The sequence below is a fragment of the Tympanuchus pallidicinctus genome, unplaced genomic scaffold, assembly GCF_026119805.1.
Source record: "Tympanuchus pallidicinctus isolate F22 unplaced genomic scaffold, pur_lepc_1.0 scaffold2, whole genome shotgun sequence".
In the NCBI taxonomy this organism is placed as follows: Eukaryota; Metazoa; Chordata; class Aves; order Galliformes; family Phasianidae; genus Tympanuchus; species Tympanuchus pallidicinctus.
The window spans coordinates 12,237,454-13,390,886 of record NW_026294721.1 but is presented as its reverse complement, the minus strand read 5'-3'; the positions used below and the strand labels follow the sequence as shown (position 1 = coordinate 13,390,886).

General features: G+C 37.9%; 8 protein-coding genes, 2 long non-coding RNA genes and 1 pseudogene across 23 annotated transcripts; 7 read left to right on the top strand and 4 right to left on the bottom strand.

Annotated features, from left to right (window-relative positions):
- Positions 1–59,018: 59,018 nt before the first annotated feature.
- On the top strand, positions 59,019–65,867 carry LOC128080753 (uncharacterized). The gene is made up of 2 exons (XR_008206875.1): positions 59,019–59,474; positions 65,635–65,867. It is a non-coding gene; the product is annotated as an uncharacterized LOC128080753 (long non-coding RNA).
- Positions 65,868–201,843: 135,976 nt separating this feature from the next.
- On the top strand, positions 201,844–1,025,775 carry BOD1L1 (biorientation of chromosomes in cell division 1 like 1). Of its 8 annotated transcripts, none has more exons than XM_052681642.1 (26): positions 201,844–202,065; positions 202,416–202,540; positions 203,799–203,989; positions 205,123–205,713; positions 206,099–206,248; positions 207,479–207,648; positions 208,855–208,978; positions 209,729–209,873; positions 210,964–211,039; positions 211,858–217,975; positions 220,295–220,362; positions 221,546–221,615; positions 224,135–224,178; positions 225,143–225,230; positions 226,315–226,394; positions 227,054–227,138; positions 228,052–228,125; positions 229,426–229,507; positions 229,588–229,622; positions 231,305–231,350; positions 233,487–233,521; positions 233,627–233,711; positions 234,160–234,301; positions 235,642–235,785; positions 236,972–237,129; positions 1,025,766–1,025,775. In XM_052681642.1, exons 1-25 carry the CDS (start codon positions 201,859–201,861, stop codon positions 237,078–237,080), a joined length of 9,084 nt encoding a protein of 3,027 aa, XP_052537602.1. In that variant the 5' UTR covers positions 201,844–201,858; the 3' UTR covers positions 237,081–237,129; positions 1,025,766–1,025,775. The 8 variants fall into 8 exon arrangements, 6 of the variants coding, with proteins under 6 accessions (XP_052537602.1, XP_052537603.1, XP_052537604.1 ...); XM_052681643.1 differs by lacking the exon at positions 1,025,766–1,025,775 and adding an exon at positions 558,789–558,798; XM_052681644.1 differs by lacking the exon at positions 1,025,766–1,025,775 and adding an exon at positions 501,931–501,940.
- Positions 246,069–246,763, bottom strand: LOC128079962 (uncharacterized). Its single transcript, XR_008206393.1, has 2 exons — positions 246,545–246,763; positions 246,069–246,447 (listed from the first exon to the last, which is right to left on the bottom strand). It is a non-coding gene; the product is annotated as an uncharacterized LOC128079962 (long non-coding RNA).
- On the bottom strand, positions 246,964–249,065 carry LOC128080241 (uncharacterized). The gene is made up of 4 exons (XM_052682262.1): positions 248,759–249,065; positions 248,378–248,432; positions 247,720–247,920; positions 246,964–247,618 (listed from the first exon to the last, which is right to left on the bottom strand). The coding sequence occupies exons 1-4, from the start codon at positions 249,063–249,065 to the stop codon at positions 247,315–247,317; spliced, it is 867 nt and encodes a 288-aa protein (XP_052538222.1). The 3' UTR covers positions 246,964–247,314.
- On the top strand, positions 249,458–251,002 carry NKX3-2 (NK3 homeobox 2). Its single transcript, XM_052681678.1, is given in 4 exon segments — positions 249,458–249,710; positions 249,713–249,753; positions 249,755–249,812; positions 249,952–251,002. Coding segments are annotated over 4 exon segments (819 nt in total). The 3' UTR covers positions 250,419–251,002.
- Positions 270,316–331,377, top strand: RAB28 (RAB28, member RAS oncogene family). Of its 4 annotated transcripts, none has more exons than XM_052681679.1 (9): positions 270,316–270,584; positions 277,338–277,434; positions 282,411–282,499; positions 290,479–290,608; positions 319,948–320,051; positions 322,742–322,819; positions 327,665–327,712; positions 329,301–329,401; positions 330,379–331,377. In XM_052681679.1, the coding sequence occupies exons 1-8, from the start codon at positions 270,507–270,509 to the stop codon at positions 329,394–329,396; spliced, it is 720 nt and encodes a 239-aa protein (XP_052537639.1). In that variant the 5' UTR covers positions 270,316–270,506; the 3' UTR covers positions 329,397–329,401; positions 330,379–331,377. The 4 variants fall into 4 exon arrangements, 3 of the variants coding, with proteins under 3 accessions (XP_052537639.1, XP_052537640.1, XP_052537642.1); XR_008206389.1 differs by having other exon boundaries at positions 270,375–270,584; positions 327,665–327,723; XM_052681680.1 differs by lacking the exon at positions 327,665–327,712 and having other exon boundaries at positions 270,379–270,584.
- HS3ST1 (heparan sulfate-glucosamine 3-sulfotransferase 1) lies at positions 852,208–863,302 on the top strand. The gene is made up of 2 exons (XM_052681676.1): positions 852,208–852,358; positions 860,599–863,302. Exon 2 carries the CDS (start codon positions 860,728–860,730, stop codon positions 861,688–861,690), a length of 963 nt encoding a protein of 320 aa, XP_052537636.1. The 5' UTR covers positions 852,208–852,358; positions 860,599–860,727; the 3' UTR covers positions 861,691–863,302.
- On the bottom strand, positions 983,497–983,648 carry LOC128080778 (uncharacterized; annotated as a pseudogene).
- On the top strand, positions 1,014,705–1,064,969 carry CLNK (cytokine dependent hematopoietic cell linker). Its single transcript, XM_052681667.1, has 18 exons — positions 1,014,705–1,014,738; positions 1,031,015–1,031,086; positions 1,032,040–1,032,089; positions 1,036,304–1,036,344; positions 1,038,235–1,038,397; positions 1,040,540–1,040,613; positions 1,040,912–1,040,957; positions 1,043,891–1,043,919; positions 1,044,251–1,044,270; positions 1,045,692–1,045,820; positions 1,048,561–1,048,588; positions 1,050,638–1,050,656; positions 1,051,820–1,051,889; positions 1,052,897–1,052,937; positions 1,057,289–1,057,422; positions 1,057,783–1,057,860; positions 1,060,029–1,060,184; positions 1,064,428–1,064,969. Exons 1-18 carry the CDS (start codon positions 1,014,728–1,014,730, stop codon positions 1,064,572–1,064,574), a joined length of 1,308 nt encoding a protein of 435 aa, XP_052537627.1. The 5' UTR covers positions 1,014,705–1,014,727; the 3' UTR covers positions 1,064,575–1,064,969.
- Positions 1,064,970–1,066,133: 1,164 nt separating this feature from the next.
- Positions 1,066,134–1,077,649, bottom strand: ZNF518B (zinc finger protein 518B). Of its 4 annotated transcripts, none has more exons than XM_052681648.1 (2): positions 1,077,516–1,077,649; positions 1,066,134–1,071,102 (listed from the first exon to the last, which is right to left on the bottom strand). In XM_052681648.1, exon 2 carries the CDS (start codon positions 1,070,900–1,070,902, stop codon positions 1,067,651–1,067,653), a length of 3,252 nt encoding a protein of 1,083 aa, XP_052537608.1. In that variant the 5' UTR covers positions 1,070,903–1,071,102; positions 1,077,516–1,077,649; the 3' UTR covers positions 1,066,134–1,067,650. The 4 variants fall into 4 exon arrangements, with proteins under 4 accessions (XP_052537608.1, XP_052537612.1, XP_052537609.1 ...); XM_052681652.1 differs by lacking the exon at positions 1,077,516–1,077,649 and adding an exon at positions 1,077,370–1,077,478; XM_052681649.1 differs by lacking the exon at positions 1,077,516–1,077,649 and adding an exon at positions 1,076,885–1,077,187.
- A 45,783-nt stretch (positions 1,077,650–1,123,432) lies between these two features.
- Positions 1,123,433–1,143,420, top strand: WDR1 (WD repeat domain 1). Its single transcript, XM_052681688.1, has 15 exons — positions 1,123,433–1,123,651; positions 1,123,879–1,124,000; positions 1,127,779–1,127,869; positions 1,131,134–1,131,281; positions 1,132,617–1,132,797; positions 1,134,621–1,134,698; positions 1,135,441–1,135,521; positions 1,135,637–1,135,870; positions 1,136,659–1,136,746; positions 1,137,924–1,138,080; positions 1,138,788–1,138,875; positions 1,139,758–1,139,868; positions 1,140,309–1,140,482; positions 1,141,569–1,141,713; positions 1,142,028–1,143,420. The coding sequence occupies exons 1-15, from the start codon at positions 1,123,636–1,123,638 to the stop codon at positions 1,142,135–1,142,137; spliced, it is 1,824 nt and encodes a 607-aa protein (XP_052537648.1). The 5' UTR covers positions 1,123,433–1,123,635; the 3' UTR covers positions 1,142,138–1,143,420.
- Positions 1,143,421–1,153,433: the final 10,013 nt, after the last annotated feature.

The window sequence follows — 1,153,433 nt, the reverse complement described above, 5'->3', positions numbered from 1 at the left end:
AAAACATCTATGAACTTAATTTTCCACTGATTAAATAATCATTTTATAAACCATGTATAATTCATGCAATGTTAACTTGACAGTCCTGTGAAATATGACTGCAGCTAAACAGTTAACACATGCCCAGTGGAACAGGACTTGCAGCATATTGTCAGCATCAGCTGGACAGAGCAACAACCCCTGATCATTCTGAACAACTGCCTGATTCATTCACTTTTCCACTGTAACTTCACATAGCACTACAAATACCATTTGAGGTACTCTTGCAGCACCAGATCCCCATTACAAGAGTTTCCAGGTGAGAATCCTTAAAGGTGGTGCCTGCATCCAAGGTTCAGTATATTCATACAAAACCTGCACTAGAGAGATGCTGAACAGCAACTGATCTTAGCTGTATCCTCAAGAAGTAAGGAGTAATCATAATTCATTTCAGATAAAAAAAATATCCTCTAAAAAACTGAAAAAAGTGAAAACTGGAGTAATCCAGATTATCCTTTGTAGAGTTCTAGATGGTTGTGGAGTTAAAATATATGATGGTCTGGAAAAAATAGTTCAATTTTGCTGCAAAATAATTTCCACTGAAATCCAGATGCAGAATTGGCCATATTTCTAAGCTATCTATGGATGATACCTTTGTTAAAATGTATAGCAGCAAAGTGTTGATTAAAAATAATTTTATGGATAATCAGGAAAGACAGACTGTCAATAGAAGGGTTAGAGAAGGCTTTGACTTCCATCTGTCTTGATGAAAAAACTCTGTGGCTCTTAGCTGGAAAAATGAGAAAACACAAAGACTGGAATTTAGGAGACCATTGCTAATTATTAGAAAAATCAGACTCTGGAAAGGTATCCTAATCACCACAGTAGCAACTAAACTGGAGTTCAGTACATCTACAAAATGAGCAAAATGATGTAGAATGTGGATGTGGTAGAGTCAGACTCACAGAGCTAAGAGGCAGATCTCATACAGAGTGAAAGGAAGATAACTTACTTTGTATTTAAATCAACAGAAAAGAGCAAAGAGGAAAATGAAGGGACTGGACATTCTGTTTTAGGTCAACAAAGATAATACTTTTTAATTAAACTTATTTTTTAATCAAACCAGAATTCACTATTTCAACTGATATTTTAAGATCTCTCCAGAAAGAACAAAACCTTAAGAATATCAGTACAAAAAAAAAAGAATACTTAAATTCTTGCATGATTTCAAATGTTTCTAAATGTGGTTTTTACAGTTTCTTGCCATTCAAACACTGTTTTCTTTATACTAAACCAATGTGAAGCAATCTTGCCTATTTTCGAAGGAATGGAAGAAATGAATATCCCAATTATAACTTTTCCAAGTGTTCTCAGTGTAAAACCAAGTAAAATCCAACAAAGCTGGGCTGGCTCACAGCTTTGAAATGTGCTTGAGATTTGCTGTAAATATTGAAATCACATTTGCCTTGCAGTTTTGCCCGGGTTTCATTATGAGGTGTTAGTTTCACTGATGCCTCAAGGACTGTGAACTCAGATTCAAACTAGTGAGAACTTTGACATGCACATTTGCAAAATATTTGCAGTGAAGCATTGCATGGCTTTGGCTCTGCCTCATACCTTTGAGCAGCTGCTCTGGGTTCCTGAATTTGGAGGCATTACAGAAGCCAGAAGCATATTAAAAAAAAAAAAAAGGAAAAAAAAAAAAAAGTATGTGCAGTACAGTCAAACTTCTCCAGACATCTTTCGTGTTTTCTTCACTTCCACTCAATGCCAAAACATCTTATTTTTTTCATTCTGTAGCAGATTCTGTGGGTAGTTTCTATGCTTGTTAACTTGCTCTGAAGATTATTGAAAGCTTGAAGGAAAATCATAGAATGGTTGAGGCTTGTAGGGACCTCTGGGCACATCTGGCCCAGCTCCGCTCCAGCAGGACACCCAGAGCAGGGTGCCCATGCCCAAGTCCAGGTGGTTTTTGAGGATCTCCAAGCAGGAGTCCCCACAGCCTCTGATCAACCTGTGGGATGCGATGTTTAGAATGAAAAGCTTATTGTCTAGAAGGGCCAGAAGCAAAACTTCCGTGCTGTGCAGGTGACAGAGCACCAGTATGGTCTGCCCAGAAGCTGTGGGATCTCCTTGTTGGGGATCTCCAAAAGCTGCCCGGACATGGGCACACTGCTCCAGATATCCCTGCTTGGGCAGGAGTTGGAGCTGGCAACACTCCAGAAGTCTCCTCCAACCTCAGCCATCCTGAGATACTGTGATCTGGATCCTGCCCACTGTTTGGAGGTGACACACTGTCTGAAGGCAAAAGGATATGTTTAGATGGCAGATGTTCCTCTGCCCAGCTGGGCCCCTGCTTTTTAAATCACCTTTTCTGCTTATGGAGGCAGCAACACGGTCTCAGCTAAATGCTACAATGCTTGTTCTGTCACTGGGTGACAAAATGTTGCCATGGCAATGCTTGGCAGAACTTCATAGAGGATTTCTGCATTTCAGATAATGGAATTTAAAAGGGCTTTGTTCTGAACTTTTCAGGGTCATTTTGAAACAGAAGATCCTGTCCTTTTATCTGTTATAATGAAAGTGCAGGGGGGAACACAAATCTGAAGGAGTGCAGTTGCAAGCAAGCCAGGGATAGCTCACTTAAAACGGAGAGGAGTTGACCTTCAAGGCACACTAGGCATCCCCTCCACCCATTTATTTCTTTAGTTAAGCTTGAAGCTGTTCTGATGTTTGACTTTTCACTTACAGGCATATGCACTAAAGCACACACATCTCTTTGCAAATTAATAGCTATCATCTGTCATGTAAAATGGTGTTTCAAACTTACCTCACTGGCATTTACCAAGAGGTTTCCTCATCACTAGTTGTCGTTCTCAGGAGGATCAGGAAGTACTCTGAAAAATCAACGGCTTCTTTTGAATAATGGCAACATCTGCTTTTGAAAGTGATGTAATTTCATCAGATCAGGTTTTTAGTACACACTGTTTATACTCTGTTAGATGACTAAAAATATTTAAAGAGATGTTAAAATGTCTGAAACTCATGAATTAAAATAATTATCATCTGAAAAGGGAGATTTAGATTACAAGTCAGGGGAAGTTCTTTACTGAGAAAACAGTGAGGTGCTGGAACAGGCTGCCTCTAGAGAGGCTGTGAATGCCCCGTCCCTGGAGCTGTTTAAGGACAGGTTGGATGGGGACCTGGGCAATCTGGTCTAGTATTTGATCGAGTGGCTGGCAGCCCTGCCTGTGGGAGGGGGTTTGGAATATGGTTGTCCTTGAGGTCCCTTCCAACCCAAAGCATTCTATGACTATGATTCTGTTATTAAGAAAAATCAGGTTAAAGTTTATCAAATTTATCATGAAGTTATGCTGTCGTGGGAAGTTTGATTTTCTCTGTTAGCCAATAGAAATTCTGTGTGATTTCAATACTCTGACACTTCTTCCTGAATCAGTGATCAAGTATGAACATTCTGGTTTCAAGAAAGAAGAATAAAAATACTCAGTGAGCTTTTATGTCTACCAGAAAATACCTGTTTCTTATACTAAGTAGTACTAAATAATTTTTCTGGGCATTATTTCCTAAGCACTCAAGTTTTAGCTTCAAGAGATCCTTCAGGCAGAGAGCATGCAGGAGAATTACAGATCTATGAATCTGGTCGTGATGCAAAAGAATATATATAGTAAGTAATAATAAAGTTAATCTCCAGATTTCTTACCTTCAGGTACCTGAAGTTTGGCTGCTTCTCACTTCTGATAACTCTTAGGAATACAAGGAAGTCTCCAACATGATTTCCAAAGTTTGCATGGGTTTGGGCAAGTATTTATCAGAACAATTTGCATGAATTGGCACTAAGTATTTTTTATCTGCCACAAGTAAGCAGCAAGCAATCATTTTAATGAACAGACATGCCCAGTGATACACAGATATTAATGTCAGTTCTTCGATATTTATTAAATAAGTGTACATTTCCCCATATATAGCTGCACCAAAGTGTGTGATTCGTCCCAGAATCAGAGCACGTCCTGAACATTATTTCAAGATTGCAAGTAACCATGGGAAAACTGCAAGGCATTCGCACATTAACTTATAGCAGTTATAGTTTAAATAACCCCATTAATGTGTGATACTACAAAGTTTATTACAGAGAGCCATGATGAGTATAACGAGTGAGCAAATGGGAGTACTGCAGAATAAATAACACTCCTTTGCTTACAAACATCCCCATAAGTTACAATAATAAAGTGTATAAAGTGACAACCCATGAAGAAGCATGGTTCAGTTGGCTACACTAAACTTTCCTTCCTAGGCAATAAAAGAAGCTGAAATAAATTTTTTATGTGTAAAGTTAATTTTTCATTATACTGACTAACACAAATGCAATCAAAATGTCACCAAAGGTTTTGGTTTGATTTAGCCCATTACTTTAAAAGATGTTACTCATCTCAAAGGTGCTTTGTGACACTCTTAATGTGTTTTTGAAAAATGTTTTATTGTCTCCAGCTCAGACATCCTGAAAGTTTCCACCTTTGTAAATCAAGAGGGGAGAAGGCGGGGGAAAGTACAGTTTTATGGGTTTGCTTTATCACAGAAAGATTTACAGTCACATGTCATTGAAACCTGTTTTGATTGCTTGCAAAAACTCATTTTTACTGGTGAGAAGAAGAGGACAACAGTTTGCACTCAGGGCAATGCTTTCTTCTTTGTCCCATAGCTTTTACAAATGACAAGTTCTATTTAAAGCAGTGAAATTCACCAGACTAAGTGACCAGGATTTGGCCTGTAGCAAAAATAAGCTTCCACATTACAATTAAATTAGTGTTTAAGCTTAGGATAAGCTTTATTACTCAAGTTCCATTTGTAATGGGCAGAAAACTCGGGCATGGCCCAGTCATTGCAGAGCAGCTGGTGAGTTCTGGGAAGCTGATCTGCAAGCTTGTGCCTGTATGTCCTGAATCTGTGTAGGACTAAGCATGTAAATAAAATGGTGAACAGTTAATCCTGTGCAATTTTTCTTTCACATAATCACTCTAATATTTTCTGTTCTGCAGGATTTCAGCAGGAAATCTCTGCGTTCAGCTGCTGGAAGTTGGAATTTTTATTTCATTAAAAAAAAAGGGGGGGGGGGGAATTAAAAAAAAAATTAATTTTAAATTATTTAATCTAACATGAAATGAAAATTCAAGTGAAATTTGTCATTTTTCTGATGAAATAATGATTTCTAAGGAAAAATAAATGGAGGTAACAAGTATGAAAATGAACTAATTGCTTTTTTCTTATTTATGCTTTGTTTTAGTAAGGTCTTTTTAGCCTTGGTGCACTTATAGAAGCCACAGAACTCTGCTGCAGTTCTTGCACCATTTCAGCACTATGTCATGTTTATATCACAGAGAGAGTTGCAAGGGAGGGACTAGGAAAGCATTAATTGCCATCTCTTCAACCTCAGCTGTTGTGCAGACCTGTAATTCTCTGCAGCTTTCTAACAGGAACTAACAATGGAGCAATTAAAAGTACTAGCATAATAGGTAGAATTGTGGTTTATGTAGAACACTGGTGTGGGAATAAGGCAAATACAAATACCTGTGACTGTAAGCTATATCAGATTCCTTGCCTCGTTACTTGGAGGAAACCCTTACTTCTTGATTTGCTGAGGAAGATTAAGCATAAAGTAAAGTGGACTAATAAAACTAGCAGTGATTTTTTCAACTATACATTGGTTAGATACTGGTTAGTATAAAAGACACTGATAAATTACTCATTTTTCTAATAGTGACATTCCTATCCTTCCATAGATTAGAGAATAATGAGTCTCACCATACAATTAGAATGGGATTCAACTGATCATCAACTGATGATTTCAACCATCTAAATGTTAGACATGAATCTATGTTGTTGCTTAGGAGCCCTCCATTGTCAACAGACAGAAACAAGCACCTTTAGAGAGACATTCATCCCATCTACCACAGAAATTCCCAAACTACCTTGGAATAAATGTTCAATTTTGAGATTAAAGTCACATAAGATTAATTCCACCCTAAGTCACTTCTGGAAACCAGGGGAGCTTTGGGTTTCTGAAGCTGTCTCTAGCTACTTAATACATGTGGTGTTGCAAGTAACAGAACAGCATGAAAATATATTATCAATTCCCACCCTCCCACACCCCCATCCCCAGATTTGATTGAAAATGATGGTATCCTGCATAAGCATAGCATATTCTCATCATGATGCATGGGAATTTGTGGTGTCAGTACATAACTCAGTGAGAGCTCTGAGAATGTGCTTTATAAAGTCCAAGACCTCTAATCTCTCGACTGGTACATGGTGCCTGGTGAGTAACAGCCTTACAGCTGGAATGGTCTTTCTACAGCTTAGCAAAAGGTGAGGTTTGATTGATAATAGATGGGGTGCTCACTTCCCTTTGAAACTGTTATAAATCAGCCAGATAGTTGCAAAATAAAAAAAATAAAAGTCAAGATTAGCAGAGGATTTTTCAAAGACATTTGGAGTTTGGAGGTATTGTATTGCTGAAAGTCAGAAGATGAACAGGGCACTGGTCTGTTTGTTTGCCAGCCTCCAAGAATTAAAAACTGATCAGTCCTAGGTCCATAAGAAGAAAAGTACACAGGTAAAATAAGATAGCCCAAGCCTTCTGCACTATTTAGATCCTGCTGGAAAGTCTCAGGACTGTTCACCTGCTCAGGGCCTGAACAGGAAAGAACGAACTTGGGAATTTCACCTTTATGATTACAAGGATCAAGTCTGTCTGTGGATCTCCATAGGTTCCATAGGTAAGAATATAACTCTGCAAGTTATGGAAGGAAATGATCTCTTTTAATGAAAAAAACGCTGTTAGTGAGATTTCAACTTAACTACCCTGATCTAATACAAGAAAATCACTGAGGATTAAGAGGAATCTCTTTTTTAAAATTAAGCATAGGAAAGACCAGAAATAAATCCTTGTCAGTAAGGAGCAACTAGAAAAGAGCTGGTAGCAGTGTCTATTATTAATGTTTTCCAGCCCATGCCCTGAAGAAATCCCGCTTTCTGCTGCTTACTCTCTGCCAAGCTTCAGCTGTTCAAGCTGAAATTTGACATGGCAGGCATCACCCAAAGGGGGTCACAAAGCTCATCTAGGGAAGAAAAGAGACAGAGACATGCTTTTACGTTTCTAATCACTGTTAGCTGTTGTGTAACCTTGGTGGTGACAGAACTAGTGGCTTTCTGTTTATTATCTGTGCCCCAAAATCTTTCATTTCTTCCACAGAAGAACCCCAACTTCATAAGCAGGACTGATCCCATCGGTGCCATCCAAGAACCAGAAAGCTAAACCATTTGCTTGTAGGTCTTCAGAAAGATTTAATCTCTTAGGAAATAAGTTGTTGTCTGTGTTTTTTAAAGAAAAATTGGATTAATCTGCTTAAATTGTGGGCGTGGAAGATATGTGGGATGATGACAGTTCATTGAAAAGCTTCTTAAGGAAACCTGTGGGTGCTTAAATACAAAGCATGCTAGTGGACATCAACAGTTGTCCTATGCTGTAGCATGACAACAGCTGATTAGGAGTGTAAATACCTTAAACAGGCTCAGGGAGTGAGTTTTATCTCATTAAAATGTAAATATCTACAATATAGACGCCAGTAACAGAACAAGTCACCTAGTCATCAATTTATGTTGTGTGGCACTTTCAAATAGTGATTCATCTGACCTATTTTACCTGCTGAAGCACTGTTATGTAAAAGTTCCTGTTTCTCTCCAGTAAGATGGCTGTAAAGGGACTTAGATGTGGACCACTGCATAGCAGACATTGACACTGAGTTGGATGAATTTCACAGTTTGCTTTTGTACTGTGTGTAGACCTCTGATGAGTGTAATGCCAATGGGAATGTAGCAAGAAGAAAGCTGGCACTCCAGAATTCATGAGTTTGCAAAGACAGTGCTGAAGAAATAAATTCACTCATACCCTACACTGGGTAGCGTGGAGCAAGCAGCAAAGTGAGCAAACTTCAGAGTTTCCATCATGAGATGAATAAATATATTAAAGCTAGAGGTAGAAAACTTCTCTAGTGTCTGAATTTGAAGAGGAAAATGAGCAGTGTGAAAAAGGTCTTTCTTACCTCACCAATGGAACAAACCTTTCTAGTTTTAATGTCTTATTCAAAATAAGGAATTAGTTTGCATCTGGGGAGATGCGAGGCTGCTCTGATACTAATGCTTCCTCTTTTATTATATGGCCCATGATGTCAGAGATGAATGCTGATGGTGTGGCAGCAGAGGGTGAATCCTCCTGCCAACATTCCATTATATTTTGTTGCTGTGTGACAGATAGCAGCAGAGGGGCAGTCTGGCAAAATGGCTTCCGATGTGGAAGTGCAGATGAAGGAAAGATGTGTCACTGAATTTCTCCATGCAGAAAAAATGATACCCACTGACATTCATCAACACTTGCTGAATGTTTATGGAGACCAAATGGTGGATGTCAGCACAGGCAAGTGGTGGTTGGTGTGTTCCAGCAGTGGTGACAGAAAGTCAAGCCACGTTCCAGACACATGCACATCTGTCACACCACAAAATGAAGAATGTCTTAGAATCATAAAATCATAGAATTGTTCACGTTGGAAAAGACCTTCAAGATCATCAAGTTCAACCACAGCCTAACCATACTACTCTAACTAACAAGCCTCAAACTACCTCCCTGGGAAGCCTATTCCAGTGCTTAACAACCTTTTCTGTAAAGTTTTTCCCAATATCCAAACTAACCTTATCCTGGTGCAACTTGAGGCCATTTCCCCCTGTCTTGTCACCTGTCACTAGTGAGAAGAGGACAACCGCCCTCTCATTGCAATCACCTTTCAGGTATTTGAAGAGAGCAATAACATCTCCCCTTAGCCTCCTTTACTCCAGACTGAACAGCCTCAGTTTCTTCAGTCTCTCCTCACAGGGCACATTCTCCAAGCCCTTCACAAGCCTTGTTGCACTTCTTTGCACCTGCTCCAGCACCTCAATGTCCTTTCTTTACTGAAGTGCCCAAAACTGAACACAGTACTTGAGGTGAGGCGTCACCAGTGCTGACTACAGGGGCAGCACTACTTCCCTAGTCTTGCTCACCACACCATTCCTTATACAAGCCAGGATACCATTGCCCTTCTTGGACACTTGTGCACACTGCTGGCTCACATTCAGCTGACTGTCCATCAGTACACCAAGGTTCCTTTCTGTCAGGCAGCTTTCCAGCCACTCTTCCCCAAGCCTGTAGGGTTTCCTGGGGTGACCAAAAAGCAGGATCCAACACTTGACCCTATAGAAACTCATACAGTTTGCCTTGACCCATCAGTCCAGTCTATCCAGGTTCCTTTATAGTGTCTTTCTACCCTCTGTCTTCATGTACCACGGTCTTACCTCATCCACACAAACTGGCTAATTGTGCTATGTTGAAAAATAGTGTTTTGTGGCTGAGAAGTTGCTCTATCAAATAGTATTATTGGGTCATTTGAGTCTGTTGTAGCATCCATGGAAATAAATAGAAGGCATTACTTTTGGAGCGAACCATGTATATTTACATTAGCACTTACTGCCTTTGGAGTACTTGACTTACAATGTGAAAAAATCATTATTTTTCTATCATATGTGATATTTAAAAGTATACTAATACCAAATACTTGTATTCTGGCAGCCACGTGAGATTTAATTAGTAATCTTTTGTGTCAAAAGCTTGAGCTGGTACAGGCCATCTCTGCCTATACCGTCTTCTGCCAGAGGAGCTTTGGAATGTATGGGCCTTAGTACTATTTTGGCAGTTTCAGCCATATCAGATAATGGTAAAATATTGACCTATTCAGATTTTGATTTTAGTGTTGCCCCATTGTGCTTAGATTAGAGGGGAAGAAATTAATTGTGGAGTTAATTTTCTTTTACTGCCTTGTACAAAATGTGAATGTTGTCATATATCTGTACTTTATATGGTTTAAAAAATAGTTGAGTCTGTTTCAAGATATTTTTTTTTTACTAGATTATATTCTTGAAGTTTATCAGAGCCAAATGTTAGGGTTCAGAAAAACAAAATGTAAGTGGAAGGAATTTTACATGTGAAGAGTTATATAAAATAAAAACATGTATGATAATTGAAATGGTTCTGGACAAGAGTTCCCAAATGCCAAGGACAGTTGTCACCTGAAGAGTCACATACATCCTGCAGTCACACAATATTTGATATATTAAAGAATTTTGGTACAGTTTTCAGTGTACCAACTGAAACAGACAGAACATTACCCTTTATTAAGATGGTGGTTAGAAAGTTCGTACTATCCTTTTCTATCTTTGTCTCATTAATTTTATCTTTAAGACTTCTCTTTTATTCTCCCTGTAGACACAGTATTATGTTTTATATCTTAAACTTTTAGGAAATTGAAACTGAAATCAGTTCAAGAGAATTAAATTTAGATTGCTCAGTTTTGAATGACTGTATGATTCATTAGTGAGGAAATTTTTGGAAATGCTTGATAGTATTAAGCAGTAACTTAAGGACAGCCATGTAGTGAAGTAGAGAACTAGGCATCAGGAGATTTGAATTCACTGCTCTGCTGCAGGTTTTCTTCGGAAGCTGGTGTAAAACTCTCTGTTCCTCTGTATAACAGGAATAGTTATTCTTCCTCTGTCTGCATTGTCTAGATGTCCTGCAAGCTGCACTTCAGAGGTACATTTGTTCCTCATCTGTAAACACTCCATAAGAGTAGAACATTTCAATATACTCTTTTTCCAGGCAGGAATGATTTTATTATGCATTTGAAAGAATATTGTGTAACACTGGGATATGAATCCGCCTGTAGCTCCTTCTGCTCAGAAATACAAGTGCTAATAATAATTAATGATATTAACAACTTTTAATTGTGCTGCACTTGTAAGACTCTTCCTACTACTTTGCTCTGGATTGAGGAACTCCCTATTGTCTACTTTAGCAGTGGTAAATACCACAGTTGCACAATATCGTTATTGTTCTAGTTGTCAGCAATTTATTCAAAGAACATCTTATGAGTGCAAATAAAGCACAGAGGTGTCTGCACTGAGGAATTTATAAACTACGTTAGAGATAGCACAGAAAGATATGAACAACAGAGAGGGAACATTGGAATTTGGTGCTTTTAAGAGATACAAAACACCAGGCTTTTTTGTTCCTTGTTTATTTCTTCCTGTTTACTTTCTTTTTGCTGTCATGGAGTCTAAATCTTGGTGGGTACGTGTGCAACCCTTTTGTGTTCTCCAAACACTGAGCAAAATACACTCAGCTGAAGTTTAGACCAAGATACATCAAAAATCTTTGAGGAGATGAATCGTGCAAGAAACAGAGTTGTCTTGGCAAAACCTTTAATAAAATGCCCTGTCCTGAGGCAGAATCATCCATTATGAAGAATACGGATCAATCATCACTTGAAAAAAAAGAGGGGCAGATAAGTTAGGTCCTCATATAAAGACCATTAGTAATACCAGATTCCTACTGAGCTTTGGACCACATCCCTTTACTAGCCTATGAAGCCAAGAAAACCATTTTCCCTTTTCTCTTTATAGGTTATTATCATCTCTTGTTGGATCTTGCCTTAGCTGAAACTGTGCTTTCCATGTGCAAATTTACAGGAAGAAGTAAAGGCATGTGAAGAGATTTCAACCTCCCCTGCTCTAAGACCAGCTCATGCAACATGTCCTGCTGCATCACAAAATTGAGCTCCAGTTGTTCTGAGAGACCCATCCATTGAAGTAAACATCTGCTGGGAGCAATGAGGCTCATTCCTGACCGAGACTTTGATGCGCTCCTGTCTATCCATCTACTTGCACATAATAAATAAAACAAAGAAATGTTAAGAACATACTGGAATATGAGAGAGCATGTAAGGCCAAAGGGTAGAGTCCAAGCCCACCATATTTTATAGAGATGTTGCAGATCCTGCACAGGAGTTGAAGACAGGAGGGAGAAGTTGCTGCAAGATATTTTCATTACAAGATTGCACACTAAAAAAGAAAATGCCACCCTAGAGCTCGGTGTTAACTTAGTTATCTTACAGACAACTCAATTTGAAGAAGAATTACAGTTTAGAAAGCAAAGAGAAGAATCTGTCACCTAGACTAATAGCAGTCAGAGTTTCTTCAAGGGAGAAAATGTTAGAGGCTAAATTATTGCCAAAATCCATGGCAAAGCCGAATACAGTGGGGAGGTTCTTCTGTGGTTCATCAATAAACTCTGGGTCAGGTATTCCGTTTCCCCTTTGTGTGCTAGTGGAACGAAAAATGAGTCACCCCTGCAGAAAGCAGCTTGGCCTCCATGCCAGGTGGTCTGATGACAGCACATTGCTGTGTAGGGCATGTTATACCTCTGTGCTTTTGTTATCAAAATGTCAATACATTCTCATTGCCTTTGAGTGTTCCTAGGAAAGTATATACAGGCTGCAGGAAATCAAAGTCATGAGATTGGATGGGCTGAGATAGGTGCTCCCAAGAAAAGGCCTCAGGTGGAGACAGGAACTTTATCCAAAAGGACAAATGAGCTGTTAGTTACATACTTTTCTAAGGCTGCAGTTCCAATTTTGAAAGGCAGAAGTAGTAGTTCAGTGCTTGGTTCCCAGAAAGTTTTATGAAATCTGTTGAAATCAGAACAAACTAACAAGCCCACTGTCAACATGAAAAATGCAGCAGGTTTCCCTTTTTCTCCCCTGTACTTTGGCTTCCTGGCTGGGCTTCATTTTGTGAGGTCTGTTGTCACTGCTTAGGGAAAAACTGCAAATTACCTACACACATTTACTTTTTTGTGGGTCAATAGCCCTGCAGTGTAATGCTACTCATTCTCAGTCTGTGACAACTTTGCCCCCATCCTCCCAGTTCAGCTTAGCTTTGTTCCCATTTTGCATAGGACTCATTGGGCTTTTGAATTCCTAACATCAAAGCAGTAGAAGGAAGCACTAAAGCTCAGTGTTTGGGCTTTTCCACTCTCTAACTTGCTCTGTCACCACTGTGGCTCTAAGCTGCCCCAGGCATGGTCTCCATGGCCCTACTGCTTCAGTGAGTATAAGGCAGTGCTGGCTGTACAGCACCGTGCCCCCAACTCCTGTTGCATATTGCTATAACATTAGTAATTATAAAAACAAAATAAAAAATCCAATGCTTCATTTTAAAATTTCATTGCTTGATTTAATGTCATTGGGAGCTGACCTCCCACCACGGGTCTGTAGATGAAGCTTCCCAAGGTGCTCCCACAGGACCTGTGCCCTGTGCAGAAAGGGAACACAACCTCAGGCTCTGCTGCCTTCTCCAAGGAAACTGTGAGCTGCTTTTCTGAGAGAAAAGAGGAGACCACATTGTACTACATTGCCTGCAAATGCAGCCTGAATTTCAGGCAAGGGTGCATTGCACCAGATAAGTTGATTGTTTGTAAGTTGATAAAACACACTTTTTAAAGTAACTACAAAAAAAAAATAAAAAAAAAAGTAAGGTGTGCAACAGCAACAGACAGTGCTAGCAGCAGTACTAAGCTGGTTACTAATGGGCTGGGATTTAGGCATTGTTTCAAGGTAAATTTGTATTCACAGAGATGCACCAGGAAAGATTTTATATGAGAAAGTCAATGAAAAGAAAAACCCAAACTGATCACAGATGCTTACACGCTATTCTGCCATATCTGAATTTTATGTGTATGTTTGGTGGCTGATCATTTGGATAGAGACAAATTTGTTTTATTTCTTCCCTGCAGCTTGTTCATTAAAATTCTGTTTTACTCCAGCAGCCAGCATTGTGCTGCATCCTGACATCGGCGCAGAGGGAAGCTGCCACAACAGACACATGCCAGCCGTCCCTACCAATCCAGCAAACTATTGCTTCCCTGCATGGAAATACAGTATTTATCCTCTTCCTGGGGAAATAACACATTCTGAAGCAAGACAATGGAACGCAGCTTGTTCATACACAGTGAAAGTACACATGTGGTAAACACAACAGCCTGATTTCCCTCTGCATCGCCTCGGTTTTGCACAGATGCGTACCAAAATGATTTCTACTGATCTGCTTTCCTGGCAGCTGTAACACTGAGCTCCCATTCTGCCAAACTCCCACATAGTTCCCGAGTCCCACAAAGGTGGCTGGCCCCATGCTTGTTCCCATAGGGCCTGAGCAACGCGTGTCTTCCCAGAGAGCCACGTGCTGGCAAAGGACATGTCCCTGTGAATTCCAGGGTGCATATCGCTGCCTTATCTCTTGGATTAGTGCAGAAATTCCTCCACAGCATTGAAATTCTGGCTTTATGCCAAAATTCCTAGATGCCTAAAATTAAGCTTTGAAGCCCAAGCTAAGCAAGGGTTTCGGTACCTAAAGTGGACTTTAGATGGAATTCTGGCACCTGAGTGCCAAATGATCACAGAACTATTGGAAAATGTAGTTGTTCAACTTTTTTCCATCCACCTGGGGATGCATTACTTTCTAACTAGAAATTCTCCAGCTGCTTGAAGCTGTTTGCACACCCTATCCAGAACTGGCCTAGAGCTGGCTTAAGTGGATATGCCAGAACTTAACTCAGGTCTCAGCAACCCTAACCTTGCAACTAAACACTTGTAATACAGTGAATTTCCAGCAGTGTCTGTGTATTGCAGCACAGATTTGCTGGTGTTCAGCACCTCTGCAGTGAAAGCCATAAACTGATATCTCATTCTGATTCTTTTCTCCTTATCTAAATTTAGTTTCATTTGCATTGTTGATGTATCAGTACAACAGCTTAAACAGCGAAAGTATCTCTTTTTAGAAAATGCTCAGCATCTACTGAATTCCAGCATCCTTCATGCCATAATGTTAGGCTGCATTTGAGATGCAAAGGGCAATATTCACAGAAACCCTCTCTGCAGCAAGTTATGCCTGGTTGGCTTTCACATTGACTCAGTGTTTGCTCATTCAGCATTAGAGAGCCCATTATTTGGGCCCGGACTCTAATAGGTAAGGAATCAGAACAGGAGGAGATTTTGCGTCAGTGTGTGGGCTGTGAACGCAACGAGGTGATTAAATAGACACTGGCAGCAGAAGATAAAGTTAGCAATTATGAGGCCATTTCCAGGAACAGCCTGCTCAGAATAAAATTATTTTGCTCAAAATCAGCAGGTAAAAGTAAAAAAAGGCTTTCAAAGAGGTCTGCTGCTGCCACAAGATTGGGTTTTCTTTCCCTTTCCTTTAGAGTTGCCAGCTAAAAGGTTGCACAGATTCCCTTTGCACATATCTCAGTGATTATATTTAATATTGTTGCCCCTCATTTCAGTGCTAGTAGAGCTCATGCAGAAGTTGGGCTGGAGAGTGATACTGCCTGCTCACAATACCAAGGCAGCAGGAATAGGGAACTATAAAGGTTCTTACACCTCTTCCTGATGCTGTGAGCATAGCACAAATGGGCAACCGCCTACAAGTGGGTTAATACTGACCTCCACCATACTTAGGTCAAGGTAACTGAAACCCAACCAGATAATCTGCTTGGGGCCAGCTATAACGGGAAATGTTGAGGAAATGGATAAAGATCACAGCTTTCTTCTGTATGGGATGCCAGATCCTTAAAAGACGACAGCTATTTTCAGTCATTCTTGACATGATTGGCTTAACAATACTTTTCTCGTAAGTGAAGATCAAATTCTGTAAACCCTGCACATAAGCCTTCCACTCCTCTGCATTTTGCTTTGTTTAGGAAATATGCATACATCACTTTCATATTGCACAAGCTGGCTAATATTGATCAACGTGAGCTATTGAATATGCATTTATACCTGCTGAGAGCACTTCAGGTGCAGGGAAAATTATGTTATGAGCCATAAATGCGTGAATTTCCATTGTAAGAAGACTGATGTGACAGCTCACTCTCCTGTAAAGATTGTTACCTGTACAAGAACCTTGACCTTCTTACACATTTCCACTGAGATTGAAACAACAGATATTTTGGAAGCTTTCTGAATCACCTGACTTTATAAGATTTTCTTACCAAAACAAAATACTTGAAGGATATCTCTGTTTTGTTAAGAATTTCACATTTTTTCTGCAGTCTCATAAAAGTAAATACATGAGAAAATAATCCTTAAATCCTTCTCTCTGCTATCAAGTCCATCCCTCAGAATAGATTCTTTCAGCAGGGAGACTACCAAATAACACGCATATTCACTGAAGTGGTCTCAACTAAATATAACAGTATAGTGTGAGTGGGAAAAAATATACATATGTTCTCTTGTGCCTTCTGTGTAATCAGGACAACAGGATTTTGCCAGTGCCTCCTCCATTCCTCCTACCCAGCTGTACTTCAGGGTCCATCCTCAGTACTGTTCTGTCACTGTACATAATATGAGTAACACAATTTCTATAGAAGTCTCCACATAGAAAGATGCACCTAAACTCAGAGTCCCATTGCTGCAGTTAAAGTTTGAGACATAAAACCCGGACAGTAAACCTTCAGAGTGAAGGCACTGACAAACAAGGCTGCAGTTATGTGTAATATAAGATGACTAAGGCATTTAGGTTTTACTCATTGTTAAAAAGACACTACAAATAAAATATATCCTGCGCACAAGTATTTTGCTTCTGTGTTTGTTTGGATGGTCTTTTTTTAGGAAAAAAAAAAATGTTTTAAAATCCATGCTGTGGGAGACTGTAGAGTCAATGACACCAATTCATGAATAAAAATTGAGGACACCTGTAATATCTGTGTATGCTTCTATTTCATTAGTAGACTTGCCACAGTGTGCAGGCATCCGTGTCATGACATAATTGCAGCATAATAACTCAGAGATTCACAAGAACAGTCCAGTGTGCAGATAGAAGACCCATGTTCTCCAAGAGTGCTTTTAACATAGAAGTAAGATATTTTCCATTTATGCTAAATAAACGATGCAGTAGGTTAGAGTGCTGAATTTTGTCCTGTATGAACAAGTACAGAGATATTTCATACAAGCTTATTCTGACAAAATATACAAAAGAACAAATGGTTCAATCTTTTCTATTAAGTACAGCTTGAGGCATATAATTATCAATCTAGAGAGGATGATTGCAAGTGAACTGGCATGAAAAGTTACACTGTTATCACAGATGAAGTTGTAATATTTCATTATCATTTCATGATGCGTGAATTAATTGGTATTTATTCACAGAGATGCACCAGAAATGGTGGTGCCTCTTTTGATAATTATACATATTTTTCAATCTGGAGGACAAAAAAAAATCTGCCTTAAATACTATGAGTTATGAGACATACTTTCAAAGAGCAGCATTTGTATCTACCAAAAAAACTGCAGCTATGTGCATCTTTTTAATATTTACATGATTCCAGTAGCTATGCATAAGTACACATGCATAGTGTTTATGTCACATCATAATGTATCTAGGAATGTGAAAATATATCTCAGAAAGAAAAAAAAGTGTTTGCCCTACCCCCTGTTGAAATACAATCTCCCCTCAAGTGAAATTGCAAGAGTTATTTGCCAACAGTGAAGGTTTTATAGACTCTAAAAAGGATGAAAAAAATCGTTCCAGTTTGTGTGGGTTTCCCCCTAAAGTTAATGTTGCTGGATCCTATGGGTATAGTACCAGTCTTGGGGTTTATATCTGTATTTTCTTAATTGCTAGAAGCAAATAGTGTGTTGAGCAAAGCTGTGAGCCTGAATTCTTCTCAGCTGCTTTGTTAACCCTACGCAGACAGATAAGCCTTGCGAACAGGAACATTTAGAAAGAGTTTTAGGAAATATCTGAATATTTTACCCTGTATACAGTTAATATGTTTTGCCATGATGAAAAAAGATGGAATTTGTGTTGTGCATTGTTCGTGTCCTGAAACTAGAAGGTATCTCCTTCCTACGTTGTGAACTTTGATCTCTCAGAAGGGAGATGAAGGAATGAAGTGTGATTCGAAGGACAGGCACTAAAATTAGGAGGCATTAGAGACTATTCTAGTTTGGTCACCAGAAATGAGAGGGAACAAAGAATCTGAAGAGAGGAATATAAAGTAGAGAATGAGGATTTCATTACTATTGGAGGTAAAAAGAATGGATGGCAGTGAATATCCTGGATGCAAATGAAAACTTTAAGATCGTTCTCCCATAGAAGATAGCCAAAAGGAACTGGATAGTCTTATAAATATCAAAGTAATGCTGAGTTTCAAGTGGAAAATGGAGGGGCTTTCTTTGAAGATTCAGATGGTCAAATGGAACAGAGAACTTTGTGACAGAAACACAAGTCTAGCTTTCAAGGCCACCTGAAAGATACTGAAGCGTTTTCCAAGACTTCTTCATAGATTCAAAACTACTACGCTGAAAGCAATGGAAAGAAAAGCTTGTAAAAGGGACTAGACAATAACAAACTATGCTGCTTTCTTTGAGCCAAGTCTCATGACATCATTCTGGGAAGGCTTTCTGGGGCTGGAAGGAAAAGTTCCAATGCTGATACTGCACATTGGTGCAAATGACACTTCTGTATGTGATAACATATGGACAATTTGGAGGGTACTGGCAGTGAAGCAATTCACAATGATGTCCTATCCTTGAAGACTCTCAGATTAAACAACTGCATAGGCATATGATGTCAGATATAAAACAATGATGCTGCAGCACAAGGAGCAAGAACTGCAGTGTCCATTACAGCATGGAAAAAAATTTCCACTGGGGAAGAGGCTGGACAAAGGCATTAAACCATTAAAAAGTTAAGATATCAGGACAAAAGCAGATGAGCAATATTTATTTAATGCCAAATTAAAACAACAAAACAAAAATTTACCAAGACATCAGGTAATAACTGACTAATAACCAGGAAAAATTTGAATAGCTTGTTTAGAAGCATATACCACATTTAGTTACAGGTATTAAAATCCTGAAAGATGCAAATGATTGAATGTTAAAATTGCAAGTTCTGTTTTGTGTGGGAAGTTGTGGGAGAAGGGAAGGCATATTATCATGACCTCTCCCAAAGTTACTGATAAGGGTAAATTATCTTGAATATCTGTAGAACAAATTTCAAAAAACATTAAATGGGGTAATAGTTTGTGTCTGACATAGATCACTAAATCACACTATGGAACAGCAGAAGGGGATTCATCCCATAACGTACATGTGACAAAAAGGCATGCTGTGATGGGGAAATTCTGTTTCACTCAGATGTGATAAATTGTCAACTTTGACATTGCTGATGTATCCTTGTAAAATTTTTGAGGAAGAACATTGCTGAAATCCAAAAAGCAATGCAAAAATACAGTGATTATAAATTTAAATGCTGGCCATACTGAGAGCCAAATGTCTGCGACTTTGTTGCATTTGTCCTCTGCAAAGAGAACAAACTCCTGTTCCAGTATGTACTCCTTAAGTACATACTGTTATGTATGTACTTAATATCTTAAAAGACCAATTTGCTATGTGACAAATATGAGCTGGATCAGTTTTATTTCATCATAGCCTTCAAGAACCTACCTGAGGTAGAAAATTTTGAAAATAAAGGGCCAATCCATCCATCAGACAAAGCGTCGTGAAGCCCCTTAGCTGACAGCTGGAACAATTCAGACTAGAAAAAATGCCCTAGTCTTTAATTTCTTGTCTCCTCCTTGGTTTCTGCTGTCATTAGGTTTAAGTGCAGCTTTGTGTACCATAACAGAGGTATTAATTTGTTTGTCTGTAGGCAGATGATACTTTGAATGGATATTAACTACAGAGCCTTGTCTGTAGGTCACTATGAAAGAAAAGCCTCCTATTTATTTTCATGGAAATTACTTGTACTTAAATCTATGCATGTAGAGCTGATTGATGATGGTGATTTAAGCTCCTCCTTAAAGCAAAGAATACTTATTACTGAAATCTTTTCTCGGAGGCTTCATATCAGTCTACTGCTTAAAAAGGTTGTAGCAGAAATGCTAAGTCACAGCCTGAACCAGTGATTGAGCACCTGGTGGGAAAGCAGGGCCAACGTAGGGAGGTGCATGCAATGCATCTGAGTGACTAGAAGGGATGGATGCACTCCTTCCCAGACCTCATTTAAGGGTTGGCAGTGGTGGCAAGGGTAACTTGCTGGAGACCCCAGCCTATCTGAGGCCTTTTGAAGCTAAGCAGCTTTTTTCCTTTGCTTATGCATGGCTGCTGCACTTGAGTTTATCCTCACTTGCTGCAGCCTGGGACTCTGCTACCCCCATTGCTTTGTTTTTTATTCATCACGTTATAGTATTACAATGGTATATGTGTATTTTTCTCTTAGCTCAACCAGGATAGCTGCAAGACCCTACTTTCTGCTTCAGTGTTCAGTGCACAGCTCCCTGTCCTACTGGCAGTCCTTACTTAGGGCAGTAGTTCTATCAATATAAAAAACTAGGAAAATGTCTGAGATCAATTGAGAAGAAAGAATATTTAAAGGCTGTGAGGTCTTGTGAAGATTATTCCATGGAGAAACAAAACAAAATTTCATGCCTTAACTTCCACTGCTGTATTTCTCAAGCATACAAAGGAGGAAAAAAAAGTGTTTAACATAATTGTCTTGCCTTTCTGGGTTACAACCTGAAAAGAGAAAAAGCATACATACTACCTGCTTTACTTTTCATCTGCTGATCAGGAATGATATTTAGATGATCACAATACCACAATTCTACACTACTTCATGGAAGCATAACACAGATAAAGACTGTCCAAGTCTTGAGAAACTTAAAGCTCTAAGTTAGCTGTGATGATTTCTCAGAAAATGCATTTCAACTTATCCCTGAGGGCACTCTCAGAGCAAGTATGTCCCTAGTAGAAAGAAAAGAGGCTGGCTGATGGCTTTTCAAAAGCCTATTTACCCTGTGGTTGTAATCCTTCCTTTGAATGCATTGAACAGAGATTTGATTCCAAGAACTGCCTAGTTCAGTGTTGACTAAGTGGTTACTCTGGTTACAATGCTGAATCTGAGGTTATTACCCAAGAATCAGTTGGAAATCCAAGCGTAGTTCTTACTTCTTGAAACTAGATTACTTATCTGTTACTTGTATATTAAGTTGTTGTTGAGCAAGAGGTACTGTTACTCATGCTGTAGCTCCCTGCTGACATAAATTGTAGCATTTGTTATCAAGCCAATCCATTTATTGTATAAGATATCACAGAGACCATAAACACAGGTGCCTGTTTCTTGGGTGGATTGTCATCTTTCATATCCATTTTGCACTCAAGATGGAATAATGTTTGAGTTGAAGCTTTACAGCTGCAGATCTTTATCATATCCTATCTAAGCAGATAAATACAGCCAAGTCTTGTCAGCTAGTATCATTATTTTATTCTGCATTCCCTGATACCTAGCATACTTCAACCAACATATATAAATCATCAAGAAAACAGAGATGAGAAGTACATGAGATAGTATAGTCATCAAAACACCTCTACCCATTTAAAGAAGTACCAAGACTATTCAAATCATGCTGATAGATATTTGTCTAACATGTTTTATAAACTTGCTTTTAAAAAGCATTTGTGATGTTATCCAAACTATTGCAGTTAATGTGCTTGCCTCTTCTCCTTCCCTCTTTCTTGGACTGGAAGCCCAAAGCTGGACACTGTACTCCAATTGCTGCTTTATCAATGACATGTACTAGGATGAATCTTTCAATTTTATTAATTTTTCTTGTGCACATTAAACAACCCAAGGATATTGCTTTTTTTGGGGTGCTAGGACATTTTGGTCTTGTTGCTCACTGTTCTCACCACATCCTCCTCTCCTGAACTACTTTCTAGCCAATTGATCCTCATTATGTGTTTGTGCAGTTCATAATTTTTTATAAGCTATAAAACTCTGTGCTTGTCCTTATTGAATGAATCTCTTTTTTTCAAGACATTTCTTCAATTTATCAAGATAATTTTTCACTTCAATCCTGTTCTTCAATCTAATTACAGCCTGGCCAGTCTGGATCATCTGAACACTCTATTCCTCCCTATTCCTTCATCCAGATCATAAGAGGAAATATTAGTTAGGTCCAGGACAAACTGGCTGAAATCTATTTACACATCTTTCTATTCTGACATTAAATTTAAAACAGTTTTGAATCCACCCTGTAGCAGTTTCATTTAGTTTTCTGGATTTGCTTATAAAAGTTTCATGTGTAGCTGTATCAAAAGGTTTCCTAAGATTCATGGCATTTATCATTTCTTTCTTATCTCTTCAACCTGTTAAAAGAGTTTGACTTTTTTTCTTGTAGATGCAAATAGACTAGGGTTCATAAGCCTGGAATAAGAGATGGCTGAAGTCTATAAAATCTTGAAAGGTGGGACAACAGTATGAAGTGAACAATTGTTCCTTGCCACTTAAGGCAGATAAATGTCTTATGAGATTTTGAGGTCTTAGCTGGTTTCCACGTCTCTCAGCTGGATACTCACATTTCCACATTTGGGGCTACTTCTACTCTTATTTCCCTCATCTGCACTGACATCACTGAGGTATTAATATTTCTTTACAAAGACCTCTTGATGATAAATAAAATTTCATAACTCAAAAGATTAACAAAATAATACAGAATTTCTCCACTTCATCCTAATTACAGTAAATATAGCAATATATATATAGCGATAAATATAGCAATTGAGCAAGAGAATTACTTATTTACACCAAAGTTTTCTGAGCCAGCGACGTTTACCAGACAAAATTGGTTTTTTTACCAAGGACTAAAGAACTGTTTTCTGCTCAGTACTATGTCTGATTGAAGAGGTTTGCTTGGATTCCCATGAGGGCTACACAACCAAGATGAAGACTAGCAAGCAGCAGGTGTGAGCAGGCTACAGGTACTGTTTGGTTTATATCAGGAAGTGAATATTTGAGAGTAAATATATATCTCAAAAGTGGAGAAGTATGGCTATCTATATCAGCATTGGTTGAGCAAGGTGAAAAAGGATTTATGGACAGGTTTTAAATGATACTTACATTATATGCTGTGGGAAGATTTATTGGAAATATCAAGCTTAAGTTCATGTGTTGGTGACAAAAACAATACTGCTCAAGGGTTATTTATTCATGTATTTCTAACAGATTCAAAAGAATCAAAGGAGGGAAAAAAAGTCTTTTCATGGGGAGAGTGGTCTTTCACTGAATACAAACCAATAGGAACAAGGTTGTCACCAGCAAAGTTTAAAATGGTGCTTCATTTTATCTTTCATGTCTCAAGTGTTTCCTGCTGCACTGAGGCTTGGAATCTTTAAATAGAACCTTTCAAGGAGACTATCACATGGTTTGTTTTGTTTGACCACATAATGCAATGACAACCAGGCTTGTATAGCTTCTAGGTGTTGCAGACAGGGAGCACAGAAATGGTATTGCTACCGCCAAAAATTATTTTTCTACCATTTAGATTCCATTCTGTTTTGACTTATAATCCACTACTATAATCATGCCCTAAGGTCAGTTTTGGATATACAAAGGTTTGTAAGAAAGCAATATATCTTATTTTCTCTTCTGTTTGTTATTAACAATCTGAAGTCGTGGAGGAAGACAGAAACATATCCAAGGTATTCTGAGGAAAAAATAGGATTGTTGGATTTTTTTCAGATATTATTTATCCAGTAAAATTGATTATATTAATCAAAAATTTAATAGAGATAACTTTCTTGAAGTCTACCAGAGTAACTATTTAGACTATTTCTTTACATTTTGTTCATAAGAATTTTGAGATCTTATTATTGTGAAATACATGAGACCAAGAATTATAGCCCTTTATTTGTTTTTTTTCTGTCAGTCTCATTCCCATTAAGGTCTTGTTACCTATGCCATGACAACAGTATTCTAATTTATCTATTTCTCTCTTCTCTGGTAATGAATTAACAATGATGGGAACCATAGTAACTGAAGCAAAAACTTCATTAAGCAAGAACAATTTTTCAGTTAACATTGTACAATGTGAAATTGCTTAGAGTAACCAAGTCTTCCACAGAATGGTCATAACTAGAACAAAGAAGGCAGTTAAGCTGAACCCCAGTGTCTGTATTCCAAAGGAGTCTGTATTCCAAAATGTAAGATGATAACAGGTTTTCTCCTTAAGTATAATCATCAAAGATTGTCACTGAGTGGCAAAAAGCACTTACTAAATTTAAGATTTCAAGAAAACACTTGGCAGCAGTCATAGTGACTCATCCTGAAACATCATAAGCCAACAAAAACAGCTAACACCATCAAAACTTTATATTAAAGTGAATTTCCAGCTGAAATGAATGCAATTTGAATGAACTATTTAAAGTTTAGCCAGAAAAGCATCTGTTCCATCACTCTGTTTTTAAGGTTGCCAATAAACTTTGGTGCCACAAAAAGATACAGGAGTGGACGGACATAAATATTGAGTATCACGTTTTAAGTTTTGAAGATAATTTTCCTCTTCTAAATGAAATCTCATTCAACATGTGAAACTGGAGGCTTACTTATTCTTGCAAAAAGGCTGGGGTTAATAAGGTATGACAAAATGTTAATGACGTCTCCAGCAATGCATTCTTCAAGAGCTATTTCAAAAGATAAAAGAACCCAAAAGTTAATTAATACTGAGGGTAAACATCCTACCCCAAAAGATCTCCTGGTACAGGCTTTCTGTAAGCTACACAAGAGCTTATTTATTGAAGCACACAAACTGAAACAAGAGGAATGTAATTAACCTGTCATCTGTTGAGAAAGAAATACAGGAGGGCAAAAAGTGTCCAGCAAGTTCTTCAAGTACACTGTGAACACTTTTTAATATATATTTGAAAGATAAGGAAGGCATTCTCTTCTCACTAATAAGGCCAAGCTAATTAAGAGTGAGATGAAGGAAAGCAACTTAGTGGAAGTGACCATAAATCTGGAGTGCTTGTGATGCATAAGAAAGTGAGAAGAGAGTGGCAAAGCGGAAATATTTTGAATTGGAGGAAGAGTGAATTAAATAAGCTCACAGGAGAGATATTAGGCTACAAGGACCAAGTCTAAGTATGCATACACAAAATGAGATATGAAGAGAAAGATGTATGGAAAGCCTAAGAAAGCCTACAGAACAGAGCATAACTAGCGGTAAACACCCAAGTGAAAGTGTAAGTAGAGGGCATGTGTGCAGCCTGCCAGGGTCCAGTGACAGGAGGTCAGGTGCAGGATCATGAAACAGGTATATTGTCCTCATATCTCATAAAACAGCTCTTCAATAATTCATCCAGTATGTTTACAAATGTTTTTACAGTATTAGCATCCTAAGTATTATCTTGTGAAAGTTTAACCAGTCATCTTAGAAAACAGTGTCTGCTTCTGTTTGCCTTGAATTTGTATTGCTTTTTGTATTGTGAGCTGAAAGTATTTAAGTCAGTTTTACATGTGTATGGGAACTGCTGAGTCACAGCCTGAACCTCTGATTGATCACCTGAGGCGAGCCATGAGTCAGCCAGAGGAGCACAGGTGAATTGCTCCTACACCTATTTAAGAGCTGGCTACCAGTGGGGAAGGATCTCTTCTGGAGATTACCTCTTCTGGTGTTTTGTAGGTGAGCCCAGCATAAGGGTAAGCTTTCTATTTATTCTCTTTTGTTATGATTGTCCACTTTGCCTAACTCTCTTGATTATATTGTGATTGTAACATCTTGATATCCATTGATTATACAACATGTGTTATCCCAGTTATGGGATCTATTTTAAAGTTTGTTAAGAGAAGTCCTATATGTATTAATTCAGTGTCAACACAGCAGCATAAACTGAATTTCTACAGATGTCAACAGGAAAATTTAGGAAGTTTGGCTAGGTGGTTTTGGGGAAGTGTAGTACTGGTAAACGCTGTTCTTGTATTAATGTTTATAGTGCTGTAATTGTATTTAATTCAAGAACACTTTCTTAAGTTGCAAGCACAATAAATGCCTGAAGACCAAAATGTTTAAGATAGCGAAGCAAACTGTCAAGTAGTTAGTGGCTTCCATTGTCCAAGTACACTGCAAAGGAACTTTAAATAATCATTATTTACAATGTCTTTTGTAAGATGGCTGAAAGGTCTAAGCAAGAATATGGTCAATATAAAATATATATAATCTACGATTAAAATGTGATCAATATAAATTATATACATACATAATTTCAAAGTGTCTTCTCAGAGGTATTTTTTGTCTCTGACATGGCCCTTAAAAATGCTATTATTTATTTTTCAAGGAATATACTAGGTAATATTCAAGGTTTATGTCATCTTTGAAACAATCTGTAAGAACTTCACTAAGTCTCTGTCTCTGAAGTAACAAATAAGCTTTGAATTTTAAAAGTCAAGAATATCTGTAGAGAATTCTAGTAGAAATGAAAACCTTAGAATTCAAATAGAATTCTACTAAGAAGCTTCATAAATATGAAGATTCAAACAGAAAAGCCATGACAGTTTGTAAGATGAATAGCTGACACTGTCTGCCCACTAGTTATCTGAGAAACGTTGCATGGATTCAGAGGCCTTTGACTTAATCAGATACATCCTTTGCTAAGATTAAACATCTTGCCTTTGAAGGAATACACAGGCATTAACATAGATCTAATCTCCTGGTCAAACACCAATCTGATTTCATATTAAATTGCTTTGATTTCTAAGTTAGAGTACAGGTAGAATGTGCAAAGATATTTGGAAGACATTAATTGGGTTGTGGGGACCAGAAGGGAAACAGGTCAAAAGCGTGTTGTTGTAACTGGTTTTTAATTCTTGAGACTTTTGTATTACAGAGCATTCTGAAAGAATGACTACTGCTGTGGGAATATGAAAATTCCATCTTTGTTTTAAACCTCTAGACATAAAAACACTATTTTTTCTCTGCCAATCCATCATCTTTTCCAATGATGTCACATGTCTATTGCACTGTAGTCACTTTAGCGGGAGAAAAATTATCAACCTCCTTATGTCAAAATTTGTTACAGTAAGTTAAAGCTTTAACTGTAAGTGTGATTAATAACTTTTTGAGATACTGAGTATTATGTACTGCTCTGTCTTTATCCTAGAAAGAAAATCTCTTCAACATTTTAGGGAGTTATTTGATAGATTATTTGCATTGCTGAGACACACATTCATAATATTTCTTTCCCCTGTGAGATGGAAGAGTTAATGCATCCCCCACAGAGGAAAATAAGCATGCTTCTTCCTAAGAATATTTTATTGTTGTAGGATAGAATATGCTGATTCTACTTTTTCATTCTCTTTTTTGTCCAATACAAATTGTACTTCTACTTCTGTGATGAATTCGTAGTGTTTTGTTGTGGTTAAAAAATAAAAATATAAAAATACATGAATAAATTTCTCTACTATATATTTATGTAATCTCTCTTTAGTAAAGAGAAATACAGAGAGACTATATTCTAAAGAGAGATACACAATATGCAGGATATATGCATTTGAGGGGAAAAAATGATCTGTATTGGTGAACAGAGCACTGAATACAGTCATTACAAAGCAAACAGAATTTTTAAGCAGGGCAAGAAATTTCTGTTAAAAAACACAAGAAAATGCACTGTTTGGAGTCATAGCCATGTTTGATTGTTTAAGATGATCTGAACCTGATTATACAGAAGCTCTATAAAACAGGAACAGAGGAAAGCTATGGAGCTTAACACATTTATGCCATTGCAGTAGGTGGCATCCAAAAATCACAGGCAAGTGCATTTTTTCCAGATGTTGAGCATATGTAAGAAACTAACATGAATAAACTTAGTTCCAGGTAAGATTTCATGAAAATTTAAGGGCTAAGAATATCTTAGAAACTTTGCCAAAAATCTTTACAGTAAAACCATTTTGGATATGAGGCTTCACCATACCAATGGCGATGGTGCAGAGGTAATCATTAAGAAGTGGATACAAAACTCGAATGCTAACTCCGGAGCTGGGGAAGTGGACTACCAAGCATGAGGATTTGTTGACTAATTAAATCCCATGAAGTTCAGGAGAATGACAAAAATTATGGATTTTGAGAGGTGCAATGGCTGCTGTCCACATTTTTAACACCTCAGAAAGCCAAAAGTATCTTGGGACTATGCCTGAAGTACAACTGGATGCTGTTAACTATATGATGCAGGGAAGCTATGTTTTCTGGGGAGGTGTTAAGCTAATCAAAATAACATAGTTGACCTCCAAAAAGAGCTGGCTCATTGCAACCAACAGGATGTAAAAATGTTGAGAGAACCTGCATCCTCTACAAAAAGCAATGAATGAAGTGGTTGTGACAGTGAGAGTTAGAAAACAAGCTGAGGTTTTCTTTGGACATAGAAGATTTTCATGCTGGCTTCACACTTGAATTTTTTTACCCCCCCCTCAACCAGCAAACTTCTCTCACCAGATAACTACTTCAGCCAGAAAAAGTGAGATTCTACCCAGGCTGTTTTGTGGCTGCTATTTACTTGCCATAAATATTTAGTGTGAGTTTGCTGTTAGAATATCAATATGTCCCTTACTTTCACATTGCCTTCATTTGCAAAGTTAGACTCTGTAATTTATCCACTAGCTTTATTCTGCTATGGGTGCATTTATCAGCATTTAAAAGGAGAAGGAGAAGCTGATTTATTCAAAATGTAAAATCTGCGACATGACTGGGAAGCTGTGGGACAGTCTGACCTTGCTGGTGTCCCAAAGCTCTTCCTGGTAGAAGTAATGCTAACAAACTCAAAGCCAGCAAGAAAAATTATAGTCATGATTTTACATGTCTGAAATTGTGTGAAGATAAAATCAAGCTATGCCATCCTGGACATTTGGTAATCTATTCTAAAAACTGAATTACTCCTGAGCCCCTACAACTTCTGCAGTTACTAAAAGCTGAGAGTCTGTGAAGCCTCAGGTTTCACTCCTAAGGACAGCCAGCTACTGGCCAAGAGCAGATCTTCAATGAAGGCAGGAAAAGTCAAAATTTCCATCTTGGTTTAAAAAAAAAAATAAAATAAAAATAAAAAAAACCACAATACTTATTAACTATTTTTATAATAAATTAATATTATACTTAATTTCTGTGTAATAAGGTATTCATTTATGATGATGCTGTTTTCTGCCATATTTCTTCAGAATTTCTTAATGATAGAATTCAGATGGGACTAAACCTGTTTGATGCTTGCCTCATCAATACCTTACTTGAACATGCTATTTCTAGATGTCTTCCAATACTATCTGCTAATTGTTATATATATTATATATATATATATGGGGGATATGCTCAAGAAAGTTTTTGGAAGGACTATTTTCTCAGAACTGCTTTCTTGCTATTTATATGCAGTCAATTCTGTGCAATCTGCTAGAGCTGTTACAGAGTAGTCTCTGAACTTTCATGCAGCTTTTGTGACATCTGTGAACCAACTCAAACTGTTTATTGAGAGGACTTGACAAGCTACATTCTGCTAGATCAGAACATTAGTGTCAGCAGGGTGAGCAAACTAAGGAAGACTGAATGGCCTGCATAAAAATTGAATGCATTATTGTGTCTGGAGAGGCTAGTGAAAATATCTACTTTGAAAACTTGAAAGCTTAGACCCTCTGCAGGAGTGCTGTAGAGAAGTAATCATCCCACAATCAGCTAGCATCAGGAATAGAAGACAGTGCTTACAGAGACTTAAAGGACTTTTCCAACATGTATCCATTTTCAGGCATTTTTGAAGGTCAAGGAACTATAGGAAACTTTCCTCTACAGAGAAAATAAAGTTTAAAAAAGAAGAACTTGATGTTCTTTTTGCCTGTGAGTATGGCATCCAACATTTCAACCACTAGTAGCTTTGGCTTAAATAACAATTTTCAAATGATTTTTTTCTTGGTTTATGGAGGGCTTATAAGAAGGCAACTGTTTCCACTAAGTGTGTGAAATGTGATTAATTGTAGGTGACTTTGATGGATGCTGCTTCTGAAAGCAATGGAATTGAGAAGGAGCTTAATCAATGGGGTATGATTGGAACACACATATTCAGGAAACAACAAAAAAATCTGCAGAAGGTAAGCGCAGAACACATCAGACTTCTAAAAATCCTTAGAAACAAGGCAGAGATCACAACCCTGATCAGTGAATGTAGCTGTCAATCTTGAGTTCTCTACAGAAGCTCTGAAGGAGATATCAACAAGCCAGATAGCTCCTCTGTGTCAAAACTGAGAATTCTAGGGCTTAAGAACTGAGCTGCTCCCTTCAGGCCAACTAGGAGTTGAGGCTTTGAAAAAATCAACAATGGAATATCAAAAGAGAGAACTTCTTTGTTGGAGGATCCGGGGTCCATGAAAACATGGCTTAGCTGAGAGATGACAATCTGCTTCTTTCACAGTTCTGTATCTAGGCCCTAAAAAAGCCACAGCATTCAGCTCCTGGCTATTTCAGTAGTGGCCACTTACAAAAGAGAGCTTGGTGACTTCAGAGGGAGCTTTTGGGATCTTATTTTTGATAAAGAATTGCACAAGCAACCACATGCACACAAAGCCAAACTCATTGGTGAAACAAAAAGGTTTTCATTCTAAAGAATTATTTTGAAACTGCCAGCACGGTTTATCAGGAATGTTAATTTTTAGCTGTCTTTCACTCAGACAGTGGCCAAGTGCATGGAATGGAGCACGTGCAGCCAGTCTAAGACCCTGCCTCCAACTGAGGCAATTTAGGCCACTTCTGTTCAAGAGGAAAATACCAAAGCCGCAGGCATTTACCTTCTGGATGCTGAAACAGAACAGTCTGCAAAGAACAAATTTCACTGAATGCATGAAAGCCAAACTTTTCACCTCTGTGGTTTGTAAATATTGGAAGTGTATTAGGCAGGATGATCTGCACAAAAGAAAAATGAGCATGTCTCTGCAGAGCAGGAAAGCCACAAGAGCTGTCAAACTCTTCGAACTGCCCAATAATTGCAGTTTTGTCGTCCAGGAAGTATTGGGAAGTGTGAATAAATACTACAAGACAAGGAAACACTGAAGTACTACTAAATAAGCTGGGCTGATCTCAAATATATTTCTTCTCAGAATGATAAATGAGGTTTTGTGTACAAGGGCTCAGTTGTTAATTATTTTAGAATACTCAGTTTGGTTTGTTTTATTACCCAAGCTCTTGTCAGAGCTAAAGTTTGGGGAAGCTTTGCACAAATGGCATTCCTAAGTTAGATACATGTGGACCAAAGGTTATAAAAATGCACTATTGGAAGGATGATGATATGCTGGCATAGGATGCCAAAAGAAGCTGTGGATGCCCCATCCCTGGAGATGCTTGAGGCCTGGTTGGATGGAGCTGTTACCTAGTGGTTGGCCACCCTGCCTCTAGCGGGGAGGTTGAAAATGGATGATCTTCATGGTCATTTCCAACCCAAGTCATTCTGTGATTCTATGAAAAATCTAATGTGGGCATGGGCCATGACTGGAAATCAATTAAAGTGTTTCCTGTCTTCTCTTTTAAAAAGCTGAAAACCACAAAAAGTCTTCAAACTTGGTGTATGGGGTGTTAGTGTTCTCTAATATCTGTAATTCTGATATTTAACAATAACATTTTACTGTAAATAAGGTGAATTTTTATTATTGCATTATATGGTCTCTTTGAAGTATGTATATTTTGCTATAAAGACAGACTATGTAGTGAAAGAAAGGCACTTTCTTTCTTTATAGTAAAGAAAGACAATGTAGTGAAAGAAAGAAAGGTCTTTGAGCTCAGGCATTTTTGTGAGAAATATGATAAAAAGAATATTGAAAGAATGCAGGTTTTGACTTCCTGTAATGTGTTTAAGCAAGTCTGGGCACGTCCTATTTTAGTTTTATAAACTGCATCGTGAGGCAGTTGTGCTGCTCTAAACTAACATAATATAGTCCTTAACTCTGTTCAGAAAATAAGCCCTTGCCATGGCAATGAAGGAAAGCACACAGTGATATACAGAAGCAACTGAGCAGGGGTCTTGCAGAAGTGGAGTGTGCAGTGTAGAACCAGAGGCGTTTTTGTTTAAAATTCATAGCTTTTCTAGGAAAGGAAGCACAGGTTGTGAGTGTTCATACAAATCAAAGTATTTCCAGCAGTTGTTTCTGCCAGGTGCACAGCAAGCCATGCTGCGTTTGTGCTTTCATGAGCTTTGCAAGGCCATAGACAGATGTTTTCCAGGTCTCTCTCTGCTGACGGGAGATGGCTCCGTGCCTACCTCTCCACATGGCAGTCACTGCCCTGTGGCTCTTCTGGTTCAGGCTCCTTGGATGCTCTGTACTCAACCTCAGGTAAAGCCAGCTGCCTCACTTACATTGGTAGGTTAATGCTGCAGGCTGACTGTCGGGTAAGATATGCTTAACAACACTTCAGCTAGCCAAGCCATGGAAACAGAAGCAGCGCAGCAATGTCAGACCACTATTATTAGACCACTAAAATTGATATGATTATATAAAGTTGGAGGAGTTTTTAACACAGTTTTTACAAATATCTTTATGTGGAAACCTGGTAAAAATCATCAAGTGCCCCCTAAACAAAATCTTCCAGTAATTTCTGTAATGGAACACTGGATTGCATCATCCTTTTCATACTTAATAAGTTCCATCAGGAGATAATTGGGTTCTCCTGCTCGTCCAGAACAGCACTACACTAGTGGTTATCAACTCTTTTTCAAAACCAGCATAGATTTCCTCATGATCAGATGGAAACTTTCTAGCTCTTTCAAAGATATTTTTGGCTAAGGTCAAACTACAAAGTATGTGCTGTAAAATCGTCTTTTCTCCTCTTCCAGTTTAAAATAATCTTTCCTGCATTAACCAACTGCTGTTAACCAATTGCAGCAGCACCACAGCAACCACAGCAGCACCCATCTCTCTTTTCATGTATGTGACATTCAGTAAAATTGTTAATTGTTTTTTTTCTCAACAAAACCTTTTGGTTCTCTATTGGCACTGGACTCTCAATCTTCCTTCTTTGTGCCCATCAGCATGTCCATTTTAAATCCCTCTTTCTTACCATCCATGTTCATTGATTCATGGTCTTTGTTGAAGAGGCCAGCATAAAGCTGTGCAGCAAAAGTGTCATCATTTTAATTGAGCATCGATTATTTAAAGAGCACAGTTGTTACTTTGGTTGATGAAGCCACCTCTCAGACTGACATCCACTCTGAGAACAGAAACTTGTGGTAATTTACCAGACCCTTTTTATATCCCTTATCAGGATTCATTTCACCTTTTACTGTCCTGCAATACTTATGTCTGACAGTGGGTGCTGTACTCAGTGCTTCACTGACTGATAAAGGCAATGCCTTGGTGATTAGATATCTTTGAATACTAATCTGCAGTGAAAAACATATGCATATATTTATATGAGCGGCATGGCTTTTATGCTGAAATAAAATCAAATTAATACTTGGCTGTTCTGGATATACCAATATTTAATTTAATATTCTTTTATTTCATTTTTTTTTTTACTGGAGAAAACTTCCTCTCTATCATGCCTCATTTCTAGAAATACACAAGGTTAAAAAACTGCAGGGATTTTTAAGCTGCTTTTCTTAGCATGTTGGAAAATACTTCAGCATCTAATTAATGAATATTTTGTTTCTAATTGTGCATGTGCATGAGACCCCATTATGTTTATTTTAGTAGATATTACTGTGGCTTAAAAGCATATTTTCACAGGAGGGCATGTTAAAGGATATGTGTCACACCTTGGATGAAGCTGAGATATTTAAGGAGTGAAACATCTCTGTTTTAGCAGCCAAAAAGTACAGAAGAGTTTGAACAGAAAACAAATAACTTTCAGAGTGAGATTCTCTGCTTCTCCCAAACCAGACTGAAAATAAAAATTCCAGGGCTCTCTTTTCAGAGTAAGAATGTTTACAAGAAAACTAAATTTGCAAAAGTATCCTTACACAGTTGGAATAAGAAGGACGTCTTTCATGGTTGACTGTTCTGTGTAATGTGCTTTGGCCTGAGACATAAAAAGCAACACAACTGAGAAATATCTGTGGCCTTGAAAGTTAACTACAGAGTATTCACATATTCTGTCAGTTGTTTTGCTGAATGTCTGAAGTTGCCCTAAGTCAGCAACACACAGAAGGGAAATGACTATTTTAACCAGTTAACGACAAAAAGGAAATGTCACAAAGTGAAAATGATGCTGCTGTAGCCTGGAGGCATTCATCTTAACAGAAGACTGGATACCCGTAGAGGAAGAATGGAAAGTCCACAACAATCCCATTATAATCAGTACTGCTGAGCAATCTAAATGCAGGGATTAGTACCAAATTCAGTGTTATAAATGAATTAGGAATGTTTCCTGTCTGGGAAGTCTGGATGGGGGTTTATACACGTGTATAACATATAACTAAATTGAAAAGGCCTAACCTTTAAGATAACTTGTCAATAATCTTTTAGAGCTGCACAACGGACAGTGATAGGTGAATTTTTTTATTAATAACTGCAGCTGTAAATTTATGGATGCAAAACTGTTAGCAGCTACTCAGACTTGTATTGAGAGGGATGTAAAAATAGCCCATTTTCAGCTGTTGTGTACCGCTTCCGATGGGGAAAATGCTGAATCTGCTCTGTGGGTTCTTTTTTATTTGTGATCCAGAATTATACAGTGCAGTCAACTGACATTTAATAATGGTCTTATTATTGTCCTGAAATACTTGCTCACCAGCTGCGAAGCAACAACATTTTATTTGCCCTCATATGCTGTATGGCTTCCCATAAATGGAATGATATTTGTTCTTGACAAATGTCTCAGGTAAGATGATGCGTTTAGCAAGAGTTAAAGCCTATCAAAATGAAGGTTGATCTATTCTAAGGGGTGAACTGTCATTCAGTCATTGCTAGGAAGGCTGCAGGAGTCTCAGCAATGAAGGGTAACAGTCCTATTTTGTTTCATTGGTCTAGTTTTTGTTTGCTTGTTTGTGTTGTTGTTTTCCTGAGGAAAAAATGTGTTTAACCAAGTTATGCTGCAGACACATTTTTCCTGGTGGTATAAAGCAAACTGCTGTGCAGCACACTACGGGCTTGTTTTTAGGAAAACACATCAACAAACAAACCAATTTGAGGCAAAGTTTGGTTAGATCAGAGCCTGGACCTTGGAAAACTTGCTAAAAAGTCACAAATCTTGGAGAGAACAAAAAAAAGGATGATGTTACAAGGGCAGATAGAAGCCAACAGATCTGCTAGCTGAAGCCCAGCAATTTGTGCCTGCCAAGCTCTGAATGAGAAGAGGTGGCTTCTTTGTCTATTGCTACTTTTTGTTGTTTGTTCTGGTGCTTATTGTAGGAAAGAAAGCAAGGGTGGTGAGAAAATGTTGACTGTGGTGTCAGTGAAGTAAATGGGCCAAGTTCACTGCCAGTCTAACTCAACATAGCTGCAAACGATGAAGCTAACACTGGGCAAGTCCGCCACCCTTTACTTTCCAGTTGTTTTGGTGCATACTCATTGGAGAGGGGCTTGCGTTAGCCCTCATTTCATGATTTTTTAAATTTTCCTTGAATGCACATACTTTTTTTGTTGTCTTTTTTCATTTATCTCTTTTTTTCTTTTTTCTTTTTCTTTTTTCTTTTTTTCTTTTTTTTTTCTTTCTGTAAACATTCCTTCTTTTTGCCTCAGGCCACATTCATCCAAGTCTCTGAAGTACGTACAGACCCCTTCCACGCTGCAGTAGGTGGGAACCCATCCTGCACATGTTCTGAGATCACTGAATGTTATACCTGCTCTTCTGCAGGACTCATTTTTTCACTCAGTGCATTGTGCATTGCCCTAGCATGTTTACATGGGCACAGGCTTGTATTGTTGTTACTGATTATTAGCAGGTCTGTGTATCTGGAAGGCACAGTCATGAGCAGTGGCAAGATGCAGTTTGCATCTTGAGTTGTTAATGAAACTACCAGCTTAATCACATACATTCATGGAGGGAAGCAGAGATGGAGTGTTTATGGCTTTGCTCTTCATTTTTACCATTTCTATTCCTTGGTTTGTGCGTGTTCTCTTTAGGTTTCCATTTCTTAGCAACCTCCTTCCCCTTCCTTGTTAGTCCATCCAGTAACAGTTCTGTGAACATTTACAGCATGAGATTGCAGGGAGGATATATATATTCTTCCCTTCTAGGATACAAATTTATCTCATTCATTTGAATTACTTATTCCTATCCTGCATTAAAAGGCGGTTCTGCCGTGCACCAGTAATTGTGTTGAATTTTCTTTGTGAGGTTGTGCTCCAAAAATTTTTTTTTTGTCCCATTCAAATCTTATGTAATATTCCTCTTATTGCCATGCCTTCACCTTGTGTTCTTACGCTTTTTGTTTAGGTTTCTTGTTGTTTTTTTTTTGTGTTGAGGATAACAGATTATGGCCAGAGAAATAGAGTCTGAGATTTTCTCATATCGTTTTCAAAGTTTTTTGCTAACATGGTTATGCTGGGTTCTTCTTTTTTTTTGCAGGTGAACCTTAAAGAAGTAGCAGAACTGGAGGTTACAGAGAAAGTTCTCAGTGGTTTTCAGGTATCATCTTCACACATACTGATCATTAGTAATGAGAACACAGGGACTGAGATCTTCCTACATGATTATCCATCTGACAATGAAAAAGGTCACTTTCCATACAAAACTGTTGAAGCCCACCAAATTTTGTAATGTCACAACTACTGATAAAATTATACATTTTATACATTCTTTCACAGTTCTCATACAGCCCTCAAACATCCAATAAGCTATAAAAATAATTGGGAAGCCGTGTAAAATATTTAAACCAGGTGTAGTGAAATGTCAGAACAGTCTGATGCTTTACAGAGCATTCTGACAATTCATTCTTTATAATTCACTTATGTTGTAAAAAAAAAATATATATATATATATTCCAGTTAGTTTAGAGTGATGAGATTAGGAAAGGCTCACAGCCTAGAAAGAAAATGCAAGAAATTCAAATATCTATCATGTAGTGTACAAGCTTGACTCATCAACTAGCACAATTATTTTCCATTGTTTACTTGCAGTACTTTTATTAATGAGAGATATCAGCTTGCTTTGCCAAAAGTAAAAGTTAGTACTCAGTGAACAGAGACAAAATATATTTACAAGAATGTTTGTAAATTCTTATCTGCAGATAAAATAACTATTTTTATATTGGTTTTGTTCAATTTTTCTAGCAAACCAACTCAGAAAATATACTTTTACACCAATGTATATGGAATATAATGCTAAATGTGCTTGTTTTCTAATTACGAAACAAACAAATTAATGAGAAAAAAGTATTCTGAGGAATAAACTTCAGAAGCAAAATAGATGTCAGACAAACAAGGAAGAGAAAATCTGTATACACTAACCTAACTCCAAATGTGGATATTCCAGTCCTGGGATCAGGACAGCCAGGTCAGCACAGAGCTGTGCCAACTGAATGGAGCTAACTCATTTATGCAGCCTCTGGGACCCAAGTGAGTATGCAGAGTGGCAGCGTGCCATGTAGACGCACTGTCCTTCCTGGGCTATCTTGGCTGTGTCTCCCAAGGCACAGCATTGTGTAACACAAACATGTCCTTAGTTGACCAACCAGCCCAGGCAGCGAGCAAATTCCAAATAGCAAATGCTCAGACAAAGGACTGTAATCGTTTATGAATGCTCTGCAAGCACAGTTATTTGCTCAGATGAACCACTAAATAACAAACGAAGGGGAAAAATCTGGGACCTTATTATAGACAATACATTAGCAGAGAAAGGAACTAATTTCAGCCTCCTCTCCCCAATTTGTTTGCTGCTGCCGTATCATCGAGCTGCCAAAATTATAGCTGCATTTTCTGAACCTCATTTTAATATTCAGAGGAGTTTTATCTCCCATGATTTTTCTTGTAACTCTTACAAGCAGGGTACCACATACACTTTTCCCTCGCTGTTAAGAAGTGTGAAATTTGCAGCAGTACTTTTTGATATATTTCAAACATACTGTTGTGTTCACCTGTACAAAAAGCACTCCACTGAATGTGCTCTGCTGCTCTATTCATCTTATTTCTGAGGTCTGTTTGGAAGTTCACACTCTTCAGTCATTGCTTATTTGCTGCAGCACACAGTGAATTGCTTAGTAGTGCTTGAAGAACCTTCCATCTCAGCAAAAAAAGGTTTTATTTTTATATCACAAATATTAATAATAGTTCAAATTGAGAAAAGACTTAGAAAGTACGGTTGAAAGTATGAACACATATGGACATATTTTAGAGAAAGAGAGACCTGAGCACATGCTTGATTGCCATCCCAAAACCCAAATCTAGCTCTCAGAGTGATAGACCCACTTATGGGAACTTTGCTACAATATCCTGCCAAGAATAGGGTCAGGCATGGCATTGCACCAGGTTCCTGGGGATTCATCCAACATATTATACCTTCTCATTTTTGTAAGACCAACATCTAGCCTGAGAAGGATTTACAGTCATGGGGATAACTTCAAATAGATCAAGTATTTGGTATCTGGACTCTTTCATGCTTGTTACATCAAACTACTTCATCTACTTCTATGATCTTTGGAAAGAAAAAATATTATTCAAAATATCATGTATTTTTTGGAAACTTATACTTTAGTCGTATAAATCTTTCACGCATATTCTTTTGCAAAACACAAGTAGAAGTAGATCATTTTCAAATACCAATTTTTATATTAAGAAGTTATTTCTCTCTACATTTTCATCAACTGCACCATGTGATATTGATTTTGCCTTATCTTGAAATGAACCTACTCTTGTTATATGGGCAATGGAATCTGAAGAGATGCATGATTTAGTTACTTTTTCTTCTGTTATTTCCTCTCTTTGGCAGAGGGTGGTGGTACTATTTTACTTATATATTCCTAACAGCTAATTAGGCCAAATTTCACTCCTGCAAATATGTCTCCTTTTAAATTCAGTAAAATGTTGTAAGATGGAAGAAAGCCATGTTTTGTGCTGTGAATTTTTTGTTATTTTTAATTTTTATGATACTGTAACAAGAAGATGAGCAAGAGCATTTATATAGTTAGCAACTGATGCAACAATCAATTTTCATGTTGTATATCAAATATTTTATGTCTAAGTAACCTTAGATATAAAAATTGATGCTCAGGATGCTTAACTTGAAACATCTTTCTGTATGTCAACCTGCATTTCAGTTCTCTCATGTATTTTACAATGAAAGCAACTCTTCCAGAGGCTCAGACCTTTTTCGTATATGGGGTATTTACATGCCATGGCCTGGGGACAGAGAGGGGGATGGAACTCAGCAGTACAGCTCAGGATTCAGAAGACAAAGTGCACTTGGCCAGAGTCAAGAAGTGTCTGCAGTCTCCTGAGCATCTCTGGACACACGCAGTACCCAGTTCTCAAATGTAAAGAGAAGTCATCTTTCTACTCCTGGGAACAGAGGAGCTGCCAAAGCTAGTGGGAAGGAGATAAAGCCTCTGTCAGCCCCTCAGGAAACCCGTATCTGAAATGACCAGCTTGGTGTTTGTAGGATGGAGGCCAATACTGCACAGAATTTAGAACAAATCACTGTATTATTGCAGCAGCTATATCCTTTTAGTCCTAGAAGAAAAATCAAGCTTCAATGATCCAGGTTTACAATTATAAGGCAACACAATATTAGGGGAAATTTTTTTCCAGTCTGGATCAATTTACCTAAATTGAAGAATATTAAGAACTTTTCTATCTGTTATATGTAGAAGCTGTAGAAGTTGCAATTAAAATTATTTGGGTTTTCTGAACACTTCCAGCCATTCCTTTGCTTCAACTGCTATTCCCAGAGTGGATAAATATTAGCAACAAGTAGAGCAGTTAGAGCTGTTGGAGGAAGGAGGGGGATGCACAAAAACTAAAACAAGAAAAAAGCTGGCAAGCAAGTTCTCTGTTTCTTTGAAAACTCTCCAACATCATGAATCCTGTGAGAGATTAATTAAAATGAAAAAAAAAATTTTCAAAGGAAGAAAACAAAATAGCTTTTTTAATGGTCTATTTTTGTTTTTGACTCAGGAAATCTCTTTCTCTTTTTCAGCTGGTTCCCTCAAAACATAAATATTGGCAGCTTTAAGGTTTGTTTTTCATCTCAGGCAATGAGTTCAAAAGCTTTTCCAGTCAAGTTTTGAGGGTTTGCTCACCAGAATTTGGATTTCTGACACATCTAGTGAGTCTAGAACAGTAAGCATTACCATTAAATTAAAGTTGCCATTTCAAGTGAATGGTGATTAAATAGCGATGTATTCACATTGCTGACAATTAGGGGAACCTGTTTTTTTCTTGTCATAGCAATGCACAGAGGTCAAGGTCAAGCAAATTCTACATACACAACAACTTAGGTTCACATGGTTAAGGATTATTTCTGCAGCCAATCTCAGAAAGCAAACTGTTAATCCACTTTCCTTTCATCAGCTAATTGAGTAGCTAGGCGCTGATTTCAGCCTAACCTGTCCCAATATCATAAGCCATCTGCTGTTGGGTTACTGTTAGTTCACGCTGAAAAGATTTGGAGAGAAAAATGCTGAAACTGTAAGACTTTTTTTTTTTTTTTTTTTTTTTTTTTGGATATCTACCATTCTTGGCCAAAAATTAAAAAAATAAAAAAATGAATATGCCCCTTCAGCCCAAAGTAGGAACAATAACAGTCCAATGGGTAACTGTCAAACCTTGTTGAAACAGTGTGAGTCACAGAAGGTTTAAATAAATCAATTTGCTTCAGCCATGTCTGTGGTAGAATGACACCAAAACACAGAAAGCTACTAAAAGCAGAACAAAATAGAATAGTAGATTATGCCATTTTCAGAAGGATAGCTTGTAAACATGGAAAGGCTATCTAGGAAACCTACAGTTAGTCATGGAAATCTTTGGATAGTACTGAAACAGGTTGGGCCGGGTGACAGACCTTAGTGCTGGGATGAGGAAAGTTCAGCACATGTACGAGCAGAGCTGAGAAGGTGTTATGCTGCAGAGAACAAAATTTGTGGGCTATAAAAGAAAGATTCCAGAGTAGACTCTGATACCATTTTGAAAAAATTCTCTTAAGAGCTGAGGAAACAGAATAGTAAAATATATGTAAATAAAATTTTTTGTTAACATCAGGAATGTATATCTTTGTTTGCATGAAGAAAATGTTTGTGAACCCTGTGCAATACCTCTCAGTGCAACTCCTATCAAATATCTCTGGCAAAGTAAACCTTTAAAACTCTCATGGGACTTTATAGCCTGTTTAAAGAGCTCTTAAAGGGTTGTGAGAATGTGCAGCATCCATAAAGTAGATGACTAGATCAGTTGGTATCCACCATCAATAAGCTGATGTATTTGTAGCTTAGTCTGAGACTGCTTCCCAGAAACCTGGGTGAACTCTGACTGATCATTCATCCTGTCTGAAGACATGTAAGGTTCAGCTTGCCCTCATAGCAATCTGGGGAATGGCACGTCACGGGGTACTTGATCAGATCCATGTCAGTTCTAGTCCGTTAAGCACTGCCTTGTGCCTTGAGAGGTATCAACCATTCACTGTGATCCAGCATTTCTTTCAAAATTTTGAATCACAGTGCTGTATTATCCAACAATTCCTACAGACTTTATTCTCACAGAGAAAGCCCATCTTCTGGTTCATTATCCTCACCATTTGCCATGATTTAGCTTTTATCAGACCCTTACACTGGTCCTGTGTGAGCAGTACCATGATTAATACAGGCTAGCTCTCACATATATTTAGCATGTGAATTGATAAGAAGAATGAGAAGACAGTGCAAAGATCATGCTGATTCCTTCTTTGCAGATTCTGATGTCAAGCAGTTTAAAAGAAAGTAGGATCAAGCATTCTGAATTTGTTTTGGAATCAGCAATAGCTCCTGATTAGACATAATAAAACTTGTCTGGAAGAAGGCTGGAAACATCCATCAGAGGCAGACAGGCATACTCTAGCAATTCCAAGGGATTTTGCCAGTCTCTATGTAAAGCACTTTTCTGGAATCTCTGCTTCTTATTCTCTGATCAGGGGAATACACAATATCGCCTCAAATATAAACCAAACCAGACACCAATCCACACAAGGAAATGAGTCATCAGATTGTCACTTACTGTTGCTATTTTATCATTGTATGAACAACTTGCACTTCCATTACTCCTTTACACTTACGATCTATTAAAATAAAATGCCTTCTAGAAGAAAGATTCATGCCCATGAGTGGACCAACCTAACCTGCCTGCCCAAAATCCCCTTCCACAAGAATATACAGTTTTATTTCCAAGAACTTGATGAAGATACCATTGTGCAAAGATAACATTTAATATAACACTGAGAGAAGGAAGGGGTAGCATGAATAGATCTTACATACTAACTATTGATGAAAACACTGTTGCAAAATGCTTTCTAAATTCACACATACATTCACAAACTATTGCCATTGCTTTTGCAGACTCCAAAGGACCTGAATGTAAATAGCATTTGCCTGCTTAGTCATGAAAGTCTGTGAGCACAGGTTCTTGTGACTGTGCAGTAGGACTGGACTTGTGGCATGGGTGATAGAGCATCCAGTGTCATTGCAGTTTTGGTGTAGACCTTGGTCTTCCTATCTACATAATGCAATGTCAGGGCTTGCATGAATGTATTGTGGCTGCTGGTTTATTTTACAAATTACAGACAATTGTGTCCCATTGCAGGGAGAGTGTCTGGTGATTGACATTGTGCTTGAGAAGATCAGCTAGTACGACCAGATACATGTATGATCTGATATCAAACATGGTAATTAGTAACAGAAACTCTTTCAAATTGGAGACTCAGGATCTGGCCCCTTGGACTTTATCTTTCCAGACAGCACTGCTGTGTTCATTCAGAAGTTGCCTGAAAGGGCTTTTAAGTCAGTGCACTTTCTTTCACAGTGTTTGCTAATCCTTTATGTGGTGAACATCCTTCCACAAGCAGAAGAAAGTGCTGTGCATGTGTTTTTTATTCCAGAAGTTATTTATTGGACAAAATCAGCCTTCTAGATGGCTAGCTGAGGATTTTTTTTCAAAAAAGGTTAGGGCTAGACTTATTTTAAATATTGATAGCAGGATTTACTCAAGGTTGGATGAGGTTGCTGGTGCCTTATGCAACTAGTCAGCACTCAGCAATGTACTGATCATTTTCTCTGTTTCACAGGGAATCTTTTTTGTTACTGAACCAAAAACTGGTCCATTTTCCCCCATTCATTTGTAATTTAGCCTAGGTACTTAATGAATTACAGAAATGGACAGAAATTAGCTCATCATCCTATAAAGGAATTATACTTCTAATTAAAAACTATGAATGTGGGTCACACTTTGCGGAAGGAAAGGTAAGTCAAGCATCATTCTTCTTGATTTGTTCCAGGTCACTGTTTTTCTCTGCCTGGCTTCAAAATACTAATGGATCGTCATGATAAAAATTCACATTTGCATCCATCTGTTCTATTGTACTTGTAATGTTTTTTTTACTTGATGTATCTTGATTCTACCTCACTTTCAGCTGCAAATGCACCACACTTTATTAGAATAAAATTTTATCTCTTTTGGTCTCATAAATGCAAGTGGAAGCTGCAGACAGTTTTCTTTGCAGCACTGGCAGTTTTAAGTTTTAGCATATGTTAGGGTAATAAATTCATTCATGACAATTTTCAAGTGCACACTCCTTTCAGAGTCAGTTTTCTAGACACGACAGTGGGTCCCTCTCATCTAAGCTGTTTATATTGGCATTAACAGAGAGCTTCTATAGTGAAAGATGAAAAACAATCAAAGTCAGTAGGGAAATTCAAGGAATATCAAGGATTGGTACATGAAAAGGGAGGTAAAAATGTTTTCCTGGTTTTCCAAGGCCTAAGCAGATGTTTTTAATACCTTTTGACAACCAATGAAGGAGAGGAGGTTTGGACTATTCTGGCATTCTGTTTTTGAAAGTAAGCTTTTTAAGATGTTGGAGTGAAAAGAAAAAAGAGCAATAATCCCAGGCTGGTTGTGGCTCTGGGCAGCCTGGTCTGGTGGTTGGGGACCCTGCACATAGCAGGGGGGTTGAAACTAAATGATCATTGTGCTCCTTTTCAACCCAGGCCATTCTATGATTCTATCATTCTATGATTCTGTGATTCAATAAGGAAGGTTGAAACTAAATATCAATAGAATAAGTTTCCAGAAGGGACAGTCTAATGCAGCAATTATCAACCTTTTTTCTGATTCTGACTATCTTGCAGTCATTTTCACATAGCCCAGAAACAACATCAATGGTAGATGAACATGTATTTCTGCTAGGTTAGATATGTTGGTAGATGCTTTGATCCCTAGTTTAGGAACAATTGGAACAACTAATGGGATTAGTGTCAGCTATGTGCGTTGTGGCAGCACATCAAGGCCTGAAGTAGATTACTGCTGTGTTATACCTTGTGTTACCTAAAATAAGGAGAGAAATACTTGCTCAGAGAGGTTCAAGATCAGATATTAGATTGAAATAATGAACAAAGTAACAGCAAGTTAATTCAGGTACATCTAAGAAACTCATCAGTTATAACAGTCAGCCAAATGTTTTGTAGATGTTGTGATTAATATTTGTATGCCTTTTTATCTCACTGTCTGCTCTGAGCAAGCTATAGGATCTTTACATTGGAATGCCTTGTGGATCTTTCACGTATCACAGTGCCTGACATCTTAGCAGCTAACAGTAATACATCTGAGATGCTCTTGAAAAACCCTGGGGGAGAAGGGGATGCAGTAAGTCCTTGAACAGATACTCCTCATGATGAGTGGGTTTGTGGCAGGGCTGCTCATGTGATTTCAGTGAGTCACAGTGTTTCTGTGCTCTTTATCTCAACTTGATGGATTTGGATTGCCATTGTACCCTGCAAGCTCATACAAAGCCCCTGCACCTGCCAGCTGTGTCACGTCTCCTGACATGTCTCTCCTCTTTCACACAGCATTCTGGAGGCTTAATTGGAATACCTCTCATCTAGAGACTCTCCTGTTGAAATTCTAGCATGCTAAACTGTATTTTAATCCTGAGAGTGATACCAGAGGCTCAACTCAACTCCCACAGAAATAATTTCTGACTAGGAAATTCAGTGGAATTGAGGCTCCTCAGTCAACTAATTGCTTTTGAAGTATCACCCTGACAAGCAGAATACTAAACTAAACTAGTTTAAAATCCCTAAACATCTTTTTTAACCTTTCCTTTTGGCCTGGAAATAAATAAATAAACAAACACATAAAGTATTAATTTCGACGGGTAGAGTGGGGAAATGAGGAGACCAGCACCCAGGCTAACAGTGAAAGTATTCACCCAGGTTAAAGAAAACAAGCCTACTATGTGCTATTTCAAAGGACAGTTTTCTTAGTTTATATTACAGACATCTAGGAACAGATAATGAAATCCAAATCCCTTCTGTCAAGGCGAATGCCCCAGTAAGATAGCTAGAGACATATTCAAGCTTTTTTTTAAATCTGACTGAATGGATATTTAATTACACCATGCTATTTGGAATATTTTCAAGGCAAAGAATCAAGAATGCTCCCATCCACAGACTTCTTGTGTAAATGGGAGATGTGTTTCCTTCATCTTCTGTGAATAATTTCTTGCTGGGAAAATTCTACTTGTAGTGGGTAAGGGGGACCATGGGACTAATTTTGTTATCTTCCAAAGATTTGGCTGATTCAGTTGTGGTCTCTGAAAGAAGGCATTAGGTACCTAACTGCAGGAGCAGACTCAGGTTGTGAATCCTAAGCAGTGGGAAGTAGCTCCCCTCAACTCTAAGTGAACTACATCTAGGGCACATATTTCTCTTCCTCGATAATATGTGACCTTTTGACAACCTGACTCTGAGCAGCTTAACTTTTTGATGCATGCTTAACCAATGCATCACTTCTGGAACCTGTGGCTGTCATTTGAGAGCTGTGAATTTTATTAAGCATCCACACACCTAAAGGTTAGGAATCATGAGGCTATGACTCATCAGGTCCCTTCTGGAACTACCTTATGAAGGGAAGCAGTGGTTAGAAGGGAATGCTCCTTCAAACATTCGGCAAACAAAGCCTAAATAAAACAGATTTCAGACAGAAAGATGCTGAGGAAAACACTGAGACACATGGTCCAAGAGGCAGATTTAGCATATTCACCACATTTACCTTCTTGGAAATACTTATACTCCCAGGGGACTGCCTTAGCTGAGCAAAACACAGTGCCAGTGATAATACTATCAGTCTGTTACCACCAAGCAGGATGTCTTGTCCATCAAGAAGTGCAAGACAAAAACGTTTGTGTTAAATATAAAAGTGCTGCTCCAAAAGCAATGTCTCATATTCTGTTATGCTGGCCCACGATGTCAGAGATGGATGTTGGTGGTATGGCAGCAGAGGATGAATTTTTCTGCCAGTATTCCATCACATTTTGCTCCTGTGTGGTAGATGACAGTAGAGAGGCAGTCTGACAAAATGGCGTCTGACAAAGAAATGCAAATGAAGCGAAGGTGAGTCATTGAGCCCCTCTGTGCAGAAAAAATTGCACCCACTGATGTCCATTGACACTTGCTGAATGTTTATGAAGACTGAACAGTGGATGTGAGCACAGTGAGGCAGCAGTGGTTTGTTTCAGCAGTGGTGACAACAGTGTGAAAGAAGCCATTTTAGGACAGCCACGCAGATTTTTATGGTTGTGACATGCAGGCTCTTGTTCATTGCTGGTGAAAATGCACAGCTAATGATGATGACTGTGTTGAAAAATAGTGTTTTGTGGCTGAGAATTTGTCTGTCAAATTGTGCTATTGTGCAGTTTGTGTCTATTGTAGTTTCCATGGAAATTAATAAGGGGCATTGCTTTAAGAGTAACATACGTAGGTTCTTTTGTGTTAATGAGTAAACAGTCCCTCTACATTTTCACCCTTTTTTACAAAGTCTATTACATCAATTTGATTTGTTTCATGTGATGTGTTTGTCTGAAAGGGTATAAATGTGCTTACTGGCTATTACTGCTTTTCAAAGGTCTTCAAGCACTTAAATGTATACTGCATTGCTAGCAAACACATCCATACAAAGAGAAGCAAATGAAACTAACATATGCAGTGATATTTTTAAGAACAACAGAAAATGTTAACTTTGCTGCACAGCTTTAACATAAAATATCTCATCTTTTCCTCCAAATGACGAGGAGCTATTAAATATTTATCTTTCAGCTATCCAGATAATCATTAAAGAAATCTAACTTCCTTATTCTGCCTTCTGGATTTATATCTAAATGTTTTAATTTCTGAAAAACAGTATTTCAATCAACTTTTGTTTTAGAGACTACCAGATGAATCAGTTCTGAATGTTTTTAGAGTGGTTCATGGAAAGGACCCAACAAAATTCCACAGCTTTTTTGTTTGTTTGTTTGTTTTTTCACAACACAGTTTGGGTAATTTTCCCAGTTTTCCCTGAAATCAAAGGTGTATAACATGATGAAAGACAGACTAGGACCCCGCTGGCTCTGCTTCCTGAAATAAATAAGAGGCATTACTTTCAGAGAGACCTAAAGAAGAAGCCTGATTATCTCATCTCTCTGATGAAGGTATATTCCCAGAAGGATTGGGAAGTATCTTGTTTATGCATTTCATAACCAAAAGCCTTTGAATAAAATAAAATACATGAACAACTTTTGGTGCAAATCCTGAACTTAAACTCCTATTTTCCTTCCTCCCAAAGAAATGAATGGCTTTCTTGAATAGATAGATAAATAGAACAAAAAATAAATAGATAAAAACTTTCTAGTCTGATGTATAAGATGGTACAAGAAATGTGCATATTTTATCTGCAGATCTTACAGCTGTTCAATTTTGAATTAGAACATTCCTAATGTGAGATAGAGCAATCATTCAGTCCTGTCAGAATTGTTGCTACATATTGCTTCTGAAAGCCAACAGTTGTGTTACATTAAAACCAATAAAGCAATTGTCATGTTTTATCTAAAGAGCACCTTCCCCAGAGTGCCAGATTCTAGTCTCAAGAGCATAATGCATAGATTACAGTAGAGCTTGAAAATGTGATCACCTTGCTTATATACAGCAGCATAGCAATGGAGATTTCAGGTTATGCAACTGTTTGTATGCACTGCTTATCTGAGAGCTGAATCTGGCCTTGAACTGGAAAAGGATGAAAGAAGTCAGCCTCATTTCTTCATAAAACCTCAGGCTCCTTCTGACGTGAGTAGATTGTCTGAGTCATGGCTCCATATTTATAAACCATTGCTAGTGTTTTCACACATTTCTGAATAAAATAAATGAATTGTAAAGTTATTTGTTCAAGGAAATATACCATCTGCAAAGCACATATTTTTGCTCTTCTGGTTATCGATTGAAACGGTAGATTGCAACAGAAGAAACTGGCAGGATTTCTGCTTTGTTCTTTTTTCTGCGTTGTTGTAGGGTTTGTTATTTACCATTTGATTTTGTGTTTGTTTTTTTTTTTTTTTTTTTTTACATAAGGTTATTCTGTTGCATAAGGTACCAAGAAGCTTGGGTTTTTTAAAACTGAAAGACTAGAATACATTTTTTTAAAATTCCTTTTCAAAAATATGCTGAGAAATATAGATTTTCAACACAACAAAATTAAATAATTTTCTGAGATGTTACAAAATATTTCAATAATATAAAATTTTAAAAATCAGTTTTGCTGTCATTTAATAAAGTAAATACAAGAATATAAATCTGTGCTGTGAGATGCTGCAGTTCTTTTGAATAAATGACTGCAAAATCAATTTGTATTAAATCTAAAATGTGAGAAAGAAACTATAACTTATGAATATGAAGGTAAGATTCAACTAGCCTATTAGTATCACAAGGAGTCCAAGGTTTTATGAGGAAAATGAATTAATATTTGTTCAGTACTTCGAAAATATAAAGAACAGTGTAAGTGATTATTAATTGTTAGCTTTACTATTAAAAATGGAAACTAATGCCTGTGTGAAATACATGTAATTTGGAGTAATTGCATGAGAGAGTCCACAGGTAAGCTAGAAGCCTAATAATGGAAGCCTTGAATCTTATAACCCAAATAGACAATTTGGTGGAACTTGAGCACTGCAACATCTATAGTCCCCTCCTACAACAGTTACCTGTGTTGCTGTGTTAGATCAGGAACTCCTGACTGAATGTCTTGGACATACAGCTGAACCTGATGTGTATCTGTTTCGGAGGGAGACAGAGATAAAAATCAAACATTTAATATTTATGTGCTTTCTTACTTTACATTTAAGAATTTGGTCCCAAGAAGGAATTGACAATTCCTTAAAGACCACAAAGTCTTTGATGACATATCAAGTTAATGCCTATACCCTACGGAAAATAATCAAGACCCTTCTTGCTCATTCTCTGTCTCCCAAGCAATCTTTAATTCCTTTCAGATGAGCATATCCAATCCACGTAAGACTAAATCTTGGTGATAATGCACTGCTTTGAGTCTCCAAAAAAGCCTTTACTCTTCCTGCCCATCAGCTTCTTAGAAAGGTTGAGAACAGAAGAACAATGTTTGATTTGGTAACCTTCTGAAAGGTTACTGTGGCAGAAAAGAAAAATAATAAAGAAAAAAAGGATACCAGTCTTGTTTGTGTTGCATTTAAACAGGATAATCACAATTCCTGGTCCTGTCAAGCCATTCCACTGTCTTGACTCACTCACAAGCATTTAAGCAAGGGAACACACTTTAAAGACCAAGGCTGTCTAGGGGAATGAACAAAGTGCTGAAGCGCTAATTAACTTGTGGACAAGGCCCACTAGTGAAGCAGTTCTTAGTGCATTATTCAACACTAGATACCTTGAAAACTTTAAAATAACAAGCTGCTGAGGGACTTTTGATACCACCTGGGTTAAACAGAAGCCGAGAAAAGATTTTCAGGATTACATTTTTCTGTTTAGATGCCTAAATTCTGCTAGGCATCAAAGTCCTTTTGGATTTGGCTCTAAGTACTTTCCTGTACTAAGACATAATATACGGTCCTTAAAATACAGCAGCTCATCTGTTTGAATTTTACTAGCTAACCCTCATTGGAATGATTATCTGATCCCATTGTATTGATAGAAAACATATGCTTCAGGCAAATCCATAAAATTCACAAACAGTGAATTTTACAGACACCAGACAAAACACATAGATAAATCTCAAGTATTAAGTGTATGTGTTAAGTAGCTGACTTCATTTCTCAGCTGACACAGATTTAATCATTATAGGGATATTATTGAAAATAATTTTGAATGATTTATGAGACTCATATAGATTCAGTGTAATGTTGAAGAAATAACATTAATTTACTGGGAAGAGTGGATCCATTCTCAACTCTTGCAGGCAGAATTACTTATTTTGTTTTAACGTACAAAAAAACATATCATCCTAGAATTCTTCTATGTGCTTTTAGCTACTCAATAGAGAATGAATGATGGAATCTGAATGGCTCCCATTTACACTTTGCTTAACTCAACTGCTTAGAGTCATTCTCGCACCATCAATTACGCATTTTTTTGTTTGGTCTGTTGGTTGGGGCTTTTTTGTACAAAGCCTTAAAGATTCTTCTAAGCTACCAAAAAAGTTCAGTTACCAGTTAGTAAGCACACAATTTTTCTTAAACAGCCAGTACTTCCAAAAACAATCCCCAGCCAAGCACATGCAATAGATTCTCAAATAATGTTTGTTCCACAAATGTTTTCTGTGGAAAATCAGTTCAACCAGAAGGATGAGAAAGAGAGGTTTGTCTGGCTGCTCATCCATGCTATCTCAGAGGCCAGGTTCAAAACAGCACATGGAGTGATGTGCTCAGGTGGAAATGTGCTTCCAGCTTTTGAGAATCCTGCTCATCTCCTTTCTGCATCTTAACAAATTTGAAAGTTGTTCCTATGTGAATACAGGTAAAATCTGACTGTGTTCACATATTTTCTGCATCAGAGCATAAGGCTATTAACAAAAGTGCCAGGAACAGCAGGATTTACTTTCTGAACTGATCATGCATAAAAAAGGGCAAGGAGTTCATGTCCACTGACAGTGTCATAGTATCAAAAGCCAAATTTTATTGAATAGTTAGGGGCTTCAAGAAGTGATAAGAATGCACATGGGGACCTGACATGAAGCTTGTATCACTTTCTACTGATATTACAAGGAATGTTGATTTCCAAAACACCTAATTGTCTAATTAAGCCAGAGGAATACCTCTGCCAGCCTGTTCTGTTTATCATACACTGATAACAGTCCTTATTTATTCTATTTAAATATAGGGTATTATATAGAAAATATCCAATATTAGCCTTAACCTTATCTTCCAGCATTTTGTTTTAGTTCTACTATTGCTTCTCAAATTGAAGAACTAATTATCTTCCCTTCATAGCTATTGGAGATTCTGCTCAGCTAGCTTTGTTTTTATAAACTAAACTAAATTAGTTCTGAAATCTTTTTCTCCCAGATGTTTTAAAAACATTTGTCACTGGAGCTCTGGAACTCTTCTAACTTCCCATTGACTTCCTAGAACTAACCAAGAATCCCAACAGAGACCCAATTGCACAGCGTCCTAACCTAATCACTCTCCTCATTTTCCATCTTCTTCCTTTCACTGACAATCACAGTATCTGATGCTTGGACAAAGTGTTCAACAGAGACTCTCCCTCAATCTTGTTTCCATTCAGTGGTTATCAGTTCAGAGTTCCACATGCTGTCTGGGAGTTTATGACCCTCATTCCTAGGACAAAGTTCAAAGAACTCTGGATCACCCACTTGCAGGCAGTTTCTCATAACTTATCCAAACTATACTAACAGAAAACATGTTGTATTTTACTTTCACTTGTAAAGATGAATGATGGATCTGTTTTAACTTTTTATTTGCATTCCAATATCAATAATGTTTAATTTGCCAAGAAAATTGTCTTACATTCCTATCCCTCTAACGTAGAAGTTAATGATGTCATCAAAAGCAGTTCAGGCCAAATGAAATAATACTGTACAGCCAACCATTTATCTGCCATTTGTTTTAAGAATAAAATGGCTTTTGTTGCCTAACCATACTACTTAGGTTATTGCAAAATGCATAACTCCATAAAGAAATTTGATCAGATACAACTACACTACTTTCCCTATGTTATATCAGCTTTATACTATAATCAGCTTTATACTACTGCTTCTGTAGGTTCAAAATGATTTGTGGTAAAGTGATTTATCCATGAAGATTGTGATTGAGGGAACTGAAGCTATCAGTAGAGAAATCAGCACTTTTTTGTTCTTGATGTTTGTATCATTAAAATTCATCTAAGAGATGCAAACTTAGAAAAAGAGTGCTGGGAACAAAGAGTTGCAGCAATGAATAGAATACTTCATATATAGCTGTAACTAGCTATATATCCCTCTACCAATTATATTTACCAATTTAGTCATATTAATAGCTCTTTCTAATGGTTTTAAAGCTTAAAATACAGCAGCTAAACCAGTTCTTGGTGAGTGTTTCACCACAATGAAAGACAGAAATTTCTTGGCCAAGTTCTTAGTTGTAATGAACTTAATCACAACCCCACTAGAGTCTCTCCTCACCTTTACCTTAGATAAGTGTCATCATTCACTACCATCATAGGTAGGGTTGACTTCTCTGTGTGTGCCAAGGTGTCTCTTATAACATACTCTTCATGCATTGGTCAATATCTCACTATTTCCTGATGTATTCCTTGTCTTATCCTTAGTTTCCACTGCCCCAACAGCAGAGCGAAGGAACATCATTCAAAACTAGCAGACTTTTATTTTGGGCAAAAAAAGACACTAATTCATATTTAATCATTGTTTATTGTCTGTCTGCCTAGGGTTTTTATTGCTGCTGTCATTGCAGTATCTAAACATTTTGTACATAAAAAGATTTGGCATTAACCTAATTCCCAGAGGACAACATGGTGTCTCTGGCTTTGCTCCCTGCTATTATATTCAATAACTTGGATTTCCAAGTACTTTACTATCACTGAAATCGAATGTAGTTTTTGTAGAATAGTTTTCTATTCTTTAGGCTGTCTTGAAAATCCCTTCCCAAAGAGAGAAACTCTGAGAAACAGCTAGCGTGCAGTAAAGTGGACTGAGGATTTTCCTATGTACTCCCATAAGGTTTTTCCCTCGGTTTTCACTTATCTTAGCATTTCTTTCTGAACTCTGTGGAGCATGTGTAGTATGAGGAGTAAAAATCGTTCCTTCTCCACAAATGGCAAACATTCATTCCTTAAGGCTTTACCCAGGAGAGGTGCTGCTCACGTATAAGAAAGTGACAACCTCCACCTTGCCCATCTTTTGAATGGCTTTAGATCTATTTAAGCTCATATATTCAGAAAAGGAAGGGATAACAAGTACCTAATAAGCAAGTTTAAGCTATGTGTTGCTAGTGGCAGCTTTTGGGCATACTTAAGCAAACCACTTAATAGCACATAACGGCACTACACAATATATTGGGAGAGGAGGAGAGGAACAAACCATATTCCATTGAAGCTGCAGGGGGATATGTAGATAAGAAGGATGTAATTACCAGAGTGGTAATTTAGTCAGGATGCTAATACTCTTAATCTTGACACCAAAAAAAAAAAAAAAAAATCCCTTACACCCCCTAAAGATATTAATGAAAAGAAGCATTTTAAACCTCAAGTTTTATGTTTCATTTGAAAGATCAACACGGTTGTTATGGACTAGACAGTGTAAAACTTTCCATAAAATAAAATGACAAACAAATCATTATTTGATTTTATATCCACCAGGAGCAATAAACAGAGAGGCCTCACAGCTTCTGCAGCGCCTGAGTAATTCTAAAAATTTCAGGACTGTAGCATGTAAGTGGTAAAACATCTGTTCAATGTGAAGGTTGTATATATTCTTTGGAGTTGTTTTTGTCATCTCTGGCTGATAAATAGTTTTGGGGCTCTCACTGTATAGGGATTGTGAAATGGAGAGTTTACTTGTACAGTGTCTTGTTTGACTCTGAAAAGTGCAACTACCATGTCTTCAGGCTTGTTTCCACTCCGCGGTCTCAATATTTTTAAATTGTTTGAAAACCTTTTTAAGTTAAAATATCACAGTCTGTGTTATAGATAATAGATAACACATGCCATGACTCTACTTACTTTTAAAACTCTTGATATGATATTTCTAAACAGTATTATTATCTGCATATTTTTATCTGGGGTTCTTGGCTGAGTGTATTACGCAAATAGTGGCATAATTTTTAATAATTAAGATTTATTAATCTAAACAATGAATGCAATCAGGACTGACCAAGGTTTTTCCACCTGTTTGGTTTCCCTGAAAAGAGGTGTTTTAGGTAAGCCATTGATTTCATAGAAGTCAATTGTTTATTCTATCATGACTACAGAAACAGAGTTTACGTCTATTTAAAGTAGAAACACAAATGGTTAGGTCATCAATTGACACCACTGAAAAATGTCTCCACTAGATCAATATAATCTCCCTCTAATCCAGATTTTATGTTCTATGGTTGAAATGATTACATCATCAAATACCAAACTATAGTACGCAGAATAGTCAAGATTGTACTGAAAATTTCTTGAATTTCCAGAGCTGAGGCTAGACATTTTAGTGAATCAACAGCAGATTTACTTTACTTTTCTCACTCAGATCTCATTTTATATTCACAGCAGATAGAAAATGGAAGGAAAGAGAAAGAAAACATTGTACTTTTGCTGATAAAAGGGCTTTTATTCTAGAAAAGGTGCAGGAAAAAAAAATCTTTTCAAGAGAGTTTGAATTTTCCCAACACCTTCTCCCCAAAAAAGCGAAATTTAGCACCCTGCTGGAGGGAGATACATGGAGAAAGGACTGCCATAGTTGCCACATACATTTCCTTTTTCAAAATGCACTGGTATTAATGACAATGCTGGTATGGCTATAAAGCATAATGCTACACGATGTAGCAGACTTCCATGCTTCTGCAACAGGCCCCAGTGACATATGTTATGTCACTTGAGACAGATGAATTAAACTTATGTTGCTATTTGGAAGTTGTTCACATCTATCCCAATTGTTTACAGAGGGGAAAAAACAACTTCTTGCAATAAATTTGTAAAGCAATATATGGCTACATAGGACAGAGGGGATCTGTCTTAGTTCCCACTCCAGAAACTGAAAATACATTGTTCAGCTGTTTATAGAATCTCAGACTCTTTTCTCTCAAGACATGCATTGTCTCACACATATTACTGTTTGTTATTTATTAATTGCATTTTCTCACCAAGGGCATTACCTAACTGTGTGGGAGCAAGTTTTCAATATGAGATTGACCTGTGACTTGCCAGGGTGAAAAGCTAATGAAGTCGGCAAGAGTAACCAAAATGAGAGGGTGCTTTTAAACTCTCCTGCTTTTAAAATTCTCTCCAAGTAAAATTAATTCACTGACTCCTTTCACCTTTGCAAGCTACACTGATGACAAAGAGTTGGTGGGTGAGAAAAGGAATTCATTCCTAAGGCTCTGAATTATTTTGTATACAGGTCATGCATGTTTATGCAATTTTGTATAAGCAGAGCAGACTGCAAGCATCATATTCTGGTGTGTCTAACACAGAACCTCAGGAAATCTGTGCCAGAGGCTCCCTTGATACTCTGGAACTCTGAATTTTTCTTGGAAAGAAAAAAAATCTATCTGATTTCAAAAGAAGCAAGACTAGAGTGCTGAATGATGAGAAGGGTTCTTTAGATTTGGTTTCAGTGAGAAGAAACTTTAGAATAAGAATGCTGTGAAGAAACTGCATACTGCTATCTTTGATGTTCAGGCTACAGGCAGAGTTGAAGCTGCAGAGGCTTCATTTGAGAGAAGCAAATGGCTCTTACGGCTCTTGGAGAGAAGTAAGTAATACAGCAGCCAGGAGTACAGCATGGAGAGCCACCACCATGGGACAAGGCTTATTAACCTGAGTACACAACCATCACCCCACTCTCTCCTAATGAAATTTCTGTACAGCTTTGAGCAAAATAGCAAGCTGTTTTTCTTGGAAGCTAATTTCTCATCTTCTTCTGCTCTCCCAACACCTTACTAACGCTATTTCAATACCTCAAAGTTCAGATAGTTACAGTTACTGTGAAAATTGATCCCTTGGGAGTTGGAGGAACCAACAAAGTCAGGAACTTCCAGTAACCAGTCTTATTCTTTTTGAGATTTAAAGAAGTTTTGCACAGAATAGTTTTATTGTAATGTTTTTTTAAAAATTCACTCAGCACCCAAATATGAAGAATTTCAGTTATCTTGTAAAATATAGTCAAAAGTACTAATCCTATTTTCTGCACTTTGAGTAATCACCACGAACTAAATGGCCATTAGAACACCTTTCTAACAGATGCTAATATAGGAAATAGCCACACAAACCCATTTCTTCCCAGACACTATGAATACTGAAAGGAAAGGGGAAAAAAGCAACTTAAATCCTATTAGGATGATCCCTATACATTCCAGCCCAAGATTAATTCTTTCCCACAAGGGCATAATGTACATGATGTTAACCACATTTTCCAAAGACAGAAGAAAGACATCCTGAAGAAAAAGAGAAAAGTCCTGATTCCTCAAAGCCGTTAAACATATGCTTAACTCTAAGTACATGTGCAATATTGAGCAAAGCAGAAACATAAAGTGTAGATTTAATTTTTAATCATCTGTTATTAAGCTCTATGCTGATTGGAAGAGCAGTATACAGATGTGTAGAAAAGTCTGTTAAAAGGTTTGCTGTTTAAAGGGCCAAATTAAACAAGATGTAATTATGGCTTCGCTTAGTCTTTTCATTCTACTTCAAAGCTTCCATGTGTGGGAAGGGCTTTGGCAGGTGGAAGTTAGCTTTGGTGTCTCATTTAGTTTGTCTTTTTTCAATGACCAAGCCTTTTCTAATTTGCCTATTTCCTTGAGATACCACAGGACAAATTCTGCTTACTGACTTCAAAGAAGTCCCAGTGGTACGATTTGATCAAACCTCTCCAGAAGGATGAGCCATTATTTTTCTAATTTGGATTTTATTGCTGGTATAAAATCTTTAAACCTGAAGAAAGAAAGAGGGCTTTAAGGCATTGTAAGAAAAGAGAAAGACCCAAGACCACATACTCTCTGAATCCTTTATCTTAATATCTAATAGTAAACCCACAGGTAATAACATGGCTTGTGAAACCTGCTAGCTAGGTGCTTAATTAAAAAGCAAGGTCAAAGGTCATACCTTCAATTTAAAATACAAATCTCCCCCTTTGAAACTGTAAGGGAGAGGGCAGTGTTCAATAGCCTGAAATACAATGCCTTGGTTCACTAGTCCCATGCTAACCCTACTGCAAGGTCATCATAGCTGGAATGCACCAGGCATATCAGCCCCCTCTCCAATGCCTTTTTAAGGACGCATCTTGCATCTGTGCTTTCTGAGCCTGCTCTCACAGTATGCATACAGAAACCAGCTGGAGAGAGGGCTGCAAGATTAAGGCAAGTATGATCAGCATTGGTTTTAACCAGGAGAAAATTAAACTTCAGCACCAGCAGCACAGGGTAGGAAAGGGTGTTTTATAAACAACACTTACCTGCATAGATTACAATTGTAAATAACTCTGACATACTGCTTCTTATCCTACTCCAAATTCAGCACGAAAGGGAAAGCAGTCTATGACACTGTTAAGGGTCAGATCTAGCACAGATAGCATGTTAAGTACAACTCTGGGACAGATTTTATCTGTCACAGGTGAAAGACAAGACCATATTTGTCATGATACTGAAAAAAGTCTCAGTGCTGCCCAAATCTGTTTGTCATACAACTTAGTGATTTCAGTGAGAATACTGCAAACATGCTTGTTATCTTGAATTCGGCATGAGTTAATACTCTCATTTACCTCAGCCAAACTACAATATGCCACAAACACACAAATTTAGTATATACAAAATCAGAAAAGAAAACAAACCATCCGTCTTTATTTTTCCTGCCTGCATGGTCTCTTCTGAGCCTTCTGCTTCAATAGCAACTGCCTGCTGACATTGTTTTCCCAGGAAAAAAAAAAAAAGTACCAGCCATGACACAGATCTTAGTGGTTGAATAAGTACACATGCAAAATACTAAAGCAAGCTGATCAGCTATAGCTTTAATTAGCTTTGCCACAATGTACAACAGAGTTTAAATACATGTAGAGAAGTTCTGTTGGTCTACTGTAAGCTGATAATACATATCTGCTATGCAAGTAGTTATTTTGATCCCTGGGATTAATATCCTACCATTACTGACAACACTCATACTGGAAATGAAATACACTCAAAGCAGGTTTGCTTCCAGGAATTTTAGGACTTTGGTGTGGCTGAGGGTTTCGAGTTTTCCATGGCTCTACATCTCGGTCACTTTGTCCTATGCCTCATTAATTGCAAAATAACACCTCTTTCAGCCACATTCAGTCTGAGGAAGAAGCTAGAAAGGGGCTTGTTTTTTCTTTATTTGCAGTTCTCCTTCCCTCATTTAATGAGATTAATATCCAGCTTTCATTACATAAGCTGTTTAAGCTCAAGCATCAGTGAAGATTTAAGACATAATTGTTATTTCTAGCAATTCACAGCAACATAGAACGAACCTCTCTGAAAGGGAAAAGCAGGTCTTTGGGGAAAAGCAAGCATGGCTCATTGGTAGGGCTTTGAACTAGGTTTGAAGGGGGAGGAGGTAATAGCAAATCCGTCCATGATAAGGTGTGGGACAGCATAGCTAGGTTAAAGAGTGCTAGTGGGGGCCCTGAAACCCCTGTTCAGTGAACAAGGAACTAGTTACAAGTTTATATCTAGAGAGTGGTGGTCAATGGCTCAATGTTCATGTGGAGGTCAGTGACAAGTAGTGAACCACGGGGTTCGTACAGAGACCAATACTCTTTGATATCTTCATCAATAACAGCAACAGTAGGATAGAGTGCCTCTGCGGGTCCAGAGGGAACCTCATGAGGTTCAACAAAGCCAAGAATAAGGTCTTTCACCTGGGTAGTGGCAACCCCAATAACAGTACAAGCTGGGGGATGTGAGGATAGAGCAGATCCCTGCTGAAAGGGACTTGGGGATACTAGTGAACGGCTAGCTGGACATGAGCCAGCAGTCTGCACTTGCAGCCCAGAAAGAGAAATATATCCCAGACCACAACAGAAGAAGCAAGACCAGCAGGTCAAGGGAAGTAATCCTGCCTCTCTACTCTGCGCTGGTGAGACATCACCTAGAGTACTGCATGCAGATGTGGGATCCTCAGTGTAAGAGAGACATAGATCTTTTGGAACATGTCCAGAGGAAGGCCACAAAAATGCTCTCAGGGCTGGAACACCTCTCCTATGAGGACAGGCTGAGAGAGCTGGGGCTGTTCAGCCTGGAAAAGAGAAGGCTCCAGGGAGACATGAGGGCAGCCTTTTAGTATCTGAAGGGGAGCTGTAAGAAAGAAGGGGGCAGACTCCATAGCAGATCCTGTTGCAGTAGGACAAGGGGAAATGCTTTCAAACTAAAAAAGAGAAGATTTATGTTGGTGTAACAGAACTGTTATGTCATAGCCTGATCTGATGACTGAGCACCTGGTGAAGGAGGTGCAAGCAATTCAGCTGTGCTTCCCACATGATCTTCCTGGGCTCATTTAAGGCTAGCTTCTGAAAGGAGAACATCTCCTATATGAAGGCTGCTTACTGATAAGGAGTGTTCTATAGCTGGAAGTCCTATCACTAGCTGGGTGAGTCAACTGTTTCTTATGTATGGTTATTGATACTTCTAGTGAAACTTTGCCCACTATCACCAAGAATTTATCAGATGCTTTTTCCTTGTTTTCAAAGGTCAACAGTGGGATATAAGGAAAAAGTTTTTACAGTAAGGGTGGTGAGACACTGGAACAGACATACCAGAGAGATGGTAGCTCTCCATCCCTGGAGATGTTCAAGATCAGGTTGGATGGGACTCTGAGTACCTGATGTAGCTATACGCTGTAGAATCACAAGGTTGGAAAGGACCTGCAAGATCATCTAGTCTAACTGTCCTCCCATTACTGTTGCTACCACAAGCACTAATCCATATCTCATAGCTTCTCATCCAGACACTTCTTAAACACTGCCAGGGATGGCAAGTCCACCACCACCCTGGGCAGGCCATTCCAGTGCCTGACCACTCTCTGAGAGAAAAAGCTTTTCCTTGTGTCTAACCTAAACCTCCTCTGGCACGACTTTCTGTACAACTGTACATTCAATCCCCTCATCTAGGTCAATAAAGATACTAAACAAGATGGGCCCCAGTACATGTCCCTGTTCCTTGCAGGGGAGTTGAACTAGATGACCTTTAAGGGTCCTTTCCAACTCAAATGATTCTATAATCCTATGAAATATTTTTCCTTCTTAATACTAATATCATTTAATAGTAAAACTTTTAAATTACCATTTTGTGTCACGCTCTTCATCTTAATATGTAGAGTATCTCTTCTGTTGCATAAGGATGGCTGTTAGAAGCAGCTATTACAATGTTTTGTGGTTGGTTTTTTTTTTTTTTGGCATTTCAAATAATTATTTTTCTTTTGTGCTTGTTTTGATCCACTGTCTTACCACTAAAATCAATATGTGGTTGCTCATATGCTCTGTTATCATATAAGTTGTCTGAATAGTTAGCTGATTATGTCTTTATTTGCTTTCGGCATCACTTTCTGTAGTTTTTGCACAGTTTGGAGCATGGATGTTTTATTTTACAGAATAATTGAATTCACTGGGTAAAATTTGTGGTTAATATAGTTGTGAATTATTCCAGGAGCACTAGACATTGGTGAGTAATGGAAATATATATTTTCTGAATAATTTATTCAAAAGATACGAGAGTTGTACAGTAAATTATTCAACTAACAAAATTTAACTGCTCTTTAGTCATTTTCAGGGTAGCTTTTGCTCCCTCTACTGGATGATTATTTGCTTCCCAAGGAACTAGAAGTGTGGAGGCATGAATTAAAAAAAAAATTTTTTTTAATATCTAAAAATACTTGGTCACAAGACAATTGATCTTTAAACACTGACACTTAAACTTTGAAGAGCACTTCTCATTGAGCAACTGTAATAAAAAAAAAAAGTGAAGTTGTGTATCTTATTACTTTGCCATGTAGATTGAATTCAGAAAAATCAATAAACATTACTCCCTCAGGACTGTCTGAAACTCAGTGATGAACTATGTCTTGACCAGGGTAGGATAAGGCGTAATGCATTTGTTACAAGTGATGACTGCTGGCACTCATAGACCGTGAGAATGTCTGGACGCATGTAGCACCTAGAGCTTTGCAACCTTAATTCTGGTCTAAGTCTTCAGTAATCTTTCATTGTCTAAACAAAAGCTATTAATCAATAACCTAATAAAATGTTAATAATACCAAGTGGTGAATAGACATTGATGACATGAGGGTTAGAATGGGCTCTGACCCATTGTAGTCTTCTCATTCACCTGGTCCCTGGCACACAAAAGAAAGCAGCCTGTTCCTACCCCAGTCCTGACCACAGCAGTAACAAAGGTGTGTGTCACAATCTATGAAATTGTTTTCATTAATTGTCCTGATTATTCTGCGATGTTCAAGCATGGATCTTGATGGGTACCCTGGAGCAGCCATCATTTGCATCTTATTATCCCCTTTCTGGTTTCTCAGTCCTTTCTTTGGACCTTCTTTTTGCCAATGCAGTCTTCTTGTCAGTCAGAAAATGAACAATTGCTTTGTTGTGTTTTTTTTCACCACTGACTCTACTTTTGTTATATCAAGACAAAAAAAAAAAAAAAAAAAAAGTCTTTTTTATGGTTTCCTAGCTCATATCAGTCATGTATGGGATTTCTGATAGGTACCATTGATCTTGCAACATCCTCAAGTTGACAGTCTAGTCATTTTCTTGCAGCCCTAAGAATTAATATTAAATAATAATTATACACTATAAATTATATATTCATTCTTCTTCCTTAGCACATAATGTTTATTGTTTCTTGGCTGATCTTCAGATCTCTTTGAGAGCAAAGTCTTGTAAGGTCTCACCAGATCATGATCTCTCTCAAAGGCTATCTCAACAATTCTGTGGAGAAGTATTGCAAAGTTTGAAGTGAATCTGAACATATACTAAAGGATAGTATTTCCTTTTACTTTTCTTTAAATTTGAGCCATGCCACTCAAGAGTAATTAACTCTGGCAAACATAAATTGAATCTAACCTTTAACTAAGGCTGAAAACAGTATAATTTCAGGGAAGTTGGTGAAGTTCAATCAGAACACAGCTAGGATAAATGAAAGAAAAATCAAGCCTGCTTTGCAAAGCAGCAAATAAAAAAGTCCGTAATTACTCGCATTATAATTGATCCTTCTTAGTAATGGACATCAAACAACTAGATATATTCAAAATCTATTCACTTCCATGATACTTTCTTAACCCTGTATGTCAATAAAATAACACTGTTCTACCAATCACACTGCAATCAGCAGCTTCAGATTACAGCTTTTATGGTGAGAGAATGGATGGCATCCCTTTGGAGAAATAAAGAAAACAGGAAATATATTCATGGCATCATAAGCAGAAATTCAGAGCGGAAATGTTGAATTCATCTATTTAGTTCAGATGTAAGATTGTATAAATGTTTGTCATTATTTCTAGTGTAAAAATGAAGAAAGATTCATATAAAGAGAATTGTCAGAATACTCATTGCATTCCCATTATCTGCAAAAAATGTGAGTTGGGATCCATTAAACATAAAAGAGTGAAAAGGTAACACACTTCCTGGTGATTATATCAAGATTAGTTAGAGCAATGTAGCAATACAGTACATACAAAAATGGTGTAGATTTATTTATAACCAATCTAAAATCAGTGCTGAAGAGAGATTTTAACCAAAATGCAAACAATGTGATCTAGGCTTAAGGAGAGTAAGTTTTAATGGAGAAATGATGTTTTGTTTTACATAAATGCACAAATATGCATATCAATATTAAGGTTCTTGAATTCAAAATTCACTGAAACAGTCCTCTTTTAAAAATTAAAAAACAAAAAAAAACAACAAAAAACAAAACAACAACAACAAAAAAAAAAAACACAGAAAAAAAACAGGACCAGAAACCTTCATAAATTATTGGGACATACATGTAATTGTATTTCCACTCATCTGCAGTGGACCTGAGATCTGTTGAAAAGACTAGAGTATATGTATCTCTAGCATTTGAACTGTACAGCAGTTGTGGTGCACAAACGGGTCACCCGCCAGGTGCATGTCCATTGACTCCATCACATCTTAGATGGTGTGAAACTGGCAGGTTGAGTTGCCTCACCAGCAGATGAGGAGATAAGAATAAAGCCTTCTGAGCCAGTTAGAAACTTGCCAGGTGGCAGCCTTTACACTACAGTAGCCATCTGACAGATGGGAAAATGTATCAAGATGGAACAAATCCACCACATGGAGCAGTTTCCAAGCAGGCAAGGGAATTGAATTCATGTGCTCTGAATCCCACTTGAATACCTTAACTACAAGACCATTCTTTTCCTTGAAAAAGGAGATCATATTGGGAAAACATGGTATGGAAAGAGCAAAAATATAAGGCTTCGCATTAATACATATATTAATAATCTAATATAAGCATTACTCCGTCTTGTTCATATTTGCACAAAAATTTTAGAGAGATTTTCCTCCATGAAATGCTTGAGTTTCAGGAAGCGAATTCTGAAATATTTCAAGGAATCAAATTTCCAAATCTAGTCTAAAACTGAAAGTTCATATAAAAAGACATCCTGCTACAGATCTGAGAAGCAGTATTTTTCCTAGCTGTAAGGAACAGAGAAACATTCTCAGCACCAGACATTCTTTTCAGGACTGAAATAGAAACCAACATGACCCTTAGGTTATCATGAACTCAATGGCTTTTTTGGAGGAGTGCTCTTTAGCAGCAGCTGATGCTTTCAGAAAAACACCACCATAAGATTTTTATGGTTTTGTATCAATTGTCAGATCCTAAAACTGAAATGTTATATGCCCGTAACTGCCTCCAACTGATTTTTTTTTTAATTTATTTTTTTCTTTTTTAATATTTCACCTAGAAGAGTTCATTGCATTTCCCAGAATTAGGCTACGTTTCATGTGTGTTAGAAATGCTGGTGACCTCTTCTTTCATAAACTCTTGTCCTTAGAGAAGGCACTTGAAATTTGGCAGGAAAGTGAGAAATGTAACATTCACAGCTGCAGTGGACATTATCAGGAGCAGGGCTCTGAACATGTAAAATACTGCATCATATTATGTACTTGAAAAATACACCATTATTCTGTCTTTTACCTTGTTCTCTCTGCATTTTTACTTGCCAATTGCAGAATGCATGTGACAAAACTCATCTTTCAAAAGCATGATGAAAATCAAGTTTGTGGGAAGCTGGAAGCGCATACAAATAAGCTTCAATTTAAAAATAAAAATTAATTATTCTGTTTGCAGAAGAAAGTAAAAATGGTAGAAATCACTACAGAGAACAAAGATGAAAATGTATTGAGTAACTATTGTCTAAATGAGCCTCATTCTCTGTACTGGGGAGAGATTGCATGGGATATGGAAATAAAGGTGTGTAATGAAGACATGATAAAGATGTATTGTGATAGTACTTAAAATGTGAGACAGACAAAGGTAGGTAATGTTGCATTCATGAACACTGAGAACAAAATAACCAGCTCTTCTGATGGCAGGTGGAGTTCTTAGGCATAAAAATGCCAACTAGTGTTACACATGGATATTAATTTCAGCTTCTTATCCAAAATCCCACCTTTGATGTAAGTGGTAATCCAGACATGAAAATTACAGTTTTTTCATCATGTCTTCTCTATAATTGATCCATTTGGTTCAGCTCCTCACTCCGTGCAACATTAAAACTGCAAACATTTGTACCTTGTTCCAACTGTGGCAGATCAGATCTTCCGGTCTCTCCCAAAAATATCTTTGGAAGTAGGAAAATTAGGATCTCAATCCTTCCCTTCAAAATCCCTTTTTTTTTTTTTTTCTTTTTAGACTTTCTATAAAGATTGTGCAGCACTATGAAATGCCTTAAAAGCATGTAAAGTGTGCCACATGCCAGTGTAAATGTGTCAGCTTGGACCTTAGCAATGAAGTGTGTGTTTGCATTTTTGTGTAGTTTGTGGTGTGGAGTAATGATATACATTAAGAATTAAGGATTTGATCTGTGATGGTTATTTTAGTATCATATGTTTCAGTTATCATACTAGTTTCTCAATAGCTGCCTTATAATCATCTGAGCACTAACATCTCTGCCAGAATTCCCTGATGCCTGTTTGCTGGCCATAAATAGCTGTATCACCAATGGCACTGCAAAGCTACACTATAATCCCAGCCAGGAACTCCTCCACTATTTTACTCTACATCAGTCTCACAGGATTAGGAGCAACAGAAGCCAGTGATGGAGACTGCTTGCTGGATGTGATGGAATGTCCCTCTTCATCTAGTGATGAGCTCTCAGAGAAAGTTAGGCCTGGCAGATCAATAGAGCAATGTGCAATGGAGATCCATTTTTTCCATCAATCCTTCTACTGAAGATCTCAGGTCTTCTGGAAATCTCAGGCAGCTAAAAGAATGTCAACACCTCAGCAAAGTATGGCACAAAAAGCTAAAGGATACCCAACAGCATTTATCCAAGACATAACTATTCAGCTTTTGGGTTCAGCCTGACTTGTGAAGCAGGCATTACAGATACCATGGTCAGCTGCAGTGAGCCATCTCAAGCATATCTGATCTAATTGTTTTATACATAATGTCTCTCTCTCCTGTTATTGTGTCAGACATAAGGATGGCTTGTAAACATTAGGGAGTACTGTGGTTCCTCGGGAAATGTAATGGCCTTTTTCTTTACATTTCAGATGGCCAAGCATGCCTGTCTGAACCGCTGGACAAACCAGAGGAGTCCCTGACAGAGCTTTGTCTTTAAATAGCAAATTGAATTATGTGTAAATATAAGAAAAAGATGTAATGCCCATATCATGAGAACAATTTATCATAGAATGTTTTTTTCATTATACCTTTTCTGACATTCTTCTGACATCGTACAGTGGGAACTGTTAAGGCATTCATGCCATTGCTCATTAAAAAATAACATCTACAGAATATTTTTGATCTCAGATGAACTATACCAACTTCCCTTTCTTCTACTGTGAGGTTGTTTACATTAAGAAGCCCTACTACTCAGTTAATCTTCACAACAGAACCATTACACCAGCAATAAAATAGGAAATGAGCACAGTGTAAACAACACTTCTATTCAGGGAGCCTAGAGTTGCAAAACAATTTTAGAGACCCATAGCCATTAGCAAAAACTAGCAGATTACCTGTGACAGCTAACCAGATGCATGAACAATATCTTTGACAGAGCTTTCACAAAGAACAGCAAGCTACATCTAAAAGAAGAAAATACAACGTGTTAAAGGAAGGACAAGTAGGACGAACATTCCAGGAGGGTGAATATCAAAACTGACCTCCTAGGTGGCATGAAAATCATGGAAACTGCTCACAATGTCTCTGATAGGTGTCTTCTTAAAAGTGCTGGAAAGCAGCTCTCGCTTGTCCCCTCTTACATCAGTCCCAGGACTGGGAGTAAAGGTTCTAATCCTTCCTGTGCCCAGCTGAAGATAGTGATAGCTGCTTTTTAGAAGAGAAACACCTAATTTTCGTTGTGGCTGAAGAGATGTTTGTGCCATAGTGTGTTGCTTACCAGGGATGCTAAGCTGCACACAGCCCAAGGAACAGATTATTGCTATTATTACAGTGAATACTACAGTTTTCATTATATTATAATGTAATATTATATATTATAATATTATATAATTTATGTATTACATATATTATAGATATATTATATGTATTATAATAATATAATATAATATTATTACAGTGAATACAGTGAATACTCATGGCTCTTTAGAGGCAAGTCTGGAAGCTGGATGGAGTGTAATATGTCGTGATTTATACCCTTCGTAGGTTGTACCCCTCCATGAGTAGTAGCGATAGCCTGGAGTTGCAGTTCAAACCTTTCTACATAAGAACTGTACAAAGAAGTTAGCAGTCCTTAGACTAGAGCTAGAGAGAGGGTTGAAGAGTGCTTGCAACAGAGCACATAAAATCTGTTTGAAAAAAAACACTAAAATGGTAAATAGGACGTCATAGATCACTCGGGTAGTCATAATAATTCTAAAATAATTTTACCTGCAGCATGGCATAAAGCTATATGTCTAATCCTCTGCAGAAAGTATTACTTATGCTGGTTTATATGGTGTAACTGTGATGCGTAACTCTAGTTGAACTTGTTGGGTTTTTTTGTTGTTGTTCCTTGTTTCTCTTTTCCTGGTGACACTTGCATTCATGAATATTTTAGCACTTCTGTCAGAGATCCTTGTAGTCCTTGGATTTGTTTATTATACTACGATTGCATGGGTGAATGCTGCAAACTGCAGGTCCTGGTCAAGCAGATTTTTGAGTGTCTGAGATGATTCAAGCCCTGAAATGTCTTAAATAGGTATCAACATAATTGACAAACTTAAGGCTTTGTCATCTTTGCTCTAAGCAGAAGCATGTTTGTACTTGAGCTTTGCTCACAGTAATTTATGTAAAGCCTGCCGTAATTATCAATGGCAACATGGTTACTGGTCATTTAAATTAAAGCACAGGGTCACGGAAAATCTCAGGATGGAAAGAACCTCAAGAGGTCTCTAGTCCAACTCCCTGCTTGGACCAGGGGCAGCTTGTGTTCAGCCCAAGTTGTTCAGGTCTGCATCAGAGGGGTTTTGAAAACATGCGAGGATGGGAGGGACCTCATAGCATCTGTGAGCAGTCTGTTCTACAGGTGAAAATTCACAGGGGAAAAAAGTTTCCGCTTTTCTCCATTCTGAATTTCTCTCGTTTCAGTCTCTGTTGTTCCTCATTCTCATGCATTGCTGTAAAGAGCCTGGCTCCATTTCCTTGATGTCACCCTTGTAGTCACTGGGGGCTGCTGTTGTATCCCCCAAAGCCACCCATTCTCTAAGTTGAACCTGTCCAGCTTCCCCAGCCTCTCCTCACAAGGCTCCAGTCCCCTCAATTGTTGCTGTCCTCTGTCATACCACTTTGCCAATGTATTTCTTAGGAGGGGAAAAATGTAATTGCCAGAGGTAGCTGTCTAACTCAGTTCCAGGAAGTCAATGGGGCCTCATTTTTGACATTCCCAGATGATAGATAAATGTAGACTGAAAGTCACAATCAATTGTTTGCACCTAAAGCTTGCTTTGAAGAGTAAAACTATCCAAAAAGAAACAGAAATGGTGTCATATAACTTACGCGTGCAATAACAGAGCAGTTTTCAAAGATAAAAACATATGAAACCCAGTGAATTTCTGATCTGCATATTTTATGGACAGTATTGATAGCAAGTTGCATATCTTAAGATGTCAAGGGTGGAGACATCTTAATCTTAATTCCTTCAGGCTATTTCAGGATTTATTCTAGACAAATTCTTTTTTTTTGTTTTTTTTTGTTCTTTTTTTTTTTTTTACAATTTTTTTTTAATCTTGAATTTCCTCCTCTAGGTTGCTCCATGTCCCTTGGTTACTCCATTCTTCTTGGGTTTGATTTTTGGAGAGAAAATTTATTTTATTCTTTTCGCGAGTTTCCTTCATTTTCATAGCATGCATTATAGCTCCACCTTATTTTATGGACATATTTTCTTGATTTGTGAGTTTGGTGGTGGTTTCTTTTTTTTCATTTTTTAAATTCATTTCTGTTTACTTGGGATCTATTTTTCCTCTGGACTATTTTCCCCCTTCCCAATTATATCTCTTTCTTTCATGCTGTTTTTCTTTGCTCTTGCTTTTCACTTCATTCCCCTGCTAGTATGTTTGTTTTTCAGATTGTGCAACTTCTTTAGGCTATGACTTCTATCAGCTGCCCATACTGAGAGGAATGATATACAATGGACTGGTCCTCAGGGACCACTATTTCAGTGTTCTGAGAATGCACCAAGGATTCTGGCAGACCTAATCATATCGCACAGTTTGATTGCAAAGAAGGGTTGTTTTCTTTCTCCCACCACAGAGAGGTAGGTAGCCTGCACTGAATAAAAGAAAATTTGAATGACATCAGACAATTGAAATACTTCATAAATAATGGAACCACATCCTGGCTATACAAACTAACAATGTCTTCCTATTGTTGCTGAACTCCTCAGGAGCTACACTGAGCCCTCAGAAAGGCCCTTTCACAAGGGAGAATATGTGCACAGGAAAGCAGTTAAAGAAAATTAACTTTTTTCCCTCAGAGTTCTAGAGAGTTGATGTAAAATGGCAGCATGGGAACATATACCATAGGAACTGCTGTAACTGAGAAATGTGTTTATATAAATACACTCAACAGAACAGATGCTTGTAGATGCATGGGTTATGCCTTATCATTATTTTAACATGGACCTTACTGAGATTCCTGCTGCTATTTAGGAAAACAGAAGTTCAGAGAAAAAGAAGACTATAAGGAAACTATTATTTCAACTACAAGGATTTTTTTCAGGGCTAGTTTTCAGTGGAATGCCAACTGCACATGAACATTGAGTCATTGGTCACCATGCTAAACAGAGAAATACTACCCCATGGAAGAAGTAGTAAGATACAGATCACCCCAGTCAGCTACCAGTACAACCAGTGCTGAGGGCTGCCCTCTCCCATGGGAAGAGGGAAGAAAAGAACGTAGCAGCCAGGCAGAGAGGTGCTAGTATTGTGAGGGCAGTGTTGATCAAGTCATATTGTTTCATGGAATAAGATGGTTGTCTAGTAGATAAACCAGTAGCACGGAAGTTTAATTCTCCACTCTGCGGCCCACCACTTCAGTGGTGCTGGGGAAACCACAAGACCCTATGCTTTGACTGTCTTTAGGTTGTTGACTACTTTTCTTTTTAAAGGGTACGGGATTTGTGAATATTTTTCATCATCTGGATCTTGATATCATCACACTGAACCTTCCCATCTCTGGGACACAGAATCTCCTATCTCAATGCCCTGGAACCAGGGACATATGTCACTCCCAGGGGACCTGGGCTGGCTGCTGCAGGTTGGGACAGAAGAGCCATCCTTGTCTTTTACATTGTTCTTTTCTCACCATACCACAGAGATGATGGAGTCTTTGGATTATATAATTTATATATTTTACTATGTTTTTTTAAAGAGGAAGAGAGGGACATCATTATGGCATTTATAGAACAGGGAAGTTGAAAAGAAAAAGCACTGCTCTGCATTTGGTGCGGTAGCTCTGGCATAATTGGAAAACAGGGTGAGAAAGATAAAAGTCAGATGACAGATAAATGGATATTTCTGTGAGAGTGTTCACAAGAAATTTCTTTGTAAACAAGATAATCTTCAGATGACCATACTGGGAATCTCCAGCTTAAAATGAGTAGTAATAGAATTTAGAATTTATTTGTGAACATCCAAGCATTTTATATGCTTTCATAAACATTGCCAGCTCAAAAAATGAGAGTTCATTCATTTCCCAAGTATTTGCATTATTGCCTGTCTACAACACCTGGGTTATTTCCTCATTCACTATAAGACCTTTCATCATCTCCTTATTTAATCTCAGAACAGCATGGGCTCCTACTTCCACTCATCTATCTTATGTGTTTAGTGGAAGCTGATAGTGAAATAGGAAGAGGAGTTAAAGACACAATTTTAATGAACAGCAATGATCAAAATATTTGGCACACTGTTTGGAGTACAAATTGGGGGCTATAATCTATAATGCTTTGCAGACTGCATGCTGTTGACTAGATAATGTCTATGTAATGTATATTCTTGGCCATCAAGGTAGCAATTTTTCACATGGGTGCTATTGTTCAGTTTTTTGAGCAAGATGCTGGAATCACAAACTACAAGACAAACGTGAATGGCATTTGTTACAAGCTTTTCCTCCAATACATGAAACTACACTAACACATTTCTTTTTAAATGGATTTGGGTTGCCTCTGGTAGTGCAGAGAGATTGATTCCTATGAAGTAAGAAAGCTCTGGTGTATCGCTTTATAAGACTAATATGACAACATGACAGACATTGCTTCATGTGAACATATTATTTATTAGATTATGAGCAAAACTGAACATTGCTATGTGTTGAAAGAAGAATAACCTGGCTGTGCAGGTGAGTGATTGGAAAAGTCCCTGGGGACATGTCACAGGAATGGCACAGAGGGGCTCTGTGTGTATTTTCTTGCCCCACTCATTGTGGTATTTGTCTGTGCTTCAGTGTACAGCTTTTTAATTTTTTTTAGTCATAGATTTCATAAAACTGCTTAGATTAGTGAAGGTAGCTTTTGTCTTACATAGTAAAAAAGAGCTACTGCAATAAAGTGCTAGGATGGTCATGAATCTATTCCTGCTCTTCAGAGGGAAACTGGAACTCTATGGAAGATGCATATATTCCCTCTTAAAGATTAAGAAAGAATTAGATTCATAAAACTAGTGATTCAGATGACCAGCTGAGCAGAAAACGATTTAGTACTAGGTAAAAAGAAATGTTGCACAAAGTCTGTTATAAATACTACCTTTTTCTGGAACCAAAACCAGTAGTCCTTGCTACTGGCTTCACTTCCATGGCACATCAGGGCAGGGCTCTGCACTTTTACTTTCTGCCTGGGGACAGATTTACTCACTTTCTTGGTAGAATGCAGCTCTGATATTCCCCCAGAATGGAACAAAGACACTAAAAAATGCCACATTTCTACATTTGATACAGGAGGATAATCAGTGTAAATTCTTAAACTTTCTAGATGAGCCACCAGATAAAGTCTCCATGGACTGGTTTGTGCAGGGGAAACAGAAGAAAAATAACTTAGACAGTGTTTGCAGTCAAAAAGATAGAGCAAAAGGAAAGAAGGAAAGAAGGAATACTCATTACTTCCTAAGGAGGCTGAAATACAGTTGATGTATATGTAACATTTAGGGATGTGGCTTTGCTGTGGACTTGTTGTTAACTAGCATTAGAGGATAGTTGGACTTGATGATCTTAAGAGCTTTTCTCAACCTAAATGATTCTATGATTCTATAATTTAATAATCTGGCATCAGACTACTGATGGCATTTACATTTGCTAGACAATGGCAAAAGGCAGTCCTCAGTCCAGGATTGCCTATAACTTGTGATAGACAGAGATATTTTATCTCATGTGAAAGGCAGCAGCTACACCTATTTAGTTTCCAACCATGAAGGCTACTGGATGCAATGCAGGCAATGTTATTTACAGAAAATAGCTGGGCTTTCAATTCATGAGAGCCCCAGCCTTGCTCAGATGTTCTGAGGCTATGGGGCATCCTCAGTGTTTCTCTGGACACATGCTGGAGCTCTGCCCTTGGCTCCCCTACATTGTGGTATAATGCCTACAGCAGCAGTTAGGAGCATTTCTAAACAACATAAGCATGTCAGTAACATCTTATTCTGTTAATTAACTGAAGCACTGCATCACTCTGTATCTATGTTGCTTTTGGGTCCAGAGTTCAAAGGTTTGCCATTATTTAAGATCCTAGCATCTCACTCACTTTAGAATTGGATAGACTCTGTCTCCCGTTAGTCCCAGCCAAGAATTTCATTTCTGCACTTTACCTAAGTAAGTTTTTTCTATTATTTATTTACCTCACCTCGGTGTACATCCTCGTGATCATACATCCTCATTATTGTTCTGTCCTTTTATAAAACCTCCACCAAATTTTCTCTGCTTCTTGTTGATTGCATAAAGGACTCCTGAGTGTTGAGTAACCTATCAGCTGCTTTCTGAGTTTATTCTGAAGTGAGAGTGAGTAACTAACAGCAAAGCCACTATGGTATATAACTAATAAGAGTGAGAGCCTGCCTCTGGGTCTCATCTGCACTCCTATATAGTTTACCTTTATTGCCATCACTTCTTTTGAGATGAGATTTTATTCCAGTGATTCCATTCCTGTCAAACTCCCACCGCTGCTGCTGCCACCTCTGAATAACTAGCTTTGAGAAGTGCAGATGGGACCATTGACTAAATTGTCCCTTATTTTCCCTGAGCATTTGTTATTCATTGGTATTTTCTGAATAATCCGGATGAGTAACATTCGAGCTATAGACTGCTCACAAACCATTCACTCCTGCTATCAATGTTCATTACTCCTGTTGTGTGACTTGGCTGCCTAAGTTTCTGCTATTTGATTTTTAAACAGCAGAATAACAAGAAGGAAATATGACCATGAATTTTCACATAAAGCATCACTTTTTCTAAAATTCATTATTTTGAGACCTGTGCTATTCAGATACCTGAGAGGATTTCTGTTTTCCTTGGAAACGACTTACACCTTCTTCAGTCCTTCTGGGAAGCTTCTACTGACAGTGCCACCAGGATGAGCTTTTGCTTCCTTCATATCTGAAGACATTTCTTGATGTGTGGCAGCTAAGGAGCTATTATGGATATGTGTTAAAAACATGAGCGTAGCTCTCTTTGCAAGGTGTAGAAACACCTGTGTGCTCTAAAACTCCTTTGTATTTTTCTTCTCACTCCATTAATGTAATAAAAGATATTGCATCTCCTTATAAACTCTATTCACTTTCTGAGGGAGCACGAGGAAACTGGGGCATTTCCATACTGACTAGAATACAAATTGTTGCATGAAGTTCCCCAAAGAGCAGATGAAAATAGAAGCATTTATTTGCAGCTGCCACTGGAATGAAGAGATATGAAACTTTGTTAGTACTTTGCCAGAAACTGGAAATCAGCAGGGGGCAAGAGCCTTGTGAGCTCCTTCTGACATGGGGAGCTGATAAATGAAGGAATTGGTGCATTAGAAAAACGTCACATTTGGAAATACCAAGAAACTAGCAGGCATTACAGGCCATTGTTCAGGACTACCAAAAGTCCTGAAGGAAGGGAAACAGAACTTCATTTGGAAAGGAGCAGTGCTGTAAGAAAATGGTGGTTCTGATCTTTTATCCAGTTCATGTTGCATCTGCTGAAGTAAAATCAGAGCAATGATGAGGAACCATGCAAAACTGTGAGCAGAAAACAGTTTTCACCAGATTTGGGGGTTGAAAGGCTTAAAAGGAAAAGTCTCTTGTTCCAGCCATCAAGAGCAAAAAGCTTATTTAGAGCATGTGGGAAAGTGGCTCAACAGTGCATCTCTGGCAGTGGAGAGTGATTTTGGAAGTGTATTTTCCCTGCAGTGAAACAGTATGATAGGGAGCAAGGAGCACTGAAGTTAGAGAACACTACTTGTTTCAGGAGATGTGAACGTGCTTGTGACAAACTAGGGGCCATCTTTTGTTGTGCAAAGCAGCACCTGCGTTGACAAAAGGAGAAGATGTGAAGAGATGTGCTATGAGGCGCTACCAGTCTGTGTTTCAACACACTGGCAGAGCTGCTATAGACCTTTCCCCACTGTGGGCAGTTTCCTTGAGGCAGAGGAAAAATGAATCCATTAATTTTGAGATAGATGACCAATTGTTCATACGTTTTCTGTGGTAACTTGCAATACAAGAGGCTTTAAAGAATTTTCCCACCTTCTTTTCATGGTATGTGAATCTATTTCTTGCAGAAAGCCTTGTATTTCTTCCTGAGACAGTAACATAAAAGTTTGTAATCTGATTTCTACTTGAGACAAAAAAAAAAAAAAAAAAGACTTCATTTCTTTCAAGTCTCAGAAGAAACATATGGTGTATTTCAGTTTGCATGTACCTAAATTTGGCGGTACCTTTAGAGATGCAATACTATGTTTTAATATAGCTTCATGTCATCATTTGAAATATCTTAAAAGAAAACTGTGTATACATATACCAGCCAAACCTGTGTGCAAAAGATGTGCAGAAAAATTTTCAGTGATGTTGTCATGACAACAATGAAAGTCAGTAGATCACTGGTTAAAATTGCTCTGATTTGAAGCTTCTTTTGAAAAAATGGAAGCTGACTGCTCTGACATGTGATGTGTCTGTAAAAGCAAAGTGTCTTGCCTTTCAGGAAAAGACCATAACATATTTTTCAAAGTATATGTTGATTTATTTGAAGCTTACAAGTGCCAAGTTATACCTAGTATTCCAATTAAAGAACACAAATCTCTAGCAATTAGACTGAAATAAATTAGTTCCTGAATTTTCTGGGAACACAATCTCCCCTGGAAGTTTTTTGGAGAACTCCTTGTTTCCATCTTGCCACTGAGAGATTCATAAATAAATTAAAGATTTGTCCTACCATTGAGTGATTCAGAATTCTTCAAGAACAGTTTATAGAAAAGTGCAAAGTTTTTAAATGGCCAAAAATATCCTATTTATTTAGCACTCTGACATCAGATAAACATGGGAAGCAGAAAGCAATTTAACCAGAACTCATTGACTTGCAATGAGAACTGTGCAGGAGACAGATGTTCCATTTCACAAAGAATTTTGTAGTTTCCAATCTTGATTTTGTTCTGAATCTGAATTAAATATAATAAAATATGGAAAAGACAGTACTGAAAAGTTTTCACAAAAACATTTCAGTTTGCTTTTACCCATTTTTATTTTCCCTTTGTAGCATTAGGTATCTCTTTCCCTCTTCCCTGTTTTCATGTCAGTGATCAGTCCTAACCCCAGCTATTCATTCTCCTTTCCAAATACCTTCTTTAATTCCTCATTCTCTAGTCCAGTCCTTAATCTTCTTACTCCACTGAGACCATTTTTGTCAAAGCTTTTCTATAACTTTTGCTGTCTTACTTTTTCCCCAGCTCTCCATCCTTGTTCTCTGAAGCCTGGCAGCTACTTCCAACACTGCCAGCTATACCCAGCATGAAAGCTTGTGTTTTCTTCACTTTTCCTGCCTTCCGAGTAGGAAAAATCCTCCATGGATCCACCATGTTCTCCTTTCCTTCTGTTGCCATCTCTCAGTCGCAAGCACAAATATAATCACCACATCTACATTGACTCATTAACCTATTTCTCAAAAAGAGCTCACTCTTACCATCTACATCAACAGGCATGCCTCTGAGTTACCTTTGAGCCAATCAATGTCTATGTTCCTCATTCTGTGGCTCAGTTTTCATTCCAGGGAAATGGAGGAGTTCTACCACCATTCAGCATAAGTTTTGCTTTCTGCTTCCATAGTTTTCCAAAGACATAATTTTAATGCTGGAAATGTATAGTTTTTAAGTTATAGAGGAACAGAAAATAACACACAGATAAGACAGATAACACACAGAGTGGTTAGGCACTGGAATGGGCTGCCCATGGACATGGCTGAGTCCCTGTCCCTGGAGGTGTTCGAGAAATATTTAGATCTACTAAGGGACATGGTTTAGTACTGGTGGTAAGTGGGAGGTTGTACTGGATGATCTTGGAGGTCTTTTCCAACTTTTGTGATTTATGATAAGATATGATAAGAATTTCACCATTATTCTTCTGATCATATTGAGGGCTGTGCTGCAGTCAGGAATCCCAGCACATCATAACTAGAACCTGTGTACACAAAATATAGAGAGAAGGATTAAAATAGACTTGCCTAAGATCACACAGCAACTCAGTACCAGACTGATTTAAGTTATATACTTAAACATAAGCATACAAGGCATACAAAACCCATATGCAATGATTAACATACCACCCTACCAACTCTTTACAGAGTTAAGAAAAATAAAAAGAATAATTTTAAGCTTCTAAAATTCAGTGCTGAGATCATTCTTGGAAGTAAAAATCTTGTTCTAGAATTTATTTTATGCTTCTACTCCTTTGGGAGCAGATTTGTAAAAGTGGCCAGGCATCTAAAAATGATGGCAGGTGCCCAAATATATTTCTAAAAATGGTCTTATAAATTCTGTCACTCCATTCTCTGTAGCGTTTAGGACCTATGTTCATTTTTTTTCCTCCGATCTTCTCTTCTTTTCTTCAGTATTATTTTCTTTTATCTTTTCTATTTGTTTTTGCAATATTTCATGAGAGAAAAGTAGTCTTCCTACAATAAGCACTACCAAATGTCAGGACGGTCTGAGGCTTGAAATATGAAGTTCCTTGCTATGGCAGGGCTCTGGAATGATGAATTTCCTAAATTAGAACTGAAAGTGATCAGAAATGATGAATGGATCCTCTGCAGAAGGTTCATACACAGGTTTCCACAGCAGGGTGTTAAGTGCCTTCTTAAGCAAAGGCATTTTGGCTTCATGATGTCAAAACTTGGTACTGCACCTGAGCTAACAAGTAGTCTAGATTTTCAGTCCTTACTTCCTAGAACTGCTTGGCTCAAAGGAAGCAACTTCTACTTTCCGTAGTAGTGAGAGATCACAGACTCCATAGGGACAGATTCTTTAGTAGGTTCTGTTGTGACAGGACAAGGGGAAATGGTTTGGACCTAATAGAGGGGAGATTTAGATTGGATATAATTTTTACAATAAGGGCTATGAGGTGCTGACACAGGTTGCCTAGAGAGGTGGTGCTTGCCCTCTCTCTGGAGACATTCAAGGCCAGGCTGGATGGGGCTCTGAGCACCTGCTCCAGCTGTAGGTGTTCCTGTTCATTGCAAGGGGGTTGGACAAGGAGACCTTTAAGAAGCCCTTCCAAGTCATATGATTCTATGAGATGAACCTGATTTATTTGGCTCTGATAGTAGCTCACTCGCTGATTCAGAAAGCCATACCGCTACTGGAATAGCATATATTCTTCCAAACCCTCAGATAAAAGCTTCTCTGAGGAATGCAGGGAATAATGATGAATGTTCCTGACCCCATTAGAGTTCTGGTTTTCTTCAGAAGCAGCACTGTTGGTTTGGTGATGTGTTGTCCATCCAAGCGCAGTGATTGTGACTTCTGGCTGCAGAAAGCAGCAAACAGCTTGTAATGAAGCTGTGTCAAGATCCGATGGGCAGCCTCACTGATTATCTCTTCCTGTGCAGGGAAGAAAAGGAAAAGTAATTAACTTCAAGCCCAAACCAACACCATTACCTTAGCACTGGCAGAGTTGGCAATGTATTGGTGCTGTTCATTTATAATAAGTAGCAGCAGTCTCCTTCTGTGTCCTAGCTGGGCACTTTAGCTGTGAAGATTGGATTAAATAGTGTCATACAGGCATTGCTACCCACAGCATCTGACGGCTTTGATGTAAATGAAACAGGAAGCCAACACTCTCCATAGTGAGCTGATGTGCAGAGAAAGTGAGATCTGTAGAGATAGGATTAAATTGTGGGAACTTTGTGGGTGTTAAATGAACCTGCTTTGGAGGGCTGCCAAGGGAGGAGATGCAGGGAAATCTGATGAGAGATACCAGGCATGAGAGTTAATTGTGTTTTGGAGGTTGGAGAAAAAGCTAAAATTAAACCATTATCAAAGAAAAGCCTTGGACAGTTTGTTTTAAAACAGAGTTAATGGCTGGAGCCTGTAGAAAACCTAATTAAAAGGGAAAAGAAAACAAATGAGGTTTAGGACTGTGGCAATGCATTCAAAAACAGCTGTATATATGGATTTTCAGCTGTTCCCTGCTGCATTTCTGTGACTAAAAAGGCCAAAAAAAAAGAAGCAAAGCACATTAAAAATGTTTTGTAATGAGGTAAGAGCAAGGTGCAGCACGAAGCTCCATTGCTTATTTTCATCATCAGAAATGACAATTTGAAAACAGAATTTCCTCTCTCAGGGCTCCCACTGCCCTGAGATGGAATGTGTGCACCATAATTTTCCTAAATCCTCTGCCTATGGATGGCAGTTATACCATCCAGATTTACATGTCTGTCCTCCAGATGTTTACATCTAAATATATCCCCCTGACCTACCTTACATTTGAGTGAAAGAGATGGGCATTTTTGAGGTGCAATTCATCTGGTCTCAATAGATACTTGACAGCACGAACAGCACCTTTAAAGTGCCTACCCTGCACTTATTTATTAAAGGAATCCAGACAAACACCTTTGGTGTAATATATTCACATTTGGTCAGATTTAATACAGCTATGTGAATATGGAAAGGATACTTAGCAGGAATTTGAACTAGTTTCTGGCTTCCTCAGAAATACAAACCTGAGGGAGAAGCAAGGATGATAGCTTTTCCCTACTGCTGTGCTCTCCATTTTCTGTGCTCAGTGGGGGCCGAAACAGTTTCCAACAAAAGTTAAGCCAAAACTTGAAACTTCTCAATAGTTTTGAGTTGCCTGGAAATACCTCTCTTCTTCAAAAGTGTGTCTGCCTTCGTGGCCTGGCACTGCACAAAGCACTCCCTACAATCTAAGTCCCCAAATTCAGTCTTATACAATTCCCTGAACCAGCTCAAAGCCTCTTGCTTTGTTTGAGGTTCACTGAAATGGAAGCTGATTTGACCTACCCCAAACCCACCTAATGATTGATTCTTCTTTATACAAAGCTATGATGAGAGAGGTTATAACCAGTCATCATAAATGTTTCGAGTCACTTGCTATTACGCACCAGCATAATTTTATTATCTTTGGAGTTGTTCTCCGTGTTCTAAGGAACATATTACAGCACCAATGTCATGCATAGACAGATGCTCCATTAGCTGCTCTAAATTACCATCTATTACAAGTCTGCTGTAGAGATGAAGATAAATGATGAATGTTTCTGGCTGCATCAAACCACACTGAAATAAGCAGGGATTAGATATGATGAAAGGCCAGCAGCCTATCAAATATACTGACCTGTCTCTGATAACTGCTAATATGGGCTTCTTCAAAATCAGGTAAAAATAATATTTTAATAGTTAACTGTAGAGTTAGAAAGGCTAATCTCCCACAGTTACTGGTTATTGTAGATCTTAGGCCAGGAGATATCTGTGTTCCTCCCTAATTTAAGGTTCATATCCTTCGTTATTTCTGTCTAAATTTGGATTCAGATGCCACCTCCTTTGGTTCAGATGCCTCCCATAAATTCTTCCTGTACTGAATCATTTTTATTGCCTATTTCTAAGTCTCCTTTCTTCTTCTGCAGAAGCAACATCACACAGTGGTCTGAGACCTGAAGCTCTTTTTCTGGGTAATAGGACAAAAATTTTGCTAAGTACATCACATGTTTTAAGCTGATGAGCTCAACATTCTTTTTTTTTTTTTTTTGTCATAGGTATTCAAAGAACAATTACAAACAAATATTTTCCTCAAACTATTGTTACAGCATTTAATCTTCATCATCTCAGGCAATGTCAACTTGAGATGTCAACTTTATTTTGAAACATCACAGCACTGTCACATTTAATTTTTTTAACTATTATTAATCCAAATACAAATTGTCTACATTAAAAACAACATCGATAAAGTGAACGACAATGTAATAAAAATGTTGCAGAAAAAAATGGTTGTTTGTAAATTATCTGTGGTGAATTATGGACTGAACTATCACCATTTTTTCTCTAACCTTTCTAGATGATCAAATAAATAAAAAAATAGAGAAAATCTGAGAAAGAAAGAGATCAATCATTGGTATTGTTAGATCCAAGCATGCAGATATACCTAAGGACTCATTCATTGATACTTTCAGAAGTATCCAAATACATAGAATAGGATCACCCTTCTCTATCTTTTAGACATGACGTACTCAGGTATAAGACTGATGAACACCTCTAGGGGCAGCTGTGTTCTCTTCAAGAACAGCTGAGGCTCAATATGGTTTATCTCAGCTGTAGCTGTAATTTGGGCTGATTCTGCTACTGATCACCTGGGAGAATGCTTACTCTCTTCTGCTGGCACGGTCAAAGAAGCACTGGTCACAGCATGACACAAGGGAGGAACTGCTTACTTACTGAGGTGGGACTGTGACGGAGTCACCTCTAGGCTGCAGGACGGAGCCACTGGAAGAGCTTCAGCGTGTCAGAGAGTCAATAAAAGGTCTGCCGTTGGTTTCAAAACAAGAATTTTTTCAGTTTCTTGTTGGAGACTGCAAAATAGATCACACCAGAGCATGAAAGTTTGCAAGTCCAGAAAGCCACAGAAGAGTTAAAAGAGCTGAGGACTTACTGTAAGGGTTACAAAAACAATCAATGTTTTTCTACCTTTCTATTATTTGTCATGCAGAATTAAGCCACCTGGAATAATTAATTCACAAAGGCTGCTTGTGTAAGTGCAGCCAGACACAGCTTTTTGAGCTAAGAAAACTTCCATAACAAATCTTATCTGTTAGAAGGGAAGGTTTTTAGTAGGTTTGAATAAAGACAAACAAACAAACAAACAAACAAAAAAACAGCAATCAAGAAAATGTATGCTACTATCAGAAATATTGGCACTGATTATACAAAATCTACAGAGAATGATTTATAAGCTTTTCTTATGAACAGTTGTTTTTCTTAGTAGATTGTTCTCTTTTCAGAGAAACAAATGCTAAATCTAATTTTTCTTTCTTCCTTCTCTTCTTCCTTCTTTCTTTCTTTTCTTTTTTCTTCACTTTCTTTCTCTCTCTTTGTTGTTGATTTTTTTTTTTTTGTTCTGATCCTTACTTCCTTTCTTCCTTTCTTCTCCCTTAATTCTTTGTTTTTCCTTCCAGTGTTCTAATACCTCTTATAATTGTTGTTCTCATCTTCTGTACATTACATATGTTCTCACATGGAAACCACTGTTTGATCAGTGTACATATACACCAGGCACGGAGAGGCTTTCCAGAAAACAAAAACAAAAAAAACAACAACAAATTTTTCACATTAGGAATGCAGCTGCAAGAGGAATAGAAAATGGGGAAAGAGGTGACTTCTGCTGTGTTTTCTATGTTGAGGTCAATAAAGTTATTCCTGTGATCAAGAAAGCAATTCCACAAGTTGACAACCAAGATACATGGGAAGGGAAGGGAAGGGAAGGGAAGGGAAGGGAAGGGAAGGGAAGGGAAGGGAAGGGAAGGGAAGGGAAGGGAAGGGAAGGGAAGGGAAGGGAAGGGAAGGCTGGTATGCATGGGCAAGAGGTCTGTCTTCACATCTGGATGACTGGAATGTCCACTCACACATTAGAAGCAGAATTTCTCTCACAGAGATTTCCTTTCCAATCCTCTTTTTACTTTCTATAATCTACATTCTCTCACATGTAGCATGTAGGCATTTCTACGTTATTAATGTACTGTGCCAGCAGCCAGATTTTTGTTTCTCACAGGTATTTATGAGAACATATCTCCAATAATCTATGTTCAGTCACTGTGAAAGTACAGTTTCAAATTTGCCCTTGAAATGTGAAACAATCAATTTTGGCAGCATTTGTTCTTCAAGTATATTTCTCTTTCTAAACTCCATAAACAATTTAAGAATAATGTCTTAAGACAGTGATGCTGCGATCCAATAGGGTCTCCTTTGTTTTCTAATTTGTCTTACTTTGATTCAAAACAAGAGATAAGGAATCTAGCAGCTACCAGTGGCAGCATCTGGTTTGATTACCTTATCACAGATTGGTCCTGTGATTAGTGCAGACAAGCAATGGAGAAGGTAGTTCTAGGTAGTATTTCTAGTTGAAGGCAGCTTCTAGCCCATCTGTTACTTGATATGGCCACTTACATATGCAGCTTCTCATCTTTCTGAGGGATCCTCCTCAGAGGCAGAGTAGTATTTTTCTGGGTTTTATCAAGGAGATGATGTAGCCTTCTTTTGTATTAACTCAAACTGTAATGTTTGCTTCCTGCAGTAGACACCAAGCTAGTTTGTCAGAAGGTTAGCCTCCACTTGCAATGTTATCAGCCCAAGTCTGACAAATAACTATTTAAAGTATTTTAGTGCTCGTGTAAAGCCCAAGACTAAGTACAGAAACTTTAGTTTTACCATTGAACAAATACAAGATAATCTGAATTTTCCTCAAACATCAGTGGACAGGCAAAGTAAATACTGACCAAAAAAAATCACATAGTGGTAATTACATAGAAGAAAAACAATTAAAACCATGTTTCTCTAAATATTGTTGGAGACAAACAGCTGGAAAAGTTATTTTACTGCAATTCTCACTCAGATAATGCTCAGCCTCAGAGACTACAACCAATATTGTATCCAGAGCACCACATTTCTGACCCTGTTTTTATTTCCCGCTTTTCTGCCTCCTTCCACCCATACCCAAAGTAATATTCAATGAAACTACCCACCTTCACGGTCATGATCTGCTTTGACATTTGTTTTATGGATGAATTTGTCTCATTCCTAATTGTCTGATAGATTGAGCTCAATCAGTTCAGTTTTAAGAATAAATTCAATTAATTGATAAACTAAATCACAGAGATTAACAGTATGATCTCAAGCGAGATATTGTGAGAATGCTACAAGCTGCTTGCCATATTTCCATCAAAATAACATCAGCTCACCTATGGAAAACCCTGGTTTGGTTGTCATTTTCCAAATTGTCAGCATACATACTTAATTAGCCAGACCATTCCTGTTAGCACAGTGTATACATTAGTAATATAAATATCAATCAATCTGATGTTCCTGTTTCTGAGGATTATGTCTGCAGGACTTTGTCCTCCACCATGATATTCAAATGGTTTGTTTTTATCACAGTTTGAAGTGGTTGCAGAAAAGTGGACTATCCTGTTCTGCTAAGTGCTGACAAAAAGCAGCAGGATCTAATAGCTGTAGTAAGGTTGACGCAAGTGAGTAAGGCATGCAAGTTGCTGCTCTACAGAAACCTGCCATGCTTTAAAGGGAGAATGGTAAAATTATTAACAGCCCTGCAAGAGCTCATCGCATAGGGCTAGGTTTGGTGAGAAAGATGTCTCAGTTCTTTGTATTTCGTGTAGAGGTATAAATAAAACCAAGCAAAAGCTTAATTCAGTTTGCACTTCAGATCTGACATTCATTTTAAAAGACTATTTTGGAAGACATGAGTGCAACCTAACTACCTATCATTTGTCTTCTCCAGGGACTCAAGAGTTCAGTTTGGCCTGGAAATGGACCCCACCTTTCAGCAATGGCATACTAAACAGGAGACCGGAACTTCTGAGAGGATGCTGAGGAACCAAAGTGAACAGCACGGAGACAATCCCAAGCAGCTAGACTGTCTGCTTCTAGTCCTAATGCATTTAACTGGAGCGGAGAATACTCTGCTGGCCCTGTATGAATATGCATTAAGTGCCATTTTCAGTACATAACAGCTTTTTAGACAGCTGCTCACCCTTATTGTCTTGCCTGTTGCGGTTTCCTTTCCACTGTCTATCCTGAAAAGTTAAATATAGCCATCCGAGATGCAGCAGTTCTGAAAAGGTACCACTTGTTGGATGTGATGTGTTCTTTTATTCTCATCAATTCCTCATTCTTTTTGAACCTGACGTATAATCCCCTGTAAATGGCTCTCTTTATCCTGCAATTTGGAACTGTTCCACTTGATAATTTATGCTATCGTCACTAGTTAGCATGATCCCTAATCTCAGTAGCTTTTATCAAGCTTTTTTATCAGAGGTACTGCTTTGAGTTGTTTGTATTAATAATAGCTAAAAGCACTAGCTAAGAGCGGTGCTGTCTGCTGCCTCTGCCCAGCCTCTCCAGGCACTGACCTTCTCTCCTGTACAGAGCAATGGCTAATGAAAAAGCACCTCCGCCTTTTCTTGTTTTCAGGTTCACACATCCTTGAACATATACTAGTTTAAAGTTTGTTTGACATCTTAGATCAGCTGAAGGTTGTAAGTAATTTAAAGTCATTCATCTAAGTCAGCACCTAAAATGAAAGAAGTAATGGTTTATTCCGTAGGGAGTTACTTGTGAGCAGCTAAAAGTGTGTAACAGACCATTGCACAGTGCAAAGCCAACCTCAGAAGAAAGTAGATGAAAACCTATACAGAGTTTAAAGGGCATCTACAAGTATTCATTTTAACCCAGACAGTCAGTACAGGGGCCACTTGTCTTTTTATCAACGGTATCTGATAACATGAAGAAATTAATAATTTACAGAGGGCAGGCAGTACTTTTCCATTACAAGCTGTGCGCAAAGGAAGAAAGAACTGCTGGCACACGGCACAGTGCTCCCTGCAAGGTCGTTCTGCCTCACTGCTGCAAATGTGTTTCTTTTTAACCCCTTCATAATAGTAAGAAAATATAGCTCCACATTACATGTGTATTTAACATTTATTAAGTCCAGAAAACAACCCACAACCATTCAGGACTACAGTTTTGGAAGCCAACATCTAGTAGTTCTTTGGATGGGAGATCTCATGGAACCCTGAATGCTTTGAGACAAGCCAATGGCTCCATTCAGCCCAATGGAGCTAGCAATCCAAAACTGAACAGGTTATTCAGTGGGTAAAAAAAGTGATGAAACTTGGCTTCATTCAAGATCTGCACCCTTCACCCACCAGTCTTACCGTCCAGTTTCATCCTTTCACATCTCCTGCAGTATACCCTTGGGCAAGGGACATCGGTACAGCGACTGCCAGCTCGATGATGCACACAATGTTCATTTGACTGCTGCCAAAATGGATGTATCACAGCAATCTCCAACCGTCCTTTTTCTCTATCCCTCAGCTCAGATGCTGCCCTTTGTGTAACATCTGGGGTTACAGCTAGCTCTCAGCCTTCAATGGCTCTTTCCTGTTTGGATAGGAGTACTTGAGGAAGGAGAGCATGGCCAAGCACAGCCACTATGCAAAGACAGAGGTTTGCTGCAGCCTCCTAGGAAACCAGGCTAGAACGATAAAAAAGCTCATTCGGGACATACATTAATTAAATATAATGGTGACATACTTGAAAGAGCAGGAAATGATAACATTATGATTCTCACAGAAACAGCAATGTCTGCTACATGTCCAACATACTCCTTGATTAAATCTGTTAAATCTGCAGTCTACTACACTTCTATTCATGTTGTTAAACACCATAATATACAAAAGGTGCATAATTGTGGAAAAGCATTTGAACTTCTATTGTTTACAGTTAGGAAAAATTAAATAGATGCTTAAAATATGCAGAGCCTGTCAGAAACATGGAGACATACTAAAATGGCATGATAATCAGCTTTATGAATACACATGACTTCTTTGAGTTCTTGGTCTTTTGAAAGACTGTCCTGAAAATGAGGTGAGGAGGGGAAGGAATCCAAAGGATTGCCATGCACAGCATTTTTTCTTCATTTTGTTCAATTAAGTCATGTACATCTCCAGAAGAGTTTTTAATGCAAACTTTTTTAACAGCATCATCAGGCAGCATGGGAAATCTGTGGAGATACCACCATGAGTGGGGCAGGACTCCATCAAGTTCAGTTAGAAATCTCCATTGATGCTGTCTGCACGTTCTCAGAAGTGCAGTCACTTATAATTTTATAATTGGCCAATCAAGGTGTTTTTTTTCTTTTCTTTCTTCAGTCTTCTATATTGAAATGTACTTCTCTGATTCATGGAACATTCTTTATCTGTCAAGTTTTTCCCTGATGATATATCAGGTTTCCTTGCAGGCTTTCTGTATATCCATCTTATTTTTCTCACTGTGGGTAGAGGGAAGAAGGAGAATTATGAATGCACTGGGCATTGCTCCAAAGTTGAGGCTGAACTGAAGTTTGTACTCCAAGGAGTTCAGTCACTCTGCTGTGCACAGAAATACTGTATCACTGCTAAATTTACAGTACTTACTGAGAATTTACATGTAAACCCATTAATTAAAGTTAATTGAAAATAGGTCCTTTTGCACCTTCTGTCAGACTTTCATTTATCTCTAATGAATTCTGTTATAAAATACAGACCCTTAGTTATTCATATATCATGAAAATTCTTTGAAGTCTTTCTGCGGGACATTTTTGAAGCAATTATTTTAGGAGTTATGTCCCCTTCTGCTAATACTGCTCAGAGCTGTAAGTTTCTCATTTATCAGTGAGATAAGGGAATGGAGCAGCAGGAGAGGTCCTCAGGAGGGCTCTTCATGGCTGCCTCCCATCTGGGGTACAAGGACCCTACAGGGCAAAAATGAACCATCTCTGAGTCACACACATTGCAAGACCTTGGTTTCCCAGGTGATCTGTATTGCTACAGCTCTGATACAGCTCTGGGTTACTCCTCAAGCACATTCTCAATCCGGTATGCCTACTGATGCTAGGTTCTGCTGCTGTATGCTAACACAAAAGGAAAAAAGGCTTTGGAACAAATGTGGTCTTCAGACCACATCAGACCACAGGTACTCCTGCCACCCTGTCATCCAGTCTCCTGTAAATTGTAAATTTCAGCCATTTCTCCCCATCCAGGCTTTTCTTCCAAAGGAAATTTAAAGACATCCTCATTTTCATTCTGAGTTTCTTTTTGTTTTAAAATTTTAGGTCCTCCCACGGAACACAGACTTGTGAATTTCAAAGCAACTGTATTTAAAGTTGGTCAAGATTATAATGCAAACAACTTTTTTTCAGTGAGAAAAGAAGAAATGATAGAAAATTAAAATACAGCCAGTGATTGTTGAAATATTAGATCATCACATACATTTGCATTAATTACACAAAAGCTGAAAGTACTTCATTAAATACTCTCATAGCACAGTAACTTCTTTCTGGGATAAGCAGGTAAATAATTACATGCTCTCTGCTCCATGTAGATTTATTGACTAAGAAAGGGAGAACAGAATGTTATAAATCAAGAGCGCACTGATTTTTTTATTAAAAAGAACAAGCATTTTAAAGGTGTTCATCAGAAAACTGCACATATATGAATTGTGTGTTCACGTATTTGAAAATTTGAGTTCCTAAACTCAGTTCAGTATGGAAAAATCAAGTGTATAAATGATATATTGTTAGGAATCAGTACTGAAGATAAGAATATGGGAATAAATCTGATTAATTTCAATCTAAATGAGCAACGTGATACTGCATGCAATTTTGAGGATGTAATTGGTCTTTGCAGGTCCCTGTTGCCAGTCATACAGACAGCTTTGTATTCTGCAAGGAGTTCTATTTTAATGAATGAGTTTATACATGGTGCAGCTTCAAATTAATCTTTATTCTTAGGAACCTTTATTTCCACAGTATGTAGGCATTTCACACTAACTAATACTCCTATCCCCATAACTATAGGCTGGCAGATAATTTTCGATTTTATAAAAAAGTTACAGTTTACAGAACATTTTCTTTTCTGAGTGGGAAGAAAAGTCTCAAACTTGTGAAAGATCAGACAGAGAGAGCCACTTTGGAATAAAACATAGGGTAAGTTCAATGGGTACCATTAAGAAGCAGTCTGGTGGAAAGGATTCATTCCAAACATGACGAAAAAATGAGCAGGTTGTGGGAATAATTTCCTAATTCTCTGTTTCTCAATAAAAACTGTTATTTAGCTAAACACCACCACAAGGAGTTGGGAGTGTGCCACTATCTCCAGTTTTAGACAGGACACGGAGGTGAGCAGAGAATATATGTTGGGAGCACAGATTACAGTTTTCATATGAGACTATGAAGAGTCTACAGCAAAACAAACAAAAAATGAACTGGGTCTCCCAAGTTCTGGCCATGGTTCTGGCAGACTTTCTCAGGAAAGCAAGGAAAAACATTACAGTTTCCCAGTCACTCAGTAGTAACTCAACAGTCACTCAGTAGTAACTTTTCTGGAGCAATGCAGGAAGACTTTCATATTTCCAAATTTCACTGAAAAACCTCTTTGGCTTTCAACTAAACAGGTTCTTCTGTCCTTCATTTCTGTATTTTAAGTCAGCTTTCTGAAGTAAGGAGGTGTTACTAGAAAAGATGCTTTTGAACATCTTTGTTAAGACTTAAATGGTGTTGATTGGAGGACTTAACTTTTAGAATGGCCATTTCAAGCACAGTCTTAATGCTTTCAGTCCAGAAGGATGAGGGGTGGGAGAGAGGAAATCTGGAAATAGAATGAATGCTTTGGAAAAGGAAGGTATCAGGGTATATTTACTCTGTAAAAGCCCCTTACATATCTCAACTACAGTAGTAAACACTCAAAAATTCTACAGTATACTTTCCATTTTCAGCATGACTTTTAAGTCACAAAGATGAATGTCATTTCATCTGTGAATCTATGATGAAATAATAATGTACTCTAGTTAGATAGAATTGCCATGCCTTGCTTAGTGACAGCACAACAGTAACCAAGAGGTGCACCTCAAGCACAGTTTCCTAATTAATGTGGATTTGGGAAATGTCAATGTGCATCATTCACTTGTGTTACTCTTGGAGAGTACATGTTTGCCTCTTTTCTACCTGTAAAAGATTTTTCTTTTCTTTTGGTAGTGTTGGCCCTCTCACAAACTTCCTGGCTCACCTTTCTTGCTAAGTCTAATAATGATAATGACCCTGTTCTGTTAGATTTGTTATCTCTCTCTTCTAAAATACAGCAAGTAAACATTCACCTGAAAAAAAATGAAATCATAAAACTGCAGATTTAGTCATCAGAGTGCTAATTAGTAATTTGGCTGCTGCCTTTTCACTCCATATCTCCACTTCAATTGTAAAACATGGTGGGAGGAAATATCCTAGGCTCATATTTCACCCAGCCTTCCCAGGAGAGTGAGCATAAAGCATTCCTTCTGTGTCTGCATAGAATCCGTGCTGCCTCTGTGAGAGCAGCACAGAACTCTCCTCCAGCAGGGAAATTCCTGCCCAGGGTTCCCAGCCCATGGAGGTGTGTGAGCAGTGGACATGGTGGAGAGGAAGTGCAAATGTCTTTCTCATTGCCAGCAATGTGTCTGTTTGTTTTAATGTTATTTAGCCATTCTTATGGCAATGGAGAGAGAAACAGGTAGAGCTAGGAATTTAAGCAAGTTGCTCTACATTGTTTATAAAACGTAAAGAATGAATCTTCCTCTTAAGTGAAAATCAATGTACTCTTAATGGCACCTCCATAGTTAAGCTTTTCTGAGTCTGATGTGCATTTAGACTATTATATATCATTCTGATAATATAGGGGAGTCTTAAAGATGTTGCAAAGGGGCCAGAGAATAATGACAATAAGATCCAGTACATGTAAATTATGTAGCTCTAAAAAGATGTCCTCATTTTCAGAGCTGCAACGGAAATTTCTGCTGAAGCAAAGCTAAAGAGAAACAGAAAAGTGGGAGACAGATTCTAATGAAAGCACTTGTCAGATCAGCTCTATTAATTAAGTACAAAAAAGAAGATTAACAATACTTTAGATAGTCTTAAATCCTTCTTAAACAAAACTAGTGGTCACAGAAACATTTCTCAGCAGTATTGGATGGAAGTTTCTTCCAGTCTAGTACATAGATCATTCCAGAAATAATGCCTCCTACGTATTTCCATGGAAATTACTATAGGTACAAAGAGCACAATAACACTATTTGATGGAGCAAATTCTCAGCTATAAAACACTATTTTTTAACATATTCACCACCACTAGCTGTGCATTTTCACCAGCAATGAACAATTGTCATGCTCATAAAAATCTGCATCTGGAATGTGACTTGTCCTTCACATCACCATCACTGCTACTGTACCACCCACCACCTCACTGTGCTCATACCCACTGTTCAGTCTCCTTAGACATTCAGCAAGCATCAGTGAATGTCAGTGGGTGCCATTTTTTCCACATGGAGGAATTCAACCTCACACCTTTGCTTCATCCATACTTCCATGCCAAGAGCCATTTCATCAGACTGCCCCTCTGCTACCATCTGTCACATAGCAACAACATGTAACAGAACTTTGGTGGGAAGGTTCAGCCTCTACTGCCATACCACCAACATCCAACTCTGTGGGCCAATGTAAGGCATTGCTTTCAAAGCAATCCCCATAAATATTTCATATTCTCTAAACAGTACAGACTGTGGACTTCTGTCTATGTGTGCTTGTGAGTGAATTTTCTAACCAAACTTTTCTGAGTGTGCAACACTCGATATACACATACAGCAAGCACTCACACAATACATGCCCAATCAATATTTCATGTTTACAAAATGATTCTTTTTCACCAGTCCAACACTAAATTTGCTCTAGTCCTTCATCCTTACCGTCAAATCTCTAAAACAGAAAAGTCATCTTTAAATTAAGAAGTCATGTCTCTCTCTTCTTAGATACAGTAATAGTTTTCTAGTTGCTATGTGTTACAAGTGGCATGACTCAGTATGTAACCAGACCAACTATCAGCAAACAAGTGCCTCTCGCTCTGCTGTTGTGCTGTAACATTGCTATGCCAGCTTTGCCAAGCACCCTGTGGCTTTCCTGATCTTGGGCAGTGAACTTTTGATCAACCCTGAGGGGAAAATGCAGGAAATAATAACGGGATCTGAGATCTTATCTTAGAACAAAACCTCCTCTGGGCAGCAAGGGAAATAAACTAAAAGTTTGTAGTAGCAGCAAAAGAAGTAGTTTCTTATCAATTTCTTTACAAAGTCATATATGAAATCCTTAAGTGGAATGGTAGACAATCTTACCATTATAGAAATAACTGAGACCATGGTGGAAATGAACATTACAAATTCAGGACAGCTGAGCCACACACTCTTTGGATCAAAGGATTGCTTAGTATGCTATGTCATATCTTATGGCCAAATGGTTGAGTGGGTGGATGTATTTTCAGATATCAAACAGGTCTCCCACGTGCTCCTGAGGGCAATCTAGGAACTACAAGTCCTGTGGCAGTACTCGGCGCCTCAAAGGGATGGATAGAAAAGTGAGCCAAATATTTCTTCTCCTTTCAGCACTCTGGACAAAGTGGAGGAACACACACATGCTCAACTGTTTGGTTTTGAAACATACGAGTGAAAAAGTTTCTCTTGGCAGAAATGATCAACAAAGCACATAAGGGCTTGATATTTTTTGTATGAGGATATATAATTTGTTATTTTTTTCCTTGAGTTTAACTAATAAGTGCCTGTGCTTTGAGGATCTGAAAAAATACTGACAGTCTCCCAAGTGTGCGATTATCCCTTGGGCTCTTAGTATTTAGCTGTGGGTACACTGTAGAACATTGTCTTGCGAATGGACTTTTTCAGCAGTGGCTTAACAGGTTAGGATGTCCATAATGCTCCAGTAAACATTGAGTCTGACTACTTATCTGCAGTTTTTTCCACCAATTCTCAGTTATGATTTTCAAGAATACAATACCTGATACAAAGTCAGATTGCAATAATGCTCTTAATTTGCTTAAGGCCTCTGTTACAGTTTAGAGCATCTTGCTACAGAGAGCAGCTTAAAGACAAAATCTTTATTTTGTGAATTGTAATGCTTAGGTTTCATCCACATTACAATCAAAACTCACATTCTCTAAGCAACCTCCTAAAATCACTATTTCCCTTTCTTTTTTTTTTTCTCCTCAAACATGTCCAGAGGAAAGATCTTTAATCATAATTTTCAGTATCCACCTCATGCAGAGCCAACTATTGGTAATTACCCATTTAACTTCCGAGTGTCATGAAAAATATGCTGGCTTTAAATATGGCAGAGATAAATGAAAAATTGACAGAACTGCAGAAATCTGAGTTTGCCAAGAGGTTACATTTAATGCACCACATGAACAGGCCATCATGAGATGGTTTTGTTAAGAATTCATTAATTTTTGATAACCTAAATCCATGGTCCTCTAATGTCAGTAAATTCATATAGCAAACAGGGTAAACTTACTTCATGCTTTGGTGCTCAGTGTTAATCTTATACATCCAGAAATAACTAATGGCATTGAAAAGGAATTCAGAATACTTTAGAGGGTTCAAAATATGTGATGTTTTTCTTGTAAAGTTACAAATACTCTTCCATTCTCATACCAGAAAAAAAAATTACCCATAAATAAAAAGTAATTTAGGTTTTTAATGATATTTTCATCCACTCCAATATACTTTTTTGTTGTAAAAATGACTTCTTTAATCTCATTTGAAGTAGGTCCATCAAACTTAATACACTTAAAATTATGCTATCAGAATAAATAGGCTCTAAAGAGCTAGACCCTCTAATGAAAAGTCATAATAAACTAAGTCATTAATTCACTGTATCATCACTCCTCAGTAGCAAAACACTTTCTGTGCAGTATAAATTTCTGTTGCTTATTTTATCTGTCTTAGCTAATCTAACCGGCTCGAAAAAGCATAAGGGTGGGATAGGGTTTTTGGAAGCTCTTCACTATTTCACTATAAGAAATTCCTCAGAAATTGGCAACTGATCAGTTTAACAGTTTAAAAGTAATTAAAATCTACTCTTGGGTCAAATGCCAAACTTCCTTTGGTATATTTCTATTTGCTCTTCATGACTGTGAAACACTCACATTTACTGTCAGAGAATGGTGAAAATTCCTGCATAAAACAAAGCAAAACTGAAAAGGAGTCAGTAGAACTGATTTAGACAGTATAGCCTGCCTTCCTGCAATTTTTTGCCAGTTGATTCTCATTTGTATGAGATGCTGGAGCTGAAGAAACTTCGTCAGACAGATCGATATTTAAATTTATGTAATATTGTAACTACTGAAGCATACTAATATTATCCTTAGAATAATTTGTTTGCATTAATGATGGTTATTGATTCATTATTGGCTGTGTCAGTGTTTTCTTCTAATGTGCATATATATGTTTGTGTGTGCACACACTAAGCATGTGCATGTATGTGTAAAAGTAGTGATGCAAATATGATGGAGCCTCATCCTTCATCTTTATATATCAAGAAAGCAATGGTACTGAAATGGCAGACAGATTAAGATGGAAGTTGATGTTCCTAGGTGATACACCTCAGTATTTGGTTGTTCTCCAGATACAATGACAATTCAATGTATTTGGGTTGGAAAGATGGTAAGTTAGATTGAGACCTAGTCTACATGTCACTGGAATGGCAACATCTCACTCTGGAGTGGGCAGTAGATAGCATCACACATTCATTGTTTGAGCTGTTGGATGACATGCTTGCTTCCTGAAGCAAGGCACTTGGGAAAGAAGGAAGCAGGAACAAATTGTTAAAGTTTCCTGATTTGTTCCTTCTCAATGATAACCACAAATGTCGGTGTTTGGGAGCACAAATCTCCTTTCAGTTGTGAAGTTGAAATAAATTTTGTAATAAATCCTGATTTGGGGAGGACTCTTTATCTTGCGTTATGTGTTTCAGTGGAATTTGAACTGTCATTGTTCAGTTATCGGCTCTGCTACATACAGCCTTGAAATCTACGGCTACTTCTTTAAAGGCCACACCTGTTGTGATGCTAGCTGCTGTGGTGCCAATTTTTAGACCAACAATTGAGGAGATAAGTCTTTTCTTTTAAAACAGACAATTAAATATTTACAGGACTTTGAGATATTGACACTAATGCTTATTTTTCTCAAGTAGGAAGGATAACTATAACATAGACCAGTTATGTAGAATGGAGCAAAGAAGGCAAGAGATGTCTTTCAATTTCCTCCAATTCATACCCATCCACATTATATGGAATTGTATTAAGTAAGAGAAAGAGAAGACAAGATGTGACTATGACTGTACAGGGCCCTCCCTATCACACAGAGAACCTAGATACAAGTTTCTTCTCTTCTGTAATTTTCCTTCTATGTAATTCTGCAATTAACATTCAGTGCCATTGAAAAACTGACCTCTGTCTGATACCACAGCTATCATACCTTGTAGGTATATAGGTAGATATATATATACCTACAGGTATATAATGCATTTACAGAAGTATTAGAAATACAGTTCTGGCAGTTCCTCAGATAGTGCTGTACTGGGAAACAAGCATAAAAAAGACTAAGTAACACCAACCAGGGGTAATTTACTGCTTTTTGTTTGACTCACATGAGCAGAGGTGAAAGGCCTGTAGAAGTCACTGTGTGAGCACTTGTCACAGTTTTCTTACAGGCAAGTTTTTCTGGACTGTAAAGAATGGGTGACATCAGTTTTTGTTTTCTTAGGAGTTTTTTGATTTCTGAAGAGTCTGAGCATCCGTACTTCAAACAGCCATGAAAAAGAAGGGTGAATGGGAAGCTGTGAGTTGGTGGCAGACAAGCATCAGTGTGTGTTCAGTGCAAGCCCAAGTGATGAGCAAACAGGATCCTTTCTGAACATAGCTGGCCCAGTTTCTATTCTCCTGCTGACAAGACAAGTGTCAGAAACCTTCATGAAGCCTGACTTCACTGGGGAAACATCAGCAGGAAATTCAGCAAATAATTAGCAAATAATTAGTTTTCTGTGAAGAATCAAGTTGAGTGGACATTTTTACATCTCAAGGTAAAGGCTTGATAATAAGGACTTCCAGGGTGACACAAATCTCTGCTATCTCATCACCTCTCTGTCAGTCTGAAGGTTACAACTTAAAAATATAATAATAACAATTAAAAACCTTCTTTCATCTTCGTGGTCTTGATTTTTTTTTCCACTTTGATGAGGACTCTCAGCATGGCTACCCTAATTATTTTCTTCCCACTGTCTGTTCTTGGCAGCCAAAATAATACGTTTGTCTGTATAATGGTCCACAAAAGCCACTTACTCTCTCCATCTGACAAGTTGGTTCTTTCCAGAGGGCAGTTCCAAAAGGAGGTCAGTTGAGAAGTCAAGCACCCACAGCTACCATTATGTTGTTAGCAAGATAAAGGTGTACATTGTCTCTCAAAACAAGACTCTGTATGCAGCTCAAAGCTTGATACCTGAAATTCTGCCAAGTGCATCACTCTCTTAGCTAAACCTCATTAAGCGCTTAATTGCTTTCAGCATTCACCCAGATCTTACCAGAAGAAGGAAGTCACAGCTAAGTACACTTTAAGCAACATCAAAATTTTGATGTTGTTTGTAATGAAAAGACTATCCATAAACCTTGCTTTTCCAGAGAAACTAGCAGGGTGGGAAACTGCCACCATTATGGCTGACAGTGATCTTTTAGGAATCATAGAATCATAATCACAGAATGGCTTAGATTGGAAGGTCATTAAGGTAAGATCATTAAGTTCTACCCCCTTTCTATGGGCTGATTGCCATCCCCCAGGTCAGGCTTCGCAGTGCCCAACCTACCTGATCTTGAATGCCTCTAGGGATGGGGCACCCACAACTTCTCTGGGCAGCCTGTGCCAGTGCCTCGCCACCCTCTGTGTAAAGAATTTCTTCCTGAAATCTAACCTGAATCTCCCCTCTTTTAGTTTGAAGCCCCTCTACCTTGTGCTATCACTATCAGACCATATGAAAAGTTGGTCCCTCTCCTGCTTGTAAGCTCCCTTCAAGTACTGGAAACTGACAGTGAGGTCTCCCCTGAGCCTCCCCTTCTCCAAGCTAAAGAAGACCAATTCCCTCAGGAATGATGAGAGAAACTTACTTCTAGTCAAATCTCAATCATTTATGACAGGACAAGATTTCTGCTGATAGCAGGCCCCAAAATTATGGTAAGAAAAGATAATAATGATTGCATATATCTATTCTAGACCCTTGCCTTGGAGTTAATGGGCTAGTTATAGAGTGAATACCTGTGAGCAAGGTTTGTTTCCCATAAAGTTGAGAGCAGTTTGGGTTAGGTTTTGCCTAAGAGAAGGCTAAGTTTACTGGGATGGTGGGGTCACATGGAACATACTGCTCCTGTCAATATGTGCGGTGCAGAGCTATATAAAGTACAGCTTTCTGTCATTCACCTGAGGATCTCAAGTGCTACACAAACCTATCAGTTCTGGAAGGCTTGTTCCTTGCTTGTCTCATCCAAATTGCCAGCCTGCAACCTCCACTTTCAATTTTCAAACCAATATATATTTATCTGTGTCATTTAAATATTAGTTAACTTACATCCATGTACATAACTTCAGACTGCAAGGTGCTGTGACATCATAGATATTATAGAAATAAGTAATCAAACAATGTAAATGATCCCTCTAGATGTGAGGAAATGAAAAGCCTGGCTCTTAGTTAACTTACTGAGTACTTAATCACACAGCCTTGTAGGCTACTTGAGCATACACAATATAGCTGAAGCTGCAATCTGAGTCATAAATTATGGAATGTATAATGATCATTTTTAATATTCACAAGGCCAGTCTATTCATGTTCAGAAAACCACTCTCTTTACATGAAATAGAAGTTAATGATCCTTTGGATACACGACAATTTTTATCATTAACCGAATACATTTCTCAGGCTGAAGCATTGAGGACCAACCAGAGGTTCCATCCAGCAAAATGAATGAAAGGACTCCCACTGAATTGCAGAGGATTTGAATTATGCCTGAAGCCAGGTAGGAAAACCAGGCATTGCTTGACCAACAAAATATTGATGTTGCTTTCCAGCATCTGTCAATATTCATCATTTTTTAAAACTTTTTAAATGGTGCTGACGCTTCTATAGCACCATAACACTGTGAAATCTCCGTTCACACTTTCCATTCTAGAACTGTTCTTATTGAGTAATGCCTGTTGCTTGAAAAGGTAATACGGAAAGAAATCACACCATTTGCATTAACAGAGTCAATGTGAGCTGGTAACCATAGCAGTTGTGAATCCTGCATGCAATTTTTTTTTTTTTTCAGCCTATTAAATATTGATTTTTTATGTTCCCTGCATGTATTTTTAATAATTTTCTTCAGTGCTCTTACTCTTTCTCTTGTTTGGTATCCTGCTTCTGCATGTCCTCAGGCACTTTCCTTCCTTCACTCATTATCCTTCCATTACAGAGGACACACTCTTGTTCCCTGATTCATGGTTCACAGCAGACGCTCGAAATCTTTAATGAAGAATGCACGTTTTCCCAGACAGTTTAATAGATCTGAGTAGATAAAGAGAGCAGAGATGCAGAGTCTAACTTAGGTCATCATGAATTTGAAAGGTATTTCTTAATCATTATTAAGGATTGTTACTTGCATCTCACAGCGTTAAATGAGAATATGTGATGAGCAGTATAAATCCCAAGTGGTTGGCATGGGAAAAATGAAGACTTATTTGGAAAGTGGGAATAGTTGTCCCAAGAAATTACAAAAGCCATCCATGAGACCCACCATGAAAACAGAGAGAGTGTAGATCAAAAGGCTTTAGCATATTAAATCTGCAGTGAACTTTGTTTCCTCTCTACTTGAGGTGAGGCCTCACTTATTTCAAAAATCAAAAATCCAGAGCTTTTAGAAAGCTTCTGGATTAAAATTCCATTTTTTCTGTTTTATCACATCTCAAATTTATTACAGTCAGTGTTTTGTGGGTTACGGCACAAAGACGACAGAGAAGGAAACCTAGGAACTCTTCTGAAACATGCTCAGGGACAAAATGTTACTTTTATCCGAGGCTTCAGTCAATGTGTGTTTTGGCCCAGGAAGATGAGCTCACGTCTACTAGGACGAGCGCAAACAAAAGCAAAACAAAGCATTAAGTATAAGGTGGTGGAGGTGATTTGCTCATCCTGGTAATTTTTTTGTGACTGCAGAAATGCTCCATTCTCTTCTGAGTTGAAGTTATGAAATTTCTGCTTTATTTTCTTGACTGGCAGAAAGCAAATAAGGAGCCTCAAACCTGATATCCAAAGTAGGATAGGAGGCAATGTAGAGAGATATCTCGTAAATGGGAAACCTGACTTTTATTATTTTAAGCCTTTAAACTTGCTGGAACTGCAATGAAAATCTCCATTGGTCATAGCTTTACTTTCACTTATCTTGCACATATTTGTCACATTGTTCATTAGCTTGTTTAGAACCTGGAGTCAATGCCTGAAGCAAATGGGAATTTCAGTAGTGACTTCAGTGAGGGCAGCGTTAGATCATTAAACCTCAATGCTTTTTAAAATATATTTTAAAAGCCATCCAGAAGGGAGCCATGGAAGAAAAAAAAATAATAACTGATATGATTTTACATTACTTCAAAGCTCAGGAAAGAAAAGAACGCCTATTCTTTTTCTTCTTTAAATACAGCATCTTGTACAGCCTGGAGAAAATATTTTAGGAAGTCAGAAGATTGAAATCCTGCTCTGTGACGGTATTGGGTATGATACTGGATATGTATTGGCCAGCTCTAATCAAAGGCAATAGGTTCATTAACTGTTTAACTAATTTGGTGATGTCTAGTGCTCTTCAAAACTGACTTGTTTTCTTCTGGTCCAGAATTTCTGAAAACCTTTCAGTACCTGTTTTTATGCAAATCTACTTGCTGGTGATATTGTTCCCATTTTCTTCTAGCCTGGTGCTTGTTTGTATGGACACCTTAACCCTTTTATATCTCTGTGTGTATAGGGCCCAATCGCTCTTGCTGCTGTCACTTCTGCCTGGTGGAACGTGTTGATGCCCTCATGCAGCCAGAGACAACAACGTGTTGTTCTGTCATCTGAACCACTCACTTTTGTAAGGAATGTGAAAAATTGTGTTACCTGCAAGTGTTTTATGTGCCAGACGCTGAGTGGCAACTTCGCAGGAGAAAAACACAGAGGCCAGAGCTCATCTGGCTGTGGCAGAACTAGAGGAGGAGCAAAGCTTTGGTCTAACCATGTCGTATTTGGGATCACCTGGGAAAAAGGAATGCTCTTTCTGCCAGTGTTCACCTGTTTCCTTTTTTGATTATTGAATGGACTCATCGGTTTGCTGCTGCGTGTCCAAAGGGAAGAGATGAAGGCAAAAACATACAATTGCTTTCGCCTGCTCTCACTTAGCTGCGACACTGCTTTGGGCCTGGGGACTGCAGGCAGCCAGCCAGATCTCCAGCCTGATTTCCCTTTTGCTCTGTGCTGCAGATTTATTCATGCAAGTGCTTTCTGAAGCAGCAGCCCATCACCTTTAAGTGCTTCCTTGATCACCCGCTGATTTCTCCAGCCTGTCTTCTCTCAACAGTTAGGGCAGCTTTAGACCTGTGAGTGATTTATAAAGAAAGGAAATGCTAATGGAAGACAAATAAAGATGGAAGTATTTGGCCTATTTTCTCCCTTCTGAAACCAAAGGTCAGGCATACATTATCAGTCTGAATAACCTTCGGATAAAGAAAACTAATAGCTGTGAAAGCAAAAAAATAATGCCTTTAAAATACAGAATTGACACTGCCTAGAAAAAAATGGTGGCTGGTAAGACTGAATGCATGTACTGCCTATGAGGAAGATTTCCACAAATTATAGTGGCTGGCCTAATGAAACCTCAGCTCTTCTTATATATTTTGCCTAGCATTCTGTGTATACACAGTTGTGGTTACAGAAAGAACGTACAGAGGTGTGCATAGAGGTTTTGCCAGCATAGCAAGTCTGCAAAATGATATTATCTTCACAAAGCCAGGCACAGATTTTCTGTTGAGAGCCACTGGTAAAAAACCTGTTTGTGTATGTGCATTGCTGTAGTCAGATATGGCTTAATATTACGGCGACCAGTGTCACCCTGATATTGGGATCTCGTCTGGATTCAAATCAGGGGAGGCTCTGTATTTCTTACTGCACTACAGGTATCAGAAGCAACTACCTGTGAATGCAAGACTTGAGCCTGGCAGACCTGGGTCTGGGACACTGCCTCCCACTGAGATAATGGTAATAAATATTGGTTGGTTTGCTTTTGCTGTTGAATATTCATTAGTCCCATTCATCTTGCTCTTCCTCTGCTGACAGGCACCAGGAGTAGCCCCCATGAGAGACATTTCTCAGTTGCTTCAGAATCTAGATCAAAACAAGTTATAAGCATTTGTGGAACTTAACCAAGAACCTGCTTTGGATTTCTGAAATTGTAAGGATTGTCATCTTCCAAGAACTGAGCAAATACAGAGCTTTTGTCAATGACATAAGGAAAACTCTGCACCAATGTAACAAAACAGCAATGATATTTCTAGATGATTGATAATAAAAGCATTTCCCAGATGTAATTTTGGCAGGTTCCCATTAATTCTGTTCTCCAGCTGCCGCTGTTAACTCACCTGCCATCAAAAAGGGACCTCAAGTGGCCACCTACTCTCTCCTCGGTAGCACGATTAAGTTTACACTTTGGTCAGAGTAAACAAAGTGTGCACATCCGACTTTCCATACCCCCACCAAAGGGGGTTCTCTTAGCAGCCTCTTCAGTTTTATTTCTCATGCTCAGTTTAAATCTTATTTGCTGCTAAATTACTCAACAGGCATAGCAAGCAGTTTGTTCTCTCTTTATAACAGCTTTTTGCACATTTGAAGACTGTTAACATGTCCCACATTTATCCTGCTTTCTCCAGTCTGTATAAACCAAATTCTCTGTGCTTATTCACAGGCAGTGATGATTGGTTCTCTGATAATTGTGTTGTTCTTTTCTCAGCTTTCCATCAACTGCCTTTTTAAAATGGACACGTTATTCCAAGCAATAATTTCTCAGGACAAATGTAAGAAAATAAATGTCTCCTCTGTCTCAAACTTACAGTAAAAGTCCCATCATTTACAATGTCCAACATGTTAATGCTGATTTTCCACACTGCTCTCCCAGTCCCTGTCTTAAGAAATTACTTTCTGTTTAATCACAGAGTAAAACTAAATTTTAACTTGTACCCAGCAGGCCTGTCTTAAGTCTACTGGGAAATCTCAATTAGTTCTTTGTTATGCTAACAGCCTTTGTGAAAATTACAGCAATTCTCAAAATGTCATGTGAGAAATTCTGTGTTGTGAGATTACAGGAAAATCTGTTTCTATTACCATTCTTCATCCCATCCACTAAAAGACAAGGACACTGACCTCTTCATCGAGAACTGTAGATCTCCTCCCTAGTGGCTTCTAAAGCCTCAACTGGTAACTATTGGGTCTATGACCACTGCCACTATGAAGGTGAATATCCTTGTACTCTGAGCAACCTGATTGAGCGGCAGGTGTCCCTGATCACAGAATCACAGAATGGCCAGGGGTGGAAGGGACCTCAAGGATCATGAATCTCCAGCCCCCCTGCCACATGCAGGGCCACCAACCTCCCCATTTAATACTAGACCAGGCTGCCCAGGGCCCCATCCATCCTGGCCTTGAACACCTCCTGGGACGGAGCATCATTGCAAAGGAGTTGTACTTGATGACCTTGAAGGATCCCTTCAAGTTCAAAAGATTCTATGATTCTATGGTACTTAAGTAGCAGATGGGAAGGAAGACACAATGAGTGTGATATTCCTGTAAGTGGGGGTACTTCACACTTCCCTTTCTATGCCCATCCCATAGTTTAGTCACCAACTTCTTCAGTAGCAACAAAGCTCACTTGGTGATGTGAAAGCTGGCAGAAGTTGCCAAACCCCCTCTAACATTCTGAGAGAAAGTTTTGCATGCAAAGTGTGGCATATCCGCCTCTATTCTGTACTGGAAGTGAAAATTGATGTGGAGTATTTTTCTTAAGTTAACTTAGTTTATTTATATTCCAGCTTTCAGTTCACCAAGAAAGACCATCAAATGATGGTCACACAGCTTCAGTCAGAATACCAAGGGAGCAGTTCTGCTCAAGTTATTGAGTTGAATTAAAGAGATTAAGACAGAGAAGTTCTGAGGCTTGTGTTTCATTGCTTATCAAAAAATCTAACAACCTAATATTTCCTCAAAGATGAAGAGTGTCTGTGAAAAAGAAAACAAAACCTTTGGAAGGTGGATGGAATGGCACCACCTCTTGCCTATTTCCATCACAACAAAGACACCAGGAACCTCCCTGGATCAGCTCCATTGAGTGTGTCCTAAAGGAGATACAGATTTCCGTTGTATTTATACGGTTTGATGCAATGTCATGTGCTTTTAGCTAAAGTACTTTAATTGCTTCCTAAGTGTGACCCCAGGATCCAGTTAGATGCCATTTCACCTGCTACAGACAGACCTTTTGAAGTGCTTGATTTTCTTTATCCGGTCAGACAGTGAAAGTTACTGTTATGTTGAAACTGTAATGAGGATGGAATTGTCTTTAGAGAGGCTTTTGTTCAGAAGAAACTATAGATTCCAACTTTCCTTTTATTCTGCAGCAGACTCATTACTGTGGCATTGGACACAAAGCAATGTGTTATCCCTTTCATCCTATCCTTTGTCTTGCTAAGACAAAGCCCCATCTCTTCGCTATTATTCTTTCTTTTTGGTCTATGTAATTAATACCTAGGCCCTTACAAAGTCCTGTTTCTCAGAGTGCCTTGGAAATAAACAGACGGAGACACAGTCTTGGGCAGAAATCCAGGTCACATCATCAACCACCAGGCCCAAAAGAAACTTTGTTTGCTAGTTTCACCCGTGGCTATGCTCATGCTTGCTTCCTGCTGTGCAGTCAGGATTAATTCTGTTGTTCATTTTGTTTTTTCTGACTTTCTTTCTCCAGTGCTGCCCAGCTTCCTGCACCACGTATTTTTGCAGCTTTGACAAGCCCTTCTAGCCCATAAGATTCAGATTTCCTCTTGACTAAATGTTTCCAGTTCTATCTTTGTGGAAGGTCACTTTTAGCCACTTTGCTGGTAAGAAATATGCTTAGGTTTCATGAGCTCCACCATTACCTACAGGACTTATTCTGTGGCAATTTCTCCATGTCTGAACTAGCTGAAATGGCATTTGGTGCCAGAGCTATCTGCCTGGCAGGAACATGTGAGAAAGACGAGTAGTCATAAAGAGGTATCCTAGAAACATAGAATGGCCTGGGTTGAAAAGGACCACAATGATAATCTAGTTTCAACTCCCCTGCAGGATCGCCAACCAGTAGACCAGGCTGCCCAGAGAAGTAGAACAACATGAATATGAACTTTGAAAATGATCTGAGATACTTGCAGTCCTTCCAGAAAAAAGATAGGGTTGCTTTAAATTTATTATTTACTATGATCAGTATATATATTGACACATAAAAATGAAAATTGTGATATCCAACACATTTTAAAATACGTGCAATTTCTCCACTCAAAGCAGGAAAGTTATGATCTGAACAAGGTAAATTTCATGTGAAAAGAAGGTCAGGTTAGGCCAGAATTTTATGATTTCAAACAACCTCAGCATTTCACAGGAGTAAAATAAAAAAAAGCTCTATTTCCAATTTTCCCCTAGGCCATACCATAGCATTAATCAAATATATTTAAATAAATAGCAAAGAAATTGAACATTTCTTTCTCAAGACTGGTTGTAAAAGTTGTATGTATACCGTGGTCTTTTCCCCTTTTTTGTAAGTTGTTAAAAATAAGGAAAGTCGGATTTTAAACTTACCTTGATAATTAGATGCAAGTAGATAAACATTTTGCATAAAGCAAAACGCAAAAGGAGATACTGCTCAGAATGGCACTATAGGAGAAATTACACAAAACATGGCATAATGAATAAAATTTGTCTTGAATTATTTATTTTTAGTGCTTTGTTTTATCTCTTCTATCTTGCAAGGCCTGAAAATTGTTCTTGATGAGAGCTTTTTGAGTGTCTGAGTCTCAAATTTGAGACACATTAATGTCTTCTATACAGTACAGAGGTAGGAAGATTAGAGTGGAGTGCATAGAAATGCACTAGATTTGCCAGTTTCCACTAATGGGACCACTAGTGTGTACTGCTTTAATTTACTGCCTTAAAATATATCCATGAGATACAGTATTCTTGGATGTATGATTGCTGAATAAAATTTAATAGCTATACAAGTGGCAGAGCAGAACTAATCCTTTCCGAGGTACCAGCTCTGTCATAAACTGTATTTATTTTGGAATCTGATTAAAAACATGTCTTGCAGCATTAGCAAGACCTCAGAGAAAGGGAAATCGAACATAGTGTGGGCATAAGATTCCAAATGACCGGATCACCCATAATTGGAGTAATTTTTTTCTTCTTATTGAGGAAGGATTTTTATTTTTTTTTTTCATTTGGTATCAGAGCCTGTTATCCCTTTAATACATCTTCAGAGACAAGCCTTCCTGCTGAAATATCTGTGCTGGGCATTACCTAGCAGAGAAGCTGATGATGAGCACTCTTCAGTCTAAAACACTGCCACACACCTTAATAGATGACACTATCAGTACCACTAGTATGTTTGCCCTTAGCCACACCAGGGGCTACATCAATCTTCTCTTTTAGTGGAAGAGGGTTTAAAAAACACGTGCCATGAACCCACCTGTGAAGTGTTACTGGAACTGATGAGGTGTAAATGTGACTTGACAAAAATGAGATAAATTTATAATTCATTTGAGCACTTAAGTCTAATTACAGTGTACCAGTCTATGGCCAAACTAATGGATTTAGTGGGAACTCAACCAAATCTCCATCTTCGAAACTGACTCTGCTCCCCAGATTCCTGACCAATTATGTCACAGTAAATTCTCCAAGTGCTCATTTATAATCTTTTGGTGGTAGATGAACAAACTCCATGAATGCTATGACCACCTCTAGCAGAGACTACAAGTGGGTATCTAAGCATAGAAAACATCCTCAAAAGCATGACTTGTGATTTACATGATCACTGCAGAGCTATAAATGGATAGAGTTGTAGCTCAAGATACGAAGGTAAGTGGATTTCTAGTAAGGAAAATCAGACAAATCTGGGAGAATTTAGACTCACATTTTCCAGCAAAACCAAATTGGACAGAGCCTGTTTTAGAGTATATTATTTTATAGTATACTTCAGAAAAGACCCATCTTGTGTTTCAGAAGAAAACAATTCCTTCTGACATTCTATGTCATAAAATAGTTTGTCTGGCTCCAAAGCAAGAAAAAATATACAATTTTAATGGTATTTAAACCTTTAATTCCCCCTGATTTAATTCCCATTGAAATAGATAGTCCCTTGCCAACATTTTGCAAGATATCTGAGGATACAGATACAGTTAGCAAGATAATATCCACTTGCAGCTCTGCAGAGTGGTATCCTTTTCCTATCTCAGTATTTTTTTGGATCACATTAGAGAACTATTTTATAAAGAGGAAGAGGATAGGGAGAAATGTATTCATTTTTGAATGCAAAATATTTGCCAATTGTTCAGAAATGCTGCCATGGCTTGAGGCAGTGATTGATCACTTGGTGGGAAGGCGGGGCCAACCCAGGGGAACTCAGATGCATGCAATGAACCTGAGTGACTGGAAGAGATGGATCCAGGACCCACCCCTTCTCAAACCTCATTTAAGGGTTGGTAGGGGGAGATAAGAGGATCTTGCTGGAGATCCCTATCTGCCTGCCTGCCTGCCTTCTGAAGGTAAGCAGCTCTTTTTTGGCTACTGCATTTGGGCTTATCCTTATTTGCTATAGCCAAAGGCTTTACCACCTTGCTTTTATCTATCACTTCTTTTCCTACTGTTCCTTACAGAAAAACTGAGAAGAAAGGCTGAGAGTACCTTTCTGCTAACAGACACAGGAAGGTCACTGTAGGGGCCAGCTGAAAGCTTGTTCCTGCACAAGAGGCCCAAACAAACTTGCTTCTGTAATTTCAGTTGCTGTTTTCTTCAATGTGTCCTTTGTTACTACTGTAAGTCCAAACACACAGAGTAAGTTGTTGATGTTCTGTAGCAGCAAGCTACAGAATGTTGAGGTTTTTTTGTTTTTTAATCTCTTAATCAATAAAAGCAAGTCTTTTGTATGTGAACACATCTATTATTTCAAGAACTTGATGTATTATCTGCAGAAAATATTTCACTTGATTTTTTTCACCAGAAAATGTATTTGGGAAGTAGATTACACCCAGGGTATAAATGGGACCAGAACCAAGTCTGAAGCTGTGTGCTGACTGCAGATACTGAGATGTACAGGCAGAGGATTTAAGCAAGAAGATCTGTAAGTAGCTAAGCCACATGCCTTATGGAGCTCCAACATAACTTTATGATTTCTTAAAATAAATTCCTACGGAAGTTGACATTCCTGGCAAGTGCTCTGCACTCTCCTGCAGTCTTGCCAATTTTTTGTCCCCTTTGGGGTGGAGAGAGTGAGACATGGGAAGGTTTGCTCTTCAACAATGTCTGGTATGGAAGCAGAGGCCTGGTGTATGTTTCTCTTGAGTATTTAACCTTTATTTCTTCTGATTAAGCTTACTTATAATGAATGTGGAAGAAACTGTACCTTCCATGTATATTAACCTTCAACCCGTTCCTCCAAGAGCCCTCATGAAGCATAAGAGAGCGGAGCAGGAATGCAGGATCCTTAGACTAGTCTCTCTCTCATATCTCATTTTCTTATTTTTTAAGACTTATGAATCAAGGAGCAACCAAACTCTTCAGGAACCTTCTCCTTAGAGCTGTTGAAATGTGTTATCTTCCCCTGGTCTTAACTACTTACATCACTTAAGCATGTGGCAGCTGTAGAAGGCTATATGGGGAGGAACAGCCCACTTTCACATCTACAGTACCAGAGGAGGAAGTTTTCATGCTCTCTCTGTGTGACAGAGAACTCATCTGTCCCCTGACATACCGCCCTGTCAGACACTGCTTCTTTTGTGTTTAACATACCTCATACATTGAGTTCTAATTTCTACTTCAGTAGTAGAGGAGGAGTTCCTGCCCATAAAAACCACATATGATAGCTTGCCGACCTCTTAGAGGGAAACCAGTCAGACTGCAAGATGCAATAATAAGTTTCCTTCAAAATATATCTGATTACGTAACAGATTGCTGTATTAAAAATTAAATAAGGCTTGAAATATGCAGCAATTTGCAGGCACTGGGGAGTGTGCTTAATAAAGAGAGTGCATTAGCTGCTTCTGCTTTTTGAAATGCAGTCTATAAATACTGTAACATCTTACTATTTCTTTCAGTGTAGGAGGACCGACTACGTGAACCAGCTTGTTAAAATCAGCACTGAGTTCATTTTGAATGACATTGTTTTTAACTCTGCCTTGGTATTAATATTGATCTAATCAGCACCTGATGACTTTTTTTTTTTTTCCCCACTTCTCTGGGTACACTGTACCTTGTCCATGCTCTAAATGTAGTGTGAATATGGAACCTCATCCTTCCAGGAGAAGTAATGGGACTTGACCAGGATTCCACTCCTCCCAGGGACTGCTCAGCATTTTACAGGACTCCATAGCATGACATGAGTTTGGCACTGGTTATGCCAGTGTCTGTGTTAACCCTCTGATCATAGTTAATGCAAATCAGATGTTTCTCAGGATTAAACAGAATTAGCTGGAGCTGCTTTGCAATGGGAGTTGGGAACACAGAAGCACTTTAGAAAAATCCCACTAGGTATCAGCATTTACATCTCACAGTTCTCAAACACAGAAATCATCCCATTAGGGGCACAGATCTGAATGAAAGCTATACATTCTCACTAGGTGAGATACAAATTCCCAAGGACCTGATTCACAGAAGCCCTAAATACTTTTTTTTTTTTTCATGGAATGTTATTCACTGGAAAGGAGAAATCAGGGGAACAGTGAGTAAACAAATAACCAGGGGACTCACTTTCAGAGCAAAGCCTATCCTTATCCCATAGGTATACCTATTCAAGTATTCTGAACAAGGTAAATAGCTCTACCAAGGAAGATTGAGAGGATGTTGGCTACTGAAGATGGCACTCAGCTCCCTCCTAGAGCAGGTTTTGACCCACAAGAAGGCTCTGACCACGGGGTCAGTGGTTCAAAGAAGGCATTGCTGCAGGCAGTGTCCTGCAAGGGCCTCTGTTCATGGTGGCAGTGGCAGGAGCCCTACAGTGACCATCAACTAGCTCAGTTGATTGTACTGGACAGCGTAGAGGATGGTCCAAGAAATAGAGGGATGGAGGATCTCGCACCCAGTTACTGCAGGGCTTGGCCAAAAATTTTTATGGTACAGTCGTGTCTTTCTGGGTATATGCTTGCGCAGTATTGCTCCCCTCCAGTCATGCAAAAAGAAGTTGTCAATCCATCACCTTTCAGGAGTACTTTGCCCTTTTGTTTTTCTAAAGCTGCATGGGAAGTGCTAGGTAAAATGAATGTGTCTCAGAGAAGTTAAATGGAACAACTGTGCATTGGACTGATGCAGTTTCCTTCCTGTCACATTCAAACGCATCAGCAGCCCCATCCAAGCACACACTGGGCTAGGTTAGCGAGCTCATCAGGCATGCTATCCTTGCCTTCTGACTTCCTCCTGCAAATAAAAACAGTAGCCCTAATGAGAATTAATTAGGGCTGGGGGTGGAGGCAGGGCGGGGGGGTACATCATGTTTTTGTTTGTATTGTTTGTTTTCTGTAAACCTGTGATGGGAAGAAAAAAATCATATTAGTTCTCCATGCAATATAGTAAATGTAATAAAAAAATGAACACATGGTAATTAGCTTCTCCATTAAGTATACCATGCATAGACAATAGCAATCGCGCAGTGCTGATTACAGGCATTATCCTTGCCTGGATTTTTTTTTTCAAACCATTCAATCAACAGTGCTAAATAGAAACTTCAGTGTTCAATATTATAAGACACTAGCTGGCAGTTATACAAAGATGCCTTACACAATGTCATCTGGCTGCTTGCCTGATTCTCATATTACCTTCCTGTCTTGCCTTATACGCTAATACGCATGGCTGATTAGAAGAAAAATGCAGAAGCTGCTTCCTTCTCTTGCTTTTTTTTTCTCCAGCTTCATGCCTTGAGGGAAAAAAGGAATCACATTTGCTAATTTCACCAGCAGCGCTTAACCTGGGAACAGAGCAATTCCTTTCAATTCTGCAGTAGTTATAATTCATACATAAACACTGCCTTGCACCAGAGCAGTTGGCGACTGTTAGATTTTGCTCTGAGAGAAATGTTTATTACTGTTGTTGTATAGAAATCCTCCAGTAGCCTCAGTAAGGAGTCTCTTGGTTCAAAATAAACATTCAGGGGCTGTACAGTATCCAGGGGTTAGATGTCTGGAAAAAGGATTTCAGACTGAAAATCCCAGCTCAAACGACTCTGGAAAACATCTAGAAACTCCTTAAATGATCACTTTTGGGTGGATTTTATGATAACAGCAGGCCCCACTGGGGAGTCCTACTACAGTTTATGCCAATTTCTACAGTTTATGTCAATTTCTAGGATAAGCTATTCTTGTAGGAGGAATATTTTTCTCATGTTTTTAAAAAAAAAAAAAAAAAAAGTTTTCTGTATCCTTGATTTCTTATGGTGAAGCTACAGCAAAGCAGGTGTTGCATATCCCAGCTTCTCTGACAAACCATCATTTTTTTCCCCTGGATAGTTTATTCAGGTTGAATTTGAAGTCTGGTCAGGTGCCCAGGATTTCAAGATGTAGAGCAGACAAGTCAGAGCTATCTCCATATATCTGAAAATCCCAAGTATACATATGAGCACGCTTTGTACCAGAATAATCAGTGCCAAGGATGCCTCAGACAGTTGTCCAGGTGCAAGTCCTCTTCACAGCAGACATCACAGGTCCAATAATTCCTGGTGAAAGCACACTGTCAGTACATCTTTTAGGAAAGTCGTATGGGAAAAAAAAATGGAACCCGAGAATATGAATTTCTTGACCTTCTCAATGGATACAGCTAAGCCTAGGTACAAATGCAAGTCTACAGGCTGAAATCTTACCTTACAACCTAGCAATCAGTTTGGGAAACAGACTAACACAAGAAAATGTGGATCCCTAAATATGCGACCCACATTCCTGTGTAGCAGTGGCCCTGTGTTACACAAGACCTCTTCTCTGAGAACACTGCAGTCAGCAAATATAGGCTTAAAAAATGACTTTATCTATTTGTTCCATTGCCATCACAAATATGCTTAGAATTTAAGGATGGACTTACAAATTGACACACTTATATAAATGCATAAAGAAAAATCTATATTGATATATAAACATTTTAAAATGTGCATGTTGCACGAATACAGAACGCTTAGATCACCCACACCCCAAATCCTTCTCCTTTTCTATAGCTTTGTGACTGCTATACATGAGCTTATGCAAATGGTACTGCATAAGGGCAAAGAAAAGGACTGGAAATGAAGTGTTAAATGAATTCCAATTCTCCTTGAATTGTCTGTTTCTATAAAATCTGTGTCAATGGAGGTTAAGTTTCCTGTTTCCCAACAGGAGGTCTAGGATTGCCAAGCACCAGAGCAATTTCAGCTCTGTGTTGACTTGCATTTGTTGGCATGGGAAATTAGGCTGGGCGTACATCCGCTCACCTACAATGACCTGAGCAGGAGCTGCTTTATATATAAAATTTACACCATTTTTTTCTACTTTATTTACACTTCATAGAGTGACACAAAATCCTGCATAGCCAGGGGTGTCTCGGTTTGTTTTTGTTACCATAAGCCAAGCAATAAGAAGGGCTTCACAAGGCCCACCTGAAGCCAAACAGCTTGGTGCTCAGATAAAGAGAGTTTTAAGGGGTGCCAATCTGCTTGTGTCAGTCACCAAACTCAAGTTGTTTTCTTAAGAAAAGACTGAAGAGAAATGAGGAAAGGCAAACTCATTAGAAAAAATGAAAAAAAGTTCACAATATATGGGTATGAAATGTGTCTTTTTATTAATCTCAGCAGCTCCTCGTCTTCAGTGACCGCATCAGTAGTCATGAACTCTGCATGGTCCTTCATAAAAGTAAGGGTTTCAGAATTTGGGGTGTATATCATATACCAGGCCACATAACTACTACTCACCTTTTAACCCAGTGAGTGAAAGTCTACAGGTATCATATAGAAATGCTGCAGACCTCAAACCCAGCCACATTTTTCCATATGGGAAAATGATCAAATACTCAGCTGTGATTATGATATATGAATGTATGAGTATATTCTCACAGAGGAAATACCTGATGCTAAAATATACTTCAGTGCAGAAAAAAAAAAAAAAATCAGTGCCTGCGGTTGAAACTAGGATGAGAAAACTCAAATTTTTACTTTGTTTAAAGCAAAAATGAAACAAACTATTGGGGAAATCCATCTTTATCCCTCTATGTGTCTGAACTAGATACTTTTATGAAACATATCTATTAGCAAAACACAATTTGCTAGTCACAGAAGAGTAATTGAGTAATACTTTGTGATCTGTGTGCTATAGGAGCCACCATAGAATCATTCTTCCTGTCCAGACAGATTGGGTTCTGTCAGACTCAGAAGCCCCAGAATAAAAATAGGGCATAAACATGTGTAGAGCATGAATAAATAAAACCATATTTTGAGAGAGACAGTCAAAGAAGAGTAACACCTTTTCTGTCCACAGGGCCCTCAGTGCAGTTCAGAGTGATTTCCATGAGGCATCTTGTATTGCACTTGCCCTGAATTCTTCCACACTATCACTGTTCACTACTTGCCCATAGGCACCTTCAAGGCTAGAGAGTAACATTTCCCCCAGACATCACTAACTTGTCAAAAAATACCCTAAGAAGACCTGCTTTGAAGGTCAGCTCTCAAATTCCATAAACTACTTAGTTCACCCTTTCCAGTTCAACTGAGTTCACCCAATAGTTCAACTGAGTTCATCCTTTCAAAGATCAGCAGTTTAATGCTGAATAAGCAGAGCTACTGTGCCAAACACCTATGACTTACCATGACTTAGATGTACTGTAGATAATTGGTTTATAGTCCTAAGTTTTACTTCTTTCAATCTAGAAGAAAAAAAAAAAAAAAAAGAAAGAAAATAAAAAAGGCAGGAAATGAGAATTTTTCCTAACTAGACCATTCATCAACCTCCAAAAATTTTTATTTGTGCTTTCCTGTGCAAAAGGTTAAATTTTTGCATTAGCTAATTTTTAAAGTGAATTTCTTCAAAAGGCACTTTATGTGCATCGGTATTTACTTTAGAAATGCATTTTGAAGTTTCTTGCAGTCTTTTCATGGTGAAGTATTCTGCTTTTGAACATCTTATAGTAATCTTATTAAACGACTTGCACCTCTGATTTAGCCAATGCATGGAATGATATGTCCTCAAATGACTTCTGACCTTTTCTATTTCCTCAAAACCACACTGTGAATTTTGTATGTGCATTTTACAGTAAATATTTTTTGCTATTAAATGTGGTCACAAGAAGCCAAAGGTTACCAGCATTGCCCATGAAACCTGCATAGCAGCTGGTAAAAATATGAATAGCCAGACTGTTGCAGTCATTTTTCATCTCCTTATTTTCAAGCTAAAATAATGTTATAGCTTATAAACTACAGCCAAATAAAGTAATGAACTCAGATAACGCTCAGAGGGGAAAGAAGGCTACCTTGGCACAAATTAAGTGTGGTCATTTAGGATTTGTAATAAAGTGTGGCATTCTGCACATTTGCCAGTCATTAAGTTAAGGGTCATTTAAGCCACAATCAAAACTCTTTTGTTTGCTTTAAAGAAATAAAGAGCTACTTTGAATCCTTTAAATCATTAAATCATTGGAAGACACTTGTCTGTGTTTAAGAAAAGACTCCTTCATAATCTGGTGTGGGTACTTTACCCTGACAGACTGCTTTCACACTGTAAAGCAGACTCTTCTGGGCAAAGTTTAGCACAAGGCTGTAATGTACCATAGCAGAGACAAAAATGCAGTGAAGTAATGTCATTGGATAACACTGAAATGTTGGTGAGAAGGAAGCCGGCTGCCAACTATGATGCTCAGAGGCACAGCATACCTCTCATCTGTCTGTTATTCCTCAGAGAGGATCCTGCCCAGCTCCTGGAGACCTCAAGTCCAGAATGCCTCTCGAGGTGTGAGCCCAAGGAGGGATTGGAGCGCATCAATCTTCCTTGGCACATGCATGGTTGAGGAACAGCCTGAGTGCTTTAGGCCACGTTTTTTTGAACATCTGAAGGGTTCACCAGGGCCAACTCTTTCTTTTCCCACAGTCTTCCCTGTTTTAATCAATTTTCTTCTTTGTCCCAACTCACTCTGAAAAATTTTGGGGATCTGGCAATTTGTGGGGGAAAAAAAAGGATATGTGGATGGTAATTCAAGCAGGAACTTCATCACTGTCAGGAAAATGGTGTAAACACAGCTTTTATAACATGGAGATGTGGTTCTACAGCTGGTAACAATCAAAGAGGCTTCACTGCATGAAAAGATCAAGTTTTACATCTGTATCATCTAAATCGGGTTGGTTTAAATGCCAGTGCCTTCAGTTCTGCAATACATTTTCACCTAAGTTTAATACTGACTTCATTGGATTACCTTCAGCTTATTTCACAGAATCATTTTCTTTGGTCTTTTGGTGGGAGAAAATTAAGAATGAGGTTCTTGTGTGGGAGGAATCATGTTATGAATAAGCTCGTTCAGAATGTAGTATTTAATTTTGCCCAATATACATGAATTTCTCAGTGTTATGGTATATGTAGCCAGATCTCTGTGTGTATTTTAATTATATCTCAAAATACATAGTGCCAGCTCCCATCATTAACATCTGGACCACAAGTTTGATAGAAATTTCCTTCATTATTGTTTTATTCTAATTAACTTGTGTCTTACCCAGTTCCTTGTTTTTTCGTGAGAGGTGCTGCTTCACCAGCAGGGCTGATAAATCCAGCCTGAAAAGCTGGGAAAAAAAACAAGCCAACTATTACATATGTGCTCAATTATTCATTTGAGAATAAGTTGGATTTAATTTAATCTACTCTTATCTCATATAACTTACTTCGAAGACTTGGACTGAACAAATTAAAAAAAAAAACAAAAACAGGAGTGAATTCCTTTTAATTTGTTACTCCAATTCTTATTCCTGTTCCACCTGAGCTACTTTGAATCTATCCATGTTTATTTTTATATTTTATTTTTCATATTTATGGCTCTGGGTTCAGACACTGCCTTTACCCCAAGTCTCCTCAGCTCCTATCATGTCAGGGTACTGACCTAGCAAGTATGTCATGTCATTTAAATGCATTACCAGTCATGGTATAAAGTATTCAGATGAAAAGTTTTTCTTTACCCTGGTCATCATTCCACTGAGACATTAACAGAGACAATTCTCTTTGGTAAGAAACCAGCTGTTCATCATTAAACTAGAAGAAACGTAGTACAGAGAACAGAAGCTGCTGCATGGCTAGCATCTATAGCCACACCTTTAAGAGTGAATTTTTGGTTGGTCTAGATAATCCATGCAGGTTGCTGTAGCCCCAGGCTCAGTGTTTCATCTAAATCACACTGCTTTCTCGGTATTTACAGCACAGCACATGTTGTGGGTTCTCAGCAGAATTTTGCCAAGGAGCTGACTGAACTGAGAGGTGTCAGATCAGGTCATGGCTGAAACTAATGAAAGTTTGTCATTTTAGCAAGAGAGTAACAAATGGCAGGATATGTCATGCGAACACACAAACATTCGGAAATGTAGAATCAAAGAATCATATACGTTGGAAAAGATCCTTAAGATTCTCAAGTCCAACCCTAAAGTCCAACCATCAAGCTCAACCATTCCTTAGAAGCTGGCAGATGAACTGAGCATGTAAGTGGATTGCTAACTTTAGTGATGGCTTAGCATGGTCTAAAGGCCATCCAACATTATTATCCTGAGTCGCCTTTACATTTAGTCACCACTATCCACTGTAGGGAAAAATGACCTTGTGAGTGAGGTATTGGCCAGGAATGGGGAGCTTGGCTTCAGTTCCCAGATGCCGCAGGGACTGCATGTGACAGGATTAGATGGCAATATCCTTGTACACAATGGCAGGTCATTCTTCTGAAAGAAACAGGAAATAAACAGGTACTGAATAGCAATTCAGTGTAAGCAGGACTGATAGGGTGTGAAATGAGGTGCTGGGATAGTTGTTCAGTATATGCAAAATCAGGGTTGGCCCCAAATGAACCCACATGAATATCATATATATAACAATATTAAAAACAAGCCCTTTGGCTCTCTGCATTATTTGGGTCTTCATTTGCAAAATAAGAATAATATCCTGCTTTGTACAATAATTATTTTGTAGAATCATAGAATCATTAAGGTTGGAAAAGATCACTAAAATCACCCAGTCCAACCATCAGCCCATCCCCACTATGACCACTAACCATTTCCATCAGTGCCCTATCTTCATATTGCTTAACTTCTCCAGGGATGGTGACTCCACCACCACCCTAGGCATCCTGTTCCAATGCATCACCACTTTTTGAGAATAATTATTTCTTAATATCCAACCTGAATCTCCCCTGGCACAACTTGAGGACATTCCCTCTTGTTCTATTCCTATTACCTGGGAGAAGATGCTGACCTTTACCTCACTACAGACTACCACCTACACCTCGCTGGAGAGAGCGAGGTGTAGCCCTGAGCCCTGAGACTCCTATTTCCAGGCTAAACAATCCCAGTACCCCCAGCAATTCCTCATAAGACCTGTGTAGCAGACCCCTCACCAGCTTCATTGTCCTCTGGGCACACTCCAGGCCCTTCTTTCTCATAGCAAGGGGCCCAAAACTGAACAAAGCACTCCAGGTGTGACCTTCACCACTGCTGAATTCAGGGGAATGGTTACCTCCCTGCTCCTGCTGACTGCATACTTCTGATACAAGCCAGGATTTCATTGTCCTTCTTGGCTACCTGGGCACACTGCTGGCTCATGTTCAGCTGGCTGCAAACTGATTCCCTCAGATCCTTTTTCTCCATGCAGCTTTCCATTTCTTCTGTCTTGATAATTTGGGCTTCTGTCTTGACAGTTTGTGAGCAATGCTTATAGCCCAGAAGTCCTGACTTCACCCGGTAGCACTGCTGCCATACAGGTAGGTAAGTATTTTGTCAGTCTTTGAGAGTTTATATGAATTTTGGTTTTAGAAGAGCCAACATTAGCATTTTGCTGGGAATTATGGAGTCTTTAGTCAAGCATGGTAAATGCAAGTGAGTCTGAGAAGCAATTTTCAGATAATACAGTGCTAGAATAATCTTCAGTAGTAATGAAATAAATGAAATGCAACAAAATAAGCAGGTTTTTCAGAGCATTGTTTATTTTTTACAAGTCATTATTTTTAATTCCTTAAATCGGAACAAGATTCATCAAATTTTATTCTAACATTCTAACACAGTAAGTACTTCCTTCTTCTAATCTCTGATTTTTCTCTGTGAACCTTTGTCCACTACTGAAATATAACAAGATTTTTTATAGAAATCACAATCTGGAAGGCAAGGGTTTTACTTGCACTCACCAACTGGGACCATCACAAGAACTGCACAAATAAAATTATCAGTGACATAGTTGCAACCCAGAAAAACCTGAAATCTGTGGAGAAAGATCTTTCTTCCAAAATATTCAGCCTGGCTTCCTAGAACTGGGAGCTTCAGATGGTTTGGTTAATATTGCAGGAAGCTACTGCTTTGGGGGCATAACTGATCGGATCCCTAAGCTCAAGGACAAGAATGTAAACATCTCCTAGTGAATACCCTGTGTTTCTTCTGCTCACAGAGAAGTCAAAACCTTTTAAGATTTTTATTTAACTTGAATTTAAAAGCCAGATTTTGATCTTATTTATTTATTTATTTATTTATTAGATTATCAAACAGAAATAATGTCTTCTTTCCTCATAGGAAATATTCTAAGGCTTCAGGGACTTTTTCATGATTATTCCTATAATTTTATCTGAAAATTTTCAAGATCATAAGCAAATGCAGAAAACTTGTGGCTTCACACATAATGATAGATAAATGTTTTTTTCTCTGCAGACTAATGAAACTTGCTCTCTAGGCTTTATCCATTAAAGTTTAAACAAACACTCTTTGGCATGTTACAAACACTTTTACCTGCAGAATAATAACATTTCCTTTGATTAAAGCCTGGCCATTTTACAGATCATTGATTAATAGCAAAAAAGTGTGACAAGACTTTCAAGGAGGGAGTGGATATTGAATGGATCTCATATTTTGCAAAGGACTGACATTATTCTTTCTTCATAAGGAACAGTTTCCTATTGAAAGATGGAAGTGAAATCAATTTTTTTTCAAATAAATGTTCTTTCAGTCACTCTGATGTATGTCTTTACATAAATACGAGTTTGTTTGACTCTCAGTAATTCTCGTGCTAAATCCAATATCCTTGTAAACTGGCCACAAGGTTTTCATGTCAATCAGTCATTTCATAACTCCAAAGACATTTGCCTTTTCACCTAATCATCTTTTTTCATCATTTGCACCACTGCATCTCCATGTGCATTTGGCATTGGCTGTCTCAGTGACGTCCCATGGTCTTCTGAGAGGTAGCCTATCTGTGTGCTTAGAAGTCATAGAATCATGAACGTTAGAAAAGATCTCTGAGATCATTGAGCCCAATTGTCCACCTACCACCAGTATTTCCCCACTAAATCAGGTCCCTTAGTACAACAACCAAACATTTCTTGCACACCTGAACAGACTGTTTAAGACTGTTCTTGAACAGTCTTTTCAGCTGACTGACAGGTGAACACCCACTTGTGCTATGGGTATAACACTGACCTAGTGGCAGCAACAGAGGATGCTGATTTTACATCTTTTTGAATGGTTGGTTTTTATAAAAGTGTGGAAAGGGAGGCTGAAGCTCCTTGCTGCTTGCATCCTCTTGAGAGTTCAGGGCATTTCATTTCCTGTTTGAGTTGTATACAGCCCCTCTGTACTCTTTTGTGGCTGACTACAATATACATATTTGAGTACTATAGGCACAGGAATTCACTTAAAGTAATCTGGATCATCATTAAATTCAAGGCCGTTAGATTGTCTGGCTTTTTTTTATTATGGCCAATTATAGATCACTTCTACCTGTAGCCTGAAGATTTGCTTCTGACAAAAGAACATTGTTTTACAAAGACATCAAATCCTGATGAACATCCTAAGGAATAGAAAAAAAAAATCCCACAAATAATCTGCTTAAGAGGAAAACATTATTAAAAATGTGTACGTTATTTTTTCAGTTTAATTTATTTGCTTTCTGCTTCCAGGCATCGATTCTAGAGGAGCACTTTAGAGAATTTTTTTCTGTTTTTCATCAAAGTATTTGTACACTGTCTCCAAGTCAGTTTTCAATCTTCTGACTGATAAACAGAACAGACTGAGGTTTGTGAGCTTTTGTTTGTGAAGCATTTGCTCCATGTCCTCTCATCATTTTTGTATCTGTGATAGTGCCTCAAATTTCTCAACAACTTTTTAAAAATGAATGTGCCAGAATAAAGAGAGTTATTCTAGCATTAATCTCATTTTAACGTGGAAATTAAATCTCTTTCTCATTTTTCATCAGTGTTCTCCAGTGCACATATCCCTAGGCTGCACTTTTTGGTGTGTTCTGGAATCCAGACATTCAAACCCGTAAGCCCGTGGAAGAATCCCAGTCAGCAAAACTTATTATTTGTTACTGCACATTTATTCATTGAGACCTATTATTTAGCCAGTGCTTAATCTCCTTTCACATATTCAATAATGGTATTTTAAGAAACAATTTTATACGTAAGGGTTAAATGCAGAGTGAAGCCAAACGTTTTAAAGAAATATTTCCATCTATCTTGATCAATCAAAACAAATTTTTTTTAAATACTGGGTTTGTTTCACAAGCCCTGTTTGCCAAAGGGCCAAATTGTTTTGTTTTTACACATTTTATTGTGTATCTTTTATTCCTTTTCACAGATTATCTTTCATCAAATTCTCTGCTGTTTTACCTTATACTGATGGTATATTAACTATTTTCTGTGTACTCTATGTTATCCTTCTTGATTTGTAAGCATCGTCTTTTTTTTTTTTTTTTCCAGCCATCTGTCTTCTCCCTGGGTTTCCATGGTCTTTTGGAGATTTTGGGAAAGTTTTGCCATTAAAAAAAAAAAAAAACACTTTAGTAGATATCACCATCTTCCTTAGTCAGTAGTGGTCTAGACAATAATTCCTAGTATTAACACAGTAAAATACTTCATTCTTCTTCTTTCCAAATTCTCCATAGCGCAGTTTGCCTTTGGCATGTCTGAGAAAGTGTCAAATACTTTATAGAGTACTGAACATTTTGTCAACATACTCCTCCCTTACTCTTTTTTGCTGTTGGTTTTATTGAACAAACAGAATTTGGTGTCTGCCATGATTCCTGCTCAGTTTGCTGCCAGTATGGGTGGCAAGGGTCTCATGTTAATTTTTATGAACTAGGTTTATTAACTAAAAGCATATTTTATAATATATTGACATTAAGGAATTTGGAAAAGAAAAATCACATATCATGTGACCTTAACTCTGCAAACTGAGACTTCCATGTCCTACGACATTCTGAAGCTTCCATTTCTCATTCAGATGCCACTGGAGAGGTTCAAAGATGTTGAGAAACCCTACACCAGTGCATGAACTGTGGGTGTTGCACCATAAGATTTGCTGCAGATGAAACTATCCAGAGTGCCAGTGGCCAAGGATCTGAGAGCAGCAAGACAAAACCCAAGACTTTGGATGTCTTCACACTGGTAAAAAAAAAAAAGTCTGAAGTGAAATTTAATACATTTACATTTAATGAATAGATCCTTGGAGATGGGTCAGTGTGGGAAGAAGAAAAGTTAGTTAATGTAACAATGTTGACAAGAACAAAAGGTACACAGTGGCCAGAAAGAAATGCAGGATGACATCCCCGATGTGATATTGTGCTGCAGCATCCTGTCCACAGTCCACAGTAGTTTCTCTTGGTGCTGTTTCCTATGTTTTCATTTGTATGTAAAATCATGTAGCTTTTTTTAGTTACCTCTGTGTGTAATAGTCTGTGTCTTCAGGTGGTTCAGATGGCAAGTTCATTGGGGAACTTCCTCTGCAAGGTCCTGAGTAAAAGACAAGGTGAATCACCAGCATTTCTGCTTCTATTCAACCTCTACAATTAATTGACCCTCATGTCCACTGAGCCCCTCTCCAGCAAGAGGAGAACAGTGGTCTCAGAGAAATAACTTCCCTTTGAAAGCAAGGACCGATTTTCACCACTTTATTTATCAAACTAAATAAGCATTTGGACAGAAAATCCTCCCTGTGAAAAATATTAAAGAAAGCACACAGTGACCTGCCTCGTTGCTTATGCAATGCAGGTAAGTTTTCTTTGGGAAGGGAATCAAGATTGCTTCTCATATTATTTACTTTTGTTTGTTTGTTTGTTTTCTTGTGAGACCAAAAATATTTTTCCTCTCATTTGAATAATCGTGATTACTGCAGTACCACCTGTGACAGCTGTAATGATCATTTGATAAAATAGACAGAAGGCAGAAATAATATGAAACTGCTGTTGAAAGTAGAAAGAAACTGAAAGGAAGGTTTCCGAACTGGAAAAATGGGTAAAAGCAGTTACTGTTTAGACTTGTAATACTCTTCATGTATATTAGAAGTGACCTTTCTTGTTCTATGGCATTCATAAAGTCTCTTTTATTGAACCAATTAAATTGTAGACATTCAGAAAGCGATATTAAAAATAATAGATAAAGTAAAATAAAATGGGTTTATAAGCAAACACGAGAAAGCACTCCGGTCCAAAATACATTTCTCTGTTGCTTGGCTAAGCAAGGTTAAAAACTCCACATATCAAAAGGAAAAGAACACATAACTTCTTTCTGCGAGTGATAAAACTGAAGCAGATTATCACAAAGCTGTTTATCATTATAATGAAAAGGGAGAGGAAAGGAGAAAAGACACTGGAAAATTTTTACAAGACAGTTTGAACTTTCTGTAATATGTGTAACATTCTTAATTATCCATTTACTAAGTTCTTATTGTAATTTTTGGCCTGTACCTCTCATGGCAGCTGGTGGCTGCATAAGAGATTTAAAGAGTTCTGATATAAAATAACTCCCTTGTTGTGAATAAGGGAAGCTGAACACTTAAAATTAAAGCCAATCTTAAAAATGAAGTGCAACTGAAGTCCTGTTCTGACCACTGCCAATGTAAAAAAGACAGTGTGACGCCTTCTTCTCGCTGACCTTCTGTTTGATGGCTACAGAAATGCAGCAGCTTTGTAGAATCACTTGACGGCTGAACTTAATTGTCAAAGCAAAGAGCTCAATAAGAAATGAAATATAGAACCACTTTTTATCTCAAAGTAATAGTTGCACAGTACATTACAAGATGTTAAAATTGTGTCACAGCTCTGAGTATATCTGAGATGTTTTTGGTGTTGCCTTTCTTCTACCCACAACAAGAGCATCCTGGCTGTTAACTGCTACTTATCATAAAGCACTGTATTTCCAAGGTGTGTATCCCCATATGTCTAATATTATAGCTGTTATGCCTCCCAAATGCAGTCAGATCATCACGGCTTTTTAATTTAATGCAGTGGCTTAATTAGATCAGCTCATCTGCTAGAAAATTACTATACCACAAAGTAAACATGTTAGTGCAGTGGGAAGACTCCTTCTTGCAGACTCCTTGTTCTGCTTTATTCTTGGGTTCAGTCTTCGATCTGGCTGCATGTGCCCCTGCTTCCTGCTGACCAGGCTGTGGAGAACTGCAAAAGCAAAGGAAACTTTCTCTCACCTTCCAAGGCTCCAGAGAGCTCAGAGCTTCATAGATGATGTGTTGATAGGTAAGTGTATAAATGAAGGTTGAAGATCTCATCTGGTGATAATGCAGTAGCAGACTGCTTAAAATTAGCTATACATACTGACATTTGTTTTGGTCATCATCTTTTTCAGACAGATAAGTGGTTCAGCTGTTCATGGATGTTAAAGCTAGGAGGGATTTCCACGCTTACCTAGTTGCCGTCTGCTATGTAGAAGAGGTCAGAAGCTGCCATGCACCAATGACAATCAAGTCTGTAATTCCAGGTGACTTTTGGCTAATAAACAGTTTGGAAAGACATCTAGCTTTCTTTAAGAAATTCAAATAGTTGAAATTCATCTTCCACAGGCCAGGTAATTTGTTCAAATATGTAAAAAAAAAAAGAGTCTGGCCTCGCCATTCTGCCCCCCACACCTTAGATATTTATAGACCTGGATCAGGTCCCCTCTCAGCCTTCTTTTCTCAAGGCTGAACAGACCCAGTTCACTCAGCCTTTCTTCATAGGAGAGATGCTCCAGGCCCTTCACCATCTTCGTGGCCCTCCGCTGGACTCTTTCCAAGAGATCCCTGTCTTTTTTGTACTGGGGAGCCCAGATCTGGACACAGTACTCCAGATGAGGCCTTACCAGGGCAGAGTAGAGGGGGAGGATCACCTCCCTAATGATTAGTTTTCTCTCCCCAGTATGCAGGATTATCTTTGTGTATGTGAAATTTGCTCACTTGTTCAAACATAAATGGGCAGAATACTGAACACTGTAACACAAGACGTGAGAGTTGCTAATATATTTTGTTTTCACCCATTCCTCTGTCTTCCTAAATCTTACATTTAGCATTTCACAGGTAGCAAATCTTAATTACTGAAACACATCAATCACTGGCTTAAGGTCCACTGTGAAAAGCAAATTCTACTTCCTTGTGAATTACAAAGATCTTTCCTTTGTTTTGCAATAAAAATGGCAGAGCACAGCCATGAAAAGCACAGATACAGAAAAGACAGAAGAAAGGAACTGAGAACTGGACTGTGAATACAAACTGCATATTTATACTGATTGACACAACACCTTTTGAATCAGAGCATTGTTGACTTGCCACATAAAGGCGTATTTTTTAGTGTGAAGGTGAATAGGTGCTAAATGCAGTTTAGGAACTGCATTCATGTACACAAGTTAGAAGGGCCAAGAATCCCCTTGTGTTAAGGTGCCATTGTGCATCAAATATAAGAATAGCCCAACTGGTGAGAACCAAGTTTGGCAGGAGGCAGGCTTGGAGATTACAGCTGTCATAAGGGGTAACCTGAGAAGGACTGAGAATAAGGCAAGAACAGACTATCTCCTTCTGTGATACTCTCCCAGCCACCACCTCTTCCCAGCTCAGGGGTTAAGCCTGCTTTCTGTGTAGTTGGTATCCCCTGATGCATTTTTTTTCCATTCATATGTTCAGTTTCCCTTGGTCCCCCCTAAATCTTCAGTGTTCAATAAATACTAAGGCAGGCAGGCAGTATTGCTGATGAATTACCTGCTGCATTAGGAATAACTCACTTCTGTTTGTTTTGAAGCTTGTTCCCTCTATCTTACTCTGATGATCCCCAGTACTTATAGTGGTAGAGACAGTGAACAATCAACCGCTATCCATCCTCTCCAGCTCACTCCTGATTTTATAGCCCTCTAGCATGTCCCCTGTAATTTGTCTCTTTTCCAGAAAGAAGAATCTTATCTTACTTAGCTATTCCTTGCACAGAACACATCCTATATATTGATAGCCCTTGACAATCAAGGACAATTGAACCTTTTTCCAGTTCCACTATATTCTTTCTGAGATGAAAAGAGCAGAACAGTACAAAGACACAGACATGCCATGCATTTATATAAAGGCATAATGATTAACTCTGTTTTGTTCTCTATTGCTTTACCAATAGTTCCTAACATTTGTGATTCTTTTTGTTTGGTACTGAGCACTAAGATGCCACTTTCATGCTATTATCAACAATATCCTCAAATTCTCTCTCCAAAGAGGTAAAGGTTAGGTCAGAACTCACAATTTACAAATGAAATTGGGAAAATGTCTTCATGTATGCATTTAATTTCGTCATCCATCTAGTCTGCTCAAAGCTACATTTTCACTCGTATCTGCCTTTGCAGTTATATTCAGGTCATAGCAATGTATCAGTATCTACTAGGAGCACAATACACCAAAGGCTGCATACAGAAACTTGTATTGCTGTTGCTTCAAGTTGAAGTGTCCTCTAGTGTGAGGTCCAACATCAGTGTGAGCAAAGCCAAGAGCTTTGGGGGGGAGAGGAAGAAAAAAATTTGGAACAGGGAAGTACATGAACAAAGTTTAAAGAACTTTCCATCAGTAAAACATTAACAAATCATCTCCTTTTGGAAATTGACACTGGAACTTTTTGGTCATTTTATAAAGGAGAAGGTGAAATTCAGCATCTGCGTGTGTGTGCATGGAAATCTCATCTAAGAGCTGGAAATAAAAAAAAATAGGAAAGAACTTTTAAAGGCTTAGGAAATCTTGTCCTTATAATGAGCCTCCTCTGGGCATATCTAGCCTGTGCCACTGCTTTCCTTGTAAACTTTGATAGTTTTTTTTTATTGATATTAGGGGAAGTTGTTATTGCGCCATTATAAACTTTAAATTTCTTCTCAGCCATGATAAACAAAGCCCAGAAAATCACTAGAGAAGTCCTTCTGGGGAGACACAGAACAGAGATCTTGAACTTGTTTGCACTGATTTCAGTGAAGAGACATTATCACATACAGCATCATACATTTATATGAACTCATGGTATTTTGCCAATGTGCAGTAATGCAGTTTTGCCCTATGATCCAAATTATGACTTGAAGAGTGATTTCTGGTTCTAATTTTAGGTGTTTTCTGCAAGGATATTACCACTTATATACCTTTTTAATGCTGTTTTGGCACACACCCATTAATTGCTCACTGAAAAATCTGGAAAGGGTATGTTGAGGATTGTTTTCCACCATTTTACTTATCCTTATTTTCCCTATCTTTTGGCCCCAAAGTACTTTATTTCACGATAGCATTCCATCAAACAGCTCTATAGTAGTTTAAAGGCTGACAGCTCATTCAAAGTGAATAACTTTGTAACAGCAGTTGCAAAACATTTTTTGTTATGTGGCATAGCTATTTTAGTCAAATTCCACAGAGCTTTTCTAAACGCCTTCCTCCCTCTCCTGCCCCACGCATGCTTCAGAGGACCGCAGAAAATTTCATTTGCCCTGGGTTACCGTAGTGCTGCTGCCCATCGTTACAATTACTGTTTCATTTTTCTCTGCAGCTCTGCTGAACTCTTTTATATGTTAATCCAAGTAACAACATTTGCAAAGTGCTCAGGAATCCATCTGGCAGCACTGTGCTTGTGTGTAGGATCATTACCATTACCGATAGTTAAGAATCTTGTATATGCTCCCAGAAATGCCTATTTATTTTGTATTTTATTTAGAGCTAGTCTTCAGGAAATAAGGTGGTACAATTCATCATGGCCCAGGTTTGCAATTTGTGTTCTTAAGGTCATTAATTAAAAAAAGGTGATTCAGACTGGGAATTCTGAGCAGTGGGAATTCTGGGCAGCAGGGCAGGATTTCCCAGCTGTAGTCCATCGCATCAGTCAGGGTAGATAGGGAACACCCTAGAAAGTTCTTCTATCCCAGCCATCTAATCCACCAGTTTCATCCAACCTACCTGATACATCCAACCAATTCAATCCATCCAAACCATTTAATCCACACAATCCAATCCACAAATGTTGGCAAACCAGACCGTGAGAGCTGGCAGTTGGGCAAGCTCCAGCTAGGTCCATCCTTTTCTCACCCCATCCTCCTCACCCCTACCTATTTTTAAACTCTCTGTAACCTGTACCAACAGGTCACAACACATTAATAAGCCTCCTGGGGCACTGGTGGTCCAGGCTGTAACTGATGCATGACTGAGCACTTCAACCCTGGTTGCATGTTCTGATATTAATTGTGTTTGTCATGCTACGTAAGGGCCATGATCAGCAGCTGGCCTCAGGCAAAGGGAAAGTAATCAGTCTTTTGGAGAACTTTTCCAGTGACTGCCAAGAATTTTCTGCATGAGGAAGCCTATTAACAAGCATCATGTGAGTGAGTGTTTACAGAAAGTCAGAAAATGCTGACCCAGGATAAGGAAAATGACCCCTCTACGTAGTTTCACAGCTGAATAACTCTCTGATATTTCATTGAAGGGATTTATAGATAAGAGTTACAAAATAACTATACAAAAGTGTTTTTAAAACTTGTTTACAACCACAACAGCCTGGTCTCACTCGCTAATTTTGAGAGGAGATCACATCTTAAAGGAGGAAGAAATGTTAACTGTGATGTAATATCTGTGCAAAGTAAAACCTCAGGGGTCGGGGGAGCACCTGACCCTCCAGTTGTCACTCCCTGCTGCACCTTCTGATTGAGCTGCAACGATGATGGTCCTGAGAAATCCCCCAAAAGTTAACTTCATGTGTTCCTAAATGAAGTCCATAAAATCTCAAGATGTGCAATGAAAATAAACTGCACAACTGCCAATGGCAGGTATTCTATTATTTATAACCCAGAAGGTAAAGGGCATTTGTAAGTCCCTTTCCAGAAGCTCTGACAGAGGATTGAATATTCACATTATCTATGCCTTTTAATATTGTTATAATTTTGTTTTCTTGGGCTATAAATACATATTTAGTGTTGAAATGTGGAATTTTAGCTTTCAGGCTGACAAAATCATTTTCCTCACTAAATAACATATATTAGAAAATTCTCTCAGACAAAATATTCACTAATTGTACCAACCATTTTCTTGTGTTTGTCTCTAAAATTTCTAATGACTGTAGAATCATAGAATCATTAAGGCTTGAAAAGACCACTAAGATCATGCAGTCTAACCATTAACCCACATCCAGCACACCACTAAACCATGTCCCTCCGTGCCACATCCACACACTTCTTGAACACCTCCAGAGACAGTGACTCCACTACTTCCCTGGGCAGCCTGTGTCACTGCCCAACCTCTCTTCCTGAGAAGAAAGTTTTTCCTAATATCTAACCTGAAAACTACCAAAGTATAGCAAGTTCCCAGGTGTTTGTGAGTTGCTTGCCCAAGCCTGTCACCAGGGATTTACAGAGACCTTGGTGGAGCAGTACCAATGCTCTGTCATGTCGTGTCATATCTATCACCTCTGTGATCATCCCCTTGTCACTGAGCTATGGCAGGCAGCACAGGCTTTGTGCCCCATCTTTTCCACCTGTGCACAGGTGCTGAGACTTTATTAGCTGCATTTAAACCCTAAATGGAAAAAAAAAGCAACCAAACCAGTTGCAACAGAGGAGATTAGTCCAACTCATTGCCACATGACATGCCTGAGTTAATACTCAGTACTGCTGCTTTGAAATAGTTGACATTTCCATTAGAAAAGCCACTAATCGAATCACCCTGGACCTAACTGTTTGCCTTTGTACTGAGATTCTATCTACAACGGCATTTAGCATAAACCGTAAACACAGAAAAATGAATTTTCCTTTTATGTACCACCCTGTGCTCTTAGCAGATAAATTTCAAAAGAGTGCATGTTTTATCTCGCTTCCAAACTTCTCCACCTTGTGTCCTCCTGTGCTTATACGAGTGACGCACACACCCTTAGCTGCATGCTTTGTGTGCCAACGCACACAGTGGTGGTACTACACACAAAGTTTTAGGGCAATTCATTAAACAACCTTTCCCCTTGTAGGTGAGCTCTGCCAACCAGTTGTGCTCACATGATCTCACAATCTTCCATCTACCGATGGAAACCAGTGTAAATTGCCTGTGCTCCACACTGGCCATGAAGATATTGAGGAGTATTTCAGCAGTGAGGCAGCCACACTACCCCAGCTCTTTCCAGAGCCATGCACACAGAAATGCCTGAGCCGAGGGGCCACATGGCCTCTTAGCCTGTGAAGATCAAGCCCTCAGTGAAGATGCAGCCTCCATCACCTGACGAAGGAATATGTTAACTGAAGGGCAGGCCACATCCTGGCTCCATCAGGGCAGCACAGAACTGGGGTGCTCAGCTTAGACAGCCTGAGGTGAACCTGGGCTCCTTTTGATGGTGATATCTGTGGATTGAGTGGGTGAAGAACCTTAAACCAACAGGCAGTATGACTTCCCAATGGGGCTGTGCAGGAACATTGGGCTGCCTGCCCGAGAGCTGCTCGTGCTAAACATTAATAATTAATGTGGCTGATGATAGGGAGGAGGCCAGTGGAGTAATCCTAAATGACCTGGAGAGGTCAGAAATATTGGCACGAAATATCAGCCCCTGGTTGAAGTGGGAGAAAAAAGAAATGGTGGATAGGCATGCTTTAAAACAAGCCTGAATGCAGAACTGCAGTGGGATGGAGAAAGCTCAAAGAGCAGCTTCAGAATCGCATCTGTGAACAGCAAACTAGCAACAGTGAAATGGCAGCAGGAAAGGCAAAAAAAACATCCAAGATGATACTACAGTCTGGTGGCGCTTTTTGCCTGTCTACTTCTCAAGATTTTCATGTATACAGCCCAGAAATAAACTTTTCCCTCTGCCTGCAAATACAGTTTATGCTTATGCTGTGATTTGAGCATATCAATTAATACTAAAATACTAATAAAATTTAAAGCATATTTAGAGAAAATTATTGTGAAAAGCAATTCTTTTCACAAAAACAATTTGAAATCACAACTTAAATCTTAATTTTCAAAAAATATTTACCTCTTTAAAAAATATGAAAATGTATTCCTCAGTACCTGATCTGCTGCCAGCACACCATGTAATCCAAATGGATTGGTTCACCAAACTGAGCAAATGATACAATCTACACAACTGTATAAACAGTACATCTCACAGCCTCAGCCACTGGTATTGCCCAGCTACTATCTTCTATCTTAAATGGATATTACAATTCTGTTGCTCTCTACAGCTTTTCTCATCTGCATCAAAGTATTTTTTCTCCTTTTTACCCATCTCTCATAGAATCGTGTGAGTTGGAGAAGATACTTAATGGTTAGAAGGTCCAACTGTCCTGCAGTGAACAGGGACACCTACAGTTGAATCAGTTTCTCAGAGCCCTATTCAGCCTGACCTTGAGTGTCTCTAAAGACAGGGCACTCACACCTCTCTGGGCAATCTGTGCAGTGCCAGTCCTCACACGTTTCTGTCCTGTACATCAATACACACAGGACAACTCAGGCTGGAAAGGACCTCAGGAGTTCTAAAGTCCAACCTCTCACTCAAAACAGGATCAGTCCTACAATCAGACCAAACTGCTAAGGATGTGGTCCATGTGGATCTCAACACAGCAATGGAGGCTGCACAACCTCTCTGGCAATTTTTCTGTCCTATTGTTACCTGCCCACATAGGGAAAAAATGGATAAAATACAAGGGTTTGTAGCATCAGCTGTTCCTGAGAGGCACTCAAGCGTGTATAGTCAGTAGCTGAGTTCTTCTTTTTGTAGTACCCTCAAAAGCCATGTACAAAGCAGCTGTTTTGCACTCTCTAGACAGAGATAATGGCAGTGTGTGCGGAAACTTTTGGGAGCTGCCTGTGGACAGCTGCAGTGCTGTGACAGAACTCTGAACAGCCTATGCAGTGCTCCTGCTGCTTAACACCTAAACTGGTCCTTTTGGAAAGCAAAACTCGGAGTCTTCTGTTGCTATAGCTATTTGTCTTTGTTGCTATAGAGATAGCAAATGAGCACAGGAATAATGGTCATCACAGGATTTTGGTGCTGAAGCAGTTAAGTGAGAAGCACCAGGATCCTTCTCAACTGGACATACACAGACAAGCAGAGGCAGAGGTTTTAAGGGACAGCAACTATGACAGCAGTAGAAAATTGCAGGCTATGAGGCACAATGCAGTAGGATTTTCTCAGCATAGGAAAAAAAAGCTTAGCACTGTTCAGAAAGGCTTCCCACAACTATTTGTCACAATCTTTGCAAGACATAGCTGAGGAGGTGCACAGGAGTCTGACTGACCTTTTGCAGTTAAGACCACACAAGCCCATGCAATGCAATTACCTTGTGTTATTGTGATGAAAGAAAATTCATTTCAACTCTGCACACGGATGACAAATGTTCCAATGTCTTTTTTTTTTTTTTTTCCGGGATGTCTGAGGGAAACTCTGAGTCATCTCGAGAAGGAAGAGATGAATAATGTGCACCCTGAATTCTAGACACAGATGAGAACTTTCCAACCTGATGTTGAGGGAAAAAGTCTGTTCTCTTCATAGAAAAGAAAAATGAGACTTTATGAGGAAAAGTGAAGAGGGACGAGAGAAAAGCTGTCCCCAACCCAACTAACTTCTATTACTGAATAGTTATATCTTCCGGCATCTTTCAGAGCAACTGGAGTTGCAGTGTCAGAACACTGCACTAGTAAATCCTCAGCTTGATCTAACGTAGCATCCCTCTTGCATTAGAAGCATGCTGCAGGGCAGGCAGATTCATATGGATGTTGGTAATGGTTAGCAACATTTTGCTCTGTACATACTTTGCTGCAGGGTCTTGAACAAGAGCCACAAAGTAGAACCCTGTCTGATCTGTTTGCAAATATGAGGGCAATTCTGCAGGCAACTTTGCTTCATACTCTCTCTCCTACAGATTAAAAGCACTGCTATCAGAAACACGTTGTTCAGCATGTAAATTCATGTTGGTTTTAGCCAAGAGTTTGCATAGGGATTTTTATTATTTAGCTTCATTCAGATTCTTAGAAGCAAGGAAAATCTCCTTAGGAAAGGTGGATTTCTTTAGTTGCTACAGTTCAGAGTAAAGCAGGTTTGCTTGAGGTCAGGTCCTTCTGTCTGTCAGGCTTAGCAGTGAATGCCTGACAGCTGCAAGTGAAACAGCAGAATTTGTTGTTATTTTTAAATGGTTGAAGACAGGATTTTCAGCACAGAGAGATTTGCCTGTGGGAAGGAACCTTGCATCATCCTACATCAGTTGGAGCTCCTGTTTGTGTACTAAAGATCTGAAAACATGCAGAAAGCATTTTCTGTAGGGCTTGGGCTCCTAAAACCAGAAATAGCAAATCTGAGGAAAACAGGTTCAGCAAACTCTAAAGCCTGAGGTGTTGAAGCTGGAGGAAAGGGTAAGAAATATAATGAAGACTTTCCCAAATAAAATTACAATAAATTTTGCACAGCCAAATGCAAAACTAGAAATACCAATCTATTTTCCCTCCATTTTAGGTTCCTAAAACCAAACTCAGGCTGGGGAGCAGCTACTGGGGAAATTCTCACAGAGAGAAGGGACAGCCATCCAGACAGCTGTGGGACTCTTTCAGTAGCACCACATCAAAAGCAAGTGGAAGAGTGCAAGCAAAAAGAGAGGTAACCAAAAAAGCTTCCACTTAGAATCTTTCCCTCCTTTCATCAGCTTAATTTCTGCAAGATCCTCAAGAAGAATATGTAAAAAGGCTGCATTTGAGGTTGTCTCTGTAATTCCTCCCATTTGAAAGCCCTGAAAAGATATGATCTGGTTTATTTGGATGAGTGTATAGTTGTTGCCCAGTGGCACATCATCTGTTACTCCAATACACGCTGCAATCTCAAGCTTTACTTGAGATATTTAGGGTGCAATGCATTCCTTATGTGACACATTGATTATACTAAAGAACCATCCTACCAATCCCTGGGTTAAACTGATCCAATCCAAATTACATTTAAACATACTCAAATGCATGTCTGTTGGCTGCTGTTCAAATAAATAAAATTGAAATAGTGCCCAACATAAAGGTAATTGCTTGCTCATCAGCTACTTTAAAAAGGTTCTGGCTGATGCACCAGTACAGGTTGGGGGATGACCTGCTGGAGGGGAGCTCTGCGGAAAGGGACCTGGGTGTCCTGGTGGATGACAGGTTGGCCATGAGCCAGCAGTGTGCCCTTGTGGCCAAAAAGGCCAATGGCATCCTGGGGTGCATTAAAAAGAGCATGTCCAGCAGGTCGAGGGAGGTAATCCTCCCCCTCTACTCTGCCCTGGTAAGGCCTCATCTGGAGTACTGCGTCCAGTTCTGGGCTTCCCAGTACAAAAAAGACAGGGATCTCTTGGAAAGAGTCCAGCGGAGGGCCACGAAGATGGTGAAGGGCATGGAGCATCTCTCCTATGAAGAAAGGCTGAGTGAACTGGGTATGTTCAGCTTTGAGGAAAGAAGGCTGAGAGGGAACCTGATCCAGGTCTATAAACATCTAAGGTGTGGGGGGCAGAATGTCGAGGCCAGACTGTTTTCAGTGGTGAGTGGAGACAGGACAAGGGGAAACGACTGGAAACTGCAGCATAGGAAGTTCCGCACAAACATGCACAAGAACTTCTTTACAGTGAGGGTGACGAAGCACTGGAACAGGCTGCCCAGGGAGGTGGTGGAGTCTCCTTCTCTGGAGATGTTCAAGACCTGCCTGGATGCCTACCTGTGCGACCTGCTATAGGGAACCTGCTTTGGCAGGGGGGTTGGACTTGATGATCTCTGGAGGTCCCTTCCAACCCCTACAATTCTGTGATACTGTGATTCTGTGATGCTGATTTCACCTCAAATGTCAGACAAAAAAAATAGTTGCTTCTGTTGGGCATTTCATACAGTAGCCCTGAATTTTGACAGCAATGAAGTACAGGACGTGTCACCACCAGAATCCAAGAACCAGCAATGTCCTGAACTTTTTAAGCACTGCACCATCTTGAAGAAATAGTAATATTGATTAAGCAAGCAAGAAGGGCAGGGAAGTCTTAGATCAGTCAGTTAGAAACATCACAGAGAGGAACAGTGTCTAATTCCAGGATGGAAGCAAGCTGGAAAGGCAGTTCAAGTAGATGATGGTAGAATTAAACAGAGGAAAACTGATTCCCCCCTTCCCTCTCACCCCTTGTTAGACAACAGAGAGCAAAGTATGGCATTTCCTATACCAACAGTAATTGCTCTGCCTATGGACATCCAGGCAGGCAAACGAGTCCCAGTTAGAAACTGATGATAACTCTGTTTCGTCTTTGTGAAACCGTTTGTCCTTTCCTTACTACAAAAGACAGTCGAATACAATTGACCTCTTGGTAGACATGGATCAAAGACAAATCATTCTCATGGAAAGGTTGCAAAATTGTTGTTCAATGGTCTTTGAAGAATGAAGATAGAAAACTTAAGAAGCTGGAAAAGGCTTACATACTTGTGAAATCAGAGCAGAATTAAAGTGAATGAAGAAATTTCCTGGAAGAGCCACAGTTCTCTCCTTGAATTGCTGGATATTTTGGTTCACTTAAGCTGTGTGTTTACATTACTACTATTTCCTAAGTTCACCTTGGTAAAAACTAATCATCTCTGTCCTGGTACAATGGGAAACAATTGAGCAGGATAAAGCAAAAGAGAATGAACAATGACCTTTCCTTCTTCAGAGATCACTGTTGAGAGAGGCAGGAAGAGATCTATCTGGCCATGTTTATCTGACTAAGGCAATTTACTGTATGATAACTTTCCCCAGAAGATCTAAGGACAGAAATGGCATAATATCAACTCACAGGGGACCCACTAATATGAGCCCTAAAATGAAGCCCTTTGTGCTGAACCAACTGTATATTTCATGTGTGAGCCACGCCATTGAGATGTTTAATGTTCCTCTGGAGAGCAATAGACCAGTGACAAGAAAAATAAACAAGAGCTAAAGATGAAGATGTCCTTGAACTGAAAGTGCTTCACTTTAGGAAACCCAATAAAGTGAGCAGGAAACTGTGAAGCATGATTGCATTAAAATAGGCTTTATTTTTTTCTGTCTTCTGTGAGAAAACTCAGGTATTTTACATGCTAAGTATCTAACTATAAGTATAGTGTTTTCAGCTTGATGTGTACTACTGGGAGGTAGAACTCCATCTCCCGATTCATGTCAGACAGCATGTGCTCTACCTACCCAAATATCCTCACCACTGGGCTGCAGTGCCCTACTTTCACCCTCACATACACTTCCTCTGAAATTTCAGTATGTCAATAAAAGTATTACTGATTCTGCCTTTGTCCTTTAGAACATTAGATTTTTAACCAACAATTGTTTCATCTGAAAAATCCTTGCAAATACCACATGAAGTGTACTAACAATCAGGTTAATTTAATAAATACCTTTCCTGTCATGCAATTCATGCCTACAATAACCCAATAACCAATCCAGACAATAACTCCAAAGGTTTGTTGACCTTGTTTTCAAATTGCTGCCTAAATGCATCAAGCGTTTAGGTCTGGAGTAAGTATAATTAGCTGACCAGAGGTGTAAGGGTAAGGCTGGTTTAATAAGACGCGCGCAGATAAATCCATACAGTGGCAACAAACCTTTAAGCAGAATGCAATGGGAAGTACAAAATATCCTGATGCATAAGATAGAGTTTTGTGTAATGTCAACATTTTAGTGCAAGTGGTTTCTTTGAGGTCACTTTCAGAGAGAAAATGGAGGTTTCCGAAAAATAAAGATTTTCCAGGAAAAGTTCTTTCTTTAATCTAGATTTTCATTTCCCCTTAGTATTCCAATAATTCCGATCCCAAATCATTAGAGATATCCAGGATGTAAGGCAAAAGATATATTTCTGCTTGTCCTCTTTACTTAAAAATAAAGTAGAAATCAAAGTGTTTGAGTTGTCTGAGTGGTAGAAAATTCAAATTTTATTCTGTTCTAATTTTGAATTTGGATCTTGTGTCTGTTCATAAAATTAAGGTATTGATCATTATTTCCAACCGTCATTCTACAGTCCTTATTTTCAAGCCAAGGTCTTTTTTAAAGCGTGTCGAAAAGTAATCTGCACTATTACTTTCAATTACAGCTTAATAATTTATGAAATTACTTAGTATCATACCTGCAATATGTCAGTCAGGCTTCATTACATTGCAATGAAGTCTGATTTAACACACTTATTATTGCTGCTGTTGAGGGTTTGTAGGGGAAAGATTCCTGCAACTGTATTAATTTTAGACATTTTGGACTAAAACAAGCAGCTACAGATAAATGATGGTATACAGTGAGGTACTTAAGTGTACCTAAGATTATGATGTCTCCTGATTGCAAATACTTGCTTCTTGGAATAGCTCCATATTTTGCTCTCAGTTTGTGAAATGTTGTTCTACATTGTATGAGAACTACTGAGTCACGGCCTAAACCTCTGATTGATCACCTGAGGCGAGCCATGAGTCAGCCAGAGGAGCACAGCTGAAGGCAATTCACCTGTGCTGCTGGAAGGGGTGGAGCCAGGCTCCAGCCCTCCTAGACCTATTTAAGAGCTGGCTACCAGTGGGGAAGGATCTCATCTGGAGATCCCTCCTTCTGATGTTTTGTGGTGAGCTCAGCATAAAGGTAAGCTTTCCATTTATTCTCTTTTGTTATCATAATCTACTTTGCCTAACTCTCTTGTTTATTTTGTGATTGTAACATCTTAATATCCATTGATTATACACGCTTTCACACAACAAATTGTTTTACAAGAAAGAATGAGCTATGAAAACTCATAAGGGAGGCAAGAACTTACAGAGCATTCCCTGGCAGCAAATATGCGGACAGCTGAACTGGCATGAAAGTTCTGAGAAGAATTTTTAATGGCATTATTGTCATACAAAGCACAGCCATCCACAGCCCCAGGCTGACCCCCGTGTTGTGGTTGTGATGTCTGAGGCCTTCATACATCACTCCTGATGTGTGATACTGCTGCTGGCACAAGGCAAAATAATTTGCCAAACAATGAGGAAAACTTCAGTTTGAATGAACTTTGAATAACGCAACTTTTGGGAAAGCGGCATGTGAGGCTTTTTTCTTGGCATTAGTTCTGAAATTTACCTTTGTATGGCCAGAACCAATGGTCTGCCAACTTTTGTTGGACTGAGATCACAGGTTATTGCAAAGTTGGAGATTAACTTATGGAGCACCAATATTTCTCTTCTGAGATTCTTGAGACATGTCCTGGTTTATATCGAAGCTCAAGATCCTACAAATATAACTCAATATCAGCCTCATGAAAGGTTTAGAAAGTTGCACTAATACTGCATTAGAAATGCAAAAAGCCAATTTCTCAAGCCTTGGCCTTTCCACAAATGGCAAGCTATTTTTCTGATCCTGTGTGTTATGATACAGAAGGTGCCAGGAGGCAGGGTCATAGGTAGGCTTAAAAAAGGAGAACAAAATGAAGCTAAAATTGCTCTTCATTTATCTGGAGTTTCAACAGGAACAGAATTAAACTAAAGTTTAACCCTCTCAAACATCTGAATGCAGCCATCGCTGCTAGGTTAATCTGACTGGAAGCCCCCAAGGCAGTATTGTCTTCAGTTTGTGTTTAATACAGCTCCAAGCACAGCACAGTGAAGAAATAATCAGTATAATGCTTAGCTGCTGCTTTCAGCCCATTAGGAGGTATTTTTTTTTTTCTGACTCCAGAACCAGTGGCTGAAGCTGACTAGAGGCATAAATCGGAGGATGCTCTGCTGCTGGGGTGAGGGCAGCCCGAAGATGGGGAGCGTTGGCTGAGGTCTGCAGGAGAGCAGCAGGTGTGTGTTTGGAGTTAGAGAGGAAGCTAATGTAAGGAGGAAAATGAATCACAGTATTGATGTCTGGAAAGAACAATATTATGACTATATGGATTTAATGACTGCTGATATCTAGCTTGGTGACAGGTAGTCTCATCCGTAGGGACGAAAGTACACAGTGTGCTGCAAGCAGACCTGGAGGCAATCCTTCAACTCAAATCCCATGATAGGATAATGTGCTATGGTTCTTTTTATGCTGGAGGTGGCATCCTTTCTAGATCCCTCTGAGTATGTCAGTTGATGATAACAGCATAATTTGCCTTAGAAATTTTAATTCCCCACATACACACCCTTTTCCTTACAAAGAGAGAAGTGTGAACATTTCCTTTGAGCTGTCCTGAATAAATACTTTAAGAATATTAAAGATGAGAAGTGGATTAAAGCTTTCTGACCAGATTCCAAACCGTGCAGGGTGCTTTGTTAATGTTAAAAGGAGGAATGCTATAACCTTCTGTGCTCACATCCTCAGCATTGAAGCCACACAGGGTCTATCTCTGCCTTCAGCCAGATAGATAACCTCTCCTGGAACAGCATCTTTCTTTCTTTTTCCCTTCATGTAGGAAATTTAGGAAGAGCAGGTAAAGCAATTCGGTGACATCACGGTTGTTCTACAGGAACTCCTGGATGTCATTAGCTGTTGCACTTTGTTTCCCCTCATTTTATATGCAGCATGCATTAGCAGCTGCTTGTTTTGAAGTTCTCTAGGGTATTCTACAACGAAGTTGCCTGGTAGCAGAACAATCTGTGTTCCTCAGATATGCAAGTGACTAATTTTCCATCAATCAGAGATGAGACTTAAATAAATAAAGGTACTTCATGGGGCTGCTGTGCCTAATGATAAGCAATTATATAAAGTCAAATTAAGGCAGTTCTTTGTGAAGGTCCTGTGAAATTGGTTAAGCAAAAAGAATAACTGCACCATTTCATTGATTCATCCTATTGCTCATTTCAGTGGGAGCATTATCTCAGTTAACTGATGCAATTAATATGAAAATGAGGAAATCATTGTTTAAGGAGATGAGGAGAGAGAGGGGGTCCTAATGCAGCAGTGGTGAAGAAAAAGAGTCTCAGAGATGGAAATTTGCATAGGTCAATGGTAATGTAATGCATTTAGCACATATTCAAAGCTTAACTTGCATAGTAATACAGATCCATTAAATTCTCATTATGATGACCTGTGTCCAACACAATTCAATTTTTCTGAATCTTAATGATAAAAAGTTAATTACAGTAAGGTGAAAACCTTTTGTACTTGGTCTTAAAATAAAGCATTGAAAGGGCATTGAGACTATCTTTTAGATATGGCAGGTAGTTTCACTTCTGCTTAATTCAATATTTTATTAAGCATGACAAGATCTGAAGTTTGGCTTCTGTGTGCACTGCAGATTTTTAATGTAGTCAGTGGCAATAAATAAGCCTTTGTCTGTACAATTACAATTTAATGCTAGTCATTTTCCACTCATAGGCTTCAGTTACAGATCACATTCTCAGTTTATCCTGCTTTTCTTATTTTTAGTAACCAGAAAGCCTATCCAAATTTGGGGAAGAGGAGAAAAAGACATCTTTTCCCTTTCATCAGCGTAAACATATTCCAGCTTTTGTTCTTTAGACATGTTTTTGAGCCAATGGCTCTTACCATGGCATAGTGCAGGGTCTCCAGCAGCTGCTCCTTGTCATTACCTGATTTCACTTCTCACCACAGCTACAGGTGGAAGATAAGCGTCTGAGTGCTGCTCAGCCTCACACCATTTCCTCCCACATTCTCAGATAATGGTCATTCTTTGACTTACTCATCTGAGACAGGCAGTGAATGTGTCAGGTTCCCAGTGCTCTGCATCATGCTTGCGATTAAGCTGGAGGTGTAGAGATACACTTACAAGCAGGTTCAACACAGTAGGTGGCTGAGTGAGGCAGGTTGTTGTTCTCAAAAACAAGTGCCAGGCAGGCACACTCATTGCTCCGTCACGTTAAAGCCGCCGCACATCACTCAGGCTATGTCAGATTGTATCAAACTGTGATGAATTTGCATTTGATAGATTTGTAAAGCATCTTTAACACCCATGCAATGTAAATTGGGCTGAGTGTGACCTAAAGACAAATCCTATGCACATTTTTCTCCTTGTTGGTTTCTTTTATCTTGAAATATGCGCTGTGCTCACCACAGCACATAGCAAGTGTTTATGGAGGTGATACAAGGGATGACTTTAGCCACCTAGCACGGAGTCAGACCTCGAGATTTGCTTGACGAAACACAGATACGTGTAGAGCGAGTGCCTGTACCTGAGCTGGGCTCCCTGGGCAGGCACAGGGGACACCCAGACCCAGCACATAGCGGAGTCAACATTGTGTGTTGTCAGGAGGGCAGCCCTGCCTTGAACACTGAGTTACAAGAAGAAATATGATACTAACTCTCGAGATCCAAGCCTGAAATCCAATCCTTGCCTCACTTTTAAGGCTGCAATTCTCAGCACTTCAAATTGCAAAGCAGTCCCCTGAACGCTCCTAAATTTTGCTTTTTGCTACTGCTAGTGTTGCCTGCATCCCTGAGGAGCTCTTTGGCCTCCCAGAGACCCAGTGCAGCAATCAGCCAGCAGAAGGCTGATCAGCCCCTGTCTGCTTGCTTGTACACACACACACAAAGTGATTTTCCCACATAGAGCAGACACCAGAGATCAGAGAAGGTGCTGTGCTAGAGTAAGGCAGGGCACAGGCTCACCTCTGTTCTCTGGTCTCTTTTCTTCTATGGATCAAACTCTGAGCACCACACTCTGAGCTGCACTTTTAAAACTATTTCAGGGCCTTTAAATACAATCAGTGTCAATATCTAAAAGTCATTGAGAGCTAGGTGGCTAAATTAGCATGCCAGAATCTTAGTATGCAATAATCCGTATCAGTAGAAGTTAAATATCTTCAGTGGTCCATACTTAGGATATATATACCTCTACCAATTTAAACACTTGTGCTTCAAAATTCTACGGCTTCATGGACATTTGTCGTTTGGCAAATTTATGTGATAGATTTGTGATAAAAAAGGTGGAGGATGGAGGCAGCATGTCAGCTGCATGGTTACAGAAGCACTTTTTCTGGCTTCTTTGACTGTTTTCAACAGCTCCTTTCTGTAACTGGCTGACCTCCATGAGGTGGCTCCAGGTCCGTGAACAGAAATCTAGTTGGAAAAAAAAAAATGGAAAAACAGAGACAGTATGTCACTTGTGAATAATATATAGTTATTTTTCACTTCTCAGTATGAGAAATGCTGGATGAAACTGGATGGTCGTGTAGGAGTGTGTAGAGAACTACAGGAAATTTTTATAAAAAAGTAATGATGTTTAGACTTGTAGATGAAATGACTTGTAGACAACACTAATCTTATTTAAAGGCAGTTTATTCACCATGCTACTTCATAAATACCATTCTAATTAATAAACCTCAGCTAGAGAAGATTCATTAAATACTGCTATTCATAGACAACAGGTATTATGTGAGGGAAAAGAATGAATTTTAAAATAGTTTTTTTTCTCCCTCTAAATACAAATTTAGATTTTTTTGAAAGTAGCGACAATCCAGAGGAATCATCCAATTTAAGTTTCAGAAGTTTCATTGCTTATGAAGATCTGACAAAACCATTTTATCTCAACCACTGTTATTTTCTAAAAGGGGAATTCTGTTTCCAAAAATAGAGAAAACCCAACTTTGACCGGAAACACCAAATGTATATTGCTGAAAGTGCTTCTGATCTGCTGTATAAAGAAATCAAGAAGGAAAAATGATACTAGGAAACCCTGATAGCTACGAATACATATAAAAAAAAAAAAAACACTGCACGTGTCCTGTGATATAAAATCTTTTAAATCACCTTGATTTCCTTTGTCAACTGCACAGCAAGGGAAAAGTCTGGCACAGATTACATTTTGTTTGTTGTACATGTGCTTTGCTGCCCACAACAGCAGTTTGCCAACAAAAGAAGAAACCTTAAATGTTCTCTGATTCCCTGCAGCATCTGCAAAAAGTAGCCTGAAGAAGACATTAATAAAAACCATAAAAATTATCTTCTTTGTAAGAAGAGCAGCTACATGTGACAATGCCATCATGTATTGCTGTCCAATTTCACTTGCAAGCACCCTGGAAGCCAAACCTTTGCTGATACAGATGATCCTCTGAGGTCTAAAGAGCTATATAAAGGGTATGAGAAGACTTTTACAGGTGCAACTATTTCAGTAGGCTGTTTCTAGCCGTGATCAGGATAGAGTAGAGGAAACAAGAAAGTGAAGATTACAGCTTCAAGGTTTTAGGGTTCTCTTGAGCTGGACATTGCTACTAGGATTCCAGTACAACCCAAGTTCTGTTGTACTGGTGCCTGAATCTCCATGAGCTGGTCTGATCTCTTTGTGAGATGCTTTACACCTTTGGCCCTTGCAACAGCTGGCAGGGAGGAGTTCCTCAGTATCTGTATTTTAGGTTACCTAAAATTGTCTGCCTTTCCACCTCTGTTTTGGTGTTATTTCCATTTTCTTTTGCGTGAGAAGTCATCCAGTTATTTTTTTTCTGAAAACCACTTAGATATCCAAGTCATTCAAAGACAATAAGCAATTTCAAAATGCCAAAGCATTCTGGACAACTTTCTTGACGTGTCCAAAGCAAGATGGTTGTTCAGTTTCCAGTTCCAGTTACTAGTTTTTACTTCAATCTGAAATCATTCTTACCTAGACTGGCATCCAGTTCCATCTCCATTTTCTACAGCTATTTTATCATCAATGACCCTGAATGGAATTTCTGAATGGAACTGTCTCCCCTTCAAAGGTCTGAAATTAAGCCTTTTGTCTACAGTCCTCTGTGCTCTGTCTTATGTCAGATAGATCCCTCTAGAGGGACAAACAGATCACTTATCTCAGACCCCAGTTTTAGAATTAGATTAATTGCTGCTTGTGAGTACTTTCCCCTCTCCATTGATGAAGTGAATGGCTTAGGCTTGATATGCAAGGTTTTGATAGCTAAACTTAAAAGAAATGGCTCTCACTTTGGGCCAAAAAAAAAAAAAGTGAAAATACCCTACCTTGCATTTACACACCATTGCAAGTTTTAGAATATATAAAATAGTTGGCATGGACCCACATTCATATATTTCCATAGCTCCTGATTCTGTAGTACTGAAATCAACATTGGCTTCGTGCTGCATTTTTTTAAAGCAAAAAAATGCAATATCATTGCTTATATTTCAGAACTATTAGGACAGACAGACCCCCAAGAGAAGAAGCAGACCCATCCTTCTCTTCAGCAACTACCTTCTGTGACCTTAACCTTGAAGAGCATATCCAGATGCCATGAGTTAACTTCAGTCATAGAATTACATTCAGATTTCAAACCTCCTCAGACCTGAAAGGTCCAAAGATTTAGACTCTTCTCTGTTTTAAATGCCATCAGTACGCTATAGCTGAAGTGTGTTGCTTCCCATTGCCGGACAGCAAGGTGTGCCAGCTACCCTTGTGTGCCTCGGTAACCCCTGCACTGCTACCTGTTAATATACTCCCTGAGTTACAATCAGCAGCTCAGGACAGTGTCTCACATGTTATAAATGGGATATCCGAATGTCTCAGAAAAAAAAATTGCCTCTCTACTTAAGACCTAGAAAATCAAGGAAGACAAAAAATGGCATCTTGCCAGGCTGTCAGTTCCCTTCTCTGTTTACTCCCAAGCCTTTGCTTTTGGCAAGAACACATCCCTCTGCTGCAGTGATCCCTGCATAAAATTTCAGTAATCACCCTCATAGTTTACTAGACTAAATTTTGCTGAAAATGCACAGAAGAATGAGAAAAGTTATTTTAGTGCAATAAAGCTTTTTCTGTTCTCACTCACCAACACAGAGGAGGGTATAGCAAAGCAAGAAAGATACTGCTGAGGGAGAGGCAAGGGGTCTTATTATTACATTTACACACGTACAATGCAGCTGCTCCTTTGATAGCTTTAATGCAGCTACTTCTAATTTACATTGGTGTAAGTGAAATCAAATAAAACCCATTACATCCCTGAACCCCAGTAGGCGATCAATGTAATGCAGACTTTTACAACCCCAATTTCTTTCTGTAATAGCAAAGGAACAATACGGGTTTACAGAAGGGCCAGGCTAAAGATAAACCTCCCTTCCCTTCTCTTTCTTAGGCTGCAATCAGAAGAATCTAAATGGCCATTTGAGTCTGAAGATGAAGGTCAAGAAGGACAACAAAAGATCAAATGAGTGTCTGGGAGCTGAACCTGGAGATGATCTCAAAACTGAAAAAGACTAGGTACGCAGAAGACCAGTTACCAATTATGCAATGATTCAGAAAATCAGAACATTAATTAAGATTTTATTACTTTATTAGTAATGAAGTCAAATTGAGTTACAATGAGTTAGAAAGTGAACATGGTTTCTTTGTATCGCTAAATGTACTTGTTTCAATTTTACTGCTTTAAAATTGCAGTATGAAATGTATTTCAAAAGAATAATATACATTTGTATTAATTGTAGGATAAGGGCACACTCAAAGCACTCTTTAAATAATGCACTCCTCAGACTTGTTTCAGAGTCTCTTCTCTTTTCCTATTCTTCTCTAGCTCTCCTTTTCTAGCGCTGTCGCTTTGAGTCATCAGAAAAATTAGAAGAAAACCCACAACATTTCTAGTGCTAAAACTTTGGCTCTGCCATTCTGCAAGTTAAAACAATCTGCCTGTTACTCCCTATTTCAGTACTTTTCTGATCTCCTCAGGAAAAAAAAAATAGCAGGCTGGATTCTTGGCCAGGGAATCTGCAGCAGGAGTCAGGGTATCTCCATGGGCTGCAGTGCAACCGAGAGCCAGTATACCCCAAAAGAAACCTTAATTCTCTTTTCTTCCTCATTTCCACATTCTTTGGTCATGTTTAACTTTGCTACTCCTTCTAATGCAAAATTGTTAGGGACATTCTTTGTAGGAAATACATGATGTGACAGAAATGATGTGTTAACCAGTGGAGGGAGAGATAGTGCCCTTCCTTCCATACAATCTCCTGAGTCAGTAAAACTGGCAATATTGTACACGGTATTCAGAAGTCTGCTCAGTAATGCAATAGCCATTGGCCTGTGTTTGCAGCCAGAGATCCAGCTTTCTGGGAATGACTTGTCTCACACAGCATGCACCAACTTCCACAAACACCTTGGAATGTCCTTTTTGACCATGCAGCACAGTAGCATCCCAGATGGAGTGCTTTGCCCAGCACAACAGCCTGTAGACCAGTAAGGGGAGAAGGCAGATGTTTACATCTACATCTAGCTGTAGATGTCCCTGTTCATTGCAGGGGGGTTGGGCTAGACGGCTTTTGAAGGTTACTTGCAACTCCAACAGTTCTATGATTCTGTGATTCTAAGGTATCTCACATGAGGAAAGTGGCTCCCTCAGCCTGCAGTTTCACTGCAGAAACAAAGAAAATCCCAGCTCCCAAAGATGAGCCCCAATCTGAGGGAAGAAATTGCCTGATTCCCAGTCTTGAATTTCTCCTGAAATGGAATACTCTCTTCTCTCAATGTCTCCTGCTTCAGCCTTTGCATTTCATTGCAGATATTGAAATCACTATTCTGTTTTGACACTCAAAGATGCTCTAATCAATATCACTGGAAATGTCATTTAACTTTTCACTCGGACGAAAGGTGATGCTGACATTCTACTTTTCCTGCATTTCCCAGGAGAACATTTAATCTCTCTGACCTTGCAGATATTTAAGGAACCATTCACAAGATAACATTACATTGTGACAGCCAGCAGGGTGTTTCTCACAGACAGCATTTTGCCTACAGGGACCACAGAAAACATCTGGATTTGGATAGAAAATACTAATAAAAAGGAACACATTATTATTGTTCATCAGCATTGCTCAGCGATATATTATTATTCCTGCCTGCTGGAAACAATGCTGTCAGATTTTTAAAGCAAAATGACTGCAATCTATGAATGTGACAGTGAGAAACTATGGACATAAAAGGATATGAATAAGATTTACAAGTTGCTGAACACAAAGCGTTCCTTGCCATCAGTGCCAGGTTTTTCTCGAAGCTTTTCATCCCTTTGAAAAGAATATGAATGCATCAATGGATGTGTTATCAGCTTCAGGGGCAACAGGAAGGGCATTCCCTGACTGCTGTATCTACATAGTTCTGGCAAAGAACTGCAGTCTCCTTTGGAAAGCCATAGGAAGAGATACAGGGGTTAAACAGCAGAGGTCTGTGGGACCCTCTTGAAGCTGCTTTGGTTGGTCAGGTGTGGGCACAGCAGAAAGCAAAATAAATTAAACTCCTCCAGCTGGAAAATAAATACGAAACAGCAAGTGAATTTGTGCACTTCATGAGTGAGTGAGCAAAGCTTAATTCTCTAATTATTACCTCTATTCTACCCACTGAGATAAAGAGCAAGTTAGGAGAGATAATCAGGTTCTAAAATACTGTGCCCTCTTGAATTCAGCCCAAACATAACAGTCAGTACTCATTTCAAAACTGACATCGTCTCTTGAAAGATATGTGATAACATTTTATAATTTTGTATGTCAGAAGCAAGGGAAGAAAATCTTCATTTTTATTTATTTTTAACCCATTTTTCATTGCTAATTCAAACAGCTGAATCACAGAATCACACTTCTGTTGCACAGAAGTCTGGTAAAGGATTCTACATCATATTATTCTAAATATGCATGTTCTTTTAATTTAATATAAATTTTGCTAATACCACCCAGATGTCATCTTGTATTCACAGCCTTCAGTTACATCAGTGGCATATCACATTAGGATTGATCTGGAATTTCCCTGGTTTTACAAGGCACTTCCATCCGTGCAACAGAAAACAGGAGGAAGGGATCTTCATCGTTTTTGCAATGTGAAAAAAATATATATATCAACAGAATAATTCAAAATTGTATTTACAGTCGGACTACGCGTTAATTGTCCCCTGATCCTTTTGAATGCCTGACAGCTAAATAACATTCTAATCTTTTTTTCAGTACTTACAGATGAAATTTTATTCATTCAATACCTGCATTTGATAAAAGCAGAGATTTGATTTGGATTCATACAATTAGGAAGCGTATCAAGGAAACCAATCAGTTCCTCCATCTTATCTTGTCCCTTTCTTCATGGAAAAGAAAAGAGCAGTTAAGAAATAAAGGTCTGATTGAGTAGCATATAAACTGAACACAAAGAGGGAGTCTGGGAAGTAGTCAGCCAGCAGTCCGTTACTGCAGGCAGTTACTATAAAATTTAGCTGGTGGAGCTGAAGTTTGAAGATGCTCCACAATTCTGAACATGATCAAACTCCTTACCATAATAGATCCCACTGCCAAAATGGCCAATGTGTGTTGTGCACTGGGAAAGGAAATGAGGGAGGGAACACACAGTCCCAACTGTGGTGGCCATAGCAGCTTCCTCAGCAAAGCAATGCCAAGTAATGGTATGGATAAATATAATTACTTATTGGTGAGCTGGCTGTACGAAGAAAGAGGCCTGAAATGGCTTTATGAGCAAAACTGAACTGCATCCCCAGTGCTCGGTGCTGCACAATGCCTATCTTATGATTGACTTCACTCCCCTCTGGGTTCAGTGCTAGCATGAGATCACTTTAAGCATGCCGCTGGAGAGTACCTTCCAACTGAGCTTCCATTTCAAAGGGACTTCTTTTTATGCCTCAAGACTGTTCTGTGATACTAATTAACGTATATGAAGTAGGAACAACAGGGAAATGCAATATGAAAGAACAGATTCACAGGATAGGTGCATAAAAATTATTTTAAATGAGAATGAACCCAAATAGTCAAATAAATGGTCATGAGTTGCTATGTTTAATAGAAGATACTCCCTGTGTATTGTCCCTGGCAAAATAAGGAAGCATTCTTAATTCCATCTTCTTGTTGATTCATGCTTAATTTCAGACTCTGATTAAGCATCAGATTCTGTTCTTCACTCAGTACTTTCTTTCACAAAATATTGCAGTTTTGTCTGAACAAAGACAGAAGCAAGTTTCCTCAAGTATTCTTCACTTGCAATGCAGTGTGCTGCCAAAGGGACTCCAGCTCTGCTGTATGGGCATATTGGCATTTTCAGAGCAACATACCAACCTACCCAACAAGGAGTCAGAAGTAAAATATAAAAGAGCATAACATTTAATTCACCCAGTTAGTGAGAGGTTCTCCTATTACCTGTAATTATGATCTGTAAACTCAGAGCTAGATGTTTCTATTTTGAGTGCAAGAAGAAAATCGAGAGAGGTTCTACCTTTTAGGATCTGATAATCTAATTAGAACATCCCTGCGATGTCAAAGGGCCAGGCTCAAGTCACTCTTCCAGATGATTTGATTTTTTTCTCTTCTGTGCTGGAAATCCCTCCTGTGGGAGCTGCTCATCATGCATAAAACATTAAATATTTAGCAGGGATTGGGATTTCAGCTTCCTCGATCTCAGCAGAGTGCACTGGCCAGAGGGGTATAGACTCAGTCAGACCAGTTATTACTTAACTCAGAATTGAACTGAATCAAATCTAGCAGAACAGCTCTAATAGGAGGAGCACCAGAGAGAATGGCTCATCAGTTTGTATAACAAGTCATTTTACTGGCATGTGAGATAACAGCCCGCTTCAAAAACTGAAATGTGAATCAGGACTTCCCCTAAGTCGTTTTGGGAGCCAAGGACTGTGACCTATAGGCCACAAGTAATTTTTGCATCACTAACAGCTCAGATCATGTTAAAAAGTGCATGACACAAACATTTTATATCATGGTGAAGAACTTCAGTGCCTCAGCAGAAATCCATGGGCCAGCTGTTGCCCATCTCTAGAACTGGAGGATTTCACACATAAGTGAGGGAGGATTTTCTGAATTGCAGAGTTCCTGAGTCACTTACAGAGGAGCTGAGAGAGTGAAGCTGAGAATGGTATAGAGGATCCTCCATCATTCAAAATTCCTGGAGTCTCCCATATGGAGAGAAAATCCTTATCCTTCCCCTTTCTTTTTACAGCATACTCACAGGATGAAAACAATGTGGAGTCAAAACTTAACCTATATTTCTCCCATCTGGACAACAGAGATGTAGAAAGGCACACAGATTTTTCTACGTTTTAGGGTGCTGAATACACTGAGCCCAGGGAGACCATGTTGTTGGTAGACATGATTTAGATAAAAGCAATTACCACTGCAACACATCCCAGAGAGAAGCAGTTCTGCCACTAACAGAAGGAGGGAAAAAAAAAATGAGGGAAAACTTTCTTCTAAGTTATTGCAGGTCAAATGCTAGAGCAAAGTTATGTACACTAAAGCTCCAATTACTGGACACAAAACATCTACAGACCTTGGAATGTAATGGGGGGAACAATTAGAGAGGAAGTTGCAGAAAAGCATAGGTCTTCTTTGAGGTTCTCAGAGAGAACAGTGATGCATATTGTGTAAAAATCAAACCTCCTTGGATTAGATTATCTAGAGCTAAGTCAGTGTATTGAAAGTGTAATCTGTGGAGCTGCAGAATGTGCTGTAGTGAAGACACTGAAAGGGCTGCATTAATTCTTGAATGTTGAAAACAAACAACTAAGGAGAAAATGTGCAATGACTGTGGTAAAATATTCTCAAGGTACTTGTCTCATGGTAAAATCAGCCTATGAAGGTCCTTGAAAATCATGTGTATACCAGAATGCTGAAATAAGCACCAAAGTATTGGTACAAACATGCTTACTGAGGCTCTGTGCTAGACCCTCACGCCTAATATTTACCCAGAATGATGCTTGGCAAAAACTTCATTGGTTTTGTGTCTCTTTATATCGTTCCCAATTTCAAAGTGACACTAAACTAAAATATTTTTGTGTTATAACATTGAGTGCAAAAACTGCAGCGTTTTAAATGTTCATTTTCCACTGTCATGCTCTGTATGTAAAAGTGATATTGCATGGGAAGCCCATTTGTATTGAGTTGGTGTTCGGTAGGCATTTGTCGTACGGGTATTTGGAGTTCTGAACTCTCTCAACTATGGGTGCAGGTGAGTGGAAGCATGGGTGGGTGATGGAGCACCTGCACCCAAGCGCACTCTCTTTTTCCATACTGTGGGAGAACCCAGCCTTCCTCTGCAGTCCACTGATCATCTGTGTGACAAATAAGTGCAGCAAATGAATTGGACAAAAATCAAATGTTTGCCTTGGTAATGATTCAATTCCCAACGTTTTCTATGCTGTCATTCATCTCGAGATTACAGGTTTTATGGACAAAGCAGGTGGCTGAATATGACACTGGTGTAAAAATGCTGGTATCCACTCCCTGCTGTATTGTTGCAGTGACAGAAACACATTTCTGCCATAAGAGGCACAGAAACAGACAGGTCGTGCTGACAGGGCAATACATATATTTTGCAGAAGTGAACAGTTCCAAATAATATGGTATTGCTATTTCTTTAAATCTGAGTGATTACACAGATAATCTCATGTCTGTTTGAATCACAGTTTACAAGTCTTCAGTGAATCGTTTAATCTCAGTGAGCACTGTGTTGTTCTAGCATCTTGATGGGTATTTTCACCTTGACATACACTGAAATTCAAATTCAGTCTGTGCCCTGTGCAAAAAAAAAAAAAAAAAAAAAAAATCTAGACTATGAACTAGATCTGTTTACTTGTCATTATCAGCTGACATTCAAGGCATGCTAAGAATTTTCATTGTAGGAGATATAACCAATGCACTCACATGTCAACTCTACTGTGGAGACAAAAATACACTTTCCAAAGATTTGCCCTGAAAGCCTAAACTTTCAGTTAAATTTACATTTTCTTACCTTAACATTTTTGTGCCTTTCCATTTTGCTTCTAGCTTTAGAGAGACTGTGATGAAATCACAAAAAGCTGCTGCTTCAAAAATCAGGAAATCTCAGCAGCTTAAAGAGAGAGTTTCACTGGGGGAGGCATTCAGCTTCATTTTCAGAATGAGGAATTCGAAACAGCATGGGACTTTTCTGCACCTCAGAGTGCTACTCATTACAACTTACTAGAAACTTTGCTCCATTTTGAATCTCTTCTCTAACAGTATCGAAGATAGTATAAAGCAGCTGTAAAATCTGCCCTATGAAATGCTGAGTAATACAAAAACTTGCATTAATGTTAACAATAAGGTTACAAACAATATTACCTCAAACTCAGGTTTATGGCAAAATTAGGCATTAATTCTTTTCACACTATTATGTGGATTTTTCTGCCTGTTATTTTATTCCATCTTTATTTCCACTGATTGCTATAAAATAAGAGCATTACAGCAAATTATCTGTAATCATAAAACTACCTATTTTTCCCTCAAATAAAATAATATAATCTCATAAGTAGAGCTGAGCATGCACTGGATTTCTCCTGTGCAGAAAACTCTTTAATTAAAGAAAACTAATTCAAGATAGAACGAAAACCAAAATGATAGGTGAAACTAAATTTGGAAAGAAACTTGAGTAGCATGGAATTTTCTTGGAATTAAAATTAAACCATTTTATCTGGAGCTTGACTTACTGCAGGATATTGTGAATGCTAGAAGTTCGTATAGATGCAAAATGCACATGCAATTGCACATGTTAAACAAGGAAGAATTTCTGAGGAAGAGGAAGGAAGGAACGAACAAAAGGAAATAAACATGGAAAGAAAAAGATGGAAAAAGGACTTATCTAAAGACTAAGGGCTCAGAATATCAGAATGTGATAAGCATCTTAAATGTAAGAACAATTTGGACAGCTTTTATTCTTATTGCTTTTAGTCTTGTAGACTCTGTGGAAGATGTCAGTGTTTAGAGGTCTGTAGCATTATACTTTAGTCATTACTGATGAGTGTTTACAGTTCTCCAGGTGGAAATAAATTGTTAGACCTCTGTCACACAACTAGAAAAGATATTTTCCATTCCCAGAATTTAAGAACTTGCAAAATATGTAGGGTTTTCCCATGGAAGAATAATACCATTACAGCTAATGGAGAATCAGAATGATTTGTTAGAGCCATTGGGAAAATGATTTCAGCTGTAAATGTTGAAGGAAAGAACAGGAACTAATAAATGTAAAACTGTCCATGCAACTAGAGAGTCATGCCTCATAGTGCTGGCTTGGCACCAGCAAATGCCATCTCCAAGACAGAAATTTCTAGTTAGGTGCTGTATGGGAACTGTTGATCATGGCCTGAACCTCTGACTGACCACCTCAGGCAAGCAATGAGTCAGCCCTGGGAGCACAGGTGAAGGCAATTCACCTGTGCTGCCGGAAGGGGTGGAGCCTGGCTGCACCTCTCCTAGATCCCATTTAAGGGCTGACTGCCACTGAGGAAGGATCTCTCTCTGGAGGTTGCTCCTTGTGGAGTTTTGCTGTGAGCCTGTAATACTGGTGAGCATTTTCATTTATTTTGATTATCTTTCTGCCATGATGATGTTACTTAACTTCTGTATGCCTATTGATGGTATATCTACTGATTGTACAATTGTATGCCCATTGATTGTACAGGTGCCCAAATAATTTCCTTCAGCAGATGATGATGAAAGAATAGAAAGGAGTCAAATTGTTATCAAAACTTTACTCACATGTGTAACCTGAAGAATTCTTATTGCAAAATAAAAGAACAAAGCAAAATATAGGATTTTCTATCTTAGCCCTAGCTTCCAGAATGATTCTCTGCTTGTTCTAGTGACTGCTTCATAATAAACATTTTTAAAATCTTGTGAAAGAGGAACAGGTACGTAAGATTACTTTTTCCTCTGTAAGCGTCTCTGATGGGGCTGGTACTGATCTTTTAGTTCTGATTTAAATAGTTATTGTATGTGGTTTCAAAGAATGAGGATGGAGAAAGATTTCTTTATCTCCACCATTGACACAATCTTCTCCATCTCTTCCTGCTCCCTGAACTGCAGTAGGCACTGGGAGGCTGCTCTCTTTGCCCTGGCACAAGACAAGGGACGCTGTCTTCTCACCAAGATAACGCTGAGCACTACCCTGGCAAATATACAGAAACTAATGAAATAGGTGTGTCAGCTTTAAGGAAAGACTGTTCAGTTACCACAATTGAAAAGGTGGTGGTACATAAATGTGAAATCGTGGAAGACAGATAAGTTCAGAGGACGAATCAGAAATTCATTATGATCCCGAGATTATGAGATCTGGAGGTAATTGAGAAGTCTAGATCAGGAGAACATGGAATAGAAGCTGAGAAAAAAACATATTTTCAGACTTAAAAATAAAAAAAAAAAAAGTGATGCTCTAAGGAGGAAAAATATAGTTATTTTATTCTGCCAAGCCTTATGCATCACGTAAGAAAATAAATTAGCAATTGGCATTTTACACTTCTGTGGGTGAATCCGCATGTATGAAGCACTCAGAAATTAAAGCTTCACATCCATTTTTAACTTCATTATTTTAGGTGCTGAAACTTGCTGAAGCAAAATAAAGCAATGAGCTAAAGTAGAAGAAAGCAGGCAGAAGTTATTAACTGGCTAATAGTACATCCATTGCCTAGGGCCAGAAATAGCTGATGGATGATATGACAATAGTCAACAGACAAATCCTCATTACAATTGTAAATTTTGTGTCCCAAACAATTTAATCTCCTCAGTATGATTCCTAACCTCACTCCTTGCAGCAGCTGCACCACCACCTTCCAGCACTTGCATAGTTTGTTCATTATCCCTGGCACAGAGCAGGCACTCAGATTTCATCCTCAAAGTGAAATGATAGCTCTAGAGGAACATCAGGGTGAGAAGGAAAGTCCAGGCATGCACTGGGCAGCTTACAGCATACTGATAGGTAACACTGCCCAGTAGTGAATTTTCTGGGGAAATAAGTGGGAGAAGGAAGCGCCCACTCTGTGAGCACTCATCACAAAGCAAAGAGATGCAGACACGGAGCACCTGGCTGAACTCATGCTTTGTATCCTCGGCTCACAAGTGAAGTCAGCAAATACAGTTGTATTTAAGCAGAAAAGTGAGGCTCTCAGAGCCACAATTGAGTTTGAGCAGTAAATCTTCCTCTTGCTTGATGCTATGCTTATGAACTGTGTGGTCACGTGCTCTTCTCTTTGTAACATTTTTTTAAATATATTTCATATAAATAAAGCGTACACAAGCTGATTGAAGTACAGATGTAGTTGTTGCACAAGGGCCCCAGCTCTTATGAAGAGCAGCTGCCAAGCACAGTCTGGCCAAGCTCACTCCATTCCCCTTGACCTCTGAGCAAGGGAAAGCTATGGGGATAGTGTAGTCTGGAATTGCCTAGTCTGGAGGAGGCTCAGGGACCTTATTGCTCTCTACAACTATCTGAAAGGAGGTTGTGATGAGGTGGGGTGTCAGCCTCTTCTCCCAGGTAACTGTGGTAGCACAAGAAGGAATGTCCTCAAGTTGCACCAGTGGAGGTTCAGATTGGATATTAGGAAAAAAGTCTTCTAAGAAGGAGCAGTTGGGCACTGGAACAGGCTGTCCAGGGAGGAGGCACTGTCTCTGGAAGCGTTGAAGAAATGTGTAGATGTGTCATTGAGGGATATGGTTAGTGGGTAGATGGTTTGACTAAATGATCATACAGGTATTTTTCCAGCCTTAATGACTCTATGATTCTAAATATGGCTGGGCAACCTTTACTCCTCCTCCCCAAAACATCTGGTGGTTTTATTTGCCACCTATGGAATGTTTTTTTTTATGTGTAGGATTTGCCTTGCTCACATTACAGATAGGTGAAGCAGACTATAACATGCAGAGCTAACTTCCCATCTGCTGTAAACTCACTGGAGTCACTAAACTCATACATATTGCAAACGTGGCCTGCATATTAAAAAAGATGTTGTTTTTTTTTTCTCCTTGATTCATGCATTATCTGTTTGGGGACTGAGCCAGGCCAACTCCACAGAAGAAACTTAGCTCACCCTCCTTTATAAGTGGTGAGAGCAGCTATCTAGCTACTTGATTAATGAAAATTGGCTGCGGTGCGAAGCCCATGACTAACATGTTCAATAGGACTCTCTTTACTGATAAATTACCATACATCTCCAACCACGCTATAATTAGGTTATAGGGCAGTATTGTAAATCTAATTCAATTTCTATTGATGTATCTCAGCTCTGTCTCATCCTGTGGGATTCCTGGAAAACCAAAGTGTTTTTCTTACACTTTTCTAACTTCAGAGAAACGCACCTTCTGCACTCGTGCAAATCTTCTGGATGCAACCTATTGCTGAGTACGTTAATTGAGGGCTCATTACTTTTGTGATGTTTTTTGTTAGTTCTGTTTCTGTTGTTCCTGCATTCCAAGCTCACATGAAACAGACAAAATGGCAAGGTGCTTTCTCATTGCTTGGCTGCTGCTGCAATTTTCTTTGAGCTTGGATTCTGCTCACCTCTAACTTCACTGGTACATTGAATTCATCTGAAGTGCAGAGAGCTGTCTGTGAAAGCATGGGCCATAGCAGTTCATCAAGGTCCTGAACAAAAAGATACTGAACTCTTTGTTCCAGCTGAAAGGACTGATTCTCCTATTTTGTTTTGGGTTATTAGCCCTTCCTTTATATGAAGTGCTGGAGTTGGCTCCTGTGTTCAGGTGACCTGAAAAGAATTAAAATTCATTTCTGGGGTCTAATTAGCTCATCTTGGATGTCATTTTGCACAGTGCAGCAGGATAATAAATAAATAAATATTAGCAAAATATGCACATTGGAATAGAAAAGTTACTGATCCAGATACCCCTCAATTTATTTCACATGGAAGAAGTAACGACCTGAATCATTTTAAAGGTGAGATTGAAAGATGAGACAAACATCTAACTACTAGCTTTACTCGTTGCCCCAGTCCATGAACCAAAGTGTGACTGCCATCCAGGTTTCCCCTCCTGAGGTATAGTTCCAGCTAACAAACTAACATTTTCTTCTTTACCCTCCACAATTTTCTTTCTTTCTTTGCTTCCCTCTGCCCTCACTCAGCTTAATGATGTCCCCAGGTTGCTCTGCAGCTAATTAGGGCCAGACACAGGTAGCATCAAGTGATTCATTCCACAGGCTGCTGCAAAGCCAAGCCAAAGCCCAATGCCAACCAACTGAGAACCCTGGCTGCTCTGTGCTTCTATTTTACTCACCCACTGGGCTCCTGCTGCATACAAGGATTCTCATGTAATAAGTTCCAAGGGAAATATCAAAAAGGTACTTTGACTGAATTAGGTTCTCAAATGTTACGATACATTGAGATTTCCTTACAAAGGCAGATTCCAATTTTTAATTTCTGAAAGTTCCCTTTGAGAATTGGATGGAAATAATTTTCATCTCTTGTAAGGCTGCAGCAGTGTGATTTTAGCAAAGTTTATAATGCTAAATATTTTAACTGTTCCATCATACAACAGTGAGCAAGCTAAAGGCTCCTCGATAAAGCTCTGGTTTCCTTTAACAATATGTGGTTAGTCTGCTCCTATTTCACTTCTGGTTGGTATTGATTTGTTTGTTTTTCTGAGTTATCTGTTGCCTTTCCATTATGCCTTGCCACTTTGAGAGTCCTGCCTGTTTTTTCTATCAGTTTACTGTAAAGGCCAATTGAAGAGATAAATCAGACTCTCAAAAAGCTGTGGCTGTTGGCCATTCGGCCTCAAAAGCATGTTTCCCTCCGTTACTATGTCTACCTGTTTGTGTGCTGAAATACGTGCTCCCTAAGTTAAGAGATTAGCAGGTTATAGGTATTAATAAGAAGCTGCTGACAAGATGGTAATTGGCAGGAAAAAAACCATATATATATATGTATAACAGCATTTCATACAGGACACAAGAAGACAGGGTTTTACTTGCTGGATAGGAAGACATGTAGATGGGAAACAATTATTTTTTCATTTTCTGATTTGGATTCTTTTACTTCAAGACTTATACACAGATAAACAATAGCAATAAGAAAAGGCTGGGCATTTTGAATACTGCTTGCAGGGCTTATGTTATGGCTTTCCCAGTTTACTAGAATGCACCTTCGACTCTCATCACGAGATGAACCTCAGACTGCCTAATTTCTGGAAAGGTAGAGCAAGCTTTTCAGAGGAGAATACAATAAATCCACAGAACATATTTTTCATATTTTTCATCTGGTTGGCATCTGCTAGGCTCCATGTCACTACAGAATGTGTAAGATTTTTTTTTTTCCTCTGCTGTTAAACTATCCTAAATTTTAGAAAAACTTAAAATATTAAGCTCATCTTAGAGAGATGAGAGAGAGGAAGAGACAATCTTTGTGCAAGTGTCCTGACACTCTTTGGTTAAGGACAGCTTTCTAAACCAATGGGACAAACAAGTGGGAACGCAAAGCAAATTTCCATAGCCAAGTTCAGGACCAGCAGACCCCAGACCAGGATATCTGCTCACAGTGAGGCACGTGCTGGCAGCCAGTTCACAAGCTACTGATCTCACAACTCTTGCAATGACCACAAGGCTGCTTCATAATTTACTTGATTTTTCATTGCATAAAAGACAATCACAAACTGAAAACAATGCCAGTTTTGTCACTTAGCAATCATTTGAGTTTTGTACTTATTAAATATCTGGCCTAATTTTCATCACTATAAGGATTGTGAAATTTCCTCTTCGAAGAACTGGTGAAAGAAATTCCTGTGAAACTTATGTCTGTAAAGGTAGCATGGATTGATTTTCTTTTTAATTTATTCTTTTCCTTAGGGAGTTCCCTACATGACAAAGCATTAAATCCTCTGTATGTATGAAGTGTATATTCATCCAAAATGTCTTATTATCCTGCTTATTAGGTCTCTTTCACCTGTTTTATACAACTGTTATTCCACTTTCCCTTAGGAATCACTGCTGATTCTAAGCAGCATTGGATAAAGATAAGGCCATACCACACTTCAGATTTACTTCAACATTTTTTTGTGAAAGGTTGATTTAACATTAGATCAAGCATCTTTTGAGATCTTTTCATAAATTTGAAGTTCTACCCAATTATCATGTTTTGTGATAATTACATGCCTTGGAAGTCATGGATTATGTGTATCATGTAAGATATTAGTCTTGTCAAGATGTTGTTTTTAATATGTCTTTTAGTTAAGACCATATCTTGCCATGAATTATTCCTACCATAGTCACACACTGGTTCAGCAAGCAATCATCCACTGCATCCATCATTTCTGTTGCTGTCTCTGAGGGAATGGAGGGGGGAAGTTTCCAGTTAATCATTTTTTTTGTATTTGGTATGCAAATCACTTAAAACTGAATGATGTGGTGATTTCAAACAGAATTGTCCTAAGACTGAAGTTTGAGAACTGAGTTGCTTGATAGTTTCCCTGTTTTTTTTGTTGAATCTTGGTTTTGTGGTTTTGTTTTTGGGTGTTTGTTTTGTTATGTTTTTTTGCATCTTAACAAAATTTAACAGCTAGAAAAAAAAATCTCATGATAACGTCTAGCCCATTTTCTCCTCAGAGATATGTTTGCAAAAACAATTGGTTTTATATTATCTTAGCAACAGACTTCGGCTTTTCATATTTCGAACCTTCATCCTGCTCCTTTAAGTAAACTTGTTAGCAAGGCGTAATCACCCCTCCAGGGTCTTGTGACTCCTGCAGGCAATGGGTGACACGGAGCAGCCAGGCTCAGGACAGGGCTGGAACAATGGAGCTTTTGCTTTAAGAACAATCTGTTTTCATCAGCCATGAATTAATGCACAGAACAGTGGCACTGCGTAGGTTGGTCTTGGCTCTCTGAAGATGCATATAATGAGTGAAACAATGGCTTGTTAAGTTTAAGATTCATTTTGTAACCTCATGAAAAGCTCTGTATACTGCTTTTCAATACTGGGAGTTGTCCAGCTGTAAATGCACATCGGTAATGTACAAAAGGCTCAAATTCAGGAAACAGGGTAAAGCCTGAATAAAATCTTTACACTCAACCAGAAACACAGTGAGAGCTGAATTTCTCAGCTGTATAAGCCAGGATGTCTGTGCAGAACAGGTAAAAACAGAGATGGGGTGAAAGAACAATCATCACCCTTTTGAATTTTTTCTGAAATCTGTACTGGGTATGGGCAACTGAATAATCTCTCAGGCTGCCTATGCTTTCTTCTCTGTAGACTGTAGCAGGGACACATAGAAGCTCCCACTTCCATTAGCAACTGGTTTTGATTTCATAATTTCTCTAAAAATTAAGCAGCTCTTTATTTTGTAGGATCATTGAGTCAACTTGCAGCATAGCTCATGAGGCAAGTACAGCAGCTTCCTGAGTGTGTTTCCTTCTTTGCATTCAGACAGAAACGCTTTATACTTCTTACAAGGGATCCTCCTGGGCAGTGCTTATAGACAATACAGCTGTAGATTGGAGGTGATAGAGTCACTGTCTCTGGAGCTGTTCAAGAAGAGGGTAGATGTCACAAATAAGTGACATGGTCTAGAGCAGTCAGAGGCATGGGTTGATGGCTGGACTAGATGGTCTCAGTGGTCTTTCCAACTTTAGTGATTCCATGATTCTTTTCTATAAAAGGGGAAAACAGAGAATGTAGGGTTAGATACACTTTTTTCAAATTTTGTTCAGTACTTTTTGCATACAAAAGCTCATAGAAACATGTAGAACAAGGGAAAACATGCAGATTTCTTCTGCCACTGTACAAATTGCTAGGTGATGCAATTGTATTTCCTGTTAGTCCTTGTTTGATCCATTGAATGCTGAAGGTTTCTCTTCATGATGGAACAGCTTCAGTCGAAGACAACTGCTCTATGCCCCTCAACCCCATACTGCCTCCTGCAGCCATCACTGTCATGGCTGGGCCCCTCATCTGGGGAAAGGCAAAAGATCTGGGCTGGAATCCCCTCCAGCAGACAGGAAGTTAAGAATGAGTCCCTAAGACACTTTGCAGGAGATTCAGCTTTCACTGTAAAACAGCACAGCATACATCATGCAGTTATTTTGTCCAAAACTCCATAACTTCAAAACTACTAGTTTTAGCATATGCACTTTAATTTTGCCTATTTGGGGTTCTTGATGGGTTTTGTTGTTGTTTTTTATTCGTTTTTAATGATATCCCCAAACTCTATCCTAGAAAGCAGTCCTATTAGTTCTGTTACAAATGCTACATTCCCTGCTATTGACAGAGAAGTGGCTGTTTCTCATGCTGGCTGGATATTACAGGTGTCCAAATTCCTCTGCTGAGAGTATTTCTGCTATTCAGAAACAGGAGGTCTTGTGGTTTAGTGCCTGTGAGGGCAATTCTATCCAGCATAAAGTTGTTCTTTGGAGCTAAGCTGTGCCACTGAGACTAGAAATGTTTCATTCAGATATTTCCCTTGTATAGCAATACTTTGAAGCTGGACATGAATGCTCCTGGGTTGTAACATGGAGATCCAAACTCCTACATCTTCATTAAAACATTCACTTCTGTTTTGCAAAAGGAACATTTCAGTCATCAAATCGATTGGCTTTATTTGGAAGGGACCTCAAAGATCATCTATTTCTACCCACCTGCCACGGGCAGTGTTGCCAATCACTAAATCATCACTAGATGAGGTTGCTCAGGGCCTCATCCAGCCTGACCTTGAACACGTGCAGGGATGGAGCATTCACAAACTCTCTGGGCAGTCTGTGCAAGTGCCTCACCGTAAACTGACAGCTGACCATTCAATTTGGCTATTGAACAGGCAGCTGATTCACTCCATAGATACATATGTTGGTCCTCCCCATGTGTTGAGCCACTCCATTTTGCAGCTCAGAAATCACTGACCAAACCTTCATGCTGATATTTCTGTCTCAAAATCTTACCTTTTAAGTGTGGAGCAGACTGAGTCAGAGGGGTTCTATCACAGGGCTTCTCTATGCTATACCTGGGAGGAGGAGCACTGTGTGCATCCCATACAAGCTGCAAAATGATTGTTTAGTCCTCTGAGATACATTTCTATATATTTTTTTTTTTTGTTAGAATAAGAAGCGAGAATGTGACTCAAAACTTGCTCCATCTCTTGCAAAAGATACAACAAAACTGATGGAGATGGGAAAGGTCTTGGGCCAGGAACCTCACCTGAGAAGGGCAAGTCGCATACTCCTATGAAGAAAGGAAACTTCTTTAGTTGAAAAAATAATGACCACTACCTATATATCATGTATAAAATCATATCTTTTATTTTTTCTGGGTAACTCACAGACATTTTACAATGGCAATAAAGTTTTAATTTAAAGCATCAATGATACAATCTTTCAAGAGGTAATGCTTGGTTTAGTCTCTGGCAGCTCTTTGGTCCAAATCTCTTGTCTTCACTTTTCATGGGCCATTAACGAAGAGATGAACTGCAGAAGAGAAACTTGATCCATTAAATCCGTGCCATTGGTTCTTTGTCCTCTTTATCAATAGTATCCAGATCTAGTTGGTGTCTGGAATTTTCCATGAACATCCATTGCTTGTTCTGTTTCTTTCTTATTTGGACAGTTGTAATTTTAGACTGAGCTTATCTTTTGCCTACAAGATCTCTTACATGGAGAGAAAACTTGCTATGAATACTGATATTTTATTGACTCATTTTATTTCTCAAAAAATACTATGACTTTGCATAACTCTTTGTCTGGAATGTCTTGTTTTCCTGCCTAAAGAAACATTAATCGTAAATTCAAGAAAGACAAGGGAACAGAAATAACAAAGATGAAACTGGAACAAGAAATGCATAAAACATTGGAAAGATGTAAACAAATTTGCGAAATATGTCTTTTATATCATAAGAATACAAATGATTTTATAGAAATAATTGCTTACATGCTAAAGAAAAATGCCTCTGATCATGACTGTTGTATTCTGTTTTGATAGCCCAGAATATTCCAGTGTCTGAAGCATTTGAAGCATTGAAGTAATTTTCCTTTCAAAGTAAAAAGGAATATTAAATACAGAAATAGAACTAACAATAACCAGCTTTTTTGACAAAAAAAAGTTAGAACAATTTTGAGTAACTTACAGAAAGATAATGAGACCAGATTTCCTTTCATTTATGAAAAAAAAAATTCTATGAATATTTTCAGAAAAATAGGTAATCATTTAAAGATTGCTTTACTTGACAAGCTATTTTCTTTGAAAAGTGAACCAGAAGATTCTCCACTATTTCAGTGTGTGAGTTTCCAATGCTTATCATCTTAGTGTTTGAAAGATATTTAACACTGTTAAGAACAGGCAAAAATCGTCTTCCAGCTACACTAAGTGAGGCAGACAGGCATGGTAACGCCAAAGCTTCAAAAAATGGCTACTCCATTTTGGATGCTTAGTTTAAATTCTTCCAAGCTAAGCACACAAAAGTGTTTGAAATTAATGAGCCTGTGCTAATAACCAAATAAAGGGCATTCTGAAAAGAAGACAGCAAAAACATAAATGGGTTTGCATGATGCAGCATCATTTCCCACCTGAGGATACCTCCCCTCTGTCAGCACAGCGAGCTGGGAGGATCAGCCACAGGTGGCACTCATCCTTCACCACGGCAACAGAGAGTGATATCCCCTTATCAAAGACAACTGTTATAAGGGACTGAAAAAAATGCTTCCGTCCTTATAATACCAGGCCAGTTGGAGATTTTCTGTCTAAACACATGGAGGTATCACACCAATGTGATACTGGTCCTTCTGGAGCAGAAGGTGCTGGATGTAGGGCTGGGAGAAGCAGGGCGGCACAGCTTAAAGCATCCCACTATGTAAAAACCACCATGGATATGTGCAGGGAAGGGATGGGAGAGCAGTGCCTGTTTGCTCTTCTGGCTGCTATTCTGTACTTAAACATGGGCAGGAACTTCAGCACCCTATCACCATGCTGGCCTGAGTGGGGTAGTTTGCCAAGGGATGTCTTGCATTGTTACCCAGAATTAAAGAGTTTAGAAAATGCATACCAGAGAAAGTATATTTCCAGGGTTAAGAAAGAGAAAAGGATTACAATGGCATTGGAAATACCATATAAAATTTATATCTGTTCTCTACCTGTCTAGCTTGTAGAGGATTTGGGTGGATTTGAACTACAGGGAGTCAGCTATTCTGACTGTAAGGACTGCACAAATAAGCATGGTCTCCATTCAGATTATACAATCAACCTCTATTTCCTTACATGGCTCAGCAGTACCATAGGTGTATGCTGTCTCGGTGTGCTGCACAGCCTACCTGCTTCCATGATTCATCCAACACTCTTCCACAGAAATTGAGCCCGCAGCTTTCTTTGGTATGTTTTTTCTTCTTCTTAAGGACTGCTAACATCTCATCAGTCAAGGCAGGATGCCAGCTAAAGAGCTATATTTTCTGAAGATAGGGAAAAAAATTAGACCAGCATCAATCAAACTTAAATTATGGATCTTACTCAGTTTATTAACTACTAAGCTTCATTGTAAAGATAATTTTAGGGTGTGTCTCTGTTTCTCTGTCTTTTCTTTCCTCTCTACAAAGATAGGAGTAATTCACATCCTATCTTCTATAGTACTGACTTATAAAAATAAACACAAAGAATACATTTAACAGAAGGGAGAGAATAAACATACCATTATTTTGCTTGTCTCTTAGAAAGAAACACAAACACACACAAAAAACACTGGGTTTTCAATGCTGTTTTACTAAAACAAATTTTCAGACCCCCAGCAACAGATAGTCACTCATTAGTAAGAATCCCAGTGGATACTGTGGAGTCTGACTACTCATGCTTTTGAGATGTAAATATGAAAATTGCTTTTTGAAGAACTAAAATGTAAAAGCAGTTAAAGTTCAGGATTCCATTTTTTCCCTGCTTTTTGAATGATAAATGCATTTACATTTTAATTTTCAGTGTTTTCAATTTTCATCAGTGAAAGGCTGTATTTCTGGATGAAAAGCACAATAATAAAATGTTCTCCAGTCCATAATTTTCTTGTAATTCACAGAAATGATCTGAGGGCATATAGCTCACTCACTACAATATATATTATAGTGTTCAGTGTGGAGAACTCAATTGTTAGGGCAGCAATTTCAAACATATGTATATTAATGAACCGGTTTGGGCTTCATTAGAAATTCCTATGGAGTTTTTTGCTGACATAGAATCATCTCCACTATAATCTTACAAATCTGCAAAGATTGTCAGAACTGTGCATGTTATTTCATTTATTCAATCAATATATGTGTGTCAATGCCAATTACCCTGCAGAAATCCATGTAATAGTCTTATTTTTTTAAGGCCATATGGTGTGATAGATTATAAAAAGAACAGAACAATGCAACATGCTATGTCTTACATTATTTGGTGAAGCATCGTGGCATTATTTATAAGTGGAACTTACCATACATCTTTTTCTGCTTTTATTGCAATCAGCTCCCTTCCTGCAGGTGAAAGGATAAAGCAGAGTAAAAAATGAGGGGGGGAAAAAAAAAAGAAGAAAAAAAAAAAAAGAAAAGGCAAGAAAAAGAAAAATGTCTGGACAAACACTGGACACGTTATAGGTTTGTACCCGCACCCATTCACTTTAATCACTCTGGATGCTAGAAATAAACTGATGAAAAAAATATTGTAACTTGACAAAGCACAAAAACAGAAAACAAAAAACCAGCATCAACAGCTAACAACTGCTCAGTGCAGGACCCATTATAAAATGCAAGACTGGTGTGCAGGGCTACAAAATTATACAGATTCTATTCTCAAAACAAACAAAAAAAAACTTACTACATCAATAAATAAGTTGAGAAACGAGCATAAGGCAAACATGTCAACAAAATTCTGGTAATTAACGCTCAGAAGTGAAGCTGAAAAACAGCATAGAGAGAAAAATGCATTCAGCACATTGCCAAAGAGTAGACAGGCTGCAATCAATAGCTAGCCTCCTTGGGGGAACCTGCAATTCTCGCTCAGCACAAGAGCTCCTGCAGTTGGGAGGTGTCCCTCTGCCTGTGTTAGGGAAGAGCAGAGAGCTTCTTCGGAGGCTGCTCTGTAAGGTAATGGCTCTCTATTGCAGTTAATAGCCTTTTTCTAACTGCAGCTTGCACCTTGCTGTACTCCATACACTCCTCTCTCCTTCTCTAAAGCTTCACTTTCATAGAATCATAGAAGCAAGGCTGCAAAGACCAATAAGATCATCTAGTTCAGCCATCAACCCGTTTTCTCCCTGTCTAGGTGTGCAGGCCTCCCACCAGGACTCCTTGCACCTGATTCATTTATATCTTCTGATTGGATCTTATTCTTCAGGTTTCGCCATCCATCTGTCCAGGAGGCTATCAAGTTCCTTCATCTTTCTCATTGCAAGAGATAGGGCTGTGAAGGCTATCACTCCAACCCTCCATCTCCTTCAGCTCTGGTGCTCTGAAGGACTTCTCTGCATCTACATCTCCCCATCTAGGGAAGAGAGAGCTTCTTCCACAACAGTAGACCAAAATCCCAGCCTTTGCAATGCAGTGACTTGACAGGTTTGGTGGAATGCCCTACAATGGTTTGGGTTGGAAGGGACCTTTGAGATCATCTAGTTCCAACCTCCTGCTATAGGCAAGGACACCTCCCTCTAGACCAGTTGCTCACAGCCCTATCCAGTCTGGCCTTGACTGCTTCCAGGGAGAGGACATTCACAGCCTTGCTGAGCAACACATTTCTGTGTCTCACCACCCTCACAGTAAAGAATTTCTTCCTAATATCTAGTCTAAATCTACCCTCTTCCAGTTTAAAACCATTTTCCCTCATTCTGTCACTAAAGGTATGTTGCTAATATGTCTGAGGAGAAGCACAAGGAAGAAGATCTTTTTAAACTATTAGAGTATGCTTTGGCATTATTACTGTAAACGATGCATGAACCACATCATACTGGAAACAAACAACCAAAGTTGTTCTGGGAGTCTAACTTGTTTTGAGAGAAAAGTCAAGAACAAGATTCTGCAACATAATATTTGCTCAGATAAGGAGAGCCAACACAGGAGTGCAACCAACACAATTTTAGATGTGAATGTTGTAAGAATAGTACTCTGAAAATCGAAAGAAAGCATATTCACTTCTACAATGATGGCTCCTCATACATTTTCATTGCTGTACATATTATTCTAAATTTTACATGTGTATTTATTGACAAAGCGATGCTGTCAATATCTTCATTCTGAGACATCATCTACTGAAGCAGTCTTGAAATCCAAATACTGTAATAAAACACATTGCACTTTCTCCCTCAGAGGATCATGTCCTTCACATTTCTGGAAACTTAGTCAAGATTGTTGTGTTTCCTCATCCTAAATTTATTTGACCTTAATCCATGCTTGATGATGCACTGAGAAAGCCAGCAGGGACACAGCAGACAAAATAAGAGATGTGCCTCATGGCAGGGAGCAGTTTATTCTAATGATTATTTATAAACCCCTTCAGTTCCCCAAGATGTGCTTTAGTGCTTGATTATAGTTGGGGTTTTTTTTGTTGTTGCTGTTTTTTTTCCAGTGTTTTAAAAGCTGTTCCTAATAGTATGGCAGAATTCTCTGGCTGTTAGAATTGTTTAAGCTTCCAATTAATTTTGTGCAAGTTATGATGCTAGGAGCCACTTGCTCCTAGTCAGAGCCTATAACCACGAACACTACTACTGAGTACCTACCTCTCATAAAAGGCTCCTTGAGATTCTTGAACTCCCCAGATGTTTTTGTTTTTTTTTTCCCAAGTTAAGACTACAGGACTTGGTGGTGAGTTTGCAAGTGCCAAGGAGCTGAACTGGGTTTTACTGCTCCATTACTCATGTGTCTCTGTTTTTCCCCAAACTCTTTATATAGCTGCCACAACTCCTCTGCACCTTGCAAGAGATGGATGAGCCAAGAAACACCTCTTTAGCAATAACTGTAGTACTTGCCAAGTGCCAAGTCATCTATTTTATGTAGGAATCAAGCAGTAGATCTGTATGCCAGACTGCAGGCCAACCGTCCTGTAAATAAATTCTTGTCTTTTCAAGCTGACCCTCTGCACACATTTAAACACTTCATTCTGCAGGCCTGGGCTGCACTGTGATGCACGGCATCTGGAGCTGGGCCCAGCAGGATGGCAGGACCTGCAAGGAGCTTCTCCTAGAGAATGGCACCACAGAGAGGCAGAAACCTCCCTTGCCCAAGAGCAAAGATGGAGTTTTCTGCAAGACCTTAAAAACATCCCAGTAATGAGGGGAAATAACTTTTCAAGGAGATGAATGCTGGGGATTTTTGCACTAAAGTATAGAGTAAATATACATAAATTTATAGAATAATAGAATCATTAAGATCATCTAGTCTAACATTAATCCATCACCACCATGCCCACTAAACCATGTCCTTCAGCGTCACATCTCCACATTTCTTGAAGACCTCCAGGGATCGTGTGACTTCATCACCACCCTGGGCAGCCTGTGCCAATGCTTCATCATTCTTTCAGAGAATAAATTTTTCCTAGTATCTAACCTGAAACTCCCCTGGCACAACTTAAAGACATCATCTCTTGTCCCATCACTGCAACCTGTGAGAAGAGGGCCAACTCCCACCTCGCCAAAATCTCTTTTCAGGCTGTTGTAGACATCAATATGGTTTTTCCTGAGCATCCCTCTCTTTAGACTAAAGAATCCCACCTCCATCAGCCATTCTTCATAAGACATGTGCCTCATACCCTTCATCAGCATTTTTGCCCTTTTCTAGGGCTTCATGTCTTTCTCATGGTGTTCCCATAGTGGTCTTGCAGCGACCTTTCTCCAGGATAGGTTTTCCCTCATTTGGGTACTGCTATACCCCAGCAAGCTGCAGGAATGGACTTACAGCACAAAGGACAGCCCTACTCCTACTGCAGATAACTGCAAAGCTGCCTGGCTTGAGCAGGACAGGCGTGCGTGGGATGAATTCATCTCACTGCAGCAGCAAATATCCCCACTTCCCATTTAAATGCAGGCACAGAAGTTTCTCACTCAACCCCTAGTCTGTGCAGTGCATCTCTGCTGGGCACGCCTGCCCTCCCTCCCTTACAGCATAGTGCTGCAACTTATCCCAGGTACAAAGTGGAGAAAAAATATTCAGAGTGGTCTTTGGTTTCCTTAGGCTGTAGCTCCTGGATTGGGTGGGTTTTTCTGCTTGCAGCTGAGCTGACTTTCACAGCAAATAGCATAGATTAAGCTCTGTGCTCTGAGCAGGGATTTCTCATTTCATACATCATTTATAACTTTCTGCAGTGATTCCATAAAGTCAGTATCTCTCTGTAACACAAAGATGAGAAGGATGGAAAATATAGCTGAAAAAGTGACAAACCTGCAAATTGCATTTATGTAGAATTCTGGTGCCACAAAGCAATTTTATGAAAACTTAGCAAATTCAGTATAAATAAATTTGCAATTCAGGAAAGTTATGCATTTATGGATTTCAGCACAGTGCCATATTACAGCTTAGCAAAGATGCTAAATGTCTCTCACACTAAATGGAAATTAAATCTGCTCTTCTATTTTGTCAGATCAGGTCGTTGCCTATGATGTGCTGGGCACAGATTCCACCACTCTTCCCTCACAGAAGTTGCAGTAGCGGTGAAAAATCACACAAACAAAACTCACTTTTGCAAAGGTTGCAAACACTGAGTACATCAGATTGCTCTATAACTGGCAAGCAATGTCTTTTTTCATTTTCTGTTTTTCCGCAATTCTCCATCAATCACAGGAAAGCACACTGAGCTTTCTCTGGAAGAGCACCAGCAAATTTTGGTGACATCCTGATTCCAGGGAAGCAAACTCCCACAGGTTTTTTTAGAGACACAAACTACCACTTTGTACCAAACACTTGTTTTCAAAGACAGGGCCGGCTGCCAAAATGCTGGTCCTGATCCTGCTTTGAATCAGGATTTACTATGATCTAAATTAATGAAGTCAGATCGCCGTAAATGAGAGGAGAACTGGAGCAATCTGCTGTGAATTTGCAGACACCAAACAGGAGCTGAAGAAGTGAAAGATTTTCTTACCAGACTTCAATTTCTAATGGACAAATGTTCACAAAGAAGCATCCTATCGTGTCTGTCGCCCATAATAATAGCCATAAATATGAGTGCATTTAGTTGTATTTTAAGTCAATAAGAAATAACATCAGTAGTACACACACTGGCAAATACACATATATGAAAAAATAAAATTGAATTCCGGCTGATATGCTTTTCATTACGATATAGTATACTGCCATCAGATAAAGAAAAATATATATACTATTCTCTGTCTAGATCTTCCAAAGGAAATAATACCGAAGGTTTAAGAACATGCATTGGCTTCCTTCCTGATAGGATTTAAAATGTTCTTTTCCAACGTAAGTGCAAAACCAAACATTAAGGTTGCAAATCCGGCACACCAGTCACGCACATTCAAACCTGATGTGAAAAACCTGGACCTGCTCAAGCCAGTGGCACAACTCCCATTGACTTCAGTGGGGCCAAGATTCCACCCAGTGTTCCCAAGAGAACATTGAGCTGTGCCTCACTTAATGGACTACAGAAACATATATGATTTATTAAGACCTGCGTTCAACAAAGAAATCAGTCAAACTGTGGATAGTATTTAAATGAATCTGTAACTATAAGACCACGAAGGTACCATTCAAAATCTAATTTTTGATGCTGCCTGATTTCTCGCTTTCCAAAGAAGTGCTCCAGTAAGGAAATTCGAACTCCATTTCCCACTGTTCCTATACTATAACAGTACAGGTATTACATAATATAGGAGTTTTATCAAAAGCTTCCATAAAAGAAAGAATGAATAAATTTAAAAGCCTTCAAATCAGAAGATATTTATGTACAAACTGTGCAGAGACATGAGTAGATGATTTTGTTACTATATTTTGCAAACCAAATCCCTATTTATTTTTACCTGATTACAAGTTCACTGTAGAATTCTGATCCAGATTTTTCTGCTAACTAAGTGAAAATTATTTGGATAGTAAAGTAAGAATTTCATCTCAATCAAGTGCATTCTGAGCTTTTTGATAACAAAACAATTGCTTTCATTAAAACTCCAATTCTTTAACATTCAAAACAAACACTGTGATAAAATATCTGTTTCTCTAGGTTAAACTCTACTATAAGAATGAAATCATTTAGCTTAATATTAAGATTAATATTTTCTCTAAGTAGAACAGATCAAATAGTCTCCAGTTTTGCTGTATCTTAGATGATTTCATAGGAGGACAGAGTTCTATATTCTGTTACACAGTCACTACACCTCTAATAATGTTATGATTTTCTTGTCACTTCAAAGTGTTTGGCCAAAGCAGACAAACATATCATTTAATTTGTTTTCCTACACGGCAAAGCTGTACCATTTTACTTTTTTCTTTGCTGAGTATGTTTGCCATCAAGAACTTCAGAGAGGGGGACACTCACTGGCCCCATTCTCCTACAACCCTGCAAGAGCACTGCATGACTAGTGAAGGGTGGACAGATGACATTAACACACTGTGTTATCAGTGGTGGGAGAAAGCAGCTGAACCACAACACGGATTTGCATATTACCCCTGGGGTGCCCACCTGAGGCCCCATCCCATGACCTGCATGCATCCCTAGGGCTGCAGATGACCACCAGTGCCCGGGAGGAACTAGGATCAGGAGCCACCTGCCCAGGCCCCCCTGCGCTTCTGAGGATCTCTCTCCCCAAAAAGGGAGCAGAGAAGCTCTCCTGGCTTCTCCGGGATAAAGCTGCTTCGAAGTAGCCCCAGGCATCATTGCTGTTCCATGTTGAGGATGGGATAGTTCTTCTAGATGAGCTCACACAGGAGTGGACCAGCCATAAGCACCAATGTCGAGTGCACAAGGAGAAAAACATGGACCACATCCCTCTGGTGAGGCAGGAACTCCTTTCTGCCCCCCAACAGGAGCATCAGGTAGAGCCTGAGTATGCAGAAACAATGCACAAAGCAACCACTGGGAGAGATTTTAACTTCTGAGAGCAAATACTTGCCAACTCCACCCAGCCCCAACCAGAATGTTTCCAGGCAAAAAGCTACTGAATGTGAATAAACTCTGACCACTGCAGGCAACTGTCAAAAACTCTAAGTAATGAGATTTGGTTATAGGCATTTCTTAATGTAGAACAGCAGCAGCAGTGAATATGCTGGGACAATGAAGAGTTTTTTTATTCTCTTTCTATGGAGGAAAATAAATGGGGATCTTCATATATTCACTGACTCCAAAGCCAAGAAAACATAATCATAACCACCCAGCATAACCCCTTGCACAAGCTAGTTGTATAACTTCTTCTGAGTGCTTGATTAAATATTCTCCTAAAAGATGTACTTTATTTTTGCCATAAACACATCAAGAGATGCTGCATTTACCACATTCCTTGATAAATTATTCCTTTTCTCCCTGCTAAGAAACTGCATCTTCTTTCAGGATTCATTTTATCTAACTTCAATTTGCAGCCATCTTGTTATGACTTTCTCAGCAAGATTGAAAAATCCCCAGCAAGGCTCTTGCAAAAGAGCTGAGTGGCATTTTGTTATGCATTAAGCACCCCTACTCCAAGCCATCGCTCAGCCTTCCCTTTGATAAGGAGCTCAATCTGCTCACAGCTCCTCACATCGTGATGCTCCACGTCTGTGCCACAGCATCTTGTTTGCATCCCCTCTTTGCTTTGCAGCCTTCCCAGTCCTGCCCATTAAATATTATTTCTGTTTTGTCTAGCATGCACTCTCCCTTTGTGCTGCAGTCCTCCCCAGTGCACCATCAGGATAATTTCTCAAGCAGAACTCTCAGGGAAACTCAGCTGTTAGCTGCTGAAATACGACCTTCTGCTGCGTCTTCTCTGCCCTCGGAAATGGCATTACAGCAATAAACTTTTATAGCAGTTTCAGTACCGAGGCCTATTTTAAACATCATCAACTTGTTTTAAATCTCACTGATGAATATGCTGCTTGCTGGATCTCCCCTTGAGGTATCATGGGAAATGCAGACCATCACCATAATTACTGAGATCCCCTTTTCTCTCTGTTACCTCTCCCCAGCATGACAACTCACCAGCAAAGGGAAGGTTTCCCCATGGGGTGAACAGGTACTGTCACCCCTCTTTGCCCTATCTATCTGCCTCGCCTGGCCCCAAATACTTAATGTGATGGCTCACCCTGAAATTCTTGTTCGTCTGTGATTATTTTTTTCTTTTTTTTTTTTTTCTTTCTTTTTTTCTTTCTTTTTTTGTGGTGGAAAGAGAATATGGTTTATTAGCTGTGGGTTTTTCCTCAATGTTACGAGTAGAAGCCAATATTTTACTGATAAAAGGAAATTTATAAACAGCCAATTTCTAAATGAAACAGATGGCTTATTAAAAATGAGCAGTCATTTCTTTGGCACACCACAAGAGTTTTAACTTTTTGTATTATAATATTGCTGGCTTTGTGTATGTTGCGTGTAAGAAGAGTGACAGTTATCATAGACCTACCATGTTAAGCAACAAAGAAAAAAATAGTGTTGTGTTTTGTTACAAATTACAAAGATTCTATTACCTTCACATACAGCATGTAGCATAACTAAGCAAAAATTCAAGCCTGCATTGAATTGACAAACAAAATGCAAAACATTTCCAAAACTGACCCAGTCATTGCAGGCAAGAAAATGGTGGTCCTGGACATCTGCAGTGCCTGCTACAGCCCTTCTTGCTAACTGGGAGTGAGATCCCTCCTCCAGGACATGAGTAAGACAGAGACTTTTTTTCTTCTGGCTTAGAAAGTGAATTAAATCCCCAGTAATTCAGACAGCTCAAATGTGCAGCCTAAACAAGCAATCATGTTTTAATTTCATAATTGCAAAAACCCTAGAATCATGGAATCATTAAGGTTGGAAAAGGCCACTAAAATCAGCCAGTCCCAACCACGCCTACTGACCATGCCCTCAGTCCCACATCTCTACGGTTCTGAACACCTCCAGGGTCAGTGACTCCACCTCCTTGGGCAGCCTGTGCCAATGCATCACCACTCTTTTGAAGAAGAAATTTTTCCTAATATCTAACCCAAAATGAATAAAGACACATTTTCTTTCAGCATTGGACAAAAATCTGGAGGACTTCCTTTTGCTTTTCATACCAAAATGCTTCAGGAAAAGCCTTTCCTTCTCTCCTTACTAATATATATACTTACAAATAAAAACATATTAGAATGCTGTAGATATATTAGAATACAGCTTTAATTTCTAAAAGGTTGGGGGATTTGGTTTCTCTCCATTTATCACATCATCACAATACTGGAAATAGCACTCTAATCTTAGTCAAAAGTTTGCTTGACTGATATTTTCTGTGAGATTAAAACAAATCAGAAGACAAGCTTGCCCATTACTCATCCAAATATTGCAGCTGTTATTCTGAACCAAACTTCCAAGCTAAATCCAGAAATTTGTGAGATTTCCTTGTCTTTCATCAATGCACAGTGTGAAACAAGCATCTTTGAATATATTTGTTTGAAACTGACATCTAGAGAATATTAATACATCTATATCTAGATAAAAGGTCTGATAATTCATCATCTGTAATCACTGTTTGGATCTTCACAGCTACAGAGCAAGGAAACATTAACCTCTAGAATTACTCCGGCAAAAAGATGGTCATTGCAAAAAACTATGTGCACACCTGTGAGCTAGTAGTGTTTTATTTGTATGTTTGTTGATTATCTAGCATGTGCAACTTCCAGATTCTTTAATCAGCAACTCGCCATAAAAGAGGAAAAGATATCACCTGAGTCACAAACACATTTCTGAAATGGATAACATACTAATCTTCCCAAGTTGTCCTACATCATACTTTTCTAGAACTATGTTGCTGACACCATCATGAGATACTGGCATATTAAGTGAAGCCTGAGAACTTCAAAAGACTTCCAAAGAAAGAAACCCCAGGACTTTCTACAAATGGGTCTCTGCCTGGACGCTATGTGTAATGAATTTGCAGTAATTTCATTTAGAGAGCAGCAGAGAAAAAGGCCACTTCAAACATGGGAAATTAGGTGATGTGATTCTATGAGAAATTGTGTTGAAAGGATTCATTTCTTCAAAAAGTAAAAATAAAAGACCAGCTAAAAATATTAATCTTGTTCCTCCGATGTTTGATAAAACAGAGCACATGAAAGGAGCAGCCAGCCTGCAGCAGATACCCTGCCACATCCAGCCTGTGATTCAACCAGACAAAGAGAGTACATACGCACAGGCTGCTTTTTTCTCCAGCTATTGCCTCCCTTCTGGAAGACATTTCAAACTGGTAAATCCTGCAGCTCCCCAGTGCCACACTGAAGGCAACACCGTGGGCTCCCACTGCTGGAAATTGTATCAAAATAGATGAAGATGCTGTGACATTGCCTTGCCATGTTTTCCTGCAGAACAGAGTGAGGAAACATCATACCAAGAGCTCCCAACACGCTGCACATGCAGAGACTTGATTTTTGGAAATGTCTTTCGCCAGCAGGACAACAGCTGAGGGTGTTTCTAAAATCCAGATTTTACTAGATCATCCCCTTTAATCAGAAGCAGTTTTAGTGGCTGACTTCAGGCTGCACATCCTCAGTAGCTGGCCTCTCCTGTGATAAAACATCATATTTTCTATCTCTTAGCTACACTTCACCCTAAAAGGTTGTCATTTGTGCACTGGACATACTGGACATTTATCCACAGTATTAGCTATTGAATTTTTTGCCTTAAAATATCAGCAAAGTAGCAAGCATATGATTGTTGTACTTGTTCTAAAAGCAGAAATAATATCCCATCTGAGCTGAATTAGACCCCAGGCAGTGACAAAACCAAGAGGGTCTGTGTGCATGACAGTGTACTTGATTTATTGCCTCAGATTGTACGCAGTAAAAGGCGGTGTCAGAACTTATTTTCAGGTGACAAAACACATAAAAAGACTATTACAAGGACTCCAACAAGCTTCTACATGCCTGATGGGGAAGAAGATAGCACTGTGAGGTGTTGCAGAGGAAAGAAGCAGAAACACAGGAGATGGAGAATCAATGCCCACCAAGGAGCTTCCTGGCATGCAACTGAGGGCCACAACACCCAAAACTGTACATAGCCAAAACACAGATTCTCAAAGCTTTTATCTTGTCCTGAGGCATTTAAGCAGCTAAGAACTAAGTCCCCAAGGCATTCAGTGTTTTGCTTCTAGGCAAAAAAAAAAAAAATAATACTGTGCTCTAGAATGAAGAGCTCAGCACCAAGCTGCCAGCAAATTCCCATTTCTGTCCCTGCCATGAGCCTGATAAGATCATGCATCCTGACAGCACGTGCCCTGAGCACGGCATCATGCACACCAATCAGAACATTCACATATCCTGCCATAGGGAACAAGCTTAGGGAAGGACCCCCACCATCCCATTCTTGGATTTTCAGAGGAAAGCCACTGGCAATAAAAGTCAATGGCAAAATCTCAGGAGGGTCACAAGCTTCACATTAGCATCTTTTACTCTCTTAGTGAGCCACTAAAAAAACACAGTTTGTCAGTCAGGGCGGATTTCACCTTGCCTAATTTCAGCTGCTTGAAGGTTAAGTGCCTGCTCAAGGGGATGCTGTCAACACAAGGAGAGAGATGTTCACAGGGGACTATTTATCCCATGCAGGCACGATCAGACAACTCACTGTCTCCGTCTCTAAGTGATGTCTGTACTGCAGGACATTTTCTTCTCCTGCTGATTTGGGGTATGTCTGTACTGCAGAATAACCCCAAAGAAAGGCTGGTGCTCCTGGGGCTGCATCCCACCCCAGATCTTCCTGTAGGAGAAGCCAAAGCACACAGAGGGACAGTAAAAATCCAATTTCACCATGTGGGGAGATTCCGGTTGGATATTAGGAAAAATTCCTTCTCCAAAAGAGTGGTGGTGCACTGGCACAGGCTGCCCTCCACAGGGAGGTGGTGGAGTCCCTTTCCCTGGAGATGAGTTTGTGGTTGGACCAGGTGATCTTAGCGGTCTTTTCCAGCCTTAATGATCCTACGACTCCATGTTTTAATACAAATGTCGCCTGGATTAATAGCTTAGGTGGTGGTCCTTTAAGCCAGATCATTAGGGAAGAACTCAGAATGTAATGATACAGAATTTAGTGGTACTCTTAATGGCAGTTATGAAACAATACCTCCAAATATCAGCAGAATAAACTTTGAGCACACTCTTTCCCTAACTTTCAGTCTGAACCCATGCTAATAGAGAGTATATATTAATGGACAATTACATGTGTCATTCTTTTTTATTTAGTGTATTTCACTAGCTTCTTCACAAACACAGAGCTTGAAATAACTTTGCTTCAAATAAATTAAAAATAATAATAATTAAAAAAAAAAAGAAATATACAGGAAAGCATGGAAGTGCCACCACACCACTACAGTGTATCAGAAATGCAAAGTTACGGCCTGAACCAGTGATTGAACATCTGGTGGGAAGGCAGGGCCAACCCAGGGGAGCTCAGGTGCATGCAATGCATCTGAGTGACTGGAACAGGTGGAGCCAGGATGCACCCCTTCCCAGGCTTCATTTAAGGGTTGGCAGTGGAATTAAGGGTATTTGGCTGGAGTTCTCTGTGTACTGGAGGCTTTCTGAAGGTAAGCAACTTCTTTGTTCTGTTTCCATGTCCCTGGCTGTTGCATTTGAGCAAGTCTTCATTTACTGTAGCCTAGGATTTTGTTACTCTGCTGTCTTTGCTGTGTTTTCCATCATATTGCAGTGTTACATACAGTAAACATTTTCTGGGTTCCAAGATGCTTCTCAGATTTCAGGGTATTTCTTATTACAACTTATTTTAATTTGAAGTTCTAATTTATATTCATTATGTAAGGAACTTCACATAGAGAATGAGAAAGCTGATTGTATATGTATTGTTTCCCAACTATGTTTGGCAAAATCAGAGAAGACAGGGAGTTCCTTTCTCATTTTGTTTCACTCTCTTCTAAAACTTCAATCTTAGCTGGTATTGCTTTTCAGAAATGCTGCATGGAACTATGTCAGAACCAGAAGCAAGCACTTGCTGCTTTCAGATACATACATACATGAAAATGATAGCATTTAATATTACAGCATTGGGGTACTTTGATTAGATGTTTACTAAGATTAAGGCTTGAACACTATTCTGCCCTAACAGTTTTTAGGGATCCAACATAAAATAAGTGGTGTTTTATGTATTTTTACTGTGTATCACAAGGAAGTTTTACTGATTGTGCAGTCATCTTGAGTTATTTACATGGTTAGGCATGGAGCTATCTTCATGATATAGAATAGGTGGGAGAAATGCCCAATCAAAAAGCATATGTTTGCTTGAAAATGCTTGCTAAAGAGGATTCTTCAAAAGCAATAGCTACTCTGTTGTAAAATGGAGATTTAACTAATGTGTTTTTTTATAAACATAAAAAATAAAAATAATTGGATGTCTGACATACAACAAACAATGATATATGGGCTGAAAATCAACTATTCTAAGCAAATACAAAGCATTTGTCTGAAGCTGTATTCTGTAATGCCAGTTTAGCTAATTAATTCATCTTAGTAAAGAGAGTTGGGGCCTTTGTGACCTGTTAGAGAACAGAAGTGTTTGCTCAGCTCCCTCATCCAGTTTCTTTAATAGGTACAGGGCTGTCACCAAGCTCCTGGTGTCCAAAAACCTCCATGTCTGTATCACTAAAATGTAGTAATAGCCTTTTGCCTAATCTTTGCCTGATATAAAACTCGCGCAGGAATCGATCAAGAGAATGAGTGAGCTTTTTCTGTTCTTCTATTATAACCAAAGCTTGCCTTTTGAGGAAGGCTGGGAAGTAGTAGGAGACTTTCCCTTATTCCTACCCTTTCCTTCATTGTTTGGAGACTGGATAAAACCTTGATGAGCCTTTTCTCCAGACAGAGAACAAACAAAAAAACAGTTCAAGAAAGTGCTCTGCCAATTTAGTTATCATGGCAGTTGTGGCTTTTCCAGAGTAAGTGCGAATTTCTTGTATATGGATTGACTCTGCAGTGCCTACACAGAGAGCTCTACATTTGGGTTTGTTCTTTATATCCTCCATCTTCTCTACTTTGAACATTATGCACGAGTGCTACACAGACCTGGGTTACAGTATTACCACCCTCAGCATATCAACAGATGTAAAACCCCTCTCACTGATAAAATCTCCATGTGTGTTACTTGGCATGTATTCATATATCCTTGCCTAGGAAAAAAGTAGAAGCCTTACTTAGAGTCATAGAATCATTAAGGTTGGGAAGACCACTTGGTCATCTAGTCCAAACAGCCCCTCACCACACTACCATTAAGCCATACCACTCATTATGATATCTACCCTTTCCTTGGACACCTCCAGGGATGGTGACTCCTCCACCTCCCTAGGCAGCCTGTTCCAATACTTCACCACTCTCTGAGAAAAAACTTTTCCTAAACTCAAACCCAAAGCTCTCTGGTGCAACTTGAGGCCACAACCACTGGTTCTATGGAGCTGAGTCCTTAAGAAAATATTGGCTATGAAATGGTTCAGATAGGAAGGTAATTTGTTCTAGCGCTTAGGACAATAATCAAAATAGCTGCATGTGCTGCCTTTTCAACTTAAAGAGGATGTCTTCCCATCCCCTCTGGGGATGTAAATAGCATAGAGTCCTGCAGGCCTGCCCCTGGACTGGACCTGCTGTCAGTTAATCTCTTTGAACCTTTGTCTGGCAGATGCTGTATGAAAAAAAATCAGGTTCTACCATCTACTTACTGCATGTTCCATTGTAGGTTCACTGGAGCGGGGCTGATTTACTGTGTCTGGTCAGTGAAGGGAGCACAGAGCAAGGCGAGCCCTTGCAGGCATGCAGGAAGCGGGACAGGCAGGAACCCAGTGAGACACATCATTGTCAACAATAGACTCTAATGCAGAATGAAGTGGCAGAAACAGTACATTATGGATATTATCATCATTATCTCTTGCTACCTCTAATAGGTTTTTATATCATTTTGCTCATTTTTATAGCTTGCTGGCTCAGAACAGACATTCTTCGTAATTCACTGGAAGAAATGCTTGGTTTCAGCTACTCTTGTTCTAACCATCCATTGAATGGATGAAATAGAGATGGGACCGCTGGAGTAGAACAACCCTTTCTTGCATGGTTCAAACTAAGCCATTTCTAAGGCGTGATATTTTTTTATATATACACAAAGGGACAAAGGATGCTTCCTTTTATGTTTCTTTTGGGATATATTTTTTTTTTTTCCATTTCTTTATGTTGATGAAAAAACTACAGAAAGACAAACTGCCTAAAGCCTGATCCTCACGGAGCTGCAAGGACAGATTCAGCAGCAAAAAAATCTCAAAAGACTATGTAAAATAGTTACATGAGCCCCTGAATCAATATCTGTAGGATTTTCTCAGAAGAGAGCTGATAGTCTGCCTCTTGCAAACTGCCTCGGGAGCTGGAACAGAATGATATCTCATTATGGAAATATTATAAATTGTTCTAGCATTTTTTATCATCGGAAAATGAAACCTTGTCTATGCAAAGGCTCACAACAGGTTAGCAATCTGCATTATGATATAAAACCTACTGCAAATAGAAAATAATTCAGTTGGTATAAGCAATGCCCTGGGTTCCTGTGTGCTCTGCAGGGATGCATAACTGAGAAGAGTGCGTAGGGTGGAGGGAAGGCAGCAGAGCTTCAGTTGAGGATGCAGAGGAAGTGGGGAGGTGGAGGGCAGGCGGGTGGGCAGGGATAGTGTCCTGGGCTGTATCAGAAGAGTTCTGGCCAGAAGGGGAAAGGAGGTGGTTGCAGCCACCAGTGCACATTAATGGTCACCTGTAGTACAGGACACTAATGGACACTGCTTGCTAAATAAAATGAAATTTAGCTATTGAGTGTCACAACAGAAAGAGGCAATTCCAAGTGTCGCATCAGCTGCTGTTTCACACTGTTAAGTCCTTATTATTACCAACACATTTGCCTTGCCTACCCCACTCATACTACTATTTCTCAGTTTTCTGCTGTCCCTGTTCTTATTGTGTTCAATAAGCATTTTTCAAAATGGAGAGTGTTTTATCTGCTGTGGGAAGGGAACAAGAATCACTGGGGAATGCAGTAGAGTTTTACACATCACTTGCTCTGTATTCTTTTCTAGACCATCCATTATTCTCCTGATGTCTTTTCTTAGATTTTAAATTAAGTAAAGTCAATTCCTAGCAATCTCTCTTCTTCAGAGATTTGTCAATGCTGTCTATTGCTCACATTCCCTTTGCTCACCCCCTCCAGCCATGCTTTCTGCTGGGCTGAGCCATGTTTACTCCAGCTGTTCCAGATAAGGTCCAAGCAGAAGTGCCCAGGGCAACATGATGGATGGCAGCGGTTGCTCTCTTGCTTCATCCCTTGAAGTGCTGTACACGCAGATGTGTGCATGTGTGCAGCGTAGGAGTATATACATCATCTCTAAATGTTATTATGCCACTTAGACAAGTCCAAAGACTTGTACTCGAAGAGAAGATAGTTGGCTTGGGATTATCCTCATTTCCTGTGGGTGTTCAGTCTAATCTTAGACAGGCTGTCAAGAAATCTCTGTTTCCAATACAGTCAAATGCAACCTTTATCTATAGGAAGTTCTGTTATGCCAGAGACACAGAATCCTTGAGCTCAGCTTTTATCACGAAGCCTTAGCTACACCATATAAGCAAGCTGAATCCCAACTCTTGGAGGTCTGCTAGCCAAAACCCTGATCTTCATTTGAAGCTCAATAGGTCAGTTTGGAAAAATAAAAAGCTATAGGCCAAGTGGGTTTTTGTTGCTGTGGCAATATGCTTGGTTTTGGTACTTGCTGGAACACCCAGAGTGCCAAGCTTTCGCACAAAGGTTTACAGGAAGGCTACTACCAGTGTGAAAATGGATTCTCAGGGAATGGGTTGGTTATTTTTAGGCTGAGCTAGCATCCTCAGGATTAAAGGGAGGTGGTAGAAAGCATTACATACAACTTTGCTGCTCTGCAGCAGCTTGCTTGAAGAATCTATTGTCTGCTGTTGGATGTGTCTATTGTCCAGTCAGCCTCAATGGCTGCAAATGTAATTTAAATAAGGCAGGAAAGAGAACTGATCCTTCAGGGACTCCAGAAGAGTGCAGTGGGAAAAAACTGTCAGGTCCCATATACTCCTCAGGGCTTATGCTGTTGAATACTGTTCACAATACAGGTTTACACTGTTGCTGTTTTAAGGAGGACCAAAAAGCATGCAGACTGCTATTCCTCTTTGTTGGTGTCATTGCAGTGTACCCTGCTCGCTTCTCAGAGATAACATCCTGCTACACAGTGCTGTTCTCATTCTGGATTGACTATCAGCACCAAGGAAGTAGCAGATAGAACAGTCAAATACTGTTTTCTTCCCCAAGTTCTACAAAAACTTGTATTGGTGAATATATACTGAGATAATCATTACTTTGAGGTCTTTTATTTAATCTGAGAACTATGAGCAGTGGGAGTTTCTCTGTCAAATTTGTTTGATTCTACTATTGCTTTTCCTGCATGCATTCATGTTTTGCAAAATGATATAGTGAAGAACCTCAGCTTTTCCCTTCAAGTTTTCCCTACCAAAGTGGGTGTGGAAAGTGTGATTTCACTTGTTGAGACTGTTTGTAACAACACATAGAGGCCGCAAACCACTGGTAGGGTAGTTTGCTCATGAATACCCCAGTAACAGTAGAAGCATATCATTAGACTGGTAGTTTCTCACACCACTGGTTCTCTCTTCTAAAACTCAGACTAAAAATCTCTTGAAAGGGATGTACATCTATAACTGTAGACAGTAGCTCACACATGCACAAAGCCATGGACCTGTGCTCAAAGACTTTTTCCAAATGCCAGTAAATGCCCCAGTCTATGTGCATCTATCTTAGAGTTACTTCTGTAATATTTTTCAAAAGTGAAAATCCCTGTGAATGCTGGTTTTAAATCAATCAGCTATAATTTTCAGCCTCAATAGTGGTACAGTGTGATAGATACAAGACATTGCCAATCCAAATTGAATTTCTTGATCACAGTTGACTGTCTCAGACAATGCTGTGAATAGTAAGAAAACAAAGCATTTCTATTTCACAGTAATGCCATGGTATTTTAATGACAGTAAGTGTTGTTGCTGAGAATCCTGCATTTAAAGCTGACTTCATACAGTTCCATCCAAGGATGCATTTTTCACATCGTAATTATCTAATCATGCATTCATTCAACATGAACTTTGCCTTCACATTAAAAGATAAAATATTATATGATTTAAAATAAAGGGTGGAACTGCAACCATGTATTTTAGTCTTGCTCACAATAGTAGCGTGCAGTCATGCTAGCTCTCAAGAGGAGGCACAAATTAAAAAATGTGTGTTATGAAATGCATTTTATGTGAATAGATGTTGGAATGGCACAGTTTCACCTCTTGACTAAACCAAACTCATTTAAATGAAACTGCATATATTACAATGGAGAAAATATTAGCAGAGTATCAAATTCAGATTATTACCTGCTGTCCTACAGAGACTGTCTAAAAATGAAGGCTTCCATTTTCTTGTTTTTTCTATTTCAACCAACCATTCATTCTGTTCACTTTTAGGAATCATGTAGCTTGAGAAAGCTGCAATGGGGTGGTGGGTAAAGCTCACAGATGCCTATGGGTGAGCTAGCAATGCGGAGTTCTTAAATCAAGAGAGCAGATCTTAAGAGCAACACTGCGCATTACAACCTCTGCATTACACAGACTGTGCTGTGACTGCAGGGAAACTGCAGGGTGAGAGCATACCAGAGGTACAGCCCTGTTTACAAGCCCTTTGCAGTACTTTACCAATGCAAAATATAGTTAGATTATAAGGAAAAAGAAAATATATATTACCTGGTACCTTATTAACAAAATTTCCAACAGCAGTGTGTTTTCCAAGGGTTAGCAGACTCTGAGATCTGCAGTGCTTTTAAAGGCAAGGGGAATCAGCTGAGGCATCTGAGGTTGTACAACAAATAGCTATTTTGGGGATCTGTTTCCCCCTTCTCCCTACCCATATCTGGGAAAGCCAAACATCAGTTCTCACAGTAGAAGTCCCACTTTGTAAGCTTTTTTCTGCCAAAAGGAAGCACATCATGCTATCTATCCCTGTATGACCCTGAGTCCTGTTGTATATGCTAGGTAAGAGCACAAAGGGTTAAACAACAGCACTTTCTGAAGCCTCAGGTGCTCAACTTGCCCAAGGGCAATATGGGAGAAACTATCTCTGCCAACGGCCTTTTATGCCTTCCTCCTCATCTACTTACTGAAATGTTTTTCCCTGCTGCTAGAGGCAGTTAGGCATGATTTTCCATGCACCTGCTTTGGGGACTTGCACAGCTCTGTAGCCGGTCCAGCTGCACAGGGGAAAGCTGGAAGAAACTTGGGTTGCATTGTTTACATTTTTAAAGCGTTCATCAGAGTAGGTGAGATCAGATCCTAAGAGAAAGTGAGACCATATAATAGCTGATAAAAGACAGGAGTGTTTAGGAAGGAACGGACTTCCTTACAAGGAGGAAACGATGCAGACAGACACTGCTTTCTGCAGGGGAAAAAATGTGCCACATATGCAAAATTAGAAGATGCCTAGGGGAAAAGACGAAGTTGATATCAGTGTGAGTGGCATCTTGGGGAAAACCCCAGCTGACAGAAGGAGGCTGCATAGAGGGACAAGTGCTGGGAACTACTAGACAACTGACTGGCACATATGTGGTTTCTGGTGATTAAAATAAGCCATTTAAAAACAGACCTGCTTGAAAAGCAAAAAAAGTAAATGACATTATAGCGGATGGAACAGCTACCAGATGGTCCTGTTAGCAGCAGCTACTAGATTTTGTTTTTGTTTTTTTAAATACACACATGTACTCACACGAGCAAACGCTCATGGGCCAAACCGGACTGTAAAAGCCATCTGGCACCTCCTGCACACATTTACTACCCTGCAAAACCTCATTCTCTCTGACATTATCTGTGGTTAGAGGACTAATTCTTGTTTCAGCCAGGCAACTAGGCTGCAATCTGGAGTAGGAGAATCAGAGGGCAGGGAAACAAAGCAGAGAGCCATGCTTCCAAGAGGAAAATGAACTTTACGTTCTCTGTTTCTAACATGAGCAATAGCATGGTAAAAAGAAAATTCTGCTCATTCTTTGCTATAAATCAGAATGTATAAAAGTCCCCACAACCATATTTTATACAAGGCAGAGCTTCAAAATCCTTTTCCACCTAGGATATTTTTTTCAGTTACCCATTACTTTCTTGTCTTCTCCAACACCTGTCCATCAGGACTTCCTAACAGTTAATGACTTTCTATTTTCCTGTCCTCACCTACTCCCAATTCAATTCCACTTGCACTTTAGGAGGGCTGAGAGCACCTCTTGATGTACCCTAAAAAGGAAACAATATCTGTCACCCTGCAAAAATGGCATTTGATATGTCATCACAAAGCATTAATAAAACAGACTCCCATTACATCTAATGCACGTCCTTTTCTTAAACATCCCCCTTAATGATATGCACTTTTAAGGGAGGTCATTCTGGACATTATTTTCATAAAACAGTCAAAGCAGTAAAAAAGAAAAAAAAAAAAAAAAAAAAGAAATGCTGAAAACCTATGTGATGTTGTACTAGAGAAAATATCTTTGCCCTGGGGTCTAATCTTGCAAGTGACTCCAAGTGACTTGATATTGTCAGAATTCAGCTTTATTAGGTAGGCTCCTTAGCTGCAATGCAGAGTTGGGTGTTTTTGGTTTGGGGTTGGTTTTTTATTTATTTATTTACTTATTTTGGAGTAAAGAATTTAAAAAAGAAGCACAAGCAGACTACAAACTTCAGGTCTATAAGCAAGCATCAACAATCAGTAAAGAACTAGTTTCAATCAAGCTCTTTGTCTGCATGAAATGTCACATGCCTATGCACTCACAGATGAGATTTCAAGATGAAAAAAGCAGTGCTCTAACACTATCACTCTACTAAAGCCCTGGCCCCAAATGGAGACATAACACACAGTACAGAGCACAAAGCAATGTTTACCCCACTTTTACCTTGCAATCCTTGAAATTCACTGGCAAAGCTTTGAAGTTGTGGCACTGAGGGACACAGTTTAGTTGGCATGGTGGTGATGGATGAACAGTTGGGCTAGATGATCTTAAAGGTTTTTCCAGTCCTGATAATTCTTTGTCTCTGTTTTAACTATGTGAGCATGAACTAGGTCTTCTCTGTAGGGCACCTTGACAAAGCCTGGGGCACTGCAATCAATGTCCAAGGTATAGCATTACCATACAGACCACCTCTGAGGGCAGGGAGCCTCAAATTTACAGAATTTATCTACACAGACTTGTCCTTGCTGTTCTCCATCAAGAAAACTCAAGTCTCTTAAATTGTGGCTGAGGGCATCTACACAGGAGTGGCACATGTTTCTGTTTGTTTTCAGTGTTGTGAAATGGCAAAGTTGAAGTCTGAATTAGGAGGTTATAAAATCCATGAGTCTTCAAGGTAAGAAGAAATAAACTCTTGAAGGAGATGGTGGAATCTGCAAGTTCTCCTTTAAAAATCTGCTAACAATCTGTAGCAAACTCAACCCAAAGTGTTCCTGGGAGAGTACTACATCAGGTGAAATGTTATAAGGGGCAAATTATTGCCATATATACTACTGTAAAATTCATTCAGGTTACAAATAAAAACCCAAAATGCTCTGATCCCAAAAGATGACACCTCTATAGGTTTCTAGTCATTGTCCACACAAAAGCACTCTGGAAAAGCAAACCAAATAAGCTAATGTGAAATCTAGGGTGGCTCACTGGGATTTTCATAATCCCTTCCCCTCTCCCTCCCGTGTTAGATGCACTGTTTTGTGCTTGAAAACATCTGGTGAGGAGGCTGATCCACAGAGCCTCAGCCCACATCCCTCCAGAGGTCAGGGACGATGGTTCAGCCCCACCTCTGGCAATGTGTTCGAACGTAGAAATAGCTGTATTTTGTATGATTGCCACTTGAATGATTATAATCAGGCTGACAGAGTTTTGGTTTATAGTAATAGAAACACTAAGCTTCTAGCATTGTAATTCTGAGGGTTTTACAGAAACACATCCATCCTCAAAGGCCTGGGCATCGAGCTAACAAATTTTAGAGCAGAGTTGTGAATTCTATAGGACAATCTGAAACTCACAACCCCTTCACATTTACTTACAATGTCTTTGATGGAATTTCGCTCATGGAAGATAGCTCTTCAAAACTTCTCATTATAAGACTAGAAGATGACAAATGTATTTCTTGTTCTAATTCCCAAGCAGCTGCACACAAACATGTTCATGAGTCCGACTGTAATTTTCCAGCACTTTTCCAAACCCACTGTAATAAAAAAACATGCTGGATATCTCACTTCTTGATTTGATATCTCACTTCTTGAATTTGCAGTAACCATTCTGCTTAAAAACAGTGCCACTAAAAGCATGCTATCAAATTTGATGTGTTTTAATTATTTCTGTTCACTGGGGCCCAAACAAAAAAAAAAAAAAAAACTTTGACAGTACTGTCACAGGTAACTAGTCATATGAATTAACATTCTTCTGGGTTTGTAAGTTTTGAACAAAACTAACCATTGGGCTGTACTGCTAGTCATAAACCATTAGCAAGCCCAATGAAAAAGGTGAGATCTATGAGACTTTTCCTAAGGACGATACTATCAGACACACCATATCTCTGCATGTGCTGTTCTTGCACTCCTGAATTCCAGGCTACCCTATATGTCACCTCCCACTGGCCTCCAGGTACTCTCCCTAAAATAAGACATACACATCCACAGCTGTCCCAACGCTTATGCAGGTACCTGTCTTGCCTTTTCTGCTTGCAGTGACAAGGTGCTTTTAAAGAGGGAGGAAGGGGTTAAAAGGAAAACAAACAGAATCTCCATTTGTCACCTTCCCCATAATAGCTGGAGAGTTTGAGCAGAATATGCCATTTGCCTCCGTGACAGGTTAATCCGTTTATTATTCACCCGTTTAATGAAAATGCTGTATCTCCATGCTAAGAACAAAACAAAATCCCCAACAACAGTGGTGCTCTTTAAATTATATTCATAATCTTGGGCAATTTGTCTTCAAATTCAGGTTTATATTTGAACTCCAAGTTAGAAGCAGGAAACCTATTTCTTTCGATTTCACATTGTTGCCTCTAGCCACATCTGTGGAATGTTTTCTGGTTTTTGCAAAATTATTAGCATTTCATTACCTGCTTCTGCAATAGCCATGTATTTACAGTGAAAAGGTCACTCAAAAGTTAATGTACCTGATGCTTAGCCAAACTGCTCCTCTCTGTGATACAAGAATATTCACAAACCTCTGCAAGGCTCATCTTGCAGCATTTCCTGAACATGCTCCAAAAAGAGAGTGGGTAGTAGCCACTGAGCAAATCTGCTCTCTTTTCCCAGGTAACTGACTCTACTAAGCCGTCTGCAAAAACACTGATCTCCTGTTCCCAACGGCAGCATTTCTGAAAGAAACCTACCACAGTGTTTTGAACCAGACACAGAAGTTTTGTGACCGTGTAGTACAGTACAGAAAAATTATAGTCCCTTCTTGTCTTCAATTCTTCTAAAGAATTCCCTGTCTCCAGTGGAAGCACCTCTTTTGGTGCGCAACATACTATTTTACTTACAGATTCATCATTTTAAGATCAGATTCACTATCCATTTAGGTAGTATGCCTGGATCTTTCTCTTCTTCAACATTTTTCAACAATAAAAACCTTAGGTACAGAAGAATTACACAATATTGCAGTTTGATCTGTGGGATTTCATGCCATTCCTCTTAGTCCAGTCCTTATTTCCACATTATATCCTAGACTTTTTCTCTATGAATGGAGCCACCACTCAGCTCTGGTCAGACAGCATGTTCCCCTATGTTTTGTTGAAGGTAATTCGTGGAGGTGTGGAAAAGCACTGTGAGTAGTATTTCATTCTCTCTCCTGATACTTCCTTTACCACCACTGATGACTGCTGCCATGTTCTGGATCCTTCAGGTATTCCCTACTCTAGAACTTTCACTTTGGTGCCGAGCTGAATGTTTGCTCTTATCAAGGAGGGACATCAGAGAAGTCCAGAAAAATCTATTCTTAGTGAGCCTGTTTTATTATTCTTCACTTTGCCATTCTTAGGTCTGAGTATCAGAGAAAAATCTGCGGCCATTTATTGCACATTTAGTTGGAGCTCACAATTTCCTGAAATGCCTTTGTGGAACCTGACACTGACTTGAATATAAAACACTACAGTTAGATTTTAAATCTGATCTACTACCTAGACAGAATAACTGCACAAATTGCTGGAAAAGGATGGTTAGAGAATTATTGTTATTTTTATTCTTTTTTTTTCTTCTTAATTTTAAGGGAATGCTCTTGCACCAAGGAGTACATTTAAAAGAAAAGCAAAAACCATGTGAAAGACAACGGCAGCTGTTTGGGGGTTGTTTTCCTTTGTATTATAGGAAAATTGCTCCAACTAAAAAAGGGATGATTTGTCTTTTTACTCTTATAGAAAGTGATTACAGCATTTGATGGCTGTAGGCGAACTAGAAACAGAGCAAGATACATGAGTTTAAGGGATGTTAATTCAACTGAATGCAAAATCTGCTAGACTCTGTGGTGTCTGGATTTCATTTACTGATAACCAGTCACTAGTTCAAGTGAACTGTGATTTCCACCTACATAAAGTACTCAGTTCAAAGAATTTGTTCCTAAAAGAAAGAGACCATGTTGTCCGATACTCTTAGTTCATGATTATGTGCATCTTTCTAAGTCAGTTATAGGTTTTTCCTGGGGTTGTGGAGGGGGTCTTTCTGTTTCCTTTGAAATGCTCTGATATCACTGTAGTCCAGAACAGGAAAGGAATTTGAGATGGAAGAAAAGTCCCTTCTCCATCTGCCTTACCAAATTCTAATTCCCGTCTGTATGGAGCCCTGCCTAAGCCTTCAGCCAGGGTCATCTTTTCCATGGTTTTCCCAGTGGCAATATGAGATAGGCCATAGGATTGCTGAAGGTTATTGCTGTTTGAAATATACAGCTAGGTTTGACCAGGTTTGAGCCTTGAGGCATTGCCTGATCTATTTGCAGGATCACAGCTCCTTAGGCTCTGGTGAGGGACCTGTGAGATCAGACTAGGCCACTCAGAGCCTTATCCACTTGGGTTTCGAAACCCTCCAAGGATAGGGACTGCACAACATCTCTGTTGTCCAGGTGCTGCCACAGAAGAGCAGGTTTTCTAGGCCTGGCCATCACTCTAAGTCAGCAAGCATTCCTACTTTAATCTGTCTGCTTAGAAATCATCACATGGCACCCAAGGAACCTGGAACAAGCACCTAAGTGACCAGATGGAAATTACAAGGCAGCAATTGCAAAGCCTTAAGGACAATGCAGTGCCAAGTGCATCTGCAGGTATCTAGAGTGTCCCTGGCTGACAGCATGCTGTCATTGGGCTCACAGTGAGCCCAGGAGATGTCCGTCAGGTATGAAGCTTCCATAATGCACATTCTGAGCAGCACCTGTCTCTGCATCACAATAACCACAGCAACTTCACAAAGCCACTGCTGGACTTCCCTACCTGAGCAAAAGCAGCGTTCCATATTCTGCTCTCAAACAACAGGCATAATGAATCTGTGAAGGTTCATTTCTTCTGGGGGACTGCATGCATGCCCTTAGCATAATTGTTTAACTTAGCTGGAACTTAACTTAGTTTCCCAATAATCCTCATCAAATTTTCTTGAATTGTCAGAATACAGACTGTATTTAAACAGCAGATTCAGGGTATTAGTGATCCAGAACAAATGATGGTTAAATAATGGAAAACCTTTTTTTTACTAGCCACTGCCAATGCACAAGCAAATACAAGGTATTTTGATTTCTTTGTGTTCCACAGACTGCATGGCTGAAATCAAAATAACTTTTGGGAAAAGATTTACTTATGTCTCTCATGATTTCAAAAAGAAATTCAGATTTCCCACAGAGCTTAGGCACACATATCAGTATTCATTCATTTTCATATGAAACCATACGCTGCTGTACATTTTGGCATACAAAAGAGGTCTCAGAATGGGGCAGGAGAAGGGGATGTTGATACTGAGATAACCTTATGCAGAGCTGCTGTGCAAGACTGGCACTTACACAACAGACAGCTCAAGGACTTGCTGACCTTGGGTATGATATCGGCCAATCACTCCACCAGGAATGGACATTGCATGTTGGATTGCTTGGGCCTAAATAAGTGAGGCAAAGACTTAACAACAGGCATTCAAATTTGTTTACTTTTTCTTGTTTGCATAATCAGATTCATTTGAAATATTTTAACAAGTCACATTAAGTCTGGGTGCTAGAGCACACAAGTTTATGAGGTCTGAGCACTGGCATATTTAGTAATGTCTGTGGATCACATTAAAAAACTGTAATATACATAAATCGTGTTTTGATTTGGAGTTGTGGGAGTTCCTGCTCGAAATTGAGGGCTGAGGTTTGGAAAGGAGCAATGTCTTGTACAGAGATAGGCTTCCTGAGCTCCGCTTTTAAAAATACTTTGATGACTAAGGAAGCACTTAAATGTTAAAAGAGATTTGGAAGGAGATGTTATCTAGCTCCCAGTCAGCATACCCGCTGCAACAGCTATCTGAACAGTTTGTGTTTGCTCGCAGAACTTTTCCAAAGTTCAGACGAAAAGGAGATATTGCCACCTGCTGACAAAATGTAGAGTAGCAACACAGGCTAGGAAATGCAGTGAAATCCAAGCTCTGTTGAAATCAAGGGGAATTTTGCCATTCGCTGCAGCAGGATCTTAATTAGCCTGGACAACCAAACTAATTAGTGAGGAGAAAAAATAGCTGACATAAAAAGCAACATATTCAGCCAACAGGCCTCAAACTCTGTCAGTTTCAGCTAGTATTGATCAAGTGATGGGAAATATCTGCTAAATCACTCTGCAGTTTGAGGGTCCTATTTGAGGTTACCAAGCACTGCCCACTTACTGTGCTGGGGGCACTCTGCTCAGAGAGGCTGCAAATGCACCCAACGTGGCCATGGCTGCTGGTGAGTTCAAGGCCTGAATTATTTCCCAAGGCACAGAGGGTAAAAATGGGGAGAGGGGGTCCCCATTCAGCTTTCAAGCAGTATGTTCCTCCTCACTAACTACTGCTGGAGTACCACGTTGAAGGAGGACCTTGAAAATGCCCCAGTCACTGAAGCAGTTTCAAAACAGAGCTCACATCTTCCTAAATATAGAAGCTCATCACTTCTGTGTCAATCCATAGTAAACCAGATAAGCTTTCCAAGAAGACAACTTCCTAACCACAGATGTCAGATAATCACTAGTATATGATCTTAATGGTCTTTCCAGCCTTAATGATTCTATGATTCCATGATTCTGACTTTTTCACAGCCCCGTAAACTCCTGCATAGACTCATCCTAAGCCATTAGCACCTAACCCCTGCATCCATCCATGCCACAGGAACTACAGCCAACTTCTACCTGTGCTAAGGCATTCCTTCTGTTCTCCTGCCTCTCTGCCAAATGTTTTTTTCTCTTGCCTGAAGCACAACACAGTTTTTTTCCTCCTCCACAGTGGTAAACTGAATCAATGAACTGATCCAGGCCACAGAGAAGACTTCTTTAACCTGGTTCACTTCAGTGATTTGGCTTTTACCAGTGACCATCAAAAGATGTGATTTCAGATAAAGTAGTGGTGCAAATGGAGAAACAAGCAACTTGAAATAGAAAGAACTCATGAAACTCCTGAGGTCAGCTTCAGTGCCAAAGCCAGCATATCATGAAACTATGGGATCAAGTGTTTGTGGCTGCTGTCTAATAGTCTGAAGCAACACAGTAAGATTTACCCTGTATTTCCTTTGGGTAAACAGAGAGGCAGAGGCTATTAATAAAGCATTTCAGCAAAAATGCTTTAAGATAACACAAAGGGTAAATTGGATCGAGTTTATATAACTTATATTACAGTATAAATCTCAAATCCAAAGGGAAGTGAATGAGGCATTGCAATGCCATGAGCTTCACACTTGTTAAGCAAAACCAGGAGTACCCAAATTATCAGAAAACAATTTATTCTTGTGCAAAAAAAAAAAAAAAAAAAACATTTTTGGAATAATACTACAAATGAAAAGAAGTTCTCTGTGCTCTCTAGGCACAAGAATATGTACTAACCTGTAGGCTTCCTGCCACTACCAGCTTATTCCTGACTTTTAAGCAAGTCATTTTTTTTTGAGAAGTATGTATTAGTCATTCATTCATCCGCTCTCTTGCTTCCTCCTGTCCTCTCAGCCAGGGGACTTATCACCCACTGAACAAGCTGTTGATGCCTGTCTCTGAATTGCCATTTTGCTGCAAGTGGCACACAAATCTCAAATTGGCCATTGCACGTGTTTTTTATGAGAGCCTAAAAACTCTGCCCACTTCAGAGAATCTAGCCAAAATGTGCAAGTCACACATAGCTGCACAAACAGAACATTTTGGCATGTCAGTGAATTTGGGGCTGAGGAAGGTTGGATGAGCTCTGTGGATTACCGCCTACTCTCTGTTGCAGGGAATATGGGAACACTTTCTTCAATAACAAATCTAAGTTTTCAGGCTACAGCCATGAATATATTCCTTTATTTAGATACAGGAGAGCTTCTTCTGAAGAACTGAAAATAAGGTTAAAATACACTTAGCTATTGAGTTATACAAGTATCGCCAAGGGAAGACTTCAAAACAGCCCCTTGGAGAAATCATAAGGAAAACAAGGAAAGGAGAACTGTCATCCTGGAAAAAACATATGATGACAATTGCTTGCAGACCTAAAGGAATGGAATTAAATGGTCCTTGTTTGAAAATCTAAGATATAAGACTGAAAAAATCATACACCAGATCTGAGCATATATGATGTCATAATAAATAGACATGTAAATGCTATCAGTATAGACAGCAGCATAAACAAACAGTTTAAAGTTTGTTCCTTTATGTCAAACTGAAGGACCTGTGGAAAGACAGTGAGATGAGAAAGCACAAGAAAGCAAACAATTGAAAAGTTTTAATGAGTTTTGCAGTTCTTTAAAAAAACATGAAAGACCACTGGAGATTTAAAAATGAACAAAGGCGAGATAGAAAAGGAAATCAGGTGCGTGCTAGAGGAGATAAGAGCAGCATGCAGCCCAATAGCTCATACTTAACGAAAAATTTCATTTCATTATATTTAAACCTTGAAGACAAATTTTGCTCTTTTGCACTATCACCATATGAAGCCTAAAAGTAAAATTGTGCTTTGAGACTTTAAATAGATTGTGTCTCCCTAGCAATTTTAATTAGCGTGTTTCTGTTTATATAGATGTGTCTGTGGGGAGCTGGTTTGAAGAATGGAAGAATAAGCCTAAACAAATATATGGAATAATTTTCGCATCCATAATTTTTGTTTCTTTTGTCTGCCTATGAGAAAAATGATCCAAAAAAAGTATAAAATTTGAAATTATCCAAAATCCCTGATCATTTTATGAAGTATTTACATGCTCATAGTTTGCTCACACGCTAGTGCAAACAGCCATCTCAAATAGCATGGCAGTTACACAGAGCAGTATTTCAATAAAATGTGAGAAGCATGTTCCAAGCACAGTTAAACTGAAGTCAAAGAGAGAAAGGGGAAAAAAGAGAAAAAGAAAGGTGAACAGGAAGGAAGCAGGGCAGGAAGGAAGCAGAGCAGGAAGGCAGGAAGAAAGAAGGGTAGGATGGAAGGAAGCTTAGGGAAAAAGGAGGAAGGAAGGAAATTTCTTTGAATACTTTAAGACTCTCTTTCTGCTATTTTGTGGCAGGAAAAGGATTTGAGAACCGCTCTGTAGAGGAAACAGCTGTGGGAGCCCATTCCCTCCCCCCATTTACTCTGTTTTAATATCAGAGGAGTAATCTATAATACACATCCCAGGAGAATCTAGAAATACTTTTACCTACCCCTGAGGTTTGGATTGCTTGTGTAATAAGTTATTTTAATCTATCCCTCAGGCAAAGTGAGAAATTTGGCATATGGCAATTCTGTCCTTCTCTCTTCTGCTATACGTAAAGTCCCACTCTGATTTACATGCTGTACTGTACCAGCACAATTAATGGAACTGCAACAGGAAAAGTCAAAGCACAATCCAGTGCTATATATGTTTTTCAGATTTCACAAAGTTTCAATATTATCAGCTTTGATAGAGTTCTGAAAGATTCTGCATCTTTCTCCTCACTCCCTTCCTCTCCTGAGATGTTTATTGCAGGCTTTCTTTTGAAGAGATTTATGTTATGTTGTAGAGAGTTTTAGTTTATGGGGAGTGTGTACATCTTATTTGCGATCATCTTGACTCCTTAGAGTCTTTTCAACAAGCACAGAAGCGTGAAATGGTGCCTCAAGACTATTCAGAATTTTCACTGAAACAATCAAAGGCAGAAATATATTTTTATTAAACTACATATACTTACATACGTAATGTGCATACATGCATATACAGAGCTTTCCAGGGTAATCTTTGTGAGGGTTCTTAAATAAAATTAATTTTAACAGTAACTCTGTATTCAAAGCTGAAAATAACCCAAGCTCGTATCATGAGTGGAACACACCTGTTTGGAAGCAAAAGCCTTCTGGTACCAGTTCTGAGAAGATTCATGATGACCTTTCTCTTTATTTTAGAAAGCAAGAAGGAGACTAGAGTATTCTCATCCAAAATGGGCAATTATTCATTCTGTCTCAGCAGAGCGGGAAGCTAGTGCTTTTTACATTAATGGACAGAAGTAGATACAATAAAAACTCTGGAAAATTTCGAACTACTTTTTCTCACATGAGAAAACAAACAGTCCTGGGAAATGACTTAAGACTTATAGAGAATCAAAGAAAAAAAAATTCCATCCATACTTCATGTTGTGACTGAGAAAACCATAACCATTTTGAATCATTTTCTTTGATGTTAACATCAAAGATGGAAGAAGATTGAGAGCGGATTCTTGTTCAAGTGTCCTTATAATATGGGAGCAAGGAGAGCTCAAGCTGCTGAGGAGAGCAGACAATTACCAGCAAATGGTTTCTATTTAAATTCTCTAAACATTTAATTGTTTTTTCTAACTGCTTTTCTTGCAGTTTAAATTCTGAGATATTTTGGTGGTGATTGAGCAAGCAGATACTTCTGCTCTGTGACAAGTTTCCACTGTCACATAACACCATACAGGAGAGATGGGCATTGCCCAAAATTTTCTCAATACTCTCCTGATAAAAACTTGAAGAATATGTCTTTTAAGTTAATATACAGAAGGAATTAAAACTGTCTTTAAGTAAGACGTACAGCACAAAAGATCCTGTTAAAAGTTAAAAGAAGTTAAAAGATCCTGCAGTGAATGATGCTTCTAACTAGAAAAACAAATCTGTTGCAGTGCAGCACTGCTCTTAAGAATTGCTCTTACAAAAGAAGCTGTATGCTTGGTGTTAACACAGTCAGTGAGGTTATGGTCAACTAACGTGCAGCAACAAAGACTATGGGGTAAAATAAAACAAACAAAAAAAAGACCAGGTTGGTGCTACCTGAGGCAATTCCTGCAGAGGAGGTTGCAGATGAAGCTGTCTTTTCGTGTGCTTGGCAGGGGCTGGTGGACAAGCCAGCTGGGTGCAGCAGCCTGAGGCTAGTGGAGGGCTGTGCTTCAGCAGCCTGTCCTTCTTCCAGCCAGCATACTTAAAACAGGAGAAAAAGACTTCTTCAAAATTGTTTTCCTCATTTATAGCCTCAGTAGCTCCTTTTTACTGAGCACAAAAATGTTTTGTTTTATAAAAATCTCACTTCTGGGGCAATATTGCATTTCTCCACTCCAAAAAGGTTTCAAACATTCTTAGGAGCAAGTGAATGCAAAAAATACCTTAGGTGTGTTATTCTCGTACACATTCACAAGAATAAACTTTAAAAAATACTCACTTCCTACTCTAGGATGGAACATGGAACACTTGAATGTTTGGGACTGGTCTTCACAATGCTGACAGTAATCTTCCCTGAGTTTCAGTTTTCTTCCAGATAAATGAATGAAATAGAAAACCTTGCCTTCTCCTATGCCTCCTGTGCACTGGGGAGTGGTGTGCTAGCTGGGATTCTTTCCCTTGTCTGCCTTCTACATCAGTTCCTATTCAGAAAGCAACTGGTCTCTGAATACATTCAGAGCCAGTTATCTCCGTATACGATATATGCTAGCAGACTCAAGCTTTTCTTCATTTATTTTCTTCCTTTTTTTTTTTTTTTCCCTGGATAACAACTCTTTGACGATTTATCTTTCTCCAGCCCCTGCCCCATAACTTTCGAAACTGCTGGTCAATTTTAATGAAGTCTGGCAGAAAAGTGTAATTTCTTAAAGACATTAAATTCCTATCATCTTTGTGAAAATCAATAGGTGAGAAGGAAAGATTTGGAACAAGTGCCTCTGCTGAAGAAAGGGTACCAGCCTCGGCAAAAGCAATCACCCAGTCAGGGTGCATGCCAACACACATCTCCTTGCTCAAAGAAAAATCAAGCTCTGTTGGAGCTGATGGAGATAAAGGAGTGCTTTAGAGCAGTAAAGCTGGGAGCACAGGAGAGACAAGAGGATGGAGCATTTAGGACTTAAATGTGTTTAGAACTTGATGTGAAATTAGCATTATCATTTCCGCTGTTTTGTTGAAGATTTTTTTGTTCATATCCCACCTTCTTCAGAATGAGTTCTGAGGGCTGCACTTGGCCTTGCAGTGTAATGCTTATGGATCCCAGTCCTCTGTTCAGGCCCACCACAGCAACCAGCCTCATGGATAATGCTCCGCTCCCCTATCCCTGCTCAGTGGAGAACAAGGCCAGGATCTCAGGCTCAGGTACCCAGCAGTTCCACACCCACACTAACAAGTGGGCTGGGAATAGGGACACACCACCGACCACATCTTACCCACAGCCCCGACCCAGAGCCAGCAGGACATTGTGTCCTACCAGGTCCCATTTCCTACCAGCTCTTTCTTTGCAGGCTCCCAAGAATCACAGCAAGAGATCTCAATTGCCCAGCTGTACAGTGAACCAACTAGGTCAGCAGTGACAAAATAACTCGTCTTCTTCCCTCTATCCAGCCCCACCTTTCCTAAAAGAATGCTCTTGGAAGATGACTCACAGGCCCTTTCTTTTCTGATCTTACGTCACCTCAACACAAAAGAGCAAGCCAAAAGACCAAACTTCCATTTTCAATTTTTTTTTTCTTTCTTTAAAATTCTGTTTTTTAAACATTTTCAATTTTCCACAGAAAACAATTTTTTCATACTAAATATGATAACTCAAATTTTCCCTTGAGGATTACAACCAAGGTTGTAAAAAGATGGCATGAGCAATTTTGAGCACCCTATTATTTAGCAGCAAAGTCCTGCTTTGATCCATCTCCCTGCTGACTTCAATGGAACTGCACTAGGTATAAATTAAAGCAAAATTCAGTCCATCAGCTCTACTTTAGGCTTCATGCATTGCATTTAAGCAGTGCTTCCACCTTGATTTCACCTTGCTGCAGTCAGCAAAGAATGCTGATATAAAAGGTATCATGCTTTTGTGTATCCACTCACTACGCTTTCATGTTTAAGCTATACTGTTTTACCTTACTGTTGAAATTACACTTAGGCAAAAGTGAAAGAGTGTATAATCTCTTGTGCTCTCTCTGGAGAAAAAGCCTCTATTAATTTTTTCTTTGTCTCCCTATACACAAATAGAAGCACGTATTTTCTAGTCAACAACAAACAGCAAAGTATAACATCTATTACAGGGAGTGCAGTCACTCCACTCAATCTAATATTTTTCATGTGAATGGTGAAATAAAGTGGTATTTCTTCAGTGGGCAAGAACCTAGATTTAGACACAAAAAAAAAAAAAAAGATATACTGAGATCATCAATCAAGTTAGCAGGAGTTAGATGTCCAGTCCCTTAGATGCCAATAACAATCCCAGCCATATTGCATCAATTAGTTGTTGATTACTTGTGAAGAAGTAAGAAAGCTTTAGTGCTTGTCTCCCTTTCCTTGTTACTGTGGAAGAGTGCATCACAAAGTAACATGTCATAAGTCACCACTGCAACCACGTAGATGTGTGCTCCCCTCATGGTCGGGTCAAGACTCTATCTGCCAATGAAGATTTCTTTCATGTAACAGAAAAAAATCAAATAATTGTGTGAGCTAAAGCTTTTTATGACAGTAATCGTTTTTGCTCTCATATGTCATCCGTTAAACATGCTCTACTCATTTTTGTCACAAAATCTTGGGTTGATGAAATTTTTTTTTTTGGCCTTAGCAAAGACATAAAATGAGAACAAATGGAAAAGAGGTTTAGCTGTACCTGCAAAATAATGTACTTTAAAAGCATGATGTGCAAACTGGATGTCATGTTGAAGGTCTGAAATTGAAAAAAAACCGCTAAACTTTTAGATGCAGTTACAGTCAGAAGCTTAAAGTATTTTTACATCTTAAAAGCTATATAAAAATGAGTTCATTTCTCTTCACATCAAAGAAAAACTATTTTAAAATGTAGTTCGTTGGAATGTGACAGAATTTTTTTAAACTTTAATCAGTCAACTTTCAACCAGCAAATACAACCAAAAAATGTTAGTTACTGAACACGAACGCCTTAGTATTAGTGTTGCACATTTCAGTTTATCTATTTGACTACTCACTTTGAGGAGCTACAATGTGCCCTGTCCCTTGAACTATACTGTCACTGACTTCAATCACTCTGTTCAGTTGGTGCATGAGGATTAGGATCTCATGCAGTTTCAGGATTTTTTCTAGGAATCTTTCAGAAATGACTGAAAAGTAAGAGAGGTGTCAGCGCCAAGGTCATGATGGGCTGGTTTAAATAAAAGCTTTTGTTCAACATTTCAGAAATTGTTGTCTGGCCACTGTTTTAATTTTTCAGCCTGCCAACAGCTTGCCTTTGGACAGACAGCCTCCTACTGTATAAAAATACATTTGCCATTTCATTCAGTAATACACTTAAGCCAGCAAACTTCAGTATCTTTTATTCATGCCTTACTAGTCAGCACCAGATGAAAAAAAAGTGTTTATATGTGATAGAACAAATAAAAACACTAGTAACACTTGTGAAAAACACGGTTGTGAAGGCAGAAAAAGCATTTCAAGCATGCTTTAGTAAACAGCAGTTTATCAAAACGTTTTTATGCAGAAAGTATGACAAAATCATATCCTCCAGATTTGGAAGTCCAAGAACACTTCACACACCAAGACTACTGCTGCACTTGGGTATCTATCACATAGCATCACAGCTAAAGATGCAGCATATGTCCTGTCTACATTTCAGTCTTACAACCTGAGCACTTTATGCTGCAGCTCAGCTGAAGCCAGATTTGCCTTATGGATGTAGCACAGAACCACAGCAATACTGAGGCACCATTTTTATGGTGTTTCAAAACAGGTTTTGGATTAGACTCTGATTACTAGTGCTGCTGACAGATGTAATGATTTTGACTTTTTGTATTAAGTCCCCCATCAGCAAACATAAGAAAATTGGACACTTTTTTAGCCAGATAATCATGAAATATAAAGTTTATGCATCAGGGATGCACATTTTTACATCAAACAAATTTATCACTGAAGGCTCAGTGGTTTATTGTTCCACAATAAACAATACATAAGCTACACAACAAAAGAAAACAGCCTCACAAAATGGAGCAACAATGATAACACAGATGGTACAAAGCACAGACGTTACCACATATGTAGAAGATGAATTGAGCAATTCAGTTGGGGTGAATTCCTGGCTGGTGTTAGGCAGCTTTAGAGATTTTACTATCCAAGAATCTACTCAGGTATTTCAGTCATTCCTGATGAAACTTGAATTCTTCTGAACAGATCCTCTTCTGTGTATACTTATTTGTAAAAAGACTACAGTGATTATAAAGATTGTTTAATTTAAATGATTGTTTTATTATCAAGAGGCTTTTAGTTTCTGTTACAGCATCTTTCCAAAGGACAATGTACAGCTGGACCCAGACAACAACAAAAAAAGCCATTGTCAGCTAGCATTTAAGATTAAAGTTCTGAAGTGTTGGATTACTTAATTTGGTAAATAAAATATCTGGAAAGCCTGCAACAGCGAGTAAGTTGTGTGTAACCGGGGATGGTAGGAAACTCATAGCAGATAACAATCACATTAAAGTGTTGAGTCAATTAGGGCATGGACTGCTTGTTACAATAGTGTCAGACCAGTGGGCATAACTGAACCTTGTTAACTCTAAAATTCCTAAATCTCATTCATGAATTCCTGCTCTCTACTATTTTATGGCACACTGATTAACACAGCTTGAGACGAATACCACAGGTATTCCAGGCTGTGATGTCTTATGTGTGAGTGGTATGCTGTTCAGTGAAGCAAGTATATCACTTGTGCTGTTAAAAGGGTGGGGTTTTTTTCTTTCCATTTTCTGCATTATTCTTATTCTTTTGTGAAAAGAGAAATATATGGATGGATGTATATAAATATAAGTTGTACTGCTTTTTCCTAACAAAAAAAAAAAAAAAAAACCCAAAACCTAAGATGTTGCTAACTTGCCAACAAAGTCTGAATTTTTCATCCTCTATCATAGTCACACACAATTTCTAAAGTTAGCAATGCATTTACAAAAATGACGCCCTTGACTTCTGCACTTTTTTGCTTACTGCTACATGACCTTTAGTCAGCAGTGACAATACTTTTCTTTATTGAGAAAAGATGTAACAGATACAATAGACCTCATGCTGGCATATACCAGTAGGCACTGCACCAGGCTTCAAGCTGCAGACTTCACAATGCTTTTAAACTTTGGTGCTTTTGTCTTCCAGGAGATTCCAACTTTTATAAATTACTCCAGTAATTATTACTCCAGATAATACTATCACGATACTCTTAAAACACTTGTCAGATTCAGTTCATTCTATGGAAATCTAAATCATCTAGATAGAATCATAGAATCATTAACGTTGGAAAAGAACTTTAAGACCATCAAGTCCAAGCCTCAACAGATTACCACCATGCCCACTAACCTTACCCCTCACTGCCACATCTCCACATTTCTTGAACACTTCCAGGGACGGTGCCTCCTCCACCTCCCTGGGCAACCTGTTCCAGCACTTCACTACTGTTCCAAGAAGGATGTTTTCCTAATAGATATAACTTACAGTAGGACACCTAGAGACAAGCTTTATACTTCTAGCTTGCTTTCAAGTCTGCAGTAAGAATCCTGAGACTCCGGCCTTTACTGTCAGACAGATTTTTAATGATGATTAACATTTGTAGTTGAACGAGATCTCCACTCATCACATCATAAAATTTGTGTTAACAAGAACATTAAGAGTGTCAGACACTGCCTCATGAGACTGAATGAGTACAAGTCTATGAGGTTGGATGGCATGCATGCCAGGATTCTGAAGTTGCTGAGCCACTCTCCATCATATTTGAAAAGTCCTGGCGGTCAGATGAGGTCCCGGATGACTGGAGGAAGGGTCATGTCACTCCCATTTACAAGAAAGGGAGCAAGGAGGACTCCGGGAACTACAAGCTGGTGAGTCTCTCCACTGTGCCTGGGAAAATCATGGAACAGATCATCCTGGATGCATGCTTGATCACATGAGAAATGAGCGTGTGATCTGAGAGAGCCAGCACGGCTTCACCAGGGAAGGTCATGCGTGACCAATCTGGTGGCCTTCTGTGATGGACTGACGGCATTGGTGGACAAGGGAAAGGCGACCAATGTCATTTACCTGGACTTGAGCAAGGCCTTTGACCCCACCACATCCTTATCTCCAAACTGGAGGAATGTGGATTTGATGGGTGGACCACTCGATGGATGAGAAACTGGTTGTAAGGCCGCAGACATAGTGGTTATTAATGGCTCTATGTCCAGGTGGAGGCCACTAATGAGCAGCGTCCCCCAGGGGTCTGTCTTGGGACCGGTGCTCTTTAACATCCTTAACAATGACATCCACGATGGAATCAAGTGCACCCTCAGCAAGTTTGCTGATGACATCACGCTGAGTGGTGCGGTTGACACAGAAGAAGGAAGGGATGCCATTCAGAGGGACCTCAACAGGCTGGAAAGGTGGGCCCAGGTGAATCTGATGAGGTTCAACACGGCAAAGCACAGAGTTTTGCACTTGGGCCAGAGGAATCCCAGGCATCCATACAGACTGGAAAGAGCGGTCCTTGAGAGCAGCCCTGTGGAGAAGGACCTGGGAGTCTTGACAGATGAAAAACTTAACATGAGCCAGCAGTGTGCCCTTGCAGCTCGGAGGGCAAATGGTATCCTGGGATCCATCAGAAGAGGGGTGGCCAGCAGGGAGAGGGGAGATTGTCCCCCTCTACTCGGCTCTTGTGAGGCCCCATCTGGAGTACTGTATTGAAGCCCCCAGTACAGGAAAGACAGGGAGACAAGGGGAAATGGTTTTAAGTCGAGGGAGGGAAGATTTAGGTTGAATGTCAGGAGGAAATTCTTCACAGAGTGGTGAGGTGCTGGAACAGGCTGCCCAGAGAGGTTGTGGATACCCCATGCCTGGAGGTGTTCAAGGCCAGATTGGATGGGGCCCTGCACAGCCTGGTCTAGTATTAAATGTGGAGACTGGTGATCCTGCATGTGGCAGGGGGGTTGGAGATTCATGATCCTTGAGGTCCCTTTCAACCCTGGCCATTCTACAATTCTGCAACTTTCACATTTTTTATTTACTGGCTTTGATGTCCTGATCTAGTCACAGTAAGTCAGCCTACAGATCACTAGCCTGCAGTTTATGCTAAGTTCAAAGCAACAGAAGATATTCACTGACGTGAGCAGTCAAGAGATTTAATTTTCAACAGTTGTGACTGTAATACAGAGAAAAATGAAGGTAAGTAAGTAAACTGCAAACAAGAGACAGCATGAAAAATTTCCATTAAAAGAAAAAGCATGGGAATACTGTAAAACCTAAAGCAAATATGCTTGAACTACTTGTAATACTGTCACCCAGCAGCATCTAGAAATCTTAAAGAGCCAGAGTAAATGTTTACACTTGCTAGGGTAACCGCAGAGGCAAAAGGACACGCAACCCTCCCCACATACCGCAGCCGCCGTTCGGCCACGTTCCGCCCACTGCCCCTCAGGCGGCCCCGGAAGCAGCGGTACCGGAAGCAGCACCCCCAAGCCCCGCCCCCAGGCCACGCCGTGGCTCCGCCCCGCGCCTGAGGGAGGAAGCGCGCGGCGCTGCCCCCACCATGATGGCGGCAAGCGCAGGAAGGGGCGGCGCGCGGGGCGGAGCGGCGACGGCGCCGGCGGGGAGCGCGCAGCAGCGCGGCGGCGGACGGCAGGGATGGCGAGATCCACGCGGCCCCCCGCGCTGCCCGTAGCGCCCGGCTGCGGCTCGGGCGCGGCCGGGCGCTGCGGGCTGCGCGGGGGACGCCGCTTCGACCCCTCTCCGGCCCGCTCCCTGCCGCCGTAGTCGGATCGGGGCCTCGCAGCGGCGGCCCGCCGGCAGCCCCGCCCCCTCCGTCCCCTTAAAGGGCCCGCGGGTGCCGCGCGCGGCTTTGCCAGTGCTCGCCTCGCGCCGATGGCGCCGCTCTCGGCTGCGGCGCTGCTTCCCTTCTGGTCGCCTCTCGCTTCCTCCCTCCGTTCCCTTTCGCTTCCGGGGTCACAGCCGCCGCGGCCGCCGCTCGGGAACCAGCCCCGTCCCGGGGCCCGGCCGGGAGAGCCGGCCGCCGCGCTCCCTGCAGGCCGCGCCGTCCCGCCGTCCCCATGGCCAGCAACCCTCAGCCGCAGCCCCCGCCGCCGCCTCCCCCGCCGCCGCCCCCGCAGCAACAGCCGCCGCTGCCGGGGACTGGAGCCTGCGCGGGGAGCGGCGCGGCGGAGCCGGAGCTGGTCTCCATGATCGTCAGTCACCTCAAGAGCCAGGGACTCTTCGACCAGTTTCGCCGCGACTGCCTGGCCGACGTGGACACCAAGGTGCGGGCGGGCGGCGGTGCCCGGCGGGCTGCCGGCTCCGTTCCCCGGGCGCGGGGCCGGGCGGGAGGGAGGCGTGGGGCGGCCGCGCGGGCCGTTGGAACCCGCGCCTCCTCGGCTGTTATGCGGGGCGAAGCTGAGGCCGCGTTCTCGGAGGGCGGCGGTGCGAGCGCGGCTGTTGGTGCCGAGCCTTTCCGGCAGCGCGCGTTAAATGCGTTACAAGCTCGTAGCAAGCCGGGAACGGCCGCTGCCTGCTGCGGGCCGCCGTGAGGCCTCCGGCTACTCCGGAGAGCTACGAGTCGTCCAACCTCTCTGTCCTCTTGTGCTTTGTTGTTTTGTTTTTTTTTCTTCAGCCTGCCTATCAGAATTTGAGACAGCGTGTTGATAACTTTGTTTGCAACCATTTGGCCACTCATACCTGGAGTCCTCATCTCAACAAGAACCAGCTGAGAAATAACATTAGGCAGCAGGTTCTCAAGTAAGTGGTACTTCTGGGGTTTCTGTTGGAATACGCTTGTGTTCTGTGACAGCTAGCTGAAGCTGTAGGTCAGTTGTAAGCTGCCTGTTTTCTTTTAAGGGACTTCTAGATAAGCTTATTTTTTTTTATTTTTTTTTTTAATTTAAACAAACGGTGGTATTATTTCAGTTAGCACTTTGTCATCAGCGTTACTCAGAGTTAGGCTTCAAATGTTATTTTGACTGATTGGAATTTATCCGGTGATGGAAGGCTTGTGTCTGACTTGGGGTGTGACATCCCAGCTCAGGATAACCTTTGCTATTTCTTAAAAATAAACGCAGTTGCTATTATCTGATGTTGAACTAAGGATAATAAATAGAATTTGACAGATAAAGCCCTGCAAAATGCAAATCACAAAACACAAAACTGGATGTAAATCTGTCTAGAGGGAGAAAAGCTGTTGTGGGACTGCTCTTACATCAAAATGATGTCATGCACGTATGTAATGCTTGATTGTTTCATGTTCCATTAGTTTTACTTCTTAAAAAGTAGTGATAGGAAGCATTGGGAAGTTTCTTTAAGTAGAGTGAGTTTTGTCACTGAATTGGGTCTCATACAAAGGATTTGTGAACAAATGTGTTCAGTTATAATTTAGTGACTTTTTGTAACTGGTATAGAGAGAGAGATCTGGGGATTTCTTAATCCAAGCAATGGTGTCAAAAGACAGTGTAATCTTTTATAAAGAGGGGTCTGGAGAAAACCTTAAGGTAAGAAGTTCTCCATTGTCACTAATTTTGTTACTTAAGATTAAAGGTGTTCTATAAAGCTGTACAAACTCCTCGTTGTCGCAGTGTATTGTGTGAAAAGTGAATTAGAACAATGGAGGCTGATTAATCTGTTCTCACGCTGTCCAAAATTTATTTATTTTATGCCATGGGAGTTGATAAGATCAGATTCCTTCTTAATGTTTCTTCCAAAATATGCTTTTACAGTTAGTTAACATTTGTAGACATAACCTGTACTGACATAGCCACAGGTCGTACTGTTGTGTCATTTCCATGCAATTAAATCACTTCGTTTCTTAGACTTTTTCTTAATTTATAAGGTGTTAGAGCTGTGGAAATACAGCTGACTAAATACATACCTGAGTGATGTTCAGAAAACATTAGTGCTTCACTTAAAGTGTTTAGAAGTGTTTGCATGATATCTAACTGAACATGTCATTAAGACATTCTCCAAGACATTTTCTTATTAACTGTGAATGTAACTTTTGTTCTAGATCTGGAATGCTGGAATCTGGAATTGACAGAATTATTTCTCAGGTTGTGGACCCAAAGATCAACCACACATTCAGACCTCAGGTGGAAAAAGCTGTCCATGAATTTTTAGCAACACTGAATCACAAAGAGGAGGCAGGCCCCAGTACAGCTGCAAATGAGGAGAAAACGGACACGTCTGTTGCCGTGCAAGGTATTCTACCTCTTCTGTTAGCAGTCTACTATCAAAAGTTTGTTTTCTTTAGGAAAGGGAACACTGACTAGGTTTGTTGCTAGCACAGAATCATCGGTATCCATTGGCAAGCTGAGCTCCAGGCAGCCTGCCATTATACTTGTCTCTTGCTACAATTATAAAGTTAGAAGGCAAGAGAGATGTCACCATGTATCACTTTGTCACTTCCACTCAGCTTTACAGGGGATCAATTTACTGTGGGGAGGAATGTTGGTCTTAAGTTCTGGCCCTGTAAGAATTGTGTGGTCAAATGAAACATAGCTGTACGAAAAGAATGACTTAATTTTTTTATCCTTTGGTAGATCCAAAAGGGTTATCTGGAAGACATTTGTGTTAATTCTGTTGCTGTGTGCTAAGATTCTCTCAGGAACTTAAGTTCTGCTGCAAATCAGCTAATCCTTAGTTTGTCTATAAACACATCAGTTTATTTGTTTTTTATTTATGTTGCCCTGTATCAGCTTCTAAGGGCTTTGGCAGGTATTTGTCCATTCTTTCTCTTCCTAAGAGACTCCACTGCAGTTCATTTAGTTGTAACCAGACCCTTTATTTAAATCCTAGCTCTTTTCCTGTGGGGCCAGCTTCCTTTAAAGTAAGTGGGTTAACAAGCCAGCTGCACCTCCCCGTGCTAGTCCAGTTAACCCTTTCTCACCAATCTTTAAAATTCATTTTAAGTGAATAGGAAACTGATATGTTCTTTTGATAGCTCTATTATTTTATAATCAGTACACTGAGTTCATTTCTGCTGTCATTTATGAAGATATAAGGGGAAGAGATGTAGAATTCTCATGGCAGTACGCTTTTCCCTAGCCTACTGATGATAAAGTTGAGCTTCCTTCTCATAGACCATTCTTGCTGTTTCTTGAAGATTGTAACATCTTGTTCTTTATTTTTTTTAATAACTGAAATCTCTAGATGCAAAGTTATTGAAATATTTTGGTTAATCTTATTTATCTTAAGTGGAGTAGTAGTTAATTTTTCTTTTGACTTTCTTAATGTCATTGTCATTCTAGCTAAATGGCTACTTCCCTTCAAACATTACCATCATGGAAAATGGTAGAAACTAACTTAAACTGTTTTCTTTCTTCCTGTTCAAGGTGTTTCTACTACTGCTCCTAGTGGCAATGTAGCTAGTGATGCAATGTCAATTTTGGAAACAATAACTTCTCTAAACCAAGAAGCAAGTGCTGCCAGGGCTTCTACAGAAAACTCAAGTTCCAAAAACAATGACAAAACTGCAAGAAGACTGTTATCTCAGCAGAGTGTTGATGGTGGCACTGAGAGAAACATGGAAGACATGCCAGATAAAGAAAAAGCAATTTCTGATCTTTCTGGAGAAGGGGCTGAAACATTTGTGAAGTGTGAAGATTCAAATGAGCTTCCTTGCCAAAGTGAAGAAACAAAAAATTCAACAAAGGATGCCAGTAGTTCATCTGTTACATTTAAAGATGCAAGTAAAGAAATACAACAGGATAGTGAAGATCAGAAGAGTAAACTAATAGATAAATGTGAAAAGAAACCAGAAGGTGATAGGAGAAAAGAAAAGAAAGAAAAACTTGACAAGAAGAAAAATGATGATGCTGCTAAGTCAAAAGAGGAAAAACAAGTGAAAGAGTCAGAACCAGTGAAACAGTTAGTTCCAGAAAAAAATAGCAATAAACATAAAGCATCTGAAAGTGCTAAAGAAGGTATGGTATGGGCAATGCTTGCTCTTAAAATATGGATATGCTAAAGTGTATTCAGGAGCTGAATTAGAAATGTGTGTGGGAAAATATGTTTTCTGCTAGTTCTGACATACTAGCCACAGTTAGCTCATGGCTCATCTCCTTTCACTGAGGTACATGAATCAGGAAATGTGGATCTTTGATTCTTCAGGCATTTTCCTCCTTAGTCATGTGTTATTCCAACAAGATCTCAGCAGTTTAAGGTGTTAATTTTTTTTTCCTTTGCTATTTCTTATTCTTAAGACTTTGTTTTCAATGTTTTTGTTTTTGTTTTTTTTTTTTTTTGTAAGAAAAGCTTTTCAAATACAATGTGCTGTATTACAACTTCTCTCTTTTTCTCCTTTGCAAGAACATACATCACTAGATTCAGATACAGATGTACTCAGTGACATCACTGTCAGCTCTGTCCATACGAGTGACCTTTCTTCCTTTGAAGAGGAAAGCGAAGAAGAACCTGTTATTTCTGACAGTACTGAAGAGGGGGAGATCACATCAGATGGTAAATCAGTTAGATTGTTAATGGCAGTGCTAAAATTGCAAGAAATAGTATGCAACTCTTTTGTAATTTGAATACGTTCTCTAACAATTTTGATGTTTTGCAGTATTTTGTGTTTACCTGGGAGATTTTAAATTTGGACTGGTAGTATTTGTGCAAACATGAAGGATGAATAGAAGACATATTTTGAGTCTCTTTTTTTTGTAATAGTATTATATATGCTAAATGTTGTCACTCTTACTACAGTGTATAATAGAGAACAGAACCACTTAAGTGATGGATATGAGGCTTTGCAGTGAGATTTTTACCTTCCTTTTTGCCAGAAATGTAGCAAACACTGGAGTGATTTGTTAGTTTTCCTGCAGTACTGGATGTACTTGACTTTGCTGACTTTGTTTTCAGAGCTTTAGATTTGCTTGTATTTTCAAATTCTATTTGGTCGCAGCAGAAGAAATGTGAATTGGTCTAGCTTTAAGAGTTGGGAAACACTAAACCTGTTGTCTGGCTGGGTTACATTTTGTAGTTTTCTTTGTCTTGAGCAGACCACAGGTTCTTAGTGATTTCTGCAAATATTACTCTAAGCGTAACTTTTCTGCTCTAAAAATACTCTGTAGAAGCACTCAATTTCTTTTATGTTCTCTAGCTTTGGTTTTTTCTTTTGATGATAGATTGCATGATGTGAAAACAAGCCTGAAGTATGTTTCAAGGGTGTAAATGCTTCTTATGGTATGAAGCATAAGCGCTTTTGCAATATCTCTGATAGTGCTGATAAATAAAATCTAGTTCTGTCTTACTCAAATAATGCTACATTAGTGCAAACAAGTATATTCTGTTTAAGTATTTTCAGCAAACCTATCTAGTTGATTTTAAATGGTGTACAAATTTTTGGTGTAGGAATGAAGCTTAGTTTAATACTCAGCAGAAGTAATATTCTGACACAGTCCTGGAAGTATCTAAATACTATAGGTATAATGCAACAAGGTTTCAGGTACAAGGATTAAGCTCTTCAGTATAATTTATTTTCCTTTTAACATCTTGAAATTTTTTTTTAACTGAGCAGCGTACATAAATTAATATACATTCCAGGTTTCAGTAATTTGATGGTATTTTGAACTTTAACTATGTTTTTGAGGAAAGTAAGTTAAGTTTGGGGAGGCTTGTTTCTTCAAAAGTGATGGTGAAAGTACTGCCTTAATTTATTAATCTTTCCGTGCACTTAAAAAAACTTTTCAGATGAAGAGGAGAAAAACAATAAAAATAAGGCAAAGCCTCATGCGAATGAACTGAGCGATGGGAGAGCCAAGCCGGTTCGTCATGCTTATGTTCGTAAGCCTTTTTTGTACTCCAAATACTTCAGTGATTCTGATGATGAACGAACAGTAGAGCAACGTCGCCAGTCCATTGTAAGTTTGAGTTTTGTTACTGCTCAGTGTCTTCATTCCTTCAACTTTCCTCCAGCACCAAAATTTCATTTCTTACTTGGCCCTGATTTGTAAGGAGAATTTTAGTTTTGTTTTTGGTGTTACCCCTGTTCCTTTTTCAGACTTTAACCAATATTGCATGATATAGAGCAATGCACTCCATGGAAACACTCTGCTGGGTGTAGTTAAAAAGGCTTCTGGTGGAGGTAAAAAACAAGAAAATGAAACCACAAAAAAAAATCCACGTGTAATGGTTTTGACATCTTTTCCCTGACTTTCAAATGAACAGTGCTCTGGTGTTAATAGAGAGTTTACTAAGTACGTACCAGCTCTTCACAGATGCATTCATTCTTGCTTGAGTCATTAAGTGTGAAGATTAGGAACTGCTACAGACACACACACACACAAAAAAAAAAAGTCCGCAGTGGCTTTAATACATGTGACGAGAACTTAAGTGGAAGAAGTAGCCTTCATCTACCTATGGTCTTCCTTCAGTGTGGTTTTGTGCAGTGTGGGCCAAGGATTTCTTTACAAATGCATTTCTCACTGTCCCTGAAGTAGTTGTAAGATTTCTGCAGGCAGTGAGAAGAGAGGTTTAAGTATGTTTCTTCTGGAAGAAAGCACACAAAGCAGGATCCAGTTGTTCTTTTAGACTTTCCGTTAAGTCTGAATGCATGTTGCTTGTAACATAGCATTCTTCAATCCAAGCTAATGCTGGGGACTTGTGGGTGTTGAGTAAGACAGAGTCTGTAGTTTGTTTATGCATTTTGAGGTTCATAGAGCTGGAAAAAAAAAAAATAGTAAATCAGTTAAAACTACCCCCCTTTAATTATTTTATATCTAGGGGGGAAAAAAAAGCTGCAAGGAAACACCTATAAACTATAGGTTTTTTTCTGCTTTTTTTTTCTTTTATGTAAATATTTATATAAATTAGATATGCTTGTTGATTAAGAAGTGTTGGTCTCTATCTGCTGTGTTGAGCAGCAGTGTAACTCTGGGGGTCAGCTAGTTTCACCTTACAGGAGTATTAGAGGATTCCATTTGCTTTGACATAAAGCTTTCGAAGTACTATTAATTTTTTTCTTTGCTTCAAGCCAAAGCATTCTGTTTTCTGTATAATTTCTGTATATCTGTAGAATATTCTTTGACCTAATGATAAATTGTCTTTTCTTCCTTGTGTATCTCCAGGCCAAAGAAAAAGAGGAGAGACTTTTAAGAAGACGAATGAATAGGGAGAGACTTGAAGAGAAACGTAAACAGAAAACTGCAGAAAAAACAAAGTCCCTGAAAAGTGGAAGTCAAAATGCTAAAGGTATGAATATTTTAACTTTTTTTTTTTTTTTTAGGTCCTGTTGTGGTTTAACCCAGCAGGTGGCTAAGGAACCACATGGTCATTTGCTTACTTCCTCTCTTCCTATTAAGATGGAGGAAGAATTGAGTGGGTAGAACTCATGGATTGAGATAAAACTATATACTGAGAGAGAGAAGTGATGCAGAAGCAATTGCTCACCATCCCCTGATCAATGCCAAGTTAGCCTCCAAGCAGCAGTGGATCAGAGAGAGAGATGAACTCCCACCCTCCTTAAAAACTCCTTCTGCTTGATGTCATAATGTGTGTGATATCCCTTTGGCCAGTTTAAGACAGCTCTCCTGATTCTGTTCATTCTGAGCTTGTTAGGCCCTTTGCTGTGAATAGCCTTGGCTCTGTACAACATTGTTTAGCAGCAACTGTAAACATCAGTGTGTTATCAGTGTTGTTCTTCTCATAGAACCAAAATGTAGCATCATACCAGACACTTTGAAGAAAGCAATTACATCCCAGCTGAAACTAAGACAAGATCTTATTTTAAGGGAAAATAAGGGTAAAATGACGACAATGGGCCTTTCTTCATTTCTCTTGAAAGTCCAATGTTTGTATAATCTGATTTCTCGTTTCAGTATATACATATTTAAATTGCTGGATTATCCGTGATTATATTGCTTGTATGCTCGTATGTGTTAGTTTTATACATTTAGTGTTCTACAGACATAATTATTTCACCATTTGGGTATTATATTTCAGGAAAAAGTGGCTTGAATTTGGAAGAACCGTCAGCAAGAAGTCTCGAGTCAAAAGCTACTGGTACCAGCATTAAGGATGTGCTTAAAGAACAGAAATTCTTAGAAAAAAAAGTAGCTTTGAGCAGAAAAAGAAAAAGAGATTCAAGGTATTTGTGTATTTAGTCAAATGAAGTAAAATATTCAGAAATTTATTTTTGTAGATTGAATTGTTTCTCTTCAACTTTGCTGCTCACCTTACTTATTTAAACAATTTCTTTCTATGATACTTGGTTAACTTTGTTACTAATAAGTATAAAGTTATGGCTGCTTAATATACAGCAACTCAGCAGCCTTTGTGTGACTTCTTACGCACAGAATAATAAAAGGACATGAGAATGGTCAGCTGTTAGATGTTTGTGCATCTAGTAGAAAAGAAATGTGTGATGTATCTCCATTAACTTTTGTTTTTGGAAGTGGCAGAGTTCCTAGTACATACTTAACGTTTTCTCTTCTGTCATGTTTGTTTTGTTGTTTGTTTTTTTTTTGTTTTTTTTTTTCAAGCTTTTCATTACTACATTTTCATTCACTTACCTTATTTCTTGACCTCATTAAAGAAGTAAGATTTAAAAAAAAAAAAAAAAAAAACACCACACTTCAGATCAATAGTAGTGAAGCTTAATTGACTGCTTGTGTAGGCTTTTTATAATTTGCATATACATTAAAAAAGAAATGCGTTACACGCTGTCATGCTGGAATGTGCTCTGCAGTTATTCCAGAAGAATAACTTTACTTGCTTGATGTTCAACTCACTCTGATCTTTAATTTCATATTTTCTATTTGTACAAACATGCATAGCTGTCTATGTACATGTGTAGATATAGTAAATGAGCCATATTTCTAAAAGATAATATTTTTGCAATTTTTCTTGCTTTTAAATGGACAGCATTAGGTTTGTTCTTTTTTTTTTTTTTTTTTTTTTTTTAGAAAAATGTATTAACTATTTTACAGGGACAACTGTGCTACTAATATTGTCATCCTGATGTTCTCTGATTTAAAGCAGTGTTGTCCAGAGGACATGTATGAAGTCAGTACGCATAATTTGGACAAACTGTATAGTCATAAGTTTTGTAACCATGTTCTCCTTCAGTATTTCAGTGTACTTTTATCTCGCCTTCAGCTTTAAAGCAGAAATTTTACTAAGTCATGTTTTGAGTTGCTGTCTTTTTTTCTGATTGCTTGTCCAAATACTTGTTTCAGGCGTGTTGAAGACAGTTGGAAAAAGAAATATGAGCCATCTGAAGATGATTCTAAGGAAGTGCAAAAGACAAATGAGGTATGTGTCTCTAAGGCTAATAAAATTAATTACAAAAAGAAATACTGTTATGAGCTTTTTAATTGCAGTAATGCTTATTCATACATCCATACCAAACTGCATACTATTGCAGCATTTGTTCTTATGAATTGTTTTTTTCATGCTTCTTGTGCTCTAACATTAAATCAATTTTGTTTTCTGAATTCTAGTAAACGCTAGGTTGCATTGTTTATGTATTTGGTGCTGATTTGTTTTGTACTGGAAGGAGGGGATTTGAGCAGTATTCTGTAAATTATGTTGTACTTCACAAGCAGCAGTCTGTCTTACATGCAAAGATTCGATAAATTTGATTTTCTTGAACTTTTCCTTGGGAAGTTGTAACAATGTAGTCTGACTAGTAGAAGACAATTCTTAAGTTGAGTTGTTAGCAACAAAGTTATTACCAAGAAAGTGACAGGCAGAAGTTTAACTGGAAGTCTAGAACTACCTGGTATGAGTTTCTGAATTTTGTTTAAACATTGTATCAGATTTTTGAAGCGACTCATGGAATATTTGAAATGGTTGTTGTCCATTCAAAGATATATTTAAATTGTTTTTAAAAGGAAAGTTCACTTTATAAAGAAGTTCAAGGTCAAGCAGACTGTTGAATTCTGTTTCTTTTGGCATTCCTACAATAGCAATCAGTTGAAATAAGATTAATTTTTTCTCATCAATTTTTACAATTCTTATTATGATAAGGGTTCCCTACTGCATTGTTTTTAATTTGCCTTCAACAATTGTCAGTCATGTAGTGAAGGAACTCTGACATCTGCCTACATATATTTAACTTTCTTTTGCAGACTTGTGAAAAAAATTCTTCAAAAGAATTAAAGCATAACCATGGCAAAACTGAAACCTCTAAACCACTTCGAAGACTTTCGGAATCGATACATTCAGCTGAGGAAAACAAAACTGATTCTAAAGTGGAAAAAGAACATAAAAGAAAAATTTCCACATCTCTTCATACTGAAGGAAACCAACAGGACATTGAAACAAAGGACCCAAAAAGACAACTGGAAAGATCAGAAGCCAATACTGATGAACTACAGAAGCAGAAAACCATATTTAAAAATGAAAAACACCCCAAAAAAGATAGTGACACAGAAATTCAACATATGAGAAATGCTGCCAAAAAAGAAGCCAAGTCTTACAGAGATAAAAATGAAAAGGAAGTAACAGCATTAGAAGATAAACTTTCCTTAAAGCATAAATGTAAAGGAGATAATATTCATAAATCAGTTGAAGATGTTGAACTCTATTCTTCTGAGAAAAGTTTGAAAGGAGAGGATGGTACTCAGAAACATAATCAACAAGTGAAGAATTCCTCAGATGACAAATCTGAAAGAAAAAGTAAACACCGAAGTGAACGGAAAATATCAGTAACTGGAAAAGATGGAAAAGGTATTTCTGATTCCACTTTAAAAGCTGAAGAGTTACTTCGTAAGGAAAATAAAAAAGACAGGCATCTCTCAACAGAAAAATCAAGAGCAGAATACAAATCCAAAAGATCTCTGAGTGATTCTAGGCCGCAGAAGGATTCTATAAGTGCCTCAAAGCAACTTGCTTCTGCATCGCACAAAAGAAGTGAAAGTTACTCAGAAGAAAAACATGAAATAAAATCCACTAACTCTGACTACAATTTGAAGCAAGAAGACGGTGTTCATAAAGACAGACGAAGATCTAAGAGCCTTGCAGAAGACAAAATTTTATTGAAGTCTAAGTCAAAGAGTCATAGTAAACAATTGAAAGCATCCGAAACAGAATTACAAGAAAATTTAGCAAAACAAGATACTAGTCAGAAACTGGATAAAGATAAGCACATGGAAGAGAATGATTCGGATAAACAACACAATTCCAAAAATGAAGATAAAATATCTGAAGAGAGCGGTGCTGATTTTGAGTTTGAAAGTGGAATGCAGTCAACTCAGGGATCACAAAAAGACTCCAGTCACAGAGTTAAGTTACACTCTGGAGAAAGAGGATCTGTAAAAGAGAAATGTAGAGGTGATAAAGATTTAAGTAACTCCAAACTAGAAAGAAAGTTATCTGTTGAAAGTCACAAAAGCAGAAGCATAAAGCATGGCAACAAGGAAATAAAGAAAAAAGAAGAATGTGCCAAAGTGGAGGATAAAGATATGAAAGAAATGGATGGTGGACATGAGAAAGTAATGGGCATCACAGTGACAGTGGATAAAAAACAAAGTAAAAAGGTATCCTGTGAAAACAGAAAAGGCAATATATCAAACCACAATTTGCTTGGAGAGGAAAAGCAATCAGTTGGTGTAACTGTAAGCAGCTCTCTTCCTGTTCCTCAAAAGTCGAATATGAATAGTAATGACATGTGTTCTGGTCATGAGGGAGAAGTGATGGAACTTGATTTGGATGAAAAAAAAGTACAAGAATCTAAAATGGAAGGAAAAGACATTTTAAATTCAGTCCAAGCCACAGATGCCAAATACACAGCAAAAGAAAAAATCTCTTCTGCAAGTAAGGAGTTGAAACACACCTTGGCAGATCTTGAAGCTTCTGAATTGAAGTTTCTGGCTGCAGTTGAAAAAACTAATAAACAAGAAGATATCCCTAATAAGCAAGCTGGTGCCTTAGATGCTTTATCCAAACAAACGTCAATGGATCAAGGACTCCATAAAGAAGGAGCCTATAAAATGGGTATTGTATCTGGAAAAAGTCATGGAATCTTACTGAATGCTCCCAGTAAGGACCGAACTTCAGAAGACAGCAGAAAACCAAAGAATTTTAAAACTGTGCTAAATTCTAATTCAGATAATGTTCCTTTAGCAATTAATTCTCCCAGAAAAGATGCTGCTGATCCAAAGTCCATGGATATGGAGATCACTGATTTTACACACTGGGATAGTATGTCTAGTACATCTAAAGAAGAATGCCATAATTCAGATGGGACTACTTTGTTTGAAGATGACGCAGCTTCAAAGAATGATGCAACACAGGTTGTATACATGGAACAAGAAGATAGTTTAGTGTTGAGTTCTATTATGAAAGGTGGTGATGACAACACTAAGACAAACAATATAGAAAAAGATAATGGAACACTCCATTCTGATGAGCAAGCAATGGAAAACAGTGCAGCTGGCTCACCTAGTCAAGATTATGACAAAGCATCAAAATTAGAAAGCACTCCAAGAAGCAAATTGAAAATAAAAGAGGAAAGCTTGAGGACTGTTGTGACTGAAGACTGTGGAGATATACCAACAAAAGCACTTCTAAAAAAACTGAAAAAGAAAGAAAAAGAGTGCTTAAATACAGATTATTCCACAAAGGGAGAAAGAAGCACAATGATGGATAATGTGCAACAGAATGAGACGTGTGATACTTGTAATGTGATGCAATCTTCCTCTGTGCTAGCATCTAAAAAAGATCCTGAAGAAACAGTCAAAGACTCTGTTCCAGCTACTGGGCAAGAAAAGAATAGTAGCATAAAAGATAAAAATGAAAGCAGTGCTGTAGGTACCAGTGCAGGAAGCAGTAAACTTAGTCTCTTGTACAGCAGTATACAAACAATTCCAGCCACTGTGATAGGAACTAGCACAGAAAAGATTGAAAGCACTATAATGGCCTCTAGTACAGGAGAAGAAAGAGCTGAAGGTGCATCACGTTCTGAAAAGGGAAGTGATGCTACAACCACTTGCTCAGAAGAAGAAAGCGAGATGGCATTAATCTGCACAAGCATAGAAGCTGACGAAGGTTTCACAACAGGCTTATGGGTAAAAACTGGTGAGGGGAGTAGTTTCATTACAGGAACAGATATTGGTGAGTGTACAGTTACAGCAGCAGAAGAAGGTGGTGGCAGTGTCGTCACTGAAGGATTAGCAGAAAGTGAAAGCTTTCTAACAAGTACAAAAGAAGAAGAAAATGATGATTGCACTATGGTTGATGCAGAAGAAAGCAGTAAGGATTCAGTCAATGGAAGTGGAGTAGAAAATGAAGATAGTGTGAATAGTGCTGGAGCAGAAGAAAAAGATGATGCTGTAACTAGTGCGGGCTCTGAAGAGAAGCGAAAGACCTTGACTTGTGTAGGTGCAGGCAAATTAGAAAGTTCTGTGTCCTACTTAGGTGAAGTAGAGAGTGATGGTGCCGTAACTAGTGCGGGTACGGAATCAGGTGAAGGATCAACAAGTGGTGGCAGTTCAGGTAAATTTAGGGGCAATATAAGAGCTGACCAAGTAAAAGAACATGAAAGTACTGTGACTTGCACAGGTGCAGAAGAAAGAAGTTGTAACTTCATTATGTGTTCAGTAACTGGTACAGATGCCCAGGGAGAAGGTTCTGTAAGTGGGGCATGTATTGCAGTGGTTGCAAATAACAGTGCCACAACTGGAACTACTGGTGACAAATGTGAGGATACTATAAATGGTGAAAGTACAGTGACCAGCACAGGCATAACTCCAGAAGATGATGCTGAAATTTCAGTTCTTTGTACAGGACTAGAAGACAGCAATGAAGGTTTTGCAGTTTGTTTAGATACTGAAAAATGTGAAAGTGCAATGGACAGCACAGGGACAAAGGAGGAAGCTAGTATCACTATAGTCAGCATTGGACCCTGTGATGATGAAGATTTTGTGACTAGTACAGGCTCAAAAGAAGAGGATGAAGAAGGTGAGGGTATTGTGACCAGTACTGGAAGGGGAAATGAAGAAATTGAGCATGCTTCTACTTGTACAGGAACGGAAGGTGAAAATACACTGATTTGTATAGGTGCAGAAGAAGGTGAAAGTTCCATTATCTGCATAGTTGCTGAACAAATGGAAGCTGAGTCAGGGCTGGCTGGCACAAATGTAAATAAGCTTACCGTTGACAGCATGACAGATGTAGAGAAAGAAGCTAATTGTGGCACAGACTGTAGAAGTGCTAAAGGGATAGTTGAAAGCAGTGTAACCAGTGCAAGTGCTGATGATGAGGATGCTGTGGCAGCATGCATAGAAAAACATGAAGGTACTTTGATTCCCTTAGATGCTGAGGAGTGTGAAGGCCCCATGACTAGTGCTATGACTCTGCAAGATAGAGGTCAGCCTGGTGCTGAAGGGCATGAGAATCCCATGACCTTTGGCAGTGGAGCACTTGATGGCTCTGTAAGTAGTGCCATTCCAAAGGAAGATGAAAATTCTCTTATTCCTGCTGACAGAGAGGAAAAAATTAAAGGTGATATCATCTCTACCAGTACAGTAGAAGGAAGTGATGCTCCGTTACATTCAGCCGCAGATACTGAGGATGGTCCACTTACCGTTGCAAGAGCAAATGAAAGTGGGGAAAGCTCTATGATCTCAGTCGATGCTGAAGGTACAGAGGTGCCCATGCCCAGCACAGCTACAGAATTTAAAGAAAGTGTGCTTGCTTTTAGCAGTAAACAGGACAAAGATGAGTGCACAATGATTTCCACTAGTATTGCAGAAGAATTTGAGGCTCCTATGTCTAGTGCCACTATTGAATACAATGGTCAGCTCCCCTCTGTGAAAACAAAAGAAATAAATGAAAGTACTGTGGTTTCTGTAGGTACAGAAATATATGACGTTCCCATGCCCAGTGCATCCAGTGCAGAAGAAGATGATGAAAGGCATCCAACTGCTAGCAATAAAGAAGAAAAAGATGAGTGTGCTATGATTTCCACAAGTGTTGTGGAAGAACAAGTAATCCTGATGTCAGATGAAGTTGCAGAGGAGACAATTCAACATATCTCAGAAACAGAATCTAAAAATGAAACAGTAATGATCTCTACAAGTACAGCAGAATGTTTTGAAGCTCCTATGTCTAGTGTAGCTGTACAAGATGAAAATAAACTCACTGCTTCAGAAACAGAAGGGAGATATGAAGCTGCTGTGATCACCACAAGTATGACAGAGGAATGTGAAATAGTACTCATCAGTGCAGCACCACAAGCTGAAGATCAACTCCTTGTAGCAGAAAGAGATGAAGAGGTTGTCTCTCCAAATGCATCCGAGGAATGTAAGATTGTGGAGACCACTGCTACTGTAGATGAACAGTTTGAACTAGCTGCTTTCAATACAGATGCAAGAGGCAAAGGTTCTGTGATTTTTGTGGGAGAATGTGGAGGTCCTATGCTGAGGGTTGCCACCAACAGTGAAGATCAGGATGCTGCTTCAAGTATAGGAGATAAAGAGGAAGGAGCAGTGATCGCTCTGAGCACAATGGAAGAATGTGATAGTCTCTTCACATTTACTGTCATAGAAGAAAGTCAACTTGATGCTGAGAGTTCAGAAGTAAAAGACAAAAGTGAGGAAGTTTTTAATACTGCTAACCAAATTGAATGCATCCTATCAACTGCGGGCCCAGAAAAAAGCAGTAATTCTTTGGTTGTAATTGGTCAGGAGAATGAGACCCATGAAAGTGTTGTGAGGGGAGCATCAATAGCATCTCAGGTGACTGTAGACAGTGAAATCACAGAGGCAGATGAAAATTCAGTCAATCTCATGAGTGTAGATGAAGCCCTTTGCGTGGAGATTAGTACAGAGACTGCTGTGAGCCCAAGTCCTTCCTCAGAGGTAAATGAGGATGATGAGCAAGCTGAAGATGTGTTGCATGAGGATGTTGCATCAGAACTCTCTTGCATCATTTCAGAAGCATCAGTAAAAGGTGAAACATTAAGAGATATAAACTGTAACTCAGACGTGCTTTTAGAAAGTGACTTTTCTGAAATAAGGACTCCGTTGCCTGGGGAACGGTCTCCTTCCTTAGTTTCTGCAAATGAATTAACTGTAAATAACCACAGTGAAGAGACTATAGAAGCAGAATTGGGGGAGAAAAGTGACTGTCCTGTGTTGCATGTAGAAGAGCTATATGGCAGCGATGATAAAATGAACTTGGTTAAAGTAGATGATTCAGGAGTTGAAGTTACTTTTCAGAAAACTAATACAACCTGTAATTCAGGTAAGGATTTCTGTGGGGTTTTGTTCTCTCTTGAGTTTATAGATATCCTCAATAAATGCTTTCTACCATGACTAGAATTAGCAATAACTTATGCTGTTCAGATATATCAGACTTCTTTGTAGTTTGCCAAATACTTGCTAATTATGAATTAATGAAAAATGGTTAAGCATGTAATTGTGTCTGTATTGGTGTGACTAAAGAAATCAGTATCCGATGCGTGTTGAAAGAAATGTTATTGGATTGCAGAATGGTTACCAAAATGTATCAACTTAAAATTATGAGCTAATATGTTGTTTGCAAGAGATTTCATTACCAACGTTCAGAAATTCAAAAATACTTTTATAGGAAAGAGGATATATTTTATTTAGACATATGTTCAGCAGTTTAAAAATGGCAACTTTGTAGTGATCTTTGAAAATCAAGAATGACCATCCTTAATCATAACTGCAGATTTTCTCAGGACTTCTTATATTTATTAAAAAAAAAATAATTTGCTTCAGTCACTTTATAGAGCCATAGAATGGCATAGGCTGGGAGGGTTCATCTTAGGTTGAAGTTCATCTAGTTCCAATCCATCCTGCTGTGGACTGGGTTGCCACCCACCACATCAGACTGCCCAGTGCCCCATCTGACCTGGCCTTGAAAACACTGCCAGAGATGGAGCATCCACAGCCTCTCTGGGCATCCTGTTCCAGTGCCTTACCACCCTCTGAGTTTAAAAAAAAAAACAAAGGGAAAAAAAAAGAACAAACTCCTAATGTCTTCTTCCTAATGTCTAACCTAAATCTCCTCTCTTCTATTTTAAATTCCCCCTTGTTCTGTCATTATCAGACTACATAAAAAGTTGGTCTTCCTCCTGCTTGTATGCTCTCACTTCAGGTACTGGAAGGCCACAATGAGATCTGTCTGGAACCTTCTCCAAGATAAACAAGTCCAACGCCTTCAATCTGTCTTTATAGGAAGGGTGCTGTTGCCCTTTCATCGTCTTCCTGGTCCTACTCTGGACCTGCTCCAGCAACTCCACATCCTTCCTGTTCTGGGGGCTGTGGACTTGGGCTCGCTTACACTGAACTTTTACACTGAATTTTTGAATTCTTTTCTTGCTGATACACTAATACACTTGAAATAGTCATCCTTTATGTTACTAGAGGAATTGGGCAATGATCCTAAATACACAAATATTTTAAGTCGGCAATGATTTTAGATATCTATTTTAGATAGAATGCTTGTGATAGCATATGGCACTAAGAATATGTTGGCACTAAGAACATCATGTTTTATTTCTAGTTCCATTTTTCTTAGGAGGTTATTACTTCAAGTGAATTTGCATGGTTGCAAGTTCCTTAAAATACCACCTAATGAGCATTCTTCTGTTTTCAGCCTTTCTTATTCTCCAGATTAGCTACAACACCAGGTTTAGGAAACAGTAAATTCTTTAAAGATCAAGTTCATTGTAAATTTTGGAGAAACTAAATGGTAGAAGAATCAGTAGAGAAATGTTCTTATCTTTATGTACACCAATGGGAACGGACTGCTGTTCATATATTTATTTTAATAGGTTTTTCCTTTTCCTGTTCGACTTTGCTGTTGTTTCAAAAATGCACTAAAATTTTATGGTGTGAGTTTGGGTCTAGTTTCTCAAGGGTTGGTTGTATTTCTAGTTGCCTTCGCTTATAAAAAAAGGTGCCCAAAATAGTTGTATAAATCATACAAAGTTTGTCTGCATGGCTTGTTTTTCAGATGTTGAAAGCATGTAGTTCCCATACAGAATTAAATGGGTGGGGTTTTAAGGTTTTGTGAAACAACCATCACTGACAGGAGGTACTGAGTCTATGGAAATTGGATAATTTCAGTGGTTGTGGTTTTAGAGCTTATGGGTTTAGACCTAATTGTCACTTAAAGGAAAAAATATTATTAGTATTAATTTGTACCTATGTATTCCTTAATACACTAGTAATTTGCTATTTAGAATTGGGTCAGAAAATCTATTGATGTTTTTAAAGGAAAAGTGTGGAAATAAGGCGAAGTCAGAAGTCATTAGTAAGCTCGTAAATCCTGACAGCCTATATTCACCACTTATTGTATTTAAGGAAAACAGAGAAATACGTGTGTTCTTGTAGATGCTGAGTTATTCTTTTGAACTGGTTTGCTGCAGACAAACTTGCTGTAGTTTCCATTGCCTACAAGATGAGGCTGTCTTTGCATGTTGTGCTCATGAGATGATGCTAAAGGATGGTGTTCTACTGTAGCTGAATACAGTACTGAGCTAAATACAGTGTAATGTAATTGAATAATTTCAGCATGTTTGTATTTCATTAGGCAATAATGGAGCTTTACCAAAGTTGGCAGAAGAACTAGAATTTGAAACTAACTTGAGAACTGAAGAGGTATTTATGATATTTTAAATTTCTTCACTATTTCTTGCATGGTTTTAATTTCTAAGATTTCTTTCTAAGCCTTTTATTTCTGTTCAATAAGAACTACATTTCAAAACTTTCAAAGAGTCATTTTTTTTTTTCAGAACTTTCAGCTGTATTCTTTTAAACAATTGACATTAAAGTTGTGTGATGTCCATGTTATTCTGTGGTAGAACCAATTCCCTTCCTTAGCTGTGTTTTCTTCTATGACAGCGACATCCAAGATTGCTTTTCATTAGAACTAGTCATACTGTATGCTTGCTTGTGATCTTACTTGTAAAAATAGTTATATATGCCTTAATACTTATGTTTGGCAGTCGCTGGTTTAGTGTTTTGAAGTGGTATACAACAAAATGAATAGAAGTGCACCTTTCGCTTGATTTGGAGTATGGTTCAGAAAACTCACGAGCATCTCTAATAGGGCCACCTGGGACTTGCATAGGGATGCTGCCTTCAGCTCCAGGACAGACCACTTCAGTTTTTCTGAATCAAGCCTGAAATGCATTTCAGGAAAACCTGAGTCATGTTTGGTCTAGTGGGGTTTATTGAGTTGAGTACCCCTAGCAAGTGGCTGTACTGTTTGCTGGGATAAGATGGTCCTACAGTCATTACGCTCGTATTCACGTGGCGTTGTGTCTGAGTTTACAATGTCTGGATTTGACTTAATGCTACGTGGAGTTAAGTATACTTATCTATGCATTTTTAACATATAGCTGATCTACAGCTTGAATTAAAAAGTAAAGGGAAAAAAAGACCCAAGTTGGGAAGGCTTCACTACACTTTGTTATGCTTTGCAGTTGCATATTTTTCTGTGTATGTGAACATTTCTATAATACTTACAGTGATTGGAACTCCTCTCACAGTAGGAATTTGCACCTTGAATTCCTGAGGTTTCTCGTGAGATCTGGTTAAATTAATTTGTTCTTACTGACCAGCTTTAACTATGAAGTCAAGCTCATGGTATTACACTGTTCAACAGTATTATGACTAATCTTCGTCAGTCTGTTATTAATATTTGTATTACTATCTTAAGAATGCTTTTGAAGACTTACACACCATAAAACAATAGTCATCATTATGTGAGGGAGGGGAATGAAATGTGTTTGTACTAGATGTCTGTCATATTTTTTGTTTCCTTTCATCTTGTGTTTAGCCACCACAGCCTGAAAGTCCAAAAAGTGAAGAAGTATATGAGGATCTTCGTATTAAGGAGCTACAGAAAGGTGATTCCATAAATCTATTTCTAGATTTGAAAAATACTCTCTCTAGAGAGATTGAAGTAAAGCCTACAGAAACCTTTTGTGAAAGGCTTTTAGGAGTTCACGTTGCTTTGGAACTCATTTGCATTTGGTCTGCAAGAAAGAGGGAGGTGAATTTATCTTCTATTAGAAAGTACTAAAAGAAGGTGGAAAGCGTTGAGTATTGAAAAAAAAAATAAAGTAGACTGCTAATGTTTTATTTGACATTAATAAATATTTGAGGGAGGAAAAAAAGTTTGCTCAGCTGAGGTACAGAGACTTCCCAAAGAATGACTTGCTTCTTTCTTACCTTAGAATGTCCTTGTTTCTGGTGTTGTGAGAGGTGCTTTGGGGCTGTGACAAAAGTGCTGTATGATCAAGTCAGAATTAACAGGAAGATTTTTATTTATGTATTTACTTGTTGCTGTTGTTCTGTCCTGCTCTCCAGAAGATTAAAGTGTTTCTGGTCATCCACTGAAGTAAGTAGGTAGTCACCTCGCTAGAAATCTCAGTCAACTCTACATCTCTGCTCAGTAATTCCTTTTCAATGCACAATGTTATTCTTAAATGGAGGAAGAAAAGAAAAAGCCCTCCTTCCCAGAAGCACATTATTTTAAAATGTGTTGCAGTTGTTTGGCTTTCTTATTGAAGCAGAAACAAACCCCTGCTTTGTTTCCATCTTGATGGATTCTGTGCTCCAGATGCTTTACAAAGATGTTTACAACACTACCAGATGAGAGTTAATCTTCGGTTGGTGGAGTAAAAAGCAAAACTAAAATGAATTCCAGGAGGTACCAACAGTACTGCTGTATAGAATCCGAAGAGTTGAAAGATGCATTTCCTATTACAGAGTGTTGCTGAAAGCATAAATTGAAAGGACGAACTGTAAATCTCAATTGTAAATTTTTACATGTATACCAAAATAACTGTTTACCAAATAGGGAACAAATTGAGTAAGGTGATACACGTGTTGGTGTCAAGTTTTAGATTCCATTTTATTCTTGAGGTAGGTCAGATAGCTAGTTTAATTGGTCTGAGCATATTCTTTTAGGTGGTAAGACGTGCTCTGTTCACAAGAAAGAAAATGTAAATCCTGAGAATCGATTAGAAGAATGTTGTCTTGGAGAGACCAGATCCAAAACTACAACCAGTTTTCCTCTACTCTGAGATTTGTTCCAAGGGCCTGAAAAACTGCCACTTTATATCATGCAGTCGTGCATCAGACAATACTTACATTTTAAAATGCGCAGATTGAACTGGCTGTGATAATCTTGTTCCATGTAAAATGTTTAACAAAAATCCATTTGTTGTGTAAATCATCTTGGTTATGACACACACAGAAGAATAATGCTTCGTAGCTCTTCATGGAGTTTTTTCTTTCTCTTCCACCATACAATAATCTTTTATTTTTATATATATACGTATATGTATATATACATACGGCCCAACGTACGTAAAAGGAAGTTGTTTAAAAGACAAATGTGTGTCCTGTCATGAGTATGAACAGCAGACACAGTAGTTTAGTAGTCCAAGATTCCTTGGAATGTAAACAAATCATTGCTGTTTGAGTGGGTAGGATCTAGCTCTTCATTTGATGCTGCTTTAAAAATTGAAAAGATATTGTGCAACTATGCTCTATAGCTGTGCATAAATTGTTTCTAAAATATGAAGATATAAGAAATGAGTACATGTTATATAAAGTTGTACATAAATGTTTCCATTGTATTGTAAGTTTGTGTTCTTACTTAACTGAAAGAAAAAATGTTTGGACTGTTTCAGCAGCTTTTTAAAGTAAAAATATTAATTCAGTTTCCTATGTGAATCAGATCTAAAGGATTTGTAGAGTCTTCTCGTAGAACAACCTTTTTATGATTATTTTCTTTTGTACTTACATGAAATAGCTTTAAAAGATGCAAAGGGCTCATTAGTTACTTCTAATTATTTTCCAGATTCATGTGGTATGTAAGGGTACGGCTTTGTTTTATTAGACCCAATTATAGGACAGTAGAGCTTAGCAATCTAGCAACTTCTGTGTGCACTGTATCACTGGAGTCACTGCTACAGTTATGCAAGCATCAGTTCTCTGCCAAGCCCATTGTTACAGCTTAGTTTTCAGTGTATTTTACTTTATCCTATGATGTAGCATCAAGATTTGTGATGGGCAAAACTATGACTTACACAAATGCTAAACTAAATCTGAACTAAATCTGAGATTTTGAAGTTTCAAGGTATTTCAAAGGTCCCAGTGTCTCGACTGATTTATTTTAGCCTTAACGTGATTCTCAGCCATCCTATGCATTGGAAAATCGTATTCTTTGTTTTTTGTCAAGTATGGTTAAAGAGGTGATTAATGTGCTTGGATGAATCATTTCCAGTAGTGAAAATAAGTTGCGTAGTTAGTACTTTAGGACCCTTCTAGGGAGGTGAAGTAGAAAATACTATCATACTTTGCTATTGCTGAACATTTCTGATTTTTTTTTCTTTTTTTCCCCTATTTTTAATAGATTCACTGCGGAAGAACAGTGCTGTGGAAAGAGAAGCTATTCACGTAAGATTTATTTAATTTACTCTGTTTATGCTGCTTTCTTCTTGCTTGCATTTACTTCTATTTACATTAAATATTCTTTAAAAGAAAATACTGTTTCTTATATAAGCAGAGCCTATGTATATTGAGACTGTGCAGCTGTGTACATTGATGCCCAATTACTCTTTTGAATTTAGTAAATAAATCTTGTCTTATTTAACAGTCTATGGCTATTCCACAATTGTTAGCTGATAGAAAAGCTTAATTGTCCTCCTTGAGAACAGAGAACAAAAAATAGGGATTATACTGGAGACTTGAGTCAGAACTAGAAAGCTGTTGTTTTGATGCAGTCCACTGCAGTCTTAAAAGAACACAGAGCCTGTAATTATAATGAGGATAATTAGGAAAGTTGCAATACCAAGTTTTTCTTAGGGAGCAGAAACAAGATATTGAATACAGATGACAAGTAAAAAAAAAAAAAAAAAAACCCTCTGATTTCTTTAACTTGAATTTTAATTTATTAATTTAATTTATTAATTATATATATATATTAATTTTGCCAATTAATATGCCTGTGCTGGTTAGTTCTGTGTTGGTTCTAGCAAGGTATCAGTTTTGATCCTGCATGTAGGACAGTGTCGTTACTTTAAATCTGAAAATATTTAGTGTAAGTTGCTATGATTAATTGCTTTTACAGCACATGGTTGGATGCCTAATTAAAATTAAGCCTCTTTTCATTAAAAGGATCAATCAAAAAAAATCTGAAAATGCAACAAGTCAGAAGTTCTTTCATGCTGATGGTAACACTGTTTGAGTTCTGTGAACAAACTGCTTTTAGAATATCACTGCCTTCCATTTTGGTACTTGTTTTATTTAGAAGTAGCTAGTAGCAATAACTTTTTTTCCCTTCTGTGTTTACAAACTTAATTGTGGAGGGGGGTGGAAGAGGAAAGGTGAGGAGTTATATTTCTTTGTATTTTATTCATAGGTGGAAAACCTGGACACCCAGATAACTAAAGAGCATCAACCTAGGGTAATAGAATGTAAAACTTCAGGAATAATGGATAAAGAAAAATGTAAGTGATCCAGATCTACACAAATATGTATAAAGCCTTGCTGCTGCAAAAGAAAGTCCTGCTGTGAGCAGTCCGTACAGTTCTCTTTTGGAAGACAGAGGGCAGTGGGGAACTCCAAAATCCATAGCAATTCTTTTTTTTTTTTTTTTTTTTTTTGAAAACAGCTCAATATATTTGATGCAACTTAATGTTTCCATCAATGTATGGTGATAAATTCAGTAGTACACAGAGGAGTTTTATAGTAGCTTTTTTAATCATAGAGGGAACAATTTACTTTTAGTCTATAAAATATTTACTAATTTTATCATTAAACGAAAAAAAAACAGAGGTGGAGTATAAAGCTGAAGAAAGCTGATCATCAGGGAAATATCTGGCCATTCACTGAACTTTGTGAGGCTGGTTTTTCCTACTGTTAGACTGGGAGGACTGACATCTTTGTCTAGAATCAGGTGAAAAGGAAGGTAGTCCATTGAATAGCCTAAATATTTCAGTTAATCTATTCATTTAGACTTTCTGTTAAGATAATTGTTACGGGTCTATGTAATATCTATTCAACCTCTGCTCTTAACTGCAGGAAAGACTTACTGCAAAAAACCTTACTATAAGTTTTTGTGCTTTTTTTATGCTTTTTTTTTCTGCATCAGAACAACAACAAAAAAAAAGCATGAGGCTAATTGATATTATAATTTCCGTGATAACTCCTTTTGTTCTGCTCTTAAGAATATTGATTTCTTTAAGTGTGTGATTGGAAACCATGTGGTATTCATTATAGTGTACCTCATAGCACTACCTGCTTTTTTTTTGTTGGTTGGAAGATAAGATTCATGTTTGAATTTGACAGATACCATATCAAGAAATTTTAAAAAATTTAAAAAAAAAAAAAAAAGCAAGAAACATGGAATTCTTTTATGTAATTTTTTATATTCCTTTACCAAGAGAGGCTAGCCTAACTTTCTGCTCATAGCTTTGTAATTAAGATGTTGCTTTTTGATTTAAAAAAAAAAAAAATCTTTGCAATAGTGTGCTGATATAAAAGCCATATAAAATCTGACAGGTGAACTGTTTGAATTGTTTGTTTTTACAGCCAGCCAGCTGATTGCTCAGGATGTAGGAACAGATGATGATCCAAGTCCATGTTCCAGAACAAAACCTAGTAATATGAAGGTATTTTTCGAGAATGTTTTTCTTTTTTAATTTTGTGTAATTTTAATGTGGATAAGAATTCAGTGTTTATTTCTATAGCAGTTTATTTTGGGAGGTGTTTTCATTATTAACTGTTAATTACTCTTACATCGTGTTGGATAGAAAATGACTGTGGAGTGATAACTCAGTTTTCAGGAAGTACTCAGGAAAAAAAAAAGGTAGATTTGGTGTTCTATGAAATGTCTATATAATACATCTTTGATGCATTGTGGGCCAATTTGCACTGTAGTTAAGAGCTTGGAATCATGTGAAGTACCACAGGGTTCCAACTGCCCAGTAAGTTCACCATCTTGATGGTTGTACTGATTTAAGATCTGCAAAATGTTATCATTTTATTATCATACTTATCATTGTATTATCATACTTGACCTGAATTCAATATTTGCACTTCCCCTTTGAGTGAGAATAGGTACTTAATGAAAAATATCTCCCTTTTAAGAGAAGGTGCTGAATGTTTTACTTTATCTCACCTATTGATTTTGATTAAGGTTCTCAGCATCCAAGTTTTCAAGAGACACTATAAAATCTTGATGAATAAAATAACTGCTTTTTTTCTGAATGCAAGTAATTGACTGTAATCTTTAATTTGTAGTAAGATGCTCTCTTTCAAAATAATGCAGGAAATTACTTCATGTGATGCAGCTGAAGTCTCCGAAGAAGTTGTTGTAACACATACACCTCCTGCAAATGCTGTGGAAGAAAAAGGTAATGAAAGTAAAGAATCTGCAATTTACTGACCCTGTACTTGAATGCTAGTATTATTTGAATGTTTCTGAGAGCAATGAGAAATCCAATCCCAGCCAAATAGTTGCATAAGTTCTGTAGTTGCGTTCTGTTCTTGCTATCAAATAATGCATTGTTCTTAATTCCTTTAATAGTGAGAGCAAATGTGATCTTCCTGCTGTGGAGGTAGCTTGACACAGATAAAGAGTTATGGGGGATATCATGCATCTGCTGCATTGTGCAGTCTGGGAAGCCACTTGCAAGTAGACAATTGGAAAAGGATACAGCAAGTTCAGGACATGGGCAAGAACTTCTAACTCAAACCAATAATAAGAGGAGAGTTGTTCTAAGAAAAAATCATGACAAATGCACCATCAAAAACAGTTATGTTTGTTTATGTAGAAAACCAACCAGGAAGGAGTGTACGAGTTAAGCTGTTGTAGTTTACTTTGTGAAAACACTTTATAAAAAAAAAAAAAAAAAAAAAAAAAAAGTGTTGTGGCCACAGTGCTAATATTGACTTGCATGTAACTTCATTCTGTCTTTCTGTTTTGTATTAACAGTTGTGTGCTCTCTGTTGAAAAATCTTTAACTGTTTAGCAGCGAGCTTGTATCCTCAGGTTACTGTTTCAGAGAATGTGTGAGGAAATTAAATAGTTGTTTGTTGAACTTTGTTTTAAATTAAAAATCACTTCTGAATCATCTAGTGTTAAGGAGGCATTCTGGCAGTCCAACATACTGTTGCTATGAGATGGATGTTTATAGGGAAGTTGAATTTGAGGCCGTAATGTGATACAATACTTTTAGTGCAGGATTGTGGCCTGTACCTTTTAATCTGTCTAATAAAATAAAGATGCACAGTTTTTTGTTTTTTTTTTTCTATGTGCATGTGAAGATGAACTTACCACTGAGCAGGAAATATTTGAAAAGACGAAGCAGAGTCTAGAATCAAATGAAAATTCTGTAGAGGTGAGTGGTCTTATTCATGTTAACTAATTGAGATAATGTTGGTTCAGACAGAAAACAAGTACTTTGTATTTTGCTGACAGCAGTACTACAATTTTGATTCAACCAGTGTATAAATAGCTGTACAAATTTTGGTGAGTTTTTTTTTTGCTACTCTAAAGTGCCAAAGGCTCTTGTAATTATCTGTCACAAAGCATAAACATGCACCGTAAGGCATCAGTGGTTGTTATTAACGTAGCAGTAACTTCCTTCCTGCATTTAATGGTGCTTACAAATTGTATATAAAATAGCTGTATACAATTCTATACAAATCATGTTTCCTGGAAGCGTCATAATTGACATGTGGACAGTTGTATCACTTCATCAAATCCAAGCTGACTCTACAAAAATATTACCATTCAAAAACTTTTAAGCTCTTTTTTATTATCTTTTAACCATATACTTGTGATATTCTGCAGTGGTTGTTGTAAACGTCTGTCTGAACATACTTTGAGAATAAAATTGTTATCTGAGTCTGGAAGTGGACACAGTTATAGAAACTTTTTTTTTTGGCCTCTGCATTGAAAGTAGAAAAGGTTTTAGAAGTTTAAATTGCCACCTATGTAGGCTCAATGTTTGAGTCACCAGTAGGGGGATCAGGACACCTCTAGATTTCTGTAAATGCTGAATGAAGCACTTAATTCTCTTTCATGTAAAGGGGAGCAATGGTTTTGTTATTGGAAACAGTCAGACCATCTTCATTACCTGTAGGTGTCCTTAATACCTTAAGCTTCAGCAGCTTCAAAGTAGGGAGCTTTTGGTTTTTTTTCTCCTCCTTCAAACTAAAGGCCTGATGTATGTAGCAAGCTTCACAAATCTGTGCATTGAGATAATTAGGATACTGACTGTTAAATAGCACTACCTCAGCTGTTACAAGATGTAGCCTATACTATCTAGAAGAAGAAATCAGATTGGGAGTTCTCTTAAGACTGAAAAAACACGGTGAGATGTACAGGAGAAGGTTAGAAGCATTTGTTAAATGAGGTGATACAGTTGATAGGGATGTAAAAGGCATGTCTGAGGACAGCCACTGAGAATTTTGCTTAATCAGAAGTTGACTTGTTTCTTTTTAGCTTTGTCAATGAATTTTATGAAAAGCAATGTCTATTTGTACAAAACCTCTTTCACCTATGTTATGTCTCTAAACAGACAAGCACTATTTCTGCTCATATCACATTATGTTGACAACAGTCTTTATACTATATTGCCCCAATACTGGACATTAGTTGTAGTAACTGAAATACTTTACTTTTACTTTTTATAGGATAATCAACCCGTGATAGTAAAACGGAAGAGAGGAAGGCCTCGTAAACATCCTGTTGAAGATGTACAGCCTGGTGATGGTGGTAAGTAATTCATAACACTTGTGTGGAGAAAGAGTAAAAATAGTAACATTCAAGTTCTGAATTCATATTTCTTCCCTCAGGTGGGGAGTCAAAAGCTGATATGAGCACTGGCAATGTAAGTGCCTTTATTTTGTTTGAGTGCATTTAAGCATGAGATCCGTTATTCTGTTTTAACAGGTAACAATGTTTCAGAAACATTCTGTAGCAAGCTTGATAACTGAATTCACACTATAATAAAACTATAAAAACTAAATCCTGTTCTAATAGAGTTTACAAGCAAAATATACTATTAAGTCTGAACATGGCAAATAACAGGATTAGTCTTAGTACAGCACAGTTACACTGTCTAGCAGTATACTTGCAAGCAGGATGAAATTCTGATCACAAGCACATGCCTTTTAGTTTGTGCTGTGAATAAATTTGACCTAACGATCAAGGATGACTTAATGTAGAAAATTTAAGGCTCTTGTCTTTACTGAGCCTATTGTTGAAACAGCATATAGTAGCTCTTAACATCTTTAAAATAAACTTGTGCAATCTCCATTACACTGTGTATGGTTAACTCATAAGGCAGAGATATGCTGGTAGTAAGTTAAGCACTCCTGAAACAACTCAGTCCTCTAAAGCTCAGCAGTATCTTGATTTCTTAAGCTATGAGCCATAAGTCACTGCTAAATAAGTAAGTATTCTGTTGAAAGTGCTTCTGTAGTCCAGTTGGGTTACAGCACTGTGATCAAGTGTGGATTGAGCAAAAAATTCTTGCATAAAAAGAGATAATGATTAAAAAATAAAAAAGTTATATAGAAACTTGTGTGTTCTGCATGCTTGCCTGGTAAGGCACCTGCTGGTTGTCAAAAGTCTTGGGAATTTACCTAGTCTATAAATAGCAGGTATTCTTCTGCCCATGTTTATTCTGTCCATGCAGTATTTCAGGCAGCCTGTTCAGGGTCCTGTCCCTTTTGCAGGTCTGGTACAGTTTTGTGTCTGAATCAATTTTCCTAATCAGTATCTTTCAGTATTTCTTCAGTGAAATGTGTTTCAGTCTTGTTTGTTTAGTTGTCCCAAATAAAAATTGGAGTTAACTTAAAATCACCTCTAGAATACATATGCCTTTACACAGTGCTGAAACTGAGTTGTCTTGTTCTAGTTAGCCATTTTAAAGGTCTTATACTTCCCACTGATTATGGGTATTTGTACCAGTCAGCTACAGGCTGGCTTCAGGAGAAACAGTATTTACCCTTCATCTGAGAAAATGGTTCTGCAAGGCTACGTGCTGTCTTTGCAAGACAGTCTTCTCAGGCTGCTTTGAGAATTGTTACTACTTCAGAGATGGCATAGACATCTTAGTGTAGTCATTCAGTGATTAAAGCAATTGGATTTTATAACAGTCATCATAGGGGATCATGTAGTTGTAACTGACTTTTTCTGTGTTCTGAATAAATACAAAACTCTCATGGCTGTAATTTGTAAATCTGTGCTTACATAAAATGACTGCGCTAAGCTTTTTGTATCACCGAGAGTTAAGTTTTCAGAAATGTATTTAACTGAAACTACTTTTAAGTTAGTGCCTATTATTGTAATGACTTCCTTTGTCAATTACTCTGTCAGGTTATTGAAACTACTGTCATTTCATTTGTTTGGAGGGTAACTAGGTGCAAACTTTCTGCCTGTTGATTAGAATGTTCATTTTTTTTCTGAGACTGCAGATATATGCACATATATATGAATGAAGTTTCCGTGTTTATGTAATACAAATCTGGGCTTTTCTGATTTGTCGTCTTTCTTTTTTGTTTCTAGCTGCAATTTCCTACCTCTGCAAGTAGAGGGAAAAGTCCTCAAAAAGGTAAGCAAACCATGAGAGAAATCCAAGGGGGTGATCTAGAATATCAGATGAGTCCTTCTTAAATATTGTGTTTTAAAATACATATCAGAAAGAAATCTAATTATGTTCAGTTAATTACATTATCTGTGGATATGAATTCGAAGAGTTAAGTAGTAGCTTGAGGGGATATCTCTTTCTCCTATCGTAACTACTATAAAATCATTAATAAGATGATTGCTTAGCTTCCATTAGAAATGCTTTTATTATAAACTGAAGTCAAATCAAAAGAGGCTTTCCTATTTCTTTTTCATTCAGACACCTGTCATTTGTAAGAGATAGAACTGTGATGAATTTTAAGCAGTGTAGTTAATTACGATAAGTGATCTGTACTGCACTGGTTGCTTAGGTTCTTTTTAGTAAAAGCCATTCATAAATATATTTTAAAATTCACTCAGGAAGCTGAAAGGAAGTTGAAAAACGGCTTATAAACAAATACAAACACTCATGTCCTTTTAACTGGAAGTTGTTCTGCACATGGCTGTACAGTAGGTGCGTTCACATGCATAATGGGAATTGAAGTTTTCAGTCAGTGGAACTCATACAGTTGGAAACAACTGATTTCTAGAGGCAACATCCTAGCTTAACAGTTCTCTTATGTAATTAGTAGTGGAAAAGGACTTCTGTGGAGAACTCTTCCTGTGTAAGTAGAAACAACTGACAGTAGGCTTGAAACCAAAATTATTCTTGCACTAATTGCTGCTGGAAAGTTGATATGGCTTTTGTTATTATTGCTAGTTGTTTTCATACTCAAGGTAAAAGTACAGCCTTTTCACATACGAGCAGAAGATTGGGTCTGTTAAGAAGGACGTGACTTGTATAGCAAAACACCCTGTGACAATTTAACTACATTTGCTAACATTTGCCAGGATTTTAAATACCTGCCTTCAGTACATGAAAGAATTAATAAATCTTTTTAATATGTTAATTAGACTTATTTTGTGTAAAACACTTAATACAGTGTACTGTTCATTTTACTGTGCTTCTTCATCAAATAGTTGCATGCTTGTACTTTATTTCATTTGTTCCTGTGTAAAAGATTTTCCCTGTAATTTGGACAACCTAACTTCAGAGGACCTGTGTGTGAGTTAAGAATGTGTCTCTGCTTTGAGACCTCTGTTTTGATGCACCAAATTGACATTCTTCTGTATTTGCTCTGTTGGTCTTAGCAGAAATGAATTTAGAGTTTTTGGCCTTATTTTCAGCTTTCAGAAACAAAGAGACATCAATTTTGTGGCATAAAAAAGTGTTTAAAAAGATGGTGTAAAAACCTCCATGTTATTTAGGATGCTTCTCTCCTTCAGTGACTGGGGATTTTTATCACTGCGGTATTGCAGGTAACTCTATCTGACGAACTTGAAACTTTATAAAATCATCTTTCTTACCATGGAGGCCAGCTTGGGACAACGTGCTTCATAGAGTACATAAAATTATTTCAGTGTGCACAAGCCAGTCTGTAAGAAGCACTGGATTGAAAAACCAGGCTTCTTCAACAGAGAAAGTTAACTAATTTGTATGCCAGGTATTAGTCAGGATTTAAATGCTCCCTTGTTGAGCTACAGCCATCTTGGTGCTTCGTGGCAGACACAGTAAAGAATTAGCCCAGAGGAGCTTTATAATTTCTGGTTTTAGAGACTTTTCAGAACTGCATTGGTCTTGAGCAGTAGGATCACATTTTGAGTTTAGCTGTACATTGAGCAAGGACTGGTCTAGATGATCTCCAGAGACACCTTCCAAGCTAAATCCTTCTTGATTCTGCTGTTGGTTGACAGTAAATAAGATAGATATCTAACTTCCGCTTTTCCACTTAAAAAAAGAAAAATAATAATATTAAAAAAAAATGTATGTGCAACAAAGCAGTAAATATTGCATCAAGCATATAAAGGCTTCACTGCTTTAAAAAAAAAAAATAAAAAATCATTGTTGTCGGTCTGTGTATAACAAAATGCAAGAAAGGCAAGTTCTAGTTTAGGAACCATAGATGTTTTCTGACTTTCTGTGATGCTTATGCAAACTTGACAACGTTTGAAAGAATTCCTTTTAAAACTGCTTAATAAAAGATTTGAAGTTCAGGATTCAGTTTTGTTCTTTCTTTTCTAGGTACAGACATATCTAATAAGAAAGAAACAGCTAATGTAAGTGCAAGAGATTTTATTTGTAAGTGTACGCAGTATGTAATGAAAAATGTCTGTCTTATTAAAACTGTTCTTGTCTTGCTTGCTTCCATTTTATTTCTTCAGGAAGATGAAGCTGGGAAAGCAGAGACGACTGTGCGTAAAAGGGGAAGAAAACCCAGGCGTTCTCTGGTTCAGGCAGAGGAAACTGGTAAAAAGAAGAAACTCTGCTATTCCTAACAGAATGAAAAGATATTACTGTGCCTTTCTGTATACTGATAGCAATAAGATAAGCTTTATTCAATTTTTCCTTTCTTGAGGAAAAATCATTGAGTTACAGCTAGTGTAAATATTATGTAAATATGTGTAAATTGCTGTAATCTCATGTCAAAATTGCTACATCCCAGATGCTTCCATAAAGCCTCATGAATTTTCTATGAATTCTGGCTATGAGCTGCATAAGTAAACTGTTGCAAATGTGTTAACAAGATTAAGTCAAACAAGTGTGAATTAAAAACACTGAAAGCATAAAGGAAATGGAAAATTACTTGCTTAAAATGGGATTTGTGAATAGAATACCTTTTCTAAACTAAGTGTCCATATCCTTTTGGAGGGCTTTTGGAAAATTATAGCACATGTGTAAAATTTTACATGGACAGAAATGCTGGAGCCAGAAAGAAAACGTCGGAAATTAACATCTTCTGAAGAGGAGATAAGAGAGCAGGAGGAAGGTGAGGAAGAAGACAATGAGGAAGAAGATGAGTCCACAGCTAGACCAGCCACAAGATTAGAGGCTCAAAGGTAACTCATTGTAGAGGCCCAGATATTTTTTTGCTACGTTATTTTCAGTTGTGGATTGAGCTTTTCTTTGCAATTTGTTTTGATTGAAACTTCCCATATAAGGTTGGATTTAATTCTAGCATTAGGAGATTTTCTTTTTCCTTTCAGTAACGAGGAATGGAAAGTCTTGTTAGAACTGGAGTTTTAGTCTTTGTATGACAGAGGATAGCTGTTATTCTAATTACGAATAACAAGGCAGAAGAGGCAGTGTTTTGCCTCAATTCAGCATTGCTAGGAGATGAGAAACAGGGTAACAAAAGACAGGCTTAAGATGTCAGAAGAACTGATCCTGTTAGCAATCTTGCATCTCGGTGATGTCTCAGAAAATGGGTCTGAGCACACTTAACTAACGGGTTAAAAGGGACTTGACTGCAATTCACCATTTGGCATTTGGAGTTGGAGCAAGGCAAAAATATAATTTTTACTGTCAGTTTCTTTTTCCAAATATTAGCCCAATACAAATGAATATGCAATACTCTAGGATTTCATTTATATTTTAGTGAACTGCAGGCTCAGGAAAAAAAAAATCAAACTGTGAAAGATTAGTGTGATACCAAGAAGCCATTCTTTACCTGTAGTTTGTGTGCAAAAAGGCAGGCTAAAGAAGTGTAGCAGAGGTCATCCTCTTGACTAAAACTATGGAAGTTTACCACTTTGTGAACAGCAGTTCTGTTGCGGTCTAACTGTTAACTCTAAAAAGGTAAGACATTAGTATTTTCATTCCTATTGCTTGTGAAAACATCTACTTTGTATTTACAGATGTTCTTGTTGCTCTTGTTACTCAGATTTCCAGTGCTAACTTTCTGGCTGCAACAGAACAAAGCATCTCTATCTGAAAGTGCCACAAATATTCTGTGTTTTATAAGTAGCATTTGGGAATAGTTTAATGGAAGGAGATGTCTCTTTATTTTCAGCTTTACTTAGGTCAGAAAACCTGATAATTCAACGGTCTGGCTTGTGAACTATGAAGTTGATTGCCAATAATCACTTTTTCATGTTTTTGAACTGATGAATGCTGAAGCCATGGGTGTTTACGTAGCAGAATTGTTGCAGATTTTGAACTCATTTTTTTGTTGTTCCGTAAATACTATCAATAACATGGCCAGTTTTGAATTTACATTTGCTATGGAGGCACACAGCTCTGCTTGTCATTTTGTGTTTAAAAGCATGCAAATGGTATTTTTCCACCATTTCTTTTGGCAACTTTGATTTATATGTTGCAAATACTGTTCAGTCTTAGTTTTCTGCACTTGGAAAAGTATTTTGTTATATACACATTCATCGTTCTTTTTTTATTACAGAATGCAGTCCAGTAAGCCAACCACTCGTGCAACTTCTAAAGGCAACAGTCCGAGTTCAGTTTCTCCCAGAAAACAACAGAAATTATCAGCAAAAAAGAGATCTCCAAGTGATACAAAAATTAACAAATCTCCTCCATCAACACAGTAAGTATGAAAGCTAAAACCACTTTTATTATTTGTTTTGGAAGCAACTGCATTTAGATGTAAAATGCTAGTTCAAAATCTGAACATCAGTCATGCTTTGTTCTGTTCTTTTGTATTATATAAAAGCTTTCAAAGGATTTTCTTCTGTTTACGTTTTTTCTTCCTTTCTTTAACATTTGCAAGACTAGACTGTGTGTGTGTGTCCTTGGAAAGATCTTAGTTTCTTTTCTGAAAATGCTGTTAAGCAGTGTTTTAAATGAAGCTGTGGTTCTTCCCTCAAAGTAGGAGGTGGGAAGAGCATCGAGTTAGTTCAAGTTAAAGCAACATATGTCATTATTCTAATGCTTGAAGATATTTCTAGGATCAGGTGATAGGAAAGGAGGAACTTCTGAATCCTTACAGCAGTGTACTTCCATTTTCCTCCTTCCTTGGTACACTTATTAATTTTTGAAGTTGAGATCACTATTAAAATCCCAAGGGATCTACAAATGCAATACTCAGTTGCTGTTTGTCTTGTAGTTTGTAGTCAATCAAACACGTTGTTGTGATCCATAATGGAGACAACAGTGTTTTCAAACAATGTCTGGAACTGTGGCAGATGTGCATCATGCATTGATCAGCTGCCACAGTTCACCTGACATTAATTATTTAGCATTACTATGAATGGGCAAGAGTTTAAGCTGTGCGCCTGAAAGAGAGTGAGCTTATATAGATGCTTAATTGGAGGTAAGGGCACATGACGTCTGCCCTTTATTCCCTTTATTCCCTCTTGTGCATGCAAGTCTTAAGCTGCTTTTGCTCTTTTTTTGTCTTTGTGTGAGGGAGTAGCAGGTGGAATATAGTTAACTACCCTGTTCTGATTCACAAATCATTCCAGAAGAGAGGAGGTAGGAGTGCTCTGGCCCCACATTCTACATTTGAAGCACTCTCCAACATGCAGAGCTAGTATGCAGTACCCTGCTAAGACGTGATGGGAGTGTGCAAGGTCTCCGTAGGGTCTGTGCAGCTCTATGAAGATGTAACAGTAAGCTTTCAAATAACACATCCTCATAGATCATCAGACATGAGCATTTAAGTCCATCATCGAAACAGGATCGTGCCTGGCCACCCTTCTTGTTTTCCAGCTGTACCATTGTTAAAATAATTTCTGACTGTGTGTGTGTACGTATGTGTGTATTTATTTTAGGCAAAAGGTGCAGTCTACAAAGCGTAAAAGAGAAGGCAGCCCAACAGCAGTACGAAGAAAAGGCCAGCAAAAAACAGAAGAGACACCAGTGAAGAAAGCAAAGCGATAATCTCTACCAGCTGGTACTGTTTGTGGAGGAGTCAAAAGGAGGAAAAAAATATCTGTGCTTCTATTTTTTTTTTAAAGCAAAGGGATTTGCACGTGCTTCTTTCAGAGCTCTTAAGTTAATCGACGCAGTACTTTTAAGTTACATTTTAAACAGCTTTATAAACTATTGTTTATACAGAATATTATGTACATTTATTTCAGATGGAAAAATAAGTTTACTTTGTATCTGAATGAAAAACAAAGCAGTTATATATTTTATCACTGACTTGGAAAGTTGGGGATACCCAATGTGACATGCTAATGCAGATGCTTCCAACTCCTGAGACACCCCTGGCCTACTAATACACTTTGTACATAAACTTGTAAAAATAGGTTGTATTTTACTCTGTGTATGAATCTAATCAACAACGGACATCTTATTTATTATATGGAAAGCATTGGTCTGTAAACTTTAGTATATACTGTAGGCTTTTTTAATTATATATTTTACATTCTATGCAGATGTCAGTAGGAAACTTCACTCCCCCAGAGCTGTCTAAAATCTGAAGTTCTCTAAAATAAACTCAGACAGTTGGTAAAACACTTTTTTCGCATGCATCGCAGTAGGTTAGCGTAGTGAAAGCAACTGGGCTCCTTTCTCTTCATGCGTGAGAAACAAGAAATTTAAAGTATGATCTTAATAGATTATATTTTTCATTTGTGATTTTACTACCAACCTGTAGCATTAGGTGAGGTTTATTTGAATCAGCCAACTCTAGCCTGAAATGGAGCAATTTTATTTTGCAACTAAACACCCGTTCTTTCAGAATTTGTCTTTTTCAACAAAGAGGGACCCACTGAAATGAAACATCACTTCTCCTAACTATAGAGCTTCAGCATTTTATGTTACGTTTTATACACAGGTATTAAAAATTGAACCTGGTATTATTGCCAGAATCTTTTTTTAATGTATATTTACTCTGGTAAGAGCAAATGTTCAAGTGAAGTTGTATATAAAGTTCAACTTTTCTTATGATCAAATGTGTCTCTTGTAATGATGTGATGAGTTGCCAAACAATCTGAGATTATTTTAAGTGTTCTGTTCATATTCTGGTTTATAATTACAAAGGGTTTGGGAGGGTTGGAATTCTCCTTTTTTTTTGTGGTTGTTTTCCCCTCTCTTTTGTGGGATGGTTTAGGTTTTTTTTTGTTTGGTTTTGAACTTGTTGTAAGGCAGATGTTTCCATCAGATATTCTGCTTGGTTTCGTACTGAAACTTTTATATAAAAATTATAAAATGTTTGCCAAAAATCTGAGTTGCCATATTTTATTACTCTTTAACCATATTGCTGTGAAACTTGTTTTTACAGATATTCTTGGTTGGAGCCATTTCTGTAATGAATGCTGATTCTGATTAGTGTCTTTAATTATTCTACATACGTTTATGTGTCAGGTCTATTAACAGCAGGGAAAACACCTAACAGTCCACCAAGCCTAGTGTGCTATGGAAGCACATGAACACAGAATTGCAAGCTGAGTTTTTTGTGGTATTTGTCTCTTCTGTCCTCCCCTACTGGAGCTTTCCCAGCTTTTATTTGGAGTCCTCTACATCTCTTCCAGTTTCCTTACGTCTGGATTCAGTAGTGAGATTGCTCTGGCAATTCCTAACAAACTGCCCACCACACTGTATGTGACAGTCATTTCTGCTTCTCTCTTCCTGCTGGTAATGCTTCTCCTGCCACAGTGCAGACTGTATGTGCTTTTTTCACAGGCAGATCTTTTCTCATTGTTTTTGGTGATCAGTTAAGCCCCTGCTTAAGTGTCAGAGCCTCTTGACTGTCTTTTGCCTAATGAGTAGAGAAACACAACCTTGAAGATCAGTGACATCTGTGTGGTTCAGAAGTTGGGCTTGTAGTCTGACGTGAGCCTTGGTGTACGTAAAAAAGCAACTTTCACAGCACAGAAGGTTTGTAAAATCACTGTAAAATCGCAGCAGTTCCAATGGAGAATTTTTCTTTTTTTGTTACTTGGACATGGAGAAGGTAATATCCACTGTGCTGAAGAGCTGAGCTGCATTTGGAAAGAAGCATGGCTAAGGTGTTAGCTGCTAATGTGATTGCATTCAGTTGTGGAAGACCAATCAGGTGCTGAGTGGAAAGTAGAGATGGCAAATGCATTCTTACCCTGTGTTACTTCTTGAGAATTTGAGAGTAGAGGGAGAAACTGCTTTGTGCTGTGAGAGAGCAGTGGCCCTAAAGCGCTTCACAGTGCGACTCCAACCTCTTTTGCCTACATTGGTGTGAGAACACAGCTGCCCTGAGACCCCAATAAATGTATACAGTGCTTGGTTTCTCTCAGTGTTATAGGGCCTGTTTTTTCTTCAGCTCATTCTCCTGAAACTCTTTCATTTTGCTGGATGCTGTAACACCGAATGAACCAGAGAGATCTTGGTGGAAGATGGAGTTCAGCCTCCTGCTGAGTTTTACGGAAGGAGAACTTGTGTCCTGCTCACCAGCTCTCGGCTGTCTGTTAGCCAGAGCACTTGGCAAGTTGTCAGGATCTCTTCATATTTTCTGGCATGTGCTTCACTGTCTTCAACCTAAAGCTCTATGGGTTTACCCACTGTATAGGTTTTAAATCACCTAAGTGGGTTGAGGGGGAATTGTTTTTTTAACTAACTGAAGGATCATCAGTAAAATTTTGTTTGCAGTTGTCACTTTTTGATGAGGTCTGGCAGGCTTGTGGCTCTTGCAATTGATGAAATTTCCATCTAGAACCTGATCCAAAGTCAGTAGGTGCACTCAGCAGCTGAGGCAAGGCTTTTGCTGATGCTGGCAGCTCTATGAATGCCTCAGTTTTCTATTCCAACAGTGTCTCTAATAGCACATCTCCTTCTTAGGTGTTTTTTAAAGCTGTGACATAGATCCCAAATACACACATCCACTGTTTCTTGCCTAAGTCTGCTTGATGCAAGTCCAATGCAGGCTTGAATGACAGTATTAAAAACAGTCAAATTCTGATTCTTCTATCGAGTGCTGTAATGGGAAAAGAATTTTCTATCCCAGATTTCTGCCACTCCTTGCTTTTGGAAGAGGTGGTGGGACCTGTGTGGTTCAGTCACTGCCCCAAAGCTGGGATGTGCTGAGTGACCTCTCTATTTCCTTCCAAAGCAGCGTTTGATTTCCTTGGAGCTGTACCTGTTTATATTGTAAAGAGTAAATTTAGCTGGTCCATTTTAGCTCTCTTCCCATTAAAGCCATTCCATATGAAATGTTTTTAGTTTTAAGGTGTAATGTAGACATCCTAATGAAGTAAGCTGAGTGCACGTTCCATAGTCTGTATACCTACGCCAAGCTCTTGATCTTGGAGATGCTTGATATTGCATCCATGATTATCAGTATTGGCACTCAGCCATTTCTCATACTGGTTCAGAAGATCTTCGTGACTTCCACAGCCCTCCTCTTGCCTGCAGCTGCATTTCAGAGGAAACTGCCCATGTCAGCCTTCTGCAAGTTTTGGCAACCTGTTAAAGATGCTGTGCTTGCTTCTTCCAATAGACTCCTTGTCCCAGCTATGGAGGTCACACTCCATTACTTCCATCAGCTTCTCAAAAAAATCCAGGCCTGCCTCAAGCAGGTTGTTTTTCTACTAAAGCATGAAAGTTCAAACGCTAAGGAAATTCCATTTGTATTCTAATCTTTATTTCTGGATTCTGATATTTCACCAAATCTCCTCTAAAGGCTGTTTCTGACTTAAAACCCTTTCTTCAAATCTCAGCTTTTTAGCTCTTCCACTTCCTGGCTTCATAGGGGAGAAAAAAAAAAAGTCTCCAAAAGTAAAGCAAAATAAAAGTAAACACAGTTGAGGGAGTTACTAGATAACTTTATTTAAAGCCAGGAACAAAACATTTGCCAAATAACTTGAGAAGAAAAATGTGGTTTGAAATGGTCACAGTGTAGAAGGGCAGGAAAAGGTCTCTGGAACCAAGTATGCAATTAATTAGCTGAGGGTGTGGCTTAATGGTCAGAGCAGCCAGTGCAAGGCACCTTTCTCCTTGTCTTCTGCCCCGTGACCAGTGCCAGTGCTGGGTTGTACGCTCACAGCCTGCTTGCTCGGGAAGCCTGAAAAGTTCTAAAGTTGTCACATCACTACACCAGCTGTTGGCAAGGCTGTGTCATATGGCCGAGAAGTAGAAATCAGCCTTCTGTTGCAGCACAGGTTGGGGTACGTTTTGGTTGGTCATCCAGGTGCATCATAGGCTCTCACATGCATAGCTCTGTGTCAAATAACTCTAGGTTCAGACAATCACAGAATAGCTTAGGTTGGAGGGAACCTTAAAGATCTCCTAGTTCTAATCCCCCGCTGTGGGCTGATTGTCACCCGCCAGCTCAGGATGCCCACAACCTGTCCAACCTGGCCTTGAATATCTCCATGGCTGGGGCATCCACAGCTTCTCTGGGCTTCCTAATCCCATGCTCCACCACACTCTGAGTAAAAAATTCTCCTAATTGGTGTGTAAATGCACAACGAACTATGTTGTGGGTTGTATCCTTTCCTAGTGACAGTGCATTTGGGCTTCCTGTAAGAAGCACAGATTATCCAACCTAGTTAGGGATCCTTGTTATATACCACTTGTCAGGAAGAAGGCATACGATAGTTAAAAGCTGAAGACAATTTTGGAATGGCTGTAATTTGCTGTGCTGATCTCAGCAATGCAGGTCCTCCAGCAGGAATGACTTGCTGGGAAGAATTCTCCCTTAGTGGAATGCTTTAAATCAGATGCAGGAAAAGACTTTTTAGGGCTCTTTAGGAACTGATGCCCTGTTTCTAGCTGTAGAAGATAGGCTTGTGCTCAAGACTGAAATCAGATCTAGTGTCAAAACATCTGAATTTAAGCCAAATGGTTCCCTAAGTAAGGAATGCAAGCAAAGCATCACAGCTTTCTGTATTAGGAAGCACAGGTGCCACAGGTGCAGTTCCCAGTGTTGAGCAAGCTGTGCTGGAAGCTGCAGCATTGACTTGTAGGAGACATCTGGGATTAGCTCCTCAGGGACAGGCGTGTAGTGCTGGGAGGTGATCATAGAATCAAAAAATCATAATCATTGAAAATGATCACTCAGATAATGAAGTCCAAACATCAACCCACCACCACCATACCACCACCACCATACCATGTCCCTCACTGCCACATCTCCATGTTTCTTGACATGTTTCTTTCAGGGAAGGGGACTCTACCATCACCCAGCACAGCCATGATACTCTACAGCTGCTTTGGTTTCACCAAGGATGGACCTTTGTTGGTCTTTCTTCCATGAATGCAAAGTAGGAAAAGTTCTTTTATGCTGCAGCGAGAGTTAGTTATTAAAAATAAATAGGTAGGTAGGTAAGTAGGTAGGTAGGTAGATAGATCGGTGGATTGATATTCCTTCCTGACCATATTTTTTTGTGACATGTACACACGATGCAACATTTTCTGTTAACATTTCTTAAGATGGGTAGGTGTAAGGAATACGTGACAATATAGAGAAATACAGGAGAAACATGCTCACTGATCCATGGTATCCCAGCATCAATTCCAGTATATAAACTTAAAGATGTTAAAATCAAATAGTTATTCCTGCTTCAGTGCCCAAAGCAAGCAGAGATCTGGCGTGTGCTTTCCCCTTCAGACACCGATAGCTTCACTCTGCTTTCTGTATAAACAAGGGCTAAGAACTGTGCAGTAATACACTGCTTACTTAACTCCATTCAGCCTAACTCTATTCAGGCTAAGTAAACAGGCAATATGAACTGCTTTAAAATAATAATAATAATAATAATAAGCTGATGGGAAAGCATCTTTCAACTAATCGTGAACTCAGTTTGCCACTTGGCCCTTACCTCAGCCTTCCTGCAGGCCTGGGGCTGTTCCCCATTCCCTTCTCCTCAATTGGAGTTGATCAGACTCGCAACATTCCTCCTCATCTGCAATTCGCCCTCATCAAAAGTCATTCTCTGCAGTCAATGTCTGGCGTGACTTCTTGCTGCAGAAAAGAAAAAGAAAAAGAAAAAGAAAAAGAAAAAGAAAAAGAAAAAGAAAAAGAAAAAGAAAAAGAAAAAGAAAAAGAAAAGGAGAAACAGCAGGAAAGCTCACTTTTAGAAAGAAACATCATGTTTTATTCTGTTTTGAATGAAACATAAAAGACAATGCAAGTGTTCTGGACATTGGTGACAGGTGAACGGCTGGATGATCTTGGAGGTCTTTTCCAACCTTTATGATCCTATGATTCTAAGAAAGGAAGAAGGCGGCCGTGCCGCATCGCACGGCTGTGCTGTTACCCATCTCCGGCTTTGCTTTTCTCCCACGAAGCGCTGCCCAGAACGCGGCGCAGCACTCGGGAATTTCCGCGCCTCCGGAGCCTCCCTATCCGCCCCGCACACACCGCCAGGTGGCGCTGCGCTGCGGCGCCGTGCGGAAGCGGGTACCGCTGTCACCGCTGTCACCGCCCGGCGGGCCCCGAGGTGCCAAGGCACGGCGGCAGGCAAAGCTCCCGCGGAGCTGCAGGGATGGCTGTTTTCAACTCGACGTTCATGAACACGCTCCACAGCACCAGGTGTAGGTTCAAATCCTGCCGGTATATGGATGCAATGTCTGCGCAGTAAATTCCCATACCTATAGGTGCATGTACATACATATGTGTGTATTCCATGCGTAACACGGCTTTATGTTTACAGACACAACGAACTTTCCGAGCAACAGCACATTCAATGCCTTCACTCCAGCTGATAGGACAAGAGGGAGTGGCTTCAGGGCCACAAAGGGAGGTTCAGGTTGGGTTTTAGGAACAATTCCTCCAGATGGAGTGGTGATGCATTGGCACAGGCTGCCCAGGTTGGTGCAGTCACTGTGCCTGGAGTTGTGGAGATGTGGCACTGAGGGACATGGACAGTGGGCATGGTGGGGATGGGCTGGTGGCTGGACCGGCTGATTTTAGTGGGCTTTTCCAGTCTTCACGATTATGTGGAGTTGGATTTGGAGGTGTAACATCAGTAACATCAGCTATCAACTTAAGTCACAGTTTCCTTCTCATATCTTCCCATTTCTCTCATTCTGTTCTCACTGTTCATCTGAGCTCTTCTTCTTTGCTCGGTGTACATCTTTTTTCCATGTCCTATTTGTTAGCTAAATCCCAAAATGTACCTGGCTAATAAGCCATATAAGCTGGCTAACTAATAAACCATACAAGCATTACTCCTATGGCAGCAATACCCCCATAATCCACTCGGACTACATTCCACTCAACATCACAAAAATGCTCAGCAGGAGAGAACGAGTTATCAGGAACCTCTCCACTTAGGTGAAACAGCACTAAGTAGCAAATGCAATGGGGAAATCTGAGAGCAGAGAGTGCATGTGGCAAGGATGAGGCTGCAGATATCTCTCATTGCCATGTTCAGAGCCTCTGCTTCCATGATGAGCACAGACACTGTGGGCAATGGCTGTGCTGCCCACAGACGGCTCTTTTGCTAGTTTTCCATCAGCCAACTCCATTTGCATGGGAACTGATCACAACAGGATCACTGATTTAATTGTGAGGTTTGTGAAAGTATTTGTATTGTCACTGGGCAAGCCAAGAGATTCTATGGTTTAATGCAAAAGCTGTGTTTGAATGAAATGTGCAGTCTCTGTGCATACAACATCAGTGCCAGTGGAAACAGCACACACAGCAGAGCTGCTGTCGCTGGGACTGCGTGACCCAGGCACTGCCTCCATGCACTCCATGGTTCAGGATTCTATTGGGCAAAAAGGCTGTGGAACGAGGGAATCCCTGATCTTAAGTTAAAAGGTTTTGAGTGATTGGCATTTTGTAAAAACTTGTAATATTTGAGTCCCAAACACTCAAATCTTAATGCTGGTGGGCGATGTATAACAAAGAGAGAGGAAAAATGAATATGAAATGAATGCTGGCATCCTGAGCTGGAAGAGACTACCAGGGTTCATCGAGTCCCACCCTTTGCTCCACACAAGTACACCCATGGATTTGCTGCCCATAAAGATGGACAAAGGTCTGTAATCACATATAAATATGAGCAGTTCTGCACCATGTGAGTCAAGGGGCTGGCTCTGTGCAGGTAAGGACCAGAAGCAACAGAGTATATTTAAATGCCATCCCACTGATTAACTGGTGTGTCGGTCCAAATTCTGTGTACAGTGAGTGTTAGAAAGGAAGAAGGAAGGAAGGAAGGAAGGAAGGAAGGAAGGAAGGAAGGAAGGAAGGAAGGAAGGAAGGAAGGAAGGAAGGAAGGAAGGAAGGAAGGAAGGAAGGAAGGAAGGAAGGAAGGAAGGAAGGAAGGAAGGAAGGAAGGAAGGAAGGAAGGAAGGAAGGAAGGAAGGAAAGAGAGAGAGAGAGAAAGAGAGAGAGAAAGAGAGAGAGAAAGAAAGAAAGAGAGAGAGAAAGAGAGAGAGAAAGAAAGAAAGAGAGAGAGAACGAGAGAGAGAACGAGAGAGAGAGAACGAGAGAACGGGAAGGGAAGGGAAGGGAAGGGAAGGGAAGGGAAGGGAAGGGAAGGGAAGGGAAGGGAAGGGAAGGGAAGGGAAGGGAAGGGAAGGGAAGGGAAGGGAAGGGAAGGGAAGGGAAGGGAAGGGAAGGGAAGGGAAGGGAAGGGAAGGGAAGGGAAGGGAAGGGAAGGGAAGGGAAGGGAAGGGAAGGGAAGGGAAGGGAAGGGAAGGGAAGGGAAGGGAAGGAAGGGAAGGGAAGGGAAGGGAAGGGAAGGGAAGGGAAGGGAAGGGAAGGGAAGGGAAGGGAAGGGAAGGGAAGGGAAGGGAAGGGAAGGGAAGGGAAGGGAAGGGAAGGGAAGGAAGGGAAGGGAAGGGAAGGGAAGGGAAGGGAAGGGAAGGGAAGGGAAGGGAAGGGAAGGGAAGGGAAGGGAAGGGAAGGAAAGGAAAGGAAAGGAAAGGAAAGGAAAGGAAAGGAAAGGAAAGGAAAGGAAAGGAAAGGAAAGGAAAGGAAAGGAAAGGAAAGGAAAGGAAAGGAAAGGAAAGGAAAGGAAAGGAAAGGAAAGGAAAGGAAAGGAAAGGAAAGGAAAGGAAAGGAAAGGAAAGGAAAGGAACATACAAGTAGGAAATATTATGTTGTTGGACATTGGTAGAGGAAACCTTAGGTGCTGTACCTGATAATGAATCCGTACTATGGGTGTTTTTAAGATCCTAAAACTTTTCACACAGTGAAACCTTCAGTGTAGTACAGTAAATATTCGTTACGGTGCTCCAACAGATAGTGCGCACACATTCGGGATAAATGGAGCAGAGCTGTTCAGGTGACACAGTGCAACTTTGGTGCACTGTTCGATCCATTTCTGCTTCCGTTCTTCTATCAGAGACTGCAAATGAATCCCACTTCTGAAAATTCCTGGAAATAGATGAAAAGCCGAACGCAGGAGTTACACACTGCGGTATTTATTGCACTGGAAAATTCAAAAGCTTCAGTTACTGACTGAGAGACGCACCTGGCCGTTTGGATGTGTCGCTTTGCCTCTTATTAGCAAATCAATTGAATCCTGCCTGGGCCGTGTTTCTGTCCTGCAGGTAAATAAATAGGTCGGAAGATGACAACATATAACGGCGCAGCAGTGGGAAAGCCGACATAAAAGCAGGGACGGAGCGGAGGAGCGGACTGACGCGAGGCGCTGCTCTGCCCGGGGACGGTCCCACTCCTCCCGGGCCGTATGGTGCGAGAGCAGCGGGTGCTCACAGGGATCCTTCGGGGAGATCTACGGGGGGGGTAATGGGGTGGGGGGGGCCAGAAGGGGGGGGACGGAGCAGAGGGAGGTGCAGTGGATCGCTTCGCCCCGCGGCCCCGAGCGACGCCACGGCCGCACCGCGCCGCGCACGGCGGGCAGCGCTCCGGCGGCTGTGCGCTTCGGCTGTAAACGTCCATAGGAATGTTGGTGCTCGGAGCTCCCGGCCCCAGGGACACGGCTTTTCCCCATATAAGGACTGTGAGCGGAGAGGGCACTGCCGCCCGCTACGAAAGCCCTCCGAGCTCATTTGCTGAGGGTTTGTCACGTCTGTACGATGAAAATCCCGGCTGCCGGCAGGACATCTGCGCGCTCCCCGCGTTTGATAATACGTTCAAATCCAAAAATAAGGAATATTTTTTCATATTAGGGAGAGATACGGGCGGTGCATCCCTCTGCCGCTGGAGCCCACAAGTTCGGAGCGACGCAGGGACGGGGCTGCGGTGACCCGACGGGGCTGTCACCGCCGTGCGGCCGCGTTACCTCGGAAATAGCTGGGCGGCATTTAGGAAATAGAGATAAAAGCAGACGAGATTTTCCCGCAGAAGCAGCGAGCTGCACGGGGCACGCTGGCATTCGTTGGTGGCACAGACCAGGTGCAGCCAGGAGGCGGCTCCCCCCAGCCTGCAGCCGCTCCTCCCGGGAGCTCCGTTCGTGCAGTTACCGTCTCCCAGACGTCTCCGGCAGAGCCGGAGGAGGCTGCGGGGTTTGTGACTCCGTGTTTGTCGGGAGAAGAAGCGGGGACATTGTAACGTGATGCTCAACCCAAGCAGGATTCTGCTCCTAGAGGGGAGATCGAAGATCGAATTTAAGGGAAATGTGTGTTACGATAAGGCTGGTCAGGCTGGAACAGGTTGCCCAGAGAGGCGGTGGCTGCCCCGTACCTGGAGGCACTCAAGTTCAGGCTGGACGAGGCTGCGAGCACCTGATGGAGCTGTAGGTGTTCCTGTTTGTTGTAGGGGAGTTGGGCTAAATGGCCCTTCAGGGCCTCTTCCAACTCAAACGACTCTATAATTCTACGACACGTCCTTCTCAGTTCCGGTGCCTCAGCGCACAAGTTGCTGGTTACCTCAGAAATGTTCGGGCTTATAGAAAGATAATATAGAAAATAAAATAAAATTTAAAAAATAAAAATAAAGTAAAATAAAATAAAATAAAATAAAATAAAATATTTTTAAGAGAGGGAAAAAAAAAAGAAAAGAAAAAGAAAGAAAAAAATGAAAAAGGGGAAAAAACAAAAACAAAAACGAAAACAAAAACGAAGCAAACGAGCGCAGCCCCCGTTCCCCCCCGGCGTCCCGCAGCGGGCAGTGCGGCCGGACCACCTCTAGGGGGGGCAGCCGCCCGCCGGCAGCTCCGGGCCGGCCCCAGCCCCGGCTGCATGGGAGCGGCGCGGCGGGGGCTGCCCGTGGAGGGTCTGCGCCGAGGAACCGACACGGGGATCTCCCGTAAAGCGACCCGGGAGGTGGGTTCGACTCTGCGCTTCCATCCGCCTTCCCCCTCCCGGCGCCGACGGCCCCGCCGCCAATCCCTGGCGCTTACCCCGCTCGTTTTCCCTCCGAGCTGTTGATGTCGGGCCGATGGAGAAGAGATCGCCCTGGGTGGGAGAATAAAGATCAAAATGGAAAAAAAAAAAAAAAAGAAAAAAGAAAAAAGGAAAAGAAAAAGAAAAAGAAAAAGAAAGGAGTGCGGCTCCTCGGCCTCTTGCCGGGACAGCCCGGTGCCTCCCGGCCTCAGAGCCCCGCTCCCCCTCCGACAGCGCCCGCTCAGCCCCGCACAGCCCTGCACAGCCCCGCACGGCGCTCTCCGCCTCGCACTCCCCTGCAGTTCTCACAAGCGGCTCCGTCGGGGCGGGGCGGCGGGCTCAGGGGCACAGCGGGAGCTCCGTCAGACGGCCGACGCCGCCGGCTCCGCACCGCTTACCGGAGAGGCATTCTGTATTTTCTCCCTTTATTTTCGGACGGGAGCGCTGTTCGTCGGTTCCCGCAGCCCTCCGCGCACCGACGCCGTCCCCAGAACCACGCGGGGCGGTGCGCGGTACCCCCTCGCGCTGCAGTCGCGTTCCGTGCGCGTCGCTTTCCGACTCGCCCTCGGTCCGGGACCGCCGTGCTCCGGGAAGGCCCCGCCGCGCCGCTCGCACCCTCCTCGGCCGCCCCGTCCCGCTCGGCCCCGCCGGGCCAGAAGGGGTTAATGCTCCGCGCGCCCCGCCGCGCGCCCCGCGGAGCGGCATCGCCCCGCGGCGGGGAGCCAATCGGAGCGCGCCCCGCGCGCCCGCCGCCCAATGGGGAGGCGCGGGGCCGGCGCTGTCACGCGGCGGTGAGGGATGACAGCGCCGCCGGGAGAAAAAGCGGAGGGCGGGCGCGGGGCGGGACAGAGCGGGGCGGAGGCAGCGCCCGCGCCGCCAGGGACCCGCGGCGGCGCCCGGTGGAGCGCGGCCCGGCCCCGGCCCTATGGGCGGGCGGGCCGGCGGCGCACACAGCCTGCCCCCGCTGGCGCCCGCCCTCCCGGCGGCACACAAGGGCCCGGCAACGGCGGCGGCGCGGCCGCGGCCGGAGGCGGCGATGCGGACGCCCAGCTGAAGTTGCGGCGCCGTCGCTGCTCTCCGCCCGGGGCCGCCGGGCCATGGCCGTCCGCGGCGGCGGCGGCACCGCCCTGACGCCTTTCTCCATCCAGGCCATCCTCAACAAGAAGGAGGAGCGCGCCCGCGGCTGGCGGCTGTGTGCTGCCCGCGCCGAGGCCCCGCCGCCGCCCGCCCCGCGCCCGCCGCCCGCCTGGGACTCGGACTCGGCGCTGAGCGAGGAGCCCGAGAGCGAGCGGCGCTCCGAGGAAGAGAGCGCCGGGGGCAGCGCCCGCCCCAACGAGGCGGCGGGCAGGGGGCGGCCGGCGGCGGAGGCGCGAACTTCGGAGGCGGCGGCGGAGCGGGACCGGGACCGGGACGGAGCGCGCAGCGACAGCGAAGCGTCGGCCACCGCTTCAGGTATAGCGGCGGGATGGGACGGGACGGGACGGGGTGGGGGGGCGGCGGGCGGTGAGTCGGGAGGGCGGGGGGGGCGGTGATGGACGCGGGGTGTCCCGGCGTCCGCGGGCCGTGACGCCGCGCTCTGCCCTGCCCGCAGGTCGCGGCCCGGCCGAGGAGGAGGAAGCGGCGGGCGGGAGGCTGCTGGCGGCCGAGGAGGAGGCGGCGGCGCCGAAGCCGCGCAAGAAGCGCTCCCGCGCCGCATTTTCCCACGCGCAGGTGTTCGAGCTGGAGCGGCGCTTCAACCACCAGCGCTATTTGTCGGGGCCCGAACGCGCCGACCTGGCCGCCTCCCTCAAGCTGACCGAGACGCAAGTGAAGATCTGGTTCCAGAACCGCCGCTACAAAACCAAACGGCGGCAGATGGCGGCCGACCTGCTGGCCGCCGCCCCCGCCGCCAAGAAGGTGGCCGTCAAGGTGCTGGTGCGCGACGACCAGAGACAGTACCAGCCCGGCGAGGTGCTGCGGCCGCCCTCGCTGCTCGCCCTGCAGCCCTCTTACTACTACCCCTACTACTGCCTGCCCGGCTGGGCCCTGTCCTGCGCCGCGGCCGCCGGCACACAGTGAGCGCCCCGACGGCACCGCCCCGACGGCAGCGCCGCGGCGCCCCGGACAGTATTTATTGCTATTTTATTGTTATTTTTATTATTAATATTATTCGGACGGTCGCTCAGCCTCTCCCCATCCGCCCCGGCCGCCGAGGACTCGTGGCCTGGCACCGCCGTTCCGTGGGATCCACGCTGTGGTGCGATGGCTGCGGACTGTTTGTTGGTTTGTTTGCTCCGTCCTGTGTCGGATTGGCGGAGACTGACCAGAGAGAGACAAAGAGAGAGGGGGGAAAAAAAAACAACACCCGAAGCGCCGCGGAACTGAACGCAGCTCCGAGGAGAATGGATCCAGGGGGGCTCTGAGAGTGCCATGAGCGGGGCTGAATGTACGGAGCCTCTCCCACCCCCGCCCGTATCGGCGCACTGCGAAGGATAGCCGTGTCCCAAGGGTGAGACCCGCCCCAACGCTCCAGGCTTCTTCTTCTTCTTCTTCTTCTTCTTCTTCTTCTTTTTTTTTTTTTTCCTGAGATCTTTCCGTGTTCGGGGAGGGAGGATTCTGGATTTTTCGCACTTTCCAGTTGTATTAAAGTTGTTGTTATTATTTTTATATTCAATGTGAATATTTCTAGGCAGGCTTTAAAAAAAAAAAAAAAAATCGATGTAACGAGAAATGTTAATGCCATTGTGCCTTTTGTGCAGTCGTTCTGCAGCCCTCCTCAGAAGTGTAATTACGGTCTCTTTCCCTCGAGGTAACCTATCGCTTTGTTTCTTTCTTTCTTTTTCTCCCTTTAATGGCACTGTGCACTCAACGACGTTATCGACTCCAAATGAATTGTGAATGTGTGTAAGCAGCCCGCTGTACTTTTTTTTTTTTTTTTTTTTTTTTTTTTTTAATTTATAAATGTTACATTACCACCTCGCTGTGCCGCGTGTGTCGTTCCTCGGCCTCTTGCGGGGGGACGCGGAGCCCCGGGGCCGCTCCCGGGAACAGCGGTTGGGAGCCGCGGGCACGAGGAGGATGCGGCGGGGGGAGCGCGGGGAGCACGGAATCCGTCGTTCTGGCAGAGCCGGGGCGGGACGAGCAGCTCGATAGCTCCCGGAGACAGCTCGGAGCCCGGCCGCGTAACCCGCCGGGGCCCCGTAGCCGCTTCGAGCAGCCTCGGTCGCCGCCCTCAACCGGCCCGGACCGGGAGCGCGATGCCGGCGCTGGGGCCGCGTTCCCCCATCCGTCATTTCGGGCCCCGCTGTAGTTTCGCTCTTCCCAGGCTCCCTGCGGGTGGGACCCAGCGGGGATCCCGCAGCGAGGGGCCGAGACCGAGCCGCCCGCCTCAGCATTGGGTCCGGGTTTGATTTTTATTTCAGTTCTTTCATCGTTTTTACCCCTGTTTAGCCTTTATCCAGGCGGACGGGGCTCAGGCGCAGCCGCGGACGCAGTAGGTTCCGGAGCCGGGAGCCGGTGGGGCTTTGCGTGCAGCGATTCGGGGAACGCTGACAGCGATGAGGCCCTATGCTGAAACCATTTTCCTTTCTTTCTCTTTCTTCTCCTTCTTCTTTCTTTCTTCTCCTTCTTCTTCTTTTTCTTTTTAACCATTTCCTCCCGCCTTTCTCTCTTCTTTCCTTCCCGGGAAAATGAACAAGGGTTTCCCATAGCTAGCAGAGCCTTACGTGCTCCCCGCCCCAACGCCCCGTTCCCTCCCGCACGCTCCGGTCGCCCCCCACGGGCACAGAGCCGCCGGATCCTATGGGACCACTGAGGGCCACACAGGGCCTCGCCCCGGCGGGGCGGTGCCGGGTCGCTGTCACACCGCTGTCCCTCTATGTCACTGCGGGCTCCGGGGCGGGCAGAGCTCACCCCGAGGCGCTCCTTCCCCGCAGCGCTCCGCGTTTCGTTCTTTCCCTTCGTGGCCGCGGGAGGGATAGCCCGATGCTGCACAACGCGCGGGGGACGGCGACACAGCCTCGAGCTGCGCTGTAGGAGCCCGAACAGCTGAGATGCGCTTCGTGCGAGACGGAAATAGCTAAAACGGAGGATCCGGATGCTGTTATTAGAGTTGTGGGGGCAATGTTCGACAGCGAGTGTCCGAGCTCCTCCGACGCCGTCATTTGGCGTTGGCAAAATTGGAGAAACGTCGATATTTGCATCGGGGAAATCGAACGGATCGTTTGACGGAATTTCGCGGCAGTTCAGAGGCGTTCCTGTCCCCCGTAAGAGTACGATGTGAAGCACAAAGCAGCGCTCTGTGCCTTTCTGTCTCTTCCCGATGACAAACCGCAGCGCACCGCCCGGAGCGGAGCCGGGGCCGAAGGGATCCGCCCGGTTTAGGGACACAGCTCTCAACCCCGGACGCGTTCGGCCCCGCAGCGCAGCACCGGTCCCAATGCAGAAACCCCCTCCCGTCGCCGTGTCCCTGCCCTAGGCTTTGCCTCAAAGTTCAGATCGGCTTCGAGGCCCTGGGAATGTTTTACAGCCGGCCGTGTGCAGACTGCGCAGTTACCTAAGGGAAAAGCAGGACAGGGAAAGAGAGGGAACAGCCGCAGCTCCGAGCAATCCGACTGTTGCCATAGAACATGAATGGCGTACATCTCTGCGTGTGTCTCCCCAGGCGCTTGTGTAGGGGGGGTTGAAGCGCGCTCACAGATCGATCCCGAGACCCGAGGCCGACTGAAGGCAGGTGCCCCCCTCCCACAGGGCCATAAACCAGGAAACCGTGGGCATTTCCCTGCACACACAGTACACCGCTCAGGTAGAGATCAGCCTCTCATCTCCAGGAGAGACAGGATGCTGGAAAACCTCGGGCGCAATTCGGATGCCCGCAGCCCGCACGCTCTCTGGCCCTGCGGGTACCGTAGCCCGGAATTGCCCCGTGCTCGTCTGCTTTGCGGGATCCCGGCAGCTGTGTGAGGGGTTTTGCCCGGCACCCTTCGGCCCCGCGTCCCGAGGGCCGCAGGAGGGCTGTTTTGTGCCTATGATTCTGTCTGGGAGAGCTCGGCTGTCCGAGCCCCGTGGGCTCTGAGCAGCGGCCGTGCCCTGCAGTAGAGGGGTGTCCATCGCGGTGCTGCTCTCCAAGGGTTTCTTGGAAACGGGGCTGAGGGGGCCTTTCAGGTACTTTTAGCCCCCACATCTCGCTCAGTAGCAAAGAGATCGAAAGGATAGAAGCGCCCTGCGGCGGGCAGAGCCCTTCTTGTCTGGGACAAAGACCGAGAGCATCCCGCAGGGACGAACTATTGGATGTCCTTCTTGATGGGAAACGGCGGGGGGACGGGAGGCGGGGGGGGAAGTGAAGACCTGGTGCTCGGCTGCTGCTGGTACTCGGGGAACTTCAACCTATTATTGCTGTTATTGTTACCATTATTACTATTATTCTTATTTCTATTTCTGTTACATTTCTGTTTCTATTATTTCTATCATTTCATTTCTAAATCAAACACCCAAAGCACGGGAACCCAAAAGGCTCTACAAGCTTCTTCTCACTCGGTCGGCTGCAGCCGCAAGCCGTATCCCGGCACGGAACGGCTCCAGCCCCGCACAGGGTCTCTCCCCCGCGCTGCAGAGCGGAGCTGTGCGCAGCCCTCGGGCTGTCGGCGTTCTGCACGCAGCTCTGCGCTGCGCCGCGCCGCACACGGCCGGAGAAAGAAAGCCTTCGTGTCGCGAAGGACTCGAGTGATAATTGGGGATGAAATGCGCGTGGAGAGGACTAATATTATCTTTGGCTCGCGAGGGAATAATACAGATTGGCGAAGCGGGTGAATAAAAGAGAGGAGAGAGAGCCGGCTCGGAGGTCGAGTAGCAGAGGGCTGGGGAGCGGCCCGGGCAGTGCCGGGGGTGCGGGAGGAGCCGATCCTGGGCGGTAGCATCGCCGCATAGGGGGGATGGCTTTGTGCCGCCGTTGTGCCGAGCGGTGCTTCAAGGGAGCAAAGCAAACAACTATTTCACTTTCTCTAATTAAAAGAATTATTCTTGTTTTTAAAAAGGACTATTCGCAGCTCCTTTTATCTAATTAGGAGCAAACAATCGTCGCGAACGGGAAATTTCTGCTGCTTTTTTCCCGGAGAATGCAGCAAGAGAAAGATCTGTGAGGTCGTTGGGTGATTGTGTTGCTGCCCTGCGGGGTGCGGGCTGTCACTCTGTCAGGTGTCTCCGAGGCTGCTTTAATTTGTTTCCATTTTGACCAATTTATCGGATTACAAAATAATAACGATGCCTGGGAGAGATGGGCGCTTTGCTCGCTCTCAGCGAAACCCTTTACTCGGTGCTTTGCGATCTGCAGCCACGGCATCGCGGCCCCGGGAGTGGTGGGCGAATGGCAGCGTCCGAATGGCAGAGTGTGACCAAAAGTACTCCCGGAGATGCTCAGATATCCGCTTCGCTGTTTCTGTCTTTCTTTCTTTCTTTCTTTCTTTCTTTTTTTTTTTTTTTTTCCTTTCTTTTTTCTATTTTTATTTTGTTTTTAATTCCGAACAAACGACTTCACGAAAGAAGAATTAGAAGAGAAGGGAGAGGCTGCGAAAAAAAAAAAATGTAGCAAGCACTCCTTAAAGGGGAAAGTAATAATAATAATAATAATAATAATAATAATAATAATAATAATAATAATAATAATAAAACGACATTTTATCTTATGAAAAATATAGGGAAGTGGAAATTGCTTAGAAATTGCTCGCGCTTCGGGAAGAATCTCTTTCCCAAAGCCCTTTACCAGAGGCCCCGGAAGCTGCGCGGTGCCTTTGCCGAGGGCCAGGACACTCGGGTTCGTCCCTCGCGGTGCCACCGCGCAATGCTGCGCAGCGCAGCTCAGCTGCTGTCCCCAGACGGCACCGCCAGAGGCTCCGGCCTCCCCCCCCCTCCCCCAAGTCCCTCGATCGCCGCTGTGAAGAAGCGGGGAGGGTCCCTCTGTGCCCGCCGTGTGTATTTGTAGTTCGATTTCACACGTCAAGGGTAATTTCTTCATACGACTTAATGGACGTGGCTTGACATCCATAATGATCGCTAATCATTCAAATTATTTTTGCTAGCGCCCAGACATGTTCCAGTTGTTGTGATAGATCGCGTTTCACCCATAATGACGGACAATTACCATTTCTAATTCGCCGACTTTTGACACCTAAATCCACGCACCATATGTGTCTCTGCGGCCGCCGGCCCCGACGGCTTTCGCCCCTCTCTGTCGGGGATGCCCGGCACCTGGGATGCCCCCCCCCCCCCCCCCCCCTCCTCCCCCGGCTCCAGCCCTTCCCCAGGAGCCGGCTCCGGCCATCGAGAGCCCCGGCAGCAGCTCCGTGCCGCGGATGACGCTCCAAAAGCCGGAGGCGGCCCTGCGGGCGATGCCCCCGCGTTTGTGTCTGCACAACGATGGGATTCCCGGCACTCCTCAACGTGAGGGTATACAGTCCTACGGAGAGAGAGAAGAAAAGGGCGGTGGGGAGGATGAGCGGTAAAACGAACGGCAGCGGAGCTGCTTTCCGTTGAAAACCTTCCCCCGGTGCCTGCAGGCATCGGGACTCCCCTGGCGCACCGACTGTGCCCTCCCGCCCCTCCACCCCGGACGCGCACTCGGAATATCATTTTTCCTCATTTTTAATTTAATTTAATTTGATTTTGAACGAATCTCAACGAAGGGTGGGGATGGAGGGGCCGAGATCGGCTCCCGGCGCTGCGTTGCGGTCCCGCACAGCGCGGCTCGTTTTCGCCGTTGCGGGGAAACATTGTGAGCCCCGCAGTGACCGAGGGGAGCGGCCCTAAAAGGAGAGTCCGTTCGGACGCCTGCCGCCTGGGGACTGCGGATCTTCATTTTAACGAAGCAAGCCGTCTATTTTTTCAATTTCTACGCGCCTTCAAATAAGGACTCTGAGGGGGTTGCCCGGCTGAGGGTTCCCAGGAATGTTTTTATGAGGAGGAGGAGCATCGTTTCGGCGTGGCCGACACAGGTTGCAGCCCGGCTGTTTGCCCCGACGGCTGCTTCTGGAGGGCCCGGTGCTGTTCTGCTCCCTGTGCTCCTCTGGCACCTCCGCACCCCTTCTCCTGCTCCTGGAGGCTCTGCCCAGGTTTGGGTCAATGGGAGAACTTCATGAAGTGCTCTTATATGTTTCTAAATACGTTCTCAACAAGAAAAGTGTTCATTACTGTATATATTTTGCAAGATCGTGTTGGCTATTTCTTGTCAGAGATTTCCTTACTCTTCCATTTTTCTTTCCTTGTAGGGACAAGCTTAGCGCCATTTAATTAGCATAAAGAAAAGCCAGTGCAATAATGAAGTGGTCCTTGTTTGAGCAGTGAAACTCAGTGAAAATTTTGCTCAGCTGGAAGCGAGAAGCTGAGGGTCTGAAACTGTATCACTCAAAGTAACAGATCCATGGCCCTCAGTGGGAGGAGGAGTAGGGCAGCATTGGGAAAATACCCGAGCAGGAAGCCCCCAAACTCAGCGGAACAGTTGTTAGCTACCATCACTGGGTTGGACACACTGGTGTGGTGCCCACCGAGACCTTGCCAGGTGTCTGGGTTCCAGAAGGGTCAGTTTCTAACGAGGTTTGATCTGGGACTTTGGTCACAGGTTTTGGATCACGCTCACTCTTTCTCACCTTCGCCTGCTCACCCACGTTAATTGCAGTGAGCTTCCAAAGGCAAGCGATGTGACAAAAACATGGCATTTAAGAACTAATTAATACTGTATGCCTTTGACAAAGATTGGGCGCTTACTACATGCGTGCCTCTCGCTTGCTGCGGAGGGAGCTGATGAATATCTGGGGGAAAAATATCCGTCTTTTTAACAACCTAAAACTCTGTTCTCTGCTAAAAGAAACCTAGGGGGAAAAAAAAAAAAAAAAAAGACGAGTAAATTCCCACCTGCAGAAGGTCGGCTTTTCTTGGTAACTTCGGAAGATACGTATTTTATGTTTCTATGCACCATCTCAAACCTGGAGACTACGGAGATCTGCAAGGAAGCAAAATTTGTTCAGCGGCAAATACTGTTTATTTATTCCTTCCGTGGGATGGTTTATGGATATTCTGGGAACACAGAGGACCCACAGGAAGCACCAAACCATCAGTGGTGCCCACTTCTGCCCCATCCCCCGGGGCATAGCCGAACGCCCGCAGTCCCTTTGGCACACCGCGTGTGACACTGCCACCTCGTGTTCTGCAGTGCACGCTATCAGCTACAAAACAGGTCACTGTCACCAAGTTTCAACGAAAAGGTATACTTGTAAATAAAAACGGTAGTAGATTCTGCAGACGATTTAACAACTGCGAAGTGCCAAGTGCCGGTTTTCTCCAAGGCACTACACTGCAGCACGAGCTTCTTAACTAAAGATCAAATCTAAGCACACTTGGAACTCATCGGACCTTCTCAAAGGAGAAGCAGGTTTTCCTACACCTATCATAGTTGACCTCAGGCTTTGCTGATCCTTCGGGTCTTTCCAGTGTCCCGCTGTACATATGCGAAGGGGTATTTGCCATGTCTTGGCAGTGACAACTGGACAGGGAAGATAGATCAGGTGAACTGAAGGCAGTATACTCCTTTATACCCACCAGGAAACACTGAAACATTTGGGGAGTTGGAAAGGGCAGGGTGAAATGAGGACAACAGAGGCATATCTGGAAATGAAGAAAGTCTTACAAATTATAAATTATCTTGGTTGTTTTTTTTGGGGTTTTTTTTTTTTTTTTTTTCATTACAGAGAAGGTCTATTGACATGTTAACAGGAATGACCCAACAGCTGTTTAATTTTCCCTTCCCTTCCCTTCCCTTCCCTTCCCTTCCCTTCCCTTCCCTTCCCTTCCCTTCCCTTCCCTTCCCTTCCCTTCCCTTCCCTTCCCTTCCCTTCCCTTCCCTTCCCTTCCCTTCCCTTCCCTTCCCTTCCCTTCCCTTCCCTTCCCTTCCCTTCCCTTCCCTTCCCTTCCTTCCCTTCCCTTCCCTTCCCTTCCCTTCCCTTCCCTTCCCTTCCCTTCCCTTCCCTTCCCTTCCCTTCCCTTCCCTTCCCTTCCCTTCCCTTCCCTTCCCTTCCCTTCCCTCTTTTTTCCCTCCTCTCCTCTCTCTTTTTTTTTTTGGTATGCTATGACCTGAATTACTTAAACAGAGTTTTCTTTTTAAAGTAAAATGAGTGTAAATTGCAAATCACTATATCCTTTTGAAAGTATTAAAGTCACATAAGAATGGTATAATTAGAGTGAGTGATGAAAACTTTCTGGTAAGAACTTCAAAACATGTCAAATTAATAATGAACAACTTGAGGAAGGTGTTGCAAATAATGTTAATTAAAAATGTCCATGTGCAGTCCCTTGGAGGGCATATGCATAAATATCTAACAGTTTCTATCAGGGTCTCAGTTTATACTGAAAACGAGGAAGTCCTTATAATTCATAACTACTAGGAGTCTTTATGAATGGTCTTTCTCATATTTCCCACTGGAAACTATTAGATAATCTGTTTTTATTGTACAGAGCCAAACATTTGGCTTAATATTTTTGTTTTAGATCAGACCACAGAATCATGGGGATATTAGCCATCTCATAATTTTTAGGGGTGCCTAAAACCGTGTACATTTATTTTCATCTTGAGAGTTTCTTAAAGTTATGATCTTTGATCCTTGCTCTCCTAAAACCATTACCCAAGATACATATAAAACAGGCTTTAAAGGAGTTTCCTACCCTATGTTTCTTCATTAGCCATCTACCTTACCACCCACCAATATTCTGGATTTAAGAGTCTACATAATTGAGTCTGTAAATTAATAAAAGCTCCAGACAGCTGCAGCAACCAAGCAGTAGATGGTACATTGGCCTTAATGTTCTCATATTAGCACATTAAACAAGAAGAAAGGGAGCTTTTAATCATGCCTTTTTATTTTTAATGACAAGACATATTTCTTCATGCAAAGTTAGAATTTGGGGGGGGGGGGAAGGGGGGGAAGGGAGGGGGGTGGGAAGAGTGGGGGAACACAAATCCAAATTAACAGAGATATAACAAAAGACATCTCCTGGACTGAAAGATTATTTTCTGAGTATCTGAGAAACTTTGTAAATAGGAAGCAATGTACCTCAGGCACAATCTGAACTGGTGCTCAGCATTCCAAACTCTGAGTTATTCAGTATTTCAAAATGACAGCTTGTAAATGTATATTTTATTAAATGCAGAGCAATAAATTTTTTAAAGTTTCTGTCATTTTGAATTTAGTGGCTCACATTGAGGCCTCCAGCCTTTTAAATCACAACTTGTATGAACACAGCTCAACACCAGCCACCATCCTTAAATGCATGCTTTTAAAAGCTTCATTATTGCATTTGCTCACAAAATATCGTTGTCAGAATCCAGGTATGCATGTCTCATTCAATGATAGGCTGACAGGCTCGTGCCTTCTGTTATGTTTATATTGTATATTGTATAAAGCTTTCTTCTCTTCGTTCTCACCATGCAGAAAATAAACCAGGGTTAGGAGTTGTATCATTCTTCAGACCAGCCAGATTTTCTCCTTTGATCTCAAAAAATTCTTTACATGCTCATGGCAAGAGTCTGGCACAAAGATCCTTGGATTACACTGGAGAGTCATCGAATGTTTCAGGACAAATGAAAACATACCAACACACACCAATTAATGCTAAAATCTAGCAGGGAATATTTTGGAAAAGCTCTTGGATGACAAAGTGAGATCAGTGGAGATCTCTGGTAACACTTTAATGCATTAACAGAGCTTCAGGACAAGGCGGTTTTGCGTAGGCAAAAGATCTCAGAAACTTGGCCAAAGAGCTCAGATATTTATAAGGGCAATTTTTTTTTCTTTTCATAAGATTACAGCTGCCACTGAAGCACCACAGCAAAGTGTCAGAGTTGTCCAGCATCCAGCAGGTTTATGATTGCCAGTGAGAGTCTAGAATTGAGCCACTTCACTTGATGTGCTCCAGTTGTCACATACATACGAGTCTGTGTGTACAGCAGCTGTATGTGCACATGTGTTTGTGCACTGAAGGGAACACTATCAAGACCAATATCACATTTTCTTACAAAAATATTTACTCTAGTTCCAAATGACCAAAGTAAATCACACCAAACAGTTCAAATGGTATCTCGTGGTGAGAAAAACATATCTAATTGTATGCTTGCATCTTGTTTCTCTTAGCACACTCTAGGTGTGCATTTTTCACAGTACTTAATTTTCATAGTATTTCTTAGTATTTCACAGCCAATGCAATGTGCAAGTGCTGAAATTATTTAATGCATTGCCAAGTGAAAACAAATCTCTTCGTTTTGTTATTAACCAGCAGTCATTCTCCCTGAAGAATAATTTAGTAAAATCAATAGGACTGGAAGCACTTTTAGATGTTACAAGGGTATGTGGTGGAAGCCTTAGGACACTGAAAAGAACACCCAATCTCTTGCTAGTAACATTTGCATAGTCTCAAGACTTTAATTACATGGTCTACTTCAGTACAAAATTAGTTATGCAAATTCTGTCATGGACATTGTTTAACTTTTTTGGGGTGCTTCCCATTAATCTCTTCCTTCCTGACCACTTTCGGTATTCCTCTGTCTGCTAATAGTTTAGCTAAACCCAGATCTGAGATAATCATACCATAAAGCTAATCCAGGTCTGTCTGGAACACCCGTAGTTTTGGAACTGGTAAATTAAGCGGCTTCAAAGATAAAGCATTTCCTAGGAGGAAATTAAGTTGGGAGCACACTGACTAGTGCTGAATGAAAGCGTTTTGAGTGAGTCATGGGTTCTGATAACACACCAGCAGAAAATCAATACTAACTAGAGTTTTGAAAATCAGTTATCTCAGACATTATTTTGATGGTCAGACTCACAGACTGTCAGCAATCTTCTCTCATTTTACTTTCACTTGTGTACAGTAAGAAAGATGGACAGGAAAGGTCTCTGAAACTACAGCTTTTTGTCATTTCAGCTGAGCTACATTATCACAGAGCTGCGCTGTATTAAGTAATACCAACAATATCCAAAAGAATATGTTTATTAAAGCTCCCCCAGGCCAGATGCTGAATCTGACTGAGATCCTCCACTGCCCATCTGGGACATCAGCTGGTTTGCTGCATAACCAAAATGGCATAAGGAATACTTGCCCAGGCTTGCTGCTCAGGGCATGGCTGAGTCCGTAGTGAAGATGAGTTCCTACGAAGAAGGGCAGGAGCTGTGGGGTGGGGAGGTGTGGGTGCACATTTATTCCTTCCAAACTTCTTGCTGTGGTGGTAACTGCCGGCAGAGGTGTGGAATAAAATAGAGGAGGGAGTGAGGATGATAACATCTTGAACTGCAGCTGTTTACCCTCCATGAGTCAGAGCCCTCTGTCACTCTGGTTAGTGACAAGAATGCCTGTTGGGCACAATAGATGTTTCAAAATTAATTTAAGTTTAGTTATTCAGATGGGGATCATTTTTCTGTCAAAGCACAGCATATTTAATGGTGCAGTCATCCTTGTCTTACATTGCCGATGTGTTGCACTGACATGGCACACAGTTTGTGGAAGTAGCATCAGGCCTGATCATCTCCTGCTCTGCATCTTATGTAGACATTAGAAGCACAACAGAGCATGAGTAGGAGGCTGCTAAATAGTACTTTACAGATATGTCAAGCTCATTTTTTCACTGGAATAATTATCTATTCAAGAAAATCAAGCTCAGGTGTCTGCGAACCTAACCCTCCATGATGATTTCAAAAGAAAGTGTGCATCCATCTGAGTAATTCCATACCAAGGTATGCAACTGACTTATGACACTGCTCATACAATTAAGGCAGCTAAAAACCCTAGTCATGGATTAGAATCTCAGTTCATTTAAGCAATTTATACAACTATAGCCATTGGATCATATTTTCTCCCTGAAAATTGCAACTTTGCAACTCAGGCACAAAGGAAGAATGAGGAATTTGCCACAGTCATAAAGGAGAACAAGGAAATAATGAGGTGGCTTTATTCACTATGACAGGCAACTGTACTGGGTCACCAGTACCTTCCAGTTACGACACTTATAGAAAAGCAGGTGGAACCATGAAGGAGTGGAGGAACAGGCTCTCACCTCTTCACATCTTCATCTTTGTGTAACTGGACTGGTAACAGACTTTTCCATGTATTATGGGGGCTCCTTAAAGACCTACGCAGGTAACCATGAGTATAACCAAAAGGGGTCTCTTTCTGGGAGAAAAGCTGCTGGAACTGAAGTTCAAGTTCCACCAAGCAGATTGCAACTCAGAATATTTTTCCATGCTATAGAGAGGCTAGTAAAAGAGAGGCTAGGAGTCTAGGGAACTAATTAAGTGAGATCACATGGAAAGCATGGTTGGCATGTGCTGCAGTGAACACAGCATTGTGTGTTTAGGTATAGCAGTCACCACTATAATACTTGCAGTTTAGTGGTGGAGATAAATGTATTTCTGGAGAGGTCAAGGTAAGGAGCCCTGTGTTCTAATCTTGCCTTTGAGGCTGACATTATACATGACCTTGAGCAGGTCTGTCAGACTTGGCACAAAAGGGATGGTAGTGAATTTCCCTTGCCAAGATTCATTCAGCTCATGTATGTCCAGTTCTGTGGATGAGATCAATGAAGACTGACGATTGAAAGACTGACCACAAAAGTGATTGAAAGGATACATTCATTTTCACTGTATTTAAAAAATCAGTTGCAGTCATTTATTTATTCAGTAACCAGAGTTTATCTTATTGTGAATTGTTCACAAGGAGATGATATTTTCATAGATTGATAGATTATATAAAAGCATTTACTGATGTACTTCCAACTGATTTCTCTTGGCATAACATTCAGGGTGAGAAAAGAATAATTGACAAAGCCCTTGGGTAAGTGGAAAATACGATATGTTGCAACACAAGTTTACTTCAGGTACATTGTGTCAGATTGATGTGACAGTTTTCTTTGCTGAAAGGTTTTTCAGACAAGGGAGATACCATCTAGGTAGGTATGGTCTATGTAGACTGACAAAGACAGGGTATCTACTCATCAAGTGAGAAAGGTGAAAATCAGTAGATAAACTAAAATGGGTGAACTAGCTGAAGGGAAAATTATTACGGCATTACTGAAAGATGTATCATGTAAACAGGGATGGGCTACCTCAAGGATAAGGTTCACCTGCAACCTTGAGGAATGCATTTCTTACTAAGCTCACCACAAAAAGCAGGATCAGTCTAGTTAATTGATAAAAGGTTGTTTGAAAGCTACAGCAGCAGCTATAGCTACACTGGGCCAAAAGAACTCAGTAACTGTGGACTGGAATACTTGATGTGGGATAAGATTCAGATATATAAATTGACTGCTTTTGGAAACTAGCAACCAAATCTTCAGGTGTGTACTGAGTCTGTCTGCAATGGAGTTAATTTTCTTCATGGTAGCCAGTACCATGCTATGTCTTGAACTGGTAACTAAAACAGCATTGATAACACACTGATGTTTCACTGTCGTTAAGCAATTCCTTTTGATACTATCGTCCTAGATTCTATAAAGGGCTCCTAGAATTGTTTCGCACATTCATTATAAAAGGAAGAAAAATGTTATGACCTTTCTTTTCACCGTATTGGTAACAGGTCAACACTGTGAGAAAGACACAGTTCTCTATTATTCTAGTGACATGGGAAATTTCAAACTTGCACTGACTTTTTCAGTATAACTTAGACTCACTTTGTGTGAATTTAAGTTGCCTCTCCTATTGATGAGATCTTTTTCTCTAGATCTTTTTTTACCTTTTTTGTTTCTCTTGCTGTTGTTATTTAGGCTGGCTGCAGCTGGATTTTCTACAGAGTTAGCTAACACACTTTCCTTCAACAGTGAGAAAAAAATGTTTACCACACTGCAAATGTGGTGTGGCTTTACTAGCAAATTCGGCTAATGGAAAGACCAGAGAACTTGTTTGTGAATTCACACAACCAGAGAGCAAATTTCCAATGTGGGTTTTTCATGTTAGCTGTGGCCAGAATTTCTGTTAGTGTCTTAAATACTGTCCGGGTGATATTTAGCTATTTTCCTTTTCACAATGTAGGGAAAATTTAGCACCTTACACAAATAAAAGAAAAAAAAAAGCAAAAAAAAGCTACGATTTACTTCACTCCTTTCCTTGGCACAGACAGGGCAGAAGAAGATGTGTTATTTAGTACCAAACGCCTTTGCCACTTTTGTGGGAGGGTGGATGAGGTTAGCCATCTCTTAAACATTTAGCTTGGCCTCCATAGTCCCATGCTTGGTGAACCTCACTGGTCCCATTTTAGTGGGTAGTTTGTGGAGAACAGCTGGCTAGCGGTTATTCCCCTTTTTATTATGCAATGTAGTTCATAAAAGTGGCGGCCTTCAGTTTAACCATATTCCTCTGTGGAAAGTCTTGTTCACTGCAGAGTCTGGGCCAGAGACATTTACATCACTGTAATCACCAAGCACTTAAGACAGTTATTCCTTAAATGAGCTTGGGTTAGCAAGAAGCAAAATGGAAGAATGCTCTTCCAAAAGCAAGTATTTCTAACTTGAGTAGGAACTGTTTTTCACGTGTATTAAAAACAAATGATTATTTACCATTTCCACTCAGTTGCCAGTCTAGTCATCTGCAATAATCATTCAGTCTGACTCAAGGCACAGTAATCAAACAGCACATAAGAAAGATGACCTGGCAAAGACGTTAGAGATGATACCAATGAAGAAGAAACTTAATAAAAAATATTTTTAAATCTCTACTACAATGAAAAGTAATAGCTATTTTCTATTCTGCTCCACAGCATAGTAGCAAGATCAACATAATAGATTTGCTATTGTTATTTTTTACTGATGCACCTTCCACCTTTTGCTGCAACACTTTTTCTTTTCAAGGACACCCTCCTCATTCAATTAGCAATTATAACAATTTCCATCTTGAAGATTAGGAGAGTCCATGGATCTCAACTGCAAAGATTTGAAAGAGAAAACCTGACATGAATGAAATACAGTAAGAAATCTGTGTGTATGTGCGTAAGCACAAGAAGAAATAGCAGAACAAAAAAGAATATCTTGTATTGGTAACAGAGGACATGGCCCCCAGACAATCAAACAGAGAAATGTGTTGTTCCCTCAAGTGCTGAAGACACAGTGCAGATGAGAATAGCAGAAAGATTGCAGGATCTCACACATGCTGTTCCTTTTTCCATCAGTCCATATTTCCACCTCATTCAGATTGACCCACCCCTAGTGCCAGTATTTAGGAGGAGTAAACCCAGCTCTGACACAGGGAAGGATTACACAATTTATTAATTTTTGCTATAAGTATTTACCAAGGATGTAGTGATTTTAGCTTATTTTGCAGTGAAAATAAATAACCAGATTAAATGAAGATTTTTTTTTTTTTTAATTCACTCTGTGCTGATAAAGGTGGGAGATGAAGTAGCAATCTCCAGCAGCTGCAGTAGCAATAATCAGACTTCACTTACAGACACCTGAAAGTCTCAGCTGAAAGTGAAATCCCACTTTGATTACACATAAGCCTTCTGACATCTGGCTTGTTTTTCTCAGTAACCTCTCAGGGAATCCTGAAAGGTGTTTCACATACCCAAGAGTCCACTGACTGAGATCTATCAGGTAAGGGAATTGAAATTCTCTCCTTTTATTTGAAGTATAAACGTAGGAAACTCTCCATACAGTTTGGTTTCATATACAGAAGTGAATTTAATTCAATAGAAAATGCTCAGCCTGACTAATACACCAAAACGTGACTGAGAATGGGATTACAATCAGCTTCATATTTAGAAATTAAATTTAATTTGGAGATTTTCAAATTATTTCCACTTTATCACTGAAAGTATAATCAAGACTATTAGTGATGTTTCTTCATAAAGGAATAAGATATAATATGCAGAGAGTATAATTAATATCAAAAGAGAAAGTATCTAAATAGTGATTATTTACTGAATACCATACATTTAATTTCCACATTGTTGGATGACTATGGTACTCTTACAAGAAAGAGTATTCCAAAGCAATGCTCAAACATTCTTAGCATCCAAACAAATGCTGAAGAATAAATTCAAATTATGAACATACTTCTATCATTAATAAAAGGGTCTGCAGTGTGTTCAGTGTGTTAATCCCAAGACTTCTCAACCATTGCTCATACGTTTCCTTAGGTTTAGAGCATCAGGTAGCCCAAGACCAGCTTTTTTTCAGCTATAAAGATCTGTTGAGGCTTAGAAAATAATTAGTTAATAATGCAATTTCAGAAATATGTAATTTAGTCTCATACACAGATTTTTAACATAGTGAAAAAGGAGTTTAGTTGACCACTTAACACTTGCAATACAAGTAACTCATACACTTAACAAATGCAAAGAGGCTTCTGGGCTGAGGTGTCTGTGTGCTTTTACCTGTCATTTTTTCATTTTTATTTACAAAATTATTCTTTAATTTATAAGCACTCATTTAAATAGACAAGCAATGCAGCCTAAGGACAAATAAGGTCATGAATGCTACAACAGAGATGGAATAGCTCCTCCTATATTGTTCACTCATTTAGTTGACAAAGCTTAAAAAAAAAAAAAAAAAAAAAAGAGTTTTTCTAGAGGAAAAATGAACGTGTACTGGGATGAACTTAACTCTGGGGACACGTATTACAACACAGACATTTCTTTGTCATATTGCAAAGGAGAATACACTGGGCATGGAACACATTTCTCTGACTGTCCCACTTTTGCACACTCAGCCCCGAACCCCTCTAAAACTCTTTCACACACAAAAGCACTGGGCAAATCTTATTTCTCTTGTATTTAAGGGTGACACCAGCTCCCTCCTGCCTTGCCCTCAGTCACAGCTTTCCATCGTGAGGTGAACTGCACCTGCCCAAAATGGCTGTAACACCCTCGTGCCTCCTGACATGTGCCTTAAAGGTGCTGTGTGCTCTGTCAGTGCAGGGCGACCATTTCGGTACACAGCCCAGCTCTTCCCTCTGGGCTGGAGCCTTGGCTTACCCAGCAAAAGTTCTGTAAGGGCTGAGGCAGCAGCAAGGCTGTGGCACCTGTGTGCAAAGGTGTTCCACGACTGAACTGCGCTCCTCAATGTGGGAAAACACAAAGCTGAGCTCCTGGTGGAAAAATCATAATAAAAATGAGGAGCCTGGCTTGTGTTTTACTTGCTAACCTATGCTACGAGAGCATATCTCTTCTGGAGAAAGGAGACAAAAAATTCCTTTTTCTTCATGAGTTGTAGATAGCTTCATTGAAAATCCTTAAATTCATATTTTTTTATTTACTTTCAAGGAGACTGCAGCAGAATCAGCTGGAGTGGGGATCGTTCCACCAGTATTCCCGTTGGCTTACAAGTGGTCTGCCCTGGTAAGAGTATAGAGCTTTTAAAAGCCTTGTGGTAAGAGCACAACAGCCCTGTATGTGATGAGTCTTCAAGGAAAATTCCACATTCATCCCCAGTGCCCTTCCTCCTGATAAATGCCACTTGGCTGTACCCTGATGCTGATCCTATGACATTCCTACTTAGGACAACTTGCAGTAAAATTACGCTCAAAATGATTCAAAGTGGAAAATACTTGATGAGTAACATGCTTAATTTGTTTTTTTAAGCATGAGAAAGTGACATAGACGTGTGTCTGTCTGGTTTTCCATTAGAAATTTGGGCCTTTTCTCCACTTTTTTAAACAATGTCACTGGGAAAGCTTTTGGCCTCAATTCTGCATACAGATGAACACATGAGTAATTTTCTTTGCATAAGGAATCATGATCCCACTGAGGAGTCAGTAAGACTGTGTACTTGTAAGATTGGAAACTGCTCACAAACATTCCAAGCAGAAAACCCGAGACAGACTGAAAGAGGAATGATTTTCATCCAGGTGTTATACACTGTTGTTTTAAATACTCTTAGTTTGGAATTGCATCAGATAAATATAATTTACATGGTTTATGTTATCACTTCTGTTCAAGTTGTTTAAAGCATACACAAAGAATTGTTATTGGCATATTGGAAGCATATGAGTGTCACATATGGGTGTGCAGTGATCTGGCATTATTGCATGCATAAAGAGTCTGGAATAAAGAACATGATTCTTAAGGTAGCAGACATAACCAAGCTGGGAGGGATAGCATGCATTTCGGAGGACAAGTTTATGAGTAAAGTTATAATGACAAATTGCTTGAGCAGCCTGAAAAATATAGGATGACATTCCATGGGGACATGTATAAAGCACTATATTTAAATACTTCAATAGTTCAAACCTTAAAGTGAATGATATTTTTATAACAGAAGGGGATTCAGAACTTTTTTTTTTTTTTTTTTTTTTTTTAGTAGATCAGAAACAGTATGAGTCAGTAATGTCATACTGTGAAGAAAGCAAACCTCATACTGGGATATGTAAACAGGAGTCTGGTATACAAGACACATGAAGTAACACTTCCACTCAGCACTCATAGGGACTCAACCAAAGTACTGTATCCAGGTTTTGGCACAACGCTTCAAGTAAATGGAGAGGGGCCAAAGGAAAGCAACTTGAATAATCAGAAGTCCAGTAAAGACAACCCAGGGAACGATGGGAAGAGGGGGAGTTGTTTAGTCTACAAAAAACAAGGCTGAAGACAATTTTCAAATACTGCTGCTGTCAGGTAGAGGTTATAAACTGCTGGTCATCATGCATAACAACATAGTGGTTTAAAATTTATTAGGGCTAAAGTTTTATTACTGTTTACCTATATGGATAGCAAAGTTTTGAGTAGATAGAGACATCATGGTTTTTGTTGACTATCTGGAGGCTCTTGGAAGTTAGACAAACAGCTGTCAAAGATGGCTGAACTGCAGCTTGGAGAAAATAGGCCAGACAAGGTGTGATGCTTGCTGTTGTACTTGTTTTTTATGCCAGGACAATATTTCTTTATAAATATTACATATCTTATTAATCTGTGAAAACCCAACCAACCAACTTAATGGGCCTTAGCCACGCAAGTAGATTCAGCTAGTTCTATTAAGACTTGCTAAATTTCCTAGACCTGTTAAAATGGGTCACAGATCACAGCTTTAATGTATGCAAAGGCAATCTCCCAAGGACTTGCTTATTTCATAGAATCATAGAATTATAGAATCACAAGGTTGGAAACGACCTATAAGGTCATCTAATCCAACTGTCTCCTCATCATCACTGCCACAACTAGCACTAAACCATATCGTGCAGATTTGTAATCATCCTTTCCTAGTTCTGAAGGTGGCTGGTTCAGAGCTGCCCTTTGCTGGAGGTTAACGGTCAATGGAGGGCTGCAGGATGAAGGGTGGGCACCCCCTCAGCACAAAGAGCCTGGGCTAACATGGTCGGTGATGGCATACTGGTGGAGCTTCTGTCTGCAGTGTTTCGAGCTGCAAAGGGAGAGCAAAGCTTTGAGTTAGCTTTAGTGCAGTGCTTTTCACATAACTTTCTTGGAAGTCTGTTGCTCCTTACAAATAAAAAAGGAAGCTAGCAATAATTTTTCAAGGCTGTGCCTGAAACTGGGCAGAATTAAGGCTGTGAGAAAGGAGCACAGTGCTATTAACTCAGAGCTCTGTGACACCTGATGCACCGCCGGACCGAGATCTCTCGGCCCGGGCACCGGCAGCTCTGACCGCCAGCAGACCCGCGGCACAACACGCCACGTCCCTCAGCACGGGGACAGCTCAGCGCCGGGGGAGCAGCCGGGAGCCGGAGCCAACCCCAGCCCCACGCAGCCCCACGCAGCCTCCCCTCGCCGGTTCCGTCCCGCCGCCCCCGACCCCGCACCAATCCCGCAGCCGGGGCCGCGAGGGCCCCCATCCCCGCCCTCCGAGGCAGCCTTGGCTCCGCCCCGCGCCCTCTGACCCGTGCTCCTTAGTTACCGCGCGGGGCGTCACTCTGGGCCCAACCACTGCCGTACTGAGCGCGGCGCCGGGCTGTGCCACTGGTCCTCCTGCTGGGGGGTGTGTGTGTGTGTGAAAGTGAAGGCATCGTGGCTGCCCCCTGCGTGTGCACGCAGCGGCTGCCGGTCTCTTATCCACTCCCCCTTCCCTCCGGTCTCTCGTTGGTTTCGTCCGGTGCGGCCCATAGCGACGGCGGCCGCGCTGGGGGAAGATGGCGGCTCCGGTCTGGGCGCCGCGGCCGGCTCCGTGATCGTCCCGCGCTCCTTCTTCTTCCCGTGGCGAGCATGTCTGACTCGGAGGAGGAGGAGAGTCCGGACCGCCAGCTCAAGCTCGTGGTGCTGGGGGACGGCACCGCAGGGAAGGTCAGTGCCACGCCCGCCTCCCCGCCTTCCTCTCCCCCGGCTACCCTCCGGTCGCCCCCTGCTCAGGCCGCTCTCCGGGCGCAGCTCAGCGTCCGCTCCGCGCTCGGCGGCGGCGAAACGCGCCGTGAGGTTTCGGTACCGTCGGCTCTCCTGGCGAGGCTCGCCAACGAGCGGGCGTGCGCGGCTGTAATCTTCTTCTCTTGAGCTTTAATAAACACAGCGGCTCAGAGCTGCTTTCCCATTTGCCGGGGAACTGCGCGTTGAGAGCGCTCGGTTCGGCCCGGAGCTCTGTGCCGAGCTCCATTCTAAGCTCCGTGCCTACGGGGCACCCGCAGCGCTTTGCATCACTCTGAGACGCAGCTCCAGGGCTCTTTCCGAGCCGCCTGCAGATTTCGTTTTTGTTTTTTTTTTTTTTTTTTTTTTTTCCCCTTTCTGTAGCCGTCATAAGCTTTGTTTAGGAGCAGTCTGTGAATGAAAGCTGCATGCCAGTGTTTATGCGACAACGTGATCAGTTGTGATTGCAACTATTGTAATAGGGAGACTGAGGCCTCTTGTGAGATGCGCCCATAAATACTTGTTTTATTGTGTATTTGAAGAACACAGGTTTACCTCTGCTGTTGATTTTTGATAAGGAAGGGAGGTGGGGAGTTTGCCTTGTGCAGTTTAGATGGAAAGCAGGATTACTCGAGGTGGTTTAAATGAGCAGCACATCCTTAACAGAAATAAGCTCTTCACGAGAGCATGATTGTCTCACTTAAGCAGAGCTTTATGAAGCAATAACAGCTTTTTTTTTTTTTGTTGTTGTTTTTCCTTTAGTCATTTGAAATGCAGTTTGAAGTAGTGTTGTGTTTGTATGATGCAGTAGGTGGAATGTGTGATGAGAGAATAATAAATGCATGGGAGTGATGGCTGGAGTGCTGTTTCATGAGTGGCTTTCCCCAGGAGTTTTCCATTCAAATGGAAGAATCCTTTCACTGCTCCCACTCAGCATACTGTGTGTGACATGACCTCTTGCCAAACAGGGATTTTCCGGCATTCTTGAGTTTTGATGCTGATTTGCGCTGGTTCCTACCCTTCAGTTTGGAGCTGCCACTCACAGAATCTCTGCTGGCTCCAGGAATCCTGCACATCAAGTGCAACTTATTTTCCATGAGCAGCAGCTGTGTTGTGGTGGGCTGCTTTTCCTCCCATTCCCCCTAGATGATGCTGTAATAGAGGCTTCTTCTAGTCATCTTTATGGCCTAGCAGCAAACATGCAATAATGGATTCATTGTAAGATCTTGTAAAATAAAGAAGTGATTGGGTTTTGAAGTGGAAGGATAAAACATGCCTAGTAGTATTTCAGGCACCTTGGAAGACTAAATTGTTGAGGTTCCTTTCCTTTGTTGGCTACTCATTTGGCTGAAATATTGAAACATGCATATTTCTATATGTTTTCGACTAGCCTGCTTCTCACATCTGTTTTACAGCTGGTCTTTGCACATATACATACCTAGCCTCTCATTTGCTATGCAAGACATTGCTTTTTCTCTTCTATCATTGGGATCATTGGAGAAGAGAGGTGTAGGAAATAATGGAATACATCTTTGAGATATCACATATTGTGTGTTTAGTGTGAGATTTTTCAGATTTGACTTCTTTCCGTTGCTTGCTTCCCCTCTGCCTCTTTTAAAAAATATTTTATTTCTTCCCTTTTGGCCATCTGGGGCTGTCTGAGCTTCAGTTCTCCAGGGAAAAAAATAGAAAGACGTCTTTGTGCATCAGCAAGCTGAAGGTGAAAAACTTTTCTTCTTCACATCAATTAGAAGCAGTATGGTTAAAGTTCTGCAGAACTGTTGGTGGCAGTTTTAAAACAAATCAGAATCAGTCCTGAGCTAAGGGTAATATTTATGTTTGCTCTAGCTAGGAATTTCTCCCTCCACAAGGTGAGGGAGGGATGTTGTTATTTGTTAATTTCGTGGTGGCTTGATGAATTATAGAATGCTTAAAGTTTTAAAACAAGGAGTAAGCACTGCTGGAGCAAGTTTGAAGGAGGCAAGGTTGTAAAGAGAGGAAGAAATGAAAGAAGTGTGAGACGGTAAAACTTGAAAAAGCATTAGAATAAAATGAAGATAACAAGAAAATGTTGAGTTGTCAAAAGGAAAAACAGAGGAAGGTAATGATTGGTTAGTGAGATATTAATAAGAGAACACTTTTTGGTGTGTGTATGAAACAGACAAACTAGGAAAGCAAAAGAAATCTGTAATCAGAAGCAGTGATAGTGCCAAAGAATCCAAGAATTATCAATAGCAATTAGTTCCTTGCTTCTGATGGTGGGAAGGATCATAGATTCCTAACGCTGTGTATAGAAGTCCTTAGTTCACTCTCTCCAAGCCAAAATGATTTTTCCATTAAAATAAACCAGTTCAAGTATGGATTGGAGGAGAAAAAGAAGACATTATCACACACGTGTTCCTACTTTCGCTATGCACAGGTTGGCTTTTATTGGAATAGGTAACAGTTCTGGTTACTACTGCTGAAAAAAGTTTTGGGCCTCTGGAATGAAATCTGGGAGCTATTCATGGACAGAGAGGTCCTGAAACCAGGGCTGTGGGAGGAGGGGAGAGGCTGAGGTTCCATCTGTTTACCATCCTTTGGAAATGGAGGCTGAAACACCTTATGTCTTCCATTAGTGGATGGTGAAAATGAAGGAGATAACACTCAACCTGTTGTAGGTATTCACATGTAGTGAAACGTAGGCTGGGATATGGAATGATGTCCCTAATCGCTTTTGGATTTGTTAGGATACCTTCTTGAAGTGTTGTGCTAATTCTGGATCTTGTCATCTTTTCATGCTCAAAATATTGGTAAATGTTGACTAAAAATTTTCACTGTACCATTTTGAAAATGGAAGACTTCATCAAGTGTCCTTTGTGGATGGAGCTGTCTTCATAGATAAATGCCTGACCTTAGAAGTCCTGGTAGTCTCTATGTCAGTGAACAAAGGTTCATCAGTGGTTAGCAGTGACTTTACCTTCAGATGACAGGACTGCTTCCTTTGCTTGTAAAAGGCTTCTTGTGCCCCAACCCACAAAGCTAGGTCGATCTCAGTCAGAAATTCTGTGTGGGACAATTACTTGCTTTTGTATTAGTTTAAACATTTTTCTATTTAGACTAAGATTTTCATTTTGCCTATCTTAAGATTCTTGCCAGCTGGGATGGTACATGAATATTGCTGTGCTTGGAGATCAACAGCTTGGTCTTTGAGAAGGGAGGATGGAAAGGGATGGATAAATGTTGCTTTTTGGTTCTCAACTGGTTGGTGAAGTTGTTATGTGAATGGAGATTTGTGGCTCCAGCACTACGTGCTTGCATCCCATTCAATTTTGGCTTTGGTTTTAATTACTTACGACAATGATACAATCCTTTGGTTTCACTTTCTGAAAGCATTCCTCTATGGGATTTCATTCAAAGGATTGCCTTTGTCGGGCTGATAGTAAGTGTCAGAACTGCCTATCACTACTTGTTGTCTTCTACTGCTCTGCTGCTATTTTGTTACTACTTCTCTTTTCTATTCCTATTTCTGTGTCGGTGGGTGTTTAGGAATGGCATGTCAGCACAGTTCCTAGAGTCTGTTGATGACATTGAAAAATATAAACAAGAAATTCTCATCTCACCTGTACCTTCCTTGTATATTCATTTCCCAAACTCCTCAAATATCCTGTTGTATTTAACCCTCAGAATGGTGTAATTTTTCGTGTGTATATATTTACTGTTGTCTTGGTTACTGCATGTCAGAACTCAAAGAAGTTTAGTTGTCGATGGGGGGATGGTGGTTATAAGACCAGGATTCAATGCTGCATTGCTATTCAGAACAGCATATGAAGGTTTTTTTGTTTTTTTTTTTTTGTTTTTTTTTTTTTTTAATATTTCAGACAAATGTGTGAACATACCAAACTGGGCTAAAGTCACGTTGGCTTGGAGAGGTGATGTCTTGCTTGGCTTAGTAGTGATGTGGCGGACCAAGGCCTTCTTGGTATCATGTTATCTTCTGATCTCTGGATTAATGGCTGAGAGTTCCTGTATTGAACCTAATCTTATTTAAAAAGTTTTCTCACAATTTCATTTGTTTTTAAAGCTACAGTTCTGCTGAACCATTCTTTGTTTTACATAGATAATAACAATCACATCTTTTCAGGCAAAACTGTTATGTAGTCTTTCATGAGAAGCATGCTAAAGAACAGTTTTAGGATGATGGGATTATTTGCATTGCATTACATATTAATTGTACCTGAATGTGCAGTGAGATGATTTGCTGTTTACTGTTGTGAAGGAGTTGGAGCTGTTGCCTGCAGTGTTTTGTGGATAAATAGTTGTTCTGTGAATAGAGAGCTCCAGTCTGGTAAGCCAGCACTAACATTTATTAGAAAAAAAATTAAAAATGAGTTACTCAATGAATTTCTGCTGAATTTCTGTTACTCAATAAACTCCTTTGCATTCAAGGGCACAGTGGAAGAAAACCGTTTGAGAGAGCTTTGCTGTGCTGCTGATAACTTGCTGCTCTTATTGGTTGACTGTTAATTGAATGTATGTTGTTTATTTTTACTAAGACCCTTAGAAGTTCACAGGGGATATTGAGTGTCACAGAGTGATAAAGCTAATATTTACTGAGCCCTTAAAACAAGAAGGGAGTGGCTGCTTATTAAATGGGGATCCAAATTAGCATCTTGGAGAAAATGGAACACTGATACAGCCAGATGATATTTTAACCTGCATTCTGGATACTGATATTCTTTTATGGGAAGGAAGAATGTGCACTGGATATAGTGTATTTTTTGTGGTGGATCTTATTTTTCTGTGGTGTTCTTATTCTTATATTTAAGATCCTGACAGATAAGAATAATGTATTTAGCATTGCTAATTGTTGACATTAAAAAAAATCTAAAAAATAAACTACTGATTTTATTGAATATTACAGAATAAATTTGTCTTGAATTTTTTTTTTTTTTCTTTTTTGTCTGTAATGTCACATAGCTGTAGGCAGAACAATCTTCTCATGATTCATCCTCTGTGGTCATCTTCCTTTCCAGAGTGATATAAATATACAACCATAGCCATACAAGTTCATGTTTACTTCTCCCCACTCCCATTTACTTATTTTTAATTCTCTTTAGGCTTGAGTTCAATGAAGTAAATAAAATGCTGACATAATCTTTAATTTATTTTTTTTTTTTTAATTACTTCCACTTATTGTATGTGGACAGTGCTAGGAATGTCAATGTGATTGAAAACAGCGAATCTTCTGTTACTTACTTCTCAGGTAATTGTGTAGCTGAATACATATTTGCCTGTTAATACTTGAGCTTTAATGCCCTAGCTCTTCTGGTCATGTTTTCATGCCAAAAAGAGTCAGCTATCTTTTCTCCCTGTGTGTGTTTGACACATTAATAGCATAATTCTGATCTTTGTTACAAGAGGTCCATTAACAGAACTCGCCTATTCTCGCTTTTTTAGAACTGTTGGTGCTATTTTACTATTGCATTCTTAGCTAAATGTACTCTAACGGCAATCTCTAACAGCAGCTGATGTGACTCCCATCTTCAGGTCTTGATGGACTGAAATCTGGCAGGAGTTCCTTTTTGACCATCTGGAGTTTTTTGTTTGTTTGTTTGTTTGTTTTGTTTTGTTTTTTTCAGGTAGCATAAGGATTTTGTGAAGCTCTCAAGCTTCTCTGTATGTGCAAATACATAAAATATCTTCTATTTTTCTGCAGTTGCTTTGTTTCTTATATTTTGAATGTCATGTCAACAAGAAATTTCAAAGTATGTGTCTTTAACTGGATGTTGGTTATGTTACCTACCTGATGTTCATATTTAATGTATTTTTCCATGTATGAACTTTTCATTTTCTCTGTAATTGCGTTTTCTATTTTCTTAACTCTGGATTGTGTTGCTTTTATTTTTTTACACGGAGATCTTAAATTGCCAGTGGAAGAATGGAAATGCTGTGCTTTGTTAATTCATGAAATTGTGTATCCTTTTAGCAGTATGTAGTAAAAACAGATTCTTTACTGTGCCTTCAGGGCACTGGTCTACTTTTGTAAATCCACATAATATAAATTGAAGGCATAAGTTTCCAAAGTTCTGTCTAGAGGAATGATTCTGCAAATGTGCATTTTAAACATGGGTTTAGTCTTCTCTTTGTTGAAGTGTTTGCAGTTTCTTCTGTCTTAGCCATCAGTAGTAGCTGATCCTGAGTCCTCAGTGTGCAGTGGCAGGTATCCTGCCCTGCTTTGGAGCCCCTGTGGGGCTCTCCATTGTGCAGATATCTCCTTTTTCCACAGCCTCCCCTCCAGAAAATAACTGGTCAGGGTTTGGGGTGTTCTGCATCAGAATGGACCCTTGTTTGGGAAATGGCCATTTATCAAAAGCCAGCTGTTCAAGTATAGGTAGTGAAGTAGTGTCACTTAGATTTGTGTCAAGTTGAGTGTACTGATGGCACCTCATTCGAATCTGTGTAATATTTTATGATATGGAAATTGCAGTGTATTTAAATGCCAAGGAAATATGTGTCTGCTGATTTCTGTATAATTTAGTGGCTACTGCTGCCTCCTCTTGTTGTGTTGAATCTATCTATGTAACAATACAAATCCTTGAACACTGTCAGCATGCATTGATTTAGCAAGTGCTTAAATGTATTTCATACTTCTTGGTTTAACTTCAAACTTTATACTGTTTGAAATTTATCGAATAATTTGATATTGTTCTGTTTTAGACATCCTTAGCCATGCGTTTTGCCCAAGAAACATTTGGAAAACAATACAAACAAACCATAGGACTGGATTTCTACTTGAAAAGGATTACACTGCCAGGTAAGAGAATGAAGATTCTGTCACTGAAAGATTGGGACACAGTAAAACCTGTAGAAACAGTCTTCTAAGTAATGTATACTGAATAAGCTCAGTGCAGTGCTTTTTGTTGTAAAATAATAATAAAGAAAGGTTACTAAGTAAATTTTCTCAAAATATATTCTTGCCAGATGGCAAAGCGTTCAGTATTTGCAACATATCTTACAGATTTAAAGTTAAACGCTGCTTGCAAGTAGGAGGAATGCTATACTACCTGTACTCATGATTTTTCCTATCTCTACTAGAGCATACTCTCAAGCATAGAACAATGAAGTAGAAATTTAAGTATAGTCATTGGAAAAAGTATCTGTGTTTTGAAAGAAATAGTTTTAGTTTTTTTAAATGAAATGCACAGCGTATTTGGGTTGTGTGTGAGAAGCATAATGCAGCTATGGAATCGCGGTGCTCTAATATGTGAATGCTGTTTTATGCAAGGCAGCATGAAATTGCTGGCATTTAATAGACCACTAAAATTTAGGGTCCCTCGGCACTCATAAAAATACAGTTTGAGCATTCAAGATGTTTCACTTCACGACGGCAAAGAAACTATTTAGATGCCAATTGCAGCACGCAGCATGGAAAATGCAAAGAAATAATTCAAAAAGAATAGTTACTGCTAGAAGCTTGTTTCTGAACAATTGGGGTTTAAAATAAGCCTTTTCATTGACTGGTGGTTGCTCAGTTTCCAAGCCTGAAAGTTTTTCACTAAAAGCAATTTCTTCTGATTTCAGAAATCAAAGTTAGAAAAACATTAAATGATGAAAGTTGTAGTAGGAGTTGATAAATTTGATGCAAGTTCTGTGTTTTTTCCTTGAGAGGTGGAGGGAGAAGCCAACTCAGGAAGTTAATATTCTACCTGTAACTTAAAGTTGTAAGAAAATACAAGATTCCTGAACTTAGTTTCTTAAAAGTTACATCTTCAATAATGTATCTTGATTATGTTTATATATTTCTCTAAAGTGAAACAGAATGATCTTTTCAGACATTCTTATGATCACTGATTTGCTTTGGTGATTTCGCTGCTTATAGTGATACATGCAAATGGAATATGTCCACAAATCATGCTGTTTGCATGCTGAGAACTTGTATTTTGCAAGTTTTTTTTTTTTCTTCTTCCAGTTGTTAAGCATGCAGAAGCTATTAGTACACTATTGGGATTCTAAATGTTCTTTTTTAAGCAGAAAAACGTAGAAAATTATCATCTATTGACCCATTCATATTTTATTTCTAGTTTATTTTTTAATAAAATAAGAAAGTAGGTAAAAATAGCACCAAAACAACAGCAGAGTCTTTGCATCTATTTCACTTGTTTATTGTTAACAAAATACTACAGACATAGAATGTATTCATGCTTGGAAAAGGCATTTTTTCAATAGGTTGTCTTTCAGTTTTTGCCTATGCCTATATATGTATTTAGGGAGATGTAAATCTGTATGTTTTTTAAGAGCTAAGGTGGGCTGGTGGGGGGAGTGAAAGAGAGTGGGGGGTAAAATTCTAAATACCAGTGTGGAAAGCATTACTTAAGTAAATGGATTTTTCTGATTTCTTGATTAGTTCTGGGTTTGCAGAGCCGTTCTATTTACATGAAACATTAATTCATGTTGCTGCACAAGAATTATAATGTGTGTATCAGTAGGAAAAAGAGCCGTGATTTCTCGGTGGGAGAGCTGGCAGTTGACTATTTTTACAGCATTTGAAATTTGCTCTTCTCCTTTAAGCAACGTTTCAGAAGTTGAAATTGATGATTACTGCAATTTCACAGAAGTTTATATCGTGGTGTATTCAAAATTCATTTTAACTTCTTTAATAAAATATTGATATTATTATTTTTAATGAGAACTATTTTTTTTACTATTTCTTTTAGTAACTAATGCAATCTTAAAATATAGGCAAATATTTAACTTGCTAAAACAGCATGGCTTGATGCAAATACTAATCTCTTGACTATTTATTTGTTTGCCGTTTATTTCATTGGTGACTTAAATTAATCTTTGATTAGTTGTGAACAATGTCTTCTATTATTCATCTGCTGAAAAAGTTGTGCAGTTTGAATTTTTTTTATTTTTTTCAAATGCAAATCAATTTCAGCGTATTTTGTGATGCAGTGTGTTGTACCGTCTGCATTCAGCTGCTGTGTAGGTTTTACTGCTTAAGTAGCTTTTATGTCAGTCAGGGGTTTTGCTGATAGAAATTTTGAAGTGCCACAGTCAAATACCTTTTAGGAAGGTTGTGGGTGCAGTCTGGTAAACAAGATTCTTCTGTGAAAAGGATTTTTTAAGTCTTCAGTGCAAGAAGTGGGCAGACTCGTGTTTTTAGTTCCATCCTGACTGCGCAGCACTTTAAGTAAGGTTAACCAGTGCACCAAGTGTACCTCTGCAGGGTCAGTGTGCAATCAGCCCAGTGGCTTCAGTTCATACCAGAAATGGCCTGGATACTTGCACTGTGCTGCTTTAGCTATTTTAGTTTTGTACTTGCTTGCTTTTTCTACAAACTTAAGAAGTGCTAGCATTTTCCTGTTCTGGGATTCTTCAGTTACTTTTATTGTATGTTAACTTTGTTTCTAAGAACTGTCTTGTTTTATACACAGGTTTTTCTTGTTTTGTTTCCATTCTTCAATGTGTTCCTATTTAGTATATTAAAAGACAAAACAACAAACAGATTTCAAACTTCTCTGCAGAAAACTCTTCTGTTGCTCTCATAGTCACTTATGGGTTATTTGCTAGACAAATGGTCTGGCATTCTTTCTTCTATTAGAATAAGCTTAACACTTTTTTTTTCTTTTTTTCTTCCCCTAGAATCAGTCTGAACATAAAACAAATATTACAGGACCTATATATATATATTAACATATATATATGGTAATATATGTAATATATAGATTATACATAATAATATGTTATATAATAATATATATACATATATAATATTATTATTATATAACATATATGTATATAAAATACATAATATATATATATTATCTTTTTTTAAGAGGAAAATAAAACATTGCATTGGGATTGATCAACATGAATTTCAGTGAGGCCTTAATTGAGAACCATTCCAACTTGAACATTCCAACTTTTTTTTCTTTTTAACTCTTCAGTTTCTTTCTTCTGCTGTTGGTAAAGAGAATTTAACAATTCACAATGAGTTTTTTTAAGGTGAGGAGTAGAATGCATACAACCAATACAATACTTCAGCATGGTGGACTTTGGAGAATGTTTGTTGGTTTACCTACTGAGACTGAACAGTCATTTCAGACTGCATGTTCACCAGTTCATCCCATCCAGGTGATGGAAGACTTACCTGTATTGCTTGGAGTAAGTTCTGTTATATTATTTAAAAAGAATCAATTAATAAATGGTGGATGCACAGTCAAAACAGATGAGCTTCTTGTTTTATGAAAGGTTGCCTTTACTCAACTGAAGTTTTTTAATGTAATTACCAAGCTCCATTTGGAGTTTCTGTGTCTTACTGTAGATAGAACTGTATGTACCTTAGAAGTAGTCTGAATAGATAGTTTCATGTGCATCTTTGTATATTTGACCATAGTAGAAGTTTAGAAATTTGTGCTTTTAACCAGATTAAAGCAAAATGCATTATAAAAGTGTAATGTGAAGTACTTATTAGCACAAGTAGCATATATTCAGCTATGTAGTTCTAATTTATTGTTTGTAGTCGTGGAATACTGGGATATATTTTCATGGAGCATACTTGCACAACCAATGTGTAAGGCAGTTTGGTTTAAATTGAAGGCTGAACAGCTCACGTGTGAAATAAGGTTGTTATTAACTTGAAGTAGCTGAACTCCAAGTATGTGTTAGCAGCCCAAAATACTGTATTTTTCACTCAACTCGAATGTTGTGATGGAGAATTTGTCACAATGTGTGTACTTCTTGGAATAAAGCTCATAGGTGGTTATGATTGTGAGCATGTAGCATTATTATTAATGTGTAATTATGTGGAGATGGAAAACTTTTTAGTTATAAGGGCTTACTTATTACTTTAGTGCTGCTTAGAACTGCTTAGTACAGTTCTTACTGCAAAACAAGCCAAATTTTATGATAATAACTGTAAGCACGTTGTAACACAGGCTGCTGTGTGCACATGCATAGACTGTGGATTTGAGTTTTTGGCCTTCAGAATATGTATGACTTGCAGGGAATTAAATATTCTGCTTTTTTTTTTTTATTTTTTTATTTTTTGTAACCATGTTTTGAAAGCCTGTTAACACTTTCAACAGTCTTCAGAACTGATATTAAAACTGTTTAGAGTAGAAAGGCAGATCTGTTCTTGGTACAGATTCTTGGAAGATGAAATTATGTAAATCATATTTAACTTGGTTGTCTGCTTTGGGGTGGTGGATAGAGGAAATTTAGTTGGCGTTGGCAGTGTAGACTGGTATCTGCATCTCTGAGTTAATGTCAACCACATAATTCTTTACAGTAATACGAAGAGCATCACTACCAAAATACATTTACTCTGCATGTTTTCCTTTGTGAATTTTCCTTACAAATGTGGAGGTGGAAGGCAAAGGGGGCACAGAACATGAAACAATATGGTTAGGTTGACATTGTTACCTTCCACTTCCAAGTGCTGCACTGTAGAACTTTCCCTGTGAAGTTTTATGCATTCCTTGAGTAAAGTATGTTGTATAACTTCTAGTCAGGAATGATATACTTTGTGTACAATGTTGTGAAATAACTATGTTGGAACGTGAATATTTAACTATGGTTTTATGACATTGTAGTGAGTTACCTGGACACAAGTGACTTTTTTTTTTCCCCACAAATGATGGCTGTCTTTGTCTTTAAATTTGTGTTATGCTTGTAAAAAGCTATTGCTGTTGATATGCTAAAAGATATTACCTGCCATAATAGTATAAATTAATTGTATCTAAGCTTTCTAGGTTACGTAGTAATCCGTATAATTTTCGTTTCCAGGAAATTTGAATGTTACTCTTCAAGTGTGGGATGTAGGAGGACAAACGATAGGAGGCAAGATGCTGGATAAATATATTTATGGAGCTCAGGTACAGTATTGATTGTGATAATTGATTCTATAGTAATTATATAAAATTAATTGAAACTGTGTTTGCAATTATAAATATTTTGCAGTGTGTTACTTTGTAGATCTTGAATCTCTGCTGAATCTAAAAATAACTGATATTAAAATGCTATTGTAGGTGATTTTTTTTTTTTTTAAAGCTGATTTAAAAAGCAAAGGAAGAGTGTGCATTTGTAGATCTGAATAGCTCAAGAACAGATGTATGTTTCTAAGCTTTTTGTCTTACGAAAAGCAATCATAGTAAATTGTAAAGGCGATTTGGATATCCACATGGTTGATACAGGGACTGCTTTTAGAGCAGATGCCTCCTGGGGAGAAGAAGTAGAAGGAGGAAATTAAGAGCAATCCTACACCATTAAACTCATACATACAACTGAGGTTATAAGAGGGCAAACAAAAGGAGACAACCAGGTAGCTAAGTGTTTTCACAGAACTCCAATCCATGAATATTTGTTTTATTTTTATTTTATTTTTAAATCAAGTAAGCAATATAAAGTGAGTGGTGGGTTTAGGTAAAAGCTATATATTATAATGATATCTTGAGTTATGAGCTGATTTAAGAGGAAGTGCTGTATGCCAGAATTTCTAACATGATTAATCCAAAAACATACTCTCTTCTTAAACTTGGAATTGGTAATGAAAACAATAGGCATCACATGTTTTAATATTACATTTATCAGAAAACAAATTTATCTTTTTTTTTAAATCTACAATAATTTGAAGCAGAAAGAATATGGAATTCTGAAACTTGGATAGAAGTTTTGTACTGATAATGATAACGCAGGAATGATTAAGGAGAGTAGATATTGTTAAATTCATAAGTTTGCCTTTATCTAATCATTTTGTCACTTTCAAAAAAGATCTAAATGTTTTCAGCTGTTGCATCTGTTTTATAGATGTTTTTTTTTTCTTATTTCTTCAATAAAAAAAATTTGCTGCTTGTGAAAGATACACCAAGCAGCAGACTTCCATGACAGGCAGAATTTGATTAATCACAAATTGATGCCATATGCCCCAAGTAAACTCAGTAAAAGAAATAAAAGGCAATTAACCTTTTTCCTGTATTGAATTTGGTGATAAACCTTAGGAGTTCCTTATGAATGATGGTACATCATAAAGTTAATAATGTCAGTGCCCCAAAGTAGGTGAAAAGTTATCAGTAAGTTTAAAGGCACAGTAATTTGTTTTTATAATGATTCATTAACAACGACAAAGAAATCTACATTCAATCTCTTCTTCTTTTGTTCCTTCCCAACTCTTCATTGTAAACCTATTTTTTTTTTCCAGTATCAACTTCTTTATTAGATTTCTTATCACTGGAGCTGATTTTCAACACGCTTTTCTATTAAGTTTGTAACATCATTTTTTGAAGGTAGATAAAGCTATCTTTATTTTCATATGTGTGCAGAACACCAAGAATAATTCTGAAAAGCACCAAGCTTGCTTTCAGGCAAAAGCCTATTTAATGTTGAGCATCTGTATCTTTGTAAAAGGAGAAAGGGAAAAGATGAAGCAGAGTAAGTAGGAGTAATTTGAAGGAAAAATATTATGTAAATAGACAGCAAAGCAGCAAGAAATTAACTGGGAGGAGCTAGCATGGAATTAGCAAGATTAAATTAGGCCCAACGAGCTTAATTGCCTTTTGTGGCACTCTGCAAAAAGGGTAGCAGTAGATGTTGTTTAGTTTGATTTCAGCAAGATTTAAAGTAATTTCTCCTAGTATTAATACACAGAAAAAAGCCCACCAACAACAGAGATGTAGGTTGAATGGACAGACCAAAAGGTGACTTGTGAAACATACAGACAGCTGGAAGTGTTCCGTAGCTTGATACCTTTCTGTTATCTGCTTATAAATTGATTTCCTTAGAGGTTGATACTATTTCATGTATTTTACTAATCAATGGAATGAAACGTTGTAAGTTTCTCAAACTGGGGAGCAGTTTTGCTGACCCCCCTCAAACTGGGGGTCGATTTGCTGAATGTGAGAGCTGATCTTGAGAGAGACCATGACAGATAGCAGGAGTGGGCCTGCAAAAATGTGGTTCAGAGAAGGCAGAGTCCTCCACCCAGGACAGAATAATGTTGTGCAGCAGTAAAGGTTGGGAATCAACAGGAGAGTGACCAGCGAAGAGCCACTGGGCTGTTTAAGGGATTGGAGCATCTCACATATGAGGGAAGGTTGAGAGAGCTGAGGCTATTCAGTCTGGACAAGAAAAGGCTTGCCAATGTATATAAATATCTGAAGTGAGTGGGCTAAGAAGGCATAGCCAGACTCCTTTTATTGGTGCCCAGTGATAGGCAATAGTCACAAACTGAAGCACAGTACTGTCTGAACATCAAGGAACACTATTTTTACTGGGATTAACCACGATTTGGCACAGGCTGCTCAAAAGAGACTGGAGTCTCCCTCTGTGGAGATGCTCAGAAGTCATCTGGACACAGTTCTGCACAGGTGATGTTGTATTGGACTAGATGAGATCCAGATGTCCCCTCCATCCTCAGTCATTCTGTGAAAAATCTTTGGAAGTGGAGTTCTTGGAGGGGGGGTGGGTGTTGAGGGGAGGGAAGAGGTCAGAGGAAGCAAGTCAAACAAAGTGATTATCCTGTTCTTTGACATTTTTGTGGCTGCGTTGGAGCACTCTGTTCAGTTTTTGATTCCCCAGTACAAGAAAACTTTTTAAATATTGGAGAAATTCTGGCAGACTTCTATAAAAGAAGCATGTGTACCTTTGATGTGTTATACCTGGATGGCTTTTGTGGTGCGACTGGGATTTTCAACATCTTGTTTTTGAAATGCAAAGAGAGTACATAAACATAAAGGAGACAGATTGGATGTACTCTAGAAAATGTGTAGAAATTGTCTAGAAATTGCATGTATTTTGCAAGTGTGAATCATTCCAACTTGAAGTATGTGTGTAGAATAGCATGTGACATGCCTCCAGTGTGCATCATGCTTTAGTACAGTAGTTGCAGATGGCTGTAGCATGATTAATGTTGTTGCTCATCTGGATGATGAGACTCAGAAATCACAAATGGCTGAATTTTTTGGCTTTTTTGCTCAGAAATTCAACTTTGTGGTAGACCTGCCTAAAAAATAATAGACTAGCTGTAGGTGGAATTTTTGAGAATATACCCCAGCTGAAATCATTCACTTCACTTCAGTTGAAACATGATCAGGACACCAGGGGGAGTATGCAGAAGTTACTGGAAGTTTTCTGATTAGAACCAAATCAATTTTACAGGATAGCTTGTATAGTTAAGCCATGGTTCCATTTTTGATGGATGTCCCTCATCTTCTTGTCATCTTTTAAAGTAAGAATGCCAGATTTGATGATGAGCATCTGCTTAATCTTCTTGCGTGGACGAAGCTGGCAAAATTGCAGTTTACTTGCTGTCTTACCACACTTGCTTTTTCCATTTTTTTTTCTTTTTTTTTTTTTTTTTTTCTCCCTATGGATCTAAAACAATGCAGTTTCTGCATCCTTTTGTGGTAGCTGAATTTCGCTGTTGAATCAGAAGACTTCTACAAGCTGGAGAGAAGACTTTGATCTTTATAAATGAAAGTTCCTAAGAAACAATTTTTTTGTCAGCAACAATTAAAGCATGTTTATCTCAAAATTGAGAGAGGCCAAGAGAAGTCAGATTGTTAGTTACCACAGCTGAGCTGGTAAACAGTGGTATTTCATTATATTGTTGCAACTCAGTCATACATATGTAAGTAACCATATTCTCAATATCATTGAAGACAACAGTGGTTAGTTATGAGTACATTGTGAACCTTTTTTGTCCTGTAAAAATAGTATTTCTGCAGATTTGCAAGGTATTGCTACTCTGCTAAAATTAAGCTTTACTTTAAGGGAGCATACTAAAAATTTGCTTTAATGTTTCATAAGTATTTAATAAAAAGAAAAAAAGAAAAAAATCTTACTGAAATCTATTGTAGAAGGAGGGTGGCTGAAGAGAATCCTGAAGAACAAAGCAATTTTTGTAGTTATTGTTTTCTGTTGCTTTCTTTTATTTTGACAAATTCTAAAATGAACTTGATGTCTTTTAAGTGTTGATTGTCTGGTATGAGTTTATTGACTGGTTGAATATTGTTACAATACTTCCATAATTGCAGTTCTGTTCTATAACAGTACTGTTGTTGTATGCATGGTAAATATTTCAGAAATGATCCCATCTCTAAGCTATAATTGCTGTCCCTGTCCACATATCCAGTTTAAAGTATCCTTAAGAGCTGGCGTGCACTACCTCATAAATTGGTTTGTTAACAGAAGAAAGAGTACTTCAGACTCTATCTTATCTAGAGATCAGGAAATCATTTCTGCAATATTCTCAGTTTCCAGTGGCTTATTTTTTAAATATATCCTATAATTCTGAAACAGAAAGTACTCATATGTATTGTACATATGAGCTGTTGTCCAAGTGTGGACAATGTATTTTTCATATGTTCATATGTATTATTTTTCAGTAATCTTATGTATTGTCCATTGAGCACACTGTGCAAGTGTGGAGTGCCAGTCCGAAAAAGACAGGGAGCTGTTGGAGAGGGTCCAGAGAGGGCCACAAAGATGATCAGGGGACTGGAGCACCTCACCTATGAAGACAGGCTGAAGGAGCTGGGCTTGTTCAGCCTGGAGAAGAGAAGGCTGCGGGGTGACCTCATTGCAGCCTTTCAGTACCTAAAGGGAGCCTATAAACAGGAGGGGAATCAACTCTTTGAAAGGGTTGATAACAGCAGGAGAAATGGTTTTAAGTTGAGGGAGGGGAGATTTAGGCTGGATGCCAGGGGGAAATTCTTTACAGAGAGAGTGGTGAGGTGCTGGAACAGGCTGCCCTGAGAGGCTGTGGATGCCCCGTCCCTGGAGGTGTTCAAGGCCAGATTGGATGGGGCCCTGGGCAGCCTGGTTTAGTATTGAATGGGGAGGTTGGTGGCCCTGCCTGTGGCAGGGGGGTTGGAGCTTCATGATCCTTGAGGTCCCTTCCAACCCTGGCCATTCTGTGATTTTGTACTCAAATAAGCAAAATGGCTCTATTATTAAACTGCAATTGTGCAAGCAGGGTCTACTTGTGCCATCCCTTCAGATGAGAGAATTTAACATACTGTTCATGTGGAGAACAATATGCCCTGTTTTGAACCTTTTTCATGGCAGGGAATGTGCTACTTATTTGAGTTATAAAAAAAAAAAAAAAAGCCAGTGTTAATTTTCCACTTCAATTCCTCATGCATAATAGGGAAATAACAGGTTTTACAGTATATAGAGTACAGAATGAGCAGATAGCTTGTGGAAAATGTATTTCTTTTGTGAAAGCAATGATGGAGTTTCTATCTTCAGCTAAAAGGAAAAATGAGAGATTTTTAGCTGTGGTGTTATGCCTGGTCCTTATTCACAACATATTAAGCTGCTTTGAGAGTGCTTTTGTGGCATAAATCTAGGCAGGAAGTATTCTTTATGACTTGGATGGTGTGCTGCGTTTTTCCCTGTGTCTGAGATGTTGTATTTGCCAAGTATAACAAGTATTGACAAGGTTCAAAAAGAGAATGGTTGAGAAACAAAAATGCTTTCATGGCAGTGCTTTATTTCAGAGAAGGGGGCAAAATAAAGGGAAATCAGGTGAGCTCTAGTTCCAAACTTCATTCAATTATGTCTTTCATGGTAAGTCCACCATGAATGCTCTTTTTTCTGAACATATAGGGCAAGAGCACCTGTAGCAGTGTAGCATTTTGTGAAGAATTGGTAGAAACAGAGGTGGTCAACATTAAATGCTTAATTCTTCAGTGCTGAAGATGCTGCAGTCTTGACTGCTGTTGCAAGAAGTGTGCTGTGTTCACTTGCTCGTTTGCACAGAAAGGAAACGGGGACTGAAGGAATCTCAGTGGGATCTGTTGCCCTCCTCTGAAGCCATACCTGCATGAAGGAAGCTTTTCCTTTAACTAGTCAGAAGCTCTCATTCAAACTTAGAGCCATTGTTTCACATTCCTGCCATGTGCTACTATGAAGAACCTATCTATTACCTCAGTAGCCTCCTCATGGATGTGGGAAGGCTGCACAGACTTTTCTTCTTCATGCTGAACAAGTCTGGTTCCTTCAGCTTTTCATTTACAGGACAAGTGCTCCAGCCTCTGATTGTCCTGGTGGACCACTGCTGTGATATATTAATTAATGTCTTATGGGGCCTAAAACTGGATGTGATCTGAGTAATACTGGTTATGGTCTGATCTCTTGTTCGTGTGGCTATGCTCCTGTTAATGCAGCTTGGAATCCTGCTCGCCATCCTTTCTGCCAGGGATCATTGCCGACTTTGATTTGGCTTGCTGTTTACCAAGACCTGAAGGTCATTTTCAGTTCGGCTCCCCAGTCAGTTCCCAGCTTGTATTATCTGTTACTCCCCAGCTGTGGGACTTCGCTCCTTGCTGAATGTTGAAAGATTCTTGTTTGCCCATTCCTTGAACTTGCCTACATGTGGAACGCTAGCCAGGCCCTTAAGCATATCAGCTTAATCCTCCCAGTTTAAGTGTCATCTGCAAACTGTGTATGAAAGCACATAAAAAGAACTCGTTATCTTCTCTTGAAACTTTTACCCTCGTTGTCCTGCTTTTTATCCATCTATGTAAAGTTTGTTAAAGCATTCTACGTTCTTAAAAATTTTCTGATGTAAGGATTTCTAAACTTTGGGTGCTGTTAAATTTATCTTCTAGCCTACCCTTTTTTTGATGTTGTGCCCAAGCTGGATGTGGTACTTCACCTGGAATGTTTCATGCCAATATGATAATTGCTTTTGTGGCTACAAAATCAGATTCAACCACGATCTACTGTAACTCCTTGATCATTTTCTATAGAACCTGTTAGAAAGCCAGGTGTTTCCTATCCTTGTGCTGTTGATTATTGTTTCCTTTGAACTTGTCATGGTACTTATTGAACTGCATCCTATTATTTTTGGGTTGTTTCTCATCTTGTAATCTAAACTTTACTCAAATACTACTGCAGTCTTTGCTAGTTTGTTATAGTCTTTGAAATTAATGCTTGCACTGTATTTTGTCATCTTGTGTAGTACTAATGAAACAGTTAAGCAAAGCCTGAGCCCAGACAAACCTCAGGAAAGCTGTGCTTGGAAAATCTTTTCTGTTGACAGTGAGCCGTTGAACCAACTAGTTTTGTGTGGATTTTTTTTCTTTTTAAGAATATTAATGAACATTGAATGTGAGGGACAGTGTGCAGTTGCAGGGATTTTTTCCAGATGTAAACTCTACAAGCACAATAAATCCAATTCTAACATTATTCTTTATGAACAAGACACTCAACAATGCTTATTTTGAGTATTTATTACTTGCAGCCTAGTCCGCAGCCTCTGAAATACTTGAGACACTCTCCCCTTCTTGACTTTTGACTACATTTTTAGTATTTCTTTGAAAGGCAAAAAGATTGACAGTACAGCAGTTAAGGGAGGCAGCTGGCCTTTCTTCCCAAAAGAGGGCAGAGATGCAGTAAGTTGGGCAGTATGTAGGAATATGTAATTGAGCATGTTTGTTGGTTTTTTTCAAGGAGGGAAGAGTTAAGCTACAGTTAAGATTTGCAGAAATAAGTCACTGTCCAGTGTGATTTTTTTTTTACCTTGTTATATGATTCTATGATCTGTAAGAAAAACCTTTTTTTCATGATATATATGCATTTTGGCATATGGTTTAACTCATTGTGCACCTTCCTGAATTGCCATTTTATTCAGCTTTTGTAGATCAGCAAGTATCTGAATTTAGAGCATTTGTAATGCAGGAGAAATGCTGCGGTAACACGTGTTTATTATATCAGCTTGTACTGACTCTTGTTTAATTCCTTACAAGATAAAATGTGATTAATTTTCTATTTTACTATAATAATAAATTAGATTTTGGCACATTAAAATATTTTTACAACTTGTAACGTTTTAAATGTATTTTTTCTTCAGGGTATTCTTTTGGTGTATGATATTACCAACTGCCAGAGCTTTGAAAATTTAGAGGACTGGTATAATGTGGTTAAAAAAGTGACTGAAGAATCAGAAATGCAGCCACTTGTGGCCTTGGTTGGAAATAAAAGTAAGTCATTTATATTTAAATATTAATTGGAACACTCTGGATTTGCTCTCCAGTGAAGAAAAGTCACAAGGCATATGTCGTTAGTAAATTGAAACAAGTACTGGCTTGTGCAGTATTGCATACATATGACATATTTGGGTATACCTCAAGGTTCTGGGCAGTTAGGTTGAGGGACGTGTTGCAATCTCTTTGCCTGTGTTTTCTTTTCTTGGAGAGCAGCATGCAGGAGTGGAGAGATCTCTCATCCATGTTTGAATTTGATAAGGGCTTCAGAATATAATCAAGGCATACTTCTAGAATGGAGAACTGGGAAACATTCCTAGATCTGATAACAGGTATATTTCATGATTCTGTATATCAAGAAACTGGTAAATGAAGCACTGGTATCTGTTAAAGTAAGCATGCTGGGCATGATGTTTATAAGTCATTTATTAGACTTTTACATGCTATTTCTGATTTTGCACAAGGTTGCTTATTACCTTTTGTTCTTTAGGATTATTATTATTTTTAACTTTTTTTTGATCATGTAAGATATAATGCTCTTCTGCCTACCAAAGTATATGACTTTATGCAACCATCACCTACTTAATTCCCCAGTTAGATTCCAAATTCCTTAATTTCCAAGAAGAAATCTATAAACATCCTTATTGGCATGTATGAGGTATTGATTCACTCTCACTGTTGTTCTAATAAAGAAAAGAGCAACATAAAATAGTTGCAGAAACAAAGTGAAGCAGACTGGGGAAGGAGTTTTCAATTTAAGAAAACAGCTTAAGAAAACTGCTAAGGTAGCAGTGTACTTGCTACCTATTTCCCTTTCCATCAGAAGTTGTATATAAAGAAAGAAAGCAAACTGTTGCTTTCATGTGATCCTGAGGATGCTTCTTGTTGTTACATGCATTGAGCTCCTTGATGTCACTTGAAAGAAGGCATGTGGGAGATGCTTTTTGCAGAAGTCATTCCTTTGCTTTAATTTTATTTCAGTATGATAAAAAATTAAATTTTAGAAGTGCATTGCTTTTATGACACTGATAATAGGAGAAGAATGTCCAGGAAGGTTTTCACTTCAATACTTTAATTGACTGTGAGAGGTGGTTATTATCAGGCACTGGATGGGTACAGAAAGAGGATAAATATTACACAGAAGCATAATATTACAAAAGGATGAAGCTACCAGGGAAGTTTCACCAACCTCTGCCGTGAGCAGGAACACCATTTGCTAGCTCAGGTTGCCAAAAGTGAATCCAGTCTAGCTTTGAACGCTTCCAGGGATGGTATGTACAAATCTTGCCTCACCACTCTGAGTAAGGAGTTTATTCCAAATATCTAAATCCATGCTCTTTTAGATTAAAACCTTTGTCCTATCAGTATGCTCCCTGACATAGAATCCCTCTCCTGCTTTCCTATAGGCCCCTTGTAGGTACTGGAAAACCATAGTAAGGTCTCTTGGAGTCTTCTCATCTCCAGGCTAAATAACTGCAGCACTTTCAGCTTGATGGGAGAGGTGCCCCAGCCTTCTGATTATCTTTACAGCTTTCCTCTGGACTTGTTCTGTCAGGTCCATGCCCTTCTTATGTTACGGATTACAGACTTAGATGCAATCCAGGATATAGTTGGCCTTCTGGGATGCAAGATCTCACTGCTGACTCATGTTGAACTTGTCATCCACCACCACTTTCAGTCCATTCTCTGTCTAACCTGTGTTTGTGCTTGGAAGTGCCTTGATCTGGATGCAGAATCAGGCACTTGGCCTTGTTGAAATTCATGAGGTTCACCAAGGCCCACCTCTTGAGACATTAATGTCCCTATGGATGGCATCCCATCCCTCCAGTGTATTGAGCACACCACACGACTTCATGTCATCTGCACACCTGCTGAGAGTAAGCTCAATCCCACAATCCATTTTGCCAACAGAGATGCTAAACAGTGCCCCGAAGAAGCACTACTTATCACCAGTCTCCATCTGGATATCAAACTGTTGACTGCAACTCTTTGAGTGTGCCCATCTACCCAATTTCGTATCTGCTGAATGGTCCATTCCTCAAATGCATTTACCTCTAATTTCAGGACTCAGGTGTCCTGCAGAATGTGTCAAATGCTTTGAACAAGTCCAGAAAGCTGATGTCAGTTACTCTTCTGTTATCTGTCCCGTTGTAACCCAATTGTAGAAGGCCACCAAATTTGTCAGACGTTATTTGACCTTTTATTAGTTTCAGCTGGGTCAGAATTGTTTTCTTTAGAATGGTATGATGCTATGTTTTGGTTCTAGGAGAACAACAGTGTTGGTAACAAATTGATGTTTATAGTAGCTGCCATGAGCAGTGTTGTACAGAGCCAAGGCCATTGTCAGTAAAGTGCCCAAGGAGCAGACACCAGTCACATCCTTGTTTTCCACGTGCCTTAGCACAGTTTCCAGGAGGATCTGCTCTGTGACCTTCCTGGGCATGGAGTTAATCTGTCTTGCTTGCAGTTCCCTGGGTCTTCCTTTTTTTCTTTTTTTCCCCCTCTTTTTATGAATGGGGGTTATTACTGACACTTAAGTTTCTTTCTGATAAAAGGCTTTACTAAATTGAATGATTGAAAATAACTGCATGGTATTTGAAAGGTTGGGCCAGCATTTAGATACCTAGATAAAAAATCTGGAAGCCTGATTGAAACCATCCTTTTTGAAAGTGACCTAAATTAGTACTGCTCTTCTGAGCATATGTAGCTTGGGCTTAAGCTCTCATTTGCAACTTACCTATTTATCTCAGACAGTGTTTTTCCATTTTGAGGTGAACACACCTGGGATTTCTGGTGCAGTGCTTCAAGGGGAAAAAAAGAAAAAGAAATATAATTAGAGTTAAAAACAAACAAACAAAAACAGCTTGGAGAAAAAAAAAAAGAATTTTTTTTCCTTCATAGCGATGTACAGAAAATTGTTCACTAATTCTATCAGATGAAATAGTTTCCTTGGATAATCTTGTTACTGAAAGGAGGTTACTGAAGTATGGCAGTATATGCTGTATAATTGTGTACTAGCTATTAAACTGGCTATAAACCTTAATGATTTGTTTATTTTGTTACAGTAATTTGTAGTCGCTCTGTTAAGTTTGCTTGGAATTTCTTCAGTATTATGCCACAGAAAATGTTCAATTGTGATTTAAATGAATCAGTGCTAGATTTGACTTTTCCATTTTTATTATCCACTGCATTAGATTAAAAGAATGAGTACATTAAGCTGCTGTATGTCCATTGGAAGCATGATAATTAACCTCACTGACTGGAAAATCCTGCTGTGAGAGTAAGCAATTAAGATTTACTTATGGAACACCAGGAAGATAATTTCTACATGCAAAGCTCTATTTGGTCTTCAGTCTCTCATCCATCAGAACCTGATTTGAAAATCATAGAATAATGTGAATTGAGATCTGAATTCCAGATCTCCAAACCTCCTTATCTAGCCCTTGGTTTTGTTTTGTTTTTTTTTTTTTTCTTCCATGCTAGCTAAAATGAAGGACTGTCATTGCCCAATTCTGAAAATGAGCTTCAGAGATACAGTGAAAGCAGTTCTTTATTAAGGTGACTATCTTCCTCCTGGGTGCTTTTTTTGAATATGTATTTCACTTCTTCCCATTTTTTACATCAACAGTTTCTATCAGAGGGAGTAGAAAGCTAATTTCAGTCAGATCTTAGGAAAATTAAATCTTGCCAGTTCTGCTTCATGCAGCTGTGTCTGGTTGGCAGTTAATCCTCTGTCCTCTACTCCTCTATTTTGTGTATTTGGTAAATGACAAATAGATTTATAAAATTTAATGTCAAATTTCTTTTTTGTATTAATCGTAAATCATGAGATCATAATCCTGAAATTTACAATTGCTGTAGAATCTTAAATGTTACTTTCTTTGTAACTTTACTGTATTTTATTTTTATTTGATATAAAGTATATTAATCTGTTCGTATTTCTGTGTTGCTCTATTCCATTTAATTTGCACCAGAAATGAATGTCTGAGCCTCACTGTAAAGATTAATGAATGCTTTTGAGCTTCAATGCAGTAACTTTTAAGATATGCTTCTGTAAAATACTTTGATTTTATATTGTTTACTACATACTAATCTATGGTTATTAAGTGAATAAAGTGTATTTTTTGCACTCAAAAACTTTGTTTACAATTAGTATTAATTTGAAGTTCAGTAATTCACAATGGATCTTCTGATCATTAGTGTGAAGTAGAGAGGTTTCATGGTGTTATGTATGACTGATGCGTTTTTTTCCTGTCTACCTTGACTACTACTTTATGTATTTTCCTTTGCACTAATCTGTAAGCAGACTCCTCAAGTGTCCTACCAACGTTTTCAGTGGATATATTGTAAACAGAAATTAACCCAGGTTGCATGGGAGCTACACTCACTTTGATTTATAGTTACCTAGATGGTCTTAGGTTATCTGTAGCTTATGTAGGGGCTAGGAATTATCAGGTACCAGTGTATAGTGGATGGATGAATGATTTCTATCCCTAGAGATATTAACCAGATCCACTCCTCAATAAAGACTAATAACTCAGATTTTTAAACAGTCTTCATGACAGATGAGGGCACAGAGGAGAATGCATCAACACTAATTAAGAATGTTGTCCGTTTGTTCGTCTTAGCCATGATTAATTGATCTTGGAGTGATATCTCTGAACAGGAAGTGATATGTTATTACATTGTGAAGTTTAAAGGTTATGTTTTAGTGTACTCTTGAACTTGCATTTACATACAATGTAAAATCTTTTTACCTATCTTATCTGAATTCAGAAAGAAACACTCTTCAGCCCTGATACCTCTGAGTGTGTAGTACTCTGTGCTAATGAGAATGTGACTTGTAACAGGACATACCCAGTCTGGGTTTGGACTTGCTTACTGCCTCAGCCACTTGGTCTCCCCGTTTGTACTCAGGACACTTCTTCATTAATATTCTTTATGAAACTCTGGCATATTAAAGTTTAGAATTACACACTCACTCTTGTTCCTCCCAAGCTCCCTCAGCTGTTTTCTGTTCTTGTTTCCTGTGGGCTTGCACTTGTTAGGTTCTTCACCTTTAATTAAGACAAGTGTTGAACAGCAAATGCAGAGACCCCTGTTCTTCAGAGTCTTGTACCTGATTAAACTGAAGTTCCTCTATGCCTGACAGCAGGTCCCTCACATACTTATGGGATTGGAAGGTAAACTACTTACATGTAGAAACTCCCTTAAAATGAAAACCTTGTCCTGTGCTACGGTCAATTTACCAACTCATTTGAATAAATGTAGAATGCTACCCTGTTTAAAAATATGTATAGAATGTTTGTCTTGACAAACTTGTAAGACTAATAGAAAATTACAGTCATATATTTGGCTTTTTTTCAGTGGTCAGTTAATTTTTATGAAGTTGTCAGTTAACGTTTATAAAATTATTTTTATCTAGAAACTTTAATGAATGAAGAAATTACAGATGAGAATGATCTTTTTTTTCACCATAATAATATATTTCCAACCTAGTGTCTGAATGTGTTAGATATTACTTTAAGAATGGGAGCAATCCAGAAGCATATAAGATTCAGAGCGATAAAATTCTGTCGCTGAGGAAGAATCTATCTTGGGAGATTATAATCATAAACATGCTTGACATAATAGTAGTGGAGCTGGCTACCATCAGTCTATTGCTGTTCTACTACCATGTGGACAAGTATAGTATATTATGATACATGTGCCATAGGTTTTGGTTCTGTTACCAAGCTCACAGAAAATCATAGTAAAAAAAAAAAAAGGAAAAGGAGTGTGGGTGTGGAAGGTTTATTGCTGTTCCATAGTACTTAAATGTATTCCATTGCCTGAGAAGGGAAAGCAGCTGATGGGATATGTCTCAAGAAACTGGATGTATGTACTGCATTCTGGCTTAGATTTGTTGTGATAAGTATGTCTGTTGCATCTGGTCACAAATCAGCCCATCTTTAAATTGTACCCTTCTTTCAGAATCCTTCACAAAGTCAGCACTTAAGTGGGAAGTCACAGTGAACACAGCAGCTGCTAACCCAACTGTTGAAAACAAAAGACTTGCAGCTGGCGCATCTGTACATGATTTTGGTGGTGGCTCTTTAGGGATGGAGGCACATAGACAAAAAAAGGAGAATAAAAAGGAGAAATCTGTTCTGTTGTGCTGCTCAAAAGGTAGTTGATGATCATGGTCATCATCTTCATCTCTGCTTGTCTTGAGATGACTTTCAGACATTCAGCAGATAGGGTTGGCCAATAGGGAACTTGCTCAGTTTTCTGCTACAGTGTGTGACGAGGCTAAATAACATGTATTTGTTTTACTCATAAAGATATTCTGCAGTTACACCAGTTGTCCAAATCTGAGATTTGTATGGTTAGACGGAGTCCTGGTGGAAACAGGTGTACAAAGCTCAGCAAATTCGTACTCACGTAAACCAGGGCAGATTAGATACTGTGTAAACTGCTTGCTGGAAATAACAATTTTAACATTCTAATTGTGTGGTATCATAACAAGAAAGTGGGAGTAGTTATGAACTAGTCCAGTTAGTACACTATTCTTATGCTATGCTTTCTTACTTCAGTGAGTGTGGATGACTTGGTTTCCTCTCTGTCCCATACTTAATCTTGAATCTGCTCTTCCCTTTTTTTTTTTTTTTTTTAAAATATATATAAACATACATATATATTTGCTCACATGATTTTTGTGTGCTAAGACCTATGAAGAACTGAGACCAGTTTCAAAGACCTGGTAGATTGTTCTTAGTGTGGTTGGAGCTCAAATACTGGTGTGATAGAAGTACCAGTAAATAGTATGTTCTCATTTGCTAACAGTTATGTTTAAATTCAGAAAAATCTTTAAAGATGTCATTGAAAATGGAAATAGAAATAAACTGTTTAAATACAGAGGTTAGAACAGTATATGTATCCTATTTTTATAATAATACACAAACGAAATGCTGAGAGATCTCTTGCTGTTTCCATGGATCTTGTCTACAGTTTATTTAGTGATGTAGACACACATCTAATAAAAAAGATGCTGCATAAACCATAGTCCAGGCTGAATGTGCTTCTGTTTTTGGTTTAGGTAGAAATGTTTTTTCTGGCTGCGTCCTTCATACTTAGGTCTTCTTACAACAAATGGAAAGCCCTTAATTGTACCTAGGGGGATAGTTAATCTACAGTGGACATATGGTGGACAAAAGCTGAGTCTAGTAAATGAAAAAAGTTATAAACAGAAAATGTGTGAATGTCCGCACAGTCTGAGAGTCATGGGAGATATTGTGCTGTTAGATTATAGCTTATTTTAAGTTAATTTGCCATTCTTTTTTATTATTATGTAAATGGAAATCAGTGCAGCATAAAATACATGGTTTTGAACAATTCAATATCTGTTTTACTGAATTGAAAAAAAAAAAACAAAAAAACAAAAAAACAAAAAACCAACGCAAAAACCATACAAAACCCCCCAACAAACCTGTTTTTAAGCCAAAGCAGAATTTCTTTTCTTTGCAAGTGTTCTGTCTCTACCTTTGCCATATAATATAAATGCAATTTGATTTCATTTACAGAGTGAAGTTCTCTGAGATTTTTAAAAGTTATAACTTCTGATTGGGGGCAGTTAATCAGTGTTAACCCTGAACAGCTCTTGGGCTTTATGGATTCCAGCATTATATGTGGTTGCACTGCTCCAGCAAAAGGTTAAGTATTAATGGAAAATGTTCACAGCTCTTTTACTCAAAGAAAACATGTTACTTGTAAGTTTTCTTTTGATTTTACTTTTACAGTTACATTGAATGTCTTCATTCATTTAGCCATCCATAAAGCAAATATTGTTGCACATGCAGTGGATAATAAGTCTTTTTAGGACTACTTGTGTGGTATGTCACAGATCATTAACTGCAAGTAACCACCTGACTTAAGGGAAGTCTGGAAGCATCATTACAGTGAAATAAGCTTTTATTTCTGTATCACTGCAGCACATTGATTTGTAGGAATGTCTCCATTAGCTACCGTGGAAACATATTCTCATATATTATTATTAAAGGAAGTTGATGATAGAAGATAACCAATGTTCAAGTCTAAATAGGGCATTAGTGCTAGGATTTTGGACAAAGCAGAGGAAAGAGACAAGTGCTATCGTGGCATTATTTTCTGTTTAAAACAGATAAAACTTACCTTTTTTCAACTGCTTCACAGTTTTAGAGTCAAATGTAGTAACAGTTGTACTGTGTTTATGTGTGTGCTGCAGCTTGAACTGAAATGTATGCAGTAACTGAATATGTTTACTACTCTGTAAAGCAGAAAATGTGGAAGAGAAGTTTCTTCCAAACCAGCAGGGAAAACATATGCTTTTTCTGTTTGGTCCAGTGAATTATAATAAATAATAATTAAAAAAAAAATAATCATTGGAAATAACCAATGATTGATTCAGATCAGATCAGAGGATGAAGGATAGGCTATGCTAATATGGAAGATGCTAATAACAGATATTAATAAGATTAATACCAGTTTGTCATATGAAAAAATGCAGTTCTGAACCAATGTCCTGAAAATATTTTAGGTATTGATGTTCTCGCAGACGTTGAAGTTAAGATAATAGCGCAGGAGCTTCTTGCTATGTTGCTCTTTTGTAAATTAATTTGCTGTCAGATCCCATCTTATTCATATTAGTGTTTCTAATGCTTAAGTTTTTAACTGTGTAAAATGAGCCACATTCCATTTTCTGCCTCCTCCTGCACTTCTCAGTGTAGGGAATCTCAAATCCGAAGGTAAAAAATTGCGGTTGGTTATACAGATGTAAACTTTAGAGCAGTTCTAGTGACTTCCTGTAAGCTGCTCCAAGTTTACTCTGATGTTTTTATGAGTAGCCCATAGACAGTTACACTGGTTTGGATTACTCTTCCTTTTTTTTTTTTTTTCTTTATTTTTCTTATAGATACCATGTGGCCTCTCTTTTGCATTAGATATTGTCCAATAGGTTTACTTATGCAATATTACTGTACTAGAAAAAAATGTGCTTATAGAATTCATATTTTGAAATACATTTTTCACACATATATATGTAGGTTGCTCTGAAAGTAACACCTCTTATTTATTTCCATGGAAACTACAGCAGATACAAAGAGCACTGCACCACTATTTGGTAGAGCAAATTCTCAGCTAAAAAACACTCAACATGGTTACCACCATTAGCTCTGCATTTTGTTCAGTGATGAACAGGAGCCTGCATGCTACCCTGGTAATGATCTGTACCAGCAGAAGTGACCACTGTTGGCCAGTGCTGAAAAGCACCACCCACCACCTCGCTGTGCTCACATCCACTGCTTGGTGTCCATAAGCATTCAGCAAGTGTTGATGAATGTCGATGGGTGCCATTTTATTACAAATGAAGGAATTCTGTTCTACCATTTGCTTCATCCACACTTCCATGTCAGATGCCATTTTGTCAGACTGCCCTTCTGCTGCCTTCCGTCACACAGCAACAACATGCAATGGAATATTGTTGAGAGGTTCAGCCTCTACTGCCATACTACCACCACCATCCAAAGAGAGCAGGGCACAGGAGTTGCTGGTCAGACTGCTAAGTAGATCATTTCTAAAATTTTATGTTCTACTGTCCACATAGAAAATTAACAATATAAAGGCTGGTTTTGTTTTCTGTTGGTTTGGTTTTCTTTTTCCTTTTATATCTTCTATGAATGATGTATCACCAAAAAAAAAAAAAAAAAAAAATCTAGTGGGTCTGTCTGATTCTGCATTTGTCCAATTACAGAGTGTTGCAGAAGTTTTCACTTTTGATCTGTCAGTCAATTCTAAGAATGCTGTTGTGGTACTTTACTTTAATAAGGCTACTCTGGTGTTTGCAGGTAATGGAAGGGAAAAAAAAAAAAAAGCCTAGTCTGGTTATATTGCAAGTCTGTGAGTTTAAAAATGATTCTCAGTATTGACAGTTCTTTAGGAGCAGTATTCAATGCTGAAGATATAGATGTTTTCTAGAAAACACTGGAGTGTTTTATCAGGAGTTATAAAGAATGCAGTGGGATTTCAGGATGTAGGAAAGTTCTCTGTTTTCCTAGAACTTATTTATTGAGTTCTTCACTCTCTTCTTTTTGTGCTATAGTAACTATAGCACTACTGATACCTAGCGGGAGCCATTACTGACAATGTCTGGATTTTGTGATGTTTGAACTTAAGGGTTTTTTTGTTTGTTTGTTTACATGAAAGCATTTAAGAAGTCGTCTTAAGCTACACAGAACAATTAAACAATGTAATGAAATAATAAAGAGTGATCATTGTAGAAATCTTTGCATTGCCAGCTAATATGCTGCCAAATTGCTTATTATTAATTTTCTTGGGCTGGCTTTATAAGGAATATATATCAAGAGGTCTTCAGCTTTCACAATAACTTCTGCAGTTTTATTTTGGGAATGGTGTATCAAAAAGGTTTTTAGAGCATAGTTACTGGTGTTGTTGCATCTTTAAGTGGCTGATCACTATAGCAATAATGCTGGTTTCTGAGCACAGCCAGTACTTTTTCCAGCTGCTTTATAGTGATATCTTGAAGCTTAAAATGTAATCTATATGGGTAAGCCACAAAAGCCACTATATATTAAAGCAGACTCTGACAGTAAATCAAAATTGAACAGCTGGCAACACTACTAAAGTCATAAACTTATTTATTAAAAAAACTAAACAGAAGAATTATATTAAAAAGAGAGGAATATGTTCTACAGACCAGTGGATATAGCTTAAAACCTGGAAAGTGCTGTAGATTAAGGGCCCAATTTATGAACATCTGTTCTGGCAGTTTCTGTGAGATTCTAATGTTCTTTACAATAAAAGTGTGAAACATGTTTCCCCCCCATACTAATCACGCTTTTCTGCAGTTCATAAAACTTGCATTGGGCCTTATGTAACTGGGTCTGTCTGCTTTACACACTTGCTAGAATAATTACTATGCATGAAAGAGTAAGTACTATACCGATGTCACAGTGCCATGGTACACAGTTCTCCTGGCTTGTTCCAACCAGTCTTATTGGCTTCAGAAGCAAGGAATGAACACCGAAGTTTCCTTCATGTATTTAGACTTAAAGCATGGCAGTGAATAATGGAAGCGAGTCACTAGAGAGTAAGATGGACAGCAAAACACCTTTTATGTGGTCACAAAGTTCTCTATAATGGAAATGTACTTAGAAATTGGTTGTTTTACTGTAATATATTTCATATCTTTGCACACGAGCAGTCACCAGAAATAACTTTAATGTTCATTATCTCTTAATTTTGAAACAACTGATAATATAAGAATATTTTAATAATATTTTGATTGTGATATTTCCATGGAATACATTTTTGTCCTACTACTCAGCTGTCTGGCAACAAGCTTTAAGATATTTCGGATTCTATTTTGAGCAGGAAATACAAAACAGTACATCCAAAACTGACTGCCTGGTTCCACTGTCAGTTGTGCTCTTTTGCCTCTGATATGAGTGTGACTAAGATTAATTTTAGAGATTTTAGCTATAAGCCCTTTTGTATATTCAGGTTTGACCTATGCAGCACAGGTGATGATAATATTTTGCTCTCTCATTCTTGCTTCATGTCTGGTAGTTAGACTGAACTCAAAAAGATCATCGTGAAATGCTGACAGTTTTATTCTCACCCGGTGCATAATCTGCTAGCATGCCAAGCACTGCTGCCATCAGCAGAGGCAGAGAGGTTGCATATATGCTATTACAGTTGTTTAATCTGAGGAGAGCACTTCCTGTTTACAGAAGGAAAAAGAGTAGTTCTGTTATTCTTTGGACGAAGAAATACCGTATGGGAATGAGGCATTTTCTGTTTGTGCCATCTGCTTTTGAACACTTACAGAGTAGGTACATCTTGTGATCCTGAGTGTTGGGCATATCCATTTCTCAGAAATTTTGGCCAAATTGTTTTAATGTATTAAGGAGCAGTATTTCTGCCAGATCTTTATTGGTCATTGATAGTTCCTTTTGCCTCTTTATTTAAGTGATAGTTTAATACGTGATTTATGAATATTTGTAGGGCTGAGGGCAGCACTACTAGTCAAGTAAACAAAAAGTTGCTTATGTAACCACTCCATACTTACAGAACTTGAGTTTTCTTTTTGCTCTGTCTAATATGAAACATGTTTTGTTAATTGGTTCACTATGAATCATTTTATCTGTCATAGTGTACAGTATATTAATCACCGTTCTTGGAGCATAGCTTCATTCACAGAAGGTTCAGCAACATAAATGATCTATTTGCTTTATATTTATGTTTCCCTGCGGTGAACTTTTGTTTGTGAGGTTTGCTATGTTTAAGTGCACAAATGTAATTTATATGCACCTGCATAAAATATTTCACAAGTGACCTGGGTTTCATTTTCAAATTGTCTTGGTTTCTGCGAGGAACTAACCCAATAGAAATTAGGGATTTGCATCATCAAAGACAGTGTCAAGTTATGTCCCAGGGGAACATTAAGAAGGGATCCAATGTGTGGTTTCTTGTGACCTGATTAGAACCTTCTAGATTCCTGGTTCGGATTAGCTCAGATTTTCATATTTGTTGTAAATTTGTTTTATTTCTTGTCCTTGAGTTTCTTGTATGTGGGTGGACAAGGGAGGGGAAAAGACATCACTGCATCACTAACGTTTTCTGCTTGCCTCTCTCTACTTGCTGCTGCTGTCCCGCCTGGATTATATCTCACTCTTCTGCACTTCTTCATTCTCTCCATTCTCTCTACACCTTGTGTAAGGGTGCAAGGGAATGCTCTTCAGTGTTGGTTTTTCATTCACAGATCATCTGCACATGCTTCTTGCACAGCCAGATGTGGACACTAGGTTTTTGTTCTTTGTGATGATATCCCAGTTTTGAGGATATGGGTTACAACGCATACTTTAGTATAGTAGACATCTTATAAAAATTCTAGCAGCTTCTCTGGCTGAGTAAACTTGATGGATGAACTATTAAGGTCTTCTGGTTTATACAGTATATGTACTACTGCACTGGAAAAGATTTCATCTGGAGTTGCTACAGTCAGGAGGGTATATAAATCCATGAGAATTAATGTGGCATTTCCTTCATAATCCTATGAATTTTCTGCCTTAAACTTGTGTTTATACTTTTCATAAGTGTTTGAGTAGGAAAGACCCTTTAAATACTGTGATGATATCTAGAATTATTATATTGTCATTGTGTGCTTTTTTATTTAACATGGACATGTAAAATAAAACTTGACATTTTTATTCTCCTTTAAAAATGTATGTGGTGCCATTTATTAAGTAATTAGGCTATAGGGGCAGAATTTTCATGACTGTGCCAATGCTCAAAAATGTAGATAGCTGTCTGATGGGATTTTCAAATGTGGTTTAGCCATTGCCTAGTTGTCCAGTGCTTAAAATTGTACCCTTAGGCATGCTTGCATCTTTCCGTATGAGTACATTTGCAAATCTGATTTAAAGAGTTTAATTATTCTATGAAGGGACCTAAATGCAGGGGAAGGCAAAATCACTGGCAAACCAACCCAGAAAATGTATGGCAATGCTAGTGAGCTTAGTTCTGCTAGTGTGTTACATAAGATGAATTTGGGAATAAAATTGCAAGCTGTGAACTCGCTCATTCTGGAATTAATTTCAGAATTGTTCCGAGGCAAGAACAGAGCAGGTGGCCAAATTCTATTATATTTGAGAAATGTAACTTAATTTTTGACAACGTTTCTGAAGAAACATAGGGTTAACTTGCCATTAGCTAATAAAATCTCTTAAGTGCAGCGTGCACTTAGTTTTGTGAAAGTTGCTTTGTATGTTTACTCTACCTCACTTCTTGTTCTGGAATTCTTTTCCCTAGCATCAAGCACAGCTGCATCATCCATTTCATGGTCCTTTTAACCTCCGCTTTAATTAAAAAAAAATTAAATCAGATGCTGTTTAAAGCTTCCCGTTTAGTTTTGTGAAAATAAAAGTTCACATCTAGCTTAGGAGTGTGTGAACAGCTGTTAAAAGCCACAAGCAAAACGATACTTATAAAAGTGGTGGGGGGAATTTTAAGAGCAAGCTGCCAGTCTGACTGTAGCTTTCAATAGTTCTTCACTTTCGGCCAAATGGTTTTAACAATAATTTTCTTTGGGGAAAAAAAAAAAAAAACCTGAAAAGCAGCAGCCCAAGCAGTTGGGTTGGTGGTAATAGGAGGCAACTTGCCATTTCTCTTTAACTTTTTATGAAACTTTTCTTTGAATCTGGGGAAATTGCTCATTAGAGAGATTGGAAGGCCTGATGTCCACCAGTGCCCACCCACCATGCAGGTACATCTGTCTCCATCTGATTCTAATGAGGAATCTTGCTCACTGAAATTCACAGAGTTCCAAGTCTAAGCATAGGAGGATAGTCGTTCACTGGTGCTATGTTTCACAGGTATTAGAGTCCTGTGCATGACCGCAGCATTCTAAAGTAATAGAATTTCTTCTATAGAGTTATCAAATTTGATTCTCCTGTTGGACATAAATGTGCAGGGAACTTATCAGATGTTGAATATTTGAAAGAAAGAGAGAAGGCTTAGAATGCTCCTTGCTCAGTCCTTATAGTGTACTGCAAATAGCTTTTGGAGGGGAAAAGAGAGTTTCTTCAGAAACATTTTGTCTTCACTGTTGGTGAGAGGCTATAGAGTAAAATGCTCTGTGGCCTGATAGTGGTGTATGTGTATTTCTGGAACTAGATTGGGCAGTTTTCTTAGGGCCTGTTTGGGCTTTAGTTGGTATGCTTCTGAGTGAGGTCATAGGATCACCAAGGTTGGAAAAGACCTCCAAGATCATTCAGTCCAACCATCAGGGCCATCAATACAGCATCTTCCAAGACTTAGGACAGCAGTCTGTCTGAGCAGGCATGCCCAGTGCTGACAGAATACAGTGCAGGGAGAAAATAAGTTCCTGTAGCTCAAGCTTCTTGTGTCCTTGTGTACTTTGTATTCATACAGAGCATGTGCCTGGGTGTGAGAGTGTTTTCATCCAAATTGGAAAAATCCAACAGATTTTTTGACTGTTAAACTGGCCTAGACTGTGCGTGTAGAAACTGAGAGTCCAACAGAGCAGACTTTGTGCTGAGCCACTGAGGTGAGAGGTCTGAACCAGTTTCTAATCAAATCTCTTGACTTTTACTTGGGGCAGCATTAGTCTCTGCAAAGCTATGAGTTTTTTTGTCTTTTTTTTGTGTGTCTGTGTTTTTGGTTTTTTTTTAATCAAGGTGTCTGTTTTCTTTTGACCTCAGCAGATTGTAACCTGTGCTAAGCGGTGCTGTCACTATACTGGCTAGGTATGTTGCTTTGTTATGTTGTTAACTCTTACATTGGGATTTCCAGACTTATATTGTGCCTTCAGTATTCAGGTTGAAAGTTCAGTGTGGCTGTGACTTGACATGGCTGCTTAACCACTAGCTAAAGCCAAAGCTGCAGGAATTGTGTGTGCCAAACCCCCATGCTCTCTTAACATACTTTTAAAAGTGAAGAAGTGTGTTAAGTCACAAAGAAACTAAGAAATCATCGGGGCTATGCTAAAATTTTAATAGATAATATCTTGGGATTACCTAACTCCAAGATGTTAACTTCTTGACTCATATTCTCCTCTTCCTTTTCACACCTAGCAAGGGAAGTAGTTTGTCCTTGAGAGCTCCTAAGTACAATAAGTAGATTGGGTGTAAGCAAAGAATGATTTGATGTTGTGATTAACCAAATAATACGGAAAAACACTTTCCACATCTAAATTCCACTGTAAGTCAGATGTAGCTGATCGCTTTTTCCTAACTTCAGTAAAAATTGAATGAAGTAGAAACTCTTAAAATCCTCTTTGGCTTTAGGAGGAAAAAAAACAAAACAAAACAAACTTGCAAAAGAAGTCTCAGTTGAACCTTAACTTGCTTGCTTAATATTTTTAAATTCAAGTAATTATTGGTTTAAAAAAAAAAAAAAAAAAAAAAAAAGTTGAGTGTATACATGTGTCCAAATCCAAGCGCTCTCAGTGTCTCCCTGCACTCGCACTCTGAGAAGGTGGTTTCACAATTGATCTAACCCAGTTTTGCTTTTGCCAAAAGTAGTACTTCACCGAGGGTTCAGTTCATTGATCCAGCCTCAACTGAATGAAGCAAAGGGAACAATCCTTATTTGACAAACTCATGGATTTATTTTATACTGTGGTGGTGCTGTCACAAGAAAAGGTTTGCATGTGCTCAGCCAGCAGCTGAGAGAAAACCAGGACCATCCATTTTAACTTGCAATTAAAGTGCTGAAGAAATGATTACTTCTTCTGATCCTAATTTCAGGCCATCCTCTTCCACTGAACATTTCTTTAAGTGAGTTTTTTGCCGAGGAGTAGAAGAGTCTGAAGGAATTGGATTGCTTTGTACAGCCAAGTGGCCAGAGCAGCTCTAAGGGTGTAGACACTAATTTGTTAGATCTTTAACAATAGGAGTATTCTTCTTATATCTTTGAATTGTTCATGTATCACATAGGTTTGTTTTTTTTTTTTAAGAGTTGAACAGTTTCCTTCAGTCATTTGGAGATACCTTTATGAGCTGTTTCCACTTGCTCAGCTGAAACTGGTTAATACTGTGGAATGACAATATTAGCGTATTCTGTTTCAATCTATCAACTAATTGATATCTTTAATTTTATGGAGAAAAAGCAGATACAAATATAGAACAGCTTTAATATCTTTCGTTAATATCTCAGTCAGTTCTAGTTTTTGGTTATGTTAATGAACTTTTGGACCAAAGAGTTCACGCCATGACGTTTCTTTTTGACAAAGTTATGTGCTTGTTCCACTTGAGATGAGAACAGATTTCATGTACCCTCATTAATCTCTTATTGAGAGATATATTGAAAGAAATTCTTTGTTTTAACCTCATTGACTGACTAGTGATATTAAAATATGTGAGGTGGCAAGTGGGAAAGATTTATACAGTCTTCTACCGTTTGGTTTGAAACTGCTGTATTGTTGAATATAATCTGAATTCAGTTCTTGGTCAGTTTAAAAAATAGCTAATAAAGTCTTTACTGATAGTAAACTTATTTCCTCCTTTTGTTGTAATCAAAGTATGTTATATTTTCTAAGCAGTCTTTTTTCTTATAAAATCTAATTTACTACAAAGTTGAGTTGTACTATTAATTTTTTAACTGCCAGTTGAAAACTGTTTGGCTTGGTAATAATTACTTACAAAAGCTTCCAAATGGAAGAAAAGCTGGGCTGCTGTCAAAGAGGATTTGATACACATGGAACAGTTAAGCAGTAATAAATTGCCTAGTAACTGAGTAATTTCACTCAAATATGTGCCAATCTTGCATCTACACTGGAAAAAGTTTGGAAGAAGAACTGAAGTGATGTCTGAAATTGCTTAATGCTGGAGTTTTATTATAATAACAATAATACTGACTTGGCCTGATCTTTGAACATTTAAGGCTTGTTTTTATATCCCGGTGAATGACTTCATGTTCACTTATAATTTTTGTTGTGGGAGAGCTCCCAAAGGGGTCTGTCTGTAGCAGAAACCCAAAGTGTCTCCAATCCATTATTTCATCTTCTAGAATCAGAAGTGAAGTCAGGCATGGAAGGGCCCTGGAAGTGACCTGGGCTGGCTGTGTTAGGAGTAGGTAATTGAGAGCATCAGATGAAAGCGTCACACCTAAGAGGGGAGCCAGCTTTATTACATGGCTGTTTGATAAGAAATCAACAGAAGTATTCCAGTAGAAATGGAGTGTATAGATTGATTGAGAATATTGGAGTGGATCCTGTGAGGAGGTATTATTTATTAGGTAAATGCTTTTTATAGGAACAAGAAGATTTTTATGGCTCATTTCCATGGCTTTGTGAGTTATATTATTTTGAGATATGTTCCTATGCATTCTTTAAAGATAACTGTTCCAGGAACTGCTATATAAAGGATAAAGCTCTTTGCTTGATGTTGTAGTATGTCAGGATGTCCTGTTTTTGGAAGAAATGACTTGTCCAACTATACCTAGTTTACAAGATGCTGTAGCATGATTAAGCACAGACACGAGTACAAATGTATCAGACACTTCAGTGTAATGCAAGAAAACCCAACCATATAATTATAAACTGCATCTAATCTCCTTATAAGAAGAACATGCATTTTCAATAACTTTGTTATAATAAAATTGTTATAATTTTATTTTTATATGATTTACTTTTCCATATTCAGAAGTGAGACTGACTCTAATTTGTCTGCCCTTCTGAATGCTGACAGGGATTCAGCCCCCCAGTGCTCCCAGAGGCTGTAGTTTCATGATGGTAGGTTTTGAGATGAAGCCAGTTTACAGCTTGAAGTTACCACTCTTACCCTGTGGAAAATCAGAGTGGTGGCTTGAGCTGGGTTAAAAAGAATGTAGCAAAAAGGAAGCAGCTATTTTTATCGTGGATCAGCTTACTGAGCTTTGTAATCTCATATGAGCTGCATGGCCTCCTAAGCAGGTGAGGAGCAAATAGTGCCTTGTGGCATGAAGGTGGGAATGAACAACCAGGAATGAGATAGCAATACTTTTAGAGCTTTGGTGCTGGCACTGGTATGCCTTGAAGCTATGGCAAGAAGCTCTTGTTGCTGCCTGTAAAAGATAGATGAAAATGACTGCAGCTGTGAGTCTTCTTAAAATCCTCTATTTATGAAATGACAAATTTATTTTATATTTGTCAATCCACTAAATCTTTTGAATTTTAGACTGATGAAGTGATTTGGTCTTAGCATTTAAGTAAAGGTGACCATACCTTTTCCTGACATGGGTAAATTCTTTGATGAGGTGGTAGGTGCATCGGAATTGGTTAAAATTTTTGAGAGATGAAGACAGGCTGATCCATCTGTGGCTTGCAGATATATTGGACTAGCACCATCTTCTGAATGTTTGCTACATTACAACTTCATGTCTTAGTTAAGGTATTGAAGAACATGTAAAAAGAGATCACTCAGATTTGAATTTCAGTAATCATAGTGCAGTGATAGATTTTCTATGTTCTGTTGTTAATGAAAATGTTAAATTAAACCAGGACGTAGAACATCTCTATCTAATCTAATGAAAAAATCAGATTTTTAAAATGCTTTTATATTTATATTACAAAAAAAGGACAGTAGTTTATGGAAAAAAATTGAAATCCATTAATTTCTCATAAATAAATTCATTTATTTCTGTTGTATCAGTAATTCTGAATCAAAAATTTTCTTGGAATTGGAAGAAAAGTCTGTTATTATTTTTCTACCAGTAACTTTTGTTTCATAATGCTTGCATCAGTTATTAAAGTTCAGTATAGGAAGGTTTGGAAACTATTACCAAAATGTTATCTGAAGAGGAACATGCTTTTCTTCACACAGCACAATGAAATTAATTTGCTCAGAGTTCATATGAACACTTTAAAAATGCATATTGCAGTTGTCATCATGTTAACATTTTCTTACAAAACTATGATCAAATAGCATACTTACTGTATGTTGTTCTGTAAAGGGCAGTGTTATGTTTGTGAGAGAAAATATAGATTCTAAATGGCATAACCTTTTCTTCATAATATTGCTGAAACACTAGCAATTAGAAAAATGAAGTACCATTGGCAGCTTGATTTTTGAGTGTTTACCCTTAGTTACTGTTGTTATGAAGGATGCTGGTACAAAACAAATGAAATGTATTCATTACTTGTAGCAACTTCCTAAGAAGGAAGTGAGAAGTGAGAAGAAATACTGCAGCTGGAGTTTCACAAATATGAAATGATTATTACACTTTTTTTATTTGTGTTTTAGTTGAGTTTCAGTGCTTAATTAACAGCATTGCCACGTCTCTGAGATGGTCTCCATAATGCTTTACTGTGTCACTACTAATTGTATTTGATATTTCATTGTCTAGTGCCAGTGTATCAGGGTGGGCTGGAGGCAACTTGCATACCCAGTATTGTTGCTGGGCATCCTCAGTTGTGGTATGTTTGGCTATAAGTTGATTTGTTTTGCTTTCTCAGCTTTATTTAGTAAATAGGTCATTCCCAGCTGCATTTGAGTACAGTGCTGGTCATTGTGACTGCCCAGTGGTTATATCACCGGGTTGATACAGTAAGGAAAATCAGTTGGAGGTGTTCTCCTGGTATGGCTCCTCTCTCATCGTAAGGATATAGCAATTTGTAAAGACACTTGAGTCCAAATTAACAGCATTAACTTAAAAAGGAAGAAAACCTAATTGCTGTTACAGTCTTCATTGGCACAAGGGTTAGGAAGCCTGAACGCATGTGTTAAAGAAGATGAAAGTCAGTTCAGTGTGTAAAGCAGTAAAATTGCTTCTGTGAAGTAAAATGCTTCAGTGAAACTTCATGTGATCTTAGGCAAGGCTTTATGTTTATTTTTTCATTCATGTTTCATTTTTCATTTGTAAAAATAAGAATAGTGTTTGCCTAATTTACTCGGAAAAGAATTAGGCAGCAAACTATCTGTAATTGCAAAGTACTTATAAATGATAAGGGCTGGGCCAGAATCTGACTGGCTAGATAAAAAGCAGTAGTGAGCAAACAGTCTTACTTCAGGAGTAATTTATAATCTCAGCACACGTTTCTTTGCAGAAGGTAAAATCTTCATTAACCCAAAGTGTGAACTTAAACAGCATTAAAGCCCTGTGAGATGATGCTTTTGAGAAAGAAAGGCATTCATCTGCACACACCAGGCTGATCAAACTCCGTAACACTGTGCAGAAAAAGCATTTCATCTTTTTTCATTCACGTTCCCACTTGAAGTGTGAAGCTTACCCTAAAGGCATGTTTATATAGATATGTATACTGCAGACAGTAAACAGAGATACATGGTAAATTAATCTGCACAGAGGTCTGTGCTGCAACATCTATGCTTCTTGTGCCCGGATTAATGCATTTAAAGTTAATTGGCTCCTCTTTTTGTGATAGTTCTGTCTGCAGTACAGATGTATCTTCAGGGTGCATAGTCACTTGAGTTGCAGGGTAAGCAGATGGCTTCAAAACGCACTTCTCCTCCTCCTCTCTTGCTTTTTATGCTGTAGTGATAGCCTTTCATAAAGAAAGGAAAATAAAGCAAAAAAAGAGTTGTTATAAGTATGTTTTATTTGCAAGATAAATTAAGTTACCTTATAGTATTGTTTGTTTTTTTCATAGTATACTTTTTGCTATTTTCCTTGTTTCCAAAAGCATATACATTAGGGCTAAGGATGAGGATGATAAGTGCTTAACATAGGGGATCACGTAGTGGCTATCAGTGCAATCTTACTCTGTTCAGTCAAATGATAAATGGTGGCAAAAATTTCTGCCAAGAATTTATTGAAAAATGAAAATGGGAAATGTCTAGCTGAGAAAAAAATATTTTTTAATTCTATTTAACTGTCTCTTCAAGCTGTGTAAATCATTCATCTGTCATCTTAGCTTTGAGAAGAAACTTGGGTGTTTAATTTTTTTTTCTTCCCCCTCTCCTTCAAAAAATTTTTTACTTTGGTATGAAAAGATGCCTGCTGTTTGCATTTGCAAAGATTAACATATCTTCTTTAAAAATGATCTGTCATCTACCAAACGCTATACATGCTTATTGTTAGGTGAGGATCCTGTCCCATTGTCTCAGTGTGCTGCAATCTGTTTTAAATCTTGGAGCTGTTAATCCAATTAACCTTTTTGAGCCTTAGGAAAAAATGCTGTTGTCCTTTATTGTTTACCAGTGTTCTAAAGTCTCAATTAATATAGCATATTTTTATGTAGGAATCTTAATATAAAGACAAGATCTTCCACTTTAAATATAAATCAAAGAGAACTTATAATGCTATATAATGCATTCTTTCCTATTACTTAGTAATTAGAAAAGATGTTAGAATTGTTGACCTGATTTTGCTGTGTGATTTGCCCTTATGCTAAGAAGCTCATTACACATCTTTAGCCTTTGTTGTTCTTTGAGAGGAAAGAGAATTTAGGTTCTGTAGAAATAAATGGAGGCCCATAGGAGGCATATGTGAAAACAGGCAAACCTCACTTCAAGGGCAAGATGCTGTTGTGCTTTTAACTGAGGAGACTTGGAAGTTGTCCACGTTATTTTCCCCATGTTGAGCATATATTCTTTATCTTGTCTCTGTAGAAATTTCTGTTTTGGTTTTGCAAGAGCTCTGGACATGTCTTTGGCGCTTATAAGGTTATATTTTTCTTCAGTAATTTACAAACATATTTGTTGATAATTTTAGTTTTTTATAGGAGGAAGCGTTAAGATGCTTTGTGTAAATCACAAGTTTTTAAGCTTTTTTTTTTTTTTTTTCCTGCTTTCTGGAACCAGCGATTTCCTGTTATAGCTGGAAATGTTAAGTATAGTGTTTTAAGTATTAAAGTGCAGCACCAGCTATTATTATTCTCCCTTAGCAAGTCTTCTAATATAACATGTGATTTGTTACTACATCCTCATAGGGAAGAATCAGCAGCAGAGTGTACATGACAGTGAGAAAGTAAACACATGCTTGCAATCAAATTAATGTATTTCATCTGTCTTCAACTAATAACAATCTGTCATGCTATCTATCTGAGAAGGGGCATAAACAGTTTATTTTGTGTTTGGAATAACTTCCTGGAGGTAGTTAATGTGACATGTAGTTTGTCTGACATGAGTATAACCAGAACAACACTCTAGATGTTTTCTTGATAACCTAAAAAAATTACTGAGAAAATCTGTACTTGGAACTATATTTATATTTTGTTGAGCTTCCTTAAATCAGAGTCGTGGTATAGTTTTCAGACTTCCATGAAAGAGTTTTCTTTTTTTGGCAGCTATACAATTTTAGTGTGAGAAAAAGCTTGGAAGTACTAAAAAAATTTAGCTACAAAAAGTTGCAGTTTGCACTCTGGCATTTATGCTTGAATTTCTTGAAAACTGTGTGCAAAATTAATTGGAAAGTAGCAAGTCAAAACTGATTTTTAATAAAACTAGATCTTAAACTGTTTACGTTTGATAGTACTGCAGACTCATTGCAATTTGTCAGATGAATTGAATTTATTATAATTTCTGCATAATTCTAGTTCTTATAGTATTGTATCAGTTATGAAATTAGTCATTATTAGTAATAAGATCAGAAATATTATATCAGATAATTTTATTATTTATACAGAAAGAGCTTTTGTGTCTAATTAGAAAATGAAAGTGCTCTTGCTTGAAGTTCTAAGTAATCTATTTAAATATTCATGGAAAATGAAGGCTCAATTAACTAGCTCCATCCTTCAATGGGAGAGCAGTAGGTTACTGTAGGTAAGCTGTGCAATAAAAAGCTGGGGAGGGTTTTTGTTGCTTTTTTCCCTATTTTCTTTGGAATGATGGCAGTACTAGAAGAGAAGCTGGGTAATATTGCTTATGGCAGAGGAGGCCTGAGAGGGGCTCTTCATGGCCAGAGCTGCTCGCAGTGCGAATCAGGATTTCTGTTTTATTCTTTGGAATAAAATCTTACAGAAATCTCCTTTCTATTCCCCTCTTCAGACAGTTCTGCTTTTGCACAGGTGAAGCTGGCTTCACACTGCAGTTAAACTGACAGCTTGTTGAGCAGAGGTGCTGCATGAAGACAATAAATGTTGTCTTCATGGCTGTGTTAGGTTTTCAGGTGCTCAAACTAGGTTTGTTCTTAAGAAGTGAGGCTTTAATTATAACAAAAATAGGATGAAAAATTCACCATATACAGTCCCCTTTTTTATGACCCTGGAGTATTTTCAGAAGGGAAAGTATGTACATAATTCTAAGCACATGTAAATCAAATTAATAAATTATTAAAGCATTTTACTTGTCATGTCTGTGTGGGCTAATCGTGATAGCTCATTATTTAAACATTATGTAATTGTATACCTTGTGTGAACAGCTGCAAATACTTTGCAGAAAGATTTGTATTTCGTTTTTCATAGCATACTGTAAAAGAATATATTTTTGTGCACTACCATAGATTAGTATAGATGTTTACTCATAACTTTCAAACTACCCTTAATTATCTTAAAATATGAAAGTTACAATATGTGTGATAATTATGAAGCAAGGCAGTTTTGAATTCATTTATGTTAATACAGAGTTTAGTATAAATGCAGTAAATATCAACCAGTAATTTCAGCCTCAGCGAAGAACTGGCCCTTTAGAACAGGTTGCCCTGTTACACTTGGAAGTTTTGAAAGACTCAATTTTGGGTGGAGAGGCATCCTTTTACTGAATCACTCAGCTATATCTTCAAAGTTTCTTTTCATACTGATGCTTTAGCAAATGGCTAGATTAGTTATCATTGGAATAGTAAAATAACCTTATAGTGCATTACAGTTTTTAAATGTAATCTCACAATCCGGCAGAAAAGCCAGCAAACTGCTACATTCAAACTTGCTTAGCATGCATTATGCATGCCACTTAGCTGTTTGTAACATTCTGAACAAGTACTGCCACTATTTTTTCAGCTGCTTGTTAGTATCTGTTCTAGTTATGTATTTGTTTTTCTTCCAGAACTACCTGAAAGATTATTGCAAAAATCAATGCTTTCTGACTTTAAAAACACTGTATTTAAATGAAACTATTCTCTAATGATGTTGTGAAGGAAGACAGTGGCAGTCCTGTGGGAAAGGCACACACATAGCACAAGTGGCAGCCTTTACATTCTGCATAAATGATGTTCTGGTGTCTTTTAGAGTATGTGCGATTATTTGTTTAGGTAACATTCAAATCAAAGTGAGTGACTGTTAGATTTCTGCCATTTTGAAAGGTGATGAAACCAGAACATTCATCATTTCACTGATTAATGATACTTTAAAGTACTTAGTAGCTTCTTGTCTGTCCCAGTTGAGTTATAACTATTGTTACACATATTTATTCTTACCATAATTTAAAGGCAAAACAGCTCTGGGATTTGGTATCATATTTTATTACATGAAGTGATTCTAGTGAATTAATTGTATTTGTGGTAGTTCACTTAATGGAAAGGGTGAAATAAACAAGTGCTTACATTGCCTGGCTACTGGTTTTTCACCTGTATGTTGTATTGAAATGGAAATCATGGAAACATAGTATGCCAAACTATTATGGATCCACTCACTGGCAGAGACTTTTTGCAAGCCTCTGTTATTTTAGAGGAATAATACATATGGTTAAACAGCATAAGATAAGTAAATTTGGTGTTTATTTAGCATTAATAGTTTGAGAATCCCAAGACAAAAATAGCAGAACATTTCGACTGAGACTAAACTGCTGTTGAATGGCTATGTGTAGTGGAGACTGTAAATCACCCACTTCCTAGTGTCCTTGCATTCCCTCACTGCTAACCAAAAGCTAAAATGTCTGTGGCTTACTCCTAATTTCTCATGTAAAGTTATACAGGAATGTGACTTACAGTTGATTACTTATACTGTCTCAATAGCTTGCTCAGAATTTTTACCAGTCAGATAGCCTAGCCTTTCAGATCATTGTTTAAAATACTCATCTACTGTTTTCTTTCCTCTTTAATGCAGCACTGTCTATCAGCTTTTCACTGCAATTAAGCAATGTATATCAGTAGTTCGAAGAATGATGAAAAAATACTTTTGCAGCCACATGAAGATGTGAGCCAATCCAATCTCTCTAGTCTCAGTTTAAGCCCACGATTTTGTCCTTGTCATCTTTGAATTGTCACTTGCTAAACAGAGGTGACTGTGATATTCTTTGACTTTCTTCCTGATATAGATTCTGCAGTTTTCTTCTTACCTCCTTCTTTTCATGCCTTCAGCAATGCTTTGGACGGAGCATTTGGACTTCTAAGAGAGGGAGATCCAGACTCTCCTTTTTTCACCTTTCTCGATCTATGCTTAGTCTCCTACGGATCAAGATGGAACTCTCCAGACTTTGTGAAAAGCAAGTCTTATAGCAAGCCTCATCACTTGCTGCAGCAGACACTGATCTGTTCTAGTTTCTTCTTGAGGGGAGAGTTTCATTTGCATCTCCCAGGCTAGGTGGAAGTAATCCATGAATTTCCAGTCTATTTTTGTTGTGCAGATATATTTATATAATAAATATATTATATACGTATTTGTACATACTACACATGTAGATCTGTTACTTGAGAAGCCACAATTATTTTGCTAGCCTCAGTTGAAGTGACTCTTCCCACCAAACAAGCTTGAAGATCAAATAAATATTCTTGCTACATACTGTAAAACTTATCCATTTGGGTCTTGCTTTAGCTTTTAAAGAGCAGAAAAGCATTATTTATTAATAAAGATAGCACAATTTGTAGGCAAGCACTTGAACCTAAGTAACAATTTGTAATGTTTGTGTATTTTAGGATCTCACTATTTATGATTAGTTCAAGTTGTTTTTCCTTTGCAAACAAAATCCTTGCGTCTCCTTTTGACGTCTCTTTGTGGTTTCTAGTCATCAACTTAAATTATCCTTGGTAAAAACAGAGCTATTAATTTCCTCCTGCTATTGTCATCTTCCTAATTTGCTTCAGATGAGCAGGGTGACTGAACAGTCTGGTGTGGAAATGTCCGTCTCTTCTGGTCTTTCTCTAAATGTTTGTGTTTGATACAAGTCCAAATCTTTTTTCGTGACCTTCATTAGGTATGGCCTATCTTAATCATTACCATGGTTAAAATGTTCATCTTTTGCATCGTAATTGCTGAAATTCCTTTTTATTGGCAAGCACAATGTTATCTAGTCATTTAGACTATTCAGCAAAATCATTTTCCTGGTTTGTAAAATCATACTGTATTTATGTATCATTCTCTTCTTTCTAGCCAAAAGTTATTTGTCTTTGCCTTTAAGCTTTTCATGGCTTAAGTACATCCTTGTATCATCCTTCATCCCAAAGACACCTATTCCTGCTGCTGAGTGATTCATCGTACCAGCCCACGTTGGCCAGCTATGAGTTTTTTTTTTCTTCCTTACAGTTCTTATAAACACCTATTTAGAAAATAAGTTTTCTCCTCAAGATCCTTCCTAAAGTCTTTTCTCTAACATGTCTAAGTAAAAGCTAGACAAGAGTTATATCCTGTTAGCTATGAGTTCTGCATATTCTACTGACCAATATCAGATGTTCAAAGAAATAAAAATAAAGTAATTGAAAAAGAACTAGAGGGTTATTTGCTGCATTTTAGCTGATTTTCAGTAAGTGCCTATGATTGTGCCTTGCAACTTTTTGTGATTAAATATCTATTAACACTTGAAATCTTTTTCTTGCACTAAAACTGTGCCCTCTTTCATTGAGGGCTAATGCTTGTAACATGAATTGCCTTGTGTTTACTGTGAGCTGAGTGCACGCATAAGGACATTTACCTGGCAGTTATCTTCTGGAACAGTATCTGCACAGTTTGCTGCAGACTGCCCAGAATTCAGAAGCCATGGGATGAAACACTCCTAAATGGGAAGAGGAACTAAGAGTTGTACAAATTTCGGAAACACAGTTTTACCCTGATTTTTACTTCTGGTCTGTTAAATTCTGGGATCTTGCATGCTTTTCATTTCTCCACTGACCATATTTTATTCTTAATATTTCCTCAAATAGAAAATAAGAAGCATTTTGGGATATGATTTCTTACAAGGCAGAACGTTTTCTTCTTGAAAATTCATTTAACTTTTGTATGCTTGTGTGTTCCTATGACCTCTGTTCTTTTCTTCTTGGGAATGAGAGATTTGGAGAAATTGTTACTTGTGAGCTTGTGTTTAGGGGCTTACGTAACTATGTGTGTTAACAGAGATGTGGTGTAAATATGATCAGTGGTTGACTTTTTAATTGTAATCGTGTGTAGGCTTGAAGTTTCAATACAGAGGTATAGTTAAGGTTCCTTTAAAATATTGTTAAATAAAAATAAAGGAAATATTTAGATTTCTTTTTTCCCCCAAAGAGTAATCTCAGTAATGTTGAGTTTTCCAGGCTGCACTTACAGCTAATATATGAAGAGTAAAATTAATAGCTAATAGTCATATCGGTTGGAGAGTATGCTGTGTTTTTTTATTCTTAAAAGCATTTCAACAGAGGCTCTCTCCTGGTAGTTATTTTTAAGAGAAAGAAGTTAAACAACTGTTATATAGACTGTATGAGGCTTTTTATCTACTTTGGGATTTATCCTAATAAATGCATTTGTTCTTCCTATTTTTTGTAAAACTGTATATTCTACATTTAATATGATGTACTGTACTACAAACGTTAGCGTTAATAGCTTAGTATTTTAGTCCTTCACAAATTAATGCCTGTGGTAACTGGATGATTTTAGGCCTGTTCTTATAAACAAGGCCTTACTGATGTGTGAGGAACAGTAATATGTGGCAAAAACTCCACATTAACCAAAGTAAGCAGTATAAATGGGGTGTAGGAATCCCCTGTTAGACTAAAAATCTCCAAGAGAAAATCTCCAGAGCCTAAAAATTAAAGACCTCCAATATCATTTTAAAATAAAGCCTTTTATGTAGTATGAGAGCTTTTTTTTCAGCTGATAATCAAATGACACTATTATGCAGGCTTACTAGATTTGCAAATTTACAAGTTTTTACAAGTCAGTTGGGTCCCTTCCTCAGGAAATCAGTTTAAGTTTTTTTTTCCTGTATTGACTCAAAGAGCCTGGTTGTCCTTAAATCCTTCTGAATATATTTGCCTTATAATTTGACGGCAGAGAGTCAACACCCTTATAGGAACTGTAATGCAATAAAAAGAGAAACTTTTCAATATAGTTTCCAGTTACCTTAGGATCAGATTTGGATAAGCTGGAATGTGCACAATAAAACCTGTGCAAGACTTGAGCTCCATGTTGTGTTGTAGGCAATGAGTGCTTTCTAACATAAAATACCATTTGAAAGCTTTGCTTTGCTTCCAGTGGTTATAAAATGCTAAAAATGAAAATGCGCTAGCACGAGGAATTGAAGACTTCATATAAAATAACTAACCATTAATGTTTTTATTCAGTTCATTTTTTTTATTATAGTGAATGTTTTTGCTCTACTGTGTTCTGCAGTAAAGTTATTTCCAACTCATTTCAGATGTACTTTGTGAACTCTGTCTCTCTAGTTTATGCTGGACTATCATTATACATCATACTTGTTAAAAACAAAACAAATTAACTAACAAAAAAAAAACTCCACAAAATTTAATCCTCAGATTGTTTTTCTGCATGTAGTTAGTGGGAAAGTTGTTACCAATTGCCTGTGTGAGTCCAGAAATATGCACAATGTATTTTTCACATGCGATTATAAAAAAGAAACTGGCATTTGCATACCTCTGCAAAGAATAAGATGACATCTGATGTATTTCCAGTGAATGAGTTTTCTAAGACAGATAACTACATAAGGGTACTCTATACTCTCTTTGTTACTCTGTAGTAATCTTTTTTTCCCACTTGTTTCTAGTTGACTTGGAGCATATGCGCACAGTGAAAGTTGATAAACATCAGCGATTTTGTCAGGAAAACAATTTCAGTAGCCATTTTGTGTCAGCCAAGACAGGAGATTCTGTAAGTAAGAAAAATAAACTCTGTATTGATCTTTCTGTGAATGTATATGTTCTTTATTAATTACAGTGTCTTCTTATTTGCTTTGGGTTGAGGTATAGATCTTAGTGTAGAGGTACTCCCGTTTATACATCATGAGAAATGAGGCCTGTTGGATCTCTGCTGTCACCCTTTTTTCCAGGTGCAGTCTCATCTACAGAGCATCAACACAAACTTTTAACAGTTGATAAATTCACAAGATCCTGTTACAATCAAAATTTTTAATGTGGGTTCTGAGCCAGAAGATGTTCTCTCTGCGGGTCCATTTAAACTTGAACTTTCTGGTATTCCTAATGCTTTACCGAGCATATTTTAGAATGATCATTTATTTCAGACCTAATTTAGATACTTGTTTTAGTTGGAAGTGTGTGGAAAAAAAGGTTCTCTTTTAGTTGACTGATTCAGATGAAATCACATTGTATTGTTTTTCTTGACTTCTATCACATACTTAATGACTGTGTTATTCCTGTTAAAAACATAAGTCTGTCTTTGTCTTACACGGGCAACATAGCTTACTTTATTTGAGTATTACTGAACAGTAAGGCCGTGTCCAATTATATGGAAGCATAATTCTGTAACACAAATGGCATCACTGGTTGTTTAAAGATATTTGGTGAAAGCTCAATTACTTTTACAGTGGACTGCCAGATTTTATAATTTGTGTAATTATTGTGTTATACTGCTGATACAAATGCAGTGAATCCTGATTCTCCTTAGAGTTTGTATTAAATCTTTGGCAGGAATTTTTTGTTTAAAGTCTGAAAATGTTTTTCTTATGTTAGAAAGAGAAGACAAATTTTATAATACTTCATGCAGTGAAGTTTGCATGTGATGAAATGTGTTCCTTTCTCAAGGAGACAAACATTTTGTGGTAAAGTAGTAGTTTTTATAAGATGGATGTAGTTAACATTACAAATTAAGAAGGAATCTTTATGATGTCTTTTTAATTGGTGATGTAATTCATGAATTACAGCAGCATCCCACTGTATATGCTAATTGTACTTTTTTTAACTTACTGTTTAAAAACAAAAGTAAATCAGAACGAACCTAAAAGCATTAACCAGAACTTTCTGTTTAAATACCTACTGACAAAAGAAGGTATGAAGAATAGTTTACAGTAGTTCATTTTTAGTTTCGGTATAGGTTTGAATTAACTCTTTCCACTGTTACTGCAGTTCATGTATTTGGGTAGTTGTGCAGGGAAGACAGGGTGTTTATTCTGGACAGTGATTTAGGGAGAGGCCTTCCGTGGCTGCTGTGGGTATAGATTAGAGGAGTCTTACATGCTCAATTAAGGTGGATGAAGTGATTTGTTTTGTTTACCTCAGATCTTTCATTTGCAAAAGATAATTTTATATACATAGAAAAATCTGAATGTCTCCTTAGAGGAGCATTAAACTTCATGAAAGATTTACAGTAGCGTAACTGTCGTACTCTCCGTTGAGCTGCATAACCAGAGCACTGAGCTCCCACCTGGTGCTTTGTGCACAGAACTTCAACACCGCAGGTGATCGGTTCATTACAGCGCAGAGCTTGGTTGGGCAGGTCTCTGAAAAAGGTCTGCCCATTTCCTTGCTCTATGGGTGTTAGTACAGTAGGCTGATAGTAGACCAAGTAGATCAGAGAAAGTAAGGTGATTTTGGAAGTGACAGTGGCTTGTTTGTTTTGCCACTCACTTGTTTTCAGCTTCCAGCTGAGCTGGAAGAAAAAAATGTTTTTATTTATTTGTTTGTTTATCTATTTTAATTTTTCCTTGAAAATGATTGATGCTTCCACAGGCCTTACCTTCTGGAGTGGCAGCTGTATGGTGAAAAGCACTGTAGGCTGGCAGGCTAGCCTTTGTGCTCAGTTGCACAGCCACTCAGAGCATAAGATGCAGCTTGTCAGTATGCTGCATTCAGCAGCAGTAGAGTCTTAAACTGTTCCTGTTTAGTATCATTTGTGTCCTTTAGTTAGATTTAAAATGCAGCTCCCTAAACACTAAGATTGGTGGACTGTATTCAGATGAAGTAAAGGATTATTTTAGATAGCCTTCCCACTCAGTGTTATCTGTCAAACCTCATCTGAAGTTCAATGGCTAGGCTGCTTCATGCCATACCACATTTTGCTTAGACATTCCTGTTCAATAACAGAACAGAATCATTCGTAAGACTCCTGAACAAATACATAATTGCTTCGATTTGATGTTCGTAATGTTTTTGAAGCATATGCAGCAGAGATTTTGGTGCTGATGGTGCACAATTCAGTTGTTCTGAATTTCAGTAATTTATATCTTTATTTCACAATACACTGGTAAAATATTTTTCTGCTAAACATTAGTGAATAAGGGTATTATTCATATTCTACAGCACTGAGAGCAGTATTTGAGAGGTGGGTTGTGTAAAAGCTTATTTAAACTTAAGCCTCTGGAGGCAGAGTCGAAGTGTTGCCTAAAAATCTAGCATACTGTTCATTCCTCATAGCATTGTTATTTTCCCCGATTTTTAAACAAAATTGAATATACCAGATGAGATTGTTCTCAGATCTGTTTCGCACAGGTCACAGTTCTCTATATCTCATTGTTTACAGTTCAAGAATGGCTTGATATATTTGAAAGGACTTTTAGGATGTCTGTTTTTAATCATTCAAATATGATGTAATTTTTTTTTTCATAGGTCTTCCTGTGTTTTCAAAGAATTGCTGCTGACATTCTTGGCATCAAATTAAACAAAGCAGAAATGGAACAATCACAGGTGATTTTTCACAAATACTTGTTTTGCTTAAAATTTTATTTAGTATCTAGAAAAAAAGAAACAAAAATAATGTTGCAAATTAATATCTATCCTTTTAAGTGAACTGCACCCATTCTACTAGAGAGTTAATTACTATCACAAGAGCTTCTTAAAAATATAATAATCTTTATCCATTGTGATAAACTTTATAAAAATTTTCTTAGAAATTAATATCTCTTCATATTTTTGCATTCACAGGTAGCATGAAAGAGGCTGTTATCTATAGATAAATTACTGTGCACTGATATTCTCAGTGTTTATGATAACTGCTTTAAAATTCTTTACATACTAAAGTAAAATCATTTTATAACACTAGAAGCTTAAGAGATAGAAGGCGTAAGTTTCTGCAAGTGTAACTGTTTTCTAAATTAATGTTCAGTATAGACATGTACTGAACGGAATAGGAAAAAAGTACTGTTTCATAGAATCACAGAATGGCCTGCATTGAAAAGGATCACAGTGATCACCTAGTTTCAACCCCCATGCTGTGTGCAGGGTTGCCAGCCATTAGACCAGGCTGCCCTGTTTGTCAGTTACAGAGTCAAAAATTAACTACGTGATGTCCTTTGGTTGGTTAATCTCAGAGTTTAGTTTTCATTGTGTGCCTTCATAATGCAGGATGATGATGATGCTTTCCTCAGTAAGGTCTGTTTGCCTCAGTGTAAGAGCACTATTTCCTACTTGTACATTATCTTGTACAAATGAGAAACAGATCTTTTTCTGATTGAGCATACCCATTCTTGACAGACCTGTGGTATCAGGTGTTTGGGTAGCTAATATGGCTTCCTGCCATCTGAAATTATTTTTCTTACTGTGCCTTTCCCAAATAATCTCCTCTTAAAGGAACTCCTTAGTCTTTTGCTTTTGGACTTTGTGTTTTTTCTCTTTGTGTTGAGTTGGAGGATTTTCTGTCATCTCCTCTGCAGCAAGAAAGGACTGAGAGGACAGTGTTTCCCAGCAATAGGTGGGAAGTCATCAAGAAGCATGTCACCTATCCTCTTATATTGGCTAATAGTGAGTTAGTGGAGTGAACACAGCAAATGCACGTCAAAACCTTGTTGCATATCTTCCTTTGAACTGTAACAGAGCTTCTTACTGTTTCTGAGAAGAATATTTCATGTGATCATTGCATGCAAAATAGTTCTAACGAGAGTAGTTTTATGGCATTTTTTAATTAATGGGAAAATTTTTTTTTGTTTTTTCTTTAATTTGAACTGTAATTTTTTTAACTGTAGTTACTAGAGTTGGATGTTATCTATTTAAATCAGTGGATGTTAGGGGATCTAAAATGTGTTAATTGTTCAAATAAGCAAACAAGCAAGAGCTTTTCCAGTATAGCCCCTTTACTGCCTTCTCCTGCCAGGTTCCTGCTTCTAAATATAATTTTCCTGCCAGGAAGACTGTGAGCACATAGGTTTAAACCAAAGGATTTAACACAAAACCGTTTCAGAAACCTCAAAAGCAAAGATGATACTATTGAGGCAACCTTTACCATGTAATGATATTTAGGATTACAATTATTAAACCCAAAAGTGGCTAAGATGGTGACACGGTGTCCTAGAATTGCTAGATGCTGTTAACATTAAATGAATACCTCCAAAATAAGTGAAAACGTTTAATAAAAGAAGCCAAACCAATGACACAAAATGCATCTTGTGTACAGGTTGGTCTCCTGCTTTTTGAAATATATAATAAATATGTAATTTCTGAAAGTGTTTCACCACTTCAGTGTTTACAATCTGTTGAAGTGGTCGACTACACAACTGTATTGCAAATAGTAAAACGGCAAAATATACTTAAGAATGAATTCCTAACAAGCAAAGGAGAAGAGTTTCAAAAAGGTAAATAAATATTGAGAGTTTTTGCAAAATTTGTTTACTACTGGGGAACCATTCACCTATTGTTCTGAACTGTATAATGATTTGTTTGTGAATAATGAATCCCACAAAGAGCTCCTTAATTTTTCTTGAACTGTTTAGCTTGCACTGAAGCAGCAGTCTTACATCTGTGTTGTTGTGTCCTGTGAACTCAGATATAAACTTGTAGGCAGATATGCAAATACCTTATTACATTAAATACCTTATTAAAATAAGAATATGAGAAAGGAGATTACGTATTGTAGCATTATAAAGGAAGTGTCTGTTTTTAAAGTAAGAACCTCTGTGTAGACTTGTCTGAAGAATGCACTGCTATCTAGTTTGAACTGGTGCTGGCTTTAAGTGGGCTTTTTCCCTACCTTATTCTAAATAATCACTATTTTTAATGATGTTGACTGTATCAATGGAATGTACAATATGTGGATAGGACAGAGTTGATATTATGCAAATTAGGGTAGCAATAACTAAGTTAATATGCACAGTCTAAATACTCACTGTGGCCCACGTGTTACTGTTAATCTAAGCTGTAGTGATTTAAAGAAAATAATCCAAATTAAAAAAAAAAAAAGAAAAAAAGGAAGTAAATCCAGACACAAGCAACAACAAAAGAAAAAGCAAAACCTGTCAGTGGAGGTGGTTAGAAAAGAAATTTCGTTGCCTCCTCACTCAGGTCCAGCAGAAGTCTCTCCATGGTGTGTGTAGCAAAACAGAGAAACAGCCTGACTTTGCAAGATTCTTCTAATGAAGCACAATTTTAATGTGTTCTGAATAAGCAATAATACTTTGCTAACAGTATAAGGCTTGCTTTGAACAAACTTCGAGCACTCTGAGAGTGCTATTTTGAGCAGGCAGTAAGAATCGTTCAAAATTAAGTCAGTGAGAAACCAAAGGGAATTGTATTTCAGTGTTTGTCTTGTTAGCTGTAGCTTTCGGTTCATTATATTTGGTTCCACACTTTGGGTAGTTCTTAAGATTGGAAAGTGTGCATAAAATTGGAGAAAGAAAAATTTTAACCTTCATAGCCTCAGAGAGACAAACAGAAGGACATTTCTTGAGAGAAATTCATTAGTCTGCAGTGGAGAAGCTCTACTGAAGTAATGTGTAGATGCTGTTGCTCAAAAGCATGGAAGTGGGTCTTTTGGCTGAATGGAGGTGGTTTTAGATGATTCCTGGTATACTACAAATAGTTTGTGTGATAGAGAGTCCCATGTGTGTATATGGGGAAAGGGAAGATGTTTGTTTTTCAAACTTCTCTGTAATCAGCGTTAGATTTCCTTAAATTATAGAATGGCTCTGTGAACATGCTCCTTAACATTTCCAGGTGTTTAATACTCTACCAACTGGACTATAAAAACAGATAAATAGGTGCTATAAAAGGAACAAAACAAAACACAAGAATAAGTGCAACTTAGTTAATTTGCAAGCATTGTATTTGATTTCTTCTTTGAGCAAAGAGTAAAGCACACATTAGTTTTACAAATGTGCGTTGTTTTCTTCCAGGATCTTGTCTTTGAATTTTTAGTATTTTGTGTAACGCAAGGTTTCTTTGTTTTGAAAAATGAGAAGATTTATACTTGAGTATATTTTAGTGTAATGGCATGAAGCTGCATCGGGGTGGGTCAAGTTGGGTATTAGGAAAAAGTTTTTCACCAGAGAGTGGTGGGCATAGAACAAGTTCCCCAGGGCAGTGGTCACCTGCAGTTGCCAGAATTCAAGGAGCATTTGGACAATGCTCTCAGAGATATATGGTCTGATTTTTAGGTGGTTCTTTGTGGAGTCAGGAGATGATCCTTATGATCCTTTCCAGCTAGAGGTATTCTATGATTTTATGTTTGTCAGAGAACATCTGAGTGTGAAGTGTTTTCGTTTGGTTTAGGTGGTAATGAACAATAACATGAAATACTGAATTTGTGTAAGGCACCAACAGTGAAATGATTTATCAGTTATGATTTATTGTATATTTTTTCATAGTTACTGATTGTCTAATGCTGAGAATACTCTTCATAAATTATTTCTAGCAATTGTGATTTTATGGCTGAAGATCATATTTTTTTTCTTTAAAAAACGATTCCAATTGTCACAGTCATTAGGAGAATCGTAGTCACTGTCACTCACCTGTGGTTAGTAATAAGAATCCTAAGCACACTACTTCAACTTGTATGAATTTGTGGGGCTTGACTTGTGGCTTCTGTGCTTTGATGACTGGCAGAACTACAGAAATTCTTTTGAAAAGTAGGTGGTGTCTTGGTTCCCCTTCAAATTGACTGCTAAACTGTTAATTAAGTGCAAGAACAAGCCTTAGAAATTATTTGCCATGCATTGTGTTAGAAAACAGCTGCAGCAGTTTAAGACGTTAATGCAACCCAAGGTATTTGTTACTGCCCTTTTGCTGGAATTTATTGCTCCCCCAGCACAATCAGAAAATAGAAGGTGATCGTGTGCCTTGGCTGCATCAGGGTGAAGTTCAACAGCTTAGCTTAAACTGCTGATGAAAGTTGTTTTTAAGTGAAGTTGCCGGACTTTGTGCTGAAGCGGATGAGGTGCAAGTACATGTTACATTCCACCAGCTCTCCTTTGGCAGCAGTGATCTCCAGCAGAGGAATAGAACAGGCATTTGGGGGTGGTAAGTTTTTAAACTATCTCAGCAAGAGCTCCTAAATCTTGTCTGTTAACATGCTGAGATGACTGTTAATCAAACCTTTATTTAGTCAAAACTGTGGTGAAACAAAGGAATAGATTACTGTTTGTGTGTGACTGGAACGTGTTTTTGAAATGGAACCATTCCAAAGTCAGAAAATTGCAGATTCTGACTTATTTTCAATCCTCGAATTCCTCTCCTTTAAATCACAAGGGTCTGATGAAATTTGAGGAAATAGCTCCTCTACTAATCAAATGTTTTTCTTTCTGTATTTTTTACTTTCAACCATAGTATAAAAACCGCATGGGGTGCAGCTTTGTTCCTTGGCATTGGCAAGAGGTAGCGTTTTTGTAAGTGATTTGTAGTTTTGTCTTTAGCTGTATGCCAGCTCAAGAAATGACGGTGTGCATATGCCAGTTTTGTATAGTAAAATGTTTGGCAGATAAATCATATTAGGAATTCAGAGCACCTGCACCAAGTAAGTTTTTTGTCATTACTAACAGTGGTTTGAACCTTGGCAATTATAGATGTGTCTTGTATAGATACAGATACAAAGAAGCTCAAAGCTTCTTTGTAGTTAATAAGATAAATACTGCAATTTATTTTTTAAAAACATGTGAAATTCCTTTAGAAAATCCTTGTCATTTATGTTAGTCAACTTTTTGCTACAGTGTGCCTAAACACAGATCACTAACCTAGCCTTGTTTACATGATGGGATTTGGACCAATGTTTTGACGACCAATTAATTACCTATTGATTGCAAGATTTTTTTTCCTTGGCTTTAGTCAGAAGATTGGTATGACGAAATTAGGTCCTGTGAGGTCAGATAGCACTGTTTAGTGCTAAAACCCCTACTACCCCTTCACATGGATTTAGCAACCTTCCCTTTGATAACATTAGGCCAGGAGTCTAGTAAATCACAGATGTTGTCTACTAGATAAGATAATACAAATGTGATCAATTAAACTCAAGAGGAGTACATCAGCAACTAATAAATTCAGATCCTTTACCAGGCAATTCAATTACTAGTATTTGTTTAACATAAAGGTTTTATTTACAGAGGTAATCTTTAACATGTGCTGCTCATACATTCACGTAATCCAGTTTACGTACTGTTTCCTTCAAAATAGTGACATACATTCATTTAGCCATTCATTTTAACTTTAAAAATGCATTGCGTAAAAGTTGGAGTTTTAAAGAAAAAGATTATTTTATCTTTCATAGCAGACCTCTGCAATTTTTGTGCTTAAGTTATATGATTTTTTTTTCCCCTTTACATAAGCAATTTGTTAATAGAAAGCTTTTAACAGATTTGTTTTCACTTTAGGGAAAAAAAGGAGTGTTTTTTTTCTTTCTTTTCTGTGAAGTAAAATCAAAGCTGGCAGTGCTTTGACGTGAGGTTTTAATCTGTCACTAGTTTTTGGTTAATATCCAGGTGTAATGTAAGAGCTATGTAATGGAAAAGATATTCACACATTGCTAATGCACTTGTTACAGTTGCTGATAGGAAAGCTGACTACTGTAAGATTTATTTACCTCAGGTTTAAAGGAAGAGGCTGTTGTCACCTTCCACTGAATTATCTTCCCTTTTCTTTCCCTTCTATTTCTGTCCCTTCTCCTCCTCTAGTAAGTTTTTGTTGATTGCATGCATGAATATTTCACTTTGATGCTTTGAAAGTGCATGTCCTTGAAGAAGCCTGAGAATGAAAACAGATGCTGATCGTGATGCTTTCTGCTAGATAAGTTCCTGTACTGCATAGGGCCTGAAAAGAAACGCGCTTTGTTCTAGCTTCTGTGCTGACATTTTGTATCATTCATTCTTCCTTTTCAACTACTGATCAATCTTTCCATTTTTTCTTCCCTTTCCTTTTTTCTTTCTTTCTTCTCCTTCATCTCTGTCCATTGTGTTGATACATGATTGAACAGCATGTTGTCAGGGCAGAAATAGTGAACTATCCTGAAGAAGATAACCAACATCACAACACTTCCAGCTGCCAGAGCAAAGTCTGCTCAATGCAGTAGTTCAGGTATTGATGTAGAAGTTTTTGTTTGTTTGTTTTTTGTTTTTTGTTTTTTTTTTCAATCTGCATTGGTTTTACATGAAATAACATCTATAGTAGATTCTCTTAGAAATGAGGTACTGATATAAATCAGTAAGCAGAAATAATATATATAGTATATTAATTTGAAGTCTTGTGTTCAATTACGAGGCATTTCTAATAACCCCTTAGTTCACAGAAACTTGGTAATACTTCATGTTATAGTATTAAGAGGAACTTTCTGGGCTGTGAAGTTCAAAATATTACATTGCTGCCTCAAATGAAAATGGGCAGAAAACTGGTATCTCTTATTTCTCTCCCCATGTAGGAGAAACCAATAGTTCCATCAAATGCTTGATAAATAGAATGTGTAATATCTGTTAGATTTTTATATTTTTGTATTTGTAGTACACAGAAGTTCTTTTTATGTTAATTCAGACTTTGTCTGGATGCCTAGTTAAGCTTTTTTTTTTTATTTTTTAAAGGATGTTTGTATTTGAAATTTGCTTTGAATTCTGTCTGTATTTTCCTCTGAATAGCTTAAAGAGGCAAAGGTGAGCTACCTGCAATTTCTGGTTAAGATAGGCAGTTATTCTGAAAGAATGCATACCACAGTGTTTGTAAAATTCTGTTTTATAATTTACATGCAGAACAATTCTTGAGGAGAAAAAAAATGCATTTACTGATTTTTTTGCATTGCTGCTTTTTATTAGCTCTGTAAAATTGTCAACAAAACTTACCAAGGCACTTCCCTCTGCTTAGTATGAGTCAACTTATTTAGACTGATAAAATAACACCTGATCAGACTTACTGTAAGATGCTGAAGAAGACTGAACTGTGTCTGTTTTGCACAATCTCTTTATTTTTCCCTCTGTGTTTCATAGTAAATTATCTATTGAGTTGTTTGCCAGTATCAGTATTGTATTTTGATTCTGATTATTGCTGTGTTTTTTCTTTTATGACAGAGAGTGGTGAAAGCAGATATTGTCAACTACAGTCAGGAGCCTGTGACAAGAAGCGTTAATCCTCCTAGAAGCTCAATGTGTGCAGTTCAATGACTGTATTATTCTTCTCTGTTTTGATACTTTTGGCTGTCCTACTTTGACACAGACTCTAGGATTGCCAGGAACTTTTAACAGTCACCATCGCTACAGTGCAATTACAAGTTTCAAAAACGTGTTGCACCGTTGAGAAGCAGCAAGCAGTTATTTTTGACTGGCTGAAAATGAAATGTTAAGACCACACACTTTGAAAAATAAAAATCTACATTCTTCTAAATTATATTTCAGTAAATCAGTAGAACTTTGTTTGTTTTTTCCTATCTATTTGACTGATGCTGGAATGAAAATGAATGAAGAAGTATGATTATGGAAGTTTTGCCAAAGCATTTCTTTTTCCTTTTTTTTTTTTTTTTTTTTTTTTTTTTTTCCCCTCCTGTGATCTAAACTAGCATTCAGCAACTTGTAACTTGGGGAAACTATTGCTGGAATACTTTTAGACAACTAATATATTTTACTTAGGGATAACTTGAAAAGTATTCCATAAATGTATATACTTAATGCAAAGTGTATAAATTGTATCCAGGAAGAATCAGTGGTTGAAATAAAGCTGTAATATAAAAGTAATTACTTTTCTGAAGTCTCAAGTTGAAGTTGCCTTCATGGATGCTCTGAAAAAAAAGCTCACGTTTTGTGTATTTTTATTCCCACATCAGTATCACTTTTTGTAGTAGTAGATATGCTCATAACTCTACATGAATATGGATGAACCTCACTTGGCTGTTTGGGCTGTAAATGTTGAGTGATATATTCAACGTGCGTTAGAAACTGTTGATAGATCAATTAGGATCAGTCATTTTTATTAACTGAGTGACTTATTTTTGGACTGATACTATCTTATTTCTATTTAAGAGTTTAAAAAAAAAACAACCAAAAACAAATAAAAAGCAGTGTTCTCTGTGATCATCATATTTCTCCTCTGTTCCTTTTCTAGCAGTCTCTTTCAGATATACAGTTCTCTCCTGCCACATCTAAGGTAAGGTGAGGAAAAAAATTAAGCCAACCTAATTCCAAGTTAGAAGGCTTTTCCTTTTTTAACTCTACAGTGCATTTTCTTATGAAGTATGACAAAACGTTTGGAGATTTAGAAAATTGATGAGGTTGAGCAAAGGAAGCTTGTAATTTCAAATGGAAAAAGTGACAAGGTCTTTCAATTAAGGTATTCCTATAGAGCTGCTGAAGAAAGAGTTTAAAATTTAAAACAAATATGTTTAAGAAATTCCAAGTGGTGAGAATCATAAAATGGTTTGCGTTGGAAGGGACCTTTAAGATCATCTAGTTCCATGGTATAGGCAGGGACACCTCACTCTAGACCAGGTTGCTCAAGCCCTATCCAGCCTGGCCTTCAATACCTTCAAGGAGGGAGCATCCACAACCTCTTTAGGTTAGATTTTAGGAGGAAGTTTTTCACACAGAGGGTGGTGATGCACTGGAACAGGTTGCCCAAGGAGGTTGTGGATGCCCCATCCCTGGAGGCATTCAAGGCCAGGCTGGATGCGGCTCTGGGCAGCCTGCTCTGGTGGTTGGTGACCCTGTACATAGCAGGAGGGTTGAAACTCAATGATCATTGTGGTCCTTTTCAACCCAGCCCATTCTATGATTCTGTTCCATTGTTTCACTGCCCTCACTGTAAATAATTTCTTTCTAATATCTAGTCTAAATCTACGCTCTTCTATTGCAGAGCTATTTCCCTTTGTCTTGTTGCTGTATGCCTTTATAAAAAATCCCTCCCCAGCTTTCCTGTAGGTCCTTTCAGGTAATGAAAAGGCACTATAAAGTCTGCCCCCCATCCGAGTCTTCTCATAGAATGTGCTATTTGATATTATTTTACTATATTCAAAGTTAATTGGAAAGTTAAGTTTATTTTTTAACTGTTCTGTGCAATTTGATGTGTAATTTTATAACTTAATGATAATGACTTAGCGTTGTGATATTTTAGCATTGAAATGTGGGAAATTTTCTGAAACAAGCTGAATTGCTGAGAAAGATTCAACAGTAGGTGTAGATGTGAATTTCCAGTGAATTATTTATTCTAGGGTTACCATCTGTGTTCTTCCTTCTATCCTATGGAGCTCATGTTCCACTGCACGGTGCTTAACTGCAAGGTAAAAGGCAAACTGAAAGGTGAACTTGTCTTTTACTTATCAATGGATGAGTACATCTGCCTCACAGTCATTCTGAAGTAGCTGATGAATCATACTCATACTCTCCAAAGCATCTGGTAAGGTGTTTTTTTTTTTGTTTTTTTTTTTTTTAATTCTTGGATATTTTTCTTCTTGGTGTGCCTATGTCCGTACCCTTGCCCATATACTCAATTATCAAACATGTAAATTCACCCTCTCTCTGAGATCTCGCTGGAATGTCAAGATCTCAACATTTCTCCAGGACTTACATGTCAACCTCATAGTCCTGCTTCCCAACAAACATGTTGTATGGTCATAAAATGTGAATATTTTTGGCATTTCAAAAAAATTTCCCCACACTTTATAATAAGTTTAAGTCAAATTTTGTGAAAAATGACAGAAATAAGGTGCCCATCAGTTTGTATTGAAGGCCTATCTTCCTAAAGATGTTTGGTACTTAGCTGGTAATGATCCTTCATTCTTTTCACTTTGTTGGTGTTGATGTTGAGGAATCTTTGTCTGCAAGAGCAAAAGAAGCAAATGTGAAAGTTGTTTGCTCCCAGGATGCTTTTGGCATGCAGGTTTAGATGGTGGGAAGATTCACATCTCTAAACTTATGCCTTCTGATGAAAGCTGCCTGTTGTGTAAGTGGTAGCATTTACCTGAGATAACTAATTACATTGAAAGTAATGTGGCAGGCCTGTAACAAGAAATAATGGAAGAATATAGGTCTACTGAAAATTTTTTGCAATGTAAATTGAGCCATTCAAACTTTTGAGGTGCAGAAAATGAACGTGACACCCCTAGCAATATTGATTTTAAAAAAAAGTGTGCTTCTCTTAAAAACTTTTCATAGTTCAGCTTTTCAGAAGAGAATGCTTTCTTATGACTTGTTAGCGAAAGCTCATTATTACCTGAATAATCAAAAACTTCTGATTTTATTTACATTTGTTGTAACCTGCTTTGTGAAAGGTATGATGCGTCCTTGTCCAAGCTATTTTACCAGTGGATTTTTCTGTCTATTTGTGAGCTTTTATTCTCAGTGTATTTTTCTAGGTGTCTTTGACTTGCATATCCGTCTGTGTTTTCTTCCCATTGATCTCTTCACCATTCTTTATATTTCAGTCCTACCTCCTCTGAATGTGCTTGTTTACATTTACGAGACTTTCTCATTCTTCCTCCCTAACATCTATGTATATTATGTAGGCTAACCACGACTCTTGTGTCTACTCTGCCCCCAGCCCCTCCTTTTGCTGCCCCTCTTAACCTCTTCTAAATTTCTGTTTTGTATACTGACTTCCACTCTCCCTGCCTTTTCCCTACCTTAGCCATCCCATTTAGATCCATTACCTGTCCACATTTTAATCCTTACAAATGAGCTTTGCTCTTTTTGTTCAGCCCTTGGGACCCCACCCAAGCCGTTGGATTCCAGCTGCAGTGTAAATCCCGGGGCTGTGGTAGCTGCCTTTGAAGTCTTGCAGCAGCTGTTGGTGGAGATTCGGGGTGCTTTTGCCATCTGTATGGTCTGTGTTCCACTGAGCTGACCAGAAAGGTCAGAGATAATTCCAGAGGATTAAGTGATGTGGAGAGAGGGAGTCGCCTGTTTGGCAGAGAAGGCAAGGGCTATCTGTAGTCTGATAGGGAGGAACAGACTGAATGGGAAAGGTGTGCAGCAGAGAAGCAGGCAGCCAGCACCCTATATCCAGTCTCTTGCAAGTAACATTGCACTGCTGGCCCCCAAAGTGCTCACACACCTGGCTTAACTGTGTACCATATTAATGAGCTTAAAAATTGCTTGGAAGGGGAGAATTGGTTGAGAGTAATTCAACAAACAGCAATGAGGTTAAATAATGTAGCACTCTCCCCAAGTGAGGTGACATGTGCTTAATGTCCACTGACATAAGGGGGTAGGGGGGCAAGCATGCTCTCTCCTGGAGCTGAGGCCAGATGAAGGGAAGAAACTTCTTCAGGCCCTGATCTTACACAGATGCACACTGATGAAGTGATCTGCCTGCTCAGAGCTGTTGTAAGGAATCAGTGCAGTAACAGCTGTATAGCTAAAAGCTGTGTTTGAGTTGAACTCACTGCTATGGTCAGCATAATCTTTTGTGTGATTGTGCGCTCGATTATCAGCACTTTCAAACTTGCATTTGAAATGTTATTTGTATGCAACTTTCTTTTGTGGTTCTAAGATTTGGTGGGCCCTACTTTCTTTTTCATAAAGAGCAGCACAATGACCTGTTCATAGAAGTTGTAGTACAGAGTACTCGTCAGAAGGTGCCCCTATTGCATGTGTTGATCTGAGACCCAAAACAGGGTTGCTGAACAAGGGGAACAAGTGGCATTGACTGAGTCACCATGTACTTTGTCTTGGGCAGGTCACTAACCTGAGCTGGTGCAGCAGCTGCAGCTGACTGGAAACAGGAAAATCTCCCATAATTTGGTGTCTTTAACTCTTTGGAAGTGCATCTTGGTATATCTGACTGGAACTGTGCTGTTCTATTTATCTTTTGTCATTGACTGAGGGCTAAATTGCTGTTCCTTAACATAATTTACAGTTATGTAGTAACGGGAAATTTTCTGTGAGGGGAATTTAATTTCTTAGAGCACTTGTATTTATTTCTGATGGTAGATAAAGAATTGGTATGATGGTCAGGATGGAGAAGTACTTAAAGCAGCAGTGACTTTCATAGAAATGATGTTTACAATGCTGACATCTGGAATTTTAGCATTATTTCCCAAGCAAAGATGGTATTCTACAGTGCTATACTTGCATTCTTTCTCTTAGTTCAAGTACTGCTGCTTAACATATCCATCTGATTTCTTTAGGCTGTCTTTATTTAAAAACAACTCATAACCACTTAAAATGTCAAAGCAGCTGAATGCTGCTGAAAAGAAGCAGCCAAAACTTATCTGTGTTTGTGTAGGGGTAATGGCATACATCTGAGATTGAAACACCAGGCCAGATAATTATCTGTAGGAAACAAATTTATTCTCTGATTTCAGTTACTATGAATAGAATGTGATTAGAATTTAATGTGCTGCAGTTTTATTTGCAAAATACACAGGTCCTGTATAAAACCTCTTTTTATAATGTACTCTCCAGAAGCCTTGGGGATCCCTGTTTAACTTGCAAATGCAGAAGTTTGATCTTCCCCAAATAGAAGATAGTGAAGCTCCTGAGTTCCACGAACTGATTTCTATTTTCAGCTCCCCATAGAGAGCTGACTGTTCAGCCAATTTAAACTTTTTTCTACTCCACTTCATCTTCGTTCATTTTGGCACTGACTGAGCTTTTGAACTGGAAAATTTCCAGTTAGCTAATTGGCCTTTTGCCTTGTTTTATGTGGGGGTGATGTCAAGTGCTGAAATAACCAATTGACTGAAAGCAATCTTGTTTCAAAAGTTGGTTAGAACCAAACCTAAGAAGGTACCAATTTCAGGTTTGTTTTGTATCTAACCACTACACTGAGTTCCTTATTCTGGTGGACAGGCCTCTGAGAAGAATATAGATTTGAGGTCAAGAGCTGGTGTTTGCTCAGAGACCACATTTAGAGCCCTGAATTCTAGGGGAAATAGCTTAGGAAGCCAGATCTTTTTTTAATTTCACTTTTAAGACTTTTCTCTATATCTATGCTCTACTATCATGTTGACAGCCAACGTTTCTATAAAGATAGAACTTAAGTCCCTGCTTAAAATACAGATTGTGTTAACTGTACATTTTTCAAGATTCTTTTTTCTTTTGAAGATGATTTGACTGAACAGCTTATGTTGTGTGACACCTTCACCTGGCATAGGTGAAGGTGTCTGGTGCTTACTAATGGTCAACTGTGTTAATTACAATCTGCTGATTATCCTATACTCAGCTTTCTACTTTCTGCTTTATTTTTTAAAAAAGAATGATTATAAATAGCAGATAAGATCTCAGATGGATTTTAACTAGTTTCTCCCTCGGAAAAATGGATCATGCAAACTGCTTTAGGCAAACATTTTTTCTTTGCCAGCTAAACTCCATTTCTGTCTGTTCCGAGGCTGATCCATGCCAGGTAGCTTGCAAGATCATGACCTACTAATCCTTTTTGATTTCTGGTGAGCTTTTAAAAACAAAGTAGACCAAGAAACATCAAAGGAGGATTTGAAAGACACACACTGTGCCCTGAGAAGTAAATGTTGCTTTGGAAAGCATTCTCTCCTTCACAGAGAGCTGAAGGCTGTGGTTCAGTACTATTCACCAAAAGCACTTAAGCATATGCTCAAAATTAAGCACATATTTAAGTTCCCTTGAAGTCTACAACATTTAAGTACGCACTTGAAGTTAAATACATTCTGGCATGCTTTGCTGACACAGAAATTCTGACTCCATTAAGTGCCATTCATTGAAGTGAATGCCTTTGAAACTAAGGATCATTCACGAATTTCAGTGTTGTTTCTGAAATTTGCTATCCATTGTGAAGAGTGTAAACGGAAGCCACACCCAAGTTCAAAAGAAAACAAAAATAAAAAAGGTATTTTTAGATACTCATTTGCCTTTCTTATGCTTCCTCCTATCATGAATGGTACAGCATGTTGAGAGGGGGAAAGAGGAAAAAATATGAATTGAGGTGTAGTTCAGCTGTATGACCAAAGTGTTTACTTGTTACTGGGTGAGTTGCCATTTTTGGAACAACCATTCTTCAGATCCGTGACGAATCAAAGAGAGAAGAGAATCTGAAGATGCTGGGTTAGGCGTGTCCCACTAAAATCGGAGTACTGGACCCGTAGTGCAGCAAAACTTATCAAGCTCCCCTTTGTAGCATCTGACGTGGAAATAAAGAAGAACCAGTACTTCTTGCTCAGATTTCGGGAGGTATTTGATCATGGAAAAAATGAAGTGTGATTTCTGGATATATTCCAGAATTTGTCGGCGAATGGTGAGGCAATGTTTAACTGCATAATGGAAACTAGAAAGAAATTTTGACATCCCACTCATCAATCCAATTGCTTTTTTATCTCCCCACTGTCTTGGAAAGACAGCAAAGTGTAAACCAACATTTGGCACAAATGGGCTGCCTGTGCCATTTAGCAGCAATTTGCATGTAATTGGTAACAATTATAACAGACAACTCATTTATAACAGCAAGTGAGCTCACAACCTAGCATAAACTGCAAGAAAATGAATCGTATCCCACCAGTAATCACACACTGATGTAAGAAAGGAAATGGAAGTCCTTCGGTTTAATCTCTTTTCTGGTTTTATCATACAAAAATGGATAAGAAAGCCATAGCAGTTCTGATTTGATAACTGCTGACTTTGGCTGGTTCTGGAGATGTGGAAATTCCAGGTGAGTGTTGTCATTTGCAGTGCAAATCCAGTTCCTTAAAGCAGTTATATATACTTATATGATACCTGTGATGTTATATAATTTGTAACAGTTTGCTTTTTGCTGCTATCTGTGCATGTACTACAAAAGAATGCATTTGAGTTCATACAATTTGGCCCCATTAGGAGAGTTTAGTTAAAATAGAAGTAGGGGAAAAAGTCAAAGTGATGGACTCAAGGAAAATGCAGCAGTTTCAAAATGAAGGTGTTTTTGTGCACTTTTGCTCATTTCTGTACTGTGTGTACAAATCACACACATGAAAGAAGGTTGAGTTCAGGGTCTGTGCAGAGCCTTTTGCATCATGCACATCCTACATAGGTAAGAGGAGACGGAATGAGGAAAGGCAGAAAGATGTGACAGGATCTGCACAAGAACTGGCTGTTGGCTCTGCATTTCTTAATGGGATAAAGTCCTATAACTGGTTTTGTACACATTTTCTGATGCATCAAAGTGATAAATTATTATGCACATGAGCCTCCATTTTTCAGTAAATATTGTTAGGGCAAATTTTATGGCTTTTCTGAATGAAACTTTGGGTTTATACATCAGATGTAGAAAAACTGTCTCCTGCGTATTTGGCAATTTCAGTCATCCTAAACACACCATGCTTCTGCATTGCTCTATTGAAGGCATGTAATTGCAGAAGAGTTGTTAGCAATAACTTACATTTACAGAGTCATCTTTGCTTGTTTGTTTTTATTTTCTTAAAGCAAGTGTTTAGTCTGAAATCTTTGGCTTTATTTTGAACTACTGGTCATCTCAGCTACTATTTGTTTTTTTTTTTTTTTGTTTTGTTTTTTTTTTTTGAATGAACGCAAGTGAGATTCATTTTCTTTTGAGTTTGATTTTTCTACTCAGTTCTATTAAGCAGGTAACGTATAACTGAATATTTTTGCATCCTGATCTTCCACTTAACCATGAGAGCTCCAATACGCACCCCTTAGTGGAAAGATAGGTTTCAGGTCTGACACATCCCTGTCTTGACTTACACTTGCAAGTTCATGAATACCTCCTCCCAAAGTTCCTTCTGAACATGATTGACTTTTCTTGCTGTGGCTTCCAGTGAGACATTATGTTGCTTACACACATCCATGTGGCTGTGTGTATAAGTATACATATAAACATGCATCCACTTGTACTCATACCTATGCCTTGGTGTTAGCAGATTTTTAGAGGGATGTGTTTTAACCCCAGTATTTCAGTACTGCTAAAAGCATGTATTAGATTAGATTATGTATTAGGCTAAAACTTGGAAATACCTACAATTATTATTATATTAAAAAAGTGTTTCATTAAATATGGCTGACTCTATGCTATGTTGACTCTATCAATACAATAACTTATGCACCACCGAGGAATGCTTCTGAGCAATGGTGCAGTGCTACTTTCACTGTTGTGATGTAGAAATGGCATGCTTGCTTACAGCTCATCTAATTACATGGTGCAAGAAGAGCTGTTCTCTGCAGTTCCTCTCCTGGATCAAAAACTTTTGTTTTAGCAATGCATATTCTGATGACCTCACCTCAATTGGCTGCCATAGTAGGCAGGAGTCAAGGGCCTAATGTGGACATGGGAAGATGGTAATGTGGGGTATGGTGCAACTTTAGGGTGGAAATGAGAAGGGACATTGATTTTGCTAATTAAAATTACTCATTGGACTCTTGTAAATATTGGGTAGTGTTTCTGTTTAACATGTCTTCCACCTTCTCCAGATGGAAACCAAATGAGGCTTCCTACATTCTCACAAGAAACTACAGAGAGGCTGTAGTTTCTTCAAGTTTCTTCAAGTTCCTGCTGTTCTGGATGCTGTGTCCATACATAAGTGATGATGTGACAGAGTCACAGAATTGTAGGGGATAGAAGGGACTTCTAGAGATCTTGTAGTCCAACCCCCCTGCCAGTGTGGCTCCCTAGACCATGTTGCATAGGTAGGCATCCAGGCAGGTCTTGAATGTCTCCAGAGAAGGAGACTCCATAACCTCACTGGGTAGGCCTGTTTCAATGCTCCTTCATCCTTACTATGAAGAAGTTCTTATGCACATCTGTGTGTAACTTCCTGTGCTTCACTTTGTGGCCGTTTCCCCTTTTGCCTATTGTCACGCACTGCTGAGAAGAGTCTGGCCTCATCCTTTTGCCTCCTGCACCTTAGATATTTATAGACATTGATCAGATCCCCTCTGAGTCTTCTTTTCTCAAGGCTGAACAGACCCAAGTTGCTCAACCTTTCCTCATGGGAGAGGTGCTTCAGGCTCTTTATCACCTTCGTGGCCCACCGCTGGACTCTTTCCAGGAAATCCCTTTTTTCTACTGGGAGACCCAGAACTGGGCACAGTACTCCAGGTGAGGCCTCAACATCAGATATTCACCAACATCAGATGTCCATTGTGAAGGTAATCATGACTGCCCAACACCGAAAAGCTAACTGGTGGTGTTACAAACATCTTCCATGTAGGGGCCCAGTGCTGAGTCGCATGGCTTTCTGTTTTATTGGCACTGCCTGGACCATCCCTGCTGAATGCAGAGAACATGTTAGCTACACAGGTCTATCTGTGCCCCTGACGAAAATGTCCCTTCCTATGATTAACAGTGGCATCTAGTCAGGAACTGTATCTGTTTTATGTTGAGATTATGAGGTTTCTTTTCCTTCAAACCCAGATTAATACTTCACAATCCAAGGAGACAACTGGAAATAGTATGAAGTGGGTTTGCATTATTCACTAGGAGAATGCCCATTTTAGAAAGTGCTAAGACTATGAGCAGTACGATGAATTATGGCAGAAGGGAGAGGCTCCTTGACTCAAGGGTGTTTCCGCTCTAAGGCTTCAGAAGATTTGCTAAATTTTAATAAAAAATAGATTCATAAAGGACTGAAGGTTTATCCACACAGCTATGCAGTACTCAGTCTGCTACCCAAATAGAGTCAGGAGATGGGTTTCATATAGTTGGACTTTTGCCTTTATTGACTAATTGGTTGCCATTTACACTCATAGGGTCATTGACCTTTCAATTTGTAATTTATGAGAGAGTCTTAAATCTGATGATACTTCAAAATATTTTAGATCTTATTCTTTATCCAGAACAGCTGAATAAATGTTGTAAAAAGTCACTGGGATTTGATAAAGCTGAAATAAACCCCAGCATATTATTTTTGTCATTGTGCTGCCGATTTTAATTTTTATTTAACTTCAGACATTTCACTTGGTCTTAAAGTTGCAAGTAGGAAAAACGTATCCAGATTGAAAAGGTATCTGCACTGCACTATGCATATATGTTTGGTTGATGAGAATCTGCAGAGGGAGATGCAGAGATGCCCAAATCTTGAAAGGAGCATCTATCTTGAAAGGAGCTTGTGACCAACCACTCCATCAAAACCAGTTGTTCCTCAGCGTACAGGCTTGTGCTGATCTGACTACCAAATGTCAGTGTATGGAAAGTTCCAATAACTTTTTTTTCGGTTGCTGCCCTGAATGCATTGCCCCTTCCTCTTGCTGTTGCCCTTATGCAGAGGGGTTGGACAAAGTGGCTTTTATTGGCGTTTTCCAACTCAAATTATTCCATGATTCTATGAAATTTAATTTTAAGTTTGTTTAAATCTAAGTTCAGTCTGTAAGTGTAATTTCTTGTAACTGTTATTTTTACAAAAGCTCACATTTATGAAGACAGCAAGAGTTAACTCAGAGTGGGTAATGTGTTTTGCTTTTGTTTCTTGCATCTTTCTTTCTTCAGCAAATATTGCTGGGAAATGGACCTTTAGTGGTGCAGAGTGAGGGCCGCTTACACTGTAGGTGGACTTTGCAAGTGAATTTTTCTTGCTCCTCCAGGAGACAATTTTACCACCATGTAAGAGTGTGTATATATATGTAAATATATGTAGAATATAAGAATATATATATATATGTATTTAATGAGTTCCTTTTCCCTACAAATTGTTAATTTTTTTTTTGTAAAAAAAAAGTCAGCAGAGCTGCTGCAATTTCTTCAGTGATCTGTCGTGTTATATTACCCCTTCCAGTTCCCTACTTTCAGTTCAAAAAAGCTTTGCAGGAACATGAGAGGAATTTTGTCAGCAGGGGTTCAAGGCAGTTGGGAGAAAAATTTGAAGTTCTTGTCTGGCCAGAGTTACATCTTGGATGGAAACCTTGCTGTCTAGGTGTGGCTCCAACCAAGAGTAGATGAGGAATTGGGTAGCTGAGGGTGTGAGAAATGGGAAGGCGGCCGCCAGCCAAAGGGATGGGGACCAAGAAGAGGATAGAGATGGGGTGCAGTGAGGGTGTGTGTGGTGAGCACTTGGTTACCAGAGCAATGTACAACACCAAACAGCCCGCCAGGAAATGAGTTCTGCCCTCACAGTAAGGTTTTCATTTGGGTGTAGTAAATAGAGGAATGTGCCGCGCCTTTCTCAGAGCAATATCTCAGAGCATCATATGTGTGTGCAAGCAGACAGCACTATGGGGAACAAGAGACCCTGGCATTTTGCTGACTCCTTGGTGTTTTCCTTTGGAGCCTTAATGTTCTTCCATATGGCTTTTTTGAATATAATATATATGGAATATAATATGCATGTACAAATAATTATACTGGGGTGGAGCCAAGGCTGCAAGGCAACATTTAGTAGAGTTTAAAGCCAATTGTCTTGCATCTTAATTAAGTTTTCAGATAGATCAGACTAGCAACGTTGTGAAAAGGGACAGTTTCAGTTTCTTAAGTATATCACAGAATCACATCCCTCAAAATTATTCCAAGTTACTGCAAATGGATTTTATTGAGGATTTGTTCGTGTTCTTAATGTTCAATCAGTAATCTGTGAAAATTCATTTTAGTCTGTGGGATTTTTCTTATACTGGTTGCTACAAATTATCCATGTTATATGATCATTCCTTGGTTTTGCACATTATTCTTTTTGTTTCCTTATGGAAAGCTTAAGATTGAAAAATGTGCTATCTTGTTCTCTGCTTCCAAGTTGCTTAAGGAATTGTAACAGTTATTATTATATAGTGAAATAAGGCTTTATTTTTCCTGTAAATGCAAAACTTGTATCCATGCTGTGCAAGGGATGGCTCTCAATTCTTCTGTAGTCCCACTGTCTGGCTCCTTGAGAGCAAGTCTGAGCTCAAGTGTGATCCAAGGCCTAAGGAGCAAGCAGGGCACAAATACCAGTGCAGTGAATCACCAGAAGACATAATCCACGTGGGAACAGTATTTGCAAGTAAAGTTTGGTGTGTGAGACTAGGACTATGAGACATAGTTTCATAGGACTATGAAATAAAAGATGTGGAAATGTTCTGTGATTATCTGACGAGTGAGTAAAATTGCCAATAGTCACTACCAGTTAAGCTTGGAATTAGTTAGTCATAGCAGACTGAGGGGTAAAAAAAAACAACACTCAAGTACCAATACGAAATGCCAAAAATAACTGCAGATAAAACAGAATGTTTCTTTTCTTTTTTTTTTTTTTTTTTTAGTCTCTCTGGCCTCCTTGCCCCTTCCCATCTGGTACTAATTTTGATTTTATTTTATTTTAAATAATCTTTAAGACATCAAGAGCATTAGGACTTTGCAGTTTTTGGAGCTCTGCTTTTCACATTTAAGTGAAAAGAGCCAAAAGAGCATACCTCTGGAGTATGTTCATAGTTCAGTAAGGAAGGGTTTTAGAAAAGTGTGAACCTTAGAATGTTTTCAATATTGACTTGATAAATGAAGTTGGAAAATGTTTGGGGGCAGTTTTGTTCCCTCTTGAATTTTTTATCAGCCTTGAGGGTGATACTGCTGCCTCTGAGATGGATGGAGAGATGTATTTAGCAAACAAAGAATTATTATATCGATGGAGAGATGCAAGTTTTATGCTTTCCTATTGCTGAAGTGACATCAACTTGTCTATGGAAAGATGTCATTAGTGAGCAGCAGCATCTCTCTGTACCAGGAAGAAGCTCTGGTTACCCCTACATATCATGCAAGAGCTCATCTGGGGCAGGAGCTCCTTCTGTGTGAGACCAATGGTTTGCCAGGTGCCTGCTGCCTGGAGGAGGATGGCAGGGGCTCCTCAGTATGTAGTGCTGCTGGGAACAAGAAGGTGGTCACATTCAGACCTGCTGTAGACTGCAGCACTGCATCTGCTGCCTGTTCTGATGATCAGAGGAAGGAAACAACTTTACCTGTTCTTCCTGAGAGGTCCAGGCTACTCCAGAATGAAGGGTGTTCAGACTGTGTATCCAAAATACTTCTTGGAGAGCTGACTGTAGATGTGCTGAGTACTGGTACCATGCTTACTGTGGTCATAAGTCTACTGGAATCTTCCCCAAAACAATGCCATCTCCCCAGGTAAGATTTTGCTTCCATATCACAGTATTTGCACTTCTTAGTTTTAAGGGAAGGTGTGAAATCACAGGAGTGTCTCTGCTTTGAAAGCATGCTGTGACATCAGATGATGATAGTGGCCATCTGCTTTTCTGGAAATTTCACTACGTGAATTAAGTTGCAGTGGTGCAGGCTATGGACTTCTTTATATTAATAAAAGAAAATGTTTGAACAAAAGTAGTGTATGTATACATGTGTGTTTAACCTATTCTTTCTTTGCCATGGTTAAGAATGCTGCATCATTAATATTCTGTGTAGTAGATAGTTTTATGAGGAAGGGAGCTATTAGAAGTGTAAGATTTACAATTCCTTTGTCTAACTTTGTGAAACAATATTAATTTCTCAAGCTACTGCCTAAAAGAAAACATGTCAGTGTTGATTTATACTCTTTGGTCAAATACTCACATAGAGTTTGATCCATCTGTTGGATTGTACAAATTTTTAGAAAGATTAATTGAAGCATGTAAATTATGTCTTGTTGAGGTTTTTCCTTGTCTAACTTTGTGTCTGTCAAATAGATAATTACACTGATTAAGTTTGTCAAAGAAAAGGAATTCTAACCAGATGTATGGATAAATGTTTTGTGCTGTTACAGCAATTAAAATGTAACAACTTCAGGAAGCATTGAATTTATTAGACTTTATAAAAAGGGGATATTTCAATGAAACCACCCATGAGATTTTAAGGAACCGAAAATATTTAAGCTATTTGTTATGTTTCATTATGATAGTTTCATGTTTTTTCTAGTTTTGTGTTTCTGTGAATTCATAAAGAAATACAGCGTTTTGAACAAAAATTGTTCACCTGTTTTTAGTAATTGTGTTCATTTGGGTAATGTCATACCTACTACAGGTCTGCGTGGAGTACTGCACTCAATATGTTATACAATTACGGTTTGAATTCTGTTTACTGAGATAGCAATAGAGTCATAGAATCATAGAATGACTTGGGTTGGAAGGGACCTTGAAGATGATCTAGTTCTACCCTCTGTCATAGGCAGGGCTGCCACCTACTAGCTCAGGTTGCCCAAAGGACATCTATCTTGGGCATGAATATCTCCAGGGATAAGGTGCTCACAGCTTCTCTGGGCAGCTGTATCAGTGCCTCACCAAACCCCCCCCTTGGGTAAAGAATTCACAGAATCACACAGAATGGCCAGGGTTGGAAGGGACCTCAACGATCATGAAGCTCCAACCCCCCTGCCACATGCAGGGCCACCAACCTCCACATTTAATACTAGACTAGGTTGCCCATCCAATCTGGTCCTGAACACCTCCAGGGACGGGGCATCCACAGTCTCTCTGGGCAGCCTGTTCCAGCACCCCACCACTCTCATAGTAAAGAACTTCCCCCTTAAAACCAACCTAAATCTTCCTTCCTTCAACTTAAAACCATTTCCCCCTGTTCTGTTATTATCTACCTTTCGAAGAGTTGACTCCCCTCTTGTTTATAGGCTCCCTTTAGGTACTGAAAGGCTGCAATGAGGTCACCCCACAGCCTTCTTTTCTCCAGGCTGAACAAGCCCAGCTCCCTCAGCCTGTCTTTGTAGGGGAGGTGCTCCAGTCTCCTGATCATCTTTGTGGCCCTCCTCTGGACCCTTTCCAACAGCTCCCTGTCTTTCTTGTACTGGGTGCTCCACACCTGGACACAGTACTCCAGATGAGGCCTCACAAGAGCAGAATAGAGGGGGACAATCACCTCCCTGTCCCTGCTGGCCACCCCTCTTCTGATGGAGCCCAGGATACCATTTGCTTTCCGAGCTGCAAGAACACACTGCTGGCTCATGTTATGTTTTTCATCCATCAGGACCCCCAGTTCCTTCTCCACAGTGCTGCTCTCAAGGGCTGTTCTTTCTAGTCTGTATGGATGCCTGGGATTCCTCTGGCCTAAGTGCAAAACCTTGCACTTTGCTGTGTTGAACCTCATTAGATTTACTGGGGCCCACCTTTCCAGTCTGTTGAGGTCATTTTGGATGGCATCCCGTCCTTCCACAGTTTGCTCCCAACATCTAACCTACATCTTTCCTCTAGTCCTTAACTAATAGCAGAATAGGAAACAATGAGACTCTCACAGGCTATGGAAAGCAGGTGGGCCTGAGAGATACTTTGCACAAAGCCCAATCTGTAAAGCCCAATCTCAACAAACATTTGCTGCAGAATGAAATCTGTTGCTATGAGGTAATTCTCTTATCAGACAAATATGAAAGAGTTTTGGTTCCAAGCGGGGTTGGAGTTACAAAAACTGGAAACTTTTGTGCATAGTTTTGCCATCTACAGAGCTGTGCTGTGCACTTACAGCACAGATGCATTGAAGTATAGGACTGTAGTAGACATGTGGAGACTGAGAACAAGGAATTTAATGTATAGGCTCTTGGAGATAAAGCCATTGTGAGAAATCCATTACTGCTGTGTGAGTTTTGCTTTTGGCTTCAGTGAGAGAAAATATCCTAAGCCCATTATCACATCTTGCTTCAATCAGTGATCATTAATTGAGCAGCGTAGGGTAGGAGTTGGGATTGCTCGTTTAAGTGTTATTTTTTTGTGATAACTGGGAGCAGACCTTTCCCTTTTGCTTACTAACGGCAAGAATATATCTACGAAAGGATATTTAGTTCAAATATAAACGTAATAAAAAAGAAAAAAAGGTCACTGATGAATAGCAAAAAGGTGGGAGAATAAAATATATAATGGTGATCCACCGCCGTCACATGCTCATAAATTCTTCATACTTTAATGTGAATAGTAACTCCACCTGTAACAATCTAATGATTAGTTGTAATCTATTTCCATCTTTTGTGTGCAGTTCATGTTTATTGAAACTTCATGTCAGGCATATATCTCATCCAAAATTTATCTTATGTTTGTGTATGTGGGATAATCATAATTCCTAACTATTATTTTATTATTACATATAATTTAGGACTCTGCACTCCACTTGATTGTAATTTGTGGTGTGCTGAAATTTAGTCTTGCTAAATAACCTCTCCATGATGAATTGCACAGTGCTGTTTCTGGATAGAAGAACAGAAGAATTGGAGTCAATTGGATTTTTACAGTAAACTTGAGAAAAGCTGAGCTTCTAATAGAAGAGTAACTATGACTGGATTATTTCAATGTGGCAAACAGTACATTTAAGACAAATTAGTTATTTTTAGTCCTGTCTATCACAAGGAATTCAACATGACAGCTGGCTGATGAGGCATAAATTGGCATTCTTTGGTGTAACTGAGACGGCCCTTCCCTTCTTCCAGTCTTTGCAGTCCCTCTGCTAATCTGACAGCTCAACAAAGGTGACTGGTGTCTTTGGTTTTGAAAAAGAGTTCAGGTGATCTAAGCCCAACAGCTGTGTGTTTTCTCCCACGAACATCTGGCACTCATCATGGTATGTATTGTTGGATGTTTTGTTTTACATGTGCCAGTATTGCCTTAAAGCTACTAGAAGGCCAAAGTTTATTTTGGCTGAGTAGTCAACTATTTAGTATACACAACAATTTTAAATCGCTCATTTCCCTCCAAGCTCCTACAGCTGTTTTGATAAGTTGTAAAACAAAGGAAAAAAAACCTAGACAAGACTGCAACTGTAAGATGGATTCTCTGGTGCATCTGCACTGGGCTTGCAGCTTGGGTGGCTGCAGGTCAGCTATAGAAAAGAAAAGGGATCATTTCGTGCTGGTATTCATCATTACTAGTAACTTAGGACAAATATTAATATTAGTGAAATCAAAGATCCTTGAGTCCTAAATGGGCTATAGTTACTTGTAATAAACTACTTAAAACATGATGAATAGCTTTAAGACTGTAGCCTCTTCAGCAATTATATGTCCATTAAATACATTTTTGGATCTTTTTGATCACCAGCATGGATTTTTTAAAGTTCAGTATATCAAGATATATCCACTACAAGAGAACCTGTCAACTTTACCACTGGTTAAAACGTGGATGTTTTTCCTGAGAGTGCATATATAAAAAAAAAAAAGGATGACTTGGAGGTAATCTTTTATTATAATGGTTTCTAGTCTGTGTTCGACTACAGTAACTTCTCTAGTAGGGCTACCAAAAGAAAAATCATGAAAATTGTGAAAACAAATAAGAATCTTCACAGAGATTTAATTCAGTCTAAATATGATTCCCAGGAGAAAAAAGATCAAATCACAGAAATTCTACTGGTGGGTCATCTAGGAGAAAGATTCCAGTCTGTTCCACAGAAGTTCACATTTAATGTCTTGGTAAGAATGTATTCAGTAGCTTGTAGTGGAAAATTCAGGTGGTATGTTCTCTTGTTTGCTTTCTCACATTTATCACAAATCACAGAGCTGCTCGATTCTGTGTGAGACACAAAATGGAAACAGTCCCTTGCTCATTAAGCTTAGTGCTCAAAGATGGAAAGAGAATATGCTTCGGGAAACTCACTGGAAGGATTAGTTTTCAAGTTGTATTTTTTGACAGAAGAAGATGGAATTAATTCAGAAATGAGTATGGCATCATATTTATCATAAACTTCAGTTGTGTTTCTCTGCTACCAGTGTGCCAAGCTGTCCATTGGACCAAACATTTCAAAGGCCCTACAGGACGTGCTGTCTTCATGTACAGTAAAGGACATAAAAGGTGATTCAGTGTAGTACAGAAGCCTGCTAGCAGTTAGATGTAGCAGGGAGAAATTAAAGTCGTTTTTTATGGGAATCCTGCCCTTTCTGAGTGGATGTTCCATTAACTTTATGGCAATGTGGAAAAAGACACAGTCAGAAATAAACAAGCGGTGGGACAGCCTGGAGATACTGCTGTCTGGGAGAAGGCACAAGACAACTGCTAAGTGGTGCCTCGAAGGTAAAGACAAGCTTTGATTTGCTTGGAAATGCTTCCTATAAGGGTGTTAGGAGAAAACAGTAGTGGGTGTTTGTGTAATAAGGGTTGGAAAGGAGAGGCATGGGAAAGTTGGGTGTGTTTTAAGTGTTTCTACATCGTACTTATACTTTCAAAGCTGTTATCCTGCCTCTTGGGTAAATAATATTTAGAAAATATTTATAACATATACAGTACACTTGATGTTTAGGTCTTACAGAGCCTAGAAAAAAAAAGGAAGTAGCAGTAGTGTTAACATAGTTCAATCCTTGTGTACTTAAATTGTAAACTCATGGAGGAAGAATTGTACAGGGATATGTTTGCGTAGTGCCTGATACAGTGGGTGCCTGGCTTCTGTGTCCTATTATACTTACATAGCAGACGAGAAACATAACTACATTACAACCACTGCATTTTAAAATTATAGTTCAGACACTAGTGATCAAACTGGTGGTAAAATGGGCTTTCAGTCTGTATTTTCACATGTATAATTTGAAATTAAATCCTCAAATAGGCCAGGAGAAGCATAACTGTAGGGAGAGCAGATGTTTGGAGATGAGAGGCCAGAAAATTAGTGGGAGGAAGAATGGGCTCTGGGGTTTCCTTTGTTTCACCCATATATTTCTGTAACCCATACAGCTGCAAAATTACCTCAGTTTGGCCAGCCACTGCCTCCCTCTTCTCCCCTCCACATGTGGCCTCTTCCTATCATAGAATTATGGGATGGCTTAGGTTGGAAGAGACCTTAAAGATCATTCCAGTTTGTACCCTCTGCAGCTGCAGTGTTGTAGCATGCCTTAGTCATTTTAAGTGCTTTTAGATGCTGTTCTTAACACATACCTCAAATGTTCTCTTGGAAGACGCAGGACAGTGTCTTTCCTTACCCAGTAAAATATACATATATTTTTCTAATATGCGTGTGAGCTGATAAAATATTGGTGTGACAGCACAATCAAACCATTTATATGAAATTTGTTCACAAGCTTTTCCTGTTCTCCCACATATATGGCTGGGTCAGGAGTACTTGCATTTTTGATGCAGTGACAGCTTCCATGCTGGTCTTCTTGGGCAGCTCTGTTAAAATCCAGCCTCTTCCCCTCTGGATTGGCAGAGAATATCCTCATTTTGTTGTGCTGCCCACTCTGCATGAATATGAACCCTACTGGCTCTGCCCACAGGAGGAGGAGAGCAAGCAGGTGAAGCCCAGTTGCATGTGCAAGGGGAATGTTGCTTAAGGCAGCCGAAGCATTGTGGGAGGCTTAAGATAAAAGTTGTTTTTGTGTTAGGAGTGCAGCTGTGGAATATCTGACCTAAGGCTCAATGGCTACCAGAGACTTTTGCCTCCATCATTTGATGGTATAAAGTTTCAAGAGTGCTGATTTTGCCCTCCTAATGTGTTAGGTGCAGTGGATGCTGCCTTGAGCTCTTCAGCCACCTTTGCTGGAGGGCATGAACTCAAGAATTTCTCTCTTCGTTTCATTGGATAAGAGAGATTGACACATTAGCTTTATCAGTGCGATGAGACTGCATTACTGCATTAGTTTTGTTTTGTTTTTGTTATTATTATTATTATTATTATTATTATTTTCAGAAGAGCAGAGGAAGATTTCCCTGTCTCAGAGGGCCTAATTCTGCCTGATCAAGTCAAACTGCAGAAATGATTTTGTCTGCGGTCTCATTTTGTCATTTTGTAACCATACTGAAGAGGTTATATTAGCTGGTAAGCCTATATATTAAAAAATGCCTATACTCACTAAAGGTCCAATGCCATTTTAATTCAGTTGGCTACATAAGTCCTCTCAACTCTGTTCCAGTTTGTGCATATAGTATCTATTCTTCCCTATATTTCTTTTTCCCTATCCCTTTCTCACTGCATAATGGCAATTCCGATGCTAGTTGTTAAATTTCTATGATAAAAAATATTTTGCAGGTATGTTTGCTTACTTGTAACAAGTTGCTTATATTCCTTACTTGCTAACAGTATGTCAGGACTTGTTGCTTGCATTGTCTACAGTTTAGCCAAAGGGCTGACTGGGAATAACTGAAAGCGGGAGAATTTGTTTTGCTTTCAACTTCTTTTTTTTTTTTTTTAATCTCAGTATTGTTTTACCTTACCTTTTGAGACACCTGCTTTCTTTGGTTGCAGTCAGGAAAATGTTGAGCAAGGAAACTCTTGTAAAGATGATTAGAAAATCAAGGGGACAATATTTAAATTTATGAATATGTGGACCACGGACTCGGTTCTCTCAAAATAGTTCCCATTTCTGGATGTTTGTAATTTCTCTGTTTTGTAAACAAAGTTAATTGGCAAGATTTTAATTTTGTGTCTGTGTCACTGATCCTGCGCTTGTGTCAACCTGTCAGGAGAGCTGACAATATCCAGTATCAAAATTTAACAAGGTTCATTAATGTTTTCATCTCATAACCCTAGACTTTACTTCATACTGTATTTGGACTGACTTGTACTATACCAGCACCCCTCTCTGTATGGACCCTGATACTATAATCCACTAACTGTATTTAGGGGCAATGGTGTTCTGATTAGCTTCTGATGGTGATTAATCCTTTTCTTTTTTCCCCAGATGGCAGTTGTTTATATCATTGGTAGCACTCTTAGTCCTGACCAGCCTTTTCTTATCAGCCAAGTCCTTTTTCAACACCTGGACATGGCAGTGGATTTCGTGCATCAATGCCTAAGAGCTATTTTAAAGCCATTAGCCACACCAATGATTACAAATGTAAATGCTGCACTCTTGAAGCACCATCCTGCTTCCCAGTCTCCATACTCTTCTTCCTTCCCCTCCCTCTCCTTGTTCCCTAAATAATTTTAGAGAAATGCCAAGAGTCAGGCTTGCCTGGGACTTTTGACAGCCTACCCTGACTTTCTATGATCCTTACATTGCCTTCCAGTAGGAGGATTAAAAACAAACAAAAAGTGAAAGAGGAAAGGATCTTGATTTTTTTTGTTTTGACTCAATTTGAACATCTTCCTGTTGTCATCATCTCAACATGAAAATCTAACAATGCTGTGCTCTGAGTTGGCCAGTAGGTGTCAAAATAACCTGTCATATGAACAACGGCAGTGTTACTGATGGGAAGCTGATAGTCTTTTGTCTTCTTGATGTTTTATGAGGAGCTGAGGTCAGTGAGTATCCTTGCGTCCTTACCCAAGAACAGAGGTGATGTTGAGGCAACTTATGGAGAGTTTGGAGCTGTTGTAATGAGTAGTTTTGGAGACTCTTTCAAATTTGGCTCTGTAGGTATTGAACATTTGCCCAGGCTAGGAATGCTGTGGAAAGCCATATGCTTCTCTGCTTTACTTTCTCATCCACTTAGCAAGGTTGATATACGTTTTCTAATCCATGTGTTGTGCTCCTGTAAATTTAGATGAGCATTTGTCTTTGCTGGTGATGTTGATTTTGCTTTCATCCCTTCTATTCAGTCATGTTGACCTTAACCTGATTTTCCTAGCTTTTTGTGCCTGAGAGGAGACAACAGGAGATGGACTTTCCCGTCAGGGGGCAAGGTGACTCTGAAAAATGAAATAGTTTAGTTGGATTCTGTCCCTCATTGAAAAGATTTACGGAGCCCATTTACATTCTTGATGCATTTGGATTAGGAACTACCCTCATTTGAACCCATAGGTTTAGAAAAAAGGAAAATAATGGATGGTTTTCATACTGTCTTCAAAATCAGCAGCTGACCTAACCTTCAGACATTTGTTTATTCATTTCATTCTGAAGTGTTCCTGATTAGTAATGCATAGGGATATATTTTGCAGTCTCAGTTTGAGAGTAAGAAGGTAGGCACAGGCCTGCTGTCCTTAAACTTCACATGCTTGTGCATGCTTGTTCAATTCTGCCTTAGTCTTATGAAGGGAAGTGCTTATCTGCATTTATAACTGTAGATCTCCTAAACCAGTTTTTGTGTTACTGTTTGCTGAACAGAGTGAAATACACAAGCAGTGAGACTTAATCTGTTTCTTTTGGGGATAGATTTCTATTGGATTTCCTAGATTTCTCAGTAAATTTTGAGTCTGTATAAGGTTGACCTGACCTTTGCAAGGATGCTGTTACTATTATTTCCACTTTATTTCAAGTTTTGTCACCTACATGTGACAAAAGAGGCATTGAAGTCTTTTGGCTTCAGTGAAGATTCCAGGCAGAGGTCTGGCTGGAAGACTGCTCTCCTGGAAATCAGCCTCTCTTGTCTGTGGTGATGGACAAAATTAGCTACAGTGGGAGAAGAGCAGTAATGACTTAGCATATGTTTCTTCACTGCTTTCACTTTTATTTGGAGTTTTCACTGAAAGAGAGAACAAAACAGAGAACAGCAGTGACATAAAAAACAGATGGATATAAACTTTTTGTTTTGATAAATGCAGCTGGGCTGGAAATGAGAATATTCCTACTCTCCAGAGCTGTAAGTTTCTGAAACAGTCTTCTAACATAATGAATGAAAGAAAAAAAAACAAACATGAAAAACAAACAAACCAGATAATATATGTGATGAATTACATGAAAGCAATTACCTGAACTTGTGAAAGCCAGAGCTGATGACCTGAGGAGTCGTTCCAGGCTGCTTCTATTGAAAATAACGTGCAAATTCTTTGTGCTTCCTTTTTTGTCACAGGAAAAGTCAGTAGAAAATATTAAAGTACAAAGGAAAAAAGTAAACCTACAAGAGCCCGAGAAGTGACTCTAATCATTTCTTGGAGGAGGTGTGCAAAAGTGCAAAGGCCAAAGTGAGTCCCTTCAATGAACACAGTGATCAGTCAGGATTTGGTCTGAACCAGAAAACTCCAACTGATGAGATCTTGGTCACATGTCTGGGAGGTCTGTTGGTACCTTGGCTTGGGGAGCAAGATGTAATTACTTCAGTGAGATTTAAAATTGAAATACAATGCTTTGCTATGGTGTAGAGTCCTGCCCCTTCAGCTTTTACTTTTTCTCAGATGAGTTTCTGATCCTTAATGCCACACTACAGCAACAATAAAAAAAATATATATTTTTAATACCTTAAAGTAGCTGCCAGTAATAACACTGGTTTATAATGAAGCCAACAAATACTGAAATTTGAACAATTTGTGAAGTCAGTAGAAAATGTGTAACCACATACTCAGGCAAATAGGCTTTTCTTATATAATAATCATCCCACTCTTATAAGAAGCAGATGCAATTTCAAAGCAGTAGAAAATATGGGGGATGCATATTGGAACACACTTATTTAAGAAATCATCTCTTCAGAAGCTCACGGCTTCATGTTTACTGTCTCTGTCTCCTCCTTTTTCTCAGCAAAGTTGTGCTGCATTCCCCCAGCCACCCATCGAAGGTGTGCACCACCCACCTTGCTCATGCTCCATTAAGCTCTTGTGCTAAACAAAAAAAGATCTACTGAGCTTTCATTTATCAACCTTCCCCCTGAAGTGCTTTATGCATTTCATCAGGGATTTGCAAAGCTATTCTCGGCTTCGGAAGCACAGAGCTGGAGGAGCATGATCGATGGGGGAGGAATTTGGTAACTACCCGATGCTGCCGAGTGGCCCCAGAGAGTGGTTTGGGACAGGAAGTGAAGGAGCAGGAGATAATGCATGGAGGGGGTTGATAGGGCTGTTGTTTAATATTGGGTGGGATTTTTGAGTGCTCAGTCATTAGAGACTCGCTTTTAAATCTCGTTCAAATGGTGTTTGTGTTTGAGAAAGCCATAATTTAACACACGGCTGGGTGTTGGTCTGGACCTGTCCTGAGGAGATATTTTAGAGAGATGAAGTGCAAAAATATTTCATCTCTTCAAAATATTTCCTGCACTTATAATACAGTGATCTTACAGATACGATGTTCAAGTGACGGCTGGTGATAAATACACATGTAAAACCCTGCAGACCATGCATAGCACTGCTTCAAGGTAGAATGGTGCCCTGTAAGCACAAACTTTTAACATTTTTATTACCTTGACGTACCTCAGTGCTCCTACCAACTGCTGTCACAGCTTAATGCTGCTTATCCTATTAATTAAAATAGATATGCCTTCCTAGGCACATTTTCTCCTCTCCTTCTTGGCCATGACTGGTGTAATGTGGTGTGATCTTTCCGTGCTGCAGTGAGAGGGTTTGCTCTTGCAAAGAGCTTCAGAGAGTGTCTGTCTGAGCCCCTCTATTCCGCCTGGAAAAGTGCCGTGTCTCCTCAGCTGGGTATTCTCATTGCTTAGCACATTCCCCACAGCCCCTGACAAGAACGTTACTGTGGGAACAGGGGAATGTCCAAAGCACACTATGTTCTGGCAAATCCCAGCTGGCAGGCAGCCCTCTGGGGTCAGTGCTAGCCAGATGTGACGTGGGCTGCTCTAAATCAGACCACTGGCAAGCTTGAAGGACCAAGAAATTTTTTGCTGCAGCCACTTACCCCCAGCAGATACTGGGGCAGCTGAGGTTAGAGGCTAACACAGTGCTTCTTAGCAATTTTGAGGTGGAACATCGATCACTGGTTTCCATGAGGAATTAAATGGTACATTGAGTTTATTGACATGAGAGGCTATATAAAAACATTTTCTCTCGTATGTGAGAGAGAGAATTATGATGCTTAAATCATTCATTCAATCCAGAGTTCCTATCATAAAAACAAGGGACTGACAGCAATGTTGTTTACAATTTTAGTTAATGCGGAATTAAATGGGACTGTTCTTGTGGCTGGCCATAAATAATGCTGATGGCCCTAAAATTAGAAGCTAAATTATTTCTGGAAGCACCTGAATGCCATAGCCAGGACTGGGGTCCTGCTGTGCTCAGCTATTTATAAGCATGGAATAGAAAATTCTTTCTGAGAAGTTACTGGCAAAAACGTGCATGGCACGGCAAGGACAAGTAAATAAACAAACAAAAAGTGAAATAATTAAATAAAAGTGAACATATGAATGAATTATGTGATTATCACAGCCCTATGTTAATGCTACTTTTGATTATAGGTGAAATTATACTTACTACAAAAAATACATTTTTTTTTTTAATCCACTTGATTTAAAAAATTGCTACTGTAATGAAGACAGCAGCATTTTATTAAAGTTGTGTCATTATTATTTTTTTAATTCTTATGCAAATAATATTTGTCTTATAAATTGTTATTGCCATCCATAATTTCATTAAAATAGCTATGTTTTTTAATAAGTATTTTAACTTTCTCTGACATGTTTAGTTTAGTTGTGTTGTAATCGCAACACTACTGAAGTGGTGAAGAATAAATAATAGATAACAATGATGAATGAAGTCAAGTATCTCAGAAAATAATTGTCTGATTTACCTTCTACTGAAATTAATGAATAGATTCCTATTGACTTTGGTGAAAATAAATGGAAAATAGATATGTCAATACAAGTTGCAGACTTTATGAAAAGTTAATTTGGATAGTTAAACCATGTAGACCTTCACCCCTAGGGCAGTGGTAATACTGTACTTTTTAGGCATGAAAGGGGTTATTAATAGAAATCCAGTTTATTTTTCTGACAGTAAGTGGGTTGTCCTTTTGCACTGCTGATTATGGGTAACTTTAGAAGATCTGGGTGATCTTATGAAGGTCAGAATAAATTATGGTAGACGTAGTATAGATGAATGAGAAGTTGAGGTAGCGTACCAGGTAACAGGTGCTATATGACAGTGAAATATGTATTGCTATTTAAAATCACCTAAAAATAATGCAACATTTCTCAGTCAAGAACTTTATATGATCAGTGAACAGGAGCAAAAAAAAACACCCCAAGAACCCACAAACAATGGTTCTGTGTCTTTCAGTACATTCAAGAGTGCTACAAGAGTGCTACAAGAATGTGGAACTGTAGTAGTAACTGAAGAATAAAAACTCCTCTGACTTGGGGCATTTGCCTCTTTCATGCATAAATGCTAGCATCATTCTGCTCAAGAACTTCTTCTGGGTTGCCAATTGAACTGCAGTTGTGTTCTGTTTCCTGAAGGAGCTATAATGTAATGGTGAATTGTTCTTTTTCTGTCAAGCCTTTCTAAAACTTCTTCATTTCTATTTGAGAGACAGAGCATTTACATGCTTCCACCTATTGGGTCAACTTAATGCTTGAAAGTCAGTTTGTCGAAAAGCAGAATTTCCATATAAATGACTTATTCAAATTTTCGTGCTGAAGCCTGCGACTCCAGGAGAGGAATGGTTTGAGGTAAGAGTTGAACAAAAGCTCTTTAAGAAATGGCAGAAAATTAGGGGAAACTACAACAACATGAAGTAATGAACACTTGATGAAAGATCTTGTTGATTAATAATTTAAAAAAATCCACACAGACATTTTGATAATGTTTTGATGTATTTTGACTTTTTGATGTATTTTGATGAAGAAAGAAAGAGGAAGACTTTAGATGTAAACAAGATGTACAACTTGGCCACAGTGAATGCTACTCTTAAAAATAATTGGAGAATGAGATATCTTGATTGGGATGATAGATTATGGAATGCTTACAGTTCTTTACACAGTGGAAGACCATCCAATACTTGTTTTGTTTTTTTTTTTTTCCTGTGAGCAGCTCTGTAATTGAGTTGTAGACTGGAGAGGCAGGGGAGATAGAAATGACAGCCAGTTTACATAGATGTGGAAGCATACAGAGAAAAGGCAGAGGTAGAGCATGAAATATTTGGATCCTTTGTTGGAACTGGGAAAGAAAAGGAAAGAGATTATTGTCTAACATGTATAGCTAAAATACAAGAAGAAAAGAAAGATTAGATATGAAGAGGAGAAGCAAAGCGAAGAGTTTGTAAAAGCAGGTGAAAATAGAAAGACCATGAAAGTAGAGCAGGACAACTTGGACAGGAACACCAGTTAGGAGATGTGCTTCACTGTACCTGGAAGGATATAACTTCAAGGGAGAAGCTATACTGAACTGAATGAAGAATGAGGTCAGTGCGGAAGAATTCAATACAGGTTTTTGTGATAACTGTACAAAAGGCAGGAGAAAAGAATGGAAGCCAGGGTTTTTTTGTCTTTTTCATACAGCGCTGGAGAGTAAGACATGATTCTGTCAAAAGCATGAAGAAAGTAATGAGAGTGAGAACTTAAGGAAAGGCAGTGGGAAAAACAGAACAGCAGGGAGGATGGACTGGGTCACTGTCTGATGGTGGGAATTGGAATGATCCTGACAAGTCACACAGTTGCTGTGACAGAATGAAGGAGGAATAAAGTTAATATTAATAGCCTTCCCTTCAGGCGTGCTTGTTTCCCTAATGGCTTTACTTTATGACACTGCTGATAGCCTTCTGACTCCCCACAATGTCACAGCCAAAAATATGTGCAGCCCACGGGCTGTTCTCCTGTTATGTGTACAAGGCAGACTGTGTTCCAGTGTGGTGTCCAAGACTAATGTTAAAGGAAGGCTCTGCTTTTTATTTTCAAGGACTCAGGCTTTCAAAGCTTTAGACTGAGTGCCAAAAACAATTCATCAGGACCGCTTTACAACTCAGCAATACAAAACCTGTTAGGACACAGATCACCCGCAAGACAGAGTTTGGGGAGGAAATATGTAAAGCACTGGTTGACCTCAGCATGATTAATGGTTTTTAACACATTGAGTTCTGTTGCTTATGATGTGAATTTTTACACTGGCTCACCCATGGTTGTTTATTTTTATTTTCTGAAGGAGGGAGAACCTCCATTAATTTGTGAAACTTCCATTCGTATTGAAGTTAATGACAGTCCATGTATAATAGCAAAATATTTATACTGAGACACAAATGTTCCAGCAGATTTTACTGTTCCTCAGCAGTTTGTTCTCCTAACAAGCAGACTCTAACAATTGTAAGTCTTACAAAGTTTGTGTCATGTCTCTCCTGAAACGATCATGTACTGGATGAGGGCAGTGAACGAGATCTCTTCTATAACTGTGAAGCAACTCAGTCCTTTCTCCTTGGGTTAAACCACTTAAAGAAAGGATGAGGTCATTTTGATCTGTCCTAGCTCAGACCAAGAAATGGTCATTAGGCCTTTATGACTTTTTAAACCCAAAGACCTAACAAAGTGAAAGAGTGCTTCTGAACACGAAATAAGAATTACATTTTGTGCCCTAATGTACCTGTAAAGCACCTGTTTCTAGGTGCTTGTAGACATGGGCATAATGGATTTGTTCATTTTGACTGAATTCACGCTCCCTGCTGAACCTCTTTACACTCAGCTGCCCAATCCTGTCACCTCTTCTGTTCACAAGGCCTGCAGGAGGTCCCCAAATATAAAGAGACTTCACATCTTGCTTAATTATACTCTTCTATGTGCTCCTCGTCACTGGGTGATATCTATGCATGGGTCATCATTTCTGATCCTATCTCAGATATTTGTGTTGTGCACATAAAGCCTGGGTACACTGGATGGTGGTGGAGTGGCACTAACTATGCCTTCTAAGCTGACCCATCACCTTTTTGACAGGACCACTGAACATTCAAAGAACTATCTCTACCTTATCTTGTCCTCAAAGCATGGAGGCCAAAGAGATTACTGTTTGTTCTGAGTTTAGCTGCAGAAGGGGAATGTTCTTGTTGGCAATGCTGGGAAGGCAGAATAAGAGAAGGGGACGTGTTATCCATGAGTCATACATGCAGTCATCTGGAGACCTGGGTCTCTTCTATGAATTTCTGCACCAGGGTAAGAAATTAGAGCTTGATCCTTTTTGAAGTCACTTGAAAACCAGCAGCAGACAAAAAACTTCTGCGTGAGAAATGCTTTTGTGCTAGCTGACAAGGGGGAAGGCAGCACCTGTTTCATGTGTTTGTACCTTTAACCTAGAGTTACAGCTTTCCTCTGGTTGACTCCTTACATAAGCAAAAAATCCAGACCTGTTTCCATAAGCTCATACTATACATTTATCTCTCAACAAGGCAGTCTCCAAATTTCAGTCTCCTTCCTTTGACTGATGATACTGGTTAATCCTGCACTAAGATTAGGAGAGTGAACATATTACACAAGGTTAATACCAGTTAGTTCAAGTCTTCTAGTAGATGGTACCTTTGTCTCTTCAAATAATGAATGTGACTCCCTTCCATTTTTTCTTTTTTCACGTGTTAGTCCCTATCTCTTTACTACTTCATATATATAACACGTATATATAACACTATTGCTTAATTGCAAATTCAAAAGTTACAAGTTTAAGCTCCTTAGACACAAAGATGTTTGTTAGAAACATTACCTAAGATTTTGGTGGGTTATTCCTTGCTCTTTTTGTTAGGGAAATCATGCAGTATCAAATCATGGGGATTTTAGAGAAAAGCAGTTGTGCACAGGAGTATCCATTTGCTTTTTTGAAGTGGTAATTCAGAGCTATGCCATTATGATATGCTGTTGAAAAATGTTAATGTAGAAAAAGTTACTTATACTTTTTCAAATAGTTAATGATACTGTCATCATTGTAATCTTTCATACTTATTTCCTACACAGCTCATTATAACCGTGTGATCTGTATCTTAAATATCAGGCATAATCTTGGATGAAATGATACTGTGTGTAATTATTTATATGATCTTAGTTGGCTAAAGCTAAAGAATGATATTGTCACATCAGACCTACAGCAAATTGTTTTCCCTAGCAGCAAGATGGAGCACATTAGAGCCCCTAACGTCCTGAGTTTAAGTATGTCTTCTTCCTTTCATTCTGAAGGATTCTGTGAACTGTATGGTAGAGTGTAATCATCAGGTTAATGTCTAAAGAAAACATGGAACCTACCCATGGACTCAAGGGAAACTGGTGGCGAAGTGAGAACATAATGAAGATCCTGAAATGAAATCACATTTTGGATGAGATAATCACCTTGAATTATCAAAGTGCAATGGGATAGCTTAGGGGAGGGTAGGCAAGAGGAAGGGATCGTAGGGCAGGGGTGATGTCAGGCTTGTGCCAGGACAGATAGCAGTTTGTTAAGCCAAGTCACTGCTCTGTTGAGCTCTGACATCAATCAGCTACCTATCATCTACCAGTTCTGGAACTGACATTTGCAGCTGGCTAAATATAGTCTGATTATGCATTTATTGTTAAAGAACAATGAAATAGAATGGAAAGAAGATGAGTTTATCTAAATAATAAGGCTATCTTGAGTATTGTATTTCTTTTAATGCTTTTTCCCTCTGTTTAACCATTTTCCAAGTGTTTTATGTGTTTTGCCTTTCTTAATTATTATTTTTAGTGGACTGAACATATGGCACATGAGAAGATTTTATCAAGAGGTATATTTCTGGGACAGATATTGCCTGGATGGGTGCAAGATCAATGACATGGGAGGGTAAGGTCCTAGTTTCCAATGCAAAGCAAGATTGTTTTGTAACTTTAGTGGAGCTGTGAGAGAAAAAGTTGACATATATAGCAGATCAAAAAGCAAGCGTTTCAGCATGAACTATTCAGTTTGCCAGAACACTAACGTTTATTAACATTTTTGATGCCTTGACTTTTCACCCTATTTTGGGCTAGCTAGCTACATTGTTGTCAATGTGGAGTGCTTTTAGAAGATCAAAGGCTATTCAGAGGTGTTCTGTTCCGTTTGTACTTAAAACTAGCTTTGTACATATTTGCTTCAGAAAGTTAAAACTTCTTCCTTTGGTTTACCTGCTGTGAAGTGGGATAGATGTACAACAGATATTACTGGCAAACGGTCACCTTGAATTCTAAAATAACTTTAATTTTTTGTACCAGGCATCAGAATAACTAAGATTACAGTTTGCTTTCTGATGTCCATTTGTAAATTGATGGTGGATACAGAAGCATAACATAGACTTGATTCAATGTAACGATGTGGTGACACGCCTGATAAAAGTCCTGTCTAGTTCTGATTCAAACATGGCACTGACACAAGAGCAGTAGCTTTCATCCTGCCACAGTTTTCGTAGTCTGAATTCACTGACGTTCAGGGTCTGAGTGCTGCTGGGCCCTTGACAAAGATGTAGGTTGCTGGCTGATGCAAGACTCATGTGTGTTTTTGTAAAACTTGTTTCGGACAGGAATCTGATCGTACCCATGAAAACCTGTGTGGGTTTCAGTTCTGCTGTAGCTATAATTTCTTCAAAGTACTGGGCTTTCTTTCCTTGTAAGTCTCCCATTTTAATATTTATCACTTCAACTATTAATTCAAAATGAATCTCTGGCCCACTCTGACTGCTTTTAGGAAAGGGAAGGAAAAATGAAAATAAATAAAACCTCAAATAGAAGATTCACTTCCATTATTGAATTTTATAAGGTGATATATGGCATATAAAAGCTCTGTACTGGTAGCTTGGGATCACATGCTTGCCTTTCTGTTCTTTCTCATCTGGAGTGAGCTTGGACTATCTGTGTCATGGTTTGGACTGGAGATGGTTTTTCCCCTTCTGTTAACTGATGACTACAGGATGTGGTGATGCTGATTATACTGAAAATTGCTGTAATTCTTATCAGGCAATAAACATTCAATATATTTTTCTTAGATTTAGAGCTTAGTGGAAGTTTTCCAATATTTGAGAATTATAACTGGAAGAAAAATGGTAAGGGTACAAATTGAATTTGGACTTTAAATACTGAGAAAATTGGCCTGTTTTATTCTGCTACGAAACAGGATTACCATAACAGGATTACCATTTCTTCACAAGGAGAGTAGTTAGGCCCTGGAACGGGCTGCCCAGGGAGGTTGTGGATGCCCCGTCCTTGGACGTGTTCAAGGCCAGGTTGGACGGGGTCCTGGGCAACCTGATCTGAATGTGTACATTTGGTGGCCCTGCTAGGCAGGGGGGTTGGAACTACATGATCCTTGAGATCCCTTCCAACCCAGGTGATTCTGTGATTCTGTGATTCTGTGATAATACTCACGGCAAAGCAAGATGTGTTCTCAGCTAAGAATGAATGTGAATGTTTTTTTTCATATAAAAGCACATTGTAAGCAGTGCAGGAATGCATACTTGTCATAAGCATAACTGCTGTACAGAAAACAGAACAGGAATGTGAATTAAATGTTCTTACAAAGGGCATAATTTTCCTCCTTGGTTCTCTCATAGGCCATATATGGGCAACTTCTATCTAAAAACTCTGCAATAAAAACTCTCAATTCTATGTTCACCTTTAAAGCAACCAAAAGATAATGCTTGTATAATTTAAGTGAGAGCTCTTATTTATTACTCTGAAATTATAGTACTTTTTAAAGTACCCCATATGTGTAGGTGGGAGTGAAGATTCTTAAGTTGTTAACATTTGATCTCCTGTTATAATTAATCAGATTCAGAATGTGACTTAAATAATGTGTTTATGTAGTGTTGTCTAAGAGTTTTACTTTACAGTCTTGCTTTGAAACTGTCTATATTGAATGGGACTAAATATAGGAGCACTCTTTTTCGTTTTGATAAAACACATTTCCACCGGATATTCCTCTTACTTTATTTTAAGAATTGATGATTTTAGAAAAGGTAAAGCTAATTCAGAAATCCTGTAAGTATTTTATCGGCCTAGTGAGGCTCATAACTCACTTACTTGAAACATTGCAGGATGGGAAATTAGGTTCTTGGATTAAAAAGCTCCCTTTTAAAATAAACAGGAGGAAACATAGGCGAGAGACAGAAGAGCGTAACTTGTTTAACATTTAACAAGCCTCTTGATCCATTTTCTGGACCAGTTGCTATGCTTTTGAAGATAAAAGCAATTATGTTAGATACATGGCTGTTTTTTGTGCACTGAGGATACCCTCAGTTGAGAGAATTTGAGTTCTTTACAGAAGTAGGATTGTGAATACCTGGCTTTGCCTCTAGGGTGAAATCAGCAAGACTTTGCTCACTGCCTTAAGCAGGGCCAGCAGTTTGTCCATGGATGTTTTTGTTTTAAGTCACTGGCCAGCTCTGGCAGAGTTACATTTTTCTATTTTACTACCACAAGTTGCTTAATTCTGGCTCCAGTCTGAAAGATGACTAAGAATATATCTTTCTGGAAAATGCATTGCTGATGTTCTTAGCATGGACTATTAGCTACAGTGCCCCAATCCGTGAAAGAGTAGAAGCTCAGTAATAAAATCTAAATGTTTGCTAGTACTAGGTCCATGTGCTGCCTTGTAAATGCTGGAGGAATGGTGGGAAACTTCTGCATGGGATCTTATTGTTAAACAGAAAGCCTTTGTCCATGGTGAGATCTCTGTCCAAGATGTAACGCAACTAGCAGTGATAACAGAGTGTGCAGGATAGCAGATCTGAAATCTGTGGGTAGAAGAGGGATGCTTTTATTTTTACTACCTCTGCAGAGAGAGACACACACAGAACTAATGCAAACTTATTTACCTTTGCCTTCTGATCTGTGCCTGTCTCTAAATTAATTTAAAGGAAACAATTTGCAGAAGTCAACTCAGAGACTTAGGAACTTCAGGCATGTTTTTTGAAGGTTCATGTGTTTAGGACTAACTTTACTGCAGACCAATGCATCTTGAAATCCTTGATGAATAACTTATGTCTGAAAAAATGGACCTGGTCTCCAAAGTCATTTATTGACTAAGCAGAGATGGAGAGGTGTTTCAGTGCTTCTGTGCATTGCCTATGACTGACTCAAGGCCTCTGCATTTGGGACAGAAATTTTCATACTCAAAGCAGATGCCAGAAGTCACCCCAGACACTGAGTAAGGAGTATCATGTACCAATGATTAGATTTGCAGAAGATAAAAGAGTCTGCTTCCCTACCAGGCTGCTGACACATGGTTTTGGATATCTGTTTTGTTGTACACAGGAGAATGGTGCTGCAGAAACTCTGTGAAGCCAAGGTGACCTGAGCAGATGGGTTAGGCTGTGTCCTACCCATGCAGTACTCGTGACAAAGTGCTGTCTTTGTTCACGTTGGTTTCCCTCTGTTCACTTTTGGGTTGCCATATTTTAGAACTGACCTGGACTTTGTGGATCATTTTCTGGATTCAGTTTCTGTTGCAGAGAGAAAACTAGAAAGGCAAAAGCCCAGTTAGATCTTAATCTGACTGCCATTATAAAAATAACAAAAATATTTTAACAAATACATGAACAACAAAAGGAGAACCAGGGAGAATCTCTATCCTTTATTAAGTGCAGTAGGGAACATCACTGCCAAGGATGAGGAAATGGCTGAGGAACTCAATGCCTTCTTCTCTTCTGTCTTGAATGGTCAGATCACTTTCCCTCAGGGTATCCTCAAGCTGCACCAGAGGAGGTTCTTCTTGGAAAGAGTGGTGATGTATTGGAGCAGGCTGCTCAGGGAGGTGGTGGCCAAGAAACTTGGAGGTGTAGCACTGAGAGACATGATTAGTAGACATGATGGGGGTGGACTGACAGTTGGACTTGATGATCTTAGAGGTCTTTTCCAACATTAATAATTCCATGATTCTAGGATTCTATGAAAAATCAGAGATGAATTAAAACTGAGTTCCATAAAGCCTTCCCCTAAGTATCTTCGGTGACAGAGTAAGCTGTCTTCCAACATAACTCAAAAACCATTGGTCATCTCAATGGTTATATTCCAATTTCAAATTACCCTCCTAATAGTTCGTTGCAAAGTTGTTTGATGGTTGGACATTAATCTTTCCTGTTTTCCAGTAGTCACTGTATGTTCTGTGATTTTGCAGAGTTAAAATTGTGATTGTGCCCTCATTTTGTTAGTTTGCGTAGTTGCTTGAGAACATAAGAAAATGGATGGTGATATCAGTCTTTCTGGTAATATGGAAGAGTAATTTAAGTTGCAGTGAGTACCAAAGGAGGTGCCTAAGCCCTACTGGCTTTCACTCAATATTGGTAGTGTATTTGGGGTTAAAAACTTAGAAAAAATGTTAGGTGCCTGCCAAAACTATTCCAGTCCTTTCTATAAGTTGTCAGTTTGCCATTTTGCCATTCAAGTTTTGAGTCTGATGCAGTAATTAGAAATGTTATTTTTACTTTCCTTATTCTCTGTGTAGCTTAATAGCCTGCTTTGTGCTAGCCACACAAAAAAGTCTGTGGCAGGTCAAAAGGAAAGTTAGCAGTTTCACACCAGAATTCCTCGCTTCCAAGTATTTAGGCTATACTCATCTCTTTCCTAGATGGCACTGGAGTCCCTGGCTCCCTGTGACTCCAGAGCATTTCCCTCCTCTGTTGAGCCTTGGGACTTCTTGTTTCCTTTAAGAAACAGCTAATGGAAGGGCAGGACTATGAGGGAAGGCAAAGAACTGCTGGAGAGTGGGTAGTGTATTTCAGATAAAGAAGTGGAGGGTGTGAAGTGGCTCAACATATTACTCCAGGAGGGGGTTGCAGGAGCCAGGAAAATCCAGCTTGTCCAGATTGGCTCTCTTTCCCTTCACCCCCTCCTGTGAGTAATGCAAGTTGTTTGTTTCTTCATCCCTGCCTGCACAGAGAACAACAAGGCATTCATCTGTTTTCCACCCCCCTTCTCTCCTTGGACCCAATTCATTCCTTGAAGAAGCGGAAAGGGACAGGGGAAGAGAAAATACTGTAAGGAAGCACAGTTTTGCTTCTTTTGCTTGCTGGATCACAATATGTATGTGTTTGAGCATGGGCAAGAGCAAGGAATTGGTAGAATTTAGAGCCAGTGTTTCCCTCACTGGGGCTTACATCCCACCCCAGGCCTATCCTCCCACATACAGCACAGTGAAAGCCCCCTAACTGCTATATGGATTTTCTGTGCTGGTGCCTGCATGTTCATTTTCACACAACACCCTACAGGACGTTTCAGTTAGGACAGGCACCAAGATGAATCTGAACCTCAACTTCCTTTTCCTCTTACAGTTCTCTCTAGCATTTTCATCCCTCTGTTTTTAAAGTTGTCTGTAATTACTGAAATAGATGCTTAAGTGATAATTTACAATTTAATGAGGAGTTTGATAATAAATTAATCTCATTAAGTGGGAAGACAGTATGTAATGTCCTCAGGCATTCCAAGTTTCCTCTTAATAATTTAAAGTCTTTTTACTATTTACTTTGTATCTCTTTTCTCAAAAGTGTTTATTTTGGGTGGTCAAAACAAAATTCTCTCTATGTCTCTCATCAGCTGTAAGATGGATGCTTACAGTTGGAGCAAGTTCCGTTGAAACTCTCATACAGAGTAAACAAAGTCCTGACCGAAGACTTGACTCATGATAGATCTTTAATGACTATTGTCATGAAAAAGTAGTTAACATGTTCTCCACCAGAAAAAAAATAAAGGGTGTAGCTTCGCTGTGGAGTCAGCAACACACCAAATGGGGGAAACCAAGAGGGAGAGATTCAAAGGGCAAGGCTGATATGGCGCTGATGGGCATTACAAAGAGCATTAGCAGCTGTGTGCTCATTAATGAAGGCAGTGTAAGTGTGCTGGAGAGGCCAAGTGTGTCATGGGAAATTCCAATGTTATAGGGTCAAGCTCTTCAGATGGGAGCAGGCTGCAGAGATGGGTATTACAGTGGACTGCTGTAACTGTGTAGTCACTCAGGCTTTTGTAGACTGCATCATACTGCCTTGTGGTAAAACAATTTTGCCTCAAATATTCCCTTACTCTGTGAGCAATCTGACATGGGGATTATTTTGGGAAGGGAGGTTTGCTGTTTCTGCAGATGGAGCTAGAGAGCGGGGAGATGCCTATGAAATCACTGCACATCCTTAAACAAAGCAGATCTGTTTCCACTGCCTTTCCTACTGGTGTGACAGCCAGCGCAACGCCTGGCGATCAACAAACTCTGCGTGTTGCTCTTGTCATCATGCAGCGGGGTAGGAAAACTGCTGACATGGAAAAGTGCAGACAAAATCAAGCAAAATGATTCATGGCTTGCAAGGCGCTGTGTCCTGGGGAAACATTAATCAGAACTGGCCCAGAAAGCTCAAGGATAGTAATATACATGTGTGTTATAGTTACTGGGTGATAAAAAAAATATCCCTGGATGGGCTGGGCCAGGTCCACAGATGCTATTTTAAGAGGTATGTTATTGTTGCTTTTTTTGCTGTTAGGAAAGGCCGCACTTGTAAAACTCTAATCTCTCTGTGAGTAGGGGTCTAGGAAACCTGCCCTGTGTAACTTGCAGATCAACAGTGCTTATAATCAGTCCTAAGGCAGGACTGGGTGGAAAGTCCTAGAAAATTACACTTTCAGACCATTGCTTATTGAAGAAAAGATGCCACGAGAGCTGTGGGACAAGCTTATCAACAGGAAATAAAACACTTTGGTCCTTGAAGAGTTCAGTGATCTGAGAGTAGTTCAGATTGTGATCTCACTCTCCATGGCAGCGAGAGATTAAAATTCTCAGTTTAATTTTAGTGCTATATGATAATATGTGCATTTTGGTAGGGATAGGTTTATCTTTCTGCAGCCCTAACTACGCCTGCAATGAAGGACTGAGGGAGACAATGACTGGAATAGTCTCAAAGATTTTCTGCTAGAAAGAGAGAAAAAAATCCTTGTAACTGATGGAAAGATGTACACAGATGATCTGAGAGCAGGAAATTTTTTAGACCGAATTTCTAAGGGAATGAATCTAGTAAAATCATACTTTGAGTTTTATTAGGGAAAGAAAAAAAAAGTTCCAAAATTAAAAAAAAAAAAAACAAAAAACAAAATATTTTATTTTCTGGCCAATTTTGACAAAATGTCCCATCCCACTTTTTTTTTTTTTATTTATTTTTTTTTTTAAGAATAATTCTATTCCTGCATACTGTGAAATAAATTAAGGGTAGGAAGGACTTGAGTGTATCGATAGAAGGAAAAAAAATCAATATAGAATATAGACCAGAAACCAGTAAGCTTGCACATCCTGGCCAACTCAGCAACACACAGAGCATTCAGAAACAAGCAGGGTGTGTGTTGCCTCCTGCTTGACCTGCAGCTGATAGATGGAGGAGAGTTGGGGGCAGTGGGTTGCAGGGAGGGGAATTTATCAAAGGAATATGGAAAAGGGGCTTGTGTTGTTTCGGGTAGAGGGGAGAATCATGCAAGCCACAAATCTGTAGGAAACCAGGCTTTATTAGTTCCACTGCTTTTGGTACAACTTGTTTAAACTTCCCTTGCAGGTAATTAACTTTCTAATGGCACCATGAGATAGGCCACCTGCAGAACCCTTGGGCAGGGGGATTCACAAGCATGTATGGTTCAAAATAGGGCCTCACGGAAAACTAGGCAGAAGTGTGTTAGAATAATATTTACATTCAGTAGCATTAAGTACATCTGTTTGTTATTAGTGGGAGGCTGAACTGGCTAAAAATCTTCCACAAGAGAGTGACCCAGCAGCAGAAGGCCAGGTACCTCTGACGGCTTTTCCACAGCTACCAATAGAGCTGTTTGCAAATACATGACAAGACTTCCCTTTCAGTGTCAATTTGAATATAAAGAGTGATCAATTTTTGTTACTGGACTATGTAGATATTTCAGCTTTACCCCTAACATATGTGTGTGTGTATATATATATATATATATGTTCTATACACACATTTTAAATAAGTTCAAACTTCTCTAGAATATTATTCAATAGAAAATATTATTATATATTGGAGCGAGACACAATTTGTGTAATTTTAGTTTAGTACTCTTAAGCGTAAATTTGATGTCTGAAGATTGTACACAACATTGCTAACAAGAATCACTTTGAAATACTTTGGCATACCTGAGAATAGTCTCTATCTTCTAGTCATGTCTCTTAGATGGGTGTCATGTATGTGTGTACACAGTATTAGAGAGATGGGCTGCTCTTGTATAGGAATGCCACTGATGTGGATTTCAGGTTTTTGGGTTAAATTTCCTGTTTCATCATGGCTTTGTTCAATGCAAAATTTGGTACCCTATCTTATAACTGTTATACTGTGCATGTGCTTTTCTCTTTGGATTTTAGCTTTCACTTGAAGGACAAGTAAGAAAAAACATTCTTTGTATGTGTTGATGTGTTTAGGTAACACACAGAACATAAGACCATGGAAATTCTGCATTTTTGCTAAGCAACTTCTTCAAATCTTAAATATCCACCAGTTACAGGAAGGTTCTGACTGAAAGCTGTTGTTGCTGACTCATTTTAGCCACAGTTTCTGCTGTCTTTCCTCGGAAGTATCAAAAATCTCTCAGTCTAGTCACTGTATATATTTTCTTTCCCTTTAGGTTCACTCTCACTGTCAAGAAACAGCCTTGCTCTTTGGTCCGATGTCTGTTGTCTCAAACTGCTCCATCCTCGGTGGTCTTGCAGGTGTAGGTTTGCCCAGATGATATGTTACTCCTTTGTCTTGCATCTATTGAGTCTTGTCCTAATTTACTCTTTGGGATGAAGGATCCTCAGGCTATTTTGTTTGCACTGTCTTATGTGAATAATACAGATCAATCCTCATGCTATTTGAATTAACTAAGGTGTCTGAAACAGCTGTGTGGGACTGATAGGTATCATGCAGGAGCTTAGAAAGACTTGTGTGCCCTTGAAAAGAGGTGTCCTTCCTGCTGGTGGACACCTTGGATACCCAATGGCATCACTGGTGGTGTGTGGGACCCTTATTCATTTACCTCAAATCATACAAATAGGCATTTATTGTTTACGTGGCATTCTGCAGTGAAAAGTTGCCTCACAGAAATCATTCCTGAAGAGAGGAAAGAGAAAAACTTCCTTTTGATTTGACCAAATATGGAAGATATCTGTCCCAGTAATGCCCAAAGTGAAATGAGCATTGAGATGAGAAGAAAAAAGAATTAACACAATAGCAACAGGTGTAAAGCACTCTGTGTCTGGAGCTTAGCAGCAGAACTAACCACCTTACTGAGAGACTCAAAGTGTTGTTTTGTGGTTTAGCAAAAGCAAGTAGGTATGACCAAAATGACTGTCCTTTGGGAAGGTGGAGTCAAAGGGCACATGCTTGAGAGCCACAAGTATGAGCTACTCAGAAAACAAACAAAGACCTCAAAACTAAAATGTGCAGGTGACTGAAAAGGTCACCCAGTGAAAAGCACAAGGAATGAAGCAAAGCAAGGTGATGAGGTGTGTTTGAAACAGCAGCCTCATCTCCTGTGTGAGAGCACCAGATGAGGAGCAATGTGGGTCAGTAGATCCCACACTGCAGTGGGGATCCTCCCAACCCCTCTGCTCTGCAGGAGGCCTGCACACAGCTGCTGGTTAATGACTGGTAGTCTGGGTGGGTAATGTGTTCAAAATGTGTTGGCTTCTAGAGCTGTGCTATTTAAACAGTGCAGAATGGCAACACTTGGAAACAAACCCTAACCTTTTATAAGCTGTGTAGCTGCCTGAGAAAAGGAAGCAAATATTCATTCACAAAGGAGAGACCACCTACTTAAAATGTAACCCTGCAAGTAAGACAAGCATTTCTTAAATAAACTCAATATGCAAGCAGTGAGTCACCCTTTTGCTTCTATAAATTTTTGAGTGCTGTGTTTCTATTGAAAACCATTTGGTTTCAGAAAGGTGTGGGCCTTATTTCGTACTTTCTATTACTAACTGGTATTTGTATAAAGTGTGTAGGTTTCTCATTCAAGGACTTATCCCCCTCTGTCCCTGCCATCCGAAAGCTCTGGTGTGCAGACACCAGCTCTGTGCAATGCTCCCATGTGTGTCCTATTAACTCTTTTCATGCTCAGTAAAAGCTGAAGGTTCTGTCCTTCATACACCCTTTTTCAAATTGCATTTTATACAAGATAAATTCAGCTACACTCAGGTCCACCAGGCCTGTATGGGGATGCCTGCTGCTCAGCATGCTCTTTTTTTTTTTTTTTTTTTTTTTTTTACTCCAACTTTTTGTTTGTTTGTTTGTTTTGGTTTGGTGTGTTTTGCTTCGCTTTGGGTCTCAGTTACAACTATTCCGATGAGTCTCATTTTGTCTTGTGTGGTCACTTATCTCTTGTGACCCACTTAGTGGCTTCCACATGTTGCTAAAATGTGCCTGGAAGAGGGGATTAAGTTACTGTTTCTAACTGCGAGTTTGTTTGCTCACTTGGACACGTTTTGGGGATATGAGCTCCTAGGGCCCTTGTAGGACCTTGCAGTGTGATGGTGCACAAATTCGTCCTTTCTAGCTTATTTCACATAAACTTCCAATACATGATTCCTAACTCAGCAGTTTCCAAAGAACTCTAGTAATAGAATTATGAAATTAAAAAGCCAAGAGGCATTACTGCTTTCTTTACAAATACTGTATATGATGCAGCAATGAATGGATGCTGATGCAATGGAAGCTAGTGAATTCAGTCTCTACTTGAGTGGTAAAGTATCTGACTACTTATAGTAGTATTTTATCTGAAGAGCTGGGTATTATTTGATGGAATATGCGGCGGCTTCCTGAAACCACTGGGCACCCAAATAACTGAACAAGTATGTTGTGAATTTGAATGTAACTTTCACATTTAGGGCTGTATATGTACAGGCAATTTTTTGTGTAAATGCACAGAGGAAAACAGAATGTAATGTCTGCTAGGCAGCCAATAAACTTGAATTATATCTTTCTGTTTCCCTCAGCCAGGAAGTCACTCAGCTATTTTTAAATCTGTATCCATGAATGTAGTCAGACATAAGGCTAATTCTTGAGGTGGGGAAAAAAAGAAAAAAGAAAAAAGAAAAAAAAAAAAAAAAGGACAGGAAAAGATTTAAAATATCCTGAAATTCCCTACCCCTGTTTATCTCTTGCTACCTCTCTCCTTTCCTCAGAGGGATTATGGGTTGCATTTTTTCTTTTTTTTTTTTCCCAGCTTAAAAACAAGAGTCCAAGTTCTTCCCAGAAACCCTGCATTTTAAAGGTGGCTCTAAGAACATGTAGGCAGTCAGTGAATCTTTCACTCTGGTGTGTTTTCCTCTAGAATGTGATCCATCTCTTGGAAAGCTCCTGGGAGATTTGATAGTGGTTAGATGCAGGAGGAGAGCAATGACAGCAGGTGACATAGCTTGTTGCTAGAGTGTTCGTTGGAGTTCAAATGTGGGTGTATGAACTGACGTCTCTCTGCTGCCTTTTGCAAAGGGAAAAATGAAGATGTAAAGAGTTGAACTTTTATAAGGTTTCATGTGGAATCCACATCTGATTCCCAGAGTAGAAGGCAACCTATCCTGCGCTTTGTGTGGTCAGGATGTCACTGCTTTGTTCTGTGCACTGATTTACATTCCCATCACTGCAAATTCATTTCTGAGAAGGATCATAATATTACCCTTGTTGAGTTCATGATACATTCATATTTACATTAAACATTTACATTAAGTGTTTACTAATAGTTGGGGAAGGATAAATCACAGTTTTTTTAAGGATCATTGTCTAGGCATGTTCTAGCTTAAAAATTTGTACTAACAGAGCAATCGTAGTTTAACAGCAAATCATTTTATACTAGAGGCAAAACTCCTTAAAATCTTTCAAAGAACTTGGGCAAGTAATGGGAAATGTGCTGTCACAGGACTCTGTCTGTCATAGAGTTTCTGTTTCAGTCAGGACTTGGAACCTATCATATTTTATCATATTTTAGACATACGGAAAAACTTTTCCTCTCAGTGGTCAGGCACTGGAATGGCTGCCCAGGGAGGTGAGGAGTCACCGTCCCTGGCAGTGTTCAAAAGGTGTCTGGATGAGGAGCTACAAGATAAGGTTTAGTGCTTGTGGTAGCAATAGTAATGGGAAGATGGTTGGACTAGATGATCTTGTAGTCCCTTTCCAACCTTGTGATTCTATGATTCTTTGATTCTGTGATATAGGACTAGTTTAGTAACTCAGGAAATGCAGATTAGAAATATTCTTGGTATTATGCATCCCTGCCCAGATGTAACTGAAAAATATCTATTTATTGGGGAAACTAATTAATTAGCTATTATTTGGACATGGTTTAGTAGGAGCTATTGGGAATAGGTGAACGGTTGGACTGGGTGATCTTTTAGGTCTTTTCCAACCTTGGTGATTCTATGATTCTATGATTCTATTGTGAAAAGCATATTGCTTAAGTAGTTACTTATTGCATGTATTATTATTATTGATAGAGAGGATCATTCATGTATTTCTTTTTTTGTGTGTGTGTTTTATATTAAATAGAAATTACTTCTTTTCCTTCCCACGTGATGAAGGCCAGGCTAGTATTGGAAAACTGGTTGATATTTCTGTTTAAGAAGCTAAGTAAATAAAGTAAAATCCTTGAGGTGGATGCCTTTGCCGTGTGCTCTGAAAGGCTCTGATGGGACAGAGCTGCCCTCTGTCCATGCACAGGTCCTGCAATGAAACCCACATGGGGCATTAATTCCTGTAGACTTTATAGCCACCTCTGCACAATAACAGTGTATAATGAAATAAATGCTGAGCACTTTGGCTGGTTGGTTCTAAAGCGCTCTACAGACCACTCACACAGTAGTGCATTGATTTTTTTTTTTACCCTTGAAATACAGCAATCTTGTGTCAGAACATGACTGCCATTTAACAGCACATAGCAAAATTACAAAACATTTAGGACAGAATTAAAACTCACTGTAAAAACCGTAGGGTATTTTTAAATTTTCAAAATATAAGAATTATCAAATAAGGAATATGTCTGTCTTTTCTGATCTACGTCTATCCTTGCTAATTGACTTCAGAGCCAGAAAAGAGATATGTAGAAAATGGCTATATTATCAATGCTGACTCAGTTTGCCAAGTGTGTGTGAGTTGATGTTCTGCGAGTATCTTCCTTTTTTTTTTTTTTTTTTTTTTTTTCTATTACCAAACCTCTTACAATGTGCTTATCTGCACAGTGATTCCAATAGCTAAACCTGACCAAAGCAGGAGATGTGATCCTTGTGTTGTTGGCCATGTTGGTCAGTTTTACCAATCCAGTTGGGTACCAAGAGCAGAAGAACAGAAGTACCTAAGTCAGACTGGCCAATATACCTCTGTACTGTGACAGTGCTCTCCGCTCTTGTGGGAATTTTCAAATTGTCACATGGTACTGAACTCCCTTACAGATGTTAAGCTGTCAGCCCTTCTCTAGTTATCTTGGAGCTACCATTTAATGAACTGTTCAGTATGTTGTCTTTGATTATAATGCATTTGTTTGCATTTGCTAAGATCAGATGCAGATGTTTTTGGTTTTACTTTGAAGTCCTGGTATCTTTTGGTTGTTCCACGTTTATCTTAGTATTTCTTTTAACTGAGATCAAGCATATCTATTCCAGTTATCTAGCTTAAAGTAGAATGTTCCAGGTTGTTTTTCTAAACTTTCTTGCTAATATTAAAGATCTGTTCTTCCCAGGTTCTCTTAAATTCTGTATTAAAAATTTGAATTTCAGTACTTCAGGGCTTTTAATACTGAGCTATCTCACACCACTCTTTGTCTTTTGTTTACTTAGGAGAAGTGAATGGAGAACATTTAACGAACTTTACCATGCTTTTATTTTTTAAGAAATAATGAGAAAATGGTGTCAAAATCTGAGCAGCTCTTTTCTCTTTTCTCCCCACTCATATTTTCCCTGAGCCCCAGCATATCCTTGACAACAAATTCTCTATAACTGAAATTTAACAACAATTTTTTAAACTCTTATCTCAGATAATCATTGCAAGACATTTATTTATTTCCATTCACAGCAGTTTAAAGATGCATTTTTATTTTTTATTTTTTTAATAGTGAGCACTGTTAGAGGAACCACTGTGTGTTCAGTAGTGAGGAAAGTATGGAAGTTTGGAAAAGTTCAGATACCTCAAAATGCTTGGATTCCTCTCAGTTTTTTTTTTCTTAGCTGTATAAATCTACCACCCAGCTGTCATCCTCTGAGGAATTAGCAGAAAAGCATATTTATAAGACAAATCTTTTGGCTGATGGAAAGAAATATTTTAGCAATATTTTTTGATTCCCATTTGAAAGTAGACTGTTTCTTCCATTGCAGGCAGAAGTCAGTGCTGTGAGGAGGTTCTTTTCAGCTGACTTACAAAAGCCTTTTTCTTTCTGCAGGCATTCAGCCACACCACCACGGGCTGTGATCTTGTCAGTTCTCATAAGCTGCTAACACCAATGGTAACAAAATACTTTCCCTAGTTAGAGGATGTACATTTCCATGAACTAGTTTGGTTCATCTCATGTATGAAGTGTCAAATCTTTTTTTTTTTTTTAAATCATGATTTTTAATTTTTTTTATTATTATTATTATTTTTATTTTTTAAAGCATGAGGGCTCTGAAGGACTTCTGAGTGGTTTCCTCACTATTAAAGCAAATCACACAAGGAGAAGCAGTTCCTTATAACTGTCTCAATGACAGTGCAAACGTATAGGACTTGGGAGGTGGGTATCTCCTTTCTCTATGGCCATGCTGGTAAGGCGAGCTGATTGAGCTGGGCAGGAGCAGGTCCAAAGCAGGAAAATGAGCTGGCAGTTCATTGGATGAGATCATGCATCTTCTGTAAACAAAAACAAAACAAAAAAACAACAACAAGAAAATCCAGTTTAGGGCAATAACCCTGGGAGGGCAGATGAAGCACAGGCTCACCCTCTTTGGCTATAGAATCAATTATCATACAGGTGGATTCAAAAGGGCTTTACAGCCAAGCTCATTTATACAGTCTGTTAATTTGTTCTTCTGCTACCACTGAGAGCTGGCCACTTAACAACCAAATCATGGCATCAGTTCAACACACATAGCAGTGAAGGGTGGCGTGGAAGGCAACAAGTGCAGGCACACGTAGAGCTCAACACCTGAGTTCTGACATCAGCTCTATACTCATTCTGTAAATGTCTCCATTTGTCAGAGGTCTTTGAATAGGGAGATTCTTAGAGAGATGTGTTAGCTGTTCACAGCAATAGGCCTTTCTAACCTGTGAAAGCAACACATTGTAAATGCAAAAGACTTCTCTTGCTAACACCGTTGAGAGGATGGAAGTTCTGGTGGGAATTCTTCCAAGTGAAACTTTGGCTTCACTCGGCTGGAGTGGCACAGTCTCCATACCAACAGCACGTTTTTTTCTTTCTCTCTCTCTCTCTCTTTTTTTTTTTTTTTTAAACCACAAACTTCCCCGTGTCACAGCTCTGTGCAAATATTTCCCATATGTCAGCTGGCTGATCCAGTAATCACTTAGAGCTGGAGTGCAAATTATACAAGGAGCAGCACGGTCACAAATATCTGACTTGTAGGGCTCTGTAATTCGGATAGATCTTACTATGGTGGATTGAACTGATCTTAAAGTGTTTCTTTTTGTAGCTGTACTATGAATCAGTGCTAGAAAGGCTATTATCCTGCCTTCCACTTTGCAACTAGCCAATGCACAATGTCACACTTATATTTTAATGGTGGCTCTCTCACTGTTTGCTTTCTCCATTTGCTTTCATTATTATCCAGTGTGCTGTCATTACACTGTGAACTGCATTCTTTGGGTGGGAACTGTCTTTTTTTGAACACCTAGAATGTGCATGGCATTTTCTAAACAAATTAATAGCGTATGCTATTGCTTATTTTATTTCTGTAATACTGCTCATGAGAAGTTGACTGTAATGTTTCAGACATGGTAATAGCCAGAGAGTATTTTGATTGTAGGGAATTCTGGGAGGCTTTAAATTAATCTTTTCCTTCAAGGTGGTAGGAATGCATTTCTCAGCCCAACACTGCCTGAGTATATGCTGGCATTCATGGGAGGCAGAAGAAATATAATGGTGTGGGAGGCTTGAGTTTCAGAGAATTTTTAAAATGAAAAGACTGTTTAGAAAAGAATGCTTTGAAGAGCCAGAGCTGCGGGCTTTGCTCTCCATGTGCACGCAGTGCCATGAGTGCAGCACTCCTCTTAACTCCAGCACAGGCTGCTTAACAGAGAGATGGGGCAGGCAGTGAGTGGGACTGCTGCAGGGCTGAGGGAGTCACTCTGGCTGTTTTTCATTTGGGGTGCAGGAACCCTCTCACCCAGTTTCACAGCTGTTTGCAGCAGCAAAACTTGTTGATCTTGTCTTCTCCCACATCTCCACTACTTTTAGTGTTGTCACCCTCTCTGCACCTGCGGAGATTTACAGACTAGTCTTTAGCTCTAGTTGGAGCTGTTCTCATGCAGGTAGAAGTACTCCCCCTTTCCCACTTAACTCCCTTTTCTCAGATTCCAATTTTTCTTTACTTTCTGCAGTTTTTCTTTGAAGTTTCTCTTTCTCCTGCCTTCTTTTATTCCCCAGCCTCTTTTCTTACCAGTAGTGTTGCAGGCATGGATGTTGAATGCTGTGGGAAAATACAATAAAAATGGTTATGCATTGGAGAATTATTAGACTTATTTGACCTTTCTCCCCAGCTCATGTTACTTCTTTCTTTCACAGTTGTTTTTATCATAAAAGCATATATTTTGCACAGAGCAGTTCAGTGAATGAATGTGGCCCTCAGGATGTTGTGAGCAGGCTGAAACTCTTCTTAGTACAGCTGATAATAAAAAGGTTATAAATGTGAAATTTGAAATACATTGATTAGGTATCCTTTTTCACTTCCATCCTTCCATTTGTTTTTCCTTCCTTCAGTCTGTCCTTTCACCACCTTCTTTCCTGTGCTCCATTCTTCTTTCCTTTTTCTCTATTCCTTTCTCTTTTCCTCCCTTCCCTTCATGTCTTCCTCTTTTCTTCTTTCCCTTATTTCTGAAAGTGGAACAGATGCAAGCTCTCTTGCAAGGTTTTCGACAACATTTTTTGCTGACTGTATAAAAGAATCAGTCACTTATAGACAGGCTCTAGCATCATCAAGCAGAAACTTTTCAAGAAACATTTCAAGAGGAAACTAGGAATTAGGAGGAAAAACGCTCAAGGCCAAGGAGTTATTTGGTAGATACAATCGGTTGCATTTGATATGAAGTAATGGAGCACAACTTCAAAAAGAATGCCCACCAACATGGACAGTTTCATTCAGTGCATTTTTAAGTAAGTACCTAGGTGACTGCAACCTCTGGAGGCTGCCACAACCCAAAGACATGGTTGAATCAACTTTGCTACAACTGACCCAAAACAAGCTGGTACCAGCTGATGAGGCTCATTCAGCGTAGCTCTGTGAGCAATTCTGAGTTTCTTTGGGGATGACTCTGAGTTTAGGGGAGCTCTGAGGAGAGGTAGAAGAGCTTTGTGCTATTTCTTGGGGAGAGGAGCCCACACAGAGACCTTTGGTCATGCAAACCATGTCTCCCTGCACCTGCAGGAGTGCAAACTGACTGGAGATGCATTTTTGTAAAAGCATTTTAAAAGTCTTTGTGGCAACTTTGCAGAAATCATGTAGGAAAACGAAACTCTTGTTGCCTTCTCTTGCGAAGGGAAGAAGAGGAATGTTTTCTGAGGTTTTGTAATTGAGGATTATTTGCTATAGCAATTGTTTCTGAGAGATCAAATTATTATATATTTTTCTGGTAAAACAAGCAGAGATAAAAATTGCTCTTACTGCACTGGCACAGTGGCAACCACTGCAAAGCAAAGCGTTCCCCCGAGATGTGAAACTCAGCAGTTTCCCACTGAGTGCTGGACCAGCTGTGGAAGGAGGGGGAATAAAAGGTGATATGATTTAGATTTATTCTGATGTATGAGGTGAGCGTAGACTTTTTGCTTAGAAGTTGCTAGAAGGTCATGGTATTTTACCAACTGAGATTTATACATTTGAAAATGAACCTCCAAATGGGAATGTATCCAAAGTCTAATAAAGCAGAGCTATGCTCATACACTGACCTTGGCAAGCCTGCAGGTAAGTTCCACAACTCCTACCACCTTATAAACACTAAGATGGGTTATATAGAAAAAACTATAGAGGCTCTATTTAGAGACTTATGGTAGCAAGTAGGCAGAAAAACTTCAAAACCACCAATTTAATTTATTGAAAGTCTCAACAGGAACATATAGGAAAAAATTCTGTCTTCCACTGCGAATATTCCCCCAGCAATCCAATCTACCGACCAAGAGTATCCAGAATTGAAGGGGGGAAAGATTACTTATTCAGTAATATCACTAAACAAAACTCGAAAGATGAACATGAGTTTGGTTTTATGTCTTATCTGCTTAGCTCAAAAGGGAAGTAATTCTGAGAAGAGCTGAGAAGTTCTCCAAGCTGTATTTTACCACTGTTGCAATTGTATGCCGCACTTGCTGTACACAACACAAGAGAACATGCACTATGATTTAGGCATAACTTTTTAGAAATTCTTCAGCCTGTCTCTGGATTTCAAGAATATTCTTAAAAGTTGATTGTAGAATCAAGTCAGGAAAACACAGGTGAGAGCAAGAACTAAGTTTTTTCTAGTGGCTCAAAAACTCTTCTAGAGAGGCAGAGCATGCCAGAAAAAAGTGCAGGCTAGAAGAAGAGCCTGGACTAGAAGTAGCAGCTAGACTAGAGAGTAAGCTAGAAGAAGCAGCCGCTCCCTGCAGCATCTTCCCAGCCTGTCGGTGTGGCAGGGCTCCATGACTCTGCCTGTGCTGGCTCCCAGCCACTCTGAATTCTAGGAATTTCTGGAAACCAATTCATGCTGCCTCCGCTATACTGGAGCTGCACAGAGAGGCCATAGTGAGTGATAGGAGTATTTGCATGTATAATTTCTGAAAGTGACAAGAATCACAATATTCACACTCATTTGTAATAATTTTGTATTAAATCATTATTAGATTCTTCACTAAATTGTTTTCAGGAATTTATTTTTTTCTGACATTGCCTAGTCAGGATCAGAGGAATTGTACAGTAATCAGGCAGAAAAGTTATTTTGAATTTCTCTATCTCTTTTGATATGTTGAGCTTTTAGATTTTTTTAATCTTGAGAAGAACCTCTGGTATGTCTCAAGCACCAAAAGGGGTGCTTCTAAACAGTAGAGAGCTGGTAGTGGGTCTGTTGTGTTTGTATGCAGCTTTTGCTGTAAGAAAGCTGGAAACTCATGGCCTTTGAAGTTATATTTGCTCCATAGATGTGTAATACTTCAGTGTGAGTAAAAGGTAGAGTGACAAATATGGTATGGATAATTAACATGCTTGATTTTTGTGGCTGATGGCATGTTCCACCTTGGTGGTGGACCTTTCAGAAAGGATGAGATTATGATATTTCCAGCTGCTGGAATATTTTCTACATTAATTACTATGATTTTTACCTATTCTTTCCTTACAGTATTTCTAAAAGTTATGTTTCATTATATCTTTATCTTAATATTATGTACAAGAGATTGCTGTTCCATTTAGAAGTTTATCTTGGGTAGGTCAGAGAAACTGGCTGGGTTTAGTTTGTAGGAGTACCTTTCACTATGCAAAACTGATTTGAGTTGTGGAATCTTGCCAGCACTACTCATAAAGTGGACTCTCACCTAACATAAAGTTTTTAAGGCTTATCCTACATCTGCAGTTTGCGATTTGTGGAATACACAGGCCATGAACTGGGGGATGTATGGAACTCCCAGCTGGTTTCATTAATACAGGCTTCCAGTTGTGCATTTGGGACCTACCTTTGCCCATGCTGAACAATGTTTTTTGCAACAATTTTTGCTCTTCTAGCAGCAAGCCATTGAAATGGTGTGATTCATCTTTTATTATATAAGCAGAAAAAAAAAAAAGTGCATATTTTTTCCCAAGATTCATATTATTGTTCTTATAAAGGAAGCATCATTCACCCTATATTGATCTCTCCCCTCTGGTTAGAAAGACTGAAGTTCCATTAAATTGTTTTGGGCATAACGTCTGGGAACTTTTTTCACTGAAATGCAATTGCTCTGTAATGAAAGTAGAGAGTAGTACTACAGAGCTGTGTCTGAATTCCATATCTATTTAACAGAAAAGACTGAACCTTGCTGCCACGTTTTTCCTTTTTTGTTTTCTTTTTTATTAAGTCATTTTTACTCTGTCCAGCCTTGAGTAGATCCTTCCTTGCTACAATGCTAGCTCCTCCTAATTACATCTACATTGGCCTTCTGTCCAATACATATGAATGTAAGCCCATAAATTGCTGTGACCTTAACTAAGCAATAGTGCATGCTAGGTAAGTTATTTTGGGACTACAGCATGTTTTAGCATAAATATAAGTTTGTCCCTCTCTGATGAGAGAATTTGCTAGGTGCATTGCAATCACAGTTCCCCTGCATTGCTGTCATAGAGTTTGTGCCAGGCAGAAAAAGTGAATGCAGTATCCTCTTCGAAGAATAACAGGGAGGTAGATGGGATGTTTTAGCAATGTCTGACCTTTAGTACTGAGAAGTGGAGTTGGACTAGACCATCTTTAAACGTCCCTTCCAACTCAAACAATGCTATGATTCTATGTGTTGAGCTGAACAACAGCTTGGCAATTCGGGATTTTAAAACCAGATAAGATTGAAATTAGACTTCAGTAAACTACTACAGACATGCCTTTCTAAACTGCAACACAAGCAAAACCTATTTAAACAGCAGGACTGTTCCATGAAATGCACTCTAGAGGGACCTGAAGGCTATAATTCTATGTTGGTCTCACTTGTTCTGAGTTATTTAATTTATACTTCCTCTTTGCTATTCCTTTTTCTTTTTTTTTTTAATTTAATTTTTTTTTCCAACTGAATTAGATAATATAAATGGTCAGTTTTCATCATTCCTTATATTGTAATAATGAAATAGTGTGCCTTATTTCAAATTCATATTATCACCTCATTTTTACTATGAAAACTTATTTGCACATTATTATTTCATCTCAATTGCACAAAATCCATTATGGTTCAATTTTCTGTAACTGTTCTTATATTGTCATCTTAATGTATTTAAAGCAGTGAGACCTATTGTAATGTCAACAATGGCTTTTGTATTTGAATCTATTTTTATAATATCTTTGCAAAGGCAGCAGAAGTTTTGGGCTGTCGCTCACTAGATGGTGTTCAATGTAACTGCATATATCAGCATTTCTGGAGATACTTCTTTTGTGGACATCTATTGTGCTTTACAATTCATTGACTGTACAGAATCCATGTCATTAAGCTGGACATTTTGAAGGAGCAGAAAGCAACCCCACAGATGTCACACTTCATGTCAGTTTCCACGCTTGTTATTGTGATAACATATGGAAGACTTTAGACATATTTGAATATACCGTATACAAAAAATCAGTTTTGCCTTGGGAGATAGATGTTCTAAAACAAATTGCTCATATGTTTAGTGATCAGGGAAATAGCTCTATCTGCTCCTGAAGGGTGTATTTACATTAGTAATTTAGTGTCCTTGAGGACAGTATTTTTGGTCTATAGAACCACTTTCCTAGAGGTAACGAGTGGAGAGATTTGTGCTGCGGACTCAAACCCTTCAAGTCTGTGGTGAGTACCATTTATATTCCTTGTATTGTATCTACAGCATAGTTGTATCTGGAGCAAACTTTTAAATGCAGTTTATAAGGTTTAGTGAGAACCAACTAATTCAGAGCTAATAAGCAATTACAATAACTGAGAGAGAGGTCTTTTGTCAACACCTGCAAACAAAGTTTAGGATATCTTGGCAGAGTCATCTGACAATCTTCAATGGTCCTTTCTTGGGAGAAAAAAAGGATTCTCATATATTGGAATTATCACATCTAACTGCCTTAATCTTTTTGACAAAATCATTGGATTGAGAGATTAGTAAGAAGATGTATGAGGTTGGTATGAAGCGCTTTATAGAGGAAAAGTCATGTGGTAGGTTGAAGCTGTGGATCTGTCAGAAAGTTATGACCCCTGACTGAGGAGCTGCTACTCAAACTTTATAAAGAAGAACTTTTTCCTTGTCCTGACCCCTGTCCCCAAGTCTGACATGTGGCTCTATAGCATGTCGGTCAGTTCTTTGGTCAATATATCCTTGAACCTTTATAGGTCTGCTTTAAAGGTGGAATTCTCATCCTGAAGATGATAATCCTTCACCATGTAAAATGACCATGGTGTAATGAGATCTTCTTGCAGGGTGCAAATGTGTTATTAGGTGTCAGTCTGCAGGCTCAGGTCATCCACCAGCTGTTATACTGCACAGGTTGTATTTTTTTGCAACATTTGGTGGAACATTTCAGGACTGTGGGATTATCTGAACCAGATGTGAAAAGCCATCTCCCTGACACAAGTGTGCAATTAGTCATAAGTGATTATCCATGACCCCTTGTGTGCAAAGGGAGGGAAACCTAGGGTTAACTGCTGTCTGCACCTTAACTGAAGAGGGCTATAAAGTTACTTTTTTTTCTCTTCTCAGTCTTCAGTCAGTTTTCTGCTTGTTCTTGCTTTTGAGATTTTCAGGGCCATGTAAACTAGAAGAAACCTAGAAATCTGAGCCCTGCTTGGAAAACTGTAGCAAAATATTATTGGGAAATAAAATCCCAGTTGTTCTGCGTGTTTCTTTGTCCTTCGCAGTTGCAAAGTCAGAGTCTTCTCATCAGTGCAAGGCTGTATCTGCTTACTGGCCCAAAGGTGAGAAACAGAAGGACCTTGCTCTTTCTAGATAAGGCTTCTCTCCTGGATGAAGCACCAATAGCTCTGCTAACATAACAAAAGGAGGGAGATGAGACTTTCATGAGGCTTTACCTTTTAGTGTCAACACCTTGTCTCTGTCAACTGATAAGCACTCAGGGGGTTTTTAGAGGACTGCTGAAATACCATTTCTCACAGCCAATATACTGCTTAAAAGTAGCCAAACTCAGTTTCTGGATAGCTCTAAGCAGTTGCTCTATCTCTATGTATGTATAGAGCTCCTGATGCAGTGGGCTTCCTGTATCTGCTGAGCTTTATGCCTGTTGACATTGCAGCAACCCAATTACATGGTTGTATTGGCAGTGGGAACTGTATAAAGCCTTTCACTATTTGGAGCCAAATGGCCCCTGAATACCTTTGGCAACCTGTGTGTTAACTTTTGCTCTTTAGCCAATTAATGATTTTTCTTTGTACCACTAGGGTTCATCTTTACCTCTGCAGTGTGATTAGTTTCTGTTAATTAATGGCTGTGGTCTATCAGCTGTTTGGGTGTCTACATTTGTCTACAGCTCAGCCACAGCAAAAGGAAAAAAGGGTATCTGGTGCTACATAGAGTTTGAACAACAGGTGGAGATATAAGCTGCCAAGGGTGTAAACTTGTCATAGGAGATAGATGTAGTTAGTCACAGATCACCAATTCAAGTTGTTTGCTGGATATTTTTCTCTTCAGCCAAAGCTGCATCAGATTTATCAGCACTGACCTTTTCTTCTTAGTTCCTGTCTGTGTCTAATGCAGACAGACCGTCAACAGCTTTCTCAGGTCAGAGGGTGTGGATGATCTGAGCTGGATGAACTACCTGAGAGGAAAGTAGAGCTCTCTCTGACTTTACCAGGGGACGTACTTTTAGGGAAAAAAGCACATCTCATGTGGAACTTCAACATTAAGCATAACATCTTCCTGTGTCTGGTTTTGGGAAAGATCTTTGTGATTTTGCTGTGGTTGGTAACCCAGCTAGTAGCAGTACAGTTCTTCACCATTGCCATGAGGACATGTGCCAGCAGACCTGGTCACAGTTCCTGCCCTGTTCAGATATAGAGGGTCAATAACACATGGAGAATTAGGTTCTGTGAGAGATGGCTCTTCACAGCTTCTTTTGTGGACAGTGGACATTTGGATTGTCAGCGTAAAATGATGGTTTCTTTATCACAGTGCCTTTATGGGAAACTCAAAGCCTTGAGATATTTAAAGGACTGACCAGCCTAATTCTTCTACTCTGTCATCCATCAGAGTGGGCTACAAACCACAGCTTGGCCAGAGAAACCTTCCAAGCAGTTTTGGGTTCCCAGGACTTACCAGCCTCATACAAAGAAGCTTTGGCATTTGTCCTCTGGAGAAATTTTCTTCCCTTAACACTGGTCAGTTATTTATAAAATTTTAAGATTTTAAATAAGAAGAATCGTGTTCAGATCATCCTTCCTGAAGGCTTTTTTCCACCTCAAGAGCTTACCTCCAATGCTAAGCTGTACGAAACACTTTTACTTCTGAGTTTTTAAGCACTGCCTGCACTATAAAATTTAATGGACATCAAGGGAAGAATATTTGTTGGTCAAACAACAATTTTTCAAGATTTATAGTTTTGATCACTCCTGGTTATGACCTTACCCTCTATTCCAGCCACCTCTCTCAGCATGCAGCTAAATTTTTCCAGTTTCATGGTACACTTGAAGTTCTTCAGAATTCAGTATTCATACAGAGTCCTGACAAAGCACTGAGTGTTCCCCCAAATGTTCAGATGAATATCAAACCCTCGTGTTGCCCTCCGTATGGAGACAAGAATCAAAACAAAGCAGAACAACCTTTGGAGGTAAGCCTGACTGCATCCAGAGCTTCCTTGTCAGCAGAGACAGTTCTGACCTGACAGTGAGGAGCCCCTCATCCAAATGGCTCCAGCAACCTGAGCAGAGCATGGGGAAGGGATGGCGACATCTGCATTAGGCCCTCTCACCAGGCAGAAAGCAAGGTGTTATTCCAGAAATAAGGGATTAACATGAGTGAAAGAGAGCTCTGGCTGTAATTTCCCTTTGGCAGCTTGGATGCACGTTTAGCTTTGAACGTGTGAGCAGATCTATGGCAGCAAAGCAGCCCGTTCACCTTCATGGAGCGTGATACATGCTGGAGCTTTGTGGGATCTGCGCTCTTGTTTGGATTTCTGAACTCCTGCCAGATCAGGGCATTTAGTTTGGACCATAAGAGAAATAGAAGCTGTTCACAAGGCTGGGGTCCAGATTTCCACACCATTTGCTGTGTTTGGAGCAGTGTGGAAGTTTGATACTCATAAAAGTAGAAGGGAAAGAAAGGAGAGTTTAATAAAGAAATGAAATCTGAGCAGGAAGCATTGGGAATGAACGCAAAGGGTGTCTGCCCATGTTCTTGGGAATTCCGGTTCTTTAGTAACAGTCACAGAGAAAAAGATAGATAGGGGACAATGGAAGAATGAAAACAAAGGTAAAGTCAAATTTCAGTGGTACAGAGGAGGTGACCAAGCCTTGATTGATTATTCTTCTGAAGTTAAAAATTAACACTGACTTCTTTTTTGGCAAATTTCTGAAAGTAGTTGATAGAGACTGAAATAGGGAGGGTGAATGTGGCAGTGCTGAGAGGTGGTCCTGCACTGACACAAGGGGAGCAGCCAAAGTCTCATCTGTAGGAGCGCTCTGATGTTCCGAGTTTGTCTGATTCGGGAAAATAAGAATATGGCTGATGTGAAGAACATTATACTTAGGTGATGGGGCTGGTTTAGATAAACATGAGACATTGATAACAAACATTTTCACAATAAATTAAAATTGGAAATTGGAGTATTAGCAAGAAATACAATAGAATATTGTTTAATTGGATGAAGTATTATCTCTGTTAGGCCTTTGAATATAGTTGCAGCAAATTGCCATCAGGTAGAATTAAATTACCATGTCCATTCATTTAATTGGAAAATAAGAAGAAAGATTTGAAGGTTTCTAAGAAAGAAGTTGCAAATTTTACAGTAGTTCTTCACAGCCAAAAAAAAAAACCAGTACCAAAACAATTAATGGAAACATCAATATTTCATTGCATAAAAGCAGAATCAGGAGCTCAGTCACAGATTGCCTTCTGAACAGCATTTCCTTTCTTGGAGTGATTTTCACTGTCATCCTAAAAATCTAGGAATGTACTTCAAAAGTTTAAGTTACTGTTGTAGCAGCAAGAAGTTTAAGTATCGTTAAAGCCCTGTTAATTCAAAAGAACAAGTAAAATTATGTGCTGTCAAACCACAGAAAGTAAATGATGGCTGAATCACCTGGCACTGTATCTTTAAAACAAGACCTTCTACATCTAAATGTGTGTGGTAGTTTTATTTTCGTGTTTTGGTGGTGCTGCTCCCTGTTGCCCTCTTCTCCATGTGAGTTTATTTTCCATTCTGATTTTGTTGTTGTTTAGGTAGGTGCAGTAATGGCATTCCCAGGATAAAGCTGGGAAGCACTGGCTTCCTTTCTGGAGTTGGAAAGCAAGAACTATTCCAAAGCTGAAGGCTGATTTTGCAGAGCACCTTGCATTTGGGAAAAAAAATTTAATGAAACTAAATGTAATACAATACCACGTGCATTTCTTCCAGTGGCCAAGAAGGCATATAAATTAAACAACGTGATCATTAATCATTGGCATTAGATTATTTATTTGTTTTAGGCAGTGAGGGTTGATCTTTTTGATCTTTGATCTTTTTCTCACTGACACTTGTCTTCCAGTCTCCTCTGCAGATGCACTGGGAAAAGATTATGTTCCTTCATCTCCTAAATCAGGTTTTTGTTTGTTTGTCATGGCTTTTGTACAGCTTTCAAGCCTGAATTTCTGTGTGGGATTAGATAAACTTCTGTTTCCCTGGAAGTTAAACAGTACAGTAACTTGCTTAAAGGAATCAAGCTATGACAACACCACCTTTTCTTGTGCACCGGTTAATCCAGAGATACTTGGGAGTGTGGGAGCTGAGTGGATATACTTATAGGAGATTGTAAAAATAATATAATAAGAGGTTAAATTAATATAAATTAATGTGAAATACTGAAACGACTTTAAAAGATTTCTTTGAAACCTCGCAATACAGGGGAAATATGTCTGGCTCTCTCAAAGTTGTAGGTCTTGAAAAATAATGTTTCCCTTCTCTGCTGAAAGATTTTTGTTTTCTCTTACCATTTCATCTTTAACTCATTTAATCCTTGCTATGTTTCCCAGAGGAAGGACAATATCACTACTATTTTATATCTATGGAGGGAAGGCTGAGAAATATTATGTGCTGGGCTCAAAAGGGAATGTCAAGGCGTAAATCCTCTAATTATGCTGATTTTGGTGGGGCTAGGATGCCTGCATACCTGGGGACCTTTGTGATATGAACTGAAAATTTTTGGCCAAGAAATCACTGGCAGCCTTGGTCAGGCAGGAAATTGAATCTGGGATTGCACAGAGAAGCTGGGTTAGTACTTCAGCCATTGGGTAGCATTTACTTCTGCCTCTCTCTTCTTTTGCTGCCCCCCTACCAGTCCTTGTGGACGTTTGCTCATACAATGCCTACACAATCACGTTGTGTAATGTCATTTGGCTCCAGCTTAGCTCTAGTGCAGTGTCTAGACTTTGTAAACAAGCACTGTTAGCAGGCACCTGACATGCAAATTGTGCCAAAAGCTAAGGTAAGAGACTAAGAGCAATACACAGCATAAGTGGTGTTACAAGTTCCAATGCTGGCTGTTGCTAAGCTACAGATACTTGCCAAGTAGCTCTGTGTGTACTCAGTCTTCTTGCTGTCCACAATATATAAGCCATGTAGTACAGCTAAATGTCAGAAAACAATTTTTTTTTAAACTACCTTTTCAAGTTTTCCTTCATCTTCACATGCTGTAGGTGAAAGCTGCCAGTTGCATTAGAAGATTTTATTCTTTCTCTTTGACACGTTGTCATCTTTAAAATTACATATGTTCTACAATTCCTTGACTCTTTGCAAGGGAAGCATAGGAAACGTGATAATTTGCATTAGAAATCCCAACTGAAGGATCACCATTTCATTGTTTACTTAGATTAAGTTAAAAACATTTGTCATTAGGAACGCAAGAGGTAATTTCCTGCCAGAACACCCAAACCTTTGACATTTTTCCTTCAAAAATTCTTAAATGCGCACTAGAGTATCAAAGCTTTTTCCCTACCATCATCAGCAAAGGTCAACAGTTTCTGACAGATGCATATTAGGCCTGACTTAATTATGACTGAGTGCCACACTGTTTTATACCATCTGTTATCCAGTGACTAAAAAAGTGTCTATAATTCTATTTTTTTAAGAGACTAGCAGATGAAAATGACAATTTCAATTGGGAAATCTGAACTGACAGAAGGAAAAAAAAGAAAGTCTTTTTTTTTTCCTTTTTTTTTTTTTTTTTCTCCTGGAATATTTCTAGTAATTGCTATAATTTTGAAGCAACTCAAACTTTAAAAATTTCCACACGTGGCCTTGACAAGGTCAGCAAGGCCTCAGTAACTTTTATGTTTCCTGCATGATCCCTGAAGGTTAAAGAGGGTCTCACTGAAAAAAGGGCAACCTGCAAAAAAAAGCTTCCCTTTAGTTCTGATTAGCAGCTGCCACGATCATGCTCCAACAATCCCATTTTCACAACTCAAGCAAAAATCTACCTGCTAGATCATTAATATGTCAGATAGCTCAGGTCATGTCAACAGTTTCATGAATAAATAACTTTGCTTAAGCTACAGCATTCAGGAGCAGAGCTTGGGTATATCTGTCTTGCTTGGGTGGTTTGTTGTGGTGCGTCAGTTATAGGTTACTGTTCACAATAGCAGTACTTGAGCATCTTTCCTATAAAATAGAGGAACTACCAAGGCCATAACAATCTTCACAGAGTCCTTGCCACTGTTTGTGTCAAATTTGTGGTGTATTCATTTGTTCAGTTATATTTGGTAGATTTTACTCATGACTCTTAGGAGAGCTTCAGTTTCAAATGAAGACATTGCAAATATGGGCCACATTAGAGCCAAAGTCCCATCCATTCAGCAGGTTTTTCATGGTCAGAATAAATCAGACAGTTTATATTTCAAACACAATGTTATAAAAGCACTCTAAAGTCTGAGAACTTCTGCTCAGTATTCAAGTCAGGCTGCAGGATGGTATCTGCAAGCTGGGACTTCCCAGAACTTGGTTAGAACTTGGTTAGAACTTGGTCTAAGGAACCAATTTTATTCACTGGTCTTCTAGGGAAATTTGTCTCAGCTTCCTCTCTCTGCATGTCTGAATTACTGCAAAAATTTGTGACTGTTAAGTAACATTCACAGAATCCAATCTAGAAGAAATAATGGGATCTGAGGCTTTGCACATGTTTCAAGATTTGGGAGATGGAAACTTTTCCGTTGAATATAAATGAATATTTATTGCTCAGCAAATCACAAGTAATCTTTCTATGTGGCAAGTTCAGGAGCTAACAACTAATGGAGTGACATGTGAGGGAAATTGCAAACTATTTTAAAACTGCTGGACAATTCATCAGCTCTTGCTTCATTTGTCATATACATATAAATGCTGCCATACATTATTATGCCTATTCTGTATTGCACTAACAGCCTATATGGGGATAGCTTTGATTATTTCCTTTTCCTGATAGGTCAGTTCTGAGCTGCTACTCAGCTTGAACAGATTTCTTATTCATACAGATCACTCAGTGGCCCTAGCTGGTTTTTGATAGCTTAATAGTAAGTAAACAGGAATGGGCTTTACTGAAGTAGCTAAATGGAATGAAAACATTAAGATTCACTATTATCTAGAGGGTTATTTTCAGTTTTCTGATGATCTTTAAGCATCCAAGAAACAATAGCTCATTGTTTATTAATGCATGATTTGATTATTAGCAGTATATTCTAAGCATTAACTTCTATTGCTGTTGATAGTTGCAATTTACAAAAACAAAATTAGTATTTGGTTTTTGAAGCTTCGTTTTAGCTGTTTGATAACATTACGAGGAGCAACCAGTATGTCAGGTACTAATTGGTTTTGCCCATACCTGAGCAGAGCAACTGTCAAAGGATTGCAGATTGTGGGTCATCTTTCTGTATCTGCTAATATGATTGTTTATTGGAACAACACCAGCTGAGATTGGTTCTAACTGGAAAGATTGGACCAATAACCTCTGCTGTTAGGTCTGGGATGTATAACATTTTTTGGCGGGGGAGAAGGGAGTTACAGGTATTTTGGATGATGATAGAAATCACTTTTTTTTTTGTTTTGTTTTGTTTTGTTTTGTTTTGTTTTAATCATTATGCAATTTGTCTCTTTGGTATTTTTTTGTGTATATATGGTATATGGTATGTAGCATATATATATATATATATAAAACATTTATCCACTGTATGTATTGAAGTAAAAAGCTATTATGTTTATGAATGAATGGAATGGCTTTTCATTTGTTTGCTTTTTCTCTTGTTTCAGAAGGGCTGAAGGTTATACACATGGCAGAAGCCTCCAACCCTGCCTGCAGGAGCTACTGGTAAAAGCATTCAGGCAGGGTGAAGTGCAGAGCTGAGCTGCCACTGGATGTTGGTGAGTAAGGGCCAGCTTGAAGCCCGTGACAAAATATTTCCCCACTTAAATGGAGTCAGAGATTTAGAAGTGGGCTGCTGTTAATGACTTCTTTCATCCATTCTTTTCTCTTGCTTTCACTTCTGTACATTTTTATTTCTACCGGCAGTGTTGAATAGCCAATTTTCAGCCTGACCCTTTTTGTCCAAGCAACTCATATCTACGAGTGGGACAAGAGTGAAAGAATACATTATGTTACAGGTGACAAGGGTTGTGTACGTCAGGCCTCTATTCTTAGGACCAGAGTTATAAGTGAGGTTGTAGATTAATTGTGTAACAAGGTGTCAGAAAATATTCTACAAATAAACAGAGCATGGTTAACTCAACACTTTGAATTTACAGAAAGTCTAAATTAGATCCTTAAAATAACATGATTATTGCTAAGTTCTAGCCTGAAGCTAAACTGGGGTTCTCCTTTCAGTGAGGGACTCTCAACCGGCAGGAACTTAAAAGGTAACTTAATATGCTGCACTACCAGAAATATAACAGACTGCTTATTGGGACATGTTTAAAAAAGAGAATGTATAATAGCTTTCTGATCTCACTGATACGTATTTCTACAAATAACACCAGAGACAACCAAAATCTGTTTTATGGTTCGCAAGAAATCAACTGGACGAAACCTGAGTTTCAGTTTGAGCAGTTCTACATATACAGAGGACTCCCAGCAGAATCTGTAAAAATAAGCATATGTTCCCCCAATGACATCATATTTTTGTCATCTGCATTGTACCATAGTCTTTTTTTTTTTTCTTTTTCAAATAAGAGACAAAGAAAGCTACAGAAAATTTAGAGACCATAACATTTCAGTTTGGTTCTGTTTATTCCTACTACTACATTTTAAATATTTTGATTAAGTAATGATGTAATTAAAAAGCAGGGGTGGAAAGTACTCCCGTGTCTGAAAAACATGTAAAGCAGTGCAGAAATTGGACTTAGTCCTTATCTTCCCTGAGGATTATAAAAAAGACATCTATGCGCTAGCTAACTCGAGTATTTCAGGGAAGGTAACAAATAGAGATTAATCTGTTAGTTTAGTTTTTTAAATTCAGTTAAATCTTTAGTTTTATCTTCATTTCTCTTTGTTGGAATGCTGAGGTTGTTTCTGTTAATCTTGCATGCTACATGGGATAAGGATAATATACAACTATACAAGAATAGTATACAAGAATAAAGAAACTAGTAACTTTAGTGGCGAATATGTAATTCTAAGTTTTAAAGCTCATATCTGATTTTAGAGTCTGTGTATCTGTGCATAATTTATCATCACTGAGGATTTATTTCTATAATGTCTGCAGATGTATTAGGAATATCCATGCTAAGCATTGTGAAATGGAAAGGTTTCTCTAGAATGAGCAGATTCTGACCTGACGGGAAGAAAAAGCTCCTCTCATTTAAAATGCATGCTGTTTCTAATAAAAATCTGTGTGAAAGTCTGTGAATGAAATTTGGTATCAGTCTCTAAACCATAGCTTCTCATCTGTTTTACCTTCACTTTCCCAATTGCCGAAAGGATGCACTGGATTATTAAACTGCAAAATTTAATTAGAAAATGAAAACTGTTAGACACATGAATACAAAAGTGCTGGGAGTTATTTCTTCTGGCAGGGAGCATGGACTGCCTTTTATAGCTGTTTTTAAAAGGACAAGGGATGGATATAATGGTGCTAAATACACTTAAGAAGAGAGGCACCATGAAACCTTGCTGTGAGGTTCTCTGAGAGTATGCTGGTATATAGACTTCTATAGAAGTGCTGCCTGGAGCACTACAGACTTGTGTGCGACACCTCTGACTATGACATTCACAAGTGTAAACTTAATAGCTGGTGAAGTGGTACTGCAGAAAACATCTGTACTCAGTCCTGGATCCTTTTGTTTGCATGACTACTCAGCAGCTTCACCTTAGATAACATCAGCAAATCAGTACAGTGTCACCATTTCTATTGCAGTTGTACTGACCCTTGTCACCTAAGAACCTAGAAGATGAATAGTATAGAAATTTACAAGTAATGATTACACTGGGCTAATTTCATCCTCTGTGTATGTTAACTATAACCTAATGCACAAGAGTGCACTAGTAATTTTAAATAAATTATTAATTCTAGCGTATAAAAATGATAATTTTTTTGCCTTGTCCAAGGCAGAACTTATGCAAATTTCAGCATCCTTTCTAGTAAATCAGCTTGAAGAGAATGTTTTGAAAACACAGTAGTCATTTCCAAAAGCAGATCTGCATCTGTGGGTTCAAAGGATTTAGAAGGTACTTACAAGCACTGCATGGATGAGCAGTGCATAAGGTTTGAGAACATTGCTCTTGACTTCAGTACTTCTTTGCTTTTTTATCAACTTATGCAAAAGGAAAATCTGAGCAAATTCAACAAGAACTCCAAGTGTGATTTAATATCAGAGTTTTCTTGCTGAGAGCTCAGCTCATGGTGTTACAGAGGTAACAAGGAAAAACAGAGACATAGAGAGACAGAGCAAACCTTAAACCAATGGTCACGGCTGTCTTCATGATTCAGTCCAGGCCATAGAACGGCATAATTCTGTGTTTCCATCCTCTGCTTTCACTGGAAGTTATGCTTGGCATGACTCTTAAGAGCATTTGGACAAATAAATAACATTTATCGATGTTATTTATTTGCCTTCAAAATTTTAATCGGTATTTGTATAATCAGTAATAATTTACTACATTCCTATTCAGATAAATTGGCACAGCATTTATATATAATCACCCTATGTAGCTGTTTTTTTTAAGCACTGGGTTCTAAATACACATAAATTCAGCAATTATCACTGGCACAAATTTTAGACCTTGAAGTGAATTATACCAGGAAGAGTTTTCTGTAGTTGAAATTGGAAAAGCAAACAAAACAAAGTTTCACCTGCTCAGCTGAGGAGTCTGGTGGTGATCTTTATGCCATGCACTAGGTATTTTAGTTTTGGGTACAGAGTATAAAGCTTTGAGAAACAAAATGCAGGGCTTCCTTCAGCCACATGCCAGTGCACAGTTTGGCTTGTGAGGTTGCAAAATCTGCTTTTCCCTTTGACTGGTTTTGCTTCCATGTAAAACAGCTAAGTCAAATACTGAATAAAGTACCAATAGTACTTTAGCCTTGTTTTCTTCTTCGGGCTTAGCAGATGTGGGCACCTGTGCCCATGGGGTCTGAGGCTGTTAAATGGACCTAAGCCTTTTCGCCAGGGTAGGGCTATCAACCTGAGCTGGAGCGGATGTGAATGAGTTCCTCACCACTCCACACTGGAGCAGCTTAGGGATACGTCTTCAAACTGTGGTTGGTTAGAGCTGGGAATGAAGTGCCAAAGTCAGCAGCTGAAATAAGTAGAGTAAATCAAGTTAAGAGGAACAGAACAACATTTTGGAAAAGGAGGGAATATGGGTTAAAACCATTACCTAGAAGTACAGGGTTAAGATGATGAGATATAAATTGATTGGTATTTCCTGGGTTTATAAGGATAGGCCCTTATGGATAACATCATCAGCCCCTGGCTTTTCGTATTACTGAGTGCCTACTTGGGCTGCCAGGATGCTGTAGATCCTGCTCTCATTTTGAAAGCCACAGAAATTTTATCTGTTCGATCTATGTAGGGTTAGACCCATTAACACACTTTTAAAAATCTTCTGGTGCCCCTAAGTCATCCATGCTGGCAGTCATGAGTTATACTCATGTGGACACCTACTGTATGAATGTAACTCTTCTGATTTTGCAGGTACAAGGACTTACAACAATTTAACTACCTCCATTTGATGCAGATTCTTAAGTTGGCATTTACATTTCTGATTGAGTGACATATTAGTGGTTAGCCAAAGCTGAACACTGTGTTCCCAGCTTGCTCAAGGTTGCCTAGAAATGAGACCATTTATTCTAAATTATCCTATTTAAAATGTTGCCTTCATTTGAAGTCATGCCGTCTGTAAAACGTTGAAGTGATGAATATTTCACAAATCTGGAAAGTATTCTTCCCAATGAGAATTTTAAGGCTGCAGGAAATAAAGACAGAACATTCAAAAAGAGATTGATGTGGTTGTAGCATAACTGTGATGGCTGTAGAATTGCACCACATTATGTAAAACAAGGTACTAAAGTCCAATCTTGAGGACAATTCCTTCTTTTAATGCACCAACCTGATTTCTGAGATGTGTGTTCGTTGGGGTTTTGTTCAGTAGTGCTGAGATATTACGGAAACAAGAGATAAAAGGGCAGCTTACAAAAGAGCTCAATGATCCAGATGAGCCAGAGCCCAGTGAGAGGATGTAGAAGGTTGCTGATAGTAAAGAAAAAGAATTTTACAGCTTTCAGGAGTTTCCAAGTCTAGTAGATTGAAAATTCAAGATTGGAAGAGATGAGTTATGTGAAGTGAAATGTCTTTCTGCATTATTGCACTGAAGTTTATCAAGAACTCTGGAAACTCAGGCCGGGAATGAACTAGTGGTTGGATGGTGTGATTCAGTGCTTTTGAAGGACTCAGCTGTTCAGCCATTTTCAGAGGGCCTAAAAACTTTGACTAGTTTGGTTTTATTCTCTTCAAGAAAGGCTGATGTAAAGTTAGAGGAACTATATCCAGTTATAGGGTTGCATTTTCTGAATGCCTTCACAGACAATAACAGCGATATTCCAAAATATGCTTGTGCTAGCTTTGGGGAAATAAACCATTGCATCCCATCAGATGACAGCTATGACATAGTCAGAGACTGGAAAGTCTAAATATGCATCTGAATTGCTGTACAATTAATAGTGCCATTGAAATTATCAAAACCTCTTCATATGATGTGTTTCATGTCACTGGAATGATGGTAATGGCTCCTAAGTGCTGCAATAGGATTTTCAATATTGTATATTATTAAAATAGGGGATTGTGCTAAGAAATGGGTACGTATTTTCAAAATTATTAGACACAGTTGGAAACATAGCTGAAAGCAAGACTACCTTCAAATAACATGCTGCCAGAGCTAACTGCTTTGATTTCTTAAGATTAGATGATGATTGTTTGATCATTTTATTAAAAAAAAAAAAAAAAAAAGATCTAGGTGTCAAAGAGTTTCCTTATGTCTAAACAAGTGTTATTAACTTCAATTATGGCTGCCAGGTGGAGAACTGTGCAGTTCTTTTACCATGTTTCAAAATATTTCATTTAGACATTTTGGAAAAACATACATCCCTATTCATAACCCCTGTTACTGTTCTGATTTATAAGTTCTGCTCTGCTGTAAATCATTCAAAATGAAAAAATTAAATTTTATGGCATCAAACTTACGTGGCATCGTGCCTGAGCAAAGGGCAGAAGGAATGTGATTCTTATACTGCCAATTACCATTGAACTTTTTTTTTTTTTTTTTTTTAAACAGACGGCTGTGATACGCATATAGAGAAAGATGAAATATACTTATTCTTTATTTGGACTTTAAATTAAAAATAAAACACTCGCTTTGATCATTTTTTCTAGTTGTTTATAAAACTTTAACTCCTAAGTATTTTTTTTTAATTATACAAATATTTGCATCTAAACCAAAAAATTTTGGTTTCAGGCCATGCACTTTAATTGCTGTGGATGGTTAAATGTATCATTTGTTTACTTGGACAGGCTTCTGGGGAAAAATGTGTCCCTGTAAGAGAAGTAACACTGAGAGAAGTATGGAATCTTATCACTTTAAAGTGGAGACAGAATCCTGAAATATATTAAAAATGTGTCCTCTATTTTCTAGTCAGAAAGAGATTCTGGATAAGGGGATATGAAATTATGTTTTTAAAAAATTCTATACTCTTTCTCTTTTTTATTCCCTAGTACACTTTATAATTGGCAGCAAACATCAGTGACCTGGCATGATTCCTGGCTATGAAGTGGCTCTTTTTTGGCAGAAGAAATTTCTGCCCCAGTTCTTGAGTGTTTCCTGGAAGGCAAGATAGCATTTATAGGCTTTGATATGAGTCTAACTCATGTGACAACGCAGGAACTGATTTTAACTGTCTGGTAGAGGAAACTCTTGAAGTCAGTCTAGAAGCATCTGTCTCAAGACCTGCCAAAGACACATGCAGATGTAAGAAGATATGATTTAAAAACTTCACGTGATAGAAAGTAGTCTTAGAAATGTGGATACGTGTACCTGGCCCTATCTCAGCTCTCTTTCCTGCCACAACATTTCTTGTTTAGTGATGTTCCCATTGCTTTACCTAGGAAATTCTTCATCAACTCATCTTGTACTTTTCAGCCCTGCCAACAATTACACTCTGCCTTTCCATATGGGCATTCTGTCAGTGCTGATGACAATTTATTTTGGCTTTAATAGAAAACAAGACAAGAAAATAGCAAAATACTTTAGGTGCTATTTTCTGGTCTTGTGTAAGTCCCTGTATTACTTATGCTGTGTTAGTAGAGAATTTTGGAATCATTTTTTAAAATAGCATTTACAATTTTTTCTCAGTTTTATTATCTGATGGCTTCTTTGAAATCTCTGTTAAGATCTGATCTATAAAATAAAATGAATATTGAAATATCTGATCTCTATGATGTAGATAATAAAAACAATGTAAAGGTTAAAAACATTCCCTTTAAATACAGAATCAAGCATAGTAAGTACCTCAAAATTAAGATTGTAGCTTTATTAGATTTATTGTAAGAATCAAAATATCCTCTCTTGTTAAATAGGTCACATAAATGTGATAAAAATGTCTACAGTCTGCAGAAATTTTATTCTTATTTTAAGCAATTGCCACATATAGTTTATCCTTCAAAACTTTCAATAGCATTTTTATATCCTCCAATTGATATAATAAAAGGCAAAGAATGAAATGAAGCAAATTAATCCTCCCCTGGGAAACAGGGAGACTAGCACTGCCAGGTTTTGAATTGTTGCATTGCTTTGCAAAGCTTAAACATTTTCCTCTCTCTTTCCAAAATGTAAATGGGAAAATGAGTTTCTGTTCTGAAGGACCTTGGAATTAAATGCCAAAATTGCCTTCTAAGCAACAACCTTGTATAGAGGACATGATAGTTCCTTCTGCACTGCATTGTTTTTTGGCTTGAACAGGTGACTCTGGAAGATGAAGCAGGAGTGTAAAAGGGTAATTTCTTTTCAGAGATATTGACTACTTTAACAATGTAGAAGGGAGGAAAGGCAAATCTGGATCAGGCTCAGCGACCATGTAGCCTCTTTTCTGATTCTGATAGCAACTACTCACAGCCGTGATTCAAAAGCTCTATTTTTATGAAAACTTGGCTATATTACATTACTTTATTGATTCCTGGTCCAGTTTCATTTGGAGTCACTGCCAAGCTTCCTACTGGATGTAAATAAAAGAAGAGTCAAACCCAGTGTTGTCTGGGCAGCAATTCACAAGGTCTAAATCCAGAACACTCACAAATTGAGATAGAATTTGTTGGTGGTCTGCAGAAAGCAGAATGGTCAATCTGTGTGGGATTTATTTCTGGTTTCTAGCCTCTGTTGCATGTTTTCAGTCTATTTGCTGTGAAATGAGAAAGTTTGGCAGAGTTATAAAGTTATCTGGAAACAAGGGGCCAATGGCACGTAAGATAAGGACTATGAAGACAATAACCAGACCTACAGTAAGAACTAGAAGTGCTGTGGAAAAGCAATTTTGTTCAGAGAAGTGAATAAAACAAAGGAATAAAACTATAATTTCAGGAGATTCAGCTGAAACAGTGTGGAGGCTGAATGGGTGAAAAAAGGGGATGAAGATGGCTGTGATCTCTGAGAGTGAGTGAACACATGTGCCTGCATGGGTGTGCAAGAGAACATGAGACATGGAGAAAATAAGAGATGAGGAAATGATTGTATGCCTTTTTTTTTTTTTTTATTTCCCCAAAGTTTAAAGAGTCCTACCCTTATTGCATTTGAAATCTCTGTATGTTATTTTCAGTTCTTTATCAGAAAACATTGATTTTGGTGAACAATATATGTTGGTGGGGAAATAAAGCTGTCGATGGCATTGTATTTTGAAAAATTGCAAATGAAGTGCTGGATCAGGAAGATATTTCATTTCTATTTAAAATGGTGCTTCTGGCTTTGTACTTAATACAGTAGTTAAGCTTGAAACAAAGTTTTTTGCCTGGGCAAATTGACAGTATTTGATTGACAGAGGTTTTTAAAATCTGACTTCTTATTATAGTTGAAATTTTTCAAAAATACTGGAATTTTGTAACAGAAAACAAGGATTTTAAAAATCTGTATTACTGATAATTTTATCACTTCAGTGACTGCTATGTCATCTGCAGAATAACTGCTGATATGAAGGGCGAGAGACCTCCTGCCTACCCCTAGTGTCTCTGCAGTAGGAAATGCTATAGCAAAGCCATCTGTCTCCTCAGATGTCTGGATGAATGGAGCTAAATGTAAGACTGATCTTCCTTCATGACTACGTTCATTCATGTATACTGAAAGGAAGCTGCACTTAAATTCTAATTTATCTCTCAGTGTAATAACTCTTTGTAAAAAGACTTAGAAACTGGGAATGCACAGCATTAACAAATTGAAAAAATAACTTATCACTGAGCCACAGTACATCTGAATGTACTGTGTATCCAAATGATAAAACTTATCATTGAAATAACTGTCATTTCACTAGTGCTGTTCAGGCTACATTATATCATAGCATAAATTCAGCTTTTAATATGTAGCTTATTGGCTTCATAAAATGCTTCGCATACTATTGTGCTTCTGCAGGATAGAATCTGGAGAAAACCTTTCTTGTGCTTGACTAGCCTGTATTGTCTGACATAGGATAAATTATCCATGCCTTGAAAAGATAAAGCGAGCAGAGGTTTATTACAAACCTTTTTTCTTGGGAGCATTGTCTAAACCATTTGCTCTCACAAGAGGCTTAATGAGCCTGGCCTTCTCCACACTCTTATGTGTGTTTTTAAAACGTTACGGAAAGTGTAAGACAGTAAAATAGTTTTCTCCTCAGTTTGTAGGATTAAAGTATGATATGAGAAGTAATCCCTCATTAATCACTGTTGTCTTAAATGTCTGGACTGATAGAAGTTAAGCACAACCCAAAGCCAGGGTTGACAGCCTTATCAAAAGGACTCTGGACAGCTAGTCCAGAAAAGGCCCTTTGGGCTGTGTCTGGTGGAAACAGTTACTGAAGGTTTGTACAGTAATTAACATAGAAATACTTTGTTAAGGGGTATGTGCTCTGCGTGAATCTTGAACCAGAATCTACCTATGCTCATTTGGATTCTCTGTGAGTGGATGTGAGGAGGAAAGAGGTGTCAATGAAAAGTAGCAGAGCACTTAGAGCAATTCCTTCCAGCATCATTTGCTCTACCATTGGCTTTGGGATGCTGTTATCTCCATCAAAACCCTCTCCACATCTGTTGTTGAGCAGACATTGGAGAAATCAGGCAATAGTAGCATGTTTGCAATGGTTGGGAGAGTGTGTTTGGGAGCAAGATGTTGACAAGTTAGATTACATTTTGATGTGCTGTTATATTTTTTTAATTTTCTTTGAGACAAAAGCATGTAATATGGATCATAAGAAACATTGCAATAGCAGGAGATCAGATTTGGAATTAGAAACAAGAATATTTTTTATTAGGAAAACAATTATTACAGGGATAAATAAACATTTAGGAAAGATCTTGGATAGCAGATGGATCCATTTTGGAGTGGTCCCTTTAATAAAGATGGAAGAATTACCTGCACAAAATAGTAACCACACTCCCAGTCTGTAGCCAGGAGAATGATTCGTTATTATTGAGTTTGGAAGAATAAGAATCTTTGGCACCATAGTAGTGAAAAAATACACTTTAAAATACAACAGAATACATGGAAAGCATTTTTTTTTTTTTTATCAAGGGAACTAGAAATAATACACCTGCAAGTATAATGAATGGCATAATACTGGCACTGCATGAGGCACTGAACAATTTGTACCACATTTATAGATTCTTTCATGCTATTAATTTGAAATAAAATAAACATTTTTTCCAAATCTTTGTTATATATCTGGCTCTCATTTATTGTTCGCTAGCTCCTTCCCTTTGTGTTTTTTCTTTGCCAGCTCTTTCAGTTTCTCTTGTGTTTCTTGTCCATTCTCTTAGCTGTTTCCCTGGCTTTGCTCCATCTCCTTAAGTTACCTCCAAAAAAAAAAAAAAAAAGAAAAAAAAAAAGAGTGGGCTTCATGTCCTGAGCTACAAAAGCACTCAAGCATGTGCCTTAGTTTGGGATAGATACTTCACAGATGGGTTTTCTTTAAAAGCACACTAAGTTGTAAATATGGGCTTGTAAGAGACTTGGGTGATATGAGGAGCACAAGGGAATTCAGTAATGTATTTTATATAATAAATGGTTACGTTAAAAAAAAATCTGATTTAAGAGCCAATGTAAAGGGAGAAATTACATCCACTATTTGAAATTTGTATGTTAGACTCATTTTCTTGCTCTGAGCCCTTATCCACTGTTAAGAATATTGCTTTAATTACTTGTCTCTTCTGTTTTAACACAGGTTGCACTTTTAACTTCTAATTCCCATCGCAGCAAAGAAGCTCATTGCCTCAGTCCTGAATTCCTGTTACTGATGGAGATCCATTTGGGTACTTCTCCATGCTTCCTGTATTTCCATGGTCCCACATCCTGCTAGCAAGTCTGTGGAAGCATTGTTACAATACACAATGAGTATGATAAGAGGTAATGGTTTAGTTGTACCGAGGGAGGTTCAGATTAGATATTAGGAAAAATTTATTCTCAGAAAGAGTGGTGAGGAGTTGGAACAGGCTGCTGAGGGAGGTGGTAGAGGTATTCATGAAAAAGGTGCATATCACAATGAGTGACATGGTTTAGTGGTACAGTGCTGATGGGTTGCTGGTTGAACTAGTTGGTTGGACTCATCTTGGTGGTATTTCCAATCTTAGTGATTGTACAGATTCTGCTGTAAATGCATCTCCTCTCACTGTACTACTGTGCATCAGGTAATGTGAAAAAATTGCCAATGTCCATCTAACCTGAGTCTTGCTAGCCCTGGAATTGAGCTAGCAAAGAGAAAGCCAGGCCAGGTACACCATAGGATGAGTTTCTAACACATTGCTGACACACAGCTTGTAAGTACCCATCAAAATCAAAAAGCATTACCTTGTCTCCATTAGGCAGATGCAAATGTGGGATAACACACTCTTCAGCTCTTTTAAAAGACGAGGCTTGAATCTGCATTGCTTCTTTTCCAGATGACCATATTAACCACAGGTTACAAGAAGGGAGATCAAAGCGCATGTGTTTTATTTTAAAATGTATTTATTTATTTTTTTTTTAATGACACAAATGTAGACAAACTACTTTGCTTTACAGAATATTGCAAAAAACATCTTTTGGGCAGAATTTTTAATAATAATTTTTTTTTTTTTTGGCTGGTATTTTTCAATTTGGTCACCCAGGCCAAGAAAAAGCCCCCTGTAGGGACTTAGTCCTCAACCTTGAGAACTACATACAATACAGCTGACAGCAACATCTGTGTAGGCTGGAGCTGGTCAGACCACAGACGTCTTCCATTTTCTGAAACCTGAGGCCGTGTGCCGTCAGCAAGTACAGTCATCATAGAAGTGGCTCCTAATCAATTGCTTTCTGCATATACACCCCATGAGGACAGCCTTAAGTGCTTTCTATCTAGAGCATATCATATTACTGAGGCAAAACATCCCCACGTTTCTAGTTTTGTGGTTGCATAGCATAGTTATTTCAGTCAATAAATAGGAAAATATGATTTTCAGAATGAGAGTCCTACTGTATTAGTCTGGTAAATCCCAGTGTTATGATACAAAAGAAAAACAATGTTCTTGTTATTTCTGGAGGTTTAAAGAGATTACCCTACCCTGGGATACAATGGTACTTTTCAGCTATTAATGCTTCTAAAACTCATTGAAAGTAGTATTCAAATCCAAGAAAGATTACATTGTATTCTGTGTGTATTAAACTATGTTGTGGGAGTAAATTCAAGGATACATGTTCTTTCATTCTTAATTAAAAACAACAAAAGTAAAAAAATATTAGTTTAGGAACTGTATAATATTTACTTGAGTAAATCAAGTGAAGAAGGATGAAATGCTGAACAGAAAATAAAAACACTCATCTGTTTTTTGACTTAAAACACAAAGTTCAGGCAGCTGCAAATTAGCAGTAAGCACTAGATTAGCAATAGGTAGGTACATCTAAAGAATTTTATTTCTGCCACCATCAAAGATAAAATTAAAAACTCGGAACAGATTCCTCGAGGGAAAAAGAGAGAAACCAGATCTGGCATGAAATCAGAATCCTAGGGCCATCGGCATGGGCTGCAGTCTCTGTTGCGCTGGCATGTGGGGTTCCAGCATGTCATGTGGAGGATATGGGGAGGAAAATTAGCAAGTCATTAAGGAAATGACTGGTGAGCAGTTTCATGATATACTGCCAACATTAGCTTATTTGCATTGCTGAAGGTTGAAACAGGATGCTACCTGCAGTCTGCAGAGAGGGAAAGGGTCTGTGCTAATTATTAATGCATTCATACCTGTAGACAGTTGAGTCACTCTGCCCACTGTTAATAGAGAGTAGCGATAAATAAAGGGGATAAAACATATACATGACAGAAAATGACAATCAACAGAAACTGGACTTTTGATCCAATAAAATATGGGAAAGGTTAAAAGTTACTGTAGTAGTAGCTTCTCACAAGAAGCTTTAGCAGAAGTTGGAAAAGTAAACACTGAGATGACACTAACTGTCTTGTTTGAGTATATCTGTTTTGTAATGGTTTCTTTGCTTTCTTTTTGACTCAAGCAGAAAAGCATACATGGAGCACTGCACAGCAGAACATGGGAAGAACTTGATGGGCACTGTGTTGAAGACAGGAACTGGAACAGCAAAGAGTAAAAGGAGCTTTGATTATTTTTTAAAATTGGAATGCCTTCTTCTGCAATAACAAAGTAAAGGGCTTCACCTTGCTATTGCAAGTGCTACTGCAAGGTATGTGGGGTGACTGCACGATGTGAATAAGGAATTAGCTGCAGTTACTCCACACGTGACAATATGTTTTTGCTTAGCAAATACACTTGAAAGCACCTGTGCTGATTAGTAGTTTGTTAAGCACTTTCAAATATTTGGATGTGAAGGACATTGTATGAATAAATGTAGCATATCCTTCTTCATATTTCTCATAGTATTTGCTGTAGGGTTTGAACTGTGAAAGATGTGATGCCCCATCCCTGGAGACATCATCCAGGTTGGATGGAGCCCTGGGCAGCCTGATCTGGTGGGGGGCAGCCAGCCCATGGGAGGGGTTTTGAACTAGTGATCTTTGAGATCTCTTCCAACCCAAGCCATTCTGTGACTCTATGCATTCTCTCACACAGCTGGAGTCTTCAGGCTGTAGTATAAGTGTCTAAACATAGGTAAGGACCTACTGGGAGTATTACATACTTAGTAGAAAAATCTATTTAATAGAACTTCTGTTTTTTCCAGGAATGGATGACTTTCTTCCACTTGCTTTTATACAAGATGCTTGTAATGATCTTTATTTAATTTTTGGCACATGACATTTTTACTTTTTAAGCAAAGAGAGCATTTACTCTCTAGGATCTCAAGCATGCCACTATCCACCAATATTACCTTACTTAAAAGATAACCAATAATTAGTGACCTTTCAATCCCTTAATGCAGCTTGCTGAACCTGTCCTCTGAAGAATCATTTTGTGACCTGTCACCAGTTCCTGAGGGGCTGTAAGTTCCTTATGATTGTTTCACAGTGTCAGCTGCTTTTTCTGTAGCAGCCCAATCAGCTGCAGCACTTATTTTCCTGGAGTTAGCACACTTCCGCACCCATATAGCTGTTTCCCCTGTGTCCAATTCAGTCTTTTCTATTAACTACACCTTAGAATTTTAATGTTCAAGCCTGTTTCCTGATTTAGGTAGGTCTCAGTTAACCAATTATATCATATTTCTCCTTACACACATGTGGTGCAATTGCTGGTCTCTGTTTCATATTGCTTTTAAATCTACCTAGATTTCTCCTGTGAGATAGGAGAGTTACTCCCCAGTTTCTGAAAACCTTTCCTATTCAGACCTGTTTGCAGTGTCTTCATTATTTGAACCCTTCTGGAGCATCAAGAGAGCACAGGGCTCCACAGTGAATATCCCTATAAGATGCTGTGTTCCCTGGCCAAAGGGATCATAAAAAGCATTTGAACATTTGAATCCAGCCAGATGTCTCTGAGTGAACTCCAAGCACAGTCAAAGGGTTACTGGCAGGAGCACAGACATATTTAACAGGGAAAACAAAACAAAACAAAAACCAAAAAACCCAACCCAACAACTTTTAAAAGGCCCCGTGGGAAATCACTGCAAATTACTTTCAGTGAGGGTCAAGGCCACCAAGGAGATAGGAGTGTGTCAGTGCAGTTCAGCTCTGGGCTTCATGGGTGCAGGTATTATTCCTGTTCAACTGGTATCACGGGAGATGCCTACATGTGGTCATTTGCCACATGGCTCTGGAATCCCTGGGATGGAGAGCAGAATGGCTGTATGACACTAGACTTGGTCATGTAGGGAGTGGAATTTTAAACTCACCTTCATCACACAGTTTTGGTGTGATCTGTGGCTTCCTGAGAATATCTCTGGCAAAAGGAAAATGGATCAGAGCATTTTGTTTTGGTTTGGTTTGTTTTTTTTCTCTCCTTGAGAAATGGTGCCAAGGTGCTAAGGAGAGCTGTGGCAGCTGTGCTTTCTTCCCACGTCCATCCTCCCTGCTGAGCTGCCCTGATGCAGGAGGTGGGCAAAACTCTGGGCTGTTTCCCACCAGGAAGTGCTGCTGTTCAGAAGAGTGGGATCTTCTCTCATCTGTTATGAAAAGTATCAAGGGAATATCCACAACTGCACCAAGAACATCTTCAAATTCTTCTACTCTCTCTTCCTCTGTGTTTCTCATAAATCAGAGAAACAGCCGCTTTGGTCAAAGCTTTCCATCCTGACTGAGCATCCTTGGTGTTCAATTTGGGATTCTGGAGCATAATTTTTGAAAAAGCCTCATAAGAATCCTGTAGAATAACTCATGTATTTTAATTTTCAGGTATCAGTGGATAAAACAAAGTGTGGAAAGACAAAATTTCAATATTTTATGCTTATCAATCTAATTGGATATTGGCAGGTATGTACTTCACCACCACAGTTAAACTTTTATATAAATATATATATATATACACATACATATAAAATGTACAGTCTAATTGTGGAAACTGCAAATGCCTCTCATTATGCTCTATTAGAAAGGCAAGTATTTCACAGCTAAGCAGTTTTGCACTTGCCTTGAAAAGAAAGGTGTAGGTGCTTAGATTTTTCAGAGAAAATCCAGTACAAAACAATATGCATCTCTCTTTTAATTGCTGTTATTCTATGTAACTATCCAACTGCCTCTCAGTGGCAGAGAGTGGCAAATGAAAGTAATACTATTTAAGGTTATAACTTGCGTCACGATGAATTCCACTTGTCATTACCTAAGGACTCATTTATGTCAAAGGATGGATCAGACCTGCAGGTTTTGTATACTAAGTGCAGACTTATTGCAGACGGGATGTTTTATTGGCCAAGTGACATGAGGACTGGCACTTAAGGAGTTAATAATACACAGTCTTGAAATGAGCACGATGATCAGAAAGGGTTAAAATATCTTTTCCCATTTTCTGACCTAATGTTTTACTTCAGCCTATAGTATCCATAGGTAACACTCAAAATAAATCACATTAACAGGTTCCCCAAAAGTGGTCGAATTACACTATTACTTAAGAAAACCCCTGGGTACATGTGTACGCATTATGTGCTGTATCAATGCAGAAAGACAGCAAGCAAGATTGAGAAAGCTATACTTTTTATTTTGCCAGTGAATCTGTTGCACTTTGCAATGTTTAAGTGGGCTTATACAACATAAACATTTGGGATATTTAACATATCAAGCTCAAATAAAAATGACACGCAGATCGTTCACTTCTGAAGCTGCCTTGTGTTCAGTTATTGGAACACTCCATCCCTGTGGTTTCCGAAATATTATAAGTATATATTCCAGATTAAACTTTCTATTTTCCTCAAGGTAGGGTTGCTTTTCAGCCCTCAATGGCTTGGTTTTTGCCTAAAGAATCGGGTCCTATCAGCAAAATCAAAGGCGATTACACAGCTCAGTAGTCATTTAGGATTTCTGTGGCTCAATTAAGCATGTATAGCATGCCACAGCCACTGAGACTCTGTTTATTCAGTGAAAGTGCTCTGTAATTTATTTAAAATAATCCATCTTTAACAAATAAAGAGGCCATTGACTGGCCATCGCTGCAGGCATCCATTTAAATGCTGCCTTCTTGATGGTCTGTTTTGCTGGTTTAAGTTAAATACCTGACAAAAGTGATTCAGTTTTTTAGAAATAAGATTTGTATGCATGAAGTTTATTTTCTTTTACACCACTAATCAGTTAGAACTTCTTTTTAACAAATTGACCATTAAAAATGATTAATGCTATCCACTGTGATAATAACAGATTGTGACTGCCAGCTCTGCGTGTGTGTGTGCGTGTGTGTGTTTAAAACTGCTTGGGCATTGTGTCTTTATGACACTGCTAATTATGTTAGACCTGGTACTGTATACGTACACTGAAAATTAGATTAAATGTCAAACACCAGCAACAAAAGATCTTTTCTTTTCCAACATGAAAGTTTCTTTATTTTTTTTTCTTTTCCCACTCAACTACTTCAGAAATGAATTGTTCGTCTAAGCAACAGCAGCAAGCTGCCCTAACGACATGTCAGTACCAGTGGATCTTCTCTGAGCATCAAACAGCTGCAGTTTAAGTCCCTGGTAAGCGCTGTTAGTTGTTGAACTGGAACAGGACCAACTCAGAAGAAGTTTTTTTCTGTAACGAGAAGCAGCCATTAAAAACTGTCCTGGGAATACAGCAAAGTATGGTGCTAAATTTCCAGTGGAAAGGCAATAGAGAAGGCTGTTGGTTAAAGGACTGCTTCTTAGGGTTAAGGATAAATAAAACTCTGGTAGCCACAATGGCACCTCCTGTCCAGCAGCCACACAGTATAACTGTGTCTTGTCCTCTTTTCAGACTTTAAAAAAAAAACACAACCTCACCAAGAAAACGCCAACCTTAGAGGAGGTGAAACTAAGCTGTTTGTATTACTGAATAATGGCTTTTTAATGGTATTGAACAGAATCATGGACAGCACTCGATATTTCTTTATTTAAGCCTCTGAAGTGAATATGTCACATGTTTACAGAGTTTCAAAGTCAGAGCAGCTCATGAGCTTTGTTGTTATTCTCATACTATTTATTCTTTTTTCCTAGTTGTCTGAAGCTTTACCAATTGTTCATTTGTACTTGGTTAGATGGTAATCATTCATAAATGAATGTTGTTTGAAGAATGCTTAGTTCTAAGAGTATTTTAAACATGATGATTTATTTCATCCCTCAAGATAAGTGCACTTTCAATCCTATGGGTTGTCATGTTTTTACACGGATTTTTGTAGTTCTCACAGATGAATGTACCTATAGCTTCATTACTCGTCTGAGCTACACAGGACAACATTGCTAGTACCTACTCATGTGGAAATAAGACAGAGAAACAGTGATTCTGTTCAGCAAAAGGCACTAAGAACCATACTTTGTTTTTATATTTAATCACCATTATAAGATTGTAGTCATAGAGGAGCTGTGAAAACTTTCTAATATCTATCTAGATGGCCTATCTGAAACTTGAAACTGCCTTTATAAGGAGTTGAGAGTTTTGTCATATCTTCCAAGATGGTTCCTGGACTTCGGCTAGTTCCAGCAGTCAGGTACTATCTTGTGTTCAACATGCAGTAGGAAATGATCATATTTTTAGACATTAGCTGAACCAGCATGGCAGCCCCACCAGACAAAGGACTTGCTCTTTAGTTAGGACTCATGACTGTACTGATGACCATTGTTCAGTTGTTGCTGTACAGATACTCATAGCTTCAGCTATGAGAAAACATCAGGCCCTTATTTCACTGGTTTACATGACAGAGGAAACAATCACATATTCTAAGTCAAAGTGTTATGTGGTTATGTTTTTTCTTACACATTTGGGGAGTTTCACTTTTCTGTTGTACTTGCTGGACATTGATACTTAGTAAGACTCTGGAAAATATGACTCATCACTCATGCAGGGCCCTCTGACCCTACAGTAGTGTACAGGATCTGGCTGGACTCCCTGTTAGCATTTAACTGTCTGTTCAACTCTGAGCAGCATGAAGCAGCTGAGAATAACATCTCCATTCCATGGAGAGAAAAAGCAATGAAACACAGAAGGAAAAAATAAACTAAATCTTATAACATGAAGATGACTTACTATCTAACTTAGGGCTGAAAACAGGTATCAAGTCCTCTTCTTAGTGCTGGAGTTTCTTTTAAAAAAATCAGCAGAAGTAGCCTTCTTTCTTCTGAAGTACAAATGTGGAAAAGATTGCTAATTTTTTCCCAATATTCTCTAGTTTAAAAGATGCCCACTCAAGTTTTCAGCTCAAGAGAGAGTGTCCTGGTCACGAGGTGTATGTGGATGATATCTGAATTCTGATCAAGTGAACACAACTGTGTAGCTCTTCAGTTTGGAGAATGTGTGAAAAGGGCCCCTTTAGAACCTACCAGGTCATGGAGTGGTGCAACTGGGATATTTAGTTGCTTCCAGTTTTAGAAGAAAGGCGAAATTCTTCAGCTGCAATTTAGGATTCAGGTACTGCATTCCTGCTTTGGGTAAACTACTCTTTGAGTTCAATGACCATTAGCATGGAAATATTTTCTTCAGTTTAGCAAAGTGAGAAACTGAGGTACCAGATACTGCATTAATGGCTAAGGTCACATGAGGCAATGCGGGAAACACACAAAAAGTGACCTAACTCCAAGCCTCATGTCCAATGTGTGAGATGATGTTGCTGTCCTGAACGGGATCTTTGTTTGCATGATGAAACATAGCACCCTGAGAAAAGGTAAGAAGGATTTAAGAACACAGATTTCCTTTGCACTTATAATTCAGAATGTTGCTTTTCATTCACGGTGGTGCAAATATATTACCTTGGTGAGAAACCAGGGAGAACAAGGACCATAGAAGTGGGAGCTAGTCTGTGGGTACACATGGGGAAGAGAAACAGAAATTATGCTGTATGAGGCATTGGAGGCCTTCCAAATATTTTTATTCATTATTACTATTTTTATATGAAAGGGAACAGCCTTCCAGGACTGGCTGGTTTGCCTCAGGCAGGGATTTTGTCCAGTTCTAGTCCAAATCCATGTTTGAGGGTGTGAATGTGTGTGTATGCATGCTGGGTGCTTGCAGAAGGTCCAGAATGTGCAGCCTTTATCTGCTACTGCTGACATTTGCTCCCTGGTCAGTGCAACAAGCCTTTTATTTAACCATATGACCTTCAACTTCCAAACTTAGTAGTGTTTTCAGAAGGGAATTCATTAGATAGAACTTTTTATTGAAACACGTGTAAAAATATCAAGCTAAGTGATTAAAGAACATTTTAAAACAGAAAGAATTTTTTTAAAATGAAAATATGAAAAGTCATTTTATTAGATCAGCTAGGGTGAAAGTGCTGATTTTTTATTTTTTATTTTTTATTTTTAATTGTTAACATTTCATTTGGGGTTAAGATACCTAGAAGAAAAGTAAGAATAAATGTTTCTATGACACACTCAAAAATTTTAATTTACCAGAAAATTTTACTGAGATCTTTCCAAAAACCCACCCAGCCCGTGGCTTGATAGCTATTGTGCATCAGCGTATTAGTTATTGGGATCTTGTAGGAAAAAAATATTTGTACATGAATTGACTGAATGTTTTCCTTGGGTGAAGGATGCTACTAGCTTATTGTTTTGTGATGCCTTACTATTTCTGTTATAGAACTTTAGAGATTTGAAGTTTCCTGATGCTGTTCTGTTAGAATCTCAAAGTAATACATCAGCTATGGAGTTCTGCAGAACAACATTAAGTGCTTTTGCAAGAAAAGCAGGTAGATTTTATGTTTTACATATTTTCTCATAAACTGAGGGAGGGAAGAGAATTTACCTTTGTTAGTCATGTTTATGAAGCAAGAAACCAAAAAAGGGGTTTTATCCAACCATACAGGCTTGACCCTGACTTTGAGTTGTTGTTTATTGTTGTTTTAACTTTAATCAACAAATATTCAAGGCCCTGCATTTAAAATACAATTTTATAGTCATCCTTAAACAGACTTCCAGCCCAAGAGGTGTAGTGTTTATATCCCCAGTCTGACTCTGAAAGAAAAGTATTGCACCTCTAGGTGAAGCAAGCTCCCAGAAACTCTGATTAGTATAAATTTCAGGGTTTTTTTTTTTTTTGTAAGGAGAAGGGTATAAAGGTTGGCTAATTCAGCAAAATTTGAGGTGAATGCAGCAAAGAAAGAAGTCCAGAGTCCATCTTCCTGAAAGTTTGGGCTGCTTTGGATGACTTGCTTCTTGGATCTACTCAGGTGGGAGGGATAGATGCAGCAAAGCTGCCTACTCTTGACACTCAGAACTGCTTTGCAGGTTAAAAGTGCATTACCATGGCTTGCAGTTTTTGCAGTTAACTTTGTCTCAGCTTACGCAAGGCCAGGTGCAATTCTAATACTTTCTGGTGAACAGAGGTGAGGCAAACAGAGAACCTACAAGGCCTTGGAAAGTCTAGTTGGCCATGTGCAGGGCAGTTTTGCAAAATCAGTGCCATAAAAGGTAGTTATGGCTATGAATATACCTGTAGATATGATCTGAAAGTTACACAGCACGTGGGATGTCTTAGAAAGTACAGTTTGCAGTCCACTGTAGAGAACTTGCTTTAGCAGAGGATTGGACCAGATGATCTCCAGAGGTCCTTTTCATCCCCTATGATTCTGTGATTGTATTTGCTCCAATCAGATTTCCCACATGGAGAGCAATGGCTCTGGTGTGTCTTGGGAAAGGAACTTGCAGGTGTGAACAGAGCCCAGTGCCGAGCACCTCTGGGCTGGGAAAGAAGAATGCTACTACCTCCCAGGTAGTTTGGAGCAATGCTTTCTGTGATGCTGTGCGGCAGAACTGTTGAGAAGCAGTAGAAATGCACTTCAGGAGCTTATTTTCAACAGTTTGAAACACTACAACTGAATTGCTACAATGATTTGGGAGCTGTTATGTGTGCTCTCCGTACAAAATATAAGGAGAGCAGAACTTCTCTCCCTATAACGGTCTCTAAAGCACTTTTCCCTGCATCAACTCACAAATAAAGACCAGATTTAATAACAGAAAATACATCTGTGCAGAAACCCAGTGGAGATCTCTTGGATTTAACCTTATGAAATAGTTTTCTGGGGCTTTTACAGAGTTTCTAACCGAGGTACCTAGAGTGCAATACACAGATGGAGTCCTTCATATACACAGGGCAAAGGAAAATCCATTGTGATGAGTAGTAAACGATTTTTACTGTCTTTACCTTTTCCTGGTGTTTGCAAACTAGACATGCCTTAAACGTATTTAGGGAAGGGCTGATTTGTGAAGCAAATACCTCAAGGTCTAGTGGTTTGATCAGCCACGTGTTTCTTCTGAAAACAAAGCATATCACATGTAAAGGGAGCCTGGAATAAATTATCCTAACCATCCTGAAATAAATTATCCTAACTCCATCAGTAACTTCAGTGGATGTTCTTCCCACTGAATGTTTCCACATCTCCTGGGGAGTCCTTTAAGTTATACGGGTATGGAAGCTTAAGACAGCGTTGAAAAATTGCACATCTAATTACCCAGCAGTGATATTACTTTTAACGGAAAGTAAATTATGAGAAATTGTTGGGCTTTCCAATTGTAAACATCATTTTTGTGAGAAAGGGAGGGCACACAGTTTTCGTACTTGCTCATCAACACTAAATAAGCAAGATTTAAAGGTGCACAAAAAGAGTGGGGAGAACAGAGGCAGCTAACTTAAATCTGATTTTAACCCAAACGGTGACTGCTGGCCTGCTTAGGGTTTCTGGGAGAGGGGTGTTCTGGACATAAGTGCAATTTCTTTCTTTCTTTCTCTCTCAATACCCTCCTGCCAGCCATCTGTTGATAATTATTGTCCAGTCTCTGCTGAGAACTTGTGATATTTAATATTTCCTCACCACTTGAACAAATAAGCGATAATAACTGCAAAGTACTTGACCACAGGAGTAGAAACGCATTTAGCATGAAAGAATCAATGTACACCTTGGTTTTTGAAAACAATATTGTTTTCAATTTGAGATTAAAATAAATCTGAGTTCTTGACTTGGAAAATACACTTAGTGAGTTGCACAGAGTCTCTGAAAAAAAAGACAACAAAGTTTAAAAATTGTTCATTTCTGTTTGTGGTATTTTATTACATTTAAGTTATCATTTTTCATACAAAATGTCGTGCAATCTATTTATTTGTGTGTGGAATGTTTAGAGCAGGTAAACAGAATATATATTTCTTCTTTACAGTGTTCGTTCTTTTGAATTGTCAACACTTTCATAGTTACCTTGAGCCTCACATAGTAGAAGTGATGGAGAATAGAGATCTTTACATCTGCTTTAAAAACTCTGAAACTGTGCAAGAAATGGCTTGTTGTTGCTATTCTTTCATTTTTTTCCTTCGATTATGTTAATAATAGATGCTACTTATGCCATCTCAGCAGACCTGCTATATTACAATGCATATATTACTTTTTTACCAATTTACGTTTTTATTTTTCTGCAGAGCATTCTGTAGGTAGAAGGCTGAGTTATCTCAGCTCAGAGCTACTGAGGTTTGTAGGAAGTCTTGGCTGCAGCCACCTCCCTCTGTAAGATGGTCTCCCAACATCTGTCTGCAGCCTTTTCCCTTCTTACCCTTACCTCCACTGCCAGTTTGCAGACTGATCTCCATGCTCCACGACCCTCTGTATAAACGACAGAGTGAAAAAAAAGTCACAGGAATGCTGATTTTTAATCCTTAGTTTAGTATGCATTTATATAGTTTGCCAGGTGCTAGTGCTAAACCCCTTTCCCCCAATTAAACCTTTAAGTTTCATGGGTGTTTCATTATCAAATTGAAATTAAAACCACTAAACAGGAAATAATAATTCTTAAGGGTTTGTGCAAAATCCACTATATTACTGCCTGATAATGAAAAAGGAATCATAGGTCCATAATAGAGTGAATTTCTTAACAGATACAAAAGGTATAGTGCTGCTTTTAAATAAACACATTTGCTAACATAATTTTTGTAAGCTTTTTATGTCACTGAACATTCAATTCTCTTTTGCAATACTTATTTCTTTAGAATGATGAATGAACATCAAAGAAGCAAACAAACCCAATAGCCATAGACTGGACAATTTTTTCTCTGTCCTGTTCTGAAGGAGGAAAAGGTGAGAGGTGTCTGAGATATTAAGAAAAACATTGCAATAAAATAAGAAGGAATAAAGCAGGGAGATGGTCAGATCACAGGAGGCCAGTTATAGTCCATGCTACCTTTTCTTTCTTTCTTTTTTTTTTTTTCTGTTGGAATGTAACAAATATTAACTGCTACTGCTCTGCTGTACTTCATTACATAAATATTTGTGCAAATTCACACTGTGAATATATGAAGTGCTTTGATGGGCAAAGAGGAGAGTTTCCCCATGTGCTGGTTTCTCCTTTATATGAAGCAGCAGCACTGTATGTTCTGATTGAACTTTCACACACATGCTGTTCCACATCAGCTTGAGTTCTCAGTTCTCTTTTTTTCCCCTTCATAGCCAGTTTACTTACCAAAAATAGTCTGTTGCAAAACAGCAGTCCCCAAGTAAGACCTCCAAGCCAGTCAGCAGTATGGAATTTCCACTATCCTTTTTGAAAGGAGCTGCTGATCTGAAAGTCCTTCTATACTCCACGTTTTTCATAAGATTAATTAATACACTACGCAAAATGCCAAGGAATCTGTACATTTTCCCACCTGTGGCATCTCTAAGCCCTCAAAGAAAAGAGCACTCGAATCTGGGTGAATTATAAATATTCCACTGTGTTCTGTCTCTATCAATGTGTGTTGTATTTCTTTGTATTTTTTTTTCCTGCCATCAGTTTTGCAAACTTGCTGTTGGCAATATTCACACAGAAATCACCAGGGAATTTTGTGTTGAAGAAAGTATTTGATGGTTTTACATTTACTGAATTTGTCCCTATACTTCTGTTTCAACAGTTATCTGGGTGCATCATAAGTATCAACGCAATAAGCAGTCTTTCCTTTGCAGTATAAATGTTGTAGCTATGGTGGTTAAGAATGTTAGAGAAATATGGCACACAGAGGAAATACTGACATAGTAAAAGGCGTTAACTTCCCCTGCAAGCCTTGCTGCTTATATAATTTTAATTAGATCACTTTTCTGTGCTGTAGATTTCAGTTCCCCTTGCAAATAAAAAATGAGCTCTGAACCCAGCATATAGGTTTCGCTCATTTAAAACAAAAATAGATCTGTAGTACCTCTATAGTGTTACCTTTCAATTGGCATTAACCCAGATGAGCTAGTCAGTATGATGAAGTACTTGAAAGATTTGACTTTGTTTTCTGCTAATATATATAGGTTGTTCCAAAAGTAATGTCCCCCACTTATTTCCATGGAAGCTAGAATGGATACAAAGAGCACAATAACACTTCTTGATAGGGAAAATCCTCAGCTACAAAACACTGCTTTTCAACGTAGCCGCTGCCATTAGCTGCACATGTTAACCAGCACTGAACAAGAGCTGGCATGCCACTGTTGTAAAAATCTGCACCCAGTGGAGGTGACACACTGCCCACCACCTCGCTGTGCTTGCATTTACTGTTTGGTCTCCATAAACACTCAGCAAGTGTTGATGAATGTCAATGGATGCCATTTTTTCCACAGGGAAGAAATCATTGCACACATGTGCACTTCCATGTCAGACGCCATTTTGTCAGACTATCTCACTGCTGCTGTCACACAGCGACCAAATGTAACAGAATGTTGGTGGGAAGTTTCAGCCTCCACTGTCATCTCACCAATATGTGCTTCTGAGACTGTGGGCCAACATCATAAAATAGGAGAGATAGCTTTTGGAGCAGCCGTCATATCTTCTTTCAGTAATTCATAGCTTTTGTCTGTTCAATCATTTGAGTAGCTTTAGGAGTCCTATTAGGCATCTTTCAGCTGTATATCTTAATCTTTGTACATAGGAAGAGTTTCTGAAGACATTGGTATAGTAATGTGTATTGAGATGATAGGAATAGGGAACCTGTTTTCTGACTGTTTTGTCCCAGCACTGAAATTCAAGCACAGGTCAGCAATAACCAAAATGCTGGTGTGTTATAAACAACATTTATAGTTGTAATAACCCAAAACATAGCACCACATGGATTTCTGTGAAGAAAATTAATTCCACTGCAGCTAGACCGAGTACATTTCACTGGTAATTCAGACGCAGTTGAGGCAGGCATGTTGGGTTGCTCAGTTCTCATTTATTTCTGTGCAATCAGAGCATACTGAGGACGTGGTGAAAATGAATTTAGGTTTGGAAAATTTAGTGTAGCAGAAGGAAAAATCTCCTTGGATATTTCCTTGAAGAAGCCAGTACTGTTTACCTTGAACTAGGACTGAAAAATGAATAGCAAATCAAAGAAATATTAAATAAATTTTTGTATAGTTGCTCATCTAACCTGTATCATCCAGATGCGTACTTAATGAGTAAGAAATATTCAGTTAAAGAGTTAATATTAATTCTATTTTATAACTTCAGTGTTCAATATTTCATATCAACATTTGTTTGTGCAATAGTTATCCTCATAATGATATTGGGTAACTAGATATAAATTATGTTTAGGAATCATTTTGATAGGTTAAATTCATTGTTTTAGAATGAAAATCATGTTTCCATAGCAGGAGGTATATATGCAAACATATACTTATGACAAGAGAAATCTTTTTAAATGGTAGAATTTTAGTGTTTTAGAAGAAATATTAGTACTATTTAACATCTTGCTGGTGTTCTTTACAGTAGGAAAAAATAAAAAGGAATAATTCCAAATGTTTACTTATTTTCTGAATTTTTTTTCCTTTTTCTTAATTATTTGTATGATGGAATATGTCAACTCTTAATACAATCAATAGTCTTTTTGAGACTAATTCTGGGCAATTATCTGCCTGTAACATAGAATGTGCAAATGCCTCTAAGATACCATAAAAATCTCTAAAATTTGATGATTAAAAGGCTTATTTTAATATGTATTCTCAGATTCACATTCTTGTTAGAGAGGAAAATTTTAAAATCCACAAAACGGATGACTCAAGAATCAATTTAGTTTGGAGTGTAATTGAAAAATAGGGCTGTCTCGGAGGCATCTATCAACAGAAACACCCAACTATCACCGCCACATTCTCTTCAGGAGCCAACCCACTAGTCTAGGTGTTACCGCTGGAAAATATACAATGCAACTTCACATTAGGATTTGAGAACTGCCAAGCATATCTCCAGAGTAACTTTAACAGTGATTACACTTGATGAGGGAGGCAGAGGAAGTATGGGCATGTGCCAGCAGCGCTAGGTGGATAAGACCAACATTGAAGGTAAAGTATATTTATCTGAATTTTTATTCTGGCATTAAACAGCAGTTTTTCACAGGATGAGCTTTTGTCTACAAAAGTCTCAGGTGTTTCTGCTTAGTGCCAGTCTCTTTTTGTAAATATCTAGACTTCTAATTATGTCCAGTAGTCTACATAGCAAGGAAATGTTTGAAGGCACCCAAGACAGTAAAACCCATCATCATGAATTGCCTCTATGATACCTTTCAGTTCTCTGAAATTCCCAAATGAGAAGGGCTATTTCAACATGCATACATAAGCGGTTTCACATTTAGCTGGAAGGGAAGTCGAACTTGTGAAAAAGTAAGAACTTTGCTTTGGGCTGGGGAGTGTTGTAGGTTGCAGTCCTAGGGATTGTGGGATAGTAAGTGTCAGCACAGACTGAAGGAGTAAACTTTATTACTAAATTTTACTTTTGTTATCTAGTGTTTCAAGTTAACATCCAGTCTACAACAATCACAGTCAGCAAGCAGATGTGTAGCCATGAAGAATCTGCAAAGCAGTTCCATATAGTCCACTCATCAGAAGTCACTCTAAAAGGACAAGCTGGAGCTTGTTAAAGAACTTCAGTTTTTGCTCTTCATCTCAAGATAGGAAAGTCTTATCTGCATAGGAAACTAAAAATAAATCTGTTCTCTTATTCAGGCCTACTTTGGTCTTGTGCAGCTTTTGTGTTTGTCATTGGTGGGGAATCGCCTCTGTATTTATGAACTGCATGCTAAGCATGGTTGTTTTTTGATTTTTTTTTTTCTTTTCCTGAAGTGCCCCTTTTAAACTGTTTTAAACTGACAGCATAGAAAGACTCCTTAGAAGGAATGTAGCCCTGAAGTGAGAGGAAAACTTTGTCCTGGAAGAGAAGCAAGAGGAAAGCCTTCTGAGAAATGGTACTGTGCTGCTTTTAATGCTTACTACATAAACAAAACCATCTAAATCTAAAAAAGCCATCTAAATCTAAAAAAGTGACCATGCCTTGCAAGCAGGGTTTCTCAGTGGGAAACCATTTGCCCTCCATTAGGAATGATGGCTCAATGATCACAGCAAAATACTCCAGCCAAAGAATTAGGGTTTCGTTATGTCTGAATTTAAGTGAGAATGGATGTGCAATTTCCATGTTTTCTTTTATTTAATAAAGAAAATAAGAGATCATTTTATGATCAGTTTATGCAAGAGGTGATCTTCAGTGCTGGAAGAAAACCTAGCCAAACAGGGTAGTGAATCTTGACAAAGCCTACTGTAATGCCAATGGTTTCAATAATTTTTAAGAAGGAAGATTGTAAACTAAATCTGTGAAATCCCTATTTCTGAGAAAGCATTTCAGTTTGTATACGAGAAGGTAAAAAATAATTTATAATAAATAATCTTTCAAAAAAAAAAAGGGGGGGGGGGTAAACAATTTCATGTACCCTCAATTTCTGGAGCTTCAGGTACAGAGATACCTTTGAATAAACGTGGGATTTTTTCATCAATTTTAGTCTATTTACTCACTTGAAGATCAATACAGCAAAGAGTTGTTTGGTCTTACATCAACTTGCTCTCCTGTGCAGTCTGAATAATTCTATGGTCAAAAAAAGAAAATTTCAGAAACTAAAATAAAAAGAGGGAATAAAGAGGTTTTCAAGCCTTGAAAAGCTTTGAAACTGCTGGGTAAAAAAACAGTTCAGGCCATAGTGATATTGATTGATCAGTCTTCATTCATTTTATCAAAAAGAACAAAAAAACAACCCCCAAAACACAGGAGGACTGTTCACATCCGAAAAAGTGTTATTATAAAGGGAATGTTTATTTCTTTCAAGTTATGAGTCTTTTCTCATTATTTTTTCTTGATCTTGATTTCTGACTTTCAGTCTTAGTTCACCCAGGCTATGCGTTTAATGGCATTAAGCTCACAAGATGGGCTGCAGTCTCATTCCTTGAAGGATTTGCTGCATATAAAGAGACACATGTGCAGTCAATTTTTAATGAGGCCAATAAATGAATACCCTCGGATCTCAGCTAAGGCAAATATTTTCCACACTACTGAAACATCTGCTTATTGCAAAAGAGTATGATGTCATAACCACTGTCCTCCCAAAGTAGTTTTTACAGGTTGCATACTGCTACCATCTTTTTCCCAGTGCTTTCATTCCACTCATGGAAATTTAGACATTAATAAGGTAATAGAGAACACAAGAAATCTTGAAATCAGCAGTCTACTTTGCATACCTTTCTAGCTCTTAATGAAGTTGGAATGATAGATCATGATATGGCATGTAAGAATAGCAGTCATCATCTCATCATTTTAATTCTTGTATATTGCACCTGAAATTAACTGAATACTGCTCCTAAATTTGCTTTTTCAGGGTATAGACAGTCTGACTATGACCCATAGTTCATGGGTGAATTGGTTATAGCTGATCAAATAGGCTATTTGAGCAACCAGTATAGAATTTAGACTTTTGTTTATACTGAGAAAACTTGTTTTTATGTGCTAGATCCATCAGCAAAGGAAATATTTTCTCTTAACTGCAGTTGTCCGCTTCAGTGCTTTGACAGTAAATAAGGAAGTAAAAAGCAAATTTTCACAGGTTCAAACACAGATGGCATGTCATTGATAGAGAACAGAAGTGTATCTTCAAGTAGACATGACAGAGATCATGGCCATAGTTAGCATTCTTAGAAACAGACATGATGTAATCTCAGACAAGGTCACTGGTGTAAATATGCTCTCTCTATTCATAAGATCTTATATAGCTGCTAAAGAATAAGTAAAGAATAGCTGCTAAGTAAAGAATAGTATGTAGAATAAAGCTGCTTCTCAAAAAGCTACTCATCCTAGTAAGGTTTCCTCTATTAGTTTAAAGCTTGCCATTTTTCTCTATTCCTTTTTTAAGTCTCTGTTCAGGGTAAAATTTTATATTCACAGAAAATGTTACTATAGGACTCCAGAAGGATTTTACTTTCTTAGACTTTATCTCTAACAATTAGACTTTCAGAGCATAGAAAGTCTGTCACCTAATATACCTCTCCTAGCGTATTTAGTCCTTCATACTTTGATGAAAAAGTAGCTTATTACTTATCTAACTTAATTAGATTAATTTTCATTTATCTAGTAATAGAATCATAGAATGGCTTAGGTTGGAAAGGACCCTAAGGATCAATGAGATCCAACCCCCTTCCATGTGTAGTGTTGCCATCCACCAGGTCAGGCTGCCCAAGGCCCCATCTAACCTGGCCTTAAATGCCTCACCCCCAGAAACAGGGCACCCATAACCTCTCTCATCAGCCCATTCCAGTTCCTCATCACCCTCTGAATAAAGAATTTCTTCCTAAATCTACCCTCTTTTCCTTTAAAGCCATTCCCTCTGTGCTGTCACTATCAGACTGTTTAGAAAGTCAGTCCCCCTCCTGCTATAAGCTCCCTTCAAGAGCTCAAAGGCCACAACGAGGTCTCCTTGGAGCCTTCTTTTCTCCAAGCTAAATAAGCCCAGCTCCCATAACCTGTCTTCATAGGAGAGGTGCTCCAGCCCTTTGATCATCTTTGTAGCCCTTCTCTGGACTCTCTCCAATAGCTCTGCATCCTTCCTGTACTGAAGGCCCCAGGCTTGGACTCAGTACTCCAGATGGGACTTCACAAGGGCAGGATAGCCCCCTGAAGTACTTCTGCACACATTTCCAGTATTTATTCCAGTATTTTCAGAGAATTTTCTTTGCCAGTCACTGTCAGTAAAAGTGATTGTTAGAAGTGATTGACATCACTGGCTGATACAACTGACTGAGATTCTTAACATAATGCCAATTTTATTTATCATTTTGTTCTGTAGATGTTTGCACTCGCTTAGTTTCCTGCTAAGGTTGTTGGCATATATATCTTTTTATATCATTAAATATTAGTTTGCAGAGCTATTTTCAGGAAAAGCAATAAAGGGTTTTCTCAAAGTTATCTTGCAGCCTGAATGTGTTTAATCTCCTATGTCCTCAGTGAGTGATGTTAGAGGAAGACAGCTAAGAAAATATCTCCTTTCTTCCATTCTATCTTGAAAAAAAAAAAAAAAAGTCTATTACAGACTCCCAGTGGAGGTGAGCATTTGGGAGAAAGAGATGAGAACTGGTGAAGTCCTGTTGACAGAACGTCCTGTTGTGCTCAGAGTCTGAAGTAGAAAATAGAGGGTTTGTATGAAGTTTGAAGTTCAAATTAAGCCTAGGTGATCACTTATTTCCTTAGACTAAAGTGAAGCCAACCTGAGGTAACTCCATAAATGACGCAATATCTGACCGTTGGACCTTAAGATGAAGGACATCAGTGTACTGCTCTCTGTTGGAAATGGAGATACGAACAGATTTAACTGCAGACCTACAGCTCAAGAAAAGTGCTGTATAAAAACCCTGAATATGAGGTTGAAAAAAATGTGAAGTGATGGTCCATTAAGACTATCATGTGGCAGTTCAGGTTAGAAAGGAGAAAACTCAAAATGACTGGCAGCCAGAAAGGAGAAAGAGGTTAAGAGGTGAGAGGAAAGCAGAGCCTTCAGGGAGCAATTGATTTCCTTGTATTCAATTTGTTTGTGTTTTTCCATCAGTGGGGAATGGCCATAAGTCCACCTACAGTTTTGATCAACTCTGCATGACATCTTCAGTCTGCATACCAGAGAGGTGAGCATTTCTGTCTTTCAGCAACATGACAGAGGGGAATTTCATGTGGATTCTGACTGTGCACATGATATCTGAAAGTGTTCATGTTAGAAAATGGGACAAAGACTTTTGGATCCAGTTCACTTTTATATATATGTATGTATGTATGTATGCATATATATCGACAGAGTATTTACTTTCTCCATTGTGGAGGTAGCTGAAAGGCCAAACTCCAAAGCTTTCTTAAAAATGAATATTCTTTTAGAGATTGCTTTATGACACATGCAGATCTCTCATTTATTTTGGGAGTTTTGCATTAAATACTAAATCTAAAACATGAATTCAACTAAACCAAGAAATAATGATATTTAAATTATGTTTAGCACAGTCTGTTGGCATAGGACAAGAGGAAATGGTTTCAGACTAAAAGAGGGGAGTTTTAGATTAGGTATGAAGAAAAAAAGTTTTTTATAATAAGTGTGCTGAGGCAGTTGTACAGGTTGCCCAGAGAGGTGGTGGATGTCACAGTTCTTGAGACATTCAAGGTCTAGCTGGTTGCGGCTCTAAGCAACCTGATCTAGCTGTGGATTAAACTAAATACCTGTTCATTGCAGGGGAGTCATACCAGATGGCCTTTAAAGGTCCCTTCCAACTCAAATGATTCTATTATTCTATGAATGTCAGTACCTGTGCATGGTTTTTATCTCATTGATATCATAATTTTGGAAGGTTTTATGTATGACATTAATACAAAGCGTAGAGTAAATTTTCATGTGGCATAAAAAAGACTTAAAGTACCGTAGGCATTTAGGTTAATTTCATGAAAGATAAAGAACTGTCTTAAGTTCTAGATTGTTTATATTCCTGAGGCATTTTTTTGGTTAATGTGAAGAGACTAACTGATCATGGTAATGCGCTTGCCAAGTGAAGTAGTTTGGTGTAACAGGGTGTCAGACCAACATTATTCTTTGCACAGCTCCATACTAGCTCAGTACTCTAAGAATTAGGTACATAAAAATTAGATACATATAAAAGAACCATCACCATATAAAAGGAGTATCTTCCTGATCAGTCAGAATGATCACAAGGTAGAAGGTTTCTGGGGAATCTCTTGAAGACAGAGTATGTGCTTATGTAAGGAAACTGTTCTCAATGTGGGAACTGATACAAAAGAATGTGCTATTTCAGAAGGCTGTTTGGAAGTGATCAAATCAAATATTCCAGAGAAATGCTCTAGCAAATCACAAAGGCAGCTGGTAGGCAAATGTAGATGAGAACAATATAAGACTCTGAAGTTGTACAAAATATCTGTAAAACAGTCCTGAATTAGTTAAACGCCTGTTCACTTTCAAACCTTGAAAATGACATTGCTTGAATGACAAATGTCAACAATATGCAACACAATGGAAGACTAATCTGTATAAAATTAATGATTACTTTTGAAAGTACAGTGGAATGGTTTCATCAAATACAAATGCACTATATCTACACTATTCCCTCCTCATGATTTCAGTATCTTGATTGAATCATAGCACAGACAAATATTTATATTGTCAAGACTTCTGAGACTGTTCTGCTCATTAGTATGTAGATGTTGCTGATTAGGTCTACAGTAGGTTTTATTGTGGTGGTTAACTGCCCTTTCCATGGTGGTCTATGCTTTTCAATGACAAATGACTGTGTGTAATTTGGGTGCTATATCATTAAGACAAGGAAGGGTATTTATGTTTTCCTGTACGCAGTGTAACTGTGAGTGCACACTCACTTTGGGGGAATTATGTGCTTATTATGACAAACAGTGCATTTTCAAGTATTTAAGATCTTTTTTTGGAAAGAATTTCTCCTCTATGTATATACTGAAGGTTTTGCTGTGACACAGCATGAAAACTTACGGTATAGTTATCTGAAAAAACTTGTCCACTCCCTATAACATGTTTAGATTTCTTTTTTAGACTATAAAATTTTAGCTAGCACTAAACATAGAACTTCATTCATCATCACGCAAGCAAAGGCTGCCAAAGGAAGCCTACTCTTCCTGAGCTAAAAGTGGCAACACTCCAGTATTGGCAGAAATCAAATGAATCATTTCCTGCTTTTAGTTTTAGATAAATAATCAAAAAAGATTGTCTAGATTCTGATCCAAAAGTAATTTTTCATAGCAAGGAATAAGACTACAGCTACAAAGACTTTAAATGGGGAATGTTTTCCTGTTAATTACTTGACTGGAAAGGCCCTGAGGAGCATATAGTCAGATCAAACTATCAAAATCCAATTTAAAATAAAATGTTAAATAATCATATTGGTTTCTAGGTAGAGAACATGAAGTGCACTGAAACACAGAAGTCTGGAGATTTCCTCTGCTCTTATTGCACTGTATGAATGTGTCCTTACAGAACTTGTTGGTTCTTCCCTCCCGAAGGCAGGGCAGATGCAGGGCCTGCCACTGCTGAGAGCAGATAGTAGTGAATGTGGAGAGGTACGTAATTAGGAATTGTCATCTGAAACTCTTCCTTATTATTTTATTTTTTTCCTCTCTAGTATCCAGTATGAAGAGAGTGTCTGGACAGTTGACAAGGGGATGTGTGGCTGCATCTGCTTATGTGCGGTAAGGGGAGAGGTAGAGTGCTGGATGAAGTAACCCTGAAACCACAAGGGAAGAGTATGAAATGAACAGAGGGAAATGTGCAGACTAGGAAATGAGAGTACAGCTCAAAAGGAGAGAGTAGTGGTATGGCATTGGCCAGAAGTACTGAGGTTTGAACTGAAGGAATTACTAGAACTGCGCTGAGGTCAAAGGGATGTAGAATGGTGAGGAAGGGCAAGGTCAGTGATGTAAGAGATGAGACTTAAGACAAGAAGAGGACAGTTTTCACTGCTTGCATGATCACCTGTGAGCCTCATCCCTCTTTTAGTTTCATTTTAATCGCCATGAAACTCACAGATAAAGCATGCTTCTTACCCAGCTGTCATACCTGCCTCACCTAATGGATGATGACCTTTTAGTATGAGTTTATCATGAGTGTGCATTAGGTCTAGCCATCAGCAACAATTGCTTCTTTGGTCTATACCGGCATTTCTCACAACTATAACTGTTAGGTACCGGGCAGTCCTCTGGGAAATGTTACAGATATCAGATAATTTTGTATGAGAATTTCCTACTTTCACAACAAAACAACTCAGTATTTTTTTAGTAGTAATGTATAATGGAGTCTAGTTTGGCAATCCAACAGAACGTGACCTGTAGTGGAGCTTGGCTACAGACAAAACAGTAAGATGAGGTTGAATCATGGCACTTATGATAATGAAGTTTTGCAGTACATGTTACTCCTATCAACAGGGATGGAATAATCACTGTGCAGCTGGGATTCTCTAGCACTTACCCAGCTTTGAAAATAAGTTTGCTCATAGCTGGGCAGTCTCCCACTCTCTTACGGGAATGCTCTGGGACTGGAAATGTGAGACATCTCAGACGTAGCAACAAAGCAAATCCAGTTATCCTCATTCTCAAGATACAATCTAAATCATGAAAAATTTCTCTGTAATGATTGCTTCAGCGGAAGAGTAATAATTTATGTATGTAATATAAAAATTATATATTACAGTCTTGTGGCTGAGTCTAGATTTTCAGTTTAGAATTTTGATTGTAGGACAGAAATCTATAAAATTGTCTTTTCTGAGTTTATGACCCCAAACCCCAGCATTCTTGCTAAAATCACAAAATTACAAGTCTGAAGGGAAGTTTTTCTCAGATTTTGTTTGGATCTGAGTGAGGCATTTTTACTCATTCTAGGATCCAAATCACAAGGGTATACTTGGCATAAGTCTTGCAGTTGAAACCACTTAGAAATATGACAGAAAATTGACTCGATATGTGGTTTTGGATCATTTCAAAGAGTAAAAGGTGTGATTGGCTGTTATTTCTATTGCTATTAACTCCTTGCATATCAACAAGAAACAGAAGAACAGCACAACTGCATCTTTACAATACATACAATATCAGCATGCATTCAGAAATCACTGTCAATACATGGATGTCAGGATGTTCATTCTCTAACCACGACACTAGTAACTGCTAATATTGCCAAATTTGCTAATTTTATGGCTAGGCATTTGAGATCTAATATCCTTCTTAATATTTGAGCATTACAGCCCATTACATAAAACAATAATTAAAAAAAAAACCCAAAACAACAATGCCTCAATTATTGGTTGAATGTCTCCTCTTGTGGTTGCAGAAAGAAGCTTAAAAATGTGACCATACTACAGACAGAGAATAATATAAGTAAAGTCACTTTCTTTATAAATCTAAAGTGCAAGCCAGTCTTAAAACTTTTGGGATCTGACTCATGATTTTTAAGTGCTTGGGATTGGCAGTAATGTACTAATATGTTTTATATCAAAATTCAGCTTAAGAAAAATATAACTTTTACTGTCTACAATTTATAGAGTGTGTCTTGCTACAGGAATACAAGACATAGAAGGAGGGGCAAAATATGAAGGATCCCTCCTAAAACCAAATCCTTTCAAAATTTTTGCTCATGGAAGTACAGACTGAAGGAGCATCCAGGTTTCTAATCTTGTACCATGGGGTAAAGCTTGCCTACCATGGTGAGTATGACTTTGCAGAGTGGTTGCTCCATTCCCTTCATGCTGTGGCATTACAGCTAGCTCCATGGGGAAGCACTGAACACCCTGAAACTACCTTACCTCTGCACCCAGCCCAGGCTGTGAGTGAATACCACACTTCTGCCCACAGTAATGAAGCCCAGTGTTTTCCAACATAAATATTGTTTCTTGGTTACTAATATAAATAAATGTATTGCACATTACATTTTTGGAGAAAAATGTGCAAGACCAACATTTCTGCAGTCAAAAGAAAAGGTCCTCCCTCTGTTTCTATCCAGTCTTCATGCATGCAAACTTCCCCTTGAGTCACCAGGAAGTTACATGACTACAAAAACCCTACAGAATCAAGCAAAAGCATTTTCTGAAAATAATTACTAGATTTTGATAAAGCTTTTCTTTCAGAGGTAGAAACATCCTGGTATTTCCTCTATTTTTTTAAATGATATTTTAATGAAATCATTGTAAGTTCTTCAGTTTACAGTTCTCTGAAGAGAAAAATGAATCACTTGTTCACTAAATGGAAAATAAGACAAATAAGAAGATAAATAGCATAGTGAAGAGTGTGATTTATTATTGTTCACATCCTATGGTGTGTCCTCAAAGTCTTTCAATGCTTTGAATAGGAAACAAAACCTGGATTCATTCTTATTGAACATGAAAATACCTTTATTTGATGAATTTCTATTGTTTCGTTTAATTCCATTTAAATAACCTTAATTGTAGTCTTCATAATTGCAATAGATAACAGTGATGGGAAGAAAGAGACAAGTAGAGAAGAAAGAAAATCTTTATTATCAACCTTCAAAAGCCAACTAACTCTTTTTATATTAGGATTGGGACTGAATTGTCTTCTCATATCCAAAGCTAAATCTGTGGTTTGTAAAGAATTAGTGGTAGGTCAATGTTAACACTTTGTTGTTTGGATTTTATTAAATGAATCACTTGTAGGCACAGAAGTGTGGTCATGTTATGTGTTAAAGAATTCACTACTCTTGTATGAGTATGATGTAATAAATGTTTTAATAATAGTGTTTTCTCATTTTAGTTATGTAAGGTGAGATTGCAGATCTCTTTCTTTACTTGGTGGAAACCAGCGTGGTTGCATTATTGTTGATTTTTATTTTATTTTAATTTAGTTATTTCTTTTCTGGTTTTGAGCAAGGTGTTGGTTTGGGATGTGGTATTTTGAAGCCAAAAAGCCAAATTCTCTACTGATGTCGCAGTCCTTGTTTCAAGGCTTGCGTGCAGGGAAGAAGCTTAAAAAATGCCTTAGACTACACTTTTTTTCCCTCCTTTGCAAAGAAGATTGCCTCACTGGGATAAACCTCTTGTTGATGCTATTCCCATTTGTTTTTTGTAGATGCCTTTATGGGAACTCACACATGATCAATACTGCTAAGGCTTAAAGGAATAGGGTTTTAATCAATGTTTCACTTTTATTATTCACAAATAGGTAAATATTTCAGATGTTAGAAGGAAACTTACTGCCTGCTTTTCACATATTTCTTTTAATAACAGTGTAGCTCAAGAGGAGAGAGGAAGATGGGGATTTGAACTCACGTGTTAGAAATGCCTGTTTACCAATCACAACAAAAGGGAGTTTGTGACTTTAAGGAGTCCTAATAATTCTCCTGGGAAAAGAAGTCCAGTGTACAGATATTCGAGTGCCTAAATTTGGTATCCAAAATGAAAAACATTAATTCTGATGTTGCCCTGAATTTATTAAGGACAGTGTTTGTCTGCGGTTTCTGTTGTATTTGTTTCAGTGTTTCTGCGCATAGCTAAGATATGCTCCTTGAGGCATTCCAAGATGCTATGTGTACTTCTATGCAACTACTTCCATAAAAATGTATCAGAATGTTAAAAAAAGATAATGGTTATTGACAGCATGGCTAGTTTGAAGTGTGAATTTGGCATTGCTCAGTATGTCAGGTCATGTTTGAATCTGACATCCCATCCGAGGATTATCTGAAACAACATCAAATTAAATTATGGATGATTCTCGGCTTTGTAGACGATTTCCATTAGTGCATTAGTTTTACAGTCTGTATTTAGTAAGTAATTTTCTGGAGCTGGAGGCTAAACTAAATGAAAACAAACTGTGTGAGTTAGGAGCTATGCCATACAGTGAGAAACAAGCAAGAAAAAATGGACTCCTCTACATGAACAAAACAAAAATTTTCTAGCTCTGCTCACGTGCAAACTAATTCTTTGTAATATAAAAGTGAATATAGGCTTAACATTTCATAGTTCTGCTAAGATGCAAATCACTGGGTATGGAACCAAAGACAGTTGTAATCGAATTATTACTATTATTTTTTGAAATCTATCTTTCTGTAACTTGTGGGCTTCATAGACCAATACTTACCAGAGACAGAATTGATGACACAAAGTATTCTACCAGGAGAACATAGATTCCTTCTACTCAAGGTGTGCTTGGTGTCAAAGCATGACACAGGTGGAATAACCATTACTACCTATTAATTGATATGAGGTGCAGCAACCATAAAACTTGGGAACCGTTTTAAAGTTTAGCTGGAAATAAGTACAAAAACAACAAAAACCACCCCCCAAAAATCCAAGAAATGTGTGGAAAAGAGATCAAAGATGAAGTAGCTGGTGGATGTAGTGCTCAGATAGGAATCTGAGGAACACTTAATATAATATTGTGCACCTGAAAGCATTCACAAATCATCAATTCTGGATGATTTTGGACATTCTGGAATGTCATGAGATGAAGGAATTTTGGGATATAATAAATATAAGACTGATTTTTTACTTTAAAATCTCAAGATCAGGGTGTATTGATTTACATGTTTTTATACTAAGTTACAAGCCATAACGTTATATTTGAAAAGAATGAAAGAAGTCATATTTTGCTCAGGAAAAGAAAAAGAATTTTGAAAAAACACTTGTTGGGTGACTTGAAATAAAAGTTGTAAAATTTGGCAAGATAGAGATAGAGTGATCTGGAAAGTACTGTAGCTGAGGAAAATTGCTGTTGGTCAGTATGTGAGAATTTGAAAATAGAGTTGTTTCATATTTATGAAAACAGCAGTAAACATGTATAGGGCTGAAAAAACTCTACTAAATCTAGAGTTCTGATATTTGACTTCTCCACAAAGGATTCCTGTTTTATGAGAAATGTATTTATTTCTCATATATATTAGTTTGACTACTTAGTCCTATAATTTTCAAGAAACCGATTGCTTTTTCCACTTGGCTGTGCTCTTATCCTGTACAATTTGTCTCATACTCCATTTTCCTGTTTGGTGTAGGAACAGAGGCAATAGAAAGGAGTACTCTTTTGGTATAAAAGTTCTAGATAGGAAAAAAAAAAAAAAAAGTAAATACTCTTTTATAATGAATCCTATAGTATCCAAAAGACTCATGAAAAATTGCTTAAATTATATAAGTGATATGGACAGACAATAAATATATTACACCATTTTGAGATCTGGATCTGAAATTATTTCACCTATTTTGTGGTGGAGCTAAAAACCTCTTAAAACTCTAATTAGCAATGGTTGATTATGAAAGATTCTATTTTTGAATAGAATTTAAGAATTTTTAATTCTTTTTTTTTTTTCCTTGCATTATAAGATGAAGAATTCAGGCTGCTGAGACTTTTTCATCACCCTATCGCTGAATGCTAAACAATTATTTTATATGTTTTTTATTTTTTTCTAATAAAAAAATGCCCTCCTCCTTTCAGCTAGGCAATTAAATGTCAAGTTTCCTCCTGAAGGGCACATTTTATGGAGAAGTTATGAAATTAAATTTCTCTGAAATTAAGTCTGTAATGGAAAATGTGACAAACTTGACTACGGTAATGCAAAAATACATTCCTAACACTTAATGCATGAAAGACTGAATATATAAAATATATTTCCGACATACTGGATGTTTGTTGCATATTAAACACTTAAAAATGGAAAAAGCAGCACATATTCCAACTGTTTTTTAAATATTTATGTAATATAGCCAGAATACATTGAAAACTGTGAGACTGAAGAGTACATGGTAAGTATTTAAACATCATCAAATGCAATAAAATGTTTCATTTGAAATGTTAAGCAGGTGATGAAAATGTCATGGAGAATTACTATTTGGTTTGCTATAAAATAATATAATTAGGAGAAAATGCATAAGGAATATTTAATTACTAAAGTAGAATTTGCATAAGTAAGTTGTGTTTGCATTTGTTCAGATATTCAGTTTTGCAGCAGGTCAGAACTTTTACAGATGAGCTGAGGTGTTGTGGCACATTCTGGTGAGACTGGACACTTCCATCTTCACAAGCATTGAGATGTGTGAACAGCACAGCAGCTCGAGGCATGCATTCTTGCCTCCTTCCAGGCAGACTGAGGAATAGAGGTAATATGGGAAATGTTTCCTTCACAACCTCTTTCAAATATGAACATGCCAGAGGAGGTCAAAGAAGAAAACTGAAAGCAAGTGAATCTCCTTCAAGGTAAGGTGGCAAAGAAGATTAAAAGAGAAATATGCCTGGCACTTTTAGGCAGTGATGAGACTTCATTGTTAAAAATTGAAAAGAAAAAAAGTCAACTGGAGGGAGGTTTAACTCATGGGTGAGTAATGTGGTCTGTCCATTCATTAGACAAATGGAAAATGCATGTGCTCTATATATTGTCTTGTAGCTCATTTTTATGTTCAGGAAGATACAAAGAGGCTTGAGGGGCATTTTGATCCTAGGTCCTTAATATAATTTAATGTTTTTGATATAAATGATATTTGTAGGACAAGCATAATTTTTGAAGCAAAAATAAAGCAATTAGAGTTATCAATTCATATACTCCTATTTCTAAAGCTTCAGCAGTTTCCTCTCCACTGACATATACTATTTTTCTCCTCTAGTTATCTATGACCCTTTCCATCTTGCCTCCTGTCCTACTAGCAGCCTCCTGAATAATCGCTTATGTTTTCTCTCAAAATACTTTTTCAGCTACCTTGCCTTCCTTTGCTGGCACCAAAGAGTTTCTGCACAAGGAGAAAACTCTTTTCTATTCATTAAATAATAGTCCTCATTATTTTGAGAGCAAAAGTGAGTTGCTGCGACTTCCTCTATCCTTCTCCTCCAGTCAGAAGATGGTTTAATTGCCCTGCCATTTCTTCTTTCTCCTTGAGATTAGTTTCATTTTCAGTGGGTATACTTAAACAAGTCTTGGACTTGAGTCAGTTAAAAACTCTGTATGTTTGGCCTCTGTATCATGGAAGCACAAACAAAGCAGCTAAACACTGTGGAAAGATGTTGTTCTGTGTTTTCACTGGCTACGCATGAAGTTCTGCAGTGTAGAATCCAAACATGTTTTGCTTAGAGTGGTGTCTGCTGGAATGATATCCTTTGTGGTCATATGCTAAACTGTGGGTAGACTATAAGCTACTGTTATTTCTTTTTTCTCTTCTCAGTAGTTATTCTTGTTCTTGGTAGTAGGATCAAGTCTAAAATTCAGACTCTGTGTCTAGATCCTGCTAGGAACAATCTGGAGAAGACCTAGAACTGCAAGAATTTCAGTATTAGTATTTGATAGTTAAGAACTCTTCACATTAACCTTGAACACACTCATTCTGCTCCTTTCTCCTTTTACTGTTGAAAAGAAACCAATGAAGTCCATGTGCAGAAGTTTCACTTTTTTACTTAATAGTTTTTCTTCAAAAGCTGATGACTTGTTATGAAATATTCACTTATATCAAAGTTTTCCTTGCCTTTGTTAAAATGACTGCTATTATAAAACTCAGTTATTTCTTAACCAACAGCTATATTGGTTTATTTTTCTCTACTTAAAATCTTATGCACAGCCTTCCAAATTGCATTAAGCTAACAAAGTTTGCATTTGGACTCAACTTTAAGCTATCAAAAATACAGATATTAAAAATACCAAATGCTTTACAGCAATACAGATAGAAGCGGCAACTGAGGCTTACATATATGGCTAGCATGACATCTTTAAATATTTTATAATGAATATTTTTTTCAGATAAAATGGAATGATTATTTATTACTTACAGGCTGTACGTAGGCTCACTGTGTATGTAATATTCTATCAGAGGAGTGTTTTAATATTCTGGGATAGGTTGGTGGTTTTGATGACACTTTAATCTATGGTAGAAAAAATTGTATCTGTGAAAGGAAAAGCGTCAACATTTTAGTAGTCACATTTTAGTCATTCTGGTGGAATTCAGGAGGAATAAGTGGAAAGAATTCAGAAAACATGATGGATTTTTTATTTCCTTCCTATCATAGGAAAATTTCTGAAATTTGTAATAAACATGGAAGAAAATTACACTATCTCTACTTTTCCCATAAAGAGTTATGGACCAAGTAATGGAAGAGCCTGTAGAATTTTTTGTTTAATTGAAGTTCTAACTTGATGCCCTTTTAGAAGAATGCTGGTTATTCCTGGATTGTTACAAGGTGTTGAAAAACACCTTGTCTTATTCATGCTGAACTTAGTCACTGTAAGTGTAACTCCTCAAGCAGACTGTGGCATGTTATATAAAGGGCATCAGAATCTTCTGTGACTAAAAGTGATGCTGCTGGAACATGACCTTTTAACAGTGTATTTGTTAACATGAATGGAAAGATCTCTGCTAACCTTTTCTTGATCAGAGCCATAATGGTGAGGGGAGTTAGTAGATGAAAATAAGAATATCACAACTAGCATCAGAAAGAATATTAAACTAAAGTAAGGCAAAATAGAATACATTCAGTCAGCATTTTTTCATTTACTTTTGACTGCTTATGATAAATGTTTGCACAATGTTCTGAACAGGTGCTTTAAGGACTGATTTTATTTTCACAGTAAGTGAGATATCACTAATCATTCTCAGAGAGTAGTAGAGAATTCAAGATAAAAGACAGGTTTAGAAGTAAACATATTTATTTCATGAAAGTGTCTTTCATGCTTACATTTCTTACACTTCTGATGATCCAGAGACATCCCTACCCTGGCAATCTGAAGACTTCTATCATAAACTTGCTGCAGGACTTTGGATAAATACAGTTTTCAGTGTAGTCTAGGTGACATAGTGATTAAAAACACATTCACATCACAGTACTGTTTCCAACATCCATAACAGTAAGAAAGATTCATAAGCTCAGAGCAAAATGGAGGCACAAATCTTCTCAACTTAGGCATGCTCAAGGTAATTTGGCATTTTTGTTTCCAAACTAGGAATGTAATATGATGTTGTTTACTACTGTTACTCACAAAAGACAATTCATGAATTGATGTCTATTCCCTTACCAAATCTTGAGCAGTCTGAGAGCCAGGCTTCAACTGCTCGCATCAGAATGAACTAATATTGGTCAAATTTAATTTACCGTTTAGAAAAGACAACAGCTCCATCAAAACCTAGCGATTAGCCTAACAAAACAGCCCAGCTCCACGCTCTGTGTAAAAATGGTCTGTAGCCTTTTATTAATAGGGCAGATTTATATGGATATAATTAAGGTTTAACTTTGATAGGAACAGAGCTCAGTTCCATGCTTTTCATCATATTGGGTGGGCAAAAATGAAATGTTTGTCAGCAGTGTGCTTTCCTTATATCTGAGTCAAGTGACAAAGTTTCAGACAATCTTGTTGCAGGTTAACATCTGTTTCAGTTATTTGCTCATTGTTTTGAAGCACTTACAATCAGTGCTTTAAGAACACACACACTTATATATTAATATACACTGGAGACAGGAATAACCTATTAGAAATGTAGGTACAACAGGGTTATAAACGTTACTTGATGCCTTAAAAAGCCCAGGATACCTGACCGATGTGTACGTTCTGTTGCTTGATGTAGTCAGGTGATAACATATGTACACTCATGTTGCCTACTTCAGCAAGTGTCAAAAGTTCATGCTAAGTACTACATAAATTATCACCTAATTAAATGCTGTTATGGTTTGGAGTGGGAGGGAAGTGTAAACTTGATTCTCCTTAGAGAGCTATATGCAGAAATATGATGTAGAATTAATTTTACGAATAAAGGTCAAAGATCAAAGTCTGAACGTATTTGTTGGAAGGAGGAACTAGAAGGGAATCTTTGCTTCCCTAATTAAATCCTTTTCTGCTCACGAAAACACCAAGAGGTTCATTTGGTTTTATGTGTGCTCCTCCATTCTGTTGCAGAGATGTCAGGAACACTGGTTACTGGCATTATTTATACCTCAAAGGCTTTCTGAACTTCCCAGTGCTATGCCTACATCAGTATTTACTGAATTGTAGTTACATTTTTCTGGGTACTTTGTAGATAACACATTAATATTGTAATAGTGCTAAAATTATTTCTTAGAGCTTAGAATTAAATGTTATTATGGAACATTCTTATTTGAAGACAATAAAACTGTATATTCATGTGTCTATCAGTTTACTATGCTCATGCAAACCATCCAGATGTGTTATTTGTGTGTTAGACCTGAACACGGACGTACTTCTGCTTGGGCACATAATGATGTCGTCCTGGACTGCTAGGAATTTTAAAATATAGAATCTGAATTAGTCCAAGGAAATATTTAAGATCAATAATTATCTTTGGACATGTAAGAATTGGGAATAATCGTTAGAAGAATTTAAGCTGTAATTTATTTGAATTTATCACCCATAATTTTCTCTCTTCCATTTGTCCCAGTAGTTTAGGTGACAATATCAGAATTGTGAAAAATATTTGTGTGATTGTACCACTGTTTCCTTCAGCTTTTGGCTATCATATTTTGATGAGGCCCAAAGTTTATTGTTAATGCAGCGATCTGTACTGTTTTGATACTTCAGATTAAAATGTCCTTTAGGGCAGGAATAGCATCTAACTGTATTTCAATATATCTAGCAACATGTAGTTTCAGTAGTGAATGAAATTTTCAGCCACTGCTGAAGTGAAATAAATTCTGGTAATATTTGTGGTCTCTCAAAGAGAGGGAAACAGAAGCTATGAAACTAAAGTGAGAAAGTCAGGATAAGTTTTAAGAAACACTTTAAAAAGAACCAAACTATGTGTTTTTGGGCAATAAAAAGATTTTTCTGGAGCAGTCTGTGGTTGTACCACCAAAAACAACAAGGAAGTCGACATTAGCAATGTGACAGTTACAACATTGATTCAGAAAAGTATACGATAGTTTATTTTTTCCTCAAACTAGACAGCTACCAGCTGAAGGCAGCTGAACACCTACAGACTTCTGTGTTAAAACAACATATGCTAGTGGAAAGAAACACTAACTGAAGTGGGGGAAAGAAATAGTCAAACACAAAGAAGCAAGGTAGGCAAACAGTTTGTTATCCCCACATGCCTCGGTCATCCCTCCTTCTCTGCCCTCCAGGAAGATGGAGAGGGGAAAATATCAGTAGTAGTGGCAAGCAGTTTTCCATATCAGAAGATCATAACTGGCACCTTAAAGCATCTTTACAAAGATGCCAATGGCTGTGCCACTGGAGGAGCCAAGTTTCTTCCTCTTCTCCTCCCCAGGAGAAGTCTGAAGCATGTTGGCATACCTGTGTTGGAAAATTTGTATTGGCATTACCAATGCCAGTGACCTAGTTATGCATTCAGACTCTTGACTGAAAGAGAGAGAAGCAGTTTGCAGAGATCTTCGAGATCAGTGACACTGAACCACCTCAGTGTATAAGTAATTATATTTTCCTTGACTTTCATGGAGTTTTTTCTTCTGTTTATTTTCATGATGTTCTTTACGTATATTTTTCCAACAAACAAGTCACTAAGGGCACAAATTATATGCATATATCTGCAGGTACAAGGAAATGTGCTTAACCAGAGTGCAAGCATTGTGTAGCTGGAGATGCTACTCAATAAGTAAGGCAACACTAAATGGTTTTCATACTGCTTTACACTGCTTTTTTTTTTTTTTTTTTTTTAAATGGGTCAGTGTGTGAATTTTGTGTAGCTGGAGATGCTACTCAATAAGTAAGGCAACACTAAATGGTTTTTATACTGCTTTACACTGCTTTTTTTTTTTTTTTTTTTTTTTTTTAATGGGTCAGTGTGTGAATTATACTGAAAAAGGGGAAATCAGTTTTTACTTTAATCTTGAATTCTATATTGCAGCTTCTGTTGTAGTGTTTTAGTACTTCTACACTGCAAAATTGTGTATTCTGAAAAGAGGGGGTAATATCTACTGTAGAAGAGGATAATCTATGCTACGTTACTATGAACATCTCTGCACTTCTTTAACACTGACATATTAACAGTATAGAACTATGTCCTAAAATTATCCTAGATTTCTTCAGAGATGAGGCCACTTTACACATTTAGAGGCCACCCGAATTACCCATCTCTCTGTCCTCACTTCATGAAGTGCTGCTAGCATTAGTGTGGGGAAGCAATGAGGGTTTACCAACCAGCATGTCCCCACTTCTTAATCACATGCAATACTGCAACCTAATGATGCTTAACTAAGGCTTGTAAAATGAGCAACGCTGTGGAAATGCAAAGCCTTATCAGTTTTCTGGGCTAAGCCCACCTTCCTTCTTACAGACTGTGGATCTGCTTTTGTTCAGTACAAGGATCAGGTAACACTGACAGACTGCCCAGCAGTCACTTAACACTTTTGTCATTGTCAGGCTGCTCTGCTGTATTGGTTCCATGAATAGTTAGAGTCTGCTGGAAGAAAGAAAGCTGCTTTAAACTGCTACAAGGTGGGTGGTGATCTTGGAGTTGTCTCAAAGAAAAGGAAGATCATGGGTGGCCTTGTAGCATCTACTTCTCCCTTTCTGTATCAGATGGGGATTTAGGGTAAAATTTGTTTGATAATATCTGGATTTTTTTTACTTCAGTGAAAGAACAATTAAGTCCCATCAGTTGTTTCCATGACATGGTCTACAAGCTCTGCCATTTGTTACTATCATCACTGTGAAACAGAGCTTTATGCCTTTGTTTTCTCATCTCATTATTTTTAGGCCTCCACTTGTAAAAGTTTGGAATTCTTTTGGACAGGGGAAAAAAGCAAGGCAGAAGACTAGTGTTCTCTGTTTTCTGTATGCACAAGTCAGCCAATAGTATCTGTTGTAAGTTTTGTTAAAAGTCAGACTGGATGAAACAACAAGTATACTTACATGAAAGAAACTTCATTGTCTGCTCCTTCAAGATCATAAGCAAAGAGGAACATAGACCTCTGGACCAAGTTTGGTTTACTAATCTTTCAGTTTCCCAGCTAAAAGCTTAGGATCAATTAGAGTGCTAAAAATCTACACTGGACTCACAGCCAGTGTGTCTGCAATGCTTCTTTCAGCACACACAAACTGAGTTTAAGGACTTGGAAAGCAGTTCAGAAATTTGCTGGCCCAAAAGCAAAAATAAACCATGCACAGTATGTCACATTAGCTCTTAACTATCTCCAGGAAGTGAAATGTTTGACAGGGAAATATATTTGTGTGTGTCCTTATTTGATTCATGTTTCAGGGAAAGAACTGATGTCATACCCCCAGTGGAGTATGTCCATACATCAAGGGGAGCATACCACAGCCTACAGGATGTCATCTTCCTGCAGCCTCCTCCCTTCTTCCCTGTGGAGGTGAAGTGCCATGCAAGTGAGGAAGACTTAAGAAAAAGGTAATTTTTAATTATTTTTTTTTAATTTCCAGCTTTGACAGGAATGTTTTAGATGGCAGAGGAGCTACATTGCATCCTCTCTGAATCACCTTGTTGGATAGCCAGAGAAACCTCCTGAATTCCTCTAGAAAAGGTGGCATGCCTTCCTAATTTTTGTTCCTTCTCTCCAAAGATATGCTGCTAACTGCTGCTGAGCCCTCTGTTCATTCCTCCCAGACTCCTGGATGCACCACGGCTAACATGATGAACAAGCCAGATCTGGACTGCCATCTACTCTCAAAGTAGACAGCAAGTTGCCAGATTCTGTGTGGGATAAAATGAATGAGATCAGATATACAAATATTTCTGCACTAGGAAGCAATGAGTTAATTGTGGTGGATATCTTCCTTTGGCACCTAAATTCCCACTCAGTGTCTCCTTCCAGTAGGAAAACATGGAGAAATGCTAGTAAACGCTTCCACAGATTTAGTATAAATAAGGAACAACTCAATAGAGAAGTCTGTGAATTTACTATCATGTAAAAAATGTAGGCCAGAAAAGACTGGATCCAGATTATAATTATAGAAGATGGCTGATAAAATACTATCAATAGAAGTCTATAATGCACACAATTCATTTTCTGATTTTATTCCTTATTTATTTTCACTATGACACAGATGTAGTTTTTAAGGATACTCTCTCAAGCTACCTCAATCATAGCTTTTCTGGCACAGAACAGTAAAATTTACTGTTAGTGGATCAAATCCTTAGAGAGAAGTTGAAGGAATTTGCTAATGTGCTAGTTCATGAGTCATCATAACTCTTCTTTGCTTTGTCTCACCTTCAAATTCATCTTGCTTTTCCTTTCTTATTTCTTTCTGACATAAAGAGTACCAGAACACTGTAAGAAACCTATACTGAACTCTTGTATTACCTCTCCATACTGCTGTGATTGAGATGGGTTTTTTGATGAGGAGGTAGCTCCAGGAATTCATTAAAGATGTGACTGTTTTCATGCCCCAAAATACTTCTTTACTATTTTAAGGCGAGCAGATATGCTAAAGCACTAAAAATAAATATTTAAAAATACTTTACCTCAAAATACCAATCCATCAGCAGCAAATGGTAAAAGAACTGTTAAAAGGTTCTTTACCTTGCATCATAGTCTGAGCAGAACCTCAGATTTACAGGCTTGTGGTTAAGAAAGATCTAGGCTGAGCTGCTACCTCAGTTGGCATCACAGGAGGGAACAGATATTTTTCAGGTTTCTTGAACTCTTGGGATGAGTGTTGCAGGTCTCAGCATAGCACAGGAGTTTCCAGTCTGTTCTTAATGAGACAGCATACTTCACGAAGGCTGTCTGATGGGTTACAAAAGCCAGGAAGAGGCTTTTGTTAACATTGCCTCTTATACTGTTGTGGGCATGGCAATGGTTGGGTTTCTGCACAATGTTTGCAAAATGGGTGCTGTTTTCCCCACATAGAAACTTATTTCCCTTTTGAAAAACTTTTGAATCCCATCACCAGCTTGTTCTCTTGCTTTTATTTACTCTCTTTCAGGTCTTCCACTTTCCACATCTGGGCACTGGGAAGGAGCCAGCTCTGTGACTAACCAGTGCTCCATGAAGTGACAGAACCCAACCACAGCTTTGGCACTTCAGGTGGAGATGCCCACTGCTTCCCTGAAAGGAGCATCAGATGGAGAAGTAAAGAAAGAACTCACAGTTGCTGGGCTCTATCAGCATTAACCAGCAGGATGATGAGATTTTCTGTTGCCCTGTGCCAGATGGCAGTGTTTTGATCGCAAGTCTGTGCTCTGTGGTTATGGCAGGACTTCATCTTCAAATAACTGCTTGGTGTTTGAAATTCAGGCACAGCCCACTTATTTGGATATTTCAAGATGCAAGTTTCAGCTAAACCCGTAAGCAGCAATTGGGTTTGAGCAATGAGGAGAGCTTTCCCCAGGTATGCAAAAGCTAGGCAGAATGATTCCCAGGTAGTTTGCTCTGTGTTGAATGAAATCCAGAGATCCTCTGCTGTAGGGCTTACACACTGCAATTTACATCTGCAAATATATATGTACTCAGTAAATACTCTGAATGCTTATGCTCCACATAAACAAAATGTCCTGTCTAAAGTCATGGTCAGTACAGAAAATTCGTCATTACCAGTGTATGATTTCAGTTTTAATTTGCAACTTAGTACTACTGAGAACTTGGTCTCTTAAGGAAAACTTATGGTCTTAAGACCAAAGATCAAATCAATTTTTTAAATTTGCATCTTAGGCAATAACTATACTGAAGATAAGCAATGTTTAATTAAAAAAGAAAATGCCTCCATGAACACAGAATATGTAAATATTTCAGCTGGGAGTGATATCCAGTCTTGAAGAATGTAGGGGCAGAGAGGAGAATTTCCAGGTTTAAATAATGACATAAAAGAGCAAAACAATAATCTAACATAAAAGCAGTCAGTGTCTGGGGTTTGCTGAGCAAATACGTCCCTGTTTCATATGGAAATACACTCTTGTTACTTGAACAGGGTCAGCTGAACATTGGTGGTCATAAGGACCTGCAGGGGATTGGATTTGAGGTTATTTTTGTTTCTAAGTGGGACAGCTTATCTTGCTGTAAGTTCACCTATTTCTCCATCAGTGGTCTCAGTGTGCTGTGTAGCTTCTTCACTGTCATGAAGCAGCAAAGCCTGAGAGCAATGGGGCTCATGGTATGCCTTGAATCCTGGGAGTGGTGCAGAAAACCAATCCAAAGATCATCTTCAATAGATAAGGGTTTACTCCTCCATAGCAGAAATTGAGAATAATGCAGCAAGAAGCAAGTAATACTCGGTGGTGACTACTTGCTACACAAAAAGCTTTCAATGTGTGTCTCTCCTCTAACTCAGCCACTGTTTTCAGGATGTTTTGTGACACCACAAAGCAGCTGTTCTTTACTCTTCTGACTAAGACATTTATATTCAACCCTGACATTTTAATCTAATAAAAAAAAAAAAAAAAAAAAAAAAGTATTTTACCTCCTTGCAGTATAAACAGAGAACCTCTATATAATGGGCATCTGTGGAATATGGAATTAATCCCACTAGTGCGGAAAAACCTTCATAACTCTCTTGCGGCTTCATCATTCTTTGAGTTATGAGGTCTTCCTCTCACTTGTGGGATAAAGTCCAAATCCCACAGAAGCTTATTATGTGTCCGCTATTTATTAAGACTTCATCATTTAAAACAAAACACTTAAGAAAGACACTGGGAAACATTTAAAATCAAAGAGGTTTCAGTTTGAGGAATGGTTGTTGTATTTGAAGGTTTTTCAAAGCAGAGAAGAAAAAGTTCATTCTAGTCCTGATAACCACTGAACTTGCTGCTTCTGCTTATTTTTCTTTTTTCCTTTTTCTCCATGGAGAGATTCTGAATGTTTTTCCTTTCTTTCCTACATGATTTTATAAATCTTTTAGTATCCTTGTGAAGACTTCACTTACTTTCCTTTGCCTTGCAGACCAGTGACTGGAGCCATTAACCATGAGTGAGAGCCCTTGTTCCCTGCTCTACGTATGTAAGCATATGTATTTGCTGTACCTTGACTTGCAGAAAGTCTTTTAAATGACACCCACTGTTTTGCAGAAGTGTAACATAATACAGAATTACTAGCTGAAGATTAAATCTAGTAGTTCAGCAGTTCTAATGTTTTATTCCAGGGATATCCTGGAGTGAAGAAATTCTGAGGCACTTTTCTGCATTTCTTTTTGCTAGAAGAAAATAACTGTTATCACCTATATAATTCTCCCCTTCCCTCACATAGACATAATTAAACTGTTCTCAAAACAGTTGTGAGAAATAAGGGGATTTCATTTTACAGCTGTGTTATTCTGTATATCAGTGGTAAATCTGGGATTAGCAGCCAAAAGATGCTGGCTGCCAGCCCTCAGCTCAAGATATGGTTCCTATGGTAAAGTTAGTTGATATTGTGCACTAAAATAGGCAAATACTTTTTCTTTATCATGTTATGGTGAGATGAGAATGCTGAAACAGTCATACACTAAATGTGGAACAGATCTTGCACTGTACCTCTGTATTTGTTCATACAGTTATGGCTACTAATCCATACTTACTTTCACTGGTAGTGAGCTTAGATGGAAATCACAGTGCTGTTAAAGGGCCTCGAAGCATGATGATGGTGGACCTTTTTGCCCTTTGAAAAGTTAGAGAGCAGGCAGGTTCTGTGACTAGTGGGGAATAGAAGAGGATTGTTCTACTTCTTGGGTGACAGTGAGTATAACATTTTTTAGCTCTGCAAAAGAAAATCAGGTATATGTAGATAAATTTCAGGGGAGCAGCCAAAATTTGGGTGCATACTTCTAAATCTATTCACTTGTTCATGTGTTCTTTCACTAAATCAATTTTCTTCTCTCTGATAGAGAAAACATGATCCAAATTTAAGGCAGACAGGAGAATAAAGAACAAACAGCCATATCTGCTGGCTTTTTCTAAAAAAAGCAAAGGGCTACTTCTGACTCTTCATACCAAGAACTCAAGATGGGCCTCCTTTTCTGAGAATCCAAAAGATTTATAGTAAAAAAAATGTACAGGCAGTCAGAGGGCTTCTACTTGATGACAGATCTTTCTGCTCAGCCTTTGCTGCTGAGTGGAACTGAATTAGCACAAAATGACCCTTTTATTCTACTGTAGCAAAGATTTATATTCTCAAGGACTGCCCCTCAGTATGGGTAAGTTATCTGAACTCTTTCAAACAACACAAGTTCTGATGTTTGAGGCTTGGTCCAGGCAAAAGGTGAGCACATGCTCACAAACTCTATGGCTTTATGAAAGACATTTTCACTGTAAGATACTTCCAGTCTTTAAGTTCCTTTTGTTATTTTGATCAGCTTTTCAAGATCAAGGAACAAAGTTTTAGCTCATGATAATGGATGATGGTGTAGCCTGAACATAATTGTCGTTTTGATATAATATTTTTTTAGATGTAAAAATTTTGGAATGAAACTGAAATAACTTTTTCATTTGTACTTTAGAATTACTTTGCCACTTCAGAGAAATTAATAAATATTGTCTTTTTTTTTTTCTCCTTCTTTTTTTTAAGTATTTATAATATTTACATTCACTTTAAAAGAAATCTGGGACTAATCTGATGACAGCGGCCTGATTTTTCTTGCTCTGTGCATAAGCTGCTCTGTAGGAAAAATTTAGCTTTTGGATAAAAAGAACAGAAAAGGCAAGCAAAGTGTGGAGTGCAGAAGCAACAGGAAGTGAAAAGGTGGCAAGAGTGAAACAAGAATGTAAATCACGTTTTTTATGAGTGGCCACCCGGACGACAGAGTGCAGAAGCAGACCGGATTGTTGTGAGAAATAACAATGAAGAGTGCACATGTAATAATACAAAGTGCCTAAGAGGGCTGGGGCCAGGCAGCGGCGGGGAAGGCTCTCCTGGAGCAGGGCTGGAGCGGGCTCATTGCTTACACTGCCTCCCAGCTCCCTTTTGCTCCCTCTCCCCCTCCCTTTTTGTTTCTTAAACAAGGTTGGTTTTGCTAGGGATGGTCCAAAAAGGCACCCTCTTGAACAATAAACACAAATGACTGTGGTGGTCCTGTCAGCTTTGGATCTTTGTAAAATAACCAGTGATCCACAACACTTTCTGGAATTGATTTCACAGGCTTTCCCCCTACCTTCTCACTGACAGGCTGGAAAAAATTTCCCCTACCACCATCGGTGAATGCTATTCATTTTCCCATTATTTTAAATTCTTACACGCAAGGAGTCCTAAAGAGCTATCCCTTTGAAGCAAAGGTGATTTTGCTACTGAAGGGGCAACAAATCAAACACTGTGCTCACAAACTCTTACATTTTGAAAGAACACTTCCAAATGATTAAATAGTTATGCATGGCAAGGGCTTGAAACTTTGATGATTTATTCAGACTCCATAACCTATAGTAAAGTATAAATTTTTGTTAATAGCGGCATAAATGTAACATTCTCTCCTTCTCCACCCTCCCCCATTTTTTCCTAAGTGTAGGACTTCCAAGATTTTTGGAAGAAAAAAAAGCATCTGTTTTTCTGTATGTTTGCTTTTTTTATAGACTTCATAAATCCAGCAAACTTCTATTTGGACCACTAGGCTCTTTCAATAGAAGCATGTTTTCACTGGGATTTCCACATTCATAATTATTCCTCTCGTTTCTCTGCTGTGAGAAGACAAGCTGCTATTTCATTGCTTTGGGGAAGTTAATAATATGGTAGGCAAAACATCAGGAAAAATTATAATGAATGAACCTATACAAATTGTAGGGAAACACATGCTGCTGTTATAAAATGTTCCCATCATAAATCCCGGCAAATCACTCTGTGCACAAGTGAATAACTTTTTAACACATAAACACTCAATTAATTAAAGGTAATATACTATATATGCTCAAACTAGTGTGACACAGAAAGGACAGATTCAAATAATGGCATTCAAGATTGTGGGCCCAGTCATGTCTGCCACAGTACTCCTGAGAGGTTTGAGAATAATAACACTACAAAGTAACTTACTTCTATATCTAAAGTGAAAATAAAGTTTTCAACCTCAGTGTACCAGTACCACAGGTTTTGCAATCATTTTAGAAATTATAGGGAAACTCCATACTTTTTTTCCTCACCTTAATTCATAGCGCATAGTGAATATTTCCTCAGAGTCATGTAGGTCACTGCTCCCTCTTCCTCCAACCTTCTTGTTTTTACAAATTGATACTCTGAAGAGTATTTCCTGTAACAATTGCTTACTTACAAGACTTTACTGCATGTATTGCATTTGTTGATACTGCTTTTTCCATCAGTGGCTGTGGTTCAGTTCCACTGAAATATTTGTGCTCATTTTGAGAACCACGTTGACCAGAATTTGCTGGAACTGTTTTAAAAATACTCTTTAAATGTTTTTATCTCCCTAAGAAAGAAAAAAAGACAAAGAAAGAAAAAAACAAGCAAACTTTGGAATGTTTTCAGTTTTGATGATGTTTTTGTCAAGATCAGACAGGAACTCACCAGCTGTAGAAAAATAACCAAATTGCACTCACGTAGGAATATACAAAGCAAGGTTCAGTTCCCTGTTGCAGAGCTTATTTAGTTTTCTTTTAAGTGGAAATAGCTCCTGCAGCAGCCATGGAGAGCAGCCCGCCAAAAGGTAGCTAAAAGCAGTGACTCTTATCTTGTACTCAAAAATTCTTACGTTCAGATACCTGTCTTTGATGTTAAGTGACCCTGCTGTATAATTGGGTAAGTCTCCCTGTACTTTATAAAAAATAAATAAATGTTTATTATAAAATGGGGATTTAAAATTTTTTTTTTCAAAGGTTTCTGAGGTCAAGAAAGATTTTTCCAATCAAATTTAAGCTGCATATTTATACCATGTCCAGATCTTGCGTTTATTGCATGTGACAGAGGTTTTGTATGGCTGGTGTAATTCTGAGTGAAGGAGAATTAACATTTTTACTCCTGCTCGTCAGTGTTGTTTTTTTGTTTGCTTGTTTGTTTGTTTGTTTTTTGTAGTTCTTATATAATTTGAGTAGTTATATGTTGATATTCTTTCATATCACTTCTGTGATTCCTAGATTTAATTAGAAGCAAAAATCCCACAACATGAGACAATAGAGCAAGTATTTGAAAATGAAATTAAACAAAATAGTAAAAATGAGAAGATATTTCAATCTAAGTCTGTTCTACACCTCCCCAAGGTAACAGAGAATAACAGCTGCAATTGATAATGGGGGCTATTTTGAGTGTAATCACTCATTTGGAATTTATATAGCACACCTAAGATTTCTGCCTGAGCACCAAACCAAGATGAGTACGATGTTTTCAACCCCCCAAGAATAAAACATTGTGTGAATTAAGAGTTCACTGTAAGCAGGGGTCAGTTTTAGAAAGTTGAAGTCATAGGCTGGATATGGGAGCCCCTTGGTGAGGTCATTCAAGTTGAGTAGGCCCGTGGGATAGGTTGAAAAATGAAGATTTGTCCACTCCAACTGATGTTTCTCCAATTGATAGTAGCCCCTTCAAAACATCATCTGTGATGGCTTCTTATTTTACTCAGGACATATTAGTATTTTTTATCACCACTGGGGAGTCTCATGCTACAAACACCACTAATGTCTTCCCCAGCATCACAAGAAATCAAAGGTGAATCCCTGGTAGTCCTACAATAGGGGTGAAACTTGACCACCTATTAATGACCTTAATAGGCCACACTTAATATTCTCTTTTTAATTTGAGTGTATGCAGGGTAGTTTGTAGTCCATCTAGATTGATAAAGATAGGGGTCCCCCAGGTGTATAAGGGAAAAATAACAATAATGGGTACATACCTGCTGGCCTTAGTAAGCATGATTATAGATTAGAAATTTTCTTACTAAATTACTGGCAGAGATATTTTAGAGCCTAAAATGAATCCATATGCTTGGCCACAGCTACTTTAAAAGATTCACAAGCATTTAGGCCATTTAAAGGCATGTTGGTTGCTATAAAAATTTATCCTGTTAAACTTTATCCTTCACTTAAGATATTTGAAGTCTAGTTGTAGAACTTATGTCTTCCATTACTCTGCATTTATTCATCATATTTCATAATTTTCTCTCAAGAGCATCTGTTTTTAACCCTGAAAGTGATCTTACACAGGTATGTAACCAAATGACCTATTTTGGCCTATTTTCATACCAATTTTAACACTTTTTTTCCCCAAAGAATCCTTAAATGAAAAGCATGCTGATGTTGACAGTAGCCACTAACAAATTCATAGGGTAGGAAGTGAATAAGAATTTATCCACTCTAGAATTTTTCAGCTGGTGACTACCTGCTCCTCTGGCAATTTTAATCCACTGTCTCCTTTTTAAACTTTGCTTTCCCAGTGCCCTATATTCATAATTTTTTTTTTTTTTTTTGATGTTGTTATGTGAAACTTGATAATTAATGAGTTGCTGGTGATGTTCTACTTTGCATATGACAATAATCTTTGTAATGTTCATTTACTTTGTCCTTGTCCTACAAAAAAATGGATGGACAGTCTTTTTTAAAGACTTTTATTGAAAAATTCAGGCCTAGCAAATTCATGTTAAAATAAACAGTTTCTAAAATATGCCAAAGAGTACTACTAGAAAATCAAAATGAAAATCACTGTCTAATCTTTTCTTCAAAACTTGTCTATTTCTTATAAAAGAGAGTGTTTGATAGAATATTTATTTATTTACTTTTTACGATGAGTCCAAACCTTATTGTAAGGTGTACTGGTGGGACTTGCTTCACCTTTTTGAAATCTGCTGTTTAAATGTAGATGTCAGCTACTTTTTGAGTAGTATTAAACAGCATTATGCAGCCATTCAAAAAGGAAAGAGAAAATGTGATGCTCAAGCCAGTAAGACGTAAATCCATGAAATAAAGCATGTAGCTTGCTCTGAAAGCAATGCTTTCTATTTACTTCCACGGAAACTACAACAGAGACAAAGAGCACACTAACAATTTGCTCTATTAATAGAGCAAACTCTCAGCTACAAAATGCTATTTTTTTTCAACACAGTCAGCACAGTTAGCTATACATTTTCACCAGGGATGAATAAGGGCCTGCATGCCACTCTCATAAAAATCTGCCCCAATGGAGGTGATCCATTGTTTCACAGCTGCTATGGTGGAATTGTTGCTTAGAAAATAACCACACAGTATATTTTTCATCGACCTGAGCGGATGGAAGTCTGAAGGTAGTAGATACGGTATGACAGACCAGCCAAAATTTGCAGTGTTCTCTGTGGTCTTCAAACTGGCACAGGGTCTGGCATTATCATGTTGAAATAGAAAGTTTATCTTCTCCTTCCCAGGTAGCCAAGAAGGCCATTATGGCATCCTGGCTTGTATAAGTAATAGTGGTGCCAGCAGGAGCAGGGACTTGGTCATCCTCCTGCATGCAGCTCTGATGAAGCACAGTACCTTGAATAATGGGCTCAGTTCTGAGCCCCTCACTTCAAGAAAGATGTTGAGGCCTTAGAGCCTGTGCAGGTGTTGAAGCTGGTGAAGGGCATGAAGCAGAAGCCTTATGAGGAGCGGCTGAACAAACTGATATTGTTTAGTCTGGAGAGAGCTCAGGGAAGACCTTATGGCTCTCAATAACTATTTTAAAGTAGGCTTTCAGAAGGGGGGGTCAGCCTCTTCTCCTGTGTAACCAGCAACGGGATTAGAGGGAGTGGCCTCAAGTTGCTTCAGGAGTGGCTCAGGTTTGACATTAGGAAGAATTTCTTTGAAACAGTGGTCAGGCACTGGAATGGGCTGCCCAGGTTGGTGGTTGAGTCACCATCCCTGGTGGTGTTCAAGAAATGTTTAGGTTTTGTATGTAATAAGGGAAATAGTTTACTGGGGTTATATTGGTGCAAGGTAAACAGTTTGACTGGATGACCTTGGAAGTCTTTTCCAACTTTGGTGATTCTATGATTCTGTGATTCTTCACTGGCCTAACTCTGGAATTTTGAGCCTTCAGTATTGTTAGAGTCATGATGGAGGGCAGAGTTGAAGGTTTTTCCAGGTTCCAGGAAATCCAGAAGGATCACTCCTTTCCTATCCCAAAAGGCTGCACATGACTATGCCAGTTGAGACTTCCATCTTGAACTTTTAATTTGATGAGGAATTAACATGTTGCCACTTCATGGATTGCCATTTTGATTCCAGCTTGTAGTAGCAACACTGCATCTTGTCACAAATAATAATGCAATCCAAGAAGCTGTCACCTTCAACCTCATACTGGTTCAATGAATCCTGAAAAACCTCCATACAGTGTTCTTTCAGTTCTTGTGAGGGACTCACCTGGCATAAACTTTCCAGTCTCCTAATGTTGCCACCATCATTTCCAATGAAGCCAATATTCACTGCATACAGTTCCCTGGTCGTAATATATTGTTTTGCATGGATGAGCTGGTTGAGATGCTCTTCATTTTGTGGTGTGACAGCTGTGTGTGGCCATCCAGAAAGTGGCTTGTTTTTCATGTTTCTGTCACTGCTGCTGAAATGCACTGCCCACAACTTCACTGTGCTCAGATTCACTATTTAGTTTCCATACATGGTCAGCAGACACTGATGAATGTCAGTGGGTGGCTCTGAGAGAAATGGAGAAATTCAATGACACACCTTTGCTTCATACACACTTCCGTGTGTATGGTAACTGTTGAGTCATGGCCTGAACCACTGATTGAGCACCTGGGGAAAGGACCCTATCAGCCCTAGGAGCACAAGTGAAGGCCATTCAGCTGTGTGATCAGAAGGGGTGGAGCCTGGCTGTCTCTCTTAGATCTCATTTAAGGCTAAGACTGCTACTTGCATAAGGTTCTTTGGTTGGAGATCCCTCTCTTGTGGAGTTTTCTCTGTGAGTCTGGATCTTCAGAGATGGGTGAGCACTTTTTCTTTTTTCTTTTTTTTTTTTTTCATGCCTTTCTATTTGTGATAGCCCCTTTGTTATTGCACCTCCTGTATTGCTATTCCACCACACTGATCTTTTTGATGGTCACATTATGTTGGGAGACATTTTGTCAGACTGTTCCTGTGCTCCCATCTGTTGCATGGCAACAAAATGTAATGGGATATTTATGGGAGCATTCACCCTCCACTGTTATTGTACCAAAATCTGCCTCTGACACTGTGGGCCAACATAATAAAATAGAAGGCATTACTTTTGGAACAGCTTTCATAACTGTGAGAATTTTAGGTAGGTGGGAAGAACAGAAAAGACAAGAACAGACAAGAACAGACAAGAACAGAAAAGAAAAAGAAGACAGGCCATTCAATGGGGAGTAAATCTGATGACTGGAATTGTCCAAATGCACATATTTGTCAACTAGGAACCAGCCCTGTTTCTCCCCTTGAAAAAAACTCCTAGTGGAGGAGATGGCTTTACTATGGATTTGTGAGACAAAAGCTTCAATGGAAAATAAAATCTGGCTTCTGCTGTCAGGGCTGTGGCTCTTTCTGCTTATCCACTGGTGTGACCTTACTGGGAGAGGACTTGAGATTTGCTGGGTCGATGAAATGCATGGTTCCTCCTTGCTGCCTATCCAATCCTCAGAGACTACCTGCCCCTCCACCCAGCCCCAGGCAGTAACGCCCACAGGGATGATGCATTTAGGCAACCCCCATGCCAATGACCAGACATTGGAAATTTAGCTGTTCCATGTAGGATCTTACTGTGGTCGTCCCTGCCGCAAAAGATCAGACTGAACTGGGGGCTGACATTATCCAGAGCTGGAATAAAACGTTTTAGCAATAAAATCTTCCTGCAGAATATATATAAATACCATTGGAAATCCCTCCTCTGGGCGCTGTAACATATTCATCTACCCCAGATGAATGGTCAGGGAAGTATTTCCTCATTCTGCACTTCAAATCTCCATGATGCACACAGATACGATACTGATGGGCAATGTCTCAAATTCTTTTGCCTTGTCCTCTCCTATGAGCTTTTCAGAGAAAAGATTCTGTGATACGTAATTGTTCTGTAAGTTTTCAGAGTGCAAACTAACAAAAAAATATTGCATGTGCCCATATAGTGGCATAATGAATGTAATAAGGAAGGAGATGCACATTGTATGGTTTCCAAACATCAGTAGTGTAGCCACAAGAATATAATACATCAAAACATAACAGTTCCGTTGAAAGCAAGTTTTCTTTTTACAGTGACTTGAACTGCTTTCTTTTCACAGTTTCCAGTTGTTTCCAAAGGCAAATTTTTCCTTATTTAGTGCCTCCAAAGTTCATTGAGATGCTTGGATGAATTGTCCTATGTAAGTGCCAAAGATTATTTTATTCACTGAACTTCAAAACATTGGAAATGTCTCATCTACTTATGTAGTGGCTTCAATTTGGGTTATCACTAAGAAATTCTTATGTAGCTTGGGGAGAAGGGCTTTTTGGATTGGATCAGGTGTTATATGTGCTGCAGAGTGTTATAGAAATATTGAACCTGATACGATATTGTGTCATAGAGAAAGGTGTGTGCACATAAGCAAATGCTAGTTACACCTATATTAAATAGTGCTAAGGAACTTCCTGGATACTGGAACATCTATACAGCTAAATTGTTGGAATGCTCTCTGAACCCAACGTTCAATCCTGGCGTCAATCTGAAATGTAGCAAAGGTCTATGACTAGCAGGAAGTTTGCATCTGATCACCTTTTATTCACAGGTTAAAAATTTTAGCAGTAGTCTCGTGCATATTTGGTGTAGATACAATCCTTATATAAGCTTGCCTATTGGCTTCAGTGTTGGTTAGAAACCAAAACTTGGAAGAAAGTATTTCACTTCTTTCAGTCTTTGAGACAATCAACACCTGCCTTCTCTTTGTTGAAGTTACCTGTGGTAATTGAGGAGTAGAATATGTCTGACTTATTGCAGTATTTACCTAAAGAGAGTTGATATTGTTTGTGTGCATGTTTAAAAATAAGACTATCCCATAGTCCAAGATTAATTCTGATAGTTGTATGTATAGTGGGTAAATTAGGTAATGTATGCATGGTATTAACATGTACTGACATTTGTTTTATAAAAGTATTCCAACACGACATACAATGTGGTTGGTGTGTGTGGGTAGTCTTAAAACCAGAAAAAAACATTTATCTCCAAATGCTAACATTTAGGTGCTGATATTTATCTATTTAATTTTAAGAAAAGTAAATACTTTGAGGAAAAAAGGATGAAAGTCCAATTTTTTTGTAGTAAAACATGGTTTCATCATAAGTTAAAGCTTTTAGTAATGTTTTGCTTGTCATCCAATATTGCAGATTGGTGGTTATAATAATAATTAAATGCTTTATTGATTTACATCTAATCTCTATGAAATTTAGCAGTGGTGACAGTAAGGATCTTTTTGAACAAAGGAAAACAAACAACAAGATCCATGTAGGTACTTGGGGTGAAATTCTGGTCTCATGGAAGTAAATAGTAAAACTCCTGTTGACTCCAATGGGGTTAGGATCTCTTCCCCTTTCCCTCCACCCCTAGTGTGTAACCACAGCTGTGCTTTTGCTAAGCAGCATGCAAGAACAACTTATGAATCACATCTGGTGACCCTGTTTGGCATCACAGCAGAGAAAACATCAGTAATATTAACCTCTTTGGTACATAAATTAAAACAAAGAGACTTTTGGGCCCCCTGGATAATGCAAAAACTATGGGAAAGAAAATAAGAAGAGAAAAAAAACGTTTTAGAAGAACTTAAAAACAAAGCCACAGTAATACTGAGAGAGAAAAGCTGCTGAAGCCTTGAAATTGCAAGATTTAAGAATAAACACATTTTTCTTTCTCTTTTAGATTCAGTTGCCAATGTAACTTGATGAATTTCGTTGGTTTGTTTCCACTTGTTCTCACTGACGCAAGCTGGCAATAGTCTTTGTAGAATTTCAGGCTCTCTTGAGTCACTGTCTTGATCTTCAGTCAAAACCTCTTCGTTTTCCAAGAACCTCTTAATTTTCCATTTCCTCTTTGGCAAAGCTTAAAACCATGTCCAAAAGCGGTATTAGCATTTTTTCACCTGAGACATTGGAATTTCCACCATCACTAGGCTTATTTCCCTTTTCTGTCTTTGCAAACTATCTTGTAAGAAAAGTTAATACCTAGTCCTCCACAATTTTTCTTTTAAGGGTGTGTGTGTATATTTTAGTCTGAGGAGGAATTTCACAGTCTGAAGTTTAAATCATAGCTATCTATATCCTGGGCTGAATGAGCCTTTTGGATATAAACATTCCCCAAACAAGGCATTTGTTATCAGAATCTAGAATGCAGCACTGTACTTTCTCACCACCTAGGCATTTAACAGTAGCATTAAAGAGACAAATTCCTGCATTTTAACCCTGATATAAAGCCTTAGGCTAGTTATTTAACTTATACGACTTCTTAAATGTGGTGAATTTTAGAGGAGATTCTGAATCTAAGAACTACAAAGAGCATTATGGAACATTATATATAAGCATATTTTAGCCTGCTTCTCCTGATCTCATTTATCCTTTTTAAACAAATTACACCAGGCTCCAGAATATGTTAATCATATCCGAGGAATGAAACAGTCTGATTTAGCTCATCTGCCAAGCTATGTGAAGTCACAGGGCTGAAATGTACAGGAGAGTCATCTTCGACTAGATTCTCTGTAAATTCTGAATGGCTGCACATCAGCATGTTGGATGTGTTTGGTTGAAGTCTAGCTCCTCTTTCAGTCACTTCTTTTGAAAAATGCCTTCTCTGCCAATGTTTGTGAGCACCAGGGGGCCCTCTGATGGGTCCAGGGCTGCTTTCCCAAAGATATCAAAGTCCCACCAAAATAAAATACTTAAAAACAATTCTTCAATACAGGAATATTTAATTACAGTAATAATCCTTAATAATTTTGTGTAAGTCCAGGAAATCAATTAAAAAGTGTAATGACAGTTATGTTCCAAGTGTACAATGAATAACTTTTGGTGGTTTTAGAATCATGGAATTATAGAATCGTTATGTTTGGAAAAGACTGCTGAGATCATCTAGTCCAACCATCAACACATGACCACTATCCCCCACTAGTCATGTCCCTCAATGCCACGTGCTAACATGTTTTTGCATGCTAACATATTTTTGTGAGATAAAAGAAAGAAAAGGCAGTTGTGATCAACAAATGAAACTTGGAATTAAAACACATGTCTAGAAGGGTTAGTAGGAGTTGTCTGTATGAATGGCATTTCATGTTAGTATAAGTACTCAGTACTAGGATATCTGTCAACAGGGAGCACAATTGCTTATTATAATGAAGTTATAACACCATTCCATAATAATGCAGAGGAACTGAGTGAATGCAGAAGTCAGTGCAGAGAGAACAAAGAAAATATATGCAGAAAAAAAAATGCTTATATGAATAGTACTGTAGCTCACAAGTCACTGACCAGTCATTAAAATAATATTGAGCAATGCTGTTGTAGAACTTCACACCAAAATTATATTTTTCCCCAACATTTTGAAACCTTTTGTCTGCAGAGAATTTTGATGTTGGAACTCAGTTCAGTTTTAAAGCACATTATAGTTTTATTAAGCTATGACAATTTCCCATTGTGGAAAAAAATGTACTATTAATATTGGAGTGTAAAGTATCAGTGGGCAAAAATAGGGCAACCAAGGCTAATAAATGGTTGTAATGGGGTATTTCAACTATCTGCACTGAAATTCATCCTTTACAGTGGGAGATTTAGAGAAAGGGCAGTTTGACCTCTCAAACTATATTTTTACAGCAGTCAGTTCTACAGCACACATGAGGGAAGGTTACTCTGTCCTCTGTAATATACAAGTGTTGGTTCAAGAAGTAAGTATTGCTGAACCATTAATTAATGGTGACCACAGCATAATTAAGTTCAACATTCTCAAGGGTGTGATTGAAGCAAATACAGGACTGTGACACTAAACTTTTGATAATGAATTTTTTTTTTTTTTCAAGGGGTAAGTTAGTTAGAAAACCCTAAAGTCAAAAGTGAGGAAATTAAAATCCTTACACTCAGCATGGAGGCTTCTTAGGCATCCCAGGAGTCACAGAGGAATGAATGCACCTTAACAAAAATGAAAATAGAAAGCCAATTAAAAACTGGTATAGTTAGATTGCAAAGTTCAAGATGTTATTTAAGACAAAATGGTAGCCTTTAGAAAATAGTAATCTAGTCTGACTGAAAGAAAGGAGCAAATATTATGGAAAATGGGAATTAGAGATGTAAAACATAAGGCATAGAGTGAGAAGTAACAGACAAAACCAAAAATATAAACAATATATTTATATGGATCTTGGTTTGGAATAGTGTGAGAAAATAGGTTGATGCATTTTTGTGTTGCTGGGAAGATATGGATAACACGGATCTCAGAGAAAAACAATATTTGTATTAGGGATCTTCTCAAATATGGATAAAATGTGTATAAAAGTTTTTAATAAAAGGAATTCACTGTTCATACAGTAAACTGATAAACAGAAAGGCACTAGAAGAAATAGAGTTCAAAGCGGCAAAGGCAAGCATTGCTGTTGGACATTAAAGTATGGGTCTACTGAAGGTTTACCATTTCCCCTCAAACTCTACTTATACCTATGAGTGATTTAGTGTTGGCTTGAATGGAGCAGGATCTTACCTACAGTCTAATTAGACTAAAACCCACACGTTATGCTGGTCACATCTGTTGGCCTCCTGTTAGAATCCTATTAGTATTCGCTTTTAAACAGGGCTATCTATGACTAGGAATGAAGGCACTGAGAGAGAAACCTCCTCTAATGATACCTGTTGTTCCTTATGTGTAATCTGAAACAAAAAATGAGTGGCATCACAGTATTTTTATCATCTTATTTACTCCAAGGCCTCACTTACATTCTGCAAATGATGATCTTTGCAGAAGATCAGATTATCATGTGTAATCAGATATCTTTGATATTTCTAAACAAATCTAGACTTTCCCTCAGTTGGTACCTTCTGAGCTATTTTGACAAAATTAATGCTGGGATCAGAATTCAGATGTAAATGTTCAGACATTTCACCATAGCCTTGTTAAACAAGTCTAATCACAGAAGGAATATTCATTGAGGAGTGCATGATTATGTTCCAGTGTGACCGAAAACCAAGCCCCACGTTTTGTACACTGATTTCTGAGATGATCTATAAAGTAAGCAACATTTCATTTTCCATTGTATAGAATACAGTCATAGTAAATCTGACTTTACAGACACAATCTGACTTTGCAGAAAAAGAAACAAAACCCAGAGAGAATGTATGTGACTGTTTTTAATGACTTATGCGTTTCTAGAATTATTTTCCAGAAAAGCATAATGTCCTAAAGGAAATTTGCAGTTCATGGTGTTGATGGAAAGGGCTCACTAGCACTTCGTTTCATTGTGACTAGCATAACTCACTTAAGGCTTTGCTTTTCATGAATAATTCTGTCAATTCAAAATCACATCAGCAATAATGCTTTATACCAATCCATAATATTCTTTTTTGTTTACATACATGCATTATGTGTATACAGCTCCTATCTTGACAATAAACTGCCAGATGAGGGATCCATTTATCTTGCACCTTGATGTCTTCCCATGCATTAATCCATTTCCACTGGGTCAGTTTTTAACAGTCTGACCCTCCCAGCAATTAAAAACAGCTGCCATTTTCTCAAACAAATCTGCCAGGAAAATATTTCTTGCTTTCCTCACAAATGTGGAACTCCGAGCCACCCTCCCACCCCCAAATTACATTGGACTGATTCCCAGGCCATGTAATGTTCAGTCCTGGGCTAATGGTCGGTTTAAGTTTCAATAACCCACAGTTCGTTAGGACCAGAAATAGATTATACCACGGTAGACATGGGATTCCCCCTTTTCCAACAGGATATGGCTTTTCTCCTGCTAGGTTGGTAAAATGTAAAATACCAGAGTTTAAAAGTCAGACCTGTGTAGGTGATAGTTACTGTTTTAAAACATTTTGCATTGAGCTGCTGCCCACAGCTGCAGTTGAGGTCCTGCTGAAAAGCTGCTGCAGAAATGCATGGCCACAGGCAGCTCTTAATGCAGGCGCTTTGCGCTCAGAAGAGGGAAGTAGTAGCAGGGAGGATGAGCTGGTGAAAGGAGTCAGCTGGAGCCATGCAGCAGGTTAGTGCTGAGCTGCGATTCAGCGTGTGACTCAATTTGCTCCTCATCTACAGTCCCAGCCTCATGCTAGAGCTGACTCCCCAGCTAGAAGCATTGCCTTTATCTAACTTTTATCTCAAGCATTTGAATTTGTGGTCTGTAGGCAAAATAGCTTTACAGGCACTAAGTAAAGTGTCTCCAACAAAGAGCTTAAAAATCCTGCAGTATATGTAAACTAGCTTATTTGTGTCATGATGTAAAACACCTGCTGATGTAAAGTGGCCTGAAGATTTTATTGCTGCTCCGTGGTCAGCTTAACTCATGAAGTCAGACATACATGAGTCATATGTTCATCTTATTCCTACCCGCACCCAACACTTCATTTATCTGCTCTGTTAATGTACACAAAACCTCTCTATTAAAAAGATGTGAGTGATGATATGCTTCCACGGTTAAAAATTCACAATCACCAGTGTTCAATTAAATTCTCCTTCTGAAGAGTTGCCCAGTTGCTTGCCTTTGGTCTAAATTATTCTCATGCCAATTGATGTGTCGACAACTTGGCCGAGATGGCAGACAGCAGAACATGTCCTATGACAGGAAAAGAAGAGCAAAATTATCTCAGTCAAGGAAAAATAGTATTCTTTGGTAAATCTTATTTTCCTCACAAAAGTGCAGGACAGCAGTTTGCCTAACCTGTGAGAGCATTCTCTGTATAGAATAGGTATTATGGTTAGACTAGGTCATCTTAATGGTCTTTTCCAGCCTTAATGATACTGTGATCTGTGCTAAGGGGAAGATCTGCTCTCCATTCCTTCATTCTTTTGCAAGACTAAGTTGAATGAATCTTTCCTATGTGCACCTCCGGCTCAGATGTTTAACTCATAAGACATAAAGTGAGAACAACCTCTTAAATATTAACAGAGAGTTAAGGACATCTTTGTAAAGATTGCAGTAAATTCAAATTAGTCCAGAGGTGGACTTTCAACCAATTTGTGAAGTCTTTAACATCTACTCTTGTTTTATCTGTGCATTTTGAGATTTGCCACTGTAAATGGGAGGCCACTATGCAATAGCAGTAACTCACACAATTTTGTATGCAGCTGTTTCTTCTTCATGAAAATAAACTTGTACATAGTTAGTTTTTTTGTTTCATGCTTACGTGGCTTTGTTTTCAGCAAATCATTAAAAAAAAGTGATGACTTACTGCACTGCTTTTTTAAATCTAGTCACAAACCACAATCGCTTACAGGAAATGGAATGTTTACTTGAGTTTATTATACAAGGGTCTGGATATGAGCTGTGGGATTTTTACACCTCATAGCAACGGTATTACAATTTATTTACATCTTCATGTTGGCAGCTGCACAAACTCTTATGAAATAGGACAATCACACCTTAGGGAACAGTAATTATAGGCAAAGGTATAAATAGTATAAAGAAGTGCACGCATTTGGCTCTAAAGTTGAAGAAAATAGAAACTATTCTGGCAAATCTTCAAAAACACAGCCTCTTGTTCATTATGAGGGCATGAACTAATTAAACCTAACTTGTCAAAATCGGCTGTGTGAATAAATTCTAGTCAATTCTGGCACAGTCATGCTCCAAACCCATGAAGAACAAAGTTGTTTTAGTGATGTCATAATTTGGACTTTCAGAGTATGATATCACTTTTGACAGAATTAATGCAGAATTAATACCATATGTATAAGCATTAATAGGTATTGAATTGAACACCCAGCGATAAGTCTCTGACGGTTTCCAAAGTAACAGCCTATTTTTTTTCTTTCATAGTGCTTACATTAATGTGGTATCAGAAGGCAAATTTAAAATACATTTCAACACTTTAATAAGAAAGCATTTAAGCTTTACATTTCTGCCTCTATTTCAAAAGCTGTTTGCATAAGAAAAGCAATTAACCTTCACTGCTACATTTTTAATAGTGACAAAATCAATGGTGTAAGAGAAGAATTTTAAGGCAATTGTAAACATAAAATAGTCACCATTTTTGATAGCTGGAAGAAGAAATCCTCTGAAGTTCAGTTGCTCCATTTATAAATCATTTAGTCTTTTTATACAACAAATCTGAAGTTAAAATCTTGCTGCATTTGGCAGCTTGTTAGTTCCTAGTTACTGTCAGCGTCCAGGTGTTACTCTTTTTCCAAATGCTTTCGCTGTCTCCCACCTCCTTCCTTTCCCAGCCTTGATATATTAAATTCTTTCACACTTATCCGTGATGGTTTTTAGGGTCTTCCTCTTCAGTTTTCCTTCCCCTCAGGATATAGTTATATTTTGATGATTTATAGCTTAAGCACAGAGTTTCACTTATTTTGTCTTCAGATGCATGTGCAAAAGAGCCACAGAACAGATGCAGAGTAGAGAAAAGTTTGCTGATGGAGCTAAAAGTAGGATGTAAAAACAGAAGTTGACCTTAGGGTGAGAGAAGCTCTCTTGATACTGAGTACTATGGTAATAAACTCAGAAAGGATATTTAACATTGATAAATGTGATGAGTTGCATGTGAGGAAATGATGTCCATTCTACACTCAGAGTGAAGGGATTTAAGTCTTGAAAAGGGAAAAGAGATTTTGGAGATATAAGAGGTATAAAAAGTCAGTTCCATATTCAGTAGTAATAGGAAAAGTAAACTGCATATTAGGGAAAGTATGAAAACTAGGAAAAGTTAGAGAAATAAAATGGAACTCTCCTTATGCCCATGCATGGCTGTTATCTCCCTTTCTCAGTGTGGATATAGAAGAAATGATAAAGCTAGTGGGAATGGCAACAAGAATGATGAAAAATAAGGATGAACTTCCATACAAAAAATAATTCAATTGACTAGGACACCTCAGCCTAAAAAAGGTGTAACTGAATGATGTGTATTGCGATATTTCATGACAGTAAAAATGCCAGGTGAGAATACTACAAATGCACTCTCACAGCATGAGAAACATGGATTTTATAATATCCTACAGCATTAGCCTATGTTGTTGTTCATGATATTGTTTTTTTTGTCTCTGCATTATTGTTTGTGCTCTTCTAAGTACTGCTGAGAATCAAGGGAATTTGAAATTTGTATGCCTCCTCTTTATTAGCATGCTGAACATCTCTTTCATGTGTCTGAGAAAGAGCAGATGTGGTCAGGAGCAGACAGGAAGACAAACTATGAGAGAATTTGCTTGTTGATGATTGGGGAACAAGTGGATTTATCCCATGCACTAGTGTTGTTCTGCTTAGGCCCCGAGATGGGGATGGATTCAGAGATAAATTACTGAATGCTATTTGCTCCTATGTCATTTTGCACTGCTAGAAATGCCGCATTAGATTGTCAAGTGATGGTCTAAAAATATTTATTCTTTTTCTCAGTGGAGTACTTAGTGCCACTAGTCCTATTCAGTGTTAATTTAACTTAAGGAAGCATATGTAGCCCACTACGATTATACAGTATAGACAGTATGTTCAGTATGTTCTGGAGAAAAATGACATTTAGTTTTAAGAAACTATGATTACAAAGAAAGAAAAAATAAGAACTCATTTCCTTCTCCATTGTCTTGCTGAAAATTAAAAAGGAAACTGAAGTATAGACTATTTCCAGCTTTTCTTGATGAATCTGTAAAATTTGTGACTCCTCTTGATGTTTTACAGTTTTAAATGAAGCACAAGTAATGATCTCAAAAGTAAATAATTGTTTGCTGCACTTGCACCTGCCTTAGATTCCCTTGTCTTGTTTTCATACTACCCCTCTGGGTTCCTGATAAATTCATAATGCAATCCAGGCCACCTTTTCATCACATACCCACAAAAACACAGATCCACATGGGAGGTTTCACAGAATGCATTAAGTACGCAGAATTCCTTTATTGCTTAAGTAAGAAAACAAACTATCCTTTACAGGGAAATCAGAGTATCAAAGAGAGAAGGAGAAAGATTTAATTATACAGTAGCTGCACAGTTGTTGCATCTAATGAAAGGATTTTGCTTTAGTTCCACAGTAAGGATTTCAGATGCTGTGATATGCAAGAAAAACAGACAGGAACAGTGAGGAGCAAGCATGATTTTTCGAGTGTCCATCAGACACTAAATTGCTCTAAAGGATTTATTTTGTACTATTTTTAAAACTAATTTTAAATGGTTCAAACTAAATGGAGTCTAGAGTTTCTGTCTTAAGTTATATACTTCAACCAAAAGTAGTAACCTCCTTCAGTTTCTAGTGATATAGATAGGTTTGATCAAGTTTATACCCCTCAGAGTGTTTTTTTCCTCTTTGTATAGGATTTCTCTCAAACACAAACACCAGTATGTAATGTGATGGCATTTTTCATATTTCTAGTTCTCTTACTACGGAGGTTTCCACACTAAAATTTCCAGAAGTTTCTTATTTTCTTCTCACGGGAATGTTCCTTAGAGGGGAATGCAGTTGTAAAGGGGAATGTTTTACATTTTGTTGTTACGCTAGCAAAGTCTGGACTTATTTTGCCTTGGGGAAAGGAACGGGACAGTCAGAGTGAAATGTAAATACACTGCGAGTATCAGTGTCTGTGGGCAAAACATGGCCTCATGAAGTGAAGGAAAGATTCTGTTCATTTTATTGGTTAAGAATGTCCCATCACCATGAGTAGAAAAAAAGGAAGGTCTTGAGGTGGCAAAGCCAGTGAAGTATATATCACAGACCAAGAGTAAAGTCTTGCAGCAACTTAGTTCACGTGTTCATCAGCCTCTAATGTGTCTGTTAGGGAGAAGGGACTTAATTCTTTTTTGGATACACAGCCCTGCTGGATAGCAATGTAATGAAATGTAACCGTATATTTCCCTGCAGGGCTGGTAACTGAAAGACAGTCCGGTCTGGGATTTTTAAACATGATATTCAAATATGACTTTCATATTATATTTGGTATGTCTTCACATTTGTGGCTATAAAGTCCAGACTCATTTTCCACTGGGGATTTACTTAACAAACTCTTCTTGTGTGTTTCTTACTTGGATTTTAGATTGTTGGAACTAATTCTTCCCCGAATTTCCACTAATGTCAACCTGTCAAAGAGATATTGTTAGACATGAGGGACCTGGCTGAAATTTCTGGGTTTAAATACAGCAATTTTAATTTGCATTGAACATTACAATGGTTAAGTGTTCCCTCACCCTCTGCAGACACATGCACACGCTTCTACCCATGATACCAAACTATTTAATTTGGTGATTCGAAGCTTTTGTGTCTGTATCACATTCAAAAATCAGAATCTTCAAGATGCCCATGTGCAAACCAAGGAGGTGGCTGTGATCATGGGATTTTATCCTGCTTCCACCAAAGTCATCTGGAAATTTGCCATAGGCATCATCAGTAGTACTAGACCCTCAATAAGGAAGGTAAGATCATTGTGAACACACAACACTGTTAATTATCATAATTAAAATTTAGGCTTGTATTCAGTGCTGCAGCAACATAAGCAACAGGTAATCCAAGATTTCACTTTCCCAGGGAAATAAAATATTTTTCCTGGCCGCACATGACTTTTTTACACACTTTTTACAATGTCTCATGTATTTTAGGAGATTTTTGTAAGAGGTCTGTCTTTTTTATGATCTTTTTGAAGTGTTTTGTTTAAAATGTTTACTCTTAATGGTTTAATATGCCTGGAGAATCTGAAAGGCACCAGCAGGAAAAAAAAATCTAAATAGATAAATAAAGAATACAAATGCATGGAGTACATGGTTTTCCTCAATGTCAATCTGGCTGTGTTATTAAGGGAGCTTTGAAGAGAACATAGAACTTTCTTCTGACTTACAGAAGAAAAATGCCCAACATTTTCTTCAATGAGAATCATACTTCAAATGAGTAAGTTAATATCTTAGGTGATAAATATGAACTGCATTTTATTTAAAGTTAAATTTCCAGTTTAGATGCATTTAGGATTTCTAGACCTCTTGATACACAGCAGATCGATGTGTACAAGCATTGTGAGAGCTCGATGTTTCTGTCTTTAAGAGGAAAACAAGCCCAAGGTTGAGAAAAAAATTAAGTACAATGTAAGAATACAGACCAATATAACAAAATAATGTCATGGACATAATTTCAGAATAATATCATGGACATTATTTCAGTAGTAAGCATTACAAGGTAAGCGCAGAAATCCCACTCCTGAATTGGTTAAACGTCTTTACTGAAAGTGCTGTCTCTATTACAAGACTGGTCCAGATTCACCTCTGGCATGCAGAAATCATCTTTAATGTGCTGGTTAATAACCCAAAAGAGACACTCACCTGTTTGGCCAGACTCTGTTGATTTGCTCTATTTCTTTCTTTCACGCGTTGTAATTTTTTTATGGTGCATTCAAACGTTGCTGACTCTTGATTATTCATTCGACTTTTAATTATTTTTGAGTGTTGTGTTATCACTCAATCAGACATGTTTTGAAAAGTATATAGCACACTTTTTGAGATGCCTATAGCAACCATAGTTTCCGAGTACTTTCATACCAATCCCAGAATGATGACACAATTTGAACACATCTGAGCTATTTTGAGTGTACAGTTTTCAGACCACACTGACTAAACGTAGCACTGTGCACTGATCTTACTTAATTACTGTCAAAGTGTTTCTTTTGTGTTTGGTTACTACTACAAATTCTTCATATTCTTTCCTCTTGACATAAGCCAATCAATGTTTATGATGATATCTTTCTTTTCTGAACATACTAGAAAAATCTTTTTTTTTTTTTTTTTAAATATTTTTTGCAGTGCAGATGTGGATTGGTTGAAGATAAAAGATGGTGGAGTAGCAAGTAAGCATGTCATTAGAATCAAGAAAGTCACCATCTAACAGAAATATTTCTACATTACATCACCACTTAGAGAGTCACAGCCTCTTGCTAAGGTGCATTTTAATGACAGAAGAAAACAATTCCTTCACAAACATAAACAGCATGTTAACAGCTGAAGTCACAGCTCAGTTTGCCTCCTGGCCAGGATACACATTCCATCTGGAGCTCGATCAAGACAGTGCAGGGAGGTCTGGCAACTGAATAATGAACTCAAATAAATAGGTCATTGCAACACATTGTTTCTGTGTTACAGGATTTTCACAATATGTTGGACTGATTATGAGTTTGCAGCACAGATTCTCATCTCTATAAGATGTTAACTTTGCCTCAAAAGTTCTCTTACTCAGAAAGCTTCTGGGATTCATCTCTCTGAACTTTAGATAGCAACGATAACCATGAACCAACTGTTCTTTTGTGAGCATTTTCTGACAAAGTACAGTAATACATGTGTTAGCACATACGTAAATTTGTGCTCTCTTTAAGAGAAAACCTATGTCCAAAAAAGCACTAAACAGAGTAAATCCTCAGAACCAAAGTATTTGAGAGTTAGTAAATGTATTAGCATAATTCATCTTAATATAGAGAAAATCATACCAGTGGTCTGTTAATGAGTATTTCTTTAATACATATAAATGTTCTGAATAGGATCTGAAATATTACACAATTTTAAAACTCATCACCACTTCTGAGTAAATTCATAAGATTTCCAGAACTCTGCCATTATTACTATACACACATATGAAAGAAAACATTTTTAACGCCTATTCAGTATGGTCATTATATTCTAACTTGTATTTCCTCACACGTATTTTAGACATTTTTTTTCTAGTCTTGTTTTGAGAAAGTATTCTGTAGTCTGCAGCAGCATTCTGCATATATCATCTGGAATTTTTCAGAACTCATGTCAGATAACATGATTGTTAATTGCTATAATTACAAGCAGAAATGTGCTTTGTCCACCTTTTGTTCCACCTGAATAAGCTTTTTAAGAGACAGGATATATTCTTTACCTCTTTGTTTGAATAACTGGTGAATTTCTGTTAGACTCTGAATTCCTGGACCATTTGGCCTCCTAATTAGCAGTCACTCTGTCCCATTTGAAATAGACTTGGGATAGACAGAGATCTGAGTTGTCTAGTTATTACTGGATAATTTGCTTTTGAAGCTACTTTGGATCACACCACTGTTTTAGTGCCTTGGTTCTGACACGTAACCTTGGTGATGTATACCAGTGACTGCCATAATTCATGGAATCACAGAATGGCTTATGCGGTGGGATGGAGAGAACTGCAATAATAGTAGGGTGGCAAATTCTTTAGCCACAGCAAATGAGAATGAACCCAAATACAGCAGCCACAGAAATGAAGCTGATTACCTTTGGAAGGCCTTGGGTAGGCAGTGATCTCCAGCAAGAGATTCCCTTGCCTCCTCTGCCAACCCCTAAATGAAGTCTGGGAAGGGCTGGATCCTGACTCCACCCATTCTGGTCACTCAGTTGCATTGCATGCACGATGCACCTGAGCTCCCTCGGGTTGGCCCTGCCATCCCACCAGGTGCCCCATCACTGTTTTAAGCTGTGACTTAGCACTTCTGCTACAACTTGGTTTTACAGCACATAAAAGATTGTCTAGTTCCAACCCTCCTGCTGCCCAGGCCCCTTCCAACATGGCCTTGAACATCTTCAGTTATGGGGCATCCACAGCTCTAGGCATCATCTGTGCCATTACCTGACCTCTCTTTTGGCAAAGATTTTCTTACTTACAACTAAATTTATCCTCTTTTAGCTTTAAACTGATCACCTTTGTCCTATAACTGCATTCCCTAATACAGAGTCATGCCTGTAGGTCTCTTTTATCTACTGTAAGTCTGCAATGAAATCAACCCTGACTCTCTGATCAGGCTGGTCAAACTGGAGAGCAAGAAGAGAATGCATAGGCAGTGGAAGCAAAAACAGGTAACCTGAGAGAGGTGGACCTGCTGGAGTGTATCCAGAGGTTATCCAAGGTTTGGAATGCCTCTCTTATGAGAACAGGCTGAGAGTCTTTGGATTGTTCATCCTGGAAATGAGAAGATTTCAGGGTCTGCTGAGAATGGCCTTTCAGTGTCTAAAGGAAGAAAGAAGGGGACAGACTCTTTAACGGGGTCTGTTGTGAGAGAAATGGTTTCAAACTAAAAGAGGTGAGATTTAGATTGATATCAGGAAGAAGTTTTTTACAAAAAGGTTGACGAGGCACTGGAAATATTGACCAGAGAGGTGCTGGAAACCCCATCCTTGGAGACATTCAAGATCAGCCTAGTTGGGACTCTGGTAAACCTGATCTAGCTGTAGATGTCCCTGTTCATTGCAAGGGAGTTGGACTGCATGACCTTTAAGGGTCTCTTCCAACTCAAAGATTCTGCAATTCCATAATTCCATGATGTTACCTCAGCTCCTGTTCATAGGAGAGATGCTTCAGTCACCTAATAATTTTTGTGGCCTTCCACTGGACTCACTCCCAACAGGTTCATGTCCGTCTTATGTTGAGGTCCCAAAGCTGAATGCAGTACACTGGGTAAGGTCTCATGAGGACGGAGTAGAGAGGGAGCATCACTTCCTTTGACTTGTTAGATACATTTATTTTGATGCAATCCAGGATGCAGTTGGCTTTCTGTGTTGCAGGCACGCATTGCCAGTACATGTTAAACTTTCTAAGTCTTTTCTCTGCTTCTCTCCATCTTCACTTCTCACCCTGTTCATATTCATCTTTGAGATTGCCCTGATCTACATACATGACCTTGTACTTGGCCATGTTGAACTTCATTATGTTCACACAGGTCCACCTCTTAAGCCAGTCAAGGTCTGCCTGGGTATCATCCCTTCCCTCCTGTGTCTCAGCTGCAGCATACATGTTGTTGTTATCCACAAACCTGTTGGAGATATACTCAATCCCATTGTCCATGTCACCAACAAAGATGTTAAATAGTGCCCTCTGAGGAACACCATTCATCACCAGTCTCCATCTGGATGTTAAGCTTTTGACTACAACTCTTTGAGTGTGACCATCTATCTAAGGATCTATCCTATCCTTTCTTAAAGATAGATCCTTAGATAGATGGTCACACTCAAAGAGTTGTAGTCAAAATTCCTTATCTAAAGAATGGCATATCTGTCAATTCCATCAGTCAAGTTTAGGGATGAGGTTGTCATATGAGACAGTGTCGAATCCTTTGCACAATTAAGCAGAGAGAGGCGTGCACCGTGCTCTAATGGTGGTAAAGACACAACTGAATGTGTTTCTTGATTTCTAGCCTAGTATTTTGGTGATACGGCAGTCTTTTTGTCCTCATGTTTCCACTGGACAGGTGTTTTGTAGTCTATCTCCCAGCATTGTAGCCTGAGTTATTTTTTGATTCCAAATTCCACTCTTAGACTTTTGTCTCAGTTCTCAGTCTGACTCATGGAAAACTTGTTTCTTCCTAAATGACATTCATTGTTTCTGGATGTGAATGGTTCCTCTCAGACTATAAAGACAGGGAAGAAATTATAATTGTGCTTTTAGCTTTTATTGTCTGCATGGGGTTAACCATTAGGACTCTTCCATTTATTCCTGGGGTCATTTAAATCAAGTTACAATCTAGACATGCATGATTTGAACAAGTCTGTTTTCTCCTTTTCTTTCTGGAAAAAAAGTCCTTCAGTATTAAGTATGAAAGTTACAATATCCTATCTGCACATGAGGTGTGCAGTCAGCCATCCATGCCCTGGACTAAATCCTACATGTTTATGAACTCTACAAGAAGTTCAAAGTCTTTGCGTACTTTGAGTGATGCAAATGTGCTTTATTTATGACTGGATTCCTTCTGGATGTTTGGATTCCTTCATTTTTTTCCACACACAGCTTCTAATTGTTTCCCTCATGCTATCTCCACTCCAGTGAGCCCTTCCCTCTCTCTTTCTTTTTATCTCTTTCTTCACCACTGCTCTTTTGGAGGAAAATATGAGTCTGGATTTTATTTTATTTCCACCTAAATCCTTAAAATGTGGAATTCTTTACTTCAGGGGTTTAAACTAGACCCTCAAGGCTACCTTGGCAGACTTGCAGTTTTAGAGGATAGATTTTTCTGTTTTGTTTAAGAATGTATCACAAGCAATGGCTCTTATAACTTTAAGCGCATAGTAAAAAAATAGAGATGACTAATAGCTATTTAGCGAGTAATGATGGCTTAGCAATATTTACCACTCTGATTTAGCCTCTCTGGCTCCATTTCTTAGGATATTTTCCTGAATTAAATTTGCCTCAGTTCTATAGCCAGCAGCTGTCCGCAGGAAAAAAAAATGTCCCAAATCCTCCAGAAATAATGATTTCATATTTCTAATAGGTTCCTTTAACTGCACAATCAAAACGGTCTCTTGTGCCCTCTAGCATGTGGTATGTTATAATAGAAAAGTTTATGTAAAATAGCTAGAGAAAGGCAGGCAGAACAAATTAAAACCTTAATCTTAATAGCTTTTTATGATGCTTCATGTAGAAGTATGAAATGGTTGATCAGTAGAAAAGGGAGAATGTATATTTTTTTGAGTCCTGCTCTGCAACTAAGTTGATAATCGCACCGGGCCAGTTTAAATGAGGATGTTCATATAAATTCTGGGTCTGCTCCCCATCCCCAAACAGACGGTGCTGTTTTTCTATTCATGTGTAAGCGTCACAGTATTTTGTTTCTAAACGTTTAGGTGGTATTAGCTCATCTTGAGACCAGCTGTTCTAAAGCATTTAAAGGAATACAAGGACGTGGATATTTAGTATTTTTTCAGCTCTAACATAATTACTTCTCTAATATATTTTGCCTGAAATTGCTAGATGAACCCATTTCTGGTAACTTCCGTGGAATTGTATGTCAGTCTATAATGCAGCTTTTTTCCCCAGGAACTGCAGTATTGTAATGTTTTAACACATCTAGTGCTATGCATCCCTTATATTTTGCTTTGTGGGGAAAGAGAAATATTTCTCTTTAAAATTTTAAGTGACATGAAAATATTTACTAGAGTTCTGCCAATGCTGTTGGTGGCTTCTGAATCATTATTTTGTTATTAAAGCTGTTGGTTCTCTTAAGATCCAAATGTAAATTTTAAACAGAACATAAATAAATGAACAAGCATGTCTTAACTCCTAGAGATCAAGTAGTGACTTTTTTTTTTTGCATTGCTTTTATATGTATGAAAAAAAAATCTATAGAGTCCCAGGCTGTTTAAATAATGATCTGAACAAAATTTCAGAATTAGTTCTTAAATTCTCCTATGGCAATGCTATTTGAAGCTACAATTTTGGTAAATTGATATGGTGAAGCGATGCTATTAAAATTCAGTATCATCCAAACAGTGACAGAATTGATTGTTTTCAATACATCATACATTATTTGTCCTGTGCATTCTGAACTGTAAACTGTACAAGAAAGTATATTCAGGATAAAACACTTTTAGAGGCAACACATACATTGTGGCAGAGATTTAAGAATGGATTAAAGATTAATTTTTCAAAGAACACTGAAATATTTCAAGCTTAGACCAGCAGAAAGGAGTTGTATTTGGATAATGTCAGAAGGTTTAGGTCATGCTCCACTTGAGAAATCCTGCAATACTTTACGTAAATGAAACTCTGTAGGTCACTTAATGTTTTCAATTTTTTTTTAATTAGAAATATTTAGTTAAATATTTCATGGTTAAAAGATCCATTTCTGTTTTGTACAGCACAAAATCTTAAAATTAATGAATTGTTTTCCCACTTCACTGAAATACAGATTATGGCTTTGACAGTCCTTTTAGACTTTAATTTGTGGAATAAGCAATAGGACTTTTTTTTTTTTCCAGTTATATAAAGTGTTTGGCTATAAAACATCCCAAGGAAGAGCAATTTAAAGTGATTTGCAAAAAGCTGTAACCAGTTACTCTTCCCAAATCAGGTGCTTAGTTTATAACAGTCTAGAAGAAACCAAAAGTTCAAAGTAATAGTTGTTAAACATGTTAGACCCTTTTACCAGAAGTACCCTACTAAACAGAGTGATGTTTAGCATGACTATGTAACTTTGATTTTCATTTAAACTTGTAAAACATGAATTTCCTGATTTTGCTAGTCCCACTGTTCCCAATAATATGGAAAATGTTGCTTTCCCCAAACCTTAGCTAGTTCTCCCTAGTATAAAAGCATGTTCTAACCCTCGTGAGCATAGTAAGCTGAGCTGTAAAACCTTATAAATTTACATTTTTACAGAAAAAACCTTTTTCTAATGAATTATTGCTTTAAGCATTTGAACTGTTTTGTTTACAAACGTAAGAAAAAATCCTGTTATTATGCTCAGTTTTGGAAATATACAAAGGAGAGAAAGAGGAATGGAGAAAATTGTTACAAACTTTTCACAAACTCAATAGCATTTTTTTAAACTTCATTTAAGTATGTGCTGGTAGAAGTGAACTTCTCTTCCTGAGAATGGTAACAAAAGGCAGATATTTAAGAGGAGAGTTAAAATTTCTTTGATTGTAAAACAAAATATGTAGAAAAATATATGCTATATATTGTACTATTGAATAGAGTGAGACCATGTTTAAATTATAGGAGATTTACTAAACACAGTGCATGGGAACAATGATACTGAGGCAGCTCGATGGTCCACACAGACTAATTTCTGATACTATTCAGCTGCTAGGGAGAAGGCTGTAACAGACAGACATAAAAACTGCTCTGTTTATTCTTAATCCAGGCTCATAGCGGTTGACTTCTGCTTTACAATGAGAAAATTGATATTATGCAGATTGAATTTGTGTTCTATAAAGAAAATCTCCATTTCTGTTAAAAAACACATTAAAAATTTACTGGAAATAACCTTTTTTTTTTTTTTTTTTTTTTTTCCCATTTGGAATTTTTAAGTTTTTACATGAAGAACAGAAAATTTTGGAAAGAAAGCATTTTAATTTGATGTTTTTTTCCTGTAGCATATTTCTGTGCAAGTTTCAATGGATATTTGTTCTTGCTTCCTGCTGAACACTATAACTTAATATTTTTATTATCCATATATTTTTAATGTTGGTAAGCCAATGTCTGCTGTGCTATTTTCTGGCAATCAAATTATACAACTGTGGATTTCTTGAAAAATAATTTCCCTTTTTCTGTGCGGTTTGTTCTATTTTCTTCGGCTGTCGTTCCGCATTTAAGCTGGAGAAAAGGACAAACAGCATTTGCCCACAGAGTTTCCATATCCTGTTCAGTGTTTTGCTTTTCTATCTATTTTCTCTCATGACATGGAAGTGTTCCTGAGCTTTGAAACTGTCTTGTTTTCTAGTTCTAAACCTTGAGCCTCATGCTATATTTACAGCCAATGGTACAGGAAGACTGTTTCTGGGCTCAGACCATACCTGACTTTTCCAATGATAGATTTGTTTGTGTAAGATGGAAACAAGGTGGCTCTCATTGAAGATAAGGAAAGATGATAGACCAAGCTTGAAGACATGCGAGTTGATGAAAAGTGGCATCAAGTATTTAGTATTAATGAGTTAAGTAGGTTAGTGAAAAGACAAGAGTGAAACAAAGAAATGTGCAAACACATTTAATAACTGTATGCACAGTATATTGCCTGACTACAATGCATACAACTCACTTATTAAAGCAGTAAAAGGAATAGCTCATCTCTCCATATTGAGTCACCATTTCGAGTCTCTGCAGTCCTTTCAATTTAACTGCCCTCTCTGTGGCAGGACCTCAGAAACAGCTGCTCTCTGCAGAGGTACCTGCATAGATATGAGCTAACCTTTTTTTCTTTGAGAAAATTCACACTCTTGCATTTTTTGAGCATTAAGTAGGAATACTGCGCTAAAATAAAGAGAATAAAAAACAATTTTTGAATGGCTTTTCCTCATGTTCTCAGCCAACTCTAAGTAAACACTCTAGAGATGGGAGGAATGAAGGCTATCTTTGTGCCACATATTCCATTTACTAAGAGGCAAGAGAGTCATTCACAAGTTCCATTATGTGCTCATAAATCCTCGAAGAGTTCCTTATGTTTGTTTTAATAAGCAAATTTCACTGTCTACTGATAAATTGAAAAACTCAACTTGATCACAGCTTTCTGGCCTGATAGCAAAAGGAAATGTGCATTTTATAGAGACTAGCAAAGTCAACCGTCTAAACTGAGCTGAGAAAACAACTGTTTAAGGTTTATTCCAGCAGTGGTAAACATCAGTCATCTTTAGTCCCAGATGTGTTAGTCAGAAAGGCAACCACTGTTAAAAAAAACATTCTGTGAAGTATGCACAGATGATTCGTACTCTTCCATCTCTCCCAGCCAAGAAATAAAGCTAATCAGTTAAGCAGCAAGCCTGGTAGCTGTCTTCCTAGAATTCTTTCACAGGTAACACTTTTGCATAATTGTCCCCTTTAACAAAATATTTTGCTATAAGTAATCCTTTCAAAATTACACTCAACAACTCAGAACCACTACATAGAAATTCCAACTGTTGCCAATGCTTCTGAAATCCTATGCCATGGTTTGTTTTTTAAGACAACACGTAGCTGCTAACAGATATAATAAATGAATATATTAGGCAGTATCCCACACACAGAATGAATTAAAATACAAGGTATCTTACATGAAATCTTGAGGTCCCTCTTTACTTCACTGTACAGTTAAGGTGCTATATAAAATGGGTAGTTTGGTATTACTGTAAAATATTCGATTGGCTCCACTAAATTTGCAATATGACCAAGGTTTCAAAAAGTGTCAAGTGATAAAGTCTAAGACTTTACTTCTGAGTTTGAATGCTTGCCCCAAGTTTAGCAATTATTTCACAGCCAAAAAAAGAAAAAAAAAAAAAAAAAGATTTTTTTTGTGGCTGGAATTGTCTAGCACTCCATCCCCACCTTACCCCTCCCCTTAAGCTGGTGCAAATGGTATGTGTGGCAATTTTAACTGGGTCACTGACTTGGAATTGTTTTATTTTGGAGACTTATTACTAATCTCAGTATTTTGATTCTGTTAACTGCATCATCAGGTTAACAGTTATGTTTTATCAAATAGATAGTACACCAGAAAAACATGTGTGAAGCAATTGTCATAGAGGATATGTTTATGTCAGCAGAATGTCTTAGAGAAAAGCATAGAATAACCTCTTATGGAAGTCTAAATAGTCATTTCACCACTGGATTGACAGAATTGAACATCCTTTTTTGGGAGGGGTGGAACAGAGATTCAAATGGACCTTGTCCCATTGCCCTGGACAGGCATAGGATCAAGACAGGCTCTTCCTGGCTGAAAGTCACAGCCAGTCCCCAGAAGCAGGAGGTGCAATTTGGGCTCTGACAGTAACCTCCAGAAACTGAGTAAGCACCGCAGGCAAAACTCCATGTTCTTTCAACCAAGGCAGAATTTTTGACTTTCCATTTGCTCAAAATTTTAAAGAAGTATTCGGTTTGGGGTTTATCCCAAGTGAATGTCTCTGCTTGCACTTCCTCAAATCCTGCCAGCCATTTTTCTGGTTGACTACATAGCTGACAAACCAACAAAAGACCACAGGTATTCATATGATGCTAAGTGATATTTTTGGGGGTTTCAAGACCATTTTTGAGTTGCCACAGTATAAATTTTAGCATTTTCATGATATGAGAAGAAGAAATGGTTTGCAGTTATTCTTCCAATCTATTATATTAATTCTTTGGTCTGTCTGATCTTGCCATCACAACGATACTACAGAAAAAAATGGATCCATGAATGCAGACACTATCTTCTGAATTTTTCTGGTAAAAAAACATCCAATTTTGTTAGGGAATAAAAACAAAGAAACAAAGGTATCCCTTTAGAGCTACGTAAGATAAACGCATACCAAATCACTGTTAAAAGTAATAAACATGCAATGAATAAGAAGGCTATTAGAACTGAAATCATGTGATAATTTTATTACTAAATGTATTTATGGGATAGCAGCAGTCTCATAGAAAATGTTACAATTAATTCTACTGCACTTTAGAAATTTGGCTTGGATAGACAGAAAATAAAAAAACGAAATGATCTGGAAAATCCAAGAAAATTAATTGTAATGGCTTAAGTTATAATTTCTCAAATTATTATATATAAAATATATACATTTAATATAAGATTTTATTATTTTTTATTAAATCACAGAAACAAGGGATCAGGACTACAGTACTCAAACAACATAATCACTGTACAGTATGTCAGTGTTGTCCAAGAGCAAAGACAAGGTAGAGACTGGTGGAAATTGGAAGATGTGCAAGGAAATAATGACACAATAATAGTTAGCATCACAGCAGTTTCAGTGTATAAAAGTCAAATTATTGCCAAGTTCTTTGCAGCATAAAAAAAAAAAAAAAAAGAGAGATTGAAAACATACTGTATTTATAGAAAACTCTTTCAAAAATGTCGCATACCGTAAGGGAGAATATGAGATTTTCTGAGGAAAATTTAGCAAATAGATGTCTATGAAAAGTCATAGAAGGAGAATTAGTGGCTGTCTTTGAAAGCGAGTATATAAATTTTGTTGCATGCAGTAGCGAACAAAGATTCAGGAGAAGAGTACAGAATTGAATGAAAAATACAAGTCAAAGCACAAACAAAGGACTCTCTAACTTCTCACATTGGTATTTATATTGTTTATGTTACAGTGGAGTTTGAGACCAGGTCGTGTTCTTGTAAGAAGCGCAAAACAAGCATGTAATTTAATAATATTCAAAACTATTCTTTTACTTCTCTTCCTAAATAGCATAACTTTAAATGCCTTTGGGTTAGATTTCACAACAATTTGGCATTCATTTTGCTTGAAATGGATAAATTATACATACAAAGAACCTTGATAAGTCAAAACCTTTTTTTTTTTTTCTCTTTTTTGTATGTGTGTGTATGTGAAAAATCTCTCATTCCGGTTCTTTGAGACCTGAAGTGAAATACTTTGACACCACCCATTTGTTTTTTCCCACTCTGGAGGATATCTTTTAGACATTCTCCATTTCATGAATATGAATGATCACTTTATGAACAGCATTTGCTCATTCTGCCACAGACTTGGTTTTGCAAAAATAACAAGTACTCTACAGAAATGTGAAACTTTGAGGCGTCCAGGAAGAAGCTCTACTTCCCAAGTTATCTGGGCATCATGTTGCATGTTTAAGTTCCAAGAGCCTGAACCAAAGTCAGTATTCTGTATTTTTTCAGCTGAAAAATCTGACCTGATAACATAGGATCCAACTGGACTGGGATCAGTGTTAGATGAAGCCATGCAATATGTAGGAATTTTATGTGAAATAAGCTGTCTGAGCACAGCTTGTGGATATGCACACAAGACTCAGTTCATCTGGGGAGGACTTTATTCTTATCATCCATCAGCCAAAATGAAGTTCTCACTACAACTCCACTGTAGATTGTGCTTAACATAAACTTCCTGAGTTGAATACCATTATTTCTAAAATAACTTGAAAAAATCATTTGCATATTTCCCAGAATGTCACTTTGGGCTACTAAACAGACTTCTAACAAGTATAAACTGGACAGCTATTGCTGCTCCAAATGCGCCCGTATTTGCATTGCGTGCCAAAACGTTGTAGGGTTGGTAGAAAAATATATTTTTGAAAGTAGCACAAATTGCAGAATGGGAGCATAAACGTAATTCTAGCATTTAACAGTCTGGATTCCTGCTTATTAGTGTTAACATACTCTCAATTGTTACTTATTAATATTTTGTTTGCACAATTTTCATGTATCTATGCATATTAAACTAAATTTCAGTTGAAAATTTTGTTTTAATGCAATTCTATTTGGAAAAGTCTGTCTCATCTTTAATATAGACTTAGCATCTATGTGGTTGTGTGTGTGCATGTATGTGAATAGACTTTTTTTTTAATGTATTTGATCATTAATTAATCAGAAATGCTAGACAGAGTTGTCTAAATGGATGCCATTTACTTCTTATAACCAGACCACTCCTTTGGATGCTAACGGTAGTCTGCGGATGCCCAATTCTGGAAAAATATTGTATTTTCCAAATCAACATCTGCCTTCATGACACTGTTTACAAATATTCATTCTGGCAGTTTAAAGATTGCTTTCTGAGTCTCATATAGTTTGTTTACAGATGGCTTTTCTAAATTCTTTCCATTTATTTGCTTTCACTACATAAAATAGATTTATATTTTTTATTTTTTAGTTTATCATAGAATAAAAAAATCATCAAGGATGAAAAAGACCTCTAAAATCATCCAGTCTAACTGTCCTCCTACCAGTAATATAACTCCACTAAACCATGTCTGTCCCTCAGTACTGCATTTAAATGTTTCTTGAACACCTCCAGGGATGGTGACTTGACCATCTCCCTGGGCAGCCCATTCCAGTGGCCAGCCACTTTAGGTTAGAAATCTGAGGCAATGTTTTGAATAACACAGACAGGAGGGGAACTTTGTAAAACTGAACTTGTATTCAGATGAATATACAATAACTTACATGCTATTTAGTTAGCTGAATTAGATGAAGATCTCAACTGTGCAAACTTCCATCCTTTTAAAACTTACCTTTAGCTAACTTATGGACAAGATCTGAGGAACTGTGAAGGTTAATTTTACTGATTTTCAGGTCATTCTGGAAAATTTAAATCAAAGTTTCTAATATCTTTCCCTCCATGTCAGTTTTGACTCCAGCTACAGACTAAAATTTCAAATTATAGTATTTAGAAAATTGAGGAAAAATATTCATGCTTCATTTGATGTCATAGCAGTATTATCTGCAAGATCACCGGGAGCAAATTAGGTAAGCTGAAGTTATTTTGATTTGGAAAAGTCAAAGGGGAAACGAAGTCCTTAGACTGACTATAAGGAATCAAAGATGTTATTGGCCCTCAGTGATAATTTGCACATGTACAGCAGGTGCACTGATGTATGTTGATCCTGGATACAGAAACTAAAAGTAAAATGAGAAAGCCCAGAGCCAGCATAATCTCATTCATTCCAGAAGAGCTAAAACTTTGTTTTCCCATAAAGCAAATTAGATATTGTAGACTTCAAAGTGCCAAATTCTTTAGCCAAGGAAAGCAGAGTTATCCATTATTGCTAGGGCCACCTACTTGGTTTCTCTTCTCAACAAGGAGTATGAAAATGAAAGTGCAGCCTGAATGCGACAATTCATGGATGTCTAAATTTTGTTCTGCTTTTAGAGTCTTCATGTTGCAATTAAACTGCAATGAGGCAATCTGATCTAGTGTCACCACAGAATCATCTGTAAGTATTATTGAATACATAGATGATGTGTTGCAAGGCAAAGAGCATATAGAAGTTTAAAAATTTGACTGTATTATTCTTTTTTATACATGCCTTTCTCATGGGAACACTACTGTTTGTGCATAGTGCAGCTAACGTACTTAGAGATTATTTCATAATCTTATTTACATTTTTGAATCCAAATACTTGATGGCAGATTCATCCTAGAAAAAAATTCTGAATTGGCAGAATATTTGTGTATTCTCATTTTATTTTTTTCTTTTCCCTTTTGTTTACTTATATTTAATTTCTGTTGGTTTTGTTCTGCTTTGTTTTTCTTGTTTTGCATTTGTTTTTCCTGTATAAAAGTAGTATATTCTTCATTTTAAAGCTATAACTTTTCAAAACCTCCTCAACCCTTGAAAAGTTTCAGAGGAGTGCAACTGAAAGTAGAGAACAAAAAAGGCGTATCAGTCTTTGCATAGAACAGGGTAGATAAAATGAAATGAGAGGAAAAATGGAAGTGACAGAACAGCAACCAAAATTTAGAGATTTACAAAAACATTCAACCAAAAGTCCCATGGCAACAGAAGTCTTCCACAGTATCTGTATTTGGTGAAATCTTTGCTGTAAAATGTAAGTTGAAATAATTAACAATTGATTTTAATTAGCCTTAAATAGCCATGATAAAATTAGCATTATGACGTTTAAATTGTCATAACCAGGTGCTGGAGTTAACGTGCCCCAGAACTGACAAATAAACATTTACACTGTCAGGTGTTTCCTTGCTAGTCTACAGTTGGCTCACATTCAGATTTATATATATGTATATATATTTTCCCCCTAGAAAAGAATGCTTGAGTTTTGCTACACCCATTAGGAGGACAATTTTTTTTTTTTTTTTTCCAGTGGGTGCAGCTTGTTTAAAGCCTGCTCCTGCTCCTAGAGTCATGGACACAGGTTAGAAGGTTAATTCTCTATTGTAAATCTGAACTGAAATATTTTTATCAGTTACAGTACGTATGGTTTCTTTCATATCCTCCATAATTCAACACTGAGAGAGTCTGGGTATATTGCATGTGTACATGGGAATCTGATTATCTTGATACATCTCTGCAACATGGGATTTTAGTTGGTCATTAAGGTCCCTTACAATTCTAAGCCATTGTATGAATCTATTATTTATTCTATGATTTGTTCTATGATTACTATAATTACAGTCTCAGTATCATGTAGCTGTGGAAATACTGCAGCTTTTATCAGGTGTGGTGGTTTCACACCAATGGCCAATGAAACAGTGCCTAACTGCTCTCTCACTTCCCATCCTCAAAGGCAGTTAGGGACAAAATAAGAGATAAGTATAGTTAAAGGTAAAAGAAAGAGACAAACAAAGCTAAACATGAAGAAAAGGTCAGTTGGAAACAAAAAGAGAGAAAACAATTATTCTTTGCTTCCCATCAAGTGAAGTTTGGCCACATCTTGGGAAGCAAAGCCTCGATATACGTAGGGATTGTTCAGGAGGATTCCTGTTCATGTTTCTTCTTCCCTTTTCCCCGCTTTTATTGCTGAGTGTGACATCATATGGTATGGGATATGCACTTTGGTCACTTAAGGTCTGTGCCCAGACTTGGGGCTTGGGGCTGTTGGAGAGAGCCTCAGAGAGCCAACACATCTCAGCAACAGCCAACACATGGCATGGTGTCAAGGCTACAAGTGAAGAGTGCAGCACTCATGGGCTGCTATGGGGAAAGTGAATTGCTCTCCAGGCAGAGCCAGAGCAATGGGGTGCAGAGAGAGCACTGACATGGTGTGTGTGTCCCAGGAGCAAAGAGCTAATTGCTGAATAAGCATCACTGGCAATTTAAGAATGAATGCAATTTGCAATGTAATTTGTAAAACCTTAGAATGTAGATAAAGCTAAAGTTTTACTCTGTCGTAAAGAGGTTGTCTCTTCTCTACTTACCCAAAAATATTTATTTCCTCTGAACTTTCTTTAGTTGCTTCTTTTTTGTTATGCTTCTCACTAATCTTTTGTAAGAGAGTTTTCTCCCCTTTTGATGGGCTCTATTTTTTTTCTTTTTTGAATCCACAGTATGAATTTATTAAACAGCTAGAGACTGCTGTTTCTTGGAAAGACATTTCAAATTAAATCTCTTACATTTAAATTTAACGTCTCTACCACAAGCAGCTCCTTGTTATCCTTGTCTGTAATGCACATCTCCTGCCCTCCTTCCTCTTTAGCAGTTAGCTTGGCTTTGAACGAATTGCCTCTGTTTCCCAACCAGCACCAGCTGCCGTTTCTTTTCCCGTCAGTGGGAATGAAACAGTGGGTGCGAAGTGCAGAGCCGCTGTCAGTTGTTTATCCAATGGCTGGGGCTATCTCACAGGGCAACTTCCCCAGGGAGCCCTGCTTACAGTAGTGAGGGCTGACTCAGGCCCGCTTATCGCAGCCTCCGATGGCTGAGTCTCCCCATCCCCTCCGCCTCGTGGAGGTTTTGTTTGGAACTGGCAGCTCCTGCGAGTGCTGTGAAATAGCTGACTGTCCTCACTGGCTGATGCTTCCAGAGATTGTGGGCTGGCAGAGCTCCACTGTAATCACATTTTTATTTAATCGTTTTATCAAGCCCAAAAGCTGCAGACTGCAGTTGCAGGTAGGGCAGGAAGGTTTGGCAGTGATGCTGCCAGCTCTGCTGTTAGTGTTGTAGGGCTTTTCCTAGTTTACCCCTTTGTCCACAAGCCTGGGATAGAGGCAGGAGGTGTCTGTTGGAGTCACCATCACTGGAAGTGTTCAAGAAATATATAGCTGTGCACTGAGGAGTATGGTTTAGAGGATATGGGGGTGATGGGTTGATGGCTGAACTGCTTGATCTTAGTGGTCTTTTCCAACATGAATGATTGTATGATCATATGATTCTATAAAGGCAGGATTTTCAGATGTGGATCCAGGCTTTCCACTGCTGGTTTGACTGGAGTGAACTGGAGCGTTAAAATGAAGCTACCCAGAGGCTGGAGTCTGCTGTGATTCCAGCTTTGGGCATGGCTTAAAATCTGTAGAAAAGAGGTGTGCACAGATCTCTTGATGGAAACTTGAGCCCGATCACCACATAGGTGTACTGGGGTCATAAAGCATGGCTCAAAGCCAAACCAATCTTGCTCGACCCTAAAAGCCCTATTGCACTTGGTCTGACACAGTGATGTCACTCAGAGGGGTGAACACTTATGAGCGTAGTGTGTGTGGTTCAGGTTTTGGAAACAAAGGAGATGGGAAGAGGGAGCAAAGACCCAAAAGGTATCAGGAGCTACATGGAGTGGAATGGTAGGGAAGAAGCCAGGGAGGATCAACACTGAGAGGTTATATATGTGAAAAATAAGTGAAAATAGGGTTGAGGTCTGCTGCAGAAGATGCGTGCCAGGGAAAGGCGGCAAAAACCTGCTACACTCACAGGTTTGATGCTCAGCAGAACATGGGGTAGGTAGCTGGAAAAAAGGGATGAGAGTCCCTTCCTTTTTAGGACATTTTCTTCCTGCTCCCTAAATTCCACAGTTTACCTGTAACTGTTGTGATTATCGAAGAAAGTCTGCCCCCCGAATGTACTTGATTCATAAGTTCTGGGATTTTTGAACAAGAGGAATGGTTTCCTTCCTCAGACCATTTCTGACAATTTGTGGATAAAAAGCCTTAAGTAATGCATTTGAGACCAAATCAAAATGCTCCTGAATCAGAACAACTGTAGATGATACATGAACGGAGATACTGGTTGCCATTGGCACATGGGAGCCAGCAGGTTGAAACCAAATGTCTGTTGTGTACTCCGTGTGGTAGAGTAAGTGGTTATAATGAGACTCTGAATGAACATGGGAGATGAAGGTTTCAAATTCATGGCTGTGTGAACGTGAAATTTAAAAAAAGATCATTAATTTATTTTTAGTTATTTGTTTCATATAGTGCAGCAACTGCAAGGGGGAATTTTCTTAAGGAAGTGCTGGAGCGCTTTTAAGTAACACTAAGCAACATCTGAAGTCAGCAGCAATTAGAAGTGGATACCATTGCAGTGTATTTATATAGTAAATAAGGAAAGACCACGCATAATTGCAATTATAAAAATAAAGGAATTTTGAAAGAGAAATTAAATTCCAAGCTTCTGAGTGTAACTCAACTTCTAAATGACAGAGATTAGGCAAAAATCAGCATTGATGTTACCGTGTTCTGGCCTCCAACCAAATACCAAGATCCATTATTTTTTTCATGCCCCATTTGCTATAGTTTTGGAGTCTTTTAGTCAGGGAATTGTTCTGCATGTGCAAATGATTTGCATTTGTTTTCTTTAATGAAATACAGTTTGACAATTTAAGAATCTTGGCACGAACAGAGAGAATTTTAATGTGGTAGAATATTTTTAATATTGTGTAAAATTAGGAAACAACATAAGCAGCATTATTATTCATAACTGCATTTGAGTCTGCAATTTTTTCTTTAAGGTTTCATGCATATAAAATGGAATACCCAGGGTCTGGCCATGTGTTAACATCTCACATTACCTTTCCTGCCACAAATGCTACTTATTATAATAGTACAAACTGAAATATGTATTTTTATTGCTGCTCCAAATGAATAAGAGAGACGCACAAACACAGATTTGTTTTTTAATATTACATATGTCTATTTTATAGTCTGATAAAAGTTTTAGTTGACACAGTGCTGAATAAACGTAGCCCTGTACAGTGTGTTGATTCAAATATTAAACTTGAGAAATTTAATAAAATAACAATTTAAACAGGTCAAATACAAAAACTATTAGAAACATTCACATAATTCAAAATAAAATTCTCAGCCATTATCAGATGTAGGAAAACCACATAAGAATCCATAAAAAAGTTTTCAGGCTCCAATAAGTTAGATATAATAGGCCTTTTTTGTCAAACACAAAAATAAATATTATTGATTTTATGAATAAATACATTTTCTTAAATGATTTAGAAAGCTCTGTTTATTCATATACAGACAGTGTTTAGAATATGTAGTAGCCAGTATGTCTGCAGATATATTTATGTTGGACTGTTTAGATTGGCTTCACCTCTGTAATAATTTATAACAGTTTCAATGTAAACCTGCCATTGAGCAGGTCATAAAGGTCCTGCATTTTAACCATCATAATTTCAGATAAACCCACAAAACTATTTCTTGCAGGAAAGTTCTAGTTAATACTTGAATATCTTTGGGATGGAATTTGTTTTTTTATTTAGGCAAATTTAAAGAGCAATAAAGGCTGTATTTTAACTGTGTTTGATATTCTAGTACTGGTGATAATTTTAAAAATATATTTTTTGTTTTGTTTTACAACAGTAACTCTTCATTGACACTTATTAGTGCAAAATTTCTGCCATTTCATTGATTTCATGTCTCACTCCAAAGAGAAAGCTACTGTTCATTTTTAAATGTTTCATTGTACACTAGAAATGTTAATGTAAATACAGTAGTGTTTTTCCACATGAAATGGAGATAGACCAATAGCATTTGTTTTTTACTTGATTGAAGTTCTTAAAAGTGTGGATTTTTGAAATGTGAGAATTACGAATTTGATTTTCTACAAAATTCTACAAATATATTTGTGTTCAATTAAATATTCTGAACTATTATAAGCTGGACATTTAAAAATGTCATTTTGAATAAGTAATGAAAGCAAAATATGAAAAAAATTATATATATTTTTTTTTACTTAAGGAATCTTCTATCTTCTCTTGAACATCTTCCTTTCACACTCTAACAACGCCTACAGTAATGGAGGGGTTTGCCTTCTTTTCCCTTAAATTTCAGGTGTCAATCACAAAGTCCAGTGGTTCTGGGCTGATCACAGATGAGACCTGATCACACATAAGACTTACGGAAGAGCTGTTGCTCTAAAACTATGCTATCATCTGCAAGAAATTCAAGGAATCCTGAGCTTATTCTCAGAAAACACAGAAAGATCCTGATAACTCACTGTTTTCATTCAGATTTGTCATGCACATCACATGCCCACTCCCACACCTCTTGTGGAAGGAAGCCCAAGGTTTATGGTAGTGTTTACAGAGGATGCCTGCAAGATGGCTGCAAGAAATTGGGTAGAGTTTTTTATTAAAAAGAAGAAATTAAAAACCTGTACCACGTTTCAGAATAAAATATTACATAAAGATCTGTCCAGGCAGAATGGCTATTTATTCTTTACCAGTTTTCAACGTCACATGAGCAATATACTAGCAATCCTTGTCTGACATTATCCCTCTAGTCTCTGATGTTCATTCTACCAAAATGTTTTTAGAGAGATATTTGATTGCCTGCAATGGGAAGCATAGAGGATTATGTATTTAAAAGAAGATGTAATCTGATTTCTGTAAATTGAACTGAATTTTATTTGTACTCCAACAATATTCAGGTTTACATTGAGAATGTTGTTTGGGTGCATTGCTCTTTGAATTATTGAAAGTTCTAGCTATGAGACAAAACACTGAACTCTAGGTCCAGAACTGAAAACTCACTTAAACATATATACCTAGATCAAAAAATTAAAAAAAGAGCTGTCACGGATAGCAAATTGTGTAGACTGTCTAGCACTGTTACAGTGCTCATGTCCTGCCATAGTGTTGGTTTTATCTGTTTTCCGATGCGTCTACAAAGCATTTACACTATTGATTTTCAAATTAAATTCTGGTACTTTTCAATATGTATAAATGTCTTGATGGTGAAACATAGTTACACTTTTTCTTTGTATTGTTTATCATTTAATCTCCTCTATGGCTTAAAAATCCCTTTGATAAGAATTACCATGCAAGCATGGAAGAGAGATCTGATGGTACAGATCAGCATTTTGTATGGCTTTCTACCTTTGAAAAATGAGAAACATCAACACTTCTCTTTGGTAGAGAATTTGTGGGAGTATTTGTGTGGCCTTTTGTAACATATGCTTATTTTGTTAGTAGTTCAGCCATCACAGAGATCACATGCATTATTATAGAAAGCACGCATTCTTCAAAGGGGGGAGGGAAAATGGAACTTCCATTCAGATATACGTATTTCTTGCATTTATATATATATACTGATAATGGAACTGGTGCAAATGATGAAGATTACATTTTCTGTAAGAATGCTTTATTAAATCTGTATCTGTGGGATTATTTTGTGTTTGGTCTCAGAAGTACATAATGATGGTAAGCATGATTTTCTGGTCATATTTTTGTCTAATTATCTACCCTGCACTGCATTTCTAAGGTAGTCATGCATAGGAGACTGGTGTGCTGAATAACTGCTGCATTTTGTGCTGCAGACGATACCAGGCAGAAGAAATAGAGGGGATGGGCAGTGTGAGTTAAGTTCTGGACAGTATGGTGAAAAGCCAATTTTTTTGGTAGCTTTTGTTGGGTAGTATTCATTGGCAATTGTTGGATGGAAATTTTATACTTCTGGTTCAGGCAGAGCATGGGCAAGGAGAGGGTTCATTCCTATCTGCACCCGTATCATAGAATCTTAGAATATGTGTAACTGCATCTTCAGCAGTGACTGGCTGACTTAATGACCTTTGTCTAGCTAATACAGGCAAAAACTGAAGAACCAAATGCTACTTTGTGGTGAAGCACATTATGTTTTAAAAAGACCTTCCTTCCTTCTGACCCTGATTCATTCTGCAAGTTAGCAAGCGCAGGAGTTGTTTCTACGTTACTGAGTACTCAGATTCTCATGAGTGGCATATTCTTTCCCCTGCTTCTGTATTAACTTCTGTACTTGCAGGCTTTCCAGGTGTACAAAATAGCAGCTCTTCCATGCTTTGCTCCTTGCGCTGCTGCAGACTGCCAGCTTTTTGCTTGTAGTTCAGCTGGCCTGACATTTTCTAAATAAGAGCTGTTAGAATGAGGCAGTGGTGTTTCAGACTGGAATTTGATGGTGAAGATGGAGATGTATGGGTCATTAATGAGGATTTTCCCTTATTCACAAATATTTGGGTGATCTCAACCAGCTACCATAGTGGGGGACTTTCTGTTTTTTTCCCCTGGTGCCACATTTTTATTAGCTTTAGTTATAGCAATATAGCAAAACAGAAAAGACCACACTGGCTTTTTCTCTGTAAATATTTAAGTACAGACTGTGTGAACACATGGCAGGTATAAACCAGACTCAAGCAATCTCCAGGTTGGTGATGGTCTGTCTAATCTAATCTAAGTATTATTACACGTAGTGCATGATTCTCTGAATTTATGTGTAGCCATAGTGTTATGAGCCTTTCATTACACTATTTTCCTAGTTATAGTGTAAAACAAACCCACGCTTGCCATAACAGCAATGCCTGACAGGAATGCTCCCATACTTGCTGTAAGTGGGACAATGACTGATATTTTGTTTGGTCATCTCACAGCGTTGGCAGTGATGTTGAATCACATTCACTCTGCACTCATATGTGCACAGAGGAAAGACAACTTCTCCCACTGTGCTTCAGTGTCTTTCCCCACTACCTGGCCCCTTACAGAGCTATTAAAACAGATTTCTGATATGTTGTTTTTTTTTTTTTTTTCCTCTCACTCTCTTGAGATTTTAGCCTGTCTACCTCTCCCTGACTGCTGGTTTTCTTTGCGTGTAGCATTATGCTCCCTGCACTGAGATTGTATCACATTTTCGGCTGTGTAAATTGGCATGGCTGCACTGCACTCAGAGGCTCTTTGCCAGTTTACACTGACAGTCTATCCCCAAACAATTATACTCAGCAGTACCAGAAAACCACTTAAATCAACAGAAAAGGTAGGTGAAATTTTAGGCACTGTATTCATTTTTTTCTTCAAGTTGGAGATACTTGCAGGAAACAAAGATATGGGAACAGAGCTGGGAAAGAGCTTGAGGCACAGTTGATCACTCAGCAATCAACAACAGAAATAATTAGTTCTGCCAGCAAAAAATAAACATAGATGAGCAAACACTTAGTATTTAAAATAGAAAAAAAATGTCTTCTGATTTTTCTCTTTTTATCGCATTAGTTTTGAATTACATAACTCCTTATATGTGTCTGATTTCAACATGCAAAGGCAATAGAAAGGTAGATGTAGACCTGGGTATTTCATCACAATGCCATTAAAAAATTGTAACAATAAAGAATCAGAAATGACATTTACAAGCAGTTGGCACAGTATTCCCGAAGATGAATCAGAACAACCCATATAACAGGTATGTGAGCAAATCCTTTAAACAGAAGTTGTGGGGTCTGGCCTTCCCTCTGGGTTTTCTGTTTGCAAAGCAAAAGTGTGGGGCACTGAGAACATGCTGTATGACAACTCTGTTTTTCTGCCCACAAGTCAAGTTCTACTCATCTCATTCATGCAAATTGCCCAATTAACTTCTGCCTCTACATTAGCATGATTATTGTGAGCAAGCTTTGGCTTCGACACTAAATGGGTCTTTAACAAAACTAGACTTTTGTAGTCATGGAACAGGAAATGGTTCTGTGCAAATATTTACCAATGCTAGAAACTATGTTTTTCAGATTTACAACTACAGTGATGTCTGCCTGGGGTAGAATGAATCATGTATTTTCCTAACAGAAAGATTTAATTTATAAATATTTGTTGTAAAAGTGAAACAGTGTGGAAGGCGGCAAGGAAATAATTTCATCTCTTCAATTAGAAGAAGTGCTCTAATTGACTTTTGACCTTGATAGGCCAATAAGGACTAACAGAAATTTCCCTACCCACTTTCAACTGTGTCTGTTGCATAATGTTTCAATAAAGCTGTAATTCAGAGAAATGCTTCTCCTTGCTAAAGTCAGTAAATTTCTTATTGTTTAGATAAACTCTTGGTAAAATGTTTTCAATTTCAGCTGCAAATATTCTTTCTTCAGTGTTCTGTGTAAATCTAAATTGTACCTGGTTTTCTGTTGTGTGTGCATGTGTACAAATGCACTGCAGACCAAATCATTTTGCCAAGGTCAGGTTCTCAGGGCTGTGGCTGTCAGCTTACCTTATTCCTACCTTTTGCTGTTGCTGATGGATTTTTTTCTCTAACAATTCCTGATTATTCCTCCTGAGTTTTGTAATTGTCTTAGGGCAATATATAAAACAATCCCTGCAGAAATTATGCTTTCATTCTAATTTCATATTTATTCATATTTTATATCCTATGGTGAATAAAATAACACTGTCAAGACCAAAGTAGGAGTGGAAAAATAATTATAGTCACTGTGCTCTAAAAAACAGCAAACTGAGAACTGAACACTTGCCAAACTCTATGGAGAAAATTGTAATTGGTTAATCTCACATTAGCCCAGGGAATACATATCCCTGCTGGTTCATGCTGTCCGAATATTCCAAATCTAGCAAAACACACTCATGTTCACTTGCTGTGTTTCATAAGATGACAGCTACTTCTGTCAGTGAGTTTTGGCCATGTGAGGATACTTTGAACAACTCCTTTCATCTTTGTACGTATGTCCTGACCTCAAAGTATTTGTGAGAAGGAAGGACACTGTTTTCTCTGTTATATTTCAATGACCAAGAAGATGGTCAGAAATATATTTACTGCCATTTTGATACATTTCTTTCTAGAAATGAAATGCTTCTGTATGCTCTGTTGCCCTTGCCTCCTACGTGAAGATAAAGACATCACAGAACTTGTTTTTGTTACTCTGTAATTCCAGCATCTGACAGTAAAAATGGGAAATCTGGGGTTTTGCTGGTGCCTGTGATAAACCTGGGCAAATGGAGAGCTGAGCCATTCCTGTTAGCTCTCCTTAGGAACAGATGAAACTCTTCCTGAGGTGTGCAAAACCTGAGAGATATCTAAGATATGAAAAGTGAGGAAGAAAATGACTAACATTTAAATCTTGACTGTAAAGAAAAGACACAACATTTTTATTGACCGAATTATGAAGTGAGGTGAAGAAAGAAAAGCATCACATGCCACAACTGAAAAACCATTACATGAAACTGTGAATATAGCAGTGAGATCAGTTCAAGAGGTAAACTTATGGCAGAATCCCGAAGTTATCACTTCAGGTCAATTGTACAGGCAGGCAGCCACCCTGGGAAATCACTGTGTTACTGTGAGGCACATGTATCAGTCCTGTGAAAGTGGCTGTAGAATTAGGGCTTATTTCATTCATTTCAAGGGACTGTGAAATATTCTTAACATTTCTTTTTCTCGTGGTACAGTTGGATTTCTGGGAACAGTTTTAATGTCTCTACATAAGGTTAATTTTTCATTCCCTTAGCTCACCTTGCATTTGCACATAATTCTTTAATTTTAGTCCAGGATGTATTTCAGAAGAAAAAGAAAGCTCACTTGTGTTTCTTTGTTTGGCCTCATTATTTTGAATCAGCTATGGGTGCAGATCTATGCAGTCAGCTCTGGCATTATGCATAGGGAATTTCAGAAGGAGGATTGTAGCTAAAATGAGACAATGAAAGTACAGAGAATGTAGAGTATTGCTCAGTTAGGTCTCTGAGGTGCATGCAGTAAACCAACTCTGAAAAAAGTACAGCTGCCACTAACTGTGAAAGACTGATAATTTTCCTAAGACAATATAATAAAAATTACATGGTTGGAGTGTGTTAATGTAGGTACATCTTTCAGGGAATGTCCGCTCCAAGTTGTTGGCTACCTATAGTCAAAGCTCTTCTGAGATCCACAGAAAGGTTCTGCCTGCATCAGCTAAACAATAGTGCTGGTGCCTTGAGTGTTGCTGACATGGCATATTGAGGAAGATATGAGTGAATGTGGATAGCTGTGAGAAGACAATTGAAGAAGTGAAGTCAGTGTTTTGCATGGAATTCTGTCTATCACACAGCCTTTGTGTATTTACAGGGAATCATATATTGGGGTTGGACTTGATAATCTCTGGAGGTTCCCCCCAATCCTCCCAATTCAGAGCTTCTGTGATTCAGTGATAAAAGAAAAGATATATAATTAATGAGTGAAAGTGCTACCACTAATAAAAAAAAAAAAAAAAAAAAAAAAAACCACAAAACTGCAGCAACAACTATCAAATCTGTGCTTTATATTCATGAAAATAAATTATAGCAAATCTCCCTTCCTGCTGTTTCTTGCCTGCAGGATGGAGGGCAATGAAGGAGACCTTTGGAACACAGGTTCATTTGTGCAGGTCTGGTGCAAGGGAAAGAAACACAGCAAAGCAAGATCTCCAGGTACCTATGTTTTTAGAAGCTTTCTGTTCTAGTGGGTTAAAATCAAATGAGCTACTACGTCTACATCAGATGAGAAAGCCATGGACAGCCTGCAAGCAATTCCTGATCATCTACCCAAAAATCTATTCTCTGATTGGTAAGTCTGGAATCAATACAAACTTCTGATTGCAATATGCCACATGAAGCAACAATTTAACCTGCGCTCATTCTAACTATCTCAGAAATACACTCTTAGTTTTTAATATTTCCTTTTGTTGTTGTTGTTTGAATTTGTGCATAGCAATTGCAATGGAGGCTTCTAAATCTGTTCACTAGTAATCTAACATTATAAATAGCGTGTCATTTTCATTTCATAACCAGTATCTTATCACTTTTTTTTTTTTCTTTTTTTTTTTTTCTGTCTCTTTAAAGAAGACGAAACATTCCTGAACTAACTTTCTTGTCTGGCAAAAATGCTAAGGAATAAATATTCTGGTTTTCTAATTTTTCTCACTATTACTTTAAGGGGTAAAAATGAATGTATGTCCAAAACACTTCACTGCTTGTAAAGTCTTTCTGTGTTTTAATGTGCCTCAGTATGACAAAATAAGAGGATATCTTCAAGTTTAGTAAGTCTCCTTTTCCTGTGTACTTTAATTTATTTTTCACTCATTTCAAAGTGACTGTGCAGCACTCTATATATTGTAAAAAAAAAAAAAAAAAAGAAAGCTCTAGAAATGCTAGTCATGTCTAAAGTGAGAATAATTGGCCCTGACAGAGAGGAAAGTAGTAATTGGAATGAGACTTGTTTAAATAACAGTTAAAATTTTCTTTCCTTACTTTTCCGATTATATGCGCTATAAAGCAGGATTTCTTTGCCTTGGGTGTTTCACAGAGTCGTTTCTGTATGCAGCATGCCCAGCAGTATAACTCAACTAATAAGCACAGCTGTAATTTGGAATAGACTTTGAGTTTAGATCCCTAACATACAAATACACCATTCAATCGGTATTAAAACCGTAGCATCAAAATGTTCAGTAAGCTGAAGCAGGACAGGCTAATTGCATCCTCTAATTATTCTAAGTTGTCATCATTTCTTCATTCTGAATGGTTAAATGGAAATTCAGATGCAACACTTGAGGAGGAAAAACATGCTTAAAAGCCTGAGGTATGAGTACACTCCCTGCTCTGTTAAACACTCTCCTTACTGTTAGTTCCCAAGGAAGAGAAAAGTTACTATGTTTTTTTACCCCTTCCTCTATGTGATTTGTGTTGTTCTTAAATATAGCTTCACTTGCAGCTATGCAGAGCAGGTGTTTTAAAAAGGTTTGGAGTATGTCAAGGTTTAGTACTGTAATGAGACAGAGATTGTTTTCTTGAGTACATTTGTCTCCAGCAGTAGATTCAGCCCCCATCAAAATAGGTAGGGTGGTTTTTGTGGTCACATCTGCCCCCTTTCAAAATATTTATGGCAAATATAAATCAAAACATGCCTCGAAAATCTGGGAGAACCAAATGTTTCAGTGCAACATTTGCACTGAAACAAAATAAAAGTTTAACACGTCCTGATTTGCAAAATAATATGTGGAAAGTGTTGTATTAAATTGTTATTTTCTTTCTGCAGCAATAAGGTTCACACCAGAGCATACCAGAACTTCTAGTCCCAAGGACTAGTTGTCTTTTTGACAGCTTCAATTGTTTCCTGATCTAAGAATTCTGAAGTGTCTTAGATCATCTCTTTTCTCTTAATTTATTTACTTACTAAATAAAGGAAAGCAAAGCTATAGATGAAATTTGACTCCATTAATGTGATTGATTCAGTAACATAGATTTTAATTTTTTTAAAGTGGTTGGTCCATTCATTTGCATAGTAGATCCAAAACATCTGAAATTCAAGATTCAGAGTTGCCTGGTTTTTTGATGCTGCCCAAACTGGAGGAGCAATTATAATAGCTCACAATTTTGAAAGTTTGGTTTCTGTTTATGTCACTTTTATGAAAAGAATCTGAACTCCTAAAAAACCTTTTTGCATGTGAAATAAAATCAACTGGGGTGTTATTAGAAGAGATGACGAGATCAATCTGTGTCTTCTTTTTTTTGATACAGGTGTCATTTAATCAGCTATTGATAAATGTCACTTGATTTTCTTCTAATTGTTCCCAAGACATTCAGTGTTTTTCTAATGCTTTTACCTAAGAACTGTCTATATTTGAACAATAGTACAATTTGTTTGAATAAATGTTACCATTAATCAGAATGTGGGAGTTTCATGGAAATTTCTGATTTTTAAGTAGCAAATTGAAAATAGAAAAATTTTTCAACACACCTCTCTTACAAACCAACCAACCAGCGAAGCAGTTTCCACATCCTTTCAGATTCTGTTCATGTGTATTGACAAAATGCTCTACAGGAGTTTTATTTTATCTCACATATTCTCTCTTGCGAAGCCTTCCTCTTTCATTGAACTACAGCTCCCATAGTATATCGTGGTTTTTCAGTCTCACTGAGTGGCACAGCCTCTATCCCGGGTTGTCAGTAAGTCATGCAGTTGATGGGAAAAGCCAACCAACAGAGAAGTATGAGTGCAAGAAGCTCTCAGATTATGATTACCATGAGCCAGGCATTCTCAAGTGAATCTCAAACTCTTCTGTTACTTTTTCACAAGGAACAGCTTTACGGCTGGCAGGAGTCTGGGATTCCTCTAAAAAGTTTAAGTAAGTTTGGAAGATGAAGAGCCTTCATGCATGAGGACAAAATTGGAGCTGCATCAGATGTGTTTGTATGATTCCAGTCTAGGTCAAATATGCCTAGCCCTTCTGTATGGCAGATCAAGAGTTCAAGTACAAAATGACATCGTGTTTTAAATGGGTACTTTCAGTGTAAGCAGCAGCTGCAAGTGCAAAAAGCAATGATATTGCCATCACACCCCTAACAGTCAAAACTGTTTGGAAATCTCATTTGTTTTTCATTAGTTACCGCAACAGTTTGAATAAAATCCTGTTCAATCTCAGCAAAGAGTACTTTGGAAATGTTAGTCTGTTATTCTTTAAACAAAGTTCAACGACTATTAACAGAGTACTTGTTTATGATCTTCTATAAATATTATGTTTCTGTACTTCTTTGAAAATGTGGACTTTTTAATTTCATTTTTATTTTAGTAAAAACTGTAAAATTATGACTCACCAGCTGCAGAGTGCCAAGACAGGATATTTCCCAATATATGGGGCAAACAACATTTTTATGTATTTTTGTTACCAATCACATAAAACCCAGCTTATTTTTATAAATGGCTCCACAGGCCTGCACCATAAAAGTTGCATATAATTTTATCCGAGTTTTCAGGGATTTTGGTGCCCATTACCTAGGAAATGTAAACTCTCATGTTCCTGAGCAAAGTTGTCGTTTTAGTGATCAGTGAAACCCACTTGTTTTCAAATACAAGTGGCTACCTTTCTTCTATCCAGTCAAGGTCTTATACCCAGACAGAAAGTTGAGCTAGACAAAAAAAAAAAAAAAAAAAAAAAAAGCCCACAGCTATGAGGTTCAATACAACAAATTAAAAGGAAGTTGCAAAATTAGTGAGGTGCAAGTAAGTGTATATTCTGGTGGCATAGTCATACAGATATCATCACTTACCTGTAAATAATCCAGAAAAAAATTGTGTCTTAAATTAAGGTAATGAAGGGCTCAAGCTTCATTATATTTTGATGTTTGAAAAGCTTACTGTAAAATACAGTAAGTGGTTTACCTCCAGAGCACTGAATGTGCTTGATCAAAAGAAGTTATATTGAGCTATTTCCATAATTAACATGGTGATGTTAGTGTGTAATTTAATCCCCAGATGTATATTTTATAAAAACTTAAGCTTATCCCTGATGACTACTGCAATTAAAAACAGTAGATTTATATTTAAATGAAAACAGAGTGACCTGTGGTAGTTTTCACTTGTATCTAAACCTTTATGTGTTTTTCATCAAAATTAAGATAAAATTATATGTAGTATTATGATTTAGGATGCACTAATGCATTCTGGCTTTAATTCTCACCTTTGGTTTTATTGCTACTTGGACTATTGTCCAATAACATAGTGTAACAAGTGATATGCCACACAGATTAATTCAGACTGTTCTTCCCATCTGATAGTTCCTGATTGAAAACTCTAAATTGGGGGAATTCTAAATTGGGACATTTCTTGTGTTCTGATCTTCATAGCCATGTCATTTGGATGAGATGGGGCTTCTCAGGGGAAATGCTGGTTTCCTAAGGAAGGAAATCTAAAGGAAAGATTCATTCCATGAGGTCTTTGAGAGATGGGAAGATTGATTCTCGAAAGGAATATTTTGTAGCACATCTCGATAAAACATATCCTTGATTAGGCTGTGGCAATATATATATATATATTTTAATTAAGGTAGAGCTAGATCCATACCTCTCATCTGAGCAAAATGTAAATGCAATGTTTTGTCAAAAAAAAATTAGCAGACAGTTTACTTTTGGAAATTGGGTTTATGCACTTTGTTCCAACTTTTTTTCCAGGTAATGCCAAGCAACAATATGAAGACCTCGAATTTGACTTCTGTAGAAAGTAAATGAAAGACCTGGGAAATTTTTTCCTAAATTCTATGAGCCTGAAGAAAAACAGAAAAAGTTGTAAGAGTGGCAAACAAACTTTGAGGAGTGCAGATTAAGTAACTAAGAAGCAAAACATGAATGTGCAATTTATCTTGGAAGAAAGAAAGGAAGTTTACATTAAAATTTGATTAATTTTTTTTATTTTCTATATGGAAATCCTTTGATGGCTGTTCCTCTGGAAAGGTGATGTTTAAGGAAAATTAAATATTAAAATACAGTAGCATGTGCGACATCAGCATGTGTTACAGAACAGAAATACATCTTTAACAGGCAATTAGCAGTGGGCAATGAGATTCAAAGAGTGATTTGGAAATTTACCTTGGGTATGAGCCAAAGGGAACCGAGCCAGTTGAAGGTAGGATGACTGCTAAATGCTTGAAGTCAGAAAGAGCTAGAACCTGATCAAAGGGAAAAGCAAACTAGGAAAAGTGTTAGGAGTTTAGACAGGCTTATTAAAACAAAGAAGAGTGGATTAGACTTAAAGTGTCTGACAGTAAGCCACAAAATGTGTGTGTGAAAAGACCAAGACCATCATTGCTAGGAATCAACCAAAATAGGGATTATATCTGCAAGAAATGGAAGACAATTATCAGTAAACGGAGCAAAAATACTCAAGTGCCTGTTGACAACAACAGGAAAGATTGTATTACCAACAGAACTCAGTGGTGCACTTCAGAACTAGAGTCATAGCCATGAGCATTGAAAGATCCTCAAGAGTCATGAGTAGAGCTTTTGGTACGCTGTGATACCAGGCCACTTCTGGAGACATATATGGTATGTCAGATAGATATGATAGCAAAGGAGTGGGTACAGAAATAACCATATGGGCTGAAAAGGACCTAAAGAAATCAGTCGTACCACATTTCATTCAAAGCAGAGTCAGCCACGAAATCAGGCCTAACTACTCTGGGTGGTATCAGATGAGTCCTGAAAACTACCAAAGCTGGAGATTACGTAGCCTCTCTAGACAGCCTGCTCCAATGCTCAGTCATTTTCATGATGAAATCTTTTTCCTTGTATCCAACCTGAACTGACTCAGTTTATGACCTCTGTCATTCCTTATCTGTGTGCCTCCATGAAGAACATTGCTCCATCTCCTTGATGCTATCTTTGCACCTGGGTCTGCTGTTAAACCATCCAAAGCTGCTCCTTCTCCAGGCTGAACAAGTCTAGCTCTGTGGCCTCTCCTCCCAGGGCAAGTACAGCTGCCCTCACCATTCTGGCTGTGTTCTCCTGAACACAGTGTCCCAAAGCTTCAACACTTTTCTTGTATTGGGGAAGACATAACTGGAAGCAGCATTGCAGTGAAACCTAATGAGTGCTGACTGAGCAGGGAAAATGTCTTCTCTCTACTGGCTATACTCTTGTTGTTACAGTCATGTCTTCCTTTGTGTTTTTGCTGCTGTTTGTATTTAGCTACACTCTACCAGGACACCTAGACCATTTTTAGCAGTTTCTCCACAGCCAGTCAGTCAGTCAGTCCAGTACAGGGATGTGAGTCTCAAAGTGTCACACTGGTTGAATTTAATACAGTTCCTGTTGGCCCATTTCTCCATACTGGATGAATCCATGCACTAGAGCAAGTTACCAGCTCCATCTGGTGCTGTACGCAAATGTGCTGTGGACATGTTCATGTTCCTTCCACACATCAATAAGGAGAATAAGTAAGGGAAGACAAAAGGCAAAGGTCACTATGCACACAGATGTTTAGAGACTGGAACTAGATAATTACTTTGCAAGACTTTTTTAGACACATAGGATTCACATAGAAAATATGTTCTTCAAATAAGTTCCATACATATTTTCATAAAAACAACACAATTAACTGAGATCATGTGAAGAGTGAAATTAGATTTGATCTGAGAAGCTTCTAAAAACTAAGTGGTGCACAGGCAATGCAGACCATGTCCTTTTTAGCTATGTATATTGCAAAAAAAAAGTGAACTTACTTTTGAGATAAAAATAATTTTGTGACATTCTTCTTGATGTCAGTATATTCACTTCAATGTATTTATTAGATCTGTCAAAAACTTCATTTCAAATAGCAACAGAGTGTTGATGTAGTTACTGTATCTGGAGCTGCTCTTGTGTGACACTGAGTTTTCATTTTGCAAGCCAGGTATGATGGAGTAATGGGTTTTGTGAGATACACAATGTATAATTCTCTTTTTCTTCTGCGCAGATTAGAAAAAAACAGGATGTGAAAGGAATGAAGTTCAGACACAAAACCTAAATGAAATTAAAAAGCCTCTTTGCAGTTCATGAGGTGATCATTCACAGGCTCTCAGTAATTTATGGTTATTCCACAGTACAGTATAAGATTAGTTCAAGTTACATTCGACTACAGTACTTGACTCTCACTGTGGATAATCTGACAGCCAGCTCTGGGACTAATCTTGGTCTGCCAGCAAATTAAATGATTTTTCTTTCCCCTGTTTTTTTTTCCTGCTCAATTAAGTTAACGTTGTCTTTTCCATAATGCTCAGAATTTCTTCCTGGGTATATGATGTTACTGGAGTTTTTGGCAGCTTTTTCCTCAGTTGCAGAGAAAACCATATACTATACTAGAATTAGTAGCATTTTTTCTCCTTTATTTACATGCCTTGGTCCCCAAATTAATATACTTATTTCAGGTTAGTGGGTGCTGAAATACTTCGTTCTCCGCATATGTTGCATGAGGGGTTTGAGTCAGTCTGATAGGTGACACAATACTTGAGCCTTTTTTACAAAACTCGTATCTCTCTGCTTAAACCTCTGCTCTCAACCTAATGTTTCATTTTAGTGCTTTGTTTTGTGAATCAGCTTGAAATCTCAATACAACTTTATCCAGTAAAAAATGTCAAATGGTTCACATACGCTAGAGCTTCTCTTGTTTCTCTGCTTAGTATTTACTGACTACTTGCAGTACACATAGTTTATGAGGTTTTTATTCTATGTGGCATATTTTAAGCAGTAGTAGTGGTTTTCAGGTTGTTTGAGAAGCATATTCTGTTTGATCGAGGACATCTGTTTGTTCTCTAGCTGTGCAACTGCTTCCAGAAAATCTGATTTAAATCATCGTCTTTCTACAGACAACAATTAAAAGTGGAAATTTAGAAAGAGGAAGGAGGAAATACAGTTTGCTTAGAGAAAATATTATGTATTATAAAAGCATTCTTTTTCTAAGATGAGAAAACTCTTGTGATCACGATAGCAATTGCTTTGTTTCTTCATGATTGGAGGCTAAATTCTTCCATAAATTGAGACATAACCTTCGTATTAATGTCTTGCAAGTTGAAAGAAGTGTTGTGGTGATGGCTCTATCTTTGAATAAACTAAATAATTTCCTGTGAAAAATGTACTTCTGTAAGCAGTGGCTGTTCACAGAATCACACAATAGCCTGTGTTGGAAGGGACCATGAAGCTCCAATACCCTGCCACAGGAAGGGCCACCAATCTCCACATTTAATAATAGACTTCTTCTACTACCCGAGGACCCTCTGCCTGCAATGATTCTGCCAGGTCAGTCAGCAAGCATTGCCTTGTTTTGTATTGAGCAACAGCTATGCGTGAATGAATGCTTTAGGAACAAGTTTCTATGCGTTTCAATGGTCACAATTTAAAAGGAGAATTTTTCTCTGAATTCAATCTTCATCTGGGAATGAATTGTTACTCTGAGTGGTTAGCATTTTCTGATAAGAAAACTGTTAAGAGAAGATATTTATGCATGTCCTCCCACATTCAGAATTGAGTTAGCTATCAACTAGATTTCTGCAGTTTCCTCTTCCAGGTTCAAGTGTTCATTCTGTTGCTTAATTGGAAAATTAATTGAAGAAATAGATAATCAGACTTACCTGCTACATTGAGAAATGGTCTGAAAAATGTAAAATGATTTTTAGTAAATAGGGCTATTAGATATAAAAGGGACAATGATGAAAAGCAAGTTATTAGGCTCTGTGTGTATTTGATACTGCTTCTTGAAATCTCTTACAGGTATTTTTATAGGGTTTTAGATCACAGAATCACAGAATCAGGGGTTGGAAGGGACCTCAAGAAGTCATCGAGTCGAAACCTCTTTAAAGCAGGTACCCGACAATAGGTCGTGCAGATAGGCATCTAGATGGGTCTTGAATATTTACTTAGAAGGAGATGCTACAACTGTCTGGGCAACCAGCTCCAAGTCTCTGTCACCGTTACTGTAAAGTTCTTCTGCATGTTAGTAGAGAACTTCCTATGTTCAAGTTTTAGACCATTACTCTTTGTCCTATCACTATACACCATTGACAAGAGCCTGTTCTCATCCATTTGCCTTCTACCTCCCTTTGCTGTTTTTTTTTTTTAAATATATATCAGATCCCCTCTCAGTCTTCTTTTCCCCAGGCTGAACAAACCCAGGTTGCGCAGCCTTTCCTCATATGGGAGATGTTCCAGACCCATAGTCATCTTTGTGGCTCTTTGCTGGACCATTTCCAGGAAATCCTAGTCTGTTTTGAACCGGGGAGCCCAGAAATGGACACAGTTGCCTAAACATGGCCTCACAGAGGTGGAGCAGAGAGCGAGGGAGGATCACCTTTCTCAATCTGCTGGCTGCACTCTTTTTAATGCACCCCAGGATACATTAGCTTTCTTGGCCACAAGGGCACACTGCTGGCTCGTGGCAAACCTGTTGTCCGCTTGGACTCTCCGATTCTTCTTTGCACAAATCCTCTCTAGCAGATCATCTACTGATTGATGCAATTTGTCTACCCCAGGTGCAAGACTTTACACCTGCTCTTGATAAATCTCATCAGACTCTTCCCTGCCCAATTCTCTGACCTGTCCAGGTCTTGTTGAATGGTGGCACAGCCATCAGGCATGTCAGTCAATTCTCCCAACTTTGTATCACCAGCAAACTTGCTGAGGATGGACTTTATCTCTTCATTCAAGTCACTGATGAAGATGTTGAACAACACTGGACCCAATATTGACCCTGGGGGAATACCACTAGTTACCAGTAGGCCTCCAGCTAGCCTCTGCACCACTGAACTCTTCCAGTCAGCCAGTTCTCAATCTGCCTTATTGTCCACTCATCTATTCCACATTTTCTAAGTTTCATAACAAGAATGTTGTGGGAGATGTTGTCAAATGCCTTGCTGAAGTCAACATCCACTGCTTTCCCACATTTACCCAGCCAGTGATGACATCATAGAAGTCTATCAGGTTGGTCTAGAATGATTTCCCATTGGAGAATCCACTTTGACTACTCCTGATAATCTTCTTCTCTTCCAATTGCTTGGAGGTGGTATCCAGAACAAGTTGTTCTTTCACCTTGCCAGGGACAGAGGTTAGGTTGACTGGTCTGGATGGTATAGTTTGTATCTGCTATACAACTTCTGCCGATATTTTAGTTTTTACAAGAGCCAGTTCTTCTTTAAGCTGAGAGCTCTGTTCATTTGCCAGGCAGCAGGAGGAGGCTGATCTCACTATGTCTGACAGAAACTACTCAAGCCCACAGTTTTCATTTTCTGGTTTCAACTACTTATCTTATGTTTGAGAAAATATAATTATGGATTGTGATTATTTGTTTCCTGGAAAGCAAAACTCTGCTACTGTATCAAAGCTGACTCAGCAACTCACATCTGGTTTTAATATGCTCATGCAAACCAAAATGGGAACATAACAGTCTATCTTAGAGCATGCAAAATCATAAAAATGGATAATGATCGTAAGAATCCTAATCTTCTGGAGAACATTTACTTTGACTAATTTTCCCAGTGTCCAGAGGGTAGTGTGGTTGAGAAGTATTTCAATTCTGTTAAAACGAAACAAAACAAACAAACAAACAAAAAACCCCAAAAGATAAGAATTTTTCTGTTCTTTCAGGAATATTATTTCTTATAAATTGGGAATTTCAATGATGTAAAATACTGGAATGAAAAACTATTTTTATGGGAAAACTTCCAAGAAGGAACTGTCCTTTAAATAAGAATACATATGACTTCATGCATATTGTTATTTAACTCTTCAAATTGTCCAGAGTCCACACTTCAAGAATGACAGTAGTCTGAAAAATGTGTCAGTAAAAAAAGCATTATGTGGTTCTGTGTTTATTGTATTCTCATGCTTTCTCTATCTAAAATGCTCAGTTTAACTTGGCGGGTAACTCTGGGAGTTAAATTGACAGGGCTGAATCAGAGTCACAGAGACAAAGGATAATGCAGGTGGGAAACGATTGTGCGAAGCCTTTACTCACAATATCTCTAGCCTAACCTCCTGTTCAAAGCCAGGTCACTTCATGCTCAAACAAACTGCTCAGGGCAGTATCAGATGAACACTCCAAAGATGAGGACTGTACTAACTCATGCGGCAGTGTGCTCCATTGCTTAGGACAGAATGAATGTTTCAAGACAAAACTGTGTTACTGTCACTGCATTGGGTGTACATGACAAGGTTTTGGTAGCCTGGGGGCTGTGGGAGTGAGAAAATGTGAAAGAAAACACCTTCAGACCCCAAAGGTAAGTGAAGAAGGAGGTGCTCCAGGCACTAGAATAGGTTCTACTGCAGCCAGTGGAGAAGACTATAGTGAAAAAGGCTATTTTTCTGCAGCCCATGGAGGACCATGATGGAGCTGATATCCACTCCGCAACCCATAGAGAACCACATCAGAGGTGCAGTTTTATTCCCCCCACTGTCCTGTTGAGCACGGACAGTGAGTGAGTGGCATAGTGTGCATCTGGCAAACAGCCAAGGTCAACCCAACAGTCATAGACCTTAGCTAGGCATCAGTAGCTGATAGCAGCAGTAATTCAATTAACACTCCAGCAGGTTAATCTCTTAAAAGAAATATAGTAAAATTCCTGCCTACTCAGTCAGCTATTTTCATTTTAGAAGGTAACAGCCCTAGAATGAGGGAACATGCAGAGCCAAAAATCATCATTAAAAGTTGTGGGATTTTTAGATAGTAGTACTTAGGAACACTGAGGAAGGTGGGAATAGGAAGAGAAATTTAGTCATTGCATGTAAATATTTTGCATCAGTATATGTTCTGTAATTTAGACATATCTATGGATTGCTTACTTTAAAAGGAGCAACTTTTGAATTCTGACTTAATTTTAGCTCTTGCTGAAAGAAAGATGGAATGAAATCTGTGCATGAGCAGGTACATGCACAAAAAAGAAGAACAGAGGTGCCCAGACAGTCAGCATGTGGCTGGGAGGCTGAAAGAAAACCAACATTTCTTTGGGCAGACTGGTACATGTACATGAAACTTGGGCAGACAGCTAAGTGGTCACCTTGCCATAACAAACTGCTCATATCCCTGTTTGGACAAATGGTAATGAGTGCTACTGTGTGTGTGTAAAGTTAGAAGCTGTTTATTAAATCACTCATCCCAAACTGTTGTTTTAAACGTGCCATATAGGTAGTGGCAGCTTCACAAATGATCAGTAGTCATCACTGGCTAATCCATCTCACCAACATGCCAGCTGAGCAGTAAGCAGCATCCATGGCTGCAACATTTTTATTCCTTCTCTGCCTGCCAATAAGGGTTTATGGGATAGAGAAAATAAATAATGATCTTTGCATTTCATTCTAACCACAGAATGTGTTCTAGTGCTTTGTTCAATCCAATTTTAAAATTCTCATGAGATAGAGCTACAACTAAAAATCCAAGCCCAGCGGGTAGCTATTCCACAGCCTATTAGAACTTGCTATAATTTTTCTTCTAGATATTCAAGACTTTGTTTTGGAATTCTCCGTGGACTTCATTAGACTTAATTGTCCCCTTCTTTCACTTATCATTGTGGTTGGTAGAAGTTCAACTCCTTTTTAACATGAAAGAGGCTTAGCTATATACTTAATACCCAATTTTAAAATAAAAAATAGGAATATTAAAAAAAAAAAATAGGAATCCAAAACTTGTCTAAGGAAGGGCTATGAACAAGCATACTACTTTCTATGTCATCTGTCAGTGTAAATCTCTTGCTCCCCATTTGTGCTGTCTGAAGGCTATATCAGTCAAATTGTAATGTCTTTGGACAGTAGACATCCCTCTAAAGATGGTGTTTCAAGAAATATTACGTATTAAAAGGTTAAAAAATAAGAAAACAGTAGCAGTGGAGAGAGAAAAAAGTTCTCCCGTCAGGCCAATTGATTCTAAAAGCAGGGTCACTGAATGTAGTATTATTTCTACTGGTCATGTTTCTTTCCTACCAGAGCTCCAAAGTAAGCTAACTGTGTAAGCAGGATTGAAATACACAACCCCCTTGTGACTGGAAGCAGTAAAGCATTCTCCACTTGCGGTTTTCTTCAAATGAGCCTGCATGGAATATGTGTTTGAAAACAGTGAAACTCTTTATTAATCAAGTACTTCACTTGCCATGCCAACATAAAGTTTCATTTATGTCAGAACTCCCTTAAAAATGGTTTGGAGTAGTGTCTTGTACACAGAGCTTCAACAGAAGAAATATTTTTGGAATTGTAAATACAATAATCGAGGCAAATATTTGCCCAGTTTGAGAAGCTGCTGTAAGATCTTCAATCATAGGTTACAGTTCTGACATTTTATTTTGGTTTCCTACTGTATGGAAATGGGCAGACTGTACAGCTCTGCATCCAAAATGCAGCATCAGACAAGCCATCCTAATGACTAGAGGATTACCATATCTTGTGCTCAGAAGAAATATATCACAACAAAGAAATCAAAATCTGGATATCCCAATAAGGAGAAGCTGCAAAAAGGAAACCAAGAGTTTCATGTCAGTTCATTGTTAACTCAAGGCTTGTTGTCCCATGTACAGAATCTCTTTTAAAATTTAGTTAACTATATAGCTAAAAGAGCTTTAAAGAGATGCATGTTTTTTCATGAATTTGACTCCTAGCATTTTGTATGGGAACTGCTGAATCAGGGCCTGAACCTCTGATTGATCACCTGAGGCAAGCACTGAGTCAGCCCTGGGAGCACAGCTGAAGGCAATTCACGTGTGCTGCCGGAAGCGGTGGAGCCTGGCTGCATCTCTCCTAGACCCATTTAAGAGCTGACAACCAGTAGGGAAGGATCTGTTCTGGAGATCCACTCCACTGGAGTTTCCTATGTGAGCCCAGGATACGGGTAAGCATCCCTATCTTTTCTGCTTTGGTGTAGTAACTATGTAGCTAAGCTCTCTACTGTACTATAATACCTGTATATTCATTGATTGTACATACCTTTAAGCTGGTCATCTCCACTTAGAATACCCCACTTCCCAGAACAAAGGCTTATGTAACTTATATGTATATAAGGGCTTCTTATTTTTTTATTTAATGAAGCTGTAAGAAGTACATCTATAGGAAAAGCTAGAGGGAGCAAAAGAAAGGTACTATATCCTTCCAGCATAGATACACAGAGCATACAGAACCTTCAGAACATTTCTTCTTCTAGCTGGAAGGAGCCTTAATGGCCTTGTACTTTTGGCTGAACTCTGGGAATAGAAATGTTATCAGCCCTGCTAATAACCATATCCTGCTGAGTCTTGCAGCATCACGTTCCTGTTCAGCAACAATAAGGGACCATGCAGTTCTCCAGCTCTGAAAACCCAGGGGACTGAGCAGTAACTGGGGCAGTCACAATCGGGCTGCTCTTTGCCCTGAGAAGACAAAGGACACCAGCAGTAGGTCATCTATGTGTGAGTTAAGCCACGTTGCTTTGGATTCTGAAGGGCTGGTGCAAAAATTACGGGCACTGAGCAGCTGTGGGGAACTCAGCTCCATGGTGATGGAAAGGGTACAAAATCCTGCTCTGTCCTCCACACACGATTTCACACTGTTCTTGGCACATCCTCTGTGAATATCCCATAGAAGCACCATGGCTTATGTCTCCTATAAAATGCTGCTCAGCTGGCATGAGAACAGCAAACTGTAGCCCCGTGTTACATATATTTACTTGCACAAACAGTTTTCACTTTTCAGTGGCTTAAAAAAAAGCTGCCAATGCTTATTCATTCACTAGAAAAGACTTGCTGATCCTTTGACAGGTACGGCAGAAGTTATTTTTTCATCATGGCATGAATAGTTTGTTTTGTTTTGCAAAAAAAAAGCACTTCACACCAAAGCACAGCCAGGAATTATCATTCTTTTGCTTGTACAGGTGTGCCTTCTGAATTGGTCACACAGCCCCAGCCAGGCTCCTAATGGAATGATGACACTAACACTGCAACAATAGAAAGGCCTCCAGGGATGCTGGCTGTAGAGCAGAGGTACTGGTAAGAATGTGTTTCTTATGAGTTCTACAGCTCCAAGCATTCTGTGAAGCTGACAGCACTTCCTACTACACAAATAAACATGGGTACAGTAAGGTGTATCTGATAGTGGGATTTAAAACCTCAGCATTTTGTGTGGAGAAGAGCTCACAAGAAGTCACTTTTCAATGCAGGCTCAAGATGCAGGTCTTCAGCTTGTGTCCTCTATCACTGATTTATTTTTTATTTTTTTATTTTTTTAAATGTGTCCATCTATATACACCTATTGATTTATTGAGGAAGGGATCTGGACTCCACGTACAAACTGTGTATGTGCATGTGTGTTTCAACAAGATCTTGTGAAAGATGGAGTCATGGCAAACTGTTTATTGCAATGTGTGAATGAAAGAGCTGGAGTGCAAATGTCTCTGTCAGTGGCAGGAATGATGAAGCCTGATTTCCTGCAGGGTTAATGCTCCAGGCTGAGACCCTGTGCAGACTTGCTGCTGTCTAGCAAATGCTGAGGATAACACTGTGTTGTGCAAGTAGGATCAGTAAAGTCTCTCTTCTGCTCAAAAGCCTAGTTTAGTAAAACTACCAGGAACTGGCAAGTTAGGAGAAGGGAACCATCCTCTAAATTTGTATGGTTAGAGTGTTTAGTACTGCTAGGAAGAGCCAAGTGGCAGCAATATCACGTACTTGACTTGTTTAGTGAAATAAATCTGCTTTAACATCACAGATAAATGAAAGTAATAATCATGGTAAAAGTCCCTGCGAGGGCAACTGAAACATCACAGTTCACTGCTGATCTAAATGTCTGGGGCTCATTTCTTGAGTGCTCTTTCTGCTTATGTTCCTGTAGAGCTGGGGTCTCTGACTGGTGCTCAAGCTGATTGTTGTGCTGAAATCCCTCTGTAATGAATAATTATTCATGTCTTCATTACACTCAGCAGCCTGATTAGCAAGATACCTTTAATTCAGGGTAACCGTGTAGCCCATTGTCTTGCTCAGAACCACAGACATGCTCGAATTGCAGACTTGTTTAAAGCAACTTGCAGACATGCAACCTGAAATAGAAAGTATGTACTAAAAGTACATGGGTCATGCCCATTCAAGTTTCGAAAACGCTGCACAGGAAAGCTTGGAGCTAGTTCAGGCTCTCCAGTGAAAATAAGGATTCATGCTTCTAGAATGAATCCTTATTCTAGCATCTAATATCTTTGCAGAACACCCTATACGTTTGAATGCATGGAAAATCATTTATCTATCACATATTTCAGATGTAGATTGGTGACAAACAGGTTGAAGTTGCCCTTTACTGATATGAATCAGTTCATGTACTGCTTATTTTACACAATCTTGCTGTCTGAGGGACATTTTGTCTAGTTTAGTGACTAGAGATTTCTAGTTTTAAAGTACTCTAGGACATCCCATCTGAAACATGGATTTCATTTGCATCTTCTACATTGCATTTCTATCAACAAATGAGGCTAGAGCACATTTAATTAATATCAAATAACAATTTGATTTTCTGTGCTTTTAATTCCACTTCTAGCAACCTTTTCAGCGGTTAATTCCATCAGCTGTGACACTGTCTCATGTCATTTAGCTATCTTCCTGCAAAAGAGAGGCAGCAAGAGGTAAATCAGTGTCTTTGTTTCATGCTAGAAAACTCTGTGGGTAAGAAATACTTGCTCAATATGTATTTGTCTAGTTACTGCATTTTGCTCTATTTTCTTCATCCTTAAAGTCACCTCCCTGATAATTCTATGATTCTCTGATGATTTTATTGGTGTTGGACAAATGCCATTCTAGTGTTGTACTGAAAGCATGATTGGAGAGGAAGTTGCTCACAATAGTTTGTGGAAGAATGATTTGAAAGACTAGGGAAAAAAAAAAAGAGACAACTTATCATCACTTCAGTATATCATAGAAGTGCTGCCTTGAGGTGATTGTCAAATGTCCGCAACTAAGAGATTCATGATCCTAAAATGTAATGATCTGAAACATGCAGCAGATACTACTGCTAACAGGGTATGGATGTTTTCAAGGGATAGCACCAATGTAATGGCATCATCTTGTTGAAGCCCAGAGGTTGTAAGCAATATGACTTTTCTGCATCATCTTGACCTTGGTTCAGTTTAAAAGCATCAATTATGATTTTTCTCATGTGACTTCTATTTTGAGGACCCATACAAGATATCCAACATGTTGTGGAAACCCTTGTCTTCTCTATGAGTTCCACATATTAATATTTTAAATTCAATTACATAGGTCATTGGATTTCTTGTTTTAATTGGTACAAGAATGTTGACAACGTTTGTGCTCTTTATAATCATTCAGAATTACGAAGACAAAATCACCAAGGCAAATTCTGTATTGTCACCATTTATTCCCAAATTAGTCCTCAGTAGGGCATGAGGGTTCTCAGGTGGTTTGAAGTGTGTCAGCAGTTGTGTCACTCTGTGGAGCTCTGAGGGAATTCATTGCTTTTGGGGTTCATTGTTACAATTGATATCCAGAAACATTCTGAGAAAAATTGCTCAAAAAGCAGTCTTTGGCATTTTGCCTGTGGGTTTTTTTTTTTTTACAGAGACAGATGTACAATGTTAGAGCTATGCTTATATTCCCAATGGTAATAAATCCCAAGAATATGTTGATACAATGGAAGCAATGCAGATTTCATGAAATATGAATATGAAATATATTCATGCAAGGAGAGAAATTAGTATAATGTTCATTAATAGTTAATGTATAACTACTGAAACACATTAATAGCTGTTCTCTTGATTCTCTCTTGTGAATATATGCTAAGTTTAAGTGTGTTTTAGAAGGGTCTATAGTAGCAAAACTCCTTCAGCACAAATTCAAAGCTATTTTTAGTAGAGCAGTTGAAGAATTTCCTGTGGCTGAAAGGGACCCTGAAGTTTTTACAATACAAAGTTTGAGGGCCTACGTGTGAGTTATTCAAAAGTGTCTGAGTGATTTTGGATTACAGACTCATTGAAAGTCACTGGAAATTTTGTTCCTGAAATGCTTTGGCAATTTTCAAAATCCTGCCATAAATCTCTAGGTTTAAAATTAAGCTGTAACGTGTACTTTGCACGAATGAGATTATGGTGCCCACAGTTGTATTCTCTTAAGTCTACGCAGTGCATGTGTTTAAAGATGCTTTTCTAAATTACTGGTCTTGGAAGCTCGTGTAGAAACCTGAAAACCAGCAAGAGTTTGTTTTGGCTCAGTCACCATTAAAAAAAAGTACTTATATAAGAATGTAATGCTTTTCTCTTGGTACACACAGCAATTACGGTGGACTCAACATAGCACCTTCATGTCTCCCTTAGTGCAACAGAATGAGCAGAAGGAAAAATCTTTGAAAATAGATATATCTACATGAAAGAACATATACAGTTATCTGAAGTATCATTTTTAGGAATGATCTCTCAGATAAGACACTTTTTTTTAATGCAGTCTCTAAAATACTTGGGAATTCAGAATTTCTTGCTCACTTAGAATTTAAACTTTCATGAATTATGTGGATTCTTTGCTTTTTGTTTGCTGTGTTGGGACATATCAATTAAAATCCTTAAAAATCCATTATGCATGTAAGAAGTTCATCTGCAAGTTTTCCTTTGAAAGAATCTCGATCTTGGAAGTTTCTTACTTTTGAACTTCCTGAACAGTCAGATACGTCACTTCATTCCACTGTGATGCATAGAAAATGTGACTTGTTTAAAACCTCGTTGAATGGGCAATTACTTTTCTGCACTACATGTACAATTACATATTACATATTGTGCATGTAAGCTATGTTTTTAGTAAATTCAATACAACCCATGTGTGCACTTTAAGACCTTTGATTGTAGAAAGTGACAAAAAAAGGTATCCCTTTCTATTTAAGTACAACTTTAAATAGAAAAGGGAAAGAAAAAGACAGAGACATGAAATGGCTACCACTGAAATTAACTGAGTAGGGTTTTTTTCTGTTTAGGGAAGATACAGCAATGCAGAGGTGCTAGAGGTCAGAATTATAAATGGGTTGAAAAATTTAAGAGAATAATCATTTGTGAAGCTGAAAACGTATAGCAAACAAGATGTACATTTCATATAGGATATAATTAACTGTCAGACTCAATGCTGCATGACATTACAGTGGTCAAAAGTGTAAGACAAGCTCATAATGTGATTACAGCTGCTCGCTCATGGCCATGCTGTGGAGGACCCATCTTTCATTACATTAATGATGTTTTAGTAAATGTTAATTTTGCAAAACTTTTCGTTCCAAGGAAAAGAAAGATTAGACTTCCAAGACGGTGTGTAAGATAAGGCCTTATTTATATCAGATGAAGTAAGGTCCTTAGGAGTTCTTGCTCAATTTAGGTTCTCAGATATTAGTCTGGATGAGTGCATGTATACACTCACAGTGAATGTATAGTTAATAGAAAGCCTGGATGCATTGGATTTACTGAATGTACTGAACAGCCCATATTAGATATATGATATATTTTCCTGATGTTTCACAGTGCAGGATGATTTTGCTATACAGAGTTGGCTGACCTCGGTATCTGTAGCTACCATTTGCCAGGGATTTTGAAGTTTTACATAGATATTGGGCTGACCCAGTCATTTGAAAGCAGGGCAAGTGCATGAATTTCTCTTTCACCTTAAACAGAATGGCTGAAAAACAGGGATCATATTGGTTGTATGTCCTGACATTTCTGAGGCAGTCAAGGCAGACCTAACAATCTTCATTGAAATAGCATTTTAAATTAATGCATGGCTTGTTAGGCATGGTGCTTAGATGGAAAAATTGGTACTACAGGCTCCTCAATTTTGATTTCTCATTAGGAAAACCACCAGTTTCTTCTTGTTCACCTCTCAGGCTTCTGATGAAACTTATTTGATACTTATAAAACGCTGGGCATTTAACTGATAAAACAAAGTTCATTGTAGTTTATTAACACTGATCAAAAAGTAGCTTTGAGAGGCACCTTTTGAACATCTGAAAGTTTCTGTTGCGATCTTGAGGGACACTGAGAGGATCCAAACTCCTGTACATCCTTAGTAGTTAGGGCACAGTAGTCATCTCTGTGATCTTGAACTTTTTTTTTTTTTGCTACTGTTTAGGGACTGAAATTAAATGGGAATTCATCCTTTTTTTTTATTGGTGAAATGAAGAAAGTTCTAAGTTTTCAAGTGAACAAAGCTGGCATCACTTTCAGCATTACCTAGATGAGTTTGTAACTGCTCAATCCAAGGATCAGGAAGTCTATTGATCACAATTCCTTTTTTTTTTTTCTTTTTTTTTCCCCCAGAGATTACAGGTGAACTTCTTTATTCTAGTAGTTTTTACAGGCTACGGAAGCATCAAGACTCTTTCCTTGAAGCACTAGGATCATATTATGCCTCATCTTCCTTAATGGATGTATATTTTAACTCATTAGAGTAAGCAGTTCAGTACATGTAAGACAAGTCTTCCTGAGACTACTCCACTTTTCACTTGCGTGGGAAATGTCTTAAAAATGTGCTTGACAAATACCTATTTTGAATGAAGTCTAGCCATCATAGATCATTGTAATTCATTTTGGATCAAGCGTGACTTTCCCACATGGAAAATCATGACTACAACATGGCTGGATTCATCTGCCATGCAGACAGGTTTAACTTGAATGTGAGCTCTCTCTTACTTGAAGTGAATTAATACTATTGTGTGGCTATGAAAGGAAGGTCATTTTGTTAGTTGTGCAATTTTGTTAGTTGTGAGCTACAACTACTCCTACATGAGCTATGCTTTAGTACATACGTAATTTACACTGCAGTGGTTTTCATTGAGAAGATGGAAATAACATGAGATGTTAGCTTTTCTCCTTGGTTTGTGAACTTTCGGCAGTGCTTTTTTTTTTTCTTCCACTAGACTCTATAATTGATTTATATATTCCTATTTCTTCATATCCAGACACAGAGCTTATGAATGGATATACAGAAGGTGGGTGCACTCTGCATGTTTCTCCTTCCAGGCATAAGATTTCCTTATGACCTCTCAGTCGTACCCAAACAGAGTTTAAATTTTGCCTGTGGAGTACATCTGCAAGGAACTTAAGGTGTGTAATCTGCCTGGCATTAGGTCATCTTAAGCACTTGGATTTTAATGTTTTGGCTCAGAAGAACGATTTTGATCCCTACACATTTTATAACAAACTTCAAATATGGTTTAGGGAAAATTAAAATGTTACCTATATATGGAAGAAACTCGTCAGTCTAAGAGCACTTTCTAGATGGCTGCTTTGCAGCGTCCTGGGAAAAGAGCTGGGAGTAGCTCACTTTATAGCTGAAGTGAAAAATGTGTTTTTTGGGTAATGTGACTAGCCCACTGAAAATGTGATCAAATATTTCCTCCTACAATATTACATTTTAGTTTATTTCCCAATTCCTTACAGATATTTAGATTGTAATGGTTGTCTTACAGGAAACTAGGTGGGTGGATCAAAATTAAATTGTTTTTTTTTTTTTTTTTTTCAGGTAGGAAATCGGGTAACATAGTTTAATACCATTTATGGTGCATTTTTGTTTTATAGAATATAATTTTAAGAAAAGATAACATTTTAAAAATCTCTTCTTGTAAACTCAGAATATCTTCCTCATGCTTTGTTAAATTAGTATCTTCTCACTTTCATTTTTGGTTTGTATATTCTTATTTAAACAAAATTTTATTTTACAAATATTTTTTTTTTTAAACTTATTTTGTGACAATAATTACAAAACAGCCCCTTCTGCTTATGCATATATGACTGTAATGGTGATGAACCCATAAGCGTTTTGATTGACTGCCTGGGTCAGCCTACCATAGAAAGGTCTTTTTGAATTGGAGGTTAACACAAATATTTTGAAGCGACGATCTGAATTATATGTAGGAAGGAACAATCTGGCTGAATGTTTGAACCCTTTTGAAGATGTTGGCTTCTGACAGTGCTTGTTGTGTCAGGGTAGCTATGTGAATTTACTTTTTTTAACAATACTACTGTTGTATGTGTTGTCATCTATAAGTTATACTTATCCACTGCATTTACTTTGAATTCTTTCGCTCTCCGAAATAAATAAATCATGCAGTCCAGAGTTCCAAACTCTGCAAAGATGATTTTAATCACATGAAGTAATAATCGTGATTAGATGTCTTTCTTCAAAGATTACGCTCTTTATAGCTAAGCTTTAGATCAGAAGCAATCTTCACTGAAAATTGAACTTAAAATGGTACCTTTTTCTTAACAGATGTTAACACATCAGATCCATACAAATACTAATGGCACCGATAAGAAAAAATCTGGAACAATACAGTTTCATTGTGGGACAAATTGAAGTCGTTATCGATAGAGCTGTTTAAATAACACACATTGGGAGTGCTGCTTTTTAATCTGTTTGTAGACTTTAGTGTTTGTACTGTGCCCATCAGAACAGTGTAAAAAGCGTCTCCAGGGTATGCAAGTGCCTAAAAGCATTTAAGATCCAAACTCAGGAAATGAAAGACCAACCCCCCCCACTGTGATGGAGCCACTTATTTCAGTATGATTTTCTCCAGAAACTACCTGCAACGTGAATAATAAGCCTATGGAAATCAAGGTATTGACACTTCTCAAATATGCTGCAGACGAGATTTATTTTGCCTCTTTACCAGGGCTGGTAAAGAGTGGTCTGAGTGTCCCCTGGCCCCGGCAGTCTGATGCAGAGGGCTTGCACAGGGTGAAAGGCACCATCCTGAAGGCAGTGTTGATCGATGGGGTGAATTCCAGGCCTAACATTTACACTTTTCACTCCATCTCACCCAGAAGATTGGCTAATCCTGTATATTCTTAAACCTGAAGTTTTTCTCATAGGGAACAGAAGTAATATTTTTGAGCTAAGAAGCCATGGAAATTTTATGTCTTACTTTATGCACATGTTCAACTAATAGTAAATAAGAGCTATTTACAATGTAAAATAAATTTAAGAAAGCTCCTCCACCTTCTTTCACTACTCCCAGTGATTAACTTCCATCTTCTAACATTAGTTGCTACCGAGTGATCAACGCTCACTGTCTGTTATGATGATATTTACTCAGTGTTGGTAAACATTACGTTTTATAAATCTTATTCAGTTTCGTCTTGGAGGAATCTGGCACAAAATGCTGCTACAAACAAAAACTGGGCTTTCATAAGCTATGGCTGTTGCATCCAAACTTCTCATTATACCTGGCAGAAACTTGGCATAACATAATGTAGGAAGGCTTTATTGTAGCATTAGGCAAGCTCTGAAATAGTTTGTGGCAGGATGGCTTGGGCCCCGTTGTCTGGGTGCAATCAGAAAATGAATGGATACTTCACAGGGGTGGGCAGAGCAGAAAATAATAAAGGCACAGATCTTACTTTAAGGTAAAAATAGAAAAGCACAACATCTTTAACATATTAAAAACAACAATTTAAGCACTTGTAAGCTACCCACTTTTGGATTATTTACGTCACGACTACAGTGATTTTTTTTTTTTTTAATTTTTTTAATACTGCATATGAAAGTATTTTTTTAATATAATTCTTAAAAACTTCTCTTTCGGAACAACTTGAATAATTTTCAGGTCTTGTGGTTGTTTTTTTTTTTTTTTTTTTCTTTTTTTTAATCCTAAACACTAGTACCTAGCTTTCTTTAGTCTTAGCCTTTAGTATAAAAAATATTTATACAGGCACTGCAAAACAATATCCTTATTGCATTTGCGTTATGAAAATTCTTTAGTTAATGTCTTCATCTTGTTTCTGGGATGCCTGATGTTATTGCTGTTCTCTGGACGCGTTAATGCTGACTGTACTTTTTGTTAGAGTTTAGCCAATCCATCTCACTACTTTGGGCACTCAGGCAGGAGGTGCTTGCAGTACACAAGCAAAAGAATATAGGCATGTGTTTATTTTAAAATGTAGACACATCATATCAGGAAGTCACGCACTCCAAAGTGCTTAATGACTGTATACACAGGAACATCGCAATATGATTTATTGTTGTGGTATGATTCAGTGAGTTACTTAATAACTTAGAGACAGTGGATGCAGCACTTAATCAAAAAACCTGTAATTTAATTAATGGAAGTCTTGCTCAGTGTTGAACTGTAGCATTTTTACCTGGGAACTCAAGAAAGAGAAGTATTTCACTGGTTCTAGAACTTGTACTCAGATGAGAATGATATGTGAACCTGTATTCCTCTTGTTTATTTGGGGAAGGTTTACAAGTTGGATTGCAAATGGATTTTAGTCGTTATCTAGAGGAAAAAGAGACTTTCACGGGCTACAGAAAGTAAACCTAGTTCCATTCTCTATACACCTGTTTTATGAAAACAATTTACTTTTAATTCTGAATTTTTATCTGATACACAGAACAAACCAAGTAACTGAAGATTTTTTTTTTTCTTTTTTTTTTTTTTCCTCTCTTCAGTAAAATGAAAATATTGATTGAAATGCCATGGTCACGCCAGAACGATGCTGTTAGCAGAGCAATATTTCCCTCTAGTGGCCATTCGAGGGCAATAGCTAAAACGTTCCCGGTGCGACACGGTGCCCACAAGAAGAGCTAGGATCACACTGTTTCAGTAAGGCATGCAGTCAGCTCTTCACACAGGCATGCAGCTAGTCTTGCTCTCCTGATTTCTTGCTTTCTAACAACCACGGCGGGGAAGAGGCCTTGAGGGCCTCTCTGCAGACCTTCTGGGGAACATTGGAATGCCAGCAAGGAGCAGCTGATGCATCATGAATCCAGTTTCTAGTTTTAATTCAAGGCATTTATTTATTTATTTATAATTCTGCCCAGGCAATGGAAGATAATCTACACCATTTTGGAACATTTATATACTGCAATATCTATCTGATAGGAAGCACAGATGAGACAGAGGAAGATGAAAAGCAAGATAGACATTGTGAAAGCACAGGTCAGGCAGTGAAGCCATCTAAGCCTGATGGAGCTGTGGTGGCAGTAAACTCTATTTGTGATGATGCCATGTGGAACATATTAGAAGTGTTAAGTTCCTAATTAGAGATATTCAGCCTTCAGCATGCTGTGGTGCACAGATGTACAGCTGCTTGGAAAAAAAAAAAAAAATGAAGGGAGTTAATAGAGTTAATATGGGCATAGAGAGTTGATTGAAAACATTTACAAATACCAGACAGCCAGGTCAAGAAGGGGCTGTGCCGAAGTAGGAAGGTTCCTTATGCACTTCATACTTCTCTCCAATCCTCCATTTCATTTAGACAACTCTGATATCATAAGTCCTCTATAGTATTCAGAATGGTGAGTTTTATCCATTTTATTCATGTTTCTCTTCAGGATGTTATGAAGAGAGGTGATCATTTCTGAGACTTTTTATTCCTGAGGAGGTAAGAAATAGTTGGAGAGAGTAGAAGAATGTACCTGTTAGCAAACACACTGATAAATGTTTGTGACATGCCTATTTTGATGGGGAGGGTAAGAGCAGGGAACAGATTAAAGGAGAATAGAGGAGGAAGAGTGAGATGAAAGGAGTTTGTAGATGATGATGATGAAAAAAGGAGCAAAATGTCTCAAGCTTATCAAGCTTGGACATGTTCAACTTTATGATGAATCTACAGTATTTGGAGATGCACTATGACAGAATTTTAGTAAAGAGGGTGTTTTAGTATCTTCATAACTGATATGCAGACATACCTCCAGCTAATAAAAAAAAATTCAGCCGAATTGAGTGAAGGCTGAGCATGTGCAACATGATGTGATGAAAGGAGAAATATCAAATTTTATCAAGCATAGTTTGGAAAATATTTTTCAGGCTTTTGTCTCATTATGAAGTAAGAGTTAGATGAGAATTAGCAAGTTAGACTACTCCACCTCTTCGTTGTGGACTCTGGCACTGGAATATGTCTGCTCAAGAGACAATATCTTATTAAATTGAATCCTCTCTGGGAAGATATGTAAGTTGCATTGCTTTAAAAACTGAAAATTAACCATGATGAATTACTTCTTAAATATCCACAGTTCTCACTGAGACAGGTCCAAGCCTCAAAAGCCAGTTCCAGATCCTGTCGGGAGTTGGTTTAGCCAAATTTCAGAGCTAAGCCAGGTGAGGCCTCTGCAAAGTTATCCAGTGGATCCACACTTTACTGGAGTTTCAGTGGATTTTGATCCAAAGTTTTAAGTCAGGACATAAACATAGAATGTATTTGCAGTCTCTCATGTGAGAGAGCAGATATCCATATGATTTTGTGACTTAGTGATGTGTGCTGACACTTTTATATACTTTCTCTTAGCCACTGTAATTAAAAGCTACCTTCTGTTAAATGCTGCTATACACTTGTTTTGTAGACCATTGGCTGATCTCAGGCTCCAAGACTGTTATTTTTGTCTATTCCTCATACTCAAATATAAGACCCTATAAATCTGTCTTCTTTAATGTAGCTAGAACTTGTGCTTAGAGCTGTGTGCGCTTTTCCATATTTCTGAACAGCACTACGATGTGGCTGAGGTTATGAGATTAACTGCTTGTCATTCTGACAAGCACTGACGCAGGCTTGGCCTGCTCCCCGTTAGCATGGAAAAATCTATATTGTTTGAGGGACTTATCATAGTATCCTGCAATCATCAAAGCAAATATTTGGCTCTTAGGCAGTGGTACTGATTCTATTTGTTGCCAGCCTATGCTGGATGTACTGGGAATCCTTTTTGTTTGTTTGCTTTTCTTATTCTTTCTCACATTTATTTATTTATTTTCCCCCCTCTCCTCTTTTTTTCCTTTCCTTTTGGGATTTGAATCTGTAACCCTCGAGTCATTAAAAGTGTTCACAATGTGTCTTCAGTTGAAACCTGCTCGGGGAAGACTGAACATACTGAAACATCTCAAGAATATAGCACCAATTTTTCAAACTGTTGGAAGTATGTTCATAATTGCCCACTTCAAGATGACTATCAGGTTTGCTTATCTCAGAAATGAGAATTGTTGCAACCCCTGTAAGGGTAGTGCCTTTGAATTTATGTTTGTTCATTGTTTACAGTGGTCAAAAATCCAGATATTAATGAACCCTTCATGGATTTCTCTCCCCTTTGATAGCTGATGTACTTTTTTTTTTTTTTAAACATATTTTCCATGTTGATTTCTGCTACAGACTGTAAGTTCTCTTATAAGTTCTTCAAGGGCTATGTTCCCTTTTAGATCTCCAAGACAAAAGATGATACCATGTATATCTAGTACTGGAAAAACAAAGTGAAAGAATGTAGAAATGTGTGACCATCTGGCTGCTTGTCCACTTGAGCACAGGCTATAAGGGTCACTGAGACCCCTCGGAGTGCTATTGATACTGGACTCTGACAGGAAGCACTTTATCTGGTCCCCACAGTATAGAGACAAATGCACTCAGAGGTGTGTTACATCTTCAAATGCCAGACATGGTGACAAACCAGAGGAAACTTCTGGATGCTTTCAAATGCTCTTCTCCTGCTTACTATGCTGAATGGTTCCTAGTTCTTTCTGATAATACGTGGCTTGGGGAAATAAGTACCTTTCAGAGGCTTTCTTCTTGCCTCACCAGCATCCCTGTTGGTGGAAAAGGCAAGTTAAAGTACCACATGGGGGAATAATTTATTAAAAATTTTGAAGTCATGGTAAAGCGTGTAAAATGTGAGCAGTGCGAGAGCAATCTGACTGGAGGAAAGAGAGATGGAAGGGGAAGTGCAGCCATGAAGATAAAAACCTCACACTTGACATGGGCCAATGGTACTTTTGCTTGCGCTTAAGAGCTGCACGAGTATTTTAAAGATCTTTACCTCCTACTAGAAAAAAAAAATTACTTTATGATATTGCTTTTAATGGCAAGTTCTCAAAGAAGAAGGTATTTTAGATGTGTAATTCTTATCATTTAAAGCATGACTATTTTGGAAAACCTTTAGAGCAGGGACAAATGAAACTCAAATCCTCTCAAACATGACAGGACTTCGAACTTTTAAAAATCTCTTTAGATGTGCTACAACACGAGATGAGAGAGGAAATCCACAGTAATACTTTGTCTTCTACTGAGTCTTATGAGATGAGTTTGTCAATGAAGGTTTCATGTAGGCTCTTGATTCAACATGTACCTCAGAAGCTAAATAAGGCATCAGCGCTCTAGAGAGACGTCAAAGGCAAAGCACACCACAGATTCTACAATTTACATATTAAGCTACTGATTTAGCATACTGGCTTTACATTTTTGTAGGCATCCAACCAACTATTTTCATGGCTTGCACAGAACCTTAATCTGGATAGTGCAAAGCAAAGAAATGGAGTTCTGCAATGCTAACCTGCACCCCAACTAGAGGTTTACTTCCAGATCATATGGGAGGGATTGGAGGAACTCAATGTCTGGACGAGCCAGTCTCCTTCCTGTGAAGTAGTCCGGAAGCAAAGGATAGGTAATTTGCATTGTGTGAACTGAGCATATGATGATTTTAGTCTGTGATACATATGATCAGGAAGCTTCAACACCCTTGATCTAGAATATAAAGAAAAACAAAGGAACAAAGACAACTGATTCTAAATGAATGCACTAATGCTGGTAAACTCGATACCCTTATTTTTCGTAGTGAAATAATCAACCAATAAATAAAGCAGATGAAGCAGAGAGAGTCTGGATAGATGAAAAAGACTGATAATCAAAGTATATATATTGGGAAGCAGTTTAAAGTTACTATATTGTTGTCTATTTGTTATACAAATAAAAAGGGAAAAGCAATAGACTGCATAAGGGAAGAGGCATTCTTGTTTCAAGGTGAATGTAGTTGTGGAAATTGTGGAACCAAAATACGACATAAAATTGCAGTTCTACAGTTGTTTTTTAAAAAGGTACATCAGCAAGGACTGAAGGTAAATTCATGTGAAGTTTGTTTTTTTCAATGTGTATTTTTTTCTTAGAAAAACACCGTTATCTCTTATTAAAATTAGTTTTAATGTGAAAGATTATGTTCACCAAATATTTTAAGATCTTTGTGCCACTCCTATTTTTAAATCATTGAACTTCCACCAATAGTGCCAAGAGAAACAAATGTTGTTCTTTTTCCTTTCCTTTTTCTTCCCCTCTGACCTAAGAGTTGAGTTGACTACAAATGTAGTCAGTTTTCACTAGTAGTATATATAAATTCATGTGAGTGCTCTAAAATGTTGATTTTTCTTGTATAAGTTCATCTATTGGTTTATAGTTAAATTGTGGGAAGAAACTTTTCACCTGTGAAAAAACACGTTGCAGCATTTCAAGCATAAGAAATTTTATCTTGAACTGCACCTCTAAGTCCTAAGTGTGCAATCCAATAGTTTTGCAGGCAAAATTTAGGCTGCTCTTTTTTAAAAACATTATTGTCCATATTTTATTACAGTAAATCACATACGTTCAGTGTTACAGAATGGCTTGAGCTTCTCTCCCTGGTTTCTCGGCAGTAACTACCAAAGTAGATACTTGAAAGTTATCTTGCAAAAGAACTTAGAAGCAAAATTGTACAAATGTACCAGAGTTCTTGTATTTGATTGGAAAATGGATAATAGAAAGAAAAGAAGCAGTGTGTAAAAACAATGTTGCTTCTGTGGTAAGTGGTGTTCTTTTATGATTTCTAGCCAGCTTAGTGATTTGTTGAGACAAACTCCTCTGACATAGGTGATCCCAGATCTCAACCATCTCTTGTAAAAAAGGCATAAAAAGAGATTAGCATACAGCCAGCAGGGCTCGTGCAGTGGATTCTCTTGGCTCATCTTGAAGTGCTCCAGTGAGGTCTGGCTTGTTTTGCACTGTTCAGGATCATTTCTTTTGCCACTCATGGAAGTCTCAATGATTTAAAAATAATAATAGCACAAATAGAACACATGACCTCTAACCCTTTCCTCTTTGATTAAGTCTCATTTTATAACAAAACTATGACTAATGTCTCTTCCTTTGCCTTCAATAAACTATCATATAATCTGTCTATTATTCTTAATATCCTCTTGCCCCAATAAGACATTTGTGTTTTGTTTGGATTCCCCTGAATGGGGTGAATATTATATCTATAACCTACTGGAAGGCATTTCTTCTTAGACATATTGGCAGGCCTAATTTTGTTTTTACAGGTGTTTGTACTTGGAAAGGGGTTAGCCACAGTCTTGAAGGCTCTACCGCACTGGTACATCACAGGAGCACAGTGTGCTGTGGGTCCTTGAGCTGTTAACGGGAGGCAGGGAGGGAAAGTTAAATTAATCATTTATGCTTTATTTATACTTTCTCCTACTCGTGGAACTGGACAAGCGGATGCCAGTTTTCCTCAGCTAAAGGCTGTCTGTGTGACATGATGTTTGATATCTAGCAAAGCATAATTTATGCAATTTGTATTATAAATCAAAAAGAACAGGAATTGCTGCAGTGCTTCAGTTGTCTTTGTCAGCTAGACAACCTAACTATAACCCAAAACTTGTCTTGAGAAATTTGGATTTGAATTAAACAGAAACCCCAGCTCAAATTCTGTTGCTGCTCTTATTTTTGCTAAGATTTCTCTTTTCATTCTCTTATGAGTAATGACTCAATTTAGTAGATTCTTTTTCAATTCAATTGAGGAACCTTCTTCTGGAGTGAATGATGCTTAACTACTTGATCCAAGCTAGCAAGCAAGAGGAGACAAATTTTTCTTGCTTATTTCTTAATTTTATTTTAGGGTTTGAAAAAATATAATTTCAAAATTTGTATGATCCTTGTTTAAAGAAATTGCCTATATTAAGCAATTATTTATTTATTATTACTATTCTTTAAAGAACCATAGTCTTTTCAAGAATATGCTGAAATTCCGTTGAAGGGAATAGGCTCATATTTTGCTGAAGTGGTTGCGTTTGTCTTTATTGTCATCCCAGCATGATATTACCACCTGAAAACTCCATGCTCAGGTGAGCTTAGCTTACAAATAACCTCATCATGTCCAAGGGATGCATGAAAACTAATGGGTCAGCAAAGTATCAGTCAGCTTTCCTCAGTCAAATTGCAGAAAGAACTGCCCAAGAAATGCACACATGGAACAGGAAAAAACTATGGACAAGCTGAGGTAACAGTGGCCTCAGCTTCAACGTTATCTTCAGAAAAGAAATGTTTGCTTATCTGCTTTTAAATAACTGTGTTTTTTTTCTTTTTTTTTTTTTTTTCCTCCTCACCAGAGACTCTGAAATAGGCGATTTATGTTGTCTTCTACTGGTCACAGTGCAGTCAGCCATAGGGATGTAGCAGATAGGATGAATCCTATGACTGAAGATGACAATTCAAGAAGTCCTTTTTCTGATCTCAGATAAGGCCAGTGCAAATAGTGAATGTTCTGCAGAGTAGCAGCACTGAGAATGTAGTGATATCAAAGTCAGCAGTACTGAGCACAGGTCACAAAACAGCTATAGAGTTAATGTGGGCCCTGTCTTTGCCTGCCAGTAGCACTTTGAACAAGGTAGAAACTGCATGTATTTTTAAGCAAAATCTTTACTGTGGCAGGAGTGTAGTTCGTTATAATTACTTCATTATTTTGGAAAGTTCTGCCCTTTCTTTTGACATAGCTAGTAGCTATTTCAGATATCAACTTGGACAAAATATTAGATTTGGATATACATTCTCTTATTCCTTGCAAAGATAGAAGTGTAGAAAATCTGTGAGTGATTGTATGCTGGAGTTCAATAGCCCAGTGTATTTGCATTCATAGTGACTATGCTTTGATCTAAAACTGAATTGTTGTATGTACTCAGAAGCTGTTAAGTGCTGAAGTAGCCATGCATGTACCAGTGTGACTTTATGTGCACAGTAAGAGGTGCTGATCCATTGCACCTAAAAGGTCTTTGATAGACAAATGAGTTTGTTTCAAGGAGGGTCATGTTGAAGGCTTCTGGAGTGTAGACTTTAGGGGCCAGGCATTATTAAGGAATTCTAGCAGGATAAACATGCAGGCTTTGTATTATGGATGTATAGGGTAAACTTAATAGTTAAAAAGGCAGCTTTTCCAGGCTTCTTCACTATATCTGTCTTCTTAGACTCAGAAACTGTCAATGGCAGATACTTATGAGAGATAAGATGGCATAAAAGTATTGTCAACTGCCTGCCTGGAGGTCAGTGGAAAATATATAAACATGGATTTGTGGTGCAAAATTATTTCTCAATGTCATTGCTTAGTTATTGTGAGACAGCTCATGTTTAAGGAAAAGTGGGAACTACGTATAGTTCTACATGATCTTATTATGAAAAAGAAATGAATAATGCTAACAAACTTCAGTTTGCCATTAAGAGCATTTTCTTATAGATATGATATAAACTCATGGAATAATACTTAAAAAAAGAAAACCAGGATCTACCAGAATTCCAAACTTTTGAATGAGTATAAATAAAACCACTGGAGAAAATATTCTAGGCTGCCTTTCCACTTCGTTTTAGTCAACAATAATTTTCTTTAACAAGATGAAGTAAAGATAGAGGTCTGGGCACAGATTAACAACCAATAAACCAAATTTTAGGGTTCACAGATGGGAAGCTACACTCTATATTTATAATCATATTTCTTATACTCTTTGTTCATTTCTCTGCTGTTGTCATGTTTAGAAATGTGTATACTGAAATGGCTGTATTCATACTCTTAACCAAAAGCATATTTTTTTCTGAGAAACAGTTCTTAATGTTCTCTTGTAATTTCCTTTCAACACAAGGAGGTAAATGGTTTCTTAAAATGTTCAAATTTACAGCAAATATTTCTACATAACTCACTGCTTGCAGATTATTTTTCTCCTGATATTAAGCTGCTAAGGGTAAGGCTGCTGAGTGTTTTCTTAAGGTGATACAAGGAACAAGAAATCTCTGTCCGTCTTAAAACTGTTTCATCCTTATAGTTGGGCTTTTTTAGCTAATCTGTAGTGCAGTGGCAGAATTTCACACCATTATGCGTATCTCTACTACTACCACCTTACTCATTCTGCAAAGTCGTAGATAAGAGGGCTGAAAAATCAGGGACTACAAAACTGAAAACTATTTTAAAAGCAAACAAACCAGGAACCCAGGGCTCCACTAACATCTGCAACACACATGCAAACTTATTTTTATTCATCTCTGTTGACCTTACTTCGAGGATGTTCATCTGCAACATCGTTCCCATTCTTCTTCTGCAGGAGGTCTGTCAGACAGGTATCACCCATACTTTGCCATCTAACTTTCATGTGTGCAATGTGCTTTTCTAATTTTGTGCTCTGCCACAAGCCACCAGCCATTTGTTCTTGAACAACCTTTGGTTTTGGTTTTTAGATTGTGTATTTTAACCACATAACAAAGTGATGAGACATCCCAAGTATGCTGTTTTGTTTCTAAGACCAAGCTCTTCAACAAGCAAGATGTGTGACTCTGCTCTGCTGCGTGTCAGTCCTTTCTATTGAATGTGTAGATTTGCCATGGAGAAGCAGTCTGTGATCACGTATTGATATACCACAGACCACAGGGTAACTGTAAGCTGGTGCTTACTGACTTTCAAGTGCTTAAATTTTCAAACAAAAATATTACTCTTGAAATGTAGGTTTCTGCTTAGAGGATATATGCAAGTTGTGGTTTTTCATTTTTGTTTTGTTTTGAATCTCTCCTTTATCTTTTATTTAAGTAGAAGAAAACAGAGATGCAATTATAATGACCTTAAGCTGCATCATGGATTTCTGACGTTTTATACTACAGAGCATACTATTACATCAGCTGGAAACAGACATTATTCTGAGTGGAAATGTTCTGTGGAGAATATCTACAGTTTGAGAGTGTGAGAGTTATGATTATATTTCCCTTTCTCCTTTTCTTTTTCCCCTTCCCTTTCCTTTGCTGAAGTGTCCTCTAGTGAAGTCAGAATTAAGCTGAATTTTGTCTAGCAAAGAGAAGACGTTTAACCTCATATGCTTCTCTTTGACAAATATCAAGAAGAAAAGGTGATGAGACCTCTTGAAAAACATTGGCAAGTATCTGATTTAATGGAAAGCATTAGGCAAGCTAAAAGTCGAGGTAGTTATCATCTCTTGTATAATAATCACTGCCGTGAAGTATTCTCTTGAAATCTGCTTGCTTGAGAATAATGCCCAAGATTGAAATGATGGATGCACAATGAAACTATTATATCCAGATGATGAGAAATAAGAGCATACTGTTTAAAAGGGCTAGGTGAAGCACCACAATAAAAAGCTTTAAAAAAGCAGTTGCAATTTCCTATTACCTTTGGAACTCTTTGAAAATCACAAAGGAGTGAAGACAATTACAATCTAGAATACGAAGCAACTTTTTATGCCATGCCAGGAGCTGCTGAAAAGCAACAGAGCAGCTCCTGTACGAGAAGAGATGAAGGCAAGTCTGTCTATCCCACAGAACAGTCAGTATTTTCATCATTGTCTGATTATTATGAATATTTATTTTAGCACTAGTGATATGCTTGACCCTGCATACAGCACAAGGATAAAAGAAAAAACTTACATAGCTTACATTTAAAATGTAGACTTTCAGGACTGTAGGAACCAGAGATATATATATAGAGAATTAAATTATTTGAAATTCTAATTAAATCTCTGAGGCTCTTTGTTGGAGAAAGTATGCTTTTCAAGCAGGTTTCAACATGGGATAAGGCTGTTAAAACCTTAGTTATTGTTGTTACTTGATGTAGTTCGCTTCCTGCTATTTCCAGTAGTCTCACATGAAATATAAAATAGAATAGATGTATAGTGTAATTGCTCTGCAGTATAGTACATTGTTCATAATAATGTCCCAGACTACTTCTTTTAAAAACAACACTCAGCTTTGGGGGTCTAACAAAGCAGAAATTAATTTAGTGTCCTCTCAAAATTTAAACAATATCCACCACTGTCAGCTTGGTATGTCAGAACAATGCCAGATCTGCACACTCTGAAATGTGGAGTGTTATTGTCCCAGTGAAACTAATAGTCACAGTGTGATTTTTCAGTACTTGTAAAGGCTCGTGTGCTGGCCAAAACAAACCCACTAACTGAGAACAAGAATCAGCTTTTCAATTTGTAAGAATTGTAATCCATTATATTTAAGACCAAGATAAGAAAAAGATGATTGACCAGAAACTGTGCAGTTAAGGAATCTATCAGCATTTCCATTAGGAAGTCTTATTATTGATCTTCAAAAGAATATTGAACACTTCAGTGAAAGAATAGCTGGTGCATGTGGTCAACAGCTATTTTTACTGCTCCAGTATATATTACCAACCAGTTCTTCCTATCAAGTAACTACAGCATGTTGTAGCCTTGTCCTTTATTAAACAAATGCATCTTCTCTCTGCAAGGACAGGGGAAAAAGCCATGAAACTAATGTGGTGTATTTGTTCAATCTCCAATGAAATCATTCCCAACTATAGCATAGGACAAAGGGTAATGGTTTTAAAGTGAAAGAAGATAGGTCTACATTGGATATAAAGAAGAAATTTTTCACGTTCAAGGTGATGAGGCTTGGGAATGGGTTGTTCAAAGAACTTGTGGGAATTCTATATAAATAGTGCTCATGGCCAGGTTGAATGGGGCCCTGGGCAACCTGGGGAGGTATCCCTGCCCAATGCACGTTGTTTGGAACCTTTAGCTCCCTTCCAACACAGATCATTCTGTGATGATATGATTCCGCAATGTTACATCAGTTAAAAATAATTTGCTACTATTTGAATTCCTGAATGTGAAATCTCATATTGATTTATTTTTTTTTTTTTTCCCTTCCTCTTCTTAATTAACAATAGCAATAGCAGCTGAATTTCTCTGAGATGTCCTGTTACAAGTGCTTACATGGAGGAGGTCTGGATCCTGCTATAGAAGTCCCTAGGGAACAGAATGACTCAAATTTTCAGGCCTTCTCACCTGCCCCTACTCACACATTACAACTTGAGTTATTTTTTTGGGAAAAAAAAAAAGCAGATGTCTATCACTGCAGACTTACAGCAGGATTTGAAAGCAAAGAGGAATTTCTACAAGAGAATTTGTATCACTTTGGGTAGGATCAACTCCTTAATTTGCAGCCAGGTTCAAAAATCTTTCAGCTAAAGGCCGATTCCTATTGGCATCAGAGGAGTTGAAAATTAATTATGTCCACAGTGAGAAACTGTAGAACTAGTGGGAAGAAAACCAGTAAAGTTGTTTTCTGAGTGGCCTTTGGGAAAACAGTGGGAAGTTGCTGGTGAGTGGAGCTTTTCAAGAATAAAAAGGACACTCAAAACCCCTAATTAAAGTAAGTATCCCTGTTAGTGCCACACTTTCCTTTATTAAAAAAAAAAATAAAAAAAGAATAAAAAAAAATCCAAACACTTTGTCAGGTACTTCGGGTACTTGACACTGATTTTATTAGAACAAAGAAAATTTACAGCATCGACAGATGTGGTTCTTCAGGGAGTTTTTACATCAGGAATGCTTTTAATTTGAATGATGGGAATTATTATTTACTTCCTGGAAGTAAGAAGTGTATATGAAGTCTGATAGTTTGATTTCTGTCTGTAATGAGTACAGTGGTCCTGTACATATTGGCCCAGGGCCAGTTTTTCATACTTTTGGGCTAAGGCTAAACCTCAGCTTGAAAAATTGCCTTGCAGGCACCAGAGTAAGAAGTGCTGGGAAATATGTTCTCCTCTCTCCTTGCATCACCTCCCAGATAGGGCAATGAGGATGTAGCAAAAATATCCAAAAGACACTGTATGTAAGAATTCAGAGGTCGTGAGAAATCTATATCTTTCTGCCTCCTCCTTGGCTATGGCAAGCAGTGATTTCCCATGCTATCTTCCTTTTTGGACAGGATATTTTCATTATACACTAATCTTATATTGCACCATGGGTCATTCCTGCAGCATGGAACGAAGATGTTAACATGTCTCCTCTAACCTGCCTTCATGAGAGCTGGTCCAGTTTGTGCCCAGCTATGAAATCATAGTTTCCCACACTGCAGGGCAAACTTGAAGGAAGCAAAAGTATGTAAGTGCCTTTTGAAATTAAGGAGTCCTTGTTGTGCTACTAATGTGTTTTCAAACTGTTTTTGCTGCATGCAGGCATTGTCAATCAGCTTTGAATGTGAAGAATCAGGTTGAAATAGAGTTCTACAATAGTTTTTCAGTGCTGTTCTCAGTGTCAGATGTTACAGACACTACGTCTTGGATCTATTGGGTAGCAGGAACAAGCTGAGATTTTGGAAAATGCTGTTCTGCTTGGATGGGAAAAGCTAAGTTTTCCAATACTGTATTGAAATGTATTACTATAACAATTATACCATTTCAGAGTATCAACCATTTCGGAAATCATAGCTCAAGTTCTCCAAAACATTCAAGCAGGAATTGAAATTCTAGCCAAACTTAGCAGTAATCCTCAAGAAGTACCTGACTTTAGTCACAGTAAAAATGTACACCTGGAATCAGAAAATCCTCAAGCAAGGCTACAGCTCCATGGGCATGTATGTGTGCACCTGGGGTCTAGATGAACGTGTTTACTTTTAAATAGTTTTTGCCAATTACAGAAGTCCTGAAATGAAAGCACAGGACTCTAGGGGTATCAAATGCCCATGATACATTATCAAATTAATGACGCGCAATTAATGATGATGGGAGAAAGCTGCTTCAGGCATCCCTGGTGGGAATTCTGATAGAATGCCAGGATCTGACAGATATAAATTGACTTTAATAAAAGTCACAACAGGAGAGCTGAGACCTTAATTACCAGCATGCCAATACTCAGTGAGTTTGAAATATTTTGGTCTGAATGCAAGTATTCCTGGCTTTCCTATTCTTAACAATTAAAAAAGAATGAGAAAGCCATTAAAAACAAAGCTAGAGATTATGAAAAAGGAAACAGATATGAGAATTAATTCTAACATTCATGTTTATGTATTTACGTACATTTTCTTTAATAAAGGCCTGAAGAAAAGTGGTCTCTTGTGACCAGATTTAAAAGAATTTATAAGTCTGTTTCTTCTGTTTTAGCTTCAGTTAGTCAGTTTTGTGTCTCTCACAAAATTGCCAGATCAGATATGCCATACAAACAGCTTCTCACACTTCTATACTTTATTCCAATACTATTGAGCTTAGCTTTGAACATGCCAGGTTAACTTGTATTAAATATTTTCATAGAATCATGGAATGGTTTGGGTTGGAATGGACCATTAAAAAGTATCTTGTTCCACCTTCCCTGCCAAGGGCACGGGCACATTCTACTAGATCAGGTTGTCCAAAGGCCATCCAGTCTGGCCTTGAACACTTCCAATGATGTTTTCATTTACTTTTCTCTTATTATCTGTTTGTTCTGTTTGTGCCCTCGGCATAGTAAAGGTAGACTTTTAGAGGTATTTGACAAGCAACTGCCATAAATTAATTCCTAAAACTACGTTTTTCTTAACTAACAAAGCCAAGAATCTTTTATACAGAACACTACAAGCAAGGGGAAAAACATTTTCAATAGAGCTGTTCAGTACTCCATCAGCTAAATGTATCATCTATCACCCAGGAAAATGATTTGACCCAAGTTTTCAAAAGTTTCTGTCTTTATTTTTCTTAGATGCAAATATTGTTAAAATTTCAGAGTTGTAGAATTGGAATCTCAGAGTGACTCTAATTCTGGTTTTACAGGGTGGCATATTGCTCAGAAATCTTTCTATGTCTGGTTGTTTCCCAAATCCCCAGCCCTGGAAGTATAAGAAATTTTATCTCAGTATGATGTTTGGTGCTGTGGGACCTTGTTTCTAAGAAAGATAATTTTCTCAGCTAATAAAAAGATAGAAAAATAATAATGATTCTTTCAGAATTAATTGGCTTCAAAAGCGCATACAGAACCGTAGAATGCCCAGTGAGATATGGGAAAATATGAAACTACAAAAGATAGTGCTGAGTTCACTCAGTGCTCTGACCTGCTTGTGAATCAACAATTCCAAGAAAAGATGTAAAAGACAATCCTGAGTATAGAAACTATGGTCTAACAACAAACTTCAAACATTATTTTCCACTTTGTCATTTGCAATCTATACATGCAATTAAGCATCTATGCATAATCAGTTAAAAGTATTGTGTACATAATTCATATTAGCTATTTGTTGTATGCATATGAACACAGAAAGATACTGCTAAAGTGATCTGGAGATATGAAGCAGACAAATATCAAAATCAGAATTAATTACAAACAATGCTCATCCTTTAGCAGTTAACACTGTGAACTCCTTTTGCATTCACTAAGGCATGTGAACACCTATATAGAAGTTCCCATTCAAAAAGGCCTTATACTGCCTGTTATGCATGTTGGAAGAGGTAGACCTTTAAATGTTTGCCATGTACCAAATCTTTTTAGAGATTGTGTTAGTGCCAAGAGTGCAAATTTTTCTTTTTCTTTTTTTCTTTTGCTAGCTAGATTTCTAGCTATTTTTCTTTTCCTAGCTAGAATTTTGTATTGCTGTATCCAGTCTTACTTCCGGTAGTCGTTTTCTCCCACTTATTTAAAGGCTCAAACTTGTCTAGGACAAGTTGCATTAGAGAGATTTTTTTTTTTTTTTCCTAGACAGCTCCAGGATTTTCTTGATGAAGAGAAAAGTAAATCTGTATGTCATCAACCCAGAATAGCAATTTAATGAATGGCTTTCCCCAGAGGCAAGGTGCGCACGCTAAAAAATATACAAAGCACCAACCAACCTAGCTCAGATCCCTCTGGGACTTCACAAAGTGTAAAGTGTAAAAGCAAAACAAGGACCCTGCTTGAATCAAAAGGGATCTTGAAATGCAGTTTTTAAGAAGGCTTATAAGAGAGAAATTCATCTTTTCCTTTGTTTATACACGTCCTTTCCTCCCAGCACTTTTATTCTGAGAGCAGGTTATACTTGTTATTGACAATGAGATAGATACTCTTTTAGGCTTTTCTTCAGAGGAGCACTGAAAGTCTGCCACTGAGATGTTTATTTGAGAGCTGAGTCTGGGGCAGAGAAAATAAACACTGTCAATATGTTTGGTGTTAAGGTGAATGGCATCAGGTCCTCCCAGTTTGACTTGTAAAGTCTCAGCCACAGCGTTCCTGCGTGCTTGTGCTTTAGTAGGCCGCAGACTGGCCTCTAAAAGGAAGGGAAAAGTACATGGTGTTTGTACAGCTGAAAACAAGATGAAAAACCGCAGGCCCCCTCTCACACTCCATTAGACCCTAAAGTCCATGGAGTACTGCACTCAACACATAAACACTCAGTTTGTGGAAAACTTTCTCAATGTGTGAAAGCAGGGAACAAAGCCTGGAGTCAGAACAATGAACATCTATGTAAGGAGCGAGCCGTCAGTGAAAACGCAACGGTGATACTCGTGTAAACAAATGGCTGACATTGGAGCACATTAATCACAGTAATAACTCCCAATAAGAACTCCTGGGAATGAATCTTGATATTCAGAGAGGACTGTGATGTGCAGTGCACAGATGATGAAGGCATTATTTTCTTCTCACTTTTCATGAACTGAAATAAAAAGTAATGTCTCTGACATACACTTGACCTTGGAACAGACAAGCAGGGACTGAATCTACCTGTACTTTGCTGGTAAGTCTTCTGCCACAAGAGATTAAATAAATAAGTAAAAGACTAAATAAATAAATAAGCATACATGCTTGATGTACAGTGGTATGCTTTGGAGCTCTGCTCCAAGCCATCTTCACTCCATTACCATGTACAATAACAAGACAACACTGAACAATCTCATTGCTTTGCAATAGGAAACATAGAATATAGAGAGAATAGTTAAAATCTGGTGTAAAAACCTTCCTGCTCTGTAAAGAACATTCACAGCTTTTGCTCACTGAACTCTCTGGGGATATCTAGCTACAAGTTTCCAGAACCTCAGCAGGTTGTGAGTCAGATGTGTGATCAAAATCACAACATTCTAATTTGCATTGCACAAAGCCCTGATCTTAAGACAGGTGACAGATGCAGTGTTTTTCAGGCTTGCAAATGGATGAATGTTCTCAGCAAAATACTTTTTCCTCTGAAATTTAAGAAGAGATTAAAAGTTTTACTTCTATTCAAGCATCAGTATTGTTTCAGAACTGACCAGAACTTTCGAGTGCTGCATGTCTGCAAACAACTAAGATGTTACTCTTCCAGCTAGCAAATCTATTTAGCTAAGGAGGATCAGCTGTTTAACTTGAATGCTCAGATTGTGTCAGCAGACAATTTAGTTAGTACAGCCTCTTGTTCAATCACTGCATTTTACCACTACTCTCTCACTCTTTAATCTGGGTATATGAACTAGAGCTGCAGTGAAGACAGGGTGAAAGGGGCATGACAAACAGAAGAAAATATGCCTAAGCCCTACCAGCTGCTGTGAAGAAAGAGGGGCTGAAGGTTAACAGGAGTAGACAGGGCAGGAAGCAGCCACAGTTGGAAGGAATCCGAGAAGGAGATCCAAGGAAGAGATCCCTTTGAGTTTCAAAATGCCTCTCTATTACCCCATGGGGCTCCATTAATAACAACATAGCCTCTGATCAACTTGTGAATGAATTAAAGTTGATAAAGAGATTGGTAATCCCTTTGCATAATTTGTTGATATCTTAAACCACCTTTTTAAGGGTTTGCAGGATAATTAAAAAGGATAATTTAATGAATTGTTTAAGGTTTGGTATTGAAGCCTTCAATATGACTCAGGCTCCCAGTGATGATCTCCAAATGCTGGACCTCTAAATATATTCCCTGACCTTCAGAAGTACTGAAACAAACTTCTTCCCATGACTTTAGTAAGCTTTGCAGGGTGCTACCACAACCTCTAAAAATCAAGCTGATTTTCATTGGTGTGTGTGGAAGTAGGAGGATTTAAAGAGCCTGGCTGTAGAAAATCAGATGTACTAGACGTGCTTCTCTGACTCCTTGCAACAATACCCTTGCAGCATTTTTAACTCCCATCAAAAAGTGTGAGTTAATTCTGGTTTAAGCGTGGTTCCTTACGTCAGCTTACCTACATCTCTTTCGTCAGTTTCATGTGTCCTTAAAATGCACACTTTTTAGATTTTACAACTTTCCATCACTACGTGCTCAGCTCAGTCTATCATTAAGAATAAACTGACAAACAAAAAAATTTTCATAGAATCGTTAGAGTTGCAAGGGACCTCTGAGGTCCACCTAGTCCAACTCCTCTGCAATGAACAGGGACGCCACAGCTAAATCAGGTTGCCCAGGCCTTATCCAGCTTCACGTTGAAAGCCTCCAGGGACAGGGCATCAACCAATTGCTGGGCAACCTGTTCCAGTGCCTCACCACCCTCACTGTAAAAGACAAAGACTTTTTCTTATTATCTAACCATCCCACTCAGGAGTATGGACAAGATTGAATCAAGATTTGTTTTCTACATCCTGTACAGGTTTTGAGGCTACATGTCTTAAACAGCTTAACATGTTGGGGCACATGGCACAAAATATAAACAAGCATATATTATACAAGCACCATGTTGGTGGGCTGCAGCACAGCCCTCAAATTATTTCAGATGCACTGAAATGAGACCTGCTTTCTAATCTGGCTGAAAATATCAGATAAACATATGTAGGACCCACAGGAATCTGAGTGAGCACTAGAGGGACATTGCACCCAGCAAGGTAAGAAGGGACTACTCACATCACTCAGCTAAAAACTGCTCCCTGGATACTGAGCTACTATGTCAGCTGAAACAGAGATGCTGCACTGACCACTGGAAGTGGTGCTGGGACCAGTAACGGCCCTAAAATCAATCAAGGTCCAGTGTCTTCCCAAACTGAGCCTGCTCTGGTGAAGAGCTCTGCTTTGTAGTCTTAAATATTTGCTTTTATTTCTGGCTTTGCTGCAAGTCTAATGATATCAGTTGTTTGGTTACCATTGCTGCTGCTGTAATTAATACAGTTTCCAGCCATCAGATTTTCAGAGTTTTGAAGTGTGAGCATTTAGTGCTTCAAGATGAAAACAACAAATGTGGAGCATATTTATTTTGGCATTTAAATTTTGAAATTCAACAATCCATCTCTCTATTTTGAGATGACTGCAGAAACATTATAGACACAATAAAAAGAAGAATATTCCAAAGTTTTTAAATAGCCTTTTGTGTTTCCTGTTGCTTTTAGTACGTCTGATTCATTAAGTAAAAGAAAAATTTTCAGCAAACCTCTGAAAGTTTTCCTTAATTTCCTAAGCTAATGAAAGTCTTGAAATAGAAAGAAATATAGTGCAAATATTATCTGAAATAACATACAGGAATTCACATCTCAACTTATATTTTTACATTTCTCAATTTAAGATACATATTTTTGTTTAAGTTCTTTACAGAAAAAATTTAAAGAAGTGAGTGGCATTTGCTATATAATGTTTAAACATTTTTGTAACGAACCTCCCTTGCAGTCCCCCCTGACAGCATTAAGTCTCTAGCCCAGAAATCTTCACATTCTCCAGATGGTAGCATAAATTTTCAGGTCAAGTGATATTAAAAATAGATAATAGCCCAGACCTCATGAGTCTCTACAGAAAGACTAAACAGTCACAATAGGGAATATCATTGTTTTGGTTTTCTTTATGAGGTTTTATGTACTCAGCTGTTTCTTTGCTGTGCTCTCAGTGCAGAGAGACCCTGATCATTCTGAATTCCAGTTCCACCTCACTTCCTACCCTTTATACTTTCTAAGCCCCATGCCACACAAGTCAAGGGAAATATATCCACACAGCTGCACCATCAGCTCCTAATGTGCTCTCCACTGACGCTACTCCTGCTCTGCACTTCAGAGCATTTATAACTGGCAAATGAGTTCTTGAATAACCTGCACTTACAGCTTCTTTAGAAGAATACAGACCACTCTGGGGCATTCTGCTGTTCTGATTAATGGATGAGACTTCTATAAAGATCTACTGACACTAAACCATTTCAAGCACAGGAAGTTTTGATGGGGTGTCATTATTAATAAGATGTATCTTTGAGCAAGTGTATTTTGTAGGCAGACAGTAGCTGTCAGATAAAGGCTTGAACTTGTCTTAGATAGTCCCTCAGCAAGTCTTTGAGGAGCTATTCAAAATGGAAGAAGCTTCAGAGCTGACCCAAAGACCCATCAACTATTTCTTCTTTCGTCTGGTTCTACTTGGGTCAGGTCTTAAATAGATGTCTCTCACATGGCCATGGCCATTTGCAGTTCAGAAAAACAGCTTTTCAACCATGAAGGCTGCTTTTCACACCCAAGTGGAACTGGCAAATGGCCAAACCATTCCACAATTTGTATTTACACAGTACTAATATTTTGGAAGAGAAAGACGCTTCATGGATTATCAGTTTCCTTTGTCCTATAATGCCTTCAATTCACATTTGGTGCTTTTATTTTTCTTCAAAAGTCAGAAGGTAATGAAGATAACAACCATTGTTCCATAATGCCCTCTTTCAGGGGGATAGATGTGCCACTCATAGCTCGCTAATGATGCCTGCTTTATTATTACTGCTACTGCTGAAGATAAATACTGCTAGCCAAGACACCAAAACATGCTCAGGAACTGCAGTGAGGAGCTATTTTTAAGAAATAGATAAAGGCCATGCCTGTCTTAGCAACTACTGTAGCCCAGTAGGAACAAATCTGGATGTCAAAGCAGCTGGTGCATAGGATCTGATATTCATTCTGTCCTCATTACATGGCTTTTATTTCAGCTTCAGTAGAGACTATGATCCCAAACACAAGCATTTGGAGTCTTAATTTTGGTCTCAAGGTTTAATTTCATCTGAAAATAATTCAGCTTGCGTGCTCTGACATTGTTCCAAAAATGACCCACATGGTAAGAGGGAGCCATCAGAGGACTCTCTTCCAAAACTATTCCCCTGATCAAAATTATGTTAATGTAGACAAGACTGTCAAGTAACAGAATGAAAGCAGATTTCCCTTCTGAAACATTGCCTGTTCAATATTGTACGCATAACCTTAGGAATATTTAATTTCCAACTTCCAAAGGCAGGCAAGGGAGAGTACCTGAGCCTTTGGAAGCACAGAAGGAGACTCTGAACCGCTTCCATAAGCCACGTGGTAGTGTCAAAACACTCTCGATAAATTGTGCTGCACTTCCTGGCACAGTATTAGATGTACCTCTGTGGAAATGTAATTGCAGTAATTGCCAATATATAATCTATAATGTTATCATTGTACACAATTCCACTTCCATTGCGTTCCCTTGAATTTAAAGCTATTTGATTTAGAATTTCCCCTTAAATGCTATTTGCTAGGCAGCTTTTCTTTACTCTTAGTTGTTCTGTATAGGGATAAAGATCCCAGGTGTAAGGGCCTGCTCCTAAGCTCATGTTTGTGTTTGCGCCCCTTGTACCTATGCTTGAGTTCCTGTTAGACAACACCCAAAGCAGCATGAGGTGCTCCAGGTGTGGCCACATCAGCCCTTTGTAACTGGACACAGTTATCTGTTGAGATCTATGCTTCGTTCTTTTCTATTTACACTTCCCCATGTTTTGTTTGCCTTCCTAACTACTACCAGACATCAGGTTGCTGTTTTTAACTGTCTGTCAACAGTTATCACCAAATCCTTTCCCTGATCAGTGTTCTGCAGGTTGTGACTGCAGAACATACTTTTTACTGCTTTCGTCAACATTCCTCTTGTTTTCTCTGTTTATTTAATAGCATGGTTAATCTCCTTTGTCCATGCCTCCCTTTCATTTCAGGTTTGATTCATGTTCCCAGAATAGAAGCAGCCCTTCCTATCTGATGTTTTTGTTACATGCCTATTTGTATGATCATCTTTTAGGAAAAAGAGAGTAAGTTTAGCATTAACATTCAGTTACAGTGACTATTACACAGATAATCTCTACCTTCTTAATACCATTTTGAGTTTATTCTGCATGTTATTCACACCCCCATAGTGAAATATTTCTATGCCTGCTGGTACTATTTTTGCTAGGTAATAAAACATATGAAATCACCTTTTGCATACTTAAAGCACTAAGTTATACCTTACTCTTAAGTAATAGGATTAGCAAAGGAAAACAGCTCCAGGTAACATGTATAAAGGGGAGGAGAAAAGGCATTTGAAAAAAAGTTTTTATTCTGCTGGGAAAGCAGAACATCTGGTGAAAGCCTCTGTAGCACTGTGAGGTTTTGAGCCCTACTGAAGTTCTCATTACAGCAACTGTTGTTTAATTATTAAATTTTTGAACAGATTGACAGCTCAGAATCATTTTTAATCCATTTCTAAATATCAGAATCAGTTATAAGTGAACATAAATATTTCCTCTGTGAGAAAACTGTAGAAGGAAACTGGAAATTTGTAATAGAAATTTATCACTACCTTGGAATGCAGATCTCTTATTCATTTCAATTCTTTTTACATGGAGTTGAACAAATCAGAATTGATCAGATGGTAAATGAGCTACCTTGAAACTGTTATACTTTCTCTTTAATGCATCAGAAGTTCACTGTGTGCCAAGAAGCTGCTGGTTAAGCAACTTTACTAATGAAGGAAAACAAAATGCAGATATACAGTGCAGGATGGACTTCTGAATATATGCAGGACCGGGTTTTGCCAACTGATTCCTTTATCAGTATTAAGCTCAGCATTTGGAGCAATCTGGCTGTTTTACTGACCAGGTCTTATGTTTTTGTAATCTCCAGTTACTAGATTTTATTGCAATGAAACAGAAATTTGTTTTGCAAAGGGGTTTGACATTTAGCTGTGTATTAAACTGGCACAAAATCTGGAATATTTAACATTTTCCAGAAACCAGGCTTCTCAAATGTCTTCTTGTTTTGGATTGAAGGTTCTTCAATTGACAAGATGGAAACATTTAATTTTCTTATGGTTTGTGCGGGCTGGAATTTGATCATATGTTATATGACTATGAGGTAAACTAAGAAAAAAGTAAATGAAAAGTTATTGCAGAATAAAAACTGAAATATTAATTTGCAAAAATAACCTCAAGGCATGCTTTAAAATTGTCAGAAGTGCTGTTTGCCTCAGAATGAAATTCCAGTAAAGTAAATCGTTGCAAATGGTTTCTTCCAAAATTGAATATTCTTACAAAAAGGATTTGCATCAGAGCTTTACTAATGAGCTTTAAGTTTTAAATAATATTTATTCATCCTTGACTTCTGAGCCTTACGTAAGGAGGGCAAGTTGGCTTTTGAGGAAGCCCCTAAGCCCTTCTAAACCCAGTGCCCCAGAGCTCTTGCAGAATTATTTCTTTTGATTGTGTCTCTATCCAGATGAAAAAATGATGACAAGTTGCTTTTCTCTGTGCTTGACAACTTGGTAAAATAGATTAAATACAGTAATGAGAAAGACATGCAAGCCAGAAATAAACTGATAGGGAAAGCAGAAGAAACACTCCTATGTGAAAGTTTGTTTGCTGGCTTTTCCACCCCCCCCCTTGTGTGAGCCTTTTCCTTTTCATTAACATGTAGCTCATCTCCCATAATTGATATCACCTGCTACTTTCACAGCAAGTCTACACTTCTTTTTCAGTACACTAGGTATCAGAAGAAAAAAAGAAAATCACAATTGTGAAATTCAGACTGCTTAAGTGAAAGTCAACGCAGATTTAAAGGTCCTCTTATAGCTGAATACGCAAAGATTGGTGAAGAGAAATACAAAAGTTATACACAGCTGAGGAGACACTTGCTTACCCTGACAAGTACAGCCATACAGAGTATTCTGTGGCACATTCACGGAAATGACAGATAACACTCAAGAATGCTTTGAAAATTAGCAAAGGTGAAACTAGTTGTATAAAAACTTAATGAATTATTTCAAAAACCGAAGTTGTAAGGTAAAGAATACAAGAAGTCAGTCAGCTTAAAAAAAAAAAAAAAAAAAAAAAAAAAAAAAAAAAAAAAAAAAAGCCAACAAACCTAAAATCATTCAAAATAATATCCCCAAAACCCAGGACCAAAAGCCATTGCAGAGGCCTGAGCAGGCTGTGACTCAGGCAGAGGCGGCTGTGACTGCACTTGGCACAGAATGCTCCGGGGCTCCTCCAGGGTGAACACTGGGTGTCAAAGTGATTTGAAAATACATATCTGAGGGACTGTGATTTAACTTGGAACAGTTTCCACTTGGAGCTTCATTTAGTCCAGCCCTGGGTCCTCAATGACTTTTGAAAATGGAGGGTCAAAGAGAAAGATTTAAGAGACTCCAGAGCGCAAACATCAGTTGCAAAAGAGGACAGGAGGAGATTTAGCACACTCACAACACCTGAAATATAGCTGTGCACTAGGGGGTGACCAATCATTTAAACAGTTACTGCCTATTAAATACATGTGCAAGTTTCTCAGTCTGGCTGAACGTTTTAAAAGCCTTGGCTGCCATACCGGGGCTGCTATGAAGCATGCACACCTCCCCTGTAAAGACAGCCAACCACAGGCCATGTATTATTCCGCACACAACCAATACATCCAGTTTTTAAAAAGAGAAAAAAAATAAGCTGTGCTACAAATGCCACCTTCAACATATACATAGAAAAAGTTTTCATCTGCTTAATGTTTTGACATGATAGTCTATATTTGGACTCCAGAATGTGATAACTGTATACCTTTTCAAATGAATTTCATTTTTTTCTGTCAAGGTACATTATTTTAAGGGTGACAATAACTTGGCTTCCAATGAGGTGAAACCATCACAGTGATAAATGAGTTTCTTGAGGAGGGAGGTTATACCCTGGGAATACACTTTGAAAGACCACACACCTCTGCTTAACCAAGCTTGTTAGCTTTACAACACATTACAAATACTCGTTCTAGTGCACATGGCAGCAAAGAGATCCAAGCACTTGACTTTTGAAAATACAGTGTATGTTGCATGGGGATATTAATCTTGGTTTTCATATTGGCCTTTTCTGTGAGTTTGTGCTGTTTAGCCAAAAGCTGCCTTCACTTCCTCTTGTTCTGCAGATTTTTTTCTTTTCAGATTAAAAAAAAAAGGATGGGTCAGGTTTTGACATATAACCACAGCCACGAGGGACAGCTTCACATTATTGCTATGAAGTTCATATTGCAATATAAGAAAAAAAAAACACCAAACAACACCAAATAGTATCAAATTTTAAAAAGCATTTCCATTATAGGCATCTCTTTAAGAACTAATGAAATAAGCTGCTGACTTTTCCTGGGCACATAATCATCTTGCTAAGTCATTGTCACCCTGCTGTTGCATGCAGCAGAAGAGTAATGGGAAAAACAGCCTGGCATTACCCCTGGATATGCAGGCACACAACTGCCATCCACCACAGCACATGTGCACTTTACTGGAAGTTTTACTTCTAATCAGCTGTTTTTCACTCTAGTAGTGATGGATCAATTCATGTTTGAGAGCTGCATTGAGAATACACAATGCTTTGCTCCATTATGTGTGTCACACAGTGACTTTAAATATGTTAATAGGACAGTCAGAATGGGTATATGCTGAAAGACAGATGGGTATAAAACTGAAAGACAGATTTTACTGAGATGCCCAAATCCCTGACATCTTTGATAACCATCTTTCTCCTTCCCTTGTTTGCTTACTCTCCATCTAGTTTTGTGGACTAGCAGAGCACTTCCCTGTCTAAGCAGACCTAAATATAATGCAAATGGAACATGTAACTGCCCGGTGTGGTTTTTCAGAGAAACTCGTTCTCCTGAGCTGCTCAAACTTCTTCAAATATTAACTACATGAGAATCTGAGAACCTCATAGGTACTCAGTTCTCCGTGGTAAATTAAGAGGTTTATTCATGCAGGTGAGCACTGAGTCACAGGAGCTGCATTGACCTGATCCCAGTGGGATTGCTGACTTGAGCTCATGGTGTTATCAGCACAGATGTGCCACACCAGCACGTGATGGAGCCACTGTGACAGGCCAGCTCTCAACAGTGGAGCTGTGAAACCTGGCCAGGAGCACTGCGAGCCAGCTGGGACTGGGAGGAATTGGAGTCATCCTCTGGATGGTATCGAGCTGGTTATACTTAGAAACAGAGGTCATACTGCCAGGGCAAATTTGAAAATGAGGAGGAGCAGAACTTCTAACCTCCCTAAGCGGAGGATGTCACCACTTCATAGAATTCTTTGAGTTGGAAGAGGCCTTTAAAGGTCACTTAGTCCAGCCCTCCTGCACTGAAAGCCTACAGATAGATCAGATTGCTCAGAGCCCAAAGCAGCCTGACCTTGAATATCTCCAAGGACACTTCCAGGGATGAATGCAAGCCCTCTTCACCACACAGCTCATCCTAAATCTCTTCCCCACATTTTGACTGCTGTTTGTGAAACTGATGGCTTTATAAGAAGGAAGAGAGATTTGACACAAGGTGTGGGACTGAGAGAGGCAATCCTCTTACAGCAGCGTGCCCCTCACCACCTCCTGCCCCTAGAACTCCTGGACCCATCACTGCCCCTTGCAGCAGGACATCTCCGGCTGTGCATCCCGGCGCAGCACTACCACTACTTGGCGGTTTCTCGGACTGCCCTGCCCCCTTCTGGCCGATGGAACTTTTTTATTTTTTTATTTTTTAATTATTATTATTTTATTTATTATTATTATTATTATTTTTAAATTTCGGTCCTGCAAAAGCTCTTTCAGGTGGTAATCTCTGCAATTTCTGTCCCTGCTGCTCTCCAGCTCAGGCTCCTTGTCTGGTCACAGTAGCAGAGCCGAGCACTGCTTGCAGAAGGTGGGAGACACTTTCGGGTAGGCAGAAGTGGGAAATCAGAATTAGACCAAACACCCACTTCTCCTCCTACTCAGGCTATATATACATATTTAAAAATATATATAAAAAATATCTATGCAAGCTTATTTGCTCATGAAAGATGGGGCCTACAAGCAGTAGCATATGCCAGATACAACACAGGCAGGTGCTGTGCAAACTTCCCACCGCCAGTCACTCAATGCCCCTCAGTCCACACTGTAATCTGGGGACTCTCCTGACGGACAGCGGAGTGTTTTTAATGAAGTGCATAAATGCCAGCTGCTGCTCACCATGCCAGGAGGTGGGAGTGCAGAACACTGAGCCTTTCTGCCCTGTCGGCTGCACTAACCCCAATCAATTAGCACCTGCTTTTCAGGGCCCAGCCTCTCCTACTGCTCAGATAAACCCACACAAATACTTCTGGGCCACTGACACCTGCTAATGGGAGCCCCATATGCCACACACAGGCAGTGGGTGAAGCTGGGTGGAGAACAAACTGTAAATTGGGCCCTTATTTTACCAGTTCCATCCTACTCTTGGTGAATAACAATTTTTGCATTAGCATGAAGGCTGAGTAAGTAGATGGCCGCCAATATTTGGAGTGAAAGTGGCATTCATAACGATGGAGCTGCAACTCCAAAGGAAATGCCACTGTCTCTGCCAGGACACACCAAGCTCAAATAGAACACTGAAATCTAGAGTTGGTCCACAACTATTCACTCTTGAAATGTGCTTTAAAACTCGGTGGCAGGTGTTTTTTTTATTTGTTTGTTTGTTTTTTTAAAAAAGAGAGATGTCACTAATATTGATTGGAAAATCTCCAGATGTCTTCAGGGCGAGAATTTCCTTGGAGTTTGCTCTCATCTTTGGTGTGGCAGCAAACCCATAGCTGCAGCTATGCTGGGAGCAGTGTCTTGTGGATGGGACAGAGGAAGACAGCTTCTGTAGGGCTTTCTGAGCCTGCCACAGTGTGCTGAAAACCTGACTTCCCTGGCAGACCTTCACCCAGATGTAGTCTAAACTGGTTCAGCTCTTGCAGGATCAGACCCAGAGATATTTATGCTTCACACTGCAGCATACCCTTATCATAAAGAAATCCAGTTTGTGTGCTCCAAGATCAATTCATGCTGCAAAGTGCAGTAAAGTGGGCACCACCACTAAATACCCCATAGTAGAAGTACACTCCTGATCTGAACTAAAGCCTCCTTCAGAATATCTTCAGGAGAGTTAGGAAGATTAGATTCCTATATTTATTTATGTTTAGTATCCCATCTGTGCCTCGGTTTGGTCTGTCTTATGAACAACTTGAGCTTTCTAGTTTAGCATAAAAATCCTTAAATGCATTTAATGTGCCCTTCATCCAACCTTTGCTAAAAGTACTGTCACTTCTTCCTCCTTCATTAAGATGACTTTGTTCTGTCCAACCTTCTGTTCTTCTCTGATCCAGATCTTTTCTTGCCCTTCCATATCTATCTCATTTCCATCTTTCCATTCTCTTCATCATGGCTTCCCCCGCCCTTTGTCCTTCTTAACTCTGGAAGTAATCCTTGGTTGAGGACTGACACTTTAAGGCATTTGAAGGAATCATACATGTCTGATATGAGAAGCCTTAATATTCATTCACACTGCTCATCCTAGCTTCTTTTTGGATTTTTTTTTTTTTTGTTTGTTTTGGTTTTTTTGTTTTGTTTTTAAATGTCCTTAAATAATTTGATTTCTGGACAGACATTGTGTGTATGTTTAGACTACTGTAAATACAAAATACTATGCTAGAAGAAACACAGCTGAAACTTTTAGGTCCTATTTGCAAGTCTAGAGCAAAAGAACTTTTGGAAATACTGAACAACTATGCTTAGTTGCCTCTTGTTAGTACATATTTTTTCCTCTCCCAGGGGAAAACTAAAGATAGTGAGTCTTGTTTAAGTACTTCTGTGGTTATATGCAGGGGTTAAAAAAAAAAAAAAGTCTTAAAACAAAGTGCTAGCATTTACAGGTGATGTTTTCATAAGGAATTTCCTCAGTAGTTGTCAAACTAACTGAGATTTCCATTTCAGCAAAAAGCTCCTTTCAATTTGAACCTCTGACAGCAATTCCAGACCAATTTGAGTTGAAAGATTCAATCTTTCAGTTGATTACTAACATGCTTACTGGTCATTGTGATTTTACAATTTGGTCATTAGATGGTGCTCAAGAGATTAAATTCACTGTTTTCTTGTCTTCCCAGGTTTTATTTGAATAAACTATAGACTACAGTGAGTTTGCATTTACATCTTCACAAAAATGCATCTAACATGGCTCTGTACTAACTAAGACTTGTGGAAGATTTACTACTCCTTTTGATACAAGATCTTTATCAATTAACTGCCTTGATGAAAAATATACCATGAATTACTGTATTGTTAGACACAAAGCAAAAAACATAGCCACTGTTTTGGCATATTAACACTGAATGTTTTCAGATTAATTAATGTTGGTGTGCTTTTTAATTAAGAATAAACAAATGCTTTTGTAATAAAGTAACTAAATAATTGTGAGGACTACACAACACACCTGAGGATTTACTTCTATTGGTTAGAAATAGAAGAGCTTCAATGATGATAAATTTATAGGGAAGACTTTCTTATTTTGTTTCTTTTAACTGGAAGAAAGACTAGAACAAAGTTATTTTTAAAAGCTACCCAGTTTATACTTAATACAAAAATGAATGCAGCATGAAGATGATCCCTAATGTCACTGAGTACTGAAACATAAGTCTTATTACTACAACTATGAGCAAATGATCCTTTTTGTACCTTTCATTTTGGTGATGCTCACCTCTGTGCAGTAATTGTAACACAATAAAAAGCAGCAAGACCTCATACCACAGTGAGGTAAGGATGTAACAGCATTTGATGCAATAGTAGTGGGCACAGAAATAAGAGAAAGAAACTGCTTACCTTCAGAAGGCCTGTAAGATCTCCAAATAGGCAGCACTTTCTAGAGAGATACTCTTGCTTCCACTGCCAACCCTTAAATGAGGATTGGGAAGGAGTGTATCCTGGCTCCACCCCTTCCAGTCACTTAGATGCATTGCATGCACCTGAGCTCCCCTGTTCTGCTCTACATTGATTTGGGGCTCTGAAGATTATGTAAACACAGGTGAAGTGTGTAGGAGTTGATAGCACACAGCATCATGCAACTCCCATAATGTATTAACTTGGATGATGCCAAGAGGGAAACAGATCCTGCTTATTTCCTCTTTCTCATATTTCAATTAAGCCATTCTTGAAAACAAACAAACAAAAAAAATCACCCCTGAAAAAAAAAAAAAAAAAAAACCAACAACAAAATTTGTTCCTAGTATGATGTACCATTGCCACTGTTCTCAATAGTTTTTTTTTTTTTTTTAAGTAGCAAAGTCAAATTCACTCACCCATTACATTCCCTTGTAGATACCTGTGAAGCCTGAGCTCTTGGCAGCGCATTTGAGTAATACAGTGCTGTTAAGCAGCTCTGTATATGTTCACTTGCTGTGCCATTTTATCAGTTTTTCTTAAAAATGGTACATTTGCTGATGAATCACAGAGTCAGCAGAGAGTAGATAATAATTAGCCTAGATTCCCACACAACAAACATGTTAGCAGTTGCCCGTTACTGTTACTTCACAAGTTTTTTCAAAATTATATTCATCTGTGTCACATTATAGAGCTAAAATGATTTTGTTAGCAAAATGCTAAGAGTTAGTTTCTTTGCTGTTGCAGTGAAATGCTGTTGAGATGGATATTACTTGCAATCAAAATCCATAAAAGGTCAAGAAATTATCTTTCATTGATCTAAAGAAAGAATGGAAGAAAATTAAAATTGAGAATGTTTGTCTCACTTGACTATCTTAATTTTCTCGCAGAACAGATTAATGAATCTTGAATGGGTGCAAAGGGGTTGAACACGTATATATCCAGGTCAAGCTTCAGAAACACTTTTGAGACAGAGCAATAAGAATGTGTTATGGATTCTGTGGAGGATAAATCAAGCATTTCAATAAGCAGACACTCTGTGCTGAATCTCATCCTAAAACCAAGTATCAAGACTCTTAGTTGTTGTCATCACTATATTGTCTGTTCCTTGTAGTGTTTGCAAATTCAGCGTTGGAAAGACCAAAATGTACATAGCTTTCATATTTATTATGCCACTTATCACCACTCTATCTAAGATACTTTCAGGTAAAAATCAATGGGTAAAAGATGTGGCATGTTTCCTTAACTGGGAGCTAGAACCAAGGTCATGTTTTTGGGTGGAGGATAGAGTTCTGAAGGACATCTGTTCATGTTTTTATTGTATCTATTAATTTCCATGTGGTCCAGCTCCTTGAAATTTTTCATCCAGAAGTGTATGTAGATGTTCTTACATTTGAACAATAATAGCTGCATAAATTAAGATACGTGATTGAGTGCAGAAGATGTATTCTTGGCAACTGAACCCAGTTCTTGTTCCCGCTATTATGCTTCAGTATTAAATGTGCAATGACTGTCTCTGTGGGAGTTCTACTGATACAGACAGTTGTAGGGGAGGATTAATTAATCTTTATGGGAGGGCTTGTATTCATCCCCTTCCAACTTAGCCCGTTATCTGAAGTAATGGTTTCTCCAAGACTGTCCATGTAATTCAAAGAAATAGTTACCTCAAGGTGAGAGTTCAAAGGACAGATATATTGTCAAGCAAATTAGCCCAAAACAAGCTCAGCCTGGAGAAAAGAAGGCTGTGGGATGACTTCATTGCAGTATTTCAATACCGAAGGGGAGCCTACAAAGAGGAGGGGAATCAACTCTTTGAAAGGGTTGATAACTGCAGGATAAGGGGAAATAGTTTTAAGTTGAGGGAGGGGAGATTTAGGTTGGATGTCAGGAGGAAATTCTTTACAGAGAGGATGGTGAGGTTCTGGAACAGGCTGCCCAGAGAGGCAGTGGATGCCCCATCCCTGGAGGTGTTCAAGGCCAGGTTGGATGGGGCCCTGGGCAGCCTGGTCTAGTATTAAATGGGGAGGTTGGTGGCCCTGCCTGTGGCAGGGGGTTGGAGATTCATGATCCTTGAGGTCCCTTCCAACCCTGTAATTCTGTGATTCTCTGACATAAGGTAGCACTTACTTCTCTCCGTGATGCACAGTGATAAGAGTTTAATATCATTGCTCAGTGCCTCAAACCATTATATCTACAGCTCAGTATACCAAGAGTGAGTTATTAAACTTGGAAAAGTATAAGATTTGGGAAAAGGATTGTTTGTATAGATCTAAGGGAAAGACCATAGTTTCAATACGTTTTGAATAACAAATGGAGTAACTCTGTGTACAAGTAATTCAAATAACATGAAGACAGAACTAGATTTTTTTTTAGTTTAATATATTAATTAATTTTTGAGGAAAAGGTGAAAGAAATAGAATAACTTGAGAAAATCAAATTGCACAAATCACCAGACAAATCTCATTTGAGAACTTCAGAGGAAACAACAAGGAAAAGAAACAGCAGTGAGAACCTGCAATACATAATTTAAAGTAGAAAGTTTGTCTACAGTTTAGAAAAGTGAGAAGATGAAAAAAATCTAAAAATGATGCTAAGGACAATTTTGGAATTTTGAATGCCCTCCTGCTGTGGGTACAGTATACAGATGTTATTGCAGATAACATCAAGATAATGCAAGAAAAATCCTGTTTTGAAAACATCATAAGAAAAAATTATTAGATTCTACTTCAAAAAAGCATTACCATCCTTATTTTCTGACGATCACTGCACAAAACTCCCTCATACTTCATATTTCTTTATTCCTCTTAAAGTACTACCAGACAGCAATGAACTTTCCTAGATGGAAATGTTACTAACACTGGTAGCTGAATTAAAAGAAAAAAAAAAACCAACTAAACCAACAAACCACAGCAGCCAACCATCAATTAGATAGATGGTTATGTCAAATCCATGATTATCTACAGTGTCTTCATGTTAAAAGGCTTCCAGACTTAGATTATCTTTGCTAAATGACAACTCAGAAGGAGTGAATGTCTTGCATTATTTCTCAGTAGACTATAACCAATTGTGTATTTACAGTAGCCCAAACCAAGTGAACTCTTAAAATGCAAACCAAGCTGATCTAAATACGGGGATTTTGGAACAGATTAAATAGGGACATGAAAATAAGATCCATTCAAAGGAAACAATACAATCAAAACACATCCTCCCAATTAAAACATCCTGTCCTCATTCAAGACAAATTAAATAAATAAAGAAAACCACAAGTAATCACTGAATATTAAGGCATGTATTACTATATTAAGATGCATAGTCTTTTGACTCCTGGTCTACACCCAGTCGGAACAAGTATGGTAGTAGAGTTTTCTGGATAAAGTTTTAAAGAATGAAAAATCCTTAATTTGAACTGGCACTAAAGGCTGGCCCAGAAACTTGTGGCATTTTGAAAGGAGAACAAGAAAACAATAGTTGAAACTGCGGGAAAAGAGCTAAAGTATTAGTTTCAGCTTTAGAATTTAATGGCAGTTGGCACTGAAGTCAGACCAGATGATATAACACTGGTCTGTGTTTCTCAGACGTGGAAGCTGGAGGCTGTTCTCTCCCCTTTTCAGGCGCCTTTTAGGTTCTTGCTTCTTTGATGGTTCCAGTTGCACTTCGTTGTCCCTTATAAGCCTAGTGTTACCAATTTCAGCTCACTGCTGCAGAGGTCTTTTTTTTTTTTTTTGACAGTCTGCCATTTATGATAATGAAATATTTCACTTTTCCCCTCAAATTTTATAAATTCAGTATTGCCTGCAAAATATGCAGCTCTTTTAAAAGATAATAAGAAAACATCTTAGATGCTTTTGCTGTTGGTTTGATACTTCATTTTTATAAATGCTTCCAAAAAGACTACTGATGCAATGTAAGTCTTCATTTTTATTTTTTTTTAAATACAGAAGTAAAACAAAAGTCCAACTGTCTCTGTGTCACATTTTTACCGTCCATTCAAAGTGCCCCAAATGGTATTTTTGAAGTCTTTCACTTATGAAAGACAGACAGTAGATATTTTTCTTCAGACTGAAGCCTGACCTTGCTTTTCAACTAGCAATGTACATAGTGTTAACTCTGATTCTGTTGACTTTCCACTTCACATGCTGTGCTCTATTGATTTTTTTCCAAATGACAGTGGAGTGTGTGTATTGATCTGATCTATCTGGCAAGATGTAAATGGTGTGCTAGGATATAGACCTGCTAAAATTGTCGGGATTTCTTAGTGGCTGTAGAGGAGTATAGAGATCTCTAATGAGGTTTTGCTTGTATAGAAATAAGTGGAATTATTGAATTTTGTCATTCAGATTTCTTTTCAGTACTAGAAAGCAGCTTTGTTAAAGTGAGAACGTCAGACTTGCATCATTTTCTGAGCTTTGACAAGACTACCCTTAAGATACAGAAATGCATGTTCTCATCTGTTTTAAAGTACCTCAGAAAAATATCTGCATTACTCATGTGGAGACCAGATTGCTTTGTTTCATCTGGCCAACAAGATCTGACACTCCTTAGAGTGTCTCTTTTTCTTATTTTTGCTTCATTTGTTTTATTCTGATAAAAAAAGGAATAAGGAAAGTTCTGTGCCTGATGTTCATTTAAAAAAATGATGCATGTTCCAGACAGAAGATTCTAGTGAATGTTACCATAAATAATGAGATTTACTTCAATACCAAATAAACTGTAAAATGCAAAATGCCTTAAAAATTACTGATGTCCTTAAAGTGATTTTTTTTTAGACCAAACTTTTTAGATTGCAAGACTATAGTATATGGAGAACATTGCTATTGAACAATGTATAGAAAACAACTGATCTCTGCCTGTACCTAAAAAGAGGGTAATAAAGAATAATAGGGAGTTGGGGATTACAGTGTGGCTTTGGCCTTACTATTTTACAGGGTGATGTCCAGAACAAAGAAAGTCTGTGGTGTTTATTTGTATGTGTGGTCCAGCTCCCAGCTGTGTTCCAAGTCAACTGGTTTCATGCTGGAATGAGCTGAACTTCTCATCATGGAAGAGGAAAAACAATGAGCCCAGGAATATGGCATGAGGCTGTGACATCTCTTGGGTCACACCGGCAGTATTTCAAGACAAGTAAAGTAGCACAGTTTTCTTGCAATAAGGGACTATTTTGCTTTGTGGAAATAAAAATAAACAAACAAATAAATAAAAGGATTGTAGTTCAAATGAGCTGTAAAGCTGTAAATGTTTCAGAGTATCTGCTTTCCTCCTGAAACTACTGACACTGAAAAAATCTCCAAAGATTCTACCCACTAGGCTCTGACATACAGTACTTCACATTTAGCTTATTTGCAGGAATTGCTTCAAATCCATATATTGAGTTTAGGTCAAAGGTACCTACCTTGGACTCTGCTTTGCTGTCATCAACAGCTGTACAAATTCCTCTGCAGCACTGTGGGGCAGAAACAATCCAAAAACCACTGTTTTGAGCATATGAAGTATAACTGTCCAATTTCTAAGTTTCTACCATCCTTCCTAGTTGCTCGCTAATCAAGGTATGGCTTACATACTTAATTGGAAATATGGGAGATACTCTGCAGCATGGACTCTACTCTCCAAGAGCCTCTCTTGCAATTTGGAATTTTTCTTGTCACCTCCTACAAAGAAGTGCGAACTTAGATCTTCTGAGATCTTCTCTGAGAAATTCAAAATCATCATGGAGCTTGATGGAAATTGCTCCTTCCCATAATGTTTTCTGTGTCTTTGTCCCTTTAAAATAATCTAAGACTGTACAAATGCTCAGTGGGACTTGCAGTGAATGTGATCCTGATGCCAATTAGAAAATCTGCCTGTGCATCCCTTAATGTTTTTTCCACCATTTACTTAGATAAAAGATCCACCATAAGTCACTGATGCTGAATAGTCCTTATTGCTCTGATTAACCTGCTGGATTTCAAGATAAGTCTGGTTTACCAGCAGTAAGAAACTGTGAAGTCGCCAGTCAGTCTGGCTTCTCTCGCCCCCCCCCCCCCCCAAGTATTTCTCTATAATAATAAAAATCTTTCCAAAAATCTAGAAGTGCTCACAGTTTCTCTAAGGGCCCTAGGGAATGCTGGTTATCAAGGACTGCCATTTTTGAAGCTTGTCTCCAAAACTATATTTCATATCTATTTCACAGCCACATCCAAAGACTATGGCTGAAAAAAAGGTGGTGACAGCTTAGGCTGAAGATAAAAGCCGAAAAATTAAACAAAAGGAATGGCTTCTTACTGCATGTAGCTTTCCAGCTTTAAAATGAGGAGGTGTTGACCAGGGATACTGCTTGCCCAGTTCCCCACATTGCTCAGGAATTAGGTGGTTTGTACTGTGTAATCTATCTGCTTTTGATCTCCCTAGGATTCCTTACTGTGCTCAATATTGCAATATTGGGAAGTAGCATAGTTTGGTGGTTCATTTCTGTGGCTAGACAAAAGCTGGATCAAACCTTTTCAGGGCTGTAAGCAAACTTGAATTTTTTTATGTCCAACAGGAGGGAAAAGTTGCATGAAAGGAAAACTCAAGTGTTACAGAAGAGTGAGATCTTTGCAGAAGATGGCAGAAGCTGATGAAGTTGAAGGGTTGTCTGGGAAGAGTTAGCAGAAATGGAGCTGGATGATATTCCTGGGCTCTTGAGGATGAGGAAGTAGTTATTTTTGTTGGAAGAACTCCCTTCATTCCAACTTTTCCACTCCTTGTCAGCAGTGAATCCAACCTTCTCTTCTTCACCCTGTGGTAATGGGATGAGAGGGCACATAGAATATCCTAAGCTGGAAGTGACTCAAGGATCACTGATTCCAACTTCTGGTTCCACATAGGACCACCCAAAATTGAAACTGAATGTCTGAGAGCGTTGTCCAAATGCTCCTCAAACTCCAGCCACTGCTCTGGAGAGCGTGTTCCATGCCCTCTGCCCTCTGATGAAGAACCTTTCCTGACACCTAACATCTCCTCTGACACAGCTCCATGCCGTTCCCTCAGGCCCTGGCACTGTCACAGAGAGCAGATCTCAAAGCTGCTCCTCTGCTCCCTGTGAGGAGCTGTAGCTGCCATGAGGTCTCCCCTCAGCTCCTCTGCTCTGGGCTGAACAAACCAAGGGATGTCAGCTGCTGTTCATACTTAGATGAACATACTTAGAATCCTCTCTAGATTCTTCCCCATTTCTGTAGCTCTCCTTTGGATTCTCTCTAATAGTTTTATGTCCTTTTTGTACTGTGGTATCCAAAACTGCACAAAGTGAGGCTGCACCAGTACAGTCTAGAGCAGGACAATCCCTTCCCTCATCCTGCTAGCAATGCAATCTACCTACAGAATTGCAATGCAGTAAATATATATATGTATGTTGATCTGGTCCATTGCATTATAATATTGTTTTGGTTTGTTTTTCAAGTAATGAAATTTACATTACTAATAAATGGCTTTCTTTATGTTTTTCTCCTCCTAGGAGTAAATCAGATGCGTCTGCAAATTTCCCTACACATTTCCAAGAATTCAACCCTACAGTTTCTTCATGATTGCTCCTTAAGTCCTTAATTCCAGATGGGTGCAGCCTCTGTAAACAAAATGCTTGTCTTAAACACCTCCCAGCCTAAACTGCAGCTTTGGGTGAATTATTTCTGAGCTTTCCTTCTGCAACACTGTGCCCTGAAGTGCTTGACAGAATACACATCACATGCCTGGATCCTGTTGCTATTTAGAGGAGCTTTCTGCAGGTGTTTGTTTTCTACATTTTTGAAACTAAATGCATACAGCCAGACTCATTTGTAGTTTCTATTATCACAAATTTGTTTTGCTTTTTTAATATTTCAATTGTCTCTCATAGGCTGCTAATATCCAATTGAGAGCTGACAATTAAAAAGTATGTAAGAAAATTTGCTCATTAAATGTGAAGGTGGGGTGCCTTAGCAGTGGACTAGTAAATAAACCAGCAATACTGACCAACTTTGCAAAAGCAAAAAAAAAAAACAAAAAAAAAAACAAAAAAAAAAAAAAAAAAAAAAAAAAAACCAAAAAAAGCCCTACAGACTGGTAAATAAGAAGTGCTGTGCAATACACAGTATGTCCCAAGGGGGGTTGGAAGGGAGTACCTTCAGAAAGAAGAGACAAAGGAAGCACTGAAACCGCAGGAAAAGAGAGAAATTAAGAATAGAAAGAGTTCCCACATATAGGAGATATGACATCAAAGATTCCGAAGTTTGAATGTCCTGGGGAATACATACTAGTGGAGAAATCTGAGATCAGCCAAACAACTTTGTTGCTAACTCTTGTCAATTTAGCAAAAGCATCACTCATTGCCTATTGTGAAAAAACATCTGAAATAATTTAAGGAAAAATACACGAGGCAGCCGTGCATCTGCTGTATAAAAACCTGCTTTTCTCAAGCTGCTTCTTTCCTGCATGTGTTAAATAATATATGGCTGTGAGCAGCAGGAGGAGCTGTGGAATTCCACTGAGTGAAGCTGGGAAGATTTTATGCTTCTAAAATCCCAAATCTTCTGAGCCTTTTAAACCATCACAAAGATTTTTTTATATGTGTATTCTTTTTTTCCAAAATCATCAACAGCAGGCTATTTATCCATCACTGTCTCATGCTCTAGTTACAGCTACTGTGTAGCAGTGGCTTTGGGAACAGCCTGATACAGATGGATTTACTAGCTTTGTTTTTAAATGTAGAGGTGAATGAGCTCAGGGGAAATTAATTTTACTCTCAATGATGCATTTTCTTTCATAAGTTAACTGTAGCACCAGGGCACACATGCATGATGTATTGTCTTCTAACTGCTTGGTACTGACAAGCTGCATCTCAAATAAAGAGCAAACATTGAATGGTGCTAAAATGTGATTTTCTTCTTCATTTGTGTAAGCATGATCTGTAGTCATAGTCCCTATAGACAGCAGTAGGCTTAGGGTTAAGCCAACTTCATTAAAATCCTGCTGTTTGTTTTGCTGTGGGTGAAGTCATTGGTAAATGCATAGTTATTGAGATACCTGCTGCTGATTTTGTTATTATATTTTGTAGTGATTTCTTTTAAACCATGTTACTTTGTGTAGCAGGATTATATGTCTTTTCTGTAGTCGTTGCTTCTTTTGAGCTTGCCAACATTTATTATGCCTCAGGAAACATCATCTCGCTAAAGAGTTCCCTTGTGTCAGTGAATATAAAGCAGCAGAAAATATTCAAGAGAATATGCTTTCAAGTCTGGTATTTTAGGATTAGTGGGACAGGTTAGATTTGGATCTTTGTCTACAAACATACTTTATGTTAAGTCTTTTATCTTTCTTTTCTTTTTTTTCTTTTTTTTTCATTTTTAAAATACATCGAAGAATGCAGTTCGCTCAAGATTTAATTGAAAAGGCAAGAAAACTAATTTTACTGTGAGATAATAGATAAAAGTTATGAATGTTGAAATAGGAAGGTTATGTCCGGAGCTTTCTTTGTACTGAATTAAATTAGCATCCAATATTCATTGACAGTACAATTATTGTAAGATTTAATCCAAGCACGGTTGGGTCTCAAATTTGTCAGAGAAGAAGTATTTTCTTGCAGTAATTCACACAGTGAGTCAAATATTTTGAAGGTTACCAGCTGTCAAACTAACTTACATTTAATCCCCAATACTCAATAGTCTCCCATAGCAGAAATTATATATTTGTGTACAAAATTCTGTTTGTAAATGAATACAACAATTACAGGTATGGAGGCTTGTCTGAAGGCAGCCATTTAGGTTGACAAACATGCAAATGTGTGCATATTAAACAAATATGTTACAGTAAGACTCGAAGGACTTACTATTTTTCTATTGCCCTGGAAGATGCTGAGATTTTCACAAACCAAAAATAAAATTTATCGTCAAAGAACTGTGTTGATGTGGGAAAAGCACCTATAAAAAAGAAGAAACTGGAGATTGTGACACATGAGATACTGTTATCCCTTGATTTCCTTTAAAATCTTTTTTAAAAAAGAAATGATCTTACAGAACCGTGTAAGTATTAAAAATATAAATGCTCTCAAAGTTAATTACTCTTTTGGCTATTCCATGATTTTATGCTAAGATGAAAAGACAACATAAAAATATTTCAATGCATTTCATTTTTCATTTAAATGTGATTTTTTTAATTTTTATTTTTAGATAATAACAACAGAAAGGCAAAATTGTATTTAAAACAGGGTTTGCTTGGCACCCAGAAACTTTCTCTTTACCTCATATTCTTCATATTACTTGAAGTCCTCTGAAATAATGAACCAGCTCTAGAAATTAATAATTCCCCCAGGTAAATGAAAATGTAAATTATAGCTTGCTCAAACTTCTGTGTTTTATAATTTGTCTCAGAGCTAAAGTATATTTCTCCCCTGTAAATATTTCAAAAGATTTAATGTTACAATAAAATCTACACTGCAGTGTTATTGGCCTTAGAGATCTCATTTTAATTCTCTTGGTATTCCTTGCATTTACTTAAATTACTATTTTACAACTTCACACTTGTACCTGATGAATTTCAGGAGATCAATTGCTAATCCATTTGGAAAATATAAATCCACAGAGTATTCTCTTTAATCATGTTAAATTACTTGTATGTAAAGATGCTAATAGTGATTTAATTGAAATTTAAAAGAAAATGAATATTTTTAACATTAGATTCATTTTTTATACATGAGGAAAAAGATACTATGGGATCAGATGCAAGTGGATATTAACTAAAGTACTGAATTTTCTTCATCTGGATTTGTGATTTAAAACCTGAATTTCTTATCCAGTCACTGAGTTTATGCCTAAGGATATTCACAAGAAGATATTATAAAGAAAAATTTATACAGAAAATATAATTGATGTATAAGCAAAATAATTTGCATAGGAGTTCTGTTTTAACAAACTACATGCATCTAGTCAGACAGCTGAGATTGGATACAACAAAAATAACCAATTCATTACGTTTCATGTAATAAATATTCTGAATAAACTTCTCATGAACAATCTGTAAATCGATAAATATTTATGGGCATTATTTAACCAGTGTAGAATAAGAAGTAACTCAGAAAAAAATTACACATTGTGGTGAATAGCTTTCAAAAAGAAAGGAGTTCATGTCACTGCATAAATTATTCATTGTGAGTTATTCTTCTGGCTGGAAAGGCTAAGAAAAAAAAAAAAAAGCTAATGTTGCATATTTTGTTCACTGCTTTTTGAAGTGCTTTCCAGACGTTTGACTAATTCTATCCACATTTCATGGATGGGCAAAACTGAGGCACTTGAAATTTGTGATTTAACTGAGGCCACAGATTATATCAATGACAGAACTAGAACTGTGATTCCTGACTTGAGTATCTTAATCTCTACACAGTAAATAATTCTTCCTGACTGATCACTCACTGGAGGTGATAGGAATATGGGAAGAAAAAGCTTTAGGTTCAAGTACCAGTAATAAGAATGATGTCAGCTTATTCCCAACATTGCCAGTGCTTCATTAAGAGATTTCATTTCATAGTAATTCAGTCTGTCTGCAGACTATCTCTCCCCTAATGGCATTTACAATCCATGTCAACGGGCTTAGGACTTTGGGAGCATCCTAAATCCCAGGGCAATGGGGGCATAGTAGAGACAGCATCAGTCTTTGTATTTAGGTTATTCTCTTTCCTCCACCATCCTCATGAGGAAGTATGTCCTCCCATGGATTTCTGTGGGAAAGCAGCCACCAGATTCTCCCTCACTGAAATCTTAACTATGCAGGATTGCTCTCCTGAGGTTTCCTTTTCCACCAAGAAAGCGAAGAGAAGCATGACTGTTCCCTAGGCAGTGCTGCTGCTAGTGGCATCCCTCACCCACAGCAGGCATGATGGAAAGCCTTGCAGGGAAATGCAGATGTCCATAACTATCAGGTTCTACTGTTTTAGCAGCTGGTAAAGCCAGCAGAGTCACTGCAAAAGGTAGGGAAGGGCTCCATACAGCATCTATTGCCTTTAGCACCTAGTTTGCTCTTGAGCCTGCTGGCCAAGTTATATTGCACAGATTGTTTTAAATAGACTGTTTTAAATTGCACACAGAAAGTGTGCAAAATGGTTTGCTACAGAAACTTTCTTCATTCTTGCTCCAACATTTTCATTCCTGTGCTGCCTGCTTATTGATTCCCCAGCACAATGCTTATTGTCTTAACATGCTTGCCTATTTGCTGTCTTCCTTTAGGACTCCCTTGACTGACATACTCATCCAACCCACTTTTGTCTAGTTTCTCCTGGGGCCTACCCCAGCCTAGTCTGAACAGCCCATGGCAGAGCAGCAAATCTCACTTGCTCACTTCCTTACTTCTGTGTTCAGACACTTCACCAGCCTCCAGGCCAGAAGAAGTATGAAATGTCCTGCTGCTTCTTTGCTTTGAAAGGCCATTGATGCTCATATAGGAACATTTTGGATTAGAACCACTGCCCAGGTCTTGGTCATATGCATGATCACAATGAAAGTTTTCTCCTTCATGCCTGGGGGTACTCATCAGCAAACAACAAACAAGTTGTTCCTGATAGCTCTTCAGCTGTGGTTACATAACTGTGTTGGAAGAGGAAGGAATATGGAGTATAACATGCTCATATTTACCCAAGGTCTGCATGGGTAATTTTGGACTTTTGGAGCCCTTTATGTTATGATGCACAAGATTGAAGCCTATCTGCTGCACAGGGATTTCCATAGGGCAGGAGGGTGCTTTAAATTACAGAGTTTCTGGTTAATTGGGGTGATGTTCACTCCTGTTTGGCAGCGTTTTCTTTGAAGCTGAGTGTAATCAGTCACAATAATGTACACAGAATATACTTCATAGTGAATTAACAGCAGAACTTGCTTTGCTGCTAAGTGATCCTACATAGAAGCGGGAGTAGATATAAAATCCTACAATTAACTGCTAAGTTGGCATTTAAGGGATATAAAATGAGGCAAAATTTTAAGAATCAGTAACATTGTTATCATTAATTTTCTTAAAGGGCTGCTTTCAAAGTGCTGATAAGTGGAGTTTCTCTCCACTATCTTTTGTTTTAATTTTACATGCAGTTTATATTTTTCAGTAACTGTATTCAGTTTCACCTTACAATCATACCAAACACAGTTTTCTAGGAATTTATTTTAAGAAAATGGGAAAGGGAAAGTTGTGTCTTCTTGTCTTACAAATTTAAAAATGAAATACTTAGAAAACAGTACAGTACAGCATTCCTACCTTGTACCAAGTCTTTGGGATCACATTTAACATGTTTTCTGTCCTTCTTTGCTCTCGAAAGATGTCCCTCAGAAATCATGAAATGCTGCCCAACTCCAAGATGCTCCAGAGGAAAGTGTGAAGGAGTAAATGTAAAGAACTGCCAAAATCCAAAAAATTAAACAGAGAAAGCAGTTTGCTTTCCTTCTGTCTGTAGTCCAGAAATATCTTCCAAGTAACTGCTTCTGTCTGATCACTTAATATTCCAGACTGAATAAAATGGAGAAAAGAGAATGATCCATAGCTGATTAATTGAATCTGATCTTAAAATACTCTGTTTTCTCCAGTGTACATTCTACTTTGCTTCTTATATCTTGCCTATCACTGTCGCATCTGAGTACATTTGTTAAGCTATTTAAATAAACAAATAACAAAAAACCCACAAAGCCCTGAGGAGTCATGGAGAAATTGCTTTTTTGTGGAACATTTGTTTATACAATGATGTGGAGTTTCATTGCATAGTTGTGGGTGGCTTGGGTACTAGTTATAGTGAGCTGCCTAGAAAAATCTATGCATGCATAAACTTTGTAGACTTCTGTTGTGGTAAGTGTTTAGATACTTAAATACATCTGAGTAATAAATGAAGCTTATATATCCCTCAATAGCCCCAGGTGAACATGATTCAGAAGAGCACTTTTCTTATAACTCAATTTTCCCTGGTTTACTATGAACAGTGATGCTGATTCTCATGTACATAAGCACTACAGAGAAAGAGCAGATGGTTGGAGGAAAAAAAAAAAAAAGAGAGAGAGAGAAAGAGAGAGAACTGGGAATTGAAAAATACAGAAGAAATGGAGGAAAATGGAAAAGCAGAACATCTGAAGACAAATGAAAAAATAAGGGTGTAATAATACAAAGTATTTATCAAAGCTCTACACCTTCGACTGCTCTAGCTTAGAGGAGAGTATTTACATCTGCAGAGAGGTCATTATACCACTCATTCCGTGTGGAATCTTTGATTTTGAAACTTAGAAAAAGCCCAGGGTTGCTGAAAAAAGAGATGTGAGAGATAAAAGTGTATCCTCTTTGCAATATTCTTGCCCTCAGCTTCAGCTTAAATATAGACTAGATTCTAAAAGGAGGTTTTAAAGAATGTAAAAATTTACCTCATAGTAATGCCTGTGTTCAGACCTCTATAGATTGTCCATGCTCCATATTTGACTGCTGATAGCATGAATAAGGGCCTAATGCCTGCAACTCCCTGCCCATTCCTGCTGAATGGCTGTGCTCAGCTGCACTGTGGGATGGGGACCCTGCTGCAATGGGGCTGTGTTTCTCAGGAAATAACTTGTTTTGCTGTGCAGTATGGTTTAGGACAGATTTTAGTGACATTTTGCATAGCATTACCTCTATGACTTGCAAGATATTTCCTACCAGGTCCATAATTTGGGCCAGAAGACCTCAAGGTTCGTGTCAAGGCTCCTTGTAATGAAGAATCAATAAGATCTCTATGTAAATGGTGTCTGTGGCTAACTACTATTTTGCTCCAAATACATTTACACATCTCCTTGGGAGACAGGATATTAATGTATGCATTCACACTTCAAGAGTAATGTATAGTGTTTGGAAATCAGGAGAAATATTGCTATCCTAAAGCACCCAACAGCACTTTTCTCACTCGCTGAATTATTAAGAGACCTCAGAATATCTTAATGGCAAGTGTCCCTACAGAAGATGCTGTCAGCCTATAATTTTTACTTTATGAACCCATTAACAAAATCTGACAGCTAAATTTTAGGCTCCATCTCTAGTCACCCTAATAGTATTTGTGAGTGGGTATGAATAACTGCAAGCATTTTATTTGTGGATCTGGACGATCTCCTTGGCTTCAAATACATACTGAAATGGATATGCACAGTAAAACAGAAATGTCTGCTTTTTAAATAAAAAAACAGAAAATAAAAAATCTGTGCAGCCATGACTGAAATTCGAAGAACAATATCAGAGCTCAAAAAAACATATTTTGTGAATCAGTATGGTTTGGTTTCAATTCACTTGAATCCGCAGAGCTATCCAATTTACATTGACTGGTGGTCTGGCCTCATTATTTTGCTATCTATCCTTCATCAAGTTGTTTAGGAGCACTGAAAATATATATAAAACAGACAAGGCACTTGCTGGTGTAAAGCAAGACAGCCAGGGACTGCTGTAGCCATAAACAAAATAGCTCAGTGCCTGGAGCAGAACAGAAGGGACAAACTAGGAAAGAGCCTGCTGAGAATAGAGGAGGGGGAAGCTACATTGGTTCTGCTGCATCAAGTGTTCATCCTGTGTCAGAGATGCAAAAAGGAGGGCCCTTGTCTCCATTGAGGTAAATATATGGGTTAGGTTTGTTGAGATACAGGATTAATTACCTTGCATGCGATAATAATGCTCTCAGTACTGGATAAAGCCTGAGTGTCTGGATTAGATATTAGGAGAAAGTTTTTTCTCACAGAGGGTGGTGATGCACTGGAACAGGTTGCCTGAGGAGGTTGTGGATGCCCCATCCCTGGAGACATTCAAGGCCAGGCTGGATGTGGCTCTGGGCAGTCTGGTTGTTGGAGGCAATGCAACACTGGTCAAGTGGTTGGTGACCCTGCACGTAGCAGGGGGCCATTCTATGATTCTATGATTCTATGATTTGGATGCCAAAGCAGATCTCTAAAGATTACCTAAGTCCCCTAAATGAAATTTACTTTCAGAAATAATGGAAAACTCTTCCTTCTGTGGATTCAAGAGATGAGCTATGGAGCCGAGTATTTTTAATAATCAGCTCTGCTAGCACATGAATAAAGGAGCAGGGGTTTGGTTATCAATGCTTAGAGAGCTAAGTTTTATCATGTTCATTTTTATTCTTAGGGTAGAATCAAAATTATTCAGAGTGCAGTATTGTTACTCTTTCAAAGTGCTAAGCAAAAGAAAGTAAACTTTCATGTATGTTGAGATTTGTCTTTAGTTAACCACCATTAATCAGATGGACTCGTCTCTCCAATATTGTAGTGCAGTGTTTGTGAATAAGGCTATGGGTTTTGCTTTCAGTCTGTCTTCAACACATGAGAAATTTGATAAATCATTTGGTACAGATACTTGGTTGTCTTTAATAGATATAATTAATCATTTAAAGAACATCCCTCTTTCTCTAGTTCACAATCTCAAACTTAATGATAACTTCAAAACAGTAATTATATGACTTGCAAACAGATTATTCATCCTTTGACTTGGCCCTAAACTGTTCTTCATGTTCTATTTTCCTAAGCATTCTTTCGTCATGGGAAAAGATTACTGTCTTGTGATAAGAAAAGGCATTACAGTTAATTGAGTCCCCTTCATCTTTTTCTTTTTTTTTTTTTTTTTTTCCCTCATAACATGGCTTCTCCAAAGCAATTATAAATCCACTTTGGTTTGATAACATTGCATTACAAAAGATTATCTTTGTTTGGATTACTCTTAGTTTCCAACAGCAGAACTGAGTTCAACAACCAATCCCAGTGGAGTATTTTAAACTTAACTAAGGACTTTGCATCACTTCCAATGATTCTGTGTTTGGCCTCACCAGTGCAGCAGATTATGCTCTTCTGAAGTGGCATGCACTGCTCCTGATGTAGATGCTCTTTAAAATATACAGTCTTGTGGCATGTTACAAAGAGCAAATGGGAGGCAACCTTTGGGAAGCTCAATGCCTCCCAGTGAGCTGCATTCAAACAAGTCTATTAAGAAAAAAGGAGAATGCAGATGTAATAAAAGTAGAAAAATATTATTTCCACTTCAGTAAACCCCTGAGCATAACATTTTGTCTTATAAGTATTCTGCCTTGATAAAAGGAGGAAAGATTTCCCCTATCCATCTTTACATGAACTGTTCATGTTTAAGCTGTGGAATGAATTACTATCCTAGCTCTATTTTTAGAAGCAGCATCAGTAATTATTTGTGTTCCTATGGATAGTTTCTTTCTCAATGAGTTCTTCAGCTTTGAACAGTTTTATTAATTTGCACTGGAAATTGCTTTCCACTCCATTGTCTCCATTTCCAAGGAGGCTGCTCATGAAAAGTCCTTCACAGAATCATACAATCATTAAGGTTGGAAAAGACCCCTAAGATCATCAAATCCAACTATCCAGCTATGACCAATATTGCCACTAAACCATGTTCCTAAGTACCACATCTCCATGTTTCTTGAACACCTCCAGGCACAATCACTTCACCACCTCTCTAAACAGTCTGCTCCAATGCATCACCACTCTTTCTGAGAAGAGAAAATCCAACTTCAATCTCCTCTTGTGCAACCTGAGGCAACTGCCTCTTGTCCTGTCATTGTTGCCTTAGAGAAGAGGCCAACCCCCACCTTGCTACAACCTCCATTAAGGTCACTGTAGAGAGCAGTAAGATTTCCTCTGTGTCCTCTTCTCCAGACTAAACAATTGTGTAGGGTCTCCTTCCTCGTGCTCCACGGGTGAGCTGCTGTTACCTGCCATAGGTGAAAGAAGGAGCTGCTGGCAGGGCTGCTGCACTGGCACACTACTCTGAATTCTCCTGCACAGCTGTGCACAGTTTGACCCAGTTAACACCCAATTTACCTCTGTATAATATAATACCTCCAGACAGATTTGCTTTCCTGTCTGCCACTCCTGCAAAGCTCTTTCATGCAAAGGGCCTTAATCTCTCTCCATCATTTGGACTTTTCAAATCATTTCAACCTTCCCATTTATGTACAGAGTCTGAAAGTAGGATGCTTTCGTCTTGGCTAAAGTCTGCAGTATTTGCTGTGAAAGAAGACTGACTGAAATCATTTCCATAAGAAAGGATGTATCCAGCAGTACATTATTTCACGTTATACTGTACTCTCTACTGACTTTCTGGTAAGAAAGAATCAAAGTTTTCATAGACTGACAACAAAAATAACCAGTCTGTGTTTTTGAAGTGAGACAAGACAGTGGTTGATGACTTTCTCTTTTCATTTAGCTTCTCAATATTCTATAGGCGTCTATCTCTGAGTGGAGGCAGAGTACATTAAGAGCAAAGTTCTTTCTAGTCCTCAGGGCAAACCCAAAACATTCAGGTTGGATTTGGCTTCATATTTATCCTCTAAAGCTCAGCGCATACTAAAATCTCCGAAAGACACCAAAGTTTTTTTCCTTCTTCTCTATTTTCCTTGGCAGCTAACCACATTTTACATAACCGCATTATGTGCTTCACAGTAATATATGAGATTTCATAAATGATATAAATGGCCTCATACAAATTCAAAACAGCACAAGAGTCAATAAACTTATATTGCAAGAACAGGGAAATATCTGAACCTTTAAAAATTATTTTTTTTTTCTTCCTTTTTTTGCCAGCTTCCCTAAAACATAGAAATTTGGGTATATTCAATTACTTCACTGAGTGAGTTCCCTAGCTTTTTCTTGATATCTTCATTATATTATTTTTCCCCTCGTTTAACATTATTACTTATACACACACATATTTAAGTAGATCTCAAATTGGTTTTATAGTGCAACAGATATGCTATAAAGCATATTATTTAGAATGGTACATACTTCGGCTCTACTGGTCTGCAAATAATTTATGGGAATATTTCAAGTGATGCTGAAAGAAAATCTTTGTCTAATGCTCGTATTTATTATACATATATATTACTGAATTATCTTTATGTTTATTTTCAGTGGTTCAGTTGGTGCTGGGTGGTCTGCTTGTTATGACATCTGTTAAAAAACATAAATTCAGTTATAAATTTTAATATATTTGAAGGATAGTTGAAAAATTTCTATCACTTTGTTTTTCTGAACATTTTTTCGTAACCATCATCCACAGGCTGGCTCATATGAGATATATTCTCCTTTGTGTTCATTTTGGCTATTCTGCTATTCTTTGTATTCCAAGTTACTGCGTTCTTAGAAAAGGCCTCCTAAATATGAGAAAACTGGATTTTTTTTTCTTGTTGACTCACTTTAGAGCTGTGTGTAAGAAACACGTGACATTTTGTGGCCTGATCCCATGCCCAAAGTGGTAATGAAAAGACTCTTGTTAGTCTGAACAAGCATGGATCGTGGTCTTCAGCTCCTTGTTTTCCGACTTCATAAAGCAGCCTGGAGTCAAGCTGTAATTTTGTTTAATTGAGCCATTTTAAAACAGATAAGCCCCACAGTCTTCTTTTTCTTCCAGATCCCACATGTGTGTAATTTGATAATTTGTTGCCTTCTGCCTGAATAATTGAGGGTAATAATAATTGTTTTTGAATGAAATCATACCAAAAAGTTATCTATTTACAATTTTTCATTTTAAAGGAAATGAAATGAAACATTGGTGAGGAGTCTTCTCACTGTATGAGCTACACAAGAAAAAATGGTGGAAGTTATTTATATCAATTTCAGATTTTCAAATCTGGTGAAAATATCTGAAAATTCTTTGACAAATATTCATGTGTACATCTCCCAAACCTGAAAAAAGGAGAGGCAAATGAAATGTATGGAAGCAGTTGTCTAAATCACCCAGATAAAATGTGTTTTGTCTTTTGATTTATTAATCTGAGGCAGAAAGGTTGTAAAAATTCCAGGACTCCTGTTTTTCTTTCTAAACGTTCCTAAAACAGAGCTGTGGAGTGAGGGGTAAAACAGACATTTCTTTGTCTGGAAGCATCAAATGTATCAACTACCCCAGTATCTTTCACTCATTTTAATTTATGCTTCTTAAAAATCTCCATTGTTTTATTTTGCTCATCATGCTGCCCAAACTCCAGCTAAGCCTCTTCAAGTGCTGTCTTTAAAGTGTATTTTCTGAAGCACCTGGAAAAAAAGGTTGTTCATGATTTTATCAAATGCGTGTGAATAACATAAAAACTTTGGACAAAATATTAAATAAAATCAACATATTCTCTGGAGATTTTATTTCTCTTTGATGCTAACTCTAGCTTCTCCTGTAGTTACACTTTTATTCATGCTATTTTTTTGTTTTTACCTCCATCTTGCTGAGTTTTGTCACACTACCCATACAGTACTGCATTACATGCATCTGTTAACATCCAGGTAGACAGCGTGACATTTTCTTCAACTTGAATAAGATGAGTAAAATTCAGTCTAGTACTTTTATGGAAAAATATGCCTTTTGGGTATGTTAGTAAAGAATGAGATCTGTCCAAGAATTTGAGAGAAATGGAAAGAGATGGAGAGAGAGAATATATAAGCTTGACATTCGCACAAATTCAAATCAAGAGAATTCTTTTTAGAAACCCTTTACCACAAGTTGCAATTTTGCTGAACTGGACATAAAGAAAACTTTGCAAAATTATTTTGCTTCTACTGAAGAATTTGAATGTGTGCTATAGTGCCTCATATTTTACTAGCACACACATTATTGTTACAGCAGCAAAAATACAAAGACATTTCAAAGCAATTTTATTCTTAACATTTATTCTTAACATTAACATTTTATATATATTTATATATGTGTGAATGTGTATGGATGTGTGTTTTCAATGCAGAATTGAAATATGCTAGCTGACCAGTGGTGAAATTGAATGCACTAATAAACAGTCACGCCCTTTAAAGTTGCCAAAACTTATTCAGCAGTATCATACAACTTTGGCATAGGGATGGCAATTATACAATTACTTTTAAAAGTAAGGCTCTATTTACTTCTACAGCATATTTGATTTTACCACTTTAAACATGAAAGCAGTTTTCTGACTGTATTTCCAGCCTTTCAACTCTGAGCATGTCATTTAGACATCTTGACATAATGTACTTTAGACAGCAAGGGAGCTTGTAGTTATTTCTACAGGCTGCAGAACGTTTTGTGTGCTGAATTCCTGCTGCTGCTCTGTGCATCACTGCCATGAGCTCAGAGTCCAGCAGGTGTCTGCAGCCCAACACTCCACTCTCTGGGTAGAAATAGGGATTTAATGAAAAGAAATTGCCCCAAAGCTGCTTGAAAGGGTTGTCCCTTTGAAAATGTGCTTTAAGGTCAATAACTGTGATGCTGTTGTTTTTCTACTGCATAGGTTCAACAAATTGTGTCCGCATTTTATTTCTAGCACTGGGATTATGTGGCAGTATGTTGATTTAAAAAGTCAAAGTTGGATTGGACTCACGGTCCATTTTTCACTAGATGAAAATTTAGAGAACACAAGTTCTTGCATTCATTTAGATTTCCTAACATACAGATAAGGGTTAATAGTTTTTGCACTCTGCTAGTAATTTACTCATAGTCACTAGATGTTTATATGTATTTTTAGTTACCAGCATACCTTTTCTTCTATATACTATTTTTATATTAAATACATGTATTTTAAGTCTTGTGGTAAATCAGGCGAGAAACTTTGCAATTAAGAGAAATAAGATGCATACAACAGTTTTATAATTGAAGAGCATGTTTCTGCAAGACAAAATGTGAATAATTTCTGAAGTTAATTGGCTTATTCATATAATTAAAGTAACCTAGGTGCTTAAGCTTTGCCAGTTATTTGCCAGTTAAAATAACCATAATAGTAACTACTGGAGGCAGTTCAGCTGAGAAGTGAAACAATAAAAAATGAACGACTCAGTTATGGTGTTTATTATGCAGTGTATTAAACCCATGACCACTGCAGGGTTACTTTAAATAAGGGTGCACTAAAGGCAGCTCATGGAATTATAAAAATGAATATTAAAATGCTCTGCAGGTTACAGTCCTGTTCTAAATTGTTTTCAGCTTTCTTAGAAAAAATGAGATGCAGGGAGCAGATGAGAGGCTTTTTTTTCCAATTCATTTTTTCTGCCATTAATGTAATACAAGATTTAAATTACAATATATAAGGCATTAGATATCGGATATTATTCTATAATATAATTCATGAAATTATAAAACGACCTTTGCTTTGTTTGGTATTATTGATTCCATGCATTGGTATCCTTTTTCCTCTCAATATTATATGCTGCCTATAGATGGCACTAACTTCTTGCTGTTTCAGAGAACTCAGGAAATAGCTTCTTGAAATACTGAGAACAAACTTCTTGGCAGTTTGTATCCCTTAATCCAGCAGTGACAAAATGAAATGGCTCTGAAACCATTAAATAAGTATATATATATATACATATATATATATATATATAAAATCACCTTTTCCCCCCTTTTTTAAAAATTAGGATTATAATGACTTTTAATACAGGATCAGAAAGCTACGCCAGCTCGATATTTTTTACTGATGTTTTAAATGTCTTTTACATATTTAAGGACTCCACCTTCTGAAAGTAATTGAAATCTACTTAGAAAAGGAATAAAGGTGCTGTAAAATGTGATCTTGTGCTGGCAATATGGATGTAAAATATTGATCAAAATACTTCTATTCAAAAATAGAATTCAAAAATTCTATTCAAGGCTGAATTCAAAAATTCAGCCTTGAGAAAAGAAGACTGAGAGGGGACCTGATCCAGGTCTATAAATATCTAAGGTGTGGGGGGCAGAATGTCGAGGCCAGACTGTTTTCAATGGTGAGTGGAGACAGGACAAGGGGAAACAGCTGGAAACTGCAGCATAGGAATTTCCGCACAAACATGCACAAGAACTTCTTTACAGTGAGGTGACGGAGCACTGGAACAGGCTGCCCAGGGAGGTGGTGGAGTCTCCTTCTCTGGAGATGTTCAAGACCTGCCTGGATGCCTACCTGTGCGACCTGGTGTAGGGAACCTGCTTTGGCAGGGGGGTTGGACTCGATGATCTCTGGAGGTCCCTTCCAACCCCTACAATTCTGTAATTCTGTGATTCTACAAAATTAATATAACATCATCACATATCTATTATGTTTCTTTACCTGCATTCATTGGATAGAGAGAGAAAAAAAAAAAAGCCAGTATGGTTTCTGTATTACACTGACTGTAAAATTTTATTTAGATACAATTATATTAAAGATATGGTGTTTGTGTATATAAAGAAGTATATAAGCGTTAAGTTTGGCCTTTATAAATTGTGCACTGAATAACAAATATCAGGCACTTTAAATACTTTTCCCAGTTATGAAGTGCTATGACAGTACTTCACTTGTGATTTCTGCTGTTAATCCCAATTTAAATTAAATCTGTTCATATGAATGAGAACAGAACAGGGCACACTTCTCAAATTCCCATATTTTTATTGGAACTGCAATTACAAATAGAAATAAACTGTTTCATTTTGGAACTTATTAATAGTGTGCAAGAATGCTATTTATTCATTAACATTTGATAAAGATTTTTTTAATCTTATCTGAAAAGAACACAACATACAATTTAAGTGTGTGTTGTCCATGTCAGAATGTTGCTACTTTATCTAACAGTTTATAACAAAAAATGAAGAAATTGAAAAAAAGATAGAGCAATTTCCTTTCTGACCCTGGAATATTTCTAGAACTGACTTTTATTTGCAAAAGATACCATTTAATTCAGTACTTTCCTACCACATTTTGTGTGAGGTAACTAAACCTCCCTGAACTCTTGTAAAATAGAGTACAAAAAACTTGTTACAGTTAGTATTCAATGAAAAAGACCTCACTGTGCAAACATCACTAACCTCTTGTGGTTCTGAGTTGCAATAAACAGTTGTAGCTGGGAATATAAGATCCAGGCTCCTTCAGCAGAGACCAGAGGGATTTTTTGGCACAACAAAGCTACTAAGGATTAACACAGAAGAAAACATACTGAATGTATTCATTTGTGTGCTAGTGGAGAGACCTCCAAGGCATACCATGAATTAAAAAATTCTGTGCCTTTTTTTTTATTTCATAATTTAGGGAAACTATCTGTTCATGCTACCTGACTGCTACTTATTAGGAGCATAGTATCCAAAAATATCCCAAACAAACAAACAAAAAAAAAACCACCAAAAAAACACCCTTATGCAAGCCACACTGAAACATCAAATCCAAATCTAGATGCAAAATTTAGAAATCATAGCCATTTATTTCGCTCTTAGCTGTGGCTTAAGGAGACATACTGTGGTAGAATTTCTAGTGAATCTCTATTGCTTCCTTCCTAGCCATCTAAATTATTTTAGAACTCTTTCAAAAAGTCATTACATTATTTAATGTTTCATTTTCAGGTGAGAAACTTCAGTAATGACTTTAGCAGTGATGTTCTATTAGGAAGAGCTAAGACCAATGAATAATTTCTAAGCATTAAAATAATTCAAATGACAGTGAGCCAGGGAACAAAGGGGAACAGAGCTGGTTTGCAAAGTCATGTCTTTGGGATAAGGAGGTACTGAGCTATCTAAAAAAATGTTGAAAGCAAACTAAGAAACAAAATCTTCTTTAGGCTTTTCCAGGAAGTGAAAATAAGCATCCAGAGATCCTTAATCCTCCGAGTTTAAATGAGAACAAGAGAAGAAGTGGAAAACTCAACAATGAAGATAAAGCCAAGGTTGGAAACAACCTAATGCTAACTCCAGGAGTGGAGTAATAATTTGTCTGACATTAAAGGTGATGATAGAAATGGTGTAAAAGCAGGATGGCTGGGGAAGTGAAAGGGAAAACCTTAATGAGGAACTAAGGCTCAGGAATTTAGGTACTTAAACAGAGAATTGGTGATTAGATATCTCTGTCCTAGGATACTGAAAGATTTAGCACATGAAACCACAAGTCAAGCTATAAAGGATTTAAATTACCCTAGCCATTTATTTAAATTGCTACCATGCGACTGAAGAGTAACAAATAGAACATTTGTGTTAAAAGCAAGATAAGCAAGCCATCAAGGCACTACAGATCCATTAGTCTAACTCAGTAAATACAGTCTACACTTGAAATGAGAGAATCATTAAGGCTATGGATATAAATGAAAATATGGAGATAAAATGCATTACAGATTTACCAGGTTAAGCTGATGAGTATCCTTGGTAAAAATGATTTTCTGCTCTAGAGAAATGCTGATTTGAACTTAAGCCTGAGCTTCATACAGTAATAAAAAATAAATGATTGAGGAAAGCATGAAGGCACAGATTAGGAGAAAAACAAGGAAAAGAATTAATTCTGACACCAAGGAACCATTAGGCTCATGGAGTCCTTTTAAGATAATCTTTAGTACTGATTTTATGCTATTTTTTTTTTAAATGAAAGTGGCACAACAAGTAAGTTTAATTAAACTTGTTGATGTTCAGGATTCATCTAAGCTACAAGCAGAACTGGAATATTGATGATATTTAAGACTAGAAGATGAAGCCCAGCAGAGGGCCAGCAGGATATGATTTAAACTCAGGGCTCCTGAATCACATAAGACAGACAAAAAATCTTTTTTTTTTTTTTAGTTGAAAACTGTGTGAATATGAGTATTAGTCATGTAGACACAAAAAAAGATTTTATGCCACAAAATATTAAGCAAAATGTGTATAGAATTCTGTGATTGAGGCCTTGGAGACAAAATCTATAATGTATATTCTTATTTTCATGTACTGAGGTACGCATTATCATAAAATCACAGAATGGCCTGGTTTGAAAAGGACCATAATGATCATTACAACCCCTAGTTTCAACCCCCTGCTACATGCAGGGTCACCAACCACTTCACCAGGCTGCCCAGAGCCACATCCAGCCTGGCATTGAATGCCTCCAGGGATGCAGCATCCACAACCTCCTTGGGCAACCTGTTCCACTGCATCACCACCCTCTGTGTGAAAAACTTCCTCCTAATATCTAACCTAAACCTCTGCTGTCTCAGTTTAAGACCATTGTCCCTTGTCCTGTCACTATCTCCATAAACAGCCCATCCCCCTTGTGGTTATAAGCACCGTTCAAGTACTGGAAGGCCACAGTAATGTCTCCCTGGAGCCTTCTCTTCTCCAAGCTAAACAAGCCCAGGTCCTTCAACCTTTCCTCATAGGAGAGGTGCTCCAGCCCTCTGACCATCTTAGTGGTCCTCCTCTGGACCTGCTCCAAGAGCTCCATGTCCTTTCTGTACTGGGGAACCCAGGCCTGGTTGCAGTACTCCAGATGGGGCCTCACAAAAGCTGAGTAGAGGGGGATAATCACCTCCCTTCTGGCCACCCTTTTTTAATGCAACCCAGAACACAGTTGGCCTTCTGGGCTGACAAAGTTGGCCTTAAGGGCTGAAATACTGAAATGGAGGAAATACTGAGAGGAACTACTAGATTGAGGAATGAAGTAAGTATCATTAGTTTCTATCTGATTAATTAATAAGTACATCAATTAACTAGCCAAATTCATTTCTTTATTTACATGGAAACAACAATAGATACAAAGAGCACAATAATACTGTCTGATAGAAAAACATTCTCGGCTACAGAAAAATATTTTTTAACATAGTCATTGCCATTAACTGTATTTTTGCAAGCCACGAATTAAAGCTTGCATGTTGTGCATGTAAAAATCTGCCCCAGCAGAGGTGAAGTGCTATCCATGTCACCACTGCTGAAATACACCACCCACTGCCTCACTATGATCACACCCACTCTTTATTCTCCATAAACATTCAGCAAGCACTGACGAATGTCAATGGGTGCCATTTTTTCCACATGGAGAAATTCAGTGATACATCTTTACTTCATCTGCACTTTTGTGTCAGACACCATTTTTGTCAGTCTGCCCTTCCGCTGCCATCCACTGCACAGCAACAACAAAATGTAATGGAATATTGAGAAGGTAAAACCTTTACTGCCATGCTACCAACATCCACCTCTAACATTATGGGCCAAGACAGTAAAATAGGAGGCATTACTTTCGGAGCAGCTGTTGTGTAGCAGTAATCATATGCTTATTCTCGATAATACATTTAAAAGAAAAACGAGAGGATAACTGAAAAAAAAAAAGGCATAATAACATAAAATCAAACTGAATTTGATTTACCATCATGCATCAATTGTGTAAATTAGAAGAAAGTTTCTATCCATCTCTAAAGAGAAACTATAGACCACATTTTTAGTACAGATATTGTGGCTAAAAATTCTAAATCACTTTAGGACAGACCTTTGCAGGTTTATAACGGATTGTATTACAAGTAATTAACCATAGTGAACTGAATTTGATGGACCAAGACGCCACTTCTCCGTGTGTATAATGATGATACTCTAAGTAATTGATATATTCTGCTTTTGCTCCAGGTCCACAGTATCTGCTCATGTGTAAAAGCATAGATGTATCTCCTTTCTGTTCAGTAAAGTACATAAGATTATTATTTCTGATTCTTTCTAACAGGACTTAAATCCAGGTGTCTTTGCCAGCTTCTCAGACATTGTGTCTGTATGTGCACACATTGAAGATACAAAAATATCTTTCCTACAAATACTGAAAAATTATGGATGATGCTTCAAAAATAAACAACCTACTTATGAAAATGACTGTGATTTTTTCAGTAATTATATTGGTTGTTTCGTCAAAAAAAGCTCAATTTAAACTATTTTCAAAACAGTGAGAAAGCAGTGAATATGATTTATGTAAGATTTATTAAAAGTGTAAGCAAATGTCCAAAACTTTTGTGATTCTGTTGATCTTGCTGAATTTTCATTTGTGAGAGATAGAAGCAGGTTGTTCAAAGCTACTTATTTTTCATGTTTCTTTGAGTGTAATCTCTTTTTCAAAAGAAAATAATGATTTGAAATAATGGCCATGAAAGATGCAGTGCTGCTAATGTGTTCTCAGAACCTGAAACATGTATTGATAAAACGGAAATGCTCTGGGGGAAATTTATTCAGTTGCAATTCATTTGGTTCCTGCCATAATTGGACAAAGGAGTTGAGTAGCTGCCAGAGAAAATGAGAAGTTGAGCATTCAATCACCACCTCTGCAATTCCAGAATTTTAATTGCATCGCTCACTGTGAGACTTTGGTGGGGGGGGAAGGGGGATGCTGTGAAGATACAGAACGTGTCATGAGTATTGTATTGCTGACAGTCTTTTTTTCTTATTCCAGACATCTCAATCACTGCCAAACAGTGCAGCCTTGCTTGGAGGAGCATGTCTTGGGCACAGACATCTCCTGCATCAGTCACTGGGGAAGTGCAGGCAAATTATGCAATGAAGAATGCTATCATGTGGATCTTCAGGGAAGAAGTCAAACAGTAACATTCTTCAGTTATGTTTAGGCATTTAAATGAATATGAAGCTTTCACGTGCACAAATTGCAGCAGTAGTGTTCTGCTCTCTCATTTGTAAGTACTTGATTGAGACGTTTGGAGCAGATTGACAGGTCAGCTAGTTAATTTTGTAGACACCATTGTCATGAATAAAATTAGTAGCTAATTGCAGGTGCATAAAACTTCCTCTGCACTATCTTTTCTCTGGAAAAGCTGTTGGTGCTTTACTATAGCCAATGAAGTTTTCAAAGTATTGAGATACTTGACAGATGACTAAGGCCTAAGACCTGCCAAGGTTCACAAAACATTCTCCTAGTTTAGCCAAAGGTCCTAAACCAAAATATATGCTTAGACACAAAATACAGCCTGGAACAAGAGTATAATCCTACTTAGGCTGCTGTGTTTTGTGTAGGATAATTGCTTGAAGGAATGAGAGCTGGTTTCCCACCTCTGTGTCAATTAATTTTCTGTTCTGACCACTAAATCAGTATTTTCTAACCTAAGGGAACTACATTTGGGGGACAGGGGCCAAAAAAGGAAAGGCAGAAATGATGGAAGTTTTGTTTCTATTTGCTATGATGGAGGAGGGCTAGCTGTATTGCAGTGTCAAGTGCAAACAATGGTAAGGAACTTTTGTAGTCTATTTTCTGGGTGATGTGGGAGATCTCTGAGAAGTGTGTGAGAGAAATTTTCCATACTAAGATGCTGCTCAGCTACAACATGCAGCTTTCTGCTCCTGTGCTCCTGGTGAGTGATCCCACTGCTGAACTATTGACTAATGGCTTCTCTTGTGTGTGAAACAACTTGATGGGCTTCTGGCAATTGACAGAAAGAGTTTAGGATTGAGAACCTCTGAGGACATTAGGATACTAACAAGAAATGCAGCTTAAATTACCGTTTCTTTCAGTGATATCTACCATATTGACAAGCTAAATCTCTACTAAAGGAAATTTTGAGCCCCCAGTTGTTGAGAAATATCCCTGTGTTGAGGCAGCTGCTTTGAATTGTCTGCATTAGAAGATCATCTAAAATTTATCTCTTTTAAATCCCCAAGATTCTCTTATTAGTCTTTTGTAGAATTTTAGGAAGGGTGCTATGCTATACACTGAGAATATTTGTTTAAAAGATGCAAATTTAAGTGCCATTTAGTACATTTTTGAAGCCAAATAAGCATTCTTCAGAATGAATTTCAGCCAAAGTTGGAGATGTTCTATAGGAAATTGAGACAAATTTCAGCAAGTTACTGCATTACAGAAGTGTCCTAAAATTTTGCCAACACCTAACAGATATATTAAATCTTTTGCAGTCTTGCCTGTATTTGAAACAACTTAGGAAAGAGCGTTTCCTATTAGTGTGTGCAAAAAAACACAACAACAAAAAAATACCTATCCCAAATTCTCTGTTCAAAGGCTCTCATGAAATGTGTGGATGTGGCAGTGAAGGGACATTCTTTAGTGGGCATGATGGTAATGGGTTGATGGTTGGACTAGATGATCTTAGTGGTCTTTTCAAACCTTAATAAATCTATGATTTATTTCAGGGGCATGTACTTCAGGTAACAGCACTAAATGTTGAAATGGTGAGTTACAAAACTGTTTTAACTTTAGTGTTCATTAAAAATAAGCAGTGGAATTGAGTACATCTTACAAGAGAAATTATCAGCAGGAATGTGTATTTTTCAAATAAAACTTTCCTACTCCAAAACTTGCCAATATAATTATATTAAAACTTTATTACTCATGCTACCTTCCCCTTATTGTCTCAGAGCACTATTTTTCAAATAAATATGATGAAAGACCTGCTTTAAGATGTTTCTCACATGTATAAATAAAAGAAGCACATTTAAAGTAAAAAGCAAAGCAATAAAATTGTCCATGAAGTAGCATCTCCTAAATCTCTCATAAAACGTTTCCTCTGTTTTACTGACAGCTCAAATTTAAAGGCATTTGAAAACAGACTCAAGAGCTCATGACTATATTCTAATCTGTTCACAATAGGTATTTTTTATTTCCCTTTTTATACCTAAAATATTCTATTCAGAAATCTCACTGTGAATTTGCTTGTGTAAAACCCTTATTCTCTGGACAGTGTTTGGCTTCTTATACAGCAAATATCTGTGGCAAATATTTGAATTAAGACAGTAGCTGAAATATTTCAGTGTCAGTTGTACTTTTAATTGTCATGTGACTAAGACATTGTGAGTCTCTGACAGGTAATAAAGGTGTACGAAGCAAACTGAAGAAGCCCAGCGTTTTATTTTTGTAATTGCTGGTGTACAACCATTTCTTAGCTGTTGCAGGTATTATAAATAGAATCACATGTATTCTGCATCCTTCATACATTTAATTTGTTGGAAGTGGAACTCTTGCTATAGCCTGATTAGCTAAAGGGTGTCAGAGTCACCTAAGGACAGTAAGTGATTGCTTGGGCTCATTTGAGCCCATAAGGGAAAACAAACACTGACACACTTGCTTTATGCAGAGAGCTGGGAACAAGCTGGATTGACTGATGAAATGCTTGATTGATTTGTGTGGGAAGTGATGAGTACACCCAGGTTTGATTAACAAGTGGAAGCAGGATTCATTTGAAGGTGCCTCTGTGTTGTACTACCATATTTTACCTGAGACTTGTGGGACTTGCCTGTGTTGAGCTGTTATTCTGCCAACTGCGAGTACTCTTTCACCTGGACTGATGTTTTCCTTTCATTGTGGTTTTGCTGTAAGTAGGGAAATAAACTGCTCCTATTCAAGTAACAAAGGACAGTTTTGATGTAATTAGAATTTAAATGGACTGTAATGTATGATTTCCTATTATTCGGAATTAATCTATGTTGCAAGTTTTGTAATTGGCTTGTTTCTGATGGTTTGTTGCCATACTTTGAAATGCTATGCAAAATATATTCAGCCCTGTAGTCATCAGAAGTGAACATCACTCATGTGAGCTTCATGTTTAAAAAGTGTGGCCTGTCTATTCCTTCTCAGAAAGCTGGAATATCTATTTTTTTCCTGTGTAAATTCTCTATGTAAATAGGGAAAAGAGAGCAACACATATAGCACATGAAAGATACAGCTTATGAAACTGGCTAAAGTGATCAGTGTTGTTTTTCCCATAGGATTGTTTTTTTTCCTCATTCTCTTGAGTGAACACAGTAAAAGCACTTTTGTCAGCAGGAGTTCCTATCTGTCATAAAGCCTGTGTGCCTGTGTTTTACTTAAGAAATGTGACTCTCTTGCATTGCAAATGTTTTCCCTCAAGCTCATTTCAAATGGATTTTAGTACAGGGAATGACTGATGCATGGTTCTTCCAGTTTTCAGATCTGCTCCTATTGGAAACATTTTGTGTTGCAACTAAACTCTTGTGACTGAAGAAAGGATAAGAAAACAAAGTAAAGATGAAAAAGACCTCAGTGAGGTCAAACATACAAATATAGATACATGTGTATTTACAGTTATTAATTCCACCAGACGCTGTTGTGGACAGCAGTTGCCTAAACAATCAGTAGAATTAACTGTTCAACTGGATGTTGTTCACCTTCTGATCATCAGAAATTTGGTTTCAATCAGGATAAAGAGTTAAAATATGAAAATATGGAGGGATCAGGGGAACTAATGCTGTAGAATTTGAAGTATGGCAAAAAAAAAAAAAAAAAACAACAACAACAACAAACAAACCGATAATTAAGAAGTAATTCTTATTCTAGGTCCTTCATACTGCATGTTTGAGGATTGCTCCTTCTGTGGTGGTTGCTCCTCCCTCTGATTATGAGGGAGTCTGCATCAAGCTATTGGCTCCTCTGCAGTTAATCTGCATGATGGGAGCATAGAAAGACTTAAAAAGAATCAATGAGTTACCTAATGTTTGGATAAGAGTAAGACTGGGATAGAAAGAGATTGCTCAGTGCCTGTCATAGGCAGTTGCCCAGCAGATTTGGTGGTGCTGAAAGCTGTGCATTCCTGGAGAACTATGGCAGTCACTACTTTCCTGGCGATACCTCCACTGAACAAGTAAGACTTAGTGGCTCCCAAAACATAGTCCCAGGTCTTAATTATACAGCTACTGAGACACAACATGGATGTGACTGTTGGTACCCTGTTGCTCTTTGGAGTGCCAGCAGTTGTAGGGGATCATGGCATTACAGTTGGAGTTACTGTAGGTTTGCTGTACACCCCAAGAAACAAGCTGTGGCTATTCACCAGTGAGAATATCTTACTGTCTGGCACTGCACAGAAAAGTTCCCTGAATGCTCAGAGCGGTAACAGAAGATCTTTGTTGTAAAATCACAAGAAACCTCTTTCTGGCACCCAAGAACATTGCACTGCAACTGCTTTATATGCCAAATATGTCTCCCATGTGGACATACTATAAATCATCTGTGTTTTATTCGAAAAGCACTACCAAGCTCTGACAAAGGGTACTCTCAGAAGGTTTGGTTGTTTGTTCCTGTCTTAAAAGAGGAATGTTGAAATCAGTTGTGTGAGCAGGAATTCCTGGCAAAACAAACCCCCAGGAATGCTAGAGACATAACTGTTTCTCTCAGCTAAACACTGCAGGGTCTTATTAAACTAGACCAGCCAGTACCAGGGCAACTGCCCCAAAACTCGAGTTAATGGCCAAAAAAAAAAAAAAAAAAAAAGCATTTCATGCAGAAGATATAGTACAGCAGTTTCTCTTCAAGGTGCACATACCCGTAGAGAGATGGGCTGTGCACAGTACTTACGGAAGCCAGTAGAAATCCTCCACTTATCTTCAGCAGTTTTGGAGTGATGTCTTTATCCCCCCAAATAGCTATTTATTATAAGAAAAATATTGAACTCCCACAACACTGGCCTTGCTTTCAAGGCAGCAACACCTAATCCTGAACTGTTTAGAAGCTAAGTGCCACGTGGAAATGGGTACTTAGCACCTGGGGATTGCAGACTAACCTCTGCCTCAAGTTATTCTAGACTGATTTATGCTGGTATACATGAGCTCAGTATCCATCCCTTGCTTTGCCTTCACTTCCCTTGCTTTCCCTTTTTTTCTTTTTTATCCATTTTTCTAATTCCTCTATTGTTAACCTGAGCAGTCTGTTTACAAACTAGATCTATGAAAACTACTGACAGATTCACACAACTGCTGAACAGAATGAAGTCAGAGGAAGAGGTAGAAGCAACTGCTTAAGTTCAGAATAGCTTTTAATCAGAGTAGAAGAGAAAAAAAAGTGTATCAGTACAAATCTACGTTGATTCCCTTGAATCTAGGAAGATCACCTTGAATTTTGGATGGAAGCATCAAGAATGAAGCCTGTGTACTTTGGTATTAAAAGAAGCTAATACAGCAGAGATAATGAAATCTAGAAATGGCACTTTTTTTTTTCTTCACAAAAGACTGTCAATTCCATTGGAGTTTTTCATAGTTATAATAGCTTTTGAGGAGCAGATATTTTATAAAACCCAACATAATCTTGCAAAATTTTTGCAAGAAATAGGAGTGAGGACTTTCTGGCTTTAACACATTCAGTAACTATCATGAAAGTGCAGAACATAGCAAAAGCAATGGGCTTTTGGTTTACAGCAATGTACAGTAAGTACAGTCAATTCTCATAGAGGCATAGAACTACCTTTTACAAGGACATTTTTTGGATTGCTATCACGGATTTTTTTTTCCCCAAGAATAATCCAGAAAGCAGTTATTCTTTCAACAAAAAGTGAAGATATTTAGAATTTCTTTCCATTATGCATGAAGATGAGGTTAAAATAATTTAAGGGGAAAAAAAAAAATCTCTAAAAAAAAAAAAAAATGTCAGAAGGTACTCTCTAGTTGAAAATACAGGACTCTGAGGTGGGAAACTTGGCCTCTAAGTCTCGTCCTGAATGAAACAAACCAGGAGTTTGGGATATAGTTTTCTATCTACATGATGTATGTAAAAATTTGGCTACAGACATCCTGATTTTTGATTAAAAAAAAAAAAAAAAAAAAAAAAAAAAAAAGCTTATTCTGGATCTGATCATAGAACCAGAGAATTGTTCAGGTTGGAAAAGACCTTAAAGATCATCAAGTCCAACCACAACCTAACCATACTACCCTAACTCTAACAACCCTCCACTAAATCAGGTCTCTGAGCACCACATCCAAATGGTTATTAAACACATTCAGGCATGGTGACTCAACTACCTCCCTCGGTAGCCTATTCCAATGGTTAACAAATCTTTCCATAAAGAAGTTTTTCCTGATACTCAATGTAAACCTCCCCTGGCTCAACGTGAGGTCATTTCCCCTCATCCTGTCACCTGTCACCAGTGAGAATAGACCAGCCCTGCTCTTGCTATAATCACCTTTCAGATGTTTGAAGAGAGCAATAAGGTCTTCCCTCAGCCTCCTTTTCCCCAGACTAAACAGCCCCAAATCCTTCAATGTCTCCTCATAGTGCACATTCTCCAACCCTTGTTGCCCTTCTTTGAACTTGCTCCAGCACCTCAATGTCCTTTCTGTACTAAGGTGCCCAAAACTGATCAGCATCACCTTAAGAAATAATTTCTTGTCCTTGATGTATTTTGGCAAATATAAAAACTTTAGGAAATGACAATTTTCAATAGAAAATTAAAAAAAAAAAAAGCCAACGATCATCTCTACCTAAGTTGCCAAGCTATAATGTACAAATGTAGGTATCTAGTAGTTGAAGACAAATTATTGGGTTAAAGAATAATGATTATTTTTTATTAATGCCAGGAGTTCCATGTATTTAATCTTTTGTGAATAGAAAACTTCACTGACATGTGAAAGCCAAAATTCTAATCTTGCCTTGGAAAAGCAGAGGAGTAGTATTTGGAGAAAACAAACAAACAAACAAACAAACAAATAAAGGAGGAAAACTAACACTTTTGCTTCAGGAAGTATGAATAAAACCTGCTCAGAACTGCTAGAGTAAATCACTCCCCATAGCCGTATGCTCCATAGAAAAGAGTTTACATCAGAACCCCCAAAAATATAGAGATGTCAAATTCTTTTTTTTTTTTTTTTCCCCTCCAGAGGAAAAGGATGTTTTTCTGGAGTGCCTAAATTTTCTCAGCCTGTCACTCAAACAATGTTATTGGCAAGCTAGGTATGCTTTTCCAGTGCTAACGGAAGAGTGCCAGGTGGCAGCTAAGGATGGGAAAGAGCAGAGAAAAGAACTAAAAAAGCAGTAACTAGAGAAGCCTGTGGCAGAAATTCTTCCATCATGCACATTTTTTTCCATAGCACTTAAAGACCTGATAGTTTGTAGAGAATGGAAATAAAAGAATCTTTCTGACAAATGTAACTTAATAGAAGAAAACATACATGCATCATCATCTAATTCATGCTTAGTTTGCAGCTTAGCATGGAATTTCTGCTGAAGTGCAGTTTTACTGTCACATGTTCAAATTTTGTTTTTTCACATGGTTTAAGCTTTTCCTGAAACTAGAAATCATGCTGTTCTGAAATTACTAAAAAAAAAAACAAAAAAAAACAAAAAAAAACCAACAAAAAACACTTGCTTGTAATGTGGTTTTACAATTTCTTCAACTTGCTCTGGGCTTTCCCTGTGGTAACTCTCAAAACATGTCCTGCACAAAATTAAAATAGAGGGTATGAAGGCATCACTACAAAGGGGAAACAATCATCAAAACCAGTAGTGACATTTCCCCCTTTCTAAAGCACTCTCAGGAAGTCTCCCTGTGACAGTACTCCTTGCTGATGAAGTTAGGATGCTCTTGTTACCAAGTGACAGGACTGTCACAGAATATCTCATTTCAGAGCACAATAGTGGCAGTAGTATCTCAAGTCTGAATGAGCTCTTTGAATGCCATCTCAGTGCTTTCCTTCTTATGGCTGGAGCAAATCTTCAGGACAAAATAAGCAAGTGGAGCATTTAAACCGTCCAGAAAACATAAGTAAAAGTAACACATGCTATTTTGAGAGCATCCATAGTGCTTCCCTGTGCTTTTTTTTTTTTTTTTTTAATTTTAAGAATATTCCTGAAGTATTTTGACTACATCTGTGAATAGCCACTTAGTAAGAGTTGCTCCAGGAGTGTTTGCACACGTCATTTTCAGTGCTTGTATGTTCCAAAGTTGCTTATCCAGAAGTGATAAGCAAGTTGCTGACAAGCATGTTACCAGGAACTGTTGGCTTTTCTGAATGCATTCTGAAGAAAGTGCAGGGTAAGATCACCTTTTATAAATCTTCTGTTCTTAAAATACAGTAAAAGAATCATTCAAGCAAAAAGCTGAGAATAATTTTAAAATAATTTATATATATATATATATTTTTTAATGAAACTATTAAAATCACACAATATGTTCAAGACAAAGTTTAGTGTCCAAAAGTTGTTTAGTATAATGGTAGAAAAAGGCAAAAAAGAGCTGAAGCCTGAATACTGACACTGCACAAATTCAATTGAGAAACGAAGGGTGTAAATGAGCAATTGAAATGATTGATAAGCAGAATACATATCAAGGCAACTGTTAGATCTTCAGTCACTTGATGCCTTCAGAAAGGACTTTTTCCCAAAAATAAGTGTATTAGCGAAGCACAAGCTATTGGGTTTACTGAAGAACTACTAGATGAAGTTTTATAGCTGGTATAATACAAGCAGACAAGGTAGATGATCTAATGGTCCATAGTTTTAAAATGTATTAGTGTGGAGGTCTGAACTTACTGAATGCATTTATTGAATAAACAGTTTTCTGAGAAGCCTGTGGGAATTAGGTACCTAAAGCCCCATAAAACTAAACCTTATTCAGTGTATTTTCCTGTCACATCTGTCCAACTCCTCTGCCTCTTCTTGCTATAAATGCAGAATAAAACCTTCCTGACAAAAAGCAGAATAATACTCTAAATATTTTACACTTTCTGAAACTCAGTGAATTCCTTTATTGACTCAAAACAAAATGTTTTTTAGTACAAGATCAATAAACTGAAATTTGGTCATGTTTCCTAACATATAAGCATACTTCACTTCTCAATATTGAAGTACTTTTCTTTAACTTTCAAGCTTGATACTACTTTTTAAAAAAAAAAAAAAAAAAAAAAAGATTTTCTTGTGTCAAGTCTGAAGAAAAGGAAAAGACAAGTTGGTGGCAATGCTGTAAATTAAAACCTGCAGGCAGTGAATCCTGTCAATTCTCTGTGGCTAGGTAATATTTCTACATTAACGTATGTGAAATGTAGGAGGGATTTTTCATGTTATTCCACCCAGCAGTCTGGCTGTCACCTTTTGTCCTTTCCTACCACCACTGGCAGTGAGAGTTCCATGGGAAAAAGTGCAAGCTCAGAGTGACATGAGACCCTTTAGTAGAGGGCTTAAATGCTCTGAATCAAGAAGAGAGTTATATATTGGTAACATGTAGGTACTAGGTACTTTCCTGGACGTTTTTGATCTTCAGCTCCCTAAGTGTTTACATACCTACAAAGACCTGCACTGTAGTGCTTTGCTGCTGTTAAATCACCGTCACAACCTAAGGTCCATTCTTATCTGTCAGTCCACAGCTTGACTACATAGATATTCTCAGAGCATGTTAATTATAACATTGAACGTGAGCCAGCAGTGTGTCCAGGTGGCCAAGAAGGCTAACAGCTTTCTGACTTGTATCAGAAATAGTGTAGTCATCAGGAGCAAAGATCATCCCTCTGTACTCAGCTCTGGTGAGGCTGTACCTCAAGTACAGTTTTGTGCCCCTCACTACAAGAAAGACATTGAGGCCCTGAAGTATATCCAGAGAAGAGCAACAAAGCTAGTGAGAGGTCTGCAATACAAGTCTTATGGGGAGCAACAGAGGAAAATTGGATTGTTTTGTCTAGAAAAAAGGAGGCTCAGGGGAGACCTTATTGCCCTCTGCTAGGATCAGCCTCTTCTCCTGGGTAATTAGAGACTGGAGGCCAAATGGCTTCAAGTTGCACCAGGGGCAGTTCATGCTGGAAAAATCATTTGAGCAATTAATACACTGGAAGAAGCTGCCCAGAGAGGAATTGAAGTCACCATCCCTGGAGGCTTTCAAGAAACAGAGATATGACACCTTGGACATGGTTTAGCAGGCACTGTGGTGATGGGCTGATGGTTGGACTAGAATGTCTTACTGGTCTTTTCCAACTTCAATCAGTATATATATGGCTGAGACTAAGCTGAAGAGACATTGCCTCTACCAAATAACAGGAAAAACACTGGCTTAGATACACATGTTGTGAGAACTTAACCACTTACCACTGCATGTTTTGAAAGCTTTTTTCTAGTTCCCAGCTTCATGCACTCCCTGTCTAGGAGACAGCATTTCAATTTTAACAGCAAGGCTTATATGTTTAGGAGTATTTAAGTGAACTGTAAAGGTTGGGGCCTACAATTTCTAAAGCTTCTTGAAAAATCACATATAGAGGAAAGCTGCCATGCCATTTCACACTGGACTTCAGCAGTGTTTTCCTAGGTAAAAATTTATCAGGTTTCTTGGCACTCTGACTCTTGCATTGTCTTTACATGCTAGCAGAATTCTTTCATGAAAATTGTACTTCCCAGCCACAAGACAGAGTGAATAATCTTCCTTATAGCCAGGAGCATGTCTTCGAATGCTACACACCAGCTCCAGGCTTCTGCCATCTGAATGGAGGGTTTTTTTCAGGTGTATTTTTTTCCCCCCAACTATTGCCCAGGATGAATCCCTGGACCATTATCAAGAAGCAAGATATAGTATTATCTATGTAAAGCATTTGCCTCTGTTTATTAGACCAGTTTGTGAATTCAAACTAAAATTAACTCAAAAACAAAGTCATCATTAGATGTGTTAAAGACAGCCAGTTAAAAATAAACATCTGAGAGACTCCATTCTTTTTTTCTCCTGATCTTATTGGGGCAGACTTGAAACAAATTAAATGATTCATGAGTTCATCCTGGCTGGATGTCAGTATTTTTTTCCTGATACAAAAAGGTTAATGAGCTGGAAAGTGGTGAAGAAAACATTCTAAATGCTAAGTCTGCTTCCAGCAGAAGTAACTTATGTGCCAGTAATTTCCCTTCAGAGCTGCTGTGCTCTATGGTGTCAACAATTAGGGACTGATTAGTACATGGATTATCAACACAACGGGCTGCACTATAAAGCTCTTTCAAAAGTATTGTTAGAATTTCCATAGAATCACCACAGTTGGAAAAGACCTCTAAAATAATCCAGTCCAATATTTCCCACTAAACCATGTCCCTCATCTAAGCATTCCTCCAGCCAGTGACTCCGCCACCTCCCTGGGCAGCCTGTTTCAGCATCTGGCCACTCTCCTGGAGAAGTAGCATTTCCTAATGCTCAACCTGAATCTCTGCTGGAGATTCCCCTATGGGATTTTCCTAAGAAAGATTTTTTTTTTGGGTGTTTGTGGTGTTCTTAGTACACCATTCCACTATACAGCAGATCTAAATCAAGAAACTTAAAGGGCAGCATTGTAAAAGCTGACACACGCTGCCTAACACAACATCTCAATCCAAGATGATACTTGTTATGAGTTCCAGGATGGCCCTCACTGATGCTTTGTTTATGTGTTTGTTTGCTTTTTTGAGAGTAGCTACCGATGTTGAACTCATAGGCTGCTTCAAACAGTCCTGAATTATCCTTTGAAGTCCTGCTTCAAGTGTAAGACAATAATAATTTGTGAGATATTCCATCAATATTATCATTATTACTTTGAAATATAGCTGTAAGAATAATATTTTAATATTTAGGTTTCTATCTTAACTTCACCATCTTGTGCCAGGAGCATGCAGGATAAGATAAGGAAATTGCTGCTAAAAGACATTTTAATAATTCTTTTTCCTTCTCAAATAGAATAGAAGAGATGAGAACATTTCAGTGATACACAATGTCCTAAATGAGGTAGAGTTCTGTGCATAAGTGTATGAAAATCAGTAATAGATGACCCAGTGCATGGTTTGACTTTCATACAATATTTCTCTTGTATTATTATTTCGTGGGCATTGAAGTGTATAAGGCACCTACGAATACAAAAGGACAAACTTATAATGAGTAATTATGTCATTTACGACTTCCACTGGGTATAATGGCTGAAAATAACAGTTATGAAACGCCTTTGAAGATTGTGCTGTAAATCCAAGTGCAAAGGCATGAGATTGAAACCTCTTGTAATGGAGGAGACTGTTGCCTAGGCAATAGGAAGGACATTTTCCATCTGCTTTGCGTGGCTTTGCCAACAGAATCTCTTTTTTCCCCTCACAGAAGTCCAGACCTTCCAGGCTGAGAAAATGGCAGTGAAAAATAAACGTTCTCCCAAGGCAGGCTGACCAGATAGGAGTTTAGCTTCCAGGGCAGAACTGTTAGATACAGATCCAAAAGCAGCTCTCACAGACCTTGGCACACTGAGTTTCATATCTGGAGGGAATATGCTGAAACTTGATTGTGAGGGGAAAAATGCACCTGCACAGAACCTTATTATAATAAACCCTTATTATAAAACAGTTGTGTCTGAGTGGCAAAAGGAGCCATCAATTACAATCTCTCTTCTTCCCTCCTTTTTTGTCATCTTGTCCCCACCCTCTTCCCCCCAAAAAGGAGAAAGGAGAAACTTACACTGGTTTTCTCTTACCCATGCATTTCTGAGGCATGCTTAAAATTAGCTCAGCACCTGCAGTATTAATATAACCTCATGTCAGTAGCCCCAGAGCTTAAACACAGTTGTACTAATTTGTCAGCATCCTACATTTTCCACTATCTCTTAACATTGTTTTGCTTAAGTCCTCTACACAGTTTGTTGTAGTTACAAAGTCCACCCCAGAGTTTTAAGAATTTTTTGTAAAGATCACGCACAGCCTGGATGTAAAGCACAAGGCACACATGGTGAACTCAGTCTTGCAAACATTTCAGGGAGGCCTTGGGAGTAGGCTGTATCAATACTGGTCATTAACTGTAACTCTGCATGGAGACTCGCAGACATCTTCATTATTTAATGCTTATTACTGCTCATGAAAGAGCATCTTTTGTTCATTTCAGGAACGTTAATAATTCATCTCTTATGTCCTAACCCTTCAAGCACTCACTGCCTTTGAACATCAGTTTCAATATTCACACAGCAATACATGGCTTCATCGTGGAGCCAGCTATTGAATATTTAGATTCAAGAAAAAAAATGAAACTTTGTCAGCTTCTTTTTAATCACACCATATCATTCTTTATGAAAATTACCTGTCAGTATCATGGCCCTACCCTTCAATGGACACAACATGTATGATAACAGCAATTACACGTTACCTGGAAGAATTCCTCAGGTTTGGTATTTTAAGCAATAATGCAGGCAGTATGAACAAAATGTATAATTCAGTAATATGTTGCCACTGACTGTTAACAAAAATAACTAAGGAGCTGAGTTGTGCATGTCATTATCAGAATGACTGAAAGGAATCCCAGTATAATCTCACCTGCATCTAGTTCACATACTCTACATTTGCATTAACTGCACACAGTGAGTTCTCCTCATACAGTCAACTTTCAGCTAACTCAACAAAATCTATATTTTCTCTGCCATAATTGAAAAAAATTTGCAGTAATTCTATTTTGAAGTTGGTATCCAGCTCTCTCAAAGCATCCACATCTTGGCATTTAAAGATGAATAACACATGACAATTATAACTGTATATTGATGTGATTGTTAGTATAAAACTTAGTCCTCAGGGGATGGAAATCCTAAATGCATTCTGATTGACTTAGAGACAGCTGTGAAGCAGAAATTATCTTAATAAAAACAAAATGAAAAGCATAATACTAAAAGTAAGTCTCAAGTGAAAAATTTGTGAGTATCATGAAATATTATGACTCCTATACAACAATCTAACCACTTCCTCCTTTTTTTTTTTTCCCCTCTTGCTAATGCAATTAGCAACAAAAATACAATGACCTTATAACCAAGTGACTTTTTTTGTGTCAGTATTCGTAAAGAGAAGAAGAAACAGTAATCGAGGGCTCATTCCTGCTAGGTACTCAGTACTCTGGGCCTCTCTAAGCACAACATGGAAGGCTTGTGACTTCACACCATATCCAAGAGCTGTCCTCTGGGGTTTGCAGTAAGAGGACAGGACTATGAACACACTTTCAATTAAACTTATACTTTACTGTTGGTCTGGATCATAGAAAACAGATGCAGAAATCAAACCCTAAGTATGTAAATTGATAGGCTCCTAAACCTGTATTTTTTTAAATTTGTTTTTAGTAATAGTTTATTATTTTAATATATTAATATTAAAGTTTCCCTCATTGGATTTTGTTGACAGTAGCTTCCTTTTTTCCTTTCTTCCTCCCTCCTTTCCTCTTTTTGATATAATCAATGGAGGAAATATGTTAACTGTGCAGTTCTTGGTGACATAAACTTGCTCATAATCTCCATCAATCCTGGAAATTCCAGTGCACATCTAATTTAGTTGGTTTCCTACTGCTATTCACCAGGGACTTTAAAAGCATAAATTATGTCCTTGGAGAGATTAGACCATTACAGTTTACATTTACAGGGTCTGGCTTGAATAGACATTCTAAAAAGGAAACACCTAACAGTAAACAAATTATGCAAATTAATGAGCAGCAACTGTGGTGGAGACTGTTGTCAATTTATATTACCTTTGTCCTTGACTTTCAATACAAATTCTTAATTTGCCAACGACATAGATTTTAAAATAGACTTCTCATTTACAAACATAGCATTAACCACGGAGAGCTGCCAGGATCCTACAGTGCAGGGGAGTGTCTTGAAGTGCACCTGTTTCTTTTGATCTATTGCAAGTAGGGGTGTGAGTGGGGGTGAATGTACATTTTAGGAGGATGCTTAGCATTTGTGGTTGGTCCTCAAGATGTGCAGCTTGGGTCAGTCATCCTATGTAACTAGGGGAACATGTCATGTGATGTCAGCCTTTATCTACACTTTCATATTTATTGAATTTCTTCCTTTTACATCTTTAAAATAAGTTAAAGGGTCTGAAACAGCATCTGAAACTAAATGTATAGGTAAAGTCAGTCTGTCCATTCTATCTGGAAAAGGTCCTGCTGAAAGCTGAAATGCCATGATGATTTTGACGATCATCTTCCCTGCATCTCCAAAGTGTCCCAAAAAGTGCTCTCAAAGAGAGTGAGGTACACGATAATGCAGATGATGGCTTTCAGGCTTTGCCTGAAATCAGTTCTGTACCACTATCCATATATTCTGGCTTCCCTCTATCATACAGTAAAAAAAGCAAGTAAAATGATTTTAACCTAAGACAGCATCTTATCAGGAGAAACAATTAAGTCAAGGGGTTAGCAGGAAACAAAACTGTTTCTCCTGCAACTCTGTCAGTTTACAATGGATTGGAGAAATTAAAGGGGAAATTTCCCACCTAACAGTTTTGTTTCTGCACCCTCATCGTTTGATAAGATAGGTGAGACAGCATGCCCTACTCAAAGAGAAGTGAACTAAGCAGTGTCACTTGTAAATGTGATCAACGTGGTTTAGAGGGCACGTTGGTAATGGTTGGACTAGGTGATCTCTGTGGTCTTCTCCAATCTCAGTGATTCTGTAATTCTACAATTCTATGATATGAAACAGATTTCAACAACCTGCAGCAGATAACGCATGTGATGTGCATCCCATGTATGAAGTATGTTTCTCAATCAGTATTTGTCACTAAAGATGATATTATGGCAAAGCGTCTGTTTAATCTTTAAGTGATATCCTCTCATTTAATGTTCAGTCCCAAAGGTGTAGTTAGCAATAAATACACTAGTTGTGTGAATGGCATTTCTTGATGTGTGAGTATTAAAGCTCCTAATGAGATGATTCTTCACAAAGCACAGCTGCTACAGCTTTTTGAGCATGTTGCCCATACGCCAAGTCAAAAAGGGGGTAAAGGAGGTCTGTTAACTGTTTTCCTAAGTGAGTGGATGACTGAATGGTGGAAACTCCACCCTCTTTGGGAGTTCATTCTTTTTGATAACCATCAGAAAAACACTAGTTTCACTGAAATTTAAGGTACCTTCCAATAAAAACAAAACAAAAAATATTCAAAAGACAGTTTCTGAAGTCTTGTCTGGACTAGATTTTATAGAGCTAGTATTAAAACACATTAGCTAACATGCTGACTAAGAGCCTTTAGATCTAAGAAGGCAAAATATTCTGCTTCACGCATCTGCTAAGCTGTCAAAGTCGGACTCAAAATCTCCCCATGAGCAGATTTATCGGAATGTAATTAACACATACTTTTAATCACACATTAAAATCCATTTTGACAAGACCAATGGGTTTGTAAGATTTTTGTATACAATGCATCTTTCATATGCTCTTTAGAAGCTTTCAGTGTTTCTACCTGAAAATAGAAAATTTCAATCCTATAGTTGGTACCTGTGGCGAGAATTAGTAGCTTCATCTAGGAAAGGCAAGAACAATGTAGGACAGAAGAAGAAGGAATAGTGCAAACGAGGCTGACAATAACACAAACTTTTGCATTACAAGAGCATTTAACAGTATACAGCAACATCACTGACTACAACACCTGACATAGGGATTCCAAATAGAATCCCTTCCAGCCTTAACTCAGCACGTTATTCACATAGTTGACCAGTTCTGGTTTTCACAGCAATGGAAAAATACAATTCTTGAATCTCAGTGGGCAGCTTCCAAGCCAGAATAAAGTTTTTTAGTTAGGGATACAGGTTAGTAGACAAGTTGGCAATAGGTCTATGGTTGGACTAGATTATCTTAGTGGCTGTAACACAGTGGAAGGCACAGCAACAGCAGAAGTGTAGCAAGACCCTATGCTGCAGCAATCGAGGACTTGTGCAACTGCAACACCTAAGAGCACAGAAGCAAAGAAAATATTCTACTTACCTTCAGAAGGCCTCAGGTACACATGCACCTCCAAGATGTCCTTGCCTTCCCTGCCAACCTTTAAATGAAGTCTGGGAAGGGATGGATCCTGGCTCCACCTTCAGGTTCATTGCATGAACCTGAGATCTTCTGGGTTGGCCCTGCCTTCCACCAGGTGCTCAATCACTGTATGGTGGTCTTTTCCAACTTTAATGATTCTGTAAACAGAGTTGCCTTCACACATGATATGCCATGAGCTTCAGCAAGCTCTGGTAATGAAAGGGCATTCCTACATGCATGTCAGCACCTCTTCTCTGTGCTGTGCTCCTTTGTGTAACTCAGATGAAGCTTTAACTGGAGGCTATTTGTAATAGCACATCAATTGAAAGTTTGGTAATCTCACTTTCCCGTGAATACCAAATCATGAGGTTTTCTGTTGTCTCTCAAATAATCTTCCACCTGTGGAAAACAAGAGACAAGTAAAGCATTTACTGTTCCTTAGAAAACATTCAGGCTGTTGTAGCCAGTCTTACTCCAAGGCCATTGTGAACCATGATTTTCACAAGAGAGGCAAGGGTGAGTTACAGGCCCTCAGACAATCTCTCACACAGCCATAAATAAATAAATAGATCTAACAGTACTTTTTTTCTGGCACTGTCATACATTCCTCTCATACACATCTCACTAAAAAAAATTATTGGTTCTCATCAAATGAAGGAAACAGTCTGTTGTTGTCTGGAAAAATGGTAGTGAATAATTACTATTTTACTTAAATTGTTTTGTGTAAAACAGATATCAAGTGAAATTATTATTTGAAATTCTTTTATTTGGTAAAGTATGGTATTAGTTATATATACTTTATACCTCATTTTAATTTTATGCAAATATTTATCTCCCCTGTGACCCTGTTACACATATAATCAGGTAAGGTGACTTGAGACAAAGGAAAAATGCTTGAAGGAGCAGTAAAATAGCAAAAACTTTCTTCCTTCTTCTTAACTCCCCACAGTCCACTAAATGTAGTTAATGTCATGTTAGAAGGAAAATTGAAAGAATTAAAGACAAAGAAGGAAAAAAGAGAAGAAAAGGAGCTGCATAGCTTGATGTTAGAAAAAAACTTGGTGTGATTTTATGATCTGGTGTGTCAGGTATCCATCAAAAAAGCTACCTACTTATTTGAGATGAGCATGATCTCTACCCAAGCAAATGAGCAGGAGATGTGGAATAATTATAGTGACTAAAAATCTTGGACTGTGTGAATGCAGTAGCTGACCTTCAGCATTGTGGTACAAGCCATTGTGATATTCAAGGTTGGACATCACTAGCTTAAATTAGCAGTTTATCTGAGTCCAAAAGGATGGAAACAGCTGCAGGGATAAAGGATGATGAATAACATGACACAGAGCAAATGTAACTGTGATTAATGGGACATCACAACTCAACAAAAAAGAGAACCAACTGTGGAAAGAGATAGCTACCACTACAAAGAGCAAATTATTGTCTAAGGTGATGTAATTAACTCCAAGATTCCCCATGGTTTGGTTGACTGGTTCCAAAGAGGCTTGCTATTGTACCCAAAATAATGACAAGGTTGTGGATACCTAGTTTAAATACTGGACTATTAAGCTTCATTTTTACCCATTGCAGAGGAATGATAGAATGTCAAAGATGAAGATATGGCAATTTGTAATAGTACAATTACAATATACTGTTGTGACTCATTCAACTAATATTCTCTGTGAGAAGACAATTGGAAGAAACGCTTAAACCTGGCACACCATGATATATGGGGTTTTTCAATATTTAAATTCAAGACTTACCCACCTATTATAATTTTTGACACTGTATGAAGTCAAAGCAGCTTCCAAAAAGTGTTTTTTTTATAGAAGGTGTGATTAAAAGTGCTTTTTTATTCTTTATCTTTATTCGTTACATACTGGATGGACAAGTAGTATTTTTCTTTTTCTTTCCAAAGGACTATTTTAGTCCCTGGAATCCTCAGTTGGACTGCTTGCTCAAAGATACATTGATTCATAGTATATCATCTTCATCTATTTAGCATGATAAAAGCTTTATTCAGATCATTTGTTAGCAATTCCTGCTGCTTCTTTTCTTCAACTTAGAAATGAAGATTTATATGCCCCTGAAGGGAATCTGCTGACAACTTAAAAAATCAGAACTTTTCTAAAAATTCAATACCTGAAAACTGGAAAGTAGAGCCAGAATTTTAATTTTCTCCACTGGCTGCAGTACTTAAACTGTTATTCTAAGCTGTTCTAAAAGTAGATAAGTTTAAAAGGGCACTCCCAATAATTTGCCATCCTTGTTTAGAAAGCAGAAATTTTAAAATGCCTGTAATTTTATTAAAAAATATAAGAGACTTTAGTGATTCACAGGAATCTTATATCACAGTAAAATTTTCTGTGGTAACAGTTTAACCTTATACTAGCACCTCTGCCTATTCGTTTCTGAAATCTATAGATAGATCACTGAGCTATAGATCAAAACTGCCAAAATTTGAAAGGCTTCTGGATGAAAACTGAGAAAGTTCAAGCTGTTTAATGGCTGCATACTTTCTGGATACACAAGTTTCCTCATTGGTTACATACAGATTTTTGACCACTAGAGTGAGCATTTTTTTGTCTGCTCTCAAGATTTGAGATCGGGAGATTCTTGGGATAGATCTGTCACATTTATGTTGCGTTATCAGATATGATGCATAGCAGAGTTTAATCTCTCATTTGAGCTGTAGGTATTATAGATGCATAAACAGAAGTCAGAGAATAATCACTCTGAGTAACTAAAGCTGAATTGACATTGCTTTTAAAACAATCCTTAGGGAATGGAATGCTTCATTCTTAATTTTTTGACTTCTGTATTTCATGCCATGTACGTAGTAATAGAATTGTGTTTAAGATGTAGTGCACAGAATAAAATATTTTATTGTTAAAGAATATAAGAAAAACTAACATTTAGTTTTGGTGTCATTGCCATGTGATTTTTTATGTATCTATTTTATAATCTACTACCAGTTTCTCTGAAAAAGACATTGAGAGAAATCAAGCTGGGATTTTACTGATATTCATGCATATTCATACAAGCCAGGATCGGAAATGCCTCCATTTTTGTTTAGTAGAGGTGGAAAACTGATAGCATGATACCACCCACAGTATTAAAATTATTCATGTAAACATTATGTAATAAATTATTAAATAATATTTGAGTAATTGCAGAATGAAATGTAGAAATTCTGAAGCAAAATATTTGTAATTCAAAATTTTAAACAATTTTTGAACAAGCTAAACCTGCCATAAATGTCCCATTTCAAAAAGCTGTTAGGGTTGCTTCAGTGAAACTGCAGCCACCCAGGGTGAGCTTGAATTTCATATCCAATTTGAATGAGAAGGGAAAGCTTGCACAGACGGTTGTTAGTTTTGCTTATAGCTGCAGAATTCTCATTAGGCGAAAAAACTGTTACCAGTGGATAGTTTACTTGCACTAGTTCTTCACTTTAGTTTTCTGCATTATTAATAAGCAGCAGATAGTAAATGTGATTCATGAAGGACTAACACTGCAGGTCTATAACAGAATGGTGTAGGTAACATTATGGCAGGTAGCTATCACATTTAGCATACAGATTGTCATAGGCATTCTACTTTAAGCAAAAATGAAATACGCTTTCCCATTACAGACTTAACCCAGTACAGACATTTTGCTCATAAATATTAAACAAAGCACAGCTAGCTGGAAATCCAGTACGCTAGTAGCTGGTGAAGACACAGCAAGCTCTGTAATTCATCATGGAAAAAAAATTATGAACTCTTTTTTATTTTTCAACTGATGGATTGGGTGGTTTAATAAATTCCTGTATTTCATAGAGCATGTGCCTAACAGAAAGACAAACTACAACAGCTCTGTACAGGATGCAGGCAGAAAGGGAGAAAAAAATGTGCAGATCCACATACTGCAGTGCCCATTAAAAGCTGAGAATGGAATTATACCTGGGACAAAATCTATACCCCACTGAAGGCAGAGACAAAAAATTCATTTTCTCTAATGAGGTGACCATGGCACTTCCTGCATTTGGCAGGATTCATGAACACTTCCTTCACATTCTTTGAGCATATCTGTGTCCTTGACTAGGTAGGACCAAGTGTGGCTCTGTTGCAGATGGACAGTATTGCTGACAGTTATTTCCTGCAGATGATGTTACCTAGAAAAAATCAGAACCAGTGCGTAGTATAAACTCTTCCTCAGACTCAGTTTATGGTTATTATTGCCATAAATAATCTTTAAAATGTTTTCAAAAAGTGGGCTCAGACACTGATCATTCTTAAAATCTTGCCTGAACCTTGATACTGTGGCAATTACCATTTAGCAGCCATGTGTTTTGCAAGCAATACTAACAACCTGCTAATACCGCTACTTATTTTCTCCTCTGAAGGAAACACACTGTGAATTTATCTCTCAAAATGACCTCTGAATCAGCCCTGCCTTCAGGGCCACAGTACTAAGCCGTATGTTTGTATCCTGCCAGGTCCACAACAGGGTGGAATGGGGAAAATTCATTGATCTTTTCTCCATAGACGACAGGATTTGCTCAAGAAACGAAAGCTGTGTATATATCATCCATAGTCTTGTAAGACCAACATACTGACATTTTCTTTGCTGGCATGATGGTTTTTGCAGTCTATTTGAATTGGCACTGCAGAAACATTGAAGGAAAGGAAGAAAACTTCTTGTGGACCACATCCAGCCATAGCTGACATTTCAGAATCATAAGAATTCTACATGATTTATTGAAGTTTTATAAAGGGAGCCTAATCTTGTATTCATCAGCATGTGTGATCAACATTTGCTTTCTAAGTAATTAGATGAGGAGATCTCACTTGTGAAGCTTCATCCTGTTCCCTGAAGATGGTGTGAAGACACTGAAGCTGTGGTTTTTACGTAGAAGGCCATGCAGGGATACTGGGACAGCAGTACTGCAGACAGTTTTTTCATTTGTCACACAATTTAAATCCAAAGCAACTATTCTCTAACCAAAACTGTTTGGTGGCTTATGTAGTAATTTTGCAGAACAATAGAGCCTATTTTTTTTTTCTATTTTTTTTTTAGCATCAGGAAAACAATAAGAGCAGAATTTTTACTACATAGGTTTTCTTCTTTTCTTGGACATTGGCTGTGTTAAAAAAAGTGTTCTTTTTTTCCCCCACACCTCTTAAAAAGAGTACTAACCCTTTAAATCTTATTTAATCTAAAACATTTCAAAGTATTTTTAGATCTAACAAGGGTGTCAACTACAGATTTACATATGACTCATTAGCTTTTGTACCCCAAGTATTTCTGCTTACAAGACCTAGGATTTTTTTGGTCTATTTTAAATAGGCAGCAATATTGACTGTCTCTTTCTAACAACAGCACGTAAGGCTTCTATGTCATGTCTAATGAATGGTGCTGTTAATCCTTAATTGTGTATTTATAGTTTCACTCATGATGAAATTGGAAGAAAATCATTTAAAAGTACTTACAGGAATGGCAATAGCTGTCCTCAGGGACTGGAAGTTGCTAAGATTAATGTTTTTTACAGAAACAGATTGTAGGAAAAAAGAGCTAGTAGATCAAGGTTTAGTCTATATATATCAAGTTTTCTCGGTTTGTTATTTCTGAATAAGGTATTGCCATCCTCATTGTGTGACCAGTCTTGTTTGGGAGGAAAAGCGATTTATTCCTGTTTAGTTTAAAGCATTTTGGAAACTCATTCATTTGCTCTAAAATAAGAACATGAACCTCAAATTTATTCAGCTCTCATTTAGATTAAATTGAACAGTTTCTTTCAGTTGTCCTTCAAATATAGAAGTATAGAGACTATATTTTCCCTATTTTCCCCAATTACACTGAATATTAACTGCCACTTTCTATATTTGCTAAAGGTTTATTACAAATATGATTATGAGACAAACTAGTGATCTTAAGCCTTAGAGAACACATGGCATTGTGCCACTAATAAATAGAGAAATGCACAGTACTAAAACCTGTCCTTTTTCAGTGCTTCGTTACCTATTGGGACTGCTGTCTGCAGTGACCCTTAGGTCTTTTCCTAGTTTATTGTGCTCTGTTTAGAACTCAACAACACAAAAGTGTATTTCATTTTTTCATTCCTGGATGTATTGGTTTGTAGTTATCCATCACTAATTTAATTTAAGGCTAGAACTGTACAATTAGATCTGCAGGTACACATTTCATAAAAAGTGCAGTGCGGTTATTGGATTTAAGAAGTGTGGAATGAAAGGTACATAACCTGTGGCATTCATATTTTTCCAGTGTTGCTGCCTTTATAATCCGTTGCAGGACAAATAGTAAATAACCTGAATTAAAAATATGAGACGTTTATCTCTCTTCTTTCGTCCTGGCTTTCAAAAACACTGTGGAGCTGGCATTCCTTCATCTATGTGCCTTTGCAGGTCATGCCTTGTGTCTGAGCACATTACACACTTTAGGAATCCCATTTGAAATTGATTTATCTCTTTATTTACAGCTTTTCACATGTTCTCCTGCAGGCAGAATTTCTAAGCCTGTAAATGAGTGAAGGTAAAAATTAGCATTTGAAGTAGGGTTACATATCATGGGGCTTAAGTTCAAAGCCTCAGTTTTAGGTGAAAATTAGTTTTCTGCATTCCTGATTTTAAAATATATTTTCAGTGATTTTAGAAAGAGGTGTAACAGAGAGGGGGAGCTAACACTACAGTTCTAATATAATTTCACCTCTTTTAAACTGTTGTGATATATCACAACTGGCTGACAGCAGGTTTATGTTTTCATCCACTGGCTGTATTCCAAAGCTAGTCTAGAATGCTGAGATTTGATTTGACAGAAAACAATGCATGATTTTTTTAAGAATACCAATCACAATCTCAATTTAGTTCTCACAAATGCATATCTTAAAGGAAAATGCCCTCAGTACACAACACAGTTAACCAAGCTGCAACTACTCAAGACCTTCACTGATGACCAGATTTAAATATGTCCAAAAATACTGAAGTACAAACTACCTATGTCTTTTCTCCAGTAGGATTTTACATCACTCTGCTGTAAATACACATTTCTGTAACATAACCTGAGCCCATAGGATGCATATTCTTTATACTGACATACTTTGTCGTCACTCACGTTTCCAACAGAATGGTGATTGCTTTTCAACATCAAGCAGTGTGTTTAGCAGGTAAGCAATAATGCTGGAGCTGGAAAGCTAAGGACTGCTATCTGCTGAAGATTCTAGTACTGGCTTGGTAGGTACTATTGAACTAGGCATTTCTTTTCCTTTATTTGCCTTAGAAGCTTTATCTTTTTGGTGGGACTAACAATACTGCCTTCTGTTGTACTATGTTTTCAGAGCAGCTCCTAAGGAGCACTGTAAAAAAAGGAGGCTATTATTACTTCCTAGAGGAGGCACAGACTTTGAAGTTCAAAGACTCAGTATTGAGATACAAATATCCCTTCCTATGCATTGATTTCCATCTTTCTTATGAAAAGGCACTCCTAGCAATGGGATTGATAGCAACTAAAAAGGCTGAGAAGTATTCTCTTGATCAGCAGTATGTACTTAGATCAATTAAGGAGAATTTAACCTAGCTTCTAATCAAATGGTTTCATGAACAACCAGTAGAGCATTACAGTTTAACAATGTATATATCTACAAGCTTGTGGTTTAGCCAAATGTTTTGGTACTTCAGGTATCATATCATATCATAAATATTTTCAGCCTTCAGTGGTAAAAGCAAATTATCAAATTATCACTGAAATATGGTAACTATGACTGGAATAGTGTCAGGATGTTCCCACCTTTACCTGCTCAAACTTACTGTTAGATTTGTATCACTCACATCATGTACACGGTCTTTTTTCTTGTATATGTGAAAGAGGCAGAGAAGTCACGTGAAAGAGGCAGAGAAGTTTGGCAGAAAATAAACCTCCTCATGTTTCACCTTATCCTCAAATATCAGAGGGGCCGGAGGCAGCTGAGCTTAGATTCTGAGTGATGCCCAATTTGATGCTGTGAGTTCAGCCTCATTCAATGTATGAACTAGCATGATTACAGATTCAAAAATTGTACACTGCCAAATTCATCCAGTCATGTTCAGATGTGCTCTTATGACCACTCTTACAGAATCTGGCAGTACCCTATGAGAACTCTCGCAGCTAGATTAGTGAATAGCATAGTTTATTAAAGCAACAGATTACAGAATCTTTTGGATTCTCAGTTATAAATGCACTGTCTTCAAAGCATGTGGGGTTAACCAAGGACATGAATAATATGGCCGACTACAATTGCATTCAATCATAGAACAACTCTATAGAGATTTCTGAGTTTCCCAGGGACTCACTCAGTATAACTGAGTTTGTGAATCTTACTCAGTAGATATTCCAATATGGGAGTGGAACGAGAGGCTCAGCCTGCTGACCAGTCCTGGAGGTCAGCAGTGTCCTCCTGACTTGTTTGAGATGGTATTTTCCTCCCATGTCTGCAATGGTATCTTCCCCTGAAATTCCTTCTCTCTTAAGCCATTTTTATTCTCTTTTCTTAATTTCAGGTGGAGCTTGAGTGACTATAGTCAAATGTATCTTTGTTTTGCCATGTTCACTCAAAAACATGTTTTTGACAGAAAGGTGGAAAACTGCTAGCTCAGGGCTGGCTCAAAAACAAAAAACAAAACAACAAAAAAAACCCCCAACATAGTTTATTAGTCCTAATACTATAATTAAGTTAATATCCCTGCAAGGCTGTTCATGCAGTTTAGCCATAAGACCTCCACCCTGCTTTGAACTACATGTTTTTTTCTTAGCTTATCAGGCTCCCCTGGTGCTTGCTAGCAGCTAAGGTCTCAGGTCACGTTGTTTAGGTAACTGTCATGAAATGGATTATCCACCACATTCCACCCTAGAGGTTTACCTTCTCTCAAGTGGTGGACATATCAATAAATACCTCCAGTAAATATTCCATATCGAATTAGTGGAGATTGTCTGCCCTGAAGAAAACAGGATGTTTGACTTCTGTTGAACAGATTTTACAAAAAAATTCAGCTTCCTAATATAAAATACAGTAAATCATTATGAGCTAAAACAGGAATCTGTGAGTGACATTAGTTCCATTTATCAACAAGACCTCTCTTGAACAGATTGTTCCCCTTTCCTAAGCTACTGTCCACACAAGAATGAATTATAATATTGAAATATTTTGTTGCAGTATTTGTTGACATTCCCTTAATTTGGTACTAATGGTTTTTCCTTTCAGAACAATGCAAGGAAAGAACCACTTTCCCTGACAAAATAGATGTGGGAATTATGTTAAGGGTTAGTGCTGCATCAGCAAAGAACAGTGCAAGTTTTTAAGGTGGACGGATGCAGCTATGTTTGTCACACAACTGAAACTATACATTAAAAGTCACAGCATGTACCTCTACTTGCACAGAGATAACATATTTTTGCATCTGTTCTACATATAAAAATAAATATCAGAAATAATGGTATTTTAAAGCAATGTATGCTTCTTCTTTCTTGTGTATGTTCATTTACACACATGTGGTTTGGGGATAACTCAGAATCACAGTTTGACTTCACTGCCCGTAGGGATCATTATCTCTTTGGAGCAAATTGAATGTTTTAGTTTATTTCAGATGTTAGGTGCACCTAGAAGCTAAAACTGTTACTATGTGAAATTGGCCAGGAAACATCTTAGGCAGTGAAAGCCTAGGTCTGCATTTTTTTTGGAAGAGCTGCTGTGTCAGCTCTCTGCTGCCTGTTTGACAAATCTCTTGTGTAAGAGCATTCTCACAAGGCTGGTTAAGATAGTTTACAGCTGTATTGCCACTCTGGAGAGGGCCTAAGGATTTCTGAGATTAGCTCCAAGTGGACTTGCATGTAAGTCCATGAGATGCTCTTTTTTTTGTCCCTGTTTCTAAGCATGTTAATGAAGGTTTAATATATTTTTAAAAACAAAACAATATTTCAGTAATGTATATTTATATATGCAGTGATAGATTTGAATTTTTTGAGCAGCTAAAATGGAGAAAATAAACACCACATCCATACCAAGAGTTCAAATTCCCAATGAATTGTTGTATTGAACTGCATCACAATCTGTGCTGTTATTTTGCTCACTGACCTGAAACAACTGGCTTGTGGACTAAGTCTTGGACTTCATGCTGTGAGTCACTGCACTGAGTAGGAATTTCAAGACTTGAGATCTTGCTGAAATTTTTTTGGATGTTGATATTCATAAATATTAGAATGCATTCATTAATGGCTACAAGAACAAAATTTGTTGTGTTGTACAAAGTTACTACACCAACATTTATTTTTTTACAGATGCTAACTTAAAGGTCAACTAGCACATGCCATTGTGTTCTTTTTTTTTCTGATTCTATAGTTAAACTGCTTCCACAAACAAATTTACTATAAGTGATTCACTGAATGCTTGCAGCAGCACTGCAGTTTTATTTTGAATGCAGTCAATAGGCCTCCATATTTCCAAAACAATGTGTAGCTAAAATAACTCTGATCCATACAGAGTGGGACTCATGGTGGCTGACATTTCTAGTCAATAATGTTTTTCAGAAAAATAAAACAATATTTCTAAAATCAGATATGAATTCATTGTCATTGTGGTACAAAGGTAACTACTTCAGAAATAAAAATAAAATAGAATAAACATGCAGGGAAACAAACACTGCTCCTCACCACCATAACAAAAAGAGTTGTTACACTAATGTATGTTTCTTGTAGTGGAAATAAATAATCAACACTGATGTATGGTGGCCAAAGTCTCACAGAGTAACTGTTTGAAAACACTCTGCTCATTTTCTTCCTGGTTTCCTTCAGTTATGCAGAATTTATTTCCCTAGCAACTGCAGTTATGGAACAGTAAATCTTATGAGTAAATTAGAAAATAAGATATCAATGTGAATATTCTATCTCCTACCTAAAGATCATTGATAATACAGATATTTTAACTTCTAGTTTGATCTTCTACTGCAGAGTTGCTTTTTTAATGCAAATCTGTTTAAATGGGAAAGGACAACAACATCCAACTATCCCAATGAAAATATTTAGGGATTCCTTGAAGTTCAGTCTAGCTTCAAGTAGGAGGTTGGACTGTATGATCTCCAGAGCTTCCTTCCGACCTAAATTATTTTATGATAATTATGAATTATGCTCTTTGTCTGAAGATCTCAAAGAACTCTTAATTAAAGTCGATGTCAAAGAGGCACGAGTAGTTCAGTGTTTAAAAATTTATTTAATTTCTCCAGATATTCTTTAGAAGAGCTGCATCTTTATTTGCTCTCATGCATAAAAAAGGACACAGTCCCAAATCACTCTGGCTCTTTTACAGCTGAGGTGAGGGAATTTGGTTTCAACATAATAAAACTATTGGAAAACTCCAGTTTTGCTCTAATACCATGAACTGTCCTTGCCATATAAATTTTTATGTAGGGAATATCAACAATTTTGACTGTTTGTTAATCCCATGGGGAAAAATGCTGAGGGCTTTTTTCCAGATCTCATCACCTACTCTGAGTTTTGTGACTTCAAATATGAAATGTTTTTTGTCATAAATTGACAGCTCTTGTTCTACCCTCATCCCACGAGGCTCTTCAAAAGTAAAAGGAAATGTAACAATCAAATTGCATGATAGGAAGTGACAGGTTGATTTGTAGCATTTAAAAGAAGGATGCTATTATTATTAGACAATTTGATATAGGAGAAAATTTAATTCTCTTTTCTGCAAACACTTTAGTACAGTTTCAGTAACTAAATTGTACTTTACTTATATTTTATTCATTGTGAATCTTGTCCATACTTCCAGTAAAACAGCAAATGTCTTATGCCAGAACATTTTTATAGCGCTTTATTATAACTCTCTAAATTCTCATACTATGTTGCCATTGAGTCAAATACGTGGGAAAGCTCTGTTTTATATTAAACAGTTTATTTCTAATTACTCTGCTTTCAAATTGTTGTCCTGTGTTACAACTTATTCAGATCCATCTGTCAGAATCTAACATCTTTTCATAATTTTTTTGTCCCCTGAATCTCGACGGGAAGCTGAAAAATTTCCTTTGTGTATCTGCAGATTAATATTGCTCTTCCAAAGTTCATGCAAAGTACTTCTTTGTTTTTAAGTACTTATTGACAACAGATGGCAAAGGAATAATCGAGTATCCACCACTTGAGAAACTGACCAGGTATCAACTATGGGATAAAATCCATCTAAAAGAATATGGGACATCCAAAACATATGGGACCTTCAGCAGTTACAACAAACTCCTAAATGTCTTCCAGAAAGATTAAACTGAATCTATTCAAAATCTGACATGAGTTACACGTGAGTCAATCCAAGTCATCTGCAGCAGTGATGGATGTCACCTCCATTTCACTGAAGTCAATAAAGAAAACAAAATAGAAAGGAAAAAACACTGTCTGCCTTTGCTTCCTCAGAAAGTAGATTAATCAGCATATGGTAAAATGACATAATCGTTGTGAATGTCTCTATTCACTGCAATTGTTATCAGATGATTTTTTCCATTTAATCCTACTAAGTAAAAATGGGATTTATTAGAAATGTAGTGGGTTAGTCTTGAATGCAATTTACATGAAAATATATCTAGATTACCTTCACTGAAATAGACATCCCAATGGCGAGCAAAGGGTGCTGAGTTGCATGGTGCATCCTCCAGTTTTCCTGCTCTTCTGATTCTGTTTATTCTGGAATAAAAGTAACTGCACAAAAGGAATGTGATTAGTTGCTTCTCAAGCTTCTGTTTCACTTGAAAGCAAACAAGAAAAAAAAAAAAAGCCAAAAAATGCCAAGTGAGCTAATGAATGGAGGGAACAACATTTTAGGCATTTTTAGTCCAATAGAGAACTTTGGATCACTGCACAACTAAAACAATGAAGGATGACTGAAGTTTCTTTTTCCAAATCAATCATTTTCCTTTATAGGTTAAAAAAGACAATTTCTTGTCTCACTGACAAATGGCCAAATATTGCCCAGACTTATAACATTTCCCCTTGTTCAATTAATCTTCTTGTATTGAATATATTTACTCTAATAGACAGCAAAAGAGAAACAGGAAGACCTGGGAAAAGAAAAACATAAAAAACAATCATCTGAAGAAAGGGCACACTCTTACAAAATGCCACATGCACCAGAAGTAACACGCTGTCACAATCTCATGATATAGAAACACTAATCAAATGGGCTTTATGAAGCAGATTTTTCCACATTTCTTCAAATTCATTAATCTCAATTGCATTTTTTGTGTAATAAACCAAAATGTCAAATATTAGTCTGTAGAAATGATTGTTGTCAGCTATGTCTCAGCTGGGAGAAGAGCCCCCAAATCCATCTGCACTGTATACACATACACCGTTTCTCTTGGCTTAGGACTTAGAAATGCACACACCTCGAGGAAGAGATCTCCTGAGAAGGGGAGTCTATTATCAGCAGACCATCTACTGCTATTATTTGGATTAGATATCATAACTTCCTCTCTTCTTTGACTCTGAAACACATCTGAGAAATGTGGAGAGTAGTTGGCTTTAAATTCTTATTAACCTTTTGAAGGCAGGCCAGTTCACAGCTAGCAGGATATGGTTCTTCATCTCTTCCTGCAAGGCACAGACGGTCTGTGGGAAAACTGAGAACTACCTTCAGTTCTCCTCAGTGCTAAGAGGACATTTCTCAGATGGAAGACAAATATATATATAAGTCTAGACATAACCTATGTGAGTTGCTTACAACATGTATAGTATACATGTATAAAAAATCATGAAATTTCAGGGTTTATTCGCAGAATGTTGATGACTGTGAAAAATTGTTTCATTATTCAGCAACTGTGGCTGTGATGTCTGCAGTCATACCATTCTGATGTGTAAGCTAAACAGCTGAGCCATGTAATAGAGCAAACGGTTAGACTCAAGATGTAAGAGAAGTAGCTTGAAAATAGCTTTAGTTCAAGACCTATCACAGAGCCTTTTCAGGATTTTGTGGGCTGCTTGTTTTCAGTGAGACTAATAAAGTAGATCTCATGAAAGTAGCTCTTTTTAAAGAATGAATGAATATTACAATAAAATTTGCTTATTCCTAGTCAATGAGATATGTGTGTGTATCACTTTTATGGATGATCCACAAGGTCACAAGGCATTTTCATCTGATCTTGAGGGCTGATACCTGAAACATGAGGTTCATGTGCTGTGTATAAGCTGTCTATAAATTGAAAGGATTTCAGAGTTGAACAATGGTAAAGGATGAGCATAAAAGGATGAGCTGGTATGACATAAAAATTCCTATTTTTTTCCTGCTCCGAGCCACAAACTTAATGCCATATATTATTGTCCTCTTAAGTTTCTGGTTAGCTAAAATGCTACAATGCACTGCCACTTAAATGGAAGAAGTATTCCCTGTACTTATTACTGCATTAAGAAAAAGCAAACTGCAAATCAGAAATCAGACCTGATAACCAGCATTACCTCTGTCTCTTGTGGGCCTGAATTTTGTTTCACTTCTAGATGGTAAAATACCACTTCAGCTCTTTAAGGGCTGAGAATAGCCAAATCATTGAAACACACAAAAAAGTACTATTCCACATCTAGATACAAAGACTTCTAAAGTCTAAAAAGCCATAAGACAAAATTAATTCTAATTTCACAACAGTCTTTAGAGTCCAAAAGTAGAATAGTTAAGAAATGCACAACCAACTCTAGAATTTTGGCTAATGTTTCCACCTCTATGTTCCATTCTCAGAGCTAAAACACCAGCCACCTGAGAAACATGAAATTGCTCTTGCACAAGAACATTCTCTGATTTAGAATAAAACAAACAAAAAAAAGCTGCCTAATTACATTCAGATCAGGCACTTCCAACAGATGTTACACGTAAGATCAATATCAAGTAAATAGTTACCATGATACCTCACAACTGTAATTATGATCTAAATAAGCAAAGAATAAAATAAAACAGAGTACCAGATGGATGGCTTTATACAAAAGCAATTTCAGAAACTGTAACGTGACAATGATGATGAGAACTGCACTCAGGTAAATGCTGCCAAATAGTTGGGCACCCAGAGCATATGTTTGAAATAATGATGAGGATTCATAATTAATGTCTGCAAGGCATAGCACTGTAATACATACTTGAAGCTATCCCGTGGGCTAGGGTGTTAGAAAGTAAGGGGGCTTGTGAGAGCTGGTCAGCATTTAAACAGCTCTTCTTCCAAGCTGTGTGTCCCTGTGAGCAAGAAATCAGGAAAGGGTGGTAGGAGACCTGTATGGATGAGCAAGGAGCTCATGCACAGACTCAAAGGAAAGAAGGTCCATGAAATGTGGAAAAAGGGTCTGACCACTTGGGAAGAATGTAGAAATGTTGTCAGGGCCTGCAGGGATGCAATGGGGAAGGCTAAAGCCTGCCTGGAATTGAATATGGCAAAGATGATAAAGGATAATAAAAAAGTCTTTTTAAAGTATGTTAACAGTAAAAAGAAGACTAGGGAGAATGTGGCTCCCCTACTAAGTGAGGGGGGTGTTCTAGTAATGGGGGATGCTGAGAAGGTGGAGATACTGAATGCCTTCTTTGCTTCTATCTTCAGTGAAAAAGCTCTCCCTTGAGAATCCCAGACCCTGAAGGTTGGTGAGAGGGTCTGGGGAACGGAAGATTTCCCTTTAGTCAGGGAAGATGCGGTCCAAGACTGCCTAGGCAACACCAATGTTCATAAATCCACGGGACCCAATGGGAATGCATCCATGGGTGCTGAGGGAGCTGGCGGAGGTGATTGCTGAACTGCTCTCTGTCATCTTTGAGAGGTCTTGGAGAATGGGGGAGGTACCTGAAGACTGGAGGGTAGTCAATGTCACTCCTGTCTTCAAAAAGGGCAAGAAGGAAGATCCAGGTAAATACAGGCCAGTCAGCCTCACCTCCGTCTCTGGAAAGGTGATGGAACAGCTTGTGCTGGATGCCATCTCCAGACAACTGGAAGAAAATGAGGTTATCAGGAGTAGTCAGCATTGGTTCACCAAGGGGAGGTCATGCTCGACCAAACTGGTAGCCTAAAGGGGCAATTATACAGAAGAGTCGAGGCATGGGCATAAGGAGACAGAGAAAGATATCAAACAATAAGGCAAAAAATGAGAATGAGGGCTGATCCAATTGCCCATTAAGAATCTATTATTCTGTATTTTTTAGTGAAAAGGGATTTAAATCTAGGGATTGCAACGTAGGTCACAAGCTCATCCCTAGAATGACATCCTTTTTTCTTTTTTTTTCCTTTTTTTTTTTTGTCCTGTTCTATAGACAATCTAGCACATTGATCTCCTGAGAACGGAGCACCTTAGCACACCTAACCATGAAGTCTGAACATTGAGAAGGGGGTTGCCTATTGCTGGATGTTTTAAAGGGTTCCAGAGAATGATGTCGTAAATTCTTTTCAGTTCAAAGCAATTGTTCACAGTGTTATTAACCCAATGTGACTTTTCTTAATATACGTTATTCACTTTACAGGTTGCTGACAAAGCATATAGTTTGGCTGTTTTCTGTACTCAGTTCATCGTTTATATTATGAAATACAGCCCTAAACCACTTGTTACAAAATTATAAGTAAATAAGATGTTGCAAACAGCAATAGTAACGAAATAGCTAGACCTACCTTTATTTTTGGTGAGATTTAGAAAAACGCTTTGAATTCCAAGCAGAATAAAAGACTGTTCACTTCTCTCTTGGCTTTCTTATACAGCACACAGGCAGAGCCTGGCACATTGCACAACAAGGCCCTGGACTCCAGCAGAGCAGGAAGTTTCTTCAAGTCAGGCAGCTCAAAGTGCTCTGAGGGAGGGTATACCTCAACACTCACCATGTTTTCAAGGTAGGCAGGGATCAGGAATCTTGAGTTCAATTTTGCTTACTTTCATTACTCAAATTGGAAGTGTTCATACCCAGAATCTAAGCTAACTTTCCAAAGACCAAAGGAGGTAGTCCAAACCAGAAAACAGCAAGCAAAAACTGGGACAAAACCAAGTAAACATCTATTTAGAGGTATGTTTGAGGACAATGTTTTTTTCAGTAATTGCTCTTGATGTAAGTATGCTGCAGTATATGGTGTTACGCAGAGAAACCCAAGCTAACTGTAAACAAGCTTTTCTACCACAAGCAGTCTGGTCACAACAGAATGGAGATGTGGCAGGTTAAATTCTCCTGCATTTTTCTACTGATTTTTCTGGAATGTGAAATTGTTATTTCAGGGTCTTTTTTTCTAAAAAAGCTGATGAGAACATGGATAAGGTTCTCCCTTGTTTTTTATTTAGCCCTTGCACAAGCAGATTTGAAACCAAGGGAAGTGCAGTTCATGGCCCTTCCTAAGTTGGAGTTTGAGAGGCACAGATGTGTCATATTGTGTCAGCAGATATGACAGCTGTTCATATGTCACAGAGGAGAGGGCAAAATTCTGTGATCTTAGCCAGAAAGAAGCAGGTAGGAACAGCATATAGGAAATCCTCATGTTAATTTTACTGCTTAAGCTCTTATAGGGTGACAGGCTCCAAAAAGTTAAGGCTAATTGAGCCAAGAAGTGATTTTTTTTTGGATCTTTTCAGGATGAAGCACTGTGGCTTCAAGCTCACAGATTAAACTGCAGGGAACAGGATCATCCTCGCTACTAAGAGAAAGCATCCACACAGGGGTTTACTGTGTTTTAACTTAACTTTCCTGAGTGCCATGATGTCAGCAATCCCTCAGCTAGACACAAGGCTTCATGCAGAGAGAAATGACACCAGACCAGACATGGAAGGCAGAGCTCTGCCTGGTATAGCACAGAGCAAGTCTGCTGACACTACACCAGCAAGGTGCACTCCACATCTGATTACACTGCAGCATTCCTGCTGTTTTAATAAGACTTTTCCTCTTAGAAGAAATAACTAACAATGTCACATTGTGGGGTGGCTTTCACATAGCTCTCACTGGTTGACAGTTGTAAATGACTTCCACCAATGACCTAAATTAAACTAGATGAGAACCCACAGCTTCAAAGCCCCCTCTGGGCACGCGCAGCTTCACCTGCATCATTTGGGGCAAATGGTATGACTTACATGTAGAAGATGTAGCCCTGAATTCATTTGCACAAATGCAAGCGTCTGTGGAAGCCACTGTTCCAAGGCTGGGCTTTGGTTAATCTCACTGCTTCTTAGCTGCCATCTTCTCTAAATATCACTCATGATGGAAGTACAAATATGTGAGATCAAAACCATCCAATTAAAGCAGAGTATATAAAAGCAAATAATTCATTTCTACAGAACGATAAAATCTTAGAATCATAGAATCATAGAATCACCAAGGTTGGAAAAGACCTAAAAGATCACCCAGTCCAACTGTTCACCTATTCCCAATAGCTCCTACTAAACCATGTCCCTCAACACAACATCTTAGAACTGTTTGAGAGGGAAGGGACCCTTAAAGGTCGCCTTTCCAACTCCCATGCCATCAAGAGGGACACTTACAACTAGATCAGGTGCTCAGAGTCCCATTCAGCCTGACTTCACATGTCTGCAGGGATAGGGCTTCTATCACCGTCCTAGCATACCTGCTCTAGTGACTCATCACCTTTATCGTAAAAAATGCCTTTTTAAATCTAATCCAAATCCCCTTTTTTTCAGTTTGAAACTATTTCCCAGATCAGGTAGAAGATTTATGTATTGCACTTAAAGCACAATTGTTCTATAAAATTTCGTGGAAGGATATAGACATTATTATTTCATAATCAGAGAAAATGAGAAAAAAATGAAATTTAGATTTTGCCTGCTGCTGTTTCCATTGTATGATAATATTGGTACTATTCTAGAGTCCTCTCAAGTTCCTCTTTTCAGCCTAGTTTCTCTCATTTATCCTCTTCATCTAGCTTGTCTATTGTCTGCAGCTTCCCTTCCCTTCCCTTCCCTTCCCTTCCCTTCCCTTCCCTTCCCTTCCCTTCCCTTCCCTTCCCTTCCCTTCCCTTCCCTTCCCTTCCCTTCCCTTCCCTTCCCTTCCCTTCCCTTCCCTTCCCTTCCCTTCCCTTCCCTTCCCTTCCCTTCCCTTCCCTTCCCTTCCCTTCCCTTCCCTTCCACTGTGTTTTAAAAACCTTTTACCTTCAGTCACTACAAATCTGTCTCCTAAGTCACTAAATCAGTGCTTGTGGAAGCTGCTCCTTTCCTGACTGACTGCTGCTGTAAGTGCCAATTGGGATCAGCAGGAGGCTGGCGGCCAGATGGCAGCAGTAGGACACTTTTAAAATCTGTGATTCTTCCCTGTGGAAAGGGTGGGCTTGCAAGAGCTGGAGTAGGTGGTTCTGTTTATGTTCATGTATTAAAAATTAATGTTAGAGAGATTTGTTTATTTGCAGTATTATCAGTACAGTTTGCCCAAGCCCTGAAAATATTGATTCATAATATGCTTATGAGAGCCAAGAGTAATGCTTTCAGAAGAAACTGACATCCTGTGAAATACTCCTAGCTTTGTATTTCACCAGAAATCCTGATTTCAGACTGTGGCTAAATAGTATGAATCTGTGAATAAGCCTGGAAAGAAATTTGGGCTCACCTGTGCTTTGATGTTGGCAAAAGTCACTGCTGCCTACAGATGGAATACAACACAGCAAGTTGCAACACATGGATGAGTTTAGGCTCAGGACACCAAGGTGCTGTTCTTGGAGAGGTTTTATCAACTGTGCCTGTGGAGGAAGGCCCTTCTGCTCTTGATATTATTAAGCCATATTAAAATGGACAATTAAGCAAACTTGGTAGTTTATTCGTGATAATAATATTGAAATATTGCAAAAAATTTAGCAAATTCCTGGTGATCTGGTCTTTTCAGAGAATAAAAGATAGGAAGTACTTTCTCTCTGCGAGGAGGACTGAACACTGGTACAGGATTCCCATTGAGGCTGTGGAGTTACAGTTCTTCAGAAGGTGCCTTAATGTGAGCTCTGGGTGCTCCTGCACAGGCAGGGGTTGGGCAGCTGGACCCAGAGGTCCCTGCCAACCTCACTCATTCTGTGATTCTGTGGCTCCCAAAATAATGGGCTCTGAGAAGTCTATAGTGGCAGTATCATGAGAAGGACAAATCTGATTTTAGGTCTGCTATCATAAGCTACAGTGGTACAGTGATACTAAGCTTTGTTTTATTTCTTGTGCAGAAGAAATTGCCTTGCAGAACAAAAAAGAATGAAATATCTGAAACTGAAATAATGAATTAACTTAACCTGCCTTTATCTAAATGTTGTATATTTTTTATTGTTAGAGCTTTCAACGGAACTGAAGATTAAACATTCAAAACAAACAAAGTATTCTCTAGGCATATTTCAGCCAAAACCTTAAACATGTGGATACCTAGAATTTCTCTTCATTGTATTTCCTGCCCACACATTTTCCCTGAACCATTGCTCAATCTGCCTTTGCTGTCTTTTGTTCACAATCCTTTTAGTATTGCAAAAAACCTCCCTGTGACTGAGGCCATTGTCCCACTGAATACTGAATGCACTTTAGCTCAATTTTCAGATGACTAGGTATGACTAGGATGACTTCTCAGTCTGGAGAAGAGGAGGCTCAGGGGAGACCTCATTGCTATTTACAGCTTCCTGAAGGGAGGTTGTGGTGAAGAGGGATTTGGCCTCTTCTCCCAGGCAACGAGCAGGACACGGCAATGGCCTCAAGTTATATCAGAAGAGGTTTAGGTTGGACATAAGGAAGAACTTTTTCTCTCAGAGAGTGGTCAGGCACTGGAATGGCTGCCTGGGGAGGTGGTGGAGTCGCCGTCCCTGGCAGTGTTCAAGAGGCGTCTGGATGACGTGCTGCGTGATATGGTTTAGTGCTTGTGGTGGCAATGGTGATGAGGACACAGCTGGACTAGATGATCTTATAGGTCGTTTCCAACCTTGTGGTTCTCTGATTCTATGATCCTTCTTACCTCTCTGAGTTCCTGTGGTCTCTGTGCAGGAATGTGAAATTTTTCACCTGAGGTAATAATGATAATAAATATTCTGTGGTTAGAAAACAATGTGGTGAAAATGCAGGAAAAAAAATACACTGTAACATTGCAAGGTGCTGAATCACTACAGTCAACATTTCAACCTTTCCTAATCTATGCTACAGTAAAACCTGAGTTCCATGTCTTCTGTCACACACAGGATAGCTCTAATACTTTAGTCCAAAGAAAAAAGAAAATACATAGAGCTTTAGTTCAGTGAAGACATGATTTAAGCTGTTTCGTCTAATCCTGAAGTTTGAATTATTTTTGCACTAAAAATGGAACAGTTTAGAAGTCAAGAAGTCAAGTACATTTTGACATTTGAAATTTCAAGACCTTATCACCTCTGATTAGCCAGCAAATGCAAATTAATGTCAATTTACTATTTTATACAATCACAGTATAATCTAGGCAGGAAAAGATCTTCAAAATCATTAAGTCAAACCATTAACCTGACCCACCAAGTTCTTTCACTATACCACATCCTTTAATATCCTGTCCACACATTTCTGGAAGACCTCCAGGGATGAGTACTCTACTATTCACCAGATCTGTCCCCTGAAATTCAGTAAATTCCATTTTGCTATGACTATAAGATGGATTAATATCATCTTGATTCTCAGAGCAGTAGCCTTTTCTGTAATACAGTATTTACTTCTGTATCCCAGATCCCTTAATAATCCAACACTGCTGTTATCCTTACCCTTTCTCCCTTCTCAAGCTGACCATATTTTTGTACCAGCTATCTGAAAAACACTTTATTGCCATAATTTCTTTTTGAAAATCTTACCAGTAGACTCAACTGTCAGTTATGTAGCTGGCAGTCAGTAGCCAAGGTCAGATCTTTTAAACCTTAAAATCTCAAGTTTTATCAGTGGATGTACAGTACCAAGTGAAAGTTATTTTAGAAATATCCTTCAAAATCTTTCTGTTCTCATTTGATGCTTTTCTAAAATGCATTTTCCCCGTGTTTCTTGTAGTCAGCTGCAAGTCAAGAAAGTCTTAGTGTTTCCTGAAAAGTATTAAGTTTAGGAGATTTATTATAAGGAATGAATATAAGCCAATCCAATGGCAAGTCAGTATTTGAAGTTTTTTCTATGTCCCTGGATAGTTCTAGTACTCTAAGTAACTTTCATATGGAAGTGCTTTAAGTCCTTGATCATCTTCTAGTTTGATCTAAACAAATCTGTCTTTGATCTTCTTCTTTGCATGAGGGAATATAAAGAGATGTACAAAAAAGGATTTAAATATTTCAACAATAGGAAAAATTATTGCCGTTGCAAGTGCCTTCTCTATACCTGAATAGCATCCAATTTCTACTGATCCTTTTCAATCAAAAATATAATTCCTGTTTTCTGCAACTCTTTTCCTATGTAATTAGCAATAGGACAAGAGGGAATGACCCAAGCTGCACAAAGGGAGATTCCCATTGGACTTTGGGAAATACTTCTCCAAGAGAGTGGCCAGGTACTGGAATGGGCTGCCAAGGAAGGTGGTGGAGTCATTGACCCTGGAAGTGCTCAAGAAATGTTTAGAAGTTCCATTGAGGGACATGGTTTAAAGTGGGAAATATTGCTTATATGTGGATAGTTGTGTGGGATGATCTTAGAGGTCATTTTCAACACTGGTGATTCTGTTGTTTGTACTGTAATGTCAAAAGTTTCTAAAGATGCAAGAGATGGTTGGCGTCACTTCTCTGTTTCCAATTTCAATTCTTAACTTAGGTTGCCAAAATTCACCAAACTTGTCATTTCCTATTAAATATAAGTCTGATCCTAATTCCATGTTTTCAGTGAAGGCTGAATTCTTTAAATGCTTGTAAGAAAAAGTGCATAGAGATCTTAAAAAATGTTTTGATGTTTATTGACAGATCTTTATTAGAATGTCTTTGTTATCTTCTCAACCAACAATCATAAATTCAATTTGTTATCTCCAATGTCTAAAGACAGCACAACAGTTACTACTTTTTTTTCTTTTATATGTCATATTACAATTAATTCAGTTTTGAGGTTTTGTATCACTGTAGGATGAGATAAGATAATGCAGATAGACCTAGTTAGGGTGAATCAGGCTGCAAATCATTTTTATAAATATTAAAAAGTATCCCCTCCAGACTAATAATGCAGTGGCACATACAGTGCTTGTCATTTGCTCTGTCTGCCAGTGAACTGTTTTGGTTGCTTAGGCACAACCAGGCAGAAATTAATCAGGTTTGACTGAACTACACTCTTGCTAAATCCTTATCTCTGCAACATTGGTTTCAAAGCATACAGTAGTTATATCTCATATATCTTATCATTATTCAAGGCCCTTTGGGGGAGTACCCTAATTTCATAAACATATTATGATTTTTTTGAAAGGAAAAGTGAAACATATGCTGCAGGGGAACCTTTGTAATTTGTTTTGCTTACAGATATGCTGAACTACTTGTACTTTATCTGATAAAAAAGAAGAAATTCCCAACGTGCACAATTATTTCCTGGCAAGCCACCATTACTTTTATTTGAGTAGGTAGCCTAGATCTATATCTGATCCTCTGAAACCATGGGCCATTTTCTCCAAGTTTGCAGCAGAGACCTGGGGTGACACCCGAATTCCACCTGTGACATTCAGGGCAAAGGGAAAAGCTGATGCTGGAGAGTTAATGTTTCCATTAAAAATGGGTAGGAATTTTTTTGAGCGTTCGTAAGCATAACAGTGATGCTGCATAGATCTCTGTCAGAATTGACTGACTCAGTCATGTAAGAAAGAACTGGTTGTGGTCGTATAAGCATGTGCAACAAGAGAGGCTACAGGCGCCTTCAATTTAGGCATCTGCAAGATGAGCTTTGCCTACCTAAATTTCTACTGTCATGAAACTTAGGAAAACTTAATTTCTATCCTGTGTCAGATTTGGTTGAAATAGGCAATGTGATTGAAATGGGCATATTGATTCAGTGGGTGGGGGAAGGGATGGCTCTTGACAGATGCAGACAACATAATAATATAAGCCTTGTTCCCTTAGGAAGAAGAATCTAATAAAGAAATTCTGCTCTTTCCCAAACCAAGAAGAGAGTTGTCAGTTCTTCTATTGAGGTCAGAAACCACAAGGCCGGGATGAGCTGCCAGGCAAGAATAGATGCAAGGGGGAAGAATCCAAGCACTGCATATCATCCTTTGACAGTGAGAATGGAGAAGAAAAAGCCTGGGAACCAAGAATAAGAAAATCACTCAAAAATTCAGAAATTAAGAGAGACAGGAGGTACAAATCAGATATTAGAAAGGTAGCAAGCTGTGGACAGGGCAATAATGCTGAGAGAGCGGAATAAACTGGATATTTCAGCAACATTTGGAACTAATTCTATTGAATTTATATTGTTCAGAATTATTGTTATAGCACACGAGGAGATACAGCACAACAGAGATAAAATAGACAACGTGAACACGGATAGCTGGACAAGCATGTAGCTGAAATGCTGTCTGCATTAGGGAATGTCACCTGTTTGACACTGAGCATTAGTTTTATCACTTGGGGCTAGAGAACCTGTTGTGGGGAATTTTGTATAATACAGTGAAAAAGTCACAGTTTTCCTACTGCATCCTCTGTATTACCTTGTAATACGTCTTTTTATTACATTTCATATTTATAGATTTTTGTGCCCTGTCTTTTCAAATCTTTCCCACCCTTCTGTTTCTCTTGTTTTTGCTTGTTTTTCATCCGTCTGTTTCCCAGCCCGCCTGTTCATTTCTTGTAAAATCAAATTGAAATGCCATTGAAAATGGAAAAAGTAGAAGTGTTATTTGATACTATCTTGACTTTTCACATGCTTTTTTCCTTGAATTCTGATTACAATTTCATCGATTACCATTTTCTGTCTTGCCTACATCTCTTGATATGAATTTGATCACTGCTATTCATGTGAATAATAGTTAGATTAAATGAGGTAGCACAAGAAATTTGCCTAGATTTTAGAAATATTAAATGACCATGTAATACATAGGTGCCACACAGATGGCCTTGGAAATCAGCCATCTCTTTTGGCCCAGACCGGGCACTCAACAGTCAGAAGTACAATCCTCTCAGTATGTGCTAATGCTGATTTAAGAAACAGGCAAAAAATTTGAAGACAGGATTGCAAGAAAAGGACAAAAAATACCAAACAAACCAGCCTCCACAGCAGCAAACCAGCCAAACAAACAAACAAAACAGAACAACAAAATTCCCACAAATATCCTCTTCCCCAAATTCCTTCCTAAATGTTAACCACTGTTATTTGATCTTCTTAAGGAAACATGCACAAAATGGGTTCAACTTATTGAATCAAGATCATACTGTCTCCCGTGGGCTTGATTTGATCTTGTACCTCCTCCCTCTCTTTGTTTGTTGGTGACTTAAATAAGGAATCTGTATGTTCCTGCAGCAGTCTCGTGGGCAGCAGATGTTTGCATTACTCATTAAACCTAAATAGCAAGCACCCACCAAAATCTCTAACAAAAGGATGGTTGTTGTTGCTCGTACTCAGGCAAACTCTTTCTTTCATAACAGGAGGATTCATCTGGGGACAGCAAGCTTCTAAAGGAGCGAGCGAATCATAGAAATGAAGACTGGCAATAGGAGAGGAACAAAGTGATGCAGAGTCCTGACCAGTCACAGTTCAACAAAAGCAGGAAATCTGAGGAAATAACTTTTTCCCCCCCATTGTTACCTGGGAAGATGAAAAATGAAATGCATGTTATTGCAACTTGATAATCTGTTCTTCTGAACAAAGGCATTTGGTAGGCTAATGAAGACTGAATTTTAAAGGTGCCAAGTAAAGGTACTGTGCCATAACTCATTATCCATGCTACCCTGAGAAATCGTTCACTCCACCACTGCAAGAAATTTGGTAAAATGATAGCCTTTCTTAAAAAAAAATAAATAAATAAAATACAAGAATAATTAAAATAAAGGCAAGGGGTTTAAAATATGAGTTACCAAATCATTTTCCCTTGTTTTATTTGTGTAGATCAGACTCTGCTCCTGAAGAAACAGGCAGCAGGTAAATAGCAGCAGAAAGCCAGCACTCCCACCTGTCACTGCCAGTGCCTGCTGTGCAGGGAAATGTCAGCCTGCCAAGAGCCAGCTAAAACCTCAAGGTGGCAAACTACTCCTAAAGGCTGTGAAATATAGGAAGAAAACAGAAATACGAAAGGGCATAAGCCTTGCATTGTTTTGCTTTTGCATTCAGAGGGACTGTTCTCAAAAATAATTTTCAAAGCATTTGTAAAATACTGCTATATAAATATAGAAATATATAAATACTCTAGAGGATGTGAAACATACTTGTCTTTTGTTTGTATTTTGCAAAATAATATAATAATGCATGACAAGGAATGACTTATCAGAACTGCTCTGATGGACTCTGATGTTTTATTTCATTAGGATTTCTTTTTCTTACACTTCTATGAACCAACATAATGGCACTTATACACATGTACACTTACAGACATATAGATCCTCATTTCACTCAGGTACAAAAGCAGAATCCATGATTTATAACTGAAAACAAATGAAAAAGCAGAGGAGAGAAAAATATTTCAAAAGCACTGATGTATAACTAAGTGGAGGTATACTGATCTTGCTTGAGTACACTGAGATTTGGATCTTTCTCTCATTTTTCCAGCACTACTGTTCACATTTGTCAGCTTGCATAAGCACTGACACCCTGTCCTCTTAATTTCAAGATATGATTTCCCTCCTCATGCCTCATATCTAGTTTCCTTGGAAGAATGACCACCTGTTTCTTCCTTAGCAGAGCAAGCATTACAACTTTCTCTCACATTCAGGAAACAGAAGATCCACCTCTTCCTTTTTTTACTTTTCAAAAGGCAACCAATTAGCTGACACCCTCTTCAAAATTTTGTAAAAGGGAAGCAACATGCTTCCAAGACAACTTCCATCCAGTTCACATATCTCCATTATCTCATTCTGATTTCTATTGGCTATCAGGAATTTACTCAGCATCTCTGATTGAACTGGAATGCCTAATTCTAACTTCAGCAAGCACACTGTCAAACTGGGAAACTCGTCAGGGCATATTTGACTTAGTATTGCAAGCCTTGCAAGTTTTCAGTTCACTAATACGGTTTGATAAGACATCAGATGTAGCTGGGGTTACAAGAAAAAATGAGACTACGATGTACCTTAAAGAGGAATCTAAATTAGATGGAAGTCTCAAAGTGGAATGAATGCTTGCTAGAGTGATTTTGGTGTCCTGTATACTCTGTGAGGATTAATAACAGCAGGTATATAGATTACAGAAAACAGAACCATTTCAAAAATTGAAAGAACATTTTCACTAAAATATTGATGAAAATATGTTTTCAGATCTTCTACACTAAAAACTTGGTTGGAAAAATTTTATTGAAACAACAGATAGCAGGCAATAGAGCTGAGCTTATTGAACTAGAACAATGGAATTATTTCTATGAAACATACTGTTTAAGAATGATGAAGTATTGGAGTTCACTTGCAGAATGACAACGACCTCACAACTAACAATATCGCAGAGAAATATTTAGGTAGGTTGGAGTTGATTAACACAACAGGCAGCCAAAAAATGACCTATAGCAAAGACAGATGCAGAATATACAATACAATTCTGTTTTCAAGAAAAGTGATAACTCTTGACTTGCTTATAATTCTTCTAAAGTTGTTTCTTTCATGTATACTTAGAGTGACAGGTGCCTGTCACACAAAGCAAATTACAGAATCCCAGAATTGCAGGGGTTGGAAGGGTCTCAAAAGATCATCAAGTCATATACTGACAGCAATTTAAGCAGTGATTTTCTATGATTTTAAGACCACTGGTTTTTATCTTTTTTTTTTCCTTTTCCTTTTTTTTCTTTATATATATGTATATATAAATATATATTTTTTTAATAAAAATATATGTATTTATAAAAATACATATATTTATATATATTCACATGCTTCAGATAAAAATCCACCATTTTGTCACATTTCCATCGGACAGAATAATCTTCACATTTCTAAACAAGTCTGTAGGAGAGTGCCAGAAAAAAACCTGAAAATAGAAACAAAATATGTTAAGTATTTACCACTATTCATCTAAGAAAGTGATTGCATGCCAATTAGCTATGGGATACTTGGAGTGTTATCAGTGGACACTTTTCACTAAAAAAAAAAAAAAAAGTAATATGAAGATTTCTGTTTGCTGAAGTAATACAAAAGGTAGATGAGTTCAAAGTTTGTTTGTACTTTATTATTTATTATGCAATTTATTATAGCATTTAGAATACTTGGATTACAGATTATGATAAAAATTAATTTACTAAAGATAAAGTAGGCTGAATTACTAAGAGATTTATGAGTTTGATTTTTAAATAATATTTCACACTGTCTGCACTTCATCCCTGAAAACTGTGAAGTAATTTTCAGAATTGGCACTTAAATCACTCAATCACTTTAGGAAATTTCTATTTTAGCAACAAGATCAAAATGGGAATTAAAAAAGTAAATGTAGGAAATGGTTCATATTTATCCTCTTTTACAGTTGGTGGCATGGAAAATGAGATTACTACTCTGGAAAGGAGGTAGTGCATTCAATACTATATTTACGTCCTATAAAAAAAAGTGAATATTGGCATTGCCAGTAGCCTATATACTTATTTATTGAGCTTGACATCTGATCTTGATTACATATGAAAAAAAGACAGAAAAATAAATCATAGCTGTTAAAAATTCTGTTTTGAAACAAAGAAAATCAGAGTTCATTGCTGGGAAAGTGATTGATCAGCACTTACTAGGATCAATAACAATTGCAGGAAGTGCTGTGTTGATCATGAAATTATTTTCTCCCTCTCTGAAAGTATTCCTGAAAACAAAATTTGATTCATTCTGTACTAGCATATCAAAATCCAATGCATTTTTAGACTGCAAAAGCAAAAAATAGAAAATCAACTTTGTAAAACTTGTAATCATTTCTGAATACAAGTGATTCATATGTATTTTTAAGAGGAATTACAGCAAGTTCAAGCTTCACATGCTCATATTTTAAATGGCAGTTACGGATTGTAACATTGATCAACTCTCTGATGTTTATCTTCTGAACAGTTTGAAATATTATGGCTGCAATCCAAGCAACAGGAGACAGCAGAAAACATTTGGTTTATGATTCTGAAGACAGAACGTTGCAAAGAACACATCACTATTTATAAAAACAAGTATTTTTTAAAAATACCTTCACCTTCCACAGTCCATGACTGTGAAAAGCCAGAAACTGAAAAATAATCTGATAGCCCTTATATTTAAACTGTGAGCACAGTTGAAAAATGTGTTCATGAGATCAAACGTCCTTCAGTTATTATTTTTACAGTAGTAATCTCTCTCTTGCTCTTCACCTATGGTAGAAATGAGCATTTGAGGAAAATGATTTCAAGAATAAGTTAGCCAGCCATATCCTCACAGTCAGACTTTGCCATTTTAGAGTTGTTTCTGGTTGTCTAACATTCATAACATTACAGACCACTTTAGAACAATGTTTGTACACAGTTTTGCAAATTGAACTATTTTTATAAACAGCAAACACTTCCTCTGAGATACCAGTATAATTTCAGATCATTTTTTCTTTGCAACTGTAGTTAACTTCTTGCTAAGCAGCATTCAAACACTTCCCTATTGTACTCATGTTTCAAGTTCGCCAGTCAAAAGTTTATGACTTCCATAGTCTGCTTTACTGTAAGTGGATAAGAGTTTCCCCTGGCAATTTTTTTTCCCCAACATTTAATCTTTTTTTTTTTTTTTCCCTCCAGTTCCTTTATTCAAATATTTCCACTGGAGCATCACATCTTTCTCTGTTGTTTGTTAGATTATACAATTTGACCACGTTACCAAAGTATGTCAATCTGTTGCTCAAGGCTCAGTGTAAATCTTTGAGTTTTTAGAAGTAGTTCTTTTGCAATTCTTTAGTTTTTCTGACTGTTTTTTTAGTTACATCATCTCTTACTAATTTGTCTGCAGTTTTCCAGGATCTGCATTTGTTTTAGCATTGCCTGTTCTGCACTCAATCGATTGCATTGGCATGTCTCTTTGGCAACATGCTATGCGTCCTTTCTTGTCATTTTCCAAGCTTCTTTAATAGCTCATAGTTACTGGTATATTTCTTTTAGACTTCCTTTTTTTAAAAGAAAAATATTAGTTTGTTTTGGGAAGTCAGAATTCAGTTTCCAGCCTTTCCTTTTTTTTTTTTTTTTTGCCCAGTGGGGAATGCACTTTACTGCCCTGCTTTTCTCATTCTTCTATTGCAGTAAACTATGACCCAAAGCATGTCCCAATACAACTGTTTCCTTTGTTGCATTGATGAAAATACCTGCCTAAAGTATGACTCATTTTGGTTTTTTAAGTTGTTCAGATTGGTCACTGCAGTTGAAAAGTACAATATTCAGCTTTCTGGAGTTTATTTTCAGATTTAACTCACTGCTGAAATGAAGTGAAAAAGAATGAAATGGTATGGTACGTAGGCAGTATGACCCAAACAGAATTCAAAAAAAAGTCGAAGTTTTGCACAAAAAAAAGCATTGGATGCTTAGTGCTCCAGTCTTTATTGTATTACTAGTAAGTTACAAAAAAAAAAAAAAAAAAAAAAAAAGAGAAAGTGATCTCAACACAATAAAATACTTGGATTTATCTATTTACTCATGGAAGAGCAATTTTTTAGTGTAGGTTCAGATATTTCTTATATGCACAGATGCAGTTTTAAAATACATGGAGGTAAAGAAAACAACGCATTTGACTCTTAACTCATGTTTCAAATGGATTGTAGCACTTTTTATCATTTGAAGTCTTATACAATTAGCTAATTAAGATGTGATTTAAATTGTAGGAAGTACACATGAAATTCTGCAGTATTTTTTAAAATATATATGAATAATTCTAATTTACTGTTAATAATGATTTCAATTTCAGTAAAGGACCCTGAAAATGTGATCAATTGTTCTGTTTAAACAGAATGCAAATTTCTGCATATAGGCAACTGAACATTGCAACTAATTAGGAAAACATTTTTGACAGTCAAAACAAAAATCACTGGTTATTTACACAATGATTCCTCTATTTGGGTGTGGTTAGCTTCAGAAACAGTTTTTTACTTTTGACTGTTTGTCTCAAAAAGTAACATACAGTCTAGCATATAAACTTTTCTCCCTCTTGATAACAATGAAGTGGAAGTCTCCAAAATGAAATGATTTTGCAATTCACTATACAAAGTTGCAACCCTGTGCAGTTTCGCAAATTCTTCTTGAAGAGACTCAATGAGTGAATTAATAACAGCTGAGTAGAAACAACAGCCCCTTGGTCAAACACTGATAATGAGACATTGAATGACACTTGAAATGAAATACATTATGGAAAGCGTTTCATGTTGTTCTCAGTAATTTTATTTTACACAAACAAAAAATGTTATTTTCTTTCCTTGACTTCAAAGGAAGGTTTAGCAATCTTTTCTTGATTCAGTTGAAATATAGATTTTTTTTTTTTCAAGCAGAATTATAAAGGTAGTTTACATATTTGTACAAAGTAGTTTAAGTAAATAGACAGTGATTTATTGATGAAATTCAGTTACTGCAGAGTCACATTTAACAACAAATTGTAACTTCCATAAATTATGTAAAAGGCACACACTTCAGAACTATTTATGCTCTGCTTATACATATTTTCCAAATTACATTGTTATTTGACTTGTCCACTTTCAATAAAATATTCACTCTCTTTATATATAACCTTATTTATATATATATATTTTTTGCATAATGAAATTAAGATATCCCATAAATTAAACCAAAATGGCAAAACCATCCTAAATTTAGTTCCAGAATCTTTCCTGCTTTCTAGATTATCTCTATTCCATGACAATTCCTCAGTGATATATAAAAGTTAATAGACCAGAAAATGGGCTGTGCCATCTGTTGTAATTCTGATGAGTTCATTAGTCTTTACCTGAAAATTTCCATGTAGTTCTTAAACTACACTGATGTCTGTATGTATATCTGACTTGCCTGTTTGCAGTATTTTTCTTCAATTTTCAAGATCTCCCAGTATTTTACCTTCTCATAAAGAGTAATATCTAAATTATTATAAGGTTAAAAATAATCCAGAACATTATAAGGAAAAAACATTTGTATTAAACCATATTCACCAAGTGCAGGCTTTCTCTCACTTATTTCGAACAGACTTTGAGCACTCATCTAGTGAAATGAATGCCTCAGACTTCTGGATTCTAAGTCTCAATTGGAAAAAAACCACAGCTCTAGACACAGTGCAGTTTTGTTCCTTACAATTTGGGAAAAGTCAGATGTAGCCAGAAAGGACACAATAATTTAAGTAGGTGATGAGTTTGAGGGAGGATAGTTATTCTTTTGTGAAGCAGATTAACTGCTTGCATACACAAGAGAGAAGTTTCTAAAAGCGTCTCATTACATTCTTTTCCAAAGCAGTAGCTAATCCAATTCCTAGCAGGGCCAACCCCTGAAGAAAAGTGGCCAGGATGGTGAGGGCAGTGATTGTCTCCTACTTTGACCTTCTGACACATCAGCATGAGAAGCATACAGAGCTTTTGGAGTGAGTCCAGAGGAGGCTGCAAGGATGATGAGAGTGCTGAAACACCTCTCTTATGAAGAAAGATTAATACTGTTGGGCTTGTTTATCTTGGAAAAGAAAAGGGCCTGGGGAGATCTCATTTAGTTTTTCAGTACCTAAGGGGAGCTTATAAACAGGAGGGAGAAGGAGTTTTTACATGGTCTGATAGTAACAAGACAAGGGGGAATGTCTTTAAAATAAAAGAGGGGAGATTTAGGTTGGACGTCATACAGAAATCCTTAGAGGGCAGTGAGGCACTGGCACACGCTGCCCAGAGAAGTTGTGGATGCCCCGTCCTTGGAAGCATTCAAGGTCAAGTTGGATGGGGACCTAAGTAGCCTGATCTCTTGGGTGGGAACCTGGTCTATGGCCACGGTCTATGGATAAGAACTAGGTGATCCTTCAGGTCCCTTCCAACCTAAGCCATTTTATGATTTAAATCAACTCAATTAGCTTCAGTTGGAAATACATCAAATAAGCATGTAATTTTCTCAACAGAGAAGAAACAAGGCTTGAGAAATGGTTCTTACCCATAAATAATAAGCTAGTACATTATTGGACAAACTGTCTCATTCTTTCTCTGGTTAGGATATTTTAGTATATGAATATTTTTGTTATTTTTCTTCTGCATTGTTGGCCAACAAGGCATGTCATCTTCTTTTATTCAAAGTAAGAACAAAGGGTATAACTCCCAGAGCACACTGTTCATGTGGTCTGAAAAACAAGTCTCACGTGTTAGGATTGCAGTAATATTTTAAATCTACAGATGCACCAGACACTTAAAATAAGTGTTAGGGACATCATGACAGCTGCCCTACTTGTTATAATCATTAGAATAAAAGATTTTATTTTAAGTACCAGATGGCGAAATACTTTGATCCACTTCTTATGTCTCCATAAGTTCTGCAAACTGCTAGAACTGGTCAAACACCTTCAATTTAAATATAGTTCACTAAAACCAGTTTTTAATCCATCCTGGTATATTTCGGATACGACTGCATCAACTTTCAGAAAAATCAGAAGAAATTACAGGGTTTCAGGTCAGAATCACGTTAATCTCTTGTCAAACAGTATCTCTGTGAATCTATACCTTAAAACTCTTAGTCTTCTCTATGGATTGCAGAAGAATCAGATCTGCCCATTCTCAGACCAGAATCCATGACACTGTCTAACAGATCTACCAGTCAAGGACATTTTCTTCTACTTTTCCCACATTATTAGAGAAAGCATCTAGGAGATGTTCATCTTAGAGAAACCTCATCTAGGTCATAGCTGGATGGCACTCTACTAGATACAGTTCTAGGCAGAAGAGCTAGTTTGGTCCCACAAGGAGCCTGACCAAGCACTACACTACAAGTTATTCTAAAATGTTAAACGAATTTCCACTGTACAGTGTAGATAGATTCTGAGAATAACCATCTATGTAATCAGGGCTAAAAGGTCTTTTCATAGCTGGTACCTCTTTTTACTGAAGAGAAAATAATGAAGTGTCAAACAGTTAAGGAAATTTGAATAAACCAGACATATTTCAAAATGTAACCTTCTTCTAGATAAGAATTCACTGATTTTCATTGGAAAGAGGAATAGTATATAAGGAACTATAGGCAACATCAAGATTTTTTCTCCTTATTACTTCAAGGCAAAGCTATCTGTGGGACACAAAAACAGGACAGGAAAGAAAAGCTAAAAGCTGGTGATAAATCACTGCTTTCTCACTGCACCCACTTTGTTACTGTATTCCGTGGGTTTGCTTGTATTTTCCGTGTTAAACGTTACATTGAAGCCTTAAACACAGTCCTTATGCAACTTTCTCTATGAACAAAGAACTCTAAGTCCAAGCTGATGCTTTCAGTCTGACAAAATATACAGTCAGTCTGAAGGGGGCCATCACTGACTCTTGAAGAAAAATTCCATTCTGTATTTGAAAGTAAATAAATGACTTCCCGGCCATAGAAAATATCTAGAATGCTTTAAAATGAACTTTAGTAAGGTAAACTCAGAACATGATTAAGGGTCCCTGTCTTAGAGTTTGAACTAACACGGCAAATCTGAAGGAAAAAATAGGGAGAAGAATAAGAGGTGAGGATGGTGGTTAGGAAAGGAGAAGGGGAAAGAAGGAATATGGACATGGCCTTCCTAATATTGAAGACAAACATGTTTGGATTATATTTATTCCCTCTGGGCTTCGCCTTTTTGAACTCTAGTACCTGAGAGTACTCTTAGTACTCTTTTTGAACTCTGGTAGCTAAGAATTATCAAGATGGAGTATGAATAAACATCAAGTGAGATAACTCACCCAGTATCTTACGCCTCGTCTTAGAATAAACATTCTTCTCAGTAGGACTGAATGCATTTTTTTGTTTAAACCAAAAAATGCAACATTGATAAACAAATAAAGCATCATAATCCCTTGGTTCATTAGCTTTGTCATTTTTAATAAAATGGTCTCTGGTTTTTGTGAAATGTGTCATCTGTAATTCTTCCAGAACTCACAAAAATCCCTTGCCATTGCTGTATTTTTAGCAAAGAATAATTAATAACTGATAAGATGAAATATAGTGTTACATAATTGGCAAATGGAGAACGTTTTGCAGAAATCACTCAAACTATTTTGAATTTCATTTCTAGTCATGGTTTATTTAACACTAGCAGAGTGCTGGAAGAGTTTCACAAAAGATTGATGAACCTCTAGAGCAATTCCTAAGCGTAATATTATGTCTTAAAGAATTATGTCACTTTCTTTAAGGGTGCTGAGAAAGATATTACTCTGCATCAATAAAAAATTCAAGTTTTACCAACCATCTGTATTGCATAAATCAAGGAGATGGTAAGGGTTTCCCTTGAAAACTATTTTGAAATGTTATGAGAGAGCCTAAAAGGCATTTACTGTACTAAAGTGTGTCAGTAAATGTATTATGCTGCAGCTACAATGAACTTCAGAATAAATGTTAAGGACAACATTTTCAAGGATTTGTGCCCAGGGCCAGTTTCATGGAAAATGGTGCTTCTTACTTTTTCAGACAGAGCTCATCTACAAGACAGAGGTCCACCTGCTCAGTCTAAATTTGATTTTCAAACTGCTTAAAAGCTGTTGGGAAACACTATACTATTTGGTTTGTTAATTTGGTTTCAAATGAGCTCATAATGATCAGAAAACTTTTAGCTGAACTGAAGTAATTTCAAAATAATGCATCTGTGTGTCCATCTCTGTAAACTCACACAAAAAGAGGAAACTGAAAACTAAACAAAGGGGGAAAAGTATTTAATTAAAATCTCTCTCTAATCATATTTTTAGTGTAGAAGGAATTACAGCCAGTTTAGATTATTTTTGTTAATTTAACATTTACCATGTTGCTAGGAGTCTAGGCCAATGTACAACTTCTTTATGGAGATTTTCAAGGAGACAAGACAATGACTTTGTAAGCACTTCAAAAGCTGACTAGATGTGTGCTGTGATATTTTTCTGCACTGAACATGTCAGGACATGTATTTGCAAGTAAAATCTCTTCTAATACGTGCAACATGGAAAGATAAACATATTTATTATGTAAAGAAAAGTTCTGGTTGTCAGCTCCTGGATTATTTCTGAGATTTCTACAATAGCTCCACAAAGGGAAGAGAAAGGAACAATTCAATGCATTACAGTTGTTTGCAGAGAAACTGTGTTAATTCTCAATTGTTTTGGAAACAAAAATATTTGTTTCACAAAAAAAATATATATATATTTTCAAGTTAAGGATGTTTGTTAACTTTGAACTCCCTTCAGATGTATTTATAATACTACAAAAACCCTTTAAGGATTAAGTCTCGCAGCAGACAAAACCTTTATTAGGGAAGGATAGTACCCTGGTTTCAGCTGGAATACAGAAGGAGCAGAGAGAAACCCTATTTGAAGTACATATCACCTGGATCAGTTGAGAGTGCTGATATGTCTCTCAAGAGATTGTTAAAATACCATTAAATGAAAGACTGATGAAGACTGTGAAGGTTAAAAAAAAAAAAGCATATATTATCTGTTCAGCCATTAGTAGTCTTTGGGACCTGCACTTTCAGGGACTGTGTCACTCCTGTGGGGTGCCATACAGTGTGGAGAGACAGAGTAGACACTTGAAGATATACCACGACCTCCACAAAATTTCACAGCCATAGTTTTCTTTAAAGATGCGTTAGTTATCAGTAATAGAGTAAAACTGCGACAGCTTGCTAGTGCCAAAAACTTATTTCCCCTTTTATCAGTTACCTCAAAGTATGTCATTCCCTCTTGTTGTCCGTATAGTGGCTCTTTTCAAAGCAGGATGGCTTCACTCTTATCATAGCATTTGCAATATGTAACACTTTATCCTATGTATCTATAAAAAACAACTTATAAATCTTATTTAATTTCCTGAAAATTCAAAGCCACTCTAAGCTCATTTAAGCACTCAGTGATATCATGCAATGTTAATTTAGGAAATACTGCAACTTTAACCAACCAAGGTGGCCTGTTTTAAAATTCAGAATGTGGGTCCAGCGAAGAAAATTCATTTTGTTTACAACAGTCAACAAAAACCACACATTTCTCAAATAGATGTTTGGTTAACTGATGCTAGACACCCCAAATTCCTTTCTGCAGACAGCCACAGCCTGCTGCTAATTGGGATGTCAGGGCCTCATCGGGAACTTGGTTTCTTTCCTCCGAGATTAGCAGTGCACAGTTGAAAAACGTGGCCTGGCGAGCCACTGTGTCCTGGGGGTTCTGCTGAGTGTTCTACAGCTGGAGTGACCAATCTGAGACCTAATTGCCTCCGGGCTGGGCAGAACATGTTTGGATGGTAGAAAGACAAATAGATGCGTGTCTGGGATGAGGGATTCAGGAAAGAGTTTGCACAGAAGGAATGATCTTGCTGCACAAGCACCTTGCCATGGATCTGACTAGCAGGGACACCAGGTTCCAGACCAACTTACAGTGTTACAAATCCCTGCTACAAATTACACAAACACAGCTCACTTGCCAGAGTACAATTTGCATGTTATAAATCTTCAACTTCACTCACGTACACTAAAAAGAGAGCGAAAGACTCGGGTCAGGAATAGCACTATGCAAGCTAGGAAAATCTGCTCGAGGACTGTTTTGCCAAGGCAAATGCAATCCTATTGTTTCACCTACATTTGTTTTTCAAAATGGAATTGAAGTTTAACATTTAAAGTAATGTGAAACTGTCTGTAATTTCTGTTTAATGTTCAATTTAAACAGTACTGTAAGAAAAAGATCCACTTAAAATATTTGCATGCTTTTTAAATTTTTATTTCCATCCCAACATGCTTGAATAGACAAAATGAAGAATAAATCTGAAAATTATATTGGCAACAAAGAATTGAGTTATTTTCCATCAAAGAAAATATTTTGTGATCTATCAAACTGAGCAGTTGTTTTAATTTCTACATTACAAATTTCATACTTGTTTGTTATGTAAAATTGCTGGATGTTTGTTTCAAGAGCACAAGTTTCAAAGAACGTTGTGTCTCTTCACTAGAAAGTGATAGCCTCAACATGTTAATAACCAAAATGTTACCAGCTTGTTTAAAAGTCAAAATTAAAATGACCACCCAAACAGATTAATTTTCACTATAAGCCTTTTAAAATTATTTTGACATTTCACTCAAATATTTACAAAACTCAAAAATTCTAACAGATCAAGATAAGTGATTTTTCATCCCATGCTTTTATTTTAAACCTCCTAGATCAACATCTCTTACCAGGTGTCTGTACAACATCTGATGAAAGGACCTTGAAAGTAGCCTTTTCCAAACAACAAATAATTATTATCATTGCATCACATATTCTGACCAAAACCGAGAAAACTCTTGTATGCAAGAGGTCAAGTAATCTCCAGGAGTGGAGCTTAGCACTCTGTGACTTGTAAGTCTAATCCTGTAGCCTAAAGGTATGTTAGCAAAAATAGTGCTGCCATAGTGCTTTAGGCAAGCATTAAAATTAAAAACTGTAATAACAATGTTGCATAAACTCAATGTTTCATAGTGCATGTTGTAAAAGGTAGGATATTGCACATGGTTGCCTTTGCTCACTTCAAGCTCTTTCGCCTTTGGCTTAACACTAACCAAAATTCATATGGAGAATATTATTTTTCTTCTCAATACATTGTCACTAAAAAATAGTGGGGAAAAAAAAAAAAAAACACAACCAAAAACTACTGAGCCATAAATCCTTGTTTTTAGCAGCTCTACTATTATTTGCAGTCAACACGGCATATACAACCTCTGTTATTCTCTTAAAATTAGTCAAAACATAGCTGTACTGGTAGCCATGAAGGCCTTTTTCTGCTACAACATTACAACAGCAAAACAACAACAACAAAAACCCTGTAAAATTATGCAAAGACGCCAGTCCACTTTGGGACTTGTACTTCAGGTAATATATTTCAGCCACAATACACTGCAAGCCTCAAACAAGCAACTATTATTTACTAAGACAGAAATAGAAAATAGAAAAAAATGCAATGCCAATAACATGCATATATTTACACATCTACGCAATAGACTTGCTCACCACTGTCTCCTCCCTCAGCAACACAACTACTCACCGCCTGCTGACCAACACCTAGCCAAGCACCAGCCACCACCATCCCATTCCCCACAGCTTTATAGCCTTCCACATGATGTCATGTGGTATGGAATAATCCCTTGCCTAATTCAGGTCAGCTGTCCTGGCTTTGTCCTGCCCCCTGCTGCTTGCTATCATAAGGGCAGAAATACTTCCCAACCAAATATCCTGGTCTGGTTTCCCAGGTGTACTCCTATCACCTAGCAACAACTAAAACATTGATGAGCTATAAACACCGTCTCAATTGAAACTAGGACAATATCTAACCCCTCATTCCATAAGTTTACATCATGCTCAGATCCTACACATTCCCATGTATCTTGATTAGATACACAGATATCATTCCCATGGTCTGTGGACCATCTGTCTAAATTCTTTTAGGAGTTCATTTAGTCCATGAATTGGGCTCCATCTGTCACAGCAATCCTTCAGGGCAAGAGATATGGTGCATGGCTCTGGATTATTGTATACTGGAGCCAGACACTTGTTTATCACTAAAGAAAATACATAGTTACTGAGGTTTACTATGCTGAAAAATGGTGCTCTGTAACTGAGAATTTGCTCTATTAAATAACACTATTGTGCATTTGTCTATTGTAGTATCCAGGGAAATAAAAAGAGGCATTATTTTCAGAGCAACCTATGCAGCTATGCATAGGTAGGAGTAGAATGCCAAGTAAATAATAAAATATGAAAATGTTTTATTGGTATATACTGATAAAAATAGTTCATCACTAGTAGATAATGATAAGTTATCAACTGGAATGCTTAAGAAGCAGAAAGATATCTCATTCTGCTAATTAACTATAACAGCAGTATCTCTTCTAAAATTTTCTGGGGAGAGAACCCAAAGACCTCCCCTCTCAGAAATCCATTAAAACAAAAAGATTCTGATTTAAACATTTACTACTGAAGTGGAAAAAAGCAATGCTATTGAGTTCATTAAAAACTAGGATGAAGCTGACCAGAGCCTATAGTTTTCCTTAGCTTTTCAGATAAATTAAAATGCACATTTGATAAGTGACATTGTAAGAACACCAGAAATATTATTAGAATTAGTAGAACTAGTAGAATAGGCCTGACAACTAACAAAACCCTTGGGATAATACTTTAAAGTGTGGACCAAATGGGTGAGTTCAAGACCATGACAGATTGCCTAGCACTCATGGTTGATGATCTTGGGGTTCCTATTAATATTGATTTCACACTTTGTTTTACTAATTCATACTACTAATTTTCACAATTCTATTATGTATGCATGAAGTTTTGCACATTCGTAAAAATAGAAATTCTCCACTATTAAAGTAAGCATTGAAATAAAGACCTATCTAAGCTGAGGTTATTCTGTTTCAAAATCTTCAACTTAATTTCTCCCAAACTCCATTGTACCTGAGCAGAGATCTTAACATCATCAGGGTATTTTCACCTATTTTAATACCAAACATCAAGACTTACCTTAATTAGAGAAAAGAGCTTTCTGCACTTCTTTTTCAGTTTCTTGTATGTAATGTTACCTCTAATGGCTGAGATGATGATGTTTCCTGGACTTTCATAATTTAGAGCCTTCTCTTTTTCCCCATCTACTCCATTTTGGTGTTATTTTCTCCCTTGGTTTGCCATGTGAAACACTGGCCTGATTACTTCCCATTGTATGCTAGGTTTTAAACTCAGGTCAGCTCATGACCTGCATTAGCTATCAGTCACAACAGCAGCTTCTCTAAAAGATGGTAGAAAGCAATGAGATCTAATGGGTAAAGAGTGAGACTCAGAGAGTCTCATGGATTGTATTCGCAAGAAAACAAATAGGAACGGGTGGTTTGGACTGAGCAAGACAAGACAGGATTTACAACCTCATCTCTTCTTGTGCTCAGGGCCTATTTGTATGGAAAATCTTTGGAGAGAGTTATGAGCAACGTTTTGGAAAGTGGATTCCTGTGCACTTTGTTGTGTACCACAAGCACAAAGGAGATGTGTTTTATGAATGCCTCTTGCCTACCATGTTTTTTGGTTATTCATCCTTTCCTTGTCCCCAGTGCAACTTTCTCTCTTGAGGAATATCGCTGAACTCACAAAGAATTATTTTTCTTTATCTACAGGGTATGAAATCATATGTAGTGATGAATGAGCAGAGTAAAACTGGCATTCTGCTGCAATATATTCATTTTGGCACATTTTTATTCTCTTTCCTGACAGTTTTTGTCTAAAATATGTACTAGGTTTTTTATCTATGCCCTGCTAGATTGTTCTTTTCCATTCTTTCTGTGTTCCCATTTATTAGAGTATTTCTTTATATAGCTATTTTTTCCTTAGTCTCCAAGAACTTATTCCTCTTCTGCACACTCTTGACATCCCTCCTCCCCACTGCCAAAGCCACTCAGACCGTTTCCTGCAGACAGCTGATTCTTGTCTTACAGCAAGCTAGAAGAGGTTTATGAGAATAACAGAGATTTTGTTTGTGATAGAAAGCCTTAGTTGCTGACAAACGTCAGTGGCAAAAAATATCTATAGAATGCTATAATATTAGCAACACTAGTTAGTGTCATAAGATACTGTTAATAGTGCTTATCTCTGAGATGGTTCAGTACCACAGAAGAGAATAATTATCAGGATGGGCTTCCTGAATCTTCCAACTATGTAATGTTTGATTGCACTGCAAATCTGAGCACAGCCACAAAAGGAAAAGAATAAGAGTAAACACAGCATCCATTATTACCTTGTTTAAGCACTGTCAAGCTTCAGAGGCTTATGATGTTTTATTGTGAGCAGTACTATTTTATTTAAACCAATAACCAGGCAGTCAGGATTGTATGGGAACTTTTTATATGATATTTCTTGTAATGAGAGAGAAAATAATCTCATTGCATAAGCTTGGAAAGTTAGATTGGGAAAATATCAATGGTAATTTAATAGCTATTCAACATTTTACAGATGTTAATGTTATCCAGTTTTGGCACAAAGAGTTTTAATACACTTTGGCAGGTGAAGCATGATGAAATATGCTGAACAATATGTCCGCCCCTCTCACTTAGAGATTATTACTAGGTTTCTGGCTCCTAAGATGAAGTTCAGTTTTTTTTAAACTAAGCTGCTCATGGAGGTGGGCTTGGTGATGAGCTGGAATGGCTGAGGAGTATTTTTTCTTTCCCTTTTCTGAGAGCAGAATTCAACAGAGGCAGAAGGAACAGGCCGTCTCAAACTATAACAATAGGGTTTGCTATAACGTTACTGTCAAAGTCCTCAAGCAAATCTAAGGATATGTTTCTATATGTACTAAGTATCTACAAAATGTTCTCAAACCTCATTTTACCTCTATACTACACACTCATTAATGATTTAATCAGTCTCTATACTGAATAGCCAAGTAAACAGCTTTGTAATCCAAGTGTACCAATTTAATAGATACAATAACAGTAACATAATCAAAATCAAATTTGCATAGTCAACTTCACATATTTCAGCTGTCAGTCACAACAGTTTAACAAATAGGTAAGATTTACAGAAAACCAGCTAAGGGAATTGTATAATCAATGGATATTAAGATATTACAATCACAAAATAAACAAGAGAGTTAGGCGAAGTAGACTATGATAACAAAAGAGAATAAATGGAAGGCTTACCCTTAGTTGGGCTCACCACAAAACACCAGAAGAAGGGATCTCCAGATGAGATCCTTCCCCACTGGGAGCCAGCTCTTAAATAGGTCTAGGAGGGGTGCAGCCAGGCTCCACCCCTTCCAGCAGCACAGGTGAATTGCCTTCACCTGTGCTCCTCTGGCTGACTCATGTCTCACCTCAGGTGATCAATCAGAGGTTCAGGCCATGACCCAGTAGTTCCCATACAGGGAATGAAATTAGGTTATAAGCAGTAAGATACCATAGAAGTGAGATGGGCTAAATTCATTAAAATCTTCATGAGTACTCACAAATTTCAAATTCAAGCTGAATCTCTCCATTGACTTCAAGAATGAGCAAAAAAAATCTGCAAGTTAATATTACATCAGTTTTTACCAGGGCCATAATAAAGTACTCTCTGTCTGAAACCATCAAAGCATTTGCTCCCCCCTTCAACACCACAGTTTCTGACTATACAGTTTCCTGCAATATGGTTTATATTGCTTTTGGTATGTCTCATTAGTACCTCTCGAAGCACTTTCTTCAAGAAAATAAGCATTTTCAGCCTCATTTTAAATCTCAGAATATAATCACTTTATATTATGGAGCATTGAAGAACAGCAAGCAAAGACTCAATCACAGCAGTGCACCGTTATACATGGATAGCAGTAGCTCGCCTTTGCCCTAGCAACATAGGTGTGTAGCCCAGAGCTGAGCCCAATCTAAGCAACCTTCTTCCTCAGGAGGTCTAATTAGCAGTTTGCAAGGTGATGGTGGTGTGGTCTTCTTACTTCTTGGTTTACAGCCAGTTCAACAGACATTACCCTCAGGAACTCTTCACAACCTTCTCTTCCTGAGCTGCTACCCCAGAGGTAGTTTTGAGAAGGTATAAAGTAGTCTACGAATTTCAGTACGGACAGTGCTGATCTCGTATATCCTGTCCTACATACTTAGCTGTGTGGCTTCATGCTATCTGCAATCGCTGGTTTGCAAAGTCCCCAAACAGTTCTGACTATGGCAAATGAAAGATCAAAACACCGTTCTTGAGTTTACAAACTCTTCCTTTAAAAATTGTAAAAGAATTTCCTAAAATGATACAAAAGTTTAGATATATCCATTGAATCATTTTATTGTTTGATGTGGATGAAACATACTAACAACTATAGAAGTGGGAAAGTATAAAAGAAACATGGATAGCATCTGGTTGTCTTCTCCTCATGTGTCCACATATTTTTATTTTGCTGTGTTGAAGAATGTGCAAGATGCGGAAGGTATTTGAAGAATAACAATAAACCTGATTCATGTATATGTAGAACAAACAAACAAATCTCCAAATAACCCACAGTTCTCTCTTTTAGTATTTTATTTGGAAATTAATTTGGATTAATTTCCTTATTTCCTTCATGGAGCCACGTTTTCACATAGGGATGGTGTCACTACCAACTTTTGTAGAATCATACTCTGCATATCTCTCTTACTCCTGTTTTTGAGATTAGTTTTTCCTATTCTCCTATCCCAAAACTTATTGTGATGTTCAGGGGTGATTGCCGACCCCCTCTCGGCCATCTATCAGCGCTCCTGGTTAACTGGTGAGGTCACAGAGGATTGGAGGCTTGCTAATGTGACTCCCATCTCCAAAAAGGGCCATAAGGAGGATCCGGGGAACTATAGGCCTGTCAGCCTGACCTTGGTACCACGGAAGGTTATGGAGCAAATCATCTTGGATGAGATTGCACGGCATGTGTGCAGGGTCCACGGGATCTGGCCCAGCCAGCATGAGTTCATGAAAGGTAGGTCATGCTTGACCAATCTCATCTCCTTCTATGACTGAGTGACCAGTCTGGTAGATGAGGGAAGGGCTGTTGATATAGTCTTCCTAGACTTCAGCAAAGCCTTTGACACAGTTCCTCACAGGCTTCTTCTGGAGAAACTGGCTGCCCATGGCCTGGACAGGTATATACTTCTTTGGGTAAGGAGCTGGCTACAGGGCCGTGCCCAGCAGGTCATGGTAAAAGGAGTGGAGTCCAGCTGGTGACTCGTTTCAAATGGTGTCCTCCAGGGGTCGGTAGTGGGGCCCATCCTATTTAATATCTTTACTGATGACCTGGATGAGGGGATTGAGTGCACCCTCAGTAAGTTTGCAGATGACACCAAGCTGGGAGGTGGTGTCGATCTGCCTGAGGGTAGGGTGGCCCTTCAGAGGGATTTAGACAGGCTGGATCGCTGGGCTGAGGTGAACGGGATGAGGTTCAACAAGGCCAAGTGTCGGGTCCTGTACTTTGGCCACAACAACCACATGCAGCGTTACAGGCTTGGGGATGAGTGGCTGGACAAGTGTGAAGAAGAGAAGGGTGTTGGTTGATGCTCGACCAACACCTGGGGGTGTTGGTTGATGCTCGGCTGAACATGAGCCGACAGTGTGCCCAGGTGGCCAAGAGGGCCAACGGCACCCTGGCCTGCATTAGAAATGGTGTGGCCAGCAGGAGCAGGGAGGTGATCATCCCCCTGTACTCAGCACTGGTGAGGCCACACCTCGAGTACTATGTTCAGTTTTGGGCTCCTCACTACAGGAAAGACATTGAGGCCCTTGGAACATGTCCAGAGAAGGGCAACAAAACTGGTGAGGGGTCTGGAGCACATGTCTTATGAGGAGCAGCTGAGGGAGCTGGGATTGTTCAGTCTGGAGAAGAGGAGGCTTGGGGGAGACCTCATTGCACTTTACAACCTCCTGAAGGGAGGTTGTGGTGAAGAGGGATTTGGCCTCTTCTCCCAGGCAACAAGCAGGACACGGGGCAATGGCCTCAAGTTGTATCAGAGGAGGTTTAGGTTGAACATTAGGAGAAACTTTTTCTTCAGAGAGTGGTCAGGCACTGGAATGGCTGCCTGGGGAGGTGGTGGAGTCGCCGTCCCTGGCAGTGTTCAAGAGGCGTCTGGATGACGTGCTGCGTGATATGGTTTAGTGCTAGTGGTGGCAATGGTGATGAGGACACAGCTGGACTAGATGATCTTATAGGTCGTTTCCAACCTTGTGGCTCTATGATTTTATGTCAGATGCTCTAGTTTTTCAGGAGTTTTCCTCACTGGGAACCTGATTCAGCATAGTTTTACTCACATTTATCTGTGCAGAAGATCAGATAAAACAAGTGAAATAGAACATAGTGATGTGTAGATATGTTAAAATTGTGTTAAGAAGTAAGAAATTAAATAAAAAAAAAGTAGTAAAGAAAAAAAAAGCATTTTGGCAGTATTTGAATAAGCGTGACTGGAGAATTTAATGAATTAATGGAAATTGGAAGAAGAGAACTGAACAACACATACATAAAAAGGAAAAGAAACAAAAAAATTGTGAATTTTACTATTTTAAAAATAGTACATTTGTTGTATTCTAGTTTGTTTATATCTGCTTTTATGCTGACTAGTACTGTCATAATTAATTTTTCAGTTCAGTGGACAAATATAAATGTTATTTAAATATCAGTCCAGATAGAAATGCCTTTAAATTCTGTTACTTTTCACCAAAACAGCAAAATCAAGCAGTTCAATATGGAAGAGTTTTGTTTCTTACTTAAAGAGAAGAAACAAATAAAATGGTGCAAGGCCAAAAAAACAGATATTTCCCCCTTCTATTTTAGTGTAGAATCATGAGAGCATACATTCCCAGAAGTAAGAAACTGTTATTTCAGTCTCTTCCTCTCTTGAAGTACCCTCCCTCCCATAAGAGAGCACAGACATAGGCTTCTTCTAAGATAAATGCTTTATGTTTGAGGCAGATCCTTCTGCTGGAACTGTTCAGTTTTGCAAAGGGTAAATACTTATTCAGCCAGAAGTGCCATGACACTGTACCTTTGCAGTCAGGCTGCTCAGTGGGAGACAGGCTGTTAGGAAGTTCTCACCTGTCTTATGTAACTATTCCCAGCACAAAGCTCTTCACCACATTTTTTCAGTCACAACTTCTTGTGTTTATGCAATGTGGAACAAAGCTGTCTGAAATACTTAATATCCCAGATGAGCTAAAGATTATGGTTTTGGCACTTAATGAGACAATGAATGTTCAAATGCTTTGCGTAGAGAACAGATCTAAGCATAGATACTTATCCCCTGAGGAAAATATGGACCTCAGCAACCCTATTTCCATTTGAGAAAAGAGAGAGCCTCGTGTGTGAATCCAGAATTCGTTCCCCATTTGCCCTCCAAAAGAGAAACCGTCTGATGAAGCGCTCAAGAAATAGAACTGAAACACAGGGAATTTATTGTTTGACAAGAAAAAAAAAGTAAATTGCTTACCACTGTCTTTCAACATTAGAAACACTCTATGAGGGGATTTTACAAAAGAAAAAACAAAAAAGTACCTAAAAATGTAAAATTCCATTTGAGATTACCTCATATCTCAGCCTTCAGAATGAGTTGCTGTTCTGGCAAGGGAAAAGACTAGATTTCCTTGTCATTAATACTGGCAGAGAAGAATCTTTCCTCATACAGTGTATTTAGATAGATGGAACCTGCTTTTAAGAACAAGGCAATGGGGAGATAATAACTTTAGTATGTTAATTTTGAAAGGAATTTTCTAGGATAATTTGTTGAAAAAGCATACTTATCAAGACATTGAATTAATGTTTAATTTTTATTTTTAAGCTTTTCAGTATAATCATGGTCATGGAGACAATTTATTGATTTAGTCCATTTCTAGGCTTAGTGTAATTGAGTTATTTACCACATGTAATGACAATATCAAAACAACCATGGTATTTTCCATCTGTAAAGAAGATAGATTCAATTTTTCTTCTAGAAATAATATCGGTCACTTAACAGCAAAGTTCAAGTTTAAGCTCTGAGGAGCTGTTCTCCAAAATACATGACTCTAGATAATGAATCATTGCATCTCATTTGCAGAACTTTTTGGAAACATGTTTCCCTGGCCTCCCCTCCAAGATGCTGGGAGAAGTAAAGAAGCAGAGAATATGGGGGTGCCATGGGTCCAATTAATGCTATCCTCTATTCTAGGGCTCGAGCATAGACAAAAGCTAACCTATAATTCCTAAAAAAAAAATTAACCAGACAAAGGGAATAGTATTCTTTACCACTTCAATTACAGCCATAGTTCTCAAATTTCATTTGAGCAGGTTACTAAGCAACTTCCTAGGAAGCCTCTGGAGTTTGATACATGAGGATCTGTAAAACTCATCCATATTTAATTATTAAAAAAAAGAGATTCCTGCTGGGTGGCTCTGTGTAGTTCTTTTCCTTAATTCATTCACAGAATCATAGAATCATAGAATCACAGAATCACAAAATGGCCCGGGTTGGAAGGGATCTCAACGATCATGAATCTCCAACCTCCCTGCCACATGCAGGGCCACTAACCTCTCCATTTAATACTAGACCAGGCTGCCCAGGGCCCCATGCAATATAGCCTTGGGCATCCACAATCCACCTCTAGGGATGGGGCATCCACAACCTCTCTGGGCAGCCTATTCCAGCACCTCACCGCTCTCATATAAAGAAATGTGATATTAGAGTAGAAAAGAGGCCACAAACCCATCACAGTTCTGCTAGAAGCTCTAGTGAGCTTATTATTCCACAGATCCACATCAAGGTAAATTTGATTCCACATACTACTTACATTTCATTCCACAATTTTTTTTGTCAAAGGCTTCACTTGCTTACTTGCTAACTTTATTGCTTAAGGTTTTACTGAGTTAGAACCTTATTCAGTAATTATTGGATCTTCATAATACTTTGTTCTTTCTGGGTATCTCTATATACTGTGAGATCACATGGAGATCAGTGCACTAGAAGCTCATCCAAACCACATTTATTCTAGCAAAATTTCAGTTCCAGCAGTGTTCAGGCAAGCATATGTGCTATGACATTAGAGTTCACCAGCTTTCTTGCTAATTTACCTTTTTCTGCTATAATCTTCATAGTGCCCATAGCAGTCCAGCTTACTAAATCTGGTCTATTACCAATCTCATAATAGGATACTTTTAAGCTGGCTCAGATGTACCTGCAGAGCACTGACTGCAGTACATCTAAGTCTAAGGATTTAAATTTTGAAAAGAAAAATGAGAGTCTGTCTTGCAGATCATTGATCCTGTAGGTTACGGAAATGGCAAAGAGTTTCCCTGCCCCAAGTGTTGGTAACGATTCTAACCTTAGGAAAACCAATAACTGTATAAGCAATTTCTAGCTTAAGCACTTAGCCTGAAGTTATCTGTAGTTCAGATTGACAGCTAATTTTGGAACTTGTAGGTGACTACTTTTATGATATTTCTTTTTACCGATCTGCCTGTTTCCTTTACTATTTGCTACATTCCATATATTATTCATTAATAGAAATTTCACACATTCTCTCCCAATAAATAAATAAATAAGATAAATATACAGCTGGCAACAGGCTATAAAGCAATATCAAAATGATATATTGTGCTTGATTCCAACCTAGGGACTACTCTGAAATATATTGCAAAGGCTGAACCCTCTGATGGATTGTATCACTAAAACATTTGAACTGAAGTCTATGCCTTAAGGAAGACTGGAGGTATTCTGGAATCAGCATAAAAGTTCACTTTATGTAACTTTCACCTTGAAAAATAAACTTTATTTCAGGCCACTTTCACACACTGTAAAAGCTGGTTTGGAAGAGGAAATATTCTCAGCCTTCGCCACCTCCTCTCTCACTGCTGTCAGCACAGGGCATGTTTACACTAAAATATGAATGTGTGAGTGTCATCCTGCAGCTATACCCCAGGTAGCTGTAAACTAGTTAGGTCTGGTACCAAAGCAGCTGCCTGTAGTATGGGGTTCAACATGGAGCATGCAAAACTTGTCTGTGACACTGAGTAAACACTGAGAGCAGGTATAGATGGAAATGCTAAGGGGCACTCATCTCCTTTGGCTACAACGAACAAGTTTGGAGCTGAAACCTGGAGAGCTGTATTAGCAGGGCATTGATCCTGAACTAATTACACACTGCCTCTCAGGAAGATTTAGGACTTATGCACGAAACAGTGCTAACAATATTGAATTGCCCAGCTCCGAGCTGGCCAGTGTCCAGCATATCAGAACAGGAGGGAGCTCAGATGTTCAGGCACATGTACATACCTGTCCTGAGATATCTGTGGGATATATGTGGATACACAGTGGTGAGCTGCTTGCAGCTCCATGGCTGCTGGTGCTCAGGGGGGTTTGCTGCAAGCTGGCTTGGGTGCATGTAAGATAGCTGCAGTCACACATCTCACTAAAGAGTGGACAACTTTGGGGGAACAGATGTTGATTAGATATGACAATTAAATGCAAGAAATATGGTTATTCAAAAACAATTTCTAAATATTAAAATGCATAGGTCAATGTGCTAGGTGGTATTCAGAATGACTTACTGAGCAGTTGTGCTGCAGAATGAGCCAGGGAATGGGATCAGAATTGCTAACTTTCTGTGGTAGACATTTGTTAAACAACTCTTATCTACCTCTGCTCAAGTGCGTAAAAATTTAAGGAGTGTTTGAAAGAAACTGCATTAAGCTGTACTGATATATCTATCTGAGTGTAACATGTATCGAATCACAGAGTTGTAGGGGTTGGAAGGGAACTCTGGAGATCGAATCCAAACTCCCCACTAAAGTGGGTTTCCAACAGCAGGTTACACAGGAAATCATCCAGATGGTTCTTGAATATCACTGGAGAAGGAAACTCCACAGTCTCTCTGAGCAGTCTGCTCCAGGGCTCTGTCAACCCCTAAGTAAAAAAGATTTCCTCATGTTTGTAGGGAATTTTCTGTGCTTAATTTTGTGCCTATTGCCTCTTGTTCTGTTGCTGGACACCACTGAAAAGAGCCTGGCCCCATCCGCTTGATTCCCATCCATTAGATACTTGTAAGCTTTGATATGATTCATCCTGTTCTGCTGGCTGAACAGACCCAGGTCTCTCAGCTGTCCCTCATAAGGGAAATGCTCAGGACCCTCATAATCTTTGTAGTCCTCTGATGAACACAATATTCCAGATGTGGCCTCAGCAAGGCACAGTAGACATGGAGGATCACGTCCCTCAGCCTGCTGGCCATGTTTTTTTTGCACCCCAGGATACCATTGGCATTCTTGGCCACAAGGGCACACTGCTGGCTCATGGAGAAGTTGTTGTCCACCAGGACCCCCAGATCCTTCTCTGCAGAGCTCCTCTCCAGCAGATCAGCCCCTAACCTGATGAATGCAGTTATTTCTCCCCAGGTGTAGGGCTTTGTACTTGCCCCAGTTGAACCTGATAAAGCTTCTCTCTACCCAGCTCTCTGGCCTGTCCAGGTCTCACTGAATGGCAGAACAGCAGTGTGTCAGCCACTCCTGCCAGCTTTGTATCATCAGCAAACCTGCTGACAGTGCACTATCACCTAGGTCCTTTCAGTGCACATAGGAGCTACTGATGTTTGTTTTGAAAAAAAAAGAAAATAAATTTGAGAATAAGAGAAAAGAGCACCCAGGATCTTGGAAGCCATTAGGCAGCACCAAGGACGTATTGTTTGGATACCTGGGGTGGCAGAAAACCAGGAAAAGGCATGCAGTACTCAGAACCTCCTTCCTCTTCCTATTACAACTATGCAGCTAGGATTACAAAAAAAGAGTTTTTACAGCTCAGTGGGTTTGACCTTATTCCTCCTACACCATAGGTTGCTTGTAGGAAAGGAGGGGAATTGAATAAGCAAGGTGACATACACAAGTTTATTTGTACAGAACTCATCTAGTTTTTTATTCTCATGCATGCACACGCATTTGACCTCAAAAAGATTGGGAAAATAGCATTAATCATTTTGAAAAAATAATTTAAAATACTTCTCCCACTGCTAATGAGCTTGTGTTATTCTGGTTATAAGTAACTATAAAAATGTGTGTAATGTTGTGTTAGGCAATAATTGAATATCTGTGAATTATTACTGTTGTTTTCTTTCTACTGCAATCTGTTTAGGTAATACTTCCAATATATTAAGCTCTCCCTACCTGCTAATATATAGGCATTTCCCAAAGAGCTGTAAATGTTCTAATCAGTATGATCAAAGTGTTCATGAGAATGTCAACCTGTGAGCCTGTTTTAACTGAAAAAAAAAAAAAAAAAAAAAAAGTTTTGCTGTATGCAAATGAACATGAGGGGCAAACAGTACTTTTGTGTTTCCTTTCCCTTTCCCTTATTTTTTTCCTCTCCTCTCCTCTCCTCTCCTCTCCTCTCCTCTCCTCTCCTCTCCTCTCCTCTCCTCTCCTCTCCTCTCCTCTCCTCTCCTCTCCTCTCCTCTCCTCTCCTCTCCTCTCCTCTCCTCTCCTCTCCTCTCCTCTCCTCTCCTCTCCTCTCCTCTCCTCTCCTCTCCTCTCCTCTCCTCTCCTCTGACTGATAAAAATGGCTGTCAGGTACAGATCTGTGAATATGAGGAATTAAATTGTCCAAAAAACATTTTAAACTCCAATGAATTTGAAGCAATGTACGTAAACAGGGCTTTTCCCAAACTGGTGCGTAAGTATATAAGGTGCACTTATACACATTCTTTGAAGATATTTGCAAGCTTTTCTCCACTGATCTGGAGCAACGCACCAAAATAAACTTATGTGGCAAAGAGAACAGATAAACTTTCTGATTACCTCAATCAAAAAATCCATAGCTATGGTCTACGGACACTTGAATTCCTTCACTTTCAGGTATAAAAGTGTGATGTTAATCAGCACTCCATCAAACCAATGCCTACCTGTTAAACATTAATAATGCAAAATGTGATTAATGAAAACATGTTTAGAATTAACTAATCTAACTGAATCTCAAATACAAATTTTGCCATAATTATGAATCATGTTTTGTATTGAAAAATCAATTGTTTTCCAGCTTTGCCCTTCAAAGCTCACCAGATATTTAAAGCATCAAATGAGTTGTCTGGCTTTCTAAGCAATTTTTGCACTTCCACAGTAGATCAAAATACATTAGTGCATTTATTATAGAGATTAAGACTAGAAAAACACTGAAATGAATGTTATGTTTCCTTAAAAGTAACCTTTCTGTCCTCATTTAAGTAGGTATCAGTAAAACCATTTTCCTCCCCCTGCAACTTTCAGAGTAAAGCTAGTAAAAGAAACTAAGTACCATTCATTATTGCCAGCATCTGTAATTGTTTGTATTATACTTTATGAAAAAACTTTATATGAAATGTCACATTTGAACTCTAGACTATTAAAAGTGTCAGCTCTATTATATCATTTCTGAAGACCAATTTGCCTTTTTTTTTTTTTTTTTCAGAAGGTTGTAATGAGCCAGGTTCATTTTGCTTTCTACCATTTATCTTTTCAGCAGTAATGGAAAATTTCCCCCTCAAGGCACAGCAAGCTATTCTTATCTTAGACAATTAGGCAGAAATGAAAAGGATCATAAAGGTGAGATTTTTCACAAACAATGTGATGTACTTTATAGCATTTAACACTGAGGAATATCTTAGACAATTTCTGAGTGGTTTGTGAAGGCAGTGTGGTTAATAGCCAGCTCTGAATAATGTTTCAGCTTAACACATGAGAAAGATGGTAGGCAGCCAGGGTCACTTAAAGATGTACTTAGTCTCTAGCTCTCCTGTTGACAATATTTTGTTTTTAAAGGAGCTTGGAAATGTATGCAGAGAGACTGAAAACATAAAGAGAAGCAAGCCTATTCAAAGCAATTAATTAATTATAAAGTAAGAGGACAAAGCATATTTAGGCAGCTTCCTTAACCAGCAAAATTTACTAGACAGTCTTTACAGGAGTAAAGACCTCTCTTTCTTTTTTTTTAAAAAAAAAACTTTGGAGATATTTTTTAGTAAAAAGATTAGATGAAAAATTAATTAAAAAATGCTTACAGTAGTCTTTGCATTGTGCTCAACAAACAGCAAGGTGTGGTGCATGTGCATCAATTCCTTTGATTGATCTTGTTTGTACCTGTGGTCCCTGTGTAGGTACCGGTACTTGGATGTGCCAAAAATCATTACTAGAAATATTATAGTGTATACTAACTGCAGATAGGTTCCATCTCTGCCGTTGATAGAGAATACTGTTTGCAAAGGTTCAGTTATGGATTCTGAGTGCTTTCGGGTCTGATTCTCCATCTTACCCGCCTCACCTTTAATGGGTCAATGATCTATTTTGAGATGGGAGATCTATTGTTTAGACAATCTTGAGTAATTGTGGATAATATGTTCCTCTGCAGTTCTTGGCTACTCTCAGATAGAAAACAGTCCCCTGTCTCAAGAGCAATGATATGAGTCTGTGAGAAAACTGTAAAGAGAGAAGCAATGGCAAGAATTCACTGCACAACAGTTGTGCAGTGGGGGCTGAGAGTAGTCCCATCCCTAAGGAGTCACATGGATTTGTAACTCTGTATAAGAAGGGCTAAATAATTCCCTTTTTCTGTCTGTACCATAGGATTAACCTGGTATGGATATAATAAATAATAATTTAAGTGATTTATAATTGAAATGGTTTTTCTTTCTTTTTGGATGGTAGCATTTTTAATACACATTGCGCCCTATAAATCCAACAAAGCTATTGCTTTCTCTGTAAGAGAGAATAATTGCTGTTGATTATCTCTCATCAGTGCTAGTAAGAGTAGCAGGTAAAGCATGGCAAAAAAAAAAAGCTGCATAATACAATGGAATAGTATACAGACAATATAATAATAAAATCACACGACACAATGTATTGTGCATACCAGTTATGCAAATAATAATGGTATATAGCACGTGTCTGAATGCATGTTGATATTGTTACAACAGGGAAAAAACCCTACTGACTAAAGAGGAAGAAGCAAAGCTTCAGTAGGAAATATGCCCCAGTCCATTTTAGCATTGTAGGTCTCTGAAGAAGGAAAACGATTGGCACTGTACGTAAAGCAAATAGCTGCAATTAAACCCATTACATAGATAAAATTACTTCTCTTTTCACAGAGAAAATATCTAATCCTAGAAAGTTCTAGTTGAAGTCATAAAGTTGGAAAAGTGCATGCTCCCTAGTGCTTACTGTTACTCCCTATTGCCCTTCAGATTTGCTGGGAAACTGCTTGAGTAAGTGGTTTGTAACTCAGTTCCTTCAAACTGAACTCAAATAGCTTAAATAATAGGTATTTGGCATCTTGGCTCATTTTCACCAAAAGGGATCTGAAAATGTTCACCCAAGCAATGAACTCAGGGAATGAAAAGGCAGCACTCTACAGCCAAGGGAGCAGGAGAGGATGTCAGCCTATGTGAGATGCTGGTTCTTCAGCCTGCTGCAAAATGGTAATGTCTTTTCTCCATAGCATTCCATATGATTTTCCTCTGGATCTAGGGACTCCCCGTGCTTTTTTGGTACTAATGAGGGCATTTACTTGAAGAATATGAGTTGAGGGTGAATGATGAAGTCACCTCCAGAAAATGTGGCCTTTCTACATTGCCTCATACTGTGCAATCCAAATAACAACACATATGTGCATATAAGCACATGTATGCATGTATGTATGCATGAAACCCTCTGGACATAGTTTCTTAGCATTTCCACAATCAATCCATTCTGCCAATTAGAAAATAATCTTCTGATGATGACTTCCATTTCACATATTGACACTGTGTAAAATTCCATTGAGAAGTTTAATTTAAGCAAGAGGATGGAAAAAGGAAAACAAGCAAACCAAAAGCAAAATCTGACTTTTCAAATTGAAACATTTCAGATCTTCAATGGGTTGACATATTCCAAAGACCACTGAAGACCACAGAAAGAAGGCTTACTATTATGGCATTTTTATTAATTATTATAAAAAAACCTTCAGCTTTCTTTTTACTTCAAAACCTTTCCAATTATTCCTATATTCTGTGCATAGTGAACTTACGTATACTGGTTTACGTACATGGGAGAAATCTATTTAATTTTCTTTTATCTTTCTGTTAGTTGCTGAACTTGGGAAAGGAGTTAATTTTACTCTAGGCTCAATACTTTCTGATATATAAATTTTTTATGTTGGCATATTCCTCACTTTTGTCAAAAGTACCAATTAAGAAATGGGAGCTCATGACTCACATTTCTCAAAATAGAGTTAGAGAAATCCTCCACTCTTAGATGAATCAAGAGTCTACGTGTACATTATTTGACATACCTAATTTACAGGATTATTACTGTTGCCAGTGTGACATTTTACACTTCAAATAAATTCACCCATAGGCACAAAGCCACTTTACACAGATTTTCTTATTTAAACAAAATGTCACCACGAGAAAGAGACAAGCTTAGTAAAAATTACCACTATCCAATAACAAAAGAGAGCTGAATGTCAAAGTAAAACAAGTTTTGACATGGGTAACACTGGCTGCCATCAGTAGAAGTGAATCAATTTGAGAAAACTTGTACAGGAAAAAACTTATACTGAATGAAAAATGTTCTCTATCTTTTCTGCATAATTTTGTGTCTATAACATTAAGATGAATTAGAACCAGTGAAAAACTGAAGAAAAATATAGAGAATATAGAGAAAATATGGGATTTCTTAATTATGCTGTAGCCTTTTGTTGTAAGGGATGTTGTTCCTATGAAACCTATGACAAAATAGTAAGCACATAATAGGTTCTATCAAGGTATCCACAATAACACATAGCATGACACACATTGCTTTCAGCTGCTTAATCACAGGGTTATGATGGTGGTTCAGGAGCAGAGGATAATCAGACGGGGGGGAGGGAGAGGGAGGAAGGCAAAGAAGTGTGCAGATAAAGTAGAAAGAATGCTGATATCAAGTGTGGCTAACAAACTTTCACTTTGGATAATGAAACGGATCCAGATTCTTTTTCTTTCTACTACTGTGGCTCTGACAAAGAAGAGACAGTTTTGGGACACAGACTGATGTGGCAGGAATGAGAGAACCATATCTTGCTAGTACCTGCTTTGAACCACACTATACTATGCTCCAGACATCATTTTGTGGACATGTTTTTGTGTTAATTAACTGGTGGGAAAATAAGAGACTGTTAACAAAAACATGCAGTGGGTTATTTGGAAGTTCACACCAAGTGATCTTTACAAGTCTACAGAAAACCTGTGTCATCATATATGCTGGCCTTGCACTATGAGTTTGTGAGAAAAAGAATAATGAATTGTAGCTAACCTTGATCTGAGCTCATATCCAGAAATATATATTTCACACATGATACCTTCAGGGAAGGTGTCATGAAAGATCCAGCAAAAAAATTTCCTTTTAAAAATTTCTCTTTTATTCTCATAACTATTCATTCCCCATTAGAAGAAAGGTGACTTACAAGCATTCTTTCGTCGTGAAAACTGATGTTATCCCCCATCAGTCTCTAAAAATAAAAAGCTATCATCAGGCAAGATAACTGCTTTGATAAAATACCTTGGAAATAAAGTGAACTTTACATTGTAGTGTGATCTTCCCAATGTTCCTCTTGAAGTTCTTGATGAATATCAACAGTTTACACTCAGACATCAATATGACTTTCAGAGATTATTCATCAAACAAGATCATTCTCTATCACATTAGTGAAAAGTTAAAAATGTGTTAAGGCTCAATACTGTATCTGTTGTTCATATGGCAGATTTATTCAGAGACACTTCCAGAGCACACCATAGGCAGGGCAGAGATCTCAAAGGAATATGATGGATATTCAAAATGTAGCAAGCCCTTTCTGTACGTATTGTATTTTCTTTCTGAGAACTCTTAATTACCAGAAGCAATCAATCATCTAACAATTAATGAAAACGCTTTGGAAGAGTGACTGGGAAGAAAGGACAAGGACTCCTTCAAACAGATCAAAGCAAGAGCATCAGTGATACTTTGGATACTTCTGCAATGACTTGGAGTCTTTATAGCCTTCACTAGCTCAGAAAAGCTTCACTGCTTTTGACTTATATGTCAATTTCATATTGCTGAACATAAGCAACACGCTCACATGGCCCTTCAGTTCCAAACACCACTGAAAGGGATTTATTTTATATAGGAGAGAATAACAAAGGTTCTTCAAACACACAAAGCATAACTTATAATATTATCTGAAATACGTATTTGCAGAGTTGTACACAACATGTTTTTCTGACTACACCAGCAAAGCCCTGCTACTGTTCACACCAGCAGCGTAGAGCACCTGGAAGGTGTTCCCTTCTCATGTGAATGCAACATATTTACCAGACGGCTGTAGTAGCCAAGAGAAGCTGTTTGCTATAAACCACCAGTCCTCATCATGAGCAGAGCAGTGTGAATGGAGAAAGGTGCACGCAGATGTGCAGGCAGTTGAAGCACTAATCAAACTGCATGCAGAAAAAGTGAAGCTGAAGATGACAGAAATGAAACACAGTAAACTGCATAGCTGATGAATGTAAAGACTAAATATCAGCTGCAAAGGATGTAAAAGACTTACACACACTCCTAAATAAGGGAATGACACATCTTGATACCATAAAATTCATTTGTATGCTGTATTTATTCCTGGAATGTGCACTTCAGCTAAAGACCTTGTGATTTACATTACAAGACTTAAAATAAAATCCATATCAACTGATGGATAAAACTGCACGCAGAAAGAAAGTTTTGAGAGTAAACATTAAAAGTTTGTAGTGGTGATAAAGACTTGCAGCAATTATTGATTTTGTACTTTGCTTTTCCATTTAATGTGACAGCCATTTGAGTGAAACCAGATGTAAATGAGATAGATACTGCAGAGACTCCATTAAGAATAAAATGAAATAAACTCTCAGCAACAAAGAAGCTCCCAGACTGATGCCCTAATGACACTGAATCATTTCAGAATAGCTCCATATCTCAAATCAATCAGGACATGAACATGTATGACAAGTTTTCTGCTTTCAGCAGCAGTCCCACAACTTTGACATATATTGACTTAAACACTGGAGATGAACTGCAACAAACCTTTCTACAGCCAAATACAAATTAGAACTGCTCTGAAGTTTTTCTTGGTTTTGCTGGAGGCTCAAAGTGCCCTACACAGCCTTAAGCTTGGGAAGGTATAATGATCTGAGAATGCAGCAGGATCAGAAAGCAAAACCCTGATCTTATGCTATCTTTTTTCTTTCCAGTAATGCATAATCCATTACATATTTTGTTTTATTCTTTTTTCCCCTCAGCAAATGCGATGATAAAATTTTTCTTAAAGTATAATTGTTTTCATAGGGGCATAACTTCTTAATGACAAACATAATGCTATTATAATTAAAACATTAATAGCTAACTGGCTGTGTAATTAAATGGAATCAGTTCACTATCTCTCAAAAAAGCAAGCAGAGTTTTTGAATAGAATTCACCATTCAATCAGCAGATGTAGACTCTTGCTCAGGGTGACCAGTACAGTCCTTCTCATAGCAGAAGCCTTCTTCTGTACTGTGGAAGCCTTCTGGTCTTTTCTGCTCAGCTGGTAACTTCTCATTTTGACTTGCCAAAGTCAGAAGGGCGAGCTCTCAAGAAATAGCAGGGAGAAAGAGGGAACTGCTTCATTGAAATGAAAACACTGCAAGAACTGCTTAAAGCCAGATCAGTAGCTGCCATTCAGTGCTCTTTTTACATCATATGTGCTTCAGTTTTACTATATATTCATTAGGGAATATAATATATATATATATATTATAATATATATTAGAAACTATATATTCATTAGGGACAGCCTCTGCTGAAATAATAATACTAATAAAATAATTTGGAAACACTCTAGATACAATTTATTTATTATTTTTTTTACGAAATATTTACAGGTACCTGTGGTGGGATACCTCTAAACAGTTCAGTTGCTTTTTGTGCTACTGCCTCTTATTTTTAAGTCTATTTAGAAATTTCTAAACAGGTCAAGATGACCTTACAGCTTTGACACTAAATCATAGGAAAATTGCTTCTAGTATCAAAATAGCAAAATCAAATGCCAATACATCTATGGATATGTTAGCGCAGAATAAAGCCATCAGCTCCTACTTAAAGAAACATCAGATTTACATTTACTTCAACAAGTAGTAAACAGTCTTGACAAGTGAAATGTTTCTTACGTTTCATCTCTGAGAGGTTTTAGAGAAAGACAAATGCTGCTGTTGCTGAGAGGTTCAAATGCAGGTCACGATGCCACCAGGAGGGCAAGCCTGTTCAGCAGAAGCAAGCACACTGCCCTCCCAGTAGGGCTTCCCACTTCAGGCCATGTGGTGATGGCTCTGCTCACACAAAATCCTTCCTGCCACCTACCTCTCTCTCTCACACATAGCCCCAGGGAAAGGTCCTCCCCCAACACTTGATGAAACACAAGAGCTTTTGGAAGTCGCAGGCGGCCGCCAGCACTTGCCACTAGTGTGCAGCCTGGCTTCCCTGTCTGGATGTTTGCCACTGCAACCCCTTTTCACTCTCTAGGAGGAACAATTTGTGACGACTCCTCAGAGGCTGCTTCTCACAGAGTTGCATACAGAATTTCATTCATGGCACAAATACAAATAAACACATTTCTTTCTTTCCCTGTGTTTTTTTGATTTCTTTTTAATTATTATTATTGATATTCTTCCCACCCCCCACCCCCCAGAAAGCAGTGCCTCTAAAGTCTTTATAATTTTGTGATAATTTTGTTTGGTCAAAATCTGATTTCAAGAGGGTGTGAAGTGCACAGCAGAAAAGAAAAACTGAACTAAAACATAACGAAACAATACATTAAATAAATGAAAGCTGAGCCTTTAGAGGCTACCTAAATTAACCTCCACAGCTGTCCATATCTTGGTTTGATACTTTCACCTATGGAACAATGGCCTTGGCCCTGATAATAGTATTTAACATGAGATTACAATTTATAGCTCATATTTTGATAATTTACATTGACATTTGGAGGCATAGTAATGGTCCTGGGTTTTGTTTTTGTTTTTGTTTTTTTAAACTCTGTTGTGCTGATTTTTTGTATGATCCCAATTATACTGAAGAGCTGTTCCCTGCAACAAATAACATTGTTCTTAATTTAACATAAAAAATATAGCCAAATTACACTAAATGTATTTGGTGAAATGCACTTAAATTTCTCTTGAATGCAGAGGCCAAAGTCTTGCATTACCACAGACATATAAGCCACACAGGGAGAGCTACAGGGAGAAATGATCCCATTAAAAATGCTCATAGTTCTAGTTCATTCTCTCCTTTTTTTGAACTGCTCCTGACTTTGACAGACATAGTTCTTTTACTGTTTATTTCCCTCACGCTTGATTCATTTGTTTGTTTTTGCCTTGAGATTAAGGCATGCTCTTAAGGCATGGATTGTGACATCCATTTCCTTGCTATAAGTACAATATTTATAATTTTGAGATTAAGATGTACATAAACTGCATATAAACATGAACTAATATTTCTAAAAACACTTTTTTTTGCCTAGTAGTGGAAAAAGCAGCTTTGGAACTCTACGTTTGTCACAGCGAGGTCAGTGTAAGCAGGATGGCACCAAGTGAAGAGGCTTCTCTTATTCTCTTGTCTCATCAGTTTGAATCGGTTAATCTTACTGCAGCTAAGAATTGTGATATTCATAATGATATCTTTCCATAAGGTGTTTTTCTGTGTGTTCACCTTTCTAGGCATCTGCTGCTCTTAGGAAGTAACACTGAAGGGATAGAGACATCAGACATTCTGACTTTCATTGCAAATACTGCAGCAGACATAATTTATTTTCCCTTTTTTTTTTGTTTATAATATGTCTGCAGAAATATAACAAAACAGTCAAGTTAGCATATATGTACACGGCTTTTTTCTCCTTCTAGTCCTAAAGTTTTCAATGAGTTTTACTGTAGGTGATGCAAGTTCCATTTCATTAATTTTGACTGGAGCTTATGTACAGACAAGTCCCAAGTGACTGCCTTTGGTGTTGCTTGGAAACGCTACTGCAACTCGTATTGTTCTGCCTAAAAAGCAAACTTGAAATACATTTTTTTTTTTTTTTTTGCTGAGAAGTTAGTTTATCCAGAAAAAGTTTCATTGTAACTAGTCCAAATTTCTAAGTGGAAGTTCAGAATAAAATGATAGCTGTGAATCTCAAAGTGCAAGATCCACGCAGGTTTGGTATTTAGCATAACCAGAAACCACGAAGGTGTAAGACATAAATACAGATGTGCAACGGCATACTTTTCTCATTGACATAATTATATGTAGAGCTCCATTAAAATAGTGGCCATTTTATATAACAAATACTACATAATGCCATTAGAAAATGTTAAGACAGAAAATATAGTTGTGACAAACATTATAATTTGAAGTCTCATAACTCCCGGTATTAAAAATTAAGAATAATCTGTTCAGTGACAGGATGCTACTGAAATCTATGTCTCTCATAAAGCAACTTCTTTACTTTTATGAAATGAAGGTATTCCAGATCGTGAAGTGGACGCTGCCTCAGTTTTGTAGTTTTGCCAGTAGATGCATACCCTGCCCATGTCTCTGATAAGAAGTGGTGTTGCAGGTGTTCCCCTACACTCACTTGTCCGAACACTGCCCTCAAGTCATTGAACGAAGAACTGCCTCAGATACAGATGCTTCCTACACAGGTGATTGACACTTATACTGTCTTGCCATTTGGGAATTCAGACAACTTTACCTTGGAGACTTGATGAATTTCCAGGAGGAGCCATAGAACAGCATCACAACTGAGCAGCGATGGGAGGGTATGTCTGGGGATCTGCTCCAACCTCAGCTCAGAGCAGAGGCAATGACACCAGATTGCTCAGGGCTAGGCCCAGTCTTGCTTTGACCATCTATAACGGGAGATGCTATGGCCTCTGTGGGTAACCTGTGCTAGTGTTCAACCTTCTTCACAGGAAAAACAAGTTTTCTTGTATTTAAAAATAATTTCCTGTACTTCAGTTTGTACCTTTGTACAACTGTACTGTACTTCAGTTTGTACTGTGCAGTTGTACTTCAGTTTGTACCTAAAGTGAGAGGACACTTCCTGGTGGAGTGTTGCTCCCTCTTCTTTATTCTCGTCTTCAGGCACTTATTTACACAGAAAGTGACCTCCTGAGCCTACTCCAAGCTGAACACTTCAAACTTCTTAGCCTCTCTTCAGACAATATAGAATCATAGAACCTTTTGAGTTGGAAGAGACCCTTAAAGGTCATCCTGACCAACTCCCCTGCAATGAACAGGGACAGCTACAGCTGAAATTCAGTTCCCTTTCTTGAGCCCTACTAAGTTCCTCTCTGCCCATCTCCAGCTGGTCAAGGTTTTTCTGGATAGCAGCACACAAAACTGATGTTATCAACCACCCTTCACAGTTCTGTATCAGCAGCAAACTTGCTGGTGGTACGCTGTGTCCCAGCATCCGTATCATTAATGAAAATGCTAAAAAGTAAGAAGCCCTAGTACTGATCCCTGACATTCATCACTAGCTACTGGTCTCCAGTTGGACGGACCTGGGCTGTCCATTCATGAGTTTACAATCCACCTCACTATCCACTTAACTAGTTTAGTCTTCATCAGTTTTTCGGAAAGTATAAAGTGTCAAAAATCTAGTTAAAAAAAAAATAATCAAAAATAAACAAAACCAATTATTCTTCCTTAAGACTTAACCCATCAAGCCAGTCTTTTTATAAAGAAATTTGTGCTTCTTTAGATCATTTATGCACATGAGAGCTCTCCCATTTTATTTCATGTTTAAGTACTCTCTCCAGGGAGCCCCTTAGGCATATTCATTAAGTTTTTAGTCACTTTTTCTTATTGCACAGTTTGTCAGAGAGAATATTCCTGTGGAATTCACTGAATTTCCTTATGACATTTTAAACACTGATGGTTAAAGAAATATAATATTCCTAGATCAGTATGCTTTTTAATTTCAGTATTTCAGCTAGTTTGTCTGTTCTAAGTATTTTGAATTAATGTTTACAAACGTATACATATATATATGTTTTGGCAGATTCGAGCAATTTTTCAAGTTTTTTCAAGATTTTTCCTCATGAGAATTGCTGAGATTTTGACTCTCTCAGTTTGCACTGCGTTGTGCTAAAAAGCAAAAAAATTGCAGAGCTTGGAGAAAGATGTGCTGCTCACTCCAGTAGCTGTATATACAACAGTCTTTGTCTTCCCAGAAACCTAGATATAAACTATCATGCATATGGTTACATAAAGGATTATCATTCCTTCTTATCTTGGAAGCTGCACTGTGTACTCTATTTATGCAATCCAATTAAAATGCCTTCATGCTTTAAGGAAGCAGTACTCATAATATTTGTAAGTATAGTGCATTGTTGAAAAACCTAATTAAGTTGCAATATTTCAAAGTCATCTATAAAATGCTATTATACATTAGGAATTTTAATGCAAAATAATGGTAATCAGAAGCAAACCATTGCACTCAATTGTTGATTAATATAGTGGATAAAATCTGGGACCCACAAAAGCTTGAGAGAGAAGATCTCACTGACTTGAGCAAAGGCAAGGCATCCAATATAGCACCCTGTCTTCACATACATTTCTAGAGAGTAAATTATGTCACTACTTCATATTAGTATAGTATATGTATACTAGCATATATAGTATTAGTAGTATAGTATAGTAGGTAGTAGAAATCTGCATTTTGATAGGCATTACACCTTCCTGTGTCTTATTAGTTTGATGCATGTCACTCCATAGACTGAAGTAGGATCACAGTAGCCTTATGTAGTTCTACATTAGCACAGAATCAGTGCCTTTCTCCCATTTTCATTCTGCAATAGAGTTTAACTCTGGAGTTGTAAAGTGAAATCCTTTTTAAAATGACATGCTGAGATTCTTCCTTTCAGGGCTTACATCTTACATTAAGTTCAAAACTTCCTTTCAGATATTCTAGCCTATTCTGTGTCTGCCACTTTCTGCACTGGATTCTGCTGCTCAGTGAGCATTCATACACACTCACATGCAAGTCACAGATGTGACTGAGAACGTAGGAAAGCAAACTTTCTTACCTAAAATATAAAAATAGCCTTAAGAATTTTTTGCACTTTTAGATTTGAGGTTTTAATTTAAACAACCACCTCTATGTTGATGCTTTAAAGATTACTTGGGGCATATATCCTTCCCCTTGCTAAGAAATCTAAGAGTAAAACAATCATAATAAAAATTCTCTAGAAAGTCTCTCATTCTGCTAGAAGATATCAGGTAAAATCTTTCCAATACAGAGAATAGCTACTGCTTCTCTATACAGCTGGATTACAAAGCTTTAAAATGAATAATGGGTTGCACACATGACTATAGGCATAGCAGCAACCAGAGAACCTGTGGTTGCTGTGGCACGTATCTATGAGTTTAATACTAAATAACACGCAAATAAGTTTCTCAAAGTACTGCATGAAGGATCTTTTAATCTAAACATATGCAATCTCATAGAAAAATCTAATCCTCTTTTTATTGTTGTCTTGCTCTACATAGTCAAGTAGTATTGAGATTCCAACTGTAATTAAAAAAGAAACGAACACCAAACCTGTATCTTTATTTGGATAACTTATCTCAGTAAAATAGCTCCTTTGTAAGCTTCTAAGTGAAACCTAGGACACCAAACCCCTGCCAGATTCGGTGCCCTGAAACTTCAGGCTCTTGATTTTTTTCACTGAATGGTCCCATTATGAAGAACACCAGTATTTACTTGTCATCCTTTAAATTATGGCATGCCAATACCTGATGGTTCAGCATGGTGAAATGCAAATTTGAAGTGGAACAGGTGTTCTTGAATAATCCCATGCTCAGGCACGCCTTCATGCTAATAATGAAGTATACTTTTTCATATCTCCTCAGGTATTCACTTCCTTCTGTCAGTTTGCATTAGTTACCCTGGAATTTGGATTCTTAGTAATCAAATATTAGCCCAGATTTACTCTCCTCTATTTATAAATTCTTATGCTAAACTTGATCAGACAGTAAGATTAAACCATTCTTGATTTTCCAGTGCAATTTAAGTTTGCTTTGTTCTGTTCGTGGGTAGTGATGTTTTTTTCTTTTCTTCAGCTCTCTTTTCTTACTATCCATCTATACCATATCTACTGTAAAGACAATGCATACTGATAATATACAGAACAATATTTCTATTCTGAATTCTATTTAGTCATATTCACTTGACAGATACTTTTTAAAAGCAGTGTGACTTAATACAAGCCATAATACATGAAGTTAATGTTGATGACTTTTGCATCCAGATCACAGGAGAGAGACCATCATGCCCGTATCATTGTTATTATGTCCACAGGTTTTTACAAGATTTTACTGCTTTTGAGTTGGCTGTGCCACTTTAGTTAGAGCATGATAAAGAACGTGAAACAACACACAATCTTGTGCTCTGATTGGAGAATCACGATTCACTTCATAAAGCGGATGGAGATCTTGCTAACTTTATAGAAACAAAAGCCTACTTGAAATGTTAGCATAACATTTAACACATTTTGAAGTTGCACAAATTTATACTAGTTCGTTTCTGTTGATAACCATATCTTGAAAGGTGTTGCCCGTCACAAATATATACATATAATTTTTATTTCACATCAGCCCAAGTTTGCAGAAGACTAGCCTCCATGCACCAAAAACTTTTACTCTAGAAAAATAATAGCTCGAACTCACTAGCACAGCAAAGTTTCTGCAAATCCATCTGTTAACCTTAGACCTCATATGTAATCTGCTAAAGTTAAATCATCTTCAGACAGTCTGAGAGTAAATTGTAATGCTAGTGTTTAAGTTGCAGGTCACCTTGCCTGGCTTTGGTGTGTAAAACAGAATAAACAGGATGGGATGTAAGACACTTCTGACTGCTACAGGGCAGTTTGATAGACTGTCATGAACCTTTGTTTGCTTTCCATCATGAGTGCTTGTCAACAGAAACTACTTGGACAGCCAAGCCTTCTCTATACTGCTATAAATTACCTCACTATGCCAAAGGTTTTTATCAAATTAATTAAAACCATATAAAGGTCAAGATTTTCTCTTGACAACATAGATTTTTTTGAATCAGTGAAAGCTATTTCGGGACTTTCACAGCTTGCTTTTTTTGAACACACAGTTGTGATCCATCTGAACTGTAAAATGTCACAACAGTTATGGAAGGAAAGCCTGCAGAAAAGTTTTGTCCAATAAGATCAACAGAACTATGTCCTTGGCATTAGCATATTGTGAAATTCATCATTACTTAATAAAAATAAAGTGTTAGAAATATGACTCATGAAACGTAAATCATAAAGCACCTTCTTTTATTATATAGTGAAGTCATGAAGGTTAGTTTATTTTTTAATAGCAATCTTTCCTAGATTACAGAAATTGTATTTTAAGTCAGTAACTTTTTGACCTACACAAGCAGTATTGTTCAATAGATGTATCTTGGGTTATGTTTGAGAGAGGTTTCTAGCTTTTAGTTATCCTTTCTTTTCTTGTCTTGACCAATTTTCAAAAATAAAGCAGTCATCATTTTTGCCCTCTCTGGGGACACCTTCAGAGAGTAGATCTGAATGAAAATGATACCTTTTAGCTAATTCCCTCCAGCTAATTTGTCATGCTTATGGAGCGTAAGGAGCAGCATCAACAAGTTTGAACATATGTAACACAACATAGCTATCCCAAGCCTTAGAAATGATCTTTCTTTAGGGAAAGGTAATGTGAAGACCATGATAATAGAAATCCAGTCACAGAATAAACAGAAAAAATTTAGGGTCCCCAATGAGTTTAAATTCTTTTGGACAGCAAAGGATAATCTCTGTTAATCTCTCCTGTGGGGGAAATTCACTGTGTAATTGATAAAATGAGGAGAAGAGTGCAGCCATGCAGTCATTGTCATGCATGGAAGTTTTAGGAAACTCAATTTTTGAAGGCCAGCTTCCTGACTGCTGATGGCTCCATCTGTATCATCAGATCATATCTTGGAGATGACCCCCCTCAGCAGGGTAATGACAAAACTCAGACCCCTTCCTCAGCTTTTACTGTTAGATAATTTAGGTGGCTTGCTGCTGAGTTATAGTGGTGCAGTTTTGTTTTTCACTCTCCCCAGAAAGGAAGCTAGCCAAAGACTGAGTGCCACTGGAAAGCAGGGTGACTAGAAAAAAATGCTACAATGGTAATAGTAATGGATTTAACCTATTGCCACTGGACCATAAAGAGATGTGTAGTAGATGTTGAGTTTCATTTCCACTAAAAAGGGGCCATCAACCACGCCTGCATTACACAGTTACCTCCTGTGAAATAAGCCTGAGTACTGTCAGGATTGGATCTACAATCTCAGAGCTGAGCCTTATTCAATTATGGTTCAGTGTGCATCTATAACAGAGTCAGTACACACCATAAATACCCCAGCCATAAAAATAAACTTGGTTGAATCCAGTCATGGCACATCGGGCACAGAAATGCACAATCCAACAGAATGTTTTCCCACTTGTTCCAGGAGTTAATTTGGCCTGTCGTCTTTCTTGTGTCGTTAACACTTATTTGTACCTAATAAGGCATGAAATCATTACTTGTTGTATGTGCCTTAACATTCAATCCTATAGTGTCATATTTTAATTGGACAAAGAGTATCTAAATGGTTCTAATTCCCCAGGGATGTGGCTATCTAGTAAAAATTGCAACCCTTGAAGCTCCCTCATTATTTTTATTAAAATAAAATCCTTCCTGATTGAAATGCTATGATTTTTCTAAATTGCATCAGAATGAAATTGATGGTTTAAGAGAAAAGATTAGAAATTTAGTTCCAACAATACTGCCTATCAAGGAGAAGACATAGAGCACCTTTCACATTCCAACTCCTGTAAATATAACATTTGAATACTTCAGACACTCAAGAAATGCTGCTGAGGGCACCACATTCTATGAGGTGTCTTTGAGGTGAAGATCAATAAGTATTATCTGAAGTTTCTTTCATATATGTTGTGCAGCACATGATCATCTGAAAATAAATGGACCATTTGCTATCAGCTACTGAGTCCTAGCTAATTAAAGACGTCCATGCAAATCATGAAGAAATTGCAGTAGAGAATCTATCATTCAAAGTTTAGTCCTTTGGGCTACACCTGTAAGAGTCAGTGAAACACGACAAGGCTCATCTTCTGAATCCAAGCAGAAGTGACATAGCACAGCTCCCATGTGCAGAGCGAAACCCTCTGCTCCCTGTTACTTACAGCCAAACTGGGAAGGTGTTATTCCTGTGGGCTTGTGTAGCTTTCTGACCCAGCACAGGTACAGCCTACTAGCACACCAACAGCCTGTCAATCCATCCCCATGTAGTAGCATAGCTGTGCATGGGCCATTTCTGCTCTCTTGGACAAACAGCACGGGGACTATATGTCCCCTGGAAAAGGAAGCTTTATTCTTACTGGAAATGAAACCTGCTCTGGTTTGAAGCCTGCTACAACAGCAGCAGGAAAAGTAAAACATTTAAGAGGTGGAGTCTGGCTTTTATAACTGAAATTATGGGACTTACTTAAGTAGATGGAAGACAATGAGCTTTGCTCGAATGTGCAAGGACATCAACATTAACCTGTAATGGTCTCCTTGAGGTAAAGATCAAACACCAGGAGACCTTTTAAGACCCCAGCTTCCTTGTTTTTCAGTGTTAGTGAGGATGTTCTGAGAGGAGATGGAACCCCAGAAGAGCCTGCCCAGTAGCAAGCATCCTCCTCCTGGCACACACATTGCCCCTCAGTGTTAATTGCAGTGCACTAATTCTTGACAGCCTTTTAATAGGCAAGGCAGGAGGGAAGGTGGTATTTTGTTATGGGTCTTTATAAAGTACTAAAATGCAAATTTAAAATGCTCATTACACTTGAGTAGCTCCACTCTACTTAAATATTGGCTCCAGGTTTTCTTCATTATCCTCTTACCAGTAATTAAGCTACCTAGGGACAATCAGCAAATAATAAAATGCTATGGTGGAGGAAATTAGTTTAGACTATAAAGCATTGAGTGAAATTATTGTGCAAAATAGAAGAAAGCAAGAGCATATAAAAGATATTTAGCTATCTCTGGGTAAATACATTTCAAGGATCATAATATTTCCTCTACATGAAATATATAAATTGAAGGTTTGGAAAAGTCCCCACTCATTTCTCCTCAATGCAGTTTACTAAGTAAATACTGGTCCTTCATTCCCACTTACATATAATCAATAGACTAGTCATTTCCCCAGACTTTCAACAGTCTGCCACCAAAGTATGAAAGGCAGAGTAAAGACAATGCTTGAATGAGGCATAAGACCTTTGCCTCTTTTTCACCTCACTAGCTGAAGAACGCAAAGACATAAATGCAGGGAATAAGCAGCTTTTTTCCCCCTTGAATGTAAAAAAACCCCACAAAGTGTAGGAGTCTAATCATCCTGAAAACGAGGGCAGGGGTTTGTCTAGGCTTTTCTGCTCTCTTGATGATGAACCAGCTCCTACTACAGCTGATGTAGGGAGACAGTGATTTCAGTTCCTGTTCTAGGGAAACCCTCTTGACCCCAAGTTCTAAGTAGGGTAGGCTGTGCTAATGACCTAGTTGAGGGGAAAAAAAAAATAAAATTGAATATTCCCATTGGTTTCATATCATACACTACCAAATGTGTATATATATATATATATATATATATATATATGAATATAATATATATATGAATAGCTGAGAGGAGGAAAAGCAGAGTGACAGATTTTAGCTTATTTCTCTGAGCTAATTTAGAGGACGAGTGACACAAAAAGAGATAAAAAATATAGTACCTCATTGCTCCTATTTACTGGCATCATGGATGTGAGAAAAGTCAGCCAATTTCCAGAGGCAAAAGCCTCATACTATGAGGCAGCTACAATAAAGGAACAACAGCCCATGCCATTTTAGAACTCGTAAGTAACATATGGTGAACAAAAATGAGCCCTTTCATAATAAACTTTAAAGAAAATCACGCCCTGGATCTCAGACACTGTCAGGTATTTTCACTTGTTCATCAGTTACAGAGTGGCTATGCCCAACTGCTAGCAACCTCTAACACCACAGGAAGAAAATAGAATCTCTTCTCTGTGTGATTCTTAAGCACTTAATATTTTAGTACAATGCTTGTACGTATTTTTTTTTTTCCCCTAAAGATCACAGTACTCTGTAAAAAGTTGAATTTGTTTATTTCCACGTATTTCTACAGGCAAATAGAAGACGGCTGGTTTTACTCATCTATGATTTCTTGTTTTGACTGATTAGTTTATCTGTTCCAGGCTTTGGTGAAAAAGATACAAATAAAGCAACTAAACTGTTATCAATATAATTATGGTTTTAGTACTGTGCCAGTATTGTATATCCTTAAATTTTTAGGGCATAGATGAAGTAAAACAGTACGAATACAAAAGGCATGGAATGAAGATCCACCTGGGTTCAGTAGTTAACTGATCTAATATATTAGGGTTCTAAAAGCAAAAAGATCTCAAGAAGTCAGTTCATCTCCTGTATTTATATCTCTGTTTATGTTCTCTATTTCTGACGGTATTGTCATCATTCCAGCTTTATTATAACATAAAGATATTCAATATATTTCTAAAATCCAAACTCCTGAAGTTTTGTTGCTATGACTGCCTTTTTGGTTAAATTCTCTACCCTCAATCATGCAGTGAAAACTTTGGAAACATGAATTCTAAAATGGGAACCCAAAACAAAACACACAATCATAAGATGTATATGTCTCTTTGAAAAACATATTAAGTTCTACCTTGTGATATGAATAGAGTGCATCTCCCATTTTTGAGTACACAAGGTAGGTAAGGCTGAACAGATCACTTTACATAGTATTATCAGATGTGCAGTAATGGAAGGCAGTGATGGTGCCCTCTGCTAGGATAGAAGCATACACGTATTCATCATGACTTAGTTTAGAAAGCAGTGCAGAAAAAAGTAGCTCACCCTTCCTGAAGATTATCAAAATCTTGAGAAGGATACAGTCTCCAAACAGAGATACCGTGCTCTTGGCTGCTAACCCTTATGGAGAGTGAGATTTGCTTGCACCTGAGCTCCCAGGATTAGGCATGCCTTCTCACCTGGTGCTCAATCACTGGTTCAGGCCATGACCTAGCAATTCCATACACCAGATGTTTCACTGCCTCAGCAGGAAAAAAACAAACAAACATGTATCCTTGGGATACAGTTCTTTTGCAAAGGCTTGTGTTCTACAGATGCTACTGATGCATTTATTTTAAAACAAATTTTCCATAGACTTCTTCAGTACTCTGAACAAATCTTCATATGTTGTAGAGAGATTGACCTGAACTATAATTATTTTATGATCAGGAGATAACAGTAATAGTTATCTGTTTTAAAGCTTTCTTTTTGGAAACTTTAAGTAGACTTCCTTATCTGTTTTATTAGAGGTATGTGTGAAGTGAAGAAAGCTGTTTCGCTTGTGTAAAAATAATGTCATGCTGAAATTAGTGGATTAGCGTTCCAAAGTGTAAGACTTAAATTCTTGCCCAAAATGAACCTTATTTCGAAGACTCAGTAGGTGGGAGCTGTTCTCCAATTGGCAGTTTAAATACAACTTATTTTCCTGGCACAACAATGGAGGAAAATAAAAGTTGTAATATGCTACCATGCTAACCTCGATGCAACATTTCTTGGGTCAAAATTTTAATACTGCTTTGTCCAACTAATGCATCACAAATCATAATTCTATCAAAGTCTGTTAGCTGGCTTACTGAAAGACTGCTATTCATAGCACACAGTCTCTTCTCCTGCAGGAAGAACATAATTTCTGCACAAAAGAGTTTTTATTTTTTTTTCAGTGCATAGTATTTGAAATTCTTTTATATTGATTTCTTTTTTAATTTTTAATGTAAACAGAATACGGAAGGTATGATGATAATCAAATCTATTATTGCACTATATTTAGTTTAGAAATAATAAAAAAAGATAAATAATGAATAGGTAGCAAAGGCTTATCTTCTTCCCAAGCCTGCTCAATGTAGCACTTTGTTCCAAAGTTACTGGCATTTTCAATAAAACGTATCAGTAAATTTAGGCAATTAAAACTTTCCTGTGATTCAGTACCAAGATTTATCCTTCTTGTGGAAGTCATCAGAACTTGGAACTCCATCAATCTTTCAAACTCACATTTCTTTTCTTCACTAGGCTTCACATTCATAAATATAAAGCCATGGTCACAGCTATCATTTCTTAGTTCTTTCACTGCTGCCAAGCTGTGATTGTATCTTGATGGCATTTTTAATGGATTGCCCATCCAGAAAAGCCTGCAACCTGCAGTTACTCTAGAAGACTACCAGGTATTACTGACACATGGAGGTCAACACACATGGGAGCCCTACGGCTTGATTTTCAACTGTTAGCATAGGTGCAAATACACATTAACACCACAGAAACTATTTCAGTGTTACTTGGAAGAGATGTTTAAGGAAAAATCTAGCCCAAGCTGCTGTGTGTTAGAGGTCAGAACACCGAACAGAAAGAATAATACCAGATATGATTAAAAAGGGCTCTGTGCCCTTTACTCTGGAGTCATGTTAGCAAGACAGCCAAGGAGAGTTTGTGCCAGCAGTGGTTGTGCTCTGTGAACTCTTCGTGCCTCCTGTCAGCAATATTTTACAGGAATTACACAGAATTACTTTGGCAACTTTGTCAGGCATGCTCTGTATTAAAATGAAGAGCATCACCACCTTAACTGTGTAGATTTCTACAGTGTTTGCTTGCTTAACTCCCATTTAGGATGCTTAAATCTGATTTTAGGTGCAGGTGAGATCTTAAAAAATCTTGTTTATTTCCTACTTACACTTGAAGGTGCTGAATGACTTTTTATATCTGCATCTTTGCTCTAGGCTGCATGTAAAATAATGAACGACTTGGCAGTAAAATAACTTTGCACCTTGCATGCAGTTATGAATCGGGACAGATAAACTTGATATAGCCACAAGAATTAATTCTCAGGACTATGTCCCACACATGCAAAAAATTCACATTCACACCTGTGATTTTTTTCCTTCTTAAAGCACTCAACTAGAACGTGTATATTTCTTTGCTGAAGTAAATCTCAACTTCCTCTTTGTGTTCTGCAGCTGTCTAGCACACAGTGGCAGGGCTCAGGTAAGAATCAGAACACAGAACAGAAGAGTGGATAGACTGAATAAATAATATTTAGAAACCAAGCTGTTACCTTTTTCTTTGGAGTAAACATATACCCTTCTAGATATCGCCTCTTTATTTCTTATTTTTGTATCTATGGATTCCTTGTTGGCCACAGTCTCAATCATGATAACATTCCCCAGTACATTCTAAATCTCTCTTACATAGATAGATGTTTCTTGCCATATCAGCAACTTTTTGGTCTTGACATTACAGGAAAGTCATTCTATGCACAGGAACCTCTTTGGCTGAGTTTTCTGAGGGACTCCAACAGAGAGGGTAATTAAGTGGCAGCTTCATTGCTCCGCTTCCCTCTTGCCTCACATATCTGTTTTTTTCAGTGCCCACCATGGCACTGAATCATTATTTATCTGAGAATTAAAAGTTATGAGGACACGATATTTGGCTTCCCATTTTGAATATAGAAACTTTCTGTATCCAGAGTAGTTTTCTCTCTTTGGTGAATGTGCCATTCATCTTTTGGTTCCTTAAGCTGTACTTCACATCGATGAAGAAGAGAACTCCACAGTACTTGCCGAGGGTATTTACTCTCAGAGAATTGTATTTTAAATTGTACTGTAAAGACTATCTCCAAGCAAAGAATAGCTTGTAAAGGAAGATGCATAATACACTGTTTGCTTTGCAATCAGAGAATGATTCCATTTTGTGTCATGAAAACTGTCTGGAAATTTTCAGTTCTTTACTATGAGAGTGGTGAGGTGCCAGAGAGGCTGTGATGCCCCATTCACAGAGGTGTTCAAGGTCAGTTTGGATGGGGCCCCGGGCAGCCTGGCCTAGTATTAAATGGGGAGGTTGGTGGCCCTGCATGTGGCAGGTGGGTTGGAGATTCATGATCCATGAGGTCCCTTACAATCCTGGCCATTCTGTGATTCTGTGCTTTGGAGTTTATCATCAGTGCCTGGATTTTTATCTGAAATTGGAATCCCACCAACTTCGAACAAATATTGAAATCCTACACGATATAGAGGACTTGTCAACATAGCTCCATGTTTCATGAGTCATCTCTCTATGATCATGTGTTGCAGCTCTTTTTTTTAGCAAAAATGATGGAGGTTTCCAATTTTACAGCAGATTGATTTTCCTACTTCTCGGGGATTTTCCATTTCTTGGGGATTTACCTCCCTTTTTAATTCAGAATACTGCAGAACATCATTTGTGGCAAATTTAATTATTCTCTGTAAGAGTGGTGAAGATAAGTCAGTACATGTGCCTTCCCTCTCCCCAGGTACCCTTAGGTTCCTTGATTTTTCTTTCCACTTTTTCTTCTTTATTTGATGTAGACAAGTTCTGACAAAATATGTATTCCTTCAGTTTGTTCCAGTGGCACTAAAAAAAAGTCTGTATTTTTCTGCTTGTATATCCTTGCTTATAACAGGCAAGTCTGTGTCTCACAGGTAGGAGGATGTGGATCCTTGGTAAATAAATCCCTTGCAGCAATGATGACGGGATGTGTTGGCTGCCAGTCCCAACTAGGAAACATGGCTACTGCAGCCAATGAGGTGGGTGCAGTGCAAAGAAGCCAAAGCCCAGGAGGCAAGTTACAGGTTACAGTCAGTGGAAAGCCTTGAATTCAGAGGTTGAAGAAGAATATTATAATATGGGCTTGTGCTAGATGGTGTCTTCCAATCTCTATTTATCTAGCCAGAGATCTTTTACTTAACAGCATTCCTACTCTTGGATTCATGCCAGTCTGATGCAGGAAGCAGCACAGTAGTTAATAGATTAACAGAGTATGCCCATCTCCAGTCAGAACCAAACATGCTCATCTCCAGTGCTGAGCTTACATTTTGCTGCCCTTTGAAAAACACCAGGCAGGCAGCTGAAACTATTTTGTATTTCTCACTACACCACTTCACTACGCCAGAAAATAAAAAATACATTTTACGAAGTCTGAAATCTAGGAGGGGAAAGAAAAAGTAATTTGCACCTTTTTCCATTAACTTATATGCTCTGTTACTGTTAATAATATTCTGTACTCTGCAACACAATGTAGACCATATTTCAGAGATGAAACAGGTCTTCTGGGTAAATAAAATAATTTTTCTCTTGGAAATGTCTACTAGCATCTGAGGGGAGAGATTAGCTCTTGTGAACGACAGTTCTTGCTGTGAAGGCACATATTCACTGTGCTGAAGGGGAGCAATGTGCTCTCTTCAGAATCCACTCCAGTCCGTGGTATAACCCATGGAAAAAATATTCCGTATTGCATATTGGACTTTTTTACTTTTATTTTTTCCCAGGGAATCTTGACAGGGAAAAGAAAAGACATATTTACATCATCTCAGCTTTTTATCTGTTTTCCCTCTCCTGTCTCCAGATAGTCACCAAATAGAAAGAACCTGGAAAAGGAGCATCTTTGCAAGAACAGCTGAAAAGTCCTTCTGCATTCACAGACAGCAACTACTACAGAAGGTCTTTCATCAGGTCCAAAGAGGGGTGCTATCCTAATTCTAAAGGATGTCATGGTGAAAGAATCACAGAATCATTAAAGCAGGAAAAAAAACCACTAAGATAATCTAGTTCAACTATCAACTCATCAACACCATGTCCACTCATCCATGTCCCTCAATTAAAGGGAAAAAATATGAAATAAAAAAAATATGAAAAATATGAAAAAAAAAAAAGAAAAAAGAGAAAAATAAACCTTTGGGGAATTAAATGGATTCCCTCAGTAAATAAATTAGGAATGTTATTATTCAAAAATATGCAACCTTGCAGGAGAGGTACCTGAAGTATATCTTGAACTTTGGTTCCAAAAATGAGTCTATCTTTCCCCTACTGCATGTGACTCTTGTAAAATTAACAAACTAGCATTTTTTTCTTTTTTTCTTTTTTTTTTTCTTTCCCTGTAGAAAATAGTTTATTCTCTTTTTCTCTTGTGGATGCTGCAATAAACTACCATCACTACACATTCTCATTATGGTTGTGAAACCCTGTGTCCTCCAGTCTCTCTCTAAAGACCCATGGTATATTTGTGGGCTAACAGTGCTTTTCCAATGATTCTCTATAGCCTCCAGCCCTGCCTGGAGCTACAGCAGACAATTCATTTGACATTGCTTCTTGCCAGCTCTCCTTAATCTGTCCATACTTTAAATGAAGCTCCAAATTCTGAATAAACCTATTCTGAATAATACAGGACACGGGAGGCTGCTGTTTGATGCTCTATTAGCCAACTAATGACCTGCAAAAGGGGTGTATATAGATAAAAATTGGTTGCAGAAAAGGCCTCTTTTATCTTTCTTCTGAAGTTCTATTTTGGAAACTGACAAGACCTAGGATTTCTATTTCAGTCAAACTCCTCTCTCCACTTCCAGCCAGAGAGACATTACGATTTTATACTATGATCTGAGCACATTTCAGGCAAATCTTCACATTCCTCTGGAAATGTCCATGAACACTGGACAGGTTTTTTTTACTGAAATAGGTGACTGAGTGTCAGATTGCTTTCTTGGTCTGGGATAGTCCTCTAGTCAAGTCCCTGGATTGCTGTGGTTTGTAGTATGTGGCATTTGCTGAAGAACAAGAGGATATGATTCAAGTATTCTTGTATAGAATTAGGATATTCCTTATATAATGATATTTCTGCAACCTGGAAGATGTACAATAGCATAGCAGATAATAACAGTAATATGAAGTGAATTCAAATTAGATATATTTATTGCAGATCAATGGCACTGCTTAATGATGCCATGCTGTTACAGTTGTGATTCTGTTTCATAGAATGTAAGGATTTTACTTCTTGGTCCTCTGAATTTCATTGACATTCTCAGCTGGACTCCTTGACATCCAGTTAAATCTGTAAACAAAGCCTTGAACTCTAGGTAAATCGATTCCCAGTGCCTTTTCTGTCAGCTTCCTAATGTTCTCTTATGCAAGGTTATAGACAAAGTCCCAATTCTTTCCCATTCATTTTTGGGGCTGGACTCGATGATCTCTGGAGGTCCCTCCCAGCCACTACAATTCTGTGATTCTGTGAAATCTAGTTTAAAACTTTTAGTCTAGTATAAAACTAGGATAAGCCCAACCAGCTTGCTGCCCAGTATATTTTTGCCCTCCTGGTCAGTTGCATCCCACCTGACATCAATATACACAGTCTCTCAAAGGTGCATCCAAGACCATAGAATCAGAAACACTGAGCGTGACATCATCCATACATTTCATCTTGTAGGCACCCTGTTTAGCCACTGGTCACATTTTAATGATCAGTATTAAATATTGCCTTCAAATCAATGAGAATTGCTTTCAGTACTGGCACTGTTTGTACATAATTCAGAATAAAACTATTGTATATTGAAAATTATAGACAAACATGCTAAAGAATGTTTTCATTTCTTATAAGCAATAATGCACCATGGAGATATTGAAAAAATTTCATGGCTGTTAAGGCTGACTGGATTATTTTTGAAGAAATTCATTTGACTGACAGCATACTTTTGCTAAATCTGAAACTAGAGATCTTTCAGTCAGGGAGCACTATGGGAGAAATTGGAGAAAAGAAATCCCATGAGAGCCTATCTACATATTGTTTCTGTTCACAGACACAAGGTTCAAGTCCTTTGCTTGCCTGATCACTAGTGGTACAGTAGAAAAATTTCCACTGAAGCACAATTGAAACATTGCTTATGAATGTTTTATCTGAGAAATTTTGGTTTTAAAAAGTTCAATTCAAGGCCAAAAATTTCTGAACTTTCTTCAAATACCCACATGCATTCTTCCCAGCATGGTCTTGGCCAAGGTCAGTCCATACAAGGTTCTACATTCTACATGCCTACATCCTCTTCCCTGCTTCCCTGTGGGCATCATGAGGGGTGAAACAATTTAATTGCTGATCCATCCAGGTAGTATATAGAGAAAAAAGTATTTATAAGATGCTTGCATATTTGTAAAAACATTCATAAGCCTTGCAGTCTTCTGTGCCTCTGCTGAGGACTCCTGTGGTCTGTAAGCACAGAAATGTCACCCAATTTTTGCTGAAAAAAATCCTCTATTTATGGCTAGATTCTCCCTTGTTGCTAAGCATTTAAAAGTATTCAAGCCGATTTCACTAAAACTACTCACTGAATTATGTACTTCTCACTTCAAATATAAGTTTTACAAGAGAGTCCTTAAGACCAGAAGTTTCTTACCATGATTAATGCGGCAAAGAATTTTCTTCCTTTCTTCCTAATGGAGCTCTAAAACAAACTTCAGGATACAGAAAGTTTGACTTGATTTTTTTATTGATGTGAAGTGAACTCAAGTGATCCTGTCTTTGAGGAGCTCTCATCTTAATTGATGATCTTGATTTGTTCAGGACAGATTGGGAGCAGATGGTATGTCTAGTTGTGAAGGGGGTATGCAGTGTCTGCTGAGTGTTGTGCTAACAGTCCTACAGTATTATTTTGGTGTTGTTTTTCACTTAGTTCTGCTGAGTCCAACTCCTAACAAGGCTGCACTAGAGTTACTAGAGGGTTAGCATCTTCTAAGATTGGGGCTTGCAAGTGAGTATACTTTTGAAGCCAATATTTTGTATGTGCTATATGTTTGTTAGCAATGAGTAAAAAGTAAGAGAAAAGTAATAGTGCTCTCCCATATCTAATCCTTTCTCTGTCTACCTCCCACACCCTTTTCTGGCTTGCAAAAACAAATCAGAAGGTCATCAGCAGGATGATTTCCTTCCTCTGTGGAATAAGTTCTCTTTCTATTTCCCAGACATTAGTGTTTTCTACTCAGTCTTATTGTTTTGTCAAACTTTTCAAGGTCAACTTTCTTGAAAAGATATTTGTGTTTTGTAGTCTTTTTCTATTCTTAGGCAAGGAATGTAATGAATAGGAAATTAATTCAGACCTGGCATTCCTTCGGTTCCTTCACAGCTACCGAACATACACAAACTAATCACTCCCTTCTCACCATTTACTTTCTTCACATTTTGCCTTGTTGTTTGCACTACTTGCTCTGAAATATTTTAATATAAATAAGCTGTGAGTTTTTATAACTTTCTCTGGAACAGCTCAGAGCTTAACTGGAGCTATTTTTAATTTTTCTGAACACCAAAAGAAAATTTATGTTATTACTCTGAGTTCAGATAATGTTATATAATAATTGTTAATCATGAGAACTATTACTTTTCAAAAATGTACTGAATTTATTACAGATGCTTCATAGAAATCTTTGTGAAACAGTAAGTATCAGGAGTCATTACCTGGTCTTTTCATAAAGACTGCCATTTGCACCTGAGAAAAGAATGACTGATAAATACATTCCCTTATAAGCAATTACAAATGTATTCCTCAGCTGAACAGAAAGTCTCCAAGCACTAACCTTTTCTAAGGTCATTGAAGACCTTTCTTAAGAAGCACTGAGATTATCCAGAGCCACATCATCTTTAACAAGCTAATTAATTGATTGCTTGGTTGTTTTTTTTCACATTGTGGAATTACCGTTTGAATTGATTTGCAGACTCAGGCAAGCACAAGTAAAGTCACCAATAGTTCAGGCTCTTTATTGAAAAAATGAGAAGTGTCTCTTTGGCATAGAAAATTCTATGACAACTACATTCCTCATCTAGCAGTTGTAAGCTTGCTAGCTATAAATGAAAGCCATATCCTAAACCTTGCTCTCCTGAGTGTTTGCTTATCTTAGTATACATATTCCTTATATCAATTCTGTAAATGGTCAGTGGGACAGAAGTGCACATTGAGTGCTTCTCAATAAAGGCATTTTCAAGAGTGGCTTAAGTCAACTTAGTTATCACCAAAAGGGATTTTGCTCTTTGGAACCCACTGAACTCCTCTATGCTTGGTGTCATGTGCTGGAGAGGAGAGGCTATACAGTCAGTCAGTGTTAATGAAGTCATCCAGATAAAAACTCATATCAAGAGGTGCAAGCATGTCAAAACAGAGAACAGATATTGAGGAGCTCTGGTTAGAATGCCGTGGTTTTTCAATTACATAAATTGTATATAATTAACATGTATTTTTAGTAGGAACAGAGCAAAGAATAAAACATATTTTCTTCAGTTTAATTTAAAAAGAAAAATTGTTTTAATCAAATCTCATTTTAAAGTCCTTGCCTACCTAGTCTTCAGATCTAAGCACTGATGAGACAGATAAGGAAAATTTTTCCCTGATCTTGGTGGCTTTTTTGACAGCAGCGATATTTCATGCCACAATAAACAACAACAAAAAAAAAAACAACCAGGGCTGAAGAGAATCTAAAATGGGTCCAGTAATAACAATAAATATCTTCATATTTAAGAATGTATAATAATGTATATTTCAGGCAATAATACAGGAATGCAATCCAATACCAATCTAAAACCAAAGTAACCTTTCAAGGCTATTCCAAACTTTTAGTTTGGACTTGGAACCATGCTAATCATAGACAGCTGATGTTTTAGTTGGTTCTGAGCAAGTTATCCCCTCCCTCTATCTGGTATTATGGTGACAGAAAACACCAGGCTAAGATAAAACATTCACTATAGGAATTTTTCTCAGTAATTTTCCTGCTGTGATTGCTTAGATTGTCCCATGTTTGATACATGCTTCCATATCATACTGAGGCAGGAATGGCAGTTTAGATGGCACATACAGATGCAATGAAAATGCCCATCTATTTTTATGCCTAGAAAAGGAACTAATCAAAGCATTGAGAACACTCATTGATGCTTTCTAATAATGCTGTTGATGGAAGCCTTGTGATCTAATGGTTTTATGAATGCAACTTGGGCAGACATTGGTCTTGTTAAATTACAATGTGGCTTCATGCTCTTTTGGTTGCAAGTTAATTGAATCTGACCTACGAGGACATTTGTTACAACTTGTCTCCACAGAATTATAGTCAATTTGTTGTTTTCCTAATTAAAATCCTGATTAATGTTAAATTCTTTCAAGCTACTCAGACAAATACTGTCATTGCCTGCATTTATTGGCATCAAAACAAATTAGATTTAAGCTTTTTCTAATTATCAGTAGTTTTCAAATTCACATCATATACTAACAAGAGCTAATCACTCTGAGAACAATTCTCATATTATTGAAGTGAATGCTTTAATTATTTGCCTATATTTTATCTCTTGTGTACCTCTCTCTATTATCTGACATTTTTTTCCCCCAATAGGAAACACAGTATATTATACTGTTTAATTTTTAATAGCTTTTGTATGACTTTTTAATGTATTCCCTTGAGAGAAGTTTTTATCTTTGGTATGACACAAAGCTTATACTGCTCACTTAAAGCCTCCTCAGCTGACACCACAGGATGAGCATAAATCACATGAAAATGTGTGCAAATTGTAGTTACTGTAACTGCCAATGAAGAGCATGTACATTGGATGGACAAAAACTGATTTTATTTACAACACGGTCAATATAATATGTTAGTTCAATTATGTAATTAGCTTCATGAAGTTGGAAAAAAATACAAAACTTCGTTCTTCATTTTACATGAAACATTCCATTCCAATTTTGGTAGAAAACTCACTTCATTTTATAGATGCTATTCACTGTGTTTCTCCCTTCTGCAGTCGAGTAAACATTCTCAAAAATAGAACAAGTATGAATTTCTACATTAATATGCTGTTTGGAACCCAGAAGTCGATGCATATCCTTCTGGAAATGTTAAAATAAATTATTTTAGCAGTTCCCATTTCTTTCCATAAATAATATTAGTCTCTCCAGAATGACATTTTTTTGGTAAATTGTCTCTTTGCCAAAATATATTCCATCAGTTCTGTTGTAAATAGAAAATATTGTAGAAGTATGTGAAAATGTGAGGATAGTAATCTGGGAAAAATCTGAATGTAACATTTTTTTGAGAACCGAGGAAGCTGAGGCGTTCTTTCCATTAAAGGTGATGCAGAAAACAGGAGGGACAGAAAACATCTTCAGTTTTCCTCCCTTCTCAGCTAACCCGTGACCCAGCAGCCAATGCAGCAGTTCTATCCATGCTTTAGCTCCATCTAGCAGCCCCCCCAAGATACTGCATGCCATCGCCGGCTTAGCCGTGTGCTGCTAGTGCCTCTGAGCAGGAACACAGACTACTGCTTTTAACTTTCACAAATGATGTCGCCAAATAATATGATTTAATAGGAAATATTATCTGAAAGTGCTGGAAAAGGTAAAGACAGGATTTCCTAAGTATATAATGCTTCTTGCACGCTGCAGCCCTGATGCTTGGTGAGCACTGTCCCGAGAACCGCGTATGGACAATGATGCACATTTGCTGATGTGAACAAGCATTTGTTACGTATGTACTGATACAGTATCATGCAAGGTCCTCTTATCTGGTAACAAATGTGGAAGAGAGTCAGCGTTGTAACTGGACCACCTTTATGTGAGTTATGCTCCTTCTTTCACTAGATGTCTTCTAGAGAAAATCAGACCTGCAACATTTTATTGCTATGTATATCTCCATATCACCTACTTTTATCAGCAATGATGTATGGAAAATTTTCTTCCATCCTGTGCATCCAAACATGGGGCTTGTGGTTAAGATAGGCTGGAGAACTGCTACAATAGGGGAAGTTTTTTTTTTAAGTACAGGCATTACTGTTTTTGTTGTTTGAAAGTTCTTTAAGGAGATGAAAAAGAACTGAATGCTAACACAGTTCAACATGTCTTTCCATATAACTACTTGCAAAAGTGAACAAAATCATATTTGTTTAGTCCAGAAAAATAGTGCCAAAGTAAGTCCTGAAAAACATGACAAAATAAATGCTTATATGCATAATGAAGGGATAGTTGCAATGTTTTCATAACTAGGGCTCCAGTACCCAATATATTATGTTTCAAACTGGCTGTGAATACACAAAGATTCACAGATGGAGAAAAGACCCTAACCTAGAAAAATCAAAGCTGCTCCACCCTACAATCAAGCAAAACTTTCAGATGTTCGCCTGGAGGACGTCTTTGCTGATCTATTATCACCACTACTACTGTATAATCTAGAACACTTAATCCATTATTAAACAGTAAAGTGAATGGCTTGAACTCTTCCAGGACCTGGAGTCCTCACTCAGAAGAATTTTTCTGAAAATGAAAATAAAGAAAATCCCTATACCTAAAAGTTTGTCAAAAAGAAACTTTCTACTGGAAGTAGATCTATTTTATTAATCTTTCTTTGGGAAGTGTTTTTTGATGCTAGATGGAATCCCCTGATAAAATTCTTACAAAACAGGGTCCAGTAGAGAGTTCAATGAAGCCAGCCCACAAAGACAACAGCTATTATATCTAATTCCCCATGAAAAGTCCAAATTAAGCTAGAGAGGATCCCAGCCAATCCATTTCTTTGCTACTTTGTTTTTTCTAGATTTTCTTATGTCTAAACAAACTTTGGTGTTGTTTTTTTTGTTTGTTTGTTTGTTTGTTTGTTTTTTGTTTGTTTTTCTTTACTAGTTAAACCTATTATTTCTTTTTCCATCTAGCCTGGATTTGGGAAAGTAGCTCTCCCTGGGGCTTTTACCTGGGCAAAGATCTTACCATGACCCCACTTCAAATTTCCTTTCTCCAATTCCTTCAGTCTTCACTCACATTTTTCACGGTCTGTGGTCACTTCTGATGTGTTCTTGTCAGCTGGTGCTTATGATACTCATGGAGAACATGAGCATATGATGATATAACAATACAATGAAAACACGAGCAAATAATAGCGCTGCAAGAGACAGCATTGCAAAGCAGTACTTCTGACCTAAGTTGAGTATATACTTTCATTAGTGGATAGCTCTGAAAGTACACACTGATGTTGGCCTAGGTTATGTTGAACAAGGATGCTCAAACCAGTTAGTGATTTTATTTTACATCACTCTATGTTCTGATAGGAAGCCATGAAATATGCATAATATTTTGATTTCTGTAACTTGTCTCCTCTTTAGCAGTGCTTGCAGGCTACCAAGAAAATGGTCAGTCTGGATTTGTTTAAAAAACAAATTTAAATCACTCGGGGTTTTTAATGCATCCTGTTTGTAAACAAAAGAAGCAAGGAAAGCATTTCTCTCGAGAAGGCCTATGTCCTCCATATCACGTTAAATAATTAACAGCACTCACCAAGGTAGCAATTATTAGGAGACATCTCCTGGAGCTGGCCTCTTGCTCTCAACAAACACACTGACTAATTTTGACAAATGTCATTGGTAGCAAAAGTGTGCTTATTCCTGGTAGCACATTTAATGATCTGCAGAGCATGTCCCCTTCTAATACTTAGCAGTCATAGAAAGTACCTCCTACACCCTGCAATTAAAGCAGAGTCTGTAAAATAATTAGTCACTGGGAAAGAATGCCAAACAGGAAAAAGAGTTCCTAAGATCACATCATTTCAGCAGTAATTGTTGAGCAAACTGGGGATCTAATCAGAAAGCTGCTTGAAGACATAATTTCAATGTGAATATTATTTTTAAAGAGAGTTTACAGTTAAGAGAAAATTAAAGAAAAATTCCAAGTCAGTGAATTTAGTAAAAATAAATTACACTGCTTAGATATCTATAAACCAACATTGCTAAATGGGAATTCCATTCCTTTTCTAATACAGTGTCAGATATATAAGCTCCTACACGAGAACAAACTATCTAATATGAAATCTCATTGTTATCATCTAACTTCACTGTTTTTTTCCAACAACGGAATTCCTATCTTTCTTTTAGAAGAAGATATAGAGGAAATATTTGGGAGAAAGTAAATGTCAATGGAACAATGTATTTAATTAGGAGCAGAATCGATACAGTTGTAGATTTAGGCCATGAATTCAAGCTCATGCCAAAGGCATTTCTCATTCCCATTCAAACCTCTGTGGAGGTTTGCCTGCTCATCATAGCTGCACATCATGTCTTTTTGCACATCACTGGCGGCCACAAGTACCACTCAAACCACTCAAGGTAGCTCTGTGGATCTACTGGGCAGATGCAGCTATTTGGCCTCACTTGCATTCTCTAGGCAAGTGTTGGTTTTTGGTATTTTTGTTTTGTTTTGTTTTGTTTTTTTCCCCTGAGTCTTCTACTGTCTAACATTATAATCTACATTACTAGTTTCAGGGGGCTTTCAGGAGATTCTGTAGAAATATTCAGATAAGATTCCTTCAGTAATAAGGGTATTTTGCTTAACATATACCATATCCTTTGACAGTGGAAATCAACCTTGTATCAAGTCCGTCTTTTATCATGCAGAGCTTCCTTTGACCTTAGAGTCTGTTCAGTGTTACAGTTGCTTTTTTTTCTGTGTCTTTTTGGTGGCATAGTACATAAAATGACATTGGACTTCTCTACCACACATGGCTTCACAGATTATCTTTATTACTCTAATTCTTTATTGCTTTTACTAAAAGGGATTTCCCAGTTGTTAGAAGTGTTTGATTTAATAGAAGGCAAGCAGTATTTGGTTTATACAAAATCTCATTAGTATCTCTGAGAGAATGTTTCATTACTATGTGGGTGGAAAAATCCTTTGTTTTCAAAGCATTTGTAACATGAGTGCAGCACACACTTCTCCAGGTTTTACATAGTAATTGACTTTCTTATGACTCAAGATGAGAGACAGAGAATTCTACAGAGCGCTTCTTGACCCTGGGCATGTCACTTTGCTTGTATTTCCTTTTTTTCTTGTTATTTCTTTATTACCTTACAATACTAGTTCTTAGACACTGAGATTAGGTTGTACATTTGGCCATATGGCAACATACAGATACTTTTGTACATCTGAGGCTTTCTGTTCTTGGTGAAATAAAACAAACAAACAAAAAAACCCAGCAACAAGACATGAAATACTGAAAACTCTCATCTCGCTGTGGTATTGCTGTGTGGAAAAAGGATTCTGAGGGTACTATCCACGAGTATAACAGCATCAAGCTACAGCCTCACTAGTGAAGAGACTAAATTCAAGGCATGAAGTCAGAGCAATTTACCCCTTTGTCACTGCATACATATGAATGGACTTTGCTTTTGTACATAGCTTCAGCTCACAACAAGCTGAGGATTGTGGAAACAATACCTGAATGGCAGAAGTAGCATAGAACAAATTAGTGATTTATAATTAGGAAATTACAAAAAATGTGACTTGCCAGGGCAAGCCATGCTGGCCCTTTGTCCATATTTGTTGTTCTTCAGACTGAAGATCATGTATAGAGGGAACTGTGAAGACTTGCACTGCAGAGTGCAAGTTACGTGTTTTAGTTACAGTAAGCACATCTTCAGATCTTTCTTTTTTAATGATAACTTGTAGAATAAAGAAAACAAATTGCAAATTGTTTTCTTAAGTGAATTATTCAAAAATGTTATATAGGGTAATATTGAGCTGTAAAGTTTTTGTGTTCTGAGAAGTGATACTAGCAACTCAGAGCTCAAAGAGAATTTGACAAGACCATGAAAAATCAGCTCAAATACACTGTTTTTCCCTCTACTTCTTCAGCTCTATTATGAACTTGCATGTATGATCACCATAATACAGAGTAACAGAACAGTAATACAGCAGCTGTAGCTGTCACCATGGATGACTATACATGCACAATCAAACAGCTTGTGTTACACCTGCCACTTAGTGCAGCAACACTTTGCAGTTATCACGTGCAACCACTGCTTTGGCCATTATCATTATTGACAGTACAAAAGCTGTCTGTTTCTTTGTGTGGAAAACCATTTCATTCCAACCAAACTGACTATTTTCTCCTGACTCCTGAGATTAGTCTTAAGGTAGATCAATTTGATTGTGAGCAGTAATAGATAGTAGCCTTTTCATTATATTAGGAAACAATGCATTATTTCTGATTTGTTCTGATCTTCCTTCTTCTAGAAAAATAAACTGAATGCATTTAGGCTGCAGAGTAAAAACGACACAAAATTCAACCATTTGCAGAAACAGCTTCTATAAACAGCTTCTTTTTTACATGTAAACCAGAACTGAACACTTTTATCTGTGCTACTTGCAGGGACGAAAGCGGTTATGATCAGCCTCGTGTGGTGAGTTCTAGAACAGGTATGTCACATTCACAGCAGGGGCTGGACAGGCAGACAACCACGTGGCTGGCTGTATGTGCTAACAATACCCCCCATCTATAATTTACTAATTAGTCTTGTGTTGGAAGGGAAAACGAAGGGCAAAATAATAAGACGTCAATTTCAAACAGTGCTTTCACTTAGTGAGCAAAAGAGAATAATGTTACAACTGCATACAAGAAAGTTAGTTTTGACTCTTTCCAATACATTGGAACAGTTTGTTATTCTTTTCTCAGCCAAGAACAATCTATTCGCTTGTGCATGTTTGGCCATAATATATGTTTTGAAAAAAAGCCGCTGTTCTTACAGTAGCTGATATCATAATGAAACTAAACTCTTTCATACATTATATGCCCTGGAAACTGTTACATGTGTTAGTTTCTCTGACATTTTACCTAACACTTCGCAACAGCATACAGATCATGTTAGAGCATAGGTCATATAGAAATAAAGCCCAGAAATTCTAAGCAGTCAAGTCCTGTGGAAAAAGCTTTCTTTGAGAACTACATCAAATTGAAAGAAAAGAATATATTCCACCAAAACAAAAGAAGCAAAAACCATACCAGTCATTTACCTTAGCCATCTGATGATAACACTCAACATGAGCAAGAAATAAAGAAGAAGAGCAGCCTAGGAAGTAACACAGTGATAAGAATATTGAGCAACAGTCACAGCAAAGAAACAGTATATTGCCCACAAAATAACTGTTCTTTACCCTCCTATAATACTGTCCAGGACTTGGACAGCATTAAACAGAACACTTAAATATGGTGAGACATTAAACCCACTTCTCCTCCCGAAAATGTGCAGAATTAAAACAACAACAAAAATTGGGATGTGAAATGTGAATGCAAAACTGTCAAAAATAGAAGGTTGGTGTCTTCCACTGCTGGATCCCAAAGCAGGTCACTAAGTCCAGAGCACTATAATTCTGAGAAATTGGAGCCCAGTGTTTCACACATTCCCTAGGAAAGGAAAGATGGAGCAAAGAGAATTTAATTCTCAGGCCAGGTTTTTAGGGACTTGCCTACAAAGCATGTTCCTTCTTGCTTGTTTTCTCTGCTTAGCAAATTAAATATTTAAACAGCTCATACTACAGTGGTACTGTTAGTTGCCTTGCACCTCAAAATCAGATGTTCTGAAGAGAACAGATGACATGGATCACAGAACTTATAAGCACCCCTTACCAGAAATTCCATCTACTCCGGTACATAATTTTTACCTTTGGATTAAAATCATTTTAGGCAACAGCAAATCTTGCATTGAATTCAATAGAGCCAATACCCTGTCCTTTGCATCAAAGTTCTGAAAAAAGTTCACATGAAACCTTTGATTGTACTGTGGGAGAATACATCATTAATATCATGGTGGTAGAGTATACAAGAGATATATCTAAAGGTTTTCCATACACAGCAGCATTTCAGTTGCCCAATATTTCAGTGCCTTTGGACAAACAAACGTGGTGAAATAGAATAATGATATAATGAAATGTCATTTATCATTCAGCATTACAGATGATGTTACAGAAAGCGCCAAGTATAGAAATCTGTGTACTGAAACCAACATTCATCTTCAAAAAATCAATGTGCTAAGTAATAATTACTAACCTGAAAGAAAATATATTTGCAGAAGCTCAGCTACAAATGAGTAAAATGGATGGGAGTAAATAAAAAATGCTCAAAAAGAAGTAATTCAGCATTTTTTTATGTGCTCTAAGTTTATCTACAGAAAATTTTAGCTTTTTTTTTTTAAATCATATATTCTAGGTTATACCAAATTTACACAGGATGTGTCTTGCATCCCAGGAAATCTTCATGTTGGGAGCTCAAAGGTCTTTATTTCTTTTAAAACCAGACCTTTAAACCCCCCTTAAAAAAAAAAAAAAAAAAAAGAGAATCCCATGTATTAGGTAGTACATCAGAACCAAAGAGAATGTTTAAAACAGTCACACTCTCTAGCCAGTATTAGCTAGACTTTTCAGCAGTATTTTATTATTCCATTCTGAATTGGATATAGAAAAGAAAAAAAAAAAAAGAAAAAGGAAGAAGAGAAATAGCCCTTTTTATGATACAGGTGGTGAGGCACTGGAACAGATTGCACAAGGGGTGGGAGCTGCTGCATTTCTGGAGTCATTTAAGGTCAGGCTGAATGGGACTCTGAGCAACCTGATCCAGCTGTATGCATCTCTGTTCATTGCAGAGGAGTTGGATTAGATGGCCTTTAGGGGTCCCTTCCAACTTTAATGTTTCTATGATTCTATGAAAACCTGAAGAAGTAGATGATCCTCTAGAGTGGGTGCGACTGGAAACAAGGAAAGTTCCATAATTAAAACAATTACAATGCCAGATGATTAAGGCAGAAAAATTCTCCAAGGTCACCATCAAGATTGTTTTGCACTGTAAATAGAATGAGCTCATGTTGTAAGGCCCATAGCTGCCCTGATTCTAAGCAATGTTTCATTCATGGGGAGACAGAACTGCACATTGGAAACGTGATATTCAAGTAGAGCTCAGCCCACCATCCTGAAAGCTCTATGAACCTCCTGAATTTATATATCTACCCAACCCAAAACAACACAATTGTCATTATGGGGAAGCAAAAAATCCAGCAAAGGCCTCGCATAATATCATCTGCATGCTTAATTACTAGCCTGACTTTTGTGAAGAAATCATCAGGGACTGAAAAATTGCTGGGGAGCCACTGCCCCCTCTGAATTGTGGACCTGTATTAGAAGTGCCAGTGCAGACACCTGGACTCAACAGCCCCAAGTGATCTTGTCGGTATCTCAAATGTTCCTAGTGATGAAAATACTACCAAAAAGCTGAACTGTGTTTGAGCCAAACATAATTTGAGGAATTATACTGTAGTGACATTTTGCAGAATCTGGCATCCGATTAGTGCTCGGCGCAGCATGTAAAAGTGCCTGGTGGACTACTGAGCCTATTGGTTTTGAAATGTCTTACTTTAAAGGCACACAGCAGCCTCATTATAGAAGAGATTTGAGATAAATTATAGCTAAGTCTACTAAGAGATACAGGCATCCATTATGTCTTTGAAATTTGTTTACCGAATAACTGAATATCTTTAATTCTGGATAAAAGACCATGAACTGTAGATCTCAAGGGCTTTTGCAGTTCCTTATATTTATAAGAAGATATGTATTTTTTTCATCTTAAATTATTTACACCTAACAAGCTCAGAAAACAGTATTTTTTCATGCAGCATAACTCCAGATTCACTGAAACATACAGATAATGCTTTTCTGATTAAAAGTTGGCATCCCAGAATTTGGTGAGCAGAAAGTCTGCTACTAAATAATACCTTAATTATAAATTCTGTCAAAAATGCCTCTCATTCTCTTCTAATGTAGTTCAGATCATAGAGATTAAAAAAAAAAAAAAAAAAAGTTCCCTTTAACCCCCAAGACAATTTTAAAAAACAAAATGTTCCTTTTAACTTTCCTCAAATCATTCTGTTGTTCCTGCCTGGAAACAATGCTTTTAAATAAAGCCATTTTTTTCTTACTTTCTTTACTCTCTCTCTCTCTCTTTTTTTTTTTTTTTTTTTTTTTTTTTTTTCTGTTGCTATGCAGAAGATAGAAGCTTTTCTTTCTTTCTTTCTTTCTTTCTTTCTTTCTTTCTTTCTTTCTTTCTTTCTTTCTTTCTTTCTTTCTTTCTTTCTTTCTTTCTTTCTTTCTTTCTTTCTTTCTTTCTTTCTTTCTTTCTTTCTTTCTTTCTTTCTTTCTTTCTTTCTTTCTTTCTTTCTTTCTTTCTTTCTTTCTTTCTTTTTATGACCGACAAATTATCTTTGCAACATCAGCAGTTGGTTTTGGTGTCTGTCTGGTGGATCTGAACACAACTTATTAAGCAAACTCAGAAACAAATCTGGACAGTTAGCAGAAGTTTCTAAATGAGGTCCACTGAGAATTACCAGATCTTAAGAAAAATCAACAATCAACAAGCTCCTGAAATGCAGCCTAAGCACCATGCCAGTGATGATCCTTTCAACAAAAATAACAAATAAGTATTTGTAATGCTTTCTGTAAGCAAGCATGAAATTGGAGGCAGTCTTGATAGAATAAATCTGCTGTGCTGTATATAGAAGTACTTCATGCTAGGAAATGGACTTTAATTAGAACATCACTGGTGTCAAATTTCTAATAACATGTTTAAAGACAAATGGAGATAGCAGAAACTTGGGAGCTCTGCTAATGTAAAAACATCTGTTAATTGCTACGTATTTACATTTTTGCATGAGCACAAAGTCTGAGGCACAAAACATAAAGGGATACAAAGGCTCTGTATATGCCTAAGCTATTTCCAGACTGCCTTTCCACACAGAATGGTGTGCTCAGCCAGCGTGCAGCATCCATGGGTTCGCAGAGCACTCCCACCACCTCTCCCACTGGCGCAGCCCCTGAAATTAACTCCCACCTATGCTCTCGGTCACGCCTTGGCAGTACTTGCATGCACAGATTACCACAGACTAAGGATTTAGCTGCCCAGCCTCTGTGCATTCAGAGGTATCCCAATTTTTCTCAGTCTTTCCTGAGGAGATTGGATGACAGAGAAGGACTGCCACTGTAAAAACCTTATTGCCTGTTGCCTTGAATCTTGCTCACAAGCACTGGAGCATGACATAAGTCTCTTCTGAAGCATACTATTCTGCTGAGCTCCACACAGATTTTCAATAAGGAATCTGATAATAGATTATTGCTCGTCTTCAGTGGATGGATGATCCATGCTTCTCTCTGGTGTCCCTGGTGACTAAACCATTAAAAGGGTGATACATTTAAAGTTATAGATAATAATGTATAGAGACATTTGAAGGAAATTATAGAATCTTGGAATCATTTGAATTGGAAGGGACTTTTAAAGGCCATCTAGTCCAGCTCTCCTGCAAGGAATACCTACAGCTAGATCAGCTGCTCAGAGCCTCATCTACCTCAGTGTCTCCTGCGACTGGGCATCTATCACCAATCTGAGCAATCTTTTCCAGTGCCTCATTATCCTTATCTTGGTAAAAAAAATTCCTCAAATTGGTCCAAGTGTCTTCTGTGCCTCCAGCAAGTGTTGCGTACAGCTGTCCGCTGAAAGCCAAGGACAAGGCCAACCCAAGAATCTGCAAAAAGAAAGTAACAGCAATACCAAACACTTCACTGCCTACTTAGAATATGGAAAAGTGATTCTCAAATCCTCAAAATTTGGTAATCTCTTCACAAAATATCTAGTTTGAAGCTTCACTATTTCAGAATGTCTCCAAGTACTTTCAAAGTCATAAAAAAAATTCACAAATTCAGGAGTGGTCACTAGAGATATTTGGAGAGAGTCTGTTGAGAAAAATAGTCAGCAACAAACTGTGCAGTTAAAATTTACTCCACAGTCCGTTACAGCTCAACTGCCAAGGAAAGCTGTGTAAAAAGCCAGGGGGAAGCAATGATAGATATGTGCATATCTATTTGTGCAAATGAGCTTCAGCAAATAAAGGTTTCTCTCTTGCAGTTCTGTTGAGGACACCAGAAAAAGGGAGCAACTGTCATGGGAAACTAGCATCCTGCTCAAAGGAGAAAGTGGCCCACCACAGAGAAAGAGAAGAAATCAAGGAGTATGGAAGCTATTCCTGCACATCTGTTCTTCCACATGCTGCTCTCTGAAGACACAACTTTCACAACAGGGATGACCTCTAAATCTCAGCTCTACTGTTTGTACCAGCCACCTCTGGCCATCTGATCCTGCTCCACAAGTTTGCAGGTTCTAGCTGTAATTTTTCCTGTTACTGTTTACAGGAGAGATGAAGTGAAAGCACTGAAGGCAGAGTCTGAGAATCAGACCCATAGAAGTGACATTGCTCTCAGGACTGATCTTTCTGGAAAATGTCCTTGGAGACTCTGAGGACTTGAGCAGACAATGCACTAAATCTGAGCTTAGCTTGCCTTGCTCTGTGGCTAGATTCAGCAAATGCCTCCAGAGGTGTCTTCCAGCTTGGATGGAGTCTGTGAGGCTGCGGGTTTCTGTTGGTCTTTGAAAGGTTTGCCTTTCCCACCACTAAACAACACCATACTCCTTGCTAGTTTAAGAACAGAAAAAGGAGTAACATGAGAGATCTAAACACTGTATTTGTATCTGCTGAAAGAGAATAACAAATGGTATTAAAAACAACTTCTGTTTCTTACATGGTCACTTGAAGTAATTGTTTTACATAACATTAACGACGTTTTCACTTCCAGAGAGAAAAATTAAAGTGCTGCTAGAGGTGAAGTAACCATATAGGCCATGTTTTTCTTTTGTTTGCACTGCTGGAGGAGAATGGCTCTTATAATGGAGATGCACTAGGGCTGGATATTTATTTCATCTTCTGCGTTAATTTTTCAGTTCTGTTGCCTAAGTAAAATCTGTTGCTCTAAATAGCAAAGCATTCACTTCTGTGCTTAATCATCTTTAAGGGACTAATAGTTGTAAAACGTCTTGCGTTCACAATGTAAAACCAAGCTGAACATGCTATCAAAGGCAGAGAAAGCCAGAAATCCTGACACCTCACTCTGTTGTAAATAACAATTAGACATTTTTAACAAGTTCTGTTAAGAGAGAATAAAATAATTAAAAGTTACACATTTAAGAGAAAAAAAAAAAAACTTCTGAGTTGCAGTTCATTTTATTAAGCTATTTCAAATACTAAAGTTTATGACAACATAGAGTTTTTACAGCTTTAATTGAATTTCTGGCACTAAAAGCTTGGTAATTTGAATATCTAAATGATCTGTAGGGAAATAAGGGGAGTTATGTATATTTTAAGTGATAGCAATCACTTATGTCACTCGTATGAGATGGCCTGTGAAGTTCTCTCAGGCCCAACATGAAGAGAGGCACTTATCAATTCTGTCCCAGAAAAGGTCAGAACTAAGCTGGGCTTCATGAACTCATAATTCTACTTCTCGTATTGCTTGCTGCAGGGGCACATGGAATGGGGACAGCTTTACTCCTGATCTTCAGTTCCTGAGCTATTCCTGATGTTCTTTGGAATGTCACAGCGTTTTTTTCTTCCAGTACAAAATTTATCCCATTTCCAGTTTAGTTGTATAATGAGATGATCATACAGCATATTTTCTTCATTAACATAACTGATTGGTTAAGTCATAAAATGGCACAGAGCCACCAAGCAGGTTGCCCAATATTGGTAGGATTATCACAACTAAGGGTTCCCTCTTTCAGTTCAACAGCAGACTGGTTCTCATGCACTATCTCTAACTTAATTAACATGATGGTTGCGTATCTTTCACAGCATGTCCAAAAGTGACATTTGAGGGCCCGTCTCACAACAGTATGAGCGCATGCTTACGCTCACACCTTTTGAGTTGCAACATAGAGGGACTGTTGTTGCTATTATATAACCCCAGATGCTTTTATTTTGCCTTACAATGTGAGATAACTATGCAGCAGGCAGGGCTGTAGGGTGCTTCTGAACATTTACTGCTCTCTGAGGAAATTAAAGTCATACAGTTCCACTTACTCTCAGGCCTTAGCCAGTGATAACAGGGTAGACGTATCACTGCTGGTGTAATCTGGCAAAACTGATGGAAATAAAGCTTTAGTAAAATGAGCAACTGTAAAGTACCAGAATACATACATGTATACTCACAAGAATCAGTATCTTTAATCCTTAAAATAAATTGCAAGAAGTTTTAAACCACATGTAAATATAGCCAATGTTCTTGTTATCATGCATTATCTTTGGGATGTCAATTCCTGAGCAAAACTGCAAGGACATATTGCCATGCATATTTTTATTAAGTAAATAAAAATGAGCTTTCTTGCTCCAAGGATTCTTTGCAGAATGTATTATTAGGTATTACACAAATGCTGAGACTAACCCCTCTGTATTTGCTTAATCCAGTGTTCAAACCTACTGCAATGACAGGTATTATGATCATGCTGCAATGAACTGGAAAGATAAAAGCCAGTCTAACTATATTTGTTATGCAAGAGCAGTCAACAGTCAAGCTAATAACATTCTTACAATTAACTTTTGAAGGAGTGAATTGAAAGGAGTTAGAGCAAGATGTTGGGCTTTTTTACTTTGTTTTGTATTTTTATGAAGATTATTATTTGACAAGAACACACAGATTTAATGGTCACTGAGAAGGCGCTGCATTCTAAGATCCTAAAAGAGTCCAGTCTTTTAAGAACAGCTTTGTTGGATTAAGAATGGCAGGATTTGATTCTGAGCTTTTAAATGATGAAACTCATAAACAGTTTTGAAGATGCAAAGTCAAGAAAATAGTAAATAACAGTCTTTGAAGGATTAACTGTAAAATAGATTCCAGTAATCACTGCTCATGAAGGGGTGACCTTCAACATAAATAGAGCCATTTTGTCAAACGAAGTTGATTTGATGGAAACAGAACTAACAGGGAATAAAATCACAAATTGTCTGCAATCAAAATGCTTTGTGCAAGGTTATAAAAACATTCAGTACATCTATCAACAGCAGGGCACTCACATATTTTCAGTCTATGGTGGTGAAAAGAAAGATATAATAGACTCACAGAGTCTAAGGCCAAAAGGACTCTTAGATAATTTATCTGACCAACATCATAGGACAATACATTTCCCCGTCACCATTACATTGAGCCCAATAGTTTTTACCAGCTAGACAGTGGCTTTGCTGTGAACTTGAAGAAATGCACGTTGTTGCATGATCATAGGAGCAAGGTTACATATTCAGAGGGTGATTAGGTCACCTACATTCCCAAAAGAGTAATGTGGGCAAACTTTGCACATGCAAGAAGGAAGAAGTTTGAGTCCACTGCGTACTGAGGAGGCAGGAGGAGAAGGCTATCTCCACTCATTTAACATGAAATTCTCAGACAGCACTACAGCCATACAAGAACTTAATATATTTGGTGGCTACGCATGCAGGACATTGAGGAAACCCCTTACTGCTTCCATCCTGGGCCTCATCTTCTCCCTGAGAGAAAGTAAAGCTCTTGGCCTGTACCCTTACCCATCTTCAATGAGACCAAAAATATGAAAAAAGCAAGTATGACCCTGGTGAGTCAAGAAGAAAACTAACACAGAAACAAATCACAAACCAAAACCTACAGCCCTGTTGATCATTACATCATGCTCAAGTGTCAGCCTTTTTAATCCCAAACAATAAATAAGAAAAGGAGGCAACAGGACTGGAATAAGATATAGGAAGTTTTATCCAGGTTTTCTTCGATAAATAGATGCCTATTAGATTAAGAGCAAAAAAAAAAGAGCCTTTCTGCACAAGGTTTTGAGCAACTTGTGCTCAAATCAGACACTGTTCTCAGTACTGCTGGAAGATTTCTACCCTTAAAAAGAACTCTCTGAAACTTCTATAGTAATGCAGACTTTCTTTTTTTAAAACATTTATCAGTGTTATCTGTTGTCCTTCCTGAACAACCCAGAGGCAGAACTTCCATTTTATTTTCTCTATCTGTCTGTCTGTCTGTCTCTGTTTTTCCTTATCAGGCAAGTCTGTGATTACATCACAACATAGGCTTACTCAGTGCAAATTTGTCTATTGGTCTAAAAATTACAATGATGTAATTCATTCTAGTTCCTGTGGTCCCTGAGAGACTTACTCTACAGATCAAGCAAGGAGACACCATTGCCAAACTACAGAGTAACTGAGAACTTGCAAGGATTTTCATTTAATTTGCCATTTCAAAGGAAGTGGGGCAGATCTCCTTAAATTAGTGCAAGGGCAGAAACACTTTTACAATGAATATTTTTAGGTCTCTGAACAGTATTACTTTCCATACCCAATGAACAAGAAAAAAAAAAGAAAAAAAAAAAGACTAATTAGACTCTTCAGTGGTAAAATACAAGTATATGAATGGTTTGAAAGAACTGTATATCCATCCACAAGCTCAGTTCAAAATTTATATTAATTTAGACTGGAGATTCTTTCCATTATGCACAACTTATACTACCTTTGTTGTAGAGACTTTTGACTTGTAAATAAAGGACAGATTTTTATGTCACTAATTGGGTAGTAGTGAGTTATTGAGAAATGAGCTGAAGGGGCATGATAACATTAATGAAAGCTCTAGCACAATGCGTGTACTGGAAAGCAGTGTGGCCTATTTCAGTAGTCAGTAAGAAGATGAATATGATGGTGTCAAACAGAGATAATTGATACCAATTTTACATATTTAAGTTTCTATCAAGGAAGTGCACTGAAATCCATCATTCTATTTGCAGTGACAGGTTGGTTTAATAGCAGCAGAATTTTTAGGTTTAATTCTTTTATAACTTGTGGTAAATTGTTATTCTGAATTACCAAGATTATGAACTGACAGATTAAAAGATCACACTTGGGGACAAGTAATGTTTTCCATATGAAGAGGATATTAAAGAAGATAGGGAAAATATTTTCTAAGAAATGAGTTGTCAGGAAATGCTGGAGCTGTACAGAAAAGCTTTTCTTACGTAAGGCTATCCCACACATCTCTTTTCTTTCTGATAGGTTACAAACAAAAAACCTGCTCAGGTAGTGATCTTAGCACCACTTCATACTTTTGTACATCCTCAGCCATATTAAAACTTACTTTCACTAGTATACAGCTGCATACACCCAGAAATCTGCAATGTCCACAATATGTAAGACCCGATGTATTCTGAGGGCATTCATTGAGAAAGCACTATATGCTGACTTGCTATATAAGTGATCTATATCGTACTTTAGGTATACACCAGGCTTTTTGGGGGGATAAATACACATGATCCATCTCTTTGCAGAAGCAGCGTATTCTTGGGAAAGACCATCAGGGGACTCCAGCAAGGCTGCATACAGAGAGCAATCATATCAACTGGAGAAGGCACATAAGCACAATCATGTATTGAGTTTGTTCCAAAGCACTGGGCACATATGATCTCTTGTCCTGAGGTTTACTGATGCTGAACTGTTCCTGTCTGCTAAGGCACACCCCAGGCCTCTTTCAGAAAGGTACATTTTGTATTGATGAGGAGATAGATTTACTCTTTCCTATAATGCCTATGGTGCATGCCATGCATACAAGTCTCTGTGTATCAGCATGTGCGTGTACATGTGCAGGAATCTGTACCTGTGTTCTTAACTATTCACCTACCTATGCAGGTATTATACATTTATATATCTCCATATATGTTTACAAAACCATAGTCTATCCACCATCCTTCGGAATGAAAGCACTTGAAAAGATAATAAATTTGAATGACTGGACATTTCAGAATGTATCTCAACCTATGACACAGATACAGGTCAAACAACTCTAGGCTAGAAGAATACAAAAAGGATTGAATCCAAGTGAATTGTACACAAAGTGCCATAATAGCTACTCAATGCTACTTATGCTAATATACTTATACTAATGCTACAATAGCTACTTATGCTGAAAGGATTCTGTCCTTGTCCCTTCTTTGCTGATGGCGGATGTGCCAGTAGTCACTGTTCTGAAGTTAACTTCTCCCAGCCCTTCTGCCCTTCCTAAATGGCAAGAAGTCATAATCCCTAAAGTTTCTCCTAAATTAATTCTCAGCCTTCACATGGTCCTTTCCCTTCAATCTTCCTCTTCTCAAGTAGGAAAAATACAACGTCTCTTATTTTTAAGTTGTAATTGCAACAAAAGTAGTTAAGACTCTTCAGGTAGTAAGAATTCTACAGATGGAGGGATGAAGTTTCATTGCTCTCCCATGCTCTGTCCTGTGCTTCTGCTCTGGGAAAATAATTCTCTCTTCTTTTAGAATCATAGAATCAGTGAATGTATTGAATTGAAAGGGACGTTGAAGACCATCTGGTTACATCCACTGCCATGGGCAGGGACACCTTCTGCTAGACCAAGTTGCCCAAGGCTCCATCCTTGAATGTTTCTAGGGATGCAGCATCATAGCTCCACTGGGTAATCTCTTCCAGTGCCTCACAACTCTCGTAGTAAGGATTTATTCCTTGTATCTAATCTAAACCAACTTTCTTTTTTATTTGAAGCCGTCACTCTTTGTACAATAATTACATTCTCTGATAAAGGGAGACTTAGTTTTAGAAACAAAACATCCTATCTGGCCAATATAGAATAGTTAAATCTTTAGTAACTCTTCTGTTAGCCAATAAAGTTTCAGCACTTTTTTGTCATCATTTAGAGATGTTTCAACTGAACAATTTATTCCCATCCAGAGAGCTACTGAAAGCATTGCATTATCATTTGATATACAGTTTTCTTATAGTCCATTTAGACGCAACCATGTTTGTTCATATATTAAAGTTTAAAAATTAACAAACATTTGATATGAATATTTAAGACCTTCCAATAGACTGACATTTAAATTAATCACTTGGCGTTCCTTTCCTCCAGCATTTCTGTTTTATTTTCCCTTTGGTTGCATTAAAACAGTATATAAATAGCTCACCAAACTCAACATAGTGTCAATATTTCATTGACAGAAAATTTCTGAAAAGCTTTTACAAAAGAGTTTTCTAAATTAGAGCACGTGTGTCAAAGGAGAACTATGGGTTTCTTACTTAAAAATGAAACAGAATGCTACATAGCAATTTTAAATGTGAAAGGAATTATATCAGTTGTTTTGTCTTTATTTTTTAGTGTAGATGATCCACATATAGATGGGCATATGTGATGGCTGGGCATTTTTTCATTCTCTGGGACATTCTGACATGAAAAGGTACATGATTTTTTTAATTTCAAGCAGGCGACAAATGGCTCCAATGTTTCCAAATTTTTTTTACTTAAAGAGCACAGATATTACACAAGTATATGTTAGATTAAAGACCTCTTACTTTCTTGTTACTGATGACGTTTAGCCATTGGCAGCTTAAAGGAAATATTTCTCACACTTAATTGAGGTGGATATAGGGCTTTTAAACTATCACTCACCCAGGCTGCAAAGAACTTGTGTGAAGAAGCAATTTAAAACCTATCTCATAATGCAGCCAAAATTTCTTAAGATGCTTTTCAGAAGCTCAGACCTAAGTGATAATTCCTTTTGCTGGTCTCCAGGCTGTCCACAATTCATTTCAAATGTCCATAAAATGGAAGACCAGGACCTCAGACTCATTCCCTCTCACCAGTCCTGCACCATGCCATTATGTTCCTCTTTAACCCTGATGCATTAAGAACACTAGGACATTTATCATTTTATACGATTTTCAGAAGAAGGTTTATTGTCCTGTTAAGTGATTTTTTGTAACAGTTTTCTGTTTATCCCAGAAAACTGTGTGTGTAGATAGAGATAGGGAGCTCTCAATAAGATGTCGAGTTAGAAAATGAAAATATTTCAATTCATATGAGCTGCTGCTTTTTATCAGTGGAGCTATATTTTAGGTATGTTTTATATCTGCTCTTTATGGGCTCAGCTCCTTGTCTTGAATTTTTCTTAACAATTTTTTTTTTTTTAATGAAAAAAGATCTGATCAGATCCCAAGACTTCGTGTTTTCTGTAAGGGACAAAGGAAGAGAATAGAAAGACTTTGAATTGCCTGCTTTTTACAGCGAACATCTACATATTATTTCTTCAGTATTAATACTATACATTGTTATTAATGCTAAAATTAATGTGTCCAATTTATGTGTAAAATATTTGATGAATGACATTATAATATGCAGTCTCATATAAGCATGGATTATAAACAAACATACATAAAATATGCATACTTACATTTTTACACATATGCAATTTATCTCGTATGTAAATTATACAATGATATATTATTATTTATATTAGTATAACTAATATGTGTATTATGCATCCATACATCTGCACCTGCAATCTGGCCTTCCTCTAAGAGAAATAGTGCATTATAAATTGGGATACAATTTTATGCTAGCTCCTCAAAGCGAGGAGAGGTTTCTTTCTTCCATTTTTCTCCTTTAGAAGACTATTAGCTTCCTAAGAAAGTAAATATTAAAAAAAAAAAAAAAAAAAAAAAAAAAAAAAAAAAAAAAAGTTATCTATTTCATTATTTAGTATCCTCTCAGAAAAACCACAAACAATTACAACTAGTTGCCAAAAATCATCTATATACACCGCTTGTTTATATTTACACGATTTTAGAAGCTATTTGCAATGAATGAACACAATTCATCTACTGTGCTAAAAACAGACAGTGGCAAAGCTGCCACTGTTGTTAAGGATGACAGCTTTTGTTGGATTGAGTTCAAATGAGAGCACCTAAAGCCTCCACATGGGAACAGACCCATGGTAATTTTGTTTTTCAGTGCCTCTCCCTTCATTCTCCAGAGCTGAGCGCTCCAGTGCCCTCCTCATCAGGAGCCTCCCTGGAAAGCTCATACCAAATCTCACTCTCCCTTGTAGCTGTGGCTGTTGTGCTTTGAGTTGGGAGGGGGACTTGTGTTTCCCAAGCAGCCAAGGGCCTATGTGCATTCTCTGCACAAAGGCAGTGAGTTGAAGTTTACTATAAAAAGCCTGGCAGGCTGCACTCTCCACTGTTTAAGTTCAAGATCTTTGTCAGTCTCTTGACCAAAGTGCCTAAAATCTACACAGGTGCTTTTGTTAGGATTTGAGTCTTAATTCCAGGAGTGTATATCTTTTTGGCAAATTTTTCATTACTTAAAAAGTCATCTTGAAAAAAAAAAAAGCTACAGAAAATCTACATAGAAATTGTCTTTGAGGCATCACCAGAAAATCAAAATTTTCCTCCCAATGGAAGTTCTAGAAAAAGCTTTCTTGGATCATTGTTTGAACATTGCTTTTCTCAGGGGATCATTTTTAAACTCCCATTTTGCACTACAATTTCACAACCACTAAACCAGATCTACTGCCTCAGCTGGCTGAGTGTGTGACTACAGGAATGTTGCTGCCTGAACCAGATGGCCACTGATAAATGGCAGGGCTGGACCACAGCAGTAGTAATTTAGATCAGCATATGCTACCACCTTGCCCCAAATTTTAATTTTTATTATGCCAGATGTAAGTCCTATGAGAATTACATCAGTAACGAGGAAGTGTAAGCAGCTTTATTTTGCTTCCACCCCCCCTCTGGTTATACATATGCTAAGGCTGAATATCAAAACCAGTGAATCCGTTAGCATATTCGTTACAACTTGCAAGCTAGTTAAAAATAAACCCCGACTAGCCAAGTATATTTCTCGTCATAGATACAAGTTCATGTGAAATAAATGCAAAAATGGCAAAATGCTAGCTCTTGAAAAAAATATGGATTTAGTTTGTCATTTGATAAAAACAAACTAAAATGTGATTAGATAGAGGTAGGTAAAGAACAAGGAAGAATTTCACTTTGTTTTCAGTATGACTATATCTGGTTCCTTCTTGCTCAGATACAGGCTATGTTTGCACTTCAGGCATGTTTGCTTCACATTTTTCATTACCAAGCCTCTACACTGTCTGTTCTTTGTCACCATCTATTCAGGCTTTTTTCTTTTTTCCCTCTTCTGTTCTCTTCTATAGATATTACTATAAAACACTAGTAAGAGAAAGCGTGAAGTCAGCTTACATTTGCTGATGCAAGAATACTAACTGCAGCAGGTTCAAATCTGAGACATTGATCCACTGATTTAAAGGAAATGCTGCCTGCCTCAATGGCCTACTGCTTACGTCAAGAGCAATGGGCAGTGGAGCATAGATGTTAAATAGGCTCCTACACGATTCAATACAAGCACTTTTCTTGTTTGGGGAACTGCAAACAGCACATTTTCTGGAATATAGGTCAGTTAGATGACCTTAATAGGAGAGAGACAAACCCTAGGCACATTGATTAAACTCAATTCTCACTTAACTTTGCAACTAAATTCTTAATGTGTTACCCTGAGAAAGTATTTAAAATCTGCCACAGACAATAAATCTTTAAGTTCTCAGATGCATAAAAGAAATAAAATTGTTGCTTAATAAAAACTTTATTTATGCAAAATAAAAGGAACAGGGGTAAAGCCAAAGTTTGGGGAAAACTATAGAAATTCCAAATTTGAGAAGGTCCTTACCTGATCTACTTGTTATACTCAAACTTCTGTATATCCGAGACTTAGATCCAAACCTTTAGTCATAGTGTTTAGACATGGCAAATTTGGACAAACTGTAAAATTTCAGATGTTCTTTCTTGGTTTTTTAGATTGTACCCAAAAATATAAACTAGAAGGTGCCAATTCTCCATCTTGAATATTAGCAAGGTTTGACAACAGAGTCATTTACTTAAAACAAATTTAAAGAATCATATGCAGCTTATTGTGGTGTATGCTGTGACATGGTGTCCTCCTGCCAAGTGATTCTACTTGCCCTCTACTTCAAAACTGTGTGTGTGTGTAAGTGACTAAAATCCCTGTTAAAATAATTGGGGAATTAATTATCATTGATGTCAGCTGCCCTAATTAATGTAAAATCCAGATACAATCCTCAGAGGGGTGGTCTTTGCATAACAGTTATGTTCATGTAGAGACAGAGCTAGAACAGAAATCTTAGTGTAATCAGGCTTAAACAGATGGCATTTAGAACAGGAGGAGAAAAAGATGTTATGTGCTCTGGCATTATCTATGGCATATAAATGAGAGCAGTTTAAGACAGCAATGGATCAGAGATGCTGATCCAATCCCTTGTGAGGGAAGTTCCACAGTGGCACAGCTCCTTGATTATAGTGAAGCTCTGTGAAGATGCATGTGTCAGTCTGTATATTGCAGATTTTTAAAATAAAAAAAAAGATAATTAGTAAAGGTGAATCCTATCTGGCTATGAACAATTTGAATTTGAAAAGAGCAAAAACATTAAGTTCTCTGTAGGGGTAAAAATCAGTGAAGTCTTCAGGCTCTTGATAGCTACAGGGAATCTTCAAACGTTTAAGGAAGTTAAAAATACTGCAGAAACCCTGAATAATCAGGAAAGCAATTTTAATTAGGCTAACCTCAGGGAACACAAGGGTTGGTTTTCTGTTGTTTTTATATTTTTTATTTTCCCCCCATTGACTGGATATTCTGCTTTAGGAGGACTAAGGTAATTAGTTGAGAAGATTTTTACCATCTTCATTCCTTTGTCAACAAATAGAGGCAAGAGAAAAAATAGTCATAACCCCCACCAAATTTTGCTTGTCTTCATTATTCAAAGCCAGACAGGAAGGTAGCCACGCCAGTTCAAAAGATTTGTTAAAACATGCTGAAATGTCACAACTGCTTTGGGTGAATAGAATGATGATAAGGCAGATTACTTCAATAAGGCAGAGTACTTCAATAATATGCAACACAAGTTGTACAAAGTGAGATTCAAGTTGGATGTTAGGAAAATACTACTCAGAGAGTGGTCAGGCACAAGAATGGGCTGCCCAGGGTAGGTGGTGTAATCACCGACCCTTGAGGAGTTGAAGGAACATTTGTATGTTGTGTTGAGAGGCATGGCTTAGTGGGAAATATTTGTGACAGGTGGATGGTTTGGGTGGATGATCTTAGATGCCTTTTCCAACTGTGATGATTCTGTGATTCTAAATACATGAAGTGCTTGGTGGTAAACTGTCAACAGTAACTACAATGCCACTGCTGTATAATGACAATGCAAGCAATGCAAGCACTAAGAGAGATACTGTAGGTTTCTTACATTGAAAAGAAAGGTGAAGTGAATGATTTTTCTAATGCTAAGGTCTGAGGACTATGCCTATGCAATATAACGCCAGGTGAACAACTGAAAAGCTAAGTTAGGACAGCAGGCAAAGCTGACTCCTTTTGTCAGTACAAAGGGTACCTCAGACCCTATAGGGGATGAACCTCTTTTCTCTCTCATTACCATGGTTTTAAAGAGCAAAAGCAATTGCAAGCTGGATTTTTAGGCTAACAGTATGTAAGCTGTAGTAAGCTAAGTGCCTTGGAACAATCACAAAAACACTCAGAATGATACAGTCAAGCAACTGGCACAGCAAGATGCTATGAAAGTACGAAGACTTTCATTAAAGATAAAGTTTCTGGCTTGATTGGATGTGTTGCTCTTGCAAATCTACTATTCCCATATTTCAGAACACAATACACTGCTATGAGGTAATAAACAGAGTAGAGTACAATTCCCCTCTCCAGCGAACTAGAACTGACAGAAGACCTGATCCAAAGCCGTGAATGTTTTCCTACTGAATTCAGTGGACATTAGACCATACCCATAAAATCAATTCTAAATTCCAATATACAGGAACAGGATATAAAGCAAAGACACGACAGATGTTATTCATACATAAATGTAAACAAGAACTTTTCTCCCCAAGAATCCAAGTTGTTTAAATGATCAGTATTAGATACCAGTCTTTGCTCATGCTCTATTTTAACATTACCCAGCCGTAAAATCATGACTGACACTTTTCTGCAAGAGAGATGTTAGGTCTGGTATCCCAGCCAGCTCCAAATCTGGGTAATTACCTTCTGCCCCTGCAGTTTAAATAAGATATACCATTTATCTTCATTACCTGCCCTAAAATTGCTGTTCCAATTTGCTGTGCTTTACTGCGATATCTGCTACATTTCACTGCAGAAGTAGCCGCTTTTAAGTGGTGGGTAAGATGATTTTAGACAGATAGATAGTTTGTATAAAATATTTTGGGATCCTTTGAAGTGAGCAGTGCTCAGAATTATTTTTGATTTTTACAGTCCTTATGAGTATGCTGGTATAGTCACATTAAATATGCTATTTGGCAGATTTTATTTTTAAAAATTACCATATGGCATGTGTTCATCACCCAATGTATCTCATAGAACAATTCCTTACCAGTGTTGGATGTTAATTTTATTTGTGGTCTGTACTGAGATCATCATGCCAGGTTAATTAAAGCACTACAAAGAATTGTGCACAGTGAATTGATGCTAAAAACAGAAGGAACTGTCAGTTTTCAGTGAATAAAATAGGAATGCTAGAAGGTAATTATCTGCTGTTGGTAGCAGAAAGAAATTAAGAATATTGCAGAGTTCTGAAAAAAAGGAAGAAAGGCTATCTAGGCATTATAACAAAGACTATCTGCTTGGACAAATTTATTCTCAACTTGGCAGCACTAAGGGTAATATTCAGAACACTGTCATATAACAATGCCATAAGGAGCAGTGTACGTGAGTTGATGGGGATGGAAGTGTATTTCAGTCTGGGTGTACATTCACCTCATGACCACTGCTACTAATAGCCCGAAATTTTAAGTGCTTTCACCTCTGTTCATGTGACATAATCAATTCAAATAACAACATCCTTGGAAGAAGATGAAACTTACCTACACTTCAGATGTGTTTCTGCCAAAAATACTGAAGTCCTTTTCATAGTCTTAGTTTTAGCCTTCACTGAAATTCAGTGGGCTTAATTCATCACTAGAGTGATTCAGTTTCATACCTGTGTAATTCTGTAAATTTGAATACTGACAGATCCACTGTAGTTGATGTTCTACTGTGGTGAATAAAATGTCAAGCAAGACAAATATAAATACTACAGAAGGAGAGGATTGTTTTTTTCTGGCATGACATATTTTTCCAAAAGTTAAGTACACTTTCTTCTGAATCAAAAAGAAATATAATATTTTAAAAACCTTCAAAACGAAAAGCATTCTGAGCAGGCAGCATAATTAACCTACACTAAAATATTTCATGCTGCTCAGAAAAGCATGGATTAAATATGGATAGAAATCTGATGCCCAATAGTCCCACACTATGACAAAAAGGACAACATCCACAATGAGAACAAATTCATTCATTTTCAAAGGAAGTCTACTACTGTGTACTTGTTTGTCGTGATTTGGATGTAGCTAAAAAGTGATCTCATAGGGCAATGTGAAGCCACATATACAGCAGAAAGGGTACAGTTTTTTCTCCTCTAAATGCTAAGATCTTTAAGATATGGTGTAGTAGAAAATAGGAGACTGAAAATAGAAATTATGGAAAGGCAATGATTTTTTGAAGTATTCACATCTAGAACCCATTTCTGCTCCTGTGGATGGAATGTGTCTTACTTTCCTTATCAAAAGCGTATTTGAGGCACAACATCTTGCAGAAAATCCAGAAGAGCTGTAGGGGACTGAGAATTTTACGAACTTCTTACATTTTAAAGATAACCAAGATATTTTACCTTATTAAAAGGCAGTTAATTCTTTTTGAAAGTTAAACCTGACCTTTTCAGTAATGTAAAACAATCATCTTTAATGTGTACAGTCTACATTCTTGACCTTAAAAGATATGTATAACTGTATTCAACATTCCTATTTCAAGAAGACAGCAACTTCCATTTAGATTAACATTTTTCTCTCCTGTTAAATAAGGTGAAAATGTACATAAAACAAAAGAACTATGTGAAAAAATTTCTGGGAAATGTCCTTACTGGGTACTAAGTTCTGCTCAAGTCTCAAGCCTTCAATCCACTTTTTGACTTATCATTCTAGATCTTTTTGAAATTACATCTAAGTATTCATATTGTAATAACCTTCCCATTAAAAAATTTGTCAGCCCAGAATAGTCATCAGCAAAACAGCCAGAAATATTCTGCGCAATCATCAGCCTTTAGGTTACTGAGGTTCTTTGTATCAAAATAAAGCCACGTATGCAAAAGTACACTAAAGAAATGATATTTAGACTGCAAGGACTTTCAGCTGAAGCTCCAAGTGGCGCATAAGGATGCAGTAGGAAGCATTGGATGTGGCCAAAAAAAATCCCTTTAGGAAGATCTCACCTGCTGATCTTTGCTTGCTCATCCTTGCCTACTGCCAATGAGGATAAAGTGAAGTGTGGCATTGGCTGGCTGAATACTGACTGGGAGCAGGCAAGTTTGCTATGATGCCATCAATGTCAAAAGACATTGACTCTTGTATATCATTAGTACATTTTGAAAACACAATATGTTATTTCATTAAAGGACACTTTCAAGAATTGCTTAATGACACTAAGGTCTTGAGCACTTCACATGTTCTATTGTCATAAATTCTACATGACTTGGAACAGCCATGTATACATCCCTTAATTTTGTGGGCTGCCCTGAAAAAAAAACAAAAAACCCACAGAATACAGTGTAATACAAATATTTGAATACATATGTTATTCTCAAACTTGCTCTCTTTCAAGTGGCAGGTATCCAATCGCTGTTTTGTTCACAGCTTCTCTGACACTAAAGAAGGAGGAGGATCAAAATAATATTTTTTTCAAACTTTCAAGGAACTCTAAGTTGTTAAAAAATGTCTGTTTTTATACTGGTTTTGTGATTGTCTGTTTCGCTCTCAAGATCTCTGCAGTAAACTATGGACAAGAATGGAGTGCTATTTATTAAAAGCTTGCCTGACCAGAAAAGTAGACATGAATAAAAACAGTGACATATCTTACTGAATATATCTTGTATGTCTCGGGAACAAGTTGTCATTCAAGTCTCAAGGTAGGACAAAGATTTTTAATTGAGATTCTGTCTACAGTGTTGTTGAAAAAAAAAACACAAAAAAAACCAAAAAAAACCCCCACAAAACACTTTCCTTGAAAAAAGTGCCACGTGTCATTAGTCTTCACTGATAAATCCTCATTACTACCAAACCTCATCTAACAGTAGAATTCTCTGATCTCAGCAGATCAGATATCCTTCAACTCCGTGCTTCTCATGGATTTCGTTATGGCCATACATATATCTTTATTAATGCAGATGACAATAGTGATAGCTAATGTTTCGTACTGAGGACTGAAGAATATAGCTTTTGTAGCACCTGAATATAAAGCCACCAGAAGTTACTATTAACTTATTTGGTAACTGCTTATTTTATAACAAAGTTACAAAATAGGACAAATTTCAGCTATAAACCAGAGGCAGAGAATAATTAGAAGTGTTTACAAAACAGAAAACAAGGTCTGATTTCTTTAAGAAATGAGCCCAGCTGGTGGATGTTGTAGCAAAAAAAACTCTTCTTCACAAACCTGATCTTGTTCTGATGACAGGGTTTTTGTATCTCCCTGTCTATAACATACACAACAGCAGAAGTTCTGAGTTTTCATCTTATATCTGAGTATCATCTTGTATCCTCAATGAGTAAAAAGAACATAAAGTAAATGAAAATAGCATTTAAATAAATTGTATTTGATCAGAAGACAAGTATATTTTGACAAGTATATTAAGACAAGTATATTTTGAACTCTGAATTAATGATTTTACTGTTTTGATTCCTTATTGAAAATGCTACTTTCAGTTACCTTTTGCTGTGTTTGTGTGCACTATCAATTTTTCCATAAAATGTATGTGTTGATGAGTGGCTTTGCCAAGACTAAATGCATAGGCAAGGCTATTTTTGTAAAAATTATAATAACCTTTATTAGGCCAGATGATACAGCTGGTAGGAAATGAACAAGCTTGCAGTCTTACAAGCCTTGCTCCAGATCTGGAACAGAAGTAGCGACCTCACGCTAAAGACTTGCTGAAGACAATTGCTCTGAGTTTAGCTTGATTATGTTAAACAGTTAGACAATTTGGGAAAAATTGTGACTGGCACAAGAAGAGCAGAAGGGCTGGCAAGAAAAGGAGAGTGGATAGGGTTTCTTACTGGCACGGGACAAACAGAAATAGAGAGAGACAGTAATTGTCAGCTTGAAATGAGAGGTACAAGTATTACTTTTTTTGCTTCACTTGGATAATGACGAAATTAAATATCTTTTAGTTTTTTGAAAGCTGAAAGGAGAGAGAGCACTGCTAAAGGCATGATCCAGGGCAGGAAAACCTAGCATTGAGCTGGGGAATAGGCTGATATATAGTCTGAGGAGCAGCTTATTCAGTAAGAAGTGCCTGGGTGCCTGGTAGTCAGCTTCTTATTTTCTCTCCTCTTGAGACCCAAAGCTCTGCTTCTCAATCATTATAAGCACTGCCTGCAGGCAGCACACCAAACTGGGTGGGCTTTCACAAGTACTTTAGTGGGAGTACAGGATTAAATAGGCCTACTCAGGAGGCTGCTTTGCTTTTGTCCCGTACCAATTTATGGATCCTGTTCTCAGCGTTTCCCCTCCCTCCTTGCGTAGATATATCAGACCACCATGGGTACAGAAGACAAGTTTGGGAAGCACCACCAGCAGTGGGGGAGGGACAGAGGCTGAGCTCTGCTGACCTGCATGGCCAGCAAGCCCAGATATGACACCACCGAGAGATGCAGCAGGAGCTAGAAGGCATTCAAGGAGGCAGTGACAGAGTGCCCACCAGAACTTGGCTTTGCTTTGAGGCACTGTATTCACCAAGGGCATTGGTACTGGAAACCAGAAATAAAGACAACCAGATTTGTGTATTTAGAAACAGGAATCAGCCCACCACTGGGGGCTCAGTCAGGGAAGTTCAGTGACAAGCACACAGTCAAGCGCAGTCACCTACTTCACTGACTTAATTTCTCTCCATAAAAGACACCACTTTGTGAGACTGAATACTAGCTACCTTTATGGACCAAAAGGCTAGAAGATACATAGAGCAATGACAATTATAATGAAGAAATATTCAATTTTAAGTTTCCTAACACTTGGATAGATTCCAGTTGTAAGAAATTTATAATAAATAAAAAGAATGGCCTTTTATTTCATTGGTAGCAATCTATGAGCACTCTGGGATATTTCAGCATTAAAATCCAGAGATGATTTTCATTCTCTTTTGAAGGGCAAGGCGTAAACGTATTCAATAGATTCATTATTTACAATGCTGCATCAAGCAGCAGATATATTTGCTCTGGAAAACATAGTCACCAGTAATTCACTCACTTGGTTGTGAAAAAAAGATTAGGTAGAGAATGAAATGAGAATAATGTTTCTCCGCATAACGCAGAAGGGAAGAACTCTTCAGATGCCATTTTAGACTTCTGCTCCAAGGAGTACATTTCCTTCCTCCACCAGGCTTAGGTTCAAACACTAAACTATTATGAAGTTTAAAATCTCATAAGGAAATGCATTTTGCTAAAGAAAAATATCTTTTTCCAGGTCTGGGCATGGAAAGAAAACGTGTTCACAGCAATAATCACATTTTAGATGGTGCATTTTTCATTTTGATAGCAAGTGATTCTAGGCGACTTCTCTTTCCTGATGCAAAGAGAAGTAAGAATTATTTATCTAAATACTTGGAGCCAGTGATGCTAACATGCTAGGCAAAAAGTTACAGCCATACCCTACAATTCATGAGGCTGATATAGTAAAGCACTAGAAGAGATGATATGACTAGAGGACTATGAGCTGGGATAATTGAGAATCATAAGCACCTACATGTTTAATGATCCTTATTGTTTCTCTTTGGCTACCACAGGGAAAAATGTAAGTGTGCTGGAGCAGAAGAAGAATATGGCATCAGTCAGGTGACTGACAGTCATCACCTTGTGAGGTAAATATGAGACTATATACATACATAGGCATATACATGTATCTACATTCACTCATTCATATATTTATACATGTGTATATACTGGGAAATCTCCATGCAATTTGATTGCGTGAAGAATGTGACATCCAAAGCATAACTTGATTAACAGACAGTCCCCCAATGATACAAATACAGTGAGGACAAAGTCCTTGATTCAGAAAAGACCTTTTAAACCATAAACAAAACTCCCTCCCAGTCTTAGATGTTCTTATTTTGTAGCCTTGGGAAAGTGCAATTTTCAACATGGATGCTTTCATCTTAAACAAAGATTTAAAGTAAAATAAAATAGCTAGCATTTTTTTCCTCATGTTTTCACAGCTTTCTTTAACATAACTTTTTCCTATCTGGATTTTTTCCCTTGAAAAGACAAGCTTTGCCCAATAGCCACACACACATTTTAAAATGTAGTAGGATAATAAGAGAGATGCATTTTTTTCCTAATACTTCTGTTTATGCTAGACAGGAATAATCATTTTCATTTTTCTTTTTTTTTTCTTCTTGTTCATCCCTGTACTCCACACGTTCTTCTTTTGCTTTTCTCTTCTCCACTCAGATTTTCATCATTGCAGCATAGATTTGTTTTATGCCTTGATTTAATTTACTATTGCACTAAATTTATCCTAGCAATGTTCATATTGTAGTTAGTGTGTCTACCAATGATAACAGCTGCTTCGATTACTATACTGACAAGTAATATAAAAAGGAAGGAAACTAATGTACAATACTTTCTCAAGGAATGAGAAATAATTTTTATGTATTATAAATACAAAGGGAGAGGTGGAATTAAATAAGCTGCAGCGATAAAAAGGAAAATTAATTCCAAGCTTTTATAGATGGCTGCAGCTGTATTACTTAACATGCATGTCAGCTGTAGGAGAATGTTTAAAAAGGGAGGGAGATTCAACTAGACACAAGAAATCTCAAAGCTTTCCAAATTGACGAAATTCAGCACTGGAGTAAAACACTGAAGACTGTGAGGTTATGAAAAGAGTAAATTTAACACATTATGCTTTAAGACTTTCTAATTTTTTTCTAAAACAAAATTGAAAGGAAAATGCTTGCTTTCTATTACACTTCCATTACAGAAAGGTTAACAACAACCTACTAACAAGAATGCTAGAACAAGCCAAAGTAACTTGCTTTCATTTTTGCATATTGCTCTAGACACAAAAGTATCATATGGTCTTTCAACTTTTAAAGAGAAACTCTGAGATTGCAATTAATAGACTTCGATAGCTATACTCATTGCAATTTTATGTCCATCGATAGGGAATATAATGATCACTGGTATGAGATTGAGTACAAATTAAAAAAATAAAAGCTCAGTCCTGATTCGAATAGATGTGAAAGTGAGCATTAACCTCACCAAAAGCCCACTTCTGTGCTCTGAGGGCTAAAGACAGAAACAAATAAGACCTCAGTACATGACCATTCTGTATGGAGGGTACAAGTAGTGGTAAGAGGCATCTATGAGCTGTAGCGACAATTTATCTCCAGTTCTATAATTGTTACAACAATTCTTACACTGTATTCTTTGGTACTTGATACAGAATAAAATATTTCTGATTTTTTTTTTTTACCCGTGAAGACGTGTACGCATAATAGTGGCATAATAAGCAAATAAATTTTCCACAAACCATCAAACTGAGATTATTTTTTCACAGAACTTTTGCTTATTCAGATTAATACAAAGAGGATCATTCAAAAAGTCATTGAAAATTCCCTTATAAATTTGAAATATCCAACCTTTCAAGAGAAGAAGAAATACACAGAAAAGGTCTGCCATGATTTTCTTTAAACTATGGTAACACTTTGAGAAGCTGTTAAAGTCCTTTTTTTTTTTTTTTAAACTTGACTTTCATTAGCTCCAGAAAGACACTATATTGAGCCGATGTTTCAAGAGCAGCATCTATGGCACAACAATTCTTCTCTGCAGAGCTGAGAATTTCTGCACTAATATACTCTGAGAGGAAAAAACAAAAACATTGTGGCAGAAGAATGGACCTGAAGTCTGCAGCACTACTTCAGCAGTCCATTAAGTTAATTGATAACCACCTGTATTTTTCCAAAGAACCTGGATGTTTTTTTCCACTCCATGATCACATTCCTAGCAGCTCTGGAAATAAAGACATCTTCTCCTGAATGATTTCAATGCCGGACTAGAAAGGTGCAAATCATTTCTTCAGAATTTTCTACCAATCTGAATTTTACTATGGGTTAGAACTCAATGATCTCTAAAGGCCCCTCTCAGCTTAGCCAGTCTACGATTCTATGACTCTATTATTATGGAGTTCAATACATTGCACCACAGCATGCCCTCCCTTTCTGAGGTAGAGGTTACACAAAAACATCCTCGTTGTCTTTAACTGCTGCATTTTATCTATTCTTTATTAAGAGCAACCCTGATTCTTTACAAATTAATGGAAGGTGTAGACACAGTGACCTTTCTAACTCTGCTGTGCATTGGAAGCAGCAAAAAGGAAGGACAGGAATAAATTTAAAAAAAGGGACTTTTACCTCTGCTATTTGTTGTTTCCCCCTCTGTACCGGAAAAGTGCATTTCAAAACACTAGTTGTCAATATAGGACATGTTTGGATTTTAATAATTAAGCACTGTAGGTTTGCTGACACTATTAGTCAAGGGTCAGTAGACATTTTCATTACAACTGCCATTTTCTAAGACTTCATAACTGTCACTTTGATTCACACTGGGCTGAAACTTAGTGTGTAGGTTATCAACTTCCTGGCATTTTTGCCTCACCATAGCAATCTATTTTTATAGTTTTCAAACTAGTGCAACTTAAGATTGTTTCACTCCGTTTCCATTAGGAGTGTCTAAGCAGGCAGGATTGCAGAGAGCAGGGATTTGGAAGCCTCATTTCTTTTCACTCTAACAGACAACACTGAAGCCTTGGGACTGGGGCCAGAGTAGTAGAGAACAGCGTAAATCAGTGGAGGGCTGTGGGAGCTGTGGAGGCAGTGTTTTTCCAGTCTTATAAGAGGTTTCTGGAAAGTGGGTAGCTTGTCTTTGACTGTATATCAGTAGCCAAGAGACACAAGGATGAGAAAAAAAAAAAAATTACTCTCTATAATCCATCTAGTATAAAGAACAAGAACTCCATGCTACCTAAGTTCTCTCTACCCTGGCTAAGAAATAACTCAGTCATATGCATGTGAATGGAGGAGTTATAAAATGGAAATCACATAATCATTTTATATAAATCTTTACCTTGGTACACTTTCCTATCAAGAAACATTTACAACATTTAATGGTATGTATTTGTGCTAAAAAAAATAAAAAATTATATTTAAACACATTTGTATTAAATTCACATCCAGAGAAAAGTCCATCTAAGATAATAATAAAATATTTTCTATCAATTTCCAATGTTGCTACAAGCCTCAGATCAACCTTTATTCAAACCAGGTGCATCTGTGAACTCTGTGAACATGACTTGAATTTTGTTCATTAAGTACTGATGAACATCCAGCAAAAGCTTTCTATAAACATGTGTTCCTTTTTGTTCCTGTTAATTTTAGCAAGCTGTATTCTGTATGGTATTTCAAGCTGAGATTTTTTTGGTCAAAGAGGATCAGAAGAAGCAAATAACTATGATTTAGGTTAGGGGGATTTGGGCACCTAAAAATTCTACACTTGCTCTACTTATTAATAATAATTTTTAATGTTTAAACTGATAGTTTACTACAGGCTACTTTGAAAAATTTGGGTTCAATGGCAATTGGGACTTTCTGTTCTTGAATTATATTAAGCTGAACCATATTTTTCCTATAGAGAAATTTGTGCTTAATCTTATTTCAGCTCATTGCTTGAAAAAAACATGCCCAGCCATTCCCAAACAGGAAGTACAATCTTAACTCCAGCCTAAACTGTGAGACAAACTGGAAAATATTTTTGCATGCCCATTCACTCCTTAAAAAATACTACCTTATCCAAAGAGTTGATAAAAAAAAAAAAAAAAAAAGAGAGATCTGCTTAAAATACACTGCATGAAAACATAAATAAAAAATCAACTACATTTTTGGTTGAATTTTGATTATTTTCAAGATGTAAGGATTCATGAAACATGAATCTTCATAGCTTTTTTTTTTTTTTTGTATTGATTTACCGTACTTTATTTTTCCTGAAGTTCAGTCCAATGCAGATAAAACCAAGAAAGGGAATAGCAAAATCAAGTAAACACAAATTCTAAAGGAAATCTTTCTTTACTTCACATGGACTGGTAAACAGCCTTCTATTTTTTCTAACTTTCTATTGAGTTTCATTTTTAAGCAAAAGGTCATCAAAGCCATAGCTATATGTGTATTTATGTATCCATTATAGAATCGAAATCACAAAAGTATGTCTTTTTTTTTTTGTTGGAAATACCTAGCAAACCCAATTATTCAAAGTGAATTGTGATCATACTTCTTGTTATTTTTTGTGATATTAAAAGCAAAATGGAACAGTTTCCAGACTTTTCATATAATGAAAATTGTTTTGGTTTACTTTGTAAAGGTCAGAAGTAAGTGTATGTATAAACACACTTAAGCTCAAAATACATATTTAACTTGTGGTATTTCTGTATTTTACAGTTTCACCTGTAAAGGTTCTGAAACTGTTCTAGCAAATCTTTTCTGAAGTGACAAAACATCCTTCCATGAAGTTATTAAAACTACAAAGGAATCATGGATGAAAATGAAGTTTGTAACTATTACCCACTCTTCAATTATAAGTGAGCAATTAATCATCTCAAAGCTTGAATCAGCACTCCAGTTATTGAGTCAGAGCAAAGTAACGTGCATTCAGAAAATTCTACTGATATCCACTCATTGAATATGTTCACATTGACTACTTGAAAAAAAAAAAAAAAATCTATTAATGCTCTTTTTCCAGAACTTTCTGCATCACTACCCTGATGAGACAAAAACACATATAGGTTTGTCAAGGGTAAGTTAAAGAGGCAGCAAAATAATAGATATGCTTCAGCATGTGGTGCCCTGAGTCAGGGAATTCCTTAGAAGAAATTCAGAAACCAGTGGTTGAGTTATTCTGATTTCACTGAAACTTGATGCAGACTGAGCCAAAGTCAGGTGTAATACACGGTGCTCTGCTCTGAACATTTTGTGCCCTGTTCACTCTACACCTTCACAGATAGTATTTTTCTTGTCTCAAGAGACTTTTTGGAATTTGGGAAGAAAGAGAAAAAAAAAAAAAAAAAAAAAAAAAGTTGCCAGCTAGAATATGAAAGAAAATTCAAAACCTTGGAAAAATTATTAATTCAAAACATAGCATTCAGAAAGTGAATCAAAACAAAATTTTGTCTTTAATTTTCCACCTCTAAAGTTGATTTTACATTTTTCAACTACATGTTCAATTACATTTTAAAAGGTAGATCATTTCAGATAAAGATTGGAGCTTTTTTTTCCATTCCTTGCTTAGGGGCCATAAGCTCACCGACAGGCTCTAATTGCCCCAATCAGCCTGAAACCATCATTATCTGCAGTCCTCCTCTGCATCATCCCCTCTCCAAAGGCTTTAGCTGCCTGTGCCGGAGGTCAGCTCTGTCATGTCACACTTTTGTGACCCTGGATGAGGCTGCTGCCCAAGATCTGGGAGATCTCTCTGTGCACCCTGCAGCAAGGGAGCTGCTGCTCATGTAGGCAGGTGTGCAGCACCTGGCCTTGCACTGATCTTCATGCTGACCTTGACCCTGCTTTTCCACCACATCAGTCAGCATTTGCTGTATGAAAAAAGATACTGCAGACAGAAAAACAAACAAAAACAAAAACAAACAAAAAAAAAAAAAAAAAAAAGAGAAAGGAAAAAAACTCAAATCCTAACCTGTTCTTGTGTTATTAAGCATTTTCCATACGTGACTGTTTATTTCTGCTGCCTTGGAGGAATTGTAAGACACACTTGATCGATGTTTCTAAAAATTAGTGCTGTGAAAGCTGTGAAGGAGACCTTCCCATAGAGAAGTGCAAGTAGTTTAGTCATCAGGCATGTTAAACACACACTCTAAAGACCATGCATTTAGTAGCTATTCCTCTCCCACTGCTTTTCTATCTCATGTCTTAATTATTCTAAATCAAGAATGAATATCTGGGCAAATGATTAATTACCCTCATTAAGAATTATTTTGATGAGCTGCACATTCTAAAGTGTGACATTCATTTGAATTAAATGTACACATTATACCCAAACTTTTAATGAGTAGTTATATCTGTAGAGTGGTTTGACCATGGAAGCACTGTATACTTGTTTCATTCAATAATTTTTTTTTCCTCCAGGTTCTGGCACTGATTAATTACATGTAATTACAAATGATAATGGGACTATAGAACTAGGAGAAACAGTAACGTGAGATTTGCTTAGTGATTTTTTTTGTCTTAAATTGGAGATAGTAAACAATGGTAGCAGCAGGTTCATTAAAGGAATCAGTACTTTTTATGGGCAGTTAAATACTAATTGTAAAGATTGTTGGATTCAAGCTGAATTGTATCTTTTTTTTTTTTAATTAGGAGAGCAGCAAAGGACATCAATTTTAGAGGAACCACATCCTTCAACTAGGAACATCAATTTTAGAGGAGCCACATTGTTTTTATACAGTCTAATCAGACGTTTGAGACCCAGGATGCTTGCAATCAACTTCAGCATACTGGCATTACTTACATGAGACAAACTGCAAGAAAAGCTCAGTTTACTTTGTTTCTATTTGCTTGTCCGTTACAGTTTAAAGATGTCTTTCTCTTTCTATATTGTCTGAATTTAAAGTTTCATTTTAACTGTACGTCTGTATGACAAATAGAGAAATAGGGTTCTTTATGGGGAAGTTATAGATTCATAAAATGAAGAAAATAAGTCAGTGTTATGGGTGAACTGCTTTCTATCCTACTCACTATCACTCTGAATCTTGGCTTTAAGAAAATGATCTATTTTTCGCTTCATTTTTGTTACTTTAATCATTATGTCTAACTTACCCTCTGTACAAATAAGCTCAAGGCCAAAGACTCGAGGAATGTTAACACTGAGAAGAAAAGAAAGAGTGAGCTCTATAAACAATATTAACTTGCTACTAAAGATGGATGAAATCCATCCTTTCAATCCTATCACACATTCCAATATTTCTATCTTTGCTTTGTCTCAGATAAAACTAAAAATAAATTCAGTGTTTCACAGAATAGAAAATTTTGAAATGCTTTCCTCTGATTGTTAAAACATTATCTTATTATCAGATTAGGAAGTGTCAAAAATTCCCAGAGAAGTAGAAGTCCTTCAGAAGTTTGATATTTTCTTCTCCAAAACCTAAACCATAGACTGACTCTAATAAAAACCCAACATGGAATAGGCAATAAAATAAAATAAATGAACAAACTGAAAGAGAAGTTAAAGCAAATCTCAGCATATAAAGTACTCTGCCTAAGGAGAAAATGACAAAGCAAATGACTAAAGTTAGTCAGAGTGCTTAATGCACTTCTGGAATCTGCTGTTACATGATAACAGTGGGGGCACTGTAAGACACTCCAAAGCAAAGGAATCTTTGCTTCTTTATTGTTGCAACAAATTGAATCATTGTGTTTTGTGTTCATTTGTTCTTGAGATGTCCCTGTGGCTGTGTCTGCATAAACAAGCAATTTGATGCAGAAAGATGTGTATAAGGGGGGACAACTGGGAGAAGAACTTTGAAACTTCAATGTAGTTCTCCACCAGAATGCTAATTTAAACACAGCCTATGTCAGATGCAACTGCCTACAAGCTTATAGTTGTAGTCTAATCTGTAACGATACACCACAAGTCTTCCATACTGCAGTAATTTTTAATAAGGCAGGTTCACAGTGGACCACAGAAGATGCATTCAAACACAGAAAGCACAGCCAGACTCATGGCCAGGTTGGATGGGGCCCTGAGCAGCCTGATCTGTTGTGTGGCAACCCTGCCCATGGCTGTGGGGGTCAAAATTGGACGGTCTTTAAGGTCCCTTTCAACCAAAACAATTCGGTGATTCTATGATTTCACAATGGCCCTACAGTAGTAGCCTGATCACATGTAAATTACTGAGCTTCAGCAAATCATAACATTTTAGATACTATCAATAACGAAATATTTGTTTGATTTCATTATGGGAAATTAAAGAGTTCAAAAACGAATGCTTTCAAAAGGCATTTTAGGAAATGTAGTAGATACGAACGGTAAAATTATGGTCATTTTATTAGTTATTATTCTTTCTGAAAGAGATGACTCAGCTCAGTCACTCTAGGTTAAGTAGGATGCTAGAGGAACTACAGATGTTTATCTTAGTCAGATACCAAAATTTAATGTGGCTTAAATCAGCTATGAATTATAGCAAATAAGACGCAGAAAATTGAAATTCAGAAGCTTAATCAACTAATAACTAAACCCGACTTTGATAGATACTGCTCGTAAACAAGAAAGTTTTCAATGACTGCCTTATCTCTGCTAATGAAAGAATGGTCAGGGTCCAGGTTTGTTGCTGGAGATGATGATCTCCCATACTACTACACTGGCTTCATGCTGCAAGTTGTAGTGTTTGCCCATGGCATCTAGCAGTCTCCCAGGTAAAACATGAAGATGGTCTATGCTTGGGAAAAATACAGAATCATAGAATTGAGTTGCAAGAGACCTTAGAGACAATCTAGTTCCAATCTCCCTGCTATTGGCAATGACACCTTTTATTTAGAGAATCATCTTGTAAAAGTGTTTTCATTGAGTTGCACAGATACCACCAGAATCAGGCCCCTAACACTATGCATATTCTTTTTTTGTTTCAAAATGTACAGAAAGGAGAATTGCAACAGTACTTAGTATATTGCTGTCTGCTGATAAAGGCAGCCACCCAAGTGGGTGACCCATAGAATGTCCCCTGCTAATTCAGAAATCCTGGATTTCCGATGCCTAGCTAGCAACAGGAAGATAGCTTCCTTTTCTAGGAAAGAGTCATTCTCCAATTTACTTTCAAAGTCAGGGCAAAGAATGTATGTGGAATAAAGAACAATATTCAAGATAACAACCGTAATGATAATAAAAGTTATGGTTTTGCAGCTTAGCATTAGGAAGAACATTTAGCTAGAAAAGCAGAAATCCCATGAATTGGATAAATTTGAAAAGAATTAAGGCAAAACAGCAAGTGTCCCACACAATTATTTGAAGAAATTGTCAGAGGAGAAAAACCCAAATTCTGATTCAGAGTGGACAGAGAGGCTGCTATGACCACCATAGCTTACCTTAGGGACAGGGGTTGGATTGCATTCATAAAAGCTATAGAACCATAAATCTGCTTTCTTATCGTTTCCTTCTTTGGTGAGCAATAGTCCAGCCTACAAGAAGAAAATCCACAACAAAGCAGAAGAAAGAAAAAGAAATACAGCTTAGGTGCAGAAGTATTTTAAAGGTAAAGTGATATGGTACTGTGAGCTGCAGAGTAATTAGAGTATATCCACTCAATGGGAAGCAGTTCTGATTACATACATCAACTGCCTTTGTGCATTGAAAATGTGGAAATACTTTAGAAATGCCCATTTATTTTAAAAGGTGTTTCTATTTAAGTTAATGGCATGGAAAAATCTAAAAGGTTTATTCCATCAAAATAATCATCTTAGTTTACTAGCCATGGGGAACTTTTTGCATAAGGTTTTGAGGGTGCTTCATAGTTTTATATATATTTATACTTTCAGTAACTGATCCACAAGTAGAAAAAACTATTGTAAAGCTTTATTTATCTTACATTTTAAATTGATAAATAGGGGAAAAAAGAAAGGGCATGTTAAGATTTCCTTTTATTCTGATTAATTTTAAGGTAATTCAAAGTGTTTTGGTTCTAAACGAATTGTTTGAATACTAAATTATGCAGCTTTATGATCCAAGAGATAAGCAGAGCTCTAAAGATGCCTTTGAGACTTGAAAGAGACAGCATTAGAAGCTCATTATTGCTGGCACATTTAACATGGTTAAAGTAGGGGAAAATAGACATTAAGTTAATGTAATAGTTAAACTGCATTAATTTGAAAAACGGCCCAGCGAAATGCTTACAGTAGAGGTGCTTTTTTTTTTTTCTTTTTAATTCTGTGGCATTTTCAAAAATTAGAGAGTCAAAACATTTGAGGACCAGTCACTTTCAAGCAATTTTGTGTAACTCCTACACTTGAAGATATGCTCTAATTATCAGTCAAGTACATCTCAGAACATCAATATTTCCTAAGGAGAGAAAATTGAATGTTAATATGCAGAAACTGGTGCTTCTGAGTGGTAACAAGCTTCACAAGGTCCATCCCTCTTTCCCAATAGTCCTTTCACATTCTGGGTCATTCTTTTTTACTTTCTCTTTACATATTTCACCAGGAATCTGAAAGGAACTCTTACTCTCTTATACTTGTCTTCATATACAGAAGGAAGCATTGAAAGATATCCAAACTCGTAGAAGAGAGAGAGCTACTAAGACCTAGTGAAGTCCACATGAAAGAAACATAATGACTACTATGCGTGTGTTAGATTGAGTATATTTCATGTTCCCAAAAATGAAGTGATCAACCTCAAAGGAAAATTCAAAGCTCAAACTAAAGTTCCAATATGCCTATATGTACATATGAATTTCCACTTATTCCAGAGTGGTGAAGAATACAGCACAAGGTTTGATGACACTTCTTTTCCTGTCACATTTTTGGTCTTCATTTAATGGGGAAAGGAGTCCCTCTTTTTATTATTTATTCCCTGTATTTTGACTGCAAATGTCTTCTTGTAGTTTAGAGAGAATGATCTGCTGGTAATCTACTGTGCACGCATCAGTACAGGTTAGCGGATAACCTGCTGAAGATGAGCTCTGCAGAGAAGGATTTGGGAGGTCCCTGCTGGACAACAGGTTGGCCATGGGCCAGCACTATGTCCTTGTTGGCCAAGAATGCCAGTGCTATCCTGGGGTGCAAAAAGAGCATGGCCATCAGGTTGAGGAATGTGATCCTCCCTCTCTCCTCTGCACTGGTGAAATCACATATAGAATACTGTGTCCAGTTCTGGGCCCCCAGTTCAAAAAAGATAGGGATCTCCTAGAAATAGTCCAGCAGAGGGCCACAAAGGTGACTATGGGTCTGAAGCACCTCCCAAACGAGGAAGGACTAGGTTTGTTCAGCCTAATGAAGACTGAGAAGGTTTCTGATAAATGTTCATAAATACATAAAGGGATATGGCAAATGGATGAGGCCAGCCTCTCCTTCGTAGTGTGCAATAGGACAAGGAGTAACGGCCTAAAACTTGAACGTAGCAAGTTCCATATTAGCATGTGGAAGAACTTCTTTACAGTAAGGGTGACAGAGCACTGGAACAGGTTGCCAAGAGAGAGTGTAGATATCCAAGAACTGTCTGGACACCTATCTGCGTGGCCTATTGTAGGGTACTCACTTTAACAGGAGCTTGGACTCAATGATTTCTTAAGTCCCTTCAACATATGCAATTCTGTGATTCTGTGAAAATTCACAGACTGTATTCCCACATCATATTCCTAAAGGGAGACTCTAACTGAGTAATACAACACAATGAAGTTATTGACCTTTAACTGAAGTATCCTGTTCGCTACTCTCCTAGCCTGACTTCAGATCTGGCGGAGCCTGCAAAGCTGATGTCATGGTCTGTATGAAGCTGCCTGAGACTGAGGAAAAAGGCTTGTTGTGCTTGCCCAGAAACTCATCCTCCAGTGCTGTCTCAAGAGGAGGAATGCTATTTTTTCACATTAGGAAAAATATGACTCTTATCGAGATTTCCTTCTGTGCGGCTCCACAGTAGAGCATTAGGAGGAAGAATTCAGGAAAACTACTCTTCACTCTTCTTTTGATCCCTTTCCTTCCCTTTAGCTATGATTCTGGGATTGCAGGCTTCACTCTTCCTCAACTGTGATGGATGACTCAAGAACTCCAGAATTACTTTACAAAAGGAATTAGAGATCTTTGCTGTGTATGGAGATCAAATAACTGCCTGTGGAAGAGGAATGAAGCTCTCTCTGTCACTGTTACTTTGCACTGGAAACCGAAGTCCAGAGCATCAATAAAGCAAGCCTGTTAATTTTAATATGGAGACAGAAAAAAGCAAGAGATTGAGAAATAGGAGTATTTTCCACCTTTACTTTTTGAAGTAAACTGTGCCTTAGACTTTTTGAGTCTCTAGCAAAAATAATAAGGTTCACAGAAAGGCTATCTTATGATTAAGCACCAAAAGTAAACTTTCCAACTGAAATCAATCTGGAATCTTAGCTGAAATGAGTGCAGTTAGTTTGACTGGTGTTCTACTACTACATGTCAGATATGTTTAACAAGTACAAAATAAGGCTAAGGTAAAGACTCTGTAGCTTTAAAATCCGCTGAAAAGATAAAAATTCTTGTATAATATCCATTCAAATTTGACATCCCTTATTTTTTTGTTCCCAATATCTGCACTGTGCATTGCATTTCTTCTTGTTTTAGTTGCCTTGAGGACAGCTGAACTTACAGTCTTTAAGTAAAGTTGAATTAAGAACTTGGGAGAAAAGAAAAAAAGTGTTTTGATTTGTGCATTTTCCACTGACAGTTCAGGTCTTAAACATATATATATATTTTTTTTTGTAAACCAAGAGATCTATGAATACCTTATTTATTTCTAAGAAATCTCCAGACTACACCAAATAACTATTTTTCTGCTAGAAAGAAATTCTTTGAGATCATTTTAACAATTTTCCAAAACTGAGCAACTGTTAGCGAGTATTCAATGTCATCAGAGTGACCATATGAATAAATGAAAGTTATTTTTATTCCTTCCCAGTATAATTCCCTCTCCCTCCTCTATTTGTTACATTGATTATAGGATTTTATGATCTTCACTGCCATGAAACCCAACCAAACTTTAAAAGAAAGAAGTATTAAACTGGAAAGAATAGCAAATAATTTCCCATTTGTCCACAGCATCACTTTGCTATCTTCAAATCCGACTTAAATTAGATGTCTCTCTGACATTCTTTATAATGAAATTTGATCAAATTTTATGCCACTCAAAAACAGCAATAAAACACTATGCTTATGCAAAACGTGCTCACAAATCTTTTTTTGAGGCTACCACATTGCTGGACAAAGCAAAGGGAAAGCGGATCCTTTTAAACTTAAGCACCTGCAAAATATAACTAACTGATGTAAACTTGACAGTCAATTGTCCATTCATGTTATAAGTGCTTTTGTGATTTGAAAGAAAAACATCTCAGACATTGATTTTGAATTTAAAACTAGCTTCTGTCCACTGGTTCTAAACTTTTTTGTGCCACAGTAGAAAGGTTTTTATAATGAATGGCAGGGATTCTGAAAACAGTTGCCACAGAACAGTCTTGGACTCTGTCCCCATCACCTTTTCTTAAGCATGCTTAACATGCTGCAGTCATACAAAAATCAGTTTTCACCTCAATCTTATTTTGCCATTTCAATAATTTGTAATGAATAATTTTATTCCAGGGGCTGCCTATGGCTTATCACCTCTTTACCATTGAATAATTCAGAAAACTCGTTCAATATATGGCTTTGCACAGTTAAAAATGCATTTCAGCTTAGTATTACAGATCATTTCATGCATTCACACCACAGCTTTCCTTGACTTCACTTGCAGCTGTGTGTACACTGCACCTGTACAAATCTGACTCCAGAATTTCACAGTGTGCCCAGAAAAAAAAATGAGGAAAGCATGCAGTGCAACAACCTGTTACAAGTTTAACACTTTGATCTCAAAAAAGTTTAGGGGGAAAAATAAAAAAAAGGTTTTCCTTGACTTCCTAGCAACAAGAAGCACATATACCCCTAAGTTATTTCTGTATTATTCTTGGAGAATACATGGGGACTGAGTTAAAGCCTCCACATTTACAAGATGATCTGTTTCTTCTGGATACCCTTTTGTTGAAAGCCTCTATTTTCCACCATTGCTATATAGGAAGAGCAAAATTCCCTCACTGGTATATAGTGGGCAGGTTTGTACCACGATACAAAAAACATATATGAATTTATCAATATTTTTAGCTGATGCCTTCACTCAGAGGAGACATATCAGTCTATATTCACTAAACCTGGTTGTCAAAGGCTTTCTCCTTTTTGCCAGAACTGCCTCTGCCTGAAATTTTACAAGCATTACTGTGTTGGGATGTCTGATTCCTTATGGAAGTGACAAAGCTGTGCCAACAGAACTTTAGAAGAGACAAAGCCTTTGAAGGACTTTGAGCTCACAAGTGCAGTGATTAAAATAAGACTTGTTTTCTCCAAGGCTGCAAGCTTTTGTGTTTGTGATATAAAATTTCAAGGGATTAGTGGAGTGTTTGCTTTATGAAGAGAAACAGCTCCTTTCTTTCTGATATTTCTGTTCAAACTATTCATTCATTTCTGTGATTATTCCATACAAGGCATCAGAACAAAACAGATTTTAGCTTGTCTAGTGAATGAATTTCAGTTCTCATCACTATTTTGTCACAAGAATACATTAATTTGGTACATTTCCCCCCCCTTTTTAAAAAAAATTATTTTAGCAGGAGAGTAACAAGGACACATGATTACCCATTGAAACTGCACAACATTAATGAAGATAACGCACATAATTTGCACAGAACCTCCAACACTGCAGCAAAACAGTTACCTCAACTTATACTTCTAGTCCTTTTTTTTGCTGCAAAATATGCAGTGTTTTAACAGTTCACCACAGGAGACTGTACTATGTATGGGCAAAACACTATACAGCCTAGCAGAAAGGTATTTTTCTATTTGTTCATAATGCAGGCTTTGTTCCTTGGCAGAAAATGCATTTCTTTTGATCTCATGTGTCAATTTAGCATTCATTAGAGAGCCGGAAGAATTTATATATTGCTTCACTGGGGCAGTATCATGTAACACTTGTTTCTTTTATTTCAATTTTTATATAATTCCAAAACTATCTTCGTTAGACTTGACCAATACCCACTTGAAGTAATCTATGATGGTCTCAGAAGCATTCAACTGCTTCGCACTAGAGCTATTTTTAGTTACTTGCCAACTTCAGATATTAGAAAATGCTGCATGAAGCAGCTCAGCAGGCTGCTATGGCTCCATGTCCCCATGTCCAACCAGTATCACATCTGTCTATGCACTCCCAACAGCAACATACATACGCACAAACACGTTAGTACAAGCAAAAAACACTAGACAAGCACAGCAGCACAAATGGCCTCCTCCAATTCCCTTCCCTGGCTGACGGGATTGAAAACTTATCAGTGGAAATTTTGTATACACATATGTAGACAGACAAAACATAGCTACCTCTTAACACTACTGACATGTTAACAGGCATTTGTTGAAGACAGAACAGTTATTGTGCCATTTCCAACTGATATGGCACGGAGCAATATGTAAACAGATTCAGTTTACAAGGCAGCATGTCAAAGTAAAATACCAACAATTTTATTTTGATATGGCCAAGTCTATGCTGAATATATGGGACCTTCTAAACCCTCCATTCAGTTTACGTAAAAAAGGAAACAAAGCCTAAGAGAGTAGAATACTGAGGGCACAAATCATTCCACTTGTCACTTTATTTTTTTCCATAAAGTATGAATAGATATATTTAACTCTCTAATAGATTCCATTATTTCTTACATCGACTTACATTGTAACAATTACTTGAACTTTGCCTAAAAGCTGCAAAAAAACCAGCATTATTGTGCTGTTGGAGATAAATCTTCATTGAGTGGGAAGAGTTTTGAGCACAGCGCTAGGATTTCAGTGAAGCCTATCAGGAGATGGAGGTAACGTATCTCCCAGCCCACCACGATCATCCTCATCCCCTGATGTCAAGATGATATCCTTCATAACGTGTCAGACTCAGCTTCCTGACTGTCCTGCTGTGCCTGCTAGGAAAATGTCTCGCTTCCAAGACCTACTAGTGATGTCAGTCCCAGGCAGACAACTGCCAAACCTTCAGGTCACTCCTCATCACCATACACACAGAGCCTCTCTGAATAAACTCAACGATACTTAAATCATACAATGAGAAAGAGAAAGCAGAATTCTGTATTTAGCATACAGACAAATCAATAACATACATAGTAACCAGTTTTACTTCCTGGTATTTTTTCCATTAGTGACCATAGTATTGAAACATCTTCTGGCATGTTTTCTGTATGTGAACCCCACATTATATCACTGACACATCCTGTTGTTGGTTTCCCCATCCCTGAAGGCTGAAATGATTTTACCCCTTCTTTCTGAGGTAGCATTTCACCAGCAGGAGCATATTCTTTCCCAAAACTGTCTATAATCTCCAACCTGTTGACTGATTTACTTAAGCCAAACGCTAGTTTCTCAGTTCCCATCTCCTACAGAAATAAAGCAATTTCTGTGAAACAAAACTGTTTCCCACTCCATTTAAAGGTGCTCTACTTTACCAGCAAGGTTTCACCAGTTTGAATGTTTTTTTAACTGTAAATCTGCCTAACTAGATTTGCAGTGCAACATACCCTGGCAGATAAATGGATCTTCCCAGATTGCATCTTCTCAGCGCATAACAATTTTTTCAGAAAGCTACATGTTTACCACACAAACTCATAAATGAGGAGAAAGAATATGCTTCTATACAAGACCTTGAGTTAGAGTAATCACAATCACAATATTATGAAAAAAAAAATAATCAGTTGTATTTGGCTTCTTGACCTTCTGAGATGGCATGCTAAGATTTGGGGGGGGGAAGAAAAAAAGAAAAAAAAAATGCATTGCTTTAAAGCAGATTTTCAAAGTAAGAAACTTCTGCTGCTGGAATCCATCCCATTTGTTAGCCTACACATTACCAGACCCTTAAACAGCACTGAAAGCAAAAATGACTTACAGAGGAAGCGAAGCACACAGATGAAGCCTGGTTAGATAACTCATTCATTTTAATCCTGGATAGAGTTAGAAAGACCCAAGTTAAAATTTTAGAGTACCACGTTTTCTTTGAAAAAGCAGGTTACTATGTCATGGCCAAACTACTAAGAAACTTCAAAATTGTAACTGACTGTGCAAAGTCATGTATTGCCTATTATGGAGAAAGATGACTCAGAGGAGATAAAGCAGCATATACTATAAAGAGGACTTTGCTAGTTTATCCCATAGCTGTCTTTTCAGAGGATCCTTGCTGCTTTCTCTGAAATCATCTACAGTACTGAAGTCAGTGTGGGTTAATAACATGATCCTCTGTTGCAGTATTTTTCCTGTTCCAGAATGGCCAAGCATGATGGATGCAAAGCTCCCCCAGTATCCTGCAGCTCAAAAAAGTATGGAGGCTGGGAGAATAAGTGTTTCTGTAGTATTTTTTGTCCAGCCACTTCTCTCCCATTTTATTGGCACCATCAGTATGACACAATACCTTTCTGTGATCATCTCTCATAGGTCCCTGTCTAATCAGTACCAAAATGAAAACCGTTTCTTTCATGCAGAAGACTGTACTATGTTCAGGGGGAGCCTAGGAGAGCCAGAAACAAACTTTTTAACCTTTTGCCTCTGGTATAACATTGTCTATTATTATTACAGTAATCACTGAATTGCCTTGACAGAAGGAGAAAATACTTTCCACACAAATCTTATAACACTTCTCTGTGGAGAGAGGTGTTCTCTTTTACCGCTAATATCAGAAAATGTGATCCATCCACCAAATTGTCAGACATTACCTACCAGGCAGATTGACAGATTTTGTTCAAATGAATGTTAGAAAAGCCTTTTAAAAAAAGATAGTGGCACCTGCCCAGAGCACCACTTGAACCATTTCCTAATCTGGTATAATTATTTGAAGTTTTTCCTGGACAATTTGGAAAGAGTTGAATTAGACCCTATCCACAGGATATCACTTTGACAACCTGGGGACAGAGCATAACATAACTTTTCTCCTACACTGGGTTATCCAGACTCCATTTGAACTATATGACTCTGATGGCAGGACGTCTGATATTACAGCTTTTACTATAAAGTCATACTTAAATTATTAATAATTGCATTATTGCCTTAATAAATGCTGAAGGTACAATAAAACTGTGATTAAAGGTGCTTTATGAGAAGAAAATTATAGTGTCTTTTAAACTCTGCTGTTTACAGTTAGGCAATAATATTACTGTGCTATGACACATTTACAGCACTTTCAACCTTCAGCATTAAGTTACAATATAGCTGCTTCTCAGTTTGTTCTGAGGTATTCCTCCATCATTAAGCAGAAAGTAAAATTGAAGAGTGCATCTTAAGGCTCCGTAGGAAGGTTTTTGCTTTGTGTTCGTCAAATGTCATGAAAACTGTTTTGTCTTTGTGATGAGGATGTAGACAAAGCAATAAAGTAGAAAAATTAATGACTTTTTCATAGCTGAAGACAAATCTGCCATCAGAGTATTCTGCCTGCAGAGGATAAGTCCCAAGATGGCAGACAGCAACCAGGTAGACATCACTGGCTGAAGTGGAAATATCAGCAGTATTAAAAGAAGCACGAGCATTTATATTTATCATAGTAATCTAGAGCTTCCCATCACTGGCTACAAGTCTTTATTTTTTCATATGTTGCTGACAAATACGTTTTCATCACAGGATATTCCTGGTCAAATTCAAGTGGAGAAATGATGTCTACTAGAACATAGTGATGAGCACAGTTGATGAAAACTGGAATAATGGTGCTAATAGGTTTTCCAACTGTGTTCTGTTAGCTAGAAAAACTCTAAGTCTTGTTATGCTCCTAAACAAAAACAGAGTTACTTTTCATGCTTTCAGATAGCCTTGTACTTCAGACGTCCACACTTACCCTTATCTGATTTCTGACAATTCTGCTAAGCATTGCTGAAAAATATTCAAAAGTCCAATTTTTCCATTTGTTGAAAGTTTAGAATTTTGATTACAGAAAATATTATTACAGTAGCACTAGCAATTTCCATATACAGGTTCACATCTGACTTGACACTACAGACCACACTGAACAGCATAGAGATTTTGCTTAAAAAGCTGTAACAAGCCCCAGGAACTCAGCAGTCTGATCATGTTACCTTAGAGCTCAAAACACCATTTAAGCCTACTTATTTAGCTCATACTTTCCTATATTTTGCAGTTGAAAGTTTACTTAAATAATCTGGATAAAGTGGCCAGAGGAGGGCCACGAAGATGATCAGAGCATTGGAGCACCTTTCTTATGAAGAAAGGAACAGGTTGCCCAGAGAAGCTGTGGATGCCCTATCCCTGGGGTGTTCAAGGCGAGGCTGGATGGGGCCCTGGACAGCCTCATCTGTCAGATGGCAACCCTGCCCACAATAGGAGATTAGAACCAGAAGATTTTTAACATCCCTTCCAAACCATGCCATCCTACGATTCTCTGATTCTATGAATGATATAAAATCATAAAAAAATGGCAGCTTCTCTTAGATACTGCATAATCAATGAGTAGACAGATTTATAATCAACAAATATACAGAGAAGTCAGGCTGGTCTTCAGAGAGCATATAGCTAGAAAGATTATCACATTGGAAAAGGATAACCAGAAATGAATGGAAAAGCTTACCTGTGTCCAAGAAGAGCAGGCTCCAGAGACTAATCCTTCCTCAGAGGCAGTCAGCCCATAAATGGGGTCTAGGAGAAGTGCAGCCAGGCTCCACACCTTCCATTCACACAGGTGAATTGCCTTCACCTGTACTCCCATGGCTAACTCATTATTTGCCTCAGATGATCGATCAGAGGTTCAGGCCATGATCAACAGATCCCATGCAGGTACAGTTATAAAAAAGTTACATGTGGAAAATATAATGACAAAGACTTTCTCTTCTCCATATACCAAGAATAAGGTCCTTTTGCATCAACATGTCACACATACTCAGAATATTTATGATTCATTCAGAAATGATGTGTGGATATATTTTGCCATATTTTATCTTTTCTGTTTCTACTATTTGTCAAGTACATAAAATAGACAAGTTTAATGGGAGCTAGGAATTTACTCTAAATTACAGTGCAAGCAATACCTCTCAGCTAAGATGAGAAAAAGAGCAAACTTAAAAGACTTGCACTCCTGTCTTACGTGCAAAGAAAGCACAAGGGAAGTTAAATAGTAAGTTTTACATAGCTGGAGTTCACCTGTAGAACTTTTCTTGACTTGTTCTAAATCTGTTCTGTGCAACAAGAATCAACCTATCACTGCCTTTGGGTCAGAGAATGCTCTGGTCTCCTGGAGGTTGCACCTTCACTAAACTTGCTTGAGATCTTTAATCAATATTTCCATTGTGTTCAATAACTATATGAAAAGGGGCCCAAGACCCTCCCTTCCCTATACCCGGTTTCTTTTCATAGCTGAGACACCCTGTTCTGAATGCACACTGGAGATGATAATAAAAGGTCAAGTGTTGCATAGAGTGCAAAATTTTTTGCTTGTTGCATGAAACTTGCAGGTGTACAGAAATATATAGTAGGAGAAATCAGTCAGATGCATACATTTATGCTGAATATAGCCAACTGTTTCTAAGTGGGGGACAGTTACTGGACTGCTGAGACCATTCCTGTTCCAGAAGTGTCAAAATCATTGGGATTTCTCTTTCTTTTTCTGTATCTCCCTTGACCAGTTTTAGATATGCTGATCAGGACCTTTCTAGCAAAATGAAAACACAGCAGCATATACACTGGAGCTTAAAATTTTCTACAGTTCACCATTAGGACACTAGTCTGACACATGGAAATAAATGTAAGAACTTATTCTGTCTTCTCCAGAGAAATATTGGTACAAAACTTTAGAATCAAGTCCAGCAGATGGCTTTCCCAGCTAAGATCAGCTTCTAAGCACCCTGAGTTATAAATAAACTTATTAAATTGTTAGTTGAGTTTGGACCCAAAGACAGATACTTTCATTTATTCCTTTTTCTATGTAAATGCTTGAAAGATTTTATTTTTGATCCAGAGCAGAAAAAATAATAAAATCAGAAGTTCTCCTGATACAAATTCTTCATCCTCCATAGTCTAGAGCACAGTGCCAGATACTTCCTGAGAATGTGTGCTTTTAAGCTTTCTACACTGAATTCACTTTGACACATAACAATCTGCAGCTTTCAAAAATAACACCTAAAGAATAAATCTTTAACGCCGGTCCAAATGTTTAAGAATTTGGAAGGGAGTAATTGTCGAGGTAATTTCACCAAGCAATGGAACAGACTGAACTGCAGAAATCTCCTCTGCGACTCGCAAAGCAGTCAAGGTATGTGAAGAAACACCTCGCCGGTTTTCACTGCTGCATAAAATGAAGAGGCAATTGAAAGGGGTAATTTTAGTAAATGTCAGAAGATTAAATGGAGGCAATCATAGAATGAGTAGTGCTCCTTTGTATATAAAACACTAACAACAATATGCTGTCAAAGATGTAATGTTTTCTTATGAACAGACTTTGGTTCCAAGAGCTGACTAGCTACTAAGAAGTCTGCAGATCAGCATCTCTGTAGCCCTCTGACAGCTGTAGCATTGAAATATGTCTATAAAAGGGATCAGGTGCAAATAAAGAAATGGGACTTACCATGACCTTCCACAGATATTGAAAAGTGTAAGGAAATATTACTTTAAGCCATAAATGTACAGTAGAGATAATGCCAAGAGAATTAAACAACCATCTGGTGTAATTATTCATGTTCTCTAAAAATAGTTTGCATGTGAATGTGGCATCGTATTTCCCTATATAGTTTAGAGAATGGAGTTTAAAGGAAAATTGCAGAAAATCACAGGAAATAAAGGCAAATCTTTTTTTTTTTTTTCCTTTTAAATGGAGATTAATGCATTCTCTTCTAGATAAGAAAGGATGGGAACTCAGAATGAGAGAAGAGTATTGGTGTTTTTTAAAACAAACATACATGTGGCAACTAAAACTCATCTGAATAATAACCCCTGCTCTATAACAGGGTGTTCTCACGATGCTTTGTAAAATGGTTTTAGGCTGTACAGTTAACAACTCAGGAACTGTGTGAAGAGTGTACCTCTTAGACACTGTTACATTCTAAATAATTAATGTAAAGGTAAGCATTCTTGAATAATACAAATTTTGACCAAAAAAAAAAAATCATAGAAATAAATCATGCATGTTTAGGAGGGATAATTTGTTCTTGCTCTCCTTACTGCAAGAACCTACCCATGTTCCTTGGAGCATCAGGCAGTTAGAGAGCGGAACACACCAAGCTGTGTTTAAACAGGGTATTCTACAACTGCAATAACAAATTAAATTAGTTATTTTATCCTGTCCAAGGATAAGCTGCAGAAACTGTTCTCCCCAGTCTTAATTACACATTTGTGCTCTGTATTATTAGAAAACAAAATATCTATTTATAACACAGGCAGCACTATGCAGTAGAAATGACTGCTGGGGAACTTTAGAAAAATACCACAGAAGTGTTTTTGAATGATAATATGTGACTAATGCATGTAAGTAATGAATTTACAAAGAAAGAATGTGAAACTATCCCTCCTTACTCACGTACTCTGTCCAGTATCACAGCAGATAGGGATGTCTGATGAAAACAAATGAGAATTCATTATGAAATAAATACCTGCAGCAGGCGTTTAGTGCAGCATTAACCAGGACAGTGTATGTGGAGGAGTCTGTACACACCACTGTAAGGTCAAGACAAGAGAATGATTAATATACAAATATGAATGACACTGATGTAGGCTAGGTGTACCTCCTCCATATGAGAAGGAGGTACCACCTCTGTACGTCAGAAAAAGGCAAAATATTATCTTAGTAAAAATGCTCAGAATTCAGAAAACCACAAGCCAAGAATGGACAGGAAGAAAACTGGCAAAAATCATCTCACAGCATTCTGTTGTAAGAAATCATCATTTCCTCTAGGAGATCCAAGTATACTTGATGTTAATTCTCATTTTTCTCTTCTACTTTTCAGTTGCAATCCATGGTTTTAGCAGTCTGGTTTTAATAACCCAAGAATCTTAGTCAATAGAGAACCAGAGTTTTCCTTCTAAATCAATTAAATGGCAACTAAGAGCAAGTGGGAAGCCTGTCAATAGGGTTAGGTGAAGGAAGACACGAGCGTGCTAAAACCAAATACGCTTATTTTAAGACAACGGTTTTGTGCCTGTATGTTTCAATTATTGTCTCTGTTTTATTATGGAATTCAAACTAATTTAAAAAATTCTATCAGGTTTTTGTTTGCTATCATCTGCTTGGCTAAGATCAGCGTCCAAGAGACACTGCTTCTGTAAGATAATGCAATGTCTATTGCAGTCACACGTAAAAAGGCTAAAATGAATTTCTTCCTTTTCTTCATTTTTTGTAGTATTTGGTATGATATTCTAATAGACATATTCATTAGCTGCAGATAATTTCATTTTTATCATATGAAGTATACACCAGAAATCTTCAGACTGAAATTCTGAAAAAAATGTGAGACTATTGCAGAAGGTTCCCATCTATTTCAGCAAAATTTGAAACTGCTTATTTAACCAACAGCACTCCTTCCTCTAGAACCAAGTATTTGGTCTAAAGACATGACAGTTATCTCCAGTAAAAAGAAATATGAAAGCAAAGTATGCTTTAGCAAAGACATGGTGCTGTGTCAAGAGCAATGTCAGGGCATTATGGTGAAAGAACAAAGCAATGCAGGGCTGGGTGTTTTCTGAGTAATAAAACAAAGCACAAAGAGCATCGTTTCCATATCTCCTCTTTTATTCAGGGAAGGAAAATAAAAAGCTTCTTATGTTAAAGCAATGAAAAGTTACACGTATAAAATTTCTACTTTTACTAATAATTTGCTAGAGACGTAAAGGACACCAGTAATGGTGAGAAAAAGTTTTAAATAAACTGATGCTTCCTTTCTGCTAACTTGTGTTTCTACTCTTTGCAGTAATCATGACTTTCCTTGAGATGCTTAAGATGACAAATTTCTTTTCAGAACTGTAATTGTAAATACTATTTACTGTAATAAATCTGTAAATAGCACCTTCCAGATATCCACACTGGATGATTAGCGAGATGTTTCATATGCCCCTAAATGTCAAATGACCTTAGTGGGTTCCTTACTAGGAACAATAGCCACTTGAGCATATGCTATTTATGTCAAGCTGTTATCTGAAAATACGTACACCATTTCTGTGCCAAATTAAAAAAAAAAAAAAAAAAAGAAAACTGCTTAAATTTGGCTGCTTAAATTTGAGGGCACTTTTCAAAAATAACCTAAGTCTATAAATGTTATTCTGGGAAGGAAGAAGTCCACAAGAAGTGAGATTTCAATCAGAGTTCGAGCATATTGATAATAAAGTACATAACAGAAAGTGGGTCAAGCAGAAGACAGATGAAAAATCAAAAGATGTTGAAAACTTTTTACCACAAAGGTGGCATGATCAGCAAGCTGGTAAAAATTACAATTATGCATATGTATATCAGACCCCCTTCATGATGAGAAGCTGCTAACATGAGAGATCTGAGCTAATAAAATGATAACAGTAGCTGATTTTGAATCCAGCCAAGCCTGAAGGAGGCCTATTTTCTTCCTTCTATGAAGCTATCGAAACAGTGGGGTGCTATAAAAGCTAGCTGCTGCAAACAAGCAACAACAGATGCCACTCCCTTTCTTGGCTTTGCAGAACTCATCCGAGCTTCCCACTATAAAGCAGAACAGCTATGAACACAGCATGCAGAAGGCTAAAATTCAGCTTGGAAGAAATCGTGTCACATAACTTCTGCAGTCCAGTGACCTCACAGATACTGTATCAATGTTGATGAGATGAGGTAATGTTACTAATTATTATACCAAGCTGGAATCTTGTTTTCTCTTGAAGTTACTGCAGTTGATGGGGAAAAAAAAAAAAAAAAGAAAAAAAAAAGCACAAACATTTTAAATAATCATAGGTTCTTCTGTAAGAAAAAAATACAACTGTAGGTAGAGCAAGATAATTGAATAAGACAATTGAATATCTTAAAGCGTAAAAATTAGTACCCATCCTTGCCATAGACACATATTAGATATCAGATATCCTTTCTGCAGTTTCACAATTACTTGGATTTTTAATGAACTCCCCTTTCATTACTTGGATATCATTAAAATGGCCACCTGTTTCAATGTTCCATGGTTCTTACCTGTACCTCACAATAGGAACTGCATTTGCAATGTGACATTCTCTCATCTGTTTCTAGCAGTTGCCTTCTTCATTGCCTACATAAACTATTTTCCAGGCTGGTCTCTTTTGAAAAAGTGAAGTCCTGCTTCTGAGACTGATGAGCTGAACTCTCACTGACAGCAGTTCAGTAGCAGACTTTATCATACATTGGCCACTGAATTAAGTGACAGTCAATGAAGAGTAGTAAAACTTTAATTATAATTTTCTAGAGGAAGTTTATGTTGCTCTCTGGTTTGCCATGATCATATACCCTCTAGTACACACCAGACATGTAGTTCTATAGTTTCTTCTGTGAGATCAGTAAATCAGAATTTTGCTGCACTCAGAGCTCATTACATGTTAAATTATATCTCCTCCTTTAATTTCTGAAGCTCAATAAGTGTTGACTTACACAACACTGTCTGTGCTAGATTACAAATGCAGTCTTTCAAACCAATACTACCAATTACGTTACCTGAACAGTTGAAAATACACTATTGAGAAAATCCACAGATTTCCAAAAAGCCCAAAGTTGTAATAACGTCATGTTTTAAATACTGTAATCTTCATGACTTAGCTGCATGTCACCAGCCTAGTAACAGACATTAGTTAGTAGTGACTATGGCATTAACCAGAAATACATGTGAGCCTGGATTCACCCTGCCTAGCTTTAGTCACTTAAGTGAGACATTAAAGGTAGAAAATTAGATGTGTTATCTCTACAGTTGGAGGAAAGAGGTCAGCAATTCAGAACTTTAACTAGCTATTTCACCACCAAGAGGTGCCAGCCTTCTTCCATCAGCCCTGGAGGAGAAGAAACACAAGTAATTAGGCCACAGGTGAAGGTCGTTTGTGAAATGCAAACATCTCTGCCAAAATAAGTGATGAAAAAATCTGAGAGTTCAAGCATCTGGGAACTTCGAAGATCCTATGGAGCAAATGTGCTCTAGGCCACATATAATATCTGCTACAACCACACAAAACTCAGCAAAGAATGAAGAGGATGTATTGTAGGTGTTTTATATCTTTTATATGGAAGCCTTATGACTGACTGCAGTAATTATTTCAGGTATTTCTTTGCACAGACAAGAAAGGTTTGCTAAGCATCACAATTCTGTGGAAAGGTTTTAGGACTAGTTTGCAAGGGAAGACTGCTGTAATTAGGCTGCTCCTGTTAGTATTTTATGACTGTGAAATTCGGACTGCCTATTCCTGATTTATCAAATATCCCTGTGATTGTCCCAGTAGTGTCTAGGGAGATTTCCTGACACTGGAAAGCAAGACATTGTTATTATCATCTAGTGCTGTAAGATGCTTGTTCTGATTTAACACTGGTATTGGCCAACATGGACTTTGATATGACAGCCAGTTCATTTGTTCCAAAAAGCTTCAGTAATGCTAAAATAATGAAGAAGGCAGAGTTCAGATTAGCAGATACAGATGACACAAGGTAGACTAGCTGGTGGGCACAGTATCTTGATCTCACAACTTTCATCAGGCTCAGCATGTAGGCAGACCCTATTGATTTCAGCACACAATATACCGTGACTTAACAGCTGTAGAAAGAACATAAGATTCAGAGGCCATGGAAAAAGTAAACAGAGGGAACACAAAGAATTTCTCAGCGATCTGATGTGGTCTTTTTTTGAGGCTGTACTCCCTGCCTAATAATTGGTTATGCATTTTTGCACTGAAGTATCCAATCTAATAAAATATATACACAGTATGTGAACTGTTCACTTCCTGGGCAACGCTGCTTGTAGCGGGGCTGTGAATTATATTCCCAGTTATTTGCCCTCTGCTCCCTCTCTGACCACCTTGGTTTGCTTTTCCATCTGCACAGTGGCACACTGTCAATTGAAAAGTGAAGAAAAAATTTCTGTCAGTCTTGCCTTTAACCAGGAAGTGAAGACACAGCTCCTGGAATATGCAAGATGTAGGTTTGATCCATCTCAAGATGAAAAGGGTAAAACCAGTGTAGTGCTTCCTCTGAAATTCATCTGCTAAACAGAAGATGGAGAGATACCTTCTCTTTCAGTTGAATTTTTAAAGAGAAATACAAGACCATCCTAATCCAAACACGCAACTGGATCACTGAAGTCCATCAGGTTGCAGGTGCTTTCATGATCACCAGTCTTAGAGGTTTTTCTTAGCTGCTGGAAGCTTGAAGGGGAATGCAAATTCCTCTGCCTCAAGTCTTTCCTACTAGCTGACTGGCTGTCTGAGGCTGTCTCAGTTACACGCATTGGATGAAATTTCACAAAACCAGCTCATGGCTGTAAATCTCAACCAGCAGTCTGATTTTTCCATCTGCAATGCCCAGAACTGAGAGTTTCTGGAATTCGTCAAATCTAGTTGTTGCTGCCTCAGACTTTCTTGACCTGAAAATGTCTGTTTCATCCCATGTTTCCCATCTCTCTTTATCATGGTGTTAAGCTAATACCTTGAAATTGGGAGTGGAACAGGGAGGTACAGATTTAGGCTTTATCCTGCTGCCTCTACCTTTGGGGTGGTGACCACAGTAGAAAGGGAGGACTGACAGCTATGAACAGGAGTATCTTCATTTACAACAGTTACAGTTATCTTGATTATTGATACCTTCAAGCTCCAGCTTGTGCACTACAGATTCTGCTGCTGTGGCACCTGAAAATTCAGCTTCCAAGAGGGAATCTGTGATACAATGGATTTTTCTTTAACCGATTTTAAGAAAAAGGAACCAAATTATGCTACCAGTATGGAATCCTGATTGGTCATCATATCCAGGAGGCTGCCAAATGGCAGGTGCTAGCTGGTCACAAATTTGTAATCATACAGTAGCGTTATGTTTCTCAGGCCGTACAGTCAGCACATTCAGAGAACGTCATTAGAAAACAATGTGCTGTACTGGAATCTTGCTCTGACCTCAGGCCTCCTCCTCAGCATTTCTTTCATTGCTACAGCTTTTGGCCTGAGCTGCTGCTGCCCATTAGAGAAGGAAAATTCCACAACAGGAGATAAAGCAAAGCCCTGCTACGGAATAAGGAAAATAACAGCTTTGATTGTTGTTATTGGAGATAACATGTCGAGCTAGAATACCCTGCTGCTTTCCAAAGAATCAGATTAAATGAAAGATCATCTGGCAAAACAGTACTAGGCTGTCAGCTCTGGAGGAGACGGGTTGATGTGATGCTGTTAGAAGCCACTCAGGAGAACAGAAACTTTAGATAAGACAGAAAAGCGACAAGTGCTCGTAAATGAGTTGCTTCTTCATTTCTGAGTGGTTTGAGCTTGAAAGTCACAAACTGTTAAACTTCCATGTGCTTTTTAAAGACTTACATTTTTTCCCTGAGTTCAACATAAATTGTAGAGGAAAGGTATTTCTCAGGAATAGCTATGCAAAGCCATTAAAAGGAGCATAGTGAAGTTGTATACAAGCAGATTATTAATAAAGCAATAGACTACACTTAAAATAAAAAGCACATCCTTCTTCTGTACAACATATAACCACACCACTGTTCTGGTATCTCACCCCTCCCAGTGCCATTCTGCTTTAGGAAATAACAGCACTGAAAAAGAGGAAGTGATGTATTTGTCTGTGAGTCACATTTTGACTTCAACATCTAAAGCTCTTAGACTCTTAAAACCCCTTTGCAGCATTGTGGTGGTACCAGACCTGGCACAGGGACCTCAGTGTAGACTTTCTTGAGGCTATGTCTCTGAACAGGCTAACAGCTCACTGAGGGAAGAGGGGAATATTGATTGTGGCTCAGATCCACAGCGGTGTTTAGGTGTCAAGCCGTCATTAAGATTCAAGTGAAAGTCCCAAATACCTTTAGAGATCTGAGATCCTATTTTTATAAAGTGAGCTCCACCTTACGCTACCTGCTTCTGCTCCAATTTTCAAACAGAGCTTAACATTTGTTTCTGTGAGACAGTATACCACACGCTGTGAGTGGGATGACATCAACTTTGCCATTTTTACTTATTTACTTCCAGCGGGTACAGATGAAAAAAGCCAAACAGAAAAGCCTTGTTTCACATTTCCCAGTGAGCTGAGCCCTGTGTGTCCCACAGCCAGCAAGGGGTTGATTTTCTGTCTGCTGGTGAGGCTGGCCCTGCAGCACAGGCTCTGCTGGCAGTGTTTGCTCAGTTCTGCCTGCTCCTGGGCAGAGCTGCAGTGGGCACTCCTGGGAGCACATGGAGTTCATGAGAGCACTGCGCCATGGAACTGAGGATCAAACCGCTCTTTTAAATTGAATAGTGCACTGCTTAGTGTCTGTGCTAACAGTGGCTGCTTAATTAATTTGCGCTGTTTTAATCCTTTGATATTAGCTCAGATTTAAGAAACCACGTGGGAACAATGCAGTCAGAAAAACTGTGCTGCATAAAACTTAACAGAAGCAGGATGATCCCCTAAGCTGATTCAGCAGGCATTCTGATTTCAGAGCAAGCCTTGACAGGCAGTTCCTGTACCAAATAATACCCAAACAACATGTCCTGCTCCACTGAGGGGTGCCTTATGCCATTAGAAACAAAACTTGCAACAGAGAGCAATGGAGGAACTGAACTTTCACTGGGGAAACTGGGCCTTATCTGAAAAGTAGCAAACTCACTGCTCAGCCATATCAAGCCACAGAATGAGTTTCTGCAGGTGTGGGCTGCAAATCCCTGCTTGTTCAGGAAACACCACATCCTGCTCCGTATATTCACTTAGAAAGTCCTGAAATATTATTTCCTTTTTTAATTCTTTGGAACAGCCAACAAAAATAATCACTAGTTCCTTTTAGCCTTGTCTCAGCACACTGACAATAGCTTTTCAACAATAAAGTGTTAGTGGAAACTGCCACCGAATATAATGTCCTCAAAAACACATTCTTTTGGCTTTATAAGGAGAACAGTCAGAAAACCTTGAAGAACCTGACATTTTTCTTCCTCATTTAGTTACAGATATAACTTTATTTGCTAATAAAAGAACAATTTCATCTCCCTGAAATGCAACAGACTTCTTTTTTTTTTTAAGATTTGGAATATTTTCAGTAATCATTTCTGGCAGTACTGTATCTGACAACTTCACCATTCTTTGTTTGAATTCTCACGCATTTAATTAACTTTTTACAGAAAGCAATAGGAGCTTATGAATTCTTACTAATTAAAACTGGTTCTGGAAAGTCTCAGTAAAAGTACTGACAATGCAGAAGATATCAAGGCAAAAAATTCCATTATAAATTTATGAAATTTGAAAATGTTGACAAAGTGAGAATATTCTGCGCCTTTGCAAAGGATTTTTTTTTTTTTTTTTTTTGGTGAATAACAATTGTACATCTTTGCACGATGTTTGGCCACTCTCATAGTGTTCCTAATGATATAGCTATATGCTGACTTGAGACCATCAAAGCTAAATTTTCTATGCTGCAGAGGATTCATAGAAATTTTTATCCCAAAATGAAACGGAACACCTGCCAGCAAAAATAATAATAAGATGGGATGACTCATGTGAGTCTATAAGTTTCTTAAATACCATTAACTCTCCACAGGACTTCCTTAAAGAAAAGGCTTCTATGCAGGAACAATACTATTTCTTCAACTAATTAATAAGAGAAAGATAGCAAGCTTTTGTGCTCATGTTTGCTACATCATTGTAAAAGAAATAGCAAATTTCTTAGCTAAGTATAATCCTGAAGAATAATTGCTTGTCCGAATCTTTGGTTGTTTCTCCCCAGCTCAGCCAAAGCTTCCCACATGATCCTATGCAAATACCAATCAGACCACCTCACCTATTAAAAAAATAGTTACTCCTGCAAGTCTTGTACTGTAATACAGACAAAAAAGAATGTACATAAAGACAAGAAAAGAGACGCCCGTTCTGGGCAAATATGGGGCCAATTATGAAATTTTAAAATGAATAAATTTATGAAGCTTAAAAAAGTGTCATGGTAAGCAGAACAGAAAGTGTCTGAGTATCAGAGGAAGCATTAGCGGAAGCACAGAGCTAAGTAAGGAGAAGCCTGCTAGGTGTGAATGTGCTTGTGGAGCTGGTAAGGACTGTGTTGGAACAGAGCAAGGAGTCAAAGTGAAAACTGGCTAACAGGAGCAAATTGGAAGCTGAATCTGCAAAAAGCCAGGTGAGGAAGCAGGTGAGTATGAATATATATTTGTGCACTCAGCATTGTAAGTTGTAGACATCTGCATTAAACACAATGAAATATATTCCAAACCAAGCATCAGGGATCAGCTGAGGGGCGCTTGTCGCTGCTCTGGTGGATGTACTTCTGCTTCTGGCAGGAGGTACAAAAGATGGCAGTCATGAGGAGTCACTGATTCTAGCTCACTCAAATATTACCTAACTAGGGACAGTCAAGGAGTATCTTGCAGATGGGCCTATTCACACAGGATGTGTAGGAAGTGGTATGCAGTGAGAGTGTACTTCTCCAGGCAGGAGAAAGACAGAAGAGCACAGGTATACAAATAATGTATCCAAACTCATAGGGCTGGAAGAAATACCAAGACAAAAATATACACAAAACACAGGGGTGACCTTTGCTGCAATAAGTACGTAACAAGCTGGCTATCTACCTAGATGATTGAGGTTTTATAGACAGGGGGATGGTGGGGGAAAAGCAAAAGATGATGTAGGAGAGAATGGGAAGCAGAGAAGTCTGGCAAAGCTGTTGCATGCACTTGTGTAACTGCTTTAACTTGATGGCAGTTTAATATCAGTGCGTTACTCACAGGTCCACTGCCTCTGCAATGCTCTGCCTGAATACCATGCTGCTTTCTGGACCTACTCTGCAGCCACTGGCCTACTGTGTTCCCTGGATGTGTCATTTGGTGTAAGTTTCTTTTTTCCCCTCACTTAGCCCCATCCAAGAAAAAGATTCTGCTTCTTTTTACCAACTTCTCTAATTATTTTTGGAAATTCTGAGATCTCCAGTGAAAACATTTATGTCATCAAAAGCAGCTCTACATGAAATTATGCAAAATCACAGAGCAGGCTTTTAATGAACAGATAGCTAAACAAGTGTAACTACAAGTTATGCTTCAGTCTAGAATAAGGCTAAACACTCCAAAACACACAAACTGACCTCAACGAATCCCAGCATAGTACCTCAGATGCCAAAATCAGACCCACTGGTCTAGTTAAAAGCCTTAATTCTGCTCTCATATTGGTCTTCCACTACATTTCCCACAGGAAGGAGATCATATCAACTGAACTTGTCGCCCTTTTGTATTTGTTTCATTTCTAATTTATATGAAGGGTATTTGGTGAATACAGATGATATGTTCTCACATAGTCTTACTTTAATAATGACACTTTTGCTGTGATTTCTGTGCTTCACCTATATGTTACATTTCTTGTTCCATAACAAAAGGTGCAGGACCTATATTACAAGAACTCTTAGTTATTAAAAACAATCAAACAAACTGAACTCCACAGGATTTTTAGAAATGTCAGAACTTCACTGTGCAAAGAGATCTAAGAGCTTGTATCAATTTTGGCCACATTTTTAACAAAATTACTATGAAGACATTCAAACATGCTCTTACCCAAACAACAAGTTAAAAAGTTACGTTATTTTTTTAAAGGATCCCAATTAAGGAAAAATTACTGCAGGTTATCTTTTATTGTCACTAAGGCTTTATACTGATAGAGGAATCCTGCCCCTCTCCCGACTGTCCTGAGCTCTGCATTGGCTTTAGCTAGAGAGAAAAAGGCACAAGGGTGTACTGCAGGAAATGGCAGGGCAGAGATGGGAAGGGTTGGGAAGGGATGGGGAGGGATGGAAAGGGAAGGATTTGCAAATGTGCCAAATAGTCTTTGTCCAGTTATTTACTTAGAATCAGCATTCAGTTCTGGGGATACTAAACAGCCCTGCCCACGGCACAGGGGTTGGAATTCCGTGATCTTTAAGGTCCTCTCCAACCTAAGCCATTCTACGATTCTGTGAAAACAAAATTTGGTTTCAGATGAGCAGCAGGTCATAATAATCATTTACCTTTCTTTTTATAGTCGCTAAAGTCACTGAAGAAGTAGCTCAACATTCCTACAGAATTATAAACGCAATAAAAAGTGCTGTAGTAAAACTCATCCTTGTAACACTTCAAAGGAGAAGAACAAAGAGACAGAACAAAGTGTGTTCATTATTAGATGTTGAGCACCTTTAAGGATGTTCAGAGGAACAGATCTGAGCAGAACAATGCATGTGATAACAATAAAAACATTAAAATTTGAATTCAGTTACATACAGCAAACAGTAGAAACAAGTAGGCTGTTCAGGAATTGAAGTGTGAATTGTGTTAATGTAAGAAGTGTACCATTTCTTTGAAGTTAACTCCTGGAAGCCAAGAAGCTAGTCAGGACTATTTTTCAGGCTAAAGGGAGTACCAACACACAATTCTATTTTCACCTAAACAAATAGAAGTCTTTTCATTTCTCTGTCTGTTTTTTTTATTGGGATCCATGACACACAGGATACAAAAATTCAAAATCCTTTACATGCTAAAACCAATAATTCTGGGCTACCCTTATCATTTGATCATTATCATTTGCTGCATTAAGGTGGTCCTGTTGTGGTTCAGAGATAGTGTTTTGAGAAGCAGTAACATTTGATAAAAGATGCTACACATCCTCTCTAATCAAAAGTAGATTGTATCATCAGAGCTAATGATGCATTAAAGCATATTACTGAATAATGGAAAATTAAAAACAATTACGTGCATTTTATTCATTTACATTTATTCATGTAATAATTGCAGCTATTGCTGCCAGATAGATGAAAGAGGGTTTTTTTCTGCTGGTATTTTACTTAGGCAATGCAGTCAGATTTTCTAATCAGCCATCGTAACATTTCGTAGCCCAATCATCTCCTCCTCCTTAGTTGCTGTTTTATTTTTCTTGCTGTCCTCTGGTGTTTTTGCCTGTTATTCCAGGAACAGAAATTGGAACTGATTCTTCAAATGCTCAAATAAAAACAAAACTGCTCACTAGGCAAGCAAATAAAACAATATTTTCATTCTGCAGAGACTCTTCCAATGATCACAAGTGAACATATGATATGGGTGAGATAAACAAGGGCTGGCAAAAAGCGTTATCTTTCCCTTGCGTCAGCTTTGTTACAGACGTCATTGGTACAAAAGGCTGTCATTCTGTCTTTTAACACTGCCCAGTATTTACTCACTTATCAAATAGATACTGTTACATTCCACTTTCTTTAAAGGCTTATATTTCAAATTATGGGAACACAAAATAAGCAGATTCAGCTATCATTCCCTGAACAAATCCTTCTTTATTTGTTTCCATCAATTGTTATTAACATTCTGAAAGCATATTTTTTCCATGTTGTTAGTTTCTGAACAATTGGGACTTTATTTTTTCTGGTAAGCCACTCATGGATGCTCAGAGGGGTTTAATGTAAGATCTTGGTTTAGATGGGAAAATAAAGTTTAAAAAAAACCAAAATCTAAAAATACTCCAAGTAAAAGAGAGTAAAGACAAGAAGTGAACAAACTCAGGGATTTCAGTTATCAGGAATAAAAGTCTCTTTCTCACTTGGGATTGGCTCTTTCTTTTCATTGACGTTCAGAGGCAGAAAAGCCTTAGATTTAGCCAAACCAGATTTGTCTCCTCATCTAAAAACAAAGCTTAAGAAATAAAAGTTATAATGGAAAATTTAAAAAATACAAGCATACAAAAATAAAATCATAGGTTTAGCACTGCAGCATGACTTTAGTTTCCAGTGAGGTATGAAACTGCTCTTACATTTGCCTTTGTACATCTTTGTAGTAGAGACTGTGCACAGGAATGCAAGGAGAGCATCTACAAGAGCCTGCTCAAGATCACCCCACTGCCAATTCAGCCCCCTCCTCTCAAAGCAATAAACATGAGAAAAAGTACTGCACCTGTCTTCTATCTTCTAGCATCTCTGGCGAGAAGATGGAAGGAGAAATGGCTATAGATGCATCTGATAGAGGAAACTAAATACAACTTTTTCCACATATAAGATGCCTTTCTAACACAAAAGACCTAAATAATAAGCTAAATGGCCCTTGGTATTAACATAGAAAGTTAAATATGCATGAGATAACAAGCAGAGACATGTTTACGGGCACAAACCTAAAACCATTGGTTGTGATGTACTGAGTACTGCCTTTCTCCATTGGTCAAACTCTTAAAGATTTTTTTTTCTAATGTGCCTTATAATGCCATTATGGAACAATGGATGAAATGGCAGGGAAAGAACTGCCACGAATAATAGTGTGGAAAACAAAGGATGAAACAGAATTGGAGGTTGTGGAGCTAATACCTTATAGATCATCTTCAAAGGTGTGTACTTCACAAAATGTCAATTTAGAACGTACAGATATAAAAATACACTGCATCTTCTAGCATTTCGCATGTTTTAGCTATTCTCAGTTGCCCTCGGTGAGTTACTCTGCATAGATGTCTCTAAACACGAGTATTTATTTCCATAATATGACATAATACTGCAAGCAGAGCCCTCCCCATATAAAAAACTGTAAAAGACAAAAGCTAAATCACAAGCTTTTTCCCCAGTGGGCAAAACTTGCATCACAAATGCGGAGATCAGGTTTTCACAACTGCTGAACTATCAGCAAATTAAATTTTAAAAGCCTCCACAGTCCGATTTTATCTGATCGCTAGTTTTAAGGCAGATTCTTACTTAAAAATAAATTCTTCCTGAATTTGGTTTCTACTTCACATGTTTTTCAGTTCCATCCTCGTTTTATCCTTTGGAATAAATATTTCCAGTCCTATGGAACTGACAAAAATTAACATATGAATGCTTAAGCAGTCATGAAAATGACATGAAATAAAAGATTGCACTCTAAAATAACAAGTGCTTAAATATTACTTGCATATCACCAAGAGGCATTGTTCACTGACAGGAAAAAAAAAAATCAGGTTCTTTAACCTTTAAGGTTAAAATATACACCTTCTCTTGAATTAGGGCAAGAGTCCAATTAGGGCATGGAAATACAAAACAGTATGTGAGAGGAAACCAGGAACACTAAATCTAAAACCACACCTAAAAAACTTTGCTCTAACCTCAGCCTAGTGGGAGACTAGCTGTCCTTGGCAGGGCAATAGGTACCTGAGAGGAGAGAAATCAGCCCTCATTTGGCCAAAGTCTTGCAGAAAATACAAAAGGGAAATGTGTTCTCAGAAACTGAAGAACTAAGATCCATCTGCTTCCATTCTGGACTGAAAATTCACCCAGAGCACTGTTTTGTAGCCAAGACAATGCCTTGCCTAGACACCTGCATGCTCAGAGCCCTCCGAATCAAGTATTTCTCAAAACAAAGCCTATAAAACTGGCAACATTGCTGAATCTGTCCCTCATTTAATGACATTTTATAGGAGAGTAAAAATGAATGTTCACCTGCTCATCTTCTGCTGGAGCCTAGAGGGATGACCAAAACTACTGCTATCCTCTCTTTCAAGCAGCAAACCACTTCTCTTCTCAAACTTCTGTACTTTGTAGGACATAAAGCAAGATACAGGAGGGGAAGAAATTGGAATGCAATGGTCAATGCATACTTGTACAAAGGGGCACTTGAAATTCCTTCCTCCAGCATTGAAGCAGTTCTGCTGTGGAAATGAATATAAATAGAACAGTTCAGTTGGAAGAGAAAGGTCCTTGGGAGAACATGTATAGTACTGATCAATGCCACCCCTGTTTTCACTTTCTCCTTTCTGAATCTCTACATGATCACACTGAAAGAACACGGAAAAGTGGAAATGTGTTGCTGAATTCAGGATCTTATTTAAAATACCTATAGGTATGACCAAAACCAATAAAACTCGCAACTCTAATGAATTCAAGGTCACTCTGTTGTTATATTTTCCAATTAGAGACTTCATTTCCGATACATTTATCAGGTACAATCAGAACATCTGAAAGCATGTATTAAATATAATGCCATAGTACTCACTAGAACTATTTTCAGTCATTTTTCTTTTCTTCAGTTAGTTTTTCATCAAATGCCTGTGTCACTCACAGCAGTTGCTGCCATTTCCTGACACATTTCTTGTGTTGTACCCACACAAAGGTCAGCAGATTTTCTTGCAACCCAGATGCAATTTGAACATGAGCCTGAGGTCTGCAGTGTTCTTTCAGCCCAACATCTCACAGAATCGGAGGGCTTCAGAAAGTACAAAGAGCAAAGCTCAGTTTCTACCAGCAACAGTATTTGTGTGTTCACTTATTTGCTCCTTCAAAATACAAAAGCAGATGCTTCAGACATAGTGGCAAAGGTAGCTAATCACACACATGGCAAAAATGTCATGCCTTTGAGGTGAAAGAAGACCAGAACCACCATTTCATTTTTTCAGACTGCCCTTCTGCTGCCATCTGTCACATGGCAACAAAACATAGTGGAATATTGGTGGGAAAGTTCAGCCTCTACTGCCATACACCATCTGCCTCTGATGTTGTGGGCTGACATAATAAAATAGGAGGCGTTACTTCTGGAGCTGCCCTCACATTTTAAGTGCATCACTCTGAGACCAAATTCAGAGTGACAAAGCCGCAGAGGAGTGCCTTCTTCTTGCAGAGGATCAGAGCGAGGGTGCAAAGAGATTAGTACCTAAAATCTACATGGATCAATAGCCAAAAGTAAACTTAGTGGCACTGCGTGCACCCAGTAGCAGAAAACTTGTTAAGAACATGGCAACAAGAGACAGACTTGGTGAGGTTTTTAAAATATATTTTCAAATTTATCACACAAATTTCTGAAATATTTCCCACTTAGGAATTCAATGTGTTTCTCGTATCTGTTTTCACTCTCATATACTGGTGTTGAGATATATATAGTATACCTAGACTGTAAGCTATGCCAGTTTTTCCCATACCTATGGTGAAGAGATGAATACTGCTAACCCATCAGAGTATTTTGCCATGCAGTGTCCCTGAATCATTCAGTGAACATGTGATTTTTCTGATGACTTAAAAATTCACAAAAAAAGCTCCGTTTGTTGTCTTAATTGAAAAAAAAGAAAAAATCCTCCCTAAGTGAAAATTTTCAGTTTCATTAACCTTTAATAAAATCATTTATAAACACTAGTATATCTATCTTTAGGTTTAGAGTGTTCATTCAAAATAAAAAGTCCAAATACCTAGTTTATAATGTGTCAGAATGAACTATTTCCTTTTAGAAAAGTATAGTTACTGTAGGGTGGAGCAATTTGCCAAACTTGGCATAATATCACAGATAGCTGCAGTCAATCAAAGAATGCAATCTTGGATGAATAAGTTGTTTGTCTTGAGAAAAAAAATATATATACAATGCTGTTCTCTATTGATTGCTTATGCCTGAAGGCTAGTGGTGTGGGTGGTATTTATTTTTTGCTTTTTAGTGATATTATTACCTAGGATATAACCTTGCGATTGCTTTGGATGATTTGTGTGGTTGTTGAGTTTTGTACTTCATACATGTTTCAGAAAGAGGAAATGCAGAATTCTTATTCAAAATTTCTTCTGAAAAAGTTTAAATGTGAAGAAGAAAACCTGAAGGTATGAATTTTTACATTCTATATTTATTCTCAGAGAGTACATTTTGGATCATTTTTGAATCACAGACTATTCCTCATTCAGATATTCCTGCAATCTTCCCAGAGCCCAAAGCCCAGCATCTTTTCTGATTGTGGACACCATGCTTGCACATATCATAATTAATGTGGATGGGGTGAACCCAAATAACCCTTTTTAAGATTAACAATTGATTATTTCCTGAAGATTGCAAAGACATTCCCATTAAAAATTAATTACAAAACCACTTACCACTCTATTGAAAACAAGAAGTGACCTCATGTATTCTGACAATCACTCATTCAAGGCTGATGGGAAAGAGATGAGCTCAGTAGCCATAGTGCAGGGATAATGAGTGATGCCTGTGACACCATCCAGAAATCCCCACAGCTACAGCTGACTCTGCTGCTATTGGCTATGACCACTTTTCACTCATCCACGTAATTACCTACATATATAAAACCACATGGATGAAAAGCACCTATGTATGTGAAGTTAAGGACTCTAAAACCTCCAAAGAGATGAGACTTCTGGGTGCTCAGTTATTCACTATTTAAATTGCCAACCTTTAAACAGTCTTTTATTTTTCATACATAGGAGAGATGTGCAGCCCTGGGTAGCTCAAGCTGTACAGTTGGACAGACTCCAGGTTTCACCACGAAATCTGCTTCTTAGAAGGATAAAAGAAATCAACTGCCCACAAAATAGTAGTTAGAAAGCTTGGTTGTGCTCTGTTCTGGAAATAAATGCAAGGATGCAGCCCTACACCTGAACTCTTCTCCCCAGATGGGGAGATGACGACAAAGCCCAGGGCAGGGCTGGTCAGCACCTCTTTCCATAGCATCTCCTGCTGCTCCTCCAGAGCCTCCCATCAAACTTTCCTCCAGCCTTCCAAAGCATAACAGCATCAAAAAGTTGCATATCACAAGAATCTCAAACCAAGATATCTCAAACTATGATTAACACCTGGATGCTCCCCTGCTTTTGTTTGATGTGATATCAATGTACATATCTCCTGGAGAGAGCATAGGGATCTGTAACATTAGTTATGCAGCATCAAGGAGAGAGCTCTCATTGTGAGAAGAAACCAAGCTGGCAATGACCTCTACTTGGCAAGAGTGCCAAAATGGGCATGAAAGATAGAGAATGGGGCAAAAGTAAGCTTTAGTACAAAATGCAAATACCATTTTAATGGAAAACAAACAAACACAAAGTCACATCCTCATTGGGATGGTCCTGTTTTTTTGTTATGACCTCAAGGAATGAGAGTGAAGTAAAGGGTGAAGTAAAGAATGTGAGGATGAGAAAACTGCCAGGAACAATGTTCTGCTATGACAACGAACTCTCCTCTGAGTTAGCTGAAATAGCTTCAGAATAAATCCCTTGCGACCACCTTAATGGCTGCAGCAAAGTTGAGATACAGTGCAGCTAGATATTTTAAGTTAATAAGCTTCTGTGGCATCTGGAGCTTGACTCTTAGCAGTGATGCCAAATGCAGCAGCACTTAACAGTAGGTGCTTCCGACCCATTGGCACCAAAAGATTATGGCTAAAATTTTTTATTGTGCATTTTCCAAGCCTGCTATTTGATTAATGCACTGGCCTAGCAATATTAAATGAAGCTTTAAATGAATTTAAGATCCACTATCTCAGAGAACAACAGGGTCAATCTATCCCAAAGATACTTTTTAAAAAATATAAAAGAAATTAAAGATTTTTAAAACATTGGAGATATCTAAAAATGGCTTTGTGTAGCCATTTGAAAACCAAGAAGTTTTGCTTTACTTATCATCAAAAGAGGGACTTAAAAATTAATGCTTTCCAGGAATTAGCTGTATGACCTGAATACCTGGTCTATATCAGTCAAAAAGCATGAAGGGTTGACCATTGCTATAGGTATTTAAGAGACTTTATAAAAGGCATTCTTAAAACACTGCCAACTTAACAGACTGGTAAGCCAGGTGGATGTGTTAAACAGGAAATTTACATTGGCCTGTCTGGATAATCAATAGAGATGAAGTTACGGTTGAAAAAAGCATTCAATCTACACCTGGATAGGATCAGGTTTGTTACAGGGGTTCTGAAATGCACTTATTTGCTCTTGTGTGGCTATGCTCACAACCAACCAAAAAATGCCCTGATACTTAGAAAAGAAACCAGTCTTGATGTGTTTTAAAGACATATAGATGAAGAAATTAACTTGTTTTAAAATAGATTTTAAATAAACAGATAAATAAAAAGGGTTACAAAAGCAATAAATTAAGAAACATCACTAAAAAAAAAATAGAGAAATACCAACACGTATATTTTCTTAGTAGCAAGTGAGGGAAATGCATCCCTTACTTAGCTGTGAAGGTCACAGAACATTCAGCACTCTTATAATGGAAAAATGGAAAGCAGCTGCAGTGAAATGAAGGCTTTGCCAATCAAGCCAAGCAGGAGAGAATAATCTAAACTCAGTTGTCTTAGAGGAAACTGCTGAGAAAGTTTCTCTCTGTACATATCTATTACTACCCATAATTAACAAATGTTTGAAAACTATAGCAGTTTCAAGGGTCTGTGGAGGAGTGCCAGGATTAAGAAATCAAATAAAAGCTGGTGTTGAGGGAATTGTATGGGACTTAGATATCAATTCCTGAAAAAAATATGGAACCAATTTGGGACAGTCAATTAAATTTAGAGACCATGGAAATGTACAGCATCAATCAGCCTGATTTCATGGAAAGTAGATCATTTCAAATCAACTGTTCCCTTACAGTAGTTCCAATTGTGATCTAACTGGCATGGTCAAGGTATATCATTATATTATTAGTACAGTTTCTATACTGAGGACCCTTTAATTGACAATTTTAGGTCCTTTGGATCTAAAAGATGGCACTGAAAATTAAAACTCAGTCCCCTGATGGATCTCAAAGTGCAGTTCCTACTAAGGAGATAGTTAGGAGTGTAGCCTTATCCATAAGGCCACTAGAAATTGATTTTCAACTCCTATTTTTATCAGTAACTTAGCTGAAGCTACAAAAGTTTTATCAGCACAGTAACTGGTAAGATCAAAGAATATACTTAATAGTGAGGTTATACTTACAAGGAGACCTGAATCAATTGGTAAATGATCACAAAGCAATAAAAGGACAAACATAATATAAGGTAGCTGGGAACAGAGAGAGAAGGTTGTACGAGTTTCTGTCTTGGAAATAAGACAGACTTAGAGGTCATCATAGGCAATTGACTCAACATGAGTTCACAGCATTAAGTCACAGCAAGAAGTTCCTGTACTCTTAGAAAAGAAACTTCAAGTGAGGAAGGGAAACCAAAGATGATTTTTATTTTTATTTTTTTTAACTATTTGGACAGCACAAGTCGTGAATTTCCTGCTATTATCAGCTGGGCATATCCCTCCTAATAAGTTCCCTGCCATCAAGCACTGCTCACATCTATGTCTCTCTTGTCTATTTGCCAATGGCATGTAATACTTAACTCTCCAGATGACTGAACTTCATGTTATTTAGGCCAACCACCCAGTAACTCTGGATTCAGAATAGGAATTCCCAGGTCAAAACCTAATGAAAAAATGGTAAGGATGTGGGTGTCAAACTGCATGAGTGGCAGGCAACCTTCTAGCTTTCTCAGCCTAAGGTTAAAGGTTTTTATGAGACTAACTGCCTTAAGACATCTGGAATTCATCTTACTGAGGACAGGGAGAGCTCCTGAATCCATTCTCCCTTGTGATTTAGGGTTGTGTACAATTAGGGTCTCAGTACAGAGCCAGCAGTAGGACATGTGAGGTCACTCTACTGGAGAAGCCAAACATGAATTGCATACATGTTGGATGCAGTAAATAGGCTATGGGCTGGCAACCCTTCAGGTAGATGAATCTTTCCAGCTTTAAGCTCTAGAATTTGGAGATAAATATTGTGCCAATATTTATTTCAGAAAATTATCTCTCTGCCAATGACAGAAAACATCAAACTGACAACTATAAGCTCAGTTTTTCCTGAGTTTGTGCATCTATTTCTATACTTGTCTGTAAGTACGTGGGCAAACCCTCAAGACCATGTTCCTTCTTTGTAGTACCTTGTTTTTAAATCACACTAACAATAAAGGCTCAGATTATATTCACATTTAAGAACTTTCCTTCAAGAGTTGATGTTTCATATACTCAAAAGTCAAAGAGAAACAAAAGGCAGAGAGCAATCCCTAATTAGTAATCCCTAATTCAGACGTATTTCAAGCATCCGTACAAAATAAAATAGGCTTGTAGAACAAAGACTCATAGTTCCGTGCTACAGTTGAGACTTCGCTTAATGCCTGCAGGAGCCTCAGCAGTTTTGGGGAGAGGATGTCACCTGTCTTTCTCATAGCATATTCCTTCTGCTCTTCATCTCTGACAGCTGAGAATCCATCCTACCCCACTCCTGAAGACTACATTTAGCCTCATGCTAAAACTTGGAAAGTAAACTCCAAGATCAATTGAGACAGAGGGTATTTCCCCACAGGGACTCTTCTTGCTTTTCCAAACTTGCCTCTACTCCCTATCTATTTGGTTTATCCTTTAGCTGCTTCTTTCCCTGCAACTCCTTTGATTAAGAAAGCAGTGTGAAACAGGAAATCTGAAGGCATGTCACTTAAAAAAAAAAATTCCACTACAGTTATCTCATTCTGTCTCCCTAAAAGGATAACACTAAGTGATACTTGACATTTGTAGATAGATCGCCAGGTTGTTTTTTTTAAATAAATTTTTGTTTTCTAAAGCAATAGCACAGATTTCTAAAAATGTGGTACATCAATCTTTTCCCTTTTTTGGTCTGATTTTTATTATTTTCTCTTAGGGCCTGGTTGAAGCAGGGGTAAAAAAATCTCAGTAAACCTAGAGTATTAGGAAGAGTAATTAATTGATCTTCATGAACAACATGCATTACAAAGCTGAGGGTCTTAAAAAGGTGTGCCAGACGGACATTGTTTGAACACAGCACAAACATCACAGTCATAACTTTTCCCCATTTCACAGAATGGATAATTGTTTCTTTCAGATTACAGAAAGCCTGATTTTGATGAAAGAATGAACCATTCAGGAAATCTGGAGCATTTAAGGATTTAGAGATACTGCAATGACATGGAACTGTGAAAAAGGATCTCGATCCCACTGATCATCAAACAGTGGACAAAAATCCCCAGGTTGATTCTCAACTTTGTCTGGTAAGCAACAAAAAGCTTATTCCTTCAAATATTTCCCTTTTGGGATGTTGGTCCCTGACTAGCTGAGTTCCATAGCTTAGAATTCTACGCTTATTGATCATTCAATTCCATAGCTTCAAGTTCAGTTTCTCCATTTTAAAGATTCAGAACGAGAATTCACTATAAATTCATGCTGTTTCTTATTTTTGGCTTTATTATTTGTTTCTATGACTGTTTACTTGTATTCCACTTGAAGAAAAACACACTGAGAACTTTTAGCAATTCAGAAAGTAAGTCAGTTGCTGATCCTGCTTACGCAAAATAATAGAAGTTTGAGAATCCAAGGCACACCTTTGGCTCTGTCCATGGGCATTTTGGTCAATCTACACAGACTTCAGCTGAATGATTTCTGTTGCTACAGCTGCAAGCAAATATCAACAGCACGTGACTCCCAGTTCACATTAAAAATGCCAACTACCTGAAAGAGCCCAGCCTAGTAGCTGTGTAATCTACTTTAGAAATATTTCGAGTCAGGAATACACTTAAGACTATTCTCACAATTTCTTCAGAGTTTTCAATTTATGTGGCAGCTCACTACTGTGTTTTAGAGAACACTTAGCTCACAATCAAGTAAATACCAATGTCTAATCTCTGAAGATTTTGGATTGTAAAGATTGACATCCTCATAACTTCAAATGGGGTTGCTTCAGAAATCATGTCAATTTTAATATTTCAGTATAAGACTATGGGCTACATCCAAACAGTCAACAAATTCACAAGATGACTCAGAGTGAACAACAAGACTCAAAACTGCAGATTTAAAGTAAAGACAGAAGAATGCACGAGAGTCTAGAAAATGATATTCTGTAACATATAGAAGTTGAAAGAAGCTAATTATATTCCATGATTTTGTTAAATTGCACAGTAATTTTAAAATGCAATTACATTTACAATGAACAATTGAAAAGAATAATTATATTTCATTATGTCAGCTGGGTTGCTCAGATGAACACTATGTACTGCTGCATAGATACTCTGGCATGGAATCTTATAATGTGAGAAGTTTAAGAAAATCATGATTATCAGCCCCATATGCTAGGGGATATTTTATTGCTGCTGATGGCTACTGCCATAGTTAAAACTCATTAACTGGAAATGTGTTAAATACTGGGGAAAAAAAGGGAAATGAAAAAGTAGTACTCAGACTTCAAAACACTTTTTTCAACTTCAATTCAGCGTGAACTGAAACATTTTAGTATTTCATTACATAGCTAGAGATTAGCTGAGAACAAATACTTTGAAATACTTTTGATGAAAAAAATTTGCAAAACGTTTTTATTTTTCTGAATCAAAGGCAGATGTGGGTGTATTACTGAATATTGATCATGTCTGACTAAAGTATCAGGGTCTGCCAATTTTCACAGAATCACCAAGGTTGGAAAAGACCTTCAAGATCATCCAATCCAACCATCCACCAATAGTACTCACTAAACCATGTCCTTCAACACAAAATCCAAACATTCCTTGAACACCTCCAGGGTAGGTGACTCCAACACTTCCTTGGGCAGCCCATTTCATTTTGTGTGAAAAAGCAATGCATGACTGCCACTTTGAGACAACAGAAATACAGAAAATCTTCCAAATTCACAATTTAGGCTTCTTCATCCCACAAACAAATGTCTTTGAGTTCTGGATTTCATTTCTGTTCAGAGACAGGAAAGGCTTCACAGAGTCTGAAAACTGAGGAATCAAAGTTCCTAATGACATTTAACGATTATAAAGATTTAATCATTATAAAGAGCATAAAGTTCCAAGGAAATGCAATTCCAAGAAGGACCCTTGTAGGGGACACTAACTTGGCACAAGTTCGAAGACACACTCCAAATTAAGCAGCCAAGCTGGAGCAGCGTGAGAAACCAGCTCTCCATTTTCGTGTCAAGGTATTTTCTAACCTCTCATGGTGAGCCCATCAGGCTGACTTCAGCAAGAAGCAACTACAGTTTTTCTGTTTGTTACAGGCTTTTTAAGGAATCAGAAGTGCTACCTAACAAGGGATATGTGCAGTTATGGCTTTCATGAAGTTCATTCAGTCAGTGGTTCATGCTGCTTCACTCACAGGTTACACTCCTTTTTCCAGTCTGACTGGCTACACTTCAGTTTATTTTATGGACTTTTCTGTGTGACTTCTCCTGTCACTCTTTTGCAGTGAAATAGAACAGAATGCATGGCTAGAAGAAAGCAAGAAAGGTCATGACATTTCTCCAGCACATATGGAATTTCTTGCTGCTGTTTCAATTCCATGGTCTGAATAGCAGTCAGCATACAGCAGGCATATCTCATGCTGGAGTGTAGAGAATAAGGGAAAAGTCACATATGCATTTGTAGGCTTACACAGTTTCCTAAGATATGTGTTAGCCTTAGTTAGCATTTGGGAAGTGTTCTTCACCAGCAAATTTAACGTCAATGTTAAATATCTTTTAGTTGTACAAAGCAAGTTTAGGGCAAATCTATCTACAACTTCAGTAAGTTAGAAGATGGTTGAATGAAGTAAAAATTGAGACTTTAAAATGTTTGCAAATCCTATATGTGATGTCAGGATCTATAATATGGATACTTTTTTTTTTTTTTTTTTTTTTTAATTCTCTGTTCTTATATTTGATATCCCAAGCAGTTATAGTAATTTATATCCATTGTGTAATATAGAATTTTGGGATATTTTCTGTACAAATGCTCATCATTCTTAAACCTCAGTCTTAAAACTGTGTTCTTGTTTAGACAAGAGTACGTCATTAGTCACAACACACATTATTGGTTAGTAAGTGTGACTCATTATTAATAAAGTAATTGGTCCAGTACATTTACGTCAAACTTGTCAGGTTAGCTCCAGGGTCTATGTTTTCAATGGTGCTTCCAGATACCACTTGGCTTAACAAGTTAGACTTTCAGTCAGTCCAGTATTCAAAAACTGCAAGCATCATTAAAATTCAAGCCATCTTCAGTCAAAAGGGATTGGTTTTTTTTTTATTTTAATTAAAAATATCTTATATTTGATGTTCTCATTTGTAATAGGAAGAACTTCAAGTTCACTCTTTGTAGATGACCTAAAGTATTATTAGAGGACAATAGAAATTACCCTCTTCCATATCACTAAAAAAATGTAACAACTTGAAAGAGGAACTGAGCAAATAGCTAATAAATTCATTAGGTGATATTTTATATACACTCCAATTTAGCATCCAAGTTGCTGTATATAGAATAATTCACATACCAGTAAATACCTACCTTTTTGAAAAAACAAATGTGTAGTGAAGAAAATTCCACTCCCAAATACACTGCTGAATCCAATGTCAGTTTGCAGATATTGCACTTCAATTAATAAAGAAGAAGCGAATAAACTCCTCCCTAGTTTTTCAGACTGCAGTGACAGAACTTGAGGAAAGATCTTGTGGCTGAATAAGTATCTCTATTTAAAATGCAAGGAAAAACAAGGACAAGTATATGAGTTGTCCCTCACATACCTGAGTAATCCCTTTCCTGATGACCCTCACACTCTCCTCTACTCAATTTATTTGCCCTTCAGCCTCTTTCTAACTCTACGTCTCATAGAGAAATGGAGACAATAGCACTGCCCAAGATACACAAGGTTTTAAGACAATATTTTTTACTGAATAATGATCCCATTTATGGAAATGCTAGTAGTCATTAAAAGCTTTGCAAAACCTTTTAAGATTTCAGAACGGACTATAAGGTCAGCAATATTTATTTACTTTCCCATAAGATCTACAACAGAAACAAATATTGTGATGTCTTTCAGCCTTAAAGCATTGCATCCAGATTTGGTCTCAGTAAAAGGAGGGAAAATTCGAAGTTAACTGACTTCAGGTTTACCCTACCATTTAACAAGGATAAATTCATCTACTACAAAGAAATCTGTTATCAATTCTATGATATTATACTAGGTACAAATCAGAGTGTATTTTAACCTATTGTTTTTGCAATATTTTATTACAGTTGAATGTGCAACTGAGCTGTAGACCAGATGTGCATGCTGTGACAGAGCCAGCTTTACACTAAAGTAAATTTCTCTCTTGTGACATTTAATTTCTGCCATCCTGATGTCAATTCAGGATTATATCTCAAACATTTTGCTAGGGATTTTGTTTCTAGTAGATACAGGAAGATGTTGTTCCTAGTCTAAAAGCATTTTTTTTTTTTCCTCAGTCTCCTTTTGATCAGAATTTAACCTAAGTTTAAGTTTTACTCTTATCTACTGTGCCCAGTTATGATTCATTTTAGCACTTGATATTAATACATTTGTAGTTACCTCTCCATTTCTTCCACATCATTTTAAAATAAAATTCCTCAGTATCAATCTTTAATCTTAAATGAAGGCAATGAGCATATTCTTATTGTCTCGGATCAGTCCCTTTTTTCAAACAATGGACAGTAGCTGATGCTTTTGTAATCATAAGGCATGTACACCATGACCCTACCCTTGACAGATGACAGCAATCAGTGGTTTAGAGACTCCTCAAGCTAGGGGTTAGCTCTGGGCTATTGTACTTCAGATGCCTATTATTCATGAATTTGCTTAATACCTCTTTGAACCAATTTATAATTTTGACCTCGCAAACTGAGAGTCATCATTTAAATTACATATGAAGGGGGAAAAATGATTTTGTACATTTCAAGTGCTGTTTTTATCATTTCACTAGGATTCCTTGTTCCTGACTGTGGCACAGAGCAAATGCTTCTTTATGCTCTTCATGCGTACCAGTGACCTTTGTCATATGCACTGCCTTTTTTCCCCCAGATTGAAAAGTTGCCATTGTAGGAAAGCTTTTCTGACTTTGATCATTTTGTTGCCTTGCTCTATATCTTTTTAAGATGTGAAGAATGTAACACAAAGAGATTATTTCTCTTTTCCAAACTCTTTCCCAGTTCTGCCCAGTTTGTTTTCTCAGAGCTTCAAAGCCAGCTGCAATAATTCATTGGCAGTTCCACTTCCTGCAATTAAAATGCACCATGCAAGTGACAAATATGGAAACATCAAGCCAGAGAAAAACACAGTAAAGTTGTCAAAACACAGAAAGCAGAAATGAGCCGCTTAGTGCCCTGGACAGAGAAGTGACAACAACATGGAAATCACAATTATTCAAGGCCTTAGCTCGCTTCAGCAGCATTAAGGATGTGTTCCACAAACACTGTAATAGAGCTCTGGCTATGGCTTTTTGAGAACTGGGAGAGAAAGAGAGAAAAGGAATACATTAGCAGTTTCCACACTGAGTTGGGAAAGAAATACTACAAATAAACACTGAAAACCATGAATCGTGATCTTACAAAAAGAAATAACTAAAGCCTTAGGTCTGTAAGTCTATTGAAGCTCATTGACAGCAAACTGCTGCAGTAGCCCTACTTTGGCATTTTCTTAAAGCAGAAAACGTTGTTACAAATAGGTAAACCTAAAACTATTGCAGAGATAAACACAAATTCATTCCCTACATTATCTATCACAGAAGTATGTCATGCAGTGCTACTGACTGAAAAAAAAAAAAAACAAAAAAAACTACTCCAAAAACAAATCTCAGTTATAATATTTAAGAGGAAAACAAATAACAAAGCACCTCTTAAACTAATAGAAGAAGCTGCAATATCATTATTGCAAGTATTATTATTGCAAGTGCTATCAGATTGTGGTCCTGAATAGTATAGCAGTCTTCATTTTGCTGTAAGCCTTCTGAATCTCTGAAGAAAAAAAAAAAAAATCTTGTGTTGAAGAGAAAAAGAGGCAAATTCCCTTCTAAGCCTTTCTGCCAAAAATGCTTCTAAACCTGATCCCTAGATTCACAAGGCATAGCAAGGCCTTGTACTAAAAGAAATAAAAGGAAACCAGCACCTTTAAATGATATTTTTAAAGTGCACTTTTCCCTAATTCTTTTTTCTCCAGACTCTTGATCTTGTGACATTTAGTAATGCAATGCCTGAAAGCTCTATTATTAGTCAGTGAGAAAACGCAGTAAATGGCTTAGCTTCCCTTGCAGAGTAGCACTGCCCCACATCTCACCTCCCAGTAAGGTGGTGGAAGAAATCCTGGAGTTTTGAAAGCAGGGGTGAGCAGGAGGAAATGCGAGTCAACATGATGGACAGAAGGGCTGATGAACACAAACAGAAGGAATATGGGAAAAGTCCAACTCACAGTCAGTTAGACTGAGGCTCTGCAAGCACCAGAGCATTTAGCTCTGATTTTAGCATTACAGGCTTGGGGATGAGTGGTTGGATGACTGTGAAGAGGAAAGGGACCTGGGGTTGTTGGTTGATGCTTGGCTGAACATGAGCCAACATTGTGCCCAGGTGGCCAAGAGGGCCAACGGCATCCTGGCCTGCATTAGAAATGATGTGGCCAGCAGGAGCAGAGAGGTGATCATCCCCCCTCTACTCAGCACTGGTGAGGCTGCACCTCAAGTACTGTGTTCAGTTTTGAGCTCCTCACTACAAGAAAGACATTGAGGCCCTGGAACGTGTCCAGAGAAGGGCAACAAAACTGGTGAGGGGTCTGGAGCACAAGTCTTACGAGGAGAGGCTGAGGGAGCTGGGATTGTTTAGTCTGGAGAAGAGGAGGCTCAGGGGAGACCTCATTGCTCTCTACAACTTCCTGAAGGGAGGTTGTGGTGCAAAAGGGTCTGGCCTCTTCTCCCAGGCAAATAGTAGGAACCAAGGAAATGGCCAGAAGTTGTACCAGAGGAGGTTTAGGTTGATCATCAGAAGAAACTTTTTCTCTCAGAGGGTGGTCAGGCACTGGAATGGCTGCCCAGGGAGACGGTGGAGTAGCCGTCCCTGGCAGTGTTCAAGAGGCACCTGGATGAGGAGCTACAAGATGTGGTTTAGTAGCTTGTGGTACTGGGAATGGGAGGGTGGTTGGACTAGTTGATCTTTCAGGTCGTTTCCAACCTTGCAATTCTATCATTCTATGATTCAGAAGAATTATGAGATGGCATCTAAAGGACGCTGTTTTCTTATACACTTTTCATAGTATAAAAAGAAAATTGCTGTAGGAAATCCATCATGAGATAACATGCAGTGTAACATACAGTGCTGTACAGAGAAGGGAAAAGGAAATGAGAATAGCTGTGAAAATCAAATATCACTATATACAAGCAAAGTGAACATTTTTAGAAGTATACACAAAGAAAAAAAACTCTGTGTAAGTAATATGACTTATTCTACTAAGAGAGTAATAGGACATTTTCCACTCACAACCTCTGCACATCATAGGAAGATACATGAGCACCTCCCAAGAGGAAAAGTGCAGACAATAGACTATTTTCTGATACTATGCAGAAATGTGTCAAAAAAGTCCTGTGGCAAAACTGTCTCCACTGAGAAGAAGCCGCTGTAAATTCTGCGACATTTAATTTAGCTATTCATATCATATATATATATATATATTCATATCATATATATTCATATCATATATCAATAATTTCCTATGAATTCTGAGAAATCCTTGCTGTTTTTCTGCTCCATAGAACTGAGAATTGAGAAGATTTTGCTTTCTGCCAAATCCCCACTTCAATCAGGTCAGCACAACCTCACCTGCATTATTAAATATTATTCACATGAGTAATTCCATTGTAGCCAGAGAGTACTTTCACATGCACTTGGTAAGCTCTGTTATGTTTGCTGCTTTATAAGCTATTTTCAAGGTCCAGTTGAAGATGAAAACACAATGCAATACTAACACTTTTGTATCACCATAATATCAGGTAAAAAAGACTTCTGTGCATTCAGGCATCATTTCCTTTCAGCTTTTTCATGAGAAATTTCTCTTTTGAATGATTAGTGAATTATCTAATACACGAAAATAGTTGGATTTCATGATACAGGAACATAACTTCAATTTACATATATAACTTAAATATTTTCCTTTAAAAATACTGGATCTTCTCTTTGCATTGAGTTTCCACTCAACATAGAGAACATAGAGTTTAGACTCTTACTGACAAGTGTTTTAGAAAGTGTTCTTATTGTCCCTATTTCAGAAGAGGAAGAGAATTAAATGTAAGGGAAAATTCTATTACAGGAAGTTATTTAAGCTACAGAGCTTTTTTTCCTACAGGAATTATTGTTATTATTACCTTAACTTTCAGATTTCAACGTAAGATTCACCTTTAACTTTCCTTCAGGTCATCAGAAGTATAGCCAAACAAATAAAATCACATTTTTCTTTTTCCCCTCAAATTAAGAAAAAAAGAGTCCCATAATTCCTATTTTAGCAAATGAATGTGAATTAAGATCCTATATACTTGAGACCTTAAAAATACAAGAAATTAATGGAAGGTGGAATAAAATTATGCATTTTATAGAAACATTAATGAAAGTTTTAACTTTTTTTTTTTTTTAATCCATATTTTAAAAAGTAAAAGAAAAACTATGAGCAAAAAAATGCTTTTCTATCTGCCTGGACATGAACTAACACAAGGATTAATGATTTGCCTGTTGTTTTCCAGCATTTTGGTGGATTTGGTTTTTTTTGTTTGGTTTTTTTTTTTTTTTTTTTTTTTTGGTTCTTGTTGTTTTGTCATAGTTCCCTATCCTCTTTTTTCCTGGCAAAAGCTATCAAACAGCTCATAATATTTCCAGAACACTCAGAAATATTGCTCAGAATTATTTCTTTTTCCAGTTCTTCACTTATTGCCAGTGATTATTTACCCCAAAGGAAAAGTCTCAAAAAGTTTCAAAAGCACTGTCCATTGGAAACATATTCTCTACTCATCAGACTGTATTAAAGAATACAGTCTTCATCTATTTTCTCTGAATTTACTATGTTTAAAACTATTAAGGTTCTGAAGGAGACTTCGTTAAATTATTACTGTCTCAAGATTGTTCCATTGCTAGGAGAAAGAACAACATGCAAGGCATCGGTATTTTTTCAATCTCTGCATTGCAGACTTTTAAATTCCAAAAGCAAAGCAAATAAAATTTCAGTGCCAATTTTAGGCTGAATATCTCAAAATTGTTCATGTAGAAATAGGCAAGACAAGTAGGTATTAGTACAGATGAAAGAATGCTTCAGAAGGTAACATAAAGAAACAGGACGTATTATCGTTGGATTGCCTGTGAATCACACATATTTTATAACAGCGGATACTCTTACAAACTTAATTTCCCTTCATATGACTTCAAAAGCATCTACTATGCCTACAACATTCATCAGTCACAGTGAAGATGCATTGTTAGAACAGATAAAACTGTGAAGAATAAAGATAATTCTGAAATTTGAATCCCAGTTCAGGATGTTTTGGTTTACTTTTTTAAAATACTTTCAGAATTTCCCATAAAGAATGTATCACCTAAAGTTTTTGAAGTTCTTTCCACTGCAAATTAAAAACTGAGAAGACAGGATTTTCTGAACAGTTGCATATAGCTAGACAGGATGTTCTTATGCCTGTATTATTTTCTGTCTCTTGATTCAAAATATCAAGAAGTCATAACATTGCTTAAATTTCTTAATAAATAGCATGAATATTAATAGAATGTTCAAAGGGGACATAATCATTCCCATTAACTGAAACAGTATTTGGAGGAATATTTTCAGCTGGTGTGTGCTAGCATTCTCTAGGTTACTGATGTTATGCTATTAAAATATTTTTCTTCCTTGACATGGAAAAAAACATTTGTGAGAATTCCTCACAAAATCGTATTTTTTTGTTAGAAATTTGTGCATGTTGAACATCATTTCAGAACTATATTTGAAAAAAATTAGTCCCCAGATGACAGAAAGACCATATGGAAATGTCATGAACATCACCATCAAAATCCAAAATATTGGTTTTGTCAAAATAGCATTTTCTGATGCAGATTTGAACTAAACAGCTTTTGCTATAGTAGGACATCAGACCTACACAGGACACATGCATGCAAGTTTCTTCTTGCATTTCTTACTGGAAAAACTTATAAACCAAAGAGGAAATGCTCACATCCCGATTTCCAGTTAAAAAACAAAGACTAAGTTGTCAAAGATAATACAGGAAGTCTGAGGTAGAACCAGGATTTAAATACATATTTCCTGAGTGCCAATTCAGCTGTTTTTATTACAAGGGTAAATTCCTGTCCATCCACCCAGAGTTGCTTACACCGAAACAAATTTTGTTTACAAATTCAACCAAACTTTATTATAGAACTGAGTCTGCAATATAGAGCTCATTATCACTTGCTGCATACCATGTTGCATCAAACGGAGCCAAATTGAAAAGTAATGTAGCGTAAACATAGATTTAAGTTTCACCATAAGTAAGTGCCCATGAGGATGACAGAGTATTGGTAACCACAGTATTGGCAGCCAAATGACCTTTCTCTGATAATGAGAATGAAGTTTCATCCTGCACTTTAGCTCCTGCATGCCGTTCTTTCTTTAACATTCCTGCACAGCCAAACACAGAGATTTTCAAGATCTTGTCTTATTTGTGATATGCTGACATTTCCAACCCAATGAAACTGTAGGTGTTGTTTTCACACTGTGTTCTTCCAAACCTTCAGATTTCACTACAGGCAAACCTGTTTCAAGATGTTGCCTGCAGCACTATGTGAACTTGCTGTCAGATCAATTTATTTATGGATGATGGCTGAGTTTTATTATCTTGAGGTCAATTTTTTTTTACATGTACATGTGTGGATAAAGTTCTGCATAGCTGCCTTGCTACATTACTAGCATTTTACTTTTTGGGGGGTTTTTTTTGGTACTTCTGAGATTTATTGTCCTCAGATTTAAAAAGCAGAATCAGTTCTTGGCTTTAAAAATACTTGCTTAAATATAGCAAGTATTAATAAAATTTAAAAAAAAATTAAAATAAAAATTAAAAAATTGCGAGTAAAAACAGGGAAGAAATAATCACAGTTGAAGTTATATTTTTTACCATTCAGACTTGTCTTTTCCAATGAACTATGGAACCTCAACTTAGATATGTCCATTTATTGGCATTATTACTCTCTGCAGCAAATGCAACAACAAACTGCAGGGTCAAGAGGTCTGAAAAGAGTCAGCAATCTAAAAGCCAACTGGGCATGAAAGCAAAGCAACCCTTACAGTCTATTCAGAATATCCTAGTTCCACACAGCTGCATAATGAGTGACCAGAAGGTCAACACATTGGTCACTAACAGACCACACCACAGTGTGCATCATTCTGACCTCAAGCATGAGCTATGGTGGTTTAACAGCTTTCTGTGTGGAAGGAAGAAACTATACCAGCATATGCAGATGTAGCACCTTGTCATGACTATGTGGATATGCTGCCATCTCCAAGCCTGGCTTAACTGCTTGCACTTCCTGTAATGGGCTCTAGGCTCTGAAGAAACTGTTCATTTGGCTTTACTTTTTTGTGCTTGTGTTGTGCTCTGGCTTTGATTTTCATCTGATGTTTTATAACAAATTGCATTTCTAGGGGGGAGTAATGGTTATATATGTCTATGCACTTGCTTTGGTGATCAGATTCTTCAGCGAAGAACCTGAACTAGACGTTGTTGACTACTATGTAGAATCCAGCCAGATTCCAAAAGATCATGTTCATAAATACAGCCAGATTTTATTCAAAACTACAGAAAAAGAGCATTTAAACATCTTTAAAATGCATCAAAACAGGCATTGCAAGCTATTCAACTTTTTAAAGTCTTGACTTTTTGCTAATATTTCATGGACAGACCAATATGCATGATAGGTAGGTGCATTTACTTTCATTTTGAGGACCAGCATGCTAACCACATAAGCACACGATTGCCTTCTTGGCCCTCTGAATAGGTTCAACATCTATGGCAGAAGCCACAGATCATGAAAAAACATCTAGATAGTACCTACCCAGGTAAGCATACATAAAATTATCAAGAAAGTGCTCAGATTTTGTTATGTTATTTTGCATGTTATCTATAAAAAAAGAGGCTTCAGCCATCAGGGATGCAGAATCTTTTACATGTAACGAGCATGTTGATTTGAACTGCTGGCTTAATCTACTGCACTGTTCACAGCAGTTAGCATCCCTTCAGACTCTGATTTAATACCGCATCTAAGTTTTCAACAATGCAATTGTCCTGTTGAACACTACGCTGCTTTACATTTCTCACTTCTTAGGCTTCAAAAAAAAGGATATACTAAATCCTGGTGTTAGTGGGTGTAGGGTAATATTCTCCATAAATTTGAAACCCATAGAAAGATTGAATTTTCAACACTTACAGATAAACGAACAAATTACAAATCAAAGAATATCTGTAGCTTATATACACATTGCATTCGATCGCTGGTTAGGACAGAGGATATTTTATAGGTTATGGTAGTCAAATTGACTTATACTCTACAGTTCTACAGCCCAGTAAGGATAAATGTTGCCAAATGGAAAGAAGAATCAATAATGAAATGTGAATCCAAGCTTCTGTACAGTATCACATGGACTTAAAAAGTCAGTCTCTATATTCTTCCATTATTAGGACTAAATAGATCCCAGAAATTCAATTTTTATATTCCACAGGCTTACAATTAGATTAGGTAGTTTTCCCACTTAGAGAAATGGCTCAAGATTTCAACAAATTTTTTTGAACTTTAAAATGCCAAAGACAAAATAAAAACCTTAAGACGAGAAAAAACCCTCCTTAAACACACAAAAAAAGATCCTTGATCCAACATAACCTGAAGCCTGATTTCTTCAATGCTGATAATGGAAAGTAGAATTCACACTGCATTTGACCCAACTCAGTGCCATCAGTATTTCTCTCTCATAAAACTTCATGTACTAACACCAGCCTACCACTGACTAAGGAGGATTATTTTCCTGTTCTTCAAGGAAACAACAACGATATTAAGGGGAAATTTTTCACTCAGAAAGTAGCAAGGCAGCGGAGCATGTTGCCCAGAGAAGCTGTGGATTCCCCAACCCTGCAGGTCTTCAAGGTAAGTTGGATGGGCCTCTGCACAGCCTGATCTATTGAATGGAAGCCTTACCAATGACAGGGTGTTGAACAGGATGGGCTTTAAGGTCCTTTCAGCCCAAGCCATTAAGTGGTTCTAAGGATCTACAATTCATCAGAACACCATAGACAGTTACAATAGAATATTTTTACATTTCTCTGTCACAAAAGAAAAAGCCAACTTGGATTACTATGTTCAGTGTTTTGCTTGTAATTTTTTTTTGTCTGTTTGTTGTTTTGTTTTGGCGAGGCCCTTACTGTGCCCTAAATTAGCTTTGCTGTAACTTTTGCACAGATTTCTGCAGATCAAGACTCACAGTGACAGAACAAATGCTCTTGCAGTAAAGGAGCTCAAGTAAATCATTGTTCTGAGGGCTTTGTCTTGTTTTCCCTGTGCTCTGATTTGGATTGCAGACCAGAGTTCAGAGAAAAGCAGGTTGAGAGCTTTTTGCAGTGGGAATTTGAGAACTCCCAAATACATAGAGGTGCAAAACAAAGGGACCTATTCACAATTTATCTGAATTCAAGTGTGTTCCTAACTTGAAGATAGAACTTAGTGGAAAGGCATAAATTTCACATTGGCATGTAAAGAAATCACTACACTAAATAGAGACAAATATCCACAGAATTTATCCTGCAATTCTTGTTGTCATTGAGTACAACAAGCACAGGATCATGCAGATGGTTCTTGGGTTTCTATAAGCTCCGTTTACTATAGGGGAAATAAAGCTCGGTGGTTGTGTGCATCCCAGCATCTATGGAGGCATGTGGAGAATGGGCTTATATAGTGACAACAGAGAGGGCACTGGGCAGGAGCAGAGGTGAAATGAGAGGACAAGACCAGAAGAGACCTTGTAATGCTGCCAAAGATAAGCAAGTTTTTGAGAGGCAAGGGTGAGACACGAGACTGAGAGATACAATAAGGTTTTAGAGGAGTAAAAGAGTATTCCAAGTGGTGTTGGAATTTATGGGGAAAAAAAAACAACAGGTAAGAGAACAGAGTGAACAGCAGCCTGTACTGTCAGACGAAAGGTCCAATCAGCGCTGTGTTCTGCTTCTAAAAGTGGCTAATGCATACACCTGGGATCCCCCTTCAGAACAGTCAGGAATGCATGATGCTTTCTCATATAAGTGCACGGACTTCAAAACTTGGGCTTGGGGGAATTAGGTAACAGTAGAATTGCAAGGAATCTCCTATGAACTGCTCTTTCTGAGAACTGTCCTACATTGAGACCATATCCTCATTTTGGGATCCTGAGTTCCTCCATTCAATTGCCAACCAACTGCTCCATCTCCTTGCTTGTGCTTAAAGCTGCCCTTTTCCTTTCACATTTCTCCGATTTTTTGCATTTATGTGTAAAGCTAGTCAACTTTACATAACTTTGAAATCCTCACCATCACAGGATTTACCACAGAAATTTACGTTTGCATGTCTTAAAACCAAGAGAAAGATTACAGGAGATTACATTCTGCAGTTACAGAAACAGAAGTTTTATCAGCACTTTTTTTTTTTTTTTTTTTTTTTTGCACCCATCTCTGTTCCACGTCAGTGTTATACCATAGAACTTTATCCATTTTGCCCTTCCCCAATTACACAAGTGTCCAGCAGCCAAGTAATGAGTAGCACAAAAACACTTTTGTGCTGGCAACAAAAAGAAAAGGTTAGGTCAAACCAGAATCAATATCAAAAACATTAGAAATGTCACCTGCAAAGAGTAAGATAAATTTCTTCAACCATATTCTTCTTTTTCCTAGTAATAAAATAAGAAGGCCATGAGCAAACTTCAAGTCTTGTCTTTCAGTATGTACTTCATAGAAAAATGCAGGGATACAGTAATGATAAATAGTTTCTATTTTGAAATCAAACCAAGTTTTCAGCCCCCAAGAAACAACTTCTAATAGGTGCCATTACAATTATCATTACGTACACAAAAATCAGAATCAATCTAATTGTACTAAAAGCCTTTGGAGATACTTTGACAACTGAAAGCTCTACACTTCTGAATACATTTACAGCATAACAATTGGCTATATGACCTAAAATATATAGTTTCTTTTATAAAAGATAGCTGCTACATTATAAGACAAATAAATGTTGTTCAACATCTTCAGAAAAGTCTTTTGGGTGTTCTTAAGGCTGCTGGCCATAAACCACTTTAGTACAAGAGAAGATAAATGAAAAGGAAATTAAAAAGAGTACTTAGAAATTTCCTAGAGGAACGCATAACGTGACAAAAGGGGCAAACTGGCACAACTTCTTCAAGAAAAGAAGCAAGACTCTTCTGCTGTTTTGTTGTTGTTTTTGTGTGTGCATGTGAGGGTTGCTTGCTTTTGCTGCTGATTGCTTGCTTAGAGTTGTTTTGTTTTTTGGACAACATTCTTCTTGAAGGCTCTTTTTTTTTTTTTTTTAATGAGAACTGAGACCAATTATGGACATATTCTAGTCTGAGTTCTAGGAAAATGTTTCAGAAAAAAAGATGATGCCATTAAATTCACTCTCAATGGAGAGTAGGGACTCAGACCTTTCTTTCCTGATGTCGTTAGCAACCCCGCCCATTGCACTGGGTTGGAACTAGATGACCTTTAAGGTCCCTTCCATCCTAAGCCATTCTATTACAATTTGTTGTGATTAGGATTATGAATTGCAGATCTGCATCATGAATTCGGCACTCCTGATAATACATTCCTGACCTACAGCATTCAACTAGAAAAATCTGGCACAGGATTAAAAAATGCAAACTGACTGCATCTCCTAAGTTCCATGTATGCTCTAAACTGATTTAAAAATATATATAATATGCTGAGGAAAAATAGAACTAGTACATGCTGAGAACAGAGTACGCATCCTGACTGCTATGCCTGTCTAGAGCATGACTACACTTATCTGTTCAAGCCAGAAGATCAGTTTTCTTTTTAAAGCCAAACCAGCTATATAAATAAATAAATGAAGACACCTCTCCTTTTCTATTTTTCAAAGCTCATGTAGCTGGGGAGAAGCCTTGCTTTTTGGCATACGTTTTCAAGTTGTCTAGTAGCTGGTACGTTTCCCCAAGTAGGGCCACACCAGATCCAAACTCTAACAGCACCAGCTTGAGGGTGGAGGCATTCTTCACTTCCTCCAGCGACATCAACACTATTTGCCATTGTACACTGCATGAAGAAAAGAACAAACTGCACTAGGACAGTAGTCAGCATCATCACAAAAGAGATGGGTCATAGGTTTTTCCTTATTTTCTATGTTCTGTATGAAATTCAGAAGTAGATATGAGTGTGAGAACACAGTCCAAATTTCCTCCTCTGAAATGATTTTCTTGGCTTCCCATGTGCAACCAAGTTTTCCCTCAAACTTTTTTCTTCTGACCTATCAGATATGGAATTTCTTCTTTCACAGTGAAACCTCACAACAAAGACACAGTAGGTTCTCTCCCTTCTCACACTTTAGTACTAGCCTGAAAAGGAAAACACACTGAAGAATGCTCTGGATTTGGGAAGTCTCAAGGCTGAGAAGGAAGATGTCAACTCTTAAAACTATTTCCTGGGAGAACACTCAACTCACTAAACCATATAATGTACTAAATTGAGTGGTATTTCTGTAATGAGTGCAGCTATAAAAATAGAAAGCAGCCCAAACCTTGTGCTGTTGGTGTTCAGTTGCTGGCAGATATTAAGCATGCTCAGAGCACACTCATCAACTCTTTCTGCTCTGATGGGTTTCTGGAATGCACCAGCTTTCAGTGGAAGAAGTTAGGTAATTGCTAGTTTCCCATCAAGTAAGGAGTCATGCCCATAGAAAAGCTACATGGCAGTTAGCCAGAGCTTGCTTGCTTAATCACAATGTTGGAATCTGGTATTCAACTCACACTACAGGGCCTCTTGACCCCTTTGAATTTACTAGCTTTGTGGCATTTTAGCATGGCTCTGAAGAGTCAGGAGATGTTTCTGAAGTCTTTTATCGGTCAGCTGATAATGAATCTCCAATTACATGAGAAGAGGAATCAGTAGGAAGTTGGATTCTCCATCAGAAGCAGACTATATTCAGCCAACCTATCTCCTTAACACAAACATGCTGTCATGGTTTCATGATTTTTGGTATTCCACATCAAAATATCATGTAGTGCACTGGGAGTTGTGTTAATGCTCCAATTCTGGGTACCTGTCCCAGTCCATCATGGAAGTCATGGGATCTGGCTCTTCCTCTTTGGGCAGTCTCTTACTGCCTTGCAGTGGGTGCTGGAGGGTGCTTTCCTAGCCATACCAAGCTTTTCAGGTTTGACTCGGTCTCAGGAACTCCCTCTCTTTCCTATTTTATTTATTAGTCTCAATTTCAATTAGATTGTATTATGTTGTGTCATCTCGCATTCCAATATCATAGTAGAATAAGTTTTCCTCCATAGATTGTTGCCACTGTTTTTTTTTTCCTTCCTTGAGCCCAGCCCCCACCTCCCTACCCCTTTTCCTTCCCATTTTGTGGGACTGAGGAGGGGGGTGCAGGGGCCTACTGCCACTCTGTCACAGGCACAGATTGATCTAGTTAACTCCATGACACATGCCATTATTCTTCTGATGGAAATGAGCTTAGTCAGCTCCTCAGAAAAAAATTCAAGAGATTCAGAATTTCATATAAGCAAAAGTGAGAAAAAATTATGACTGTTTAATCAAGAGGACTTCCTTAAGAAGGAAGATGGCAAAGACTGCATGATAAGTGATTGACAAAGATAAGATCAGATGTTCATTATACCACCAGTTATACATGCTGACATTATGCGGGAGACCTTACAACGAAATGAAGAAAAAAAATCTTGCCAAGTTCCTTATATATACATCTAAAAATCTATAGCAATAATTCCTCCCCAAGATAAAAAAAAATAACCGGAAAACATTTGCGTTGTTTCCCAATTTTTTTCCAGTTTGATTCCACTTACATCATAAGAGGTGATTTTGCAAATGGGAAGTTTATTATTATTGAATTCTTCCAGGGACAACAGCAGTTTCTTAGGAAATTGCAAGTCACATCTGGACTTACTTAAATTTCAGAACTAGCCAATTGAAAAAAAGTTTGCATCGTCGGTTTGCAGAGTTGCCTAGCAATGTTTTCTAAGCAATTATATTTGCTACTAGCTTATCGGTAAAAAAAAAAAAAAAAAAAAAAAAAAGCTAAAAAATTTTTAAGTGGGACCTAAAAAATTAAGGACTTAATTGAAGATAAAAATATGATTCAAAAACACTGAATCTAAACATCCAGATAGGGCACAAATATAATTTTTTTTTAAGTCCTCATAAGGATGATGCTGTTTTACTTTCCTGTACCAAAGATGTGTGGTGGAAAGGCATAAATCCTGTAGAGGTTTATATTTTTGTCCTGAAATTCTGTCCCAGTTAAAGAAACAACATTCACACTGTGCAAAAAGATGTTCCTGACTAATGAAAAAAGAATGACATGGGAGAAAGTTAAAATTCAAATAAATAAAATAAAAAATGAGCTGGCATTTGGAAAAGTAAAGCTTCATTAACAGTGTAAAAGTCTACTAAATATAATTTACATTGTAATATAAAGCACACTGCTAATACCTCAAAATGAATTCAAAACCTGCAAAGGCTTTACACTTCTATCTAACTAATTTTGAACTATGCTAGACATTTGCCACTCCTCTTTTGCTTCCTCTATCAGTAATAAGCTATCTGTAAGGCTTACCCAATTAGTTATTTCAGCTGTATGGTGAATGACAAATACCAACCTAGAAATGCAAATCCTATTTTCGTCAAGTATATCTAAACTTGTCTATCTGTTCAGTGAACAAGTTTAGAGAAGAACAACACTTTTGCTGACAGGCTTATCAGTCTCTTAAGAGATGATATTTTTGTAAGGTTCCTTGAGACTTTTTTCATGAAGATATTATCTTTTCAATAGTTGTGCACAAAAGAAAAGCATTTTTTTTCTAGAATGTGAACAAATAAACCAACCTCTCACTCAAGCAAAATTTCAATTATCCTTAATCTTGAGATGATGGTTTGTGTAAAATGAGTTAGGAGATCAGAAGAAAAGCAAAACATACTGTTCTGATTGTAAATGCATCTTTGCCTTAATGATGAAAACAACAACACCACACAAACAAACAAAGGAAGACCACACACTGGAGACAGGAGAAGAGTCTCCCAAGGAAAAGAGTCAGATAAACTAAGATTTTATGATTACAAGATGGTATGAAGTCTGGAAATCAGACATAATGAAAGATGATATGAATGATAAGACAGCAGATCTACATGAATAATATCTTAACATTATGAATTAAGTAGCAAAGGAGGTAGAAAAGCCTTGGGTAAATCTTACAGATAGCTTATTACTGATAAAGGAAGCAAAAGAGGAGTGGCAAATGTCTAGCATAGTTCAAAATTTTAAGACAGATCACAAGAATAAGTATAATTCCAGTTGTTCACTAGATGCTGCAAGCACTCATTTCAGATGAAAGTTATATAATATTTACAAATATTTTATTTTGCAAAGAACATTTTTACAGAATCACAGAATCGTAGAGGTTGGAAGGGACTTCCAGAGATCATCGACTTCAACCCTCCTGCCAAAGCAGCTTCCCTACACCCAGGTCACACAAGTAAGTGTCCAGGCGGGTTTTGAACATCTCCAGAGAAGGAGACTCCACATCCTCCATGGGCAGCCTGTTCCAGTGCTCCATTCACCACACCATAAAGAAGTTCTTGCATAGGAACTTCCTATGCTGCAGCTTATGTCTGTTTCCCCTTGTCCTGTCTCCACACACTGCTGAAAAGAGTCTGGCCTCGCCATTCTGCCCCCTGCATCTTAGATATTTATAGACCTGGATCAGGTCCCCTCTCAGTCTTCTTTTCTCAAGGCTGAACAGACCCAGCCTTTCCTCATAGGAGAGATGCTCCAGGCCCTTCACCATCTTTGTGGCCCTCCGCTGGACTCTTTCCAAGAGATCCCTGTCATTTTTGTACTGGGGAGTCCAGAACTGGACACAATACTCCAGATGAGGTCTTACCAGGGCAGAGTAGAGGGGGAGGATCACCTCCCTCGACCTGCTGGCCACGCTCTTTTTAGTGCACCCCAGGATGCCATTGGCCCTCTTGGCCACAAGGGCACACTGCTGCTTCATGGCCAACCTGTCGTCCACCAGGACACCCAGGTCCCTCTCCGCAGAACTCCTCTCCAGTAGCTCATCCCCCAACCTGTACTGGTGCATGGAATTATTCCTCCCTAGGTGCAAGACTCTACACTTGCTTTTGTTAAACCTCATCTGGTTTCTTACTGCCCAGCTCTCCAGCCTGTCCAGGTCTCGCTGAATGGCAGCACAGCCTTCAGGAGTATCAGCCAATCCTCCCAACTTCGTACCATCAGCAAACTTGCTGAGGGTGGCCATTATCCCCTCATCAAGGTCATTGATGAAGATGTTGAACAAGACCGGACCCAGCACAGACTCCTGAGGAGCACCTCTAATTACAGGCCTCCAACCGGACTCTGCACCACCAATGACGACCCTCTGTGCTCTGCCAGTCAGCCAGTTCTCAACCCACCTCACTGTCCACTCATCTATCCCACACTTCCTCAGCTTTGTTATAAGGATGCTGTGGGAGACAGTATCAAATGCCCGGCTGAAATCAAGGTAGACTACCATCCACTGCTCTCCCCCTATCCACCCAGCCATAGACAACATCGTAGAAGGCCACCAAGTTGGTCGAGCATGACCTCCCCATGGTGAACCCAGGTGATGTTTTACATCTCTGACTTAGAGAGGAACATCTTGGAACAGCCTATCTCCAACTAAAATAGCAAACTAGTGAAGGCTAAACAAAGTTGAAAGATACTTAATTTGAGGTCTATTTTAAATTAGAACAAAACCTTTACAGAAGATTATTTTACTATGAGATAGAAAAATAATTAAGTAAATTAGGAAATGAAGGAATATAGGATTAAGTTACTTTAACAGAACAGTGGCTTATACTGGAGTTAAAGGAGCATTGGCCTTGTTTGTTTTCAGTTAATTCCTCTGATAGAGATATACACATTAATTTTTTTTGTGTAATGACAAAATTGAAGAGAAGAATAAGAAGCAGTGCAAGAGAAGACATTAAAAATGACTAAAGATTAAAAACTCAGAACAAAAGACTGGCACATCGCTCAGAGAAAACAAGGTGAAATTTAATGGGAGTGGTGATAACTTTGTAGCTTTGAATGGAATACACTATGATAAATATCTGAGGGAGAAACACATACGGAATCACAGATAACTCAAAGTTTGTTTTGGATTTGGCAATATTGAGAAAAAAAATCATCCTCTTTCTACTTCCCTGTACAACTAATTGTCATATTGTTGTACAGAAAGGCTACTAAACTATAGGAAGGCACACAGAAAGCATTCATTCAGGAACATTTCCTTTACTGCTATTATTTTAAACTAAGTAAAGTAGAAAGTTAATCCAAACAATAGTGTTATCTGAAGGAACACAACACTGCAGGAATACACCAGTATTAATAGTTACTTCTTTCAGGAAGAAACTAGTGGCTAGTATGTGTCAGCACAGTACACGTGCTCACTCAGGGTCCTAAAGAATGAGAAAAGTTTACAAATGTATCTCTGAGCACTCAGCAAAACATCCTCTAAATCTTTGAGCTGTGTCTCAATTGGCTCCAGAACAGCTTCCTTTGTAGTGTTATTTCCCCACAAATACTTGCTCAGTTCATCAAGTTTGAGATCTACAATGTAGGTCTCCAGATCTTGTTTCACCACTGAAGTTTTCCACCAGGTTAAACTCACTTTCCCCCAGAACTCAAAACATTGTGTTCTGGTACATAATCTCTTTTTTCTTAAAGACATAGACAGGTAATAATTGTCAACTCTACCCAGATCACAAACACTACTGTGTGCATCTTCCTGTACACAGGAACAGAGAAATCTGTAACAGCTTCTTTAGTATTTCCCACACACTATAATCTTTTTGGCTGATGGTATACAAAGCTCTCCTCCTGCACAGTTCATTTATTTCCTCCTGCTCTCTGCAGTCTCTACAACTCACTTTCTCTTCTTTAATATCACAGCTAAACCAGGACACTCCTTCTAGACTATCCATCTCTTAGCTGCTCTGACCTTTCTGTGAGGTTCAAGAGACTGCAGCCTTTATTTCTCCTACAAGTCCAACCTTTTAAATCCAAATTATTTTTCTTTAATATTAGTTGCATTGGCTTTTGTAGCTGCTGGAGTGCTGAATTCCCTTCCTCTCCACAAAGAACTCAAACCGTTCTCCTCACTCAGGCAACTTCCATGTACACTTTATCTTCTAGTGACTTCACTCATATGTCCGTACATCTCATTAGTTAACATCATGTTACCTCTCTTCATCATCTTGATTATCTAAATTTTGTTTCTAAAATCCTTCTGAAGTCTTCAGTTCTTTCTGATTAGGCCAAAAGCAGTGCAAAAATCAAACATACATTAACTCTCTAATGGTATTCATAGAAATTGTCCTTATTCTCCAATCTCAATTTTTAATATCTCCATTAAATACTGCAATGTTCCATATATTTTCATAGCCAACAGGAGAAGTCAGAGGTGCTGCAGATACGAGGTCTACTTGCAATACAAGAAGAAAATTTAAATGGGTGAACAGAATTGTGACTTGAGAAATCACAAGTCAGAAATGTTGCTTTGCTGCTGGCTCACTCTGCCCCTCCAACTACAGAAGTCAGAAGAAAGCTCCAGAATGTGATTCTGAATTTTGATCAGCTCACAGTTAAAGAAAATAATTTCTGTACTGATAAGATTCTTCATAATTTAAATCTCCAGAAGGTAGGGCTGTCTCTTGAAAGTAGGCAGGTAAATAAGGAGTGGGTCCTAGCTAGCAAATTTAAAGTTTTTGAAATTACTTAGTTTCAAAAAAAATAAAAGTGGAACCAGAATGCTTAGAGGCAAGGATGCATCTGAAAAATCTTTCTTGTGCCATTCCGCATTAGTCAAACAGTTTGTGGAGAGACCTTTGTCTCCTACAGTGAGCCTAATGTGATAACTTACAAAATCCTTCACTGCAGGAATTTCTAACTCAAAGAATTTGCTTATTATAAGTACCATGCACACAGATGAAAACAAGCTTTACTCCACTATTTTGGAAAGAATACTGTTAGAAATACAGGCCATGCAAAAGCTATCTGGACAGATTAAATGAAATCTCTTATGCCCTTCTTTTTATTTCTACATGCTGCAAAACCTGTTAAAAGTCATTAGTTAAATTCTGTGACGCAATGATCAGAAATTAAATGCTCCTATAAGGATAAACAATAGTAAATACAGATACTTAAAACTATTTTCAGATCGCCCAAGAAAAGTAGAGGTCACAATCTGCTAGGACTCTCTTACCGCTTTCTAAGGATCAGGGCTCACCGAACACCCCAAAGAAGAAAAAACACCAAACACATGTGCCAGTACTTAAATGAGATTAGGGATAAGTACACCCAGGGAATTGCTTACACTTGTGCTCCCAGAGTTCCTGACTCCCCTTTACCAGGTGCTCCATCAGTGGTGATCTAACAGTTCCCAAACACCTCCAAAGAACAGAAATAGAAAATGCTGTGACTGGGAATGGAGATTTCCAGATAACTCAAGAAAAACGTGAAAACAAGCTGAAGTTATCCCAAGTTGCAAATGATCCATTTCAGACAGGCAAGACAACTCTCTAGTATGTTGTCTCATATTTCCTTGAGCTTGTACTGAGACAAAGTAGGGTGGTATGGTTAGAAAATAAAGTGTAAGGTGAGATGTAATTCTCGCTTCATCTTTTCTTCATTTCATTACTTCAATTCATATATTTGGGCCTCCTGTGAAGTACACATAAGAATACATTAAATACTTGTAAAACTATTTGAAATCTGGTGATTAAAAGTCTTGTATTAAAAAAAAAAAAAAAAAAAAAAAAAAAAAAGTGTTACTCTGTTAACTGAAAACTTTGCCTCACTTGTATCTTGCATTTTCCCTTGACTGACAGTTTCTTTGCTCTCAGCTGCCAGGAAATCTTGACCCCTCTCAAAGTAGCACACCCATTCTCTTGAGGACACATAGCCTGATGTGAGCCATTCAAGGGCTTGCCAGTTCCCTTTCCTTGCAGTTCAGCAGAGTGAGGATACTACTCAAACACTCAATATTGCATGAAAACAAGTGCAGAAGTTATGAAGCTGCCAACTCCACACAGGGAAAAAAGGCATATTCTGGGAGGGGCCCTCCCAGCAATAACATTCAGAGGTTGTTAGTAATTTGCCTTGGGTTGAAAACACAGAATTCTTTGCATTATTAAAGAATCTAGATACTTCTAGACAGCAAGATGGGTGCAGAAGAGCAATATGAACTATACCTAGCTGATACCTGCATGGAAATGCCACCTCCATTTCATTGGAGTCTTGTTTTTTCCGTGTAATTATTTTCCTGACAATCATTTATCAGCCACTCGACAAATGAATATGAAAGCTTAGTGTCTCATTTACAATTCCAGAACAGATTTGTCCACCACACTATACAGAAGACAAAAAGCAAAATAAGGAGCATCTCTTTGGCTCCTCTCTCTTCCACACAAACAGAAGGAGCAATGCACCTAAACAAGGGCAGAAACTGTGAATTTCACTGCTCTTCTCTCAAATGGTACAAATGAAAGACAACAGAAACTGTATTTCTTCTGAGCTAGGTTGACATTTCTAGAGAAGAGAAAAAACTATTCTATTTTTTCTCAAGAACAACTGTTCCAGTAGTCTCTTGCCATGAATACGAGTCTCTATTAGTTCTCTGGGCACTGTGTTAATGGGAGTCTCCTCATCCTTGTTCCTACAGTTCAGAAATGAAGAGTCACTGGAAGTAATCACAATCAGGGAGCTTCTGGCCTATACAAAATATAAAATGCTGTAATTAGTCCTTTTGAATTCTGATCACATTGAATTTTTAGGTTTCCTTTTTTTCTCATTTTATTAGCGTTGGTCACATTCTTTCAAGAGGAATTGTGTACTTCAAATGCTGATCCAAATATCTAGTTTTCACTGGCTTTTACATGCTTTTTATTATAGTAGCCTTTCTGGATCTGCTTTGTGCAATTTAGAAATACTTATTCACGTGAGTAACGCTTACCCTCATTCCCCATTGCATTTAAGGAAACCAAACATCTGACTGAGACTCATGTACGCTGGCCAACTAAGTAGAACTAAATACAAGTGCATTGTTTTTACACAGATAATAAGGTTTGACTTTCTTCTGTCTTTAGAAGCTGAATTATTCTTAACTCCAGTATCATTCAGACAGTACTGTCCTCGAGGCTTTCTTAATTTTAGATAGGGACATACTGATAGTCTATTGGCTGAATCTGATACTTTCTGGTTTCTTTCTTCAGTCTCACATACATCTCCCCTTCTAAAAGAGAGCCCTGCCAAATCCTTTCAACCATATGTTCCTTGAGTGTTTCTTTACTTTAGGAAGTAACAGACGCTTGCCCTGAGGGACAAAAAAATAATTTATTTCTGTTACTTGGTTCCAATAAAATAGCAGAGTTATTTTGCTTTGAGGAAAGGGCAACCAAGCCTGAAAGGACACTTATTTTACCTTTAAGAAATATTACATAAGTAGTTTTTACTGAATAATTTATGAATTTATAGAGAGAGGAGTTTTTCAAAATAGTTCAAAATGTACATTCATCATAACCACTTTCATCAGCTTTCCACTAATTAATGCTTCTGAAAATTCTTAATTTTAAGTTTCAAGAAGCATCCATGTTTAGAAAAGTACTTCATTTTATGTTTGCAATGAAATATACATGAACTATTTTATGAATTTTAATGAATCTTTATTAACTTTGGTCAGTTAAAATTATTCATTAACAATTTATAAACACTTCAACCTAGCCCTATTATGCAGCATTATGAACTCTTATGAGAGTGTTTGATACAAAACAGGCATGAGAACAGCTCTGAAATAGGGAACAAAACAAATAATAATCCATATACCGTCTGCTAGTTCAAAAGCTTCTGCATATGCCAATAACACACTTTTCTCAAATTAAACTTTCAGCAGGCTCATAATATTATGTGAGTGAGTCTGCAAGGAAATAGTCATGTCCAACTTTATACCCTAGGCAGTGCTACTGTCTGGAAACAATCCCATCTAGGAGTTACTGAGTTCACCAAATGCCAGCCCCACTGTAAAATACAATCTGAGATTAACTTTCAATTATGTTCATTCATTCACTTTGGAAAAAGTAGTTTTCTGCATATCACTCATGGGTCTTGGAGTTTTCTCAGCAGTTTGTAAAAGAAGTACCCTCTGAATTCATCCATAAAGCAAGTATACATACCATGGGTATGAAACAAATTTCCTTAAAAACTTGGCATTAAGGTCTAGGCATGTCCAACCCATGGCCCACAGGCTCGACATGGCTTTGCACACCCCGCAGTGTGGTCACCTCCTGCCCTGTGCCATCATGGTGGTGGCTCTGCCCCAGCCTTGCACAGCCTCTTAGCACCAAAAGAGTATCGGTGTGCAATGAGCTCCATCTGGGCTGGAACCAGGGCACGGGGCACAGTGCAATGCCAGCTCATGTTATGGCAAATAAGTTTATGGATTTTGATACATTGGCTGAACACAGCCCTGTGAACAGCAAAAATATGCAGCTGTGCTTTCTATTTTGATAAAGGAATTTGCGAACAGTTTACAAGGTTGCTGAATTTTTTTATTATTATTATTATTTACGACAACATTTCATTTGACATAAATACATTACTTGCGAATGTTCAAATGGGATGAATAGAGTTGCAATTAAAAAACTGATCATGTCTCTGCCAGCCTTTCATAAGCCCTGTCTGATCAGAGAGACATATCCATCACTTCATAATCACGCCATATTTGTGTAGCCCCTTTTTGGCAGCAGTTACATTCGTGAACAACTATTTTGGAGGATGAAGAACATATGAGAAGAGTAAAATTTCATCAAAACAATCTGATTAAAATCCTGAGAGCTCACTCATAGTTGCAACTACTGCCACTGAACCGGAATGATGCATTAGTTTCACAAAAACAAGATCAAGTATGTCACTAGTTTTATGGTTTTGTTGCTCTCTTTTTTAATCTATTTTAATAAAAAAGTGTTAAAAATTAAAATACTCCCAGTACTTTATATGCATTACTATATTATATACTTAATGAGGGCTGCTCCGAAAGTAATGCCTCCTATTTTGTTCTGTTGGCCCATGATGTCTGGAGGAAAAGTTGGTGGTATGGCAGCAGAGGATGAACTTTCCCATCAGTGTTCTGCTACATTTTGTTGCTGTGTGACAGATGGCAGCAGAGGGGAAGTCTGACAAAATGGTGTCCAACATGGGAGTGCGAACAAAGCAAAAGTGCAGAAAAAATGCACCCAATGACATTCATTGATGCTTCCTCAGTGTTTATGGAGACAGAACAGTGGATGTGAGTACAGTGAGGTGGTGAATGGTGCATTTCAGCCATGACAACTGTTACAGTGGGTTAACTTCACTGTTGCAGATTTTTATAAGCAGGGCTCCTTTTCATCGATGGCAAAAATGCATAGCTAATGAAAGTGACTATGTGGAAAGATAGTGATTTGTAGCTCAGATTTTGCTCTATCAGTGTTCTTGTGTTCTTTGTATCTGTTTTCATTTTTATGGAAACAAATGGGAGGCAATGCTTTTGAAGCAGCATATATACATGTGGCCTAAGGCCCTCTTCAATCACTGCAGTCCAGGCAAGCCAGAAGGTTGGACACCCATATGCTGAATAATTGAGCTTCTAGACTTAGTTTCTTCAGAGAGGAAAAGGCTAGTCTGACACAAGTATCTATGCTGCATAGTTATCTCAAGCAACAGTAACTACAGAGATCCATGGGTGGGACCTGTGCCTCAGCCTTTAATTATTCTCTACCTAACATTCTTCTCTCAGTGTTTTCGATTTTATGAACATCATGCCTAGGTGTTTAATTAGCATTAGATGTTCTAGGGTTGTGATTTACTCTGCACTGCCGAGTCAGTCATTCCAGCACAAAACACACACCTTGCTGTGGTTCTACCTCTATGTCACTCACCCAGTTCAGAGGACCAAAATGGCCAAGGGGAGGGGGCCTGGATAAAAATGTCCAGTTGCCAGAGCTTTTACCAATAACCCTCCTTTTAGGCCAGAATCGTGTACCAAGCAGCAGCAGTTGAGCTATGCACTGACTGAAATCTGTCATAGCAAGAGATTTCACCAAATACATTTTTCTGTCAGAGGAAAGAGAAATTGGAAGAAAGTGGCATTGTGCTGCTAGAAGCACATGAAGAATATAATAAAATACCATTTGTTGAGGATGCAGGTAGATGAAAAACATTCCAATTGACAGAATGAGTTCTGTGGGCATATTTTACTTTTTGCCAGGCCTCTCAATTTGTTTGATCAATAAGGAATATGTTCTACACTCAACACCTTAAAAATCCATTCATTGGTGTTTTCCATAGACATCACACAAGTCACTCTACTGTCTCTAATCCATCCACAAAATGCTTTTTTGTCAAATTATTCAATCCTCTTCCTTGTATGAAACATATTCCATCAAACTAAGCCATCTGCTCTTATGTCAGTATGAATTCTGCCTAATGTGATAAGTAGTGTACGAAGAGAGGCATTTAATCTAACACGTAGGTTTGGCAAAAGGGAACATTCCTTATTTGGTAAGACACATCTTTTGTTCTGTGTGAATTTTAAAATACTGCAGAAGTATAAATTGAAGGATGAATTCTACACAGCTTGTAAACAGAACTATTATTTACAAAATATTTCTAAAATCTTTAATCTTTAGAAAATTCAGGGCAAAATAATGATATTAACTAAATTCATTCTCTGTAAATTCCATTGATTTCAGTGAAACTACCAAAAAATTGATTGGGTTTATGCTCTGAACCACTTTAACTAGTTTTAGTCTTACTGGCTAAATGTTACAGAGGATGGTGTGTAAAGACATTTACAGCACTACTATGGTAGTATACTAGGAATTTCTTAAAACATGCTTCCCACATTCAGCTTGGTCATTATTGGTAATGGAAATCTCTTTATTCCCTCTCAAAATGCCAGAAAACAAACTCAATGTTTTTTTAAAGGAAAGCAGATGAAATATGATCTGGAAGACACACATTAACACTTCTGGTATGTGGTCAAGGAGTCTATTTTTGAGCTATGCCAGGGCTATTTCATGGGTTGCAATGAACACTGAAATTGTAACTTACATGTCATTTGCACTCTCCTTCTATCATGTCAATCACTCATACCAGAGCTTTTCTATGTGAAAAGTCTGGACAGGAGATATATGTCCATGTACATCTCGGGTTAAAGGTTTAATCAGGAAGAGTTCAAATTAATTCACCATGACCTTCCCAAGTTATCTCAAATAAGAGTAGATAAAATATTTATCCTAGCAGTAACTGCTTTAATTCATGGTATATGTTACTTTATACAATACCATGATTATTTCAAGAACTGTTATAATTTGGCATGAATGTTTTTTTATAAAGTTTCTGTGAAACAGCTGCTTATACTTGCCAAAAAATATGAAAAGTAACTGAAATCCCTCATAGAACCAAACAGATGGAAGGATTATAACCTTTACCAGTCCCAGTGTGGGCTGAGGGAAATTCACTAAAAGCATCATTTGGTGATAAAAACACATCAGGAAGAAAAGAAAATTAAAAAAAAGGAAAAAAAAAAAAGAGAAACAACTGCAATGTTGAGAGAGAAGCAGCAGAAAATCAATTCTGATTGGGTACTGAAAAATGACCTTGAGAAAAACTGTGAGGGAATTTGTCAACTGAGTAATATCTGAAAAGGAGGTGGAAACTCTCCTGCTCAAAAAAGAAAAAAAGGAACTCTCCTGTTGAAAAGTTTCTGTAAAGGTTTTCTAGAGTCTTGATAAATGAACAAGAATGAATTTGTATCTCCTCTTACTCAACCATATTTATGTATTTACGCTTTATAGTTATATATTTCCATGGCAAATACTTCTTATTATTTTTAAAAATCAATATTTAAGAACAAGATCAATGAAATTCTTGAATAGATTTTATGATAGAATAGCAATGAAATGTCAGGTGAGATACATACATGCTTCAGGCAAAATGAGAGAAGTGGAGTGGTTCTCCTCATGAGCTGACATGGAGAGAATGGGCAGAATGATTCTCATGGGCTGACACCAGCATCCAGCAGAACAGGAAAATATATGTAATGCTGTGATAGCCATCACCTGCTTCAGAAGTTCCATTTGTCTTCAGGGCTTGGTTCTGACTGAGTTGCCCTGCATCCCATGAAGCCCCATTCAGTTCTCTGTGGGATCAGAAATTTGTATGTTCAGAAATCAGAAATTTCATACATCAGAATGTTCATACATCAGAAATGTATGGTTCATACAAAAATGCTAAAATAAAAGGTTCCATTCAGGTATCTGATACTTAGCTTAAAAGAGGGTTGGAGAGCTTAACTTGGAAAGTACTTTGAAAGCATGATAAAAGACATTCTCCCTGATGAGTATAGTGAATTACTTTTTCCTCTACTGTTTAATAAAAGCTAAGTTAAAAACCTCACTGAGCAAATGGTTTTGAATTGCTGACAACTGCACAAAAATTACTGCTCAATCAATTATATTTGCCATATTTCCAGCCAGCAGATTTTTGCTTGCCAAATTCTCATCAACATAAACATTGAAAAGGATGCATCAACAAATTTACAGCATCACCTCTTTATCTTGAGGCTCTAAAATAATGCCAGATTTCAGATCTTTTCATAGCAGAGAATACTTCATTCGGAATGATAACACCTAAAACAGACTGATTAAAGCAAAGTCTGAATGTGTAGAATCAGAAGCAGAATGCAAGATATATCCACTTGCAATGCATCTCTAACAAATACATATTGTGGCTCTGGGGATTTCTGACAGATCCTAGTTGTTACTTATCTCTGTTCAATAAGAATTCCAGTATATTCAAATTGATTGTCTTTAAAAACAGTGAAGTCTTCATTATCCAGGTAAAGGATAAGAAAAGATAATATGAAAAACAAAAGGCATTGGATATCAGCTAGCACAAAAATTTAACTTGTGATTTTTTTTAGCGGGGAGGTGTGATCTGTAAAAGGCTGACTCATATAAGACAAGACTGTTGTGTCTTCCTATTTTTACAGCTCCTTGAAAACAAGAAGAATTCTTTACAAGGACTGAAAACTGTCATATTGAAGGAAAAAAAAAAAAAAAAAAAGTCAATTCTTGTTTGTTTTGACTGCAAAAAGTAGAAAGTTTTATACTGCGTTTTAAGTTTCTAATGCTGTAGATCATGAAAGAGAGAGACAACCCTGATCACCTTCAATATAAATTTCCCCCAAAAAGTGACTTTAAAGAATAATTTAAATAAAGGAATTATAGAATCACAGAATATCCTAAGTTGGAAGGGACCCACAGGTATTGAGTCCAGCTCCTGGCTGCATGCAGGACCACTCAAAATCCAAATCCTATATCTGAGAGCATTGTCTGAATGCTCCTTGAACTCCAGCAGCCCAGGTCCATGACAAACTGACCCTCTCAATAACGAGAGGGGATCTCACAACTGTTTATAAACATCTAAAGGGTAGGAGTGAAGTCTGAGAGTGGAACTTTCGCAGCGAGCAACAACAGAACAAGAGGCAAAAGGCAGAAACTGGAACACAGGAAGTTCCATACTCATGCAAGGAAGAACTTCTTTACTGTCAGACTGATGGAGAACAGGCTGCCCAGAGAAGCTCTAGAGCCTTTTTCTCTGGGGATATTCAAGACTTGTCTGAATGCCTACCTGTGTGGCCTGCTATAGGGAATCTACTTCAATGGAGGGGCTGGACTCGATGATACCCAGAGGGCCTTTCCAACCCCTACAATTCTGTGATTCTGTGAATGGAAAGTTCATGATGTAGTCTGCATGTATCCAGTACAGTCACATTATTATAATCAGTGTAGACAAGTTTCACAGACATTTAGGATGCAGCTCCTGTTAGCAGGTTTTTGAGTCATACCTTTTTTTTTTTTAAATCTCATACATGCATAATCGTTTATCACATATGTCTCATTTACTTAAAGGTATTCCACAAGTGTATTTGATCTATTCTATTGTATTGATACTGGTTTGTAATGTAATTCTTAAAACAGTATTTAGCTGGAAGAAGGAAACAATCAGAACAACATTCCTAGCCACTCTTCAGTGGGTCGCTTTAAAATGCTCTCAGTCAAAGATTTCTGATTTTGTGAAAGCAGAACAGAAAGATTCAAAAAACAAGTTTTGTATCTCAGATCTGACAGAGTCTAGTGGGAGTAATATAACCTATGCTCTAATATGCTTTTGACTGTGGTCAAAGACACAACTCCCACTGGCTTCAGGCAGTAAGATCTTGCTCTTTGCTGTCAGCAATACAGTTTTGTTAAAAGAGGCACCTCAGCCATACCAAAGCAAGATTTATCCATGTGTGAAAGTGCTCTGACTCTGTCACACACACACACAAAAAAAAACAAAAAACAAAAAAAAAAAAAAACACCAAAACACTGGTCCTCTGTTTTTCTGTGCTTGTACTTTGTTAAACTCAGAGCAGATATTGTAAGTGTTGTGAAAGAAATGTAGATACATTTTCACTAAATTTAAGCAGTAATATTACAAAAGCAAGATGTTCTCAACTTTTCTATTGTTCTCGACTATTCTAGCACGGTAGCTTTTCATGAAAATGTAGCAACAGAGCATTACTGACACTTGTTTCTGACTGATTGCTTTTGACTTCAGAAGTTGAGCAAAGCAGAAATACAACTCTCATGACACCAAGGAGGATATTTTCAGACCTTTTACTACATATTTACAATTCTTGTCCAATACAAAGTTCATTTTGCTTCAGTCAAAATTTTAGCAATATGAAGCCAGCATTCTCAAATGCCAAAAATTCCTTCCAGCAGAAACATCTCCATGCTGACTAGAACAAACTGGAAGTTAGAATATCAAATCTGGTTCTATTGTGAAACTCCATTTAATCACTTCCTTTCTGTTGCATTTGAGTTTATGAATTTCATTTGGTTTTTGGATTCTTGTCCCTCACTCAATTAAAAAAAGTTCTCTATTTCCTTCATCACATTGTCACCTGGTTCTGCAAAACCCTTAGTACATAAATATCAGAAAATAACTACTTAATCTTGAAGAGAAATGGGAAAATTATTCTGTAGGATTCTCATATCCTAAAGAAATGTGAGTCTTGTCTTCCTTTTCTCTCTGCTTAGAGTATCAAAGAACAGAATGAACAATTTTATTACATGTGTTTTAAGCCAAGGTGCTTTCAAGCTCTGCAGTATCAAAAATAGTTATTGCTATGTGATTTAAAAACAAAGCATCATGCCTTTTTACTGAATCTTTTAAATATTAGTCTCTTGACTAGTCATATATTCACTCTCACTTTTATCAAGAAACAGATAAACAATTCATTCAGTGAGAAACCACATCAGTTGAGTCATAAGGTAATCAACTCACAGTACCTTGTCACTCTCAACTCTCTGAGACTCATATACTCAACCTGAATGCCAGCAATAAATTCTACAAGATAGTCCAAATAGAACAAAATTGCAAATAGATCCAAATCATCTCTAATTGTGACATAAAACTGGCATGCAAACTATTGAGCAAGATGATTTGCACAGATTTATATATGACAATACTTGACAACATAATTCTCAAACAGAGGTATTGGTGTAGGGGTTTTTTTTGCTATTTTTTGAAGTTTTCTGAGGTCATTACTTTTTATGTTAGTATCTCCTCTCATTAGATGCATATAATTAAAGCTGGCTGAAAAATCACAAGAGGGCTGCAAAATAATTATTCCAAATATTAACTAATGCATAGTTCCTTTATAGGTGGTCCTTTTCCTTTCCCAGTGTACTGTCTGCAATTACACAAAAGAGTGCTACATGGAACCTTTTCCATAATATAACCATAATTTGTTTTCTGTGCAGAAATAGTTCATAAACACATATGAAGGCCTTCTCTCTCACCCAGAACTTCATAGATTCATAGAATCATAGAAACCCATAGAAAGGACCTTTAAAGGTCATCTAGTCCATCACCCCTGTGATGAAGAGGGACATCGGCAGCTAGATCAGGTTGCCAAGAGCCATATCCAGCCTTGCCTGGAAAGTCTGCAGGGTCAGGGCATCAATTACACCTCTGGGTAACCTGTTCCAGTGCCTCACCACCCTTGCTGTAAAGGATTTTTTTAGATTGGATGTAATGAAAAATGTTTTTCATTACATCCAATCTAAATCTACCCTCTTTAAGCTTGAAGCCATTTCCCCTTGATCTGTCACCACAGACCCTGCTAAAGACTGTCTTCCCTTCTTTCCTGTAGCTCACCCTTGGATATTGAAAGGTTGCTATCAGGTCGCCTTGCAGCCTTTTCTTCTCTAGACTGAAGAACTCCAGCTCTCTTAGCCTGTCCTCATATGTGAGGTGTTCCTCCTTTCAATCATTTTTGTGGCCCTTCTCTGCATGTTATTCAACAGGTCCACACCTCTTCTGCACTGAGAACTCCACATCTGGACACAACATTCCCGGTGAGACCTAACCAGCATAGAGTAGAAGGGCAGAATCACCTCCCTCAACCTGCTCAACAGCTTCACTAGCTTTGATTTCTTAAATAGCACTTGGTTCATATTATTGCTATAATAGAATACAATAGACAACATTAGACAAAATACAGACACAGCAGAGGGCAGGATCCTTTTCTATAGGTAGTTTGAGGCATGATAAAGTAGTTGGTTAATGTTGATCAGAATCATAGAATCAGCAAGGTTGGAAAAGACCTATAAGATCATCCATTCTAACAGTCCACCTACTACCAATATTTCTCCACTAAACCACATCCCTTAGTAAAACTCCTAAACATTTCTTGAACAGCTCCATGGATAGTGACTCAACCATCTCCCTGGGCAGCCCATTCTAGTGCCTAACAACTCTTTCAGAGAATAATTTTTCCTAATATCCAATATGAACCTTGCCTGATGCAACTTGAGGTCATTTCCTCTTTTTATGCAGGAGAAGAGGCTAACACTCTCCAGACTGAACAATTCCAGTTCACTCAGCCATTCCCCATAAGACTAGATGAACTGTGATATCAACAGGAACAGCAAATGCAGTGGCTGGGCACTCAACAAGTACTTTAGAGCATACTATGGATAAAAACAGCCCTTCATCTACCTGAGCTGTTTAAGGTTGCAATAGTGCTAGCTAACGAGTAAGCAGGTAAGTTGACTACTGTCATACCTTTAGAAAGAAGACAAAAGTTCTACAGAGGATTGAAAAGTTCTTATAAAAAGGCTTCCATTCTGAAAGCCTTGTTTTTAATCTAGCAGATTCATCTCTTCAGAACTTTGCACTAAAACTCAATACTTTCTTTTAGATAGTCATCATCTCACTATAAACAAGAAGAATATAATACAAAATCATGTCTTACTGAGTCAAGGTGAGCCTATAAAAATGTGTTGCTTTCCTTTCTTAAAAAGACAGAAAAAGTCTTCAATGTATCAAATGTTAATAACACTTATGAACTATCTGAAGAGGTACAGAAAGTAACAGTTAACTGTAAACTGACTACTTCAAGGCTGTAGCACCTCCATTGTACAAAATACAAAGGGCAATTACAAAATCTTCCCAGAAAGAAAATAATAACAGTAACTCCTAGAGATTGAAGGGTAAGTACATTATATCCAGTCATAGGAAGACAGTTAAGATAAAATAGTTAGCTTTGTGATACATGGTTCTGCTAGGTTTTATTACTTTATCCACAGAAATATGTACGTAAGTATGTAAATATTTTTTCCCTTCTATAGATTTTTAATACTTTTAGTGAAATATGTAATGAAAGGCTCTCTGTCTCTAATTCAATATTTTTAGAATACTAAAATAAAGAACTCAGTGCACTGTCACAAACTTACTTTGTTTATTTCAGATTTCTTTCTTACTTTCTAGTAAGGTTATGGATGAGAATTTCCCATCAGTTTACCCCAAAAATAAGGCTTTTAAAATGTTATATTTCATTTGTACATACTATGAATTTTCCAAATGTAAACAGTGGTGCATTATAAGATATTAAGTATGTCACAGTAGTACTTAATTGACCTGCTCTTAAAACAAATTCACACAATTCATGTTGAACGCCAAAAACAATGATCCTCAAGAGCTTAGTATATGGAAAAGTTTGATACATGAAACTTCTTACTCCTGTTAAAAGAGCATGTTAACTCAGAAAAAAAGTTACATACATTATATACCAATTACTGCCTGTCTTTATAGATTTTACATATGTTAAAAACGGTACTATAACCCTGAACAAAAAAATAAAAATGCAGCACCTTTTTTTGCAACTTCCTCCATTCTGAGACTGCAAGATGAATCTTGGTCAAATCACACCATCAATATTTTCACTTTTTTCTAAGTGAGCAGGAGTGTGAAACTGAAAAGACTAATACCATGATACTCAAAAACACTCCAGAAAGTTCCTGGGATAAATTCACGACTCATGCACCTGTGGACAATCATTTTAAGTTAACTGATTTTAAGGTAACTGACATGAAGTTGGATATGCCAGATACAGATTTGAACCAGCTGTCTTGTCACTATGCAGTGACTCATCTATGTTTGGTACCATAATGGTAATAACAAGTTATCCATAATATGTTACCTACAGCAGCAATCAAACATTTTTTTGTTTCTTTAATTTTTTGCCAGCCTACAGGAGACTTTCTTTAAGCTACATAGGTTTGTTCCGTTTTTGTATTTGATTAAAGGAGAGTTGGTAGAAAGTGATTACTGAAGAAATTAGCAGGCAGTTATGCTATGTAGTTAGCTATGAAATACTTAAGCCAATAGTTAATCATTTCTGCTGTGTAGAATGGGAATGGGTAGATGCAGATTTCGGTGAAAGCGTAAGCTTAACATTCTTATACCAATCTTGCAGAGGTCTTACCTAGAGACTTCATTTGAATAAAAGCTATGATAAAATTACTAGTTTTTCTTAGAAACTTATTATTATTTACTATGGAAATATTTTTTCAAAATATTTGGATCTGTTGGACAAGACTTCAAATATAGACCGCATTTACAGGAATGGGTAAGAAGAAGCTTTAGGAATTGTCATTTAGCACAGATCATCTTCTAAATCAAAGATCAGGTTAGGAATTCGTATTATTGCTCTTAGAATATTTCTGCTCCTATTTTTATGTCATATTTATAAAAATGAATTTGTCCATTTATTATACATAAAATGATCATTGCTCTTACATCACCAAACATGCTTAGGCAATGCAGATATTGTGATAACACCTTTACAGACTAGGAAAAAAATGAAAAATAACAACTTATTACACAGAATACCAGCATTCAACTATCATCTACCATGACATGGAAATTGACATTCATGTAATTAGGAAGAAGTTGGATCAGACATTATGAAAAAGAGAGTCAATTTTCCCATCTGGAGCTTTAAAACTTATATGTTAATACACGTGTACATACAAAAGAAAAAGAAAAAAAAAAAGTAGTTAAAAGATGTCGTAACAGAAACAGTCATGGAAAGTCATGGGGAAAAAGTCCAGATACATATGGTTACAGTTCATATTTACTCTGGAGAAAATATCACAAGGCAGCCCATCTGATATTAAGGAAATAGTGTATTCGGAAGCTAGCGTATACTATCTTTTAAAAGATCATCCATCCTGTCAGAAATAGAAATATTCTGTGTAGGAAGTTTGGAGGTTGCAATCTGCGAGCTTCCTCTGCCACCCCACAGATCCACTCCCTTCCCTTCGCTGGAGATCAAAGATAGTGACAGCCATTTCAGCTGCAGACAGACTGACACAATGAAGGCTTCTACTGCTAAGCAAGGTAAATTTTTCTTTTGTGGATTTCCAGCTATCTGATCCATTTAGGAGCCTTTCACTGACATGTCTTTTGGTTCTGTACCATGTTCATTTGTTCAGGCTCTCCTGTTACTCTCGTGTCACCTCAGGGATGTACTTACATTTTTATCCAAACTACCTAATCACCAAGGAGCTGAAATCAGGGAACAACTCTGTTAGCTCCTGTACCTTGAGAGTAGAAAGGATGGTTTATTTCTGGCTTATAATAACTTTGTTTTTTTCTCCTGCAAACAGTTTGTGTCTGAACCAAAGAAACTTCTCTTCTGTTTGTTTCCAAACTGGGACCTTTTCCTCTAAATCTTCCTTTGCACTCTTATTCCAATGGATATAATTGATACGTTCATTATGAAATGCGGAGAACAATTACAAAATTTTGAAAAGTACTGGAAGATTAATCTCTAGAGGTCATATTCTTCTTCAGTAGGAAAAAAAAATAGAAAATGTGTAAAGAAACTCACTATTTTTAGCCCATGCACATGCCACTGGTATTACAAGTGATTTGCTCCATTATTCTCATTCTCTACATTCCTGCACGTAAAGAGGTTGTCTTTATACAAATCATAAGTTGATTCTATCTCTCCTGAAAAAAATAGAAAATTCACAGACAAATGTACTGAAACTATTTCTACATTAAATACCTCATAAGCTCAGAAGCACACAGAAAAAAACAGATATCAAATAAACAAACAGACAACAAATAAATAAACCCACCCCCAAAAAAGAAGCAAACTAAAACATTCTAGATCTTCATAATTTAGTCCTGGTCCAGAAGAGCATATAGCATAATTTCAATAACCAAATGGAAAGTACAGTCAAAATCATTACTTCCTTTGTCCTCATTCTTGGAATACCAATTCAGAAAGGTTGGGGTTTTTTTTGTTTTGTTTTTGTTTTTTGCAATAGTTTTTGGAACACATACCTGAAGAGTCTTATCAAAATTGTAAAGTATGTAATATTAGCAGTGTTGCAAGAAAAATATTAGATTTTCTAATCCTTTAGCAAATTATAATAAGGGTACATTTTGCAACTTGTCAATGGTATCTCGTGTATTTTAATAATGCCTTCCTTAATTCTGTGGTGAGTTAAAATATTCATTTTATTCATCACTCTTTAATATTCATTCAATCACTTAAGTCAGCAAAAGGAGAAATCTGGTTTTGCTGACCAAAAAAAAACGAAAAAAAGAAAAAAAAAGGCCAAAACGTATATGCATTCTCAAAAAAAAAAAAAAAAAAAAAAAAAAAAAAAAAATTATATAAAAATATATATATAATAAAAAATTATATAAAAATGATTCACAAAAAATCTTAAAGTGGGTTAGTGTTGAAGAAAACCCATGCATATTCTTTTGACACAAAGTACAGCCAAAGATAAACTTGTATTATTAACCTAAGAAAGCTCTTGTGATCTGGTCCAAATATTTTTCCAAGTAACATCATGAATATTCATGGATTTGAGTTTTATGATCTTGGAAGGAAGAATAAGTATTAACCACTTCACATCATACATTATTCTTCTAAAATGATAGAGAGATTATATCCAGATTTTGACGACTCTGTTATGAGCATGTCAGTAGAAAGCAAGCCTTTTGTCTTAGGACTAGAGGATTTTCGCTAACAAGCATGAAACTTATATTCAGCTTCAATGCTATGCTAACATCATTCACATTTTATTTATATATATGGATAAGTATGTAATAGTAACATAATCTATCTGTTGAAATGTGTAAGGAGTAGCTAGTTTTGATAAAAGAAATCTTCTATCAAAACAAAACTGCTTTCATCACTTCAAAAATGTATTGTTACTCTAGCTGGAGAAATGATCAGTACCTGACCTCCTGATGGTTACGTAAAAATTTTAGGATCTCTGTTCTGAACCTTCATACTTGCCTGTCAATTCACTAAAAATGCCGTAACTGTGTTTGAGTTAAAGGACCATCAGACTGCCAAGAGCTCTGTTTGGTCAATGTCCAAAGATTTGGACAGCTTATCATGAAGTACCAAGAACCACGCTGCACTTTGAAAGCACTTGCTGCAGGCCTATCCCTCCTCCCTGCCATCAGAGTGAGCCTTGCAAAAAGAGTTGTTTCCCTTATAATAGCTTCTGACGTTTACAGTCACATATTTTTATCTTGTTTATTTTGCTAATAAAGCTTATTTATCTCAGAAGGGTCTAAAAGCTATTCTCAAAAAACTGAAGATTGCTGATCACTTTCAAGACATGAAACCACAGTTTTTATGTTTTGGGGTTTCTTTGGTTGTAAGGATGAAATTAATATTTTTAAATCAATAATTTAGGATTATGGGCAAACTAGATGTCTTATCCAAACCCTGTTTAATCTTTCTAAGGAGAGCCTGCCTTTTTTTGTTGTTTTAGGACAGAAACGAGCTCATTGAGTACAAAGAGATAATTATGAAAGGCAAAATAACTGGGTTTATTCAGCTCTAAAATCCTCTCAGGCAATGCTGACTGAAGGTTGAATAAACGTTGGGTTTATGATGTTGGTAAACTCTCAGAAAATAAAAAATTGGGGATGAAATTTTACAAAAACTAGTAAGATATTAATATGCAATAAAATTAAGCAAACACTTTTAAAAATCCTTCAAAATCAAATTAGACCTCTGACTTAAGTTATTAACTCCTTAAATATAGAAAATATAGAAACGACACAAACAAGTAGCTCTCTCTTGGACAGTCAATAATTACTAAGTTCAAGAGGCAGTGATTATCCCAGGATGTGATTGTGCTTTGAGGTAATGGTGTATCACTGCAAGATTTGAACATTCAGACTTCTCTGAAAACTGCTTATCCATGATGATCATGCAGCATCTAGGGCATAGCTGAACAAATTATTGGGTTCAATCAGGCGAAATAAAGCACAGCTTTAAGTAATCATTTTCTACATAACTGTGTGACACCAGCTGAGCCTAACTGTCTTTAGTTGCCACATTTAACATTAGCAGTTAAGCCATCTTGAAGAATGTAAGACATTCAGAAAATAAACTTTATCTGAACCTTCTGTTGCTCCCAGGAAAATGGGTATTGAATTTTAATGCTCTCATTCACATACTGTCTAGATCCACCTAGTTTTATTTCACAGTTCTCTGGTCTGTATCAGACCTTCCTTGCAGTCACTATTTATTGCAAAAATGGATAGTCTCAGAGCATCATACATGTACCTTAATCAAATTATTGATAAGCGAACAGAAATAATCAGTTTTCCACAATTTCAGAAGCCTAGAAAAATCTTTCTACTATGCCTCTTGCATTTCTATTACTAGTGAGAGACTTCTATTGTTTATCTTAGTGAGACATGGCCAATACATTGGCATCCAGCCACCTTTACAAAGTAATAAGTCTCCTTACATCTCTCTGTTCTTGGACACATCAAGCATTCTTGTGTTTATCTTCAATTCTGCGTAAGTTGGAATTCAGCTTAAAACTACTTCTCACCCAGATTTTAGCATCATCAATCTAGGGATATATAAAGTTTGTTCAAACCTTAGAAAATTATTCCATTATAATTAGCACCACAACTGTGCACAACTTTGCCAGCCAGAGGTACAAATTTGGGCACAAAATTACATGCCTTATTCATAGAACATATTTCAGGCTTTTTATCAGCTTGACTCCTTTGACACGTTTTTGACAGATCAAGCTTCCATGACAACGTTAGCTCCACAGTCTTTTAAAAATATTTGAGCATACAGGCTACATTTTTCACTGACATGTTGACTAGCAGTAGATATTTTGATTCAATACTAAAATATCTGGATTTTTAAAAAATTATTGGGCAATTTTAAGCATATGTTTACAGCTCACGATTATCTATGTTCAGTAAAGAGCTCTCTGTGTAGCAAGAACTAAAGAGAATTAACTCTGCATGCAGCCATAAGATGAAGGACGTGCAAGTTCTCAAGGTTCCAGCTGGTAACATGGGGCAGGGACAACAAATTAAAAAAAATAAAAATTCAAGTCTTCAAACTCCTGAAAGCACTAGTAACAAATTAATGAGACCTGGATGATTAAGCTTTCTAGATCACCTTGAATAGAAATCATTTCTTCTTCCTCATCCAGGTTCTGGTCCTGTATTATGATTTTGACAACAGAAAAATAATATGATGAAGCTGAAATGTCAGATGTTCTAGTGTTTCACAGATTTGGCCATTATGATAGAATTTCAAATATCTTTTGAAGTAAAAATGTAACATGACCATCTCTGCCCAAGCCAGAAAAAAAAAAAAAAAAAAAAAAAAAACCTTTCTGAGAGAGCAGAATTATGAAAAAGTAGCAAAAAATGCTTCCCTATTATTAAAGATTTCTGCCTTTACTGCACTGTGAGACGAATCTCAGGGATGTAATATTACATGGATGTAATCAGAGCGGATCTGTCTCTTTAAAATAAAGCAAACAAGTCAAGTAAATATGAAACCAAAGGGTTTTTTCTTGTTGTGTTTTTGTTTGTTTGCTTAGATCTTTTACTCATCTATTACGCAATGTTTAAGAATCTTTGGTGTCCCAGTAACATTTAGAGACTTAAGCAGTTTCCTTTTTTCTCTGTGAGAAGTTGTACAGTTTCATTGCACCAGTGCTATTAACATTCTATTTGTTGCTTACCTTTCAGCACAAGGACGTGTTATGGCAACCATGAGAACACAGAGTCCAGGAAATACTTGTATGAAAAGTGTATTTATATGTGTCCATGCATAAAATAATTAGGAAACAGAGTTTGATCTGGATTTCACTGAGGTTACAGTGAGTCTTCCATTGACATTAATGTATTTTGGCAAAATTCCATAATAACAGTTATAGTACATTAAGAGATCAGTTTTCAGTGCAAAGGATCTCCAAGCTATTGCAAACAAACTGTAAGAGTAGGTACCATTCTGAGGTGTTCTAAAAGTGAATGATGCTTTACAGAAACCATAGAAAATGGACCACCTACTTGAAAGTGCAGAGTGAAATAAGTGTACAGGGGTTATTCAAACTGGAGCTACCCAGGACAGTGGAGTTAATGCAGTTTTGATCTGCTCTTCGAATGCCAAAACAAGGAATCTTTGTATTTCATCTTTTGTGGACATGTGTAACTAGCACCAGAGCAGGTCTTAAAGGAAGAGAATGGAAAAAGTCTAAATTCAGGTCTTAAATCTCTCTAGAAATGACAAGATGCATAAATAAAAAAGGAAAATATTCTGTGTGAAGTTTGAGCATACAGTTTATCTTTTTAGTTTGATGAAAAGTTGCCATGTACTTCATGTATGCTCCAGTATAGACTGGAATTTAGGAGAAAATTTAAATGTGGTCTGATAAAGACCCCAGCAAAACAGAGTTCCTTGGGATTACTCTCCCCTTGCAGATAGAATGATTGACAGCAAAATCTCAGTAAATTAGAGTCAGTATTACACTGTTCTTTCCTTACCACTGGCCTGTTTTATTAGAACACAATGGAAAATAAATTTCATCATTAAATGTTCAAAAGATAGAAGTGAATTTACTGGTGAATCCTACAGACAGAAATTAGGTAAAGGCTTGAAAGCAATGTGGAAGGATTTAGAAACTAATGAATTCCCACAGGCATTTCCCACTCTCCCTCTGAGGATGTCTGTAGCTGGCACTGTTGCCCACGTACTGAATCACGATTGCTGCGTTTCCCTGAGTTCCTGCTGGTGTTGTCATTTAAATACTGATATATCTAAGAGGACTACACCATATGGTGGCATTGCTGCACTGAGTACTGTTAAATACAGAAGTGACGTGGATTGCACCATATAAAACCATATTTTTAGTGTTCAGAATGACAACGTAGGCCAGATTTCTTCAAACTTCTTAGTTTTCATTAGTATATCTAAACAAGGGACAGATTCTCAAGCTTTCAACATACAGTTGCTTATATCCAGACTCTAATTGTTATATTTTTCAGAAGTTTTCAGTCAAAAAGAACTATGATTATGTTAATCTGTTATAAAAATAAATGTTGAGATGCTACTATATCCCCATGGATAGGAAATTTTTATTTCACATGAATCTATCAATCTTTAAGAGTTAGATGGGCTTATGCCTCCTTTCTTCATGTTCATATACACAACTTTGTGAGCTTTCTGATGTTTGTCCTGAATACACCAATCTAAGAAGACAATTGAATCCACATTCAGAAAGTCTCCTGAGGGAGCACAAAGATGGTCCTAGAGTGAACTAAATTACAAATCCCTGATCCTAGCTCTGGCTACTTCTTCATTTAGCTGAGCACTCATTCCTCAGACAAACAATATTTAAAACAGTATTCTGTTTGTCTATATATGTGACTACCACAAATGATTATAGATAAACATGAGAAAAAGGATACACATGAAATAAAATACTTTTCTAACTAGTGCTTTGGAATTTCTGATTTTACTTGCAGATGTGTGTGCACATTTATCTTTCCCTATATTATAAGGAAGGTGGCCAGTACAGATACAGTAATATTTAGGGTAAACTTCCGATCTTTGGCTATAATTTCAGAATATATCAATATTTTTCCAATCCATCTGACCTCTTTTCTCACATTATTGGTAACTTGTTACACTACCCATTAAATTTGGTCATAGTACAGCTTGTGCCCCTATAACATGGTGTTACTGGCATCTGCAGAAGAGTTTGTACAGAAATGACTGCCCTTTTCTCAGCCCACAAGTTCATGCACTTTCATATTTTTCAGTTTTCTCCCCAGTCCCACTGAGGATGGGGAGCTACTGCATGGTGCCTGCTGGGTTAAACCACAACATGTGCCAACAGTACTGTCTCTTTTGTTTCCTCCCTTGACAAATACTACTGTTAGTTAACAGTAACCAGCTTGCATACACAAGGCTTATGACCTCATAAAGGCATGCATTTCATTAAGCAAATTTCTTTTGCATTTGCCTTTCAAGCATTTCTGCTGGGAGATTTCCAGGAAGGCAGCCTAGAATGAAAGTCACCTTTTGTGATACTAATTGAAAAGTATCAAGAAGTACTATATTTTATGTACGTTATTCTAATTATAATCACAAGATTACCGATACACTTAAATATACTTATTTTCCTCCATTCTTTGCGCATCTCTTCTCTCAAGACAATACAGCATTTCTGACAAATGAAATTCATTTTGAAAATGTGAATGAGAAAAGTCTAACAGTGAGGTAATGTCATAAAACACAAAAGAATTGATGCATCATTTGTACTTATCAGAACTGAAAGAATATCCAAAGCCTGGGGGACAGTTTTAAACAAATCTAAGTGCTGCTGCCTTCAACAAGATTTCTGAGGTTGCACATCTGTTAGTCCAGTTTATACAAGTGCATTGCAAGTACCAATGTTTGTAATCAACATCCAAAGAGCATTTCTAAATTGAAGTCATTTGTTACTGCAACTTCTGTCCCACTGATGTGAAGGCAAAAAAAGATAATTATTCTCCTACTTTTAGCTGCTCAACATTTGTACAATCCCCTAATGTCCAAGCAGCAGAAGACAAAAGTATATCACATCTTATGTCTTTTTATCATTCGAATTAGAAATTACGCTGCTTAAAATCTTCCAGTCGCTACCAAAAGCAGTTTTCACAAACATTGTTTTTGTTTTATCTTCCTGAAGCCATTGTTAAGAACAAGCATTTCTTATTTTGGGGTTAGGTTTTCATTTGTCCTAAGAACTTTACGTTTCACACAAATGATACTTTATCACCATGGAATAACAAAGTATCCTTCTGCAAAACATTCTTCTCTTTTATCTATACACGGTGCGTAATTAAAGGCTGAGAAGTTAGTAAATAATTGCTCAGGGCCATACCACTTAGGAGATTTCAAGCAAGTATAAACATGCCTGGGGGAGGAAGTTGGTTTAAGAAATAAGGCAGTATCTGTTTAAATCTTATTCTGTGTTTTGCTATGAATAGAGGAAAACATTAAAGTCACAATTGTCTCCCTTGGTTGAAAATCATGAGTTATTACATTGCCACCCCTATGAAAACAGTGAAATGAAAGGAGAATTGTGATATTTCATTTGCTTATACATTTGTGAAAGGTGGCACTTGTACCTGTGCAGCTGAAGGTCATACCATCCAGCCTACTTCAAAAGTTATTTCCTGCTATTTTTTCTACCAGAGTGAATCCAGATGATTCATGAATTTCAAGAAAACTCTTCAGAGGCAATATAAAAAATAGAAAGTGTGCATGTGTGCATGTAAAGAAACCAAAAATACAGCCTGGACCTTGAAGGTTTGAATATGCAAATATGTGCAGGTTATGAGTCAGTCTGTGCAGGTTTGCATTAGAGCAAGGAAAAAAGCATTAGCACATTTATCCTTTCAGATTGGCTAACTAAAAATGCAGACTATACATCCTCAGTTCCTCCTGTGGTCCTGCAGATCTATAGATGTGTTATTAGCAGAGCTAATCATATTTAAAACACAAAGTTTCTCCCTGGCAGGCTGAAAGCAGGTACTCATTATAAATCTCTTGCTCTTTTAAGGTGCCACATAACAGCTCCCTTTTCTGCCTTGTCCTAAAATATTTGTCATACTCTTTATAGCCCTCCTTCCTAGAACAATGAGAAGCCTCATTTACCTTAAAAAGGAAGCATCTAATGCTACACTGTAGAAAAGCAATTTAAAGACCTAACCTGGTTGGATTAAAAAACCCCAGTGGTACATCTCAAGAACCAGCATATTTGCTTCCAATAAAAATCTCCTGATTTTTTAAAATGACTCGTTAGCTTTTAAATATTTTTTAACTTTGCACAAAATATACTTGAGCCTCCTAGTGGTGGGCCCTCTTGCATTTCTAGATCACTGTATTGTTATTAATCCTACTGTAGACGCAACTGAATGAAGAACTACTAAAACCTATCTACACTGATAAACCAGGAAGGAATGCCTCTCATCAGTTACATATAGAGACTAGAAGGAGACATGCTGGCAGGAGGTGAGGACAGTTAATGAGTAAAGGTACTCTTGCCACATAGTCCATTTTACTAAGCTTATTGAGCACATTGTGTTAAATAGCACATATATTTGCAGGATGATCTAATAACAGTTAAGCATGACTACTGCACCCAAAATAGGTAAGAAGGGAGTTTCCTTCCTTCCCTCTCATTCCATTCTACTGCTTTTCAGATAAATTCCAGTACTCTTTGATTTTATTATGGGGAAATCATCTCTGTTCTCGGCTCAGGTTCTGTCAGTGAACATTTGAAGTGGTTATTGAAAAGAAGGGGAAGAAATCTTAAAAGACAATGAATATTTTCTGAAAGAATATATTCAGTTCAAAGTGGTGGAAATTTACAAAACGTAAGAACCAAAGAAAAGCAATACAGTCTCAGACTATTAGCTTACATGCACCTGTACTCTATCTCTAACAGAGGCAAAAATAGGTGCTATTATAGGTGATTAGATGCACTCCCTCCCCTTTAGAGACTTCCAGCTTCCAAAACCTGTCGTGGTGATGTTAGAAAGTGACTCTGCCTATTGCTTTTAGAGTCTATCTCTAGACTTGATTTCCATGATTTCCTTAGTTTATTTATGATCCTGCTGATAATTGTCTCCTTTTATTGCAAGAAATACCAAAACTGCTCTACTTACTGTATAAAAAGGTTCTTCCTATTGTTTAAGCTTCCCTTCTGCTGGTTTCAATGACTGCTCGCTTATTTTAGTACCATGGGGTTTGGTGAATAACAGTTTCACATATACATCATTCATCACCTTGTAGATTTGGCAAATATTGCTCCTGCTCTCATTTCTTCCCTTTAAACTGAATAGCTCCAGAATCCTTCATTTCTCTCCCTAAGGCATCTGCTTTGTCTCCTTTCTGTTTTAGCTGCCCTTCTCTATATTTCCTTAATTCCACTGACTTTTTGGAGATGTAGAAACTGCGCACAGTACTTAGGCTGTGAACACATCAATGTTTTATACAGTAGCAAAATGAAGTTTTATTTTGTTCTTACTCCTTTTCTTGATGATGTCATTCCTTGCTGAACAGATAATCACAGGCAGCTGTCAATGTTGAATTTTTTCTCATGAGCTTTACCTTCCGTTTCCCAGCTCTGAGTTTAACTACAATTTTATCTTCCCGCTTATTTACTAGAGTCCTTTTATGATCCCACATGCCACCAGCATGGCATTTGACTACCCAAAATAACTTAATATCAGCTGTGAAATTGGAGATTTCATAGTTCATTCCCTTTCTGAGTTATTGGTGAATGTTTAAAAAAAAAAAAAAAAAAAAAAAAAAAAAAAAAAAAAAAAAAACCTGGCCCCAGTACTGATTCATTACTGACTCCTCTACCTTTCGACCTCTTAAAAAGTGACCTTTAAGCCCTACCAGTTGCTTTCTACCCCATATGCACTTTTCAATCTACAAAATAGATTTTTATTTACTAGTAAACAAACTATTTGTTTGGAGAATGTTTGGTTGAAAACTCCATCAGATGTTTTTATAAAACCCAGATGTACAAGGATTTGGATAAATTGAATCAAATAATATTCATTGATGCACTACTAAAACAGAATGATGAAAATCCCACTAGGCCAGTAAGAGAGCTTACCTTACAACAGCCTTCCTAAGAAAGACTTTATTTGTGAATTCAATGACCTTTTATTTATCCCAGATTCTATAGTCTTGAGGTAGCAGAGAGGATTCACCAGATCGTAGTTCTGAAGCTCTGCCCATCCAGACCCCTCTTTAAGGGTGAAATTGCTGAACAACCACATCTCTGGTGCAGTAAGCCACACAACTTTATCAGCTACCGTTCAAATACTCTTTCATTCCTCCTTTTTTTTTCTTTTTTTTTTTGTTTATTTATTTTTCTACTAGCCATGTATTACAGGCCTTGCTTTCTCCTCTTTTGTGTAGGCCTTACTTTTTTAAACTACTCTTCCCTAAGATAGCATCCTTTTCCATTTCCTATCATTTTCAGTGATAACTTTCCCTTTGAGTTTTGAGGAAATTTCATTTGATGGCTTCATTTTCCCTTGGAATTGCAGTATGCAGTTTAACTGGAATTGTAATACATACTCCAGGCTCTCATTTGTTGAACTATATCTCACGAGATTTTTTTTTTCTCTGGTTGATTACTTCCTTCTTCTTACTATTTGTCTTTTTCTTATGTAGTGCTCTTCCTTGAAACTGAATATCTGTCTCTTGGATTTCTTTGCCTTTTTTCCCTAATGATGTAAACATTAAACTTCAATTATGTTGGTTCACACACCAGTGAGATCTTGTACACCATTATAGACTGAGTTTAGGATAATGTCTAGGTTTTTTTTGTTTGTTACTTGGGCTCTGAGAGAAGCTGATGTAGGAATGAGCTGTTAATTACATTAAGAAGTTTTTCTTCTGCATCTCATAAAGATGAAGAGCTGCACAATATCAGATAGTTAGAATCTACTATCTGTCTTTTATCTAACTTTGTAGTGTCTTCAGTTCATTTATTTTGTCCTGTCTGGGAGAGAGGAGGCCTTGGCAATATAAACTTAATATAAACTAAAGAAATAGATTTCACTTGCATCTATTCCTCAGTACTCCTCTTTCCCAACAATATTATACTGTTTTTGACATTTTCATTACTGTTCCTGTACTATGCTCCTCCCACACTCCTAACAATCTGTCTCTACTTTCTAAAAACTGATGTCTAAGCAGCTTAGTACAATCATAGAATCAATAAGGTTGGAAAAGACCTCCAAGATCATCCAGTCCAGCCATCCTTCTACCACCAGTATATCCCCGCTAAACCACATCTGTAAGTACAACATCTTAGTAACTGACTGTTCACTTCTTTTCAGTCAGTCTCTGGGATGTCTTCTACCAGATTTGCCACTGATGTCAACTATTCCAATTTTCCTGTCTTATTTTTAGGCTTCTCCTATTCTTGGAGAAGCATTTATAATTTCGGGTGCTGTTCAGTATTGCACATGCTACTCAGTTGGTGCTGTAAACAATCTGACTTGCCTTCTCTGTTTACTGCAATTCTTATTTCCCTTCTGGCATTTTTGGAGTTGTATTGTACATTAGCCACATCTTCTGTTTGGATTGCATCAGATTGAACTAAATGTTCCTCAATATCTGTCATCTTTCTGCTTCTAGTTTAGATAATCCTCCACAATCCTTTACATCTTTAGTGCCAACTCTATTTTGGTTAAAGTAAAGCTATTTTTCTAGTATACATCATTCCCCAAATATTCACCAGTTCCTAACACAACCAAACCCCTCTTTTCTAAAATGAGATGTGCTCAGAGAACCTTTTCACCCTGCAACTGGCATTTTCCTCAGTAACATGAGGCTCTGGGTGGAACCAGCGATGTCCCCACAGGCCTCATTTGTGAACCTCTCTAATTCTCCTAGTTGTTCCTGCTCAGCCTCTCCCAGCTCAGGAACGGCCCTGATCTCCTGAGGCCAGGAAGCTATGCATCACATCGACACTCAAACTTGTCCCCTAGGACGACCATCAGCTCCCAATATTCTATGCAAGAGAAGAGGGAGCCCCAGCCTAGTGCTGAGCTTCTGTTGCACCTTGAACTTCTAACACGGCTGTTCTCTGAATCTATATACAAATTTAGCTTCTATTCTGATTGGATAATTAAGAGTATATTCTTCTCTTAATCCCCTTTTTAAGCTAATTAGCAAAAAAAGTCAAATCTGGCCTGACTGCCACATATCCCATTTATTTGTCTTCTAGCAGCCAATCTGATATGTAGTCAGCTTCTGAAAGGACTGTCATTGCTCTTTTCATTTCACTGGCATTTGCAGACATGAAATTGATTTAATATGCTTCCACATCCTGATGTGAAATAATTTTTTCATTATACTTTACACAAACGTGTGCAATTACTCAACTCTTAAAGAATTACTGAATTAAAAGTGTGCTAAAATACTTTTTTTCTGATTTTTATTTTAATCATATTTCCTGCCCAAATTTATTTTTTATTTGCACTGATTCAATGCAGAAAAATTCTGATTTGCTTATAATCATTTAATATACATTTGTAATGTATATTAAGAATATGGCACATAAGAATCTGATTTTTCGTTCCATTTAATTAACATTTGATGTTACATGTTTGCTGTTCAATGAGGATTTGGCTCTATGATTTTAAAAAAAGGTGTCTGCACTGAAGGGAGATAAGCCACTTCAGGACATAGACAAACAGCTGCTTGTGAAGTGTTTTCCCAAGCCAAAATAAAGTAGCTTGGGGCCTTAACCTTCCATTGTATACAATGGCATAGATACCAAAAAGTTAGGTGCCTAGTCAAAACCAGATATCTAACCACACTTCATAGTAATGGTGACAAATTGTCAGGATTAATTATCTTCTGGAGTTGCTGGGCTTAGATACTTATCTTGGAGAAAAAAGGAAAAGGAAACTGGCAATGTCTCCAGACCTGTTAGAGCAACATGAGAAATGAACAAAACTAACACCAACATGCTAGAGATGATATCTGTAAATAGAGAGAATTGCTATGGTGATTTCAGACAATGACAAAGTGCAAGAATGGATGGAGTATTAAAGATAAGTTTCAGATGATCAGATCATGGCTGTAATCATTTTCTTTCTCTTGCCAGCCTACACCACATGTAATTAGAGTAAAAAAAAAAAAAAAAAAAAAGAAAAAGAAAAGGGGGGGAGGAGGGTGAAGAGTAGAAAAAAGGAAGAAATGACAGCATTTTAATTGTATGGCACAATCCACAATCTCAACCCCTAGGTGATGGCTATAATCTGGATAAGTACATCCTGAGCATCCTGAAACCTGTTCTATCAAGTCTCTACTTCAGGTCAAGAGCTTGAGTAAAATAATATTAATAGTATCTTTTTTTCTGCAAGATGTGACTTTTCTCTTAGAAAGCTCTTCAGAAAAAAAGAAAAAGCCACTTCAGGATGTTTACAAATGAGTTGCTGATGCACTTTTTGAGTATCTGCATTCTTTCACTGACGCTTCACATTTGTTCCAGCTGAACAGCTCAACACAATCAAAGACAAATTGAGACTATATTTCAAGACTCAACCCATTGTGATTTTGAGTAGAAGCAATTTCAGTGGTGTAAGCATGAGAACAAGGCAGCATGATATCATGATTAGCCTCTAATAACTTAAACCAACTCCATGGAGATCAAAGACTAGAATGAGAGGCTCACTGCAAGGCCTGGTGGATGCCCAGCTCTCTGGAGATGGCCACTAACTTCACTCCACATTCTCCCATGTCAGTGCATTACAGACTAACAAAGCTTCTGGGGTGGAAGAACAACTAGTAATTTCAGGAACTCTGCACAGAAATTCAGGAAAAAAAATCAGACATGGGGAAGCTAATTGAAATTCAAGAAAGGGAATAGAAAGTGACTGAGTACCTCCAAACATCAAAATTACTCCCACCAAAGGGCTGAAAAGCTCTTGGCCATTGTAGAACTGACACTTTTAGGACTTTCTATGTTCAGTAGATGTAGTAGTGTTCCAGTAGATAGGAATTTCTTGTTCCTATTGGTATAGTCATTGCACAGAGGGTAATGACACATTCACTTCAGCCACAGCAAGTTTTTTCTATTGCTCTTCCAATGTAAAAAATACAGACAAGACAACCTGACATGTTTTCCCAATAATACAATTTAACATACATAATTTAACTACATGCTTTTTCATTCAAGATAATTTTAAGGCATTCTAGTTTACATTTAAAATGCTGGAGAGGCATGAGATTAATAAGCTAGGTGTAGCACTCACAATCAGGCTAAAAATGATTGGGGATAAAAATAAACTTGCATCTGAACATTTCATATAAAGGTAAAGCAAGCAAATTTTAACATTTCTTCCACTGTTATTTCTGTGATTTGTAAAAAAGCCTTTGAGTCTTTTAGATTGGAAACAACAAGCTTCCACAAAGCTGAAGATGCTATTAAGAACTGAAATGCTATTGACAGGGAATTAGTCCTCTTGCTCAGTTCCAAATAAAACTCTTCCACTGATGCCTCTTGCACCTACAGAGAAAACTGGGAAGAAATCTTGCCCCTCCACCTCACTTCTCTTCTTGTTAATGCTTGATATGGAGGACAAGGTGAGAGCTTTCATATAGATAAGCAATGCCCCAGAAAGAAAAAAAAACCACAAAAGTAAACAAACAAACCATAACCAAACAAAATCTTCCCTGTAGCTCTAAAGCAAAGCTGAAAGATGAAGAATGCAGTGTCAATCTGATCTGAGCACAACAGCTGCCCTTTACAGAGGACGGGAGAAAAGTGTCACAGATTTGCCTCAAAGGAGTGCTCCCAAGAGAGGATTCATATATCTGCTGTCTGAAAAGCACTGCAGTAAGAACACAGTTATGTTGCATTTGAAGGAGTTGGGGTTTTTTTAAGTTTAAAAAAAAAAAAAAAAGTAAGAAAGAAAGAAAGAAAGTTGTCCCTACAATTGAATAGGAAACTGCAGCCACTTAGTTCTTCTTTTGTGTAAAAGATTTCATGACACACATGACTGGTATGGGAGGCCAGAGCATTGGTCAAAATTCATAAAAGGTAGAGCAAAGAGCTCTAAGAGAAAGAAAGCCCTTTTGCTCAATTTGAAGTTCAGCTCAAGCTGTATCCCAAGTACTTGTAATTAGTTTCATTGCTGTTTTATCTTCTTTTTAAGAGAGGAAAAGGCAGAAAGAAATAACCTGTGGAAAAGAGACCATTTATTTTCCTTTCCCATCTAAGTCCACGTAAGGTGAAAGGAGGTGGTTCCACTACTGAAACAGTCTTAGTTCTTACGAAAAGTGTTCAATCTGGGGGAACGGTGTGGATCTGGCATTATCTTTTCACAATAAATACCAACATTTGAAATATATTTTCCCTTTGAGAAAACTTTACACGTTAGGTAAGCACTTACATAACTTAAATCTTATAATAGAAAATTAATGGTTTGGTTGTTGTTGGCTTTTTTCCCCTCCTTTAATTTTGGTGCCAAAAATTTACTGAATTAGATCATGTTTTTTTCCAAATTTCGTGCAGATTTTTGGATGACATTTTTTTTCCTGATGATCTCCAACAAGAAAATTGCAAGAACTGTGACTGCAAAAGAATATATAAGCTAATACTCATTTATTATTCTTAAAAATGATGCTGCTTCTCTTTGTTAATAGAATATACTTCTGCAGAGAAAACAAAAAGTGAAACGTAAAGTTTGTAATAAAAATGTCAAATTTTCTTTTAAGGATTTCCAGTAATATAAAAAGACACATAAAGATGCATGAATGCTGGGGAAAATGAAGAAACTAAAAGCAAAAACTGAATCAAATTCACTTGTATGCTGAGACCAATGAAGAACTAAAAGCTCTCTGTGCAAATTCTCATTAATTCAAAACAGAGTGAACTGATACCTTTCAATAGATAACGATCTGAGCAAAAGACTGAAAGACAGGAACAAAAGGAAATAAGGAAAAATATCAGCCTTAGAAATAATAAAAACATACACTCATCACAAACACACACACTGAAACTCAGCAAATGCTGACCTGGTGGAAAACATGAATAGAGTAATAACAGATAATCTCTTTATAAAGTTAGAAGAAGATATCTGTTTTCCTTCAAAGAAGGGTAAGATTTTATCTGAAAAGGAGTAAAAGAGCTTTGCAAGCAAGAGATAAAACACAGTAGTAATAGCAGTTTAAAGTAAATCGCTAAATGAAGTGAATTATAATGTAACAAAAGTTGCAATCAGCCTAAATTGCATTAAATTTTGTTAAATTTTTTAGCCATTGATTTTTTTTTTGGAACAGAGAAATCTTCAATATTTATTTCCACTTCAGTAGTAGTTCTACTGAAACCTTAGGGCCTAATTTTCATAAGCAATGTCATCTGGATTTATACACTGTGGGATAACAACAACAACAAGCCAACCACATCTCTATTATTTTTCACCAAAAACGTAAATGGATCTGGCTTGTGGTGCTTACCAAGATTATTTTCATTCTCTTCCCAGCAATAAATCATTGATTCTGTGTTTGCATTAGAATGGAGAAAAATACTATAGTCACTCACATTACATTCTCATTGGAGAATTACTTGGAAATTTGCTACTTTGAAGTGTCTGCACTTAACTGTTGGTTTCTTTTTCTCTTCTTGGCAAGTTTTATATTTTGAATTATATTCTCTCACTCACTTAATGTAAATTGAGAATGAGCCCAGAACAAGAGGTTTGCTTTCATTAGAGACATGGTCCTCACTGGTTGTATTAAATATACACAAAGTTATGTGCAAAGCACAATAATTGCATTTTTCTGACACCTCCAGGTGTCCCAACTACTAACAAAGTTTCCTTAGATGTTAAAATATATTACTTACCACTGAATCTATTGGATGCATGCAAAAACATATTTATAGAGATGACAACAAATATTGGTACATAAAACCTGAAAGTTTACTACGTGGAATTCTAACAACCAGTCAATACCTTTGAAAAGCCAAAACATAAAGGAAAGCATAAATTTACTATGTGGGAACAGATGCTGGTAATTAATTTGCAAATCTTCTGAAAGATTTTCAAGAAAATCAAAGATAAAAACAACAAAAACCACCTCTGTGTACATAAAGATATCCATAATATATCCTCACTCATTACTTCGCACCTGCCTGTGATATTTTGAACTTTGCAATTGCTGTTGCCAACATTTTATTCCTATATTCAGACCATAAACAATTGAGTGTAGAGATGCTAATATGACTTCAGCTTTCACAATATCTTTGTGATCCCAGAAGGGCAGTTCTGTAGATCTGTTTCTGAATGCAAAGACAGTCTCTGAAGGTAAACAGTCTCAGTCTTTATCCTCTATGTTCTCTATAGGAAAACGAGAAATCTGGTGTAGCATTTGCCATACAAGTATTGTCTCTGTGTTCAGACATGAAATTTATAGCAGCAAAATCCCAGTTTTTTATCTGATCCCATTGCCTCCTGAGTTACTTTTTTCTTCTGCGTAACCTAATGAATAATGCTGGATTAGATTGACTTGGCTGGATTTAAGAATAGCCACTGAGCCCAGTCCTCAATCTTTTTTATCATACGTGCATCAAACCTGGTGCAAATTATTCATTTGTAAATTTATTTACTTATGCAATTTCTGTATCTGTTTGTGCACAAACTGAACACAGTTAAGAAGACTTGTTGATGCCACATTTACAGATTTAGACCACAATACAAACAAATAGTTGGTGATAAGTAATTTTAAATGGATAGCATATTCTGCTATTAACATCAATACAAAATAAATCAGTGAGTAGAAGGAAAATCACAGAAAATAAGGTCAGAGTTCTAGGTTGCTGTATCTTGTAAATTCATGAGGGGGAGGAATTTAGTGGCAGGCCAAAGTCTTTAAGCTTTAATTAACATCATGGGAATGATAAATCTGCTGTGCACTCATTTTGTTTCATACAAATGACTACCTGAGTCACCTTTGTTATCTACACACCGCTGTATGGGAATAACCAAAAAAGTCACAGACATGGTGTTATAATCCACAATAAGCTGTCATAGGCTATCATTTTCAAAGACAGAGTGACAAAAAGGTTTGTATCCCAAAACATTCCAGTAGAATTTAGGCAACTACGTCTTTAAGTTCCACTGAAAACCTCAGCTGTAAAGCTTGTTTCTTCTAGGTCACACTCTGTCCATTTAAGAAATAAAAGGTCAACATTCATCATGTTAAAGCTCCATTCCAAGTTTAAATGGCTCTATTAAAATCACATTGGTATTTATTTTAAGAAATTATGGGTAGTATATGACCCTCTGCTGGCTTTAGCTGGCAGATATCCTTCTCATTCCATCATCCTGCTGAGCACTTAGTTAAGAAGCTACATCTCATTACACTTGTAAATTATTTTTATTGACAACTTTTGTTTATAAACAGACAAGTGATCTATTTGTTCAGTGGAGTATAATGGATATTTTCAACAGTTTTGTTCCATAAATTCTAAGAACTTGTAAAAAATATGCGATTTCAAACCAGACTGCTTATGAACTTGGGCTAATCTTAAGATTTGAGACGGTATGCCAGAACTTCACAGAAGCTGGATCTACTAAGATGTAATCATCTGGAAAAACTCTACAATGTTCTAATTTACTTCTCCCTTGGGAGAAAAAAAAAAAATCTCAACCAAAACCCAAGAACTATTCCATTAATCTGTTTTGAATTTGTGCCACTTCAAGATACTGTCTAAATCTGAATCCAAACTTTGAAATGAAACAGAGAATTGCATTTGTCATTGCAGAGAGATTGCAGTGAAATAAAGAAGCCCAACTGGATCAACACTTAGGCTGTAAAGCTATGCATGGTAGTGCACAGCTTACGCTCTCTATTTCTCCCTTCTAGTAGCTGCTGCAGGAGGGCAGCTGAACAGGGTGTGCAGGAACAGCTGAACTGTCTCAGTTCACTTTTTTCTGAGTGCAGACTGCAGCCATTCAGAAGCTGTTTCCCATCCCACTCAGCAGATGTGCTGTGGGAGTTGCTTACTCCTGAAAAAGAGCAGAGCTGCAGTTGGGTCTGCCTAGGACTCTTCTCATCCCAAACACACCAGCACAGTTGGGACCAAAGCCTCATCCATGATTCAAACTTTCTGTCAGGAGCTTCAGAGAATAAACAATTACACCTGTATTTGATGTCAGAAGTATCCCTTGTAATCTTCAACTTAGCGGATATTTGCTTGAACTACAACACAGTCCAGGAGGTCTCTGGAGTGTGTATCAGAAGATAACTTCATGACATAGCTGCTAAGAATGCATACCATGAGAGGTGCCCCTCTAAATCTGCTGTTTACAAACAGAGAAGGACTGGTGGGAGATCTGGTCATTTTGGACAGAGAGATCACAAAATGATAGAGTTCTTGATTCTTAAATTCATGAGGAGGGTCAGCACTACCCTGCACTTTTGGAGGACAAACTTTGGACGTTTAGGACATTGGTTCAGTGTATACATATGAGTGTTTAATGGTGGATCTGCTAGAAGGCTGTAAATTATTTTTGAAATATCAGAGCCACTGGTTTAGCCTGCATATGAGTGCAGGTTGGAAATTCACACTAAGTACTGAAACTATTAATTGATCAACTTCATCAGCTCATTACTATATTCTCTGTTCCTAAATACCACTCAATGTCTTGTCCTAGCATTCAGTGAGAGTGGTATTAAGATGCACCAGATATAGCAAGGTCATCGCTGTACATATTACTTAAATTATCATACGTTAGCGCAGTACTAATTCTGTAACATTTCACCTCATATCAGCTCTTTTTCACCCTATGCAAGAACAGAACACTGTGTCCTTTCTATAGGGCATGACGGCCATAGACAAATACAGCAGATAAGATAGGGTCAGATGACCAGCTGAGCAACAATGAGAGAATGATGGTTAACATGATAAGCAGACCACTCACAGCCAATTGTGAACAAGATTTTAAGCATCAGTTTCCCTTGCTGAAGAACACAAAATGCTGAAGGAGTGATTTGAGAGATGATAAGGAGACAATCTCATCAGTTCTGAAGGAGGGGGCAGGGTCACATGTAGGTTCGTGCTTGAAAATATAACAAGTGAGAAACAAAAAATAGCATCAGAGGTGGATTGCAAGCTAACAGTCAATGGCTTGACAAGGCTTGAAAAGGAAAGGAAAGGAAGAGAACAAGCAAATAAAAATCATTCCCTTCTGTTCAATAGAGTAGAGACCAGTATCCCTCCTGCTTAGGGACACTCAGAAGCTGAGAACTTGTGTTATGGCAGTATCTGAGGAATGGGGAATTGATAAACTGAAGAGGATGGGATACATTTGGAGAGAGAAGGTCTGATAACAAGTGCTGTTCTGTTATGATAATGCTAACAATGCTGCAAATGATAGCAGGTGCTTATTCATAACTACAACCTCCTTACACATAGCATGGGAATGAGAGAGTATACTCCTCAGTCTCTTAAATCTTAAAAATTTAAAAGAATCAGTGAGATGCTGTTCAGCTATTCAATTGAAAAAAGTCCTTCTTCCTGCAGAAATACTTATTTCTGAAGCAAGACACATAACATTTCAAGTATGTGACAATCAACACAGCATACCTCAGGAGAGAAGTCTTGATATCCCATGGAATTCAATTCAAACTTCAGTTGTGATGCAGAATGACAAAAGTAACTTGGTCCAATGCCTTATTACATATGCTATCTTTTCACTGCATATTTAACCCTGTGCTTAAAGTATGTTGTGGTCTCCAATTCAAGCTCAGAATAACCACAACGGCTCTGTCTAGATGCTGAAACAACTGTTGCGGATAACATCCGGTGGAGAAGTGTTGCCTAGATGTGCCATGCAGTTTCTATGGGAGGTGATCTGCTTCAAACACCACAAAGTATCGCTTAAGAAAAGTTTTTCTTAAGTGTCCCTCAGACGCTAGGTAGTGGTGTTCACAGTAATATCTGCTTGAGGAACGCTGGCACTGCTGCTTTGCTGCTGAGATCTCCTCCTCACACTCCTCATGGCAGCATGGGACTCCCCAAATCTGCCAAACTGTGTGGCTGTACCGTGAACCAACTGGCCAACCAGACTTCTGAATCTGTTCACAGCAGGTTGTACAAAAAACTACCTACAGCCCCTCTGGCACATGGGTGAGGCCAAGCACAAAGAAAAAGCTGAAATGGTGAAATGGCTTTGGAGAGGCCACCTTAATCGCTGAAGGCAAAATCCTGCTAAAGTATTGCTTTATCCTTTATCTAAGCTGGATTCTGGAGCTCAGTAAATGGAAGATGAGCTCTTCGTTGTCTTCCTACCTTCCTAGGTGCAAGAGTACCCTATATTTGGGTACAGTTTTTACAGAGCATCTTGGAGCCAATAGTGACTATAGCTGTAACATTCACCTTGCTACATGCACTGACTGAAAGCCCACACCTCACAACATGACTGTAACAGCAGTGGAGTTACCAGTCATGAAGTAGGTGGAATGCAAGGTCTCCCAAAAGTAACCTCTGTTACTTTTCCCTTGGATGGAATTAAGGATTTGAATAAAGAAGACACACATTGTCTCACAAAACAATTTTTCAACTGAGCTAAAATCTTTTTACAGATCTAGACTTTTACTACTGATTCCAGCTGAAGTTGTCACCACCCAGACAGAAATGAATATGTAGGCGGGTAAAGCTGTTTGCAACTCACAGAGTCTCTTCACACTTACAGCGTTACAGACATCCAGTCCTGGAATGGCTAATATGCCCCAACAGAGCTTAACTGCCAGACACAGTCAGCACAAGGCTGAAGCAGACAGAAATAAGCCACATTTTATGCATAGTTTTATAGTGCTAGAAAAGCAACAGGAAGTTCAGATCCTAAATTCAAAGCTCTGTGCACAGAGACAATCCAAACCTATTTGATCTCCACTACAAGGTTACAAACTTCTGAGTGAAGGTCAAAATGCTCTCAGATCCAGCAGGATGGTAGGTGAACAAGACAGTGCTATATTATTTGCCTTTGAGCAAGCAGCAATACTCAATAGTCAACAGTTTCAAGTAAGAAAAGCTCAAAACAGTCTTGCACTTTCTGTGACAAAATTACTGATGTACTCTTTTAAATTAAAACTGGAAAATAGCACATCTTGAATGCCAAATGACAGGAAAAAGAAGAAGTATACACTTCTCCAACACGTATTTCAGACATCATAGATTCACACGAAATTTCCAGGATTTCCTAGCCTTGGTATTTCCCTTTTGAGGCATTTGGTATTTGGGAGAATAAGAAAAGAAACATCATTTGGAAATAGGGAAAGGCACTGAAGAGGAAAAAGAAGCCTTACACACATGGGGGAGGGAAGAGAGTGTATGTACAGACATTTGTCAAATTTTTCCCAACTCTGAGAAGTAAGAGTAGACACAGTTGTGAAATTCAAATTTATTGTTCCTTTGAACCTTATTCACATCTCATTCTATATCTGAATCAAGCACTATGTATAACAGGTAGCCTGATAGATTGATCTGGAAACAGCAGAAAACCCACGTTCTCTCTCACAACAGGAAGTTTTCTTCACTTCCTTTCACTTCTATTCAACTACATTGAGCTTCCTGATTCTAATTCTCTAAAATTATGCCAAATATATTTCAGATTTTTTGCCTTAGCGCATTATGATATGATCTTTCCAGCCTATGAGAACACGCAGTCAACAAAGCTTCTCTTTCCCCTTCATTTCCTGAGCTACTGGGAAAAGCAATTTAATCTTCAGGATGTTAACATCATTATTTCTGGCTAAGAAAATAATTCATCATAAAAATGCTGATAGTGTATCGGCAAAAAAACAAAAAAGTTTTGTTTGTAATTGCTGTCTGCAAACACGAATTTATATGTAGTTTTTCCAAATTACTTAGGCATGCTTTTCTAGGAGAGGAAGTACAAATAATTGCTGAGAAAACCATCAATAATGGGACAAAGTGCAACTCAAATAAACTGGGCAACTATATTTCATGTTAACACACCAAACTCATCTTGCAGAGATTTCAGATTTACACCTAATTGTTGCTTTAGGCTTACTTGCTGGAGTTTTCTTATATATTTATTTTTCCATCTAGACATACTAAAAATATATATCCATATTGGTACCTAGGGCTAAATTATAAAGAAGAAAATATTAAACCTACAAGCTAGAACACATGCAAGGCAAAGTCTTTCTTAGCTGTGGTGCATTGTCTGGCAACTCCAAGAAGTAGATGTACAGTGGAGTTGCTCAGTGGGCTGAAGCATAGCACAGAAAGAGTGTCCATATGGAGACTGATGCATCCCAAAATCTTTTTCACTGAATTATTCAGGTCAGACACCTGTCAGAGCACATACATGACCTCGCTGACTGTAAACGGTTTATGGTCTGGTTTGGCTCAATTTCATAACTAGCAGGGCTGAGGGTTTCACTAAACCCACACCTCCAGAAAAAGGAAACAGGGTATCCCAGATAATTAAAAACAACAGCAACGATCTGAGGAGAAACAAACTGATTTACTAAATATAGTATTGGCATGCAAGATAACACACTATAAGACAATATAATTAGAATTGAAGCTAATAAACCAAATATAATGAGAAAAATAGCATCCAAAACCTGAAAGGCCTTACACTAACGCTGAAGCAATGCGTGTGATTGGGACAAGCAGCTGAAAAACAGGAAAAGAGCAGGTGACCTACCAAGGCCTTATATCTGTTCCCCCTGAGCAGAAATGATAACAGAGCAGTGAACAGTCTTTTGGGCAACGTAGCAGTTCTTCTCTTCCAGGGCAGGTCCCCAGACCTAGAGCATTAACTCTTTAACTCTCAGTGCATTAGGTGATGTTGTGATGTGGAATACTGATAATTAAAAATCATAAAAAAGACACAGACACACAGCTTTTATTTTACAGAAGCCATGAACAAAAAGTTTCATGGCAGAATTTGTGCATATCTGTGTCTCATCTTGATTTGGAGTGAAGATACATCTGAACCTCGGGGATTCAGAAGTATCCATTTTCTAAGTTTATTAATGGTTAGAAAAGTCTACTAAAATCTGAAACACAGAATCCCTGGGAAAATCTGCTCTTTCAAAAGTTGTAAATAGCAAGAAGCCTGAACAATCACATTATTTTCCATACAATGACATAAGTGTTTCTATTTTTTGAAGTCAGACTAATCATAATAACACAGCAATTATCTAGCAACTCTAATTACATTACAATGCAATCATTAGATACCTATTAAATCTATAATTTCTCTTATCAAATGAGCTGTGTTTGTTGTTTTTTATTTATTTCTTAATGCCTCAAATTTTATTTTACCTCGATAATTTTCTGTTGCTTTGTATTAGGTAACAATTCCTGTTTTCTCAAAAATGCTAAACAAATCCATTCTGATCATTTAATTACAGTCCTCTCAGTCCTCCAAGTTAACTTTCTAGAGAAATGTTGCTGAGTTTTAATTGCAGCAAGAAGATTCATGAAACTTCTGAAAGCTTATATAAAATCAGTGCACAGAGTTAAGTAATCATTCTTTCTTTAGTAACTCAGCCAACCTTAATCTTCCTCTCCATTTCTGTGACTGATAGTACTGGATATTCTGTGTAAGGTAGAAATCAAAGCAAAGAATTAATGGATTTCATATTTCTAGACCACTTCATGTTACGTAAAGAAGATTTTTTTAATATATTCTAGGGTGTTCTTTTTTTGTTTTGACCTGAGGCAAACAAAAAATTCTTTTTAATCTGCATCTAATATTATACAACACTTTCAGTGAATGACAGGCTTTAACCTTAATGTTTGAAAGTTTTTGAATGCAAACTGTTCCACACTGTCTGTCTTCTGTTTTATTAATTCTAGTACCTAAGTAACTCTGCTTATTTTTTTACTTTTTCAGCGCATGCCTGAAAATTTCTGCCTCCTACAATTTTTTCCATAAATATAATAAACCAATAAGGCACTGATCTTCGTGTTGAGTGATACCAATCTAAGCAATCTCTATTTCAAATGAAATATTAGAGTCTAGATCCAAAGACACATTTCTGTATTAAAAAGACAGATGTTCCCAGCATTGAAATCCAAACCAAGTGTAAGATTCATAACCCTCAGTAGAGTCCATTGCATGAGTTGGGTCTTTCAGAATGAGATCCAGAAGAGTCTCTATCAGTAGAGCTAGCTAACGATAGTAGAAGCAGAATGCCAAAACCTAGGACTAGCCAATTAAGCATCAGTGTCTAAGCATTTCTTTCCTTTGACTTTTTATTCAGAAGCATCTCACCCCTCATGAGTGGAGCACCTATATATTTTCTTTCAAGAACAAAAAAAAAGGCTGGTATCTTAGTAATGATCTTAGTAAAGTAAGATACTTAGTAAAGTATCTTAAAGTAATGAACGAGATCCCCTTTTGCCACAACAGAAACACAAGTAGAGCTATTTGTTAGAATATATAAGACCATTTCAGATCTGAGCCAAGTATATTAATTTGTCTGATTGAAAAAGATTAAACTCACCAAATTTTTCTGCCTTGGAGATTGCACAAAACATCAAGACCCTTCTTCTCAGTTAAAATATGAAAGCGTGGAAAAGAAATCTTCATCATAGTAATTCATATTCATTCATCATAGTTAATCATTCATCATAGTAAGTTAGGATGTACTTCACAAGAAGTTTCAATGTCTGCATACATGGCTTTCACCTGAACACACTGAATTATTTTTATGTTCATTTTTGGAAGGGAAAAAAAAGATCTGCTTAGGGATAATCATATGTACAGTGAAAGTATTGTAGGTAAAATATAAGTACTACAAAGACTGAGTTCAACAGGCTGCTTAGAAATATCCAGTTGAATTATAGGGACACTATTCATGTTACTTGATAACATGTATCAAGATGTATATTTTTAGGAAGGTGATAACTAAGAAAAAGCCAATCAGTTGGACAAAGTTTTTTATGAATGCAGCAGAAATCCAAATGACGAAAGTTGAGTATTCCCACTAAAGAAAAATTACTGAGGGTTTTTTTGAAGTTTTGACTGAAATTCTTTTGGAAAATTGATGGAAAAAATAAAATAAGAGGGGAGACATTATTACAGACTTTTTTTTTTTTTTTTTTTTTTTTTTGCATCCAGATTAGGTGAGCTAGTAATAAGCCTGCTTTATTGCTTAAAGTTTTACTGTAGTAATTACGCAAAAAATATCTTCAGTAGTAGTAAGATTCCTTAAAATTCATAAAACTATACTTCATAGATATGCAAAAATATTTAGAAATATTTAGAAATAGTGCATCAGACTGTGAAATACTATAAAATCTAGAAGTGTGCATGTTTAATGCGTAACAGATCTGAGTATGAGCTGATGAGGTTATCACAAGGAATTCACTGAGATTTCACGCCACTGTATTCAGCAAAGAATAAGAAAAAAGTCCTCAAAGCCAGCCAGTAAGTTCAGGAAAACAATAAATTCAAAGGTATAGTGATACTGTAGCTTTTCAAAAGGAAATTAACCTGAGAAAAGCACATGTAATAAAGCATTAAGTAGAAGATGGGTAAAATACTGGCTAATTAGCAGTTGAGCTAATGAAACAACAAGCCCACAAAAGAAGGAATAATGTGCTGAAAGTTTAATTAAGACATTAGGGTTGTAGACATAAACAATTACAACTGAGAAAACCTTATTTATCACTCCTTGATCAATTGCCAAGCTCAGAGCTAAAGAATTCAGCAGTGCACAGCTCCCACTGATAGTGGGTGATGTGATCCATGCATGCTGGTGCAAAGCCAACTCGTAACCAAATTAGGCAGAAAACCCACATCAAGACAGGGTTGTAACCTGTTGTGGGTGTCACGCTTGCCTTACTTGAAAAGCAAGAGTGTGCAGTGAAGGAGCTGCAAACTAACCCCAAAGCAAGAACATACAGCAAAAGTGGGTCTCAAAGATGACAATGAAGACCAGAAAGGATTAGCAGATATCATTTAAAAGCAAAAGAATAAGGTGACCCACAATCTAATTTATCAGTGCAGGAGGTACAGCAGCATAGCATGTCGCTGTCAGTAAATGTACAATAAGCAATGCAAGTTCAGGCTGAACCAAATGCAAAGGTGGTTGCAGTAAAGAGTATTAAGATGGTCTTAGAGAGAGGAGATTTCACAGCAGGAGACTCTACAGTCAAATCAATCTTGCTATTAACATTCTTATAACTAGGAGGATCTCAGCAAACAGAGAAGTTCACACTAACCTGGTAGGAAGAGCAGACCAAAAAAAAAAGTCCTAGTTGCTTCTGAGCATTGGTACCTGTTGCAAAGTCTTGTGGGATCCACATCCCCATCTGGCAACATTAGGGACCAACTGAGAGCACACCTTCTGACATATGCAAAACATATTTCCTTTAACAGATTCAACACAATGCCTCTGCTTGTGTCTGGAATAAAGTGAGGATGCTTATGTGCGATGTAAACAGCCCTTCAGGCACATATCCAGGGCAAACACTTCAGGTATAATGAGGAAGTCAAAAACCTATGGATGACAGTTAGGGAATGAGGCAGCAAAGGGAGCCTTGTGACCAGTGTATACTATAGTCCAACCAATCAAGTGGAGCCTACGATGGAGCCTTCTACCTCCAGCTACAGGAGACATCAGATGCTTGTACCAATGGGGGACTTCAAACACCCAGACTGGAAAGTAGCATGGAGAGCTGTAGACAATCTTAGCAGCTCCTGGAATGCATTGAGAATAACCTCCTGAGTTAGGTAACAGAAGGCCCCATCGGGGGGATGCAATACTGGGCCTATTACTCACCAATGCAAATGAGTCCCAGTGAGATATATGTCAGAGGCCTGAGGGAATTTAACTGACATAGTGTCCAAGCCACTCTCAACGACATTTGAAAAGTAGTGGCAACTAGGTGAGGTCCCTGGTAATTGCAAAAAGGCAACATCACACCCATTTTTAAGAAGGATAAAATGGATGACCCCAGGAACAACTATCCTCTCAGTCTCACCTCTGTGCTGGGAAAGATCGTGGAACAGATGGAAAGATCACAAAACAAACCCTCCTGGAAGCTATACTAAGGCACATGGAAGATAGGGAGGTGATACAGGAGACCCAGCATATCTTTAGCAAGGGTGAACTTGCTTGACCAAAACAGTGGCCTTCAATGGTGCTGTCACTGCATCAATGGTCAAGGGAAGAACAACTGATGTCGTCTACCTATATTTCAGGAAGGCCTTTGACACGGTACCCCACAACACCCTTCTCTTCAAACTGGAAAGATATAGATTTGATGGGGGGCCTGTCCAACAGATGAAGAATTGGCTGCAGGACTGAGTCCAAAGGATGGTGGTCAATGGCTCAGTGTCTGCAGGGAGATCAGTGACAAGTGGTATCCCAGAGGGGTCAATGTTGTGACTGATGCTTTTTAATATCTTCATTAGTGACACTGACACTGGGGTTGAATGCATCATCAGCAAGTTTGCTGATGACACCAAGATCTGAGGTACAGTCAACACACCAGAGGGACAAGATGCAAAACAGAGGGACCTAGACAGGCTGAATCTCATGAGGTTCAACAAATCCAAATGCAAGATTTTGTAGCTCAAGGTAAGCCTTCCTGTCAAAACAAGCTGAGGAATTAAAGGACTGAGATTAGTCCTGCTGAAAAAGACCTGAGGATACTGGTGAATTGGAAGCTGGATATGAGCCAGTAACAAGCCCTCACAGCCAAGAAAGCCAACCATATCCCAGGCCAGATCAAAAAAAGCATGGCCAGCACAGCAAGGGAAGTGGTCCTGCCACTCTACTCTGTGCTGATGAGGCCTCACCTGGAGTACTGCATCCAGATGTGGAGTCCTCAGTACACTATAGAAATAGACCTGTCAGAGCACATCCAGAGAAGGATGCAAACAGGCACCAAGGGATGGAAACACCTCTCTTAGGAGGACAGGGTCAGTGCTGGGGTTCTTCATTCTAAAGAAGAAAAGGTTGCAAGGTGACCTGATAGCATTCTTTCAATACCTAAGGGCGAACTACAGGAAAGAAGGGAACAGAATCTTTAGCAGGGTCTGTGGTAACTGATCAAGGAGAAATGGCTTCAAGCTTAAAGAGGGTAGATTTAGGTTGGATGATAATGAAAAAGTCCTTTACAGTAAGGGTGGCGAGGCACTGGAACAAGTTGCCCAAAGATGTGATCGATTCCCTGTCCCTGGAGACTTTCATGGCAAGGCTGGATATGGCTCTGGGCAACCTGATTTAGCTGTGGATGTCTCTTTTCATTGCAAGGGAGTTGGACTAGATGACCTTTAAAGGTCACTTTCAACTCTAAGGATACTATGACTCCAGGCAGTGCCAAAATTTGCCCTAAATTGTACTAATGAAACTTAAGTCAGAGTTTGTCCTTTGTCTAGCACCTCTCTCCATAGTTAACACAAACTATGTATTTAACATCTGGGAGAGAGAAGAGAGCACTCTCATCCTGTGACCAGCTCTAGACATTTTACCTGTGTAAACAGTGAAGTTTGGTTTTACTGAGAGCTGATATCTACCCAGATCTGCCTTTGCAAAGCATCTAGAAGACTGGATCCCTTTTCTTAGTAAGAATGGCAGGAAGTTTTCTCTTGCTCTTGATTTATTTGAGGTTTTGCTTCCACTTTGAAAGAAATTGTGCTATATTCACATATATGCAACCCTCCATATAGCAGAAAGGGGAATTTGCAGTCTTCCCTTAAATTCCTTCCCAGTGAGCCTTGTACTGTAGGTCAGGTGTCAACATCTTATTGCTATGTGACTTCCTGTTGCCACAAATCCAGGAACCTGCTGTAAAAGCAGCAACAGAAAAAGATCCTAAGCAGTGGTTCTCAGTACTTTCTAAACTTAGTTGTCGGCATTTATTTCTCTGATTGTTCAAATCTCTTGCTAGTAAAGTACTTGGGAAATTTCTTTACTTTTTCTTAAGGCATAACTTCCCTGTTAGTCTGAATACTTTCTGCATGATTAAAGCCACTCAAATTACTTATTTACCTAGCTCTATTCACAGAGAACAATGGCTTTGGTATAAACCCACTTCCTGCACAGAATCAGGGAAACATTTCAACTGTGTGCAACTCTCTGGCTCCACTAAAGTCAACAGAAGAAAGTTAATTTATTCTGTCCAAAGTATTGCTGATGTGCAAATTTGAACTCAGCAGCAAAATGCATCATAAGAGCAACAATGAAAGAACACACTCCTTGCAATGGTATTAAAAATGCTGAAAATGTACTTGTTAAATTATAGCTTTCCTGCTTTCATTTTTATTCTTGGGTAGAACAGACTATAGTCAAAGAATGCTGGTGGATCATTAATTCTAGCTGATTTCAGTGAATTACAACATGGCACAGTTGAACTCTGAAATTAGTCACTCAGATAACTGATGCAGAGACTCACAGACTCCCCACAATCCTTCCTAAAGAGATAACAACACTTATTTATTGCATTGATCACTAAAGTCAGAAGCAGAGAAGACAAAGGTACAGACCAGTTGTGTCTGTCTGTTCATACCATCAAAACTTTCATCTTTCATTGATAAAACAAAAATCTGAAATTGAACCACCACCATCCTTGGCAAGAATATGTTGTGGAGTTTTTCTCCCCTTCCCAGAAGGCATTTGTAACTGCTCTGAAATACACCATTTCACTAATTTTATCAGCTACTAATTTCAAAAGCATGGCTGCTGTTTAATCTTGCTATGTGCCACACTCTATAAATTAACTACTATAGTAATTTACATCTCTGTCCATCCATGCCAATGAGTTGCTAAGGCATTGCTGTGGCATTATTGCTGTTGTACTATATATTTATGAAGGCTAAGCCTGCACACCGTACTAATTCTACACCTTAAAATATGCCTACTTTGCTACAGCAGTTAGCATAGATCAGTTCTATGACATATGGTATATTACTTATCTGCATACAGATCTGTATTACATAAACTAGCAAGACAGAACAAAAAAAGCTACATTTGTTAAATCTCGTGCCAGATTTGACTAGTACTGGAGGTAGGTTTAGCTTTTTTTCTTTCCCATGTTACTGGAAAAAATCTTTAAAACTGTGAGGTATGCAAACCCATATTTCTACACCTAAAATTTATATCATGAGACACTAAGACTGAAAAACCTGAGGCTTTAAATACTGAGGTAAGAATGAACTGCGTTTTCTACTCTATAAATAAAGAAAACAAGAAAGAAGCCTTTCAAAGTTTTTCACTCAATTCTGCCACATTCATGCTTAGCCTCAAAGATCTGGGCTTTTATTTTTTTGCACGGTTCCACACAAAGACGAGAGTCCAACTTGCTTTAAGCGTGCCACCCAGCCTGCAGTCAATATCTTTCATTGACTTCAGTGGCAGAGAATGAGACCTCAAAGCACATGGGTTTGGTCATAGAGCAAATCCATTAAAGCAAGTGAAAAGTTTAGAATGCACATCCCATGGAAACAAACTGTATCTGGCACTTTGGGATCAAAACAGAAGTCTAAGAGAAAGTTCTTCAAAGAACTTTTAGGCACCCTCAGAGAATTTGCTGAACTGTGTCTGTTAAATCAGAAGGCTTACAAAGAGTACTTCTACTTACACTGGGGCCAACAATGTGATTATCAGCATGAACAACCTGAAGACTCATTCATCTTTGTCTCTGAAAAATTCTCTGCTTCTTATGCAACAAAAGGATTTATTGTGTACTGTAAATGCTTACAGAGTAACAGAGAAAACTCAATTCTGGAGAACTGATAAAGACCTAAATATAAAGAAAATTCACAAATAAATGCTATCATAAAAACATCCTTTGATTTTCCCAAGAAATTATGGCTAATGCAAATTAAAGACTGTGGCACATAATATTTCAGTGAATCTAAAAAAATGAAGCATTCTACTATTCGCATTACGCTCACAGAGAAACAAAGGCCCCAAGAAATGACTGATGTAAAGCAGTAAAGGCAAAGTTTACACAGCCAAATACTGTGACACAACACAATCTGGGGGCTATGCACTAACTTATTCACACATTTTACAATACAGCATTTCATGACATGACCACTTCTAAAAGATCTGCTTTACACAAGAAGCACAAGGAATGCTGGTGCTTCTTTAGAGTGCTTGTGCTTCTGTGCCTGTTCTTGTTTGCACAGCAATGGGAAAACGCTGACCTTCTTTGCTTGTTACTTCCCTGAGTAGGTGAGCATTGCCCTAGTAATCACTAAATGTGGTATTTCTGTTTTTCTCCATAGCTTGTTTGTGCTGGTCACTAACATTTCAGATCTGATTTTGAAGTTAGTTCACTGAGTGCATAAACAACAGATGGGCTCACAGGTCCTGGTGTAATTCCCTTTCAAAATTATTGAGTATTAACTGCCTTCAGAAAGCCCACACTTCCAGGAATGCTAACAATAATAAATACAAGATGAAACAGCAATGTTGTCTGCAGTCTACTGAGCAATAATAGATGGAAAATTTGAGGTAAAAATCAAATTTTAGAAACCTTATGCCTACCAGTACAGTAATCCAGGTGAACAAAGAGAAATCACTGTAAAATAAATACTGTTTTAGTCTTCCAGAAAATTATTTTCTGGTCCAGGGAGGTCACAGAGCCTATCCAATCACCATGCAGCAGTTGTACAAGCTTAAAGTATGCTTAGAACAAGACAAGTCTTCAAGTCAACAGTTCAACTGTTCTGTACTCTACTCAGTGTGTAAGAAAACAGACTATTTTTAGATTCTTGTAAGTTGGCAAAAACAAGATATATTTTCACAAATTGTAAACACATCTGTCAACTACTATGACAAATAAAGTAAATAATTAAATTGATTGACAGCCCTCACACTTTTTAACAAACAAGTTTTGAATATTTTTAGGGTCTGAAGTAGAAGTGAAACAGTTTTTCCTTTAACTTCATTCTTAGAATTGGCTAAACCATTAAAAAAATCTAATTTCCTGAGTCAAACATTCAGCATGACAAATGTTTGCCCAAACACTTTAAATTTAGCAGAGTTATACACTGCTAAAAACATAGCCTTGCAGCATAAATGCATTTATTTTGATTAATATGTTTACACTGCAGGATATAAACAACCTAAGATATGAATTGAATTTGGTATTATCTACAGACTGGCAAACAGCACTAATTTTTTATTTTTATTTTTTGTATTATAAAATATCAAACTTTTTAATAAAATATGGTATTTTTCTTCAATAAATTTATATCTATTACTTGAATAGATACACCTGTATAATTTAGGGACTACCTTCTGCATGCAAGGGTCGCCATCTCATGTCCTGCAGGTCACACTCACTTGTATACATTTGTGACTAGAGAAGGAAAGACATAATTGTAGTATTTCTCCTCAGAGTAGTGAGTACAGCTGGTTACATCCCCTCTAACAGATTAAGAGTTTCTAGCTCTTTTTAAAAATAATTTACTCTGAAGCAGTGTAAGAAAAGAGCTGATCAAAGAAAAGGAGGGGATATGTAAAAAAAATAAAAAAGCAGATGCTAGCAGTGGATAGATAACCATTCTTTTCCTGGTATATTTCTTTTCTTCCATTAATGCATCAAAATCCACATTAAGGATAGTTTTCTTAATATATATTAAGAATTAAATATGTTGTACTAACTTTGAGAAGTACATATATGTAGACAAATGTCAATTTATATTCTTTGAAGAGATATTGGTTAATTATTTTGCTGTTTTATAATTCTGTACGGATTTTTTTTTTTTTTTTTTTACTCATACATTAGTAGGCTTTGAACTTGCAAAAATTTCTTGCTGTAGGAAAGAAGTTAAGCCCTTGTAACTGCTTGATGGCAGCATCCTGTCCTTCTAAGGTTAAAGCAAGACAGCACATGATTTCTTTTTCCTCACTCTCTTTCAACACATGAGCCAGGAGCAGACAATCAGTTGAAACAGTGATGATTACAAATGACAACTTGTAGCATGTGTTATCACAGTCACTGTATACAGTAATTCAGCCAACAATATATTTTGCTAACGACCATGTGGATTCAGGGAAAACCATTTGTTTTCTGGATGAAATCAACTACAGACACATTATTACAGTATGCTTTTCCCAGGATCTGTATTGAATAAGCAGACTAAACACAGCGTTAGTTTGAAAGGACTTTGCAGATACTAGGTGAAAGCTGACCCCTTCAAAGTCAGCGACTAGCAGTGCGTAGATGTTAGCAAGGCTAATGTTATAATTATCCACACAGCTATTGAACTGTCAAATATTTTAGGTTCCATTTAGCCTGTTCACAACTGAGAGAAATCTTCACTCAATAGCTTCCTCAGTTATTTTAGTCAAATAAATTACATCACGGGCTCTCAGTCAGGCAGGGATGTGACAGGCTCTTGAAGGTGTCAGATGTGAACCTTGCTGAGCTTGAAGTTTTCCTGAGGTAACTGAAAATTTTAAATTCATCTCTTGAAGGGCATAGTTTCCCTAAGTGACACTTCAGACATATTAACTGTGGGCGATTAAGGAGCAGCTGCACTCGATGTGCTTGTAGGAAATAAGTGATTTGATGGAATTACCCAGTGTGCATTTGGACAAAAGCTTTAAACATGTTTGGACAAAGGCATGACTCAACAACTTAAACTAAAATTTAAGGGATTGCAACTGGGTAACATCAACATTTCCCAACATAAAATTAAAGTATGAGAAAATAAGAAACCATGTCTGAGTATGTAAGTGGCATCTTTCCTCCCAGAGAGGCAAAGGGAACAGTAAAGACCCCCTGTTAGTCTTCAACAGCTATGGCAGCGTAGTACCAATTAGCTGTCCTACATACTGTGACTCTGTAACGACAGCTTCCACAAAATTATCACCCAGCCAAAATAGCCTCAGTTCACAGGTTAAGTGTGCCAGTGTCATTAAGCTAAATGTAAGGAATAAACATGATCAATCTCCATAAATAACAAGGGCTGGAAGGGGAAAGAGCAGCTACTTCTGAGAAAGCAGAAAATGGAATGCAGCAAAAACCCAGCAAGTGGAATTATTTATGTCACTGGGAAAGCTGAGGGCATGGCTCAGGAGGAAAGGTATATATTGACAGCTCAAAGACTTCTAACAATGTTTTTACTAATTAGGGAAGCACTTTGAAAGCTTTTGGTTAGATTCTTTAGATTCAATGATGTAAATCCTTTTGGAGCACTTTGATTCTCTGCTTTTCATTACATTTTCAAGCTCTGCTGTTATTTGAATTAACTAGATCCTTTTTTTCAATATACTGGTTACCTCCCAACCCTACAGCGATGCTGATAGTAAAAAGCACCAAAATCTTCAAAAACAATATTCTGCCATTTCTAGTTGCTGTTTTTGATAAGTGTTTTCTTAAGTTTACCAAATTGTGTGACATCAGTTCAAATAGAGTCGCAGCTGCTCCCTTGTGTCTCAGCTTGTGAAATCGCTCTCACTTCTCCATTATTCCAATGTTTAAAGAGTTTTTATCTGTATACTTAAGACACAGCCTCAGTAAGATATCCATTCACATGAACAGAATGACAAAAAGCAACATATCCAAGTTTCCCCTTCAGATGGCCATACCAGATGCAAATATTTTTATATGAAAAATATTGCAATTAGATGTTGCTAGCATCATAAATGCAAAGGAGAAAATTCACACCTTTCATTCTTATCCCCTCAGCTTGCAGATTCAGGAGTATATCTGCACTGCTGGGTCAATCGAAACAATTATAATCTGTGTGGAGCTTCTTTCACTGTTGATCTCTCATTGTCCCTGACTGCACAGATTGTGAAGCTATGAGAAAAAATCCTGACTCCTCAAAAGTCCATATATTTTTCCTGCCCATACCCTTCTCTCAAAGTCTATCCAATATCATTGTCTGGGAGAACAATATGCAATATACACTTTTTTCTCCCAAATGCAAAAAAGTCTTTCTTATATTTAAACTTCTCATTGTCATCTAGGTCACTGTATAGTGATGATTATTCAAAAATTTCCTCTCTCTTTAGTAACTTGAAATTAATTTAGCTCACTGTTCTGCACACAAAGCTGCCTCAGAGTAGCACACCCAGTGACAGACATTTTCAAACAACCTTCAGTTGTATGATTCATTTCCCTACGGCTGTTTTACATGAGTATTAACATACTCAGAACTTCCCTGCCAAGAAGGATTGGCCTCTTGACTTACTTGTTTGGTGAGGGTATCTTCTCTTAGGCATTTGTCTCATTACAACCAATTAGCAGTTAACATTTTATAATCAGAATTCACTGCCTAACTGTGCCTGGCCAAGTGTTGCTTTCTCCCCTACATAAATATTACTGACCTCTTCTGACATTGCAGATTTGGTCCTCAGATCAAGATTATATGTACAGACTTGCAGATAAATGCTTAACGAGCTTCACCAGGCAAACACTAGAGACAAGAGTACAGTCTCTCCCTTTGGTTTCCAGAGTACTTGTGGCCAAAATCAAGCCAAATATTTAAATGGCTGCAATGGTCCTACTGATAGTAGAAAGTCCAACACAGAAAATCCCAGAAAGGACACAAATGAGTCAGTACTTCCCATATAGTATATATATATATACCCAAACCTGCAGTATTTCAGTCATCCAGAGCAAGAGAGCAATCTCAGCCCACTGAGATGCCATTTGAATTAGTGGTTTTACACTTAGCCTGTTCTTTTCTAACATCTCATGAGACAGAGTTACATTGCTGTTGGACACCTAGCTGAGAAACAGGCAGCTTGGAGCATTGCTCCATATGTGCACTCACAGAGCTGGGAGCAGGCTTTCCAGGTCAGCTGTTTTCCCCTGAGCAGGTGGATACAAGTAAGAGCACAAAGATACCATCACAGAGCATCTGCTACATGTTGCTGATTAACATTGATCAGAACTTGCCAGAAATGATTAGCATTGTCGAATGAGTCATTTTGCCTCAATGTACTCTGAGATACCATGCTTATCTAAAGGTACCTAAGCCAGGACTAAATGAGCTAGTTGTAGAACAAAGGTAGCCGTTCTAGCACAGTATGATACTTTCTTCTCAACAGAGCTAATTAAACTGTACAGAATGCCATCGTAATACAGCTGTACTGTTTCTGGCAGCAGCCCAGCACGGGCCTTTCCACCACGCCTTGGCTCTTTGCTTCAGCAACGTCAGCTCAACATCAGCAGGCACTTCCCAAGCACATCAGGAACTAGACAGATTACAGAAGTAAATTCTCTCAGCAACTACGAAATATTTTGTAATAACATTTAAAATAAACAAAAATAACCTTTTCCTTTATGATACCATGTAACGATCCCTTTAACAAAATTCCTTTCTAGAATCACAGGCCAAAGATGAAACAAAACAAGGGGCTAAAAAATGGTCAGCTAAAAGTGACTTTTGACCAGAGATTCTTTAACATCTTCTATGACAGGAAAAGAGAATTCTTTGTAATGTATAACTTCTGAACCATGAGATAGCCACCTGACATCAGTGGTTGCATTTCAATGGAGCTACTTCCTTTTCTATCAGTTAAAATTGCTTTACATAGCCATTCTACATTTTAACAGTACAATACCTGAACTTTCAGAAGTAGCTGCTTGATGAAGGTAGTAAGTAGTGATTTCATTCATTTATTTGCAAGATTAAAAAATATTTTCGATCATTTTTCTGTTTCTGTTTTAAAAGTTATATGATTATTTCTCAAAGGCTTCTGTGAGTTCTTCATGATCAGAAAAATTCACTTTGGATTCTGGCAAGAAATGCCTGTTTTCCAGGCTAATTATTTATTTTCAGTTGATTAATGAATTACCCTAGAACGAAACCAAAAAGCCCACGCATGACCTCACAGTACATGTGCACACTTGCACACATAAATGTTTATTCATTAAAAAACATGAAAAAGGCATTAAGATGTTAGAATAGCTTTAAAAAGCACTAAAGAACTGGTATTAAATACAACCTTTGAGAAATAAAGCTAAGGAAAGACTCCTTTGGCAGTCTTTTCACACTTCAGTCTGAAGATAAGGGAAGTTTTCATAAGCAGCCACAGCACTGTATGAGGACTTTGAAAGTGATGCCCAGAAGTTCACAGTATCCTGAAGTTTATTGTGAGGCGTGTTTCTAAACTCCAGTGTCCCCTGCCTTTTATTGCAACTTGTTCCTACGCTGCCAATTCATTGTAAGCCTTGACAAAACATCTGTAAAATTTGACAGATGCTCCAACAATTAAAAGAGACATCAATTCTTTCATTATCATTTCTATTATTTGGACTGAGCAGTGTAATAGACTTTACTGTCAAGTACAACCAGCTATCTATGAATCACTTCCACTTAACTCTGTAGGGCATGAGCATGAAAAAAAAAATTAATTTGAATGTAATTCCTTGTTGTTCTGAAGTATTCTGATGAAATTCACCCTTTTGTTTGGAAGGGACATTAGTTCTATAGAAATTCTTGATGGCCTAGGTCCTTCTTGACCTTGCAACTTGTATAAGTCAACAATACAACTGTGAAAGACTTTATTTTTTTCCCAGTATTTTGTAAGACTATCAAAGAGCAAGAATAGCACAGACAAGGTTACAGCAGAAAAAAACTTACCAGTAGATGGCTTCACAGATCTTAGACTGCAATACTACTGGAAAATGCCTCATAGAAAACCGTCATTGCTTTTTCTTCCATCTCTTCTGCATGATCCATTCTACTGGCAGGTATTTGAACCAGGCCCCTGTTGAAGTAAAATTATGCATATTCAGTATATGAAATATAATCATGTCTACACGTACCAGCTGAAGCTTGGATCCTTATCTGAACACTTGGCATCCACACCATGAATTGTAAGCTACTTTAAGGAATGAGTTGATTAATATAGACTAAACACTGATATTATGTTTTTGCTTAGCCACTTCCACATCTAAATTCATTGTAAAGGCTTTGTGCTATGGAAGGAATTTCTGTTGAAATGGAAAAAAAAACCTACCAGCAATAACAGATGTGTTTGTCGGAGAGCTACCTTCCATGCATACCTTGTCTTACAATATCCCCCAGTCCTGAAAGGAATTACCATTCTTTTTTTCCATTTAATTGACAAATTGAGCTCTTTAGTGTACTCTAACAACATGTGACTAATAATAAATCACAATAACAGAAAGATGTGACTGAAAAAACAATAAAGTGTAACTGTAATTGGGTCTCAAGCTACTTAACTAAATTACAAACCCTATTCATCTTTTCAATACAGGACCCATAAAACACATTTCTTTTACAAACAAACAAAAACACACCAACAAAAAACCGCATAGAAGTACCACTACATTAGAGTTCATTAAAGGAGCCAAGAAAATGATTCCTAAAGAGCAGGATTACCTACATATAGTAGGCATGACCCAAGGACCCAGGACTAGCGATCAACAATTTGTAGGAAGTACATACTTTAACCTACGCTATGTCCCCTCCCTCCCTTGCAAGCCTCTGAAGCATCTCAAAAGAAAGCTGCATTGATTCTCTCACGAGCACTGGACATTTGCAAGCTTTAATGAAGTATAAAACCTGGAGAAGATACTTACATTACACACACTTTTCTTCGTTACTGGGGACTTGATACACGATTTTCACGATTTTCTAGGCATGGCATATACAAGAGTTTCCATTAGCATTAAAAAAAAAAAAAAAAAAAAAACCCTCAAATTTTAATAGGGATCTGTCCCAGCTTCACAGTGAGAATTCTCAAGTTTTTGACTGACTCACTAGCTCCTTTTCAATGCCATGACAATTAAACGAGCAGTGCAATTTTTTGTTATCTAAATATGCAGAGGAATGCCTACAATTCAAGGAGCACACGAAGAGATAAGTCACAAGTATACTGTAATAATAAGCTATCACTGTCAGTAAAACTAGCCTTAACCATATCTTGTGAAAACAGAAGGATTTATGGCTCTTATTTGCTAATGACTGAAGATGTTCATGTGTTCATATTTTCATATGAAATTAATTGTTCACCTGAATGCTTTTCACTTATCAGTTTCCATTTTAAAACACCCTGCAATTATTTTTAGACAAAATGACCCTTCACAAACAGGAAAAAGAAAAAGAATCTCTGAAACAAAACACAAATACTTCACTTGGTGGCAATTTTGATGTATTGCCCTCTTGACAGTAAGGCAATAAAATGAAACAGAGCAGATATTCCCAGAGCCACTGGAGCATCGCAGATATAAGCCTAGGTCACGCGTGCTATTTTTCTATGTACTTTTCCAGAAGCAACGGTTGGGAGCAAAATATATTATGATGGTATGTGCACCTAATTTAGGACTAATATTGTACCAAAGGGGAAAAAAGTGGAGTCACCTGGAAACTAGAAGCTTTATTTCAAAACCTAGACTTCTTGGCTAATTCCCAGCATTGATCACAGCCGTTTAATGGAAAATTAATTGCACTGTAAAAGCTAGTATTCTGAAAATTTGTTTCAAGGACGAGTTTAGCAGGATGAAAATAAAAATAAAACTAAAAAAAAAAAACCAACTTTCTCAAATGAATCTAGAAATCGGACATTATTTCATTCTGATAATGTTAAAAGCATTTCATGCTGATTTCATTATTAATTTAACCTAAACTTTACTGTATTTCATAGAAAAATCATTCTTAAGCAAAGAAAAATGTTGAATTGAAATGTTTTTTTTTAATCCTATTAAAATGATAAGTTTTACCTTCTTGAAAGGAAAGCAGGTGGTACGTGAAAATGAAATGTTCAGTTGTCCCAAATAAAACTGTTTTTTCTTTCTTTTTCTTTTTTCTTTTTTTTAATTTAGAACGTCCCTGGAAAGCACTAATTAGCAGATCTTCTCCTCCTTACCAAAACAAATCCAGTTTCTGACCCACTTCAGTATATTCATTGCTTGTAAAAATGATTTTATTACCCCTTATGAGCTAAATTGTTCCTGTCTGGCACAGGCTACTGGAAAAATCAATGCAAACCCATACTACTCTAGAAGGAGTAACAGGAAACACTGGGGTTTCTCAGAACTCCCTGATTGCACTGAGATGTGTCAAACAACTTAAGGCACCCTTTTAGTGAGGTACAGTATATTTACTACTATTAATCTCACTGTGCTGGTAACAATAAAGCTCAATAGCTACTTTTATGGCTGATTATTTTTAGAAATTGAATTGGTGGAGGGAATGGAAAAGAGCACTGTAATACTTCGTATGAAGAACAGATGATAGAACAACACTAAAAGGAGACTGCAAGACCAACAAGATGTCAGTAATAAACTCACTCCATTAAAAAAAGGAGTAAGAATATACAGTATGGGTAGCTATTAATTATTTTTCCTAAAAGAGAGAAAAAACAGTAATTTGAAATGGATTCTATTATTTCATGAAACTAGAGCCCACAGGATGACAAAGTGTGAGTTGCGTTTGTAAGCAAACAAGGACCAGAGCAGGTACACAGAGAAGAGCGAAGGAGAAAATACTTGTGCCACATTTAGTTGGAGTTCAGAAAGTTTCCGTAAGCATTGTGTCTCAGGTGCATATAACATCAGAGTCTCATGATTCATCACTACTAAGCAAATAATACTCAACTTCACAATAGGAAATGATGTGCAATCTAGAGTTTACTTTTTCTGTCTCACACATTGCTCAAAACCTTTAGCTTGACGTATTAGTTTAGCATTCTTGTTAGATGTTACTTTTCATTGTTTCATAACTGCCTGAAACTGAGTTGCCTATAAAGCAAACAGATTGCCCTTTGTTCAGGTGATGGTTATTCATTCAATCATCAGATGAAACGTGGGGAAATAAATACTAGTAGTTTGGTTCTGAATGCAGTATTGCACAAATCATACAAGAATCCTCTTGGGAAAAGGATGACAATACACTGGTTTCTCCATGATAAATCATTCTGTACTATCACACCCTTTTCACAAGCAGGATGGCATAATGCATACGGCTTTATAAAAGTATCTTTGTTGCTCAATTAAAAAAAATGGCATTGCTTTTTTATGCTCATAAACTACCTTGGTCTTTTGCCAGCCTTTTAATTAATTTGATAGAAGAAAAATTGATAAAATTTCTACTAAGAAGGAATCTTCAAACTAAGAAGTGTATTTCAATGACACAGTATAATTTGTATTTGTAGAAGGCAGCATTTACAGAGACTTTAGACTAGGTAGCTGTCAGCTACCCGGTAAGCTGCTGCAACTAAATTGCTTCACATGGGCCTGCAATTAACCTGAAGAATGAAAGTTCAAAAAATGGTTTAGGAGGAAATGGAGAGTATTAATGGCACAGACCATTATCCAACTTGTGAATGGAAATGGCGACAGCATGCTAGCTGCTGCTGTCCTACAAGCATGAAAGAACAATACCCATTAGAGAGGGTTTCATAGTCCATCTGACTCCAGTATTGATTTAAGCCTATAGGAAACTGGCCAGATTATTCATTGCCTTCCATTTACTCCCATGCAAAGAGTATAAAATGCTATCAGCAAGGCTAACGATTCCAGAAAGGCAGGACAGAGCATAGAGCTCACCCCTAGACCTCCAGTCAAGACAATGAGAAGATGCTATTTTTTCCTGCCCTCCACACAATCAAACTATGAATGACATTACTTGGCAGAGCTCACAGTGTGAGCAGCACAGATTTTTTTATTATTATTATCATTTTTTAAACCAAAACTGTTCATTTAACTTTGAGAAAGAGACTCTGTTTTAAAGTAAAAGGGGAAAAACAAACAACCAAAACAAAAAAAAAAACCACTAGAACTCATTTTTAAGTAGAAGGGAGAAATAAAATAAGTCACTAGATCTCATTTCAGGGAAAAAAAAAGTCAAAATATAAATCATCACAAAATTCATTTTTTGCATTCTAAATTGCCTCAAACCTACAGATCGAAGTTGATTCTGTATAAACATTACAACTTTAAAAAAAAGTGTTTTCACAGAGTAAGCCAGGAACTCAAAAAAATCCTGACTTCTTTTACATATTATAAATTTTTCCCAAAGCAATCATAGTGAAATTGCAACATTTTCAGTGTACATTGGGTGCATACAAATGCTTGTCTCAGTTGTTTATTCACTAATACTGTATTTTATTCTTTGAATACAGAGTTATAATGCAAGAAGACAAAGCAAGATATTGTGGCAAAACCATTAATATGCAAAATAGTGACAAGCTACAGTGGACAAGAATTAATTCATTCATCCAAGTGTGAGTCTAAAGATGTCAGTGGAATTAAGTTAAATATGAATTTGGTCATGGTCCTTTTTATTCAGACATACTACCTGATTATTTCATTGAGCAATTTTATTTTTTTTCATTATGAAAAAAATAAAAAAAAAAAAAAACAGATTGAAATCTAATGAAACATTATGGGCTAATCTGATTTAATGCAAGCTGGAAAGTTCACTGCATGATCAACACTCCGTAGCAATACTGCACTCTTTCTTGAAGTTGTACAGGAAATGATAAATGCTCATGATTCCTGACCTGCACTGGATCTGTAAACTTTAAGAGTACACAAAAAGCAAGTTGAACAAACCTCTTCTTGTGGCAATTGGGTCATAAATGAAAAGCTTGAAGTAGTGACAGATGTGAATGTAAGATACAGAGAATTTAATTCACGTGCTCTGAAGCAAATAGTTTACTGGTACTTGATTGTTTCAATACTTTAGCTATAAAATAAAAGAAAAAGAACACAGAAACTGAATCAGGATAAACTGTGCAGCAGTATTTCATTAAGAACAGGTTTTTAATCACAGAGAACCTGAAAAGAAGTTACTCTTTTTAAATATACAGATGCTTTTATTTTTTTCAGTTGTGTTAGAAGTCCTGTGCAAAAGTTTTAAAACAAAAGATCCAGTCACTTCAAAATTAGGTAAGGAATACAACTGAGCCTTTGATTCACGTGATTTCTGTACTACAATTCAAACACATTTATGAGTCTGTATTCTGTGAAGTCACATGCCTGCATGATGGTTTTCAGCACTCATGAAAAATTCCTAATACCTACTAACAAAGTCATATCCACATGATCACAGCCAACATATTTGTTTGCTTGTTTTTCAGCTGAAAAGGAGAGAACTCAAAGGAAGTGGAAAGACAGAATTTCTGTGCAATGTATTTATTCATCAGGCCACTGAGCTCAAGATCCACTTCTCTCACTTTTTGCTGTAAATGCAAGCACAAAAACTACTTTCTGAAAGAAAAATCTACAGCTTTAAGAAGGAATGACAACAAACAAAAGCCATTCAGAAGGCTGGTAAATATCTACTGATTTCCTAGGAGTTTTCTTCTGCAGAAGAATGAAGTGTTATTTTTCTTATAACAAAGTCTATGTATCAAGTGTTAGTTTCTCTGATTGTAATTGATTTTGGCTTAGTTATAGCAGCCTCACTCAGTGTTAGCAGCACTACATAAGGATGTCCTTCGTTGCCAGGGAACTACTTGCATGAAGGGCTTTGCAAGTTGAAGTTTCTCAACTGAATATTTTATTTTCAATAATCAAATGTGACACCTATAGCCATATTCTTATCTGTTGTGAATTAGGATAGTACCACAAAGACATACTATTTTAAAAGGCTGCTTAAATGCCTTAAACACAGATGCTCTGTTGAGCAGCCCCAGAAGTTCCTCCCATTTCTCAGTTTCCGGATCAACCACTAAATGAAGCTGAAACAGCAAAACAGGAACAGTCATGTTCTCTTATTTCAAGTCCATTCCCTCAGTTCCTAAGTACCCACATCTTATAATCCATCCCATAACTTCCCATTTTCAAAAATAATTATATATTCTTGTCCCTTATTATTTCTATTAAGATCCAGTTCAAAGATTTTCTGATAGTTATGGATATCTTTTTTCTTCTCTTCCCCCCACCCCCCCACCCCCCCACCCCCCCCAAGCTAAATCATCATTCACAACTATTCAGACCCATTTGTTTTTATGTCAAAATTTACCCTTGAATAATTCATTTCCCTTTCTGCATTTACCTCCTCCTCTAATCCTGAAATATCTATGGTCATACCCTCTTTCACTCTTAATTTTCTGTCAAGGCAGGCAAGCTCTGTTAGTTCTTTCTCATAAGATTATCATAGTAGACCATCTCTGTACAAACTCTGGATTGTATTATTACTGTCCCACACATCTCCCAAGTCGAGATATGGACTGGAGTATGCAATCCTCACACTGTTTTAAAAAACAAATATAAAATAAATACACCTATCATTATGCATTTTCACTGGAAATATTTTCTATCAATCTACAAGCAAATTGAACTGCAGAATCCAAATTATCATGTCATGTAAGCTCATTACTTTGTTGTATTCTTTGATTGTTTTGGGACAAACATTTTGCTAATCCGAAAGATTCCCTGGAAACTTTTTAATAGTGCATTTAATTAAACAGTTGAGCTCTTCTTCACACAGTATGACTGAAGCCAACTATCCAGTCTTAACAAAATATTTAAGATTTGGGCATACGAATACATAACTAACAATTAAATCAGATGCAAAAAAAGGAACGTAGAGATGAAAATCTCTGCACTTCAGGAAAAATTCTTAACTGTTCCTTGTTCAGAAGAATTTTCTTCAGCACATTACTTCCATAACATTCATTCCAGTAATTATTTTACATTCCAGTCTACTATTTGAAGCAGTGGATAAGAAATTTTAAATAAGAGGCCAACTCTGCAATGGGAAATTTCAGAGTTCCTCACAGGCCACAGCAAATTTCTCACAGGTCACTGTGATCAATTTTTCCTTGACAATACTCTAAGAGCAATAGCATAGGTTTTTGATGGTTCTAATTTTTATTATTTTTTTAATTATTATTTCTGAGATATCTATAACTGCCTCAAAGTCCACTGGTCCACAGATGCTACAGCTTAGGAAATTCTGAAACATCGTTTGACGTGATGTATAGATAGTCATATTCCCCACTCACAAAATTCCTTTCTCCTAACATCCTTTCTTTTTTACGCATGTGGCAATAAACTCCTGAGCCAAGCCTTCAGCCTAGCTCAAATCTGACTCACACAGGAATGCAAACAATCATTTTCAAACAGAGATTCACAATGGTGAAATTTGAAGCCCCTACCAGAACAGGCACTGGTACTTAACAGATTATTTTCATTCATATTTACATATATATTTTTCATACTCAACCATTAACAATATTTAGATTGTACTTAAATACCAGGAATAATCAATTATACAATGAGTAAATTATATTGGCCACATTTTATAGACAGCTCAGAGCTCAGATACAGTGACAAAGCTCTCCTGGATCTCATTGGAAGACATTGGCAGGATGACATTAGAGGTGGCAGGATGAGTTAGGATACAGCTACCTGACCAGGTGAGAGTCTAAGTGCTGCCCAAAATAGCAGTCCTATTTTAGATGGGCAAACAGTATCTCCTGCTAAGATCAACTTGTTAAAAGGAGGAAGTGACACGCAGTGCAGTGACAAAGAACTGTTCCTGGCTCCAGTGCCTGCATCTCTGCAAGAAGTCATGCAAGCGTACCTCCTGCCTGATGGACTGTCATTGTGCTGCGTGATAAGCCAGGCAATCCTGTGTGATGATTTCTCAAGATGAACCCTTCTTTCTGCTGAAGTCTCATCCTCATTAAAAATGCTATTACAAACTGTTTCAAATACTGATGTGAAAGGTGCCCTTTCACTTGCTTTTGCTTCTCAATGAATAAGTTAATATTTCCTCAAGTAGTGCAAACTGCTCTAGCCTTGCCCTTCTCTTATGTTGTTAGGTGAGAAAAGCTCGAGAGCATTCTCCGTTCTCATTTACTTCAGTTATTTACAGTCCCACTCTCACCTTCACTGCTGTAATTGCTCATGAGTTACACACTTGCCTTTATTTATACTGAACAGTCCCACAGACTACAGGGAAGGCACTCAGTATAGTGTACTTCATTTTATGACACCCACGAATTTCACTAGACTGGAGAACTAACAGAGGAAGTAATTCAGAGACTACACATCTTCTCCCTCAACTGTCCTTAGAATCTCTGTCTCTGAAGTTAACCCACTTCACAAGAGTTCTCATTGTGTCCAGATACTCTGTTAATTTCAGATAAAATGAATGACTCCAATAGAAAAGTACCATAGATACCAACAATTGTACACCCTTTCCTTCTAAATGTAACTTTAAGAAAACATGCACCTACAAAAGAAGCAACTATTTACAAGTAAACACCATAGATTTTAGGTTATTCAGAAATGAGGATTAATAGGAATTCAACTGAAGTCAAGGTCCAAAGTCTACTCCCTAGTTCCAGAAGAGCTATTAAGTTTAGGCATGCCTTAATACTGTGCAAATAGTATATGTACACACACAAACTGCACTGAGAACTACTTAGAAAAGTAGTTCCAACAAGACCCTTTCACTCTGATCTTTGTTCAACCTACTATAAACCAAAACACACTTCATTTTTAAATTAACCTGAGTCAAGGCAAAACTACAGCCCAAAGACTTCACATTCTCAGTTTACGACAAATCTCTTTGCCTTTCTTTCTTCTTCCATTTTAAATGGACCAGCAAAATGTTTCAGTGAAGAGAGATGCATTTATATTGAGAATGTAAGCTACAGTGAATCACAGAAAGAAAAAAAAAAAAAACAAGTGAAAGTTATTGCATGAAATTGAAGCTCCTTCTCAGCAACCAAAACAAAATTTCTCCAGTTTGTAAAATTTCTACCTATAAAAATTGTGATATGAAATCTGTTAAGTATAGAAGTAGCCAGATTATAATTCAGCAGGATCAGGACAGAGGAAGAAGGCTACTCCTGTTCTTCTGGTATCCAAATCTTCTCTCCAGTATCAAGCCATAAAAATAAAAATAAAATTTAAAAAAAGGCCCCAACACAGTGCCAGCAGCAGCAATTATAGAAATACAGTCTGTTAAAGCAATATTCCACAACAGGCACAACCCAACCATTCCTTTGCACTCCTACCTTGAGCAGTGCCTGGATGCACAACTTGCTTTTTTTTTTTTTTTTTTAAGCTCTGCTACACATCCAGTGAAAGGCATATTACCTGTGTTATTAACAAGACATAAAATATGCCTGTGAAAAACACATAGTGTTTGGGAGATAAATACTTACTGACACCCTAATGTGTAGGCTGCATCCTCTGTTCTGCAGGCTCTAAGGAGCTTTGTTATTTAGAGCCGCATCATTCTCTCAAAACAGAAGAAATTCAGGTGTGAGTTAAATTGTACTTATTCTTTAACATGGAATACACAGAGTATGCTTACACTGTATTTCAATTTTGCTGCCCGATTCTTCCCCACAAATTCAGTCAGATGGACTTTTTCCCCATTACTTTTTTAATCTTTGCTCAGCTGCCACCATGGCTGTTTGACTTCCCAATACAGTTTTCAGACCACTGCTCCTGATATTTATGAACCTATAGCTGGTGCTGTTTGTTTTAAGCAGCTCAGCCTGTTGGCAGGACTTGTTGGTTTTGATTGCAAACAAGTTCTGACTGCATTTCAGGTTCATTTAGAGTGAAACCCTGAGAAATCCAGCAAGAACCACAAAATAACTTCAGACATGCATATATTCTTATCTGACCTGGGTTTCTTAAATAACTCCTGAGGAAGGAGTTTAATGTGAACATGCCCCCATCACCCTTCCCTTCACACACAACCTTTCCTTCTAACATCTCTAACAAATAAATAGCCATTAGGGATTCAAATGACTTTTTTTCCCAAAGAAATTATTTCATTAACCTGTCTCCCAGGCCTAAGTTCTCTGATATTTACTTGAAAAGAGCAAAGATAAAATATACATATTTCACATTAGTTCAGCTCAGTTGGGTATGCAGACTCCAGATCATTGTAGTAATGGCTTGGCAGCTGTTTATCATTCCAGCATCATCATTGCAACCACTCTATAACAGCTGTAGTCCAGCTCTTATCCATGTTGAAGAACTTATAACTTAAAGAGAAGCAGAAGTCTAGAAAATACTACAATTTCTCACTTGATTCTCTGTCTTCTCTTTTCTCCACCATTAGCGATTGCCATCCCAGAGAAACTGAAGCAGTTACATTGGACATCTTTCAGCATAATTTTCCTCTCTTATAGATTCTCTTCACATTGTACAGTAGAAAAGCTCACAGGTTGCAGAGCACTTAAACTATTCTTCTGGAGCCGCAGTAAAGACTAAAGAAAGAGTTTCATCAATATCTGTATCATTTAGTTGAGTGTTATTTTGCAGATAAGAGGTTCACAGAGCTCTACTTGCCAAGGCAAGTACAATCTAGCTACTCTTATTAAAGTGCTTATATGTCTTCTGTCTCCACAGACAACTATATTAGTAAAATAAAAAATACCAGAGAATGTTCTTGACACGTACATGTGATTCTTCATGCTGTTTGAATCATTGCTAGTGTGGTTTTGGATGGGGCCAACCAGCAGTGTCTGGATTAATTCTCAGACAAGGATGGATATTAACAGATGCCAACGGTGTTTTCTAACAGGCGCTTTGACACTGTTTGCAAGGGAGAGTTTAATCCTAAACTTCTGACTAGATAATGACACTGACATCAGGGCTAAAACATTCCCAGACATTTTCCTGTAAAGGTGCAGTAAAAGTCTCTGTGTATCTCTCTATTTAGTTTTGGTTTTAGGTGAGAAGAAGGGAATAAAGATTGCAAAAATATATTTAAAAGAGTAACATATAACAATGTTTACTTTCTCAATAGCTTATAGGTATGCAACTCTCACATCTTCAAAGGTCTAGGTAGGTCTAACTTTATTCACCAAGGATACCCCTGGGCATAAAGGGCTTTGAAACCACCTGAGGTTTGAATCCAAGGAAATGGAACAAACTTGCTTTTTGTGGACAAAGCCTACAGCTACAATTAATGCTAAAACTGATCCTGTAGTTTTGTCGCTACTGAACCACAGTAAACACAACAGCTAAGTAACTTTAGATATGAGTAATTCCATATTAAGACAGTTATCTAAAGTGTGCAAGCTAAGTTTTCATTTAGGATACTTTTTTTTTTTTCTCCCTATTATTTAGAAAGACAGTCTTGATGAGCATTTTGATGTATATACATAAATTCTAGAAGATTAAAAATACATGAGACAAAACTCACATTTAAACCATCTGTGGGAATAAAACCACATCTGAATTAGGAATGAACAAGGGGAAATACATCCTAGGAAGGTTAGATTTAAACACTTGGCTTAATACTTTGCATGAACAACTTGAAGAATATCCATAAAATCCAATCATTTTACTGTTTTTACCTATAATCTTCCTCATGTAAACTTTTAGAGGCTTTTTTATTTTTTTTTCCCCCTCATTGTCACAGACTCAGTGACCTCCAGATAAATCAAAACAACTTTAGAAAATCCTTACCAGTTCCTTTTATTTCTCACAACCATAGGTAAATGCGTAACTGTAGTTAAAGGTTAAGAAGTCAGAAGGATTTATCACTGAAATGACTAAGGAACATCTGTTCTAAGAAATTTATTATTGCAATACTTTTTAAGTGCTCTCTTGATTATCTTGCAAAGGTCTGCACGCTAACAAATCTGCTGAATATCAATTTACAGTGGTTGGATACTTACCTTATAGCACAACAGAAAAGCTGTTGACACATAAATGCATGAAAACTTCAGGCATATTCTATCACAGGCCAGCCTTCATTATAAAAGATTATCCCCAGCACCACATGTTTTGTTATATTCTCCATCCCAGATCTTTATTTCCTGTTTTTCTTGAAGCAAAAAGATGGAGGCAAACTTAGCTACGATACATCTTGAATCCTCAAACAAATGAGAATGAATGTCTTGATTTCTTTTGGTGAAAACTGTCATTCTTAGCAATGAAGGGATATAACTAAATATACATCAAATTATATAACATGCCACAGAGCAGGTAGTCACAAAATAAATTCATCTTTCTAAAGGGCATAGTCTGAGCATAGATGTTGAGAGAAATGAAAACAGTGCTGCAAATATAATGAACATCATTATTCCTTTGACTTGGAGGTAAAGGAAGACAAAGCAACAAAGGCATGTCACTCCAAAGGGTATAAAACCAGTGAAACCTCAGTACCCTGGCTTTGTTTATAAGTTTTCTGGAAAGAAAAAAAACCCTTCCTTTAGATTCCCTTGTCTTCATCAACACTGCTTTGTTCCCAGAAAGCAACACTGCAGGTCACTTACAGAGAAATCACTCACTGTTAACGGAAAAAAAAAAAGTAAATCAACGATATATTTACATGGCTAATACACCTCCCTAGATTACGTTATGGAGAAAAGCCTTTGAAAACCATTTGTTTGCCTGGTCATGTTAAGATTTACATTTCTAGCTACCCTGAGTAGCAAACCTTGTTTTAATGCAAGGACTTAAAAGGTACAGTCGAGATATACTTACATACAGAAGGAAGGACCATCCCTGGAGATGTTCCAGAAACATGGAGGCATGGCACAGAGAGACGCGGTTTAGTAAGCATGGACTGGCAGTTGGACTAGATGATCTTAGAAGCCTTCTCCAACCTTAATGGTTCTAGATATATAAAGCAGATGGAAGGTGCACCAGGAAAATCTGAACCTCCCAGAAACCATGCTGTGGAAAGGCACCAGCAAGCCAGGAGCATTCCTGCTGGCTTTAGAAAGCCAGGAAGACATGGTAGGAGAATGAGACTTTTCTTGGGTGTTTGAGCGGGAAAACAAAAACAACCTCATTATAAGATTCATACATAATTTTAGCATCATTATATATATCTTCCTGTGGCCTTCTGGAAAGTCCACTGTGACTCCTCAGCACTTGGAAAAGCGCTTCAAAGGATAGTACTGAAATCAGCAGTTCCACGGCAAGCAACAAGAGAACAAAGAACAACAAACAGGCTTCCCTGCATCACTACGGAACGAGCCTTCCCCCAAAAATGGCTGTCAAGGGTGGTTTCGCCGCTTTTAAATGCCCTCCGGCACTCCCGGCCCCGCCCCGGCCCGCTGAGCTGCTCTCCCGAGTGCTCGCGGCGCACACAGCTGTTCACCGCTCGCTCCTCGCTGTCGGAATTCTCCTCATCCGCTGAAGCAGTTCCCTGCTTCGTTGCAGGAGATAGGGAAGGGTTCTCTGCTTTTGATTTTATTAGCTCCACATGTGTTAATGGCCTGGCATGACCCACATGCAGGCATTTCACATCCGGGAGCTCATACCTCTTCCACAAATGCACCTGGAGGACTGGAGTGAGCAAGGAGGGGGTTCTCTTGCAGTGCAGGTCATGGATTTGCCTCCACTCCTTGCCTTTGAGATCTTGCCTTCAGCCTAGCAGTGAGGGAGTACAAGCTGCCTTGGATCTTGTGTTTTTTCTTGTGGTTGGACCTGTCTCAGTGAGGGCAAAGCACGGTTCCTTTGCTCCTTCTCTCTTTTGGCCCCGTTGAGAAGGGGACCTGGTAACCTTGATGAAGGTTATCAGGAGTAGTCAACATGGATTCACCAAGAGGAAATCATGCTCAACCGACCTGGTAGCCTTCACCAGTGGGGGAGATGTGTACCTTGACTTCAACAAGGCTTCTCACACTGTTTCCCATAATAACCTTATAAGCAAGCTTAGGAATTGTGGAATAAATGAGTGCACAGATGACCTGTTTAGCTCAGAGTTGTGATCAGCATTGCAGAGTGTAGTTAAGCGCCTTTAGTCAGTGGTGTTCTGCAGGGGCTGGTGCTGATTCCAGTCTTGTTCAACATCTTTATCAATGGCCTGGATGAAGGGATAGAGTCCACCCTCAGCAAATTTGCTGATGATACAAAGCAGGAAGAAGTGGCTGATGCACCAGAAGGCTGTGATGCGATTCAGTGAGACCTGGACAGGCCAGAGAGTTGGATAAAGAGGGACCTTACGAGGTTCAGCAAGGGTGAGTACAGAGCCCTACACCTGGGAAGAAGTAACTGTATGCATCAGTATAGTTTAAGGGATGACTTGCTGGAGAAGAGCTCTGCAGAGAAGGACCTAGGTGTCCTGATGGACAACTGGTTGGCCATGAGCCAGCAGTGTGCCCTTGTGGCCAAGAAGGCCTGTGGTATCTTGGGGTGCATTAAAAAAAGCATGGCCAACAGGGTTATAAATCATATCTATTTAAATTTCATTTTTATTATTATTTTTGTATTTTTATTTTTAAATTTAAGTACCGGCTTCCAAATCTCTCTCCCAAAAGCCTCTAAGACAGACCTAGCCCTTATGGGAAACTGGAAAAAGTACATACAAAGAAAAATGTTTTCTTAATCTACTTCAACTGTTTCTACTAAATATTATTTCCCTTTATAGTTGTTAATATTTCAGAAACCCATTTTCTTTAACAATCCACTACCAAGGGCTGAGTAAACCAGATACTTCATTATTTGTATGGAACGTAAACACGAAAGAAAGATCTTCAATGCAAAGTAAATGGTAGGTGGGAGAGAGGGTTATATATTACCCAGAGAAATTATGCACTGCCCAACTTATTGCAATGTTCTTTCTACTGTCTGGCTAGCTCGCATTCACCACTTTAGTCTTTTCTTTTTTTTTTCCTCCAAGTAATGCCTTTATTATTATTTCATAGCAATCAAAATAATCTCACATAAGGACTATAAAACTTGGCTGTGTAACAGTATAAACATCAAATAAAATCTGTTATGATTCAAAAGTGAGAAAAGAAGACATTTTTAACTACAAATGTCAAGATCAGAGTGGAATCTTGATTACCATTTTACATCCTTTATTTTCACTATAACAAAACACATTCTTCAGAGTCAAAATTAGTATTTCACCATAACCAGTGTCACTGCACTCCAAACCAAAATGGAAGAAAACTTTGTGTCAGAATTTCAGTTATTTAATATATATATATATATCATAATTATGTGTTAATTTACAAACTTAAATGCAGTTCTTTCATAATATTTCATGTTACATGGTAATGCTTATATCTTTTAAAATCTATGTTTACATTTTCATGACCAAGAAATCATAGCCTCACCTAAATTTACTAGGGTTATTGCTGGTCCACATTCTAGAAATTCTCTTAAACTTTGGAAAAAGTGCAAGAGGGGAAGTATATAATCTTGATCTATCCTAAATTGACCACAGTAGATGGTGCAGCAGTCTGAATAGGCTTTTGGTTTGACTCATTACACATGCTCTTATGTTCTAAGCTTGAAGATAATTGTTTTAGGGAAGCAAGTGTATGGCTTAACTAATAAGTTTTGTATTTTGCTTTGCTTCAAAAAGCAATAAAAATGTCATTCTCTTTTTTAATCTGTTTTGTATTGCTTAGTTCTGATGTTCTGCACTCCCAATGTAAACAGATTGCCCGTTGATGTCAGGAATAACTCCTTGCATGTTGATGGAGCAGAATATCAGAGATGAAATCAATCACATGGCTCTGAGACAAGAATCCATCTGTATCACCATGCTAATTTGAGAATGGATTTGAAGCCAAGATAAAATATAATCCTTTGTGGAGGTGAAGACTGTACTGATCAGCAGAGACACCACTAAATGCTATTAAAACTCAAAAGAAAATAAAATCAGTGAACAGATTGAATCAAGCTGTCCAGCTGTATTTCTCTACAGGGATAAAAAAAAAAAAAAAAAAAAAAAAAATGCGTGATGCATATATATGCACATATATTAGTAAATTAATAAGGTGGAAAATGTACTTGCAGACATTATTTGGATTTGATGTACACTGGTGGGGTTTCAGGACTAGATTTTGACACTGTTACTGTGGTTCAAATGCAATGCTCCCTGAATGCAATGCTTTCACCTACTTCAGCTTGAAATAAGTCAAGCCTGGAAGGTTGCTCTTTGTGGCAGTTGACACAAGGTAGACTTAGCTGACAACAGTGTTTGCGTATGAACTTTAGTCAACCCTCTAGGATAAGGAAATAGCTTAGTTCTAAACATAGAGGAGTACCTTGTGTGTAAACAACCGGTCAAGCCTGTTGAGAGTGGTTGTTGAAAGTCTCTGAGATGGGTGGTGCCGGTTGATTGCTGGGCACTAAGGAAATTTGTGAAACCCAACCAAGAATCAGGTATTCTCTACTGGTGCTGTAAAGATGGATGTCCAGAATCACTTATGCATGAAAAGAAAACACCAGAGAGATCCAATGACCTCGCTGCCCTACCTCATGACTATGTACCATGTAGCTGGAACTGCTACAGTAACACCTCAGCTTCTTTTCTAAGTTACCTTCTCTCTTATGTGGAGCAGAGAAGCTGTGCAGTTTGTAAAGTTTCATACATGTTACATGTGACAAAAGTGCTTTGGCATCGAATCTGTTTAGTCACTACACTCTCAATCTGGTCTTAAACATATATTTGCAACACCTGCATGGATGTGGTCTGCCTCCTCCTTCATACACAGTTAGCAGCACTGGACACATAAGAAGCAAAATTTGTGTTCTTCTCTAGAATCTCCTTAGTTCCCAGCTGAAGTAAAGAGTAAAGATAGGAAATTCACTTTCCATGCAGATTTTTGCTGATCATCTTGGTTTCCTTCTTAGAATAGGATCACCCTCGACTAGGGAGACTAGACAAGATTTAAAAAAAAAAAAAAAAAAAAAAAAAAAAAAAACACAGCATGATGAATATTAGCACAACCTGACTTTTACTGGATTTTTCAAATCCAGAAGAGCAATATTCTTTATCTGTTATAAAAAAAAAAAAAAAAAAAAAAAATGTGTAATATTCTTCATGTCACTTACCTGATTCTGAACACTGTGTGGAAGAACACGGGACAAAGATTAAGCTAGGTTAGGAAGATCTTGTAACATTTCATAGCATCTCCTTTCAGCAGAGTAAATAGCACTTTCCACTGCAACTCTTCACATAGTCACATTTTTATCCTGCTGTTTAAAAAGCCACAAAGAATGGCACATGCCTTAGGGTTAAATTCACATTCACACAACGGAAGCAAACGTTCACACAGCTGCTATCAAAAATCTCAGCAAGCTTTATCTCTGGTATTCAAGGTAATCTGCAGAAATTGGAAACTGGGGAAATAGGAAGCACTAAAACATTCAAATACAATCAGCCAAAAGACTTTTTTTTTCACTGATGAAGTGACTGAGTGTCATTGGCTTATACTACGTACCTGACTTCTAAGTATTTAGGTTTTGGTAAGCCTTCTCTTGAGCAAGCTGTAAAGTCATTCTTTTCCAGATGCTCTGGAATGATTCTGGAGAGTGGAAAATTGCAAGCAGGGGGCTTCTGCCACACACATCTCTCTCAGTATCAGCAATCCCCTTGACCTTAACCAACAGATTTTCTGAGACTCTGGACTGCTGTCCTTCTGCATTCCAAGTAGCTTACCAAAGACAGATATGAAATTGCCTGAGCTCATGTAGCCATAAACTGTCATAAGTGTATGTGTGCATATAACACTGGAGTTGAAGGAGAATTACTGAAATGTCAAATACTAGGCATTTTTCGTAATATCCAGTCTGAACCTCTCCTGGCACAGCTTTATGGCATTCCCTTGCTTTCTATCATTGGTTATTAAGAGAAAAGATGGGCATCTCCCTAGGAGGATCATCTCTTGACCAGCTAGCTATTCCATTTTTAACGCAGCCCAAAATGCAACTTATTCTGTTGGCTGCCAGGGCACGCTGCTGGTTCATGCTAAGCCTGCTGTCTCAAGCACCCACAGGTACCTTTCTGCTGAGCTGTTCTCCAGTCACTCATCTCCTATTCTGTACCTACATCCAGCATTACTCTGTCCTAGGTGCAGAACCTAGTATTAACTCTAGTTGAACTTCATGCACTGATGACTGCCTAGTGTTCCATATTACCTAGATATCTCTGCTAAATGTCTTGTCCCAGACTACCAGGACCTTTGGTAAATCGATGAGTGGCATCCAGCAATAACATCTGCTCCCCTCCCTTGGTGCTCTAGAGTAAATCCTATCATACCTCATGAACTTACAAACTTTCCACTGATAAAACTGATCCCTCACAATTTTGGTCACCATGGATGGAAGAAAAAAAATCAGTGCTTGCTCTGTCATTGTCCTTCAGCTTTAAGGACCAAACAGTCCAAGATGCCATTACTATTGTAAACTCAGGCAAAAAGACATTAGAAGTTCCTGCTTTTTCCTCATCCTTACTTGTTAGGTGACTGTTTGTATCAAGTATCAGTCCAAAATTTCCCTTTGACCTCCTCTTGCAGTTACCATACTTGAAAATCTTATTTTGTTGTCTGGCACCACACATAGCCTCCCATTCGTAGGCTCTCATCTTCATGGAGGAATTCAATAATTCCAGCATCTGCTGGGAAGGCAGTGCAGCAGGACATAAGCAATCCAGCAATTTCCTTGGGAATGTTGTTAATAACTTCCTGATCCAGATGATACAGCAGCCATTGTGGAGAGGCGATCTGCTGTACTCATAAAAAAGAAAGGGTTCATTGGCAATGCAAAAATCGACGGCAGCCTTGTCTGCAGTTACTCTAGCCAGTGGAGCTTAGGGTTCTGAGAGAGGGAGAAGGATTAAAAGCATAAATCAGAGAATATCACACGATTGAAGGGACCCACAAGGATCATTGATTTTAATATCTGCCTCCACATGGGACTACCCAAAAATCACAGTGCTGACTTCAGGAGAGCAGACTGGCTTCATCATACTCTTACTGGGAGAATCTCATGAGATAAGGATATTAAAATGAAGTATATAGAAGGTGGATGCAGAGAACATGACAGGACTACACTGTCCAAGCAAGCACAGATGCAGACAGGAAAGCCTAAGCCTTCTTAACTGTTGGTTGGCCATGGTGACTGGGAAAGTGCCCAAAGACGGAAGGAAAACAAATGTCATTCCTATTTTCAAGCAATAAGGCGGCAAGAAGAAGGACCTGAGCCATACTGGCCACCTAGTCTTACCTCAGTCCCTGAGAAGGTGATGGAACTAAACCTGGAAATCATTTCCAGGTACATAAAGGGCAAGAAAAACATCAGGAGTAGTCAGCACAGCTTGCTTACTTTTGCTCGTTTCAAGGAGTGATTGAGCAATGCTTCCCAGAGTCCATTGACATCCCCAGTGAGTGGCTGGGGTATTTAGCTTACATACTCAGAAAAGGATTTTGTCCCAAATGCTGATTTTCTTTGCTTGACTTTTAACTAAGTGCTTTTGACCTTCTGTGTCTGAAGAATTTGAATAAACATCTTTTCTGTAGTAGCTGTATACCCTCTGCACATCTGTCTGCCCAGAGGTTTACTGCAAACATTTCCATCTCTTTTAAAAAACAGGTCATTTGTCTAGTTGAATCAGGCTTATACAAGATCGTTCACCACAGTAGCCAGTATATATTAGCACACTTATTACTGAGTTCTACACAAAGAAACTGAGCAGTTCTTACTGTTGCTCTTCCAGAGAACTAAGAACAGACCACGGGTTTAAAATGACTTTCTAATCTAACTGCAGCTCATTAATGGAGGCTAATTTTAATAGCTTTTTATAGTGAGGCTGCTTCAGAATATACTTTAATTAACTCCATTTTTGCTTACATTTTCCTTCATTTGATTTAGAGCTGATGTTCACAAACTGGAAGGATCCTTTTATGATAACATTAAAAAATATATATACATAATCTGTGTAACTGAAAAAAAAGCCTTTCTAGTTGTGTTATCTACTATGCAGATATTTACATAAAATGTAAATTTTACACACAAAGACTTACATATAGATATATTAGCCAGACACATTTTAGATCTGAAATATATTCCAGTACATACAAGTATATGCAGACAGAAATACTAGCCTTGCAAATTTAAATACTAAAATGTATTCTTTGTGAGGAAGAAGAAATAAGTAATTAGACCTATGTTTTTTTAAAAATATCAGACTTTCTTGTTGGGAAATGGAAGTTAATTTTTATCTCTGTTGGTAAAGATTTATCAGCTCTAATAATGAATTTTTTGGGCATAAATGACCTCCCTGCTGAAAAATGTTTAGGCAGATTTTTAAAAGAGAAACATGACAGACTAATGTCACAGAAATGTTTCCTATAATAAGAGAGGATAGGAAAGGAAGACTTTATAATAAAGGATATAAATATATTAAGCTAGGCCCAGAAGAGATTGTAACTGAAAATAAGTGGTGAACATGGCAGAATAAAAGAAAGTAACAGAATGCCAAGGATGTTAAGGTAGACACAGCATAGCCTTCCCAAGATACATGCATTGACTGTCTGCCTACGGTGTCATACAAGTAAGCATGCAAGAATTAGTGGAAGAACATGACAGCTGACCACACATCTGACTTTCCTGATCTTTCCTGTGATATAGATAGTAATTAATGCTGATGGTGATGCTCTAAAACAAAGTAATTGTAGAAAAAAAAAAAAAAAAAACTTCAGAAAAAATAATTGTCCTCATCTTATAGTCCCTTTCACCCAGAGACTCAAACCACCTTCTTCAGTTTCCATATAACTATTCAGTGATCAGGAAGATTAATTATCAATGTTAATTATTGAGGTTTATTATCAAGCTCGTGCTGTAGTAGTCAGATATGAATATCACAAGTGAGAGCTCTGCTGAAACAATTGGTCACTCAGCATCCCTGACTCCTACCCCCTCCTTGCTCTGTCTTCTTTCAGCAGTGGAATGAGTAGAAAGTAGCACAGCCAAAAATTCAATCCCTCTTCCTCAGAGTTAGTAGTAGCAGAAGCAGCAATTCACTTTTAGATATATTTGCCTCATTTTTTGCCACACTCTTACTATGGCTTTGTTGCAATGTAAAGACAAAATATTTCTTAATTTAGATTGCAAAAATTGTAGTAGAAAGGCTAATTAAACAATTATTCTAACACCTTTTTTTCCTAACAGTGAGTCTGAAACCGTTAAGAGAGATAAAAGCTTTTATTAGTTAGCCACAGATACATTTAATTGCTGGTAGCTGCTATGGCAGGCTTATGATGACTCTGTGCCAAATAGTAGAAGTGTCCACAATTAAAGTTAGTTAGCTATTCCCTCCCTGGTGCAGCACTTGCAGTTGGTAATTCTGCTCTCTTCTTGTTGTACTAAACTAAATGAATTGAGATGCTACTATTTTATCTGTTGTGGAGAAACAGGGTGGAAGGTGAGGTAGAAAAGATATTTACACAGACACACATGGGCCTAGAAGGGACTGAAATTTAAAAAATAAATGGCAGAATGTTAAACCTGTCCATTTTCATGAAACATTGTCTTGGAGTAAAAAGGTAGTATTCATATATACATATAGTTATTTCAATGGTCTACCTTATAATAAATTCAATGTATCATAACCCTCTCTAATTGAGAGATAGAAGTAGGAAAAAAGAAAAAGACAGGGGGAAAGACAAAGCAATTTGTCCTTCGGAGGAAAAAATTAAGAAAAAAACTTATGCCAAAAAACACTCAAATCCTTGGATGAAAATGCATTCATTTCCCTCATTTCCATACCAATCATCAAAATGAGACATATACCTGCCACTGAAGCAAGGACAAAGACTGTAGGGGAGGAAGTGAGTCTTCAAGAAAAGCTATTGTTATAGTAAAAGACTTTTTTCCATATTTTTTGTTTGTAGTCAATAAGTCACTTTCTTTCCTGTTACTGGAAAAAAAATTACCAACTCATAAGATATGGTTTCTTCAGGGTATTAGGGACATCTCCAGTGGGAACCCCTGGAATGCTGCCTCCTTATACAGCCAGTGCACACCCCAAAGGCACTGACACTGTTACAACTCAAACTGCATTGAAATGCATTCAAATGGGAATCAGATTAAGACCAGAATGAGGTCAAAATGATCTTAACAGTGAGTATAAAAGAGCAGTGCTTTGGGGTTCCTCCCCTGCTCCATTAAAGAACTCTACAGTGATGCTGATCTAAGGGTATAATGAAATTTCTTTCGCCAACTCCAGCGCACCTGTGTTTTAGTCAGGAAACACACTGCACTATGGTTAGGCAGATGAGAATCACTCCATTTTCCTGATGACTTTTAAGAACAGGGTTTCTTACAGTCTAGCATTTAACAAGTCTGAGGACTGCTAGTGGACACTTACAAGCAGGGAGTCAGGATGACCTACAGACCTGCCAGATGAAGCCAGCTCCCAGGATGCTAAGTACCTAAGATAAAAATCAAGCCCAGAAACTTCAAAAGTTCTAGGCAGAATTTCTCAAAGAAGTTGGTTTCCAATAGTTTCTAACAAAAGTTATTCTCAGCTGAAGTATTCTGACTTGACAATATGATTTGGGTAAATATTTCAGCTGAATCTGTCTAACCAATTTTAGTTTGTACCTTCCAAAAAAGCCCACAGAGAGCTGGTGTCAGTCCTGTCCTTCAATGTCTAGGCAACCTAATTCCATCTCTATACAACTCAAAACAGCCAGACTGAGAAGGGTAATGAGTTTCATTAAAGCTGTATTTTCTAGTGAACAGATAAAAGATTTGCTTTCTATTCTTTTTAACAAGTGAAATAGGGAATAAATGTTCTTCCCCCGTAGCTAAAGAAATTTGAAACAACTCCAAACAGCTTCTCTATTGAATTTATACAAACAGCAGCTCTAAGCTCATAAAAATATATCACTGTGAAACTTACAAATATGGCTTCATTTTATTACTCTTACAATGATAATTTAGAGCAATATATATTTTACACTGAACTTGACTTATGTCTGCAACATGGGTCATCTCATTTCCTTGGACTTCACTCTGTATCTGGAACTCATAGCCCAGTTGGTCTGTGCCTGGAAATCCTAATGATTGTAGTGGCAGCTACTTAAATGTAACAAAGACAGATATAGTCCAGCCTACATTATACATGATTGGTATTTAATAAAAGCCTGAGTCAAGCTTCCTATTTCTCTATTGAACATACCTTTCTCTGCAAAGTCAGTTGATTTCTATGGAATCACTTGCAAACTTAGATAATGCTTTGAATCAGAGTGGCTGAGCTGAGACTTAAGGGTTAGAGACCATTGTGGAAAAAAAGAAAAAAGTATTTTACAAGCAACAGTGTCATTAAAGGAGCACAGTAATGCTTGATATGATCTGTCAGGTTAAAGCATTCAACTATGAATAAGGTGTCTAACAAAGACCACAAAGTATACAGGTTCCTGGCCATGTTCTTTTCATCTAAGACAACCATACCTCTACTGTAGCTATTGCAAAACCTTAAATGCTCTTTATTCTTAAGAGTAATCACTACTTGCTTTAGGCTTCCAGACCGTTTAGTGGCGCCTGCCTGGATGCCTACTTGTGCGACCTGCTGTAGGGAACCTGCTTTGGCAGGGGGGTTGGACTCGATCTCTGGAGGTCCCTTCCAACCCTTACAATTCTGTAATTCTGTGATTCTATTTGAAACAAGTAAAGACCACACAATAAAAAAATAAGTTTTCCCATAGTGTTAACTTATAAAACAGATAACTGGGTGCCAGTCTTGGGTTACATTATTGTATAGGGAAAGGACGGCTAGAAAGTGTCCCATCCCTTCCCAGTGCTCATGAAAACACACAGTATGCTTTACTTCCTGCCAACTATGTGAAAGGAAAGTGGGCCATGCCTTACTCACTCATAGCCCCTTCAAAGTTGGCAGCCATCCCAGACAATTCAACTGGGAGTAAAGTGTCTCATCACTGTGATGCTCTCAGGCTCCTAGACAGCTGTGCATGGCACAATTTCCCATTTTCCTGTGCTCTGCCCATGTCACATGCTGAAATTTAGTAAAGTCAATCCCTTAACAACCTACAAAAGAGCTAGAATATATGGGAAGGTATTTCCTAGTTCATGCAAGTGTGTATTTGAGTTAAAGAGAATAAATTCATCTGAAAGTCTTCCCTTCACCTAGTCAAGAAAACCAGGAGCGTATGTATTAATTAGAGTATGTGGATCAGTTTGAATCTATTATTTATATATCAAGTTTTCACTGATGATACAATATTGGTATGACAGGGATTTGCTTCTATAGCACAGTGATACAACAGAAAATCCTGTAACAGATATTCCAGCAGGAGGCAGATACAGGAAAAGAAAAGAGGACAGGACAAATGCAAAATAGTACCCTTAATCACGGTTACACCTTCTAAAAACTGAGATGAAAAACTGGGAAATGCTGCTATTCTGAAGAGAAGTTAATTTGAAGCCAGGCATTCCTAACTGAGATTAGCCAGAAGACTGAGCAAAGAATTAAGTTGCCTTATGGAGTCTGTCTGGCTATTTTCTTACATTGCTACATAGCTGTGACTAGAAAAACTTCTCTCTCTCTCTCTGGCTGAACATATAATAATGCACAAGGCTCTGAAATTACAAGTCTGGAAGGATAATGATGCTTGAATGGGAAAGCTATTGCAGTAAGTCATTTACCCTGCCTCCTCTCACTATTTTTTTTTTTTATTTTATTTTTTTTTTATGTAAAACTGCACAGCTGGGCTCAGGTGTTTGGACTGCTGTCACCTCACATCACTAAAATGGCCAGTGTGCTGCAAGTAACTCCCAAGGGACAGAGTAGCATTTAAGTTTTCTTCCTCCAGTTTTAAGTGTGAAATACCCACACAGCTCAGAACCATTGAAAACAGAGCTCCCGGCCTTTGTGCACCAGCTCTTGGCCACATGCTGGCTTTGCAGGATCTAGCTGAGGCAAAGCCTCAGCAAGGAATGAAACCAGCAGGAAACAATTCTGTTGTAGTACTGGTGGTTTTCTGCTCCTTTGGCAAATGCTGCCCAGCCAATGGGTCTGGCAGCATGGAGGCAGAGATGGAAAAGGACAGATTGGCTTTTTCAGCACTATAAGTCCTGCTGGCCTTGCAAGGCTCTGCTGTCTTTAGGATGTCAAATTGAACAGAAAGATGGAAAAATCTGCAACACAGCAACAACTCCACACTTACCTCTGCCTCTCCCGCTCAGAGCTCTCACTGCCAGCACACACCACACACCATGCTAATTATCACTGAATCACTTTTCCCCTTCTTATAGCAAACCCATACCTTAAAGGGGTACTGCATTCTCAGAGGTAAAACTTTAATTACTTGCAGAACTGTAATAAGTCTGACACATCTTCTAGAACCTGGATCTCATCCATTGTCAATTCACTACTAATCTTTTATTCTTCCTTTACTTTGTTAAACCAAACATTCTTCAGATCAGGCAAAAGCCATCATCCCCAGTCTTGCATAACTAAGTAATAATCCCTATTTTCTTATTACAAACAGCACTTCGGATATGGAAAGGAAAAGGTAGGTTTTAAATGTTCATATTGAATGACAGGATTTGGCAATCCCCTTACTTAGTAGCAGTATAAAACTCAGTGCTCCTCAGTGCTCAACTCCTGGAGCTTAAAATACAAACTTGATAATGTTTTATCTAGAGGAAATGTATTAGCAGGCCATGGTACTGCTGCATGTTTAACACAGACCACTCTAAATCAGATTGTCAGTTGTGCTATGAGGTGGGGCTATGTGGAATCTCCATACTAATCCTCTATTTATTTCACTGGGAAGGTTCAATGTTATCACTGAATTACAATTCTCTTTCCCTTTTCATTGTGAGTTCCCTTTGCATGCCTCACCTTCCATCCAGCTTTTGTAAGTGCACCCATGTGGCAAGTCAAGCTGTCACACTCAACCTCAGCACCTCATCAGTACTTCCCTCTGGGGAGAAAAATCCAAAATGTGTAGGAAACAGGAACATTTTCAGTATGTCAAGGTATGTCAGCCGAGCAACCTCATGTGCCCAACCACCTGAAAGAAAGTTGTAAGTGAAGTGGGAGCTGGTCTCTTCTCCCAGGTAACAGTGATATGATGAGAGGTAATGACGTTAACTTGCATCAGGGAAGTTCAGGTTGGATATCAGGAAGAACTTCTGAGGAAGAGTGGTGAGGCACTGGAACGGGCTGCCAAGAGAGATGGTGGAGTCACTGGGCATGATGGAGGTGAGCTGGTGGTTGCACTGGATGATTTTGTGGTCTTTTCCAACCTTAACGCATCTGTGATTCTATTATACTGTGATACACATCATTCCATACTTTCCTTTTCACGTCCTTTGCTTTCCACACCTAATCAGCACATATTTCATATCTTCACATACCAGTCCTGAATTCAACCTGTCTTCTTCACATTTCAGACCTAAATTAACATACCTATTTTTTCCTAAACTTAAAATAGGCTTGAATATGTCTATTTAAATGTCTTTTATAACTCATCCTCTGAATTCCCTGAGCTGCCAGGGTTACAGCACTACTTCCTCCCTGCTTTCCTCTGCTCATTTCCCAGTGACAAATCTAGAAATCTGTGAGCTGGAATTGTCTTAAATTGCTTAAGTCATAACTGCATTCCTTCAACCTGACAAATGTAGACTTTGTTATGTAACAGCCAGCCGATGTAGACCATACTGAGAAAGCTTTAAGTGTTGTCTCAATTAAGTAATCTTCATGTCTTTTCTTTTTCAGCTTTTTCTACCTCTGCATTTCCAAAACACGGTGAGTAACAGTGGAGTGGTGGCACAGGGCTTGAAAGAAAATTTGCAAATGTGGTTGAGAAGGAGTTCACCCCTTGATGCACGAATCCATGGCTCTCCAGACTGTGCTTGAAACAGCCTCAGCCAGTACCAGACCTGCAGAGCCAGACACACAGCACACCTCAGCCCCTCCGTGCTGAGGCCGCTACTGGAAGCTGCACTGCTTCCCGTGAGTCACTGCCTCCTCCTTTGCTGCCGCAGAGCCACCAGCATCTGCTAAGGGAAGCCCGGTGCCTTCCTGTCGCCAGCACTGGCCTTGTCTTCAACTCTGTCCCCAGATTTTCTGACCCTAGTCCTGTTGATGACTTGTCATCAACACATGCAGAATTGATTCCTCCAAGCAGCTCGCATTTCATCTATTGTATGGGTAGAACATCTCTTTCTTTAGAATGCGCGGGACATGTCAGTCATCCAGGATATGCTGGAATTCTGATGGCATCCAACATCCCATTTTCACATCCTCCTTTTCAGGGAATGAGGGAAGTGTTAATGAATATTGGCAACACTGCACGGATTATTCTTAATTTCCTTTCTCATTCCTTTGACTTCAGGAATTCTCATTTCCTTTTTTTCTAGATTAGTCAGTTCTCAATCAATGGAATAAAAACACAGAACATGAGTAGTTACTGTATGACTTCTACCAGTCTTCCCACAGTTGAAGGGAAGCTGCCACCATCATGTCAAATCTGCTTTGAGGAAATTACAAATCCCCTTTATAAAGAGAAATACGCAGTCAGAACAGATCTAGACTTTCATAAGTAATCAGAAAATTAGAATTTAGAAAGTAAGGAGTACATGTCAATGGCACCAAAATTAAGATCGGAGAAACTGATAGGTCTTTAAACCTCATTGTCAGCTGGGGGTCCTTATAAAAGCCTTGTGAAAATGTTTCCAGTGTGAAAGTTTAAGAGTTCCAATTTGAAAGTTTTTAGTATAAGAAAGTATATTTTGAAGTAACATATCTTTAATCTACCAGGAAAAGTGATTGATAATATTAAAGCAGTGGCTTGGAGCTACAGGTTAATACCTGTATTAATACCTTCGTTTTAAGAGGTGCAGATACTTTCTGTTGTTATTTTGATGGTTCACAATTGGAACAAACTACTTAAAGAAATTTGTTGGATTATTTGTTCATCCTTTGATTCTTTTATATGAAGATTTGAAATAAGCATGGAATGGGTATTATTGTATCTGATCTAAAGACCACATGGAAGAAATATCTATCCCATATCCCTGAATTTTTAGCAGTTGATCAATATTTAAGCATTTGGATTTTTACCTGTCTGCAAGAAAGCCAGAACAAACTATTGGGCCATAAACTCTACAGTTAATCAGCAAGGCTCATTTCCATTGCAACAGTAAAGAGCACTGGCCCCAGTACTGACCCCTGGGGGACACCAGTTGTCATGATCTCCATATGGACATCGAGCCATTGACATTTCCAGGTATGATCTCACAACCAATTCCTCGTGCAGCAAACAGTTCACCAAAGTTACTAAATACAAATAAAAAGACAGTGTTACTGTTTTGTTTTGCTTTTTAATAACAAAATATTTTACAGATTAAAAGTACAGTATTTTCAGATGTCTATTATTTTAAAAAATCACTGCATCGATTTAGTAAGCTTAAATACAGAAAACATAGGCTATGCAAAAACGTCAAATTAAAGGAATTCAGTTGTACTATCCTGCTTTTCTTAGAGAACTTGAACTTGCCTCTTGCAAACCTTTGACAGAATTCTATTTAGAGATACCACTTCCTAAACCAAATGGAGTGATGTTTATTCCTCAGATTTTCACTTACATATTTATTTTACTAATTAATTTGGCCACACCAAAGTTTGTCTTCTCAGGGCTTGAGGCAGACAATCAGTTGTAAACAACATAACTCCCCACACACCTACATCCTTTAATCCACTTGAAATTGCTGGTGACACTTAAATAAACATCGCATCCTCGTTCTGCATCCCTCAACAGAAGTCAGCAAGCAGAGTCCCATAATTGATTGGTTCTGTTATAATGCCACTGCACGCTAGTACTGAAGGAAAAGGATTTAACAAAGCACACAGCATGAGAAGTCTGACATAGCAGCAGTGCACTGAGCTGTTTGTTGGTGCAGAAGGCACGTGTGAGCTGACATTCCCACTGCTGGAACTCAAGGAGTGAGCAAACATGAGTGTGTCACAGTCAGTGTGACAGCATCCCGCACCACGGGTGATGGAAGCCTCTCTCATCCATGCCATATTTAAAGACACTACTCTATACTGCTTGCATCTGGCTCACACCAGCCTGCAGTTCCCGCACAGCCACCATGGGAAGCACTTCTGGTGGGAGGATAAAAAACGCTGCCTGGCACACAGTGGTGACCCAGCCCTGCAGTGCTTGTGCTTGTGCAAATAGCTCTGCCAGCACAGACAGAACTTTAACCAAACCCTAAATCAATAACACTGCCTGCCATTGGAGAGAAGGTTTCCAGCCATGCTGATGCACAAGCAGCTGTTCTTTACAAGCAAAACTATGGAGTAAAACTATAGAACAGAACAGAAGAGTTTGTAACAGGAAAAAAATACATATATATAAATGAGGAAATTTTATAGTGACCCTCAGCTGCAGAGAGATTGTGGGCTGCCAGACAACCACAGCTAGGAGAGTGCTTGCCTACTATTATGCAAGTTATCTCCCTGGGCAAACTGTGCTGGGAGCTGTGTATAAGCAGAGCTAGTCCACATTCCTTAGCAGCAGCCCACACCTGTTCACAGGAGATGGAACTGCACAAAGGATTGCTGTGCCAAGGGCTGCATGACATCCTTTGGATGGGAGCGGGGCTGAACTGACCAGTCAGCCTAGAAACGAGTTCTCTTTCAAGAGACTTTGGCTGCTGAATAAATATAGATGCAGTATGTTATTGATATTTCTAATGCATTGTCTCTTGAAAAAAAAAAAATAATATAGATCAGTTTTTGGCAAATATAGATCTATTTTAATAGATTAACCCTGTGCCTTAAATAAATTCCTGGAAAGCCTTTTTCCCACTGTGGCTTTCAGTTCTTTCATTCCGTACAACCATTTCACTTTAAGTTCTCCTGGCAGAACAAAGAACCCTCTGCAGGGAAAGAACAAATCAAAGCCACTTTGTAAAGTTCAGAAAACACAAAAAGTGCCATCAGTGGAGGAGGTAGGTCTCACTCAGGAAACCTCGTACCGGTGTTATTTTTATAGGTACAGGAAGGAAGCAATCACGGGCGAAAGAAGGATAAGGGGGGGGTCTGCTTTCTGTAGTTAGCAAATTATTCCTACAGGCCTGCATTATTTAGTTGCATTAATTATTTTATATATATATGTATAATGTCCTTTCTCTACATATAGGCGCGGGGCGGCGCGCAGTCTCTCACGCACACACCGCAAACACCCCGCTCTCCGCTCGCAGCCGCCCGCTGCCCCCGCCCCTAAGACGCCGGCGCCGCCCCGGCCCAAGGGGGAGCGGCGGCGCCCAGCCCGGACGGCCTCGTGTGCCCGCCCTCGGGACGGGGCGGGGGAGAGCGGCCGGGCGGGCCGGGGACGGGTGGCGGGGCGATGACGCGCCGGCGGGGCGGGGCGGGGGCCGTACAAACGCGCTGGCGGCGAGCGCCGGGCGCCGCTTCCAGGCGGGCGAGGCGGGCGGCAGCGGGCGCTCGGTCCGCCGCCGCTGCTTCTGTCGCCGGGAGCTCTTCCCACGGCTGCGGTACCCGCGGGCGCCCATGGCACAGCGCGGCGGGTGCTGCCCCACGGCTCCGCGCCCCGGCGGTGAGTGATGAGCAGGGGTCCCGCGGAGGGTTTGGGGTGCGGGCGAGCGCGGAACCCCGCTCGCTCAGACAGCCTCCGGGAGGCATCGCTGTCGTGGAACGAGGGGAGAAAGAGTGGGGAGAAAATGGGGTATGCGGTCAGCAGGTCTGTCTCGATCTGTTCCCTGGGCAGTCTGTTTTCTTTGCACCCGGTAGTTGATGTGTCGGAGCGACAGAGGCACGGCAGGCGGAGTGCCGGGCGTGGGAGCGGCGTGGTGGAGCGCAGGGCTTCTACCTGGCGGCAGGGCACCTTGCCTTGCTCCGCTCAGCATCTCTGCTCCGTTCCCACGGCAGGCGCTGGAATCGGGCAGGTGCAGCGCGCCCAGCAGGAGGGCGGGGTGGGCTCGGGGCAAAACCTTCACTAGAGTTCACTTCTGCTTTGCCTGTCATAGGTGAGCTGCCCGGAATAGAACAGCACAGGCATGGTGCACTGCCGATCTTAGCGTGTTCCAGGGCTAAAGATGAGAGAGGTTCAAATTTGGGGGGATGAAAAGATGCTGGGAGGCTGCGGTGGCAGTCTTGGTCTGCTCTTGTCTTTCAGTCCTTGATAAGGGAAAAGCTAGATACAAGCAATTCCACCAGCTTTGTTGGCTGGGAGGTAATGTAGAGGGCTGTCCTCTCTATGCATGTAAGTTGAGGGCTTTTGCTGTTCCAAGACTGGACCGCTTTGAGAGAGCAAAAATATCTGGGAAGTCTCCTGAATACCAGTCTTGAGTGTGGTGGGGATGGGGCACCTGCAGAGACATCCTTCTGGCATCGGAGACCCCTTTACTGCCTGCTCTTACAGCGAGCCTCTGCAGTGTGTGGCGAGAGGCATGCTTAGTAGAACAGGTTCTCTTCAGTATATGCCCATAAATTGTCTGGCTTTCAAACTCCATATGGAAATGATAAAATATTACTATATTTTATTTATTCATATCTGCATGCGCAGATATATATCTGCCAGCATTTCTTGCGCTCCTGAACAAGTGCATTTCCCACCCTGCTCAGAAATAAGCACCTTTCAGTAAAAGTGCAGCTACTAGCATCTGCTGTAGCACTCTCACTCATCCAGCCTTTCAGCACCCATCTTTTTCTTTTTTTTTTTTTTCCCCTTTCCCTTTTTGGAAAATGCAGTTTTTTTTATAGTACACTGTCAAATGAGTGCCTGCAGTAGGTCACTACCAAGATTGTACAGCTGAAGCTTAGCCAGCTGCTGCAGTAGAGAGGCACTGATTTAACAGAGTGAATTCCAACCCCAGAATTGCCAGGTTCTCATCCATGCCCCCTCCTTGCAAGGACGTTACCTTGGTTATTCTGAATTAACCGTAAAAATGCACGGACATCACACAAAATCAGAGTGCATAAAAAACAGTTTTCTAATCCATAAGAATATACGCATGAAAGAGGAAGCCAGAAATGTTTTTAGCCTATTGACCAGCCTAGGATTTCTCCCTTCCCACCCCCAGAAATGCCACCCAGAGCCAAGAAGCTACTGCAGCCCCAGATGGATGCATTTCCCTGAGAAGTTTTAATAATTAGAGAGCGAGAAAGCTGTAAATATCCCTGGGCAGCCTGGGATGGAAGCTTCAGCTGGGTCACCTCACTTCCCACTCCTGAGCAGGAAGGTTCCCTCCAGGTCACCACACAGTGCTCTGCTTGGTAAAAGGATTGGGTTAGTTAAGTCTAATACAGGGACGACCTCACCACTGCTCTGCTGCAGTATTATTCTGAAGTTGAGTACCAGGAAGGAGGCTGATGGAAATCTGCTTTGAGTATAACCTGGAAGATTACTTAAAGGGTTACTTACCTTTTTTTTTCCTTTTTTTTTTTTTTTTTTTTTTTCTTTTGTTTCTATTGTCACTTTCAGTATATTGCTGGTGTTTCAGACAGGGCCTGCATTGGTAGAGTGGTAGAAAAGTGTTGCTTAGCAAGGGTAGTGGAAATGGGATTGCCTCGTGCACTGTGTATTGCCTCATGCACTGTGTATTACTCTTTCAGAACGTTCTGTTAAGGTGAGCCTTTGTACAGAAGGGGGGCAGGACAGACAGAGCTGCCTTTCACACAGATTGTTTTCCTAGGGAAAGGTTTGGTGAATTAAAAAGCAACTCTGTGCAATGCATTTCTGCCTCTTCATTAGGTCATGACCCGTTTTTGAGGGGAACTGAGGCAACTTCTGCATTTTGAATGGAATGTTTGGGCTTCTGGGGGTACAGGGAAGGCAGTGATACAGCATGTTTCCCTCTCTTTATGGGAAAAAGTCCTGTAAGGTGCTAAGCAATTGCTAGAAGAAGATGGTAAGGAGATTCCATATTAGTATTCAGTACAAAAAATTCTGTGCATTCCGAGCTTTTTCAGGTTTATTTTTATTCTGCTGTAATGTCCTATTTTCCTTTTACCTGCATGAGGTTCTTTGGAATGTAGGGTATTCTCTCTTCTAAAAAATTTTTATGATCTCCTGGCATAAAACATTGCAATGGTCCCTTCTGACCTTAAGAAAAAGAGTACAGTGTTATATATAACCACAGTCTATTATAAATTTTCTACTTTATTGCTCGCACTGGAGCTGAACTCCTTCTTTAAAAGGGACAAACTGGTGCCCTAGCTAATTTGTATAAACTGTATTTATCACAGCAGGTTCAGACATGGAGCAGATCTCAGCCAAAAATACTTCCTATCAAGTCAACCTTGCTCAGCTTGCTAAGTTCCCCTAACCAAAATTTAGGGACTTTTTAAGAAATGCTTTCAGAGTCTTGGTGCATATAGGTAATATGTCTCCCTAACTGCACTGAAATGATGATTAGATTTCTTAACATGCTGACTATAAAAGTGAAACCCGTGGCTTAATCTCTACTCATTGTACAGTATATTTTAATATAACTCATGGAATATAGTCTAAGGAATAGATGGGCAGTATCACTGAGGCACTGTAATACGATTAATACAGTTTCTTACCTTTTCACCTCCCCTCTTAAAACACAGATAGCTATTTTTAATATGTAACAAGGAGATCAATAGTTTATGCCCCTAGAGATCTATGGCTTTGGTTGTATGTAGTTCTGGTTAATGTAATACAGTTGTTTCTGTAACACTCACTAAAGTAGGCAATTGCCTGCAGTTAATTAGTGGAAATTAGAGTTTATGCATTTCATTGGCACATGTTGCTTTAAACTTTTTAAAAATGTGATTTAAAAACAGGATGTGGGGTAAGTGTGGGAAGCACCTCTTCACAAAGAGGACATTGGGAGGCCATTTAACAGTTAAAAACAGCAAAATATATATTTACAGGGTATATTTTGAAGAAAATAAGATGCTTTATAAACTAGATCAGATGGAAAAAAGTATATATATTTGCTCCTTTTCTGTTCAGGAAAAGCTCTTGACTGATCTGGAAGTGATAGCTGCATGTTTGGTGCTAATGGGATACAAAACGCCACTTGAAAGAGCTCATATAAACAGCTAAGGAATGTATCTTAGGACAGACACCATCCTCTCTTAGAGGGGTTGAATATACACTGTTCATTTCAATGACCTGATGAGTTTCAAGTACGCTGGAATTGATCTAGTTCAGTTTTCTTAAAATGCATCTCTGAATACAAATGTTCAGATTACTGGCTTTTCATCAGTACAGAAAGGTATTTGTAGAGTTACCTCAACTATGGATTTTTCTCCCAACAGAAGTCTATGTAGCAGATCTGTGAGCACAGCTAATTTTAACCAGTGACATCAATCTGATTTCTGAGTGCCCAAACTTGTAGTTCTAGGGCAAAAGGAAATGCCAACCCACGAGCTGTCCTGGGATTCTATCCCATCTGCAATACTGAGAATACCTTGAAGAGCAGAATGTCCCCCTCTGATTCTCAGTTCTGATCTCCCTCTAGAGACAAATCTCAGCAACTGATCTGTAGTTCTCAATTGGACCAGCCTTGGTTTTTGCAGATGTATGTAAAGATCCTTCCAGTGAAGGGCTTCAGCTCTGCAAACAGCAAGTGAAGATGCCTGAAACTTTAACGTGGTTTTTCTCAACACCTGGGGAAAACATAAAACTGCAGTTTTTGTATAATGAAGTTGAAGACATCTCCATGTGCATGGAAGAATTCATGCAGTCATCTTTCTCACAGTCACTGTCCTGGAAGCAGATGTGTCCATTTGCTCTGCTATACCTCTTGGTATGTTGATTGTTTGTTTGTTTCGTGAAGTATCTGCTGTCAGGTTGCCAGCAGCCTGTATCTTCCACTTAGGGCTGCCCTACAGATGGGCTGCCCTACTTATGTTCCTTCCCACCTGCTCTGGCAGCCAACTTGATGTTCTTTGGAAAGTTCAGCTCTGAATGCACCCCACACCACCCTCAGGCACAATGAAGTTATCAATCTTATTTTGTTAAAGCTAATAAAACTAAATGTTATATATAATTTAGGTAGTTTATGCCATCTTATTGAGAGAAGATAAACATACTGAGGCATTAAAATACCATGCTAATGTGTTAAGAGATAATCAGAAGTCATAAAATAGCTACATAAATTTCAAAGAGTACTGTAATATGCTTAAAAGTCATTGAAATATGACAGCTGCACCCTTCATTTTGCTTACTGACGAAAGGTTCAATTTATTTCCAAATTGCTATTACTTTTGGGAGAGGTTTTAATCATGAAAGCTGATCTGATTGGCACTGTCCACACCAAATCTTGTTGAATAAATAGTATGGTACATTTTACTAATCAATTGGAGAAAGCTGAAGAAAAGCTTAAGAAAAAGCAATTAGACTTCTTGAATAGTCTTGGTATAATCTTCAAAGCGTCATTTAACATAAACTGTTTCTTTTACCAACTTGCTCGTTTACTTGTAGCAAATGCAATGGTAATGACTGTCAGTTAAATTTTTGTATTAATCTGAACTACAAAGTCACCGAGTGCAGTCATGTATGCTCTGCATGACTTGTGGAGGCAGTGAAGAGAATTCTTAAAGCAGAAAAGTAATTTGGCAGAGTGGCTGCTATAAAATCTTCAGTGCATGCTTATTATTGTTGAAACAGTTTTTCAGACCCACAAATTATAAAGCTATGGAATACACGTTTGCATCATTTTATATAAACTCCAGTAATTCTAGCCACCAAATTGCAGATCTGTTCAAAGCATTGAAGAGGGCAGAGAGAAGAAGGCTGAATGACAACCAATTTACATGCAGTTTTATTCCTGGACACTGCTTAGCCCACACAACATATGTTTTGTGCTGAATTTAGAGAAACACTCATGTCCATTGTGTTGCATTAGTCTAACACAACGCAATAACTGGTTCAGATCTCAAACCCGTAGTGTTTGAAAGGAACAAAGGAGTCCAGAAGGAGAAAGCAGACAAAGCTTTATTGCTTGCAAGTGAAACAACAATAGCTTATATATTTGAAATGGCGTAATTACTGACATGGTTCATTGGATGTGCGTAAGGACAGTAAATGCTATGGATTCTGTGGGAGTATTCCAGGAGTGGAACAGAATTCATAGCATTCACTGCTTTCACACTGTGGAACATTTGATGCATTCCTGATCTGCACCTAAACAAACAATTGTGGAGGAAAAAAGAAATCAAACTCTATATGGCTGAATTATAGGATACTCTATGTTCTTCTGAGTATCACGTTGCAACTGAAAGCATTGTTTTGTTTATTTAAAAAAATAATGTCCACCCCTCCCCCTAGGTATTTCAGGTAAGAACAGGAAGACTGAGGCTCAAGGGAATACTTGTGATGTGTCCCTCGATACCATACCTGTAATATCTCACAAGTGAAGAGCAATGCCAGCTGAAACAAAAGTAGATTTACGGTTAAGAGGCACTTTTAACCAGACCTTACTTCCTATGCTATGCTCAGCCATAGAAAGGCTTGAATAACATGGAATTGGTGGTGGAGTACTATGCAAACTATGAATTTAAAAACAATCCCAATGCATTTAAAAACAATCCCAAATAAAATAACATTGCTAAGATCAATTTGTGATCACTAAAACACTTAGTGTTTTCTTATTAATATTTGAGATCAGTAGTTAACCCTAAGTTAACTTCTCTTTCCAGAGAAATAGTGCTCATCATATAGCTCAGCTGAAAGCAGAACATATTTCAAATTGACTGCTATAGAAATAAGGGTTTCTACCATTAGGTTTTAACTCCTTTCAACATTAATTCAACCTGTTCTCTGGAATCCTATTATGCCTTTCCAGTAAGGTGTTAGGACAACGACTCAGGCTTACTATTTATAGAACTTGTAACTCTTAAAATATACTGTACAGTAAGTGGCTATTCCTTTAATCTGTGACCTTAAAATTCAAGAAGAGTTGATGTTTTGTTGCTCTTATGTTCTCAGCTGCCCATCAGGCACTGATCTAATTAGGCCATTTGCTCAGACTACTATTAAATATAAGGGCAGAATATTTAGTGAGGACATCAGCCATGTATTTACCAATACTGAATTATTTGCTGTCCAGTCTATAACCATCACCCTCCTACCCCCTCCCCGTATGACAACTTTAGTGAGGTGCTAATGACTAGGATTATTTCTTTTTGAAACTGAAGTAGATTTAGTTGAGAACAGCGAGGACTGGGAAAGAGCCGTAAATTGACAGCTGAAATGGAGTTCTCTCAACCACATAAAAATCATAACAAAGACAAAAAATGGAAGAACAACAAATTTCTCTGCCAACTTTTTTCATGATCAGACATCATAGAACAGCCTAGGGCACAACTTTGTGTCCAAGACAGGACATGGCCATGAGCTCACAGCCCATAGGCATCCAGAGAAGCACAGTTCCTTTGACTACAGATTCATTGAGGCACACTGCTTCCCTCTCCTCCCAGCTTTGATTTCTGCTACCTAACAATACGACTGCCTTGTAGCTCTTTACAAGTGATTAGAAAAGGGAAAGCAGGAAAGTAATAATCAGTAGCAAGCATAAGGAAGCCAGCCTGCTTCATTCAGGATGGAGTCATGACCTCTGTAAATGCAAAGCTATCAAACAACTTTCTAGATGACTTGGAAACACGTCATTAGTCCCTGTCACACTGGGACTTAGCTTATTGTGGAAAAGTCATTAGCTTCTTTTCAGATTCTCTGGAGAATTTCCAAAACCTAGCCCTTGCTGTTCCTCAGGTTGTTCATACGTAATTTATTTCAGCCCTCATTAGTTAGTACAGTACGCATTGTTCTGAGCTTAAATTCATAATTACAGTAGCACAATAAGGCAGAGAGTCAGATGCTCTGCCATCATGGCTTCCACTTCAAAATGGAGTTAGACAATACCACAACACTTACAATACAATAGCACCAGCCCTTCACTGAGCTTATAGGACTTACAAAAGCTTCCAAATCTAGAGAGCTGTTATACACAGCCAGCTCACAATGTGACCATCCAACAGATCTGTTATGTGTGAAGCCATTTTAATTTCATTTCAATCACTGCGTTTAAAATCCTGACCTTTACCTTAAAGATCTCTTTACTTTAATAAATAAATAAAGGATAAAGTTAGTTGTTTACATCAGACTGGCTGCCTGACTCTGGAAATTACCTTCAGCAATATTCATTGCCTATTTTGTCCATGAATATTTTGACTGGGACCACTGCTTTTAGTATTTCATTAGTGCAGCCTTGCTATAGTCTACAGTTTCACTTAGAGCCCTTCCTAACTTATTTCTGTGAGAATGTGGCTTTCTTGCATTTCTCTTCATATCACATGAGCCTTTTGCCCTGGAGGCTTTACTTTCAGGTTCCTGTCATAACATAAATTCATAGAATGGCTTGGATTAGAAGGAACCTTATAGATGATCTAGTTCCCTTAGGAGACTACATGACCTTCCTTTGAGGAAGCTTCCTTGTTCAAGCCCTTTGTTTTTTTTCTAAAGTAGACCTATTGCACATTTAAAAACAAAAAAAGCACCCTTCAACTCCACTGAAATCAAATTTAAAAATAATAAAACTCTAAATCTTGACTCTTAGAAAGAGATTGAGAATATTCATGTCTCCTGGTGACTCGCAGTCATTTTTTCATGGCGTTATTGTATGTGGCTGTCTTTAAAGAATTTAATTCTCTCTAGTGATTTATGAGGTAGAGTTCAGAAATCTAAAGAAGTTGGTTCAGTTTTGAAAATCAAAAGATGCTTGTAGTGTGGCTTTAGTACTAATATAGCTGAGTATAAAATAATGTGCCTGTCTTATTTTCTTTTTTCTTTCTTTCTCTCAGAAAAGTTTCTGTCTGAGAAATACGCATCCACTCAGCAAAACAAAAACAACTTTTAAAGGCTGTTCTTGGTAGAAATCACTCCATGCCCCATTACCTGCTTGAGTGAAACCAGACTAAAGAAGTTCTGTCATGGCAGCTTTTCTGCTGGGAGCTGTGCTGCTCATTGTTCAACCTCAGATAGTGCCTTCCAGACCGGCTATAAATTCAAAGGCTGAGACTTCTGCTCAGTCTGCTCAGAGAGAGCTTTTAAAGAAAACATCTCAGAAAAATGACTTCAAGGAAAACATTCATTCTAATGGATCATGCCGGCAGCTGCCACAGACTATCATTATTGGAGTGAGGAAAGGTGGAACAAGAGCTTTGTTGGAGATGCTGAGTCTTCATCCTGATATTGCTGCAGCAGAAAGTGAAGTCCACTTCTTTGACTGGGAAGATCACTATAGAAATGGATTGCAATGGTATATTAATCAAATGCCATTCTCTCATCCCCATCAGATCACCGTGGAAAAAACTCCCGCATATTTCACATCACCTGAAGTGCCTGAAAGAGTTTATAACATGAACCAATCTATGAGACTACTCCTTATTTTAAGAGACCCAAGCGAGAGAGTACTGTCAGATTACACCCAAGTGTTCTATAACCACATGCAGAAGCACAAGCCGTATCCCTCCATTGAACAATTCCTGATTAAAGATGGTGAACTCAACGTGGACTACAAGGCAATAAACAGAAGCTTATACTACGTTCACATGCAGAACTGGTTGAAGTATTTTCCCCTTGATCATATCCACATTGTAGATGGGGATAAACTAATCAAAGATCCCTTTCCAGAAATAGAGAAGGTAGAGAGATTTTTGAAATTATCACCACAGATAAATGCTTCGAACTTTTATTTCAATAAAACTAAAGGCTTTTACTGCCTAAGGGACAGTGGTAGGGAGCGTTGTTTACATGAGTCAAAAGGACGAGCTCACCCACAAGTAGATACTCGGTTACTTGAGAAACTGCATGAGTATTTCTATGAGCCTAACAAGAAATTTTTTGAGCTTGTTGGCAGAACATTTGACTGGCACTCATCTGTGGCAAGTTAGTGGTAAACGTGAGAACCTATGTTCTGGTGTAAATTTAAAAAGGGCATTTAAGCTATAATTTATTTGTAAAAATTCATAAATACTTCTGTACAGTATTAGATTCACAATTGCCATATATACTAGTTATATTTTTCTACTTGTTAAATTTGAAAGCATTTTGTATTGTTTTTCATGGTTGTTAACATTGTGTATGACGTGTCTATATGAAGAAAGTAAATTATTTCACTGCAGAAGATGCTCTCTTGAGAATGTGTTGTCTTTTTAATAAATAAGAAATTCATTTCAACAAAACCCTTCAGAATTATTTGAATACTTCAGTCTTTCTGAACTTTATCCTCTAGTTGCTAATATGCTAAACTTTCCATTTCTACTTTTATTGCTCTAAATTGTGGTCTAATAATTTCTTTTTATCTGCAAATATTCTTGTAATTTGAAAATTGTTCTATCCTGCTTTACAGAATTTTTTCTTGATAATGTGGTATTTATACGTGTTGGGACATGCACACCTAAAGGACAGTGGAAAACTGTGTCATAAAGCACGTTAACAGCTGTATTTACCTTCCTATTTAATGCTGTAGTAACTGCTTCTCAAATACTTTGGCAGAACCCTACTAGTTTCACGGCAAACTTTTAAAGATTCTGTGGGGAGCAGCTCATGAAATCAAAGTTAAGTGCAGAAATTGATTTATCTAAAACCTTTCTACAGTCTCTGAATGTATATATCCTTTATTATGAAAGAGAGAGGTTTGAGAGAAGAATATAAGCAATATGGGGACATTTTAAAGGCTGCTAACTGCTGTTCCTAAATTTTATGACACATCCTTTCCCACTATTGAAAACCAATGGTTACATAGAAAAATTAGCTGGTCTACATTCCAGTAAGCAGCAACTTCATTCTTATAAATATTAACATATTTTTACTGTATTGAACACTTCTCAATGAGTTGAACAGCTGCTTCATGTAACTTAGAAGTGCCCACGGGCTACTATTCAATTAATCTTTTTCCAGGAAATGTAAAGCCAAACTTTGGATCCAGCCTCGGATACCATGGAATTAACTCAAATTCCAGGAACTTTTATTGTCTTCCATCTGCTAAAAATGGAAGTTAGATGCTAGTACATTGGTAAAAGTTACAGCTTTTCCTATCTATGTTAGTTCTGATGTTCCATTAGACATCAATTTCTGGCATTAGAGTTAATCCTGTTTCCACAGAAGGCTTCTATAGTGCTTTCATTATGAGCTAATTTTCATGTTATAATCTAAAACATACCCTTTGAACATTCAGTGGCAATATCCTGTACATTTAAACTTGTTACTGATTGTTTCAATCCTTCATAAAATTTAAATAAATGTAGATAGGTTAATTTTTCCCAGTGAGATGGTTCAAACTTGGGCACTGTGACAAGGTACCCTCTGGGTGTAAGTATCCCATATTATGCTGCTTGCATGAAAATTTGCAGATGCTTCCCCTCTATATCCCACTACTTGTGCACCTGCCCAAGCTGTATTCAACCTCAGAGAGGTTGTTGGTGTTTGTTTCATAAAGTAGACCTTTGATGAAAGCCTACTATGAAATGGTATTGTACTCAATAAAATATTTTCTGAATTGCATCTTTTTCTCTTTGTTCATAATTTTCTAGTTTGAAAGATGAAATTAGGATTCAACTTCAGTTTAGTCTCCAGTTAAATGTTGCTTAAGAGTTCAGTTGCAGCTCAGTGGATCCAGTGAAGAGCAGTTGCTAGCTGCTGGATTGTTGGCCTGCATGGTCCATTGCTGGGTCCACTCAGAATATACAAAGAAGAGTGGATAGTTTCTGCTGGCAACCATGTTGCATCCTTGATAAGGCAGATACCAAAAATAACAGGCTTAATTGAAGTACCAACATGGAAAACAGAAACATGGAGAGTTTTGTGTAAGGAGGAACAGAAGAGATTTTGCTATTCATTATCATCCCGTTTCCTTGCTAACTCTGTAGGAGCCATCTAGACCTAAAAGATTTTGGCTCACAAGAAGGGCTCTCTCCTCGGTACAGTCCCACCTTCACTTCTGTCTTCTTGTAGTCTGTTTCACTCTCTACCTTCAATAACTTTCTACTGGGAAAGGAAAAATTCTGCTGGGGTATGTGGCCATGTGGGTGCCACCTTTCAGTCACAGAGCCAGATGAATGTATGAAGGCAGGAATGCCTCAAGTTACACACGGTGGTGCAGCATATGGCATAAGCATATAACAATACCCTCAGTATTGTCACCTGTTGGTACTGAGAATGTTTTTAGATGTACAGTGCTACCTAATACCCGTATTTTGACTGCAACTAAGCAGGGCACATCCTCTCACTCCCTATGTCTCTGCAGATATACCTCTATAGAACAAGAAGCAGAATAAGAACCATCAGCTCACCATTGCTTTGTTAGTAGTAGTAACATAATGCCTCCTGCCATATTCTCTGTAGGATCAGGAGGCAAAGTGACCACTTCAGGGGGCCATCCTGAAGCACAAGCTCACAGGACTCACAGCCAATGCCTTCTGTTCAAAGGTGTCCTCAGACACTATATCATACTGTAGTGTACGCCTTGTGCAAGGATGACACAGTTGTGCAGTACCTCACCCTGGAGCTTACCACGTGGCAGTGATGGGAATGAACAACCACTCGCACCCTAACAAATAATTAAGGTAATATTTACCTGCCATTGTGGCCTAAATTCAAGGGTTACAATGCTTAAAATTTGGCTTCAAAGTGTGAATTCTGTTTTAGAAAAGCTACATTCACATTTTCACATGCATCGTGGTATTTTCTTAAAATGTGGTAAGCAACAAAAATTCAAACAGAAGAAAGTGATAAGAGAATGAAAGAAAGAGGCTGACATGCATTCTGGTTGGTACTGTAGGAACACAGTGAGCTTTGAAGTCATTCCATATTTATTTGGGTTAAAAAATCCCTGAAAATATCTTTCCACTGTCATGCCATACAGGTATTTGTTTCTGTAATACACTACCGTTTCAGGTTTAAAGTACAACCACTTGGGTGTAGCTACAGAGGCCTATTTCTGCAGGGCTGCTAGCCAAGTCTGTGATTACTCTTGCGATTGTAAAATAAAAACAACGTTTTATGAGAATTCGATGTTCAATTCAAAGCCTACCGCTACCCCGGTGTACAAGAAGAAAAGCCAATCAAGTTGTTAATCAGGGTTGTACCGTAGGACTAAGCTGTGCCCTTTGCTTCACAACGTGGATTACTGCAAGTCTTTGAAAGCAGACACTATACTCACAGAGGACAAAGTTTAAACTATAATGATTACTCTGCAAACACTTCTAGTGAGTATGGAAAGAGAAAGAAGTCTTCTTGGGGGGAAAAAAAAAAAAAAAAAGTATGTGTATAACTTCATTATTAACATCACTACAAGTTCTGTTGGTAATGCATGTCCTTTGCTGTTCCTTAATACCGTTTCTGATGTTGTGGGTGAAATAACATCTACTGTGTGCAAAGCAACAGTGTTTTGGGGCAAATAATTGAAAAATCCTTTTGTAAATCTTGCTTGCATCCGTTCAGTCTCGCAGTTTGGCAATACTATTACTCATTGAGTAGTGTGTGAGACTTACCAGCACAGAGTATTTTAGATAGAAAATTCCTTACCTTGGTACTTAAATCTAATCATATTTCTTTGTCTGTGTGTATTTTCAGAATCAGCTTCTGCAGAAAGGGTTCTTACTCCTTGTCATTCACACAGATTTTGAATGTGTAAAGAAAAGTAAGATGCTTTCTTCTGCTTAATCCAGGATGGCTGACCGGACTTCTAAGGAAGTTCAGACTTGCACCCTTCAATTTAGAGGTTCTACATTAAAACTACTACTCGCAGAAATATCCCTTCTCCTTTCTCTTTATCAAAGTCTCTAACATCCAAATCCTAATTTGGCTTCCATTGTGAATGATCTTGCAGGAGTATATGAAGAGATGTTATCTAATACAACAATAAAGTAATAAAAACTACTGTAAAATGATAGATTAAACTAATATCTGTAAAAAAAAAAATGCATTGAACTTGCTACTCGGTACAAGCCAGCTGAAATATTTGCAAGCGCTTGCCCCCAGAGCTGTAAGTATCATTACTGTTTTCTCATTCTAATAACTTTTATTCATAGGGTTCTGCCTGAGCACCCAGTTACATTGGAAAGACTGTATGTTCAGTCTTAATTCCTTCATTATGCAATTGCACTGGCAAGGCTAGTTACAGACAGAAGCCATACAAAGACATCAGAGTGGGGAAAAAAAATAAAAAATAAAAAGCAGTGATATTTTGCTTACCAAAAATAAATGAAATTGTGTTTATCTATCTTAGTTAATTAGTAAAGGAGAGCAGTGCTCTCTTTTTTTACAACAGTAACCCATCTATGGTAAATTTTCTGCTTAACTCCCACACAACAGTTTATACTGTTTTTAAGCCAATAGCACAATAAACTCAACAGTGATGCCGCAGATTTTAAATGCCTTCTGGAATATATAAAATATGCAAGTCAGAGTGGGGAGCAGCTGGATACAGAGGAACAGCTGGTCTCATTGGGCTGAAAACATTTTTGTTTAATGATACAGGACATAAATTTCTTGGCTTGGGTATCACTTTATGACGTCTGTGAAAGCAATGTCTTCAACTAACTTCCAAGTCATTCATATCATCAGAATGACATCATCTTTTTACTCATTATTGATATTGTGCTCTGCCAAAACACACCCCAAATGGCAGGTGCATAGGGGATCCCTCGCTATAAAAAAGCAACTGTAATCCAAAGCAGACACATAGCTTCAGTTACGTAGGCACAGCAGCTTCAACAGAGAGCTTTTCTGAAGAGAATGGCAAAATTCTTGACTTAATTCGGATGTGGGCTACAGAAACAGAAACCTGTATGCATACACAGTAAAACAGCAGAGCAAATAACACACTCTCCCCTCCTGGGTTCTCAATCAGTCACCATTCTTTCAACAATAATAACAATCTGCAGTTGCGTTTCCTTAAAATGAACAGGCCTACCTCCAGGACCAGGTGCCATTCACACCAGATAACAGCACCAAACAGCAGAGTCCTTACAATATTTTTTACACCATGCAGAGTTCCCAGGTAATCTCCTGTTACTGCATTTTGTGAAATTCTTTTTTCCTTTCCAGTATGCTGCTGTATCACATCTGTCCAATAAATTAACTCTGTGAGAATGTAAATCATCTATCTGATGGTACTTTAAAGGCCATTCAAATTACTGGGAAACTATAAAATTATAGAATCTAACATGCACTTTGTGTATATTTGCTCTGATATATTTTTAACTTTAACTGAATAAAATTCAGCTTATTTGGTCTACATCATTGCATTGTAGAAGCAAGTATTGTCACACAGCCATAAGTGAGCAATTACGTAATGCACTTGGTAAATAGAAATGCATAATCAAAAGAACATATTGCTATTCCTGCTAGAGCAGCAGTTTATTATTGTCAATAGTGTGGCACTTACTCATAGTGGCACTATAAATGGTAGCAGTATTTCTTTTGAAAAAAAGGAATCTGAGAATTGTTCCCTAGATGCATGTAGGAATGAGTCTGAACAGGAGTGCATGTTATGTAGTCACCTAACAAATGTTTAGTGAAATGAAACCAGTCCAAAGGTCACATAATAAGCATGCATGCACTGTACACACACAAAATTGAACCATACCGTATGTTTTCTAGTGGCTTATCATTCTCTTGCTTGAATTTGTATGTTTCCATGCAAGGAGAGTAAGGTAAAAGGGATATACAGCTGAAAGAGATCGATTAGTCCATTTCTACCATCTCACTGGTTAAGACTAGCACTGGAAGCACTGGACAGCCACAAGTGACAAGGACACCAGAAGATAGTAACGGAACACAGGATTCAGGGGAACAACTTACCATAGCTTCATTCCCTCTATTCACATCTTTACATATGAAAAATAAGTGCTCTCATGAAAACAAAAACAAAAAGCACTCAGCTTATTGCCCATTTCTTGTCTGTGCAATCCAGAGAAAAGGCATCACAGTCCATCTCTCAGTATTGGTTCATTCTCATGCCATAAGGCCTTTTTAAAAAGTACAGTATAATGCAATTAGGCTTATTATTCACCTAACTGTCTATTCTTCCCTTTTTTTGTTTTTAAATTTCTAGCAATTTTTCCATCTGCTACAAATAAAAAGATTTGATGAATAAATGATTTACAGCCTGCAGGAGGAGAAGAGTTCATATTAAACATTCTTCAGACAGGAGACTTGCAAAGGAGGATATTTTCTCATAGAAAAAAGAGCATCTGTGGACCAGTTGGTTTCTTGCTGAATAAGCCAACTGGATATGATACTACTTTTGGCAGCTTCTTTATTTTTGTGTGAGCTTCATTTATCTGAATGTCGTAAGATATTTATTATTCAATATAGATCTATATTCAATATTATACACATCATGCTTTATGATGTTGGCATTGGTTTCCTAGGTTAATTATTTAACATCAAGCGGTGATAAAATCTAGTGCTTTTTCATACTTAATAAACTCAAGTCAGCTAATGCTCAGGCATTCATAAACTGGGAAAAAAAAAAAAAAAAAAGGAAAAATTAACAGCCTCAAATGCTGCTTTCCTGTGAGTCATTCAAGATTTTTTTTTCATGGCCTTATGGAAAAGAAGTTAAATTTCAAGCATGGTAAATAAAGGAAAGGATTTACAATTCCTTACAAGTGCAGCAAGGCATAAAAATGGATTTTAACAAGTGAATAAAATGGAACAAACACTGAGAGCTCAGGAAAGGGTAAAAAGAAAGTCACAGGCAATGTGGAGATGGTCCCTCCACCTCATCACAAGCAAGAGAGTTTTACTGCCTCTTCTCATCTGTCAAAGGATGCTTTTTCTACTGCAACTCAGATTCTTAGCCTTGTACTGATCTGTTTAGCTGTGACTATACTGGAAATAATGTTTTAAATGTAAAGGAGAATATAATTTACTACAATTAACTCTCTTCTCTACCTACATAACCTACAGTTTCCTGAAACAGCTGGGAGGATAACGTGCTCAGTACAGACAGCAGGAATACATTGCACTGATACTGCTGCTAAGCTCTTCATTGTCTTATTCAGGAGACAGCTTTGGCATTGCTCCTGATCACTGAAGGACCTTGGCTCTTTCCAATTGCAGCCTTTTCTTTGGCAGACTGGCAGTCATCTCTTGTGTTTGACTGTCCCATAATAACTGTTTACTGAGAGATGACGCCTTCTAAATTTCTTTTTCCCAAAACTAGTGATTCAGAAGGCAATTTCAGCAGACATTATCAGCAGCCGGACAATCAAAGACAGTTGTAGTAAGATCTGTGCCAGGACAGGATTGTATTCATCCATAAAGGGATCCAAACAAAAACTGTTTTCTCAGCTGCATCAGGTCATCATGCAGTTCTGTAAACAATCCTTCCTACCAACACTGCCACTAAACTATAGCCCATTGAACTATAGGTATTACCGCATGTATAGGTCTTCAGATAATACTTTGCGATATTCCTGTCCTCTCACGTCCTGATAATTGTACAGCCAGTCCTTAGAGTGATACAACATTGTAGGCAGTTACCCTGCATACTGGATGAGGATTTTTTTTTTAATACATTTGCTTTGAAGTGGCGGCCATGCAGAAACAACAAGAAAAGGGGCATCCTGGGGCTAACGTAGGGTGCTTTGGCATGACTTATCTTCATCCATTGGAGCTGGTTCAGACAAACCTGTGTACTGACAAATGCACTTGATACAAATGTTTCAATGGAATGAATGCCCATAGCTCATTTTTACATCTTCACTGGTATTAGTCATATTCAAATGCCCTAACTCAGGAAAAGCACAACTTCAGAACTTGCTTGTGAGGACACTGCATTGCAGAGTGGTCTAGTGAGAAGCTGGTAGATAAGAGTCATATTTTTTAAAGATATTTACATATCTGGAAATGCAGGACAGATAGAATTTTCAAAAGCACTTTCGTAAATACCGTGTTCATGCATGGTTCTCATAGCCTTCTCAAGGTTTTGTGAATATTGTCACCTGGAAATAGGCTATACCTCTGGAAATAAAATAAGAATGAATTTACAGCTGGCACAAAAATGTAACATTTAAAATCTACAAAATGGAGTGATAAAATCTAATCTTTTATGATGCCTACTGAAAGGTCATTTCACTGTAACAAATATCATTATTCTGTCTATGCCATCTCCAGTGGTAAGTTTTCCGTAGATTAGACAAACTTCTTACTAGTCTTGTTTTCACCTTAGGCAAAAGTTAAGCAGAAAACCAACCCAGTGCAGGGGGGAGACCACCAGCAGTTCTATTGCCTTTGGAATATTTACAATCCTATCACAGGAATTCAGCATTATAAGAAGTAAAATAATGGAATAAACCCAAATCATCGCATTAAATATACTGGCATTAGACACCCTAGACTTCTCCAGAAAATGAAGTAGACTCTCCACTTGTTTAGATCACTTTGTTCTCACATAAGTAATACTTCCCACCTATGGAAAGAGGGCTTGAAGAAAACAGAAACTATGTATAGTTGTTCCATAATCCATGGACTATCTGTACTGCTGTAATGGTATAAAGGACTTTATTAAAATGAGACTGAAGTCTTCCCTCTCCAGACCCAGAAAAGAATAACAAAGGTTATTTGGACATCCTTCCTAAAGCAACTGCTTGAGATGTATAATAGCAAAAAAACCCTAAAATTCCATAGCAGAGTTTGGTAGAGCCAGATATCATTCAAAGAACAAGAATAACCACGTATAATTTAGTTAGACTCCAAGCACTCATGAAACAACTCATCTTTCATAAAATCCCCTCCACTAATATAAGCACATTTCAGTTTTCAGTTCCTGCCTGTCAATCCAGTGTATGCTATGCAACTTGCTTGCACAGATTTAACTTGTTCACTCTTTTACAAAGCTAATTTAAAACCATGCTTGCTCTACAAATTTTCCAGTAGGGCAGTCAATTATCTGCTAACTTGATATGTTGCTTTACAGTTTATCACAAAAAAGACAATGAAGTTAAACGCAGCAGAAGGCTGCAGACAGTCCCAGCACTTATGGTTCATGGCTAGTATGTTCTGCAGCCCAAACTAAAGCTTTGTAGTGGATCAAGTTATTTTTCTCTTTTATCCCTAGAAAAGTCTACTAAATTACTTGTATTTTGACAGCTGTAACTCAAGCATGAGGAAGAGGCAGCATCTGAATGAAAACAGATTTTTCTTCTGGCTTTCAGGGAGCTTGCCTATCAGTAAAGAAAGCAGTATTTTTTATATTTTTTTTTAAATGTTTTCCAGTGTGGAAAGTGCATGCCTTGTACACCAGAAGCTTCAGTTTTGTACTTCCCAGTTCATAATTCAATATGAAACAAAGAGAATATGCTGATGTTGCTACTGCGGGAAATGGCAATTAGCTTATCCAAGCAAGCAGTACAGCAGTAAGACAAGCAGATAACTACAGGCTGGTTTGTGAAATGTGGACCATGAGAACAGTCCTCGTTCCTTTGCAAGGCATCTATTAATCACCTCCTAACAACTTCTTAGCCTCCATGGACAATCTCTGAGGAAAAAAACACGAAAATGTCTTCTCATCGGACTGTCCAAGCTAAATTAATAAAAATAATAAAAAGCAGAAGCTTCTACAGCCACTGCCCATTACTGAATGCAACATGTCTGGAGGACCATGCTGATCTGATAAGAGATCTCCGACACAACAGACATGGTGATCAGAGGAAGTCTTCCATAAATTGCAGAGAGAGGCCACAATTATGCTCAGACATTTAGATAAAGAGATGAAAAGATATATAAATGTGAAGTTGTTAAGCATTTTGGCTTTTTTTTTTTTTCATGCTATGTAGTTCATATGGATAGCCAAGGAAAAAGAGAACCAGCTCTCTCCGTAACATCCCCAGGGGAGTACTGCAGAATCCCTACTTCCCCTCAATTAGGCTCTCTTCTGACACATGATGTTATTGTCAAATTAAGATCCCATCATGGGGTGAAGGTGAAAATTAGCATAAACTTGAGTGCTAGACATTAGCAGTTACCCCATAACAAACCAATGTTTTGATTCATTTCTCGTGACATGGCTTTATTTGCCTTCTATCTCCCATAATAGAGGTTTTATCTCAAAATCTCTAGGGTATGTTATCACTGAGACATGGTGGTGCTGTTCTTGCCAAGTGTGTACTGAGGCCACTTGTCTTGATTGATAGCTTGTGGAAAAAACAGTATTTAGGAAAGCAAAGCGTGGCTTTAAATGAATCTTGAAGTTCAAAGAAGGGGCTCGCTGCCCTGTATCTGTCTTCTGCAGAAGACATGAACAGGTGCCAAAAAAAAGTAGGCAGTAGTGCTGCAGCAGTGAGGTCAAGATAAGATTGCCTACAGTGATCATTTTTATTAGACTTATAGATTTAAATAAGTTTAGGTAAAGACAGTACTACATTCTTTTATAATAAAGCTAACAAAGAAAATTAAAAGGTACTAAAAACATAGGAATTGAAAATGTTTGTAAATAAAATAATAAACTGCTGAAATGATAAAATCCTTGAGCAATTTTGAAGTGCTTATATTTATTTCATTTATATTTATTTTAATATATATTTATATTTACATATATATATTTATATTTATATTTATTTTAATATATATTTATATTTATATTATTTATATTTATTTCATTCATAGGACGTAACAAAGTTCCTTTAAATTGCTGAGTGTAACTAAACAGATCTGGCCATAGACTGCTGTTCTGAGGATAAAATATAAGAGAAGTCAGTCATCATTCTATAATTAATGGCCACAACATTATTTTTCTACTTTACTTTTGTGGGTGAATATCAGAATGACAATTAATATTTCTTTTAAGTAAACTACCATTAAACCATTTAGAATCCTACATTCTAGATACAAGATGTAACTAACTGTTGTCTTATTGCAAAAAATAGCCAATGCAATTTGTAAACACAAACTGTACTGTTTCCAAAAGTTATGTTCCACTGCTATTTTCCATGGCTGGCTGTAAAAAAACACGTACAGGATTTAAACAACTTCTGAAAGACTTTGACAACGTTACTTCAGATGTCCGAGTGATGTATAACAAAAATCTTCACAGCTTTACTTTGGAAACCAGTCACGCAATACTGACCTTTTTTATGCTATACTTTTGCTAAGTGTAATTTAGAACATGCTTGCATTAAAGTTGTCAGGCAAGATTCCAAGACAATAATAAAACTACAGGTGACTTACCACATATTCCTTTAAAACTGCATGAGAATGGGAGTCTGGAAAGAGGACTCACTGGATTTCGACTAAGGCTTCCTATGAAGAACTTTTCCCCAGACAGCTTTGTTAGAAAGATAATGTAAATTAGACCCTTAAAACCTATTTTTCTAACACTTATCACTACTCCAATTCACCCTCTCCTCCCAATACTTTCAAATGAGTGACTTGGGAAGAAATATAGCTGGAGTTAAGGAGCCTAGATAAACTGCTTGCTAGAAGTGTTAAATGCTAAGTCGTTTATCTATTCTAAATTCCTTAAATACACTGTTTGTCTATAATGTGTAGGGTTTCAACGGCAATGAAATTATTTTGAAAAACACAGAGACTATGTAGCATGTTTTAAGAATGATTATTAGCTTAATAGAGTTAATATAACCTATTTTATTCTGAGTATGTTTTCTGATTTTAACAAACTAGTTCTTAATTTATTGCCTCATCAACTGTAGTTCTATTCAAAATTAAGGGAGCCAAAAAGAAGCACAAGTGCTTCATTTAAAGCATTTAATAGAATCATAGAATCAAAGGTTGGAAAGGACCTGCAAGATCATCTAGTCTAACCATCTTCTCATTACCATTGATACCACAAGCACTAAACCATACCTTGTAGCTTCTCATCCAAACACCTCTTGAATGCTGCCAGGGACGGCAACTCCACCACTTCCCTGGGCAGCCATTCCAGTACCTGACCACTCTCCAAGAGAAAAAGCTTTTCCTTATGTCTAATTTATACCTCCTCTGGCACAACTTGTGTCCATTTCCTCGGGTCCTGTTTGTTGCCTGGGAGAAGAGGTCAAACCTCTCCTCATCTTCTCCCTTCAGGAAGTTGTAGAGTGCAATAAGATCTCCTCCAAGCCTCCTCTTCTCCAGACTGAACAATCCCAGCTCCCTCAGCCCTCCTCATAAGACTTGTGCTCCAGATCCCTCACCAGTTTCATTGTCCCTCTCTGGAAAATTTCCAGGGCCTCAATGTCTTTCTTGTAGTGGGGGGCCCAGAAACCACTTCCCAGAAACTAATCAGCAATAAATATAACGCAATGTTATTAAGACCCTGTAAACAGGGTTCAAAGTTAATCCTTCACACTCTTGTGAATACAAATCAGCACAGGGTGTGTAAAGATAGCTTACAAGAAAGCTTCTTTCACTGGATAAAAAGTAGATAAAAAAAAATGAGAATAGATAAAAAAAATGAATGAAGAATGAATAACAAAGGTTAAACAAGCTTTTAGTTCTGTTACCCAAAAAGGATAACTTCTACGCAAGGTCACACTGCTCAAAACAGACAGAATCCAAATCACTTACCATTGGTGATATATATGTGACATATATAGTGGCAGTCCCCACTCTGCCTTTTCTGAGCATGAACCCTAGAATAACTCAAATTTATACACTGTAATGTTATAATGTAGTGCAATAACAAAGGTTAGTTTCAAAGCTAAGAAATATCTGAAACTCTTTCTCTTGGATTTTCCTGAAAGTGCCTCAAAGTTTCAAGACCTCATTTCCATCTCTCCTGAGTAGGATTTCACAGCTTTCCCCTCCCTAGGCTTGATCTAGGTGACAATAAGATATTGGTCATGACTGTTTTATCAAAAGCATCTGCAGATTTGTATTTATATGACACAGTGGTCACACCTGTGAAAGAAGAAACAGAGCATGAATTCCTGAAAGGCAGAAATGTCTACTGAACTGCATGAAAGCTTTGATTCTTTGTATATTCCACTGAACTGAGCTAACCTCATTCCTGGAGGTAAAACAAAACAGAAAAAAGAAAACCTCCTCACTCAGCCCATTATTGCTGGTGCTTCCTATGTCTCTTGCAGTCTGTCAGCTCTTCATTGTTTCATCCTTCATAGCCTTTCCTAATCTATTCATGCCCCATCCCCTTTTCTGAAATCTTTGAAGTTTTGGATCTATGCTGAACCCAGGCATAGCCCTAGGAAGAGTATGCCATTCCAGCCTATATGGAGTCAGTTTGTCTCCTCATAGCCCAGCAGCCACTTATATCCAAAATTCTTTGAAGTTGTATACCTGGGGCTGCCTTATCTGTGTCATTGTTCTACCATCTCTGCTCAGCTCTTAACAACTTTGTTGCCTCTTCTGATGTTTTAACTCTATGCATTCAGGTTGTCAGCACAACAAAGCTGAACAGAGGGAATCAAATAGCTACGTTACAAATTCTGAAAGTATATATTCCCAGATTTATGGTTTAGATAGAATAAATAGTAAATGTCAATTAATACATACATACATATATATATATAAACATATATATAAATATATATATATATATTCAAGCCTTAGTAGTTACTTAAATTGCAATCAAATAAAGCAGACTAAAGTTTGTTCTAAACGTAAAATATTCAGTGACTCGAGTTTGACATGGATGAGGTGCTTATCCCCCCTGGAATATTTTCAGTATGCAATGGAAAGCCAAGCCTACTTTGGATGTAAATGTATACCTCATTTCCCAGAGTAGAGCTCACATCAGAATTTGGATCCCTATGTTATCTGTCCGTCACACAAGAAACAAGTCTCACGAACATCTCTGCACTACTGATATATTTGCACAGAGTATATCAACAGAAAACAGTGTGCTGCAAAGCGCTGGGTTCTATGTGAGGATGGTCCTTCCAGATCTCCTAGAGCCAGGACCTAGAATCTCCACTTAAGGACAGAGATGTTCCTTTTGCACAGCTGAGGAGGATTTGGTTAATTTAAAAAAAAAAAAGCTGTGTCTTGTTCTTATGAATTCCAGTGGGTAGCATTCATTCCATACAAATTTAAATGGGTATAGTTAAGGCAATTCTGTCACAGAGGATGGAAAGAAATGGCCATTTGTTGAGGTTGAACAACCTGACCTTTTTCTGACATGTGTTCTTGGATAAGACGAATAACACCTTAAATTTGCTATTCACTGACTGCTGAGATAGCTGAGATGTTCTACCTCAAAAGCAGGTCCAGTCTAGACATCTGTGATTTTTTTTTTCTGTTTCACAAAGGAAAAACAATACCATTTAAATTAAATACGAAATACAACACAAAACAAAAACTTGACTATCAGATCACAAGCAATACGTCTTTTATGTTAAGCTTTCTAGGAAATCTCTTCAGATAATAATACTTCTAGCTTAATTAGTTGTACAGGCTATCATATAAGTATGCTAAGTCATACACTATGCATGACATGTATTGTCTAAATTAACATACAACTGTTTCCTCCTTTTTCTATTAGTTTGATTATTGAACTGCAAAAGGTGATGAAATGAGTCTGTAATAGTAACGTTAACACAGAGACTTAGATCAGGTCTCCGAAAACATTTATAAAATTGCATCAGCCAAATTTGGGTCATAAAGTGGGTTTTGGTTTGAAATCGTATAAGTTTATGGTAGAATTTCAATGTCAAACTGTGCTAGCAGGAGTGTTATGCTTAATGTTCACTTCAATATTTCCCCAAATTTCGCCATGCTAAAATAAGACAGAAAGACTTAGCTCAAATCTTAATATACTTAAAAGAGAGTAGCCCAGTATTTCATTTTTCAGAGAATTCAATGAGTCAGTGCCTAAGAAGCTGTTTGGCAGAGGTGTTTTTAATTAATTTTTTTGGGGGGTTCCAAAATGCAAAAACAAAAAATTATCCGCAGACTCTATTTATATACTTCTGTTGGCCATGCTGCACAAATAAATGAGACTCGTAAAAACCTTACGCCTGCCAAGAAGGAACCCCCCTTGATTATTGGCATTTCAATGCAATTACAGAATTCAGGTTTAAAAATTAGACTGAATGATAAAAAGCACATTCTTCATAAATATTTAACCTTCTTCAGCATGACAGTAATTATAGTGTGGAGCTCAGTAGCTGCATATTCCATTTAAAAGATCTGTCACACCTTCCATTCTAAATGCTTCCTTTCAAAGGTTTGTAATGCCAAGATAAAAAGAAAACTCCCCCAAGGTGGAAACTTAGAATAAAATCTCAGCTTCTAAAAAATATTATTAATAGTAGATTCTGAGGATGAGAGGGATTGTTTGAAACATAGTGAGATTTTACAACCACTGCTTCCTTCTCCTAAGCAAAATATTTAATAACACTGGATAGTCAATTCCATTTTTACGGTCCCAAAAATAGCTGCAAAAGATTGTAAAATTTTTTCATAATGCAAACACTGATTTTTTGTGAAACTTTTTTTTTTTTTTTTTTTTTTTTTGTCCCTTGATCTTGTGGACAACTTATTAAAAAATATTTCAGATAGTTATTTGCTGTTGAGTACAGTTAGTTTACAACAAATGAAGTGTTTATTTTCCAAAAATTCTAAATATTATATAGTATTATTCAGGCAGGTTTAGATAGGCATAAATACATTTTGAGACATATAAACATATTACGGGAAGCTCAGTAATAGCTTTGAAGAAGGTTTTGATAACACTGAAATCCAATTCTCAAGTTGATTAACTGGGGGCAGCTAATTCATCCATTTGAAGCCTGAAGGGATGGAGATAAAGTGGGAAGAGCAAGAGCTAATCTACACTCTTTAGTTAAGCAACATTAAGATGTCTCATCAGAAAAGGGCAATATCTCTGGCTGCACTAGCATCCGCACATTCGGCCCAGTTGTTTCCTTGTTCCCTCGTTACAGAAGCAGGATGTAAGTCCTGCAGTCACTTCTGCTGTTCAGCACATGCCATCAGGACACTTAAGGAGTAACCAGCACTTCCTCCTCTCCCACAAGGGGAGAGCAGGAGTGGCTCCCAGGAGCTGTTTTCCCATTCCCTGCCCACACATTGTGGATAAGAAACTTGCCTACTTTATGTGTGGGTGGTGGGAAGGTGGAGGCAAATAAAACTGCATATCTTTATATGGCACATCATCTCTACTGGAAGTCAGGTTTGGAGCCCAGCTGCTGCTCATGTAGCTCTGAAAATCTTCTCTGTCCTTGAAGCTGAACTATCAATCATTAAAGGCTGTATCAGTGAAGAGAAACTGACATATCTCTGAGATGATAAGATTAGCCAGAGAAACGCGATCGGAACTTAAGTTTCACTTCAGATTCTTTTAAGCACTGAAAAATTTAATGAATATTTTCATTTTCTATCTTTTCACTGCTAGGCTTCCTCTAAAAAAATTAAAAAAAAAAAAAAAAAAAAAATGCTTTAGACCTGCATGCCACCACAGACTATTTTTATCCAGGTGCGTTACTTAGCAATTACGACAATTTCATGTCAGTTTTAGTATTCCATCAGTCAGCTGCAGGAGGATTTTCTGCCACTCTTGTCAGTCAGCTTTAGATTTATGTTTAAAATAATTCTTAATCATATAAAAACTTTCCTATTTCCTTATTTCTCTCTTCAGGACATTTTTTAAAGTGCTACATATCACTTCTAATTGTATTCTACTGTCACAACCAATTCCTACCCTTTGTTCTGTATCTTTTAAACATTTGTCAACCCAGGAAGGGACCCTTATTTTTTCCCCATGACAGCTTCATTTCTTCAACAACATTAGCTCAAACATCCCTGGTGATTTGCCTTTATCTTTAGAAGACCCCTCATAGATCGATGAAATAGGAGTTCCCTCTACAGAGTTACTCTTCCTTCCGATAATGTGCAGTCACTTCTCTACTAATTCTAGTATGTCACTCAATATAAAATGTTTAGCTTGTTAAGATATGAAGTTAAAATTAAGGTATTAGATCTAGGAGGATCTTCAACTTTTATTTAATATACAAATTTTTATTTAATATACAAAAACATATGGGAGCTTAGATGGTTGTTCAGTTAACTAGGCAAAAATTGGGAATTAATCTACACATTTTTCTAGTATAATTCTATACTACCCAGATTCACAGACACTTAGATTATTATGGTCATGTCTGTTTCTTCTCAAGTTTTGGTATTATACTGACTACCTTTTATTACCTTTACTTTTGTATGAAGGTTAATTAAACAACAGGACCACCTCCACTTTCATGTTTGACTGCCATTTTCTACCTTGTTCATGTGACCATGGCTGTCAGGTAAGAAAGATGCTTTCCTCACTTGTGCTTCCAAACTCATGCCTTTGTTCACCTACATTCTTTCCAAATTCTCTGTATATCTTCTGAAGAGATAAGAGATTAAGAAGATTATGCATCCTATCATTTTCTTTGAAGAAATTCTAGTTGTTATTGAGTAGGCTAATTTTATGGCTTGATTTCAAGGTAGGATTAATTTTTGGGGTTTAGTTCACCTGATTAGCTATTATTCAAACATCATTAAAATGCAAAACATTGAGTTCATATACCTGAGTCCACAATTCAAAGTTTTTTGCAGGCCAACAGTTTAAGCTGCTCTATAACTCTTCATGTGAACTGACTGCCTCAGTATCCACCATGGGATGATACTGAAAAACTACAAGCACTCGATTGTTTTTATTCTCATCCTCATTCAGCAGTGAACACATCAGGAGCAAGGTTAATATTTACACAATAGCTCAGACTTAAGCACTGAACAGAATTGAAAGGCTCTGCATATGAATGTAGGAAGACTGCAATGATACCAGCTATGAGTGCTCTAACAAGAGGATGAACTAGAAAAACTGATTTAATTCTATTCTGATTAGGGCATTTAATCAGTTTTGTCCTAGAAATCAAGCATAAGAATTGTGTGATACAAATCCAGATATGCTACTTGTACAGTAAGTTCAATTCTGTCACATGTACTAAAACATTTATCTACTTTTTTCCATTTTTTTCTCTTTTTTTTTTTTTTTTTTTTCCTTTCAAGACAAGACAGGAGCGCTGCAGCACTCAACATTTCAGGACATTATAATGCTAACTGCTCTCTGCCTCTCACTGCTTCTAGAGGAGTAGTGATCCTTGCCTTCTCCTAAGTGTAGTCTTCAAAGCAAATCATGAGCTTGTCACAATTCACCTCTTGGACCACACTGCTGCTATTCACTATAGATATTCACGATGATATTCTAAGGCACCAGAGTGCTGCAACATCCCAAACTCCAGCCATACTTCAGGATATAGTCATACAAGGACCATAAAAACAGTTTTAGAATATGTTTACATACTGTGTCAAAAATTATGCAAGCTTAAGAAATTTCCATGCCTATCTCTCCCCGCCACTTAAAACTCTTGACCCTCCTGTTAATGACTTCCGACTCTAATCCCATGCAGTATGTGTCAGTAAAATTGACTGCAGGATTTTGCTATGAATTAGATCACTAACATGATTACAGCTAAATTTCTTTTCTACCGTTTAACGTATTTTTTTTTCTACTATGTTTTTTAAACCCAGAACATTTTTGTGAATCACGTGACAGTTCAGCATCATAGAAAATGCTTTTCTAGCCAAACCATTACAGAGATTCTTTTTGTCACTGCCTTTGGAAAGCAGCATGCGTTAACATGAGTATAATACATACACATACATATCATACATGCATTTAAACATACCTAAAATTACAAGGATTTGGCAGATAGAATGAAAGCTTGACATTTAAAGGCAGAAAAGATCTGCATATAGATAGCAAAGAGAATAATGTAGTCCTCATGAATTTATAGACATAATAAATTAAAAATACGTCTTCAATAAACAATTATTACTGAAACGTCTGATCTATTTAAAGCAAATGCTTCTAACTGGCTATACATAAGCAGAATAAGAGATATAATTCTTAAAAACAAGCTATTATGATTTTTTATTTTTTTTTTGCAAAGATGAATGGAGAGAGGATGGGGAGAACAGAAGTGGAAAGCTCTTAAGGGACTGGATGCAATTCTAGATGAGATCTTCTCAGAAAGATTTTTATAGAAAGATAATGGCTAGAAATAAAACTCTAATCATATAGCAGCAAAATACAGAAAATGTGGCTGCTGGTGAGATTTCTGAAGCAGAATCTGAAAAGGAGAAGATAAAGAGCATGGAAAATTTGAATAGGAGTATAAAAGATTACACACTAGAAATCGAGGTGTGATTGGGGGAAACTACACATGAATGTTGGAGATCAAAAATGAGAAGAAATACCCTCTCCTTGCTAAAAGACTTGCTGGGTTTTTTTGTTTGTTTGTTTTTTTTCCCCCAAAAAAAACTGCATTAGGCTAGAATAGAAATGGGAGGTTATACTCCACAGTGACAGCAACAGAAAAGATAAGAGGTCTAGTGTTAGCATACAAAGCATCTCAGCTCAAATCTATAAAACTTCATAAACGAGATTTCCAACTCAGCATACCCAGTGCCCATGTGCCAAAGAAAAATGAAAGGTTGAGTTCTTTGTTGGCAAGAAGCAATTCAGTCCCACTGACTTCAAATAGAGATGGAGCAATTAATGCCAGCACAGAACTTTTCCTGATCCATTAGTTTTCATACTAGCAAGAGAGAGGACAATTCCTTCTTAATGTGATAAATTTAAAATAACACTAGCTGTCGCAGCTCAGAAAGTAGCTGGTGAAACATGCGCTGCAGAGCAGCTGGAAAAATTGTTTTATAAAAAACAGATCTTTGTTCCTGCAAAAGCAATACCCTTTCTAATAATTTCAGTGTTTCTACATGCAATGGAATGAGTACCAGTCCAATACAGGCACGTGAAAGCCACAAACATATTCAAGAAGGCCAAATTTTCTTTAAGTTGCTCACATGACACTTATTAGTATTCCTGAAGTCTCAGCTAACTCACACTTGGCTGAACACTGATGGCTGATGCAATGTGTCTCAGTATCTATCAGCTCCCGATATGAGAGATTTAAGCACAGGTTAAACCTGAAAGAGATCCCATACTAAGGGTTCCGTGCAGAAGTTTCACTTTTGAGCTTGGCTCTCAGGGGAAACCAAGATTACTATGCTGGCTGGAAATGACTAGAGATGTAAACACAGCCATTGCTGTGTCCAGGCAACATAGGAAAATGATCAATATTTTGCTTTAAAGAAAACTATACTTTATCTTTTGCATTCTAATTTCTTCATACAGGCAGAAGTTCAACAGATTACTAATAGAAATGTCACAATTTTCTTCCAGTGCAGAAGCACTTTTTAAAGCTTCATGATCTCCTACTGAATGTAATTAGATACCTCAGTGCACCTCAGTACATAAGCATCCAACCATATCATTAGTCATCTTTGGAATCTGTGAGGCTTCAACATCTTTGTAGGTCTAACCCCTAAAATACCTTCACAAATAATCTTGTATTGGAGAATAGGCTAAAGAAAACATAGAAAGGTAAAACCCACCAATTATTAAAGCAGAGGAGTTAATGTACACGATCAATCAGCTTTGCTGTTTGAATGGGAACTTTTGTACAACTGAGTTTTTGGAGTGCGTCAGACACTACGGACAGCACATGATGCAGGGCACCAGAATTTCCCATTATCATCTCTGTCCTCCGCTGTCCATGGATAGAAAGCCTTCTGTAGGATGTTTCCTAATGTGTAGGATACAGTCATCAGTACAGCAGGTCACTTGTGCAGAAGAGAGCATGAACATAGCTCTTCCCTACTGTCTTTAATGTAGTTAGCACTACATATATGAGCAACTTTTCTCTTGTACATATCTTCTTACATTTCTTTTTCCTTTGACATCTGATGGTTTGCAAGGTATGAACTGGCAATCATGGAGAGAACATTTACAGGTCTGAATTTCTGGGACTAGGGAATAGAATATAAGACATTTGTTTTTCTAATATTTAGGAATCTATTTGTACATGAATATTTTTACTTCTCCTCAGAAGACAAAACAAAATAATTTGAAAAAAAGTCCTTGGGAAAAAATAAACCCTCTCTGAATAAAATAAAAGAAACTCCGGAAATGCAACAAGAGTTGTTCATCACTGCTGAGAACACTGAAGTTGGGGGCTTGCTCAGGATAAAGATGACTTCATTTCAGATACTTGATTTTCTGTTCTTCCTTTCATAAACATGACAGCTGCCTCCTCCTGACTCCCTGAGCACTGGCAGCTCATGAACGGTTCTCTCATCTCAACACCACACAGAAATCTCAAAATAAAATAATTGAGCAGTTACTGCACATTGAACTAAATAATCCAGCAAGTTGCTCATGCACACGTGAATAGAAAAAGCCAAGTGTTTGACTTTTTCAATACAACATGTCATCCTGGAACAGAAAAATATTTTCTTGAAGAACAAACAAACAAACCAACCAACCTTGCTCAAAATTGTACACTTCCTTCAAGTATTATCATTGAAGTTGTTATTTTCTCAACAAAAAGTTGTTTTGGAGATATTCATGTCACTCCATTACTAAGATCTCCATTTCATTTCAGACCATCTAGGGGACAGGTCAGGGTCCAGTGCTGCCAGGATGCCATTTCCTTCTTCCTTCGGCAGCCCACTAGAAAGGCAGAGCTCCCCTAACCCATGATTTACCTGCGTGTTAGCCTTGGCTGCCAGGGCTTTCTGCAAGGCATGCTTAGAAACACTTTTAAGAGCTCCACACTGGAGCTCCTAAATAATTTCTGTGTCAGCTACATCAGTGGAATTTGGAGGTATAGTTTTCCTCATTTGCTATCTTTTATATGCAGTTTTTCACAGAATAGAAAACAATACAGAAATCCACTGACTTTTGGAAGCCAGTAATTCCATTGAACAAGAAATTAGCAAATAAACCACACGAGACTAAAAGCTGCTAGGTACCAACAACTGGAAGCTGAGCAGAGTCAAAAGCACCGAAGAAAAGAAATTTGCACCACATTATGGAAACAAAGCAAGAGATTTAACAGCCATATGGACAAGCAGATACAAGACTGCCTATGCAGATGATGTTGCATGGAGATTGTGGTTTTGGTCAGAATTTTGAAGACATATAGCAAATTTCTCACTACATTTTGGTAAGTTCTATTACTAAAAGAAAGGCAGTTTCATTTACAGTATGAAAAAATCTACAAAATAAAAGAAAGTGTTGTTATTCAGGAACTCCAAAGTCATATGAGATATAACTAGACATAACAGTGAGTTATTCTGCAGTACTGGTAGGAGTTTTCTAAAACAGCCAAAGAAAAAAAGTTCAGTTAAACAAAAAGCTGTTTGTAGCTGATGAGGTAACAGCACTCAGCTTCTAGAGTCAGTGCTCTGTACACATTTCCTCTGTTTAAGTTCAGTGTGATCCATGTCGGAAGTGTAAACACAACAAGCACAGAGTATTGATAAGAAGGGAACGTTATATCTGGCAGTGTCATTGGAATCCTTTACAATAACAATTTACTTGGACAATTGAATGGTCAATAAGCAAAAGTTCTAAATGCAGCATGCAAGATACTCAGATTCTTTATAATTTGACCAAAGGTTCATTGTGACATTTCCTGCTTGGTTTTTTTGAATATTTACAACTGCCTGGCAAATAGCCTATCTGGGAAACAGTTCACAATTTAGGAAGGAATAGGGCATATGTAAAAAGTTGAGCACTCATAAGGTGAAAAGAAATCACTGCTCAAATTCTTTTCCATAATTGAATAAGCCCTTTTATTAAGGAAGGAAAAGAAAATGTTGAAGTGTCAGTTGCAGCCCCAATTTCTCCTTTCTTCATTCAGGAAAAGCTCTGCACATATTCTGCCATTGGGTCACAGAGTATTATATTAGGTATCTAAACTGCTGCACATTGGTTTGAAAATTCTCTCTTCACTTTGCTCTGATCCTCTGATCCTGTGGTGTTCAGTCACCAGAGCAAAATAAAAAACACAGTATTAACAACAGTAAGTCAGCCTAGCATACTGATAGAATATCATGATGTAAGTTTTTGGAGCTCTTTCTGATTGATGATGAAAAGCATCTTCTTCAGCAACTATTTCCATAAGGAAATAGTTTCCTATTTTCCAAACACATCCTTTCCAAACACAAGGGATCTGAAGTAGTATAGTATAATGGAGGGGAAAAAAAACCCACAACTTTCTGAACTTCACAAAACTGCGTGTGATACATTATGGTGTATATCATAGGATGTCAGGGGAAAAAGTGTAAATGAGACTATATTAACTGAAACTCAAAGGTAGAAGAATAAAGAAAAAAAGATAAAAAGAGGTACCCAAACTGATAAAGAGTTGCCAGGGCAGTAAAAGAAAAACAGCACTTGCAATCTATTAGGTGATTAAGTTCAGATACTACTCTTTAGGGAGAATCCAGATTTAATCTTCCATTGAAAGTTCACATCAAGAATAAAAATACAACCTCTTAAGACTCAAAAATTATTAATGTCATTGCTTCATTATTATTAATACTACTAGTAATGGCAATATTAATGACTTGTTCACCTGTGTAATTGAACAGGAAGTACTCCTTTTAATGTCAGTGAAGCTACTTCATTTTTCAAAGGCTGTCATGTGATGTTAAACTTTTTACAGACTTGTTCATATTTTATACCAAAGTCCTGTAAGAAAAAGCGAACATAGCTATGTAGAGAAGAAAGTATTGTTAGTCCAATTCATATTTTAGCACCTAATCAAAACAACAGACAGGTGTTTTTTGTCCAGGTACACTAACACCTACACGTATGGTCTGAATTATTTATTACAAAATAACCTTCTAAATGCTATGGAAAATTATATGTAAACTTCCTAGTATGTATTCCCTTCCTCTGATGCTTTTCTTGCTCTAAATGCTTCTCTAGATCAATGATGAAAGCTAGCGTCCCTTACAGCAGCTCAAAAGCAACCTGAAGTCTTTGCCCCACATAATAGGAAAGGCTGATGTTTGTTACAATTTCTAACTACACATATCTAAAACAAGTTAAATAGCTCAAGCTTGCCCTGGCAAGTTCTAACACCCCTTACTGCTAGGTCAATAAAAAGCCTTTGGCAAAAATTCTTACAGGGCTACATATATGAATATTTAGATATGTGTATTGAGTGCAGAAGAGAAAGGTACATACACAAACACAGTTTCTATAAGAGTCTAGCCTAATGCCAAGAATGCGTGAAACCTAAATGGAACAAAGTAAAAATTGAGGTGTAAAATCTGCTACCTTATTGAATACCCAAAGCATAGGCATAGTCACATCCATTTCTCCATTGAGATACATGATTTCTAGAATTAGTATCTGTTACTTCAGTATAAATATGGGTTGATATTTATAAGTATCGATTATGCAGATTAGAATAACTTCTGAAGTCAGGTGTTTTTGTTAGTAAAAGATAATGTGCTTTTTAATTATTCAGGTCTTAAAGTTTATCAGCTGAAGGTACGCAAAGAAATGGAAGAAAAGATAGTCAGAATTTTGAGAAGTCTAGGAGTCAATATTTGGGAAATTCTAATATCTTGAGAAACAGATAGAGCTTTTTCATAGGACTGTATTGACAGAAATAAATCATGTGCAGGAAGGGTTAGTAACTAGTACAGCCAGAAAGATTTGATAATGTAGTTTAATCTATTTACAAATAGTTTAAAAAGGGGAGTGAATAACAGATTTTGCAAATATAAAGATTTGCATTGATTGGATTTAGACAAGTTAAAACTGATGAAAATTTAGATGTCTTTAAAACAATAGCCAAAAATAACAATAAAGATTCAAGGTCAAATTACCACAGAATTGGATGGTATAATAAATGATCCTTTATACCATAAAAATTGTATTTTAGTTTCCTGGTCAGATTTAAGAGAAAAATTTTAGTAGAGCTATATACTATATAATTGTCCCTTACATAGGGACAATTACATATACATATATGTCCCTTACATATACTATATAATTGTCCCTTACATCTCTCACGCAATATATAGACAGTTAGATTAAAAAAAAAAACTCAAATAGATGGTCACCTCATCAGAACTGATAAATACACTCCAGTGTAAGCATTACAAATATGAAACCTAAAGAAATATTCAGAGGAAATGTACAGCTTACTACTCCAATCATTTAAATATATTCAATTTTTGCTATTGAAAATGAATACAAGTTTCCATATGGGAAACTTGGGAAGCATAGGGGGGATCGGCATTATTCAGTCTCTTGGACAGAATTTAAATAACAAACAAAAAAGTAGCCAAGAATGTAGTCACAGGACAGTTATTTAAAGACTAGTCTAGAGTGCTCATGTGAATAAGGCATTTGATATAAAAAGTTGGCAAGCCATTCTGTTATTTGTACTGGAAGTTGAGTAGTAAATTCTAAGGTTGTTAAAATATTGAATTTAAAATATATTAGTTATAGATAGCCATTCTGTAAACTTAATTTATTGCTGTTTGCCAAATTCCTTGAGCTACATCAAGGCCAAATCTCAACTTCAGGCTTGACTAAATGTTTGACATGTTAGAGTCATAACTGCTTGAGCAGTATTATGAAATAGAGGGCTAAGAATGTTTGCATGGTGTTGTAGCTGCTTGTGTTTTCTATTTCCAATTGCATCTCAAAAAATGAGGCTAGTGCCTTATTCAGGTGTAGAATAATGTGTTGGATGACATAACTCAGATTTCAATCCAGCTATTCTTAAATAGTTGATAGGAACAAACAGCATTTTGTTTTCAGATTACCAACATTTTATGAAAAGTATTCTCATAATTAAATCAGATTTTAGAAAACATCCACAGCAGTTTCAAATTGTCTGCAGCTCCTCTTCACCCTCCATCTCATTTCTTGATTTGCAAATAGCAAGATATCATGTAATCCCTTCACAGCAGCCGCCTTGCAGAGTACGTTTTGTCAAATAACAAATTGCTACTTTCGTTTTGTGAGTTTGAGAAATGTGCTGTTTACAGTATTTTGATTAAGGTTCAATTCTGTCATACACAACACATACATGAACAGAATAAAAAACTTGCCCTTGCAGAGAAGGTAGCCATAGCATACTAAATTGTATTAGGAAGATCGTAGCCAAAAAGTGAGGTGAATTATCAGTTATTTGACATTTATCTGACACTTGTGAGTCAAAATCTGAATTATCATGTCCATTCGGGTTTTCTCTTAGGCAAGGAAATTGGTTATGTGCTACACATACATGAGAAAACTGCTCCTGAAGCACAGAGCCTGTGGAAAAGCTGAAAGTGCTGTGTTTCTTCAGATTTAAGAAGAGACTTGGAGAAGATATTGCTGCACACAGCTACCTAATGGGAAGAAATAAAGAAGGTAGAGAAACAGTCCTCTCCCAAAAGTATACAGAAAAAAGACAAGCAGAAATAGACACCTACTTGAAAGATAATCTTATTATTAGAAATTGTTATAAAGAGCCCAGAAAGAACTATAAGCTTCTCAACTGCTTTTTCTTCAATACATAAAAAAGAACTACTGTTTCATTATTTAAATTCTTCTAAAGATCCCATTTTTACATTGAGAGATGAGTACTCTACAAAATATCCCAGATAACTACCTATGTGAAGATGAAAGATTTTGAGAAGTTACAAGTTAATGATTGTTGAAGAGCATGAATTTTCAAGTGCTTCAATAAGACAAATGAAAAGATAAGATCCAACAGGGATGAAGCTGCAATAGCCTCAACTGGAAGCAATAAGCATATCCTAGGAGGAATGAACTGCCTTGATAAAAGCAGCACAAATTGAGATCTGGAAAATTACACGTGAAATAAAAACAGTCTTCAGTTTAATGTTATAAAATGCCTTGTATTGCTGGGGACTCAGGAAGGATAACATTCCTTTGCTTTAAAAGAACCATCTCAATAAGCATTTTGTCAAGCTGTTCTTGATAATAAAACAAAATGTTAAGAACTACACACAAAGACTTATCTCAAGGCTAGCTTTCTTCCTTTCACTGGATCTAGAAAACTTTACAACATATTCTTTCTTTCTTTGAAACTGAAGACACTGAGACATGAACTGCTAAAGACCTGGTAAGACACCAATTTATCTTGGACTTAGAACAGACTCTGTATCGGTCCATTGTCCAAACCACTAACACTTTTTCCAATTGACTGAAAAGTGCATTCTGTGCATTACAGTGAACAGATATATAATTTTTCTTTAAAATAATGTGTTTTTTCCCCCTTTAGGGAGGAATATCCATGTCCCCAGTCTATGTTCTATGCAAGCCAGCTGAGCACATCTTTATTAAGTCTTCTAATATTCGTATAATCCTTAAGCATGTCCTTCAGACTTTTCCATTTATATAAGAAGCCACAGTATTTCACAGTTTGTCCTGTCAGCTTTCTTGAGGCTTGCTCCATATCTCAGCAAGAGTTTATATTCCCAAAGGAAACAATTATTACTCTTCTGATTTGTCACTGCATAGAGGAAAGTCTACATATCAGTGTAGCTTTATTTTATTTTTTTGGCTGAGAATGGACTTTTTCTCACTTCACAATTAATTTTAAACTAGAAAAGTCAACAGAATTATGTATGTCTCAATCCTTAATGGTAAGACATTAGAAGTATAGATCATATTGAATTAATTTGTTTATTCAGTAAAAGAAAGCAGTACATAGTGTAATTCAAGTAGTGTTCATATTCAATTTCATCTGCAAAAATATACTATTAGTATTCAGTTTTGACATCTTTTTATGAAAAATTGAATAACTTGTTACAACAATTAAAGTAAATACATGCGCTTAAAAGGACACTACATCTATTATGTGACAGAAAACGTGATTAACTATAGTTTTGTCATTGTGGGCAATGACAGCAACACTGACTGAAGTTCCTGACAGGTAGGTGTTACCTTGGACTCCCCTTTGAGGAACTGTGCTTTAAGTCTAGATCTATCCAAAGTAAATTTAATTACTAAAACAAATTGCACAGCTAGAATCAGAGAACTATTAGAATACACTGAGTTTGATGGATTCTTGTAGGAATTAAATATCTGAGACAGATCTTCAAGTTTCATTTCTATAAGGAAAGGAAGCCTTGATGCACACATCGTAAACTGGCCATCTACCTACTATAGATGATGTTATTAGCAACAATAATGAAGATCAAAAAGCATCCCTTGTATACCCCCTAAAGGGATTAAATCCACCCTGCTGTAGAGGATAAGAACAAAGTTAATGTACCATGTAATCCTTGCATGAGTCCAAAAAACTGTGTTATTTGAGTTGCCTTTCAGTCATGAGGACAAAAAAAAAGCAAGGATATAGCTTTTGGAACAAATTTCTCTCTTTGAATTGATTTGGCACACATGCTTAGAATGAGGGAGAGCACACAACATTCATCCCGACAATTGTGTTGCCATATATAACAGAGCAGATAAAATACAGAAGAACCCTGTGAAGGTCAGTTTCTTCCACCAACCTTTATTTCTTAGGTCTAGATATACAGACTCTATTTAGTCAGCATTTTGCACATGTATGTGCTTACGATCATGATTTAAAACCATACACAATTACACTTTTGTCATCCCCGAGTTTGACCCTGATATCCTAACTAATCCTAACTAGAAAAACCAGCTAGTACCACTCTTTGATCCCACTGCTGAACCAGAGCTCGAGTTCAACAGTCCATTGGTTTTGTGCAGTGCACAGTTCAGAGACTTATAAATCCTTCTGTACCTCAAATGCCCCATTTATCTAAAAGATACCTCCCTGCTTGTGTCCCCATAAAGGCCCAAAGTATATAGTAAAAATGACAGTCAAAACACATCTTTTCCTTACGTTCCACTGGACAATGTGTTTTATGACTGCAAAACTAGAATACATAGAATCCCCTCTCCATTACTTGGAATGAGACCTTACAAGACTTGAACAATCTCTACCAAATCACGCCTTTCAGCTGGACTGCACTATGTTTTTGCCACATTGTAGCACAAGCACAGGTTCTATCACAGCAAGTATTCATAACTAAGTGTAGCTTAAACTATAGGTTGGAATACCAGGAAAACTAGTAGTTTTTTCCCCTAACACAAACAACTCACAGAGTGAAAACATGTAATACTACCATCTAAATATGTAACTATCAGATTATGGAGCAGTTTACAATTAAGCAATAGCCAGTCATCAGATTTCACATACAATAATGTAGTTCTATGTCAATTTCAATACAACTCCACCAATTAGTTTTGCCTTGCAGTATGGTCATACACTGTTCCCCTTCAGTAATTGGCCAAGAGAAATCCAAGGAAATTGTTTTTGTTTTTCGGTAAGGACGTGATAATCTGTTAGATATTACCTCAAACTGTACATTAACTGAATGAATAACCCAAAATAAATGGAAATATAGTTTAATGGAAGTGTCATATTTTAGATTAAAAATAGGGACAAAAACAGATACTAAATTTTCATATATTTACGTTAAGAGGTGAAGAGAACCGTAAGGCAGGTGCATGCACAAAAATACATGCACAATTGCACAGTTTATACAAGTCATTATTATGATTGCAGATGCAAATGATGAATCAGATGTTTAACTGTTCATTTACTCATGTAAGTACTGTTTTCCCAAGCAATGGCATTGTATATATGTAAATTGAGAATCAATCTGATTTGTTAGTGCTATACTCACTTTGTGCAAGGTTAAATAACTACTAGAGATGAAAGGAAACAGAAAATTGTGGCTGCAGAGTTGAATGGCATTAATTATTGGTGGCACTGCAGCTCACTGTATTGCAAAACCTCTTCCTGATTAGATGCGCATTCAATAGGAGAGATGACTAGGGGAAAAAAAAGAAATGCAAAAGCCATGAAGGCTGCAACAAGAAATATAGCTTCTGTAAAGACAGTAGATGTCCATTACCGTGGTTTGGAATCTCTCTGACAGGAAGATCTCTTCTGGGATATAAACTACTTCCATTACATTGATTATTTTTTTTTCTGTCAGGAACATATGTATTGATGTATACCATTTGTTTCAGTAGGAGACTGCTAGTGAGACAGCAATAACTTGCAATCTAAGACAACACAAGCAGAGATGCCTCTTACATTTAAGATGTGCTTTTCAATCAAAATGAAAGGCATATTCAGCTACACAAAAAATCATGCTATTCCAAATGAAAGCTATAAAGATTTCAATGAAATTTGTCTCCAGATTTTCATGTATTTCCTGAATTCCTCCATGTGCCTTTCTTCTGGGAGCTTCTTCAGGTGTGGCTGTGATTTTTTCTTGTCTCAAAATTCTGATTTAATCCTAATCCAAACCTTCACATAAATACATATTTTGAACTTAGAGTTTGCAACTTAGCCAAAAATCCTAGCCACAGCAAGGTGAACATGTTCTCAGATGATTTCTCTGAAACTTGCTGCTCACTTCTGCAGCCCCTTTCCAGCTCTGTTTGATTTAGGGTCTAGAATTCTTCTTACTCCCAACTGTAAGTAAAGAACAGTATTAACTTCAGTTCAGGAGTTGCAACAGAGACAAGGCTTAGCACAACAGTTGGAATTAGGACCCTTAAGTCACACTCAGAACCAGAAAATTAGGCTGAGAAAAATTTGAACTGAACAATCACTAGAGACTTTGGGCTAATGCTCAGTCTAGGGCTAATGATTTGACTAAGTCACAGAACTGCAGGGGTTGGAAGGGACCTCAAGAGATTGAGTCCAATCCCCCACTAAAGCAGGTTTCCCTACAATTGGTCACACAGGCAGGTGTCCAGACAGGTCTTGAATATCTTCATAGAAGGAGACTCCACAACCTCTCTGGGCAAACTGTCCCAGTGCTCTGCCACTCTTACCATAAAGAACTTCTTCTGCATGTTATTACAGAATTCCCTATGTCCCAGGTCATTACTCCTTGTCCTATTGCTATACACCACCAAGAAAAAAAGCTAAGGTTTGCTTGGGGAAAAGACAGAGGTTAGAGCTCCATGTAGGGCTGGAAAGAGGCTGAAGGAGAAAAGATTAAGCTACAGGAAGAAATCTCCAAGAATACTTTCATCATGAACAGGGTTGAGTGATGGTCTGAAAATAAGCCAAGGCAACGACCTAAGTATATTGTCAAACTGGGAGAAGGAATGAAACTGCAGCTGGAACCCTGAAGGACTGAAAAAGCAGGGGACTACCGTGACAACTTCAGGCTGGGAGCCACTGGTTGCATGCTCAGTGTGGGTCTAGGGTAGGATTAGGATTGCAAGAATGCTGAATGTTAGACCTGCAGTTGATGAGCACCTGGAAAGGTGTTGAGAGAAAGGTGCAGATTGCTAAAAGATATCCTTTGTGACATGTTCATCTTGGACACTGGATTGACCTTTGGAAAGGCTCTGGCTTAGAGGTTGTAGTGACTGGTTCTGTGTTTTTCATCCCTCTAGGCATTGTGCTGAGTAGATTTAGGAAAAAGGAGAACAGGAGAAATAAAAATTACGACTTTTAATCACATAATTCCAGTAACAGTTTCCAGTCTAGCTTAGGGAGACATTTTAACATGAAAAGCATGTAATGAGGATGAACGACAATTTTTTAGCATAGTAACACAGGGAATATGTAGAGCAATGGGTTTTGGGAATATGAAGAGAGAAAAGAGTAAAAAGACAATTTAGGCTAAATCTCAATGAAAACTCCCTCATATTAGCATCCATTAATCAATTACACGGGTGGAAGTGTTCCTTCTTGTGAAATTGAGTAAAACAGGGTGTTAAAAATTAAACTTTTGTCAGGGAATATAGAAAATGGTTTAATAAGCCTTTCTATCCGTCACCTCTCTTTAGATAACACAATATTTTCACCCCATTCAACTTGTTAAAAATACTGTGTTTGGATTTTTAGGCTAAAAAGCTAGATACCATTCTGTAAGGAATGTAATTGAGACTTTGTTTTCTAGTGGCTTTAATAGGTGTTGTAGATTACTTCCCTGGCTCAATAATTTACTATTTTTATTTTCCCCAATTCTCCATCTATAATTTTGAGGCTTTTGTAGCAGTAAGGATATTTCTCATTGAATAAATTTCAAGATGGAAAAACTTAAAATATCAGGAATGGGAAGCCCTAAACAAATCAAATTCTGAGCAAAGAAGGAAGAAATCAATCTCAAGGGAAATCTAAGTAGGATTTCAATGCTATCAGGACTATTAGAATTATTATTTTCAGAATTAATTTTATATAATGATAAATTATGCAGGAAATAGAAAAATTTCATGTAAATTTGCAGTATTAATTGTGGGTGTCTTTCTATGCATTCACATGGTTCTAAATACCTGCTATTTAGATTGTTATCACCCAGCATCATTTAATTCTACAAGATTAAAAAAAAACTTTAGACATTGCCTGTATTTTGTCCACCTGCTGGACTCATCTCAAAAGGTTTCAGGCCTCACATGGCACATACGGAATACAAGCATTGTGTCAGCACAACGAGACCAAAAGTACATGACTCCTTTACAGACTGCTCGATAACAGCTTTGCCAAAGTTCTGCTGACCCTTCTGGATAAAATGTCTATTACAGATCTTTGCAGCTGTGAGCAGCAGGAATCAACACAGCCAAGAAGCTGAAATTTAATACTGCAGCTTAGTGAGAGAGAACTGGAAGAGAACTAGTCCAAGTGTCACTGACTGAGGATCACCTCTTTATCATCTCTGTTTTCCTACTTTTCTGTTGTTGCTTTTGATTTGCATTAGGACATCCATTGCTATGCCTGTCCAATACTTAATATTTATTAACTAGCATAGAACAGTTGTCTTGATCAAGGCATGCTCCTGTCAGTGCTAAAAGCATCACAAGCAGAAACACCCAAAAGGAAGGAAGATATTGTGTCATAGTGAAAACTGTATAGTTAGTAAGGGGAAAAGTATTGTGTGGGCAACCCGCAGCAGTAGAAATGACAGCCTAATCACTGGATATCATTACCTACCTAGAAACACCACCTCCACACCATTTTACTTTTTCTAGATGGACTAGAACTGAAGGGAAAGGTTTATTCTCTTTGTCCTTTTTTTTTATTTTTATTTTTTTTATTTTAAGGGGGGAAGGGGGAGAGAGGGAGTTCTTTTTCTCCTGAAAGTTACATTAGTCAGCTTATGTTCTCAGCTACAGACCTTGCTAATTAATCTTTCTGCAGATAAACCTATCTCAACATTACTCATGTAACAGATTATTTCCTTGACCAAGCATTGATGCATGAGACCTCATATGATACTGTATGTGTCCAGGCGCAAATTGTGGTAGCATTCCTCATTTCCTCAGCAGCTTATTTCTGGGCTCCTCCTGCCCTTCTCTATTAGTAGCACATCTTTCAGGATTCAACCCTGTCTGATAGTTGCACAGGCACTTTCATTCTTTGCTCAAAGATCCTATGAACAGCACAAAAATCCAGAATTCCCACAGTAAGTCAGGTACAGGGAATGGGGAGTTAACCTTCTGCGTCACTCTTCTGCATCCATCACAATTTCAGCTTAAAACATACTTCGGAATTTTTTATTTTTTTTTTTTTTGCCTCTTTATACCTACAATCAAATGGGGGCAGTCATTAATTTCTTTGAAATCTCATTCATCTCTGCATTTTAGCTTTTGCTAGAGGGGACTTATTTCCTTTGTTGAATGGGCATGCTGAGTGGCATCCCCCTGCAAAAATGGAGTGAGGATCTCCTATGTGCTGTTGTATTACAAAAGGTAATAATATTACCATGGTCATCACATCTGCACATGACTACATATGTGCTAATGAACACCGTAAGATATCATTACAAAACTCTACATATTTGTTCTCAGGTTTCACACAGTTGGAAAAAAATACATCCATATTCATTATAAACTCCAAACAGTGAATTAAGTAATTCAAGAATTACATTTCCTAGGTTAGATCAGCCTGATTTTTCTTCTATCACAATGACAGAATTATATCACTGAAAGTACACAAGCAAAGAGGTTATTTCTTCTGTTTCCTTGAAGCAATGAATGGAAAAACAAGCTGAAAATTGAAGCAGCTGTTGCCATAGTTGTGCATTAGTCTGCAGAGAATCTTTCTGCCAATTACTTTTTTCTCCTGCCTGTATGACATGTTCCAAAACTGTCTTATTGCAGACTGTATATCTGCCAGAGTCACTCATGAATTCTAGTGTACCACAGAAGTCTTTATGAGAGCTGCTCTGAAAGTAATGTCACTTGTTTTGTTGTGTGTTTTGTGTTGTTTTTTTTGTTTGTTTTTTTTTAATTTTTTTTTTTTTTTTTTTTTTTTTTTTTTTTTTTTTTTTTTTAATGTTGGCCTGTGGCATCAGGGGCAGATGCTGGTGTTTTGTATTAGAGGTTGTGCTTGTTAGAGGAGAACCCAATGTGTATGTAACCCAGGTAGGTCAGCATCTCATTCAGTCCATCCTGTACCAATAGCACTGCAGCTATTTAAGGAAGATTTTCACTACAAAGTATTTTCCAGGGCTACGGACAGAATCGCAATACCTATGCTGCCACACCATAGATTTTACTGCAACCAGAGCTGATTATTTCACTTCTAACACATCTATACCAGCTGCAATCACATTTGCTGATACAGCAATACCTTTAAATATATTTTGAATATTATTAATGTATTGAAATTACATATGTTCATTTACATGAGGAAAAAAAATGAAGCCAGCTTGCCTATTAGCTTAGCTAGTGCCACAGAGAAAGCACAGTAGAAGAGGCTTTTGTAGCTCTAATCTTATAAATAGGATTGTTTCATACAATAAAATGTTATGAAATAGACTCAGGGCAACAGATTCTACAATGCTGATAAAGAATAACAGGAATTGTGAACCTAACAGCCCAGCAGCTATCATGTGTCATTTGAAATTATATAAGGTACACCATATAAATTGAACTAATTCTTGTTCAGAAAATCCTTTTAGAGCTTGCAGCTTTTGTTGTTTTCTCTTGATGCAGCATTTTTGCTCTGAGTTCTGGCAGCGAAGTGAAATTTACTCAAATCCTGATGGCCCTGTGGAGCCAGTGCTTCAGTGAGCAGAATTTGAGCAAATTCTTCTTTGTTGCCAGCACTAGGAGCAGAGTATACAAGATTTCCATGGAGAATGCCGCTTTTAGGAATGCAAGAAAATACAGATCACTAAAGGTAACTTGAAAGGTGGGATAAGAGATAGAAGAAAATGGGAAGAAGAAAGAAGAGGAATTGGGACCCAGAGAAAGAAAAGACATCATCAGAACACAAGAAAGGCAAAGAAGTATACTGAACTCCAGTGACTGCAAATTAGGACGGTTCTGCATATCATATTTTTTAACAGGTAGAGCTGAATATCCAACCTATAAACACAGAAAGGCATGGATAATTATTTTTTAAAGAAAAATCCAAATTTTCCCTTTGACTTTTTTGGGCAAAAGCATGTCATTTCCTTCCTATCTCCTTCTGGAAATATAGCTGTTACTTTTTCTCACGTTGGCTATCTCTGCAAAAGAGAATCCGTTTCTTTCAAGTGATAACTTGAAGTCTCCTTAGAGTACCCACATAGAATCATAAAATTGAGTTGCAAGAGACCCTGAAAGTTTATCTACTCCAACTTCCCTCCAACAAACAGGGACATTACAGCTAGAAACGAAAAAGTATGTAGGAAAGGTACAACTAATAACTGACCACCCACATAGTAGAACTACTAGAGCACTAAGAAAACAGAAGCCCCGTAAATCTGTTTGTCCAACAAAGTTGTCAGCTGAAGACTTCCATCATCCAAGGTCTCATACCACGAAAGAGAGGGAACAACTCAAAACTAAACCTGCCTGATTCAAAATAAAAAACTAAACTAAGAAAAGCTAAGTACTATTCCCTTCTCAAAAAAAAATTAAAAAAAAGATTTGAGTTGATTCTAACATGGGATGTAAACAAGTTCTGCAAGCTCATGAGTTGCTGCAAAACAGCACTGTTGTCCTTTAGCACCTTTCAGCCTGAGGTCTGGTTACAAAACCATTTCCACTTTAGCAGGCTCACTGTACATTTCTCCACAGTCTGTTGAGAGCAGAGACTTTTCCCTATTTCTTTGGTACATAGAACCTTTCAGTCTATAAAAATAATTGATTGCTTGCCAACACGCATCTAAACCCAAATATTTGTGCAATTCAACATAAATTCACCACCACACCTTGCTGTGCATCTCTGAGCTCTGTGGCCCAATTTTAATGGAATACTTGATGAAGCTGATGTGCATATTTTCATCCCACACATACAAATTTATCACAAGAATGATTGCCTTCAGCAAACAGAATACTGCATGCAACATTACAAATTTAGATATACTTCCCTGAAAAAAATCTCAGGAATGAAATTAAAGAAATAATGACTTCAGGAAAAGAAATCTGCCTGAAATCCAAGCCTCTGAGAAGCGTCCTACCTTTGTGAAAATTGGAATGAAGAGTGGCGGGGGTGAAGGAAGCAGGGGTGGATGAATAGAATTACTAGGATTATACATAAAATAAATCAATCTGACAACCTGAAAGCACAAAACATTATACAGCTGGTAGAGTTTTACCTAGCAAGTGGATTAACACAGTAAGATTTTTTGTTTTTCACTCTAATCTATTTGAGAAGTCAGATCTGATTTGCAATTCTCTCCCTTCTCAAGTTAGTTGAGGATCAATGTTTCTTAATTTTTTCAATTTTCTTGAACTGACTAGATATATTCCCATACGTTCCTGGAGGTTTTAGCTAGCAGTGTCCCGGATGAACCTTATTGTAGGAGGAAGACTATTTCTTTCCGCCCTTTTCTCCTATCACTTTTAATTTATTCCCTAGATGTTTCATTAAGAGGCTACAAGTTCTCAGAACATTAATAGAGGTTTAAATTAGACTAGTCTCCTTCCATTGATCTCAGGTCTCAGCCATTCAGTCTTTTCACCTAACTTGATACATAGTTGTAAATGTACTTTTCACGCATCCTGCTTTGCTTGAATTATTTTCTTATAGGGAGATAGCACAACACCACAGATTCAAACAAATAAACAAAACATCTGCAGTAACTCAGCAAAACTTACCAAAGCTGGCAGATAAGGCCATTCACAACACCTAGCAATTCCGCATACACTAGAACATCCTTTATGATACCAGAAATCAAGGTTAATGCTAGTCTCCACTCTCCTCACATCACTGTTTCACCCCTCCTGCCCAACTTCTAAGGCTCAGTTGCAGAACAATGATCTCCTATGGGGCGTAAAGCAGAACCACACTCACTCTTCTATCCTGCAAAGGGAAGCAACTTGAGAAGAGTTCCAGTTGGGCATGGCATACACTACACAATGTACTGCCAGGCAGGTCAACACTGTTAAGGGGAAAGCCCAGCATCTGGCACCAGTAAAACAGCAGTTCTGCTCCTGTCCCAGCTTGGAGCTATCAGCTGTGATCTAAGCAGACCCAACAAAGTCACATCATAGCAAACAGAGCATTTGAACAAGGGTACAGGATTCAGGGGGAGGGAGGACCTTCCTTCACTTGGAGGCATTTCTAATTCTTTACTGAACATGCAGAAACATCTATCAGGAACACAGCAAGTCTTCATAGGATCCAAGTGATGGAGAAACCTAACTCAAAATAACCTGCTCCAGTGATTATTACTCACCTTGTTTAAAAAGGTGAGCTTATACTTTGAATTTAAGTCAGTTCAGCATCCAAAAATTTGTTTTGTCTAGTAAATCAAACAATAAAAACATTTGCTAACAGACTTCTTCCCTATGTACATATGTTTATAGCAAGATCTCTTGAACTCTTTGTTCCAAAGTCAAACAGACTGAATTTTAATGTCCTGTGATAGGCAGGATATTTCAGACATTGACTCATGAAAGGCTCAATACAGACGTATCTGTATAGGTCTTTCATGTTTTTCAATCTCCTTTAAAGGTGCAAAGACAGTGTTTCATTAATAAACAGTTGATGGAAATGTTTCAAATCAACAGGTTTCCTTTGGAGAATGCCAATTGCCAAAGTCAAACCACAGTAACACACCTTGCATATCAGACCTCACAGAAGATGACTGCTTTCCCAACAGCTCAGCTGGTTCACAGGATTAAAACCTACTCAAAAACTCTATGTTTTTAATGGCAAAATGAACTGTAGCATTAACATCGGTCAGAGCTTCCTGTTCTGCTCAAAACTGAGACATGTCTCATTTCTTTGGGGGTGAAATTGGTCATTTCTGAGTTTTCTGGACTTCCTAGTTCTCAGCTGGAAGTTTTTCTGGTGTGTATATTCTAAACAGGTTTGACATCTCTGTTGTACTGGTGATTACTGACAGATTTTTCATATTAACACTTGTGACATCAGCTCTTAAAACTGCCCATATAGTTTTTATGCATTCCCAGTTCACCTGAGGATTGTTTGCACCAATGTGCTGAGGACTTGACTAGTTCATTCCAAAGTCCAAATACCTTATTTGAATACACCTAATCAAAGTTTTCCTTATTTTTCACTTATCTTGGATATAAACAGATTAAGGACTGTATCAACTCTTTGGATGAACGACTTCTGTTCTTCACTAGCTGGTAACAACTTCTACTAACGGCAAATAAAGATCTCTTTGAAGCTGTGGTTACACAGGAATTTATCCTGTGAAAATCTGATCTGTAACATTCTTTCTCCTCGCTTGCTTATATTATTCACCACCACCAGAATAAGCTCACATCACAAGTTAGGTCACACTACTTTGCTGTAAATAAGAAGGTAGGACCAAGTAATCTCACTTTCAGTGTGGTTTAAGCAGCCCTCAAATCACACCTCACCATTTTATTTTTTTTTTCTGTAACAGCAATTCATCTTTAATGGCTGCACCTTTGCCTTCCTTTGATATCTTGTTCATATCTTAGCATTGCTCACTCAGTTTTATCCTGAGCATTGAATCAAAGAATGGGCCAAGTTAAAAATAAGTTGGCCCAAAACAAACAAAAATCTGATCTTTTTCATTCTGCAGCTGCACAAGTTTTAGTAGTAACAAAACTGGGAAGAGAAGGAGTGACAAGAATAACCAACCTGAAGAGGGACACCAGAGCTAAGCTCTGTCAATACACAGCTTCTTGTATGGACTTTGTATGATGTCCCACCAGTCACTACACTCTGCCTTATTTTTCCCTGCAATCAATAAGTATCACTAATTGAAATCACTATTTCTAACATATACACTACTCAGGCTATTTTGCAGAGGTTTCCTGTAGTTCCACTTGTGAATAGCTCTGAGTTACCACTGGATATTGGAAAGTTAATTGGTTATGGGTAGATTATATGATCTCTTCTGTGAACAAAGCTGGAAATAGCAAAAATTAATTTGCTTCTTGGTTACGCCAATCATCATCTTGGGGTCTAGCAAATACTGAAAAGCTTGGGTTTGTTCATGGTAAACAAGTAGCCCATTACCCATCACACCAACATTTTGTTTAGCTGTACTCTATACTACCCCATTACTTCCCCAGCTTGTTGATTCATGGAAAATTAAATTGCTATCCCATCATTTATCTCCTTTTCCTTAATCAGTCTCAGCAACATTCTCCATTTATTGCAACTGGAACTTTTAGTGAAATCCTTAGTTGGAAAGTTTGATGTTTCATTAACACTTAATGTAACTTTGGACCCACTCTGAAATTAGGAGTGTGATTTAAATGTCTACTGCTTTACGTTTATCCCACATCTTGCTGAGTTATCTCAGCTTCTGTCAAAATCAGTAGGAGTTGAGAGAATTTTGCAGTTGAAGATAGCTTATAAAAATCAACCCCTGACTGATAGGCCATTTTATTTTGTGATATTCTTTGTGAGAGCCTTAGTGTAACTAGTAATTATCATAATCAAAAATCACTCAGGCTGGAAGGGACTTCAGGAGGCATCCTCTCCAGCCTCCTTCTCAAAGATGGGCCATCAAATCAGATCCGGAGATTGGATCAGATCATAATGCTGAACACCAAGTTAGCTCTGATATCTGGTTGATATTTTGTTCTCATAATATTTTCCATAATTCTTTACAAACTGTATATGATATGGTTTCACAACCAGAGCTTGGGTTGCAGAACACTCAATTAGTCACAATATTGAAATATATGATAAATGCAATCAGAAAAAATAAGAAAATCAGGCATAGATTATTTTTCTCTTCAGCATTATGAGAAAAAAGGCAGCCTGACTGACATTAGTATGAATTCCCATGAATTTGGATTTAAATACAAAACCAATATGAACTAATAGCTAACAAGCTGATAATAAGGAAAAACTATATTTGATCATCCTAAAATCCTTTGAATGCAACATCTACATTCATCTGCTTACATTTTTCTTTTCTTTTCCTCTAATCCACTTTAAAAGACAGTTTACTGTAAGAAAAATGGACAATAGAAGACAACCACAAAATTTTTAATATGATTTTCTTACTTTCCTAGTCTTGCCCATTCAACATTAGTCCTAACTCTTGCATGCTTCAGTTCAGTTTCAGCAGATTGCTGTCACTGGACTGAAGCTACCTGGAGTTGCTGTAACAGGGCCAAGTCTAATTCAATTCCCACTAACAAATTAAATGCATGTGGGACCAGTCACTAGCACTGAGGTCACCTGACACAGAATTGCCTTTGTTCCTGCCACTAAACACCGTTTTATAGCTGGGTAACAATATCTTAATTAGCTATTGATAAGGTTCCACAGCCTAAACTACCCTCTGAACAGTTAGCTCCTGACAAATATTTGGGAGAATAAATATGTCTGGGCCAAAAACTTGCCAGGGAATGTTCTGGCAGTGTAACAGTAGATACATTTAAGTTATGTTCCTGAGAACACAACTTGGGAACACACACACACCTGGGAACCTCAGGCAGGTCTGTATTATTAAATTAAGCAGTGCCAAGGAACTGCTGTAAAAGCAGAGAAAAAACTGCGGAATACACTTTCTGCCCATGCTCCTGCTCACTACTTCCAAGCTTTGGCTGAAAATTACTTCAAATTACTGTCTAAGTACCTATTGATCAGAAAACATTCCGGGAAACAGGAAATTCTATTTACGTATCAAAGAGAGCTTTGCCATCAGAAGAGGGGTCAAATACTAAACCAGCTTGCCCACAAAACAATGTGTAACCTCCATACTGCTAGACATTCAGAACATGGGTAGACAAACTTGAGAAAACTGATTAGTTAAGACTTCTTCCAGCAGAACTAGATGACCCCTTTCATTCTAAATTGTTCTGCTAGTGCAAGAAAACAAACAGATCTTCCCAGGTCCTTTATCAAGGAGTACCTGGATCTCAGAAGAAAGCAGCTCTGAACACATGCTTGAGGGTTTGCAAATCTGAGAATTCCTGATTTGACAATGAGAAAGAAAGTACAGTCCTACACTTTAAGTGACTTGCTTGGCAAGCCATGTAATTTTTCTTTTAATAATGAAAATACCATAAAGACATGAGCAAACAAAACTGCAGCCAGTGCAGATAACCAGGTAGTTGCAATACAACTTACAGATGAAGAAAGTATTCCATGATGTTTGAAATATTTATCTTTCACTTTAACACTATGTATCTTCATTCATAATATTCACTTACATATATACAAACTTCTCGCTTGTTTGGACTGCTATGGAAGCCACTTTTGGGATTAGAGCACTATAACGCACATGCACATTTCTAAACTAGCCTTCTTATCTTTTCATCCCACCAACTATCCAGCTATTTCCAAATCTCACTTAGAGTTAGACACCCTTCCTTTTTAAAACTTCATTCTTTTCCCCGCCCACACTCAAATATTTGGGATGGAGTTTTCGTTAGCTTGTTTGTTCCCCATGATATCCTCTAAAATACAATATGGATTCTGCACATTATGCAACTGCCTTTAATAGAGCAAAGAAATAACCCCAGTAGGCTCTGTTTCCAAAGAGTAAGATTGTTCAGAATGGAGCCCATTGTACATATCCCACTCCTCCAGCCCCTAATATATTGATTTCAACTCATTCCTTTGAGGAAACTAGTTCTACTGCCACTAAGAATTTTGTCTTTGATCCATGCAGCCAGATATCCATTAACTCACTACATGAGCGTTATTTAAAATCATTTTAAAGATACCAGTACTGAAATTACCCCATCTTGCAAATTTTGGAGTCATTATGCAGTGCTCTGGTGCCAGTACACACAACAGAAGCCCTCTCCCAAGGCTATGATTTGTGCCACTTGACTGTACATTTTTCATTATCATTTATTTTATTAGCAAACCTGGCCCTAAGTGCCAGTCAGTCAGCCTGCATGTAGACAATGTGTTGCTCTCACAAACAAAGAAGTCAGAAGAAGAATTTTAAATGAGCTGTTTCAGAAGTGTTTATCATCTAAACCTACTTTCCAAAGTGCTATTATGATAGTTAGAGTGCATCTACCTACCTGATTTTCTACTTCAGAGCGAATTTCCACCAAGACAAACATCTCTCCAGTGGTGATAAACAGCCTTGCACTTGTTTCAGTGCATATCTTATTCATTCAAATCTACACAACAGATTTTTTTGCCTCCAGTTTGGAACATGGTTTGACTGAAAAGGCTGTGTTTACATGAATCTCTAAACATCTGTTGAAGATTTTCCTCATTCCCAGTCCCAATATATTATAAATTCTATGTACACTCTAAGGAAAGTTTATATTATCTTTATGAAAATAATTTTAAAAATGAAAACTTTTCAAGCAAATTCAGGTCATTCCATTTCAAGAAGTAAGCCTGAGGGCAGCAATTGAATCAAATATTGTTTAAGAAGGATATAGGTAGTATTCAGGCCTTAGTACAGAAGTGAACTTCATCTATTATGAAAATATCTCCCGAATCATTATGAAGTTTGTCTATTAGTAGGCAGATCTAGGTCAAATGTTCCCATGAGCTGGGCTACTAATGAAACTGGTTTAAATCTAGTTGTTTTCATTATACATTTCCATATATTTTTAATGTATATTTATACACTGCCACTAGAAAACTCAGTGTTCTTTCAGCATAGTCATTTTACTAGGAGTACTTATCAAAATAAGATTAAAATGTAGGATTAAGTTCATTTGGCTTCTTCTATATCAAAGATCTATTTGGCTTTGGTGGTATTTTTTATTCTTCACCTAAATAAATCTCCCAGCAAGATGACATTCTATTATTTCTGAGAAAGACATTTATGTATTTATTGAGGTATTAAAAAGCAAACTCAAGCAAAACTCTATTTGCTATGAAACAATGATAACAGGAAAAAAGAAGCTCCTATTTCAAGATGCAGCACTGTCATACACCTCAACTGGTATACACTTTCTGTAGGAAGAACCAGGCCAAGAAAAGCTGAATTTGCTGTTGATGGCTAGAGAAAGGATCTCACTATTCCATCTCTTTATTTCTCAGTGGATATGTGAGACAAGATGGTTAGCATTATCATGACTTCTCCTCTGTTCTCCTAAGTGCATAAAATTCTTTTATGGCTTTAACTATATGATTTTGATATTTAGTTACTGATTCAACAAAATCACTGCTTTTTCACTTAGCATTTTTTTCATGCTTTTAATAACACAACAAAATGATGTATGCAATAGGAAAAGTGATAGCCCATACTACAAAAGTGAAGCTCACTGGTGCAAGAAAATCATTACCTGTTCATAGGTGCAATGAAAATCATTTCAGAAGTTATGAAGGGGAAAATGATATCGAAAGTTTATATTTAAAGTCTATCCAGCCAGTACCATAGCATGGGGGAAAATAAACTATTGTAAACAAGACACAACAGTCAGTCTCAGAGAGGAGATTATTACTGCTACCTGTTTTTCTGGGTCCTCCACACAATGGTGAGGAAGACCACCCTAATCCTGATCTCTCAAGTTTCCTATATGCCTCCCCCTTCAGAAAGAGATTCTTTGAGATTGGTTTACTCGTTTCCCATATATTTTTTAATTCAATTCAAAGGAACGCAAGTAAATTTGTTATTAGCTTTATAAATTTCATTTGTTTTCTTCACCATAAACACACTCATCAACCCTGTGGTCACTGGCCTCAATTTGGTAACTTATCCAGTTTGGATGTTGCTATGGAAGCCAATATTATTTTCATGTGTACATGACTTTTTGCACTGTGTTTCACAGGTATTTCCTAAAGTATTGCTAGGCCAAGAAAAAAATTTTTACAAACTGATTAAAATAAAGACTATTTTAGTTTGCCACTGATTAATAAATGTTCAGAGTTTATGCCACTTAACAGTTCTAAAACCATGTGATTCTCCAATGGATGGAGATAATACTAGCTTCAAAATCTCCTCACCGCACACATCGAAAAATAAAGAAGTACAGAAGTACCCCATCTTACCATACGATGTTCATTGAGAGAAGTGAACTTGCTGAACAATGAGCAAGGGATTAGATGATAGAATATAAAACACTGAAGAGGAAAGCATGCCAGTATAACAAAGCTACTGTATATTTTCAATATGTCAGTGCTCTCTCTAGCCTCCAGAAAAATTAGAAATTTGTAGACTACTTTCAGGGATATACGAAACAGTCTTGAAACAGAGAAACAGAGTCACCAAACATCTAAGAGATACTCATTCAAGTGTCATCCCTTTTACTGGCTTTAATTTACTACAGTTTCCACATTTTTCACCTATTCAGTACAGTTCTAGGTAAAAGAACTGGACAAGAGAGTCCACTTCTCCTTTAAAGAAGCCAAAATAGCTTTTGATAACACAGCTTTGACCTTATCCTATTTTTACAGCCTACTTGCTATTTCTCAAGGATTATTCACTACCTATTATTATACTAATAAACTTTACTATCTTTTATAAAGCTGCCAGTGCTTACATGCTTGAATGGCCCTCACAAAAGAAAGCCATAATGACAGAACAAGGTAAACCTAATAAACCATTCTTTGTTCTTAAAGTGTATTTGTGAAAATAGGTCATTACCTTTTATTTATTATTCACATAAATGTATGATGGGATTTGTACCCACTCCATATTAACTGCCTCTGCTTGCAGAGATCATCCAAATTTTTTTTTGTACCTGTGCTTTGAATCTCTTTAGTAATAAGGTAAAGAATATACTCAAAAAAAATGAATATATTCAAAATTTATCCATCCTTTTTACAATCTCACCCACTGCATGCATAATCTACACATTAAGCTCTCTTGCTAGTTCAATACTTAGGTTGATATTGCCATCTTAAGCCACTTAAGTGTGACAAATAGGAATATTACAGATGAAAAAATGTACCATTTGGACCTCTGAAATACTGTTGAAATTTAAGAGGAATGCCACAAACGCTATTGCTTGCCATCAAACTAATAATAGGCTATTTATGCATGCAAAATACACCAAAAAAGCATAATAGCATAACCAATATAATAAGCAACCATGATATGTCTTTCCAATTTTGTCTTGTTAAGTACTGTCTTTACAAGACTATAAATGATTTATTAGCATCTATTTTTATTCCTGTAGATACAGGAGAACAGAGAGTCTTCTACTGTTGTTGTTGTTGTTTGTTTGTTTTTGTTTTTAAATGTTGACTTTCATTATGTTCACAGTTCTTTTCTGCTTTGGTCTGTTATGTATTTCTGTAATAGCTAAAATCAAAGCTGTTCCTTTGTATGAATCAAACAGATATAAAATACTGGCCTTAAGTCTCCATCCAAGACACAAGACATTAGCTCTTCTAGTTTCACTGGCAAAAATGAAATTTTTAGAAGCAGCAACACAAAAAAAAAAATCAGAATACAGCTCAAAATGTATTTAATATTTCACAAAATTTCCTCCATTTTACAACAACTCAAACCTGTGCAAGCACCTGGGAAAACAAGTCAGAGCTATTAGTCTAGACATATGCTTGGGCTGCTCCTCAGGAAAGTATGAGATCCTCCACAACTTCAAAAGAATCCTTGAGACATCAAACAATAATACTGAGCTCCAAGGTATACATAATCACATTTACCCTGACTTCCTTATCTCCTGTAAGTCTTCATGCTTCCCCTATCAAAGTACTGGTGCAAGATGAGCTCATAAAGAAGGACCCCAAACAACTCTATGCTAGGTTTATTTTGCCTTACTCCTCAGTGTTATCAGTTTTATCTCCAACATTAGTATCTGCATGCCATTATCAGTTGCTGTACTGAAGGCCAGTGTTAAGGATTAGACACATCTTTATTTGAGCCAGCACTTTTCAGCAACATCTCATACAATCAAGTCCTGGTACTAAAGACCTCTGATGTAAATTTAAGTATCATCAGATTCATGACAAATATTTTTTTGCTATCAGAATACGCTCAGACCATAACTTCATACAACATATTTAATCAAGCAAGTAACAGATTCTAGATTATTCTTGCTCTAAGCTTATAAAAATCTTGTGAAAGTTCAGAGCGTACTCCTTTTTGAAAGCACATAGTATTGCTCTGGCGGACAAAAAATCTTTTACCAAGAGCAAACTTGGAGTTCTGATGCTCCAGTATTAATATTTTCTTACTCATCTTAGCTCTGTGTGCTTGCATTTCCTTCAGGCATAGCAGTTCATCCTACAATTCATTTCTGTTGAACAACATCAGTACATTTTTGCAGAAAAATTTTTGACTCACAGCACCAACGATAGAAGGGAATATATGTAGAATCAGATATAACATCAGCCATTCTCTCCCTGGATCTGTTAATTCCACAGACTATAGTTTAGGATATCTTTTATCTTAGGATATCTTTTAGGATATCTTTTATCTCAAGGCCTTATCCTATAGGCCTTGAAATAACAGACAATGTACTTCAAGCTCTAGGAAAGCTTTCCAGTAGTTAACTATCCCAGTTATTAAAAAGTCACCCCCTAAACTCATACATCACAGTCAAATGCCACCCTAAGCTAGTAGATAGTCTCAATTACATAAACACATCAGTTTCTCACTACCATCTTCAAGAAACACAGTGTTCCTCTTAATTATTTTAAGATACTCTTCTGCATGCTAAGTAGCCTTAAACAGGATCTCAGGCACATATAAATATGCTCATTATTATAGAACAGCAATATTACTTTTAAATGATTTTGGTTAGTAAGCACAGAAAGTGTTCTCCATTGTTCTTAAATGGAGAGCAAAAAATATCATCATTTCCTCTGAAACCCAGAGCTATTTCTTACTCAACTCTAATTACAGGTAGACAGCAGGGAACAGAGAGCTGTTCTGCCATTTTTTGTCAGTAACTGCTTACCCAAATGTTGGTGCAGTGTCATAATTTGCACATGAATTATTTAGGTTCCTATTATTAAGACAGTTCTCCAAATGTTCAGAAAGTGCCACAGACTGGCAAGGTGTTCAGAGATGCTCTATATCTTTGTCAGTAGCCAAGAAATCTGCCCAAACTTCTTAGCAAAAGCAATGATTTAAAGACAGAAAGTTGTCAGCGCTTGTGAATAATTTCACAAACATACTATTCCTTGCAATCTACCCCAGCTATAGCACAACTCTAAAGTCAATTAAAGCAAGTCACTAAAGCTGTTCAGTGTAGTAGTATAGCTGACTGCTTTCTCAATTCATCCTAGAGCCTTCCTAAAATTGCAAAATACTAGAAATTTAAGTATCAATTTCTCAGGTTGAAGGTCTCATTCTGCACCATCCTGAGCAGCAGCTGTGAGTAACTATGTGATCCCACATCACTATGCTGCCTTTCCACTTTTCCTTTATGAAGATATAACCAACAGCCATTTTGCCTTTGTTAGGTGACCTCTGTATTACTCAGAGCTCATTGCTCTCATCAGTCCTGCTTTGCTCAAGCTGTTTGGACATGTGGAACTGCACATTGATGGTGAAAGCATTGTTGCTGTCTGGCTTGCTAAATTTGCCTTCCTGTCTATTATCTTCTGAAGTAGCCCCACTGTCCTCGATACTTGACAAAGGGCACAATCAGTGAGCTGGTGATCTGCCCAGTACAATCAGTATTCATTAGACTAGGAGCAAGTTAAAAATGGAAACTTATTCAAATCTTGACCATTTGGAGCCGATACTTCTGCAAGCAAACACTGAGTAAGTTCCTTGCCAGCACTAAGAACACAACATACAGTATTTCCTGGGAGATTGCCACATTTGGAAATGCAAAAAAGTACAGCTGGCCAAAGGCAAACTGAAAGCTGAGTTAGAAGTTGAAGGAAGAAGGAGAAGAAAGAAGAGGAAATGAAGCCCAGGAGAAAAAAGGAAATAAACAAGGCAAACGTGGACAAGACTCAGAAAAGACAAGGAAGCATACCGAACTTCAGCCACTTCCCTAGATTCCCTCCTATCCATAAGGAAAAAAGAAAAAAAAAAATCACTCAATTTTTTTTATTATTCCCCAGCTCTTCTCTCAGTGAGGAGTCTCCTAAATTTTGGCTTACTGCTAGCCTATTATTTACAACTTTTTTTTTAAATAATCAACACCTCTAACAGCTTCCATTCACACAGCATGAAAGGCAGCTTCCCACAGCCAAAACATACACTATAACTTCATGCATTTCACTCTGCACTGTCTTGTAGGGTAGCTCCTAGAATACCAGTTTTCCATTGGCTTTATTCTCAGTGGTCCTACAAAGCAATGTTTACGTAATGAACCTCTTTGGACAGCAGCAACAAAATTATTTTCTTTCCAGATTTATAGAGCTGCTTGTTTCTTCTGTCTTCAGTCTTAACATGCTAACCTTTGGTAAACTCAGGTAGAAAAAAACAAGATAGAGGGAAAATAGTCAGAGGCCTCTAAACATTGTATTCACATACTCTTGGTCACAATGGAAAATTCCATCTTACATCTAAGAAAACGATATAGAAAAGAGAAAACTAATTCTAAATAGCACATCAGAAAGTACAGAGAATCATATCCCAAGACAGAGAAATACAAGCACCACTGCTCGCTGGGGATTTCATTCAAGTGAAAAGAAACAGCAATGGCTATCTAAAAAAACAGTTTCTGGACAGGTTTTCAAGTGCACCCTCTTCTCACTTGCTACCAATGGCATTGTAGTGTTATAGCCTGCTGGGATATTACAGTCAAATCCTATACCACAGAGAATAGCAGGGAAGGTTTTGGAAACAGCTTTCTTCCAGGTCACTGTCTGAATGGCCTGAAACAGGCTCATAGGAGAATTAGACCTCGCTATTACACTTCGAATAGCATGCAATCATTACCATGATCAAGGACAGTAAGAAAGCTGAAGAAAGTCATATAAAAACTTTGGATTTACTAATACATTGGTCATCACAACCAAAATTAACCAAGTGATGTGAAGGGCTAAAGATACATCTTCTCTAGTGCTAACCAAAAATTCAGCACACGTTTATTTAAAGTAGGACAGGGATATGCTTCCTTATTTCTATATACTTCTAAGGACCCAATTTCCAATAAGAACCCTGTGTTCCAGGAACCTAATCCAACCTGACACACATGCAAGCCTCAGTGTAGAGTATTTGCCTACCATGGAGTGGGTTTATCACTAGAAAATATATGAAGTTATCCTGCCAACAGGTTAGTGAAAAACTGCACGTTATCTTTCCTCCCAGCACAAGTAGCAGAATGAAGAAAATACAAGTGGGAAACAACCACCTGTGACAGGTTTTTTTTCCCTCTGCAGTTCTGATTACAGCAGGATTGTACCACCCTAACTACATTCCACCAGCCCAGAGCAGTGGAGAAGCAACCAAAAAACAGAACATAACAGCACTTAATTCCTTCACTAACAACTTAAACAAGAAAACAAAAAAAAAAAAAATCGTAGTCAGTATACAAGATGTAACACTATAACACAATGGAAGGCACAACAATAATAGCAGAGTAGTAAGGTCCTAAGCTGCATCACATGAAAACTTGCTCAAATGCAACAGCTATAGGCACAAAAGCAAATAAAAGAATCTATGTACCTTTAGAAAGCCTCAGGCATGCAGGGACCTCCAGCAAAATACCCTTACCTCCAATACCAGCCCTTAAATGATGTCTGAAAAGGGATGGGTCCTGGCTCTTCCCCTTCCAGTCATCAGGTTCATTGCATGCACCTGAGCTCCCCTGGATTGGCCCTGCCTTCTCACCAGGTGCTCAATCACTGCTTCAAGCCCTGACTTTGCATTTCTGCTACACATGGGAAAATGCTCACCTGTCAGTGCTAGTAGAGTAATACATCTCCAGGTTTCCGTTAAAACAAGGAAAATTACATGCTTGGATTTTCATCTATCCCTTCATGTTATCTTGCCATATCTTAGAAGAGCTTTTACTAATCAATATGCATAGTCAGTCTCCTCATTTCTTTTAGTGCACTTAGTATGAAAGAAAACTGTTTTTGTTCTTCTTTGTTTCATTTTTCTATGCTACGTGAAATGAAGGGGACATAGAAGTCAGCTTGTAAAGATTTACGTGAACCTTGTGTAAGCTCAAGAGTAAGAACTAAGTAAATTCTAAGAACTAAGGCAAAGAGTTACCCTAAACAAGTAAATTAGTGGTCAGGAGAATAACACTGTATTCATCATTCATGTATCTCCAGCAACATTCATTTTTCTATCTTTGAAACACTTTTTGCATTTTCTCACTAGTACTTGAAGTGCTATATAGCTCATTGAAAATGCAAGGTAAGCACAGTCAATGACACTATGTGCCACAAGCAATGTGCTACTATCCTTGCCCCGTCCTCCTCTCCACCTATAGTTTCAGTCCTCTGAGGTTTGAGGACCATTGCTCTATGCAATCTCCTTGGCCCTTCCTCAGTTCCCTGGAAAGCTCCATACTGCTCCCGTCACCATGATGCACTGCGCACAACCATCAACAGCATACAAGAGGCATTAAAGCAGCGAACAAAAGGAAGATTTTTGGTAGAGAGATAATTCCTTGGAGAAATAGTTCAGAAAGAAGCACCTGCCAACTCTAAGCTTGCTCTTTTCCATTTTCCATGACACTTGCTTGACCTTAGGAAGGCCGTCAGTATTTGGTAGATAGTGCAAGCAGCATGGCAGCACAAGGAAAAAAGCAGATATGCAGTCTGAGACACTGTGCATGCTTTCTAGCACATATTTTACACGCAGCCAAGTGGACAAGTCTTCACCTCTGAGGCAAAATATATTTCACAAGGCTGCAAGTGAATTCTGTCTTACAGACCAATCAGGTGAGACAACAGGTTTAATAATGTAACACACTTACTTGCTTGTGTCAGCAAGAGGTAAACGAGTAAGACGAGTTATTTCTGCAGCTTGAAAACCACACATGAGAAAGTTCATGCTGTGCCAAGATGTGAGATGAGAGATCACAGGTTTTTGTTTATTATTATTAGTAGCAGTAGCTCCTAAAAATAAACAGAAAATATTTTGGACATATTCAGATCCAGCTAATTCTTGTTACACTGTCAGCCTAGAGTGATAGTATTAAATACCTATTCACAGCTGCTTCACACTATGCTGTCATTAAGCACCGTTACTGAGCTTCTGGGAATTCTTGGAGATAATGACACATGCTTTCATTTAGATAGAATAATCTGCGTGTTCTTGAAATCCATGAGAGAGTACATCAATTAATATATCGCAAATATTAATCCATAAAACATGCCTGCATGTTTCCGGTTGATTTATTATTTTTAAACAGTCTTATTCTTTCTGCTTGCCTTGAATCATTGCTTGTTTAATCAAAGTTCTGCTGGTTTACTTAAAATAGAAATGACATACAAGCAGAACTTTTAAAACTCCAGAGGAATAGAGGAATTTTTATTGGGCAGATAAGAAAGTGAGAAAAGATTTTGTACAGCCTCCATGTAAATATACTATACAGGATAGAGATATGACAAATCAATTTTTTTCTTTAATCATCAGATACTAAATGTTTTGATATTAAATTTTTCAGCTGTCACACGGTTGAGAGTAATAAAATGCATCTTACAATTTGTACAAAATTTTTCAGAATCTTTTTCTGAATTCAAGGCTTTTTAACATGCTTCATCAGTTTACAAGGGCTGAATTGCGCTTGGTTTCTAAAGGGAAGTACAGAAATGGAAGTTGAAGAAGTCTATCTAACACCTCTGTGTCTTTACTCCTTTTGCTATGAATGAATGGATACAAACTACTGTCAGTAGTGACACAAGTTTAAGTAACTTAGGTGGTGTGAAGGTGGCTCTCTGGTTCATCTCCTCCCTGCCAGACAGGAAAAGAACTTCCATCACACAGGAATTATCTTTCACCTTCTGGAAGTGTAACTCAGGACAGAATCCTCAGAGATATCACCTGCAGTTTTTACCTTTCACATTCAAAAGTGTTTTAGGAACTAACAGGTGGACATTCAGCTTCACTAAAAACTCTGAGATAAGTCAGACCTAGAGCTGACAGAAACTGAGTTCAGCAACAGATTGACTTATTAGGTTGTTTTGCATGATTTTCCAAAATTTTGGAAAGTTAGTTAATAATTGGGAAATTTGTAGATTTAAAATCTGCATTTAGGAGAATATCTTTTGGGCTAGAGAATATGTGTTGAAGACTTGTTCATAAGTCTAACGTGTTCTTTTGTCAACACAATGTAAATTTTATTGTAAGTAAAATGACTGGTTTTAAAAATGCTCAACAAGCAATTTGAAAGCAAGATTGTAATATTTCAGGTATGTTCTTAAGAATGCATAAAATGGTTTTGTGAGAGGTCTGTGAGAATTATATGCATTAGCCATTACAACAAATAATTTAAGGAAAAAGCAGCAATAAATAACCAACAGAAGTCTTTCTGCATTTCCTGGCAGCAGTTTTTTGAGTGTCTCATCTTTAGCACAGTTGAGGGGGATATAAAAAAGAAAGGATCATTCATAGAGGGGTTGGTTTTTAGCACATTAAATCTTGACTTTTATTCTGATAACAATAGCCAGCAGGGTCTTCAGACCTTGTGACCAAAGACTCAGTGAAATGCAAGGTTCGCACAACCTGAAGAATCTGATCATAAGGGTGTCTCAGAAACAACAAAGTCATTCTGGGCAGTGCAGTCCCTCAATAAGAAATACTTTCATGTGCAATTATTTATTTTACTTTGGACACTGAAAGCATTTTCAGTTTTAAATAATTACACCATGTCTACACCAACATGTCTGAGAAAATATAGAAAATGAATTCATACTGGCAGTTAGCATGTGAAATGGAGTAATACTGTGGAATGGAATTTTCCTGTGAAAGTATTAAAAACACACACACACACTTGCCCAAGTCATGTTGACAGATAACTGTGATACAGGGAAAAGAATCTAAATCTACAGACTCGGGAGCTAAATAATTCTCCTATTAGAAAGATTTCTCTTGTTTCTGAAACAAGGAACATATTAAATGAAGAAAAAATAAAGAAGGGAGCTGACAGATCTAAATACTTCTCAGAAATCATCATGAAAATCAACAGATTAAATAGAAGGTAGTAATTATGCCCTTGTTCTTGAAATTCTGCCATAAATCCCTATTTAGTAGTTAAAAGAACTTTTTAAAACATAAGCGATTATTTAAAAAATCCAAAGCAAATTTGTTTGTGCCAGTCTGAACTTCAGGAAAACAGAATTAGACATCTTTATGAAAAAATTCCTTAGATGTGTTGAACAAATATTTTCCTTTTTAAACTCTGGGAAAAAAAAAATCCAGAAATCTACTAAACTTGCCAACAGCTGTCATGTTGGGAAAATCTGAGCATACTTTAGCTCAGTAGACTGTTGCCTTTCTATTTTGGCAATAAAGTAATTCACTAAACAGTGAATAAAGTAAATTTCATTAAATTAATGGAAAATGCCTTGCAACCAAATTTTTCATGAAGTGAATTTTAGAAAAGCAACATTATGGAAACCTGAATTCTGACCTGATTAACATCAATGTAGTCAGATGAATGAAAATATGCTGGAGCATATCTAATGTTAGTGACATAAGCAACACGCTCACAATGACTGGCATGTTGTGATGCCATTATCCCCCTCACCCTAATGAGTATTGTCAGGAGCAATGACAGGAGCGAAAGCACAAGCTTATGGAGAGGTCTTGTTGAACCATACCCATAGGTCACATTCTTACACTGTTTACATGTGTTCACATTTGATATTATAAAATAATTTCATGACATGGACACAGATCCTAGGCTCAACTTGCACTACTTTTTATTACTTTATTATTATGTGGTGGGTTAATGCACATAAAACAGGCTATAAACTTTAAACAACCTATTTAATCATTCTATATTTATTGTGATGGAAATTCCCAGTGATGGCTGATATAGGCTGACTAAAATCAGACTGTAGCTAAGGCAATAATTTGTAATTCAACCAACCATATCAAACAGTGAAATGGATTTATGATAGTGAGAGAAATGAAGGTCAATTCTCATCAGTGAAGGTGCTGTTGACTGTAGAAGTATGTGACAAAATTAAATATATGTTTTCGCCATTCTTAAAACACAAAAAGCAAGCTGAATAAACTTCCATTGCTCTGAGGTTTAAGTTTCCCCCTCCCTCCTCACAAGAGCAGCTGGATGGTCACATCAAGACAGCAGTACATTATTATTCATGTTATGCCAGCTAAAAATGAAAACAAATTCATACATACTTGCTTCTAACATTTGGTTGATATTTTATGAATATTTATTTTTAGCATTTAAGTAATAATAATAAACTAAAATAAAAAAAGAAAAAAATCACACTACTTTGCCATTTTTATCTGTATGGATTATCAGAATCACTCAAAGTCAGATCTTAACAATTGTTGTTTCACAGACTATTGCAAAAATTGGGGCATTTTGGACCTAAATGTTATCAATGTCCTGTGGGGGGAGGGGAGAGTGATGCATAACATCTGAAAAAACTCTTGTTATTCTCTACATAATTTCGTATTATGTTAATTATGTAACTATGATAGGAGCATCTTGTCACCCTGTTTCACCTCACAGCTGCCTGCTAGGGTCTTTTATCTACAGATGCTCACCTGCATAAATATCTCTAAAGCTGTCAGCACAAATATACGCAAATCTACAACAGATGCACCAGTGCACCTTTAGAAGAATTCTTCATGGACACAAAACCAACAACTTTTCCCTTCCCATCATATTTTTTTCTTTTTGATCTTGAGGTACACATCTGTGCCATCTTAACTTCAGTGTTGTGCTTCACTGTTCTGTAAAGGGCTCTCTCTCCCACCTCACCTGATACTTTCTGGCCATATTTGTGAAAATTGATTTGTTCAGATTCTATATCGCACTTCTTTTTAAAACATGAATGGAAAAAAATATCCAGACATACATAAAATCCTAAGGGAGGGAAGGGGGAGAAATGTATAAAGGTGTATTTTTGAATCAGACAGTTAAGTTAGCACGAAACTACTTATTTATTTATTTTAAAAAACCTGTAGACAATGGGATGATAAATAGGCATAGAAATATTAAATTCCATAAAAAAATCCTCCTAGCTAATAAAAAACCCTCCTAGCTAATGAACACTTAATATAAGAAGAATTGAGGATTTTTAATTACAGAGGTTAATTAATTATTGAGGTTTGTCAATAAGACCATCCAAACCACAGATGGGAATTTTGTCTGCATTTCAACCAACAAACACAAGCTGTAATGAAAGCTCAGACACAAAGTCATCAAAGAATGAAGGATCACTTGTTAGCAAAATAAGAGAAGCTGAGGTGTTTGGCTCATGCAGGACTGCAAGAAGTTAGCAGGACATAATTTCATTTGTTTATGGTACATAAAGAATGTGAAATGAATTAAATAAATCCTTGATTGACTGCACCTTAATATGTATATGAATATATATATAAAATGTATATATATGATCCTTTTGCTACTAACAATATAGGAAAACAGCACTGTGTGGTGCAGTAACAATTCTGAAGATGTCTACTTACACAACGAGGCTGCATTCTAAAATACATGCAACGCATTACCTATATTCCCTTTCTACTCTGACAAAGATTCAAGACAACATTTTGCAAGAAATAGATTGGAAGATCAATTTACTTTTTATAAAAGATAAATCAGGCAGCTGTCATATTGATTAAATACCTACAAATCCTTACAAGCCCTAGATAGGTATAACTGCTTCCTAGGGATGTTATTTACCCATTGTGGAGGTGAAAGTTTTTCTTGATTTCAACAGAATGGAAAGAGGCCATGTATAGAGCCAGAAACATTTGAGAGGAAAAATCTGCCCCGTGATTTTAAATTTATAAAGGTGTAAGGAGGTCTGCAGAAGTATATAGGTCAGTGTATACTCCAGGTCAGTATTACTGAATTTCCAATGAAATGTGCTTTTAACTTGGAAAGTTTTAGGAAGCTGGAAGGTCTCACAAGAGTTTTTATAATGAAAATTTATTTGTAGTCCAAACCCATAGAAAACACATGTAGATCTGTTGTTATTTCCCTTGTCTTATTTTTTCTAGCTGCATTAAATCATAAATTCTTGTGGAAATTGTGTTACCTACAAAATACACCTGAAACAGTTGTAGACATATTGAAGGTCAGGATTTTTTTTTGAGGGAAGGAAGGAAGGAAATATAAAACACACTTATCTTGCATAGATATGTCATCCCAGGACAGAGCAGGGGAGCAGTTAGGAGCAGCTGTTATGCCTACAGCCATGTCTGTGTGTAAACAGCCCACCTCGTGAACACTTACTGGATAAGGGTTATAACCTTCCCTTAAGATGCTGCAGAGCCATAATGGCAGCTATGAGTCAGCAGCTGCCAGTAAAGGATTCTCCTCTTCTGTGTCATGTTTCAAACCAGAGCTTGTGGTTAGCTGCCCGCTGATGGCCATGCAGAAACATCACCAGTTAGTGCCCTCATTTTGTTCTTCTCTGGGATCAGGACACCTGGGGTTCACTTTGCCTAAGGAATATAAATATTACTGTTAATCTGATGTGATCCTAGCTACTGAAGATCATGATATGCTTGTATATAGAGGTATATAGAATGGAGCCCTGACTATACTCCCAATCAGATGCATTGCTGTTTTGTACCATTTATTTGAAGACATAGTTTTGTTGCTCTAGAAGAACTAATTACTGAATCTTTTTGTCAGTCTCTAGTATTTAATACAGAAGGGTGAAAGGGATGCTTGTGGATAAGGGGATACTGTGAGGAAATCACAGATCTCCTTAGCTTCTGATGAAATTAGAGTGATGGTGTTTTGGGGGCAAACATGCAGAAATCTTTTTATTTCTTCTTGTAATTTGGAACAATTGCCTACATGTGAATCTTATAAAGCATGCAGAATATGGTCAGGAAAGAAGAGGTGTTTCTGAGAAATACCAGTCAGACTGACCTCGATAAAGTAATTAAACCATGTCTCATTATGCTCCACAGTAAACTTCTGTTTAGTTCAAAACAGAGTTTGAGAAAAACACCAGGAAAATGTACAAAATGCCAAAGGAAGAAGGAGATCTAAGCATGACTGAATGTTACTTTTAAGCCTATATTCTTCCTTTGATGCAGGCTTATAAATCCAATTAACATTAATGAGAAATGTGTTGTGCCCACTTGCAAACAATGAGCTGAGAATCCCTACTGCCCCCTCCTAGATTTCTTTGTATGTTTCAAATATTGAGCTGTTACATTTAAAACATATTTTGATTTGAAGATTTTCAAAGTTTTATGTTCATTCAGCCTTAATAAAAGCGAATAGTGACAGAATGTAATTCCTTCTAAAACGTCTTGCAAAAACATCAATAACATCTTTTAATTTTCTGCATGTTTGGAAAGAAAAAAAAGACAACAACAACAAAAACAGCAAATAACGTCAATGTATTTTGCACAGATCACATAACCCACATTGTCTAAACCACAAAGTGCTGATGGTTCTGTAGATAGTGTTTTGTGAGGTGTTCATGCTAGATTTCTAAAAAGAGAAATAATAATCAAATGAAGAGGGTGGGAGAAAATGGGTCTTGATCTGTAGTAAATTAATCAGTGGTGTCAATATGAGCTTAGATCTGCAGAAAGACTACTCCCTCTTCAAAGAAACAAAAATCTTCAAAATAGAATGAAAGACTTCAATTGTTTCCTGAAACAGATTTTAAAATGAGGAAAGTAACTCATCTGCATTATTAATCACAAAAACACATCCTACGAATTTTAATGTTGTATTTAAAATTTCCTACTCAACACAGTATTCCTCACAACCCAACAAGGTGACAATCCCAAAACCAGAACAGATGGTCTTTAAAAAGATATGCAGATCCTCGTTTCTACTGAATCTCAAGAATCCTTCAGGATTGATAATAAAGCAATACATAGGTCCCTTCCAACCCAAACGATTTTGTGATTCTACCCATATATATAAAAAGAAATGTACTTCTTCAGTAGCTTCTTCGGCAATGCTTCTATGAAACCAGTTAGCTATGTCTGGAAGGTTTTATTTCTAACTTAAGAGACACCTTCCTGCTCCACAGATGGTGTTACAATGCTTAAGCATTAATTGAACTTTTCCCTATCTGGATCAGGATGTGTGCATACTTTTATTAATATTTTCAGTTTTGCTCTGACAGCTACTTTTTTTCATGACTTTGATGAAGATCTGCAATGATGGCATGTTATCTAATATGACTAGTTTCAGGATTTCATTCCATCTTGTTTTCAAAGTCCTACAGTCATTGTGAAAACTTTTCAAACTACCTTCTAAGTTACAGAATACAATATAATGATAAGTAGAAAAGAGATGCTTTCTAAAATTCTTGGCAGAATATATGGTGTTATAATTTGAGACATCATAATGAATCTTTCTCTCCTATAAAAAACTTACACAAATTTTAAACTATATTTTGGTGTTGGTTTGTTTTATTATTGATCTGATTTATTAATCAGATTAATATCAGATCAGATTAATCAAATATTTATGATCTTATTTACAAGATCTGTTTTATTATTTTATTTTACTGTAACTTCTGTGCAATACAAAGAAACCATTTTCTACTCCTGAAATCCTTCAGGTAACTGTAGAGTCCAATCACATAGTTGTGCAATTTCCTTTTACTATCATGTTTGGCTCTTTTAATTCTTCCTCAATCCTTTCTCTTTAACCTCTGTTGATCATTGCTGATGTTCACTGTACTACCTCTTCCCTGTGATAATGTGATGCTGCTTGTAATTTTCTATAGGAATCTCTCCCAAGAGAGATCAGAGTTTCAATAATATTTGAAATTCTGCATGTATTGAGTTTCTTATAGAAAAAGATGTGGAGCTTTAGTGTGTGACTCCCAATAGCCCCCAGCTATAGAAATTCTCTTGTTGTTCAAGTGGAAGAGGCCTATGATTTCAGAGAAGAAAGTTGTAATTTCCTCTTCATTCATCCATTCACTCTGCTGGTAAATGTGATTTCTGAGTATACAAGCATCCGTGAATGGTTTTATAATGATCCTGCAGTAAATTAATGTGATTTAATCTGAAGAGACTTGAAGGCTGCAGCTGCATCAGATAATGTTGCCCTCCTCCTGAAATGTAACAGTAGTTTTGGTGGTATACAGAAAACCAAGTATGCAGAGGGTCCAATGGTAAACAGGACAGAAATACAGATAGATATATATATGTCCAGATGTACATAAATATCAGACAGTTATTTCAGCTACCTTACTAACAATAGGACTGCAGAAAAGATGCTGATGATGGACTATAGATTCAAAAAGAAAAGGGGTGGGCAAGTGGAACTGAAGAGAAGGAAATGTAGCCAGAAGGAAAATAAAGATGTTGAGTTAGAGCTTACATTGTGAAATATTAAGAAGCAGAGAGCCCTTGCAAAATGTAGCTCAGTGAAACCTGCAGGGCATAGCCACAGCCACAGATATAAAAATATGGACAATTCATTCACTTGTAAACACTCCAGTTTTCCTTGAAGGTAAAACAAGATAGTGAAAAAAAAAAAAAAAAAAAAAAAAAAAAAAAGGAAGAAGAAATCAAAATTCAGAGAAAAAGCTACTAAAAATACAACCTTAGAAATGCATATGTACAGAAATGCAGTATTCTGTCAGGGAAGTTAAACTGGAAATTGAACCTGTAAGATGTCCCATTCGACTACATAAGGCACATGAAAGAGAGGGAGGTGATATGAGACAATCAGCATGGCATCACCAAAGGAACATCCTGCCTGACCAACCCGGTGCCCTTCTATGGCATAATTTCATCAGTGGATAAAAGCCACTGATGTAATCTATCTGGACTTCAATAACATCTACTTAAATGGGAAAGATATGAATATAATGGATTGACCATTCCATGGATAAGGAACAAGGAATGTTGAGAGCAAGATCATATGCAGAGAGTCAATGGGTCAATGACTGGATGGAGATCAGTGATAAGTGGTGTCCCCCCAGGGGCCAGTACTGGGACGAATGCTTTTCAATATCTTCATCAATGATATTGAGAGTGGGATTGAGTGTCCCCTCATCGAGTTTGCTGATGACAACAAGCAGGTTGATGAAACCGACAAGCCTGAAGGATAGAATGCCATCCAGGAAGACAGATATGTTCTAGCAGTGGGCTTGGGAGAATCTTGTAAGTTTCAACGAAGACAACTGCAAGTTCCTGTATCTGGGTTGTGGCAACTCCCACTATCAGTATAGGCTCAGGGATATAAGGATAGAGCAGAGCCCTGCTGAAGAGGACATGGGAGCACTGGTGGATGGCAAGCTGGACATGACTCAGTATCGTGTCTTCACAGCCAAGAAAGCCAACCATATCCTGGGCTGCATCAAAAAAACTGTGGCCGGCAGGGCGAGGGAGGTGATTCTACTCCTCTACTCTGCACTAGGGAGACCTCACCTGATGTACTGTCTCCAGATGTGGAGTTCTCAGTACAGGAGAGATGTGGACCTGTTTGAGAGGGCCAGAGGAGAGCCGCAAAGATGTGCCAAGGGTTGGAACATCTCTCCTGATGACAGGCTTACAGTCCTGAGGCTGTTCAGCCTGGATAAAAGAAGGCTCTGCTGATACCTGAGAAAAGCCTTTTTGTATCTAAAGGGAGGCCTATTAGAAATAAGGCGACAGACTCTTTAGCAGTGTCTGTTCTGACAGGGCAAGGGGAAATGATTTCGAACTAGAAGAGGGGGATTTAGACTGGATATAAAGTAATACGTTTTTTATGATCAGGGCAGCGAGGCACTGGCACAGGTTGCCCAGAGATGTAGTGGATATTGTGTCCCTGGAGACATTCAAGGTTAGGTTGGATGGTGCTCTGAGCAAACTGATCAAGCTGTAGGTATCTCTGTTCATTGCAGGGACGTTGGGCTAGATGACATTTATGCATCTCTACCAACTCAAAAAATTCTATGAGTCTGATTTCTTGGACTTTTTGCTTTATTTTGTTCTCCTCAGAGAAGAATCAGTTTGTTGTCTAGACACAGATGATTCTTTGTTCTTCATAAATCCTAGCAGAACAATCTCTTTTATAGCAGACTTATGAAGAACCCACCAAGAAAAAATAGGAGGTGGAATGAGTGTTTACAAGGGTGGATAGTGATACGAAAAGGAGGAATGGCTTTAAACAGGGGAGGCTTAGATTAGATATTAGGTGGAAGTTTTTCACCCAGAGTATGGTGACACACTGGAACAGGTTACCCAAAGAGATTGTGGATACCCCATCCCTGGAGGCATTCAAAGCAAGGCTGGACGTGGCTCTGGGCAGCCTGATCTAGTGATTGGTGGCCCTGCACATAGCAGGGGGGTTGAAACTAGGAGTTGGAATGATCATTACCCTTTTGAAACCAGGCCATTCTATGATTCTATGATTCTACGAAAAAGCCATTTTCTCAAAATCTATATAAGAAATGAGGACAGGACGTGTTGCATCTCCTGCCACACCAGGAACTCAATAAGAAAAAAATCATTTTGTTCTTATTTCCATTAGCAGAGTTAATGGGGATACTGTTAAAGAGCTCAAGCCTCTGATTCAGCCTTCATCTGACCTCTAGAAAGGGGTTAAACACTCAAAGTTCTGATAGCTCATCTGTGTTAACCCATTTGATCAAAATCCTCTTGTGCATATACAGTTCATTTGCTCTCAGATTTTACTTTGGAAGTTATGAATAATAAAACATCTACATATTTCTAAAAATGCAAGAGGGTATAGTAATATCAGATATTACACTTAAAAATCAATACTTAGTTAAATCAAAGGTTAGAAAAATGCAAGGTGGGAGAGGGTTAACAGAGTATCCAGCTAAAGCTGATGCAGCTCAGAGAAACAGATGCATTTAAAAATATTTTCCAATGATTTATAAATATCAGTGAAACTGAACATGCCTATTTTTCATTCATTTCATAAAGCAACTTTTCTTTCACAGTTCAGTTTCTGCATTAGAACATTTTTATGCTCTTATAACATTCAGCATTTGAAATTCTTGTCTTCCAACATCCCATGTTTTGAAAAATAGACAATACATATTTTTCTCAACCCTTCCAAAGGAATTAACTCAGTAGAGTCTCTACAGTACAGTTGTTTCTACATTCAGATCATTTATTTTCTGCTAGTACTCAGTGGTAACACCTTGGTTTTATGCATCTATATGCATGCAATGTAAATAAGGAACCCTGGCAAAAGTTTAATTTTCTAAAATTATTTCTGTGTTCTGGTATTACACTATCTAAGCATCTGGATTAAGGTGCTGCATAAGAAAAAAAATTCAATGAATGCAATTTTGATGAAAGAATTCCATGTACTATTTAGCAGTAAAGAAATTTCAAAGCTGGAAAAATGTAAGCCATATGAATATTATTTGCTCATGCCTTGTGCATGAGATAAGTTAAGAGATAGTCTTATGTCATGGATAACGGACACACACCAGTCAGAAGATTTTACGTTTGGAAGTTCTGTTAAAACAAAGCCAGCAAGTTATTTAAATATTATTGAATTTGTTTGCCCCACATTCTTACTGAACAAGCCAGCAAAACAAATAACACACATACCAAAACCCATAAAGTATAAAAATTTAAAGAAACAAAAGAGACTGTCATCAGCAATCATCAAGGAAAAACTGTCGAAAATTCTGCAACTTCTTTCTTTTGTTCTTTGCAGTAACAAAAAAAAATTATTTTTATTTTTCATAAGTCACAGTAAAATCCAGAGTACAAATATGTTCACTGTTCCTTCCCCAACTTTACTCTAGCAACTAAAAAAAATGCAATAGGCACAATCTATCATTACAAAAAATTGAGAGTAAAGAGGAAGTTTGCTATCTGGCAATCACTTTGTTTATTCTATCACTTTGTATATATTTGCCTCAGCATTGTTTTATTTATAAACATACACTGGGGTGGGGAGGTTAGGTGAAACTCAAGGTTACAAATAAGATGAATGATAGGAAGATCTTGTGAGGCTCAGAGAAGGGAAGGTTCAGGAGTGACAAGCAGAAACCTCAGGAGACTAAAAGTATCTGGGATGAAGTTTAGTGTACAGAAAAGAAACCTTTATTGTAAACATGGAAGAGGAAGAATGGAATGGGAAAAAATAGGTCTGAATCATATGGCAAAAAGCAAAAAGACCAATGAGAAAAGGATAATTAAATAAAAGGTGGCAAAGTTACCCAATGCTTAAGTTGCTTATTTATACCCATATACAAGATTCAAGGTTTGAGGTAGAACAAAGTTTGCCGTTCTGGTATATATGCACTATATTATGTACTAAACTACAGGAAGTAAACTTCCTACAACAAATTCTGTTAGAATGAACTGTTTGTCATCCTCACTCACATAGCACTCCAGCAGGAAGAGATTAATGTGGAAAGAAGAAGCTGGCCCCATGCCATGTGTCAGGAAAACTCACAGGATACACCCTACAAGACTCTTCCTGAAAGGAAAGAAAGTTTGGGTGGAGTTTGGCAATGCATAAAGCAGAAATCCAGGCATATCCGTGCTGAAGTTTAAAAGCAAATTTGTTCCTCCCAGGAACTGAGTATCAGCATCATATCAGTAGTGCTGCATCTCGGCTAGCAAATCAATAGAAAGACGGGATAATAGAATATTACTCTGCAGCTGTAATTTTTTATCCTAAAAAGAATGAAATAAACTATTTTTTATTAGGACCCAAGTTCAGAGGAATTTTTTGACTGCTATTCCTGTATCTGTATACATGTATTTAGTGGAAATATATTCATCTACTGAAGTAGGATAAATACCTTGGAAAAAATAAATAAATACAGTTAACATTAATACTAGAATGCTACATTTCTCAAATCCTAGCAATGAGTATTCAGGATTGAGCTGTCAATATTTTTGGTTGCAGAGGAATGTCATCCTCTTGAATATGAGCAGTAACAAGTAGCCAGAAGGGATGGAGTGCAAAACATTTACTGGGAATAATTTGAGTCTCAGATGTCTTCATTATGCTTAGAAAGTAGAACACCCAAACGTGTGCATGGCCATGCAGACTTAAAATGTCTATGTGCAAAAAATCTGAGTGCAGTTCCTCTCTCACTGCAGGAACGTGTGATGAAATGTTCTCATGCATATGCATTTTAGAATATCTTTCTTATTTTAGAGAGTTAACAAAGGGTTAAAAATCAAAACAAGTAAAATTTTGTGCCTTTGACTACAAAGACCTTGAAGAATTATAATGAAATCATCTTAAAACTGTGTCTCAATTGTTTCTGCATAAAAGAATGGAAGGTAAGCAGGCTGAAGTATATGATTTCAAGTTTCATTCGGTATTTGATTTAATATGTACAAAATCCAAATAAGGATTTTGTATCCCATATAAGGATTTTAGATCCCATAGGACTACATGCATGAAACTCATCCAAGTTTGTTTGGGATCTACTGAACGTCAGCAATTAACAATTTTAGCGTTTTGCTCTATTCAGTGAAAACTGTAGAACTTAACCCAATTCTCACAGAAGTCAAAGACAATGTACTTGCTGCTTTCACCAGGAATTGGATCTTTTGTCACTGGCTATCTCATAAGGAATTCAAGGATCTATTCATTGATGTACATTATACATTTCAAATAAGCTCTTTTTGTAAGACTAATTGCTGTTATATGATAATGCAAGTGACAAGCTTATTTTCTAATATGCAATTTTCAGATAATAACTTGAATGTGATGTGCTAAAATGTTGCACTGAGGTACACTGAATTACTGGAAGTCAATTCAGACAAGATATTTAGCCATGAGCATATATAATGACATTCACCAGGCACAAAGAAAATAAGTCATTTTGTTTTTAGATGAAGAAGAATGAAGCACATTTTCTTACTGTGCATTTATGTTATTTGGTACATTGTAAAACTTAAAGGTCCTTGATAGTAATAGACTCTCACAAGTTCTTGAGCACAAAATACTTCGAACTGTCTTAGAATAAATAGGAATTTTGTCCTATTCTCACCTGAGCTAGTCTTGGAGTGTTTACTTCTTTACTGTTTTTTGAGGGAGTGTCACAAGAAACTTAGCTTAATTACTGTGATTTTTTCTGTTTGCTTCTTTGTTTCTGCAGGACACTATCACGATATGTGTTTTTATAATCAGTATGAAGCAATCTCAGGTTAAAAAGACAGATGGAAAAGAAAACCAATAAATTCACTATTGCTTCCTTTGCAAGAGCTGGGGTTTCTATTTGCAGTTAAGAATTGTGAAACCCAAAGACAAATACAAATAAAAGAAAATTTGATGGCACTTTTTTTCAGAAGTGCATCTGTTCCGGAGTACTGGTAGAATCTAGATGGGCAGTTGATGGAGGTTCCCTGATTCAAACACTTTTAAAACACATAAATCAGAAATAAATGTCTGGAACAGGTGTTCTTTTTGTAGTAAACACTATCAGAAAAGCTTTGCAGAAGAGTCATCTGTGGATTTCTGCTGTAACGAAGAACTATTTCCAAATGTCTGTTTTTAAATTCTTTTTTTAAATCATCATCTAATAAAACTTTCTGTCCAAAATGCTTGTGTTGCATATTCTCTGGGATCCAACGAACAATGTTCTCAAGATAACTGCAAAACACATGCTCGTTATCATGTGTTACATTCAGCATACATTACAGCCACAGAGGTCCAATCTGATTCCTTGATAAAGTATGCTGAAGAATTTCACTCCCATTCGCTCACTAACTTCTACATTACACTGACTAACTTCTGGTAAAAGTAACACATATGCCTCTTTTTAAGTCCCACTCTGGTAAAGATTTCAAGTGTTCATAAATTCACACTTTTTCTAGTTGGTTGAAATAGTAATTAAATAAATCTAAGAGGAGATGCCAGTTCCTGCTTGAATTTGATTATCTTTTAAAATGCTTCAAACTTGCAAGAGGAATCTGGGCTGAAACTGTCTTCATTTCAGAACCTGTGCACTTCAAAGACTCATAGGAAGGACACATTTTGTTTCACTAGTGCTGAAGAACAGCACAAGTAATTTCTCTGGACTGAGAAAAGGTCTATTAAATGCTTGGAAGACAAAACTTTGTCAATTCCCCCTTCTTAAGTCAAAGGCAAACATAACTGGGCTTTGCAGCAACAGTGCTGTTACATATACAATTGACAAAAGATCCAAAGTAATTTTTTGGCAATACTTTGAGACCTTATTGTTTTTGTTTCCTCTTAGGGTTTGTCACAAATTAGGTACGGAAATACAAACGACACCAAATTTAGCGCTGTGGTATTTAAATAAGATTAAATTCTACACCACAAAGTTTTAGAGATTAACACCAAAACTGGATTTGGAATTTTTATAGTTGGAGGAACTGATTTGTTCCAGACAGTGAAAGCCAATTTATTTTTCATAAATTGTTATATAAAAAATAGACACTGGTATTTTTTGAAAATATAATAACAATATTTTGATCTGATATTAATTACTTTCTTAGCCTCTGATGCATCCTATTGCAAGATTGGAAATATGTTGGGTACCCTCTAGTGGGCAAAATACCATATAACTTCTTATCATCAAAAATGAGAATTTGTGCATGCATTTCAAGACAGTGAAATATTAATTTCAACTTTAGAAACAGTATGAAAAAATTTGATGTAGCTATGACCTAAAACATAAAGGAAATGTAAACATAACTGCTAAAAGAAAAGATATTCAACATTTCATTTTGTTTCTAAGAATAAATCATGGGACTACAGCCACATGTGAGATTCCTTTTCCCTCTTACAGGCTGGAATGTTTCACTGTAATTTCATGGCACTTACATGCCTGTTAAATCCCAAGGTAATGGTTGTGTTTTTCAGCATCCTATCAATAGATGCAAACAGTCTTTTCAGAATGAAAGCTAAACAAAAAACTCATCCTAGGAAATTATTATCTATTTTTTTGTAATAAAGTATGTATGAAAGTGTAAAGTGAAATCTCTCTCTCTCTCTCTTTCTCCATTTGTTTGTTTGTTTGATTGTTTTTAACAAAGATACAGGAATTCAAAGCTCCTACTGACCTCAGATTCATACTCATTTTTTATCTCAGTTCAGCTACTCACTAGACATTCAGTGTTGGAAGATATAGATCAGACATCATAGATGTTATTGGTTTCCTCTATAGAGAAGCTGTGAAAACTTACAGATGGAACTCAGGATTATTGTGGTACATAAATGCTGCAAATACTTTTTTCTAATAACGGGCATTAAAAGGCATCATCAGAACAACCATTACTAGTTACGTGGAACAAGCAATAAATCAGACATGGTATATTCGTTTTTTCCCCTCTAATTTGTTCTTATCTCCTATCTGTCATTTGTTTGAGGAATGTGAACTTTCTGATGTTTTGACGGTCACTACGTAATTTACACTGACTAATTTCTCTTCCTCCATGCAACTGACTTATATCACTGATTTGACAGATCAATTAACACTTTGTCAGTCTTTTCTTCCCACATTATTCATTAGTAGGTCACCTACATTTATATACCATCTTTGTATCTTTTCATTTCACAGCTATTTCTAACACTAATTTGACACGTGTATTATTAGTGCTTCTGCTTTCTGGATGCAAATCAGATGCATTCAAGAATGTTTCACTCCTTACCCATGATAGAAAATTTCATAATGGAAATTTCATATTCTCTTTGTGTCAGTCATTCCTTTCTCATTGCAGGAGCCTAGGAGAGCCCACAATAAAGGAGTTATGTGCTTGTAACCAGTGCAGGAGTTCTTTAAAAAGGAATATATAGGCATGGACTTGCGTATCTGAGAATGGGAAGCAAAATATCTGGCATGCAGAATAAACACTGACCTTCTGTTAGCAGGTTTCACTTGGAAGTATAACCAAAATTATTCCTTTTGAGAGCACAGATTCAGAGACTCCCTTCATTCATGGCATGAGCCAGGCTCAGCTCTGGAGCTCAGCTGGTGACCATATAGTACAACTCCCAGGCCATATCCAGGATACGCAAAGTCAGAGTTTTGATTTTCTTCACAGATTCAGATGCTTGTCAGAATGAAAGAATGAATCTGTATTAAAATACTCTGGGGAAGCTTTCTATTTTGTTTCCCATTGCCCTGTTCACTATGGCTAAACCTCTCTCATGTGAGAGCAGAGAAAAATCTTTTTATTCCATTGAATAAAAATCCCATCAGGGAACGCGGAACAGAAGTTTCAGGATAATAATCTTTTATGCACAAAAAAAAAAAAAAAAAAAAAAAAAAAAGATCTACCTACCATAAAATCCTAATAGCAACAACTCAAGATTAAACTGTAGAACTGGCTTTTCAGGCTTACGCAATCTCCATACTTCAGGCAAAACCTTTTGTTCATCTTCATACTTGAAAGATGGAATATAAGTTCCTTACCTCATGTGGCTTTTTTTCTCGGAAGCAATGATATTCATATTTATAAGAGAGTTTACATGTATACTATACTCCTGGGAGTTTCTCTCTGGTATAAAAGACTGATTAGTATTTCTTTCATGCCTGAATCGAGTTCAAAATGATCTCAACAAGAAGCAGGGGAGGAGAACCCAAGTCTTTTTCTCTAACTCCCTTGAGCCTCACAAGAGCTCAAAAAGTAAGGTAAAATCACAACACCCATGTAGAGCAATTTTGTTCCTATTTCCCTCAGAGAAGTGACACAAACCACACTTAAAATCTAAATCAAGCTTCTAGTAGTAACCCAGAAGAATAACTGAATCTTGAAAAACAATTTAATTTGGTTATTTCTATGGCTAATCACTCTTTAGCATAATATTTTCTATAAATACCAGAGTTTTATGTAGCTCCTCTGTTTTGCTTTCTGTATAGATATTTTTAACACATCATATGTTTAGGACAATAGGCTAAATTAAGCTTGCTTCTTCAGTCTAAGATTCTAGTGGCAAATGTATTTTTGTGAAGAGCTTAAAAGCATTGGCTTAAACTTCAATCCAAACATTTTATAAAATTAAACAGATGGCTGCTGACTCCATTTCTAACAGAAATGAGTGCTGGAAAGACTACACTCTTGCTCAGGCAATGTAAATATTCCTGAATTTAAATCATCAAAACAAGAAGCTCATCTCAAAATTAACATATTCTTTGGTGACCAAGAAGGCATACATGTACACCAATAAATGAAGAAGGTAGGAAATTGTAGGTACTTAAATTATGATGGTTTAATAATCTTGAAAAGAAAGGTACTTTAAAAGTAACAGGACATTCAAAGATGTTAGCCCATTTCCCAGCTTAGGTAAGTACGTTCCTGCTTCATCTGTGGCTCTATTTCCATAGCAATAGCAGAAGGCAGAGTCATGGGGTAATTTCAGGTTCCGTTCCCTTAACATAACTGTTCTGATGTAGTCATTAGATCAAAGCAAAGAGACCATTATCAATACCTTTAAACAAAATGCTTGTCCTAGGCTCTAAATACATTTGTTTCTAGCTAGGTTCACCACTTATCTCACGAGGCCACTCACAGGAATAAGGCTTCCCCCACATCAGATCACAGGAACTGCTTGTATCCCTGGAAAAAGCACGAAACAGGAAGGAAGCCTGAATTAGGAAAGGGCAGAACCATGATATCACCTTCTTCTCATGCAGTGGAGGCATGTGAATGCTGGTAATACAGATTTCCTACTGACAGCTCAATCCAGAGACCATGAAGTAAGGTCTTGAAGGCTTCAAGTACAGCTCCACCAGTCCAGCTCTGTGCTCTTTCTAGCCCCAGTCTCCCCCAGCCTCCTTCTGCAGGTCCTCCTGGATGCTGCCTCTAAACAAGGCTTTCTCAGCATTTCCCTACCATTCCTTCACAACTTGGCAATGTCTTTGCCAAGTTCCTTAATGTGTTTCCAAAATTCACATACAAAATATCTCCAGTCCTTAGCTTCTCACATGCATTCTGCACCTGAGAGACACTACTCTTTGTCTGGCTAACTACAGTGTAGGAGATAAGTACCACGTAGACGCTTATATTAAAAGTATTATAAATCATTTAATTGTCCACTAATTTTGAACTCTGGAAGACATTCCGTTCTTAGACACCAATGAAATAAGTCACATATTTTCTGAATGTGTGTATTGTGCCATGTTCATAGAATCATAGAATCATTATGATTGGAAAAGACCTCTAAAATCATCTATTCCAACTATCCTCGTATCACCAATATTGCTCACTAAACCATGTGCCTCAGTGCCACATCACCACGTTCCTTGAACACCTTCAGAGACAGTGACTCCACTTCTCTTGACCCATACTGAACTTGAACTACCAATAACAGCTATAAAAAAAATCATACAAACAATGCTTGAAGTACTATTTGAAAGCTTTATCCTCCTATTCCTCAGTTTTTAAATTCCAGTGCTGCACAGATATTTTCACTTCAACAGATGTTTCCCCATTGAGCTTTTCCTGTTTAATATATTTCAAACTGAAGTTTCAATCTGCTTGCTCACCTCTCTCTACTTCAATGGATCAGCAGACATGGAAGTAGAAAAATAGCTCAAACAGATGTTTCAGAAGTTAGAAATGTTAGAAAAAAGTAGAAGATGCTAATGTGGATATTATATTTGTGTGTGGCAGCATTAACAGATGCTCACTGAGACTAATAACTACTTCTATCATTCTCCATGGAAACTGATAGCAAATTTGAATTTTAAAAGTTGCTTTGAAAAGCTCACATGGAGCAATATGATTTATTACACACAGTGAAAGTCAATGAAATTTTGCCAGGGAAGCATTTATTGTATTTCAGACAAATGAAAGTGACAAACCCTTGCCCCAAGGAACTTAGCAGGTTGTGGCTTCCCTGTGTGTGGTTGTACAAAATGCTGAGAAGGAGAAATTAGCCTCTACGTTGCACTTCACAAGACCCAATTAGTCACAGGCCTATGCTCCTTTTAGTCTCTCTTTTCTTAAGAAAATGAAAAGAATATAAAAAAATTTAAAAAGACCCCATAGTTTATCTTGATCCCAGGGGCTATGCCACTTCAATGTGAACAAGCAGTCTTAGTTTATGTTTGTACACACTCTCCTAATATGATCAGATATTGGCATTAAAAAAAAAAAAACAACAAAACTGTTCAAGTGTATCTAGAGCATTCCATAACTGTTGGGAGTTAAAGAAACAAATAAGAAAAAACATAATATCCTAGGGTACAAGTGTAAAGATGCAAGATATGGGAAAAGCCATAATGGCTGATGCACTTGTTATATGCTTGAATTCTTAGTCTCATTTTGGATTTATGTTTCCAGACTGAAGAATAGAGAAGAGGTCAGTTTTAGTGAGAAGCAAGAGATGGTGGAATGGAATGGACTAAGTGCTACGCTCTAAAAAAGACAAGCTATAGGAATAGAAGTGATTAGCTTCCAGAAGCACTGCTTCAGAATATCTTTTGCAGTGAAAGAATACTGGCACCTAAACAGTGTTTGCTGAGTTAACATGGGATACAGTACTACAAATGAGTTCAACTTTGGTATATGGTGGATTACTTACCACTCATACAAACAATGTGGCAACTCTTTTGTCTAATAAATATGTTAAAGACAGTAAATCTAGGCGATTTGTCCAAGGCCAAGAGGCAATCTGTAGAAGTTAAGAAAAAAAAATAAAAGAAACACTCATCCCATACACTCACCTGTCCTATTCTGAATCTCAGCCATGGATCCTAACTGAGAGAGCTTTGCTTTGAAACCAAACCTGACAGCATCCTACTGAAAACCTTAATCCATTTTCCCCACACCTCAATAACCATCAAAAAAAAAAAAAAAAAAAAATTCTTTGATTTTAACAAGAGTTGAAGTAGATCCTTTATGAGTGAAAAATTAAGAAACTAGATATTTTTCCCCTTCAGTTTTCAGTACATACTGATATATATATACACCACATATTAGTGTAAAAACATTTGTCATATGGTAAAAGAAGCATTTGACAAACTGCATTTTTATAATGCATTTTATAACATACTTTAAGTTTTATCCAGAGGTAGAAGAAGCTTGAAGCTCCTGAGAGCATAAGAAATGCACTGAGCTGCAGGGAATACACTGTAGAGAATAGTCATTATGTAAGAAATAGCAATTATATTTTAGCATAAGTCAGGTTATTTGTGAACCAAAAACTATGTTTTGAATTTTGATTGTAGAGAAGAAATAAATCTTTTCACATGAGAAATGCAGATTGTTACAGCAGCTGAAAAATTAAATGATCTTGCAGAAAATACTACCCTTTTAAATTCAGATTCAGACATATATGTTTATAGTTAGCATTGTGGGAGTTTCCTATTAGCTACCTTAATTTCTGAGCCAACTTCATACACGAAGAACAAGGGAGATCTCTTAAAAAAATTTTCCCAGAATTTTCTTCTCAGGCAGTTTTTGAAGAAGCATTAAGGTATTGTGACCACTGACCAGGAAAGTTACCTGAGCATAACGTGATTATTGTTACATAACAGTCATTTATCCCATAATTTCAGATATAAGGTACACAATGTTATTAAATTAAATTGTGAATTCCTAATCTACTTCAGTAGAATTTTATTTTTTTTTTATGTATATATATATGTACTATACTAAAAGAAGATCAGTTCAGGACAAAAAAAAAAAAAAAAAAGAAAAAAAGAAAAATTGTTTCAGTTACACAAATATATACTCCTTGTTTTGAGGATACATTTAGAATGCTATGTTTGACACGCAGGTTTATTTACCAGAATATACCTATTTTATGTCCCCAGTAGGGCCCACTGTGAGAGGAGCCTGGACCAAATGACACATTAGTCCCTTAGTGCTTATTAAGCTTTATGACTCTCTGCTGAAGATTGGTATCAAAGCCATTTTTAGAAATTAACTTTCTATTCAGATTTTACCTATTAGTGTTTGGGAATGGGTAGTAAAAAAAATGTAATATTTGTGATTGTGGATATGGTTTGAAGAAGCCCACGCAGAATTACTTGCACCCATTTCAGACCTATGTCTAAGCGATGCAATATTTCATCCTAAGGTTTTGTGATCTTATTATTCTGTGAGAAAAAAATAGTTCAGAAAATGAGAGCTGGCTTTTCACTTAGAGAATAAAAATGATAATTATAGTTTCACAGGTGAGTTCTTGTATTCTCATTGGAAATAAGAGTATATTCCTGTACATGTGTTTTCATTAACTTAATCATTAAAGTAATATTAAAAAAAAAAAAAAAAAGATGTTGTTCCTGAACTTGAAAAAACCTACAAATCATTAATTAAATAAAATATAAATGGAACCATGCTTAAACATTATATAGCACTTTTCTTCTGAAATACAAGGTATGCGTTCTCTGTAGAGCAGCTGTGCTGGGAAATAATTACTTTTTAAATAAAGATATTGGATATTTGGATTTAGATAATATACATCTAACTTTGTTATATTTATGCACTGAGCATTTAACAGTATAAGAATAAATTGATAAAAGACTTTAAGATACAAGTGGATTCATGTCACTAAAAATAACTTTATATTCCAATAAATCCAGAAATTATTCCAGTTTCATATTTCTTATTAATCTACTTTGAAGTACATTTAAAGAAGTAATTCATGAAAGAACTTTCAGTGGCCTAAGAACTCACAGAAGTTTGACTGATTGATTGAGAGTACTCCCTTGATCACAAACAAGAGGAAAGGTATCTTTCTAGTTCCTTTAACTCAGCCAGATTGTTCTGAAAGGCTCACTCTTCTCTCCTCCTGGTCCTTCCATCTCTCTCAGGCATTGCAGGTACCAGACTGTACCTGCCTCATAAAATCTTGCTTCCTTTCTCTGTGTACTCCTGTGAATTTGTTGCGTTAAAGCAGGTTGTTCCATGATCATGTAGAGCCAGAGCATCAGCCAGATACCACAGAACCACTGAATAATTTATACCGGAAGGGATCTCTGAAAGTTATCCCATCCATCACCTTGCTTAGAGCTCGGCTGGCTTTGAAGTTAGATCAGGATGTTCAGAGTCAAATTCAGTCAAGATTCAGGAATCTCCGAGGACAGAGATTCTACAGCTGCCCTGTTCAAAGTGGTCTGATCTTTCACCACGCTCACTGTGAAGAGTTTTGCCTTATATTCTGTTGAAATTTTACTTGTATCTTTTCCCCCTTGCCCTTTCACTGTGCACCTCTGAGAAGAAACTGGCTTCATTTTAATATCTACAAATTAAGGAAGTGAAGACAGCATTTGAATCTCCCATATGTTTCCTTACATGTCCATAACTTGATTTTATTCTAATTCCTCAGATGCTGCCACATGACACAAGAATCTGTGAGCAAATCTTATTAGGAAAGATCTGTGAGAAGCGCCCTATTCATCCTTGCTTGCCTCCTTCCACACTCACTTGTCTTCCCGCATAGTAGAACAGACCAATCCTGTGCTTTGAGGAGCCTAATCTAGTATTCTTCTGGACCTCTTTGGTCTTCCAGACATCTTTAGTAATAGTCTAGTAGGTCTAGTACTCTAGTGCTAGTAGGTCTGCTAGTAGTTCCCTAAACACAGTGTAGTGCACTTTACACTGGTGGACTACAGGTTCATTTTTCTGCTTCTCATTGCTATATTCACCTCAGAATTTTTCACACTTCAAAGTTGCTACAACCTGGGCTGCTATCAATCTTCATAATGTCAGTCAGTTCCTCTTTATTTTGCAGAATCACAGAATCGTAGGGGTTGGAAGGGACCTCCAGAGATCATCGAGTCCAATGCCCCTGCCAAAGCAGGTTCCCTACACCAGGCTGCACAAGTAGGTGTCCAGGCAAGTCTTAAATATCTTCAGAGAAGGAGACTCGACAACCTCCCTGGGCAGCCTGTTCCAGCGCTCCGTCACCCTCGCATTTGTGCGGAACTTCCTATGCTGCACTTTCTGGCCATTTCCCCTTGTCCTGTCTCCACACACTGCTGAAAAGAGTCTGGCCTTGCCGCTCTGCCCCCTGCATCTTAGATATTTATAGACCTGGATCAGGTCCCCTCTCAGTCTTCTTTTCTCAAGGCTAAACAGAACCAGTACACTCAGTCTTTCTTCATAGGGGATATGCTCCAGGCCCTTCACCATCTTTGTGGCCCTCCGCTGGACTCTTTCCAAGAGATCCCTATCGTTTTTGTACTGGGGAAGTCAGAACTAGACACAATACTCCAGATGAGGCCTTACCAGGGCAGAGTAGAGGGGGAGGATCACCTCCCTCGACCTGCTGGGCATGCTCTTTTTAATGCACCCCAGAATGCTATTGGCCTTTTTAGCCACAAGGGCACACTGCTGCCTCATGGCCAACCTGTGGTCCACCAGGACACCCAGGTTCCTCTCTGAGAGCTCCTCTCCAGCGGGTCATCCCCTAACCTGTATCAGTGCATGCAATTATTCCTCCCTAGGTGCAAGACTCTACACTTGCTTTTGTTAAACCTCATCTGGTTTCTTACTGCCCAGCTCTCCAGCCTGTCCAGGTCTCACTGAATGGCAGCACAGCCTTCAGGTGTGTCAGCCAATCCTCCCAACTTCGTATCATCAGCAAACTTGCTGAGGGTGGCCGCTATCCCCTCATCAAGGTCACTGATGATGTTGAACAAGACTGGACCCAGAACTGGCCCCTGAGGAGCACCTCTAATTACAGGCCTCCAACCGGACTCTGCACCACCAACAACGACCCTCTGTGCTCTGCCAGTCAGCCAGTTCTCAACTCACCTCACTGTCCACTCATCTATCCCACACTTCCTCAGCTTTGTTATAAGGATGTCGTGGGGGACAGTATCAAATACCTTGCTGAAATCAAGGTAGACTACATCCACTGCTCTCCCCTCATCCACCCAGCCAGTGACAACATCATAGAAGGCTACCATTTTGGTCAAGCATGACCTCCCCCTGGTGAACCAATGCTGACTACTCCTGATAACTCCTTTTCTTCCAGTTGTCTGGAGATGGCATCCAGCACAAGCTGTTCCATCACCTTTCAGGAGACAGACAGAGATGAGGCTGACTGGCCTGTAATTACCTGGATCTTCCTTCTTGCCCTTTTTGAAGACAGGAGTGACATTGGCTACCCTCCAGTCTTCAGGCACTTCCCCCATCCTCCAAGACCTCTCAAAGTTGACAGAGAGCGGTTCAGCAATCACCTCCACCAGCTCCCTCAGCACCTGTGGATGCATTCCATTGCGTCCCATGAATTTACGAACATTGGTGTTGCCTAGGCACTTTCAGACCACCTCTTCCCTGACTAAAGGGAAGTCTTCCGTTCCCCAGACCCTCTCACCAACCTCCAAGGTCTGGGATTCCCAAGGGAGAGCTTTTTCACTGAAGACAGAAGCAAAGAAGGCATTCAGTATCTCTGCCTTCTCAGCATCCCCCGTTAACAGAACACCCCTCTCACTTAGTAGGGGATCCACATTCTCCCTAGTCTTCCTTTTACTGTTAATATATTTTAAAAAGCCTTTTTTATTATCCTTTATCACCTTTGCCATATTCAATTCCAGGCAGGCTTTAGCCTTCCTGCCTGCAGGCCATAACATTTCTTTATTCTTCCCAAGTGGTCAGAACCTTTTTCCACCTTTCATGGACCTTCTTTGATTTCATGGACCACCTTCTATTTACAAGTTATAAGAACAGTAGAACTACTTCCCCTGTAAACTCATCCATTACCTGCATCAAAACCTTGTCATCAGCACAATCTAGAAACCTTCAGGATTGCGTGCATCCCATCAAGTTTCCCTTTCAGGAGTGGTTCACATTAGAATGAAATACCAGAGTATGTCATGATACTTCTAGTTTTGTAAAGAAATATTCATTGATTTCTTTTTCTTCTTGACTATGAAACATAAAGCAGAAACCCAATACGACACACTCCTTTTGTTTAGCCTCCGCTCTTTTCTCAGTTCATTGACAAGTCAACTCATCACAATGGACAATACAAAGACAACATTGCATATCTACCCCTTCTTTATAGAGTCCCCTATACCACCTCTTTCTCATATTCATGTACAGATTTGAGACAAGTCTCTTAGCAGTACCATTTTCCAAGAGTACTTTAAAAAGTCTTCCTAGACATTTTTTTCAACAACACACTTGGCTCCTGGCCTTTCTTCCTCCATCTGTCTTCAGTATTTGTTCTGTACCCTTCAAAGTATCTAGTTATAAATCCCCATCACTGTGTGTCAAACTGGAACTCAAGAGTGTTGTGGACTACAGGCCTCATAAAAATACATCAGTTCCAAGTGGATCTTCAAACAATCTGAAATAGTACAGTTACTACACAGCCTCTGTGCTCCCTTCCATTATACCTTTCAGTTCTAATGCTTAAGAAGACATGGCAGAGGCAATGCACTACAGCATGCACAGATTACCAGATACCACTGCAGGGAGTACAGGAACACAGGAAAACAGGGTGGTAATCATCCAACCATAGTGCTTCCTTTGTAGTTTCTCTCAGCTGTGCCCTGCATTAGTCTCTTATGGAGCCAGTAGTGTCTAGCAACAAATGACCTCTTCCACCTGAACCCAGCCCCTCAGACCCTCCCAGTACTACAACCTTGCCATTGACACTCAATATAATAATATAGTTCTGTCTTATTGCACTTCATTCTGTTTGCTTGGTTGGCTGTTGTTGTTTTGTTTGTTTGTTTTGAAAAAAGTGTGGCAATCATAGCATTCACTGCTGAGGGCAACTTACAGCTCTGAGAAAGCATACACTTGCAACTTTTTGAACAATTATAAAGGCTTTAAAAGCTGGATTACTGCAATATTACTGTACACACCTGCCATGAAGAATAGTATCCAATCATGGTTTACAGCATCAGTATCACTGGAAATCAACACTCTGCAGAATTAAATTAGTGACTATTTCTATTAACTTTTGATCTGAATTTGTAATCTTACTCACTGCTCACTTGCAACAGAGTTAATTCTTGTAATTGGATTTACTTAGGTATAATTGCTTGCAATTTACACCAATTTATTATTTTTAACTTCAGTTTATTTCCTACTCTACTTTACATCACATTCATTTAAATTTGTAGAAATGAATGGACCTGTTAGGATATCGCTTAAACTGGTGATGAACATTTCCACTCAAAATAGTTTTTCCAAAGTATTCAGTTTCAAGAACAGTAGTGTCAAAATTATTTTTTTCCAGATGCATTGATTTGGGATTTTTTAGCATAAAAGATGTTTAAAATTTTAGAATATTACCTGAAATGACATATAATTATTGAGTATTTTAAAAAATGGTATCTATATTGATAAAGGGAGGATTCTGGGGTGTGAATAGGTGACCGGGTGAGTTGTTCATTTTGTTTTTCCTTGGACTCCAAAGAGCAATAAAGGAAAATCATGTAGCTACATAAAATTATTTCCTTTTGTGTAAGACGTGTTCTCTTTTGTAGGTATTTACAAAGCATAACTATTAATTTTAATTTTTTTGTCCTGCTATGGCATAAAATTACAGGAACAAGGGGTCAGCAAAGCTTTCCTATACTTCTATTGTGTATTAAATGATTTTTTAATTGTTTTTCCCTTTTTTTTATGTCTCCAAATACAAGCTAATATTTAGGCCTAGAATAAATGCTCCTCAGGTTGCATCACAGTATTGAAACCATATGTGTTCTAGCCCCCAAAGTAATCCCACAATGTTTCTTTTGTGTGTCAGGACCACTTATTATGGTCCTTCTAGGGCCAAGGAGCCAGAACTACACAAATCCTGGCTCTTTGGTATGACAGAGCTAATGTACTCTGGCTGTAAAATGAAGCTGAATGAGTGTGAGATTCTATCTCTGTAGCTGTGCAGAGAGATATATACAGACAGACTGCACACAGAAAAGTGTGAGAATCAGTGAGAATCTGATCTGGGGCATATTTTCTTTGATCTGTATTTTCTCTATCTAAATGCCTAAATTTATTTCTCTGCAATATCTGTATTCATATCCCCAAGTCATTTTTGTGATGTGGGCTTTATCCTTTCAACAAATCTCAACAATGCACTAATTTATTTGGATGCCTTTGAGATGTTACCCTGACTTTCTCATTGTTCTTATGCACTGCTCTTTTCCCATCCACAGTCCTATATTTGACATGTCACTTTCACATCCATTCACTGCTACCTTTGCCAAAGAGCAGACCAGAATTAACATGATTCAGAAGGTAAATTTGCCACTTAACACATTCCATTTACATTTTCAATCCTTTAGTATTGTAAGTCTTTTTAACCTAAGTGGTTAAAAATGCAAAAAGGACTGTTGGTTTAAAAACAGGGTTTCAGTAAAGGCAAGTATTCATCTTGTGCTTTGCAAAAAAAAAAAAAAAAAAAAAAAAAAAAGAAAAGAAAACACCATTAAAATGACCAGGTAGCTACTCTACCTTACGAAAAATACTCTATCTCCCTAACTCTCTTTTTTGACTCTAAGCTGTAAAAAGGAAGTAGCAGAGAGCAAAGGAACAAGAAAATAGGTCAGTCAATGTTTAAATGTTCATGCTGCACAGCAGTTCCTGCCCTTAAAAGCTGTTTTATTTCACAAGAGCAGTAGGCTGAGTGCAGCACATTGTGCAAGAACTATTCAGTATAGTCATTTGGGGGTTAAAAAACACACATACAAAAGACCAAAACAAAATAATTGCCATAGTAAAGCAAATACTTTTGCTACAACAAAGCCAGCTTGCATATTGCAGTTCAGATTAACTCTTCTTTTGATATAACAAGTTGCTTTCAAGGGAAAAATTTAAACAATTTATGTAGATTCATGGATTTTGTCTTAATTTGACTGCAGAACTACTATCAGAAAGAAACAGAACTTCCCTGAACCACCAATAAAGCACATTAACTATTTACTATCCTTTATTTACTTCTTACTCCAGATATTGCTGACAAATATTAAATGTTCCTTCTTGTCTAAGACATTTGTACAATAAAGTTGAGATTCACATTAGCCTTGAACTGAATGGCAAATATTTACAATCTTTTTCTGGAGTTCTCAGTTATTTTGATGGTAGTTGGCATTGCCTTCACTACACTGAAAGCATTTATATCAAGATATGTTGCATGTTGCAAAGCAAAGGTGTAGGCTATGCCTGCATTACACTTCTTCCCTGGCAATTTGATACTGCTAACCACAGACTCCTTGATGAGCAATGTCTGTTCTACAGAACTTCTCTCTGACCTTTTAGGCTCAGGAACAGAGGGAAGAGATGTAACTCTCAGTGCTCTTAATAAAACTTCCATTCACTTATATCTGTTTTAACCCTCAGGGTACGTCAATCTGTTCAGTAATTCACCTTTTGCTATTCAAGTATCAGCAGTAAATTTGCCTGATGAACACAAGCTGATTTGGTTGAATGAAGAAAGCAACTTTTAACTTTCTCCTTTTTGCTGAGAGATGTCTCTCTAGTGGAGTGAATATCCAGAGCAGTGAGGTGAATATTCCCATGAGAGAGACAGATTGCATCCAATGGACAGGACAGGGAAAAAGGAAAAACACTAGTAGCTCATGCGTATTTAATGGGAATCTAAAAGATGAAATCATTGCTATGGATTCATATGATATTTAAATGGCTACTCGGGGGATGGTTAGGTGCAAAAGATGCATCCAGACTTCTATCTGCAATCACTGTGATACAAATACGGTGTTTCTCTCACCAAGTGCTGAATGCTCTTCAACTCGTGCTGCATGTAGTGTCCATACAGTCATAAACATGCAGTGAGTGTCCCCTTTCTCTCCCCCCTCTCTGAGATCTTATTAGACTAAAGTAATCAAATACCAAGTTCAGGAAGCAATTCTACCTTCTACCCAAAGAAAAAGAATCACGTAGAGTATTACACCGTATAGAAAGACCATAATTTAGGCAAATAGCAGATAGACGAAAATAGGAACAGAAGGCAGTAGATACCAATATACGATACAAATATTACCAACTCTTATTAAATATTTTCAGCTCAACTCTCAATACCAGTGCAGATTATTTTTGCACATCAAGGACAAGTAGCATGAGTAACATGGGGAAACAAACAGCTATGGGAAAAGAAATCAGATGTCACTGAGAGCTGAATGGAGGAAAATACTTCTGCTCCTCTCCCTAGGGAAACTGGATGAGCTTTCTAGTCATGTTTCTGTACTTTCTTTGGTGAGCCTATTCTATCAGCAGGCAAAGAAAACCAGCCTTTTCTATCTAGTTTCTCCAACATACGGGTCAGACAACTTGAGAAAGGGTTAGATTGAAAAACAGGTCCCAGGAGTAATACTGCATGAAAGATCATCAATATACTACATAATATAAAGACTTTGAAAATGACCTCGAGTCTGATAGTCCTTTTAGCTCTCAAAATCCTTTTCAGTTACATGCATATATTTAATCATGAACCCCCCTTCATATGATCCTGCATTCCTTCTCACTGCTATGCCTAAATTCAGAGCATCTTTTAGGCCATTTTAAGATCTTAAAATTCCCTCTGCACATGCCACTAGTTTTATTCTGGTCTCATCATTTAAAGAAAGCAAGTGTCTTAAATTCATTTTAAAACAAATCACACTGAAAGTGTGGGGAAAATAGTTCAAGTTTTAGCCAGAACTTTAATGCTCTACTTTGATATTCTAGTCTGGACATTAAGACAAAGGCACTTCTAAGAATGAAGAAAAATAATGATATTAGAGTTTAATGAATATGATGATTAAAAGTCAATTAATTTGAGGAGATGATGGAATCAAAGCTTGTATCTTAATGGAAGATGATAATTCAATTACAAAGCTGCTCCAGATGTAACTATACCAGAGGGAGACACCAAGATAGTGCCAGATTTACAGTTTACCTTATTGCAGAAAGGAAGACAAGGTCTCTTTTGCAAATTATACAAAAATAAAAAAAAATAAAAGGTCTGGCGGTGAGCTGCAATACAGCCTATAAATACAGCTATTAGAAAAGCTCACAAAACTTAGCAGTCCCTAAGCAAAATACATTCATGGAAGAAAAGCATCTCTACAGACCTTCCTTAAAACCCTTCCCCGTGCCACCCAACAAATTTCATTTGCTCCCAGGTGTATTAGGCTATTTGAAAATCCTGACTACCTTAGGACTACTTCAGATTAGTGCTATTGATATGTTCCTTGCTGAATATTACAGAAAGCAACAACAGCTTTTTGCTTGTCTCCAAACAAAATAAAAATAAAAATAATGGAATAAAATGTGTCTAAAACCAGTCATCCTTTCACAAAGGAGCTCTCTGGTATCTCACTCTCATCAGATTTATCATCATTAAAAGAAGAATGAGAGTCTTGTAGAAATTTGGTCTTTTTAAACCATTTAGTAATTCATTTCACTGTCAATTTTTCCTCAGAGACTTATTTTCCAAGGGAAACAATGAGGCTCACTGATGCTAAGAGAATGTTCACAAATGTTCAGGTTCCCTGACACTCTTTCTCCCTGAAGAGTTACCACTTTTTTATTTAAACCCAGACAGCTTAATTTTGGGAAGGAAAAAAAGAAAGAAAAAAAAAAGAAAAAAAAAAAAAAAAAAAAAGAAGAAGAAAGGAAAGGAAGATAGACAGAAAAAGGTGTCACTATTACAGGGACAGTTAAGACAAAGTTGAATGTGGCTACTGAAAAGATAAAAGACAGGAACTTCTGCTTTGTACTGTAAATAACATTATTTAATGAAGTCTTACAGTTCTGAAGCTGAACTGTCCTGGCGCTGACAGAAGTAACAAAAAAAGAAGTGGACAAGCAGTGGCCTTCAGAGCCTGTCAGTTTCCTTTCATTATTGTTGGACAATATGGTGGTGCTACACTGAGGTCTCGTCTGTAAATTCTAAAGAATAAGTCTAAAAAGCAAGAGTGGAATATGGCATAATTTTTCTTTTTTTTTCTTTTTTTTTTTTTTTTCTCTATTAAACAAAGAAATGTGCAAATCAAGAGAGAAGTTCTTCTGTTACGCTACTTTTAAAAGGACTATTACAAATTCCAAGACACATGCAACAGCTTTGATTTTGGTAAGTGTTGCATACTTTTGGTCTTGAAATAGACCCGGTAATTCCTATTCATCAATGGATCTGGCATGACACCTCACAGAGCTAGAGGAGAAACTATATATCATTGACCTTCAGCTGATGAGTTCCCTAAATTTTGGGATCACTTTATAATCTAGAATTGAAAATGATGTTTTGAGGCTTCACAAAAGCAAATCTCCCCATTGAATTTAAGAGTTCAAATCCTTTCCTTTTCCATTTGTGTTTTATTCTTTTAGTAAAATGTGTTTTTAATTAGATTTTAACGCATTTATGAGAAAAGCAAAAGTATTTTCCCACTTTATTTCTAGCATAAAAAATCAAGACTAATGGAGAGAGGGGAAAAAAAATCATTTTCCCCAACAATTTTGAAATAAAAACATGTGAAAAAAGTTGTCTGAGTAAAAAAAAAAATTCTTATCAACAATTTAATTAGCTTTGGATAAGGTTTGGAAAATAATCAGTACTGGTTCTACAGTTCTGGAGATACCCAGCTCTCTTTCCAGTCTAACAGGTAGATTGCTTAGGCTGACTGTGAATATGGCAAGGAAATATTCAAATTATTGTGCAAGCCAAGTTCTCCAAACGCTAGAAAGGCATAGAGGCAGAGTTGCTGTGGAAAAAAAAAAAAAAAAAAAAAAAAAAAAGGACAGTTAGATATTCCAAGTGAACACAGAAGCAAACTACTTTGGATGGGATTTAATCTACAGAGAATGTCCTGTTTTTGCTAAGACTAGCGCTTGCTTTTTTATATTTGTCAGTTCTACTGACTTCAGTGGATAAAAGTAGTTGGGATCTAATTCATGAATGGGATAAATTAGTATTGAAAATACCAATTCATTTTTAATTCTGTTTAAAACAAAAAGATTACAGAGTTTATCTCACTCTTGCAGAAACTTACTGAAAGGTTTTTTCCTTTTTCTGGCTAGACTGGAGTGTGTAGAATGATAAAAACCCAGAATATCAAAGCTTTTTGCAAATATACTACACAAATAAATCTGCATTTGGAACAAGAATATGTGCTAAAACATTTATTCCCATCAGTTTAACAAGATCACTTCCAGGTGTTCCCTAATTAGCAGAGGAGCAGACTGCAGTTGCCTTTCACATTATCCACGCTCACAAATTTTCACTGTATTCAGCATCTTGTTTGTTTCTTTTTTTATTTAAAGGCTTTTTTAAAAAAAAGGAAAAAGATTAGGAACTCTGATAGATCATGGTAACCTATGTCAAGACAGCCTTTGTTACAGAAGCTTTATCCTACTTTCACTTAGAAACATCAGTATTCACTCAGTTTTAGCAGTGAACAAAAATTCCTGATCAAACCACTTTTGCAGCATACATATGTTTCTCCTGCCAGAAACTTCCACCACTTCCTTTATTTCTGCAAACTGTTAACATGTTGGATACATTCTGCCGTGTTCAGAAAACAGTGAGTAATATAATTCCTCATAATTCCCTTCTCCGTACAAGGCTCAGGGAATCAGATGAACAAGTGTGTATTAAATTACAGGTCATAAATCATGTAAGAAAACTATTTTCTGTGATGTGTAGCAAAAGACAACTTTGTCACAATGCTTATAGTAGGCACTTTTTGATGCATTTTATCACCTGCCTGCATTAGTAAGCCCTCTGTCCCATTCAGTCATGTTGCACTTGTGCATAATCAGTCTGCTCAGCTTTTAAAACTTCTAGTACATTAATTCTCACAGAGGCATTCATCTTGAACTGGATTCTAACAGCTAAAATAAAGCTGTCATTAATTTACAGTAAGCACATTCTGACTCTAGATATTTGATTTACTTGTCTTTGAAAAAGAGCAGTAATAACAAAATAGTAATATTGCTCTTTTTTTTACCACCCATTTTTATAGTGTTTTCAAGTGCTAATCTCAAGACAGCATTTAAAAGAAGCTAGCTGTAATTGCTCTCACTTTTTCACAAGACAATCCATTAAATACAACTTTTATGAGCTGATTACCACTGAATATATTTGAGTTTCTTAAACATGAACATGTTCTTAAATATTTCCAATTAGGAACTTGTGATATACAATGTGAGGCATAAGCGTGCAAATTTATGATTTACGATTTATCATCACAGGATGAGTACTCAGGAAATACTGGTGGATACAGTCTCTTCCTTCTATCAAATCATTACATTTACCCTTTTTTTATTTCCCTTGGCATTGATCAACACTTCATGAGATGAAAATCAGGACCATTAAGGTCAATACAGCTGCATTGCTTTTTAGTCTGGTTTAGCGATCAGTTTTAAATGTTTCCAGATCATTGCCATAGCCATAACCATGTGGTAGTTGACATTTCAGCATGCAATTAAAGGCAATGTGAAAAAATATGTGTAGCAATATACAATTTCTAGCACTTCAGAGATGCAATAGTGGCTTCCTAAAATGCTTGGAACATTATCTTTTCCTTTACTATAAAGAGGAATATAATTTCTTTAACTTACGCAGACATTACTCTGATTTACTGAGGTATTCTCTAGAGTCATGATTCATCAAAGTGAAAGCCAAACAAATGCAATCCTGGTGTATATATAACAAGACTAGCTTATGTCACTATAAATTACCTCACAAGGCACTGGCATTATCCCTTTTCCTAGCCACAGTGGGTCATTTCTACCTCCAGGTAAGTACATGTTTGCAGGTAACATTTTCAGTCAGTCTGTTGATTTTGAGTTCTTGTAAAGTGTGATGGCCAGAGTTCACATTGCAGCTTCAGGCTTTCACTGAAGACAAAGGGAGTCATGATGAAAAGAAAAAAAAAAAGAAAAGAAAAGAAAAGAAAAGAAAAGAAAAGAAAAGAAAAGAAAAGAAAAGAAAAGAAAAGAAAAGAAAAGAAAAGAAAAGAAAAGAAAAGAAAAGAAAAGAAAAGAAAAGAAAAGAAAAGAAAAGAAAAGAAAAGAAAAGAAAAGAAAAGAAAAGAAAAGAAAAGAAAAGAAAAGAAAAGAAAAGAAAAGAAAAGAAAGCTAAATTTTAAAAGATAAAGAATTTCCCTTACTTAGTAGGATAGTACATTAATTTGAGGAAGAATTATTAGAGGAAACAAAGAATTGTTTTAATCGTCCTATTATTTACTATTATCATTCATACCTGAAAATATAAAAGACAACAGATAAAACCGTAGGTAAAGAATGTCAAAGTTAGGTAGGGACATAAAAGTTTAAAGCAGTAAATATATCACATTTTCTCTTTAGACATTTTTTCCTAGAAGCTTTAAAGGAGTTTTGCATGACTGCAGCAAGTAGGACATTGAAATTTGGTTTATAGTGAATGAAACATACTCCTCTTTCAAAAATGCAGTTTAGAAGAATAACAGAAGTAAGTGCTAGGTAGGAACTTCTGTACTGTACTGCACTAATGATTAAACTTCTCAAGGAAATAAGAGAGCAAGTGAAAATTCATGTTTAGATTTGTTTTTAACCTATATTTACTAGTTCAAATATTTATGGAAATTAAGACTTATTATAGACAAATTTGAAGAAGTAGAAATATTCAGAAATTGGGGAGAAAAAAAGTGTTATTGACTACAGCAGTACTTCCTCAGCAAGTTGAAACTGAAATATATCTACTGTTTATCAAGCATTGCAACTTCCTAACACAAGACAAAATGAAATGATACAGTTCTGCATGCAATATGAACCATAATTTCTGTAAGTTTAGCTTTGTGCCTATTTACAAGACATTTACAAAATCCTATACATCTTTGATCCTCTCAATGCTTAAATGTGAGGCAATAACTGTAGCTGATGCTATAATTATTAATGTGGTTATGTATCTTAAATGATTGATAAGGTTAACAAAGTTTATTAGAAGGCTAATGAAGTTTAATCTTACGCAAAACTTTGCTTCTTATGAAGCAGAAAATTGTTTACAGACATTGTGAGAGAGCCTAAAATAATTCTGAACATCATTAATCAGTGCCAACTGAACAAATTGCACTAAAATTACATGCAACCATTCGCTCTTGGCGTAAAACAAAATATATGCCTTCTTTGTCTTTCTCACAATTTCTTTTGCTGCTCTTTGTTCTTTTAAATCATGAATCCCTTTATATTCTTTTATTATTTCAGGCAGAGACAGTGGTATTTTTCATTGAGTTTCCTAAGCAGGACGTCTGTGCATGTTTATTTAATCAGTTTCAAGATTGAACCTGGAGTTTCATATTTGTGGGTTATGCCTACTGCATCTGTTGCAAGTAATAGTAATAGTTTGCAACTCTGCAATAGTTTGCAACCATTGTGTTCAATTTCCTGTTCCTTTTTTTTTTCTCCACAGTCTACAGAATTCAGAATATGATTTTTGGCAAAGAGATTAAGATGTCTTTTAAGACAAAAGCATTTCTTGTTTCAAAAGAGTAAGAGTAATTGAAGGTACAGGACAGAAGTCTCAAGTGGGTGGACTGAAGTGGCATATTAGAGTCCATATCTCACATAAGTGTGAGGCTTGAGACACCTATTCTCCCAAGAAGGTTTCTTCATCACGTACTTCAAATGAGTCAAAAAGTAAGAAAGCTAACGAACATGCCAGTAAAGCAGGTCTGTAACACTGGGAAAGTCAAAATCCCACCCCCAGCTTTAGTTTTGATCTCTTTAGTTCTTTAGTCTTTAGTTTTGATGGTATTAACTATCATTGGTTACCTATAGGAATTGCCATAAAAAGAGGGACTACAGTTATTGAGTCCGTGATAGTATAAATAACCTGATGGTAAAGCTGGGGCTGGTGTGTTCTTTGCCTAAAGGCTCATGGAGAAGCAGCTTTGCAGAACATAAGGATCAGAAATTCCTTAAGAGGGCCAGTAAATCTTAAGTGAGAGTTCTTGTTCTTATCCTATTAAGGTGGGGAAATATCAATCTCAGCATCAGCAATCTCAGGTATCTCTGGGCAGAACCTGTGCTGTCAGTATTATGGGATTTCCGAGCAGAGATGATAGCTGTAGACCTTTCAGAGAATTTAGGCTCAGGCATGGCTAAACTGTAAATTTCAGACAAGTGCGGGAGAGAGACAAGTACCAGGCACACAACTCATCCAAGAGGGTACCAGTTCTTAGCTTGCAAAGAAGAAAAATCTATTAAAATGAACAGATAATGAGATGAAATTTCTCTCTCAGAGAAGGATCATCCTTTCTTCTGATAGTAATTCATATGATCCCGTACGACCACCTTGAGAAAAACCGAAGAATAATAATAAGGAATGCTTTCAGTTACATATAGCATCTTTATAAATGCTATAAAAAAAACTCTTCCAGACAAAATATCCATGAATGCTTGCAATTATCCTGAGTCTGTTCAATTTTGAAATCTGTACTTAAATGTGGAGTAATGACCAAGAACACATTGGGATTCTACTACCATATGTCTTATATCCTCCTTTCTGCTAAAGATAGTATGACTATATAATGTAACACATAAGCATTTTCTTAAACTATGTCCATTCATATTTCTACTTTTCTTAGAACAAGGTTGATTAGTAACCTTTCTAGAAAGCAACAGTTTTCTTAACAAAAAGTTGTGATAAAAATACAGAGACTAAATTGCTTTTCCCTTGAAATCTGAACTTATTTTACTTTTGGCAGTTGCCAAATGCCAATTGTTAATTAAAGTCAAGGCATTAGAATGAGATTTGTTCTTACACATAGTAACCAATAGCAAAAGTGAAAATGATACTTATACTAGTTTTTCTATAAGATGTTCATAGTTTTATGCAATCCTAGAATTTTATCATCACATAAGTATCGCATAAATAAAGACATTCAAATGAAAACATGTGGGTGTCTATCACAAATAAATTCAAAAAAGGAACACTTAGGAAAAGTATAAAAATAAAAATATTCTCTAGGGTACTTTGTGTATAGGCTCTTGACATACTTTCCAAACAAAATTCTCACTTAGAAGTTTCAGATCTGTTAAGGAAAACATTAGTTTATATTGTTGTTGTTTCTTCGAGGGGGGGAGGGGAAAGGGTTGAGGATAAATAAATTACCCTAGATAATTATTTTTAATGGGGCTAAGATCCAAATGACTGATATTAGTAAACCTGATTGACCCTGATGAGGGCTGATGAGCCTTAGAGCTCACTTATTCCTCTTCAAAGTAGACTGCCTGTTCCCTGTGATACGGAAAAATAATTTCTTCCTTCATTTTACTTGAGCAGAGAAGGCTGCATACTTTCACTACTTCACAGTTCAAATGCTCCAACCCAGTGCCTAAAACCTGTTCTCCTCAGACTAAACACTTTGCATTATATACTTTGATATACTCTTTGGTATACTTTCGTAAGACAAAATCTCATTTTCAATTGGAAACTCTCATGGACTTATAAACCTCTTCAATTTCACTACCAAATTCTATTTAAAAGTTATAAAAATGGTACTAATTAAAATAAATGTGCTGTAGTGTGTTATAGATCTCTGAGACCACTGTAGAGATAGAAAAAGACTAACACACCAGCAGTTGGATTCTCAGTAAATACTTAGAATGTATCAGCATACAGGAAAAAATCAATACTTTTATTGAAAGTAGAATCAAAGATAATAAAAAATGAATCACATGGAAACCCATAATCTTAAGACTGTCATATCAGCCTAGCAGGTATTCATTTTGGATAACTGATCTTAATATCACAATATAAAGGAGTTACAAATATTTTGTTATGGAAATGAGAATATTCAGGGTTAAAGCAGAGGCAAGAAATTTTTTTTCATCATAGAGTGAGAAAATCAGCAAAAATTCATATGTAGTATCCTTCTGCATCTTTGTGGGAATCTGCTTCTTGTGATCTGCTGCTGCCAGATTTAATGTACTGAATTTATTATACACAAAGCTGTCTGACTCACATGTGCTTTTTATTTCCTTAGTAGAGATACTGTTTTGTGTTGCTGTTCAACAGCACAGAACAGTTACCTAGCAAACATTTTTAGCACTTACAAAAAATGTAAGGACATGAGCTATTTAAAATATTACATGCCTACTAAAAAAAATTGTTGGCAATACCTGTATGTTATTTCTAAAACAGACTCTGATTCCTTCTCTAGGTTCTTCCAGGAGTATTCAAGATTATCAGTTTGGCTAGCATGGCAGATAACAAGGAATATCATGCAACTAGCATAAGCATTATTGTATCTACCAGCCCCTAGGGAGATCACAGCTGATGAGCATTTCCTAGTCAGCCAGAGCTGTCAGGCAAGTTGCAGAGGGGATGGATCTTTCTTCTTGCAACTGACTGATCATCCTTGTTGCTGAATTACTTTCTGCTAATGCTCTGGTTTCTTTGTTTATGTTTTCTCTTCGTGTATTTCTTTGTTTTGCTTTGTTTTTCCCTTAGGGATTCTACTTTATCATATCAGTATTTTTCCTCTCGTATCCTTGAGATGTTGGCTACTGACATCTCAGCTACTCCACCTCCGTTTGTGTTTTTGCTTTTCTTATCTTGCACAGATTTTGCCCACATAGTTTCCTCTTTCTTAATAACATTTTTCTCAGTAAAAGCAAGTCAGTTGCAGAGAAAAACCAGGCCTGGATTACATTCTACTGAACCCTTGGGCTGTGTGTTACAAGAATGGTGTTCACAGCTAAGAGATTTACTCAATGTTACTCAATGTTACGGATGAACCTAGATTATACTCTGGCAATTCCTGCTGAGCTCAATGCCTTATCTGCTAGGCCACATTGCCTGCCTTCAGTAACAGCACTTAGTAGTGCTGCCCAAACCACCATGCTAAAGAACAACAAATTTTCAACATTTACAGATCCTGCAGTTGAGTTAGCGATTCACCACCCTTTCTATTCATAATTTATTGTATAATTTATATGTGTAATTTATAATTACACAATCACCTACACCTCTCTATTAAATAGGAGTGCTGCATTATTCAGCTCTCATTTAAGAAAGAGCTATTCAGTAGTCTGTTGCTTTCCACTGCAATTCCAGTCCCTCATTTGTTTCATGCTATTAAAGGCAATTATTATGTACTTGATTCATTCCTCACAAAGTTCATCACTGCAGATGACTACAGGGTTTAGCCACATGTTTGGAACCTGACTTCCAGACTAGAAGATATTTAACTAATACTTAATTGTTGTTCCATAGGATGTTAAGGTTGGAAAAAACTACTAAGATCACCTAGTCCAACCACCAAACCATCCCACTAACTCATATCCCTCAGTACATTTCTTGAACACCTTCACGGACAGTGACTCCACCACATGCCTGGGCATCCTGACATTAAAGTATGAAGATCTAGGATCAACCTTCCATTTTATCCTGGTTTATTCTTGTCCTAATAGCAGCTGATAGTCCAGCATTAACAGTGTACTACACCTTTTGCCTTCAGCTGTTGACTGTCATGAAATATGAAGACAGTCAGAGCCACAAGCCCATAGGAAGTAATTTAAAATGAGAAGGCTATAAAAATTAGGCCTGCAGCATTGATGTCAAGTATGGATTTAACTTTTGTGCATACTGCTGTCTGAAGGAATTCTCAGTCTCCTTCTATATCTGTCCAAAAATTTATGGGGAAGGAAAGATACTTCGAAAAATATTGATAGAAATACGTCCGTAAAGAGTTTAATTCTGATCATAAAAATCAGAGATCTTTAGGTAACTTATGCAGTTTCCATGACCGACTTTCACTTGAGACTCCTAGTTTTAGATCCTGAATAAATCTTTACAGCTAGGTCAAGTCCCAGTCTTTAAAGGTGAAGTACTATATATGCATTCTATATAGATAAGACAGGTTTACCAAGCAGACAATAACTTATTTTTCTCTAAGAATCAGGCCTTTACTGTGCAGATCACTGAAACAATGTAAGAAATATAGGTGGAAGAAGAAAAGCTTGCGTCTTTGAAAAGAGGGTGCCTAAATCAATTTCAGAGGTAACCACAGCTCAAGTAGCTGTCCATCAGTGCTCATTTGCTAGTGTCCTTTTCTGTCTTTAAGATTAATATAAATAAGACACTTCCATCCATACTTTGGAATTCTGGATGAAAGGAACAAAAGCTGTCATTTTATGAGATGGGAGTGAATGGATATCAATGACTTCAAGAAAAGTTTGGTTTTCCTTTACACCTTGGGTAAAAATAAGGTGTTTCCTTGAATAGAAGTTCTACTGTCTATGTCATCAACATATAAATTGCCTAGCAGTCCTGATTTTTTTTGCTTTATGTTTTTTAAGGTTTAACATTCCAAAATCTTTGCTCTTATCCCTGTCAACTTATAAAAATCATATTTATAACGCAGTAACTATATCCACAGTGTAATATGTCCTTAGAAACCAAAGAACAAATACTCTTATCGCAAAATAAATGACTTGTTATTTTATATTTCATTTTCTCTGCCATATGTAATGAAATATACAGATATAAATAAACCTTCAGAACAGAGAGACATACTGTTACAGTAGGAAAACAAATCCTGCACTAGGTCGCAATCTCATTAGGACTTAATTTCCTGTTTTTACCAGTTTCATTTCTGATTCACTTAAGAATTTAGAAAGCAAGATTTTGAGAGTACAGACTCTCTTTGGCTCTTTTTACTACTCATTTCTCATTGGAGCAATTGGCTCCAATTAAAGATGGTATCATTTGGGGATGTATTAATTAATAATGAGAGGTTGTACTTTCCATGCAAATACTAATACTTCATTTTAAAGACTATGGAATTCTCACACTCACAACTACTTCTGCTTGTTGTTTTCCAGCAGAAGCAACGTAGGCCAGATATTTCGCATTTTTTCTTGAGAAAAATCTTCCTAACGTTGCAAATAACTTAAAAATAAGTGCATCTAACATTTTCTAGAAGTAAGAATTATGTTTTTCCCTCTCATGCAGCTCAATTCAGTACCATTCCCCCGCTGTACTGCCTGCGTGAGGTATTATCTGATACAAGGTTCTGATTTTTAATAAGAATTTTGCATTTTGGCAGTCAATGAGACTGTCTCAGATAATTTATGAACTCCTTTGCTCACAAATTAAACTGATTCTGTTCCGGAGAAATCCATGAACTATTTTTTCATGTGTGACAGAGTGATGTATGTTTTCTGTGATGAAGTAGTACTTCCCTGAACCCTCATCTTTCTGTAGATATTAAGCACTGATACTCTTCACTTTGCTGAAAAGGATCTTGGATTATTAACAATTATGCTGACTAATTTAACAATAAAGGCCAGTTAGCTGGCTGAAGTGTTCAGATAGGTCGATAGTAAAACAGGCATTGAAGCTAGGAATAATCTACTGTAAATATGAATCCTTTTTTTAAATAAGACAACAAAATGAATATCAGCTGTCCATTGCCTATAGTTTGTTCACTGTTTCAGGCTGTTTTCTGTGGAACAATTAGAGTAATTTTTACTGGAATGCTGATCAATACGATTTAGCTGGAATAAGCAGGTGATGAAAGTGAAAAGCACAGGTTTGATTAATTGAATACAATCTTTACAGAGGCCTTAAAGAGGCTGATAATGAAAAATTATTTTGATGCAGCAGACTAGAAAAAGGAGAAATACAAATAAACCCTATAACAAAACTAAACACAGAAATGGTAAACTACAGATATTCCAGGCATTGGAGCTGGTTAGGTATGAGTTTTCTTACAGTTGGTTTTACTCTGCTTTACCCTAATAGGTTAGGCATTCAGCAGGTTTGAAGGGTTTACCAACAACAATCCTGGGTATGTTACTCTTTGTCACTAAAGCAATTCTCTGCTTACAAGATGGTTGGTGATTTGTTCTGCTCCCAAGCTGCCTGCAGTTCTACTCATCTAATAAACCTGTGCTCCTTTATAGTGCCCCATCAGTGTGGAACTAGCCGAGGGCTGCTACCTAACTCATTAAAGTTCACATCTTCTAATCTGTGCTTACTTTACAGTGCTGTAGTGTTCAGAGGAGAAAAGGTAATCATCAGCAAATTAAATACTTATACTTTGTTAGACAGCCAAAGTTATACAGATCTCTATAAGAAAATTATTACATTTAAAGACAGTTTATTTCACTGTCTTTCCACACCTATTCTGGACTTATGTGCTCTCTTAAAAGTACTGAAGTCCTCTAAATCACCTTAGATTTCTCTTCTGTCAAACAGAATAGGATTAAAGCTCTCAAGAGTATTCCAAAGGCTATGTCTTTCTGAAAACCATAATACTGGTTTTATTTTATGATTATTACAATGCAAAAGATTTACTGATTTATCCAAAGGCAGCAAAGAGACTTTCTGAAAGTACTGAAAGGCATTCTGGGTTAGAATGATGAAGTGCCTATTACCTAATGGCTGGTTCTTCGTAGCAGAAAGCAGCTCTCTGTCATTACAATATATGCACCACTCAGGCTTTTGCTAAAATGTGTTTAAGCTTTAGAATGTATTATTTATTAAATAAACATGACTTTCATTTGTCTCTTTGCCTCTTCTAGTATTCCAAAATATTTCATTTTCATTTCTATTCAGAACAAGATGTTGCAATTCTGTGAACCTATGTCAAGATTGTTAAGTGTTTCCTGCTAGATTAGTGGTTTAAAAATTCCAAAGAAATGGATCACAAAAGATTTATAATCTCTGTATGAAGCTGCTGGCTTTCCTTAGCAGAGCTACATGCTTTTGCACATCAGTTGCTTCATTAAGTCTTCAATTTTAAGACGCAGTTCTCTCACTTCTTAATTTGGAAAATTCTAATATTAAATTTTTTTAATGTTGTAGTTACTGAAAATATCTTAGCTATCTAGTTTCTAAATCGTTATTTTAATTCTTTGATGGATAACCAATATATTAACACTTCATTCTGCTGTAAAAATCTAGGAGCTAATACAGAGCAATAAGATCGTCCAGGGTTGTTAATAATTGTAAATGATGACTGGACTAGGAAGCGGACAAAGAACAGCTCAGAATGTAACTGCAGAAAGATATCACAAATTCACAGATTCATATGTGTTGGAAGGGACCTCTGGAGACGGACCTTTTCCAACCCTATTCTAAAGCAGTTTCCTACCATAGGTTCTATAGGAAAACATCCAGGTGGGTTTTGAGTCTCAAAGGCAAAAACAGCTGCTTAGGCCTATATATAGGCTGGCTAGAGAATTTACCTATGGCTGTGTGGCTGAAGATGCTAGGTTTTGGATTTGTTTCTATTTGTTTCTTTCTTTCTTTTTGTTTCCTTGTTTTCTGGGGATACGTTCATATGTGAAATTCAAGAAACTTGAAGAGATCCTTGTCTCAGTTCCACTTAAAGTCATAGAAGAGCACCAATTATGCTCCTAGCTGTTTTTTCACAGGGCAAAAAGATATATTTTTTTTTCCTCTGTATCTTGCTGAGCGCAACTCTTTGAAAAAAAAAAATATGGAAACAGCCTAGTAATTATGTACATACTAAAATGTACTCAGTCATTCATAGCTCATAATATCTTTCAGAAAACAGAGAGATAGTGGCGTGAAATCTCAGGCCAAATTCAAATTCTATTTCTTTCTTTCTGAATACACACATGAAAAAAAAAATGGGGCGAAAGAGGAGGGATGCCTTTTACCCTGGACAAAGTTATATAAAGACAAATAATCATTAGATAAATTAAAAAATATATTTTATTTCTGTATATAGGTATATTTAAAATTAGATTACTTATTATATTTAATTATTAGGAAAATAAATTAGAAAACAGTTGTCCACAAGAAAACTGATTTTAAAGTTTTGCAGCTCAGGTGGATGCCTTTACCAGCACCAAATCCATCAATTGCATGGCCTTCTGCTTGGTTGAGAAAAGAAACTGAATGGACTCGGCTGCATAAGCACACAAAAACAAAGGTAAAGTAGTTTACCACACCAAAGCTTTAATTCAGCATATATTTAATCAAGATTGTATTTTTCTGTTTTGGTAATTAGGCTGGGGTTTTTGTATGAATAAAATTACTGTCTTCTTCTACACTTCCTCTGTAATTCTTGCTCAGTTTTACACAGACTAATGAACAATTTATTATAGAATAAATTAGTTTCTATACTGTATTCATGCAAAAATCTCAGCATGAAAGGTGAATTCCACTGTTTTATTTTGCTAACTCTAAAAAAGTTATTTCAAATAAGGAAATTAATTCACATGAAGCCGAGACACGGCATGTCAAAACAAACAAACAAACAGGTACAAACCCCAAGTTTTCTACAGTGGAAACTGTTGCCCTATGAATATATGTAGGCAGCACTAGCAGCAGTATGGATTCCCAGTCTTGTGCCAATGCCTAGATACATCCCGAAGAAGATGCACCTCATTTTGCTTGTTTCACAATTGCACAGCACAGCATCAGCACTTCTCATTCCTAATATTACATTCTCACGCATAAGGTCCTTCTTACCTCCCCATCCCCTGCAAAGTAGGGCCCAATCCTCTCCCTTCCTATACTCAGGTTCCCCACATTCATCTCTGTCTTTGCTATGTCACATTTTCTTGACTATGCTTTCATATTCAGAAAGGAAAATACAAATCTTCTGAAAGAAAGTTAAGCTCAGGAGCAAGTTTTATGCACATATGTCAGCAATATACCAACAAGCATCATTGGTTGTCAGTATACGTATATCTTACAGACCAAATGAAATCTCTGTAGAGAATGTCATTATTATCACATTAAAATGATCACATTCCCCCACTGATACATATATCACCTTTTTTAAAAACTGCTAGAGTCAACCAGAAATCTTCTAAAATAAAGAATGCAATTCCCCTTACAGTATCTAAACAGGTAGGATTTAGATTGGATATAAGGTAAAAGTCTTTTACAGTGAGAGTGGTGAGGCACTGGCACATGGGTTGACTCATGCTATCTGCAATGCAAGGTTAAAAATCTCATCATTTGTGACCGTTTACCCATTTTGCATGATAAAAGATTGTTTTGTACTTACGGCTTGCTTTGGTAGGAAGTGGGGCAACAGAGAGGACAGGACATGTATTCCCAATGGAAAGTCCTAGGTTCAGAAGAGGTAGCACTTAAGACTGGTTTCAACAAAACCTGAAGATAAAGCAATGAGTGCTGAGGCTATTGGGCCTCTAAGAGCTTTTTACAGACCATGGGGATTCCATAGATGATTTCACTGTTTTGTTAGAAGTAACATTTAAGAAGCGTATTTTCTGTAGGCTTTAGTGTGCCAGAAAGGAAACAGGTATTCATGGAAAAAGCTTCTGGAACATATGAGAAACAGATTGGAAGAGCTCCTTAATGGTGAAAACTAGCCAGTTTGCAGCAACAAAAGCCCCAGTTCATAAAGATGCTCATTTGAAAGCTTGAATAGAAGCAAGTGAGCTTTATGCTTTTTAAACTTGTTTGAAACAGTATTCTATTGCTGGAAACAGCTTTTAAAGTTTCAGGCAGGGGCCATGCATCAACATCCCAGTCTTGTTGCATTGGAAGTGCAGTGAGAAACAGAATCCTCTGCTGGAAAGAGTGTATCTCTTGAGGGATGATATTCCAGTCCACATTTTACAAGTGTGTCACAGGAGATTATTTCAGCAGGAGAGGGAAAGCAAGGCTGACTAACTAAATCATCTAGAAATGTTTGTGCGTGGGCAGGGTATCTTCTCTAACAACCTTAACCAGTGGAACTCCCCAACAGTCCTGCAGCCCTGGCTGTCAGCCTATATCCACAAGCCCTTGAAACAGGATCAGTAGGTAGGAGACTCATTTCTTAGGCCAATATTTGGGGTTTGATGGTTTTGTTCTTTTTGGGTTTTTTTGTTCTTGTTTTTGTTTTTTTGTTTTTTGTTTGTTTTTTGTTTTTTGGCTAGTAAAGGAATTTGTGCATTAGCCAGCTGGCAGGGCTTTCTATATGCTTTTAAATTTGACTCCAAACTCAGTGTAACTAAACAGTATCTGAATCAAAAATGTCTACCAATGCTATATATTCAAAAACAGACTTATTTTTCCTCAATCTGAATTTCTTCCTACTTCCACTATGTGAATTTTAAATGTTTTTATCAAAGAAGGTCTAATTTTCAGCCTAAAGCAAGCCTTTCCCCGTGAAACAATGAAACCATCATATGAATGCAGTAGCAGTGCTTAACAGTAAAGGATCAGGCTATGAATCTTCCAATCCCATATCTTATTTCTACAGATTTTGAAAAAGGAGATAATTTTAAGTGTATTGTATAACACCCGGCTTCAGATTTCCTGGACATTCTTTGATTGTTTCTTTTCTGTGTAACATTTCGTTTCACAACAGTATTACCATAAGAAAGTAATCCATGTATGCAAACAGTAAGAGATACACATCCTTCTCAGAGGCATAGTTTGAGCCATGGTTAATCAACAAGGTTATTCAAATTTCCCAAGCTAAGACCTGCTTTTTGCTTGATTATGCTATCATGAACTTTGAAATAATTTAGTCTGGAATTTTCTGTGCTCTGAATCCAAAAATCAAATGATTTGTGTGTACAGGTTCAAGGAAAGCTTCAGCCCAAACAATGTCAGAGTAAAAAAGTTTGTTCTGACAAAAGAACAGATAGAAAAAAAAAAAAAAAGTTGCCCATTTAGGTTTATGTACCGTGTGCTTTGCTGTAGAGAGCTGCAAAGCTCATTTTGCATATATATTTCACTCTCTCTGAAAGTATTTGATCAGATTTAATTGATTTTCTCTCAATCCCATTTTACCTCTTTACTATGTATAATAGATTACTGAAGAAAGTCAGAAGTCCCATCTATCTGCTGTATCTAAGAAACAACATAAATATAAACTTGCATAAAATCATTAGAATCCTGCTGGACTTGAGAAGCTTAATTATTTGCAAACTGTGCCTGCAGCTGTCAAGTTTTTTGTTTGTTTGTTTGTTTGTTTTTGAATGAATTTGACTTTCTCTACACTAGATTTCGTTGTATGTAGTCTCTAGATTCAAAAGGAGCACAGAGACAAAATGTGTCCAGTATTTCCAGCGTCTTCTGCTAAACATCAGCAAATACTAGATGGCTACCTCCATCAGCTGCAAAGACACAGAACATACTGGGCACAAGAGAACCACAGGAAGATCAACATATCAAAGTGCAAAGTCTTGCACCTGGATCATGACAACCCCACTATCATTACAGGCTAGGACATGAGAAAACAGAACACAGCCCTGCTGGAAGGGAATTGGGGGTCCTGGTGGATGGCAAGCTGAACATGAGTCAGCAGTGTGCCTTTGCAGCACAGAAAATCAACTGTATCCTGGGGTGCATCAGAAGAAGTGTGGCCAGGAGGGTGAGAGAGGTGATCCTGCCCCTCTACTTTGCACTTGTGAGGCCTCACCTGGAACACTGCATTTAGATATGAAGTCCTCAGTGCAGGAGAGATGTGGACCTGTTGGAGTGCATCCAGAGGAGGTCCACAAAAATGTGCCAAGGGATGGAAGACCTCTCCTGCAAGGGCAGGCTGAGAGAGCAGGGGCTGTTCATCCTGGAGAAGAGATGGCTCCAGGGAGACCTGAAAGCAGCTTTTCAGTATCTAAAGAGGGGCTGTAAGAAAGAAGGGGACAGACCCTTTAGCAGCATCTGTTGTGTCAGGACATTGGATATATAGAAAAAAAAATTACAATAAGGGTGATGAGGCACTGATGCAGGTTGCTGCATCAGTGAAAGAGAAAAAAAAGAAAGGTTGCTGACTCATCCCTGGAAACACTCAAAGTCAGGCTGGATCAGGCACTGAGCAAACTGATTCAGCTGCTCGTTGCATTGGGGTTGGACTAGATGACCATTAACGGTCCATTTCCACTCCAAGGATTCTACGATTCTATGATTCTATTTTAGATATGAGTAAACAGGGGACAAGGATCCTGGGTGAGAGATTGAGTCTGAAGCTACAGAAAGTATACATGAGGAGGAAGACCTGGTAGACATGGAGAATGGCTCTGACTGTGGCCAGACAGCAAATGAAATGATGTTGAAATTATAAACATGTACTCATAAAAACCATGGAGTCAAATTTTCATCTACTGAGATAGGACTTTGGCAGACAACTTCTTTTTTTCAATTTTTTTTATAATTTTCCTTGTTTCTCCTTTTTCTATCCTGGGAATATTCTGTTTGTTTGTGTGTCTGTGTGTATGCATGAGCACATACACGGAAAAAACAACAACCAGGCAACAACTGGCTATTGTCAGTTGTACAAAATTACTCAAATTAATACACACATATATACAGAGTGATATTCTTCACTCAAAACAATGTCTCTGCCATTTTACTCAGCCATTTGCCAGACTATGCAGCTTTCACTTTCAAGACCAAAATGAGCCAATAAAATTAACAGATTTATCCTTTCACTAATTTTTGAAGAAGCGCTTTTTTGAAACCAGGTTTATTGATGATAATTGACTATAATTAAGCTAAGCTGTTAACTCTTGCTCATAACATTATTATAATATTGTAAACAAGCTCAGCAATCTTATTAAAAAAGAAACTGCAAAAACAGAATTGCTCATTCCCTCCCAAGCTTTCTTCTATTCACAATTTGCATCAGCATGTTTGCTTGTTGTGATAATTCAGTGATATGACAGACTGAATAAACGTGTCAAAAGTTCTTATCAACAATTTACTTCTCCCATTTACCACTCTGGGCTGTGTATTACCTTGAATGCTGCTGTTCTGAACTTGTGATTATACTTCTATAACTGGTCAATTGCAAATTGGAACAGCAGCACCAGGAACATGAGATGGTCTTTGGAGGAGATATTTAGTCTTAAAATAAATAGGAAAAAAAAAAAAAAGCATGCTTTTTAGAAGGATTTAAGAATGTTATTTCATTAGAAATAACGCAGGCTAACATTTTCTTAGGATTTAATATAGAATTAGAATATGGTTATGAAATCTGTTGTTTTGTAGGACATATAGTTTCCCATAAAATATTATACTTGCATAGAACCAAATCTGATAACATGAGGAACGTAACTAAAAAAGCAATTTTCCCATAGCCGAATTATGTTAATACTGGGAATACAAAATTACATTTCAATTTCAAAGAAGTCCAGGAACTCTATTTATGTTAAAAATACATAAATTAGTGGAATTTACATATCTTAACAATGCATATCTTTGTTAAGCGTTTCTTCAGTCTCACGTGATTTTAACTACATATTTATCTGGTTTATGTCTTCAGTTTAGGGATATCAACACTTTGAAAGGGTAGATAATGGAACAAGGGAAAATGGTTTTAAGTAGAAGGAGGGAAGATTTAGGTTGGATGTCAGGGGGAAGTTCTTTACAGAGTGGTGAGGTGCTGGAACAGCTGCCCAGAGAGGCTGTGGATGCCCCGTCCCTGGAGGTGTTCAAGGCCAGGTTGGATGGGGCCCTGCACAGCCTGGTCTAGTATGAAATGTGGAGGTTGGTGGCCCTGCATGTGGTGGGAGGGATGGAGATTCATGATCCTTGAAGTCCCTTCCAGCCCTGGCCATTCTATGATTCTGTGATTCAACAATTATCATTTATCTTAAATTATGACAACATAAATGTGGGTTAAATTAAACTGCAATATTTTTTATTTTAAAAAATCTATACTGCTCAGAATAGAGACAATTAGATTTTTTGGGAATTAACAATATAAGTTTCAATTCAGATTGTTTTATTTATTTATTTATTTTTAAATAGCACTGTCATAGCAGTTGCAACATTTCAAAACAGATTAAGTGACTTGGAAATTACTTTGTAAATTATATAATCCTTTGAGAGCTTAAGTTTTGTTTAAAGCTCTTTTAAATTCATAAACAGAATTGCTGACATCAATTGCCTATGTATAAACGTTTATATATATGCGTTAATGAACATGAAACTTGACATCACATTGAATCAGCCACAAAGTGATTAAAATAGTCCCTGAATATTTTTAAAACTCTTTCATACAGAGTTCAAAAATACTGAAAACATAATAAAGTATCAATAAAGTAGTTCTATCATTGCAAGAAAAGAAGAAACAGTCAGAATACATAGTCTTACTTCTAGTGTGCAATCAAATATTCTCCCTTAATGTAGATACAGTTTTCAATACAGATATTAATAAAATTCAGATCTAATTTTTTGATGGGACTGTCTATATCATGAACAGAAACTTTTTTGGGTCACAGCAGGTAGTTTCAAGTACAGCTTTTCTGACACTCTAGAAATATAGGCTTTCATATTTGTCAAACAATCACCTTCCATATAAAAATAAGCTATGCTTGATTTTAGATGGAGATTAAAGAAAAAAATTATCACTCGTGACTATGATTGTATAGAATAGATTGGTGTGATGGACAGAGGATTTGACTGTTTCTAAGTGAAGACACTTTTTCCTGACTGCAGTTCAAGCAACACAGCAACACACTGAAACCTAAACAGGTACAGAAATTACGCAAGCCTAACAAGCACAAGTGTCTTTCCATAGCCCTCAGGACTCTAGTCTGTTATTCCCAAATCCCCAGCTCTCAGCCATAAGCATTACAAACTCAAGTAAACAGGCAAACAAACAAAAAAACACCCTACAAAAGAAAAACAGACAATATTTTGACAATTTTCAATTTTTAAATATCAAACCATGAAATAGATTCCCTGGTTATTTGTTTTCACTGAAACAATGCATCAGACAGTCAAAAGTTCTTCCTAAGAATACTGGGAAATACAAACAGAATATTGGAGCTTGGTCATTTCTTAGAAAAGTATTCTGAAGTCTCATCTACTGTTTTATAGCAATAGAGAAATTATGGAGAATTTCCAAGCTTTTAAAATACTCTTCAGAATACACCTGAAGAAAAACTTTCAAACTGATGATGTGAAAAATGCAGTGTGAAAAACCAAAAAAAAACACATGAGGAATTTCAGGAAAAAAATTGGACCTGTGAGAATAGTCTGATTACAGAAAACTGGAAAGATAACCTTCCCCCCCCCCCAACTTTTCCCATGTCATGACTCCACGCTACAAAATAAAAAGTAAAGGAATATCACAGCAATCTCAGTGTCCCTAGGACAGCTCCCAAAATCTTTTAGATGAATACCCCTGACTGACACCAATAGAGTAATTCACTACTTGTAAAGGAAAAGTAATAAACTGGATTTTAAACCAGGAGAGCAAGCTAATCAAGGAGGTGTTGGGTACAGATAATGAGTCTTTACCAGAAAATCTGGAGGTTGGTTTATTACCTATTTATACGTTATTTGAGTTCAGATCCTATTTATAAATTTGGGCACATTCTCTGCTAGGTGATTCCAATTACTTGGTCTATAATTCAGCTGCTGAATCAATTCTATCAAGATGAAGACGGTGCACTTGATGAGATCCTATTTTCTGAACAATGGTAGATAGACGTTTTCTTAACAAAATAATAATAATAGAAAAATCTGTAAGTAGGCTAGACACAGTGGTAAGTCAGCCTACAAATGCAGGCCTGTGTTCTGTTGCACAATGAGTCACAGCCTCACATATGTGTGGTGGAGTGTTACTTACAGATGGAACTGTCAAAATCAGGTTTTCATTATACAGGATGACAAATGTAATCCTCACGGGAGACATTTCTCAGCATAATGAGATTTAATCTCTTTAATTTCAACATTGGTGTCTGTATTTTTATCGTTAGATCCAGATTCACTCTGTTCATTTGTTTCTTCAACTTCCTTCTAATTACTACATTTTTTATAAGGGTTCACATGTTATCACTTTCTTTGTCATCTGTAACCAAATGTGGGAGAGAAGGGGAAGAAGCAGAAATACTCCAAACTGAAAATATTTATTCCTCCCTTGCACAGTTGTTTCTCTTATTTCTGCTCTCTGCCACATTGTTTGATGGAACATGGAAAGGAGTGCAAACAAGATCTGTTAGAACTGTGTCAGTATGGCCCACTTGAATTTTTGCTGTTCTGAGGTCATGTACAGCACTGAATCCTCCCATGAATTTGGACTATTGGACTGTGTTGCAGTTTTGTATTCCTGGTTTCTTTGACCATTTGCTGTGGAATCAGCTTCCTCTGAATCTCTGCTTATCCCACAACTGAGATGTCTTACCGACTGCTAAGCTAACAAAGCTAAAGAAGAAGCAGATGAAATTGCAGCTGACAAATGCAGATATCATTGCTGTGGATTCAAAATTTGAAGTTTTTTTTTTTTTCAAGAACTACAGATTTTCAGACTAAAGTATAGAAAGAAATAAGAAAAAGGTAAAATCTTAAATTTTTCTTCTACAAAGAGGCTTCTATGCTTATATATCCACCAAACAGCTTGTGTTTCTCAGGTACAACAGAATTCACCCAAGGATCTATGTATATCCAGTGTTACTTATTTCACAGGATCACAGAATCATAGGAGTTGAACAGGACCTCTGGAGATCATTGGGTGCCCTAAAGTAGGTTGCACAGGGAAGCATCCAGGAGGGTTTTAAATCTCTACAAAGACTGAGACTTCAGAACCTCTCTGGCCAGCTTGTTCCAGTGCTCTGTCACCCTCAAAGTAAAGCAATGTTTCCTCATGTTCATATGGAACTTTCTGTGTTCCACTCTGTGCCCACTGCCCTTGACAAATGTCAGTGGGCAAAACCCTTTTGTTTTTCACTGGCTATCCACAAGATGAAAGAGAATACAAAGAGTTAGAAAAAAAATGAAAAAAGAATGAGAAAGCACAGAGATTCTATGACACAGAGAATCTAAGACAATTCCAAGATATGATATGGAATAGAATCAGTCAGTGTAATTTTGTATTCATTACTGAGAGTGGGAATAAATGATTCTCTTTTTTTGCCTCATCCCTTAAAATTACTGGAAGCTTGCAATATCCTTCTGTTGTTGTAGCCTAACATCTGGTTTACTTAACAAACTTAGCTGTAGTGTTGCTGTCTTTTATGTTGTTTTTTTTGTGTGTGTATGTTTTTTGTTTTGTTTTGTTTTGTTTTGTTTTTTAACAAGTTTTTGTGTTGTTTCCTGTTACCAGTTAATCTATATAGTTACACTGATATTTTGTTGTAGCTTTTCCGTTTCTCATTCAGCAACAAATCCCAATTCTTGACAACTGGAAGAATACACAGGTAGTTATGGAATTCTGGTCAATAATGAAGTTGCTGTATGTCTAATTGTTTCAGCAGAAAGTCCATGAAACAAGTCCTAATGTTATCACTCTGCGCTCCTGGACAGGACTACAGATCAGAGGAAATGAAAACCTGCACTTTTTGTACATTAAAAAGATGCTTCAAGCAGGAGCAGGAGGAAAACCAGGTTTTATTAAAAAGGGGATCAGGGGCCACGAAGAGTGAAAAATCCACCAAACAAAATAACACATTGGACCTACCAACCATTCATGGTGCAACTTACTACCAATATACTAGCAGCACACAGGTGAATCCAGCCCCTTTGCATTGGTACCTATTGGAGAGAATGTCAGATGACATATTAATGAGTTCAATTTGCATCTGTCAATGTGTGAAAACTGGTTTCCTATGTTTAGGCAGAGCTCATGTTTCCTAAAGTGAATGCTGGGATTGCTGACATTCATAGCACACAATGAAAAAGCAAATTATGAAATGTGATTCAATTATAGAACTTCTCTTTTCTTATTTAGTGCTGAACCAGCACTATTCAAACAGTATCACACTTCTTAGCTTGCTAACCCTCTAGTTCCTGCACAGAGACAGCAGTGCAGGACATTTAGGCCTATGTGCATCTACTAATATCTGTAACAATGGAAATAAGCATAATACTCAAAAAAGGGAAGGAAGAGGTTGAAAGCTAGTGTAACCATACATAACTGATATAGATGAAGAAGATGGAGTAGCACTTTACTGCCTTCCATCCATAAAGAGCTATGGAGATTATGCTGCATCCAGTACTTAATGCTACCTCCATTTGCTCTTGCTGAGCATGATTTCAGAAGGCCCTTTGGTATCTGTGGGGGGGAGTACAAACTTTAGTACTTGTATTTGCAGAAACAGACAGGTGTTTGCTTGTCAAGTCAGTATAATGTCCATAATAACTAGTTTGCACAAATCAACGTGCTTGGGTGAGGTAAACAGATGGTGGGAAATGGGTCATATTTTCCCACCTGATGCAAACACTTTTGAAAATCTTTTACGAATATTGCCTCAGTAGAGTTAACAGTATCACAGTCAAGCATATTTAGCATCCCTTTTCACTTCTAATTCAAGGTACTTATGCATTCGTACTTTCTCTATCCATGCCCATATGTCGCAAGACATACATTAGATGTGATTCTTGATTGTAATTGGACTCTCTTCAAGTCAGAGGGACTTCTGCCATGGATGTAACTTGTGACAAATAAGGTTTTCTCCAAAACCCCTTTTTATTTTAACCTCAAGCTTTCTCCCTGTTTCTACACTCAGCTGCTGCAGCTAAGATCTTCCAAATACACAGTTAACTTCATGTAGATAATGCTATTTATCTGCTTTTAACATACACGCTGGATATTACCTGTTTGTTGCTTAAAGCCTGGTTTAGTTAGAATGAAAGTACCACATCACTGTAGGACACAGAGATGAATAAGCATACTATCCCAGTAGCAACAAAGTGTCTGAATCTCCAGTTACCCCTAGCATCTGTAACTCTCTCAAATAGGTAACAATAACCAAGTGAGTTTACTGTAATATCAGCATACACAATGTTCTTTATGGGGGTCAGAATGTAGGCAGCCTTCTGCAGCTGAAGCAGAACCTCTCTGACACCTCAAGATGCCTTTTTGCTCTCTTGAAAGGGTGACAATGGAAGCCCAGCTGCAAACTGAGCCTCAGTTTTCTCAATGTCTTGCCAGTTCCACACACCTTAGAGCTTAGATGGATGTTTCCTACAAGCCTAGCATTAAAATAGAAATAGAAAATCTAACACATTTTATTTCACTGGACAAGATTTAACAATTTAATTTAACAGTCTAATTGGTATATGAATACTGACCTTGTCTTAGCACACAAGTCATGGTCATCTCCATATGCTCTGCTTCTTTCAACTGATTTTCCTCACAAAGAGTGGACAGGCACACTCTTCTTGGTCACTAGTGGAACCTTGTGTCAGCATTAGCATTTCTCTGTGTGCATGAGAAATGTGAACACCACTAAGCACAATAACCAGACAACAAATCTGATAGGATTTGCCTCTCTTATTTCTGCTTCCTACATTTGAATTGGTTTACTAGCTTTGCTTTACTTTAATAAGAAGATAGAGACATTGGTAAATGCAAAGCTCATGTTACATTGTTACGATTTAAATTGAGTTGAAGTCACACCATGTTGATTACATTGGCTATAATTCCTGATGTAAATACTACCAGAATTAAACCAGCTTTTTCACCAAAATAACTTGCTATTTAAATTGGAAGGTAAGATTTGACAAATCACTGCTGCAAAACCACAGACAATTGGTGTAGTTTCGCAGAATCACAGCCCTGGAATCTCATAGAATCTGTGATTCTCTCACAGCTAGCTCAAAAGGTTACAGCTGAGCAGACAATAGTGACAACAGTGCTTCAAAATGTTATAAATATAGATAGCGACAAATGACTACTCATTAACAATACTAGTCAGTGAGAGATCTTACACAGTAGATTTGTTCTGTGTTTTGTCATTAGTTCTACTTTAACATCAGACAGGCTGCAAGGAAGCTTGAGGCAGCAGCCAATGGCAAACAAACTGCCACCAGACACACATAGATTGGAATATAAGCTTTCATTTAAAACTGTCATGTAATTCAAAACAAAATCCTAATACGGAAATTAAAAACCCTGTAGAATTAAAAACCCTGTCCAGAACCCTGTAGAATGCCATTTTTTGCTGCTTTGGCTCTATCATTTTTCTCCTCACACAACAGTTTTAGTGAAAGAGAAGGGGGTCTCCTGTAAGTCCCTGTTGTGATCCAGTCATCCTGACTTTAAGCCTAGTCTAAACAGATTTACATATTTCAGGACAGTATTGTACCACTGAAGGTTAATCTGTTTTTTGTTTTTAAATCACTCTACACATTATTATCTATAGGACTTTTTGGATAAAAAAAAAGTAGAATTTTGAAAGGGAAAAAAAAAAAATTTTGACAGTTGTTCTCCAACTTAATCATTGTAAAATTGAAACATATTTTCATTCCAGTCAAAGGGAAGGTGGTAGACTCACTCTTAAATCCCTTTTCCCACAAGGCAGAACAGAAGCTACACCCTTGTCCTTCCAAAGCAGGTCATGAAGGGGCCTCTTATCTTTGTAACCTGAGTCCAGAAAAATCTTTCCATATGTGGTCACATCAGAATTATCATTTTTCTAAAGAGCATTTTGGTTTCAAAAGATGAATTTTTAATAATTTTTTTCTCTCTGATTTTTTGTTCAATCTACTTTAGTTATAACAGACTCCCAAAGCAGCAGACAGAGAGGATATTGATTCCAGTGTTGATTCTTGATTCTGCAGACACCGTATTTATTTGAAAATGAAATAAACATTTTTTAAAATACATTTTTTTCCAAAATGACATTAGGAGTGACAGAGTAAGATTAGAAAAGTCAGTCAATGAATAGTATGATGTAAAGCAGATGGAAAGAACTATAAGCAGCCTGGGACCCTATAGCTGATGTTATGTCCTGACACAATGTTCTCTGCAGATCATAGTCCCTGTCTTTCTTTGAAATGTAGGAAAATGCAACTCAGAACAAACAAACAAAGAAAAAACACATACTAATGAACAGAAATGACATATTTAAAGGAATATCAGGTCTCCACAATAGGAATCAAAACACTCAAACTTCAGTAAATATATACGGTGATAGAAAAATTAAAAAAAACCTTCTAGATTGCTGCTGAATCAATTTCTTTTTGCAAATGTGATTGAAATTTAATCTCTCTGTCACTGTGGTTGGAAAACAAAAATGAAAAATAAAGACATTCAAACAGCAGATAAAAAAATTGTAAGAACACAGTCTGAATGCACAGAGGCAATCTTTACTCCCTTCTTCACTAAACTTCTAAATGAGCAGTCACTGGCAATAATAAATGCTGTATATTGCACTGAACATGCACCATAAGGCTGCTCAATTCTGACAAGCCTTTTTGAGTAATCCAGGTTTCAGACATTGCTTTCTCACAGCACTAAGCATTCTAAATAGTGATGAGTCAGAAAAGAGAATAGAGCAAGAATAGAATGAATAGGATGAAAATTAGCAAACAAATAAAAAGCCTAACAGCTTGCATCTCCAACTTTTGCCCATGCACTTGCATATTTTTAGAGAGTATACTTTGATACTGTTATATAACATACATATACACTATATAACATACTACTAACAACAACAACAAAAAGCCAGTGAAGATCAAAGTCCTTTTCCAAATACTAATTCTTCAAACATTTCTGAAATATTCGAATTTATTTAGATTAGATCTACTTTTATTTAAATCCTGACACATTAATTTTGAAGAAGTTTTGTATCTCAATTAGAAAACATCTTTCCAGATCACATCAGAAAGCGCAGAACATTGTTCCACAAGCTGACAAAACTGGATATCTTAATTCAGTAAGCCATCAGTCCCATATGCTGAGCCCTAGGACAGTGAAGCTGAGCATCTGTTCTGCTGCACCACATGCACATGAAGACGCCTGTGAAAACCTGACTTCTTCCAAATGGTTCGTAGCAAGCGGCAACCTATTTAGGGTAAATCAACAGACAGAAAGACTCCAAAATCTTTGCATCATTTCCTATTTTAAGCTACATCTCAAGCTACTTATTCACTGCTTTCAAAGCCCTACATTGCTTTTCTTTTCCATTCTTCAATATACTATTTAAACCTCTCCTGTTTTTATCAACACGAATGGTTATCACTGCCATTCAGTCTGCTGACGCTTGTCACAGTTTGTATAATCAGACAAAGGAAATAGTTTCTTCATTCCTCTTCATTCTGGATAATGATCCATACATAAGTCTTGTTGCTATGACATGAAATAAGAATAAGGATTTGAATGTATGTAGTTAACAACAAAAACTGACATTTAGTATCAGGGAATTTTTTACATTTGTTGGTAAGAAAGATGGAGAGAAACTAACAAGATTTATCCCATGTTTATCTTGCACAGAACTTCTACAGTAGGTAGTTTTTAAACACAATGAATATAACTCGTTAATGGTTTTAAATTTGGCATATCAGTTAATTTCATGTTGATCTTTCTTCTCTTTCTTACTTTGAATCATCATCATGCCAAAGATGAAAGATTGTGTAATAATACAAGAAACTAATTTCTCTTTACTGTGAACACACATGTAGGAGGGGTTGGTTTCTTCTTGCCAAGTCCCACATTTTAGTCATAGGATAACAGGAATTACCTTGAATGCTTTCCAAAGCCACATAAAAATAGGCCTTGGAGGTGTGTGACTACTGGTGCCAAAGCTATTCTGCTTTGGAGAGACAAGGGGGAACTGCACTTTATTAACTGCATATTAATTTTACAAAAGACTAAACTGTATGAAGAACTGTACATTTCGGAAAGAACTAGAATACTCAGCTTAATGCAAGACTTTTAAGTGCTTTTACTGAATAGAAATTATTCAAGCCCTTGTCTTTGACATCTGATTTGGACATTTAGAAGACTGTATTTTTAATATCAGTTTCCTAAATAAAGGACAAATTTACAAAGATTATATGGAATTATTCTGAAGGGAAAAAAAAAGAAAAGAAAAATATATCAGGTAACAGTGGAGTGGGAAAAGATCCTTAAACAAGTTCAGAAATTTTAGGTTAAAAAAATAATCGTTTACTAACCAATAAATATGAAATAATGGTATGATCTTACTTTATTTTTCAGGCAGGCATTAGTCATAGAATCATAGAACCACAGAATCGCAAGGTTGGAAACGACCTGCAAGATCATCTAGTCCAACCACCCTCCTGTTCCCAGTACCACAAGCACTAAACCACATCTCGCAGCTCCTCATCCAGGTGCCTCTTGAACACTGCCAGGGATTGCGACTCCACCACCTCCCTGGGCAGCCATTCCAGTGCCTGACCACCCTCTGAGAGAAAAAGTTTCTTCTAATGTCCAACCTAAACCTCCTCTGGTAAAACTTCTGGCCATTTCCTTGGGTCCTATTATTTGCCTGGGAGAAGAGGCCAGACCCTTTTTCATCACAACCTCCCTTCAGGAAGTTGTAGAGTGCAGTGAGGTCTCCCCAGAGCCTCCTTTTCTCCAGACTGAACAATCCCAGCTCCCTCAGCCGCTCCTCATAAAGCTTTTGCTCCAGACCCCTCACCAGTTTCGTTGCCCTTCTCTGGACACGATCCAGGACCTCAATGTCTTTCTTGTAAATATAGCACAGAGGGGAAAAAAAAAAAAAGAAAAAAAAAAAAAAAAGCTGCAAGAAATCACAGATTTGCAGAACAGTTTATCTTGGAAGTGAGGTATTGAGATCATCTAAGTCCAACCTATCTGTTCAACAGGACCATTAAGGATCACATCTAGTCAAGTGTTGAGTATTTCCAAGGAGTGAGAGCCTGCAACCTCCCTGGGCAGCCTATGCCAGTGCTTGGTCACCCTATCTTCTGCTCAGAAGAAATTTCATGTTTGTTCATTTCTTCCTATTGCTTCTTTTCTTGTTCACTGAAGATCAATGTCTTAAATCTGCTTTCTGTCTCACTTCTGCAGTTATTTTAAATTATCCTTTCAGTTACATCTTTATCTTTTCATCATTTTCTTCTTTTTATGTCATACATTCACAACACCTCTCTTCTCATCATGGCAAAATACGAAAAGCAAAACTGCAGCTCTCTTAGCACATCCGCAAACCACCTCACTCTGATGTTACTAGTTTTCCCTCTTATATGTTCGTTATTTTCTCACTTGCAAGAATTCTGAATTTCTCAGCCAGACACAGTGGCACAATTATTTTTACCTTATTTTATGCATCCTGCTGTGTATGTCTACGGGCTCAGAGTCAAATGTCTGCTTCCTCAACAGCTGATAATCTTCCAAGCTCTGTGGGACTTGTTTACTACCCTGTGCCAAAGGGGCACAATGTTCTTTGAGTGGTTCTAGTAGAGTACTGTTGAATTTTTTACAAAGATGAAAATCGATGATGGACAAAAGCAAGAAGGAATTAGCTTTCACTTAAGTACTTCAAATCAGTACATTTTTGAAGGAGAGTTCCATTTACTCAATTCTGCTATTGTAAAGATATAAACCTCATAATTATTTTGGCTGCCTTTGTTGTTGTTGTTATTGTGTTGTTTTGGTATTGTTTTCCTTTTTTTTTTTTAAACTAAAGCATGAATATGCAATCGGAGCCTGATCTGAAGAAGTCAGAATGGGGTTTAATTTATCTCAAAATATCCAGGTTAAAGTAGCAGCAAAAAAAGGTCAAGTGTACAATATGATTACACAAATCCACCACATAAACTAGCTAAGTGTTTAACAATACCAAAAATAGTCTCTCTATATCCAATATGTACTGTTGAATCAGAACTTTCCTGCTTTTTTGATCAACCACGTACATTGTGATGTAAGATGAAAAAAATGGATCTTTCCCCATGTGCTTTACTGTGTGTGAGAGACAGCCTGTCCCAGTGGACATTAGAACCTAATTTTATTTCATTTTTCCCTTTGCAATTCTGCCTCTGGGTGTCCTGGACAACTATTTGTCCTATGAAACAGGAGTAACAAGGCTGACCTCTACTGAAAATTGCTTTGAAATCTCATGAGAGAAACAAAATAGAGAACACGGGAATTATCGTAACAAGATGATAATCATTTAATTGTTCACATACAAGCAAAACTTTACAAGCTAGTGCAATAATCTTAAAGCACTGTGAAAATTCTACTTTTGAAGACTGCTCTGCTGTGTATTTGCTAAAGAGTGTACTGATGTTTTCCATTTTTCAAGAAGATGCTATTACTTGTCTCTTGGAGCAATACCAGTTATCAGCAACTTCACTGATAAGCAATAACTTATTGTAGATACCTGAATTATTTCGTCAGTGCAATTTGAGCATTTGTTCTAATACATTTGGGTACTTTCAGCATGCTCAAGTTTTGCTTTCCTACAAAATAGGAGAGCTAATAACCACTTCTGTTAAACTATCGAGTTGATTGCATAAGTTCCAGGCAAAATTTAAAGCAATCAAATTTCTGTAAAAGGTTGAGCTGGAACAGCATCCCTCTGACATTTGTTTCTTTTTGGGTAGAAATGGAGAAATTGTCTACTTCAGTTTTATCATCCTGAATTATCCAAATCATGCAAGGTTGTACTGATGAATTTTCTGGAGTTATTCTGTAAGAGGGTTATAAATCTTAATAACCAGAAAATCCTTCTGGTTTTGGCATAATCTCTTTTAACAATTTGGATTAATTGAAGTAGCAAGTATGAAAAATATATATGCTAAACAGTAGAAGTCACTGTGAGGTTCTACAATTCATGCTCTTTTCATAACAGCTGCAGTAGGCCATTCATACCACGATATGAACACGTTTCCCATTTGTTTTCCCCAAAATAAAAATAAGTGAGCAAGCCTTTCCCTCACATCCACCTATTCATTCTAGTGCCTTTGGTGAGTAAAATTTCTGGAATAAGGTGTAAATTAGTTATTCTATTGAAATGTATTTTTTGATTGAGAGAAAATTTTCGTGTATGGCTCCGAGTATTGCTAATTGCCTCAGAAGCCTGATGCTGAAATATGAATAAGCAGTTATGATTATAACTGCATGATATAACAGCCATAGCTGTATGCTTGTCTTACCAGTGTTAAAGAATAACAAATTGATACAGCTACAAATAGAAAGGTTTCTCCTTATATTCCAACCAATATCTTCTATCCTAGTGGGAGTCCAGAAAAAATAAAAAGTATGTACCAAAGTATAATTATGTGACTGTTTTTCTCCTAGGACCCACACAAGAACAAAGGCATGGATACTGGGGGGCAAACAGCCACCAATTGACATGAAAAATAAAATAAATGTACCAGCTCCAAGGATAGAAAGAGTAATGGCTTGAATAATAGGTCAAATTTCAGGCACCATGCTGAGTGAACTGTCAAATTTTCTTTGTCATATGCTGTAGACTCACCAGATGAAACAAATTGTTGTATAGTGGTTTAAAAAATATTGATAATATTCAACTACGCTAACTTTTTCCTCTTTACATGACAGAAAACTCAAGTGTTAGGATGAAAAGAATGATACAGGAAGGTACAGCACCAAAGATATAGTAAATAAATTACAAATGGGAAAATGTATTAAAATAAACAGAACTAGGCAAGTACCTTCTATAGAATAAACATCTGAGAGTTGACTGAAGCACATGAAATTAAAAAAAAAAATCCAAAATAGAACAGAGTTGGAATGAGGTAATACAGAAGAATTAATTAATTCTGTAGATGTTTATTTTCTTGTTTTCCCCTTGGTATATCTACTAGCATTTTAATTTATTATTACTCTTGTTTGGTAGTATTGGTAATAAGCTGCTTACTCTAGTTTAACACAAATATATTGTCATTAAGATTTAGAATAATGAAATATGAATAAATATTATTTTTGATGTCAAAACATCTCTCATTTGCAATACTGCTATGTTGCAATTTGCTTTGTAAGCTCTCTATGTATCTATATAAAGTAGTATGCTTACACAGAATGCAATAAGCTTATTTAATAAAGAAAATTACTAATTATTCTGTGGCCTCATAAATCAGGTCATATGAGAGATATTCATGTGTTTTCCTTAAGGGAACTTACATTTCGGAAGTAAGAAAAAAATGCATTTGAGGGCATATTCTAATTTAATATACAAAGCTTTGGAAAGCATGCTATAGAAACTGCCAAACAAGATGAAAATTGCGCATTTTAAGCAAGCTGATATTAAAAACTTGTCTATAAAATTTGTTTATATTGAGAAATGAACTTTTTCAGCTTCCCTGAATCAGACATGAAGTTCCACATGGTGAGAATGGGATTTCTTTTTCCCACTGGACTACACCTTCTTTAACACAGCTAAACCTAAGTTCTTGCAGAAATTCTCAGCATTAACAAATCAAATTATTGATTGTTCACACTGACTTTGATCCTGTAAATATTTAAGGAATGTTTAGTTTCAATTCTTTATATTCAAAGGGAGCACCACTGCTACCATATACGAACTAGCTAGATAAATACCTAAACCTTTAAAATATTTGATAACAAAAAGTCAAAAGTCTAGCCTATAAAATTAAATCAGTGAATCCAGTAAATCTGAACACAGCTCACTGGCCCACAGAATCCTTTTTGAGATAGGGAATTTTAACATGTGTAGTATACTGACAGTGAAAGGGCCTTTAGATTTCCCAGGTGAATGGCAGTGTTCATCACCAGCTCCAAGAAAGTGGCAGATGATCTCACCCATGGTTTCTGATGGGTAGGATACCTATATTCTGCTAAGAGGAATTTCTGGAACACTAGATTATATTTTGGCATGATTCTTAAGATAGTTGGAAAGTGCCTACACACTTAATATTTGAACTTTTAGAAAGGACATACACATCCTGGGAGCAATTACTGTTGGAATGATTATTGTTTTTTCCTTTCTTTGTTGTCCAGGTTAACTTGGGGAAAATAAAATCTCCAACATGTTTAAAAATTGCGAGCAACAAAGTCATACATGTCTTTATTTCCTGAATTAACATTTCTCTTTTGGTGCATTTTTGTAATTCTGCTACAAATGTCTAATTTACAGGGGGGAAAAAAAGCAATCAGCCAAGCATTTTTGCAATTCTGCTGTGAACTGATAGTATTATTCCTAGGATGTGCTAGGCTACTGTTTTCTGCCAAGACCGCATTTGTGTCTCTTAAGAGCTAAATAAATTTAGTTAAATCCTTTTCATCTCTGAACTGGAACTTTTTCCTACTGTGTTTGAATCAAACGCATTAATGCACTAAGGCCCACAGAACCAACTGTATATGTCTGTGCCTGAAAACTTCTGCTACATTCAGTTTAATGAAGCAACAAAATACTTTGAAGGGAGAAGTGCCAAATTTTACTGCACTTTACTGTAAAGCAAGGGATGAAACTTTAAAAAGTTTCCTTCCAAATGAGGAACACAGCAGTTCAGGTTTATTTCTGGTGTGTTTGTAAATTAAGATGGGTACATCTCTTTGACGTCGTCACTCAGGTGATTTTGGACACAAACAATGCTCTGCATCCTTGCTTGATGCAGCTGAAATGGTGTGAATTGGAAATAAAACACACAAGAAACTCTGTAAAAGTTCAAACAATTCTGCTCCAAAAGTGATGCCTATTTACTTCCACTGAATCTACAACAGAAACAAAGAGGACAATAACACTATTTGACAGAGCAAATTCTAAGCTACAAAATGCTATTTTTCAACATAGTCAATAGCATTATGAGCTGAGTATTTTTACCTGCAATGAATAAATGCCTGCATGATGCTATGCTCACGTAAATCTTCATGGTCATCAGAATGTGCCTTGCCTTGCACGTTGCTTTCACCACTGCTGAAACACAACACTCAAAACCTGCCTGTGCTCAAATCCAATCTTTGATTTCCGTAAACATTCAGCAAGTCAATGGGTGCCATTTTTTCCACATGGAGGAATTCAGTGATGCACCCTTTCTTCACACATGCTTCCATGTCAGGAGTCAGTTTGTCAGACTGCCCCTCTGCTGCCATTTGTCACATGGCAACAAAATGTAATGGAATATTGGTGAGAAGATTCAACTTTTACTGCCATTCCACCAACATTTGCCTCTGACATTGCGGGCTAACATAATAATACAGGAGGTGCTACTTTCAGAGAAAGCATTGCACATGTTATTAAGGAAAATTATTTTTTTAATAGAATTATATATACCTATCATCTTCTTTAAATCACTGGGCATGGAAAAATCACCACTCAGAATATGAGGTGTTTTCCAGTTAACAGATTGTAGGCAACATTCCCTACCTCACACTCCCTGTTGTCCTTACATTTAATTGGAAATTCTCTCAGTTCTTTTCCTAAATTGAATGGCATTTGTAGACAAGTTTCCATTTCACTACTTTTAAACTGATCAAAGCAATTCCTGTAATTATGTGAGCTTCTGGCAGTTTTGGTACTAAAACTACTTCATTAGGTGCTGCTATTCTTTTCTAATTTTCACTGTATCTGTCATTTATAAAAACTCACATCAACATTTCATGCATCCACATTAACTGTGACTAGAGAAACAACTTACTGGATGATTCTTTTGAAGAATCTGCCTCAAACAAAAATTTATTAAATGAAATTACAAAGCATGAATTAGCATACCCTGATACCAATTAGGTAATCTTATGTTAATCTTACTTAACTCATAGCAATCATGGCATTGTTCACTTAGGATAAGGAACAAAACATGACACACAAAAAAGAAACTGTAGGGGTTAAAACTGAAAATAATCAGAACAGAATATGAAACCAAAATATTCCTAAAATTATCATACTTCATAAATATGTATGAAGCTACTAAATAGAAGATATGCTTTCTTATTTTATCTGTTTGCTTTCTTATCATTTGTCATGAATTATAACTACTCTACATTATCTCACTATATTCCCCCTTCATTCCCAATTTATGACCTTTCACTATGATGGGATTCTGTTTTCAGCAAAACACACTGAAACTATTCAGGGGATGGATGTAGATTCTTTGCATCATCAATTGAGATGGTAAAAAGGCTCAGCTCCAATAACTTTAACAGAGAGAGTTGCCATAGTGCTTTCATCTGCTATGTGTTGGAAATACATGTTTGATGTGAAGTTCAGAAAATCTGTGGATAAAATAATACAACTCCACTGTAGACAAATCTTAAACTTTTGGATTTTTACATGAACTAAATTTATACTAAACTAAAATTATACCATTTGCATAGTTCCCTATAACTACAAATTCTTATCATAAATGCACCTAAACCTATTTTGAAATGGTTGCCAGTCCCTCAGACCTTCTAACAACTCTCATTTTCTTCCCACAGCTCAGTCTCCTCAAACCCCCACATTCTGTCCGTAGAAGTTCTCAGCGTCTCCAGTCTTCTGAGGAGAAATGTATTCAGACTCATACAACATTTATCAAGTGGCCCTTGGAAGTCAGAGAGAACCCCAATCACCTGTATCATATCTCAGTTAGAAAGCATCGTCTTTGCTTTGGCTCACTCCAACCAGCTCTTTCCCAGTAGAGGGAACAAGTTCTAAAATATTCAGACGCAAGCCATTCTTGAGGAGTAGTATTCAGTTCTTGTGCTTCCTTTACTCAGGAGTATGGACACAGCCCAAACAGGCTCCAAACCCTGAGGGTTCCAGAGATTTCAGGAAAACAATCTGCATACCAGAAGACTGCTTCCAAATTAAACCCAGTCCATCACATTGCATAGGATCACATAATATTCTTTTAGATTAATATGGTAATTAAAAAGCTGGAAATATACTCAATCTGGCATTTTGATAAGTTGTTTCAAACAGTTTTATAAATATTTCTGAGAATATGTGGTCTGAGTACAGTCCTGTAAAATGCAAGGTTAAGCAGCCATAGAAAATAATTTAAATCTCAAGTATCTCCATGTAAAGTGGAAAAAAAAATATTATAAAGTGATATCAGGTAACCGGTATGGAATGGTCATTGTTCAGAGCAGGAAAAATGGTCATTTAAAACTGACAATCCACGGCACTACCACTTCCCTAAAATTGTAAATTTTACATGAAGGAGCTGAATGAAACAGAATATGCCATTACCTTAACAGTGCTGTTGCAGACATTAGCTAACAGAAGGTCTTTTCCTGGCCCTTACCCCTCTTGTAGCACATGGGGCGCTCCCAGGAAAGGTTGGTTGAAGAGCCCAGGCAATAGACAATAGGTAACTCTGATAACAGAAATTGGATTCCTCTACTCCAAATACTGTAGTCAAGTATTGGAGCTGAAGAACTGCTTTGGTTTTAGTAGTCTAAGAGTAGCACAAATCCAATAGCAGTACAGAAGGAAAGGAATGGCTAAACAAAGGAAGAGAATTCTTCATTGAAATTTAGTTTGGTTTCAGTAAGTATTGCATTAACAATTTGCATGTGGCTGGTATCAAACATCACATGGCAGAATATATGAAAAATAAAGCCCTAAAAGCCCTACTTTAATACAGCATCTATCTTTTTTGATCCACCTTATTCTCTCTTCTCATCCTCTCAGACCCTTTCATTTTAGTTGTTCATATCAAATTACCAAAACTTATCAACATTTAATTGCTGTTAATCTTGCTAATGTCAGGAAGTTTTAGAATAGTTGCAGCTATTTTGTAGTTCCAAGGAGGTCATTTACATTCTTTATCATATATTGTTACTAAGGCAGCACTAAATGGATGCAATTTTGCTATTCCAAACATTTTAATCTCCATATGGGAACAGAAATAAAGTGTATTTACTCAGGGCATTGTTATGTAAGATTAACTATATCTGTGAGGAAGTTTCCCTGTATTATGAGTACTGTTAATATGTTGTAACTTTCACATATAGCCAAGATCTCAGTTGATTTAGATTGACCATTACAAGTGAATACAGTAATTTAAATGATTTGCTCTGTGTTCCTAACTCAGTTTAAGGAAAACAGAGCTACTATTAGGCAATTTGGTATGCTACTTTTAAAACAGCAGCTTGTATAGAGCTTGTTTAGCACAAGTAGCTAAATTTGCTGAAGCCTAAGGCCACAGGTCTTGAACTTTTTTACCAGTTATAAGTAAGGAAGATCACAAGGTCAGCTGGAAATGAGGGATAAGAAAGTAAGAAAGACAATACTGACAGCCTGTGAAACTGTTGGTAGATTCTAGAGCCCTAAAGACAAGAAAAGAAACAGCTCACCTAGAAACAGTGAAAGGAACCAAAAAAGAGAAGTAAAATCTCCTACCATATTATTAGTATTGGTCAGGACTGTTAGATAAAAGATTGGGAATGTAGAATGTAAGGAGTAATTGCTCAGGGATTTTTTTTGTTCTGGATTCATTCTCAAAGTCATCCAGCTTGAGCTGTTACTGCAAATTTAACTCTGCAGATTTCTTTTTGTTTGTTTGTATTATTAACATTGCAGAAACAGACAGACAAACCCCGTTATGGTGGCTGCCTTGTACAATTTTTATAACAATTATGTAATACATAACTTTCTCTGTCATCAGCAGAAACCTTATATCGCTTTTTCTGTCTCCAGTTGCTATTTATTCCTGGTAACTTGGTGACAGTAACTGTTTTATTTTTAATTTTATCTTTTAAAAAGTATGTATTTTAGCTCAGAGAGAATATATGGCCCTTCTACACAAGGTGTATATATTATTTTCCGCCTGTAGCTGATTTTAAACTTACCACGCTCTTTGGATTTCTTATTCAGGTTTCTTCCAGTATTACCACTATGACTTTTCAGGCATGTGCTTGGATGCCACTGAGAATTTTATGTGTAGTAAAAAAAAAAAAAAAAGTATCATATTCCAAACCAATGTGACTATACGTATATATATAAGCATTTTACATAATATAGACACTTCTGATTGTCTATTTTTAGTGAGACTATCATAGAAATCCAGGGGATTATTTCATTCTATACAGCACACACCTAGAAAAACCTTACCTCTACCTTAAGTGTCCAATCTGATCTGACAAACAAGGGACACCAAGTTAACTCTTAGGTCCAAATACTGATAGCTGTAGTGAGCCGCAAAGAAGTATGCTTTGTTTTCTGAAAACAAAAACAAACAAGCAAAAACAAACAAAACAAAAAACACAGAACCACCAAGAGCTATGGTGCTTTTTCACAGTATTTCCTATATATCACTGAAAAATTCAGGGTACACAGTGAGTTTTCTGACAGAACAGATTAGAGGTTTCTACTGCAACTATTTTCTAACCAAGCCTCCTCAGTGCAGAAATGTACTCGCTGCTGCAAAGGTGATGTCTCACATTGCTCTCCCTTTTCACTTGTCTCCATTTATCTTGTCATAATCCTACATGAGAAGGGGAAAGGGAAAGAAAGAAAATGTACATATTCTGTTTACAAAGCAGGACCTGTTTTCATAACTAGCAATACTGTGACACTCTTGAGATATACCCATCTGCCTTATGCTTTATATAACATTTATTTCTTCACTTTCATACTTAGAGCACAGCATCTTCACTAAGTCCAGTGCTGTGCTCTGGAATACTATTATCCATATTGCATTGCACAGGGACTCCATCACCAGACTTTATAGAAATTGATTAATAAACCTGTGGAATTGAAAACCTAAACCTATGATTTCAAAATCTAAATCTTAAACTCTGAGTCATCACAATGTATTGCTACACTAGAAATCACGTGCTTTGAAGAAATACATCATACTGTGAATAGATTGGTGGAAATTTTGTTTTTATGCTCATCAGTTCACTAGGCAGAAGACAGACTCTGACTAGGATTTAACAATATGAATCGAAGTCTGCTACATTTTGCAACTAGCTTTTATCGTTGATTACAAAATATTTATTCAATGTTTATATTGTCCCTCCTCTTGTTTCTACATTTATTTCTCTCTACACTCTAAACACACCTTTATGGCTTTTCATGACAGTATTTAACCTGCTGAGTGGACTCTACCAGTTCTGTTTTAGTACATATAGGATCATACCAGCTTCTATTAGTTCAGTACCTTCACCATATGTAGACTATATATAGACATCTTTGTAACTTACACTGATGAGTTCTCTTATCACAGATACTACACTTGATCTTAGCCAAAAGGCTGAGAAGCAAACGTCCTACCACCGATATGTCCATTTCTTTAAATAAATTGCTAAGTATTAAGTATCTTTGTGTGTGATAATATAGTTGGAGCATACACATTCTGGATAACACTAGGAAAGAGGATGAATTTAGTTATTCAATGCTGAAAATCTCTTGATTAATTTCAGTCTTGTCTTGCTTTCCTGTTGTTCTGTTTGACCTATCAGCACAGTATGCCAAATTTTCAAAAGTCCATTCATGCTTCACTGTCACTTTTCTTTAAGCATCATTAAAGCACTGATATTTAGAAATTCCAATTTAGTCAAAGGTGAAAGTCTGTTTTTTAAGTATCTGTCTTCAGAAATGTGACGCTTAAGCAGAAACATTAAAGTATCAAAGAGTGTCTGAATGTCAATTTTTGGAATACTGATAATCATCTGAACTTTTGACATCTGGCATTTTTCTCAACTACCTAAAGAATGTGCTTCTAAAGTGCTATTACAGTGGAGAACGTGATACAAGCTAATTAACACAGATGCAGTACTGATTTATCAACAGAGTGGAAACTTGTTATAGCAAAGAAAACTATTGGTGATTAGCATTTATAATCTTACTTGGCTTGGAATGTATACAAGGGCTGCTCTGAAAGTAACGCCTCCTATTTTATTATGTTGGCCTACAACATCAGAGGAAAATGTTTGTTGGATGGCAGTAGAGGTTAGACCTTCTCAACAATTTTCTATTACATTTTGTTGCCATGTGACAAGTGGCAGCAGAGGGGCAGTCTGACAAATTGGCTCCTGACATGGAAGAAAAGGTATGTCACTGAATTCCTCTATGTGGAAAAAATGGCACCCATTGACTCGCTGAATGCTTGCTGAATGTTTATGGAGATGAAAGAGTGGATCTGAGTACAGTGAAACTTTGAGTCTTGTATTTCAGCAGTGGTGACAATAATGTGAAAGACAAGCCACATTCCAATGGCCATGCAGAATTATATGAACACAATATGCAGGTTTTTGTTCACTGCAGGTGAAAATGCACAGCTAATGGTGATGACTTCATTGAAAAACAGCATTTTTTAGCTTAGAATTTGCTGTATCAAATAGTATTCTTGTGCTCTTTGTTTCTGTTGTAGTTTCAGTGGAAATAAATAGCAGACATTACATTCAGAGTGACATACATAGAAGGTTTGCATCTGTACTGTTAGAGGGGGAGAGAAACAAAAGGTAGCAGATGAAGTAGACACACTGCCTCTTTCAAATATGTGCTGTCTGTCACCAACTCAGAAAGCCTAACAAGGTACATGCTACATGAGACCAGAAAAAGATATGGGTTCAAAACAGAGAACTCAGTCAGCTTCTATAACGAAAGGGATTTAACTGCTTTCAGTACAGTGGCAGGAATAGCAGCAAAGAAAGCTATATGATTCAATTGCAATAAGTCCTGCTGGTTGTTGCTGGATTGATAACCCTACAGTTTCTAACCATGAAATCCTCATTGGGTTGCCTCCTAGATTTACAAAGAGTAGACAGTCTTGAATGATTGTAACCTAATCCTTATACCAAGACATCTAGCTTTTAGAGAGCAGAAGACTGGGTAAGCAAATCTCCTAAATTAGTCATCTATACTCCTGTAGTTGCTGAAGAAAGATGGACACAGAATAAGGCTATTCATCTCATCTATCTTGAGACAGAATTAATAGTTCTGTAAAGATAGTGATTTCTCTGCACTGACTAGAGAGTGAGCCTGATCACTATCTTAGATTAGAGCTGTATATTTTTGATGGCTGAAATAAAATAAGATGAATATAAGCCAAAATGACTAGAATTTCTAGAAATTCATTTATTTTTCTTTTCATCTTGAGTAACCTGCAATCACTGGGAACAGTACAAATTACTACATTTTCTCTGCTCAGTAATTTTAATTCAATAACATTTAGTCTAATATAAATTTATTCAAAGATGCCATATCCTGTTCAAGAAAAAAAAAAAATTCCTGCTTCGCTTTCAACTGTTTAATTTTTGAAATAGATTATTTTAACCTTGCATCATCAATTATGCAAGTGTCCCATTTTATTTAAAAAAATCTGAACAGTAGCCTGTAAGATGTAAAATTTCTGTTCATTAGTTCTCTTTCACTTTTTCATTCTATCTTTTTACCAGTAACAGAAATTTAAAAGACAGATGTATAGGAAACACCACATTAGAGAACTAGCATTAAGTAATTAGCGAAAAATGTTATTTTAGTTCAACAAAAAGGCTTTTAGCAACTTGCTTTTCATTGCTGGAGAAACTTTCCTTTGTAATTTAGTACATGTCCTGCCTAGGCCTGTATTTCTCACTTTTACACCCAACATGTATAAATTGCCTCTCCATCTTCCCCAGACTGACTTTGGATTCAAAGGCATGTGGATAGGAATAGCTCCATGTTCTTTCTGCTTAAGCTGCTGCTGCTCAGCAATAAAAAATGAACGGAAGTACAGCATTAGCTACTTAAGCAGACTAAGTTCATGGCAGGGATGCTGTGAGACAGCATAATGATGTACATTTAGTACATGATAACCATAGAATCATAAAGGTTGAAGAGGACCACTAAGATCATCTAGCCCAACCATCAATCCATCCCCTCCATGCCCACATCTCCCAGTGCCACATCTACCCTTTCCTCAAACAGCTCCAGCCTCAGTGACTCCACCATCTCTCTGGGCAGTCTGTTCCAGTGCCTCCTCTCTTTCTGAGTGGAAGTTTTTCCTGATATCCAACCTGAACCTTCCCTGGTAAAGCTTGAGGCCATTGCCTCTCATACTATTGCTGTTACCCAAGAGCAGACGCTGATACAAGCTTGCCACAGCCTCCCTTCCAGGAGTTGCAGACAGCAATAAGGTCTCCCCTGAGTATCCTCTTCTTCAAACTGAACAATCCTAATAATTAGATGCAAGCCTAATTTGTACGTTAAGATGCTGATATCTGAACAGAACAGCCACAAAAGCTCAATATGCTGGGGTTCTTCTGTTTGCTTTGTGTTTACTGCAAGGGCCACATCCATACAGCCAGTAAATTAGACAAGGAAAAGTAAATAAGGAGTGGAATGAATGGAAAAGGCAAAAGACATGTAAAAGAATAGGAATTTGATACTTTAAAACAAAATTCAATGCTCCATAATTAGTTTTTTTAATATTATATTCAAACAAATGTAATTATTAATAATTTGACCATCAGGGCAATTTCTATACTGTAAATAGAGATTCTTGCTTAACTAATTTGTCTCGAAAGACCTGTTTTTGAGTGTACATGATCTTATTTTATTCTTTTTACCTTTGGGAATTAACCAAAGAGAGAAGTGGCCTTTGAGTAAGGCTCCTACCTCTCATCGTGTGTGGGCTTCTATTGGAACATTCCTAACGGGTCATCACGCTCTTACCTACCAGCTCACATGTGAGGATGAATGCAGCACGCACGTGAATGTTGAGCTGCAAGGTCCAACACATCTCATTAAGTTTGTCTAACTGAACCCTAGCAAGGTATGTCAGGCTACATGTGATTTTTGGCTAGCAGCCATCAGGTACAAACATGAGAGACTGTGAGGCTGCAGGCACAACCTTAAATGTGGGCCACTTCAGTAGCTAAAATGTGTTAATACTGTTGCCATGGGTGGTTAGCACACCCCACACACAGTGCTGGTAAGCGCAGCTCTAGATCTCATTTGTTCACTTCCCTGCTTTCTTCCCTTATTCCCATCTTCTCCCTCCATAGAAATGGAGCAATTGCCCACAGGCTTTCTAGTATCATGGCTGGTTATACAGTAGCATTTGTCTAGAAATCACTCTTTCCAGGGCTCAGCTGATGAAAGTGATGAAGCAGGTGCACGGCATGAGTAAATATGCATTGGCAAGATAAAGTGTCATTTCAGCTGAAGTAGTGATTCTGAAGCTAAATCAGCAATGTTAATTCCAGTTTCACTGAGCAGGGGGAAGTAACAAGGTTTGTCAAAGTGATTGTAATTTTCACTTGAAAGAGATACAAGAAAAATATTCTTCTGCAATCTGTACTCTGGTTTTATTTAGTAAAATATTCCATCGATTTTCTCTTAACAGACTTCAGGACTGAAAGGGTTTGATAGTCTGAACTTTATTGTAGTATATAATCAAAGACATTTAAGAAATTAACCATTAATTACCATTTGATGAATGAAATCACTAAAGGATGGGCTTGAGCGGCCAACATCCAGATTTGATCTTAGGTTTAAAAGTGCTCCCACTGAACATGATCTGTTTTAATCAAGCGCTTTAAAAAACCTTTTTTTCTTACACTTAGAGAAAGAAGACTCTACATCGTTTCCCTTTGTTGGGGCTGTGATAAGAGGGCAACATTTTTTAAAAAGTAAGATGCATACATACATGCTCTCTATGACTGACTGAATAAGTAGTTCCTTTGCTCCTGCAGTTCAATGTACTTGCATCTATAAGCAGTGCTGCGCTTATGCAGGTCTCACAGTTAAAATGGGAACTGCTGTCACCTCAATTGTCACACTAATGACTGCACTATCCTTCATTCCCTGTACTGCAGGGTTGACATAGTATCTCAGAAGTTAACATAAAATAGCATGCCTCTAAGCTCTAGATTTTACAGCTGTCTCTTAAATGCAAACACCATGCCCAGCCAATTAAGGATGAGACTCAATAACCCACTGCCTAACTGCATGTGCCAAGATGAACTTTTCCAGTTGTGCTGACATATGAAGCCAGCATTGTAACTTGGGAGTAGTATCTGCTCATACACCCTGCATAAGCAAAGTACAAAAGAATGGGTTGATTGCAGAAATTATCCACAGGAAAGTTATTCCTCTTTCATTTTCCTATAATAATGTTACTTACAATATCTATTCCAGCATATGTATGCATAAAGATCCATAATTATGCATTAATTTCCTGGTTTTAGCTTAATTAATATTTGAAAATCTCAGCTTATGTATAGATAAGTTATAATATAGATGATACTTTCTTGATAACTTCACAAATCATGCTTTGATGAAGCTTTCCAGCCTGGGTTATATTTTAATTGCAAACAGGTTATATATATTTTGATGCTCTTGTGTAAGCATAATGACATAAAAAAACAAATTTGTTTAAAAAAAACTCAGTCATTGAAAAAGAAAGAGAAGTAGTTTTGAAGTCTTCTCATTCAGGAATACAGAAAATAGAAACAGCTCCAAGCTTGGATTCTTAGTGCATTCTCCTAAAAGTTCAGCTCTACACAGAGTTCAGTGTATAGTCTACATTAAGTTCACAATCTTCAGAATATCAGTCTACAACTAAAACAAGGCAGGACTTTGTCCACTTAGCTCACTTAATCTGGCAGTTTAAAGAATATAAAGATTCAGCGAAGTAAATACACAGGCCTGGAAGACAACTGAATTCCATCACTGATTTCAAATAGTACAGTTCCCACATGAGATATGCCTGCCAAATTGCAATCTAACATGGGCAAAGTTTGAAAAAAAAAAAAAAAGTAAATAAGAAAATAAGTGAATTGTGCAAGTCTTTTTAGCTCATCAATTTGGCTGTAGCTCTCCTGAAGATTTGTATATCTTTAATCTTCCTGTAAGCAGCCAGCATGCAAGGTTACCTGGCAATTCATGTTATCAAAAATATCCTCTCAGTTTGAACATTAACGCAGGATTTTCAATGTGTGAATATTACCCCAGATAAGACCTTCAGTACAAGACTTCAGATTTATATGACCATCCCCAAACCCCTTATCTGATCAATACAACTGCTACCTTAATGAAGAATTTACTGCCTTAAGAAGATGAATTATTTTCCAAAAATCTATGAATTTCAGAAATACGGATACAATGTTATAAGTGTTTTGTATATTAGCATTCATTTGGTAGCTCTTCTTAACTGAGAGCAATACCATACACAGGGGACACCTGTATTTTATTTAGCTTTGAGGCAAAAATAGATTTTCTTTTCCAAAATATTTTGGGTAGTAATTCTTACACTGAACACCTACCCATTAATATATAGTTTCTAAGCAGTAACCAGCAGGCACACATTACACCATTACACTGCTGATATTTGCCACTGAGAGACATAAAGAGAGAGAGATGAATACTTTTGAATGCTCAAGTATTTTTCTGTTATAATATTATAGTTCTATATAACAAAACATAGGCAAGGATTTATACATTTCAGTTCTCAGCAACTGAAAACTCTACCACTTTCCTGCAAGAGAAATCAGTCAAAGCAAACGCACTGGACAACAAGTGCTGTTGGTTGAAACATGGGGTTCTGCTGTGTTCATAGTAATTACATTGTATTCTGGTCACAGCCCTGCAGGAAAGTGTTTCAAACTGAGCTCTTCCCAGTCACATTAAAGAGCCTATGTTTTTGTAAAGGAAGCTAAATCCTCTGTTAGCTATGATGTTCTGGAAACACAAAGTCCAAGTGCTCATGTGAATTCATAGCATTCATCTTCATCTTTTGAATTAGACCTGCTGAGGAGCTGGATTTGCCTTTCGGTTTACTAAGTTCTCAGCAGAACCAAAAAAAAAAAAAAATAAAGAAATAGTGATTACTCTGTAATTCGAAATCTTTTACAAATAACACCTAAAACAGAATGTTGCAGGTTTTTTAATTACTGGGGAGACTTCTTGACGGTAACTGCACAATCTGGTGAATATATCTTTGAGAAAAGCCTTGACTTCAAAATGGAGGAGTTTTAATTGTTCCTTCATTGCCGCTTGTCAACAGTTGGCACCAATTTCACAAATTTCAGTTAGCAGCAGTTAGTTCCTTTGCTTTGTCAGATGTGACAATTTTGTCACCCCTTTCAATTTTCTGGACTTTTGCAAGTTGTCAGAAAGGAAAATATGAAATTGTGTGACCTCAAAAGTTCAACTGCTATGTGACCTAAGAAAATGCCTATTTATGAATAGCATCTGTTTCCCTTTGACATTAAAATCTTTGCATAAAAGTGTACAGAAAGTTTATCATAAAAAAAAAAAAAAAAAAAAAAAAAAAAAAAAAGTAAATCAGTTGAAATCCAGATGTGCCTATTCTTTTATAACTATATAAGTCTGGAAATTTTGCATGGCTCTCATTGCTGTATTAACTCAGCCTTGAGTCACTAGAAATGGATTAATCTGCCTTCTCTTTTGACACGTTGCACAGACAAAACAGAAAACATCGAGCTTATGAGGATTCAATTAAATAGGTAGTTCCATTCTAACAGGTCTGAAACAGATATTGACTGTTACATCTTTTAGATATACTCTAATCCCCAACTATTAGAAAACAACAGCAGTGATTTAACATGGCTAAAAGGTAATTTTATATAAGTTGAAAAATTGTAGATATAAATGAATGAATATTCAGTTGAGACAATTTAAATACCTAAGTATTCCTAACATATATCGAAAACATCTGTTTGCAGTTCATTACTTGATTCAACTTAATTACCTATTAAATGCTTTAATTAATTTCCAAAGATATTACCAAAGCTAATGCTTACTCCCTATACAAATACTCATCTACTCTGATTGCTCTTAAATTTCTGAATAGAAATACTTTTAATCCTGCACGAACAGCTGAATTTCAGATTCTCTTAAGACTCCACACAATTATATCCTACTATTAATTAAAATTAGCATATGATTTAAAAGAGGGAAAAAATGAATATACATTTTAGAAAGTGATGCTCCCTCATAGACATACTTGTCCCAGGATTTCTCCATAGACATTTTCCAGAAGCTTCTTAGAGTTAATCAGTGCCAACAACTCATATTTGTGGCCCCTTTTTTAGAATAACAAATATGATACTACAATTATTTGTAGTACAATGCTGAATCAGCAATACAATAGGAGTAAGCAACAGAGAAGGAAGTGGTTGAAATGAGACTTAGAAATGTTAGAAAGTAATTAAGCCCAAACATCAAAGGTAATGGGTAACTAGGTACAAAAGCTTTTTTATTGCCCTTTTCTAAGGATTGTTTTCTGATAAGTAATGCAACTTAATCTGATAGCATCATTCTTTTTATTAAAATATAGATATCAATTTTACAGTAAGTGCTATTACAATCATTTCAGAAGAATATTTTTTTCTAATGTTTGCTTTAGATGTAGTATAACAGTTGTAATGTAGATATAGCCTATCTATATGACTGTAACATTGTTAAAGATTGACTATGCATCTCCAGGATACGTTACTTTAGCCCTTAGCACATTGTAACTGCAATTATATTTGTGGTTCTCATGTTCATTCGTGTCTGTGATGTTCATAGACCTGCACGAACATATTGCATGCAGGAGGACGTGTTTCCTCTTCACCTTGCCTCCTACTGCTGACTGTCTTGACAGACAAGCAGATGCAAACACTGGTAATTCAGATCTATTGTTGGTGCATAGCTTTTTAAAATGTTTCCTACTTGCCATTTTGCAATTTTACCACAAATTTTCTTGGAATCAAATGACAGCTAGCTCAGCTCCACCACACCATGCCCTCACTTTCTCTTGTGGGAAAAAAAAGAAAAAACACCAAACAAGGAGCAAATATATTGGGAAAAAGAAGTCACAGGATGAGATAAGGACAGGGAGATCACTCACAAATTACCTCATGGGCAAAACAGATTCAACATGGGTTACACATTCATTTGTCACCAATCACTAGCAATCTACATCAGTGAGAAACTAGAAGAAACTCAAAACATCTTCCTCACATCCATTGTTTGCTATCACCTCTCTTCAAAGAGCACAGAGGAACAGAGAATGGGAGCTGTAGTCAGTCAATATGCCATACAGTATATGGAATATCCTTTTTGCCAGTTTGGGTCAACTGTCCCAGCTGTGTCCCCTCCAAGTTCCCTGTGCACCTCCCAGCCTGCTCACTGGCAGGGCAGCATGAGAAGTCTTTTTCTCCATGTAAGAACTGCTCTGCAACAATGAGCCTCTATGAAGAAAACTAACTCTATCCCAGCTGAAAACCATGACAGAGCTTTCCATCTAAGTCTGCTTCACTTCCTTTACAAGTCCAGTCTATCAGTTAGGGCAAGCGTCACTGAAAATGTGACAGCATCAAAGTGTTCTGGAGCAATGGAATCACTAATGTGCATGTTAAGAATTTAGTCTTGTAACACCAGACCTGTAGTAAATACAGTTTTTGATAAATTGAAGTAAACTAACACAGTATAACATGTTTTCTTAAGAAAACAGTTGGCAGGAAGGAACAGCTTCAAGAGAACCTTGTGTTGCTACTATGCACAAAGCAAAAACAAAAAAATTTATTCCCAGATGTGAAAATCACAGTGAAAAAAAACAATCTTTTTAAATGTTAAGATCATCTAAGTATTTGAAACAAAACTAGCTTTTTCCCTCTGGATTTACAAATTCCAGATGTTTCAAGATTATAGTGCCAGGCAAAATTTTGATTTGGCATAAGAAGAGAAATGGGAAGAATAACGAAATTCAAAGGGAAGAAAAGGAACATAATACATTTGTTGGAAAATATTCCAATATATTTTAAAGAAATCATTATTTTCAAATCTCATCCAGATCTCCCTGCAAAGTTAACTCTTCTCTCACTAATATTTCAGTCTCCCAGACTAGACCTAAATCACTCTGGTATTTCAATGTCTCAGCTTACCCAGATACAAGGCCCAAGAGAACAAGGATTTCTAGCCTCAAGCCCTTTCTGTTAGATATTGTATACTTGTTTAATGGCTTCTTCACAATTACTGTATGTACAAAGTTGTATCCAGATAGCGGGGAGAAGCACTGCTTCATTTTCTTCTGCTCAACCTGTATAACTTGAGCCTAAGGAGCCTTGCTTGGAAGAAAAGCAGTCTAAACAATTCAGCAATACCTTATTAAGTTGGGCATATGGCAACATTTAAAAATATAAGTGTATTTGGATAAATACACTTCTTTTTTTTTTTTTGATCACTTAATAAAGTACTGTCCTTTTAGACTTAGACAAATAGTTTGGATTCCAGTAGTAACAAAATTAAGGATCTTTGGTTCAACTCTGCTTTTCCTTAGCCTATCAGAAATAAAAACAGACTTGGTACTATGTCCCACAGTTACAAGGCACATTTTGTCAGTAGTCTGCCACAACCTCTCTCGAGTCCTGTGGTTTTGTAGTCATATCAGTTCTGGCATCTTCAGTTTTCCTCTCTGTGCTCTGGCTTATTTCTGCCTCTCTCCAAATAACTTCCTGACCCAAACAGATCAAATAAAAAACATTCGTTCTAAATAGCTCCAACTTCTAAGTGGTTATATGTACGACCTTGTTACTTTTTGGAAAATATTGTAGTCTTCTACAGTTACAAGTGCAGGGCTACGCTTTTTCCCTAAGTTCTATTACCTTTAAATTAACAACTATTTAAATTATTTTCGGGTCAATAAAGCAGGCCATTCTTTTATTCAGTATGAGTTTACTATTAAGATATCGGATATTTAAACATCTTTTTTCTTTTTTCCTAATCACCTTCACTGTTTTGGTGTTTATCAGAGATATTTTCTGGTACTGAGACATTTATTACAGTGCCAACAAATTCTTTGTATTTCCCTGTGAAAGACAAATTCTGTCATTCCTTTCTGCCAAGTGGTTCTCAGTAAGGTTGATCAACAGCCTGCAAAGGCAGGGGACTTTTCCTCCAGGGAACTGCACCACGTGTATTTGCTCCTTCCAAAGTAAATGGACTTGAGTATCCAAGCTCAGTATGACCCGAGCTCCTGGATACTTTGTACCATGGCTCTAAGTTTTTGTCAGCTGTCTAATTCCAGCAAAACAAGTATTTTTCCATTCCAACTTAAAAGTTGACAGACTTTCCTGCCAGCTGCTCTCTTCCTTCAAAACATTAAAAAAAAATATTGCCATTCATGTTTATTACCTTCCAACTTTGGTCTAAATGTGTATTCTTATACAACTTTGATCCTGTCCCAGTTTGTTTAGATAACTCTCCCCTCTCTGATATAATTCTTTCTGGTACAGAGAATCTCTTTCCAGAATTTGACAAAAAAGCGAGGTTCTTCCTGCTGATTTTCATCAAATATGCAAAGAATGTCAGAAGAAAAAAAAAGAAAAAAAGAAAAAACATAGACTAATGGCAACACAGACACAGCCATATCCATCTCATGCCAAATTTTAGCAAAGATCTATCAATAAGGGAGAAAGTTATGAAACATTAAATTCTGTGGACCATCACATGCAAAATGTATAGCAAATCTGAGGGTTCTCTAGGATGTTAAATATACTGATTTGCACAGGAAGATGAGAATTTTTTAAAAGTATTCTAACCATAACCATGTAACATATTGTAATGGAACTTCTCATATTTTTCCTCTAAATAAAGATAATAAATAGACATCTATCAAGCATTTTTGTGCCCAATTTCATATGTCTTCCTCTTTCACAAGCAACAAGTTCTCTACTTCAAAGTAGCAATTAAACATATACTTAACTCACCCACCTGAAAGAGCAGTTGTCAGAAAATAGTAAATTTTTATTTTAGCCCACAAACTGCAAGCTATGTCTTTTATTTAAGTATTTCTAATCATGACACAGCATTTCAGCTCAAAGTCATAGAACCAAAATGACATATCTGTGTTTGACAGGTTGGGAGATGAGGATCGCAACATACAGGATGCTGAATCTGTTACAAAACATGGTTCAGAAGAACTTAAATTTTCCCTGTGGTGTTGAATTTATAGACGGAACGCGCAAACCTTGCCCACTGATGTACAACTAAGAAGGATTAAAACTTAATATATTTGTTTCTTTCTCTTGCTTCCGACCACAGAACAGAGGTCGTTTCTATCCCTCCTGTTCACTTCATATAAATCTCAGTAATATGACAGCTTTTGGGGGTATATATATGCAATTAAAACAACAGCCATTTCAATTTACATCTCCATGAATTTGCTATCTATGCTTGTAGTCTCCTACCAGTCCATGCTAAATTCAGCTTCTGAACAAAACATGATTCCAGAGAGAATCAAATACAGAAAACCTCAGATACAGGAATGCAAGACTTCTTGTGAGTGGCTCAACAGAATTTCATTATTTTCTGAGAAATCCTCAGGCACATTTGTTTTGAAAATCCAAAGAAAAAGGCTGCTTTTAACTATGCACCAGGGCTGTAAACATGAATTATCCAGTTTCAACGATCTCTGACAAAATTAAATTTTCTCAATGAGACACCACACAACAACATCAATGTCATCTAATTTCAGTAGAGGTAAAAGTGAATAATTTTGTTATTAAAACTCATTAAATAAAAAACTCTTATTAAAACTCATGGTATCTTCAATGCCAATTTATTAATGTCCAGTTCTATCTGGATGAACTGGAATTCATCTAAGTGAGTTTCATCTTCTTTATTTTGCTTCAAAGTTTTATCCCTGCTTATGAAAGCCAGAAGACATTATTTCTGCTGTTAATTTATTTTCTATATTCCTGTGCAAGTAAGCATTTTTTTTACATTTCAACTAATTAGCAGGTGTGCTAATACGTCTATCACTAAAATTACATTTAAATTAAATAAAAAGGAAAAATATGTATTCAATATGTTATTCAATCATTATTTATTTCCTCTGTTGTTTTGTTGTTTTTTTAATTTTATTTTATTTTATTTTGGGGTTTGTATTGTTGGTTGTGGTGGGATTTTTCTTTTTAGTTGGTATGGTTTGGGATTTTTTATATATATATTTAAGAATATAAGCTTATGTTTTCAAGATTTCCCTCTGAGAGTTGGAAGCATAATTCCATTTCAAAGAAAAGCTGAATCTGGTGTAGCCACACAACTTTGCGGCTGTGGCATTTCAGAGAAAAATAAAATATACAGCAAGACTCACCCATGAGAGTTGGCAGCTGCAAATACAATGCTGGTCTTTCGATCATCAAAGCAAAATTTGGAATCAAATACATAAAAGAAACCAGCAAAATGTGAGAGAAATATTTTTATCAGCCCTAACTGCATAGAAGTCTGTATATACAAGCCAAATATAACTTGGCATATTCCCTGTAAATCAGAATAAGAAAAAAACTTGTAGGGAACTATGAATAATGTTTGTTCAAAAGCAAAATCTTCTCTGAATCTCAGTAAAAGTAGTTCTGTTGGATAAAGAAAAAACATTATTTCTTATTTTCCTTATATCTGTTGTGATTATTTAGTAAGCTGTGGAAATGGAATTTCAAAGACGCTAGCATTTACATCTAAAAATAAAAAATATGTGGCTAAGTTCTATGTCTATAATATTAAAAAAAAAAAAATCACAGCATAAAATATTCATCATCTCCTATAACTTCTGAGAAAATGAAGAGAGAGGCATGCTTTATCTGCCTATCCATAGGATGATGTGTTTTTCAACAACGTGATCCTTTATTGCGTCACACAGCTAAGATGCTTCCTTGAGAGTGCATTCAGTGTGCTTTGAGCTGAGCTGTTTTTGGGAAATATCCTCAAAAACATCTTTCAGTATCCGAAACAGATGTAACCAGCTGTTTATGAAAGCAATTACGTGACTGTCAAGCCATGATGATCACTGTCCAAGAAGATACAGAATTACCCAGATCTGTCTCTCTAACACACAGCAGTAGTGAAGTACTTTCTTCAGTAACATTTTTCATTGTTTTAAGTCAAAAGGTCTCATTCTGCAGAATACTATTTCAAACAAATGTTCAGAGTCACTTCTCTTAAAACATCTCTTTTTATTGCTGTTTCCTTCCATGGAAATTAGGAAAAATTACTCAGGCTATTTGAAGTAGCTGTCTTTATTTCCCCCATCAATTCAGCAGAAAAATACACTTCCACTAATAGATATACATTTCCCATGCACGTACACATGCTGTGCAATTAACTCACATGGGCATTCAATACAAAGTATCAGATTTCAAAAGCTGATAAAATATTTTCAATAAATTTGCCTCCACAGCAACCTTATAAGCTTCAGGAACTGATTATTATTTGCGCAGGGTTGGCACTGGGCTTTTGCAAGAGGACACTGCTGAATTACACTCAGTAACGTATCACTGTTGTGATAAAGAATTACTCAGTGTCTTTATAGACTAAACTTATTTAAAAAAAAAAAAAAAAAAAAAAAAACACTGAAGAAAAAAAATAACAAGTAACAAATGACATACTCATGCTGCTTCATCCTGAAACGGGGATTCTTCCATTTGCTAAATGCTTCAGATCCCATTTAGTATTACAGTAGACTTTTTTTTTTCTACTACCATTAGAAAAATGACCTTTCCTCTAGTACATAATGGGAATTACAAACTGAAGATTAAAGTAATTCAAGAATTCATTTCAATTAATATACAATGCAAAAATAAAACACAAAAACAAACGCAAAGCAATAAAAACTGTATAAAGCAAACTGGGAGGTTTGACTATGAAACAATGAATATGCTGCATACTCCTAGACCCCAAGAGTGATATTTCTTCTATCTTTTAAAAGAGCAACAGAAAATTAAAGAAAAAATAACCGGAAAATAATTGTAACAACATTGTCAGTACATAAGATACTGCCTATGGTGACAAACTAATTAGAGACTCTACCAACAAATAATAATGGACAAACATCTAGTGCTACTGTGACCGTCACTAGCAGTCCTTTACCTTCATTGCATTCCACAGAAGAAGGACGTAAAATGAAAATGCAAGGCAATTCAAAGGAGGGCCAAAACAATGAATGTGGGATAGGGAAAATAAGCCGTGTGACAAGAGATCTAAAAAGCTCCACTTATTTCATAAGTGCTTGATCATAACTCCATGCAATAGCTTCTTGATAGTGGGAGGCCTTTGAACCTTGCTGACAATGACATAACAAGGTGCAATGACTAGAAATGGAAATCAGACAACTCAACTTCTAAGTAGTTGAAATTTCACAAAAGATGACATTTCAGGGAAATGACAGCAATTAAATGCTCCAGCAATCTAGCTTTACTAATACTTTGAGCCCAGAAAGTGAGATTAGATATATTTCTAAAAAAAAAAAAAAAAAAAAAAAAAAAACCACAGAATTAATTTCTCTATTAAAAAGAAATTCCTTGGCTTGTGTGAATGGAAATAGGGCTCGAGAATTTTTCTGGATTCAAACTTTGGAATTTGACTAAATATCACTCAACTTTTATTCCTGAGTCCCAGGGAGAAGGCACATATCCTAAATGCTCTTCTGCATTAAAGCGAGAGAACGATGTGGAGCTATGTCAGCAGAGGATTAGGAGAAGATTCTTTACTAGTAGATGCTGGGTGTGAAACAAGCTACCCAGGGGTAACAGCCCCAAGCTGCCACAGTTCAAAAAGTGTTATGACAGTGCTCTCAGAAATATAGTTTAATTTTCGGGTGGTCCTTTGTGGAGCCAGGAGTTGGACTCAGTGATCTGTGTGGGCTTCTTCTAACTTCAACATCCAACTCTTCTATGATGATATGATTGTATGATTACAAATTTTGTCTTTTTTTTTTTTTTTTTTTTTTTTTTTTTTTGTAAAAATGCATGTAAATAACTGAAAATTTCCTCAACTTGAAATTTGGTGCTGCTGAAGCAAGGGTATAAGCTCCCTCAGAAGCATCAGAGTTCAGCTATGGGGAAGGGGAAAATATTGTGAAAGATAAGCCTCCAAGCCTACCATCTAGAATGTCTTATTCCAACTCTATTGAACAGAAAAAAAATAATCACTGAATTTAGAGTAGGAAAGAAAATCCAGCACAAATGGCAGAAACATTCAGTTTCCAAAATTCCTAAGTAAAAAGAGTAATATTTCTCCCTCCATGTCCTTGTCACAACAAAAAATTCAAACTTCGATAGCATTTCACTGTTACCGATGTTAAAACGCTTTCTGAGTACAGAAGTTTGTCTTTTCCTGACTTTCATTAAAATAAACAAAGATAAAACAAGATGTTCACACACATTGTTAGTTTTTGCCCTCATTAATTCCTTTAAATTAATCAAAAATAGTTAAAATAAAAATCCTAACATAATCGGGCCTGTATTATTGTAAAAAAAAAAAAAAGTGAAATATTTATCTATAATATCTACATATAAATCTAAGCATGCAAAACGTGATTGAAGTGCTTAAATAGAGCAATTTCATGAACATAATCCTTTTCCTACTAATGGTGATTGAGGTTCTGTACATGCTATTACTACAGTACTTCTTGCCATTTTTATGTTCATAAGTGCATTAGCATTTAGAAACTCAGAACGGAAACCATGAAAAAGATTTTGCTTGTCTCATGCCTCAGCCCAAATGAGTCTGTTATTTCTGAGACGGACATTAAGGGTGATCATAATATTTTATCCATATAAAAATACTTCTATATTTTAAACATGAAAATGATTTTCCCTATTTTATGTACAAGTCTAGTATTCCAGCCTAATTAAATTCAGAACTAGCTGCCCAGAGAAGTGGTGGAGTCACAGTACCTGGAGAAGGGTAGATGTCGCATTCATAGAATCATAGAATGGCTTGGGTTGAAAAGGACCACAATCATCATCTATTTCAAACTCCCTGCTATGTGTAGAGTTGCTAACCATTAGACCAGGCTGCCCAGAGCCACATCCAACCTGACCTTGAATGGCTCCAGGGATGGCATATTGACATGGTTTAGTTGTATGAAGGTGATGGGTCAGTGGTTGATCTAGATCTCAGTGCTCATCCCAACCTATAACTCCATGCAATTCTATGCAAGATTCTATTCCAGTCTATAATTCTATGCAAGCTTCCTGAGCAATTCCTAGGGAAATCTTGCTACATAGCTAATCTAGCTGTGCAAAGTCTTCCTGTGCTCTACATCCCAGTTCCAAAGCAGTCTGAAAACTTAGATGCGTGTTACTAGAGGTCAGAGGTGCATGGCTAGAGTCAGGATTGCGTAGTCATTCTCTGATCAATTAGGGCTACAAAGATAACGAGGGACCTGGAGTATTTTCCTTATGAAGAAAGGCTGAGAGACTTGAGACGGTTCAGCCTAGAGAAGAGAACACAGACAGGATCGAGTCAATGCTTATAAACATCAAAATGCAAGATTCAGGAGGATGGAGCTAGGCTCTTCTCAGTGGTCCCCAGCAACAGGAAAAAGGGCAGTGGGCAGAAGCTGGAACACAGGAAGTTCCACATGAACATGAGAAAAAGCCTCTTTATTTTGAGTGTGACAGGGCACTGCAAGAGGCTACCCAGAGAGACTGTAGAATCCTCTACCTCATGCTATGGAACTTGTGTTAGCAGATGGAGTTACTTTATTTATTTATGTTTTAGAAACTACTTTTATTAACTGAAATCAAAGGGATCTGTACTTTGGATAAAAAGAATGCTGTACAAGACTCCAAAAAATTTTCATTTTTGTCACTTTAGAGTCAATCCCCAAAATTAATGGAAGCCTTTTACATGAATATCTGTTTCTTGTCAGTCGAATTCTGATAATACCATGCTTTGAAGATTTATTAGTCAATGTCTATGATGCGTTTAAATACCACAATGATGATGTCATAGGAAAGATTCTCACAAGTCTTTACATTAAAATCACTACCTTCAAAACAGTTTCCAGCACTGTGCAGTAAAAAGATAAGATTCAGACTTAAGAAAGAAGAATCATAGAATAGCTTAGTTTGGAAGGGATTTTAAAACCATCCAGTTTCAACTCATATGCCGTGGGCTGGTTGCCATCCACCAGATCAGGTTGCCCAAGACCCCATCCAACCCAGCCTTGAACACCTTCCTGCAGGGATAGGACATCCTCAGCTTCACTACACACTCTATCAGAGTGTCTCATAATCCTCACAGGAAGGATTTCTTCCAAATGCCTAACCTCAATCTATTATCTTCTAGCTTAAAACTTTATTTAGCTTAACCCTTCATCCTGTCTGCTATAAGAGACCACAGACCTTTCTCTTCTCTAGGCTAAATGACTCTAATTTTCTGACTCTTTCTTTATAGATATGCTCCAGCCCTCCAATTACCTTTGCAGCTCTGTTCCAGAGCCTAACAGGTTGATGTCTTTTTTTTGCTGAGGGCCCCAGAACCGAACGGGTAATGTATCACAAGAGTGGGTGATGTCTCAGAGAGCAAAAGAGGAGAATCACTCCCTTCAAATAAATTGTTTCTGAACAATTCTCACTCATTGGATGTACTTAACTACTTATTAACGTGAAAGAGTATCAGCTAAGTTAAACAGAGAGAGAAGAGAATTGGAATAATTTTGCCCACACAGAACTTCTGGCATTTCATAAATTCTCAGTTCTGAGTGCAGAACATTCCTAAAGCTCTGCTAATGCTGAATCTTTGTACAATCTCTCAAATTCTCTCTCACATCGCTGTGAGCAAAACAATGCTGATAACACACGCTTTACTTCTTGCTGAGCATCACTGTATGGAGACAAGAATGTTTCAGTTTCTCAACTTCCCATACTGCCCCCACCAGTGAGGGGGGCTGAGCCTTAGAAGCTGAACCAGTACAGCTGGCCTAAACCATCTAAAGGGATATCTCGTATCATAGGCATCTCATAAAACCATAAAACTGAGAGGAGTTGGCCTGTGCCTACAAGCCCCCCTATCCCTCTCTCCCCTCCCAGGTGGAGAACAAAAAGGCTACGTGATTTTTAACCATTGGCTGTGCATGCCACAAGCATTCTTTTAACCAAAACCTTTGTTCTAGTAACCTGTACCAGGAAATATAACCAACCACAAAAAGAACTGAAAGAAAAACTACTAAGAAAAGCATAAGCATTTGCAGAAATCTTCAAGTGGTCAGTTTTTATTTGAGTTTTGTTGACCTTTCTCTTAAATTTTCTAAGCCATAGTGTGAAGTTTTACTATCTTTTCTGTCTAAAATTTGCCACCTCCAATTCAAATTCGTTAAACATATCATTAGTAAAATTTCAAAATACCTTGTCTGCAGTCAAACTCAAGCACAGGACATGTTACTTTTGTTAACAAAAAACCCTCTAAATTCAAAGTGCAGACAGCATCACAAAAGCAATGTTCAGAATTCAGTCTTTCAGCCACTGATTTGTTATTCCATACAGAACATCACCTGAGCACTTCCGAGCAACGCAGAGAAGTCACTACTGTTTTGACTTTCCCATCTCCTCCTTCACATCCACTGCCATTCCAGCCACCCTAGCAGCTGAGGATGTCCAATAAGACTTGAAGGCGCCTTTTACCAAGTTGTGCCACCTGTGCCACAGAGAGATGAACAAAACTTTCTCTGACAAAAAAGTCTCCTGCAATTTGTGCAAAGCCAGGTTAGAAGCAGAGCACAGTTCTAAGGAAAGGTTGAGGTTAGAGTAAAAATCCTTCAGTTTAACCTAGGAAAGGAGCAGACACAAAAGGCTTCCTTAAAACTGGAATCCAAGGCAGGTGTGTCTTCAGAGCCCATCTAAGCCCAATGAATCAGACATAGCCCAAAGGACATGTATTTGTTCCACGGGTATGTGGCCCCATATTGAGTTTAACCGTCCTGCAGCATTTTCAGGCCACTGTTCATTGTAGAGGGAAAATTGCTTGAATTTAACTCCATGCAGTAACTTAACCCAGATGGAGACATGGCTCGAGGCTGGCCAGGCACCCTTGACCTTAAAGCTGTGCTTCCTCTGCAGGACTTTGAAGGCATATAGAGATGTGATGGAGATAGAATCCAGCTTGTACACAGACTTCATATCCTGCAACAGGATTGGCTGGAGGAATATTGTTCATGACAATCAGAAGATTGAAAAAAAAAAAAAAAAAAAAAAAGTATCAGCACAAGAGAACCAAGGGCATTGGTGAGCTCACTATCAAAGGGGCAGGTGAGGAGTCACAGGAACCTGGAATGGCTTACAGCACTGAGCCTGGGGAGGCACAGCCTGAAACTGCAGCAAACTCCTTGGGAGCCAGGTGCAGTGAAGGACATTCAGGAGGGTCTCTCACATCAAAAGAAATGATCCCATGCACAAGTACCAAGCCAAGGGCCTGTCTTTGTCCAGGTTGTAGAGGTACTGGTGTCTTAATAAGAAGTAGTAATGACCAACAGCCTTAATAGAGTCAAGTAGACATCAGATACACCTCATGCTACATAAAAACTGAGTGTGTGCATGGAGGAGGAGGAGGAGGAGATGTGTTTGCTTTTTCCACTTTTTCTTTTTTTAAATTAGCCCTCAAATATTTTCACTGTATTTTGAGTAGCAACAGAAGTAATTCTGAACACAAATCATCATCTCCAAGACTTTGCTCATCATCTTACCAGAGAAGCATCATCCTGCTCAGTGCTGCACAGTGACTGCAGCAACCCTCAGCTCAGCACTGAACAAACCACCCAGGCTGGCTTAACTAACAAGCAACAAAATAAGAAGTACGGCTGCAAAGGGCAAACACAGCTCTAGTTCTTTCTTCAAGCTACTCTCTGTAACTATAATAATGCTATAAAAGTCATGATCCCAGTTGTTCAAATAGATCCATAACAGCACATGTCCAGATATCTGTCCACAGTAAGCACCAACTAGAGCTCACGAGGCAGCATGCAAGCAAGCAAACACTTATCAGGCTGTCCACTTGTAATCTGCCCTCTTGCAAGTTTGGCAAGGAGAGCACATCCTAACTTCAAAAGTGACTCCTGATTTAGGATTGCTATATCAGTGCACCCTGCAAGTAAAGTCCTCGTACCTTCCTCTGACCCCCAGTGTCCTCAGAATCACCAGATCTGTTTTGAGAAGGGTTTATGCTCTGGGAATAAGACAAAACAACCCGATACACTTAAACTAAATATCTGGCTACAGGTAGGAAGCAATGGGGCTTCACTTCATTTGGCAAGCTGAATACAATCAGCTGTAGTAATAACAGATCCCTTGTATCCTTGGTAGAATGTAACTATGCTTTCCTCTCCACTTGCCCCTTCTACAGAAAGCAAATAAACCAGTACCTCCTCTGAGAGTGACTCTGGAGCAAGAAAGCAAACCTTCCCCATGAAGGCATACAAGTGGATAGAATGGGGCAACAGGGAGGTTGACCGTGACCTGAACAAGAATCTGAGGCTCCATGGCCACCCTGTGTTGGCACAGCAAGTCCATCTGCTGCTGCAGGGGTAGAAACATCACCAGCAACTCCCTCAACATCCCAGAGGGTCTCCACAGATAGGCTGGGGAACACAGTATAAGGGATGAAGGGACATGGGGGAATAGAGAGGCTCCAGCTCTGAAGCAGTTTATCATGTTAGCAGAGAATTCCAGTTCACACAAGGAGGGCAGAGTATCCACCCCCCCATTCAGGATACTGGCTCACCTATTGACTTCCTTCCAGGCAGCAAATCTAGCCAAGGTCTTCACTAGACAGGAAGTGCTAGCTGAAAAGAACGTGGTTGCCAAGTACCTGCCCAGAAATGGGACTGTTTAGGTATCTGGCTGCAGGGTCTGAACCTGCTGCTGCACTGAACAGTGGCAGAGATACCACCTGCATGAGATGCGAGCACCCTATGTGGCATTCAACTTCACGTACATCCTGGTGGGGCTGACTGTTTCAGCCACTGAATTCTACTTTCCTGAAGAACATCAAGTGCTTCCTTTGGTGGAAAACAGCTGAGTTTGGAATGTGCACGGAAACCCAGCCAGAAGGACTTCATCCTCATACTCATAGACAGATAAGCTCAGCTTATCTGATGTTAGTTTTCATAAAGGAAAAGATGAGCTGACATGGTCAACAGCATCTTGTCTTGTGAACGAAAGAGACTCCTGGCTTATGCTTCCTACTAACTTTTGAACTTAGTAGCAAAGGCAAACTGACTTTTTTTTTTTTTTAGCTGCATGCCAATCCAGAAGCTTATGGTTTCCAGGGTCGCAAAAAGTCACTAACCACTTATTGTCACTGTGGTACTCTGAACTACACGTGTATAACACCTATTAAGACCTGCATCTCTATGCTAGATAATGTTCATCACTGCTATGCTGAGAAAACATTACTTTCGTCTGCAATACTTTGTACTGAGGTACAGAAGGTTCTGGTTGGCACAAAGAAGGCAGCCATGGTTTTATTATTATTATTCTATCTGATTGATAACTCTCCATGGTAATCTGCTTCAAAGCTGGCATGAGAAAAACAGTAAAAAGAAATAACTCATGCTTCTCGTCTTTGTAACAAAGATCAGCTTGATTTTGTTTAGGAAAAAAAGAAGAGACAAAATATGACATATGCCTGAGAAACGTGATAGTGACAATGAAACCCAGATGAGTGAGAAGATACAGAAAAGAAACTGCTCAATTACTCAACAGCTCCTTCTTGCCCCAATTAGACACGAGATGAATAAGTCATATCACCTGAACTAGAAGAGACAGAAATAAAGTAGGTTTTCTCTATGTTTTAAAGGCACAACACTCAGCAATGATTCACTGATCCATTTGGCAATCACCTATTAACACCAGGCAGCTCTGTATGAGAGAGCATCCTACAGGTTACTGCCTGCTCCAAAAGGCATGATAAGGTCAATCAGCAATTTCTAAATATTTCACAGAGATATATCTAGATGCACTTGTTACTTACCATTGAACAGCTTTTCTATATGATGCCCTACTCCCTCAATGGCAAAAGTTATTATGCTAATATCGATTGTTAAAACGTATATTTTAGAAGTGAAATCTGACAAAATCTAGGCAGATGAGTATCGAGAGATTCACACTGACCCATATTAGACATTCACATCCTCTACAGGCCGGCCCCCAGCACAGAGAACAGAAACAGAGAACTTCACAGAGGACACAGATAATTCTGAGAAGCATCTTTTAAGAGCTTGGTCTCTCTCACCTGAGGGCAGAGTAAGCAATCTCCTACTTCAGCCTGCTAAGCTTCACATCTAAAACTTACACTGTGCAAATGAAAAAAGGTAAACAGACCCATCAGCTTAAACAGAGCTAAGCACATCTTTGTGGACCAAAATTTCAGCTTTCTCATTTCTGCAGAAGTTGCTTTTCCTTCCTTCTGACATGGATGAGTACAAGATTTTTTCCTGCATTTGTTTTCATGTTGTTTTTTCAAGTGTTTGTTCAGTCTACTGAAAATCCATCTTTTTTTTTCCACAGCTCAGATTACCAACATAATCTCCCTAACAACTCTAAGGAACTACAGTAACAGTTGTAAATCATATCCAGTAATTAAACAAAGCTCCCATAAGTCTTTCCTGGCATTATGACTTTCATTTTAGTTTGGAAGAATGCTTTTAGAATAAAAATGATGTTACCTCATTTATACTGACAGAGTTGATATATTATGCAAACCCTGTGACCTTGATTACACATAGGCATTCCATTAACATGGAAGCGGTCTTCAACCAAAGTGGTCCACAATACACAGATCCTCCCACTCCCAACCAGATGTGCCAAACTCATTTACATGAGAACATACACTAGTATTTACAGATCAGAGATTTAGCCTTGTATTTGAAGCTGAGGAATCTGTAGGAAATTAACCCATGTGTCAGCAAAATCCACTGGAAACAGAGGGAAACACTTTACTTTTCCAAGCAACAGAACAAGGAAAATTATCCACAAAGGTTTGAAAATTAATAATTTCCTTGAAAAGTTTAAATGTAATTCTGCAATACTACACCACGCTCACTATTGTTTCAGAGCAGCAATGCACAATATACATATACCATGTATAATGGTATTCTATTATTTATTATTCATAAAATTATCTATCAAAAAAAGGGAGAATTGGATGTCTTGTGTTTGTTTGGCTCATGCTGGTTTTTTTGTTGTTGTTCCTGTTTTTGGTTTGACTGAATTTCCATTGATCAAAACAACAAAAAAATTTATCTTACATTATGCCAGCTGTAGGACACATTTTTCATTCCACTTTTTCTAGATATTACTAAAGTTGTGTTGTAAAAGCTCCCATCATAACATACCAGCACAAAAAACCCTCCACTACTTTATTAGAAACTGTGACCCTGTGTTGATGAATGACTACATTATTTCCAAGTGTATGTGATGTACCTTCACGGTCATGAACAACAAAATAATTGAGAAGAAAAACAAAAGGTGTAGTTATGAAAGGGAAGTAGAACAGACATCTGAATGTATGGATTTCAGTTCTTTATCCAAGAACTAAAGGAAACAAACAGAATATGCAGTATCCTCCAAAAGAGTACAACTCATTCTTCCTGCTGCTTTGCAGAGACATTTTGCGACATTTTGTATTACATCTGTGTTGTTCAATAAAGGGCATCAACACTGATCTCATTAAGCCTCAACTCTTCAATACAGTAAGCTTACAAGACCAGCTTTACATGGGACAAGAGAGCATCCTCCCCACCACAGGAGAGCTGCTAGGACCAAGAATGCCTGGGGTGTTCGTACAAAATTAAGTTTGTCCCGCAGGCAGTCCACAGGCTGTACACCAAAGCAGTCATGCACACAGAAAGCTTGTAGGAAGATAATCATGCTGTGTTTTCATCTGCCTTGGGATGCTGCTATTTCAGAAGCATGAAGACATGGGCATTGAGTCCCATCCCATAAAAGAGACATTCTCTTAACAGCGAACAGCTTGGACGCTGAAGTAGCAATGTACCATTCACTAAAGGCAAAGTCATACTGACAGCAACTGTAATGTTAAAGGGACTTTCTTGAAGCAAATGAGAACAGAAAATTTAGCAGCTAACCACTTTAAGATACTGTGAAATTTTCTGAGGGAAAATTTCAATTTCCCCTGAAACTTCTGAGGAAGTATTTCAACTTTTTATTGAAATGTCCCGATACTTACAGATTTAAACCTCTGTCAGAAAAATATATATATATATATATATATATATATATATATATATATATACATATATATATATAAAATCTATATATAATATATATAATATATTGCTCTGGGATGACAGCTGCACAAAAATTGAGATTTGTCACTCCACAGTAATGAAACATACCTTGTTGTTCAATCTTAAGTAGATATAAATGTGAAGTAGTGCTTTTATAAATAGTACCTTTGTCAACTTGCTGAACATAATCTGAAAATAAGATTGAGCTCATAATTCTCAAAATAAACTGTTTCAAAGTTATTTTAAAAAATTTTCTTCATCTGAAGCATTAGGGAACCTATTTTGCAAGTAGATAGAGATTAACCAAAAGAATTTCTGCTTGCAAATAAAGCAAGCCTAGGCAATAAAAAACTAATTATACAGTCACGAGCACAGCATGAAAGATGTAATCCCACCAGAAATTTCTCACAGATAGAGAGCTTTCTATTCTACAACATGAGCAAGCACAAACTACAGGGAAAAAAAAAGAAAGATGTCAAGTTAGAACTGCCTCAGTTAGATAAAACACTAAACTGAATAGAAAAGCAAGAGAACAAAGGATAAACATCTGAGGAATCATTCCTGCAGTACATAACAGAGTCCATCCTACAAAGGACAGTAGCAAATGGGACAGAGATTGTAGCATCACCACTATTGCACCTCTTCCCAGTAATTCTTGCAATTAATTTCTTTAACCTGAATATGTAGAACCACCTGTACCAGAGTAAGAAGAGGGGAAAAATAAACACTTGAATTTTCAGGTAATGCTTAACAAGTAAAATAGGGTTCATATCAGTCCCCTCCGAGAAAAATTAAACAGAACAGGAAGACTCCTGTTGAATCTAGTTTCTGCTAAATCAAGACTCTATAGCCGTGGAGTCTGTAATTATGAAATTGTCCATCTGCCACAATGACTACTTCATGCAAAATTTTGAGTTTTCTTTTATACATACAATACTGTAAATTGTATGGCTTCAAATGCTTTCATAAAAGTCTCAAATAAAGCATAGCACGATTTCCAAATACAGCCAAATCTCTACTGTTTTCATGCCATATGCTAAACGAATTGAGAATTGGAATAACTCACTCTATTTTAAACTGATTTCTTGGACAATGAGCAGATTTTCAGATAAATTTTTTGGCTGATAACTACAAGCCTGCAGCAAAGCTCTACTTAGGAGGGGGGGAAATATCAGCCTACAGCAGGAATACTCATTTTGGAAGTGACATTACCAAGACTTACTGAGGCAATACTACTGTGAGTGCCCCATGCATGCTAACTGCTTGATCCCCTCAAATATTATCACACTGTCATGCTGGACATCACTGCTTATGTTATAGCATGTGTGGACATTTTCATGATCTATAGCTTTCTCTCACATCAATATTAAGACTTTTTCTATGCTTTTTCCAGTGTGTCAATTTTAATAGAAATATATGTATCCTTTCTTAAATACACTTCTAGACATATCTTTTAAAATAGCAGACATAGGTCTTATGCCTTAAAATGTAAGGAAAAACATTCTTTGCATTCTACACAACTGTTGTCTATATAAAGGTATGAAAATCCACTGAAATCCCAAGAAGCCAGTGTAATAAGCACATTGTTCCCAAAATATTTTTTCTCTTGAGAATTATATAATAAAAAAGTTACACATTTTGAAAATAAATTATCAGCTCTTTGAACAGCTTGAGAAATGAGGAAAAAAGGGAGGAATCATCATTTTTTCCCCATTAAAATTGAGCAGCTGTCTATCAGAAGAAACTTATTTTCTCCTTGCTAAGATTTGAAACAGCAGTGAAACTAAACAGAATTATCAAATGCAGGTTAAAGTAGATGAGTAAGAGAATGCGCTGTCTTATCTCACTTTGAGGTAGATGTGCAGATAACTGGTGCTCATAGTGCTGATTGGTGCCTTTGTGTGCTAGCCATCCACAGGAAACTCCAAACAGCAGCAGAATACAGAGACCACTTGCATTTTATCAACTTGAGACTATCATTGACCTCCAGATAGCTTTGTGAAGCATCTAGCAATGGTGAAAAATTTCTTTATAACGGCAACCATCTCAGCATTTTGCTAGCTCGAGCCCAAAGGAAAGCAGCTGTGAGTTGCCTTTGTTTCTTCCTATGCTCTTCTGATTTGAAAATATTTCTTTTAAGAAATGGATTTTAAGAAAGGGATTAGCCCATTTATCGGTGTATTTTTCTTCTAGCAGGGTAATTTCTACTATGATGTAAAACATTTGGTTTCATGATTTGTAGCCCCTTCAACCCACCTCACTGGGCTGCCTCTTGGCTCATGCTTGTATGAAAACCAAATGCGGTCTTAAATTAAAAAAGCCTCTACCAAACAATTTGGCCCTTTTTTGACTAATTTCTCTGTATGTGACTTTTGCAATGCTAAATTCTGTTTAGAAGTACAATATTAAAACAGTAGTATTACTTTCCACTTAATAAATAGGTATTAATAGCTTTCTAATTGTCTCTATAGAGAACATTGGTGGCTCCTATTAGAGATATTGTTACTACAAAGCATCTGGTTGCATTTCTGGCAAGGGATAGAATCAAACTAATCTGCTACTAAAATAAATTGAACAACGTGCTAATTATCGCCAGAAAAAGATTAGTGAAATCAGATTGTATTCATTTAAATCAGATAATTAAGTTCTTCCTGCCACATGTAACTGTTTTCTGTTGTTGTGAAGACAGATGCTGAAAATAATCTTGGCAACGCCATCTGACAATACTTTCACACATGCTTGTAATACAACTCTTTCAGGTCCCACCACCATACCCCACTGTTTTTGCTATAGGAGGCCAGGTACTGCAAAGTTCAGAAGGAAATAGCACAGAATACTGGCAGCATGAAAATTAATCTACCAACATTTCATATACCTTACTTGTAGCTTTATAATTGATTTTCTGAATCACACATGCAGTGAAATTCATCCATTTCAGTTAAAAGTAATCACAATTTTATTATGAGAATACAGGTGGCTGAGGGAGAGAGAATAAGCAGTACAAGTTTTATGCAATAGTATCACAGTCACTGAATGAGGACCTGCCTCCTTATAGACATTTTTAGCTATAAGAACTGATATAAAAGTTGGTTAAGTTCATTAGTTTTTTACACAACTGAATAGCAAATTCCTCAGTTCTTCCTCCTGTAGTACCTGATGAAGAATCAGGCTGTGCTGTAAGCTACATCTTCAAATCTGTTTTTTTGTTTGTTTTTTTTTGTTTGTTTGTTTTTTGTTTTTTCAGGGGCAAATTACTTACATGGTAACCAATGCTTGATTGGAAAAGAAGTAATCAATTTTTTGCATTGATACCACGTATAGTTCATTCGTTTTGGAGATGGCTTTGTTTTGATTGCTTTACTTTAGATGCCCTGTATAAAAACTTCCAAGTACTAAGTAGTAAGTTGTTTGTAAGACAAATCAGCACTAACTGTTCACAAGAATAGACTACTCTTCTTAAGCAAGATCTCTGCTCACATTAAGATACCAGGTGATTCCAATGACACTACATCATGAGGTTTTTTCCATCCTACTCTGTTTGGACAGACAATCCATGAAATTTCCTGGAGATGCCAGAAATCTGCTTGGGCTGTGCACTCAATCTGAAAGTAAAAGCCCCAGGAAATCTGCCATATTTTGTGCACAAAAGTAAGGGTACACATTTCTTACATTCTTGCTTCCGGAGAATGTTTGAAATTTCATTTAAGCAACAGTATTTGAAAGTTCTGATCAATTTTCATTGTTCCCAGCAAATATGAGTACTTCAGTGGCTTTTTAACCATATTTCATAAGTTGACTGTCTTTTTCTTCCCCACAGAGTACATGAAACCTCATTTTCTCATTATCATTAGCTTACGCTTTTAATAAACTCCTGGTGGCTTTGAGTCTTTATATTCTTTGTTTGTGATTAACTGACCAGAAGCATCCAATCCAAACTTATCTTGTGGGAAAATAGATTAACTGGACTTCACTTTCATTATAAGAAATAGATATTTATAATTTGCATTGTTTGTACTGAAAAGATTACATTTTGGAATTAGCTATAACAGAAATGTCTGATAAATTGTCCCGTACTTATTCCAAGATATTTATTTCCAAAGCTGCCCATACCACAGTGAAGGTGGAAGCCAAAACCAGCAGGTGAGGTTTAGGTTGTCAAAGGAGTGGCTCCTCAAAATGGTCACATCGGGAAATTTTTGAGTAGCGTTCCATCCCTGCTGTAGGTGATTTCTAGCCAGGTTTAGTTAGAAGAAATAAGGAATTAGGTGATCAATTATCACATCGTTCAGCTATGTTGTTATTAGCACTGGATTTAGTGTTCATCTTCCTCAGTTGAATGTCAGTCTGTTTGAAATTTCCTCCCTACTTCGTTTCACAGACCCACTATTGACAACCTCAGTCTCTCAGTACACTCAAAATAGTCCCTAGAATAATTGCAAGATTTGTTTGATTTGCCTTTTTTCCCCATGCAAGTTTACTCATACTGTGCTCCCTTTATTTTAGGCCTTGTACTTTTAAGCATCAATCTGCACAAAAATGCAGAAAATAAAGTTAGAAATTTAATACTTATATACGCAGTAACAATCCTCTGATTTGCAAGATTTTGAGTAACTAGTGATTGTTGGAGTTGCTTCACATTTACAACTTGACTTATGCTACCTTATAGCTCTAGACAGCTTTCTTCCAACTATTTAGCACTTTTGAGATATCTGAAGCATAATAGCCAATATTTAAGGTTTTTGTTACTCCGTGACAGAAGTTAACTCTCTGATAAGCTTTTTAAGAAGTAGACATTTAGTCAAAAGCTTTTTTCTTCTCTTTAAAAAAGAAAGCCACATCTTTCAGGATTACTATAATCTCAATTTTTCAAAGTAGTTAAGGAATCATTTTTGTCTATCAGATGTCCACCTACTTCTATTGTAAATTACAAGCTAGCACTGCCTATTTTGGCCCCCACAAACACAGTTTCAAGTAAGGAACAACCTGCCATAGAAATCTACTAAGAATTCTACAAACATTGAATGAAATCATCAACATAGGAAAGCATCAAGGTAAAATTAACTCAAGAAAATAAAAAATCGTGGCTCAATACAGGTGACATTCATCAATAGCTACAATAGGTGCAACATATTTTAAACTGTGCTCAAAGTGCGCACTTTTTTCAATAGAAAACTCTGGAGCTTTTGAGATGAGCTTGAAGGCCTACCTGAAATAGTAATATGAATTAAAGACAGTAGAAGGCTTAGAAGATGTTTGTTGCATAAGGTTGCAAGGCCTTCTCATTTGACAAGTAGCTGCACGTGAGGAGAGAAGAAAATACGACTTTTTTCACTCTCCTTACAGTTATTAAGCGAGAGAAAGTAATGGTAGTAGACTATGATAGAGTAAATAGAAAAGGTATATATATTTTATGTCCAAATTTTGGGACTACTAAGGGTTCTCTTAGGAGATGGTTCAGTGGCTTGTGGTAGCAATGGTAATGGGAGGACAGTCAGACAAAATGATCTTGAAGGTCATTTCCAACCTTGTGATTCTATGAGATATAAGTCAGAGATGAGTGGAAAACCAACTGAGTAATTAGTATAGAAGATCTAGCAATAAAATAATTGAGAATTCTAATACAGCTTTTGGAGTTGTATGTGCCTCCAACAAAACTGGAAATAAAAGGAAAAAACCCACACCCTGAACGTTAAGAAGTATGTATGCACGTATTTTCATTCCTTCATTTGGGACCATGGAGCTTCAGAGACCCTTGACAACTAGATATAGTCTTGACAGGGCCTCTTCAAACTGGATTCTTAGCTTGTAGCACTAAAATTTCACTTCAAATTCTCATCAGAATACAGATCTTTATGTATAAATTCAATTCCTGAACATGCAGAGGGCAGCAACAGAACAATGTGCACATGAATCAAAGCCTGTTCAGGTACAGTGAGATTTCATTATTTTAAAAAACATGGCCACGCTATACACTTTCTGATGCTGTTCATAGTTACATCTTTGACAAATGCTACTCCTGCCAGAAGTGAAACATTTTCTCTTCAGAATAGATGACACCCACTTGTGTGACCTGGTGTAGGGAACCTGCTTTGGCAGGGGAGTTGGACTTGATGATCTCTGGAGGTCCCTTCCAACCCCTGCGATTCTGTGATTTTAGGTTCCTTTCTAGCTTGGGGGGGGGGGGGGGGGGGGGGGGGGGAAGAAGGAAAAAAAAAAAAAAAAAAAGAAAGAAAAAGAAATGCATACATACAGGTTTGTAAGATTCTACATTTCCTTTTCTTATTGCAGTCTTACAAGATTTGCATTTCCACAAATCAGGAATTATGAACACAGAGTAAGTATTGTACTTGAATGTTTGCCAGCCTCTCTGTACTTAGTAGTTACCACATTTTATTATTGATGTTATTATGTTTCACTTCTACACTTCTTGCTTGTAACAGTTACAGGGAGTATGCCTTTGTGCAGCTTGTGTAATCTGTCCCTGCCTTCCACCTGGGTCCTTTCTGAAACTGTCATCACCTGCATCACCTCCTAGATCTAAAAATCACTCCTCACAGAGAATTTCTCAAGAGTGTCCTTAACCTCATTACATTTGCCTCTATGAGTTTGCACATTTTGAGTATATAAAACGCACCCATCATTCTGGCAGAGCATTTCTTGGATTTTTTTTTAGGAGGCTGCAGAGCCATCAGCCTGGCACTGGTGACACAGTGCTATGCCAGTGCTGATGGAATGCAGGGAAGCAGTGAAGACAGCACAAACTGCACATATACAGCTTCCACAGATCTCAGGAGATAGATAAACTGAAGGATCTTCCTAAACCTTGGAAAAGTAGCTACAGCATCCTGGAATTAGCTCATTGGAAGATCTGGCAGTAACTGTGAATAGCCAAAGTCTAAGCTTGGTTCTGAAGCCAGTTAAATGCACTGAATGCATGGCCAGAATCATTTATCTCAAATCACGTGCAAACTCCAAAACACACCCCAGCATGCAGTGCAGGCTTCCCAAACCCCACTGTGATGTCCTTCACTGGAAACACTACCTTCCATGTCTCTTTTAAACAGGAATATTTGAGGATAAAACTTTTTTCAGAGCAGTTCCAGAATTACATGTTAATGGATTGATCTACAAGGATGTTTAAAAAAACCTGAAGTCAAGAATTTTTCCACGGGTAATAAAATTACTAATCAGCAGCAGCAAGAGGCTTTTTCAGGGTGTGGCTGCTTTTCCTTTGTTCAGGCTGTGTTACACCATCCAGAATCACCTCAAGTTTTCCACAAAGACCAAGGGATCCCTGGAGTTCACTGAACTGGACTGAGCACAAGCTACAGTTCAAAAGCCCTCTGAGCTCCCCAGCAGCCAATTTCATGTTTCCTGCTTGTAAAGCTGATTTTCATTAGAGAATCTGAACTTGAAAATTCAGGGAGTTGTCTTTTTGAGGTTTCTTTTGGTCTTTAAGCACTCCAGACACCAGAAACAGTTACTGCAGAAACACTCTGTAAGTCGATTTAGTAAAGAAATTAGCTGAAACTACTCACAGCTGACAACTGGTAGTAACGCACCCAAAGCAGCTCATTATTCAAAACTACTCACCTGGACACTGCAGATCTGGAGTTAAAGCTAGCTTTATTAGGTTCACCTGGGCTGAAATCTCTCTGTGTACAAATGCACACAACCATGGGGGGTGAGTTGAACTTGCAAGTGTGTATGAACATAGCTTACAACAAATCCATGTTATGGCTGGGAGCTCTGATTTTTTTTTTTTTTTTTTTTTTCCCCCACTAGCACTGTAAGAGAGAATTTGTGTGACAGTTGGTATCAGTTCTAACCGTCTGACAAATGATACCTAGGTGTCACTTGCAGTGTTCTTGTTCAGCTGGGAGAAAGGAGATTCTTTCCCTTTTCAGAGCTCACTCTTACCTAAATGGGAAGTCTTCAGAAGTACCTATTTTCTGAGCTTTCACAGAAAATACAATGCAAGTTAAAGGGAGTTAGACTTTCAGAAGAAGCTAGGTTTAGGATCAGGAAGGGGCACGTCTAATTTGGAAAATAAAGAATAGTTTCTGACGTTTTGCTAGACCTATCAGACCTATACTTTGCTATAGCTGTTATTGCTAATTATTCAGGTATTTAGCTCACCACTTTAGGTTAACTGTCTTCTTGAGGCTGACTGATCAGTTGCAGGACTGATGCACTATGCAAGCATATCATCTTGAAAGCATTTTTAAAAATATCCCAAATTATGACAAAATATGAATTTGAACCTTGACTTATAGTGTTCTATAAATTCAGGAATTCAGTAATCACTAAATAAACTGCTGTATTTGCTAGATCCACAAGCAGTGAAGCATGGGCCTGTGAATCTGATCAGGATATTTCTGTGGAAAAAAAAAATGTGTATAAAGTCATTTAGTACTGGTAGTATCAGAGTTATAGTCAGTATAATAACATAAAAAAAATAAAAATGTAATACAAAATCCTGAAAGAGATGCATAAGTGTTTCCTTCCTAACTGAAGAAAAATGAATCCATGTATTTCCTCTAATGTGGAAATCAATGAAAAGTAAATACGTTAACACCTTTAAGTCCATGAGCTTAAGCTATGTTAAAGTCAGCATACTCCTTCATCCTCAAGCAGACATTCCCAAATCTCTTCAAACCACACTGCAGCATCATCTGGCCTAAGCAGTAAAGGCATAACTCAATGAAAAATAACAGGAATACTGAGAAGGAGAACAATGTTTAAAATGGCACTGACTTTGTACATAATAAAAGAACACTAAAAAGAACGAGCAACCCTTGCAGTTTACTTTTCCACATTCTCTTGTTCTGTGAGTGCAGCATCAAAATAGGGATTACATCACTCCTGCAAGAGCAGGCTCATTCCTTTTTCTATTTTGTTTTCTCATAAAGCTGACCAGAAGGAAAGAAGCATATCGAAAACTGTATGTGGCTACAACTACCCTCTTCAAGGTCTTACAGCAGCCATATAACACACCACTTTAAAAACATGTTTTTTAAATGAACAAGTTGCCCTCGAGGCTGAGGACTCTTGAAACCCCCCATGCTAGATAAAACACAGTGCTTTCGGTTTCAGCTCGGGCTCCTGCTGCGGCTCCTCCTTTGAAGTGCTCTCAGGTAGGGGCAGCTCAGCAGAAAGCCCTGCTGGTTTGCACCAAGGAGTCTGAACCCAGAGAGCTCACTTTCTGCTTGTTCTAGAAAAAACTCCCACTGAGCAGTGGGCAGAGATATTCAAAGAGAAAGGCGATGGATACATTAGAAACACTGCCATTGATTAAATGACATTTTGCATGGGAAAGAGGCTCAAATTTAAGCTAAGGTCTTTACACGTAGCAGACACTCAGCAATAAAATGAATTTAAACCTATGTTTTAAAGCTGGTGGCTTACCTTTGCTGTCGGAGTAGATTTTTAACTACACCTGAGACTGGAGATGTTGTGGTATCACTTGCCTTTGAAGCAGATGCAAAAATAGCTTTCTGCACTGAAAATCAAATCAAATCTTTAAGTCAAGTTCCAACTAAGCTGCACGAAATTTAAAGCCTGTTTTAAGCTAGCAGGTTTTTTTTTTTTTTTTTTTTTTTGTCTGCAGGGAGGAGCTCCTGCCCCAGCTGTGAGTACTTCAAAGGCATCAATGCCACAGCTGTAACTGTGGGTAGAAGTTGCCAGCTTCAACACACAGTAGGTTTTACTATACAAAGATTTCCAGCATCAGTTATAGAACTCTACAAATTTTAATGAATTAGAAGTCATCTATAACATTAATTTACCATTTTAAAACAAGCTTTAATGGAAAATACAGCCACACTTTAAAATATTATTTAGATGAAGTAGACGTTTTAGCATTTGTGAATTATTTACATTTGTCACAGGGTTTCCTTTTCAAAGAATCACAAATATGCCTCCTGTAGTTTTGTAAGGTGCTGGAAGTGAGATTTGCCTTTATTAGTGTGTAAAGTAGAATGGTTCCTGTGATCAGTCTAGGCTTTTGAAATATTCATCCATTATGCCAAGGAATTATTTCACAACCTAGCCAAATTCACTGTAGAAAGGCCAGTACTACTATGCAGAGAGAGAAATTCATTGCACAAATTTTGCTCAGAAATAGCCCAAACGCTTCATGCACACCATTTTGTTATCTGGAAGGAGAACTAAGAGCAAGACGGGGGCTTTTGCTGCTCTGTAAGGCACAGTGAGAAGGAGCTCTCAACTAGAGACACACCCTGTTTAAGGGGGAAAAAAAATAGAGGAATAAAGCAATCCTCGTGATGTATTTCCTAAATGCTGTTTCCTAGATCAATCCACATACCTCCCCTATCAAGTCCCTGATCCATGGGTATATAGGTCTGCCATTCTCCTCTGCCTTATGAATTTGCAATTTAAGAAGACCTTGGTCCAGACCTGACTAAGCGAAACAAAAGGAAAACTCCTGCTGATCCATTGCCTGTAAGGGGTATGGAGCCAAGAGTGGACAGGCTTTTGAGGGGGATGTAATAATTCCGTTTTTTAGTCATTGGTTTTATCTCTTCTGAAATGAAGCTGTACTAACAAGAGCTTAGTATTTTCATTAAAAAGAAAAAGGGCAAGTCAATAATTTATAGTCTTCCTTGCAAAAAGGGCTCAAACTTCTCCAGATTTTCTTGGTGTGGTGAATTTATTTTACATTGCCTCAATTATTTCATCAAGAAAACAGACTATTCTATTTGGCTACACATTTTCTTCAGAAAACATGGGGGGGGGGAGGGGGAAGGGCAACAAATAGAGAATGAAGTGATATCAGGATGAAAAACTAAAAGAAACTGGAGACAGCTCCATGTTCCTTAATAGCTCTTTCTACATACTCATTACAGCTCCCATTTCCTCCCCCAGGCAGAAGGCAGTACTCTATTTCACTAGCCCTCTATGAGAAGCAATATAATGTTTGTTATCTGGTCAGTCTGGAATTACTGTCAATTAAGCTGCTCTGTGAAAGACACATTAAAGTGTATCTCTTCATAACAGAACTTACATTTTGTCTACAGCTGTGAAGTTTTGTGGTGGTTTTTCCTTTGTTTTTTTTTTTGAAAAAAAAGGGCATTATGGAGGGATTATGTCTTATCCATTTCTTACTGGAACTTGAAGATAAGAAACTACAGAACAAATAGAATGCTGTAATTAACTGGAGTGGCTCTGCTGATTTTATTAACCATGAGCATGTAACTCAAGTGGCTTCTGAATTGCCACAAAGCCCCAAGACTGAAATACAGCTCTGTATTCACTACATAGCCATCTGTTATTTTTAAATGTTGGATTTTCCCTTTAATATTGAAAGTTTTAAAGCGAGGTACTGCTATGAGACATTGTAGAATGCTTTTCTAGATGGTATATGAATAGGGAAGTAGGCAAAAGTGATAACTCATTGACACTAAATGTTACTTTTATTTAACTGTGTCACAGTAGAGGCATGCTTGTAATGCTGATTACCCATCTTTTTCCCCAATGCAATATTCATTTCCACTCTAATTCTTCCTTCTGAGCAGCTAATATACATCTAACATAAGCAGAGTGGAAAGCATAGTTCAAAGACATTACATTTCTCCCCACTCTGCAATACAGAGCCCAGCTTGCAGAAGTTATTGTAGTTACATTAAGGTCAACATCCCAGCAACTGGTAGAGCAGATGATGCTCCTGTGGTTTCGATCTGAACACACTAATGATTTCTTTCCTATCTGCTTTCCCTCACATACTAACTACTTCAAAAGTTTGTACGCATAAAATTCAGCTTTCCAATTCATATAGCAGTACTTAAAGAAAGGTTTTGATTTTTAAGGTGCTTTATATCAACTCTAGCCCCTAAGAAAGCTTTTGTAGGAATAAGAGGTAGCTCATAGAGTTGCCTTTAACCAGTCTTAGATCACCCAAGAAAGGCAGTGATTACAATTCAGTAATAAAGAAAAAAATATCTTACCCTTTCAGAGAATCAGAGCTCACAGGAAACTTCCAAAGGAGACAATCTCCAATAAGAGATGCTTCCCTTTCAGTTGCCATCTCTTAGATGAGGCTAGGCACAGGTGGAACCTGGATCTACCCTTTCCCATCAAATAGGTGAATTGCTTGCACTTGTGCTCCCATGTCCCCTCACCAGGTGCTCAATCACTGGTTCAGACTGTGACCTAATGGTTCCATACAGCATGACTGGAACTGTAGCTGCAAGAGTAAAGCTTTAGCAGGTGTCAGTCCTTATGCTCTTAGCATAGAATTGGATATTCTTGATTTTTGCGACTTCCCTTATTATATGCAACATTGCTCTGGTTCTATTTCTAGGAATGGAAGGCATATCAAGACAAATGATTAAAAATATGAAATTGATCACAACAGGGAACTAATCATTCAAAGGAATCAAAGAAATGAACTGTGCTAGGTGGTCCCCAGCATTTTCCTTTCTATTACTACGATCAAAAAACCTCAAGTATCCAGCCAAGTACCTACAAGTCTCTGTCAAACTGTAGTTACACAGAAAGAACTGGGAGCTGAGATGAAAGCAGTCAGTAGAAGAGTGAAGTCAGTTGATAATGGGCGTGGTGCTGATACAGAATAGTGGAGTATTTTTTTAATTTAGAACATAACCAGATATAGAGTTCTGGAGATTGAGACCAAAGAAACTAGAGCTTATTACTGAGCAGCGAGGCATTTGGAGTTAAATGACAGGCATGCACTATTAGGTAGTATAATGTTCTTAGACTATAAAAACTGGAAAGGACACTGTGCAGCTGAATGCTGGTGAGACTTGTGGGGCCAGGACCATAGTCCTTACCAGGAAATACTTGTTATTGGAACTGAGTATGCTGGGTGGACTTCATCAGAGTTAGGATAGGGGCTGCCCCAAGAGACAGAAGCTGAGGAGCATGACAGGTCTGTCCACCCTGGTCCATGCACCAGCTAGATGATCAGAGCACACCCAGGGACAGCATCTAAGCTCCAATGATCCAGATGGTGAAGCAAGTAGGTGGCAGGAAGGCAGGACTAGCATCAAGCCAGGAAATCATTTGCTGGCCAGGGTTACAATCATATCTGGTGAAGTAAATCACATACAACCCCACAATTACTGAGCAGCTCCAACATGATGAGGTAGGTTCAAGGTCAGGCTAGGAAGACCTTCTATAGGTTTTGGCTTGGATCAACAGAGTCTGTAGCCAGACGTGGATGTCACTGAGCTGGAAGCTCACAATTCATTGGCATTATTTGCTGGGTAGTGTCTGACAGCTCTGAGCTGAGCTGAATGGGTGCCTTTACTCATTGGCAGGGATGTGGGGAAGCACCAGGTGAGACTTGTCAAGGCCATTAAGGTCTATTAGTGCACTCAGGAGATGATGAGCAGTTTGCAAGTGTCCCTGAGCTGCCTTTAAGGTTTAGAACTAGAATTTGAGATGTAGATTGAAGTGCTAAATTTAAGTTGGATCCTATAAACCCTACAGAATCCAGATATATGCTAACAGCAGTGGTATGGTTAGACCTGTGGAAATTTTTTCACAGTCTTATTTGGTCCTAGGTCATTCATTAGAATATGAATGAACTTGATGATTAAGTAGTGTAATATTAATTATTCTGCCGTAGATTGCAGGTGTAGCAGAGGTGAAGTAAGTGTTTTTAGAAGGTTATGCCATTAAGTTAGCAGTATTGATTTTTACCAAGTAGCTTAACTGTTGTGCACTCCCCAGGCACTAAGATACTCTATCTCTGCTCCTCTAAGCAATATCTGACAGCAACTAAAGTTGCTATGTGCAAGAAATAAGTACAGAAATGAAAATAAACCATTGACCCTAGTAGGAAGTTAACTAGCCCAGTGTGGATCTGAAGCCCACACCTGTTCTGATTCCAAAGCCACTTCACAGCACAAAGGATGTACAACTTTTAAAGGACAGTCTACATTTTATCACCTTCAAGTCTTCACGCATAACAGAAAAACTGGACCCAGAAACTTCATTGCACAGTTACTGACAGAATAGTATGTCTATTTGTTGTTCCTGTACTCTGTTTCTGCTTCTGTTGAGCCCTCTTCAAAAGAACTCGGATAAGGACTAGATATTAGGCTGTAATTAAAAGTGATGATTTTAGAAATCTTTTCAAAAAGGAATGTTGTCCAGCCTCTCTGTTTACATCTTTGTCTGATGCCATAATCAGGCATTAACTAGAAAGGCTTCAGAAACAGTGTAGTCTATTTCACTCCAGTCCCTCTCCATTACAAGCATTTTGTGTAGACATCTCACCATTTCAGGTCTATAGCTGTCTGGCAACATGACCTGAAATCCCAGAAAACCACAAGGCTGAGCAAGTACCCAGATATAGGAGTAGGCTACAACTGCACCAGAGTGGTAAAATGCAAGAAGAGGGATAATCTAGGATTAATCAGGAAGAGAAACAGATAGGACTGGTGAAGAACATGAGTTCTTGAACAGAAGAACTTGAACTCTGTCTTAAGTGGAGGGTTTTTTTAAATTTTCAGAGGCATTTGGCTACAGCTAGTAGAGAAGTCTTTTCAGAAATGACTGTCCACAGAGAGCCAACAGCATTAATTAAAACACCTAATTTAAGGATCCCAATCTGAGTGACATGAACATTTAAATAGCCAATATAACTTGTTTAGCACAACCCTTTCTCTTGTTTTACTATTTGCTATCTTCCATGAACAACTTTGTGTTTAGGAGATGTTGATGGCTATCATATAAATATACATATTTGTTTGTCATTTGCTCATGATTCCAAAACTAGAGTAGTAAGCATATGAATGAAAGATACTTTAATAAGATGTACGGATAGAATCATAGAATCACCAAGATTGGAAAAGACCTCCAGGATCATCCAGTCCAACCATCCACCTACCACCAATATTTCCCCACCAAACATTTCTTGATCACCTCCCTAGGCAGCTCATTACAGCACCTGACTACTCTTTTGGAAAATAAGTTTTTCTTACAATTCAACCTGAATCTCCCCTGATGCAACATGAAGCTATTCTCCCAGTACTATTGCTAGTTTCAAGTGGGCCACCTTGCCACAACCTCCTTTCATATAGTTGTAGAAAGCTACAAGGCCTCCCTTGAGCCTCCTCTTCTCCAGACTGAACAATCCCAGCTCACTCAGCTGCTTCTCATAATACCTGTGCTCCAGACCTCTCATCATCTTTGTTGCCCCTCTCTGAACATATTCCAGGGTCTCAATGTCTTTTCTGTAGTGAGGAGCCCAAAACCAAATGCAGTACTTGAGATGCAGCCTCACTAGAGCTGAGTACAGAGGGATGATCACCTTCCTGCTCCTGCTGGCAACATTTTCTTGCCTTCCTTTTAACTTAGAAGTATGACTACTATACTTACCTCAAATTCACCATGGAAACCAATCTTGTGAGAATACACAGAGCAGTCATTTTCATCCACTTCTAAATAGGATTTCACAGGCAACTTGTAACTGCAGTTAGTATTCTCTGGTTCACAGATACTAAGGACATGCATATAGGTTTACAGTGCAACCACAGTAAACTGAAGCCTTTTTCTTCAGATATATATTCCCTTTCTGCTTTGAGCAAGATAATTTTATTCTTCTGGATACTAAGAGCCATACTTGAGGTTAGACTCCACAGGCATGGTGGAAGGATCCATTTTTATATTCCTATGAAGGTTACTCCACCCTGGCTCAGACAGAGTGAAATTAAATCTGCTTACCTACCAGCTCTCTCCTGACAGCAGATGGGCATGGAGGGATGACAATACAGCACGTTCTTTTAGTTCAATCTAGTTACTTGCCTGTCACGTGCAATACGTCTGCTCAGCTTATTTTATGATTTGCTGTTGTGGAGTGCCAGCACGACATCAGTATTTCAGTGTTAAGGAGGGAGTTTTAATTCCAACAGTTAACTCAGAGTCAAATGTCTCCAGAAGCAGCAGGTTTGCCTGGAGCTATGGGAAGATAGCCAGACTCCCCTGTCTGCTAGAAAGGAGTATACGTAATGACAGTACCCTGAGCAGCTCTGGGTTGCAGTGCCTCCCCACATTCTGGCAAGTAGCCCCAGCCAACTCTGCATGCTCTAAGATAAGATATAATCTGCTTGCTTCTTGCCTGTTCCCAGGATATTGCTCATCTGTGGAGGAGGAAGATGATGATAAAACATCATCTGCTGAGAATGGAATAACTCAGTGTTCTTTAACTGGAAAGCTAGACGGCTTTGGCATCCCTTCTCACACCAGGCAGTCCCCAAGCACTAGGGAGATAATTAAGTTAAATATTTTTCCTCAGACTTCCCCAGGTGAACAGGGATTTGCACTCATCATTGCAAGATGCAAGGGCAGAGATAAACAGAGTATCCTAATGCATGGACTTAGAAAGCCAGTACAAATTCTTCCAGGTAGCTACACAGAACACATCTGGAAAATATACTGTTTATAAGAAGCAGAAGTGAAAACAGGTTGAAATCTGTAGATGAACCTTCTGAAAGACATGTATTGCAAGCAGAGGGAATGCTTCAACTTTAGCAAGTCCTCAGAGAGTGTCTATTACCAAGACATTCATGAAAAAGTAAAACACACTTGTTTCCCATTTGGATGTTTGTTCTTCATTCCAGAAGAAACTCTCTACTGTTTAGATGCCACAAATCTAAAGGGCTTGCAGAGAAGTTAAGAAACATGAACATGAAAATAGTTGCAGTGATGCAATCCTACACTTCTGTGAAGTTTTAGTACCATCCCAGGACCAAATTCAGATGAGGACTTGTAATTGAATTACTCTGATTTCTATCGTCAAAAAAATCACAGCATTTCAAAAATATATTTTCATTATTATGTTCCCATAAACCATTTTACATGCATTAAGAACTTCCCTTATTCACACCCAAATTGGTATTTAACTGCTTGGACTAAAAAATATGAAAACCTTTGGGATACCCAGGTCCCCCCACTCTCCTGACAACGTGTGCTCAGCCTGATTTACAGAGGCTGAAGCTACATGCACCCAACAAAATACATGTGTTTGTACTGAGATTACAGAACGGGTTGCTATCCTTAAACAAGTTCATATTGATGTATATATAAATATATACATACAAATATATATATTTATATATGTATGTATACAGAAGGTGCTGCCTTTTGCATTGTATTACTATTAGGAGACATACCAGAAGGGTAAGGCACAGAGGAGACAGACTCTTGGTTCATGCTCCTTTATTCAAGGGCAAAATATTCATGCCACACCCCCTCGAGTAAGCTTTGCAATGTGGTTTATATTATATTGCAGCATTTAGCTTGAAGTGTTACAAAACACACTGTTGCTATTTGAATATGTTTTGCTTGATTTGATAGAACAGTTCTGAGGAGAAATCTGTGCCAAACACCAAACCTTTTCCAGGCATTTCTCTGCACAGTATGGTATCATACACAACAAAATATAAATCTCCACTTTGCCACTATAAAGGGCAGCTTCTGTTTGCAAATAGGGTTGAGTATAATCCTTCTTTTCCTTCCAAGATCACCACCACTTGACTTGAAAGATACCTTAGTGACTTGCCATTCCTTTCCTCAGCCACAATGGGTAATCGTTTTTTTCTCTTTTGAACTTCTTTCAACCACTGCAAAGTCACTGGGCTAGGATTCATTACAGCTCCAAACCAGATGAATATAAATCTGCAACACAAATACAAGTGTCTTCTGTGTATCTTAATCGGCACCCTGAATATCTGTCCTATCCTATATTACAGAGATAGGAGCCATGACACCTTCACCAGGGATCTGTTTCCTGATAAAGGCAGCTTTAATATCTTCTAATATTTTATAAGTGAAGCCTCAATTAGCTGTCATTTTGCTGACTGTTAATGCAGTTTGGCACCAAGAAAATGTTTCAATTCAGAACTTCCAAATCCATATTTAACCAATAGGGTAATTAAATAATTTTCACCTTATCTGTGATTCTACGTGGTTATTTGAACTGACACTATGAAGACTGCTTGGGGTGTTTCTATGTATGTCAGTTTAAAGGTTTTAAGGGAAACCTACAGCACTTTTTTTGAAGAAGAAGATAATTCAGATGAATAATGCCAGTTGTAATTAAATAGTTTTGCAAATGATCAGACATATAATTATGCTAAGAGAATGTAAACTTTAATATTTACTATTATGCTCCTAACACTCCCTTAGCTAAAGTCTCTTCCTACTTGACATGCTTGTAGAGCCAGAGCTGAAGCAGCTTCAACACATGAATCATACCATCATCCATTTATGCATTTTTTTCTGTTGTAACAGCACTGCATACAATGCTTTCATGGATGATCTTATTACTGATTCATAAAAGCTGACCTTTACAAATTAAAAGCAAAAGAACAGGTTTTTTTTTCTGGACGCTGTCTTGGGAAAGATTTCAGAAAAGCGGTTGGGCCTTTGCGTCAGACCTGGATGATGCTTATATTTATGTGCCTGTGTTAAAAATTGTCATCCTAAAAAACAAGTGATGCAAAGGCTTTCAGTCACCGCCTCCCATGAGTAGAGCAATGCCTAGCTGGTCTCCAAACAGCATCCATCTTCCAAAAAAAAAAACCCTCCCTCATTTTTTATTGCTGAATGCAATGTTACATGGCATGCAATATCCCCTTGGTCTGTTGGGATCAACTGTCCTGGCTGACCCCATCCAAGCTCCTTCTCACTCCCAGACTTCTCAGTGAGGAACAGACTGGGATGAAAATCAAGGCTTGATGCTGTGCAATCACTGCTCAGCAACAGCCAAAACAGTGATGTGTTATCAACACTGTTTCAGCCACAAATTCAAAATGCAGCCCCATATGGGCTGCTATGATGATTAACTCCATCCCAGCATGTATGGAGCTCTGCAAATTAGATCAAATACATAGAAGCATACATAGCATACTCTGTGCTAGCCTCAAATTATCTCAAAAGGACTTAAAATCAGAGGTAATTTGGGGTACAGAGGATCAATGTCAGCCTGTTAAAGATCCAGAACAGCCCTGCTTAGAAGTGCAATCCCCATGTGCACCTCCTACTCACCAGTGGCATTAGTCCCCAAATGATCACTGCTGCCCCTAGGAAGGATGGTGCAGGGAAGCCCACTGTCCTCCTATACGTAGTTACGGAGTTCAGGAAAAGGAAACTTTAGACTCACATTCTGCAGGGATTCTTCTTGAGCTGTAACAGGGGACCAGGCAGGGTGTGTTTGTTGCCCAAGGTGGCAATGAATCGCAGTGTTGAAGCAAATTCAAAACTCCCTTCAGTAGTAAGCTAGCCCAGTCAAGCCAGACTCATGATCTCTCTTACTAGCCTGTATCACTTCCAAAAGTGGCAGTGAGTCTGACAGTACTCTCTGCTGCTAGATTTAAACATTATTTCTGCCTTACTGACTTTCGTTTTGCTTAACTGGAGCCACAAAAAACAGTACCTAAGCCTCCTCCCACTCCAAACCATTCTTCTAGGTAATTATGGCTGTAGAGAAAGATGCTACAGAAAAATGAAATTAATAGTACCATGCACTTTTAAAGCGCCTTTTAACAGAGTGACATCATGATTGCAGTGTCCCCAAAATCTAACCACACTGCCACATGCAGCACACACAGCACATTTAGACACATGCCAGAAAAACCCTATTTTTTTAATTTAAAGCATCCTTCATTTACCATCCTGGTAAGCACTTATTAGCAAAATAAGCCATGAATTGGGATAATCAGAATGATAAATACTAGGAATTTTCTGTTTTAATTATGTAGACAATAATAATACTGACCACTTCATATAGTAGTAATGATATGAAGTTTGACAGGTACCTACATTTTCAAACTGACCCCCTTCAGATGTCTGCAGTCAGCACAGGCTTGCAGACTCCATAGAATCATAGCGTCATAGAAGGACTTGGGGTGGAAGGGACCTCTAAGATCATCCAGTTCCAAACCCTCCTGTGGGCAGGGCTGCCACCCACTCTATCAGGCACTAGATCAGGCTGCACAGGGACCCATCCAACCGAGCCTTGAACTCTTCCAGGGATGGGGCATCCACAACCTCTTTGAGTAGCCTACACCAGTGCTTTACTACCCTCTCTCTCAGTGAAAAACTTCCCCCCAACTACTAACCTAAATCTCCTCTCCATTAATTTAAAACCATTTTACTCCATATTTTATTCCTTTCCTTTAAGCCCAACTTTTTCCACCTTCAGCTTATTTTGTACTCCACTTGTAGGCGGTATCCACCTCTTTTCTCATTTTATGCATTCTTTGACTTTATGAGTGTGAATCATCCAGCACAATGAGGATCCATTTTACAAGAAGCCCTCTCAAACATATCTGCCAAACCAAATACATATGCAAATAGCTACAAAAATAAGTAACTAAAAAAACAGATAACTGCAATCATGTTTAACCAATAGGGAATTGCTTTTGAATACTTTGGCCAAATGATGGCATTTACAATCTCTCATGAAGAAAGGTTTAACACAGAAGTATGGTAGAGTGTTTGGAACACATAATTTATGGAACAAAATATCAGGCAACACTGAGCTGCTTCATATAGAGTACTGCAGGCAGAGGAGAGACCCTGAACATGATAGTTACTTTTGTTATTATTTCACTATTAAAACAGAAGACAAGAGAGAATAAAGGCAGGAAGAAAAGGACTTTTTTTTTTTTTTTTTTTTTTTTTTTTACCATTCATTTATTGATTTAGCCATTTTTCACTCCTGGCAAGTAAAATTTACCCTAGTAATAATCACCTTAAATGCTCTGAAGTAAATAAACTTCCAGATGGCATAATACAGCTACGCATTTCATGACTTTGGGAAATTCTGAAATTTGGAAACACAAACATTTATACATCAATTCATCATGTATTAATCATAGTTTATTGCAACAGAATCCATTGAGAGGAATTCAATTTACATTAATGTAAATGTTATTTGGATTTCTTTGCATGCTCCGTAACAGTTTGTCTGCCATTAAATATTAGTGAAAATTCACGTAATGGGAAGCCCAGCCTACATTTTCTCCTCAGTATATCTTCTTGCCATATACTGAACCATAAACTGAACCTTGAGCTAAATAGGATTTGCTGCTCCCTCTGTGCCGCTAAACTGCACTGTTAGAGACAATTTAGATTTGGCATCTGATCTGTCTGAAATGTTTAATAAGTGGAAAAAATTCTAAAACATAGCCTCTTAAGTTACATGAGGTGAAGCTTTCTCGTTGCCTTTTGCAGAAGGAGGGAGAAATGTCACGCCCGTGACAGTGTCAACAGTGGTGTTGACAAGAGAAAGAAGAAAATGCTATGCAGGCAAAATGTTTTGGCACTGTAGACATAGAAACTTTAAGATATTGCATAGAAATACCTTAAAGCAATAAGCAGTGGAGGACTTTTTAAAATCTTTTTAGGCAAGGTAGGTATTTTACTACATCCTGAACCCATAGTGAGCTGATAAATCCTGTACTTTATGCTATTAGTTACTTTTAAAATGTCTGCAGTTCTGAAGAACTACAGATGTAGCCATCAAAAGAGGTATTCAGCCTCAGTGCTGCATCCCACATACAGGCAAAGCCATATGAAGCAGATCAAAATAGTTCCCCACTGTAAGCAAGGCAGAACTTGAAGAAGGTCACTTTTCAGGTGCAACAGAAAATCAACCACACAGAAGAGTTAGGGAGGAATGCTGCACAAAAATTGTGTTCACTGTAATCATGATGCTTACATGCAGTAGAGGTTTGCATTTGCAATACGCACTTCATTAAAAGGAATGCGGAAGAATTTTGCAAAGAATGAAATAGTTCTCTTAAAAGAAAAAAAAAAAGATTATACATAAATTACAAAGAGGATATAGCTGATAGAAATCAGTTAACTGATTGTATTTCTGATGTTCTACAGAGATAACTCAGCAGCAAAATTTAACCATTTATACTTCTGGTGGCTAGGGATAAAGCTTCTAAAGGTCTTGTCTGGCAAACTAAGAAATACACAAAGTTCAGAATTCAATTATAGCCAATGTTCAAAATTATTTCTTACACTAAATAAAATCATGTCTTCTCCTCTAGCATTTCTGTCTTTGCATTTGTGGCCATTAGTATTTTTACGCTGAGAATTACAAAATGTGCATGCATTCACAAATTAAGAACTTCTATTTTAAGAATTTTTGAGCATATATACATGTAAGGAAAAAATCTTTATTTGGCAATACTGTTTATAGAATCTATGAATTTAGATGAATTTGGGACTAAGCCCAAGAGTTCAAGAAAACATGACCATCTTGACAGTCTATGGGTATTATTTGGCAAGATAATCTTCCTTTGCTGCTAACACTGATGTTTCCAGTAGTTAAGAGGTAAACGTGGAAATCCTCTGTTTCAGATCAATATTATTTTAAATGAGTAAATTAGGTTTCAAAGTTAAACTCATGAGCAACAGAAGCAGTGGGCCAAAAGAACAGGCCTTTGTTACTTTGATATCTACAAGAAAGAAAATCATGTTTGGGGTGTAGATGGGAATCATTTACATACATTTTTCCCAGAATTGATAATTTCATTTTAAATTCACATTTATTTTCCACTTACTACTGCTTGCTAACAGTAAGCTTTGTTCAATTGTGGCAGAACTAACAGGAAAACAATGATACAGCACCCAACAGATTCAAATGGGAGGAGGAAAACTTTGCCAAAAAATAGGTAAGCAAATTGCTGTTTAAGGTGCCAATAATTAACTTCAATAGAATTTTTATTATTAATGTGGCCATGCTCTAAGCAGCAAACAGCAAAGACCAAATGAATCTACTGTGGTTTACAGACTGCTCACTAAACAGGAAACCACTCAGCTTCATTGTGTTCGAAAGCTGATGCTAAAAGAAATTTTGTTGTAATTAGAATAGTGGGGCACTTGAAGCTTAGTTGTTTCACAAACTTTGGGTAATTCCAAGGGCCTTCAGAAATTAGGTAAAACAAGAGTGTGTTAATACAATCCTAATGCAAACCCTGGCTGCATATTCACTGAAAAATAGTTGTTTCTGAATATTGAGTTATAGTACTGCAATTATCTGTGTATGCTACTGGTCAGGCTGACAATGGGCCAAGTACCAGTAACAAAAGAGGGTGATAGTGAGAGAACTATCATCCTTGACAACAGGGTTAAATCAAGACCTGTCAATGTGTTTCTTCTGAACTCAGCGTATCCCACATATTCCTACTAGCTGAGTTCCATCCTAAAGCAAGATGGAATATCATGACAGGGTTGGGGGAAATTGTGATACCCATGGGAGCTGGCAAAAGGGGAAAGGAGCCATGTGCAGAGGCACTGCCACATGCTAAAAGAGATTTAGATCCTATTTCCCTAAGCAAAATCATCCCTCAAATTATGTTCTGAAGATGTAAAAGCATTAATAACGTTTTTGCAATATCCATGTCTAAAATTGATATTTGTAGCATCAGTAGAGTTCTACTTATCCAAATTTGAGGCTGTAAGAGATTGCCAAAAATGCTGAATTTCTGTATCTAACAAATTGTTTTTCAAGTTTAAATTATTGTACTTGCAGCTTGCACTTGTTCAGCTAAGTTAGACTGTCTGAAAATTTTCATAGATCAATGGTAATTTCTAATATTTAAGCGGATTTTTTTTATGTCCTTAGTTCTTGCCCAAGTTTGTTTGCAGAAATGCATCTGGAAATACATCCAAAAGGTAAAATTCTTTTAGTATTGAAAAAAGAAGTACTACAGCATATCTTTTTGACATAATAATTACTCAGTCAATAATTACTCCTAATTAAGAAGGGCCAAAATATTTTAACATCATAAAACAAAACAAAAAAATAACTTCCCCCCTCCTCCAACCTCCTCCCCCTCCCCCCCCCCAAAATAAATAAATAAATAAATAAATAAATAAATTGCAAGAAAAGAAGGAAAAGAAAGCTAAGTTCTTGGATATCTGTTAATGAAGAAAGTAAGAAGACATTTAGTTCCAGGCTGCTCCAAAAAATGTTGGTTTCGTGATGTTATACATTGAAACAAGTTGAATACGAGTGGTCATCCTGCTGGAAACTGAAAACCTCACATTGGCTGATAACTTTTAGAATGCAATTGAGGGAATTTAAAAGGATGCACCGCTTTTAAAACAATCTGTTTTTTTGCTGTTCCAAAGCAATGGGACAATGACATAGGAGCTCCGAATCTCAATCCATGGCAGTTATGGTCAGTACTAAGCATGTAGTTGAATCCCATTTACTTCTTAAGCACAGATCCTATCCATTTGAAAAATGGCAGTGTTTCACAACTTTGGCTCTAACATCCTTAGAGATGTCTAATGCAAAGTACATAAATTATCTGACTAAATGGGGGCACAACCATCCAGATAAATTTATTTGGTACACTATGTTTATTGTGTTATATGAAGTTTTCTCAAATGGATGCAATATAATACATAAGATTTAGATTTAAGGCTGAAAAAAAAAAAAATAGCAGTTCTGGAAAAATATAACTCAACAATCCAGCAGTATATCCTTTATTCCGTATAGATAGATAACTAGCCATACCACAAAAGCTCACAAAAGTGACGTTTTTTACACATGCTTTTCACAGTCTCTGAAGAGAAGACTGCCTAGTCTCTTCCTTGGTTCTGGAATCATAGTCATATGATTTATGAAGGCTTTGCTTGTCTTACCTAACATCTCTAGAGGCCAGAGGAAAATACTGACATTTTTACACTGTACTTCGGACCAGAAATATTGACACTGAAAATTCCTATGCAGATTCTTCCTTGCTATTTTTCAGCTACATTTTTTTTTTTTTTTTTTCTGCTGAAGGGCTAAGAGACACTCTGTAAGGATCATGAGATTCATTGAAATATAGCCCACAACATTTTATCATTTTCTGTCACTTGCTGAAACACCACAAAAATGACTGAAAAAAACCCACAGTGCACTCATAGACTCATCGAAGTCCACGGAAACAATTTAACTTCTGCTTTTTCATTTAAATAAGGGATGCAAGTCTGATATTGGGTTTTCAAGCAGAAATTGTTAACCTGTCACCCTTTTGAACAGCCTTTTTTTAGGTCACCAATAAAAAGTTTGCCACAAAATACACGCAATTCTATTTCATTGCAAATTAATCAAAAAATCATTTCTTCTCTTTTGTCCTTTTGCATCAGACATTCTGTCAGCTGGCAGAAGCCCACCCACACATATGCCACAGAAATATAACTCCTTACTATTGTTACAACTGACACACTCCATCTATTAGTTTTGACTGAGGCTGTAGCATAAGAAATTTTAATACTGAGCTGGAGGTGTTCAGTTTCTATAGCTTGAGAAAAGTCCCACCAGCTGTAAGTTGTCATATTTCGCTGAAAAAATACTGATGGAGAACATCCCCTTGATTGCAAACTATCTGGTAAAAATATGAAAAACTGCTAAAGAGTTGTAATTGTTCAGGATAGAGAAAAGAAGGCTGCAGGGAGGCCTTCCAGTGGTTTTTTAATAACTAGAGGAGACTAAAAAACAATGAAGAGAGACTTCTTATAAGAACCTGTAATAACAGAATAAGGGGCAGGAGCTTTGAAATGAAAGCATGTAGATTTAGATTGGAAACGAGGAAGAAATTCTTCATGATGAGGGAACCAATTGTCCAGTGAAGCTAACAATCCCCTATGCCTGGAGGTATTAAAAGCCAGTATGGATGGGGCTTTAGGCAAGAAGGTCTATTTGGAAGAGTCTCTAGTAAGTAGCATCTGACTAGATAATCTTTAAGGTCCCTTGCAACACAAACCATTCCATGATTCAGTGATTCTGTCCTCTTTCATACCTATACAACAGGAAGATTGATTCAGGGGATTTGAAGTTCTAGAATGATAAAATCATAAAATCATAGAATGGCATGGATTGAAACAGACCTCAAGGATCATAAAGTTCCAACTCCCCTGCTACAGGCAGGGTTACCAGCAACTAGATCAGATTGCCCAGGGCCCCATCCACCTAGAATGCATATATAGTAAATAACGGAAATCATCTCTTCCTAAGCAGTGAGTCTCTTTCATAGCATTTCACTACCTAGCCAGCATTTTTCATTACAGTATCTCTAGCATGTCTATGGCCCAATATTTCTAGCAAAGATGACAAAATGAAACATTCATTCTTACTATCAAAATGACATTCTTAAATTACAGGAGGAGCAAATTCAATCTGGTGTGCACTCTGTAGCTAACTCAAAGCAAATATCTGGAAATTCATCTCATGTAAAAGGAATATCCACAGGATACCAGCAACTCTACTTCTTCCTTCACTGGCATTGCACAAAGCACACTTTCTCAAAAGGAGAGAGAGAGGGCAGCAGTTCCTCCAAGCTGTGGTGACTGCTGGGTAACAGAATAGATTATAGACTAACCTGGACATCAGTTTGTAAACTGACATTAAATATCAATAAATCATCCTGAAGTCTCACATCTGCCCCCTTTTAGAGTTAAGTCATGAAACATGTGGCTTAATAGCTTTAATGTTTACCACTATTTTTCAATTCTGTTGTTCTCTGTGGAAGATAGAATCACATTTTTTATTAACAGAAGTAAAAGGACAACTATTTAAAGACTGTGACTGTCTTTTCATTGTTATATTGGCCCTGTCTAATTATCCTCTTATCTACATCACTTTTCCTCAGTGCCATTGATTTAATTGGGCTTATTTCTGATCCACATCAGCATAACTAAACAGGAAATCAGACAACTAATTCACATGAATAACTCTGCCTCTCATTCATGACCCTCTGTGTAAGAGATTAAAACACTGTGTTGTATAAATGAACATTGAATGCCATCTGCTGGGGCATACAACACTCTGCAATAACAGGCTCATACATTATTGAAACCTTAAATAAAATTAAAAAAAAAACACTTCAATAATTTTAAAGAGGCTGTGTATGTAGACTGGTTTCCTTCAGAACATCGTTGGAAGACAGGTTACTAGGGCAGCACAAGATAATCTGACAATCTACTTTCAGCACTGAACTAGAAAAGGAGCGTGTTATAAGTTACTATTGACAGAAGAACTTTAATGCTCAGCTTTTGAAACCAGACTATTATGCAGCCACAGATACAAGATCCATGAGGCTAAAGACAGCTGTGCAAGGGTTTGTTCAACAGTCTGGACAAGGGCACTTGCTGGGTATGTACATACCGTGACTGTTTTGCATTCACCAGTCCCTAGATTAAAAGTGTAAATCAAGTTAAGGGCTAAACTAAGAACTCTTCTCAAACAAATTCACTTTCTTATTCATCGTCCCCTTGGATCTGCAGTGTGCTTTTCTTGATATCATAACATCCATTGGCAGACAGCTACCAGTTGCAACAGTTTGCAGCCTGATACTGCTGCTCTTGATTTTGGGAATTGTGAATTTGAAGCTTCCCAAACTGAAACCAGGACTCCGATCTCCTGGGCAAAAGCTGCAGATTCTGTGCTATTACACCAAAGACATCAGCACAACCCTTTTTCTAGTTCCATCTTGAAAGCAGGAGGTCAGACTTTCTTGTACCATTAAAAGGACAAGATATTTTTCTATGCAGAAGAGGGATTTCCAGACCATGATCCCTGAGCTTAACAGCAGCAAACCATGCAGTTCTGCACCAGGCAGCAAAACTCAAAAAACAAGGAAGAGCTCAAGCATGAGCCCCTGAGTGGTTTCTGTGAGTGGGCTCAGACAAGCTAATGGTTGTGAATAGCTACAGAGTTACTTATTCATGCTCTGCACAGGTCAACAAACTCATGGGTGAATTGTCATTTGTTTAAACCACTTATCTTTAAAATACTGCGCTGATGACAGAGTTTTATTCCTTCACGTAAGCTACTAGTTATTGTATCCTTTTCTACAGAATGATATCTGCTGACATTTTTTCTCTATTTCACATAGAAAATGAAAGAAGGAAAGTTCCTGCTAATACATATTGTACTGTAAGTATTCATTCCTCCTAAATTTTTCTCTTTCACTCCTAAATGTGTGTTCTAGCTACAACACTGGTAGCAGAAAACCTAGTCCTCAATGGGGAATTTTAAAGGGATTTTTTTTTTTTTTTTTTTAAGTACGTAGAACAACTTTTACTTTGTGTTAGTGGGAGCTAATTGAATTGACCTAATTCTCTGTTTACAGTATGTATCTGAAATAGTCCTTTATTGTAAGGTCATGCAAAAGTAGCAGGAGTCAAGATGAACAAGCACAAAAATCCTAAGCCTCCAGGTTTAATAACTAACTAATGCAAATAAAAGCTGAAAAGATAACAGTACATATTTTAAACATCCTTCCACTTCTGCGCAAAAGCTCGAGCTTCAGATGTCAGGCGTATAAAAAAAGACTGCAAATACCTTACAAGTTAGAGAAAGAGGAAAAGAGAGCACAGATCTGTTGCTCCAAGAGCAAGCTGAACAAATAAAGGATGAGTGAAGAAGGCTGATATAATCAATATTTTGGCTGCTTCAGAAAGGTTAATTAATTACAGTCAGATACTACATGGAATTAATACCAACTAGAAGGCAGTAATGGCACAGAACAGTACAGGGAAAGAACTGCTAGGACAGCATTTACTTATACTAAAGCATCTAAAGAAGAATTTGAAGTAATTTCTGAGACATTAATTGATTATCTTTGGGATCATTCTAAAATGTTCCTAAAGCAACAGGGAGAAACAGGGGCAACTTCAATTTTTATTATTATTATTATTATTTTTATAGCAGATCCTGAGGGTGTACTGGATACCTGGAGAGGCTACCAGAGTTTGGAAGCATTTTATGAAAAAATGTCTAATTATTTAAAAAATACTGATAATGTGAACAGGGACAATGATTCATCGAACATAAATAATTTTCTTTTTAGAAGAAATACAACGATGGGAAAAAAGAAAGCAGTAGATATGATGTATCTTAAATTTTGTTAGGTCTTTGGCATTTCCCAGAAGAGAATTTCACAAGCAAACTGTAAAAATCTGTAAATATTTGTAATATTTTCAATTGTTTGAAAAAGATATCAACCCTCACTGTACTTCCCAGAGCTCTGCTACTGAACTGGAAGTAGTTACCCAGCAGAATACCCTGTAAAATCCATGTGTCATACAGGGTGTGTGCAGAGTATAGTGGTATATTTTTTTTTAATTAACATTTGCAGTTATAGAAAGACAAACATTACCCTGAAATGTATCATCAAAAACAGTATATTCTTGGACATCTCCCTGATGTTTTCATGAAGCTGTGCATAGCCTTGAAGAGTTGACAGAAAAGTAATACTGCAGATAGAAGGATCAAAATCCTTTGAGTTGGCTGAGAGCTCAGAAAAGGCCTTAAGGACCTGTTCTTGCTTAGTCTAGGAGTGAGAAGACTAAAAGAAAATACAATTGTAAACATGGAGTATAATAAAAGTTGAAATAAAGTGGTTAATAATCAATTATTTGTGCGTGCCTTTAGAGGGTGAAACAAACTGGTATAATTTGTAGCACTCCAGAAGAAGCATTAACCAAAAGGACAGGCAGCTAGTGGAAGACAACGCCTTGGGAAGATGTTGATTCCCCATTAGCACAATATTTAAGAGCAGATTAAAATAAAGAACAGGGAAGCTGCAAGCACACAGTGGGTGGATACACCTATACTGTCTCTGATACATTCTTTACTGAACTTTGGGTACCTTCAGTTGAGATGATGCAACAGTAATCTCAAGTCCAACCTATCAATTTCCAACAGAAAATGTCCCATGTACCAAAATACCTGGTTCCGGACCTCAAGTATTTCCAAATATTAAGTTAATCTTGAACTTAAACTTGTTTGCATTATCTGTATATATCCCGCCCTTCTATGTAGGACAAACATTTCACAAAGAGGGGACAGGATGAGTTAAAATCATCCTCCAAACTATCTGATGCGGATGAAGATGCTTATGAGACAGTAAGTTCTTCCACTCTGGAGGCTGTCCAAGATCTGAGAATCCTTCCTCCCAAACCTCAACAGGATTCCGTATACGCAGGTAACTTTTTCTGTCTGCTGGAAGTGAGCCACACATAGACATAAATAGGAACAGTACACTTTTTTTGTGTTTTCATTCAGATTTTCTATTGCTTTTTCTATATATTTTTTTAATGATATAGTTTAATTGAAAAATAAAAGACTAATGGGAAGGGACAAGAGAAGAGCTTTATCTTCAACTGCATATTCAAAACTTACCCTTCTTTCCCATTAAATTATGTTAAATTAATAATCGCTGATTTCTTTTCATTATGGTATTGCCTTCATGATCTCATTCTATGATCTCATTTCATATTAAATCTTCAAAATCTGACTGGTCAAACCCACAACCATTACAGGAAAGCACACTGTTACTCAAGCCTAGAAAACTTTGAGATGGAATACACACTAGAAACATTAAAAAGTTTCCTTCAGATTATAATTTGCAGATGAACAAATGTAGCAGGCTTGTCAAAAGCATTTTCTGACACTTGTAACATCAATAATAAGAAAGTACTTAGAATGTATTTCTCAAGCATTCTTAGCCTTACAAGATAATTGCATTAGTCACGTTTTGGGTTACTAAAGCAATCTGAAATCAAATTTAATGCCCAAATATACATAAACAAATAATATCCAGCCTGCAGAAGCTAAATATCATCCCAGATACCTATGTCTAGAATTAACATATTACAAAGATCTAAAATAACTCTAAAATTGAGAAAAATTTTAGATGACTAAGAATGGAAAGCAGAAGCCAAAAATATCTGAACATACAGGATCAATATATACATATGAAAGTTCTCTCCAGTTCACATCAAATACCATTAAGATTTTCCATTGTTTTTTGTAGGAGTGTATTTGATCATAAAACCCCAGAAACGTTAAGGTTGAAAGACATCTAAGATCATCTAGTCCAACTACAAACCCATCTCCACCATGTCCTACTAAGCACACCACTCAGTGCCATATCTCCACATTTCTTGAGCACCCCCAGGGACAGTGACTCCACCACTTCCCTGGCAGCCCATTTCAGTGCCTCACCACCTTTTCTGAAAGGTTTTATTCTCTAACATCCAACTTAAATCTCCCCAGGTGCAACTTGAGGCCGTTACCTCTCATCCAGTTGCAGTCATCTTGGAGAAGAGGCCATCTCCCACCTCACTACAACCTCCTTTCAGGAAATTGCAGGGAGCTGTAAGGTCTCCCTGGTAAAATTAAACAAACAAACAGACAAACCACAGTTCCCCAGTACCACATATTATGCAGACAAATCTCCTGCTTTTGGGGAAATCACAAGAGTAAATACACCTAGAGCTCAAGGGATGAGCCTCACATCATGGTGTCTCTCCTGCCAAGCAATTATGACGTTTTACTTGATCACAGACATTCTGAAGAACCAGATACTCTATGTAACGTACAAAGACTCTTTAAGGTATTTTACTTGGAAATCTAAAGTAACTTATACTCTTTTTATCTTGGGTAGTAGAAAATACTTTCAGTCCACAAACAGCATCTTTATTGTTTTTACAAGACTGTCCTGAGGGGGAGAAAAAAAAAAAAAAAAAAGAAACCAAATTAAACAAAATGCTGCTTTTTTACCTTCATGTTATGCCCAGTAAGTATGATATGATACAGGTGTGAAGAAAGGTTTTGAAATGTACTTGAAAAAGGCAAAAATTCATATACCATCCCATTTTGCCATCTTACCTAGAAAATTAAAAATGCCCTAGACATACAGTTGAGAACACATGCCAGTTCACACTTCATGTATTTCTTCTAGTGGGCCATGAGTGCAGTATTTATTAGAAGCTAAAGTAAAATTAAAAGTTCTATGAAGGGCAAACCCCTCCACCTTACACTAAGCCCCAGTAATTCATTCAAGATAATGATCAAATTCACAGATCTGCTCACAGCTTAACTGCTCTTTAACTGTGTACCAGCTAACAAAGGTTTATTTATTTATTTATTTATTACCACTGTGAGGTAGGTGATCAGTGCCTCTACTAAAGTAATATGGAAGGAAAGGCAAAATGAAAATGCTATAAAAACGGCAATGCCTGACATCAAAACCATATTCTAAACATTAAAATTTCTTCATCTTGAAAGACAGCATCTTTCAAAAGAAAGAATTACTCAAGATTGCTTTTTCTTCCTCTTACAGATAAACATTGTCTGAAGCCTTCAGGTACTACCCACACAAGCAGTCACCCACCTCAGCCCACTCAGTACTTGCCTGTAAGTAAAGACCATAAGCTCTGTCTGCAAACGCATTTCCTCTATTCTGTAACATGTAACATAAAGCTACATGCACTCCAGTTGAAGTCTAAGCCATGAACAATTTGATTTTTGCAAGGTCACGTAGGATCCTGTTTTGCTATGCAACATCCTCTCAGCTCACCTTCTTTTGTTGATGCCTGAGGTCAAGAATGGATCTACCATTTGCAGCATCTCAGTCAAGAATAGCACTGTTTTTACCAGCTGCAGTTTCAAGTATGATGCCTAACATCACACCTTTATTTGATTTTATTTACAGAAACATACGTCTGCTCTAGAGGCGAGGAGCGTGTCAAATGTTGAAGGTATAATTAAAAAGTCTATCTAGTTGTTCAATCAGAAAACAGAGCTTCCATATTTAGCTTTGATACATACATAGACATTGCAGATGATAGAAAAAACTGTTTTCAGAACAGCAGCCGCTTTCCCAAATGATCCTGCTGCTAAATTTCAAGTACTATTTCAACAACCCAATACTAAGGGAATTGTCTAAAAAAAAGTAGATATACTTTAATCCAGAACCTCAATTTCTCAATAGAAATGTAAAAGGGCTGCTCCAAAAATAATGCCTCCTGTTTTATTATAATAGCCCACAGCATCAGAGGCAAATGTTGTCGGGATGGCAGTAGAGGCTGAGCCTTCCCACCAATATTCCATTACATTTTGTTGTCGTGTGACTGATGGCAGCAAAGGGGCAGTCTAACAAAATGGCATCTGAAGAGCACATGAAGAAAAGGTGTGCCACCGAACTCCTCCGTGCAGACAAAAATGGCACTCACTGACATTCCTCAATGCTTGCTGAATATTTATGGAGACCAAACAGTGAACGTGAGCACAGTGAGGAGGTGGGCGGTGCATTTCAACAGCGGCAACAGCAGAAGCAGGTCACCTCTGATGGTGCACGACATGCAGGCTCCTGTTCATTGCTAGCAAAAATGCATAGCTAATGATTGTGTGCTGCAAAATAGTATTTTGAAGAGAATTTGCTCTATCAAATTGAGCTCATTGTACCTGATGTCATTTCCATGGAAATAAGTAGAAGGCATTACTTTCAGAGCAACCAACATATTTACAAAAGCTACCTGACAATATTCTTCTGTTCAGAACACACTAAATCTATAGAATTACCTGCTGTAAATTTGCTTCTCCGCTCCTTTGCCATTAACTTTAAATTAGCTTCAAATTTCTACATTTTTGAATTGTAAATATGCCTTTCATTTTTTGTTTGTTCTGTTTTGTTTTTTTTGTGATTGAATTGCATACAGGCTGCTGTCTGAGTCTTAGGAATTTAATGAGGTCTGCAACTATTAAATTCTTTACAATTTTAATCAAGAATTAGTTTCTATTAAAAGTATATTTCTAAACACTTTATTTCTATACATTTTTCTACATTTTTTGTATACTTAAGATATAGCAATATATCACAGTGTCGACAACTGAAGAATTAGATGTTCAATTCACCTTGAAAGAGAATTATGGTTTTTCATTTATCATTTCAAATCTTTGAACCATATCCAAACCATGGTCAGAAAGAAAGCAATTACCAACCCAGGAAAATATGATCACCATGTTCACTGTAAATTTTCAGACATCCGACAAGCCAGAAAAGTAATGCAAAGAATCCCATGCAATATAAGGTTGTTTGGGTTTTTTTTTTCCCCTTTGTTCCATACTCAAAGGATTGAACCAAATAATTCCCATAGATTATAAGAAATTAAGCAGTATGAAGTTCACAAAATGAAAAACTGAATCTTGTGAGCAAATAGTGATATAGTTTGTACAAAAGCTGAAATAAGAGCTGGCCACCTTCAAAATCTGCAGAAATTAATGTTATAGGTATATCTGACAGCTGGCCAGCTTTGATAAAGCCTCAAATTCCATGTTGAATTGAAATTGGCTTCATTGTTTGTCTGCCAGCACAAGGTACGTGCTGATATCAAGAGAGATGAAATAAGGACTGTGCAGGCAGCTAACTTGAATTCTGCAATTTGAGGATGGAGCCCACATATATTTGAGTACTTCCTGAGCCAATAGTGCCTGTGGATAATTTATTATTTTTAAGTAACTACCCTGTTGTTAAATATCCTAACATTTATTCTCATACAAAGTGCTATTAAGCGGCGTTGCCACCAGATGGCATAAATAACACAAAAACTTTTTTTTCCAATAGCTAATTTTTCCAATTGCTAAATACTTAAGGTGCCATTATTTTAGTTCAGAGCAATTTGCTATGGCTTACCTGAGGGGGAATCCAGGCTCTACTTCACCATTTTTCACATTACTTAGGATGTCTGTACATAAAACTTCTAAAAATATTTAACAAACCAAACTCTACTGCAAATACAGTAAAAATCTTATCTATGCATTTTATTTTAACTAGCAGGATGTCCCATATGCATTTAAAATCAGTCAAATAATTGTAAACTCAGAAAGAGCAATAACAGAAAACAGATATTTTTTTATCAAAACAAGCAAAAAAAAAAACCCCACAAATAATCAGCACACAATAAAGTCTCAGAACAATACTTAACTTTACAAAATATCTGAATAAATTTCAGCTTCAAATATGCCACTTTGAAAGCTAGGGACAAAAGCAAACTTCATGCAGTTTTATCAAGTAGCATGAAGATTATTTTATCTGCTCTGTTTTATATTTTGAGGTAATAAAACATCCTTTTTTTTTTTCCTACTTTAACTTCAGGTAATAGTTATGTCCCTTATGAAATGAATGTCATTTAGAAAGATTCACCTGGCTGCAGTACAAAAAGATTCTCAATATTTCCAGGATTGCCACAATTATCTAAGTATACATAGTCTAGTATTTAATTGGAGAGAGGTACAAACTGTTAGAAGGAATCTTAAATTGCATTTCAATCTATCTGTGAATCCATCCTCAGAAAAGACAAAATAAAATATAGAACAAAACTCACTGCACTTACGTTAAAATTCAGGGCCCAGTCTGGCCAACACAAAGCGTGCGCTCATCCCATCTCCAGCAGCCTCAGCCTTCACTCCCACAAACAATCTCTCACTGAACCACTGAAGCTTCCAGCCCCTACATATAGGTTGATGTTAATTAATGTCAACCATTAGGAAGCAGGAAAAATGTGGATATGTTTGCAGGATGAATGTGGTGGCAATGAGCTGGTGGGTGAGGGTGGGCTGTCAGTAATAACAATTCTGGGATAAAGCTATATGTAGACAGTGCTCAACTAACAATTATTAATAATTATCTTAGGAAAAAGAGTGAAAACACACGGACTCCAGGTAAGCAGTCTCTGACCAATTACATTTGCACTAGCTGTTACGCTGTGGAATGTATTTGTAAAAAGCACACTCCAGTTTTGCTAGCACTAACTGAAGGATGAGAAGTCTGCAGGCCTATGTTACCTCACTAATTTGCATTCATGGTTTACAGTGACATCTTTTACTCTTCAGTGATTTTAAAGAGGCATATTTAAACCTACGTTATGTGTTGTGGAGTACATAAAACTTTGCCTGTTGACACAGAGATACCTGCTTTATCTGAACTACTTATATTTCTGCTGGTAAAACAAGGGAGAAAAGCTCAAACATATTTTTGTTTTTTCTTTTCTAGAAACCCTTGCCTCCCCCACGGTAAGATCAATTCAGAAATAGCTTTCATGCTTTTCCCAACACAGGATGTCCAGAAATCTGGAATCGGGTCCAATGCAGCCACAAATTGTTGGGGGACGGGGACAGGGAAACTCTTCATTTATCTAATTTCCTTAGATTCTACTCACAATACCATATCATCTCCACTGTCTTTTAAATCTTTCTGCTTTTTTTTTTTTTTAAATAAGTTCAAATCATGTTAATAGAAATCAACTGCAGTTATTTACTCCCCACAGTAGACAGACCAAGTTCTATTCCATGAACACGTATGAAAAAAATTTTCTATCATATGCCAACAAAAAAAAAACATTTTTTAATTTATTTTTTTTTTCCCCACTCTCAAACAATTATAGTTGCTACAAATAAAACAATTTAGAAAGGTAATCCCAAACTGCTAAGTTTATTCCTCAATGCCTGTATTGAACACAGTAGGATATGTAAGCAGGTTTAAAATATGATCAGAGCTATAGAACATTCCAGTTCTGGGGCCCCCAACACAAGGTGAGGCGTTGGAGCAGGTCCGGAGGAGGGCCACAAAGAGGGCTGGAGCACCCCACCTGCCAGGACAAGCTGAGAGAGTTGGGACTTTTCAGCCTGGAGAGAAGGCTTTAGGAGAACCTTGTAGCAGCCTTCCAGTACTTGAAAGGGCCTACAGGAAAACAGGGGAGGGACTTTTTATAAGGGCATATTGTAACAGGACAAGAAAATCATAGAATCACAAGGTTGGAAACTACCTATAACATCATTTAGTCCAAGTCTGCTCGTCACCATTGCCACCACTAGCACTAAACCATATCATGCAGCACATCATCCAGATGCCTCTTGAACACTGCAAGAAAATGACCTTAAACTGGAAGAGGATAGATTTAGTCAAGATATCAGGAAGAAATTCTTTACTGTGAGGGTGGGAAGACACTGGAACAGTTTGTCCAGAGAGGTTGTCAACACTTCCACCCCAGACATGTTAAAGGCCAGGCTGGATGGAATTGCGAGCATCCTGGTCTAGAGGGAGGCGTCCCCACCTATAGCAGGGGGATTGAAACTAGATGATCTTAAAGTTTCCTTCCAACCCAAACCATTCTATGATTCTATATTACTTAAGCTGGAGGGCATTTCCCAGCTGGGCCTTACCCACCCAGAGATATCAGCACTGAAGAGCTGGCATGTACTGGAGAAGAGCATGAAAGCGGTGCTAAGTAGCATAGAACACAGTACAGCACATTCTTGCAAATGTAGAATATTATCTAAAATTATAATTGCTATTGAATCAAGCTCAGCACAAATACATTGAAATACTCTTGGAAAATCCCAGCGTTTTCCCTTTTGCGCTTGCATTTACAACACAGTCTTTGCACCTCCTTCATTCCCTAAAAGTTCTTCCAATTCTCCCTTGGCTCTTTCAGGCCTCTGAAGACACTGCCAAAACAGTATCATCCACTTCCTCCAGCACCAGAGAAAAGCAGCCATGTCCTCCACACCAGGGAAACACCCAGCCAGTCTCATACTTCTTCAGTATCAGCAAAGCCCACAAGGTACTGCTACATTTATTCATGCTGATTTCCTGAGAATCAAAACACCCTCCCTGTCAAAACCACCAGACTTCTCCATCGCACTTCTGCCTATACTTAAGAAAATAGCTGTTGATTCTTTAGACAGCTGTGAATAATCAAGAGAAGTAGTATTTAGCATAATATGATACCAGCATTTCTTAAAGAAAAAACTGCCAAAATAGCAGTAAAGAGGTAAAGGAGTGGAAAAGTAGGTGGAACTCTCATGAACACTTTGATTAAAGTCCTTTTTTTTTTTTTTCCACTAGTATTTAGAGGTTTGGCAATCACTTCTAAGTAAAAGTAATTGCATTTGCTCAGCACAGCTGGTAATGGAAAGCCAAGTATGGGGAAATAACCTGACTGTACCAGAGAGATACAGAAATACCTTCATATCCCAAGGATATTACATTCAGCAAAAGAGATGATAAATCTGTAGCCAGAAATCTTGCTCCAGCTGCCACAATCTTTTATGCCAGAATCCCCCCAGCTTCTCCTACGTCATACAACACACATGGTCATACAGCATTTGGAGAGCATGGATAGAGGCTGAGTCCAGCAGTTGTGTTCAGCTGTATGATAGAGCATGTTTATGTCAAGTTACGAGACTGACTGCTATTTTCATATAATATATTGAGCTACATGAAAATGAATATGTGCTACTCACTGCCCTGTAGACAGATACATGTGCACTCCCATGTGACCAAAATATATGTACATAAATGAGGCAGGCAGTGGACATGCTGAGAACTGATACACATCCAGGGGCAGTTGGATATAATGCACAGTGCCTCTGTGAAAACCTTTTGCAGCCAGAATTTTAGCCACAACTGAGCCATGTCAGTTCTACCCAACCTTCTGCAAATACATTCAATTTCAGTTCATCGAGGTGGAATTTCGCTTCATTTTTATAAAAGGTCACCAGAGTCAAAATCCTATAATACAAATCCCACAAGGAAAGAAAGAAAAAAAAAAAACAGCTAACAAATCCATGAAGAAATTTACTTCAAGTATATACTTAAAGAGCTAGCTCTGAGTATGCTTTATTTTTCCTGAATGGCACTTAAATTCTTTCAAGGATTAGGTTAAAGCTGTTGGTTGTTAAGACATTTTATTAATATGAAGTAGCTTCATATTCAGATGTATGACCAGACCTATAATTGAGAAGTTCCAAATCCCATGGCTGATCCCTCCTCTTGGTAGGGCAGCACATAAAACGAATGCTGTGAGAACTACTACAGGCTGCACTTGCCAGCATCAGTATGCAAAGCACTTGGACTTGAAAGGTCCTATTACAAAGCCAAACTCTTTAATATAAATACAAGTAATTTCTTATCCTAGAAGTGAAAGGAGGCAGAAAAAAAATCATAACCACAAGATTCCACATTGCAGTTATAAATACCAAAATTTTTCTAAAGCATAGATATGTGAATTGTAACAGATTTTTCAGTCTCAGAGGTAGGAGAGGGGCAGCACAGACTAAAACCACACATTATCTGGGAAGGCACTTCACATATTTCCCACATAAGCACTTCACTCGAAATACTTGTCACCCATCACCAATCCAGTCATAGCTTGGTAGGGAGAAAACACATGTAGGGACTGCAGCTTAACTTTACTAGGCACCCAACATTCTAAGCAGTCTTCTGCTTGTCATAAAATGACCTCAGAGACCAAGCTAACAAATCACACGTTAACACAAAAGCATCTATCCAAACCTGAAACATGTCCTCTCCTTTCTCCTACCCTTGCAGAAATGTCCCTCCAACAGATCCCAAATCTCTTGTTTTTCAAACACACCATGCTTATGTTTTCAGCACAGGTAAAAAGAAGAGACCCCTCCTCACTGAAGAAGTCTTGAAACATAACTCCCAGGACTTTTTATATACTTTCTTCCTTTTGCATCCTCTTTGAATGATTTAGTAAATCACTGAACTTTCAGAAACCTGGAGCCTTTGGAAAACTACCAGGTGCTTATCCATATCTTATGTTCCTAAAAATCTTCTAAAATCTAGACCTCAATCTCTTTTATTATGAAATACAGGCTATATGTGTTCATCAAACTTAGGACATCCAATAAAATAGGTCAGATTTGATATGCTGCCCCTTTTGAGGGGCAGAATATTTTCTGGTGATCCCCTCTGAGGATGGAAAGGTATCCTTGTTGACCAGGCATATCAGAATACAGCATAAAAATGCCTAACTACCAACTTGATTTGGGACCAGAAGGAGCATTCTCCACTTCTCTTTACCAGCTTGGGTCTTGAGTTCCTGGTTTGCATCTCCTTTTATCTACACTTTCTGCCACTGTGAATGTTTCATTTTTGAAAATCCTCAGTCTTTTAAAAAAAAAAAAAAAAAAAAAAAACCTGCTTCTACTTGACTTTAAAGTTTGTAATAATACTTTTAGAATAAGACGCAGGATACAGAATAAAGCTTATAACTGTTCATATCTCTTCTCCTCTCCTCTCAGAAAAAATCCTAAATGGGACTTCTCTCATTTGCCATAATTAATACCGTGGATGCTGTTCTTCTTTATGGAAGTCTATAACCTTTTCCTGCAAATAATTTATGTCAAAAAATAACCAGCCTCTGAATTTCTATAGCAGTAATAAAATGCCAAGGGCTGTTAATTTTCAGGAACGATGTAACTAAAGTATTTAAGTTCCCAGTCATTTTTATTTTATGATAATGAAATTTTTACATATAATTCTTTCTTTTCCAGGCATCTATCTTTTAGAGACCTGAATGAAGTAAGTAATCATCTTTGTATATATTATTGCTGCCAAAACCATACACTTTTCAGGGCTGCACAACTTCTGATATAACAGTATTTTAGTCATGACTTAGCCTGATAGGTAAAAACACTATAATAACCAAATTATTTTCGGTCATAAATATATCTTTATGTATATAGTACTTTCAAAACTGCTGTGCTGTGAATGACAGTTAAGATCCTGAAGTTCCTTACAGAAATAAAAGCACTCACAGTGTTAAGCAACCTTCCCAAGTAGCCAAATAAAAGTGCATCTCATCAGTGCCAAATGCTGCAGATGTCTATGAAAGCTGTGCAAAATGGAGAGTCACTTGAGTGCTTTCAAGGCCAGTAATGCTAAAGAAGAATCTCTGGGCTCTCCTTTCCAACAGAGGCTGCCAACAGAAAGCTCTCCCTCACCGCCCACACCTCTAAGCAGCCTATGGACAGAGGGCAGAAACTGAGACACAAAGCCATGAACTCACTTAAAGGCATAATACACTGCTATAACGTTCTTTTTATCTCACTGCAAGGGAGAACAGGAAATAAAGGAACCTCTACACCAGCTAAATATAGCCATTTACTAACACAGATGCTGTATCACAATCCTATAAGCTAGTCTAACTTCAAAATGATTTGAATTTTAATTCTGCACAGTCCCAACCAGAGGGATGTCCCAGAACCTCACTCCTGCGATGGTCTGAAACTCCTATGCTTTGAGAGGTTATTAAAAACATGCTTTGATTGCAATATTATAATTCACATTTAAAGCCAAACAATATTACCAAGAAAGATAATATTTTAACACAAAAGCTTTGCCATGTCCCAGATACTGATTCATTACAGAAACCAAATAAAAAACACTCCCAAGAACAATAAACATCTTACATCTGTAATTAATATTTCTGGCTGGTCGCAATACAGCTGTGCAAAATACTGCAGCTCCTAATAAGCTCATAGTTTGGCTACAACTTAAGGAGAAATACTGTATATCTCATAACACAGAAAAGACAAAATTGGATTTGAATGGGTTCGCCTCCCATTCATATTGCTCCTAAGATATAAATAGTTTCAGCACAATCTAGAGGAGAAGACGAGATGCACCCTTGCCAAGTTCTTGAACACCAAACTGCCGGTCAGGGTGATTGAGAGGGGAAAACTAGAAAAAAGGAAAACAAAAAAATTAAGAGGGTAACTATGAGGATGCTGGAATAGGTGACCCAGGGAAGCAATGAAGACTATGTTCTGGATGTCTGTAACACTGAGGTGAGCAAACCTCTGACTTCACCAACCATCTTGTGCTTTGAATAGAAGTTCGGTCTAGATACTTGCCCAGATCCCTTCCAACCTGAATGGTCAAACCAATTTCTAAGAAATGCAAAAACATTAATGGGAAGATAAGTTTTTGGGAAGACTAAAGAAGCAACATCTACACAGAGCAAAAAAACCTTCTCTTTAATATTTATGAATTATTTTCTTCTAACAAATTAGAAACCAAAATAGTTACCATTCCCATGTGAATCAAAATACTACAGAAATATAGTGAAAATGCACCAAACTCTGGTCTCTAGAAATCTGTCATTCATTTCTTTGTAATATAGTATGCTGTATTTAGACTCTCCACACAGTGATTTTGAATGAAGTATCTACCACGACAGCAAAAGTAATTACACTATCAGTTAAGGACTCTGGAAAGAAATGACTGATTTTAATCTTCGGATAGTGTGTCTCCAGTCAATCAAAATCTCTTTATTTCATACCAAATCGATGAGGAACCATATTGTTAGTTAAACTGACGTGCGAAAGCAATAATGAAATGGCAATCATTGTGATAAACCCTATGTTCATTTATACCCCTGAACATTCATTTCTCATTGTTGCCAGTGGACTGAGATGAGAATTCAGCCTGAATTTCTGACAAAGTGATCAGGTACTCATAGTTGAATGTCTATAAAATGTTTTAAATTGAAAAGATATTTGGATTTGTTGTGGTAATTCAAGTTGGCAATTAAAAGAAAAATATTTACTGTGTTATCATTTTATATAGGCATCTGGAAGAGATAAAGGTTAGTATTTAATTACACAATATTATTTTGTTTTCTTTCTTTTGTATTACAAGACCAAAGTATTCTATCATTAAAACTCCATCTGAGGTAATCAGTAAAGGAAACTGACATATATCCTGCTATATAGGATCTGTCTGGCCCTATATTCAAACTAGTATTAGACATCCCATTGATATACATCTGCTGATAATAGAGAGATTTAGACTGATCTGTACGCTTGTAGGAGTTGAGCAGAAAAAGGAATTTAACTCAACATTTACTACACCTATCCGGGTAAGCCAAGCAACATACTCGTTCCAGGCAAATCAAATTCTTAAGGTCCTAGGGGAAAAAAAAATAATATTGGAACCTTAAAAATATGAGAGAGGGATATCCTGAAAGGTTAAAAAAACAGGCACAATTCTAATCTGCCAATACATCATCTCCTTTCTCTCCATCTTGACTCTCTCCTGAGAGATGCGAGGCTGAGAATTTTGAAAGAAAGATTTTTGGAAGCTACAAATAAAACAATGGGTGGTGGTTTGGTTTTGTTTTAAAATTGTGTTTTACAAATACATAAATTCTTTAAATGCACACAAAGCTTTTGAAAGAACACCTTATGTCACTCAGTTTGTATGTATGCATGAAGGTCCAGGAAAAAAAATATATATTTTTTTTTTTATTTGACAATACCTCAAAGACAGACACAGGCTAATTAATCATGATGCTGTTTACACCTCCCTGTCAATGAGTTCATAATTTCTTCTGGCAACCAGTTCATTTTGTGAATTAAGGTGCAGTTTCCTGATTTTCAGGTAGAAACAGTACTGACTGCATTGATAATTCATTATCTGTCCCACTCTACAAAAGGGATTTATAAACTCTCCGTACATTTCTAGTATAGCATTCTGTTCTTTACCATTCTGTTAATTATATACATTACCAGCAAAACTTGTGATGCTCAGCATCACCATGTAACATTCAGTACTACAGTAATGTTTCTCAGGGAAATAATGAGTTGACTGATTTAAATTAAGCTAATTGTAGCCTATTTCTCCATTGAACTGCTTCCCCTTGGAAGAGCTTGGTTAACTTAATTCTTTTTCATAGCAGTTGCTAAATACTGTTAAAGTTACACATAAGAGGAAATAATAAATTCTTACACGTTTTATTAATTGATACAGATACAAAAAAGAAACTTGAATTGATTGTACAAGATCAACAGTATAAAGCAAAGTATCTTCCTAAAACCAGGTAAGAATTTCATTATACTAGAAGCTTCGAGGCCTACATTTTCTGCAGCTAAAAAATTTTACTTCACTACGTAATAAAAGCAGGATTATAACACTTCTTGATGCCATGGAGTGACACACTATGTTTTTACCTGAAGCACAAGAGTAACCATCCTCTGGAAGTTCTTTCAGGCTATGCTTGAATTGTTATCTTTATTAGCATACTACTGTATTATATTTTTGCCTAAGTTTTCAAGAAAGAGTGTTAAACATACCATATGAAGTCACTCTTCCACCTCCAGCCTCAGCATTTCCACTACATTCTATTTTCTATTTTTATATATGAAGAATATATGCATGGCCTTCTTAAGGCCAATTACTATTCCATAGAAATCTGCTACAATTCTCCTACTTTTTTAGCTTACATAAATCTTTTGTAAATGTGTTATTCGATCTAAATCCACGACACCCCTCCGAAACCACTCAAAATATAAAATTATAGGATAAAGTATAGGAAATGTGTCTATGATTTAACGCCTTCCTTAAGTAGACAAATGCAGCAGAATGATTGAACAGAACCTCTCATCTATCCTTCTTGATGACAATAGTACTTCTCCAAGATAAAATAATTATCTGTAGTAAACGTGGCAGCACAAAAGATCCCTAGTACTGTACCAGTGGCTCTGAGAAGTTATCTGACCACTGTACTTCCCAGTCCTAAATAATACTGCCACAAAACATCATAATATAACATGAAAATCTTGCAAAGACTTGCCAGGGTCAAAAAAGGTATGTAACTTCAAAAAGTGGCTGGAGAAATTAGTAGAAATCAATGGAAGAGAAATCAGCTGAAAGCTGTTAAACACAAAATCACCACCTGAAACCAGAAGTGTAAAAAACATCAATGTGTTGAAGGATTAAAGAATATTTTGGGGCAGCACAGCTGTACATTGCTCTGTGATCTTACTCTTAAGCAATTGCCACTGAGAGAAATATTTTTCTGACATTCCTTTCATTGCTTTCTCCTAGCTTTCAATACACGCAGAGCTCCAAAAACGTTTGCAGTTCAGGTAAGAACCAGAGATCACTTTGAAAACTAAACCAGGAATGGAGAAATACTAATCACAGTTATGGTGACACTTTAAGCACCAGCTCTACGGGTCTGTGTGTGTGTGTGTGTGTGTGTGTGTGTGTGTGTGTGTGTCTGCACTGGGCATTTTTGATGCACATAGTCACAGAATCATAGGAGCTGGAAGGGACTTACACAGATAATTGAGTCCAACCTCCTGCTAAAGCAGTTCCCTGCAGCAGGGCTCACAGTCTCCAGAGGAGGAGACTCCACAGTCACTGTGGGCAGCCTATTCCAGTGCTCCATCACTCTGTCAGTAAAGTTATTCCTTGGATTAGTACTGGAATTCTCATGTTCCAGTTTCCACTCATTATCCCTTGTTCTGTTGCTGCTTGCTACCCATCAGGATCCACCCCTATTACCTTGACTCCTGCATTTTAGATATTTATCTCAGCCTTTCCTCATATGGAAGATGCTCCAGGCCTTTAATCACTCCAGAAGTCCCAGTACAAGGGGACTGATTGTTTTTGTTTTGTTTTAAAAAGACAGAACAAAACAATAGCATAATCAATAAGAATCAATAGAACTTACTGGCCGTACTGTGTGCATGGCTCAAGTTCAGAAATGCCTCAGCTGAGATCTCAGGAAAACAAGGAGATTGGGACGAGCTGCTGAACAATGATGGGGATGGGAGCAGAATGCAAATAGCTGGGCAAGCAAAGAGATATGAAGAAAGGGCACTAAGCAGCACAGGCTTCCTTCTCAGTCAGAGCTGTGGTCAGCTGACTGGAAGCTGCAGATGTTGAGGATGTTATTTGGCAGCTGCTATTGTTTTGATGACTTTAAGTGAACACATGGATCTTTTCTTTGTGAAAACTGCTTTGGGAATTCTGCAGATTCCTAGAGGGAGGGACTTGCAGGTAGCATTATGGGACAGTTCTGTCAGCATATTATGGCTAGAAATAGATGACTCACTGAACTGCATAGCATTCTGTGAAGGAACAAACAGGCTTGGGAGCCAGCAGTGATGGTTGTGCCCAGCCCTGGCCCCTGGAGTGGTGTGTCCGGTAACCATGGCAGTGTCACTCCCACCATTGTCCCTGTGCTGTCTGCAATTCCCTGAGCTAGATGTGCCCAGGAATGGTTTCTCCACTCTGTCTCGTTATTCTCGAAGATGATATTTCCACAAACATCCTTAAGAGGTGTTAGCTTTTTGCTGTTGCATCTCATTGGACCTGTTGCATGCTAACCTATCTCTACTAAATAAATAAATAAATAAAAAGCTTCTTTTTATTTAATCCTTTTGGCCCCAAATTTCTATGTTTCATCTCTCCTTATCAACATACTTTCCATTGCTTTAAAAAGCATTTTCATAAAGGAAATAAATAAGATTTAAACAAACAGCATCTGCTTACAGACTTCTCAAAACCAAAAATCATTCATTAACCCAACTTTATGGTAAGAATTATGCAAGCAAAAGAAAAAAACTTATGATTGTGCTCTGCAATTTTTATTTATTTTTTGCATAAATATATGATGAAAAGATGCTAGAAGGGAAATTCTCTCAAATATTGGCCTTTCATTATGAAATTGAATGACAAAGATGTATACTGTAGAAGGAGTACATATAAATAATACGATCCTTTTTGTTTTGCTTTGGGTGTTTTTTTGTTTGGTTTGTTGTTTTGTTTTTTTGTTGTTGTTGCTGCTACTGTCAAATGTCATTTGAAGTACACCAGTCGGGTTCACCCATACTGTATTTCTGTTTTTAAAAGCAACTCTTTGAGAGTTCGTGCCCTGGGAGACCCAGGGGTTTTGGGGACTCAGAGGCAATCAGACACATCTGTGCAGGTTAACCTCCTGCTATCATTGTCAGCACTTACTGTACTTTCATACTCTCCCTCAACTGCCTCTGCAAATGCCCTATCAAAAACAGAAGCCTTCAAGCTATTCTGACAGCCTGAATTGCATAATCTGAATTTATGCTGTAAGTAGATAAATACCAGTGTAACACTATAAACTGATGGAAAGCACAGCAACAATAGCAGGGTAGCAAAGTCCCAGGCTGCAGCAAGTGAGGATAAGCCAAAATGCAGAGCTGTAGACACAGAAGCAAAGGAAAGGATCTGCTTACCTTTAGAAGGCCCCAGACAGGCAGGGATCGTCCACCCAAAATTCCTTGCCCCCACTGCCAATCCTTAAATGAAGTCTGGGAAGGGGTGGATTCTGGCTCTACCCCCTTCTAGTCATCAGGTTCATTGCATGCACCTGAGCTCCCTTGGGTTGGCCCTGCCTTCCTACCAGGTGCTCAATCACTGGCTCAAGCCATGACTTAGCATTTCCACTACAACCAGGAAGCACGTAAAGGCCCTATCATTTGTTCGAAGTAGGATTTACCTCAACCTCAGCTAGTCCCAGGTCAAAGATGCCCACCTCCCTCAGCTTCCTGTGACAAGCTCCAGCTCTACAATGGTGGTGGCCCTGCACTGAGCCACTTGTATCTCCTGACATTTTAGCCACTGTGGCAGCACAACTCCATCTGTTCCCCTCCCTGCACATCTACTGAAAACCTCCCTTTACCTCTGTTTCCAGCTGTTCTCAATAGCCTCTCATTCCTCTCTTCTGTATACTGATATTGATTCTTTTTCCTAAGTGCCCTGTACCAATTTCAGGTTCAGAAACTTCCACTGCTCCTCTTGGTCATTCAGTCAGGCACAAGTCCTTTTCCCTCTGTACAAACACTGCCCTTGTGAAGCAACAGGGACAGAACAAACAAGTGCCCATACCCCCCTGGTATCCTACAATTTTCTTTAAAGTCCACATTTGAAATTTTAAAAATATTTCATAAATACAGTATTGATTTTATTAGATATATGCAAAAACCTTATTTTTTTTTAACCATATGTAAGCACATATTTCTTTCACACTGATATTTTTAGTTTTTGTTGCTAAAAACAAATTATTACCTGCAAAAAATGTAACCATTCTTTAATTTCTTGGTGAGCATCTCCATCCACTTCTCACCCTACAATTTAAGATACACCAGAAAGAAATTCTACAGAACATATCACAAATGTAGAACTAACCGTGAAGTCTCTTTTAAAAATAAAGTATGTGGGGACAGTCACAAAAATGAAATGTGAATACAAATGACAGCTTCAAGGTATAATAAACCTAATAGCAGCATAGAAGGACTTTAACAATTCAATCTGATCACAGAAAGAAAATGTAGATGCTTGGCTCCAAACCCTTTACACAATCGGCTCATAATTTCATTTCTGAGCAGATCAATTGCCCTCTGAATGTGAATCAATATGTAAAAAACATTGCTTTTTTCTTACTGACATCAGTGGACATTGTTTACAGACTTAGAGACAAATGTAATGGTGCTGTAAACCAGAACATGGTACATACAACATGAAAATGTGAAACAATTACAATTATTACTGTTCTGTATGAAAAAGTTTCTGAACTCCCTTCATATGCTATCATATTTTATGTATAGGTAGAAGAATAATATACTGATAAAACATGAACAATAAATAAGAATATCATTTTGGCAAGCAGTGCTATCTCTTATGACACAAACCAGAAGGAAAAGATGGAAGCCATCAATTATTACATTCCTCTCATTTACAACAGTCATTAAGTCATTTCTCCAAATAGCGCTGCATGTAAGAAACAGAAAGGCCTTCTGTTGTAAGGCAGGATAGGCTTTTACGCTACAATTAACCATTTTCTTCTCATGGTGTGCATCTGCAAAATGCATCCTAACCATACACCTGGAATCTTTTCTAAGGTTATTTCCTCTGCAGCCTCACCTGCCTCAATCAGTCCAAGCTTTCCCACATCACCCCACACTTGATGCTCCCACCTTGCCTTGCACGCTTGCACAGATCCCAGGTGATACTCTGCTGAAGGCAGCATTAAACATACAGACTACAGATCGCTTGCTTTGGGAAGACATTTTTCATCTGTCTGAACATCCTCAGATGGGTAAAAGCAGAGCAGAATTACATATGAACATATACGTCCACCATTAATTATGCTATGTAATATTTGATATTTTATTAATAATTTATATTTAATATTTTGCTATGCTCATAGAATGATAGGATTGCTCAGGTTGGAAGAGACCTTAAAGATCATCAGAAAACATTATATTTCTTGAGGCATGAATCTGATAACATTGCTGCTGCCTATGCTGACCTAAGGGCCATCATAACAAACAGTTCTAAATTTCAAAGGTTACCAAACCACAAACGCTATTCCATTGTATAAAATTCATAGAGTAAAATTAAGATCAAACTAAAAGCAATACAATTCTTTTCCTTCTACATTTATTTTCACAGGGTCCACTGTAAATGCAGAGAATGTGTCAGTCAAGAGGTCACCGCCTCCCATACGCTACACAGCATGTGAAAATAAACCGAAACATTCATTTGTAAAAGAGGAAATGGAATATATTGCCCAACCCACCCAAAAGGTAAAGAATACTTTACTTAATGGAAAGGATTTTTAGAAAACAGGATTATCAGTCTATAGCATGCACACGTCTAAGAAATGCTGCCTACTGAAAACATTTCTCTAAGAAATTAAATAGCCTGAAATCCACGAGCTTTCAACATGCCCGAAAACAATCCAGCATGAGCTGATAACAATTTAGATGTTTATTTTGAAACAGATTTTCCAAAATGATTTCATGATATAGATGCATTATAATTATTTTAATAAACTGCCATAAAGTTGCTTTAAATGCAAATTAGATATAATCTGTTTTTACTGACATTTGCTTCTGCAGCTGTGGTTTGTTTCTATACACTGATTATTATGTCTTAAAATTAAGGACTTAAACAAATATGAATGGTATGTGGGAGAATACGATCGCCACGAAGCGGAGGCAGCACTGCTGGAGGAGAACACTGTGAGTACAATTTATCCTGAAACTCATGGTGTAAACTTTTAGAGAAAACATCCTAAAACCGTCCAGAGCAGCTCAGGTTTTTTTGTAAATTAGCCATATAATCCATACTAACTTTGATGTATAATACAGAGTTTAAAATGTTGCCAACATATATATACTACCAATTCGTCTACTGATGAATGCATCAGACATTACTGATGAGGTTAAGGACACGATTTTACTTTTTAATTAACTTCTTGTCATAAAAGCATCCACTTAACTTGCTGTTTTGCAGTCATTGTTAATTTCCAGCTTTGAAAGGCATAGCCTGGAGGGAGCAGAGTGAGTAGAATGGATCCAAGTTGAAGGAGGGAAGATTTAGGTTGGATGTTAGGGGGAAGTTCTTCACAAGGAGAGTAGTTAGGCCCTGGAACGGGCTGCCCAGGGAGGTTGTGGATGCCTCGTCCTTGGACGTGTTCAAGGCCAGGTTGGACGGGGTCCTGGGCAACCTGATCTGAATGTGTACGTTTGGTGGCCCTGCTAGGCAGGGGGGTTGGAACTACATGATCCTTGAGGTCCCTTCCAACCCGGGTGATTCTGTGATTCTGTGAATGCTGTTGGAGGCAGAAGGTGAAGGGCAGATACACCAGATCCACCAGAAAGAAATTCTAAAGAACATGCATGTCACAAACATGGACATTTCCATGAGCTTTACTACTGATTTCAGCAAGCACAGAATCAGATACACTAACATTATTAACAGCATTCCTTGATCGATATTATCTCTTGGTTTCTTCATTTACTGCATATCCTTAAAAAAAAGAAAAAAAAAAGTTCAGTACTGGTGGTGCAGTTGGCAGTTCTGGTCAGCAACTCCTGCAGCTCCTACTAAAGTGACATTAATTTGTTATTATTCACATAAAACCTAAAACTTGGGTAATGATTGGAATTCTCTGAAATTCTTAGCTTTGTTGATTTTTTTTGTTTTTCAATGGTATTCTCTAACACTCTCACAGATAAAAATATGGAACCATATATGTGAATACCCACTCAGTGCAATAAATTAAAGAAATACTAATTTTGAAAAGCTGACATTTTATTTTCCTTTCCTCTGCACTTCTACTGCATAAATGAGAAATATCATGTTGGCATGATACAAAATTGCTTGCATGAAATAATATGGGGATGTCTTCATTCCATCACTGTTAACATTTTTCTTTCTACAAGAATGACCTAGTTAGACAGATCACAGAATCTGAAACATTTTCTAGATAACATTTAGGTTCGTGAACTCCTTAGGCACATGAGGGGCCTCACTGTGCTGAGTGAAATTGCTAAAACATTTGCAGTCATGCAAATGTTTACCTACATACTGAACTTATGACTATGAACTGCCTGTTGACAGATTCTGCAGGGGTGTCAGCTCCAAACACTCCTGTAAATGGCCGAAACTACCTTTCAATATTATTTCTCTGTTATTAGCAATATTAGTTCTCACTGTTACATTTTGTGGGTATCATTTTATTATTCCACGTTCTAAGAGAAACTCACTACAATTGAAATTGTTGTAACAATTGTGTAAAAGTTGTATTACGCTGAGATTACCCCAACAGTGTAAATATGTATTAGATCAGAGTAAGACTCTCTACAATTTAGAACTCTAAGGTCATATTAAGCATTAAAAGACCATATCCTTGTATCATAAACAGCTGTTTCATCCATACACTGTCTTTGAAAGCAAATAGAAAACCAATGAATTATAATGCCTTTACTCTCTTCCTACTTAGTCACTCATTAACTCCTCTCTTTTAAGCAACTTGACTTTCAATATCCCATTTTCACTTTAAGATCATTTACTAGAGTATGACAGATTTCAGCTTAACAATGTACAATATGGCAGCACATGATTCTTCACTGTTATCAAGCAAACTGTTGGCGAATTATATACAACTTATGGCAATTACTAACACAAAGCTGAATTACATATAAAGAAAATACTTTTTTACGTTGCTTTTTTTTTTTTACATTAAATTTAAAAAATAGTTTTTCTTCCAACTGTACAGTATCGCACTGTTACAATTAACTAATTCTGCACGATTTTAATCCAAACAGCAGTTACAGGTAAATGTTATGATATACTTTTTACCGCAGTGTACAGTATAACTGCTACAATAATTTGTGTTATACAGGATGAGACTTTCTTGATTAGAGATTGTTCAAAGAAATCAAACACTGAACCATATGTTTTGGTTGTCTATTATGGAAGAAGAGTATACAACATTAAAGTACGTTTTCTGGAAGACAGTCAACAGTATGCACTGGGAACAGGGCTCAGAGGAGACGATGTAAGTAAAATCCCTGCTTATGTTTCAGTCTACTGCTTCTGTGTCACACTATACAAGTTCTTAACATCAAAGACAGTTATGAACTTCTCATATAACATACTTGCTATGCTTCATTAAAGTTTGTTTTACAATACCAGCATTTGAATTGCATCTCAGTGTTTCAAGAAACCTCAAGTTAATAATTTAAAATCAAATCTTACGTAACATGCTCTGATTTAAAACAACATAAACGTTTCCTAAGTACTTCTGATTTTTCTACCTATTCTAACACCTGCAAAGTAAAGGGGAAAAGTCCTCCCTTTCCAGGTATGTATTGTTCTACTTATCACTGTAGCTTATTTTGTAGTCTGGTATATTTAAGATAAGCAGAAATATTAGAAGATATACAACTCCGTATATCTGACAGCTTGGCCTGCTGCTGCTATTAGTGCATAGCCAGATTCTCTAATCATCTGTCACTCATATAACAAACTGTAAATCAATATTAGAAAGAAATTAAGAGGACAAAAGCAGTCATGGATATTTAGAAGCCATGAAAAAAATGTAGGAGTGTTATTTTCCCCTCTAATCAGTCTTTCAAAGATGGTTAACTTTCAGTCAGCAATTCCTTTACATTAGTAGTGTTTTTTCCACAGCTAAACTCAATTATATTCAATAATATGATGAAACTAGTTCTTATCTTGTCTTCGTGCTTAAGTATCAAAAACTCTATCTGCATGTCTTTCACACAAGAAAAAAACTAAAGTCATCTTATAAAGATGTGATAAAGAAAAAATAAAAAATTACTCAGCTGAGCATTAAATTCAGCTACACAGAAAAGCAGAACAAGAAACCGCTACAAAGGTTGTTAGATATGTAAATAAACATATCCCAATAAGGTGAAATGGTAAAGCCCACATAGCTGAATCTTCAATTACATCCTTTTTATACATGTTAGTACTTTTAAAAGTCATCCTGCAGCCGAACACCACATGGCATGGGGGAAAAGGAAAGGAAGAGTAAAGGCAAAACAAGCCAAAGATCAAGATAAAAGTATTTTAAGAAACAAAGGAGAAGCGGAAGAGAAAAAAAAAACACACAAAGGAAGTGATGCAAAAGCAATCACTCAGCACCTCCCATGGGTGAGCCGAGGAAAAGATGGCTCAGCTCCTTACACCCCATCCACGCCCGTTTTTATTGCTGAATATGACATCACACAGCACAGAATACCCCGCCGGTTAGCCCAGGTCATCTGCCCCTCGCGTTCTCTCAGCGTCTTGCTCACCCACTGATCTATTCATTGCGTGGGGGGTGGAGTGAGAAACACAAAGCCTTGACGCTACCTACTGGTCAGCAGGAGCTAAAGCATCCGTGTGTTACCATCTAAAAACACTGCACCACACGATCTGCTATGAAGGAAATTAACTCCATCCTCACCAGACATGTCCAGACAAGTCAAAAGCTAACAAAGATCTGAATTCAAAACCTACCCAAACTAATTTCAGTCATTTAACAGGTCCAAGATTTACAGTTCAACTCTTCATGGAAATCACGGGAGAAACCACGAGCTTTCAGGCACATGAGATGCAAGTTAACTAGCTAGTTGTTTTTCAGCAAGATTGCTTTAATAATGAATAATAAACCAAAATCTTTACTGTACACAAACAGTCAGAATAAATTGTACTGCTGGTACCATTACTGCAGCATACTGCAGTGCAGTCTGCTGTGAAATACTGTCTACGGTTCTGAACTGAGCCTCACAGATAACTTCCTGGAGTTTTATTATAAATTAAGAGACTGAGAGTTTAGCTTTCCATGACTTTTATGTTGTTCAGTCTTCCTGTAACTGCCCAGATGAAAAAGCCTCAGATTAGAAACAAGGGATTTAAAAAAAACTGAATGAAACTGAAATATAGTATACTATGAAATAAAGATAAAAATGCAATCCGTTTGTCATTTGAGCAGACTTGACAATTAAGGGAACTAAAAAATTACATGAATATAAAAACCAACTGGGGGGAAGGGATTTTTACTAAACTAAAAGGAAGCAGAGCACAATCTCACCATCTCAGGAAATACCATAACGAATGACTCTCTTGTTTGTTTCATCTTATGCACAGAAAAGAGAGCATCTTGAACAGTGGGTCTGGTCTGAAACTAAAATTGGAAAACTGCAATCTGAGAACAAGGATTTGAAGTATACAGTTAATCATAGAATGGCTTGGGTTGGAAGGGACCTTAAAGAACATCCAGTTCCAACCTCGTGCTGTGGGCAAGGTTGCCAACCACCAGATCAGGCTGCTCAGGACCCCATCCAACATGGCCTTGAACACCCCCAGGGATGGGGCATATACAGCTCCTGGGGCAGCCTGTGCCAGTGCCTCAGTGCTCACATAATTTTTATGTCGTGAAGAAGGTTCTGTCTTACTGATATTCTGCAGCACGTTCAGTCTATTTCCATTCACTGAAAGCTTGTATTCTTAGACACTGAATATAAATACTCAAGTTTTTCCCCTCTGGATTTTTCACATACAGGTTACATTTTGTATCATGATTTTTATTTATTTATTTTTTGACAACACACTGAATTCAACTTCCAGAAGAGCATCACTAACTCTTAATGCCCCTCTGCTCTTATAGTCCTTTATAAGGGGCCCGTAAGGTAGAAAATAATTCTCTGATTATCAGATTTTTATTTTAGAATGTTTTTACTTCTATGCCAATGTAATAGTGATCAGAAGCAATTTACTGAAATTCCTTGCAGATAAGTTAGCATCAAGCAGGAATGAATACAAGCAAAGACGACAAAAAACAATTTTAATTCTGTTAGCATCTTTTACTAGCAATGTAGCCAGATTTCTTACATTGTACTAAGCTTGCTCCAGATCAAATCACAAAAGGCTGCAAAGATCAGATCCACAAGCGGGACATTTAATATGAAATTTAAGCACTTACATTCAAAATTGCTGTTCTGAACATCATTTACTTCCCACCCCCCCACCCCCCCCCCTCCAGCCATTTTGTTTTCTTTATTAAAGATCCACAGATAGCTGTAACACTACTGGTCTTGATGTACACGGTTCCCATGACAGAGCTAAACAACTCAAACCTTTGCTCATGTTTAAATCTCTTCACAACAAAAAATGGAAAAATGCTAAATGGAAAAAAACTATACAAGTAAACATGAAAAAAAATAATAATAATTAGCTCATGTTCTTTGAAGCAGAATAACTTTTGTCATAAAATACTAAAGAGCAGTTACACCGAATGACACCCAATCCTCTTGCTCTAAACTGGGTGTGGATGAGGTGGAAGTGACAGTGATTTCCAAGAGATATCATCATGCATACAATATGACTGTAAATAGAGCAAATGTGATATAATAAGCATTTATTTCAAAGTAATAAACTAATAGTTTACTTACATTGTTGTGTATAGTTGTAGCAATTTAATAACAATGAACCCATGAATTCAAGATGAATTTTGTAATGGTGATAGTAAAAATCAATCACTTACCTCCAGAGTTAAAATTAGAAGTCAAATTTGTTTCATGTGCAAAAGTTTAGAAGGTGTACAGAGAGAGGTGTACTACTTAAACTGAAAGACACAGGATGATGACTACAACACTGCCTGAAAAGTAGAAACGTAAAGGATTGCGAACCATCAGAATGGCAGAATCAAGGATGGAGTTTCACCAGTAGGGCAGGTGAGGGCAGCTTTCAGTTCCAGTTTGACTCAGTTTAAGGACCTTGAACAAAGCCATCATTTTAAGAACAGGATTAAAGGATGTCATTGTTTCCAACACCAGTGAATAAAACTAAAACTGTCCTTTAAAGGGATTTTATATTCACTTACTTGGTAAACTGAGCATTGGGGGGGAAAATAAATAAATAAATAAATCAAAGGATAGAAAACTAGCAATGTTTCCTGTACTACTAACTAAATGTTATCTTTGACAAGGTAAAATTTTAGTGAAAAGATCAAAAAATTATCATTGCACCTGCCATTACAAACTTTCACAAGTGATACTGTGTTCCCAGGGTTAGACATGCTCCCTTTTTGCTCCAAGCAGACAGCTGTTCTTTAATCACGTGCAACAAAAACAATAAATGAGGTGCTTTTTGTCTTATGATAGTCTGATCATAATTTTATTCAAAATATTGCCTATTTCTAACACTGTCAATAGCTATTGTTCTGATTTTATAGACAGATATGTATCAGATTTTTTGACCACTAATTTTTTCATTTTTTCTTTTTCCCTCAGAAATTTAATTCTGTGAAAGATATAATTGACTTCTATAAATATGTTCCCATCACACTCATTGATGGAAAGGATAAAACAGGAGCCCAAAGAGTACAATGCTACCTTACACATCCATTAAAGCTGTGCAAAAGACGCATCTTACCTTAACATCACCAACTTTTGAATAAATATAAATAGAACAATTATTTAAATGTGTAAGAAGCCAGGTTAACCTTTGAGTGATCAGCTCTCCATATTACAAAGACTTCTGTATGTTCTACTACATCTTCTCTCCAACTTGTATTATAGCTCCAATTTTGAATTCCTGCAATATGTTTTTATCTAGAAGATGTAACAAAACTGAGGACATAGGTAAAGCATATGTCATTGTATTAACTCACATACAAGCATTAAGAGACTGACTCCTGATACTCTGACAGTGGTTGAGCAATTTGCTTATCTTGCTTTGTACCTAACACAAGATGAAAATCAAACTCAGTCTTGCTTACTTGAGTGTCACTGAAGCTCATTCAGTAGCAAAACCCAATAAAATATTCTGAATTAAAAAAGTGTATTCTTTCCTTATAAATATACGTAAAATACACGTAAGACGCTATTTGGGTATTCGCTGTTTAACACTTTAATCCTGTATGTGTGTGTATCTGCACAATAAAAATCCCTGCTTGGCAGCCACTGAAATCAATGGGTGTCAGCTGATGATCCAAAGTATTGGACCAAATCCTAAGGACACCTTTAATGACGAAAGGTCTATTGCTTAACATATAACCTTTAGCTCAAGCAGCAACTATTTGTATTCCACATTTGAATGCTCAAACACACACATTAGGACCATTAAAGAAATAGCCCCTCCAAAGTCTTACCACGTGCAAGGATATAGATAAAAACCATCGGCAGAAACAGTAGAAAAGTTTCCAACTTACCTAAAAATGTTCCAGAATATATCAAAGCAGACGAAATGGTGAAGTATTTTTCCAGCAAAAAATGCAATATCTATTCATACAATTTAAGTTTTGGAAAGTTTCACCACGAATGTGAAAGGAAAGTACTGACTGTAAGCATCAATGAACATCTTTTCTCACTTTGACTGGGTAATTGGAAGAATTAAAATATTGAAGCCCAGACCATGAGATTCCAAGCCAACTTATGATGCACTGTGCTGTGCAGTGGCACAAACTAGAACCAAACTAATCTGAGCATTTGGTTGCTGACTTCCTTGCAACCTTTTTATTTCTCCACACTGCATCATAATACAAAAGAACATTCATTGTACTTACTTCTCTCAAACCACTGGGACTATCAAACTTGGAGGAAACTATTTTGACATGACACTATCTAACCATCGGAGTTCTGCTGAGTTTGGCAGAACTCAAAAAGGAAATGAGGCATGACATAATCTGCTTTCAGGCTTTTATAGTCACCATACAATTTAACTTACGAAAGGATTTTACATTAAAAGAAAAATATTTTTTTCTAAGTTAAACCCACAATAAAAAAGAACAGCTTAACAATTCAGACAGCAGACGATGTCAGAGACACACAAAGCTTCGTAGATGCTCACCGAAACAGCAAACTTGCTTACTAAAGACACACGTTATTAGTATACTTAACCCACCTAGTTTATAACGCTGAGTAGCAACATTTTTTCCACACACACACACACAGAGTACAGCTTTCATAAAGAATGTTCTTATTTTGCCAGCAACAACTCTTAAGAAGCAAATTCAAAGCCATTTATTTTGTAGCTTCTACAAAAACAAAATTAATACGGACAGTAACCTGGACTGAAAGAGTTTAACAAAGGAGGGATTTTAGCCATATTTTTCTTACGTTAACAGTTCTAATATTTATTGTATGTGATATGCCAGAGTTTTAAAATGGAAACTATTTTCAGAATAAAAAATGTAAATAGTACTGTTAGGTTTGGCATAAAAGTACATGAAGTGAAAAAACCCTCTAGTGTACCCATCTAAAAAAATATAATTCCATTTGAATACAAAAATGAGAACTGTCCTTTCATTATTACTGACAAAACAGAGAAAAGGAAGTTTGTTCTGTGGAATACATTAGCCTATGATACAAATGATATAAAATTTTCCAATGTCTGATGAAGAAGGTCTCACTTAAAGCACCAAGTCTCTGAACAATTTTAACAGTATTGCAAAATTATTGGAAAGCAACCTTTTAACTGTTTAGCTTTGTTGTACTTTGAAGTCTTAAAATATTTACATTTCAATACAGATACCATACATACTTTATCAAAACAATGAATAATTCACCAGAGTATATAGAAAAATATTCCCAGCTTAGTTAAACTGTTTACAAAAATGCACCAACAGTGAAAATGAAGAGCTAGGAACTACCAGTGTTTCGAAACAGTAGTTCCGGTTCAACCTTACAATCCAGCATTAGAGTTCTGAAGTCTGAGACCACACAGAAAAGTGTGGTCCAAGTCTCAGTCCAAGTTTAATGTGTCCTCCAACCAACCCTGACTGCTCAGCAAAAGCAGTTCAAAAGGCTGGCATGGTTGTGCTCTTTTTTCTCACATCTATGCAACACAAGCTAGGTAAAAACTAAATACTAGAAAAAATTAAGCATTTTAGTGCTATTTTACCTAGTGGGAGTAACTCTCATCTCACAGATTTCTCATTTACAGCCTTTTATTCCTTTAAAGTCAGTGGTTTTCTTCCACTGAAAATGAGTGCTTGAATTTAAGTATTACTTCCTATATTTTGTGCCTGAATTGCCACTAAAACCTGTGATATACACTTGCAGCCCACAGAGGATTTGAAGGTGCTGTTCATTACATGTATGCCTAATCTCTGAAATACTATGCTGTAATAAAACAAATTAAACCATGTTAGACAGATATCATAGTCTAGGATTTTATTTGTACAGACCCAGCAGAAACCAGGTACAGCACAGAATCCTAGAACAGATAATGGCAACAAGAAAAATGTTTGCATAGCAAATTCTTTTCAAATTTGTCTTACGGAAAAGATGAAGCTGACCTCCAATAAAAGTTTCAAACATGGGAGTGCAAAGTAGTGCTTAGTTCTCAGCGTAAGCTTCTCAATAACTCAACAGCTCTGCTCTCCTTTCTGCTTTCTAACAGTACAGATTCTCTTGCAAAGTAAAGCAGTTTTTCCTATCTTGTTTTCCAAGGAAATTAACGGCACTCATTGAAATTAAGAGTAAAAACAAATAGACAAAACTAGTCTCTCAATTAATGCTTTGTTACTGGAAGCGAAAGAACATCCCAACCCTTGGTTGCCTCTATCAAGTGCCTCTGTCCATGACTTATCCACTCTTCTTGGTCCGCATATACTCTTCCACAAAACCAGCACTTAAACACACACTGAAGTGCTTCAGCTGGTGAGGCTTCCACCACCTGGTAGTTGTTTTTATGGGTCTTTTTCAGTTTCATTTTTAGCATACTCTGCTTTTTTGCTTGGCTTCCTGTCTCAGCATTCTGAAGAGTAAGACGCTTTCGGTAACGTTTGACACCAAGACAACTACTTGTCCTTTCTGAGAGAACTACTTTCAGGACATGACCTTTATATTTGTTGATAGTCTTCATTACATTAATTATCTCTGGGGTATCAACATCAGGATGGTTTAGCACCACAACTGGCTGGTTACGACGAGGGCATTTAATCAGCTGATTCATTCTCAGAGGGACAAGCCGAAGACGTCTTGCTGTCAATAGATACGACATGTCAGAACCTGAACTGGTTTCTGACTGTGTTCTTGTTTTTCTCTTTGGAAGTTCCCTAAAACCTGCTTGTTTTACCTTATTTTTGTGTCCTTGCTGACTTTTTGAATAGTGTTTGCTTTGCTTGCTTACATCGCCATTTTTCTGATATGATATAACAGTTTGCTTGCTACTAGTTTTAGCATTCATCTCTCGCTTTGGTCTTTGCCTGAGCGATATATTTCGGGACTGAGTATTTGGATCACTCCGATTAGGCAAACACGGCAAATTACTGCTAAGTTTCTCAGAAACACTGACAGGAACTGGACGAGGCAGAAGCATCTCATTGCAATACGCAGAAGGAGCTGAAGCTTCGCTCATTTTTTCTATTCCTCTGGAGTTTTGACTGCTAGTAGCATTGAGCACTCTCAGCATTGTCCCTTTGGGGATAAACACTGGAGAAGCAACATTGGAATTTTTAGTCATCCTGCTTTTAGATGTTCTTGCAAATGTAAGTAGCTGCTCATTACTGTGTTCATCACTACCAGTTACATTATTTCTACCGTGCACTTGAGGGAAAGACATAGCTTGTTCCAATTCAGTGGCAGAAGCAACTCTCTCACAGCTTGCTGAATTTTCCTGAGGGAAATGCATCTTTTTACTAGAAGCTTGGCATCTCAATGGCATAGATTTCATGTTAGATTCAGCAGCAGACATAAGCTGAGCAATTTTTCTACACAGCAACGTTGTTGACTTCTTATTGCGTGTTGTATCATCCCATCTGATGCCCTCTGGAACATTTTCAGTCCCAGAGCTAAGAGAAAATACAGATGAAATAACAGGTCCCTCAAAAGGATTGTTCTTATTCTCCATTTTCTGCAATTCTAGTGATTCCAGAAGAAGATTATTTTTTTGATTTACAGTCTCGGCTTTCTTCACTTTACTAAAGCTGAAAGTCATGTCCTCCCAAGGTGAAGTTTTAGTAACATGAAAGTTTTTTTCTGCTTCAGAACATATAACAGATTTTCTATCAAAACCCTTAGCAGCTAAATGCGTTTCTGCAGAGTTGACTATCAGACTCCTACATTCTTTGTCATCCCTCTTTACCGGAAACATATCTTTTTGTTTAAGGACAGCAGAAGAGTAGAAATTTTTCCCCTCCTGAGTAGTCTTTACTGAATTGTTCTTGGAACTTTTATCTTCAGAAACAGCGGCATACTTTTGACGAGATCTATCCACACCTTCTTCGTAACAATACAAATCGTAACGCAAGTTATTTTTTCCATCCACTTCCCACTTGGGTGAGTTAAGACCACTTTTTTTTTCAGTACTATTAGTCACCAAAGACTGAGAACAAAGTTCTATAACACCTGAATGCACATCAATACCTTTCACCAAATGAAGGCATAATTTTGATGAATCCTCTTTCTGAATTGATGCAGAGTTGCAGTCTGAGTACTGAGAATCGGATGAATAAAGGCATTCAGAATTCTTGTCATACTTACTGTCTAAATTAAGCTGATTATTAATACTGGATAACTTGTCTACATTCACTTCCATGGTTAGTAATTCATTCGAAGATACAGATGTTTTTTTTCCTTCTGCACTTCTCTCTGTACCTTGATTCTCAAGTCCCAGTTCAGCACAGTTCACAGGCCTGCAAGCTGCTTCTTTCATAGGAATCAGTTTAAGAACCAGCTGTTGAGCTCCATTCACTATTTTAATTTCTACTATCTGAGCTAAACAGTTAGAAGGAACTACAAGTTCAGATGGTGCAATTACAGTTAAAGGCATTCCAGGTTGTAAAGGCTCCATTTTTGGAGAATAAACCTCAACTTCCACACTCTGATTCTCACACATGCTTATTTCAGATGGCTCCAATATTGTTTTATTCTGCATTGAAGCTGTATTGATGCTACCTATATCATGAGATGAAGAGATTATTTTAGTCACTTTATCTGGAATCTCACAAGTGATATTTGAAGACGAATTTGAAAGTTCATTCTGAAAAGTAATTTCTTCATATTTCTGCTTTTCAAATAAAGTGCTTTGACTTGGTAAGCAAGACTTCTTTTGCTGACGTTTTAAGCCAGTATTTGACAGCCGTTTTTTGGGCGCTTCATGCACTCTTCTTGTATGTTTCACTATATAATCATGCCTAACAGCACCATATTCACAGTATTCACACTGATACGGAAAAGTTCCAGTGTGCTTCACCAAATGTCTCTGGAATTCACCTTTGGTGTAGGATATATAATTACAATAGGAACAAATAAATTTAATTTCTTCATGTTGACTTACATGCTTTTTATACTGCAAAGGATCCTTTGTTGAAAATCTACATTTATCACAGTAGTATTTACCGGGCAAGAAGTTTTTAACTTTAAATGCTTTCTGTTTTTTCCTTGGGTAAGTTTTATCATGTTTTTCGAAGTCCACGGCATTGGCACCTTCAGGGACAAAATGGAAAGCAGGCGGTGTAATATGACTGCACATCTTGCAGATGAAGTTTTTGTCTTCAGTCCACCCAACTTTCTTATGCTTTTCTAAATCTTGCTTTGAAATTTTCTGAATAGTTCTGCATTTCATACAGCTTATCAATGAGAGCTTACTATTCTCAGCCTCAGTCCCCTGGTAACAGTAGTTCTGATTATCATCACCATTTGATGGATTTGTTTTATCTTCAAACGATTGCTTTGGGGATGTAGTTAAGGAATTATTTTTACCATTAACTTGGCCAGGGTACAATCTTGGTAGAATTTCCCTCATTTTTTTCAACTGCATTTCAGAAGATGCAAATCTGCACCAGCTTTGTCAAACAGCAGCAACAGAATGTTTTCCTGATGTTAGTCTGGTGCATGCAGCTTAACAATTACTCGCTCAGTCCACCAATCCGCAAAATGCTCTTTGGAAGAAATGGTGATCAAGGAATTGCATCCATATTATAGTCCACGTTCTTAATTTTATTCAATCAACTTGCAGCACTAAAGAATAGAGAGCAGAAGAAAAGTCAGTTGTGATTTACTAATCATTGAACTAGTCAACTATTAGCAAACTACGGCCGAATTACACTGTGCAAATCTGTTAATATATTAAGATGGTTCTACTATGCACAAAGAATCATTAACTCTAAGTAAAACATGATCAGTTAAATAATCCCTTAGTATCTGCTCATCGTCAGTGCTCATAAATTCACAAACTGATCTGATATTTATCAAAACCTACAGAGCGTATGCTATTTCTTCCATGTCATAAGGACTTTACATTTAAGATGTATTCAAGCCTAACAAGGAGGACACTTGATAACGGAACTCAGCAATAGAATTTGCTTTCAGTTCTATATACAGTTAAGGACAGTTTTAAGAACAGCTCTCATAGATCCAAGATCACACAGCAGCATCCAATTACTACAATACTACCAGATCGAGAACTTTAAACTACAAAACACCTTTACAATGCTTGAAAATGAGTAAGTATGTGATCCAAAAATATACTGGCAGCACAGAAAAGACATTAAAAAAACATCACAGGTACCACTCATTTGTGAATCCCAGGAGGTAAGACTTCAGTGACCACAAGGGTTACTAGAAAAACAAAACTATGAGATTGCTTTTAAAAATCAAAGACTTTTAAGTAAAAATTCCTGAAGTACAGATGGAAATTCTTTAGAAAAGAACAATACCAATGTTTCAGGTCCAGTCTTGCTAATACATAATCACATGCAAATTCTACTTCACATATTCTCAAAATAATAAGCTACAACAACATAATTAATTTAAAAGTCAGCAGCTGCAAAAAGTAATTGCTTTCACTCCTATTAATAACACAAAACAATCACTTCTACGTATGTCAACAACCACATAAATAATTCATTCCAACCTGACAGTACAAACTGTGTCAATCAAGTAAAATAAGCAAAGCAAGAGAAGACAGAGGTAAAACAGTAACATCAATGCAAAACCACTCTGTTAACTTGTGCAGCATGTTTGGCCTCAAAGCTTCTAGAACTCTTACCATCTCTTTTATATATTTAACATGAACAAGATCTCTGCTTCAAAAGCTTTTGCCAGAACTATAAGAGCACTGATACTTAGAAAACAGAAAAAAATGTATGCTTTTGAGACATACGTAAGATAAAATCTAAAGCTAACAGCAAGAACAACTCAATTCAATACCTTTCTTATTGAAATTTTCTCGCTTAAAGACAAACTGTAACACAGATCTGCTCCATTTTAATACATCTTAAAGAAGATGGGCATTTCTGCACCTGGGAGCTAGTTCTTCTCCACATCTATCCAGAGACAGACTTGATTTTGGTTCCAAAGCCCTCTCACACAGCTGAGATCACAAAGTAGCATCCTATTACTGTAATACTGACAGAATGAGAAGTTTATACTATGGAACATCTTTACAGTGCCTGAGAATGAGCACCTAATCCATTAAGTTTTTCTTACGTCTATCTGTGCTCTATCTGCTAATATTCCTAACTGCTGTGAGAACGCTGCCCTAGAGATGGAACTCTGCAAAAAGCAAGTATACTGAAGTAATCTCAAACAACAATAAGAAATTAGAAAACTGGTTAAAGACAAGATAATTGTATTTTCAGCCTCTAGCAGATGGATGGCTGCAAAGCTGTACAACTCATCAGCAGGAAGTTCCTGTGACTGTAGCAATCTCATCTCATTGCAATGCAGACACCTGTAGCTACATCCCTGTGTGAAAAACAAATCACACAGGGCAGCTTCCTAGGAACAAGGAAAGAATACATTACTGGATCATGATCTGAATGTTTTTTGTGCGTGTAGTTTGGGGTTGGGGTTTTTTGTTTGTTTTATTATTGTGTGTGTGCACGCATTTTCAAATCCAATGTTCATAACATTAGAATCTGGATAACAGAGGGCATAAAGAATAAAATAAAACAAATAATTCTGATCATCTTGGACGGACTGCACTTCCCATCTACAAATATCACTTCTCAGACTTGAGATGAATCTTGTTGACATGTAAGACTGATGACAGGTCTATGTTCAGGAGATCCATTGCTTCATTTCAGGATAAAGATGCTATGAGCCCTCAATAAGCTGTAGCGTTGTGTCCAGACCGAAAATGCTTCAAGAATTTCTACAGCTCTAAGAAGTAATTAGAACTGTATTTGGGAAGGATGGGTGAAATCCAATTAAGATTGTCTTCGCTTTTTTGTTTTTGCTGTAACTTCTTACCTTACTGAAACTACACCTGACATCAACTGACCAACACATAAGCATAGAGTACTTTATAGACATCACAAAAAAAAGTGTTGTATTTTTTTAATTAACATTGTAAACTTCACCTTACAAGACAACATGAAAATGGATCCATTACCTTTAAAAAACAAGACAGTAACAGAGGTTGTCAAACACCTGACAAATGCTTCAGTTGCCCAGGCAGATCTGGATTGCTCAGCCCAAGAAGGGACTGAAAGATTACTAGCCTGTTCTTTGAATTACCTCTTTTAAATAATTATTTAATAAAATTAATTAATTAATTCAAAGAACAGGTTAGTAATCTTTAAAATCTTTCCCAACTCAAGTACCTCGACATTTGGGGAAAAGAGAACATGGGTGTAACAATAAACGTAAGCTTTTATTCAGATCTGTGAAAAATGCTATGTTGTAATAATGTTCTAATGGAGCTGTTAGAAACCAGGTTTTTAATGTTGAGTGCTGCAAATGCATTTCAGACATGCAGTGGGTTAAACCAACCATCATCTAAACAGCTGCTTGCTCACTTCCCACTCCTCCTTGTGCAGGAAGGAGGGCGAACTTGAGCACAAAAGCAAGAAAACTCATGGGTCAAGACAAAGACATTCAATAAAGGAAAGAGGCCAGAGGTAGGATAAGCAGTGGTGTAAAGAAAATCACTTACAGCCTCCCACAAGCAGATCGATGCCCAGTCTGTCTACGAGCACCAACCATCTTGGAAGCCAAGCCCCCTCTCCCCTTCTCTATCCTTCCCTTCCAGTTGTTACTGCAGAGCATGACGTGGTACAGTATGGACCGCCCCTCTGACCGATCCTAGCCAGCTGTCGCAGCACTGCGCCTTCTAGCTCACTCCTAACTTACTCTCTGTGAGGTGGGGGAGGGCTGCAAGGAGAAAAAGGGCAAGCCTCAACGTTATGCAAACGCTGTTCAACAACAGCCAAAACACTGGCGTATCATCAGTGCTGCGTTAGCCACAACTTCAAAACACCACATCAGACACACTGCACTGAAAAATTTTAACTTCATCTCATCCACACCAAGTATGTGGTAAAAAAAAAGAACAAAATAACCAGCAGCTGCTGAAATGACATCCCCTGTTGTCTCCACAGTTTTGTCCACCTATCTTTTCTTATTAACTATTCAGTACTCAGAAATGACTGGATACAAAGCATTCAATTTTATCGCTGTTTTGGCTAAACCAACGTATACTGTAAAATGTCTTTTACTGAACTGAAATTAATTTGCCTTTTTTACTAGACTGAAATTTATTTGCCTTTCCTGGTTACTTCAGAGAAATGAAACCAACAACATACACACAGAAAGGTGGTGTAATGATCCAACATCCGTTCACTTCATATCAGCAAGAATGGTTGAGGGGGAGAGGCCTGAGGAATACCCAGAAGAATTTTTGAGGTAATTAAAAGTATTAGCACAGACATGCTCCAGAAGATTTAATGAAATGATACATACTGTATTCTTCAAGTTACAACCAAATCCAGGGCACACAGAGCAAAACAAAGATAACACTGAAATAAGATTTGAAAGTCCACAAGGATTCTGAATTGCTACTGCGGGAATGGGACAGATGAAGAACAAAGTAAAATATATTAGAAGTGTCAAAAATCAGTTCCAATCACTGTCTTTACAACAACAGATTTGGAAAATGTGTGTGAAAATACTTCAAAATACCACAGACCTTAATTTTGGGGGGAAAAAAAAAAAAAGACAACAAAAAGAAGATAAACCAAACTTTCCTATTCACTCCTGTCAAGCACGTGCTCAAAGTATACACTGCTGTCAAAAAAAATGGATGTGACAAGCAATATGCTTTTATCACATGTGATCAAATTGCATCAGCAAAGCGTACACTTCTCACATACTAAGCTCATAGCCTGCACCCAACAATCAAGGCCTGCTTTGGTACCAAAAAATCCATGCAAGTCTTTTTTTTTTTTTTTTTTAAGAAAGATTTATAAAGAATAGAAAGACACTGCGCATCGCTAAATCAGGAAGTGTGAATCTCTATGGCAGAACTTAAATCTCCACGTAAACCTATCTCATCTGCTTCCCACATTTGTATGCTATGCCATATACTGCCCATTTAACATTGGTTGGATGTCTCTGTTAAGCAGTTAACTGTCCTGCTGACACAACCATGTAATAATCAGTCACAGCTTTAGGCCTCATGACTAGGAAAGTGCTAGACTAACATATTAAACTAATCAAAATAACTGATTTTGTATTAAAAATCGGTGATTCAAATACACCACGTTTATTTATCTATCATTCTTCTTAAATATGCATTGTTTCAAAATGACAGCTAATCACACAGACGCAGTGCTCTCTGTATCTGAAATTCACATGAAGCCTTTCCACCAAAATGAATGAGGAGTGTCAACGTAGGGAGTGGAGAAGAGCAAAGACCACATACCAGGTTTTTAGAGCTCACGTTTATTACAGAATATACAGTTATTTCACTGCTCATGAAAATAATTACATTCAGAATTTTTAACACTTACAGTATGAAGTTATGCAAAATATTGATTAAAAGTAACTGTTTTCCTAATGCACAGACAAAAAATTGTCTAATTAACATTGCAGGCATCTACAGAAGGCAAGTGCATTATGCAGTGCTCTACTGAAACCAAGGTCTGCTTTTCTAAGGCTCTGGGCCACAGGCCTTATCTGACACATAAAAGACTCCGATATGTACTCCAATTGATTGATGGTCTTACTGTAATACAGCAAGCAAAGCACCCTGATGTATAATCACTATATCAAAGTAGTTATTTTTGACAGTGCCCAAGAAGATGCTAGTACAATTTCTCATACAATATACAATCATCCTATAGATTTATGCTGCACATCTTCTTATTTCACAGAATTGACAGCCATTTATCTAAAAATCTTTCTGTACATCCCAAGGATTGAGTAGCATCTGCATTACCTCGCTCCAAGCTTCAAGGCCTGCAAGCAACAAAGCAAGGAAACATGGCACCGCAGATAATAGCAGAGGAAGGGCTAAAGAGCTCAATGAAAGCACGTATTCCTCTGTGCCCAGACCTCCAAACACTCATGGAGACAGCAAAATTCATCGCCGTGTTTAATTCCTGATCAAATTGGCCACTTACATAAGGATCTGCAGGAAAAAGGGCCTTGACCACAGCCTGGCATTGTAGTAACAATGCAGAATAGAACACCAGCAATCCCTATGGAATACCATCAGTCTTCTTAATTGAAAAAAAGAAAAAAAAAAAAAGACTTATTTTTATTAAAAGCGTGCATTAAAGCACTTAGACTACCTCCATGATAACACAGATCTATTTTTTAAAAGAATTCTAAGTCGTTTTATATATGAAAATAGCCCTAAGCGACCAATGCCATACATTTTTATGATACATTCTCTAGCAACAAAATTAAACGTAGGATTTAATTAAGAGAACCTTCCGTCTGAATACTGTAAAGCATTAAACATACACATGCAGGGCGCAGAACGCCCCATTTGCTCAGTAACACGGCTACTAACCCGAAAGCTGTTCTTCTTCAGGACGAGCAGCCAGGACGCCAAGCCAAGACAACAGCCTCGCAGTGCAGCCGCCTCCACCGCTGCCTCATGGCGCCCGCGAGCCGGCAGCATCCGCCGCACAACACCAACAAAATAATCCCATTTGGGGGCGGCTCGCCCACCCACGCAGCCGCGCTGCCGCCCCGTGGAGGACGCGGGGCCGCCCCCGCTCGGGGTGCATCTCCAAGAGGCAGCGCTCAGCCGCTGCCCGGCGCGCCGCTCAGCGGATCCTCCGCACTCCGCGCAAACGTTCGCCCTCTGCCGCCGCCGCCGGCGGGGAGGCGGCTCCGCCCGCGTTAGCGCGCAGTGCCGGCGGCGGCCGGCGGGGGGCAGCACTGAGCAACGCCGCGGCCCACACTCGCCGCGGGGAGCCAGGTTCTCCCGCCGCGGACAGGCGGGGCGGCGGCTCGTGCGCGGCCGGCGGCGGCGGTCTGGAGGAACCTTACCTGGCTCGGAGAACGAGACGAGCGCCGTCACCTACAGTGGCGCCGGGAAGACCCTGCCGGCCGGCCGCCCGCACGCCCCTCGTCTCCAGCCGCACGCTTCCTCCCGCTGCCCCAGCTCGGCGGCCGCACGGCCCCGCGCTACTTACCCCAGCGAGGGCGCACCCGCGCCCCTCGTCGCCGCCGCAGCCTCGGCGGAGCGCAGCGCCAGCCAGCGGAACTGACCTCAGTGGCGGCAGAGCGCCCATTGGCCGGCGCTGCGCTGCCGTTCCCGCCGGCGGCGCCGTGTAGAGCTCTACAGCAGCGCTCTACGCTCGGCGGCGGTGGCGCAGGCGCGTGGCGCGCCCCGGTCCGGCGTGGTGGGGACCCCAGGGGGGAGAGCGCGGCACTGCGGGGGCACCTCGAGCTGCGACGGGGAACGCGGGTCATAGCACCGTGGGCTGCGCTGGCTTGTAGGACGCTTAAAGATCTCGTTTCATCTCCTCTTGCCATGAGAGCGGCCTGATGTCACGGCTCCTACTGTGCTGCGTTTCGTTCTCCTTTGTAGCAAAGGGTTCTGACGGCACAGAAGACTGAACGAATGTCTGTTGGTTACAGTATCTCTCTGCGCTCCCACTGAACTCGTCGTGTTCCGTTAGAATGGGACGTGGGCTTAAATTTCGCTCAGCCAGACAGCAGCATGGTGTTCTGATGGCTGGTTTCCAGTTGCTTCCTATAAAACTCAAACTTTAAATCAGACAAAAACAACTTATTTAAACAGAAGGGGGGGGAAAAAAAGCTTAATATTTTGGAACTTCACCTCCTAAAAGTCCATTTAAAGCCACAACAGTATCTAATTACTCTGCTTAAAGGGGAAGCCATATTTAACATTGGATCAAGAGTCCTTTCAGTGTCCTTAAAACGGAGCTTTACAATACATGACTTCACAGCTGCGCTTTTTTTTTTTCCTTCTTCTTCTTTTCCTTTTTTTTTATTTATTTTTTTTTTAACATGGTTTCTGTGTGATACAAACTGCCAGTAAGTTGCAATTTCTGGGCTTGACCCAGCCTTGCCATTCTCTAGGTGTGCCTGACCAACAGCAGTTGTATTTTATGTTCTTACTGCATCATAAGCATTCACTGTGTTCTGTGTTGCAGATAGGTTATGAGAGTGGCCTGACCTTTGCTTGGCCAAGTTTGTTTCTGAGGTAGTTAACACTGTGAACTGAACTATCTGTGTGGATGACATGAAAGCCAGGAAGGACAATTTGCACTTAACGACTTGTGTCAGCTGCTCTGCAAAGATAAATACATGGGCTACAGTTACCAGAGAGTTTTCTTGAAAACTAGAATCAACAGAAACGTTCCTAAAATACAGGGAAAGTAGTCTAATGCAAGTAATAAGAAATAAAGAGTTTGCTAGTCAGACGGTGGGGTTCTTTTTTTTCTTTGTTTTGTTTTGTTTTTTAGCTTAGCTAGCTCTATCTTTAACAGATCTGAGAGTGATAGGTAACCATGAAATGGAACCGGTTGTCTGATACACAACTCTGATTAACTTTCACCTTTCTTCCTTAGATATGTGTGGCTGGCCTGTTCTGAGGTTAGAAAGGCAATTGCCTGTAGCAAAAGCAAATAGATCATTCAGTATTTAGATAAGGCCAGACTAAACAATGTCACCCAGAAAAGTCTTTGTTATGTAAAGCTTGAGTCAAATTGCGTCTTCCAGAGTGTCCTCCAGCTACACTAAATTCACTCTCTTCTCTACATTTCACTGCTACTTCATTTACTTTCACTGTCACATAGATACTGTCTTCAGAGAAGTGAGTCAGATGAGATCCTTTCTCCCCTTTCTCGTTTGCATTCAGCCTAGTTCGGCTACTACAGGGAAGATAGCTGTTGCCTGTATCACCTCCTCTCCTCTTTCCTTTGCCATCGACCAGACTTCCTTGCTGATGTCTGAATTCTTGCTCCTGCAAAGTCATTCATTCCTTCTCTATTTGTCCTTTGACTCCCTGACTCTCTAGGTAGCAGCAGTGTTATTCAGGCACTTGTGGACACCTGCACAGAGGACCTTAAAGCAAGGGGCATTTCTTAGTAATGGCAAGCAAGTAGCGTGCCTTATTTCATAGTGAGTTTTAGTTACTGCAGCAAAGAGATTATGGCTTTCCACCATTTGCAACATCTATTATTTCTTCGTAACTCCACTGACCTCTGCATTATTGGTCACTGTGCGATACCCACCTACCAGTAATTCACCACAACTCTGCTGCTGCTGATTGTCCTGCTGTCAACCTGCGTTTCTTTCCACTCAGTAACAAGATTATCTGATAAAGAATGCTGATCATGGCTTGTAGATTGAGGAGGGCTGCAAACAGAGTGGCACTGATTTGCTGCTGTAGAGCTATAGATTTGCTTCTCAGCTGCAAAATTATGAAATATCTGTGCTTGGAGAAGGCCAACTAGGAAAGAGAACAAAGAGTATAAATGCCCTAAGAGCTTTTCTTGGAACAGTTTTGCTTTGCGTATTACTAAACTCATAAGTCCCAAAAAGCAGGAAAAAAATGTACTGGAAAACCTGAGAAAACCAGTAGTGATAACAAAAGTTGACAATGAAAAAGGACACTGTTTTGGAGACATGCAGAATCTCTCCTTGAGCTATGGGAACACCCTCACATAACAGTTCTCCTCTCTCATCAAATGTATAGTCAGATGGGTAAGTTTTCACTATATGCTGTGATAATGCAACAGCACAGTCTATTTGAATCTGCGAATGGAGGGGAAAGTGCTTCTTTGGATATGTGTTCTGCGAATCATAGAATCATAGAGTTGCACAGGTTGGAAGGTACCTCAAGGATCATCAAGTCCAACTGCAGCCTAACCATAGTACCCTAACTCTAACAACCCTCTGCTAAATCATATCTCAGAGCACCACAACCAAACGGCTCTTAAACACATCCAGGGACGGTGACTCAACCACCTCCCTGGGGAGCCTATTCCAATGCCTAACCACCCTTTCTGTAAAGAATTGTTTCCTAACGTCCAACCTAAACTTACCTGGGTGCAACTTGAGGCCATTTCCCTTCATCTTGTCAGCTGTCATCAGTGAGAAGAGACCAACCCTGCTCTCACTGTAAGCACCGCAGCCGCCTCTTCCCCAGACTAAACAGCCCCAGCTCCCTCAGACTCTCCTCATAGGGCTGATTTTACAAGCCCTTCACTAGCCTCGTTGCCCTTCTCTGGACCTGCTCCAGCACCTCAATGTCCTTTCTGAACTGAGGTGCCCAAAACTGAACACAGTACTCGAGGTGAGGCCTCACCAATGCTGAGTGCAGGGGCAGGATGACTTCCCAAATCTTGCTCACCTCACCATTCCTGATACAAGCCAGGATGCCATTGGCCCTCTTGGCCAGCAGGGCACACTGCTGGCTCATGTTCAGCCGACTGTCCATCAGAACACCAAGGTCCCATTCCATCAGGCAGCTTTCCAGCTACACCTCCCCAAGCCTGTAGGGTTGCCTGGGGTTGTTGTGACCAAAATGCAGGACCCAACACTTGGCCCTATTGAAACTCATGCCTTGGCCCATCGATCCAGTCTGTCCAGGTCCCTCTGCAGTGTCCTTCTCCCCTCTGGCAGATCAATACTCCCTCCCAGCTTGGTGTCGTCTGCAAACTTACTGAGGATGCACTCAATCCCCTCATCAAGATAATTAATAAAGATGTTAAACAGAAGTGGCCCCAGTACTGAGCCCTGGTGGACACTGCTCGTGACCAGCCGCCATCTAGATCCAACTCCATTGACCACAACTCTTTGGGCCCGGCCATCCAGCCAGTGCTTCACCTAGTGGAGTGTACATCCATTCACACCATGGGCAGCCAGATTCTCCACAAGAATGTTATGGGGGACAGTGTCAAAGGCCTTACTGAAGTCCAGGTAGACCACATCGACAGCCTGACCCTCATCCACTGAGCGGGTCACCTTGTCATAGAACGAGATCAGGTTTGTCAGACAGGATCTACCATTCGTAAATCCATGCTGACTGGGCCTGATTCCCTGGTTGACCTTTTTGAACATACTTTGTAGATGTGAATTATATGGAGAATTGAACATACACTTGCAATACAGGAACATTCTGGCTTCTAGGGTGAACATATACTGTGTTGTAATATATTTCCTGTAGTAAGACTATAGAATATAATGTAGTATGTATAGACTACATTATAAGAGTTCAGAGTGCTTAGAAAAGGAAAACTCAATCTTTCTTTTCTGAAATGTGCAGTCACAAATAACAAAATTGAGAATTTAAAATAGAAACAAAAGAAGTTTCAGTTCTGAAGGTTTCCCACCCCTTCATAATTCAGGCTTGGACTTAGAGACAGAAGAAACCAGCTTAACATTTCTGCAGCTGTTCTCAGTGATTTACGGTACCTGATTTAAGTAGGTAAGCAAAGCGAATGTTTTATAGGATACCTTTCAGATGCAAGTTGCTGCTGATTACCAGAGTGCTCACTCCTGCTATTTTCTTTCATTGGAGGGCATTAGGACTGTTAAGAAGTGGGAAGAAAATACTGTTATATTATGATGTTAATGTTTGCATATGTATTTCTTAGCATTTCATCTCTGAAGAGTGCTCGGATTTTGCTGTACTGAGGATACAACTACTGGTTATCTGTTGCTCTCTAGTGGTCAACGTGTAACCCTGCTCCTATTCCCTATAAAGATTACCTTTTTGTTTTGTTATTGAAGTGCTTTATAAACCCCCCAGTGGTCATTTACCTTCAGATAAGGAAATTTATACTTCAATCCTTAAAAAAATAAAAATGCAAGTTTCTTGTATTTTTTATCTTCTCTTGCTTTGCATTTCTAATGTTTCCACCTACATCCTTATTTCTCTGTGATCTCATAAACTGAGAGAGCATTTCCTTTCATTGCACCAAAACTTTGCACAAAGCCTAACTCCTCTCTGTTCCTGAGCTACATCAGAGCACATCATTCTGGATCCTGTCAAGCAAAACATGCTTTCATGACCTCATCAAGTAACAGAAGGCAGAACAGATACTAACTGATTAGGTTGTTTTAGTTCTCCTTCCTCCAGCAAATTACCAATTTTTACAGTCTTACAATTAACTCAGTCTGTACTTATTTGTCAATTTGCTTAATTTGGGAAGCAAATAAAAAATTTATGGCAATAAACATGAGGTTGAAGGTTGGAGACTGACCACATAAAATTTCTTCTCTTGGAAAATCAGGTTAACAACTGAACTCAAATCATGTTAACCCAAGGAAGTGAGAAGCCAGCGGTGATTATAGTCAGGGCAGAACTGACCTAATGGAGGAGGTAGCTTCAGCAACAACTTTTCAACAAATTGTATGCAATCATTAATTTAAAGTTCACATTGGCAGTTTTGCAAAGGGCAACAGGCAGTTATCACCTGCAAAGGGACTGGAGCAGAACCAGAGCCCCTTCTAGCACTGTGCTACCTGCTCTGGAGCTGAGAAAAGCCCTAGAGCAGACATGACCAATGTGCAGCCCATCCCCTGCCCTGCACCATCGTGGTGGTACTTCCCTGCCAACTGACCTGGCACAACTGCAGGCAAACACTCTTTGCTCAGCCCCAACTACACATCATTGTGTGGACAGCACTGTCTGGGCTGAAACCAAAGCATGAGGAGGACACAATGCAGCACTTACACAAGTTGTGGCAAATAATTGTGTGCACGGTGATACACTGGCCAAACACAATCCTGTGAACAACAAAAAATATGCAGCCATGCTTTCTGTTTTGATAAAGGAGCTTGAGAATAGGTTTCAAGATCGCCAAAAAAATCTTTTTTTTTTTTTAATATTTGCATATATATTTGTATATTTTGTATATTTGCAACTCAATTTTCAGTCAACATAAGCATATTACCTCTGAATTTCTGAATATAGTGCATAGTTTCAACCAGGTATTCAACTCAAAAATTCAACCATATCTCTTCAACAGTCTTTTATAAGTCTTGCCTAGTGTAGAAAAGTACCCCTCGCTTCACAATCACACCTTACTCATGTCATGGCTTTTTTGGCATTATGTACACTTGTGAACAACTCTGATCATCCATGCTGCTTCCATTTCACGTCTGTATTTATTAGTTTTAATTCCTAAACTGTTAATAATATTATTAGGCATTTTTCAGGGTCTATAATGAGCTCTTATTTCAGTCAAGCTCCTCTTTCTCTTGTTCAGCACCTTAAACTCCTGGAGCTGCTTTGTCAGCATAGAGCTGAGTACGGTGTGTGCTTCATGAATTACAAGCCTTTCAATACAGCCCTGAAATGTGATATCAAAACTGCCTTATCCTGAATATCATCCCAAAAATAACATTTAAAAGGCATGTCTTCTTTTTATGTCTCAGAAAAGGTGAGAAGATTCAAATTGTATATAGCTTGTCTTAACATTTTCCCAAACCTGTAGATTGCTAGAAAATCTCTCAGACTTCTGACAGCTGATGTGCATCCCTGTGATACAAGTCAGAAAGAGAGTGTAATTTTTCAAGCAGTTTTCCAAGAAGTCTATTATTGTAGAATTTATTCCACATTTATTCTTTGATGCAAAAGATCTTGAAATTTAAAAAATGCTGCAGAATCAAAATTTTCCATGCTCAAGACCCATGAGGTTTTTAACATTTCTGCCAGTATGGCAATGGTAGCAGTAAATGCATATCAAATACCACTTTGATGAGTCACGTATATGTATTAAACTCTCTTTTTAGTGAGCTACCAATTCTGTTCAAAGAATTTCATTGATCTTTTATAGTAATCCTGCACTCTCTATAATCTAATGTTAAGGAAGAAGAAAATATTATTTCAGATTTATACAGTCAAACAATAAACACTACCACATTCCTGGATCTTCAGATGTAGCCCCAAGCATAATGGGAGGCAACATTGCTTCACATTGCCGAAACAGCTCCAAAAGAGAGCATTAACAACTTTTGGATAATCACACGTTTAAGAAACAATTTGTTAAGCACTGAGTACAGCACACTAAATGCTACAAATTTGGGTTATCTTCGCTACTGTTTATCAGAAATTAGATCTGATAAATCCTGTCACACTTGCTCCCTGCACACTGCGGTTATAGACATTTTTATTTTAAATGTACCTTGAAGAGAAAGGTGGTGAGCAGCAAATTACTTTATACAAGGCTAAGAAATAAATTTTTTAAGTATAACCACTTTTCAGCACCACATACTTACTTTTACCCCCAGCCTTTGGAGATTTAAATCTCTTACATTACATAGACAGGCTCAAAACACCATGCATAAGAGGTCCTTGTGAGAGCTGAGGTGAATAACTGAAACATCTCTTGGGTCCCAGAATTACCTTTCTAATTCTGGTTTAATGGTATTAGTCTGGACAGTTCAGATCACATTGGGTGGAAAATGGTACTTGCAGCATATTATATACTCAGAGACCTCTGTATTTGATGACCAATATACCATTAGTTTTTTTGTTGGTTTTTTTTCATCCCTTACCAATTGTATCAGAAGAAAATAAATCTGAGCAGCTTTTGATGAGAAGAGACCTAGATATAAATGTATTCTAAATTATAATTACTTTTTATGTATGTTTAGTCATGTAATCATCACTGAAGAAAATGTGCACAGTTTTAGAAAGGATGTTTTTAAAATAAAAGTCAGTTAGTAGACTTTGAACAGATAATGTATGCAGCCAGTCTTTGGAATAGACGTATTGAGCTTATTTGGCTTTTTGAAGTCAATTTGATGTCGCAACAGGCATCGTTAGTGATATTTTTAGTTGCAGTAAACAATTTGTAAAATAATGAGATTTGCAACAGGGAAATCTTTCGTCAAATTGGAATTCCAAGGCTAGAATGCATTTCTTAGCAGCTGCACATTGGTTTTTGTTTTTTTTCAAGAAAGATATAGACTTCTACAGCCGCTCTAGGAAAATATGCCATATAAAGTTAACCCACAACAGTCACATTTCAATAGAGACGCTCCTTATGCTGTCACTTTACTGTACTTCCTTTTATTCTGCACTGGTACAGTTAAAACATGTCCCTGAGTTAAAATCAATTTATTTCACAAAGTCCTGAAAGAGAATAGTTGTTCTGCATAAGATCTTGAGTTCAGGCATAGAACATTAAAAAGCAGTTTTCCACTAGAATCAAGGCACGAGTTTACTTTTGAGTTGTTACTGAGAGTTTCTGGGAGTCCTGCTCATAAAAAGAAAAAAAAAATAAAAATAAAAGCTATAGTGCAATATTCAGCAACCATTTATTTATATAAGTTATTATTATTTTTTGCAAAAGCTCCAAAAATCGGCCATTGCAGGAGAATTAGAATTAATTAGAATTAGAATTAGAATTAGAATTAGAATTAGAATTAGAATTAGAATTAGATAGCTTAGAATGTTGTACAAGGCAGTGAACTCTGAATGTTTTCATAGTAAGACATCTGAATCTCAAAAAATAATGCAACAAGACTGAGAGTAGTTTGTCAGATGACAACATTATGTAAAAAAATAAGAATCCAGAAATTCGGGACATTTTGAAGCCCTGAATGAATATCTAGTACATTCCACAGACAATATACATGTCCTAGAAAGAAAAGTGGATAATGAAGAAATATTTCCCAGGAATGAGGAAACACAATGTGGGATCAAAATAAATTATCATAGATCTGATCGAGACTAACTTAAAAGGGAAAAAACACTGATGTACATTTCTTTGTGAGAAAAAGTGCAAGAGTACATTGTTCTAAAAATATGCATATCAGCTAAGGTAGAAAACATACAACTGTTTTGTGTGATAAGAACCATGTTGAATTAAAACATGTCTCTGAATACAAAAAGGGGATATTAACCTTTTCTTTTCAAATTACTCATGGCTTTGAAGCAGAATTTAAATTGAGTAGTAGCCTGGAAGCTTTGATTTACATCAAATAATTGGATATGAACTTCCAACACACGAAGCAGGCAGCTGCTGAAAATGATCTGAAGCAAAACAAGGCTTTCAAAGTCATCGCTGAGTTATTGGTAACAAAGGCCAGGTGTACTGGGAACAAAACCAAGAGTGAAGAAAGTATTAATGATCAAATTACTCACTGGTAAAGTGTGCATTTAAAATAACAGCCTGACTGCTGCTAACTTTCAGACAAAAGATATGTGTTATAAGTGAGAATTTTAGGAAAATTTTAATGAAGTGTTCAAATGGTCAAGTCAGAAAACAAAATGCTATAAATGACAAAGAAAGGAACATAGAATAGACCAGGGAACATTACTTTTTTCTGTATGGAAGCAGTGTGCCCACACCTTGAGTACTCTCAGCTTTTATGATTCTCCCATCTCAGACACTAGAACAGACTCAGAGAAGGGCAGTGGGGATTATCAGAAGCTGAACCGGTTCTGTGGGAAACACTTGCTAGCATGAGAAATAAACCATTAAGAAGGGAGTACAATAGCAACCTCTACTGCCATTGGCAACACAGAGAATAAATAGAGAACAATTGTTTCTAGCAATCCAAGAGACAACGATATTATTCTCAAATGAAAGAAGTAGGCAGCAGATACAAAACAAATAAAAGGAGGTGATCTTTCACAAAGGCAGGTAAGCTGCAAGAACTGTAGTGACATAGTGTAGTTCATAGTACAAGTGCACATGGATTCAGTGATTGAAACAGATGAACACCATTCATAAATGCCACTGAGTGCTTCCTGGGTTTGTACTCTTCACCAAGCATCTGCTGTTGGTAACAGCCCATCGCTGGTTAGGAGGACCTTTGGCGCAGTGTGCCGTTTGTATATTCTCAGGAAGCTGTAGGGATGTGCTTGCATTTTAAATAGATCAGGCTGATTCACAATACAAGTGATCTTCCACTCTGTCAGAAAGAAACGATTGAAGCAATGAAGAGCTGCTGATAGGAATTAATAAAATATAACTAACTGAAAGATATTGATGGTGATTTTACCATCAAAGACAGCAGTAGGCATTTGATACAAAAAAGCAGGTTTGTTACGCCACAAGCAGAATGAGTATGTTAAAAATGGAGGTAACAAGATTGTAAGTATTTGGGGCTCTCCAGCGCACAGGAATAAAAGTTACTCATAGATATCTGGGTCAGATGTTCAGCAAATAGTGCATCCACTTAGTACATTTTATATAATATGAAAACTGCCTTTTTTTTTACAGAATTACTCCACTAGAAAGAAAGAAATGAAATTATATCCCACAAGAACTGATCCAAAGATTAATTTTAAATGTTAATTTAAAAAAAAAAAAAAAGTTTTTTTAAAAACGATAGAGTCAGAAACAAGTTCATTAATTGAACATAGGAATAAACAGCAGTGGTATAAATGCCCATTAAGAAAGTAAACTATGGGTAAAGTAAGAAGAGCTCAAAGAGAATGTCTGTCCAAAAAATCTTTTCAGATGCAGGAGTAAAATGGATGATTGGTGAGAACAGTTAAGGCAGACCTCTTTTCTTTAGTGGTTCTTGAAAAAAACTTATGAAGACTGCAATGCTACTACAACCTTACTAGGTGAAAAAAACTCACTCCTTTGATTTTTTGAGATTCAAGTGTATTATTCAAATCTTATTGTTCCTCTCCTTATTTTCAATAACTTAGTTCAGTTCTTTTGCTGAATGACTTTATGGGAGGATTTATTTTTAGTGTCTCATGTCTCTGCTGCACACTTCCACACTCAGGAGAGTTGTGCTTCCTCAGTAAGGCTGTGGATGAGTAGGGATGATGGATGGAGGGCAATATATTCAAGGACTGATGTAACTGAGTAAGGCTGAATTTCTTGGGCTCCTTCTAGCATCCACAGTCGGAGATGGGGGTCCTTCAGAAAGAAGTTAAGAAGGAAATGAAATTCCAGTTTTCCTACTTGGAATTTCTGGAGAGTTAGTTTATCTCTACAATGATTGTGGTGGGAGCCTGAGAGATCTGGTTTGCTTGTTATGTTAATATTGAGCTTTGAGATGCTGTTCTCCTTTGAAGATCTGGCACTGTATGCCACAGGCTTATTGGATTTCACAGAACCAAAGACACAGGACAAGATAACCACAAAGGATTTAAGACTAGAGGCTCAGGCCCCAAGGACATAAGCACAAATCACAGAAGATCAGTGACTCATCCGTTTGAGAATGCAACCTTGGAGTTAGGTTGAGCTGATTTTAGGGTATCACAAAGAGAAGAGAGTCGTATCTAATATATGTAAAACATTATTAAACAATGAAAATGCAAAGAAGATAACAAGAAAGTGCAATTAACAGTCACAGTCCCTCCTGGGAAATAGGACAGAAATAAGGGAATTTCTCCAGCTTCCTGTCTTGCAGAGGTTGTGTCTGAACTACATCATTACTTAGCCACAGCTCTTCCCTCCCACGCTGTTAGCAGAGGAGAAATCTCTGATATGCCATCCCTCACATTTTGCCACTGTGACTCAGCATTTATCTGAAAAGAGATTCTGTAGAATTAATTAGACAAGAATTTTGAAGAACAGTTTGTGTATTCTGCTCCAACTTTCCCACAGTACAGCGTGATTTCTTATCACAGCATCTAACCAGTGTAAACTGAAGTGCAGTTGACAAAATAGTGTGCTCACACAGGAAATATTTAGCAATCCCAAACAGAGCACAGCATGAACAACGCACTTCACCAGAAAGTGAAGTTAAAATGATGGGATGACAAAATGAACAGCACAAATAACTATTAGAAGACAGAGACAACGATGAACCGATGATTTAATAAATCTCACAAGATTTTTTCAAGTGCTAAAAAAAAAAAAATCACACTTCGACATTAAAAAAAATCCATAGAATACAACTGGATTTTACCAATCTAATGTACAGTGTTCACCACTGAATTACTGTGCTGAGCTATTAAATTATCACTGCATTACTTTATAGATGGAATATGCCATAGATAGTGTACCCAAAAGTAGGTTCTGTCGTCTGCATAATAGTCTTCATATATATTATACAAAAGTCTTTGTTAGATGAAATAAAGTCATTACCATTTCTTCCTGTATGACTGTTTTGGCATTACAGCAAATATATTCAGCCACTTCCTTGAACCGTGAATCTCTTTAAGAGCTTTAGATTCTAAACTCTTAGTAATTTCCTGCATACCTTCCTCTGCAGCACCCAGCATTATGTTCTTAAGAAAATAATTCACCCAGCATGGGGAATGTTTACTCTTTTATTAAGAGCCAATATCATCGGTCAGTCAAGTATGGGACATAATATCTGCCAAAATGACCTCTGTTTGTGAAAGAGATAAGAGAGTCCTTAATTTAGGGGAGAGGTGCCGGAGTGATCTCCAAGTCTGTTAGAGAGGAGAAAGAAAGACTTCAAGAAAGGGACTGATACAGGAAAAAAATTTGTTCCGATAGAGCAAATTCTAAGCTACAAAACACTTTTTCAGCATAGTCACTACAGTTAGCTGTGCGTTTTTGCCAGCAGTGAAGAAGAGCCTGCATGCCATGTTTATAAAAATGTGAATGGCTGTCTGATGTGGCTTGTCTTTCATGTCACTGTCGCCCACTGCCAAAATGCGCCACCCACCACCTCACTGTGCTGACATTTAGTGTTTGGACTCCTTAAGTTTTCAGCAAGCATCAGTGTATGACAATTGATGCCATTTCTTCAACATGGAAGAATTCAATTCCACGCCTTTACTCTGTATGTGCTTCCATGTCAGGAGCCATTTTGTCAGACTGCCCCTCTGCTACCATCTGTTGCACAGCAACAAAATGTAACAGAACTTTGACAGGAAGGTTCAGCCTCTACTGCCATACCACCAAAATCCAACTCTGATGTCGTGGGACACAATAATAAAATAGGAGGCATTACTTTTGGAGCAGCCCTTGCAGAAACACATGGGTTGAAGACATTTTTCGTAACGATTGGTTGTAATTCTCTGGTCTAATGTGTGATCTTGTGGAATGAGTCTGACACTTAGCAAACAAGAGGGTATATTTAGCAATTGGTTATATATACATCTTAGCACATTTATTCATGAATATTTAGAAAGCATTAACAGTTCTTCCTCATTCTGCTTTCAGACATCTAATGAAATTACCCTATTCTCTGAGCTTATGAAATATGTCTAATGGTGAACAAACTCAGCAACAGTCTTGAAGAAACCTGATCAATGATCAGGTTTCTTCAAGTTTAGGCGTTTGTATTGAGTTTAAAGAAAAGACCTTTTGCCATTTAACTAAAAAAAAAAAAGCCTTTCATATATTTCATAGTGAAGAAAAAGGGAGATTCAGTAGGCTACAGGAGGAATTCTCTGATCTAGTATGTGATATTGTGGAATGAGTCTCAGCATCCTGAAGGAGTTCCCAGCAGCACGGGACCCGACAGACCAGTGATGTGAGATAGAATGCTCTGAGTATTATCAGAATTGCTAAACTAGTTTGCTATGGTTCCAACTAGAATATTTGCTAAACTCCTGCCAGTAGTAAAGTACAATAGTGAAGGCTTCAAATGTATTACAACTGTCAGCCAGCTGGAAAGCAGTTGCACTCAGTGAGTCAGACCAGTGCTAAACTAGAATTTGAGGGATCTATTTTTGTTTGGAATAGAACAAAACCTTAACCATATTTCTATCCAAACTGTTGAATTTAAGTTATAGTGAATTCAATAAAGAAATTCAGATTGCTGGTAAATAAAGCTTGATAGTTGATAATCCTCTTGATCAAAACAAAATGTCTAACAGATGTGCAATCAGGAAGTAACTGTGGAAAAACTGCCACAATGTCAGTCACTGATAGAGGTGCGGGAAGTGAATTGGAGAATTCTTTCTTCCCCATGGAGGAGGGAGGGCCATGTTTTTTTTCAGCAGTACTCAGTGCCAGGACAAGAGGCAACTGGCACAAACTGGAATGCAAGACGTTTCCTCTGAACATCAGGAAGCACTTCTGTACTGTGAGAATGATGGAACACTGACAACCTTAAGCATCCTGTGATTCTGTGATTAAAATGCCAGCTGGAACATCAACCATCTCCTCCTTTGCCAAATCCATACCAATTTCAATGACAAGAGCAAGAAGAAAAGGCTTGAATGGGTAATTATGGCCCATGCATATAATATACCAATTTCTGCCTTCATAAGTTGTCAAAGTCAAGGTGGAAGTTATAGGAGCATGGCTCTCTAATTTTGCAGTTGAACTCTCCCATGAATGTGTCTACATTTTAGTTAATTTTTTCATTTAGTAAATGTTGAAGTCCCTATTAATTTAAGCAGAATTGAGCTTTGGTGCATTGGAGACTTTGTTGAAAAGGAAGCAGATACCTTAGGATAGGTACAGTTTGAAAACAAAGTTAAAAGGAATCATTTTTTCTGAACTTTGACAGTAGAGTTAAAATATGTGGTTTCCTTTTCTTTAAGAGCTTCTTTGGATCAGTGCCATTAGAACAAATCATTCATTACCCATAAATAAACACTTTGAACATTTAATGCAATTAAAAAACAGTAACTTGCTGACACTACTAGTTTCTCCAAAATTCAAGAAGCTTTTTATTTTCTCAGACCTCCCACCCCCACTGCATCTGGAATCCATTCTGGCCCTGTGTTCTGGACATATAATACAGCTGTTGATAAGCTATTTCTTAAAGCAGCACCATTTACAAGACAGTAATAAGTGTCTCTTTCACATAAGGTTAGATATTTGCATGAGCTAATTTTTCAGTTATGCAGGATAGACTTTTAGTCGTTGTTTTCTAGGTTTTGGCTGTCAGCTGAATGTTTTGATATAACATCCCAAGTCTGTAAACAACACTCAGAGGATTCGTTACACTACAGTGTTCAGTGAAAATGTTGTAATATTGTAATATCCGAAATTTCAAATGATGTGAGGATAGTATTTTAGTTTACAGTTATATCTTTGAATTTGACACTGGTGAAATTTACTTGCTTGTTAATAAGAAAAGACAATCTCTGCCTGTCCTAAGCCATTTCAGAATAGTAGAAAATACGATTACTATTTGAGTGCTTACAATCAGTTTCCAAGCCTAAACCAGGCGGTTTCTCCATAGCCTTTCACATCCAGTCCCTTCCTTCTGACAGGACTGCATAAGGGTTTGGCTAGAAAATTCCTTGATGATAGATGTTGTAATCTCATTCTGAAAACACACCAGAATTTTCTACTCTTCCTATAAACTGGCTCGCAGTTTGATAGTGAAGATTTCCAAATGAGTATTAACCTTGCCAATGATGTGTTATATTAAAATATTTCATTAAGTAAAGGGTTTTTCTTTTTTCAAATAATGCAAGCTATGTGAGAGCTACATCCCTTGTTAGACTTCTTTTAAGATAATTTCCTTGCAGTTCCCAAAACAATGAACAAATGTCTCTTGGATGTCACTTCCCTTTCCATTTCCAGCTCAGCAATTAAACAGAGAATTGCATATACTGGTACCAGTAAGAATCATAAATGCTGAAGTTGTGGGAAGCTAAAGTACCAAATTTGAGATCCAACAGCTGTTTTCTTCACAGAAGAAAATGCAGTCTAGTTCAGAGCTATTTTCTAAAAGCTCATCATGCCGTCCTACAAATGAAAATAACTTACATGCTGTGCTTGTAACAGAGTTCTTGTAAATGGCCTGAATAATAATCACTCTTGGGACAATATCTGTGGCTAAATTATCCTTGTGTGCCATGGAATGATTCTCAGCATCACACTGCTTATATTTGTGTAGTTGTTTACTTACTCTCCTTTTAGAGGAAAGAGAATGAGAATATGTTTTGGCCTCAGTGTCACACTTACAAAGTATTTTTGAAAAACCACATGCATCATCTTTGTGGAGAATTCACATGTCTTGCTACAAGGCACAGAAAGCTGTTCGTTGCTGAAATATCATATCCTGTCCCACAGAGTATAAATAGAGAGACAGGAGATAGGAAGAGATTTGCGAGCAGCTAAAGCCCTCTCCTACACCCTTCTTTCTTATTTTGCAGTGCCAGAGCCAGGAAGATGGCCCACCTAGGGCAGATGGTACAAGCTCAGGAAGGGCAATCAGACCTTGACTGTGCTGATGGTGTGGGAAGCTGGAAGAACATAAAGATACTTGAATGCATGAATGCAGACCATCCCGGTGAGACCTTATCTCTTGAGATGAAACCAATGAATGCATTCTAGGTGTAACACAGTTCCTACAAGGCCTGGGATCCTGCCCTTCTGTTTGGTGTTAATACTCATCAGCCACAGCTGCTTCCACATAATGTCTTACAGCTGCATCATGTATAAGCGGCATGGATGATCAAGAGATATTTATGTCTTCTGAGGGCAATTAGAAGTGGCTGAAGAGCCATCCCACTGCATCGTGTGACTACATCAAAAATAGCAATTGTTTCAGTGTCAGCACTGCTTGAAGGATGTGGTTTAAAGCAGGATTCAAAGCGTGCAATGAAAAAGCACAAGAAGGAACAATGCACTATCAAGTTACCGAAGCAGAATATTTAAGAATTCTGTTGAACCTCTGTCCTTGTGGGACCCCTGAATACTGACTACAATTTCTTAAATGTATGTGTCTATCGTATCTTAGCATTTTGAAACTCCATAAACCTCTATAAGTCCTTCTGTGACTTGGTGAACATCAGGACTCACCACCTAAATAGCACCCCTGAGCAATTTCCCCTTTCAGTTATGTGCCTGGAAAACAGAGGAAATTTTTTCTCAGATATACAACTCTTGAACAATTTTCCTCTCTTTTATGGTTTTGCTGGTTAACTTGAGTAAATCGCCATCATTTCTGGTCCTACATCACCCCAAAAATGCCTGAAATATTAAGTCAACTGCTGAGAGAACTGTTTATAGGTATCTTAGTCCAAGAGATGCTTCAAAGAGAAAGAGTATATACTTCTAGAAATAGATGTTTCTAGTTCAAGCCAACTAATTCTGTGCACTAATACATATCTGAATGTTAAGATGAATGTTTCGAGTATCGATAGTGCAGGTAATATCCACTCCGCATATAATGAAGATTTGATGAACAAAAACACTGCCACGGATGAAAATCCATTAAAACAGAGAAAATGCTCATTAGCAAAGTTTCTCTTGCTATTCTCTTGCTATTTCTCTTTCTGTTCTCTGCATGACAAAAATACATTGTAATTGCAAAAGTCAAATAGGGATTAAAAAAAAAAAAAATTAACTCCTCCAAATTTCTCTAGGATATCTTTCAATAGTTAAACTTACATGGAGTTTTGCAATTTCTGATTACATACCAATACGTAGAGAAATACAGACATGAATAAATAACTTCTCATTCTACCAATAATATTCAATAACACATTTTATATGATAAAGAATGTGAGTTATGAACAGAGAAAATGTATGCTTACAAACTAATTATAGGTATTCCTTGCTTTGAAACTTAATGAAACCAAACTTGCAGTTACCTGCAGATGACACTAGGCTGGCAGGAAGTGTTGATCTGACTGGGGGTAGGAAGGCCTACAAAGGATCTGGACAGGCTGGATAGATGCGTGGGGGCCAGGGGGATGAAGTTCAACAAGACCAAGTGCTGAGTCCTGCACTTTGGCCACAACAGCCATATGATACAGGCTTGGGGCAGGGTATCTGGAAGACTGTATGGTAGAAATAGACCTGGAGGTATTGGTTGATGCTCTGCTGAACATGAACCAGCAGTGTGCCCAGGTGACCAAGAAGGACAATGGCATCCTGGCTTGTGTCAAACACAGTGTTTGCACCAAGAGCAGGAAGGTGATCATCCCTCTGTACTCAGCTCTGGTGAGGCTGCACCTCAAGTACTGCGTTCATTTTTGGGCCCCTCACTGCAAGAAAGACATTGAGGCCCTGAAGCATGTGCATTGCCCTGGAAGGGCAATGAAGCTGGTGAGGGAGCACAGGTCTTATGAAGAGCAGCTGAGTGAACGGGGATTGTTCAGTCTGGAGAAAAGGAGGCTCAGGAAAGGCCTTATAGCTCTCTACAATTACCTGAAAGGAGGTGGTGGTGAGGTTGGGGTCAGCCTCTTCTCCCTGAAGAATGCAACTTGTAACAGTATTAAACTGTTGTTAGTAACTTGTGACAGAACTAGAGGGAATGGCTTCAAGTTGCATCAGGAGAGATTCAGTATGGACGTTAGCAAAAACTTCTCCAAAAGAATGGTCAGGCACTGGAACTGCCCAGGAGGTAGTTTAGTCACTGTCCCTGCTTGTGTTCAAGAAACATTTAGATGTTATACTGAGAGACATTAGTGGAAAATATTGGTAATAGGTAGATTGTTGGACTGGATGATCTTCAAAGTCTTTTCCAACCTTTTGATTCTATGATTCTATACTATTCCTGTTCAAGCAGGCAAAATTCTAGTCAAACTTAGTGAACATTGGGAAGAAGGATGAAAATAGAGGAAAACAGAATGGGTGAATTTAAAAAATCAAAAAGCTAGAAAACTGTGAAAGCCCTGAGGGCACTATCAGGCTTCAATTGCGCAGAGCAGCCTCACCAGGGACACCAATCCGTGCTCCCACTGCTAGATTCCAGGACCTTTTGTTCAGCTCAAGCCTGAGCGCTCTGACCTTGCCCAAGTCAACAGTTTAAACGTGCCTGTCTCTGATCCCACTTCCTTCAGCTGCTGAACAGACATGCTGACTGCATCACAGCCCTGGCTCATTACTTGCTGATTCTGGCACTGACAGTGGACCCTGCCACCAGCCCCTGACATTGCCCAGTGTGCAGCACATCACTCTGTGCTCCCACTCCCCATCCCACATGCAGCAGCCCCTCTGCAGTTCTGCAGAAGTTCAGTGCATTGCAGTTGGGAAGAAACAACTGCTGGAACACGAAAGATTCAGCTTTGTAGAGTCAGGGGAAAACTCTCTTCAGCAAATAGTCTGAAAGCACCTATAAGCATGTAGAAGAGAAAAAAGTTACGGGGATGTGAGGCATATTTATAATAGTATGTATTGCATTTCTATGTGTATTTCTTGCAAAGTTAGTATTCCCATCTTCTGTTCCTCAGGTAGTAATTTCCCATGTAATAGGAGGGCTTATAGGAGGGCGACTAGGAGAACTCTTGATTAATAAACCCTGACAGCATCCATCCATCTCAAATTTAACAACTCAAACAGAAATGTCAAGCACACTACACAAAGAAATGAGTTGACAATGCAGTGATTGCAGAAAGCACTAGGAGAGCCCTATAACTTTCTCTAAAAAAGTAAAATGAGCTATCAAGACATCCTAATGCTGTCTGTCCTGGTAATCTTGTATTACATTCTATCCTACTTTCCACACAGCTTCATTTCTTCAATTATTCTTTAATTTAAAATCTGCACAAAAAAATTTACATGCTCCAAGTCCTTCAAAATATGTAGACACTTACTTAATGTCCTGCCACAACTGCCTTCAAATTGAGCATTTCTGAATTTGGAGACTTGTGTTTCAAGAAAAATCCCTTCAATACGAACAGAGCAGGTAAACAAAACTTACCAGCTTTTATTTGTGTTTTAGTATTCTTCAGATAAATGAAGCAAGAAAAGTGAAAGAGTAAGAAACGTCGCAGAATCTTGCATACAAATCTTTGTATGCATATCCTTAGATACAGCAAATATGTATTTTTGTTTAAATCAGGATTGCCATCCTTGAAGCTGCTAAAGTGATTAAGTAGAGGAACTCTTAATCACAGTGCCAAAACTAAAATTGTCTTCGTAGATATGAGCATCTTTAGAAAACTTATGGTTATAAGCATGTCTAGCTAGCCAGCAGGTAGGAAGGTTAGCCCTAACTTTAGCTGACCAATTAGAGGCTAGAGGCTGTGTCAGGGTAATGGTCAAGTGATAAGAGTAGGAATAAAAACGTGTCACAAAAATCCTGGGGTGTACTAGCTTTGTGGAAGGCCACCTAGCACCCAAGCTTGTGCAACTTTACAATAAATCAATATCTCATTTCTGTATGTGAGACTGGCCTACTGCACACTAGGTAACAAATCTTCCATTTCAGACATCACTTTGACTATGCCCAACCCTATGTCTTTTTGGTTTCCAATAGAAATACAAAGCCAAGGATGCTTCCATGCTGTAGGACTCTCAGTCAACTCTGTTCCTCACAGCAAGATCCAGACAGACCGTATTTCACAAAATCTGGAATTTTCTCCTAATATAATAAAAACCCTCCTCATTTTTTTTGACCAAGACGAAATTCAAATGTAAATCTTAAAAAAAAAAAAAAAAAATCCCACAGTGATAAGGTATTGCACTTGGTCTGGCTGAGATGGAGTTAGTTTCCTTCAGAGTTTATGGTGCTGTTTTGGATTAATGACCAAAATAATGTTGAAAATATACCAATGTGAATGTGAACAGACTGTTTCACACTTTCCATTCCACAATGATTAGGCATCCAGAATGAGGCACCACAGTTTTTCTGCTCCCAGGACAAGGTTGGAGTCAAGGAAGAGAAGGGCTGTGAATGAAAAGATCTGGATATAGCCACAGCCTGGAGTAGAAGTCAATCTGTGAGGACCACACTACTCCTGAGCTGGCACAGGTCTTCTGCTGCCTCTTACAGGACATTGCTGCCTGTGGTAAAGAAAGCGAAAGGAGGTGCTAGGATAACTATTGGTTTTCCATTTGTTGGAAAGCATTATGGTAATAAGAAAAGGTAAAGTTACTAGCCTGGCACTCAATTCCTCCCCAACATCTGATTGCCCTTCCTCATAAAGCTCTATCACTGAGCAATACTTATGCTCCTCTATGTGCACACTCTAATAAGAATAGAAAGCCAAAACCAGCCAAAAGAAGAGAGAAAGACAACTGCAGACTTGTTTTTCATATTTTTTGAAACCAGATCAGCCTGATCACCCCATCTGCCAAAAAGGGAGGCTACGTCACCACCTTTCCATAAGGAAAAGCCATCTGGACTAAGGAGAGATGCTTGTTTGTACAATAAATTATTTTGCATTAATTAAATAACTCTGTCCTTCTTTCCCAGTTTTCCTCACAAGCTGGCAGTATAATCCCACATGTAATCCCTGTCTGGTCAAGCCAACATAATGCACGTACAGACAAGCAGAGTTGGTATGACAAGCACTATGTATATTCTCTCTCACATACGGAGTTTAACTTTCATCTGGATTTTCACAGAAGTAATAGCAAACATCAAGCACCATATTCTTTCTGCATTTTTATAATGGGAAGTACTAGGGTAAAAGAATAGTTTCAAAACTAAGAAAAGTGCAGGTAGGAAATACATTCAGTTTCTTAAAATTGTTTATAGTAGTTTATAGTTTGTATAAACTGCATGCTTCAATGAGAGTGAGCTCCAGATTTTATGCATTGTGAAGTAAGGAGCTATTGCTCACAGGTAATGACTGGCCCATAAGGAACAGCCATACTGCTCTGGGAATGCAACCCTCCAGGCAGAGAAAGACAGGATTTTGTAATCGTATTACAGCATGTAGTAAAGAACATATTTCATTATTTACTGCTTTAAGATTTTATTATTGTTTTCTTCTTTAAGAGGCACAATACACATAATATTAGAAATGTCTGGTATATTTTATATAACACGTAATATATAAAACATGTATAACATAACACATGTATAAAACACACATGTATAAACATATTTTTAAATACAGTGCATTTTAATTCTTATCTATAGCTGCACACAACGCTGCCTTTTGTGGTTGTTGCTAAAATTTCTATTAGTTCCCCAATGGAACATATAAATACAGCACTTTTCATACAGTTGAATTTTCATTAAGTGCTGTTTTACCAGGCACATTACAGGTAAAAGCATAGCAACAGGAGAATGCTGCAGCTAAATCAACATGTATTATTTCAATTTGTGATGGTGAAATAAGAACCACATGCAAATGGTTCTGTTTGAGCTTGATAAGACTGGGAACAAACATTCAGTCCATGTTTTGCTTGAGATTGTCAGTGTTTTAATATTATGTGGTAGGCAAAATGCTACAATCAAACCGAGAACAGATGGTGAAAACACCAGTGCTTTCCCAGACTGCAGAACACAACTGGATATTGTACCTCAGTCGTCACCAGGGTCCACCATGCACTCATCATGCTACTTTCAAATGATAGGCAAAGAAATGAAACACAATATTTTAATAAGTTGAAATCACAGTGTTCATCATGTTAACTACAAATGAGACCAGTACGTCTTCCTTAATGAACAGATTCATCAGCAATGAGATTCACATACAGTAGAGTCAATGGGGAAGCAATATCAGAAGACTTCACCCCCAATGTAAAGGTATCTTATATATCAGTGAGAGATCTCTCTGCTCCTTTTCTAGAATGTTTAGAGTGGAAAAAAAGCCCTGAGATTAAAGGATATTGCCAAAGCATCAACTAGATAGTAAAACATTGATTCTGAAATGTTCACCATGTCTGTATTTTCATCCCAAACTGCTCTCTCAGCACAGCAAGATATGCCATCTAACATTATGAAAAAAATTTCCTCAGGTATTTTACATAATCAAAAGCATAGTCTGTATCTTAATGTTACCAGATTTCTCACTCTCTTTTCTGTGGCATGAAAAGTTAACTTACAAGAGAATGCTCAGAGCCAGTCCTTGTCTGCAAAGCTTGCAGTCCTAGGGACAAGAAGAGGTGACAGGACATTGGCTTTTTACTAGCACTTCTTTTAAGAACTCAGGTAAGGTAGCATACGAAGTTTTACCCAGTATCTGCCAGCATCCCAGAAATCCCAGAAAGTATAATGCTCTCCATGAAGGCTCTGATGCAAGAATGGAGGGAATCTTTGACAGTAGGACTGGCTACAAAAACACAATGCAGAAGTCCTGCAGACAGGCATAAAAAAAAGAAATGAACCCAGAAAAAGATTGGAGCTGTTTCTGGAGTGAAGAGCGACAAGATAAGAGAAAAGACTGGACTGCTGGGTGAGATGGGGCTGCAAGGGCCTTCGGGAGAAAGATGAGATACTAAACCATATGGTGGAGAAGAAAAGAGAGGAAGCAGTGGCAGGTATAGTGGGGTGTTGTAGCTCCCAAGCAGGTTGCAAGGAAAGAAGTTATATCAAGGAAGGAAAGATATATGAAGTTATGCTAACCTTTCAACAGAGGAAATGTATTTAATTGTACAGAAAGAAGGAACAGAGATACTCAGAGCCAAGTCAGGATGTGGAGGAATAAGAAGACTTTACTTCACATTGTGAGCCTTACTGGCAGAATGGAGCTGTTGTCCATAGCAACAGAAAGGCAAGAGTGAGGGGATTAAGGATGAGAAATAAGAAGCTCAGTATTACAACGCTAAGCTTGAGCTGTCGGTGAGTCAGGCACTGACGTGCCAGTGGTGGTCCACAGCCAAAGCTGGACACACTGTGATGATTCACCAGTGGAAAAATAAAATCCAAAGCAATGCATTGGATTTACAGAGTAAAACCGTTTCTGCAATTTAAAGAAAGCAAACTTCTGTAAAATCTTCACTAATGAACAAGGAGGCAATGTTTGCTTCACACTGTCTTCTATTCCTCACTTTCTTGAGTATTTAAAGCTTTGTGGCTTTGGAGTGTGGTATATTTGATAACCCATTTTCTTCTCTTACATTTGTATATGTTGCAACATTAGCAGGAATCTTTTCATCCTTGAGTTTTTGTATTCTGAGAATTTCAATCAAAAAGATGTAAAAGCATTTCTTCCCCAAAGTATAGATAGAAAGATGTTAATAATTATGCTGTGATCCAGCTCCAACTTTTTCTGTTTTATTTTCACTTTGGCTGTCTGATATAAGCAAGATAGATTTTGTTTCCTAAACATGATTATTTTGCCTTGTAGATGAAAATGGATAAGGCTCTCAACAGATGCACAGGAAACAAAAATTGCCTATACAAAATCTTAAGAAAGTATCAGTTACAAGAAAATTCATGAGCACATTTAAAAAACTAAAATGCATGTACGTATAGAAGGAAAGTGTATTTTAGTCCTTATTCCAATAAGGCAGGGTTTATTCATTAGTAGCAATTATTGACTTATTTTTAAAGATTAAAATATATTTTTTTAAACTAATAAAACAACAGAAGCTAATGTTCAGAAAGATGATAAAGTAAGTGTTTCTCATTCGGCGAAATACAATTAGTTGTGTTTCTGGGTCTTTAAGTTGCCTTCTGGTGGGGTGCCTTAACCAAGCATTAATGAATGTCATTGTGACTGTTGTCCCTACTCTAAAACTTGAACAATACAACTGCCCAGTTCTTTCCAGAATAACTTGGAAGCCTGGATTAATTTAGAATTAACAAATAATATTACATCAGGGAATATGTCTGACAAAGCTGTCGTTATTTTCTTCACTACGGACCAAGGCTAAACAGACACCTTTCCCTTTCAGCTATTAAAATGTCAGCTACCCAGAAGTTCATGGCTGGCAGCAACAGCTGTAGCATAATGCAAGGATAAAATCGCATATCTAGTTGTGAACATCAACTAACACAAGAGTTCTCATCGCTTTCTGATCACAGTAGGAACCAACAAGCTTATGCTGGAAATTTATATTGAGAATCAAAAAATTTGAACACCTGTGCCAGGAAAAGAGGTGGGCTGAAAGTGAGGGTAATGTTAGGCAAGTAAAATAGCTTGGAAGAATGCACGTCTTGTCTCTGCCATTAGAAAGAGTGGAATACCAACTACCCAGCAGAGTCCCCAACCCAACACAGCGCTGGTAGCCTCACACTTTGCATTTAGATTGGCAACTGCAACAAAGAACCCTCCAAGCAAACCTAAAACTTTTTTTTCCAACAAGCATGTGCAAAACTGCAGGAAGTTTGCTAATCGATAACAGAATATAATGTCATTCTAATAATAGATTTGGAAAGGTACAGTCAGCTTCAACAGAGAAGGATAACTGCTTACAGATACAGCAAAAGTTGTCTGTATTGTTGGTACAGTGTCAAAGAAATAAGGGTTGACAGAAGTTATTGAGCATTTATGCTAGAGAGGAAATCCCTACTACCTCGTACCTCCAGGAAGCTCATACTGGGGGTTCCAGGAGTACCCTTGGGAACAGCATCGCAGAACATATACACTCACCAGTGTGGTCCAGTGAGAAGAGCAGAAATTTCTGAAACAGCCTACAATCTCAAGAGATAAAAAAGCAGGGATTAAATAATCAAGTGAAAGAGGACCAGTTCCAAACTATCAAGTTTACTGGAATATTTACATATCTCAGTAAAAAGGGATGCAGATAGAGGCTCTCAATATTTCATACATAATTGGCTCTATGTTTAATAGTGATTGCAGCTGAGAAGAGTACATTTTGAATCCTCTCATTTTGAACACGGACTTTCCTTGCAGACATGCACTGATTAGTGATAACGTTCTCTGAAATCTGAGTCATAGAATCCTTCAGACTTCAAGAACATTTTAGACAGAATTTGTGCATCCTCACCAGTTCTATGAACACACTGTTTTTTTGTGTCACATTTACTTGCAGAAGACACTAGTCCATAACATGCTGTAATTTTTCATGTTTGCTCATTGAGAACGTTGACTTAACTTATGAATAAAGCTTTATTTTTGATCAGGACATTTTATAAAGAGACAGCGGACACTGGAATCTGTGCACACTGGAGAACATTATGTCTTTGTCATTGCTGTTTATACATCTAAGCTAATTGCACTTCACATTTTTTTACCTGATCCCATAATCTATGTGTCACGGTGTTAGTCTACTCTCGAGACTAATCCTTTCATTAGAAGGATAAACCACCACCTGATTATGTTCAGAAAGTGAGTTCCACCACTGGAACATCTTCACGATCTAGGAACATTTATTAACAGCCAAAGAATTCCTTCCACGTCCTCACTCATTTAACCAGCCTGGATGGCAGCAAGTCCAAGAATTCTGACAACTGAGAAAATCCTTTGAGGTTGCTGCTTGGAATGGGAACTCAATTCAGAGCTCTGAGGAATCTGAGGAAATTCAGATTCTTGGCAAGAGCCCCAGGTAATGATCAAGCTGGTATCCAAGTAGGAGAATAATAACGCCGAGAGTCTAACTGTTGTTTTCACTTTTAAAATTATGCCTTTCTTTTTAACTGATTTTGTTATAATCCTTAAAAATCATGCTTTTATGCCACAGAATCAGGTCAATCTATCCTGATTGTCTGCTCAACTCTAGGACAGGAGAAGGAAGTAGAGTGAGGTTACAAACAGAAATCCATATGCCAACAGGGAGGCATTTATTCCATTGGCCTGCCAGGAAAGTCATTGGAAGGACTCCAAAGAAAACACTGTTTCTGTTGAGCACAGAGCAGAAAAAAATGTTAGTTAGACATTATTAGGCAGATACATCAAGTTATAGCCTCTGCACCACAGTCTTATAACGTGTGATAATTCTGCTACTTGAAAACCTCTTTCTTCCTCTCCTTTCTAAAAACAAGACTCTCTCCTCATCCTGTAGTCACCCCTGACACTTTGTATGCTTGGAATAATCCTGATAGATGATGTTTTTTTGGTTGTGTCTGCCTACCTTGTGGTACATCAAATAGATAAAAACACTTAAGACCACCAACAATAAAATATCTCGTTGAGAACAAAAAGAAGGGAAGGGCGCATTATGCTGTGAAGAAAACTGGATTCAATAAGGCAGGTTTCAAGGCGCGATGGGGTAGATGCTGGTGTGAAACCTCCTATTTGGACTCTTGTCACTAGATGTCGTTGCCACCACATCTCCAGGAGGACAGCTGGCTTCTGCTGCAACTCTGCTTCAATGCCGCGTTGGCAGAGGCTTGTCCTTTGCCGTATTTATGAATATAGATCTTTTGCTCTTACAGCTGTAAATACACTTGCCCTTTTCTCAAGCTTGTTTTTAGTACTATAATTTCAGCCACCGAGTGATGCCTAAATAGTCAGGGAAAGAGACTGCTGTAGCAATGGATAAACGTCAGTTTCTTGGGAAAGTTCCCAACACCCAACAGGAATGTCTCACTCCTACACTCTGCCCCTGAGTTACACCAGTATATATAAAGCCATACATCGGGGAGTAACCCCAGCCAGGCATGCTGCTGGCAAGAAGGCAGGAAGGGCCTCCCACTGTTAAAGTTTCACAGGCACTGTTGAAGGGGGGACCACAGGACAGCATCCTCTTCACACTCAGCATGCCTTGCATTCTTCTGTGAGAGTGATGAAGGACTTTCTTCAGCCCTGTCAGAATTTCATTGGTTCCTGACTTGTTCACATGCAGGGTTAAAGATTTATCAGTCTTCAGCATGGTGTGAAGTAAACTCCCCTGTTCTTTTTCATACTAACCCAGAAATAATTGGGAGGGGAGGAGGGGGGGATAAAATAAAAAAAAATGCTGGTAAAGAATAAGTAGAAAAGAATCTAATGCAATTGGATGGTGGAGTATCATGCTGAGGATAGGGTCAAGTAAGAAAGATACAGCTCCTGTTTTTACCTATGTCTTTGTTTATCTGGCCTACAAATTCTTTGTCTCTCATATGTGGAATATTTAGAACAGGTGACCTCAATTAGGGCTTCCCATCACAATGGTAACACAGATAAATAGCCAAAACTATGGGCATGCATTATAACTCCAAGACTGTATTTGGAGTTCTAGGCTGCTATCTGCAGGTTCTAACTGTTTTCAAGGATTATGATTTTTGTAAATCAGACAATACAAGAAGTTGTTGTCATCAGATGCTTCTGTACTACTGGTAAGAAAAATTCCAAGTTATTTTTTGTCTGCCTATCAGACCTTCATTTTCAAACAATGCATATTGAGACATAAAGTTGTCATTCTTGTTTATAACGGGGATTTATTAATTTCCTCTTTAGATAGTTTTTCATGGAACTCTGACAATCCTGTTACGCTTCTTAATTCCTTCTAGAAGGACTGCTTCTTTCATTAATTTATTAATGCTTCTTGATCTGTAGACAGCACTAGACAAACAGTATTTTAGTAGCATTTCAAACTATATTTTTATTTTGTGATGTTTATTTTTATTTTATAAATAATCTTTGTCATAGTACAATTCAGTGTAATAAGTGGTTGCTAGGAAGGGAATTTTTCCTTTTAGTTCTATGATCCAACAGGATTTGATGTTATCCAATATAGAGAATAATAAGATGCAGAACACAAACTTTGCCAGACTGGAAGTACTGTTCTGAAAATAATCAGTTATTTTTCCCTTGTTTTTGCAAGTAAAGGAAGGGATTTGCTATGCACCTTTGCCCCACACGTGCACCCCTAGATCTTCTTAACTGTTTCCAGAAAAACGGATGTCATCATAAGCACTTCTTTTCCTTTTTCCATTTTTTTTTTTTTTTTTTAAACTGGATTATTTCCTGAACTAATGGGATTAATCTCTGTAAACTCTATCTAATTTGCTTTAGAGATTCTGGTTTGCCAGAACAAAATATCTTGGTAACACAGCTAAACAAACACTAGTACATCCCTAAACAAGAACTAGTGGCTATCATCACAAAGCTTTCTTTTGCTTCTTTCAGAAGCCAAAGAATACATCTTCAATAACCCAAAATGCTGCATTTCCTCATGTGGGGCCTGAAAGCACAACACATCAACCCATATAATGATACAGTATAGCTGTATGGGACATTATTGACCTCACTTTAACATGGGGTAGAAATCCTGTTCTGAACCGATTATGTTTTGCTGCTGAAAGTATACCAGCAGGATAGTTAAATGGCTGCTCAGGAGTGCCTGCACAAGGCAATGGTCCAGCAGAAAAGCCATAGCCTAGTACAGAGTGGGGAAACCAGATCACACAGACTTATTCTGACCTCCCAGCAGACACTCTTTCCCAAGCGCACTCACTCAATTCTGCATTCTTGGCACCTACTGAGGCTCAGGCACGCTTCATGTTCTTGCATCATCTCTATTTCTCAGTCCCCTCACTCACACACAGACAGTTCTGCTAGGCTGGAGTTAATATTGCATGACTGTTTTCTGAAGTGAGGGAGAGGGGGGTGGAAAAAAAGAAGAGAAACTCTTTCTATTTTTGGACTATGGCACAGTTTCTGATGATCTTGGACTCATTTCTTAGTCTACTGACACTTGCTATTAATCTCATGAATCCATAAAGAAAACAGCTCTAAAAAATTTAAGTACTGTATGTCTGGTAGAAAGGCCCTTGGCATAATCTGAAGCCCGAGTCAGGAGCAAAAGCTGTATTTCCCTGCTACTTGTTTGCTTCTCAGCATCTCCTCTGCCCACTCCCCCAGGGAAGTTAGGCTTTCTAGAACGTGGGAGGCATATCAGATGGTGTCTGCCTATCTCAAAGACCAAACAGTGCTGTTACACTGAATGTAGAGGTGTTGCTTTGATCCTTTTCAATAATCTTTCCTAAAATACGTGCCTTCACAGTCAGAATGCATCTTTTATAAATGTTCTTTTACAGCTTGCCTTTCTTTGGAAAGTCATGATCACACTGCTTTTCCTTCACTTACGAAATAATCTAAATTGCAGTTGTTTATGTTTAGAAGTCTCTCAGAATGCAGAGGCACTGCTACAATATTTCCAGTCTTTAATGTCTTTCATTTGAAATTTTTAGCATCTGTAGGCCAAACATCACTGCACTGCCCAGCTACCCTGCTTGCTGTTACCACAGACATATTGTCCTTCTGCTCAATGGTAAGACTATCAGCCAGCAAGTCTATCACCCTCAAAATGAAAGTAGAAAACCCTCAGTCAGATATTTTCTACTTCTTGTGGACATCTTACGCATTCTTTACATGCCTAATCCTCTGCCTTTTTGAAGTTGACACTTCTGACCTGGGCAGTGTGATAAAAGACAGATTGGGCTCTCAAGGTTAGCAGTCACTTAGCATTCCTGTTTGCAAATAATGATGTTCAGAAGGGAAATTCCTATCACTCTGGCTATAGTTACAGCAATTGACTAACATAATCTCACAGATGTGAGTTAAGAATGGAGTAAAACAGAGAAAATTCACTGCCTGAAGTCATTCTTCACTGCATATAGCCTTCAAATTCTGACTTCTTTCAACATGCGTAGTTGATTTATACAGAATTTGTATGCATGAAAAGCATTCTTTACTAAAATCATTATGTGCTGTTTCATTATTGCTTCTGCAACTGCTGTGTATGAACAGCAACAATTCTTTGCACTTTGCTTAGCTAGAAACCATTAGTTCTTTTAAAACTCCTAAGAAGCCAGTTGTGAAATGGCATTAATGAAGGGGGGAAAATAAGAAAGAAAACAAGGAGAACGGCAAAGCTCAGGAAGCTGTGTTTATTAGTGCTTATTCATGCACTGATTAATGTGGGACGTCACTTGAACAGAATCATATGTCTACCCATAGCCCACAGCACAGGAGGCCCACAGGTGTTTTCTGGGCAGTTACGTTCCTCTCATCAGATCAGAAAATGTCATCCCTAAGCTATGTTGATATATTTTACAATGCGCACTTCAGAGTTGGAGCTCAGCCTTCCCTAGAGTGTTGCTTCATTTTTCTGAACTTATTACTCCTCGAGAATTTTCTGCCTGCTCTTCACTTTCTTCTTACACTTCTCTGTCACTATAAAAGAAAACAGAGTACACCACAGGTACACAACGGATGACTGCATCCTGGAGAGATTACAACACAAAATGCTATTATTGGCTTGAATCTCATGCTGTAGAGGCTGAAGGATCTAAATGAATGAAATAACAGGATACTTCAGAATGCCTATGAAAGGCAAATCTGAATAAGGCAAAGTCAAATTTGGGGTATTAATTGCAGCATTTCAAGCAGATATAGGAAAACACAAGTGTTGCTGTCCAAAACATTTCTGCTGCCTTCTGCATCATTCTAATCACTCATATTCAAGAGAGAGACACAAACTGGAGGATGGCCCTGGATTTGGAGACAGTGCCACATAAGGCTGTGTTGGTTTACTTAATGCAGTAAAGCAGCACTGACATTTGTTTTGATCATTAATTACAAATACGTTGTTAGGAAAGGAAAATTCTGTCCAAATGAGAGAATAATTTGTCTCTAATTACTGGCTGATAAATAGGCCCGGGTTGAAGAATTCTAAGAAAATTCTGAATAAAAAGTAATCTGAGCTTCTGAAACAGCCTTTGAACTGCAAGAGAAGATGCCACAACAAGATGGCCAGACCAAGCCAGGGTATCAGTCCAAGGATACACCTGGAGCCCAAGGCTGGGCAGGGCAGGGCTGTGGAAAAGTAGAGACACATCCCACAGCATTGCTGCAGAAGAGTTTGACATCCCAGTAGAGGCTGAGATGGAGGAGGCCTTTGTGAGGTGCTGGGGGGAACATTCAGGCCTATTGGTGCCTGCAGGGCTCTAACAAAAATAAAATAAAATAAAAAATACAATAAATTAACTGATAATAAATAAGGTTTTGAAAGGCACTGGAAAGTTCTCACTTGACACGGTTATTTCAGTTCATATTGCTTAGGTAAGTAGGTATGAGAAAGGGGACGGGAAACCTACTTATAGCTAGTGAAATCCCATGAAAATATTCATGAGCAACAAATCAGATGTGTCCTGAAGGGGACAAATGGTCATTCATGCAACTATTTGCTCAAAAGCTGTATGTTCTACATATGCTACACATATACTATGTTTTTGCAAATAATAACAAAAATAACTCAAAAAATATTGTCCACTGTAATTCCAAACGTTCATGTAATATAAGCAAAAAATAGGACTAGCAAAATGCCTCAAGCAAATGCACTTCTAGTCTCTTGTGAAGGTACCTGATTCTCTACGTACTCAGAGTTCTTGGCTGTGTTATCACTGTAACTGTCTTTCCAGTGCTGAGTTCTGCTAAGCCCAATGTTGTGAGTTATAACTTTTAGGCAATAGACTTCATGGCTTGAGAATCGTATCTTGTATCGTATCTGTTAACCCACTCTTCTTCATAGGTGAGACCAGCATATGAAAAATTGAACAATTCCATCTGCCAGAAATATTTTAGACCATAAAACGTCTGAGTTTGGTGTTCTGGGAAGAGAAACAGTTTTGTGGTTTTTTTTTTGTTTTGTTTTGTTTTTTAAAGGGGAAAAAAAAAGAAAGAAAAGTAACTTGAAAAAAATCAAAGCTTTTAGCTCTTAATTCACTGTGTGTATTGAGAGTCATCAATTAGGTGATTTTAAAAGCTGTTCTGTATCAATCCTGGGTACCCTAGATTATGAGTATTTAATTAAATTTAAATGTGCTGACTTTGTAACTTAGGATGAAGTGGTAGGTGGAGTGTATATTGTCACAGTGGCTTTCTATGGCATAATGCTGCAAGAAGCGGTTTCCAGGCAAATCTAACTGTTGATGCACAACCAGATGGAAGTTCATCTTTTGAATAATTTAGTCCTGAAATTAAAGCAACAAGAGTGAACTTAGGACCCTAAGTTTCTTACATACTTGTAAGACATGCAGTCACAAGGCACGGAGGCTGGTGCTCTCTGGGCTTCCTGTTTTGAAGTGAGTTTACACACACACACACACACACACACACACACACACACACACAACAAAACAAAAACAGGCTTTGACTTGAAATCTGAGTTATATGGAAATGTAGGCTGCAAGAATAAACTTCTTAGAGAAAATCTGGTGAAGAACAATAAAGTGTTTGTAAATATCTTTCTCTCTTTCCTCTGAGGCCTTGCAGTTTGGAAGGAAGGTATCTTCCAGTGCAACAGCTTCTATGGACTTACTGAGTTACCATCACCTTCCTCTACTCTCTCTATATGGTCTGGGATAGATTTTGATTTCCTTGACTCTTGTTAAGGCTTGACTATGAGTCCTCTCTTGCTATTCTCAAATTTCCAGATCTCCAAAGTCTCCAGGGGTACTGCCAATGGAATATAAAATGCATTTTCCTTTACATTAGGGATATTGAAATATTGTTCTACCAGATAAACTTTAGCAAAAATATATATATATCATTCTTTGATTAATTGTTTTTGGTTATTTTGGTTTCTTCTGTTTTTCAGATATTTCCACAGAAATCTCAAATTTCTTAAAATTATTAGGATTGTATATCACTAAGAAACTGTCTCCTGAAAAAGCAGACAAGGGTAAATAGCCTTAGAAAAAAAAAAATCAAATGCATAATAAATACAATAAAACATTATATAATTTTTATTTTTACTAGATTTGTTCAAAACATTGCAGTGTTTACAATACAGCTTGTGATGCACAGTTTAACTCACAGCACAGTAAAACCAAAATCAGAATTCCTATACCCCACAATGAGCAAGGAGGGTTGTACTCGATGACCTAAAGAAATCCCTTCCTACCTTACCTGCTCTGATGCTGTGATATTCTGTTCAGTGCTATCAGCCATTTAGTATTTTAAATATCGTTAAATATCATACCATGTTGGAAGTAAATTAAGAGATAGAACATGAGTGTACGTGAATAAAATAGCTGTAGATGTATTTCCATTTCAAAGTATATTGCATGTTTGTTCATTTTCTTCCACCTGCATCTCATATGATTTGACTCTTTATCTGTGCAGCCTCAGTAACACCATCCTTTTTTGTATTCAGATCTCACCCATAGGCAAGTACTACCCTTTGAATTCCAACTGATGAGCAGTTCACACAGCAGGACAGGCTAGGAGTGTTGCCTTGTGATGCATAATTGAATGTGGCCCCACATACAGATGTAGGATTTTTCATGTTCATATGGAGAGTTTGTCCCATTGTCCTTCAATAACTGAAGGCAGTCGTGCAAACAGGTACTCAGAACAAGGTCAGATGAGGGTGTATAGCCAGTCATATAATGAACTTCTTGATGGATGGATGATGGATGATCATTAGTCTTAATAAACACATCTAAGCAAGAACTAGGAAGAATTGAAAGCTATTTCTATGCTGCTGGAGGAGTCTGCCCTGGATACATAGCCACATAGTGCATAGCTTTATCTCCACTCCACTCAATACCAGAGTGGACATTCAGCAACAAATCAAATCAGAGGATCAACTTGAAACTTTGCCAGAAACCTAAAGATCATTGGGCCAGATCCGAGATTTAAAAGTACACTGTCAGAAAACTTTATTGAGGTCCAGAGCCTATAGGAATGCCAACTTATTGATTTAACTTTGCTCAGAACCACAGGCTTTTAAATTATTCTCTCATATCCTCTTCTAAAAATATTGTTCAGCTTCCATATTCCTTTTATTCTAAAAATATGCAAACACAGGAACACAGTGTAACCTTGCCAACTGATACTCTTCTGAAGAGCAAAGCATATAGTTCATAAGAGTTTCTCCATTATCACGTAGCTTCTTTGTAATATCCTCTTATTTTTTTACAGTATTATATCCTCTATCTCATAGCACAAACTCTGAAAGCTTATTTTTTTCACAAGAGGTCGTTAATGTCAGTCACTAGAGGCATGCCTCAGGACTCAGTAGTGAGATTGGTACTATGTAATAATGTTATTAGTGACTTGGATGATGGGAAAAGAGTTTACTTCTAACTGGTATCCAGTGGCAAGACAAGAGAAAATGGACAAACATTGAGAGCACTCAGTCCATTATTTAGGCACACACGCAGAGAGCAGCTCCAAAGCTGTGAAACAATCACTCAGGAATGATGATGAAATATTTTATAACACTTCTGATTAATGAATGAATAGCTTGCATTCTGAGAGGTAATCCACTCTTTTATTATGTAGATAATTAAAAAAAAAAAAAAAAAAAAAAAAAAAAAAAAAAAAAAAACCCTGCTGATTAAAATAAAGAGTTTTCAAGCTACAGAAGATTCTTCATGTTTGCAGAGCCAGCCTTTTAAGCCAAGCAATCTTTCATTTCAAATAACCATATTTCTTGGCACTAACTTTTTGACTGTTGGTGGAGAACATTATCTGTATTTCTCTTAGTTCCTTCATAGACACATAAAATGTTTTTAATAAGGACAATATTTCTGAACTGCTACTTAATTTTAGCTATTAGGGGCCAAATGCAAACATGGAAACTGGACTTTTTTTGTTTGTTTCTTTAATTTTGTTTTTAACAAATGCTTCGCTTTTAACAACTTTGCTCCTAGTGTCATACCCTGAGTAAAGCAACAGATCTTGTAAGACAAAGAATTCTGAAAATCTGGCAATGGAACACCCTCCAGAGTCCCTTTGTGATCAGCCCTGCTTTTCACTACTCTGTCACTTATCCAAGTTCTTCCTGGATTATTTCCTATGTTTTACAAGTAGTCGGTGCTGGCTTAGTGCTTTTCCTTATGAAGTCAAGATACGAAGTCTGCTTCTGAAGATACTGAAGACAATGCTGAATACTTTCGAAAATTCCCTAACCAATTAATGTATTGTTGTTAGGACAAATATGTAGTCACTTTTAAATCAGACATTCATTGTGAACAAAGGCCAAAGACCTGGAAAAGAGTTTAAATTTTACTTTAGACAGTATTCTACTAAAATGCTATAGAATGTGTATTATACTTTGCTATGTATGCTATGTCATGTATGCTATAAAAACTACTTGGAGCATTTGGAGATGGATAAAATCTCATTTCTGTAAATAGCCTTTCAACTGTAATTTCCTACACACTTGAACCTGTCTAAAGAAAGAGCCAAAATGAGCACAATTTTATCTCTTACAAATGTCACTCAGAAAATGTGCACATCAAAAAGGTCTCTTCTGGATATTTTCTGTTTTTGCAAACGTAAACTTCTCTTTGAAAATACAAAGATAATATTTATCTTAAGATAATTTGCAGATCTCGTGGAAGAAGTTAATGTACAAAAAACTAATTCTTCCAACTCCTCATTTCGCTGCTTCCTAATCACTCAGGGATAGTTCATGAACAGAAGCACTCTTACCATGAAAATCAACATTAGTTTTCATGACTTGTTACATTGTAGAATTTTTAATTAGAAAAAAAATGTGGGATGCACACAGACAACACTGACATGATAGAGATCTGCTACAAAATTCAACAGTCAATAGCATCAGTCAAAAGCAAACAACTATTTATGCTGTTTTATCCCATTTTCTAGGAGGCTATGGGGATATTCCAGGGCCTCACAAAAAAAAACCACCTGTGTCTATCGAAAGCAACCTTTATTTTTAAACATCTACAGGTATCAGAAAGTTTGCAATTGTATAAGCAGTAGGAAAAGAAATATTACATCAGCCTAAATATGCTGACATTCTTAAAAATGAAATGTATCCGTATTTTCTGTTGCTACTTCAGCAAATTGACAGGTTTTCTGAAGTCACTCATTTTAGAGATGTGAATCTATGACACATATTCAATGGATCCAAATATCAAGAAACAACTGAAACAAAGTTGGTTTTCTAGCAGCTGTTGTTGTTAACACTGACAAACTCCCAGATGACCTCTAGAGGTCCCTTCCAACTCCAGCAATTCCATGATTCTATGACCCTAGGTGAAGTTGTAGATTATGGGTGATCATAACTGCACTCTCACTCTCTGCGATCCCTTTTGAGCTCAGCCCTTCTAGCAAAAACCTCATCAGCTTCACAGAGCCTTCTGAATGCCATGTCACATCTCTTCTTCCACAAGGTGCCTGTGATCTCTACAGGAAGACAGCTTTTCTTGACAGTTTACTTCATATTATAATACTCCAAGTTTATGAAATATCTTTCATCAGAGGATCACATTGAGCCTTTCAACAGCTGGATTATTTTTTATAATGGGTATGTATACAAACAAATATCATGTCCTGAATTCCCTACTCTACTCAGTAGTCAAAGCTATCTTCTTTGAACAGGTATGTCTCATTTAATGGTCTCTCATAACCAGGACTGATGGAATTTCAGTCTGCACTCTCTCTATTCTCTAGAGGAAGTAGTCAGCAGCACAGAATATAATGAATGACATTTGTATTTGTCAAATAATGATACAGAACTATTCACCACTTGAATTTGCTAATGCAGGAAACAATAAGATCAATGTTTTTTTTTAGAATTCCAGCTAAAAATAATCATTACCATTGCTATAGAATATTCCTCTCAGTATACTGGTTATTTTGCATGTTTTTGCTATGACAGAAATTAAGATGTGACCATCTACATGAAATGCCCTGTGCCACATACACAATCATTCCTAAATTATTTCCTTTTTGAATGAGATATCGCCTAAGAAACAGGCCCATGGAACAACCCAGTGTTATTAAGCTCGATGTCTAATGACAAGCCTGCCATTATTAATGATCGTGCTGAAATCCTCAGTAATATCAGAGAATTCTATTTCTCAAAATTCAAAATTCTTCCTTATTTCAAAACATTGAGTTAGCTGTGTATGTCTGCATTAATTTCACAAAGTTGTTATCTCATATGTAAACTGTTCTGAAAGCTGCTTTCTTCCATTTCCAGTTATTATGTAGCGCAAAGTAATCTGAAGGATAGTTAATCCATTTCTTAAGATGCCTAAGGATTGCAGAACAATCAGTAGATGCTTAGATAAAACAAATTGCTTATTAGCTCCTCATGATGTGTCCTTTGTATATTCAGATATTGCAGGTGATGACTTTGATGCAACCCTACATAGATATTTAGGTTTTAAATTCTATTTAAAGCCTTAATTCTTAGTGGTTTCAGTGGAAAGAAGGTAATTTAAACAGGATTTATCCATTTAATTCCCTTAAGGATTGTAACCCATTGTCTTTCCATAGCAGATAGCTCACCCTTGCTTTCCAGACAGTTCAGTGTTGATTGTTTTGACTTTTGGCTCCTTAGCTCTGAGGAAGTTAATCATCACATTCTAGGAGGATTGTGGATTATTATCAGTGACATTTAGCAATTTGCTTTTACAGTGATAATAATGCCAACATTATAAAAACAACTCTATCATAATGTCTGAACATAGATGAGTAGAGCTAAGAAACTCTTGTGAAACTTCATTGTTGTATTTCACTTGTGTTCTGCCACTCAGCATTGCATCTTTTGCACAATCGTGAAAACTCTCTGAAATAGATAAGAAAACCATAGCAGCAACACAAACAACATTTTAATTTTGTCCTGCATAGTGACTATATTTATAGAACTCTGGAAATTGTAGGCCTAAATTAATTGAAAAGACTGTTATTGAACATACTGGTTTTGAACTAGGACCATGCTAGAACTACTTTCTATGCAACAGAAGTTTTCTAACATTTAACATGGTTGAATCCCCTGAGAGGAGTCAATTAAGAAACTGGTTACCAATAGAGTTAATCTAATCCCATTTAAGAAGATTCTCACATAAGAAGGTCTGATTCCTCCTTTCATTTGGGTCATCTTGGCATACTCTATTTAAGAACAAGCTTAGAGAAACATGGAAAACAAATATCTCTGGAGGCTACTTAAACCATTTAGAATCAAATTGTCATTGCATGGAAAATGGTACCAACCTAGCTGTAGCTCATTTTAAGTATGACCTCACAAATGCTGTAAAATTAAGAGTTCCCTTTGATTGTCTAAGTAATTTCCCATGTGAACAAGTATTTTGTCTTTGTTTAAATACTGGATTTGAGACAGTCTCCCTTACAGTGTTCTCAGTAAAATTATCTGTATTACACATTTTCTGGGTTACAACATCACATCAGATGTGAACTCTTCTTCACTAAACTCATTTCAGTGGCTCCCCATGGTTGGGTGAATTATTCTGTGACACTACTGTATTTTTGAAGTCTTTTTCCTCTTTTTCTTTCTTTTGCCTACTGGGCTTATTTCTCATTTGCATATGTCAGTCATTGTTTGCCTCATTTGCTTAATTAGGACTTTGGTTCTGCTCTACTAATGAGAACAAAACCTAACTCTTTTCATAGCCTGTTAATGTAGAATAGAGAAACTGCATTATGTTTCCAATTCTTAGAAAGTAATCTAACCTCCAGTACTGGATTAATATTAACGTCAAAAGGAAAACCTTCTCGTGCCTCAAGATATAAGTATTTCGTATATTATTAACTATGCTACAGGAACCTTAATTATGTGCAAGCTATCATCAGAAGGCTGAAGATCAACATTTTCAATCTTGGTTATCTCAGGGCAATTATTTTAAGCTGTTTCTGCCACAGGTCTGATTTTTACACTGTTACACACACACATCCCTCTGAATGGAGATGAAGATAAACGCATTCACTACACTTGAAAATGAGGTCATCTATTTAGAAGCCTCGACTGCACTCACACATTGATAATTTTAGTTTGGATTTAAGTTGCTAAAAATGAGAGAGCACCAAATGTAGGCAAGTACTTTGAGTGGCACAGGAGAGCTGCTGCATCACAGAGAGCTATAACTTACAGTGTGCAATGTCACATGGTAGTCAAAATTATTTTGGCTCTTACCAGTGGCATTAGTGGTATGCTATAGTAAGCAGAGATGAGGTCACCAGCAAAACGTAACAACTATAAATGGAGTGAGTGGTCAACTATCACAGCTGACATGTAGGAAGCATACACAGTTCAAAATAAAACACAGATGTCAAATCTGAATGCCACATATGGCATCAAGAGCATCAGTATACGAAGCACTATAAGAGACGCCATCTAACCCTTAGGGATGGCTCAGGTAAATGAGTGTCAACAGGAAGCTAATGCATTTATCTTTTTTTTTATCTATGTTTGGCCATACTCATTTTTAGAAATAGCTAAAACTCTGTATGATCAGAAATGTCAAGGATTTTTGTCACCACTATGCATTCATGTTTCTCTCCTTGCTATTAACAGTACTTTAACCAAAAATTAGAACCCTTCTTGTCAGAATAAATCAAAGATAAGCATTTAGAAATAAATGTGTTTTGTTTGTAGCTGTGGCTCGCTACAGTGTATAATACATCTCTGGGAAGAACAAAAGCTTGCCTTTTTTGGAAGCCATATATTTCTTTTGTTGTTGAGAGCAATACAGGTGCAGCTTCTCCCATGGCAATAAGCATGGAAACATTGCTGACACTGGAATATTGGCAGCATAGCAGTCATTGTAACAGATGTATAATGTGTTCCATCACACAAAAACTTTTCCATGATCCCAGATGTAGTGAAGATCCTTTTTTTACAGCAGTTAAGCTAAATAGGAAGAGTTTTAACTACTCAACAGTTAAGGCAACTGTAAAATGCCTCATTTAATTTGCTTTAGGGCTGTTGTGAAATAAGGAGACATGAATATATAAGGTTTCCCAAGTTGTCATTACAAAAGAATGTTATCTGTTTCAGTCTGTATAATTCTAAATAGAATAAAATAAAGCAGTCCATAACCTATGCCATGTTACAGGCACCAGTCAAATCTTTAAGCTCAAAGACATAAAATCTCTGCCATACATTCAAGTAATGTTACACACGGGAAAATTTACACCTACTTTCAGTTGGTTTATACTTCATGTCTCACATCAGGAAAGCATTTCGTTTTCTTCTTCAAGGCAATCACAAATGCTACTGTAATGCATATCTCATTTTATGTCTTATCTTTGTAAGTCACAGAATTCAGCTAAGCCATCTGACTCAAAGCCTGTGGCTGAGAATTATATAGGTCAATTATACAATACTCTTTCTATCACTTCTAAATCATTCGCCTCTTAATTTCAAGGGCTGTCCTTTTAAGAGGGTGAAAAGGATCTAATTGTCTCCCTATGGACCACTTGCAAATGCATACCCTTCTGAAATTCACATTTTTTTTACTCCTGCGTGCTGTATTCCTGCGCAATTTAATTGGATTATGTATCAAAACACCTTACTTGCCAGAGTTGGTGATTATTTTGTCACCTTTTCAGATTATTTATGATAATTTTCCTGTCTAGATGTCCAACACAGAATACTACATTACTCGTGAAAACATAGATCACAGTGATACAACAGGGATGGTTGTTCTTGTTGTTGTTTTCCATTTTTTTTCATACTCATTTCCCTTTCTATATACAGTTGAGGGTATTAAAAATACATGTTTACATTTTTCTTGGCGTTACTGAGCTCTGCCTCACAACATTTATTGTTGTTGAGCATATTCACCAGAACACAGTGTAGTAAGGTCATATCCTTCTATTACTAATAGTTCCAGCTAAAGCTGCACTGATTCAAATGTACAGGAGGTTGTAGCCTCAGGAGAATGAGGACCAACAGTAGTATCTCAACAGGTAAACCTGCATTTCAGAGCATCAGAGGTTACAGAATATACTCTGGAGAAGAGGCCATTCCAGAGAGGTCTCACAGCCTAAAGTGTTGTACCATTTTAATTGTTATTGCCTTTTTTCAGGCTTTTGCAGTTCTTCCATCTTACAGATTGGAAGGGGAGGAATTCTACAACCATTTTTCCACTTGTGGCAATGCCAGCTGGAGCACATGAAGCACACAAGTGGTTGCTATTGCAATTGCTTCATGACAGTTGAGATTTCTCTCAGATTTTGTCTTGGCTCTTTGACAATACTAAGAACCATTTAAGGAGAAAAACAACCAAGGATTAGTCCTGCCACAGCTGAAGCTAATCTAAGCCTATATTGCTTGTTTCACGACCTTCCCATCACACATCCCCAGAAGATTTGGCCTTCTTCAAAGTCTTCAACCCAGGAAAAGAAAACCAGGAGTATCAGAACAAATGATAGCATAAGGTACGGCCCTGCAGGGAAACTACTGGGACTTTTATCTCCATTGATTCTGTCTCCACGGAGGTCAGCAAAACCAAATTTTACCCCAAGTCTTAGCGTTATTATGAAGATATAAATTCAAACCATTGTATTTTTTTTAGCACTCACTGTATTTCAGGGTGTTGGAAATATCCAAATAATTTTTATCAGGACGGTATACTCTGATAAAAGCAGATTTTATTGGTGATTGCAATGGCGGGTGTCCCGCAAGCAGGAACGCACCTACGGACACAACATGACAGCCTTTATGCCCTGTTTTCTCCCCCTTGCCTCCCCCCCCCCCCTCCCCTGTTTCCCCGCTGGCTGAGTACTCCACGTTCACAATCTTATCAGAAGGTTTACGTTTGTTATTTACTTGTTAATTTATTTGTTATCTGGTGTCAGTCAGCAGCCATCCTGTAGTTTCCAAGATGTCTCGGTGCTCCCTTGTAGTATTGATATGGTGATTTTCTTTAAAGACTTCGTTAAACAAAGAGCACTGGGGGGGATGATGCGAGGCCTTCCGATGTCTCTTCAGGCACTTCCTCGGGCATGCCATCACTTGTTCTCTGGTTTGATCTCGTGCAGGATATTTTTGCAGTGTGTGACAAAATATACATCTATACACCTATAGACAGAGTGCGCGTTCCTGGGAAGGTTTGTCTAGAGGATAAGTGATGTAAACTATCAGAGATCTTCCCCAAGTTGAGTAGAAGGACTCCCAGAAAGAACTGTGATAGAGAAGATCATGAAAAAAAATTAAAAAATTTTAAAAAAATACATTATCCAATTCTAATGTAGAAACAACATTTGATTCCCGCAAGAGTGTCATGGTTAGATCATGCTCATCACAATCTGTCATTTTTTCATAGGCTCTGTGATTAGCATTCTGTCATTGACTCACTGGAATCTTGAATAAAAATTCACTATTTTTTTAGGGCACAAAACAGAATATCTATTTGGTTGGTATTTGTAATAAATATTTTTTCTGATAATGTATAAAGCACTGTCTTACTGTTACCCGGCATTCTCAATTCTTTTTACAATAAGTCTGATATGTAACTAATTCCCATTTCAAACTTCGTGTTAATTTCTGCAAGTGTCAGGAAATGGAAAAAAAAAAAAAAACAGTCTTATCCTCGGGGGGAAAAAAAAAAACCAAAAACAACAAGAGAACCCACCCAAAACCACCACAGCACAGAAAGAAGTATTTTATTTAATGTTTCTTTTAGAAAACCTGATGGCTACTCAGCACCAGACAGATCTTGTGCATAAATGCAATGCTATGCCAAGTGGTGTGGAAATACCAAAAGACTGTGAAATACTTTCTAAGGAGCTGTTAGCGTGTGCCTGAGGCTACGCTGCTGAGCTGCAAATTCAAGGGGCGTGTTTTCATCAGTATTCAAGTCGTATTTGTTAGTAAGAAAGGAGAACGATAAATAATGCCAAAAAATCTGAAAAGTTGCTATGTATTTTAGAAACGTACGGTGTTGAGGAATACAGTGGCATGTCTTTTGGTATTTTTATTACTTTCTGAGGGAACGACCTGAAGTCCAGCCTTAGGTCCACATATATTCCTCGCGCAATGCTGTCATTTATGCACATTGTTACCTTAATGCTGGTCCGGAGACTCAAGCATAACATTAGTATTCAACTGTAAACACGTGAATAACATCCTTGGTATCACATGCCTAATGGTAAACATCTACATGCCTGGAGAACAGAGGCTGCAGCCTTCTGGAACATAAATATACCATTACCATTACGTACTTTACAATCCACTGCACGTATCTACGAGCAACCAAGCAAACAGTAACATTCAAGCATTTTCTAAAGCAACTTAACATGGTGTCCACATTGTCACTAAGTAATTAAACTATATTAAGAATATATTAGCAGGTGGCATATTTATGCTCTTGAAAAATGCATAGCAAAACCTGGCTTTCCAAAACACTCAGAAATGTCTCAGTATGTGCCAAGCTGAAGCCCAGGGGTGGCAGACTGCTCTGGAAGATTTAGTTTGGTTGAGTGAAGCAGTTAGCACTAGCTGCCCACCCTTCTGCCAAAGACCACCATCTCCTCAGCTATGCTGATGCAAACTGACATTGGCAGATTCCCACATTCAACAGAATAGCCAAATGACAGCTGGGAGCAGTAACTTCTGTAACTATTCCAAATAAATCTGCTACCAAACATGAGTTGACCATAATTTTCCAAGAGGCTAAGCACTTGCAGTTTGAGCAAAATGGAAATCTCTGTTAATAAATAAATAAAATCCCAAGATTCTGTCAAAAGTGTGAGAACAGCTGTGAAAACGTGAAAAATTGTTCAGGTCAAGTAGAAGTTATTAACACGCTGATCAAGTTAATAAAAACTGAGTCTTTGCAGTGGAAAAATTATCTCTTCTTCATTTCAAGCTGAAAATATGGAAGCTCCAGGCACACCACATTGCTAAGTCCAACCAGTCTACTTCAGATGCTTATTTCTAAGCCAATAAAGAAGAAACATTTTTAAAAAAAAATCACTTCTGAAAATCTGACCTTACACTTTCCACAAGTTGCTACATACCTGCTGCTACCAAGCCTAGACCACTATTTATGAATGCTTAGAATAGGAGATCTATAGTGTAATAGCTGCATCATTTCAAGTCCTTACCAAATTTATATCAAAACAAATCTACTCTGATGCTGATGGCATAAAACAGTGGGAAAACACTCAAGATACTAATAATTATAGTATAACCGTAAAATGTAAAGGGATGAAGTTAAGACTGATCCTCAGGGAAAACTGACTGCAGGCAGGAAGGGGTTGCTTATACCTCCCTGAGTGGAAGTCAAGAACCAGAAGATCTATTGCAGGAGGTAATTACTACTGACTCCATCATAATCTGCCAGCACAGGGGCTTCCAGAGTGAAGTGAAGGCTGTGCCCCCTGAAAACTGAAGGCTGACACCTAACCTCCAACAATGGCTCTTACTGGGACACGTACCCCACTGCATGCAGCCAGCAGCATAGAGGACAAGATAAGACAAGAAGCAAAGGCACCCTCAGCAAGTTTGTTGACAACACCAAGCTGAGTGGTGCGGTTGACACAGTGGAAGGAAGGGATGCCATTCAGAGAGACCTCAACAGGCTTGAAAGGTGGGCTCAGGTGAATCTGATGAGGTTCACATGGCAAAGTGCAGAATTTTGCACTTGGGCTAGAGGAATCCCAGGCATCCATACAGACTGGAAGGAGCAGTTCTTGAGAGCAGCCCTGCAGAGAAGTGGGTCTTGATGAATTAAAAGCTTAACATGAGCCAGCAGTCTTCCCTTGCTTGGAAAGCAAATGGTATCCTGGGCTCCATCAGAAGAGGGTTGGCCAGCAGGGTTAGGGAGGTGATTGTCCGTCTCTACTCTGCCCTTGTGAGGCCCCATCTGCATCTAGATCTGGAGCCCCCCGTACAAGAAAGACAGGGAGCTGTTGGAGAGAGTCCAGAGGAGAGCCACGAAGATGATCAGGGGACTGGAGCACCTCCCCTATAAAGACAAGCTGAGGAAGCTGGGCTTGTTCAGCCTGGAGAAAAGAAGGCTGCGGGGTGACCTCGTTGCAGCCTTTCAGTACTTAAGGGGAGCCTACAAACAGGAGGGGAATCAACTCTTTGAAAGAGTAGATAACAGTAAGACAAGGGGAAATGGTTTTAAGTTGAGGGAGGGGAGATTTAGGTTGGATGTCATAGGGGAAGTTCTTTACAGAGAGAGCGGTGAGGTGCTGGAACAGGCTGCCCTGAGAGGCTGTGGATGCCCCGTCCCTGGAGGTGTTCAAGGCCAGGTTGGATGGGGCCCTGGGCAGCCTGGTTTAGTATCAAATGGGGAGGTTGGTGGCCCTGCCTGTGGCAGGGGGCTTGGAGATTCATGATCCTTGAGGTCCCTTCCAACCCTGGCCATTCTGTGATTCTGTGAAGACCTTATGTTGTGCGTGAGGAGGTTCAGGTTGGATATTTGGAGATTTCTCCTCAGGAAGGGTGGGTAGGCCATTGATGGAGTCACCGACCCTGGAAGCGTTCAGGAGCGTGCAGATGAGGCACTGAGTGACACGACTTTTTTGTGATGGGTCAATGGTTGGACTAGATGATCTCTGTGGTCTTTTCCAACCTTTATGAATATACGAAACGAGGAGCTGGCAGGCAGAGGCCGTGGCTGCTAACCATACGACAAGAGGAAAGGACGGGGGCTCACCCCTCAGCGCTCCTTCACACAGCCCTCTCTCCACAACCTCCTCTCGCACTCCTCGCTCCTTCCTCACAGCTCGGCTGCCCGCCGCCCGTCCGCTGTTCCCATAGTAACCGCGGCTTCACGGCCGCTCCCGCGCATGTGTGGCAGCACGGGAGGACTCCGCACATGCGCAGGCGGTCTGGCGGCACCCACCTCGGGGCTGGCCCGAGCCGCCGTGCGCTGCTTGCTGCGGCTCTCCCGCAGCAATCTGCAGCTCCCTGCCGGGGCGGGGCCGGCTCCTGCGGCCGCCTCAGCACAGCCCCGCCGGGCCCGGCCGAGCCGACGGCATTTCCGGGGGAGGGAGCGGTGTGCGGGCTGGCGGGGAGCGGCGCGGCGCGAGCAGAGTTGACTATATATGGTCAAAGGCAGGGGAGAGCGGCGGGCCGCGCGGGCGCTTCCTGCTTCGTGCCGCTGGGCGCCGTGGTGCTGAGGCGGCGGCGGGGAGCAGAGCGCAGCGGCGGTCCGTCTGCCCGCCTGCGTCCGCTTCGCAGCGCCGCGGCACGAGCTTGAGGAACGAGGATGCCGTACGAGATCAGTAAGCTCCGGCGAGGCGGAGGGGAGCGGAGCGGAGCGGGGCGAGGAGGGCGGCCGGGGATCCGGCTGCGGCCTCGCTGCGGGGCGGCGGCCGCCCGCTGACAGCAACAAGTGACCGCGCCGCTGGGAGGCGGCTGGGAGCCCAGGGACTTCAAACGCCTTTTCTTTCTCCATTTTTCCCCCCCTCTTATTTATTTATTTTTTTTTTTTTTTCCTTTTTCCCTATAGAAAAAGTGTTCGCCAGCCTCCCTCAGGTTGAACGAGGCGTGTCCAAAATCATTGGAGGTGATCCGAAAGGCAACAATTTTCTCTATACCAATGGGAAATGCGTCGTCATCCGAAACATCGATGTAACGTACCCCATTGCATTTATTTAGTCTCTTTGCGTACCCGTCGCGAAGTTCCGCTTCCCTCTCCCTCCCCCCCCCCCCATCTCCCCGTGCTCCGCTCACGGCGGGAGCCGCGCTGGAGCCCGCGGCGCAGAGCTGAGCGGGGGTAGGAAGGAAGGTGCGTGACTCAGGCAGAAGCGGCTGCGGAAATTCCTGAGGAATCGCAGTGAAACGTGCAGCTCTCGCCCTCTCTTTGCACGGAGTGTGTAGAGGAGAGAGGCTGATAGTTCTGCCTGGCCTTGTGCGTTTTTATGAAATATAGCACCGTCAGGAGTTGAGAGATGTGTTTGCCTAATAAATGAAGACTTCCTTATTTGTTGCTTTGGGCCTTTGGCTTGTAAGAGCAGCATGCAAATACTTGCAAATTCATGAGTCCCCAGCTGCTTCTTTCCCTAGCGTTCCGGGAATCACAGCAGTTGTCAGACACTTGATTCTGTGATAAGTGCCAGCACACCTTGTTTTCAGCCCTGCTCGTGGGGGACTTTTATCATTCATTCAACGTTGGAACCCCCAGATAATGCTTTCATAGTGGTTTGGTGCATTTGTTTGGTTTTAATCTTCGGTGGTAACTAGAGAGATGTTAGATGAGTTCCTTAAATAATATCTCTTCAAAGATGGCATCCAGTTGAGAAGTATGGAGCAAACATAACGCAGCTATTGTTCAGCTGTCGGTTTTAAAAAGTTTTTACTTAATCTGCATGACTGATAATCTTTGGAAAAATCTAACTCTCCTCTGGATTTCTTTCCTTACCATAAATCTCACTGTGCTGCGTTGTGCTGCAATGTGGCAGATCCCATTTAGGAATGTTTAGGTCTCTATCACAAATATGCATTTGTTTCTGGTTGCTTTTCCTTCTGCAAAATGTGTTTTTGAGTTATTTTCCTGATTAATCTTATTACTTTCTCTGTATTCGGGTATTTACTATTATTTCATAACACAGAAATGCTACTAAACAGTTCTTTGTTAACATCTTATTTGATATCTCTTTAAATGTACTTGCTGAAAAAACAAAACCAAGTTTGCATTCAGCATTATCCCGTAATAATACTGTTTCACTCTTCGTGTCAAGGGAAGTTCAGTTTTCTGAAACTAGAAGCCTCAATTTACCATGATGCAATGAGAGAAAAGCCACTCTGCTTATATTACAGTTTTTGCCAAGTTATGGGTTGTGGCCACCTCCCTTGTGCTGTGATTAGTGCTCTTCTGACTCTATTTTGAGGCTTAAACTGGTAGAAAACAACTTTCTGAATTGGCTCACTATAGATGTGCCTGCTGCAAATGTTGTTTCCAGTGTGAGCCTGAACACAGCATGTGGCAAAGTCCGAGCACAGAAATGAGGTGGGACGCTGGGAGTTCCAATTTAGGCTGTTTAAACTCTCAAGGGAAGCTGAGAGTTGAAGTCATAAACCTTTCAGTTTTATGGTGTTACTTATCCTGGTATGTAAATTTACTTGAACCAGCAAGGGGAAAGAGTCTGCTACTGTTAATAATTGACAGGTGACATTCTACAAACTGCTGAATGTATTGTACAGCAATGACACAAAAACCAAGTAAAGCCTATGCTGTGCCTTTTGTGTTGGGGAGTGTTGCAGCTTGTAACCTAATTTGGAAATGTGTCTGCTGCTAGTTGTGAACTATGTCTTCTTTGAGAACTGTGGAAGCCTACATAATAGTTAGCAACAACCAGATAAAATTTGGAGAAGTCAGTGTGTAATTCCCCCACGATCAGCCCTCCAATGGGACAGTTGTGCTCTAATTAAAAAAAAAAAAAAAAAAAAAAAAGCAGGTCATTAAGATGCAGTGAACACTCCTCTAAATCAAGAGCTGATCGGTAGTGATGAATATAGCCTTCAGGGTTAGTGTTTGAGCTAGAGAGTTTCTTTAACAAGAAAAAGTCCTGGAATGGCGCTGCTCTGAGACAGGAGGGTTGGTGATATTTGTGAGGTTTCATACTTAATATTTTATATTGTCTTCATGGCTTCAAGCCTACTTTGAAGCTTGGAACTTAAACTGCTCACTTTCATGTGTGGGTCTGATTTCAGCACTGAGAATGCTCTCTCTTCTTATTGAAACTGATAATTGGTAGTGCATTGTCCTGGCTAACAATCTTATCCTAAGATCTCTTTAGAATTGAGGTTTTTTGCTTTTGGTATGAAAGATGTACAAGTTGAATTACTTCTGCCTGTAAAGGTAATTTTCTTATCAAATCAAAAATTTGATTTAAATCATTATCTGGCATCCTGAATCTGTTTTCTGTATTTTATATTTGGAAGACTGTTTTTTACTATTCACTTCAGGGGTGAAGTCAGTCTGTGAGTTTCATGCGCTTAGCTTCCTGGGGATTGCTGCTGTGAAACAGAGCCATTGTATTTGCTGTTATTAGCAGTGAGGTTTTTTTGAGCTCCTTTAACTTGTTGTTGCTACAGTATAACACAGAGAAAACATTATTTGGTCTTGCTTAGATAAAATCCAATAGTACACAAAATGGAGAGTGATGTGCAGATGCAAGCGGTTGTGACTTAAGTAGGGCTCTAATGTGGTCAAGCAGAGTGGAAGCAGTAATGGAGAAGCTGCTTCTTGCATGAGTAAGCTATATTTTGCCTCCTGAGATATAATGCTACTGTAACAGAAAGAACTGTTGCAAACAAGAGAATGTCTGCTTTCTAGCTCAGAGCAGGTGCTTTGGTTTTCCCTGATTGGTCAGCTGAATCATACCATAACATCAGATGGTTTTCTGGTTTGGTTGGATAAATCTGTATTAATCATAGTGACTGAAATGCTCTTTTGCTTTAGCTGTAAGAGTAAGGTTTCTGGTGCTGAAAGAATCTGATAACTGCTAGAAAAATTATTCTAAGGAATAGTTCATTATTTTGTGTCATGAGCAGTGTATTTGGAAGATGTGTAGAATGGCTTTTTTGTTTATGAAGTGAATTTCAGAGCAGGTACTGGAAGGATTTTGTCTTGATGCTATCATTTTATCCTTTAATTTTTTTTGTGTCCTCATGTAATTGAAACATTGAGTCAATCTTATTATCCAGCTTGAAGCATCTAAAGGCATTTAAGACTGAAGAGATAAAAACTGTGGTGGAATGGCTGTGCGTTTCATCATTCCAGTATAGCTGTTGATAGTAGGGATGACTATGTACTAGCCTCGTGGCTTTTAAACCAGGCTTCAGTTGCCAAGGATGAGTAACTTCTGCCCACCTCCTTGGTTACTCAGTAATGTTAAGTACGTAGTGATGAGTAGTGGCCATGCAATGTGGTTAACCATATGCTTAACTTTGGTTCTCATTACAGTAGATTTTCTGGCTGTATTTTCCAAAGCGCAACTTGTGTTTGTCTACATAGATAAACAAGCTTGAAAAGGTAAAGCAGTTTAAAAAAAAAAAAACACAAACCTCTGGGAGTGCTTGGTGCTCTTCTACTTTTCATTAGGTACTGAAGAGAGGAAGAAGTTGTAGCTAATGTTGGCTGTCAGAGGAAGTAGTTGATTATGGCAGTCATTGGAAATTAGTGTGTTGTTTTATGTAGACAGCAGTCTTCCACACTCTGCTCTGCTGTTTTCTTCTCATTTGTAGACAATATCTTGATTTAAAAGACAAACTGAAGTGTGTAAGAGGGACAAATTCTGAATTTTATCATGGAAAGTCTGATTTTTTTTTTTTTTTTTTTACTCTGTGAAAACCACAAAATACTATGTAGTAACTGTTTTTTTTTTTTTCTTTTCCTTTAAACTAGAATCCTGCAATTGCTGACATCTATACTGAGCACGCCCATCAGGTTGTAGTTGCCAAGTATGCTCCCAGTGGATTCTACATAGCATCTGGAGGTAAAGTATCAGTGTGTGTGCTGGACAGGTTATATGGACAGACTGTTGAAATCCTTCACACAGAACTTGATGACACAACAGAGTAGTTCATCTTCTAAGTTATGTGCAGACTGTATGTAGCCAAAGTGACATGGCTTGGTGAAATCGAGTGAGGCAGGAAGGACGTCTGTAGGTGTTCATTAAAGCTCTTCCTAGAGCTGTAAGATCAGTGACACGCTTGATCTTTTTAACAAAGTTTTTTTTTTCCTGATTTAAATACCAACCTTACAACCTTACAAACAAAATGTCTAGCATTAAGGAGGGGAAAGAAAGCTTGGTGTAATGAATGATGTTTGTGCATGCAGCAGAATGAAAAGTTAATTCTGAAATGCAGAGCTACTGTTTTTATATTCTTAATATGCTTTGGTACTTTAAGGATAGGGGAGGGATTCTAGAAGAGAGTATTCTCCTTTCCTTTCCCTCCCCCTTTCTTCCTGACAGAACTTGGCAAGACTTGGCATCATTTTTCTTACAGTTGTAACATGAACTTAAAAAAGACTTTCACTGGTAAGTTAGCAGGGAAAGAGGCTGATTCTCAGTTTCTGTGTAATACATATGAATCAGTATCTGAGAATGGGTAGCATGAGTTTCCTGGATTATCAGCAGAAATAGTTACAGTTTTTTATGATCTGCAAAAAACTAAACAAACCCATGTTAGTAGAACTTTACTTTCTTCAAGTAGTTGATCCCTTTCTGAACTGTTATACAGTTGAAGAATATTAAGAAACATGCAGTAGTATATTTATTTAAAAAGGAATTGTCTTCCATTCATGTGTTCTTCAAATCTGCTTGCTGTTGTCAATTAAAAAGGCTCGAAAAGCAAGTAATGGTCCAAAATAGAGCAGAGATGTCTGCTTTTAGGTAATGCATGAGTTACTATTGCTGGAAACAAAACATTCTGAATGAGTCCCCATAGGGAGTCCAGACTCATGTAGTGGTCAGTAGTAAGTAAATTTCTCTCAGTAACATAAGGAGAAAAACAGTTTCTGAATGTGTAAAATATCTCAATTCTTTCTTCCTCAGTTTCTTGCATATCTAATGCTGTATTAGAATACATCTCTTTTGCATACTGAGGAAGCTTTGAGAGCGCTTTTAGGACAGCTTTATGGGGTTTTTTTTGTGTGTGAGGTTTTTTTCCTCCTTGTCTGAAAGGAACCAAAGCCATTCTTTTCTTGGCTCAGTCTTTTATGTGGAGTGTATGTTGAACTGAGTACCTCGTTACAGTCCAGTTTGTGTTCTGGACAGATTTGGTGCTCTAGATTTTTGCCATACTCAATTACTATCTTTTGATTCTTGTGGCATTTTAGATTTTCGGTCTCCAGTAAAAGAGCAGTTAATATATACCTAGCTTAGTTCAAGAAGATGTCTGTCATTAGTGATTAGCATTAGGAAGCTCCTTGCTTCCAGGGAAGTGTTCAGTTGGCTTTTTTTCACTTGTCTATCTTAACTCCATTAAACAAGCTTAGGCTGCAATATTTCTTTTAAAAACTGTTCTCCATATATCAATTACAGATAGTTTAGTATTGCTGAGCATGGATTCTGAAGATAGTATCAGACTCTTTAAGCTGTTTCTAAGTATAACATGTAAGATTCATTTCTCTGTAAATTTACATCAGCCATGCAGTCTGCATTAATACTTCATGTGCCTGATGAGACAGACTTTTGGCAGTATGCTTTGTGGGTTTTATGGTAATTTCTCCTCTGTTGCAGTCATAACAGAGATGTAGTAATGGGGAATATCACAGGTTTAAAGTCCAAATTTAAAGAGAGCAACTTACTGTAGTAGAATCTAAAACAAAGCATTCTGAATCTGTCTTCTTAACATAGGTGAAGGTGATCCCACGGTCAGGTACCAAACATACAGGGGTGCTGGATGTGTAAGCTAGACTATAATGATCTACTGATAAATGGTGAACAGAATTCAAAGGAGCTATACTGTGGTGAAAGATGTGCCTTTAGCACATAGCTTATTCTCAAATAGTGGCCTTCTTTACACACAAGATTTGCTATGTGGGTTTTGTTGCAGTTGCACCATAGCAATTGCTCTTGAACACAAGTGAGTTCAAGGATACTTACAGGAAATAAGGACCAAGGAAGCTTTTGTTACGTTATCTTAAAAGTGTTAGTCTGTGTTTGCTGCTTATATCATTTAGCACTTTTTGATATTCTCTTGGATTTCTTTGTAGTAACCTAGATGCTGCGTGTGGATACCTGCACATTTAAGTGTGTATGTGCTTTTGTATTGAGAAGATATGGAAATGAATATGCATGACTAAGTTTTTTTAGCATAGGCCTCTTTGTACCTTGTATTTACATGCAAAGCAGATTTACTTTAAAGGTTCAAGGTGTAAAAGAAATATGAATTGTAGAATCATAGAATCCTTAGAGTTGGAAAAGACTTCTGAAAGCCAACTAGTCCAACTCCTCTGCAATGAACAGGGACACCACAGCTAGATCAGGCTCCCCAGGGCCTGATCCAGCCTCACCTTGAAAGTCTCCAGGGACAGGGCATCAACCACATCACTGGGCAGTCTGTTCCAGTGTATGACCACCCCACTGTAAAAGATTTTTTCCTTATATCTAACCTAAATCTACCCTCCCTGAGCTTGAAGCCATTTTCCCCTGTTTTATCACTATAGACCCTGCTAAAAAGTGTCCCCTTCTTTCCTGTAGCTCCCCCTTAGATACTGTAAGGCTACTCTCAGGTCACCTCACAGCCTTCTGCAGGCTCAACAGCCCCTGCTCTCTCAGCCTGTCCTTGTCTTGGAATTTGTAATTACCTCTCCTACATAAGCCACTGTGCATCAGATTGCTTTCTTATTGTAGATAGCTTACATCCCAATGAAGTATGGGCAAGTTATCCTGTAGTTGGTAAAGGATTTATTTTTTATTCTAATTTTTTTTTTTTTAGTAACAGGCACTTAACGTGCAAATTCTTACCCTCTCTTGCTGTGTGACTTCATGTGTTCTCAAAAGGTCATTCCTTGTGTTGTATTTATTGCTGTATATTTTGAACATTAATATCTGATTAAAAGCATAATTCAGTGAAACAGATGCAGTCTTCAGTGTTCCTAAATCAAGCTGTTTGTAATCACTACAATAGGGTGAGATTGATCCTTAGTACAAATGTTCAGTTTAGCTGAAACTTTGTGTTCAGTGAGCTTGCTGAGTCGTGACTATGTCATATTGGAACCACAGTAGTTATATTCTACTTTATTATGGCAGATGTCTCTGGAAAGCTGAGAATCTGGGATACTACACAGAAGGAACACCTTCTGAAGTATGAGTATCAGCCATTTGCAGGAAAAATAAAGGACCTTGCCTGGACTGAAGACAGCAAAAGAATTGCTGTGGTTGGAGAAGGAAGGGAAAAGTGAGTAATTCTTCTATTTGTGTCTTTGTGTATTTATGTCTATATGCCTGTATAAGTATAGTCACAGTGTAAACCTTTGTATGCCAGCAAAACAGGTTCTTTGTAGACAGCTTTTAGTTCTTTGAGTGAGATAAACCATGACTTTCCCTGTTCAAGATGTCCTGTTCTGCAGCTAAATTCTTCATGCAGTATTTAACAGCTGTAGAACTAGTTGGAAAATATAGTTCTGTTAGAATCTTCCCAGTTTAAAATTGTGTGGATATTGCTTGTTTTGGTGATGATATGTTAAATTATATCTTTTCACCATTACTCTTGAGGGATTTCTTTGTATAATTCAGATCAAGTAGGAAGGGAAAGCCATAAGAAGATTTCTCCCTCTTTCTTTCCTCTCAAATTGAAGATACGATTGAATAAGAGTGAAAAATAAAGAAAAATGTGTTAGAATTTTCTCCCTTACCAGCACTCCTATATTTTAAGTAGTATTATGCTAATTAAAAGAAAATTGCAACACAGTTGTCCTTGACTCATTAAATGAGGTATCTGTTACCAGGACAGAGCTTGTGACAGACAAATTTGTGTGTCTTTTGAAGACTGTAAAGCAGTTCACAGGCCCCCTGATAGTGTTGTACCTAAAATATAGCACAGTCCTGTTTCCCCCACCTCCTGCACCATTTCTTAACTCTGTCACTTATTGTGTCCTGATACTAGAGAGAGATTCACTGACTCAGTTCCTCCATCCATTTCACCTGGTGCTTGATACGTTTGCTTTTCTACTTTAAGAAGCTGAACTGTTTCATATTAGAAATATATACTTCCAATATAGAATTTTAAGTGATTCTACAGAATTCATTTTTAAGTAGATACGCTCTGGTAGATTAATGCCCTTGTAGTGATTATATTGTTTTTTTAAGTAATTTAAAATATAAACTGGCAAAAAAAAGAAGCTATTTTGATTCCTTAAATCTTAAATAGTGCTGTAAAAGTGATGGTACTCAATCTAGACTAAATAATCAGAAAACTGATCCAGTGTTGTCCTAGCTCTTTATATTCTGTGTAGTGACTGGACAGTTGGGAAACCTTTGTGCTTTCTTTCACAAACCAACAAACTCACTGATGATTATCTTCTGATTCTCTGTTCTGGATCAACCAATCTCTCCTCATGAAGATTAGGTTCCATCTCCAGCAAGATCTCAAATTTCCTCCAGGGAACTACAATGTACTTGCATGAGATTAATGAGATGACCTAATTTCTTTTGAGTGCACTTAAATCTGCTTTTTGTAGATGATCAAAGTGTTAATCTGCATGTAACTTTTAGGGATTATATTTTTGTTTAGATTTGGAGCAGTATTCCTGTGGGATAGTGGTTCTTCAGTTGGGGAAATCACTGGGCACAACAAAGTGATCAACAGTGTGGACATAAAGCAAACAAGACCTTATCGTCTAGCAACTGGCAGTGATGACAACTGTGCTGCTTTCTTTGAGGGACCTCCGTTCAAGTTCAAGTTTACACTGAGCGTGAGTTTAAGCTTAGTTGTGGCTTTGTTAAACTATCCAAGTTGACTGAGAGCTTTCCAGCAAGCTTCCACTCTGAACTGTTAAAACAAGTTCTCAATTTCCTCTTTTGAGCTATGGTTGGTGTTAAGTCGCTGTCCTAGAACCCATGTTTAAGTTATAACTGAAGGCTTGATTCAGGCTGACAAAACTGAAATAAATCATTGCTTCAGGTTTTCTTCTTAACTGCTTCATATGAATTTTAGCTTTGCTTTCTTTTTTGTAACATAAGTAACAGGTGTGTTCATCAGCTTTAGTGATGCTTGCTGAGCTCTGCTACTTGGTGTAGGTGCATGTAGTGTTTCTGAATACTCTCCAAGGTGCTTTATTCATGAATTGTGATTGTGTGAGTGGAATGTTGCAATCTCCTTAAGGTTGCATGAATCTGAAATCCCACAGTGCAACTTTGAAATGGTGAGGGGAGGTGGCTTAAAACATAACTGATATCTACAATAAGAGTTGGATATATAATTTCTGTGGTCTGTTTTCTGTTCTTATTTTGTTTTTTAATTGTATTAATTGAAATCTTTTATGTAATTGAAACCAGGCCTGGGACTCCCACACTTGAAATCCATCAGTGCTTGAGGCCAAAAGCAGCTTTTGTTTCTGCAGCTTTTTTCTTTTGATGCCACAGAACCTCAAAAACAAAACAAAACAAACAAAAAAAACCCACCTATTGCAGAGATAGTGGATTTAATTGGCTAGTAAAAATTTAAAATGTCTAGTAGTTCTTTTTTTCTTTTTGAAGACTACTGTAGTAGGGCTTTTACTTTAGTAACTATATGCCTTTAGTAAACTTTGTATGTTGACTTCAGTAAGGATTTCAGTTCTAGAAAAGGAATTGTTTTGAGCTCTGCAATCCAATGAAGTGATGCAGTTGCCTAATTTATTTCTGAACCTAAGTTGATACTTACATTTTGCTAAGCTGGTTCTTTTGGAACTGTGAAGTCTGAATTGCTTACCAGTGCTGCTCCAACTGGTACGTGATGTAGCCTTCCTTTTAAAGTGATGTTTGAGTTGCTGTATGGGATTCAAGTTCAGGTTGCTAGGTGGTTCAGATTAGAGAGTGAGTTATCAGGAAAAAAAAAAAAATCTATATTTAATCAAAGAAAGTAGGTTAGAACCTGCCTTTTGTAATACTAAAAATAGTCTCCCAAATCTCTGTGTGGAAGCTTTGGCCTCATTGTGGTGCTTTCCTGTTTAACGTGTGCTTTCTAGTTAACATCATTTGGATAGTCTCCTATTTGTAAATAGTCTATTTGTGGAGCATACATCAGTCTTGTCTGGTTACTTCACAGAACTAGCATGACTGTGGTCTCCTAGAATTGGAATTAATAATTTATTCTTCATTCCCATTGCCTTGTTTTGGATTTTTTTCTGATTTTAAATAGGAAGCATTTTATTTCATGCTTCCTGTTTGTGAAACCTACTTGCACCATTAAGCAAATCAAAATCTACAGAGAATTGATTAACTAGAGGAAAAGAATCCTGTGGTTTCATCTAGGTTGAACATTTGATCATCTTTTTCTACCTATTCCTGATACAGTGGTACTCATTCACCTAGTTTTGTGCTGAGTTGGTTTAACTACATCGGTACCATTCCCACAGTCTCTTCCCTAAGCTGCTTTTGAAGCAGACAATTCTCTTCATACAGAGAGGCTATATACTTTACAGCGGGCATCTGCTGCACAGCTATTTATTAGCTTGACCAAAAAGAACTTCACTGTTACTGGAGTGTGCATGTAAGTAGATCTGTTCTTTTGTGCTGATGGTTGTTTTTTCTACAGGACCATACACGGTTTGTGAACTGTGTGAGATTTTCTCCTGATGGGAACAGATTTGCTACAGCTAGTGCAGATGGCCAGGTAAAAAAAAAAAAAAAACAACTTCTTGTATTGATTAAGATCAGAAGTTTCTTGTCTATATTAGAAACAGGATTAGTTTTGGAACATTCATGTTCCCATTTGTTTTATTCTGAGAAATGACTGAAGTAGACTTTGTGTCTCCTTATGGAGCTATAACAGCAGATGTCAGTTAAACTATTTTACCCAACTGTTTCTCTGTTCTGTGTCCCTATCTATTACTACTTATAGATGATTCTGGCAGGTATTTATCAGACTTTTGCAATGTATGTTCTTGTTATGATCCTGAAAAGTCTGTCTGAAATAATGAACTCACAGATAGCATCCCAACTGCAGGTGGACTCCCTGCTGGTAAGGACAGGTTTAGCAACATTTACTATAGGGAGCTCCTCCTATGCACTTCCTACATTTTCCATGTAGGAACACTCCCATGTCCTCAATATTAAGCGGCTGCCATCACATTGGGAGTAAAAAATACTATGATTCTCACAGTTTCAATTGTCAGGATCCAACATAAACAGTGGCTTACTGTGCTTATTTAGAATTGTCACTTTGCTTGTTCAGTATTTAATATTAAATGCAGGAATATTTGTAAGCATATAAAACAACACATTTTTTGAATACTCAAGTGTTCTTTGTAGCAAAAGAATATGTGCAATTTGAGTAACAGTGTTTTAGCTCTTCAGTATTTTGCTCCTGCTGCTGCCTTTTCCTTTAAGTGATTTGTGTCTGTGCTCTTTTTAAGATTTTTATTTATGATGGGAAGACCGGGGAGAAAGTTTGTGCTCTTGGTGGAGGCAAAGCTCATGATGGAGGTATTTATGCTGTAAGTATCTCCTCATTTGTACAAATGATCCGTGGTATTGCATTACAAAGTTCATGGGCTGTGAAGTGTTGCAGTAATAAATGCACTCACTGTTTTGTGGCATTTGTTTTTACAGATTAGTTGGAGCCCTGATAGCTGCCAATTGCTTTCTGCTTCTGGAGATAAAACTGCTAAAATTTGGGATGTTGGTGCTAATTCTGTTGTCAGTACTTTCAACATGGGATCAAATGTGTTGGATCAGCAGCTGGGTTGCTTGTGGCAGAAAGACCATTTATTGTCTCTTTCTCTCTCTGGCTATATCAATTATTTGGACAAAAACAATCCAGATAAACCCTTACGTGTCATAAAGGTAAGTGAAACTTATATTGTTGTACCAGAGTTTCTGTAATAAATGAGTTGGCAAAGTTGTCTAGATGGAGTGGTATCAGCTGAAAGATGGCTTTGTTAAATTAGCATTGCCAAACAGGCAGCTTATATGCGACTTACTGCAAGTTGCATAAATCAAAAAGTTAATATTACATGCAATGATACTGTGTGAATACAGCCCAAATTTTATTTTCCGTTAAGGTTGTCATATTTGTTTTGCAGTAGCTTTTAGCATTCTTTGGATGCAAGGGATACGGAATAGATAGAAAACTACCACTGCTATCTCATTCATCTGTTGGTTGTGAACGTGGTGTCTAGGGTTGCTAAGTAAGCTTTAATTTTAGGAATTAAAGAATTTGCTGACACAGCATTCTCCTGGGAATTTACATTTTTGTGTGAACTAGAACAGATGCCCTAGATTCCTGCTATTGCTGCTGTAGTTCTTCTTATTCTGAACGATCAAGTGGCTGAAAAGTAAACTTTGTGTATGAAAAGGCCATGGAAGTATTCTGGCTCAGCAGGCTAAGTAATAGGGATATTCACAGGGCTTATTTACTCCTTAAAGGGTGATGCATGGAAAGAGCAACACTGCAGAGGTAAAAACAACTTCACTGTTAATTAGTGACTTGTATTCTGGATGACCTTGAATGCTTATAAATAAAATTGTTACTTTCTAAGTAACTTGTAATTCTTCTCAAATAGATTTGTTGTTTATAAATGTTAAAATGAAAAATTGCTCATGAATAATTATTTTTTGTGTCCCTTTCACAGGGTCATAGTAAATCAATTCAGTGTCTTACGGTGCATAAAAATGGTGGAAAGTCCTATATTTATTCTGGCAGTAACGATGGCCATATTAATATCCTTTGAATGATAAAGCCATACTTGTTCTGGTCTGAAAGTCTGAGAGAATGTATTAGGAGGGGATGAAAAAAAAAGTTTGCCAAAAACCAAGAATTATCTTTATTGAACACAAGTCAACATTTTATGTTGAAGAAATTTAACTGTCCTGTTTAACTGTCCTGTTTAACTTTCCTGCTAAATACATGCTACATCTTCATGTCCAGTTATCACTGAGGATGTAGGAATAAGTAAATATATGTGTAAAGTTAGAGTTTAATTTATATGTTTAATTATACATGCTAAATATGTATTGCTACTGCTTGCTGTTACATCTATTCGTTATCTATATTTTTAACATGCGCTGGAAGAAATCTGTTGAGGTTTCTTAGATATTCAGGACAAGGAAGATAAATTCTTGCTGAACCCTTTGACCCAGTAACAAATATTTGTTTAGAGTTGTTTTTCCTACCTGTACTATTTTTTCTTTTATGTTCTCTCTCTATTTGGCATTCCAAATGCCACCAGGCTTTCTCACTGATCAAGAACTCTTAAGACTCAGTTTCAGTCCTCTTGATTTATAAACCAAAATATTGGAAATACAGATTGATTCCTGAGGGGCATTGATTATGGATGAGACTGTGATGTGTTTAGCTAAAATACTGTTCAGCATTCTGAAGCTGACAAATAAAACTGCAGACCTTCATCCTGCATTCCATGATGCATTAAAATGGCAGGAGTCAAAAAACAAAGGACTTGTCAGCCAATCTCCATACGAAACTGGCTTTAATGGCTGTTCAGACTGGTGTTAGCGTCCCTCATGAGGGGAAAGCCAATCTAATTCTTTTGGGAAGTATTTTGTATTTTCAGACCTAATCCTAGTTGTTCCAGTGTTACTGTTTGTAGCAGGTCATCTAGCTCATTACAAAACATCAGAATTTCAGTTAACTGTGAGGATAAGAGGCTTCTTAAAACACAAGTGCAGAGTTGCCAGTGTGTGGAATCAGTCTCCATTGTTGGAGATGCTCAAAACCAAATTAAAGGGGCTATCTGCTGAGTAAGAATTTCAACTAAATCTGCAGAGGTTCCTTCCAACCTCAGTTAGTCTGATTATGTAAAACTATTTTTAAATTCAGATATGGTTCTATATCTGAGTGCAGTGGCATCTTCAAATGTTCCTTAATTCTGCTGTGTACATTATTGGGATTCTGACACTGGAGAGAATGATGGCTTTTCTGGGAAAGGCCATACAAACCAGGTTTCTAGAATGGCAGTGGATGAAATGGATCAGCTTGTCACCTGCAGTATGGATGACACTGTGCGTTATACCAACCTTAGCAAGAGGGACTACAGGTTAGTTAAACTGTTGCCTTTTATTATATTATTACAGCCTTTTATTTTATAGCAAGTTTTGTTGATTTTAAGTGGTAAATAATGTTATGCTACAACTTGATCAGGTTGAAGTTACCATGGAAACTGTAGAAATTGCTGTATCAACCTTGCTTTTTTTCTGTGACAAAGAGAAATGCCTCATAGACATTTCTCACTTTGTCTCATGCCTTCTGCAGGTTAGATGGATATCGGTCATGTATCAGGTAGCTTAGTTGAATTGGTGCAAACGGTGTCAGTTTCTTTCTAGTTCATTAATACACAGGAATGTTGTTAATAAACATCTGGTTATTAGGAGGAGAGGAACACAACTGTTTCTTCATTAAGAGCTGTAGTTGAAGCAAAAAAAAAAAAAAAAAAAACAACCAAACTTCTTCAAAAACCTATTAAGATGGCCTAGTTAAATCTGAAATCTAGACTCTAAAGCAGCTGCACTGACTTCCATTTAGAAGGCTGGCTACCTGATAGAGATACTGATGTTCTAAACAGTAAACAGAAAGAAATGTTGTAAATAAATTTAAAAAAAAAAAAAAAAAAAAGAAAATGTTATGCATGTCCTTGAGGATCATTAGTAGATGATTACTTAAATAATTTTTTAAATAGTAAGTGTGAAATACTTTTTTTTTTTTGTGTATGTTTCTGCTTCTCCACCTTACCGTGCCTTCCTGTAGTGGCCAGGATGCTGTGAAAATGGATGTTCAACCAAAATGCTTAGCTGTGGGTCCTGGTGGCTATACTGTAGTTTTATGCATTGGACAAGTAAGTATTAATAATATTAGTATTAATATTCTGCTAAATTATGTTGATATGTGATACAGGGGCAGTCTGACAAAGTGGTGCCTGACATGCAAGTGTGCATGAAATAAAGGTGGGTCACTGAATTCTTCTGTGTGGAAAAATGGCACCCATTGACATTTGTTGATGCTTGCTGAATGCTGATGGAGACCAGTGGATTGTGAGTGCAGTGATGCACATGGTGGGTGGTGCATTTCAGTAGTGGTGACAGCAGTGTGAAAGACAAGCTACGTTCTGGACCACCGTACAGATTTGACAAGAGCAGCATGCAGGCTATTTTTCATTGATGGTGAAAATGTGTAGTTGGTGGTGACTGTATTGAAAAATAGTATTCCATAGCTGAGAACTTGCTCTATCAAATAGTGTTATTGTGCTGTTTGTATCTGCTGCAGTTTCCTTGGAAATAAATAGGCATTACTTTTGCAGTGATTTGTGTAGAGCTGCATTGCACTATTAGCTTGCTGCTAATTTGATCCTACATCCCCTCCTTTAATAGTGAACCAGACAGGCAGTAAGTATTGCTAAAAATACTGCTCTTTCCATGTTTCTTTTGTATTCTGACCAAATGAGGTAAAGCTGAACGCAGGAGAGCATGCCCTGTGCTCCCTAATGTAGAGCACTCCAGTACAGCAGATTAGTTAGTCATCATGGATAGGCATATTTTCCTTTTTTTTTTTTTTTTTTTTTTAAAGATGTTCCCTCAGGATTAGGAGTTCCCTTAGGATCAGGGCATAGTAAGCTTCTGAGCAGTCAGAGCAGATCTGATGACTAAGCAGCATGACTTAGTCATAGTTGTGTATTAGGCTCTTGGAAGAAGGAACTGAGCTTCTGGTTTTCCGTTTGCAGATTGTCTTGATGAAAGATAAGAAAAAATGTTTTGCAATTGATGACCTTGGCTATGAGCCAGAAGCTGTGGCTGTTCACCCTGGAGGAGGTTCAGTAGCAGTGGGAGGAACGGTAAGGTCATGCTGCTTAAAGCTGTACTTTGAACATTTGCACTAGTAACAGAAGCATTTAACAATAGTATGTCTGATCTATTGAGAAGATAACCTATAAGTAATTGGTATTCTTGGGCTTTTGTTCTCCTGGTTCTCCCACCATTGTGACCAATGTCTTTTTCATATTTTTCTCTCCAGTTCACTGTGGTTGTTTTCACCCAGTGTAAACTTAGGCAAATCTTCATTGCTGACTTAGTGGAGTGTTGCCAGTACAAACGGCAGGTTCTTTAGACTGTTTCTCAGTAGTTCTCAATGTAAGCAGTACCAGAGGGAGCTGATGAAAATGTTCCAGAAGCTCAGCAAGCCTTCCTGTTTCTACTGTACAGTGATTTTTGTTTTTTTGTTTTTTGTTTTTTGTTTTTTTTTTTTTGTAACTCCCCTGTTACTTTTATCTTACAGGATGGGAATGTCCGTCTGTATTCAATCCAAGGAACCTCTTTGAAAAGCGATGATAAGACTTTGGAAGCTAAAGGTCCTGTTACTGACCTGGCATATTCTCACGATGGTGCCTTTCTTGCAGTTTGTGATGCAAACAAAGTTGTCACTGTCTTTAGTGTCCCTGATGGCTATGCGGTAAGAAATACTGCATCAGGTTTTTTTATTTGTTTATAGAAGCTGACTGGCATCTCACGTCTAAATCTATGTGGCTGATGGGCTTTAATTGCTAAGTAATTTGTGTATTTGTTCCTTTGACTGTTTTCATGGCATCTTGGGGTAGCTTTCTACCTTAGCTTATGTTAAGCCTCCAGGCTGTAAGAATAGGTGAAGGAAATGTAGAGCCTAGACTGACTACCAGAAAAATTCTCAAATTCTAATATCAAACATTTAGGTAAATGGGGTGAGGAAGAGGATCGGGTTTCCACAGGATAGAGTAATTAGGTACAAAATATTACAAAACATACAGATACCTTATTTGGATCAGCTGAATCAATAGCATGAGGTTTTTTTTAAAAGAAAAGTAATTAAACAAATTATATGCTTGTCAATAAGAGAATGTGTACATTTTTGTAAAATAGAGATGAATGCAGGCTCGGTTTGATAAGATTTCAGTAGTGTATGATAAAAATGAATGAAGTAAATACAGCAGACTTGGCATTATAATATTGCTGGCTGTAGCAAACAGCTCTCTGATAAGGACTAAGCAATTAAAAGGAATACTACAGTAAAGCAGGGAACCTTGTCTCATTCTTCAATCTGCTGTCCTTTAACCAAGAGCCAAGTACGAGCCAACTTCTGCTTTTCATCTGAGCAGCCAATATGTGAATCAACCTTTAAAGTCATAAGCTTTTACTGAAACTGTACAGTAGAAAAAAGTTTCGTTTTGTAAATAAAAATGAAAAGAACTACAAAAAGAAAAAGAGCTTTTGAAAAATGTGAAGTTACTTTAAAGTTTTTTAAACAAGAAGTGACTTGCTGTATGTGCACTTTGCAGATCTACATGTAATAGTCTTTGCATTGTCTAAGAACTGTATTTTATTTACCTGATTAAAGTTTAAATAAATGGCATAAAATGAAGTTAGTTCTTGATTTAGGAAATCCATTTATACCTCCAATACACATTAAAATTATCATTGCTTTGTGATTCTGTGCATTAAAAGCTGGTAGATTTCTGAAATGGCTTAAACTAATAACCCTGTATCATTTATTACTTTTAAACAGGAACATAATGTTTTTTATGGACATCATGCAAAAGTTGTTTGTATTGCCTGGTCACCAGACAATGAACACTTTGCTTCTGGAGGCATGGATATGATGGTATATGTTTGGACTGTAAGTGATCCTGAGACCAGAGTCAAGATACCAGGTATGTTTGCTTCAGAATCTTTCTGAAAGTTGCCAGTCTGTCTTACAATCTGATTCCGTGCTTCTTTTCTAAAACTATGACTGGAAGCAGATGCATTGCTGTATATGTTCCAAACTAACTTAGCTTTCACATTAATCTCTGTTATCTAGCTAAAACAGCCAGCTATAAGTTGTTCTGCTACATTTTATTGTGTAGTCACTTATAAAATGCAGTTCTAGTATTGAATGTGGATGAAAATCACTTTCAGAATAGTGCTGAAATTTTGCCAACCTCACCTTCCTAACTATTTTCTTATATTTTGCACTACCATACAGATGCTCACAGACTACATCATGTAAGTGGCTTGGCGTGGTTGGATGAACATACTCTGGTAACAACATCCCATGATGCTTCTGTCAAAGAATGGTCTATTTCCTACAATTGAAATAAGCTGTTTCTTTGGAAGAACCTAATCAGGGACTAGAACTACTGCAGCGGAACATAGCATTTCTCTTAAAGAATCTGTATTGGCCTCTGGGTCTGCTATCATATCCTCATATCTTTACAGGGTGTTCATATCTGTAATTAAATGTACTTTGAAAGCTTTAGCCAGTAACAGTTTGCACATGAAAAGCACTTAAATTATGTCTGGAGCTTAACCTTTGTGCTGAACATTCCAGGGGCAACAGCCTAGCAAGTTGGTGTGAAAGATTCAAACTCAATCACTCGTTCTTTTCTAACCAAGAAACATGAGACTGTACAGCATGAGAGTAATACTTCTCATTTTTTCTAATTACAGAACATTTCTGTACTAACGGTCATAGTAAGAATATTTAGTTGTGATCTGAAACCAATCAAGCTGTGTGCAGCTACTGTATATTGCTTTGCTTCTCTGTACTGCACCAAACTGTTGCCTCAGATTTTTCCTCCAGATAACAAAATGGGGTACATACATAATAAACTTTTTATGTATTTCATGTCAAAGCTTTTTGATTTATTTTAGGATGGAAGTGTGGGGTTTTGGTGTACTTACTGTTGTGGGTATAATGTTTACGAATAATTGTTGTGGCAATTTCTTGCTTCAGAAACACGTGTTACTTTCATGGATTAAGAATGTCTGGTCATTTCAATGTCAGAAAAAAACAATTGTTTCAAATATTAAAGATATTTTCTGTTTGAAGGAGGAGAAGCATGTTATTGTTTTAAAAATGCAGTACTTCTACCCTCGTTTGAAAGTACAGGAATTAAACTAAGTAAAACATTGTTGCGACTTGAAGTGCTTTTTGAGGAGGTAGCGTTTGCTGAGTAAGGTCCTGCATCTGCATGTACAGAAGTTGCATGTAATCCATTATCTAATACGCATTCAGATCATGCTCTTGTGTTCTTAATCTACACTCTACAACACATTTAAGTGATTTGAAAAAGTCCAGCCAGGTTGGAGGAGGATACTGGTGCAAAGCAGTAGGAAAACTTGTTGCCATCTCTGATGGCCAAAAGTTGGTGGTGGCGTCCAGAAAACCTTGAAAGACTTGGATGGAGTTTTTTTTGTTGCTTTTATTTTAAACAAAAATCTTTTTTCTGCTTAAGTCTTCATTGTCACCACCCCTCCAGTCATGTTTGGTTTTCTATTAAGCTTTCCTTTCTGTATGGATTAGTGTTGTTTTTCTTACCAATCATATTTCTAATGACACTAATTATACAGCAAATAAAACACTTTTGCTGCTGCTTGTACTGTGGACTATTGCTCAATTGCTCAAAAAAAAATTGACTATCAAAAATGTTGTAATGAAACAACTTTCAAAAGGAACTGATTTAAAATCCAAACAATTCCTGTCAAACTGTGTTCTTCTATTGCTTATTGTGCTGTTCTTTGTGTGCTTTATGCGTTGTTCCCCACATCTCATCTGGAAGCATTGCTACTGAATCTGCGCAGTGGATTCCTTCAGTTATTCAATCCCTGTCATACAGGTAATGTTGAAAGCAAAGAGTTATGTAGGTGTTTATGGACAAACTACAGATTTCAGTGGCAATTTGTTTTGTTTTTGTAAGGAATGATTCTGCTAGTGAAATGGTTGTGGGGTGTTTAGGGTGGTTCTTTGGGGTTTTTTGTGGGGATTTTTTTTCTTGAGGGGAATGAGAGTTTCCTCAAGCCCCCTGTCACTTCAGTTATGTTCTCTTCTGTACATGAGAAACTGTACCCAATGTCTGCAAAATGGTGTGTAGGATGTGGTGTTTTCTGATTTCTGAAAGACTTTGTAGTCATGAATTGTATTACTGCCCATGCTGAACACCTGTTAAACTTGAAACCCTGTGATACGATTCATGTTTGGATGCCTGCCCTAAGGGGGTGGTTGCTTGTGCTTCAGCTTCCATTGGATTTGCTTGTTGGTATATGATTTCATTTTCTAAATCCTTACAGGCTAACATGGTCTTTGTAGTTGGAAGCAAATCTGACTACAACTGCTTCTGCTAGACCAAATGTCAGGGCACAGGCTCTTTTTTGGCCTAGACTAGGTTAGGTCACAAATGTTGGATTACTTCTGTTTGTCCCAGACTGAACAACTAATGCCTCAATTTAAACGTAGAGGTCAAGAAACAGTGATGGGGTGTGAGCATCCAGCTACAGCATGACATGCTTTCTAATTTCAATTCCACACATGTATATGTGTGCACAAAAAGTTGAGGTTTATTTAACTGAGCTTTCCACTGCTAACTTGTCAGGTATGTCTTTTTTTTTTTTTTCTTTTAATTTTTGTTGTCACAATAAAGAGAACACTGATTATTTGGTTGTATAAAGCAAATTAACTTTTCTTCCAAAGAAAGTGCTGACCTCCATTTCTGAAATAGTTCAGTGGAAATAAAGCCTTCACTGTCATCTTGACTATATGATGTATGCGTAGTAACTGAAGCTGTTAGCTTGAATGGACAAATTGTTTTTTCAGCTGCATGTTTTCTTTTTCCCCATTCTTGTTCTCTGAGGGTCCCATTCTGCCTTTGTTGGCTGGTGGCAGGCTGCTCTGGAGGCAAACTGTCAGCTCCTTGATCACTGCTGTAAGAAACATGAGAATAGTGTGGATTGGATTGTCATGAGGTTCTGCTTTCTATGAGCCCTGAGTTATTTCTTTAGACAGTAGTGCACAGATGGTAATGACCTCAAAAGGAAATACATGAGATATTTACATCTTACTTGACAAGTATCAAACTGGGAATGCAATGAGAAGAAGGGGAAGAGAAGGGAAGGGAGAACAAAACAAACACCGTAGGTGTTACTATATTAACATACTTTTGTGTTTTTATGCTAGTTCAAGCCCTGACCAAAACATCTTTCCTTGAGCCCATGGGGGAGCGAAGGTTTCTGTTTGTCCTTTAAACTGCAGCTGACAAATACCTGAAAGCAGTTTTCACTTTGCTGTGATTGTCAGCTTGCCTGCTTTCCTGTGAAAATGCAGGTTAATTAGGCCAGAGATAGATTTAGAGAATTAATGTGACCAGTAATTCCTCACGAGGCTGTATTGCATGGATTCCCCTTCCCACTTTTAACTTTGTGATTTAATCCCATTTGCCTGTTCCATTTCTGTTTCTCTGGTACAGAACATTGGCCTTCCAAGAAGCTGATCTATACTCAGCCAGAAACTAACAGCAGCTGTTCTGTGGAGTATCAGCAAATCCCAAATGACATCTTCAGTTGGTAATGGGTAAATAGGGAGGTAAAGGACATTGCAAGTAATTGGGACGTGGAAGTGTTTGCAGAAAGTTGGGCACATTGTGATTAAAAATTGAGTATAGACTTGCATTGGATGGTGTGTCTGATCATTTCCTAAATGCTTTTGGTTTTGAATGTTAAAACCTCAGAGTGAGGGTAACTGTCTGAAAATCTTAAGTGAAGCTATGGGTTCCTTCAGCCTGGAACTGAATTTTTGAAGCTCTGTTCCTAAGCAGAGAATCTAAGAATTTTTCCTACTTCATGTCAGTACATCACTGCAGATACTGCTTCAGAGTTGCTGCACGAACGTGGATTTGCTGATTGAATCTTTTCCCAGTGATCAACTTAGCCATGGCTATCTCTGCTATGAAAGTGTGCTGTGGAGGAGAAGGTCCCTTCCTTATGCCCAGGAGCTTAAATGGCTGGAGTGAGAATGAGCACCAGGTTCTTGATTATTCAGGAAATGCTCACGCTAAAAGAGCAAAGCTCCTTGGAGAGGCTTGAACATTAAGCTAATCAGTGGAAGAATAAACGATGTGTATCTTGCATGCCATTGGAAGCTCACTTGAAATTTGTGCTGACAGGAATTAAATCAGTTACACTTATTAATAGAAATGTTCATGAAAATGGCACCGAAGGTCCTCTTTGTTCCTCCATCTTGTCTAATCTCACACATAAAGTGGGGCAGTAAGCGGTACTAGATCAGGTCAAGTGTGTGCTGGTTTGGTTTTGTTTCCCCAGCCAAAGCATAAAAAAAATTACAAGGATGGAGTTCGTGTGATCTCCTTGAGTTATCTGCTCTAGTTAAGCTTTTCCTGATCCTCAACCTGAAACTCCCAAGTTGTACTATGTGCTTACTGTCTACTGCTGTATTTTCTGCTGTTAGCAGGAGGAGGCTACGTTGCTTCAGTATTGCCCTCTGGAATACTTTGTTACCTGCTGACAAAATCAGTTGGATTTTGAGTTGTTTGCTACTCCCTGACCCGGGTGATCCATTCTTCCAGCTCACACTTCCCTCTTTTCAAGTGAAACTGCAGAGAGAGGAGGTGTCTGAATGGGAATGTACTGCATTTACATCCTGATGGTAAGCTGTGCAGTAGTCAAGTGTGATTTGCCCATGGCAAGTCTGTGTAGACTATTTTTTTTTGTTTTGTAAATATTTAGGATTGAATTTTAATAGAATGCTCTTCCTGGGAGGGCAGTGGTTACAAACTAGCCGCTAGTTCTCTGGATCTTCCTTCTAAATAGCAGCAGTTTGGTGGGTATGGCAGCCTTTTTCCAATTATCTGGGCCTTCCCAGGGAAACGTGTTTTGGTGGTTTTGTTTGGCTTTTCCTTCCATGAATGATAAATAACCGCCTAATTTCATTAGCCAACTGCCTCAGCATCAGTGAGTCACATCACACAGAATCACAGAATTGTAGGGGTTGGAAGGGGCCTCCAGAGATCGAGTCCAACCCTATGGACTTGAGGATTTTGTTTTGATTTCCCCTAACAAAAGATAAAAGTTGTAAAGTATGGCTTATCCTTGATACCAAAAGGAATTTCCTCATGGATACCCAGAAATGCTTGTCATTCCAGATTGCCTGGTCTGCATGATTTACAGCAAGTCTGTTCCACATGAACAGTTGAGTCATCTGTATTTAGCAACCCCTGAAAACGTGGCTTATCAACCTTGTTCAGGCTGAGTTATCGGAAGATCTGACTACCTGAGAGCTGCTCAATGTGTCAGCTGGAGCTCAGTGCTCAACTGTGGATTTGCTGTACTTCATAAATCTTGTGCAGCATTACATGGGGATGGGATAGGTGTCCTCAGAGTAACAGTACTTAGAAGCACTCATAGTGCCAATTTCAACGGGAGTCTGTGCTATGATTCACGTGTTCACAAGAAAGAAGTGATTTTGGGGTTGGTATAGTGAACCTTTGTTTCCTGTACCTTGGTGTTTATATGCAGCCTGTTGCCTCTGTGTGGCTCAGACAGCAGTGAATTGGCTTAGTGTGCAGTGCTTCCTCTGAAGGTCTCGCACACAGCACACTGAGCTGCCAGGGGGCAGCGTTGGGTTGCTGCTGCTCTGCAAAGCTCTCAGCATCAGTCAGTGATGGTAGTGGTGACAGCACCGGGGTGTTACCTGAAAGCGGTTTTAGGATGGGGAAGTGGTGTGGAGCAGTAGCTGCCCACAAGTGGGCTGGTGTAAGGTACTAAGAGAGTCTTTCTACAGATTTCCCAACAGCATTTATATGGAGGGAAACCTTCTGCTGAGTATTCTTTATAATCTTCATAGAGAATCTGCTTCTAAGAGGTTAAAAACATCTTCAGTGCACTCAGCAGAGTAAGCCATGCTTCAGCTTGCAACCACAGATATATCTGCATCATAGAAAAGGGTAAAATCAAAGCATCAAGGAAGGGGTTAAGGTACACATCATCTGATCATACATGTACTTGTCACTTTTTAGATTTGCACATAAAGCCAAAAATTATAAGAAAAATAAAACTGATGAAAATGATGATCATAAATGCTGAATAAAAATGCTGTGTTAGTAGTTACATCTGTGCAAGTAGCTATTGTGTTCTAAGAGGTGTGACTTAGTCTTCAGAGGTGCCCTGTTGCAAAAGGGAATTAGATTTATTATTATTTAAAGTGATAAAGCGTCAAATAACTTCTTGATAGTAAACTTTGGCAATGTGGCGTGTGTACTCTGTGAAATGCTAAAGTTAATCCTGGTAGCATCCAGAGCAGAGGCTCTTGCTGTGTCAGCCCTCTCCCAGGAGTGACGTGTCAGAAGGATAGGTGCAGTGACTGCCTAGGACATGGCTCCAGCACCAGGTGGCAGAGCAGCACTTGCAATTGCGTTTCCTATTTCTGCTTTTCCACTTGTTTTCAGCTGATCATGATATCCCAACTGAAACTTTGCAGTTGCTTCTGCTTTGAAAATTTACTTATTCTCATGTGTGATTTCAGTCATCACTAAGGACAGTTCACACCTCTGGATAAAACATAGCACGCATTCCTGTTACGTTCGTGTGCACTGCACCCAGCTTTCTGCTGTCGCCATTCACTTATACAGAGCTATCAGCGGGCAGAGTACCATAGAAGCTGTCCTTATGCCTCACTGGGAAGAGTTCTCTTTGACAAGGAGGCAGTAGTGTTCCATGTAACATCAGTATGTCAGCAAAGAAGGTCCTTTCTGTTAGGAGTTCTGGAGAACGATACAAAAACTCCTAAAGAGGCTGTATATTAGGCAGGCAAAACCTGTTTAAGAGATGAAAAAGGTAGATAGTAACAGACATATGAACTTGTAAGTTATACTATATTTATATGGTATTTATTTGTTTAATGGCAAGTCTGTTGCAATATTGTCTTATGAAGGCAGAGAAAGCGATGCCAGATCAAATTAGAATCAAAGAGAAGGTGAGGCAGTGTGGGAGAGAGGAGTGCTAGGAGAAGCAAACGAGGGAGATGGTGGGAGGAGTTGGATGCGTTGGAGCTTTAGCGCTTATCACTGTAAGGACTGAGCAGTACTAAGAGCCGGTGAGGTGACATCAATTAAGAGGAAGCTGTAAGCAGTGATGCTTCCTACAGTCACTTTGATACTGAAACAAAATAGCGGCCAGTAAGGCTGTTTATCAGGGGACATCATTGTCTGTGACTTACCAACACAATCAGTTATTGTCTGCAGAACTTGATTTATTAATGTCTAAATTATAGAATCAGTGAGACTGGAAGTAAAAATCTACAGTATGAAACAAGGCAGAGAAATCAATTGTACAAGGAACTGGAGCTTCCTTCTCTTTCCATAAAGAGCTACTGACTTTACCTTGATAACTGTGAATGGACAGAAAATGTCACAGCTGGACTGTGTAGCAGTCAATGACCAGCTGAGCCAACGAAGATATGAGTCTGATATGAAAGAAAGGTCTTTCAAGGTGGATAGATTACAGTCCTGGGCACAGCAAAATGGGTGTGATTTGGTTCTGTGGGCAGCCTGCTGCAGGTGTGACTGGCTCGGTTGTGCTGCAGAGCAGTAGTGATGGGATGTGCCCACAGGACAGGGATGTGCCACAAGCAGCTTGCTCCGAGGGCATTAACCCAGAAAAGAATCCCTGAACTGACTCAGGTCTCATGACAGCACAGCTGCCTCCAGGCTACTTGAAGAAGCAAATACACTAGAAAAACTGTGGAGCACAACATTTCTGCCCAGGTGGGAGGTGGCTAACAAAATTGAGGTTTGCACTATGCTTGTCAAATGTTGAACTACCATTCAACCACTCTTATTTTCTTTCTCACTGATGGTCAGAACCACCAGAGAGGAAGCATTTCCATACAGTAGACTCTGAAGGTAATTTGGTTGCTTCACCCACTCACATGCAGCATTTCTGACAGGGAAGGTAGAGAGAGGCTGACAGGCGTTGATGATTCCAGCCATTATCTCACCATCTTACTAGAACAGTTTATTGTGCTCTAAGAATAATAGATCTACAGGGCATCTCTAGCTGGAGGTCACCTCTTGGAATTGTAGTCTTTGATAAGACTCTTCTTATGTCTTATCAAGGGCCCTTCACACTAGAGCTTGTGACTCTGGGAAATCTCTTGTTTGTTCATCTCTGAAAGTGTTCAGGAGGACCTCTGTAGAAATTCCAGGGTGCCTAAAAGGAAATGAGACCATGGTCTACAATGGATATGAAGAAACTCAGTTAAGTTATTGCCAAGGTGAAGTTCAAGAAAGCAAATATAGCTGTTTGATTTGTGGGTCTAGTGTGAATGAGGCTCAGTGTCATGGAGGTTGGCTGGACAGGGGGAGAGAACTTCATGGATGTGCCCTGTCAACCCCATGGCACCTTGGGACGTGATGAAAGTGTGCAAATGGGCTGGGAGTTTCTCCAGGAGTACTGGCAACTGCAGAGTGTTCACCTGGGGGCAAATCAATTATAGAGTAATTAAAGTTGAAAAAGACCTTTAAAATCATCTAGTCCAATGATCACATACCCTTCCCTTTGCCATTAGTGATCTTTTAAGGAAGAAGCTTGTTTACAGTTTCAAGTCACATTCCTGTCAGTCAGCTGTGATTGGAGTACAGGTTTGTATGATCTGAACATCTGTTACCTAATGCTTCTGCTTTTACAGAAAAAAGAATGATAACCTGGGGGGGCCTGTATCAACAACAAGCGTCAGTTCCCACTACCTTGAAGGTCTTGAGATTTTTTTCACTAAATTCTTCTTAGCAGTAGTCCTCTCACAGAGATAGGCATCATGGCTTATCCATAATGAACAAGCAGATGAAAAATAATAATTAGCAGTAATTAGTAAGTAGCAGTAACCCTGCAGTTCAGCTAGACTTGGCAAATGAGCCTACTCCTGACCCAGATTCTGCAATCTGCAGTGGCATCTTCAGGTCCTTCCTAGCCATGCAGCCATGCTCTGGCTTCCTCAGGATGTTCTTAGAATTTGTTTTGATCAGGTTTCTATTGCCAGCAATATTGCCAACATACCTACTACCCTTTTCTGGGCCCAGCCACATCCTGACTTTTCATTAGTGCATCTTTGTAGATGATCATTCTCCAGACTGAAAAATCAGTCCTCTGCTTCTTAAGTATTCTTACCAGATAGGTGCCTGTTTTATCTCTCATTCAGAACAGCTGGATGTCTACATGGCTGCTTTCATTATTTATGCTCTACCACGAGCATTGAATTGCTACCTGACTTTGGAAATTTGCTTAATTTAAGCAGCTTAGGTCATTGTATCTCTTTCTTGTTCCTTGAAGTAGCATCTGAACAGCTTGAGCAAAGGCCAAATGGCCTGACTTCTATAAGGTAGAGGATGAACAGCACGGATTATTGATCTCTATTCCAAAGATCAAGAACTGCTGCTACGGTTGTAAAAAGAGTGGCTTTTGAGTGATTATTTACAGAATGGTGAGTTTGTTTTCCCAGGTATCTTTCAGTTCAAGCTACTCTATCATCTTGACATTAAATAAATGTAAATATTAACCTCTGGAACACCTGCATCGTACAGTAAGCAACAATGCTGCAATACTTGGGTTTAGGATATCGCATTCCAATTGTTCACCAAAATGAATAAGTTCTGCAAGTATTGTTAACTTTGTGGATATTTTTAAGGGGAAAAAAATGGACATTTGGGCAATGGGAAGTGAAGTGTTAAGGGTAACATCTAAGAGTGTTTTTTAAATGGTGCCAGATTCTGATAAGTATAATAGATACTCTTCTTGGATGAATATGCCTATTTGGTTTGGCACCAGGTTATAAAGTTCATATTAAATTGTTACACTTTAGATTATTAGATTATGACAGGAGCACAAGAAATGGCATGTGAATACTTCCAGGAGAAATTAATATATGTCACAATTGTCCTAATTCAGCTCATTGTGGTTTAATTTCTCCATAGAAACTAGCCTACTAAGGGGATAAACTAAGTTAAATATTGATTACTCTTTCAGGCAGATGCCAGTAGGATGAAGTTGTTGGATTCTCCAGGCAACTTTACTGGTTTGTACACTGTAACAGAACTTAGTTTTAAATCTGAATTCTGTACCTAAATATTCCTCTGTTTTTGTATGGATTTTTCCATTATTGATTAATACATAATTTACTAAATATCCAAGCTTTTCATGACCAGCAGGATGCTGGTACATTATACATTACTGAAAGTGTGTAGAACTGGTTAGTACTATTATTCATCCATTTAACTTCTTGTTTTGCTTTATTGTCTGGCTCATTCCTTATGATTACTTGCCCTTCCATAAGGAAAAGGACCCCCAGATGTGTAGGCTACCACATTTTAAGTATTTTTAGGAGTTTCCTTGTAGATACATGTTGACAATGCACCCAGCTCCCATACACAACACAAAGGATCTGACTTCTTGTGGTGCAAGAGGAGCCTAGAGGTATTCAATACCAATATATTTTTATGCTGATTCACATAAACTTGTCCCAGGAGCACAGCAAGGCTGGTACTCTGCCAGTGTTATGCTTTGCCAAAACTGTGTTTTGTGTAGTACACGTGGCCACTCATCAAATGCATCTGATAATTTCCTTATGATTTAGTCAGATTTATCATATTATGAAAGATTATTTTCTTTGAATGACGTAAGTGGAACAATTTCCTCTTTCCTACTCAACATAATCACATGATTTTCCTGTCTCTTTTGCAATCCATCATGTTATACCTAAGGTTAACTTCTACATCATATATGGCAGTAGATGTTACGAGAAAACTGTACTTGATTTTATACTATTATTACCATATCCGTCACAGTGCTGTCTTACAATTTCTTAGAAAAGAAGTACTATGGTTTCTTTTCTTAGGCAAAAGGATTTTTCTGTCATTTATTACTGAAAAAATGGTATGCTGTCATGCTAAAATAATTGCTGCAGGAATAATTCAGGCCACGATTCTGTGGGCTATAGCTTGCTTCAAACTGATCTCTAGTGAGGCCGCTCCCTGGGTGGCATATCTCACTGAAGTTAAGGTCAAAGGAACTACTAGGTCATCAAATTTAGCCTGATTAATATCAAAGGCATTTAAATTTCACTCAGTAAATTCTTACTAGTTACAGATTAAGTTTTCAGGTCATGAAACTACACCGTTTGGTGCTTAACAGAGACTGACCCCACCCTCTAACCCCAGCAGAAATGCTGTTTCTTGCTCTCACCAGGTCCAACAAACCTTGAAGTCAAAGCCTGTATGGCTGCATGCATACTGCTAAGTAAAGGAGGCCCAACTGCTCACTACAAGACAAAAACAGGGCCAAGCAGATCAGATTGGACAGGGCTACACCGGGTAGTGCTTAGATTTGCACCTCTCTTGAGCATCGATTTCTGGGCTTTGAAGACAAAATGTTGAGTTGAAAGTGAGGTAACGTGAGTGCTGTGTTGCAACCCATTGGGGACACAGTTTGATTACATTACATGACCTGGGTGTGCTGCATGCCGTTGCTGAGGGGGCAAAGTTTGCTTGGATAAAGTTGAAGGGGTCATGGAAGGTGGAGGAAGCAAACCTGGCACTCTTTTATCCACAGTGCC

Excerpts from the sequence above, each read along its gene's own strand:
- LOC128080241 (XM_052682262.1), bottom strand. The coding sequence starts at position 249,065 with ATGCCGCTCCGCGGGGCGCGCGGCGGGGCGCGCGGAGCATTAACCCCT. Across the intron at positions 248,433-248,758 it reads AAATACAGAATGCCTCTCCG|GGCGATCTCTTCTCCATCGG; the intron begins GTAAGCGGTGCG and ends TCTCCCACCCAG. Across the intron at positions 247,921-248,377 it reads TCGGAGGGAAAACGAGCGGG|CCCGAACATTTCTGAGGTAA; the intron begins GTAAGCGCCAGG and ends TCTTTCTATAAG.
- HS3ST1 (XM_052681676.1), top strand. The coding sequence starts at position 860,728 with ATGGCAGCTTTTCTGCTGGGAGCTGTGCTGCTCATTGTTCAACCTCAG.
- CLNK (XM_052681667.1), top strand. Across the intron at positions 1,051,890-1,052,896 it reads AAGTATCTTCCTAAAACCAG|CTTTCAATACACGCAGAGCT; the intron begins GTAAGAATTTCA and ends GCTTTCTCCTAG. Across the intron at positions 1,052,938-1,057,288 it reads CAAAAACGTTTGCAGTTCAG|GGTCCACTGTAAATGCAGAG; the intron begins GTAAGAACCAGA and ends TTATTTTCACAG.
- RAB28 (XM_052681679.1), top strand. The coding sequence starts at position 270,507 with ATGTCTGACTCGGAGGAGGAGGAGAGTCCGGACCGCCAGCTCAAGCTC. Across the intron at positions 270,585-277,337 it reads GGGACGGCACCGCAGGGAAG|ACATCCTTAGCCATGCGTTT; the intron begins GTCAGTGCCACG and ends GTTCTGTTTTAG. Across the intron at positions 327,713-329,300 it reads TTCCTTGGCATTGGCAAGAG|CATGTTGTCAGGGCAGAAAT; the intron begins GTAGCGTTTTTG and ends ATGATTGAACAG.
- ZNF518B (XM_052681648.1), bottom strand. The coding sequence starts at position 1,070,902 with ATGCAGTTGAAAAAAATGAGGGAAATTCTACCAAGATTGTACCCTGGC.
- WDR1 (XM_052681688.1), top strand. Across the intron at positions 1,124,001-1,127,778 it reads TCGTCATCCGAAACATCGAT|AATCCTGCAATTGCTGACAT; the intron begins GTAACGTACCCC and ends CCTTTAAACTAG. Across the intron at positions 1,135,522-1,135,636 it reads ATGATGGAGGTATTTATGCT|ATTAGTTGGAGCCCTGATAG; the intron begins GTAAGTATCTCC and ends TTGTTTTTACAG.
- BOD1L1 (XM_052681642.1), top strand. The coding sequence starts at position 201,859 with ATGGCCAGCAACCCTCAGCCGCAGCCCCCGCCGCCGCCTCCCCCGCCG. Across the intron at positions 220,363-221,545 it reads CTAACTTGAGAACTGAAGAG|CCACCACAGCCTGAAAGTCC; the intron begins GTATTTATGATA and ends TCTTGTGTTTAG. Across the intron at positions 224,179-225,142 it reads TGGAAAGAGAAGCTATTCAC|GTGGAAAACCTGGACACCCA; the intron begins GTAAGATTTATT and ends TTTTATTCATAG.